The following is a 1056904-nucleotide window of genomic DNA, read 5'->3' on the forward strand; positions in this document are numbered from 1 at the left end:
GAAATGAAAACAAGAAGGGCTATTAAGTGCAGAGGCAAAAACTCCCCAACAGGAGAGGAAACAATGTCATAGAACTACTTCTGTGCAGAAGAATTTTATGATGAATTTTCCTTAAGCCCAACTACTCTTGGGAAATGAGAACAATGCAAAAATTACTTGGAGACATACAGAACCAGAGCATTTGGGATCTGAATTAGGGCAAGGGAAGTGGAAGAGAGATTTTATTTGGGGTTGCAAATGCAGTGACAACAGGTGCCAGGAAGATAACAATGTGAGCAATGAGGGCTGGATGGGAGGGGATAAATCCCAGATGACACTCGCTTTCCTTTGGAGGATGCAACACAGAGGGGTAGGAAAAAGCACAACCTGCAGAACTCAAGCCCCCGCTGAGGTAGGACCCACCCAGCCTGTCACCATCAGGACTGCAGGGACAGGACTTCCAGAACTTCTGATTCTTTGAGACAGCCAGGACATCCAGACTTTTACATGAAATCTAACATTTAAACACTGGCAACACATACTGAAAACATTTTAAGGGCAAAAATTCATCCAAACACACATGGTCTCCAAGCTGTTTGTGAGCAAGTTTGTTCTGAGAAATGTTGATTGGGGTAACTCGGTGTAAGGGAAAGAATCAGAAAGATTTGGGTTGTACGTCATTTGTTGCTCCTGAATAAATTACTTCACCAAGCTGAGATAATAATATATTGCTTTACAAGGATTATGTGAGGATTAAATGCAATGATATATTTGACACATTATATAGTACTCAAGAAATTGTAGTTATTTCTGCATTGAATTTTCTGGTGTTTTGTGTTTTCTGATGGAGTGTCTACATATGTGTCGTGAAACTATATCGTTTTCCTAATGACAATTAGGAAATAATAAGCACTAAAGAGTGGTGGTTAGCTCTTTATAGTTAAGAGTTTACTCTCCCAAGCACTTTGGCTAAGTGACTCGTGACCTATAAATCCATACTAAGATGCTCACAGGAACTCTAGTATCCAAAAATGATTCATGAAGTCAGGAATTATTTTGCAATGCAAATAATCAACCCCCTAATTAATTCTTCTTCAGAAGTTCTGATTCTTATGTGCTATAATGAATTTTCTTGATAACGAGACCCACTTGTATTCATTTTTGGCTATCTTACAGTAATAACTCCGTCCTTGGGATGTGGTTGAAGGCCAAAATAATCAAAACTCTAGAGCTGCTTCATTTCTCAGCTCAGAAGCCATTCCTGCATCTTACATTGTTCTTCTACTATCTGGCTTTAAAATTATGCATTTTGGAATTAGAAGGGCCTCATAAGTCAGTCTAGTTTCTTCTACTTTGGGAATCTTATCCTCCGGCATCCATTATAGTCAGTATTCCAATTACGTGTAGCACTAGAACCGAGGGAATCACTTTTTCACAGGGCTACTCATTCTATTAAACCACTCTCATTGCAGAAAACTATTTCTTGCACAAAGCTAGAATCAATATTCCTGCAACGTCCTTCATTCGGCCTTAAAAAATTATTCACAAATCTCACGGTCTTTAGAAGTCAATGGAATGAGCACAATTATCATTATCTCTTGGCTTCCGTGTTTTAAAAGGAGAGGCAAGCCATCTTAATAAGTATTTGTTGAATGCATGTGACAGGGGAATGACAATGTCCAGCGCCTGCATGGGTGACTAAGAGGGTTCTAAAGTGGAGTGGTCGTAACATATAACTGAACTGCAGGGGGAGCAACACTGCAAGGAGACTGTCCGCCCAGCTCCCCTCAGGTATAGGTGAATCCACTCAACCACTGCTGGGTGAGAATTAGAAAGATACTACATGACTTTGCACATTTTACAATATAAAAAGACCTTAAAGACCATCTACTTTACACTCTTTTGATTCACCCACTGTTATTCCACATTTCAGCTCATCAACTTGCTGTGGACAGCAATTTCCACTGCAAATTTGAGATGCCTAGGTGTTTTCTAAACGATGCATATGTAAGCACTCACTCCCTGACATTCTGATATAATTAACCTGGAATCTGGTCCAGGCAAGAACAGTTTGAAAACTTTCCCAGGTGATTCTAATGTGTAAAAAAGGTTGAAAACCACTGTGTTGGGGAATCTGGTCCAGGCAAGAGTAGTTTGAAAACTTTCCCAGGTGATTCTAATGTGTAAACAAGGTTGAAAACCACTGTGTTAGGGACTGCAAAGATGAGACCCATGTGTCCACAGCTGTTGTATTGGTGGAACAGGGAAAAAGAAGAACGAGGAGATGAGAGGCCTGGACCAGTTGTGGTGCCACCTGCTCCTAATTCCAACCAGTCATCTCAAAAGTGTTTCTCATGAGCCAGTCACAAAAAGACAAATACTGTCTGATTCCAGTCATATGAGGTACTCAGAGCAGTCAAATTCATAGAGACAAAAAGTAGGATGGTGGCTGCCAGTGGCTGAGGGAGCTATTTAATGAGCACAGGGTTTCGGCTGTGCAAGATGAAAAGGGTTCTGGAGATGGATGGTGGTGATGGTTGCATGACAATGTGAATGTACTTGACATGACTGAACTGTACACGTAAAACGGTTAAGATGGAGATTTTTTTATATTCTCGCAACTGAAAAATGTTAGTAGTCTATTTTTGTTTTCATTTTTGAGACAGAGGCTGGAGTGCAGTGGTGCGATCTTGGCTCACTGCAACCTCCTCTGCCCGGGTTCAAGTGATTCTCATCCCTCAGCCTCTTGAGTAACTGGGATTATAAGCGTACACCACCACACAGGGCTAGGTTTTGGATTTTTAGTAAAGACAGGGTTTCGCCATGTTGGCCAGGCTGGTCTCAAACTCCTGGTCACAGGTGATCCACTCGCCTTGACCTCCCAAAATGCTGGGATTACAAGCGTGAGCCACTGCGCCTGGCCCTTAGTGGTATTTTCTAATGAAAACTCTTCCTGAACATAAGATTAGCGAGACTGGCACAAAGAAGAGTTCAGTAGGCAGAGCTCGAGTCATCCTTGACCCCTGGGATAATGTTTTCCTGACTCTGTCATTTTTTTGAATTCACCCTAACCTAAAATGACCACTTCTGAATTTCTTCCATGAGCGTTGTTGAAATACACGTGGTGGGTTTTGTCCCTTTACACACAGTTCAGAGCAGAACTGACCCCTTCCCTTTTCTTCTGAATTACAAGGTCTGGGCTTCTAGGCCAAGACAAGCTGACACTTTGCCTGGCTGCTTCTTTAATTCAGAAGGCCCTGGAGTGCTGAGGCATGTGATGAGCACCGCTGGGATTAGGGTTACCAACTTGTCCTCATTTTCAGGAGACTTTCTCAATGTCAGCACTGAAAGTCCTACATTCCTTCCAAGAATCCCTCAGCTCAATGCAAACTCAGCTAATAGGACTGGTCACCCTACTAGTAGTCCTAAATCATAGAGGACCAAACTTCGGGGGAAAGTAGGAGAAGAAGCAAGAAAAAGACTAGAAAAATCGGAAAGCTGTGCACGGTGTCTATGACTTTTGATGGCCCTCAAGGTTACCATGGATTTCTGATTCTTGCTTTGAGTTTATGTGATTATAATGATGTGCTTAATTCCCACCAGAATTATCAGTATAATAATAAAAACCAACAAATGTGAACACATGTCTCCAGTACCATGCTAGTTTATTGCAGGTATTATGTCATTTCTTTCTAACGATAATTTTCTAAGGTAAACATTATTATTAACCCTATGGTAAGAAGTCCCACTAAAGATATAACTTATGCTTTCTCGGGTCTAGAGAGAAAGACACCAAAATGTCACCCTGACCATCCTTGAGAGGATAAACGGACAGGCACGGTGGTTCACGCCTATAATCCCAGCACTTTGGGAGGCCGAGGCGGGCGGATCACAACGTCAGGAGATCGAGACCATCCTGGCTAACACTGTGAAACCCCGTCTCTACTAAAAATACAAAAAATAGCCGGGCGTGGTAGCAGGCGCCTGTAGTCCCAGGTACTCGGGAGGCTGAGGCAGGAGAATGGCGTGAACCTGGGAGGCAGAGCTTGCAGTGAGCCGAGATCGCGCCACTGCACTCCATTGCGCCACTGCACTCCAGCCTGGTCGACAGAGCGAGACTCCATCTCAAAAAAAAAAAAAAAAAAAAAAAAAAAAATATATATATATATATATATATATATATATAAAAATATAAAAATTAGCCAGATGTGGTGGTGCACTCCTGTATTCCTAGCTACTGAGGTATGAGAATCGCTCCAGCACAGGAGGCAGAGTTGCACTGAGCCGATCATGCCACTGCACTGCAGCTGGGTGGCTGAGCAAGATTCTGTCTCAAAAATAATAATAAAGATGATAAACTTTTGGAGCATTAAAGGCCACTCTTCCTCTGGAGATAATCAAGGTAGCTGTAACTTAAGCCTGAGCTGATTGTTAAAATGTTCAGAAACAATATGATCAAAACCATTTAGGGGGTGGGGCCTCCTCCTATAAACGATGAAGGCAGCTACCCTCAGAAGCTCTATTATACTGGAAGAGAGATATGAGACCCTGCTTTAAGAATCAGTGAAGCTGGGTGTGGTGGCTCAGCCTGAAATCCCAGCAGTTTGGGAGGTGGGCAGATCACCTGAGGTCAGGCGTTTGAGAACAGCCTGGCCAACATGATGAAACCCTGTCTCTACTAGGAATACAAAAATTAGCCGGGCGTGGTGGCGCACACCTGTAATCCTAGCTACTCCAGAGGCGGAGGCAGGAAAATTGCTTGAAGCCAGGAGATGGAAGTTGCAGTGAGCCGAGATCGCGCCACTGCACTCCAGCCTGGGAGACAGAGGGAGACTCGGTCTCCAAAAAAAAAAAAAAAAAAAAAAAAAAAAAATCAATGAGAAGGGGCTCCCTGACCCCTGGTGGTGTGGATGATCCTTCGGGAAGGGACTGGAGCCCTGGAAACCCAAGCAAGACGACACCCACAGCTGGACTAGGCCCTGAAGAAGCAGATCATCCTCCTCAGAGATCCACAGCAGCTGGGAACCCGGATCTGCAGACCCACTTGGTTTGATGCTACTGTGTGGGACCACCTGTCAACACTGACACCCTGTGGCACTGAGAAGCAAAGGCAGCAGCCGGCTAAGCCTCCAGGCTCTCCCTGCTGGAACTAGAAAGTCTAAGTGGCCCCCTTCTTCCTCCCTTTTTGGTTTTGTTTGTTTCGTTTTGTGTTTGTTTGCTTATTTTTGTTTTCATTTTCTTCAAGATGGGGTCTCGCACTGTTGCCCAGGCTGAAGTGCAATGGCGGCATCTCGGCTCACTGCAACCTCTGCGCCCCGGGTTCAAGCGATTCTCCTGCCTCAGCCTCCCCAGTAGCTGGGATTACAGGTGCACACCACCACGCCTGGCTCATTTTTCCCTTCCTTTTTGGATTCGCTGTGCTTCAAGGCGCTGAGGCCATGAGGCAGGGTTTGCAGATACAGGATAACTACAGCCCTGATGCAGCTGATCCTGACACCGAAATGGCTGTGGATCCCCGGATGGTGCAGCTCTATACTCCTGTCTCTGAAACCTGCTTCTTAACTTACTTCCCCAAATGCTCAATTCAGGCGAGGTATGATTTATCTTAGACTCACAGGATGAGAGAGCAGTAGCTCCACCTAGTGGAAACATCCAGGTTGAAAAGGTCATGTTCGGGGATGATGCTATTTTGCAAAGTCAAGATATTTCATGTCCCTCCAGGAAGCCTTCCTTGATCCGAGTTATGCTTTCTCTTAACAATCTGTCTTCCCAGTCATAGGAGTTCATGCACAAATGTAATCTCCTAGTTGTTTGTCTAAATGGCTTTCCTAATAAATTTGTGGAAGCCAGAGACAATGTTTTGTTCACTGCTGTATCCCCACAGCCTTGCATGTGATGAAACCAAAGGGTTATTTTTACTCTTAATCTATAACACCAGACTGAGAGGAGGTCTGGGAAGAATGGGAAAATGTTTTCCCTCTGCTGTCTGATGCCACCGTTTTTTCTGGCTAATATCTGCAATTTGGAAGGCTACGCACCTCTCTCTATCTGGAAATCTGAATTTTAGTTTTCGTTTTTGTTTCCTTTGTTTTGTTTTTGGGACAGGGTCTGGCTCTGTTGCCCAGGCTGGAGTGTAGTGCATGATCTCAACTCGCTGCAACCCTCTACCTCCCACGCTCAAATGATCCTCCCACCTCAGACTCTCAAGTAGCTGGGACTACAGGAACGTGCCACTATACGTGACTAAGTTTTGTACTTTTTGTAGAAATGGGGTTTCGCCATGTTGCCCCGGCTATTTGCAAACTCCAGGGCTCGAGTGATTCGCCCACCTCAGCCTCCCAAAGTGCTGGGATTACAGGCGTGAGCCACCACCCCCGGCCTGAGTTTTAGTTTTGAAAGCAGGTAAAATAGGCTGCTGCCCTGAGCTAATGCACCCCCTGCCCTGGGCTGGTTGTTTATGCTATCGACACGGTGTTTTTTCCTTAGAAATTGTGCTTAAAGTTATAAAATGCAGCCAGGAGCGGTGGCTCACACCTGTAATCCAGCACTTTAGGAGACCAAGGTGGGTGGATCACAAGGTCAGGACTTCAAGACCAGCCTGGCCAAGATTGTGAAACCCTGTCTCCACTAAAAACAGAAAAAGTTAGCTGGGCATGGTGGTGGGCACCTGTAATCCCAGCTACTTGGGAGGCTGAGGCAGAGAATTGCTTGACCCGAGGGTGGAGATTGAAGCGAGCCGAAATCCTGCCACTGCACTCTAGCATGGGCAACACAGTGTGACTCCATGTAAAAAAAAAAAAAAAAAAAAGTTATAAAATGCAACTATTTGACATAATAAGAGCTTTCAGCAATGACACAGAAGGGAAGGGAAATGCATTTGAATATCATAAAATCACCTTTATTTTTACCATAGCAACATTTCAGTGAACATTTCTTGACTGATTTGGAAGAAAAGATCTGGTTTTATGATTCCTCATGCCTTCTCCGAGGGTGAATATACTCTTCCCCAAGGACAGGGAAGGAAGCTGAATCATAAAATCATATGAACATTTTCACAAGAGGATTTCTCTTGAAGCTTCAGGGACATTGTTTGCAGACAGATGAAAATATGCAGACAGATGAAAAGGGAGAGTAAACATTGGAGCTCGAACCTAGACACCCATATGGGTAAAAAAAAGAAAACTGGCAAATGCGAACTCACAGTTGATCTCTCTGTCAAAAGGAATTCAGAGATGTTTGGAGTGCTTAACCTATGAGGCCAATTCCATGGAAGAACTCTACCTTCTACTTCACAGACAGAACACTGGGCTAGATAGGATGCTTGTCCGGCCCAAAGTAGAATTTCTTACCATCTGTATACTCCCCCAAGACCCACAACAGATGGCTACTGAGTTGAAGCTTGCCACTGATCCTTAATGATGTCTCTGGGAGCTGGCACTCCAGAAGCCCAGGTCAGGGGAGCAAGGAAAAGTGGAGATGGGAACAGAGCTCTGACTCCTAGCCCCGTATTTGATACTTACTCCCTTCAAAATCCTGTCCCTGGACTACAAATTGAGTTCCCAGTTAGAAATCAGAAAACCATGGAACATAAGTTGCATTTCTAAGATGTGCCTGAATTTAGTATGATGTTTAAGAGAAAAGGGCAGTGGCAAGAATGAGGAAAGGACAGATTCTTTTTTTTTTTTTTTTTTTGGATCTAAGAGTGGACTGATGATGCAACTGGCAAGGCACAAGAGGCCTTCTTACAAATCAAACATTGAGACTGAGATTCCTAATGACTAGAGTGAGCTCAAAAGAGAAAGGTGGCTGGGCACGGTGGCTCACACCTGCAATCCCAGCACTTTGGGAGGCCGAGGTGGGCAGATCACTTGAGGTCAGGAGTTTGAGACCAGCCTGGCCAACATGGTGAAACCCCATCTCTACTAAAAATACAAAAATCAGACAGGTGTGGTGGTGTGCACCTGTAATCCCAGCTCCTGGGGAGGCTGAGGCAGGAGAATCGCCTGAACTCGGGAGGCTGAAGTTGCAGTGAGCCAAGATCGCATCATTGCACTCCAGCCTAGGTAACAAGAGCGAGACTCCATCTCGAAAAAAGAAAAAAAAAAAAAAAAAAAAAAGCGGGAGAGAGAGAGAGAGAGAGAGAAAGGTGAGTTTGTGGACCTACTGGACAAACAGGACATGGGACATGGGGGCCTGAAACACTGTTTTACAGACAGAAGAACACAAAGGGAAATGCAGCCTGCCATTCTGTTACTTCCTTTCTCCTCTATCCCTTCTTCCCTCCCTGGGAAACCACAATAGCAGAAGTCTCATTCAATCAAATAGCTGTCAATTATATGAGTTGTACTTTTCTCTTCCTCAACAGCAAGCTGGCTTTCCTCCTTTTTGTCCTCCTCTTTCTGCCTATAGAGCAATTTCCTCCTGTCCACTTTGCAGGGCCGATAGCTCAAATACAGTGCTATGGTGATGACACCCACTCCAAGGGCAACGGTAATAATGACAAAGAGGGCAGAGCTGATTCCTTCATCTAGTCCTGTCCAAGCACAGAAGACAGAGTTAGGAAGGTCTGATAGTACGAGGATCACCCACCCCAGCCCATCAGGCCCACTTCTGAGTCTCATTCTTCCCAACCTAGTAGAATCTTTTTTATTTTCATCCTTGGATAAGAATTCCAAACCCCTAAGGAGTTTCCCATCTCCTGGGCCTGGCAGCAGGGCAGCAAAGTTTACCTTGAACAATGACAGCAATGTCTTTGCTGACAGAGCCCAGCTCGTTAGTGGCTGTGCAGCAGTAGGTTCCGGTGTGGTTCTGGGTTGCATTCTGTGGCACTTCAAGGTCAAAGACCACCCCATTCCAGGTACACACCAAGGCTGGAGCTGGGTTTCCCTTTGGGACGCAGGCAAGCGTGTGTTCCATCCCTTCCAGCCAGGTCTGTTTGCCAGGGCAACTGGATTCCTCTAGCCGTGGCTTGTCTGCAAAACCAGAGTTTCCCAAAGAGCTGAGTTCAGTGCACCACACTCCCTCACTACCTTCACACCCTGCTCCCTCTCCTCACCCAAATGCGGTCCCCTCCATCCAACAGCTTTCCTTACCAAGGGAGCACTAGCAGCTCCCTACTTTGAGGCAACTCTTCTTTCCCATCTTCCCCATGGGCATGGAGTCCCAGATGAAACCTAGGGTGTTTTTGTTTGTTTGTTTGTTTTGAGACGGAGTCTGGCTCTCTCGCCAAGCTGGAGTGTGTGCAGTGGTGTGATCTCGGCTCACTGTAACCTCCACCTCCTGGGTTCAAGCGATTCTCCTGCCTCAGTCTCCCGAGTAGCTGGGACTACAAGCAGTGCCCCCACGCCCAGCTAATTTTTGTATTTTTAGTAGAGACGGGGTTTCACCATGTTGGCCAGGATGGTCTCTAACTCTTGACCTCGTGATCCACCAGCCTTGGCCTTCCAAAGTGTTGGGATTACAGGTGTGAGCCACCACGCCCAGCCAAAACCTAGGGTGTTTCTATAAAAAAGATTCAGACTAAATGATAACCCTGCTGTGTCCGTGGTGGCCCTGTGCCCCTGCTTCCCATCTTTGCTTCTCAGTGGGTAAGGAGCTAGGTAGTGGTGAACTCAAGAGATGAGGATTTTTCTACTTTTCTCTTTTTTTTTTTTTTTTTTGAGACGAAGTCTCGCTTTGTCACCCAGGCTATAGTGCAGTAGCGTGATCTCAGCTTACTACAACCTCCGCCTCCCAGGTTTCAAGCGATTCTCCTGCCTCAGCCTCCTGAGTAGTGGATTACAGGTGCCCACGACCACACTCGGCTAATATTTGTATTTTTCATAGAGATGGGGTTTCACCATGTTGGTCAGGCTGGTCTGGAACTCCTGACCTCTAGCCATCCACCCACCTTGGCCTCCCAAAGTGCTGGGATTACAGGCGTGAGCCACTGCGCCCGGCCTATTTTCTCTACTCTTCAAAATAGAAATTTGTAGATGGAATTTTTGGATATTTCCCTTTTCAGCATAAACTCCCACTATCACTTCCTTTGTTCTCCTTGGCCATCGCCCTCAACTAACGTTGCCTGATCACTTTAACCCCTTTCCTTTATGTTCCCAATTTCCCCTCATCTGGTTCCCCACTCACTCTCCCGGGAGTAAGGTAAGCTTGGAGCGCTTTCCTTTGAAGCTCTCTAGAAATGGGAAAATAATAATCCTTATTTTGACAAGAAAGATCACGCCCCTACTCACATAGGACATGGAGCTGGATCACAGTGGTTTTCATCAACCACTGACCCTGCACCTCCAAAGAGGCCTCGCAGGAGAAATTTCGGCCATCATCTTCCTCCCTGGCAGTAAGTAGAAGCCAGGCAGGCTCCCCAGGGGCAGGGAGGTCTGGGGCTCCCTGAAGCCGAAGAGTAGGGCTGGGTGATGTTAATACATGCCCTGAGCAGGTCACATTAATGTCGGTCCCTGCCAATGGGTATGATTCTTTCAGCTCCAGGATTGGTGGAGGGAAGCCTGTAAGGAAAGGAAAAGGAGAACCAGATACATTTCTCAAAACTAGCAGACACTTCTGCACTCTTGCTGCTGGCAAAAGCCCTTGGGAAGGCAGACAACAGGGGAAAGACTTTGGATACCATTGCTTCTTCTGTAAAAGCTGAAGGAAAGAATGAGGTGGTTTGGGGATCCGAGAGCTTCTCTTATGCACGCACACATTTAGTTATGCTTCGCTGCAAGGACTGCAAGATGTCTTTTCATCTTACAGCTTTCCTCCTCACCTCAAATAAATGTTCCTAAAGTAGTTCGGGGCATCCACAATCACTCTGTAAGCAGGATAGCCTAAGGAAACTGGGGATGAAGTCTGGAAAGAACTACTGTAGCAATACATGTCCCCAATCTGCCTGCATTTACCAGAGAAAGATGAAGACTCATGTTCACTTGAGAGAGTACCCAGCAAAGGGCAGCAGGGATATCTACAGCCAAATCACTAACCCATTACTGTGTGTTTTCAGTTGCAGAGAACCCGTATGAAAAAGGAAGAGCCAGGTCACTTACTGTAGCTATGCACTAGCTTTCTTGTTTTCTGTTCCATTGGACCCAGAGATGCAAGGCAAGACAGTTCCTGATCACCAGCCTCCATGGCCCGAAAGGTAGCATTGGCCCATGCTGTGTCCCCCTCCCAGGAAAGGAAGGAGCTCAGCTCTTGGTCTTCCAGGAACATGTGGAATATAACTTCTTTGGCTGGAAACACCCTAGCCACCTCGCAGCTCACAGTCTCTGCCATCCCAACCTCCAAAAGGGAAGAGACCCAGATATGGGGAGTCTGAGAGAATTCTGCCAAAAAAATGAGGACAAGAAGAGAAAGGAGAAAAGTCATGAGAAATCATACGTCATGCAGGACCCTGCAAGGTGGGAAGGAAGTGGGGTTAAAATGTCTCTCTTCCCCAGGGTGAGCTTAAAGCCCAAGCAAAGGTGGAGCTCAGTTACTCTCACACCCTCACCCTAAACCCCATGAGAACTTAGTCCCAAAGGCCAAGGCAAGATGAGCCCCAGGATTCCTCCTGCACTTGAGTTCTGACTCACCAAAGATCCGGAGTATTTTGATGGGTGAGCTGCCTTGAAAGAGGCTCCCACCTTGCAAACTCAAATCCAATTCTGCACGGCAGGAAAAATTGCACCTGTCATTCTCCCTTTGGGCTCTGACACTGATGATGACCTCAGCTCTTTGGGAGGCCACAGCCAAGCTCATAAAGTTCTTTCTATGCAGTTCTTGGTTACCCTGGAGAAGGGCAAGGGTGAGGCTCTCCAAGGGTGCTACACTGGGCACATGACACTTCACTGTGAAGGCTTCATCCACGGCCACCCAGGCAGGCTGCAGCTCCAGGATCACTTGCTCTGGTGGCTCTTTAAGACAAAAAAGCAGGGCTTGATGAGCATGCCATCCTCCTCTCCAGAAAGAAACGGCATAGGACAGGAAGATGAAGTGATACAAATCACAGAAGGTGACTGTCACCTTAAACCATCTGATCAGCAATGTCGGAATGTCAGCTTTCTGCCATCCCTGCCCTAGATGGGGCGAGTTAGTCTTCTGGCTCTTGTTCTTCCCATCAAAAGTGGCTAAGGCCATAGCCAAGAAGAGTGACTGCTGAGGGAGGGGCCCTTGCTTTGACTGTTGCTGCCATTCTGGAAAGCACTGATCTTTTACCAGAGGGGCTTCAGAGGCAAGAGCAGCTTCCGGGGGCTCCTTAGCATCACACAAAATATATACTCTAGCAGGCCAGGTGCGGTGGCTCACGCCTGTAATCCCAGCGCTTTGGGAGGCCAAGACGAGCAGATCACTTGAGATCAGGAGTTCCAGACCAGCCTGGCCAAGATGGTGAAACCCTGTCTCTACTAAAAGTACAAAAATTAGCCAGGCGTGGTGGCAGGTGCCTGTAATCCCAGCTACTCAGGAGGCTGAGGCAGAGAATTGCTTGAACCCGGGAGGCAGAGGTTGCAGTGAGCCAAGGTTGCACTACTGCACTCCAGCCGGGGCAACAGAGCAAGATTCCATCTCAAAACAAACAAACTAAACTATAGTTAACCAAGTTCTGACCCCACAGAGACCATACTTGCTTTCATGGCCATATCTTTGCCCATGTTATTTGCCTACCTGAAAGGTCTTCCTTACCTGTCCCCTTCAATTCAAACCCTAACCATCCTGGGGGAGGGCAGTCAGGAGCCTCCTCCACCATGGAGCCTTCTCAGGCTGCCCCAGTTCACAAAGACCCTTCTCTCTCCAATCTCTGTTTATTCCAATAGCTTGTAGGAAACAATTCAGCATTAATTTTATACTTTTTTTTTTAAGAGATGGGATCCCACTCTGTTGCCCAGGCTGAAGTGCAGTGGTGTGATCATAGATCACTGCAGGCTTGAACTTCTAGGCTCCGAGGATCCTTCCACCTTAGCCTCCCAAGTAGCTGGGACTACAGGTGCATACCACTATGCCTGGTTAACTTTGAAAACTTTTTTTGTAGAGACAGAGGTCTCACTATGTTTCCCAAGCTGGTCTCAAACACCTGGCCTCAAGTGATCCTCTTGCCTTGGCCTCCCAAAGTGCTGGGATTAAAGCACGAGCTACTGTGCCCAGCCTAATCTTATACTTTTTGGTAATTTAACCATAAACATTATTAGCATATGCTTCCTATATTGAAGATATTTTCAAGCACAGATGTCTGGATGCTCTCTATGGTCTGCTCCTAATTTAAAACTCAGAAGAAAGCCTACATCAAAGGGAAGTAGAAGTGGGCCAGGCTCACTTCTACTTGCTGAACTTGAGGTGGCTCACGACTGTAATCCCAGGACTTTGGGAGGCTGAGGCAGATAGATCACTTGAGGTCAGGAGTTCAAGACCAGCCCGTCTCTACTAAAAAAATACAAAAATTAGCCAGGCATGGTGGTGGGTGCCTGTAGTCCCAGCTACTGGGGAGGCTGAGGCAGGAGAATTGCTTGAATCCACGAGGTGGAGGCTGCAGTAAGCTGGGATCACACCACTGCACTCCAGCCTGAGCGATAGAGCAAGATTCCGTCTCAAAAATAATAATAATAATAAAGGTGATTGGATCTAGAATCCTTACAGTATGACAGAAATCTTTATTAAGGGCCTTAATTATCTCCCCTAATTAGAAACATTTGTCCCGTCCTTCCCTAAATAAGACATGTTCATGTTTCCCCATTCCTCCTTTCCATCCCCCTGCCCCCAGCCCTTAGCCCTACTCACGATACACAGTGATGCCAAGGCTTGTGTCCTTTTGAATCCCTGCACAAGAGAAGAAGCACTGCAGGATGGAATTCTCTGTTACATCCTCCAGAAGAAACTCTTTCCACTGAGGCCCTTTGCCCACCTGAGTTTTCTTTAAGAAGGTCTCAATTCCACTGGGTCCTGGGTCTGGGCAAGTAGTGCTGCAGTTGACCACTAGGGACTGTCCAAACTCCACCAGGGCCTGATTTGGCCAAACAGAAACCTCAAACGACTCTTCTGCGACCCCTGAAATATGAACTACATATGCCAATGACTCTGGTGAGGACCACGAGACCCAAACAAAATACAGAACCTATTCTATCTAGTTCTAGGTTAGAGAACAGGAAATCTGCCCTGAACAAAAAGGTTCAGAGGACCAGACAGGACAAAAGACCTGTAATTGGCTGGGCACGGTGGCTCGCACCTGTAATCCCAGCAGTTTGGGAGGCCAAGGTGGGTGGATCACCTGAGGTCAGAAGTTCGAGACCAGCCTGACCAACATGGAGAAACCCCATCTCTATTAAAAACACAAAATTAGCCGGGCGTGGTGATGTGTGCCTGTAATTCCAGCTACTTGGGAAGCTGAGGCAGGAGAATTGCCTGAACCTGGGAGGCAGACGTTGCAGTGAGCTGAGATTGTGCCATTGCACTCCAGCCTGGGCAACAAGAGCGAAACTCCACCTCAGAAACAAAAACAAACAAACAAACCTGTAATTAACAAGTTAGCTCTGATTCCTCCACTATTCCCTCCACCTATCTTCTTTCTCGAGAACTTGAATTCTCTATTAATATCACCATGGAAATTATGGAGTTGCTAAAAAAATTATGCCCAGGAAACCAACATCTTCCTAAACTTTCAGAATTCTTGAAAGCGTCCCAGGATAGGCTGCTGCGGACCCTCACAGGATTCGAACTTCATTACTTATCCCTCAAAGCAGTGTCTCCCTCAAATTATGGCTAAGGATTCCCTTCGCCAGAATCACCCTGAATGCTTGTAAACTGCAGATTCCAACTCCATCTCAGAGTGCATGGTTTCAAACCTGTGAAGGTGGGAACTGAAAATATGCTAGGGGATAACAAGCCTGCCGGGGACCCTTATGCACACCAAATTCTCAGACCCATTGGTCTGCAGGTGACTCCCGGGTCACTCATTTCCCATGCCTTTTCTTTATGCCTCTTCTCAGAGTGAGACCATTCCGTTTTGATTTGGTGCTGAGAGAACAGATGTTTTGGATGCCTACAAATTTTGTCTGTTCTAGAAATCTTCTCTGATGCAGTGGGAGATGTCAGATACATTTTTATTTTATTTTATTTTATTTTTGAGACAGAGTTTCACTCTTTTTGCCCAGGCTGGAGTGCAATGGCGCAATCTCAGCTCACTGCAACCTCCGCCTCCCACGTTCGAGCGATTCTCCTGCCTCAGCCTCCCAAGTAGCTGGGATTACAGGCACGTGCCACCATGCCCAGCTAATTTTGTATTTTTAGTAGAGATGGGGTTTCACCATGTTGGCCAGGCTGGTCTCCTGACCTCAGGTGATCCGCCAGCCTCAGCCTCCCAAAGTGCTGGGATTACAGGCATGAGCCACTGTGCCCGGCCAAGCCACCGCGCCTGGCCTCAGATGGATTTTAGATGCCTGATGTAAGTAAAGGGCACAGAGACTTCAGGAAGTCCTGAAGGCTTCTCTACAGGTCCCTTTTAGCTAGTCCATGTCTACCATCTACTTCACCTCCCAATACCAGTCCCCTCTGGGAATACACAGCTCTTGTAGCAGTGTTACCTGCTAAGGCCCCTGTTCCTTTCCTGTCATCAGGAGAACTCACTTTTTGTACCTGAGCTATGGGTCCTGTCCTACCAAGAACCTATTATAGTTCATCATGACACAAATGGTGGCAACAAAGAAGTAAAAACATTCTCAAGAGGAGAAATACAGGGCAGTCCTGGGGCAGTAAGGAACCAAGCAGAGAAGGCATGTTTCCTAGGGAGAGTCCTCTCTGATAGTCTATTAACTTGGGTTATCCCAGTTACAAGCCAGAGACCCTAAGGATTCTGTATCCTAGTGATCCAAGAGATAGGAATATTTCCCCCGGGTCCAGATGAACGAACACTGAAGTGTCACCCCACTTAGGACTCCCCACCTCCTTCCTCACTGACCAGCTACCTGTGTCCTGGCACATACTGGTTTAAAATGCTTTCCCAAATAGCCTCACCTGGGCAAAGGATCAAGGCCAGCAGGGCCCAGACAACAAACAGAAGCATTTTCATCCTGATGAGAATGGCCAAAGGCTGGAGAGAAAAAGACAGCAATGCTGGAGAAAGTGACCAAAAATACATATATAAGGAAAATTATTTCTTTGATATTAAGAGTCAGTCCCTTTCCTGAAATCTCACTAGTCTAGAAAAATTACAGCAAAAACATCAGCAGTGAAGGTGTACTAAAAGAATGTCTTGGGCTTGGCGTGGTGGCTCACGCCTGTAATCCCAACACTTTGGGAGGCTGAGGCAGGAAGATCATGAGGTCAGGAGATCGAGATCATCCTGGCTAACACGGTGAAACCCTGTCTCTACTAAAAATACAAAAAAATAGCCCGGTATGTTGGTGGGAGCCTGTAGTCCCAGCTACTCGGGAGGCTGAGGCAGGAGAATGGCATGAACCCAGGAGGCGGAGCTTGCAGTGAGCTGAGGTTGTGTCACTGTACTCCAGCCTGGGCGACAGAGTGAGATTCCATCTCAAAAAAAAAAAAAGAATGTCCTATATTAAATCTATTTATTTCAGTTTGGCTTATGTGCATAGCAAAAACACGGGGGAAAATATGAAAAAAGATGAGGCAATATTATCGAGACTCCTGTGTAAGTTGTATTCTACTTATCTTTTTACTAGTTTGCCTCCATCTATTAGACTGAGTCAATAGAAGGGTGCTGGCATGAAAACATGAAAAACTGAGTTTAGGCTGGGCACAATGGCTTACACCTATAATCCCAACACTTTGAGAGGCCGAGGCGGGTGGATCACCTGAGGTCAGGAGTTCCAGACCAGCCTGGCCAACATGGAGAAATCCGTCTCTACTGAAAAAATACAAAATTAGTTGGGCGTGGTGGCAAGTGCCTATAATCCCAGCTACTCAGGAGGCTGAGGCAGGAGAATCACTTGAACCCAGGAGGCAGAGGTTGCGGTGAGCCGAGATCATGCCACTGCACTCCAGCCTGGGTGACAGAGCAAGCCTCCTTCTCAAAAAAATAAAACAAAAACTCATTCAAGCTAATTTCTTCTAAGAAAGGCTTCTTGACTAGCCTTATCGCACTTCACAGTCCCTTATTTGTTATACATGATCTCTATCTCACTTTATGCCAAACAAGATTTCTGAAGTTGCAAAGTGAACTAATGTTCACTTTGGTGAATTATTTCAGTGATGTAATCATCACTATACTAGAAATTCCTTGAGGATAAGAGGCTGTAATGTACTTATCTTGTATCTCCAGCACCTAGCACAGAGCCTATGATATTGTGGACTACAATGAAGGACTACCCTCCAATTTTTTTTTTTTTTTTTTTGAGACGGAGTCTCGCTCTGTCGCCCAGGCTGGAGTGCAGTGGCCGGATCTCAGCTCACTGCAAGCTACGCCTCCCGGGTTTACGCCATTCTCCTGCGTCAGCCTCCCGAGTAGCTGGGACTACAGGCGCCTGCCACCTCGCCCGGCTAGTTTTTTGTATTTTTTTTAGTAGAGACAGGGTTTCACCGTGTTAGCCAGGATGGTCTCGATCTCCTGACCTCGTGATCCGCCCGTCTCGGCCTCCCAAAGTGCTGGGATTACAGGCTTGAGCCACCGCGCCCGGCCCCTCCAATTTTGTATTGAATTTTCATACAGTGGGTTTGGAACAGGTCTAACTCCACTTCTATGCTGGTCTGAGAGTTTTTTCTGCTTTTTTTTTTTTTTTAAATACAGGGATAACAGGTGTATGAAAATTTGTACTCCCAAGTGAAGGTTACCCTTCAAAATAACCACTTTGGAATGCTATCATCTTATTCCAGTGATGACACAATTATTCAAAACCTTTTTTGAAATTATTTATTTATATATTGAGACAGGGTCTTGCTTTGTTGCCCAGGCTGAAGTGCAGTGGTGTGATCACAGCTCGCTGCAGCCTCAAATTCCTGGGCTCAAGCAATCCTCCCACCTCAGTCTCTTGAGTACCAGGGACTACAGGCACATACCACCACACTCAGACGATGTTTTTACTAACTGTTTTTGTAGAGACAGGGGTCTCACTATGTTGTGCCCAGGCTAATCCTGAACTCCTGGCCTCCAGTGATCCTCACACCTAAGCCTCCCAAGGTGCTGGGATTACAGGCATAAGCCACCACGCCCAGCCTGAAAGTAATTTAGAACTGGCTTTTAAGCCATATAAGAAAAATCAAGCTGGGAGCAGTGACTCATGCCTATGATCCCAGGATTCTAGGACACCAAGGTGGGAGGATTGCTTGAGCCCACGGGTTTGAGACCAACCTAGGCAACATAGCAAGACCCCGTCTCTACAAAAAAAATTAAAAATTAGCCAGGTGTGATTATGCTCACCTGTAGTCCTAGCTACCTGGGATGCTGAGGTGGGAGGATCACTTGAGCCAGTTTGAGGCTTCTGTGAGCCGTGACCATACCACTGTACTCCAGTCTGGGCAACAGAGCAAGACCTTGCCATAAATAAATAAATAAGTAAATAAATAAATAAATAAAGCAAGCTCTCCTCCTTGTTACTGAACCAAACCAGGTCTATCTGTTCACGTGCAACGTAAAGCCAAACACTGAAGCACCAGATTTTTGTAGAGATAAAAGTCTATTTCAAGGTGGCTGAGCGAGAAGACAGGCTCAAATGTCTCTTCAATCTGGAGACTGGAACAAATTTTAAGTGTGAGGGAGGACACAAGTATAGGTGGAAGTACTGGAAGGACAGATTTTGATCTGAAGGACTTCAAACAGTACCATTTATGGTAAGATATGGTAAAGGGTCTTATACCCAGACATTCCTGGGCTTGGACCCGTTGCTTTTGTTTCAAAAGTGTTCCTGTGCTCGAGTTCCAGCCACATCCCAATCTTTTGGTTCTGCCGAAGGGCAAGACTTTAGTTCCAGGGTTATTTGAGATCAATGTCTCCCTTTCTGCACATGCTCTGACTGTATGACTTGCAACTTCTTGGCTCTGGGCCTGTAAAATAACTTGATACCCCACTATCAGCGGGGTAGAACCAGTTAGAACTGATCCAGCAATTACACTCTCCAATGTGTAGATCTTGTGATGTTTAAGTCTATAACATGAATCCAGATTATTTGTGCTTTGATGGGGCCACAGTGTCACAAATAATTCCCCTTAGAGATTAATCCAAGAACTCCTTCTGTTTTACTCATCCCTCTGTAGCTTGCTGATGTTACCTTCTTTTTTTCTTTGAGATGGAGTCTCGCTCTGTCGCTCAGGCTGGAATGCAGTGGCACGATTTCCGCTTACTGCGAGCTCCGCCTCCTGGGTTCACGCCATTCTCCTGCCTCAGTCTCCTGAGTAGCTGAGACTACAGGCACCCGCCAGCACGCCCGGCTAATTTTTTTGTATTTTTAGTAGAGACAGGGTTTCACCGTATTCGCCAAGGTGGTTTCGATCGATCTCCAGACTTCGTGATCTGTCCATCTGTCTTGGCTTCCCAAAGTGCTCAGATTACAGGCATGAGCCACCACACCTGGCCTTTTTTGTTTGTTTGTTTGTTTGTTTGTTTTTCTGAAATGGGGTCTCACTCAGTCACCCAGCCTGAAGTGCAGTGGTGTGATCATAGCTCACTGCAGCCTCAGACTCCTGGGTTCAAGCAATCCTCCCATCTAGGCATTCCAAAGTGCTGGGATTACAGGTGTGAGCCACTGCACCTGACCTGATGTTACCTTCTTCTGCATAGCCTAGCACTGCTGTCAATTTTTTTTTTTTTTTTTTTTTTTTTTTTTTTTTTTTTTGAGACAGAGTCTCGCTCTGTTGCCCAGACTGGAGTGCAGTGGTGCAATCTCGGCTCACTGCAACCTCCACCTCCCTGGTTCAAGCAATTCTCCTGCCCCAGCCTCCTGAGGAGCTGGGACTACAGGCATGTGCCACCTGGCCTGGCTAATTTTTTGTATTTTTAGAGAGATGGGGTTTCCCTGTGTTAGCCAGGATTGTCTCGATTTCCTGACCTCATGATCTGCCCGCCTCAGCCTCCCAAAGTGCTGGGATGATGGGCGTGACCCACTGCGCCTGGCCTCACTGCTGTCTATTTATGTCATAGACTATGCTCTGCTCTTAGAGTCTTAGTAAAAAAAAACAAAAAACGAAAAAAAAAAACAACTTCCTATTGCTCATTACTATAAGCCAAGCTAATCGATTTTTCTTTGTAGTTGCTACTAGTACTATCTCTATGCCCACAAAGAGTCTTAAGAAAACCGTCCTGGGCAAGTTTTTGTTTCCATACCTATAGACAGACATGTACTTTGTTCTTTGTTGTTTCATGCCCTGCCCTCACTGCACTATCCCCACAGCTCCAATCTTGCATCCTTGTTTTCACGTAGCAGGTTCTGAAACACAAGATTCTGTATTTATCTTGCTAAGGAGAAAGAAAGCGGTAACCCCAAGGAGAAATTATTTTTAATTTCTTTTAGAATTCCTTTTGCTTATTCTGTGGATTATATCCCAAATTAGAGGTTTAAACTGAGGCCGGGCGCAGTAACTCACACCTGTAATCCCAGCACTTCAGGAGGCAGAGGCGGGTGGATCACCCGAAGTCAGGAGTTCAAGACCAGCCTGGACAACATGGTGAAACCCTGTTTCTACTAAAAATACAAAAATTAGCTGGATGTGGTGGTGGGCATCTGTAATCCCAACTATTCAGGAGGCTGAAGCAGGAGAATTGTTTGAACCTGGGAGGTAGAGGTAGAAGTGAGCCAAGATTGCGCCATTGCACTCTATCTCAAAAAAAAAAAAAAAAAGGGTTAAACTGTCTGAAAGTTTTGTCCTGCACTCCAGCCACTGGGAGGTCTGTTGCAGGAGAGGGGTAGGCAGTGAGGGGAGGGTGGGGACGCATGCTGTTGAATTGCTCTGGCTGCAGGATGTGAACTAAACTTTGCCTCCAAGTTTGGGATTCTCGCCTTCCATTCATAGTCAATGGTTTCTTGCTGTCTTTCCTTCCTTCCTTCTTTCTTCCTTTCCTTCCCTCCTTCCCTCCCTGCCTCCTTCCTTTCCCTCTCTCCTTCTCTCCCTGTCTCCTTCCTTTCCCTCCCTCCCTCCTTCCTTCCTTCCCTTCCTCCTTCTTTCTTTTTCTTTCTTGCCTTCCATTCATATTCAAGGGTTTCTTGCTGATTTGTCTTTTCTTTCTTTCTTTCTTTCTTTCTTTTTTTTTTTTGAGACGGAGTTTCGCTCTTGTTGACCAGACTGGAGTGAAATGGCCCGACTCCGCTCACCGCAACTTCCACTTCCTGGGTTCCGGCGATTCTCCTACCTCAGCCTCCCAAGTAGTTGGGATTACAGGCGCGCACTACCTCGCCCGGCTAATTTTTGTATTTTTGGTAGAGATGGGGTTTCACCATGTTGGCCAGCTTGGTCTGGAACTCCTGACCTCAAGTGATCTGCCCACCTTGGCCTCCCAAAGTGCTGGCATTACAGGTGTGAGCTACCCTGCCCAGCCGCTGTTTCTTATAAACGTAAGTCACACTGGGCCTTTGCACTCTCTCCTCCATCTGCCTAGAATTCTTTTCCTCCTCCCTAAACACTCCTCTATCCAGTTCAGTATCTCTGCCATGCGGCCTGAGTTGACCACGGGCTTCCCAGCCCTCCCTGCCCACGCCCCCCACCGCAGTGCCCCCTGCACGCCTACCACTTTCCCTTCCGCAGCACCATCGCCTTCTAACACCCGACCGATGAGGCCTGAAATCAGGGGCTCTATCTCCCCTGGACTGTAAGTACTAGGAAGGCAGGGCCCTTGGTTTTACTCGCTTATGGATCCCAAGCACCTGGAACGTTACTGGCGTTCAACGACCATAAAGGAACAAGTGAATGCACGAACGCACTAGATAGACGGGTACCAATCCTTGTGTGAGGGCCGCTGCCCCCCGCGTGGATACCGGGCACCAGGCCAGATCTTGCTGGGAAGGGGTCTCGGGTCCAGCGGGGAGAGGGGCGAGGACACCTCGTGGTCACCAAGGCTCTTCCTGGCGGACGATCCCTAACACACGTGAGAACCCGTTCAAAAAGCACTTCCACCCGGCTCCTCTGGGCTTCCGGCGACAGCCAAGGAAAACATGACCGAAATCCTCACCGAGTCGCGGCTGATCGCTCGCACGCCCCTCACCGTCGCTGGGCAGCTCCTCACGGCTTCGGCCTCCGCTCCTAGGCCTCCGCTCCTCAGCCTCGCCCACTCCGCTATCAGGCGCCAGCCAAGCTCTCAGACCGTTTGGTCTGCACAGCCAGGCGGGGGCGCGCGAGGGTGCGGCCGGAGAGCGGATTTTCCTGATCTGCCTAGGAACTCCTGACGTCCATGCGAAAGCTCAGCAGGGTTGGCTGAGATGAGAAGGACGGGCAGGTAGCTACAACGACGGGAGGGGAGCGTGGGGAAGATGAGGGTGGGGAAGGCTGAATTCTGTAGGGCAGAAAGCGCGTGTTTGGCGCCGCATAACTACTTATGAATAACGCAATATGGAAACAAAAGGAAAGGGATCGTTGCGGCAAAGCGCTGTTGTAAGAGGAAAACAAGAGGTTGTCCTCCCCTGTGGCTGTTGTTTTCGTGGTGCGGCCCGGACACGTGAGCCGGCCGGCGCCTCAGAGAGTTGCGCGCGAAGCCACGTTCCCGCCTTGGACATCCTGGCTCGCTTGGCAGAGCTTGGGGCCTCTGCTGGCTGCGCCCTGGCAGGCTGGGAGATGTGTTTGGCAGAGTTTTGACAATGGATAATTTGCAAAAAGGCTTGTTTTTTGTTTTGAGACGAAGTCTCGCTCTGTCGCCAGGCTGGCGTGCAGTGGCGCGATCTCAGCCCACTGCAACCTCCGCCTCCCGGGTTCAAGCGATTACTCCTGCCTCAGCCTCCTGAGTAGACTACAGGCGCCCGCCACTACGCCCGGCTAATTTTGTATTTTTAGTAGAGACGGAGTTTTACCATGTTGGCCAGGCTGGTCTCGAACTCCTGACTTCAGGTGATCCGCCCTTACAAAGTTCTGGGATTACCGCATGAGCCACCGCGCCCAGCCTTTATTTTTATTTTTTTTCTTTTCTTTTCTTTTTTGCTCACCCTTCCGCGTTTCCATACCTTCCCTCCACTTCCTCACTTACAAATAACACACTTGAGCCCCCAGCGTCCCTTTCTTGCTTGCCGCCCGATGTGCCTGCGCCCCCTCTCACCCGCGCCGGGAGCTGTGGGTCCAGTGGCAAAAATGGGGTAAGGGAGGAAATAGCCCTCCGCTGCATCTCTGCCAGGGACCCCCTTCCTCAGCTTCAATGCCAAACGTCTTCCTGGAGGGAAGCCTCTGGAGGTCAGTTCTCAAGCGTTCACCCTGACACCGCATTGAGCTGTTCCCATCTGGTTTCCTGTTGGACCTCTGGCTCTCCCTCAATCCTTGGCCTGACTGCCAGCCATGGGCCGAGTTTCTTGGTGCAGTGAAATGTGAGGATTTGGGTTATTATTATTATTATTATTATTATTATTTCAGGAGAAGAATTATGTGCCTCGACCATCGAATATAGGCACACCCCAGGGAGCCGCTGTTACTCGCATTTTATGGATCGGGTAACAGACTTGGAGAGGCCTCACTCTTGGGGACATGGGGGTGGCAGGCAGGGGAATTATTAATATTACTGGCAATTTTAGCATCCAGTGTGCGTTCCAAGAACTATTTCTTGCCCTGCAAGAATCTTTCATCAACCGGCATCTTTCTTTTTATACTCTGAGCAAGTGGCTTCTTGGGCTAAGGCAGGGCTGTCTAGGGTAACGTTATCACTGCCTTGTTCCCTCCTTCCGTACTGATAATTTGAGGGAGAAAGTCAGATAGAATCAGAAGCTTTGGAGCCAGAAAAGCCTGCCTATGAATCCCTTTTTAATACCTTACCAGCTTTCTGACTACTGGAAAATTACATAACTTGTAGTAATGTCCTCCTAATCTTTTTTTGTTTTTGTTTTTGAGATGGAGTCTCCCTGTGTCACCCAGGCTGCAGTACAGTATCCCCATCAGCTCACTGCTACCTCCACCTTCTGGGTTCAAGTGATTCTCCTGCCTCAGCCTCCCCAGTAGCTGGGATTACAGGTGCCCGCCAGGACACCTGGCTAATTATTGTATTTTTAGTAGAGACAGGGTTTCACCATGTTGGCCAGGCTGGTCTTGAACTCCTGGCCTCAGGGGATCCATCCACCCACCTCGGCCTCCCAAAGTACTGGGATTACAGGCATGATCCCCGCACCCCCGCACATGATCCCCACGCCTAATCCAATCCCATCTATTTTTATTAGAAATAGCTGTACTGTGTGAAAGCCATTTTTAAAAGTTCTGGTAATTTTAGGCCAGGCGTGGTGGCTCACACCTGTGATCCCAGCACTTTGAGAGTCTGAGGTGGGTGGATCACCTGAGGTCAGGAGTTTGAGACCAGCCTGCTCAACTTGGCAAAACCCTGTCTCTACTGAAAATACAAAAATTAGCCGGGCGTGGTGGCTGGTTCCTGTAATCCAAGCTACTTGGGAAGCTGAGGCAGGAGAATTGCTTGAACCTGGGAGGCGGAGGTTGCAGTGAGCTGAGATGGCGCCATTTCACTCCAGCCTGGGCAACAGAGCAAGACTCTTGTCTCCGAAAAAAAAAAAAAAAAAAAAAAAAAAGTTCTGGTAATTTTATACATTTGTCACATCTAAATTTTAGCAAATGGGCTAAATTTTAGCAAAAGGAAATGTCTCCAGCTGACCCATTTCCTTATGTGAAGGCTGTTTTCCTAGAGAAGTGGAGAAGTCATTCCTTCAAATGGATAATTGCTCTGCCCCAGGCAGTCATGGCTATGGGGCTGTTATAGAAGCTGGTTGAACCTGACAAAAGCGGGAGGAATTCTAGCTAGAGAGAAGCTGCATCTCTCTCTTTCTCTTTTTTTTTTTTTTTTTTTTTTTGGAGACAGAATCTTGCTCTGTTGCTCGGGCTGGAGTGCAGTAGCGTGATCTCAGCTCACTACAACACTCACCTCCTGGGTTCAAGCAATTCTCCCACTTCAGCCTGCTGAGTAGCTGGGACTACAAGTGCCCGCCACCATACCCAGCTAATTTTTGTATTTTTTGTAGAGACAGGGTTTCACCATGTTGGCCAGGCTGGTCTTGAACTCCTGACCTCAAATGATCCGCCCACCTCAGCCTCCCAAAGTGCTGGGATTACAGGCGTGAGCCACGGCACCCAGCCTGCATCCCTTTTTGACTGCATTACTTGGTTTCTGGGTACCCCAAATCTGCTGCCTCCTGATCCCTCAAGACTTTATCTGTTACCTGCTGTTTATTCCTGGGACTGTCAGCATCTGACTCAGGGCCACTTGTTTGTGTCAGAGTCCAAATGGTAAGTTAGGGGCAGTGCAGCTCTAACCAGAGTTAGAACAGATAGATGAAGCATTAAAAGCCGGAGATAGTATGAAATGAATCAATCTTGGCCGCCCCATCTATCAAGGTGAGGATAAAGCCTGGGCTAAGGGAATAAACAAAGAATCCAGGTGGAAGGTCACAAATTAATAAGTCCAAGAGAGTGAGAGCATAAAGCTCAAGAATTTGGTAACCGGATAAAGTCTGGGCTAAGGGAATAAATAAAGAATCCAGGTGGAAAGTCACAAATTAATAAATCCAAGAGAGTGAGAGCATAAAGCTCGAGAATTTGGTAGCCAAAGTTAACTGTTAAGGTTAAGCTGGTTTTGACCTGTCCTGATGGGTCAACTGCCCATTAGAACCGACTTGGAACACAGTTTCTGGAGTGGGGAGTGTAGTTAACTTTTATCAGAGTTATTTCCTGAGCAGGCATTGTTTCTGCACAGTCCTTGTCCTCTTGGAGTTCACACTGGAGGGGTATGTGGATGGAGACAGAGTTCCAAACAAAAGCCACAGCACAGAATGATAAATATTCTTGCAGAAACCTAGACTGAGTGTTAGGGAAAACACAAAGGAGAGCAAGAAATTAATGATGGCAGTTGGAGGGTGGGGATTCCTGTCATGGAAAATTCCAGAGGCAGTGACATTTGAATTGGCCTTGAAGGATAAACAGAGATGCTTGCATGGCAGATAACTGGAAAAGAGCAATCATTCATTTAATAAATACGTATTTGTGTTTAATTTTATACCAGGTATGATTCCAGGTAGTTGGGACGCAGCAGCAAATAAGACAAAGCCCTTGCCCTGAGGAACATCCATCCCAGTGACATCCTGGGTAAAGGAACCACAGTGTGCATGACTTGGCATTCAGGGCAGAGTGAGTGCAGTGTGGCTTCATGGTGGAATACATGAGCTGCTTCTGTGAATGTATACATCTCAAAAGAAGAACAAGAATTAGAATCAAAAGAAAATCAATGGGATAATAAGCATTGTTATTTTATTAATAAAACAATTTGGGGCAGTTGGGAGAAAGAAGGCCGGTGAGGCAAGGTGAGGACAGATACTAATTAGGCCATGCTAAGAGGTTTAGCATAGACTCCTGTAAGCCATCGGCTTTTCAACATGTTAATGTTCTGGAACCCTTTTTTCAAAGGAAATTCTGCATGGTCACTCCATATATAAAACAACAAAAGTAGAGCTGCTTGGTGGAGGGGCAGGGGTGGGCATGGGCAGGGGAAAAACTCCTCACTCTACACTCCCACCTCACTCTCAGCTCTCCATGACAGCTCCTGTGTTTCCGAGAAACCCGAAGGCCCACAGTTTTGTTTTTTGTTTGTTTGTTTGTTTTTTGAGACGGAGTCTAGCCCTGTCGCCCAGGCTGGAGTGCAGTGGGGTGATCTCAGCTCACTTCAACCTCCGCCTCCTGGGTTCAAACGATTCTCCTGCCTCAGCCTTCTGAGTAGCTGGGATTACAGGTGCCAGCCACCACACCCGGCTAATTGTTGTATTTTTAGTAGAGATGGGATTTTGCCATGTTGGCCAGGCTGGTCTTGAACTCCTGACCTCAGGTGATCCACCTGCCTCAGCCTGCCAAAGTACTGGGATTACAGATGTGAGCCACTGTGCCCAGTCAACCCATGGTTGAAAACCCACTGCTGAAGGTATTGGAGTGCACACAGATGTGGGTAAATGGAGAGATGTGATCAGATTTGCTGTCTTGGGATAAAGCTGACAGAGGGCATGCAGTAGGATGGCAGTCAGCAGAGAAGCCACTCAGGTGGGTTAGGGAAGAGTTGTTAAGGAACTGACTTCAGGTGGGTGGACTGGATCCAAGAGAGATCTGGGAGGTAAAATTGATGACTAAGAGTGGGGGTAGTGGCTGGGCAAGGTGGCTAACCCCTATAATCCCAGCACTTTGGGAGGCTCAGGTGGGCAGATCAAGAAGTCAGGAGTTTGAAACCAGCCTGGTCAGGGTGCTGAAACTCTGACTCTACTAAAAATGCAAAAATTAGCCAGGCATGGTGTTGCACACCTGTAATCCCAGCTACTCAGGAGGCTGAGGCAGGAGAATCATTTGAACCCGGGAGGCAGAGGTTGCAGTGAGCCGAGATCGCTCCACTGCACTTCATGCACTTCAGCCTGGGCAACAGAGCGATATTCCGTCTCAAAAAAAAAAAAGCATAGGGGTAGCAGGGGAGTGAATCGTGATTCCAAGTGATAGCAGAATTAAAATCCTTAAGGAGTGAAACCCCATCTCTATAAAACACACAAAAATTATCTGGACGTGGTGGCGTGCACCTGTAGTCCCAGCTAGTCAGGAGGTTGAGGTTGTAGTGAGCCATGATCCTGTCACTGCACTCCAGCCTGGGCAACAGAGCAAGACTCTGTCTCAAAAAATAATAATAAAATAAAATCCTTAAGGCCTTCTCTACTCTCTTTGCTTTTGGCTGTTGGTGCCCTGGGCATCTGGTTGTGTCACTTCCATCTTCCTTGGCTTTCACTTCCCTGCAAGACCAGTTTGAATGTCTCAGCAAGTCAGGGCTGGCCCTTTGCCATGTCCTCATACCCTTACCCAAGATAAGTACGGGGAGGAGAGGCAGACTGAGAGGACAGTGAGGCATTGATTTTGAACAGATGGGCTAAGTGACTAATGGAACATCCACCAGGGAGTTGGAAATACAGATCTCAAGCTCGGGAGAGAGGTGGGATTGGAGTTGGAGATTTAGGGTCATCAGAAAATAGACAGTAAATGAACGATTGTGAGTAGATGAATATGTCTAGGTAGGTCAAGTATAGAGAAAGTATCTAAATATAGAAACCCCAAGACAAGGATATTTAGGGGCCAGAAGAAGAGTGAGAATAAGTCAGAGATCCTAATGGAGGCCCTTCCCTTACTGTTCCTCTATGGTAGTGGTCTGGTTTTTTGTTAAATTTAAATTTTCTTTTTTTTTTGAGACAGAGTCTCACTCTGTCACCCAGGCTGGAGTGCAATGGCACGATCTTGGCTCACTGCAACCTCTGCCTCCTGGGTTCAAGCGATTCTCCTGCCTCAGCCTCCTGAGTAGCTGGGACTACAGGCATGTGCCACCATGCCCGGCTAATTTTTTGTATTTTTAGTAGAGACAGGGTTTCACTGTGTTAGCCAGAATGGTCTCGATCTCCTGATCTTGTGATCTGCCCACCTTGGCCTCCCAAAGTGCTGGGATTACAGGCATGAGCCATTGCACCTGGCCAAAAATTTTTTATAGAGACAGGGTCTCCTTATGTTGCCCAGGCTGGTCTCAAATTCCTGGTCTCAAGCGATCCTCCTGCCGCAGCCTCCCTGAGTGCTGGGATTACAGGTGTGAGCCACCATGCCCAGACTTTTTCTCATTCAACTAGTAGCTCTGGGTCCAAATTCAAAAGCCAGGAGGTCACCTCCATAAGAGTCTGAGAAGTGACCAAGAAGAGACCTGTGAGACCACAATGCCACCCAGGTCTCTGAGTGTGTTATAACCCTCTTCCTGGCATAGGAAGAGAACAAGAGAACAAATGGTAGAATCATGCCCCCACCCTTGGCTCCGGAGATTCCAGGTTTGTCACCTGGGCTGGTTGTGGCTCTGAAGCTCACTACTTTTTTTTTTTTCATTTTTTACACTTTATTTTTTAGAACAATTTTAGATTTCCAGGAAAAATTTGAGCAGATAGTACGAAGAGTTCTATATTCCCAGTTTCCCTATTATTAACACCTTCCATTAGTGTGGTACATTGGTTACAATTAATGAACCAGTATTGATGTATTGTTGTTAGCTAAAGTCTATGTACATTAAAGCTTACTGTTTGTGTTATACAGTTCTACTGGTTTTCACAAATGCTTAATGTCATGTATTCACTGTTACTGTATCATACAGAATAGGTTCACTGCCCTAAAAATGCCCTGTACTTCACCTAATCACCCCCATTCTGTAATCCCTGGCAACCACTAATCTTCCTACCATGTCTATAATTTTGCCTTTTATAGCATCCTTTTTTTATGGCTGCATGACATTGTCTCATGTGGATTATCCAGCCAATCTTCTATTGTAGGACACTGATGGTATTACACAACTTAAAGAAAACACTAGAAATGTAACACCAAACCTTGGATTCACACAGCAGCAAATTACACTATGCTGACCTGGCACAGGACTCACTTGCCCATGTGCTCCCATTTAGCTGTGTATCACAACATTTCATGATCTCTGGGCAAAGGAGCTGTTCAGATGTCACACACAACCTTGTAAACCAGAATAAAACATCTGGCATTCACTCTGATAGAAGAACCAAAGCAAAGTGGTAAACACCATCTGTCAAATTTGTCTTCCAACAGAGCCTTTCCAAATTTCCGGGGTTTTCCTTGCCAGTTCCTTGTCACAGCAGCACTAGAAGCAAATGAAACCATTGTGGTTTCTCATGATGTTTTGAGCTAGGCAGCGGGGCTCCTGGGGCAGCCTCCCGAGTAGCTGGGACTACAGGCACACTCCACCACACCCAGCTAATTTTTGTAATTTTAGTAGAGACAGGGTTTCACCGCGTTGATCAGGTTGGTCTCAAACTCCTGACCTCAGGTGATCCATCTTGGGATTACAGGCATGAGCCACTGTGCCCAGCCCAAAGCCCACTTTTTATATGCTGATATCTGCACTGCTGGAGTGCAGTGGCGCAATCTCTGCTCACTGCAAGTCTCTACTCTTCAGGCATTTTACCGCTAGACTGTGCTGACTGTGACAGTATGTGTGTTGAGAACTGTGACCACAATGTGCTCACAGAAGAGGAGCTCTCTCTTACATTCAGTGATCTGGCAACACTTATTCTGATTCTCCTCATCCTGTACAGCTTCATGCCTTTGACTCTTACTTTGTCTTCTTTGCTTAACTCACCTGTTACCTCCTCCAAGAAGTCTTCATTAATCCCTTTCTCTCATTAAAGGCCTCCTTGTTTCCCCATGGTACCTTGTGAATACATTTATCTTAGCAGTTGTCATGCGGGGAAATGATCTATTATGCATTTATCTTGTTTACCAGCATATGTCAGGGACTAGCACATAGAAGGTGCTCAATAAATGCTTCTCAAATGCTGAGTACAGCACCTGCTACATTTCTTGGCATCCAGTCCTTCTGCTGCCCTGACTGTCCCTTCCTCTCCCTACTCCGCATCCAAGTGTGAGATGGACACTTAGCTGCCGGGGTGCTCCAGCTGGGACAGGCTGTGATACAGCTCCAGCAGTGCTGCCATCTTGGTAAACATTTCCCACCACGACCAGACTATCCACATTGCTTCTCATGCAATTCCAACCCCCTGAGGGACATCCATACTGAGGAATGTTCCTTTGCTGGCTTGCTCTAGGGCAAGCATTGGGCCACCTTGCTCCAAGGGCCTTTCCCCAAGCTACTTGGTGGGTACACTTTCTTTTTTTTTTTTTTTTTTTTTTGAGACGGAGTCTTGCTCTGTAGCCCAGGCTGGAGTGCAGTGGCCGGATCTCAGCTCACTGCAAGCTCCGCCTCCCGGGTTCACGCCATTCTCCGGCCTCAGCCTCCCGAGTAGCTGGGACTACAGGCGCCCGCCACCTCGCCCGGCTAGTTTTTTGTATTTCTTAGTAGAGACGGGGTTTCACCGTGTTATCCAGGATGGTCTCGATCTCCTGACCTCGTGATCCACCCGTCTCGGCCTCCCAAAGTGCTGGGATTACAGGCTTGGGCCACCGCGCCCGGCCGATGGGTACACTTTCATGCAGCTGGGCAGGGAGCCACAGTTCCTAGAGTCTGTGCTGGGAATTGTCCCATTGGCTCTAGTTGTATTAAATACTTTATTATTAAAAAGTTTGTTAAGTACTTTTTAGTTTCATTTAGTCTCTTCAAGCATCTGTAGATTGTAACAGGGCCTTGAAGTTATAGGAAAGTCCCTCCTCTAAACTGTAAGCCTGGGACCATACAAGGGCTCAATAAAAGTTGTTGAATTAAGTCCATGAAAAGTGGGCACTGAGCAGAATAAGTATCAAGGGAGGAAAAGAAAAAGACATTCCAAGCTGAGGGAACAAAGGCAGGGGAATGTTGCCTCCACTTCAGAGTATTCCAGGAAACTTCTGATTAATTAGGGCCTATCAATCAACTTCTTTTTCTCTGAGTTTCTATGGCACTTGCATTTCAGTTTTTTGTTTTTGTGTTTTCCAGACACAAGGTCTCATTCTGTAGCCCTAGCTGGAGTGCAGTGGCATGATCAGAGCTCACTGCAGCCTCGAATTCCTGGGCTCAAGTGATCCTCCTGCCTTAGCCTCCCAAGTAGCTGGGACCACAGGCACCTACCATCATGCTCTGCAAATTTTTTCATTTTCTTGTAGAGACAGGGTCTCACCATGTTGCCCGGGCTGGTCTTGAACTCCTCAAGCAATCCTCCCACCTCAGCCTCCCAAAGTGCTGGATGAGTCACCTGCCTCATTTTTCAGTTTTAACAGTTTCTTTGCAAGTAATAACAGACCAGACACACAGCTACCAAAAATCGGTAGTAAGTAATGGTTAGTCCCTAGACTGTGGATTCTAGAGCCAGATCAGAAACAGGTTTGAATCCTAGCACCATCACAGTGAGGGTGGGCAAGCGATTGGATCTCCCTGCTTTGATTTTTAAAACAAGAGGTAGAGCCAGGCATAGAGACTGGTGTCTGTAGTCCCAGGTCCTCAGGAGGTTGAGGTTGGAGGATTGCTTGAGCCCAGGAGTTTGAGGCCCTATTAGTCAAGCTATGATCATGCCACTGCACTCTAGCCTGGGCAACAGAGTGAGACCCTATCTCTTTAAAAAAAAAAAGTGGTAAAAATAGTGGCTACCTCATATATTGTACCTACCTCATATGTGTTGTGAGGATTAAATGAGCTAATTCACATAGAAAATGCTCAGTAAATGTTACCTATTCTCTGCCTACTGTGTAGGAAATCTTCCTTTTATCTCTACCATGCCTCAGATATCTCTATTTGCTCCCTAACACCTTAAGGATATTTTATCATAACACAATTAACTCACTGTTTATATTATCTGATATATCTGATATTAACTGATATTATATTATTGTTTATCATTCTCTCCCACTACACTCAAAGACTGTTTGTTCATACATATTTGTTAAGTTACAACAGGGATCAAGAGAGACACAGTATATACCCCAAATAATTTAAAACAGGTACTCAAATACAAATATATATTCATAGCAGCACTACTTGGAATAGCCAAGAAGTAGAAGTAGCCCTACTGCTCATCAACAGATAAATGGATAGGGCCAGGCATGGTGGTTCATGCCTATAATCCTAGCACTCTGGGAGGCCAAGGCAGGAGAATCACTTGAGCTAAGGAGTTTGAGACCAGCCTGGGCAACATAGCAAGATGCTGTCACAAATAAATAAATAAAAAGATAAACGGACGAACACATTGTGTTATATACATACAATGGAATATTATTCAGCCATAAGAAGAAATGAAGTACTGATACATGCTACAAAATGGATGAGCCTCAAAAACATTATGCTAAGTGAAGGAAGCCATGCCCAACACCCACCTATTATGATTCCATTTATATGAAGTATCCAGAATAGATAAATGTACAGAGACAGAACCCAGATTGGTGGGTGCCAGAGGTTGGAAAGAGGAAGAAATAAGGAGCAACTTCTAATGAGAATGGAGTTTTCTTTTGGGGTCATGAAAGTGTTTTGGAACTAGGTAGAGGAGGTGTTGCAAAACATTGTGAATGTAAAATATACCACTGAATTGTGTAATTTCAAACAGTTAATTTTATTACATAAATCTCACCTCAATTAAAAAAAATAGCCAGGTGTGGTGTATACCTACTCAGTTATTCAGGAACTATCTCTTGAGCCCAGGAGTTTGAGGCCAGCCTGGGCAACCTAGCAAAACCCTGTCTTAAAAAAATAAAAATTTTAAAATAAAAAGATAAATTGAGGCCGGGTGTGGTGGCTCACACCTGTAATCCCAGTGCTTTGGGAGGCCGAAGCAGGCAGATCATGAGGTCAGGAGATCAAGACCATCCTGGCTAACATGGTGAAACCCCGTCTCTACCAAAAATACAAAAAAATTAGCCGGGCGCAGTGGTGGGCGCCTGTAGTCCCAGCTACTCGGGAGGCTGAGGCAAGAGAATGGCGTGAACCCGGGAGGCGGAGCTTACAGTGAGCCAAGATCGCGCCACTGCACTCCAGCCTGGGCAACAGAGCGAGACTCTGTCTCAAAAAAAAAAAAGATAAACTGAGAGAGAAAAAGATCCTGCCTTCGTAGAGTTTATATTTTAGTGGGTGAGCCACATCAGACAGTAAATCAGCACACACTTACGTAAGTAATGACGTACTATGATAATCACTTGGTGGGAAGTAGGAGTGAGAGAACAGAGAGGCTGTGAGATGGGAAGGGGACTGGTAGTTTGAAAAACTGCAAGGAGACCATCTGGGCCAATGCTTGGAGAGCCAAAGGCAGTGATTTAAAATGAACCCAAGGAGGTAAGCAGGGGCCAGGTCCTGCAGAGCCTTAAATGTCACAGGAGGGAGTGTGACATTCAATCTAAGAGCAATGGGGAGCTGGGGAGGGTTTTAAACAAGGGATTAACAGGAAATGAGTTATATTTAACCGTTTCATCTGCTTTATTATTATTGAGACAGTGTCTCACTCTGTCACCCAGGCTGGAGAGCAGTGGCGCAATCTCAGTTCACTGCAACCTCTGCCTCTTGGGTTCAAGCGATTCTCATGCCTCAGCCTCCTGAGTAGCTGGGATTACAGGTGTGCGCCACCATGCCCAGCTAATTTTTGTATTTTTAGTAGAGACAGAGTTTCACCATCTTGGCCAGACTGGTCTCAAACTCCTGACCTCAAGTGATCCACCCACCTTGCCCCCTCAAAGTGCTGGGATTACAGGTGTAAGCCACTCCGCCCAGCTGATCTGCTTTTAAATGCACTTATTAGCTTGCCCCTTTTCTAGGGTAGAAAAAGCTTGTTTTCTGATACAACCCACTCTGTAAAATGGGTCACACCAGAACTACCTGGGAAGCTTATTTTTCAAATACAATACTGAGAGCCACTGGATTGGAGGGGTGGCTGGTGGAGATATTTTGGAGTAGCTTCCCAGAGGACTCTGATTCTCCACTGCCCCTATCACTTTGAGAATTACTGTTGTTCTAGAAGCTTAAAAAGGATTGAAATGTATATTAGTTGCCTTATCATGAACTCTTAACCCACTTTACAGGGATGGGAGGGGCCATGATTCAGTGACTTTAACAATTCCAGTGACCAGTCCCCAGACTGACAGGTTATCAACTCTTGGGGCAATAGAGTGGTATCTCTGAGAAGTCCAGGAGGTAAGAAAGCAGCAGCAGTGGGGTTTATCGCTAGAGACAGGAGGAGAACTAATTTCTAAAAAGTGTTGGAAAACTATAAAAAATATCTGGGGTGCTATGATGCAAGAAAGGAAGCATTACTTGGTGGGGGCTGAAAAATAAAGCAATTATAGTAAAGAAAAAAAAAAAGTCTAGATCCTGGCTTCTTGATAGTATGGTCTGAGAAGCAACAGCATCGCTGGCAGCTTGTTAGAAATGTAGAGTCCTGGGCCCTGCCACAATCTGCATTTTTAATAAGAGCCTCGGGTGTTTTTTATGTGCTCATTAGGGTTTAAGCAGCACTGGGCCGTATCACGGTGAGGAGACCCAGACCATCAGAGGGACAGCTGAAGCATTTTTGAATACTTTGATACAGCACAGTGTATCTGAAAAGATACTGCATTTTTGAAAATTAAGTGCTATAAATACTAGAGAAAGACCTCTTTTTAAACTGCGGGGAGGTTTCTCATAAGCCAAATTTCTTTTGACTAGAAGCATTTGCTGGGGAGTAAAGTACCAGGTTTCCTTATAGTGAGGCAGAGCCACGTTAAAAATGTGCTGTAAGAACTCAGCCTTGGCCAAGTCGACCGTTCACCAGCTGGGTCAAGTCTGGAGCCTCCTAGGTCCCTTGGCAGTTTCGAGCTACCAGGATGAGCTTTTACAGGAAGTTGAGTTGGCTGCTGTTCTGCCCCAGAGAGCAGCTGAGTCTTTTTTCTTTTTTTGAGGAGTTTCACTCTTGCCGCCCAGGTTGGAGTGGAGTGGAGAGATCTCGGCTCATTGCAACCTCTGTCTCCCGGGTTCAAGCGATTCTCCTGCCTCAGCCTCCCGAGTAGCTGGGATTACAGGCGCCAGCCACCACTCTCGGCTAATTTTTGTATTTTTAGTAGAGACGGGGTTTTCACCATGTTGGCCAGGCTGGTCTCGAACTTCTGACCTCAGGTGGTCCACCCACCTCAACTTCCCAAAGTGCTAGGATTACAGGCGTGAGCCACCGCTACCGACTCTGAGTTGGGTCTTTAATGTGGAAGATGCAGAAAGGAGACTTGACAAAACTATTTTCGGTGAGGCTGCTACACCGGGAAATAGTAGCAGCAACTGCTCATTCACTGTGAAGCCTCAACGTGACCTTAGACCTCTGACCCCGCGCCTCACTCGGCGCTTCCGCGCGCAGCTTCCGCTCCCGCCCCTCCGATGAAGGGCGGGGCCAAAGGTGGGGGGTGGGACTCTGAGGTCGGCGGTTAGGGGCGGTGCCTGCTGGGGGCGGGTCTCGCGAGGGGCGGGATTCAAGGAGGCACTCGAGCATTGGGCACCAGGTAGAGGCGGGGCCTAGTGCTGGGCTGGGTTGGGCGGGGCAGGGAGTTCGTAGCCGCCTCTGGGTAACTCGACTCGGGCGGCCAAACCTCCGGAGTCCGGGGGCGGCAGGCGGGCCCACAGCAGATCCTGGATCCGGAATCTCCCGCGCAGGAGCGGAATCTGTCCCGAACCGGGTCTGTGAGGAACTCGCGAACTTGGATTAGGAAATCCCGGAGCCCGGATCGACAAATCCCGGAACCCGGAATTAAGATCGCCAAGTCCCGGATCGCGGAGTACAGAGCGCGGAGTGGACTCGACGCGTAGCCCGGAGTCCGGATCGCGGCACCGCGGGACGGGACGGAGCGATGTCGGGCCGAGGCGCGGGCGGGTTCCCGCTGCCCCCGCTAAGCCCTGGCGGCGGCGCCGTGGCCGCGGCCCTGGGAGCGCCTCCTCCCCCCGCCGGACCCGGCATGCTGCCCGGACCGGCGCTCCGGGGACCGGGTCCGGCTGGAGGCGTGGGGGGCCCCGGGGCCGCCGCCTTCCGCCCCATGGGCCCGGCGGGCCCCGCGGCGCAGTACCAGGTGAGTAGGGAGGACGCGAGCGGACGGGGGCGTGCGGCGCCGCGAGGGCGCCCGGGCCGGGGGCTGAGGGGGCCTCGAGTGAGGGCCTTGGGGAATGCATGAGGAACTCCGGGAGACGGTGGAGGGCGGGCCAGGACCCTCGGGCTGCGGCGGGTGGCGGTGGAGGAGTGGGGAAGGGGGAGCGAGTCCTGCAGCGGAGGGCTGGAACCAGCTGGGAGGCCTGGGGGCTTCCGCGGCACAGAGATTCCGAGTGACTGGGAGATGGAGGAGTTTGGGGAACCAGTGAATTGTGGGCGGGTGGGTTGAGAAGTCTAGGGTAGGAGGGCTAGAAAGTGATGAGAAAGTTTGGGAAAGGGCCCTCGCTGAGAAACCGGGGTTACCCTGCATCGGCCTTGGTCCCACTCCAAGTCTGCCTTGTTTTTTCTGGTTGGGAACTGGCCGAGCTCTAGCGTGTCTGAGATGGCTCCCGGCTGCTAATGAGGAGGAAGGAGCCTGGCTTCCCACGGGCACGGGACGCTGAGGCTAGGGCCAGGGGATTCATTCCAGCTTGTGCACGGGCGGACTTTACTCCAGAGGCAGGGCCAGGCGCCTTCGCTGGGGAGGACTCCAGCTTAGACCAGAGACGGTGGTGGCCAGGCTTGAGGGGAGGCCCAGCCTAGTCACAGGCCGGCTCTCTTCTGGGCTTTCTGCCTCCTGTCATCGTGTCGGGTAGTTGATTAGTCTGGACGTGCAGAGTGGAACCCTGCTGGTCTGGGGCCCGAGGAGTCTGCGAGAGTTGCTTCAAAGAGTGCTGTCCTGACCCCTTTGGGGTTTTGAGAGCTGCTCAGGTTTCAGCTTCAAAAGCCCTTGGAAGGCAGCGACTTCTGCTCAGTGTGTGAGAACCTCAGCCTGACCCTGCTGGTCCCCTAGTCTGCTGTTCAGGTTGCACCAGCAGGCTTGGAAACTGTGCCCATCTGCCTTATCATCCTCTCTGCATTTTTATTTGGCCTTCAGGTTCTAACTCCGCCACATCCGAAGCCATATGCCCCAGCATTTGACACTGGCTTCTCCCAGGGTCTGCTGTGGGCTTCCTCTGTTTTCGACTCATGTCTCCAGGCGGAGGTCCTTAGGGATCCTCGTGGAGTATACACAGCCTACCTGCCCCACTGGGCCTCACATCTAAGGAGATGGCTTAACTAGGGACAGTGACTGGATTTTTTTCCCTTCTTACTCCTCATTCTTCCTCCTTTCTCAAGAGAAAACAGAGTCTGGATATGGGCAGAGACAGACCTGGTCCCAGGGACTCCAGCTGGGGCTCATCTTTCCCACCCTACTCTCCCCCTTGGGGATTCATGGGCCCAGGGTGTTGCTGAGGGCTCCCTGCATCAGTCATTGTAGCCCTTGGGCCTGCCCACTGAGACCTGGCCTGGGCACCATCTGTGGGCCTTTGGCCTTGGAAGGACCTGGAACAGACAAGCCGCTCCAGTTTCCTTGGCATGCAAAAAGTCATAGGAAATGTGCCCTTGAGACAGCCCCTAAGAGAATGGATTCCACATGTTTGGTGGGGGGTGGCCTTGGGCTTGTGGCAAGGCCAAGCTGGCTGGCTGGTTAGGCCTGGGCTGCTAGCTGTGGGGAAGTAGGAGATGGCCCTGAGTCTGAGTTTCCCATCCCACTAGCTTTCCTCCTCCTGGCAGGAGAGGTAGATGGTAGAGAACCCAGCCAGCTAACTTTGGCTGAGTTTGAAGAGGATCCTACTTGCTCTCTTTCCAAGTCCAGTTGTATGACTTCCAGGAGAAGGGACTTGAGATCTGGGAAACAGAGGGGTTCCTGTCTGTTAGGGCTCATGAGATGTGCTGGAAAAGCGAGAATTTGAGGCCCAAGCTGAACAAATAGTTGAAAGAAGGGAAGTGATGACCTCCCTTCCTCCAGAGGGTGGTTCTGGCTGTGGATCACAGTTAACAGAGGAACCTAAAACAAAAACAACAACAACAAAAAACCCTCCAGGGCAGGATGTGGTGGCTCACACCTATAATCCTAGCACTTTGGGAGGCCCAGACAGAAGGATTACTTGAGATCAGGAGTTCAAGACCAGCCTAGGCAACATAGTGAGACCATAATTTCTCAAAAAAAAAACCCAAAAAAATTTAGCCAAACTTGGTGGTGTGCGCTTATGGTCCCAGCTAGTCGGGATGCTGTGGCAGGAGGATTGCCTGAGTCCAGGAGTTCAAGGCTGCATTGAGCTATGATCCTGCCACTGCACTCCAGCCTGGGCAACAAAATAACAAAAACCTCAGATTTCTGGGTTCACTCCAGAGAGTTCAAAAAGTTCAAAATCTTTTTTTTTTTTTTTTTTTTTTTTGAGACGGAGTCTCACTCTGTCGCCCAGGCTGGAGTGCAGTGGCATGATATCAGCTCACTGCAACCTCCGCCTCCCAGGTTCAAGCAGTTCTCTGCCTCAGCCTCCTGAGTAGCTGGGATTACAGGTGCCCGCCACCATGCCCGGCTAATTTTTTTTGTGTTTTCAGTAGACACGGGGTTTCACCATCTTAGCCAGGATGGTCTTGAACTCCTGACCTTGTGATCCACCTGCCTCGGCCTCCCAAAGTGCTGGGATTATAGGTGTGAGCCACCGCGCCCTGCCTCAAAATCCTTTTTACTCATGGAAGAGTGGTGGTATGTTCCCCAACTGAGGCCCTCAGGCCCAGGTTCCAGAGCATCAGGGCCACATTTGGGGCAGGGCAAAGCATGCTCACTGGAGCCCTGGATTCCTCATCTGGGGTTCAGGGGATTGATCCAGGCCTACCTGATCCTGTTGCAAGCAGGGAGTTAGGGAGGCTCAGAGTTCTGGACTGTTTTTTGTTTGTTTTTCCTAACTCCTGAGTTGTTTTTGTTTTTTGTTTTTTGAAGGGGGAGGAGTTGCTAGCACCTATAAGCCCAGGTATGGAGCTTAGCAAAGCTCAGCTAGAATTTGAACTGTTAGCAGCCTTCCCCTGGGGTCCTGAGTGAGCTGGGGGCTCTGGGCCCCGGAAGCCTGGAGCAGATGTCTAGGTGGAGCCTATTCCAGGCCCTGCCTGTGCGGCCTTGTCTTAGGACTTCCTGTTACCAGAGCACCTGCCCAGGAGGGATGGGTGGTGCTGCAGGTTCTGTGAACGCTGCAGCGGGAAGCTTCCTGGGGACCATAGGGCCCTCGCTCACACTCTGCAGGACCCAGTGCTTCAGTTCTTCCCTTTGTCTCAGGCACTAGGAAAAACTAAAGTCTGGGATGTCTGGGCCCGGGCTTACAGCTGTAGTCACACTCAGTTTTTTTCTATAATCTCAGGCCAGAGAAAGAACAATCCTTAAGGCAGAGAAAGAGGTTGTCTTTTGCCTTTCAACAGCTCTGATTAATCTCTTCCTGATGGAGAGAGACTTTGGCAGGACTCCCAAAGCCCCAGAGCCCCCCACTTTGAGGTTTTTATTCTCCCAAACACCTCCCTCCCACCCTGCTCCTCCTCTCCCCATCCTCACGTCTGTGGGTCATGTTTCTTTCCATCTCTGCATCTGGTCAAGAATCTGACCCTCTGTTTTGGGAACATGGGTTTAGTGCAGGATGAAGAGGTTGGGGAAGAATCTCATCTCCATGATGCTGGAGTGGGGGAGGGTCCTTTGATTTGGTACAAGTCTCCACCCTGCCGGGCTTGGTTGGCTGGTTGTGCTCGTTGCATAATCTGGGCCCTGGGGCCAGCCCTGTGAAGCTGCCAGGGACAGTGTGTGCGAGGCAGAGCTGCCAAACAGGCCTTGCAGGCAGCAGCCATGGGGAGGGGGTGGGGGTGGAGGTGACTCCCAGATGGGCTCCACAGAAATGTCGGGGAGCAAGGCTTCAAGTGGGAAATCCTTCTGCAGGCATCTAAAGAAGCTATTTCTATCTTCCACTTTCCTGCTGCTCAGCCTAGGCCTCTGATCCTTGCCTCCCAGGATAATCTTAGCCCCCTTCTTCAGCTTGGGATTGCCAGGGCTACACGGAGCCAGAGCCAGTCCTGGCTGCCAGGTGGTGCCTGGACCACGGGCAGAGTCCAGGTGCCAGCTGCTGTCTTTCCCACAGGCCACCCAGGAGCCATGGCTTCCCTTCTGGGGTCTTTTGGCATAGGGGCAGTAGTTGGGCAGTAAGGAGGTGAGAGGAGGGTCCAGTTCTGGGCTGTGGGTAGGGGCTATATGGTCCCAGAGTACAGGGTACAGGGTCCCGGTACCCTGTCCGAGGCCACCCTCACCAGCTGGTACGCGTTCCAAGTCATCCTGTTGTAGCCCTGCTCACCTGGGGTGCTGCTGCCTACCAGACCCCTTTCTCCCTCGGCCACAGAGGATGGGGATTGGGGCTCTGCACCATTGGCCTGCTCATGATATAGTATACCCCTCTGCCTGGCAGTGACACTGCCCCCGTGCCTCTCAGCCATGCTTCTCCCTCATGATGGGGGAAAGAGGAGGGCAAGGCTTGGCGGGACTGTCTGAGAGAATAGGGACTGGCTGGGGCTCCTGTAGGCCCTTCCCTCTGCAGGCAGGACCCTCCTCCCAGCCCAGGCTCTGGCAGACCTCATTCGCTGGCATGGCTGCCAGGGCGGTTGCAGGGGGCAGGGCAGGTATGGTTTACACTCTTCGCTCCGACGCCCGCTCTCCTTTGTTCCTGGGGCTCCAGCAGGGCTCTGGCGTGCTGCTCAGGCCCAACCTGGCTGACGAGAGGGATGGAGGGCATAGGCTATGGGCCCCGGAGGGCCCTGCCCCTGACCTATGCACCCCCGTTGGCTCACTTCCCCCAGCGACCTGGCATGTCACCAGGGAACCGGATGCCCATGGCCGGCTTGCAGGTGGGACCCCCTGCTGGCTCCCCATTTGGTACAGCAGCTCCGCTTCGACCTGGCATGCCACCCACCATGATGGATCCATTCCGAAAACGCCTGCTTGTGCCCCAGGCGCAGCCTCCCATGCCTGCCCAGCGCCGGGGGTAAGAGCATCCTGCTTATTCCACTCTGCCTCACTCATCTCTGGTGGTAGCAGAGGGTTTCCTTCTATCTTAAGAGCTTTGGTGTCTGAGGAAGATTCCAGGCTCTCTTGGGGGAGAGGGTCCTGGAGACTGGAGGGACGTTGCGGGGGTGAGTGTCCTTTTTTGGACCATTGATCTCTTAAGTGGGTTTCTGAACTCCCCAGGTTAAAGAGGAGGAAGATGGCAGATAAAGTTCTACCTCAGCGAGTAAGTGTTAAGAGGACGCCTGGGAGGCCTGCCCAGTGGCCACCTTGGGGTGGGCATCCGTCTCCCTCAACCCTGGGCTGCAGGAGGAACGGAGGAAAGAGCCAGGCTTTGGCTGAAGCAAGCTGACGAGCTTCTGCTACCTTCCTCCAGATCCGGGAGCTTGTCCCAGAGTCTCAGGCATACATGGATCTCTTGGCTTTTGAGCGGAAGCTGGACCAGACCATTGCTCGCAAGCGGATGGAGATCCAGGAGGCCATTAAAAAGCCTCTGACAGTATGTGTGACCTTGACCACCTCTAGCCTTCCCAGGTTTCCTTGCCCTCCACCCCCTTGTTTTCCAGGGGCCAAGCAAGTTGGGCTAGAGCTGGGTTTTTCACATGCAGGATGCAGCCCACTAGTAGAGTACGAACTCAGTTGAATGTGTTAGGGCCAGTATGTTTTAAATTAATATATGACAGTAGAAAATCTAAAAATACTTCACAGTAGTACTTACCATAGTAGTTAAGGTATTCTTTCATGATATTTTTGTTTCCGATAAATAGATATGCAGACCTTGGGTCATAACTGAAAAATGTAAATATTATGGGTCGTGGTCAAAAGTTTGAAAACCACTAGAGGATAAAGGTAGTTCCTTTCTCCTTCCCCTTCCCCATCCATAGAGAATATTTTCTTTTTTCTTTTTTTTTTTTGAGATGGAGTCTCGCTCTTTCACTCAGGCTGGAGTGCAGTGGTGCAATCTCGGCTCACTGCAACCTTCACATCCCAGGTTCAAGCAATTCTCCTTGCCTCAGCCTCCCGAGTAACTAGCATTACAGACGCCCATCACCACGCCTGGCTAATTTTTGTATTTTTAGTATCACCATGGTGCCCAGGCTGGTCTCGAACTCCTGACTGCCTCGGCCTCCCAAAGTGCTAAGATGACAGAGCCACTGCACCCAGCCAAGAAACTTTCCTTAATAATAATCTAGAACCGTCCTGAGTGGGGAAGGCTTTCCAGGAGACTAGGATATTTTGGGGCCGTGATGGGTGTTTGGGTATCATGTAAGATGTGAGCCAGAGGCCTCCGCTTTGCCATTGCACCAGTTCCACTGTGCTGGCGTTGTTGGTGATGCATCTCTTTCCCCATAAAATGGTGAGTTCCGGCCGGGTGTGGCGGCTCACGCCTGTAATCTCAGCACTTTAGGGGGCCGAAGTGGGTAGATCACCTGAGGTCAGGAGTTCGAGACCAGCCTTGCCTTGCCAACATGTTGAAACACCATCTTTACTAAAAACACAAAAAAATTAGCTGGGCATGGTGGCATGCACCTGTAGTCCCAGCTACTCAGGAGGCTGAGACAAGAGAATTGCTTGAACCCAGGAGTCAGAGGTTGCAAGTGAGCTGAGATCACGCCACTGCACTCCAGCCTGGGTGACAGAGTGAGACCATGTCCTAAAAAAAAAAAAAGGCTGGGACTGGGACTTACTACTTACTTCTGATTCCCAGTGCCTGACAAGGTGCCTGGCTGGCCCATGGTGCTCAGTATTGATTGTTGAATGTTCATATCAGAAGATGGCGTAGCAGTGTCCCAACGTCTTGGTCCACTTCCAGTTGATTGTCTTTCTCTCTTTAGCAAAAGCGAAAGCTTCGGATCTACATTTCCAATACGTTCAGTCCCAGCAAGGCGGAAGGCGATAGTGCAGGAACTGCAGGGACCCCTGGGGGAACCCCAGCAGGGGACAAGGTGGCTTCCTGGGAACTCCGAGTGGAAGGAAAACTGCTGGATGATGTGAGTTGGGGAGGGAGGTATCTGGAGGGAAGGAGGCCTGTGTGGGTTTAAGACTGGGACCAAAGAGTTTGAGACTAGCCTGAGCAGCAGAGCCAGACCCCGTCTCTACAAAAAATTTAAAAATTAGCTGGGTGTGGTGCATGCGTCTATAGTCCCAGCTACTGGTAAGGCTGACGCAGGAGGATGGCTTGAGCCCAGGAGGTCGAGCTTCAGTGAATTATGATCACACCACTGCACTTTAGCCTGGGTGACACAGTGAGATTGCGTCTCAAAAAAAAAAAAAAAGACTGGGCCAGACACTTGGGCGCTCCCAGAGAAGTCCTGCCATAGAGAGGGGGCACTGCTCCAAGCCCATTGGAGGTTGATTTGCGTGGTTATTACAATGTTCCTGCAGATGGCAGTCGAGTGTCTCCAGGAAGTCCCTCGTGGGCTGCAAGAGGGCGCCATTTCCCTGCCTCCAGTCTGCCCAGAGTCCTGCTTCCATTCTTCAGGGCCCCAGGAATCTTCAGTACCCTGAGCTCCAGGGCTGAAATGGGGCTTCTTGTTCTTGGGATTTAGCATAGCTTGAGATTTGAGAGCTCAGCAGCACCATCTCACACCCCTTTCCATCTCCAGCCTAGCAAACAGAAGAGGAAGTTTTCTTCATTCTTTAAGAGCCTCGTCATTGAGCTGGACAAGGAGCTGTATGGGCCTGACAATCACCTGGTGGAGGTGAGAGTGGGCCTGGGGCAGAGGCAGGCTGACATGCAGGTTTGGCAGGGAAATGGCCTCAGGGCCCTTGGGAGGCCCTGTGTTCATGCCCACCCCCTTGGTGATAAGCCATGTTCCCCTCCCTGCCAGTGGCACCGGATGCCCACCACCCAGGAGACAGATGGCTTCCAGGTAAAACGGCCTGGAGACCTCAACGTCAAGTGCACCCTCCTGCTCATGCTGGATCATCAGGTGACAGAGGCCCTGGGGTCATTTCTGGGGCCACAAGGACCCCTCAGGAGGGGAGTTGGTTCCTATAAACCTTCCTGTCCCTGCCCTATTTTCCCGCTTTGTTTTACTGCAAGAACCCATCCTGACTCCCCTCCATCCAACTGTAGCCTCCCCAGTACAAATTGGACCCCCGACTGGCAAGGCTGCTGGGAGTGCACACACAGACGAGGGCCGCCATCATGCAGGCCCTGTGGCTTTACATCAAGCACAACCAGCTGCAGGATGGGCACGAACGGGAATACATCAACTGCAACCGTTACTTCCGCCAGGTTAGCCAGATGCCAGACCCCCTGTTCTCTCAGCCCTTGCCTTGCCTGCTGGGCTACTTCTTGGCCACAGCCTCCAGACTGCTGCCCTCACTGGTCCTGGAATGGTCCACTCCCCTGTGCCCACAAGGCAACGCTGAGCCTTTGGTATTTCCTCCAGATCTTCAGTTGTGGCCGACTCCGTTTCTCCGAGATTCCCATGAAGCTGGCGGGGTTGCTGCAGCATCCGGACCCCATTGTCATCAACCATGTCATTAGGTAAATGCAAGGAGGGGGACAGGAAGGCTCTTTTAACAGCAGATTCACCCTTGGCTTGAACTGAAGCCAAAGAGAGCATCAGGTTTCTTGCTCCCTGAGTATGTGCAGAGAATGGGCCCTAGCTTTGGCCCAGGTGGGCAGAATGAAGACAGCTATGTGCCTTCCCTCCCCATGTGCTGCCTGCAGTGTGGACCCTAACGACCAGAAGAAGACAGCCTGTTATGACATTGATGTGGAGGTGGACGACCCACTGAAGGCCCAGATGAGCAATTTTCTGGCCTCTACCACCAATCAGCAGGAGATCGCTTCCCTTGATGTCAAGGTGGGCCCTCTGGCTCCACAGCTTCCTCTGGGGCCCAGGATTGGAGTGGGCTGGATCTGTCCAGCATTTCCATACATGTAGCACCTAGGGGATGGGATGGGAACTCTGGCTCAGTCATTTGCATTTAAGCTTTGGGGGCAGAGTCTGACACATGTACCCTCTCCAGATTCATGAGACCATCGAGTCCATCAACCAGCTGAAGACCCAGAGAGATTTCATGCTCAGTTTTAGCACCGACCCCCAGGACTTCATCCAGGAATGGCTCCGTTCCCAGCGCCGAGACCTCAAGGTGTAGTCCTCTTTCCCGAGGGGATTCCTTTGTAAAGCTCTGGGTGATTTTTACCCACAGCAGTTCCCAGGGTGGGTTGGCCCAGGGCTGGGGATTATGCTATGGCTTTCCTTCTGGCTCTTTGCAGATCATCACTGATGTGATTGGAAATCCTGAGGAGGAGAGACGAGCTGCTTTCTACCACCAGCCCTGGGCCCAGGAAGCAGTAGGCAGGCACATCTTTGCCAAGGTGAGGCTCTGCCTTGTTTTCCCTCCTTTGGCCCTGAGTAGTAAAGGCCTGAGCTACTTGGTCTCTCCCTTCTCCAGGTGCAGCAGCGAAGGCAGGAACTGGAACAGGTGCTGGGAATTCGCCTGACCTAACTGCTCAGGGATCTCTTTCTTCCCAGCCCTGGAGCCTGGAGGGAGACCACCCTCTGGGTCCTTGCTGGGGCCGCAGACACGTAGGCTGGGGTGAGGAGTGTCTGCTGTCACTCTCTATTCCCCAGCTTTAGTTTTATACATGTAGTAGTAGGATTCCTTGTTGCTTGGTCCCCAAAGCCTTATACTTTTTGCATTGGCTTTAATTGGGTTCAGCAGAAGCCTCCTGTGCCCCCCCTGCAGGCAGGCCCAAGTAGGACTGCCGGAGGCTGTGCTTTGACATTTTAACAGACATTTCCGAACCAAAGGCTGCTGGGTTTGCATGTTTACAGACTCCCCTCTTGGGCGAGGGTCAGAGCTGGCTGTGGGGAGCTGGGCTAGGAAGAGGAGATGCAGCTCAGACTTCCTAGCCTTTCTAAACCAAAGTTCTTTGCCATTCCTACAAGCCCAGCCTTGCTGCTGGTTTTTTTCTTTCCTTTGGGTATTTGCACTATTTTGGGAGCAAGTTTTCTATGTGGGAGCCACTTTTTTTGTACAGGGGTAAGTTGGGGGTTTTCAGGGAGCCCTGTTAGGTGCCTCCTTGTTTCTTTCCTCAATCTATGCAAGCGGCTCTGGCCGCCATCATCTCCTGGGATGCCAGAGGGCTGCCTCTCTAGCGGCTTGGGCTGGGGAGGGGACACTCCAGTTCTCTAGCATGGCCTGAGGTATGGGTGGGCACATGTGGAGGCCAGGGTAAGGTGAATGGGGAGGCTGGGAGGACTGGTGTCGCCCTTTGGAGCTTGGTGAGGAGGGTGGGCCTAGGGCTTGGCGAGTGCCACTTCTGGCACTGGGATCCAAATAAATCCTTTTATCTATTGGTGGTGTCTGGACCTGATCCTTGAACAGCACAGCCCTCATTAACAGACTGGAGTCCTAGAGGACTTGGCCCATAGAGCTTTATTGGAGGGATCCACACAAAGGCTGTCCATTCACTTCCATAATTTCTTGATGGACATGTTTTTCTCACTGTCCTTCTGCATGACCTAGGGGTGGGGGAGAAAATGAATGTTAAGTTACGAACGCAAGCATGCCCTAGCCCACTGCCCCAGAGCCACCATCAGCAAAGGCACAAAGATGGAGGCCTATACCTTGGCTACTGCCATCTCAAAGTCCTCCTGAGTGACATGGACTCGCCGTTCTCGAAGGGCATACATGCCGGCTTCTGTGCACACGCCCTGAACAGGAAAAGGAAGTTGAGGCCCCACTGCTGTGCCCCTCATCTGTGGCCCTTGAGCCTAGAGCTTCCTGCCTCTGCCCTGTTTTTGGTGGGTACTCCAATTACCTTCACTTCAGCCCCTGATGCTCCTGGCATGAGCTCAGCAATTTTTCTCAGGTTGATCCCGCGGGTCAGGTTCATCTTCCGAGAATGAATCTTCAAAATGTCCAGCCGGGCCTGGAGATGGCAAGGAAAGGCCTGAGCCCCACACCCCACCCCTACCCCCACTGCCAGAGCCACTTTGCACAGCGCCCATCACAAACCTCCTCGTTGGGGGGTGGGAATTCAATTTTTCTGTCAATACGCCCTGGGCGAAGCAGCGCCGAGTCCAGGATATCAATCCTATTAGTAGCCATGATAACCTGAGCAGAGAAAGCGGGTGAGGATCAGCTAAGCTCTTCCTCAACCTGCGTGGCACCCAGGCCTTCCCTGGGCCCATCCCAAGGCTGCTACCACCTTACCTTGATGTTCTTGGTGGCCTCAAAGCCATCCAGCTGGTTGAGCAACTCCAGCATTGTGCGCTGCACTTCACTGTCCCCCCCAGAACCCCCCTCCAGCCGCGAGGAGCCGATGGAGTCGATTTCGTCCATGAAGATGATAGATGGAGCATGTTCTCGTGCCATGACAAACAACTCCCTCACCATTCTTGCCCCTGTGTGGAGGCCGAGCTGGTGTTAGGGAGCTTATTAGCTCCCTAACCCCCTACCTCTTGCTTCTCACGTTACTGGCCATGGTTACCTTCCCCTATGAATTTCTGTACCAATTCAGAGCCAGAGACACGAATAAAGGTACAGTCCGTATGATGAGCCACAGCCCGGGCCAACAGCGTCTTCCCAGTGCCTGGAGGTCCATACAGCAGCACTCCCTACAGGGGAACAGCAGCACTCAGGACAGAAAGCTATACCCCTCATCTCATTCAGTGAACATTTACCGAGTGCTGAGTGCTGGATCCCTTGCTAAATGTTAGGGATACCAAAAAAAAAAAAAAAAAAAAAAGAACATCAAGGAGCTGTTCTGGAACTTATATCCAAAACCCACCTCACTGCCCTAAAACACTTCCCCCGCCACTCTTCAGGGGGAGGGCCAGCCCAAGAAGGATGCAGCCTATCCTGGTGCCTCCCCGACCCCTGCAGTAGGGCTGGCTGGGGCAGGAGTAGTAAAGTACAGCTTGGCCCTCCTGGAGAAGCCCTGCTCCTCACCTTGGGCTGAGCAATGCCCAGTGCTTCGAAGAGCTCAGGATGCTTAACAGGCAGCTCGATCACTTCTTTGATCTCCTTGATCTGTTTGTCCAGTCCACCAATCATCTCATAAGTCGAATCTGGTACTTTCTCTACCATCATCAGTGACACTAATGGGTCTACCTTGTTGGGCAGGATCTTGTGCAGAGTGTAGCTGTCATTCCTTAGAGCCACCCGGCAATTGGGTGTCACCTGGGTGAAGGGGGTGAGTTTCAGAAGTGGTACAATAAGAAATAAGAGCTGACCCCACCACCACCTCACCTGCTACACTCACGTCATTGATGTCAATGTTTTTGTCCACGTCTACAACAAATTTGCCTTCAGGATGTACCTAAAGAAAGAAGAGCTCATGATCTTCCTTGACAGCCACCAAATCACTAACCCTACCCAGGAAGACCTTCGAGAATCCCACAATACCTTGACAGAACACAGAACCCTGTCTCCCAAGGCTACACACAAAGGGGTGGGAATCCAGTGCAGACTGAGCTGGTTGGTCCCTGGGGTCATGCTGCTTTTACCTTGACCAACACTTTCTTCTTATCCATGGCCCGGACTACTTCCCCCACATAGGAGCCCTGTTCCTGCAGCAGCTGTAGCTCCTCCCGCAATAGGCGAACTAGATGGCAAACAGACACAGTGGTCACCTAGCTACTCCTTTGGAGTCTCCAGGACCCAATTCTACATGCATGAGCTAAGCATCATTCTTAAGTTATTAAAGGAAGACCAAAGATAAAAATTCGTGTATTTAAGGAGGCTACAATGGAGCTCGGGAAAAAGAGATGCATGTGAAACTACTAGATGACAGGGAGAAAACAGTAAGCACTGCTGTGAAGACACTGTGCAGGGAGGTTAGGACAGACCTCAGACAAACTGCCCACATGCGGCTTCCCATCTTTCCCCACTCACCTTTAGCATTTAGTTCATTCCTCTGTGCCTGCAGCCTCCGGAGGTTTTGGCTCTTATCATTCACAATCAGCTGTGGCAGACAAGAGACAAATTCCATTACTCAAGGGCAGGAGACAGGGGGAGGTAGGATCTTGGCCAAGACCTCACAGGTCAGAATGAGCTGAGGGAAGGGCACAGGGCACCTGTGTGTTGTTTCAGATTCTCCAGTATGATTCTAATGACCCTGCCCTGTCCTCCAAGAGTCCCTCTGGAGCTTATGGCAGCCATCAAAGAAGGCTGCTTGTCCAATTCCGGTCCAGGAATAACAGAATCTAATGGAGAAAAGTTACAGCTGGCTCATGTAACACCAAATTTCTCACAGGAAGGCAACATCACCTAGTGGAAAGAGTGTTAGGTGAGAAGTCTGAGTTCTAGCCCAGCTGCTGTCAATCAAAAGCAAGGTAAAGCTCAGGCAATCTATTTTAAAAAATCTAGATCTGTTACCAAATGGCACATGGGTATAGCATCAGCTGCCCTGCTCCTTTTCAGGACTACTGAAGTGAACGAATAAAAACACATGAAAAAGCATTCCAAAATGGTTAACTAAACATAATACCTGCAAATGCACTTGGAATTCAGAATTGTTCTCTGTGGCTTTCCCCCATCCAATTTATATTACAGATGACACTTGAACAACGCAGGGGATTAGGACGAAATTGAAAATCCATGGACTTGTCCAAAGTTAAACTACTAACAGCCTACTGTAACATAACACTGTTAACACTAACAGCCTACTGTTTATGTTGTTGGTAATGCTTACTACTGGAAGCCATACCTACTACTGAGAGTCACACCTTACTGCTGGAAGCCTTACTGGTAAACATAAACATTTCATTAACAACATAAACGGTCCTTTTTCTATGGTTTAGCGCTTTAGGCTAGCGTTCTGGGTTGCCCAATTTCTTTCATTCAGTCTCTATGGAGTTAGCATTATCCAGATGCCTCAATGATGCCTTTCCTCACATTCTCACTTCACCCTCACCCAACCTCTTGGTGATAAATTTCATCTCCTGAGCTTGTTTCCCTTTCATAAGAATCCTTTTCATTCGGGCTTCTTCCAAAAGGGCTGACCTTTGGCTAGAGGTACCTTTTCTGTTAAGATTTGACTCTTGAAAATGTTTAACAAACTGTGAACACTATGACCCTCAAAGGGGTGGGAGTGGAGGAGAACAAGAGATTGCTTACTTCTGATACACACACCCTACTAGCTAAGAAACAAACAAGAAAGGAGAAGCAGCAGCTTCTTCCACTGCACTCCCAGTGGAATTAGATGGATTTGTGGAAGTCCGTTTCCATCCCCCATCATCCCGCTTCCTAGCTCTCTCTGAAGTCCGTCCTCACCTGGAGTTCTTCAATCTTGGACAGATAATATTGGCGGAGTCCGCTGCCTGCCTTCCCCTCCTCCAGTTCCATCTGAAGACACAGAGTGAGTCTTAAACGACAGGTTAAACATCCGAGGGGATAAAGCCACTTGCAGGGCACTTTGAATAAGGTTTGACACCAGGTAGCTTTGCGTAGTAAAAAAAGTTTGGACTTCGGAGGCTCAGCATCTGGGTTCTAATCCCTCCCTCCCTTGGAGCCCTCCATTTTCCCACGACTAAAATAAAAAAATGGGAACGCCGCCTACCTTGTACGACTTTTAGGAGGACCGAGAGGCGATATGATATACACGGGGGCGCTTTGCACTGCGTGAAGCGCTCTACAAGCCCGAGGTGTCGTTACTGCCGACGGAGCAAGCGGAACGGAGCCGAAGGACTGGCGTCCCGTTTCCTGCGACCCGTGGGCCGGCCGTTCCCGCGCCCATCGCTCTCCTCACTCACTCCGCTTCTACCGCGTATTCCTCTCCCAGCCTTGCCCTGACTCACCGAGGGCGGCGCTGACACAGCAGATCCAGTCGCAGGCAGCGTCCAGCCTGGACTACTCCAGCCACCTCCGACCCACCCAACCCTCCTGCCCCGGCCCGCTCTCCACTTAGATCACGCTCGCTCCGCACCCAGCCCCGTAACCTGCCGGGCCGCCACTGCAGCCGCCATACCTGCTCTGGCCCGTCAAGCGCCATCTTCTCTCTTCAGCAGAGACCGCCGGCATCCGAGTCCCCTTTGCGCGCAGGCGCGGAAGCGGAGGCTTGTGACCTGAAGACCAGGCAGAGAAGAGTTCCGGGTCAATGGGCGGGGTGCGCGGCCAGACCACACTAACTAAGGGGACCATGATGGGAGGGGCGGCTACGAGAGTTCAGGGGCTTTGGAGGGGGAAGAGGAAGGAGCAGAACTCCTCAATGTTGCCTCATTGAAACTCTGTTTGTAGTTCTTGTAATATGCCTTCCTAGTCTCAACTTTCAACTTACAAAATCCGAGGACAGAGTACCGAGAACAATCTATGGCCACACTCAAAATGGCGGAAAACCTCGAGCCAGGGACGCAGGGGACGCAAGCGGAAGCGGAAGTACGTTTGCTGCATACATGTGCGGTTCCGAGTGTGGAGAAAGCGGCCGTGGGTCTAGGTAGAGTGTGCGGAGAGGGGAGCGGAGTGGAATTGCTGCGGGAAGTGGGAAACTGAAAGAGGAATCTGGTGATCCGGAAAGAGATGTCCTCAACTTCTACTTTCTCCCCAGATTGAGCGATACTCCCCCATTCCACCATGGGCAAGAAGGGCAAAGTTGGCAAGAGCCGACGGGACAAGTTTTATCACTTGGCGAAGGAGACGGGTGAGTCCAGATTCGCTCAGTCTGCGTGCGAGCGAGCGAGCGATCTCTGCCCGGTTCGCCTGCTCTTTCTGACCATTGTGTACCTCTCCTGCAGAAGGGGTAGTGGGTTGCGAGGCTGGAGAAATCCTGCTGGTGATGGTGAAGCCCTCTGCGCACTTGGTTGTTTTGTCCAGGTTACCGTTCCCGATCTGCTTTCAAGCTGATCCAGCTCAATCGCCGCTTTCAGTTCCTGCAGAAAGCCCGAGCCTTGCTGGACCTGTGTGCTGCGCCAGGGGGATGGTTCGTAACACTTGCCACAGGTTGCTCCTGGTGGCCGCTTTCTGTGTTCTGAGCTGCGATGGTTTCCAGTTTCATTGCGGGAGAGGAATCCCGAATCCCGGTCCCCTTGGAGGCCGTTTCCTTTCTTGACTGCAGAGAAAGGGCTTGGAATACGTGCCTATGATATGTTCTGGCCAGTGCACGTAACACCAGGGATAAGAGGTCATTTGCCAAGAGGGGGACAAGGATGGCTGTAGGTTTTTAAATTCCTATTCCTTTTATAGGCTGCAGGTAGCTGCCAAGTTTATGCCTGTATCCAGCCTTATTGTGGGTGAGTAACGGACAGCTCTCCTTGATGTTTTAAGGGGTCGGTGTATAAAGTACTTTGTCCTGTATTTCTCTTCTCCCTGCTTGAGGCAACCCTTTAGAATACTCTGACCTGATTTATTCCAGGAGTGGACCTGGTTCCAATCAAGCCTCTCCCCAATGTGGTGACTCTCCAGGAGGACATCACAACAGAACGTTGTAGGCAGGTAATAGGAGTCTCTCTCTTCCTTCCCCCTTTATACGGAAACATCCACATCCCTGAAATCCTCTAAAGGCAATTTTTTTCTATTTACCATGCTTTGAGCACATTCTTGCCTGACATTTGTACAAGACCCATGGTATTCGTAGTGCCCACTCCAACCTTTATTTAGAGTCAGGGATAAAGGTGTTTGGAATTGGGAGAAGGGCAGAGATCTTTAGTGAAGTTTTTTCCTGTGAACTCACTGTCAGACTGTAAGCTCATGAAGGTAGAGACATACTGTTTTTGTTTACTATTGTTATCTCCTGTGCCTGGTAGAGCATTTGGCCCATAATGGGCACTCAACAAATAACGGGATGGACAAATGGTTGAACCAGGGCCATTCCTGTGTGTTTCCATAGTTCCTTTTCTTTTTAGGCCCTGAGGAAGGAGCTGAAGACCTGGAAGGTTGATGTTGTGCTCAATGATGGGGCCCCCAATGTGGGGGCTAGCTGGGTCCATGATGCTTACTCACAAGGTACAGGGAGTGTGGTGTTTGGAGATCAGGCAATGGTGGAGTTGGGTGCATGCCCTCCTGGGCTGCAGTGCCTCAACTAATTGTCTCTATCCTACAGCCCATTTGACACTGATGGCTCTGCGTTTGGCTTGTGACTTTTTGGCCCGGGGTGGCTGCTTCATCACAAAGGTTTTCCGTTCTCGTGACTATCAGCCTCTGCTATGGATCTTTCAGCAGCTGTTCCGCCGTGTCCAGGCCACCAAGCCCCAAGCCTCTCGCCACGAATCTGCAGAGATCTTTGTAGTCTGCCAAGGTGGGCATCATTTCCTTTCTCTTGATCCAGCCTCCCAACTCCCAAAGCACACTTTTTAATATATCCTGTCATTTTTAGGATTCCTGGCCCCTGACAAGGTTGACAGTAAATTCTTCGACCCCAAATTTGCCTTCAAGGAGGTTGAAGTTCAGGCTAAGACTGTTACTGAATTGGTGACTAAGAAGAAGCCAAAGGTGTGTTTTGGGGAATGGGGCCACCCTTGGGTCCTGGAACTCTGGAGAGGTTGGGCCTGGTGGGTCCTACAGATACCCAGAAGGGACTGCCCAATCTTCTCTCTTTTTCTCCCTAAGGCTGAAGGCTATGCTGAGGGCGACCTCACTCTTTATCACCGTACCTCAGTCACTGACTTCCTCCGAGCTGCCAACCCTGTCGACTTCCTGTCTAAGGCCAGCGAAGTGAGTCTCCAGCCTTGAGGGACATGAGGTAGCCCCGGAAACATGGCCTGAGAATCTCCCGACACCTTTCCCTCCTCCCAAACAGATCATGGTAGATGATGAAGAGTTGGCACAGCATCCAGCTACCACTGAAGACATACGGGTGTGCTGTCAGGACATCAGAGTGTTGGGGCGCAAGGAGCTCAGGTATGCAGCGGGGTGGGCATGGGGGCCAGGAGCCCTGGAGGCGGGAAAGGCCATGATGTTAGATATCTGGGAAGAGGACATTGCTGTGCTAAAGGTTTGGGGTAGGGGCCTGAGCCTTTTGGTTTATGTAGTTGAAACCTGAAAAGGTGGATAGTGAGCCTAAAACAGAAGGGGGCAGGGACAAAGAGGGAGATGGCAAGATCAGTAATAGTATCTCTGGGGCAGGTTGCTACTAAACTGGAGAACAAAACTTCGGCGATATGTGGCCAAGAAGCTGAAAGAACAAGCAAAGGCACTGGACATCAGGTGAGGAGGGAACGCAGCCAGGCAGGTGTGGACGGGGTGTCCAGGGAAAGAGCCCAGGAAAATAACCCAACTCCTGGGACTGTTTTGCCAGCCTCAGCTCTGGAGAGGAAGATGAAGGTGATGAGGAGGACTCAACAGCTGGGATCACAAAGCAGCCCTCTAAGGAGGAGGAGGAGGAAGAACAACTGAACCAGACCCTGGCAGAAATGAAGGCCCAGGAGGTGGCAGAATTGAAGAGGTGAGAGGAGCTGGGGTGGAGCTTGGAGTCCACCAATGCAGGGATCCTCTGTGAAGATGGGAGAAGAAAATGCAAGGCATGGATAGAAACTCTTTGGAGCTGGGCCAGTTTTACTCCCTGAATCCACCCCCTCAGGAAGAAAAAGAAGCTGCTGCGTGAGCAGAGAAAGCAGCGGGAGCGTGTGGAGCTGAAGATGGATCTGCCTGGGATTTCCATTGCAGACGAGGGGGAGACTGGCATGTTCTCCTTGCGCACCATCCGGGGTCACCAGGTGAGGTGGCATTGGGGGTGCAGGCTTAGGAGACATAAGAATCTGTTTGGGTGTTTGGAGGTTGGGGGTGTTGCGTGTTTTTTTAAGTTGCTGAATGATAGGCTGTGGTTGCTGTCTTTAGCACAGGGTGCCTTGGTGAGTCTAAAGTCACAAAGAAACATAAACCTAAAAGGATGAAGTTAGGTAGATAGATGACTGTGATACATTATTCTTGAAGAACTAGAACATCAGAAAAGAACTTATAATGGATGCTGCCAGGTTACTTGAGTTACAAGCACAGAGGAAGACAGGGTCTCCCTTAGAGGGGAGCAGCATTCTTCAGTTCATTGAGACCAAGTGAGCACTCACATTAGGCTGCTTCCACTCAATACTGAAGAACATGTTTTTCTTTTTTTTTTGAGACAGAGTCTCTCTCTGCCGCCCAGGCTGGAGTGCAGTGGCGTGATCTTGGCTCACTGCAAGCTCCGCCTCCCGGGTTCACGCCATTCTCCTGCCTCAGCCTCCCGAGTAGCTGGGACTACAGGCGCCCGCCACCTCGCCCAGCTAGTTTTTTTGTATTTTTTAGTAGAGACGGGGTTTCACTGTGTCAGCCAGGATGGTCTCGATCTCCTGACCTCGTGATCCGCCCGTCTCGGCCTCCCAAAGTGCTGGGATTACAGGCTTGAGCCACCGCGCCCGGCCCGAACATGTTTTTCCAGACAAAATCAGGGTCACAAACAAAATGAACTTCTGTGGTTTATATGTGGAAGTGTCATAATCAAGTCATTTTTGTTGTACAGGAGGCAGGAGAGCATGGTGGCCCTAGAGCAGACACAGGCTCAGGTTTCCTTCCCAGCTCTACTACCTGGAGCTGTGTGAAGTGACTGAGCTGACTACCACTTATGCTTGCTGCCTCCCACTTATCCTTGCTGCCTCAGTTTCCTCATCTGTAAAACAATAATAGAACCTACCTACTAGAGTTTTTGTGAGGAACAAAAAAAGATAGGTGTAATCCCTCATATGTGATAAACACTCAAGAAAGAGTAGTTGGGGTTTTTCCTTTGAGACAAGATCTTGTTTTGTCACCCAGGCTGGAGTGCAGTGGTGCCATCATGACTCACTGCAGCCTCAAACTCCTGGCATCAAGCAGTCCTCCTGCCTCAGCCTCCCACAGTGCTGGGATTACAGGTGTGAGCCATCATACCCAGCCTAGTATCTCTGCATGAGGAAAATAAAAGGTTCTGACAATTGGTTTAAGTGGGACAGTTCTGTTGGATGTATGTTGGCTGGGCCCCTTTTATTCAGTGGAGACAGATTACGTAGATGGTATTCTCAGGAGGTGATTGAGATGCCATCTGAGGATAATTTTTAAAAGGAAAACTAGTGTTGTAGAGTATGTTAAGATTTGGTGCTATATGGGCTGTAGGGTACCTTCCCATAAGACCCATTTGTGATACCACTGAGACAAGACAGCTCAGTGGGATGGATCAGTAACATAGCCTAGAACAGGATGTTGTAAACAGGCCATTCACTACCCTGGATCTGAGCTTTCCCATCTGTGAAAGGATAATGGATTTGCCAGTGTTCTTCCTAGTGTTGCTGAGCATAGACTGAGGTGAGAGACACAGAAAAAAAACAGTATGTTTCCTTTTAAATAGTTCACCTTTGTTTCTGTTACACTTCAGTTATTAGAGGAAGTAACACAAGGGGATATGAGTGCAGCAGACACATTTCTGTCCGATCTGCCGAGGGATGACATCTATGTGTCAGATGTTGAGGACGACGGTGATGACACATCTGCAGATAGTGACCTGGATCCAGAGGAGCTGGCAGGAGTCAGGGGACATCAGGATCTAAGGGACCAAAAGCGGTAAGGGGCACGTGTGCGCGCCAGAGGGAGTGCTGCCACTCTGAGGCAGCGTTGGGGTGGGTACTGCCAGAGCCTAAGTAGGGGAGCAAGGGCACCAGCCATTCTGGGTCTCTGAGCCCCCTACTTTCCTTTGGGTCTACAGTGTGCGATTTACTGAAGTAGAAGATGATAAAGAGGAGGAGGAGGAGGAGGAGAATCCACTGCTGGTACCACTGGAGGAAAAGGCAATACTGCAGGAAGAACAAGCCAACTTGTGGTTCTCAAAGGTAAGGAGAGGCAGGGGGCAAGACTGCCAGATGAGTCTTCCCTGGGAGAAGGGCAGCTGATGTTCTCCCATCACAGGGCAGCTTTGTTGGGATTGAGGATGATGCAGATGAGGCCTTCGAGATCAGTCAGGCCCAGCTATTGTTTGAGAGCCGGCGCAAGGGACAGCAGCAGCAGCCACAGCAGCTGCCACAGACACTGCCTTCCTGTTTGAAGACTGAGATAATGTCTCCCCTGTGTCGAGATGAAGCCCCTAAGGGAACAGAGGCTTCTTCGGGGACAGAAGCTGCCACTGGTCCTGAAGGGGAAGAAGAGGATGGCATCTCAGACAGTGATAGCAGTAGTAGCAGTGAGGATGAAGAGAGGTGAGTGGTTGCAGCTGAGAGAAGGGATGGAAAGGAAGCAGTGGCTTGAACCATTTCTCTAAATTGGGGGTTCTCAATCTTGGCTGCAGATGGGGAGGGTTAAAAATACTGTACTGACGATCCTGATTTAACTGGTCTGGGGTACAGCCTGCGTGGCAGGATTTTTGCAAATTCCGTGGAAGTGCGATCTTAGTACAGAGTGGTGGAATCACTGAGTCCTCTCCTCTTCACAGCCGGGAACCCCTCCGTGGTAAGAAGCGAAGTCGTGGGCCTAAGTCAGATGATAACGGGTTTGAGATAGTGCCTATCGAGGACCCAGGTGAGAGCTCTGTATACAGTGGAATGAGAAAAAACCACTGGACGTGTCAGTATTGGGAGCTGAGCTTTGACCTTTCTCCTTCCCTCTCTAGCAAAACATCGGATACTGGACCCTGAAGGCCTTGCTCTAGGTGCTGTTATTGCCTCTTCCAAAAAGGCCAAGAGAGATCTCATAGATAATTCCTTCAACCGGTAAAGGGGCCAGAAACTCATCAAGAGTGACCAGGGTCTGGTGGGTAAATGGGTTTTTTCTTTTTTTTGAGATGGAGTCTCGCTCTGTCACCCAGGCTGCAGTGCAACGGCGCAATCTTTACTCACTGCAGCCTCTGCCTGCCAGGTTCAAGTAATTCTCCTGCCTCAGCCTCCTGAGTAGTTGGGATTACAGGCGCCCACCACCATGCCTAGCTAATTTTTGTATTTTTAGTAGAGACAGGGTTTCGCCATGTTGGCCAGGCTGGTCTCAAACTCCTGACCTCAGGTGATCTGCCCGCCTCAGCCTCCCAAAGTGCAGGGATTACAGGCGTGAGCCACTGCACCCCGTCCGGTAATTTCTTTAGAAAGCCTGGAATGTTGGATATTGGACAGATGTTCCTTTCCACTCAGGTACACATTTAATGAGGATGAGGGGGAGCTTCCAGAGTGGTTTGTGCAAGAGGAAAAGCAGCACCGAATACGACAGTTGCCTATTGGTAAGAAGGAGGTGGAGCATTACCGGAAACGCTGGCGGGAAATCAATGCCCGTCCCATCAAGAAGGTGGCTGAGGCTAAGGCTAGAAAGAAAAGGAGGGTAAGTGATGGGTCCTCCAGAGATTGGGGGGGGTCGGGGATGGGGAAGAGGTCACCTGACAGGTTCCTTCTGCAGATGCTGAAGAGGCTGGAGCAGACCAGGAAGAAGGCAGAAGCCGTGGTGAACACAGTGGACATCTCAGAACGAGAGAAAGTGGCACAGCTGAGAAGGTAATGGGAGGACACCACAAAGGTACACAGGGCTAAAAGTGCAGCAGAAAGCAAGCCTCTAACCTGTTCTCTTCTCCCTGTAGTCTCTACAAGAAGGCTGGGTTTGGCAAGGAGAAACACCATGTCACCTATGTTGTAGCCAAAAAAGGTGTGGGCCGCAAAGTGCGCCGGCCAGCTGGAGTCAGAGGTCATTTCAAGGTGGTGGACTCAAGGATGAAGAAGGACCAAAGAGCACAGCAACGTAAGGAACAAAAGAAAAAACACAAACGGAAGTAAGCAGAGCTGCCAGGCTCACCAGGAGAGCATGGGGACTAGGAGGAAGGGTGTGGCATGGCTCAGTCTGGCCCCCTTGATAACTAGCCCAGCCCCTGCTCACATCACAGCTGTCTGAAGAACAGTGAGGCGGGGTGCCTAGAACTCCCGTGGTGGTCTTCGGCGGAGAGGACGATGTCCTCCTGCTTGCCTGAAGGAAGGTCTCCCATGAAAGCACTGCTGAACTGTGTTGACAGACCCACGACCCTTTTTTTAAACTGTTAAGGGGAAGTTCAGTGTTGGAGCGACACTCAATGTAGTCTACACCTGGACATGTGGGCCCCTTAAGCCTTCCCCCGTCCTATTCCTGAATAAAACCAGGATAATGGAAGAGTTGTCTTTTCTGACAGTTTTAATAAGCACTTCCCTACATCTGAGTACGCACACTGTGGGCGGCACTATTCTAAGATGTACCAACTCATAGTGAGACAGAAATGACAAACGATCCACAGGTCCCAGTAGTAAAACATTTACTAGAGAGCAAGCAGAAAGGAATGCACATCTTAAAGAAACCTTCACAAAGTCACAAAAGTCAAAGTTTGTATATTTCTTTTCCTTTTATAAACAACATAGAACAAAAATCATCAAAATCATTTCAGCAAAAGACTTTTCTATCATTGGGGCAAGTTAAAAAAAATACAATGAAATAGAAGAAGACGACACTTTAAAAGCTCTTGTTGGGTTTTTTGTTTAATTTTAAATTTAGCAACACCATCTCAGACCTGGAGCAATCCTAGAACAGTTACCAGGATCACCTTTTCCCTTCAATCCTTGTGGCTTCTGGGAATCTTCAGAGCCTGGGTCTGGAAGGTGTTTCCTACATGTCTCAGGGCTGGACGCAAACATGGCTGGGGACCTGAGCATCAACTCCCATTTAGAATCAGACATCTCCCTTCCCTGCAAATGTCTACAACTACCAAATTGCTCCCCAACAGTTAGTTCAATGGATTGAGTTTGCAGAAGCCAACTCCTAAAAAGGGGACTGCCTGGCCATACAACTAAGAAAAAGAAGTCGATTTATAGATGTTTATAAGGTGACACCTTAGTAAAAAATATAAGCTACGTATAATATAAACCTAGAGTGAGTTTTGTGCCCTAGAAGGCCCTTTATCCCAAGATAACCTCAACTTACCCTCATGACAACTCACCTAGAGGCAAAGGAAGCTTCCCAGCTCTACTTCCAAGGACCAAAGCAGCTTCCCAAGAAAACATCCGAAAATTCCTTCTGATGAAGGGGTAATGTCTCCAAGCTCCAGCTCTCCACTAAGGGCAGGGGGTCCTTACACTTTGGACCCCAACCCAGCCCTGAGACACCTAGTTACTGAAATCTTTCTAAAAATTAAGGACAACTGATTTCACACTTCAGCACATCCCCTCTAACTGTCCCATCGACTTTTCTTGCGTTTAGGCGGCTCTGGGACAGCAAAGCCATCAGCTGTCTTATCTGTCTTGCTGTCCACCTTGTCCATCTTGCTGCTGTCCACTTTGGGTTCCATCTTGGGCTCCATCTTGCTCTCACGATTACAAGCTTCTTTCCTGCTTTCCCCATTCCGACCGTCATTTGCACCCCGGTTCTCCCCATGCCGGCCTGCGCTTCCTCCATGTCTGTTCTCTCCATGCCGATGGCCATCAGTGTGACGGCTGCTGCTTTCTGGGTGGCGGTATCCATCTCCATGGCGACCACCATCTCCATGACGTGGGCCATCGCTATGCCGATTGCCAGTCTCTCCGTGACTGTGACGGCTGCTGCCCCGGTTCTCATATCTCTCTCTTTTCCCGTTGCCGCCCCCAGTCCCTTCTCGGCTGTTATTCCCTGAAGCTGTGTTGTTGACTCCCTGGGCTCCAGCAGATGGGTAGGTCACAGGGGCACCACTGATGTTGCCAGTATTGCCAAAGCCTGGAATGCCCTTGGTGGCACTGGCAACAGGGCTGTCAGGACTGTTATGGCCCTGTTGTGCTGAGTTAGTTGGAACAGAATTCAAGCTCCCTGCGCTAGTCCACCCACTTGCCCCAGCAGCAGAGCTTCCAGCCTTCTGATTACTTAAACTGGCTGCAACAAAGTGACTCTTGTACTGTGACTGAAAGAGAAAGAGACATCAGGAGTAGGTAAGATAGCAAATTCAAGAAACCTGAATATACAACTTGGCAAATGATGAGGTTTACAGAAACACTATGCTATCTTGGCACTGTGACTTTAGTGTCCCGCTGGCCCCACAGTATGGTCCCTTTTTTTCTTGTGCTATAAAGGAAAACTTGTGGATCTCTGTGGAGAGATGGACCCCCAGTGTTCTGAAATGTACTTTTATAGCCTGATTGGCTAGAATAAAGCATCTGTGTATTTAGCACATTTATCTGTTATTTACCATTCAAAACCAAAAAGTTCTGAAAACTTAAAAAAAAATTTTACACTGAAATTTAAGTTTGACAGCAAAACCTGCCTTGAACTCATTCTATCGATTCACCTTAGTGTGACTATCAGTACATTTTGCTTCAGAAGTGAGTTGGAGGTGGGCGCCTGGGAGGTGGGCAATACTGCAGGCTGTTGGGAAGGGAGGGAACACACACCCTGCTGCAGGACAACAATCCCAGGCCCTGAGTGTGACTCAAGTAGACCAGCACAAGGGGTTCTCTAGATCAATTTGCATGTCCAAGTAAGCTACTGTTAGGTTTATATTCAAAATCCAAGCAGCGTGAAGACCCTAAATCTAGCATCAAGCCTGTAAGCCCAGCTACAACCAGGAAAACTAAGCCCCTCTTGTCATTGCCCAAGAGTTACTGCTGAAAGTGCTTTTAATGAAATGCTTATTTCAGACCTGGAAAGCTGCTTTCATTGCCGTTAGTCGATCTCCCATAGCTCCTGTGGAAGGCTTGTAGGCCTCATAATTGCTCATTACATTGTTATTTCCTCGGTCCTAAAAAAAATAAACACAACTATGAGGATGAAAAAATAAGCAGGAAAGCTCACTGCCATAGACTAGCCCTCATTATAATGAAAACCCTTGAAGTGGGAGCTGCGAAGGAACTGGATACTTTTAAGAAGGCTACTTCTGCTTTGTGAGAAAAGACAGTGACAATCATTTAAAAATGCTTATGCCCTCAACCCAGAAATTCTACTTCTTGGAATTAACCCTATTAAACAGAAATGCAATCAGATTATGCCCAAAGTTGATCATGTATTATTTACATACACACATCCAATTAAGTAAGTAAAAATTATGTTAAAGATGAAAAGGCTCTGAATAGCATATTGTGTGACTGCTAAGGCCCTGAATCAAGACCATGAAGGGTCTGAATTTCAGCTTAAATGCTTGTCAGTGTAACTTTAGGTGTCTCAATGTTGTTATCTGTACTAACTTCCATTTGGTTGTTGTGAGGATTAACTGAGCTAAAATATCGGATTGCTTGGAATGGTCCTGGCACATATAAAGTGCTCAATAAATATTAGCTATTATTATGCATAATCATTATTATAATAATGTGGGAACAGAGTATGTAATTATCAAAGATGCCAAGCTTAACTCTAATGCTCCAGAAAAGTATACTGGCAGCTTTCTTCCCTGGCTTAGGAATCAAAGTGACAAAAAACAGGTAGTTAAGAAAGGCCACCAAAAGGGTACTTTTGTTACCTGCCTTGTGAGAAAAACTAGCTCCCAACTTGGAAATTCCTGATCCATTCCGGAGTTTAATGACAAGATATAGCTAGACTTTATAGTGACCCTATGGCAACATTTCCCTAACAGCAGGCTTTAGGCCAGTGTTGAAGGGCTGTAAAAGCAGACTGCTGGGCCCCAACTCCAGAGTTTCTATTCACAAGGTCGGGGGTGGGGGATGAGTTTGCATGTGCTGTTGGTCCAGGGACCACAGTGTGACATCACTGCTAATCTAGAATAATTTCCTGAGCAAGCCTAGTCAACCAAGTACACAAAGATGCTTCTTCAATAGAAAGTTACCATAAGAATGAGCACAGAATTGACTCAAATCAGATTAAATACAAATTCCCTTCTAGACAGGGTTTTAAACTCACTGAGGCTTTCCTGGGCAGATGAGAATATTCCTAATGACATTCAGGACATGACACCAACCCTAAAGACACTACTGTAGTCTAGACTCACCATGTTCTCAGAGCCCAGGCCAGGCCGCTCCCTATAGCCTAGGCCTCCTCCACCAATGTTCAGCTTTTTTCCTTTTCCTCCTTTGAATCGAGATTTCCGAAACCAGGCATTCTGCATTGAACAAAATTCAAGGTTAACTCAAGGAAGGGAGAAAAGACCAGAGGAAGAGGATGAGGACAAAGAGGAAATTAAGTGGGAAGGGGGAACTCTTTGCTTAACTTTCAGCCAGCACATTTACGCTAAGGGAGGAACTGTTCACAGGAACCACAAATTAGTTTCTCCTTGGTAGCATAATCCACCAAATTTGAAAAGCGGCTGAGTTCCTTATCTAAGGCTTCCTATAGTGCTCCCTCCCTCAGGCTCTCCTGGAAGGGAAGTTGTTCAGAAAAGCTTCAAACACAAAGAGTCACTTTGGCTACTTCTAACTTCCTTGAGGAAAATGAGATTATTTTTTATTTCTCAAACCATATACTATTGGACATAAACATGTGGAGCTTAAAGAAATGGTGTGTTCAGAAGCAAAGGAAAAACGCTATGTGAAGTGAGGCTTATCAGAACTGACTATAAGGGCAGACTCCCAGAAAGGATGGTAGCCACACAACTGAAGATTTACCCACCAAGCCTAAAAGTTTTCATTGAACTTGACCACTGCCACGATACTACTCATCATATTTACTCATATTCTCTTAAGAATGCAGGGCGGTGGCTCACACCTGTGAATCCCAGCACTTTGGGAGCCAAGGCGGGCGGATCACTAGAGGCCAGGAGTTAAGACCAGCCTGACCAACATGGTGAAACCCCGTCCCTACTAAAAATACAAAAATTAGCCAGGCATGGTGGCACATGCCTCTAATCCCAGCTGCTCGGGAAGCTGAGGCAGGAGAACTGTTTGAACCGGAGAGGCTTCAGTGAGCTGAGACTGCGCCACTGCACTCCAGTCTGGGTGATAGAGTGTGACTCCATCTCAGAAAAAAGTGGGAAAAAAAAAAAAAAAAAAAAAAGCAGATATCTCTGGGAAGGTTAAAGCTTTATCTGACAATCAAGTATTACCAGCAAAATAAAGTGCTTGAGAGGTAGGGCAGCAGGCTTGGGCAAAGTTCTGAGCACAGAAAGTCTGAGGTACAAAAAGAAATGGAAGAAAATGCCAAAGACAAAATCTGTCCTGTTTAAAAGGTCATTTAGGACTGGCTCTCTGTGCTCAGGAGCAGGGGAGGAAACATTATTCTCTTCTCTCTTGCAGTTCAGGTCCTTTACTCCTAGGACCAGAAACTCGGGCACTGCCACACTGCAGCTGAGTTGTACCAGTTATGTGAGCTGGCCTAGGCATTTGACAAACTCTTAACAGTTTCTGCTCTCAAAGTGTTCCAAACCCATTTGTAATTTGGGGACAGCATGGATTCAGATGACTCTAGGTTTGATTTGTTAGAATGCCTCACTTAGCTTTAGACTGGGAGCGCACCTGGAAGATGGCAATCAGTGTGGTCAAAGGTCTAAGATCTCAGACTGCTGGGAATAGTTAAGAGGCACTATATAAGCCGGGCACGGTGGCTCACACATGTAATCCTAACACTTTGGGAGGCCCAGGCCAAGGCGGGAGGATCACCAGATGTCAGGAGTTCCAGACCAGCCTGACCAACATGGCAAAACCCCATCTCTATTAAAAATACAAAAATTGGCCAGGCATGGTGGTGGGCGCCTGTAATCCCAACTATTTGGGAGGCTAAGGCAGAAGAATCGCTTGAACCCGTGAGGCAGAGGTTGCAGTGAGCTGAGATTGCGCCATTGCACTCCAGCCTGGGCGACAGAGCGAGATTCTGTCTCAAAAAAAAAAAAAAGGGGGGGGGGGGCGGGCACTATACTATACACATATTGTTTCAAAGACATCACACATTTTTAGCCCCCCAGAAGGAAAGTTTTATGGGAGAAGAGCAGTAAGAACAGTAACCATCTTTGAGATTAAATTTACTCGTAAGTGTGCTATGGGGTGAAATTACAGGGACAGATTTTAGTACAAAGGAATAGCTTTTCAAAACAGATGTTGTTGAAAGAAGGAGAAGACCAGATAAGACTAGATGAATTTCAGTATCTCACAATTCCTATCTGTACCTCATAAGCCCCACATCCTCCCTGCCACCCAACTTTCTTGTCAAGTTTTTATGTTATCTGCTCCAGGACTGCTAAAATGTCTTGGTCTTACAACTAGGAGCAACTGAAAGTGTGCCCAGTCCCTCACCTGCATTGCCAGATCTAGGAGTTCCTTAGAAACGTGTTGATTGGCTCCTTCTAAGTTCCGGACCAGGTCACCAGCAAAATTGCTGTCCTTGGGAGTGAGCAGGGTATAGGCCACACCTTTCTCACCCGCTCTTCCCGTGCGGCCAATCCTATGCGTGTGAGTATCAATGTCTCGTGCCACATCATAGTTAATGACAGTCTTAATTGAAGGAATGTCCAGACCACGGGCTGAAATAAAAAGCAACCACATTCTTTTATTCTTCATCTGTAGTCAAAAGATCAAAGTAACCAGAAATGCTAGTGCTCTAAGAAGCCACATTTCCTTTATCTAGGCGAAGTGCATGGGTTTGGTGAGCTGAGATACAGGCATGTTAAGTCACCACCATAGATTCCATGATGTTAGGCCTTCTAGTGTAAGGAACTTTTGTTTTTTATTTTTTTGAGATGGAGTCTCACTCTGTTGCCAGACTGGAGTGCGGTGCCATGATCTCAGTTCACTGCAACCTCTGACTCCCTGGTTCAAGCGATTCTCCTGCCTCAGCTTCCCAAGCAGCTGGGATTATAGGCACACGCCACCACACCCAGCTAATTTTTGTATTTTTAGTAGAGACGGGGTTTCACCATGTTGGCCAGGATGGTCTCGGTCTCCTGAACTCAGGTGATCTGCCTGCCTCCGCCTCCCAAAGTGCTGGGATTATAGGTGTCAGCCACTGCGTCCGACCAGGACTTTTATCTTTTGCATCAAGAATCTGCCATGCCCTCTTCTCTTGCACTGGGAATATATTTTTAAAATGTGTCATGAAGCTGAGAAGTTCTCTCCTTTCTGGGAATATCAGTGTTTAAGGGTAGTTATTAAAACTTGACAGAACAAAGCAGAAATAATATTCCAAAAACTGTTCTCATCCTGAGTGAAGTTGCCCAACTAAGCTGTGTATAGTAGATCTATGTAAGATATCTACTATATTCAGACATACAATAAGGGCATTCATTGCCTTTTTTCCCCCAGTGACTTCTAGCTGCAGGGATTCTTTTTTTTTTTTTTTTTCTTGAGACGGATTCTTGCTCTGTCGCTCAGGCTGGAGTATAGTGGCCGGATCTCAGCTCACTGCAAGCTCCACCTCCCGGGTTTAGGCCATTCTCCTGCCTCAGCCTCCTGAGTAGCTGGGACTACAGGCACCTGTCACCTCACCTGGCTACTTTTTTCTATTTTTTAGTAGAGACGAGGTTTCACCGTGTTAGCCAGGATGGTCTCGATCTCCTGACCTCGTGATCCGCCCGTCTCGGCCTCCCAAAATGCTGGCATTACAGGCTTGAGCCACCGCGCCCAGCCGCTGCAGGGATTCTTTGATCAGAGAGAGACACTAAGTGAAAAGTGGTGTCTAGAGCTCCAGACTGTGATCCCTGTGCTGAACTGCTGCTTCCTTGGGGGTTTGGGAGGGGATGGCCAGTCAGGCCAATAGTCTTTCCATCAGCCTGCTCAGATATTACACGTCTTATACAGTAAGACAGAGTACCCTTATAGCCTAGGAACTTAATGTTGAAAAATTCATACTCTACCTGCAACATCTGTGGCCACCAGGACTGGGATGTCCTTTTTCTTAAAGTCTGAAATGACCTTGTTTCTCTCACTCTGATCCATATCCCCATGGAGCAGCCCAAGATTATGACCCTCCTGTTTAAGGTTATTCGCTAGCTCTTCAGCATTGGCTTTTTTAGTAACAAAGAGGAGGACACTCCCTGAAGAGGTAAACTCTACCAGACGCCGGGTAAGCCAGTTCCATTTACTAGGTCCAGAATGGAGAATCTCCACAATCTGTGTCACATCTTCATTTGCCTGAGAAGGAAGAAATGAAACAGATGATTGTGACATTGGAGTCACAGGCCACCTAAACAAGGACTAGCATTGTATTTTCTACCTGCATCGAGAAGACCTTCAACAATCCAGTTCTCCTTGGGCCTTCCTTCAGCAAGTCAAGTGCAGCTCAAAACTCACCTCTCCTTTTCAATCACCTTGCTCTCCGCCTGGTGTACATACCTAATTTGTATGCCCCACTACTTTCTAGAGCTTTCCTTAACAATAACCATGGCAAGCAACCGAAGGATTCTTAAGCAGCCATAACTGAATTCCAAGTCCCAATTCAGAGAAATTTTCCATATAGCGCATATGTACAGGTAAGAAATGAAACCTGATTTTTGCCAGGCCTTTCAGGTCACCCTTTCCCTCCTGTGTAGGCCCCTCCCACAATAATTAAAACGTCAGTTCCAACCTAACACACTGTAGTATGCTTCCAGGCAGATCTTTTTGTCTCTTTGAAGCCTTTTTAGAACAATCATAAAGTTTTGAGACATTCAGTAAAACAAACAGAAAAGCAAAATGAACAAAATCAACTCATACCCATCACCTAGCTTCAATGATTCCCAATATTTTGCCAGTCCTCTTTCATGTATCCCCACAACTTGCAAAATACCAAATCTCAAGCATGTTGCATCTATAAACATAACATCTTTTTTTATCTCAATAGTGAGAAATTAATTCTGTGTTCCATAATATGAGAAATAAACACATTAAGGTCCCATCCAGCCCTGTTTAGGGTTACCTCTCCAATATCTCCCTGCACCACTCGAATAGGGTCAATCAGGATGTCTCTGGCCAACTTTTCAATCTTTTTCCGAAAAGTTGCACTAAATAAGAGAGCTACAAGATAAGATAAATTCTGTTAGAGAAACAGTATATCTTTATGAATACCCATTAAGCTTCTTTGGCATTCAAGATTATTCAGTTTTTTTACATAAACTCACCTGAGCTTTAAATTTAGTTTAAAAATTGATCCACTAGAGAAAGATTTGCTCTTATTCTATTTTTATTACATTTTTAGTTAAGACAAGTTGTCAGCATGGTTCAGAAAAAGACTCTTGATTTCAAATCAGCAGATCTGTACTGCTCATTGCTTCTACCCGCTGATAAAACTGTATAATTTTGGGCAGCTTATTTAATTTCTGAGGCTTGCTTTTATCATCTATAAAAAGGAACAAGTTATATCTAGTGCTAAGATCCTGTCCAGCTCAGATAAACTCATTACCTCCCTCGTTACGGTTCTCACCAATACACACATGATCATTTTTACTTCCATAACTCTGAGTGCTTATAAAATAAATAAGTGTCCTTTTTAGTACAAATTTGGTTTAACGAAGGTGCTTCATACATACTCTGCCTGTCAGGACGAACATGACTTGCTATGGATCGAACTTGGTACTCTGGAAGAAGCAGAACAATAAAATTAATATTATAACCTGAAATACAGTTTGGGAAGCCTGGAAAAAGCCATTTTAGTAAAAGTATTCACAAGAAGTTGTAAGAATTAAGAAAATTAGAAACCCCAGGCCGGGCGCAGTGGCTCATGCCTGTAATCCTAGCACTCTGGGAGGCTGAAGCAGGTGGATCACCAGATCACTTAAGGTCAGGAGTTTGCAACCTGGTCAACGCAGCTCTCTCTACTAAAAATACCGAAAAAAAAAAAAAAAAAAAAAAAACTAGCCAGGTGTGGAGTAGGTGCCTATAATCCCAGCTACTCAGGAGGCTGAGGCAGGAGAATCGCTTGAAACTGGAAGGAGGAGGTTGTAGTGAGATCGCACCACTGCACTCCAGCCTGGGCAACAAGAGTGAAACTCTGTCTCAAAAAAAAAACGAAGCTCCTAGACATATTGTTCAGTATAAAAGTGAAAAATTTTCCCTCCATCCAACTGGGCTAGGTCTAGCAGTGTTCCAATCAGTAAAGACAGCTATGAGGATAGGAAAGCAAAGGGCCTCGAATCATCTGACATTCACCTACCCAAGTACACAGACCTTAACCTCTATGATCAAAGGCATATGAATAAAAATAAAGACAGAGAAAATATTCCCCTTATATACAAAGGCACTTTGAAATTTCCTCAACCCAATAAAACCTAACATACTTTTCCAGAGAAAACTCGTAAAAATGTTCATCTTAGCTATATTTCTAGTCTAACCCCATCCAGGAGTATTTTCAGCTTCTCTCATGCTGAAAAACTATTCTAGAAAGACATGGGAAAAAAACTAATATCATGAGGATGGGGAAAGAAGAAACTGGTATTCAAGGCATACCAAATCCCATGTCAAACATTCGATCTGCTTCATCAAACACAAGGTAAGAGACTCTTTGAAGATTGGTAGCTTTCTTTTTCACATGATCAATCAGTCGACCCTATGAGATCCACAAAATGAACAGTAAGTATAAAGGCATTCACAGGGACTTTCTAAGCAGTTGCACTCCTGGCAAAAAAGTGCTAATTCTCTAGTCTCAGACTGTAATAGATAATGGTCCAACAGCCACGTACCTTATGCACTACTTAGCTCAAAAGAACGGAAATTTTGAAAACTCAGTTGGCTTCTTCATTTACACTGTGATTTAAATTCTGTGGGAAAGTGGCCAGAAGCATGTTTTGAGGCATTCTAAAGTAACCTGATTTAAAGCATAATGACAGGCTTCAATGTTTACACTCTTCTAGGCTGTTCTGACCATATGTATCTTTCTGATTCTTGATGAACTTGGCAATCATTTTGTAGGAGAAAACAAGAAAAACTATTTGACACAGAGGGGAATTTGTAGCTACTAGCCTATATGTCACAGAGACTCTTACTGGACTGCTAATTTAGCCACCAATCAAAATTAAAACCACAGGCTGCCATTCATCAATATATTTTCAACCCTGCTTTTACCACATTTTAGGGGAAATTCTCTGCAAAACTAATCATGTTTTCCACACCGAGGAAGGCTGAGAAGCCATTTAAACACAAAGCATACTTACTGGGGTACACACAACAATCTCTGCCCCCTCCTGAAGGGCCTTGGCCTGCTCCCACATACTCCCTCCTCCATATACGGCCACGGATCGAAGATTATATGCTTTTCCAAACCGCTTACATTCTGCATGGATCTACAAAGTTGTGAATGATATATTAACAAACTGTGACACTAACAAATACCTCTGTCACAACTCAAACGAAGTTCTGAAAAACAGAATGTGATGTCATAAAAAATCAAAACCTAGAACAATTTTATTCATAAAGGTATAAATGAAAAGAATATCATTAAGGCACCTCAAAAGATTATATAAAATCTTCCTTTATTCATTTTACCCCCTTCTCTTTCTGATCCTGTCACTGCTTTTCTACCAAGACAAAATGAATTCATCCTACAAAAAAACTGTCAGCTTATAATACAAACAATTCCCATATCACAATAGACTTTTCCTCTTAAAAACAATAGTTGTGGCTGAGCGCAGTGGCTCACACCTATAATCCCAGCACTGTGGGAGGCCGAGGCAGGCAGATCTCTTGAGGTCAGGAGTTTGAGACCAGCCTGGTCAACATGGTGAAACCCCGTCTCTACTAAAAATATAAAAAATTAGCCAGATGTGGTGGCGTGTGCCCGTGATCCCGACCTCTCGGCTGAGGCAGGAGAATTGCTTGAACCTGGGAGATGGAGGTTGCAGTGAGCTGAGTTCACGCCACTGCATTCCAGCCTGGGCAAAAGAATGAGACTCTGTCTCAAAAAAGCAAATAAATAAAAATAAATAAAAACAGTTTTTAGGGGAAAGTATGTATTTGGTTATATAGGAAATATTTAACACATAATACTTTCCAAAGTTTCCTGGTAGCACAACACTGTGAATATACTTAATGCCACCAAACTGTACATTACAAATGTACAGTTAAGACGCCGGGCGCGGTGGCTCACGCCTGTAATCCCAGCACTTTGGGAGGCCGAGGCGGGTGGATCAGGAGGTCAGGAGATTGAGACTATTCTGGCTAACATGGTTATACCCCATCTCTACTAATAGCCAGGCATGGTGGTGGGTACCTGTAGTCCCAGCTACTCGGGAGGCTGAGACAGGAGAATGGCGTGAACCCGGGAAGCGGAGCTTGCAGTGAGCCGAGATCGCGTCACTGTACTCCAGCCTGGGCGACAGAGCGAGACTCCGTCTCAAAAAAATAAAAATAAATAAATAAATAAATAAATGGTTGGCCGGATGCAGTGGCTCATGCCTGTAATCCCAGCACTTTGGGAGGCCGAGGTGGATCACGAGGTCAGGAGATCGGGACTGTTCTGGCTAACAACACGGTTAAACCCCGTCTCTACTAAAAAATAGAAAAAATTAGCTGGGCGTTGTGGTGGGCACTTGTAGTCCTATCTACCTGGGAGACTGAGGCAGGAGAATGGCGGGAACCCAGGAGGCGGAGCTTGCAGTGAGCGGAGATCACGCCACTGCACTCCAACCTGGGTAACAGAGCAAGACTCTGTCTCAAAGAGATAGTCAATTTTGTGTGTATCTTACTGCAATTAAAAAAAAAAGGTTTCCTGGTCGTTCTACCTCACTTGACTGGCTGGTCCCTTGCTAGTCCACATATGGAAGGAGGCATTCTATAGAAAGCACATACCTGCTGGCAAAGCTCCCTGGTAGGACACACAATCACTGCAATTGGTCCATCACCTGGTTCCAACTCCTTCTGGTCCATTATATGAATCAACATGGGCCATATGAAGGCTGCAGTTTTCCCACTACCTGTTTTGGCAATACCAATCATGTCTCTACCACTCAATGCCACAGGCACACCCTGGAGAAAAAGTAAAATATAACCACTCTAAAATTTCAATTCTAAAGGTGTACTGAAGCAAATCCTGGGGAAGGATAAATGACTACTAATGACATTTTTATAGGCAATGGAACAAAACATATCCGGTGCTATGCATACTGGTTGTGAAATAGAAATATCAACATCCAACATTCTCATTAACTTCTTAATTTATAGGAAATGACATCATTCTCATTATGTGGATATCAGCCACCACTTACAGAACTGAAACAACTCCATTTTGTTTAAAATACAGAAATGAAAAATCAAGGCTGGGCAGTGGCTCACGTCTGTAATCCCAGCACTTCGGGAGGCCGAGGTGGGCAGGCTGCTTGAGCTCAGGAGCTCGAGACCAGCCTGGGCAACATGGTGAAACCCCATCTCTACTAAAATACAAAAAATTAGCCAGGTGTGGTGGCATACGCCTGTAATCTCACCTACTCGGGAGGCTGAAGCAGGAAAATTGCTTGAACCTGGGAGGCAGAGGTTGCAGTGAGCCAAGATCGCACCACTGCACTCCAGCCTGGACAACAGAGTGAGACTCCGTCTTCCAAAAAAAAAAAAAAAAAAAAAAAAAAAAAAAACCAGAAAGATCGCAATTTATAATGAAGGGTTGCTAAAATTTTTAAAAATTTTCTCCCCTTGAGGAGGTACAGACTATCTCATTCATATACAGAAAATGAGAATTTTCTTCATAAGAATAAATAAGTCCTATATATAAATGGGAAAAAGAAGCTAAAACTTTCAGTAATGAATGAGAATTTTCAAGTGATGGACAAGGGAATTCTAGTCACTGACAGCACTAAACTTGTCCATATACAAACCTTTATGGTTACGTTTAGGCCTAATAAATTATTTTCTTCATATCATATTTTCAAGATATGTATCAGATACAAAAGAATATTTGCCAGCCATTTAGTGACTTCTTAGAGTAATAAATACCTCTATCCTTATCAATAAGGTTCTACACTAAACACTGTTTTACTACTGTGATTTGTTTTTAAACTAATATAGTCACAAAAGATTACCCTACTTTATTTTTCTTTCATTATGTTTTACGTACCTGACACTGTATTGGAGTGGGCTGTGTGTATTCAGATTTCCGAATCTGGTGCATAAGTTGTTCGTCAAACCCAAAATGAGCAAAGCTACTTCCTGGTCTAGGAGGTGCAGCACCAGAGACCTAGAGATAGAGACAACTCCCCAGAATGACTTGTACTTCAACATTAACAGCATTTGAAGTTCAACAATACTTACCTGGATCTAGCATTTTAGCTGGAGTATGAAGTGAAAATACAAGTCTGTAAGCCAAAATCATACAATGAAAAGGCAAAACCTCAAATGGTAACAAATATAAACCCCATATTAAAAACTCCATGACAAATATTCCCAAGATAATTGTCATACAATTTTAAATGATTAACTAAAAATTTATTAAATCAAAATTAATTTTCTCATAACAAACAAAATGGAAAAAAAACTGTTCAATGAATTGGGAAGTCATTACTGTTCTTTCTTTTGCCATTTTGCATAAGCATTAACCAGAGGGTAGAAAAAAATTAACGTATCTTACTTTTGAAATGAAAATTCCAAGTTGGCTCCAAATAAGACAACTCTACATATACTGGCTACAAAGACATAATCTACTGCCTCCATTTTCAGTTGTGCCTGATGAATTAACGTCTCCCTTAGTGACTGATGGTCTAGCCACTGTCAAGCCCTGTTCAAACTGTACCCAGGTGAAGAATGGGGCTTATAATCTCCATTGTGTCCCCCAAAGTGGTAACCTTTCAACGCTCCTCTGGTGATGCTGACATTTCCAGTCAGGATTTCACTTAAAAATTTTTAAGTGAAAAAAATGTTAAAGGTTTTACTTAAAAATTTTCTTGGGTCATTGGGGAGGTGAGTACCTCTTGGAAAACAGACAAGTGTACACACACCAATTACACACCCCTCCTGGAAAACAGGAGTTTAAACATCGTGTAGCAACTGATAAGGTGCACACAGGCAAGAAAGTTGTCTATATTAAGAGTAGATAGCATAGCATATTCTTTCTGTGTGTTTCATTTACCATCTATCAGCACCTTAAACCAATGTAGCCAATGTGCAGCTCAAAACTTTTGGTAGGCAGTTTAAACCATTCTGAAATCAGTGCATGTGTATTTTAAAAGGTATTAATTTATTCTAATTTTTTTTTTTTTTTTTGAGGCGGAGTCTTCACTCTGTCGCCCAGGCTGGAGTGCAGTGGCACCATCTCGGCTCACTGCAAGCTCCGCCTCCCAGGTTCGCGCCATTCTCCTGCCTCAGCCTCCCGAGTAGCTGGGACTACAGGCGCCCGCCACCGCGCCCGGCTAATTTTTTTTTTGTATTTTAGTAGAGACGGGGTTTCACCGTGTTAGCCAGGATGGTCTCGATCTCCTGACCTCGTGATCCGCCCGCCTCGGCCTCCCAAAGTGCAGGGATTACAGGCGTGAGCCACCGCGCCCGGCCTATTCTAATTTTTAAAATAAAGCATACTATATGTAATTTGACAGACAAGTTTATATTAATTTCAAAATATTCTAAGATATCATATGTTAACATCTATTAATTTTGTTTCCTCTTCCTTTAGATGGGGACTCCCACCCTTCATCACTAGCCCATCCAGCACAGAACATACAAAATTCACTGAAATATGAAAGAAGAAAATGATCTTATCCTAAAACAGCATCTAGAAGACTAAAACAATCAAATTAAGAGACGTGAACAGAAGGGACATAATAATTATTCTGGCAAAGACAGTTCAGAGATCACTAGAAAAGAAATTCAAGGTTATTAGTTTAGATAACCAATAATAATACTAAATCTGGACTAATTAACATTGATATAAGAATACTGAGCTTAATGATTGTCTTACCCGAAGATTGAGCTTATGTCGGAGATCTATTAACTGCTGTGGAGTGAGGTTGGTTATCTCTTCATGCTCATTGTAAAAGTTTTTTTCAAATGGTGGATAGTCAATCTGCAGGTCCAATTATTCAAAGTTAGTCTAGAATTCAAGAGTCAATTCTGTAAGTTTGACTTTAATGCAAAATAATCTTTTCCAAATAATACACAAGTAAAGCCATTCCAGCTAGAGAAAGCAAAAAAATTAATTTATTCTCAACTTAGATCCTAAAAAGTACAGATAATTTGTTTTCTGTTCCTATTTTCAATATAAACACCAACCTACTTCTTTTTTTGGTTGACACACAGTCTCGCTCTGTCACCCAGCCAGTAGTGCAGTGGTGCAATCCTGGCTCACTGCAGCCTCCGCCTCCCAGGTTCAAACAATTCTCATGCCACCTCAGCCTCCCAAGTAGCTGGGATTACAGGCATGAGCCACTGTGCCTGGCCTAACACCAACCTACTTCCTAAAGAGACTCTTAAGGAAACCTCGAATTTGAACAAGCTTGAAGGAGACTAAGGAATCTCTATAATGCCAAAGACCTCAGAGGACAGAGAAGATATTTCACCATATAACATTTAAATATGTTTTGAATTAAGCTGTTTAACCTAGCTCTAAGCATTTAAAAACATTCCTAATATTTCTTTTGGAGATAGTTCTGCTTTTAGAGGGAGTTCTATTCTGTTTAAAAACGTGGAGTTGTTTGTAACTTTTAAAAAATGTATGGCCAAGCATTTCCAATTCCAGAGAGAGTAGCAGTCACTTGTATTATTCTTTTCATAGCTTACTGTACTAGGTATACAAAACATAAGCACACCACCACCTATCAATTTGGCTACATTATTTTTTATAAAAAAAATTTTTTTTTCAGTGACAGGGTCTTGCTATGTTGCCCAGGCTAGACTCCTGGGCTCCAGTGATTCTCCTGCCTCAGCCTCTCCAGTAGCTGGGACTCCAAGCATGCGCCACCATGCCTGGCTCTTAAACTTCTTTTTTAAGAAAAATATAAGCACTCTATAGGCAGTTAAAAAAAAAAATCATAATTCTGGATACATAAAAAAAATTGGCAAGAAGAGTGACACTGTCTTGTATTTTCACAAATCTCTTTATTAATGTCTAACTTAAATAGCTCATACAATATTCAAATTGTTGCAATAGCTTGGTTTTATTTAAGCCTATAAGAAAATCTGGCCTCCAGGCCAGGAGCAGTGGCTCATACCCATTATCCCAGCACTTTGGGAGACTGAGGCAGATGGGTCACTTGAGGTCAGGAGTTCGAGACCAGCCTGGCCAACATGGTGAAAGCCCATCTCTACCAAAAATACAAAAATTAGCCGGGCATAGTGGCACACGCCTGTAGTCCCAGCTACTCAGGAGGCTGAGGCAGGAGAATTCCTTGAACCTGGGAGGAGGAGGAAGTTGCAGTGAGCCAAGGTCGCGTCACCGCACTCCAGCCTGGGTGACAGAGCAGGACTCCATCTCAAAGAAAGAAAAGAAAAAATACGTAGTTGAAAAAGGGAGGAGAGTATTTTAGTAGCCTTTTCAGATACTTTTTTTTTTTTTTTTTTGAGATGGAGTCTCCTCTGTCGCTCAGGCTGGAGTGCACTGGCACGACCTCAGCTCACTGCAACCTCCTCCTCCAAGATTTCAGTGATTCCCCTGCCTCAGCCTCCCGAGTAGCTGGGATTACTGATGCCTGCCACCAATCCCAAAGACGGGGTTTCACCATGTTGGCCAGGCTGGTCTCGAACTCCTGCCCTCAAGTGATCTGCCCACCTTGGCCTCCCAAAGTGCTGGAATTATTATAGGCATGAGCCACTGCATCCAGCCCTTTTCAGATACTTTTTATTTTACACTAAAACTTGACAAGTGGTCATTTCCTAAAAGTTATTTTCATTGTGTAATCAGAAACCATATTACTGAAGTTTTTACACTCTGTAACATTATAATCCATTTGTCTATCATGTATTTTGAGTTGAGCTTTTCATGCTTGACTTTGTAATGTCATATGTAGATCATTTAGAAAATATTGGTTCGCCGAGGTTACATACAGATCATCCAAATGTTAACACATTTCATTATATTAAAAATCAGTTATTAATATCACCATCAATTTTGTCACAACTTTAAGTACTGAAAAGCTATCAAGCCTACTGTGGTAGATACAAGTTTTCCAAATTCTAAGTTTTGCTTGAAAGCTTGACTTTTTTTTTTTTTTTTTTTGAGATGGAGTTTTGCTTTTATTACCCAGGATGGAGTGCAATGGCATGATCTCAGCTCACTGCAGCCTCTGCCTCCTGGATTCAAGTGACTCTCCTGCCTCAGCCTCCCGAGTAGCTGGGATTACAGGCATGTGCCACCATACCCAGCTAATTTTGTATTTTTAGTAGAGACAGGGTTTCTCCATGGTGGTCAGGCTGATCTTGAACTGCTGAACTCAGATGATCCACCCGCCTCAGCCTCCCAAGTGCTGGGATTACAGGCGTGAGCCACCGCACCCAGCCTGAATTTTGTTATTAAAAAACAAAATTTAGATGGAGTTTCACCAAGTTGCCCAGCTTCTCTCAAATTCCTGAGCTCAAGCGATCTACCCACCTCAGCCTCCCAAAGTATTGAAATTTAGGCGTGAGCTTCTGGCCGAAAGCGTGAATGTCTATCATTGGTAATAAACACTTTCAATTGTTTTCCTTGAAGTGTCATTGATTTTGTCCAGTGAAAGTGGTGTTCTATGAAAAAAAGTGGCTAGTTCACCTTACAACTCAAACACATTAAGTGCTTTTCCTTGAAATGGCTATCATATTTTGGTACACAACAGAAATGCTTTATGCGTACTTCCCATTTTATCACACAGAATAAAAAGACATGTAGATCTAGGATCATGATTTTAATAATTTTTACTGTTTCATAAGGGCATTCTTGAGTGAAACTGGTCTTTTTTTTTTTTTTTTTTTTTTTTTTAACTGCAATGGTCTGAGAACGGAGAACATGCCTACTAGAACAGTTTGGTGCCACTGGCTTGATTCATGCTAAGGCATCAGCAGTTTTACTTATCACTGCTTTTACACCAACAATGCAAATGTTGATGCAGTAACAAAGGAAAATAATCTTGGTATAATGAAAACTGTTTGGACTCTGTAGGCTCCCTGAAAGGGGTTCTTGGTCCACACTGAGAAGCACTGCTCTAGATCTAGAATCATTAGTATATGTGAGATCTCGGCTGATATTTAACCTGGATGAAACACTGATATTTTTTCAAGTGGGTATACTGATGTCCTCATTCCTTAAGGATCCTGTAATTACTGGTTCCACTTTGAAGAAACAGCCTCTCATCTGCCCCAGATCTGGGACCAACAGTAAAAATTTATAGCAATTAAAAAAACAAATGTGGCCGGGCACAGTGGCTCACATCTGTAATCCCAGCACTTTGGGAGGCCAAGGTGGGTGGATCACTTGAGGTCAGGAGTTTGAGACCAGCCTGGTCAACACGGTAAAACCCCATCTCTACTAAAAATTAACCCGGGAAGTGGAGACTGCCGTGAGCCAAGACTGAGCCACTGCACTCCAGCCTGGGTAACACAGCGAGACTCCGTCTGGAAAAAAAATAAACAAAAAAATAAATGCATGCCAGGTGCAGCGGCATGCACCTATAGTCCCAGCTACTCAGGAGGCTGAAGTGAAAGGATTGCTTGAGTTCAGGAGTTTGGGGCCAGTCTGGGCAATATAGCAACAATAACAACAACAACAACAACAAAGAGTAAACACAGGCCCCAAGCATTCCCAGTTTGAAAGAAAGATGCCACGGCCAGGTGTGGTGGCTCACGCCTATAATCCCAGCACTTTGGGAGGCCGAGGCAGGGGAATCACCTGAGGTCAGGATTTCAAGACCAGCCTGGCCAACATGGTGAAACCCCGTCTCTACCAAAAATATTTTTAAAAAATTAGCCAGGCATGGTAGTGGGCACCTGTAATCCCAATTACTCGGGAGGCTGAGGCAGGCAGAATTGCTTCAACCCAGGAGGCAGCATTGCAGTGAGCTGAGATCGTGCCACTGCACTCCAGCCTGGGTGACAGGGAAGGGAATGGAATGGAACAGAATGGAGGGAGGGAGGGAGGGAAGAAGGGAAGAAGGGAAGGAAGGAAGGAAGGGAGGAAGGGAAGGAAGGAAGGAAGGGAAGGAAGGAAGGAAGGGAAGGAAGGAAGGAAGGGAGGAAGGGAAGGAAGGAAGGAAAGAAGGAAGGAAGGAAGTTAGGAGGAAAGGGAAGAGAAGGGAGGAAGGAAAGAAAGGAAAGAAACGAAGGAAAGGAAAGGGGAGAAAGAAAGAAAAAAAGAAGGAGAAAGAAAGAAAGAGAGAGAGAAAGATGGTAAGTATTGGTTCTGGAAAACAAGTATAATTACTTGAAAAAAAATGTTTTAATTCTAAAGTCAAATGTAAGTGATTTGGCTATACTTTTGAACAAGATAGGCTATAAAGCCTCATGGAATTTGTGGCTCAACCAGTAGAGATGACAAGATGCATACGCTCATGATGTAAGAGTATTCCAGTATTGGGAAAATCTAAATGTTAAAGCTGAAGTAAAGTATCAGCTTGAAACAAGAGTAAAATTCAGCAAGAAATACCATACCTCTGAATGATCAATGGGGGGAAGAGGATCAATTATTTTTTTGGTAGGTGCAATTGGATTTCCGTCACTATCATATTCTAGATTGTCTTCCTCTTCCTCCTGAACCATACCAGCAGTTGGGTTTTCTGCCATGTATCGAAAATAAGCTTCCTGCAGGAAAGCACAAGAACATAATCACACCCAAGTACAATTGAGAATGTTTCTGCTCCTGTAATTAGCGCACACAGTGTACCAGATGACTGCACAGTTAAAATACCTACCAAGTAAGGCAAGGCCCTTACTAGCAATGATTCCTTTAATAATAGCAATATTTAGAAGAACAACCAAAAGAAATGAATTAAACAGTTAGTACTACTAAATGTTGCAACTTGTTTAATACAAGACTTATAAATCTGTCTGTTCCACAGCCTTCCTGGAGTGGGGTGTCTATCAACCCTGCCCAGAGCCATAGAACACATGCTGTGGCTTTAACAATCCAAGTTTGGAAGTTAACACTAATTAGAAAGGTCACAAACCTGGAAAGGGCTACCACTCACTCTGATTCTCATCACTCCGCAACTGAACAATGGGGAAAAAAAGACTAATGGACAGTCATTAACGTTCCAGCTTGAAATACAAGAACCACAAACAGGACTCTAAGAGGTAGAGGTTAGATGTTACCAGAGGCCATCCATAGGTCCCACACTACACTACTACTTGATTTATCAGAATAAACATTAATTTTGGATTTAAAAAGAAGCAAGCTGAATAAAGCTCGTATCTGCTATGGATGTCGTAGTTGATCAAAAATTCCATCTTCAATATGGGGGAAAGCCATGTGAATCTATGTATTACCAATTGGTCACACAGGTACAAGAGGAGCAAATCAAATGACATTCCTTGCTGAATGTCAGGAATGGCCATTTTGAGTGAAGGCAAGCTCTAGCTTGTCCTCAGTATAGACTTTGTGGATAAAAATAAAAGATAGAAATACTGCATAGGAACTCACTTGGTCATCTTCCTCTTCAATGTCATCTCGAATACCCCTGGAAAAACAAGCGGAGAAACAAACTTCCCTGCAAATGTTCCACATACCCAGCTCCATTCTTACAGCAAATTAGTGTTGAATTCCACACAGCACAGGAACTCTCAACACTAACAATAACAAAGCAGCAATGAGCACACTGTAAACTATCCACCCATTATATATATATGTGTAGCTTCACTCTATAATCTGCAGTTTGCATTTCTTTTAAATGGGATGATATGATACCCCTAGAAACAGCAGTTACCAACAAGAATATCAGACGTAAAAACCTTCTGAAGACAGATAGCAAATGGTCCTAGTTTTGTGAATCCATACAACAAACAATGCGGTTGTGAAAAGCATTTCAGACTAAAAAGAAAAAAAATATATTGGATTTGGCATATACTAGAAAGAAGGTCCCAACCTTCTTATTGTCCCCAAAATTTCTAGCTCTAGGGTAAATGGTTTTCAGACAAAAGCAGTTACCTTAGGGATGGGGACAAAGAGAAAACTACATTAACTCCTTTATGAGTTTGGGAATAAAACTCTTATTAAACAGCTCACACGGAGAAGGGGATCTTCACCACTTACTGTATCTCTCAGGAGCTATAGAGAAAATACGGTTGCTCCGTTCCCACAACCATCTATTTCTAATCAGACTTTCTACCTAACCTAGAGCACTTGCTATTCCTAAGGCAACCAGCAAGCAACACCACCAGTGTAGGGCAGGTGGAAGGGGATACAACATGCAGTGAATACCAAAACCACAGCTAAATTTCCATACGGAACAGAAACCCTGGTAAGGGACTGAAGCACGGACGGCCAAGCACAGGGAGAAAAAAGTCCAACCATGCCTGGCAGAAAAAGCCTTAGGAGTTTATTCATCAAGGCAAAGAGTAGACTTCTCTTTCCCAGAAAATAAAGTACTTCAAGTTCTGACTACGGCTGCTACAGCACAACGTCACTCCCTAAATAAAATTAGGTATTATTACAGCCCTCCTTATACACAGGTTTTTATACTGTGTAATATTATTTTTCCATCTGTGCTGGTTGAAAAAAATCCCCATGAGTGGACTCATGCAGTCAAACCTGTGTTGTTCAAAGGTTCAACTGTACATAGTTTTCATGATACAGTTGCCATTACTTCTCATAATCAACCATATAGGCATTAACCTATTTTATATTAATTATGAGACAAACTCAGAACAATGAGCCCAAATTTTAGTAATTATGCTCCCCTAAACGCTACTATAATTCATTCCTTGTGTTTACTAAACAACTATTTATAGTCAAAGACCAAATACTATTCTACCAAACTGAATGCTTTTCAATTATTCCAAATGCAAAGACTGTTACCATCTCTATTCTTAAAAAAGTATTCAAGATACAGGAATAACTTCAAGTAAAGTACACAAGTGTACTTCAGTATTTTTTGTCTATAAACTTTGGGGGAATAGGCTTTGCAATACTTTAGCGGTTTTCATGTAACCTTTGTGAAGGAGAAGAAAACAACTTACTTTACGTTTTTTCTTTCTTTGTCCTTTTCTTCAAGCCTCTTCATGTCTCTAGCTGCCTGATCCTAATAAAACAAAAGGCTGTATAGAATGACATCAACTAAAAACACTGAAAGAAACAATTTTTAGATTGGAACAAGTGCCATAATAACTTTAGCTATGTGTTTGACAAGTGCATTTTGATGCCATCAAATTGCATTTCGACAGTTATTTTTCAAAGAGAAATAACTAAATGCTCTATAAACTTGGCTGTATATGGACTGCACAATTTTTATCTGTAATAATGTGCCACACATGGAAAAATGAACAAAAATGCTTGCTTCACAAATACATAACCTTTAGTTGCTTTAAGCTAATGATAAAATTACAGATGTAAAGTGCTTTCAATTCAGGCAGATAAGCCTTCCTCAAAGTGCAGCTTAAGACCACAAACATCTGACTCTGGAAAGGTGGCTCTCAATCTGGGACAATTTTGCCCCTCAGCAACATCTGGCAATGTCTGGAGACATTTTTAATTTTGGGGGTGGTACAGCTGATGGTACTGGTTTGTAGAGGCCAAGGATGGCTACTAAACAACAATACACAGGACAGCCCCACAACAAATAATTATCCAGCGCCAAATGACAATAGTCTCAAGGCTGAAAATTTTGCTCTACACCTACTAAATCAGAATCCCTGGGGCTGGAGTGAGTGAGTTACATGTGGGTAGTTTTTACATTTTTCATAGGCAATTCTTTTTCTTTTTTGAGACAGAGTTTCGCTCTCGTTGCCCAGGCTGAAGTGCAATGGCACCATCTTGGCTCACAGCAACCTCCTCCTCCCAGGTTCAAGCAATTCTCCTGCCTCAGCCTCCTGAGTAGCTGGGATTACAGGCATGCACCACCACGCCCAGCTAATTTTGTATCTTTGGTAGAGATGGGGCTTCTCCCTGTTGGTCAGGATGGTCTCGAACTCCTGACCTCAGGTGATCCACCTGCTTTGCCTCCCAAAGTGCTGGGATTACAGGCGTGAGCCACCGTGTCCGGCCTAGGCAATTTTTATATACCGCAAATTGATGATCACTGATCAAAATTAATCGTTTGTATTATACATTTGAAAATCACGGTCAGAAGAATTAAATGATTTTTCTCACATTCTACACAACTTTTCCTCACTATAAAAGCACCATGAGTTTTTCTGGCAATCTCAGATTTTTTTAAATGCCACTATACATACTGTGGAATGATCAGGTGTTCTATCAAACCAAATGTTCCTGATGAAGATAAATTGTTTTAAAGAGAAGCACTGCATACAAACAACCTACTTTTCAGAGGACTGAACCAGCTATAAGATATATTTAAGACTATAAACTGAAGATGACATAAGCAATGCAACATAAGAAACAGGTCACCAACAGTGGAAGAACATATTGTTTAAGCCTACATAAATCCTTTTTCAGAACACTGGCTAAAAATAAATTTTCATCTAGTTCAAGCACTAGAAAAGTTAATACTTTCTATAAAATTTGACATCTGGGCTGGGTGCAGTGGCTCACGCCCGTAATCCCACCAACTTGGGAGGCCAAGGCAGGCAGATCACCTGAGGTCGGGAGTTCAAGAGCAGCCTGACCAACATGGAGAAACCCCGTCTCTACCAAAAATACAAAATTAGCCGGGTATGGTGGTACATGCCTGTAATCCCAGCTACTCAGGAAGCTGAAGCAGGAGAATCGCTTGAACCCAGGAGGCGGAAGGTGTGGTGAGCTGAGATTGTGCCATTGCACTCTAGCCTGGGCAACAAGGGCGAAACTCTATCCCCCAAAAAACCAAAAACAAACAAACAAACAAAAACGCCAAGCAAAATAATTTAGCCCATTCTTGGATACTCTCACTCAGAAACGGCTATGCCAGTTTGTACTACCATAAATCTACATTTAAAACTGGAAAATCAAGAGCTAATTTTTTTTTTAATTCATCACTAGGGATCCCTCAAGAAATAATCAGCCCAGATTCTCTGGGAAACGTAGCCCATTAGGAAATCTTCGTATCTCAGAAGATGAAGAAGAAAACAACGCATACAACACATCTCAAAGATGACAATTCATTTACTGCCTTTACTCCTAGGGTAAATCACTTAACAGTTTTTTGTTGGTTTTTTTTTGAGATTGAGTCTCACTCTGTCGCCCAAGCTGGAGTGCAGTGGCGTGATCTCAGCTCACTGCAACCTCCACCTCCTGGGTTCAAGCGATCCTCCTGTCTCGCCCTCCCGAGTAGCTGGGACTACAGGCGCATGCCACCACACCCGGCTAATTTTTTTTATTTTTAGTAGAGATGGGGTTTCACCTTGTTAGCCAGGATGGTCTCGATCTACTGACCTCAATTCACTTAACATATTAACTAAATACCTACTATGCTGCAAGACACATATACGCCCTGAATAGTCTGGGTGTTTGGTAAGTATCCTATATAGTTTGGTAAGTGGCAGAAATATACAACACTGTAAGAACTCAGATACAGAATGATACTGCATAACGAATATGGTGTTTGGAGGTGAACTTTGGCTCTGCCACCTATTAGGTGTATATTCTTCAGTAAGTAACTTAAGTTGTTGTAAATCAGATGGGAAATTCAAAGACCAAACTGGAAATAAATAAGTAGCCATATTCTTCTACAGAAATGTACTCTAATTTTTCTTATATTACCCTGAGTCTTTTGTTTTCTGATATCTGATAGAGAACTAAGTTCGGAAACATAATTCTCCACCCTAAGAAAAATTACAATACAGAGGCTGGGCACAGACCCACACCTACAATTCCAGCACTTTGAGAGGCCAAGGTTGAAGGATTGCCTGAGGCTTGGAGTTTGAGACCAGCCCAGGAAAAAACATTTTCTAAAAATTAGCCGAGTGTGGTGGCATGCACCTGTAGTTCCAGCTATTTAGGAGGCTGAAGCAGGAGGATTGCTTGAGTCTAGGAATTTGAGGTTACGGTGAACTGTGATGGTGCCACTGCACTCTGGCTTGGGCAAGAGATGCTGTCTCAAAAGAAAAGAAAAATTACAGTGCAAGAGAAATGACAAATGGTTCTATAAACAGTGGCCTCAACGTTAAGAAGAAAACAGGGATTGATGTAACTATGGTGAGCAAGGAAAAGCATGACTTGTCTAATGTAGGCAGCCATTTGCTCAGCAATAGCCTCTTTCTGCCACACAAAAACACAGGCTTAGTATACTGCCAGATCGTCCATTGTTCAACAGCCTGAACTATTAGACAAAATCCCGATACTAAAAATGTTGGCTCACATTTTAAAAAAGCAATGTCTAGGCCAAACAAAAACGCAATAATCTTGGATTCTTTCTTTCCCTGCTTCCTTGGAGGAGAGGTGTATTCTGGCTGAGGACAAGTAACTAAGGAATCTGAAAGGATTTTATTTCATAACCAATTAAGTGACAATTTTTCTTTTCTTTTCTTTTTTTTTTTTTGAGATGGAGTCTCACTCTGTTGCCAGGCTGGAGTGCAATGGCGCCATCTCAGCTCACTATAACCTCTGCCTCCCAGGTTCAAGTGATTCTCCTGCCTCAGCCTCCCGAGTAGCAGGGATTACAGGTGTGCACCACCATGCCTAGCTAATTTTTTTGGTATTTTTAGTAGAGATGGGGTTTCACCATGTTGGCCAGGCTGGTCTCAAAATCCTGATCCACTCACCTTGGCCTCCCAAAGTGCTGGGATTACAAACGTGAGCCACCATGCCCGGCCAATTTTTTTTTCTTTCCTTTTTTTACAGACAGGGTCTCACTATGCTGCCCAACCTCAAGCGATTTTCCCACCTTGGCCCCGCAAAATGCCGAGGGTTACAGGTGTGAGCTATGGCACATAGTCTAAAGTGATAGTTTTTGGTTTCATTTTGTTCTTGAGAAAGGGTCTCACCTTGTCATCCAGGCTGAGTAGTGGCAAGATCATGGCTCACTACAACCTCAGCCTCCCAAACAGCTGGGACTACAGCAGCATGCCACCAAACCTGGCTGAATTTTATTTTTTGTAGAGACAGGCACTTGCTATGCTGCCTAGGCTGGTTTTGAACTCCTGAACTCAAGGGACTCCCGAAATGCTGGGGTTATAGGTATGAGCCACCATGTCCAGTCATCTAAAGTGACAGTTTTTAAGTAAGGAGAATACTATGAAAAGAAACATATTTTGGTCTAATTAACCTGCAGCTGTTACTACCTAATAAGACAGCAGAAAGACTAAAGCAGGGAGAAAATTTACAAGGATGTAAAGTAGGATGGCTACAGTGGCAACAGAAAGGAAAGAACAGATGCAAGAGCTATTATAAAGATTGACAGATTTTGGCAAATGAGAAGAGGAAAGGCAGCATGATGTATGCGAAAGAGCTAGACCTTCAGGACTACTAAGCAAGAGAAAATAGATTTGAGTTCCAGGTCTGCCACATTAAGTACCAATATGATTTGGGGCAAATGATTTGAATTAACTTAGGGCTCAGTTTTATTATCAGTTAAAAATTTTTATTTATATATACATTTTTCTGCCTATTTCCCACGATTATTTTGAGGATTAAATTAAATAATAAGCATTCCTGATAATCTACTAAAAAAATGAAGAGGCAGTGGTGAAGGAAGAAATTAAAGCCAGTTTTAAGCTAAGGTGACTATGTGACCATTAATGTCATTCATAGAAATAAGAGAATGACTTGTTGAGGAGGAAAAGATGATGAATAGAGTTTAAGGTACCAGTGGGACAGATGTAAAAAAGTCCAATACAATTCTGGAAAAGCAGCACCAAAATCAAAGCGAAAGATGGGACTCAAAACGTAAATTATGCACAGAAAAGTTTTAAAAGTAAATGAGGTCACCAAGGAATATATAAAGAACGAAGACAGTAATCTTATATACAGTAATCAATATAGAGAGCTGTAAAGTGACCTCTGTATGTGAAAAATTGGAGGAGGATGGCAAGAAGGATCACAAATAACAGTCAGATGGATATTTAATGATTTGTTTTTTTGGGTGCAACAATAACATGGTGGCTGCAATTTTTAAGAGTGTTCTCGGCCGGGCGCGGTGGCTCAAGCCTGTAATCCCAGCACTTTGGGAGGCCGAGATGGGCGGATCACGAGGTCAGGAGATCGAGACCATCCTGGCTAACCCAGTGAAACCCCATCTCTACTAAAAAATGCAAAAAAAAATTAGCCGGGCGAGGTGGCGGGCGCCTGTAGTCCCAGCTACTCGGGAGGCTGAGGCAGGAGAATGGCGTAAACCCGGGAGGCGGAGCTTGCAGTGAGCTGAGATCAGCCACTGCACTCCAGCCTGGGCGACAGAGCGAGACTCCGTCTCAAAAAAAAAAAAAAAAAAAAAAAAAAAAAAAAAAAAAAAAAGAGTGTTCTCAGAGAAATACTGATGGATAAAATTATATGTCTGAGATTTTTAAATAATCCAAAACAGAATTGGATTTGGCACAGTGGCTTATGCCTATGGTCCAAGCTCTTTGGGAGGCTGAGGCTAGAGGATCACTTGAGGTTAGAAGTTCAAAACCAATCTGGGTAACAAAGCAAGACCTTACCTCTATAAAAACTTTAAAAATTAGCTGGGTATGTTGGTGCACACCTGTAAACTCAGCAATTCAGGAGGCTGAGGCAGGAGGACCATTTGAGGTCAGGAGTATGAGGCTGCAGTAAGCCATGATCATACCACTACACTCTAGCCAGCCCACATCAGAGCAAGACTTTGTCTCAAAAAAGAAAAAAGAAAAAAGAAAGAAAAGAAAAGAATCGGTGGTGGGAGAGATTAGATAACACAAAAGCGGCCAAAAGTTGTTAACTAATAAAGTTCGTTGAAGGTACATGAAGGTTCATTTTATTATTCTATCTTTGTATGTGTTTAAATTTTTCCACAATAAAAAGTAAATAATAATAAAACAAAAACAAACCAAAAGAAAAAAGTCAGAAAGATGAAAAAGGAAAGTAACACAAAAATCACAAAAGCCTAGTGAGAAGGGTTTCAAGGAGGTGGTCATGAGGTTAAATTTCTACAGGGAGGTCATGGATGTTGATAAATAACATTTAAAACTACAGAATACAGAATTTACAATTTTGGCAAGTTCCTTAAGTTTAATTACCTTACATAAATATGTACTTAACAAATGCTAGACTGAATGAGATGTTAATTCCATTCAAAAATATGCTAAGATTATTAAAATAAAACACATACACACATATACGTCTAGAGCTACCATGTTCATGGGTTAAGTTCAAATTTCTAGCCACCAACCATCGCAAAAGTACAGGGGAAGTGGAAGTAGATATATGCAACTATCGACTACTGGAGCAAAATTCTCAAAAACTACAACAAAAAAAAAGACCAGAAAACAAATTTTGAGTAAGATTTGAAGTACTAAGTTAGCTTGATCTATTTCTAACTGCTAAATATTTTAATGAAACATGCTGATACTTGCCTCCACTTCAGCCATGAATGCCTCCAAGGGATCATCATCACTGTCAGAATCTACTGGCTTGGAATGGAATTGCTGGCGAGTTGGTGAGTTTTCAGCAGGAATGTAAGGTAAATCAACATTGCTAGAGTCTTCTTCCTCATCTTCAAAATAGCTGAGAATCAGAATGCAAACTGGTAAAGTGAATGTTTACTTTGGGGTCAGTAAATCTTTCATTTAACAAAATTTTTATTATAGTATATCTTACTATTAGGAGATTTAATGTAGATCAAATTAAAGACCTCCAAGGCTTTGGCTAATGACCTAATTAAGTACTACTTAATACATACAAAATTTCAATATTACAAAAAAGTAATCACAAGAGATTCTCCATTTCAATAGTATATGGTCAAATCATACTCCTAGTTCTGTTAAAACAGAAGAGTTTTCAGTACAAACTTACTGATCATTGTTAGATAAATATAACAAATATTAAAGAGCTGTGCTACGGGAAAAAAGAAAACTTTTTTTTTTTTTTTGAGATGGAGTTTTGCTTGTCACCCATGCTGGAGTGCAATGGCATAATCTCAGCTCCCTGCACCCTCCACCTTCTGGGTTCAAGTGATTCTCCTGCCTAGCCCTCCCTAGTAGCTGGGATCACAGGCACCTGCCACCATGCCTGGCTAATTTTTGTATTTTTACTAGAGACAGGGGTTTCACCATGTTGGCCAGGCTGGTCTTGAACCTCTTACATGATCTGCCTGCCTCAGCCTCCAAAGTGCTGAGATTACAGGCGAGAGCCACCGCGCACAGCCAAAAGGAAACTTAATGAAACATTAGAAATTCAGTTTATTCTTTATAACCCTTAATAAAAACTTGAGATATTCTTTTAAAGACCAAAAACCTCAGAAATTCTGGGCTATTTTCTGGGGACCAACAGAAAACTTCCAGAATTGAAAATAAATGCTCAGGCCAGGTGTGGTGGCTCACCCCTCTAATCCCAGCACTTTGGGAGGCCAAGACAGGTGGATTACTTGACGTCAAGAGTTTGAGACCAACCTGGCCAACATGGTGAAACCCTGTGTCTACTAAAAATAAAAAATTAGCCAGGCATGGTGGCACATGCCTGTAATCCCAGCTACTTGGGAGGCTGAGGCAGGAGAATTGCTTGAACCCAGGAGGTGGGGGTTGTAGTGAGCTGAGATTGTGCCACGGCACTCCAGCCTGGGCGACAGAGCAAGACTCTGTCTCAAAAAACAAGGAAAAAAAAGAAAATACATGCTCAATCCAAAATAATTTACGATACTACTTAAGTATTCAGAAAGGACATTTTTAAAGGCTGCATAAGGTATCACTTTCTCTTTAACAAACATTCCAGAAAAGGATGCCAATACAGCTCTTTATAAACTAAACCATTGTTTAGACTCTATCTCAAAATCAAATAGTAATATAACCAAATATTAGTTTAAATAAATAACTGCAGTTTAAAAAGTTAAAGCATTTCAAGTCTTCCTAGGAATTATTTTAAAAACTTAAACTGTTATGCTACACACACACACACACACACACACACACACACACACACACACTAATGTAATACTGTGACTATATGTAACAATAATATAGACTAATATACTTTTTTGTTTTTGAGACAGCCTCGCCCTATCACCCAGGCTGCATTTGCAGCAGTGTGATCTCTGCACTCACTGCAACCTCCGCCATTCAGGTTCAAGCAATTCTCCTGCCTCAGCCTCCCAAGTAGCTGGCATTACAGGTGCACGCCACCACACCCAGTTAATTTTTGTGGTCTTTTTGTTTTTGAGATGGAGTCTTGCTCTGTCGCCCAGGCTGGAGTGCACTGGCATGATCTCAACTCACACTGCAGCCTCTGACTCCTGGGTTCCAGTGATTCTCCTGCCTCGGCCTCCCAAGTAGCTGGGATTATATGCACCGCCACCACGCCCAGCTAATTTTTGTATTTTTAGTAGAGATGGGGTTTCGCCATGTTGGCCAGGCTGGTCTCAAATTCCTGACCTCAGGCAATCTGCCCACCTCGGCCTTCCAAAGTGCTGGGATTACAGGCGTGAGCTACCGTGCCTGGACCAATTTTTGTATTTTTAGTAGAGACGGGGTTTCACTATGTTGCCCAGGCTGGTCTTAAACTTCTGACCTCAAGTGATAGACCCACCTCGGCCTCCCAAAGTGCCGGGATTACAGACGTGAGCCACTGTGCCTCGTCTAAAATATATAGTATATATGTTTATGCAAACTCCTTTATATAGTAACTGTTATGTACACTAATGTAGCAATAGCATATTCACACTATATACTATACAACTTAATATATATGCGTCAATATATAGCATACACATATACACATATTACTCATGCATATTCATTCATATAGTAGGTTTTTGGTTGGTTGTTTTCTTAGAGACAGTCTCACACTGTCATACAGGCTGATGTGCAGTGATGCAAACACAGCTATCTGCAGCCTCAGACTCCTAGGCTCAAGTGGTCTTTCCACCTCAGTCCCCTGTATATAGTGTGTTCTATTTAACTAATGAAAAAGTAGTCTGAACTGGTTAACTGCTGTTTAGAGTAATTTCTGACTTTGCTAAAAGTTAAACACTACTTGTCCATTTGACTCCTAAACAACATGTCAGCTTTCTAAAATACTGCTGTGTACTTTCAAAATATTTTGACCAGATGCAGTGGCTCACACCTGTAATCCCAGCACTTTGGGAGGCCGAGGTGGGCAGATCACCTGAGGTCGAGAGTTTGAAACCAGCCTGGCCAACACAGAGAATCCCCGTCTCTACTAAAAATACAAAATTAGCCAGGCATGGTAGCGCATGTCTGCAATTCCAGCTACTAAGGAGGCTGAGGCAGAAGAATCGCTTGAACCGGCCAGGCGCGGTGGCTCAAGCCTGTAATCCCAGCACTCTGGGAGGCCGAGACGGGCGGATCACGAGGTCAGGAGATCGAGACCATCCTGGCTAACACAGTGAAACCCTGTCTCTACTAAAAATACAAAAACTTAGCCGGGAAAGGTGGCAGGCGCCTGTAGTCCCAGCTACTCGGGAGGCTGAGGCGGGAGAATGGCGTGAACCCGGGAGGCAGAGCTTGCAGTGAGCTGAGATCCGGCCACTGCACTCCAGCCTGGGTGACAGAGCAAGACTCCGTCTCAAAAAAAAAAAAAAAAAAAAAAAAAAGAATCGCTTGAACCCAGGAGGCAGAGGTTGCGGTGAGCTGAGATCACGCCATTGCACTCCAGCCTGGGCAACAAGACTGAAACTCTATCTCAAAAAAAAAAAAAAAAAAATTAAACTCCAGTCTTTTAGAAGCTTTTTTTTCCAATTAAAATCTGCTGGGTGCAGTGGCTCGTGCCTATAATCCCAGCACTTTGGGAGGCCAAGGTGGGAGGATCACTTGAGCCCAGGAGTTTCAGACCAGACTGGGCAATAAAGCAAGACCCTGTCTCTACAAAAGAATAAAAAATTGGCCAGGTGTGGTGGCTCAGGCCTTTAATTCCAGCACTCTGGGAGGCTGAGGTGGGTGGATCACCTGAGGTCAGGAGTTCGAGACCAGCCTGGCCAACCTGGTGAAACCCCGCTTACACTAAAAATACAAAAATCAGCTGGGTGTGGTGGCAGGCAGCTGTAATCCCAGCTATATGGGAGGCTGAGGCAGGAGAATCACTTGAACCTGGGAGGTGGAGGTTGCAGTGAGCCGAGATCGCGCCGCTGCACTCCAGCCTGGGTGACACAACAAGACTCCATCTCAAAAAAGGAAAAAAAAAAAGAAAAAAAAAAAGAATAAAAAATTAGCAGGGTGTGGTGGCATGTGCCTATGGTCTCAGCGACTCAGGAGGCTGAGGTGGGAGAACTGCTTAACTGCTTTAGCCTGGGAGGTCGAGACTACAGTGAGCCTTGATCACACCACTCCACTCCAGCCTGGGTGACAGAGACCCTATCTCAAAAAAACAAACAAACCAAAAAAACCCTCAAGCAGTGAAGCAGTGTCAGAATCAGCTTGGAAATAATAGCAACAAGAGATATTCTTCAGATTCAGCAAAGAGAGATATTTTGTATAGAAATTAGAACTCAACCCCTCAAATCCCAGCCTTTTCTAACCACATTATTATATCAGCAAGTTAAAAATGGTAATTGGTAAAAAGCATTTACCAATTATGAGAACTATGGGAAAAACGTGAGTAGATTTTTCTACCACTATCAGATGTTTCAACATAATAGTTTTAAAGACTTAGATATAGCCCGGGCCCGGTGGCTCATGCCTGTAATCCCGGCAGTTTGGGAGGCTGAGGTGGGTGGATCACGAGGTCAGGAGATCGAGACCTTTGTGGCTAACACGGTGATGAAGCAAACTTGTATTTCCATCAATTCTGACAACTGCCTATGTTTACTAAACAATTTATATGGTGTCAGTAAAAGACTGCAGTAAAGAACACTAGACCAGGCACAGTAGCTCATGCGGCGCAGTAGCTCATGCGTGTAATCCCAGCACTTTGGGAGGCCAAGGCAGGTGGTTCACCGGAGGTCAGGAGTTAGAGACCAGTCTGGCCAACATGCTGAAACCCCGTCTCTACTAATAATACAAAACTTAGCCTGGCATGGTAGTGCATACCTGTAATCCCACCTACTCAGGAGGCTGAGGCTGGAGAATCACTTGAACTCGGGAGGTGGAGGTTACAGTGAGCCGAGATTGCACCATTACACTCCAGCCTAGGTGACAAGAACAAAACTCTGCCTCCAAAAAAAAAACAAGAGAGAGACCACCAAAAACCACATGAATTATATAAAACTCTCCAGCCATATTTATGTTTCAATGCCTTTTTTTTTTTGGAAACGGAGTCTTGTTCTGTCACCTAGGTTGGAGTCCCATGGCGCCATCTTGGCTCAATGCAACCTGTGCCTCCCGGGTTCAAGCGATTCTCCTGCCTCAGCCTCCTCCTCAGTAGATGGGATTACAGGCGTGCACCACCATGCCTGGCTACTGTTTTGTATTTTTAGCAGAGACAGGGTTTTACCATATTGGCCAGGCTGTTCTCGAACTCCTGACGTCAGATGATCCACCCATCTCGTCCTCCCAGAGTGCTGGGATTACAGGTGTGAGCCACCATGGCTGGCCTGTTTCAACGGCTTCTAATACCACATTGAGCAACAGCCCAGTAGGACGTAACACCGAATGAGTAAAGGTATAAGTAACCCCACAGGTATTACATTCCTTACAAATGAGTAAACCCAGTAATTTAACTTATTAGGAACCATGGAATTCAGCAAGACACATAACTTAAGAAGTCATTATTATGTGAGAAACAAAGTTTCTTTGCCTCAATTTCTGCTGATAGAATGAATATCTCAAAGCCCAAACTTTGCTACACTACCAGGAATTACCACTTACGCATTTTCTTCATCAAAGTTGGCCCGCTTAGATCCAATTTTGTAGAAAGAAGGAAGCTGTGGTGGAGCTGACTTTCCAAATCCAGAAGAAGAGCTGGTTGCCCCAAAGGCACTGTGGGACTGCTGTGGGAGTTTGGGTTCCTCCTTTTTCCCAGCACTGATGGCGAAACCTCCAAAGCCAAATCCTCGCTTAGTGCCAGGACCACCTTTATTCCAGTTCATGGTGCCAATGACTGACCTGTTATTAAGATACACAAATATAAATTTAACTTTAAAAAGTGTATAGCCCCAAGGGCCAGGCGCAGTGGGTCACGCCTGTAATCCCAGCACTTTGGGAGGCCAAGGCAGGCAGATCATGAGGTCAGGAGTTGGAGACCAGCCTGGACAATATGGTGAAACCCCTTCTCTACTAAAAATACAAAAAATGGCCAGGCGTGGTGGCACACGCCTGTGGTCCCAGCTACTTGGGAGGCAGAGGCAGAAGAATCACTTGAATCCGAGAAGTGGAGGTTGCAGTGAGTTGAGATCGCTCCACTGCACTGCAGCACAGGCGACAGAGCGAGACTCTGTCTTAAAAAAAAAAAGAAAAGAAAAGAAAAGGAAAAAAAAAAAAAGTGTATAGCCCCACTGAGTTGTATGTCTCTTCCAACCTCCACCTAAAATTTTATTTTAAACTTTAGCTTCTCAATTAAAACTATAACATCGGCCGGGTGCGGTGGCTCACGCCTGTAATCCCAGCACTTTGGGAGGCCGAGGCGGGCGGATCACGAGGTCAGGAGATCGAGACCATGGTGAAACCCCGTCTCTACTAAAAATAGAAAAAATTAGCCGGGCGCAGGGGCGGGCGCCTGTAGTCCCAGCTACTCGGGAGGCTGAGGCAGGAGAATGGCGTGAACCCGGGAGGTGGAGCTTGCAGTGAGCCGAGATTGTGCCACTGCACTCCAGCCTGGGCGACAGAGCGAGACTCCGTCTCAAAAAAAAAAAACAAAAACAAAAACAAAAAACTATAACATCGTAGTCAGGAGACTGGCCCAGGCCAGTAATGCCAACTACTTGGGAGGCTTAGGCAGGAGGACTTCTTGAACCCAGGAGTTCCAGAATACACTGAGCTATGATCACGCCACTGCACTCAAGCCTGGGTGACAGAAAGAGACTGTCTCTTTTTATACTAAGAAAGGAAAGAAAAGAAAACAAAACAAAACAAAAAAAAAGAAAAGAAAATCCCATCCATCTCATTAAGAGATTCATTTCCAGCCCAGCTATTCAGGAAGCTGAGGCAGGGAAACTGCCTGAGCCCAGGAGTTCAAGGTTACAGTGTGCTATGATCCTGCCTGTGAATAGCCACTGTATTCCAGCCTGGGCAACATAGTGAAATCCTCTCTCTTAAAAAAACAAAAACAAAAACCAAAACCACAAACGTTGACATTGTATTTCAGATACACACCATGCTAGCCTCAACAAATGATTATATTTTCTAAAACACTGAAGGAATTGTTTTAATTTTATTGGGGACTCAATGTAAACCGGAATGCAGTATTTAATATCATCCCCTCTAAAAGGATTTTCCTGCTAATTAACATCTTATTAAGCTGACAAAAATACTCATAAAAAAATATTTTGGGGAATCTGATATGTGCTAGGTCATTGGAGATATAAAAAGACTGAATATCTTCATCCTTATATGAAAGACTGAGGTGCTATCAGCCAAGACTCCCCAAAAACTAGAGGTTATCCTCTGGTAATGACATCTGGAAGAATCAAAGAATCAAAACTTAAAAGATCAGTTATTTGTAGACAGTATCTATGTATTCATGCCTGAAGGAAAGGTACTATCAACCATGTATTTATTGAACAAATGCCCAATAGAAACACTATCCAGGAAGAAACTATGATTCACTGACATGTTGCCTGAAGTATTCAGTTAGCCTGTGGTTAGGAATTACAAAGAAATTTCTTGTGTATTGATAAAATCATTTTACAAACAATACCTTACATTAGTCTTGGCTCCAAAAACCTTTTTTTTTTTTTTTTTTTTTTTTTTTTTTTTTTAAAGGAACAGGGTCTTGTGATGTTGCCCAGGCTGGTCTCAAACTCCTAGCCTCAAGACCCCCTCTCACCTCTGCCTCCCTAAGTGCTGGGATTACAAGCATGAGCCATTGTACCTGGCCCAAAAAACATTTTTTTTTTGTTTTTTGAGACAGTCTCGATCTGTCGCCCAGGCTGGAGTGCAGTGGCCCGATCTCAGCTCACTGCAACCTCTGTCTCCTGGGTTCTAGTGATTCTCATGCCTCAGCCTCCTGGGTAGCTGGGATTACAAGTGTGCACCACCACGTCCAGCCAATATTTTATATTTTTAGTAGAGATGGGGTTTCGCTATGCTGGCCAGGCTGGTCTGGAACTCCTCGCCTCAAGTGATCTACCCGCCTCAGCCTCCCCAAGTGCTGGGATTACAGGAATGAGTCCCTTCACCCGGCCCCCAAAAACCCTTTTTAATGACACAATTTACCTAAGTTTTACAGAAAAGTAGAAAGCAAAAAAGAACAAAATTTAAAATTACCTGAAATTTCCTCTCCCAGATACGTAGTTTTGTTCTGTTTTTTGCTACTTCTATGCATATGTGTGTACACACACACGCAAATTAAAAATTGAAACCATACTATACATACTATTTTAGTTACTGATTTCTTCATCTAATGATATACTGTGATATTGTTTAATGTCAATAGATATCTATTTCTTCACTACTTCACAGTGTAATACTAATAACACAATGTTACAAAACACATCATTATAGCTACATCTTTGTGCACACCTTCAATTATTTCCTTAGGAACAAGTTTTAAAATGCAATTGCTCAAAGGAAAATGCATTCTGAGTTTTAAAAAAAAATTTTTTTTGCAACAAGTTCTTGCTGTCACCCAGGATGCAGTACAGTGGTCTGATTGCAGCTCACTGCAGCCATGAACTCCTGGGCTCAAGGGATCCTCCCACCTCAGCCTCCTGACTAGCTGGGACTACAACATGAGCCACCATGCCTGGGTTTTTATTTTAATTTTTTGTGGTCTCACTATGTTGCCTAGGCTGGTCTCAAAATCCTGGCCTGAAGCAGTCCTCCTACCTCAGTCTCCCAAAGTGCTGAAATTAACAGACATGACCCATTTTAATTACTATTTACATTTATGAAAAAGTATCCATTACACATTGAGTAAAATAAGGGCATAAAACAAGGTGGGTAGTATGATTTAATTTATGTAAAAACCATGAGTTATGTATACAGAGATAGCTGATAGGCTGTTTATCACAATGTTTAACAGCAGTTATTTGATTTTTATTTTGTTTACCATTAGTAAGAAAAATTAAAATGTTTAATTTTAATTTCCACTAGCTTTAAAGCCAGGGTGGAAAAAAATTCCAAAAGCTGTTTATTATAGTAACATTGTCAAAGAGATCAGAAACACACTGTTCTATGCCCTTGTCTACATATACTTTATAGGTTTTGTTCAACTGCTATTATACACAGCACTTAGTTGTTTGCTTAGTATTAAGGTGTTTTTTTGGTTTGTTTTTTGGGAGACAGAGTTTCACTCTGTCACCCGGGCTGGAGTGTAGGGGTACAATCTTGGCTCACTGCAAACTCTGCCTCTGTGGTTCAAGTGATTCTCTTATCTCAGCCTCCCGAGTAGCTGGGATTACAGGCGTGTGCCACCAGGCTCAGCTAATTTTTTGTATTTTTAGCAGAGATGGGGTTTCGTTGTTAGCCAGGATGGTCTTGAACTCCTGAACTCAATCAATCCACCCACCTTGGCCTCCCAAAGTGCTGGGATTACAGGCATGAGCCACGGCGCCCAGCCTGCTTAGTATTAAACTTGAATTACACCACGTCAATCTCCACTTAGACCCTTAACTCCAGATAGAAACTGTCTTTACTCATTTTGGACCTCCTTCTCTAACAGTGAGAATGACTAAGGTACTAGTTTACTTGAAGTTCATCTCCTGCTCTCTTTAGGAATCCCGTAAGGGGATTCCTTCAATCAGGGAATCAACATAATTCCGGTGCGATGAACTTTAGTAAGAATCTTTACAAGCAAGGAAATTTTAGCATCTGACATTTTAAAACTAATCTATAAGGCTATCTTTTCAAGAGCTGTTCCCAAGCAACAAAAATGATGGGTTCAATTTTAATCTCATTTTTCCTAGTGTATACAATGTATAACAAGGAGCTAATGAGCCATAAGGATAAGAAAGCAGACAAAGAAAGGATAGTGTAAAGACATTTTACATTCAGGTGGATTTTAAGAATCACACAATTTCCTATCCGGAAAACTTTCAATGGTTTACTGAAAGGTTGCTGAGAAGGTCACACAGTATATGAAGTGCTAGGCATTCATACATGAAAGATACAGTCCCTGTTCTCAAGGAGTAGACAGTGTAGTCTGAGGCAGCTGAAAACAACATCATGCGTTCTAGCAGACGTACTATACAGAGTGCATTCACTGGTGGTCCATGAGTGGGAGCAAAGGCATAGAAGTGTTCTGAGAGATGACATGTTAAATTTTGAAATCTCAAGAGGCATTAGATCAAAGAAGCATTAAAGAAGGGCATTTTAGATGGAAAGATCTGTTACATGCTATGACAGAGAACAGGAAATAGTTCAGTGCAGCTAGAGTTGAGTAGGACATTTGGGAAATTTGCAGGACACATGTTCAGAAAGACAGGCAGGGCCAAGATGAACAGCTTAGAAGGCTATGCTAACGATGTACCATACAAAAATGTATTCTACCAGCTACAAGGAATTGTTAATTTTACACAGAAGAGGAATTTTCAGATCAGTGTTTTTGAAAGACAGAATGAGAGATACTCATAGTAGAGGCAAGGAAAGTAGTTAGGAGGCTGTTACAGCAATGCAGGTATAAAGCAACAAAATTCTGAACTAAGAAAGCACCTGTGAGAAAGGAGAAACGGAGGATGGATCTGAGTTATTTATTTAGACATCTGAGGAAAGATCCATTAGGATTGTGTGATCAGTAATTGGTGTGGAAGCTAAGGAAGAAGAGTTTAGAATAACTTCAGAAGTTTCTGGCTTTAAAGATTGGATGAATTGTGGAGCCACTAATGGAGATGGAAAGCTAAAAGAGGCAGGCTTGCAAAACCAGGTAGAAGGTGAGTTCAGTATCTATGAGAGAGCTAAGCAGAGATGCCAAGTAGGGTCAGGAACTGCGGACAGGGGTCTGGAGTGGAGCTACAGATTTGATGTAAGCCATTTGCATTTCAAGTTACTGATGTAAATAAGCTAGCAGAGATGGAGTCTTGCTCTGTTGCCCAGGCTGGAGCGCAGTAGCGCGATCTCGGCTCACTGCAAGCTCTGCCTCCCGGGTTCACGCCATTCTCCCGCCTCAGCCTCCCCAGTAGCTGGGACTACAGGCGTCTGCCACCAGGCCCGGCTAATTTTTTGTATTTTTAGTAGAGACGAGGTTTCACTGTGTCAGCCAGAATGGTCTGGATCTCCTGGCCTCGTGATCCGCCCGCCTCGGCATCCCAAAGTGCTAGGATTACAAGCGTGAGCCACCCCGCCCAGCCCGGTAAGACAATTCTTAATGTATATCACTATTTAGGAAAAGAGAAGCTTACATGGAAACTTCAGATGGAACAGGGATGGGGGAAGGGAAAAAAAGAGAAGCGAGGGAAGGAAGGAAGGGGAGACAAGGAGGAACACAGGTGAGGAGAGAGAAGCTCTATAGGCAGAAAACTAAAGAGAAGTCAGGTAAGTTAAGAACTAAAATGTGCTAGTGCAGTGGCTCACACCTGTAATCCCATCACTTTGGGGAGGCCGAGGCGGGCCTGATCACGAGGTCAGGAGATCACGAGGTCCTGATCATGAGGTCAGGAGACTGAGACCAGCCTGGCCAACATGGTGAAACCTCGTCTCTACTAAAAATACAAAAAATTAGGCGGGCGCCTGTAGTCCCAGCTACTCCGGAGCCTGAGGCAGGAGAATGGCGTGAACCCAGGAGGCAGAGCTTGCAGTGAGCCCAGATCGTGCCACTGCACTCCAACCTGGGCAAGAGTGCAAGACTCTGTCTCAAAAAAAACAAAACAAAAAGAACGAAAATGCTTCTGTTGTATATGCAACCAAGAGTCATCGCTGAAAGCAGTTTCAATGGAGCAGTAGGGACAGGGCTGAGGAGTACCTGACTGGCAAGTAAGTGGTAGAAGATGAAGACTAGGTCAAGGGGAGTCAAAAGTACTTTGTAGGCTGTTTATCAATGACAGGAAGGAGAAAGTGAAGCATTAACTACAGAAATTTTATTTTTTAAAGAAATATATGTATGTTTATATGCAAAAGGGGAAAAACCAGTAAAATCTGAAAAACTGAAGATGCAAAATGACAGAAAAAAATCATAGGATTTCCAGAGAAGACCAGACACAATCAAAACTTTTAACAGAAGTAACTCACTCTTCCCCCAAAACTGGAGCGAAGGAGTGAAAAGAACAAGTATGAATATAAATCAGCCCTACCAAATAATCAAAAGGTTCATATTACAAAAGCAGCAAATCAACTCCTGCCACAAACAGACAGGCAGTGAGACCTTGGGCAGGTGATAGTTGCTTAACGGCTCTCAGACTTATCAAGATGCAAAAGCAATCCTTTCCCTAGCTCATCTAGAACACACAGCCCATTTCCCCTCAATTACTGACTCTAGGAAGACCAAGCAACTGTGCTTTCTATATACCCTGAGTAGAATGTTAGCTCCATGAAGGCATGGACTTTGCTCAATTTGTCCAGCACTATATCCTTGGTGTCTGTGTAGTACTCAAAAACTTTTGCTGTATGAATAAATATCATGTATTCAGGCTCTCCAAAATTCATCCCAGTATTTGTGAAAACCGTCTTTTATTACTACAAACCTTGTCATCTAGCTATCCACCCTTCCTGATTAAATCTAAGCCAGATCATCCTCAATGTATCATTACTTAGTCTCTGAGAACAGTTTTTCCTATTCTTTTTTTTTTTTTTTTTGAGAGAGTTTCGCTCTTGTTGCCCAGGCTGGAGTGCAATGGCGTAATCCTGGCTCACTGCAACCTCCGACTCCCGGGTTCAAGTGATTCTCCTGCCTCAGCCTCCCAAGTAGCTGGGATTACAGGCATGTGCCACCATGCCTGGCTAATTTTGTATTTTTAGTAGAGATGGGGTTTCTCCATGTTGGTCAGGCTGGTCTCAAACTCCTGAGCTCTGGTGATCTGCCAGCCTCGGCCTCCCAAAGTGCTGAGATTACAGGCGTGAGCCACTGTGCCAGGCAGTTTTTCCTACTATTAAACCATGTAGTGTTATGGCTACAGAACTCTGACAATCACAGAAGTTTGTGGGAGTACAGCTGATAGAAGAAGCAAAAGATAGCCACCCAAATTTCTATTTGGTTACTAAAAAAATAAAAGACTCAAGTGCAGTGGCTTACGCCTATATTCCCAGTACTTTGGGAAGCAGGAAGATGGCTGGAAGCCAGTTTGAGATCAGCCTGGGCAACACAGCGAGACCCCATCTCTACAAAGAAAACAAAAAAGAAAAAAAAAAGAGATACCTAGAATAGTCAAACTCAGACACACAGAGTAGAAGAGTGGTTGCCAGGGGCTGGGAGAAGGGGAGAACAGAGTATTGTTTAATGGGTACAGAATTTCAGTTTTACAAGATGAAAAGTGTTCTGTGGCTAGATGGTGGTTATAGTAGCAAAAGAACAAAATGAGGTGGGCACAGTGGCTCACAACTGCAATCCCAGCACTTTGGGAAGCCAAGGCAGGAGGATGGCTTCAGCTTAGAAGTTTGAGATCAGCCTGGACAACAATGCAAAACCTAGTTTCTACAAAAAATACAAAAATTACCCAGGTATGGTGGCGTGCACCAGTAGTCCCAGCTACTCGGGAGGTTGAGGTGGGAGGATGGTCTGAACCCAGGAGGCAGAGGTTGCAGTGAGTGGAGATCATGCCACTGCACTCCAGTCTGGGCAACAGGGCCAGACCCTCTCTGGAAGATAATAATAATAATGGACATTAAGTACAATGCTGCTGACATGTCTTTTGCTATAAAAAAAAATAAAACCATGAAATAAGCACATGTATTTTTAGGTTATTTTAAACAAATTATGAGGAAGCAATAGGCTGTATAGGCTTCAGTCTCTAAAATACAAACACACAGGAGTTCGAGACCAGCCTGACCAACGTGATGAAACCCTGTCTCTACTAAAAATACAAAAATTAGCTGGGCGTGGTGGTGGGCGCCTGTAATCCCAGTTACTTGGGAAGCTGAGGCAAGAGTATCGCTTGAACCTGGGAGGTGGAGGTTGCAGTGAGCCGAGATCGCGCCACTGCACTCCAGCCTGGGTAACAGAGTGAGACTGCATCTCAAAAAACAAAACAAAACAACAAACAAACAAAAAACATACTTGGGAAAATTCAACTGTATTTTTGTATTTTTTCTCTTAAAAAATATTTCTTCATTTCCTGCCGGGGTGCCAAAAAATAAAAATTTAAAAAAGAATCCCTTTGAAATACCTAATTTGAAAAGAATTAGCTGCATAATAGAGCCATAAACAAAGTTCACTGAGTATTTGCTTAAAAAAGAACAACCTTAGGTTGGTTCTTAGTAATAACATCCATTGTTTTATACTGACCAATAACCACTGATGATTTTGTTACGTGCCCAGTACTATGAGGGACATCCCTCATGCATACCCGCCTTTCCATCTCCACCTCCACTATTGCAGTTATTTCCTAAAAAAAATCTTTCTGATTATTGGGAGGCCGAGACAGACGGATCACAAGGTCAGGAGATCAAGACCATCCCAGCCAACATGGTGAAATCCCGTCTCTACTAAAAATACAAAAATCAGCCAGGCGTGGTGGCACGCACCTGTAGTTCCAGTTACTCAGGAGGCTGAGGCAGGAGAATTGCTTGAACCCAGGACACGGAAGCTGCAGTGAGTCACGATCGTGTCACTGCACTCCAGCCTGGGTGATAAGAGCGAGACCCTGTCTCAAAAAAAAAAAAAAAAAAAAAAAATCTTTCTATTATCAAACTCCCACAGCACTACCAGAGTGATCACCAAGTCAAAATATACTGAGTGCCTACTTTGTGCCAGTAACCGCTCTAAGGTGCTAAGGATACAGTAATGGAATCAGACACAGTCACATTCAGAGTTCACAGTCTGGCCCAGGAGAAAGAAAAACTAAATCATTTAATTCCAGGTAGCAAAAGTGCTATGAAAAGCAAGCAAGAGGGTAAGAGGCAAGCTATTACAGACTTAAGTCAGGCAAGGCCTCTCTGAGACTAATGACATTTGACAGGTAATACTCCCCCGACTACTGTCCCAAGAATGTCTGTTTTATTGGAAAAGTAATGGTGATATATATCCAGATGCTTCATCCCAGCAAATCTTCCATAGTCTATGAGAAGTGATTCTGTATAGTAAAGCATAAAATGATGGAGTAATAGTGAGACACACAGTGAAAAGAGAAAAGCAAGTTTTACATCCTTTGGTAGAGTAGCACAGTGTGTATTAATACTGTGGAACTAGAAAAAGTCTCACAGAAGGGAGGTCAGTATTCAGATGCTTGTAGAAAACCCTTTCCAGGTTCTTCCAGAACACACATTTCTGACTATGTCACTCTTCTCAATTCCATAGCTCTCCACAGTTAATCATGCTGGAATGAGACCCTTCATTGTGGCATTAAACTACTTTACCATTCATATTTCCCAAGGTCTCTCCACGAGTACTCAGTTTTCCAAGAAAACAAGCATTCTAGTGAATCCTCTTCCTTCTACCTGGGTCCCCTCCCCATCAAATCTCTTTCTTATAAACTATAAGTACCTACCAAAGTCCTATCCTACAAAGCACATCTCAAATACCAACTCCTAAAGACATGAATATGATTTCCCCAAAGAAATGGCATCTCCTGGCCAGGCACGGTGACTCATGCCTGTAATCCCAGCACTTTGGGAGGTCGAGACGGGCGGATCACCAGGTCAGGAGATTGAGACCATCCTGGCTAACATGGTGAAACCCCAACTCTACTAAAAATACAAAAAAATTAGCCGGGCGTGGTGGCAGGCACCTGTAGTCCCAGCTACTGGGGATGCTGAGGCAGGAGAATCACTTGAACCCGTGAGGCAGGGCTTGCAGTGAGCCGAGATTTCGCGCCACTGCACCCTAGCCTGGGCGACAGAGTGAGACTCCATCTCAAAAAAAAAAAAAAAAAAGAAGAAATGGCATCTCCTTCCTCAACTCCCTTTCCAGTCCAATTCCATATTATAGGATTCATGGCTCAAGAAAAAGGCTTATTCACTTTTCTCTTATGTTTTCAATATTAGATATTCATTTATTCAATATGTAAAAGACTAAAGGAGATCTACAACTAGGCTCAGGAGAAACAGTCAACATGGGATGAAGTCCTATTTGGTATGGTTCTAGGCACTAAATCCTATGGCTGGCTGGGTGAGGTGGCTCACACCTGTAATCCTCGCCCTTTGGGAGGCTGAAGTGGGAGGATCACTTATGGCCAGGAGTTTGAGACCAGCTTGGGCAACACAGCAAAACCGTGTCTTTACAAAAAAATTATAAAAGTTAGCCAGGCATGGTGGCACACGCCTGTAGTCCTAGCTGCTCAGGAGGCTGAGGCAAGAGGATTGCTTGAACCCAGGAGTTCCAGGTTACAGTGAGCTGACTGGACCACTGCACTCCAACCTGGGCAACACAGCAAGACACTGTCTCTAAAACATAAATAAAACGTGGTGGTTTCATAGGAAATCTTAACGGAATAGTAAAGTAGCACAGGCTGTGTGTAAACCATCTTTGCTACTAACTTGATATGAACCTCAGGGAAGTTATTTAGCTTCTCTGGGTTCAGTTTCCTCATCTATAAAATGGTGAAAGGCTGTGTATGGTGGCTCACGCCTGTAATCCCAGTACTTTGGGAGTCTGAGGCAGGTGGATTACTTGAGCCCAGGAGTCTGACACCAGCCTGAGCAACATAGCCAAACACCATCTTAAAAAAAAAAAAAAAAAAAAAAAAAATGAGACTATCACCTATCTCAAGGGTTGGTGTGAAAAATTAAGTTCATACACAAAAATGTACTTGTTCAATACGTCAGCTGCCAACTTGTTTTTCATTATATTATTATTTCTGAAGACCCAATTTCTTCATCGGTAAATTGAGACTATCAGACTTCTTTCAACTCAGGTATTTCACACATAAGCGCCACAAAAACACTGAAGATGTCAGAGATCACTATGAGCTAACAGGCAGGGGTAAGCGTCATAAAAGAGCCAGAAGCCAGGCTAGGCACAGAAAGATGCAAGCTGGGTAGAGACGTGCAGAGGATGACATTCTAGGGAGAAAGACTGAACTAGTGAAGGCTAGGAAGTGAGAATAAATGCGGAACACGCTTATAAAGGAAGACAATTTAGCTAGTTTGTGTTTTTGGCAATGGTGGAAAATAAGATATGATCTAAATGACTTTAAATATAGTGGACTAAAAACAACTGATTATATAAACCACATTACTTTATCACTTGCATTTCTGGAGGTGGAAGAAAGAGTTCTAGTGATAGTGATTAGCATCTACTCTACATAATACCTTGAGAGTATCTCACACACTATATAGAGGTCAGTTCTTTAATGAGAATCTATATAAAAACTCAAGAACGTAATCACATTCTTCTAAACTAAATATAAGTAAATGCTAGGTTTTGGTTATTTTAGAAGCATCCCTTCTCTTGTCAGCTTAAAGCAACTGGGAGCTGATTATATGACTATCAATGTAACAAAACAAATTTAAATTACTGCACTCCTCTCTTTTATTAAATTGCTACAATATAAATCAGATATTATCATTCCTCTGATCGAAACCCTCAGATCCTTCTTAAGTAATAGCCTAAAAGGCTCTGGTTGTTCCGCTCACTCCCTTCCCCCAATTCTTCCCAGACTATCTCCTAATACTCCCTCAGCTCACAGTGCTCCAAACGCATTGGTCTTCGCACTCTTAACGGGCCAGCTTTGTCCTTCTCAAGGCCTTTATATTTGTTACTCTCTAGCTTGGAACGTTCCTTTCCCCAGATAAACATAGGCTCACTCCTCCTTCCAGTCCGCTTAAACATAAGCTTGTCTGTAGGGACTTCCCTGACCACTTTATTGCAAATTCTAACAACACCTCCCCAACCCCCTTTCCAGCTTTCTTTTTCCTAAGGTACTGATCATCTTCTAACATTCAGTATAATTTATGTATTTCTTTGCCTCTCCTTGCGCTACTAGAAAGTTAAGTTTCACAAAGGCAGGGGTCTAACACCTATCCCTATCACCTAGAACGGCGCTAGAGAATAGGCACCAATAAAAATATCCCTTCAATGAATGAATTGCACATTAGGCATTGTGTAAATGCCTCTTCCAGGTACAGAAAGACACATTTTCTTTTCCCAGCTGTCAAAGTCTAAATGTTAATTTTTGTACAAAACACTCACTGCTCACCTCCTATACGCCAGAACTGAGCCAGGCTCTGCAAAGTGACTTAAGACATAGTCCCTGCCTTTTAGGAAGTCCTGGGTGTGTATATGAGGGAGGACAGACATAGAAACATCATTCACAAAAAGAATATACAGGAAATTGGATAACTGCCTATAGGAGTGTAGGCAACAGGGAAATTCTCAGTGATGAGAATATAATTCCCCAAAACTCTCGAGAGCTTCTCCTATGTTTTTGATGCATATGTTTGTAACTCCACATAAATTATTTATTCACATCAGATAGGCTTTCAAGTAGGCCGCAAAAAAGTTTGGGTGACAAAGTGATGCTAATAATCGACCTACTCAAGGCTGCACAAAGATCATCCCTTACATCTTTTCACTCCTCTCATTTGGCAGCTTTTGCCTATCAGGACCCCAAATTCGGAAGCCTGCATCTCCCAAGCGCTGCCTCCTTGGGCCAGAATTCTCCCCGCGCTATCCCTGCCTCGGAGCCGGGCACCCTGCAAATCCCTTTCCAAGGCGAGCGGGCGCCGCCTCCGGAAAGCCGCCAACTGGGCCTCGGTAAGACTTGCGAGGGAAGCGGGAGCTGTGGGAGGGCGACGCGGCTAGGAAGGAACCCTCGAGGCCTCTGCCCGCACTCCCACCCCTTCCCAGCACCCCGGCCGCGGGTGCCCCGAGGCTCTGCCGACTCTTTGTTAAGCAAGGCCGCGGTTCCTCCGCCCTCGCTAGGCCCAGCAGTTGCCTCCAGTGCCCCTAAGGACTAGCGGCCCTGCGTCCAAAACCCCCACGAACAAACCTGCTGCTATGGCTGCAGCCGCAGCTGCTACCACCGCCGGCACGGAGAGAATCCCGCGGCCCAAAGTACGCGCTGTCCCAGCCCGGTCCCGCCGCGCTCCTTCCTCTCCGCCCCCTTCGCCGCCACCGCCACCGCCACCGCCTCACGGCCCGTTGCTGAAGGGGGGAGGGTAACAAAAACCCGACATGCGCAGTGAGGAGTGCGCGGGCCGAAGGGCGGGGCCGGGGCTACGACTCCCGGAAGGCGCCTGACCTAAAAGCTCCAGAACGCCTCCCAGGCTCCTCAGATACTCTGACAGGAAACTGCTAGTTGGGTGGACAGAGTTCATGACCCGTCTAGAAAGTAGGTCTGGGAATGAAGAAAAAGTGGCGTCAGGAGGCTGGTCAAAAAATCCCAAGAGAAAATGGGTTGGGCAGAAACCACATTTACATGAACATGCCTATCATTTAAACTCTGGTCCGTTGCAAATACTACTACAGCGACACTCTTGCCTTTGGCCACGTGGTTCCGCACAGCATCACTACCTTTAGCTTCCGGAGCACCGGTTCCGTGTGACGTCAACTTGACGGAACCCTACGGAGGAGGATTGGTATAGGCGAGAGCAGTTCCGGCCCAGGGGCGGGGATTATGTAATTTTCCCAGAAGCCCCACCTCGCCTCAGCTGGGCGGGGAAGAGGGAGGTCTTGCGCTGTCCCTGGTGTTGCGCCCCGCCCCGCACACTGCACACTGCACACTGCACACCGCGCAGGCGCTGACGAGCCGCTCGCATTCTACGTAACGGACGGCGGAGGCTACGTGAAGAGAGGCGCGCCGTGCCTGAGCTACGGTTCTGGCTGTGTCCTAGAGGCATCCAGGGTAGTAAAACAGCTGCGATCGCGGAGGCTGCAGCCAGGCCGAGAGGCAGGCGGAGCAGGGGTGGCGGACGTAGGGCGCTGGGCCGGGTTTCGGCCTTGGCCACAGGTAAGGAGCGGGCCAGGACGCGCTTGTCGGCGGGGCCGGCCCAGGCCGAGCGGTGACTCCGAGTTGCTTGGCCTGTAGCCCGGTCCGGTTGAGATAATTGTAATGGTTTAGGGGAACTTTCCCACGGACTGTGAGCAAATGATAGCCAGAAGGGCAGAGTTAGAGGAAATGTACAGTGTGTGCCGCAGGATGCCATTAGGATGTATTGATTCTCTTGGGTGGGGAGAAACTAGGCGAGGGGGTTTAATAGAAGCAAAAACCTCTGTGGCCAGTCTCCTCTGGAGGTTTCTAGCATGAAACGTGTTTGTATCCAACACGTATAAGGAGACAGAGGAAAGTCTGCATGATTTCCAGAATACTCGTTCTGGCCGTTGTCAGAAAGACCTAATCTAAAATGACAACAAGGAATAATGGCCTCACTCAGTCCCCTTCCCTCAAGTCTGGACTCAGTCGCTGAGGAACTATTGGATGAGCTTGCAGAAAATAATCAAACCAGACTTGTCAGTGCTTGTGTGAATTTTCCTTGGTCCTGTGTTGCTTGCTTCAGGAGTCATAGAGGCTGGGTGGCCTGGCAAGAACTTGTGCGTTTGAGAACTGAGTTAACAGGTGCAGCAGAGACTTCTAAGGGGGAAGGCCAAGGTAAAAATGGCTTGGATGATTGTAACCTAAATAACCTCGAAGGATCTCCATTATAGTGCTGAGTTATCTCAGAAGTGTTTCTATGGTGTGAATATTCTAAGTGGAAATTCAATTTGAAATGAGCAGATCTTTTGGTAGGCTGTTAATCGAGTTGGCTGTTCCAGTGTTAACTTTTAGTTACTTATATTTGAAAAAAAAAAGTTTTAAGAGTAGGATTTGAAAAGGAGGCCGGGCGCGGTGACTCACGGCTGTAATCCCTGCACTTTGGGAGGCCGAGGCGGGCGGATCACGACGAGGTCAGGAGATCGAGACCATCCTGGCTAACACAGTGAAACCCCGTCTCTACTAAAAATACAAAAAAATTAGCCAGGCGTGGTGGTGGTGGTGGGCGCCTGTAGTCCCAGCTACTTGGGAGGCTGAGGCAGGAGAATGGCGTGAACCCGGGAGGCGGAGCTTGCAGTGACCCGAGATCACACCACTACACTCCAACCTGGGCTACAGAGGGAGACTCTGCCTCAAAAAAACAAGTAAAATAAATATGAAGAAAAATAAAGACAAAATACCCACAATTCTACTATATAAGCTAACTACTATTTGTATGTAAATGTATGTTTTTCTAAACCAAATTTGTCCAACCCATGGCCTGCAGGCCGCATGTGACCCAGTACAGCTTTGAAAGTAGCCTAACACAAATTTGCAAACTTTGTTAAAACATTATGAGATATTTTTTAGCTTATCGACTATTATTAGTGTGTTTTATGTGTGGCCCAAGACAATTATTCTTCTTCCCATGTGGCTCAGGGAAACCAAAAAATTGGACACCCCTGTTAAACTTTTTTGTTTTGTTTTTCTTTTTCTTTTTTCTTTTTTTTTTTTTTTTTTTTTTTTTTTTTTTTTTTTTTTTGAGACGGAGTCTCGCTCTGTCGCCCAAGCTGGAGTGCAGTGGCGCGATCCTGGCTCACTGCAAGCTCCGCCTCCTGGGTTCACGCCATTCTCCTGCCTCAGCCTCCCGAGTAGCTGGAACTACAGGCGCCCGCCACCGCGCCCGGCTCATTTTTTGTATTTTTTTAGTAGAGACGGGGTTTCACCATGGTCTCGATCTCCTGACCTTGTGATCCGCCCGCCTCGGCCTCCCAAAGTGCTGGGATTACAGGCGTGAGCCACCGCGCCCGGCCTCTTTTTTCTTTTTGAGATGGAGTTTCACTCTTGTTGCCCAGGCTGGACTGCAATGGCACTGTCTCGGCTCACTACAACCTCCACCTCCTGATTCAAGCGATCCTCCTGCTTCAGTCTCCCAAGTAGCTGGGATTACAGGCGCCTGCCACCATGCCCGGCTAATTTTTGTATTTTTAGTAGACATGAGTTTTCACCATGTTGGTCAGTCTGGCCTCAAACTCCTGACCTCAGGTGATCTGCCCACCTTGGCCTCCGAAAGTGCTGAGATTATAGGTGTGAGCCATCGCACCCAACCAAACCTTTTTCTTTATGTGCATTTGCTTCTGAAACAATCTGGTTTTCACCTTCATTTGTAACTTTTTTTTTTTTTTTTTTCCATTTAGACAGGGCCTTGCTCTGTTGCCCAGCTTGTAGTGCAGTGGTGCAGTCATGGCTCACTGAAGCCTCAACCTCCTGGGTTCAGGTGATTCTCCCACCTCGGCCACTAGAATAGCCGGACTACAGGTGCACACCACCAGACTTGACTTATTTATTTATTTATTTTTGAGACAGAGTCTCCCTATGTCGCCCGGGCTAGAGTGCAGTGGTGCGATCTCAGCTCACAGCAACCTCTGCCTCCCAGGTTCAAGTGATTCTCATCAACCTCCCAAATAGTTGGGATTACAGGTGTGCGCTACCACGCTGGCTAATTTTTGAAATATTTTTAGTAGAGGCAGGGTTTTACCATGTTGGCCAGGCTCGTCTCTAATTCCTGACCTCAAGTGATCTGTCTACCTCGGCCTCCCAAACTGCTGGGATTATAGGAATGAGCGTGAGACTTAGCTAATTTAAAACATTTTTTTTGTAGAGAGGAAGTGTCACTATGTTGCCCAGGCTGTGTAACCAATTTTTTAATTACTTTGAGGTTTTTTTTTTTTTTGAGACGGAGTCTCACTCTGTCACCCAGGCTGGAGTGCAGTGGCCGGATCTCAGCTCACTGCAAGCTCCGCCTCCTGGGTTCACACCATTCTCCTGCCTCAGCCTCCCGAGCAGCTGGGACTACGGGCGCCCGCCGCCTCGCCCGGCTAGTTTTTTTGTATTTTTTAGTAGAGATGGGGTTTCACCGGGTTAGCCAGGATGGTCTCGATCTCCTGACCTCGTGATCCGCCCATCTCGGCCTCCCAAAGTGCTGGGATTACAGGCTTGAGCCACCGCGCCCGGCCTTACTTTGAGGTTTTTATTTTGTTATTTGTGTTTTGTTTTGAGGCATGTTTCACTGTTACCCAGGCTGGAATGCATTAGCATGATGACAGTTCACTGCAGCCTTGGCCTTGAGAGCTCAAGCGATTTTCTCACCTCATTCCTCGAGTAGCTGGGACTACAGGCACATGCCGCCAAACCCAGCTAATTTTTCTATTTTGTTTGTAGAGGTGGGTTTTTGCCATGTTGCCAAGGCTGGTCTCCAGCTCTTGTGCTCAAGCAATCCACTCTCCCCAATCTCCCACAGTGCTGGGATTACAGGGGAGAGCCACCACCCTGTATAACAATTTTTAATGGACAACAGTAGCTTTGGTTTTTATACATCCATAGTTTAATCAAAGAGTTTAACCAAATTTCACCATCATAAATAATATTGTAGCACATGTCCTTGAAACTGAATTCCTGTGCAAATTTATTTTCAATTCAGGAATTGTGCTTTATCTTGGCATAGTATCTACTGTGGCGATATGCTTTAATGAAGGTACATTTAATTACAGTAGGATCATTGTGAAAAGCAGTGAATGCCAAAGGAGTTTTTGTATTACTTTTGCAATAATTGGTTAGCCTTTGATGATTATTGAATGCTTATATGTAACAAAAGTTCTGTTTTAGAAAGATGCTGGTGGTTTTTGGGGAGGAAAAGTAGGGAGTGGGGAGATCATTAAGACAATACCCTTTAGAATAATATGGTGGCTCTTCAGCAGGTGGGGGTAACTTGGATTGTAGTGGCTGTGGGAATCAAAGAAGGAAACACCAGGATTTGATGGCTGATAGATTTCAAGGGAAAAAGAAGGCAAAACATTAGATATCTTGTTCTTTTCAACAAGCAAGACTGGAAAAAATGTGATTGATATTAATATACAAATAAGAAATTCAGATACCTGATGATTTTGAGATGACTATAGTCAGGGATAGGGTCAGCCTGAGGGGAGGCCTGTGAAGTAAGAATGGTCTTTATATTTTTTTAAAGTTTTTTTTTAAAAAGAAGAATATGCAGCAGAGACCAGTATGTACCCCATAAAGCCTAAATATTTACTATCTTACTAGATAACACGAAAAGTTTGTAGGACATCAAAACAGATATGTCTTCAAAGTTACAGTGAGTTATGACATAGGGCTGATGTTTAGATGAGGGACAGGACCGGAAATACAGCCTAAATGGGTTTGATGGTTGAAATATACTTTTCAAATTTCAGCTCAAATGGTCTCCCCCGTCTTTTTTTTTTTGTGAAGCCTTACCTATTTGGTAAAATGGTTACATTGTCCTCTGTGTTTTCATATAATTGGGCACATATTTTGTCACAGATATGATATCATTATATTTGTTAATGCAGAAACTTTTTTCATATATTAGAAAACTTAATGTTCTTCAAAAAGCTACAAAATGATATATTCAATTCCATCATACACACTAGGAACAATTGGTTAGCAAAAAATTACTGCTTCTAAGCAAGTTATGTGAAAGCACAGCCACCTACCTACATTTGAGAAGCAGCCTGAGAAGTGGTTCATAGCATGGATTCTGGAGGCAAAACTCCGGGATCAAATCACAGCTCTTTGTCACTTGGTAGTTGTACTACTCAGCATCTCTCTGCCCCATTTTCCTTATCAGTGAAATGGGGATGTTAATATTGCAGCTTTCCTAAGAGCGTTCTTATGAGGATTAAATTAGTTGCTTTTTGTAAAGTCTTTAGAACAGTGTCTAGCACGTAGTGATTTAAGTGTTTGCTCTTATGATAATTTGTTCATGCATGAACACAAATCAGTCTAAGGGTGAATGGCCTTTTTATTCATGGATTATTCTTGTTACCACTAACAGATAAATAGCTACATCTTACTTCTTCATTTTTACCTCCTTCTCATTTTCTATAGAAAACTTTTTAATAGGCCCTCAAAAAATGCTTACTGAATACTCTGTGTCAATGGACAGAGAGTTTTAGAAAACCCAACCTAAAGAAATTAAATGACTTGGGCTGGGCGCAGTGGCTCACACCTGTAATCCCAGCACTTTGGGAGGCCACAGCAGGTGGATCACCCAGGAGTTCACAACCAGCCTGGCCAACATGGTGAAACCCCATCTCTACTAAAAATATGAAGGTTAGCCGGGTGTGGTGGTGCGTACCTATAATCCGAGCTACTTGGGAGGCTGAGGCAGGAGAATCGATTGAACCCAGAAGGCAGAGGTTGCAGTGAGCTGAGATCACACCATTGTGCTCCAGCCTGGGTGACAGGAGCAAAACTTCGTCTCAAAAAAAAAAAAAAAAAAGAAAAATTAAATAAATGACTTGATGACTTGTTGAAGATTTTACAGATATCTAGTGCCAGGATCCAGACTAGAACCCAAGCCTCTTGAGTTGTTCTTTATATAATGTGATCTGAATCTAATAGTACTGAATAAGAGAAAAGCAGGAGAGGTTTATAGATTTTTACTATTTATAAAATCTGATCAGTATGTATAGAATGGCAATCCATTTTGGGGTTCTCTTTTTTTTTTAAGCTTTTTTTCTCAAGGTGCAATGAAAGCCTTCCACACTTTCTGTGTTGTCCTTCTGGTGTTTGGGAGTGTCTCTGAAGCCAAGTTTGATGATTTTGAGGATGAGGAGGACATAGTAGAGTATGATGATAATGACTTCGCTGAATTTGAGGATGTCATGGAAGACTCTGTTACTGAATCTCCTCAACGGGTCATAACCACTGAAGATGATGAAGATGAGACCACTGTGGAGTTGGAAGGGCAGGATGAAAACCAAGAAGGAGATTTTGAAGATGCAGATACCCAGGTGAGGCTCTTTTTATTGCTTTCTTGGAAAAATTTGTAACTAGCACTTTTCCCAAACATTAAAATTAATCCTCATGGCCGGGTGCGGTGGCTCACGCCTGTAATCCCAGCACTTTGGGGGGCTGAGGCAGGCGGATCATGAGACCAGGAGATCAAGACCATCCTGGCTAACACGGTGAAACCCCATCTCTACTAAAAATACAAAAAAATCAGCCGGGCATGGTGGCGGGCGCCTGTAGTCCCAGCTACTGGAGAGGCTGAGGCAGTAGAATGGCGTGAACCCAGGAGGCAGAGCTTGCAGTGAGCCGAAATCGTGCCACTGCACTCCAGCCTGGGTGACAGAGCGATATTTCATCTCAAAAAAAAAAAAATTAATACTCAGGCTCAGGAGACCTTTACTGTCTGGAATCTTCATTTTCATTCACTAGGTAGAACTCTTCTAAATGTTTTGTGGTAAGTTTCCACCTTTTACATTAACAGAATGAATTGTGTTCTTCTATTGAAACCTTAACTGGAGGAGGGGTTAGAGAATAGATACTGTTTGTGGATGAGAATTGTATTATTTAGAACTTTACAATTGGCTGGGCATGGTGGCTTATGCCTGTAATCCCAGCACTTTGGGAGGCCGAGGCGGGCAGATCACCTGAGATCAGGAGTTTGAGAGCAGCCTGGCCAACATGGTGAAACCCTTTCTTTACTGAAAATACAAAAATTAGCTGGGCGTGGTGGTGTGTGCCTGTAATGCCAGCTACTTGGGAGGCTGAGCCAGGAGAATCGCTGGAACCTGGGAGTTAGAGGTTGCAGTGAGCTGAGATCGAGCCACTGCACTTCAGCCTGGGTGACAGAGCAAGACCTTATCAAAAGAAAGAAAGAAAAAAAGAAAGAAAGAGAAAGAGAGGAGGAGAGAAGGAGAGAAAGAGAGAAAGAACTTTGCCATGAAAAGCATGGGGAGTCATCATTTTGGTGTTTTGGGTGCCCCCCAGCTTCATTGAGGTATAACTGACAAAAATTGTATATATTTAAGGTGCACAACATAGAGTTTTGGTATACCTATACATATAATGTGAAGTGCTTACCACAATCAAGCTAATTAACATAGTTGCCTCCGTGTGTGTGTGTGTGTGTGTGTGTGTGTGGTGAGAATACTTAAGATCTAGTCTCTTAGTAGATTTCAAGTCTGTAATATATTAACTGTAGTCACCATGCTGTACATTAGGTCTCCAGAACTTTTTCATTTTAAGCTGAAATTTGTACCCAATTGTTTTGTTAAAAACATGTAACATCTGTGTTCTATGCTTGCTGCTTACACATTCTGTTTTCCTCAACAAATGTTGCCAACAAAATGAGACACAGCTGCTGGTGACATTTGTAGAGGAAAACAGATGATGCCTCATTTTTGTAGGAGGGAGATACCGAGAGTGAACCATATGATGATGAAGAATTTGAAGGTTATGAAGACAAACCAGATACTTCTTCTAGCAAAAATAAAGACCCAATAACAATTGTTGATGTAGGTATCCAGGATTCTGAATTCCCAACTAAACAACAAAATGTCTTGTCATTAATCCCAGAAATAGAATTAATGATGTATAACTGGTGTTAATGCAATAGTGGGAACTGAGAAAGAGCTTGACATCAGTTCTTCTGATAAAAATCACCACCTACAGAAGCAACCCCTGTTTATCATTCTAGCACTTCTAGTTTTACTTATCAATGAATAAGTAAAATTTATTCCTTGGTGATGTACAGTACATTGAATTTATTTGGGGGATTAAGGACCAAGTGTAATACAAAGGGCTTTCTAGCTTTTCATCCCATTTGATTGTCCTAATATTTCCTTAAAGAATCTTTTATAAAGCTAGCCTAGAAAAGTAAAATGGACCTATTTTTCAAAGTATAACTATGTTCAATGACAGATATCTGAAGTATCCCTTCTGTTTATGGATTTTCTCATTCTTCCTCCCATGAGGAGACTCCATTCAGTCACAGCTAACATTTAATGGAATGATTTTGCTTTTTTAGGTTCCTGCACACCTCCAGAACAGCTGGGAGAGTTATTATCTAGAAATTTTGATGGTGACTGGTCTACTTGCTTATATCATGAATTACATCATTGGGAAGAATAAAAACAGTCGCCTTGCACAGGCCTGGTTTAACACTCATAGGGAGCTTTTGGAGAGCAACTTTACTTTAGTAGGTAAGTGAGGTCAATGTCAGCCCAGCTTCTTGCTTGAAAACAATCTGGTAAGGATGATGTATTCCCCTCAGTATAAGCATCTAACTGCTTTCATGGAATACCAAAGAGGGTGCATTGTTTTTTCTCTTCAAGTATTCCCCCTGCTCTTCTTTTTTTAATTTTAATTTTTAATTTTATATTATTATTATTGTTGAGACAGAGTCTTGCTCTGTCACCAGGCTGGAGTGCAGTGGCGCAATCTCAGCTCACTGCAGCCTCCACCTCCTGGGTTCAAGCGATTCTCCTGCCTCAGCCTGCTGAATAGCTGGGACTACAGGCGTGCGTCACCATGCTCCACTAATTTTTGTATTTTTAGTAGAGACGGGGTTTCACCATCTTGGCCTGCATGGTCTCGATCCCTTGACCTCATGGTCCACCCACCTTGGCCTCCCAGAGTGCAGGAATTACAGGCGTGAGCCACCGCACCTGGTCTTTTTATTTTTATTTTTTTGAGGTAAAGTCTCACTCTGTTACCCAGGCTTGTGTGCAGTGGTGTGATTACGGTTCACTGCAGCCTCGACCTCCCAGGTTCGAGAGACCCTTCCATCTTAGCCTTCTGAGTAGGCAGGACTATAGGCACATGCTACCACATCCAGCTAATTTTTGTATTTTTTTGTAGAGACAGAGTTTCATCATATTGTGCAAGCTGGTCTCGAACTCCTAGGCTCAAGCAATCTGCCTGTCTCGGCCTCCCACATTGCTGGGATTACAGGTGTGAACTACTGCATCCAGCCTTGAGGATCCTGTTTTTTGGCTGGGTGCGGTGGCTCACACCTGTAATTCCAGTGCTTTGGGAGGCCAAGGTGGGAGGATTATTTGGGGCCAGGAGTTTAAGACCAGTCTGGGCAAAATAGTGAGACCTTGTCTCTACAAATAAAATAAAATAAAAATTGGCCGGTCACAGTGGTGTGCTTCTGTGGTCCCAGCTACTCGTGAGGCTGAAGTGGGAGAATTGAACTCAGGAGTTTGAGACTGCAGTGATACAGGATCATGCTCCTGCACTCCAGCCTGGGTGATAGAATGAGAGACCCTGTTTCTGAAAATAAGAATATATTGTATTTAATAATTTTCTCATCTTTCATGAGTCAGCAGTAAAATTGCTAAACAGCTTCTGATTAGAATAATGTAATAGATGTTTTCAAAACAAGTTGATAAAATTCTGACGAAAACCAAGAAAGTTTGACATTTTAGGTAGCTTGATAAATGCTTTCAATTCGTCTTTTAGAAACTGAAAGTCTCTCAAAATTCCCTTAGAATCTGGACACTTGAGTTTTTGATCCACTGCTGAAATATACACTGAAGGATTTCAAGGAACCTCTGTAGTTGTGCAATGTAGGGAATGAGGTGGACTAACCTCACATTCACCTATTTGGCATTTAGCACCTTATTTCTCTTTAATAGTAAGCATGTATCCACCTGCTCTGCAACACACTAGTGTTTATATATTATGCTACATACTTTACATACAGTGTTTCTTTTTGTAACAGCACTGTCAGTTGGCTATAGTTGCTGTTTTCCTAAGGAGGAAACTGAAGGGCAGAAATGTTAAAAGTTATCTAAGCTATTACATTGCAACCAAGATACCAGAACTTACCTGTTTCCAAAGTCCACCCTGTCTCCACTGTACTATAGTATTTCAGAGTGTGTTTTGACCGGAAATTCCGGGGGGAAAAAAAAAGCAGCTTTGGCTCCTTCTACTTCCCCTTGCTTGTTTTCATTTGGTGTATCAGTCTGTTTTCCCTGGTGAGGTTGAGCAATTTGTTTTGTATACTTAATGAATTAAATGAAGAGAGAAAGTATTGGAATTTGAGCTTTTTTCTAGATTTAAAATACAACTCTTAATACTATTAGTAAGACCCAGTTATCATTTTGCATTGGAAAAGAAAGCTTGGTTAAAGTTAATTCATAGGAGACATAGTGAGGAATTGCTGAGTAGTTTGTATTAACAGTATTTTTTATTTACTCCACAGGAGATTTTTTTTTCTTTAACTTTTGGCAGAGATATTTCAACTGCTTTTTTTCCTATTTTGTATGTACTCTGAGAGACTTATACTCCAAGCTGATCATCGTTAAACTGACAAACATGTGCTTAGAATCCATATTTCTTCTAATAGAAACTATAGTTTTAAAAGTAAAAGGAACAGTGCTAATCTAGTTTAGTCCCTATCCAAACAGAGTTCTGTAAGACAGCAAAGTATTGCTACTCTGAAGCTATGATCATTTTGCGGTCAGGATAGAGGAACATGAGGTATTCGGCCTTGTTTTCTTTTTTTTTTTTTTTTTTTTTTTTTTTTTTTTTTTTTTTTTTTTTTTTTTTTTGAGACGGAGTCTCGCTCTGTCATCCAGGCTGGAGTGCAGTGATGCGATTTCAGCTCACTGCAACCTCCATCTGCTGGGTTCAAGCTATTCTCCTGCCTCAGCATCCCAAGTAGCTGGAACTACAGGTACACGCCACCATGCCTGGCTAATTTTTTGTAATTTTTTTTTTTATGTAAGAGATGGGGTTTCACCATGCTGGCCAGGCTGGTCTCGAACTCCTGACCTCGTGATCTACCCTCCTCAGCCTCCCAAAGTGCTGGGATTACAGGCGTGAGCCACCGCCCCCGGCCCGGCCTTGACATTTTCTGTTGAGTCACATTAAGTGGTTTTACCCCTAGGGGATGATGGAACTAACAAAGAAGCCACAAGCACAGGAAAACTGAACCAGGAGAATGAGCACATCTATAACCTATGGTGTTCTGGTCGAGTGTGCTGTGAGGGCATGCTTATCCAGCTGAGGGTAAGTAGGAAACTTCTTGTACGATATATATCTTCCCTTAATTTTGTCCAGCTGTGATTCCCAGCCCCCCAATTCAGCATCTTATCCCTTCATATTTGACTTAAAATGAGGTCTAAAAGTGATACTTATGCTAACTGGCAAATGTGTTGTAAAATATATTTGATGAAGCATTTGATTCTCCTCCAAAGCCCTTTTTTTATACTAAGTAGGAGTTGCAATTGAATTTACTTGCTTCTCTCATTTTTTTTCAGTTCCTCAAGAGACAAGACTTACTGAATGTCCTGGCGCGGATGATGAGACCAGTGAGTGATCAAGTGGTATGTATTCTTCCCGCTGGTTTTCTCTGTACAGACCAAATTATTTTTTTTCTTTCTTCTTTTTTTTTCCTTTCTTTTTTTTTTGATGGCATCTCACCCTGTTGCTCAGGGTGGAGTGCAATGTCACGATCTTGGCTCACTGCAACCTCTGCCTCCCATGTTCAAGCAATTCTCCTGCCTCAGCCTCCCAAGTAGCTGAGATTACAGACGCCCACCACCACACCTGGCTAATTTTTGTGTTTTTAGTAGAGTCGGGATTTCACCATGTTGGCCAGGCTGGTCTCGAACTCCTGACCTCAAGTGATTCACCCACTTTGGTCTCCCAAAGTGCTGGGATTATAGATGTGAGCCATCACGCTTGGCCCAAACTGAATTCTTTCCTAGAGCTTTTTCCATTTCTGTCTGGATTGTGTTTTTAGTTTCTGGCAATTTATGTCCCTTGACAAAAAAATGTACCCTTTTTCTCCTTGGACAGAGCATCATCTTCCACTCTGTGCAGTTGTCAGGGGGCCTTCATGGGCCTTTTGGTGGGAAAGAGGTGATACTGTATCACCACACAGATCAATTGACTTAGCGTTGACGATAGAGGGCAAAGCAATTGTGACAGGTAGTGTCACATGGCTCCTTGTATATGTTTTTATCTTTGGCAGAAAGCTGGGTTTCTTCTCAAATAAGTTTTGCTTCAAATAATACATTTCTGGCTGAATAAGCTCCAGTCATGATCTGAGGACCTTATGTTTGGTATATCTTCTTTCCTTTATTAAATCAGTATGTTGGCCAGGCGCGGTGGCTCAAGCCTGTAATCCCAGCACTTTGGGAGGCCGAGACGGGTGGATCACGAGGTCAGGAGATCGAGACCATCCTGGCTAACACGGTGAAACTCCGTCTCTACTAAAAAATACAAAAAACTAGCTGGGCGAGGCAACAGGTGCCTGTAGTCCCAGTTACTCAAGAGGCTGAGGCAGGAGAATGGCGTGAACCCAGGAGGCGGAGCTTGCAGTGAGCTGAGATCCGGCCACTGCACTCCAGCCTGGGCGACAGAGTGAGACTCCATCTCAAAAAAAATAAAATAAAATAAAATAAAATGAAATAAATCAGTATGTTTATCTGCAAATTGTGTCCTTTCTCACAAATACCACATTCCTTCTTTCTTCATTGTTTCTTTTTTTTTTTGAGACAGAGTCTTGCTCTGTTGCCAGGCTGGAGTGCAGTGGCGCAATCTCAGCTCACTGCAATCTCGGCCTCCTGGGTTCAAGCAACTCTTCTGCCTCAGCCTCCTGGGTAACTGGGACTACGGGCGCACACCACCACTGCCGGCCAATTTTTTGGTATTTTAGTAGAGACGGGGTTTCACCATGTTGGCCAGGATAGTCTCGATATCCTGACCTTGTGATCCGCCCACCTTGGCCTCCCAAAGTGCTGAGATTACAGGTGTGAGCCACCGCGCCTGGCCTCTTCATTCTTTCAACAAGTAATTGTGCTGGCTCCCACTGCTACAAGAAACAAAAATATATAAGACAGTTTTTTCTTTTCTATAATAGAAAAAGAGAGATAGGTACATATTTATGTGAAAGTATGAAATAGTATTTGGGTTGTAAGTGTTTTGTTAGTAATGTAAATTAGGTACTTTGAAATGGTATTGGATTGAAAATAATATGTGTGTATATATAGATATATATATATATATATTTTTTTTTTTTTTTTTTTTTTTGAGATGGAATCTCACTCTATCGCCTAGGCTGGAGTGCAATGGCTTGATCTCGGCTCACTGCAACCTCCACCTCCCGGGTTCCAGTGATTCTCCTGCCTCAGCCTCCCAAGTAGCTGGGATTACAGGCGCCTGCCACCACACCCAGCTAATGTTTGTATTTTTAGTAGAGACAGGGTTTCGCCATGTTGGTTAGGATGGTCTCGAACTCCTGACCTCAGGTGATCCACCCACCTCGGCCTCCCAAAGTGCTGGGATTGCAGGCAAGAGTCACCGCGCCCTGCCCCACTGTTATATTTTAAAGGTCTCATTTTTACTTGTAAACCTGTAATTTTATTTTAATTTTTCTAATATGGCCATGATGACTTAGTCCACTAAAATTTAGAGCCCTATCAGTTAATATTTCTGTCATCCTTTCTCCCACCAACCACCGTCTTATGAGGAGGAAAGTTTGCTGTATCCTCAGCCGTCTTTTTGTAGAAATTATTCTTTAAAAGCATTTTAATCATTTTCAGCTCTCTTTCTCTGTCTCTCTCCTTCTGCTAAGAGAAATTGCTTTAACAAATATGTGGCTCTTTATATTTTGTTTGCCCCTTTTTTTAAATTCTGTTTAAGGTTTGCTTTGTGTAACTTCCCATCAGTGATGGAAGAGCAGAAAACGTTTTCTTTTACAGCTGCCATCTTACCAGTTCTTTTCCTATATTAACGTTTTCCTTCTTCCATATACTAAAAATTATTTCACCCAAGCATTTAAAGATCTAATTATTAATATAACAAATATATCAGACTCTTTTTTTTTTTTTTTTTGAGACGGAGTCTCGCTCTGTCGCCCAGGCTGGAGTGCAGTGGTACGATCTCAGCTCACTGCAAGCTCTGCCTCCCGGGTTCACGCCATTCTTCTGCCTCAGCCCCCGGAGTAGCTGGGACTACAGGCTCCCGCCACCACACCCTGCTAATTTTTTGTATTTTTAGTAGAGACGGGGTTTCATCGTGTTAGCCAGGATGGTCTCGATCTCCTGATCTCGTGATCCGCCTGCCTCGGCCTCCCACATATCAAGACTCTTTTAGGCTTATAATGTTTTATCTTTCTGGCCCAGTCAGAGTACTAGTAACTGTTTACTTGTCTGGGCTGTTTTCCAACACAAACAGCCAATTCTCAGATTCTCTGGATACCAACTGGGTATCCCACAATTGAATTCAGTAATAATTCTTTTTAATTTTGTAAATTTAAATTTTTTTTTTTTTCCTAGGGACCGAGATTTGCTATGTTGCCCAGGCAGTTCATGAAGTCCTGGCCTTAAGTGATCCTCTCACCTGGGCCTCCCAAAGTGCTGGGATTACAGGCATGAGCCACTGTGCCCAGCCTCAATTCAATTCTGACCTTATCTACCTGGAGTTAGCTTCAAATCCTAGAGATTAAAGGGCTCAGCCCCACAAGACTGCCCTCTTCAGATGCATTCGAATGTCCCAGGTTACCCATACTGCCATCTGGACTTCTGACCAACTAACTATTAATCAGGGGTTCCTGTGACCTCCCCTCTCAACCAGTAATTTGTTAGATGGCTCATAGAACTTGAAAAGACACTTATATTTACTGGTTTATTATAAGGGGAATTGGGAACCACTGTCAACTGGGAACCACTGTCAACTGGGAACCACTCAGTTCCTAAAGGCCACCCTTCGGTCCTTACCATATGTCCCCCACCCCCAACTTTCCCATAAGCCCTTTCACATTTTGACTTTCTTCTTCAAGTAGGGCTATAGTTCCTTTTAAGGACTTGCTTGATTAGGTTGGGTACACCCAAGATAATGTCCCTTTTGGTTAATTCACAGTCAGCTGATTAGGGACCACCTGCCATAAAACAGTCTGATTATGGGGGTAATATTCCATCATATTTGCAAATCCCAATCACTTAAAGGGAGAGTATATGCATCAGCGGGGAGGGAATCTTAAGGGTCATTTAGAAATCTGCCTATCACAGAACCTAACAGGTGAATTTTTTTGTTTACATTTTTTTAAAAGCAAATAAAAGTAACCATGAATGATGAAGACATGGATACCTACGTATTTGCTGTTGGCACACGGAAAGCCTTGGTGCGACTACAGAAAGAGATGCAGGATTTGGTATGTTAGGTTGCTCCAACTCAAATATATGTAGAACTGTGTCTCTTTAGCACACACATACACAGCTTCATCGCATAATAAAAGGTCGTGTCTTACTTTCAATTACTTCTTCCTCTAGAGTGAGTTTTGTAGTGATAAACCTAAGTCTGGAGCAAAATATGGACTGCCAGACTCTTTGGCCATCCTGTCAGAGATGGGAGAAGTCACAGACGGAATGATGGATACAAAGGTAAATATAACAGAAGACATACATTTGCCAGGCCTTGGCATTTACAGGACACTCTTCCTAAAAGTTGCATTGTACAAGTTCATCATTTTATGTCAGTGTACTAGTTTTACATTCCTTTCTCACACAAATATTAAAATACCTTCTTTAAGCAATAAATTGGCTTGTCAAATGGACAATTTGATCAGTCAACAAGTTCTCTAAATCAAGAGCAAATTGTTCCTGGGATTGCTAATGACTTTCAGGTTTTTTTAAAAAAGGAATATAACCTCTGATCTTTTTCATCGTATCATTTGGTCTTTTTTTTTTTTTTTTGAGCTCCAGTTTGTGTAGGAGAAGAGGGATGTGTAGAGATTCCTCCTTCTTTGTTTTTAAAAAGATGTTGTCTTGAGATGTTGCCTAGGCTGGAGTGCAGTGGCTATTCATATGTGTGATCAGAACTCACTGCGGCATCAAACTTCTGGGCTCAAGTGTTCCTCCTGCCTCAGCAAGAGCCCACCATTGTGCCTGGCTGAAAGAGCCATTTCTTTCTATTGGTTGTGTAATGGTAACAGATCTTAGTATCATTAGAATACAGGATAATTCAGAGATGGTTATAAATGTAAGTTCAAGGTGACATGTTTATAAATGATCCCCTGAAATTATTTTAGATCCCCTGAAATTATTTATCTTTATGCCTTCATTCTTGTTTCGAATGTTATTTTGAGAAATAGTTTTAGTTGCTCGATAAGAATCTTAATCATTGGTATGACTAAAAAGGAGTACGACTTTTTTTTTTTCTTTTTCTTAGTAGAGATGGGGTTTCGCCATGTTGGCCAGGCTGGTCTGGAATTCCTGGCCTCAAGTGATCCACCCACCTTGGCCTCCTAAAGTGCTTGGATTACAGGCATGAGCCACTGCGCCCATCCTGGAGTACTACTTTAATTCTAAAGAGATTCCTTATCTTATTGAAATTTAATTTTTAAAAAGCTTTAGTCCTGTCTGCATGCTGTGGTTCACACTTGTAATCTCAGTACTTTGGATGGTGGAGGCAGGAGGATCACTTGAGTCCAGGGATTCAGGACTGGCCTGGACAACATAGTGAGACCCTGTCTCCACAATAAAAAAAATTAGCCAGGTGTGGTGGTGTGTTCCTTTAGTCCCAGCTACTCAGGAGACTGAGGCAGGAAGATCACTTGAGCCCAGGAGATTAAGGCTATGGTAAGCTATGATTGCGCCACTGCACTCCAGCCTGGGCAAGAGAACAAGACCCTGTCTCAATAAATAAATAAATAAATAAAAAACAATTAACATGCTTTGGTCTTAATGAATGACATTGTACAAAAGTAAGGATTGAAGGGTGAATTTCTTTTTTTTTTGTTTTGTTTTTGTTTTTGAGACAGTCTTGCTCTGTCTCCCAGACTGGAGTACAGTGGCATGGTCTCTGCTCACGGCAACCTCCACCTCCCGGATTCAGACGCTCCTCGTGCTTCAGCCTCTTGGATAACTGGGGTTACAGGCACATGCCACCATGCCCGGCTAATTTTTTTGTATTTTTAGTAGAGACGGGGTTTCACTATGTTGGCCAGGCTGATCTCAAATTCTCAAACTCCTTGCCTCAGGTGATCCACCTGCCTCCCAAAGTGTGGGGATTACTGGTGTGAGCCACTGTACCCAGTCTCAAAGAGTGAATTTCTTTATGAAAAAAGGGAGATGCATTAAACCCTGCTTTTAAAAAATATTATTTTCTTTTTTTCAGATGGTTCACTTTCTTACACACTATGCTGACAAGATTGAATCCGTTCATTTTTCAGACCAGTTTTCTGGTCCAAAAATTATGCAAGAGTACGTATAAGATAAAATTGTTGAAATTAATTTTCCTCACTAGCTTTCTGTGTTGAAACACCTGTAAGGTGCTTCTGCAATATCCCTTACCAAATGTGTGAAGGAAGTTGATGACAGGCCTCCATGTTTTCCTTTGCTTTGACTGCATGCATCATGAGAGGTCATTGTAAACCTATGGGAGAGAAATGAGCCTCCCCTGTCCCAGTTTGTATGTGTCCCTGCATGTTTGCACCACTGACTCAGTGAGGTGGTTGGGAATCTTACAGAATGGCTGGTACTAATAAAATGCAGTGGGTTTTTGTTTTTGTTTTTTTGAGACGCTGTCTCGCTCTATCGCCTAGGCTGGAGTGCAATGGCGCAATCTTTGTTCACTGCACCCTCCGTCTCCCGGGTTCAAGCGATTCTCCTGCCTCAGCCTCCTGAGTAGCTGGGATTATAGGCTCGCACCACCACGCTCGACTAATTTTTGTGTTTTTAGTAGAGACAGAGTTTCACTATGTTGGTCAGGCTGGTCTTGAACTCCTGACCTCGTGATCCACCTGCCTTGGCCTCCCAAAGTGATGGAATTATAAACGTGAGCCACCATGCCCCAGTCCATAGGTTCTTTTTTTTGTGATGATAATTTGTGTGTGATGTTTGACTTATGTCTGATTGCAAATCTGTGTGTTTTGTAATTTATGGCCTTTTCTGGCTTCCCTCTTTGAATAGTTAGGTGATTGTTTCCTTTCCTAGCATAGATGCCCACAATGCCCATAAGATTTCTAGCTTTATAGTAATACTGTTCAGGAGTACATACTCAGGACTTGGATTTGTTCTTTGAATTCACAGCCTGTCTCAGGAGAGCTTATTTATTTACCTTTATCCTTGGTTTGAAACTGGTTCTGACTAAATTTTTAGTTAAAGACTACCCTCTGATAGGCTGTGGAGTTGAGCACAATTCAAGTTAATCTGGATTTTAGTTGTATACTAAGATTACTCAGGTCCTTATGCCTCTAGATAGTGCTGCATCATCCTTGTCTTGCTCAACTCAATGGCACTGAGGACAATGTTTCACATTGTAGCATTCATTGTGCCTTTTAAATATGGGATGGAGGGCAATTGATAGTCAAAGGATTGATACAGGCAGAGATTACAAAGGAATCTTCAGTGACAGAACTAAATTATATATGCTATAGTAGATTATCCCTAAATTTATTCTGAGCCTAACTCAAAAGTAAGATAATAAGATATCTTGCTATAGGAAGATAGGAGTTGGAAATAAAACATAAAAATCCATCAAAATAAGCAAAAATGTTATCTAAAATATGGGCCTCATACTTAAATATAGGCTCATTTCTGGCTCCCCAGGTGATATGGAATATACCCTTGCCTGGAGGGAACATCACTGGAGGTGTTCAAGTATAGGATAAAGATCACTTGAGAATGCATCCATCAGATAGACGAGTGGACCAGATGACCTGTAAAGCTCCTGCAGGCTCTGAGATTATATTTGACTTGGGGATGCCAAGCCAAATACTGTGCTGATTATGTGCAGGTATCTGTTCATCTAAGTGTATTGGGTGACTTGTGTACATGGAAAACATCTTTCTTGTATTCCTTCTTAACTGCCTTTTCTTTTGTGACAGGGAAGGTCAGCCTTTAAAGCTACCTGACACTAAGAGGACACTATTGTTTACATTTAATGGTAAGTATTCTGGGTCCTTTCTGGGTTCTTAGTCTTCTCTGAGATTACCTTAAGGAGAGTATTGTTTCCTCCTAAATGATAACTTTAAAACTACATCAAAACTATAACCCTATGCTTGCTTACTGATTTCCAGATTTCTTCAAGAAGAAATTACCTTTTATATATTTTAATTTATATTTTCTGCTGCATTTTAACTGCCTAAGAAACTTAGAGAAATGAGTCTGTTAAGATTAAAAAAAAAAAAAAAAAAAAAAAAAGAGTTGGGTGGCCTGGAAATATTAATGCTACCATTAACTCAGTAGGAAAAACGGCTTTGTTTTCCAGTGCCTGGCTCAGGTAACACTTACCCAAAGGATATGGAGGCACTGCTACCCTTGATGAACATGGTGATTTATTCTATTGATAAAGCCAAAAAGTTCCGACTCAACAGAGAAGTAAGACCCAATGCCTATATATAAATTGGCACCTTTTTTTGTTTCTTCTCAAGGGGGGGGAGCTATCAATGATTTCAGTGACTGAATCTTTGCTGGTTGATTTAGAAGTGCCAAATGGGAGTAATTTTATGAAAGAATGCTAAATGGGATTTTGCTGCTGTTGACTAGAAGTGGATTTCTTATGAAACACTTTGTTTCTTGGGGAAGGGCAAACAAAAAGCAGATAAGAACCGTGCCCGAGTAGAAGAGAACTTCTTGAAACTGACACATGTGCAAAGACAGGAAGCAGCACAGTCTCGGCGGGAGGAGAAAAAAAGAGCAGAGAAGGAGCGAATCATGAATGAGGAAGATCCTGAGAAACAGCGCAGGCTGGAGGTTAGACAAACTTGTCTTATCACTGGGGTAAAACTACGATTTGTAAGGATGCCTGCTTGTGTTCTATTGGTTGTTAAAGTAATCTTTGTAGGCTAAAAGTTTAGCATTTTCTAAACATTTGGGACATTATGTCAATTGATAACACTATAAAGAAGAATAAATAATCCTTCCTGTTCAAGCCGTGCCACACTGAGTCTGTGAACATGAAAAATTATCAGTATTATCCTGTTCCTCCAGCACAGTTTCATTTTGAAAATTCCCTTATCAGTTTTCAAGCCAAACACTTTGGTGGAAAAAAATTAGATATTTTAATAGAAGGCAGCACATGTGCCCTATTATCTAAATAAACTTGTTATGTAAAATTTAAAATCTGATTATAGAATTAGAGATTTCCAGTATTTTTGTTTGTATTTTTGTTTTCTGTTTTTTACCTAACTAGAATCTCAAACTCAAAAGCTTTTTGGGTATAGTATGTTATATTTGAAAGCTCAGTATGATCTGATGTGTTTCTGAAATAAGATGCCATAGTTCAGCTCTAAATTTTTTTTTTTTTTTTTTGAGATGGAGTCTCGCTCTGTCACCCAGGCTGGAGTGCAACGGTGCAATATTGGCTCACTGCAATCTCTACCTCCTGGGTTCAAGCCATTCTCCTGCCTCAGCCTCCCAAGTAGCTGGGACTACAGGTGTGCGCCACTCAGCTCTAAAATTTTAGACCTTGTAAATGCTGGTCAAAAAAGAGAACAAAGGCCAGGTGCAGTGGCTCACACTTGTAATCCCAGCACTTTGGAAGGCTAAAGCAAGCAGATTGCTTGAGCCCTGGAGTTCAAAACAAGCCTGGGCAACATCATGAGACCTTGTCTCTACTAGTAAAAAAAAAATTAGCTGTGCATAGTGGTGCACACCTGTAGTCCAAACTACTTGGGAGACTGAGGTGAAAGGATTACTTGCACCTGGGAGATTGAGGCTGCAGTGAGCTATGATCACACCACTGCACTCTAGCCTGGGCAGCCAAAAAAAGAGAGGGAGAGGACGGGCTGGGCGTGGTGGCTCACGCCTGTAATTCCAGCACTTTGGGAGGCCGAGGCAGGCAGATCATGAGGTCAGGAGTTTGAGACCAGCCTGACCAACATGCTGAAACCCTGTCTCTACTAAAAGCAAAAAAAATTAGCCCGGCATGGTGGTGTGCTCCTGTAATCCCACCTACTCAGGAGGCTGAGACAGGAGAATTACTTGAACCAGAGAGGCAGAGGTTGCAGTGAGCAGGGATCGAGCCACTGCACTCCAGGCTGGGTGACAGAGGGAGACCCCGTCTCAAAAAGAAAAAAGAGGGAGAGGACAAAGTTCTGGAAGATGTGAATTTTAATGAGAATAATCTTGAGATAATTGAAGAATATTCTTAGGAGTAAAGGGGTCATGTGTCCAAGAAAATGTGAGCTGCTATGCGGGCTTGCATTTGACAGTGGTGTCATTAATGCTGTTGAGTGAAATGCCCAGGATACTGCAGGCCTGTCATCATCATCTTACCCCTTTAATCATGTTTTTGTTTTATTTGGCTTGGTTTAGTGATAGATATTTTTTCCCCGAAAATGTAGCTCTGTGTTTATGCAGTCTTCTTTATAAATAAATATGGCTTTTTAAGGTGTACGTGTGAAGAATCTACAAAGGAATCATTAATAGGTAATGCCTTTCATTTTTCTATAAAAAAGGAAGTTCTACATTTCTTTCTAAGGTTTGAAACTATAATGAGTTAAAGGAAGAGGGGGCCTGAAACTTAACTTGAGTCAGATTGTAAACTTCTTATAGATGTAAATCATTTAATTTTTTTGAACTACCACTTTATAGTATTTGGTCTGGGTACCTTGTAAAAAGATCTGGTGAACTCAATAGAACAACCCACCCAACCCCTCCTACCAGTGTATGGTATGAAAGCTCCTTTTTTTCTTTTAATTTATTTTTATTTTTATTTTTGAGACAGGGTCTTGCTCTGTTGCCCAGGCTGGAGTATAGTGGCACAATCGTAGCTCGCTGCAGCTTCAAACTCCTGGGCTCCAGCCATCCTCCCATCTCAGCCTCCCAGTATGCTGGGAATACAGGTGTGAACCACTGTGCCCAGCCAGAGAGCTCCTTTTTACTCACATCTTTTCAAAAACTAGTTATTAATTTTTTTTTTTTTTTGAGACAGAGTCTCGCTCTTTCACCAGGCTGGAGTGCGGTGGCACCATCTCAGCTCACTGCAGCCTCCGCCTTCCAGGGTCAAGCGATTCTCCTGCCTCAGCTTCCCTAGTAGCTGGGACTACAGGTGCCTGCCACCGCGCCCAGCTAATTTTTGTATTTTTAGTAGACATGGGGTTTCACCATATTGGTCAGGATGGTTTCGATCTCTTGACTTCGTGATCCGCCCGCCTCAGCCTCCCAAAGTGCTGGGATTACAGGCGTGAGCCACCATGCCAGGCCCTTTTTTTTTTTTTTTTTTTTTCCTGATTCTGGTAGTGGCGAAATGGTGTCCCCCTTGTTTTGTATTTTTTGAATTTTTTTTTTTTTTTCAGACATACTCTTGCTGTGTTGCCCAGGGGGAGTGCAGTGGCGTGATCTCAGCTCACTGCAACCTCTGCCTCCCGGTTTCAAGCGATTCTCTTGTCTCAGCTGGGAATACAGGCACCTGCCACCATGCCTGGCTAATTTTTGTGTTTTTTTAGTAGAGATGGGGTTTCACCATCTTGGTCAGGCTGGTCTCAAACTCCTGACCTTAGGTGATCCACCCGCCTCGGCCTCCCAAAATGCTGGGATTACAGGCGTGAGCCACTGTGCCCAGCTATTTTTTGAATTATTATTGAAGTTGAACATTTTTCACATGTATTGACTTAAATATCTCTCAAATGTGCTAGCATAAATATATTTATCTTTTTTTTTTTTTTTTTTTTTTTTTGAGACAAACTCACTCTATCGCCCAGGCTGGAGTGCAGTGGCACAATCTTGGCTCACTGCAACCTCCGCCTCCCAGGTTCAAGTGATTCTCGTGCCTCAGCCTCCCAAGTGGCTGGGATGACGGGTGCCCACCACCACACCCGGCTAATTTTTGTATTTTTAGTAGAGATGAGGTTTCACCATATTGGCCAGGCTGATCTCGAACTCCTGATCTCTCAAGTAATCCACCCACCTCAGCCTCCCAAAGAGTAGGCGAGGTTTCACCACATTGGCCAGGCTGGTCTCGAACTCCTGATCTCTCAAGTAGCCCACCAGCTTCAGCCACTGCACCCGGCCAATATTTCTTACATGATACTGTATTCTGTGTATCGTTGGTTTTACACGTGTGTGTAATATGTAATATGGGAGATAGGGATGGGTAGTGCTGGGAAAAGAATGAATGTGGTGAAGGTAGGGGTTGGAACAATGGGAAGAGGACATTGGGATTGAACCTGGGAGGTGCAGGTTGCAGTGAGTCGGGATTGTGCCATTGCACTCCAGCCTGGGCGATAGAGTGAGTTTGTCTCAAAAAAAAAAAAAAAAAAAAAAAAAAAAAGATAAATAAATTTATGCTAGCACATTTGAGAGATATTTAAGTCAATACATGTGAAAAATGTACAACTTCAATAATAATTCAAAAACAGTGAAAATACACCTCAAAAAAAAGAAAAGAAAAGAAAAGAAACCTAAGACAGGCTGGGCGCAGTGGCTCATGCCTATAAATCCTAACATTTTGGGAGGCCGAGGCAGGTGGATCACTTGAGGTCAGGAGTTCAAGACGAGCCTGGCCAATATGGTGAAACCCCATCTCTACTAAGAATATAAAAATTAGCCAGGTGTGGTGGCACACACCTGTAATCCCACCTACTTGGGAGGCTGAGGCAGGAGAGTCATCCTGGGCAACAGAGCAAGACTGTATCTAAAAGGAAAAAAAAAAACCTGGCCAGGCACTTTGGCTCACACCTGTAATCCCAGCACTTCGGGAGGCCATAGTGGGTGAATTGCTTGAGGTCAGGAGTTTGAGACCAGCCTGGCCAACATGGTGAAACCCCGTCTCTGCTAAAAGTACAAAAATTAGTTGGGTGTGGTGGCACGTGCCTGTAATTCCAGCTACTTGGGAGGCTAATGCAGGAGAATGGCTTGAACCCAGAAGGTGGGGAGGCTGCCATGACCCGAGATTATGCCACTGCACTCCAGCCTGGGTGACAGAACAAGATCCTATCTCAAAAAAATAAAGAAAAAACCTAAGACAGTCAATAGTTCCCAAACCAGGAATTTACAAATCACCCTTTGAAACCTAATTTGTTCCACTATGAAGAACTATATATGCTTTGTGCTTCTTCTTTTCTTCTTCCCTATTTTCTCCATCCTGTACCAGCTGAGGAGTATATCTCTGAGTACATTTTTACCCCAGTACCCTAAAAATGTGAAGTTTGAGATTGTAGCTGAAATAAACTTTAATCAAGTGTGACTGCTAGTGGCCAACAGTGAAGTCATACTTTGACTTGACCTCTGAGGCTTCTCTCAGTCCACATAGTAATAATCTGAACCTTCTTCCTCTTCTATATAACTTCCTAATTCCTAAATAAAAATATGATAAATTTGATGATTTTTATCACATTTGATAAATAGGATAAAAATATGATAATGTCCCAAATAGAGCATTATGAATTTAAGTATTGTATGCAGATATGCTGTCTGTGCTAATAAGAAATTTGCAATGAATAACCTGATGGAACAAGATTCTTAAAATTCATTGAGCTGAAGTAGAATGTGTCTTTTGGCAGTTATACATTTATGATATAATCCCATCATGAATGGTATGGTGAACATCAGGCTAAGTGTTTCCTGGGTACAGAAAAAAAATCAAACCAGAATAACAAAGCCTAGTTAATTGTAGTAGTTTCTAAACTGAGATTTTCGTTTACCTTTGCTTCATTTGAAGTTTATTTAATTTGCATTCACTAATGTAGATACTGGCAATTATTTTTATAACTATCTTTTAGAATGTTATTTATGGTGCAAGCTTAAGTTTTTGAATAATACTATAGGCAGTATTCTGATTTGGATTTTTTTTTAAGATATGTTTCGAGCTTAATTTGAATTCTCTCGTCCCCGCTCCCTTCTCTTTTTATTTGTTACGCCTTCTTTCTCTAGGAAGCTGCATTGAGGCGTGAGCAAAAGAAGTTGGAAAAGAAGCAAATGAAAATGAAACAAATCAAAGTGAAAGCCATGTAAAGCCATCCCAGAGATTTGAGTTCTGATGCCACCTGTAAGCTCTGAATTCATAGGAAACATGAAAAACGCTAGTCCATTTCTCAACCTTAAATTTCAGACAGTTTTGGGCAACTCAGAAATCCTTATTTCATCATCTACTCTGTTTGGGGTTTGGAGTTTTACAGAGGTTGTAGATAACCTTGAAAGGGCTCTGTTTCAAGAATTTGTTTTCCAGATAATCAAATTATTTTGATTATTTTATAAAAGGAATGATCTATGAAATGTGTGTTTTTAAGTATTTTAAAAATTATAATACGAATCATCAGTGCTTTTAGTACTTAAGCGTTTGAAGAAATACCATGAAATTTATAGGTAGATAACCAGATTGTTGCTTTTTGTTTAAACCAAGCAGTTGAAATGGCTATAAAGACTGACTCTAAAACAAGATTCTGCAAATAATGATTGGAATTGCACAATAAACATTGCTTGATGTTTTCTTGTATGTCTACATTAAACTTGAGAAAAAGTAAAAATTAGAACACTGTATGTGGTAATGAAATTTCAGGGACCCAGAACATAATGTAGTGTATGTTTTTAGGTGGGAGATGCTGATAACAGAATTAATAGGAAGTCCGTAGGCAGTAGGATACTGACATGTACATGGAAGATTCCAGGGACAGGAATTTCTAGGGACAGGAGCATCGTTTTTTCCTTACCTGATACCACAAACCAGTGACAACGTGAATGCTGTATTTTAAGTGGTTGTATGTTTATTTTTTTGAGTAACAAATGCATGAAAAATTAATGCTTCACCTAGGTAAGATCATTGGTCTACGTGAAGTCACAAATGTTTTTTCCTTCTTGGTTGCTGCAGCCTGGTGGATGTTCATGGAGAAGCTCTGTTCTCTGTATTATGGCTGTGTGCCTTTGCTTCTCCCTCTGCTTTTATTTTTTCCATAGTTGAGGCTGGGTATGTTCTTTCAAAGAAATAGCCATGAATATGTATAAGTATACTTTTGAAAATGAGCTTTCCTAAACTATTGAGAGTTCTTCCCGCCTCTTGCCGAAGCAACTCTTGGAGGAGAGGCCCATGTATCTGCACGAGCACTTCGCTTGTTCAGATGTCTGCATTTTATAAATGCTTCTTACTAAGAAAGCATTTTTTAGGTCATTGCTTGTACCAGGTAATTTTTGCCGGGGATGGGTAAGGGTTGGGTTTTCTGGTGGGAGTGGGGTGGTGGGTATTTTTTGTTCATGCTTTAGTGCAGGCCTGTTCTGAGGCAATAACAACAAGTTGCTGTGAAAACAGCATGTGCTGCTGCCTTTGTAACTGCATGGAAACTTTTCACATGGGTTTTTCTCCAGGTTAATACAGAAATATGTAAACTGAGAGATGCAAATGTAATATTTTTAACAGTTCACGAAGTTAAGTTATTAAAATAACAAAAATAACATAAAACTTAATTACTTTAATATTATATAATTGTAGTATTAGCCTTGTTTTACAAACCTTTAAAATACATTTTAGAAATCAAAGTTGATAGTCTTAGTTATCTTTTGAGTAAGAAAAGCTTTCCTAAAGTCCCATATGTTTGGACCATGGCAGCTAATTTTGTAATTTAAGCATTCATATGAACTACCTATGGACATATATTAAAGTGATTGACAAAATCTCAGTGTGCCGCCTTGACTTTCTGGAGTTATCCTACAAGAGTGTATGCTCAGAGGAAAGTTATTTCTGTTCAATAAAAGTCAGCACTGAAGTGCTTTTCTTTCAAAAGAGTTAATCTGAATATTGCTTTTGTTGTTACCAGTCATTTTTAAAACATTTTATATTTTTAGAGCCCCATATGTTATTTATGGGCTCCTCCCTGCAGTCCACCTCTTGAGTTAAGACTCCATTAGCTCTCCTGTGAATGCGAGGACAAAGAGAGGAGGATGTTGTTTAGTGTCACACACTGGAAAACCACTAAGTCTCCAATCTCGTTTGCATTGCCTGGATGTTTAGCAATGCGAAAATAAGTACTGGACTGTAAGACAAAGACCTGGCTTTTAGTGCCAGCAGAACTAATTACTAATCCTTTGACTTTGGGCAAGTTATTAACCTAATGTGAAGTGAAGATATTAATTATATGCTCAGCCTACTTCACAGGTAGTTGAACACTAAGAGATAATATTATATATGTAAGATTGTTTTGTAAACTGTTTAAGCACTTTGCAAGTATAAGGCATCATCTAGGATTGGTCTCCAAGTGATGCATTCTTGCTTTACCCTCTTTTGCTTTTCTTTCTCCCAATGGAAACCAAGCAGATTCTTTCAGAGTTCTTTATCTGCAAAAATTGATAGGGTATTTTTTGAGGAAGAGGGGAGTAGCTTATGATTCTGTTTCCTTAGTAATAGGAAACCTTTCCCTGTAAAGACCAGATGTGAAACTTTTTTTTTTTTTTTTTTTTTTTTTTTTTTGAGTCAGAGTCTCACTGTGTCACCCAGACTGGAGTGCAGTGACGCAATTTTGGCTCACTGCAACTTCCATCTCCCAAGTTCAAGCGATTCTCCTACCTCAGCCTCCCGAGTAGCTGGCACTACAGGCGCGTGCCACCATGCCCTGCTAATTTTTTGTATTTTTAGTAGAGACTGGATTTCACCATGTTAGCCAGGATGGTCTTGATCTCCTGACCTTGTGGTCCACCCACCTTGGCCTCCCAAAGTGCTGGGATTACTGGCGTGAGCCACCGCGCCCAGCCCTAACAACTTTCTTTAGATGGAATTTAGACCAAAGAAAAACATTGATTTCTTATTCCACCCATTCAATAGGAATTGGCAATGTGAAGATTGTTTAGAATTGTGTTGTACAAGAATCCAGTGGATTTGGCAGGAAAAGGTGAAATAGCGTACTTTATCCTCCCAGGTTCTCATTCCTTACCATTCCTGCCTCCTCTCATTTTGAATGATGTGAAAGGATATAAGAGAGACTAGAGGCCAGGCGCCATAGCTCACGCCTGTAATCCCCACACTTTGGGACACCGAGGCAGGCAGATCACATGAGGTCAGGGGTTCAAGACCAGCCTGGCCGATATGGCAAATCCCCCATCTCTACTAAAAATTAAAAAATTAACCGGGTGCGGTGGCACAAACCTGTAATCCCAGCTACTCAGGAGGCTGAGGCAGGAGAATCGCTTGAACCCAGGAGGCAGAGGTTGCAGTGAACCAAGATTGCACCACTGCACTCCAGCCTGGGCGATACAGCGAGACTCCATCTCAAAAAAAAGAGAAGGGTTATACCCATAGGAGTGTCTTCTGTTACAGACTGCTAAAACAGAATAGTTAGGAGACAATAACAATGTTTTCTCTGCCCATTTGTAATGGCAAGAAGTTTAGCATCTTTTCAGGCAGTCTTCTCTAACACTCTGCTCCAAAAGACCACATGTGAAAGACCCTTCAGTAGAACACTGATAGAAATTTTACTTCTCTGTTTATACTGTGTTGCTTTGTGAGTTTACCAAGTTTGCTTCTGAGAGTGGCATCTTATTTTTGAGAATGAGAGCATGTGAGGGTAGCCCTTAGCAATGTCAAAGCACTCGATAAAATCAAAGTGATGTGGCTCAGGCCTGTAATCCCAGCACTTTGGGAGGCCAAGGCTGGTGGATCACCTGAGGTCAGGATTTCAAGACCAGCCTGACCAATATGGTGAAACCTCATCTCTGCCAAAAATACAAAAATCAGCCGGGCATGGTGGCATGCGCCTGTAGTCCCAGCGACTTTGGAGGCTGAGACAGGAGAATTGCTTGAGCCCAGGAGGCAGAGTTTGCAGTGAGCCCAGATCACGTCACTGCATTCCAGTCTGGGCGACAGAGCGATACTCCATCCCCCCACCACCAAAAAAAAAAAAAAAATGATATATGTAAGATCAAATGAGACTTCATGTGCATACAGGTCCCACAATTCCAGGGGCATATTTTTCTTTTTCTCTTTTTTTTTTTTTTTTTTTGAGGCAGAGTCTCACTGTCGCCCAGGCTGGAGTGTAGTGGCAAGATCTCTGCTCACTGCAAGCTCCGCCTCCCAGGTTCAGGCCATTCTCCTGCCTCAGCCTCCTGAGTAGCTGGAACTACAGGCGCCCGCCACCACGCCCGGCTAATTTTTTTGTATTTTTAGTAGAGACGGGGTTTCACCGTGTTAGCCAGGATGGTCTTGATCTCCTGACCTCGTGATCCACCCGCCTCGGCCTCCCAAAGTGCTGGGATTACAGGCGTGAGCCACCGCGCCCGGCCTTCCAGGAGCATATTTCTATCAGTCCCTATTTGGATGTAGCTAAACTTCCCCAGTCTTGGAAGTTAGGACAGTCTAAATCTGTGTTAAGGCTCAGAGCTGCGAAGAGCGAGTGTTCATTACCTGATGGTATATATCCGCGTTTTGGACACCCTCTCCTGCGCACGCGGGGTTAAGTAAGTCACTGAAAAACCTAGTCTCACAGGAGTGGGGCTTAGTCCATCACTTCCTCATTTCTCAAGCTCTGCATAACCTGGCTTGGACAAACCTGATAGGTTTCCACAAACGGCTTCAGCTGTGGATGAGGAAGGCTTCCGGGGTGGGGGCAAGATACAGAGGGGACAAGATGATCGTTTTCATTAGTTGAGCTATTTTCCTCGTTTTACAAATAGTGGGGAGCAAAGAACGGATAGACTTCCCCCTTTGCAGCTTGTTGTCTGGTGCCCGAAAGGCCAAAGTGAGGGGCATTTGAGAAAAGTGCGAGGCAGGTTTTCCCATAGAAGTCCTACCACATGAAATGAGAAAAAAACAATTCTCAGGAACAGCCAAGTTTGCCTTTCTCTGGTCTTTCATTGTTGAAGCCACCTGCTTCCCCCTCCTGCTGCGGCGGCGGAGGCTCTAGGCGGAAGCGCCGCGCGACGGAAGAGACCACCAGAGGTGAAAACTCTCAGCGCTACAGCTGCTGGGGCCGGCCGCACCCGGGGCCCCTCGGAAGGGCGGGGCTTCCCCGCAGGGAGGGGAGGGGAGGGGAGGGGAGGGGAGGGGGGGGGAGGGGCGGGGCGGGGGGGCGGAGCGGAGCGCTCTATCCGCCCTCCCGGTCGCCCGACTGCGCATGGCACGTTGCGTACTCCCCTCCCAGCAACCGGCCTGGCGGCGGCGCGGCCGTAAAACTGAGGAGGCGGAGCCAAGACGGTCGGGGCTACTTGCTAACTCCAGGAACAGGTACCTGCCTGGCGGGGTGCCTGGTGAGCCGCCGGGGCCAGTCCCTCCTCGCTCTGCCACCGATTCCATCTCCCCAGGCCCGGGCCTTCGTCGGAGCGGCCATCCCGGGCTCACCCTCACCCTCCACGGGCCCCCTTTTTAACCCGCGTCCTCGACTCCCGCAATGAGGCGCCGCAGCCCGAGAGCAGAATAGGTTTGGGCCTGGCGGGGAGACGCTGAAGCGGAGTTGCCGGGCGAGAGAGGCGAGCTCCTGCTTTCCCCTTCCTCCCCACACCCCAGGGCTTCCAGGTGGGGAACCTAGGGCTGGGTGCCGGTTTGTCCTGCTCAGGCAGAGTGGTGGCCGACTCCGGTGCTGAACTCCCCGCTCTCCCCAGCCGCCGCGCACCTCGGGCTGACGGGCAGCAGGTCAAGTCCTCGTAAGGACACAAGATACAGATGGCTCCCAGAATCGGCCTAAACGAAGAGCTCATTGTCTTTTTGTTTTCCAAAAATGTTTTTTGAGTGACTGCAGGGGATATGGGCGCCGGAGATGGGGGTTGGGGGTTGGGGGTTGGGGGTAAGGAAGAGAGTTCGAGGGAAGGGCATTGGGTAGGTAAAATTGTTCATAGCTCTCAGGAAATAGGGAACTAACCTCTCTGCCCAGCCTTCTCCTGTATCCTAACATACTTTAACTTGACTTTCCTCGAAGAAAAAGCCGTTGGAATCTGCCCTTTTCTTATTGTAATATCTGTTCAAGTAGAACCATGTTCCAATACGTATATGCGACGTTAAGACAATTCTTCATTGACACTCATACCTTTCTGAAGACACCCAGGACTGTTTCTTGTCTCTGAGAGTTAAGGAAGAAACCAAATTTGATCACCGGCCTAGAAGCCTGTGAATTCAGCCTTTAGGTACAGTGCTAAACTGGTCAAATCTGTCCCCTACTTTTTAATCAGATTTCTTAAGAGGTGTTTTGGCTGGAATGCAGTGTTTATGGTTGTGGCCCCAGAAATGGAGGAAGTTTACTCTGGTTTTTAGAGCACAGGCTTTGGAACAGATTTAATTAGTCCCTACCACTTACCTGTGTGACTTTGGGCATTTAACCTCCCTGCACCTTAATTTCCTGATCTGTAAAACAGAGATGATAATACTTGTGAGCTGCTCATGAAGCATTTAGCACAGTGCCTGACACGTAGAAAGTTTGCCATAAATGTTTGCTGGGTTTATTATTTTCTCTCTTGATTTTTATTTTATTTTTTGAAATGGAGTTTCGCCCTTGTGGCCCAGGCTGGAATGCAATGGCTCCATCTCCGCTCACTGCAACCTCAGCCTCCTGGGTACAAGCAGTTCTCCTGCCTCAGCCTCCCGAGTAGCTGGCATTACAGGCACCCCTCACCACACCCGGTTAATTTTTGTATTTTCAGTAGAGACGGGGTTTCACCGTGTTGGTCAGGCCGGTCTCGAACTCCTGACCTCAGGTGATCCACTAGCCTCGGGCTCCCAAAGTGCTGGGATTACAGGCTGAGCCACCGCGTCCCGCCAATAAAGCTGTTTCTATATCTGTCCACTAGTAATATTGCTTTGTTGTGTGTGTGTGTATGCACACACACACATATATAGTGTTAAATTATAGTGTTAAATGTTTCTGATAGTCTGGGTGCTGTGGCCCACCTCTGTAATCCCAGCACTTTGAGAGACTGAGGCAATAGGATTGCTTGAGCTCCGGAGTTTGAAACCAGCCAGGGCAACATAGCAAGGCCTCATCTCTACTGAAAATTTAAAAAAATTAGCCGAGCTTGGTGGCGCGTACCTGTAGTCCTAGCTACTTGGGGGGCTAAGGTGGGAGGATCACTTGAGCCCAAGAGTTTAAGGCTGCAATGAACTATGATAGTACCACTGCACTCCAGCCTGTGCAACAGAGCAGGACCTTGTCTGCAAAAAATATATATACACACATACATATATGTGTACATATATATTATACAATATGTATATATGTACATATATAATATACATATTAATACATATATGTTGCATATGTGATATATACATAATGTATTATGTATACATATATGTATACATTATATAACATAATGTGCATATATAATATATGCATAATATATACACCTACATATGTATTTATTCATTCTTGATAAGTGTGGATATATCTTTCGAATGATACCCATCTGCCCTCCCCTTCCATTTGAATTTACATTTTAAGGAAATTTACATTTTCGTTTTAAGGACATTTGAAGGGAGCATAGTGATGATGTTAATGTCATACAGATAACCGGGCATGGTGGCTCATGCCTGTAATCCTAGCACTTTGGGAGGCCGATACAGGAGGATAGCTTGAGTTCAGGAGTTTGAGACCAGCCTGGGCAAGTTAATTTCTACATGATTCAATCTGAAAATAGAAAAGTCCTTCATAATTTGTATACCATTTACTCTTAATCACTAGGTAGAGCTATTCTAAACCAGCTCAGATGAAATTTATTAATAAGATTTTATCAAAGAAAATACCTGTGTGCAGTTATTAAAATAATTGTATAGGGGGCTATAAAGAAAAGTACTGGTCTCTCGTCTCTCTCTCTCTCTCTCTCTCTCTCTCTCTCTCTCTCTCTCCCCCCCTCTCTCCCTCTCTCTCTCTCTCTCTCTCTCTCTCTCTCTCTCTCTCCCCCCCCCTCCATCCTTGTGTCTGTTCCCTTTTTTTTTTTTTTTTTTTTTTTGAGATGGAGTCTTGCTTTCGCCCAGGCTGAAGTGCAGTGGCGGGGTCTCCCTCCGCCTCACGAGTTCACGCCGTTCTGTGTCCGCCTCCCGAGTAGCTGGGACTACAGGCGCCCGCCCCCACGCCTGGCTGATTTTTTGTATTTTTAGTAGAGACGGGGTTTCACCGTGTTAGCCAGGATGGTCTTGATCTCCTGACTTCATGATCCGCCTGCCTCGGCCTCCCAAAGTGCTGGGATTACTGGCGTGAGCCAACGCACCCGGCCTTTTTTTTTTTTTTTTTTTTTTTTTTTTTGAGATGGAGTGTCACTCTGCAGCCCAAGCTGGAGTGCAGTGGCACGATCACAGCTCACTTCAACCTCCTGCCTCAGCCTCCCGAGTAGCTGGGATTACAGGTGCATGCCACCACACCCTGCTAATTTTTTGTATTTTAGGAGAGATGGGGTTTCACCATGTTGCCCGGGGCGGTGTCAAACTGCGGAGCTCAGGCGATCTGCCTGCCTCGGCCTCCCAAAGTGCTGGAATTACAGGCATGAGCCACTGGGCCCGGCCCCCATTAATTATTTAATCATTTTTTGTTTTAGTTCTTTAATGATGGACTTCTGTAATTTTAAACAACATGTTTAGACTTTCCACTGACAGGAGAGACAGAGAAATGACTAGGGAAGCTTATCCTTATTTTTCCAAGAGAATAAAGGTCATGCGGAATCTCACACCACCCCTTCCTCACTGCCTCTCAACTTTTTCTTTTCTTTCCTTTTCTTTTCTTTCCTTTTCTTTTCTTTCTTCTTTTTGTTTCTTTTCGTTTTCTTTTCAGGGACCCTGTGTTGCCCAAGCTGGAGTGCAGTGGCTCAATCTCAGCTCACTGCAGCCTCCACCTCTGGAGCTCAAGTGATCCTCCCATCTCAGCCTCCCTAGTAGCTGGGACCACAGGCACATGCCACCACACCTGGCCAGTTTTTGTATTTTTTATAGAGACGGGGTTTCAAACTCCTGGGCTCAAGTGATCCACCCACCTCTGTTTCCCAAAGTGCTGGGAATATAGGCATGAGCCACTGTGCCCAGCTAGCACCTCCCAACTTTTGATAGTTGAATCCCTCTATTTTTACTTCTGTTGGTTACCTTTGTAACCTTAAATATTGTACATAAGTTTCTATTTGTTATCCTATCAACTTTCGGCATTAACTTTACCTTTTTGGGAAGATAGGGATATTAGCTTCCCCAGTCATTCCTCTATCTCTTCCCTGTTCCATTTCCCATCTTCGGTCTGGTGAAACTTTACTTTCATATTATCAAATTTGAAGGCATTTACATTCTGTTATATAACTGTAATTAAGTTTATCATGCTTTGTCTATAGACTTAAAATTTATAAGCTGATAATGAGCACTTATAGTCTTATAAGTATTATTCACAGAACAGCCAAGCGTTATTCTGCACTCTATTCCCCTGTCCTAACTTCCTTATCATTCAAGGGCAAGTGGATTTTCTTTCTCATTCCTTGCTGAACTATCTCAAAAAAAAATTTTTTTTTTTTTTCCGAGATAGAGTCTCACTCTGTTGCCCAGGCTGGAGTGCAGTGGCACAATCTTGGCTCACAGCAACCTCCACCTCCCAGGTTCAAGCGATTCTCCTGCCTCAGCCTCTCCAGTGGCTGGGACTACAAGCATGTGCCACCACGCCCAGCTACTTTTTGTATTTTTGGTAGAGACAGGGTTTCACCATGTTGACTAGGCTGGTCTTGAACTCCTGACCCCAGGTAATCCACCCTCCTCGACCTCCCACAGTGCTGGGATTATAGGTGTGGCCACTGCGCCCAGCCATACTATCTCAAAATTATAACACATTTAAGTTTGTTTCAAATTTGGACTTTGACTTTTAAAATATAGTTTTAATTTCTGTTGGAATTTTTGGTAGCCTTTCTGTTTGATTTTTTTGGAGGAGGGGCGGGGGGAAGAAACAGGCCACTTTCTACCCTGTCCCTGATATTTTTCATCCTTTATAATCTTTAATGATATTATTATATTTTCTTCAACCTGCCAAGTTCATGTTCTAATTTTGACTGATTGATCAGCTTCATAGCTATCATCATGAGATATCTCTTCAATGGACACACCACTTTTTTTTTTTTTTTGAGACAGAGTCTCACTCTGTCACCCAGGTTGGAGTCCAATGGCGTGATCCTGGCTCACTGCAACCTCCGCCTCCCAAGTTCAAGCAATTCTCCTGCCTCAGCATCCCGAATAGCTGGCATTACAGGCACCCGCAAACATGCCTGGCTAATTATTGTATTTTTAGTAGAAATGGGGTTTTGCAATGTTGGGCAGGCTGGTCTCAAACTCCTGACCTCAGGTGATCCGCCCACTTCAGTTTCCCAAAGTTCTGGAATTATAGGAGTGAGCTACTGCGGCCGGCTGGACACACCATTTTTTATATCTCATAGCTTCCTTTTTAGATTTTAGCCTCATTTTACTGGAGTACATTCTCAAATAATTTCATTTAAAAATGTATATGGGGCTGGGTGCGGTGGCTCACGCCTGTAACCCCAGCACTTTGGGAGGCCGAGGCGGGTGGATCACCTGAGGTGTTTGAGACCAGCCTGGCCAACATGGTTAAACCCTGTCTCTACTAAAAATACAAAAATTAGCCAGGCGTAGTGGCACATGCCAGTAATCTCAGCTACTCCAGAGGCTAAGGCAGGAGAATCCCTTAACCCAAGAGGCAGAGGTTGCAGTGCGCCAAGATCGCGCCATTGCACTCCAGCTTGGCCTGGGCGACAGAGCCAGACTCCATCTCAAAAAAAAAAAAAGGAATAGAAAAGCTGCTGACTGGGAGCTCTGTGGATTTAAGACTTATAGACATGAGTGGGCAGTTATGCCAGGGACTTGTTTTCAGCCCCACTTCTCCTTCCCTCATTCCTTATTGCTACAGTTTTATTTCAGAGCCCCTTAGGATTGTCTGCTGGGCAGAACTGCCGTCTCCTCTACTATAGTCTGCATTCACATTCTAGCCTGCAGCTTTCTCTCCATTTCCTGAGACAGCACCCTTCTGTCCACTTTTCACCTCCTAGAAATTTACTGAGATTTCATCTACTAATAGCTCCTCTCATTCTGTCCTCAGATATATGGTTATTATTTGTATTCCTTTACCTTAATTGGGACCTTGGGAGAGAGGTGAGATTCTAAAATCTTAGAAACCTGACTATCTAATCTTTCTAATTCTCTGAAAAAGTTAATTTTAAAGTCTCTCCTAGAAACATAAGCCATTATTATAAGCATCACTATCAGAGGGAGAAAGGTATTTTTGTCTCAGGTGTCAGACAGATGTCATTAACCTCATTTTAGAGTTACTAACGTTGAGATTCAGCAAGCCAAAGTATGTTGATCAAGTTAACACAGACGCAAGAATGTAATTCATACCATGCTTGTCTTATTTCAGAGTATGTGTTTTTTTCACCACACCATATTGTCACGTTAAGTATAAATCTCTGACTTCAGGTTACTCTTAATGAGCCTTTAGCCATATTTTAACCTTATTGATTATTCTTACCATTTGTATAGTAACACTATGGGTGAAATTAGCTCTCTCTTTTCTTTTTTTTTTTTTTGAGATGGAGTCTCGCTGTGTTGCCCAAGCTGGAGTGCAATGGCGCATTCTTGCTCACTGCAACCTCCACCTCCTGAGTTCAAACGATTATCTTGTCTCAGCTTCACAAATAGCTGAGATTACAGGTGCCCGCCACCATGTCTAATTTTTATATTTTTTATTAGAGATGGAGTTTCTCCCTTTTGGTCAGGCTGGTCTTGAACTCCTGACCTCAGGTGATCCCCTGCCTTGGCCTCCCAAAATGTTGAGATGACAGGTGTGAGCCACCGTGCCCGGCCAAATTCGCTCTTTTCTAGATGTTAACCTTTCCTAATAGCTTCTATTTTTCTAAATTAATCTTTACTATCTTTGAAACGTTTCCAAGTTCTTTGTGTGTCTTTACCATTTTCTTACCTAAGACTGAAATACACATTTGATAAATGCTGTTAGGGAAAGATTAATTTGGTCAAAGTTAGTTTGGCAAAAATTCAGAAAAAGCAAAAGTATCCCTGATTCTTTTTTCTTTTTTTTTTTTTTTTGAGACAGGGTCTCACTCTGTCACCCAGGCTTTAGTGCAGTGGCGCAATCTTGGCTCACTGCAACCTCTGCCTCCCAGGTTCAAGCGATTCTCAGCCTCCCAAGTAGCTAAGATTACAGGCTAGTGCCACCACGCCCGGCCAATTTTTATATTTTTTATAGAGATGGGGTTTCACCATGTTGTCCAGGTTGGCCTCTAACTCCTGACCTCTAGTGATCCGCCTCCCTCAGCCTTGCTGAGTGCTGGAATTACAGGCATGAGCCACCGTGCCCGGCCTGTCCCTGATTCTTAATCCAGAATGACATTTCTTCTGCCTCTTCTCATTTAGTGAACACAGTAATAAAAGCATTTTTAGAACATTCTTATTGAAAACAGTGACAAGTTTCTTAGAGCTTTGGATATAAAATAAAGGCTATTCAAGTATGGTTTAGTAAAAACAATTTTATTGGAGGCAAATAGAATAAGACCTAGGCCTGTAGCCATCCATTGGCCAGCCTTAATCCAGGAATAGATTTAGAACATTTAAAATAATTTCCTTCAGGTATCCCTGTGTTGGAGGTTCCCAAGAACACCCTCAGGTTCAGTAATTGATTAGGAGGACTCACAGGACTTGGCATATAGTCACATTCATGGCTAGGATTTATTTCAACAGAAGAATACAAAGAAAAACCAGCAAAGGGAAACAGCACATGGGTTGAAGTCTGGGGGAAACCAGGAGCAAACTTCCAAGGATCCTCCCCCAGTAGAGTGACACAGACCTCAAAGCAGAAGTTGTGGCAGCATGTGTGAAATGTTATCAACCAGGACAGCTCATTAGAAACTCCATACCCAGGATGGTCATGTAGGCAGCCTCTGCCTGGCATGTGTCAAAACTGGACTCCCAGAAGGAGAAAGCAGCATAAACCGTACTGTTTGTACAAATAATTTAGGCATAATAAGCCACTTCTGTCATTTCTAGGAAAATGGGAAATCTCTCAAAATCCTCGTTCCCCGATGCCAGCCAGTGGCTAAAGCAGACTTGTTAAAGGATAAGAAGTTAGGCCTGCTATATTAACCCTTCTTCTGCAGAATCCCAGTCTGTAAATACTGTTTCTTTAAATTGGTCTTTTGAGAGATATGGGGATGGGAATGGGTTGAAGATTGTATTCTTTGAGCAAGTTCCACTTCAGATGAAAAATAATATAAACAAGAATAGAAAAGCAAAGATAAAAGGAAGAAGAAAAAACAAGAGAATTGAATACAATTTTAAAAAGGAGATTAAAAAATAAAAGAGATTGTACTCTGACAAATACCAGGAGTACTGCTGTTTTATTGTCAGTTATATATGACCCATATGTCGTAAACATTTAGTAGTAAAAATTGAGGAGCCTGATAAAAATTCATACCTTAATAGAAGGGCATTCTACCTCTTTGCAAAAGTGTGTCTAGCTTGTGCCCCTTGGCAGGCCCAAAATCTTCTTAGGAAATGGGTTTTAGTTGGGAGGCCAAGGAGGGCAGATCACCTGAGGTCAGGAGTTTAAGATTAGCCTGACCAACATGGTAAAACCCTGTCTCTACTAAAAATACAAAAAAAAAAAAAATTAGCTGGGCATGGTGGCAGGTGCCTATAATCCCAGCTACTTGGGAGGCTGAGGCAGGAGAATCGCTTGAACCCGGGAGGTGGAGGTTGAAGTGAGCTGAGACCACACCATTGCATTCCAGCATGGGCAACAGCACGAGACTCTGTCCTTCCCAAAAAAGAGAATGGTTTTTAGGCTGAGTGTGGTGGCTCATACTGTTGATCTTACCACTTTGGGAGGCCAAGGTAGGAGAATCACTTGAGCCCAGGAGTTCAAGACCAGCCTGGACAACATAGTCTGTCACCCAGGCTGGAGTGCAGTAGTGCGATCGTGGCTCACTGCAACCTCTGTCTCCCAGGTTCAAGCTATCCTCCCACCTCAGCCTCCCAAGTAGTTGGGGCTACAGGCACATGCCACCATGCCTGGCTAATTTTTATATTTTTGTAGAGATGGGCTTTTGCCATGTTGCCCACGCTTGTCTTGAACTCCTGAGCTCAAGCAATCCACCTGCTTCAGCCTCCCAAAATGCTGAGACTACAGACGTGAGCCACCACACCTGGCCTATACAAACAATTTTTTTTAACTAGCCAGGCAGTTGCTCACACCTGTGATCCCAGCTATTCAGAAGGCTGAGGTAGGAGGATTGCTTGAGCCCAGGAGGTTGAGGTTGCAGTGAGCTGTGGTTGCACCACTGCTTTCCAGTCTAGGTGACAGAGCAAGACCTTGTCTCCAAAAAAAAGAATGGTTTTTAATATGCCACTGTTGGCCAGCTGCGGTGGCTCACACCTGTAATCATAGCACTTTGGGAGGCCGAGGCAGGTGGACTGCCTGAGCTCAGGAGTTCGAGACTAATCTGGGCAACATAGCAAAAACCCTGTCTCTACTAAAAATACAAAAAATTAGCTGGCCGTGGTGGCACGTGCCTATAGCCTCAGCTACTCCGGAGGCTGAGACAGGAGAATTGCGTGAACCCAGGAAGCAGAGGTTGCAGTGAGCCAAGATCACATCACTGCACTCCAGCCTGGGCGACAGAGCGAGATTCTGTCTCCCAAAAAGAATATGCCACTATGCACATACACACATGCACACAAACGCAGACGTGATTGGACTTCACCTAGCATGACAATAAAATGTACTTGGAATTTTAAGATAGGGACTGTGAATTTCCTGTCATGGCTGTTCCTTACCATTAAAGGTAACAAGAAGAAACTATAAATAGTGAACCACCAGTAGCACCAATACACCTAACATGGAGGAGTGCTGCTTCCAGTGTTTCCCTCAAGATGAACTGTTTCCGATGTATTTCTGAGAGACTAAATTAGGTGACTTTGCCCAGTGGGATTATTTGACATAACTCTTACATAGGTCTGAACTAATTAATTAAGAATTTCACAGAGGGTCTCGAGCTCAGGAGTTCAAGACCAACATGGGCAATATGGCAAGACCTGTCTGTACTAAAAATAAAAAATTGGCCAGGCGCAGTGGCTCACGCCTGTAATTCTAACACTTAGGAGGTTGAGGTGGGTGGATCACAAGCCCAGGAATTCAAGACCAACCTGGGCAACATGGTGAAAACTCATCTATACAAAACTTGGCTGTGTATCATGGTGCATGCCTGTAGTCCCAGCTACTCGGGAGGTTGAGGTGGGAGCATCACTTGACCTTGGGAGGTGGAGGTTGTGGTGAGCCTTTGAGATTGTGCCACTGTACTCCAGCCTCGGCAACAGAGCCAGACTTTTTCTCAGAAAAAAAAAGTTAGCCAGGCATGGTGACACATACCTGTGGTCTCAGCTACTCAGGAGGCTGAGGTGGGGGATTGCTTGAGCCTGGGAGGTCAAGGATGCAGTGAACCGTCGTCATGCCACTGCACTGCAGCCAGGGCCACAAGCCCGAGATTCTGTCTCAAAAGAAAAAAAAGAATTTCAAAAACGATAAGCCATGGATACATTCAGCTGGTTCTGTGCTTTCCCAGGCATTCTCATCTTCTAATAGAGAAGCTGCTAGCTACATGTGACTCCTGAGAACTTGAAATGTAATGTGATTGAGGAACTGAATTTTTTTTTTTAGACAGGATGTCTCTCTGTCACCCAGGCTGGAGTATAGTGGTACAGTAACAGCTCATCACACTCTTGACTTCCCAGGCTCAGGTGATCCTCCCACCTCAGCCTCCCAAGTAGCTAAGAGTATCAGTACCACACCTGGCTAATTTTTTTTTTTTTGGCCAGTGTTGGGGTGGGGGTAGAGACGGGGTCTCACTCTGTTTCCCAGGCTGGTCTTGAACTCCTGGGCTCAAGTGATCCTCCCCACTTAGCCTCTCAAAGTGCTGGGATTACAGGTGTGAGCCACCACACCCAGCCACAGGAACTGAAATTTTAATTTTATTTATTTATTACAAATTCAGTTGTAAGTTTAACCACATTTGGCTAGTGGTTGCTATAATAGACAGTGATACTATAGGAGATATCCTTGTAACTAAATTTCTACATAAATTTTCCCTAGGGCAAATTCCTACAAGTGGAAAAACAGCAAGGTATATTCATAATATTTATTTATTTATTTTTTGAGACGAAGTCTTGCTCTTGTTCCCCAGGCTGGAGTGCAATGGTGCGATCTTGGCTCACTGCAACCTCCACCTCCCGGGTTCAAGCGATTATCCTGCCTCAGCCTCCCGAGTAGCTGGGATTACAGGCACCTGCCACCATGCCCAGCTAATTTTTGTATTTTTAGTAGAGATGGGGTTTCACCATGTTGGCCAGGCTGGTCTTGAACTCCTGACCTCAGGTGATCCACCCACCTCAGCCTCCGAAAGTCCTAGGATTATAGGCATGAGCCACCACGCCCAGCCAATATATTCATATTCTTAAGATTCTTACTATCCATTTAACTGGAGATTTTTAATCAGTTGTACATTTGAGGAACTATTCCAAGACCTGATTAGAAAAAGCAGAAAAGAGCCTGGAACTTACTCCATCTGTTTTCTCAGTGGTTCTCAATCCTGACAATGCATGGCTTTTGTTGTTGTTTTTGTGGTGAGGTGGGGAAGGATGGTGGTAGTGGTAGCAGCTAGAACTTTTAAAACTATATAGATGTCCAAGGCCCTCCCCAGACCTGCAGAATTAGAATTTTTAAAGGTGGATGTCTGAGCATCTATAGGTGTTTATAAATACACAAGTTAGTTTGAAATACATTCTGTTTTAGGCTGGTGGGGTGGCTGACACCTGTAATCCCAGATCTTTGGGAGGCCGAGGCGGGTAGATAACTTGAGGTCAGGAGTTCGAGACCAACCTAGCTAACATGGTGAATCCCTCACTCTACTAAAAATACAAAAATTAGCCAGGGATGGTGATGCATACCTGTAGTCCCAGCTACTTGGGAGGCGGAGGCAGGAGAATCGCTTAAACCTTGGAAGCAGAGGTTGCCGTGAGCTGAGATTGTGCCACTGCACTCCAACCTGGGCAATAGAATGAAACCCTGTCTCATAAAAAAAAAGAAAGAAAGAAAGAAAATTTGATTTTATTTTTAAATTCTGAAATTTTTCCAGACCATAGAAACTTTTTTTGCAGATAAAAACATCTACCTGCCTCTTTATCTACATTAATTTTCTCTTTCTATTGTAGACTACATGGGGATATGGACCTTTTTTCCTCGTAAATTTCTTTTGCATGATGTTTTGTGTTTAATACTATTAAATATGCATTCTAATCATGTTTTTTCAAATAAATTCTTTATTTTTAAAATTTTATGACAACACAAATGAGTGATTCTTAGCTAGGGTTGGAGAAGGAGCTTCTATAAGAATATCAGGGCCAGGCGCGGTGGCTCAAGCCTGTAATCCCAGCACTTTGGGAGGCCGAGACGGGCGGATCACGAGGTCAGGAGATCGAGACCATCCTGGCTAACACGGTGAAACCCTGTCTCTACTAAAAAATACAAAAAACTAGCCGGGCGAGGTGGCGGGCGCCTGTAGTCCCAGCTACACAGGAGGCTGAGGCAGGAGAATGGCATAAACCCGGGAGGCGGAGTTTGCAGTGAGCTGAGATTGGGCCACTGCATTCCAGCCTGGGCGGCAGAGCGAGACTCCGTCTCAAAAAAAAAAAAAAAAAAAAAAAAAAAAAAAAAAAAAAAAAAAAAAGAATATCAGGACCGGGTGCAGTGACTCACACCTGTAATCCCAGCACTTTGGGAGGCCGAGGCGGGCAGATCACAAGGTCAGGAGATCGAGACCATCCTGACCAACATGGTGAAACCCCATCTCTACTAAAAATATAAAACTTAGCCGGGCGTGGTGGCACGCGCCTGTAATCCCAGCTACTCGGGAGGCTGAGGTAGGAGAATCGCTGGAATCCGGGAGTCGGAGGTTGCAGTGAGCCAAGATCACCACTGCACTCCAGCCTGGCAACAGAGCGAGACTCCATCTCAAAAAAATATGTATATATATATATATCAGGGTAGGGCCAGGAACGGTGGCTCACACCTGTAATCCTAGCACTTGTGGGAGGCCAAGGCAGACAGATTGCTTGAGCTCAAGAGTTTGAGACCAGGGCAGTGGCTCATGCCTGTAATCCCAGCACTTTGGGAGGCTGAGGTGGGCAGATCACCTGAGATCAAGGGTTCGAGACCAGCCTGGCCAACATAGGGAAACCCTGTCTCTACTAAAAATACAAAAAAATTAGCCAGGCGTAGTGGTGTGCGCACCTATAGTCCCAGTAACTCGGGAGGCTGAAGCAGGAGAATCACTTGAACCTGGGAGACGGAGGTTGCAGTGAGCCAGGATCGTGCTACCGCACTCCAGCCTGGGCAATGTGGCAAAGCCCCGTCTCTACAAAAAATAAAAAATTAGGCATGGTGGCATGTACCTGTAGTCCCAGCTACTCAGGAGACTGAGGTAGGAGGATGGTTGGAGCCCTGGAGGCAGAGGTTGCAGTGAGCAGAGATCACATCACTGCACTCCAGACTGGATGACAGAGCCAGACCCTGCCTCAAAAAAAAAAAAAAAAAAAAAAAAAAAAAAAAAAAAAAAAAAAAGTCAACTAAGTGCAACTGGCCTAAAAAGCAACTACTCCAGATTGTAGTAGGAGGCTGGAGGGCCCTATGAAGGCAACTTCCAGGAGAAAATTGCAATTGATGGGTTTGAGGGTATGGAAAAATATATGGATAAGTCAAATAGCAGAGATGTTGGTGTAATTGTAAAAAGTTAATAATAGCTATATGAGAAACCAAGCAAGTGAACAAATGAGGTGGTTATTAACTCTAGGAAAAAATAGGTGTATAAGGAAAGAAAGACATTGTCCGGGCACAGTGTCTCATGCCTATAATCCCAGCACTTTGGGAGGCCGAGGCGGGTGGATCACCTGAGGTCAGGAGTTCAAGACTAGCCTGACCAACATGGTGAAACCCCATCTCTACTAAATACAAAAATTAGCCAGTCATGGTGGCAGGCATCTGTTATCCCAGCTACTCAGGATGCTGGGGCAGGAGAATCACTTGAACCTAGGAGGCAGAGGTTGCCATGAGTCAAGATCGTGCAACTGCACTCCAGCCTGCGCAACAAGAGCAAAACTCCATCTCAAAAAAAAAAGGAAAAAAAAACAAAACAGGAAGAGAGACATGGTTGGTTTTTGTTTTTGTTTGTTTGTTTGTTTGTTTGTTTTGAGATGGAGTCTAGCTCTGTCACCCAGGCTGGAGTGCAGTGGCGCGACCTTGGTTTACTGCAACCTCCGCCTCCCGGGTTCAAGCAATTCTCCTTTCTCAGCCTCCCAAGTAGCTGGGAACAGGCGCCCGCCACCACGCCTGGCTAATTTTTTGTGTATTTTTAGTAGAGACGGGGTTTTACCATGTTGGTCAGGCTAACGTCTCGAACTCCTGACCTCAAGTGATCCACCCACCTCGGCCTCGCAAAGTGCTGGGATTACAGGCTTGAGCCACCAGGCCCGGCCGAGACAGGTATTTCTATTTGCCTCAGCTTTGAACCATATTTGCATAGTCATAGTAATATAAATGTGGACTATTGATTTAAGCAAAATTATACCAGAGCTATGTTGGTGGAATGACAGCAGGAGATACAGTGGAAGATAATCATGTAAGAAGCTTTGTCTTCATCTACCATGGTAGGAAGTTAAAACTGGCTGACTCTGGGTACACTGCCTATGAGTTAGCCCTGCTCTGCAAGGAACTGTAAAGAAAATTTGAAAAGTTAAAATTAAGTCATACCCATATAAACATTAAGAATAATTATTAAAAAGCAGGATAACACTGTGCATGGTGGCTCATCTGGTAACCCCCACACTTCGGGAGGCCAAGGTGGGAGGATCACTTGAGTCCAGGAGTTCCAGACCAGTCTGGGCCACATAGAGAGACCCTGTCTCTACAAAAAGTAAATAAATAAAAAGCAGGATAACCATGGAAAATAACTGAAGGTAATTGTTTCTGGGAAAAGGTTAGTGGGGGATTGAGTCAAGAGAAATTTAGGAATTAATTTAAAACCACATAACACATTTCTCTTTCTACAGAAATTATTTTATTTTATTTTTTTGAGACAGTCTTGCTCTGTCACCTAGGCTGGAATGCAATGGTGTGATCTCTGCTCACTGCAATCTCCACCTCCTGGGTTCAAATGATTCTTAAGTAGCTGGGATTACAGCCACATGCCACCTTGCCTGGCTTTTTTTGTTTTTTAATAGAGTCGGGGTTTCACCATGTCGGCCAGGCTGGTCTCGAACTCCTGACCTCAGGTGATCCGCCCGCCTCGGCCTCCCAAAGTGCTGGGATTACAGACATGAACCACTGCGCCCGGCCAGAAATTACAGAATTTTATAATGTACTTGGCCAAAGTATATTCAGATTTATCATCACTTAAAGTTTCTCTAAACAAACCTAGCAATTTATAGGTGAAGTCCAGTGCTTTGAATGGTAGACCTGTAGTAAGTTTTTGTTAATCAGAAGGTATTTCTATATAAGGAGATTTTTGCTAACTCAACCTGTTTCTATCTTCCTTTTAGGTTTAAGTTTTTGAAACTGAAGTAGGTCTACAGAGTAGGAACTCATGTCGTTTCTTGTAAGTAAACCAGAGCGAATCAGGGTGAGTGTTTTTCTATTCTTCTGACTTTACTATTTTTGTTTTCTGAAAAGCAGTGTGTGTTGGCAGATGTTGTAGGTGGTTAGGGTCAGAATGATACAGAAGTGAGGAATGTAGGAAGTAAGGCAGGTAGTGCAGCCTCCACTCCTGAGAAGAGTTTGCAGACAGAGGCTGACCAGAGACACAAAATTTACCACCAGCTTTTCTGATAGAGAAGAAATAAGAAGAAAGTGGCTTATTTCATGAATATCAGTCATACAACATTAAATGAGTCAATAATACTTCTCAGTGTAGATACCTATCTGCTTATGACCCACCCCCCACCCTCTTGAGTTTATGAGTTTTCAAAATCAAGTTGTAATTACCAGGACACTTTTTTCTAAGTAATATCATTAGTTTTAATTGAAGACTTTTTGAACATGAAAGATTTTATTATACTTCAAAACTTCGTCAGAAAAAATGACCTCAAAAACAATACTAGATTTAGCTTCTTTACAAATTCCCATTATTTCATGAGTGTCTTATTTTATTATCAAGTACCTAATTTCTAAATGCAATAGTAATTATTTTAGAATTTTGTAACAGGGTATAAGTGCTATGAGACATTATGAGTACACCACTTTCTTTACATATTAAAGCATAATTTATGTTTTTTGATGCAGTGCATATAATTTTATATGAAGTTTTAAATTTAGGATGTTATTTCTTTTTTGATTCGGAAAAAATAGTTATAGGGAAGGACAGAGAATGATGCTGTAATTCCAATTCACAGTCTGTATCATGCACCTTATTTCTGAATGTTACTTAATACTTAATCTTTTTTCTAATGTTTATGCATATAAGAACAATTTATGTTAGAGAGAGTAAACTTCACTGTTAATTAAGAGGAAAAAAGGAATGTCTCCATAGCCTGAACTCTGCCCAGTGGAAAGAATGCCCCCAAGCCAAAGTGTAACACCAGTCCTTAAGGGAAATACAATCTTGATTCCATTGCTTTTAAATACGAGCTCCTTTTCTGTTTCAATGTAGCCTAATTCAGGTGAAACAAAACCACTGATCAGAATGACAGAAATCTAATACTCATTTGAAATAGGCTAGTAAAGTGAGCCATAGATTGATCCTGCTAGTTTGATCTTACTAGTTTGGCCCTTGTGAACTTGGCAGAAAATATAAGCAGCCATGTCTTTAGAACCCCTAGTGGATAAAGAATATGCAACTTGTTGTGTGTCGTTTTACAAACTAACAGGGTTTTGTGGATAACTACTGTTCCATCTCTGTTTTCTGTGTTATGAATTCCAGTGATAGTTTTCAAATTGACATCAGTGATCCAAGGCATCTGTAATGCAGAATGAGTAAGATGGAACCAATATAGGGAAGGCAAAAAAAGTCTTCATTATTAGAGCCAGTATTATCTATTTCTCATCTGTCAAATTTAAGAATTATTCATCAAATAGGCAAAGAGGAGTAGAGAAAGGAATCTTGTTTTTAGTTCAAGATTCTATTAACAACTTTTCCATAGAAATGATTCCTGGCCAGGTGTGGTGGCTCACGCCTGTAATCCCAGCACTTTGGGAGGCCAAGGCAGGCGGATCACGAGGTCAGGAGATCGAGACCACCCTGGCTAACATGGTGAAACCCCGTCTCTACTAAAAACACACACAAAAAAATTAGCCAGGCGTGGTGGCGGGCGCCTGTAGTCCCAGCTACTCGGGAGGGTGAGGCAGGAGAATGGCATGAACCCAGGAGGCAGAGCTTGCAGTGAGCCGAGATCACGCCACTGCACTCCAGCCTGGGTGACAGAGCAAGACTCCATCTCAAAAAAAAAAAAGAAATGATTTCTAACTGTACTGCATGATTCTGTTTTCATAGTTGTGATTTTGTCTGTCTGTCTAAAGGCTGATAGCTAATTTGTTGTGGCTTGGAAGAAATACTAATTCTCTTTGGGGTTTTCCTCTTTAGCGGTGGGTCTCGGAAAAGTTCATTGTTGAGGGCTTAAGAGATTTGGAACTATTTGGAGGTAAGTACAGTATGGCATTTAGCCATCACTTCAGGATATAAAAAATCACTACTTTTTTGTTGACTAAAGCAATCTATAGCAATTAGCAATTCTAAGGGCAAGTGTAACCTACAGTTATTGGATTTCTTTGGTTCCTTTATGAATTTATGGTTTCCCAAAGATTTGAAGACTAACCTGGCAATTTTCCTTGGCCTCTCTTGATTGTTAGAAAGCCAGTATTTACTTAAAAGCATATATGTTTTCTTTTGTCCAGGTGAAATACATATTTTTAAAGAAAGAAAACTAAAAGTCTCTAGCCTTGAAGATTTAAAAAATAATTGTCAAGACAAAGGAAGCAATGATCTGGAAGTTCTGGTTTTATCGCTCAATCTAGTTGACTCATTTTTTCATGGTAGAAATTATGAAACTTAAGAGAACAGAATGAAGGAAAAGTCTTTCAGAGCAAAAATATGAACTTCCTATTGTAAAACCTGAATGTTGATTTCAGAAGTAAACCTTGACAGGCCTAGGCATTACCCTTTGGCCATTTTCAAAGTGAGCCTTTTAGGGAACTGTCATCTTAATTTAGGGCAAAAAAAATTATTTTCAAAAAAAATAATAGTAGAGCACCATTCTTTGTGTCTGAATACCAAGATACTCTTTTAGGATCTTATAGTTTAAGAAACAGATTATCAGCCGGGTGCGGTGGCTCACACCTGTAATCCCAGCACTTTGGGAGGCCAAGGCAGGCAGATCACGAGGTCAGGAGATTGAGACCATCCTGGCTAACATGGTGAAACCCCGTCTCTACTAAGAATACAAAAAAATTAGCCAGGCGTAGTGGTGGGTGGCTGTAATCCCAGTCACACTCGAGAGGCTGAGGCAGGAGAGTGGCGTGAACCTGGGAGGCGGAGCTTACAGTGAGTGGAGATCGCACCACTGCACTGCAGCCTGGGCGACAGAGCGAGAAAGAGCGAGAGAGAGTGAGTCTCAAAAAAAAAAAAAAGAAAAAGAAAAGAAACAGATTATCAGGCCGGACATGGTGGCTCACGCCTGTAATCCCAGCACTTTGGGAGGCCGAGGCAGGCAGATCACTTAAGGTCAGGAATTCGGGACCAGCCAGGCCAATGTGGTGAAATCCCGTCTCTACTAAAAATACAAAAATTAGCTGGTCGTGGTGGCGCGCACTGTAGTCCCAGCTACTTGGGAAGCTGAGGCAGGAGAATCGCTTGAACCCAGGAGGTGGAGGTTGCCGTGAACCAAGATGGCACCACTGCACTCCAGCCTGGGTGACAGAGCAACACTCCGTCTCAAAAAAAAAAAAAAAAAATCAGATTATCGGCCGGGCATGGTGGCTCACGCATGTAATCCCAGCACTTTGGGAGGCCAAGGCAGGCGAATCACCTGAGGTCAGGAGTTCGAGACCAGGCTGGCCAACGTGGTGAAATCCCATCTCTACTGAAAATACAAAAATTAGCCAGGCAGCCGGGCGCGGTGGCTCAAGCCTGTAATCCCAGCACTTTGGGAGGCCGAGACGGGCGGATCACGAGGTCAGGAGATCGAGACCATCCTGGCTGACACGGTGAAACCCCGTCTCTACTTTAAAAATACAAAAAACTAGCCGGGCGAGGTGGCCGGCGCCTGTAGTCCCAGCTACTCGGGAGGCTGAGGCAGGAGAATGGCGGGAACCCGGGAGGCGGAGCTTGCAGTGAGCTGAGATCCGGCCACTGCACTCCAGCCTGGGCGGCAGAGCGAGACTCCGTCTCAAAAAAAAAAAAAAAAAAAAAAAAAAATTAGCCAGGCATGGTGGCGCACACCTGTGGTCCCAGCTACTAGGGAGGCTGAGGCAGGAGAATGGCTTGAAATCAGGAGGTGGAGGTTGCAGTGAGCCGAGATCACGCCACTGCGCTCCAGCCTGGGTGAAAGAGCAAGGCTGAGTTTTTGAGACTCCGTCTCAGAAAATAAATAAAATAAGAAGTAAATTTAAAAAGCAGATTATCAGATTGAGTACATTGGTTAGCTGATCCAAAATACCCCCAGATAGGATTTTTTGTTTTGGGGGGTTTTTTTTTGTTTTGTTTTGTTTTGTTTTTTGTTGTTTTGTTTTGAGACGGAGTCTCGCTTTGTTGCCCAAGCTGGAGTGCAGTGGCACGATCTCGGCTCACTGCAACCTCCGCCTCCCGGGTTCAAGAGATTCTCCTGTCTCAGCCCTCCTGAGTAGCTGGGATTACAGGAGCACACCACCATACCCGGCTTAATTTTTTTTGTATTTTTAGTTGAGATGGGGTTTCACTTTGGGAGGCCGAGGCGGGCAGACCATGAGGTCAGGGATAGATTTAAGTAATTGAAAACTCACACTTGTTAGTTACTAGGTGGTACCTATTAATTTATTTTCCCTAACACATCTCAAAGAATTTCTGGACTAGAATTTTTGTGAACTTTGTCAGAGTGTTATGTTTTAGACAAATGGGAGTTTAGAAAAATGATGAGTTCTACATATTTTAGTTGGAAAGAATTAGTTAGATGCACAGTAAAGGAAAGGCTAGTGGAACAAAAATACCACATTCTGTTCCTATTCTCATTTTCTTCCCATCATTAATGGGAATAAAATGGTTTAAAATTAAACAGTGATGCAGGGCGCAGTGGCTCACTCCTGTTATCGCAGCACTTTGGGAGGCCGAAGCAGGCAGATCACAAGGTCAAGGAGTTCAGGACCAGCCTGGCCAATATGGTGAAAACCCCATCTCTGCTAAAAATACAAAAAAAATTAATCGGCATGGTGGCGCACGCCTGTAATCCCAGCTACTCAGGAGGCTGAGGCAGGAGAATTGCCAAGATCACACCACTGCACTCCTGCCTGGGCGACAGAGGGAGACTCTGTCTCAAAATAAAAAACAAAAAAAAGTAGGCCAGGTGCAGTGGCTCACACCTGTAATCCCAGCACTTTAGAAGGCCGAGGCGGGCAGATCACCTGAGGTCAGGAGTTGGAGACCAGCCTGGCCAACATGGCAAAACCCCATCTCTACTAAAAATACAAAAATTAGCTGGGCGTGATGGCAGGCACCTGTAATCCCAGCTACTCGGGAGGCTGAGGCAGGAGAATCTCTTGAACCCGGGAGGCAGAGGCTGCAGTGAACCGAGATCATGCCACTGCACTCCAGCCTAGGGATAAAGCAAGACTCTGCCTCCAAAAAAAAAAGAAGAAAGCATTTTCCTTGGTAACTAGACTTTTCTGATTTTGTATAGTTTAAGGTATTTAGAAATTTAAGATGATTAGAAATGTATAATCACCCCAATATTTTACAGTTAAAAATCTTCAGTTTGGTGATTTTTATCACTTATACAGAATAGAGAAGGTCAACAGCACTTACAGAATTTGACTTAAGAACAGAAAGTTATTTCAGTTGTCCTTTGTTTTGTTCATTTTCACTAGGACTAGCAGAGCACCAAATGCCTTTGCTTTATTTACATTTAGAATCAAATCTATCTGACTTTAGAGAATCAGGTTGAGTAATGGTCCTTCATACACGTGTTGCTATATTAAAATTTTTGCCCCTTTTTGAAAAAACATGTTTTCTAGTTCCCACACTCACTGGGAAATGGCCAACCATCTCTGTAACTATATAATGAATTATTTATTCACAAAGTATAAGGAACTGGCCTATTCATAACAACATTGTGTGTTGATGCCAAGTAAATGTATGACCAGAATTGTAGCAGTTGAGTTCTATCCAGTAAAGAATACCCATAGAATAGTAGATTTGCCACCTTTTGAAGAGCCATAGATCCATGTTTAAAGCCCCATCTCTCTGCAGCATTTTTACTGTGGATCTGTGTATGTGTGTTTATATGTAGCCCCACAGGCAATTTTTGCTGTAATGACTCTTAAGTGGTTTCTATTAATAAATGTAGTCCTAAGTACAATAATTGCTGTTCTGAATGTGGGTGTGTCTTCTGCTAAAACACAAAATGCCAACAATCAATTTCTCTACCCCAGAGCAGCCTCCGGGTGACACTCGGAGAAAAGTAAGTGACTTCCTAGGCCCTAGCACTATGGCTGTTGCATGGAGATGATTTCTTGTGGAAGCTTGTGTGTTCTGTTGGCTTATCATTTTATGTTTCTGCTTATCTGTCACTGAGCTTTATTTGTAGTGTGATTTTTGTACTTGTGGAGATTCAGGTTTCACCCTGGAAAGATTTGGATGTGTAATTTGAAAACTGAAAAAAGTCTCAGGTACTTTTTGTCTCTTCTGGGGATTAAGGTCTCCTCCCCTCCCCAGCCCTGCCAATCGACCACCACCCCTTCCCCCAAAAAAGTAAGTTTCAATAATCTGAAATACGGTTATTGTTTAGTGACTAATGGTATTAAATTTTCTGTCCTTAGTCTATTAATAATAGATTTGCGTCCACAGACATAATACAGATCTCTGTCTAGACCTCAAATCTCTTACCTTAAAAACAAAAGCAAAATTAAAAAGTATAAAACAGAACATTTACTTTTTTCATTGGTGAAAGCTGCAAGATTCTTACCCTGTTTCCTTCTCTTCTAGTTTATTTTACTTAAATAAATAGCACCAGATGTGCACAATGTACCAAGCTATTTTTGAATATATGAATCAGCGTCTTATAAAGAGAGAGGATAAGAACTTTCCTACCTAGACTTCTGACTCTGTTCAGATTGTAGACATTTGCAGCTTCTGCAGCAGCCCCAAGGTTGAGTGAAGGACAATGATGTTGACTCGGAATTCTGAGTAAAGCTTTGGCTATGCTTACGTCATCCACTAATCAGGAGCACCTCTCTATCAGATCCAAATGCTTTCCAATCTGGAGACCAAAAATGTTCCCTGTAGGCTCAGTTAGCTATTTTTCTAGAATACAATGCCAATTACATATAATTTTTATATTTTTACAGCTGCTGATGTTATATCAAAAGTTATCCTGCGTGAAACCTGTGGGAAGTTCAATGCGTTTATTTGGTAGCATTTTGTGAATATTGTCTTTGTATGCTTTACTGTAGTTTGTTTTAAACTCTTTAACACAGTTATTTTGTGGTCATTTCTGGATATCAGCTGCTTATGTATTTTTCAAATGCTTCAAAATGAATAAAATGCATTTCATGGTGGGGGAAACTAAGAAAACACTTTGATAGAATTAGTTACTTTCTATGAGCAATTTGAGATTATTACATTCCACTAATTAAACTATGTCATGCTGCATTTAAAGAGAATGGGCTAAATATTTCATTCTTTTTATCTGAGTTTCGACCTGTTCTAAAACTGAAACAGTGTGATGAACTAACCTTCCTTTCTTGTGGCAATGTCAGATGATCTGGACCTCTTCCTTTCAAAATATTGCCTGTTTCCTTGTTTGTTTGTTTGTTTTCCTAAATGAAGTTTGGTCTCTCTTTGAGTTCAGACCTATACAATATCCACAAAGAAGAAGGCCTCCATTTTAGAATCATTCCTAGTGAGCCGGGGACAGAGCAGTTGCTATCGCTGGACTAGTTCATTTTATGCAATTCCAGATTGCCTGTGAGCTCATATTGCCAGTTACATAAAGAACTTTCTTTTCTTTTCTTTTTTTTTTTTGAGACCGAGTCTCACTCTGTTGCCTAGGCTGGAGTGCAGTGGTGCAACCTCGGTTCACTGCAACCTCTGCCTCCTGGGTTCAAGCAGTTCTGCCTCAACCTCCCGAGTAGCTGGAATTACAGGCGTATGCCATCATGCGCAGCTAATTTTTGTATTTTTAGTAGAGAATCTTTTCTGGTTTCACTATGTTGGCTGGTCTCAAACTCCTGACTTCAAGTGATCCACCTGACTCAGCCTCCCAAAGTGCTGGGATTACAGTCGTGAGCCACCGTGCCCAGTCAAGAACTTTCAAGAACTTATTTTTTTTTTTTTTTTTTTTTTTTTTTGAGATGGAACTTCACTTTTGTTGCCCAGGCTGGAGTGCAATGGTGCAATCTCGGCTCACTGCAATGTCTGCCTCCCGGGTTCAAGTGATTCTCCTGCCTCAGCCTCCCAAGTAGCTGGGATTATAGACATGTGCCACCACACCCAGCTAATTTTTTGTATTCAGTAGAGACAGGGTTTCACCATGTTGGCCAGGCTGGTTTCAAACTCCTGACCTCAGATGATCCACCCGCCTCGGCCTCCCAAAGTGCTGGGATTACAGGCGTGAGCCACCGTGCCTGGCCAAGAACTTTCTTTCTTTTCTTTCTTTCTTTTCTTTCTTTCTTTCTCTTTCTTTCTTTCTTTCTTTCTTTCTTTCTTTCTTTCTTTCTTTCTTTCTTTCTTTCTTTCTTTCTTTCTTTCTTTCTTTCTTTCTTTCTTTCTTTCTTTTTCTTTCTTTTCTTTCTTTCTTTCTTTCTTTCTTTCTTTCTTTCTTTCTTTCTTTCTTTCTTTCTTTCTTTCTTTCTTTCTTTCTTTCTTTCTCTTTCTTTCTTTCCCTTCCTTCCTTCCTTCCTTCCTTCCTTTCTTTCTTTCTTCCTTCTTTCTTTTCTTTTCTTTTCTTTTCTTATTATTTTTTTGAAACGGAATGTCGCTCTGTCGCCCAGGCTGGAGTGCAGTGGCGCGATCTCAGCTCATTGCAAGCTCCACCTCCCGAGTTCACGCCATTCTCCTGCCTCAGCCTCCCGAGTAGCTGGGACTACAGGCACCTGCTGCCATACCTGACTAATTTTTTATATTTTTAGTAGAGACGGGGTTTCACCGTGTTGGCCAGGATGGGCTCGATCTCCTGATCTGCCTGCCTTGGCCTCCCAGAGTGCTGGGATTACAGGTGTGAGCCACCATGTCCAGCCCCCAGAACTTTATTTTCTAAAGGTCAGGTGTGGTGGCTCACACCTGTAAACCTAGCACTTTGGGAGGCTGAGGCAGGAGGATGATTTGAGGACAGGAATTGGAGGCCAGCCTGGGCAACACAGTGAGACCCCATCTCTAAAAACAAAAAAACTAGCCAGGCATGGTGGCGCACACTGGTAGTCCTACCTACCCAGGAGGATAAGGCAGGAAAATCCCTTAAGCCCAGGAGTTCAAGGCTGCAGTGAGCTAGGATAGTGCCATTGCACTCCAGCCTGGGAGACAGAGTAAGGCTCTGTCCCTAATTGAAAAAGAAAAAAAAAAAAAAGATTAGCCTGGCATGGTGGCATATACCTGGGAGGCTGAGGTGGGAGGATCTGCTTGAGCCCCGGAGTTCGAGGCTGTAGTGAGCTATAATCATGCCACTGTACTCCAGCCTGGGTGACAGAGTGAGACCCTGTCTCAAAAAAAAAAAAAAAAGAATTTTATTTTCTAAAACTAATACTTTTGGGTTAGTTTTAGTAGTTTTCTGTACCGCTAGAGAATAGAAATAAATATTTGTCAAGTTACTAGTTAAGCACATTGATAGTTTAATGAATTATTCCCTACCTAGGCTTAGCAAGAATGTGTCTTAGTGTATAGCCTAGTAGACAATATGTCTTATAAGCTTATATGCATGCCTGACAAGGAAAAGGGATATAATGAAGTATCTATCTGCCGGGCGTGGTGACTCACGCCTGTAATCCCAGCACTTTGGGAGGCTGAGGTGGGCGGATCACCTGAGGTCAGGAGTTTGAGACCAGCCTGGCCAACACAGTGAAACCCCGTCTTTACTAAAAATACAAAAAATTAGCCGGGCGTGGTATCATGCACCTGTAATCCCAGCTACTTGGGAGGCCAAGGGAGGAGAATCGCTTGAACCCAGGAGGCAGAGGTTGCAGTGAGCCTATATCCCACTACTGCACTCCAGCCTGGGCAGCAGAGCGAGACTCTGTCTAAAAAAAAAAAAAAACCTAGCCAGGCATGGTGGCTCGCGCCTGTAGTCCCAGCTACTTAGAAGGCTGAGGCAGGAGAATCGCTTGAACCCAAAAGGCAGAGGCTATAGTGAGCTGAGATCGTGCCATTTTACTCCAGCCTGGGTGACAGAGCGAGACTCTGTCTCAAAAATAAATAAATAAAATAAAGTTTAATGGTCCTAGAATTTATTTTGAGAGCATTAGAAAACACAGATAAGTATAAAAACCAGTATCAAAGCAACTTTACTGATCAAGCTCTGCTTAGGAATCTCTGTTTCCTCTATTTTCTCTTTTCTATTTTATTTGTTGAACAGGAGAGTCACCAAAAAGTAGAGAGCAATAGAAGGAGTAGGAGAATAGGATTCACACGTATTGAATGTCTTATACACCAGGTAGCACTAAGCTCTTAACATGTTTTATCTCATCTAATAGAGACAACACTGTGAGATGGAAATTACTCAGCTGCTGATATAATGGAGATTCCAAGAGATCAGAGTGACTTGCCCAGGGTCACAGAACCAGTAATAGACCTGAGTTCAAATTCTGCCTCTGTATGGCCCATAAGCCTATGCTCTTTGCGTTATAGCATATGTTTTATTTAAAATAGCCTTTCCCAATTATCTTTCCCAAAATTCAACAGATGTTAGGCACAGAAGGTTCCCTAGACAGATCTCTTTGGGAAATGCTAGGTTAAACAAAGTTAATAAGTTTTCTTACTACAGAATTTCTCAGTGCCTTTAATATGGACGTATACTTTGTGATCCTCCATGAGAGAGTATGCTGCATTTCCTAACTTCATTGGACATGGAAAGTTTTTCTATCCAACTGGCAGAATCAGAGTTCCGTGGGGCCAACTTTGGGGAAATCCTGTACTGAAACAATAGGAAAATGGGCAAGAGACAGGAAGAGGCATTTTCATCTTGGAGAAAGCTCACACGACTGATAAATGTATGAAGAGATCCTTATCTTCCTTAGTAACCAGGGAAATGTAAATCAAATCCACGAGACTGGCGAAAATTAAGAAATCTGAAAATACCAATGTTGGGGAAAAGATAATAAGAACACATGTGGCTGGGCACGGTGGCTCATGCCTGTAATCTTAGCACTTTGTGAGCCAAGCTGGGTGGATCACTTGAGGTCAGGAGTTCAAGACCAGCTGGGCAACATGGCAAAACGCCATCTCTACAAAAAAATACAAAACTTAGCCAGGCGTGGTGGTCCCAGCTACTTAGGAGGCTGAGTCAGGAGAACCGCTTGGACCCAGGAGGCGGAAGTTGCACTGAGCCGAGATCGTGCCACTGCACTCCAGCCTGGTGACAGAGTGAGACTCCGTCTTAAAAACAAAAACAAAAAACACGTACGTCGCTGGTGGGAGTGTAAATTGGTATAACCATTTTGGAAAATAATTTGGCGTTGTCTCATAAAGTTGATTGTTCATATACTCTTGTCACCTAGCAATTCCATCCACTCCTAAGTACAAGTTTTAGTCAGGAGACATATTCAAACATGTTTATAGTAGCACAGTCCATAACAGCAGAACAGAAAAACAATCCAAATGACCCATCAATGTTGGAATGGGTAAACTGAGATATATTCATGTGATTAATATATTATACAGCAGTGAAAATGGGTGAACTACAGTGAAATACAACAATTTGGCCAAATCTTAGAAATATAAAAATTGATTAAATTAGAAATGGAATTTGGTGACAGGGCTTAATTTTGCTTGACTAGGTTCCTCTTATTGTCAGGGTAAGTAGTGAAGGAGACAGAGCCCACCTGGGGGTTTCTTTCTGCATCAGCAGCATCAGCTATTTTGAAACCACATACAGCCAGTAATCGCAGCTACTTGGAAGGCCGAGGCAGGAGGATCAATTGAGCCCAGGAGTTCAAGGCCACAGTGAGCCAGGATCTCACCACTGCACTTTAGCCTGAGCGACAGAGAGAGACCCCATCGCTTAAAAACAACAGCAACAAATCAACAAACCAGATACACGTGAAATGTCAGCCGACAGGGTGGCAGATTAATTTCACTGGCTTGGGCCTGGATCCTGTGCCGTGTACTCACGCTTTGATTTTTAGCAAGTCACTTAATCTCCTTGGCCCTCGTTTTTGTTAGTGAAAAGTGGAGATAAGATCTGTCCTGGCTACTTCACTGAGCTATGGAGGAGATCATGTGCAAAAGTATACCCTGGTCATCTAACAGGTATAGAGCACTGTCATCTTTATGGTTTCCTCTGCAGGGCCGCTTCCCAAAGAGTTGTTCAAGCACCGCCTTGTCAGAACACTCTCAGCTCGTGCTCTTCTGGATAGTGCTGGGCCAGGAGCCTCTCATACTTTCCCAAAGGACTTTTTCTGCCTGGAGGTCAAGTTTGTGAGTGTAGCACATGAAACATGAGCTGGCCCAGGTTTCTCCGTTTCAGTTAGATGTGCATCTAAAGAAAGAGAATCTAAAAAAAAAGAAAAGCAGTCACAGTCCCTAAATCATACACATAAATTTAGGTCTGGAAGAAGGAAACAGTCCATTAACCTGAAAGAAGAGCTGTTGGTCTGCTGTGTGTTTTGCACAAACTCAGACATGGTTGGACACCTTCCTCTAGGACCTCAGAGGCCAGAGTTGTGACACATCCTAAATGGCTAGACTCCAGCTTCACTCACAGCACACGTGGGCAGGAAAAAGGGAGCAGGCCACGTCGACTGCCTGGATGATGCCTGAGACCTGACAGCTCTGTGCCTTGCCTGCAGCTCAGGGCATCAGTGGTTCTCCCACTTCACTGGAAATGCAGGCAATGACTGGCCCGGGCTCTTGGTTTGCTAAAGAGGGGCTACTCCTGGCCACATTTTCACTAGAGCAAGATTCAGTGTTTGACCTTTTGGGATCTTGTGGTCAGGACCTTAAAACTAGGATCCTAATGCATCAGGAAATTCAAGAGAACCCCTACCTCTCTACCTGCTTCTCTTTTCCAAACATGCTTTTATTCTCTAGACATCTCTTCTCCAAGTGAGAATTTCATAGGTTTTAGCAAATGCATTGATCGTTGGAAAGGACAAGCAGATTAACGGTTGATGGGAACAGGTCCTTGTCTCCCTGTTTATAGACAGCCCTAACACTTGCTCTGATATTAGTGCTGATTACTACACTGAATGTGATGTTTTGTTTCTCTTCAAATAGTGTTGGCACCAAGTCGGGATTTGTGTGTGTGTTTGGATGCCAGTCTCCTCGTGGGTCTGAATTACCACCTTCACCACACTCCCATCCCACCCCCAGTTTTCTCTACTAACCTATTTTTTTTTTCTTTTTTAGACCAATGATGCGAGCTCAGAGTCAATAGCATCCTTCTCTAAACAGGAGGTCATGAGTAGCTTTCTGCCAGAGGGAGGGTGTTACGAGCTGCTCACTGTGATAGGTATGCGCAGGCACCGTCCTTACTCTCCTGCTCTCCTGCTCCAGGGGCTGCTGCAGCTTTCTCAGCAGCCCCAGATGTGTGTACAGCAGAGGCTCTCCGCTAGTTAGGAGGATTCATGGGCACAGACTTGCTTCTGTGGGTCTCCTCTGTTTTTTCCTGCCGAGTATGGGAAGAGATCAAACTTCCAGGAGAGAAGCTCTTTTGCCATCTTTCCTTTGTGGCTGCATGTTTCTGGTGTCCTGGCCACAGTGAGTCAGAAAGGTTGGCTGAGAAGGAACTGATGGGAGAAAAATCAAGAAATGTGAGCCATGAACGTAACAGTTAAATTCTGCTGGGAAAAGGAAAAAAAAAAAGTAACAGTAGTGAAAAATTTAACATTAAGTTTCTTTTGAAATCAAGTCCCTTTTTTAAGGAAAAATGTTTAAAAACCCTTTGTTGTTCTTGTCCTTGTGTATGGCATTCCTCTTTTCTTTTAGGCAAAGGATTTGAGGACCTGATGACTGTGAATCTAGCGAGGTACAAACCAACGGGAGAGTATGTGACTGTACGGAGGATTAACCTAGAAGCTTGTTCCAATGAGATGGTAACATTCTTGCAGGTAATAAACCATGAGTGTGTCACCTGGAGGGAGGGTGGGCTCTTGGCTCTGATAATAATTACAAGGAATTACAAAGAAATGAAGGGAGAGTAAACGTTCGGAAGTTACGGAAGCTTTCAGTGGAGAATCCTGGCCATTTGGCACTAAGGACTGGGCTCAGGCTAATTTACATTTCACTTTTCTTCTCCAAACACTCCCTTCTGGCTCCTTTATTCATTTATTTATTATTTAGAGAGAAGCTAAGTAACTTGCTCATGGCAGAGGCAGGATTCAAATCCAGGCCATCTTCTTCCAGTTGCAAGGCGCCTGCCCTGCCACCAGTGGCCATCTTCTGGCTCTCAGCATCTTATTTGCCTGATGTTCCTTTCGTTTTCTTTTTCTTTTCTTTTTTTTTTTTTTTTTTTTTTTTTGAGACAGATTCTCACTCTGTCACCCAGGCTGGAGTGCAGTGGCACAATCTCAGCTCCTGGGTTCATGTGATTCTCCTGCCTTAGCCTCCCAAGTAGCTAGTACTATAGGCGCACACCACTGCGCCTGGCTAACTTTTTTTTTTTTTTTTTTTTTTTTTGAGACAGAGTCTCGCTTTGTCGCCCAGGCTGGAGTGCAGTGGCAAGATCTCTGCTCACTGCAAGCTCCACCTCCCAGGTTCACACCATCCTCCTGCCTCAGCCTCCCAAGTAGCTGAGACTACAGGCGCACGCTGCCACGCCCGGCTAATTTTTTTGTATTTTTAGTAGAGACGGAGTTTCACCGTATTAGCCAGGATGGTCTCGATCTCCTGACCTTATGATCCGCCTGCCTAGGCCTCCCAAACGGCTAACTTTTGTATTTTTAGTAAAGATGGGGTTTCTTCATGTTGGCCAGGCTGGTCTCAAACTCCTGACTTCAGGTGATCCGCCTGCCTTGGTCTCCCAAAGTGCTGTGATTATAAACGTGAGCCACCGCGTCTGGCTTCTTTTTTTTTTTTTTTTGAGACAGGGTCTCATTTTATTGCCCTGGCTGGAGTACAGTGGCAGCAGCACAGCTCACTGCAGCCTTAACCTGCTAGGCTCAAGTGATTCTCCTGCCTCAGCCCCCCAAATAGCTGGGACTATAGGCACACCACACCTGGCTAATTTTTGTATTTTTTGTAGAGACAGGGTTTCACCATCTTGCCCAGGCTGGTCTCAAACTCCTGAGCTTGAGCAATCAAGTTGCTCCGGCCTCCCAAAGTGCTAGGATTACAGGTGTGAGTCACCATGTCCAGTCCTGACATTCCTTTCTATTCGAGAAGCAAGTAGCCACTGTCTTGTTAAACTGAGAGAGGGGCGAGGCATGGTAGCTCATGCCTGTAATCCCAACACTTTGGGAGGGCAAGGCAGGCAGATCACTTGAGCCCAAGAGTTTGAGATTGCACTACCAAACTCTAGCCTGGGTGATAGACTGAGTCCCTGGCTCAAAAAACAAAACAAAACAAAATGGAGAGAGACTGTGAGTCTAGTAAGTGCCTGGGAATTAGACTCTCCTTTCCTGATGCCAGCTTAGATTCAGAGCCTGGGACAGTTTTTCTTCAGTAGCGTTAGTTGCGCCCCTCCCCTCCTTCATTTACAACTTTTTCTAAATTGGTGGTTACCTGATGGTGCTCTAGGACCTGTTCATCTGTTCATAGTAGTTTGGTGGGTCTCAGCTGGCCTTTTCCTCCATCAACTATGTTTTCTTTCTTTCTTTTTTTATTTGAGACAAGGTCTGGCTCTGTTGCCTAGGCTGCAGTGCAGTGGTGCAATCACAGCTCACCACAGCCTCGACTTCTCCAGGCACAGGTGATTCTACCACTGAAGCTTCCAGAGTAGCTGGGACTAGAGGCGTGCACCACCATGCTCAACTAATTTTTTTTTTTTTTTTTTTTTTTTTTTTTTTTTTTTTTTGAGACGGAGTCTCGCTCTGTCACCCAGGCTGGAGTGCGGTGGCCGGATCTCAGCTCACTGCAAGCTCCGCCTCCTGGGTTCACGCCATTCTCCTGCCTCAGCCTCCTGAGTAGCTGGGACTATAGGCGCCCGCCACCTCGCCCGGCTAGTTTTTTGTATTTTTTTAGTAGAGACGGGGTTTCACCGTGTTAGCCAGGATGGTCTCGATCTCCTGACCTCGTGATCCGCCCGTCTCGGCCTCCCAAAGTGCTGGGATTACAGGCGTGAGCCACCGCGCCCGGCCTCAACTAATTTTTTGTATGTTTAGTATAGATGGGGTTTCGCCATGTTGCCCAGGCTGGTCTTCAACTCTTGGGCTCAAGTGATCCACCGCCTCGCCTCCCAAAGTGCTGGGATTACAGGCGTGAGCCACCATGCCCGGCCATGTTTTCTTTTACAATAGAAACATAGTTTTGGGCTGGGCATGGTGGCTCATGCCTGTAATCCCAGCACTTTGGGAGGCCAAAGCAGGCCTAGGCAACATGGCGAAACCCTGTCTCTACAAAAAAATACAAAAAATTAGCTAGGTATGGTGACGTCCACCTGTGGTCGCAGCCACCAGCGAGGCTGAGGTGGGAGGATGACTTGAGCCTGGGAAGTTGAGGCTGCAGTGAGACAAGATCACACCACTGCACTCCAGCCTGGGTGACAGAGCAAGACCCTGTCTCAAAGAAAGAAAAAAGAAAAACATTTTTGGCCAGGTACAGTGGCTTGGTGGCTCACACCTGTAATCCTAGCACTTTGGGAGGCTGAGGCAGAAGGATTGCTTGAGCCCGGGAGTTTGAGACCAGCCTGGGCAACAACACAGTGAGACCTTGTCTCTCCAAATAACAACAACAAAATATTTTTTGTTTTCTTATCTTAAAGAGGAATTCTGTACGTTGACCCTTGAAATTGAGATAAGCTTGTAACTTCAGAAGTCTTCAGTCAAGAGTTTGCCTTCATCATCTCTGAGTCGGTGTGCTGGCACCCTCTGTTGTTGACAGTTTCCCTGTTTGGCAGAGGCAAAGCAGTGCTGGGTCCCTGCAGGGGCAGCAGGGCCTTGTTTTTCCTATGTTGACAGGCACCTGCTTAGGCTGCTCCTAGGACTCTGAGAACACCCAGAAAGTGCCAGGTCCCCCTATTGTCCATGCTGGCACCTTCGTGTTGAGCGGCATCCTTCAGGGCCATTTGGTTCTGACTTCAGCTTCATCATTGCTTCCAGGGCGAGCTGCATGTCTCCAAACTCTTCAACCATCCTAATATTGTGCCATATCGAGCCACTTTTATTGCAGACAATGAGCTGTGGGTTGTCACATCATTCATGGCATATGGTGAGTGGGAAAGGGTTCTTGGTAGAAAGGGGTTACTGGGACTCTGTTGTCAGATTGCCTGTTTTCCTCCTCCATTACCTTTCACTGCCTCCGTGCAATTCTTTTCTCCAGGTTCTGCAAAGGATCTCATCTGTACACACTTCATGGATGGCATGAATGAGCTGGCGATCGCTTACATTCTGCAGGGGGTCCTGAAGGCCCTCGACTACATCCACCACATGGGCTATGTACACAGGTGCGTTCTTAGGTGGCCTTTCCCATGATTAGAGTGGGTAGCTGTGCCCCTGAGCCTTCAGGTAAACAGGTGAAGTTTGACTAAAGTTAATGAAGCCAGAGTTTAAAATCAAGGATCTGGATTCTTGCTGAGGATCTCTGCTCTGAAAAGAAAAAGGGCCCAGCGTGGTGGCTCACACCTGTAATCCCAGCGCTTGGGAGGCCAAGGAGGGTGGATCACAAGGTCAGGAGTTCAAGACCAGCCTGGTCAACATAGTGAAACCCTGTCTCTACTAAAAATACAAAAATTAGCTGGGTGTGGTGGCACACGCTTGTAGTCCCAGCTACTAGGGAGGCTGAGGCAGGAGAATCGCTTGAACCCAGGAGGCGGAGGTTGCAGTGATTGGAGATCACACCATTATACTCCAGCCTAGGTGGCAGAGTGAGACTTTTATCTTAAAAAAAAAAAAAAAAAAAAAAAAAGAAGGAGGATCTGGATTCTGACCTTGCCACTGACTTGGGGGATGGTCTAACAGGCTTCAGCCTGTTAATGCTGAAGCCACTGACTTTCTCTTTGCTGAGCAGCATGGTCCTGAGTGTTGTGTGAGAGGAACATCTGATGTGGACCTTTGTACTCCACCCTCTGCCTCCTTCTTTCTGTGCCCCAGAGTCAGTCTTATGCTGAGAGACCAGGGTGAAGACAGATAGCTTAGTAGATGGTGTCAGGAGATCAGCTCATAGTAGGGAAAATGGTAAAACTGGACCCCTACCTAACTCCTCACACAGAGGAGGACTCCAGCTGGATTAAAGGCTTCTATGTAAAACGTAAAACTACAGACTTAAATAGAAGGAAATGTGAGAAAATGTTTTTGTGACCTGAAGCATAAAATAATTTCTCAACATTTTAGAAGCACAAAACATAAGACAAAAGATTGATGAATTTGATTAGATCAAGAAGATTTCTATCCAATGCAAGATACAGTGAAAAAGGTGAAGAAACAAGTGACAGACCAGATGATATGAGCTTTGTCAACACAGGAGATTAGTAACAGGGAAATCTTGCAAATCAACAAGAAATGGACAGCAAAGCAAGAAAAATGGGTCAAAGATCAGAAGTCTACAAAAGAGGAAACCCCAAGACAAGCCCATCATGGGAAGAGCCACTCAAATCTTCAATCAGAGAAAAGCAAATGAAAAACAAGATGTCACCTTATGCACATGAGCCTGGCAGCAGGTGGGAGGATGGGCGAGTCCCAGTGTGGCAAGGACAGGGAGCCTCCTGTCCAGGTGGTGGAAGATGGCTAGTGCTGCCAGTCAGGGTTGTGGAACCAGAACCATCAATGCCACTTCTGGATGTACACCCTAAAGAAACCCTCATGCAGACGCATCAGGGGACATGTGTGGATGTCACCATTCACATGTGTGTTGGTTAGGGGTAGTGTGAGTGTTTGTCCCCAGAAGGGAGGCGGAGCTTCCAGTGAGCCGAGATCGCGCCACTGCACTCCAGCCTGGGTGACAGAGAGACGCCATCTCAAAAAAAAAAAAAAAAAAAAAAATTTAGCGGGGCGTGGTGGTGCATACCTGTAATCCCAGCTACTTGGATAGCTGAGGCATAGGGATTGCTTGAACCCAGGAGGCAGAGGTTGCGGTGTGCCTAGATTGAGCCACTGCACTCTAGCCTGGCAACAGAGTGAGACTCTATCTCAATAAAAACAAAAACATGGTTATGTATATGTAAAATACACATATACATGTATAACCCATGCACACAGGAGACAGCTGGCCGGGTGGAGCGTGTGAAGACCAAAAGTTTGTAGCAGGAGGGGCTCCTGCTCTCCATGACACCCTCCCTGCTTCCCCAGGAGTGTCAAAGCCAGCCACATCCTGATCTCTCTGGATGGGAAGGTCTACCTGTCTGGTTTGCGCAGCAACCTCAGCATGATAAGCCATGGGCAGCGGCAGCGAGTGGTCCACGATTTTCCAAAGTACAGTGTCAAGGTTCTGCCGTGGCTCAGCCCCGAGGTCCTCCAGCAGGTCTGTGCATGGGCCCAGAGGAGCTCCCCTACCCAACTCATGATTCCCAAGGGAGCGTTCAGGCATTGCCTGGGGTCGGGGGCTCTCAACCTCCCAGTGGGGTAAAGGGGTTCCTGGAGGTAGGGAGCCCTCAGCGTGGGCAGCGCCTGTCCATTGCAGATGGATGTGGTTCTTCCCAGGGGGTCCTAACCTCTACTGGATGCTATTTCAGCTCCCTTTAGGGACCCTTGGCACCCTATTAGAAGGGTGAGCATTTTGGAAATGTTTGCTGCTCTCTGGATCCCTGTGCTAAGCAGGAACCTAGGGCTGGCACTTCAGCTCCTTACAGAGCATCGCCAAACAGTTGCAGGTGGTAAAATAGCAGTTAGTCTTCAGTAGCACAGGCAAGGCGAGTCATTAGCAGCGGGTCCTGATTTGGAGACAGCCATCCTTTTCCTCTCCTAAGTTCTACCCTTTTTCTAAGAACAAAGACCAAATGGGGTCATCTGTGGCTTTTTGTTCCTGGCTTAGAATCTCCAGGGTTATGATGCCAAATCTGACATCTACAGTGTGGGAATCACAGCCTGTGAACTGGCAAATGGCCACGTCCCCTTTAAGGATATGCCTGCCACCCAGGTAAGCCTGCCGCCCATTGGTTTCCTTCTTGCCTGCCTGCCTTCCACAGATGTTCATTGAGTGTCTCTCACACTCAGGACACAGACCAGGAATACTAAGATGAAAGACCCTGTCTTTTCCTTCAAGAAGTCCCACCCAGTGGGGGATGGTGGACTCACTCTTTGTGAGTGAGTCCGCAAATGCGGTGGTAAGGGAGGCCAGCTTGGGGAGGCGATCCCAGGAACAGGGGTGCAAATGGAGGCCCACACGCTACATGTCTATTTAAAACATACACATTAAGCTAACCAGTTTTTATAAATGTATAAAATATGTTCTATCCTCCTACTTGGATAAATATACCTGGAAGGTCAGTTTCTAATTTAGAATTCCCACAGTTCTCAGAGTTCCATGCCAACCACATTTCAGCCAACACCTTTGGAACCCCCATTCTGTAAGTTCAGCTTCTGTTCATGCCCCTCCAGATGCCTGTCCTCTGGCCACCCTCGGATCCAAGGGTGCACAGTCAGTGGCACAGTCTACCCTTGGGAAAACAGACCCAGGGAAGAGGCTTATCCAAGCCTCATTAAATCCAGAAAATGGATTTGGGGTCATTTGGGCAAGGATTACCTGGGTCCCAGGTACTTGGAGTATGGCCTAGAACTGGGATGGGGCAGGGTGCAGGCTCTGAGTAAGCCACTCCGGAACCCACAGGCTGCTTGCCCGGTGGTAGGGGCAGCTGGATGGTGGCCAGAGTGCAGCTCCCCAGAGCAGGGGCCCAGGGAGGTCCTGGGAGGAGGCAGCCTTGAGTTGGAAGGCAGACAGCAGTCACCTGTGTGGAGGAGGAACTAGGACACTCTTCTCGGCAGACAGCAGAATGTGCAGAGACCCAGAGTCTAGAAAACACAGGATCTGGAGAACAGCAAGGAGGTGTAAATGGTGTAAATGGCCAAGGTGCAGTGCTTCTTGGGGGCTGCCAGGTGACAGGCTGCAGAAGGAAGCAAGGGTACATTGTGAAGGGCTTTGATGCCACTTCAGAGCACTGGTTCCTGTCCTAAAGCCTGTGGAGCAGCACTGAGGATTGTAAGCACAGAAGTGACAGCATAAGATAGCTCATTTACAGAGATCACCCCAGCAGATGGATTAGATCCAGTAGATCGGTTAGCAGGGTATGGAAGTCTGTGTGAGGAATCTGGGAGATCTCAGTAAAATAATTCAGTGACAGAGGATGCTCAGGAAAGAATTAAAAGGTGACTGGGGGTAAACAAGAAGTCCAGGCCTAGAAGCAGCGCCGTCCACTAGAATTTGCTGCAGGGAAGGAGGGCTTCTGTGGCTGCGCTGTCCAGCGTGGCGGCCATGAGACTGTGTGGCTGTCGAGCATTTAGAAGGTGACCAGTGAGACCGAGGGACTGAATTTTAAACCTCATTTAAATCGAAATAGCCACAAGTGGCTAGTGGCTCTCACATTAGTGCAGCCCTAGAGCAATTTCCAGGTTTCTGGCTTGGACAGCTTATGCGGTCATGAGGACTTCCACGAGGACAACAGTCCCCAGATGGGGCTGGTTTTATGTGTTGAGTTAGGGTACTTTGGAACAGCCACCCCAGCCTGGCCTCCCTTTGGGCATCTTGCTCCCGTGTGGCCTGCTGCAGTGACAGCCCAGGCTGTGGCACTGCAGGGACTGCCTCTCAGACCTCATTGGATCCGCCTGGGCATGGCAGACAGCTGCGCTTCAAAGCAGGTTCATCTGGCTGCTCCTCCCCTCTAGGGTGAGGACTCTACAGTAAAAGGAATTTGATGCCTTGTAAAGGGAGAGGAAACTGTGAGCCCTGCTTTCCAGCCATGGCAAAAAGCGGGTACTTTTGTGCAACCCCTCTCCTTTCACGTTGGCCTGGCTAGGGCGGACCTGCCATGCCAGTGACCAGCGTTTCTTTGGGAAAATTGGACTTACTCCACTTCCATCTTTTTCTGCTCTCAAATGATCACATTTGTATATTGGGAAAAGTGTATTTGTGAAGAGACTCAGGCCTTCCAGGGACCCCCCTCCAGCCCAGGTCCTGGTTCTGTCCTCCCCAGATGCTGCTAGAGAAACTAAACGGCACAGTGCCCTGCCTGTTGGATACCAGCACCATCCCTGCCGAGGAGCTGACCATGAGCCCTTCGCGCTCAGTGGCCAACTCTGGCCTGAGTGACAGCCTGACCACCAGCACCCCACGGCCCTCCAATGGCGACTCGCCTTCCCACCCCTACCACCGAACCTTCTCCCCCTACTTCCACCACTTTGTGGAGCAGTGCCTTCAGCGCAACCCGGATGCCAGGTATTCCTGCTGGCCTGGGTCTGGGCTTCGGGAGAGCAGAGGGTGCTCAGGAGGGTAAGGCCAGGGTGTGAAGGGATGCACCTCTCAAAGGTTCTGTAGGGGAATCTGGAGCTACATACAGGAGGGATCAGCTCCTGGGTGTGTCAGAGGCCAGCTTGGGGAGCTCTGGCTACTGTTTCCCATGAGCTGAGGGAGAGGGAGAGGGGACCGGAGGCTGAGGTATAAGTGGCAGGATTTCAGGAAGCTGGGGACACGGCAGTGACGCTGCGGTCTCTCCTCCCCTTTCCCTCCAGGCCCAGTGCCAGCACCCTCCTGAACCACTCTTTCTTCAAGCAGGTACCGTAGCCCCTTCGTTCTGGTTCTGGTTCTAGTCATTCTGGTTCTAACGACTCACAATGCCTTTAGCTTTCTTTCCCCTCCCTTTGAATGAGAGAAATTACCCTGCTTCCGAAGCCCCTGAAAGGCACTGCTCCTTCCTCTCGTAGAGTTGGCTCCGACAGCCCGTCTGCCACCAGGCCATGGGTCCTTGCCCCATGGTGTCCTGGGACCCAGAGCAACAGGATCTGTCACCCACCTCTCTCTTCTCCCCCAGATCAAGCGACGTGCCTCAGAGGCTTTGCCTGAATTGCTTCGTCCTGTCACCCCCATCACCAATTTTGAGAGCAGCCAGTCTCAGGACCATAGTGGAATCTTTGGCCTGGTAACAAACCTGGAAGAGCTGGAGGTGGATGATTGGGAGTTCTGAGCCTCTGCAAACTGTGCGCATTCTCCAGCCAGGGACGCAGAACCTTCCTGAGGGCTGGCCACATTCCCGCCCTCCTGGGCAGATTGGGTAGAAAGGACATTCTTCCAGGAAAGTTGGCTGCTGACTGATTGGGAAAGAAATCCTGGAGAGACACTTCACTGCTCCAAGGCTTTTGGGACACAAGGAAATCTCAACAAGCAGGGATCAAGAGGGTCCAAAGCCGACATTCCCAGTCCTATGAGCTCAGGTGACCTCCTCTACAGAAGGAAGAGATGCTGCTCTAGCTCTGGGAGCCGAATTCCAAGCCCAGGGTTTGACTCAACCCTGAGGACCGCCACCTCTTCCCAATGCTTGCGACCAGCCTCATTCTACTTAACTTTGCTCTCAGATCCTATAGGTCAGTGAAAGGGCAAGTAGTAAGCTACCTGCCTCCCTTCCCCTAGACCTCTCCCTCATAATTCCAGAGAAGGGTATTTCTGTCTGTTTAAGCACGGACTAAGGCTGGGACAGTCCATCCTTATCCCTTTTCTGGCTTGGGCCCTGACACCTAAGTCTTTCCCACGGTTTATGTGTGTGCCTCATTCCTTTCCCACCAAGAATCTATCTTAGCACCTCCTGCCAGCTGCCCTGGTGCTTTCTCCAAGGGCCATCAGTGTCTTGCCTAGCTTGAGGGCTTAAGTCCTTATGCTGTGTTAGTTTCGTTATCAGAACAAATTAAAATTTCCAGAGACCCTGCTGGAGAATGGCATTGTGTCTGCATCAGCGCAGGGGCTACAGGCTGCTTCCTGGTGTGTGTGCTTGCAGGGATGGCCGTGCTGCCCCAGGTGAGAGTCGTCCCGCCATCCAAGAGCAGGCCCATGGGTGCTCACGGAAGCTCAGCAGTGATCTCTTTCATTAGATAGACCAGTTTATTTGAAAACCCATAACAGATCTGTCTCTTAACTAAAATTTTAAGACTATGAATTTTAGCCTGTGGCCATCAAACCACTTTGGAGCTAAAAATGTCCAAAGATTGAGATTGAGGCAGAGGATGCTGGCGGCCTTTGGCAGGAAAGGAGGTAGAAGGGTTTGTCTTGCAACCTGACCTGGGTGTCTCCTTACCCTGGGTGCTAGCACCCAAAGAGCAGGAAACCTAAGAACCAGCCCCGCCCGTCCCTGCCATCCTGGCTGGTGCCAGTGAGTGTGAGCAAGGGGGTGCAAATATGAGTCTCCCTGCAGTGCTTCCAGGGCACACGGCTTACCCTTCTCCCAGTCTCTCAGGGGGAAGGCCCTCCCCCAGCTCAAGCACCTCAAATGCCCTCTAACCTAAAGCTGCTCTGAACCGTCAGATGCCCTTGCTTTCCATTTCCTCCCCAATTTTAACAGCAGTTTAAAGAAGAAAAGTAAGCTTCTTTGGGCAGTGAGAGGCTAAGGTGAAGGGAATGACACCCACCTTGGGCTAGGATGGGGCCTGGGGTGAGTGAGTGAGGAGTAGGGGGCCTCATTTCCGGTCCTCCTCCCCCTGCTTTAAACCTCAAGTTCCCTTCGCCCTGCCCTGCTGCCCCCCCACCCGACAGAGTCGCTCTGTCACCCAGGCTGGAGTGTACTGGCTTCATCTTGACTCACTGCAGCCTCCACCTCCCAGGTTCAAACAGTTCTCCTGCCTCAGCCTCCCAAGTAGCTAGGATTACAGGCACACACACCATGCCTGGATAATTTTCGTATTTTTAGTAGAGACGGGATTTCACCATGTTGGCCAGGCTGGTCTCGAACTTCTGACCTTGTGATCTGCCTGCCTCTGCCTCCCAAAGTGCTGGGACTAAAGGCGTGAGCCACCGCTGAGCCAAGTTCCCTTTTTGTTTGTTTGTTTGTTTTAACGCTGGTTATCAGTTTCCTTTGCTTCCGGATGCCTTCTGCACCTTGCTCTCGGGGCATCCTCAATGCCCATCTGCAGCTCAGCAAACAGGCCCGTCCTGGGCAGGATGCTGGGGCCTCACTGTGCCCAGTGGCAGTGAGCCCTGCTCATGGTGCCCCCCGGTCTTCCTGTTTCTTGCATCAAGCAGCCCCTTTGGAGAATCGGACAGGTGTGGAAGCTTTCCCGAGAGGCAGCCACTTTAGAGGGTCTGACACTCCCCACTGGAGAGTCGGCCCACAGTGCAGGCAAAACGCAGATTTTCCTCTAGAGAGAACAGAAGGCTGGAGAGGAGACACGGAGCCGGTGCGTGGAGCCCGCCAGCCTGGGAAACAGCTGGGCGCTGGGGAAGCTGCAGCCTCCCTGCTCCCCTGCCAGGCATCGGGCGGGAGCTGTTCTGTTCCCTGTCAAGCGCGTGGGCCGCCAGTGCTATTCCTGCCACAGTGTGGGAAGGCTCTGGGCGCAGGGCTGTGCTTCCCGGAGCAGCTTCTAGCCTGATTTCAGGCCAAGCCACTCGGTCCCTGGTGCCCGGGAAGGCGCCGGCCTCGCCTTCTGTCTCTCGCCTGCTATGCCTCTGGCCTGCTGTGCGGCTGCAGGGAGGGAGCAGCTCTGCGGCCCGATCTCTGTCACCTCAGCTCTCTGGGCCGCGGCTTCCCCGTGAGAAATGAAGCGCGCTTGTTGGAGGGGCGGCCCCCAGGGGTCGCGGTTGCTGCCCACAGAATTCCGCCCCAGAAACACGTGAGGACTTGAAGCCTCAGGGGACGGGTGCTCCGGGAACCACGCATAGCGGCCTCCCCAGCCCGTCACAGGGTTGCAGAGGCGCCAAGGGCTGGTGGAGCTGCCGGGTCCTCGTGCAGGCTCCTCAGCGAGCCAGCGCCCCAGGCTCCCCGCAGCCTCGCGGCCGGGCCTGGGGACCGCGTGCCCGGGCGCTGCCTCCAGCCTCGTGGGCCGCAAGAGGGCGGGGGCGGCCCCTGGCGGCAGGAGGACTCGGCGGCCCGAGGGACCCTGGGCCAGGCTCCCGGGTCGCCCCGGCTGGGTCTCTGAGGCCCCAAAGCTCTGGGCGGGAATGGGGCGCCCGCGCCTGCGCGCGAGGCCACCCGGGGGAAACCGAAGCAGTGAATGGCCCAGGCCCAGCCCGGTTATCCCGGAGACAGGCCGGGAGTGCCCGGTGTCCTGCGACCGCAGCCGTCGCAGCCTTAACTCCTCCCCTCCCCGTGGGATGCGGAGCGCGGCCCTTCCATCCTGTCCCCGCCACCGTCGTTTCCCCATGCCGGGTCACCGTCGGGATGGACAGACGGCGCGGCCGGTGCCCAAGGCATGCGAGCGCGGGGCCCGCGGGGCGCTGAGGAGCCGGGAGCGCGGAGCCGGAGCGGGGGACAGACAAAGGCGGGGACGGCGGCGAGGGGAAGACAAAGCGCGGAGGGGGGTCGGCGGCGGCGCCCGGGCCCCGGAGGCGGCTCCGGGCGCGGCGGAGCCAATGGGCGGGCGCGGGGCGGGGGCCGGCGGGGGCGGCGCAGCGATAAGGCGGTGGCGGCGGCGGCCGCTCGGGGACCACTGGCAGCGGCGGTAGCTCGCGTCCGCGCCCTCATCGCACCCGTGTGCCCCCGGAGACAGATCCCGCCCCGCGGCCCAGGCCGGGCCTGGTGAGAGCCGCGGGGGGAGGGGCCGCGTCCGGCTCCGGAACCAGGGGAGGTGCCGAGGGGTGTGGGGTGAGGGCCACCCGTGGGGTCCCAGCGAGTCCGCGAGCCGCTCTGGCCCGGGGCGCACAGTCTCGAGTCCTCGCTTCAGGTCCGGCCCCCGGCTGGGCGGAGCCGAGACCCGCTGGCTGGGTTCGCGGCGTCGGGGTCTGGGGTCCGGTCCGCGCGGGGCCAGGTCCGGGACCGAGGGGCGGGGCGGGCGGGGACCTCGGGCGCTGTCCAGGGGCTGCCCAGCCGAGGCCTGGACGCCCGGGCGCGGCGCGGGGCAGTGAGGGCCGGGGTCAGGTCGGGGCAGCGGCTTCTCATCGCGGCCCCGCCTGCCCCGACCTCCCCTCACCCCAAGCGGGGTCCCCGCCCGCGGGGCGCACACGGCGGCTGCGCGGGAGCCCGCGGCCCCTCAGCTCCCGCTAACTTTGTTCTTCCGAGGGACGGTGCCACTCGGGACCCCGGCCTCTGGGGAGCAGGGGTGGGGGAGGTGGGGGAGGGGCGGAAGTGGCAAGACCAAGAGCAACAGGAAATGACTTAGGGAAAGTCCCAACCGCAATCCCCCCAGCCCCTGCCTGTCAACACCCCCCACCCTGCAGGCTGGGGCCGGACTGGCGGGGCCCTCCCGACTGACTTCCCCTTGCAGAACCCAGCGGGTGCCGCGTCTCCACCCGAGGCTTCCACCTCCAACAAGCCATGTTCCAGGCTGCAGGAGCCGCCCAGGCCACCCCCTCTCATGTAAGTGCCCGGCCGGGTGGGAGGACCCGCCAGACGGGAGCCTGGCCTGGGGAAAAGGGGAGAGGCTCCAGAGTTTGCCGGCCCCCTTTGCCCCCTGCGGCGCGTCCCTAGGCCTTGGGCTGATGGCTGCAGCCCTGGTCCAGGGCCTCCCGGAGCTGCTCCTGCCCTGACCGCCCCTCTCCCTCAGGATGCCAAAGGCGGCGGCAGCAGCACGGTGCAGCGCTCCAAGGTAGGGGCCTGGGGCCGGTGTGCGGGAGGAGGGGTGTGAGGGAGCGGGATGGGCACTGGGGCAGCACCTGGCTGAGCCTCCCGCACAGTCCTTCAGCCTGCGGGCCCAGGTGAAGGAGACCTGCGCCGCCTGCCAGAAGACCGTGTACCCCATGGAGCGGCTGGTGGCTGACAAGCTCATTTTCCACAACTCTTGCTTCTGCTGCAAGCACTGTCACACCAAGCTCAGGTGCGCCCCTGCCCTGCCCGCCCCCGCCTCGCCTGCCAACCCAGCCCCGACCTGGCCTGACCTGACGCCGTTTGGCTTCTGCAGCCTGGGCAGCTATGCCGCGCTGCACGGGGAGTTCTACTGCAAACCCCACTTCCAGCAGCTGTTTAAGAGCAAAGGCAACTACGACGAGGGGTTTGGCCGCAAGCAACACAAGGAGCTCTGGGCCCACAAGGAGGTGGACCCCGGCACCAAGACGGCCTGAGGCCTCTGCAACCTTCCACCCCCTCTGCGGAGGGCCTGGAGCCGGCAGGGGGAAGATGGGAAGGAGGTGGAGCTGGGCTTGCGTGGGGGCCAGGTGGGAAGGGGATGAGGCTTGCTCAGGCGGAGGGGCCCAGGGCAGGGCTCTGCTCCAGGATTCCTTTCTTCCTCCTCCTCCCGCAGCCGGTGAGGGTTTGGGAACCAGGATTGGGGTCTGCCCACCACCCTGCTTCCTGCTTCGTTCAGCCACCATCCCCACCTTACCCCAGGACCCCCTGGGAGGCTCCCAAGCCCAGCTTCCCTATCTAGGTGCCTTTTCTCCAGCAAGGAGTCAGCATGCCCCGCTCAGGGTCCCAAGCTCCCTCACTGCCACCGGAGACAGTGTGGCCCCCACATCTCCCCATCTACCTCTATCCTTAACCTGGTTCTGAGCCACGGAGACAGGGAGGAAGGAGCGCCACAGTGCCACCTGTTGGGCCTCATAAATGCCCCTGCAGCCCATGGGGGAGGGGATGGGGAAGTGGAGCCACCCTGCCTCTGCAGGGCAAGGCAGGGCCTGCCCCAGTGGGGCTTGGGACCATCTCGAACCACCAGCGTGGAGAAGCAGAAGCAAAAGCACTCACCAGGCTGCAGCCTCAGGCACTGGCAGGGGCTGGTGCGGCCCCACTCCCCTCCCTTACTCCCGTTTCTGCCCATCCTGACTGTTGTGACCAACCCCGTTTTAAACATGTTTCAATAGATGCAGATTCTCTATTGTGTGGCCTGCTGGGGGATTTGTCGCAGAAAGGGTGCAAACTCACCATGGGGAGGGCTTGCAGGGACAGGGCCAGCCCAGAGTACCTCGGCCCGGATGGGGGTAGGGGGCTAGAAGTGGGTGTCAGTTCCCTGACACACCATTGAAAAATGGGAGGGGGCCGGGCGCGGTGGCTCAAGCCTGTAATCCCAGCACTTTGGGAGGCCGAGGCAGGTGGATCACGAGGTCAGGAGATCGAGACTATCCTGGCTAACATGGTGAAACCCCGTCTCTACTAAAAATACAAAAAACTAGCCGGGTGTGGTGGCGGGCGCCTGTAGTCTCAGCTACTTGGGAGGCTGAGGCGGGAGAATGGCGTGAACCCGGGAGGCGGAGCTTGCAGTGAGCCGAGATCACGCCACTGCACTCCAGCCTGGGAGACACAGCGAGACTGCGTCTCAAAAAAAAAAAAAAAAAAAAAAAGAAAGAAAAATGGGAGGGGTCCTCTCCACAGCCAGGGCTCCATGCTGTCACACCACAGTGGTTTTGAAACTGAAACTCCACTTCGCCCCTCAGTTTTGGGTTGGTTCAGACCCACCGACTTACCATATGCACCCCATTGTGAAGAGGCCTGAGCGCGGGAGGGCCAGGCTGCCAGTGGGTGATGGTGCCTGTCCTCGCTACACTTCAGTGCCTGGGGTGCGAGCTGCCATATTCCCTGGCTGGTTCCAGCTGTCTAGCTCCCTCCCTTCTTCCCAGCCCTTTGACCTGGAAGTTAGCGAAGAATGGCAGGAACCAGTAGACCCAGCAAGTGCTGCCCAAGGTTTTAGTGACCCCTGGATTGTCCCTCCTCATCATCCCCTTGCCTTTTCAAGCTCTGGGGAGGGGCAGTCACAGCTACTATCCCAGGAAGTCCAAAAAGAAACTACATATGCTCCTCTGAAAACCCAGGGACAATGAGGGATGAGTTCACAGCAGGGCAAAGCAGGCAAGCTGGGAGGACCTGAGGGCGCCCGTGGGACATAGGCAGGAAGTCTGGGTTGTCTCGCTCCAGATTCAACTTCCTGGTGTCTCCATACATGGGACTGATGAGAACAGAGACTCTTAGAGAGTTTGCTGCCACCACACCACACAACTGCCTGAGTTCCTAAGTGGCCTCCCCATGGAACAGGGCAGGGAGCTGGGCCACAGGCTCCGGTATCACATGAGCCACTGTGCTGAGGCAGGCACTGCTCCTCGAGGGAGCAGAGCAAATACTCAGCAGAGATGCTGCCCCAGGCCTGGGTCCTTCCAGGTGTGAAGCGAGTGGCTCAGAGCCTCTAGGGGCAGGCCAACTTCCTGCACCAGAGGTCTCAGATGGCAACGACGACTGTCTTGGTTCTGTTAAGCAACAGTAGCAGATGACCACAAGGGGGTACTAGAGAGGTGGCTCTTGGAGGCACCTGACCCCTGCCTTGCAAAGGTGGGACTGAAGAAAGTCCTCTGGGGCAGGAAGACCCTATCAAATGTCATGAAGGCTCCGGGAACCCAGCCACTGGTGACATTCAGGTCATGAGGGCCAACAGTGCCACCTTGACAAATCAGCCCTGTTGGGACCACCCCAGTGGAGCTCCTGGAGGGGCAAGTGGAGGAAAGGGGAAGATACCTCTGGGCTGACGGTGGTACCCCTCTACTTGGAATCAATTTCTCTTTTGCTTGAGAGGCCCAAGCTTGTTGCCAGGCACCATACCTGGCCCCCGCCAGACACAAACCTACCTCCACCTCCCACAACCAAAAGTACTGCCACAGGACCCCTCTGATATAAATGATCCCTTTTATTGTAAGTAATGCGCAACACTGGCCTGGCTTTGCACTGCAAGCCCTCGGTCAAGATACAGTCAAATAACTATGGCTGCAGGTTCCACAGTTCCACAATAACCATGGCTACACGATCCACAATTCAAACAGACACAGAGCTGGGGTGCACAGGAGGGGCAGGAGGGCGGCAGAGTGCGGACTGTCCCCAGCCCTGGCCTCTCCATGTGGAGTTGACCCAGGCAGACACACCCCATGGAATGATGAGAGTGATGGCATGGCCCCTTCCCACAGCAAGCCTAGGGCTGCCAGGAAACTGCCCTTCAGAACCTTTGGGCCCAGGTCACCCTGAAGCCCCACAACTTTTTATCTGGATTAGTTATTAAAAAACAATAAATTAAAATTAAGCAACAACTTGGTCCTGAGGATGCTGAGCCAGCATGTCCACAGTTTTTGGCACAAAAAAATTAGGATCTGTTTTGCTTTTTTGGAGTGCAAGGTTTGTTGGCTTGTCTTCATTTTCAAAACACATTCCCAGTGAGGTAAGACCCCAGGGGGTAGAGCTCTGTAAGAGCCTGAACCTGGGACACAGTCGAGTCAGCCAGCACCATGCTCTGTATCCTCTTGGGGAACAGGGACTAGGGATGGGGGTGCAGGCCAGGAAGAGTGTGCAGCCAGCAGGATGGGGTCGTGGAGAGGCCGAGCTGCCACACAGCAGCTTTGGTCGAGATGAGGGCCAGGCCCCACCCTGGGCAAGGGCCGAGGTGGAAGCAGGAGCCTGTGCTGTCTTCAGAGGGCAGTGTGGGGTACAGGGGCTGATAGATGCCCTGGGGGAAAAGGGATGGACACAGGAGGGTCCAGGCCCAACTGGCGCATGCGACACACATTTCTGCAAAACCAGCTGCTTTCATTTTCTCTTCTCTCTCTCGAGGCGTCCATCACCTGTAACAGTCTAGAATTGATATATATAAAAACCATCAAATATGATCTGAGATATAAATTAACAAGTACAAGGCCTCACATTACATGATGTGAAAAGGCTAAAAACAGCGATAGAAACTACATTCATAAAAGTGCATCGTCAACATACAACGAAGGCTTTGGCTTGTTCTGTGCCCGTGGGGATATAGGCATGGCTGGCAGGGCTGCCTGGCACTAATCCCCAGCTCCCTGGAGACGCCCATCCCTGGGCACTGGCTTTTTTTTTTTTTTCCTTTAATGACAACTCCCAAGGAAACTGGGTGTTGAGAGGGAGGAGCTCTAGCAATAGGCACATTTTGGAGGGAAGGGGCCGGAAGAAAGGACCAGCACCCAGGCTGAGGTAAATACGGCCAACTCTAAGCTGCTTGGAGATGCTGTTTCCCCAACCCCTGCTGCCATTCCCCCTCCAGGGGAGGAGCTACAAGGGAAAGGGGCTGAGACCTCAAGGGGATGGGCAAGGCTGGCTATGGAAGAAGAGAGCTGGCGGTTTTGGACACAGCTGGTGGTAGCACATGGGCTTTCCCTTCTACCAGATGGAGTGGGCTCTGGCCTAGCAGGTCACGACTGAGACAGCCTGAGACACCTCCTCGGGATCTCTGGGATCAGGGCACCAGCCGGGCCAGATGCCCCCACTGTGTTGTCCATCTCCCCTTCTGCTCCAGTGGGGGAACAAAGACTGGGCCAGGAGCACAAAGGCCACAACCTTCAGCTCTTTCCAATGCAGCCTAGGCCCAAGCCCACAGCAGGGGTACTCAGAACCCAGAGGGCACACACAGTCTCCAGTTTAGAAACTGGGTACAGCGTAAGAGTGACTCCGACTTGTAAAACAGAGACAACTGCATTGACAAAACTGGATCCCCCCTCAGTGGCAGCAGTTCCACATTGCGGGCCCCTGCCTGGGAGAGGCAGGGTCATGCCACAAGCAGGACAGGCTCCTCCTTCCCTGAATAAGGCAGCATGACATTTGCTTCATTCATCTTTGGTAAAGGACAGGACTGGCAGAGCCAACCTGGGCTCTAGGGGACGGCAGCCTGGGCCTCTGCCTGCCACTGCTAGCGAGTGCTGGCCTTTCCCTCAGGCTTTTGGGAGCTCATCCAGCCCAGAGACGCCCCGGTGGTCTCCAGACATTGGAAGGAAAAACAAAATAACACTTTGAATGAAAATAACACTCTTCATACCCTGGCATCAGTCCCGTGCCCCCAGACCCTCTGGGCTTCGGTGCCGATTGCAGTGTCAGGACACATCCCCGAGGGTGGGGCCCATGGCGGCCTTGCACACTGTTTCCAGCCCCTACCCCTCCACGCTGAGCTCAGGACACTGGAGCTCCTGGATCTGACAGGCTGGGGGCTCCCAGTCCTGAGGCTGCAGCCACCCCACCCCGGCTCTGAGCCCCAGTGGCGGAAGGGGCACAGACCGACAATGGCTGGGCTGCCACTCCATGGTCCACAGCCTTGCCTGGGAGAAGCAGCAACTTCACTGAGCCCTGCAGCAGCCCCCTGCCATGCAGCAAAGGGCAACCGGCAGCTGCGTGGCCATGAGAGCTCAGTACATGAGCTGTGCAAAGTGGTGTGTGAGCAGCTCCTCAGCTGAAGGTCTCTGGCGAGCCTCCACAAAAATGCGCCTCAGGAAGTCCCGGCCATGTTCAGAGATGTGGGAGGGCAGCTGAGGATTGGTGGGCTGGGTGGCAATCTTGAAGATGGCGGCCATAGCTTCATACTCTGCCCATGGTGGTTTCTCTGTCAGCATCTCCACCACAGTGCAGCCCAGGCTCCTGGAAAGAGAACCCTGTGTCACCCCTCAGCCAGCCCTAGACTCCCAGCTGTCCTGCCCACCACTGCAGAAGGAGGCGCCTTTCTCAGAGCATGATGAGGTGCAAGACAGGCCAAGCTGACGGATACCTCAGCTTGGATCCCTGTCCACCTGGGCTTCGTGGACCTACACTCACCACACACCTGGGCACTTCTTGAAACTGGGAAAAAGAGAATCACAGCCTTGATAGAAAGAACTCTACAATAACTGTATTAGCTACCCACAGCTGCTCTAACAAATGACCACAAACTTAAGAGGCAGGAGAACAACAGAAATGCATCATCTTACAGTTCTGAAGGTCAGAGGTCTAAAATCAGTCTCACAGGACTAAAGTCAAGGTGGCGGCAGGGCTGGTTCCTGTCGGAGGCTCTGAGGAGAGAATCTGTTTCCTTGCCTTTCCTGGGTTCTAGAGGCTACCTGCATTTCGTAGCCCATGGTCCCCTCCTTGTATTACTCCAACCTCTTGCTTCCATCGTCTCACCTCCTATTAGCCACTCTGACCTCCTGAGACCCTTCTATAAGGACCCTTAATCCAGGATAATCCACCCATCTCAAAACCCTTAACCTAATCCTATCTGCAAAGGCCCTTTGCTATATACAATCACATTTACAGATCCAGGGATTAGGCAGTGGACATCTTTGCGGGGACATTATTCAGCCCACCACAATAGCTTTCCAAGGGGAGAAGCTCTCATGACTTAGGGGCCATTTCAGGGGATAGACACAAGGTTATGTCGAGCAAGTGCAAACTGTCTTGAGTGCTAGGAGAAGGGACAGAAACCTGCTCCTGTTGAGAGACTGGTTCAGGCCTTCAGAGTGGATCCTGCTTCCTTAAGAGATTTAGCAAACATAAGGGATGTTTTCCATGGCCTAAGTTCCCAACTCTAATGGAGTGTGCTTTGATCTGGGGTAAAAACACCAGCCATCTGGTGTGTGTGTTACTGCACCGAACAATACCCTTGCACACACTGCAGCCTGGGCCCTGGGCGCATTCCCTCCTGCCACACCACAAAGTCCCCAGGGTGTGTTCCTAATGGAGGGCCACTATGGCCTGGGTGGGAGAAGGGGTTCTGCATGTCCCAGTGCTCACCACACGTCTGCTTTCCTTCCATAGCCCTCGCCGCTGATCACCTCAGGGCTCATCCAGTAGGGTGTGCCAGTGACGGAGCGCATGCCCGTCCCCGACATACAGATCGTCTGCAGGCGTTTGCTGGCCCCAAAGTCCCCCAGCTTTACATTCCCAGCAGAGTCTCGGAGGATGTTGGCTCCTGAGGCATGAAAGGGCAGAGGCTGCAACCCTGGACCCTCTTGCATTTTCTCCCATCCTCTCCACCCCCAGGTCACTGAGAGCTGGTAGAGAGGGCGGGGCTACCACTGAATTAGACATGAACTGCAAGGGGCAAAGGATTTAATGAAGGGGAATCTCAGATCTACCACACAAATGACCATCTCCATGGTCAACATGTAGAGGCAATATTTTCCCATATTGCTCAACCAATCTTCTCACCAGTTCCTCAAGGAAACAACTGGGGTCCCACTTTTCATAAAGTTCAGAATGGTTAAGTGATTGGCCCCTGCAGGCACTCAATGGCAGACTTGAACCCAGGTCCTGGGGACTCCACACATCCTGGCCCTGCTCACCCTTAATGTCCCGGTGAACGATCATGTTGCTGTGCAGGTAGGACATGCCCTCCAGGATCTGCCGCGTGTACTTTCGGGTCACGCTCTCTGTCAGAGCACCATAAGCCTTCAACTGGTCTTTCACCGAGCCCTGGCAGCCACAAGGAGTCAGAGGAGTCCCCTCAGGGGAGGGCTAGTGGAGGGGCAAGCCCATTCCAGCCCCCAGTATGGCAGCAAAGGAGTGATTTGTTCAATTCCTATTTGGCTGTGCAGGGCATTTTGCCAGGAGCTGTCAGGCACTTTGGAAAAGAGAGTACCACAACTCCTTCCCAAGCAGCGCGCCACCCAAATCCAGGAGCTCCAGCTGAAGGCTGCATTTACAGGACAGTGGGCCAGCCCTGCATGCCTCAGGGGAGGGCTGGACCTAGGACAGCTGTCATCTCATACTCCCACTGCAGCCTGAGACGGGGCCCTCCTGACTCCAAGTCCCACCATCACCTCACTTTGCTCCTCTGGGCCTCTGGAGCCTCAGGTGTTCAAACTCCTATCCAAAGTGACCCCTATCCTGCAGGCCCCAGCCCCCAGGTCAGGCCCTATTTTGTGTGTGTCTCACATGCATTCAAGGGGCACGTACCCCTGGCATGTACTCCATGAAGATGGTCAGGGTCTTCTCAGCACGGTCCCGCAGACAGCCATAGTACTGCACGATGCGCTCATGCTGCAAGTTCTTTAGCAACTGGATCTCGCACTCCAGAGCACTCACCTCCTAGGGGAGGGGTCAGTGGTCGCCTCAGCTCTCAGGGCCCCAGTTCTGCCCGCTTGGGTTCAGCTCAGCTTGCCCTAGTTAGTGGCCTCACAGGGGTCTGCCTTGGGAACTGCAGCTGGAGAAAAGGGGGACTCTCTTAACTGTCTAGCCCTCGGCCACAATGCTGGGCAGGCCTTGGGATGGTGGCACTCCCATGGGTGGAAGGAAGCAGGGAGGTGGGAGAAGGGGCTGTGGGTGCTTAGTTAAGGTAACTGCTGTTTGTCCACTCAACTTGAAGTGTCAGCCACGCTGAAAGCTGAACTGCAAAGCCAGGCCATATGATTCCTCCTTTAGAGCTGGACCAAGTGAAGGAGCCCCACAGCTCCTTCCTGGGCTGAGGGCTGGGGAGAGATACTTGTCTGGGGGAGGGCAGGGAGTCCCCTTTGTGGCACAGGTCATCACCTCTCAGTTTGGGTTACTTGGTACTTTGGCATCAGCTTAGTTCCTTGTACCTGATCCCTCCCACCAGGTGCTTGGTGCTCTTCAGACCACAGTCCTTTCACCCTGTGGCTGGTGCCAGGATGGACAGAAAGGGAGTTTGGGAAGAATGACAGAGGAAGCAACCTACAGCATCTCAAGCAACTACTCTGTGTGGTGAGACAGGCATTTCTGTTGAAAGGAGGGAACTGGAAGTCAGACCATGGGGAAAGTGTACCTTGCTTGTCTCAGGACTGTCTGGGTCAAACTGGACCTGCTTGGAAGCAAGTTCACGTCCCGTGTCCACGTCATAGCACAAATAGACCCTGCCGAAGGCACCCTGGCCCAGGAGCTTTCCCCGGCGCCAATTGATGGGGGCACTGGGAGCTACAGGAGAGCAGAAGGAAAGAGTTACTTTGTGTACATTATTTATGAATATCCCCTTCATTCTCCAGGAACAGGGCCTCTGGCTCAGGCTCCCCCTCACCCAGCACCATCACATCTTCTCTTAGAAGAGCATCTCCACCACAATCTAGAGCAAGCCCAGAGCCCTAGTCACTCGGACCTGAAGTCAGAGTCTTAAGAAGCAGAGGATTGGCTGAAGTCATGATTAAATGCTCTTCTGCATTGATAAATACATTTCCTTCCAAAGCCCCTAAATATCTTAATATGGCAGGGATGAAGGGTGTCCTCTTCCCTAGTTTAAACATGGAAAAACTAAAGATCAGAGAGGAGAAGAGGCTCATCACACAACAGTGGAGCCAGGCTTCAGGCACTCCAAGGCTTATCCCGTGTGGTGCATGTGGGCCAAAGCCACCACCTGCTGAGCCTAAGGGTCCAAGGGGCCCAGCTGTTATGCCCCTGTAGCTTGTCTGAGACCGCCTTGGCAGTCTCCTCCTAGCCAGGGACAGCTCCTCACACTTGGTTGGCACATTCCTCTCCTGCACAGAGAGGGCATTCTCGCTGTCTGCACTCCGCAGGCGCCCACGGGGGTCCAGGTATTGCACAGCCAGACCCATGTTCTCGCCATTTGTGCTCAGGGAGCGGCTGGAGGGCACCAGGGTGAACAAGTTGCCTTGATGACGCCGTATTCGGGGAAATGTTCTTCTGCCTGAAAGGGTGCAAGGGCCAGAGTAGAGCAAGTCACACCCCGGGCTACAAGGCTGAATGTACAAACCAGGTCTGAGCCAGAAGTGATAGATAATACCAGCTCCAGCCCATCCTGTCTGCCCTCCCACCTGACTCATTCCACAGAGGCTGCTGTCCCAAGCACTCCAAGAATCAGGACAAAAGCAGAAACTAGGAAGTAGTCTGGTTCAGGGAGATCCGGCCAGAGGGAAGGTACATGGCTGGCCCGCGGGCTCCCAATTGCTTGGAAGGCCAAGCCACACCCAAAGGCACCGATTTCCTTATATCCTACTCCTTACCCCTCTGTAGAGCCCCAGGCCACCTGCTGCTGTGGGGCAGAAGAGGGCATTGGGAGAGATGGTGTCCCTGGAGCACACCATTGGCTCCAACCAAGGTCAGAGTTCCCAGTGGCAGCATTCTGGTCTACAAATACTATCTTCCCTGTTTTTGTTTTTTTCCTGTCTCCCGTGCCTCAAGTCTGAGCCACAATTCCTCAGGAATGAAGGAAAATACAGGCATTGCATGGACGAGCCCACCCTCCTTATGGTGGCTCGTCCTTTCTTGAGGCAGCCAGCAGGGAGCAGGTGAAGGAGCACTCACCATCACTGTAGTCCTTGTGGTGCACAGACACATGGTAGCGGCGGGGGTAGGTTCCACCTTTGACCCCTTTGTCATAGAGCTGAGTTTCCCGATCTGAGTAAGATGGGGGAATCACTGGCTTCTGGGTAGGTCAATGTGAGCCACTTAAGCCCCCAAGCCCCCAAGTCACCTAAGACCTCAAAGCAGCAAGCCCAAGGAGAGCTACTGACTCAGAACAGTTGAAGCAGAGCCACCTGAGGCCCCACCCAGACCCCCTGTATTGCCCACCCAGGCTCTGTGAACTCACCTGAGTATTCCTGTCTATTGTCAGGGAAGCTCTGGGCACGGGACATTCGTGATTTCCGGAAGGACGGGCTGGAGAAAACAAAAAGAAAAAACGGACTCCCTGAACATTTCTACAGCAACCCAGCAGGGCATCCAGGCAGTCTCCCTTTCTAATCTCTGCCACAGCGTTAGGTGGGGGAAGCAGATTTTGCGGGAAACAGCCCTTTCCTGAGCCCAGCTCCTGCTTTCTCCACTCTCCCTTCACTAGTCTGTGACCCAAATTTGACAGCACCCTGAGTGGTAAATCTCCCCCATCTGACCCAACTCCAGCCTGGCTGTACAGCCTTCTCCCTCCTTGGCCTTTCTTCCCACCTCTGTAACAAGAAAAGAGCTCCAAGAGAATCCTTTGCCCAGGGAGTAATAAAAATAGCCACAGCATCATTGTTTATAGGTTGCTGCTTTCTTACCTATTTTCTAAAGTGAGTTTTTTCTCATTTAATCCTCAGAACGCTCTGAAGTAGCAAATATACCATATAATAAAAATAACATAATAGCAGATCCACTTGTTGAGCAGCTATGCTGTTTCTGAGTTCACAGACACCCCTACAGATTAGGTATACACAGTCCTATTTACTTGCTCAAAGACAGAGCTAGGAAGACAGGGCCAGACTTTTTTTTTTTTTTTTTTTTTTTGACACCGAGTCTCGCTCTGCTGCCAGGCTGGAGTGCAGTAGCACAATCTCAGCTTACTGCAACCTCCACCTCACGGGTTCAAGCGATTCTCCTGCCTCAGTCTCCCAAGTAGCTGTGACTACAGGCACGCGCCACTGGCCAGGATGATCTCGATCTCTTGACCTTGTGATCTGCCCGCCTCGGCCTCCCAAAGTGCTGGGATTACAGGCATGAGCCACCGCACCCAGCCCCAGACTTTCTTTTTTTTTTTTTTGAGATGGAGTCTCGCTCTGTCACCCAGGCTGGAGTGCAGTGGTGCAATCTCGGCTCACTGCAACCTCCGCCTCCTGGGTTCAAGTTATTCTCCTGCCTTGGCCTCCCAAGTAGCTGGGACTACAAGCACGTGCCACCATGCCCGGCTAATTTTTTTGCTTTTTTTGAGACAGAGTCTCACACTGTTGCCCGGGCTGGAGTGCAATGGGGCGATCTCGGTTCACTGCAACCTCTGCCTCCTGGGTTCAAGTGATTCTCCTGCCTCAGCCTCCCAAGGAGCTGGGATTACAGGCGCCCGCCACCAAGTCCAGCTATTTTTTTTATTTTTTAGTAGAGACAGGGTTTCACTATGTTGGCCAGGCTGGTCTTGAACTCCTGACCTCGTGATCCACCCACCTCGGCCTTCCAAAGTGCTGGGATTACCAGGCGTGAGCCACTGCACTTGTTTTTTTTTTTGTTTTTTTTTTGTTTTTTTTTGCATTTTTAGCAGAGATGGGGTTTCCCTATGCCTGTCAGGCTGGTCTCGAATTCCTGACCTCAGGTGATTTGCCTGCCTCGGCTTCCCAAAGTGCTGGGATTATAGGTGTGAGCCACTGTGCCTCAAGGCCAGACTTTAAATCCAGGTCTCTGACCCCAAAGTCTATGTTCTTGCTGCTAAACCAGGCATCTTTCTTTCAGCTTAATCACCACCATCCCATTTCGGAGATGGGGAAACTCAGGAACAGAGAGGTTAAAAGACTTGTCTGAAGCCATTCAACTAATATTTGGTGGAGCTGGGACTGCATCTAGGTTTGTCTGACTCCAGATCTCATGCCCCTTCCCAGATTCCATGAAGGGAAGATGAGAGCCCTGAGCCCAAGTCAGGCTGGACCTCAAGGAAGTAAGTCCAGGTCATTCACAATGAGAAGAAAAGAAAGTACTGTAGGGACAGAGGAAAAAACCCAAGAATACAGAGGCAGGTAAATGTAGCTATCTTTCCCAGCATCCACCTGAATGGCCCTTTCCCTTATACAAGAGTGCTTACTGGCCTTTTGCGGTGGCCACAGGTTTGAAACTCTCAAGGCAGTGGCACAGGGGGGCTGCCCCCTCGTTTCCCAACTACTAGACCTTCCGTAGTCCTCTTCTCTCCCCTTTCCCCTCCAAAGCTTAGGAGATAGTCCAAAGCCAGAGTCAATCCCTGTCTTGGCAGAGCCCTCAGTCTATGACAGCAAGGCCTGGCACTCCTGCCTGTGTCTTCTTACTCCCCTGGTTGGAAAGCAAGCCCCGAACAAGGCAACACATTGGAAAGCAAGTAACCATAACTGTATTCTATGATATCTAAAGGGAAGACAGTGCTCATCAGTGCTTACGTCTATTAGGCAAGACAATGCACAAATTTAGCCACAGTCACAATATCACTACCCAAATGAACAATTAATCAGTTACACAAAGTAAAAAAATCCCCAAACCTGCTCCATAGCCTCTGAACACAGTCCTAAGCCCAGACAGAGGTGATCAAAAGTGCTCTTGGGCATAATGAGGCAGAGGCAAGGGAGTGGCCAGATCAATATCAAGGCCTCTCCAAACATACCCTTTCTATTTGGTATGTAAAGGACATCACTTGTTTCCTCCCAAAGTTTAAGAAGGAGATATACACCAAGCAGGTGGCGCGGTACGCTAGGCATTCTGGATATTCTGTTTTTGGGTTTCAGTTTCTTACTCCACCAAAAACACTTGGAATAAAAAATGGTGGTAAAACAATGGATGAGAATTTAGTTTTTCCCCTAAAACACTGACAGTCCACTCCTCAGTTCAGATTACAGCAGTGAGGCCAAAAGAATGAGAAAGGCATATATTATGTGGAAAGTCAAAACATGTAAAGCACTTAGAACAAAGCAAGTACTTAATAAATGAGCTGCTATTTTATGAGCTATTATTACATTCATTTAATTATGCAATCATAACATTCTGGTGGTGTTTGGGAAATTAAGGAGAAGGCTTTCCTAGAAGCATGATGCTTTAACCCTGGGTCTGCAGAGCTAACTCTTCTTCCTCAACCCATCAGTTCCAAAAATGCCTATGCATTACCCTCCAAGCCACCCACAGTCCCATACCTGTCTGCTGACCTGTCCAAGGATTGGCAGCTTCCAGACAAGGAATTTTCTGCACTGCTCAGGGGATCCAGCATCTGTAAGGCAAGTCAAACAATGAAGCCACACCCCCCAGCCCCAATTCCCCCCAATGACCCAGTTTTTATGGCAAGGGCCAGCAAATGGGCTTTTTGTCAAAATATGAAAGTGTCCTTTTTCTCCCCATGCAGTGGGAAGAATGGTTAGAAAGGTACCATCCTCCCCCTTAGTTTAAAAGGCAAGTTTCCAGGAGGGAGAAAAATGCTTGGCTGGCATCCCAAGGAGCTCTAGCACGACAGCAGAGCAGAGGCTCTGCTTTTCTTGTTGGCATGTTCTTGGCTTATTAACACTGGAGCCTGGTACTGGAGATGGTACTACCCTGCTGAGCCTTCCAGTGAGTTTGGGTGGGACCCTAATGCTTCTGTTTACACTCTATAATTTATAATTTACAAAGACAAGTATTGCCTCATTTCACAGATGAGCACTACAGGCCTAGAAAGGTTAGAAGACTTGTCTAAAGTCATAAAACTAGTTAGTGCACAGCTGATACCGGAACAAAAATGTCCCAGTTCCTGGTCCAGTGCAGAGGTAATAGATAACTAAATATATTAAAATATTTCTCTGGCCCCTGGTCAAATGCAGCAACAAAAGCCTTTGGAATCACTTTTGCTCCAATCAATGTCCTGAAGGTCCTCCCTTTCATTTTCTCTGCACAAAAGTGGGGGTGGGGGTGGGGGTGGGGGAGTGGTCTTCAATTTCAGAATATTGATTATCCGAGCTCCAACGTTAAACATTACATAGGGGCCGGGCTTGGTGGCTCATGCCTGCAATCCTAGCACTTTGGGAGGCCGAGAGTGAAGGATCACTTGCACTCAGGAGTTCAAGACCAGCCTGGGCAACATAGTGAGACCTTGTTTCTGTTTAAATTTTTTAATTAACTAAAAAAAAAAATTACATAGGGAAACAAAGTATCAGAATTATGAAAACTCACTAACAATCTCCATAAAATTAGTTTCCAACTCAAACATTTTTTCCCATTTAATACTAGGGTCCATCCCCACCCATTATTTCTTTTTTTTTTTTTTTTTTTTTGAGACGGAGTCTGGCTCTGTCGCCCAGGCTGGAGTGCAGTGGCCGGATCTCAGCTCACTGCAAGCTCCGCCTCCCGGGTTTACGCCATTCTCCTGCCTCAGCCTCCGGAGTAGCTGGGACTACAGGCGCCCGCCACCTCGCCCGGCTAGTTTTTTGTATTTTTTAGTAGAGACGGGGTTTCACCGTGTTAGCCAGGATGGTCTCGATCTCCTGACCTCGTGATCCGCCCGTCTCGGCCTCCCAAAGTGCTGGGATTACAAGCTTGAGCCACCGCGCCCGGCCAGCCACCCATAATTTCAAATGCTTTAGGTCATGCTGTCATATATGATTTTTAAAAATCTGCCAATCAAGGCAAATTCATTGCAAAGTAAAACTGCAAATGTTGCTAAGGATATAGCATAGCCAAAGTGGATGAAACCAACATGGGAAAGAACTGCTTTCAATCCATCGGATGCGTATTTGGCAAATTTAGACCAGTTAACAGAAAAAGACAAAAATGGACAAATAAATAACAGGGCAGGTGTGGTGGAGGAAGAATACCAAAGATTCACGAGACGCCTTGGGGAAAACTGCTGAGTCCTGTGAACGCTCTTGTAAAAAATGACGTCCTTATGGTCAGAAGTCAAGCAGGGAGTGAAGGATGTTACACTGTGCTAGCATTTTGTTGTTGTTGCTGTTGTTCGAGACAGGATCTCATTCTGTCACCTAAGCTGGAGTGCAGTTCACTGCAGCCTGGGCTCGAGTGATCCTCCCACCTCAGCCTCCTGAGTAGCTGGGACTACAGGCAGGTGTGCCACTATGCCCAGCTAATTAAATTTTTTTTTTTTTGTAGAGTCAGGGTCTTGCTATGTTGCCCAGGCTGGTCTTGAACTCTTGACCTCAAGCAATCCTCCTGCCTTGGCCTCCCAAAGTGCTGGGATTACAGGTATGAGCCACTGCGCCTGGACTGGCATAATTTTTGTTGGAAAAATTAGGCCAAAAAATTAACATGAATCATGCTTTGTTCATTCTAAAAATCAGTAAATAGATGCAATTACTTAAACCTGATTAAAGAAAAAACAAAATAAACTTATCATACTTTCACTTTTCAGTAAAGTCACACTGGAATATTCTTTCATTATATACGATGCAACGTCTGTTCCTGCTAAGTAGATTGATCTCAAATAGCCCGTTACCAGGAGCAATTCTCTTCAGCTAAAGAGGCAGGCGCTGGGGGAGGACCTTGGTAATCCCCAGCCACTGCCTTCCTTGGCCTCTTTCTAAAAGTCTGTCCTCACTAGGAGTCAAATCCTCCCATGCCTTCCAGGGCCATGCAGGTAAAGTGAAAAAGTGAAGTGGGCAGATTATAGGACCATGGAAGGGACACAGACTGAGGGCAATCAAGCTCATCTACAATCTTTGGGATTTTACACCCAAGTCACCCCTAAAACAGCTGATATCCAGAAGTGCCCTGGTTAGAGAAACCAGAAAGGGTGGTCAGTAAAACGCCCAAAAAGGAAATCTGCAGCTAGAGGCACTCCAGGTCACTATTCCAAACATGAATTTATCTGGAAGGCAGGAGTATAGAAGGAAGAAGAATACAAAGGGCTTCTCATAGCCTATACAGTTTGAATAATGAAAGAAAAGTTAACGAGAATCAGTTTTTTGTAAAATCTCCCATGTGACAGCACAGGCCTTCTGTTGGATATTTTCCCCTTAAGAAATTTCCCCTTCTCAGGCCAAATCCCAGAAAGTATAAGAGCAGCCTTTTCTTTTACAATCAAAGCAAGTTTATTGAAAAGACCAGAATGACGCTAGAGATCTCACCCTTGCTGAGTTCACTAAGCCAAATTGCCATTTGCATCAAGTAAGCCACCAGTTTAAAAGTTAGCCACTAAAATGGCTGAGCCACTGTGGTACACACCCTAAGGTGATCGCTCCCTCTATCAATTAGTTCCAATGAACTGCCTTTCCCTTTAGTGCAAGTAGAACCTGTGACATGCTTCTTGCCAACAGACTATGGCAAAGAAGACAGAACATTCATTCCTATGATTATGTGATTTTTATGACTCCATCTTTGCAGACTGGAGTAAGAGATTCTCCTGCTGGCCTTGAAGAAGCTGCCATGTTGTGAGAAGGCCCCATGGCAAGGAACTCCAGGTGGCCTCTAGGAAGGGAACGCAGAGAAGCCCTTAGGTGACATTCAGAAGAAAAGAGGAACCACAGTCCTACAGCCACAGAAACGGAATTCTGTTAATAACCATCTAAGCTTAGAAGAGAGCCTCAAACTCAAGAAAGGCAGGCAGCCTGGCTGACACCTTGATTGCAGTTTTGTGTGACCCTCAGCAGAGGACTCACTTGAGTCATGCCTGGACTCCTGACCCAGGGAACCTGGAAAATGATAAATGTATATTGTTTAAAGCCTCTAGGTTTGTGGTAATTTGTTATGGAGCAATAGATAACTAATACAACTGTCTACCATCATAAATGGTCAGACTAACCAATCCTACAGTGTAATTTTGATATGGTTTACTCCCTATCTTTCATCAAGTAACAGTAAAACTAAAATATATCCAATGAAAAACATAACCTGTCACTTTAGAACCAGTCATATGTTAAAACACTACTGAAATGAGCTGGGCATGGTGGTGCCTGCCTGTAGGAACAATGAGAGGACCACGATGAAGGAAAATCTGTTAAATGCTCACCCAACAGCAAACAGACTACGTAGTTTAGATCCTTTAGATCCCATCTTTGGCAGAAATTGTTATTTGGCCCTTAAAAAGGGACAATCCATATTTGGGCAGGCCTAGTTTATAAAAGAGCTTTCAAATGTGGTTCATGTCCCTCAGTTCTGCACTGTGACTACTGAGAGCCCCTTGTTATGACCCTGGTCTGCTGATACAGGCCATGGGCATATCCCAGCCCCCCTATACTCACGCACTGCTCGCTGGTCTCTGGGATGAACTCCCCCTCACTGTTGATGCTGGTGTAGGACCCCTGCCGGGCAATGTGCTGCTGCCGCTCAGGAACATAGCCAGGGGGAGGTGAGCTTCGGCCAGGGTTCTGGGAGCCTAGAGCACATAAAGGAGGCTTTCAACAATAGAGCCCAGGGCGTGTGGCCCAAGAGGAGCAGGCATGGGGCCAACTCAGAGACACTAGGCCCTAGAGGTCAGGAATGTGACTCCGATAGGTTATGGCACCAACATCCAGCATGTGCCAGCTCCCTCAGGCAAACAAAGTCCCTTCCTAATAGGAAACAAACTCCAGAGATGGAGCAGGCACTACGGCATATCCGACCAAAAAAACCTTGGCACAAAACAGAAACCAGAATAACCCCTATGAGACCAATTTTAGCTGGCAATCAGACTAGCTTTTTAAAAAATTCTTATATATAATTACTCCTTCATAATGTCACCATCTCTCTTCCTCTAGAGCACTAACATCATTTCCTCCCATCCGCTCAATGCATCAGCTTAGTCCTCTTTAGTTTTGGGTCCCAGCAATATTTTGAGAGTGGGGACCAGGGAAAGGTAACTGAATATACCTGTGCATTTCTCTCTGCTGCCCTGTTCCCCCAGCCAGTGTCTCCCCTTATTTGTTCTCTACCTGTATCAGGTAAAAAGACCCCCCTTATGGTCTGGCCAGGATCAAAAGGCAGCCTTCTCCATTCCTACCCACTCCCACACTTCCTGTTTATGAGTAATGATATCACCGTTTTTTTTTTTTTTTTTAACTGAGACAGGGTCTCGCTATGTTGCTCAGGCTGGTCTGAGTAATGATATTATCTTGCATTTATGTGGTGCTTTACTTTTTGTTACACATTCACAGTAATTAACCTCATTTGATTTTCAACATCCCTACAACAGAGGTTTGGCAAATATTTTTTGAGTGCATGTTAAGTGGCAAGCATTCCACAAGGTATTTTTATAACATTTGTTACTTCACTTAATCCTTTCAACAATCCTGAAAGCTAAGCATTTGCTTTACTTAACAGAGCAGGAAATGGAGACTCAAGGAACTTAAATCTTCAAAAAAAAAAAAAACCCAGAACACCCAAAAACAATTATTTATGTTTTACAGGTAAGAGACTATAAAACCAATTTACAGGTATTTTCACCACATCAGCTTGTTAGATGAAATGGTTTATCATCCTAATGTTAGTGAATGACAGAGGTGTGCAGAGACATACTATGTAAGTCATTGAGCAATGCTTTTCTGCCATAAGGGAGTTTGAGTCCAAGAAATCAGGTCCTCCCTCCTCCTAGCCCAAGAGCTTTTTCTGACTGGCTGTGTTGCTTTCCATGATCAGAGGAGACAAAAATGAAGCATCTTTTTTCCTTCCTAAGCTCACCAGACAAACCAGAAGAGTCCATTTTCAGAAGATTTTAAAAAAGCTTTACCAATACCCACACAAATATTTCTCGTAGCTTCAAAACTTAAACATAGGACTCTTATCCTGAACCCTTTTCCTGTTCTGAAGGGAACAAATTTATCCTGTTGTTTAGAAAACCAGAGACACAAGAGCCCTCCACTCCCTTATCTACCACCCCTTACCTCTCTCCCACGACCCAGCAATTCCCAGACACCAGGAAAAGCAGAAGTACCATCCCTCAACAATGCAGGCTACCTTCCTTGCTGGCCAGTTTCTCCAGTCTAGTTCAGGGGCTATATAGCACTAGGTTTTCTGAAATGGAACTGCAGGCAAGATGCTCTGTGGAAATGGCTAAGGAAGCAAGAGAGACCAAGTTTGGTAGTTGGAGACCTTGGGAAGTACCTGACTCATTCTATTCTGTTTTATTGTTTTGTTTTGTTTTGTTTTCAGAGACAGGGTCTCACTATGTTGCCTGGGCTAGTCTTGAGCTCCTGGGCTCAGGCAATTCTCCCCGTTCAGCTACAGGCAGGTGCCACCATGCCTGGCTTCCCTCCTTTCTTGATGATAGATCCCTAGTCCAGACAATTTTAGATGGAAAATCTGAGATACTCAGTTTTAGTTTTACGTGTGTGTGTGTATACATGTTTATACATTTATGTATATATATATATTTCCTATCGCTCAAAAGCTCATGTGTGACCAGCTGCAGGCGCTCACACCTATTATCCCGACACTTTGAGAAGCAGGAGAAATGCTTGAGGCCAGGAGTTTGAGACCAGCCTGGGCAACATGGTGAGACCCCATCTCTACAAAAAATATTTTTAAAATTAGCCAAGCACACACTTGTGAACCCAGCTACTTGGAAGACTGAGGCAGGAGGACTGCTTGAGCCTGGGAGGTTGAGGCTGCAGTGAGCCGTGTTTGGACCACTGCACTCCAGCATGGGTGATGGAGCGAGACCCTGTCTCAAAGATAAAACAAAACAAAAGCTCATGTGGAGCCAGAAGCACTCAGCCTGTGCCTGGAAGTAGAGGTAGCGTACCAGGGACTAAGCATCTACAGCAGAGGGTGCTCAAGAGCCCAGTCCAGGGTCTTAGAACATCCTGGAAAAGAGGGTGGGCCTGACAGACAGGAGTTCAACAAACTCCCTGAACCAGAGAGACTACCACTATTTCAAAGACCCTCAGAAGGAAGAAAAATACTTAATGGGGAAAAAAAGAATGGCGGGGAGTCTTGCTCTGTGTGTGTGTGTGTGCACGCCCTTTTAGGGATGGGGTCTTGCTATGCTGCCTAGGCTGGTCTCAAGCCGTGGCCTCCCAAAGTGCTGGGATTAAAGGCATGAGCTCCCATACCTGGCCAGAGGGTTGCTCTTTGAAATATATTTTCTAAGAAGCTTGAACTATTGTTTTTCAATGACCTTCAAGAAACTGACACTGACTCTTTTTTTTGAGATGGAGTCTTGCTGTGTTGCCCAGGCTGGAGTGCAGTAGTACAATGTTGGCTCAAGGCAACTTCCACCTCCTGGGTTCAAGCAATTCTCCTGCCTCAGCCTCCCAGGTAGCTGGGATTACAGGCGGCCGTCACCATACCCAGCTAATTTTTGTATTTTTAGTAGAGACAGGGTTTCACCATGTTGGCCAGGCTGGTCTCGAACTCCTGTCCTCAGGTATCTGCCTGCCTCAGCCTCCCAAAGTTCTAAAATTACAGGCATGAGCTACTGACTCTAATTCTTCTACATTAAGTCAGTTGTTCAGAACATATGGTTCATGTGGTTGTGCTGAATACCTTTTGATGAATTCGCTACTGAATTGGTATTGGAGAATACTTCCAATCTCCTCTTGGACACATCACCCCAGCCTCCCTCCAAGGATGTCTCTCTGGCAGGAAAGCTAACATGGAGTCCTCAGTAATCTGGTTTCCCCACCTGACTCCAGAGCAGAGGCCAGAAACAAAATTGCTCTGAAAACAGGCATAGAATTTTGCTGGATTTCCTGTCTCAACATCTCACTCACAGGGTAGAGGCCACCAATTCTGAGATAAAGTGGTATCTGAGCCATGCCTTTGAAATGGTCTCAAACAGCCCATGGAAGATAATTTGTCCTATTTTCTTTTTTTTTTTTTTTTTTTTTTTTTTTTTTTTTTTTTTTTGAGACGGAGTCTCGCTCTGTCTCCCAGGCTGGAGTGCAGTGGCCGGATCTCAGCTCACTGCAAGCTCCGCCTCCCGGGTTCCCGCCATTCTCCTGCCTCAGCCTCCCGAGTAGCTGGGACTACAGGCGCCCGCCACCTCGCCCGGCTAGTTTTTTGTATTTTTTTTTAGTAGAGACGGGGTTTCACCGTGTTCGCCAGGATGGTCTCGATCTCCCGACCTCGTGATCCGCCCGTCTCGGCCTCCCAAAGTGCTGGGATTACAGGCTTGAGCCACCGCGCCCGGCCAATTTGTCCTATTTTCTAAGCCCTAACAGAAACTAAAGTTACTCTGAGTGTAAATTTAGGGATATTGTACCATGAATTAACAGAGCAATAAAATCAGCCAAGGCAATATTTTTTTTCTTAAAAAATGTTGTCACCTCTCATTTAACCCTTACTACTAACCCTGCAGTGGTGGTGCATTATCATCATCCACATTGTGCAGAGGGAAACCCAAGCCCCAAAGCCATAAAGTGACTTAATGGTGGGGCTGAAGAGAGAAAACAGGCTTTGTGACTCTCACACAGTTCAGTGAAGGCAATTTGGGGACCATAATTTATTTCCAAAAAGGGTAGGTATGCTGCTCAACATAGTGGCACAAGATAAAACTTCTCCTTGACCTGGCCAGGCTATCTGTTCCCCATGAGTAATCCCTATGGAGGATGGAGATCCCATTCACAAGGAAATATGACAGACTGCCAGGCATGGGAGGGAGGCTAACGTGGGGACAGCACAGGGAAAGCACAGTGCCATGTTTCTTTCTTTCTTTGGAGTGCAGTGGCATGTTCATAGCTCACTGTAGCCCCAAACTCCTGGGCTCAAGGGATCCTCCTGCCTCAGCCTCCCAAAGTGCTAGGATTACAGGTGTGAGCCACCTCCACAGTGCCATGTTTCATGTAGCTCAAATTCAGGGTTGTTTTCTCCATGATCATTTGGGAGTCAGAGGCCAGGGATATAAAATGCCGCTTAGCCAACAGAGGGCTTGGAGGCAAAGACAAGATGGAGGTTTAGGGGAACTCTGGACCAAGGAAACTACTCCACTTTCCAGTGACCCAGACCTCACACACCCATGTACCTGGCTGCTTCCCTTGCTACTGTAACACAAAATTCCAGCACAACTATGAAAAAAGGATGGTTTTCCTAAGCCCTATCATGCCACAAAACACAGAGAGAGCACTATTTAACCCTTTGCTTATAAAAATTAGCCTACTGCCTGCTTCCTACTTTTAGCTTTGGATGACATCTTGGTAGTCCACAAGTTCCGTGGCAATTCAGTCCACATGTCAGCAACATTTGTCAGCAGCAGAAGCAACTCTAAGGAGGTAAGCAAGGCACATGGAGAAGAGACTAAGCTTTGAAATTAGATATACGTGGGTTCAGATCAGGCTTTGCCACTCATTAGCTAATGATCTAAGCTCTCACCTCAATTTTCCTCAACTGCAAAAACAGGGAGAACTATCTACCTCATAATTTCTTTTGGAAGTTATAAATGTGCTGGCACAGGTATATATCTACATAACCCTATCTCACGGCAGGAACTCTGCAGAACCCCATTTGTACCCTTCACTCTATGTGGCAGATATATGGGGTAGGTGCAAGATGGATTCCACCCTTCTAGTGTGCCTTCCTGTAATTCAGAAGCTAATTGGCTAAAAGCTGTATTTCTAAGACTTTCTTTAGGTTCAGCCAATCACATGCACTTTTGTGAGATTAACAAGCTTCCTGCTATTCCTGAGCACAGTCACAGAAGTCTTTGGTTTTTCTGCCACAGTGTTAGCAGAGGCCCCACACCTGGTTTCCAGCTTTGCTGATGCTGACAGACAGGTGTGGACCAGAGCTGAGGGGCACTGGACTTCTGGACCGGTGGCTTCCTGATTATAGAAGAGGGAGGATGCTCTGTGGTGTGTCTTAACCTAGAGCCTGCTTCTCTTTCTTCCCTCATTGATTCCATAATCCACAATGTGCACCTCTGGCTTATGGAATCTCTTCTTCCTGAAACTAGCTACAGTGGGTTCTCCTCTGCGCAACTGAACTCTGACCAATACACTCTGGAGCTGTATTATACATTTTAACTAGAACAAATAAAAATGTCTCTTGTAAGGGATTGATTGGAGAGAAAAACTTCTTATTTATGAAACCTCAGATACTGGTCCAAACTATGCCCAGACAGGATGAAATGCCCTGAATCTGTTACATGGAGTGTCTGGGGTGAGACTTCCCTGGGATAAAATATCCATGGTCCCCCTGACACCTGTACCCTCCTTCATCAGTTGCACTGAACTGTCCCCTGGTTTTATGAGGTGGAATGGGACTAGCTCACATGAGGCCAGCACTACAGACCCAGGAGGGCCTGGGGGGAAAAATAGCAAAGGTTTTCTGAGCTTTTATTTCCAGCCAGAGACTTTCACTTTTTCCAATCCACACTGCGCCTGCAGAGAGCCAGTCTTGTTATCTGATGGGCTATGTGCCAGGGGCTATTGTGCACAGGCCCACAGGCTGGAGCAGGAAAGGGAAGTCTCCCCAAACCAATGGCTATCAGAGGAACCAAATGGAAAAACCAGGAGTTGGCAGAACTGCTCCAGGGCATTTTCAGTTTTGTTTTTAATCTTCATTTCAGAAACTGGGAGCCAATGAGATACACAACAGCAGTTGAGAGCAACTGAGACAGGGAGCTGAACAGGATAGGATACTGGACCATAAACTCACTAAAGGTTACATACTTACCAGCAGTGATAGCAATGAGCCAGACAGCAAAAAGCACAGTGCTATGCAAAACAGCTCATTCTGTAGGTCTCAGAAGGCTGCCTAGGCAGGGGTCACAGGCTTTCTTGGAACACCCTTCCCTGGTATTCCAGCCTGAACTTGCTCTAGCCTCACTGGGCCATCTATGCCAACAGGCCCATCTCAGCACCAACTGAAGCAAAGGAGCACAGTAGCAGTTCCACTGTTGAGAGGCCCACAGCTTCCCATGAAGGCATTTTACACAGAAGGAGAAGAGCCGGGTTTAAGCTGCCAGCTATCCTCATTCCTCCCAGTGCACGCTAGCTCTCTACCAGCCTCCTTAACCCAAAGAAGCAGAGTCAAAGATAAACTCTCACTCTAGGATATGGTAGGTTCTTTTGCTTTGTACTCTGACTTAAAGCTGAATGACAGGCTTTCAGATTCTAGCCCTTCTCACAGAAGAACCCTAATCAGGAAGCTGATGCAGTCAGGAAGTTGTCTCTGCAGGGAGTTCTCGGGCTTTGGGTCAATGTTAATGTGCAGGTCATTGCAAGTATAAAGAGATAGCTTTTTTGGCCACCAACTATTTTGTAAACTCCTCTCTCTTCAGGGACAGATGAGATGGGGAGAGTAATCAAATCTTTTTTTCTTTCTCAATAGAAAATCTTAACTAATATTCACCCATATGCTCACAGTGGACCACACTCTGTAGAACACAGTAGTGGGTAGAATTTCCATAAGACCTTAAGAACATCTTCTGTTTCAACTTTCAAAATGCCCATTTTATTTTGGAGCCGCTACCACCATCAAAGTTTCTGATCTCATCTAGCATCATAGAACTTATAGCAAGGAGGGAAAAAAACCTTTGGAGATGAAAGAAGCTAACCATTTTGTTTTCAAGTGTATGGTCACTACCCCTGCAGTCCTGGTTTCTACCCTTTCAAATCTGTACTAGGACTGGAAGCTGGTCCTGCGCACTGCTCTCTTTTTACTGCCCAGTTGTCGCTATAAGCCACCCTCATCCTTTCAACATTCTTTCTTGTCCTCTGCCTGAATTTTCCCTCCTCGTCTCTCAGAGGCAGAGGGCTCCTCTCTTCCTTGCGAAAGCATTATAAACCGTCTACCTGGACTTGATTCATCTCCTTGATTCATCTCCTTGAGCAGGAGTCAGCTCCCCCAGGGTCTCCTCTTCATCACCTTTAACCCCTTCTTTTCAGCTGTCTTTATCCCTCCCTTCATACACTTCCTCATATCTCTAGCCTAAAAACATCCTGGGCTGGGCATGATGGCTCATACCTATAATCTCGGCACTTTGGGAGGCTGAGGTAGGAGGATCGCTTGAGACCAGGAATTCGAGACCAGGCTGGGCAACATAATGAGAACTCATCTCTACAAAAAAATTAGCCAGGTGTGGTGGCAAGCGCCTGTGGTCCCAGCTATTTGAGAGGCTGAGGCAAGAGGACTGGAGGTTGAGGCTGCAGTGAGCCATGATGGCACCACTGCACTCCAGCCTGGGTGACAGAGAGATGGGGTTCTGCCATGTTGCCTAGGCTGGTTTCGAACCCCTGGGCTCAAGCAGTCCACCCACCTTGGCCTCCCAAAGTGCTGGGATTACAGGCATGCACCACCGCAACTGGCAGGCCCACCATTTCACTACCAAACTCCTAAAAAACATGATTGCCTCCACTCAGGGGTTGGAGTATGGCTTGCCTCACTATGGGACCAAGTGGCAAGATAAGGACAAAGACAGAGTGAGAACTGAGGCAAAGGCACTTAACAAGATGAACTTAGACCATACAGGAGTCAGAATGCAGCAGGAACAAGTCCTTTTTTTTTTGAGACGGAGTCTCACTCTGTTGCCCAAGCTGTAGCGCAGTGGCACAATCTCAGCTCACTGGAACTTCCACCTCCCAGGTTCAAGTGATTGTCCCACCTCAGCCTCCCAAGTAGCTGGGATTACAGATGCGCACAACCACACCTGGATAATTTTTATTTATTTATTTTTTTTGAGACAGAGCAAGAGTCTATCCAGGCTAGAGTGCAGTGGCACGATCTTGGCTCACTGCAACCTCTGCCTCCTAGGTTCAAGCAATTCTCCTGCCTCAGTGGCCCAAGTAGCTGGAATTACAGGCGCCTGCCATCATACCTGGCTAATTTTTGTACTTTTAGTAAAGACAGGGTTTCACCATGTTGCATAGGCTGGTCTCGAACTCCCGTTCTCAGGTGATTTGCCCGCCTTGGCCTCCCAGTGTTGGGATTATAGACATGAGCCACTGCACCCTGCCGACAAGTCCTTTAGTTGAGGCTTGGTTACATGGCTTAAGGGCACTACCCAATGTATCAAGGAAAAATATTGCTTGAGCTTCAAAGGTAGGTAGAATTTCCATAGGCCAAGGTATGAGAGAGGATATCTTCAGGTAGGGAAATTCCACCTGCTTGCCTGGTGATCTCCCCACAGGGAGATTAACTCTTTTGGATTAACTCATTACTTAGTAGGGGGTTTTTTTGTTTGTTTCTGTTTTGTTTGTTTAGCATGAACTAGTTTAACAGACTAAATGGCCTGAAAAAAACCTGGAATTCAAGGTGTGCATATTATGATGGAAAAAACAAATGGTAAACATGATACCTGGCTTCACATATTTGAAAAACTGTCATATGAAAGATTTTATCTGTGTTTATTTGCTGCTCAAGAGAGCAGTACTAGAATCAGTAGGTAAAGTGAGAGAAAGCTGATTTTCAATCCAAAATAAGGAAGAATTTCAAATAAATAAACAAGTCTGGAATTTGACTGGGCTACCCTGCGCTTCCCCATTAATGCAAATGCTGCAGTGTGAACTGAGTAGCCCGCTTGCTGCACAATCACTAAATATTCACATGTATGTAAATGATGATGGGAAGGAGGCAGCAGAGGAACCCGGTGGAAGGCTGAATTGCTAAGGCTTACTAACCAAGGACTTCTTTGACCCCACTTCTACTGCTAGGACTTTTCCAAGTCTCTCATGCTAGACCTTGACTCCTGTCTCGGTTTCCCTTCCAGAAAGTCTTATCTGTACCAGCACACAGCAAGCACTCAGACATTTGTGAATGAAAAGAACAGGTTTCTGTCTCTTACCCTTGGTCTGTCCTTACCAACCTGGCTGGTTCTGTGTAAGGCCTTCTCCCCACACTCCTAATTTGCTTTCCTACTTCTCTGGTTACTCCTTTTCTTTGTCCTTCACAGACTCATCCTCTTCTAACTGGCCACTAAGTGTTGGGTTCCGAAGGCTCAATCATGGACCCTCTTTTCTTCTCATTCTATAGTCTCTGCTTAGGCACTCTCCCCTGGGCCCATGGTTTCAACATAACAATTTCCAATATTTTTTCACTAGCCCTGATTTTCTCCCCTCTGAGCTAGAGACCCATATATCTAACTGCCTCTCTGATATCTCCTGTTGGCTATATCAGAGGCACTTCAATACCAACATGTCTAAAACATTAAGTCTGCCTCTTCCCATCACCTGGAACCACACTCTCTTTCAATATTCCTGTCTTAGTGAAAGGCGATGCCATTTATTCATCTCCACAAAGCAGTAATTTACCTCCCTCTCTCTCAATATCTGCAAATTATTTTTCTTCCTTCCTTTCTCTTTTTTTTTTTTGAGATGGAGTTTTGCTCTTGTTGCCCAGGCTGGAGTGCAGTGGTACCATCTCAGCTCACTGCAACCTCTGCCTCCCGGGTTCAAACAATTCTCCTGCCTCAGCCTCCCTAGTAGATGGGATTACAGGCGCATGCCACCACGCCCAGCTAATTTTTGTATTTTTCGTAGAGAGGGGGTTTCACCATGTTGGCCAGGCTGGTTTCAAAGTCCTAACCTCAGGTGATCCACTCATCTCGGCCTCCCAAAGTGCTGGGATTACAGACGTGAGCCACCACACCCCGCCTCATTTTTTTTTTAAATGAGATTGGGTCTCACTATGTTGCCTAGGCTGAGCTCAAACTCCTGGAATCAAGCTATCCTCCCACCTTAGCCTCCTGAAAACACCTGCAAATTCAATCCAATACTATAGTAATTCTTAAGCCTTTTGGTCTTAGAACCCCTTTGCACCTTAAAACTGAGGGCACTTCACTTTTATTTATGTGAGATGTATCAACTGATATTTACTGTATTTGAAATTAAAACTCAGAAACTTTAAAAACATTTTCTCAGGAGAAACCAGTGGAGGAAAAAATAAATGTTAAGAATACAATCATATACAAGCACACATGCCCTTAAGCCAGTACAGTGATGACATCACCTCAGGCACATGACCTCTGGAAAACTCCACTGTACACTTGTGAGATAACTGTCATGTCTCAGCATGATTATGAAAATAATTTTGAGGGCCAGGCTTGGTGGCTCATGCCCGTAATCCCAGCACTTTCGGAGGCTGAAGCATGTGCATCATGAGGTCAAGAGGTCAAGACCATCCTGGCCAATGTGGTGAAACCCCATCTCTACTAAAAATACAAAAATTAGCTGGGCATGGTGGTGCATGCCTGTAGTCCCAGCTACTTGGGAGGCTGAGGCAAAAGAATCGCTTGAACCTGGGAGGTGAAGGTTGCAGTGAGCTGAGATTGTGCCACTGCACTTCAGCCTGGTGACAGAGCAAGACGGTCTCAAAAAAAAAAAAAAAGAAAGAAAAAGAAAATAATTTTGAACTCACAGGGTCAAAGGACCCAAGGGACTCCCCAGGATTCCCAGAACACACTTTGAGAACCACCAAAACAAAACGCCATGTTCTGTCGGTTTTACCTCTAAAAGTTCACCTGTTCCTTCCCTCTCTCTACTTCACCAGCCTACTCCAAGCCCCAGTTTTCTCTACCTGGACCACTGCATTAGCCTAATGCAGTTCCCTGGTATTCATTCTTGCCCCGTCCAATCTGTTATCCACACTGCAGCCAGATCAATCTTTTCAAAATACAAATATGAACATGTAACACCACCCACTCCTCTTCACTTAAGAACCCTAAAGTAGCTTTTCACTGCTTTCCATGCAATGATCAGAATCTTAATCAGGGTCCACAAGGCTCTGCCTCCCTCCCCAGCTTCATCCTGCTCTCCCCTTCCCCTTGCTCCCAGCTCTCCAGCTATCCAGACTTCTTTCCATTTCTCAGACATACCACACTTCCTCTTGCCATCAGGCCTCTGCTCTTGTAACATCCCCTGTCTGGAACGCTCTTCCCTTGCATCCCTTTTGCCTAACTCCCAAATCTCATTCATGCCTAAGGCATTCCTGGCCCCAAGATCAGGATCAGGTCCCATCCCTTAGTTATAGTCCACCATTTCTTTCTTTCTTTTCTTTTTTTCTTTTTTTTTTTTTTTAAGACAGAGTTTCACTCACTCTGTCACCCAGGCTGGAGTACAGTGTGCAATCTCCACTCACTGCAGCCTCGATCTCCCAGGCTCAAGTGATCCTCCTGCCTCAGTCCCCTGAGTAGCTAGGAGTAGAGGCACTCACCACCATGCCCAGCTAATTTTTGCATTTTTAGTAGTGACAGGGTTTTACTGTGTTGGCCAGGCTGGTCTCAAACTCCTGGCCTCAAGCAATCCACCTACCTTGGCCTCCCCAAGTGCTGGGGTTATAGGCGTGAGCCACCATACCCAGCCCATTTCTTAGTTATAGCCCACTTGCAGCACCACACACCTTTCAGTCACAGTTTGTAATTATACATTAATGGCATCATAACAAGTAAATGTCAGTCTTTCCATGGATTGCAAAGGCCACAGGGACAGGGCCTGTGTCTTTTTTGCTTCCCATATTTCTGGCACATAGTAGATATTCTGGTAATTACTTTTTTTTGGAGACAGGGTCTCGCTCTGTTGCCCAGGCTGGAGTACAATGGCACATTCATGGCTCACTGAAACCTCTGCCTCCCAGGCTCAAGTGATCCTCCCACCTCAGCTACCCAAGTACCTGGGACTACAAACACGCACCACCACAGTTGGCTAATTTTTGTATTTTTTGTAGAGAAGGGGTTTTGCCATGTTGCCCAAGCTAGTCTCAAACTCCTGAGGCTCAAGCAATCCACCCATCTCAGCCTCCCAAAGTGCTGGGATCACAGGCATGAGCCACCATACCCAGCCAGTAATTATCTTTTGAATGAATGAACAAAAATGTAGAATGATGGAAGAGAGATAAGACAACATGATAGTTGGGGCGTGGTGGCTCACGCCTGTAATCCCAGCACTTTGGAGGCCAAGGCAGGCAATCATCTGAGGTCAGGAGTCTGAGACCAGCCTGGTAAACATGGCGAAATCCCATCTCTACTAAAAACACAAAAATTAGCTGGGAATGATGGTGCACACCTGTAATAGGCTGAGGCAGAAGAACTGCTTGAGCACATGAAGCAGGGGTTGCAGTGAGCCAAGATGGCATCAAGGCACTCCAGCCTGGGTGACAGAGTGAGACTGTCTCGAAGAAAAAAAAGACAACATGATAAATATTATAATGGTGATGGGTATCAGGGGCAAACATTTTCAGTGGCTTCCCACTGCCTACCAAAAAAGCCTAAGTGCAGTTGAGAGTCCCTTAGAAAACACCCAGGCATCCTTTTTCTTGGCCTTCTCTACTCCTCCTCCAAATGTATCAGCCAGCCTGGACCTGAAGTATAGTGAGCTCTCCACAGACGTAGTTTAAAAGCCCTTTCTCCCGTTGTCTCCTATGGAAATCCTCCATAATCTTTCAAGGTCCAGCTGGGACAGCTCCCCTCAGAATGCATATTCCAGATCATTCCAGTTAGAAATCATCTCTCCCATTTCTTGGCTCTATGGAAAGGCTCACAGGTTCCATCCATTCTCTTGCCACATCTACCTTACCCCACACACACTCCAAAGTCCCTGGGGTTCTTGGAACCCACCAAGTTCTTTTGTGATCAGCCTGGCAGGTGCTCCTTACTATGCCTGAGATATCTATCTCTACTTGATGTTCAGTAAATGTTCCTTGGAGTGTCAGCTCTGGTGTTGCCTGTTCTGTGAAAGCCCTTCTCTCCCAGGCTGAATCTGCTCCAGCCACCCTTGCTCTTCCACATGCTTCGCTGCAGCATTCATCTCAGCCCAATGGCTGGTACTTAATGCTTTGCTGAATGAAGGAAGGATCTAGGTATGCTAAGAGGCTGTGTTGCCCATTTTCCAGATAAACAGGAACTACTTCACAGAAATCTCGTTCCTCAGCATTCTCAGCCAGGAAAATAATTTCTATATATAGCTCCCAATAACATGGAGGAAGGGTCCAGTGGCTGAGTATTTAGCCCCTGCCTCCATGCACATATCATAGGTTCTTGCTTGGGGGCAGGAGACCCAGTTACTGCCCCATCAATCCTTACTGATTACAAGGGACCATGCTGCCCGCCTCCATCCCCTCAATCTCCACAAGGACTATGGAAAAGAGGCCAAACTGGCAGAGCTTCCCAGGCTCTGAGGCACCCAGATTCCAGGGCCAGAGATGCTCTGGCTAGGCTCTCCTTGCTAGGGTACTAGCTCTCCCTCCTCAACCAACACATCCCCCAATTATCTACAGAAATATGAAATGCATATACAGACTTTCAGCCTGGCAATACTTAGTACCAGTACTTGCCTGGATTCTAGAAGTTACTCAATAAGGCAAAGTCAGTACCTCGGCAACATATTTTTCCTGCAACTCCCTCATAAGGCATATTGCAAACAGACAAACTCAGAAACAGTGCTTAGATCTCTCAAGCTCAGCTCAGGATTTTCAGAGGACAGTTCAATTTGAAGCAATCCTACCTATATGGATAAGGCAAAGCTGGCTTTCTAGCAGCAGCAGGGGTCTCCACAACATTAAGGCAGCAGGCTCAACACGATGTTTGATAAGGCCAGATTTCCCTTTTGATACAAGTTTCACAATTCAAGAAATGGGCTTTCTCCCCAGACTCTCAAAAGTGGGATCCACAGGAATCCTGGATTAACTAGTAATAATTCACAGGCCTGATTTAGATTCCTGTCCTGGGAAGGACTAGTAGCAGCCACAGAGCTTTCTGACTAGTTAGCAGAGGGTTTTATATACAGTTGGCCCTCCATAGCTGCAGGTTCTGCATCTGTGGATTCAACCAACCATAGATTGAGAATATGTGGAAAATTATAAAAAAAAATAACAATAGCAAAAAAAATACAAATAAAAATTTAGCATAAGAACTATTTACATAATATTTACATCATATTAGGTATTATAAATAACCAGAGATGATTTAAACTATAAGGGAGGATGTGGGTAAATTATATGCAAATACTACACTATTTTATTTCAGGGACTTGAGCATCCACAAATCTTGGCATCCACAGGAGTCCTGGAACCAATCTCCTACAAATACAGATAAATGACTGTACTATGTCAACAGTCTCCTTTCCTTCCCAGACAACTAAGCTTGACTCTCTCAAAAGTTTCATTGGTCAGCATCTTCCCTGAAGTATAAAGACTTCTCGGGAATCATAAGCAAGAGGTTTAAGGTTAAAATTCAAACTTAGACCTGACTCCTAACTTTATAAGTCTCTATTCTTCACAAGAATGGTCAAAAGTGAGTGTAACACAGCTGGAAGTCTTCAAGTAGATGTCTGAGGCGATCATTTTTTCAGGAATGTTTTAAAGGAATTTAATCACACTACTACATCACTATATTTTAAGTTCCTTGAGAGTCAGGATACCATCCCAGTTATTTCTTTGCCCTTCCTCTCTAAATAAAGGCATAGAGGATTACTCCACACGGAGTAATAGTCAATAAATATTTGATGATTATTTAATTAACAAATACTTGTTGCTTTTTTAAAATGTGGGCAGATAAAATAGAGGGCGAGAAAAAAGGGGTGAAATACTCACTGACGGAGAGGTGCCTGCTTCTGGGCTCGGGGGGCTGGTAGATAGTATTTATATCCCCTGCAGACTGGGAAGCCTTGATCCGCACCTGTCTGGACACCCCAGAGTGGGGAGAGGAACTGTTCTGTAAAAGAAGAGGGAAAAGGCCAAGCTAAATCTTTACACAGTCAGGCCTATCAAGGCCTTCTCACCCTTTTCCTAAGGACTCCCTGCACGCTCAGCCACCTTCATGCTTTTAATACATGAGTTACCCAGCTTTCCCCCAAATCTGACTCCTCTATTTGTCTCCGCAAACCACTATTTGCTCAATGTAGTTTTACAACTTCAATGATATATGAGCGCTGAGACCTAGCGCCCCAGTTTAACAGGTGATGATCCAGACATGGAGGAATAACAGGCATTCCTGTAATAATCTGCAAAACAAAAGAGAGCTGTAAATACCCTCTCATAAAATTCTTCAGAGAGTTTAGGAAGAGTAGCAGAAAATTATTTCTGCAGAAGAGGGAGTCAGAATAGAAAATGAATGATGGCAACTTGCCTCCCCAACAAAATTCTGGTTGCTATATATGTATGTAATCTTATTGGTTGATTGACTGACACAGAGTCTTGCTATGTTGCCCAGGCTGGACTCAAAACTCCTGGGCTCAAGGGATCCTCCCACCTCAGCCTCCAGGTTAGCTGAGACTATAGGTACATGCTACCATGCCCAGCTTATATATGTATGTTTAAAAGTAGCTCAATATGCTTCTTTTTCCCAACCATAATCACTACCTGAACATTAAGAAGATTCCAGAGGCCAGGCGCGGTGGCTCAAGCCTGTAATCCCATCACTCTGGGAGGCCGAGATGGGCAGATCACGAGGTCAGAGATCGAGACCATGCTGGCTAACACGGTGAAACCCCGTCTCTACTAAAAAATACAAAAAATTAGCCAGGCGAGGTGGCGGGCACCTGTAGTCCCAGCTACTTGGGAGGCTGAGGCAGGAGAATGGCGTGAACCCGGGAGGCGGAGCTTGCAGTGAGCTGAGATCTGGCCACTGCACTCCAGCCTGGGCGACAGAGCGAGACCCCGTATCAAAAAAAAAAAAAGAAGATTCCAGGGTTTACATGTAAATCATCTCAGGATCATGTTCAATTGAGAAAAGCTATCATAAGTACCATTCTGCCAGACAGAGGTCAAGGGCCTGAGACGAGGGTCAGCAATCCTCCCAGCACCCACTCACTCTTTCCACCCGGCCCAGTCCAGCCACCACAGAGAAAACTAAGCAACAAAGGGGGGCCTTTGCACCGAGAAAGCTTAAAACTAAACCCTGGAGGTAATCAAGTGATGTCAGGATGTGATTACAAATAAGCAGGGCACTGGTGAGAGCGGGGGTGAGAGCTCAGGATTTAAACAAGTTGGTTCAAAGTTTCTACTTGCTCCTCTATCTCCTCTACCTCCCCCTAACAAAAAAAGTCTGATCTAAACAAACTCTATATCCTGTCCTCCAGGAAAAAGGTTTCCCGCTCTCAGGGGAGAGTTCAGCTGCCAAGCAACCTCCCGTAGTCCCCTTGCCAGACTTATCACATGCAGGTTGTCTTGAAAAACTGCCTTGCTCTAACGGGAAGTCAGAACCAAGGGGAAGTGAATGTTCTTGCTGAAGCCTCCAATGTGCAATAGCTCTCTGCTAAGGGTCAAAAAGGAAACAACAGTCAAAGCCACATACTGGGGAGGCAGGCAAGTGAAGGGCAAGGGAGGGCCACAGCCTTGCACTCAAAGAAGAGGTGAATGATGAGCACCCTGCCACCTGCCTGAATGCAGGGCCTTACACATAGTGGGAATTCAATAAATCATGGCAACGTGAATTTGAAATGTGTACCAAAGGACATACAATCTAAACCCTCAATTAGAAAATTTTTTTTTTTTTTGAGACGAAGTCTGGCTCTGTCGTCCAGGCTGGAGTGCAGTGGCCAGATCTCAGCTCACTGCAAGCTCCGCCTCCCGGGTTTACGCCATTCTCCTGCCTCAGCCTCCCGAGTAGCTGGGACTCCAGGCGCCCGCCACCTCGCCTGGCTAGTTTTTTGTAGTTTTTAGTAGAGACGGGGTTTCACCATGTTAGCCAGGATGGTCTCGATCTCCTTACCTCGTGATTCGCCCGTCTCGGCCTCCCAAAGTGCTGGGATTACAGGCTTGAGCCACCGCGCCCGGCCCTCAATTAGAAAATTTAAAAGCTAGGCCGGGAGTGGCTCATGCCTGTAAATCCCAGCACTTTGGAAGGCCGAGGCAGGTGGATCATGAGGTCAGGAGATGGAGACCATCCTGGCTAGCACAGTGGAACCCTGTCTCTAATAAAAATACAAAAAATTAGCCGGGCGTGGTGGCGGGCGCCTGTAGTCCCAGCTACTCGGGAGGCTGAGGCAGGAGAATGGTGTGAACCTGGGAGGCAGAGCTTGCAGTGAGCCGAGATCGCGCCACCGCACTCCAGCCCGGGCAACAGAGCAAGACTCTGTCTCAAAAAATGAAAATAAAAATAAAATAAATAAAAAATCTAAAAGCTGAATTTCAATGGCCAGCACAAGCATAGATTTGTAAAATAAAAGGCTTGAGGTTGTGGCAACAGGTTAGAAAGCAGGTGAAGAGAATCAGTGAAGGTCTCAAAGCAGAGCTTCTCACACGTTAATGTACATATGAATCACCTGCAATCTTGTTAAAGTGCAGATTCTGATTCGGTAGGTCTGGGGTGGAGCTCAGAGCCTGCATTTCTAACCAGGTTCCAGGTGATGCTGACACTGCTGTTACATGGTCGACACTTCGAGTAGCCAGGTCTTAGAAGTGAGTCATGCCTCAACTGCAGGTAATGGTTCTCAACCCTAGCTGCCCACAAGAATTGCCTGAGGAGCTTTTTTTTTTGGGACGGAGTCTTGCTCTGTCACCCAGGCTGGAGTGCCGTGGCGCGATCTGGCTCACTGCAAGCTCTGCCTCCCAGGTTCACACCATTCTCCTGTCTCAGCCTCCCAAGTAGCAGGGACTAGAGGCGCCCGCCACCACGCCCGGCTAATTTTTTGTATTTTTATTAGAGACAGAACCTGCCTCCCGGGTTCAAATGATTCTCCTGCCCCAGCCTCCTGATTACAGGTGTGCACCACCATGCATGCCCGGCTAATTTTTTTTTTTTGAGACGTAGTTTCACCCTTGCTGCCCAGGCTAGGAGTGCAATGGCACCATCTCGGCTCACCGCAACCTCTGCCTCCCGGGTTCAAGTGATTTTCCTGCCTCAACCTCCCTGTAGCTGGGATTACAGGCATGTGCCACCACGCCCAGCTAGTTTTTTGCATTTTTAGTAGAGATGGGTTTTCTCCATGTTGGTCAGGCTGGTCTTGAACTCCTGACCTCAGGTGATCCGCCCACCTCGGCCTCCCAAGGTGCTGGGATTATAGGGGAGAGCGACTGTGCCCAGCCGCCTGTGGAGCTTTTGACACCTCAGACCAACAGAACCTCTGGACATAAGAGTCCAAGCACTGATACTTTGTAATACTCAGCCAAATTTTGAAAACCTCAATTTAAGGGGGCAAAGGGAATGGTATAGTAAATAAAAATAAGGTTGCTGAAAGGGTTTAGGACACCTTGAATAAGACTCAGAAGTGGGAAAGAGAGGAAGGAGGAAGGTGGGACTATGCCTGAGAATATATAGAGTGACAGGAGAGCCCACAGGTATGAACTGTGTAGCTAGCAGAACATTCTAAAGACAACAAATAGAAGACAGTGACCATTCCATGAAAACCTCACTAAAGGACTCTGGGTAGAAGTGTGCTGTGGCTAACACAAACAATATGAAAAATTACCAGGAAACCACGTGTATCAAGACTTCAGTGACTGGAAGATAGGAAAAAGTCTACCCACAAATTATCTCAATAAAAGATTTGGCAAGTGGATTCAACGATGCAGGGAGGAGGTAAAGTGGGGAGAGAGCTTGCTTTAGTTTGTTACATGGGAACGTAAGATAAGAAATGGCACACTGGATCACCAAGAGCATCCTGTCCAGTCCTCTGTTTTAATGGTGGTACCAAGAGATATTTGCATGGAAGACCATGATAGTTATGATAGCTGTGAAAGCATCTGAGGTGATTTAATTAAATTTACAGCTTTGCCATCCATGAATTTATTAAAGCCCTTTTAAAAATCTGCTTTGAAGCTATACAATTTCAGAATAATAGATGCCACATATATCATCTTTTTTCTTTTTGAGACAGGGTTTTGCTCAATCATCCAGGTTGGAGTGCAGTGATGCAATCATAGCTCATTGCAGCCTGGAATTCCTTGGCTCAAGTGATCCTCCTGCCTCAGCCTCCCAGGTAGCTGGAATTACAGGCATTTGCCACCACGACTGATTTTAAAACTTGTGTAGATATGGGGGTCTTGCTATGTTACCCAGCCTGGCTTATCACTTGTTATACAAATGATTTCTTTTTTGTTCTAAGATAATGCTCAACACTCAAGAAGTTCATCCAAATTGAGATTAGGTGAATAAATCTGTGTCTTCATTATCCATGCTCTTAAATGCACTAAAGACTCTGATTATACATGCTTAGGCTGTCTGTCCTGACTAAAGAGTTCTAAACCTTTTTTTTTTTTTTTGAGACGGAGTTTCGCTCATCGCCCAGGTTGGAGTGCAATGGCACAATCTCAGCTCACTGCAACCTCCGCCTCCCAGGTTCAAGCAATTCTCCTGCCTCAGTCTCCGGAGTAGCTGGGATTGCAGGCATATGCCACCACGCTCAGCTAGTTTCGTATTTTTAGTACAGACAGGGTTTCACCATGTTGGTCAGGCCAGTATCAAATTCCTGACCTCAAGTGATCCACCCACCTCAGCCTCCCAAAGTGCTGGGATTACCGGCGTGAGCCACCGTGTCCAGCCAAGAGTTCTAAACTTTTACACTATTCATATATGAAAGTGACTCCAACTCCTTGAAAACTTTGTCTTCTGGACATTTTCTAGCTCAGTTATCTTCGAAGCTGCGGGGAATAGAATGATACAACAACTCACAAGTTCTCCTCATGGACAATATTATACTTTCTGCTTGGCTTCTAATTTTTTCCAACTGTGGAGGAACCCGGATGAGGTTTCCTAAGGACTACAATAATTCTAAGATCCCTCTTCTGGGGCCGTTGGTGATGAAGACCAGGTAATATTTTATCCTGGAGCAGTGTACTTAAGGTATGATCTTTAGGCTGGTGCCAGTCCTTATACTGTGGTATACTGCTCGTCCTGCTCTTCCACCATGTAAGTAAAGAAATGGAGAGGGCCCTCTGAAAAACTTTAGAGCAATGTGGCAGAGTGATTTTATGTCTATTGAATCTACTAATGAAAACTGTAGCCTTATATATACCTCTAGTTTATTTTTCTATTTCACTTCTCCGTTTTTGTATTTAAAAAATGAACTGGTACGGCCGGGCGCAGTGGCTCATGTCTGTAATCCCGGTACTTTGGGAGGCCAAGGCAGGCAGATCACAAGGTCAGGAGTTCAAGACCAGCCTGGCCAACATAGTGAAACCCTGTCTCTACTAAAAATACAAAAATTAGCCAGGTGTGGTGGCGTGTGCCTGTAATCCCAGCTACCCAGGAGGCTGAGGCAGGAGAATCACTGGAACCTGGGAGCCGGAGGTTGCAGTGAGCCGAGATCGCACCACTGCACTCCAGCCTGGGCAACAGAGTGAGACTCCATCTCAAAAAAAAAAAAAAAAAGTCCATGACAGATTGGAAATGAAAAGAACAAAACTGGTATTTCACCACAGATAGTTAGAGAAGCACTGTTCTAGAGGTGAGGATTCCTGAGCACACAGCAATTTTAGATCATGATTCTTCCATTTATTAAGAAACCTAAAGTCTAGGTGAGGAAGTTCTGGAGAAAAGATTTCATCACCAACATTACCATTGTTACTCTTAAAAGTAAATGTTTATTTATTTTATTTTATTTTTTATTTGTTTCTGAGACAGAGTCTCGCTCTGTCACCCAGGCTGGAGAGCAGTGGTGTGATCTCGGCTCACTGCCGGCTCCTCCTCCAGGGTTCACACCATTCTCCTGCCTCAGCCTCCCCAGCAACTGGGACTACAGGCACCCGCCTCCATGCCTGGCTAATTTTTGTATTTTTAGTAGAGACAGGGTTTCACCGTGTTAGCCAGGATGATCTCCATCTCCTGACCTCATGATCCACCCGCCTCGGCCTCCCAAAGTGCTGGAATTACAGGCGTAAGCCACCACGCCCGGCCAAATGTAATGTTTATAAATGCAAAAAACAGGAGCAGTTTCAGTATCCCAACAGTAGCAAAAATGGTTATTTAATTAAATTATGGTATATCCACTCAAGTGAAACACGCATCCTTACAAATTATAATTACAACATAGAAAAATGTTCATCACAGGCTGGGTGTAGTGCCTCACACTTGTAATCCCAGCACTTTGCAAGTCTAAGGTGGTTGGATCATTTGAGCTCAGGAATTCCAGATCAGCCTGGGCAACATAGTGAGACCCCATCTCTACAAAAAAATTTTTAAATGGCCAGGCACTGTGGCTCACGCCTGTAATCCCAGCACTTTGGGAGGCCGAGGTGGGTGGATCACCTGAGGTCAGGAATTTGAGACCAGTCTGACCAACATGGTGAAACCCTGTCTCTACTAAAACTACAAAAATTAGCCAGGCATGGTGGCAGGCACCTGTAACCCCAGCTACTCGAGAGGCTGAGGCAGGAGAATCACTTGAACCCAGGAGGCGGAGGTTGCAGCGAGCTAAGATCACACCATTGCATTCCAGCCTGGGCAACAAGAGCAAAACTCTGTCTCAAAAATGAAGAAAAGAAATGGTCAGCATGCACAGCATTCCACCTAAACTTTGTCCTAGTCACTACACCCATAGTTATGCTGCCATGTTGGCTGTCCACATAAAGAAAAGGAAATGGTGCCAAGAAACCTTCAGAAACATGCATCTGAAGAAAACTGGTAGAGGAATCAGTAATTGGAAGACAGATACAGATTGCAAGCATTCTTGTGAAATGCAGGCCTCCAGGAATCCTTCAGGAGAGGAAACTGTGCGTAAGTGATAATTCCCCATTTCTGACACCCCACAGACCGCCTGCCATTGGGTAAAGCAGAAGCTGATAAATTATAAGAGGCTCCCAACCCATGGCTTTTTCCACTGAACAAAAGGAAAAGTTTGTTTCCTACAAGTGTCCCAAAGGAAAGGCAAGGAGTTGTGGGAGTTGGGTTTATAAAGCATAACAGTCTCAAATCCTTGACAGTCTTTCTAATTGGCTCTGCCAAACAAATCAAATTTCTCTTGTTGGGGTCAAAATCTAATTGAAAAAACATAAATTTAGAGCACAAGAATTTTATTCTTTATCATAAAGTATTTTCCTTCCTCCCTCATCATAAGTCAAATAACCTTTAGATGCAATGTTAACACTGACAATCTGGCTATTCGGTGAAATCAAATGCAGAATGCTCACTGGCTGCTGACAAGTGGGCTGTGCTGTGCTTATGCTCTCAATTTGGCAGTGGCTGAGGAATGAAAACGTCTATCAAGGGGGCAAGACAAGTTCCTTAAGGAAAGCAAGCTTTGTCTTCAGCTGCCAGACCATGACAGGGGCTACTTACATGGTTTCTGTCCTGGGACAACAGCAATATCCTAAGGCTTTTCATGCTTGAGCTTCTATCCAAAATGTCAATTGCTTTATCAAGATCATCTTGGTTTTTCAGCAGGATGGAGAGCTGTGATACAAGACACAGAAAAGGGAAATAATATAAAACAGAAGTTTATCTCAATGTTTCACTCTGCAGAAATAAAAAATAAAAATAGGCCGGGCGCGGTGGCTCAAGCCTGTAATCCCAGCACTTTGGGAGGCCGAGACGGGCGGATCACGAGGTCAGGAGATCGAGACCATCCTGGCTAACACGGTGAAACCCCGTCTCTAATAAAAAATACAAAAAAAAAAACTAGCCGGGCGAGGTGGCGGGTGCCTGTAGTCCCAGCTACTCGGGAGGCTGAGGCAGGAGAATGGCGTGAACCCAGGAGGCGGAGCTTGCAGTGAGCCGAGATCTGGCCATTGCACTCCAGCCTGGGTGACACAGCAAGACTCCGTCTCAAAAAAAATAAATAAATAAATAAAAAATAAAAAATAAAAAATAAAAATAAGTTGAGAGGAAAACAATCTAATTGGATACTATGGGGTCTTAAAAGATCTAGTTGAAACCATAGAGATTTTTCTCTCTAAATGTACAATTTAAAAATTTGTAGTACCTTTACATAGTTGTGCAACCATCATCATAATCCAATTTTAAAACATTTCCAAAACTCCAACAGGATCTCGTGCCCATTTATGGTCACTCCTCCTTCCCACCTCCAGCCCCAGGCAACCACTAGTCTACTTTCTATCTCTACTGATTTGCCTTCTCTGGACATTTCATTCCATTTAGACACATACAATTCATACATAAAAGATTCAATCTTTTGCATCTAGCTTCTTTCACTTAATGTTTTTTAGTTCATCCATGTTGTAGCATATCTCAGTACCCTGTTGTGAGATACTTTCTGAAAAGAGTTTCCTCTCCAAAAATACCATTTACTTCAAAGCATCAAATTGCAAACAGTTATAGCCCCCATATTCTTTTCCAAATTAAGTAGGATCATGTCCCACTCTATCTCCAATTGTGCTGACATTAATAGAACAAGCAGAGAAGGAACAGGAGGGGTAGAGGGATGGTCAGAGGATGAAAATTATTATACAAATAAAAACACAAATTCAGAGTGCAGAGCATGATTTAATATCTTTCTGTTTAAGGGCGAAGTCAGTGACCAGAACCTGAAAACTACCTCCTCCATTTTCACAGAGCTTTTCCCCCTTTGCTCGGCACTTCTCTCTCCTGTCGCCATATGAAGGATGTGTTTGCTTTCCCTTCCGTCATGACTGTAAGTTTCCTGAGGCCTCCCCGGCCATGCTGAACTGTGAGTCAATTAAACCTCTTTCCTTTATAAATTACCTAGTCTTGGGCAGTTTTTTACAGCAGGGTGAGAACAGACTAATATACTCATACGTTCCAGTGAAGTATTAAATAGAAGGTCCCTGAGGGTACAAATAAGTCTCACTCACTGCAAAAAGTGGAGCATGTTATGAATACTTGGTATTAAGAGATTCATAAGATGCAAAGGTATGCCTTGCCTAGGACCTAGCAAATGTCAGATCTTATTCTTATTCTTATTATTTTTTGGAGACAGAGTTTCACTGTGTCGCCCAGGCTGGAGTGCAGCGGCACAATCTCAACTCGCTGTTGGGCCGGGCGCGGTGGCTCACGCCTGTAATCCCAGCACTTTGGGAGGCCGAGGCGGGCGGATCACAAGGTCAGGAGATCGAGACCATGGTGAAACCCCGTCTCTACTAAAAATAGAAAAAATTAGCCGGGCACAGTGGCGGGCGCCTGTAGTCCCAGCTAATCGGGAGGCTGAGGCCGGAGAATGGCGTGAACCCGGGAGTCGGAGCTTGCAGTGAGCCGAGATTGTGCCACTGCACTCTAGCCTGGGCGACAGAGCGAGACTCCGTCTCAAAAAAAAAAAAACAAAAAAAAACAAATCAACTCGCTGCAACGTCCACCTCCTGGGTTCAAGCGATTCTCCTGCCTTAGCCTCCAGAGTAGCTGGGTCACAGGTATGCACCACCACTCCCCACTAATTTTTTTTTTTTTTTTTTTTTTCAGTAGAGACTGGGTTTTATCATATTGGTCAGGTTGGTCTTGAACTCCTGACCTCAAGTAATCTGCCCGCCTCAGCCTACCAAAGTGCTGTGATTACAGGAGTGAGCCACCATGCCTGGCCAGATTTTATACATGTATGGTAAACACAAAATCAAGCAAAAGTCCAATTAACTTACACAGTTCCCAATTTATAATACAAGATTTTTTTTTTTTTTTTTTGGGGACAGTATCTCCCTCTGTTGCCCAGGCTGGAGTGCAGGTGCACGATCTCGGTTCACAGCAACCTCCGCCTCCCAGGCTAAAGTGATCCTCCTGCCTCAGCCACCACGCCTGACTAATTTTTGTATTTTTTGTAGAGATGAGGTTTCACCATGTTGTCCAGGCTGGTCTTGAACTCCTGAGCTCAAAGATCTGCCCGCCTCTGCCTCCCAAAGTGCTGGCATTACAGGCATGAACCACCGCACCTGGCCAAAAACAGTACATATTTAAAATAAAATCTCAAAACTACTTATGGAATGGGAGAATGTTCTGCAAATCATATTATATTGCAAAAGAATTTCTTCCTGGGTGACATTCAAAGTGGGAATAAATAAGAATGGTTGGGAAAGGCCAGGCGCGGTGGCTCAAGCCTGTAATCCCAGCACTTTGGGAGGCCGAGACGGGCGGATCACAAGGTCAGGAGATCGAGACCATCCTGGCTAACACGGTGAAACCCCGTCTCTACCAAAAAATACAAAAAAATAGCCGGGCGAGGTGGCGGGCGCCTGTAGTCCCAGCTACTCGGGAGGCTGAGGCAGGAGAATGGCGCAAACCCGGGAGGCGGAGCTTGCAGTGAGCTGAGATCCAGCCACTGCACTCCAGCCTGGGCGACAGAGCCAGACTCCGTCTCAAAAAAAAAAAAAAAAAAAAAAAAAAAATCAACTCGCTGCAACGTCCACCTCCTGGGTTCAAGCGATTCTCCTGCCTTAGCCTCCAGAGTAGCTGGGTCACAGGTATGCACCACCACTCCCCACTAATTTTTTTTTTTTTTTTTTTTTTTTTCAGTAGAGACTGGGTTTTATCATATTGGTCAGGTTGGTCTTGAACTCCTGACCTCAAGTAATCTGCCCGCCTCAGCCTACCAAAGTGCTGTGATTACAGGAGTGAGCCACCATGCCTGGCCAGATTTTATACATGTATGGTAAACACAAAATCAAGCAAAAGTCCAATTAACTTACACAGTTCCCAATTTATAATACAAGATTTTTTTTTTTTTTTTGAGACAGTATCTCCCTCTGTTGCCCAGGCTGGAGTGCAGGTGCACGATCTCGGTTCACAGCAACCTCCGCCTCCCAGGCTAAAGTGATCCTCCTGCCTCAGCCACCACGCCTGACTAATTTTTGTATTTTTTGTAGAGATGAGGTTTCACCATGTTGTCCAGGCTGGTCTTGAACTCCTGAGCTCAAAGATCTGCCCGCCTCTGCCTCCCAAAGTGCTGGCATTACAGGCATGAACCACCGCACCTGGCCAAAAACAGTACATATTTAAAATAAAATCTCAAAACTACTTATGGAATGGGAGAATGTTCTGCAAATCATATTATATTGCAAAAGAATTTCTTCCTGGGTGACATTCAAAGTGGGAATAAATAAGAATGGTTGGGAAAGGCCAGGCGCGGTGGCTCAAGCCTGTAATCCCAGCACTTTGGGAGGCCGAGACGGGCGGATCACGAGGTCAGGAGATCGAGACCATCCTGGCTAACACGGTGAAACCCCGTCTCTACCAAAAAATACAAAAAAATAGCCGGGCGAGGTGGCGGGCGCCTGTAGTCCCAGCTACTCGGGAGGCTGAGGCAGGAGAATGGCGCAAACCCGGGAGGCGGAGCTTGCAGTGAGCTGAGATCCAGCCACTGCACTCCAGCCTGGGCGACAGAGCCAGACTCCGTCTCAAAAAAAAAAAAAAAAAAAAAAAAGGAATGGTTGGGAAGGGAGTTAAATAACAATGAATGGTTGGGAAGGCAGTTAAATTAAAAAAAAAAAAAGTAAGCTAGGGATAGTGGCTCACACCTGTAATCCTAGGAGGCTGAGGCAGGAGAATCACTTGAGGCCAGGAGTTTAAGACCAGCCTGGGCAAAATAGTGAGACCCCCCCCCCATCTCTACAAATTTTTTTTAATTAGCTCAGTGTGGTGGCATGTGCTTATAGTCCCAGTTACTGGGGAAATTGAGGTGGGGGGATCACTTGAACCCAGGATGCCGAGGCTGCAGTGAGCCATGATTGCACACTGCACTCTGGTCTGGGCAACAAAGTGAAACCCTGTCTCAAACCAAAACCAAAAACAAAACCCACAGTGACATATCACGGTGACATACACCCACTAGGATGGCTATTAAAAAAAAGAAAATAACAAATGTTGGTAAGGATGGTGGAGAAACTGTAGCCCTCACTGATATGGTTTGGCTGTGTCCCCACCCAAATGCCATATTGAATTGTAGTTCCAATAATCCCCATGTGTCATGGCAGGGACCTGGTGGGAGGTAACTGAATCATGGGGGTGGTTATCCCCATGCTGCTGTTCTCCTGATAGTGAGTAAGTTCTCATGAGATCTGATGGTTTTATAGGGGGCTTTTCCCCATTTGCTTGGCCCTTCTCTCTCCTGTCGCCATGTGAAGGACGTGTTTGCTTTCCCTTCTGTCATGACTGTAAGTTTGTTAGGCCTCCCCAGCCATGCTGAACTGTGAGTCAATTAAACCTCTTTATTTATTTATTTATTTATTTATTTATTTTAATTTTTTTTTTGAGACGGAGTCTCACTCTGTTGCCCAGGCTGGAGTATAGTAGCACAATCTCGGCTCACTGCAACCTCTACCTCCCAGGTTCAAGTGATTCTTCTGCCTCAGCCTCCTGAGTAGCTGGGACTATAGGTGTGCGCCACCATGCTCAGGTAATTTTTATATTAGTAGCAGAGATGGGGTTTCACCATGTTGGCCAGGCTGGTCTTGAACTCCTGACCTCGTGCTCTGCCCACCTCAGCCTCCCAAAGTGCTGGGATTACAGGCTGAGTCACTGTGCCTGGCCATCTCTTTCCTTTATAAATTACCCAGTCTCGGGCAGTTTTTTACAGCAGAGTGTGAATAAACTAATAAACTCATAAGTCGCTAGTGGGACTGTAAAATTGTGCAACCATTATAGAAAAGCTGGGCAGTTCCTCAAAAAGTTAGAGTTTTATCTTATGACCCAATAATTCGACGCCTAGGTATATACCTTATAGAATTGAAAACATATATTCATGTAAACACTTGTACACAAATGTTCATAGCAGCACTATTTAATAACCAAAAAATGAAAACAACCCAAATGTCTATCAACAGATGAACAGATATACAAAATGTGGTAAAACCATAAATGGAATATTTATTATTCAGCCATAAAATAGAATGACATACTGACAACATGTACAGATGACCCTTGAAAACATATGCTTAATCAAAGAAGCCAGACAAAAAAGGTTACGTACTGTATGATTCCACTTACATGAAATGTTCAGAATAGGTAAATCAAAAGAAACAGAAAGATAAGTGCTTACCAAGCGCTGGGAAGAGGAGAGAAAGGGAAATAACTGCTAATGGGTACAGGGTTTCTCTTTGGAGTGATAAAAACGTTCTGGAGGCCAGGTACGGTGGCTCATGCCTGTAATCCCAGCACTTTGGGAGGCTGAGGCAGGCAGATTGCTCGAACTCAGGAATTTGAGACCAGCCTGGGCAACATGGTGAAACCCTGTCTCCATAAAAAATACAAAAATATTAGCTGGGTGTGGTGGTGTGTGCCTGTAGTCCCAGCTATTTGGGGGGCTGAGGCGGGGGAATCGCTTGAGTGCAGGAGGTCAAGGTTTGCAGTGAGCCATGTTTGCGCCACTGCACTCCAGCCTGGGCAACAGAGCAAGACTCTGTCTCAGAAAAAAAAGAAAATGTTCTGGAATTAGATAGTGGTGTTGGTTGTACAACTCTATCAGCATACTAAAAACTACTGAATGGTATACTTTTAGACAATAAATTTTTCATCTCAATAAAGCTATAATTACAAAGACATAAATAAATAAAATTAAATCTCAGTAGATTTTTCATTTGGGATTCTCAGATCCTGACAGTGCAGGGTTTAAAGGGCAAACAGAAGAACAGAATTGAGGGATTTTAAATTAATCAAATGTAAGTTAGTCAACTCCCGATCACTAACACTAGTAGAGTATGTTAAGACATGTATGAACTAAAATAATAACAATGATTTATATTTGGCTTTAGAATAAAGAAACATCAGGAATTCTTAATGGAAATATTAACTGAAAAGAAGAGTACTAAACCATTCAGAAAAGTCTTCACTAAAAGAAAAATTTTAACTCCTCATCAAAGAAAATAAAACTACACAGTGATGATCTGCCTCTCAAAGGGTCATGATGTTGCCCAGCTTTCTTGTCTTGCACCCCTACTCAATTTCCTCAAGGTACACGTTCTTTACTCAGCATAAATACACTGCAAAGCACCAGCCTAAGCTGACTGTAGCCTTTAATATTCTTCTTGGAGCTGGGAAAGCAGCCCAAAAACTGACATTCAAAAGAATTCCTTCCTGGGTGATATTCAAAGTAGAAATAAATAAGGACTCTTGGGGTGGAGTGAGGAGGAGGAGGAGTTAAAGAACTTATTCGAGCAGGTGCTAACATTTGAAACAAGCTCCGATCAAACGAAACTCTGAGAGAAGAAGCCGGCATTTATGACTGTAATAGATGACCTACTCACTGGTTTTTCACACCTCCCTAGCCCCTGCTAAACCCTCTGCTTCTTGTTAAGGCTGTGCTGGGAGAAAAAAAATAAGATACTCCTACAAAATGTAAAGCAGACAATATAAGCCCTAGCCCTGGTACTATACCTGATTCCACCACAGAATATTAGAGCTATCTGCACTGAATGAGTAGGGGGAATGGAGATGGCTGAGATGGCTGAGTAATCTCCCACTTAGTAAAAAACAGAAATCCCAGAGTTGTTGGAATTAAGAAAAGGGGGTCTAGAAAATGAAAACCTGCAGATGATATTAGAGGAACAAACTTTAAAGGCTCTGTTAAACAGAGAGAAAAAAGGTAGGCATCTGCCCCTTTTGCCCCTGCCCCATCCATCTGCCTTCTTACCTCATTGTTCATGTAATGTAGATCAAGAGGTTGTCCAAATACTGTTGTCACCTTGTGCTCCACATCTTCATATTTCACAGGCCGGCTGAATGCTATAATTCTGAAAAGAAACAGAAAGAAAGGTTGGTTAACTGTACACTTAAAATGTAGGGTTTAAAAAGCAATGGTCTGAGTATATTCTTCCTTTCTTCTCAACATAGGATTCTCTGTTTTCTTTCACTCAGTTTGCCTTTTCCCGACTGTTTCCTTTTTTCCTCTTCTCTACTGTTACCTTTCACCCTCTAAGCATCTATCAGGTTTGACAACAGTACCCACAACTATTGCTCAGTCCCAACCATTCATCTACCACTTCAGCTTAGACTCTTCTGCCAATGACAGAAGAGGCCACTAGGTTTAAAAACTATGTTCCAACTACAAGAACACACAGATACATGGAAGGGGAACAATACACAGTGGGGCTGTTGGGACTTGGGGAGGTAGAGCATCAGGAAGAATAGCTAAAGCATACTGGGCTCAGTACGTAGGTCATAGATTAATCTGTGCAGCAAACCACCACGGCACACGTTTAACTATGTAACAAACCTGCATATCCTACACACATAACCCAGAACTTAAAAGTTGAAAGAAAAAAAAGTTATTTAGGAAATAAGCTAGAAAACATAGAGACTGGAGTAGCAGTACTGAAAACATGGCCTCAACTCCTAAGGGACTCAACTCTAAGACTTGAAAGGTCTTTTCCATTGTTCATCTTTGAGATGCCATAAAAATCTCCATACTGATTTTCCTCAGAATTAAGATTTTCTACTACAGAGTCACAGGAATTCCCCCTTGAGTTGGTGATATGCCTGATCAGTTTTCTTAACCAGTGTCATACCTGTGCATGTAAATAGTATTGATATTGAAGCTTGTCTGGAGAGACTCATTAGGTCAGTTTGAAGAACAATTTCTACAAATATAAGGTAGAGTAAGGACTCATCCAAAGAGGTGTAAAATATGATTTGTTATTAAATACTTCAGCAAAATTTAAAAGTGGGAATTGATTAAAAAAAAAAAAAGATTGGGAAAATGTTAGTAATGTTGAAGCTGGGTGACAGGTCCATGGGAGTTCAGTTTAATACTCTGTCTACTTTTGAGGGTGCTTGAAATTTCCATAATAAAAAGTTGTGGGTTTTTTTGTTTGTTTGTTTGGAAACAGTCTCGCTCTGTCACCTAGGCTGGAGTACAGTGGCATGGTAACGGCTCACTGCAGCTTTAACCTCTGGGGCTAAGGCAATCCTCCTGCCTCAGCTTCCCAAGTAGCTGGGACTACTGGCATGCAGGGGCTAATTTTTTATTTTGTGTAGGGATGGGCCTCAATAAGTTGCCCAGGCTGATCTCAGGCAATCCTCCCACGTCAGCCTTCCAAACTGCTGGTATTACAGGTGTAAGCCACCATGCTTGGCCAATAAAAAGTTTTAACGAATGTATTAGGTGGAACTATATGAGACTACTGATGGCCAACCACTTTTGATATACAAAAGCGGCAATTTTATATGGTTTCAACCTAATACTCTAGAACATAGATGATTAAAAATAATCAGAGACAAATGAAACAGAAAAGAATATCAGAAAGAAACTCATACACATACGTACTCTCAAATTTATATAAGAAAATACAGAATCAAAAAAAAATCTTGGGGGCCAAGCATGATGGCTCACACCTGTAATCTCAGCACTTTGGGAGGCCAAGGTAGGAGGCTCGCTTGACGCTAGGAGCTCCAGAGCAGCCTGGGCAAGATAGTGAGCGCTCCTGTCTACTAAAAATTTTTTTAAAATTAGCCAGGTGTGACAGCACATGCCTATAGTTCCAGCTACTTGGGGGGCTGAGGTGGGAGGATCACTTGAGCCCAGGAAGTCAAGGCTGTAGTGAGCTGTGATCATGCCACTGTACTCCAGCCTAGGCGACAGAATGAGACTCTGTCTAAAAAATATATATATATATTTTATATATATATATATATATTTATATATATATATATATATTTTTATAGAGAGAGAGAGAGAGAGAGAGAGAGAGAGAAAGAGAAGGTCTTCCTAACCATAACATAAAATACAGAAGACAAGCCAGGCATGATGGCTCATGCCTGTAATCCCAGCACTTTGGGAGGCTGAGGTGGGTGGATCATCTGAGGTCAGGAGTTCAAGACTAGCCTGGCCAACATGGCAAAACCCCATCTCGGCCGGGCGCGGTGGCTCAAGCCTGTAATCCCAGCACTTTGGGAGGCCGAGACGGGCGGATCACGAGGTCAGGAGATCGAGACCATCCTGGCTAACACGGTGAAACCCCGTCTCTACTAAAAAATACAAAAAACTAGCCGGGCGCGGTGGCGGGCGCCTGTAGTCCCAACTACTCGGGAGGCTGAGGCAGGAGAATGGCGTGAACCCGGGAGGCGGAGCTTGCAGTGAGCTGAGATCCGGCCACTGCACTCCAGCCTGGGCGGCAGAGCGAGACTCCGTCTCAAAAAAAAAAAAAAAAAAAAAAAAAAAAAAAAAAAAAAAACCCCATCTCTACTAAAAATTTGAAAATTACCTGGGTGTGGTGGCACATGCCCTGTAATCCCAGCTACTTGGGAGACTGAAGCAGGAGAATCACTTGAACCCAGGAGGCGGAGGTTGCAGTGAGCTGAGATCACACCACTGCACTCCAGCCTGGGCAACAGAGCGAGACTCCGTCTCAAATAAATAAATAAATAAATAAATAAATAAATAAATAAATTTCTGATTTCAAAATAAACCATCAACAAAGTTAAATATCAAACTTTGAGAAAATACTTGTAAAAAATCAATAAAAGACAATCCAATAGAAAAGGCAAAAGATTAGACAATTCACAGAAGAATTTTAAGTGGCTAATAAAACATATGAAAAGATGCTCATTGTGACTAGAGAAATGCCTATTAAAACAACCTTCATCTCTTAGTAAACCTAGGCAGGATAAAATCAGACTAGTGTGTGTTGGAGCAGGCAGTATTCAGCCATGGGTCTGCACAGTTCTTGTCCTCTTCCATGCTGAGAGGAAGAAGAGTGTGGTTCTTTCTCATCTTCCCTGCTCCCCCAGAGTGGGAAGTGGTGTAACCAGAGGAAGAAGCAATAAGCCACAAGAGAGAGGGATCTAAACCATTGGGTTTTAATAAAATCTGACCAGATAATTTCTTTCATGTTCTTCTGTGACAGGTTGGCTCAAATCGGTGAGAAGTATAAAAGCCTTCATCATCTAGAACTGTATCTGCACTATTCAATATGGCAGCCATTAGCCACATATGACTATTTAAATTTAAATTGATTAAACTGAAAATTGGTTCCTGAACAGGTACAGTGGCTCATGCCTGTAATCCCAGAACTCTGGAAGGCCAAGGCAGGCAGATCGCTTGAGTCCAGGAGTTTAAAACCAGCCTGGGCAACATGGCAAAACCCTGTCTCTACAAAAATTACCTGGCTATGGCAGAGTGCCTGTTGTCCCAGGCACCTGGGAGGTTGAGTTAGGAGGACTGCTTGAGCCCAGGAGGTGGAGGCTCCATGATTATGCCACTGTACTCCAGCCTGGACAACAGAGACCCTGTCTTTTTTCTTTTTTTTTTTTTTTGAGACCAGTCTTGCTCTGCCGCCCAGGCTGGAGTGGCATTATCTCGGCTCACTGCAAGCTCCGCCTCCTGGGTTCAAGCCATTCTCCTGCCTCAGCCTCCCGAGTAGCTGGGACTACAGATGTGCGCCACCACACCCAGATAATTTTTGTATTTTTAGTAGAGACGGGGTTTCGCCATGTTGGCCAGGCTGGTCTCGAACTCCTGACCTCAGGTGATCTTCCTGCCTCAGCCTCCCAAAGTGCTGGGATTACAGGCATGAGCCACTGTACCTGGCCCAGAGACCCTGTCTTAAAAGAAGAACGTTCCTCTGTCTCACCAACCACATTTCAAGTGCTCACTAACCACATGTACAGTAGCCATATGTGTACTGGATAGCACAGATATAGAATATTTCCATTATACAGCCGGGCGCGGTGGCTCAAGCCTGTAATCCCAGCACTTTGGGAGGCCGAGACGGGTGGATCACGAGGTCAGGAGATCGAGACCATCCTGGCGAACACAGTGAAACCCCATCTCTACTAAAAAGTACAAAAAAACTACCCAGGCGAGGTGGCGGGCGCCTGTAGTCCCAGCTACTCGGGAGGCTGAGGCAGGAGAATGGCGAGAACCCGGGACGCGGAGCTTGCAGTGAGCTGAGATCCGGCCACTGCACTCCAGCCTGGGCGGCAGAGCGAGACTCCGTCTCAAAAAAAAAAAAAAGAATATTTCCATTATAGCAGAAAGTTCTATTGGGCAACATTGATAGACTATTAATATAAACCATAATCTATCCTTCACGCAAAGCTTAACATCTCAAGAAGATAATTCCTTCATGTTTTTTTCCTTTGTCCATCACCACCTTTCATTTTTGGAAATCATACTGCTAACCAAATTAGTTTCACCTCCACTAGGAAATCCATTCAGACTATAATCCTTTTTTTTTTTTTTTTGGTGATGGAGTCTCACTCTGTCCCCCAGGCTGGAGTGCAGTGGCTCAATCTCGGCTCACTGCAACCTCCATCTCCCGGGTTCAAGTGATTCTCCTGCCTTAACCTCCCGAGTAGCTGGGACTACAGGCGCCAGCCACCACGCCCGGCTAATTTTTGTATTTTTAGTAGAGACAGGGTTTCACCACATTGGTCAAGCTGGTCTTGAACTCCTGACCTTGTTATCTGCCTGCCTCAGCCTACCAAAGTGCTGGGATTACAGGCATGAGCCACCATGCCTGGCCCAGACTGTAATTCTTATATTTTTTTCTTCCAAATCAACTGTCCTAAGCAGTGATACTGTTAGGTGCTATCTAGATGGATTCTCTAGATAGAGGTGTTTTCTGAAGCCGTTTGAAAGGATAGCTTTCTATTAATTCCTAATAGCAAATCATACCCCTCCTCCTTCAAGGCCTCAGCAACAGTTCAAAAGGGTCCAGCCTTTCTGGATAAAATACCAGAAGTCCAATCAGATGTCCCTAGCACACTATTGAAAAAGGATCACGATCAGAAATAAATTCTTCTGCATTTGGCCTGGCAATGAGCCATTCAAAACCCACAAAAGCAGCTTGAAAGTCTGATCAAGATCAGAGGCCAGGACTTCCAGATTAGGTAAGATCTAAACTGCTGCCATCCTATTGAATAACAGGCATTTTTAGGCCAGTGCTTCAAAGAGAGGTCTAACACCTGTGCAACCACCCCCATCAGTGTGTCATTAACGTTTCCAAAGGGAAGGAGATCTTAATCTACAATCCTTCTCCCCAGCCCTCCTGGGGCCAAGAGGGAGGACAGTCAGGGGTCTGGTCCCCATAGTCTCAAAGCAAAGGGAAAGTCAGCCCATCAGAATGAATACCTGTCATGGATAAGTGCGAAAAGTCATGACTTCCTTCCTCTTTTCTGTGAATTCTAATTCTATAAGGGCCTACATTTAGATAAATACTACCCATATTCCCGGTAAAAAGTTAAAAATGCCCACAATGACATTCTCTACAAAATCCTGACATGAAATACATGAAACTAGAGCTATGTGGCACAGAGTACTAACTCTGTTGGCTTCCCTGCACCAACTTCATTAAGTCCTCAATTCCACACATAGTACGCAAACACTGAAATGCCATGGCTCTGAAAACAGCTCCATAAAAAGATAATGCACTGTTTTCAAAACCTTGATAGCAATGTTCTGCTGCTCAGGGCTTCAGAAGGCCATTCCTGCCTGACCACCTTAAATATTTGTGGTTTCAACCTGGCAGCTTCTCTGAAACCAAACACACTTCCTCAGTGTAAGCCTGCTCACTGTAACTGCATACCACTTTGGGAACAGGGAATTCAGAAGAGCCTAACTGCATAATTGGGCTCCAACACAATTGAGCTTTTGATTGAAAACTCTCTATTGCTCTGAGTTTGGCCATCCCTTTAAAACTCAGGTTGGAAAGTGTGAAAAGTAGCAACAATGAAGTGACAATTTAACTTCTCTGCTAATGGCAGGACACAGGAAGAGCAGCTGGGGACAGAGCTCAGACCTTCCTCCCTCCAGGCCTGGAACTCACATGGGAGCAGAAGGACCCTGGCTCTGCAGACCACACTTTCCACAATGTTTCCACCGGGCTGCCTCTGACAACCTTGTAGGGTTGTGAATGTGTATTTTAAAGGGAGAATACTAGCCACAGGTCTCCTCTGGAGTCAGCTGCAAAGCAGGCTGAAAGGTACCAACTGCAGAGAACTACCAGAATCAAGAATGTTTGGAGGTACTAAGGTCCTATGGTGAGACTCTTAAAGTAGGAAGACCTCATACCAATGGGTATGCTTTTCACCTGTCCAAATGCTCAAAGCAAAGGAAAGCTGGGGGTGGGAGTGGGGGGTATATCAATGAGAGGGAAAGGCAAATAATGGAAAAATCACTGAAAGGCACATTTATGTGTACATGTGTCACACATGCGCAAACACGCAAGGTCCCGAATATCCCATGACCAGAGCTCTGTATGCTTTCTGAATGTTTTCCTTAAATAACTTTAGAAATTAAGTACAGTCTGGCCGGGCGCGGTGGCTCAAGCCTGTAATCCCAGCACTTTGGGAGGCCGAGACGGGTGGATCACAAGGTCAGGAGATCAAGACCATCCTGGCTAACACGGTGAAACCCCGTCTCTACTAAAAAATACAAAAAAACTAGCCGGGCGAGGTGGCGGGCACTTGTGGTCCTGGCTACTCGGAAGGCTGAGGCAGGAGAATGGCGTAAACCCGGGAGGCGGAGCTTGCAGTGAGCCAAGATCCGACCACTGCACTCCAGCCTGGGTGACAGAGTGAGACTCCGTCTCAAAAAAAAAAAAAAAAAAAAGAAATTAAGTACAGTCACATTTTTTCTACTGAGAACTTCTACCTTGGCTTCCCACAAAAAATAACAATAACGAAAATACTGACAATGGAGAAAAGGACAGAAGAGTTTTGTAACATTACTTTCACTTCCCTAATGAGGTAAGATTTAGAACACAGACTGAAAAATTCCCCCTATGTCCTCAAAGGAGCTAAAATCTTTTACAACTGATGGACTTGGTTCAGCTTCCCATGACCTAGACACATCATGAAGAAACTTCTAATTCACCAACCTGACCATTGACGTGGACAAAGCCAGGGCTGCTCTACTGGGAATAGTAATGGCACCATATCACAGGAGAATCCTGCCCTCCCTCTAAAGCCCACAGGTGACACAGTGTCAGTGTGTCTGAAAGCCATGATTCTGAGTAGGGCCGGAGTCCTCACTTCCTAACAAAATGTCAGACCTCACAGCAGCAGACTAGAGCAGAATAGTAAAACATCAGCAGTTGAAATGGCTTCCAATGCTAAGATAGGAACAAGGTTCAATTAGCAGGCCAAGACAAGGGTGAAACTTTCCTCCCTTTATGCCCAATCCACCCCACTACCCAACCAGTGGCCCCATAGGATCAGGACAGGAGAATGACTTCCATGAACTCAATGCTATTTGAGAAGTTTGGCATACATGAACACAACTACTCATCAGAAGGCAGACTTACCGCCTCTCCCCATTGTGCTCAAACTTGATTCTGACGTCACTCTGCCAAAAAGAATGATAGACAGGTTAGAGAATTCTCTGGAATGTTTCACTCCTGCCATTCCCAAGAAAGCCTTGAGCAGCCCGTTAGCAACATTAGGCATACATCCCTGATGGCTCCTGGTCCAGCTTCTTTTCCTAGATAGGCATGGGCATTCCTTTCCAATGAGTTAAAACTTCCAGTTCTAACATCAGAGGCAACAAAGCTCTTAGGGTAAGATCCTGAGGTGGCTGCCCAGCTCAGTTTCTATGCTGTGACATGCTGTTTCTAGCTTCATACACGCCCTATTTCTACAACTGGCTCTGGAAGTTCCTCCCACTCTATCACCTCCTGATCAGGATATCTTTCCTTGTTGGCTGATGTGACTGAAGACAAAAAGAAATTTTGCTGCTGACGCTTTCTAGCTATATGACCACAAGCAAGTTACTTATCCTCTGTGAGTCTTAGTTTTTCCACCTGTAGAGTCAGCCTAAACATATCTTGCAGAGTTCTTAAGTAAATGTAAGTAAAACTTACAACTAAATGTAAGTAAAATACCTGACACATAATAGACATGCAATATTTGTTTTTTGCTGCTGCTGCCATTGGTACCACTATCACTGATTTCCCACGACCCTTCCAAAGCTACCCCAATGGTGGTAAAGTAGGACCTTATACACAGTCCCCAGCCTTTTCCAAAATGACCATGATGAGTAGCCTGTAAATTGCAAGAGAGTAGAGATCAAGTCTATCATGTTTTTTTTTTGTTTTGTTTTGTTTTTTTTTTTTTTTTGAGACGGAGTCTCACTCTGTCACCCAGGCTGGAGTGCAGTAGCATGATATTGGCTCACTGCAACCTCCGCCTCCCGGGTTCAAGCGATTCTCTTGCCTCAGCTTCCCGAGGTCTATCATGTTTCGATATCCCCAGTGCCAGGAAAAGGAAATGGCATATAATATTTGTGCTTAATATTTGTTAAGTGGTTGAATGAATTGAAGAACAGAACTAAGTATAAATATGAGAAATAAGAGGAAGTAGAAGTGTTAAAATGACAAAGAACAAATTAAGGAGAAAGAGATATTACAAAAGAGATATTACAAACAACTTGAGGGAGTTTAAAAAATGACAGGGAAAGGAGAGAGATATTACAGAAGAACAGGCGCAGAGGAAAAGAAAAGATGGGCAGGAAACCAGCAAATAACAGAGATAAAAGAGAGAATGAAGTCATAGTCGATGAAGAAAAATTATATTGAAGAAGACAAATTAATAGGCTATGGCTTGGAAGAAAGAGGGCTTAAGAGTATTTGAAGATGAGGAACACATAGCAAACACAGAAGATGACAGAAAAGGGAGTGAGTTTGAAAGGAAGGGTAGGTGCCTAAAGGACTCCCTTTTCCCAAGGCATTAGGGGACTAGACTTCTCTTCCAGTTCAATGAATCACAAGAGTTGTTCTAATTTACACTGTAAAAATTATTAAAGACCCCAAAGAGCTTTTGCTTATGTGGATTATATCTATTGGTATTTACCATATTCAAAATTAAAACTGAGAAAATTTACTTTATTAATTTAAAATGGCAATTAAAGGCCAGGCACAGTGGCTCACAACTGTAATCCCAGCACTTTGGGAGGCCGAGGCGGGCAGATCACTGGAGGTCGAGAGTTTGAGACCAGCCTGGCCAACACAGTGAAACCCCATCTCTACTTAAAATACAAAAATTATGCCGTGAGTAGTGGCGCACACCTGTAATCCCAGCTACTCGGAAGGCTGAGGCAGGAGAATCACTTGAACCTAGGAGGCAGAGGTTGCAGTGAGCTGAGACAGTGCCGTTGCACTCCAGTCTGGGTGACAGAGTGAGACCCTGTCTCAAAAAAAATACAACCCTGATATAGCCTTCTTATCCTTTAAGATAACACATGGACCACTTTATCCATTAATAACAATGATAATAACTAACGTTTATTGAGCATTTACCACAAACCAAGCATTGTTCTAAGCATGTTTACATATATTAGTTAAACTGATCCTCAAAACAAGTACCATTATTATCTCTATTTTACAGAAAATAACTGAGTTACAACAAGATTAAGTAAGTTCCCCCAAGGTCAGGTCATATTGCTTGTAAAGGAAGAGGTAGGATTTGAACCCTGGAACTATGACTCTTAACTACCATGCTATGCTACAACTTAAGTCACACAGGCACTGAGAGCAGTTTTTCACTATCTTCTTTTTCCCGTTCCCCTGAAATTCTAAAGTTACCATGACAAGAGTCCTTCAAAGCAGAGTTGCCATGCTGTGATGTGTGGTCTCCAGGTTCCCACACTACTTCCTCAACTGGATCTGGAGTATCCTGAGTGCTCTATGAAGTTTGTAGTCCTGTCTGCCCCTGCAGGTGGGTTACACATCCTTTTACCTGTTCCTGCCTATCACCCAGCATACCTCGCTGTAGCTCTATTGTTTTAATTAATACATTTTATTTTTAGAACAGTTTTAGATTTACAGAAAAACTGAGCATATACAGCAGAGTTCTGATACATCCTTCTCCCCTCTGTACAGTTTCCCCTGTTATTGTTATTACTGAGACAGGGTCTTACTCCTGCCACCCAAGCTGGAGTGCAGTGTTACGATCACGGCTCACTGCAGCCTCGACTTCCCAGGCACAGGTGACTGATTCTCCCACCTCAGCCTCCATGTAGCTGGGACTACAAACAGGCACATGTCACCGCACTGGGCTAATTTGTAACTTTTTGTAGAGATAGGGTCTTGCCATGTTGCCCAGGCCAGTCTCAAACTCCTGGGCTCAAGCAATCTGTCCACCTCAACCTCCCAAAGTGCTGGGATTACAGGCATGAGTAACCACACCCAGCCAGTTTCCCCTATTATTAATATCTTACATTAGTATGGTGTATTTCTTTTTGTTAAAATTAATCGATACTGATATACCAACTAAAGTCCATAGTTTATTCACATATTTCCTCAGGTCTTTTTTCTTTGTCTAATTTTTTTTTTTTTTTTTTTCATTTTTAAAAGTTTTGGGCCAGGTGTAGTGGTTCATGCTTCTAATCCCAACACTTTGGGAAGCCGAGGTTTGAGGAGCCCAGGTTTGTTTGAGCCCAGGTGTTTGAGATCAGTCTGGGCAACACAGCAAAACGCCATCTCTACAAAAAATACAAAAATTAGCTGGTTCTGGTGGCACATGCCTGTAGTCTCAGCTACTTGGGACGGTGAGGCAAGAGGATTGCTTGAGCCCAGGGGGGCTTGAGGTTGCAGTGAGCCATGATCAGCCACTGGACTCCAGCCTGGGTGAAAGAGCAAGGATTCTGTCTCAAAAATAAACTAAAAAAAAAAAAAAAAAAGGTTAAAAAATAAACAACAGCTTTCATTCTTAAACTGGGACAACATTTTATTTATTTTTTTAATTTTATTTTTTTATTTTTGGAGACAGAGTCTCGCTCTGTTGCCCAGGCTGCAGTGCAGTTGGCGCGATCTCGGCTCACTGCAGCCTCTGTCTCCTGGGTTCAAGTGATTCTCCTGCCTCAGCCTCCCAAGTAGCTGGGATTACAGGCATGCACCACCATGCCTGGTTAATGTTTGTATTTTTAGTAGAGACAAGGTTTCACCATGTTGGCCAGGTTGGTCTCGAACTCTTAACCTCAAGTGATCCGCCCGCCTTGGCCTCCCAAAGTGCTCGGATTACAGGCGTGAGCCACTGCGCCCAGCCCTAGGAACACTGTATTTAGATATACTAACAAAAGAATCTCTTCAGTCCCTTTATGGAACTGAAGGAACTAAATTTATTTCATAATGAGCCATAACCTAAGCACTGCTCTACAAGAATTTATTCAGAAAGGGAATTAAACTTTTGTTCCAAACCACAAATCACTGCTACTTAAGACTAACCGAGCCTGTGACCAAAAAGCAGTGTAAACAAAGATGCTTCTTTGATGCCACGACAGCCTTACAAGCTTCCATGAACCACATGATAGGCCCAAATCTGAGTTCCTAAATCTGAATTTCACCTGTCAGGTTGACCATAATAAGTCATAGATAAGGGAAGTTCAGATAAAGATAATTTGATTCAATGCCTTCCAGCCAGCCATTCTCCTTGTCCTCTCTGAGGCATTTCACACTGGTGGCCAACTCTATTTCCAACTTCTGTGACTCTATCCCAGCACAGGGAACCTGCTACCACTCTGACCACTTCTGCTTCTTTGCTGGTTCCTCTTGTTCATGCCCTCTCCCACCCCTCCCCAAACATGTGACCATTCCTCAACCTTGCGACTTCTGACTTTTGGGTTTCTCCTGCTCTGCACACACTTCTCAGTGGGCCTCTAAATAGAAGAGTCCTCAATCTCTGTATCTAGCCCCAATCTCTGAAGCAAGGCTCATCTGCTTGCCACGTATCTGAGGCCAATATGTAGTTGTTAAGAATGTAGCACTGGAGTCCAACTGCCTGCTTCAAATCTTGGCTCTACAACTTCCTAGCTGTGTAACCTCAAACTTAGGTTGGTGCAAAAGTAATTGCAGTTTTTGCCATTAAACCTAATTGCACTAGGCCGGGCGAGGTTGCCTTGTAATCCCAGCACTTTGTGAGGCTGAGGGCAGATCACGAGGTTAGGAGTTCGAGACCAGCCTGGCCAACATGGTGAAACCCCGTCTCTACTAAAAATACAAAAATTAGCCGGGTGTGGTGATGGGCACCTATAATCCCAGCTACTCGGGAGGCTGAGGCAGGAGAATTGCTTAAGCCCAGGAAGTGGGGGCTGCAGTGAGCTGAGATCACGCCACTGCACTCCAGCCTGGGTGACAGAGCAAGACTCCGTATCAGGGAAAAAAAAAAAAAAAGTAATGGCACTGCAGCCTCATACTTAACCTATGACTTAGTTTCCTCATCTGTAAAGTGAGAATGATAGTTTCCAACTCATAGAATTATCAAAATAATTAAATCATATAATTGGGTAAAGTGATTAGAACAGTACCTCATATACAAGTGGTTGGTAAATGATAATACAGGTCCATTATCCTTTAGCCAAAATTCTTGGGGCCAAAAGTGTTTCAGAATGCATATTTTGGATTTAGAGGGGTAGTACGGTACATGTTCCATAAATCACGTGATGTCTCCCCAGGGAGTGGAGTGGAGGGTGGCTGAGACAGTACTCCTATGGTAAAGGCAGAATGCTCAAGTATTTCCTGCACCTCTTAAAAGTTAGTTTGGGGGTTTTGTCCCTAGTTCTGACCAAGAGCCAGGGACAGAATCAAGTTCTATACTCTTTTCCCTGGCAGGCACATGTCCTAGGACAGAGGAGTCTCCCTCAATCCAGGTTGCTAAGTGACTCTGGGCAACACTGTTCTCCCCTTCCTTGTATTGGGCATACTGTGTTAAGTCACTGAGATTTGGAGACTATTTGTTAACAGAGTACATGCTTTTTATCCAAGCTATCCTAATTTTTGCAATGAAAAGTATGAATACTCACAATAAGTAGAATAAAGAAAGACTATAAATTGCCCTGTGTCTACTCAGGACAGGTCTGGTTGCCAAATGAGTCTGCTACAAATTAAAAAATAATAAATAGAAACCAGAAACTAAAAATGCCCGTTTAGTTTGTAGTAATGTTTGGATCTCAGAACTGCAGATAACAGATTATGGACCTGCTAAAATCAACATACACATATACACATACCTCACACACTCTTGAGGTTTTTTCCCACTGTAATCTCAAACTTAATCTAGCCATATGTATCTACATCAACTACTCTCCTGAACTAGTCTCCCTTCTCAACTATTACTTTCTTTTCAGAGATGGAGTCTCGTTATGTTGTCCAGGCTAGAGGGCAGTAGCTATTCACAGGCACAATCATTGTGTGCTACAGATTTGAGCTCCTGGGCTCAAGTGATCCTCCTGCCTCAGCCTCCCAAGTAGCTGGGACTACAGGTGCATGTCACCATGCCTGGCTCAGTGTCACTATTTCTAACATTGGTACTGCTGTGCTCCTGGTTATACAGGTTCACACCTCTGAGTAATACTTGATTCTTTCCTTCCTTTTCCCCCTCACAGCCAGGGAGCAAATTCCAATTCTCCTCTCAAAGGCCTCCAGTATAAGACTCTGCTTCCCATTCTCACTGGTATCACCTTCAGTGAGACCCTTTCCCCTTGATCCGAGTCCTAAAGCCACCTTTATACATTTCAGCTCCCCATTTCCAACCCACTCTGCGTTCCTCTACAGTTCCAACCATCTCAATCACCTTTTTCACCATGTTCCCTCTTTGTTCATAAGGTAATCGGTGATACCCACTATCTGTGGAATAAAGTCTAAATTCTCTGATATCACTCAAAGCCCTCTGGGATTTAGGTTCACTCAGTTTACCTGAACATCTCACACTGTTTGTTCCCCACAGGAATCCCCCTTTCAAGCCAGATCAATGCTCACCTTGTTTCCTGATACATGCCATGTTTGCTTCTTCCCCAAGGTCTTTAATCATTCTGTTTCCTGACTTGGAGTGCCACCCTTCCTCCGTTCCACCTAACTGTTTATACTTCCTTCACAGCCTAGTTGAAGTGCCTTTCCACCTGAAATGACTCCATAGCTCTTTTGGCCCAAGCTCATCTTTCACTTTCCTGGCTTTCTATAGCACTTACTCGCTGTACCACACAGTGAGGCACAGTTACATCATACTTTATTTCTTTCTTTCATGTAGTCCTCACTTCCCAGTAAGACTGCATGATTCCTGGGGTACAACGAATATGACATACCTTTTTTCTTTCTTTTTTTTTTTTTTTTTGAGATGGGGTCTTGCTCTGTCGCCCAGGCTGGAGAGCAGTGGTGCGATCTCGGCTCACTACAACCTCCGCCTCCCAAGTACAAGCGATTCTCCCAGCTGAGCCTCCCAAGTAGCTGGGATTACAGGCACCTGCCATCATGCTCAGCTAATTTTTGTCTTTTTGTAGAGACAGGGTTTTCACCATGTTGGCCAGGCCAGGTGATCTGCCCGCCTCGGCCTCCCAAAGTGCTGGGGTTACAGGCGTGAGCCACCACTCCCAGCCAACATACATTTCTTTTGTGTGTCTGAGAAGCCTGACCATAAGTACATGTTAAACTGAATGGAGGGTGTCAGCTACTGAAAAAAAAAGTTCTAGTACAGAAATTCAGGTCTAAGCAGCTTCATGTCCCCTGCCCACCACAGGCAATCCGGTGAGAGCAGTAGTGAGAGCCACGCTCAGGAGAGAGACAGTGCAGGCCGCCAGGTTGAGCTACAGATTCAGGAACTCAGCAGGAACAATAGGAATCACTGACAAGAATACTAAAGCAGAAATGACCTTTTCACAGTCTGGACTCAACAGGTGAACATGTAGCCCAAAAAGCTTTCAAGAATCCAGAAAAATCAGGAATTTTAACCAAACATTTATGAAATAATTTGACCTGAAAAAGGCCTCAGTTAGCCATCATTCTTATCCTCGCTCTGATTCTGTACTGATTTCTCTCCCTGCATTTGCTACATACCTTTAATGCCTCCCCACATTTCTGGAATTGCAGTCCTTATTTTGCCAAAGACAGTAAGTGAATGAAAGGAAAAAAAAACAGAACAAAAATTAAAATTTTATTTTTAAGCATGACTCAGGAAAGTTGTAGGAGATCAGTGGAAGAGATGATTATAAAGCAACTATAATGCCAGGCTTGTGTGTTGCTTTATATCTTATTTTCAAACTAGCCAGCCCATCTTATCAACAACCCTTGAAAGAGAAAGGAGGTGTTAAAAGAGCCAGGTCTTTCACACTGAAAGCAAAAGACAGTCTGCTCAATCATTGACCCTGCTGGGGGAACAGCTCCTTGAATTCTCTTCCTCTAGAAATGATAGCCAAGGCCCTCCCCTGCTTGTACCTATCATGAAGAAAGCAGCTTTTCTGTTCTAAAGCACCCACTCATGAACATCTGGAGGGTTAGATCCAGAACCCAGCCTCTATTCAAGTATCTACTTACCCTTTTGATAAGATTCAAGGGAAACAGGAATCCATGGAAATAAGGATTCCATTTCTTCCTCCACTGGGATTTTCAGAAATTAGGCTAGCTTCAGAAATTTGCAAAGATCATCAGATAAACAGTAATGATAATCCCATAAAGATAGAAAAACCTTAATCCTTTCAGTTCCACAACACTATGGACAGTTCTAGTTAGAAGCTTTCCCCAAAGCTCATACCTGCAGTGCCAAAACATAAGAAGTGACATAACCACTACAACTTTACATTTGTACATTTGTTTTACAATGTACAAAATATTTCACATTCTGTCTATGATCTTACAACAATCTTAAGAGGTAGACACAGTTAATATTAAGTCTATATTTCAGATGGAAAAACTCACTTCAGAAAGGTTATATGACTTATACACAATAAAATTACTATGACTAGGAATCAGAAGACTTGGGATTTACCTCCTGCCTCTACTCAATACCTTTGTGTAAAAGCTGTGTAAACCTTATACACATGCTTATAGTGTTGTTGTTAACTGTTGTTGAAAGCACTCTATAAATTATAAAACCCTGCGTTCATACATGAGTAACAACTCTATGACTCCTAGGCCAGCATTCTTTTTTTTTTTTTTTTTTTTTTGGTTGGTCTCAGTTTTTAATCGTGGCAGGACCTCACGCACTTGCACGTGTGCGTGCATACACACACACACACACACACACACACACACACACACACACTAAGGCTTCAGATCTTGTTGAAAGCTGCAATGTTGATACTCTACACATGCTCTCAAACTTGGTAATCTCCTCTTCCAGAAAGTTTGTCTCTACCTTGTCATCCTCCACCACACACTGAATCTGCAGCTTCCGGATACCAAAGCCCACGGGCACCAGCTTGGAGGCCCCCCCAGACCAGCCCGTCCAGCCGGATGAAGCACATACAGGCCTCCAATTGGGCTATGTTGGTCTCATTGTCCCAAGGCTTGACGTCCAGCAGGATGGAAGACTTGGCCACCAATGCAGGCTTCTTGGCCTTCTTCTCCACATACCACCGCAGCCACTTCTCCCACAGCCGGAATGCCTCCTTGTCTTCCTCCTCATTGTCGCTGCCAAACAGGTCAATGTCATTGTCCTCGTCACCCTCTGCTAGTGCGGCTGCCTTCTTGGCTGGGGGCTCCACTTGGCGCATGGGAGACACATGCTGGATCTGCACGGCTGTGTCCCTGTGGCCAGACAAGCTCTTCTCCAGCATGTTCAGTCATAGGCCAGCACTCTTTTCACTATACTAAGTTGTCAGACCCATAGAGAACTAACACCTATTGATAACGCACTGTGTGTCAATGACTGCTAAAGGGACACTGCACATCATGGCCTGCAAAACTATCCATAGGACCCAGCCACACGTAGGATGTACCACACATCTAAGAATATTCAGTCAGCTCTAACCATGCTGTAGGCTTCCAGAGACCCAATATACAAAAGGGAGAATACAGAGAATGCTCCTAGTGTACAGTATTCTCTGTACTCCTAGAATACAGAGAATACAGAATCTACCTCCTAGAAAATAGTTAATAGCTCATTGCCCACGTACTTCCATAGCTGCCTATTTGTTCTCAAATCCATTCTCTTTTTCAATTACTTACCAAGCTTGTTTACTTAGGGAAGGGGATGTCTCAAGTCTTGCCAAGCAGAGATATTAAATTAGATTTTTCAGTTCTTCCAGGCCTCAGCCCCCAAATAATCCTGTTAATGAACCCACAACTCCTCTGGCTTTCCTTGCTGGGCCAAGCTTGAGCCCCATAAAGCTGTGCCAGTCTCAACTCTGTCTTGTAGCCAGCACTGCCATTCTCATAGTGAAAGGCTGTTAGCCTCTGCCAGCACCATTCCACCCTTGAATAAACAACCTTTTCAGCTAGCCAAAATGCTTAGTTTCTTTCAACTAGGATTCTGCAATTTGAATCTGTAATCCAATTAGACATTTCTTAACCAAATTTGGCAACTCTTTACCATTTAAATTAGGTTTTGATCTTTCATTCCTCTCTCTTCCTAAGCATGGACTTTCTGGTAGAAGAACTGGTAATGAAGAAAACTGTTTCATTCTGTCTCAGGCCAAGGCTAACAAAAACTATGATAATAATAATAAATGTGTAACTCTGTGAATTATAAAGTCCTATGTTAAATAATAATTAATATCACCAGGCTCCTTTCATTATATTAGGCTATAAATACCTCTCCCCCACATCTTCCCCGCACTGCCTCTTACCCCGTCTTTCCTAGAGATGCATTTGCTGAGACTTTGGTTTTTTCTGCTTTCAGAATTTTGCTGAAGAATATCCCTCTTGGTCAGAAGTGAAACATCTGCTATGCTTCCCAGGACAGGCCATTCTATAACCTTGACTTCATTAAGAGGAAAAGCTATCTTAGCATTTTATTTCCCCTTTTGCCCATATTAACATAAAACTTTGAGCTTCAATTTCTAAACAGCCATACTAGTTCCACATCTTCACATTCTTCCTAAAACAGAATCTTAGATAGGATTCCCATTATTAGCTTATCGCAATGTATAGAAACTCATGACGTGTGTAAGGAATGAACATACTAATGAATCTCTACACATCTCCAAGCATATACATAATTTCTTGCCCAATAAATCAACAGTCCCTTACATAGTACCTAAAGTTGTGCTGTCCAATACAATAGCCACCAGCCACAAGTGGCTGTCTAAATTAATTAAAATTACATAAAATTTAAAATTTAGTTCCTTAGCTGCTCAACAGACACATGTGGCTAGTGGCTACAATACCACATTGGACAGCACAGATATAAAACATGTCTGTCATCACAGAAAATTTATTGGACAGCACTGATAGAGGCTGCTTATCAATAACACTGTTGTGAGAAATGGTGACTAGAAGCACTGAACACAGGTCACGGGTAACCAATACTTTTTACAAACAACTTGTTCGGGAAGTGAATTCCACTGTTGCAGCATGAATAGCAGACTTAAAAGTACATTTTGGCTTTAACAGGTAATCTGGATCCTTACCAAAAATTTCTTTTTCTCACTGGCCCCTGCACATGAGCTTGTTGTTACTGTGGGGCTGTTCAGAAGGGCTGAGCTGCTGCTGTTGTGTTTTTTCTTTAAAAACAAAAACACTGAGGTTAATAATTTGTTTCCTTCGTGCAACATAAGTTTGACAACATTGAAGTAAATCATGGATCCAAAGATCTAGTACCTCTTGTTAAGATTACTTCCTGGCCGGGCACGGTGGCTCACGCCTGTAATCCCAGCACTTTGGGAGGCCGAGATGGGCGGATCACTAGGTCAGGAGATCGAGACCATCCTGGCTAACATGGTGAAACCCCGTCTCTACTAAAAAATACAAAAAACTAGCCAGGCGAGGTGGCGGGCGCCTGTAGTCCCAGCTACTCGGGAGGCTGAGGCAGGAGAATGGCGTGAACCCAGGAGGTGGAGCTTGCAGCGAGCTAAGATCCGGCCACTGCACTCCAGCCTGGGCGACAGAGCCAGACTCCGTCTCAAAAAAAAAAAAAAGATTACTTCCTAACAAATAGTCAATCCTTTTTACAGTCTTCTGCCTTCATAACCACTGACTTCACTCTAACAGTGCAGCAGCAGGCACAGCAAAAGATCAAGACTTCCCTCATCACAGCTTTTAGGCTCTAAGCAGAAGGAGTCCTAAAAAGGAATCCTCCTTCAAGGAACTATCAGTAACCATTCCACCCCTCCTTTTCCCAGCCTGGACCTTTTGGGCCTTCCAATTCAAGAAAGCTTCCCCTTTTTACCCACTAACTGATACTCATGCCAATAGTCCAGTGTGGAGAAAGATCAGCTAACTGGAGCAATGTTACCAAGCACATTCTACATAGGAAGACAGGAAGGAAAGTGAGGTCATTAGGCTCAAGCATGGGGGAGGGGACTCACTTCTGGTAAAATGCTCCTTCCAAAAGTGGCTTTGAATACAAATGAGTTATAGCAAGGGAGAACTCAAACAGTCAGACAGAATAACATCTGAAAACAGTGTAAGAATGGGCCCTTATCTGTTTATATACCTCCAGTACTGTAAGGTAACAACAACAAAAGCAGCTTTTTAAACTAATCCTTCTGTTTTAACATGAAACAAAAGGACTCCTCTTCCCTTGGGGTCCCTAGGATTCCTAAAGGCAGGAAATACTCTGGAAGGCTCTATCTAGCAGACCACAGACAGGAAAAGTTCTAGGGCCTTATATTATCTCTAGGAACCAATTCTGAAGAATTGGTAAACAAGATGCAAATGAGAAGAAAAGAGGTTAGCTGATAAACAGAACCACAAGGGAGAATGCCATAGACAAATTTTCATCAAATATGCCCAATATAGCTGATGTAGCATTAGATACCGACTAGGAAGGAAAGCTCCCCATATTCACTCCTCTCTGCAGGCCAAAGTACCCAGGAAACAGGTAAGTGGCACTACAGGTGAGAAGAAGATTCTCAATGACACACAAGTTTAAATGTTAAGAAAAATAGGCAATGTTTTCCTAAGGAAGCATACAACTCTCAATAAAACAGGCACTATCAACTACCTGGGTTAATAAGGTAAAGCAAACAGTAATAACAAAATCACTCATTATTGCCTTTAGAATATACTATGTGACATTTTAATTAATAAATTTACCTTCTTAATTATATTTTACATAAGCTAATACCAAATTAATTAGTTTTTCCTGATTATATACTGTAAGGTAGCTAAAAACCTTCTGACTTAGGGATCATGAATCTGAATTAAATATTTGCCAAATATCACTAAAGGGGAAAAACGTATATGAATACTGTCCCCATAACAGATGAAATGCTTACAGAAGGCTTTAAGATTCCAAATCACAGATCCATAACTGCATGGCTTTTTTTTTTTTTTTTGAGACAGAGTTTTGCTCTCTTGCCCAGGCTGGAGTGCAGTGGTGCCATCTCGGCTCACTGCAGCCTTTGCCTCCCAGGTTCAAGCAATTCTCCTGTCTCAGCCTCCTGATTAGCGGGCCTACAGGCATGCACCACCACACCTGGCTAATTTTGTATTTTTAGTAGAGATGGGGTTTCACCGTGTTGGCCAGGCTGGTCTCAAACTCTTGACCTCAGGTGATCTGCCTGCCTCGGCCTCCCAATATCACTTACCATTTAACCATACCTGGTTGGTATGTATTACTTCCCATTTAACAGACTGTGAAAGGAAGGGGTCAAAAGTATTCAACCCTGGTAATGTAGTCTCCTTGGCTTTTCATATATTTCCCATTTGAAAACCCCTCCCCAACAAATCTCATTTAGCTCTGCCAGGGTCACACACACCTGCCTATTTGAGTGACCTGTGTCTTTGTTCTTCATGGTCTCATATCCAGGCATCCGGTGACGTCGGTTCATCTGGAGGGCCACCAGATCGTTCATGATTGAGTTCAATGCCTCCTGTTCGTCTGCAATGAAAGAGAGCACATGGACTAAGATACTTAAATACAGACCAGCAAAGTTCTTTCACAAACTATATGACTAATACTCAGGGAGTTCTGCCCAGGCAAAATGACAGACCCTGTAACTATAATCAGATGCAGCCCAAAAGGTCAGACTATGGCAATTTGAATTTTAACGGAATTTTTTTTCTTTGAGACAAGGTCTTGCTCTGTCCCTCAGGCTGGAGTGCAGTGGCGTGATCACAGCTCACTGCAGCCTCGAACTCTAGGGCTTAAGCGACCTTCCCACATCAGCCTCCCGAGTAGCTGGGAACACAGGCATGGGCCACCATGCCTGGATAATTTTTAAATTTTTTGTAGAGACGGGGTCTCCCCATGTTGCCCAGGCTGGTCTCCAACTCCTGGACTTCCGTGATCCTCTTGTCTCGGCCTCCCAAAGTGCTAAGATTACAGGTGTGAGCCACCATGCCTGACCTTTAACGGTTTCTTAATAGCCCTCCAATCAGATTTCCTACAGCAATATTTACCAATTAATTGCAGGGAAGGGACATGCTCAAACAGAGCAGTTTGTCCAGTGCCAGAGAAACTTAACCAGGAAGAATAGATGAAAAGTTGAAGTGAAGAACAACACAGTACAATGTAATATGGTATTGAATGAAAAGATAAATCCAGAGAGCGGATTATGGCACAGTGTCAGTCCCACACTTATTCTTAAAGCATCATAAGGAGGAGAGTACATTTTAAAAGGTACCAAATAAGGGCCTCAGGTAACTGTTTTGAACAGAAGTTGTTTTACAAGCCTAGCATCTGAATGCCACCACCACCATCAACCCCCACCAACTCTTTACAAGTTTATAGGCCTTCTACTTCCCATAGGGAAGTCAAAGGGTAGTTCTATTGTTTTTCCTCCCTAAGCTGACCAAGCAATGCATTGTCTCCACCTTACTGCCATTACTTTTAATCCCCTTTTCTTGAAATAGCATGGAGTACTAGAGTTCTCATACATTAAAAACAAATGGCCAAAACCCAGAACACAAACCAGCCCAAGTCTATGTTGTACAAATTTTTCCCAGGTCCTTTAAGATATATTTGCCCATTCAAATAGCATTTGGAGATTGAAAATGAATAAATCTGTTGATCGGGAAGGGAACATGAGGGATGAGTCGTTACACTTGCTTTGGTGAAAACTGACTCATTTGGGGACTTGGGGCACACCTTAAAAGAAGCAAATACAAAATATTCCACCCAAAGAGAGTGCTCATCTTCTGCCCTTTATCACTGCCCTTTGGAAATATTCTAATACCCTGTGGAAAGAAATGAACAGCGTGAAATGTAGGAAGTAAAACTGCTCCAGTCTCTTCTTCCACTACTGATTGAGTGACTGACTGACTGAGACAGGGTTTTGCTCTGTTGCCCAGGCTAGAGTATAGTGGTACAATTACAGCTCACTACAGCCTCCTCCACCCCCCAGGCTCAAACAATCCTCCACCTCAGCCTCCAGAGTAGCTGGGACTACAGATGCACACCACCATGCCCTGCTAATTTTTGTATTTTTTATTGAGAGAGGGTTTCACCATGTTGCCCAGGCTGATTTCAAACACCTGAGCTCACGCGATCCTCCCTCCTTAGCCTCCCAAAATGCTGGGATTACAGTCATAAGCCACTGTGCCTGGCCCTTCCCCTTATTTGCCTCTCCCCTCTTCCTAGACCAAATCTGCTCTAGTGCCCTATATGCCCTCTGACGAGGTGCAGAAAAGGACAAAGTTGCCTATAAAGAGGCTTTTGCTTGTTCAGGACAGTAAAATTAGATTTAAAACTTGCAGGAAAATACCAGGAGCCTAACTTCCCATATGATTCCACTTCAAAACATATACAAAAGTATGTATGAGAGTGACATAGTTGTAATATCGAAAGCATGCAGTAAAGCGGATAATGAATGAGGAGAAAGTGGGTATCTACAAAAAGACATCTGTCAAAATTAACACATATAAATCCCATCAATTATTTTATACCTTCTACAATTTCTCTATAGCTTCCTTAAAGAAGGGAACTTGGCTGGACAGGGTGGCTCATGCCTGTAATCTCAGCACTTTGGGAGGCCGAGGCAGGCAGATTGCTTGAGCCCACGAGTTGGAGACCAGACTGGGGCAACATGGCAAAACTCCGTTCTACAAAAATACAAAAAATTAGCTGGGCATGGTGGTGCACGCTGTAGGCTCAGCTACTTGAGAGGCGTAGGTGGAAGGATCACTTGAGCCCAGGAGGTTGAAGCTGCAGTGAGCCATGATCATGCCACTGTACTCCAGCCTGGGCAACAGTGAGACCGTATCTCAAAAAAGGGAACTTGGTTTTCTGTTTTGATTTTTATCCTCACAACCAAACCTTAAAAACTAGAGCATAACATCTCGGCCGGGCGCGGTGGCTCACGCCTGTAATCCCAGCACTTTGGGAGGCCGAGGCGGGCGGATCACAAGGTCAGGAGATCGAGACCATGGTGAAACTCCGTCTCTACTAAAAATAGAAAAAAATTAGCCGGGCACAGTGGCGGGCGCCTGTAGTCCCAGCTACTCGGGAGGCTGAGGCAGGAGAATGGCGTGAACCCGGGAGGCGGAGCTTGCAGTGAGCCGAGATTGCGCCACTGCACTCCAGCCTGGGTGACAGAGTGAGACTCCGTCTCAAAAAAAAAAAAAAAAAAAAAAAACTAGAGCATAACATCTAAGCTAGGAAGATTGGTTTATATAATATGTATAGGTTTATATATTAAATGGCTTATATATTATTAAATATGTAAAAAATTGGACCAACTGTAATAATAAATTGGGATCAATGTAAGCAGGATTATGACTAGGTTTAAGCGTTTTCTGAGGAGCATCCAACAATACTCCTAAAAGCGGAATGCACAGAGTTATCAGTAACAACATTAACCACCCTAAGAATTGAGAATTTTCAGTTCTTTCAACTCAGATACTGAACGAAGACGGATGTGAATACACATACAGGCACACACATACACACACCACTTTTCAAGTCAGATCCACAAGTAGGACTGGAGAAATAATTTCTAATTCTATATAAGATGATGTTATTATAAGAGCTGGTTTATCAGGTTGACAAATTCTGTTTCCAGGAAGCTAACCAATTCCTGGCATTACTTAATGAATAAACTTGTTTGGTAGTTCCAGAGCTGAGAACACAGTAGAGGCACAGTTTGGCACGGTCATCTGAAATCTGGGACAACTGACACAAGTGAATCAGGGTTATAGAATCTAATTTTGTATCAAAGTCAAATGCATTCCTAGAAGTAGACAGGTTCTTCAACTGGTACTTCAGAGGACATGGATAAAGACAGGAAGTAAATCAAGTGGCTCTTTTAGGCATTTCTTCCTGGATTGAGGTTTTGTTTCTGTTTTTTTCCTTCTAAAAAGCAACATCACTATGCACACTTGGCTGCCACAAGCCAGTTATCTCTGTGGTATGGACTGAGACTAACGGAATTATCAGCACTCCTTCAATGTGGCATTCCTTAAAAACACACAACTTTTAAAAACAAATAACAGGCTGGGCGCAGTGGCTTAAGCCTGTAATTCTAGCACTTTGGGAGGCCGAGATAGGCGGATCACTTGAGGTCAGGAGTTTGAAACCAGCCTGGCCATAATGGTGAAACCCTGTCTCTACTAAAAATACAAAAAAAAAATTAGCTGGGTGTGGTGGCGTGCGCCTGTAATCCCAGCTACTTGGGAGGCTGAGGCACGAGAATTGCCTGAACACGGGAGGCGGATGTTGGTGTGAGCTGAGATGGCACCACTGCACTCCACCATGGTGACAGAGTGAGACTCCATCTCAAAAAAAAACAACAAATAACAACTTTCTTAAACTGAAGCAGTTAGGAATATGAACTTCAGAGTGAGAAAAATTTGCTAAGGAGGACCTGAGCAAATCATTTATTCTCTCCAAACCTCAATTTCCTCATCTGGGAGATAAAGCTTTCACAAAGCTGCTGTGAGAGTTAAAAGCAAAAGAAAACCTATGAATTATTTCTTATAGTACCTAACACTTAGTAATGCTAAAAAAAAAAAAAAAAAAGCTGGCTATTATTATCATCAATGAGAAAAGGTCAATGGAAAAAGACTGGAGGCCATTTAATCTACCCTAATACTTAATTTTATTACTGAACTTTTATAAATCATTAACAACCATTTACTGAATACTTATCTTGTATTATACATTAGGAAGTTTTAAAAGATATTTCAAGGTGTTCAAACTCTAGGGATAAAAAGATAAGCAACACACAAATACAAAGTTGTATCAAAAAAAGAATTGGCAAGGTCCAGTGGCTCACGCCCGTAATCCCAGCACTTTGGGAGGTCGAGGCAGGCGGATCACCTGAGGTTGGGGGTTCGAGACCAGCCTGACCAACATGGAGAAACTCTGTCTCTATCAAAAACACAAAATTAGCTGGGTATGGTGGCACATGCCTGTAATCCCAGCTACATGGCAGGCTGAGGCAGTAGAACCGCTTCAAGCTGGGAGGCAGAGGTTGCAGTGAACCAAGATTGGGCCATTGCACTCCAGCCTGGAGCAACAAGAGCGAAACTCCAGCTCAAAAAAAAAACATAGAATTACACAATATATAAACCAGAGTATATAAACACGAATGTATAAAAATATATATTTTTAAATATGAGTAGCAAGAGGTTATATGGATGATTTTATATAGCTGTTAACAGACTAAAGATTCTTTAAGAAAAGCAAGCTCGCCGGGCGCGGTGGCTCAAGCCTGTAATCCCAGCACTTTGGGAGGCCGAGACGGGCGGATCACAAGGTCAGGAGATCGAGACCATCCTGGCTAACACGGTGAAACCCCCGTCTCTACTAAAAAATACAAAAAACTAGCCGGGTGAGGTGGCGGGCGCCTGTAGTCCCAGCTACTCCAGAGGCTGAGGCAGGAGAATGGCGTAAACCCGGGAGGCGGAGCTTGCAGTGAGCTGAGATCCGGCCACTGCACTCCAGCCTGGGCGACAGAGCCAGACTCAGTCTCAAAAAAAAAAAAAAAAAAAAAAAAAAAAAAAAAAAAGAAAAGCAAGCTGGCCGGGCATGGTGGCTCACACCTGTAATCTCAGCACTTTGGGAGGCCAAGTCAGGCAGAGCACCTGAGGTCAAGAGTTCAAGACCAGCCTGGCCAACGTGGTAAAACCTCCTCTCTACTAAAAATACAAAAATTAGCCGAGTGTGGTGGTGGACACCTGTAATCCCAGCTACTCAGGAGACTGAGGCAGGAGAATCGCTTGAACCCAGGAGGCAGAGGTTGCAGTGAGCTGAAATTGAGCAACTGCACTCCAGCCTGGGCGACGAGAGTGAGACTCCATCTTGAAAAAAAAAAAAAGAAAAGCAAGCTGTTCTAGCTATGTCAGAGAGTTCATGAAATGAACTGAGAGAAAGGACATGAAGAATAAGCAATTAAGGGATAGAGGGGAAGAAAAGAGGGTCAGAGACTGATCCTCAGTGACTAATACTAATCAAATAGAATGAGAAGAGGGGAAGCTGGAAAGGAAGGCTTTAAGAGGACTGAAGAAAATAGGCCGGCCAAGGTGGCTCATGCCTGTAATCCCAGCACTTTGGGTGGCCAAGGCAGGCAGATCGCCTGAGGTCTGGAGTTCAAGACCAGCCTGGCCAACATGCTGAAACACCATCTCTACTAAAAATACAAAAATTAGCTGGGCACGGTGGTACACGCCTGTAATCCCAGCTACTGTGGAGGCTAAGGCATGAGAATCGCTTGAACCTGGGAGGCGGAGGTTGCAGTGAGCCAAGACTACGTCAACACATTCCAGCCTGGGCGATGGAGTGAGATTCCGTCTCAAAAAAAAAAAAAGGATTGAAGAAAATGAGAGTGACAGGCCAGGCGCATTGGCTTACACCTATAAGTCCAACATTCTAGGAGGCCAAGGCAGGAGTATCACTTCATCCCAGGAGTTTGAGACCAGCTTGGGCAACATGGCAAAACCCCATCTCTACAAAAAATACAAAAAATTAGTCATGGCCGGGCACAATGGCTCACGCCTGTAATCCCAGCACTTTGGGAGGCTGAGGCGGGTGGATCACCTGCGGTCAGGAGTTTCAGACTAGCCTGGCCAACATGGTGAAATGCTGTCTCTATTAAAAATACAAAATTAGCCAGGCGTGGTGGCGGGCGCCTGTAATCTCTGCTACTCGGGAGGCTGAGGTAGGAGAATAGCTTGAACCCGGGAGGCGGGGGTTGCAGTGAACGGAGATCGTGCCACTGCACTCAAGCCTGGGCAACAGGGCAAAACTTCATCTCAAAAAAAAAAAAAAAAAAAAAAATGTATTTGTGAACTTTACATGTGAAAAAGTTGAGGTAGGGTAATAGTGTGCTTATAACTTTGAAAAGATTTCCTGAGAGTGGGAGTGGTCTGACACACTTAGAAGCTACCAAGAAGAAGCACAAGGAGAAAGAGGTTAATTTTAAAGATTAAGAGGTTAAGAATCTAGGAAGAGGGGAAGTGTTCATGGAAATAGAAAAGGATCTATGAAATAAAGATTAGAGTTCAGGCTTAAAAAGTGGAAGCTCTTACGCAGTTTTAAGTAGCCAGTATTCATAATTCCCCAGTGGCATGTAGTTTTTCTTCTCCTGGTACCCCGACCTGTGGTATGGAGGCTGCCAGGCAACATACTCCTCTCTTTAGCTCCAGCAGGAAGCCACTCTTCCAGACTGAGCTATTACTTGTATCTCAAAGCAGGGTCTTAAAGCACTTTCCGGCCGGGCGCGGTGGCTCAAGCCTGTAATCCCAGCACTTTGGGAGGCCGAGACAGGCGGATCACGAGGTCAGGAGATCGAGACCATCCTGGTTAACACGGTGAAACCCCGTCTCTACTAAAAAATACAAAAAATTAGCCGGGCGTGGTGGTGGGCGCCTGTAGTCCCAGCTACTCGGGAGGCTGAGGCAGGAGAATGGCGTGAACCCGGGAGGCGGAGCTTGCAGTGAGCTGAGATCCGGCCACTGCACTCCAGCCCGGGCGACAGAGCGAGACTCTGTCTCAAAAAAAAAAAAAAAAAAAAAAAAAAAAAAAAAAAAAGCACTTTCCATTTGTGAGTTCCCTTGGCTAACAACTCAGAAAAGTTGCCAGAAGCACCACATTCTCTAATACACACTGATATCCCGTATGATGTCTGTTTACTATGCCCCACACTCTCTCTCTTTTCCATGTATACGATTCCCAAAATAATGTTTTAAACTTTGTTTTCATTTAACTGATGTTATTTCTTCATCTTGACAATGTTCTACCCAGCTCCACCAGATCGTCTGATCGCGCTGCTCACTCAGGAGAGCCCGTGCTTCAGTGTCCCTGAGTCAGATTTTACTTTCTCTTCATGACATTCCACATACTTCCACTGCCTCCACCCTGTCCATGCCCAGGCAAACATCATTTTACAATGAGTATATGCAATAAGGCCCGACCCTCAATTCACAAGAAACTTTTCTACTTCAAGAAATGATTGAACCTTTGCTAAATCTCAAAGTCAAATGCTGGCGTTTTTCTGTTCTTAGATATAATAGGCATTCAATACTAATTGATGGTTCAAATTCTTAAAACACATATTACAAAGTAAGCCATTTCTTCCTCATAAGAATCAATATAAGCCGGGCGCGGTGGCTCACGCCTGTAATCCCAGCACTTTGGGAGGCCGAGGCGGGCGGATCACAAGGTCAGGAGATCGAGACCACGGTGAAACCCCGTCTCTACTAAAAATTACAAAAAATTAGCCGGGCGCGGTTGTGGGCGCCTGTAGTCCCAGCTACTCGGGAGGCTGAGGCAGGAGAATGGCGTGAACCCGGGAGGCGGAGCTTGCAGTGAGCCGAGATCGCGCCACTGCACTCCAGCCTGGGCTGGGCGACAGAGCGAGACTCCGTCTCAAAAAAAAAAAAAAAAAAAAAAGAATCAATATATATCACCACTACATTTTAATGTTTAATGAAATTAACGCAAAAGACTGGAGACTATAGAATTATATATGTCAACACGAAAACAACAGCATTGTTCTCTCTCCTGTGTCTCTTTACACGATTTTGCACTTATTTGTTTACATGTTTCTGCTTCACCTTACCTAACTGTAACTTCTTGAGGACAGGATAACACAGGTACAGGGCTTAATACTACTTCTGGCACATAGGAGGCATTCGACAAATGGGCAAAGAATAAATTAATAGCTTCCATAGAACCAGAAAAACCTCATCTTATCTCTGTGTATTCCCCTAAGTAATGCTCAGTTGGACAGATATTTACTTTTTATAGATGCCTAAAATTCAGCTATTTTTTGTTTGTTTTTTGTTTTAGAGACAGGGTCTCTCACTCTTGTTGCCTGGGCTGGAGTGCAGTGACATGATCATGGTTCACTGCAGCCTCAACCTCTCAGGCTCAGATGATTCTCCCACCTCGGTCTCCTGGGTAGCTGGGACTATAGGAGCTTGCCACTACACCCAGTTAAGTTTGTGTATTTTTAGTAGAGACAGGGTTTCACCATGTTGTCCAGGCTGGTCTGGAACTCCTGGGCTCAAGCGATCCACCAGCCTCAGCTTCCCAAAGTGCTGGGATTATAGGTGTAAGCCACCATGACCAACCTAAAATTCAGTTTTAAAATCCAATTGTCATTTTTTAAAATATCAGAAATCTAGCCATGTTATTAAACTGTGATTCAAATTTCAATCAAAACAGCTGCTAACTCTTCAGAGTCTACAGAGGTGGTCAGATTCTAGCCAAACTGAATTGAGACTATTCTAACAGGGAGCTCCCAACAGCCTTGGTACCCTAGACAAGGTGTCTGTAAGTCACAGTAATTCTGACTTCAAACCAGAACCAGACCATCTGTAATCCTGTACTCCATTCACTATAATTTCCTGTAACACTTCCAAGTTGTTACACATTTTTCAGTGACACATCCCACTAAGTTTCAGACTGCATTTATAAAAAGACCACATAAACAATCTCAGGTATTATGAACAGTATTTGCCACTATAATTACTAAATCTGGAAATGAATTCTGGAGTGACCAAGAAAAAACAACCAGTCAATCCCAATTTTTTATAGCCACACAGTATCAAACCCAAAAAAAATGTCCTATTATTTACAGAGATAAATAATTTCCACTAGAAATTTACTGGGGCTAACAGACAATATAAAATCTGACCTGTTTTTATTAACCCAAGTTGTCAAACAGGCTTCAGTCTTGGGCTTAGAACAGCTCAGGAAAATATGACTCTTACTTAACCAAAGAACCTGCAGGGCAGACTCAAGTTTTAGTCCTTTCTTCATGAGGCTGAAGTTTAACAAGAATAACTAAAATACTGAGAAGTCTGTGTTTCTCTCTTATAAATCCTTTGAGTTTATGTAGAACTACAGCAACCAAAAGCAAACTAACTAAACTGGGAATTCGAATTTTCATCACCAAAATGGAACCTAGTATTTAAGAGAAAGACTGTGTGTGAATGTATCTGTGTATATATATCCTCATTGAGCTCTATAGAAAGCAAATTGAAGAGCCAGGTGTCAAGAAGAATTCAATATTAGCTCTAACAGTGTATCAAGGTCATCTACTCTCCCCTCACAAAAAAGATGGAGAGAACTGTATGGGGGAAAGTGAAGAAAGCTAGGGCAGTGGTTCTTAAACTAACTTGGCTAATATACTGCAGCCACCAGGCAAGTTAATTCCTCTTGCATGTTCCTTTCACATGTGTCTTCATGTAAAACTGACAGGGGGACAATTGACGTGGAGACAAATGAGAAGATCCTGAGGTCCTGGCCCTTCTTTCTTTCAGGCTCTAGACCCAGCCTATATAGTTTTTTTCCTCCCCATCACTGGTCTCCAGGTACTCACACACTTATAAACTTTTTGAAAATGTCTTGAAATGTGAAAACAGGTTCATACCTATTTTCATGTTAGATAATGAGATGTAGTCAACACATGTGGGCACTCTAACTGGTGTAGCAGTCAAGAAAGTAGGAAGTGGATGGTCTACACACCCTTAAGTATTTCACACTCTCCTTTGGGACTAACAGCTGCCCCAGGACAAGAAAAAAGACTTGTGAGAAAGTCACAATATAGGCTCATAAATCAAATGGAAGATTTATTCAAAATCTATAATACAAGATAAATGTTTGACTCCTGGGGTAGACAAGAATTGTGTGTCTCATCTATAAAAAAATTCAATAAATATTTCTTCAATTATATATTTAAATAGCAGGCCTCACTGGGTTCCTTTTATGTCCACTCTCACAACAGACCTTCCCCCAGAAGAGCACGCACTTCTGAAGGAAAGCATGGGAAGGAAAAAGTAAGCCCAGCAAATGAACAAACCCTTCTCATACTGTATGAGGGACAGCATGAACTAGAGCGAGGCAATTCATTCAAAGCCAGGGTGTAGAGATGGGTCACAAAACAATATCTGGCGATTTTGACATGGCATACAGTTAACCTCCTACAAAAAGGACTTGACCTTGCTATAGGGCAAGGCAAACATTAAGGCTCCCTCTTCACACAGGGCACATCACAGAAGCAACGGAAGGCTTTGCAAACGATCCTCTCACTGAAGTTTACCCTTTTAATATTATTTAGGGCAATACCAAATATTTTGCAAAACTTGTGACAACAGTATCACAACACCTGTCTGCACAGGAGAAGTAAAGAACGTTTAAAATGTTATTTCTTAGTCTAGTCCAGTAGTCATTTGCTAAATTACCAAAAAGAATATGGAATATAATTCAACTCAAATGCTAAGTGCGGAAGACATTAAAAGCTTTCCTTAGATTACATCTTCACAGTAGAAACTGCAAATACTGACAAAAAGGAAATTATTTCAGAGAAATTCTTTTGTGTAGCAAATGTTTCTTTGAAAAGTTACATAATTTCAGGGATACCGCAAGAAAAAATTAATGGATGTAAAACCCTGCAACAGGATTTTTCAAAAAGTAGGATGTGAATTCTAACTGGCAGCATCCGACCAATTCCTGACCCCCAGCAATCTGCGTGCAGCACGCATTTGTCAACCGCGCGCTTGACTGGAACTGATCACAGATTCCAGTTTAATCGCCTCCCAGCCAAGCCCCGCACGCCCTCCCCCCTGCGCTGGGGCGCGCACAGGGCTGGAGAGCAAGCCCCGGGAACTCTCACAGGCCGGCCTGTGTGAGCAAAGGGAAGGAAATGACACAGGCAGGAAAAAAAAGCAAATCAAGGAAAAGACACAACAGCAGCTGGGCCTGCGGCAGCCTCCAGCCCGGGCCCCACACTGCGCTCTCGCTCCCCCGCCCTCGGGCTCGCGGTCCGGCTCATTCGAGCCAGGCTGCCCCGCGGAGCACGGGCCCTCGGTCCCACTGCCGCTTCCCCGGGATGCGCCCGTCGCGCCGCCCGGAAGGAGGGCTGCCGAGAGGGCTCTGCCGGCCGAACCGCCCCGCGGACCCAGAACCCCCACCCAGGCCGCGGCGTGCGAGCCCGGCGGGCGGGCAGGCGGGCTGCCGGCGGTCCGCAGCCCCGGGCCGGGCAGGCTGTCCATGCCTGTCAGGCGGCGGCCCAGGGTCCTCCTCCCTCAGCCCGGGGCGGGGCGTCGCGAAGCAGCGCGGGCACAGGCCGGGGCGGTGGCGACACTTACCCATGGTGGCGATGGCGGCGGCGGCGGCTCGCGTCCGTGAGTGTCACCTCCGCAGCCGGGGCTGCATGCCGGGGGCCCGGGCGGCGGGGACGGCAGCGGGCCTGGCTCCGCGCGGAGGGCGCGGGCTGCGCTCTGGGCCCCCGCCGCCTCCCCAGGCTCCGGCTCCGGCTCCGCCCGCGGCCGGGCGCTGTGGCATCGGCAGGGTGGCCCGCTACATCCCGGGCGCTCCTGGGCTCGGCCCAGCCCGGCCTCGGCGGCGCCGCTCGGCCCGCCCGCCCGCCAGTCCCTCAGACCCGCAGTCGCTCCGTCCGGCCACCGTTCTCCACCTCAGGAACGCTCCGAAAAACAAACCGCTGGTCGCGCAGCTCGCCCCACTGTCTGTCACTCACGCCGGCGCCCACCAATCCCAGGCAGCCGCTGGGCCGTCGCACCACCCCTACCCACCTCATCAGCCAATAACAAGAAGGAAGTCGGCTGCCCCCGCCGTCCCCCCCAACTCTCTCCCAACACCCTAACTCTCAGCGGCCAGCTAATCATCAGCACCACACGATGAACCAATCCCGCCTACTCTCACAGGATGCCAATGGGCGAAGCCAAGGCGGTTTCCGAGGGCTGTCCAGCGCCTGCCAATCATCGGGACAGCGCCCGGCTCCTTGCGCTGCTAGCCAATCACGTAGAGGTCTCTAAGCCCCCGCCTCTGCGCATCCCTCTCTGGCGCTGTCTCCCCTTCTTGGGAGAGACTGGGAGGTCTTGGTTGCTCCAATCACAGCTCAGGCGCGAGGCTCCGCCCATATTCCCACCTCCCGTCAGTCAGCGAACGCTCGGCGGGCGCGCGGGCTGGCGCAGTTCCCCGCCGGCTATTTTGGGGCTGGGGTGAGGAGTAGGCGGCTGGAGGGGGCCCTCAGGCCTTCGCCCTCCGGGTACTTGGAGGCCCCAGCGATCTGGGTGGTTCCAGAGGCTGGTGTCCTGCTCCTCCCCGTGCCCAGCACGGGGCGCGTAGCGAGTGGGGAGGGTCTGGCCTGAGCACTTCCCGGCGCGCGGCCACCTCTGCGGCCCCATCCCCCGGCTGGTCCTCCGGTCCCGACGCTGCTCTTGCCCCGGGCAGGGGCGGCCGCGCCCAACCCCGCTTTCCCTGAGTCTCACACCTCCAGGGCCACACCCTCCAGTCTAGGTTCCTCAGACACCCAAGGCTGGGGTAGTGCTGGCATGTGGGTCCCTGGAAATCTGAGTTCCGCCAGAGGTTCTTTCAGAAAATAACTTTTTTCTTATAAAAGCAATACAAGCTTTTTGTAGGAAAATTGAAAAATGCAGAAAAGTATGAAAAAGAAAAGCTCCCACCCCAGAGATAATCTATTTCCCACCCAGATAGGCGTTTGACAAAAATGCCTTTGTATTGTTTTGTAGTATGCTTACATTTTATTCTGTTTTCCCATGCCACCAAATATCGTTCCAAAACAATTGTACTGATTGCATGATGTTTCAAAATTAAAGGGACCATAGTTAATTTCCTCAACCTTTTCATTGTTCAACATTTTAATACACCCAGATCTTCAGATTCCAAGTCCACCACAATTAATGTGGGCTCCTTTCTCTGGCCTCTGTTCCAGTGTAGTATGTCAGGCTCCAAAATAACCTTCCTCAGATGTCATTGTCCACTGTCCACTACTTGAGTGGTGGCTTTGCCTTGAGTGTCAAATCCCTTAAGAATTACCTTGGGGTCTCCCCTATTTCTTTTCTTTTTCTTTTTAACTTATTTTTATTTTTATTTATTTTTTGAGACGGAGTCTCGCTCTGTCGCCCAGGCTGGAGTGCAGTGGCGCGATCTCGGTTCACTGCAAGCTCCGCCTCCCGGGTTCATGCCATTCTCCTGCCTCAGCCTCTCAAGTAGCTGGGATTAACAGGCGTGCGCCACCATGCCCGGCTAATTTTTGAATTTTTAGTAGAGACGGGGTTTCACCATGTTGCCCAGGCTGGTCTCAAACTCCAGACCTCAGGTGATCCGCCAGCCTCGGCCTCCCAAAGTGCTGGGATTACAGGCGTGAGCCGCTGCAACCAGCCTCCCTTATTTCTTTACACTCATCTCCATATATTTAATCAGTCCCCTTGTCCTGTTTTCTTTTTCTTCCAACAAGCTTAAGCCTGCCATATTCCCACTTGATTCGGTCTCTACCCAGTTTACTGGAGTTCCTTAACTAAAATAATCTCTATTCTTGAAAGCGGGGTTAAAGGGGAAAGAAAATTAGTATTTGTCAGGCCGGGCGCGGTGGCTCAAGCCTGTAATCCCAGCACTTTGGGAGGCCGAGACGGGCGGATCACGAGGTCAGGAGATCGAGACCATCCTGGCTAACACGGTGAAACCCGTCTCTACTAAAAATACAAGAAAATTAGCCGGGCGAGGTGGCGGGCGCCTGTAGTCCCAGCTACTCGGGAGGCTGAGGCAGGAGAATGGCGTGAACCCGAGGAGGCGGAGCTTGCAGTGAGCCGAGATCGTGCCACTGCACTCCAGCCTGGGGCACAGAGCAAGACTCCGTCTCAAAAAAAAAAAAAAAAAAAAAAAAAAGAAAATTAGTATTTGTCAATATAACAGGCACGTCATTGCATTTAATTTTCCCAATAAGTCTAAGGTTATTATGCTAATACTGTGGGCATTGAAACGATGAAAGTGAAGCTCAGAGAGGTTAAGCACTGTGTCCAAGTAGTGGAGCCAGGATTCGTACCAAGCCTGTGTGACTCCCAAAAGCCATGTTCTTGCACTAGGCCAGTGTTTCTCAACCTTTTTTTTCGTTATCCACCCCTGCCAGGAAAACAATTTAATTTAAATTACTTAAATTTAAATTCTCCCTAAGGAGAGAAATTAAATACTAAGGAATAAGATTTTGTCTGGTAGAGTAGAGCCCTTTTTTTTTTTTTTTTTTTTTTTTTTTTTTTTTTTTTTTTGAGACAGAGTCTCGCTCTGTCGCCCAGGCTGGAGTGCAGTGGCGCGATCTCGGCTCACTGCAAGCTCCGCCTCCCAGGTTCACGCCATTCTCCTGCCTCAAACTCCCGAGGAGCTGGGACTACAGGCGCCCGCCACCACGCCCGGCTAATTTTTTGTATTTTTAGTAGAGACAGGGTTTCACCGTGTTTGCCAGGATGGTCTTGATCTCCTGACCTCGTGATCCGCCCGCCTCGGCCTCCCAAAGTGCTGGGATTACAGGCATAAGCCACTGCGCCCGGCCTATGAGCCTTTTTTTAAAAAAACTTTTTGGCCGGGCGCGGTGGCTCACGCCTGTAATCCCAGCACTTTGGGAGGCCAAGGTGGGTGAATCACTTGAGGTCACGAGTTCGAGACCAGCCTGACCAACATGGTAAAACCCTATGTCTACTAAAAATACAAAATTAGCTGGGCGTCGTGGCTTACGCCTGTAATTCCAGCTACTTGGGAGGCTGAGGCAGGACAATTGCTTGAGTCTGGGAGGCAGAGGTTACAGTGAACCAAGATCATGCCATTGCACTCCAGCCCGGGCAACAAAATCAAAACTCCATATCAAAAAAAAAAAAAAAATCATAAGCCAAACCATAGTAAGTCAAAGACCCTCTGTCCAAACCTAGGAGTCTTCCTTGATTATTCTCTCTCCCTGACACCCATATATCTAAACATACAGCAAATCTTTTCAGCTCCCACTTCAAAATGTATCTCAATCAGGTTGGACGCAGTGGCTTACACCTGTAATCCCAGCCCTTTGGGAGGCCAGGGCAGGCAGATCACCTGAGGTCAGGAGTTCAAAACCAGCTTGGCCAACATGGTGAAACCCCATCTCTATTAAAAATATAAAAATTAGCCAGGTGTGGTGGCCTGTAATCCTAGCTACTTGGAGGCTGAGGCAGGAGAATTGCTTGAACCTGGAAGTCAGAGGTTGCAGTGAGCCGAGATTGTGCCACTGCACTCCAGCCTGAGCAAGAGTGAAACCCTGTCTCAAAAAAAAAAAAAAATTCACACACACACACACACACACACACACACACACACCCCTGAATCCAACCACTTCTCATCCCACCCCCCTTATCCAAGCCACCACCTACTCTCCTGAATGACTGCCCCAGACTCCTATCTGGCCTCCATTGTTTCCTCTATGGCAGCCCAACCAATGATTCCCCAATAGCAACCACAGTGATCCCTGTAAAATGTAATTCGCATCATGCTACCCCACCTCCTGCCCACTGTCAACCCTCCAATGGCTTCCCTCCCATTACACTCAGAATAAAACCCCAATTCTTTGTCATGACCTGCCAGGCCCAATAGGAGCTGGCCCCTCCATCCTGTCCCTCTGTTACTGTCCTCTAGCCACTCGGGCCTTCTTTCCATTCTTTGAAACTACCAAGCTTTTTCACCCCAGGGCCTTTGCACTTGCCATTTGTTCTGCCTGGAATGCTCTTCTCCAAGATGTTCTCATTTCTGCAGTTCATTCAAGTCTCTGATCAAACGTCTGCTTTTAAGTCTTTTCTTATCACCCCATCCAAAATGACCCCTCCCTTCCATCATTCTGTATTTGTACATTTTTTCCTTGTTTTTTTTTTTCTCAGTGGCTACAATTATATATTTATTTGTTTGCTCTACTCCAACTACCACAAGCATAAGGTATGCAGGAGTAGGAATTTTGTCCTGCTTACTGCTCTATCACCAGCACTTAGAATAGTGCCTCACACATAGAGAACTGCAGTACATCTACCTGAGTTTTTTTTTTTTTTTTTTTTTTTTTTTTTTTTTTTTTTTTTTTGAGATGGAGTCTCGTTCTGTCGCCCAGGCTGGAGTGCAGTGGTGTGATCTCGGCTCACTGCAAGCTCCGCCTCCTAGGTTCACGCCATTCTCCTGCCTCAGCCTCCCGAGTAGCTAGGACTACAGGTGCCTGCCACCATGCCCAGCTAACTTTTTGTATTTTTAGTACAGACAGGGTTTCACTGTGTTAGCCAGGATGGTCTCGATCTCCTGACCTCGTGATCCGCCCACCTCGGCCTCCCAAAGTGCTGGGATTACAGGCGTGAGCCACCATGCCAGGCCAACTTGAGTCTTTAGCTGAAAAGAACCTTCTGATTTACCTTCTACCTTTCTTACAACTGCCTTCTTTGTGGCTTCATTTGCATTGTCTGTGTCTCAACCAACCATCTCAAACATTCCCACACTGCAGTTACCATATGCGCTGAGGATTCCAGAATCTCAACTGTTTCTCTAGCTTAGGGAGGTCTTTACTCTGAGCTCCACAGACATGGGTGTCCCACAGGAATCTCCAATTCTGGGTCCAAACTGAAATCATTTTTCCCCATAGTTCTATATTTCCTCTGTCCCTCTCCAGTTCCCCAAGTTAGATACCTTCAAATGATCAGAGAGCTCTTTCTCTCCATTTCTTTTCCCCAACAGCCAATCTTGAAGAAGTCTCCAATCTGTCCATTCCTTTCCCATCCCATTTCATCACCCTAGTTCAAACCACCAAAATCTCTTACCTGCATTACTTAAGTGTAACAGCCTCTCAACATATATTCACGTCACAGAGTTATCTTTCTGAAATGGACAACTGATTCTGCCATACCCTCCCTAAAAAGTTTCCCATCACCCTTATGATAAGTCAAATATGTGAATGTAGTTAAGAAGGTCCTTCAGGACCCAACCCATTCCTTCTTCAGCCACACGTCCTTCCATTTCCCACCTTAACGATAATAGTTAACCCAATTATTCAAATTCTATGCCCCAGCCACTTGGAACCACCAGCAATTCCTCAAATATGACTTTCTCTTGCTTCTATATCTCTGCATGTGCTATGTTCTCTGTATGAAATCCTCTTCGCTTCTGCTCCCACCTCCATCCTTTCAGGGAAGAACTAAGCCTAAACAGCATTCCCTCCAGGAAGCCTTCCCAGACAGACACCTCCAAGTCCGGGTTAAGGCCCTCAGACATGCTCTCAGAGCGCTCGGTACTTTCTTCATCAAAGCACATGTCCTGTTCTCTAACAATTGTCTTTAACCGAGTATGTATAAAGAGGCCAGGTGTGGTGGCTCATATGTCTGTAATCCTAACATTTTGGGAGGTTAAGGAGAGAGGATTGCTTGAAGCCAGGAGTTTGAGATCAGTCTGGGCAACATAGTTAGACCTTGTCTCTATAAAAAAAATTTAAAATTATCCAGGTGTGGTGGTGTGTGCCTGTAGTCCTAGCTACTCAAGAAGCTGAGGCGGGAGAACTGCTTGAGCTCAGGAGGTCAGGGCTACAGTGAGCTATGATCCTGTCACTGCACTCCAGCCTAGAGGACAGGGCCGGACCCTCAAATAAAACAAAACAAAGCAAAACAAAACAACCAAATTAAGCATAAAGATAGACGCTGCTTTCAAATTAGCATCCTATCATCTTTTTTTTTTTTTTTTTTTTTTTTTTTTTTTGAGACAGAGTCTCGCTCTGTCACCTAGGCTGGAGTGCAGTAGCTGGATCTCAGCTCACTGCAAGCTCTGCCTCCCGGGTTTACGCCATTCTCCTGCCTCAGCCTCCTGAGTACCTAGGACTACGGGCACCTGCCACCGCGCCCGGCTAGTTTTTTGTATTTTTTAGTAGAGACGGGGTTTCACCATGTTAGCCAGGATGGTCTTGATCTCCTGACCTCGTGATCCACGCGTCTCAGCCTCCCAAAGTGCGGGGATTACAGGCTTGAGCCACCGCGCCCGGCCAGCATCCTATCATCTTTCATAGCACATTAAAAAACAAATATTTGTAAAATGAGTAAGTGAACCTCAAATGGAGATGTTAGTAATTGAATGTAATTTCCATAATGCTGCCTTTTAGGTATATGCAGTATTTTATCTATTTTTTTTTTTTTTTTTTTTTTTTTTTTGAGACAGAGTCTCACTCTGTCGCTTAGGCTGGAGTACAGTGGCGTGATCTCTGCTCACTGTAAGCTCCGCCTCCCAGGTTCACGCCATTCTCCTGCCTCAGACTCCTGAGTAGCTGTGACTACAGGTGCCTGCCACCATGCTCGGCTAATTTTTTGTATTTTTAGTAAAGATGGGGTTTCAGCATGTTAGCCAGGATGGTTTCTATCTCCTGACCTCGTGATCCACCTGCCTCGGCCGCCCAAAGTGCTGTGATTACGGGTGTGAGCCACTGCGCCCCGCCGAAAATTCTTTTTTGAGACCAGGTCTTGCTGTCATCCAGACTGGAGTACAGTGGCGCAGTCATAGCTCACCACAAGCTCAACCTCCCGGGCTCAAGGGATCCTCCTGTCTCAGTCTCGTCAGTAGCTGGTACTACAGGCTCATGCCACCGCACCTGGCTTGTTATTTTCATTTTGTTTTTGAAGACAGAGTCTTACTCCATCACCCAGGATGGAGTGAAGTAGTGCAATCATAGCTCACTGCAGCCTCGACCTCCTGGGCTCAATCTTCCCAACCCAGCCTCCCAAGTAGCTGGGACTACAGGTGCACACCACCATGCCCTGCTAACGTTTGTATGTTTTGTAGAGACAGGGTTTTGCCATGTTGCCCAGGCTGGTCTCAAACTCTTTGGACTCAAGCGATCTGCCTGCCTCAGCCTCTTGAAGTGCTGGGATTATAGGTGTGAGCCACCATGCCCGGCCCTAGCATCTTTTTTAAAATAGACAATCCAAATGCCCATTGATAGGAGACTGGTTAAATTATGACACATTAATACCAAAAAAGTTATGTAGCTATTAAAAAGAATGAAGAGACTTCTCCATACTAATACTAAAAGGTAACCAGGATATATTGTGAAGTGAAAAAAAAAAAAAAGGTTAAAGCAAAGTGTATAGCATGATCACTTTTCAGTTTTAAAAAATGCTCATTCAGGCCAGGTGTGGTGGCTTATGTCTGTAATCTCAACACTTTGGGAGGCTGAGGCAGAATTGCTTCAGGCCATGAGTTCAAAACTACATATCAAGATCCTGATATGCCTCTCCAACATACTGAGACTCCATATCTATTTAAAAAAAAAAAAAAGAAGAGGAAGCAGCTGGCCAGGCAAGGTGGCTCACGCCTATAATTCCAGCATTTTGGGAGGCGAAGCTGGGAGGATCACTTGAGCCCAGGAGTTCAAGACTGGCCTGGGCAACATGGCAAGATCCCATCTCAATTTTTAAAAATTGCAATCTCACTGCAACCTCCGCCTCCTGGGTTCAAGCAATTCTCCTGCTTCAGCCTCCTGAGTAGCTGGGATTACAGGCAAGCACCACCAAGCCCAGCTAATTTTTTGTATTTTAGTAGATGCGGGGTTTCACCATGTTGCCCCCAGGATGGTCTTGAACTCCTGAGCTGAGGCAATCCACCTGCCTCGGCCTCCCAAAGTACTAGGATTGCAGACATTAGCGACCGTGCCCAGCCAAAAAAAAAAAAAAAAAAAAAAAAAAAAAAAAAAAAAAAAAAAAAATTTAATGAAAAAAAATGCTCATTCACACTTAGAAAAAGGCCAACATTTATTGAACACTTACTATTGCCAGGTGCTGTTTTAAGTGCTTAACATATATTAACTTATTTAATTCTCAAAACAGCCCCATGTAATAGGTACTATCATTACTCCCATTTTACAGGTAAAGAAGCAGGTTAAGTTCTTATCCAAGGTTGCTAGCTGTTGGCAGAGCTAGAATTTGGTCCCTAGCAGACTGGCTCCAAAGAGTGGAAAAATATAAATCATTAATGGTGGTTGTATCTTAGGAAGTAGAATTAAATGGGAATTTTGTTGTTGTTGTTGTTGTTACTTATTTATGTAAGATTTGCCTTTTTAAAGACAATAAATGTTACCTTTTGGGCATACACAAAAAATGAAAAGAATAAAGAAGTAAAAATGCTATCCTGTTCACTGGCTAGACACAGAATAATTTCAGTTAAGAGTAGTGTGGTACCAGGCTGATGGTTCATACCTGTAATCCCAGCAATTTGGGAGGCCAAGATGGGAGGATCACTTGAGCCCAGGAGTTCAAGACCAGCACTGTCAACATAGCAATACCCAATCTCTACAAAACATAAAATAGCTGGGCATGGTAGCATGCAAGGAGGCTGAGGTGGAAGGACGGTTTGAGCCTGAGAGGTTGAGGCTGCAGTGAGCAATGGTTGTGCCACTGCACTCCAGCTTGGCTGACAAAGTGAGACCCTGTCTCTCTCTCTCTCTCTCTCACACACACACACACACACACACACACACACACACGAAAGGAAAGGAAAAGAAAAAGAAAAACAATATTGTGGATCTATCATTGCATTCCCTTTTGCCAGATTTACTTTTATTTTCTCTTCACAGAATATTTCCAGAAGTGTCTTCGGGGATTCAAGTAAGCCTGGGAGTTGGGAACTCTTCGAGTTTGAAGCTTTATTGACTGCTCTAAGTTTCAGAGAAAAAAAGTAACTCAACCACATGGCTGAATTTCCACAGTTGGTTGGAGGCAGAGCCTTTACTGTTCCCCTTTGATTCAGCCAGGGCCTCTAGCAGAGGTGAGGTGGCTATGCACAAGAGTGCTTCTTATAAGAGTCAAGACTGGGAACAGAGCCTATCACAGATACTTTTGGCCCACTAAAAGGACACTTGAAAGTAAGCCCAAGGTGGCTTCAAGGCCTTGAATAATTTTATGTTGCCAAGACAATGACCAAAGAGAAGGCAAAGCAAGCCAAGCCAGCACCGGACCCCATTCCTCTGACTTTAACGTGCACCTGACTCCCAGACTGTCAGATGCTGGAGACTAGCTTTTGTTTTTTTTTGTTTTTTTTTTGTTTTTTTTTTTTTTTTATATTTCACCTGATAAAAGTAAAACATGGTGGCTGGGCCCAGTGGCTCACACCTATAATCCCAGCGCTTTGGGAGGCTGAGGCAGGAGGATCCCTAGGAGCCAGGAATTCAAAACCAGCCTGGGCAACACAGGACCTCTTTTTTTTTTTTTGAGACGGAGTCTCGCTCTGTCACCGGGGCTGGAGTGCAGCGGCGACATCTCGGCTCACTGCAAGCTCCGCCTCTGGGGTTCACGCCATTCTCGTGCCTCAGCCTCCGGAGTAGCTGGGACTGGAGTAGCTGGGACTGCAGGGGCCCTCCACCACGCCCAGCTAATTTTTTGTATTTTTAGTAGAGATGGGGTTTCACCATGTTAGCCAGGATGGTCTCGATCTCCTGACCTCGTGATCTGCCCGCCTCCGGAAGTGCTGGGATTATGGGCGTGAGCCACCGCGCCGGGCTGCCTTTTTTTTTTTTTTTTTTGTGAGACAGAGTCTTGCTCTGTCTCCCAGGCTGGAGTGCAGTGGTGCGATCTCGGCTCACTGCAACCTCCGCCTCTTGGGTTTAAATGCTTCTCCTGCTTCAGCTTCCCAAGTAGCTGGGATTACAGGCGCCCGCCACCATGCCCAGACAAGTTTTATATTTTTAGTAGAGACGGGGTTTCACCGCATTAGCCAGGCTGGTCTCGAACTCCTGACCTCGTGATCCGCACACCTCAGCCTCCCAAAGTGCTGGGATTACAGGCGTGAGCCACCATGCCCGGCCGGGAAGACCCCATCTCATCTCAAGGAAAGGAAAGGAAAGGAAAGGAAAAAGGGAAGGGAAGGAAAAAGGGAAGGGAAGGAAAAAGGGAAGGGAAGGAAAAAGGGAAGGGAAGGAAAAAGGGAAGAGAAAGGAAGGGAAGGGAAAAGGAAAGGAGGAAAACATGATTACAGAATATAAAGCTCAGTAATAACATCACTACCCTGAGATAACCAGTTTTGATATTTTAGTACATTTCCTTCTAGTCTTTTTAAAAAGTTCATATATATAATATGTTAAATATATACATACCTATTTCAAAATTTGGACCACACTATACATATAGTTTTGTATCTTTTTTCCCACTTAATGTTATATTGTAAACATTTTCTCGGACAAAAGATTGTTTGAAAAATAATTTTTAGTGGCAACATAATACCTCAGCATATGGATGTGACCATCTTTAACTTTTTTTTTTTTTTTTTTTTGAGACAGAGTCTCACTCTTGTGCCCCAGGCTGGAGTACAATGGTGCGATCTCGGCTCACTGCAAGCTCCACCTCCTGGGTTCAAGCCATTCTCCTGCCTCAGCCTCCGGAGCAGCTGGGATTACAGGCGCCTGCCACCACACCTGGCTAATTTTTTGTATTTTTAGTAGAGACAGGGTTTCACCACGTTGGCCAATCTGGTCTCGAACTCATGACCTCAGGTAATCCACCCGCCTCGGCCTCCCAAAGTCCTGGGATTACAAGCGTGAGCCACCGTACCCGGCTGTGATCATCTTTATTTGAATAGCTCAGGGTGTCTTTACCAGATCTAGGGATAGCAGAACAAATTCAAGGAAGGGTTCATTTCTGCCTTTCCTATTAACTGCAGGAGAGAGACTGCAGGGCACCACTAGGGGTCAGTGCAGAGCCATCATCACAGGAGCCTTTACTGTGCCTTATAGTAAGCATGTCTTGATGTAAGATAATTGGTTATGCAACAGTCCATATTAATAAAGATTCTATATATTACATTAGAGATCTATTCACATGACTAGCCATGTTCCCTTTAAGAGCAGACTCCCTTAGTACAGACTTCTCAGATTATAAGTGATAAGATTCCTCCAAATTAATTTCCAAAACAGAGCTATTTTATAAGCCAAAGTCTATCAGTATAAGATGTGGTATTAGACCTGTTCTTACCTGCTTGGTATGAGATCATCTGTGCATAAAATACTTAGTGAAAGTGTTTTATAGGTTTGTTGGGAAAATCAAATAAATAACATGTAAAAGTATTTTATAAATTATGAAGCTGCATATAAACGCAAAGTTGCTCTTTTTTAATAAGCAATTCAGATATTTGGGCAAGTGGCATAACCATGGATTATTTCACTGGTTTTCTTCCTCGTAGCCCGTGTTCTCCAGCTATTGACATCACTGTGGAGTCAGTAATTCTTTTCCTAGAAGCTAAAGCTATCATTTACAGTAAATTTTGTTTTAGTTCTTTGCCATCCTTATTTACCTAAGGCTCCTTCAGGAAAATTACTCTGAGCTCAGAATTAGCTTAAATAACTTATAAATAGGTGTATAACAGGGATCAGAAAGACACTTTAGGCCTAACATACTTGAGAGGCTCAGACGCAGGAGGTGGGAGTTCCTGGCCCTTCTAAACCCAGAAGTAACTATTAGTAGCAAAAGGTACCAAGGGCCCTATTTCTCACCGGCCAGGCTTCTTATTCAGCCCTCACTCTTCTTTCTGTTCACGTTTCCTCTTCAGTTCTCAGTGCCACATCATTCGGTATCAGAAATGAAAAGGATCTAGGGCTGGTTGTTCTCAGAACCAAGCTTTCAAAACCAGCTTGTGGTAGCCCTTCTTGAGAGCAGATCAATCTTCTCATTGGTTCACTCTGACCATTCTCAGGATGCATAGGGACCCAGGCAAAGCAGGCCCTGGCAAGTCCCTTTTTTTTTTTTTTGAGAGACAGAGGCCGGGTGCCGTGGCTCATGCCTGTAATCCCAGCACTTTGGGAGGCCAAGGTGGATGGATCATCTAAGGTCAGGAGTTCGAGACCAGCCTGGCCAACATGGCGAAACCTGGTTTCTACTAAAGATACAAAAATTAGTCAGGGTGGCACGGCGCAGGGCGGTGTAGGGTCGCCATGGCGGAGCTGCAGCAGCTGCGGGTGCAGGAGGTGGTGGACTCCATGCTGAAGAGTCTGGAGAGAGAGAATATCTGGAAGATGCAGGGTCTCATGTTCCGATGCAGCACCAGCAGTTGTGAGGACAGCCAGACCTCCATGCAGCAGGTGCACCAGTGCATCAAAGCACTGCCATTTGCCATGCTTGAGCAAAGCAAAGCCAGGCTCAAGCCCAGGCTTTGGTCACCAGTGAGCTGGAGAAGTTCTAGGACCACCTGGCCTGGTGCATCATGCATTGCAATGACAAAGTCAAAGATTCAATAGATGCTGGGAGTAAGAAGCTTCAGGTGAAGCAGCAGCTGGACGGTTGTGTGACCAAGTGTGTGGATGACCACACGCACTACATCCCAACTATGACCAAGAAGATGAAGGAGGCTCTCTTATCCACTGGGAAATAACAATCTTTGCCACTGGCCATTGGGGCTGAGGGCAGGAATATATTTTTTATAAGGAATTGGGAATTTTAGTCTTTTAAGCGAAGTTTATGAAGAAACGAAGGATGGCCACAAGTGTAAGACATATGTCACTTGCCTCTAGGCACTGGTTCTTTTATGTTTCAGTCCTAAAAAATGAAATGGAAAAAAGTGGTACTAAATTGGGTCAGAGATATTACAGTTGAGTTTTAGAGTTTATATGTCCTGTGGCCAGTGCTTGTCCTGCCAGTAAGGATCTCCCCTGTAACAAGCCAGAGCCCTCCAAGGTACCAGACTCTTCTTACTACACAGGTACCAACAGGCTGGCAGGTTAGAGTTGGTGGAGTTTAAGGAGAGATATTTTCTCTTTGTTGCCAACATCCTGTTTACCAGAAGTGTCACCACACCATTTTCTGTAAGTTGTAAAACAAAATTGATGAGGTCACTCACTTAGAAGGGCAAAAAAGTTTTCTGGGTCTTTGTTTTCTTGGTTTTGTGTAATTTATACAAGGCAATACAAGTTGATTTTAAGATGTGGAATTGGGAGGGAGACTAGTTTGGATAAGAACTTGGAAAGGTTCCTTGTGGATCCCCATTTCTGGTCAAGATGTGGATGTACATTTCTTAAAATTATTATATGCCACATCTTTCAGCCTGGAGACCATGCAAAAACATGAGAGGTGACGACACACTAATTATGGGAAGCATAATTACTGGCTGATGGGCCCTGAGGCTGTGTGTAGCAAAATGACAGGAAAATCTTGCAGTAACACTTTCCCAGTGAAGAGAACGGGATTTTGATTGTGATATATACTAGTACCTAGGAATGAACAGTAAAAGAGGAGCAGTTGGCTACTTGATTACAACAGTTATGAAGTACTGGATTTGGAAAAACCTGGTTTTTATAGAACGGATGGAACGAAAGCCTAAACCTAGCATTGCCTACTCAGCTCCCTGAATTAACAGAGCACTATTGACACAAATCCCGGCAACAGGAAATTCAAGGGAGAAAACGTAAGCAACTTGGGCTAGGATGAGCCGACTCCCTTAGAGCAAAGGAGAGGCAGACCCCATTACCAAATACCATTTTTGCCTGGGGCTTTCGCAACTTTTCAGTGTTCCTGCCCTGGCATGGCACCTTATTCTTTTGATAGCAACCTCATTGTATTTTCACCAACTTATTACTTGAAATGATAATACAGCCTATCATTTGCTGTTTCCAGGCTGTGATATATTTTCCTAGTGGTTTGGTTTTAAAAATAAATAAGGTTTAATTTTCTCCCCTCCCCCCAACAAAAAAATTAGCCGGGCATGGTGGTGCCTGCTTGTAATCCCAGCTACTTGGGAGGCTGAAGCAGGAGAATCGCTTGAACCCGGGAGGTGGAGGTTGCAGTAGCCAAGATCACGCTACTGCACTCCAGCCTGGGCGACACAGCCAGACTCTGTCTCAGAAAAAAAAAGCAGAGACAGACTCAGCCAGGCACGGCGGCTCATGCCTGTCCCAGCACTTTGGGAGGCCAAGTGTGCAGATCGCTTGAGCTCAGGAGCTCGACACCAACCTGGACAATATAGTGAAACCCCATCTCTACAAAAATATAAATAAATTAGCTGGGCATGGTGGCGTGCACCTGTAGTTCTAGCTACTTGGGAGGCTGAGGTGGAAGGATTACTTGAGTCCAGGAGGTCAAGGCTGCAATGAGCCGAGATTGTGCCACTGCTCTCAGCCAGGGCAAGCGTGAGACTCTGCCTCAAAAAAAAAGACAAGAGTTCTCACTCTGTCACCCAGGCTGGAATGCAGTGGTGCAATCATAGCTCACTGTAGCCTCAAACTGCTGAGCTCAAGTGATCCTCCCACCTCAGCCTCTGGAGTAGATGGGATTATAGGTGTGAGCCACTGCCAAGTCCCTTATCACTGGCACTCGCTTTCCAACTGGGCTAGAACCTTAAGCTGTTTGGTGAAAGAAGGGCACAGAAGTCACACAAAGAGAGCAACAGATGATTGCACAGCAGCTCACACTGCCCTGGGGCAGCTCCAATAAAGAGCAGGCCTGTGTTGGGTCCTACCTTCCAGAGCAGGATCTAACACAGGATACCAGTTGAATAGCTTATGTTCTAGATAAGTACAATTCTTGGTGCATAGCTAGTGTTCCAGAAATATTAGTTGCATGAATGAATGACAGGTTTAGGTCGTAAGACCAGCATTAGACCATGGAGTGCCTGGATACAACTACATTTCTATGGCCAATCAAAAAAATAATCCTGGGACTGTAGTAGTAGAGCTAAGCCTAGGGACTTGAAAGTTAGTCCAGAGGATCCCAACAGCTGGACACAAACTCAGGAAGACTCAAGAGCCATACAACAGCAATGCAGCAACCAATAATCACTGTTATTATTAACAGCAGTTTCTAGTACATAGTGCCTCAGGGCACTTACAATTCCCACAGAGGCCAGCTACCCAACATCAGAGTCTGACCAGCTGGGGGGTCCTGCCCTGCATCAAAGAGGGTGTCGGGACACTCATCCAGGTGGCTCTGAGACAGTAGCAGAGCTGACAAGGAGGCCCTACAAGTGAGATTCCTTTGGCTTCAAGGTCACAAGTCCTGGCTTTGGGCCTCCTGGTCTGCTGAGCCTCCCACCGGCTTTACTCTCAGAGATTGCTGCAGAAGCCTGTGTGCTGGAATGGGCTGCCACATTTCTAGGAAGGAACCCAGGAGCACATATAGCCTGGTTATTCAATGTTGTCATAGACGTGAATCACATCCTCGTGGTTGCCGAGAGCCTGGATGAGATGAGCAGCCTGTTCCAGGTCGGGCTCGGCCAGCTGCACCTTTGAGTTGGGGATGAACTCTAGTGCACAGGACACAGAACACAGGCCCAGGGAGTCCAGTTTCTTCCTCACTTGGTGCAGTGAAGAGGCATCACAAATAAACTAGGGATAAAGGAAAATCAGGAGGTGAGGAGCCAGGAGGTAATGAGACAAAGCAACACAGGACCTTGCAAAGTCCTGAATGTTAGTACTGGAATGGATCGCTGGGTTTGAGATCTTCACTGGCAGGGACATAGTTTTCAATGTTTTGACTCTTTTTCATAGTCATCACGAGAGTCGGACCTATTCAGTATTCACTCAATAAATGTTTGTACGATATGTGAACTCTTTGTCTCATCCGTACCCTGGGGCACAGGAAGGAAGAAACCAAGAAGCATGTGTAAGGCATCTATCGTGGTCCTCTTGGCAGCCCACCAAACACCCATGTTTTCATGCTTACTTTAAAAACGTTCCTTTCTTCTTCGTCTTCAGTTTCCTTGACATCCTCAGCTCCTGCTTCAATTGCCAGCTCCAGGGCACGCTCTAGATTCACAGCCTTCTTCTCTCTGTCCTCCACTCCAACCACGATCACCCCCTTTTTGTCAAAAGAGTGACGAGCTCCTTCAGCCATCACTCCTCTGACAGGGAAGGAAACAGGCTGGCATGAGTGGATGCCTCTAGACACTCAGCCTCCATAAAGCTCATCATTCTGTATCACTGTCTCTTTCTCACCCAGTCTATGGAGTACACACAGACATGGAGCAGATCGCTTCCTCAAGGAGAAAATGCAGCTGCTGCTGGATAAGGGAACAGCCCAAGAATGTTCCCACACTCAATTTTCTGCCCTGATTGCAGTCTGGAGGAAGCAGACTTTGCTCATCATTTCCTGTGCCATTAAGATGCCAGTCCTAGTGGAGCATTTTAAGATTTGGGCATTATATGGCTACAGATGGGGATAATAGGACAAAGATCCCCTTTCTACACCAATGAACAAGTCTTTGGGATTCTGCTAGTACAGACAACATTAAGGGAAAGTCAATTAACTCACTGGATTCTGCTAAGGAGGAAGTGTGCTTAAAACCTGAAACATGGCCAGGTATGGTGGCTTCCAGCACTTTGGGAGGCTGAAGCAAGTGGATCACCTGAGGTCAGGAGTTTGAGACCAGCCTGGCCAACATGGTGAAACCCTGTCATCTCTACTAAAAATACAAAAATTAGCTGGGCGTGGCTGTGGGTGTCTGTAATCCCAGCTACTCAGGAGGCTGACGCAGCAGAATCACTTGAACTCAGAAGGTGGAGGTTGCAGTGAGTCGAGATCATGCCATTGCACTCTAGCCTGGGTGACAAGAGTGAGACTCCATCTCAAAAAACAAAAAACAAAACCTTGAAACACTAGCAGAGATCAACAGTACTTGCCTTGCAGAGAATTGGAACATAAAGGCTCTGTCCCCTACCACTCCCCACAGACACACACTTACCCATTCTTATTCAGGATATGTCTCATGTCTGATTGACACTTGTGGCCACTGTGAGATAATGCCTCGATGAGCAGAGAAGAGCCACCAGGGCCCCGACACGCATACAGCAAATACGTGTCCTTGGTTTTCTGCAATAAACAACACAAGCACATTTTCCTGTTTCCCAGTTCCCTCCCACATGTCAGCCCAGAACCACAAGTATTGCAAAACTAACTTCATGGGATGGGCTCTCTAGGCTGGAGCCTGAGCTCTCAATCTTTATTTTTGTCCCCACCCTCTGAGAGGAAACCCTAGAACCAACTTTTGAAGTAACGGGAAGTACTACCCCTAACTTGGAAGGAGTGTTTCTCTGGTCCCTGAACAATCCATCAGCCCTTCCTCAGCTTTGCTTCCTACCGTCCCTAACCAAATGCCACATCTAGTCCCCACCCACTCCCACTCAGACTCATCCTCTTACACTCCCATCCTGTAAGAAACCCACCGGTCAAGTCTCAAGGCTCCTACCCTGGGCTGCTGAGTACTGCTGTGAAAAATCACACACCTAGGCCTTGTCATAAGAGCTGCTGAAAACAGCATGGTCTCAAAAATCAAACAATTAATCCAGAGCTCTAGGGACTAATCTCTTCTGGACCTTCCATGCCCCTACTCATCCCTTGTCCATGTATTCAATATTCCCCACTCCAAGCACCCTGTCCTGCAACTTTCCAGGAATTCTTAACTCATAACTTCTCCCTTCCTCTTTCACAAAGGAAAAAAGGGCCACTAGGTGGGGAAAATAGTTGCTGTCTCCACCTCCTTCTCTGCACCACGGCCTACGTGAAGGCAGTAAGCATAATGGTTAGAGCACAGGCTCTAAAGTCTGACTATCTGGTTTCAAGTCTGTCATTTTCTATGTGACCTGAGTCAAGTCACCTAACTTTTCTGTGCCTCAATTTCTACTTACGGTGGTTTTCAGGATTCGATGAGATAACACACACACAGTTTTTATCCATGCTTAGCCTGCAGGAAGCACTCAATAACTATGATCTATTAAGATAACTATTACTTCCTCAGAGCCTCCCTACCTGCCCCAGAGAAAGGTGTACCCTCATGTGGACTCTATATACCTGCCCCTCCCACCATCTCTATCACCCCCACCCTCTCTCTTTCTACTGGCTTTTCTCCTTTAGGGTATAAACATCTGAGAAACAAAACCTTCCTCAACCTAACATAAGGGCTTTCTCCCACACTGCCCCTTCTTTCTATAATACCTCATCTCCCTACAACTTGGCTGAGCAGTCCCGGGCTGTATGGCCCTGCATGCTGCCTATGCATCCTACTCCCAGTTGTGCCCCTAGAACAAATGACCAAGGACAGTGAGCTCCCAGAAGCCTCTAGGCTGAGGGCGTCAACTACATTGCTACCCTTCTCTCTGAAAAATTTTTTTTTTTTTTTTGAGACAGAGTCTCGCTTTGTTGCCCAGGCTGGAGTGCAGTGACGCGATCTCGGTTCACCGCAAGCGGTGCCTCTTGGGTTCAAGCAATCCTCCACCTCAGCCTCCCAAGTAGCTGGGATTATAAGCATGTGCTACCATGCCCAGCTAATTTTTGTATTTTTAGTAGAGATAGAGTTTCACCGTGTTGGCCAGGCTGGTCTCCAAACTCCTGGCCTCAAGTGATCCACCCACCTTAGCCTCCCAAAGTGCTGGGATTACAGTCGTGAGCCACTGCACTTGGCCCTCTCTGATAATTTAAGGTGTGTTTGGTGGCTATCTAGACATGAGCCCTGTAGGGGCTGTGATCAATAAAAAGCATGTCAAACAGTACGCACCTCCATTTTCAGCGCTGCCTCAATCGTTGACTTGGGCATATGTTTGCTGCGACACACCTCTAAAATATTGGCCAGGTTGCTGTTGTGCTCAGGGTTGGGGCCTCCTTCTGAGATTTAAAGAAAAAACAAAGAGTGAGCAAAGACATCTCATTACAACATGGGAGAAAAAAAGGGATTTCCAGCCCCACCAAGCCAACGGAGTGGCAAATCCCCATTTAGCTCTCAGTTACCTTAGAATACCTTAACTAGTGTTTGAGTGGGATATGGAGAAGTATTTTGGGGTTTTTTGTTTGCTTTTTGAGATGGCGTCTCACTCTGTTGCCTGGCTGGAGTGCAGTGGTACGATCTTGGCTCACTGCAACATCCACCTCCTGGGTTCAAGTGATTCTCCTGCCTCAGCCTCCCGAGTAGCTGGGATTACAGATGCACGCCACCATACCCAGCTAATTTTTCTATTTTTAGTAGAGACCCGGTTTTGCCATGTTGGGTCAGGCTGGTCTCGAACTCCTGACCTCAGGTGATCCACCCACCTTGGCCTCCCAAAGTGCTGGGATTACAAGCGTGAGCCACTGCGCCCAGCCCGGAGAAGTATTTTGGAAAAGTACTTTTTTTTTTTTGAGACAAAGTCTCACTTTAATCACCCAGACTACAGTGCAGTGGCATGATTTTGGCTCAATGTAGCCTCAGCCTCTGGGGTTCAAGCGATCCTCCTGCCTCAGCCTCCCAAGTAGCTGGGACCACCAGCGTGCACCACCACACCCAGGTAATTTTTTAAAATATTTTTTGTAGATTCAGGTTTTCACCGTGTTGCCCAGGCTGGTCTCAAACTCCTGAGCTCAAGTGATCTGCCTGACTCGGCCTCCCAAAGTGCTAGGATTACAGGCGTGGGCTACCACGTCTGGCCAGAAAAGACCTTTTTCTTTTCTTGTTTTGTTTGTTTTTTTTTTTTTTTTTAAGACAGAGTCTCACTCTGTCATCCATGCTGGAGTGCAGTGGCATGATCTTGGCTCATCTTGGCTCACTGCAACCTCCCCCTCCCGGGTTCAAGGGATTCTCCTGCCTCAGCCTCCTAAGTAGCTGGGATTACAGGTGCCTGCCACCACACCCAGCTAATTTTTGTATTTTTAGTAGAGATGAGGTTTCACCACGTTGGCCAGGTTGGTCTTGAACTCCTGCCTCAAGTGATCCACTCGCCTTGGCCTTCCAAAGTGCTGGGATTACAGGCATGAAGTACTGTGCCTGGCCAGAACCTTCTAATTCATTGTCTTTAGGGATGGTTTTCATTCTGCTATGTTTTAGCAATCTCCACTTTGTGTCAGATGAAGAAGGGACATAGATGGTAACAACACTTCCTGGACTCATTACTGCTTACTCTACTACTTTGTGCATAATAAAAATAATTTTATTTTATTACTATTTTTGAGACAGAGTCTTGCTCTGTTGCCCAGGCTGGAGTGGGCAATCTGCAGTGGCGCAATCTCGGCTCACTGCAACCTCCGCCTCCTGGGTTCACGCCATTCTCCTGCCTCAGTCTCCTGAGTAGCTGGGACTACAGGCGCCCGCCACCAAGCCCAGCTAATTTTTTTTTTGTATTTTTTTAGTAGAGATAGGGTTTCACTGTGTTAGCCAGGATGGTCTCAATCTCCTGACCTCGTGATCCGCCCACCTCAGCCTCCCAAAGTGTTGGGATTACAGGTGTGAGCCACCGCGCCCTGCACTTTGTGCATAATTATTGAAATGTTCACATGACATTGTAATCTGAGGGTAGGGGCTATATTTCATCATCTTTGTAGTACTAGTGGCATGCCTGGTACAAAATAAACACAATTAAGTTGGTTGAACTTGGGCAGGGTGCAGTGGCTTACGCCTGCAATCCCAGCACTTTGGGAGGCTGAGGCGGGCGGATCATTTGAGGTCAAGAGTTTGAGACCAGCCTGGTCAACATGGTGAAACCCGGTCTCTACTAAAAATACAAAAAAATTTAGCCAGGCGTAGTGGTGCACACCTGTAGTCCCAGCTACTCTGGAGGCTGAGGCAGGAGAATCACTTGAGCCTGGGAGGTGGAGGTTGCAGTGGGCTGAGATCACCCCACTGCACTCTACCCTGGGTGACAGAGTGAGACTCTGTCTCAATAAATAAATAAATAAATAAATAAATAAATAAATAAATGTTGCTTGAACTTAATGTCAAGAATTTTGAAGAAAAGGAAGCAAACAAATACCACGCATGAGTTGAGGGGGTAAATGAACATTAACTGAATGCCTATTATGTGCCATAAACCATAAACTACCTCAAGGTGGGTATTACCCTTGTTTCACAGAAACTCAACAAAGTTAAGCCACTTGTTCAAGGTCATAAGTTAGTCAGTGACAGAAACCAGGTCTTCCTGACTCCAAAGTCCATAGTTTCTCTCTTTTTTTTTTTGAGATGGAGTCTTGCTCTGTCACCCAGGCTGGATGGAGTGTAGTGGAGCAATCTCGCTTACTGTAGCCTCCAACTCCTGGGTTCAAGCGATTCTCCTGCTTCAGCCTCCTGAGTAGCTGGCATTACAGGTGTGCACCACCACACCCAGCTAATTTTTTTTTTTTTTTTTTTTTTTTTGTATTTTTAGTAAAGACGGGGTTTCGCCATGTTGGCCAGGCTGGTCTTGAACTCCTGACCTCAAGTAATCTGCCTGCCCCTGGCCTGCAATTACAGACTGAGCCACTGCGCCCAGTCCAAAGTCCATGCTTTCTACAGGACTTTTCCTTTACTCCTACAAATCTCTGGCCCTAAATAGAAAAAAAGCCTTTTCAGTGTGGCGACCTAAGGGAGAAAAGACATGGTTGCAAATCTACCTTCCAAGGAAATGTGTCTTGGGGAAACATTAATGAAGCAAACTAAGGCCTAAGCACTTAAATGATAGCTTTACTCAGTGCCCCTGCCACAACAAATAAGGTACTTGAGGCGACGTCAGAGGAGTTGATTTGTCTCTTCAGGAGAGTCACACATCTGCCCTGACTCTTAGGACTTGTTTCTATTAAGTACCTAGCTAGACCAGGATGAAGTAACTTCTACCTTACCGGCTTATCTTCTCAAGAGCAGCTCCCTCTCTGACAAACTGGCCAGATGCTTAGCGTCTGGAAAGATGAGTGAGGACTTCAAACGTAGGTAGGTGTTTTGAGGATTTATGAGGCGGGCAATGGTGGGTACTGGGAAAGGAAAACAAAGTGAAGGGCCGGAGATCTAGGTGGGCCCAACTCCGAGTGGCAAGCGAGGCTGTGGGCACTGAGAGGGCAGCGGCAGCTAGTGGTGGGTGACAGGGTCTCACCTTTCACTGCCAGGCGGATGTTCAAACAGAGTTTGGAGAAGATGCGACTCCTTTCGACGTCCTTCGGACCCTTGATGTGCCTGACTTTGGACCACTTGTTGTGCCCGGCGGGGACAGCCGCTGTGAGGTGCAGCGTCCTGCCCGGTGCGGCACCGCAGCCCCGGGGCTCGGAGTGAGAGGGCCGGGGGTCACGCGGAGAAGCTGCCCCGACCCCAGGGCCTCGTGCCAGCAAGCATCGGGCAGCGGCCCTGCTTAGGCTGGCAGCAGCCCAAGCCGCCATCGGTCCCGACCCTGGGGTTCAAGCTGCTAGCAGCAGCGGCCAGCGCCGGCCCGTCTCTTCCACCGCCGGAACAAGCAGATCCGGACTCCGCGGCTGCCTGTGCTGGTCACCTGAGACCCAAAGGCTTGGGCCCGCCCGGGGCGGCCCAACAGCTAATGACCCTGCACCGTCCCCGCGGCAGCCGGGACTGGGGGCCCTTGATGGCGTAGCACACTTCCTTTACCGGGTTCGCTCCAAAAACAAGTCCCCACTGCCCGCAAAGTCCGTTCCGCGGCTGCACAGTACTCGCTCCTCTCTCGCCCTTGAGCCGACCTAGTTAGTGCTCAAGCCCTCCCGGTTGCCTAGAGAGCGCCGGACTTTGTTTCTCATAATAGTCTAGTGGAGACACATCTGAGTTATGAAACTGACTTTGCTTCCAAATTTCTGCCTAAATCTGAGAAAGTCCAGAATGATAAATATTTTGTTGTTGCCTCATTTTACTGGCAAAGAAACCGCTGCTAGAAAAGTGAATTGCCCAAACGTTTAATCTCTCTGAACGTCCTGCCTATTTACAAATAAGGATCTAATATTTGCTTTATCAACATAGGAAGGTTGAAAACACAAAATGAGCCCTTAGAGCTTTAAAGTAATAAAGTTTTATGTAAATAGCCACAGTGCACTTAAGCCCCTAAATGCAAGAGATGGTTTGGGACAGACTCAGATGAGTCACAGGCCTTTAGGAGAAGGAGAATGATCAGACAAGCCTTTTGGAGCTAAACTCCCCTTTTCATTTTCTCTCTGCTGTCTCGAAAGAGAAAACCGAATCCATTAGAAGACGGAGAGAAACAAAGCGGCAGCTGCTGAAAAGCTTTGTAGTGACTTCCGTGCTGGTGAGATGAACTCCAAAGGGCATGACGTATCCGGTAGAGAAGCAGGACAGCCGGGCGCGGTGGTTCACGCCTGTAATCCCAGCACTTTGCGAGGCTGAGGCACGCGGATCACTAGGTCAGGAGTGCGACACCAGCCTGACCAACATGGTGAAACCCCGTCCCTACTAAAAATACAAAAAAAAGTAGCCGGTCGTGGTGGCGCGTGCCTGTAATCCCAACTACTCAGGAGGCTGAGGCAGGAGAATCGTTTGAACCCGGGAGGAGGAGGTTGCAGTGAGCCGAGATCCCGCCACTACACTCCAGCCTGTGCGACAGAGCGAGACTCCATCTCAAAAAAAAAAAAAAAAAAAAAAAGAAGCAGGACAGTGTGAAGTTCAAGCTTGTGCCCTCTGCGTTTAGGCTGGGTGGCTTCAAACCCTGGTTGTTCCACTTTCTAGTGTATCCTTGGGCAAGTACCTTTACTTTCCTGTTTGTTTCCTTACCTCTAGAATGGCCTTGTGAGAACTAAATAGGATAACGGATGCAAAGCACAAAAGCATAGACTTTACATTTTTTATTATATAAGAACCTTCATGGGATGGTGGCTCACGCCTGTAATCCTAGCACTTTGGGAGGTCGAGACCAGCAGATCACTTGAGGTCAGGAGTTTGAGACCAGCCTGGTTAACATGGTGAAACCCCGTCTCTACTAAAAATACAAAAATTAGCCAGGTGTGGCGGGTGCACATAGCCCTTCATACACGCTTGTACCTTAGCACTTACCTTTTAAAAAAATATCAAAATGTTTATATCTGTTTCTACCATAATACTAAATTCTTTGAGAGTAGGACTGTACTTTCTATGCCCAACACAATTCTCATTTTTTAAAAAATAAACAGCTTTGATATATTTCACATATACAAATCACCAATTCAAAGTGTACAATGGGTTATAGAATATTCAGAGCTGTGCACAATTGAGTTTACATTTTCATCATCCCCCAAAGAAGTCCTGTAGCCATTAGCAATCACTCCCTCTTTCCCCCCAATTCCTGCAGCCCTGGGCAATCACCAATTTACTTCTGTCTCTGTGGGTTTGCCTCTTCTGAACATTTAATATGAATGGGCCCACACACTATGTGGCCTTTTGTAACTGGCTTCTTTCACTTAGCATGATGTTTTCAGGATTCTTGCATGTTGTAGCATGTATCAGTATTTCATTTCTATTGCCAAATAATATTCCATTGTATGGATATACCACGTTTTATTTATCCATTCATCAGGCAAGGACATATGGGTTGTTTTCACCTTCTATGATGAATAATGAGGCTGTGAACATTCATATACATATTGCTGTGTGGACATATGTTTTCACTTCTTTTTTTGTTTGTTTTTTTTTTTGAGACGGAGTCTTGCTCTGCCACCCACGCCGGAGTGCAGTGGCACAATCTCGGCTCACTGCAAGCTCCACCTCCCTAGTTCACGCCATTCTCCTGCCTTAGACTCCGGAGTAGCTGGGACTACAAGGGCCTGCCACCACCCCCGGCTAATTTTTTTGTATTTTTTTAGTAGAAACAGAGTTTCACCATGTTAGCCAGGATGGTCTCGATCTCCTGACCTCGTGATCCACCTGCCTCGGCCTCCCAAAGTGCTGGGATTACAGGCATGAGCCACTGCGCCCGGCCTGTTTTCACTTCTTTTATTTATACACCTAGGAGTGGAATTGCTGGGTCATATCATAACTATGTTTAACCTTTTGTGGGATTGTCAGACTGTCTTCTAAAATGGTTGTATCATTTTACATTCCCACCAGCAATAGATGAGGGTTTAATTTCTCCATATCATTAATTTTTTTTTTCTGCTTTGTTACCCAGGCTGGAGTCCAGTGGAGCGGTCATAGCTGACTGCAGCACAGAACTCCTGGGCTCAAGCGATCCTGCCATCTCAGTCTCCCAAGTAGATGAGATTACAGGGTGCGAGCCACTGGCTAAATTTGTTATTCTTTTTGACTACAGCTATCACCATCCTTGTGAGTGAGAAGTGTTATCTCATTGTGGTTTTGATTGTATTTCCTGAATGACTACTAATGGTAAGCATCTTTTCATGTGCTTATCAGCCATTCATATATAGTATTACTTTAATTTTAAAATAGTTTATTCAGGCCTGGCGTGGTGTCTCACGCCTGTAATCCCAGCACTTTGGGAGGCCGAGGTGGGCAGATAATGAGGTCAGGAGATCGAGACCATCTTGGCTAACATGGTGAAACCCCGTCTCTACTAATAATACAAAAAATTATCCAGGTGTGGTGGCACGTGCCTGTATTCCCAGCTACTCAGGACTGGCTGAGGCAGGAGAATCGCTTGAACCCAGGAGGTACAGGTTGCAGTGAGCCGAGATCGCACCACTGCAGTCCAGCCTGGGCGACAGAGCGAGCCTCCATCTCAAAAAATAAATAAATAAATAAAAAATAAAAAAATATATATATATAATTATATTTACTTTGAGAAGCAAAAATCAAATTAATGGAATTTGTAATCACAAATAAGTGTAGAGGCTAAAACAAGGTTTGAGACTGCCCTAGTCCAGTCAGCCTGAGACCAGCAGGGGAAACCTATAGTCCCACTGAGTTAGGCTTATCAGCTCACTGCAACAAGGGAGACTGCACACCAGAGGAATGGTGAAGTGTCTCACCAAAGAAAAAGATGATTATAGGATTATGGGGAAGGGTGGAGGTTAGGTGAAAAATTAGAGTTAGGCACAAAGAAACACAGACCTGTGTGAAAGGGGGATCAAAATCAGCTGGACTACAAAGTGGACTCAGGGGATCAGTTTCCCTGGAAAGTACAAAGTCAAGATAAATGTGGAATGTCGTGTTCAGAAACCCCTGCTCTGAAGCGCAATACCTGGCCTGGAAATCAAGGCTGCTTCTCTATGTCAAAGTGACTCAGCTCCTCCAAGCAAGACTGCAAGCCTTAATTCTCACACATACAATTGCAAACAGCAAACTTCGTCAGCCTATGATTTTGGAGAACAAAGTTTCTTGGTGAATTTTTTTTTAAAAAAGTAGTCACTCAGGGAGTTGTTCTGACACTTTATGTTGCCAAAAAAAAAAAAAAAAAAAAAAGACAGTTGCAGTGCATGCTTGGTAGAGGTACTATATCCTGTTAACTGTGCAGCTGGTTTTATCTGTCTGTGTATCTGTGATGAATGGCAGGGAAGATTTTAACTCTCTCAGTCTGAGTTAATAGCCACCTTTCAAGATAAATTCATAGTTGACTGAACCATCTCTAGAGGCCTGGTTGTCAGGATCATTGAAATCACTTAATTAACGAGCCTTGGAAGCTAAAGACTGGCTAAAAGTATCATTCCATTAGGTTTGACCATGTGTTGTCCAGTACTAACAGCTCTCAATGAATGAGATTACATTAGCTATTAGTCCAGATACTTAGCCGATTTGCTGGTATGGCTGAGATATAATTTCCACTACTTCACTTCCTATGCCAGGGTACACAGGAAGACTACATTTCTTGACTCGACCTTCCTTGCAGTTGGCAGATAGGAGCAGAAGTAAGCCACTTCCAGGTCCATCCTGAAAAATGTACTTTTTCCCACCCCCCATAAGCAACCTGGAGGTCACACGCTTATTTTTATTTTTTTGAGATGGAGTCTCGCTCTGTTGCCCAGGCTGGAGTGCAGTAACGCGATCTTGGCTCACTGCAAGCTCCGCCTCCTGGGTTCAAGTGGTTCTCCTGTCTCAGCCTCCTGAGTAGCTGGAATCACAGGTGCGTGCCACCATGCCTGGCTAATTTTTGTATTTTTAGTAGAGACGGGATTTCACCATGTTTGTCAGGCTGGTCTTGTGATGTCGTGATCCGCCTGCCTTGGCCTCCCAAAGTGCTGGGATTATAGGCGTGAGCCACTGCACCGGGCCAGGTCACATGTTTAGATGACGTAGCTGCAACTTGGAAGAAGGCTGATCAACCTCCAGAGGACATTTTTTTTTGAGATGGAGTGTTGCTCTGTCGCCCAGGCTGAAGTGCAGTGGTGCGGTCTTGGCTCACCGCAGCCTCCACCTCCCAGGTTCAAGCTATTCTCCTGCCTCAGCTTCCCAAGTAGCTAGGACAACAGGCATGCACCACCATGCCTGGCTAATTTTTGTAGTTTTAGTAGAGACAGGGTTTCACCATGTTGGCAAGGCTGGTCTCGAACTCCTCACCTCAAGCTATCTGCCCCATTAGCCTCCCAAAGTGCTGGGATTAGAGAGTTGAGCCACTGCATCCGGCCTAGAGGACTTTGTGTAAGCAAAAAATAAGCTTCTGTAGTGCTCAGTTTCTGAGATTTGGGGGTTTGTTGCTGCAGCTTAGCCTAGCGTATAAATAGTATTACTCTGTTTTCTCCTTAAAAACCAGAGAGCAGGTCTCATGTATTTCTCACAAAATACACACTGTCAGACCATATAGCAGCACAGTTCCAACAGGACCAGTAGGTACTCATAAAATTTAAATTCTCGGCCGGGCTCGGATTACACGCCTGTAATCCCAGCACTTTGGGAGGCCAAAGTGGGTGGATCGTCTGAGGTCAGGAGTTTGAGACCAGACTGACCAACATGATGAAACCCCATCTCTACTAAAAATACAAAATTAGCCGGGCATGGTGGCACATGCCTGTAGTCCCAGCTACTCGGGAGGCTGAGACAAGAGAATCCTTTGAACCCGGGAGGCAGAGGTTGCGATAAGCCAAGATTGCGCCATTGCACTCCAGCCTGGGCAACAAGAGCAAAACTCTGTCTGAAAAAAAAAAAAAATTAAATTCTCAAGAGCAAATATTTCCCTTCACAGATCCACTGCCACCAGCTCCATGTTAGCTGACACAATGGAAGGTACTTATCGAATACTGGTTCACTGAACCAATCAGTTTGCCTTTCTTCTCTTCCTTCACAGTGGCCCAACATGAACAAAAGAATAAAAATAAAAATAAATGGGGGTAGTATTTCATCCAGAACATGCTGCATTTGACTAGCGGTGGGATAGGAACTCCTTCCCCACCCTACTATGTGGGGCATAGGTTTGGGCAATTAGCAGGGACTTGGACATTCCCAGTCAGCCATCAGAACCTATCCAAACCCAAAAGATCTGGGAGTTATTTCTCTGTCCTCCTTCACAGCCAATACATTACTGAATGCTGATGACTGCATCCCTCTTCACTTGTGCCCTGTCCTCTCCATCCTTGCCGCAGCTGCTGCTGCCGCTGCCACCTTAGTTTGCCTTAGTTCAGGGTTTGATTTTCTCTCACCCTATTATAAGAAGGCAGAGGCACTTTTTCATTGCCTCTCCTTCTAAAATGCAATTCTGATGACTCCTCTCTGTGTATATTTTCCAGGATCATACAGGAGTGTAATGTCTAAAATTTCTGCAAAGCATGAGACTTTCCCTGCCTTGGCTCCTGTATACCTCTCTAGCTACATTTCCCACTATTCACCCCACCTCAACCTGCAATTCTCTAAATATGACCATACTTTCTTGCCTCTACAGATTTGCACATGGGTGTTCCCTCTGCCTTAAGGACATTCCCTACTCCCAGAGAACTCCTGCTCAGCCTTCCAAACGCAGCTTAGGCATCCATCTTGAGTTGTTTTCACTGACCCCATGCGGCTCCCTCCCAGGCAGAGGTGATCGCCTCCTCCTGAGGGGTGATGCCTAAACACATCCATTATTGCACAACAATGCAAGAATTTGGATTTTTTTGTTTTGTTCTTGTCTTTTAAAAATTAATTTGGGCGGGGGGGGGTAGGGATAAAAGACTACCAATTGGGTACAGTGTACACAGCTCGGGTGATGGGTACACCAAAATCTCAGAAATCACCATTAAAAAAACTTATTATCCACATCACCAAAAACCACTTGTTCCCCCAAAACTATTAAAATAAATGTCAGGCGCAGTGGCTCATGCCTGTAATCCCAGCACTTTGGGAGGCTGAGACAGGCAGATCACGAGGTCAGGAGTTTGAGACCAACCTGACCAACACAGTGAAACCCTGTCTCTACTAAAAATACAAAAATTAGTTGGGTGTGGTGGTGCGTGCCTGTAATCTCAGCTACTCAGGAGGCTGAGGCAGGAGAATAGCTTGAACAGGGAGGTGGAGGTTGCAGTGAGCCGAGATTGTGCCACTGCACTCCAGCCTGGGTGACAGAGTGAGACTCCATCTCAAATAAATAAATAAATAAATGCCAAAAAAAAAAATTTGTCTTAGATCTCAGTCTGGCTAAAAAAAATTTTTTTTAAATAAAAATTACTGATTGATTGAGACAGGGTCTTGCTATGTTGCAAAGGCTGGTCTTGAACTCCTGGCCTCAAGTGATGCTCCCACCTCAGCCTGCCCCATGCCTCAGCTGGAATCACAGGCCACTGTGCCCAGCCACAGGTATTTATGTCGATGTCTCCTCTGGTAGACTGCAACCAACTTGAGGCCCATGTCCCCTGGCAGAGAGGTGCTCCACTGAATAACAAGTGAATGACCAAACAGGATATAAAAGGTGATGAGTAGACTGCCCGGCTCGGGCTGGGGCACTGCCACTGTCTATGGAACATGACCAAAGTGACAAAATGGGAAGAACTGAATTCGTCACAAAAAGCAATTCAGTCAATCTATACATGTTCAAGTTTTATTACAAAGTATGATGGGCAGAAAATACGGTACTTCTTATACAGGAGGCTGAAACAGAATGAAAGGGTGAAAATTAGGTTTAATTTACTTAGGAAACAAGAAATAGAAAGTCATAGCTATAACACTCCACTTTCAGGTGCCCTTGAAGTAGCCTTCAATGGAGATTCCCCATAGTTGTTTCACAGCACAGTGTTAAAATTTTATTACAAGCCCTGTGTACAATCAGTCCTGTGAAAATATTTATAAAAGAAAAATATTACAGTACAGTTCTGCAAGGGGCAGCTTCCTCTCCACCTGACCATGGATGCCACAAAACCTATAATATAGAGGGAAAGTTTAAATATATAACAAGAATGGAAGTTCAGACATACTAGGCTAAAGGGCACAGAAATGGATCAGTTAGAGCTTAACATTTCAGAGCAAGAAATCTCCATTTTCTACACAGAGGTTTACACAATCATGCTACAAATTCACTCTGGGTGGGGTGGGGAAGGAAAGTCACTGACAAGAGGGGTAATAAAATACACAGGAACCAAAGCAAGTGAGTCAGACTCAACTAAAGCGATTCAAAGCTTCAGCTCAACAATTTTCATAACACATGGTACACCATAATCAACCCAAGGTGAGAACATTTCTTTTAAATAGTAGATATCACAAGTTCATAATCACTTCTTCCAAAGGTGGGTGCCTATAAACTTTCCAGCTGTTACATACTGTCAACATATTTCTTCTTGAGTTTAAACTTTCTTTAGCTTATTTGTTTCTGGTTGGATATAATACCAGTCCAAGCCTCTTTGGGAAGGCACCTGCATGTTCCCATATTTTAAAAATGACATCCAGAAAGTAGCCTGAGAGGACCTGGCCCATCCCATGTGGCCACACATTTGACTTTGACCATTAGCAGCAGTGATACCGTGGGAGGGGGAGAGGGTGCAGGTGGGTGACGTGGGCAAGGCTCTGCAACACGAGATGCTCTCAGGAGCTGGCCCAGCCAGGACCTGGCCCAAGGTTCACAGTGACTTTACTCTGCTCCGCCCTCTTCCCTGGGAAAACCAATCTAAGTATCAAGAATGACCTTCCTTCTTCGTCCTGGAGTACACACAGTAAAGGGAAAAGTCTACTTTGAGGCTTCTACTTCAATGGTCTCCCCTACCCCAAGCCAGGAATGGAAGAGGTTGCCATATTCTCAAAGTGGGGAAGGTAGAGGGACAGTACTGGGCTGCCCTCCCACATGTGATAAACCCTGCAGCTCCTACATGTCTTCATGGCCCAGGAATTCAAGGCCCAGGTGGCAGCAGGAAGAAACAGTGGAAAGGCAAGGGGAAGAGAAAAGAGAAAAAGGAAGGGAAAGTCTGCATAACTGTTATAACCTCTGATTCTCCTGCTCTGTAACAAACCCACAACCAAGAAGAGCCATGGTCTGGAACAATCATGGGACCCCCAACGCCTGTAGGTTTTTTACCACCAAGCATCACCCATGGCTGCTCTGAGCTGTCATCTTGTTCCCATAGGTACCTAGCATCACAGATGCCCAATTTATGGCCCAGGAAGGCTGACCCAGGCTAAGGGCAGTCTCACTCCAGTCATACAATGGACAGTCTGAATGTTTTCCTACCCCAGACCTTCACTGACCTCTACTATTTCCTCCTCTGATTTAAAGAAAACATTTTTATTTTCTCCTGCATCCTACATCTCCTCCTAAAATTTCGGCCCTAGTTGTCATCAAAACCTTGTAGGAGTCTGAATTTTTTATTTCTTCTTGAATCTTAGCCAGTTCTCTGATAGCCAATCCTGGATTTATAAGAAATTTTTGCCCAGTTATTTTTATTTTATTTTTTTGAGACGCAGTCTTGCTCTGTTGCCCAGGCTGGAGTGTAGTGGCACGATCTCGGCTCACTGCGAGCTCCGCCTCCTGGGTTCATGCCATTCTCCTGTCTCAGCCTCCCAAGTAGCTGGGACTACAGGCGCCCGCCACCACCCTTGGCTAATTGTTTTTGTATTTTTAGTAGAGACGGGGTTTCACCGTGTTAGCCAGGATGGTCTTGATCTCCTGACCACGTGATCTGCCTGCCTCAGCCTCCCAAAGTGCTGGGATTACAGTTGTGAGCCACCGTGCCCAGCCTCGCCCAGTTATTAGATATCTTCCCTCTTCAAGTCCTAACCTTGCAGGCTAATTCCTCCCTAGAAGAAGAGGATTCCAATGCTCCTGAGCATAAAAACTTCAGGTCCTTGAATGACCTGGACCCATTCTGGAGAAGGCTCTCTGGTGGTAGAGGCCGGAGGCCTAATTTATTCAGCACCTCCATCCTTCCGTCAGAACAGATGAGGACAATACAGGCAGCTGTGCCTCAGGCTGCCAAGAGCAAAAGGGCCATCACCAGCTGGGCCACAGCCTGGCGGAGCCTCCACGTGGGCTTCCTGGTAAAGTCCTAGCGGCTGCTCCTCCTGCAGTCAGCGAGAACAGATCCAGGGCCTCCCACCCAGTCTCGCTGGCTGTCAATTTGAGAACCTCAACAAATTACAGAGAGTTGTTTTTGCAACTACAACAGATCTGTGCTTTCTGGAGCATGGCTGGCTTGGAGGCTTTCTAAATCCTGAGACAGGAGAAATCCCCTCCTAAGTCATGGGTTGTCGGGCTGGTGAAGTAAAGGGAGGGTAAGAGAGCTGGGATTCAAAGACCAGCAACTCACCAACTGTGAGTATGTGTGCGTTTGCTTAGGGGGGTGGAGTCTCCCCTGGGTCCCCGGTGGGATTCAGGGGAAGACTGCACTGCAGGACCTAAGGAAGGATGACAGGGGCTGGGCGTCCACAGGGCAAGGGAAATCTCAAAAGTTGTTGGTTTCCAGAGTAAATATCTATCTTACGCAAATATATTCTAATTATTATTATTTTTTTCAAGTTGTTGTTTCTGAGTTCCAGCTGACAAATTCCACCATACAGACCAAGCTTAGGTGCAGATCAGGAAAGGAATCTCAGAACTCAGTGGATGTAAGCCCTGCCTGGCAGACCAGCCCCTTCTACCACTGACTTCCATTTCAGACCCTTCTCCACAAGAAGGAACTGATGGCCTCCTAAACAAGCAGCCATCAGCTTGGCCTTGCTACCCTTGAGAGAAGGACCCAGTAACCATTTCAAACACAACGAAAAGCAGAGGAGGGTTCTGACCAAGAACTGCTCGCTTTATATCTCCAAATGATGCAGTGCAAATCCAGTGGCAAATGCAGGAGAGGCAACTGCAAGCACATGGCCAGCCAGAGTCCTAAAATCAGAACAACAAAGTAAAAGGGTAGAAGGGGAAATACCCTGGCTAAAAAAGAGCCTTTTTCTTGGGACAGGTCCCTGTATGGTAAAGCAAACAGCTAGACTTTTGGCATACAATGACATCTACTTCTGAAAAGGAAGACTTAACCAAAAAAGCTTAAGGGCCCAGAAGAACAAAGTTCACTGTTTTGCTTCTCAAGCAGGTGAGAGCCAAAGAGGACAAAATCATCTCCTTCAGGCCCCCTACTCTACTAATCTCAGATGAGCAATTCAGAGGGACTTAAAAACCTCCAGGTTGGAGCAGAGCACAAGGAACCAGCCAACTTCTTCCCCCCCACCCCACCCCCTAGCACGTCCCAAACTGCCTGCCCCAAGGGTTCATCTAACAGTGGAATCACACACTTGCTCCTCCATGGAACTCACTCACGTAACGGAAAGACACCTGCGGCCTGCAAGTCAAAAGACAACCGCAGGCTACAAGTCCAATACTGCTCAGAACCTAACTGGGGGAGAGAGGGATTGGCAGGTGTGGGGAGAGCTCTTAACTGGCTAACCCTGGGGGTCTATAATTCCTTTTCCTTCTTTTTTTTTTTTCCTCCCTTTTCATTACCCACAGTATAATGCTTTTTAGCTATCTATCCACCTGACAGCCCGGGGTTGCCACAGTTGATCAGTCCATCTCTTATGTGAGGTCTTGTTCAGGGTTGGAAGCACAGGCAGGATGCCTCTGAGGAAGACTCTCTCACCTCAGAGCACTCAATCCAAAGAGTGCCCAATATACTACCAGGCACAGTAAACTCAACCAACAGAAGCACCGAAGTTCAACTCAGATATCATTCTTGCCTATCATTGAAAAGACACTAAGTGTAATGGCCTGGGGCTTATATTTGGAGGGAAAAACAGACTCTGAAAGAATGTACTGGAAATATGCTTGAAGTTAGCTTCCTGAAACAATTCCCCTCAAGTCAGGTACCCTGAGAGCCTGTCTCTCAGCTCTACCATGCTCCCAGTGGGAACCAATGGGGCTAGACAGTGGTGCTTCAGGGTAAACACAGGCTTCCTATGTCTGTTTAGAAGCTCAGAATGCCCTTGAGAGGAGCCAGGCTAAGAAAGGTGTGATGAGTCAGTGGACTTCAGAGCACCAAGGTGGTTTGGACTCCCGGTCAGGTGTGTACTACTCAGGCAGTGACTCAAGAAGGCAAACTGCTCATGGGGCCAGGGGCCCAGTACCAGCTCCAGGCACTGAGGGAAGAGAAGAAGGTGCAAAGAGGGAGGACTATAGGACAAAGAAATGAGCCAGGAGATTAAAATTCTTCTCATAAAAAAATTAGCCTGATAGGTAACAAATATACAAAGTTAAAATTTGTTAAACACACTGATACTAGGAGAAAAGACAAATTGGTATTTGTTCCCACGTAAGTGCTAAACGAACATGGACATGGACGAGACGTGGGCTGCTGCCTTGGGCAGCAAACAGACAGAGACACCTGGGCAGAGGAATAGACACAGCCAGTGTGTGAACTGCTCCTCAACACAATGCCTGACAAACAAATATACACACATTTTTAATTGAGGAACCAAAGAAGAAGAGGAAAGGAGAGAAAATCTTAAAACTCAGCCCTGGGCTGAGGAGGCGCCACACAGCACTGAGTCTGCCACAGAGGGCGATGGGGTGACTGGCCAGGAACTCCTAGAGCAGCTTCTGGTAACAGTGGGTGCAAAGCAATGAAAGACATACTGGCCACTGGAAACATGTTTCTTCTTACTTTGGGGGTGGGGCAGAGGCAGGAAACACAAAAGCCCCTGCCTCGTGGGCACAGCGCCACCAACACTACACTCTGAGTATCTCCAGGCAGTTGTTGTAGCAGATGGCGATCCAGTCGGGCTGAGTTGATGCCCACTGCACATTGTTGATCTCTCCTTCAGCTGTGTAGGCCAGGATAGGGTCCTCGATGGCTCGGGGCATTTGCTGGATGTCCCAGATGAGAGCCTGGTGGTCATCCGCTAGGGACAAAGAAAGCCAGCAAGCAGGGTCACAAGTGAGGCAATAGGGATGATGATCCCTGCATTTCAGGAGCAATTCACAGTTTACAAAGCACGCATCCCCGTGACGGCGGTTCTATGTTAAGCCCCCATTTTATCGATGAGGAAACTGAGATTCAGAAATGTTAAGGCGCTATTCAGCCAAGTGAGTGGCAGAGCCAGAACTCAAATCTAGGCCCTGACTCCATCTCCCAGATGTCCCCAGGCTCTATCCACTGCACGAATGAGTCCTTCTCATCTGGGTCAGGTATCAGGAGTGGACAAGGGGATACCAAACATGTCATTTGTAGCCACTTAAAATACTTGAGTGGTTATAAAGATCCTTCCTGATCATTCAATATAATGAGAGCGTTTCTTCCCTGTTTGATGGGCATTTATGCTTCAGTGAGTTGTTATATAGAAGAAGACTGACAAAGTAGTGTTGGTATGTGCTGTTAAAAAATTCTTTCCTGGCCAGGCATGGTGGCTCACACCTGTAATCCCAGCACTTTGGAAGGCCGAGGCAGGCGGATCACTTGAGATCAGGAGTTCAAGACCAGCCTGGCCAACATGGTGAAACCCTATCTTTACTAAAAAAAAATTACAAATTAGCCAGATGTGGTGGTGCACACCTGTAATCCCAGCTACTCGGGTGGCTGAGGCAGGAGAATCGCTTGAACTCAGGAGGCAGAGGTTGCAGTGAGCCAAGATGGTGCCATTGCACTCCAGCCTAGGCAACAGAGTGAGACTTCATCTCAAAAAAAAAAAAAAAAAAAAAAAAAAATCCAAGAAAATAGCTATGGGAAACACCAGAAAGATGGTAATCACCTTAAATATATAAAAGCACATGAAAAATGACTAGAAGGAAATATATTAAAATGAGAATGATGGCAATACTAAGATGACAAGGTTAGGAGTTACGTTTACTTTTCTCTAGTTCCTAAGTGATCCGTAATGTGCTTATATAACTTTTTTTTTTTTTTAAATGGAGTCTTGTTCTGTCACCCAGGCTTGAGCATAATGGTGCGATCTCAGCTCACTGTAACCAACGCCTCCCAGGTTCAAGCGATTCTCCTGCCTCGGCCTCCCAAAATGCTGGGATTACAGGCATGAACCACTGCACCCGGCCTATATTACTTTTATAATCAAAATAGTAAGTTAATTTTTAAAAAAGAAAAAAAAAAGGCAATGGCCTTCAGAGCTGCAGTGTACCCTGACTCTGCCATACATTCTGATGAAAGCTGGTCTCACATACACAGAAAATCTGAATAAACTAAACCCTAATAGGTCAATTGTGGGCAATACCAGTCTCCTGCCAAGGCCGCATAATCTGGGCCAGGTGCAAGATCCCTCTCCCAGGGATAATCAATGCCAAGAGGTCAGGGAATTGCACCTCTAAAGCACTAAGCCCCTTTTCCTCCATGCTCAACTGAGCACACTTGAGCAACAGTTCCTTCGGTTGAAGGGGCTCAAGGCAGGTGCAACACACAAAACAGCGAGCCGGACAAAGGGAGAAGCCAGGAGCAGAAAATGGGGCTTCTATGGGGCCAGTCCTACTTTCCATGAATAATGGATGACACCTTTCTTTTCTGCTTCTTCTATCCCTCCCTATCCACACCGCTGGAAAAAAAAAAAAAAAAAGGCAATAATGAAGAAGACAAACCACAATCTGAGGTACAGAAGGCAGCAGCAGGCCCCCAACTGCTCTTCAAGGAGACATACAGGCATGAGCAGAGGGCCAAAATCAGGAAAAGCTTCATGCTTTCCAAATAATGCTCAAATGGCAGAAAAACACAGTACAATGTACCACAGTACATTGCTTCTTGGACTCCATAACGAATCTTGTCCATTATAAGGCTACTGATTAGTGAGGAGAAGAAAAAAAACACACTAAAAAAGTTAAGCAGTAAACCACCACAGGGCTAGGACAGAATCCTCTCAGTGCAAAAGGAAGAGGTATATAGTTGTATTTGAGGGCGTGGATGTACACCCCCAAATGTATACCAAAAGGGTCTGGAAGGAGATACATTACCTGTTGACAGAGGTCATCTATGCAGAGTGGGATGGAGGCAGAAATGATATAGCAAGGAGAAAAGATGACCTTCACCTTGCTCTAAATATGCCTCTGTACTGTTTTCATTTTTAATATCAGATTCGCAGTATTTCTACAATAAAAGTGCATTGACAAACAGCATATTTTTCTTTTCTTTTTTTTCTGAGATGGAGTCTCACTCTGTCACCAGGATAGAGGGTAATGGCACGATCTCAGCTCACTGCAACCTCCACCTCCTGGGTTCAAGCGATTCTCCTGCCTCAGCCTCCCAAGTAGCCGGGACTACAGGCACGCACCACCATGCCCGGCTAATTTTTGTATTTTTAGTAGAGATGGGGCTTCACCACGTTGGTCAGGATGGTCTTGATCTCCTGACCTCATGATCCACCTGCCTCGGCCTCCCAAAGTGCTGGTATTACAGGCGTGAGCCACTGCACCCGGCCTTTCTTTTCTTTTTTTAAAATTTATTTTAGAGGCAGAGTCTTCCTTGGTTGCCCAGGTTGGAGCGCAGTGGCACAATCATAGCTCACTGTAACCTCAAACTCCTGGGCTCAAGGGATCCTCTCACCTCAGCCTCTAAGTAGCTAGGACTATAGCAATTCACCACTACACCCAGATAGTTTTTTTTAACTTTTTGTAGAGATGAGGTTTCACTATACTGTCCAGGCTGGTCTCGAACTCTTGGTCTCAAGGAATCCTCCCACCTTAGCCTCCCAAAGTGCTGCAATTACAGGCCTGAGACACTGTGCCTGGCCCAACATATTTTTAAGGGGTACTCTTTTTTTTCTTTTTTTTGGAGGCAGAGTCTCGCTCTATTGCCCCAGCTGGAGGGCAGTAGCATAATCTCTGGTCACTGCAACCTCCACCTCCTGGGTTCAAGTGATTCTCCTGCCTCAGTACCAAGTAGCTTGAACTACAGCTGTGTGTCACTATGCCTAATTTTTTTTGTATTTTTAGTAGAGACAGCGTTTCACCACGTTTGTCAGGCTGGTCACGAACTCCCGACCTCAGGTGATCCACCTGCCTCAGCCTCCCAAAGTGCTGGGATTACAGGCGTGAGCCACTGCACCTGGCCAGTAAGGGATGCTTGCTTTGGTCTGGGAAACAGTGAAATGAAAACCACAAGTCACACACCACAACCAGGCAAAGTTCTGTGAGGCCCTCCGATGTGTCTAGAGCTCACTGTCGGTTTGTTAAAGTGAAACCTGAAAGGTCCCATGGAGATGTTGATCTTCGCAGTCCCAAAGATTCTGTGACATCCATGAGAGATGCCTCCCTTTCTCCATATTCCTGGAATTGAGTCCTCTGTGCCACCCAGATTTCAGGGGGACAGTACAAGGCACAGGCCTGTAACTGACACATGATGTAAATTGTATATGGAAGATGCTCTGATGTCCATGAAGGTACAAGATCGTCTAAAAATTTGTACTGATTGAATTTCACAAGTGTGGAGAGGCTCCAACTAGTCATTTTATATAAATCTCACAAGACCGTCCTTAGAAAACAGTAACAACTACAATTCTAAGGAGCCAAGAGATTTCCTCCATTCCTCCCAGATTCCTTTCTCCCCACCATGATTACCTGCAGTGCAGATGTGGCAGGATGAATGTGGGGCCCAAGCAATGCCGTTGACACATGCTCGATGGTTGTTTAACCTGGCGACAGGTGTGCAGGGAACTCGGACATCTAGAATCACCACCTGCGGAAATAATAAGTAAAAGGCCTGGGATCGTCAGAGTTTCACAGAAAAAAACAAAAAACACTACCCACATGCAAAAAATCTTTTTAGGCATAACTTTTTCATTCCTGGATTTAAAGAACATTAGAGACAGGATTTTCATAGGATTGAGGGAAAACAAGACAAAGGACACGGGTAGTTTATAGTCTCTATCTTGAGCAACACTGGGCCTTTAGACTGATAGGGGAGATGCAGAAACAGGCAACAGGAGTCTGGGTAATCCTGGATCCCAGCAGGTGCACGTGGAATTCTAGGCAGCTCAGCTGAATGGAATGAGAGCCCAGCCAAAGCAGAATCTGAGGCACTAACGCCACCAAACCAAGGACAACCAATGCATTCTCCCCACCCACAATTCACCTATTTTATCAAGTAACAGACTAGAGAGAGCTGCCATTTCTTTTTCCTTTTCTTTTCTTTTTTTTTTTTTTTTTTGAGACAGAGTCTCCCTCTGTCACCCAGGCTGGAGTGCAGTGATGCGATCTCCACTCACTGCAAGCTCCACCTCCTGGGTTCAAACCATTCTCCTGCCTCAGCCTCCCCGAGTAGCTGGGACTACAGGCACCTGCCACCACGCCCAGCTAATGTTTTGGTTTTTTTTTTTAGTAGAGATGGGGTTTCACCATGTTAGCTAGGAAGGTCTTAATCTCCTGCCCGCCTTGGCCTCCCAAAGTGCTGGGATTACAGGTGTGAGCCACTGCGCCCAGCCTTTTTTTTTTTTTTTTTTTAGACGGAGTCTCGCTCTGTCTCCCAGGCTGGAGTGCAATGGCACGATCTCGGCTTATTGCAACCTCTGCCTACCAGGTTCAAGCGATTCTCTTGCCTCAGTCTCCTGAATAGCTGGAACTATAGGCGTACGCCACCACACCTAGCTAATTTTTGTATTTTTAGTAGAGACAGGGTTTCACCATGTTGGCCAGGATGGTCTCGATCTCTTGACTTCGTGATCCGCCTGCCTTGGCCTCCCAAAGTGTTGGGATTACAGGTGTGAGCCAGAGCGCCCAGCCAGAGAGCTGACATTTCTACATCTGTTTGCTGAAGCTGGATGAATCCGTCCAGACTACAGAAGAGAAAAATCTGCTTTTTCACTCAGCACCATAGGCACATACGAGTTGGTTTACTCTTTAGATATTGCTTTTCCTGGCTAACTCCAACTCTGCAAAAATTAAAAGTTCTTAACAAGTAATTCTTGTTCCAAATCAGGCTTTCTCAGTCCCGGGACTGCTGTCATTTTAGGTTGGATATACTTTGCTGAGGGACTGTCCTGGGCACTGTAGGATATTTAGCAGCCTCCCTGGTCTACCCCCTAGATACCATAGTACCAACTGTGTCTCCAGAGTTGTGACAACCAAAAATGCCTCCAGACATTCCCAAAGATACTCCGGGGGCCAAACTGCTCCAACTGAGAAGCAGCCTTCTAGAAACACTAGGCACTGCTGAAGTTAGGCAGGGCCCATGGTAGCCTGAGGGGAGTGCTCACCTCCATTCCATCCATGGCCATGGTGGCCAGGTAGTTAGGGTCCTGCTTGTTCCAGCAGAGGCGAAGCAGCGGGTGATGCTGTGGGTCTTCGTAAATGATGGTGCTGTGTTCTAGATGGCGGAGGTCAAACATCCGCACGGAGCCATCAGCACCCACAGAGGCAAACATGTCCCTGCCACCCCCGGCCCGGCTAAATGCAATATCATAGACCTGTTGGTGAACAAGAAGCTCCGGTCAGATTCAGATCCATTACCTCTTCTTCCTATAGGAGGGAAATCTGCCACGTCAAGTTCATCTAAACCTCGCTCATGACACAGAAGCAGGTAAATGAAGCCCAAACAGTGTCTGTGAGTACTGAAACCTGAGAGTTCTAGTATCCGTGGCTTTCCAAAGATGGAGGATCATTCTGCTATAGAAATTGGCTGGTTTCTTCCCACATTCCTGCTTTCCAAATCTTCTTCCTCCAACCCCTGAGATAAAACAAAGGCACATACCCTGCTGACCAACAGAACAGTGGCTGTCTTCTGCCACACGACAAGAATGAGACATTTATTTCCTGGGCCTTATGCACAATCAGAGGCAGGTCTACGAGCCCATTAAGTCCTAGATCATCAATCACAGAGGTGAAAGCAGCCCTCCTGTGGTCACTGAATAGCAGCCAAGCTGATTCTACTGTGAAACCTGGACCTGAGACTCATGTGCAAGAAAGAGGTAACAGAAATTTTGAGTCATGAGAGGCCTAGATGTTCCTGTATTCACAAATAGGTTTAGTAGCACCCTCTTGTCCTAGGACATGTTGTTTCTTCTCCTAGTTGGTTTGTGATCATAAGTGAATCAATTTAGGTTCTAAATCACTGTTTTCTGCTTTTATTTGCTGCAAACATTGCATATCACTAACATCTATGAGGAAATAGAGGCAGAGAGCAATGGAGAGCTTCAGAGAAAGAGAGGACGAAGGCCGGGTGCGGTGGCTCACACCTGTAATCCCAGCACTTTGTGAGGCTGAGGCAGGCGGATCACAAGGTCAAGAGATCAAGACCATCCTGGCCAACACAGTGAAACCCTGTCTCTACTAAAAATACAAAAAAATTAGCTGGGCATGGTGGCTGGCACCTGTAATCCCAGCTACTCAGGAGGCTGTGGCAGGAGAATTGCTTGAACCCGGGAGGCGGAAATTACAGTGAGCTGAGATTGCACCACTGCACTCCGGCCTGGGACAGAGCAAGACTCTGTCTGAAAAAAAAAAAAGAGGATGAAGAGGGGCAAAGAGAAAGCCAGAGACAGACAAGTAGAGAGAGAAACAGAAATAGAAAAGCTAATGCCAAACAAAACTCATCTTCTGGGGATAATGACAGATGACTTCTGGGGAGACAAGACTAGAATTTCTCACTAAATATTGCAGCTCCAGTGTTGAGGTTCTGCCTACTGAGGGACACTGCCAAATGAGCATCTATTGCTATTTAACCTCATGAGTTCCTTTTTTTTCTGGCTATGAAGAAATTATGCTTGTTCTTCTATGGCCGGAAGTAGAAGTGGTTCAAAAGGGACTGGGCCAGTCATCAACAAGGAGGCACCCAGGCCTGACATGCCTGACAGATCGAGGCTTTGTCTAGTACTGTACAGCTGCTTTAAGGCACAGCCGTGTTTATTGTATACCCCCCAATGCCAGCTCCTGGTAACCCTCAGGGACAGAGATGCCATAGGTGCCATGGGCAGTGTGGCCGAGTGTGTAACGCTTTCTTAGCTCTAAGTGACTGCTCCTTCAGTGCTCCACCAGCATGGTTCACTGGGAAACCAAGGGAAGGTGACAACTCCCAAGTACACTAAACTCTCTTCTACAGTGATCTGCCAGGTATCAATGAGAGCCTTCCAAACAAGTCTCTTCCTAGAGAAAGGTAGACTGAGAAAAATCAAAGGTGCTAGAAAGGTGCTATTACTGTTTCTCTAGAGCCACTATCCTTTCTCAGGCTCTTTCCTTCAAGACAAGGCTGCCGATCTAAGCCTGTCTGCTGCCAAGATCCATTCCTGGCCTTTCTCCCTGCTCTTCTCTGCATCACAAGAGAACTGATTCCTACAGTGTGCATTTGGCAGGCTCTCAGATCTGCTTGCTGCTTCCGGCTGGTTCAGCCATGGGAGGCTTTGGTGGGAAACTGGATGATGAGAAGCAGAGAGAAGCTAAGGTATTTCTCCTCCCCTCTCTCTGTGCCTAGAAGCGTCTCTGCCAGGTAAATCCAGCCCCTGGGCTCCAGGAACCCTGCCTCCTCCCATGGTCCTTCTGGCCCATAGGCAGCTGCAGCTTTCTGCTGCTCCCATTCTATGGATGACCTCACTGCTATCTATGTGGCTTCTCAGCTTTACCATCTTCTGTACAAGCAGCCCCTAGATTAAATCCCCGCAGTTCAAATACTTAAGAGTAGTTCCCATTTTCTGGGTTGGACCTAACAGACAACAGCAGGCTAAGGTGTCATATAACTAAAATGTAGCAGCTTGTTCAACTTGATGCCAAGAGGGTTTCCAGAAGTTCCTTACTGGTCCTCTCTGCGGCACAAACTCTTCATTTGACCCCTGGTTTAGCAGCAGTCAAGTCTAGAAGTTTTATAACAGGGCTTACCCTTAGGAGTATAGAAAGCCAAAGACAACCCCTTACTAAGAATGATAACCTGGGTCACATCTTCCTATGCTGTTGACAACCTCAAGTTTCTGACCTAAGGTCAAGGCATTCTTTTTATCTGTACAGATATTAATACCCCTAGCTGTGCAGGGTAAGGTAGAAAAGAAAAGGAAATAGTACCCACAGGAGATGAGAGTACCAGGAGCATGCAACGACTCTAGGAGGAAAAGATTTATGGGGATTTTCTAAAATCACTGAGAAGAATGCTTTGATTAAAATGCAATTGGCTGGGCGTGGTGGCTCACGCCTGTAATCCCAGCACTTTGGGAGGCCAAGGTGGGTGGATCACCTGAGGTCAGGAGTTCGAGACCATCCTGGCCAACATGGTGAAACCCTGTCTCTGCTAAAAAATACAAAAATTAGCCAGGCGTGGTGGCGGGCACCTGTAATCCCCGCTACTCCGGAAGCTGAGGCAGGAGAATCACTTGAACCCAGAAGGCGGAGGTTGCAGTGAGCCCAGATTGCACCATTGCACTCCAGCCTGGGCAACAAGAGGAAAACTTTGTCTCAAAAAAAAAAAAGCAATCACAAATAGTTCTCCTCAGTTTTCCCAATAAACACAGAAGCATCACCATCAAAGTAAAATATATTCCATTGCCTCCATTGCCAACAGTAATGAACGTATAAAGATTTAGGATATTATAAAACATTTATAGAGAAAAATGGATAATTAGGTTTGTCTCTCAGAAACTTTTTTCTCTTCCTGTCTCTCTTCCTTCCTCCCCAAATCTAATCTATTTCAAGATAAGTATTACTCTAAAGTTATTTTTTAATTACATCAGTTCCCAGCTCCTCTATAAGAGACTTCATTATTAAAAAACAGCAACATCAGGAAAGGAAGTTCCAGGGCCTGTGCTGGGAAAGAGGTGGGGGGACCAGGGGAAGACTCAGGGTGCAATGGCAGCGCAAATTCCAATTGTAGACACCACTTCCACTCCCAGAATAGTCCAGAACAGCAAGAAGAGGCCGGCCAGCCCTTCCCACAATGGCAGCAGCGGCAGGGGCTATGGCGCCAGTAAGAAGAAAAAAGTGTCTGCCTCCAGCTTTGCGCAGGGTATCAGCATGGAAGCCATGAGTGAGAATAAAGTGGCACTCTCTGAGTTTAGCACAGGACCTGTGGAAAAAGCTGCCAAACCTTTGCCATTTAAGGATCCCAACTTTGTACACTCTGGCCATGGTGGCGCAGCTGCTGGTAAGAAGAACAGAACCTGGAAGAATCTGAAACAAATCCTCGCTTCCGAAAGGGCATTGCCGTGGCAACTGAACAATCCTAACTACTTCAGTATTGATGCTCCTCCATCCTTTAAGCCAGCTAAGAAGTATTCTGATGTTTCAGGCCAACTACACAGACCCCCAGAGCAAACCGAGGTTCAGCACCATTGAAGTTTTCCTACATTCAGAGGCTGCCCTCTGACGTCGTCACCGGCTACCTGTCCCTGAGGAAGGCCACAAGCATCGTTCCCTGAGCCCGAGAAAAGGAGATGAAATGGAAAGCTGTTTCAAAAACAGACTCTGGACTCGTGATTTTGTTTCATGGAAACAAACTCGTTCTGCTGTCAATCTGAAAATGCCAGTGCTGTGCCTTGGAAAGAATGTTTGGCTTTCATTTAAGGGTTTTTTTGAGTGTGTGTTTTCCCTCCAAGTGTGATATTTCCTGCTGAATTAAATTATACTTCAGTTGTTGCCTCAAGTAAAGGTGTTTGACAAGAAAATACAATAACTATACTTTTCATTAAAAAAAAAAGCAACATCTAGCACGAAAAGAACAATGACAGACCGTATAAGTCATTTACATTAGCCAAAAAAAGCATTAGTTTACAATAGTGTTGTTTTCCCGTTTTTGATACATTACTATTGTCAATTTAGACAAGAAGATGTTATGTTACGATTTTCTACATAAATTGCAGAACAATGAGCGAACAATCTGACCTCTTCCTGTGCGGAAGGCACAGGAAGCATTTGAGGAAAGACGAAATGGAAAAGCATCATTACCTCTTTGTCATGGGCGATCAGTTGGGTCTTCACATGGCCAGACACAAGATTCACTCGCCCTAACACCTGCCCTGTCTCCAGCCCCCAGATGGTGCACGTTGTATCAATGCTTGAGGTACCTGCAAACAACCAGTGCAAGTCAGGGCTGATGGGACCAGGCAAGCTTCCCTCCTGTGTCTACTCATCTGCTTGGCCCAGGGAGCAACATACCATAAAGACTACAGAAAACAAGGTGGTGGCTACCGGCAGAGCCACAGAGGAAGTCAAGTATTCAGTCCTCACCATAAGACCTTAGATTCTAACTGGAGGGACAAGATCTACACACACGGAAAGCTCACCCACACAAAGGAACTAATAAATAACCACATTCCATACCTAGCCTACTTCCCACAGAGCCTTGTTCTAGGATGATGCATGGCCCAGTGTGACATCTGAGAAAATGTATTTTGGCTTCTTCCAGCTGAAATACATACTCCCTAACTCCCTTACCTAAAAGATAAGGATCCACCTCATTCCAGTCAAAGGAGGTCAGGGGAGCACAGAAATCAGAGTTCTTATTATTGTTTAGCAAACACTCCAGCCTGGTCTCTGTTTCACCAACCTGAAGGAACAAGAATTTAAAAAAGAATCAGCCAGTCTTATCCTCATAAAAAATATTTTTAAAAATCCCTGTTTAGAAAATATCTTAGCAAACATAAGACATGAGGGGAAAATATTTTTATCAAAAACAGTAATAAACCCAGGACTCCCTGAATGCTACTTTTTCTCATACTTTCTCCTCTGCCCAGCTTTTGTTTTCTACATTTTCATCCCTGCATCTTCCTAGAGGAGAGGTCTTCTCACCTTGCCCAGCCTGGAACCTCTACACAGGTGTACTAAGGCCATGCCCATGCTACAGAGGATGCTGCTGCTGATGAGCTCAGCCGAGGGCAGAGGGAAGCCTCCAAGATCCACTCACACACTTTATCAGAATCAATGGCCTGGTATTTCATTTAGTTTACTCAAAAATACCTTGGCTGCAAACAGAACATAAGTTCCCAAGCGTTCCCACCTCCCCGAAGGCTGTCATCGTCACCTCGGGTTGACTGAGCTGACTGCAGCCAGACTTCATGGCATCTTGACTTGATTTACTAGAAAATCTGCTGAGCCAAATGAAGTCAGTCCATTTAAGTTTTGCTTGCTTATCCCGTGCTGCAGTGATACTCGCTGCCTCTGACCCCATCTGTTCTGTGACTTCTCACTGCTGACAGCTGAGGCTGAGAAAGCCGACTTGTCTGGCTGCTAATAAAGCATCCGCTTACCCTCCACACACGGAGATAGTCGCCGCTTGTTGCCAGTAGGTCTGGATAGACGCCTTTTGTATCAGGGATCCACATGAGCTTTGTGGTGGGGTACGGGTGGTCAAAGGTGTTTCTGCAAATAAACTCTGAACTCTCCTCATCTAAACCAACAAGCTGAACCTGTAACATGCCAAAGTTGAGCCACATAAGCATTTGTGAACAGTATAGCAAATACATTAGATCCCTGGTCAGTGATAGAGGTTTTTTTTTAAGACAAGATCTTGCTCTGTTGCCCAGGCTGGAGTGCAGTGGTGCGACCACAGCTCAATGCAGCCTCCATCTCCTGGACTCAAGTGATCCTTCCACCTCAGCCTCTCAAGAAGCTGGGATTAGAGGCATGCACCACCATGCACAGCTAATTTTGTTCATTTTTTGTAGAGACAAGGTCTCACATGTTGCCCAGGTTGGTCTCAAACTCCTGGGCTCAAGTGATCCTCCCACCTCAGCCTCCCAAAGTGCTGGGATTACAGACATGAGCCACCATGCCTGGCCAGTGACAGAAGTCTTGACACTGTACTACACTAAACTGCAGAATCAAAAACAATTGCCGTGAGAGGGCATCTAGTCCAACCATCCCCTGGCAGACAAGGACACCTAGACTCAAAGAGGTGGTTACGCACAATACTGCAAAGGCAGTAGGAGACAGAGACAAGATTTGATTACAGGTTTTCTGATTCAAGTACTGCATTCTTGACACCAACTACATAAGTGCACTCTCTGCCAAGCCAGGCACACCTTCCCCCAAAACCCCTGAGGTATTTGCAAATGAGCAGGGGTGGTTTTGGCTGCCACAATGACTGGAGTGCTGAGGACATTTGGTGCTCAGAGGCCGGGAATATGAATATGTGCAATTTCATTAAACAAACTAATGCTTACTTAAAAATCCAATAGTGCACAACCCTCATCAACCCCAAACTCAACACTGGCTCATTATGTTTACACATAAAGGTACGTCAAATGACCATTTAAGAGCCCAAACCAAGCAAAAAAAAGTGGGCACCACTGATGATTAAGTCCCACCTAGCTCTGATCACTTTTTCTTAGAGTCAATTTTAGCCCACCATTTCCAATCTTTGCTGTCAAACTCGATCTGGCTCGGTGGGACACTAACTGTACATTTGCTTATGAACTTCCAGCTGGAAGATGGAATGGTGGGAATATTTGGTAAAGATCCGCAATAAGGGGAAAAGCACTAACCAGACAACACAAAATAGAATTCCTTCTACTCATCTTTCTGACTTCAGTCTCAGACACCAGTATCTTCCACACATTTTTTTTTCCCCAAAGTTAGGTATAGTTGCATGCAATAAAACCCACTCAGGTGTACAGTTAAATGAGTTTTGGCAAATGTACAGTTGTATAACGCCCACAGTAAGATATAAAACATTTCCATTAACTCAGAAAGTTCTCCCAGGCTCCTCTGCAGTCAACCCCTTATAACCACTCCAAGTGGCCACTGGTCTATGGTTTTGTCTCACCATAATACCACATAAATAGAATCAGATGGTCTTGAGTCTTTGGTCTGGCTACTTTCACTCAGTACACTGCTCTTGAGATTCATCCATGTTCTTGTGTGTATCAGTAGTTGCTTCTTTTCTTACCGCTGAATAATATTGCATTATGTGCAACCTGTAATTTTGTATGCACTATGTGTGCATTATGTGCACTCTATAATTTTGGTTTTGTTTTTGAGATAGGGTCTCACTCTGTTGCACTGGTTCGAGTGCAGTGGTGCAATCATGGTTCACTGCAGGCTCAATCTCCTGGGCTTAAGCAATCCTCCAGCTTTAGCCTCCCCAGTAGCTGCGACCACAGGCATGTGCCACCACACCCAGCTAATTTCTAAAGTTTTTGTAGAGATGGGGTCTCCTTATGTTGCCCAGGCTGGTCTCGAACTTCTGGACTCAAGTGATCCTCCTGGCTTGGCCTCCCAAAGTGCTGGGATTACAGGAGTGAGCCACCGTGCCCAGCCAATTTTTTATGTCCTAGTTAAGAAATCTTTGCTTAATCCCAGGTCCCAAATACTTTTTCCTATGTTGTCTTCTAAAAGTTTTCTAGTTTTAGGCTTCATATTTAGGTCTCTGAGTCATTTCAAGTTAAATTTTTATATGGCACAAGATATGAATCAAGGTTTACTTTTTGTTGTTTTTCTTTTTGAGATGGAGTTTCGCTCTTGTCGCCCAGGCTGGAGTGCAATGGCACAATCTTGGCCCATGGCAACCTCCACCTCCTGTGTTCAAGCAATTCTCCTACCTCTCTGCCTCCTAAGTAGCTGGGACTACAGGCGTGTGCCATTACGCCCGGCTAATTTTTTAGTATTTTTAGTAGAGAAGGGGTTTCACCATTTTGGCCGTCTAGTCTTGAACTGTTGACCTCAGGTGATCCACCTGCCTCGGCCTCCCAAAGTGCTAGGATTGTAGGCGTGAGCTACCACTCCCGAACAAGGTTTGCTTTTTTTTTTTTTTTTTTTTTTTTTTTTGAGACGGAGTCTCACGCTCTTGCCCAGGCTGGAGTGCAGTGGCGCGATCTCGGCTCACTGCAAGCTCCGCCTCCCGGGTTCCCGCCATTCTCCTGCCTCAGCCTCCTGAGTAGCTGGGACTACAGGCGCCCGCCACCGCGCCCGGCTAATTTTTTGTATTTTTAGTAGAGACGGGGTTTCACTGTGGTCTCGATCTCCTGACCTTGTGATCCGCCCGCCTCGGCCTCCCAAAGTGCTGGGATTACAGGCTTGAGCCACCGCGCCCGGCCAAGGTTTGCTTTTTTACGTATGTCTGCCTGTTCCAGCATCACTGGTTGAGAATTCTTTCTCCTTTGAATTACCTTGAACCCTTTATTGAAAATCAGTTGACTATGTATTTGTTCATCTATTTCTGGACTCTATTCTGTTCCATTATCTATTTGCCTATCTGTTTGCTAGTAGGCAAACTGTCTTGATTATAGTAGCTTTCTAGTAAGTTCTAAAATCAGATAATGAGTTCTCCAACTTTGCTGTTCTTTTTCAAAACTGTTTTGCTATTCTCTACTTTTGCTTTTCCATGTACATTTTACAATCAGCTTGTCAAATTTTACAAAAAGCCTGCTGAGATTCTGATTGGGATTCTGTTGAATCTATCGATCAGTTTGGGGAGAACTGACATCTTACTAAAAATACTAAAAAATTAGCTGTCACCCAGGGTGGAGTGTAGTGGCTCGATCACAGCTTACTACAGCCTTGGCCTCCCAGGCTCAAGTGATCCTCCCACCTCAGCCTCCCAAGTAGCTGGGACTACAGGTACAAGCCACTGTACCCAGCTAATTTTTGTATTTTTTGTAGAGACAGGGTTTTGCCGTGTTGCCCAGGCTGGTCTTGAACTCCTGGGCTCAAGTAATCCACCCACTTTGGCCTCCCAGTAAGCTGGGCTTACACATATGAGCTACTGTGCTTGACCATGAAACTGTTTCAAATTCCATTTCCAATTGTTCATTGCTACTGTATATAGAAATACAATTGATTTTTATACATTAATCTTGGCTTCTATAACTTTGCTACATTAGTTGTTAGTTTTAGTAGCTTTTTTGTAGATTCCTAAGGATTTTTCTATGTATATTCATAGATCTTGTCATCCATCTTTAACTCTTAAAAATCCATATGACTAAGTCTAAATATTCATTTTATAGAGCACCCACAGACTTTCAACAATCATATAACTGTTAGGGAAGATAATGTATAAAGACATAAAAGGAGACAAAACCCAGTGCCCTAAAACACTTAAGATAGTAATGCAAGTAATGTCACAAGGTAATACATGATTGGCTTATTTATGACACAGATAATAATCAGTAACAATTGAGAGGAAAGAGCAATGATTCAAACAGGGCACCTGAGGAAAAGAGGAGTCAGCATCTGAGCAGAGTCTTCAAAGGAGAACAGGAAGGATCTGGGTAGGCAAATAGGAAAGGGAAGGGCAACCCAGGTAGCTGGAACAGAAGGGTCATGCATACAAAGGTGGCAAACTAAATGACCCATTTGGTAGCAGCAAGCAGGCCTGTATGAGAGAGCCACGTGGGACTGCAGTGGAGATGCGGCCGGGAAGGTGTGCTGAGGGGAGGCTGGAAGGCCCCAAAAGCAACCATGGCCTTCCCCCCATGAAGGTGTCTGAGAAGACAGTGGTATGATTACAAGGCCTCTGAGGACCACACATCTGGTAGTGCTGGGCAGGACAGACTGGATCAAGCAGGTGGCTGGAGGCAGGGAGCTCAGAGGGAAATGGGAAAAATTAAGGGTCTATGGTGACTGATAGTGAGAATGGCAAGGGATAACCAGGAATGGCCGCACGAGGGACTGTGACCAAATGAACAGTTTTTACATGGAACTAAAAAGTTGACATTCTGACCTTTGCAGAATTTTTTTTTTTTTTTTTTTTTGATACAGATTTTCACTCGTCACCCAGGCAGGAGTGCAATGGCGTGATCTTGGTTCACTGCTACCTCAGCCTCCCAGGTTCAAGCGATTCTCCTGCCTCAGCCTCCCAAGTAGCTGGGATTACATGCAGATGCCACTGTGCCCAGCTAATTTTTTTTGTATTTTTAGTAAAGATGGGGTTTCACCATGTCGGTCATGGTGCTCTCAAAGTCCTGATCTCAGGTGATCCATCCGCCTTGGCCTCCCAAAGTGCTGGGATTACAGGCATAAGCCACCATGCCCGGCCAGAAAATATTACATAAAGAAGGAAGATTCTAGATGAAACATGGAATTTTTGGTATCAGCCTTTGTGGAGGAGAAAGGGGAAAAAAACCCAGATGAGAGTGCTTGCTTCAGCAGCACACATACTCAAATCGGAACGATACAGTGGTTAGCATGTTCCCTGCACAAGGATGACACGGAAATTTGTAAAGCGTTCTGTATTTTTACAAAGGATAAATGCTTACGGCAATGGATGCCCAATTTTCCAAGTTGTGATCATTATGTATTGCATGCCTATACCAAAATAGGCACACCTATTATGTATCCACACAACAACGATGACGACAATGACATGAAAGGCTAAATTCTCAGGCTCATCAGGCAGAATAAAGAATAAACCTCTGAAGCTGGGTGTGGTGGCTCACACCTGTAGTCCTAGCACTTTGGGAGGCCAAGGCGGGGAGTTCGAGACCAGTCTGGGCAACATGGTAAAACCTCATCCCTACAAAAAATACAAAAATTCACCGGGTGTGGGAGTGCATGCCTGTAGTTCCAGCTAATTGGGAAGCTGAGATGGAAGGATGGTTTGAGCCTAGGAGGTAGACGTTGCAGTGAACTGAGATCACACCACCACACAGCAGCCTGGGCGACAGAGCTTTTTTTTTTTTGTCTCAAAAAAGGAAGAAAGAAAGAAAAAAGAAAGAATAAACCTCTGATGTAGATTGTGAGCCAGATATTTCACTTATATATTCATTCAAGAAGTATTTAGTGGACAGCTCCTAGCAGTCAGGCACTGTTTTAAGAGCTGTGGATACACCAGGGAGCACGAAACCCCAAATCCCTCTCTAACCTTGCAGATAACACTGTGAAGTTCAACTGGAAGAGAAAACGCCTTTCAAGTCATCAGAAATGTCCTCCCAAGGTTCAAATATCCAATCTTGTGAGCATTTGCCACTTAGGATCCTCTTAGCCTAACAAGGCTTTCTACCACCCAGCCCTAACTTACCTTACTTTCCACCTTCATTTATCTAGTCACTGTTTCCCATCCCTTTCCTTACACTTCCCCTCTATACCTGTAAAATCCTCATGCCTCCTTTCCACTGACCCAAATCCTGCCCAATGTTAGTACAGCACTTAATCGGGCTTCTAGGGCTCCCTACTTACCACCTGCTAGCTGTAAGACTTTGGACCCGTTACTTAACTCTGCTAATCTTGTTTCACAATCTGTAAAGTGAGGATGTTCACAGTACCTACCTCGAGTTGTACATAACAGCTCTATGTAGAACTGTCTTACTCAATATATGAGCTTTGAATATTATGACATCTCATCACCTTCATAAGGCATTTACAGTCTTCCTGGTCCAGTGCTATTTCTTTCAGTGCTTATCTCTACCATCTGTTTGGTGACGAATCCCATAGTGCCTCATGAAAGCACTGACATTACTGTCTTACGCTATTTCACTTAGTAAATGCCTTAAATGTAGGCCTGTGTCTCACTTCTGCTTGTACTGCCTACAGCAGTGGTTTTCCAACTTAGCTATCAGACTTGCCTGAAGAGGTTTACATTCCTAGGCCTTCAACTCCAGCCTAAGATTCCGATTCAGTAAGTGTCAAGTGAGGCCCAGGACTCTCTATTCTTAGGAATTCATCACCCCTGGTGATATGATTTCAGCTAAGTTTGACAATCTCCACACAACAGTACCTAACCTAGGAGAGAAGACAGGAAATAGCTGAGATTCAATCTTTCGTTGACCTTCTCAATGCTTTCAGAAGAGGTAATGACTTAAATTTTTAATTTGATTCAAGAAAAAAGCCATCCTCATTGTTCAGAAAAGGTTCATGAAATTCAAGTTCTGATGTAATTTTTAAAAATGATTTTCCCCAATTAGGAAATTAAAACTTTTTCATTATAATACTGCCCCCCCACACACAAAAAATTAAAATTAAAATCCCACCACATAAAGATAACCATTCATTTTCTTTTTCCCCTGGCTCTTTATAGTTTTTAAGTATTTTTAAGTATTACAGAAGTAATTTATACTAACTGTAAATAAGATACCAAGTATAGTGAATTAAAAGTACAAGTCCCTCTTTCAATGCCACCCCATCCTTCTATACCAGTAATTGCCATATGGTTTGATAATAACTACTTCCAGATTTTGCCTACAGATTTACAGATAAACAATTTTTCTTTACGTAATTATATTATACTATTCTGCAACTTGCTTCCCTTTACACAATATATCAATTTTCTTATTTTTTTCTTCTTTTTTTTTTTTTAGATGGAGACTCACTCTGTCACTCAGACTGGAGTGCAGTGGCAGGATCTCAGCTCACTGCAACCTCCACTTCCTGGGTTCAAGTGATTCTCCTGCCTCAGCCTCCCGAGTAGCTGGGATTACAGGCACCCGCCACCACACCTGGCTAATTTTTATATTTTTAGTAGAGACGGGGCTTCACCATGTTGGCCAGGCTGGTCTTGAACCCCTGACCTCAAGTGATCTGACTGCCTCGGCCTCTCAAAGTGCTGGCATTACAGGCATGAGCCACTGCACCTGGCCTGTAGCTGGGATTATAGGCGTGAGCCAACACGCCCAGCCTGTATGTTTAACATGTAAAATATTTCCTTTTGTTTCAATATTTTTGCCTTGAATTTTATCTGATGTTAATGTTATCATGTCTGACTTCTTCTCTATAAAAAGAACTGCTTCTTGTTACTATATGCCTAGTGCTTCTTCATTCACTCCTTTCTGTTTATTCCTTTCTGAAGTTCTACTGAGTAAGATTTAATTTTTATTAATGTTAGCTTTTTTATTACTAACTCTTTTACTAGGTAATACATACACAAGACCCAAATTTTGAAAGGCACAAAAGCAATTATAGTACAAATTAGGGCCCCTACATCCCAGTTCCTTTCCCTGGAGAAATCAATGTTATCAATTTCTTGTGTATCCCTTCCATACACAACCATATGAGTGTACATACGTATATGCATACGCCTTTTTTAAAACACAGGTGTTAGTTTACTTTTCTATATATTTTTTCCACTGAATATTTATTTTAAAATGTTCCATATCAGCACATGAAAACCTAGCTCATTCTTTTAACAGCTGCACGGAGGTAGCATAATTTATTCAACAATTTCCCTAATAATATTTTCATATTTTTCTCTTACAAATAATGCCAAAATGAACATCCTTGCACTTTAGTCATTTCAACCACGTGAGTATAGCTGTAGGATGAATTACCACTAGCGGAACTACCAGGTGGAAAATAATGCCAATTTACATTTTGATAGCAACTGCACAGGAAAGCTACACATATGTATATACACACACACAGTAGATTACTAAGGTTTTTTATTTTTCCTAATCTAACTGAAACTCCTTTTTTTTTTTTCCTTACGAGGTTCAGTTCTTCATATGTTCAAGAATCATTTACATATCCTTTCTGGAAACTGTTCATATCTGTTTCCTTTTTTCTAGTGGGTGACTGGTCTTCTGGTGATTTGCAGATCTTTATATGCAAATCTTTATATTAAAGGATTTGTTCTTTGTCTGGAATGTTACATGTATTTTTTCAGTTTGTCAATTATCTTTTGACTTTGCTGGGTTGGTTTTGTTACAGAGATTTTATTTGTATATAGTTTACTTCTACTTTTATGGGTTTCTCACACCAAGATTCTCCCATGTTTTACAGTTGAATGTTTACATTTTCTCATTTATCTGGAATTCTGGTACAAGGCTTTGTTTGTTTGTTTGTTTTAGATGGAGTCCCACTCGTTGCCCAGGCTGGAGTGCAATGGTGTCATCTCGGCTCACTGCAACCTCCGCCTCCCGGGTTCAAGCGATTCTCCTACCTCAGCTTCCTGAGTAGCTGGGATTACAGGCGCCTGCCACCACGCCCGGCTAATTTTTGTATTTTTAGTAGAGACAGGGTTTCACCATGCTGGCCAGACTGGTCTCGAACTCCTGACCTCAGGTGATCCACCCGCCTCGGCCTCCCAAAGTGCTGGGATTATAGGCATGAGCCACTGCACCCGGCCGGTACAAGGTTTAAGGTAGAGATCCAATTTTTTGTTCTAGTTTCAATACTCATTATTTAAAATATATATATATATATATATATATTTGTGTATATATATATATATGGAGTCTCGCACTGTCACCCAGGCTGGAGCGCAGTGGCGTGGCGCGATCTCGGTTCACTGCAAGCTCCGCCTTCTGGGTTCAAGCGATTCTCCTGCCTCAGCCTCCTGAGTAGCTGGGATTACAGGCACCTACCACCATGCCCGGCTAATTTTTTGTATTTTTAGTAGAGATGGGGCTTCACTATGTTGGCCAGGGTGGTCTCGAACTCCTGACCTTGTGATCCGCCTGCCTCAGCCTCCCAAAGTGCTGGAGTTACAGGCGTGACCCACTGCGCCCGGCCTTAGAAATATTTTTTCTTCATTTCATATCACTTTTAGCACAGACTACATTTCTTTTTGTATTCTGAGTTCATTTCTGGACTCTGTTTATGCATCAGTTCTTACAGTATCAAATGATCTTTTTATTATATCTTTGCATTATGTTTTAATATCTGGTGGGTGGTTCCCCATCTCCATCACTAGTCCACCTTTTCAGAAGTTTTCTGACGATGTGTGCATGTTTGTAACATTTGTCTGTAGAAACAATCAGTGTGCCTGGTTCTAAAAAACCATTATTAAAAATCTGGAGTATTTTTGGCCAGGTATGGTCACCTATGCCTGTAACCGCAGCACTCTGGGTGGGGCAGGCAGGAGGACTGTTTGAGGCCAGGAGCTCAAGACCAGTCTGAGCAACATAGTGAGATACCTATTGATTAAGCCCAGGAGTTTGAGGTTGCAGTGAGCTATACTCATACCACTGCACTCTAGCCTGGGCAACAGAGTGAGACACTGTCTCCAGAAAAAACAACTATGGCGTTTTAAACAGGGACCACCTTAAGTTTAGGGACACTGACATCTTTAGGACACCAAGCTTTACTATACAAGAAAAGAGAATACCTTCCCATTTTTCAAGTATTGTTTTGTGTTCCCCAGCATTATTATTTCCATATAAACCTCACATATGCCTAAGTATATCCCCAAGTATTTATAGCAGCACAATCTACAGTACTTGTACATTCCTAGACATTGCTTCATGGCCTTCTGTCATCAAATGTAGGTAGCCTAATTTCTTTTCCCGTCTTAAAGAAGACTTGATCATTTTGCCTGAATGTCCAAATAATTCCTTCTTCATCATTAAAACACAGAAATGTTCCTAGGGATGCCAGGCTCTGTGCCAGGCCTGCAGTCCCAGCCCTTTGGGAGGCTGAGGTCAGTGGATCGCTTGAGCCCACAGTTTTGAGACTCGCGTGGACAACATGGCAAAACCCTGCCTCTACAAGAAATACAAAAATTAGCTGGGCGTGGTGGTGTGCACCTGTAGTCCCAGCTACTCAGGAGGCAGAGGCGGGACAATCCATTAAGCCTAGGAGGTCAAGAGTGCAGTGAGCTGGGATCATGCCTCTGCACCCAGCCTGGGCAACAGAGTGAGGCACTGTCTCAAAACAAAACAAAACACATGAAAAATAAGATAAATTTTTTAAAAAAGAAATTTTCCTAGGAAATATTTCAGTGTCAACTGTTTGGCGCCACTTTTTCTTGAGATAGAATTTAAACTTATCACTTCAAATCTTTATTTCTACGTTCTTTAACCATATATTTGAGTTTGTTTCATTTCTTTGGTCCTCGTCTTCAGGGACACCAATTATACTTAAGTCAGATCTCTTTTACTTTCTGCATCTATTATGTTCTAATTATTTTCTCTGATTTCATTTTTTAATCTGTCCTCCCTATCCTTTACTGTTTTCAGCACTGTGTGTTCATCTTTATTCTGTTTCTTTCCTTCTTTTTTTTTGAGACAGTCTCACTTCATCGCCCAAGCTGGAGTGCAGTGGCATGATCTCGGCTCACTGCAACCTCCTCTTTCCGGGTTCAAGCGAGTCTCCTGCCTCAGTGTCCCAAGTAGCTTGGATTACAGGAGTGAACCACTGTGCCCAGGCTTTATTCTGCTTCAAATGTGGCTTTTAATTCTGTGATAATTTTAGTTTTCTCTTCCACTACTTTCCTGTGTGCTCTGCCAGCTGATGTTACATTTTCTCTTCGCCATGCCTTATTTTACCCAATCCTCTATATCTCAGCTTGAAGTTCTGTATTTTCTTAAGTTCTCTGAACTCACAGTGGTAAGACTGGCCATTATTTCTCAACTAAGCTAAAAACATCTTTTTAGTATGGGTACTTTACCTGCCACTTATTTTCCATTTTGCCCCCATCCTTTCTTATAGTATTTTTCTGTAGCTACTGTGCTGATTCCATTTATTTTGTTTCTTTTTTTTTGGTTTTGAAATGGGGGTCTCACTCTGTCACCTCAGCTAGAGTGCAGTGGCAAGACCTTGGCTCACAGCAGCCTTGACCTCCTTGGCTCAAGTGATCCTTCCATCTCAGCCTCCTGAGTAGCTGGGACTACAGGTGCACACCACCACACCTGGTTAATTTGTTTTTTCTTTTGAGATAGAGTTTCGCTCTGTCACCCAGGCTGCTGCAGTGGTGCAATCTCAGCTCACCACAACCTCCGCCTCCGAGGTTCAAGTGATTCTCCTGCCTCAGCCTTCCAAGTAGCTGGGATTACAGATGCACATCACAAAACCTGGCTATTTTTGTATTTTTAGTAGAGACGGGGTTTCACCACGTTGGTCAGGATGGTCTCAAACTCCTGACCTCATGATCCGCCAGCCTCAGCCTCCCAAAGTGCTGGGACTACAGGCATGAGTCACTGCGCCCAGCCCTAATTTATTTTTTCTTTTTGAAATAGAGTCTTGCTCTGTCACCCAGGCTGGAGTGCAGTGGCACAATCTTCACTCACTGCAACCTCCACCTCCCAGGTTCAAACTATTCTCCTGCCTCAGCCTCCCGAGTAGCTGGGATTACAGGTGCCCACCACCAAGCCCAGCTAATTTTTGTATTTTTAGTAGAGACACAGTTTCACAATGTTGGCCAGGCTGGTCTTGAACTCCTGACCTCAAGTGATCTGCCTGCCTTGGCCTCCTAAAGTGCTGGGATTACAGGCATGAGCCACTGCACCTGGCCAATTTTTGTGTATTTTTGTAGAGACAGAGTCTTGCTATGTTGTCCAGGCTGGTCTCAAACTCCTGGCCTCAAGTGATCCTCCCACCTTGGCTTAATGAGGGAAATTCTTCCTAGATGATCTGAAGGAGGGCTATGTTCCAAGTTAGTAGAAACACAGGAAGCCTTTGCATCTCCTCAGCCAGTGAAGTCAGGTGCCACCAAGCTGCTCACAATTCAATGTCTCCTCCAATAGCCCTCATCTAACACTTCTAGAGAAGATGACACATCTATATGTCTCCTTTTAGAGCTTAGCCCCCCTCTTACCCAACATCTCCTATGGGGCTTGGGGAAGCTCCTGATGCCAGCCTGTGTACCCTCTTCTGTCTCAAAGGAGTGACTCTGCCCATCAAAATCCTATTTTGGAGAATTGCATTCTTCTGAGTTTGGAATCTGCAGCCACAGGTATTTCTCAACATCTTCCTGTTTGCTCTTCATTATACTGCTGTCCTTCCTTATATATTACGGGCGGATAAGAAGAATTGTATCTGACTCTCATCATCCTACTGTTGACATTTAGGTCTTTTTCTCTTTACTTTTTTCTCCACAGTCTTCCCTGACCCTTGCTAAACCTCTTCTATCTCCTACCTCCACTGCCCTTCTGCACCACTGTTTTGCAACCCTTTACTCCAATATGATACAAATCCTCCTGAAAAGGCTGTGAAGCAGGATCATTTTTACTCATTTTTGAACTGTGAATATTATTATGCATGATGTCTCCTAGTAAGCAAATATAAAATACTCCTCGAAGGCATGACCACATCTTCACTTTACTACTTTCATAAATAACAACATAAATTACACATTATTTATACCATATATATACACCATATATATTTATACCATATATATACCATATATATACCATATATATTTATACCATATATATACCATATATATATTTATACTATATATATATATATATTTGAAAGTCCCATGTCTACCTTATTAGTATAAGTTCCTTGAGGGAATAAACTGTGTATTCCACTTTATTTTATTTACTTATTTTTTTTGAGACGGAGTTTCACTCTTGTTGCCCAGGCTGCAGTGCAATGGCACGATCTCGGCTCATGGCAACCTCCACCTCCCGGGTTCAAACGATTCTCCTCCCTCAGCCTCCCAAGTAGCTAGGATTACAGGCATGCGCCACCATGCCCACCTAATTTTGTATTTTTAGTAGAGACAGGGTTTCTCCATGTTGGTCAGGCTGGTCTTGAACTCCCGACCTCAGGTGATCCGCCCACCTCCACCTCCCAAAGGGTAGGGATTACAGGCATGAGCCACTGCGCCCGGCCGTATTCCACTTTAATACACACAGTGCTAGTGCAGAAGATGAAGGTGAATGTGTGTATGTGAAGGTAATTTTTAAAATAAGCTCCCAAGTTATCCAAATCAACATAACACTCCAGCCACTGCAACATTTTCCCACAATTGTTAGTAAAACAAAAATCGGCTAACACAATATTCTGAGAATATACACTAGCTTTTCTTGGTCTTTTCTATTTGCTTTCTCTTCAAGCCTCTTCCTGACTGATTACCAATGACCAGTGCCTGCAGGTACCCAAGGTCCTGCCTTATTAAACTTTAAGATGAATTCTGGCACAGCACACCTTTGGCTTGTGGCTCAGAGGCTGACTATACAGCTTTGGCAGCAAGACCTTAGGCAAGCCAGGCTACCTACAGAGCATAGATTCACTCCTTGTTCAAGCGACAGCATCTCCAAGAAGTCTATGTGAACAAGATTAGGACAAAAAGCAATAAAGTGGCACTTTTTAAAAAGCATTATCACTTTTATCCAGTGGTCTCAATAGGGAATGAGTCCTCTCACTGTCTAGAAAAAGGAGGAAGTTAAAACCAGAAGAGTTTTATGTCTTAAATTCCCCTGCTGACAGTCTTGACAGGGACTCGTGGAACACTGCAACATTCTAAATATCTATCAAAAGTACTGATGTGTACCAAAACACATTGTGTTTACTCCTGCCAATCTCGCACCTACTAACAAAGCCACAGATGGTTCCCCAGTATCATCATTGTGCCTAAAACACTATGAGTATTGTGTTCAATACACACTGGCTGAATTAATGAGCAAATGAATGACAATCCTGAAGTGCTACGGCAAATACCAAGGTGAAAAATTAAATACCAGAGTCGACATAATTATGCACCAAACATACAAAGTAATTGTATTAAAAACCTCAGAGGAATCCACACAGGCTGGCAAGGTGAGCATCCATCCCGGTGTTTCAAGTACAAGGTGGTCATGCCACCCAGACTCACTACCAGGATTCTCCAAAAAGCATCAGATATACCTACAGTCTGTCCTCAGAACCTCAAAAATACTCTCTGGATGCTAAATCTTAGAGCACAAGCAGTCAGTTAGTTAAATACTGGGGCAAACTAAATCCCAATCATGCTGCCATCTTTACTCAAAACCAACCCTGAAACATGCACTTAAGTGAAACAGAAGCCCGGGAACTGCTACCCAGCTTTTCCCAATAAAAGAGGGGCAATAACACCTGGGCCTAAAGACCAAAGATATTGTCAAAACACAGGAGAAATGCCAAATTCTTATATCTGACTTACTGTAGGTAAGCCAGGTAGAACAAGAGAAAATGAATTTAAGCTATAAAATTACACTACTTGGAGTCTGACTACAAGAAGCTGCTAGACTACAAAATGAGTTGGGTTGAAAGAGATCAGGGAATTTTTCCCCCAGAGTCTTTAAAAGGCAGAGAATGAAATAATGACCTTTTCAGCTACCTTTCTGACCTCTTATTCCTGAATCCTCTCTGGAAAATACAAAAGTTAAATTTACTAAACAGTCATATAATTCTCTTTGGTTATATTTCAATTACAGGTACAGTAATGATAATGATTAAATAACAGCTAACATCTCTATATGGCTTACTCCATGCCAGGTGGAGTTCCTAAGTCCATTACATATATTAACTCATTTAATCTCTGAACAAGGTAGATGTTATTATTTATTGCCCTAATTTTACAGATGAGGAAACTGAGACACAGAGGATAACTTGCCCAAGGCAATACAAAACTGGGAAGTGGCAGGACTTAGATAACCCAGGCTAATCACAGAGCTTTTTTCATCGGTGAAGTTGGATGGAAGGGTAGAGCCAATGTTTAGGGGCATGCAGGCACAAAAAGATCAGATTCCTGCCTCTGGCCAGCAAATGCCAAGGTAGCTCCAGGGCCATGTTCTGAGAGTGCCATCTGATCCCTTAACCACTAGTGTGTCTGTCACCTATCTCCAAGTCTGTTAACTTCAAGGGTGGAGCCCAGGAATGTGCAGCTCCCTTGGGATTCTCACACACTAAAATTTAGAGAACCTGTTGCTCCAACACCAATCCTGCTTTATTCCTCAAGAGACCACAACAAAAGAAGGTAGAAACATAATAACCAATAACGATGCTGTTTTTTGAGCATCGTTATTTGAGGGTCTGGCTCTGTCGCCCAGGCTGGAGTGCAGTGGCATGCTCTTGGCTCACTGTAACCTCTGCCTCCTGGGCTCAAACTTTCCTCCTACCTCACCTTCCCAAGTAGCTGGACTACAGGCAGATGCCACCATACCTGGCTAATTTTTTAATGTTTTTGTACAGTCAGGGTTTCTCCATGTTGCCCAGGTTGGTATCAAACTCCTGGACTGAAGTGATTCTCCCATCTCAGCCTCCCAAAGTGCTAGGATTACAGGTGTGAGGCACCACGCCCAGCCCTATAATGGGGCTTTTTATTCCAGGTGTATTTGATAGAATCTGTTTTTTTACTCTGCAATAATTCCCAAATTTAGTCACACGAAGGAACACCTGGAAATCAATTTCTTAAACTGTTGATAGACTTAATTCTATGGATCAACTAGGAACAATTTTACGTTAGGAAAACATGAGTATGTTAATACCAAATTTTAAAAATTATAACCATGTTTTCTTAGTGAATGTTCCACACTAAAAAGATGACCACTTCTAGCCTTTTTCATCAATGTTAATTCGCTGTGTCCATTTACTTTTTCCTCTGCTGGTGATCACTATCCATGGCAAGCAGGAACCAATGGTCTAAAAATTCCAACCAATAATTCTAAAGTTTCTCCAAATTACGAAGTCGACCACGTCTTTGGCAGGGCTTCTCACAAACTTAGCTTCAGAATCATTGCTTTAAGGCAGGATTTGCTGCTCACCAACCACTAGACATAATCCTGTCTCGCAGGGTTTCTTAACTTGGGGTCTGTGAACTTGAATTGGAAAATCACGCCCATATTTCCATTCACCTCTAGCTAAATATGTTTTATTTCCTTCAATTACAAATGGGTTAGGTGCTCACAGTGGCATAAGTATCTGTGACTTCACCAGCAAGAGAAATATTTTTTCCCACCACGGTGCAGTTAAGCATCTTGAAATGCTGTTTACCCTTGTCACCACTTCAAAATTACATTAATAATTACACTGGATGGTGTAAATCAATATGTTAATTTATTAAAAGTACATATGACTACATCACCACTTCTAAAAACATGTTTATATCTGTAGTGCAACGTAAGTGGTTTCTTTTGTAATTCTACGTGTTCTATGCATTTGAAAACATAACTATGAGAAGGGGTCTATTGGTATCAGATGATCATAGCACACAGAATTTAAGAACCCTGACCTACTGACAGGTGGAGGCACAAAAATGATTTTAAGACAGCACATTGCCTACATCATGTGAGTTAAGATATAGCTAACTGCTTACGCTGTTGATAGTGGGGTTATTAGTTTGCATTTCACTGCTAAGCCATGCTACCTGTGTGCCTGGAACAAAGAGGAAGCTCCAGAGAGTTGCTAAAAGAAAGGACAAACTGGGGTAGAGTTCCTGCAACAGCAGTTTGACTACTCCATTGATTCTACCAGCAGCCTAACTGTGGCTCAGTTTCTCCTCTCTGGAGAATAGGAGTAACTATTGTTTACCCCCTGACACTGGAAAAACACACAGGAAAAAAACATTAATTTGTGTGAAAAATTAAGCTTAAGCTCTTTGAAAGACATACTTTTTTATTTTCCACGTGTATCCTTAAACAATAGTTCTAGTGGTCTTAATTTTACTAACACGGTGTCCACATCAGAATCTTGAATCCCATTCCCAGTTCAGCTGTCCACAATGGGCCACAAGGAAGAAAGAAGCATCAGAGGAAAGGAAATACAGCTCTATTTCGCCCGGGAAATGGGTGAACTTAAAGATCAGTGCATATTGCTTGGATTTGTTTGTAAATATGTTCACGTATGTGTAATGTCTGGACAATGAAAATCCATCACTTTCATCAGCTTCTCAAAGAGGACTCCAAAGAAGACCTACTCTAGAGAAACGTGCTCCTGAAAAACTGTAAACAAACTGTAAAATATTCAAATTTCTTTTTTACAAGACCCTCACATGTAAACCAGAACCCCTTCCCTACAGCAAACTGTGGGTCACAGATAATAAAACAGGCCTGTGCAACACCTCACAGCTAGTCAATAACCAGACAGGACCCACTCCTAGACCACCTGGCTTTTTCCCCCCTGCATGAGCCTTGTCACTGAACAGTTTTCTTCTTCTTCTTCTTCTTCTTTTTTTTTTTTTTGTATTTTAGTAGACAGCGTTTCACCTTGTTACCCAGCCTGGTCGCAAACTCCTGAGCTCAGGTAATCTGCCTGCCTCGGCCTCCCAAAGTGCTGGGATTACAGGCGTGAACCACCGCGCCCAGCCAGTTTTACTCTTCTTAAATCTGATGCTCATGGCATAAGGCAGTAGTGGCTTTAAATATCACTAGCCACAGCTTTCAGTTGCTCTGATCGCTATCATTCAACTTTAATTGAGTAAAAGGAAGAAAGCAAAGAAAATTCTTCCAACTGACTTATTCAGCTTTCAAAGATGAGTTTATGTTGCAATGCCAGTTTAAAAGCTCCCCTACGACACCGTGCTTCTATAAAGGATTCTCAAATTGATGAATGTCCAGCAAGATCTACTACTAAAGGTCACACAACTATACTAGCATGAAACAAGCCAAAAGATAAGGCCCTGTCATCCTGTGTTCAGGAAACAACCGCGGGATCATGCCACAGGCCAAGATTTCCAAAGAGATTGCTTTAGAGAGAATGGTTATCAGGAAGCAAGAGCAACAGTAATTCTGGCAGAAGGGCTAGGATCCACACCCGGGGTGTGGGAGTAGGGGGCGGGGAAGCTTGTACAACAGATCGTCTTAATAGAAATCTAGTGTGGCCAAGAGTGCACGACCGCGAATAGAAGCGTCTGCATTTTCCTTCACAACTACCACTCCCTCTTCCCTTCCCCGCCCACCAACGAAAAAAATGCGGCAGGAGTGGAGAGCACGGGAGGAATAAATGGAGTATCTTTGGGGCGTAAACCCGGTTTTAAGACCTGTTTCCACCACGAAATAGCTGCCTGACCCAGGCAAGTCACAAAACCGTGACTCAGTTTCCCCACTACACTGCCGACTACACAAGAATGCTGCCGGGATTAAATGAGACAGACAACGAGTACGAAACCTTCAGCACAGGGCCAGACATTGGAACCGCTCCATGGCCCTAAGGCGAGTCCGCAGGAGGGTTCTGGGGCCTGGGCTCCGGCCCGGAAAGGGCGCTCCCGGGGCCCGCTCCCCGCCAGCTGGGTTCCGAGGCCCTGCCCGGCCCACCTTGTTGTTGTACTCCTCCACGAAGCTGCCCAGCGCCAAGCGAAAGCGCTTATCGGGCCGCACACTCCAGTTCATCGCGTAGACCGTCCAGGGCGCTTCATACTTGTAGATCTCCTTCCGTTTGCCGTGCAGGGACATGGTGGCGGCGGGGCCGCAGTACGGGCCGGGTCAACAGTGGGCTGCGGCGGGCGGGGTGCGAGTCGGGCGGGGAGCCGGGCCTGAGATCTATGGGTCCGAAGGGAGGAGGGGCGGGGGCGGGCAGGAACGGCCTACCCCGGAAGCGGGGATGCGGCGACAAACAACGACAACGACCGAGCCCGACCCCTAGTTTCAAACCAGCTTGGGCACCGACGACAACCACCTTCCGTTTCGGGACGCCGCCCCGCCCTCTCGGAACGGAAGCCACGGGACCCCTGCAGCGCCACCGGCCGTTGGTTGCCTGACACGTCCTTTCGAAAGGATTCTTTCTTCTCATTGGTTATTGCGGCCGTAGCGTGTGAAATCTCCTCGTTATTGGGTTAAATGTTTGTCATTGCAACTACTCGCCCCGCCCAACTCTCGGAGGCAGGCGCTTTGGCAGCCCCAAAGATCATTGGCTGACCAAGATGTCAGTCAGGCAGATAACGGCGCAGTGCGGGTGGTGGGGGCGTGGGTGGCCGGGAGGCGAGCGTGCTGGAGTAGCGGGCCTCCAAGTTCTAGGCCAAGTCTCTGAGCGTGAAACTGTCTGTGACCTGCGCTGACTTCTCCTCTGCTGCTGCTGTTCTGAGCGGCCTTTCCATGCTGTCGAGTAAAAGTACAATTCTGCTTTAGCGGAAGACCTACTACTTTCGCGGGACCGAGCCCCGCGGCCTGGCAGCCTGGCCTATGCGCAACGGGTACCACCTTCCTGCCCCTTCTCTTCCCAAGGCCCCTTTGACCCGAAAGCTGCTGTCTTCGGGCCTCAGGGCCAGGCTTCAGGGGCGCAGATGCGCTCAGGGCCAGGCCAGCTTGAGTCAGGTCCTCCCGCGCTTTCCTGCAGGATCTAGAAATGTCCCCGAATTCTGGGGTAGACACCGACCTGACCAGCTTGGCTCTGTTTTTGTCGGTTCCCATCCTGTACCTTCCCCGCCGTGCATCCCAACGCAAATGCTAATCCAGCCCCAAAAGTATCTGTGCCTGTGAGTTTGAAAGGGAGAAGGGCCAGAGACCAAGTGACACCTTTATATAAATGGTTTCCAATTCTTAGCTTTCATCAAAATTGAAGGAGGTTTGTATTGAATTGTTGGATTATAACATTAAAGTTTTTTTTTTTTTTTTTTAAAGACAGGGTCTTGCCCTGTCACCCAGGCTGGAGTGCACTGGTGTGATAAGGGCTCACTGTAGCCTCGACTGCCTAGGCTCAAACGATTCCACTTTAGCCTCCAGAGCAGCTGGAACAACAGACGTTTGCCACCACACCTAGCTATTTTTAAATTATTTGTAGAGATGAGATCTCTCCATGTTGCCCAGGCTGATCTCGAACTTAGGCTCAAGCGACCCTCCCACATCAGCATCCAGAAGTTCCAGGATTACAGGCTTGAGCCACCATTCTGGGCGCTAAATATAATTTTTAGTGAAAATGATTTTTCCATCTCCCAGGTTTAAGTGATTCTCTTGCCTCAGCCTCCCGAGTAGCTGGGATTACAGGGGTGTACCACCACGGCCAGCTAATTTTTGTATTTTTAGTAGAGATAGGGTTTCACCATGTTGACCATGCTGGTGTCGAACTCCTGACCTCAAATGATCTGCCAGCCTTGGCCTCCCAAAGTGTTGGGATTATAGGCGTGAGCCACCACATCTGCCCAAGAAATCCCCCTTATTTTTTTATTTTATTTTATTTTTGAGACAGGGTCTCGCTGTGTTGCCCAGGCTCTAGTGCAGTGGCACTATCTTGGCTCACTGCAACCTCCGCCTTCAGGGTTCAAGTGATTCTCCTGCTTCAGCCTCCTGAGTAGCTGGGATCACAGGTGCCCGCCACCACGCCCAGCTAAAGGAAATCCCCTGTAAAGAGGAAAGTTTAAAAAAAAATTTAAAAAGGAAAGAAAAAGAAGTACAAAATTTGTGGTACCTTGTCTTATTCTAATAAAAAATAATGATATTTAGCCACAGATAATAGGAACTAATGGGGGGAGGAAATTTTTTCTTTTGTGACCTACATTTCCAATAAAATTTCAGTTTTTATTAGAAAATTGAATATAAATGTTGTTTTGAACAACTGTACTACTAATAGATGTAACCCTTAAAGCCTTATTAAAGTTACAAAAAATTAATTTTAAAATGTCAATTAATTGATACACATTTGTTTTGAGGCAGGGTCTTGCTCTGTTACCCAGGTGGTAGTGCAGTGGGGGAGACACTGCTTATTGCAGCCTTGGCCTCCCGGGCTCAAGCAATCCTCCTACCTCCTTTTATTTTTTGTAGAGACAAGGTCTTGCTGTATTACCCAGGCTGGGTTCAACCGATCCTCCCACCTCAGCCTCCCAAAGTGCTGGGATTATAGGCGTGAGCCACCTCGTGACCAACCTTTTTTTTTTTTTTTTTTTTTTTTAAGAGACTGAGTCTTGGCCGGGCGCGGTGGCTCAAGCCTGTAATCCCAGCACTTTGGGAGGCCGAGACGGGCGGATCACAAGGTCAGGAGATCGAGACCATCCTGGCTAACCCGGTGAAACCCCGTCTCTACTAAAAATACAAAAAACTAGCCGGGCGAGGTGGCGGGCGCCTGTAGTCCCAGCTACTCGGGAGGCTGAGGCAGGAGAATGGCGTGAACCCGGGAGGCGGAGCTTGCAGTGAGCTGAGATCCGGCCACTGCACCCCAGCCTGGGCCGCAGAGCGAGACTCTGTCTCAAAAAAAAAAAAAAAAGAGACTGAGTCTTGCTCTGTTACCCAGGTTGGAGTACAGTTGCATGAACATGGCTTACTGCAGTCTTGACCTCTTAGGTTCAAGTGACTCTCCCACCCAAGCCTCCCAGCAAGCCCTGTAGTACCTGGGACTACCGGTGCGCATCACAATGCTTGGCTAATTAAAAAAATTTTTTTGTAGAGACTGGGTTGAGCTATGCTGCCCAGGCTGGTCTTGAATTCCTGGCCTCAAGCAATCCTCCAAAAGTGTTGGGATTATAGGCATGAGTGAACCACTGCACCCGGCCTGTATACATATTTGTGTTGCAAACATATGATAGGGTGATCAATAGTAGGCTTTGAAGCATACCAATAAATTACATGTAGGATAAAACTATGGGAAGAATAGTGGGAATTATAAGAAAAGAAAAAAGAACAATGTTAAAGAAGGGTTTCTTGTGTTTTTAAAATGGATGGTGGTGGCTCTCAAATCACTGCTATTTGGGTAGGAATGGGTCAATACAAATGAAGGATGGAATTGTTTTATAAAGTATCAATATTTACAAGACACTTGAGATTACATCCTTTGCATTTATTTAAATATATCATTGTATTTTATAATATTTCAGATGTCAACTGAAAAATGCATGAGGGGGATACACATATTTGAAATTCTTTTACAGAACACTGGAACAAAGGATTGAAAAGCAATAACCAGGTAGTTCTTGCACAATGGTTAATTTGTCCTTTTCAGCAGTGGTTAATTGCACATGCTCTCAAAGCTAGACCATCTGGGTTGAAATTATGTCCTCCTTTTCCTATTGTGTTAGGCACAGGGATGATTTTTTTTAATTTTCATTTTGAGACAGGGTCTTATTCCATTGCCCAGGCTGTGAGTGCAGTGATGCAATTATGGCTTACTGTAACCTTGGACTCCTGGCCTCAAGCAGTCCTCCCGCCTCATCCTCATCCCAAAGCCCTGGGATTACAGGCATGAGCCACTATGCCTGGCCTCTTTTTTTATCATTATTTTTTAAACTGAGGTATAATTTACACATAGAAACACACTCTTTGGCAACCTGAACACACTCCTGTAACCAGCACCTAGATCAGGAAACAGAACAGTACCTGAATTCAGAATTCCCCCTCATGCTTGGGTGTCTTAGTCTCTCTGCTACTGATCCCACATCTCTAAAATGGGGATAATAATATCAACCCCTTGGGGTTGTTCTGAGGATTAGATGAACAAGTATCTGCAGAGCTGTCAGCACAGTGCCTGGTACAGGGCGAGTGCTACCGAAGTGTTGGCTGTTGTCATGATCCCCTAGGGCCACCAAGCCAGCACCTCTGCTTCCCTTCACCTCGGCCTAACAGCCCCAGGTTCCAGGAGCTTCTGGACCCAGCAGAACCACCTTCAGGTCCCCAACACACTAGATATGGTGGAGGGTAAGTCTCCAGCTCCTTACAAGAAGGGTTTGGAGAAAGCCACAGCACAGTCAAAGACCTGATGACCTTCAGATAAGTGACACACCCAGCCCAACATGAAATGTGCACTTTATTAGCTGTGTGACACTCCACTGCCCTCAAGAGACCCAACGTCACAGAACCATCAGAAGCAGAGGGCTGGAGGTCTGTCCTGACATGTCTACCACAGAAGACACCTCCATCTCCAGCCAGGTTGGAGTCTCATGGTAAGAGTGATCATGGTGACCAACCCTGGGCCTTGGTGCTGGGCCATGAGGTGCTGGAGGGTTTTGAGCTGGGAGGCTCAGAGCAAGGTACTCATGTAGATCAGAAACTTCTTTCTTCACTGCCCCCTCCATCCTGTAAGCTGCCTCCACACCTGAGACTCTCCCACCCTCCACCAGGCTTGCTGTTTAAATGGAGCCCTGGAGGAGGCTGGGCTAAGTCCTGAGCCTCTTCACCCACGCCATCCTGGGTCACCTGGATCAGCAGTTTGTAGCTACTTTAGGAGATTAGGAGAGGCCCATCTGGGAGGCTGTCTGCCTCCCCAAGATCCTCTTTTTTTTGAGACGGAGTCTCGCTCTGTCGCCTAGGCTGGAGTGCAGTGGCGCAGTCTCGGCTCACTGCAACCTCCACCTCCCGGGTCCATGCCATTCTCCTGCCTCAGCCTCCCCAGTAGCTGGGACTACAGGCGCCTGCCATCAGGTCTGGCTAATTTTTTAAAATTATTTTTAGTAGAGACAGGGTTTCACTGTGTTAGCCAGGATGGTCTTGATCTCCTGACCTCATTATCTGCCTGCCTCAGCCTCCCAAAGTGCTGGGATTACAGGTATGAGCCACTGCACCCGGCCACCTCCTCAAGACCCTTAACTCTCACCTTGCCCACCTTCAATCCCCTCATGGTGTCTTTATCTTGGAGTTCAGTGGCCCCAACTCCCTGCAAATCCAGGATCTGAGCCATGTCTCTGGAAGTCCAGCTGCTTGGGAACAGAGCCAAGGTGTTCAGGGAGGGAGGAGAAGCAGGGACCACAGATGAGTCCCTGTACTTTCAGGGGATGCAGAGGTGAGGCCAGGGGTGCCCAGAGCCCCTCAGGCTGTTCCTCTTCTGAGGATGGTGCCAGAGTTTTGTCCGTTGCCACAGCCAGGTGAGGCATCCTGGGGGAGGAACTCCTGTGCTTTGGACTACAGTCGTCCAAGTCTCCATAGCTTGGGGTCTGGGAGGAGCAAGAAAGAGGGATGCACCCCAGGCCAGGCTACAGGTTAATCCACCCTGACTTCAGGGATGGGCTCAGGCAAAAATTGTACTTGACCTTCCCACACCTCAGGGTCCTGCTGCCCTGGCCCCAGCTGCAGGCTCTGTAGTCACATTCTGGGCTTTGCCAGCACCTTGCCCAGGCTAACCCTACCGTGACTCTGATCATAAAGGAGGTAAGCAGAAGCCCTGGCTGCTCTGGGGCCACAGAGGCTCTGGGCCTGATGCCACACTGTGACCAAGTCGGGCTAGGGAAGGCATGCAGCTGCTTCTAGGTAAGTCCCTGGGAATCCCCTCACCTCTTACCTGTGCAGGAGGCAGAAAGCCCTGGGGTAGCCTGGGCCCTGGACTCGTCATCTCCGAGGCTATAGGAAACAAGGCCAGGTCATTGGAGGCAGGGGCTTCCAGAATGTAGCTGGCTTGGCCCTGGGGCATGGGCTGCTGGAGGAGCTGCAATATGCGGCTGAGGTCTGAGGACATGCGGGACTCCAGCCTGCCAGACAGAACCCCACAGTCAGGGTCAGGGCTGGCAAGAGCAGTTCCTGAGGGCAGCTGTCAATCTTGTAGCCTGTGTGCTGTTCCTGCTAGATGGAATGGCAGCCTGGGGCCTACCTGAAGCTATTTCCTTACTGGGATCCTCAGCCCCTGCCCAGATTCCCCCGGTACACCCCTGACTCTAACACCACCAGTGAGCAGGCACCAAGCAGACAACATTCAGTCCCCAAGATGCTTTGACGTGGATGTTCTAACTATCCCCATTTCACAAAAGGGCAAACTAGCTTCAGAGCTGTTTAGTAACTTGCCCACACTCTTGCTGGTAGGGAACAGAGCCAGAATTTGAAGCTAGACTGCTTTGCCTGTAAGCCCCCACTCTGCCACCACAGCCCTGCCATCCATAGGACACACCCCCTTTCCCTTTCCCAGGACCTGTGGAATTTGTTTCTGCACATGCTTGTGCCCCTCCCCTGAGAAGCTCCCTTGGCATGTTCCAGAGTTCGCTAGGGGAAGTCATCGGGGGAACTGTGCTTAGTGACAGGCATGGGTAGACCTGCAGCTAAACGGCCTACCCCATTCTAAAACCCACCTGGCACCCCGTGATGTCTCTGAGTCACTAGGAGGGGCTACCCATGCCCAGCCCCCAGCCCTGGCCACAGCGCACTCACCTGTTCATCTGGGCCTGGAGCTGCTCTAGCCTGGAGCCCAGCTTCAGAGGCCAACAATCTGGGTCTCCCTGAGGGGTTGGGGGGCTATGCCTTGGGGGCATTTTCTGCAGCAGCTCAGGCCAGAGGCCAGATGCATCTGAGATGCTCAGGGGAGGGGCTGCATCTGCAGGAGGGAAAGGGAAGTCTCAGATGGGCCCAGCTGGTTCCACAGGCCTGACCCTTCTCAGTAGAGCCCGTCCCCCACCCCCTACCTGCCCTGGGGACACAGGGTATGAAGAGTGGCTCTCCTCACCTGGGTGCCCTGGAGCACAAGCTCCTGCCCCCATGGAGTTCTGGTTCCCAGGACCCAGGAGGTGGTAGCCCTTGGAGGGGAACTGGGGCCCCAGCTCATGGGGAGACCCTGGCAGGGTGAGGACTTTTAGCGCTGGTTTCACTGCCCAGGGAGCTGCAGCCCAGTGGCCCCCTGATGCCTTGGTGTGGAACCTCAGGGGGCTGGCTAGTCTCCATACACCCCTGGGGGTTGCATTTGAACCACAGAGCCCTCACTCTGCCTCTGAGGACACAGGCCATCAGGGCTGGGAGACTGGGGAGGAAGCAGGGCAAAGGTTCCAGCTCTGGGTCTAGAGAGGGAGCCCCTCTCCATTCATGGAGGGGTTGGCGCTGAGGAGGCAGGATGGAGAGGACATGGGAGGGGCAGGATGCTGGCCAGGGGCTGCGGGCTGGTGGGAGCGGGGGCTAGCTTTGCTCACCTGACTGGTTGTCATTGAGAAAGAAACCTTGGTGGTCTTGGCTGCCAGGAGCCTGTCGGGGGGATGAGTGGAGACCCCCGGCTGCCTTGTGGGAAACAAGAGGGTGAAGTAACAGGAACCAAAACTGGGATGGGGCCTCTTTGTTCTTCCCTGCCCTCACCCCATGGTGCTGTCACAACTAGGTGAAAGAGTGACAAGCAGCTGGGCACAGCAACGATGCCCTGGGTGGCTTCCTGCAGATGGCCCAGGCCGCAGAGACCACACCCCTCCTGTCCTGGTGCCCAGCTGCTAGGCATTCTGGCTGCCTGATGGCTGGGGCCCCAAGGCAGAGTCCTTACCAGGTGTCCCCTGTGCAGATTGTGGGGGTGGGGGGAGGGGAGATACTGAGGAAGGGGTGAGGGGATGGTGTGGGGAGGGCTGTCCACAGCCAGAAAGCCCACCCAGCTCCATGCTCAGGAAACTGGGCACAGGGCCCACGCCAGCAGAGTCCTCCCCCGAGGTGGAGGGGGAGGGGCGCCGGGGAAGAAACAGCCCGGGCTCTGTGTTTCCTGGCCAGGTGCACACTGCCTTCTTCCCATTAGTTCCCTCCTCTGTGATACCCTGCTCTGGGCATTCCAGGTCGGTCCTGGCTGTCCCACTCCTTGGCAAGCTTGATCTCCACATGGCTTCTCCTTTATACCTTTGTGACTTTGGCTATTTTACTTTGTGGCTCTTTATTTTTCTTGAGTTGTCAAAATCTCCTCTACTGAGGGATAAGTGTGAGAAGAGAGACAGCTTTGTCACCTCTTGGCAGCCCCTGTGCCTGGCACTGTGAGCCCTCTGGACGGGAGGCACCTTCCTTTTCAGCTTGGTGTGGTATGGTGGGAATGCCTGGGCTTTGGAGTCAGACAAATTAAATTCACATTTTGGCTCTGCCATTTACTAGCTGAATGGCTTTGGCCAATTTATTTATTGCCTCTAATCTTCAGTTTCCTCATCTGGAAAATAGGGATAGTAATACCATTTGCAAGGAGATCATGTAAACGAAGCCCCACCCTTAGCACATAGTCAGTGCTTAATAAATAGTAGCTATCCTCATACTTAGCATGACGCCAGCCATGGTAGGCACAGAAGAAATTATGGCAAAGGTTGTAGGATGGGGTTGAAAGGAAGGGTATTGGTCAGATGGGTGCCCTCAGGCCAGGCAGGCCCAGCCCTCAGCAGGCTGCCTGGGCATTTCTACCCACCCTGGCCCACCTGGCCCTGACTCACGTCCCGCAGGTTGAAGGTGACCTCCAGCTTACTCCAGAAGCTGTCCGCAAAGGCCGGGTACATGTCCAGCACCTCCAGCAGGTCTGCCCGCTGGATCTTGTGCAGGTCGCAGTAGGTCAGAGCACGCACGTCTGCACTGGACTTGCCTGGCCGGGCATGGAGGCTGACGGGCTCCCCAAAGATGTCATTCTTCCCTGCCAGCCAGAGGGGTGGGAGTTTCTTCAGGGTCTGGCTCCATGCTCCCTTATGAGGGTCCTTTGACCATGACCTCCCCCAACCTCAGACATCCTTCTAGGCTGGGGCCTGCTGCCCAGGATCGAGCTCTGCCAATGATCCATGGCTGGATGTGCTGGCTGTGGGTGGCAGGGTGGTGGTGGTGGAGTGGCTGTTCTCTTCCTGTGCCCTTTGAGCCACACAGGCTCCTCTCACTGTCTCCAGGCCCTTCAGAACCACCATCCATCAGAATCTCCCTCCTGTAGCCCACACTCTTTGGCACAGTGGCAGGAAGGGGCCCTAAAGCCTCAATGTCTGTCTCAACGTCTTCCTGCTGCTTGGCCTGCCGGTGCTGTGGAGCAGGGTGCAAGGAACCCAGGGCCAGAGCACCTAACTCCGCCAGGGCACGGCCGGGGGCTTCTCTTTGTCTTCCCACTCCTGATTGTGGGGCCAGGTAACCAGCATGGCCCTGGTGGAGGAAGCCTGGGGAAGTTACTCCCCCTGTCTGGACCCCAGAGTCTTCATCTCTAAAATGGGTAAAACCTGATCTGCCTTGCCGACCCCACTGGACTGTTCAGAGAAGCAGATGAGGTGATGCTTGAGAAAGTGACTCAAAAAGCAACAGGCGGCTGGGCGCAGTGGCTCATGCCTGTAACCCCAGCACTTTGGGAGGCTGAGGCTGGTGGATTATTTGAGGTCAGTAGTTTGAGACCAGTCTGGCCAACATGGTGAAACCCCATCTCTACTAAAAACAACAACAACAAAAACAAAAATTAGCAGGGCATGGTGGCCTGTAATCCCAGCTACTCGGGAAGCTGAGGCAGAAGAATCGCTTGAACCCGGGAGGCGGAGTTTGCTGGGAGCTGAGATTGCACCACTATACTCCAGCCTGGGCAACAGAGCAAGACTCTATCTAAAAAGCAAACAAAAAACAAAACAAAACAAAACAAGAAAGCAAGAGGCACCTGACTAGGTCCATGCAAGACAAGGCGGAAGGATGTCCCAGGGTAGACATGGGTGATGCTCAGGTATGTGGCAAGGGTACTGGGCCCTCCTGGTGCCAGGTGCTGTGCTGGCCAAAGGATATAAATATAAGATGTTGTGCCACCCATAAGGACCCCCTCAAATCCCTGCAAGATAGGTATATAAGCAGCTAACAAGTTTACAGCATGATCTGTAGAGCCCTAGAAACAGGAAGAACCAAGAGTTATGGGGCCATGGAGGAGGGAGGGGCTCCTCCTGCCAGGGGTGGCAGGGACAGAGAGGAGGGAGCTTACAGAGGAAGAGAAATGGGGGCTGTGTGGAGAGAAACAAGGACTGGCCCCCATGATAAAGGCAATCAGGGCAGAAGAAACAGCATGTGATCAGCACTGCACTGTCAGGGCCCAGGGGTGGAGAGCCCCAGGCCGGGGTGCCACAGAGCATGACTGCTTTGATTGCCACTCCCCCAGAAAGTCCAGCACCCTCAGCCTGGTGACACTGTGCAAGTGGCACTAACAGTTTAGCACAGAGGGATGGGTGGAGGCTGGGATATGTCCCCACAAGAGAACAGGATCAAAGGACATTCACAGAAGAGAGGGCTGAGGCCTGGAGAGGGAAGGGGCTCACTAGGGCCACACATGAAAGCCTGAAGCTTGAAATCTGGGCAACACTATTATGTGATGGTTTTCCAGTAGATGAAAGATTCTGATCTAATATCTCTTTCTACTCAGGACAAAATGAGAGGTTTCATGTCTCTGACTGAGACTTAAATTGGATTAACTTCTTAATTATTAATAATAATTATCATCCCTCCCATGTGATGGCACTTTTTTTTTTTTTCCAAGATGGAGTCTTGCTCTGTCGCCCAGTCTGGAGTGCAGTGGCGTGATCTTGGCTCACTGCAATCTCCACCTCCTGGGTTCAAGCAATTCTCTGCCTCAGCCTCCCAAGTAGCTGGGACTACAGGCACCTGCCACCACACCGGGCTAAATTTTTGTGTTTCTAGTAGAGACGGGGTTTCACCATCTTGGCCAGGCTGGTCTTGAACTCCTGACCTTGTGATCCACGCACCTCAGCCCCCCAAAGTGCTGGAATTTCAGGCGTGAGCCACCACGCCCCCAGCCGTGGATGGCACATCTAAGGTAGGCTGGGAGTGAGGGAAGGTCTCATACAGAAACCTATGCCTAAGCCCAGCCTTGGAGGACAACTGGGATCTGCCGGACTGGCACAGGGTAGGGCGCTCCAGGCAGAGTGGCAGCACATGCAAGGGCACAGATTTAGAGAACTCTAAGTAGTTTGACTGGAGCATGAAGTACCAGGCGGAGGGTGGTGGGACAGGGTGGTCGGATTGGGATAACTGGGGATGCCACGCATGGCCCATGGGGAGCCATCGAGAGATCTTGAGCAGAAGAGACAGATGTACAGATGTCTCTTTCAGGTCACTGGCAGAAGGTAGAAGACAGGCATAGGAGTAAAACAGCCGTAGGGCCATGGGAAAGGAGTTCCCAACATCTTTCCAGGAAGGACCCAAAGAGGGCTGGATCCAGGCAGGGACAGGGAGACAGGTGTGAGATGGGGAGGTATGGACAAGTCTGGCTGGTGGACAGTGGGCAGGAATGAAGTAGGATGCCCCCTTGGCTGACTGTGGCGTGGGCAATGGGCAGATGCTTCACAGTGATGGGATGCTGAAGCAGCTGGTTTTGAGGAAAGGTGATTTCAGATTGGGATACATTGAGTTTGATCTGCTCATAGAATACTAAGGTGGCCATGCCCAGGAAGAATGGAATATTCTGGTTTAAGGAGACAGCGGGGCGAAGACAGAGCTCTGGGGATCCTTGTGGTACAGGTGAAGGCTGAGGCCATGGGAGCGAGGAGCAGGCCCAGGGGAGGGTGTCAGGTGAGGAGAGGAGAGCAGATCACCAGCAGGCCAGAGGAAGCAGAGAGAGAAGGGAGCCTGAGGGGTACCTGTCCAGAGGGGCTGGAGGATAGCCAGATCATGGGGACCAAAGGAGGGCAAGCCTGAAGTTGGGGTGGAGGTGAAGTCATGGGGCAGGCAAGGAAGATGAGAATCTAGGAGAGGACCCTGTGATGCTCAGAGAGGTAAAGTGACTTGCCCAAGGTCACACAGCAGGCATGTGGCAGAGGCTGCTTGTGACCTGTCTGTCCCCCTTGCCCAGTGCTCATACCCTTCCTCCAAAGTGTCTGGCTATCCCTGTGTCTGCACTGAATGAGACTGGGGTCCCCAGCCAGGGAATCCCCCTCCACCCAGAGAGACCATTGGCCTTTCTCCCTGAACTCCCCAAGAGTGCAAAAAGGTAGGAAGACCTGCCTGGGTTTCTGAGTCACACTGACAGCCCTGGAATCCCTGCCTGGCCACAGACTAGCATGATCTCCCTCAGCTTCAACTTCTCTCTCAGGAAAATGGGACCTCTGGCAGAGGGCTGTTTTAAGGATTCAGGAAGCTGGGTATATATCTCTCCCGGGTACATGCTGTGCACGTTGCTGGCCAGTAGAAGTAAAATCCTCATCAGGAAGAGGGTGACCTGGGCAGGGCATCTTCAATCCCGCCGCCTTCCATCCAATCCCCAACACAGGCCTGGTCCACTCCGCCTGACCCACCTAGGATGGCCACGACCACGTCGTCGCGCAGGATCTCGATGGAGCCTCGGGAGATGAAGTAGAGCGTGGAGAGCACATCGCCGAGGTGTACCAGCGTGTCCCCAGGCGGCGCGTGCGTGGTCTTGAACTTGACGGCTAATGCGCGCAGGCAGCCCTTGCTGGCTCCGCTGAAAGCCGGGCAGTGCTGCAGCAGCGCGCGGTGCAGGTGCAGGCAGATGTCAGCCTGCAGGCACTCGGGGAAGCCCTTCAGCACCTGCAAGGCGGGCGGCCAAGTCCAGCGGGGCGCGGCCGGGGTGGGGCTAGGGAGAGGGTGGGGAGGGCTCTGGGGACGCCCCGCCCCCGCAGGATCTTGGCCTCCCCCGGGCATTGGCCAGAGCGGCGGGGCTCACCGCGTTCATGTCAATGCCATTGGTGTAGGACCAGGCGTGCTGGAAGTACTCCTCCAGGCGCTGGCGCAGCGGGTTGGGGATCTGGTGGAAGCGGATGAACTCCTTGACGCGCAGCATCTGCGTGTGGTAGCGCGCGGTGCCCGAGTACAGGCGCTGGATGATCGCGGACACGTTCCCGAAGATGCTGGCGTACATCAGGGCTGGGGGCGGGGCGGGGAGGGGAGTGAGCTCCTCCGCGGCCCCACTGGGCCTGAGCTTACTCGGGCCTTCCTCTTTCCAGCAGCTCCCTGGTAAGGGACCCCTCTGTCCAGGGAGAAGTCAGGAGTGACCAGGGCAGAGCCAGGGCACATGGGGAACAAAGGCCCCTGGGCTTCCTGCCCTCCTCCCTATGCCCTGTGCCTCTTGGCATCTTACTGGGCCCAGCGGTCAAACACCCGAGAAGAAAGAAGGAAGGCAATGGATTTTTTTTTTTTTTTTTTTTTTGAGACGGAGTCTCGCTCTGTCGCCCTGGCTGGAGTGCAGTGGCCGGATCTCAGCTCACTGCAAGCTCCGCCTCCCGGGTTCACGCCATTCTCCTGTCTCAGCCTCCCGAGTAGCTGGGACTACAGGCGCCCGCCAACTCACCCGGCTAGTTTTTTTTTGTATTTTTTAGTAGAGACGGGGTTTCACCGTGTTAGCCAGGATGGTCTCGATCTCCTGACCTCGTGATCCGCCCGTCTCGGCCTCCCAAAGTGCTGGGATTACAGGCTTGAGCCACCGCGCCCGGCTGGCAATGGATTTTTAAAGTTCAGATATGCTTTCTCCTTTAAGTTGTAAAAATACAATGAAAAGAAAAGTCTCCGCCGGGTGTGGTAGCTCAGGCCTGTAATCCCAGCACTTTGGGAGGCTGAGGTGGGCAGATCACCTGAGGTCAGGAGTTCGAGACCAACCCAGACAACATGGTGAAACCCCGTCTCTACCAAAAAAATACAAAAATTATCCGGGCGTGGTGGTGCCTGCCTATAATCCCAGCTACTTGGGAGGCTGAGGCATGAGAATCACTTGAACCCAGGAGGCAGAGGTTGCAGTGAGCCAAGACTGTGCCTCTGAGCTCCAGCCTGGGCAACAGAATGAGACCGTCTCAAAAAAAACAAAAACAACAAAAAAAAGCAATCTCAATTTCTTGTTTTCACCCATTTTCTTCCCTTGTTTTTGTTTTTTTGGGCTTTCACATCTCTAAATACTCTGAACATGACAACTCAATCTATGTGTAAAATTCCATGCTGCCTCTTGTGTTCCTAAACTAGGTATCTTGGGAGGCAGGCAGCTGGGAGCAGGGATAGAGAGCAGCACAGCCTTGGAGCCGAACCCCTGGGCTGGGATCCGGTCACTCGGACATTTCCTAGCTGTGTGCCCTCTGGCAATTTAGCACTATCTGGGTTCTTTCTTTATAAACTGGGCTCAGAAGGAAATGAAATGTGGGCTTTTGTGAAGGGTTTAAAAGAGTGCCTGGCAGAGCTGGCTTCATGTGTGCAACCCGTGTGGACACACGGGGCCGCATGCTAAGAGCCCTGCATTTGGTTTAATACTCTGCTGTCACTGTCGAAAAATTCTTTTTTTTTTTTTTGAAACGGAGTCTTGCTCTGTCACCCAGGGGAGTGCAGTGGCGCCATCTCAGCTCACTGCAAGCTCCGCCTCCCGCGTTCAAGCTATTCTCCTGCCTCAGCCTCCTGAGTAGCTAGGACTACAGGCGTGCGCCACCATGCCGGCTAATGTTTGTATTTTTAGTAGAGATGGGGTTTCACCATGTTGGTCAGGCTGGTCTCAAACTCCTGACCTCATGATCCGCCCACCTCGGCCTCCCAAAGTGCTGGGATTACAGGCATGAGCCACCACACCCGGTGAAAAATTCTTAATAATTTTTTTTTCTTTTTTGAGATGGAGTCTCACTGTCACCTAAGCTGAAGTCAAGTGGCACGATCTTGGCTCACTGCAACCTCTGCCTCCCAGGTTCAAGTGATTCTCCTGCCTCAGTCTCCTGAGTAGCTGGCATTATAGGCATGTGCCACCACACCTGGCTAATTTTTTGTATTTTTTAGTAGAGATGGGGTTTCACCATGTTGGCCAGGCTGGTCTTGAACTCTTGACCTCGGGTGATTCACCTGCTTTGGTGTCCCAGAGTGCTGGGATTACCAGACTTGAGCCACCACACTTGTCTGATTCTTTTTTTTTTTTTTTTTTTTTTTTTTAATTTTTATTTTTTTGAGACGGAGTCTCGCTCTGGCGCCCAGGCTGGAGTGCAGTGGCCGGATCTCAGCTCACTGCAAGCTCCACCTCCCGGGTTCACGCCATTCTCCCGCCTCAGTCTCCCGCGTAGCTGGGACTACAGGCGCCCGCCACCTCGCCCGGCTAATTTTTTGTATTTTTTAGTAGAGACGGGGTTTCACTGGGTTAGCCAGGATGGTCTCGATCTCCTGACCTCATGATCCGCCCGTCTCGGCCTCCCAAAGTGCTGGGATTACAGGCTTGAGCCACCGCGCCCAGCACTTGGCTGATTCTTAATAATTTTTAAACAAGGGTCCCTACATTTTCATTTTGCTCTGGGCCCTGCAAATTATGTAGCCTGTCTTGGTGCCTGGCAGATAGCATAGACTGTGTGGGTGTTACATTTTGTGTACAATTGGTGCACACGCCAGCAAAAATTCATTGTGCTGCACACTTAGGATCAGTGTACTGCATGAATTGTTGCTATGTGTTATGTTCTATCTCAGTACAAAACTACAAATAAAATTTCACAGGTAAGACCAGAGCATGAAGTTAGGCCATGGCATGAGGTCTCACTCACAGCCAATGAGCATGACGCAGATGGAGAAGACCTTCTCGGAGTTGGTGTTGGGTGAGACATTGCCGAAGCCCACGCTGGTAAGGCTGCTGAAGGTGAAGTAGAGGGCTGTGACATACTTGTCCTGCACCGAGGGGCCCGAGGCTGGGTCGCTGCCGTTGTAGCGCTTGCCAAGCTGCACACCCAGGCTGTCCAGCCAGCCGATCTTGTGTTCCAGGTAGGGCCGCTCCACATTGCCGATGGCGTACCAGATGCAGGCCAGCCAGTGCGCAATGAGCGCAAAGGTGCACATGAGCAAGAAGAGCACAGCCGCCCCGTACTCAGAGTAGCGGTCCAACTTCCGTGCCACGCGCACCAGCCGCAGCAGCCGCGCTGTCTTCAATAGCCCGATCAGGGTTGTGGTCTGGAGGGGTAGGGAAATGGTAACAGGGCTGGGGTCAGCCCTTGGATGGGTGCACTGAGGCCTGCTTTTGTTCACTCATGCATACAACCACATAGTCATTCAACAAAACTTTATGGAGAACCTGCTCCGGGCCACGCACTTGGCAGTGTGGCACGGTATGGGACATTAAGGATCTCAGCCTAAAGCTCAAAATAGTGTTCCGGTTGCTAGGACAGAAGTCCAGTGGGAGCACAGAGGAAGAGGAGGTCAAGTCTGCAGAGGCAGGTCAGGGGAAGCTTCATGGATGAGGTGACACATGAGGTGAGCCTAGAGAGAGGAGGCTAGGGCTCCAGGCAGACGGGAGGGAGAGGGAAAGGGCACTCCTGGCTCAAGGAGCAGCATGAGCAATGGCACTGAGGTGTGAAGTGCGTGGCCCACATGGGAAACCGAGCGTGGCACTACAGCCTGGTGCGCATATGGAACATGGAGGAGCAGCGAGAGCCGTGCCTGGGAAGGGCAGGGCGGGCAGGGGCCCTGTGGGCTTCAGGGTCCATCACCAGCTTGGCTTCTATTCTGTAGGCCTTGGGGAGCCACTGAAAATTCTGAGGACCCTGTACATCCCAGAAGGTGGAACACAGGGTCAAGTAAGCGATCTGAAACTTGCTGTGGCAGTTGTGTGGAGGGGCGGGTGGCTGGCAAGTTTGGTGATGGGACACGGATGAGTACGAAGGCTACTCAGTGTCCAGGTGGGGGCAGCGGGGTAGGAGGGTGGATTTGCTGTGTCTTATGGGGGCTTGGAGGAGAGGAGCCCTGCTGGACACCCCCTGCTGGACAGGCTGGGGTGAGGAGGGGGTACTGGAACACAGAAGGCAGAGTCGATTTCAGTGAAAAGCTGATCCTGAGGAGAGTGGGCAAGAGGAGACCGTGGGACTGGAAGCTATGAGAAAGGCATGTAGATGCCTTCATGTCACCTATGGGCAGCCGGGTGGGCATAGTGGAGGGCTAGGGGGCGAGGTGGGACCCAGGGTGCACTGGGGAGTGGCCTGGGGATCCCTTTCTCCCTCCAGGGTGAGTGCAGTTTAGAAGTGAGCATGAGGGGCCGGGACCACATGAGTGCCCATCCTGGAATGAGCAGCCTGCTCCTCTTACCAGGGCCTACTCGGAGAGGGGGCAGAGGGGCAGAGGCCTGGGGGTGCAGCCTCGGCAGGTCCTTTTCCAGGGCCTCCTCTCCACCTCCACGTGCTTCAGCAAAAGTGCCCAGTGCCAGGTATTCTCCGCACCTAGTGCTGTGCAGCAGGGAGGGCTTGAGGCCAGCGTGCAGAGGACAGCCACAGCTGCTGGCCTGGAGAGGGTCTGCTCACCTCATCGGAGCCGGTGCGGAAGATCAGGAGGTCAAAAGGGATGGCGGCCACCATGTCGATGAGGAACCAGCCCTTGAAGTAGTGGACGGCAATGCGGCGGGGGTGGCTGACCACCTCATCATTGGTGTTGACGTAGGTGGTGCGGAAGTTGATGACGATGTCCACGACGAACATGATGTCCACGATGAGATCCACCACAGTGAGGGGACTGCAGGTATATCCACAGGCCCCACGCCGCGATTCGTCCTGGTCGCTGAGCAGGAAGGCAGCTGAATAGGGTGTGAAGACAGCCGTGTAGATGACCAGCAGCAGGATGAGCCAGTCCCACACGGCCTTGAAGGGGCTGTAATGCAGGATGGTCCAGCGGTGGATGCGCGGCGCCTGCAGCTTGTACTCGGGCAGCACATCCGCGCCCAGGGACAGGACCTAGGGGTGAGGCCGAGGGTGGTCAGGTCGGGGGCAGCCACAGCTGGTGAGACCAGCCTAGAGGGCTGAGGCCTGGGGAAGGTGTAGTGGGAGAGGGTGGATGACCATGGCTCTGGTGGGCAGAGGGGATGAGGGAGAGACAGGGTGGGGGATGTCTGAGAAGGCAGGTTCCTAAGGGGACAGATGCCTCGGGAGGAAGTGCAGAGAAAGGAGTTGGGATGCAAGAGGAGGGGTATGGCTCTGCCCCATAGCGACCCCAGGTTTGATGCTCACAAGCTGCCTTGGAAACATCCTGGAGTGGGTGGAGCCAGGGCAGGGGAGGGCCAGGCCCATGGTCATCTGTGGGCCCATTCCACACAAGAGCCCACTGAAGGGGTAACTGGTGGGCTGATCCTCTCTGGTGGGCTTGGGAGGCCCCCTGTGGTCAGGGTTCCTGATAGGAACAGGTCACCCCTAGAAGAGCGTCTTCCTTTCTGAGGGCCCTGGGGAGGCTGGACCAGTGAGTGCCCTCTCTGGGACCAACTCAGAGCCTCTCATGGAAATAGTCCATGGGGTAGGGGTGCAGCCAACCTGGACCCTCAACAGGTCCTGGGCAAAGGAAAACTGACTCCTCCCCACACATGTCCAAGAGTTTGGAACATCACCTTCTGCAGAGACCTCACTTCTCCCTTATCCCCTCCCGCCCCCACCTCCAAGACTGTGATTAACCCAGGATCTCTAGGCCCAGCTGCCCAACACGAGAGGCAGCCAGGGCATTAGGAAGGGCATGGGTACTGAAGCCAGGCCTCCCCGGTTGAATCCCAGGTGTGACATGTGCTATAGGTGAGCCTTACACAAGTTTTGTAACCTCTGTGAGCCTCAGTTCCCTCATCTGCAAAATGAAATCACAAAGGACAACAAAAGCCACGGGTAGTGAGGAAATGAGATGCATCTGTTCTCATGTAGTTAGTGAGATGCATCTATTCTCACGGAGATGGCACGCGCTGCTCTACACAGCAATTCCCCGTCCACCCTCCTCCTCCCTCATCCTCATCAGACACTGCTCCAGACAAGGATGGAGCCGGAAGGGTGTTCCATGGACCTCCTCTCCCACCAGATGAGATCTGGTGGATGGTTCAGGTTTAGGAAAATTTGCAATGTAAGGTTTGACCTTGCAAACAAAATCAATTAGGAGGTGGGATCACAATAAGGCAGATCCATTTGGTTTCAACCAGAGGGTCCCTATCTGACATCCAAACCCTTGAGCGCAGCTACCATGTCCCCACCCTGCAGTGACCTGCTCAGCCTTGAGGCCTCACTTTGTACTTCCCCAGGAAGCCCCCTCTGAATCCACATAGACTTGGGCTCTTTTTTTATTTTCTCCCTGTCCCTGTATCTACCCAGCTGCATGGTGGTGCTCCACTGAGTCATGGGCTCACTGAGTTTGGCTCCCTTGCCGGCCCTCTCCTCCCTGTGTGCCCAGCTCTTGGTCCACATGAGCTCTCAACTGCAGGTCCCTGAATGAGCACCGGAAACTGGGGCTCCCTGATCAGGAGCAGCTGCCGTCACACCCTGGGTATCAGAGGCCGCTAGGACCCTGTTAGGGTGAAACAAGGCCCTTCCCTAGGCCTGCCTGGGTGGGGAGTGGGAGGGAGACAGAAGGAATGGTGGGGGGTGGTTTAAAGTAGGCTGAGAGGAGAGTTCCGCAGCTCCTCAGGGCCCCCAGACAGGGGGACCCCCAAAATCTCCCACTGCCTCCAAAGCCAGCTTGAGGGCCCTTTGTGGCAAAGCCCACCCTGCCCAAGTCCCCCAGAGGTGCAAGGCCCTCAGGACACCCAGGCTCTGGTGTGAGGCCACAGCCGTTGAAGCTCTTCAAGTTCTGGTTGAGGCCGATGTGACTTCCCTGATCTGGGTCCTCGCCTGCCCTTTCCCCTGAGATCTGTCAGGCACCTCCCTGGACCTAAGACCCACATGGAGTGGGGGAGTGATGCCAAGAGGAGCCAAGCTAAGGAACAAACAGGGGCAGGCAGATTGGGCAGGTGCCGGGACTATGGGCCCAGCCAGGCCTGGCTGTCTTCACCAACTACTTTCCAGTCTAACAGCCCCCACCATGGCAGCCACCAACAGTGGCATCAACCTAAGATGCCCTGGGGTAAGCAGCTGGGGGGCTTCCCAGGGTCAGGCCTTTGGGCCACTCTGCCTGACCTCATAGGGCACAGTCCTACAGCCTGGCGTCCTGCCCTCCTTGGGATCCTTGAGCTCAGTGAGGTGCTGAGTGGTTTCCCCACACCTGGTTCCAGCAGCAACTGTGCTTCAGGTGAAAACAGGCAGGAGGGAAAAGAGCTGCCTCCAGCCCCAACACAGGGACAGCTGGGAAAGGAAAGCTGGGAGCAGGCCACTCTGGGCTCTGCATTGCTCAACCTTGGCCTGGACCCCTGGCTACGGCTTATAGCTTTGTCTGTCTCCTGGGGCCAGAACTACTCAATGTCAAATGGGTCCCCAGAGACCATTTAGTCAATGTCTCTCCTGCACATGAAAGCCCTGAGGTCTAGAAAGGGGGCTGGTAGTTTCCCTGGCCAAGATCACACAGGGAGTCAGTGCCAGGACTGTGGTCGCTGGAGCCTCCAGCAGGGCTCCTTGCATTTCCCTCTGGAATGGTTAGGCCTATTTCCAGCCTCATGAAAAAGGACAGCAGGGTGAGCTGGAGCAGAGGACCCACGGAAGCCTGCCTTGGGGTGGCCAAGGAGGAGCTGCAGGGGTCCTTCAGGGCCTGGCCCCCAGGAAGCTGATTAAAGATAGCTGGAGGTGGCAGCCCTGCCCTGCCCCACCCTGCCTGTGTTCACATTGGAAGGAAGTAGGGAGGGTGGCTTTTGTCTCAAAGGCAAGGGGGTGGCACAAGGCTGGGACGCCCGCATGCCAGCTCTCCTCTCAGTTTGGCCCTGGCATGTCTCCTCTCTGCCTTTCCTTCCCTGTGACAGGCTGAGCCTTGGGCAGGACCCCGTGGTAGCCTGCATGTCCACTCGCTGCCCTAGCTTCTCCAGGCCTAGGCGTCAGCATCGTTCACAGGCCCTGCTGACCCCAGCCTCCTCTGGCTCCAGGAGCTGGGCACAACAGCTGTGACCTCAGGCAGACCTGTAGGTCTTTAAGTCTCAAAAAGGACAGGACACCTGGGGCTCGAACCAGATATTAGAGGCTGGACAAGCAGGATCTCTTTACCGGCCAAGGCCCCAGAAGGGCCTGGGCCCAGAGCCTGGGAGAGGACCCTGGAGGCCTGGCACAGCTCCGCACACCCTGCTTTGCAGGCCCGCACCTGGGTGACCTTCTCAGTGACGTTCTGTGTCCGCTCCACCACCTTATGGGGCGCGATGATCTCAATCTCCGTGGTGGAGCTGGAGCGATGCTTCTCCAAATTGAACTCCACAAAGTTGAGTGTGAACTGCGGGATCTGGCTGATGGTCCTGTACTTGCCCCTGCCTGTGCCTGGCCCTGGTCCGCCCGGCCTGCCGTGAGAGCCCTCTGAAACCAGGGCCAGAAGTCAGAGCAGCCAGGACCAGGGGACCCTCATGCGTCCCTCCCACCGCCACCTTCACCCTGCCTCACCGGAGCCCAGGAAGCTCTGGGACAATAGGCGCTGGGACAAGCTGCGGCTGCTGCGCTTGGCCAGGAGCTGGGCCAGGTCCTCGAAGTTGAGGATGAACATGATGACAGCCCCGTCCTCATTCTTCACGGGCACCACGTCCACCAGGCAGCGGAAGCTGGAGGCTGCAAACACCATTGGGGGGATGGGGAGTGGGCCCTGAAGGAGTCCCCTCCTGCAGTGATCTGGCTAGGGAAGGGGCTGAGTGAAGGTCAAGTGAAGGGCAGCCACTGGGGTGAAGAGGCCTGGACAGTGACCAGAGCTACTGGGCAGAGGGTGGGTAAGGCTGCGCAGCTGGTGCTCCACCCACAGGGCAGAGGTGGGGAGAGCGGCTAAGCTGCTCATTAGGAGATAAGGTAGCATCAGATCAGGCCCAAGTCCACGCTTGGCCATCAGCTCAGAGCTTAACCTCAAGGTCTGCTTCTGCTGTAATTAAAGCTGAGCAGATGGGGGTGGATTAAGTGGGGAGGTGAGGCTGGGCATTCTACCCCATGGAGTTGGGTTGGCCCTGGGCTCTCTTCCCATATTCCCATCCTGCAAAGATGCCCTGCTCCTGTGATGCGGGGAGGAATTCGTTGTTGAAAGTACACTAAGTGCTGGGCATGGGGCCAGCTGGAATATTTGGCCTCAGGAGGTCCCTGAGGGGCAGGCATGGACCCCCATTCTGCAGAAGAGAGCCTGGGGTTCTCAGAAACTGACTTTCAAGGGCTGGGAGGGAGCATGGAGAGAGGATCCCTGGTTTTGCAGGATGCAATAGCTTGGAAAAGGGAAGGAACTTGTTTAGGAGGAGGGTGCTGGGGCCAGAACCAGGCTGCTGCTCTGGGCCTAGGAGGAGTGTGAGGTCCCAAGACAGGGCTGGGCCCAGGGAGTAGGCAGAGCAGTGGCCTGGGCACCAGAAACGGAGAAGGATGTCCATGTGGGGACAAGGCAGGCCCCTCCAGCCACCTTTCCCATCATCTTGGGCAACCCACACCCAGTAGCTGGCTGCCCTGTGCCTCTCAGGCTATAGACTCTGCCCCTTCAGGGTCTCGCTGCAGCCCCCTTCGGTGGGTGGAACAATACCAGTTAAAATGTCCCATACCTGGTCAGGCGCGGTGGCTCATGCCTGTAATCCCAGCACTTTGGGAGGCTGAGGCAGGCGAATCACTTGAGGCCAGGAATTCAAGAACAGCCTGACCAACATGGTGAAACCCCATCTGTACTAAAAATACAAAAATTAGCCGGGCGTGGTAGTGTGGGCCTATAGTCCCAGCTACTCGGGAGGCTGAGGCAGGAGAATCGCTTGAACCCAGGAGGCTGAGGTTGCAGTGAGCCAAGATCATGCCACTGCACTCCAGCCTGGGTGACAGAGGGAGACTCTGTCTTAAATAAATAAACAAACAAAATACCCCATACCCAACAGCCCCAAGCCGGGCACCCCATGAGCACCCTCTCCATGGGAGTCCTATGTCCCTCAACTCAAACTGTTGGCAGGTGTCAGGCCCAAAGGGCAGGATCCTCATGGGGCAGGGGCCTCAGGTGACCATGCAAATGAGAAGGCAGAGCTGCACTCCCTGAGGGCAGGTTAGGCTCTGCTTCACCTGTCCCAGGTGTTGTTTGTTGACTGAGTGGATGGAAGCCGATGTGTGGGGGACGCAGGCCGGACGCTGGTGGGAGTATCGCTGCTGTGGAACTCACTGGAATGACTCTCCACCAGACTCCTTGTTTCATCCTCAGCCCCTCCTCACAGCCATCAGAGCTGGGGTGCAGCTGAGCCACCCCTATCCTCCCTCTCGCTTTCCTCCCCGGGGAGTAGGAATCTCCCGTATTGGATTTCTGGACTCCCAGGCACCAGGCAGCCATCTACCATCTGCTGCCTGGGCCCAGGGGAGACATCCACACCGGGGAGAGGTGCCTGCCTGCTTCACCCACTCCTGGGCGCACAGTGCTACAGGCCCAGACTCCCAGGCCCAAGCCCATCACTCTAGTCAGCCTGGGGCATGGCAACACTTGGACGCTGAAACCTGGATAGGGAGCCTCCTTGGCCAGTGGCCTGGTACACTGCTCCTAAGACCAGATTATATTGTCAATCTTTCTGGCACTGCAAAGATCTGGACTGGCAGGGGTCGGGGAGAGGGCAGAGCTGGGCAGAGGGGCAGAGGGCCTCCAGGCTCTCTCAGCTGCTGGGGGCTGCCAACGAAGTCTTGGAGTGGCTGCACCCAGCAATTGATGTTACTGGAAAATTGATGCAATTGGAAAATTGCGGCTGGGAATGGACCAAAGACCAGCCCGTTATAGCAGTGAGGGCTGGGGCTGGGGTGGGGTGTCGGTGCATGGTACCCCATGCCCCGCCCCCATACCTGCGGCCTGTGGGGTAGGCAGACAGGAGGCTAGGAGGATTTGGAAGAGTGCAGAGCATTCTTCGAATGCCTCAGGCTGCCCCAGGCTGTCCTTGCTTACCTGTGGCTCAGAGCCCCTACACAATAAAAGCCCACATCTAGGTGACCAAAAGTGGGTAAGTATAACATCTCAGGTTATGCCCAGGAGTGGCAGTGTTCCCATGCCCTCGCTGGGGCCCTGGGGGAGGAACCACAGTCTCTGCCCGCTGTTTCCTTTCAGGAGCTCCTCCCAGCACCCCCCTCTCTGACCAAGGGCAGCAGGTTTGTCTGCCCCCTGGGAATTCCCATTCTTTCTTATCCTCTAGGTTTGTACTTTTCTTAGCAAAGGCACCCCACTTCTCTCCCCTGGGACACCCCACTTCTCTGTGTTCTTCTCTCCCTCTTGAATGGGCTCCTTCCTTCAGTTTCCCAGCACTCACAGCCTCCTTGTTGTCTTCACCTCTCTCTCCTGATGCACACCCGATCCAGCACTGTGGTGAGCCCCCAGGGAGAGGCTGGTGCTACAAAAAGCTGCCACTGAGAGAGTGGCCACTGCATGCCACCTCCTGGCCTGGTCCTCCTGGCATTCATGGGTGTGCATATGGTAAACATGGGGGGAGGGTGGGGGCAGACAGCAGCCCCTTGTCCCGTCCTCCTCATCAAGAGCTGAGGACTGGAGAAGTCCCAGGACTCCTCTGACCTGGCTTGGGGATTCTGGTTTGGAATCCTCAGAGAAGAGGACCCGGGAAAGGTAGGCTGGGGTGGGCTCTCAGGCAGGTGCCAGTGCAGGGCAGGCATGGGTGACACTGGGGGGATCTGAGTGCTCTCCTTTCTTCCCTCCAAACTCTCACCGGTTCTAGTCCTGCCACATCCCCATTCCTCCTTATCTGTTAGGTTCTCACCACTCCTAGCAAAGGCAAATAGAGGAAGAGCCAGTTTCCCAGGGGTCTCTGAGCTGTCTCCTGTGGTATTTTTGCCAAGTGCCCTGGCCTCTTTGAGCCCAACTGTCTGTAGCTGCACAACGTGGAGCTATGTGAACACAAACCCTCCACTTTGACTTCGAGAATTTTCAGTGGATTACCCCTTTAGAGGAAAAGAGGATTATGTATAAATCAGCTAGAGATCTGCTCAGGACCCCTTCCCACCTCCCTGGAGTTGGGGGTTGGGGGGGAAGGGAGGTACTGACCCGAGGAGGAAGGAAATCACCATTAGGATGCCCCTCAGCAGGACTGTAAGATGTACGTGAATATAGTAAAAAAAAGGATCATGTGCCAGCCTGGGCAACATAGTGAGACCTCCATCCCTACAAAAAATTAAAAAAATAGCCAGGTGTGATGGTGCACACCTGTAGTCTCAGCTACTCAGCTACTCGGGAGACTGATATGGGAGGCTGCAGTGAGCTATGTTCTTGCCAGGCTGGGTAACAGAGCAAGACCCTGTTTAAAATAAATAAATAAATAAATAAAAAGGATTATATGCGGTCTGTGGTCAGAGTGGACCTTAAGGTGAACATCAGTTATCTGAGCACAACATCCTTCCCTTGGTGTAATGCAGGCTGGGAAGCTCACTTTTCTGGGCTTCAGGACAATTTCAGGAAGGTTCAGGTAATCAAAGCCTTGGGCAATAAGATAGGGAAGGGCCGAAGGTGGGATGGGAGTAGATTGGGACTTATGGGGCACAAGGTATGTGGGTAATTTCCCATTTTCACTGAGGGTCTGCCCCCAAGACAAGGTTCCTAGGTTCCCTTCTGAGACCTGAGGACTCCCACAGGATTCTGATCTGAGTCCTGATCTCAGGGGGCCAAGGCCAGGCTTTGACTTCTGCCCTCTGTCCAGACACCTGCAGGGTGCTGAGGGGACCCCAAGAGCCATCACCTGACATCCCTTGGAGTCTGGGATCAGGTATAGCTCTAGTGTCAAGGACAGGAAAAGTAAGGACCTGCTGTACCTCACCCCCCATTTCCTGCTGTCCCATCCTGTTCCCCAGGACCCTTCTCACTCCCCTGACTGCCACCTCCTCTCTGCAATGATGTGAGGAGGTGAGGTCACAGCTTTTAAAAATATTCTGACTTCATTAACCCTGTGAGTGCTGCCACACTAAGCTAGATTCTTCCCAGTCCCCCCCGGCTGCCCCTGCATGCTGTACTTCCCACTGCCACTTACTCAAGTGGCAGCAGCAGGAACAACCAGGACCTACCCGAGAAGCGGTAACTCTGAGAAGCCTGCAAACACACACACACACACACACACACACACACACACACACACACACACACACAGGTATGCACTTGTAAGCACACACACACACACAGAGGCACACACATGCAAGCACACACATGCTCATGTTCCACACACTCCAGGCTCCTGAAACCTGGGCTCTCAGCACTCCTCAGTCCCGATCCAGAGACATCCATTCTTTATCTGCACTCAGGTGGCCTCATGCCTGCCTTCCCTGGGGACTTCTCTCTCCTGAGCACTTCCTTCCCCAGAAATCCTGCCTCTAAACACAAAGACACCTGGGGTCCTTTCTTTCCTCTTGGGGTTACTCAAAAGAAATCTCTGAGGGAGGAATCCAGAGACTTGGGTTCCAGTCCCAGGTTGGACTCTATCAGTGGGATTTTGGGCAAATCCCTTCCACATCTATGAAATGAAGGGATTTACCTAAGCCAGTGGTTCCTAAAGTAGGCAGGACATCAGAACCACCAGGGAGATATTTCCGAATATACCCGCTTGGCCTCATCTCACACCTTCTGAGTCAGCCTCTCTCTAGAGAAAGCATGTTTTGGGAAACATGCTCTGGGTAATTCTGATGCAGAACCAGGTTGGGGGCCATTGATTCAAGAGATTTCCAAGGACATTCAGGCTCTTTTCCTCATTCCCACCCATCCTGCCAGGTCCAGTGAGGACCCTGCGGTCCTGGGGAGTGGGGGAGGATTTCCAAGGGCTGCTGAGCTCTGTCTTCAGTCCCTGACCTATGCTTCTGTTCTGCTTGCAGTATGCTCCAGCTGGCAGTAACAACCCAAACGCCATCTGAATGAGCCTCCTGGTCAGGGAAAACTCCAGACCCTGTCTCCCCAAAGAACTAAGACTGGATGAGGCAGGCCCACCCCACTTTCCCAGCCAAAAGCCACCATGCCTTGCCTGGCCACAGAGGCCTTGAGGTGGTGACTCCTCTAATCCCTGGAGCAGACGGAGAGGAGGGAAGGTTAATTTCCATCCCAGCTGCCTGACAGCTGGGGCTGACAGTGACAGAGTGGAGAGCCAGGAAACCAGGGACACAAGGGAGGGATGGCAGAGTGGGAGGCCCTGCCCCAGGCCAGGACCAGTGGGTGGCCCAGCCTGATCCCTAGCTCCTGCAAAGGACCTCAGAAGGCATCATATCCAATGCCTGTGGAGGAACCAAGGCCCCTACAAGAAACAGGGTTTGTGCAGGCCCTTTGGATCCTGGGTCAGTGCCTTCTCCAAGGCCACCCTGGCTGGACAAGACAGAGGGCCAAGCCTGCCCTGCAAAGCCTCTGGCCTGAGTGTGCCTCACCATCCTTGCGGTAGTAGAGGATGTCCACCTTGCACTCCTCAGCCCCCAGCAGGGCCTGCGCTAGGCGAGACACAGCGCTGCTTGGTGTGTTGGGGCCTGTGAGGAAGTCGCAGGTGCAGGGTTGCTGCATCACCTCCACTCGGGAGTAGCCAAAGAGTTCACAGAAGCCATCGTTGCAGTAAATGATGGCGCAGTTCTCCATCTGAGCATTGGCGATCAGGAACTTCCGACCTGGGGTGGGAGGTGGGAGGCAAAAAGTCCATGGGAGCCAGGATCCCGAGGCAGGGAGGGAAAGATCATAAGGACTCTTGGGGGCAGTAAGGGGAATTTAGGCAGAGGAGCAGGGCAGTGACCAGAACGAGGGGGGGAGTCAGGCCTGGGGATTGTGGGAAGACTAGGGCAGTGAGGGTCATGAGGTGGAAGGAAGGCCCAAGGCCTCCTGGAAACAGGAAAAGTGTCAGAAAGGGAGGCAGGCATGTGACCAGATGGGGGTCTGGCCTGGGAAAGCTCCTGGGAAGACCAGCGCCAGGATATGAAAAGGAAGGAAAGGAAGGACTCAGGAAAGCCTCTGGAGGACGCGGGTGCGGGGGCGGGCAGTGGCTGGAAGGGGAGGTTCGGACTTGGGGCACCAAGGAAACAGCTGGGGGTGGGGAGGGAAGGGCTGCACCCTGCTCCTTGTGTTCCAGAAAAGAGGACAGCATTTAAGGCGAGCGGGTCCCGCTGGAGGAGAAGGTGTTAGGGACATCAAAGGAAGGATTTTGCATTCAGTACCCGGCACTCACCACCTTGCCCGGTTAGAAGTTAGTAAAGGGGTCCGGCCCCCGCTTTCACGGAACCAGGACTCCAGATCGTCCCCCCGCCCCAACATACACACACTCACTTTGGCCCTCGAACTTGCGGATGATGGTGTCCAGGTAAGTGTTCTGGGGAGCGACGTGGCCCCTGCGGACCGGCATCTTTCGGCGGCGGCCCCTGCCGGGAGCCACAGGCGTCCCCGACTCCCGGCGTCTCTGTCTGTCCTCGGGCTCAGCAGCGTCCGGCTCGGGTGGGCGCCGCCCCCGGGCTCCACGCCCCGCCCGCCAGCCTGCGTCTGCCCTCCCCTGCCCTTCCCTCCCCACTCCTACCCCACCTCTCCTTTCCTTTCCTGCGCTCTCCTGCCCTCCGCTCGCCTCCCTGGCCCGCGCCCTCCTCGCCTCCTCTCCTCTGAGACGGCCCGGGAGCTGTCCTCGCCTTGGTGCTGAAAGAAGCCGCGCGCCGGCGGCGGAGAGGGGGCCGCTGGGCGGGGCAGTTTCTCTGGGACCCGACGGGGCTGGGGCGGGGCCTTGCATCCTACGGGACAGGGCGGGGCAGGGCTGGGGTCCCGGCCCTGGAATAGGGCAGGTGTTCTCTGGGGAGCTGCTTCTGTTCGTGTCCCAAGGGCCAATAGCCTCAGCACCTCTTGGATCCCCTCCCAGTACCAAAGGGAGTCTCCCTTCCCAGTGCAGGAAATCTCCCAGGCAGGAGGGGGGCTACAGAAAGGGTTGTTAGGGGCCTCAGGTGGTCTTTGGCTGAGGCTTTCTTCCGGGTCTGTCCACTGGGTCCGACCCTGGCAATGATACCATTAGGCCTCTGGCCTGCTCTTACAGCAAGTGACCTCCAGCTCAGCTGAGACCTAGGTCCCATGCAGAGCTCCTGTTGCCAAGCCCAGCCAGGGCCTGGTCCTGGGAGGAGGGGATAGGAGTACACATGAAGGTGTGCAAGAAATATGCAATAAAGGCCAGGTGCAGTGGCTCATGCCTGTAATCCCAGAACCTTGGGAGGTAGAGATGGGAGGATTACCTGAGGTCAGGAGTTTGAGACCAGCCTGGTCAACATGGCGAAGCCTGTCTACTGAAAATACAAAAATTATCTGAATGTGGTCGTGCCATCCTGTAATCCCAGCTACTCGGGAGGCTGAGGTGGGAGAATCACTTGTACCTGGGAGGTGGAGGTTGCAGTGAGCCGAGATCGCACCACTGCACTCCAGCCTGGTAGACAGAGCAAGACTCCATCTAAAAAAAAAAAAAAAAAAAAAGAAAAAGAAAAAAAAAAAAAAAGAAAAGAAAAGAAAGAAAGAAAGAGAGAAGGAAGTATGCAATAAGGTGCCTTCTTCAGAGGCCTGAGAGCTCTTAGCATACAGGTACATCTTGGAAGGAGAACAGATTTTTTTTTTTTTTTTTTTTTTTTTTTTTTTTTTTTTTTTTGAGACAGAGTCTCGCTCTGCCGCCCAGGCTGGAGTGCAGTGGCGTGATCTTGGCTCACTGCAAGCTCCGCCTCCCGGGTTCACGCCATTCTCCTGCCTCAGCCTCCCGAGTAGCTGGGACTACAGGCGCCCACCACCTCGCCCGGCTAGTTTTTTTGTATTTTTTAGTAGAGACGGGGTTTCACCATGTCAGCCAGGATGGTCTCGATCTCCTGACCTCGTGATCCACCCGTCTCGGCCTCCCAAAGTGCTGGGATTACAGGCTTGAGCCACCGCGCCCGGCCAGAACAGATTTAAAACCACCTATTAGCAAGTGATCACTGATAAAAGTGTCTGAGTACTGAGTACTGATTGAAAATGAACACACTAGAAAAAGCAGATGGGGGTGGGATGAGGTTTATTGAAAGAGGCTTCCTGGAGAGGAAGGGGAGAAGGGAACCACTGTTCACTGAGCACCTGGGTGGGCTTGTAGTGCTGCAGAGGGTTTGGTGAGCAATTTTGAGCCTCATCTTGGAGGACAAGCATTCAAATGGGGCGTGCACCTTAGGCAAAGGCCAAAGGTGATGTCAGTGCAGAGAGGCTGGGGTGAGGGGAACAAGGGGGCATGGGAGAGGTGAGTTTGGAGGAAAGAGGTAATTAATAAAGACCCTCAGATGCCATTTTGAACATCTGGATTTAATTGATGAACAACCAAGTTCTTAAGCAATTAGACATGAAAGAAATATTCTGGTGACATAAACTCTACAATGGTGGGTGGGGGAGGGAGGATAGACAATGAGGCTCAGCGAGGTTTTTGCTGGAGTCCGGGTGACAGGCTTGGAGTCCTGGGATGTATGTGCCTTTGTCATGCAGAGCCACAGTGCCTAGTGGTGGCCTCTTTGGCCACTGTGGCTGGCGGATGAGAAGGGGGCAGAGATGTCCTGGCTGCCCCTCTGTTGGACAGGCTGGCTGTGGAGGAAAAGAAGGGGCAATTTCTCATGAGCTCAGTGCATGGGGTGCTGAACTCTGAGGAGGGACTTGGGCAGTGGGACATTCATTCATTCATTCATTCATTCATTCACTTACTCATTCCATCAATTTCCAAGTCCTTTTGTTCACCATGGCCTGTGCTGACTAGAGTTGTTACTAGTCAGCACACTCCTGATGTGCATTTAGCTCTTATAGAGCTGATAGTAATAGGGACAAATAAGGACATTATGGCACAGAAAAGTAAGAGCAGGGACAGAGTCATCAAACGAGGATGCTGTAGAGCCTGGGGCTGGAGCAAGTGCTTGGGCTCAGCCAGATCTCAGGAAGACCTTTCGAAACCTGGACAGAGGTAGGGTCCATGGAGATCTCAGCCTAGTATCTCTGTCCCCTGAACACCTGACTTCAGGGCTCAGATTCTTAATTCAGAGAGACCTGGTCTCCTCTTTTGGCCACCCTCCCACCAGCTCAGTTGCAGCCAGGATACCCCTTCTCTGTAGTTACTGGCTGTAATGCTCTTTCCCCTCAAGTCTTCCCTATTCTCTGACACACACTGACTTCCAGCCTCCCCAGGAGTCCATGGAACCTTCATCCAGACACTTTGAATCCCCAATATTGGATGTAGCATCCTCGTGGCAGGCAGACCCAAGCTGAGGATAATGAACTAGGAAAGGCAGGGGCAGAGGCCTTCCCATTCTTTCCCCAGTCTTGTTTCTAGAACACTAATTTCCCAAATATTCTCCTACAGTTCTCTCCTTCCTGTCCTCCCCATCCCCCATTGAGCCTGAAAAGGTGCTGTTTGTCCTATGCTCGCTCCCCAGGGCAACGGGCCAGGCAGCAGGTGTGTGTGTGCGTTGAACAAGGCCATCTCCAGAGCAGAGTGGCTGAGATGAGCTTTGTTTAAATATTAAAGAAGTCAATCATTAATCAAACCTGGCTCAGTGCCCAGCAACCCACTGTCTCCATTTGGAAGGGCTTAGGCTGGGGCAGGGAGAGCCATGGGGCAGTTTGTGAGGCTACTTGCATCTCGACTGGTCAACAAAGAGCTTTTGGGGGCTGGATTATGTAGCCCAATGCAGGGCTGGCCCAAGGATTAGCAGAAAGATGTGCTGGTTGGTATAAAAGCACAGTGCTCATAACCTGGGCACTGGTGATTCGTAAAGGAATGTCCTGTTCTACTTGAGTACATTTTATGTACTGTGGACTGAAGCAGAGTCCTTTTTCTAACCAGAGCAGAAGTGGACTAAAGCAGAGTCATTTTTCTAACCAGAGCAAAGATTCCTTGGGCACTGCAGCCCCATAACTGGGCTACTGAAGAAAACAAGGCTGTGTGCAGAACCAATTCTGGGCATGACTTGGGGTGGGGGCTGGTTTGCAGGGACACAGCCATTGAGTCAATAAAACTTTAGGTCCTGAGCCACCAGGGGAAGGAGGTTGGCCTGAAACCCAGGACACACATAGAATCAAATAGAGCCAGTTTTTTGTGCACACGGCCTCACATACATGAGTTTGCAAATACACAATTACAATGTCACATGTACCCAGATCTGCCACAGCTGAACCCAGCTATAATTGGGCACTATGCATGTAGGCTGTCCCTTCCTCTTCCCCCCAACTCTCTGGCTCAGCCTCCCTCCTCCTGCCCCCCAGCCTCACCAGTCTCACTGGTGTCTAGTCCCAGCTCCACCATTCAGCTCTTACCCACAGAGGCTTCCTGCTTTACTCTGTGAAAATCCAGATGGCCAGGCTGATTGAGCACAGCATCAGGACAAGGCACAGGCCCAGCAGCATCCACTGTCTTTTAACAGTCTGGCAGGTTCCATGGCTCTGCCCAGGAAGTAGGCATTGGGCAGTGGGCTGAATATCTCAGTGTCTTGGGTCAGTGACTGTTTTTCCAGGGAGTGCAGCCTGCAGGCCAGCCCCAGCACCACCAGAGACATGACAAAGCCCAGGGCCAGCAGCACCCAGTACCCAAATTTAGCCTGGTTGGGGTCCAGCTTCAGATTCAGGAATGTCACTTTGTCTGTGTCTTTTTCTGTGAAAGACATGGGAGTATCATAGGGCAGGTGGAACTGGAGAGGGACCCCTGGGATCTCCTGTGGCTGTCAAAGGAGATCTGATTGGACTACATGCCCCTGCATGCGAGGGACCAGAGGCAAGATGCTGACCCTTTGCTCAGATGTCAGCCTGGCGGCCTAGCTGGACAGTGTGCAAGGAAGCAACTGAGCCAGGGGCTGGGGTGTGGGCGGTGGTCTTGGCTGAAGCTGCATCAGGCCTGGTACAGACAGGGTCCCACAGCAGCAGTGCTGTGCTGGTTCAAGCCAGGTCATGAATGAGCCAGGGGTTAAGGCTGGGTAGGGGTAGGTACTAGGATAGAGCAGGGTAAGGTGGAGCCTGGGGCTAGCCCAGAGCTGGAACCAGGGTCAGATTATCAAACCTTCAAAGGAACAGCTGAAGTCTGGCCAGCCTAGGATGTCCCCTTGCTGCATGTTGTCAGTCACCAGCCAGTTCAGTAGGGGTATGAAGTAGGTCATGAGGGCCTTTATACACACCTCAGACTCCCCAGTCAGCATCTTTAGGACCTCTGGCCATGGCTTGCTTGAGCCCAGCTTTAGAGCATCCCTGGGGGAGTGGATGCAGCTGTGAGGGCTGTGTGGGGGCATCAGCTGGTGCTGCTGAGGCCCCCAGTGCACCCAATCCTGGCCCCAGCGATTGGCCAGCCAGAACTTTCCCACAGAATTCGGCATAGTGGATACAATCACAAGTTTGAAAGAAGACTAATCTGGGTTTGAATCTCAGCTCTGCTATTTAGTAGCTGTGGGGCTTTGGGCAAGTAACCTTTCTGAGCCTGGGTTTCCATATCCATAAAATGGAGATGATAATGGTATCTACCTCGAAGGGCCATTGTGGTGATTAAATAAGCCCGGTGCTGGGGAGTGTAGCATGCAGGCAGTACTTGTTAACTACTGATGATGATGATGATTACTAGTACTACTGGTAATACTGTGATGATTATTATTCTCCTGGACTCAAATAGGCATAAAGTCCTGAGACACTGTTACCCGTGAGGTGCTCGATGTCAGTAGATAGTGGCAGCTCTTCACCCCTTTCTGGTTTCGGGAGGGTTTGGGAGGATTAGAAACATCATGAGCGTGGGAGGTGCTCTGCACACCACCTGTAGTGCTGCACAAATGTCAGCTGTGTTTCACGGCACACCCAGTCTTTAGGGCAGGTGGTTGAGCTTTACGCTAGGTCCCTTGGGCTCACAGTGGGAGTATGAGGTGTGCTGAAGCCAGGGCTTCAGGCTTCTCCACTCCAGAGCCCCCAGAAGAGGCAGTGGTGGGCAGATATTGATCCTTCCCAACCTGTTGTTCCTTGATCCGACCAGGAGACAGTTGGGACCCAGAGGCCCAGCGGTCACAATTTGGGGTCTAGACTAACAGGGCCCAGGCTTAAACCTGACCTAGCAGTGCTACTTATGGACTGCATAACCTTAGGCAGACAACTTAACCTCTCTCGGGCTCAGTTTCCTCATCAGTAAAATGGGCTCCATGAATACCTGCCCTCATTGTGATGAGGACTAAGTCCCACAATCATGAAGGAGGGTTTGTAGCTTCCAAACGCTTATGCACATCAGCTAATAAACAACTGGGAAATAATGAAGGGGGGAAACCAAAGGTCAGTGGGGCCAGAAACCACTGGTGAAGAAAAACCACAACTAACTCTAGGTAAGAGGTTCTGATGCTGGCTCCTGGGTAAGAGGAAGAACCTAGTAGGTGAAAAGCTTCAACCATTGAGAATCTACCCATTTAAAAACAGTCCTTCAGGCTGGGCGGGACAAGATGTTTGACCAAAGGCCAGCCAACAGCCCTTATGGACAGGACATGAGACCAGAGAGCAGCAGAGGTGACGACTGGATGCTGCCTGGAGCTTTCAACTCCAAAGTAACAACAACACACCCCATGGACAAGGTCAGGCCCACCACGGCTGGTGGGGTGAGGCTGGGGGACTTTGAGAACTTTGACCAGGTGCAATTCAACCCTCCATTCCCAACAGAACCAGCCCAGAGCCTGATTCAGGGCCATTACGTTTAGGAGGATGAATCAAAAGTAGCAAAACCAAGTTTTAAGATCAATTAGGCAAAAGAGCAGTCAAGAATCTTTCTCTTTTACCCCGCAAGCACTTGCATCTCCTCTCCCCTCCACAAACCATATTCTGCTCTGCTGCTATTTCATCATCTGCAAAGGTCATGACATCCTCCTTACTCAGAAACCTCTCCTCTGCCCATAGCTCAGAAAATGCTATGTGAAGTCCTAAGCCTGGATTCAGGGTTTTCCCTGACCAGGGGTCTGGCCAGGGACACACAGGGACTGGTGAGCAATGACAAGAGATAACTCACTGGCCACATGCTTTGGTGCCAAGTCAGACCCTGAGAGCCCTGTGCACCTTGAGTGGGGTGAGGGTGGGAAGTGGTGAAAATGACTGAGGTCAAACGTCCCACCAATCCAGTGGGATGAAAGAGGTGAATTGATGTAAAGAAAACAGATATCTTAGCCAGATGTGGTGACTCACGCCTGTAATCCCAGCACTTTGGGAGGCTGAGGTGGGTGGATCCCTTGAGGCCAGACGTTCGAGACCAGCCTGGCCAGCATGATGGAACCCCGTCTCCACTAAAAATACAAAAAATAGCCAGGCGTGGTGGTGTGTGCCTGTAATCCCAGCTGCTCTGGAGGCTGAGGCATGAGAATCACTTGATCCCAGGAGGCAGAGGTTGTAGTGAGCCAAGATCGTACCACTGCACTCCAGCCTGGGCAACAGAGACTGTCTCAAAAAAGAAAAGAAAAGAAAAAAGAAAAGAAAAGTAAGAAAATAAAAAAAAGAAAAGAGATATCTGCTATTTTTTTCTCTTTCTTTTTCTTTTTTTTTTTTTTAGACGAGGTCTCACTCTGTCGCTGAGGGTGAACTGCAGTGGTGTGATCTCAGCGCACTGCGGCCTTGACCTCCGAGGCTTAAGCGATCCTCCCACCTCAGCCTCCTGAGTAGTTGGGACTACAGGTACGTGCCACCATGCCTGGCTAAATTGTGTTCACTTTTTGTAGATACAGGGTCTAACCATGTTGCCTGTTCTGGTCTCAAACTCCTGGGCTTGATGGAGCCTCCCATCTTGGCTTTCCAAAGTTTTGGGGTTATAGGTGTGAGCCACCATGCCTGCTTTCTGCTATTTCTTGCACACTTGCATTTGAGGACAAAACTCCCTCCTTGGTTCCCTGGCATGACCTCCTAATCCTCTTTCTATGTTCACCAAAGCCCCTTTCTATTGCCTGGTATTATGAAATTTATTTGTTTATTTATTTTTTTGAGATGGAGTTTCGCTTTTGTCGCCCAGGCTGGAGTGCAGTGGCATGATCTCAGCTCACTGCAACCTCCGCCTCCCGTGTTCAAGCAATTCTCCTGCCTCAGCCTCCCAAGTACCTGGGATTATAGGCGACCACCACCACTCTCAGCTAATTTTTTGTATTCGTAGTACAGACGGGGTTTTGCCATGCTGGGCAGGCTGATCTCGAACTCCTAACCTCAGGTGATCCGCCAGCCTCGGCCTCCCAAAATGCTGGGATTACAGGTGTGAGCCACCGTGCCCGGCCATGAAATTTATTTATCCTGTGGTTCATCCTCCCCTGTTGGATGCAGAGCAGCTGGTCAGTATGGAGACAAGTAAATGTTTACTGAAAGAATGAATGACAGGCAGCCAGAGATATGAATGCAAAGAGCAGAGAGGTGCCCTTATGTTCAACATGTTCAGAAAAGCTCAAGGCTGGGCAATCAGCTAGAATAAAGTCCAGAGACATGAAAGGATGGAAGACCAAATCTACTAGGGGGACAACAGTCATGCAAGGTGCAGCCCTCCCTAGAAGCAAAGTCCAGGGGATCAGTCCTGAAACTCCATCTGGCCTGGTGGTTAGAGATAAACTGCATGGTGGAATCAAAAATATGCTCATTAAATTTGCAAAGGATACTAAATTTGTGGCAGTGTTAATCCTCTAGGAGACAGGAATAAAGCTCAAGATGACCTTGACCAATTAGGGAAATGGACCTATTGAAATCTGTTGAAATTCAACAGGAAAATGATCAAGTCAGTGGGTAAGAGCCACATCTCCAAGGTTGGGGTGCTGATCTTGGAACCAGTTAGACCTGGATCTAAGCCCACCAGGGACTGTATTCTTTGACTAATGGAGGCCAACAGGGTGAAAGATAATGTGTTCTGGAGTCAGTTATGGGTTCAAAGCATGACTTTGCTTCTTGCTAGATGAATGACACACAACGACACCACCTCTCTTGCCTTCAGTTTCATCATTTGTAAAAGGCAGATAATAATATCCACTTTGCAAAGTTAAGAGCTATTATTCTAATATGAAACATTGTAAGAGTATTCATCAGAGAGTGCCCCCTGTAGTAGTAAATGCTTCACATTTTCAGTTCAGTCCCCTACTCCTTCGGGGTTTGCTTTAGGACTAAAAACCACTGCCACGTAGGTAGGCATGGAAAGAATAAGCTAAACACCAAGTGCAGAGAAAAAGACTCAACGGTCAAAGTGGACCACAGGCTGACCAGAAGCATGCCAAGAGACTACTGTGAAAGCATCCTGGATCAGCCTGGGAACTGGATTTGGGCACCTCCAAGAAGAGATGGGAGAAACAGACTGCACTCAAGGGTATGCCAAGTGCTGCTGAGAGGGTAGGTCAGCACCTTGTAAGGAAAGGATAAGGGAGATTCAGATGGAAGGCTGAAGCCTGAGGTAGAACCCCAATGCTGGCTTCCTGTCTGGGACAGTTTGGCTTACTGCCGTGTGTGTGTGTGTGTGTGTGTGCGCGCGCGTGCATGTGTGTGTGTGTTAGTGGGAGGGGCTAAACAGTGTCTTTTCTTTCTTTCTTTCCTTTTTATTTTTTTGAGATGGAGTTTCACTCTTGTTGCCCAGGCTGGAGTGCAATGGTGCAGTCTCGGCTCACTGCAACATCCACCTCCCAGGTTCAAGTGATTCTCCTGCCTTAGCCTCTCAAATAGCTGGGATTACAGGCGCCTGCCACCATGCCCAGCTAATTTTTGTATTTTTGGTAGAGACGGGGTTTCATCATGTTGGTCAGGCTGGTTTTGAACTCCTGACCTCAGGTGATCCACCTGCCTCGACTTCCCAAAGTGCCGGGATTACAGGTGTGAGCCACTGTGCCTAGCCTAAGCAGTGTCTCTGAACACAGAAGGCTACACAAGAGGAAATGGGCTCTGATTAATGTAGGAAAGACTGCAGTCTGACGTGAGGAAGAACTTCCGCTAGAATATAAGCTTAATAAAGCTCTGCTCAAGGTGTCTAGTGTCGTTGGGGGTGGAGAGGGAGCCTGGAGCAGAACTTCCTTAAAGGGAGATGGGGGAGCCAAGAACAAATGAAGGAAGAGGGCACTCACCCCAGGAGCTCCCCGGCAATCTTGGCTGTAGATGTCACACTGGTGCAGTGGACCCATGTGGCCTGAGGCTTTGCACAGTGTTTCATGGAACTGGAACTGGAGCACCAGACTGAGGAAGTATCTGTTTGAGAAACGTGAGGGCAGGCTAGGGAGTGGAGACCAGGAGTGGGAAACTCAGAGCCACTTGGGACCAGGCAGCTCTGACATGCAGTGGCCACAAGGGCCGCATGTCAGCAGTCACTGCCTAGGCGGAGGCTCCTTGGGCAGGGCCTAGCCTTGGGCTGACCCTAGAGTACTGGGGGGCTCTCCTTCTCTAGCTTTCTGAACCAGCAGTCACCCCAACCCTTGCCCCACTCTGACCTGCCCTCCTCCAAGGGACAACAGGGATGGTCTAGAATATTCCCATCAGCTCTGCCCTCTGCACAGGACCTGATGCAAAAGCTCAAAGGATTCTAGGTCAGAGACCTCAGAAGGCTGTGCAACCCAACAGGAAGAGATGGCAGGGGTGCAGGGTGACATTTGGACCTAGGGCCTTCCTGCAAATCCTCGCTCCAGTTCCCATGCCCCTCAACTCCTAGGACTGGCACTGCCAACAGGACCCAGCCCTTTACCATATGTAGGGCACACCAGCAGAAATGTGGAACTTGGCACCTGGATCAAAGTCTTCCTCTGAGTGAGGAACAGGGGGCCATAAGCCCTGGTATTTTAACCTGGCAGGGAAAAGCTTGGTGGTGGTGTCTGGCAGGTTCTTGGAGCCTCTCTCTTTTCCTTCCTTCCTTCCTTCCTTCCTTCCTTCCTTCCTTCCTTCCTTCCTTCCTTCCTCCCTCCCTCCCTCCCTCCCTCCCTTCCTTCCTTCTATCTTCTTTCTTCTCTCTTTTTTTTTTTTTTTCAGAGTCTTGCCCTGTTGTGCAAGCTGAAGTGCAGTGGCGTGATCTCGGCCCACTGCAACCTCACCCTCCTGGGTTCAAGCTATTCTCTTGTCTCAGCCTCCCAAGTAGCTGGGATTATAGGTGTGAGCCACTACACCTGGCCTGCCTTTTTCTTTTCAAAGCACCTGCATGTCTATCAAAATTGGACTTGGCAGGCTGAGGATACCTAATGCATTTTGATTGATTAAATAAATGAAAACACATGGGATCGGGAATCAGAGTAAAACAATAGCAGTTAACACTGACTGAGCACTTCCTCTATGCTCAGAACCACGTCCGGCTTTCCACATAGACTCACGCATGCACTCAACACCGTCCTGGTCTCTGGAGGAGGTACCAGTGGGGGAGCCGGGGAGGCAAGGCCCCTGCTTACATCCTAACAGTGGAGGACAGATTACAGACCAATAAACAAAGTCGTTTCATCTAGTAAGAAGTCTTGAGAAGAAAACAGAGAAACATCCCTGTAGGGCAGTACTACTATTATTCCCATTTTGCAGATGAGGAAACCAAGGTTTGGCGATCAGGGAATTGGCCGCAGGACACAGAGCTAATCACAGTCGCACCCTGATGACCTGAAGGTCTGGTTTTGCCCCTCTGAGCTGTGCGACTGTGGGAAAGTTGCTGATTGTCTCCGAGTCTTGTTGTAAAATGTCTATAAAATGGAAGGAAGTAGGCTGCGTGTGGTGGCTCACACCTGTAATCCCAGCACTTTGGGAGGCTGATGTTGGAAGATTGTTTGAGCCCAGGAGTTTGAGACCAGCCTGAGCAACAAAGTGAGACCCTGTCCCTAAAAAAATACAAAAATGAGCCAGATGTGCTGGTGCGCATCTGCAGTCCCAGCTACTTGGGTGCTAAGGCAGGAGGATTGCTTGAGCCCAGGAGGTCAGGGCTGCAGTGAGCCATGATTGCTCCACTGCCCTCCAGCCTTGGCAACAAAGTGAGACCCTGTCTCAAACACAACCTTCATCATTGGCTCACTGGAGCCTCTGAACCATCTCCAAGTTCAACAGAGTGTCAGGAGCTTCCCTCCCAGTTGACAGGGCCTTATTCAAGGCCCAGGGAGTTGCCACCCCTCCTGCTTAACCCCTGGGTTCCATCAGCTAGGGTGGTGGGCAGGGCTGACAGAAGCCTCCTGTGGGTGCCTCAGATGGCCTATTAGGGTGACCTTAGAGAGGCACAAGGTCAAGACTCTGCCAAGCCCACAGGGGGGACCTGCTCCTGAAGTCAAGGGTGGGAGTAAGAGGACAAGGGGAGAGAGGAGCTCCCAGCTCTGACACCCGTTGGTTTGCTGTGTGACCTTGGGCTGGTTTGTGACCTCCCGTGAGCTTCAGCTGCTGCTTCTGTGAGCTGAGCATTTTGAAATGATCACAATGCAAGGTGGTTGTAAATGTTCAAATTCAACATAAAAGGCCAGGCACAGTGGCTCATGTCTGTAATCCCAGCACTTTGGGAGGCCTAGGCAGGCAGATCACTTGAGCCCAGGAGTTTAAACCTGGGCACCATGGCAAACCCCATCTCTAAAAAAAAAATTACACAAAACTGGCCAGTGTGGTGGTGCACGCCTGTAGTCCCAGCTACTCAGGAGGCTGAGGAAGGAGGATTGATTGAGGCTGGGAGGTCAGGTCTGAAGTGAGCCGTGATCATGCCACTGTACTCCAGCTTGAGTGACAGAGCGAGGCCCTGTCTCAAAAAACAAACAAAAAAAGTAAGAGCCTGTTTCAGAGCCAGGAGCGCCCCCTGGCAACCCCAAATCACACTGTGACCAGCAGACTGAAGCTGGTCAGTCCAAGGCCTGGCAGATATGGAGAAGCCCTGGTCACAGGCATTTATTATCCCATCAAATGGCCAGGGGTCAGTGATGAGGTGTAACCTGGGGGTCCCTCACTCGAAAGTGATGCCTCCCAACTGCTGGTGGGTTCCCATGGCAGCTTGGGGAGTGTTAAGCCCAAGGCAGGCATGTGTGCATTTTAGGGGCCTGCCTATCTCCCATGGGGAGTCTTTCCCCAGAAAGGAAAGTGCTCAGGCCCCCGCACACCCCATTGCCTGGCACCAGGAAGGGAGGGAGGTGTGGGAGGGCCTGCCTGGTGGTTAATGCTCTGTGATTGGAGAAGCCCAGTTGCAATCATTGTGTAAGCTTCCCAGCCACCCAGAGAGCAAGTGGGGTCAAACACCAGGGTCCATTTTTCACAGATAAGGAGACTGAAGCCTAGAAAGGCTAAGAGACCTGCTCAGTGCCTGCGTGGAAGATTATAGAGAGGTTCTTGTGCTGCAGAAAGTCCTGGAAATGGCCCGTCTGGTGGAAAATAGTAACAAACCCACCTGAGGTTCCACCACTCCTGATTGTAGATGTCTTTCCGAATGCTGCCGTCAAAGACCTTCCAGTGAAACAGGTCCATCAGGTAGCCGAAGGGGATGAAGGCAATCTTCTCCAGGGCAATTCGCATCAGGAAATTGACTTCATCCTCTGGGAAGAGGGTGAGGGCAGTCAAGAGGTGACCCCTGGGATCTTCCCGTAGCTTTGCCCGAGAGCCCTGACCCCATCGAGCCCTAGCGGCGGCCCCAGGCTTGGGCCCTTGGTCCTCATCACCTGAGTCCTGGTGCTTGAGGCTGAGCAGGCCTATGTTGAGCAGGTGCTTGTGGGAGGAGGCCGAGAGGGTGATCACAGACCCCACAGCCTCTTCAAAGGCTGAGTTGGCACCTTCACAGAAGATGATGGAAAGGTTCTTGTACTGCAGAAAGTACTGGATACGGCCCATCTTGTGGAAGATGGAGAGCAGGTCTTCTATGGTCACTTCCGTGCACTTCTTTATTATACAAGCAAAGGGCATGGGTTAAGGAGCATGGAGAAAGGGAGTTTTCCCATTCAGACTCCTCGAGGGATTGTGTGGTCAGGTTGGAGCCCAGATAGGGCTCTGCAGTTGTTCTTTTTGTTTGTTTGTTTGTTTTTGAGACAGAGTTTTACTCTGTCCCCCAGGTTGGAGTGCAATGGTGCCATCTCAGCTCACTGCAGCCTCTGGCTCCCAGGTTCCAGTGATTCTCCTGCCTCAGCCTCCTGGGTAGCTGGGATTACAGGCACACGCCACCCCACCTGGCTAATTTTTGTATTTTTAGTAGAGACAGGGTTTCACCATGTTGGCCAGGCTGGTCTCGAACTCCTGACTTCACGTGATCCACTGCCTTGGCCTCCCAAAGTGCTAGGATTATAGGTGTGAGCCACCACGTCTGGCTGGCAATTGTTCTTTCTCAGTCTAGGCCCCATATCCAACTAGCAACCAAGCCCTTTGCTCTCACGCCACCTTTCCTTCTGTATTTCTCGCTTGCCTTTCCCCCTCCCCTGCCCCGGCTCTCCCCCGCCCACACCTAAGACAAGCAGAGAGGGGAGAGGAGAGGGCCAGGTGTGTGGTACCTCCGTGAGCACCCGAAGTCATCGTCAAGGTAGAAGTTCCATGCAGAGGTGACACTCCACCTCTTGCCCATCAGTTGGCCTCGTCAGCATCAACTTTTTCCAGAAACTGGGTGGGGCAGGCAGCAGCCCCAGGGAGGTGAAGAATTTCTCAGAGTCTTCAAACATTTTCTCTGATTTCCAGTGCTGGGGGAGAAGAGGGGATATGTAGGGCGCTGCCTTGTTTGCCCAAGGATGACGATGGGGAGGGGCAGGGACAGACAGGCCAAGCACTAACCTGGCCTTTCATGATCTTTGTGACATCTTCAGGGATCTTCTTCGGGAAGGGCAGGACCAGGTCTAAGATGTTGACCGAGGACTGAGCCCACATGTTCCCTGGAAGAAGAGGAGAGGGGCTAAGGGGAGGCTGGAGACAGTCTCTGCCTTTATCTGGCACTCACCTCGGCCACCAGCAGGGCCTTTACCCCGGAGGTGGGCAGGGATGGGCCCCCTCAGGTCGATGAGCTCGGGCCCATAGTGGCGGTGGAGGGTCCGGTGCATGTAGGCGTGTAGGTTCAGCTAGAGTGGCCGCAGCTCCTGGAAGAACCGCTCCAGGTCTTGCTTCAGGGTGTCTGACTCATACTTGGAGCGCCACAAGGCTCCCATGTCTTTGTAACCTAGGACAGGAGAGAGGACTCACTAGGAGCTCACCATCTCACCCTTTACCCCTGGCCTAGCTGACAAGAGACCCAGACACCTTCTAGGGAAGCAACTCAACCTCGCTGACCCTCTGGGTCTTCTTTGGCAAAACGGGGAGAATACCTGCCCATTTTGGAAAGGCACTGAGCAAAGTCCACGATCCGAGCTCCTCACCATGCCTGCAAGGCCCTGAGTCCCCTCTCATCCCACCTCATCCTTAGCCCTGCGGCCACCTGGGCTTCTTTCAGGTCTTCCAGAGCACCAGCTCCTCCTGCTGCGGAGCCTCTGCCTAGGATGCTCTTCTTTCACATCTTGCTCCCCCTCTTTTGCCCATCTTTCAGGTCTTGGATAAATGTCAGAGGCCTTCCCTGACCACTTATCTGCAGCAGCCTCTTCTCATTCTCTTTCTTAGCAGCCCCTTCCTATTCTGCAACACCCCAGGTGGTAGTGAGAGACCGGTATTTACTGAATATGGTCTGCCTCCCCGCAGGACCATAGGTGCATGAGAACAGGCACCTGTCTTTTCACCTGTGTGTCCTCAGAACCTCCCCAGCACCTAGCACATAGGTGCTCCATGAATATTTGGAGAGCCCAGCTGCAGGGCTCATAGGTCCTGCCTCCAGGGCCCTATGGCCGCCTTCATCCTGGGAAAGCTCAGCTTTGCCCCTTCCTTGCCATCGCTCTGAGCCCCGTGGCGTCCTGTCTGCTCACCATTGAGCTGTGCAACCTTGTTGCTGAGCTCCACGTAGTGCTCAAAGGTGGTGCGGATCTGGCGGCCCATGGCATCCCGCCAGCCCTGCCAGGCCCATAGCAGCTCCTCTTTGTTCCTGGAGGTGGCCATGACTTCTTTGAGTTCTATGCCCAGAAAAGGAGCCATGGGGGACCCACTCCCACCTGCCTCTGCCCTCACCCTCCTGGCAATAAAGGAGGGTGGTTGAGGACTGGGAGGGGCCCCTGGAAGGGACTGAGTGCTGGAGATTCTGTGGTTGGGTGGGACAGGGCTTGGGTGTTCACCAGGCTCCAGGGACAGGCAGGGCCTCTCATTCAGGCACACCTGGGCCATACTGTATGTCATCTCCATGTCGGCCAGAAGCTCGTTATACTGAGGGGACAGGTGTTACCCAGGGTAGGCCAGTGCCCCTGGGCCTGCCCTCAGTGCTCGCCCTCAGCCAGGAGAGATCGGCACCCCCACCTCTACTCCTCTCCTTCTCCAGAAGAAGTTCTGATCTTGCCTCTCCTCCACCCCCTGCCTCCCTTCCGCCCCAGACACTCTGGCTGCCCCACCAGACCCCTGGGGCCAGGGAGCATGTGCCCAAAGGCCTGGGGGCTCCATCCATCACCTCCCGCAGCTCGTCCTTGGGCAGGGCCACCTTGTCTATGTTCTGCAGCTTTCTCAGCATGCGATTCAAATCCTGGTTCTGGAACTGGGCGACCTTAAACAGGCAGGCCCGGGTGCCAAAGTAAATCATGAACTGGGACCTCTCCATGTCCTTGTGCAGCTGCAAAGAGGGCCAGCAAGGTTGGGGGACAGGGGAAGGGTCCCACTTGACCTCCAGGGCCATGGCACCCTAACTGACTCCCTAATCCCATTGGCTTAGGGAACAAGATTTGCTAAGAGGGAGAGGGCAGAAACCTGGGTCCCTAAAAGCAAGGAGGTGAGATTTACAAAGGACAAGAAGCAAGAGATTCTTGACTGGAGAAAGTTTAGGGCTTCCAGGAGGCCCAGAACTTGCAGCCCGCTTTGATATGTACACTGGGGCTTCCCTAGTTCCTCTTGCTTGGGATGGGGGCAGGAAGTGTGGTGCCCCATGGTCCCAAATCCCTGAAAAGAGCAAAGAGAGGAGAGGCTGGGGTGGAGATGACACCATACCATCTCCTCCTGATTTTTCCTGGTGATGTTGGTGACATAGTGCCAAGTGGCCTCCATGAACTGGTTCAACACAACTTTAGCTGTTTGGTCATAAAACTGCCGGAAGATCTTGGTCTTAGTCTCATTGTAGAAGTCATCTGCAGGGAAGGATATGGGCACCATGTGCTGGGAAGGTCCTGTCCCCACCCAGTCCCCTTCTCTGGTCCCATGCTTCTTGGGGTCTCAGCCACACCTAAACTATGTTCATCCTTGATCCAGAGGCAAGGCAACAGCTGCCCGTAACAGAGGAGCACAAGTAGGGAAGGTCCAGGGCGAATCTGTCTGCACCCATGACCAAGAAAACAGCAGAGCTGGATGAGGCTATGGGCCAATCACAAGCCAGCTCCATATTGTGACATCAAGGGCCAGAGGCTCAGCCACAGAATGTTAGAACTGGAAAGGCCCATCCACCTCCTGGTCCAACTGTCCCCATTTTACAGGTGGGGAGACTGAGGTCCAGAAAGTCAAGCCAAGTGATCTGGCTCATGTGGTTAGCTAATGGCAGAGCCAGAAGGAGGAACCGGGGTCTTGACTTTTAGGCCAGAACTTGTTCGGCTCTCCTTGGTCACTTTTCCCTGGGGCTGGAGCCACCCTTGGGTTATGGCCAGGGATTGATGAGGCCCTCCCTCCATAGGCTGGGACCACTTCTGAGCAGGTGGATGGGATGATGGATGGATGGATGGATGGATAGGTGGATGGATGGATGGATGGATAGGTGGGTGGATGGATGGATGGACGGACGGACGGATGGACGGACGGACGGACGGATGGGTGGGTGGGTGGATGGATGGATGGATGGGTGGGTGGGTGGGTGGGTGGGTGGATGGATGGGTGGATGGGTGGATGGGTGGATGGACGGATGGATGGATAGGTGGATGGACGGATGGATGGATGGATGGATGGACGGATGGGTGGATGGGTGGATGGACGGATGGGTGGATGGGTGGATGGACGGACGGACGGATGGGTGGATGGACGGATGGATGGATGGATGGATGGGTGGATGGATGGATGGATGGGTGGGTGGGTGGGTGGACAGACGGACGGACGGACGGACGGACGGACGGGTGGATGGATGGATGGACGGATGGGTGGATGGATGGATGGATGGATGGATGGATGGATGGATGGATGGATGGATGGGTGGGTGGATGGATGGATGGATGGATGGATGGATGGATAGGTGGACGGATGGATGGACGGACGGACGGATGGATGGACGGACGGATGGATGGACGGATGGATGGACGGACGGATGGGTGGATGGATGGATGGATGGATGGATGGATGGATGGATGGGTGGATGGGTGGGTGGGTGGATGGATGGATGGATGGATGGATGGATGGGTGGGTGGGTGGATGGATGGATGGATGGATGGATGGGTGGGTGGGTGGGTGGGTGGATGGATGGATGGATGGATGGGTGGGTGGGTGGGTGGATGGATGGATGGATGGATGGATGGATGGGTGGGTGGGTGGATGGATGGATAGATGGAGTTAATATATCTGGGTCTCTGGAAGCCAGGTTGTCTTTCCAGGTTCTTCTAACTTGACCTCTTATGTTCACATGTTCAGGCTTTTTCTCTCTTATAGGCTGTGCAATCATCATCAGGGCTGTGCAGGGCCCTCCCCATCACACCTGTTTCTCCAGGGAGACCCTAATATTATGAGTTTGCAATCAGGAGAAGGCACACGAGGCAGGGACTGGGTGGGGTGTGGAGAGGCGAGGCTGGCACCTTCCATCCAGGGTGCATGCCCATGAGTACCTGAGCCTGATCTGAAAACCAGCTGGCAAGACACCAGCTCTCTGTAAGTCTGTGGTTACCCCCAGTACTCTTGCACTGAGGTCTGTGGAGGCCAGCTCCATCTGTCTCACCTTGGGTTTCTCCTCAGACTCACTTCCCTCCACACTCAGAATCCCTGTACCCTGTGTTGCCTTCCATCACTCTCAGCCCACAAAGGCTCACATGTTCAAAAAGGCCCCACCTCTACACATGGGCTGATACCACGACTACAGAAACTGACCAAATAACCCCCAAAATATGATCCATTATGGGTAAAATATATTTATAACATGAGGAAAGGAAGAAAAGGATAGTGACACTTCTGGTTAAGCTGATCGACTGAGCTCACAGAGAAGTCTCCCTTCCTGCTTCAAGCATATAGACATGTATTAGTCCATTCTCACATTGCTATAGAGAACTACCTGAGACTGGGTAATTTATAAAGAAAAGAGGTTTAATTGACTCTACAGTTCCACAGGCTGTACAGGAAGCATGGCTGGGGAAGCCTCAGGAAACTTACAATCATGGTGGGAGACGAAAGGGAAGCAGGCACATCTTCACATGGTGGCAGGAGAGAGAGAGAAGGGGGAGGTGCTACACACTTTTAAACAACCAGATCTTGAGAACTCAGTCACTATCACGAGAACGACAAAGGCGAAGTCTGCCTCCATGATTCAACACGCCCACCTCTCCTCCAACACAGGGGAGGTCAGGGTGCATCCATCCAGAGAGCTGCAGCATTGGTGTGGGGGGATAGCTGATCCCAATGGAAATGACGTCTTTGCCCCTGCAAGCGTCAGGTGCATGCATGGGATTGTGCAGAAGGCTGTTTCAACTGAAGATGGCTGATAGGTCCAGTTTACACCAGGTATAAGAGAAAATCCAGTTTCAGGAGGGATAATAATAATTACCAACCCTCACTGAGCACTTTCTAGGTGCTAGGGACCATTTGGGGGCTTTCAACATATGAATCCTCACAACAAACCCATGAGGTAAGTACTGTGATCAACACTCCCATTTTATAGATGAGGAAACAGGGGCACAGAAAGGTTGAGGAATTTGCTCTTAGTCACACAGCCAGCAAATGGTGGAAATGGGACTCAATATCCTATGGTTGGTTCCAGAGCTTGTGCTAAACTGCAGACACAATGAATGAAGCAGACTGCAACGGAGGAAGGACAAGTCTCAGAGCAATCCAAAAGGGACTTAAAATGCACGTCTTTATGCCATATATAAAAATTAACTCAAAAATGGGTCACAGCTTATTTTCTTTTTTCAATTTAAAAGAGTACATTTAAGGCTGGGTGCAGTGGCTCATGCCTGTAATCCCAGCACTTTGGGAGGTTGAGGCGGGTGGATCACTTGAGGTCAGGAGTTCAAGACCAGCCTGACCAACATGGTGAAACCCTGTCTCTACTAAAAATACAAAAATTAGGCAGGCATGGTGGCACATGCCTGTAATCCCAGCTACTCGGGAGGCTGAGGCTGGAGAACCGCTTCAACCCGGGAGGCAGAGGTTGCAGTGAGCCAAGATCGCACCACTACACTGTAACCTGGGTGACAGAATGAGACTCTGTCTCAAAAAATAAATAAATAAAATAAAAATAATAAAAGAGTACATTTAACACCTTATCTTGGACAACGTGACAGTCATGAGATCTTTGTGTAGGAGAAGAAAGAGGGAACAAAAAAACGAAGTCTACAAAATTCTTAGAACATAGGGGAAAGTTTCATGACATTGGATTTGGCAATGATTGCTTGGATATGACACCAAAAGCAAAGGCAACAAAAGAAAAAATAAGCAAATTGAACCTCATCAAAATTTTAAACTTTTGCATCTCAAAAGATGCTATAACAGAGCAAAAAGGCAACCCATGGAATGGGAGAAAATATCTGTTACTCACAGATCTGCTAAGGAATTAATATCCAGAACATATAAAGAACTCCTCAAACTCAACATTCAAAGATGGGCAAAGGGCTAGGCATGGTGGCTCACACCTGTAATCCCAGCACTTTGGAAGGCCGAGGTGGGTGGATCACCTGAGGTGAGGAGTTCGAGACCAGCCTGACCAATATGGTGAAACCCTGTCTCTACTAAAAAAATACAAAAATTAGACAGGCATGGTGGTGGGCGCCTATAGTCCCAGCTACTCAGGAGGCTGAGACAGGAGAATTGCTTGAACCCAGGAGGTGGAGGTTGCAGTGAGCCAAGATCGCACTACTGCATTCCAGCCTGTGTGACAAAGTGAGACTCCATCTAAAAACAAACAAACAAACAACAACAACAGCAAAACAAAGATGGGCAAAGGACTTGGGTAGACATCTCTCTAAAGAAAATACATGAGTTGCTCATGAGCACAGGAAAAGATGCTCAACATCACTAATTATTAGGGAAAGGCAAATCAAAGCCACCCATTAGGGTGGCTGTTATCAAAAAAACAGAAAACAAGAGTCGGTCAACATGTGGAGAAATTGGAAACCTTGCGCATTGTTGGGGGTAATGGGAAATGGCAGAGCCGCTGTGGAAAACAGTCTGGTGGTTTCTTAAAAAAAAATAAACATTGAATTACCATATGATCTAGCAATTCTCCTGGGTATATAGACAATAGAACTGAAAGCCGGGACTCAAACAAATATTTGTACACAGTGTTCTGTCAACCTGAAATAATAAAACAAGATCAGAATCCAGTTTAACAGGTTTATTCGAACGTGAAGCTGAGGATGGCCCTTCTCACTGGCTCCAAAGAAATGGCGTCCGTGCTCTGAAGTTGAGAAGTTTAAGGTCTTACTTTATAGTCAGAAAACTAAGAAATTAGGTAGAATCACAACATTTCCCATATAAGTTTGGTTTATGAGTTACAGCAATTTGATTAATAATAGCTTATTTTCTTTTTTTCAATTTAAAAGAGTACACTTAACACATCTTGGACAGTGTGACAGTCCTGAGGTCTTTGAGTAGGAGAAGGAAGAGGAAAGTTAATCTATAATGAAGTTCAACAGAAAAGAGGAAAGGAAACTTCTGTGGCACCCTTCAGTCTTTTATAACATTTTACAAAACAATGCAGCTAAGAGGAAAAGGAGTAATCCATAATTAGGGAAACAAAGTTCACAGCTGCCTGTAAGTGACTCAGGTCCCACAATTACCTTCCTTCAAGGCTCAGAATAATTTAAAGTTTTAACAGCTTTGATTTTGAATTACCTTTTTTACAGTTCATAGTAACATTATTCACCATAGCCAAAAGGTGGAAACCCATTCGTTCATGGATGAATGAACGGATAAACAAAATGTGGTATATACATGTAATGGAATATTACTCAGCCTAAGAGGGAAGGAAATTCTAACACATCCTATAGCATGTATAAACACTGAAAACATTATGCTGAGACAAGCCAGAGACAAAAAAAATACTGTATGATTTTATGTTTCATGGGTACAGAGGCTGGGTACTATGGCTCATACCTGTAATCCCAGCACTTTGGGAGGCCAAGGCAGGTGGATCACTTTAGCCCAGGAGCTCAAGACAAGCCTGGACAACATAAGGAGACCCCATCCCTACTAAAAAAAAAGAATTTTTTTTTTCTTTTTTGAGACAGAGCCTTGCTCTGTCGCCCAGTCTGGAGTATAATGGGATGATCCCGGCTCACTGCAACCTCTGCCTCCCGGGTGCAAGTGATTCTCCTGCCTCAGACTCCCAAGTGGCTGGGATTACAGGTGACCCCCACCATGCCCAGCTAATTCTTGTATTTTTAGCAGAGATGAGGTTTTGCCATTTTTGGCCAGGCTGGTCTTGAACTCCTGACCTCAAGTGATCCTATCACCTTGGTCTCCCAAGTGCTAGGATTACAGGCATGAGCCACCGTGCTTGTCCTCTACTAAAAACTTTTTTAAAAAGTATCTGAATGTGGTGGTGCATGCCTGTGCTCCCAGCTACTGAGGAGGTTAAGGTGGGAGGATTGCTTGAACCCAGGAGGTCGAGGCTGCAGTGAGTCTGGACAACAGAGTAAGCACCTTTTTTGGGGGCACCTTGTCACACACACACAAATGAAACTGTTCTGGAGATGGATGGTGGTGATGGCTGCAATCAACAATGTGAATGTACTTAGTGCCACCAAATTGTACACTTAAAAACGGTTAAGATGGTAAGTTTACATTATGTATATTTTGACACAATTTTAAAAAAACAAGGTTTTTAAAGTGATTCAGAGAACAGAATCTGTGAGGCAAAAATAGGCTTTTATGAAAACACAGGAGGTTTGAAAGAAGCAGGGATGCTAAAATGAAAAATATAGGGACTAAATTGGAACAACAAAACTCTCGACAGCCAGATTAAACAGTAGGCTAAACATCAGAATCACTGGGCCTTGAGGACACAGGTGGGGAATTGTCAGGCACACAGGACAGGAAATGGGGTGAGCGCTATGAGCAAGAGTTACGAGACAGAGGGCAACACAGAAAGCCCCAGGCAGGGTTTCATGGGGGTCCTCAAAGGAGAGGGGAGAGGATGAGGGAGAGCCGACATGGGGAGAGAGGATGAGGGAGAGAGGGATGAGGAGAGGCGACACAGGGAGACGGCTGAGTACTCCCGGAAACTGAGGCAAGCTGTGGGCCCCAGTGGACGAGCTCCGTGTGCTCCCAGTAAGAAGACAGTTGACTGACCGTGCAAGGATGTGTAGTGGGGAAGTTCCTGGAAGGCAGCTGGGAGATGGGAGTTTTCAGTCCACCTCTATCACCCGATTGCCCCGGTTCCTCTTCCTGTCTCAAATAAGGGGGCTGATCTGGACTTGGCTGATCTGGGGATGTTATGAAGCTAGCTTTTTCAGGAGATGATGCATTCATTATAAAGAGAAGACACTCTGTACTAGGACTTTGTACATCATCTCATTTCATCTTCATGGCAACCCTGAAAGGGTGGATAAGAACCATAAGAAAGAAAATGCAGACTGCAAAAATGAACTGCCCAAGGTCACACAGGTGGTAAGTGCAGAGGTGGGGTTAGCCACTTTTTCACTTACGTTAAAAGCCAGGGTGGGTGGGAAGGGGATTGGGCAGATGGAGGAATGTGGAGGGTCGGGAGGGGTGTGGAGATGAGAGAAACTGTCTGGCAGCCACCACCTGTGGCCAGGGTAGGTAAGAGCTGGTCACCCAAGGGCGGCATTGGCAGCCACAGCACGGAGATGAGCTCAGCCTTCAGGGCCACTGGTAGAAAACACTGGGTTGTTCCCTCTTCCTGCTGTTACCGCCTTGTCTTCCTCTGCTACCTTCCAGGTATCCCCTGCCTGTCCCCACTCACCCAAGGAGGCAGAAGCAGGCATCTAAAGAATGATACTATCAGGGCCCGGTGCGGTGGCTCACGCCTGTAATCCTAACACTTTGGGAGGCCGAGGCAGGTGGACTGCCTGAGCTCAGGAGTTCAAGACCAGCCTGGGCAACATGGTGAAACCCCATCTCTACTAAAATACAAAAGAAATTAGCTGGGCGTGGTGGCGTGCTCCTGTAGTAGTAGCCCAGCTACTTGGGAGGCTGAGGCAGGAGAATTGCTTGAACTCAGGAGGTGGAGGTTGCAGTGAGCCGAGATCGTGCCACTGCACTCCAACACTCCAGCCTGGGTGACAGAGCGAGATTCTGTCTCAAAAAAAAAAAAAAAAAAAAAAAAAAAAAAAATGTACTATCTCAAAAAGCCCAGAGGGTAAGCCTAGTCAGGCCAATGCAGTGGGGAGTTTCTCTTCCCCCAGCTGCAGTACAGTCCTTTGGGTGCTGAAAGCTGGTGACCTCACATTGTCCACAAGCTCTGACAGGCAGCATGAACCTCTGTGGTTCATAAAAATAGGAAAGGGGGGCCAGGCGTGGGCTCGTGGCTGTAATTCCAGCACTTTGGGAGGCCAAGGCGGGTGGATCACCTGAGGTCAGGAATTCGAGACCAGCCTGGCCAACATGATTAAACCCCATCTCTACTAAAAACACAAAAAATTAGCCAGGCGTGGTGGCGGGCGCCTGTAATCCCAGCTACTCAGGAGGTTGAGGCGGGACAATCGCTTGAACCCAGGAAGTGGAGGTTACAATGAGCTGAGATCACACCACTGCACTCCAGCCTGGGCAACAAGAGCAAGACTCCGTCTTAAAAAAAAAAAAAAAAAAAAAGGAAAGGGGGTTATGTGATGATGACCTTTGGTAAACAAAGAGCTTTCAAAACATAGGCTGGGAAAAGGGGGGATAAGTCAAGAAGTCTTCAGTGGTAGATGGCTTGGAACTATTTAGAGGACATGTTTATAAATTCCATTGTCCTACGTAATCATAAACTTCCACCCTCTTTCAATCCTAAAATACCTCAGCCCCACATCCTGCTTTACAGAATGGGCCTGAACAGCCAAGCCTGGGCGCAACATACACACAGACACGGGCACACACAGACACGCACGGCACCTGGATTGGGGGGCAAAAGCTGTGGACTAAGGATACTGGGGGACAGATATTGGGAGATGGACTTGGCTAGGGTGAAGGCATCAGCAAAGCCCAGAAGAGACTCAGGACCGAGGGTTCGACAGAGGGGCCAGGGTGGCTGGGGAGCCCCTGGCCCCAGCAAATGGACCGACTTCTATTTGGCCAGGTTTGAAGTCTGGCATTTAAATATCAGTAAAACAGATCTAGTTGCATGAAGTAATAAAAGGATGTATGGCTGTAAATATGGTGTGATCCCATTTAAAATACATGTGCTGAGAACAAGTCCGGCAAGTCGTATACCAAAATGTCAACAGGGCTTATCTCTTGATGTTGATATAAAGGGCTTTTATTTTCTTTACAGTTTTCTGTATTTTCCAAATTTCTACATAAACATACACATAAAAGTCATAAAAATGTCCCTCAAAATGACACTCCCTCCAATGCGGGGAGTGAGGAGGTGTGTGCTGGGATGCCAGCAGGGTGGCTGCTGGCAGCTAATCCCTGTGCAGGTGCAACCAGCTGCCACACTCCGGCATCTGAGGCCCCTCAACACTGGCAGTGTTAGAATGGTTGTCTGAGAGCCAAGGCTGTTCACGCGAGCAGAGGGTCATGGAGCTGGTATGGGCAGGAGCCAAGGTAAGCACTACGCTGGTGTGTGCCCTCCAGTGGGCACCCTCCATGAAGCCGGCCCTCCAAGGTACTCACCCCTGGGGCAGCCAATAATAGCTAGAAGTCTTCCCCTGGGGGGACCTGGCCACTTGTGGGGCAGGGAAGGGCTCCACTGCCGGTGGAAATGTGAGGCCAGCAGCCCAGGATGCCTGCTTCCCAGAGTCCTCTTGGGTCAGTGCTTGGGCCAAACAGGGGCTGCCTGCGGTGGTGGCAGGACAGTGGCCGGCTGCCTGGGCTGGAGGGAAGACAGGCGCCAGGGCCAGGAGGTGGTGGGGCAGAGCTCTGGGGATTCTCCCCGGCTCCTGGAGGAGGATGGAGGAAGAAACCCAGTAACGGGACCCACTTGACTGCCAGGTGGCAGGAGAGCAGCCTGTCCCTGTCCCTGGCTTCCCTGTGAGGGACACAGACTCGGCTGGGGAGGGTAGGACTTTTAATTGTATTCACAGAGAGACTTGGAGAGGTGGGGCTCAGTGTTAGGCAGCCGTGTACTGGGAGAAGGGGGCAGGGGCTGGGGCAGCTGGTGGTCTGGAGGACTGGGAGGGAAGGGCAACAGGGACAGGGCGGGAGGAGCAGGGTGGGCTGGGGTATGTCCTCAGTCGCCCATCAGTGTTCCCATCCCAGTCCCTGGTGGGAGACCCTTGGGCAGGGCTGACCCAGCCGGGTCACCTCAGGAGTGTCTCAGCTCCACCTCGGAGCCGAACTGGGGCCCCTGGGGGTGCTGGTGGAGGCTTTGGTGGCGGATGCTGAAGAGCCGCTGGCTGAGGCCCAGGGTGGCTACCAGCAGGGCGATGCCCAGGAAGAGCAGCAGCCACTGGCCCACGCGGGCCTGCTGCGCATCTAGGTCCAGGCCCAGGAAGCTGACGCGGCCACTGTCTGGGAGGGGCCCTTCTGAGCGAGCTGAGTGGGAAGCAAAGAGACAGCATGGGCAGGGCGAGGGCGCGGGGCAGGGCCAGGCTCCGAGGTCGCGGCCACTGGGCTTGGGAACGGGGTTAAGACCCGGGGCTGGAGGTGGGGCAGGTGGTGGTACCGGAGTTCGGTGTCCAGTTGTACTGCGGCCAGCCCAGCTTCTCCCCGTGCAGCTCATTCTCCGTGCGGAGCCAGTCCAGCAGCGGCTTGAAGTAGCTCAGCATGGCCGAGGCGCTCATATTGGGCTGGCCCGTGATCAGCTGCATGGCTTCTGGCCACGGCCTACTGAAGCCCAGCTTCATGGCCATCCTGGGGAGGCACGAGACAGGGAGGCCGAGTCATCCACTCTCCTCTCCATACCCACTCCCAGCTGAAACTTGTCCCAGGGCCCCAGGGCTCCAGGCGCGTAAGGAGATGGCACATCAGGCCGTCACACTGCAGGTGGGAGCTCCCGGCTCAAGAGCTAAAATGGCAAGTGTTCCCAGAAAAGCCCAGGGGTGCAGGCCAGAGCATGGAAACAAAGGAGGGCTGGAGGACACTCACGCCAGGCGCTGCCCTGCCTCCTTGGACTGGTAGATGTCACACTTGTGCAGGGGGCCTGTGTGGCCAGCTGCCTGGCACAGTGCTTCATGGAACTGGAACTGGATGATGAAGCTGATGAAGTACCTGGAGCAGAGGGAGGCCGTGGCCCGGGGCGGAGTTGGTTGAGGGTCTTATGCCACTGGGTCCCAGGTCCTTCTGCACATCACATGTGATATGTGCTAAGTCACATGGGTACAGCAGAGCCAAGACCCCCCAACCCTGCCCACTGCCATCAGGGTGAGCTCCCACACCCCAGCTGTTAGCATTGTCTGAGCCTCTTCCTAGCTGTGCCTGTGTAGATGCCTCCCACCCACAGGGCTGCCTCCACATCTCAGGAGGGCCTGCTCCACGGGGTCAGGGCAGAGCCCTTCATAGATTTGGCAGGTGGCTTTGGAGGCAGTGAGGTCTCCATCCCTGGGGTATATGCAAGCAAAGGCAAGGTGTGGCCAAATGGGCCGTGTGGATCTGGTAGGGTGGTCTGGGCAGGGAAGCCAGTCCTACATGATCTTATCCAAAGCATCAGGAATTCGCTGGTAGAAATCTGCCAGTCAAGGCTGGAGGATTCTCGCCAGCTTAAAGTCTGGAGAGGTTTTAAATGTCCTGAGCCAGTGGCACAGGCCTTTTGCTTTGAATGCTGGGTGCAAGCCATGTACCACCGACTTCCCTGGTCTTTCCTTAAAGTGCTTTGCGAAGGCTGCTGGCCAGAACGCGGAATGTTTTTCTAGAGCAGCCAAATCTCCTTTGCCCGCCCCTGTTTGAAGAATTGTCTGCATTAAGCTGTGAAGCTAGCCATCACATCAGCTGGCTCCCGGGTGAGAGTCAGCGCCAGCTGGGAACCCCAGGGACCACTCCAGCAGGCAGGTGGGATCCCTGTCGTAAGTGTCATCTCTGGAACTCCGTCTAGGTCAGGCCTGTCTAAGGTGCTCCAGGGATGCCATCTTCCTGGACTCTGGGGACAGACTTCATCCCTCCCACAATCAAGTTATTAGCACTTGATGATGTGCTGGCATCATCCCAGGTGCCAGGAGGCAAGGTGGGCATGGGCCCTACCCTCGCTGGGCTTCCAGGGACCACAGGAGGCCAGGACCAGAGGCAGCCACAGCCCTCCAGGGGTGGCCTTCACTGCCTTCTGTACCTTGACTCCTGGGTGGCCTGGGCTACCTGTAGCCCCGGGGGACCTGGAACTCCAGCCTGAGGTCTCTCTAGCCCCCAGCCTCCCAGGGAGGCCCCAGATCACAAACAGCCTTGCTAGCCCTCAGCAAGTGCTCTCCTGGGGCACACAAAAGGAGAGGAGCCGCACTAGGCACACTCATCTGTGGCCACGTGACCTGCAGACCTAGTGTGCAGATACATTCCACTGGGGAGTGACTAATAGTGGGGTCCTGGCCACCACTACCTGAGGAGGCTGTGTATGAGACAGAATGCTAAGAAGTTAGCCATCGTACATCCTGTGAAATGGGGTTCACAGGTGAGGAAACGGAAGCTCACAGAAATTGAGGAATTTTCTCAAGGAAACAAAGTAATGGAGATGGGGTTTGGACCCAGTTCTCTCTGACCCCAGCCTGTGACTGTAACTTGCCCCATTAACCCTGACTCCCAACTTAACCGGGTCTCCAACCCTGCATTTTAGTGTCTAGAAGGGTTTCCAGGTACAATTCAAATTGTATCAAAGACAATGTTCAATGAAAGTAAAAGAATCACAATCTTGTTTTAAAAGCAAAACAAAACAAAACAAAACAGTGCTGAGCTCATGATCCAGCCATGAGTCATGGTTAATGTTAACTACTTAACCAAGGTCTGGTAACCATTAGCCAATTATTAGTTTGCGTTTCTGTGTTCAACTGTTTGGATGGTACACACTCTCACCAAAACAATGTTCAAGAAAACAACCATCAGCCTTGGCAGTGGGTGAGTGGGTCCAGGCACCTGCACTGTGCGGCCAGCTCCCCCAGGTCTGCCCTGACTGGCAGAGCTTGTGGACCGGGCAGTGGCCGCAGTTTAAACACAAAGCTGTGGGTACTGCCCTCACAACGTGCCCTCCTGCCTTTCCCGTTACCTGATGTAAGGCACGCTAGAAGGAACGTGGAACTTGGCCCCTGGGTCAAAGTCACCTTGAGTCCTGGGCACCGGGGGGCAGAGGCCCTGGTACTTCAGCCTGTTGAGTGGGAATATACGTTGGAAGGTGAGTTTGGGGAGAACCAGGCTGGGGGTGGCAGTTTTGACTTGAGGGAGGGTCCCTGCACTTGGGGCTACACTGGGCACCCCATTCTCCTGCGTGCTGGGCCTCTGTGCACAATCACCCCGTTTTCCCCATCACTTACATACACATACATCATATGCACAGACACAATCATACACACACACACACACACACACACACACACACACACACTCCCCTACCCTGGCCCATCCAGACACCCGCAGAGATCCCCCAGCCCACATCCTGTGGGAGTGTTCCAGAACCTGAGGCTCCACCACTCCTGGTTATAGTTCTCCTTGGTGATGCTTCCATCAAACACCCTCCAGCGCCACTGATCAACGAGATAGCTGAAGGGGATAAAGGCGATCTTGTCAAGCGCCATCTTCATCAGAAAGTTGATATCATGCTCTGCAAGGGAAGGGAGGCCAGCTGTCAGACCCGGGGTCCTAGCGGCTTGGCCTTGGTGTGCCTGTGATGGTGGAGGGGTGGGGGTGCTGTATCTTTTCAGGCCCTGCGACCTGCCTCCTGGGATGGTCTGGATGGCTCCCTTCCTCCCCATTGCTCTGCCCCACACCTCTGCCCATGGGCCACTAAGTGCCCCTTTCCCACCTCCCAAGCTCACCACCCCTTCTTGGTCCTCAGCCCACCAGAGCCTCCCGCTTCTCTCTCACCATGGCTGCCACCCTCACTGCTCAGCAGGTTCAGACTGTGCAGGTGCTTGGGCGTAGACACTGAGAGGGCTAGCACGTCCCCAATGGCCTCATGGAAGCCGGGGTTGGCACCCTCCCTCAAGGCCACAGGCAAGTCTTTGTACTGCATGAAATACTGGATGTGGCCCATTTCGTGGTGGGCCACCACCAGGTCCTCCAAGTTCACGGTCGTGCACTGCTTGATCCTAGAAACAGTGGAGTGGGGGAAGAGGGTGTTGGGAGAGGACAGTGAGAAGCCCTGGGCATAAGATAATAGCGGGCCTTGCTACACCCAGCGCAGACCCCAGCACTGTAGCATGCAGGGGACACAGCACTGTGGGAGGGAGGGAAAGGGGAACCACTGAGTGACCTGAGAAAGAGGGAATCTGGGGGCAGAAGCCCCTACCGTCAGGTCGTTCAGGCCATTCCTCTGCCTCTCATTTTCCTGAATGACTCCAGCCCCCACCACCTGTTGCTTTCTGACTGTACGAAGCGCTTGCTGTAGAGGCACTGGGACACTGGGTACTTTCTAGAATGTGTAGCCAGTGGGTTCCCATGTACACATGCTTTATCTCCCAAGACGGAGGCTCCCTGAAGGAAACAACTGTTTCTGTCAGGGATGAGAGTGGGCAATTTTGTATCTCACGCGGCCCAACAGCAACAAACTTATTCACCCCAAGAATTCTTATGGCCAGGATGAATGGCAGCTGCAGAGCTGCCCAAACCAGAAGGTTCCACCGTCTCTCGTCAATCCTTCCTTGTTCTCATTTACTTATTTATTTTTTATGAAATGGGGTCTCACTACGTTGCCCAGGATGGTCTCGAACTCCTGAGTTCAAGCAGACTGCCTCAGCTTCCCAAAGTGCTGAGATTATAGGCGTGAGCTACCGCACCCGGCCCTTCCTTGTTTTGCAAACCAATTCAAACTGCGGGAAATTCTCTCTTGGATCTAACTGGAAGCCTTTCAGCTCAGGTGAATCCTGTTTTTCTGTCATTCTTAACTGGGGAGGGGGAAGGAAGAGTTGCCCAGCATCCCGGCCACAACGAGGCTGGGGTCTATCCAGCTTCTCCTCTGACTCCCCATAAAAGACCCCACAAGGGCTCTCATCCCCCAGATCCTGTCTCCTCTCAGCCCTGCGGCTGCAGTCCTCATCTCTGGAAGGGCCTGCACAGCCCAGGGAACCCCATTGGGTTTGGTTTCAGGCTCCCCGTGTCTGCTCTCCTTGTAAGAGACACTTGAGCTGTGACCGATTGTCTTTGCCACTTCTCCCAAGAGAGAGGGACTTTTTTCTCTTCCCCTGAATCTGGGTGAACTTGTGACTTGCTCTAGCCAATAAAACATGGCAGAAGTGACTCTGGGCCAGTTTTGAACCTAGCCTTGAGAACTGGCTGCGTCAGTGGTCGCTGTGGGGGATGCTGGCTGCCAGGTAATAAATCTGCCCACCTCAGATGCCACGCTGGGAGGGCGCCCAAGCTAGCCTGGGGAGATGCCTGACCCACCTCCAGCTGTTCCAGTCCTCCCACCCTAAGCACCCAACATGTGAGCCAAGAGGCCAGTGGGAACATGTGCCCCAGTATCTGCCACGTGGGAAAAACCGAGGACCTCAACTGCCAGCCAGAACTGAGGCCCTGGACGGATGGCCCCACATGGAGCCATGCTGGCCAAGAGAGCTGCCCCCAACAGAGGGGGCCTTCTAGAGAAAGGCCATTTCCACTGTGTACTGCCTGAATTCCTGGCCCATAAAATCATAAGCATAATCAACTGATTGTTTCATACGGCTAAGCCGTATGATGCTTGGTTGCACAGCAATAGGTAACTAAAACGCCATCCTCCAAGGAAGGCAGCTTCTGAGCCTGTCAGGGGTGAGAGTAGATCTGTGCAGAGCCCCCAACATCCTCGTGTGTCACAGCACGTGCCCCCAGGGAGAGGCCAGCTCTATGCAGGGGAGGAGCTCCGAAGGAGGGAGGCGGGGCAGCCCACCGCGCTCAAACCCAGGACTGGGACCTTGAGCACTTCCCAGCGGCCAGGCTGACAGAGCTGTCGCGCGCTTCAGAAGCCCATCAGGTGGATGGGGTTTTCCTGCCAGAAGCCAACGCCTCTCTAGACCCTCAGTCCCAAACTCTGGCCCTGTCCCCATCCTGCCCTGCTGGCTCCGGCTGGGGGACAGTAGTGGAGCCTTTGCTTGGCTTATTTCCCTTGCCCGTGGGGCTCAGGAACGAAGCCTCAGCTCTAGCTGGATGTACCGGAAGTCCTTGCCGTTGTAGAAGTCCCAGGCCGAGGCGTGGCAGACCACCTCTCGCCCGTCAGTTGGCTTCTCCAGCATCGACTTGTTCCAGAACTCAGGAGGCACGGGCAGCAGCCCCAGGGAGGTGAAGAAATCATCAGCCTCCTTAAACATCCTCCGGGGCGTCCAGCCCTGCAAGCAGAGGGAGTTCTGCCCAAACTGGAGGTTCTGGGGACAGACTGCATGCTGCTGTGGGGGACCCAGGGGAGGGCCAAACTGGGGGAAACTCCTGAATCAGAGGGCCCCTCCCGTCTCGGCGGGGCCTCCCTGCCCCTGGGCCAGTGCAGACCTGCTTTAGCATGGCCTCCGTGGGGTCCATCGAGGGGGCTGAAGGGAAGGGCACCACCAAGTCATAGATGTTGGACCAGGTTTGCGCCCACATGTTCCCTGGAGAGGAGTGAGGGGGATGGCAGACAGAGGAAAGACAAATGTTACTTCTTAGGCTCAATGCCCTCCTGCAGGAACAGGGCTCCCGATCCCAGTCCTGCTAATTATAGTGGCATTTCTTGAGCACCTACTGTTTGCAAGTTTCGAGGCACCTGACATACACCACCTTCAGTGTGCACATCCAGCCCAGTAGGTCATTACTGCCCTGCTCTAGGTGGGGACCTTGCTGGTTATCAGGGAATCCAGGTGGTCTTCACTGTCCATGAGCAGTGGAGACCAATGTGACTAGCAACTGCTGACCTGCGAGGACATTACAGGTCCCCAGAACACCTATACCCCGGTGGCCACCTCTTATTGGCTCTGTGCCAAGAGCATTGTGTGAATTCACTTTCAATCCTGTCTGCACCCAGGTACGGGCACAATTCCCATTGGATAGTAAAGGAAACAGGCCGGAGAGTTAAGTGACCCCCCAACAGGGGCCCACGGCTCCTAAGGGGCAGGGCTGGGATTAAATGGCGGGCAGGCTGCTCTCTCCACCAGCCACTCTGCCATGTCCCCTCTGCACCACCTGAGGTCGGCGTCTGCAGCTCAGCAACTCTGGCAGGAATCAGCCATCTCCTTCAGGAGAGGCCGATGCCTCTGAGTTTAGGCTAAGAAAAGAGCCTAGTTCTCCAAGATGGAGGAAAAGGAAGACACTTAGGATGAGTGGAAGGCTCAGAAACAGATTTGGACTCAAGGCTCTTTCCTAACCAAGGGAGGTGAAGGTTCAGCTGACATCAGGTGAAGTCTAAAGTGCAAACCAGTGAGAGCGGCTTAGAGCGACGAGTGATGGAGGGAACATGAGAGAGGAGAGGGAGAGAGCCAGAGAGAGAGAGAGTGCATCAGTGTTGGGTTGCTCCCCTTTCCCCTTTTACCAATTGTCAGGGGCTGAGAGTGCAGTGGCCGGATCTCAGCTCACTGCAAGCTCCGCCTCCCGGGTTCACGTCATTCTCCTGCCTCAGCCTCCCGAGTAGCTGGGACTACAGGCGCCCGCCACCTCGCCCGGCTAGTTTTTTGTATTTTTTAGTAGAGACGGGGTTTCACCGTGTTAGCCAGGATGGTCTCGATCTCCTGACCTCGTGATCCGCCCATCTCGGCCTCCCAAGGTGCTGGGATTACAGGCTTGAGCCACCGCGCCCGGCCTCAGGGGCTGAGTTCTAAGGCCAGCTCTGCCCCAGCTCCCAGACCACCCTGGGCATGTTGCTTTTCTTCCTGGGGCCTGCGTTTCCCAGTTGGTGAACTGATGTCCACTGTGACATCACCAGATGTTCTCTGGTCTCACCAGAGAGGGGCTGAAGAGGGCCGGACTCCCAGCCTGTGTGGGAGCTAGACCCGCAGCCAGGCCACACTCTGGGGCCTCCCTTATGGTTTCTAAATGGTCTGAGGGCCTGTCTGGTCTCTCTGCTCCAGGAAAGTGTTCCTAACAGCCCATCAGGGACAGAGAACCAGTAGCCTCTGCTTTGCCTTACTGCCTACCATCCTTTACTGTCCTCACCGCCTACTTCACACATTCAGGGCATCTGAGATTGCAGCCCTTGGCAAAGGAGGGTCCAGGGTTGAAGTGGATTTACATTTTCAGGTTCTTCTTTGTTCCAGTTCCCTTGGCCTGAACATTGAGCCTCTCCTCTCATCCCCCACTTCCCATCTGTCAAACCCTGTCATCTTCCAAGGCCTTGCTCATAGGCCACCTCTTGGCAAAGCCTCCCCAACTCCCGCTCACAGCCCCCTTCCTCACCCTTCAAGATCACACACTGTTGTGATGGGTGCCGTGGTCTCCTGGACAAGATTATTAACTTCTCCCCCCATCTATAGTGACTTGCCCAACATAGATCTGCAGTGAATGTGGAACCAGATGCAAGCGGGGGGCTCCCCACTCCCAGTGCCCACCCCTCTCCAGCCTTCCCCCCAGGGCTGGAGTCTCTCACTCCCCAGCCTGCTCCCTACCCTCTAGCCAGCCCTGTCCCAGCCCTCACTCACACTGTGGTCCATCTTTACCCTCCTCAAGGCCCGACACGTGCCCTTACCCAGCAGGTGAGCAGGGATGGGCCCCTCCAGATTGATGTGCTGGGCCCCGTAGTGGCGGTGCAGGGCCCGGCGCACATAGGCATGCAGGTTCAGGTACAGCGGCTGCAGCTCCTGGAAGAGGCGCTCCAGGTCTTGCTCCAGGGATGGTGTCTCGTACATAGACCTCCACGAGTCCCCGGCATCTACATAGCCTACAGAGGGGACACAGCCAGGCTCTCCCAACACCTCATTACCTGCCTCCTCCAGGGACCTACCTTCACCCAGGCTTGGGGTCTCACAGCACCTCTTTGAAGAACCTGAGGGGACCCGAGCGCCAGTGGTGTTGGCAGCAGGGACTCACCATTGAGCCGGGCAGCCTGGTTGATCAGTTCCACGTATTTTGGGTAAAACTGGAGGATGGCTCTCCCAGCCTTGTCTCGCCAGCCCTCCCATGCCCACAACAGTTCTTCATATTTCCGGGACGTGGCCATCACATTCGTCAGATCTGGTAGGGGGTTGAATGGCTTGAGCTCCAGCCCTTAGCTCACCTCTGCTTGTAAGGGGAGCTCAGAGAATTTCAGAACTGGAATAAAATTGGCAAGACCACATAAAAGTGACTGTACAGGCAGCAGGTCTAGAGAAATGGGAGAAAGGATGGGAGTGGCTCTCCAGCCCTGGCTTACAGGGTCCCCTGCTTAGGGCCACATGCTGTAGACACCTGCAGGGTCTCAGCAATCCTGTGAGGGACGTGCTTGAGCCTCTCTCCTTTCTTTCTTTCTTTTTTTTGAGACAGGGTCTCACTCTGTCGCCCAGGCTAGAGTGCAGTGGTGCCATCATGGCTCACTGCAGCCTTGACCTTCCAGGCTCAAGCAATCCTTCCATCTCAGCCTCCCTAGTAGCTAGGACTACAGGCGTGCACCACCACATCCAACTAATTATTTGTATTTTATTTGTAGAGACGGTGTCTTGCTATGTTGCCCAGGCTGGGCTCAAGCGATTCTCATGCCTCAACCTCCCAAGTAGCTGGGACTACAAGCATCTGCCACCACACCCAGCTAACTTTTGTATTTTTAGTAGAGATGGGGTTTCACCATGTTGGCCAGGCTGGTCTCAAACTCCTGGCCTCGAGTGATCCATTCTCCTTGGCCTCCCAAAGTGCTGGGATTACAGGCATGAGCCACCGCACCCGGCCAGCCTCCACCCGACTTGGCATGGGTACCCACATCCACAACTTGTAGGCCAAACCCTGTCCTGGGAAAACTTTTTCTCCTGTTTATTTTCCATTTCCCCTTCTATTTGTCATTGTTCTAATGTGGGAGCTGGGCTGGGGGCCAGAAAGACCCATTTCTGGGTGGAGATTCTTCATGGAAGAATGTTTACGCCTTAAGTTCTCCAGCCCTGGAAAGGGTGGGTTGAGAGGGAGCTGGGAGGTTTCTGTGTGCGGGTCCTTGTGTCGGGGGTGAGCTCTTTCAAAGGGGCTGGGGTAAGAAGGACCACCCGGTGGGGAGAACAGAGAGGACAGCCAAGAGCTGTCTACTCCTATCCAGCAGGAAGTGGCGGGGTCGGGGAGGGAAGTGAGAGGAATCAGAGACTCAGGTTCTAGTCTGGTGCTTTCAGCAGCTGTGTGACTCAGTTTCCTTATCAGTCACATGCTGGGAGAGGGGCTCAGGAAAGACAGAGAAAGTGAGGAAGTCAAGGGCAGGATCACGAAAGGAGGCCGGGGGGAGCTAGAGTCCCCGAGTTCCCCTAATTTGGAGTCCAAGCCCATGAAATACAACTTTGAGATCCAGCTGCTCTGAGGGGTGGCATGCAGAGAGGACCGGAGAGATCGGATACCCTTAAGTAGAGGGCGGTTCTGAGGGAGGGGCAGCAGATTGGGGTGTGGTATGAAGTAGGTGTCGGTTCTCAGTGAGGCAAAGAAGCCCCCTCGTGGAAAACAAGGAAGGGCATTTCCTGGGCACGCTGACTCCAAGAGTGAGGGGAGCCCAACTCTGTGCTCTCACCCAGCACCCCCGGGCCCCATGCCAGCCCCAGCCCTAGCCTCTCACTCAGCCTGCACGTGAGCCCTCACCTGGCTCGAGCTGCAGGCAGCTGCCATTCGTGTGGCACACAGTGGCCACGCTGTAGGTGGTTTCCATGTCCAACAGGATCTTGTTGTACTGCAGGAGGAAGGAGAGAGGCATTGAGCTGTACTCCTTTGTGCTTGGTCTCTCTGTGGCCTGCACTGCCCCCAGGCCCCATGGGCTGGCGGGTGGGGAGCCGGGGAGCTGGGGAGCGCTGCCTTCTCGGCAATTCTGAGGTGCACATCACATGGCAGATGCCATGACTTGATATAACGAGGAAGAGGAAGCAGCGTGAAGGCCAGGCCAGACCCTGTGTTGGGCTCACTGCCCCAGGATTCCCCTCTCCCCGTTCCTTGCGAGCCACACACCTCCTCCAGCTCCTGGGCAGGCAGCGCTGCCCGTTCTAGGTCCTGAACCTTCTTTATGATCCGCTTGATCGTGGTGTTCTGGAAGTGGTTCACATCAAACCTCCTGGCCTGGGTGCCGTACTTCAGAGTATGGTTGGCTATTTGCATGTTCTTCTGCAGCTGAGGGCACAGGGGGATGGTGTCATGGGGCCCAGGAGCTCCGGAGCAGCCTCTGAATGGGAGGCCCCAAGTGGGAGCTGAGGGCTGGAGGTGGTGGTGAGAGGGCAATGGGATTAAGTTGCAACCTTTGCCTATAAGACCCTGTGCAAGCTGGACTGCTGATAACATGCTGGATGCAGTACTCACCCTCCCCAGATGCCTGTGGTCAAGCAGCACATATCCAGGCAGGGGCAGGGAAGAGAAGACCCCCTTAAAGGCTCCCCCTTAGGAAGGAGCCAGCTTGATATCAGCTCTGTGGCCTCTCTGAGCCTCAGAGTTAATATCAAATCCCATCTGTAAAATGGGAATAAGTTCACCAATTTTGCAAGGCTCTTGAGAAAAAGATGAGGCAACAGATTGAAGTGCCAAGGAATAGTAAGTGTGTGGCTCACTGTGGCATAATTTGTGCTCAGTCAAATAGGCAGGGAATGAGGGTAGAGAGGAAGTGTAGCCCCTTTTGTAGAGGAGACAAACGGGGGCTTTCAATCTCTTAAAATAAAACGACTTGAGCACCACTTATTTATGTACAAATTATTCTGTTACTAGAGATTGATTTTTGTTTGTTTGTTTGAATAGAAACTGGATCTTGCTATGTTGCCCAAGCTGGTCTCCAACTCCTGGCCTCAAGTGATCCTCCCACCTAGGCCTCCCAGAGACTGATTTTTAAGGAAAGAAGAATTGCTCAGGCGTTGAGTAAATGTCCACCAGAATCTGAAATTGAGCTTTTTTTTTTTTTTTTTTTTTTTAAGACAGAGTATCCCTCTGTTGCTCAGGCTGGAGTGCAGTGGCACCATCTTGGCTCACTGCAAACTCCGCCTCCCAGGTTCACGACATTCTCCTGCCTCAGCCTCCTGAGTATTAGGACTACAGGTGCCCGCCACCACGCCTGGCTAATTTTTTGTATGTTGAGTAGAGATGGGGTTTCACCATGTTAACCAGGATGGCCTTGATCTCCTGACCTCGTGATCTGCCCGCCTCAGCCTCCCAAAGTGCTGGGATTACAGGCATGAGCCACCGCTCCTGGCCCAAAACTGAGTATTGTTTTAAATATTCAATTTAAAACTTGGTAGCATCCCCACTTCATGGTGAGCGGGACAGCGTTTGTGTGTGTGTGCACATGTGCAGGTTTGGGGGTGGAGAGGTGGCTCCCACCAGAATCTTGCTGGTCTCTGTGGTAATGTTGGTGTTGTAGTTCCAGTTGGCCTCGGCATACTCGTTCCACACCACCTGGGATGTCCTGTCATATTCCTCCACGAACTTGCTGGCCTCAGCCTCATCGGTCACCAGGTCTGCGGGACAGAGTGGAGGGAAACAGACAAAACTCTGCCTCCCCTCTCCAGTTTGTGGTCTCACCAGAAGCCATTATCCCTCTCCCACTCCCTTGTACCCTGCCCCTGTCCCTACCCGACCCTGCCTCTCCCACCCCGGCACCCTGCCCCTCCCCTGCATGGTCCCACTTGGACTCTGGGCTGATGTCTGGCGGGCTGTCGCCTGGTGGGTGGTTGTCTGGCCGCTGGTTGTCGCCTGGCTGCTTGTCCCATGGGTGACTGTCACCTGTCGGGTTGCCTGCTGGCTGGGGACCAGCAGGGGGTGCCCGTAGCAGAGCAGCAGGAAGAGGAGGTTGGGAAGTCCTGCAGTAGCCCAACCCTGGCCCATAGCCGCAGGAGAGCAGAGCCCTGCAGCCACCGTCCCCTGGCCAATAAGAGCGGAGCCCGCAGTGTGACCTCATAGAGCCCTGTATCTGGCTTCCTCTGGAGGGGGAGGGGCCCTCAGGTCTGAGCACACCCTCTCTAGGATGCTGGGGGAAAGACATGCCTGTCCCCGCTTGCAGGCACTGCTGATGAGCTCGGGGGGCTGCCTGGCCCTCCAGGACAGGGTACCAGGGCTCAGCTGGTAGGAGCTGACCAGGAACCTGGGGCCTGGGCCAAGCCCAGAGTTGAGGACCCACCTTAGCCCCCCACCACCCTCACTCAGGGCTTTACCGATGCCCTCCGGGTAGTTGTCAGGCAACGGTGGGCGCCACTGGTACTCAGGCCAGCCCAGGACCTCGCCGTTCTGCCGGTTCTGCTCCTGCAGCCACTGGGTGACCGGCTGGAAGTAGTTGAGCAGTGGCTGGGCGTCCAGGGCGTCTGAGCCGACCATGTCCTTCAGCACCTCCTGCCAGGGCCTGGAGGAGCCAGCCTGCAGCACCTTCCTGGTGGGCAGAGTGGGTACCATGGGCACAGGGGACTCAGGCTGGAGTCTGCTCCTGGACTCCAGCCCACACGCCCCTGGCCACTTCCGCCCCCGCAATGGACTGCAGAAACTGCAGCAGTAAGATCCTGGGGCCTGGGATCTCTGTGATGGTGGCAGGGGGCATTTGTCTCGCCCCATGCCAGCCAGAAGGCCCACTCAATAAATACTTGATGAGAGAGCGAGGAGACAGGCATCCACATCAGTCCAGCTCTGTGATTGGCACCCCCCACTCTGTCGGAGCAGCCAGTCGCCCCCGCCATACCCTTTGCCAGCCACTCCCCTCTGCCTCCCACTTCTCCCCGATTCCCGCCACACACCGGAGCTTGGCCCCTGCCTTGGTGGACTGGTAGATGTCACATTGGTGCAGTGGGCCCTCATAGCCTGCCTCCTTGCACAGGGCTTCATGGAACTGGAACTGCAGGACGAAACTCACAAAGTACCTGCAGGCACAGGGTGGGAGTTAGGGGAAGATCGTGGGGGTCCAGGAACAGGGGTCCCTTGCCCAGGCACCATCCAGCTTTGCAGGGCAGAGGCTGGACCAGAAGCTATCTTAGGGGAGAAGGGAGACCCAAGACAGGCTCAGAAGAGAGGGCCACTCTAACTCCAGGCCTTTGAGGTCTGGAGGAGCATGGGGACAAGCCCTGGGGATGTGGCAGCTAGAATCACAAGAGGAGGAGAAGGGGACTGAGGGTGTGACAGTACTGGGGGGTGGGGTAGGGGTGCTAGTACCTGATGTATGGTGTCACATTTGGAACATGAAACTTAGCTCCAGCATCAAAGTGGGTTTCGTTTCGGGTAACAGGAGGACAGATCCCCTGATACTTGGTTCTGGAAAAGGATGGTCAAATTGTCTTAGGGCCTAGAGGTTGCACACAGATGGATTTAGCTTTTGCAGAAAAGGCTTTTCCACCCAACAACCCTTCCCTATCCTGAGGAACTGGGGAAGACTCCCTGGAAGAGGAAGTTTCAGGCAGGAAAGGAGAAGGCGGTAGGTCACAGAGGGGGACATCATTAGTGAGGAGAGGCTAGAACTGGCTGGGGCAGGAGGTGCCTGGCTGGCCAGGAGGCTGGGGAGGGCTAGTTGGGGAGAAGGCTTTTCTATCCCTCCTCTCACCGAAGATACCACCAGTCGAAGTTGTAGTGGGAAGGAGGAGTACGCCCATTAAAGACCCCCCAGCGCCACTGGTCCACCAAGTAGCCAAAGGGCAGGAAGGCAATTTTTTCCAGTGCCATCTTTAGCAAGTAATTGATGTCACTTTCTGTTGGGAGATGAGAGGAGAGGGGAGAGGTCAGAGGTCGGAGGGAGAAGAGGGTCCCCTAAGAGTGGTGGGTTGGTGGAGGCAGCAGGAAGTGAGGCTGGGGAGACGCAGAGAAGGTAAGGCTGGTCCTCGAGACCCTGGGCCCTGCTTGGAAGAGGACCCCCGGGTGTTGTTGAGGTGGGCTCAGTGTGCACTGTGAGGCTCTGGGTGGATCCCAAACCCTGCCTAACCTGGGGCCGGGAGGCAGAAAGAAGGGCAGAGCTGAGTGGGGCAAGTGAGGTCCTGCTGTGGGATGGAGTGGGGTTTAGGTGAGGCTGGGTGGGGGCCTCTCAGCCCTCCCATACCCGTGTCATTGGTGACACGGTCCAGCAGGCCGATTTTGTGCAGATGTGCAGGAGTAGAGACCGAGAGTGCCAGCACGTCCCCAATGGCCTCATGGAAGCCAGGGTTGGCCCCCCCGCGCAGGGAGACGGGCAGGTCCTTGTACTGCAGGTAGTACTGTATATGGCCCATCTCATGGTGCACTGTAGAGAGCTGGTCCATCGTGACCCGTGTGCATTGCTTGATCCTGGGGTGTAGAGAGGGTGAGGGTGAGGGTAAGGGTGAAGGACGGGCAGGACAGGGCAGGGCCAGGGCACAGGGCAGATTGGCACCTGAAAGACAGGAATGAGGAGGGTGCTGCCCTGGGGCATGAAACCACAGTAGAAACAAGCAAATTCTTTTTTTGGAGTCTCACTCTGTTGCCCAGGTTGGAATGCAGTGGCACAATCTCAGCTCACTGCAACCTCCACCTGCCAGGTTCAAGAGATTCTCCTGCCTCAGCCTCCCGAGTAGCTGGGATTATGGGTGCCCGCCATGATCCCCAGCTAATTTGTTTTTGTATTTTTAGTAGAGAAGGGGTTTTGCCATGTTGGCCAGGCAGGTCTCAAACTCCTGTCCTCAGGTGATCTACCCACCTTGACCTCCCAAAGTGCTGGGATTACAGATGTGAGCCACCACGCCTGGCCGAAACAAGCAAATTATTTACCCCGCCCTGGCTCACCACCATTTGGGCCTTCTTCCTTCGTTCCAAGGTACAGAGATGACTATTTGTCAAAGCTGCCAGGGAAGGTGGACTAACAGGCCTCCTATGTCCCCTCACCCTGGAATAGATCCAGCCCCTGGCCAGAGCTAGGGCAGGGTAGAGGCAGGCCTGGGAACCAGCTTCCGTGCACCTGGGCTGCCTGCCTTTCCCCAAACCCCAGAACCCTGCTCTTCCCATGTCTAGACCTGAAGTCTTTCCTGTTGTAGAAGTCCCAAGCCGAGGCGTGGCACACCACCTCCCGCCCGTCGGCCGGCTTCTCCAGCATCGACCCTTCCCAGAACTCGGGAGGCATGGGGGAGAGCTCCAGGGAGGTGAAGAACTCCTCTGCCACCCGGAACATGTGCGTGGCATTCCAGCCCTGGAGGCGGGGTGTGGAGACAGGTCAGGGGAGCCCACTCTGGCTGGCCTGGGGACAGGGCTGGGGTCCCCCTCTCGGGTCAACTCCCTGTGCATGAAAGCTTCTCTGCTCTGTGGCCACCATTCCCAGAGGCAGGGCCCTTGCTGCCCACCGCAGATGAGTGAAAGTGCATTGCTGCTCTCATCTGGCCACTGTGGAGCCTGGAGGGAGGAGCTGGCACCTCACTGAGGGGGCCGACCCCAGCTCACTGCACCTACAGACACACCAAGCTGCTGCTTGGTACTCGACCCCTTCCCACCTCTCTGCCCATCTCTGACTCCCTCTTTTTGCACCCCACCCCGGCCACCCCAGGCTTGAGCCCAGAGCTTACCTGCTGCAGCATAGTACTGGTGACATCGAGGTTGGGCTTGTCTGGGAAAGGCACCACCAGGTCGTAGATGTTTTCCCAGCTCTGGGCCCACATGTCTCCTAGATGAGAAAAGAAGGGGACAGCTTGGCTCCCTGCCTGGCTGTGCCTGCTTCTCCATGAGTCGCTGAGTGACCCTGGGGCCAACACCTACACCCTGGGGCCCTCAAGGGCTGCAGGCCTGGCTTAGGGCCAGAAATCTCACACATCAGTCCCATCCTCACTCCTCCGAAGGCCACATGTCCTGGGACTGCAAGATGCTGTCACTGTCCTTTCTGGCTGTGCCAGGTCCCAGCCACTCAATCCTAAGGCAGGCCCACAGCGCTTGTTTCCTTGGGCATAAGCTAGGCTGATGGCTCCTCCACTGGACCCAGGGCCAGAGCCTTTGGTTTGACCCCTAGCTCTCTGACCACTAAGTCCCTCACGACCCTGAGCCTCAGGGTCCCCACCTGTAAAGTGGGAACACGAATGGTCTCCTGCACGTGAAGCAAACAGTATGATGCCCCACACATGTGAGAGGTGATGGTCACAACCTGCCTCCCTTACCCTGGACATCCCCCACCCCTATGCCTGGACCCACACTTCCCTGGGACTCATACGGAGGCAAGGCCAGGTCCTTACCCAGCAGATGAGCAGGGATGGGTCCCCTGAGGTTGATGTATCTGTCCCCATATCGGCGATGCAGTGCACGGCGGACGAAGGCATGGAGGTTCAGGTAGAGGGGCTCTAGCTGTTGGTAGAGGTGCTCCAGATCGTCCTCAAAAGTGGGGGAGTTGTACCAGGAGCGCCAGTAGGCCCCCGTGTCTGTGAAGCCTGGGGGCGTGGGGGTGGGGTATGCAGCTCAGGCCAAAGGCTCAGACCTCAGCCTCTCAGCTGTAAGTCGGCTCTTCCACTGGCTCGAGGCCTGTGGATCTGCAGCTAGCTGGAAAATTGGCTTGAGGGTTGCCACTCTACAATTTCTAATTAGCTACAGCCAGCTAAATAGATCCTGGAGGTTCCCAGAGGAAAAGAGGAGCACCAGGGCCAGAAACAACAGCAGGACAGCCATGTGGGGCAGGCCAGCAGCACAGTCCAGGCACACTGGGTGTAGGCTGGTCCCACATCCACTTTCTGGGAAACTCAGGGCCTGCTGGAATCGTCGTACCAGCTGCTCTGCCTGGCTCTGGGCTGGGACTCTGGGGAGACAGCCGAGAGAGGGCACCTGGCGCAGTTCCTGGACGGGGAGAGGGCTGCTCACCGTCCTGCTTGTAGGCTTCATTGCTGAGGGCAGTGAAGTCCTCGTACAGCGGTTTCAGCGGGATGCCCGCGGCGTTGTGCCAGCCCTCCCAGGCAAACAGGAGCATGGCGTAGCTTCGTGAGGAAGCCAGGATGTTGGTGAGGTCTGAGACACAGGCAGGCAGGGTCGGTGAGGAGGCCTCCATGTTGAAGTCTGCAACGGCCTTCACCAGAGCCTGCACCAGTCCTCACTGCTCCCACCAGCTTCCTGAACATCACGGTGCCCCCAGAGCCAGGCGCCACCTACAGGCCTGATGGGAGGTGGCCAGGAGCTACAGAAACACCCAGGCAGGGCCTCCGCCCCCAGAGACATGACCACCTAAGGTGGTCGACACCAAGGGGACACCCAAAGGCCAAAACCCAGGCAGACACTTGGCGGCCTATTGGAGGAGTGCCTTCCTCCAAGCTGCTCGTAAAGGGGGCTGGAGTGGGGTTTAAGGGGAAGCCAAGAGGGGTCCCTGGCCTGAGGGCTCTTGGGGAACGTGAGAGAACCCACGAAAGGGGAAACCAGGCAGCCAGGAGGAAGGTCTAGGAGTGAGAGGCCGAGGCACACACAGAAGTGGGGGCTGCAGCTGGAGGTTCCGGAAGTCCACTTGCCAAGAGAAGCAGGGTATGGGGACATCTGCACCCTCCAGCCCCAGTTGAAGGGCAACGCCTTTGGGTTTACCTGCTGTCTCCACAGACCCTACAAAACTGCACGATCCCGAGTGCAGCAGGGCAATGTGGGAGCACTAGGGCACCTCCGAGAGGGGAGACGCAGGGGCCGTACCTGGGTCCAGGGACCAGCAGGTGGCAGTCTTGTTGGGGAGGCAGACCTTGGCGGTGGAGTAGATCCTGCTCATGTTGCTTAGCAGGGCATTGTACTGGGGAGTCAGAGGGGAGGAATGTTCTGGTGACCAACCCCTGGGACATCTACCCTCCCCTTGCTGCTAGAAGAAGGAGCCCACAGAGTGGATGTAGCTTGGACAAGGCCACTCAGTGGTACCGGGGCACTTCTGATCACTAACACACGAGTCCTCTGCCAGTGGAGGCAGCCTGTGGAGTCGGGGACAGGAGTCCTGAAAGTCAGGGTCAGGGTCAAGTCCCAGCTTGGTACCACCCTGCAGTGAGGGCAGATTCCTCCCATTCTCTGGCTTTGGAGACTTCTCAGTCTTTCTTAACCTTTTCTCTCTCTCTCTTTTTTTGGGATGGAGGTCTCACACTCTCACTCAGGCTGGGGTGCAGTAGTGCAATCACAGCTCACTGTAGCCTTGACCTCCTGGGCTCAGGTGATCCTTCCACCTCAGCCTCAATAGTAGATGGGACTGTAGGTGCACGCACCACCAAGCCCAGCTAATTTTTTGTATTATTATTATTATTATTATTATTTTTGTAGAGATGAGGTTTTGCCATGTTAGCCAGGCTGGTCTTGAACTACTGGGCTCAAGCGATGCACCCACTTCAGCCTCCCAAAGCGCTGGGATTACAGGCGTGAGACACTGCGCCCAGCCCTTCTCAACCCTTCCAAGGAAGCTCATAAACCAGCCTAGGTAGAGGCGTATTTGATTTTGGCTTCCTACTCCAGAATGCTTCCTTTAACAGAAAGTAACACCCCACCCCATCTCCAAGAAAAATCAATGCTTCAGAAAGCCATTCTGTGCATACCTGGGCTTTCCCTTCTGCCAGGGCCCACGTGGATCCCAGGGTCCTTCCCTCCCTGACGGGCTGCTCTCCCCTAACCCCCACGATGGGGCACTGGGAGGCCGCCCCCAAGCTCTCCCTCGGCCCTCAGCCCACCTGCTGCCGCTTAGCCAGGGGCAGGTTGGCAGAGCCCAGGGTGCCCACAGCTCCGATGATCTTGCGCAGCTCCGGGTCCGTGAAGTTCTGCCAGATCGGTTCATACAGCTCCTTGGCCTTCTGGCCCCAGGCCTCGGCAAACTCCTGGCTGAGCAGGGCTGCTTCCTCCTATGGGCACCAGGAGGGCAGGCAGGGTGTAGGCAGGACCCCGCTTAGATGCACGCCATAGAGGGAAGCCACGGTGCTGGGGGAGGGGAGGAAGGCCAAGGGCTTCCAGAGCCCGAGCCCTGGGGAGATCCCTGCGGGAGACCTTAGTTTGCGGAAGCCGCGCTTCCTCCTTCTGGAAGGAATCTGCCTCATGGGAAAGGTGGAGCAGAAATTGGGACCACAAAAGAGGCCAGGCGAGTGGAGGGTGAATGGACAGTGCAGTGCGGTGACAGTGACAGCGTCTGGAGGTGAGCAGGCAGCGGCCCGAGAGCGCGGGGGCCACAGAGCGGAGTCCAGCACCCTCGGCAAAGGCGGGCGCGGCCTCGGAGCAGCCCGCCTCATCCATCCAATTCGTTCATGCTGGGAGCGGAGGCCGTGCGCGCAGCCTGGCGCTCGGGCCCCCAGGCTGCTGACTGTTGGGGCGAGGGTGGGGGGTCGGGGTGGGGTTCGGGCCCAGGGCGCCAGCCTGCCCGCCCCACAAGCCGGCCGCGCGCTGTGATTGGCCGCCGCGGCCCCGCCCCGCCCCCACCCGGGCCCGGGCGCCCACCTGGCGCCGTGCATTCTCGGCGGTGATGTTGGTGTCATGAGCCCAGCTGGCGGCCACGCTCTGGAACAGCACCTGTTCGGCGCTCGAATTGTAGCTCTGCGCGAAGAGTTGCGCCCCGGCCTCGTCGGCGGAAAAGTTGCCGGGCTGCAGCCCGGGGTCCAGGGCCAGCGCGGGCTGCGGCGGTAGCAGCAGCAGCAGTAGCAGCGGCTGCAGCAGCGGCCCCGGCCCCTGGCGGCCCGAGGCGGCCCCCATGACGCGGTGCGCGGTGCTCGGCGCTGCCCCCTCTCCCGCGCCGCGGCCGCCCTGCGGGTTATAAAACCCAACACACCCCCGCCCCCGCCGCGCCGCGCTTCCTCCTCCGCTCCAAAGTCCCCCGCGACGCGGGCCTTGGTTCCTGGCCCGCCCCGGGCAGGGGCGCGGGCCGGGGAGGGGCCGAGGTGCAGTCCGAGGGTGGCGGGATGGGGCTGGTCGGGCTCCCGCAGAGGAAGCTGGAGAAAGGGCCTCCTCTCTTTTGAAGATGGGGACCCGGCAGTTTGCCAGAACACCCGAGCCTGCCCACCGTGCGGCCGCGCAGCCTCGGCCGGGGCCCGGGAGCCCAGCGGCCTCCGGCTGGGTCTTCCCTTCCTGACCCCCCGGAGCTTCCCGCCTCCGGAGTGACAAGGCCGGGGCCCCAGGAGCTGTCCGCAGGCGCCGCTCGTGCGGCGGGGATGGGGCTGATGGGGCCTGGCCGGCTTCTTCACCAGGCCGTGGTCGAGGGGCGGGGACGTCGCCTGCCGGAGGTGGGGGTGTGGCGGGGGGAGAGGAGCGGGAGGGGGGACGGACCTTAGGTGTCCCGCAGGCGCCTCCGGGAGGTGCTGGAAAGGCTCAGGGCGGCCGGCACACCTGGGGCTTGGGGCGGGGGGCTGCCAGGGAGAGAGAGCCGAGAGCCACGGAGCGCAGGAGCTTTGGAGCGCCTGCCCTCTTTTCCCCGGGGACACAGGCTGCCAGTCAGTCGCTCAGCAGAAAACAGCACACACGATCCCAACAGAATCCTAGAACCCGAGGCTGGCAGGCTTTGAGAGCGACACAAAGCCTCAGAGATAAGAACAACCCCCTCATTTTACAGATGAAGAAATTGCCACTCAGGTTGAGAGGCTTGCTCCAAGTCACCTCAGGTCTCCACATTCCCCTGTCTTTTCCTGTCTCATCCACGTGTCCCTCAAAGTGACAAGTGTGGGGGAGGGAGGACAGTGTTGTCCTACCGGCGCACAGGGCGGTTGTGGAGGCCTCCTCTGCCCCATGGCGCCTGCCGAGAGGCGGGAGGCACCTTGACTCTGGCAGAGGCCCTGCGGCGCAGTGGGAGGTGGGGCAATGGAGGAACCGCGGGGTGAAGCTGAGCGGTGGGATCAGGGAAGGAGCCAAGGACAGCTGCTCCCAAGACCCTAACCCATTAGGCTGCTGGGGCTGTTGGTAATCACTTGGGCTTCTGGGTGAGTGGGGGATGGTGTCTGTGGCCCTGAGGGACGCGTGCGCCTTCCCGTGCAGTGTGGAGTGCGTGCAGGAGGCTGCGACCCGGTGTACCCCTGTGAGGTGCACCTCCAGTGAGCTCGCACTGTCTTGTCAGATGACGTGGTGCCAGGGGAGAGGGGACGGTGGGGAGAGGAAGAAGGTGGCTGTCCCTAGCCCTGGAGGGAGAAGGCAGGGCCTTGTTAAACGCTGGCCAGGAGAGGAGAGCTGGGGTCAGGCCTGGCCCTGGCCCACTTTGCCAGCCTCCCTCCCGACCTGCAGTTTTCCCTCACAACTCCTCCCTGCCCAGTTTGGCTTGGAGAACCAGTGGATACCAGGGGACGTGGGTGCACTTCAGGGCCGGCTACGTGGGTGGACATTTGTGATCAGAGCAGCCCCATGGAGGGCCAGGGGCCAGGGGAGGGCAAGGTGGTGACCTGGGCTCTCCTCCCAGGAGCCACCCTGCTCTCAGGGGTCCTAACAGCTTGGTCTTCCAGGCTTTGAGGGCCGTGGGTGTCTGTGTGCAAATGAGCTGCTGTCTTCTGGGAGGAAGCAGTCTCTTTGTGGACAGAGGCTTGGGTAGGGGAGAGAGGAGAGTGGGGCTCTGTCAGCTTTTGAAGGAGGGGTCCAAGGGAGGGGAGATGAGTAGAGAGGAGAGGAGCCTGAGGCCTAACCTGTATCCGGAACCCCTCAGCCAGAGGCCGACCTTGCCTCCGAAGGGCTCCTGAGAACCCTGTTCAGGAGGATGGAGGGCAGGCATTGCTTCTGCTGGTTCATTCTCCAGTCTGACTGCAAGGCATTTCCACAGTGTCTGTAGACCCTGGGTTAGGGGCTGTGCCAGCAATAAACAGCCTCCACCTCCACTTCCAACAGGGTTGGAAGATAATCGAAGTCTTCTCCTGGACCTGGAGCAGCTGACACCAGGGCTGCGGGAGGTATCACCCTTCACCTCCCTCACTGTAAAGCTTTATTAGAACGGCTTGTTAAATCCCCCAGCTTCTTCACTCAATTGTATGTTCCTCGAGGGCAGGGATGGTGTGTGCCTTATTCTCGGCGGTTTTCCCAGAGTTTAGCATGGTGCCTGGCACAGGGCACAGCCTCATCCAAGGAAGGGTGCAGAGGAAAGAGGAAATGACCCACAGTCATATTCACACTCCGGGATGAGCGCACACCCTTTTGCGGGAAGAAGATAAGAAAAGCCAGTCTTCGTTAATTTGGAATTTGCAATAATGCAGACACTGCAACCTTGAGCCCAATGAGTAAAAATTAAAAATATCTTCTATTTTTAGGGTCTTATTCATGAAGGAGAAGTATAAATAGAAATATATAGCTTGCATTTGTATAGTACTTTAGTACTAAATTCTTGTGTATAAACAATCTAATTTGGTATTTACAATAACCTTGAGAGGTAGGAAAGAGATAAGGCTGTCTGGGCAGTCAGCCACCTCCTGGGCTGCCGTGACAACAAAAGAGAAGGCCCAAATCCTGCAGGAGGATGTCATTATGAAGAAGCAGGTGCAGAGAGCCACAGAGACCTGACCCACGCAAGGTAACTCAGTTGGCTTGGGAATCTTTTCATCTCTCTTCCAGGAGGTACAGGTCACCAGTTACCACAGGAGAGAAAAACAGCCCTTAAAAAATATGCTCAACAATGGAATAGAACTGAGAGTTCAGAAATGAACCTGTACAATTATGTTCGATTGGTTGTGACAAGAATACTAAGACAATTAAATGGGGAAGAAAATATTTTTAACAAACGGTCCTGGGGCAACTGGATTTCCACATATAAAAGAATGAAATTGGACCCTTTTCTAATACCATATACAAAATTTGGGGTTAGGTACAGTGGCTTATGCCTATAATCCTGGCACTTTGGGAAGCTGAGGTGGGCGGATTGCTGGAGCTTAGGAGTTCGAGACCAGCCTGGGCAATATGGTGAAACTCCATCTCTACAAAAAAATTAGCTGGGCATGGTGGCGCACGTCTGTAGTACCAGCTACTTGGGAGGCTGAGGTGGGAGGATCGCTTGAGCCCAAGAGGTTGAGGCTGCAGTGAACCATGATCGTGCCTCTGCACTCCAGCCTGGGTGACCGAGTAAGACCCTGTCTCAAAAAAAAAAAAAAAAAAAAAAAAAAGTCAACTAAAAATAGACCTTGATGTAAGAACTAAAACCATAAAACTTTTAGAAGAAAACGTAGGCAACAAATCTTTGTAACCTTGGATTAGTCAATGGTTTCTTAGATATGACACCAAAAGCGTAAGTGATGAAAGAAAAAACAGATAAATTGGTCTTCATCAAAATTTAAAACTTTTGTGCTTCAATGGACACCAACAAGAAAATGAAAAGACAGCCAGGCACCGTGGCTCACGCCTGTAATCCCAACACTTTGGGATGCCGAGGCGGGTGGATTACCTGAGGTCGGGAGTTTGAGACCAGCCTGGCCAACATGGAGAAACCCCGTCTCTACTAAAAATATAAAAATTAGCCAGGCATGGTGATTCATGCCTGTAATCCCAGCTACTCGGGAGGCTGAGGCAGGAGAATTGCTTGAACCTGGGAGGCAAAGATTGCGGTGAGCCGAGATCGCGCCATTGTACTCTAGCCTGGGCAACAAAAGCGAAATTCCATCTCAAAAAAAAAAAAAAAAGAAAGAAAGAAAATGAAAAGACAACCCATGGGATGAGAATAGATATTTGCAAAGTATGTACAGCAGCCCCCACTTATCCTCAGTGGGTACATTCCAAGACTCTCAATGGATGCCTGGAATTGAAGAAAGCACCAAGTCCTATATACACTATATTTTTTCTTATACATACATACCTATAACAAGGTTTAATTTATAAATTAGGTGCAGTAAGAGATTAGCAATAACTAACAATAAAATAGAACAATTATTCTGTAATAAAAGTTATGTAAATGTGGTCTCTCTTTCTCTATCAAAATATCTTCCTGTTCTATCCTCACATGACACAATACGGATGTGATGAGATGAAGTGAGATGGATGATGTAGTGTTAAGCTGTGATGTAGCTTTAGCTACTATTGACCTTCTGTATTCCTGCATCTGTGTAACCATCCCTTGCAGTGAATGACTTGGAGTCACTTTTCAGGGGATCTTTTGCTGACGTCTTCTAGTAGGCTCAGTGCTTTCTGGCACCACAATCAGGACACATTTCTGTCCATGTCTTCACAAATGTATAATGGCTTTTCCTTCTTTTTTTTTTTTTTTGAGATGGAGTCTTGCTCTGTCGCCCAGGCTAGAGTGCAGTGGTGCAATCTCAGTTCACTGCAAGCTCCACCTCCCGGGTTCACGCCATTCTCCTGCCTCAGCCTCCCGAGTAGCTGGGACTACAGGGGCCCGCCACCATGCCTGGCTAATTTTTTTTGTATTTTTAGTAGAGGTGGGGTTTCACCGTGTTAGCCAGGATGGTCTTGATCTCCTGACCTGGTGATCCACCTGCCTTGGCCTCCCAAAGTGCTGGGATTACAGGTATGAGCCACTGCGCCCGGCCTCCTTTTCCTTCTTTAATTTTTATTTTATTTTATTTTTTTTTTTTGAGACGGAGTCTCACTCTGTTGCCCAGGCTGGAGTGCAGTGGCCGGATCTCAGCTCACTGCAAGCTCCGCCTCCCGGGTTCACGCCATTCTCCTGCCTCAGCCTCCCGAGTAGCTGGGACTACAGGCGCCCGCCACCTTGCCCGGCTAGTTTTTTGTATTTTTTAGTAGAGACAGGGTTTCACTGTGTTAGCCAGGATGGTCTCTCCTTTTCCTTCTTAACTAAGCACTGGTCACACACCGTGGCTACAACTTTTGCAGTTTGAGGTGTGGCAGCAAAATGAATATGAATTTCTTTTTCCTTCTTCAAAATTTCATGGATAGATTCATGATCTTAGGATCTTCAACATATAGCCGATCTTTTTCTTTCTGAAGCCGAGAACTTTCACCTTTTCCCTTAAAGGAAGAATTGTTTGGCCTCTCTTTGGCAGATCTAAATTGTGGCACGGGTACTCTTGTGCTTTGGGGCCCTTTATGAAGTAAAATAAGGGTTCTATTCCTTGAACACTAGCGCTGCGATGCTGAGACAGTCCTTCTGATAACTGAGATGGCCCCTATGTGACTCGCAGGTGGGTCGCATGTACATTGTGGCTCTGCTGGACACAGGAATGATTTGTGTCTTGAGTTGGCGAAATCTCATCACTCTCCTCAGAATAGCGTGCAATGTAAAACTTATGAATGGTTTGTTTATGGAATTTTCCATTTAATATTTTTGGACCAAAGTCAACCCCAGGTAACTGAAACCTCAGAAAGTGAAACTTTAGATAAGGGAGGGACTACTGTATGTTAGAGACTCGTGTTCAGAATATATAAAAAACTCATAGCTGGCACAGTGGTGCATACCGGTAATCCCAGCTACTTAGAAAGCTGAGGCAGGATTGCTTAAGTCCGGGAGTTTGAGGCTGTAGTGTGCCCTGACTGTGCCTGGGAACAGGCACTACACTCCACCCTGGATAACATAGTGAGACCCAGTCTCTTAAAAAAACCACAACTTATTTTCTAAAAAAGAACTCTCACAACTCAATAATAAAAATGCAAGTAACTCAATTAAAAAATGGGCAAGGGGCTAGGCACGGTGGCTCATGCCTGTAATCTTAGCACTTTGGGAGGCCGAGGTGGGTGGATTTCCAGAGTTCAGGAGTTCAAGAACAGCCTGGGCAACACGGTGAAACCCTGTCTCTACTAAAATACAAAAAATTAGCTGGATGTGGTGGCGGGCACCTGTAGTCCCAGCTACTCGGGAGGCTTAGGCAGGAGAATTGCTTGAACCCGGGAGGCAGAGGTTGCAGTGAGCTGAGATTGTGCCACTGCACTCCAGCCTGGGAAACAGAGTGAGACTCCGTCTCAAAAAAAAAAAAAAAAAAGGGGGGGGGCAAGGGATTTGAATAGACATTCTCCCAAGAGATGTACAAATGGCCAATGAGCCCATGGAAAAGATGTTCAACTTCACTAGCTGTCAGGGAAATCCAAATAAAATCACAATGAGAAACACTTCGTGCCCACTAAGATGGAAAAAATAAAGATAGACAATAGCAAATATTGGCAAAGCAATGGAGAAATTGGAATCCTTATACATTGCTAGTGGGATTGTAAAATGGTGAGGACACTTTGGAAAACAGATCGGCAGTTCTTCAAAATGTTAAACATAGAATTATCATGTGACCTCATTATTTCTACTCCTAGAGAATTGAAACATATCTACACAAAAACTTGTACAGCAATGCTCATAGCAGCATAATATTATTCATAATAGCTAAGCTTTAGAAACAACCCCAATGTCCATCAACTGATGAATGTGTAAACAAAATGTGGTATATTCATACAGTAGAGTATTTATTCAGCCATAAAAAGGAATGAAGTAGTTATATATACTATAATATATGTGAACCTTGAAACCGGTATGCTAAGTGAAAAAAGCCAGGCCCGGTGCAGTGGCTCAGGCCTGGGAGGCTGAGGTGGGCGGATCACCTGAGGTCAAGAGTTAGAGACCAGCCTGGCCAACATGGCAAAACTCCGTCTCTACTAAAAATACAAAAATTAGCCAGGCATGGTGGAGTGCACCTTTAATCCTAGCTACTCGGGAGGCTGAGGCAGGAGAATCGCTTGAACCTGGGAGGTGGAGGTTGCAGTGAGCCAAGATCGCCCCACTGAACTCCAGCCTGGGTGACAAGAGCGAAACTCCGACTCAAAAACAAAAACAAACAAACAAACCAAAAGACAAAACAAAACAAAACAAAACAAAAAACAAAAAAGAAAAGAAAAAAGCCAGTCACAAAAGGCCACATATTATATGACTCCGTTTATATGAAATGTCCAGAATAAGCAAATCTATAGAGACAGAAAATAGATTAGTGGTTGCCAGGGGCTTGGGGGTGGAAGAAAGGGAATGAGTGACAAAGGGCATGGGGTCTCTTTCTTCTTTCTTTTTTTTATTTTTGAGACGGAGTCTCACTCTTGTCGCCCAGGCTGGAGGGCAGTGGCTGGATAGCTGCTCACTGCAAGCTCCGCCTCCCAGGTTCACGCCATTCTCCTGCCTCAGCCTCCCGAGTAGCTGGGACTACAGGTGCGCGCCAGGACGCCTGGCTAATTTTTTGTGTATTTTTAGTAGAGACAGGATTTTACTGTGTTAGCCAAGCTGGTCTCGATCTCCTGACCTTGTGATCCACCCACCTCAGCCTCCCATAGTGCTGGGATTACAGGCGTGAGCCACCGCGCCCAGCCTCTTCTTCCTTTTTCTTTTTCTTTTTGCAATTTTTATTTAGTTTTTATTTCATAATCATAAACTTAACTCTGCAATCCAGCTACGCATGCAAGAGAATAAGGCAAACATGGAACCCAACGGGAACTGAGAGAGAGAGCACAAAGATTAGAGGCTACTGTGAGCAACTGAGGTGGAGGGTGCTCTCTGGAGCTACAAAAGGAATGATCCGGTGGTGAAGATAAAACACAAGTCAAACTTACTAGAGTTGTCCACAGTCGGCAATGGTGATCTTCTTGCCGGTCTTGCCATTCCTGGACCCAAAGCGCTCCATGGGCTCTGCAATATTCATGCCTTCTTTCACCTTGCCAAGGACCACATGCTTGCCATCCAACCACTCAGTCTTGGCAGTGCAGTTGCAAAACTGGGAACCATTTGTGTTGGGTCCAGCACGTGCCATGGACACGATGCCAGGACCTGTCTGCTTCAGGATGAAGTTCTTATCATCAAATTTCTCCCCGTAGATGGACTTGCCACCAGTGCCATTACAATGTGTGAAGTCACCACCCTGACACATAAACCCTGGAATAATTCTGTGAAAGCCGAAACCCTTATAACCGAATCCTTTCTCTCCAGTGCTCAGAGCAGGGAAGTTTTCTACTGTCTTTGGAAACTTGTCTGCAAACAGCTCGAGGGAGACGTGGCCCAAGGGCTCCCTGTTGATGGCGATGTCAAAGAACACGGTGGGATTGACCATGGCTGGGCATATATATACTATAATATATGTGACATGGCATGACGGGGCTCCCGGCAGCATCGGAATCTGTGGTACGGGGTTTCTTTTAGGGGTAGTGAAATGTTCTGACATTAGTAGTGATGGTTGTACAATGCTGAATATTCTAAAAGCCACTCAATTGTATGCTTTAAAAGGGGGGATTTTATGGTATATGAATTATATCTTGATAAAGCTGTGGTTTAAAAAAATATTTCTGGCTGGGTGCGGTGGCTCACACCTGTAATCCCAGCACTTTGGGAGGCCGAGGTGGGCGGATCACGAGGTCAGGAGATCGAGACGTTTCGCTCTTATTGCCCAGGCTAGAGTGCAATGGCGTGATCTCGGCTCCCCGCAACCTCCGCCTCCCAGGTTTCAAGTGATTCTCCTGCCTCAGCCTCCTGAGTAGCTGGAATTACAGGCATGAATGAATCACCACGCCTGGCTAATTTTGTATTTTTAGTAGAGACAGGGTTTCTCCGTGTTGGTCAGGCTAGTCTTGAACTCCTGACCTCAGGTGATCCACCCGCCTCGGCCTCCCAAAGTGCTGGGATTACAGGCCTGAGCCACTGCCGCAGGCTAGGCTTATTGTTTCTCATTGTGCTTTCTAGAGAAACAATGAGTCTTTTCTCTTCAACACGGCCACTGTCCAAGATGAGAGGTAGCAACCATGTCTTTGTTATTTATTTATTTATTTATCATTTTTATTTTTTTGAGACGGAGTCTCGCTCTGTCGCCCAGGCTGGAGTGCAGTGGCATGATCGTGATCTCGGCTCACACTGCAAGTTCTGCCTTCCAGGTTCACCCCATTCTCCTGCCTCAGCCTCCCGAGTAGCTGGGACTACAGGCACCCGCCACCATGCCCAGGTAATTTTTTGTATTTTTAGTAGAGACGAGGTTTCACCGTGTTAGCCAGGATGGTCTTGATCTCCTGACCTCATGATCCGCCTGCCTCGGCCTCCCAAAGTGCTGGGATGACAGGTGTGAGCCACTGCACCCGGCTGCAACCATGTCTAAGCATGTCTCCTTTTCTCCAGGAGAAACACAGTGCCTTCAATGATTCCCCGGGAGAGGAGTTCTCTGTATCCTGATGCTCTGTCATCCTCTCGTGAATGGACTGCAGATTGTCCACATCTCTCCTAAACTATGCTGCCCGTATTTAAGTAAAGCTGGCCTAAGAAGTTCAGAGGGAGCCCTGGTTCACTTAATGCAATTCCTTCCCTTGGTGCAGCCGAAGAGGGCTGAGGTTGTTCCGGCAGCCTCCTCACCTGCTGCGGCTCATATAGAAACTGAGAGTCAGTGCAAACCCTCAGATGTTTTCCTGGATCTTTTCCATATGAAAAACGGCCAGTTTGTTGATGTACATCTGACTTCTCCCTTTTAAATGCTGACTGTCAAGTTCAATCTTAATTTCTTTTGACTTGCTCAGCAATCCCATCTTAACTTTCACATCTCATTTTAGCTCTTTCCCCCAGTTTTCGGTTAAGCACAAACTTACCAATCAAGACATTGTGCTTTTTTTTTTTTTGAGATGGAGTCTAGCTTTGTTGCCAGGCTGGAGTGCAGTGGTTCAATCTCAGTTCATTGCAACCTCCACCTCCCAGGTTCAAGCGATTCTTGTGCCTCAGCCTCCCAAGTAGCTGAGATTACAGGTGTGTGCCACCATGCCTGGCTAATTTTTGTATTTTTAGTAGAGATGAGGTTTCACCATGTTGGTCAGGCTGGTCTTGAACTCCTGACCTCCAGTGATCTGCCCGCCTCGGCCTCCCAAAATGCTGGGATTACAGGTGTGAGCCACTGCGCCCGGCCATTAGGTGTATTTCACCACAGTAAAAAACGATAAATTACAAAAAATGGTGACGTGCCAGGGACAATGCCGTGTGCAGCTCGTTGTCTGGCCCTGTCCCCAGGGTGCCCTGCTCTAGGACGTCAGGCCCGGAATCCCAGGAAGCAGGGGAGGAGAGGGAGGTACCTCTTCATTCCAGGCCCAGGATACAGCCCAGCTCTGCCGTGGTTGCGCACAGTGACGATCTATCTCTGCCTCTCAGGCCAGGAACATGTGAGTAAGCTTTGACTCATATCTGTCTTTTCTCCAATTGCCTAATCTTGCCTGGTCTTAATTAAAAATGTCTCCTTCCCTTTCTTACACTCACTCATTCCTCCACAGGTTTTCACCGAGACCCACAAAGGGCAGTCACTGACCCTGTGCCCAGACACCTTGGTGAGCAGGGACAGCCTGGTCGCACTGTTAAAGGAAAGGGGTCCCGATCCAGACCCCAAGAGAGGGTTCTTGGATCTTGCTCAAGAAAGAATTCAGGGCGAGTCTGCAGTGCAAAGCAAAAGCAAGTTTATTAAGAAAGTCAAGTGGTGAAAGAACAGCTACTCCCTGGACAGAGCAGGGCGTTCCCAAAAGTAAGAGGAGGAATGCGTCCACCCTAAGTACAATGCTTGTATATATATATAGGATAAAAAAAGATCATAGGGAGATGTGCTCTGCTACAGGGGTTTGTCATAAAGGATTCCTTTTTTAAATTACCACATTTTGCAAGAATCAATGTTATTATCTTTGAAGAAAAATTAGGAATGCCTTTGTTCTCAAGATATTGGGATATCTGGACACTCCCAAGTTTGGGTTTGTTTAGTAAACATTATTAATTCACTTCCTTAACTGTAAACATCTAGAGGTTGGGAATACCTTTCTGGGAATGGAGCCCAGATTCTGGGAATGCAAGTCCCTACTGCATTTTCCTAGCCCTCACTCAAGATGGAGTCGCTCTGGTTCAAACACCTCTGACACCCCCTCTACAAGCTCCCGGGATGTTTAAACAAGCCATTCCCAGAGAGGCGATGCAGAGGTGCAGGGCAGGCCCTGAGCCCTGGCCACAGGCGATGCTTAAGCTGAGCGCTGAAAGGAGGGGTAGGAGTTCAGCAGGCGAGTTGTTAGAAGACTTGCATTTCAAGCAGAAGATCTGGAAAGACGCGCTGACCGATCAGCGAAAGGCCGTGAGCTGTGGGTGGTGCGGAGACTGCGGAAGCTGAGGACATGGAGCTAAGGCGGGTTCAGACTTCCTCCTGAGGGCAACAGTTTTTAGCTGGGGAGGAACATGACCAAATCTGCCTTTCCCAGTGACCTCTCTGATCTCTTTGATGCAGTGTAGATCCGTGCTTAGCAAACTCAGAAGGCCCTGTCACCAGCAGGAAGGAAGAGACCCCACGACTGAGGGCAGTGGTAGGTTTAGGGGCCGGCCACAGGTGGGACCGAAAGGGGTAGCTATGGATGGGCTGTAGGGGTGAGAGGGGAGGAGGAATGGAGGGTTGATGATGCCTTCTATCAGGAGGGGAACATGCTAGAAGCAGTTTTGGGGAGAGGTGGGAAGGGTGGGTAAGCAGATGAAGGATTGGGTCTTGGAGATGCTGCTAGTTTGGCTTTGACGGTGCAGGTCCTCTGCTATGAGGTGAGTGGCTGTGCCCGCCAGCTCCTCTTCTCACTCCCTTCTAGGGCTATGAGATTTGTGACCCTTTCCTCTGCCTGCCTCTGCCCCTGCCCCTTGGGACCCTGCTGGACCAGGCATCCATCCTATGGAACTTTCCATGAAGCGCTGACCTCCCTGCCCCTGAGGCATTGGGTGAGTGGCAGGTGAGAGCTGCTCACAGGGCATTAAAGGGGTTCAAAATAGCACCCAAGGCCAGGCATGGTAGTTTACACCTGTAATCCCAGTACTTTGGGAGGCTGAGGCGGGCAGATCACCTAAGGTCAGGAGCTCGAGAGCAGCCTGGCCAACATGGAAAAACCCCTTTTCTACTAAAAATACAAAAAATCTCCGGGCATGGTGGTGTGGGCACCTGTAATCCCAGCTACTTGGGAGGCTGAGGCAGGAGAATCGCTTGAACCCGGGAGGCAGAAGTTACAGTGAGCAAGATCGCACTATTGCACTCCAGCCTGGGCAAAAAGAGCGAGACTCCATCTCAAAAAAAAAAAAAAAAAAAAAAAAAAAAAAAATTGCACCTAAGCCCAAGCCTAGAAGGTGGCCCTGAAACTGGGCCTTCCTTTGAAGCTAGGCCTGGTATTTGCCATGATTGTGCCTCCTTCCCCACGTCACCAACGTTGACTGCCCTCCATTACCCGGTGCTGCCTGGGCGCTGCGTGGGTGCTGGCGTGTGAAATGGCAACGTGAGGCCGTGTCTACTGAGCCAGGCATCTTAGTGCTTTACACAGAGAAGTGAAACCTCCTAGCTACCCTGTGAGTTAGGGACCATTGATTCCCATTTTTCAGATAAGGAAACAACCAAGGCACGGAGTGGTTGGTAGGTGGACTAAGGTCACCCAACAGCTGGAGGCAAAAGGAGACACGTGTCTCCACCAGGAGCCACCAGCTGTCCCCTCCTTCTCCATCCCACAGATTGAGTGAAGGCTTGGGCTACTCCGGCTGGACAGTATCAAGTGTTACATTCTGTAGAGCCAGGATGTTCCTCCAATCCTTTAATCCCAAATATTTTGTTTTGTTTTGTTTTGTTTTGTTTTGCGGCAGAGTCTTGCTCTGTCATCCAGGCTGGAGTACAGTGGTGCAATCTCAGCTCACTGCAACCTCTGCCTCCCGGGTTCAAGTGATTCTCCTGCCTCAGCCTCCTGAGTAGCTGGGACTACAGATGTGCGCCACCACACCCAGCTAATTTTTGTAGTTTTTGTTGAGACGGGGTTTTACCATATTGGCCAGGCTGGTCATGAACTCCTGACCTCGAGTGATCTGCCCGCCTCAGCCTCCCAAAGGGCTGGGATTACAGGCATGAGCCACCACACCTGGCCTAATCCCAAATTTTAAACCTGCTTCTTGTTCTGCCTCTAGTGAAATCAAAGATCCCTCTGCTGCTGTCCCTATGGGAATGTGGACAGGGATGACACTTCTCGCCAGCTCTGGGTGGCCCCTCTGGTCCTGCCCTTCACTGTCCAGCTCCTCAAGTCCTCCTCAATTCCCCTCTTCTCCAGCCCTACTGCCACTGTCCCCACCTGAGTACAGACCTTCATAATTTCCCACTGGCCCCCCCCCCTCTGGTCCCCCCAGTCCCTCTCCTAGTCCATTTATTTATTTATTTATTTAATTTTATTTTGAGATGGAGTTTCGCTCTTGTTGCCCAGGCTGGGGTGCAATGGTGCGATCTCAGCTCACTGCAACCTCCGACTTCCAGGTTCAAGTGATTTTCCTGCCTCAGCCTCCCGAGTAGCTGGGATTACAGGCATGCACCACCACACCCGGCTAATTTTGTATTTTTAGTGGAGATGGGGTTTCTCCATGTTGGTCAGGCTGGTGTTGAACTCCCAACCTCAGGTGACCCGCCCGCCTCAGCCTCCCAAAGTGCTGGGATTATAGGCGTGAGCCACTGCACCCGGCCCCTAGTCCATTTTTATACACAGCTCTGAGGATGCTCCAATCTGACGACAGCATCTGCTCACTTAGCGCCCTGCCCCGGCGTCTCATCGCCTTGGGGATAAAATCCACACTCTGAGAGTCAGTGCAAAGTTCTTGGCGTGGCCGCTGCCCTCTCCATTTCCCCAGGCCTTGCTCTACCGCACAAGTCCCTCTCTCAGCGCCTCCCGAAGGCCAGCTCCCTGGCAGGGCTGATGGTGATAAAGTGTTCAGTAGTCAGCAATAAAGAGGGAAAAACAGCAATACTGATTCATAGATACGAAATCAACCAGATGTATCAGCCAAGTTGCCAGCACTCCTTTCTTGGTCACGGTATCTTTTATTCCAAACGTCCTTTCTATTTATTTTTTGTAGTTGAGATATTATTCCTTCTTTTGTAAAATGGTGGTGAGAACAAAGGACTATTTTTTTAAATGTCCTTACTTGGCAAACTAAAAAATGTTTGCAGCTCTAGTAAGACTCCATTTTCATCTTGACAACTCAGTGGTGTGCGGAGGCTGGCCCACAGGCGGCCACACAGATGTGGCTCCCTGGGCCGTTTACTCTTATGCCAGAAATGCGCCCCCGACCCATGGCTTGCTCATTCCCCACCATCCTTCAATGCAGGTCTTCCCTGACGTTTTTTTTTTAAGAGGGAGTTTCGCTCTTTTTGCCCAAGCTGGAGTGCAGTGGTGCAACCTCAGCTCACTGCAACCTCTGCCTCCTGGGTTCAAGCAATTCTCATGCCAGTGTCCGGAGTAGCTGGGATTACAGACACGTGCCACCATGCCTGGCTAATTTTTTGTATTTTTAGTAGAGACAAGGGTTCACCATGTTGGCCAGGCTGGCCTCGAACTTCTGACCTCAGGTGATCTACCTGCCTCCGCCTCCCACACTGCTGGGATTACAGGTGTGAGCCACCATGTCCGGCCTTCCCTGACCTTTCTTCCCCCAAAGCCCATCCTTGCATGAGTGCATCATCCAGAACTCAGCACTGCGTCCATTTGCACATCTGCCTCCCCGTGGACCTCGGCTGGTGGAAACCAGGCCCCCTCACATTTCCTTTTCCAGAGCCCAGCCCAGCCCTGCCCTGACTGCCCATACACAGAGCAGATTTGCAAAATGCCTGACAGAGAATGAATGACTCCAGCTTCCTCCTCAGCAGCAGGTGGAGGTGGGGGGTTGGGGCACCCAGCCCTCTGCTGGCTTCACCTGTCCGTGCCAGTGCAGTTGAACTGGGCTCTCCAGGACTGCCTGCCTGCTGGGCCTCAGCACCACCAAGGGCTTCAAGGGCCCCAGCTGGGTGCCACGGACCCCTCTCCAATTCCACTAGGAGATCAGGGCCTGGGGTGCCTCATCTGGCCCTAAAGCCCCATGGCACTGACCTGGTGCCTGTGTGATTCTTCCTCACTGTTCCCAGACAGGGGCCAGGAAATGGAATGAAAGCAGCCAGTCTCTGAAGAGCTGGAGACCATCATCTGCCTCGGGAAGCCCAGGGAACCTCGGCTCAGACAGGACAGAGACTGTGGGAAGGGAGGAGACTGTGACAGAGAAGCAGAGGAGGGTGACAGAGTCAGGGAAGAACAAAACAGCCTGCAGTGGAAGCAGAGACAAAAATGTGGGGGACCCACAGGGAGGGGAGGGAGGGAGGGAGGGGAGGGGAGGGAAGTAAGGAGGGGGGAGGGGAGGAGGGGAGGGAGGGACAGCTGCCGTCCAAGTGGCCATGGGAGCCTGGGGCTGGGAGAGGCACCCTCCTCCTGTTGGCTTCTCATACAGTCTCTATCAGGGGACCCAGGACACAAGAAGCGAATTCATCTTTGGGTCCACTCTTCAGCTCTAGAAGTCTAGGGCCTGGCTAGGTCCTCTGAAGGAGTCTCTGGCCCCAGGCAGCTTCCTGCCCCCCTGTGTGGCCCCCCAAGTCCTTCTCAAGAGCCCTTCAGTAAATAAATTTACTGGAGAACATCAATGATTGGTCATATGAGGTGTTCCTAGGGGAGAAAATGACATTTAGTTTTTAGCTCACTTGGAGCCATTTGTTTTAAAAAGCACCTCTTGGCCGGGTGCGGTCGCTCACGCCTGTAATCCCAACACTTTGGGAGGCCAAGGAGGGTGGATCACCTGAGGTCAGGAGTTCAAGACCAGCCTGGGCAACATGGTGAAACGCTGTCTCTACTAAAAATACAAAAATTAGCTGGGCATGGTGGCATGTGCCTGTAATCCCAGCTGCTTGGGAGGCTGAGGTGAGAGAATTGCTTGAACCCAGGAGGCGGAGGCTGCAGTGAGCCGAGATCACACCGCTGCACTCCTGCCTGGGTGACACAGTGAGACTAGGTCTCAAAAAAAAAAAAAAAAAAAAAAAAAAAAGGAAGCACCTCTTGAGAGAGCTTTTCCTGCAGATGTCACAGGCAAAATGTCTCACGTTGTGGGGAATGTGGCAGTGGACTTCTGGGACCAAGCCGAGGCCCCCACATGCCATCCCCCTTGGGAGCAGGGTGGCTGGGTTGACAGATGTGCAGAGGAGGAGAGAAGTGGGGCAATGCCTTTTCTCTAATGGTCAGCTGGCGGGAAAGACTCCAGGGGCTTCTGAGGAGAGACCCTAAGAGGAGTCTGGATGGGCCTCGGCTGGAGGAGGCTGGTGCCTACCTGGCACATGGGCACTGTGGGGGTGCAATGGGGCACAGCGTGGGAGGTGTCATGGGGGGTCTTTACACTGGGTACTAAAGAGCTTAGGAGCCTGAGCTACCTGGTGTGGGGCAATCACATTTACTACTGTGTCCAGGCAAGGAGGAGCAGCTGGGCTTGGACCTCACAGTGACATGAAGTGGCCAGGACTGGGCACTGGGCTAACGTGAGCCCCAGGGGTGCTTGGATTTATCAACTGAAGAAGGGCCTATGGAAGGGGAGAAAACAATTCTCTAGACAGATGAGAACACCCGGTCACATCCACCTGGACCTGACATCACACCCCAGGCTGTGCAGGAGCACTCACAGAACTAGAGTGTGGAATGACTTATTAGAGCCTCTTCCAACAGCTGTGGGCCCTGGAACCTAAGAACCCACCTTTGGAGAACATTTTTGGGTCTGAGAGCTTTGAGGCCAGGCCTTGAGACAAACCCACCCAGAAGCCCTGAGCTACTTTTGCTGTAAGAGTAGGAGGGCCCTGCCCCTGCTCCAGGAGCCGTCCCTGGATCCCTGGAAGAGCAGGAAACACTGACTGATCCATAGGGGCGATGAGGCTAGAGGCTGAGATCAGCCGGAACCAGCCAGCTGAGCATGTGATTCCTCTGGCTCCAGGCCACCTCTAAGGGTCTCCCAGTGGCTGAGAGGGATTAGAGGACTGTGGCTTCTTGGGTGAGGGAGCCTCTGGGTTACAGCCACCGTGCCCTTTGAATCTAATCTGCTCTCGACAAGGATCAGCTGACCTGATAGGTGTGCACAGCAGGAGGCAACAGCCAGGGCCAGGAGAAGCATAAAAGATGGAGTAGAGGAGGGAGCAGAGCAGGGTCAGGTGAGACCTCTCACTCAGGACAGTTGTGCAGCTGACTTGCTGAGACCTTGGAGTGAGTCGCCGAGGTCAGTGTGCCCAGTTGGGGCATCTTCCAGGCTGTGGCTCTGTCACCTGCAGTTTTGGCTCAGAGCAGCCACCACATCCTCACTGCTGTCCTGGGATGAGAAGTGGGGTGGAGAACCAGGGGCTGGGTGTGCAGCCAGAGCTGGAGCAGCTTCAGGAGCCAGGTGAAACCTAAGAGCCTCACAGGCTTTGAACAAAGTGCAGGAGTCCCAGCCCTGCCGTTTATGGCAGGTTCCTGGAGGTGATCAGTCATTATCAGCAGTGTGTTCACTCTGCCGATACCACCCAAGGCCATGATCATCCCTCACCCCAGGCCTTGCACACTTGCTTCCTTGTCCTAGACAGCCGGGGCTGTTCCTGCTCTTCGCTGCCCCTGGCACTCACAGAGCAGCTGACTGACTGACCTACCAACTTAGGGAGAAAAGTGAGGAGGTGGGGACTGAGGACACGCTGGGGACACAGCCTCTTTGTGATTTCCTTCCTGGAGGGGAGAGGTGGCCAGGGCAATGCAATGCTGGGGCTGCAGGGCAAACCTTCAGGGCTGGACGAGGGGAGCTCAGCCTGATGTCCAGGTTTGCTGGCATGTGAGGGACGTGGTCAGGCACAGCTACAGCCATGGGTCTATGGACGGTTCTTGGATCCCAGGATTCGCTGGTGTCGTCCCTGATACACACCTCACATCTTCAAACTCTGCCCTCTCTGATGGCCTGCTGGCACTCCTCCTGCCTATCTCTGCACACTCAGCAACTTTCCTCTTTGATGGGGACAGGAGTGGGGGAGGGCAGGGCAGGATGGAGACACCATGCACATTCCTGCTTAGCACCTTTGCCCTCCCTCTTCCATCCATGGGAGTCACCTCCCCTAGACCTTCATGTGGCCTGCAACCCCACTTCTCCCTCCCAGAACCTTCCTAGTGCCCCCAAGAAGCGCCTGCCCTTGCCTGACGCCCCGTCCCCTTCTGCTTTTTCCTCATGCTGCTTGTTAGGTTGAAACATAACACCTGTGTTTCAAAACACATGCAGTCAAGTTTCTGTGCATGTGTGTGTGTAGATATATACATACACACATATGTATATGTGTGTATATATGTCATTATGTGTAGTATGTTGCTTTTTTTTGAGACAGTCTCACTCTGTTGCCCAGAGTGTAGTGGTGCAATCTTGGCTCACTGCAACCTCCACCTCTCGGGTTCAAGCAATTCTTGTGCTTCAGCCTCTTGCATAGCTGGGACTACAAGCATGCACCACCATGCCCAGCTATTTTATTTTTTTCCTTTTTGTATTTTTTTAGTGGAGATGAGTTTCGCCATATTGGCCAGGCTGGTCTGGCTGCCTTGACTTCCCAAAGTTCTGGGATTACAGGTGTGAGCCACCACACCCAGACGTTAGATTACTTTTTAATTCCCTGTCTACCCACTTCTTGTAAGTTACATGAAAGCAGACACCTTGTGATGATCTATTACACCTTGTCTGATCTATTACTGTCTCTCCAGGGCCTAGGACAATGCCTGGCACACAGCAGGTGCCAGCAAGCCTTTGTTGGAAGAAAGGAAGGAGAGAAAACAGACCTCCTCTAGATTGGATCCTTGGCTCCTGTGTGCTGACGCGCAGCCTGTGACCGGGCTCTGCACTGCTCCTCTGGCTCCAGGGAATCCTCATGGAAAGGGCGGCCTCCCCAGAGGGCTGCCCAGGAATGAAATGGGCATCTGGGGAAGCCCACTCCTTTGGCTGCCTCTTGCCTTGGGTGCCCAGGGCTACCGTGCCACCTCCTTTGTGAAGCTGGTCCCTGGCCCTGCTTATCAGCCCTATGTCCCATTCCGTTGGCCCAGCAGAGGTAAAAGTGGCTAAGTGGGTTAACTGGGCCGGGTGTGGTGGCTCACACCTGTAATCCCAGCACTTCGGGAGGCCAAGGCGGGTGGATCGCCTGAGGTCGGGAGTTCGAGACCAGCCTGACCAACATGGAGAAACCCTGACTCTACTAAAAATACAAAATTAGCCGGGTGTGGTAGTGCATTCCTGTAATCCCAGCTACTTGGGAGGCTGAGGTAGGAGGATCGCTTGAACCAGGGAGGCAGCGGTTGCAGTGAGCTGTCATTGCACTCCAGCCTGGATGAGAAGAGTGAAACTCCGTCTCAAACAAACAAACAAACAAACAAACCAAAAAAACGAAAAAAAAGTGGCTTAACTGTCCTTGCTCTCATGGCCTCTCCATCCCTCTTGCCCCAGTGGTATTTGGCTGTTTTTGTCTGTCTTGTTTTTCCCAGACTGGACCAGCCTTGGGGTTAACCAGGGGCAGGGTGACAACTCACAGGCAATGGCGTCCCTCAGCCTCCTTCCCCCCATATTTCAGAGGCTGCAGGTGACTCACGGTCTTCGTCGGTGGCTCCGGAAGCCTTGCAGGTGCCCTGCCACTTGGCCGCTGTGCTGCTGGCTGCTCTGGCAGGTCCTGACTACTGCTTTCCTGTCCCCTCCCCTGAAGCTGGGAGATTGATTTTCTCCGAGTGATTAGTTGGTCTATTTTAAGCTCATCAAAGTAGCCTCGTACTTTCAAGTTTCTCATGGAGCAGGCCCGGAAGATGATACCCACGGGCTTAAGGCTGCTCCCACTGCAGGATACGGGGTCAGGGGCTGTGTTTGTCAATTGTGAGGTCCCTCAGTGCAGTCCCCCTCCTGAGCTGGACAGGGCTTGGCTCCTGCATGCTGATTCTGCAGCCTGTGGCTCAGCTCTGCACTATTCTCTGGCTCCGGCAAATCCTCATGAAGATAAGCCCGGGAGCCCTAAGAGTTGCAGGTTAGCCTCCCACAGCCTTCCCTTGCATCATCCTTGCTCCTCTAGCCAGGGACACTCCTGCCTCCTCCCTGTCTCTGCTGGGTCAACACCTGAGCATCTTCTGGCTCGATAATTCTGTCATGACCCCATATGCTTTCCCTGACCCTCACATCTGGGTTGAGGGCCCTCCTATGCCCTGTATCTAATCCTGGTTTTCCCTCTGTAAGCTGGTCAGAGATGGGCTTGGGCAGAGTAGTTTCAAAGGCTCTCCCCAAGTGTCTGTGCAGCTCCCCTGACTTGAAGGCCCGTGAGAACGGGGTGGTGCCTGTCTCGTTCACTGTTCCCCAATATCTCACCTAGTGCCTGGCACAGAGAAGGTACAAAAATAAAACTCTTCTAAGAATGAATGGTGTGCGTTTGAATCTTACAGTGTCTGAGGACTGGGGATCCATCTCTTATCCCTTTGTATCCTCTGTATCCTCTGCTGCCCAAGGTCAGGGCCTCTGCCTGAAGTCCCTGCTGAATGAGGGTTAACTGGTTCAGAGATGAGGGAGGAAGCTATTGCTGGGAGGGGCTAGAACTGCAGGAGGCCCTGTCCCTGTCCTTCCCACACCCAATCAAGAGCAGTAGGATTGTCAGATGAAACACAGGACATCTGCTCACATGTGAGGAATACATCTTTTTATTTTTTCTTTTAAGACAGATTCTCTGTCACCCAGGCTGGAGCGTGGTGGCATGATCTTGGCTCACTTCAACCTCCACCTCCCGGGTTCATGCCATTCTCCTGTCTTAGCCTCCCCAGTAGCTGGGAATACAGGCGCCTACCACCATGCCCGGCTAATTTTTGTGTTTGTGGTAGAGATGGGTTTCACCACATTGGCCAGGCTGATCTTGAACTCCTGACCTCAAGTGATCTGCCTGCCTCAGCCTCCCAAACTGTTGGGATTACAGGCGTGAGCCATGGCACCCAGCCAGAATACATTTTTAGCATATTGCATGTAATATTTGGGAAATGCTCATGCTGAAAAAAATAACTGAATTTGAATTTTTGTTATGTTTTTTTTTGCGGGATCTCGCTTCATTGCCCAGGCTGGAGTGCAGTGGCACCATCCTGGCTCACTGCAACTTCCGCCTCCTGGGTTCAAGCAATTCTCCTGTCTCAGCCTCCCAAGTAGCTGGGACTACAGGTGCCTGCCACCTCGCCCAGCTAATTTTTGTATTTTTAGTAGAGACAGGGTTTCACCTTGTTGGTCAGGCTGGTCTTGAACTCCTGACCTCAGGTGATCCACCCACCTCGGCCTCCCAAAATGCTGGGATTACAGGCGTGAGCCACTGCGCCTGGCCTGAATTTGAATTTAACTGGGAATCTTTTTTTTATTTTTTCCTCTTCTTTCTGAATCTGGTAACCCTAGCAAGGGAGAATTGACTAGCCAGGTGCCAGGTGGGTCTGCGGCCTGGGTCTCCAGCTCTCTCTTCACATTCTGCCTGCTTCCTTGATGCTTCCCGCTCCTTAAATGTTTTCTGTCAGAGACCAGGGGGCATTCTAGGCCTGGCTTCCCAGCAGTGGAATCCAGGAGCACTCCTACCTCCCAACCCCTGCCCCAGCTGCCCTCCGGATGGTCAGCGAAGGCCTGAGGAGGTGATGTTTGAGCTGAGATTTGAAAGAATGTGCCCAGAGATGATCCAGGAAAGAACATTCCATGGAGAGGTGGGAGTGAACTTGGTCCATCTGAGAACAGAAAGGCTACGTGGCTCCGTGGTGTGGGAAGGGAGGGGAAACACGGGAGTGGAAACATGGGAAACACAGTCAGCATTTCTTTTTTTTTTTTTTGGCTCACCACAACCTCTGCCTCCCGGGTTCAAGTGATTCTCCTGCCTCAGCCTCCGGAGTAGCTGGGATTACAGGCATGCGCCACCACGCCCGGCTAATTTTGTATTTTTAGTAGAGATGGGGTTTCTCCGTGTTGGTCAGGCTGGTCTCGAGCTCCCGATCTCAGGTGATCCGCCCGCCTCGGCCTCCCAAACTGCTGGGATTAGAGGCGTGAGCACAACTCAGGAGGCCCTGGAACTCATCTTGGGCCACTCAAGAAAGGGCAGGAAGGGTCCTCTCCTTTCCCACCTTTCCCAAGCTGAAGGACTGCACACTTCTCAGGCTTCCAAGGCAGCAGGAACAGGGTTACAAGGTAGGCAGTCTGGCAGCTGGCGCGAGCCCTCTGGGCCCTAGTGCCGGACAGCAGTTTGGTGGCATTGCCTGTTCTTTAAAATGGGTTTGGGTGTAGCCATGCGCCCCCGCCATGCAGCGGGTGTGCAGGCCTCTCCCTCCCTCAGAATATCCTCACCCACCCCTCCCCACTGGAAATAGGCCCTTGAGAACACTGCTGGCAGGGAGGCGGCTGTTCTCCCTCCTAAGGGAAAAGTCTGCAGCCCAGTGCTGCAGGGCGGTGGGGTGAGGGGGAAGCCAAAGTGCCCCCATGACTCCTCAGCAGGAGTCTCTCCTGGCTTTGGAAGGGGCTGAAGGCCCAGGGCTCTCACCAGGGAACTCAGTCCTGCTCAGCCGGTCTGGACTCCTTCTCCAAGTCCAAATCCACAGACCAAACAAAGGACATGGCTCAATACACAGGGATTCTGCCTGTTAGCACGCTAAGGAAGCTGTTTCTTACCTTAAATTATCCATTAATTTCCTCCAACTGAAAGATACTCTAAAAATTGGTCCCTCTGAGGGGGTGGGCCTTGCTGTGTCAGGCCGTTGTGCCTTCCCGTGGAAGGTGTGCCATGTGCCACGGTATGCCATGTGCAGTGGACACGCCTGTGCGTCTCGCCTGGCGCTGGAGACTCTGCTCAATGTGTACTCAGCGAGTACTGGATCCCCAGGGCCTACCTTGCCCACTGCCCGTGGGAAGCCCACAGTTTACACAAAGTGCATTCAAGTAAGCAGGTCTCCCTGCCCCCCGGCCTCCCAGAACCTTGATGCCTGGAGGGCAGGTGGGGGAGGGCGTTCCTGAACCGAGGCCGGTTTCCCTCTGCGGGGAGGAAACCCCATTTCCCTCCTAACCCTAGGCGCTTGCTACATCTGGCCCGGCATCAGACAGGAAAGAACCCTTTGTTCCCAGCTTGTAGGAAGTCTGAGCTGGACCCCTTATCTACCCACAGCGCTTCCTGGACCGGGGGCCTGGACCCGGCTCCTAAGGGGCTGGCTCCCGTTCTTGGTCTTGGCCTCGGCGCCCTCCTTTCTCCGCGCTTTGGGCAGGGGAAGCTGCGGACGGCAAGGTCTCGGCTTTCGTGAGAGCCTGGTGGAACCGGTGTTCCCCGCAGGCTACTCTGCGGGGGCGGGGGTTAGTCCCGGCCTTCCCGGCAGTGTCGTCTCCCCGGTGGGGGCTGGGGACGTGCCCCCAGAGCTCCCGGAGCAGCGGCGTGGCCAAGGCCTGAACCCGGTCTGACATCTAGTGGCCTCCTGGGCCCGGGCGGGGCGAGAGCAGGGCAGGGAAGAAGGTGGACGGCAGAAGGGGAGGCGTGGAGCGAGAAAATCAGGAAGCTTGGGGCCAAGCCGGGGAAGGGCGGCGGGTCTCGCCCCTGGTACCTGCCCTTCTCAGGGCCCGTCCCACCCCCAGGCCTGGCTGACCCCAGGTCCTTACATGCGCAGTCGGGGCTTGCCCGGGCCAACCCCGCGGCCCTCCATCCCCGCGGGCCGCAGACCCCACTCGCCCACGATCGTGGGGACCCCGGACGGGGGTCGCGAGGCCGGGCTCACGGTGACAGCGGTTCGCCTACGTGCGGGGCCGGAGCTGGCAGGGCCCAGTCCCGAGCGTGGCTGCAACCGCTGGGGCCTGGCACGTGGGGGGCAGCCCCGGGGGCCGCGTGCGCCACTTCCGGCCTGGGAGACCCCGCCCCGCTCGCCGCCTGGTTGCCATGGCGACGCCGTCACGCCACGGCCCGGGGAACCGGCCGAGCAACCCGGGCGCGGCACGGGGAGGCTCGCGGGACGCTCGGGTAGGCGAGGTAGGTGGCCGGGCCGGGGATGGGAGCGGAGCGCGCAGGGGTGCGGGGCGGGGGTGGCCCAGGTGAGCCCCGACTGCGCAGGGAGGGACCACGCCGGGCTCCCGAGTCGCAGCCGGCCTCGCACCTGCCCCCTGCGGCCGCACACCGGACTGCGGCGCCGACCCGCACCCTGGGTCCGAGGGCTGCGGGGCTCGCCTGCCCTCTCGGAACCGCAGTCTCTCCCGGTCCAGGAGGCTCCCGCCCTGGCCTGCCCGGGTGCCGGGTCTCTGCTGAAGTTAGAACCGAGACCCCCGCTTTCCAGTGACCCCGAGTTTGGATCTCTGCTCCTGCGCCGCGTTCTAGAGCAAGGTAGGGTGCAAGTGGACCAACCAGCCTTTGCCACGGCTGCCCTCTTGAAACCGGAGCCACTGTCTCTTGTCCGGAGTAGGGCCCGGGCTGCAACGTGGAGCCGCAGGTCCCCGCCTGTGTCTCCCGACGCCCCCAGCTTCTGAGCGCGAGGGTGGGAGTTTCCCGAGTGGGAAAGCCCCACTCCTTCAGTGGCCTTGGTGGGTCTGGCTGGTGCCAACTGCGCTGAGGGCGGAGCTGCCGCCACCTTGACACCTGGGAGATGGCGGGGCCACCCTCCCTCCCTCCCTGCCCCGTCCCCGACTGTATCACGAAGTGAGGATCATCCGTGTGGATCTAGGGCCCCCTTCCCAGACTTCTCCTTTCTGGTGGCTCCTCTCCTTTCATTCATTCCACTTTGGCAGCCTTTGTGGATTTTCTGACTCCGTAAATGAAGTGACATCTAGGGCACCTAGATTCTACCCCTTTGTTTTAATAGCTAATGAAACAACAACAACAACAAAAAAAAAAAGAAAAAAAAAGAAACTTTGCCACCTCCTCTAGTTGCCTGGATTTCTCCTGTGAAATTTGGTGGTGGCAGGAAAATACGAGGCGGCGGCAGCCCCACCCCTTGCACGAGGAGCCCCCTAGAGCTGGAGGTGGAACCACACTGCTTGTACCACTCCCCCCCCTCCCCTCCCCTCCCCTCCCCTCCCCTCCCCTCCCCCCCTCCCCTCCCCTCCCCTCCCCTCCCCTCCCCTCCCCTCCCCTCCCCTCCCCCGTGTTGGCCAGGTTGGTCTCAAACTCCTAACCTCAAGTGATCTGCCCGCCTTGGCCTCCCAAAGTGCTAGGATTACAGACGTGAGCCACCACGCCCAGCCTTGTCCTACCACTTTTCTGCCCTCACCACCTTCCCTTGGCAGGCAGAGCTTGGGCTCCTGCTAATACCGGGTGGTTCAGTGACATTAGATGGCATTGGTGGAAGGGAATGAGAAATGAACCCCCTCTAAAAGCATAACTTCACTGGGAAAAAGCACTCTACTGCCTGAGCAATTCATAAATGAATTTTGGGAATATAAAATGTCACAGATTAAAAGCAGACCATCCTGTGTTCTTCCCAGCTCCAGGAGCTTCTGCTTGGTGTGGGGGGGTAATGGTGGACAGAAAGGGAGTGTGGATTTATTAGAGATGGCTGCCATCTGGCTCTCTGTGGCCCCAAACCTCGTGTCGGCAGTACCACTCTTCCTAAGGTGCTCTTAGGATCAGATTTCGTTTTTGTAAGATTGCTCTTTGATGGAATGCCCTCTGTGTGGCAGGCACTGTGCTGGGCACTGGCACACGTTTATCCGCTTACTCTTTCTGTGTTCAATAAGGTAGATCCAGATATCCTTCCACTTTATAGATTAGGAAGCAGGCTGGGAGAAGAGACTTGGCTTGTCCACGAGCTGATGGTTATAAATAGCCTGTTTTGAAATCACATCTCTCTAACCTGGGCTGCACTGGGCCTTTCATGGGCCCCTTGTTCCATAAAAAAAATAATAACAATTGGCCAGGTGCGGTGGCTCACGCCTGTAATCCCAGGACTTTGGGAGGCTGAGGTGGGCGGATAAGGAGGTCAGGAGTTCCAGACTAGCCTGGCCAACATGGTGAAAGTGCGTCTCTACTAAAGATACAAAAAATTGGCTGGGCGTGGTGGCGCACGCCTGTAATCTCAGACTCGGGGAGTCTGAGGCAGGAGAATCGCTTGAACCCGGAAGGCGGAGGGTGCAGTGACCCGAGATCTTGCCATTGTACTCCAGCCTGGGTAATAGGGTGCGACTCTGTCTCAAAAAAAAAAAAAAAAAATTGGCCGAGCGCAGTGGCTCACGCCTGTAATCCCAGCACTTGGGGAGCCCGAGGTGGGTGGATCATGAGGCCAGGAGATCGAGACCATCCTGGCTAACACGGTGAAACCCCTCTACTAAAAAAAAAAAAAAAAAAAAAAAAAAAATTAGTCTGGCATGGTAGTGGGCGTCTGTAGTCCCAGCTACTCGGGAGGCTGAGGCAGGAGAATGGCATGAACCTGGGAGGCGGAATTTGCAGTGAGCTGAGATTGTGCTACTACACTCCAGCCTGGGGGATAGAGCGAGACTCCGTCTCAAAAAAAAAAAGGAAAATAATAATAAAATTATATTTTACAACTGCATTGGTATAAAGACAAGTATACTGGATTAAAATTAATTTTTAAACAAAACATTTTAGGGCTGGCTCATGTCTGTCTGTAATCCCAGAGCTTTGGGAAGCTGAAGCAGGAGGACTGCTTGAGACCAGGAGTTTGAGACTAGCCCGCGCAACATAGTGAGACCCTATCTCTCCAAAAAAAAAAAAAAGAAAAAACTAACTGGGCATTTTAGCATAGCTGTAGTTCCAGCTACTTGAGAAGCTGAGGTGGGAGGATTCCTTGAGCCCAGGAGTTCGAGGCTGCCATGAGCTATGATCATGCCACTATTCCAGTCTGGGTGACAGAGTTAGACACTGTTTAAAAAAAAAAAAAAAAATTAAAGTAAGTTTTTAAAAATTGCAACATTTTCCTCAACCCTGAATGTTCAGTTTTTTTCTTCTGATTTTCATGGAAATGGAAACATTTTTGTTTGTAAGCATTCGGAGCCCTCTGTTTTGTGGGAGAAAGGAGCTCAGTGTTTGACTTCAGGCTCTGCTGCTTCCTGGGTACCTAGTTCCTTGGTCCAAGCAGCCTGGATGCTCCGGGTCCCTGGGCTGCCTGGGCCAGGACAGCCACCCCAGGAGAAATGGAAATGCAGCCCCTACGGCTTGTTGGCCCGCCTGTAATGCCTTCTCTCTCACACTTTGCTCAGGGCCTGGTGTCTTTGCATGCACCAGGGCTTAGTGCCATGCTGGTGCCGGCGTGGGGAGGATGCAGGAGGACTGGCATGGGACGGGAAGCACCGCCTGGGAAGCACCACCTACTGAGGTGCTGAGAAAGTACCCTAATAACTCACACCACACTTTGCTTTCTCCTTCATCACATGATAGGATGTTCTAGGGCAATTGAGCTGTTTTCCCCTTCACCCATCAAGAAGAGATATCGGCCGTTCCCCAGTCACAATCTTTCCTAACTCAATTCAGACCCTGCTGTTGATAAGGAGGGCTGTGGCCAGCCCGGGCTACCCACTTCCCAGACTCCCCTGCTCCGCCTTCCGCCCCCGAGGCTGTGCACCATGTGCAGTGTCTGGTCCCCAATAATGAGATTAGTCCTGGTCGCCTTTTAATAAAAAACAGTGGGTGTGGGGAGGGAGAGTGATGCTTGGCTCAGTGAAGCTTTGTGGGCCATGCTGTCCTTAATGTGCTTATTCCATTAAGTGGAGTCTGGCTGCAGGTGGGGTGAGTGGGTGGGGACAAGGGTGACTCTCACAGCTCTAAGCTCCAGAAACTGCCAGAGATCTATCACTCTCATCCTGAGCTCTCACAGAGGAAGGCAAGTGACTGTGTGAGGGGCTACATGAGCCCCCTCTGGTTGCAGGGTTCTGGTCTGCAGGGCAGCGGAGCCCTTGGGGGTGGAGAGTGGCAACTTCCAGGCCTTGAAGCTGCTGCCCACAGTTCTGCTCTGAGAACACAGAGGGCCCAAGAACAGCCAGTGTCCCAGGGCTGCCCAGTGAGGAGGGAAGGGTGAGAGAGTATTCTTGCTGTCAAGACTGGGAAATGAGAGCCACGATTCAAAGGCTTGCTTCCTAGGGAGTAAATCTCACCCGATGTCCAGGTGTGCAAATGCAGCAGACACATTTGTGGGTGGGTCAGATTCTGTCCAGAGATATCAGAATGTCTATTCCTGTACACCCCCACCTCTGGCATGGGACACAGCCCTTCCCTGCACACAAATGGGTTGTCAATTACGTCCAATGAATGGCCTCCTGAGAGCCCTGTTAGGGAAGGGATTATCTGCTCATCTCCTGTAAAGCACAGAGCCACACTCAGAACCTATGGACCGCGATCGCCTGCAGGCCAGCCACGGGCTTTCCCGTCATCCTCACACTTAGACTTTGAAGCCTCGCCTTTGAATCGGAAGCAGGCCTCTGTCATTCCAGAGGCCCCTGTTCATCTCTGGCTTCCTTCCAGATGACCAGGGGCCCCGGGTCCCTGGGCTGCCTGGGCCAGGACAGCCGCCTTAGGAGCAAATGGAAATGCAGCTTCCGTGGCTTGTTTGCCTTCCTGTAACCCCTTCCCTCTCACCTTCGGTCAGGGCCTGCTGTCTTGCACGCACCAGTGCTTAGTGCCATGGTGAAACCGAGGCGGGGAGGACGCAGGAGGACTGGCACAGGAGGGGGGGCACCGCCCCGGGAGCTTCCCCTGCGTCAAAGCAGCTTCCTCAGTGAGCTCCAACACAGATCCTTGCTGACTTCAGTCTGGAAAGCCTGACAGTGCCACCCTAGTTCCTGGGCCTTGGAAAGGCCAAAGCCACGAGCAGGCAGCCACTGTTTCACAGGAGAGCTAGAGACGCTGTTGCCCACAGACATCAAAGCAGGGGTGCCGTCTTCCGTGTGCACATTGGTACGGGTCTTGGAGGCCCAGATTAGCTCCTGGCTTGAACTTATATCACCCTTACCTGAAAATCTGCGTCTGCACCGCTCATGTGCACGCCCCTTGAGGGCAGGGACCAGGCCCCCTCTGTGTGGCCCCAGCACTTGGCCGAGTGCAGGCGCGTGTGGGTCGAGTTGAGCTGCTATTTGCCGATGGGAATTTGGGGGCATGTCGCTTGTCCTCGTTGAGCCTCCATTTCCTGGCCTGTCAAACTGGGGCAATGCTCCTGTTATCCACACAGTGTCATTTAAGGGTGACATGAGAGATGGCATGAAGTACCCAGCATAGGGCAGGTGCTTACAGGCTGTGGGGTCCCCACCCTACTGACACACCAAGCACACGTCTGCCCTGCCATGATGGGGAGCAAACAACTTTAGGGTTCCAACTCCCCGGGAGGCCAGGCCGGGCATTTCACCGTAGGATGTTGAAGCCGCAGGCAGTCGTCACTGCGAGAAGAGAGCCTGGCTCTGAGGTCCGCTGTCTCCTGGGCAGCCTGGTGGGAAGGAAGGAGTTGGCAGCGGCCCCTCACTCTGCCGGCCTCTCCTGCCCTTTGTACTCCACGAGGCGCGAGGAAGTTGCCAGGTCTCCCAGCAGAGGGAGGGGTGATGTCCCCTCTCTTCTTCCTAATTTGTTGCTAATCAGATTCTGCTTGCAGCCGGGCTCTCTGGGGATGAATCTAATAAAGGAGGCGGCGACCTGGAGAGGACAGACGACAAGTGACCGGGGGGGACAGCACTTCTTTTAGTACATTTTCCTGTTAGACTCAGAGTATTAGAGACCCAAGGATTCCCAAGGAGGATCGAGAGCGTCCCTGCCTTTGAGGAGCAGACAGGACACTGCCAGGGTAAGGAGGCTCCGGGAGAGCCTGGGGACAAAGTGGTCTGCCCACCGTGGTGTCTGGGGAGTGGAGGCAGGGGTGTGGGGTCCGCAGCAGCAAGCCAGGCTAGACCGTGTCCTTGGATTCTGTGAGCCCAGGCGTCTCCCCTAGAGGGCCTAGTAGGAACAGTGGGGGCTGCAGATGGAAACGGGCAGGATCATGCCAGGCAGCTGGCATTTCACTGGCACTCGGGGCCTCTTGCGCAGGGGACAGCATGACCTTGGGAGCTGGCTTTGTCCCTGGTGCATCTGTCACATTGAAGAGAGAGAAGCTGCAGGCCCTGACTTGGGTGTGGCAGTGAGGATGCTCAGGAGAGAAGTGAGGGGAGGGGCCCCAGCATGCGGCGACCTGGGCAGCCTTCTGTGGAGGAGCTGAGGTGTCACCTGGGCCTGGAAGAAGGGCAGCCCCACTAGCTAGTGGGGAGGGCATGAGATAATTTGGTGACGACGGGAGAGGAGGTGACTTGGAATGAGCTGAGTTTGAACATCTGTGGGATCCAGGTAGAGATGAATAGTGAATGTCAGAAATGGGGCGTGAATTTGGGGTGGTGGGGACAGAACTGACACCCCTGTAGGTGACAGATAAAGACAGAGGCAGGAGCTCCAAAAATAGGATTTATTGTTGGCTGGGGCTTCTGGAATCCTGTATTCCCGTCCACCCTGGGAATGTGGACTGGGGCTGTGTTTCTGGGAGATGATGTGACGGAATGTGTCAGAAATCTAAAACAGAACCTAGCCCTTGTTTCAGGATTCCCTGCAGAGAAGTTTGCAAACATGGCCACATCCTGTTGTTTATTTGGTGGAAAACTGAAAGCTAGCTAAATGCTGAGCAATGGGAACTAGTTGGCTAAAAAATGGCCGTGCAATGCAAGAGTGTGAGGTTACGAAAATGATGATGTGGGCGCATATCCATTGACACAAACATCCATGTGTGCTACGCCCTCAGTTAAAAAGCAGGTGAGAACATGGCACGATCCTGCTTCTATAAAAGGATTCATATGTGTTTTTTAGGAAGAAGTTGTGTGAGGATATAGATCAAGTGCTGATGGCCTGTCATTTTACCTTTTTTGCTGATCCATATTCTGTGGTGTGTGTGGATTATTAACACACACACATCCTTTTTTTAATCAGAAAAAAAAATTTTTTTGAGACAGAGTCTCATTATATCACCCAGGCTGGAATACAGTGGCGCAATCTTGGCCCACTGCAAACTCTGCCTCCCTGGCTCAAGGGATTCTAGTGCCTCAGCCTCCCGAGTAGCTGGGATTACAGGTGTGAGCCACCATGCCCGGCTAATTTTTGTAGTTTTAGTAGAGATGGGGTTTCACCATGTTGTGGCTGGTCTTGAACTCCTGGCCTCAGGTGATCCACTTGCCTTGGCCTCCCCAGGTGCTGATTATAGGTGTGAGCCACCACGCCTGGCCCACACACCCCCTCCCCGTTAATGGTGGAGTTGCCAACAGTTGTCTGATGTGGTGAGAGAACTGGAGAGCAGAGAAGGAGCCCATCCCTGGGAGGGACTGAAAACCAGCTCCTGGGCACTGCAGGGCAGAGCGTGTGCCGGGTACGAAGGGGGTCAGTGGTCCTGTGCTGGCCACTGTCCCCCTAGTTCTGATACAGTTGCTGCCAGGAGAGGCTGGACTGTGTCGAGGGGCCAGTGGGGAACTGTCCGGGGCGGGTGGGGGGCAGCAGCAGTGCTCTGGGGTCTGCTTGTGGTGGCCATGGTGGTGGCCATGGTGGTGGCAGTTGCAGTGGCAACTGTGGGCCATGGCGGCACTTTTCCGTGGCGCACAGGCCGCTGTCAGGTGAAGGGAGAGCAGGTGAGGCCATGCTTGTTCTCCTCCTGCCGCCTCTCCTCCCATCCCCAGCTGCTGGGTGCTCTCCTGCCTGGCACGAGGCTGTGCAGGCACTGGGCACTCCCTTGGGCTCCTAGCAGGGCCTTCTCATTCCTGTTTCCCTAGGAACCACCGGCTCTCCTTTCCTCCTGGAGGGTCACGTGGGGTGGAGCACCAGGGACAGCCCTGCTGCGCTCTACCCAGCCCCCTCATAGGCCTTGTTTCTGGGGGCCTTCAGTTTTGGAAACCTCACCTGAGCGCCCCTCTAGAGTGCGGATCCTCCCCGCCCCCTGCTTGGAGGGGAAGCGCCCTTTCCCTGTGTGTGGCACAGTCAGGGCACTTCTATTCTGCAGGCGCGATATGGGGGGGGGGGTTGGGGGAGCGGGGCTGGCTCTCCTGGGTGTGGGGTGGGGAAGCCTCCTCATCGCCAGCTTGGAGTTAAAAACCGGGCTAGGGGAGGGAGACTTCCCATTTCTCCCCAGATATATTTCATGATGCGTCTGGAGAAAAGGTGTGACCAGTCCCTTCCTTCCCTTCAAGGAGCGCGCTCGCCTGTGTAACTCACCTGTAAAGCCCACCCAGGGAAGGCCAGGGCCTCATGAAACAGAAAAGAAAGCCAGGCACTGGGCCCTTGCGCTCACTAGAACTTGGGGTGTCTTTCCTTGCCCCTTCACCGCATATGGAACTCCTGGTGTCGTGTCCCAGGTCACGCCTATCCCTGTGGGGAGGCTGGGCCCCCCCTCAGCCACTCCTGAGATTTGGGACCTCTGCCCGTGGATGATGGGTGGGAAGGAGCTTGGGGGTGGGAGAGCGAGGGCTGCTTCCAGCAAGAGCCTGGGGTGAGGGTGGCGGGGCACCATGGGGGTAGCTGCGCCGCATCTCAGGGCGGTGTAGTGCACATCTTGCAGGGGGACATGTGTATCTCAGGGGGGCTGCTCGCATCGGGGTGCCGTGTGCATCTCGGGGGGGCTGCATGCATCTAGGGGGACTTGCGCATCTCGGGGTGCTGTGCGCATCTAGCGGGGGTGGCTGTGCGCATCTAGCGGGGGTGGCTGTGCGCATCTGGAGGGGGCTGTGCGCAACCTGGGGGGGGGTGTTGCGCGCAGCTAGCTGGGGTGGCTGTGTGCATTTCGGGGGGGGCTGTGTGCATTTCAGGGGGGCTGTAGGTATCTGGGGGGACCGTGCTCATCTCCGGGGGCGGCTGTGCGCATCTCGTGGGGGGGGGGAGCTGTGCGCATCTTGGGGGTGTGCACATCTCGGGGGGCCTGTGCGCATCTTGGGGGCTGTGCACATCTGCGGGGGCTGTGTGCATCTCAAGGGCTCTGTGCACATCTCGTGGTGCTGTGTGCTGCTCCTCTGAGCTTTGCTCTTTCTTGCAGCGTTTGCCTCAGCATGGAGGGCGGGGCCGCGGCATCCACCCCCGCAGCGCTGCCTTACTACGTGGCCTTCTCCCAGCTGCTGGGCCTGACCTTGGTGGCCATGACTGGCGCTTGGCTCGGGTTGTACCGAGGCGGCATTGCCTGGGAGAGCGACCTGCAGTTCAACGCGCACCCCCTCTGCATGGTCATAGGCCTCGTCTTCCTGCAGGGAGATGGTGAGTCCCGTGGGCCGCTCCTCTCGGCCCGGGCTTGTGGGGTCCCTGAGAGGCAGTTTGCAGGGGTCTTGTCACCCCTGCGGTCTCTTCTGGTTGGACAAATCTAAGATTCTAGAAAAGACAGACAGAAGCTGGTTCAGAGCCTGGGGAGATGGAATCCAAACCCAGGCTCTGAGGTTGGTGGGTGGCAGCTCCTCTCCAGCCTGGCCCAGCATTTTCACCTCGTTTCCACGCACAGCATCCAAGGCAGGCGCTTCATGCTGCAGAGGGAAAGGAATGGGGCCCCGAACCAGGCCCTGCTGCAGGGGTGGTTTGAACTGAGGGAAAAAAAGTAAGCACATGTGAGAGTTTGTATGCGTGTGTGCGCATGCGCCTATGTGTTGTTGGTCTTGGACTTGGCAGAGCTAGAGGCCTCCCCCTGGGGCAGGAGCAAGGCAGTGCTTGGCCTCCACCTGCCTCCAGGCCAGGTATCCTGGAAGCTGAATCTGCATCTGGTTGACCGGCTTTTCCTAGAGGTGGTCCTGGTGACAGCCACCCCTGAGCAGCAGAAAGCTAAGAGGCATTCCTCACGTGACCTGGCCTTGCCCACCTCTTCTGGAAGTGGGAGATCAGGCTGGTATCACAAGGTTCTGCTTGGGAGCCAGAGTGGGATGATCTGCCCAGGCTTAGGTGGGGGCCTGTGTGAGGAGCCACGTGGCTAACAGGTCAACTCAGGCTGCTTGTTGCCTCAGTGTGACCAACAGTGGACCTCAAACACAGCCTGGAATTTGCAGGACACCTGACAAGAAGATGGGTGGGGTGGGGTGGGGTGTCTGCTGGGCCGGGCAGCTCCTTTAGGTGGGGACGAGGGCAGAGGCGCCGCCTTCACTGCCTCTCCTGGTGGTGGGGACTGTGGTACAGTCTCCCGCCCTGCCCTCTTTGAGTGTGCACAGTTGGGGGAGGTTGGAGGGTGGGGGAGGAGTGTTAAGGTGCACACAGCCTTAGGTGCCCTCAGAGAAGGCCAGGGGCTGCCCAGGGTCCCCAGGGAACCTGGCTTTCTCCTCCAGTTCCTGCAGCTAGGCTCCTGCTGCAAGCTGTCAGCTCACATCACCTCGCCACCAAGGTGCCTCCTTGCTGCGGGGGCAGGAGGCCTCACTGCAGGCGGATGCACTCACGTTCCCTCTCTCACCTCTCACAGCCCTACTGGTTTACCGTGTCTTCAGAAATGAAGCCAAACGCACCACCAAGGTCCTGCATGGGCTGCTGCACGTCTTTGCGCTCGTCATCGCCCTGGTTGGTGAGTTCCTGGGCGCAGCCTTCCCCGCCCCCTGCCTGTCTCTTCAGGTATGGCAAACAGCCGCTTTACCTGCTCTGTTCCCTCCCCAGAGCCGTGATGGGCCCGCCCCCATCCCAAACATCCCCTGCAGGGCCACTGGGTGCTGGCAGCCATTGAACTGGTACTAAAGCCCAGAAGTCCCTGCTAGCTGGTTCCTTGGGTCGTCTTATCCCTTCCTTTTCCACGTCTAACCCTGTCCTCATATGACCTATCTCTGGCCCAGGCTTGGTCGCGGTGTTCGACTACCACAGGAAGAAGGGCTACGCGGACCTGTACAGCCTGCACAGCTGGTGCGGGATCCTTGTCTTTGGCCTGTACTTTGTGCAGGTGAGCCCTTCCAGCGCCCAGGGCCTGTGGCCACCTACCAGGGAGGTGGGAGGGGCAGGGGAGCTGGGCTGAAACGTGCCTCATGGAAGGGCCTGTTTTCTGGGGTGTGTGCAGGTGAGAGAGCTGTCTTCCCAGGCCTGTGTGGGTGCAAAGCTAGGATTGGCGGCCAAGGGTGCCCAGCTCCCAGGCGCCCCATGGCTGACTCAGCGTGTTTGGCCACAAGCCCAGCTTTCCGAATCTGCGAGTGTGCCAAGGCCTCAAGTGCTGGGGGACGGGTCCCTTGTCCCTAAGCACTTAGTACTCCTCCCACCACCGTGCTGAGGAGGGAGGAAACCAGGCAGGGCTGAGGGGCTCGCAGTCGCCATGTGAGCGCATGGGCGTGGGCCTGGGCTGACCTCGGCTGCTGGGGTTGCCGGCCGCCCTGTCCCAGAACCACCTTCTTTCCTCCTAGTGGCTGGTGGGCTTCAGCTTATTCCTGTTCCCCGGAGCTCCGTTCTCCCTGCGGAGCCGCTACCGGCCACAGCACATCTTCTTTGGTGCCACCATCTTTCTGCTTTCCGTGGGCACTGCCCTGCTGGGCCTGAAGGAGGCACTGCTGTTCAACCTCGGGTGAGTGTCCTGGGTGGGAGGGGGCAGGCCTGGGCCACCCCTGCACAGACCTCACCCTGCCCTCGGCTTCCCCAGCTGTGGCTTCCTGAGCCATCTCTTGTGGCCTCACAACGGGTGGCTGTAGTTATGCTTGCTAAGAATTGGGTGCATGGGGCTTGGCTTTGGTTAGCTTTCTTGATTTTTTCCTTTCCAAGAAACTTCTGGGCTATGGGCACCCTATTTATTCCCATCACGTAGCAGGATCTGCAGGAGAACTGCTTAGAACTAGAGTATTGATACAGATTTTTACATTAGAGATTGCTGGTTTTACATTAGAGATTGCTGGAGATTGCTGTTGGGGGTGGGGGGTGGTCGTTCTCTTTGGGTAGGGTAGGGAGGCAGGGGCTGGTGCTGGAATCCCTATGACATCTTTAAGGCCCAGGATACGGGCATTTGGCCTGTGACCTCTTGGGCAGCTTCTCCCTTCCTCTCACCCCTGCAGGGACAAGTACAGTGCGTTTGAGCCCGAGGGCGTCCTGGCCAATGTGCTGGGCCTGCTGCTGGCCTGCTTCGGTGGGGCGGTGCTCTATATCTTGACTCGGGCTGACTGGAAGCGGCCTTCCCAGGCCGAAGAGCAGGCCCTCTCCATGGACTTCAAGACGCTGACGGAGGGAGACAGCCCCGGCTCCCAGTGATGCACTGGGCCGGCCCTGGGGGTTCACGGGGTGTCTTCTTGCCCACTCCTGCTAAGGCATCTTCAGGATTGCAGGCTCCAGAGAGTGGCTCTGGCAGCAGGCGGGTGGGTGGGCGCAGCTGCGTCTATTTGAGTGCTGCTTTCTGGGGTCAGGTCTCTGCCTCCTCTGCTTCTCCTTTCTCTGCTGCTATAGACCAGTTCATTGTGTGTAGCTCCCGTGTCTCTGTTGCCCCCTTCAGTGCAGAAGGCTTTGGGTGGGACTTCGGGTGGTCAGTCCTGGTCTCAGAGCACAGGTCTTTAAAGAAGCGAGACAGGAGGACCCACCCTCCCGGCAGCAGATGCCTGGGGCAAGGCCAGGGGAAACTGGGGGGGCCTCAGGGACAGGCCTGGAAAGGCCACGATGGCTGCTGAATTCAAACAAAGAGTCCCTCCAGCCCAAATAACACGTGGCACGAATGGGCCCAGCCTTTGGCAGAGGAGCAAGTGATATGATGTGTAAAGTATGTTGGTGGTGAGAGCAAGGTTCCCCAGGAGAGGGGAGGGACTGGCCCCTGGGAAGCTCTGAGTGAGGCTGTGGCCCAGCTGTAGTCCTGACCTTCCTCTTCTTTAACCCTCTAGCCCTAGGACGGCTTTGGTGGAGAGGGGATAGAAGCCCATGACTTCAGACAGACTTTCTCCTGGCAGATGGAGGCAGGCCTTCTCCCGGGCTGCTCCAGACATGGGAGTTGGGAATAGGGGGCACCTTGCAGCGCCTTCCTGCTGGGGCTCCCTCCTTGCAGCACCCCCCTTGCAGCTCAGCTCTGGTTTCCTTTCCCAGGCTCACCCAGGCTCTGCTCAGGCTGGGAGGCAGAGAGCACAAACCGTAGAATTTTTTAAATGAAAAACCGCTGCTTCTGGCTGTGGCTGGGGCCCCTGGGGCTGCTGGAGCTGCTGCCTCTGTTCTGGAGGACGAGGCTTCTCCTTCTTCCCTGGTGCCCGTCTCTCCAGGAAGTCAGGACTGAGGCAGAACCAGGTCATCCCCTGTGGCGTCTGCACATCACTGTAGCCGTATAGAGTGTCATGTTAGCTGAGCCACCATTTGGCTTTGGCCCGGAAATAGTGTGAGTAAAACATTGATCAAGACCATCCTGACGAAGACAGTGAAACCCCATCTCTACTAAAAATGCAAAAAATTAGTTGGGCATGGTGACGGGCGCCTGTAGTCCCAGCTACTTGGGAGGCTGAGGCAGGAGAAGGGCGTGAACCCGGGAAGTGGAACTTGCAGTGAGCCGAGATCATACCATTGCACTCCAGCCTGGGCGACAGGCTCAAAAAAAAAAAAAAAAAAAAAAAAAAAAAAAAGAACATTGATCATGTGCTTCTTGGATCTGGTGACTTGGTGACTGTTCTCTCCCTGTTTTCCTTGTTTTTGGGGGTTTGAGGAGCATGACTTAGCTTGACACAGACACAGTGTACTTCAGTGAAGAACTTAATACAATTTCCAAACCTGATGACCTTAGAGAAAGGGGCCAGTGTTCTCTAATGCTCGCGTTTCCCTTAGTTGGCTTTTGCTGTGGCTCCTGCCTCAGGCAATGTCATTTCTGAGAGCAGGTGGTTGTAGTCCAGGCCCCTCCCCAGCAGGGGCTGCCCAGGCTCCTTCCAGCCCCTTTCCCCACCTCCTCTCAGCCTGCCTGGATGACAGTGTTCGCCTCCTGTTTAGACTGTACACTCTTCAGGGGCAGGGGCACCGTCAGTTCTTTCGTGAGCTGGCACGCACATGTATAGTGAAATGTTTACGTTCGGGAAGACTCCGCCTTAGACAAACTACCAAAGTACAATCGTGTCTCTCCCTAGCCAGAATGCTACAGAGAGAAATAGAACCTCAGATTAGCAACAAAAGTCTGTAAACTGGTCTGTTTGCCAAAGTGAACACTGGATGACTAAGGAACCGAAGAAGGCCCCCAGAAGCAGATTTGTGGTGGGTTATTTTATTTTGCCTGTGGCCAATCTTCTGTGAAATACAATGTGCTGTTGGTGCAACAGATGATTCAATAAATGTCTACAGCAGACCTCTCGCCTGTTATTTTCCTTTAATGTGGTAATAAAAGGAGCCAGAGCTTTTAGCAGCCAGAAACATGACGTTAGCTCTAGGCCTGAGAGAAACTGAGTATCTGCAGGCTGGGCACAGAAGGTAAAGTGATTAGTGATATTGATCATGGCCTAGGGTCTGAAAAGGCCCAGCGGTTGTCCAGTCTCCACCCAGCAGAGGCACTGTTTCTATGTAGTTAGATAAACCCTTGCTCTCAGCCTGAGAGGGTGGCCTGGAGGGCGGAGCTGCAAAAGCCTGGTAAGAGCCTTGGCAAGGAGAATCTCCCAGTGTTTAATGGACCCCTTTCCCTTTGAAACCAGTCTTTTTGATCCTTAAGAAGAGGAGCAAAGATTTTGGAACAAGCTGAGATTCCACTTTAGATCCACGTACGTGGCTCAGGCAGAAGGTGTGTTTTTGGCAAATTTGGGTGGGACTGCACTGTGCGCTTTGTGCCTTGCCACTTAAAGCAGTGGTCCCAACCTTTTTGGCAGCAGGAACAGGTTTTGTGGAGGACAATTTTTCCACAGACCAGGGCTGGGGGCAGGGGATAGTTTTGGGATAATTCAAGCACATTACATTTATTGTGCATTTTATGTTATTACATTGTAATATATAATGAAATAATTATAGGGAGCCCTGAGCTTGTTTTCCTGCAACTAGACAGTCTCATCTGGGGGTGATGGGAGACAGCGACAGATCAGGCATTCAATTCTCCTGAGGAGCAGGCAGCTGGATCCCTGGCATGCGCAGTTCACAATAGGGTTTGCACTCCTATGAGAATCTAATGCTGCAGCTGATTTGACAGGAGGTGGAGCTCAGGTGCTCATGCTTACCCGCCGCTGCTCACCTCCTACTGTGCAGCCAGGTTCTAACAGGCCATGGACCCATACCGCTCTGTGGCCCTGGGGCTGGGGACCCCTGACTTAAACCAATTTAAAAACTCACCAGAGCTCACTATTTAAAGGGAGCCAACAGCAAATCTTCTAGTAAGGTAACGGGAGTCCCTGCTTCCCCGCATTGGTCTCAACTTTGTCTTCTGCATTGTAGCTGGTCTCTAACGTGTAGGAGTTAGAGCGGAGAGGTCTTTCCTTAGGGCACCTGTAGAGTCCCTCCTGAATGAAGGCTTCCGTGTGGACCTTTATTTTTATTCTTATTTTTTGAGACGGAGTTTCGCTCTTGTTGCCCAGGCTGGAGTGTAATGGCACGATCTCAGCTCACCGCAACCTCCGCCTCCCGGGTTCAAGCGATTCTCCTGCCTCAGCCTCCCAAGTAGCTGGGATTACAGGCATGCGCCACCATGCCCAGCTAATTTTTGTATTTTTAGTAGAGACGGGGTTTCTCCATGTTGGTCAGGCTGGTCTCGAACTCCCAACCTCAGGTGATCCACCTGCCTCAGCCTCCCAAAGTGCTGGGATTATGGGTGTGAGCCACATGCCCAGCTGACTGTGGACCTTTATTTACTGAAAAGCATTCAAAGCACATGGCTTGATACGTGTCACAAGCTGGTTCCTCAGTCAGCATTTCTTTTTTTTTTTTTTTTTGCATCAGCCTCTGAATCTTATGGATCTCTGTGACTGTTGAAGTGATCCCAGGCACTGGGGGATGATGCCTCCCTCTCCAGAGAGCCACTTCACCTCTTCCTCTACGAATCTCCAGCTGGATAACAGCAGGGACCTCACTTTCTTACTGGGTTTGGGAACCTGAGAGGTCCCAAAGCGACTCCTTGACTGGCATAGAGTTATTTCTCCAAACAAGCACACGGCACTTCCCAAGCCATCCTCCCAGACCCAGCGCCTGCGCGCCGTGGGGCGTCATTCGGGTTGCTTGCTCTTTTCAGACCATCCCATCTGAGGAGGCGGCGTGGTGGAGGGAAGAACTGTCAGTGCGGCTCTGATTCAGACGCCTACCTTTGCCTCTGTGACCCTGAGCAACTTCAACTTGCAGGATCTGCTTCCGCATTTGTTTTGGAGACAGCAATGTCGTCTGTCAAGGTGTGAGGAATACATTAGGGAACGTATGTGAAGTCCCTATCACAGTGTCTGGGACACAGTGGACCTCCCAAGAGGATGGCCTGTTAGAATGGACTCTGAGCACCTTCTCTTCTAAGCGGGCCCTCTCTTTATCGCAGGGCCTTCCAGACATGATACCCGTTATCAATGCCCCGTCTTATTCCTGAGAATGGAATAACTCAGGTGCCAAGACTCCAAGCTCCTCCAGCTTGTTTTTAAAGCTGAGAGAGGGTGACTCCACTTCCCGCTGGTTTGTCTACCCGTTCCCAGACGACCGCAGGGGAGTTTGGGCGCCACGTGCGTGTGCGTACTGTGTCTGCCTGCAGTCATGAGGTCGACCCGTGAGCAGATGACCAGGGGAAGAAAGTCTGACCTGGTGCTGCGATCTACACAGACTTCTGCTGAGTTTGCTGTTTGCTTCTACTCTGAGTAGCTTTTCATTAAGGTTGAGGGTAAATTCTTTTTAAGAAGTATTAATAGTTTTTAAAAAGGAATCATTCCCTTTTACCTTTCCTTCTTTAAAAAGCTGGGGGTTTGGCCAGGTGTGGTGGCTCATGCCTGTAATCCCAGCACTTTGGGAGGCCAAGGCGGGAGGACAGCTTGAGGCCAGGAGTTCAAGACCAGCCTGGGCAACATAGCAAGACTCCATCTCTGCAAAACAAAACAAAAGTTAGCAGGGTGTGGTGGCATGCACTGTGGTCCCAGGTACTTGGGAGGCTGCGGTGGGAGGATCACTTGAGCTCAGGAGATCGAGGCTGCAGTGAGCTATGATCACAACACTGCACTCCAGCCTGTGTGACAGAGTGAGACTCCATCTAAAAGCAAAACAAAACAAAACAAAACATCTAGGTTTGGCGCAGTGGCTTATGCCTGTAATCCCAGCACTTTGGGAGGCTGAGGTGGGTGGATTACTTGAGATCAGGAGTTTGAGACCAGCCTTGGCAACGTGGCGAAACCCCATCTCTACTAAAAATACAAAAATTAGGCCGGGCGCAGTGGCTCACGCCTGTAATCCCTGCACTTTGGGAGGCCGAGGTGGGCAGATCACGAGGTCAGGAGATTGAGACCATCCTGGCTAACATGGTGAAACCCCGTCTCTACTAAAAATACAAAAAACTAGCCGGGTGAAGTGGCGGGCGCCTGTAGTCCCAGCTACTCGGGAGGGTGAGGCAGGAGAATGGTGTGAACCCGGGAGGTGGAGCTTGCAGTGAGCTGAGATCGCGCCACTGCACTCCAGCCCGGGCGACAGAGCGAGACTCCGTCTCAAAAAAAAAAAAAAAAAAAAAACAAAAAACACACAACAAAAATTAGCTGGGCATGGTGGCGGGTGCCTGTAATTCCAGCTACTAGGGAGGCTGAGGCAGGAAAATCGTTTGAACCTGGGAGGTGGAGGTTGCAGTGAGCCGAGATCACGCCATTGCACTCCAGCCTGGGTGACAGAGTGAGACTCTGTCTCAAAAAAAAAAAAAAGGAAAAAAAAAATATAAAATATAAATTAAAAATCTGGGGTTTTGCCAATGACTTATCTTTTATTTATTTTTATTTTTCTTTTCTGAGATGGAGTCTTGCTCTGTCACCCAGGCTGGAGTGCAGTGGCACGATCTCGGCTCACTGCAAGCTCCGCCTCCCGGGTTCACGCCATTCTCCCGCCTCAGCCTCCCGAGCAGCTGGGACTACAGGCGCCCGCCACCATGCCCGGCTAATTTTTTGTATTTTGTTTAGTAGAGACGGGATTTCACTGTGTTAGCCAGGATGGTCTCGATCTCCTGACCTGGTGATCCGCTTGCCTCGGCCTCCTGAAGTGCTAGGATTACCGGTGTGAGCCACCGTGCCTGGCCCTGATTTATCCATTTTTTAATGAAATAACGGGAGCAGCCCAGGAATGGTTTTGAGATTGAGCAGGTGGTTGCTGCCAGAGTCCCCTCTTCTCTTTGAAGGCAATTGTGGCGTCCAGGCTGGGCTGTGTGGCCTGGAGTTTGTCTGCTTCCCCAGGCTTTGGGAAATGCAGGTACGCACAGCAGGAATGTTTGTTTAGCACAAATCTGATGTCTAGAGGAAGTGGTCTCCCTCCCCGCTTGTCCCTGAAGTAAACACAGAGGTCGCAGTTAAACAGGAAAGGCTGCAGGCTCAGTGCTGCTCCCCGTGACCCCCGCTCCCTTTTAGAAAGTATTGAGTCTCCAGCCAGTTGCAGGAAACCTGCTACTTTTCCATTCACAATGCAGCTGCCTAGCTCTCTATGGTGAGGACTGGAGTTTGACCAGATTTCTGATGAAAAGACAAAGCCCCTGGAAGCAGTGGGCCTCCAGTTGTGACGAAGCCCTTGGGTATTCAGTGGGAACTGTGCCCTCCGCTCGCTACCCTCTCAGCATGCAGCCTCTAAATGCAGCCACTCAAGCTGGCAGCCCGCCTCAGCCTTGGCTTTGGTAGGGTGGCTGGGTTGGGTGCAGCTTCAGCTACAAAATGAAATGAGAGCTCAGTGCTCCCTTGGTATAGCTGGAGAAAAACCTCTTCCAATGAAGAAAAAGCTTCCCTTTCTTGACAAATGTCACAAGCTGACAGCTCCTTAGAATGGCGTCTCTTGTTATCCACAGCTCTCTCCAGGGCCTATCACAGTGTCCAACTCTGAGGACAGGAGGTGCTCAATAACGTGACCAAGCGAATAAATGCACAAAGGGGTGGCTCTGAATGTCCCACAAGAGACCAAGCAAATCATCGGGAATTTGGCCTTAGCCCTAACCTGCCCAGTGCCTCCTGGGGGAGGGCGCCCCCATCACTGCATCCTCAGGAGGGTAAGCTTCAAAGCCAGCTCCCTGAAGAGGCTGTAACGGAAGGAGAAAAGCATCACAACACCGTGGTTTTCCAAGTGTTAGCCATTTATAAATAAGTACATTTGCTTTCATACATACAGTTCATTGTACAGATGACAATCTGTATACATGGGGCAGGAAAATGCATTCATTTGAACTTTTCACATCTATCTCACACAGCTCACATGTACAGACAATAAAACTGCTCAAGCAAGTACAGCAAAGGAAAATGTCTTTCCTTATACACAGGGGTCGATGCCTCTGCAGGGTGTGGGGCATCCCCACTGCACGGCTTCACAACTGTGTGGTGTTCACTGTATCGGGAGAGAACAAACATGCATTGGGTAATATACTGTACAGAGAAAGTCCTTTACATCGGAGTCATAGAAAACCTAAGGGAAAACTAAGTGCATTAAAGCTTTTTCCAGCAAGTGTCTTGAAAGGACAGCAAAGAGGAGGAAGAATCAAAATCATATTAGTACAAATCACTCTTTAATTGTAGACTGTACATGTCTGTACTAATTAAAATCATCTTGGATTTGGAGGAGACAGAACAGAGACAAAGATGCTGTGCTAGATGGAAAGGAGGCCACGCCTGAAAATGGCACCTGCCCTGAGCCTGATGAGGAACTGGCCTCACTCAGCAGGAATCAGCCAAAGGAAACAAAAAACAAAACAAAACCAGCACAGGAAGTGTAACTTACAGGATTTCCAACATCACCTGGGAATGAAGTGGAGATCTGGAGCCGGCATCTCTAACTTCCCCCCCCCCCCCCCCCCAAGTAAATTGGTATGCAGTAAGGCAGGTACATTCAAGTACTGAATTTTCCAGAATTAACTCTTGTCTGGCTCTGGGGACCAAAGGGATTGAGTTGAGCCCCCTCTAACCAGACTTTCTGGTTAGCGATTAGCAAAAGAAAAATTCAGCCAGCAAGTGCTACAAAAACAAAGCAGCTAGGGCACTTCCGTTCCACAGAGTAGGTCTATCTGGAAAAATGAGCGCAGCGCTGGCCTGATCTCTATGCATCCAGCGGCAGCCTGGCAAGTCAGCTCAGCGTCGGTATCAGAGTCAGCAGGAGGCAATGAGATGACAGGGGTGAGGAAACATGAAAGTAACACTTGATTTTTGGTGTCCAATTATGCGTTCATTTGGTACTGACTTTCAAAGCTCTGACTGTGGCCACCATGTGGCCACAAGCATCTCAGGGTGGCTCAGCTGCTGTGAGGCTTTGGACACCGAAATGAAGGTTACCAACACTTCAGCCCTTGAGTGGTCTGTATGACAAAAGGAGTTGATGAAAACCCAGTGATTATTCAAGTAGCTCTGCACAGTGGCTCCACCAGCCCCATTGTGCTTGTGTCCAGGCCCCCAGCCAGCCACCTTTTCTTGGGAGCAGCCAGAGCTGAGTTCAAGGCATTGCATGGTGAAGGGTTCCATGACACGTCTTTGTAGGTAGCTCTTACCCCTAAGCCCTTTGTTCATTGTTGTTAGTCATGGTAGATGGTTGGTCTGGAATTCCTAGAGGAAGAGGAGAAAGAGCTGCACCTCCCAGTGAGCAAGCAGCAGGACCGTGCAGCCCTCGGTGTGCAGGCAGCAGGCAGCTGCCTTTGCAGGTCGGTTTCTGGAGAAGTGGGCAGCCCAGGAACAGACAGGCAGGATGGGCGAGGCTGCTGGGCACTGGGAGCATCAAGAGGAGGCTGGGCACAGGGGCAGGCACCTCTTGCCCCCTGGGATAGCCTGTTCCATTTTGTGGCAAAGATTCAGTGAGCACTGGTTTTGTCCAAGGCATTTCTGCAGTAGAAAAATAACTATCTCTGAATCAAACCACCCAACTGTGACGCTTCTGGAGTTATAAAAGCTGGAGGCTGAGAGGAACTGAGAGGAGGGAGGCTCATGGGGAAGAAGGGGCTTCTCCATGTACCTGTCCCTCTACCAGAGCAAGGGAGCTCTGGGCAACCTTCTCCCAGCCTCTGCCTGGCTGAAGTCCAAAGTATGTAGTGTTCAAAGAGTTCGTCTTGCACAACTGGCACAGATGCACGAAGACCCCTTCCAGGCCTCTGTTCCCTTCTCCTGAACCTCTGAGCCTGACTGCCTGTTGCCCTGGAAGCAGCTCCTCTCCCCCGAGGGGATACCGCGGTTCTTTGCTACACAACAAGCACAGTGCAGAGCCACAGTGACACCTAGTGGTAAACTATGGTGAAGCACAAGTGACGTCCACATAGCCCACTGTACATGACTAAAATCTAAGGAAAAATACTTATGGATATTAAATTAGATACTGATTTTTCATTTTTCTATTGGGTACATCTCTGGAATATAAAAATACCAATATTTAGAGAGGGGTTCATAAACTACTATACAATATAAGGACTGAGAATACCTTTCTCTAAGCTGTTCTGTTTACAATAATTTAGGAAAAGTGTTTAATAATCCAGGCTTAACTACATGAGCAAACTTGTATATCTGGACAACGACCTGGGGTACTGTACATGATTCTAATTAATGGAATTTTCCTGAGCCATCGAGTTTGTTATACACATCTAAAAAGAGGGGCACATGGGGGAAGAGCGAGAAGGGTTTGTGCTCTATTAACTTGGGACTTTAATAGTGCACGTCTGCAACCCGGACAAGATACAACAGCAGATACAAAATGGTCTCCATTTTGTCATGCCAAATTCTCATGTTACACAGGTTTTCCCTTTACTTTGTAAATAAACATTAATTGTTAATTGTTAATTGTGTGCCTTACTGATCCAGTAGATAAAAGTAACCGTGTCTCAGGAGTCCCTAAGAACATTGCTGGAAAAGCACTTTAAAATCACTGCAAATATTTTTCATATTAAAAAATTCTTAATCTTTTTGATGCTTATATACAACAGTTATTTCTTGTGCTGTAAATGTTGTAATCCACTGCTTTATGTCTTTCCTTTCCTTATTTTTTTCTTGAAAAATACACTAAAAGACAAGAGCAGTTCTGCTATTTTCTAATGAAGACATTACTCACACTTAAATACCCAGTACTTCAGTTACAAATTCAAACAGTAAAGTGCACCCATTTATAGACACGATGTGACAGAAACCCATTAGTGCAAGAATCCTGGGCCAATGGAACATACATCTTGGTGAGAAACCTGTTAAGCTGAAGTTTGTCACCTCTGTCCTCCATTTCAGGGTGGTATGAATTGAGTAAAACATTTCCTCCCACCTGAAGCCAGACACAGACTCAGCGAGTGTTTGCTGCTGGGGAAGGGGCAGCTCTGAAATACAGTACTCAGATCGTTCCATGGCAGTGAAGTAGCAAACAGGGCACAGGGCACAGGCAGTCTGTTTGTAAGGAAAAACGTCTCCTGCCCCCACAAGCTCTGGTTGGCATATTCTAGTCAACAACAACTGGCATGCAGCGGTGACATCTACTCCCTCTTATCATGGCCAAAAAGAATTGCATTTTGACTGTTGACATTTTAGGTGTTTTGCTGAATAGGGTATAGGCCCTACATCTCCTTTCTGTCCTGGAAAACTGAGAGACCTGGGGAGAAGTGGCATCAGTGGCATATTTGTAAAGCTACAGGACCTGCTCACTCTCTTGGACAGGTGAGTGTGGGTGGATGTGTGGCGTTTGAAATGAGCAGAAGCACTTTTCTAACAGACACTGAGAAATTCTTCCGAATGCAGTGGCTCCTCAGCGAGAGGCGGTCGTAAGGAATAAGATGCAAAGAGGCCAGCAGTGCCGAGACCTGGCCAAAAAGTGATCTGAGAGGCCACTGGGCTGCTGGCTAGAGGCTGCCGCTAGAGCTACACGCTTCATCTTCCTGATGTGAGAGAGAGGGCTATAGAGATGGAGAGAGGATGCTGATGCCCACCCTGGTCTAGCTGAGAAGGTAGTCCTTAGGCGTCAGGGAGGTTGGAAAGAGGCCAGGGCTTGAGTTAGTCCCACTAATTGCTTCCAGCACAAAGAGACAAGTCCTGGCCTGTTTTAGGTTTGGGGCTGGAGAGGTCCATCTATTTGGCAGAATCTAAATTAGTAAAGAAATGCTTCTGATCTCAGGTTCATGTTCCCTGTGTCTTAATGATCCCTTCAGAGGGCACTTATTATGACACATGGGTCTGGTCACAGCCAGATTTTTATTCAGGAAACTGCCCTTCCTGCAGCCCTTCCCTAACAGAGCAGAATGGTTCCTAGCAACAGAGAACGAATGCTCCTTTGTTTTGTTTCAGTTGCTTAGTTTGTTGGGTTGAATTGTTTAGTTGTAAGAGCTGATGTACAGCTAGTGCCAGGCCTGTGCCAAGGCTTTGCTTCCAATATTCTTGCTATCCACTCAATAGTGGCCTCACTCACTCAAAGGTCAGCCTACCAAATGACCACGAGACCTAGAAGATGTGCACAGTGACCAGATCAGAAGCTTGCTGTCTATCTCATGCCCCCACCCAGGGCTACAAAACAGGGCTAAAAGGGATCGTTCTTCACCCTGAAACACTTTTTGCTGTGTCTGACTTTAAAATATCACACTCCCACAAATACTTCTAGAAAAAGAAAAGAAACAGTTCCTGTAATAATAATCGAACTATAGATCTCAAAATGAAAGTTGACAACAATGGGCGTGACCCTGGGTGGAAATATTGGGACTCAGTCTTATGGTCCCGAGAGATTCCAATCTGTTTCTAGAAGAACCGATTTCTGTATGACACCATCTGGGTTTACAGAAGGAGGGCCACTAGAACAAAATCTGGCCGTAGGTGAAGACCCAACTAACGGGATTGTCACACCAGCCAGCCTTCGGGAAGAGTTTCCTTTTCGTGGAGTATGACATTCAGTGATGTATCAGGATCTAAAAGGTAGATGACTCCAGAACAGACTTCCTATCACCTTTCACTGAGAATTTAGAACAATCTTTTTTTGTTTTTCTATGTAGTCATTCCTTCCCCTACCCTGGAAAAGCAGCAGCTTTTAGTGGTTGTTGGCTAAAAACCTAGAGAGTAACTCTCAGTGAATTCTCTTAATAGCCACAATTCTCATCTAATTTCCTTGGCTGACTGCAATATTTAAAGGGCTGTTTTTTACATGTTCCTATGATGCCTCTCGGAAAATCAATGTAGTGACATTTTACATAATTATATTGGGGTTTTCTTCCAATTTAGCATTTATTCCTTCTCTCTCTTTGATCCTTTTACCTCCCTAGGAAGACCAGCAATAATCCTAATGCACACTGTAGACCTGGCGGCTGCAGGGCGCTGGCGGTCTGGGGAGGGGCCACAGCATGAGAGTGCGCTGCGGCTGGCTGTGTGGGTGACACTGGCTAAGAATGCAAAGGCAAAGGGGCATCACACTCTTTCTAAAGTTTCTAGAAGAAAACGAACAAGAACACCTTATTTTTTAAAAAAGGAAAAAGACAATTACACAACAAGAACATCAGTGAAAGCGATTGTCTCCTGGAAAAAGCTGACCAGTGTGTGTGATCTCCCTGGGTTAAAGCACACGGCACGAAAATCTCCTCGTTGGCATCTGGAGAGAGGGAGAGAGCATGTGGCTGGGCACAGACAAGAGAAACTGAAGTCCTGGCTCCCGGGAGGCCGCTTCCCAGTCGGCTGCATGCAAAGGATTTCAGCATGTGGGCTGCCACCTCTGAACACCACACAGAAACTACATGAGAATTAAGCCAGGGAGCTACCTCAAATGTGGAAACCAAGCCTGAAAATGTGCAGTGAAAACATATGGGTCTCACTCCAACAAAACGTCTTTTAAACATTAGACTCCACAAATGGTCTCTTTGGTTTGATAGGGGATGTCTGCCCTTGCCGAGAGTCTCGGGACAGCTGCCTGTACAGGTTGTCCTGGTATGCCTGAGCCACAGGTAGAGTCCGAGCTACCTTCACATCGGGATAGGAGGAGGCCTGGCTGACTCGCTCCAAGAGGTCTCCACGAGACCCATTAGCCAGCAACCCATGGGGGCTGTAATAATCGTCCTCCAGCAAATGGCCATTCTGTGCATTGTTGGTTTTGTTATAAAAGGCAATGTTGCTGATGGATGACGGTGGACTGAAGGACTCGGGCTGAGGCAGGTTGCCTGGAGACGTGGGACTGAGGACGGTGTCCACGGATGACACAGCCCAGGTCCGATTCTGCTGGTGGAGGTGGGGGTACTGCTGAGTCCGTGCTGTTTTGTCTATGATCCCCATGAACGGTGTGGTCCTGGATCGGGTGGGCTCACTGGGGTAACCTCCTTGAGTTGGAGACACTGGCGACAGCTCATCACATGACCTCTCATATGCGGGTTTCAGTGGGATCTCCATTTGCTGGATGGAAGAAGATGGCCGGAAGGTCGGAGTTAGGTTGGAGGTGGAGGAGATACTATTGCTAGATGGAGAGAAGCGAAGGCCTACACTTTGGGAATGCAGCAACGGCCTGGGAGTTGGCGGGTGGGGTTTGATTTCGTTAGGATTGACGCTAATAGGTCTTCTGATTAAATGTGACACATCAGGGGAACCTAGTTGGCTGGAGGAGCGCTCCAGATCTAGTTTTGAGTGACAGACTGGGTAATAGGATGCTGACTGGCTGCGTCCGATCTGCGGCGTCTGGCTGTATCTCGCGCCACCCCGGTATGCTGAGGAAGGCCGCTGTGGAAGGTCCTCTTTGGTCAACCCTCCATGCTGACAGATGGCGCCTGCACTCAGGCTGGCTTGGACGTGCTGCACCGGCCTCCCATCCCCTACGATCCCCCCAATTGACCCTTGATAAACCAACCGGCTCTGGCTGACTCCTATGTCTCCTTGTGAAGACTGGTATTTACTGGCCATTGAATGGGCTACTTGGCCATAGGCTCCTGTGGGGATGACGGTGCTTGAATGGACGGCTGGGCTGGGCTGGTTACTTCTCACAATCTGGGCCTTGGCAGGCTGTAGCCTGAGCCCTTGCTGGGGAACTGCCACAGGGAGCTGAGGCATCTGGTAGGGCCGCTGGGCCATTTTGGATAATGGAGATTTGGGTCTGCCAGGAAGCTGACTGATGTTTGTTTCCTGCTGATAGCGCACCGGTGAACCAGACTGGGATCTATAGACACTCATACTTTCAGCTGGAGGGCTGGCCCGATACTGAGGGCCTCTCCGGAGAGGGGAAGGGGGAGGGCTTGGGTATTCTTTGCCCTGTCCTCCCACAGGAGGGGGGCTGAAACGGTAAGATCCTCCCTGATGAGCCGGGGAAGTGTGTGGTGGGCTAGGCCTGTAATGTGAGTTCTGATGAGTTGGAGAAAGGGCAGGTGAGGTGGACTGATAGGTCTGTCTAGTGGGAGAGCCTACAGAACTACTGGACCGGAAGTCAAAAACCTGATGAGAGCCAAGAGGTGAGCTGGAGATGTAGGCTGAGTCCCGAGGCGGGGGAGAGGAGGGTGGGCTCTGGATGACTGGGAGCCCCTGGCTGGGCCGGGCCTCTGTCTGGAGGCCAATGGAAACATTTTCAACATCCTGTTCCAGGTACTCCTCCTCGAATATATCCTGTACAGAGTATATGTCTTCATGCTGTGGTTCAGGTTCTGCTTCTTCCGGCAACTGTTGCTGAGGCTGCGGTGGTGGCGGCGGCGGCGGTGGCTGCTGTGGCTGCTGCATCTGTCTACACTCTTCTTCCACTCGCAGCAGAAGCCTCTGGATCTCACGGTTGTTGGGACACAGCTTGATGGCCTCGTTCAGGTCCTCTAAGGCTGCTGCGAACTGTCTGCTTGACAAAATGTGAACACAGGAGCTGGAGTTATTCTGAATCCAGAGAAAGCACCAAGAGCTGAGAACATGGTCACTATCTCAGAGAGCTGTGGTGGCGTCTGTGGGAGTCTGGGGTGTTTTGGTTTAGTTGGATTTATAGGGAAGGAAACAGGTAGACTCATTCTGGAAGAGTCCGAATGATTCCCTAACCCATTCAGCCTCCATCTTCCTTCTGGCCTCTCTGGGAATAGTAGAGAAATGCCCCATTGTGTCAGTCCAGCCAGGCCCTTCAGGAAGTTGTTTTGGTGCCCAAACACACACCAGGCAGTATGGAAGTTGGGTGGGGTTGTCATTTACAGGGTCACTGTCAAGTAGCTTAGGAACAAAAATAACTACATATTTAAAAATCTTGCTGATCCAGCAGAAATTTTTCTTTATGTTCTCAATATTTTAGCTCCAAATTTCAGGCCTGTTCTACTCTAGGCAAGAACCCTGTCCTTTGCCCTTTCTAACCCTCCTCTCTCAGAACTGCTGTGTCTCCATCTGCTCTATCGAAGTGGGGCAGGCACTAGGCTTGCTGACTAGGCCACTCAGGGCTGGAGCTGAGCTGACTCCAAGGAGACTCTAGTTTACAAATGAAGAAATGAACTGTCAGAGACATTCCCGTCTTCTCTACTAATATCACCTGGGAGGGGCAACTGGCCTGGTGAAAAAGGAACGATCCAGAGGGAAGGAGAATTTGAGTCAGGTTTCTGTAAGGACTTTGTTACCCCAGCTAGATAAGAGTGCGATCACTGCCACCACCATCACTAGCCTCAACCTGAGTGTGATTTTCAGGACCATATGCCCCTGGTCATAGCAGTGAACCTGAAGCAGTTCTTTCCCATGCAGCTGGGGAGAAGGAGGGCAGAAGGCGTAAGAGACAGTGACCAGTTACACAAAGATCACTGATGGCAGGTTCTAGGTTCTTCTGGGAGCTTTTCTGCCCACTGGCCAAACTACAGCAGGTGGGCACGAGGAATGTGGAATGGTGTTCTCTTGGGTCCTCTCCATCCTGACAGCAAGGACCTCATGACTCCGTGTGTGTGTGGTGGGTGATGGTTTAGGTGGAAGGGGGTCTGATGCCACCAGACTTGAGGACAGCCCCAGAAGGAAGACTGACTAATCTGGGATTCCCCAAACGCCTATGGGAGAAGGAAGAGGAACCTGTGATGTTAAGTGAACCATCCTACTTTCCCTTCTAAAAGGGGTGGTCGGACGCTCTGCTTAAGTGGCTTCTTTAAGTCGCCGTTGTCTCTTTATGCTCGCTGCTTTGGGGGTTGGAAAGCGCCTGAGATACGGCAGAGGCTTCTGGGAAGAAGCTGCCATTCTCCAGTGAAAAAGTGTTTCTCCCGAAGTGAAACATTCGTGGTCTCCACAGCCCAGCAGATTTGCCGATCTCGAGCTGAGGGCTGTGCTATCAGAGCCATCCCCAAAGCTTGGCCCTGACAGTTCTCAAGGACAGAGATGTATTTGGGTACATATGCCCCAGGGTGGCCGACGCTGCCTTGGCCAAATTTTCAGAAAAGAGACCTCTTGCTTTCACCCTCTCTCTCTCTCCTCACCTGCTGCTGCGTTTGGCCCTTGCTCTCGCATAGTAAGCTTCATAAGATTTCGGTTTCAGCTCCAGGGCCTTAGTAGCAAATTCCTCCGCCATTCCAAAATCCTGTCATTACAATAGGTGTGCAAATGAGTCATTGATGAGATATAAAAAATAGACAACTTGGGAATAAAACAAATTATTTGTACATTTTTTGACATTCATGGATGGAAAGCCTGGGACGCTAGATGTGCCTGACATGACTCTAGCCATGGGGCCTGTGGACTGAAAGTTCCTTCTGCCTTTGTCCTGCGTAGCCTTGCGACTGCTCACTGGACTTTATCTGCCCAGAATATTAAAATAGTTTTAATTTTCCCTTTTTGCCTTTCTAATACAGTTCTCAGCCCGGAAGTCAAACACCAACCCTTTCCAGCGAAGCTCCTGAAGTTACCACGCGTGTAGGAGGCAAACGCACACGTCCACAACTCGCGTGGACCACACCCTCCTGCTACATGCACTACCCTTTGGCTTTCTAAGGGACAGGTGAGAAGGTGTCCTGTAAAGTCCAGGAAGATGACATCTGTACAGGAAACTGCACTGACTACGGAGACTAGAGGGAGAGGGGCTGTCAGACAGACTTGGGTTCAATTCTCTGACCAGCTTCATACCCCCGAGTGTATGATGTATTTTCTCATCCATACCTACTCCAGAGGTAGGATCGAGTGTGACACAATATTTAAAAGCCCTGCACAGTTCCTGGCACACAGTAGATGCTCATTAATTATCGTTTTCTTTCTATTTCACAGAGGCTTCTCTGGTCTGTTCCTTTTCTTCACTGGTTCCTTACTTAGAAACACTTAAAATGAAAAACAAAACAAAACAAGAGAAGAGAAGACCCCGGCTATGACTGAGGTCTGTGCTGTCCCTGTGAGGAACATGCTCGCAGGGCTGTGAACACAGACCGTGGGGTGGGGTGGGGAACAGCGCCACCTAGGCAGTCTGTGGTTTTCAGTATTCCCTTAAATACTAAGCTAAAAGGGAAGGTTCCCCCTTCTTTTAGTGTCAAAGCCACAGTATAGCACGGTAGCCTCCGGTTATAGTCATGAGTCCTAAGGCAGAAAACAAGGCCTTGGGCAGAACAAAGGCCCTGGGGCATAGGTAAAAACATTTTTAAAAAGTTGATGGGCAATCCTCTACCTAAGAAGACAGACGTCTGGTGCTTGGCACAGTACTGGCCCAGGAGGTGGTTAACAACTGCTTCTGAACAAATGTGGACTAGAAGGAATTTCACCTTTTATGGGTCACCTATCCCTGCTCTGCTTCCAGCCTTATCCTTTTATTTGTTCTTTTGGGACCATCATTATTCCTGAAAGGACGAGGGCATTTTTAAAAAGTCTATTATTTGGTAGGGAAAAGAGATCAGTGGGTTGGCAGCAACTTCGGAGCTTTGCCTCATCCTCCTCGGCTGGTGCCAGGGGAGGCCTTGGTGCTGTTCCTTTCATTTCACAGGAGACCTCGTGGCCATGAAAACCTCACTGTCTCCCGAGACCACCACCCTCTCCCTTCCCGGCGTCGGGGGGCCTCTGCCACGTCCCCACTTCCCTCAGCACCATGGGGCAACTCTGCCTCTGAGCGTCATGGCTGTGTTCTCTGAGACAGTCAGGTTTATCTCAGGCTCCTTCCAAGTGTCAGGGTTTAGGGTCTGAAATGGATGATCTAAAGGTTACACACACAAATCATCTTTCTGGAAGATCCCTGGCCATGAGGTTTAAATCCTGCTTCCGTCCAGCTGAGGTTTTAATTGATCGATGCGTCTGTATGGCTTGGATTGTGTTTATCTCCTGAAGAACTGTGAGACCTCAGGCTGGTGGATGTCAGAGACTCCTGATGCAATCTTAGCTATTTCCAAAACCTGAGAGAGGGTTCTTGGCTTGGAGTGTCTTCATGTTGAAGGGCAGTGGCTGAGGGAGCAGTGGCTGGGGGCATCTGAGGTGGGTCTGCAAGGTAGGCAGGAAGGACTGTGGCCTACCAGGGAGACAGTCAAGGTCCAGGGGGAGTTCTGAGATTCCCTCTAGGATGAGAAGGGACATGGCATGCTGGGATACAAAGATGAGGAAAGAGGCAAAAAGTTCAACAGCCTCAGAAGTTAAACCTTCAAGACCATGGTCCTGAGCCCTCCTCTCAGCCCTTCTTCAAATGACAAGGGACTATACCTGAGAGTAATGACTACAATTCATATCTAATTGCAACTGGAATTCTAGTGACCACTGCTCTCACATTTTCCCAAAGACCAGAACATTGACTGGGTGGTATGGGGGTGGGAAAAGATGGTATTCTCGTCACTTTCAGTGAAATTATGAACATTCAGAAAGCTGCAAAGTAGTCGCAGCATTAATTTCTTTACAGTTTGAGATACTTAGACTTAATTTCTTTCAAATTGCAAATGTCAGTGCTCTGTGAAGGACAACCAAGTTCCAAATGGGGCAGAGGAGGATTTCAGGGGCCTGGTAAAAGCTAGTGAGTGACATGGGCTATCAGCTTCCAGGATTGCAGAAAGGAGTTGGGGTGACAGGGACTTACGTTCATTTTCCTGCGACACCGAGAGAGGTTGAGGAGGAGAGACACCTTTAGTTCCCGGAAAGTTTTCAAGTCCTCACCAAACCCTTCTCTAGGGAACTTCTTCAGGGCGTACTGGTAGCGCTGGGCAGCTTCCTTTACTTTACCTTTCTAATGGGAGCACAAGATGGCGAAACACATAGTTGGTCTGAGGAACAGCTGAGGAAGTGTGGTCCCCACTCCCTTCCTCTTCTCAGCAGCTGTTACTAAGGGCGAACCCTCCCAAACATCAGCCTAGAGAGGAGTTCTGGCCCTGATGGCGAGGGCAGAAGGGTCTAGTCTTTTCTATAGGAAACTCATCTGGCAGGAAAGGCAAGGTTGAGGGGATACCCAAGATACAAGCCAGGGAGACAAAGCCTTGGCAAATGGAAGGCCCTAGACCCTGGCTTCCCAACTGGATTCCAAAGAGGCTGACCATGCTCATTTCAAAGTTCCTTTTGCTTGAACTGATCTCTACAGAACACAAATGACTTCCTAGTCCCAAGCACTCCACATACTTCTTCCTTAATTTCTGGTTTGTCTGGAGAACTCTTTTTTTGGTCTGACGCTCCACCTGGTCAGCCCTCTAGAAGTCATTCTCTTGCTCACGAAGGATGTGGGAGCTAAAGCAGTCTAGCGGTTGTTTCCCTAATCTCATGGCATAAAATAATACCAATCAGTGTTCCCCATTTTCGGAAAAGGCATGGAGCAGGGTGGCAGTAGAGAAGTGAAGTTGAGAGTTTGTGATTCCATCGGATGTTGCAGGAGGGATTATCCAAGATGAAGTAACTCTATGACCAATTTAGAGATCTGGCCATAGTGACCTTACACTTTTCTTCCACTTTGTATCTGAAAATCTATAAGCTGAGCCCAGAAAGATGCAGGCAGCATCTCCCACCCCTTTAGCTGATCGTTATCCACTCTATTCCTTCTCTATACTTACAACTCCACAGGGATCCCAGTCTTTTACTTTTCCCTTAGCACCAGTCACAAAGGAGAGATTTGGAATCTTTCAAGGTAGAATTCTGAGGGGAACAATAATGGCACTGCATATTTTCATTAAGAGGACTCCTTGCCTCAGAATACCAGAAGTTATGCTATAACCAGGACATAACCTGAGAGCAATGCCATTGTGAAGTCCATAAATATGACATCTAGGGTAATGAGGACCTTCTTGGAAGTTGCGTAAAATCAAGGTTGGGCCAGGGCTTAAGCTTCCTGAAAGCCTGAGAGTCCTAGATTACCATGACTCACTCAAAGGGTACTTAGAAGATAGAATTCTGCTCCTAGGAACTTGTACACTCCTGACACAGGTGAGAATAATATGCTTCACAACTATTTTTCCTTAACTTTTAGTCCTGGGGAAGTGTCAGTGATGCCTGCTGCCAAAAACTGGGTTGGATTTGTATGAAGCTTTGGGGGCGGGTAATCTAGCTGATCTCAACACAGTGCGATGACTTTGACATGGAATAGACCGAGGAGTTTATCTGTGTCAGGGTATGGAGCCTTCAGCTTGGATTGTGAGTACAAAAAGACTCCATAGTTTTTGTAATTGTTGTCATTCAGTGAATGATTTCAAACAAATCTTATAATTGCTATTTGTCTTGGTTTCCTTATCTTACTCAAGGATGCTGATAAGCTATTGTTACGTACTTTTTAATCTATGTATATATAATGACATATGAAAGCTAGGATCACCATAATGGAAATAGCTATACTACATAATTTTACTTTTACTTGTCCCATGAGTTTCCAGATCCTACCTAACAGATTCCATGTAGAAATCGACATAACCACCGGTTAGTTGATTTCTAACCGGGGCTTTAGGTTGATCAGCTGCAGGCAAGTATAGGCTACCCTTGCTCTCTTGGTAAGGTAGAACCCCAGGATCCCCAACATATGAGGCCATCACTGAGGAACAGTATTTTCCCTTGGCCTCTACAACAAAAGATGAGAATTGATTTCAAGACTTTGGAAGATTCTACGCATAGAAAACAGCGAGTGGCTGTTCTGAAGAAACTGTGTCCCTCCCTCCCCTCACCTTATAAAACATGTCCCCCTCTTCCATCAGCTTGCTCAAGAGGATGATCATGATGTCTGGCTTGGAGGTGGCCATCGCCCATGTGGCTGGACCTGTAGTGTACAGGATGCATGATGGGTAAAAAACTCATACAATGTAAGGGTGGTAGGAAGCTAGGTGAAAAAAATACCCTGGGGGGAATTTCTGCTGAGAGAACAACTTGCTCCACAATCCGTACCTCATCTTTTAGACCTGGGAGTATTTTAGTTAACTCCCACTGCCAAGAAGCTGCACTGGATTTGTATTCACCTTAAAATAAGAACATTGGAACCATGTGAGCCTGCCCCACATGAGGGCAGCAAAGCCTGCATGCTGCATGTGGGCAGGCAATGGCTCAGTTCGGAATTATTTTAAATAAGGAAATTGGGAGAAAGGATTTATATTAAACATTACCACAGGATTTGAAAAGTCCAAAAAGGGTAATTTATTTTGGATTTGGGACTCAAAACCCCCAGACGTTTAGCCTCTTAACTTTAAAATATGTACTTTGCAGAAGGGAAACCACTGATAACTCTAAAGCTTCCCTTAAATGATAAGTACCAACTACGACTCCCCGGGATTCACTTTGAAGCAGGAGCACAGTTCAAATGTCAATCAGACGTGAAACAAACCAACATTACTGAGGATGATTTTACCCACAAAAAGAAAGAAAAGGTTACATTGATTAGTTTACAAATGCCTGAATTATTTACAAACTATGCTTTTCAAGGTTAGTTATCAAAAGTTCAAGTTATTCTCTACAACAGTCATTAAAAAAAATCTTCTTTTAAGGTGAAGTAAATTAAAAGATTAGAGGTGTAGGGAACTCATGCAGGCTAAACCAAAGAGGAGAAGGCAAAGCTGACCAAGCCATCAGACCACGTCTGATGCTGACAGCGGTGAAATATACCTCGTGGGCGACTCGGTAACGTCTGACAACCTTCAAAGAAAGGAGAAAACAAAAAGTTGTAGGAGAGGAAAAAAAAATGGATGAAGGTGAAAAAAAAAAAAAGAAGGAAAAAGCAGCAGTGAGAGGCAGGCAGCACAAAGCCAGCATATCAGCCAACCCTCGTCTACGGGTCTGTGGGCTTGGGGAGCAGCTGGGACAGCGGCAGCAGGGACTTGAGTCTGAAGCACATTCAGAGCAAGGGAAAGCAAAGGCTCACGGCAGTGCAGAGATCCAGGATGCTGACAGGGTGGGGCTGGTACAGAGGCAGTGCTGAGAGGTGCTTAAGGCCAGAGCAGCCTCCTGGCTAAGGCTACAAGGGACATGGTAGAGAACCATGTGGTTCTGGACACAGGGGACTGCAGACCATGGCTCACATGGTGCTTTCTCTGGGCCAAGAGCCTCTCTGTTCACTTGGACAATAATTGGGCCAGGGAGGAAGGGGAACTACATATGCTCACACCAAATACCCAGGGCAGCCAGACCACTGGACCAGTCTGGCCCCTGGGCACAGATGGCCAACACCTTCTTCCCTTCTCCTACCTATCTTGGCTCCTTTCTTCAGAAGAGTGACAACAACAGAAGTGTTCCGGCACCCCACTGCCCTATCCAAAGGGCGCATTCCACTGTAGTCAACGTGCTCGATCATGGCCCCGTGATCTACCAGGAACTGAACCTAGGACATGGATCAAGCAGAGCAGTTAGGACAGGTGTAATGGCTCAGTACTGTTCCACTGAGGGCTCTGGCTGCTGCCTGACCTTTTTCAACTGCTGGCCTGAACCAGGCTATGCCGCCAAGGTATTTCAGGCCTTAGCTATATTCTTGATCTTTAAGAGCATTTTGAATATTCTTGCTCTCTAGCAAGTATAGATCTGAGAGCTCTGTATCAGGAATCATCAATACATCACTCCACTTTCAACTCCAGGTAGTATGGATGGAGAACAGCCCTCTCTCTGCTCTCCTGAGGCTTGTTTAAAGGTACTTACCACCTCAGCATCACCATAGAAAGCTGCCAGGTCCAGTGGGGTACGGCCATTCTTGTCAGCATGGTCTGTGGCAGCTCCGTTATCCACCAGAGAACGTACTACTGAGAGATGGCCCTTCAAACAAGCCCAGCTGAGGGCTGTCAATCCTTCTTTGTCCATGAGAGCAATGGAGGCACCTGCAAAGGCAAGTGATAGCACAGGGCTGAGGAGAAATGGAAACGCACAGCAGGAGGGGAAGCGCTGAAGGGGCACGCTCCTACAAAGAACACCGCTCGTTTCCGGACTATTTCTGTTTTAAGACTGATCCTGGTATGCCAGTTACATCTCAACTGTTAAAAGTTCATCCTACAAGCTTTCAATAAAATAGATTGCAGTTGTTTTACTGAGTATTCAAGGTTATCCACAATCTATTCCCAATTACTCTCTATATCTGTTTTATTTTTCCCCTGTGACAATCTTCCACTTCGGCCAAATGGATGTGCTCACTGCCTCTCGGATCTCCCGTCAATCCTCCCGCATCCTCACTCTTGGTCACGGTGCTCCACGTGTGTGGAAGAGCTTTTCTTCCCCCATGACTTGCCTCACTTCTTCCCATTCTCTAAGAACTATCTCCATCCTCCTGCCTCTAAGAAGCTTCTCACAGTTCACTGCTATCTCATCTTAAATATGCTTAACATAAGTCAACTTATTCCATTATTTATCTATTTTTATGTATCCTATTTGCATGTAATAAATTCTCAATGAGCGTTTTCTTCTTCTTCCTCTTTTTTTTTCTCTCTAGATGCAGTCTTGCTCTGTTGCCCAGGCTGGAGTGCAGTGGCCCAATCTCAGTTCATTGCAACTTCCACCTCCCAGGTTCAGACAATTCTCCTGCCTCAGCCTCCCAAGTAGCTGGGATTAAAGGCACGCACACCATGCCTGGCTAATTTTTATATTTTTAGTAAGGATGGGTTTCACCATGTTGGCCAGGCTGGTCTTGAACTCCTGACCTCAAGTGATCTGGCTGCCTCGGCCCTTACCACACCGGAGCTCAGTGTATGTTTTCTGAACTGAGCAGAAGCCTTCCACTGATAATAGTGCTAACTCCTTGAGACAGTCTCATCAAATAGGAGCCCAGGACATTTTGTCATTGATCACAGGGCCAGGCCACCTTCTCCCTCCCCAGGTGGGGAAAATAAACACATGAGAGGACACTGAGCCCAGGCCACGAAAGAAATCTGGAGTTTAATAAAGTTAAATTCATAGAATCAAAGAATAAAATGGTGGTTACCAGAAACTAGGAGGTGGGGGGTATTGCGGAGATGTTGGTCAAAGACATACAATTCACTTAGAAAGAAGAAATAAGTTTAAGAGATCTACTGTACTGGTTATTAACTAGTAGACTAAATCTACTCTATAGTTCTTAACTATAGTCATAGTGATAGTTAATAACAATATATATACTTGAAAATTGCTATGAAAGTACATTTTAGGCATTTTCAGCAGAAGAAAAACGGTAAGTGTGTAAGGTAAGGCACATGTTAAGTAGCTTGAGTTAGCCATTCCACAATGTATACATATACAGCTTGAGTATCCCTAATCTGAAAATCTGAAATTAGAACTGCTCCACAATCTGAACCTTTTTGAGGGCCAATGTGACACTCAAAGGAAATACAGATTGCAGCATTTTGGATTTCACACTTTTTGGATTAGAAATGCTCAACCAGTAAGTATAATGCAAATAGTTCAAAATACAAAAAATAAAATCCCAACAGAAGCGTTTCAGATAAGGGATATACAACCAAGCATTTCAGATAAGGGATATACAGCCTGTATCAAAACATCATGTTGTACACAATACTGCTCCTTTTTATGGTTAGATATGTTTAGCTACACAAATACCACTGTGTTACAACTGTTCACAGTAACTCAGTGCAGTAATACGCTGTAAAGGTTTGTAGCCTGGGAGCACCAGGCTATACTATACAGCCTAGGTGTGTAGTAGGCTGTACCGTCCAAGTTTGTGTAAGTGCACTCTATGATGTTTACAAATGACAAAATCACCTAAGGACACAATTCTCAAAATGCACTTCTCTGAACCTATCCCCATGGTTAAGCAATACATTATGGCATATTCAATTGTTACTTGTCAATTAAAAAAATAAATATTTCATTGGATGCAGTGACTCACACCTATAATCCCAGCACTTTGGGAGGCCGAGGTGGGAGGACTGCTTGAGGTCAGAAATCTGAGACCAGCCTGGGCAACATGGTGAGACTCTGTCTCTACAAAAAACTAAAAAATTAGTCAGGTGTGGTGGTGTGAGCCTGTAGTCTTAGCTACTAGGAAGGCTGGGATGGGAGGATGAGATGGGAGCATTGCTTGAGCCCAGGAGTTCCAGGCTTTGGTGAGCTATGATCAGGCCACTGCACTCCAGCCTGGCTGATGGAGTGAGACCTTGCCTCTAAAAAAAGACAAAAACAAAAACAAAAAACAAATACAAATCAAATAAACTAGAAATTCAGAGTTTAAACTACTCAGCCTTATTCAATAATTCCATTCCCCCCTTTTAAATTCTCCACCCACCCTTTCATATTCTGGATCTGTTTCCTTTCAACATTTCTATTTTCACTTGAAAGGATCAAGCATACTTGACATGCTGTTTTGTAATCAGTCTAAAATCCAATATACATTTGGTTCTTAAGGCCCAGACTGTAAGGCCTTCGATGGCAAGGAGCGCATCATTTATTTGCTAGAAGAGTACCTAAGACAACTCTTTTCGCACAGTAGGCATGTCATGTTTAACTCCAGCAGAGATCAACTTACTGCACCAGGACACTTGGCTGCCCCCTCAGCTGGTCAGGATTCGATATCAGCTCAAGCTTAGGACCTGCCACAGCAGGCTCAGGGTTTACTCGGCAGTTATCTAGCCTATCACCTTTGCATCCCTAGAGGTCAGTAGAGTTTGTGGTTTCCCACAGGAGGATGAAAAGCTGGAAGGGACCATACCTTAATCCTGTTGAGAGCCATTTATGTAATAGTATAGTTTGTAATTAAAATACTGACTCTAATATGGAATAAGTTTAAATACGGAAGAGAATCCAAGGCATTTTCTCAGATACAACATCTATAAATTTCCTGGACAAAGTATCCAGTGGTGGAAAAAGTAGGATAAGAAAGTTTTGGATGTATATTACAGATGAACTGATTTTTCCAAAGATAAGGAAAGAGAAGAAATTAAAAGGAGATACATATGAAACAAATCCATAATATGTTAAACACTTCCAAAATCCAATTTGTAATCTTCCTCTTCTCTTTTTTCTTTCTCACGCAGTTAATGAAATCACAATTCTTCCAAACGTCCATCTTACAACTCTGCAGTTATCTTTAACTCTTCTATCCTTATTTCCTACATCTAATCAGACTTCATATCCAAAATACCTCTTGCACATAGCCCTTTTGTTCTATTCTGAAAGCTACTGCCCTTGGGTTAGGACCTCATTATGCCTCATCTGTTCCATTACAAGGGCTTCCTAACTGATCTCCTGGCTCCTTTATCAAATCCACTATTCACATACTGCCAGCGTGATTGTTTTTAAAGCATAACTCTACCATCAATTCCTTATTTAAAAATTTTAAAAGCCTCTCCAGATTCCTTTAGAATTAAGTCCAGATTCTTCTCACTTGGTCCTTTTCCATTTCCATATACCTTTCCAATTTTATTTTCTGTAGTCCCCTTACACTTTACTAGACAGCCTACATATTTCTCCAAACCTGTCACTCCTCTTCGGCCTTTCATCTGTGTTACTTCCTCTCCCTAAATATAGAACATTTTTCCTCTTCGAATTTCAAAGTCTGTCCTAGTCTAACTCAGAGGACCCCTGTATCAGAGCACTCAGGATTCTCTGTTTTTTAAGGTATTTATCTTTGTTTCATCTCTTCCTTGCCACATTATAGACCCTTTGAGGACACTGATTATAGTGTATTAATTACAAAAATCAGAACCACTCATAGTTCCTAGTATAGTGTTCTGCTAACAACACAGCCTAAATACATCTTTGTGGAATTCATTAAGCCTCTCATTTAAGTGTGGAAAAAAATGAAACAGTACAAAGATGAAAATGTCTGCTGGTAAGGGAGAACAAATATCTGGAATCTATGACTACGGAGCCTCTACTGGCACATGACAGGTACTTTGCAGCTCTCTAAAGGTTATCAGGGGCTCAAGAGGTCCTGCCTCTTTCAGCGGACTTTGTTTGTTCTGGAATATTTACTCCAGACACATCTTATCTTGAGAATTTAGGCACATTCTTCCTCCTCCCTGCTTTCCCCAGCAGAAATGAAGATAGATATCATGAAGCCAAATTTCTTCGGTAGCTTATATGGGGAAGGCAAGAGCCATTTTGCACCCTGTAAGAGCAACTCTCTGATTCTGACCCAGTCTCGAGTCTGAGTCTGTGGAAACAGATCTTACTTGAGGGATCCAGCTAAAGATCCAATAAGTCTCTGACTGAGCTGTAGTTTGAAATCTTAGAAGAAACCTAAATTTCTTCCTAATTAAACTACCTTCAGTTGCTCCGGCCTAGGCATAATTCTTCAGGAGGTTGGTTTCCTTGAAGGAAAGTACATGTGCTTGTGGATATAATTACAGACATTTGGGTCCAGTTTACTAGTTAGCAGAGGCTAATTGGAATGACCACCTCTGACTGCCTCTTGCTTCAAGCAAATGCTCAAGCTCCACTAGATGGCACTGCGGAGTCACCAGTGATGAGCTTTTTCTACTACAGAGGTCCACCATCAGCAGCCACCGTTATGCACAGGCGATGGAGGTCACAGCAACCAACAGGAGCCTGACGTGCTTTACGATGATGGTGTGATCAACATCTCCTTTAACTTATTTCCCATTCACCAGGAATTTGTGGATGTTGGTAAGTGTCAAAAGGAATTTATTACAACGGGTAATAATCTGGATCCCCCAAATAGGATCCCACAGTCAGCAGGGGTCTTCACTGGCATTTGCCTCCTTTGAATTCAAGAAAAATATTAGTTGTGCAGGCTTACAAAAGAATTGATAAACTTGAAGTCAAAACACAATCCCTGGAAGATGAACATTTATTGAGTATATATTTTTTAAAAGTTAAAGTTTGGAGACTACTGATCTGAATGATAATTTAGAATATGTTAATTTTATTTAAAACCCTCAAGTCATAAAGAAACAGAGAGTATTAGAGTTAGAAGCACTACACTGAATACAAGAGGGGAGGAGATAGCCTTTCATTTTCCAACCAACTGGATTAATATCTGTTCTTAGCATCTCCTGGGATCCATTGCTGGAAATCATGAGTTCACCAGGTAATGATGGACACTGGCCAACCAGCTCTAGCATCCGAAGACTAACCTTGTGCAAGTAGAAAGTCCACAGTTCCTAGATGGCCTTCGGAAGCAGCCATCATCAGGGGAGTGCGGCCCTGCTTGTCTGCCATGTTGACATCAGCTCCATGGGTGAGTAAAAGATCAACAATCTGCAAGTGCAGAAAAACAGAGACCAATCAGCCCAAAGAGGAGCTGTGGAGAAGACAAGTGCACACTATCTCGTACCCTGTAGGAATTCCTACTGCTGTACCAGTCACCTCTCTATGCATCTTTCCACTACTCTCTAGAAGTACCTGCAAAGTCCTAGTACCATGTGATTTAATCTCTAACTCTCTTAGGGACAGCCAAATGAGAATGAGAAGGTTTCAACTCTCAATGTCTGACTTAGCTATTAAGTAAAAAAGAACTTAACAAAGGTCAAGTTGTAGGATTAAACAATCCCATAATGGAAGTTCCAACATAAATCACTCCTTTATTGCCCTCTAGTGGTTGCAAATCTGCCTGCAGTTAATACTTCCAACTGAACTGAACATAATAAAGTGTCTCTGATAACTCTTCAGGGCTGTTTGGCTTCTACAGCCTTTTTTCTATTGAAATACGTCTGAAGATTATTATCAGTGTGCTTTCCTTTCCATCCTAAGTGTATAAATTAACATTTATCCAGAATCCAAACATCTAAAAGGATTGTATCATTAGAATTTGCATTCACTGTATTTTCTTTCAGTAAGTCTCAGACATCTGCAGGTAAGTGATTAGCATAAGTTCGCTGAGAAATGAACCTTCCAAGGAGACTTTGGATACTGTGAAATGTGAGAAGGAGGTCACTCTATTACCAGGACAAAAGTAGTTAGTCCTTCTATACAAAGTGATTGTTTTGAATGTTAACTGTCGTATTCTCAATTAACCAGAATATTCACAACAAAGGTCCAAGTCCTCAAACCTGATCACTGCTGGGTAACCCAAACTTTACTTGTGATCATTTTGCTCTGTGTATCAGAAGTCCTCACATAGAACTCAGTCCTGCCTGAGGGACCGGAAGTGGTCACCCTGCTTACCTGCCAGTGGCCCTGGCGCACTGTGCTGAAGAGTGGCACTGCCCCTCGGCGGTTTGGCTGGGCCACTGCCGCCCCTTGTTCCAAGAGCAGACGGCACACCTCCAGTTTGCCCCTTCCGGCTGCAGCTGTTAGGGCTAAGGGCAGAGAACAAAGACTGAGGATAGGTGGTTCTTGTCCTCTCCAGTGCTCCATGTTAAACGTGACATATCCCCGTGTTTCATTAATGTAATTGCTACTTTACTTCTAAGAATAATGATTTTTGCCACCTTTTCCAAGTTGTAAAGAAAAATAATGAATAAAGACACATTTAAATGGCCTCACAATATTTGGGGACAATTATAATAATAATAAATCTATTGAAAACTCACCTTTAATCAAACTCACTTGGTTTCATTTTCCCTGACTAGACTGTCTTCTCTGCTTTGGTCTACCTCTCATTTGGTACCTCTTCCTAGCTACAAACTTTGTTAGTCTACGTGTGGGTGGAATCTAAAGACAAGATCTTTGCAGAGATAAAGTTTTTTTTTTTTTTTTTTAGAATTACTTGGGAACTACCCCCAGCCAAGCTCTACCCTGGGCTCTTAATCCTAGAGAACCAAAGTTAGGAATTGCAGTCCAAAGTCTTGGGCCAGTTTTCATTCTTTTTCTTCATTAGTTGATACAGACGTTTCTGGTACATTTGCAATCATTTTTTATATAAGGATTAGAATGATTCAAGGTAGCAGTCTTAAAGATGAGAGAAGAGGTATGACAAAGACTATTTTCTTCTGAATATAAAATAATGAAGTCACATGTAAAAATAGCTACAGTGAGTTTAAGAGACATATTGGGAAAAAACAGAAACATTCTTCTTGTGCCGCTATCCAAAAGATTTTATGAATGCCTGTTTGGCCCTCAGAGTATCATTTCAACAGCAGAAAGAGGAGTTTGGAGATATGAAGTCTATCTTTTAACAAATATGTATTTGTTTCATTTAACCGTGGAATCTCAGGTGCACAAGTCTATTGTTTTGAAAAATGAGGGGTATGGAGGATGGAAACACTGTTAGAACATGTAGGAGTTATACTTCATTTTAAATAAAGAGGATAAAGATTTTTTTTTTTCCAAATTGACTTAAAAAATTGATGTAGTAGTCAGCAGGTCCTTCTTTTGTTATGGCCTCCTACTCCAGTAACAAACCAGAAAATAATATTTGGCAGGCACAGATACTGCAGTTTGCAAACTTTAAAATGTATTCAGAGAAGCAAATAAAATTTATATCAAATGGACATTTGCATTCGTTTCCACTTAAGTGCAAATTATGGCATTTTGTCTCTGGACTTGGCCAAATTTATCCACTACTGAGTCATATGCAAAATGAAAACTACCTGTAATTTCCACAAATATAAACCTTCAAGTAACATTTTCCTTCCTTCTGCAAGGACAAAAACGACTTATGAAGTAAAATGTGGTAATTTTAGAAGATACACGCACTCTTCAACCAGTTCTATCTATGGCTTGTCTTACGTGTATTTTCAATTTTAGTTTGGAACTCCTGACATTGACATTTCTTTTCAGTTCCTTACAGGAGGGCAGTGGTTTGGTCCTATCTGAGGTGAGGGGTCATTTCCAACCCTGAGTGGATGAGCTCAGGTGTTAATGGCTATAACTATCTACTGGATAAAGAAGTTTCATTTCTTGTTTTTTAAATATAAGCTATGTTCCCTCTTTCTTTGTTTTTTTTTTTTTTTTGAGACAGAGTCTCGCTCTGTCGCCCAGGCTGGAGTGCAGTGGCTGGATCTCAGCTCACTGCAAGCTCCGCCTCCCGGGTTCACGCCATTCTCCTGCCTCAGCCTCCCGAGTAGCTGGGACTTCAGGCGCCTGCCACCTCACCCGGCTAGTTTTTTGTACTTTTTAGTAGAGACGGGGTTTCACCGTGTTCGCCAGGATGGTCTCGATCTCCTGACCTCGCGATCCGCCCGTCTCAGCCTCCCAAAGTGCTGGGATTACAGGCTTGAGCCACCGCGCCGGGCCTATGTTCCCTCTTTCTCAAGTTCATATTTCTAATAGGTTAGAAAACAAATTGTGAATTCTATATATGGGTCAGAACACAAGAGTAGTTTAATAATTTGACTGGATAGACACTTATTAGGAATCATAAGAATTATCTTGGTGCATAAAACAAACCATTTGGAAAATTTCTAACCCACATTCTGAACCCATTTAAAGTAGTTGCTAGGTTGATAAGGTTGCAGCAAACCTCTGTATGTGAAGGGGCCAAATACATTATTTTTCATGAAAGAACTTACAGCATCCTAGAGAAAATATAGACAGTATTTCAGAATCAAGCCTCTCACTAATGATGCCAGTTCACAGAACACATCTGAATATTCACAACCAGTGCCCATCTGGAAAGCCACACTGTCCAGTCTGATAATTCTATTGCTCTGGATGCCCCATTTCTCCCCACTGGATAACATATTTATATGTGAGGGAATGTTCCATTTGGCCTTTTTCTTTGTTGTATCATCTCTGTTGTTTAGGTTATGATGTCATTTGGCAGCAACCTTCAGCTGATAGCTGGACATGGTTATTAACACAGCTGGCCAATTTCATCTCAGAACACCACAACTATGTAAAATGGAATCTGGGCTTTTCAAAATCCAAGAGTAAGGAGTTGTATGGCTGGATTTTATATGAGATTTATCAAAAACTGTTAAAACTTTCTAAAAGAAAGGAGATGAAGGTAAAGCCAATTCTATAAAACACTAAACTGCAAACAGAGCAGTTAGGAGCCAACTTTCTTCCTAAAAGAGCAGTAACAGAATTTGTTCCCTAGCTTGTCAGCATCTGACAAGATGATCTGACAGAAATGGTCTTTTTTCAAAGGGAAACATCTAAGGAGTTGGAAGAGGCAGACAGGATGTAGCTCAGAGTTGGGGAAACAGCCAGAGTCTGCTTGGATGGGATGCTGACAGCAAAGAGAATGCAGAGATGCAAATGATTCTTTCATCTACTTTCAACCTTGGAAGAGTCCAGCACAGACAGGTCGTGTAAGATCAAGGGGTGGGGGAGGAGGGGGAAGTGGCTGGGGAGAAATAAACTGATCACTGCTATCCAAAATACCATTAATAAAACATTTATTGAGCTATTTGTCAGATACTGTCTCTGCTGTCAAAGAACTCATGGTTAAGGAAACAGATGAATATGTTAATATAGAGTGTGATATATATAATGGAGATATGTCCTTGGTATGAGGGAAGGAACAGAGGAAGAGGTTTCTGAGATGGCCTCCAGGTAGAGATGATAATGTGAGCTAGATGCTGAAAGATGAACAGGAGATTTACAGGGATGGAAGGTGTGGGGTGGGCCAAGGGAGAGCATGAATAAAGGCAGTGAGGGGAAAACAGCATGCTTACTGTTACTGGAATTACTGGAGAAGACAGGCAATATATGAGGCTGGAGATAATTACTGGTCTTTTTATGCTACATTAAATGACTTAATCCTACAAGTAGTAAATGAAGGTCAGTAAGCAGGAAAGTGACCCAAACAGACTATGGCCTAAAAAGATCACTTTGGCTGAAGTCTGAGAGATCTATCACAACAGGGTGAGGCTAGAGGCAGAAGCTCAATTAGGAGGTAGCTGAAATAATCTAGGCAAAAGATGATGAGGGCAGGAATTAAAGGAATCTAGTAAGTTTATTTTGTAAACTCTGGTTTCTTTTTGGGGCCATATATTTCCAGGGTTGGCCTCCAGAGTTGCTAGAAGCTCTCAGTGCTGGTCCTGGTCTGTGCCCACAACATAAGGGAGAGGAAGGTGTGGTGAACAGTCTTGTCACCTTGTTTGCTTTTCTTCTGTGGTGTTCCATAAGAAGTCTGTGAAAACTCTATGGGATGGGAGGGGGTCAGCAGATGGAAAGCTGGTTGTAACATCTGGAAAGAGAAAGAGGCTACAAATGGAGGATGAAAGCCACCAGGAGGCTCTAGTGATCTGCCTACAGAAAATCTTGATGTCTAAAAATCACACCCCAATTAATATTCTAAGATTCACTTTCTCCCTCTACATTTTAACATCTCTGAAATTGGAATGCATCTTATAATTAATGTGATAATAAAGAATTGTGTCGTGTCAGTATAGTTGACAGAAGTTGTTTGTTTTTGTAGTGGCACAAAATACTGGATATATACTTTCTTAAAGTTAATGGTATCTTAGATTTGATAGAGTAAGTGATACATATTATAGGAAACATCATGGCCATTGTATTTTCCTTAGGTTAAAAATCGTCACTTAGGTCCTGGTTGCAGATATAAGCCCCCACCAACTAGCTTTGGGTCACAGACCACAAACCACACATAAAAATGCAAAAATACGTATAAGATTTTGTCATGGGACAAAAAACTATGGCATCATAATTTAATAGGTCACTAAAAAATTTAAATGATCATGTGCTGTAAGTTAGAAAGGCACATGTATGTTTAATAAACATCACTGTAGATAGAAAAGTGCATCAAAGTCCGTTCTATACTAGTGATGAGCTGTAGGGTCACTGTCACATAATAAACATTATTTTCCAGAATTTTTTCTGAAATAAAATAATTTTTCATAGATATAGAAATTGTATTACAGCCAGGCGCAGTGACTCAACGCCTGTAATCCTAGCACTTTGGGAGGCTGAGATCGAGAGATCACCTGAGGTCAGGGGTTTGAGACCAGCCTGGCCAACATGGCGAAATACAAAAAAAACTTTACTAAAAATACAAAAGAAAAAAAAAATTAGCCAGGTGTGGCGGTGCATGCCTGTAATTCCAGCTACTCGGGAGGCTGAAGCAGGAGAATCACTTGAACCCAGGAGGCAGAGGTTGCAGTGAGCTGAGATTGTGCCACTGCACTCCAGCTTGGGGGACACTGTGAGACTCCGTTTCAAAAAAAAGAAAAAAAAAAATCATATTACAAATAAATTTCAACTTAACTCATGTTTAAGTAGCTCTTTATGTTTATAATATTATATTGTATATATGCATAAATCAAACATAACACAGTTCTGATTATAAGCAAACTGACATAAAGTTTTGATTTTTTAAAATCTTGAGGCCGGGCGCGGTGGCTCATGCCTGTAATCCCAGCACTTTGGGAGGCCGAGATGGGCAGATCACAAGGTCAGGAGATCGAGACCATCCTGGCTAACACGGTGAAACCCCGTCTCTACTAAAAATACAAAAAAAATTAGCCAGGCATGGTAGTGGGCGCCTGTAGTCCCAGCTACTCAGGAGGCTGAGGCAGGAGAATGGCGTGAACCCAGGAGGCGGAGCTTGCAGTGAGCCGAGATCGTGCCACTGCACTCCAGCCTGGGTAACAGAGCGAGACTCCGTCACACCAAAAAAAAAAAAAAAAAAATCTTGAGATATGGTACATATGTACAAAATTCACTGTAAACATTTATTGTATACTTTAAGGTATGAAATATTTTAAAAATCCTGAGGCCATAAAATTTTATTCTAAAATAAGAAATTCATGTCAATAAAAATAAGTCCTCCATTTAATTCATGCCCTTCTTGAACATTTTTAAGGATTTCTTTCAAGTACACCATTAGAATGTGTTTGATATTCGTCGCTATGACTATTAGTCTTGTAATTTCTATTCATTATCACCATGGGGACATGACTCTTTCTGCTGCTGTCAATGGTTACACCGCCATGCCCTTGGCAACAAAGGGTCTGCTGGAGATGTGGCAACACTGTGTTGGGGGAAGGCTGTGCTGATAGAAGCACACCAACATGTCCCTCCTGCAGCTCTAGGTCACACACATATGCTTACTCCAGAGTGGTTGATGTCCTGCCCAGTTCCTTCCCCTCGGTCTGTCCTCTGGCTTCCCTCAGGGTGGGGCTCCAGAGACAGCAGCTGTTTCCAGCTGTATACTTTCCTTTAATCTGTCATGGACTCTTAAGCTGCAGCTGCCAGGCATCTGCTCCCTTTGGATCTTACAAAAGGAGGGATTATTCGAGAAGCAAATTCCTGAGTTTTGGACCATTCCACATGATGTTAAACAAGTCAGGAAATGTGTGTAAGACTTTGTCACGAGAAGAAATGCCACAATAGGTCTTCATAAATTTAAATGAGTTCAAGAACCTCTTATTTTTAATAACACTCTTATCCTAACCCAAATGCATATCCTTCTTGTATGCATTGTAAAATATTCTCCCTAAATTGGCCATCTCAGTATTGGTCTACTTTTCCTGGAAAATATGACACATATCTGTGGTTACTCTACAGTTTTCATTGCCCTGGTTTCATAAAAATACATCGAAGGTTACTAATGTTTCTCCAGATGCTGCAGTTCATAGACTTGCAGGGAAGCCAACAATCATGTCCTGCAAAAGCCACAAGGAAGAGGCTTCTGTTTGCATCGTAAGTACCAAACGATACAGAAACTGATTTGCTCCACACCAACAGGAATTGCATGAGGCTGGGCCCTCACTGTGCATCCAGATAGCAACTTCACTCACAATATATTAGATTAATTGTATCATATACCATGGTACCACAGTAACATTTGGTTAAGCCAGAGGTGTGGATGAAAATTTAACATCCTGGTTAACAAATGCAAGAGGAGTTATTTTGATGGGAGAAATATTTATTCCTAACTACTACAAGGATCACATAAAAAGGAGAGAGGCCACAATTATTTTCTGCTCTGGTTTGGCACATTGTAAGGTAACTTTCAGTCTTTTAAAAATATTTGGAAACAAGAGAGGGAAAAAGTTTTGTTTGAAAGAAGACTCTGGTGCAAACAGTATGGAGAATCCACAAGGAAAGAGGACTGAAAGAGGAAAATTGCTGTTTAGTTTGGCTGAATCAGTCTCCAATACAAAAGCCTGAGACAGAGGAATGCCAAATGTATGCCAGGGAAAAAATAAGGGGGCGACATATGAGAGTCCACACAAACACAACACATTCTTGAGGGCAATGTTCATGAGAGGTACCTGTCTCTCCCCAGAGACTGTCGAAGCTGTTGATCTGTGCTCGCTCTACTTCCTCTTCATCTTTTTCTGGAAGATCAAGTAGGTAGGAGACAATCTGAAACAAGAAGTTGTGTCAGCTCAAATTTCAGGTGGAAAATTATGCTACTGACACTAGCCTGTGAGGTTTGGAAGATGCTTGGATGATCCAAGTATCACTAAATCTCATGCACACAAAAGGAATCAGAACTGATTGTCCTAATAAAGAAACCCACAGCTTCCATGATGTGCATCTGTCCTATTAGGTACAGTTTACACATTTCTCTAGAATACAATTCACTTATATAGCATGTGATTTTTTAAAAGTTACATATTCTTAATATTTAAGTTAAAGAAGCAATCCTTCCTCCTCCCTATAAAAAAGCCATAGAAAATAAATATGAGAAAACTGATGGCCTGTTTTTCTTTCTCTTTTTTTTTTTTTTTTTGAGACAGGGTCTCATTCTGTCACCCAGGCTGGAGTGCAGTAATGTGTTCATGGCTCACTGCAGTCTTGACCTCCCAGGTTCAAGCAATCTTTGCACTTCAGCCTCCGGATTAGCTGGGACTACAGGCATACACCACCACATCTGGCTAATTAAAAAAGTTTTTTTTTTTTTGGGCAGAGATAGGGGGGTCTTGCTATGTTGCCCAGGGTGGTCTTGAACTCTTGGCCTCAAGTGATTCTCCTGCCTTGAGGTGAAGTGCTGGGATTACAGGTGTGAGCCACTGCACCTGGCCCTGTATTTCCTCAGAGTAAAGTGATTATCTTCCTTTTTCCTCTCAGATGTATAAGGACTGTTCTGGAACTAGTAAAGGGAGAATAATCTCTAAACACACCGAAAAGGGACAGTTCTGTTTCTGAGAATTTGACTGTACAGGGTTAAAAAACCTCCCATAGGTGATACAAATTTTAATATTACTTAACACTCCCTTGGTGACATGTCAGCGCAGTTGATACGGTAGCTGTTTTGCTGATTATCCCATGCTTGTACTGGCCCATGAAAGCTGACTGTTAAATTCTCAGAAATTCTGAAAGCCAGTTGTTTATTAGAAATCAAATAGCAATTAAATAAACTAACATTAAAAACAAAGGTTAAAGAATACTCATATCTTGCAACTTCCTATGATTTAACTATATTTTACTATTATCTGTGCTGTTGAAGTTATTTATATTGATTGTGCATGTCTGCACGGTGGGAATATTACATAACAATGTGCTGCTGGGCATCTCCTCCCACCTTTGTTTCAGTGATGTCACATTGGTAGCTTGAAATTGGCCATGATGAGAGTATTTACACCCTCGAAACTGGCAAACATTATAAATCAGGGCTTCATTTAGTGCTAAAGCTGAAAGAGGTTTCAGTTTAATGAATATAGTTTGTGTATGGATGAGAAGTAGTTTAACAGTAGATCACATATCAGATTTAATGGCAATAGAGTCATTGAGAAAAGAGCAAATTGGGATGCAGCTCCATTTGTCAAACTTTGGTTATAAGTTACAACCATAGGTTAGCTACAAATTTGGCAAAAATCAACAAAAGCATTCAATTAAGAGTACTATATAGTTCATTATTATTTGTAAGTTGTGTGCAACATACTCTTTTTGTTTGCTTCTTTTGAGATGGAGTTTCACTCCTGTCGCCCAGGCTGGAGTGCAATAGCATGATCTCAGCTCATTGCAACCTCCGCCTCCCGGGTTCAGGCAATTCTCCTGTCTCAGCCTCCAAAGCAGCTGGGATTACAGATGCCTACACCACCATGCCCAACTAATTTTTGCGTTGTTAGTACAGACAGGGTTTTACTATGTTGGCCAGGCTGGTCTCAAACTCCTGACCTCAGGTGATCCCTCGCCTTGGCCTCCCAAAGTGCTGGGATTACAGGCAAGAGCCACCGCGTCCGGCCTCTTTTTTTAAAAAAAATTATTTCAACTTTTATTGTAGATTCAAGGGCAGTGAATGTACAGGTTTGTTTCATGGGTGTAATGGATGATGCCGAGGTTTGGGACACAAATCATCCCATCACCCAGGTAGTGAGCATAATACTCAACAGTTTTTCAACCCTTTCCCCTTCCTCTCCCCTCCCAGTAGTCCCCAGTGTCTACTGTTGCCTCTTTATGTCCATGAGTACTCTATGTTTAGCTCCCACTTTCAATGAGAACATGTGGTATTTGGTTTTCTGCTCCTGTGTTAATCTCCTTAGGATATTGGCCTTCAGTTGCATCCATGTTGCTGCAAAGGACATGATTTTGTTCTTTTTATGGCTGTGCAGCATTCCATGGGAACACATTTTATCAGTAAAATTTATAATAAACGTATGTACACACACACAAACACACACCCCTGTTCCACCCCACACCCCTCCTCAGGGTTGGTTGTTAAACATTTCCTAGCACACTACCAATTCCCTACATTTGCCACTATTATTGTTCCTATCATTAATAAATAAAATGTATAATGTTTAACAGTTTACCAAGCATCCCTTACAATAGCCTTGTATAAAGGAGTTTATTAGTTTCACTTTGCTGATGGGAAACTAAACTTCTAAGAGATTAGGTAAATTGTTCAAGGTCTAGAGTTAACGAGTGGCGAGGCTGGGACTCAAATATGGTCCTTCTATGATTCTAAATGTTATGCTGTTCCTGTGCCACATTATCTAACCATGTGACTACACCTCAATAATTCACCTCTTTGAGCCTTGGTGCCACTGTCTGTTAAACAGGGAGGAAAACATGGAGAAGAATTAGATCATTTCCATGGTCCTTTCCAACGCATGCCTTTCTATACCTATAATTTGAGAGACCTTGGCATTTGAGTAAAGTGCTTCATGGAGTTTAATCTCCTTATTATTTAGAGCAGCGATCACGAATTCACATTAATTTGGTTGGCAATTTTGTCTTCATGCGATCTTTTCTCCTGGTTTCCTAGGTCCTTCAATACATAGCTTGAAAAAACAATCCTACTGTCTACTTCTTACCTCAGTATAACCCATGCTGGCTGCAGCAATGAGGGCCTGTTGGATAGCATGGCTCTTCTTAAATACTCCTTGCTGCTGGCCGGCCATTGTCCAGTCACACTGAATCAAAAACTTGACAACCTCCAGATGACCTCGGAGTGCAGCATGAACCAGAGCACACTGCCCGTTCTTATCCAAATGATCCACCTAAGAGGAGAGGACAGGACATCTGTGTGAACACAGACTTGTGGCTGAACTCGCAATCTAGTCACAACCACCACTGCACAAGTCTAGATTACTAAGAGTCATCCTTTCCACTCCTGGAACCAATCTCAGCAAATTCAGGAGACTCTGCTCAGCCTAGATTATTACTGAGCTACAACTATGCTAAATGTCCCTCTGGGAAGAACTTCTTTTCCTCAGAAAAGTCAGACTTTTGTTTTCGCATTCAAAGAAAAACAAAAACCAAAACTCTCAGCTTGAGCTTTGTCTTCCTGAGGTAAATTCTTCTTTGTCTCCTCAAATTGTTCTTTTGAGAAACTGGTAGCTCTGCTGACATAAAAAAAATTCTCTTTGAAATCAAAAAAGGGAAGAAAAACATGAAGCTACAATTTTTTGGCCTTCCAAAGAAGCAAAACATCTCATATCATGAATCATTTGACCACCAAACTTTGGCAAAGTCTGCTTCTCTCTTCCAGTAGGAGGGAAGACTCTCAAAGATCTGCCCCAAATGGCTAGAGGCACTTCCAGCTTATTGCATCAATGGCAGTCTTTATAATTTCAGTGTTGGTTACAAGTTTAGGCTGAAAGAAGACCCTGATCAAGATCGATTTACCAGAAGGGCCTTCGTTTCAGCAGATGAGTGTCCTTTCATTAGATGAGTAGCCTTTTCTGGTAGGTAGGTGGTACTTGTCCTGTGGTAGTTAGATCAGTTGAAAACATAAGTTCTGTTTCTGGCTTTCCTACTGACTTCAGTTCCACCCAGCCATCCACATAGTGAATATTTACTGAATACAGAGTGTGTGTAAAGTAGCACTTAGGTGAATAAGACAGTAATATATAGGTTCTGCTCTCAAGGACTCTCCAACAAGGAGAGTGACAAGAGCCTGTCCAACAAAGGAGCATACAATAAATCTAAAGGAAAGTAAAAGTGCAATAACATTTCAGAGGAAGGAAAGATTAATTCCTGACTAGAATCAGGAACAGATTCAGACAGAAAGGTCTATCTTGACTGGCTGAGATGGAAAATGATTAATGTATTCTAGTTTTTGTAAGAGTAGGGCAAATGAAAGGGAAGTTTAAACTCTAAGGCTGAAAAGGTCTTTTGGGACAGAGCATGGATATTTCTGAATGCCAGGCTAAGTGGTCTGAATTTTAACCAGTAGGTAGTGGAGTCATTGAGTGTTTTCATGTTCAGAACTGTATTTTCAAAAACTAAGCGAATGGATAAAAGAAACCATGGCTCCTTGGAGAAATGGTTGATTCCAGGACTGGGGTAAGAGATGAGACTAGAACATCTTGTGGTGTCAGAAAGTTAGAAAGTGCTCAAAAGTTGAAAGGACACAGGAATCAGTTTGAAGGAGTTCCCAATGGCCAAATCTGGGGCAACGTGAACAACGAAATGAATAATAACAGTAATGGACTTCAGACTATAGAATAAAATAAATATCCATGACTTCATAGTAATATCAATAAATATTTGAATAAATACATGGGGGATAAGAGATCGCTTTTCCTTACAGTAAAATTTCAATTAATAAATGCTGAGGGAATGATGGAAGTAGAAAATCACTGTTAGGCAAACACCAAAGTAATAATTATTGCAGTGGCTGGGCATGGTGGCTCACGCCTGTAATCCCAGCACTTTGAGAGGCTGAGGTGGGTAGATCACCTGAGGTCACAAGTTCCAGACCAGCCTGGCCAACACGGTGAAACTCCATCTCTACTAAAAAATACAAAAATTAGCTGGGTGTGGTGGCAGGTGCCTATAATCCCGGCTACTCTGGAGGGTGAGGCAGGAGAATCGCTTGAACCTGGGAGGCGGAGATTGCAGTGAGCAGAGATCGTGCCACTGCACTCCAGCCTGGGCAACATGAGTGAAACTCCTCTAAAAAAAAAAAAATTAAAAAATAATAATTATTGCACTAAGAATCACTGATGGATCCTAATATTAGTGGATAAAAGTATGACGAGAACCAGGATGTCTATCTTTCTAGTCTCAAAAGCAAAACCCTAAAAGATATTTCTTAATTACAAAAGGAAAAACAGAAACTTCAGAGCTGAGAAACCTGGAAGACACTACCTTCGCCAAGTGCCTGAGGTTACCACCACCTGTAATAAGACCTATCAACAGCAGGGACTTCAAGTGCTGCATTTTCATAAGGGTACAGCACTGCTTATGTGGTATTCTTGCCAAAAATACGTACACTCAATCTCACAGTGAGAAAACGTCAGACAAACTAAAATTGAAAAACATTCTACAGAACAACTGGCTGGTATTCTTCAAAACTGTCAAGCTCATAAAAGATGAACAAAGACTGAGAAACTCTCACAGGTTGGAGGAGACTACGGAGGCACAACACTAAATGTAATGTGGGATCCCGACCTGGATTCTCTAACGCAGAAAAGGTATCAGTGGGACAGCTGGACAAATTTCAGTAAGGTCTGCAGATTAGTTAATAGTATTATCACCAAATTAATTTCCTGGTTTTGATAATTAGACAACAATTACTTAGGCTGTTAACATTAGGAGAAGCTGAACGGAGGATATACAGAAACTCGATGCATTTTTTTTTCTTTTGTCTACAAGAGAATTATTTTATTTGCTTTTATTATTTTAAAATGACACATAATAACTGTACATATTTATGGGGTACAGTGTGATATTTTGATACATGTATGCAAGGTGTAATTATCAAACTAGGGTAACTAGCATACCCATCTCCTCAAATGTGTATCATTTCTTTGTATTGGGTCTCTGCACTATTTTTGCAGTATCTTTGAAAGTCTAAAATTACTTTAAAATAAAAGCTCTACAAAAGCTAAGGGGATGGTGTGTAACAGATGAGATGAGAATCTGAAAAAGGGGTTTGTTACACAAGAAGACTCTAAGAATAATTCAGGAGGATAGTGGCAGTTGGGGTAGAGACCAAGGAGTAGCTTCTCAAGCTCTTTTGAGGATAACATTGAAAAGAGCTGGCCACTAAATGAATTAGGAAGGGCAAAGGAGAGAAAGATGTCAATGACTCCCTAGTTCTGAGAAAAATGGAGGCTACATTAGCAGACTTTGAAAATCCAGAAAACAGGAAGGTAAAGATGATGAGTGATTTTAGAAAGCTGGATCTGAGGAACTGGTCAGGGATCTGAACATGCCTGACAAGGAAGCAGTTACAAATGTGAAACTACAGCTCAAAAACATTTTCAGAAATTAGCAATTTGGGGTTAAGAGTCACCAAAGTGTAGGCAGGAGAACTAGAACCCAGTCAGATTTGACGCCAAGGTCTATAACTTTAATGCTGAAGTCATAGCGAGTATGAGGATGGAAGGAAGACCAGAGGATCCTAGTGAACAGTCCTATCAGAAGAAGGAGAGGGGCAGCCAGAGAAGTGGGAAATGACATTAAAAGTTTACTATTGGCCGGGCATGGGAGCTCACGCCTGTAATCTCAGCACTTTGGGGGGCCAAGGTGGGCGTATCACCTGAGGTCAGGAGTTCAAGACCAGCCTGGCCAACATGGTGAAACCCCATCTCTACTAAAAATACAAAAATTAGCCAGGCGTGGTAGTGTGCGCCTGTAATCCCAGCTACTTGGGAGGCTGAGGCAGGAGAATTGTTTGAACCCAGGAGGCAGAGGCTGCAGTGAGTCAAGAATGTGCCACTGCACTCCAGCCTAGGTGACAGAGCCAGGCTCTGTCCCCCACCTCCAAAAAAAGTTTACAATTGCTAATACTATGGAGGGGCTCAGAGAGGTGAGAGATGAGACAAAGCTGCTTTATTTGGTGACTAGCAGTCATTAGTGACTTTTAAAAGAGTAGCCTGGTAGAATGTAGGGAGGCTGGGTTATTTTCTTGTTTACAGATACTATCTATTCGGCACTATGTAAGATTAAAAGACACTTTACCACCTCTTTTAAAAAAAGGCTTTATCTCTTTCAATGCTTACACTGACTCTTTTAACACCCTTTTAATAGATGAAAAGTGCGATTGAGAGAGGTTAAGTGACTTGTTCAAGCCCTCATATAAATTAAGTATGGACACAGGATTTGACCCAGTTGTGTTTGATCCTAAAGCTTATCATTTTAATGAGTTGCCTCCCCTCTCATTCATGGAAGCCAGAATGCAAGTGGTTAAGGAGTAATGAGGTGAATGTAGCCAGTATAGAGGACTCTTAGGACAGGTTTGGGAGAGGTGAAAGGGAAGAGATGGGATGTTGCTCCTGGTTAGTAAGGGAGAGGAATTTCCTTTTTAGGTTACATAGGTTTCTACATTCATAGGTTTGTAGAAACTGAGAAAAAAGGTACTGTGCATTTAGAAAAAGAATGAAACAACATGAGAGAATGAGCAACATCGTGGGTTAAGAGTGCAGAGGTGGAGACAACTGCTCTGGAAGAGAAGGTAAGTACTTCCTTCTCTAAGGCAAAGTAGACGTGAGTGTAGGTAAGAACTGATAAGAGTTTTGAGATATAGGCCCCTTGAGATGAGCTTGATCACAGTGATGAAGGGCAGAAGAGGCATGATAGGATCTTGAAAGAAGTACATATGAGTTACATTTCTGCTCTGGGGAAAACAATGAAAGATGAAGAAAAGGATGGCTTGGAAGTGTAAGGGCTGAGCAGCAGGAAAGACCCAGCTGAGATCAGAACATGAAGTGACAGCAACAGTAAGAAGGGCTGGGTGCCGTGGCTCATGCTTGAAATCCTAGCACTTTGGGAGACCACAGTGGGAGGCTCTCTTTTTTTTTTGAGTCGGAATCTCCCTCTGTTGCCCAGGCTGGAGTGCAGTGGCGTGATCTCGGCTCACTGCAAGCTCCACCTCCTGGGTTTACACCATTCTCCCGAGTAGCTGGGACTACAGGCGCCCGCCACCTCGCCCGGCTAGTTTTTTGTATTTTTTGGTAGAGATGGGGTTTCACCGTGTTAGCCAGGATGGTCTCGATCTCCTGACCTCGTGATCCGCCCACCTCGGCCTCCCAAAGTGCTGGGATTACAGGCTTGAGCCACCGCGCCTGGCAACGAGGATCTCTTGATCTAAAGAATTTCAGCAAACCTCTGGGCAATATAGCAAGACCTTGTCTCTACAAAATAGGAAAAAAATACAGCTGAGTGTGGTGGTGCGTACCTGTACTCCTGGCTATTGGGGAGGCTGAAGACTGCAGTGAGCTACAATCAAGCCACTGCACTCTGGCCTAGGCAATAGAGCAAGACTTTGTCTCTAAAAAGAAAACTAAAATGGTAATGAGGCCCAGTTATCACTGTTTCTAGAAGTGTCCATTCAAATGAATGGGATGTCATAGGTGGGCAATCACTGTGCTAGGGTAAACTTCTAAGGCTCTGAGATGTCACTGAGAGGCCTTTGTCTCAGTTCCCAAAGGAGTGGAGGAGTCCCACTTTTTCCCCTGGTAACAGCACTGGACACCTCAGAATGAAGTCATACTACGACTTATATTTCACTATGAAACCACCAAAGTCCTCAGTTTGTTTTCAGGACTGAAACAAAATACAATGAGGCCAAGATTTTTTTCCCAGACGCCTACATTTGTGAGACCAGCATTTTTCTTTTCACCAATATTGTGAAATCAAGTTTTTATACATAAAGCAAACATATTTTGGAAATGTTTTCAGAGAACTGATGAGTACTAACAGAAGCACTTCGAGGTGCCCTTGGTCAGTCTGGGTATAAACAGGGAGAATCATCTTCTCCCTGTTTCTCTAGAGTGGTGGTCTTCAAGGACAGGATGAAGGTGTCTGATCCTGTTCTCATCTCCATGGTTAAGTTTTCTTCTCTACACATGAAAGGCTTAGAGCCCGCAGTTGCTCCCTCACTTCTTCTTCCTCTCTCTGTTAAAAAGAGGCTTCTTCTGAGCTTAGTGGATCATTTCTGGGTTGTTAGGTAGAAATCTTTTGTGGTTACTGACAAATGCAGTTTCCCAAGTACCTCTCAAAGGGTTTAGAACTGTGTGCTCCTGCAGGATGGATGGCAGTGGCCCTGAACATATGCAGAACCAGCACTCTCTCTGATCTGCTCTCCATCACGGTTTGATATACTCTACCCAGACTCATGAGGTAACACTGGAGATAAGAAAGAGTATGCATCGAAAAGAAAGAAAAAGGGAAGAAAAGCAGCAGAGCTGGGCAGCCAGTACCTTGGCCCGTTTCTTGCACAGCAGCACCACAATGCTCAGGTACCCTGCTGCTGCAGCATATCCCAGCGGAGTCAGGCCACTTTCAGAAGAGGCATCCACGTTGGCGCCGAACTCCAGCAGCAGGGCTACCATTTCTGTGTAACCAAGATGGGACTGAACACAAAGAATTGGAGCATTATTTAAAACCTCTGTCCGGTAATTAATATTGGCACCTCCTAAAATCAGCAGTCGGCTGACCTAGAAATAAACAAACACAACTAATAATTAGACAAACAGGAGTCACATCTTTTTAGTTGTCTTTTATTAAACCATCTAAGATTCTACAACAGTGTCTAGTAGCATTTAGTAATTGCTTTATTTTATAATCTCATTTGCTCCTTTTTCTTTTCCTTTGGTAGATAATATAAAATATCTCCTTTACATAAATGGTATAGTAGCTAGAACAATTGCCTCCCATACTGTAGTGCTGAACACAGTCTCTATGAAGTGAGCGTTAGGTCAGAAAAGCTCCTACACCAAGACAAAGGCTACCTGAGATCAATTTACTCTTTGGAACCAGCAGGACCTGATCCCACATGTCAGAGTCAGTTTATAGAAGGTAAGAGCACAATGGAGCTAGTCTCCAATTTATAGAATAAAATTTAACAATTTAAAATATATTAAATTATTAATAAAAGACTAAGATCAGGCCGGGCGCGGTGGCTCAAGCCTGTAATCCCAGCACTTTGGGAGGCCGAGACAGGCGGATCACGAGGTCAGGAGATCAAGACCATCCTGGCTAACACGGTGAAACCCCATCTCTACTAAAAAATACAAAAAACTAGCCGGGTGAGGTAGTGGGCGCCTGAAGTCCCAGCTACTCGGGAGGCTGAGGCAGGAGAATGGCGTAAACCCGGGAGGCGGAGCTTGCAGTGAGCTGAGATCCAGCCACTGCACTCCAGCCTGGGTGACAGAGCGAGACTCCGTCTCAAAAAGAAAAAAAAAAAAAAAGACTAAGATCAATGAAAGACTAAGCAAGTCAAAGATCAACTAAATAGTTACTTAATGTCCTTCTAGTTTTATTTTTTCATAGTTAATTCCTTATCATATTTATAATTTCTTTATAAATTTACCTTTATATTTGGAGTGTAGAGATTTCGTAAAGATGCCAGTGCCATGGAAAGACCTTCTGTGCTATAAGAGATCCAGAGACCTTGGAGGATGGAGGATGATACACCAACTTTTTTACTCAAACCCTGAATAAGAAGTACAGACAATTAAATTAGTAGCCCAGCAAAAAAAAGTAGCATCAGTGGTGAATTTGTGGCCTCTTTGTTTTTGATACTAATGAATGAGAGTGGAGTCCCACTCTAACAATGTTCATGCCAAGCAAAGCCTAGGTGGGGGGACAAAGACCAGTCCTGCAGGAACAAGCTATGTTCCTAACTTAAACGGTCTCTATCTCTGCAGCCCTTAGCAACACATCCACTCAACACCTCTCTTTTCTGTTATATCTGGATATAATTTATTTTTCCATATCTTTTTTATTAGCCTTCTTCAATAAATATCTTAAATTCAAGTTATTAAATTACACACTGTGGTAGAAATAATGCAATGTGATCACTGATTTCCATTTCATTTTCTTTCTGAACATTTGGAAAAACTCTATTTCCCAGCCTCCTTTATAGTTAGGTAGGCAATGTGACTGAATTCTGGTGAATAAAATGAGGGCATAAGTAGTATGTCTTGTCCAGGCTTGGCTCCAAAACTTCCTGTGTATTTCTCCACACTTTCAATGGTTCCTTTTGATTACAGGCCAGATGTAGAAGATCCAATGGAGAATTCTGAGGCCCAAGGTGATTTCAGAACTACTACACGGAAGGAGCCTGCTCAGAGATCTGAACTGTACTGTGATGTAAGGAGAAATAAATCTTTGTTAAGTCATTGAGATTTTGCAGGTTTGTCACAGCAGCTAGTGTTCTTCACCTTAACTAATATACCCCAGAATGATTTTATATGTTTATCCTCAGGAAAAAAAAAAAAGCAATACAGGCTTGATTGCCATCTACAACAAATTTTCTCCTAGTATCACTGGCACAGGTCCCACGACATGTACTAATGTTTGTCCATTTCACATGGGCTTCTCCAGAAGGAAGTTAGAATAATTTGTTCTTCAGATATCCCGATTGTTAGGCACTCTGACAATCTTCTTACTCTTCTGCCAATATCTGGATCAAATCAGGTAAAGAAGGAAATTCCGAGGGCAGGAAGATATTAACAACGAAATCTTAAGTTACTTCTGCTTTCTTTGTCCCTGAAATATAGAATGTTCTTGCCTAGAATCCCTACATATATCTAAAATCAGCAAAGTGTGTTTACCTGGTATCCTAGGGAAGAGGCGTCTACAAAGGGGGAATATGTCAGTTATTTATGAGTTATAAATTCATCTAACAAGACCTCTAGTCATAGTGATCAAGGTCTTCCCATAGAAGGTTCAGGGTCTCTAAAGTGTGTGAGGAAAAAACTTCCTGTAGAGGGAATTCTCACACTAGAGGAAAGGCTGAAAGGTGAATAATGCTGTGGGAAGGCTAGATATATGAACGTTTTTAAAAGGCTTCTCCGACACAGGTGCCTTTTTCTCTCCCTGTGGGGATATTCTGATGCAACCAAAAATTAAATCATTAAACTTTCCTATTAAAAATTTTATTTTCAGCCAGGTGTGGTGGTACATATCTGTAATTCTAGCATTTTGGGAGGTGGTGGTGGGAGGATTGCTTGGGCCCAGGAGCTTGAGACCAGGGAAATGTAGGGAGACAACATCTCTCCAAAAACTTAAAATATTAGCCAGGCATGCTAGTGCCTGCCTGTGGTCCCAGCTACTTGGGAGGTTGAGGTGGGAGGATCACTTGAGCCTGGGAGGTTTAGGCTGTTGTGAGCAGTGACTGTGCTACTGCACTCCAGCCTGGGTGACACCATGAGGCCTTGTCTCAAAAAAACTAAAAAACAACCACCACCAAAACACAGAAGAAAAAAAGACTTCTACATTTAAGTTTTTGAAATTATAAAAATAATACAAATTTTTAATAAAAATCAAATAAAATAATATGGTATTAAAAATAAAAGTAGCTTCAACCTCCCATCTCAATCCTAAGAGGTAGCTCCTGTTAACACATTAGTGTTTACTATTTAAAACATTTTTCTATATATATGCAAAATACACACAAGTGCATATAAAAAACATAAAATTTGCTTTATTAAACATTTTTTATTATGGAAAATTTAAAACCTATTTACAAAAGTGGAGAGGAATAGTATAATAAAGCTCTGATGTACCCATCACCTCACTTCAGTAATTTTCAACTCATGCCCAACCTTGTATTATTTACACTCCTGCTCATATACCCTTCCCTTGATGGGATTATTTTTAAAAATCACAGATATTTTATCACTTAGTATTTAATTATTTTAGTAAGTGCCTCTAAACAGATATGAACTCTTTAAAACATACCTAAAACTAAGAAGGATTCTATAATATGAAATATCCCAATAGTGTTCAAATTCCCTTGATTAGCTCAAAAAAGGAACTAAATTTTGTTTGTTTGAATTGGGATTCACATAAGGTCCATATACTGTTACTGGCTTTAAAATACTTTCATATTATTAGGTATTTTAGGCTTTTTTCTCCCTCACTTTTATAACTTTTAATAATTATCCACATATATGTATCTTTATATACTTACGCATATATATCTATAGAATATGCCTCAAGAAGTTGATGTATTTTGCGACATTCTGACACGGCTTTATCAAAATGGCTGCAAGCGTCTATACATTCTCAACAAAAAATCCACAGCTTGATAAAACGAGGAAGGATGGTGCTAATCATTTCTATGCATCCTCTCATTCCATTCTATTCTAAGAGCATGAGCCAAAAGGCTGGGTCAAATCCTAGCAGAGTAGACCTTTGGGTGCCCAGAAACACAATCTCATGCTGGGAGGCCGAAACAGAATCCAGTTTTAACCCCTCACACCGCAAGGTTATTTCCCTTTTCATCCTCCTTGATTATTTAAAAATGGCTACCTAATTTCTACGTGGTCCATATTCTCTTTGGCCTTGAGGAGGTTGGGCTCTGTTCTGAATCTGTCTACTATAGTACCCATGTAGGCACCCAGAGCTGGGTAAACAGAAAACAGTAGGAAAGGTGGGTAAGGGCAGCTTCTGATTGCTCATTATTACTTCAGAAGCTCTTTTAATTTGTGCAAGAAACAGGGACATCAATTACAAACTCGCATTTGGCCATGCAGTTTGCATGCAAACAAAACTGAAGCAAACACATCACTAAGTAGTTCTGATTGTTATTTTGACATATGAAATAGAACAGTTTCAGATCTTTCAGGAAGAATTCTAAATGTTACTCAGGGTTGGAGTCCAGACAAATTAGGTTCTTGAGTGCACCTCCACTGTAGATCCTGGAAGACCAGAAAACTTAGCTCTGACTCCCCATTTGGGCCTCAGTCTCCTAATTTATAATATGTGTGGGTCTCAAGACCTTTTGAGGAACAATAAACTATATTAACCAATTCAGAGAGAAAAATCAGCATTAAGAAATATCCTTAGTCTAACAGAGGAAACTTTTAGCAATGGATATGATGGTTGAAGGAAAAAAACGCAGGAAATCTGACATTTTTTCAGATCTACAATGTGTCAGGTTCTGTGCCAGGGCCTTTCCAGATTTAGCTTCTCTAATGTAATCTAATCTCCATAACAGCCCTAGGAGGTAGAATTTATCACTATTTTTATATAGGAGGAAACAATCTAGAGAAGATTGAGTAATTTGCTCAAAGCCACACAACTCCTGGAGCTGGAATTCGAGGCCAAATCTGTCTTTACTCAAAAGTTCATGTTCCTTCCATTACACCAACTAAAAAAAGGAAAAGTAACTGGCACCTGATTCAGGACCTCACTTCTGAATTCTTAGCTGAAAAAGTAGCAACTACAATAGATGAAAACAGACAAAACAGCCAATTGCTGCTTTCTCCCTTAACCTTTAATTCCAAATCATTTTCTATCCTCGGCCCTCTTCTCCAGAATTGTCCTTTTTAATCCCATTTTCTTCTACTCTTACCAATTCAACTGAGCATTATATGCTTTTTTCCCAACTTTTAAATTTAAAGTAAAATTGTGTCTAAGACCTTTCTGTTGACGTATGTATGCTAACTTTAGGATAAGGGTTATCTCTGGGGAGGGAGGAGAATGGGGTAAGGGAAAGACATAAAGGGACTTCTACTATAATTGTTACATACAAAACATTTATATATATAACTATTAAATGTAGGTAAGAGTCACCTACATTTTGGTGACTCTTAACCCCAAATATATATATATGTAGCCCTTAGAGATCTTAGCCCCCCTTCTGAGGCTTATATATGTTAATGAATTAAATCCTCACAACCACCAAGTAAGGGCTAATATCATTCCCATTTTAAAGATTAGTAAGATTAGTGGTGGTAATTCCAGCACTTTGGGAGGTCAAGGAGGGAGGATGGCTTGAAACTAGCAATTCAAGACCAACCTGGGCAACGTGGTGAGACTCCCATCTCTACAAAAAATAAAAGTAATTAGCCATGTGTAGTGGTGTTTGCCTGTAGTCCTAGCTACTTGGGAGGCTGAGGTGGGAAGACTGCTTGAGTCCAGGAGTTCAAGGCTGCAGTGAGATGTGACTGTGCCACTATACTCCAGCCTGGGTGACAGAGTAAGACCTTGTCTCCAAAAGTAAAAGTTAAACAACTTGCTTAAAGTCATACAGTTAGGAAGTAAGAGAGATAGGGTTTGAACTCGGTCTGCTTTTGGAGTCTGATCTCTTAACTACCATGCTTGCTATATTTGCCATCTTTAAATTACTGATGTAGAATAGTGATTTTTTCACAGGAAAAGAAAAGAAAAGAACAGTGGTTTTTCAACTAGCTGGGGTGCACAGTAGAACTACCTAGGAAGCTTTTCAAAAATACTAGTGATCAGTCATTGCCGGTGGGAATGCAAAATGGCACAGTCACTTTGGAAACTAGTCTGGCAATGTCTTACAAGCTAAACATAGTCTTACCATACAATCTGGTAATTGCACTACTAAGGCATTTACTCAAATGAGTTGAAAATTATGTTCACATGAAAACCTGTATTTTAGTGTTTATAGAAGCTTTATTCATAATTGCCAAAACTGGAAGCAACCACGATGTCCTTTAATAGATGAATGGCTAAATAAAATGTAGTAATCCATATAGTGAAATATTATTCAGCAATAAAAAGAAATGAGCTATCAAGCCAAAAAAGACACGTAGGAACCTTAAATGCATATTGTTAAGTGAAAGGAGCCAGTCTGAACATTCTAAGCATTGTGTGATTCCAACTATATGACATTCTGGGAAAGGCAAAACTATAGAAACAGTAAAAAGATCAGTGGTTCCCAGGGGTTGAGGAGGGTAAGAGGAGAGGAATGAATAGGTGGCGGATAAAGGAATTTTAGTGCAATGAAACGATGCTGTATGATACTTAATGGCAGATACGTGACATTACGCATTTGGCAAAATCTATAGGGCTGTACAACACATAGAGTGGACCCTAACATAAAGGATGGACTGCAGCTAATAATAATGTATCACTATTGGTTCCTCAATTGTAACAAATGTACCACATCAGTACAAGATATTAATAACAGGGAAAACTGTGGTTGGGGGAGTGAGTATGTGGGAACTCTGTACTTTCTGTTCAATTTTTATATAAACCTAAAATTGGTCTAAGAAATAAAGTCTATTTTAAAAATGAAGCCTAGGTTCTACTCCAGAACAATGACTCATAATCTCTGGGAGTAAGGCTCAGGAATGTGTACTTTTAAAAAAACTCTGCAAGAGAATCTAATGTATAGCTAGAGTTGAAAATCACTGACCTACATCTATAGAGAAATCTCAAAGGTACAATGTTGATTGAAAAAAAGAAAAAAGTTACAGAATCTTATAGTATTAAAAAACCCAAAATAGTTGTATATATTCCTTATGAATATGAACCTACATTGGAAAAGTATAAAATATAGATGAGAAGAACATGTCAGCGGTGTTAGCATATGCTAAATCCTAACACATTTACAAGTTATCTCTAGGGGGAGAGAGAGAAATGGGGTTACGGAGAAATACAAAAGCATTATTTATTATATTTGTTACATTCATTTCTTAAAAATAAAGAAAAATAATTGAAGCAAACATGGAAAAATGTTAACATGGTAGATAATATTTGATTACATTCAATTATCTGTACTTTCCTACATTTCATAATGCAATTAAAGAGGAATAGGAACATCTTTTCTTCTAAAACAAGAAAAAAAGAGGTAAGAATTGATAATGATATAGATTGATTTGTGGTGAGGGGAGGAAATAGTTAAGGGAAGTAACACTTGGTTTTTGATCTTTTTCAGAGACTCACAAGTTGTGCTGTTTGTTTTGTTAGTTGGCTTCATTAAGAGGTAGAGGAAAAAGAAATGGGAAAAGGAGCTGAGTAAGAATGGACCTTGGTAAATGAATGTCAACTAAATGGTCCAGTAAATGGACCACTGAGAACTACACTGAGGCTGGAGTAAATACACAATAAATAAGCCTGAAATACAGAGCTTTGGATTTGGAATATTAGCTTTACTTGTACTATGGACTTTTGATTTCTTCTGGTTAGTGGAGTTGATCCTTTGTTCTTGTGAAGTATGGGAGGAAAGAGCTTCAGTTTAGTTCAACTCAACAAAGACGACAGACAGAGAAGTGTGATCCCATTACCAGCCAGGATGTAGCCAAAAATAACGCATAATTAAATTCTAAGCTCATGGTTTCTTTAAGAGAATTTTATGTTCAAATAGCTTGAGAAAGTGCCTCTTCAGCATCTGTAACTATTGCTCAGGTAAGGGATCTTTTTGTCGGCAATAAATGGTAATGGAATCCCTTCCTTAGAATCTAAATTTACAAAACTGTTTACCAGCCAGTGATAAGCTTGCTCAAGATTTTTGAATACTTAAGAAAACAGGGAAAGCATGAAGAAACGAGCAATTTTATCTTAGGGATCTTTAGCTGTGGCTCAGGTATCTTAAGATCATAAACCTTGGGGGCTTATCCAATGAGCTTCTTTAAAGCACGTTACTTACAAACGTCACCTTTATGAAGATAAAACCAGAGAAATGTAAAATGAATGTACCCACTGGATTGTGTGTCACTGCTGAATAGAAGTTTCAAGTGGAACTATTTCTAACCATAAAGTCTATATTTGTCTTTGACCCACAGCTGGTGCAGATTGAGAATTCTAGCAGTTTGGGAGAAGTTAAAGCCTCTCAACAGGGAACACTCTGCATTTAAAGGATCCTGTAAACTGCAGCACCAGGAAAACCATGGTCCAAGTTCTTCATTCTTCAGCTTGCAGTCACGTCATCACCATATGCTGTATACTAGAGTATTTATGGCTTGAATCACACATGGAGCCAGTCTTATCTCAGGCAACCATGCTGTCTGCATCAATATAAGATAAAACTGTGCTAATGACAGGAGTGCATGTTTAAATGTACGTTTCCACGTATGGGATAAAATACTTGGTCAAATGAAGCTTTATGCTACTCTTCTCTGCAAATGTGGTATTTGTTTTATGGGGCAGCAAAGGCAGGCATTAGCTTCATCTTTGCATCTGATTCTAGACAGATGGTGATGCTAAAAGGTTAATACTTAAGTTACTGTCTTTTAGTTACTATCTAACAGCAGGACAATGCTCTTAGAGTTTATGGAATTATTAGCTACTTTTTAGTCTGCTTGAAACTGGAATGCCATACCTTGCCAGTTATTTTAGCTCCACTCTGCTCCTACTAAGTAAGGTCATTTTTGGTACAGTGATTTGTTAGACAAGACAAGTAAGATTCAAGTAAAAGATTTGTCACTGTGGGTTTCACTTCTGTCCATCTGATGACCAGGCTGCTCTGGCTCTGTGCTTATATATTGAGAAGAATTTGCTAGGCTCTTGAAGTTATCTTAACGCCATTCTTCTCTCTGAAGACGATGGTTTCATTTTTTAACAATATCTTGTGGGGGAAGCCTGACCCAGAGAACTGTTTAAGATACCCATATTTCTCCATCCTGAGGCAGGAAAAGAATTCTGAAAAGGCTATAGGGATTGGAACTCTCATACTGTGGGATATAAAAATTAGGATGATAATTTCCTTCTCCACTTTTGTGGGTTAACCCAAAACTGTTATTTGAACTACAAATTCCTTGAGATTAGGGATTGTATCTTTTTTGTTTTTGTATCTCTAGTACCTAGTTTAATGCCTCAGTAAGTGACGAATAAACAAATGAATGCATACATGCACAAACAAATTATGTGTCCTCTTTTTGGTCCTCCATTGCAGCCTTTTGAAAGCTGAGAGAAGTTGATGTTATAGAGTTCTTAAAGGTTTTTCAAACTAATGGGAGAAAAACTGGGATATAATTTGAAGAGACATTTGGGGGAAGTAGCTCCAAGGAAGGTTAGTGTTGACTCCAGGTAAATAGTTTGAAAATCATAGCACCAGGAATGTTATTATCATCACTAAAACAATTATTAAAAAATTGAAAGAGTAACTGCCCTCAATGATTTTTTAGACATCATGAAAACCTGCAACTAACTGCTACAATATGACTGTCCTCAGGAGATGATAGGTCATGTATGGAGCCCACATCTATAGGTGTATATGCACCTTGTCAATGATTATACATATACATTTCCTGAAAAGCCTATCAGTTAGTTACACTGGGAGACGCACAACGTAGTTCTAAAGGCCTAGGGAGGAACAGGCCATACATGTTGGGAGATGAACCAATTTTGCAGCAAAAGAACTTCAGAAGGCAGGGACTACAATGAAATAGTTTCTTACATATAGTGTATGAAAGTCTGCTAAAGATGGGGGAAAAATGGTTCCAACTGCTTTAATTACCTTAAAAATGTGTGCTTTGAGGATGTGATGTCCCAGTTCAATAGTCTGCTGTCGGTTTAGTTTTCCCTCTTGGCGGGAAAACCAAAAGGCAAGTAATGTGTGACCACTCCTGCAAAAAAAGAGAAATTCATTTTAATTAATTAATTAATTAATTAAGTTGACATGGAGTCTCACTCTGTTGCCCAGACTAGAGTGCAGTGTTGTGATCTCGGCTCACTGCAGCCTCTACCTCCTGGGTTCAAGTGATTCTCCTGCCTCAGCCTCCTGAGTAACTGGGATTACAGGCACCCACCACCATGTCTGGCTAATTTTTGTATTTTAGTAGTGAGAGGGTTTCGCCATGTTGGCCAGGGTGGTCTCAAACTCCTGACCTCAGGTGATCCACCCTCCTTGGCCTCCCAAGGTGTTGGAATTACAGGCGTGAGCCACTGCGTCCGGTCTGATTCATTTGAACAGAAATGTTAATGCCCTAATTCTGCTTTGGTTGGGGGACTCTTCAGGTCCAGTCATACCTCCAACAAAACTATACCATTCAACTGGTTTCTTGGGGAAGAGAACCTACTCCTGGGCAAAGAATGGGTATTGAAAGGTTCCTAGGCAGTTCCTTATCCAAATCACATGTATAAATACCACAAAATGTCAGTTCTAGTTGGCTTACACCCATCCCACACACAGATGGCATTACAAGATTTTCATTTTTATTTTCTGTCTCTGTCAGCAACTCTCATTCCACCCATGCTTAAATGTCAGTGTTCCTCAGGATCTCATTCTTGGTCCTATTCTTTCCTCGCTCTAGATTAGCTCATCCATCCTCAAAGCCTTCACCACCACCTATATTCTGTATCTTTTTCTTTATTCAGACTTTTCTTCTCAGCCTTAGGCCAGTATATACCCAACTGCCTATTGTATTTCCCCATTTGGAGGTCCCATAGTACCTCACACTCAACATGACCCAAACTGGACTTACAACCTCTTCCCCAAGTGAAGTCTTCTCTGATCAGCCTCTACCAAGGCCCTACCCTTTCCTTCTAGCTGAGGAGAATGGAGGGCTTTCTTTCTACTGCCACCAGTATAGACTGTATATCCTCTCGCACAGCGTTTGCCATACTGTCACATACTCTCTCCTCCACTAGATTGAGGTTCCTGATAGCATCCGTTCCCCATTACCTCCTTGCTAACAGATCCCAAACCTGTTTATGAAAGAGAAAGCTCTTTTGTCTGCCTCTGGATATTGTCTTATCTGCCCATGATGTCCAGAACTGCCTTAGTTCTCTTGTAAATCATGTGGTCAGCTGGCTTGAAGACAAAGTCAACAGGAGGGTTAGACTAAAAGAATTGCAGAAAAATAAAGCTTAAGCCCTATTAGCTGCCCTAATTCTGAACTTGCTATATGAGGTAATAGATTTCTTTACTGTTTAATCTATTTGAATTAGAGTTTTCTGTTTTTTTCCAGCTCAAAGCATCCTAATGATACACTTCTTTGTTAATGTATGTGTGACATGTATGATATTTAGGGTTGTATTTCTACTTACATTCACGAAAGAAATCTGAATTACTTATATTTTCCATAGTGCCTAACATTGTCTACTGCATATAAAAATGCTCAATAAAACTTTAGAAGAAAAAATCTGGCATTAAAGAAAGGACACTAGATCACCTTTGAGATGTGTTTTCTTACCCCGTTTGTTATGCCTCTAAGAACTACAGACACTTAGAACTGTCTCTCTATGGCTGGTATGCTTTGGCTCTGTGTCCCCACCCAAATCTCACCTTGAATTGTAACCCCCATAATCCCCACATGGTGGGGACTTGGTGGGAGGTAACTGAATCATGGGGGTGGTTTCCCCTATGCTGTTCTCGTGATAGTGAGTTCTCATGAGATCTGATGGTTTTCTAAGTGTCCAGCATTTCCCCTGCTGGCACTCATTCTCTCTCCTGCTGCCTTGTGAAGAGGTGCCTTCTGCCATGATTATAAGTTTCCTTAGGCCTCCCCAGTCAATGTGAGTCAATGAAACCTCTTTTCTTTATAAATCACCCAGTCTTAGGCATTTCTTTATAGCAGTGTGAGAATGGACTAATACAGTACATTGGTACTGCAGAGAATAGGGTGCTGCCCAAAAATGTGGAAGCAACTTTGGAATTGGGTAACAGGCAGAGGTTGGAACAGTTTGGAGGGCTCAGAAGAAGACAGGAAAATGTGGGAAAATTTGGAACTTCCTAGAGACTTGTTGAATGGCTTTGACAAAAATGCTGATGGTGATATGGACAATGAAGTCCAGGATGAGGTGGTCTCAGACAGAGATAAGGAACTTGTTGGGAACTGGAGTAAAGGTGACTCTTGCTACACTTTAGCAGAGACTGGTGGCATTTTGCCCTTGCCCCAGAGATCTGTGAACTTTGAACTTGAGAGAGATGATTTAGGATACTAGTGGAAGAAATTTCTAAGTAGCAAAACATTCAAGAGGTGACAGAGCATAAAAGTTTGAAAAATTTGCAGCCTGACAATGCAATAGAAAATAAAAACCCATTTTCTAGGGAGAAATCTAAGCCAGCTGCAGAAATTTACATACTTAATGAGGAGCCAAATGTTGAATCACCAAGCCAAGGGGGAAAATGTCTCCAGGGCATTTTGAAGGGCTTCATGGCAGCCCCTCCCATCAGAGGCCCAGAGGCCTAGGAGAAAAAAGTGGCTTAGAGGGCTGGGCCCAGGGCCTTGCTGCTTTGTGCAGTCTCTGGACTTGGTACCTGGCATCCCAGCTGTGGCTAAAGGGGCCAATATACAGCTCAGGTTGTTGCTTCAGAGGGTGCAAGCCCCAAGCCTTGGCAGCTTACACATGGCGTTGGGCCTGTGGGTGCACAGAAGTCAAGAACTAGGGTTTGAGAATGTCTGCCTATATTTCATGAGATGTATGAAAATGCCTGGATGTCCAGGCAGAGATTTGCTTCAGGGGCAGAGCCCTCATGGAAAACCTCTGCTAGGGCAATGTGGAAGGGAAATGTGGGGTTGGAACCCCCACACAGAGTCCCCACTGGGGCACTGCCTAGGGAAGCTGTGAGAAGAGGGTCACCATCCTCCAGACCCCAGAATGGGAGATCCACCAAGAGCTTGCACTGTGTATGTGGAAAAGCTGCAGACACTCAACACCAGCCCGTGAAAGCAGCCAGGAAGGGGGCTGTACTCTTTGCAAAGACACAGGGGCGGAGTTGACCGAGGCTGTGGGAGCCCACCTCTCACATCAGCATGACCTGCATGTGAGCCATGGAGTCAAAGGAAATCCTTTTGGAACTGTAAGGTTTAATGACTGCCCTATTGGATTTCGGACTTGCATGGGGCCTGTAGCCCCTTTGTTTTGGCCAATTTCTCCCATTTGGAACGTGTGTATTTACCCAATGCCTGTACCCCCATTGTATCTAGGAAATGACTAATTTGGTTTTGATTTTATAGGCTCATAGGTGGAAGGAACTTGCCTTGTCTCAGATGAGACTTTGGACTTGGACTTCAGGTTAATGCTGGAATGAGTTAAGACTCCGGGAGACTGCTGGAAGGGCACGATGTGTTTTGAAATTTGAGGACATGAGATTTGGGAGGGGCCAGGGGCAGAATGATATGATTTGGCTCTGTGTCTCCACCTACACCTCACCTTGAATTGTAATCCCCATAACCCCCACATGCTGTGGGAGGGACCCAGTGGGAGGTAACTGAATCATAGGGGCAGTTTCCCCCATGCTGTTCTCATGATAGCTGCCGGTTTTATAAGTGTCTGGCATTTTCTCCACTGGCACTCATTATCTCTCCTGCCGCCCTGTGAAGAGGTGCCTTCTGCCATGACTGTAGAGTTTTTAAGTGTCAGTAAAGAACCTGGAACACAGGGGATGGGACAGCTCCCATCTTACATAGGACTCATCAAATGGATTTCATTCCAAAAAGATTTTAAAAAGGGATTTTTAATTTTTGACTTTACAGAATTTCTAAATTGTAGTGGATACCAGATCACCTTGTTTGATTGGATAAATTAACCGTAATAGAAAGGAAGTTATTTAATTAGGAGAATGCCTCAGACAAGTGTAGCTTGCATGGAATCATCAGTATCATCTGAAGGTGTTGAGTCCAGGGTTCTTTCAAACTCATAAAATCTAGAAATTGACACTGAACTCTCCTTTTTTTTTTTTTTTTTAGACGGAGTCTTGCTCTGTTGCCCAGGCTGGAGTGCAGTGGTGTGATCTCGGCTCACTGCAAGCTCCACCTCCCAGGTTCATGACATTCTCCTGCCTCAGCCTCCTGAGTAGCTGAGACTGCAGGTGCCCGCCACCACGCCTGGCTAATTTTTTTAAATATATTTTTTAGTTGAGACGGGGTTTCACTGTGTTAGCCAGGATGGTCTGCATCTCCTGACCTCATGATCCACCCACCTTGGCCTCCCAAAGTGCTAGGATTACAGGTGTGAGCCACTGCGCCTGGCCCTGAACTCTTATTTATCCCATGAAAACTCAATTTAGTTGATAGGTTATTTTATTTTTTTCTTTTTGAGATGAAATCTCGCTCTGTCACTCAGGCTGGAGTGCACTGGTGCGATCTCAGCTCACTGCAACCGCCACTTCCTGGGTTCAAGCAATTCTCCTGCCTCAGTCTCCCAAGTAGCTGGGATTACAGGTGTGTGCCACCACGCCCAGCTCATTTTTTGTATTTTTAGTAGAGTTGGGGTTTCACCATGCTGGCCAGGCTGGACTTGAACTCCTGATCTCATAATCTGGCTGCCTCAGCCTCCCAAAGTGCTGGGATTACAAGCGTGAGCCACTGCACCCAGTCTATTTTAGTTTTTTCAATAGAGATTGTTCTTTTTGAATAAGTTATTTTAACAGACCACATGGAAGTTAAGACAACAATACAAAGCATGTATGAAGTATCTTACTCTCAAGATCTCAAAATTCTGTCCAGCTCTTAACAGTAAAATTACTGGAGCCTCCCTGGTATAAGAATTATTACTTTAAGTTACTCATCCATGGCTGTTCCACTGTGACTAGAACTCCTGAATATAAGCCTCTGATCCACTATCTACGCTTTAGGCTGTTAATGAGAATTCATGCCTATTGGGATTAATGTAAAAAAGCTTGTGCTTGACAAGGAAATGAATTTTCAGTTAGACATAGAATTGACTTCGCCCTAGTGTTTTCATTTTACCACCATAACTAAGAAATGCTGGTGAGATGTCTGCATTTCTCTAGTCTTCATTTCAGCTGGCTAGAGATAACTACTTGCTTTTACATCAGGCACTGAGGAGAAACAGCAAGTAATACAGGTCAAGGATAAGATGAAGGTGGCAACTATAGTTCATTTCTTTTTGAATACAAGCATGCTACATTATTACTAAAAGAATGGTTCTGAATAGTACACTGGACTCAAAGTTTGTGGTATGTAGGACATAAGGGAAAACAGCAATATACATTCTATATTGGCTCCCATGGTGACATCTTGAACACTGAGATTTAATTTTGCTTCTTGGTCTGCTGGATCTCTCTACCTCCACCATCATCAAACTCACTTTTTGAAGTTGGAGCTTTCCCTCAAAACCATATTCTCTCTCTCTCTTTTTTAAATATTGCCAGTTACTCAGGCATAAAACACAGTAGCTATTTTCCCCCTCTCCTATACTTTCTCTCCTGAAAAGTCACAAGAATCTCATTCTCTTCATTTTATTCTCTACTGCTCCCTCCCTGGCCATCACAATAATCTATGTTGCAGAAACTTGATCAAAATTCTGCTCAAAATTATTTGCTAGTTTTATTTTCCCTCTGATATAAAATTTAAATTCCTTAGCATGGTATCCAAAAGCTTTACATAATTTGTTCCTTGCCTATTTGTCTGTCTTCACCTCTTTACCTTATCCTTTCAATTCCAGACACAGTAAATTATCTGTAGGGTTTCAAATATGCTTTCCCTCTGCCTGGAATTCTCTTTCCTGTTTAGTTCATCAGAAAAACAATTTCTCAATCTTCAAATGGCAATTCACATCATCTCCTCTGTGAAGCCTCCCCTGGTGCCCTCTGATAAACTCAGGGGTTCTTTCCTTAGGTTCCTGTTGTACCTGGTACACATCTCCATTACAGCACCCACTGCACGGCACTCTTCTATGTTGCTCTACATATGTGTGAAAAAGCATGGCTTCTATCCTCAAGAGAGTCTAGGTAATAGGAGTATATATTTGCAAAATGGATGAGTAAGTAATAACATCTTATATCTGTGTATCTTATGGTTTTCAAAATACTTCAGGCCAGGCATCATGGCTCACACCTGTAATCTCAGCACTTTGGGAGGCCAAGGTGGGAGGATCACTTGAGTCCAGGAGTCCAAGGCTAGCCTGGGTAACAAAGCAGGACCCTGTCTCTACAAAAAAGTTAAAAAGCCAGTTGTGCTGGTGTGTGCCTGTAGTTCCAGTTACTTGGGAGGCTGAAGCAGAAAAACTGCCTAAGCCCAGGACATTGAGGCTGCAGTAAGCTATGATTACACCGTTGCACTCCAGCCTGGGCAACACAGTGAGGCCCTGTCTCAAAAAAAAAAAAAAAAAAACAAAAAAAAAAAAAAAAAAACTGAAAAATCAAAATAATAATAATAATAATTTTTTGAGACAAGAGTCTCACTCTATTGCCCAGGCTGGAGTACAGTGGCATGATCTTGGCTCATTGCAACCTCTACCTCCTGGGTTCAAGCAATTCTTCTTCCTCAGCCTCCCAAGTAGCTGGGATTATGGGCGTGTACCACCACGCCCGGCTAATTTTTGTATTTTTAGTAGAGATGGGGTTTCACCATGTTGGCCAGGTTGGTTTTGAACTCCTGATCTCAAGTTATCTGCCTGGCTTGGCCTCCCAAACTGTTGGGATTACAGGCCTGAGTCACTGCACCCAGACAAATATTTTAATAATTTTTAGATTCTCAAAAAAAATCATTACACCATAGGTATAGCAGTAAATACTACTCCCAATATTATGGCAGAGGACTGACTGAGACTAAGCAAGATTGAGGGACAGACCCAGCTTACATGCCTAGGAAGTGAAAGGGCTAGAATGAGAACTTCAGTGTTTCTGAAGTCCTAGTTTCCACTGAAACCTAGTTCCATTACCACACTGACAAGATTAGCAACTTGATTTTTGTTTCAGAGCACATTTGTGTGAAAAAAACTCCACCACTGTAAAGAACAATATACTCATTTGTATAGTATAAACTCTGAATTCTTTAAACATAATTAAAATCAGCAACCATTATTTTGACACTTTTTGATTGGCATTTTGAGAAAGAGTAGGTAAGAAATAAAGTAGAGACAGCTCTAGGAAGCATGACATGTTTTAAAGCAAGACAGGGCACAACTATGTTTTTCCCTTTATAATTAAAGATGATGAGGCCAAGGCACAGTGGCTCTCACCTGTAGTCTCGGCACTTTGAGAGGCTGAGGCAGGAGGACTGCTTGGGTCCAGGAGTTTGAGACCAGCCTGGACACCACAGCGAGATCCTATCTCTACAAAAAAATTTAAAAAATTAGCCGGGCGTGGTGGCATGTGTCTGTGCTCCTAGCTATTTGGGAGGCTGAGGTGGGAGGATCACTTGAGCCTGGGAGGTTGAGACTGCAGCAAATTGTGATCGTGCCACTGCACTTCAGCCTGGGTGGTGAGCAAGACTCTATCTCAAACAAAAGCAAAAACAAAAAAAGATGGTAACCATAATCAACTTTCATATGGGTTCAGATATGGTCATAAAGGCCATGGGGTAGGGAAGTGAAGACAGAAGATAATTACTTTTTTTTTTTTTTTTTTGAGACGGAGTCTCGCTCTGTCGCCCAGACTGGAGTGCAGTGGTGATCTTGGCTCACTGGAAGCTCCGCCTCGTGGGTTCACGCCATTCTCCTGCCTCAGCCTCCTGAGTAGCTGGGACTACAGGTGCCCGCCACCCTGCCTGGCTAATTTTTTTTTGTATTTTTAGTAGAGACGGGGTTTCACCATGTTAGCCAGGATGGTCTCGATCTCCTGACCTCGTGATCCACCCGCCTCGGCCTCCCAAAGTGCTGGGATTACAGGCGTGAGCCACTGCGCCCGGCCGAGAATTATTTTCATATAACTTATATAATGATATCATCTTGTGATTCAAAGTTACTTTACAAATTTCCTTACTGGCATTCACAGTGCTGCCTCTTCATCTCTAAAAGTCAAACAGGCCTATGTTTAAATCCTAGTTCTGCCACTTACATACTTTATAACCTAAGACAAGACACTGAACCTCTTTGTGAGACAGGGATAGTAATATCTACCTCTCAGGACTGTGGTAAGAATTAGGTGAGACATATTAAGTGAATGTATTTTATATTTCTTTTATATTCTCCAGAGTAACTAGTGTAACGCTAAACTAAAGGAACGTCCAATAACCACAAATAACTTTAAACATATAGGAAGATGACTGTGTGTTCAAATGGAACTTCAGTCTTCAACGTGTGTAGCAGGGTGAAATGTGATATCCTGTCCTTAACCCTGATCCCTACCCTTCCACACCGTACCCTACTACCTTTGCAGCCAGAAGAGAAGTCCACAGATCAGGGAAAAATTACTGGGGTACAGATGCCATTCACTGCTAGCAAATGAAACTTGGAGGTGTAACTTCAGGCAGAGGGGAGGATAAGGACAGAGCTAACTGGTCCCTAAGAAACAAGGTAAAAGGCTAACAGGAAGAACACAAATTTGTCATATAGACCAGAGGTTTTCAGGAAGATAGTAAATCTTATATTCAAGGCATATTTGATTTTTGATATAATTAGGAGAGAATCGATCACAGGTCAGAGTTGAGGATCCTTCCCCCAGCACTCTCCCTTCTCCCCTTTGCTGGATAAATATGTGTGTTTTGACAAAAGTCAGAGAAGGTGGTGTCCAGAATAGCAGAGAACAAATTCTACTTGCATTCTCATTTGTAGGCATGAGTAGTCCCTTGATACTGGAGACAAATGATACTTCTGGATAACTAGGGGTTACAAGGCAGTGAGGAACTACTGTCATTTGATGATCCTATACCTCAAGAGTTTAGAGCTATGGAGTCTTAGAGCAAAACCCTTTCTAAAGCAAGAATCACTCCCCTCTGTCCTCATTTAACAGTATGGAAGTTGGATAATAATTGTTTTACACAAAATATACAATGGCATTATGTTTTTTGTTTTGTTTTGTTTTCACTTAGCATCCCAGGAGATAGTAGTCTTAAAGTTTCTATTTGTAGTACCAAAACATGCTAACAAATAAACTTGGATATTTCTAGCATGGATAGTTTCTCACTCTTCTAGTCAGAGTTACTAATATGGAGTCACGCAGATTTCATTAACTTATGATGACAAACTTAATACACAACCTTCTCATGCTTCAGAGAAACAACACTTAGGTGCTTTGATATATATATATATATTTTTTTTTTTGAGACGGAGTTTCACTCTTGTTGCCCAAGCTGGAGTGCAATGGTGTGATCTCAGCTCACTGCAACCTCTGCCTCCCGGGTTCAAGCGATTCTCTTGCCTCGGCCTCCTGAAGAGCTGGGATTACAGGTACACGCCACCACGCCTGGCTAATTTTTTGTATTTTTAGTAGAAATGGGGTTTCACCATGTTAGCCAGGCTGGTCTCGAACTCCTGACCTCATGCGATCCACCTGCCTCGGCCTCCCAAAGTGCTGGGAGTACAGGCGTGAGCCACCGTGCCTGGCCAGGTGCTTTGATATTCTGTGTGAGGGTCAGATGTGACGAAGTGGTATAGTTACAGCCAGTTGGCAAGAAAATGCTTGTAATCTAAAGCCTATCTTATAATTTGGGCAGAAATAATATACATTGCTGTGAAGTGTCTTTATATTACAGAGGTTAATGTGGGTTATTTAAAGAGACCTAGTGAGATGAGAATTATGAGGCAGAAATGGCTGGCTGCCTCCAAAGATTGTGCTCCCCTTCCGAGTCAAGAGTTCTTGTTGGCAAGTGGCTTCCTTGCCAGGGACCGTGCAATCAAGTGGGGTTAGGTGACTCAGTTCTGGTTAATGAAATGCAGACAGAAATAATGTTCATTTTAGACCTGGCCCACAAGAATCTTCCACTCTTACACTGTTTTTTGTCTTCCCCCATCTGCCAGCTGATAAAAACAATTACCCTGGAAAGCAGTGTGTGAAAGATGGCAGAGACTCCAATGGCCTGCGTCTCTGAAAAATGGTACAGGGCAGACCCCTTCGAAACCATGTGGTGCCTTTGGACTTCATGTGAGTGAAAAATAAATTTCTATTGTGATACATCACTTAGGTTTTGGGGTTTACTTATTTCAGTAGTTAGCAGTACCTTAAATAAAACAAGAAAATTACTTTTTGAGGGATTACTAACAGGGGATGGATAGAGGATGAAGAAAGAGTAGAAAGAAGGACTAAGGAAGTGTTTATCTCAATATCAGTGAAAATGGGCAGAAACAAACATAATATCCTCATAAATTAGATATTTGGGATACTAGTGGGGACACTAGTTATGAGGTTTATAGCAACAATCTAGGTGAGAAATGCTAAGAATTATTAAATGAGAAGAGAGAGCAGGGTGTATGTGGGAGACGCATTTTGGTGATACTCAAAAGCACTTGGTCTTTTTTTTTTTGTGTAGGGATAAAAACTGCAATTAGGCCAGGCGAGGTGGCTCACACCTGTAATCCCAGCACTTTGGGAGGCCGAGGCGGGCAGATCACTTGAGGCCAGAAGTTCGAGACCAGCTTGACTAACATGATAAAACCCCGTCTCTACTAAAAATACAAAATTAGCTTGGCATGATGGTGCATGCCTGTAATCCCAGCTACTAACAAAAATTAGCCTGGCATGGTGGTGCATGCCTGTAATCCCAGTTATTCAGGAGGCTGAGGCAGGAGAATCACTTGAACCCGGGAGGCAGAGGCTGCAATGAGCCGAGATTATGCTACTGCACTCTAGCCTGGGCAACAGAGTGATACTCTGTCTCAAAAAAAAAAAAAAAAAAAAAAAAAAGCTGAAATTATTATTCTTTACCACAAGACTGTTGAAGCATACTCCATGAGAAGAGAAAAGGAAGAGGAGTCCTTCTGTCCCATGACAGTAATGAGTCACTTTCTATCCCCAGCAGCCTTCCAGTATAAAAACCTATTTCGAACACCTGCCACTCATTCCTAGCCAATATGAAGTAATTTTTCAAACTTACAGCTAGCTGAAAGTATTCAAACTATGGTATCATCGATAGATTCCCTACCAGAGCCCACCATAAAGAGGGAAGTTGCTTTAAAAGGATGTTTCTCTTGTGTTACTAGGGGTCTTTGTGTTTGCAAAAAAGTAACTTGTAGCATGACCTGATAAAGTGGTATTTTCAGTAAGATTAATTCCTCTGAGAAATTAACCATCAGGTAACCATTGTTTAGGATATGGGGAATTTAGTACTTCTAGCAAGGATCCCCATGCCTCCATCTCCCTTTCTGCCAGTTGGACAAAGGCGTCTTCTGGCCAGGTTCTTAATATTCAATAGCTCCTGAGCTCTCGCAGAAATACCAGTGTGGCAACTAAAAAGATATGGGTTTCCAAAAGTTCAAAAAGGTTTGTTCAAAAAGGACTTTAAGTTGCCCTTTTGATAGCCAGGTTTCTAGAACTCATCATCCTTTGCCTCTCTTCTATGTTTAGTCTCTTACTTTTTAACTTTCCATTTCCCAATGTCAACCAACATAGTCAAACTTTTCCCTTCCTTCAGTGCTAAAATTTTGGGAAGCTGAGTCTATGGTAGTGGTCTCTACTTTCATTTCACGTGTAGTTTTTAACTTACAGGAATTGGACTTCTGCTACCAAACATTCTATGCAAAGTATTCTAGCAAAAGCCATATATGGCCTCTTACCCTTTGCCTTATTGCAGTACAAGGTACTGGTGAGTATCCCCTCCTTGAAATTGCCTTCTCCTTTGACTTCCATGACCTTACTTCCTCTTGTTTCTCTTTCTAATTCCCCTCTAAATTACTATTTGGTTCATCATCTTCTTTCAGCATTTAAATATAACTATTCTGTTTCATGCTTCTGAACTTCCTACTTTATATTCTTGGGTGATCTCGTTTAGTACTATGGCTCCTACTGTCAGTTATTTGCTGATAATGCACAAATTTATAGTTGCATGCCTTGAGCCTTCTATTTTTTTTGAGATGGAGTCTCGCTCTGTCGCCCAGGCTGGAGTGCAGTGGCCGGATCTCAGCTCACTGCAAACTCCGCCTCCCGGGTTTATGCCATTCTCCTGCTTCAGCCTCCCGAGTAGCTGGGACTACAGGCGCCCGCCACCTCGCTCGGCTAGTTTTTTGTATTTTTTTTAGTAGAGATGGGGTTTCACTGTGTTAGCCAGGATGGTCTCGATCTCCTGACCTTGTGATCTGCCCGTCTTGGCCTCCCAAAGTGCTGGGATTACAGGCTTGAGCCACCGCGCCTGGCCTCTTTGTCTATTTTCTAAAGGCACACTCCTAAATATATTTGTGCATCTTTTCTCAGAGGCAATTCATTATGAACATGTCCAAAATAGGACTCACTTTCTCCCCATAAGCCTGTTCTTCCTCCTGCCTTTGCTCGTGTTAGAGCCCCTCCTCCATTCAGAAAGTTCTATGTTGGTTAGTAGCATCACTATTATCCATCATTCAAGATAAATCTCGTCATTTTTGATCCCTCTGTCCTTACCTTTCACATACCATATAGAAAAAGGCCAAGTGCTTTTGAGTATCACCAAAATATCTCTCCCACATACACCCTGCTCTCTATTCTCCTGTTATAGGTCTTACCATTCCTCATCTGGACTATTGCTATAAACCTCTTAATTAGTATCCCAACTTTCAGTCTCTTCCCTTCATTTCAACTCATCTTCCATGCATCACTTGTCAGAGCTATCTTTCACATAATCAGAGTTATCAGATCTTTGTTTCTTCCTCCTCAAAAGGTTATAGAGGCTCCCTGTCATCTACAGAATTATAAAGTCTTAAATATGGCATTTAAGGTTTTCCCAGTGACATCTCCTATCATCCTCTCTTCCTGATCATGCATCTTATTCTCGCGTCATAGCTGCTCACAGTCCCCCAAAGGCATTTCATATGTTCTCACTCTTCCTTGTTTCTGTTACGGCCATTACCTTTTCCTTTCTGCCTACAGGGCTCCTGCATTCCCTTGCTGCTTAACGGAATTCAACCCATACTTCAAGGCTGAACTTTAATGCTACCTCTTCTGAAAAGTATTTATTTCCTCTTTGTCTAGGTTCCTACAATACTTTGTACTATGGCACTATTGTTGGTTGCTTTGTCTGACTTCCCTTTAGAGCAGGGGTGTCCAATTTTCTGGCGTCCTGGGGCCACACTAGAAGAAGAAGAATTGTTTTGAGCGACACATAAAATATACTAACACTAAAGATACCAGATGAACTAAAAAAACTGCAAAAAAACTCATCATGTTTTGAGAAAGTGTACAAAATTTGTGTCGGGCCACATTCAAAGCTGCCTGGGGATACATGTGGCCCATAGGCCATGGGTTGGACAAGCTTGCTTTAGAGTATAACGGCTTCAGTGTCAGGGGTGTCCTAAGTCACCTAAGTTTCTCTAGTGGTTAGCACAGTCCTTGGTGTAGAGAAGCAGCAGCTCAATAAGTGTTTCATGTTTCATGAATGAATAAAACTAAGCAGATGGGTACAAGGAAGAGCAATGCAAGGACTTCCAGATTCACTTTCCAATTCAGCACTCAATTTGACTTTGAATTTGCAGGTATTTCTGCTGTCGCTGTTAGACTGTGAAATGAGTGTGCATATGACTCAAGTATTAAGAATAGGTTAACAATCCTGATCTTTTCCATCTCTCTTCTTAAAAATTCTTCCAACAGTTAAACTTTAGTTGTTGCTGTCTTATAGTCTGCTTGTTGCTATCCATTCTCAGCAAATGATACTCATGCTTCTTGGCAAAAATTATTTCTTCCATTTTTCACTTATCAGCCAGTAACTGCTTCGGTATATTTTTTCATGGCTTTCTCATGGAAGCTGAATTCAAAATATATTTCTGGTTCCCTTGTGCTACTGTTTTATATTCAATATGGAAATGTATGACCCTCGTGAAAGTAAATTATAAGTATGACCAAATGTAGAAATGAGTGGAAAGCATTACCTCCTTGTAAATATAGAATCTGAATAGGAATTTGCTGCTTTCTCCCACTTTGCCTCACATCTTCCTACTGCCTTTCTGTTCTGTTAACACATCACCAGCTCTAGGAAAATGGTCATCTTTTCTCTGTTCCAACACGAAGTCTTTAGGTAGCTGGCAGGGCTTCATGAGGCAGAAGAGCTATGACTCCACTGAAATGTCACAGTTTGAAACACCAACGGTAGGCACAGGAAAATTTATCACTTCTCTCTTTCTCCTCCATGCCCCTCAGCTCTTTGTTTATACCTCTAGCACAGCACTCTGCCTTGAATTATAGCTAGTTATAAATGTGTCTGTTAAGAACACTAACCTGTAAGTCTTGGTAGACAGATCTAACTTGTATTTGTATTCCCAGCAGTGCTTACGACAGAGCCTTAAATATATTACTTAATAAATATTCACTGAATACTTGCTGAAATGCATGTCTTCACTTAACTCCCGAGGCATGGTAGGAGGTAACAAAGTGAACAAAAGATACCATCTGTTGAGTTGTGAGAAGAGTTTCTCAAATATTTTAAGTTGCTAGCTTAAATTAGTACCACTTATCATTCCTTTGTTCGCTCATTAGTTCGTCATCAAAAAAAAATTTACTGTGCGCTTACTGTGTTCCAGGCACTCTACTAATCATTAGTAACACACAGGGAGCAATACAGAAAAGGTTCTTGTCCTCACTGAGTTCATTCTAGAGAGAAAAGTGGACAGAACCGAGTATTCGCCTACAATTAATAATACATTTGATGTTAGAAAGGAGGTAAAAAGGATGTTATGATTTTACTTAGATAAGGTGACAAGCAGAAGTCTTTCTGAGGAGGTGGCATTTAAGCTGAGATCTGAAGGAGTGAGAGATCTTTCTATGTGATGAGATGCCTGGGAAAGTGAGCTCCAGATGGAGGCAACTGTTAAGTGCAAAGGCCCAGAGATGGAAAAGTGCAAGTTCTAGGAACCAGCAGAAAATTGTGAATAAGAGGGAGAAAGAATGAACTTAATTCAGGGAGGGAGGCAGAAGCTATATCTATAAATACAGGGCTTTGAACAATCTGGCCTTGATTTTACTCTAATCATAGAAAGCCACTGGAGGATTTTCAGGAAGAGGTTACATGGTCTGATTTGTGTTTTTATAAGATTGCTCTGGCTGCTGGTGGAGAATGGACTCGAAGAGGGCAAGAAGGGAGACCAATTAGGAGATGAAAGTAATCCATGTGAGATCCCAGGATGTGGTCATAATGATCATTAGAGATGGAAACAGATACTTGCAAGTAAAATTTGGGTGGTAGAACCAACTGGATATGTGGATGGCTACAGTAAATTCATGTCTCACAGCTGTGGCTTCTTATGATTGAGAGGATGGAAGGCTATTAGTGTTGATTTTACTAAATGTGGAGATCTATCTGCTTTTGTAAGTCTCTAGAGATGGCCGAGTGAATTGCTTTACTCGCAAAAAAGAGAGTGTGCTGTCATGTTCCACTACACTGGCAATAGCTCCTCCTGACTGCTGTGCCATTAATCTTGGTTTGACAACCTAGGAAAACTTCTGGGGTTCTTATCTTTTGATCCAGCCAGTGTTGCTTCAGACACTCATTAATAGGATGAATTAGCCTCTAATTCCTGTGCTACTTTCAGTACAAGAAATTTCCCTTAATCGCCTGTCCTACTTCCACCTCATTTTAGATTAAGTTACGGGAATGAGTATCACTATGCTGAACACATCCACCTTAAAAAAGCTCTATATGTATTTTTAAACACATAAAGCAAAGTATTACCTTTTACAAACAATATAGATACAAGTCTCCTCTGTGTTTTCATTAGTTGGCTCTTCTGTAATTTTTTTTTTTTTTTAAGAGTCAGGGTCTTACTCTGTCACCCAGGCTAGAGTGCAGTGGCATGACATACCTCACTGTAACCTTGAACTCCTGGCCTCAAGAGATTCTCCCACCTTGGCTTCCCAAAGCCCTGGGATTACAGGCATGAGCCACCTTGCCTGGCCTGTAAATGCTTCATGAATAAGTAAATGCCAAGCATTTATTCTTGCCAAGTCATCACTTCCGGGCCTTTTGGCTAAGATCAAGTGTATTCTTGCCAAATCATAAAACGATGCACTCTTTCCATCTTATCATAAGCAGAACTGTATCTCTGTATGTATACAGACTTAGGAAATCTCTCATAAGTTTTTATGACAGAATAAGTAGTTCTCAGTTTTAACTGGGTTTGGAGAATAATTCTAATTAGCAGCTTTTTCCAAATTTTATTTTGGATTTGGAAAAGGAAAAATATATGTTATTGTGGTCCATCTTCTAATGGTCTGACAGGGTGAAAGATGGGAACAGTTTGCCTATTTGACTAATAGATGTCAATCCCATGATTTATGCTGAGAGAAAACAAACTTGTAAAGCTAAAAGACATTCAATGTGTTGGCAAATTGAACATATTCCAAAATATGTATTAGATTTCATGTAATTCCTCCCTTTTGTCGTATCACAAAACCATGACATTGGGTCACTACTTCAGATATGAGTCTCACATTTACTCTTGATGCCAATAGGGGGTTAGAAAGTGGATAATAGGAAAAAGTATTCATTGGCAAATTAGATAAATCCCCAATAATATTACAGGTCAATGAAATATCTTCTTGGAAATCACACAACAAAACTATGACATCAGAAGACTGATTACCCCTTAGTGGAAGATAGAGAAGAATTACAAGTGAAGAATGTCTAGACTCTGAAAAGAGATGAAGCACTAATAGTTCCAAGGAGGTAAGCTCATCTACTAACGGTCAAGTGTTAGTGAAAGACCCAGAATAGCCAAAGATATCCTAAGCAAGAGCAAAACTGGAAGAATCATATTGCCTGACTTCAAATTATACTGTAGACCCAAACAGCATGGCACTGCTATACAAACAGACATGTAGACCAGTGGAACAGAATAGAGAGCCCAAGAAATAAATTCATACATCTACAGTAAACTCATTTTTAAAAAAGGTTCCAAAAACATACTTTGGGGAAAGGACAGTCTCTTCAATAAATGGTGCTGGGAAAACTGGATATCTGTATGCAGAAGAATGAAACTAGATCCCTATCTCTCGCCATATACAAAAATCAAATAAAAATGGATTGCAAACTTAAATCTAAAACCGGAAACTATGCAACTATTAAAAGAAAATATTAGGGAAACTTTTCAAGACATAGTGGTCTGGGCAAACACTTCTTGAGTAATATCCCAAAGGCACAGACAAGCAAAGCAAAAATGGACAAATGGGACCTCATCAAGTTACAAAGCTTCTGCATAGCAAAGGAAGGAAACAACAAAACGAAGAGACAACCCATAGAATGGAATAAAATACTTGCAAACTACCCATCTGACAAGGGATTAATAACCAGAATACATAAAGAGCTCAAACAACTCTATAGGAAAAAATTTAACAATATGATTTAAAAATGGGCAAAAGATCTGAATAGACATTTCTCAAAAGAAGACATACAAATGGCAAACTGGTATATGATCACGATCATCAGAGAAATGCAAATGAAAACTACCATGAGATATCATCTCATTCCAGTTAAAAGGGCTTTTATCCAAAAGACAGGCAATAACAAATGCTGGGAAGGATGTGGAGAAAAGGGAACCTGTGTATGCTGTTGGTGGGAATGTAAATTAGTGCAATCAATCTGGAGAACAGTTTGGAGGTTCCTAAAAAAACTATAAATAGAGTCTAGGGGGAGCTGTAAACAGACAGGAGCCCTGCTCCCTCCTAAGTTGTCAGGGTGGGAGCCCTGCCGAGCCATGGCTGCAGACCTGGGCATCCCTGTGCTCTTGGAGGCCCGGGAAGATCCCCCTACCCCTGCAGGCTCAGAAGTGCCAGCTCTTTCTACTTGGTCTCTCCCTGCTCCCAGCGCCCACTCTGATTTCGGAGCAAAGTTGAGGCTGAGGCTGGGCACTATTGTGACCTGGCCAGGTGTATGTGTGTTCAGGGCAGTGCTGACACGCCAGCCCCATGCTGCCTCAGTCCCCTCTGGACTTTGGGTGCTGACGAGCATGGGAGGGAGGCAGAGGGTAGGCTGAGGGTGGCTTGGTGCAGGCCTGCAGGTGCCTCTTGGCGTGAACAGCCTGGGTGCCATGGATGATATGACTGATGGTGGCAGGAGGCCGACAGGTTCCTGGGTGGAAAGGGGTGGGTCCCCAGTGAAGCTTCACCTTCAGGCCAGAAACGGCCTGAACCATGGGGACTGGGCTGTCAGTTCTGGGTGGAGTCCATGGCCCTGAGTGAGAACTTATGGTGCTTTTTCCAGGCCTGCCCATGAACCAATTAGCATGCACGTCCTCCCTTCTGAAACCCATAAAAACTCTGGACTCAGCCAAACTCACGGAGATGAGACAACCTGCCTGCAGACAGGGGTTACCCACTCCAAGTCTCCTCTCCCCTGAGGGCTGAACACTCGATGGGACAACCTGCCTGTAGATAGGAGCTACCCATTCCAGGTCTCCTCTCTGCTGAGGGTTGTACACTTGTCAGGACAACCTGCCTGTGCATAGGAGCTACTCAATCCTGGTCTCCTCTCTGGTGAGAACTGGACACTTGCAGGGATGACCTGCTCGCGGAAAGGAGCTTCCCACTTTGGATCTCCAGTTGTACATATACATCATTCTTCCTGGATGCAGGTCAAGATCTCAGGACCTGCTGAATGGCAGGACTGAAAGAGCTGTAACACAAACGGCTGAAACATGCCCCATTGCTCGCCACACTGTGGAAGAGGAGAAGGAGAGAAGAGCTGCAGTTCTTTGAGAAGCCCGACCCAGGCACTCCCTAAGCCACGGCTGTGACACCCTCTTTGGGCGCTGCGGTTCCTGGCGTCTCCAAGTTTCCAGGCGCCACCGCATTCCCCTTGTCCAGACGGCCTGCAGTGGAAGCCACGTACAACACGTTTGGTACAACTGCAGCCTCACATGCAGCTGGCACCTGTGCTGGTGCCTGGAGTTGCCTGCCCCATTGCAGCAGCCAGCGTGCCTGGTTGTGCAGTGGCCGGACCCCAAGCTCTCTTGCCCACACACCCCTCACTGTTCCACGCCTGGCTCACCCTTGGGAGGTGTGGGATCTGGGCCAGTAGCACAAGTTGAGTGCAGCCTGCTGAGCTGAGTATGCAGAATGAGCCCAAAGGGCGTGAGCAATACTCAGGGCAGAAGGCGCTGCCAGTCACAGGTTTCTGGCTGGCAAAGCAACACCCCAAGGATCCTGCGACACTACCATATGATGCAGCAATCCTGGTCCTATGTATATACCCAAAAGAAAGGAAATCAGTATATTGAAGAGATATCTGCAGTTCCGTATTTGTTGCAGCACTACTCACAATAGCCAAGGTTTGGAAGTAACTTAAGTGTCCACTAATAGACAAATGGATAAACAAAATGTGGTGCATATACACAGTGGAGAACTATTCAGCCATAAAAAAGAAGGAGACCTTGTCATGTACAACAACATGGATGGAACTGGAGTCATTACGTTAAGTGAAATAAGCCAGGCACAGAAAGTCAAACATTGCGTGTTCTCACTTATCTGTCATTAAACTCATGGAGACAGAGACTAGGGGATGGTTACCAGCTAGGAAGGGTAGTCAGGGCTGGGGAGGGGTTGGTGGAAAGGGGGGTCATGGCTAATGGATACAAAACATAAAAGAATAAATAAGACCTAGTATTTGCTAGCACAACAGGGTGACTATAGTAAAAAATAATTTAATCAAACATTTACAAATAACTAAAAGAGTATAAATGGATTGTGTGAAACACAAAGGATAACTGCTTGAGGTGATAGATATATTATTTACCCTGATGTGATTATTACACATTGCATGCCTATATCAAAATATCTCATGTAACCATATATATATACACATACGTGTGCGTGTGTGTATATATATATACATGCACGTGCACACACACACATACCCACAAAAATTAAAAAAAAAAAAAGAAAGTGAGAATAAAAGATGTCTGGTATATTCTCTTCTCTCTGCTTTAACTCTTCCAAGCCTCCTAAGGGTTGACTTAGTTTGAAGAGACCCTTTTTTCTTCCCATGCTTCATCATTTTGCTGAATTCTCTCCTAATGCTTTGAGAAAGCAGAACCCATCCTCCAGTTTAAGGGTCTGCTCTGGGAGCCTGCAATGACTATCAGGAGCAGTGACCTCGAATTTGTGTTTCAGTGAGGGTAAGGTTAAATGTCATCTGCCTGGAGGCTCATATTTGGATCAAAAAAACAAAATCAACACAAACTTCAACTCACCATTTATTCTGTAGTCATTTCAGCCCCATCTATTCTGTAAGAAGCCCTGTTATACAGACCTCTGGCACAGTTACTTTCCACTTTGGGGAGGATGTCTTCTCTTTTTCCTTAGACAAACTGCTTGTTCTCTGACACCCTGTTTTGTGGCAATGGATTTTAGAGCATCAGGTCTCCAATGTGTAATTGACTTACTAATATGGTCAAATAAATTAGGAAAAATATCAACAAACCACTTATTATAAGCAATCAATTCTGGTCGTAAAGAATCAAGTGAGTACTCAACTATCCCATGGTATAGGTAGGATTTGTGTCGCCTTTTCCCTTTCCATTCATCACAGGATTTGCTGCCTTTAATTTGAGGAAATCAGGTCAAACCAAATTAGGCTCCCACATCACAACCTTAGGCTCCCACATCACAACCTCATTAGGTTGTATCAACTCAATACTCATTACATGAAGTTCACAACAAGCTTCCTGTATTTTATTAAAACATTTAAAAATAAGGCTGGCTGGGCTGGGCACAGTGGTTTATGCTTGTAATCCTAGCACTTTGGGAGGCCGAAGTGGGCAGATCACTTGAGGTCAGGAGTTCGGGACCAGCCTGGCCAAATTGGTGAAACCCCCGTCTCTACTAAAAATACAAAAAAGTTAGCTGGGTGAGGTGGCAGGCACCTGTAATATCCCAGCTACTAGTGAGGCTGAGGCAGGAGAATTGCTTGAACCCAGGAGGCAGAGGTTGCAGTGAGCCGAAATCGCATCATTGCACTCCAGCCTGGGTGACAGGGTAAGACTTTGTCTCGGGGGAAGAAAAAAAAAAAATGCTGGGTGCAGTGGCTCATCCCTGTAATTCCAGCACTTTGGGAGGACAATGTGGGTGGATCGCTTGAACCTGAGTTTGAGACCAGCCTGGGCAACATAGTAAGACTCTGTCTCTACAAATAAAAAAAATTAGGCATGGTGGCATGTGCCTGTGGTCACAGCTACACAGGAGGCTAAGGCAGGAGGACTGCCAGAACCCAGGAGGTTGAGACTTCAGTGAGCCATGACTGCGCCACTGCACTCCAGCCTGAGTGACTGAGTGAGATCCTGTCTCAAAAAAATAAAACAAACAAACCCCACAAAAATACACACATAATAAGGCAGGAGAGTCTTCTAATCTGTTAAAATGTTACACACACACACACACACACACACACACAAATATTAATCTGAGAGCTGTTCCTATGGAACGGAAAGCTAGATACCATAAAAATTGAGATAATGAGGAACAGAAACAGAACAAAGAGTGGAGATTTATTCAGGGTGAGCCTAAAGCGATCTAGAAATATTAAGCAGTAACTGGACAGCACCACAAGGCTGGTAGCTCCGACTGTCTATTCTATCAGCCATAAATTTCTACTATCAGAGTCACTAAAAGGTTGTCTAACAAAGGCCAATGACTACTTCTCTCAAATGTCTTATTTTAAATGCACAAGCTGCCTCAAATAGGTTTTCCATCTCTCTACTATTAGTATAATAGCAGGGATTTGCTTATTAAATTAGTGAGTTAATCTGATATCTCAGTGCCCAAGGGACGAAAACATAGGACAGATTAAGTTCAGGGTATGTCAGAAGGCTGACAGTGATGAACAGTGGGAAACAGAGAGCAGAATGAGGTGGTGTGTTCTAAGGTTTGTGATTGCTTCAAGGGGCATATTTTACCTAAACTGCAAATCTAAAAGATTCTTCAGTGATACTCTGCTTACAGTTTGATAAACACACACACACACACACACACACACACACACACACACACTCTCTCTCTCTCTCTCTCTCTCTCTCTCTCTCACCCTACTCACCTTGTTACTCATTTATTTCTATGACAATGATACGTCTATGTAACATTAGGTCATTCTCTCTGGTAGTCAAGTCCTTGCCCAGATTCTGAGACAATAAGCAGTCTGGTATTCAAAATAATGAAAACTCAATCTCAGCTGTAGCATTGACCTCTGGCTCTGCTATTTCCTGTTTCCAGCTTTTGTCAATTACTGACTCTTTTCAGCTCAGGCAGAAGCTACCTCCTTGGGTAGCCTATTTCAGGAGAAGATCAACTACTTTTTGGCATCAGTAGAATATTTGCATCTATATCTAACTTCCGAATAAGGTCAACAAGTTCAGGGTGAACAATTGAGTGCTGAAAGCCCAGGAAAATGGACTAGAAAGGATAAGAATGTTGTGTTGCCTCTGGAAGCTCTCCTTACACTGCAGAGATATACATATCAGGCACTGGCTTACCTGGTGTGATTTCAGAGGCACTGAATTGGTCTCCTCTGATCTACTGAAATACGTTAGATGCTTTAGACAGAAGCTGGAGAGAAAGTAGAGAACAGAAGGGGAAAGAATGTGCAAGAAGTGGAGGCTGAAGGCCACAGAGACAAACCCTGCCTGGAGTCCTGCTAATCAGACCTGCCTGAAATGGAAAACAAGTGCAGCCAGCTGCTTTGAAAGACCAGCTTGGGCTTTGCCAAGAGCATTAAATTCTTAGTGAATTTCCATCTCATTGACCTAGGGAGCCTTAAGCACTGAGATCAATACTTCAGTACTTTAGTAACAAGGTTGGTGCCAGCCTTTGCTGGGGAGGGGGTTGAATTCCAACTGAAATGAAATCTAAGAAGGCTTTTTCTGATAACTCCTGGTACTGTTTACAATTTTACTCTCTGCCATTAAGTGAAATAAGATGATCTCTCAGCAGCCATGTTACTCAGTCACCAGGGAATGAACTATACCGGATTTGAAGCTGGAAGTACCCGCTCTTCTTGTCCCAGTGCATCAGCTGGTTGCTGCAAAACTCCTAGATAATAGGCAATGTTGAGAAGGCAAGCCTGTATAGTCATGATATGGCTGTATAAAAGCCATATTTTCTCCTTTGAGAGTCCCTGGGGATTTCATCTGTTGTAGGGATACTATTAATTCAGTGGTAGTCTGGTTGCCTTGGACCTCAGCTTTCAACCCTCTGAGATGTCCCAGGATCTAAGGTCAGCTAGCAAAGTTTCTCTGGGAACTGATCTCAAAGCATTTAGGCAAGTCTATATTAGTTTCTTTTTCCTATATATGTAGTTGCCAGTTCTGTGTATTAAATATTGACAACAGCTCTAGTAGGATTTATAGTAAAATCCTTTTGGGAACACCATACAATTCACAGAAGGGACTCGGACTGTTTTTATCGTTTCTTTTTAAAATCTTGTGCTCCAAAATGATAATAGCAGAAGATGGCTGTCGCTATCCGATTAGCCACAGGATTTAACTAAGTTACACCAGAAGGGTCTATTACTGCAGGGTGAGGGGAGGAAAAAGAACATACCCCCAATGCTTCTTTTACTCTGTACTATTCTAGGCATCATATTATATGACCTCATTTAACTTCTCAACAACTCTAGAAAAAAGGCATTATTATTGCTCTTATGTAGATAAGACAACTAAGTCTTAGAAACACTATGCAACTTTTTCCAAAGGTCACAGTTCTTAGAAGAGGCAGGATTTATATGCAGGTAATTTGACTCAAGAGTTTGTGTTCTTTCCATTACAGCATGTTTCTTTAAAAAAGCTTCCCTCTCAGGGAAAATATTACAGAGTCTATTGCCTGGCTTAATATCTTCATCATAATGTGGAACTAATTTTCTGATGAATCAGCATGGAGTAGGCTGAGCGGCATGCCCACAGTACAGTTGTCTCTAATAAGGTCTGGTGAAGGACACAGTGAAGGGCAATAAAACCCCAGCATGAACACAGAGTTTTATTCTTTCTGATGAGTCACATGTGAGGCATAGTCAAATCTGGCCTCTTCTTTTTGAGCCAAAATAAGCTCTGCATTTGCCAGCTATGTTGTTGGTGTCTTCTTTGTTTCCACGAAGTCAGTAATATACCCGGCTTTTGAAAACACCAACTTTATTAAAGGAATACTGCTTTAAAAATGTTAGTACAAAGGAGTAAAAGCAGACCCCCACCAGGATGCCAGAGAACTAGGTTTCATGCAATAAAAAGGGAAACAGTTTCATATCTAGCCTGGTTTGAGTTGAGAAAAATTCTCAATTCAGGTTGAAGCTCACTGGGAAACAGTGCTGGGGTAAATCAGTGACCCTGCTGCATGTGTGGAGTGGGGGAGTGGCGGGATATATCATGCACTTGCCATCCCTATTCTGGTACATGCCCTCTCCCTTCTCCCACGTATTAACTTTTTTTTTTTTTTTTTTTTTTTTTTTGAGACGGAGTCTCGCTCTGTCACCCAGGCTGGAGTGCAGTGGCCGGATCTCAGCTCACTGCAAGCTCCGCCTCCCGGGTTCACGCCATTCTCCTGCCTCAGCCTCCCGAGTAGCTGGGACTACAGGCGCCCGCCACCTCGCCCGGCTAGTTTTTTGTATTTTTTAGTAGAGACGGGGTTTCACCGTGTTAACCAGGATGGTCTCGATCTCCTGACCTCGTGATCCGCCCGTCTCGGCCTCCCAAAGTGCTGGGATTACAGGCTTGAGCCACCGCGCCCGGCCTCCCACGTATTAACTTTATAGCTTTGTGCAAGTTGATTCAGCATCTTAAGGCCTTTATAGGAAAATGGAGATAATGACACCTTACGTATCTAAAGGCAGCATGGATAGACTAGCTGAACTCTTCAAATCTTTTTCAGCTAGGAGGTTTAAGATTCTATTTTCTAGTATAAAGCTTAGCATTGGCTGGACCTTAATGGATTTAGTTATTGGAAACTTTAATAATGATAAGGTATTTTAAAAGGGCAGTAAAAATTTTGAAATGATTCTGCTCTAAGTCAAAGAGATGAACAATATATCAATTCTTTCTTCATATCAAAATAATAATACTGAGGAAGTCCATTAAATGGCTAATTTAATTATAGCCTGTGAACCCTGTGGGATCAGTGAAAATTATTTAGAAAAACATAGGAATGTAGGGTAGCATTATATCTATGCAGATGTTGAGTCTTTTTTTTTTTTTGAGGCGGAGTCTCGCTCTGTCGCCCAGGCTGGAGTGCAGTGGCGCGATCTCGGCTCACTACAAGCTCCGCCTCCCGGGTTCACACCATTCTCCTGCCTCAGCCTCCCGAGTAGCTGGGACTACAGGCGCCACGCCCGGCTAATTTTTTTGTATTTTTAGTGGAGACAGGGTTTCATTGTGTTAGCCAGGATGGTCTCGATCTCCTGACCTCGTGATCCGCCCGCCTCGGCCTCCCAAAGTGCTGGGATTACAGGCTTGAGCCACCGCGCCCGGCCTGATGTTGAGTCTTAAGGAAATAACACTGTAAAACAATAAATTAGTTAACCTCATTATAGCTTTGCCTTGAGAAGAAACACAGATGATGTCTCTTCTATGTGAAATGTTCAATGAAGAACACCTCTACTTTCAATACTCACACTCTATGCAATAAAAAGAAAACAGGCTCAGAACTGCTTATCACAGATCGGTGTCTTACCTGGGATCACAGAGAAACTTGGTTTTCTCTCCTTCTTCTCTCCAGATAAGCCATTCTCGAAAAGAAGGATGTACAAACATACGAGTCATGTCTCTGCGCTTGATTAGGAACATGGAGAGGTTCTCCATTCTCTGCTGAAAATCCTCCCATTCTAGTGTGCCTTCAATGCTCCCAGCATTGATGGCCTGGAAGATATGCTCGTCAGTCAGTGGGTGGAGAGAGGCCACTGCCACATTCAGGAGAGGCATCACCCGATCAAAAGAAGACTGGGTTGGAAACTTCATATTGCATTGGAGTAAGTAAACCTCTGAGAGCGAAACAGGAACTACTTTGTAGCTAGAGCTCTTTAACACTAAGTAGCCTTTCTCTATGAGGTCAAAGGTGAGTTTCAGGTATAGATAGGACCCTTGACTGAGGGTCTTGAGATGAGAACTGAGTTTCCCAAATGTAGTATTGTCCATTTTGCCATTAAGTGAAATGTTATTCTGGATCTCTGAGCTGCTGTGTATCCGGTGCAGGATGTAAGCCTGCAGGTCCTGGTCGATGGCTTCATTCTCTTCTAGTCGATCCAAAAATATCCTATGGAAAGGCAGCAGCTTGGTAATTTCCTAAAACAGATGGAGAGAGAGAAAGAGACAGAAAGACCTTCAGTTTCCCCTAACTCTTGTGATCAACTATGAGGTTCACAAATTTATTCTGAACGTTGAAGTGGCCAAACAGGGAAACATGATCAAGTATTAGTATCCATAAAGTAAAACAAATTAGTTGCATAGAAGGGACACAACTTCTCCTAACATTGAGACTTAAGATACATTTTTTAATGGGTCTTTTGTAAAGGGTGCTTTTGGAGTGATTTCATGATCATTATTCTAAACAACACTCCTGAAATAAATAGAAAATGAAGTGCTGTGTAACTCTTTTGCTGTAATTTTTCTCAGTGTAAACCAGGGCATAATGCCAAGTACAAGTCAGTAACAGAAATGTATAAGGATTCGAAGAATGGCTTAGAAAAACTTGGCTTTCTAACCCTCCTAATAAAATGACTATTAAAAAAAAATTTCCCACACAACACAGATGTATAAAATGACTACATTTAAATGTGGGCCTTCTGGAGATACCTCAGTTGAAAGGTACACTTCTAACATCAGGAAGCTTGGCACCTTGGTAATCTGCTGGAAATTCCATTGGGGGAAGGTGATATGGCTTTGTGGCTACTCCTTGCACTGGATTCCATCCTTTCTTATCAACTCATGGACTTTGCTCCTGTGAGTACCCATTCTCTCTTCTGCATCTGGTTCTTCTCAGCTGAGTCACACAGACATAAACTCCATATTCTTCCTTCCAGCTACCACCCTGTATCTCTGTTCCCATTTTTCGCAAAAGTTTTCTCTATTTGCTATTTATAATTCCTTCCTTCCCATTCTCTCCTCCATTTGTTCCAATCAGGCTACACCCCCACCACCTCACTGAAATGGTTCATGTCAAGGGCATCAGTAACTTTCGATTTGCCAAATCCAGTAATAGAGTTTCAGTTCTCATCTTCCTCAACCTCTCAGCAATGTCTGACACAACAGATCTCACCATGATGCACTTTTTCTGGAGTCACTTTCTGCAGCTTGCTCCCAGAGAATGTTTCCCTCTTTCCTCTCTCAGCACACTGGCCACTTTTACCCTCCCTTTTTTGCTGGCTCCTTTTTTATTTCCCAGCTCACCCAGGCCTCTGGGCTCTGTTCTTTCCTCTTCTCTAGCCATTCTCACTCCCATCAATAGATTCTTTAGTCCCGTGGTGCTAAATATCATCTATATGTGGCACATGCCTAACTTTATGTTTCTAGCTTAGTTATCTCCCCTGAGTCCCATCTTGTATCTGTCTACTCAACATTTACATTTGGGTATTTCATAGACAATGTGACCAAATCAGAATTTAATTTTGTCTCCAGCCACAATACTTACCCAATGTCAATAAACGGCATTACCACTGACCCTACCACCAAAGTCTAGAAGATATCTGTGATCTTTTTATTGTCCTCAAATCATCATTTGCTCACAACACACCCAGGATTCATTCTTGAGTTGTCTCTCTTGCTGACACCCACATTCAGCCCATCATCAAGTCCTTTGACTCTCCTTCAAAATACAGTCCATTGAAATATGACCATTTCATATGGGCCCCATCATTACCACTCTAGTCTAAGCCACCATTACCTTTTACCTATACTTCTGCTTCAACTCTTTATCCCTTACATTTTATTATGTAGACAGCCAGTTGACAGAAATCTTTAAAAAAGGCAGATCAGATCTCATCACTTTTAAAGGAGAGGCCTTTCCTATATACTCTATCTAAAACAAGTACTATCCAGTTATCCCTCCATCCTATTTTGTTTTTCTTCATAGCACTTAACACTACCTGTAATTTTAGTATACGTTTAATTTTTTGCTCATTTGTTTTTTGTGTTTCTTACTAAAATATAAGCTTTGGGAGGATGGGAATATTGCCTGTCTTGTTCATTTTCAATCTCCAGCCCCCAGAATAGTCCCTGAAATACTCTTAAGTACTTAAGAAATGTTTGTGGAAATAATGATGATCAAATATAAATGAAGGTTCATTTTCTAAAACCTATACATTCTTTCACTATCAGAAAAGAAATAATTTAAAAAAATTCTTAGTTGAAGTACTTTTTCTGTTGGCACAGCTGAAAAATTAAAGTCACCTACTCTACCTGGAAACACAATTTCTCTTGAGACTGCACATGATGTTATGTGAGAATTATGTATGAGGATAACATCTCCAAAGCATCCATTTGGTAAAGCAGTCAGAGATTACATTCCTGGAGGTTTCTTTCGTTCGTTTTTCATTTTTAACCATCAAGCTACTAATAATGATAGGTTATATAATTTTCAGTTGTAAAGATGGATTTATATTGATTTATCCATATCCTTTAGCTCAAATTACTTTGAGATTAATAATAAATATCTGTAAGGTGGTGGCCAGGATTAGAAATACAGTTTCTCATCATGGAAGACAGTAATGCTAATTTTTTTTTTTTTTTTTGAGACGGAGTCTCGCTCTGTCGCCCAGGCTGGAGTGCAGTGGCTGGATCTCAGCTCACTGCAAGCTCCGCCTCCCGGGTTTGCGCCATTCTCCTGCCTCAGCCTCCCGAGTAGCTGGGACTACAGGCGCCCGCCACCTCGCCCGGCTAGTTTTTTGTATTTCTTTTTAGTAGAGACGGGGTTTCACCGCGTTAGCCAGGATGGTCTCGATCTCCTGACCTCGTGATCCGCCCGTCTTGGCCTCCCAAAGTGCTGGGATTACAGGCTTGAGCCACCGCGCCTGGCCAGTAATGCTAATTGGTCAATATATAGAAATAATGCTAAGCGCCTGGCAGAGGGGGAAAGGAGGGACTTAAATGTACAGTCTATTTTCTGTACCTTAGCGCTTATGACATGGGGGCTACATCCAAATAGTGAGATGAGTGTATAATGTTTGAGATTTTAATATTCATCAGAGAAGGAAATAATTTTTATAAAAAGAATGAGAAACATTGTTCCAAACCAAGTGTGAATATGTAAAGAATGGGACACCAACTCAGCTACAAGGAGAATGCTGGGGAAAGTAGAGTCATTTATCTTTAGCCCATATATTTCTACAGGCTCACTCTCATATTCCTGGTCCTTCTTCCAGGCCATTAAGTGACCAGTGAGTGAGCAGGGAAAGTAATTAGAAAAAAAAACAACTTATCTCTCATTTGTAGTAAATTTAATCTAAAGCCCTAATATTGCCAATTTTTGTTAGAGGAGGACAGATATAGAAGAAAGTCCATATTCATGCTATAGAACAGTTGTTTAAGTAGAAGCAGAGGGAGGAACCAGAAGAACTGATTCTAGGGTGTAGACTGAACTGAATTTTGCATAGCATTAAATGATTAAAAAATGTTAAATGAAAGTCCAAGTGTTAGAGATCATCTTTACACCACTGTCCTCAGAACAGTCTAGAAAAATTGACTTTCTTTTCATGCTATTTTGAGGAACATTTTATCAAACCTCATTCAGAGAAATAGGAATGGGAATCTGAGAGTAATGTACAAAGAATGTTCTTTCTAGATCATATCTCTCAAAATATTAGACTAATTCTCTGGGAATTATTCTTCCTAATGCTCTAGGACATAGTAGAGGTTTAGGAAGCTAGGACCTAGAACTTTTTCAGTCTAAGCTCTTTCCAAGAGGAATCATTTACAGTTTAAAAGCAAACAAACACATACCTGTAAACTGGTCCTAACTGTTACAATTAGTTTGAGCCAAGAAGGAAACTTTCCGATCATTTTACTCAGAAACGATACAATTGTATCCCCATAATCCGGTTTGTGAAATTCTGCTTCATTTAATCCATCAATTAAAATGATGAAATCTTCATCTGGGATTTTTCTCTCTGAGATAGAAAGAAACAAATTACTTAATAATTACCAAGCGGATAAATGAGTTCTTATTGGATCTTTGATCACATATTTCTTTGGAACAAAATATTAGAAAAGGCTTGTCATGTGTTTAGTGAATGCTCAGGGTACATAATTTATTCTACAGGCATGGAAAAATTCACTTCGTAAATTCATTTTGCTCTTAATCAGGTGTGAAGGCTTTTGTCACATACGAGTATATATATCATTATTTTCAGAAATCTCCATATTAATACTTGTAAGGCAGCCTGAGTATTGGAGTTAAGAAAATTTGCACATGGGAAGTCATTTTTCTCTTACACATGAAAAAGCTGAGTAAAATGTGTTCTGTTTTTCTTTTCTTTTTTTTTTCTGTCTGATAGCATTAAAGGGAATAGTATCATATGTTCTTTTGGGAATGTCCCCAAAAGGTTTCTGTAAAGTCTAAAGCAGTATATAGGACTGTATGTGAATGTAAATGTGTAGTGGGAAGGAAGAGAGAGAGTAACAGAGGAAAGGAATCCCAGGCAATAGAGCTGAACCAGGTGGGCTAGATCCCAAAACCCTAGCAGCTTCCTAGACTATACCTAACACAGCCGCAATGAGACCAGTCCCTTGCGTGATCTTCCAAAAGGTGGAGGACTCAAGTGCGAAAGACAAACATCAGCTATGTTTGTGTCCAGTTCTCTCTTGGACTCCACATGATCCTGCACTGACAAAATCAGTTTAACTTTAAGGCTAGGCTGACAAAGCAGCTTGGTAAGATTTCAGGCTTTTGCACTAGCTAAATGTTTACTGATTCTTGGTTGAACAGTCAAGAGATTCAAAAATTTCCACACTGAAAGAACATTTTAGTCTAAGTGAATTGTGAACAACAAGTAAAAGTTATTGGTTAGCAGGATCTCACAGGCTCTGAAAGGGGGAAAGCAGAGGGAAGAGGGCAAGCAGTTATCAGATACCTGGAGTGAGAAACAGGTTTTATCTGAGGAGCAAAAAGAAGATGAAGCTGAGGACAGAAGAAAATGTCTACGGACTTGTGTACAAAATCGGCTCTTCCTGCCTTTGAAAGTCAAGACCAATTGAAACTGAACATGCTACTTTGTTTCCACATTTGAAACTATACAGATCTTTTGCAATGATTAATAAGCCCTTATTATTTTTCTCCTAAAGCATAAACTTTGTAAAAGAGATTTAATTTCAATATCCAAAATACTGCAAGTCAGTTCTCAAATTATGAAGAGTTTTAACAATTACTTTCATCTGTCAAGTTTTTAGGACGTGAAATGAACTATGGATTCCAGCTCTATTAACAATGGTTACTAATGGAATGGTATTCTGGATGATGAAGCACTAAGAAAACATGAAATTCCTTCAGGGAGTGCAAAGTATTAAGGAAGAAAGAGGAGTTGCTTGGAACTAACTGGGATTTACCCAAATAACTGGGGGCGTGTTATGTTCTTGATTTTGAAGGCTCTGGCTCCCTTAAGCTTAACTGTGCCTTTAATTTCCATAGAGGAATTTTCTAGCATTCTGCCTGGCTAAGCACCATCAGCTAGTATCACTCACTGTGCTGGAGCTATCTATCCCTGTACTGGTTCAGGAGCGCCCACTGCAATATTTTCAAGCTCTGATTGTTAAACAGCTGGTAGCTTGGAATTGTCTATGGTGGGAATATTTACAAAATAAAAATTGGCAAATATTACAAATCAGCCCTCCTCTCCCAGGTGGCTGTTAAAATTTACCAGCACACCACTGTCCCCGCCCTTCAATAACACCTCCTTTAATAACTTCAACCAGGTTCCTTCATAAGAAAGTCATGATCTTCCAGTAGAGAAATCAGCTGATGATGATGCATTTGTTGAGATTTTCTTTGGGAAATCATTGCAAACACATTCTCAAGTATGAAGATCAGTAATGTATACTAAATTATGGTCCAGACATTTTAATGAATGAATAATTCATTTGTTAATAAAATAACATTTTTATTTGCATAAATTCTTAGTAGATTAAGCCTGTGAGTAAAGCAGATAATATATCATTTTTTCTTTTTAAAAGGGGGTACTTGCCTTCCCCCTTAATAAAGTTAATTTTATTCTAAATTCTGGTTTTTTTTTTTTTTTTTTTTTGAGATTTCCCCTGTTTCGAAGGAATTACTTACAAGTCACCTACTAATGTAGGTGTCAAAAAAATTTCATCATTTAGGAAGTAAGGAGGTGATATTTATCTAAGGATATCATAATTTTTAGGATTCAGAACAATAAATGCAAATAATTTCCTAATGCTACTAATACTGTAAAACAATGAGAACTGTTCCTAAAATAATTCATTTTCCTTTGCTAAATGATAAGGTTTCTCAATATAAATTTAAGAGGTGAGATATTAATGGTCTTTAGATTTTGACTTTCAAACGCAACCAGCCTACAAGAATGCCTCAGTATGTTCACTTATTCAAATTTCTGTAGATATTTAGAGTAGTACTTTAAATAAGTAGCTTAAAAAAATCTACAAAAAAAAAAATAAATTTGCGACTAACAAACGATTGCTGCTTCATATTTTGCCATGTAAGAACATGTAAAATATAATTACCATCCACGATCACCACTATTTGATAGAATAAAAGGGATGTTAACATTAAAAAAGTAGGAGGGACATTATCTAATCTTTACATACATACATATAGAAAACTACATTATATCTACATCCATACAAATTCTGAGTTGTTGCTATTTTTGTATTCTGTCATGGACTAACTAAAAACTTTAAATTGACTGGTGCTTAGGAGCCACTGCTCTAGGTGACAAGTCACTAAAACGGTTTCCCAAGCCCTTTAAAATCCTTATTTTTAAACCCTTGTAAATACACATTCACCAGGGATTCCCCACTGCCTCTACTTACATGTGTTCCTAACAAATATGTGAACTTTCTTCCTTAGTAGTTTCATTGTAAGACTACCTAGGTGCCTGAGAGAAATAAGAATTACAGAGACTGCAAGAGAAGAGATACTAGCTAGTACTGAAGTCAGAACTGAATCCTGGCGCATGAGATTCTTTTACTGGTATATATAGGAATTGTTGAAAGTGAAAAAGAAGACTCATATCAGACAATATCTTTGTTCTGAAAAGCTTTACATAATATCCGAGTTATCTTTCCTTCAGTGTGGTAACAAATTAGTGTCTCAGCTGAGCCTGGTGGCTCACATCTGTAATCCCAACACTTTGGGAGGCTGAGGTGGGAGGATGGCTTGAGTCCAGGAGTTCCAGACCAGCCTGGGCAACATCGTGAGACACTATCTTTACAAAAAATAGAAAAAAATTAGCCAAGTATGATGGTGCGCTTCTGTAGTCCTAGTTACTCAGGCAGGAGGATTGCTTGGGCTCAAGAGGTCAAGGCTGCTGTGAGCTATAATCTTGTCACTGTACTCCAGCCTGGGTGACAAGAGTGAGACCCTGTTCCAACAAAACAAAACAAAACAAAACAAAACAAAACAATTTGTGTCTCCTTTCATTTCATATTGGCAGCTAAAGCAAAAGTGTACTGAGAAACTTCAAAACTTTTTCGTTCGTTTCACATGAGCATGTGGGTGTGCGTGTGTGTATGTATTTTAATCACTGTACTTGTGGAACTTTAAAGTACTGTGAAAAATATTGACTCATTTTTCAAAGAAAATACATAATTTGAAATCTAGCTTCTGACTCTAAACTGAAAGTGTTTTCCATTGAAAAAACTCCAACTACCTTTAAAAAATAACTCTATTTTTAAAATTATTGCAATAAACTTTATATATAGTGAATTACAAAGATCTTAACTGTATACTTTGATAAGTTTTGACAGCTATATGTACTCATGTAAGCAACACTGTGATCAAAATACAGAACATTTCTATCATTCCGGAAATTTCTGTTAGGTTCCCCTCTAGTCAGTCCTCAATAGGAAACCACTGTTCTGATTTCTGTCACTGCAGACACTTGCTTCTTTTGCTTAACATATTCCTGAGACTCTTCTACACTGAGTGTACTATTATTTTGTTCCTTTTTATTTTTTTATTTTATTTATTTTTATTTTTTGAGACGGAGTCTCACTCTGTCGCCCAGGCTGGAGTGCAGTGGCGCGATCTCGGCTCACTGCAAGCTCCGCCTCCTGGGTTCATGCCATTCTCCTGCCTCAGCCTCCTGAGTAGCTGGGACTACAGGCACCCGCCACCGCGCCCGGCTAATTTTCTGTATTTTTAGTAGAGACGGGGTTTCACCGTGGTCTCGATCTCCTGACCTTGTGATCCGCCCGCCTCGGCCTCCCAAAGTGCTGGGATTACAGGCGTGAGCCACCGCGCCCAGCCTGTTTTGTTCCTTTTTAATACTAAGAAGTATTCAATTGAATACTTTATCTATTCTGTTGATGGACATTCGGGCTGTTTCCGGTTTTTGACGACTATGAATAAAGCTGCTAGAAACATTCTTGTACAAGTGTTTTGCAGACATATGTTTTCATTTCTCTTGGGTAAATACGTAGGAATAGAGTTGCTTGGTCGTAAAGGAGATGTACATTTAACTTTATAAGCAACTGTTGGCTGCGTGTGGTGGCTCATGCCTATAATCCCAGCACTTTGAGAGGCTGAGGCGGGGAAACTGCTTGGGCCCAGGAGTATGAGACCAGCCTGGACAACATGGCAAGACTCCCATCTCTTAAAAAAAAAAATTAGCCAGGTGTGGTGGTACGTGCCTGTAGCCCTGGTTACTCAGAAGGCTGAGGTGGGAGGATTGCTTGAGCCGAGAGGGTCAAGGCTGTAGTGAGCTGTGATCAGGCCACAGCACTCCAGCTTGGGCAACAGAGTGAGAGAACTTATCTCAAAAAAAAGAAACCGATAAATAGTTTTCCAAAGTAGTAGCACTATTGTATAGTCCCACCAGCAATGTATGAGAGTTCCACTTGTTTTTCATCCTTACCAGCATTGGATGTTCATTCTTTTTAATTTTAACCATTCTAATGGGTGTGAAGTGGTATTCTCATTGTAATTTTAATTTGCATCTCCCCGATTACTCATGTTAACCACTTTTTCATGTATTTGTAGGCTGCTGATGTATCTCCTTTTATAAAGTGTCTTAAATCGCTTGTCCATGTAAAAACTGAATTGTTTGCATTCTACATGTATGGTACATACAAGTGCTTTGTCTCTCACACACAGAAACAGTGAATATTTCCTCCCCTTTGGTGACTTGCTTTTCCTTTTTGTTAGAGGTATTTTTTGTTGAGCAAGTATTTTTAAGTTTGATGAAGTCTAATTTGTCATCATTTTTATATGATACTTTATGTCCTAAAGAAATCTTTACTCCAAGTTCGTGAAGATATTCTATGTTTTCTCTATTAGCTTTAGAGATACAACTTTTCTATTTAGGTTTGTGATTCATCTCATATTAATTTTGGTGTAGAGTGTGAAGTAAGGATTGAGATTCATTTCCCCCCACCAAACATTTATCTAGTTGTTCCAGCACCATCTGATGACAAGAATTCTCTAATTGTCTTGGCACCTTACAGAAGATCAATTGACTGCATATGTGGATCTATTTCTGGATTCTCTATTCTGTTCCATTGATCTATTTTCTATCCTTGCATGAATACAATCCTGCCTGTGGAATTTTGGACCTGACTCAGGCTGGCTCATGAGAGCTGATTGCTAAACGTGTAAGCATCAAATCAGCCCCCCATTCCTGGCTGGTTGTTAAACATTTACTAGCATATCACTGTCAGGACTATTATAGTAATCTGTAATTCTGTAGGTCTTGAAACCAGATCCTATCTTCCAACTTTCTTCTTCAAGAATGTTTTGGCTATTTTTGGTACTTTGCATTTCTAAAAGTTGTCCATTTTTACAGAAAAATTCTGCTGGGATTATGTTTTCTTTTCTTTCTTTTTTTTTGGGGGGGGGATGGAGTTTCGTTCTTGTTGCCCAGGCTGGAGTGCAATGGCGCAATCTCGGCTCAACGCAACCTCCACCTCCTGGGTTCAAGCGATTCTCCTGCCTCAGCCTCCTGAGTAGCTGGGATTACAGGCATGTGCCACCACGCCCGGCTACATCTTGTATTTTTAGTAGAGACAGGGTTTCTCCATGTTGGTCAGGCTGGTCTCGAACTCCCAACCTCAGGTGATTCACCCGCCTTGGTCTCCCAAAGTGCTGGGATTACAGGCATGGGCCACTGCAACCAGCTGGGATTATGTTTATAGAATAGTTTAAGGAAAAAACTGGCATCTTCCAATCCACATATATGGCATATCTCTTCCACTTACTAAGTTCTTTAATTTCACTCTGCAATATTTTTGCTGTGCTTTTACTATGTCTTACATATCTTTTGTACATTTATTTTTAAGTATTATATATTTTTTGGTGCTACTGAAAATCGTATTTATTCTACTTATTTGTTGCTACATCAAATAGCAAGCGGTTACCTGAATGTCTGGGGCTGGGGGTTGGAAGCCGGAATCATTGGGAGGCTTATTCATACATATGTTTGGTGGCAGGGCAGGAATGAGCACTGGGACAGTCAACTAGACTCTCCCTGTGGTTTGTGCTTTGCAGCATGGTGAACTCAGGGTAGTCAGGCTCCATACATGGCAATACATGCCTCCCAAAGCAAGTGCTTTGGTGAACAAGATGGAAGCTGCATGGCTATTTGCGACCTCCCTCAGCTGTCACATAGCATCACTTTGTAGTATCCTGTTGGTTGAAGCAGTTGCAAGCCTGCCCTGTTATGAAGGGAGGGGACCCAGGTTGAACTATTAGTGGAAGTAATGTCAAAGAATTTGTAGCCATGTTTTAAAACTGCCACACAGTTTTAAAATTTCATTTTCAGTATTTTGTTGTTAGTATAGAAATATTTGTATATTGACTTTATAGCCTAAAGCTTTGTGCTTACTAGTTCTAGTCAGATTTCTTTTTTCTGGGTAGATTCCTTAGATTTTTCTAAGGTAAACAATTATGTTGTCTGCAAATAAAGACAGTTTTACTTCTTCCTTTCCAATCTTTATATTATTTGCATGCTTGTTTATTTTCTTATTGCACTAGCCTGGACCACCAGTGGAATGATGAATGTAAGTGGTGAGAGTGAAGGAACACTCTTGTCTTGCTCTTGACCTTAGGGGAAAAAGCATTCAACATTTCACTACATGTATTTTGGAGTTGCCCTTTATCAAACTAAACTTCCTTCTCCTCCTAGTTTGTGTAGTTTTTATCACTAATTGGTGTAGTTCGGAGGGACCGGTTTCATGGAAGAGAATTTTTCTGGGGTGGAGGGTGGAGAGGATGGTTTAGGGATGAAACTGTTCCACCTCAGATTACCAGGCCTCAGATGCAATGTGCAACCTAGATCCCTTGCATGCATAGTTCACAATAGGGTTCGTGCTCCTACGAGAATCTAATGCTGCAGCTGATGTGACAGAAGGCAGAGCTCAGGCGGTACCCATCACTCACCTCCTGCTGTGTGGCCTAGTTCCTAACAGGCCATGGATCTATATCCATCCATGACCCAGGGGTTGGGGACCCCGATGTAGTATTTTGTCAAATGCTTTTGTACATTTATCGAAATGATTATGTGGATGTTCTCCTTTATTCTGTCAATATGATGAATTACACTGATTAACTTTTTTTTTTCTTTTTGAGACCAGGTCTCACTCTGTTACCCAAGCTGGAGTGCAGTGGCATGATCTTGGTTCACTGCAGCCTTGACCTCCTGGGCTCAAGTGATCCTCCTGCCTCAGCCTCCTGAGCAGCTGGGACGACAACTGTGCACCACCATGCCTGCTGGTGTTGTTGCTGAGATGGGTACTTGCTATGTTGCCCAGGCTGATCTTGAGTGTTAGGCTCAAGTGATCCTCCTGCCTTGGCCTCCCAAAGCATTGGGATTACAGGCATGAGCCACCAAGCCTAGCTTAAATTCCTTTTATGTTCCAGTTACCATACTAGCTGCTATGTCTTCAATGGTTATGCAGTTTTTATAGTTTAGTGGGATAAAAATATGCTAAACATTAAATAACTAGATAGTCATTAATTACACTGTTCTGCCTCAGTCTCCACAGTAGCTGGGACTTATAGCTATTTATCTCTTTAATTTGGTCTATTTTTGATTCACGAATTTTGAACCTCTGTTATTAGGTGCATACATCGAATACATGTTCCTGATGAATTGGCCCTTCTATGTGTATCAAATGCCTCTGTAGAAATACTTCTCGTCTTGAAGTCTACTCTGAGATTACTATAGTCACCCCAGCTTTCTTATGCTCCATGTTTATACAGTCTCTATCCTTTTACTTTCAATCTGTGTCTTTATATTTAAAAAACTGCATATGGTTGAGTCTTGCTTTTTATCCAGTCTGACAGTTTTTACCTTTTAGCATAAGCGTTTAGTCCATTTACATGTAATGTAATTGTTGATATTATTGCTTATATATCTACCATTTTGCTTGTTCTATCTCTAAAAAAAAATTCTTCATTTCCCGACTTTTGGTCACTCTAGTAAGTTTTAGCATTTCCAGCTGGAAAACTGTGTTTCCAGCTATTGCTCATAATGGTGATCTAAGGGTGAGTTAAAAACATGGACATAAAATGAAGTAATTAAATTCACTTAGAACAGTATTTATCAATAGAGACAGTATTTATCAACAGACATGGCTAAAGCTAGTTATGGACACCTAAATGAGAAGCAGATTTATCTTGTAGCAAAATTATTAAAAATATGAATTATGGTTGAGAATCTAGAGCTGACTGCAAGCATTTGGATAGTCTTCTTGAATTGGCTGTAAGGTGTAGATCCTTGTATCACTGTGCTGCTTTCAAGGTACTCCTACATGTGAGCAGTTTCTATATTCTTGTATCTGTTCAAAACGTATTCCCTAAAATGCCTACTACGTTCGAGGTGAGGTAACCACTATGAAGGATAAAAGCTGAATTTTCAAAAGTTCCTAATTTCAATAACATACAATTTACTCAGAGGGATAAGTACAAAAGTAATTCTTAGAAACTGCAAAGTGTATCTGGCATATGGTAAATATTTAATAAATGTTAATAATAAAATGTAAAATTATTGTTATATATTATGTGTCATGCACCATAAATACATACATATATTTTGAAAAAAGATCTAACGTCATTTGGAAGGACATCATTTCTGACTGTAGGCGGGCAGGTAGATCAGTAGGTATTTCATGAATGAGGTAGCATTTAAGCTGGTCCTTGATACATGGGTGGAATTCTGACAGGCAGAGATGTGAGAAGAAGGTATATCAAGAAAGAAAATAATAAGTAAATATATGGAGTTGGGAAAATCTAGGGACGTATTTGAGGACTAGTGAATATTTTAGTTTACACACAAACACAGGGTTCCTAAGGATAACAGTGAATAATAAAGCTGAAAAGTAGGTTGGATGGTGGCCATCAAGCATCCTGAATGTCAGAACAAGGAACTGAAAGTTAATTCAGAAGGCAATAGGCAATCAGTGGATTATGAATTGGGGAATTATGTGATCAGAGAAGTGCTTCATAAAACTTTATCTGGAAGAAATACAGAAAGTCTGGAAGACTGGAGAGACTGGGGAAGAACTTTCCCACCAGGTGTGCCATGAATGGTTTAGAAGTGTACTTAAAATTCTTGTGATGATGATGCTAGAAACAACTGAGCCAAGTGGGTGTGAGAAACATCATGAAGGCGGAACTAACAGGTTTTAGAGATTGACTGAATGTCCAGGAAATAGGCTTAAAAATACTTGTGGAGAAATGGCAAGGTTTAAAAAGGTAACAGGTAGCAGACGTAGTGACAGAGGTCATCAGAGTTGAGGAGAAAGAGAAATTCTGATATCCAGGTAACCAGCATGGAAGCTGAAACAACTAAAGATGACGGCCAGGAGAAATTATAAACCATCTTTCCTTATTAGTACCTCCAAAGCCCTTGAGAAAGGTGTCTAAGACTCTCAGGAATAAACAGGATTGCTCAGGAATTGTATGCATACCCACATCCTTTTCTCTGGCTTCTGGCACTAACAAAACTTTGTTAAGGGTATGGGGCAGGAAGACTTAAGAAGGAATGCACCACTTTCAAGGAAATGGTTGCACTTAGGCCACTGCTAACACTAGAATTGCAGACGAAAAAGGGAGGAAAGGTATGAACATGAGTGGGAGATGGATCCCATTTAATTTTTTCCACTTAAAAAAACAGCTCTCCAATGATAGTTTATGCACCATAAAATACCCTTATGCCACTTAAGTAGCTTTTAAAGTGTACAATTACATGATTTCTGGTTTATACACAGAATTGTGCAACCATGGATGCCATTCCACTTCACATGAACTGATGGGGTAATAAGTTTTTTATTAGTATTACATTTTTTATTAATATTACATATTACAGGGGAGATTTCCAACCATAGAACTTCACAACACTGCGCTGGAGCCACACATTTACTGACTTATTTAAACTTCACAGAAAGGACTGAAAGCTCTACTGTCTTCACAAGGAAAAGGCATTCTATTTGGAAATAAGAATGAGAATTTTTTTTTTTTTTTCTGAGACAGAGTTTTGCTCAGTCGCCCAGGCTGGAGTGCAGTGGCGTGATCTCTGCTCACTGCAAGCTCTGCCTCGCGGGTTCATGCCATCCTCCTGCCTCAGCCTCCCGAGTAGTTGGGACTACAGGCACCCGCCACCACGCCCGACTAATTTTTTTTTTTTTTTTGGTATTTTTAGTAGAGACGGGGTTTCACCGTATTAGTCAGGATGGTCTCGATCTCCTGACCTTGTGATCCTCCTGCCTTGGCCTCCCAAAGTGCTGGGATTAGAGGTGTGAGCCACCGTGCCCGGCTGAGAATTTTTATAAAGAAAAGAGGAAGTAGTAGTTACTGCTGGATTTTTTTTTGCAAGTAAAATCCCTTGTCTGTTAAGTGCATCTAGCTATGGAATATTTAGTTTTGGCAATGTGATAAAATTAATCATTTTTATAGTATGACCCGGGTGACCTTGGGCTCTAAACCACCATCTTTCCCCTCCTTTGGGCCTTATCTGTACCTTTATGGAGATTCTCTAGCGGCTCCAGGACTCCCCTCCGGAAGGAGGCCATGGGGTCTTGAACACAGGACCGAAGGCTCAGCATGCTCTGCAGGTGAGGTTCCCGAAGAAGCTGCTCCCGATAGGCTGTCAGCTGAGGTGAGCGGCAGAGCAAGGCAGCAACATTGTGGACAAATTCCGGCACCAAGCAAGTGTAGGCATTATCTGCTTGGCAATAGTGATAGGCAACCACCTACAAAAGAAAGATGAGAATGCAAACAGGTTTATCAGTAGTAAAAGCAATAGCTATGATTATCAGCTACTGAGTGATTATACTAGAAATCACTTAACATCTCAGTATTACATAATACTTTTTTGTCTCTACATTCCTCAACTTTTCCAAATAAACATAAAAGCTGCTGACTCAGAAAACGTCTGATTTATGTAAGATCGGAAATTTGATACATTACTTCTACTGTATGCGTATGATATAACCCAGAATAAAATTTATAAATAAAAATGGAGTTTTCCTCTGGATTATAAGAAACAGGAAGCAAGCCCGAAAATAAAGACTTACATTGATATCACTAACATTTATTCAGCATGGAGCAGTATAGGAAAGAGTCTAATCTTTAAACAAAGCATTAGGAATAAAATAATCCAAGAAAAATCATGTTAGTCTCAGCAAACACATATACTTCTATCAATTTTTGGATTACAGGTGCGTTATAAACTAAGTCTTATAAAAACAAAGTAATTCAGATTTTAAAATTAGCATTAAATGTTTTCTGAGCACCCAGGCACAGACAGAAAAAGAGTATCAGAATTAGATAAAAGGAAGAAGGAAAGGAGTGAGATTTTTGTTAGATGTAGGTCTTAAAATCAAAGAACACAGATAATTTATAAGCATTAATACCATCCAGGGTCTGGGTTGACTGGCTAGGACCTGGAATTCTAGGATCTGTTTTTTGTTTGTTACAATCTGCACAGCACTCACCCCACGTCTTCTGGCTGTTCTCTTTGCCTCCAAGGCAAGTACAAAGGGTGATTTTAATCAGGACCACTTTTCTGGCTCATTACTACCCAGAAAAGGGATTGGACTGTGTAGAAAATACAAAACTGGAAGGGGAGATTCAGCTTGAACGTAGAGAAAGCACTCAGCGTGGTGCTCAGCACCTAGTAAATCATAGCAATGTCAGCTGATGTCGCCATTACCATCTTCATCCTCCTCACCGCCACCATTCTTAAGGATCTGTACACTGTCTTTTTCAGTTACTAGCCTTGTGCCTACATACCAGCAACTGAAATCTGTCCTAGGGGCATTCATAGACATACTACTGGATTCCAGCTCTTCAGGAATCTCTTAGAGAATACCATCTCTAACTCATCAGGCATCTCCCAGTCATCTACGAAAGAGCTCTGCTTTGAAAAGACTCCTCATCTACTGGTATGGTCATCCTAGTTCTTTTAACACATGTTGGAAATGTCAATATTTTTTAAACACCTGAAATCCTTCTCATTAAACATAAAAAACCCCCAAACAACACAGGAAATGTTACTACATATACAAAGCTGAAGATAGGAATTGCTTGTGAGTGAAGCAATGAAGTCTGAGCACAATACGGAAAATGGAAATCAGAGGTTGTATTTTAAAAATCTCCACTCTTTTCTTCAGATAGATTGGTGATTATTTTACCTATCTTAAACGCAATGTAAGGAACCTAAAGAGAAAACCTGTCAGCAATTGATCTGTCCTTTCAATCAATAGTGAATGCCAGTGATTATGTCTACATGGGTACAAATCTCCACTTGATAAGCAAACAGCAAACCTCTACATCAATATAAACTTTCATCATATTTCATTTCAATTGGTTCCACATGTTGAGGCTAAGTATAGCTGAGAAAATCAGCTGCAACATCCTAAAGTAAGAAGACACCATTTTAAAGACAAAAATTGTGATATTTAGAAAAAGGATTATTTTACTGATTTTATTAAAAAAAAAAACCATCTGTGCTCTTGGCTGAATGTCATCTAATAAAAGACAATGTTGAAGTTGCACCTTCTGTACTGGCAAGGTTGTGGAGTGGGAGTGTAAATTAGTTCAATCACTGTTGAAAAGTGTAGCGATTCCTCAAAGACCTAAAAACAGAACTACCATTCAACTTAGCAATTCCATTACTGGGTATAAATCCAAAGAAATACAAATCGTTCTATCATAAGACACATGCACACGTATGTTCATTGCAGCCCTATTTACAACAGCAAAGACATGGAATCAACCTCAACGCCCATCAATGGCAGACTGGATAAAAACAATGTGGTACAGGCCGGGTGTGGTGGCTCACGCCTGTAATCCCAGCACTTTGGGAGGCTGAGGAGGGCGGGTCAGGAGATTGAGACCATCCTGGCTAACTTGGTGAAACCCCGTCTCTACTTAAAAAAAAAAAAAAATTAGCTGGGCATGGTGGTGGGTACCTGTAGTCCCAGCTACTCGGGAGGCTGAGGCAGGAGAATGGCGTGAACCCAGGAGGCGGAGCTTGCAGTGAGCCGAGATTGCACCACTGCACTCCAGCCTGGGGGACAAAGCAAGACTCTGTCTCAAAAAAAACAAAACAAAACAAAACACAAACAAACAAAAACCAGTGTGGTACATATACACCATGGAATACTATGCAGCTGTAAAAAAGAATGACATCATGTCCTCCTCAGGAACACAAATGGAACTGCAGGCCATTATGTTTAGCAAACTAATGCAAGAACAGAAAACCAAATACTGCATGTTCTCACTTAAAAGTGAGAGCTAAAAGATGAGAACACATGGACACATAGAGGGGAACAACAAACTGAGGCCTACCGGAGGGCGGAGAGTGGGAGGAGGAGAGGATCAGTAAAAATAACTAACGGGTAGTAGGCTTAATGCCCGGGTGATGAAATACTCTGTATAACAAACCTCTGTGACACGAGTTTACCTATGTAACAAACCTGCACACGTGCCTCTGACCTTAAAGTAAAAAAAAAAAAAAGAATAAAGATAAAAAAAGATTGGAAAGAAGCCAAAGATGCTACTATCCAATATAATACAAGAGATTCTGGGTAGCACTATAAAGAAAAAGAAAAGAAATAGGAAGAGCAGAGACTTAAATGGAAAAGAGAGTTATTATTATTAAAGTATATAGTTATCTATACAGAGAAAAGCAAGCTATTAGAATTAATAGAGTTCAAGATTTTTGGTATAAGATAATCTTGTAAAAATTAATAACATTTTTGACTCCAGCAATAACTACTTAGAATTATAGTAAAAAAATATGATATCCACAAAGGTATAAGGCAGAACATTTAACTAGGAATATTAAAAATAAATAAATAAAGTTGCACCTTCTGTGGCTGCCTCTCTTTTTATTTTTAGATATTTCTTTGCATTCCAAATATAAAGTATTGATGCATTTGCAGAATTCAGGCAACATTTTCATTAGATTTGTACTGTGGCTCGAAATAGATTATTTACTGGACATTTTAAAGTAGTTACGTAGTAGGTATATGTACACACAATCTGTCAAAAACATGTTACTTCCTTCAAATTTTCTATTAATATATGTATAACTTTCCCTCTGTATAAAAATAGAAAACAAGCGTGAAAATGTAGATTTTTTTCCCTTCAGTTTCTCGTTAGTACCAGCACTCGGTAAGAGATACTAGATCACTCCCTACACCTTTGAGAAAGTCATCATACATAGTCACTATTATTACAACTCCTTGGGAATGGTTCAGGATTAGTCCACCCATAACAAATCAGCAGGTAAATCTTTCTCCTTGGCGAATTCTTGTCTCTCAAAATAACTTGTTTAAATTTCATTTTTTAGCTATATCTTTCTTACACTATTTTTTCATTTCAAGTTTTCCTTCTGTTAAATTCCTAAACTTTTTCTTAAAATAATTTCATCCACAGCATATCTGATAAGAGCAGAATTGCATTATTTCTTTGGAGGAAGACAGCAAGTAAGTTTTAGGTTACTCTTGTGAGGGAAGAAAGAAAAGGGCAGGCCTGTGGGCTATATACAGAAAGAAAAGACTAGAAGTCAATACAGTCTTGTGTATAAGATCTCCTGATTTAATGCTGCAAATAAAAAATGATAAAACTAGTCATAAACTTCATCAAAGGGACTGAGTGGCAGCAAAAATGTCACGCTTGTGTTGAGTCACAGGCTTGCACTCTACATAGACCATTTTCTACTTCAAATGAAGGATCAGTGACAGAATTAAGCTAATCTCACATAAAGAGAAGGAAGCTTTGAATATCTGAAATTTGTTTGGAAATACAATTCTAATTTCCATACTGACTGGTATTTGTATCACTTAAACTAATATTGAGACTGCCCTTCCCCAGGTCAGCTGTCACACGCCTACTCTCCATGTTCCTTTTCATCACTCCTTCTGTGAATGTCCCCTTCCTCACTACCACCCAATTGATTTCCTAATCAGCAAAACCCTTCCAACTCTAAAGTTTGATTTTTAATATTTTTGGGACGTGGTGGCTCACCATAAATAACAACTCTCTCTTCCTTTTCTCTTAGTCTCTCAATTCTGACTCTAATCCTCATGCTGGGACTAGAAGCTAAGAATAGATCCCAAGCTAGAGTTCTGCCTCAGTAATTTTCCAGCTTGGAGCCCTACCACTTTTTTTTTTTTTTTTGGCAGTAGGACTTTTATTTATTTTTTAACTTTTTACTTTGAACTAACTTTAGACTTACAGAAATGCTGCAAAAGTAGTACACAGAGTTTCTATTTATCCCTCATCTAGCTTCCCTTATTATTAACATCTTACATAACCATAGCAAAATTCTTAAAACCAGGAAATTAACATTGTCAGTACTATTACCTATAGACATTATTCAAATTTTACAGTTTTTCCACTACATCTTTTCCTGTTCCTGGATTCTATCCAGGACCCCATACTGTATTTAGTTATTTCTCTTTTGTCTTCTGGAGTCTGTAAGAGATCCTTAGTCTCTGTCTTCTATTTCCTTGACACTTTTTTTTTTTTTTTTTTGAGAAACAGTCTTGCACTGTTGCCCGGGCTGGAGTGCAATGGTGCGATCTTGGCTCACTGCAACCTCCGCCTCCCAGGTTCACCTGATTCTCCTGTCTCAACCTCCTGAGTAGCTGGGATTACAGGCGCACACCACCACGCCCGGCTAATTTTTCTTTGTTTTTAGTAGACATGGGGTTTCACTATGTTGGCCAGGCTGGTCTCGAACTCCTGACCTTGTGATCTGCCCACCTCGGCCTCCCAAAGTGTTGGGATTACAGGCATGAGCCACCGTGCCTGGTCATCTTGACACTTTTGAAGGGTACTGATCAGTTACTTTGTTGGATGACTCTCAATTTGGGCTTGTCTGATGTTTTCTCATGACGTAACTGAGAGTTTTTGTCAAGAATACCAGAAAAACAGTGTTTTATCCCTCTTTGTGGCTCGTATCACAGGGTTCATGATAGTGACATGTTTTTTACTGGTGATAGAGTTTGGCTATTTGTCCCTGCCCAAATCTCAGATTGAAATGTAATTCCCAATGTTGGAGATGAGGCCCGGAGGGAGGTGTTTGGGTCATGGGGGCAGTTCCCTCAAGGCTTGGTGCTGTCCTCACCACAGTGAGTGAGTTCTCACAAGATCTGGTCATTTAAAAGTGTGTAGCACCTCCCCAACCCAACTCCTGCTCTGGCCATGTGATGTGCCTGCTAGCATCTCACCTTCCACCATGAATGAAAGCTCCCCAAGGCCTCCTCAGAAGCTGGGCACATGCCAGTGCCATGCTCATACAGCTTGCAGGACTATTCAATCAAACCTTTTTTCTTTAGAAATTACCCAGTCTCAGGTATTTCTTTACAGCAATTCAAGAATTGCCTAACACAACTGGTAATGTTGCCCTTGATCACTTGGTTAAGGTTCTGCTAGGTTCTTCCACTGTCATCTTTCCCTTTGTAGTTAATAAATATCTTAAGGGAGATAGGTTTGAGGCTGTGCAAATCCTGTTTCTCCTTAAACTTTTGCCCATTAATTTTAGTATCTATCAGTGGATCTTGTCTGCAGCAGTAATTCCTGTGGTGTTTGCCTCACAGTAATTTTCTATTCCCCTCTTTGTTTGTTTCTACATTAATTAGAATCCTATTGGAAGAAAGAGTTCTCCCTTATCTCCCATTTATTTATTTATTACTGATTTAATAAGTATGGGCTTATTTTATCCTATTGGTTATAATTCAATACTGTATCAATTTTGTTGCTCAATTTGTTCCAGCTTTAGTCACTAGGATCTCCTTCAGGTTGACTACTGTGTTCTTTCAAGAAGACTCTATCTTTTTTTGAGCAAGTTCTTGCTTTTTGGCACCAAAAGATGTTCTAGACTTATTTTGTATTTTCCCTGCCTCTGGGATCATCTACTTCTCCAAAAAGCCTCTGTTCTTTTTCTTGGAGAATATTAAGAAAAAAGATCTGGGCACGAGTTGTGATTATTGTTATTGAGGTGTCATTGCTTTTGGGTTCTCAATGAACAGAGCTAAGAAATACACGTATGTATAAAGGCATACCTTGGAGTTACTGTGGATTTTGTTCCAGGCGACCACAATAAAACAAACAGAGCAATAAGGTGAGTCACTCGATTTTTTTGATTTTCCTGTGTATATAAAAGTTATGTTTACACTATAATCTATTAAGTGTGCAATAGCATTATGTCTAAAAACATGTACATACCCTAATTTAAAAATACTTTATTGTTAAAAATGCTAATGATCACATGAGCCTCCGTGAATCCTCTTTTTGCTTGTGTGTGGGGTCTTGCCTCGATGTTGATGGCTGCTGACTGATTTGGGTGGTGACTGCTGAAGGATGGGTGACTGTGGCAACTGCTTAAAAATAAGACAACAATAAAGTTTGCTGCATTAATTGGCTCTTCCTTTCATGAAAGATTTCTCTGTAGTATGTGATACTCTTTGATAGGATTTTACCCATAGGAGAACTTCTTTCAAAACTGGAGTCAATCCTCTCAAACCCTGGCACTACTTTATCAACTAAGTATATGTAACGTTCTAAATCCTTTATTGTCATTTTTACAATGCTTACAGCATCTTCACCAAGTACAGATTCCATCTTAAGAAATCACTTTCTTTACTCTTCCATAGGAAGCAACCCCACATCCATTCAAGTTTTATCATGAGATTAGAGCAATTTAGTCACATCTTCAGGCTCCACTTTTAACTCTAGTTCTCTTACTATTTCTGCTATATCTGCAGTTACTTCCTCCACTGAAGTCTTGAACCTCTCAAGGTCATCCATGATGGTTAAAATTAATTTCTTCCAAACTCCTAGTAATGTTAATATTGACCTCCTATGAATCACAAATGTTCTTAATGGCATCTAGAATGGTGAATCTTTTCCAGATGAAAATCTTGAAAATCCTTTTCAATTTACTTTGCCCAGATCCATCAGAACAATCACTATCTAGGTGAGTTCTAGCCTCATGAAATGTATTTCTTAAAATACAAGACTTAAAGGTCAAATTTACTCCTGGATCCATGGGCTAAAGAATGTTGTGTCAGCAGACGTGACAACAATAATAATCCCCTTGTACGTCACCATCAGCGCTCTTAGGTGACTAGATGTATTGTCCTTGACCAGCAGTATTTTGAAAGTTATCTTTTTTTCCGTGTAGACCCCAACAGTAGCCTTAAAATACTCAGTAAACCATGCGGTAAACAGATATGCTATCATCCAGGCTTTGTTGCTTCATTTATAGAGCACAGGTAGAGTAGATTTAGCATCATTCTTAAGGGCCCTAGAATTTTTGGAATGTTAAATGAACACTGGCTTTAACTGAAAGTCACCAGCTACAGTAGTCCCTAATGACAGAGTCAGCCTGTCTTTTGAAGCTCTCAAGGTAGGCAATGACTTCTCTCTAGCTATAAAAGTCCTAGATGGCACCAGCTTCCCATAGAAGGCTATTTTGTCTACACTAAGAATCTATCGTTGCTCTCGGGTGGCCCTGGCCAGGGAAGACAACAACCGGCCATAGTGGTAGAAGTAGAGGCAGCGGGGCCTGTGTGACCACCTGGGTTTGTGAAATGGCTGCTGGCATTTCTGAATCCAGTGGGGCTGATTGCAAAGGAGGCCCAAGGAACAGTGCCAAGTTAGATGCTGATTACTCACTTTGAGTCCTTTATTGCAGAGTCTGTTCATTACGAACAGGATACTGTGAATATACGCCTGATGTTGCTAAATGTAAACAATAGTTAGAGAGAAGGATGTTCCAAATGAATTTGAAAAACTTACTGTAGAAAATTCACCCAATCAAGAAGCTGGAATTAGTAAGGGTCAAGGAATAGCAGGGGAAGGGGAGAAGAAAAAATAGAAGAGAGGTGGAAGGGGTCAAATAAAACCAAAATAGGAGACTGTAACATAAAAGGTTATTATAGCCAAAATTCCCACAGCAAAGAAGAAATATGTAAAAACTGTGTGTGGCCTTGCAACTTTTGAAATTGATCTTAAAGAAGCACAAAGATTTTTCTGCTCAAAAATTCTCCTGTGGTACCTCAGTAACAGGGGAGGATGAAATTATTCAGGAAGACTTTACAGATGGCATAACTGATACCATTCAGAAAAAACAGCCAGAGATGGATGATGACAGCATCGAAAATCTTGAATAAGTAAATATGTAGTTTTGAAAATATGTCTGTATTTAACGGCCGGATCTGAGAGTTGATACCGCCAAATGGAGAGAAGTCTTTTAAATATAAATAAATAGATACACACACACACTTATCTTACAGTAAAACTGTAGGCTTCATTCTTGGCATTTTCACTATTCTGTACAAGGCTGTTTGGTCTTTTATTGCCAAAGTCAAATAAATAGGAGAGACTGTCATGCTTATGTATGAAATAGAATTCAGTCAAATAAAAAATTTTGATCATTCGTTACTGACATTTCCCTGTCTTAATTTTTTTTGAAAAACCCAGTTTTTTTTTTTTTTTTTTTTTTTTTGTGGGAAGCATTTCTGTTGATTATTTTACTGATCTAATGCTGAGAGATTTTTAAAAAGAATTCGAATTTGGCTTCCTCACCAGTAATAAGAATATCTTGCTTCTTTGACATGATAGTTTAGAGATGGATGAGAATCTAATAGATTTGTGGTTGAATTTGCTTCACTGTTATCAAGTACACTTCGTGGGCACAATAACGTACTGTTGGTGGGATTTGTTCAAGCTATTCTGGAAATTATTTGGTAAAGTATACTAAAAGCCTTTAGACCATTCGCACTGTTTGTACTAGTAAGTCACTTCTTTGACATCATTCTAAAGAAATAATCAGTCTTGCGTAAAACTTATGAATGAAGGTGTTCATCACAATGTTATCTATAATATCAAAAAGTTGCAAATAATATAAACAATTGGGAAATAAATGGTTAAGGAAGTGATAATGCATCATGTGGTAGAATATTATGCATGTGTTTAAAAACCATATTTTCTAAGAATATTTGGAAACACATTTGGCAATGTGAAGTGGGGGCACACCCCAGATACATTATTATTTTTTGGGATGGAATTTCATTCTCGTTGCTCAGGCTGGAGTACGATGGTGCCATCTTGGCTCACTGCAACCTCTACCTCCTGGGTTCAAGCAATTCTCCTGCCTCAGCCTCCCATGTAGCTGGGATTCAAGCATGCGCCATCATGCCCGGCTAATTTTTGTATTTTTAGTAGAGATGGGGTTTCACCATGTTGACCAGGCTGGTCTCGAACTCCTGACCTCGGGTAATCCACCCACTTCGGCCTCCCAAAGTGCTAGGATTACAGGCAGGAGCCACCGCACCTGGCCTACATTTTAGATATTTATTATCATCATTGTTCTGAGTGGAAGTCCATTTAGAGAGGCTAGAGACTCTTGTTGTGGCTATAAATTATGTGAGTAAAATTCTGCTAATCAATTAAAAATAATATACACCCATGTTTAATAGTCTGGAAAATAGCAATTAAAGCATATCCTTCTTATAAAAGAATGGACACTTTTAATGAATGCATTAGATGAATTTAAACTTTAAGTCACGCGATGCAAATCAAAAAGATGACTTGTATTTTAAATTGGTATGGTCACCTTTAAGAACTTAGAACCCACGAAAACATTGTTTACTGTCATGCAAATTATGATCCTGAATAAATTTTTTAAAAAAATAAAGTCTCAGAAAATGTGTAATAAAGATGTAAAGTAAAACAATGAAAAAAGGAAAATCTATGGTTTAAGTGTAGCCACTTTCATCAATTACCTTAGCTGGATCTTCTGGATAACTTGCGACAGTTTATGTATCAGCATTTGCTGCTTCCCCTTGCACTTTTATGTTACAGAGATGGCTTCTTTCCTTAAACCTCATGAACCAACCTCTGTTACCTTCAAACTCTTTTTCTGAAGCTTCCTCACCTCTCTCAGGCTTCACAGAATTGAAGAGTGTTGGGGCCTTACTCTGGATTAGGCTTTGGCTTACAGAAAATTTTGTGGCTGGTTTGATTTTCTAACTAGACTACTACATTTTTCTCTATATCAGCAAAAAGCTTGTTTTAGTTTCTCACCGTTCATGTGTTCACTAAAGTAGCACTTTTAATTTCCTTCAAGAACTTTTCCTTTATACTCAAAACTTGATTACCTGCTTGGTGCAAGAGGCCTAGCTTTCAGACTCTTTTGGGTTTTTGACATGCCTTCCTAAGTTTAATTGTTTCTAGCTTTTGATTTAAAGTGAGAGATGTGCGGTTCTTCTTTTCACTTGAACACTTAGAGGCCATTATGCTGTTATTCATTGGCCTAATTTCAATATCGTGTCTCAGAGAATAGGGAGGCCCAAGGAAACAGAGAGATGGGGGAATGGCTGGTCGGTAGAGTCATCAGAACACATAAAACATTTATTAAATTTGCTGTCTTCATGGTGTTTCAAACCAACTACAACGGTAACATCAAAGACTACTGATCACAGATTACCATAACAAATGTAGTAATAATTAAAAAGTTTGAAATATTGCATTACCAAAGGTGACATGGAGACATGAAGCGAACACATGCTGTCAGAAATAAGGTGTTGATAGCCGTGCTCCAGCATGAGAGTGTCTGTTTTCCCACAGCCTTGACAACAGAATAGTTTTAAAATTGTCATGTTTAAAAACTTTTGCTAGTTGATAGGTAAAAAACTGGTATCTCACTATTGATTTAGTTTGTATTTCTTTAGTTATAAGTGAGTTTGAACATATTTTCAAAATGTTTCAGGGCCATTTTAATCTCTTTTTTGTGAGTTGCCTGTTTATGTCTTTTCCCCACTTTTCCATCATGTTTTGATCCTTTTTCTCCTCTATTTTTAAGAGTTCTTTAAATATGGCCGGGCGCGGTGGCTCAAGCCTGTAATCCCAGCACTTTGGGAGGCCGAGACGGGCGGATCACGAGGTCAGGAGATCGAGACCATCCTGGCTGACACGGTGAAACCCCGTCTCTACTGAAAAATACAAAAACTAGCCGGGCGAGGTGGCGGGCGCCTGTAGTCCCAGCTACTCGGGAGGCTGAGGCAGGAGAATGGCGGGAACCCGGGAGGTGGAGCTTGCAGTGAGCTGAGATCCGGCCACTGCACTCCAGCCTGGGCAACAGAGCGACACTCCATCTCAAAAAAAAAAAAAAAAAAAAAAAAAAAGTTCTTTAAATATAAGAGATATTAACTCTTTATCTGTAGTATATGCTATACATTTTTCTTAAAATTTTCATTGATTCATTAAAAATAATAAACCTACTACACGCTGACATCTAAGAATATATTATATGAAAATAACTATTTTTCAAAGCAAACATTTCAGAAAGTGGCACTGTTTAAATGTTTGCAATAGACTCCCAAATCTGCCTCTGCATTCAGAATGCTCCAAGAAACTGTTTTGGATTCAAGTATAAGAGGAAATGCCACTCATATGTTGGAGAAGGGAAGGTAGATATTTTTCTCTGATACTATGCTAAAAGTTGACAAATGGTAGATTTTTAAATTATTATGTGTGATTGACTAATCATAATTGTATACATTTATGAGGTACAATGTGATGTTTTGATATATGTATACAATGTGGAATGATGAAATCAAGTTAATTAACATGTATCACCTCCCTATTCTATCATTTTTTATGGTGAAACACTTAAAAGTTAGTTATTTTGAAATATATTATTGTAGTTACCCTGCTTTGAAATAGATCTTAAAACTTATTCTTCCTATTTATCTGAAAATCTGTACCCTTTGATCAACAACTTCTCCCATTCCTTCCTTCTTCACATTCCCAGTCTCTGGTAACTATCTTTCTACTACTTCTATGAGTTTAACTTTTTTAGATTCCACATTTAAGAAAGATCATGCAGTATTTGTCTTCTGTTTCTGGCTGACTTAACTTAGCATAATGTCCTCCAGTTTTATCCATATTCTTGCAAAAGACAGGCTTTCCTTCTTTTTAAAGGCTAAGTAGTATTCCATTATACAGACACACAATGAAATACACACACACACAAACACACATATACACATACACATACCGTGTTTTAAAATTCTGTTTATTTTTTCTTCCAACTTTCATTTTAGGTTCAGAAAGTACATGGGCAGGTTTGCTCATGGGTAAACTGTGTGGGGTTTGGTGTACAGATGACTGTCACCCACAGTGAGTGCAGTACCTGACAGGTAGTATCCTCACCTTCCTCCTGCTTTCCACCCTCAAGTGAGCCCTGGTGTCTGTTGTTCTCTTTCTTGTGTCCATGTGTACTCAATGTTTAGCTCCCATTTATTAGTGAGAACATGCAGTGTTTGATTTTCTGTTCCTGAATCAATTTGCTAAGGATGATGGCCTCCGGCTGCATCCATGTTGCTGCAAAAAACATGAATGATTTAATTCTTTTTTTATGGCTGCAGTATTCCATGGTGTATATGTACCACATTTTCTTTCTTTCTTTTTTTTTTTTTTGAGACAGAGTCTCGCTCTGTCACTCAGGCTGGAGTGCTGGAGTGCAGTGGCACGATCTCAGCTCACTGCAACCTCTACCTCCTGGGTTCACGCCATTCTCCTGCCTCAGCCTCCCGAGTAGCTGGGACTACAGGCGCCTGCCACCAGGCCCGGCTAATTTTTTGTATTTTTAGTAGAGACAGGGTTTCACCGTGTTAACCAGGATGGTCTCGATCTCCTGAACTCGTGATCTGCCCGCCTTGGCCTCCCAAAGTGCTGGGATTACAGGCGTGAGCCACCGCGCCCGGCCTCCACATTTTCTTTATCCAGGCCACCACTGATGGGCATCTAGGTTGATTCCATGGCTTTGCTATTGTGAAAACTGCTGCGATGAATACTTGGGTCTTCATATTTCTTTGGGTATATACCCACTAATGGGATTGTTGGGTTGAATGGTAATTGTTTTAAGTTCTTTGAGAAATTTCCAAACTGCTTTTTTATAAAAAAAAAAATAACACATTTAAAAAATCCATTCAGCTCGGTTCCATATCTTGGTTACTGCAAATAATGCTGCCATGAACATGGGAGTGTGGATACCCCTTTGACATTGATTTCAGTTTCTTTGGATATATACTTGGAAGCAGGATTACTGGATCATATGATAGCTCTATTTTTAGTTTCCTGAGGAACCTCCATGCTGTTTTCCATAACGGCTGTACTAATTTACATTCCCACCAACAAAGTAAAGAAGGCCCTTTTCTCCACATCCTTGCCAACACTTATCTTTCATCTTTTTCGTAAAAGCCATTCTAACTGGTGTGAGATGATATATCATTGTGGCTTTAATTTGCATTTCCTTAATGATTAGTTATGCTGAGCATTTTTTCATGTACCTGTTGGCCACCTGTATGCCTTCTTTTGAGAAATGTCTGTTCAGGTCCTTTGCTCATTTTTAAATCAGGTTGTTTTCCTGCCGTTGAATTGTCTGAGTTCCTTTTATATTTTGGATATTAACTCCTTATCAGATGTATGGTTTGCAAAGATTTTCTCCCCTTATGTGAATTGTCTCCTCACTTTGTTAATCATTTCCTTTGCTGTGCAAAAGGTTTTTTAGTTTAGATGTCATTTCATTTGTCTGTCTTTCCTTTTGTTGCCTGTACTTTTGAGCTATTTTGTCAATATTTTCTCTCAGCAGTTGTCTTTTGACTGTTTCTGGTAATTTTTGGTCATGCAACATTAAAAGTTTTTATTTTATTTTTTATTTTTTTTAATGAGAGTCTCACTCTATCACCCAGGCTGAAGTGCAGTGGCATGATTGTGGCTCACTGCAGCCCAAACCTCTTGGGCTCAAGCAATCCTTCCACCTCAGCATCCCGAGTAGCTGGGACTATAGGCATGTGCCATTACGCTCAGCTAATTTTTGTTTTTGTTTTTTTTTCATAGAAACAGGGTCTCACTATGTTGCCCAGGCTGGTAAAATTTTTTTACGTGGCCATATTTGTCAATCTTTTCTTCTATTCCTCTAGCTTTAGATCTTAGAAAGCCTTTCTCTTCACCAAGGTTAACGAGAAAGTTACTAAGTTTTCTTCCGTTAGTTGCATGGTTTCGTTTTCAAATATTTAGATCCTTAATCCATTTGTTTATTCTTGTGCATGGTGTGAGATATGAGTTATCTATCTGGTTGTTTAGTTGTCTCAGCCCATTTAATTAAGAAGTCGACCTTTATCCCAATGATCTGAAATACCGCCTTCATCATACACTAAGTGTCTGCAAGTCCTTGGGCCTAATTCTGAACTTTTTATTCTATTCCACTTGTCTATTGTCTATTCATGTACTAGAACACTGTTCCAATTTCGGCTTTATAGTATGCCTCAATGGCTGGTAGTCAGAACCCTGTTGTTTAATTAGCTGTAGCTGAGTTCAGGGTAATATTTATCTTTGTTATAATTCTAGATCTAAATAGCTGTATCCTGTAGATTGCTACTATTCAATTATACATTACTGTTTACTTGAGACAAAGGAGGTTAGGGCCAATACCAAATACAAATTTTAAAGAAAAGCGCTAATTTATTTAGTTCATCCGGAATTCCTAGAGATCCTGATCTGGCACAACATAAACAGTCTAAGTACATTCAATCCACAGTTTATGAAATTCTGTCTCAGAGGATTGGTGGAATTCCAGATTCTCAAACAAGATTAATTCCTGGGACACATGAATCTGATTCTGATTTGACCTTATAAATTGGTTGGGAACTACTATTATGTATAAGTACCCAGCTGAATATTCCAAGATTTCCTAATGGAAAATACTAACATTTTCATTCATTCACAAATATTAACTGAACTTCCATTGTATGTCATGCACTGTGCTAGGTTTTGAAGCTATTATAATGAGTTATATAGCTATGAACCCTGTCTGCTCTCCACCGTTTAGCAGGAAACAGAGGCAATTAAACAAGTAATAATAATAGTGTGATAAGTACTAGCAGAGAGGAAATATAGGGTGCTAGGGCAACACACAGCTGGGGCACCTTAAGGTAATTTAGGAGAGCCAAAGAAAGGTTTTTTAGAAGAAGCAACATTTAAGCTGAGACATGAAGAAGGACAAGGGGTGAACCAAGGTGTGGCAGTTTTCCAGGCAGGGGAAAAAGGTGTGCAAAGGCCCTAAGGCAAGAATAGCTTTTTACTTTCAAGGAACTGAAATCAATTTTAATGTGGCTAGCATATAAGTGAGTGGGGAATAGTGGAAGATAGGGCATGGCAAGGGTTTTCCACTGGCAGTGGTTTTGCTCCCCAGGAAACATTTGGCAATTTCTGGGGACATTTCTGGTTGTCTTAATTAGGGGTTGAGGGAGTGCTACTGGTAGCAGACAGAGGTCAAGGACACTTCTTCTAAATATCGTACAGTAGACAGGATAACATCTGCCTTGCCCCTGCCTGTCCTCCACCCCCAACCCCACACAAAGAATTATGTAGTCTAAAATAACTGGTCCTGGGAAAAGCAGAAGTCCTTTCATTACAATTCTTATGATATTTTAAGAATGGAGTTTGGATTTCATTCAAGGGCAAGGAGGAGCTATTTGATAGCTTTAAGTAGCAAAAACCAAATGTTTTAGAAAGATTATTCAGTACAGAGAATTGACTAGAATTTCTTCATTCAAACATTTATGTGCCATGCATTGTGTAGGAGCTGGGGACACAGTGGTAAACATTTAAACACTGACCCATTCTAGTGGAAGAGGTAGAAAATAAAAACAACATGGAAATTAACAATAAACAACAAGGCTGTTTTCCCATATTCAGTATTCCAAATGTAGATGAAATTTGGGACTGACAGTAAAACTTCAGTGTTAATTTTTAGAGGAGAAAAGCCCTAGACAAATTTTATAAAACATTATCTATGGGCTATTTGTTGTTTAGTTTGGATCTCATTTCTACTAAATGAAAATATTTTAAAAAATAACCACTACAACACAAATAAAATCTTATTCTTCATTATTGTTTTTCATTTTCTGTGTATGTATGTGTGTGCGCGCGCGCATGTGTATCTGGCTTACATTTCCATATTATGTTCAAAATGCTCAATATTAAAGGATTACTGAAATGATTACTTCTTTGGCTGACAGTTTTAATAGTGACTGCAACAATTTCAGGAACCATGATCATCTGACACCCCCTGGTATACTACAGAACTTGTCTCTTGGCAAGGATGACATTTAATTTTTTTCTTACATAGATTTCCTTAGGAAAAAAAACCTTTGCTTTTTGTATCTCTGTGACACTTCTTAAAATTAGCTGTTTTCTCTAATGAACTCATTTCAGATGTATTAGCTTTTTAATCTAAGGACTAAGTCAGTGACAACTTGCTTAATGTGTTGGGAGATTCTAGTTGCATAAAAACCTTTTTTGAAGAATTTTAGGTCAGCAAAATGACTGAAAGTACATCTTCACTATAATTTTCTTGCTGAGAAGCCACATTAAATGATGGATGGATTTTCCAAAATAGCACTAAACTAAAATCCTTCCTGCCACAATAGAGAGGCAGCATCGTGCAGTGGTTAAGAGTGTAGACTTTGCCTGCCTCAGTTTAAATCTTGACTCAGTCACGTACTCGCTTATGGTCTCAAGCAAGTTATTTAACCTCAGAGCCTCTGTTTCCTCATTTGTAAAATGGGGATAACCACAGTGTTCACATTATAGGGGAGGATACTGACTCTGAATCCTCACTTTGCCATTTATTAACAGCATGACTTTGAAAAAATTAATCACTGAAGTCACTGTTTCTTCATCTGTAAAATGAGATAATGATGTACTTCATAGGGTTAAGGTAAAAATGAAGAAATGATATAGCAAATACAATGTAAATAGCACTAAGCCACAATACACATTAAGCCTTCCATAAAGGGACGCCAACTTCTCCTTGTCTTGTGAATTTTGTGTGTATTACCACAAGGGTGCAACAGATTCAAAACCTAGAGAAACCACTGCTGGAGTTAAACTCACATACCCAGGAAAGGTCCTGAATGAGATCTCCCTGCCCCCTACTGTGATTATGCTTTAGAAGAAATATGCAATGTTAAGTGGAGACATGCTCCAGAGATGCCAACCTATCAAAATCTTTGCTTCAAATGGAAAGTATTTCTTCAATAAATGAAATAGTTCTAAAGTTGTGACAAAAACTTTCCAGTGTTCTCAGTTAACTAGATGCCCAAGAAAGCGCAAGAATGTTATGAAATACCAATGATAATTACTGACATACAAAGAATTGACACCAAGAATATGTCAAATCAAGAGATTTTTCAAGAACGCTTTAAATTTTCATGTTAGTCTACCTCATCAAAACATTAACTAATTTGAAAATCCTATTTAAAAGATAATTTCTGCTTACTGGTTTGTTATAGGTGAGAAGCAAGGTTTGTGGGCTTCTGCTCTATGCATCTACAGAACACTTTTGTGTAGCTGAACTATAACAAATAGCACAATAACTGGGATAACATTCAGTTTTTTTTTTTTTTTTTTTTGAGACGGAGTCTCGCTCTGTCGCCCAGGCTGGAGTGCAGTGGCGCGATCTCGGCTCACTGTAAGCTCCGCCTCCTGGGTTCACGCCATTCTCCTGCCTCAGCCTTCTGAGTAGCTGGGACTACAGGCGCCCGCCACCGCGCCTGGCTAATTTTTTGTATTTTTAGTAGAGACGGGGTTTCACCGTGGTCTCGATCTCCTGACCTTGTGATCCGCCCGCCTCGGCCTCCCAAAGTGCTGGGGTTACAGGCGTGAGCCACCGCGCCCGGCCTAACATTCAGTTTTAAGCTAAGTGGCTACTTCTGATACAATGTTATAAGCTGAACAGTATTCCATATCTAGGTGCAACTAGATTAATTTATATTTTGCCTAAGGAAGACACAATCATGAAATTTAACATGTAATCACTCCTCAAATAAGTATAAACAGTCACTAATTTCCTACTTACGACATGTAACGTTTTCCAAATATTGAACATGAACATCTTGGACTTCTCTTGATGAGAGAAAGAATAAGATGAACAAAGGAGAATTAATTCTCTGTGATCTTAGCACTTATCTTCTGACATATTATATATGTATTTGTTTATTGTCTTTCTCTCATAAGAACGTGGACTACATAACAGCAGCAATTGTGTCTGTTTTGTTCACTGATTTATCTTCAGTCCTGGATTACAGGTCCTCCAAATGTATATCTAAAGTGAATAACTGAATGACTGAATAACTGAAGTGCTGGAAGCACTTTAACATCTGTGTATTTCTAAGATAGATATTTAGTCTAACTGTTCTACAGACTGTTTACATAGCGGATATTTAGAAAAAAAAAAGATGTCTTTTAAAGCTACAATGACTTAGCAATGAATTGAGGGAAACCTCAGACTTTGCAGAAGCCCATTTATAGATGAGAGTGTACTACTGAGTGGGGATAATAAATAATGTATCTGGGAAAACACACTGTTTCTGGCTTGGAGCTGGAGTGTATTTCTATGAAGAAATTTGAACCTTACAATATTATAGACCATCTGTAAAACTTCAGCAAAGCACAGGAATTAGAAACACCAGGTATTGTGGAAGAGGAAGGTGAAGAAGGGACCTGAAAACACAGAGTTTATTTGAAGTTTATATAAGAAGTTGTTAGATTCCCATCCCTGCCCTGCCTAGTCAGGTGACTACCTACCCCAACACCCACAGGAAAGAGAACTAGAGAAATTAAAGAAGAGAGAATCTAGACTTAGTGACACCACACATTGAGCAAGGTAGAGATCAGGTGCAGGACTGAAAACAAGGGGCTTAAGTAAATGTCTGATATTGAACAGTGAAACCCCAGCCCAGCCCTCTTTTCCTGCCCAGCTCCAAAATGCTGGCACCCAAGACATATACTCTCCATTCAGAAGACTGGAGGATTCTTTGCTAGAGAATCTGAACAGCCCAGGAAAAAAACTTAGAAATACTGACTTTTGGGCATTTCAAAAAAAAGCATGGATTATCTTAATGTTCTATGGTCAAGCTCTCTCCACACACAAGCTTCTAATCAGTTTTTCAGTGCCTAAGTGAAAAACACATTGCAACCATAAAACAAGAACAGGATGCTATAAAAAGGAGACAGCTGGAGAAAAAGAAAGAACTATTACAAATTAAAACTATGAGAGCAAAAATAAAAAATTTTTAAAAAGATTGGAAAGTAATGTTGAAGAAATCTCTCAAAGGTGGATTAAAAAACCAACAAACAAAAGTATAGAAAACAGAAAAGTTAATTAAACAAGAGTATTATATCAGTATAGGAAATCTAATTACTTTGTTTATTTATTTTTTTGAGACAGAGTCTCACTCTGTTGCCCAGGCTGAAGTGCAGCAGCACAATCTCGGCTAGCTGCAACCTCTGCCTCCTGGGTTCAAGCAATTCTCCTGCCTCAGCTTCCTGAATAGCCAGGACTACAGGCATGTGCTACCATGCCTGGCTAATTTTTGTATTTTTTTTGGAGATGGAGCTTTGCCATGTTGGTCAGGCTGGTCTCAAACTCCTGACCTCAGATGATCCACCCACCGTGGCTTCCCAAAGTGCTGGGATTATAGGGATGAGCCACTGCGCTCAGCCAGAAATCTAATTTTTTATTAATACGAGTTGTAGAAGGAGAAAATAGAGGAAATGGTGGTGAAGAGATTATCATAAATAATACAAAAGCGTTACTCAGAATTAAAGAATATCTCTAGGGCTTGCTAGGTACCAACAGAATAAATGAAAAAGACTCAAGAACAATGGTGATAAAAAGGAAGTTCTAAAAGCTTTTGGAAAAAAGGTATATATAAAGGATTAGGAATAAGTATAGTATCAGAGTATTTAATAGTAATATTGGAAGCTCAAGACAATGGAGCAATACCTTCAAAATTGAGAAAAAATAATTTTTACCCTAGAATGATATACTGTGTCAAACAAATAAGCAAGTATAAGCATAGAATAATGATACTTTTAGAAACAGTAAGTCTCAAAAAATTTATGTCCTATGCATGTTTTGTTAGGAAGCTACTGGAGGATATGCTCTACCAAAATGAAGAATAAAATCGAGAAAGAATATGACATGAGATGAAACACAAAAGAGAAGAGATAGGAACTCCCAGGAGAACAAGGTGGTAAGCCTTCAGAGCATCCTAGGTCCAGACTGAGCTTAATGGAGGGCTCTAGGTCGGAGGCCTCCAGGGTAAAACATGTAACTTGTAAGTGTGGAAAACTGTACTGACAGACATTTTACAAAACTACATTAAGGGTTATGAAATGACTTAGCCAAAGGTTTGAAGAAAAATAAGCAAATTTTAAAATGAGGCATTTCATAAACCCCTAGGAAAAACAAAATCGTTCAAGAAGGAAATGTTATCCTTGGCTCCGGAGTGACATATTTGCATAGTACTAATACTGAAAATACTATATATAACATGGATTCAGCCAAAAATCATGCAATAATTGTATTGGGATGGTGGTAGGAAGAAGGAAGGTGAAAGAGCTATAATTCCCATCATCCATAATAAGAAGCAATAGATAATTTGTAAACTAATAACAATTTTTGCAGTATATGAATAGTATTTAGAAATATGGAGGGGAAAATCAGAGAAACTTCCTTAAGAGGTAAAAGTGACTGCCTGTGGGGAGAAGATGGGTGGAGTAGAGGAAGAAAACTGCTAGTTTTGAGCATTATTTGATTTTCTATGTGCTTATGTTATTTTGAAAAAAATAGAAATTTCAAACCCAAATGTATAAAAAATATTATGGACAGTGTAGTACAGCAAGAAGAGTTTTAAGCTAGGAATAAAAATTTAAAACTGTTGATTACCTATACCCTGGTGTTAGGTAAAACATACCCCTCTGGTTGGGTGCAGTGGCTCACGCCTGTAATCCCAGCACTCTAGAGGCTGAGGTGGGTGGATCACCTGAGATAAGGGGTTTGAGAGACGACTGGCCAACATGGCAAAACCCCGTCTCTACTAAAAATACAAAAATTAGTCTGGTGTGGTGGCGTGCACCTGTAGTCCCAGCTATAGCTACTCAGGAAGCTGAGGAATGAGAATCACTTGAACTTGGGAAGTGGAGGCTGCAGTGAGCTGAGATTGCACCACTGCACTCTAGCCTGGGAAACTGAGCGAAACTCCATCTCAAAACAAACCAACCAACTAACCCACTTCTTTGGGTCTCAACTTCTTTATTTATTCACTAGAAGACTTTCTTTCTAAGGGTCTTTCCAACTCTAAGGTTCCGATCCCATCATAATAAAGTATTTTTCTAGGAATAGCAAAGAAAGAGAAACTTTCCTCCACGTTCTCATGGTATAGCTTTATGTATTTCTGTTCATTTTGCCAAAGGTCTCCCTATCTTTGCTTCCTTGATATTAAAATTGAACTACCATATCTCCAACATGGGAATCATATTGTACCTGTGAGGCTAGTCTTCGCATAGCCTCCTCCTGCCGCCTGCGCATTTCTGGAGTTCCTGGGCAGCTTCCACTGGTGATAGATGAGTGGGCTGAAGGTGGCTGTGTGAGTGGCAGCTCTCTGTTGGCATCCACATCTGGATTAAAAAGATTTAATGTTTGCATCAGATAATCATAAAAACTTTAAAGAAAAATGGCTAAATTCTATTTGCTCTATGATCCAACAATTTCGCTCCTAAGTATATTACCTAAGAGAAATAACAACACATGTCCACCCAAAAACTTGTACACAAATGTTCACAGAAGAATGATTCATAATAGCTAAAAGTGGAAACAACCTAAATGCCCACCAACTGATGAATAGATGAAACACAAAATATCCATTCAATAGACTATTACTCAACAATAAAAAGAAATGAGATACCAACACATGCTAGAACGGGGATAACCCTTGAAAATGTTATGCTAAATCCAAGAGGTCAGTAAAAAAAAAAGGACCATATATTGTATGATTCTATTTATATGAAATGCCCAGAATAGAAAAATCTGTCGAGACAGAAAGTAAATTAGTGGTTACCTAGCGCTGGAAATAGAGGGTTAAGAGGAGAATGGGGATTGACTGCTAACAGGCATGAGTTTCTTTTAAGGGGATGAAAATGGCCTAAAGTTAGATTATGGTGATTGCTCTACAACCCTGTGAATTATACTAAAAATACTGAATTGAATGCTTTAAATGGTGAATTACATGATATGTGAGTTACAGCTCAATAAAACTGTTTCAAAATTTTTAAAAAAATTCAATTTGTTCTTGTTATTTAGAAAATTTATTACTAGTAGAAATTAGACTATATTTATGAACAAGATCATACTTTAAAAATGGATACCAAAGTAAATATTAGAAGTTGTTATCTGATGGCCAATAGTGATCGAAAAGAAGGAAGAATAGGAAAAAGTAGTCCTCATTTAACTCCCTACCAGTAGGAGTGAATTTAGACTTCTTTCATTTAACTGGTGCAGTAAATTTCTTGGTCACTGGATACAGTTCTGGATAACTGCAGGGGGATAGGCATGGAGGATGGCAGTGAAAAAAGCCTCAAGAAATGTGTAACATTTTGGATTGAGGTGAAGTTCAGTGATTGTATGTCACTGTATTATTTCTGCTGTTCACTTCCTCCCCCTACTCTATTCCCCTTTATTTGGTATTTGATTCTGTGGGTAATTACTGTCCAAATGCTCTCTGTCTTTCTAGCTATCTCCTTTTGGAAAATGCCCTTCTTTTTGTCTAAATGCCTTACTTTCTGTTTGGTATTCAGACAGTAGGAGAAATAAAAGTTAATAGGTAGGCAGTAGTCAATGTGCATAGCACAATGGCAAAAGAGACTTCTGAAATGAGCAGAGTAGGAACGGTAGGATTTATTTACTTAACAGCTGTTTGGGGGCTTGGCAGCTGTTGGCAAATGTCAAATCCAAATAATAACTACATTGAGACTTTTAGTGATAGAAACATACAGTCTTGTATTAGAGCTTCCCCAACTACTATGCTGAGAATCCCTGTAGTTAATGTAATAATCTTGAATTATACAACAGGTCTGTTTCCACAAAATATTTTTGTTCTTTGTGTGTGTGTTTGTTGGGGGTATGGACAATGGTGGTGGTGGTGGTGGAGACTGATGGGGGTGCCAGGTTTGGGAGAGTAGGTGGAAAGCAGGATGACAGGCTAGTGCCTGCCTTGACAGCTTTTCTATACCTTTCCAGGGAAATGACAAGGAGGGGGGCGGGCTGGGGGGCTGAGTTTCTGTGGGGGAAGGACAGCCAAGCAAGGCAATACTGCAGGCTTAACTGCTCCTATCTTCCACAGCAGTAGTGCTCAGCTTTTATTTCTACTACTCTTTGAACATCAAACAGAAAGAAGTCGGGGCAGAAGAAAGAGTGACAGATGATGCAGAGAAAGAAGTTGTGAACTCCAATGATTTCCCATGGTTTTTTTTTTTTTTTTTTTTTTTTTAAATCACTACAACTATTAATTGGATAATCACCCAAGGATTAAGAAAGCCAGTGAGGTTCCAAATGACCCATCCAAGCTTAATAGAAGTTAAATTCTGTAAAAATTAAGCCAACCCTCCATATACAGACATCATTCTTATTCTTATTAGAGAAAAAACTTCTGCTGCTGCCAGCAACATATTCAACACCAGTTCATATGGGTAACAGATTTGTGCCAAAAAATAGCTTGCATTATATCAGTCACTTATTCTTGACCCTTCTATTGGTTAAGATGGCATTGGCAGAATATAGTCTGGCCATCAATAAATTGTAACAAAAAATATTTTGTATAAGGTAACACTGGTTCTGAGTATTTCTGATATATACAACCGCATATTTAGCTCTCTTAACTCCTTTCAAATTCTGAAATCTACAGGCCAAATCTACAGTCTCAACAATGGATATTTATCTCATGAATGGGGAGTATCTTGGTGTTTCTGGAGATTCTCCTGAAGACAATGGATGTTAGAGAATAACTTAGTGAACTACCTTTAAAGAATCTCTGCTTTGGGGAACACATGGGCTGTTTTCTATAAACTCTTGCTCCCCCAGGCTCACAGAGAGATCCCCAGGTACCTCTGCGTTCTGTGAAAGTAACTCTTCTTGTCCTTGGGATTTATTTTCTGTCATGCATGATTCTACCACTCTGTTATCTGCAACTCTGATATACAGAGGAGTCACAGAGACTTTGAGCTTTCTGGTTTCCTTTCTGACACACTCAAATAGCAAGCTGCTTGGACTACTCAGATAAACAGCAGTTTGGAGTGATAAATACTTAAGCACTCAAAGGAAAACGCTGGAATAGTGTGGAAAGTTACTTTTAACCATGCAGATGTGTTCTCAGAATCAAAATTTTAGCAGAGACAATTCTGACAGATCAATTAGTCACACTTCTTCATTTTACAAATAAGAAAACTGAGCTCTAAAGAATTCAAGTAAAATTCTCAAGTTCACAAAGTCTAGTCAATTTGACTGTTGGGGCACAAACCCTGGGCTCCTGACTCCCACAGCACTACAGCAATCTGTCTCAGAAGAGCTGCATTTAGAAACTAAGCATTATATTCCTCTGAAGAAAAGAATTCTTCCATATCGATTCTTACCATACCCTGATAACGAGGTATTTTGATTCAGTTTTCTTCCAAGACACCAGTTCTTCCACATGTTAAACATCTATAAGTTTACCAGAGGCCATCTGCCTCCTTAATGATACAAGGCTGCTAACTAGCTTCAATAGGAAGTCAATAAGTTTGGAGGGTCTTCAGTGAGTTCCTGTTAAGTTTCTAGCACTGTGCTAGACCCTGTAACTACTATCGTCTCACACAAACCATTTCTAGTGGTTGCTGTCTGAAAGTCTGTGGTGGGCTAGATTATTGATTTGGACTAGCAGAGCAATAGTTTCTTTTTTTGTTCTCTTCTAACTAACAGAATCCAGGTAAACTGGTTCTATACATGTAGTATGTATAAGAAGAACACTGACACATTTCTATTTATTTTCTTTACTCAAGTGAGTTTCACCAATAAGGAGAGGCGGCATAGCAAAATGGATAGGAGAATGTCCTCTGAAACCAGACTGCTTAGTTCTACCATTTATTGGCTGTAAAACCTAGAAGAACTTATTTAACCTCTCTGGGCCTCAGATTACTTACCTGTGAAATGAAGACAACCTCACTGAGCTGGTAACAGGATTCGATGAAACTAATATTTGTAAAACACTTAGAGTGTTTGGCACATAGTAAGTACCATATGAGTGTTTTAAAAATAAATCAGTAAGCTCCTAGTGGTGATTACTGGGCTGACCCCTGCTTGTGACGAAAGAAGCCTGAATACATATGAGAGCTCAGCACCTTTTCACAAGGAAGCGGGAGAACCCCTTCAAGGACACAATGAAGCTCAAGTCCAAGCAGTGCAACACTGACGCCAACAGCAAAGAAATGAAGGATGCAAACAGACTGTGATGGCAAATAACAAGAAGAACTGGGCACAGACTGAGCAAAATCCGTCAGGATGAATGCAAATCGCTTTACGGGCAATTGCTGCAGTCGTTATCTAAAGGACAGCCCAACCATACAGCTGGCATGGAAGAGTCATCAATTTATTCTACTAGAAAGGTTTTTCTTCAGTCACGCTTAGGTGTGTATTGGATATGTGGGTTAGATGTAAATAGAGTATTACAATCTTTCTCTCAACTCTGAATGAACAGTCCTCATGTGGAAGTCAGGTTTTGCAGATGAGAAAATAAAAGGATATACGACCTAATACGACCTAATATAAATATGTCAGGAAAACTTCAGCGCCAGTGAAGCAGGGAGTTCTTTAAAAAGGAATACGTACGTTTGGGGGAGGCATGTGGGCTGTCTGAGGCGATCTGTCTCATCCTTGTACCATGGCAGCTGAGAGCCACCAGTCTGGAGATGATGGCAGTTTTGCCAAATCCAATGTTTCCCACAATCACCACTCCCTGGTTTACGCTGGCATTTGAACTTTGAAGTTGAGCATCTATTTCGTGGAAAACCCAATCTCGGCCAACAAACACTGACTCTGTAGTGATGCTGGGCACTTCAAAGAGCAGAGGCTTCAAGGAGATATCTGGAGGCCTATAAGGTGCAAAGCGAACTGAAAGGAACAAGAGAAAACAAAACTTAGGTCAAACTGTCAACACTGAGAGAAACAGAGAAAAAATGCAGTGTGGTTTAGGAGACTTGAGTTATCACATGATGGCATCGTAAGGCTTATTCAGAAATAATACAACTGTGAATGTTGATTCTATACAGATAAGCAACACAGGTGAGCTAGAGCTAATTGATACTCTAGATTGCAGAACACAAACATTGATAAAACAGTAATGATTTATTTGATCAGTCAGAAAGTTGGGATGATATTTAAAATTATTTCAGGGAAGGGATGGTCCAAGCACCAGCAATCAGTATGGATGTGAGCCTAGTGAAGAAGGGTCCCAAAGGTCTCCTATGCCACGGGATAACCTTTTAACTGTCGGATTGTGGAGAGGTGCAGGAGTGAAGTTCCTGTTGGAAAGGCCAGGCTGTGGCGGGGCATCTAGACAGCTTACCACAGCAGCTCTTTACTAACCAGTAAGAACATATTTCATTATTTCACACCAATATGGCTGTACCAGTACATATCAGCTGAAAATCAGTCCTGAAGAAAGCAGTATAGAGAGGTTTGTTTCTTTAAAAACACCAATGAGAATAGTAACTCCTTTAAGTTCATGATGGTATGTTTTAAAATCTAGTAGGTATTAATATTAGGGAAAGCAAAGCCACTAAAAGCTCTGATGGTTTAAAAGATCTTAAACATTCTAAGCAGTCGAGCAGAAAGCAGGCCTTCACTCAGTGTCTCTGCGCCTATACTGCTTAATATTGATGCCAATTAAAAAATAATTTTTGGCTTACACATATATCTTGGGGATAGATCCACACTGTTTTTCTCAAGATTTTTTTCTGTGCTTATATATTTATGGGGTGTGTTAAGGGCCAAGAATAAGCTATACTGTCAACAGTTTTCTAAAAATGCAAAATTGATGTGACATGCTTTAAAAGAAGATCTATTAATTATATTGATGGTAAAAGGAAGTCCTGTCTGATGGTCCATATCTGGGTTAAATGGCCTCCTAAACTGTTCCCAGAGCAGCTCTAAGATGTATCACTTTATCTGTCCGAAACCAAGTACTTCATTTTTGTTTCTTTAACCTTAGCACAGTGCCTTGATATATACTAGGTGCTCCAAAAATATTTAAGGAAAGAATTAATTAAAAATAAGGTATTACACTCTAACTCCATTTTTCAAATATTTTGGAGCACAAGAAAGGCCAGGAGTGGGAAAGGGATGGAAAGAGAAAGAGAAATTACAAAGGGGAAAATGAGATAATTTATACTTCGTACGTTACTCTAGAACATACTTGAACCACTTACACACCACAAGGTGGGATATAGAGATGGTGGCTTACTTGAGAAAACACAGACACACACACACATACATGTGTGCACTCTCATTTAAAACTGCCTGAAAGCCACTAGAACAACCGAGCATTTTAAAAAGGATAAACATTCCAAAAGTAGTGCAAATAATTTAAAATATAAAGCCAAATTCTGACAACAGAAACAAAATGCCCAAAGTTTTCATTAACTAAAGTGGGGTTGTTGGGGGGTTAGGGGAAGCTGTGGAGATAAAGCTACAGGGTCACTTATAATTCCCTGATTCACATTTCTGCAACACAATTTACTCTTGTATTTATTAATAATTTCAACTTTTACTTTAGATTCAAGCGGGCACACGTACAGATTTGTTATCTGGGTATAGTGTGTGATGCTGAGGTTTGGGGTATGAATTATTCTGTCCCTCAGGTACTAAGCATAGTACCTAACAGTTTTTTGACCCTTGCCCCCTCCACTTCTTCCCCCATCTAGCAGTCCCCAGCGTCTACTGTTACCATCTTTACGTCAATGAGCCATGGGTACTCATTGTTTAGCTCCCATTTACAAGTGAGAACATGTATAATTTGTTTTTTTTTTTTCCTGTGTTAATTCACTTCGGATAATGGTCTTTAGCTGCATCCATGATGCTGCAAAGGACATGACTCCATTCTTTTTTATGGCTGCATAGTATTCCACAGCGTATATGCACCACATTTTCTTTATCCTATCCACCACTGATGGGCACCAAGGGAGACTCCATGTCTTTATTACTGTGACTAGTGCTTTGATGAACATATGCATGCATATGTCTTTTTGGTAGAACGAAAAAACTCCTCTTTCAAAATCCATACCTATAATTATAGAATTCGATGAAAAATTAACTTTAGTTTGCCAAAAATCCTTTTAAAATCAGTGTCTTATAGCTAATAGATTCTATTTTACTTTTCTTGAACATTATCTTACTGAGGTAAAATTCACAAACCATAAAATTCACTTTTTAAAAATATACAATTCAGTGGTTTTTAGTGTATTCACTAAGTTCTGCAACCATCACTACTATCTATCCCCAAACACTTTCATCACCCCCCCCTGTACAACTTTTATGTGAACATATGTTTTCAGTCCTCTTGGCTATATATCTAGGAGTGAAATGTCTGGTTCATATGGAAACTCTCAGGTTCACCTTTTTGAGAAACCGCCCAACTGTTTTCTCTATTTGGTTTTTACTATATTCTTATTCAATATATTTTCACTATAGAAAACTTAGGAATAGTAGATAAAATAATAACTGTGTTTCCATTAGCTAGAGAGAAATGCTATTAGTGTGTATTCTGAGTTTTGCCTGTACCATATATATTTATTTTAAAAACAAAAATGGGATTATACTATATATACTGTTTCATCATTTACTTTTTTCACTTAGCAATATAGTGTGAACATTTCTCTACATAACACATAAATCTATATTATCTTTTTTTTTTTTTTTTATTTTTATGGAGACGGAGTCTCGCTCTGTCGCCCAGGCTGGAGTGCAGTGGCCGGATCTCAGCTCACTGCAAGCTCCACCTCCCGGGTTCACACCATTCTCCTGCCTTAGCCTCCCGAGTAGCTGGGACTACAGGAGCCCGCCACCTCGCCCGGCTAGGTTTTTGTATTTTTTAGTAGAGACAGGGTTTCACTGTGTTAGCCAGCATAGTCTCGATCTCCTGACCTCATGATCCACCCGTCTCGGCCTCCCAAAGTGCTGTGATTACAGGCTTGAGCCACCACGCCCGGCCTATTATCATTTTTAATATGTGTAGGCTCTTCTATTATATCACTAAGTTATACATTATCTAACCAATATCTTACTGTTGTATGTTTAGATTATTTTGGTTTTCCACTGTTACAATCACAGCTAACAATGAAATAGCCTTTATTATATGCCAGAAACTATTTCTAAGCATGCTAACTTGCACAACCATCGGATGTGTTATTACTACTTTGATTTTATAGACAAAACAGAGGCAAAAAGACCTTAAGTTATTTGCCTAAGGTCTTTTACCAATCTGAATCTTATTTACTATGCTCTAGTTCCTCTCACGAAAAGAAAGTACTCAATGGGTCGTGTTTTTGATACACCTTACCAAATTGATCTCCAGAAAGATTATACTGGTTACATGAAAATGACCACACAACTCCTGACCTTAAGTGATCCGCCCACCTCGGCCTCCCAAAGCGCTGGGATTACAGGCGTGAGCCACCAAACCTGGCCTCTGCCTTTTATTTTCATTTGTAAAAGTTGAAAAAGTTTATGTCTCAAACTTGTCAGTCTTTTTCTTTATGGGTTCTGCCTTTAGTGTTGTTCTTTGAAAGTTCCCTCTTAATCCAAGAGTATAAAAAATTAATATTTTTTTTTCTAGTGCTTTTTTGAGTCTGGTATAGAGTAGGGATCTGACTTTATTTTTTTTCCCCAAATGGTTAACAAATTTTATCAGTGATAATTCAAATTATCACCAATGTGTAAAGCCTACTTGATCTTATTTATATTGGGTTTGTTTGTAAGTTATCTAGTTTGTTCCACTTATCTGTAAGCCTGCTACTTTTGCAGAAGTGTCACACTGATTTAGTTGTTATTATGTTTAGTTAATTGTGAGTCTCCCATCATTATTCTTATTTTTTTCAATAGATTTTGAAAAATAGTTTCAAAAATAATTTCCAGAATTAGTTTGAAATTTACCATAAGAAATATTTTCCATTTTATTCACTCAGTTCTGACCGTTAATCAGAAAATGCTCCATTTAAGTTTCATTAAATAGATTTCTTGAAATAACCATAAAACATCTTCTTAAACCAAAGACAGATAATTATTTCATCTTAGCAGATATACATTACATATTTGAAAATAATGATTTAGTTTTAATGTCATATTTTAAAAACCCAGATAATTCACACAATTTAGAAAGCAAACATTTAAAAATGTTTATCTTTGAGATAACCAAGTAAATACAAATTAAAGCAAACTATATATACCATTAGAAAAAAGTAGGGTTTTTTGGTATATAATCATTTCAAAACCATCTTTTCAAAAAATATTCATTTTTATAGTTACTGGTAGCACTGTAAATGTGTCCAACTTTTAGAGAACTGACATTTTGTAAATGCCAATTTGACCTTAAAATCCTGTTCTGGGAACTTACTCTAAGGAAATGATTCATAAGAAAAGTGCAAACACACAGACACACACACACACACACACACACAGTTTTTTGCAGCATGTATGGTGTTAGTAAAGGTGATTTAGTAAACTATGGTATACCTACCGAAAATTACATAGACATTAAAACAGAAAGCAATATTTTGCAGAATCATGGAAATGTGGAAGTATTTATGAAATAAAATTTACTAAAACAGTAGAATAAAAACAGAATATATATTATGATTACAATTTACAGTATATACAGATGGAAGGTAACAATACTCCAAAACAAAAATAGTGAAGGTATGATATGATTAGTTATACCTTTAATTATAATTTAAAAAATTTTTCAATAGGAATATTAGTTGTATTTTTAAAAAGCTGCAAAATGAATTGGTTATTTTACCCAAAGACAAAATAAGCAAATATTTTATCACAATCGCAAATTACTCTGTCATGCATGGGTGAATATAACTACTGCCAAATCCAACAACTAATTAAACTACATCAATTGAGACAAGCAAGCATATATATCCTGGCTATCTCTCTCCCACTTTTATTGTGTATACATTTTTAGAAAATGAAAACAAAGTATATGTAGTTAAAAATTTTAACTACTGTAGCTATAGAATGATTTTAAAAATCAAAAAATATATAAATATATAAAATTAGCTATTTTTGCCAGGACAGTCTGAATGTCAGGCTGAGCACTTGGTTTATACTTCCTTTGAGTGATAGGCAGTGATGACCCACTGAAGTGGACCTAATACTAGGGTAGACTCACTGGAGAGGGAAGACAGACTGGAGAAGACTACTCACTGTAATAGTCCCAGAAAATGTGATGAAGGCCTGAAACTGGGAGATACCAATGAAACTGGAAAGAGTGATTATGTAGGACCTGTCAAAAAACTAGATGTAGAGGGATACGGAGGGGAAGAAGCCAAAGATTCTTCCACAGTTTCAAGTCTGAGGGATTATGGAGCTGAAGAGTACCCAAATTAAAATATATGAAGAAATTTACTATGGGATAGAAATAGCTTTCCTGCTTTCTTTCTGTTATATAAAGGCCTTCCCCCACTAAATATGAATTAGAGATGTAATTTCCTCAACATCTGGGAGGAAAGGATTAAAACTCTGGATACGGGCTGGGCAAGGAGGCTCATGCCTGTAATCCCAGCACTTTGGGAGGCCGAGGTGGGTGGATCACGAGGTCACGAGATTGACACCAACCTGGCTAACATGGTGAAACCCTGTCTCTACTAAAAATACAAAAAATGAGCTGGGCATGGCGGTGGGTGCCTGTAGTCCCAGCTACTTGGGAGGCTGAGGCAGGAGAATGGCATGAACCCGGGAGGCAGAGCTGGCACTGAGTTGAGATTGCGCCACTGCACTCCAGCCTGGGCAACAGAGTGAGACTCTGTCTCAGAAAAAAAAAAAAAAAAAAAACCAAACACACACACACACAAAAACCACACACACAAAACACAAAACACAAAAAACAAAAAACAAAATAAAACGAAAAGACTCTGGATACATTAGAGTATGCTCAAATTTAAATTTCAACTGCATTAAACAAAATTGTTCACTGAATTAATCTCTATAGAAAATCAAAGAACCACACCAATATTCTTCTGTGATTATGTGACAGTTCTATATTCATACAAGCCCTGAAACTCTGAGTTTGAATTCTACAGAATATAAAAATGTAGCAGAAATCCTCTTTATTTTATTTAAGGCCTTTATTTTATGTAGGCCACTGAAATGAGGAATATGTGTAGGATGAAGGTCTGAATATCTTAGACAAGTTAGCCGATAATTATTTTTAGATTACATTGGGGGAAAGAAACTTACATGAATTGATATAAGCACTTGCTAACATATAAAAGGGCAGTAGGGTGAGAGGAGTAAGGAGCTCATAAAATAAGAACTAATAAAGTAACGGTAGTTTTCTAGAAAAGAAAGGGTCCTTCTCATCAACTACTCCTATTGCTACCCTGGACTGAGGCTGGAATGACCAGTGCTGGCACTGGGCCTGTCTGATGATAAAAGGACCATATCACTCCCCTACACAAAACCCTCCAGTGTTTCTTTATTGCATTTAGAATAAAATCAAAACTCCCTCCCACAGTGCTCAAGGCTCTAGATGATTTGGACCCTGCCTACCCACCCCTGCAGGCATCTCACATCACTTCCCCCTCAGTCTATGCCCCAGCTCTTCTGGTTTTCCAGTTTCTCGTTTCAGCGTAAATGCTACTATGTTAGAGGGGCTTCCCCTGATAAGCTTTTAAAGTTGGTTTCCCTACTGCTTACCTTTTTTTTTTTTTTTTTTTTTTAAGAGACATGGTCCTGTTCTGTTTCACAGGCTGGAGAGGCAATCACAGCTCACTGCAGCCTCAAATTCCAGGGCTCAAGCAATCCTCCTGCCTTAGCCTCCCAAGTAGCTGGGACTACAGGCATGTGCCACCATACACGACTATTTTTAAAAAACTGTTTGAAGAAATGGGGTCTTGCTATGTTGCTTAGGCTGGTTTTGAACTCCTGGCCTCAAGTGATCTTACCTTGGCCTCCCAAAGTGCTGGGATTACATGTGTGAGCCACCATACCTGGCCCCCATAATTTTCTTTTTGCCAGAGGGCTTATTTGTTTTTCTTGGAGAATGCATCAAAAATACTAATTATTTTATATTCTTATCACATATCACAATCTAACAATATTTATTCTCTTGTTTTCTTGCTTATTCCTGTCTTCTTAACTAGAATGCAATTTCTATGAAGGTAGGAATCATCATTGTATCAGTACACAGTCTGTGCTACATAGTAAAGGCACAGTAAATATCTGTTGAATGAATGAATATTGAAGAAGGGAATCAGAGTTTTATTAAAATAATTTTTATGTATTAGTAGGGGAGATGAGTGAAGTATTTTGTCATTATGGGTGTCATTATATCACACACCTCCTGAGTATAATTAAAATGAAAGTTCCTGCTATTTAACTAAGAATTAAACTTAACCAAGCAATCCCAGTCTGTCAGTCTTACGAATTTTTCCTTAGAAAGATCTCTTCTAACAGTCACCTCTGTTCATTTCCAACTGCTTCCACCTAGCTCAGGCTTTTGCTGCATTTACTCTCCTTCCTTCCAACCTGGCTTCCCTTACTTCCTGCCTCAGTCACTCCGTTTTGAGTATTCCAACTCTTTATTACAATGACTGCATCATGTCATTCCCTTCTAGCGCTTCCGAAGGTGCAGTTTTCTACTGTATCAAATCTAAGCTAAGCTCCTCCCCAGGTTCTGACGGCTCTCTGTAACATGGCTCAATTCTGTCGTGTCCATGCCTCACAGCCCACCACCATGTGCTATCTGAGGCAGACAAGGCGATCTTCACAGAGTACCCTCACAAACTGCTCCATTCCAGTTCCTGTGCCTTAGTGCAGGTTGTCCCTTTTACCTGAAATGCCCAACTTCTTCTCTTCATACCATGTCCAGATATTACGGTCAAGGTTAATTTTCATCTTCTTCATAATCTTCCTTAATCAATCTAGTCCTCATTTATTTTCCTCTTCCCAAACTAAGTTTACTCCATATAATTTAGTGCTTAATTATATGCTGATTTACACTACTTATTAACATTTTAAATCTTGTTTTTCCAACCAGACTGCAAGCTCTTAGAGAAAAGATAATGTCTAGCACAGTTTTAAATACAGACTATATGTGAAAGACAGAAGAAAAAAGGGAAATCATAGTGGGCGGGGCCAAGATGGCTGACTAGAAGCAGAAGCGATCAGAGGCTCCCATTGAAAAGAACCATAACATAACACTGTGTGAATCCTGCATCGGCAACCAAGGTATCCAGGTTCTGTCATCAGAACTGACTAGGTGGCTGGTATGACCCACAGAGAGGAAGGAAGAGCAGTGTGTTACAGCGGCCCACGTGAGAGCCACACGGGGCAGGGGAGTCACCCCCAGACAAGGTAGGCAGTGAGTGAGTATGCTACCCAGCCTGGGAAAACATGTTTTTTCCATGGAACTGGGCAACCCATGGATCGGAAGATCCTATTCGTGAGCCCACACCACCAAGACCTAGCGTCCCAACCATGGAGCCGCAGAGATTCTCAACAGCCACTCAGCTAGAATGTGCTTAAGACTGCCAAGCTCCTGGGGGGAGGGGAGGCAGTGACCCAGTGACCAGCACCACAGCTGCAGCTGCCTGCTGTCTAAGCCATTTGAGCTCCTTGGGGAAGGGGCAACAGTGAACAATAGGACTTGATAGCTGCCTAACACACTAAGCTTCCTGGGCAGGGGAAGGGCAGCAGCCATCTCTATAGCTCTAGGCTGCGTTTTTCCCCTGCTGGAGCAAGGGAAGCTGGATGGCTTGGTTCCAAGAGGTGTCCTCCATAGCTGAACACACTGGCTGTTGTGGACTGCGGACAGAGTGCCTCTTCAGGCCTGACCCATTCCCCCTCATTGGGCGGGGCCTCCCTGCAGGAACTCCAACAACTCCAGCCAGGGACTCCAGGACAGAACTCTAATCTCCCTGGGCCTGAGCCCCTAGGTGAAGGGGTGGTCACAGTCTCCATGGACCAGCAGACTTAGTCTTTGCTCCTGCATAGTTCTGAGGAATCCAGGCAGCCCAGACAAGGCCCCCTACACAGCAAAGCACAGCCTGTCCACCAAGGGACAGTCAAAGTGCTTTGTTAATAAACAGGTCCTGCTCCCCGTGCCACCCAACTGGGTGAGAATCTCCAACAGGGGTTGTCAGACACCCTATACAGAAGTGTTCCTATTGGCATCAGGTCGGTGCCCCTCGAGGTCAGAGATCCCAGAGGAAGGAGCAGGCACGCATCTTTGCTGCTCTTCAGCCTCCTCAAGCGACATCTCCAGGCACAGGAGCGAACCAGATGAATAGGGCCTGAAGTGAACCCCAAGCAAACTGCAGCAGCCCTACAAAAGAGGGACCTGACCATTGGAAGAAAAACAAACAAACAGAAAGCAACAACAGCATCAACAACAAAATACCCACAAAAACCCCATCCGAGGGTCAGCAGCCTCAAAGATCAATACTAGACAGACTCATAAAGATGAGAAAGAATTAATGCTAAATGCTGAAAACTCAAAAGGCCAGAGTGTCTCTTCTCCTCCAAATGATCGCAATGCCTCTCCTGCAAGGGCGCAGAACTGGATGAAGGATGAGATGGACGAATTGATAGAAGTCGGCTTCAGAAGGTGGGTAATAAACTCCGCTGAGCTAAAGTAGCATGTTCTAACCCAATGCAAAGAAGCTAAGAACCTTGATAAAGGTTATAGGAGTTGCTAACCGGGTTAGGGAGGAACATAAATGACCTGATGGAGCTGAAAAACACAGCACGAGAACTTTGTGAAGCATACACAAGTATCAACAGCTGAATCAACCAAGCAGAAAGATATCAAGACCATCTTGTCAAAATAAGGCATGCAGACAAGATTAGAGAAAAAAGAATGAAAAGGAATGAAACAAAACCTCTGAGAAATACGGGACTATGTAAAAAGACCGAACCTATGATTAACTGGGGAACCAGAAAGAGAAGAGGAGAATGGAACCAAGTTGAAAAACACGCTTCAGGATATTATCCAGGAGAACCTCCCCAGCCTAGCAAGACAGGCCAACATTCAGATTCAAGAAACACAGAAAACCCCAGTAAGATACTACACGAGAAGATCAACCCCAAGACACATAATCATCAGATTCTCCAAGGTTGAAATGAAGGAAGAAATGTTAAGGGCAGCCAGAGAGAAAGGCCAGGTCACCTACAAAGGGAAGCCCATCAGACTAACAGCAGACCTCTCAGCAGAAACCCTACAAGCCAGAAGACAGTGGGGGCCAATATTCAACATTCTTAAAGAATTTTCAACTCAGGATTTCACATCCAGCCAAACTAAGCTTCATAAACAAAGGAGAAATAAAATCCTTTCCAGATAAGCAAATGCTGAGGGATTTTGTCACCACAAGGCCTGCCTTGCAAGAGCTCCTGAAGGAAGCACTAAATATGGAAAGGAAAAACTGGTACCAGCTACTTCAAAAGCACACCAAAATATAAAGACAAATGACACTACGAAGAAACTGCATCAACTAGTGTGTGAAATAACCAGATAGCATCATGACAGGGTCAAATTCACACATAACAATATTAACCTTAAATGTAAATGGACTAAATGCTCCAATTAAAAGACACAGACGGCCGGGCACAGTGGCTCATGCCTATAATCCCAGCACTTTAGGAGGCTCAGGCAGGTGGATCACCTGAGTCCAGGAGTTCAAGACCAGCCTGGCCAACATGGCAAAACCGTCTCTACTAAAAATACAAACATTAGCCGGGCATGGTGGCGCATGCCTGTAATCCCAGCTACTAGGGCGGCTGAAGCAGGAGGATCCCTTGAACCTGGGAGGTGGAGGCTGCAGTGAGTCGAGATCATGCGACTGCACTCTGGCTTGGGCAACAGAGTGAGGCTTCATCTCAAAACAAAGAAAACCTGACACAGACTGGCAAATTGGGTAAAGAGTCAAGACCCATCAGTGTGTTGTATTCAGGAGTCCCATCTCATGTGCAAAGACACACACAGGCTCAAAATAAAGGGATGGAGGAAAATTTACCAAGCAAATGGAAAGCAAAAAAAAGAAGGGGTTGCAGATTTTTGTCAAATCCTAGTCTTTGACAAAACAGACTTTAAACCAACAAAGATCAAAAAAGACAAAGGGGGCATTATGTAATGGTAAAGGGATCAATTCAACAATAAGAACTATCCTAAATATATTGCACCCAATACAGGAGCATCCAGATTCATCAAACAAGTTCTTAGAGACCTACAAAGACCATCAAACAAGTTCTTAGAGACCTACACAGTAATAGTGGGAGACTTTAATACCCCACTGTCAATATTAGACAGACCAATGAGACAGAATATTAACAAGGATATTCAGGACTTGAACTCAGCTCTGGATCAAGTGGATGTGATAGACATCTACAGAACTCTCCACTCCAAATCAACAGAATATACATTCTTCTCAGTGCCACATGGCACTTATTCTAAAATCAACCACATAATTGGAAGTAAAACACTCCTCAGCAAATGCAAAATAACTGAAATAACAAAAAACAGTTTCTCAGACCACAGTGCAATCAAATTAGAACTCAGGATTAAGAAACTCACTTAAAACCAAACAACTGCATGAAAACTGAACAACTTGCTCCTGAATGACTCCTGGGTAAATAATTAAACTAAGGCAGAAATCAAGAAGTTCTCTGAAACCAAGGAGAACAAAGACATAACTTACCAGAATCTCTAGGACACAGCTAAAGCAGTGTCAAGAGGGAAATTTATAGCACTAAATGCCCACATCGGAAAGCCAGAAAGATCTCAAATTGACACCCTAACATCACAATTAAAGGAACTAGAGAAGCAAGAGCAAACAAATCCAAAAGCTTGCAGAAGACAAGAAATAACTAAGATCAGAGCAGAACTGAAGAGTAAAGAGACATGAAAAATCCTTCAAACAATTAATTAATCTAGGAGCTGGTTTTTGAAAAAATTAACAAAATAGACCACTAGCAAGACTAATAAGAAAAGAGAGAAGACTCAAACAGACACAATAAAAAACGATGAAAGGGATATCACCACTGACCCCACAGAAATACAAACTACCACCAGAGAATAGTATAAACACCTCTATGCAAATAAACTACAAAATCTAGAAGAAATGGATAAACTCCTGGACACATATACCCTCCCAAGGCTGAACCATGAAGAAGTGGAGTTCCTGAATAGACCAGTAACAAGTTCTGAAATTGAGGTAGTAATTAAGAGCCTACCAACTGAAAAAGTCCAGGACCAGATGGATTCACAGCCGAATTCTACCAGAGGTACAAAGAGGAGCTGGTAACTTTGCCAAACAATTAAAAAGGAGGAACTCCTCCTTTACTCATTTTATGAGGTGAGCATCATCCTTATACCAAAACCTGGCAGAGACACAATAAAAAAGAAAATGTTAGGCCAATATCCCTGATGAATACTGATGCAAAAATCCTCAATAAAATGCTGGCAAACCAAATCCAGCAGCACATCAAAAAGCTTACCCACCACAATCAAGTCGGCTTCATCCCTGGGACGCAAGACTGGTTCAACATATGCAAATCAATAAACACAATCTATCGCATAAACAGAACCAATGACAAAAACCACATGATAATCTCAACAGATACAGAAAAGGCCTTTGATAAAATTCAACATCCCTTCATGCTAAAATCTCTTAATAAACTAAGTATTGATGGAACATATCTCAAAATAATAAGAGCTATTTATGACAAACCCACAGCCAATATCATACTGAATGGGCTAAAGCTGGAAGCATTCCCTTTGAAAACTGGCACAAGACAAGGATACCCTCTCTCACCACTCCTATTCAACATACTATTGCAAGTTTTGGCCAGGGCAATCAGGCAAGAGAAGGAGGTAAAGCATATTCACATAGGAAGAGAGGAAACCAAATTGTCTGTTTGCAGATGACATGATTCTGTATTTAGAAAACCCCATCATCTCAGCCCAACAACTCCTTAAGCTGATAAGCAACTTCAGCAAGTCTCAGGATACAAAATCAATGTGCAAAAACCACAAGCATTCCTAGACACCAACATTAGACAAGCAGAGAGCCAAATCATGGATGAACTCCCATTCACAATCACTACAAAGAGAATAAAATACCTAGGAATACAGCTAACAAGGGATGTGAAGGACCTCTTCAAGGAGAACTACAAACCACTGCTCAAGGAAATAAGAAAGGACATAAACAAATGGAAAAGCATTCCATGCTCATGGATAGTAAGAATCAATATTATGAAAATGGATATTCTGCTCAAAGTAATTTATAGATTCAATGTTATTCCCATCAAACTACCATTGAGATTCTTCACAGAATTAGAAAAAACTACTTTAAAATTCATATGGAACAAAAAAAGAGCCTGTATAGCCAAGATAATCCTAAGCAAAAAGAACAAAGCTGGAAGCATCATGCTACCTGACTTCAAACTATACTACAAGGCTATAGTAAAAATAGCATGGTGCTGGTACCAAAACATACATACAGACCAATGGAACAGAACAGAGACCTCAGAAATAACACCACACATCTACAACCATCTGATCTTTGACAAACCTGACAAAAACAAATAATGGGGAAAGGACTCCCTATTTAATAAATGGTGCTGGGAAAACTGGCTAGCCATATGCAGAAAACTGAAACTGGACCCCTTCCTTACACCTTAGACAAAAATTAACTCAAGATGGATTTAAGACCTAAATGTAAAATCCCAAACCATAAAAACCCTAGAAGAAAATTTAGATAATACCATTCAGGACATAGGCATGGGCAAAGACTTCATGATAAAAATGCAAAAAACAATTGCTGCAAAAGCCAAAATTGACAAGTGGGATCTAATTAAACTAAAGAGCTTCTGCACAGCAAAAGAAACCATCATCAGAGTGAATAGGCAATCTACAGAATGGGAGAAAGTTTTTGCAACCTACCCATCTGACAAAGGTCTAATATCCACAATCTACAAGGAACTTAAACAAATTTACAAGAAAAAAAAAAAACCCATCAAAAAGTGGGCAAAGAATATGAATAGACACTTCACAAAAGAAGACATTTATGCAGCCAACAAGCATACAAAAAAAAAAAAAAAGCTTAACATCACTGACCATTAGAGAAATGCAAATCAAAACCACAATGATATATCATCTCACACCAGTCAGAATGGCAATTATTAAAAAGTCAGGAAACAACAGATGCTGGTGAGGCTGTGGAGAAACAGGAACGCTTTTACACTGTTGGTGAGAATGTAAATTAGTTCAAAAACTGTGGAAGTCAGTGTGGCGATTCCTCAAAGGATCTAGAATCAGAAATACCATTTAACCCAGCAATCCCATTACTATACCTAAAGCAACATAAATCATTTTACTGTAAAGACACATGCACGCATATGTTTACTGCAGCACTATTTACGATAGCAAAGATATGGAATCAACCCAAATGCCCATCAATGATAGACTGGATAAATAAAATGTGGTATATATGTACCATGGAATACTATGCAGCCATAAAAAGGAATGAGATCATGTCCTTTGCAGGGACAAAGATGAAGCTGGAAGACTTCATCCTCAGTAAACTAACGCAGAAACAGAAAACCAAACACCACATGTTCTCACTCATAAGTGGGAGTTGAACAATGAGAATACAAGGACACAGGGAGGGAAACAACACACACCATGGCCAGTCGGGGGATGTGGGGACAAGAGGAGGAAGAGCATTAGGACAAATAACTAATGCATGTGGGGCTTAAAACCTAGATGCTGGGTTGATAGGTGCAGCAAACCACCATGGCACATGTATACCTACGTAACAAACCTACAAGTTCTGCATTTGTATCTTGGAACTTAAAGTAAAATAAAATAAATAAATAAAAAGGGAAATCTCACGATTGTAGATTTTTATATATATTCTTCACAGAATTTTTAAAAATCAAGGTGAAATGTAAAATTAACCACTTTAAAGTGTACAATTCAATGGCATCTAGTACATTCACAATATTGCACAACTGCCACTTCTATCTAGTTCCAAAACATTTTTGTTGCTGCAAAAGAAAACCCTATATTACTAAAGAGTTATTCTCCATTGCTCCCTTCCCACGTCTCTGGAAAACAGCAATTTGCTTTTTGTGTCTGTGGATTTACTTATTTGGATATCTCACACATGAGATGTGACATTTTGTGTCTGTCTTCTCTCACTTAGCGTAATTCAAGGTTCATTCATGTTGTAGCTTGTATCAGTACTTCATTCCTTTTGATGGTTGAGTAACATACATTGTACGTATATAACATGGTGCTGATCCATTCATCCACTGATGCATATTTGGATTGTTTCTACCTTTGGCTACTGTGAATAGTGGTGCTCTGTATATTCCTGGGTATGTATTTGAGCTCCCGTTTTCAATTCTTTGGCGCAGATACTTAAAAATGAAATTATTGGATCATATAGCAATTCTGTGTTTAACTATTCGACAGTGGCTGTCCTATTTTACATTCCCACCAGCAATGTACAAGAGTTCATATTTTTCCAAATCCTCATTAATACTTGTTAGTTTATTTTTGTTTTTATTATAGCCATCTTAGTGGGTGTAAAATAGTATCTCACTGTGATTTTAATTTGCATTCCCTAATGACTAATGATGCTGAACATCTTTTCATAAGCTAGAGGTCTGTGTATCTTCTTTGAAAAATGTCTACTCAAGTCATTTATTCATTTTTAAATTGGGTTGTCTTTCTGTTGTTCATTTGTAGGAGTTTTTTATATATTCTGGATACTAGATCCTTATCAGATACATGATTTGCAAATATTATCTCCCATTTTGTGGGCTGTCTTTTCATTTTCTTCGTAGTGTCCTTTGATACACAAAGTCAATTTTAATGAAGTTCAAAATATTATTTTGGTTACTGTTGTTCCTCATGGTTTTGGTGTAATAGCTAAGAATCTTTTGCCCAATCTAAGGTCATGAGGATTTTTCCTGTACTCTTTGAGTCTTATAGTTGTAGCTCTTATGTATCTGTAGGTTAGGCTGTTGATTCATTTTGAGTTGATTTTTCTGGATGGTGTGAGGTAGGGCCCAACTTCATTCTTTTGCAGGTAGATATCCAGTTGTCCCAGCACCATTTGCTGAACAGACTATTCTTTCCTAGACTTAGCACCCTTGTTGAAAAGCAATTGGCTATAGATGTATAGGGTTTATTTCTGGACTTTCAATTGTATTACATTGGCCTTTATGTGTATTCCTATGCCAGTATCACAGTGTTTTGATTAATATAGCTTTAGGATGTTTTGAAATTGGGACGTTTGACACTTCCAACTTTGTTCTTCTTTTTCAATATCATTTTGGCTATTCAGGGCCCTTGCACGTCCATGTGAATTTGAGAATTTTCTTTTCCATTCCTGCCCAACAGGCTATTGGAATTTTGTTAAGGATTGTGTTGTATGTGTAGACTGCTTTGGGTAGTACCAATATCTTAACAACATTAAACCTTAATATAGTATATAGAAGAAACATAACTGCTTTTTGTGAGCTGATATTGTATCCTGCAACTTTGCTGAATACATGTTATTAGCTCAAGTTTGTTTGCTTTTTATAGATTTTTTTTCTGACCCGTTCACTTTCTCTTCTTCTGAGACTCTCAAGTGTGCATTTGTAAACTTGATGATGTTCCGTGGATCTTGTAGGCTCTGTTCATCTTTCTATATTATTTTTTCTTTCTCTTCTTTAGACTGAATAATTCCAACTGTTTATCTTCAAGTTCACTGTTTCTTCTGCCTACTCAACTCTGTTGAACTTCTCTGGTGAATTTTAAATTTTATCTATTATACTTTCCAACTCCAGAATTTCTATTTGTTTCCTTTTTAAAATTTCTGTCTCTGTTGATATACTCTATTTGCTCATACATTGTTCTCCTGGTATCCTTCCACCCATGGTTTCCTTTAGCTCTTTGAGCCTATTTAATACAGTTGATTTAAAGTCTTTCTTTGATAAGTCCAATGTCTTAGCTTCCTCAGCAATGGTTTCTGTCAATTTATTTTTGAATAGGCCATACTTTCCTATTTCTTTGTATGCCTTGTCATTTTTTTATCAAAAACTGTGCCTTCTCAATATTATAATGTGGTAACTCTGGATATCAGATTCTACCTCCTTCACAGGGTTTTCTGTTGTTGCTTATTTTGGCCCTACTGTTGTCCCTTTAGTGACTTTTCCAAACAATTTTTGCGATGACTCTACTCCTTATTGTGTGTGGTCACTGAAGTCTCTCTTCTGTTATCTCAGTGGTCAGCCAGTGATCTGACAGATTTCATTAAATGCTGAAATTGAGGAACCTCTTTCTTCACTAAGCACTCCTCTTGTAGCTTTAAGTTTTGATTAGACTCTAGAATTCTGAAAAAGATGATTTTGTCATTTTTTGCCAGCTTAATGGTTGCTTCAGTGCAAGGATTGATTCTTAGAGCTTCATACTCTGCTTTTCTGTGATGTCATTTGATAGCAGGAGGTAGCTAACCACTCAGGGGGTTTCTTGGGCATCTGAGAGACCTTGATGGAGGAGCAGACATTCAGAACAGATGTACTGAGCTCTGGTCAAGTAGTCTTAGGGAGGAAAGAGGAAACAGAAAGATCAGCTGGCTCCATGACTTGGGGAGGTAAAAAGGGAGGGGAGATAAACCTCACCCAGGACTGCCTCAGTTGTGGGTTCTCCTGACAAAAGGAACTATGGGCCCCTCATAAAATTCTCATAGCATTTTTATAGATGAGTCTAATTAGGCCTATAGGGATGCAAGGCCACACAGTTAAAGAACTAGACCCCAAACCTAGTTCTCACTCTAAAAGCCAGGCCTTTTCTATTATATTATGTTGTATTTGTTCTAAAGGATTTGATTATTAAATCTGAATGTGGCATGAGTTATCCCATTGATGACCAGAATTGATTAGGCTTATATGACTAGCTAAGCCAGCTTCTTTTCCCTTACCTCTCTTTGTACTTCCCTTTAGGAATTTCATGCTTGGCCAGAGATGACCTTTCCAGAGCGGAGAACTATTCAGAGACTTAGCTGCTTTCTAAATAGACTTATCTCTTCAGGTCCAAGATTACTTTACATGTTGTTTCAAAGGAGGCTTTCACGAATATGACTAATGCTAATTTATAACATGGAATAAGTATAGACTCAAAGATTTCAGTTTCTGAGAAATAGTCTATTAAGATAACTTGTTCTCATGTTGACATAATGCCTCATCATATTTTATTCTACTGAGAAAGCTTTGACATTTTAAAAAGTTATTTTAAAAATTTTCTAAAAACGTAATTAATTCACAAAAGCCTCAAGAGAGGAACACAGACAAAATTAGCCCAGTACCATATGGCAAAACAACTGTAGACACCAAGAACAGCCCAGAAATGGATGGTTCCTGTACCTCAAAACCTAGGGCTTTTATCAGATCAATATGACAAAAGAAAGCCCTACTTTCTATGTACTCAACTACAAATTTAGAACACATGAACAAGAAAGTACTGTTGGCCTGCATTATGGGGATGAATGTAATGACTATTCTCTGTGGGGTTCACATGCCTAAACAAATGTTGCTTTATTTTGAATATCTGCTGGTTTCCAAGAGATTTTCTAAGGCAGAAACCACTGAAGTAATTCAGTGACAAGTTATCATCACAACTAAAGCTGAGCTAAGGAAAAAAGATGAATTAATCCATACCACTTAGCAACAGAATGTGACTTTCTTATCCACAGAACCCAGAAAATGGTAGAGCCAAGGCAGCAACAGAGCAGGAAGACCACTTCACCCTTCTAGAAGCATTCCAGTGAAGTATACTGATAGCTGCAATTTACTTTGAAATGCATAAAAAATGATAGGTGCATAAAGAGATAGGCAGATGAACAGATGTGACAAAATAAGACAGAAAATGTTTATGATGAAATCAAGATAGTGGGCATATGAGTGTTTGTTGTAAAATTCTTTCATTTTGTATATCTGGAAATTTTTCTAATAAAATGTTTTGGGAAAAACATAAAAAGGAAAAGCATTCTAATAGGGCACACAAATAAGATAAACTTGGGAAAGTAGTTTCTTTCCTTTTTTTTTTTTTTTTTTTTAAGAGACAGGGTCTTACTCTGTCACCTAGGCTGGATGGAGTGCAGTAGTGTGATCACAGCCCACTGCAGTCTCGACCTCCCAGGCTCAAGCAATCTTCCCATTTCAGCCTCCTGTAGCTGGGACTACAGGCACATGACACCATGCCGGGCTAATTTTTGTATTTATTTGTAGAGACAGGGTTTCACCATGTTACCAGGCTGGTCTCGAACTCCTGAACTGAACCAATCTGCCAGCCTTGGCTTCCCAAAGTGCTGGGATTACAGCCATGAGCCAACACGCCTGGCCTAGTGTTTCTTTAAGGATTTAAGAACTCCTCCAGTCTTTAATCACTGTGTCTGTCTCTTCAATGTAAATTAGGCTTATGGCAGACAAATGAATTCTTTCTAGGAAAGTTTCTGTGAGATCATCAATAATTATAATTATATATCTAGGTTTATAAGGAAAATTTAGGGGCTGGGTACAGTGGCTCATGCCTATAATCCCAGCACTCTGGGAAGCTAAGGCGGGAAGACTACTTGAGCCCAGGAGTTCAAGATGAGCCTGGATAACATGGCAAAACCTAGTCTCTACAAAAATACAAAAATTAGCTGGGTATGGTGGCATGTGGCTGTAGTCTGAGCCTGAGGTGGGAGGATAGTTTGAGTCCTAGAGGTTGAGGCTGTAGTGAACTATGATTATGCCACTGCACTCTGGGCTGGGGGGGTGGTGGTGGGAGGTGGGACCCACGAAAAAAAAACCTTATCTTTCTTCAACTAAGGCAAAGTGTAAACCTTTAAAAAACAAAAACGCATTATGGCTAACACATCTGTCCAGTCAAATGCAAATATCAACAGCTGCAGCTAGGAGAAAGAGGGGAAGGGGAAGTGGGGGCTCTAACTGGATCTTGACTAACGCATATTTATTCATGGAAAACAACCATGAATCATTTAAAAAGAAGTCAGTCACAGGACTGGCAGAAGAAAGTGTGTGTAACACAGCCAAAGTCTGGTGCAAATAAAAGTAGAGTTGTATTTCCTCACATTCTTCTATAATGACTATAAAGTCTAGCCTCTAAGTACCTCTATTCCTTTGAGCAAAAGATAATTTGGGGCTTATCTTTGGGGTTCATGCCATGCATGCTATTCTCTACATAAAACAGGGAAAACACAGGTGCTTCAGACAAAATCTGGTATCACATTAACACCAAACAAAAGGCAAAACACACACTTATTTTTTCTTAATACTTAAACCATGGTAGGAGCTCATTTTTCTACTGAGTTTCTGGAAGGGCTCATTCTTCCATTTACAAGAGTCAAGTCTGTTTATTCTTTGTGCTCAGGAATAGGACTAGAGTGGGCAGCTATTCCTATCCCAGGAAATAAGTTTTTGAAGAATGGAAAGCAATTTGAATCAGGTCCTAAAACACAGTCTAAAGATAATGGTCTGAGAAGTGTTCACTCTAGATACATTCTGTTAAGAAAATTAGAATAAATAAAGCAGAATCACTTTTTTGGGTGAGCAGAGAAACATACAGCAGGGAGGGTAAAACTGTGGACTTGGAGTCAGGCTGCCTCAGTTTGCATCCTATCTCTGTGCAAGCTCTGCTTATGTTATTGATATTTCAGTTTCCTCATGTTTAAAATAGTGTTAATGATACTGTGGAGATAAAATGAGTTAATACATGTGATGTGCTTAGGACAGTGTCCGGCTGTTAACTGTGTTAGCTGTTATCACCATCCATATCATCAAGCCAACAGAGACATCCAGTGTAATCATAATCACCCCCTCCCACACACACTTATTTAAAACAAAACTAAACAAAAAGGATACAAAAACATATTGGCCCTTTTTGAGCCATCTTCCCTTTGATGTTGGTTCTTCAACTCCATTCTTCCTTTTACCACCCAAAGTTTGGAGAGAACCATGTTTGCAATTTTCACTTTCATAGCAATAATTTATAGCCTGGCTTCCATCCAAAATACTCTGCTCTAATTGTTTTAGTTAAAGTCACTAAAGACTTTCTGTTAAATCAAATTATTTATTTTCCGTCTTTATCCTTCTTAATCACTTTTGAGTATTTCACACTGTTTACCCATCCCCACTTTTTGAAATAGCCTCCTTTCTTGGGTTTAACGTGGTAACACTTTCTTCAGTTCTTTTCTTGTCTTCTCCTCCTGATATATCTTTAATGATTCATGCTTTCTGTCCATCTTTAAAATGCTGCCAATCCTAGGTTCTATATTTTATTGCTTTTTCTTATCAATCTCAAAGGAAGAGACTAGTGGCTTTCACACAATCTAAGGGGTGATGGTGCCCAAGTTTATTCTATTCTAGACCTTGGTCCTGTACAGCATTTCCAACAACTTAGAAAAGTTATCACCTTGGATATCCAACAGAAATCTCAAACTTAAAATGTTTAAAGCTAAATTTATCTCACTTACCTTAATCTATTCGTTCTCTTCCATTTGTCACCACAGTTAACGAAACACCATATCTGTCTGGTCTTCCAAGATAGAAACTTGGGACTTACCCATAATTTCTTCCTCCTTAATCATTACAATTAATTTGTCACAGGTCTTATCAATTATTCTTGAGGAATGTCTCTTAGATATAATCCCTTTCCTCTTTTCCCATTCCACTGTTATTTACAGTGCTGTAATCTTGGAGGGGTTGCTGGTTCACTCTAAGCCTCAGTTTTGTCATCTGTAAAATGAGGATAATAAGAGCATCTACCTGATAGGGTTAAATGGGGAAATGTATGTTAAGTCCTTACTCAGAACCTAGTAAATTCTTAATGAATGATAGCCATATAATTTAGGTTCTCAAGATGTTTTGCTTTTATTTTAATGGATAATCTTGCATCTCTCACATTTCTTCTGTATAAAGCCACCAAATATCTGTATCTGACATGATGATGTCCACCCCTATGCTGCTACCCTTGCATCTCATTAACTCACCCCACCATAATCACCCAGCCTAGTAATGTGTCACTACAGTTCTTGTCAGAGGGGATATACATCCCATAATGTTTAGTAAACGGATTTGTGAATAAAGCTAATATGATTTCCACTCTCAACTGCAGAGAAATGTGTACAGACTTGGTTTTAGTAGAACAGGAAGGCTAGGGGAAGACAGTTAAAGGGGCAAACCCAGTCTTTGAAAATCACTGCTCTGTACTATAATAATAAAAGAAAATGAATCATTTGTTTGCCATCTTTCAGGAATACATTCCCTGTTTAAAGGCTACCATCATAAACAAGAAGACTATTAAATAACAAGAGAGGGAAGAAAAAATGTTTTCCAGGCTCTGTGCATGCCACAGGTAAGACATGGATACTAGCCAAGGCACTGATAATCAGTGAACAGTATTTCCTATAGGAAGCTGGGGGAAGGGGGAAAATGCCTCAGAGTTACTATTTAGAGAGGACAGTATGAATTTTTTTTTTTTTTTAAGACTCACTTTCATTTAGAAAAGTTATTGAGAAGGCTGGATCCACATCCATCCATTTAGGAACTAAAGTCTTGCTAATGCTACATGTGAAGTTTATTGTTATGTAAACAATGACTCATTTAATTCTTCATTATTGTAAGTACAATATGCATTGGAGCTTACAGAGAACCTAATTCTAACTACCAAGACAGTTACTTTCTAATGAGACACTGGTTTATGTTCTGGTCTGCTCCATCTGTAATATTCTTTTTAAAAATTTGACATGAATTTCCACTTCTGGCCAAGATGGAGTAACCAGGACCAGATTAACCCTCCCACCTAAACAATAAACAAACCTTTACACAAAATATATGAAATAGGTTTTAAGACAGCAGACATAAGGCAATGAAAAACAGTGATTCCTCAGAGATGGAAAACAAAAGAGGCAAATCCTGTGACTGCCCACTTATTGCCTTGAAAGCATTTCCAGGCCACAGTGTAAGAAGGGAGATCTCCAGTTTCCAGTTTCACATGTAAGGAGCTTGGAAGTCACCACTTCATCCTAACAACAAGTAAAAACCTGAACAGACTGAAAAATAGCAATTCCAGCAATTCTAGGATCTATAAGAGGTGAGGGCACAGGGCAAACCACTGAGTACAGTCAGGGAGTCACAGCTTACCAGAGTGGAAAATACAGAGCGAGGGTAGGAAAACCTGACTTGCTGGTGACAAACTGCTGGTGGCTCCATGTGGACAAGTCTGAGAGTTAACAACTCCAGGGGCACTCAGAGATGGGGGCCGCCACCATTTTGTGTGACTTACCTCTAAGAGCCCAACCAGGTTCTCACAGTAAATACTGAAGAAAAATCCTCTCAAGCTTCTGGCAGAAGAAGGGGAAAAGTAACCATTTTGAAATATGCCACAGCACAATGCTCTTAACAAGGCCTCCCTCAGGGGAACCTAGTTCACCAGAGCCCAACCTGCTAGAGTACTAACAGTGCCTAACTGAAGGGAAGCATTCCATGTGGGAGAAGGGAAATATCCAACTCTCTTTCACTGAAGTGGGGAAGGAAAACAATACCTGAGGAACACTTATGAAGCTTACAGTTCAGAGGCACAAGCTCACTAAAAAACTGAGACCCATCTACTGAACCACAGAACGCTTCCTTATCACCACAGCTCACTACCAAATGATTAATACTAAAGGCCCATTTACAGCAGTTCCTTTCACACAGTAGATCATATCCAGCTAACAAGAAAAATGTACAAGGAACACTAAAAGGCAAAGAACACAGTGTGAAGAGACAGGGTGAGCACCAGAACCACACATGGCAGAGATGTAATCCACAGACTGGGAATTTAAAACAACTATGATTAATACGTTAAAGGCGCTAATGGATAAAGTAGACGGCATGCAACAATAGTGGGTAATGTAAGCAAAGAGATGGAAATCCTATGGAAGAACTAAAAAAGAAATGCTAGAGATTAAAAAACACTGCAACAGAAGTGAAGAATGCCTTTAAATGGGACTATTAATGGTCTGTATGTGGTCTATTAACAGACAAAATCAGAGTAAAGAATCTCTGATTTTGAGGATGTATCAATAGAAACTTTCAAAACTGAAAAATGAAGAGAATGAAGACTGAAAAAAACCCAGAATAAAATATCCAATGACTGTGGAACAATTACAAAAGGTGTAAATATGCATAATGGGGAATACCAGAAGGAGAAAAAAAGAGAAAAAGGAACAGAATAAATATTTGAAACAATAATGACTGAGAATTTCCCCCAAATTAATATCAGACACCAAACCACAAGATGGTTGGAGAATATCAACTGTAATAAATGCCCCCTAAGCTATACTTAAGCATATCATTTTGAAACTACAGATAAAGAACAAATCATGAAAGAAGTCGGATTATAAAATGGCTCATCTACAGAGGAACAAAGATAAGAATTACATATATGTGACTTCTCAGAAACCATGTAAGCAAGGAGAGAGTGGAGTAAAATATTTAAAACGTTGAGAGAAAACCTCACCAACCTAGAATTCTGTACCTTGAGAAATTATCCTTCAGAAATAAAGGAGAAATAAAGACTTTCTTGGACAAATAAAAATTGAGGAAATTTGTTGCCAGACTTGCCTTGCAAGAAATGTTAAGAAAAATTCTTTAGAGAGGGAAAATAATATAGGTCAGAAACTAAAATCGACATAAAGGAAGGAAAAGCACTAAAGAAGGAATAAGTGAAGGTAAGATAAAAACTTTTATTTTTTTTTATTCTGAATTGATCTAACAGATAACAATTAGGAACACGGACGGGCATTACACAATGATAAAGGGGTAAATTCTCCAGAAACATATGAAGATCTTTATAGATCTCATATATAGATTTCAACATCCTTTTAACAGAAATAGATCCCACAGGCAGAAAAATCAGTAAGGACACAGTTGAACTCAACAATACCATCAAAAACCTGAATATAACTGACATCCACAGATAACTTTACCCAACAAGAGCAGAATGCACATTCTTTTCAAGTTCACACAGAGTATTTACCAACCAGACCATATTCTGAACCATAAAATAGACCTTAATGAATTTAAAGGAATAGAAAGCATATAATATCTGCTCTCAGACCACAATGGAATTGTTAGAAATCAATAACAGAAAGCTATCTAGAAAATTCCAAAACACACAGAGATTCAACAATGCAGAGAGAGAACCCAGTCTGAATCTGACATATTCCCTTACTCGAGGAGGTGGGGCTGAGAATCCCAGGAGACCAAGGCAGTGAGAGTTCAAAGGACAGAGTTCTGGGAAGAAGAAAGCTATGCAGAAATAATTCTGGAGATCTGTGGAAATTAACCCTTGAGTAATCAACAGAGTACTTACCAGCATGTGTATGTGAGGAAACTACCCAAGGTTGAGAAAAAGATCTATCCAAGATTAGAAAAAATAGTATCTGCTTCTTACACAGGGCCAGAAATATTGCCTGTTCTTACCAGCCATAATGGAAAAATTTACAGGACATTCGGCCAGGCACAGTGGCTCACTCCTGTAATCCCAGCACTTCGGGAAGCCGAGGCAGGCAGATCACCTGAGGTCAGGAGTTTGAGACCAGCCTGGCCATGGTGAAACCCTGTCTCTACTAAAAATACAAAAACTTAGCCGGGCATGGTGGCACTCACCTGTAGTCCCAGCTACCCAGGAGGCTGAGGCAGGAGAATTGCCTGAGCCCGGGAGATGGAGGCTGCAATGAGCTGAGATCATGCCACTGCACTCCAGCCTGGGCAACAGAGCGAGACTCTGTCTCAAGAAAAAAAAAAAAAGAAAAGATAGAAAAGAAAGAAATACACAGGACATTCGGTAGAATACTCAGAAGGGTCTTATTTCAGTAGTAGCAAACCATTAGATCTGGAATACATGCTGCTCTGGTCCTGCTTAACAAATGATTAAGGCAAGACAGAAAACTGATCATATTGTTTGCAAATAACATTTCAGAAAAAAGCTTAAGAATATGTATAAGAATACGAAAATTTCTAACACTCAACAAGCTATAATTCACATCAGATAACCAAAAAGATATTATCAGGCATGCAAAGAGGCAAGAAAATATGATTCATATTTAGGAGAAACAAAATCAATCAACTGAAACTAATAAATAAGAGAGATGTTAGAATTAGTAGAGAAATATTTTAAAACAGATTATTACTATATTAAATATGCTCAAAAGGTATGAACATGGAAGCTATAAAGACTCAAACTGAACTTCTAGATATAAAACAAGAACATCTGAAATGAGGCTGGGTGCAGTGACTCACGCCTGTAATTCCAACACTTTGGGACGCCGAGGTGGGCAGATCACCTGAGGTCAGGAGTTTGAGACCAGCCTGGCCAGCATGGCAAAACCCCATCTCTACTAAAAATACAAAAATTAGTCAAGTGTGGTGGTGGGTATGTGTAATCCAGCTACTCGGGAGGCTGAGGCAAGAGAATTGTTTGAACCCAGGAGGCAGAGGTTGCAGTGAGCCGAGATTGCGCCACTGTACTCCAGGCTGGGTGACAGAGCGAGCAAACAAACTCGCTTGTCCATCTCAAAACAAACAAACAAACAAACAAACAAACAAACACACACCCATCTCAAATGAAAAAATACACTAGATAGAATTAGGGACACATTTGACATTACAGAGGAAAAGATGAATGACCTTGAAGACACAGGAATAAAAACTACACAAAATTAAAAACACAGAGAAAAGGACCCTCCAAAATAAAAATAGCATCAGTGAACTGTGAGATAACTCCAAGTGGCCAAATATAGTTGCAAACGCAGTCTCTGAAGGTGGGAGAAAGAAAATATATTTAAAAAACTATGTCTACAAAATTTCCAAATTTGAAGAAAACTATAAGCCCACCGATGCAAGAAGTTCAATAAACCTCAAGTTCAAGAAACATGAAGAAAATGACACTAAGGCACATCAAATTGATTAAAACAGTGATAAAGAGAAAAATCTTAAAAGCAGCTAGAGAAGAAATGACATTAAGTACAGAGGAACAAAGGAAAGAATGACAGCAGATTCCTTGTCACAAATAATACACGTGAGAAGGCAGTGGATTTATAGTTTTAAATTATGGAAAGGAAAAAAAAATCTGTCAACTTAGAATTCTTTACCCAGTGAAAACAGCTTTCAAATATTTCAAAAATCATATTAAAATAATGACCTTTACAGACATATAGAGGCTGAATAAATTAATCACTAGCCAATCCATAATGCAAGAAATGTTAAAGTCCTTCAGGCAGAAGGAAAGACACCAGATGGAAATATGGATTAACACAAAGAAATGAAGAGCACCAGAAATGGTAACTGCATGGATAAATATATAAGATTTTTATGTTATTGGTTAAAATTCTTTAAAAGATAACTAACCGCTGTATTGTGGGGTATATACCATTTATATAAGTAAAATGTCTGACAACAACAACATAGAGGTTGGGAGGGGACAAACGGAAAAATATATTTTGCAGAAATAAAATAACAGGTCTGAGGCTGTTCCCTTTAGAAAGCTTGCTTACAAGGTTGACTCCTAGCAGGAGTCTGGGAATTTGGATTTCAGGAGGGCTCTTACCATTCCCAGAACAGAATGGCTCATTGTACCTAAACAGTTTGTACAAACAATGTGGTTTACCTGCTCCCCTTCTGGGAGCCTGGAATTCTGGTATGTGTTAGGCAAGGTAGGGGGTCTGTATGACCACACCCCAGTAAAAATCTTGGGCAATGAATCACTAATGAGTTTTCCTGGTATACAGTATTTCACACATGTTGTCACAACTAATTGCTGGAAGAACTGAGTGTATGTTGTGTGACTTAACTGGAAGTGGGTACTTGGAAGCTTGGGTCTAATTTCCTCCAGACTTGCACCTTGTGGCTTTTCCCTTTGCTGATCTTCCTTTGTATCCTTTCATTATAATAAAGCATAGCTGTGGTAATGACTACATGTTGAGTCCTGTGAGTCCTCCTAGGGAATCCTTGAACCAAGGGGCACTCCTGACATAATTATTGTAATGGTCTTATACTATACATGAAATGGTATGTCACTTAAGGGTACATTGTAATAAGTTAAACCTACATAGCATACATCAAACAGTGAACAAAAAATAAAGAGTACAGCTAATTAAGGAGATAAAAATATACTCATACAAATAATCAAAATGTGGTAGTGAAATAAAGAAAAGCAGGATGAGAACAAGGAATAGATACGAAAAATGAAAAGCAAATAGCAAGAAGATAGTTTAAACCTCCCCTAATTAAAAAAAGTAAATGATCTAAATTTCAATTAGAAGCCAAAGACAGATTGGATAAAAAGCAAGACCCATCACTATGATGTTAATAAGAAGCTCATTGTAAATATAAATATACAAATAGGCTAAAATTAAAGGCATGGACAAAGATAAGTAATATATGCTAACACAAATAATGGAAAGGTGGAGTGGTTTTTATTATTAGACAAAGTAATTTCAGAGCAAAGAACATCATCAAGGATAAAAAAAAGGTCATTTCCTAATGATCACTGGGTCAATGCATCAAGAATACCTAACAGTCCTAAATACACACTCTAATAACAAAACTCCAAAGACAAAGAGCAAAAACTACAAGGAGTAATACAGAAATCCAAAAAATCCATTTTTGCAGTTAAAGATTTCAATCTCTCTCTTCTAATGATTAAGGGAACAAGTAGAGAGAAAATCAGCAAGGACATAAAAGTCTTGAAAAAAACAATTTGACCTATTTGATATTTATAGAACTGTCTACTGTAAAATAGCAAATTCTTTTCAATTGCATATGAAACATTTATGAAGACAGACTGTATCTTGGGCCGTAAAAAATTCTATATAAATTTAAGAGAAATCATGTCATACAAAGCATGTTCTTTGACAACAGTGAAATTAAATTTGGAATCGATAGCAGAAATATATCTGGAAGTTCCCTAGAAGTAAATATATGTAAGTCAAAGAAAAAGCCAAAAGACAAATTAGAAAGTATTTTCAATGGAATGCAAATGAAATGCTTTAAAAAAAACGTAAAGAGGGAATACTTTCCCATTACCATGATACTAAAACCAGACAAAGACATTAAAAAAACTCTAGAAACCAATATCACTTATGAACATAAATGCAAAAGAGTATATATAAAATTGCAGCAAATTGAATCCATCAACATATTAAAAAGTCATGACCAAGTAGGTTTTCTCTTAGGAATGTGAAGTTAGATTCAAATATCAATCAGTGTGTTTTGCAATATTTTAACTAAAAAAGAAAAATATAATTTCTATTGATGTTGAGGAATTCTGACAAAATCCAATATAAATTCCTGATTGAAAAAAAATTATCAAACTAACAACAGCAGAGAACTTCCTTAACCTGATACAGAACATCTACGGAGAACATACTGACATATCTAATGGTGAAAGACTGAACGCTTTCCACCTAAGATCAAGAAAAAGCAAGAATTTCTGCTCTGTTTCTACTCAACATTGTATTAGTTCTAGTCAGAGTAGCAAGGCAAGAAAAAGGAAGAACTAAGATTATCTTTATTTACAGACAACATGATCATCTATGCAGAAAATCTTACTGAATCTATAAAAAAGCCATTAGAACTAATACGTGAGTTTAGCAAGGTTTTAGGATACAAGAGCAATATGGTAAAAATCAATTGTACTTCTATATATTGGCAATGAACAATTAGAAATCAAGCTAAAAGCAACATCATTTACAATAGCATAAGAAATATGAAATACTGAAGGATAAGTATAAAAGATTTTCAATATTTATACACTGAAAGCTAGAAAATATAGCTGATAGAAATTAAGTAAGGTCCACATGAATGCAGAGATATACTATATGGGTTGGAAGATTCAATACTGATAAGTTGATTTCCCCCCAAATTATCTATCTTTTCCCCCCAAATTGATCTGTCTGTCCGTCCGTCTGTCCGTCCGTCCATCCATCCATCCATCCATCCATCCATCCATCCATCCATCCATCATCCATCCATCCATCCAATCTCCATAAAAACTCTAGCAGTTTTTTTTTTGGTAGAAATTTACAAGGCTTCACAAAGAAATGTAAAGACTCTAGAATAGCTGAAATAACTCTAAAAAAGAAGACTAGAGGGTTGACATGATTTCAAGATATATTATAAAGCTACAGTAATAAAGTATGTTATTAGTATCAATATAGAATATTATATAAGTAAAACAGAAGTCCAGAAATAGAACTATGTATCTCTGGATGAATACTTTTTAATAAAGGTGCAAAAGGAATCCAATAGATGAATAGTCTTTACAACAAATGGTGCGGGAACAACTAGGTATCTGTATCTTCCCCTCCAAGAAGAAAAAACCGAGAAGAAAAAGAATGTTGACACATATCTTGCATCATATACAAAAATTTACTCAAAATCAGATACCTAAATGTAAAACATAAAACTACAGAATTTTTAGGAGAAAATATCTGTGTCCTTTGATTAGTCAGAGAAATCTTAAACACAACACAAAAAGGCCAGTCCTCTAAGACATAAATTCACAAGTTGGACATCTAAAAACTTCTGTCTTCAAAAGACACTGTTAAGAGAATGAAAAGAGAAGCCATAAACGAAGAAAAAGTATTTGTAAATCAAGTATCTGTTAAAGGACGTGTATCCAAACTAGATAAAAAACTTTCAAAATGTAAAGAAGATATTCAGATAGCAAATAGGCACACAAGATTATCAATATCAGTTACTAGTGAAATCCAAATTAAAGGCACAATGAGACATCACTACACAGTAGCAGAATATCAACAGTTTAGAAGATTGACCATACTACGTACTGACAAGAATGAGAAGGAACTGAAACTCTCATACATGGATAGTGAGAACAAAAATGATACAACCACTTTTGAATATAATTTTGCAATTTCTTAAAAAGTTAAACATATACCTGTCAGATGATCTACCCATCTACTCTTAAATACTTGATAGAATTCAATGGTGAAACCATTTGATCATGAAGTTTTATTTGTTGGATGATTTTTGATAGCAGGTTCAATTTCTCAAAGGAAATAGAGACCCTGAGATATTTTATTTCACCTTGTGTTAGTTTTGGTTAAGTTGTGCTTTTCAAGAAATTTGTTATTTTCATCTAAGTTGTTGCAATTATTGGCATTTATAACATCTCTTATATTTTCTTATTATGCTTTCTATGTCTGTAGAATGTGTAGTGATATCTCCTCTTTCATTCCTGATATTAGTAATTTGTGTTTTGTCCCATTTTTCTTAAGCAATATTAAGATTCATAGATTCTATTTATGGGCTTCATAAATTTTGTTTTTTCAAATAACGAATTTTGGCTTCGTTCATTATTGCTAACGTTTGTCTATCTCCTACTCCACTGATTTCTGCTCTTATCTTTATTATAATATTTCCTTCCTTTTTACTAACATTCTTGGTGTAGTAGTTTCTTAGGGCTGCCATAACAAATTACCACTAACTTTGTGGCTTAAAACAACCAAATTTTATTTTCTCACAGTTCTGGAGGCTAAAAGTCCAAAATCAAGGTGTCCCTACGGCCATGCTTCCTCTGAGGCTCAAGAAGTTTTCCCCCCCTTCCTAGTTTCTAGTGGCTTCTAGAAATTCATGGTGTTTTTTGGCTTATATAGCTGTATCACTCCAACTTCTGCCTCCAAATTCACATGGCCCCTTCCTTGTGTACTTCTGTGTGACTTTTCTTCTTTTTAAAAAATACTGTCATTGGATTTAGGGCTCACCCTAATTTAGTGTGATCTCATTTTAATTTAATTATACCTGCAAGGTCTTATTTCCAAAAAGGTCACGTTCTTAGATTCTGGATGGACATGAATTTTGGGGGTACATTATTCAATTACACTGGGTTTAACATATACATTTTAGAACCTCTGGATTCTGTTATGTTCCTCTCAAGTATGCTGATTTTTGTTCACGTTAACTTAGTTGGGCTCAAATTCTCCTCGGTTATAATAAGCAGCTGAAATACCTAAGTTCTTTCAGCTTCTGGGTTTTTCTTTATTTGCAGAGCTTATTAGGATTTCTTCTATACATATATGGTTCAGTAGTCAGCCAAGGATCTGGGGCAGGGCTTACACACACATGTTGGGATCCAACGCCTCTGCAGCTCCCTTTCTTTTAGAATTTCCTTGCTAACTTTCCAGTGTTCTGCCAGCTTTGGGATTCTGTCCTTTGATACTTCAAGTAAGTAAAGCTGTGGCTTTCTGCCACCTGAAGCCACCACAGATTGGAAAGAGTCCTTAAGCAAAATGCCACAAACTTGAAAATATACTGGTTTTGGTCCCTATATTCCAAATGTAAACTCACTTCCCACTTCCATCTGCCTTTTGCCACTCTCCAGTGCCTTCAAATAGTTATTTTTTGTATTTGGTTCATATTTCATAATTGTTATCCATGGAAGGCTTAGTCTAACCAGGCAATTCTTCCATTAACAAAAGCTGGAATTCAGACATGCTGTTTTTATTATGGCTTTAAAATGCTTTAGTAAAGTGTGTATTCATTTGCCAGGCCATAGGTGCCAGATGATGATTTTACCTCATTAACTCTGATAGGAATATTTTTAGCTTAAAAATTCTCAGCAACTAGTTCTTACAGTACAGTCAGTACAGCTACCTATTTATAGGTGGGTGTTAGCCAAGGTAAAAAGACCTACTGAAGTTCCAGAAGCAATCAGCAGAACAACCTGTCCCTATAGATCAGTATTACATAAAATTGACCTAGCAATCTTTCTAACCCTATCAGATTTCTGCTAATAAATACAATCAGACAAAGAAGTAACAGACGTATTTAAACAAGTCTTTTTTAGTGAAAAGAAAAAAGGGAGAAAACAAGAACAAAAGAGACTAAGCTAGGAGATAGATATTTTCATCATATCTTAGTAATTAATTACTACAGAGGATGGTGGGAAGGACTCTTAAAAAAGCAACTCTTTTAAAAAGAGGAGGGAAAAGATCAACCTTCACTATTAGCAGATGTCCTCAATAATTAAGAATATACGATATTTACTTGGCAGCCTACAGTCTATTCTATATAGAGATTAGATCAATACCTAAACTAAACTAAAATAAATTAGGTTTTACTTTTTTACCCAACGATTAAAAAACATATCTGGGGTTTGGTTTTTATTTTAACTATTTAGACTGAAAAGTACATTTCATCCTGAGATTTGGCAAATCTTTGAAATCTGAGAGTGTAACAGAGAATCATGGAGAGGGTAAGAGAGAAATGACTAAGGTAGATCTGGATTCTAGTTCAAAGTTTATTATTCTATTACCCTGGGCAAGTGGAATTAACTGCTTTTGGAGGCAGTTTCATTAAATGTGAAACAAAGGACTTGGATGAAATCTTTAAGATTCTTTCTTAGTGCTAAAAAAAGATTTACGTGAATCAGATTTTGAACATATGAGAACTGAGTGATACTGACTACAACCTAACAATGACTCAAATGTTATTTCCCTTGCTCCCTCACAGAAGCCCTTTGCCACTTCATTTCTCCCCACTTCCCCATTATCCTCTGTGAAAAACAGGATCAATGAAGTCAGGCATGTATCTGAAAAGAACTCTCTAGAGCTGATGATTCTCAATCTAAGACCTTTCTAGAACTTGATCTAAAACTTTTATCTCACTTATAGGACACCGGGGAAAAAAAGTTAAAAATGGCGGGGGTGAGGGGACTCCTTGGGAACAATCAGTTTATTTTTGAAAACACTATGTTCCTTGTTGAGGTGTCCTTTCTGTATAGTGCTCACCAATGAGGATTGCTGCGCCCAGTCTAAGACTTTCAGTCCTCTGAAAACATTATGTGATATGACATGTGCTATATAAAAGCATGGGGTTTCATGAGTTTAGTATTTCCTAGCAAGGCTTAGGGCTTTTTAATTTTACTAGATCAGCTACTCTCTCTCTATATCTTAATTTGCCTCTCCTTTGGGTCACAATCCTCTGTTTCTAATTTATAGCCACTAGGATCATTTAACCACAAGTATTATATCATGGTAGGTTATATGCTCAGACATACCAACTGTGTGACCTTTTGCAAATTACTTAACTCCTCTCTCCATGTTGATTTTGTTACTCTGTAAGAGGGGATACATATACCTCATGGGGCTGTCATGATAATGCAGTTATTAGTATGAAACCTGGTACATAGTAAACGCTCAATAAATGCTAGTGATGATCATGCTTTCATACTGTCTTCCCATTCTTGATGTCAAATTCTGTTCAAGTCTTTTCACTTTACACATTTCTCAATCACTTTCAGGAGTCTTGGCAGCATCATGGACTTACCATTACCTTCACATTTCAGTGCCATCTGTTGCCTACCCCTGATGTTTGTTCTTCCATAGGGGGAGAGGCTAATTAAAACACAAATCTACCCTCTTAAATTTTTAAGTGAATAGTACAGCATGGTTAACTATAAGCACAATGTTGTATAGTAGACCTTTAGAACTTTTTCAGCTTTCATGATTGATACTTTATACCTATTGAACAGGAACTCCCCATTTCCTCCTTCTCCCAGCTCCTGGCAACCACTATTCTACTTTCTATTCTGATGGCTACTTTAGATGCCTCATATAAGAGGAATCATGCCATATTTGTCCTTTTGTGACTGGCTTACTTCATTTAGCAGAATGTTCTCAAGTTTCATTCATATTGTAGCACATTACAGGATCTCTTTTCCATTGATATATAGACCACATTTTCTTGATCCATTCATCCTTTAATACTTAGGTAGTTTGTCTCTTGGCGATTGTGAATAATGCTACAATAAACATAGGAGTGAAAATATCTCTTTGAGACCCTGATTTCAGTTCTTTTGGATAAATACCCAGAAGTGGGATTGCTGGATCATATGGTAGTTCTACTTTAAATAACTGATGAAACTCCATACTGTTTTCCACAGCAACTGCACCATTTTACATTCCCACCAACAGTGTATGGGGTTTCGATTTCTCTACATCCTCACCAAAACTTGTTACTGTCTTTTTTTTTTTTTAAATAATGGCCATGTTAACAGGTGTGAGGTACTATCTCATTATGGTTTTGATTTGCATTTCCCTGACAATTAGTGATATTGAACATTTTTTCATATACCTATTGGCTATTTGCATGTCTTCTTTGAAGAAATGTCTATGTAAATCCTTTGTCCATTTTTTTTTTTTTTGAGATGGAGTCTTGCTCTGTCGCCCAGGCTGGAGTGTAGTGGCGCGATCTTGGCTCATTGCAAGCTCCACCTCCCAGGTTCACACCATTGTCCTGCCTCAGCCTCCCCAGTAGCTGGGACTACAGGCGCCTGCCACCACGCCCGGCTAATTTTTTGTAATTTTAGTAGAGACGGGGTTCCACCGAGTTAGCCAGGATGGTCTCAATCTCCTCCTAACCTTGTGATCCGCCCGCCTCGGCCTCCCAAAGTGCTGGGATTATAGGCGTGAGCCACTGCGCCGGGCCCCTTTGTCCATTTTTAAACATTGTTTTGTTGCTATTGAGTTGTAGGAGTTTCTTATATATTCTGGATATTAACTCCTATCAGATATATGGTTTGAAAATACTTTCTCCTATTCCACAGGTTGCCTTGTCACTCTATTACTTCTCCTTGTCTTTCTCTTTTTTTTTTTTTTTAAGACAGGTCCTCATTCTGTCACCCACGCTGGAGTGTGGTGACATGATCATAGCTCACTGAAGCTGTAGCCTTGGACTCAAGTGATCCTCCTGAGTAGCTGGGACTACAGGCATGTACCACTGTGCATGGCTAATTTTTAAAGTTTCTGTAAAGACAGGTCTCACTATGTTGCCCAGGCTGGTCTCGAATTCCTGGCCTCAAGTGATCCTCCTGCCTCAGCCTCCCAAAGTGTTGGGAATACAGGCATGATCCACTGTACCCAGCCTGTTACCTCTTTTTAAGTACTAAAAATACTGATGCCAAATACTGATGACTCATCTGGCATAGAAATAATTTTAGTCTTTGTTTTTTACTGAACTAATAAAATTCACTAAGCATTGTGTTGGCATGTTCTTATACATTATCTTACTATCTCTGTTCCTTTAGTTCTTTTCCATTACATGTTCTATTTCATTGTCCATCTGGCAGTGTCTATTCTGTAAAAATTTTTTTTTAGCTTTTCTTAAGTATTAACAGAGTTAATTTTAAAGGTAACAAATTGTAACTTATTTTCTTCAAAATTGCTTTTAAATGTTGGTAATTTCTATTCCTGCATAGTAACTTTAACAAGGATGCTGGCAATGATGACTATAAGACAGAGAAATGACATGATTCTGAGCTACATTTTAGAAAGATTACTTTGGCAGCCAGGCATTAGACTGATTAGACGACAGAAAGACCAGAGAAGCAGAAAAGATAACTGTTGAGTCCTTGGCTTAATACCGGGGTGATGAAATAATCTGTACAACAAACCCCTGAGACACACGTTTACTTATGTAACGAACCTTCACATGCACCCTGGAAACTAAAATAAAAGTAAAAAAAAAAAAACAAAAACAGAAAACAACAACAACAACAACAACAACAACAACAACAAAGAAGAAGATAGAAAGACCAGAGGAGGGAGGCAAGTTAATTAGCAATATTGAGAATGGAGAATATAGAAAGAATGTGAGAAACTCTGTGAGAGCTGGACCCTCAGGGTCTGGTCCTGACTGGATATAGGAGATAATGTAGATGGTGACTCAATGCTGATTCCAAGATTTAAAGCTCAAATGAAAGGAAAACTGAGGTACTATTAAGGAAGAGAGGAGTTGAAGCTGGTTTGGGTGAATGAACCATCAGGTATCCTCTCTGACCACAGCTCCTGCTGAAATATTCAACAGTCTTTGCCATCTCCAATACCGCAGAGTACAGGGTATCTACCATAAGCCAATGTACTGCTATGATTGTATTACTGATTGCTTTTTATATTATGTTGTCTACGACATAGTTTCCTTATTACCACTACTTAAAGAGTTGTGAGGATTAAATAAGAATATGTTTAAAGCTCTAAGCACTGTGCCCACAAAGAGTAAGAACTCCAGTAAATGCATGCTATCACTTTTATACCTTTTGAAGAGTGTCTCACTGTTAACATTTGTCTTAGTGTTTTACAAAGTCCATTGCCTTCTATTAATGGGGGGATAAAAAAGGGGGAAGGTTTATTTTACTCTGAAAAAATTCTTACTTTGAATCTTTGAATAACTTGCATATTAAATTTCAGCTTTCTGACATTGGTCTTATGGGAAAACATTTGTTGAGAAAAATCTGGAGTCACTGCTGAGTGGAATTTTCAGAAACGGAACAAAGATCTTTGGAGAACATTTAACAAAAAAAAAAAGGGAAAACCCAATTCTCCCAGAGGTTGTCGTTTTTTTATACGCTTCCTCACATTTAATACCTCAAAATGTAGAGAAAACATAAAACAGTAAAGCTTTTAAAATAGGAAATACTTGATAAAATATTTATAACTATGTCAATACAGTTGTCTTAAGTTTTGTGCTCCTAGAGTGCTGGCTTTTAAGGTGATATACAACATTTATTTTTGGGAATATCAAAACTGGCTATTTTAATTCATTGAAATTTAAGATAAAACATTTTAAAGTGAACTCTCATTGATGAAATAGCCTTTCATTGTGGCCCTACAGATGAAATTATCTGGTTCTGTAATGTTTCACAAGAAACCTTTTATATACTACAAGATTAAAAAACTTAGATCATTTTACTGAATTACAATTTTTTTTTTTTGCAAAGTGTTATCTAGGTAAATTTATTGGCATTGTGGTTACTTTAATAGATCTAGTCACTTTTGAGGAAGCTTATTCTTTAATTTAGATCAAAACATCAAAATGGCTTAGGAGTATTTTTCTTTACTGCACTCAAGGCACTTTAAAATATTTCCAGTGAGATATCTTGCAGAGTTAGATGTCAAGATGAGAGTTTTGTTCATGTTACTCCACAGCCTTTCTTTAAAGTAAGTATATGAATATTAGAAGATTATGTGGTTTATAAACTCTTCTCTTTCTCAAAGGTTATTTTTCTCTTGCAGGTCTGGTGGAAGAACTTGTCATGTATCAGCTACTGTTAAGGTTTTCAAACTTTACTAAATAAGTCTGGTTTATTAGATTTGTGCACATATCTAGAGTGACTTTATTTAATAAATTATTTTAAATTATTTTCTTTTTTTTTTTTTGAGACGGAGTCTTGCTCTGTAGCCCGGGCTGGAGTGCAGTGGCCGGATCTCAGCTCACTGCAAGCTCCGCCTCCCGGGTTTACGCCATTCTCCTGCCTCAGCCTCCTGAGTAGCTGGGACTACAGGCGCCCGCCACCTCGCCCGGCTAGTTTTTTGTATTTTTAGTAGAGACGGGGTTTCACGGTGTTAGCCAGGATGGTCTCGATCTCCTGACCTCGTGATCCGCCCGTCTCGGCCTCCCAAAGTGCTGGGATTACAGGCTTGAGCCACCGCGCCCGGCCAAATTATTTTCTCATAGAGTGACTTCAACAAGTAGAGGTTTGCTTTAAAAAAAATCACAACCAGACTACTCCAAAAAGCACAGACTAGTATCTAGCAGACATTCAAGGACATTTTCAAACTTTTAGGTACTCTGCAGAAGAGCTGGTTGGGGGTGAGGGGAACAACCTCATACAACTAAAACTTACAATCTACCCATATAATATTTAGTATAAGAAGTTATATGCATGCAACCTTATCCTTGGGTTTTGAATCTACTTAAGAAGAAAATTTAACCTTACTTGTAGGGATGAAATAATGAACAACGAGGCAGAAAAGACTGATGGAAATATTCCCTTGCAAATGTGAGAGCCAGCCAGGCAACGATCAAGATGACTAAGCAACCTCAGGGATGTGTGACTCAGTAGGCTAATGTAAGAGCATTTAGCTTCATGACATGCATCTTAGTCATCTTCATAAAGGATTCATTGTTTCAGAACAGTACAGGACTCATAAATGGTTTGAAGCACGGATTTGATAAAAATTAAATTTATTGCTTTGATAAAACTAAGTTAACTGTGGCAGGGCCAATTTCACATAAATTCTGCCAATGAATCAGACTATCATTTCTACATATGCCCTCCAACCTAGTGTCTATTAAAGTAGCTAATAACTAAACACAAAGCCTCTGAATGGTCTTTTATATAACGAGATTTAGTGAAAGTTCTAAGGAACCAGCATATATTGAGAAATGAAGTTTTAATTAGCAATATATAATTTCTTCAAGTAGAAGAGGGTGGTTATAATTTAATACCAGGCAGGTTAAGGTCTCAATATTAATAATTTGTTGTTAATTTAACCCAAGTAGCTACCATTCGAAGTCACTAGGCTAGAATTTGCTTTCTATATTTTAACTATTCCTGGTTCCCTTTATATAACCCATCATAAGATTTATTACATTTATCCATAAAAATAAACTATTTCTTCCTTCCTTGTAATAGGCAGCAAACCTAGTTTCTATCTTCCTCTGTGGAATGAGAGCTTTCATTAAGATGATCAGAAAGAGTGGATATTTTCAGGTGGATAATTTTTAGCATAACTCCACATTAACATAATGGTGATTAAATTTAAAAATATGAACCCCAAAATAATTTAAAAAAAAATTTTTTTTGAGACTTTGTTGCCCAGGCTGGAGTGTAGTGGCACGATCTTGGCTCACTGCAACCTCCACCTCCTGGGTTCAAGTGATTCTTAAGCCCTCAGCCTCTTCAGTAGCTGGGACTACGGGCACACGCCACCATGCCTGGCTAATTTTTCTTTTTTTTTTTTTTTTTTTTAGTAGAGATGGGGTTTTACTATGTTGCCCACGGTGGTCTCAAACTCCTGACCTCAGGTGATCCCTCCGCCTCAGCCTCCCAAAGTGCTGGGATTATAGGCATGAGCCACCATGCCCAGCCTAACTTTAAAATTTTAAGTTAAAAACTTTATTAGTTAAATTAATTCAAATTAATATGTATCAAAGACATTAGGTTTTGGGACTAGAAAAGGCGCTTGTAGTAGGTTAGCTTGCTATATACTCTGTACTAGCACACAATCTTCTATGACTTTTATCATTAGCATTCAAGCTCTTGGAGGGTTGACAGCTAGGAATCTATTAAGCTGCTGCAACGAAACTTTGGACAGTAGACTCATATGACCTCTCCCTTGTTGGGCCAGGTTTCTGGAAACATCAATTTTTGTAGAACAGTTGTTCAAAACAGCTGTCTTGAAGAGTAAAAAAAAAAAAAAAAAAAAGGACTTTTTACTAATGAAGCAATGTTGATGTTAATATCCCACTTGGAGATGTTATCCCAACAACTTCTGCTTCAGCTGTCAAAGACTACCATTATCATCATATAACCACAGTTACTATTAAGGCAACTGGTAAATGAATTATGCCTGTACTCTTAAACCATGTTCATGAATAACATGTAACCAGCTCTCAAACTACGCATTTTTGCACTTTTGTAAATAGACCGTATGGACCTTGAGGCATAAAGCTTATCTTCAATTACAATGATATTCTCTAAACTAGTGTATTTTTTTTTTATTATTATACTTCAAGTTCTAGGGTACATGTGCACAATGTGCAGGTTTGTTACATATGTATACATGTGCCATGTTGGTGTGCTGCACCCATTAACTCGTCATTTACATTAGGTATGTCTCCTAATGGTATCCCTCCCCCCACCCTCTCCCCACAATAGGACCCAGTGTGTGATGCTCCCCTTTCTGTGTCCAAGTGATCTCATTGTTCAATTCCCACCTGTGAGTGAGAACATGGGGTATTTGGTTTTCTGTTCTTGTGATAGTTTGCTGAGAATGATGGTTTCCAGCTGCATCCATGTCCCTACAAAGGACACGAACTCATCCTTTTTTATGGCTGCACAGTATTCCATGGTGTATATGTGCCACATTTTCTTAATTCAGTATGTCACTGATGGACATTTAGGTTGATTCCAAGTCTTTGCTATTGTGAATAGCGCCGCAATAAACATATGTGTGCATGTGTCTTTATAGCAGCATGACTCAAAATCCTTTGGGTGTATCCCCAGTAATGGGATGGCTGGGTCAAATGGTATTTCTAGTTCTAGATCCTTGAGGAATCGCCACACTGTTTTCCACAATGGTTGAACTAGTTTACAGTCCCACCAACAGTGTAAAAGTGTTCCTATTTCTCCACATCCTCTCCAGCACCTGTTGTTTCCTGACATTTTAATGATCGCCATTCTAACTGGTGTGAGATGGTATCTCATTGTGGTTTCGATTTGCATTTCTCTGATGGCGAGTGATGATGAGCACTTTTTCATGTGTTTGTTGGTTGTACGAATGTCTTCGTTTGAGAAGTGTCTGTTCATATCCTTTGCCCACTTTTTGATGGGGTTGTTTTTTTCTTGTAAATTTGATTGAGTTCTTTATAGGTGCTGGATAAACTAGTGATTTTAAAAGTGTGATCTGCGAAATCACCTGGAAGGTTTAAGACATGGTTTGCCAGCCCCACTCTCAGAATTTCTGATTCAGTAGGTGTGGAATGGTGCTAAAGAATCTGCATTTCTGAAAACTTCCTAGGTAATGTCACTACTGCTGGTCCCAGGACCGCACTGAGAGCCACTGAACTCGCCTACTGCAATAGTCTCAGTGAGAGGCAGTACTGAAGGAGGTGAAAAGTAGTTGGATTTGGGAGCTCTCTGGAGGTGTAGAGCCAACAAAACTTGTTTCTAAACATTGTGATCCTAAAATAAAATAAAAGCGTCATCTGGAGATCCCTAGATTCTTGAGATATGTTCTTGGAGTTTGCAAAGTCAAAACTATATTTATAGCACTAAGAAGTTATTTGCCTTTTTCCACTCTCATTCTTTCACAAGTGTACAGTGGAATTTTCCACAGCTGACATAACTTTAACATGTAATGGGTCTATTATTTACAAAAAATGAATAAATGAATATTTCAACAATCCCTATTATTATTTTAAAACATATTATTTTAAACAAAGTAATATTTAATGTATTATTTTTAATTTCCAATATGATAATATCAATTTATTCCATATAAATATAAGATCAATAATTTCTTTTTAAAATGAGACAGGGTCTCCTTCTATTACCCAGACTGGAGTGCAGTAGAGCAATAATGGCTCATGATGGCTCACTGCAGCTTTGGCCTCACAGGCTCAAGTGATCCTCCCACCTCTGCCTCCTGAGTAGTTAGGACTACAGGTGTATACCACCCTGTATGGCTATTTTTAAATTTTTTTGGTAGAGATAGGGTCTTTCTATGTCGCCTAGGCCGGTCTTGAACTTCTGGCTCAAGTAAGTCTCCCACCTTGGCCTTCTAAGGTGCTGGGATTAGAGGGACAGCCATAGCCATCTGTGTAATTTTTTTATGAATATAAAAGGATCCTGGGACCAAAAAGTTTGAGAAACACTGCTCTTAACAGAACAGTACAAGATTCTGCCCATACAAAGTTCCCAATCAATGCATGGTTTGCCACTTCAAATGTTCTTTTTTTTTTTTTTTTGAGACGGAGTCTCGCTCTGTCGCCCAGGCTGGAGTGCAGTGGCCGGATCTCAGCTCACTGCAAGCTCCGCCTCCCGGGTTTACGCCATTCTCCTGCCTCAGCCTCCCGAGTAGCTGGGACTACAGGCGCCCGCCACCTCGCCCGGCTAGTTTTTTGTATTTTTTTAGTAGAGACGGGGTTTCACCGGGTTAGCCAGGATGGTCTCGATCTCCTGACCTCGTGATCCGCCCGTCTCGGCCTCCCAAAGTGCTGGGATTACAGGCTTGAGCCACCGCGCCCGGCCTTCAAATGTTCTTTAGACATATATCCAGAGGATATTATTTCAGACAGTCTCTATACTTGAAATCAGTCAGTCAATAAACTTAGTTATCTACTGGGTACACTACGGTGTATATAAGCACTAACTACTATCTCTAGGATCATTTAAAACCAGAATTGTGATTAAAAAACTATTTCAGAATAAAATACCTAGGAATACAGCTAACCAGGTAGGTGAATTATATCTATAAAGGAGAACTACAAAACACTGCTCAAAGAAATCAGAGATGACACAAACAAATAAAAAAAAAATTTTCATGTTTGTGAACAGGAAGAATCAATATTGTTAAAATGGCCATACTGCCAAAAGTAACTGGTAAGATTCAATGCTATTCTTATCAAACTACCAACGACACTTCACAAAACCAGAAAAAACTATTTTAAAATTCATATGGAACCCATATGAAAGAGAGCCCAAATAGCCAAGGCAATCCTAAGCAAAAAGAACAATGCTGGAAGCACCACACTACCTGATTTCAAACTATACTACAGGACTACAATAACCAAAACAGAATGGTACTGGTACAAACAGACACATAGACCAAGAGAACATAATAGAGAACCAGAAAATAAGACTGCACACCTACAACTACCTGGTCTTCAACAAAACTGACAAAAAAAAGCAACAGAGAAAGGACTCCCTATTTAATAAATGGTGCTGGGATAACTGGCTAGCCATACGCAAAGATTGAAACTGGATCCCTTCCTTACACCACATTTAAAAATTAACTCAAGATGAATTAAAGACTTAAATGTAAAACCCCAAACTATAAAAACCCTGGAAGACAACCTAGGAAATACCATTCTGGACATAGAAATGGGCAAAGATTTCATGATGAAGCCACCAAAAGCGGATTCCAATAAAAGCAAAAATTGACAAACAGGATCCAATTAAACTAAAGAGCTTCTGCACAGCAAAAGATACTATCAACAGAGTCAACGGACAACCTACAGAATGGGAAATTTTGCAAACTATGTCTCTGACAAAAGTCTAATACCCAGCATCTACAAGGAACTTTAAATTTGTTTAAGTTAAGAAATTTAATTACTTAAATTTAAATTAATTTGTTAAGAAAAAAACAGACAACCCCATTTAAAAAAATGGACAAAAGACATGAGCAGTCACTTTTCAAAAGAAAACATACATGAAGCCAACCAGCTTATGATGAAAAGCTCAATGGCAGAACACACAGATATAGGGAGGCGAACATCACATACTGGGGCCTGTTGGGGGATTGGGGAGCAAGGGGAGGAACAGCATTAGGACAAATACCTAATGCATGCGGGGCTTAAAACCTAGATGATGTGTAGATAGGTGCAGCAAATCACCATGGCACACGTATACCTATGTAACAAACCTGCATGTTCGGCACATGTATCCCAGAACTTAAAGTAAAATTATTAAAAAAAAAAAAAAAGGAAAAGAGCTCAATGTCACTGATCATTAGAGACATGCAAATCAAAAGCACAGTGAGACACCGTGTCATAACAGTCTGAAAGGCTATTAATAAAAAGCCAAAATATAACAGATGCTGGCAAAGCTGTGGAGAAAAAGGAAGACTTATACACAGTTGGTGGGAGTGTTTTCCACAATCAGTTCAAACATTGTGGAAAACAGTGTGGCAATTCCTCAAAGACCTAAAAACAGAACTGCCATTCAATCCAGTAATCCCATCACTGGGTATATACCCAAAGGAATATAAATTGTTGTCGTAAAGACACATGCACACATATGTTCACTGCAGCACTGTTCACAATAGCAAAGACACGGAATCAACTTCAATGTCCATCGATGGTGAACTGGATAAACAAAATGTGGTACATATACACCATGGAATACTATGAAGCCACAAAAAAGAACGAGATTATGTCCTTTGCAGGAACATGGATAAGGCTGGAAGCTGTCATTCTTGGCGAACTAATGCAGGAACAGAAAACCAAATGCCGCATGTTCTCACTTATAAGGGGGAACTAAATGGTGAGAACACATGGACACATAAAAGGGAACAACAAACACTGGGGCCTACTGGTGGGAGGAGGCAAGAGGAGGGAGAGGATTAGGAAAGATAATGAATAGATACTAGGCTTAATACTTGGGTGATGAAATAATCTGTACAAGAAACCCCCATGACTCATACCTATGTAACAAACCTGCACATGTACCCCTAAACTTAAAATAAAAGTTAAAAAAAACCCTGTTTCATAGAACTTGTTGGAGTACTCCTTTAAAATGTGGAAAGATACACCTCTATTCTAAAGTGGAAAGACAAACCTTAATGCAGACTAAAAAAGATTTTCATTTTATTACTTTTTTGGGGTAGTTTCATTTTAATCAAAATCAGAAGGAAAATATGTCAAACTGAAATATGACTGCAATTTGTACATTCTTAAAATTAGAAAGCATGATGTGACATGTTTTTAACAATTATTCCAGGAAAACAAATCTGATTCTTTTTCTGAAATAAAGTACAACATTGTGGATATAATAATCACAAATTATAAAGGCTTGCCAAGCAGGTCTGCAGAAACATAAGGAAAGTTTATCTGCCCAAGTTAGCTTTCCTTTCTTGATAATGTGTTTTAAGTTGTATCCTAAGCCATACAATTCATTTGTAAACAATAATCAAGACAACATGTTACTTTTTGAGAGAAGATTATTGTTTAGGGACTCTAAATTCTGAAAATTCTGAATTAAAGTTATTACTAGTTTTAGCACATTTTACACTGCTAAGTAAACACCTTGCTTCTTATGGCTCAATGTACCCAGCTGGATGGCATGTTCTAACCATTTAGATTGCTAAAAGGAAAGGTCTTGAAAAATAAAGATGACTTCAAGGAACTGAAATACTAACATCATAGCATCTTCATCAATGGACAAACTCCAGTTTAAATATTAATGTAAACAGTAAGTTAAGACATTATTTGCAAGGAATATGAAATTAGTATTTTCAGAAATTCATTATTCAGGTAGAGCCCTTCCTAAAGATTTAGGTAAGCTTTGGGAAAATCTCTGAATGTGCTTTTGTTGTTTCACTGAATGTTTCAGCTGAAGATCAATGCAATGGAAAATATCTTTGTTGCATTCCAGGTAAAACTGGTATTTGTAAACATCAAGCTCACCAGAATGTATCTGTTAAACACCTTATTAAATCTTCAGATACTAGAAGCAGATAGGTGCTATCACATATCAACAGAACTCAACATAAAGGTTTCCCAAAAATTTCACTGCTGAAATCTGTCAAATAATTGTTTTCTATATAGTATAACATCTATTATTCAATGGTTAGTAAAGCAGAAAATAAAGTCAGCAATGTCAGTATGTTTTTTAGTAATGAGATGCAAGATGATGCCAATGTGGCAGATTTTCAATCAAATCTGAAGGTCCCTATAGATCAGTAGTTCTGTCCAATCTTCTTTATTACGGCTGTGCATTCCGGTCGGGGGGCAAATCAATTATTTGGTCTCTTGATCAAATTTATTCAGGCTTTAGATGTAATCAGTCTAAAATAGTGCTTGATATATTTCCATTTTCTGGACTGTAAATACACAGTTGCACATGCCATGCAACTGGTATACGGCAAACTGAAGAACTGGCAAGCACGATGGACAAAAGGACTGGGAACTAAAAGTATGATTGAGGTTATCAACTAACTGCTGTTGATGGGAGGTATGGTAATTGTTGCAATACAATCAATTATTTTATGCTCCTATTTGCTTAGCCATCACTGACAAACTGTTAGCACAATGATGTCTAGAGTGGACAGTGGACACGTACAAATTCCTTCCCGTGGGAATTATGCATGTGGCACTATACTGCTTACAGTAGGGAATAGGACAACCGGTGAGGAAAAAAGCTAAAGAAAGTTGAAAATAATCTGTAAGATAAAATAAAAAACACACTTTTGGTAGAGACAGAGATTGCTAACATACCAGAGAAAGGAGACTATCTGTTAAAAGCTATCAGAGACAGTTTGGTTCATTTTGAGCACACGAGAGAGACAGAAATACCAATAAGAGGCTCCTCAACTGACCATCATTATAACAAAATGAAAATCTTTAAAAAGATCCAGTGCCAGCTTGGAGAAGCATGTAGCATGCCACAAAGCAGGTAAGGCAACAGGTGCCTGAGTGAGAAAAGGATAGGTTATGTAGAACTTGTTAGGCCAGGATCATAGGCACTTTCTAAAAGACCAAGATAATAAAAGTATTGCATGTTACTAGAAATGGCCACTAAAACAAAAATGAAAAAAAAATCCTTAGCAAAATACAGATTGAGTATCCCTTATCTAAAATGTTTGGGATCAGAAGTGTTTCGAATTTCAGATATTTTTGGACTTTGGAATATTTGCATATATATAATGAAAGATCTTGGAGATAGGACTTGGGTCTAAAGAAGAAATTCATATGTTTCATACACACCTTATACACATACCCTGAAGGTAATTTTACTCAACATTTTGTGAAACAAAGTTTTCACTGTAACCCATCACATGAAGCTAGGTGTGTAATTTTCCGCTGTGGTATCATGTTGGCACTCGGAGTTTTGGATTTCAAAGCATTTTGGACTTTGGATTTTCAGATTAGGAATGCTCAACCTGTACATGATGATCAGCACAGCTCACCTGCAATATTCACTTCTGAAATCCAAGATCTTAAAAAGGTCATTTCCCCCATTACCACAGCCCCTTTACATTTGTCTTCTTTCAGAATTTCGAGGAACTAATGCTTCCAAATGTTGATAATTACACAATGCCTGTCTATGAGGAGTACAATGTATTTGTGTTTATCTTTCTCTAGACTCAGCAGAAATGAACTGGTCACATGCTAAAATGATCATTTCACTTTTTAAGGGAAGTTTAAGTAAGTATGGGAATAGGAAACGAAGGAACTTTTTGGCTTTGTCCCATTTCCATCTGTTTCCACTCATCCTTAAAGCCCTTCTGTGGTTCTAACCTCTTAAATCCTGCTGTGTGCGAGCACCACCCATACTCTGTCTTGGCATTCGTAGAGAGGTTCTCAAAGGTGTATGTCTCTGCTCATCCAGGTAAGCAAGGTCTTCCAAGTGGGCAGAGCTGGTGGCTGACAGGAAAGAAAAGTTTAGTTAGAATATTCAAGTTCAGAAAATGTCTTTCAGCTAGTCTGTATCTCCAGAACTTTGGAATCAGGGCTTACTCCAGCCAAAAAATATATATGCAAAATATGTAATACATATAAAACACATGTATTTTATACTTTTAAAAATCCAAGTAAGTGGCTTGTAAAAAATATTAACCCTTCGTTTCACCTGCTACTTTAAGACAGTACATAATAAACCCGTGCTTGCTAAGAGGTTCTATAACCTTAAACAGAGGGATTAAATATTTCCTATTCAAAAAGCAAAACAAGCTAAGCAAATAAACATAAACCCTTACTTCATATAAGAAACAGATAATGGTAGATGTGGGATTTAAAGTGAAAAACAAAATGCTAGTCCAAAAGCTTAAAATGCCATCTTGCCTCTGAATGTCTGGATCATGAAAACTGCAGACAGTAAGAAAAAGGAAGTTTCTTTGTTATCAAAAGAAATAGTAAATTGGTTTTTACTAAAAACTGAGTGAAAGAAAAAATTAATTTTATAAAAAATGTTTCAAATTATAAGAAATACCAGAGTATCCATTTTATTGTTTGAAAATATTAGCTACCAGTAGCTCGTGCTAGTAATTCCAGGACTTTGGGAGGCTGAGGAGGGTGGATCGTTTGAGCCCAGGAGTTCAAGACCAGCCTGGGCAACATGGCGAAAATCCGTCTCCACAAAAACGCACAAAAAAAATTAGCCGAGCGTGGTGGTGTGTGCCTGTAGTCCCAGCTACTCAGGAGGCTGAGATGGGAGGATTGATTGAGCCTGGGAGGTCAAGGCTGCAGCGAGCCATGGTCATGCCATTGCACTACAGCCTAGGAAACAGAGAGAGAGAGAGACCCTGTTTCAAACACAACAGCAACAACAAAAACACAAAAAAAGGAAGAAAATATTAGCTACCAACTTATTACTAACAACTGGTTTGAGTTGGTGAGAGTGAAAAAAAAACCCTAAGATTATCTTTTCATGGCTGCTGGGCCTCAAATGTTTTGCCACCAAATACCTGGGGAGTATATTTCTGTATATGAGAAATTGTAAGATGTGTTGAGATTACATGGTCATTTGCCTCAAAGACTTTATCCAAAATTTTAATCAAGAAATCCAATTTTGCCACCAATGACATATACTACCTTACCTAATAGCTGATTATAAATAAGCTATTCAATATAAACTAAGAAGGAAAAGAGGAAGGGGAGACAGCTCAGAATTCCCTCAGCATAAGGAAACAAGAATTACGACAGTAAGTAAACTTACATCTCCAACCTCATATATAAGTTGTTTATGATGATTGACATTGGGTACTGATATTCATTTGTTAACCTGTTCATTCACTTAACAAATATAACAAAATTGTTAATAAAAAAATGTCAGCACTGTGCCTAACAATACTTTTACCATAGTTTCTAATCAGTGTATAGGAAAGAAAAAAGATGAGCAAGGAAACATTTTACTAAAGAATGTAGCAGACAGCAGTCAAAAGAATATTTTATTAAAATTACTGGAATGGAATGGACCTTAAGGGCTGTCCCATCCAACACCTGTGTAATGCTCAACTCTGTTATCTCTTTCAATGTAGTTGTATAGCTTATGCCTGAACATTTCCAATGGTGGGAGCACACTATCTCTTGATACACCATATTTAAACTTTGCATAACTCTTGTTATTAGCAATATGGTTCTGTTTCTCTACCTCTTACCCTCTCTTTCTCTTGATGGTATAGATGATTCTTCTGCTTATATAAAAAAGAAGAAGGAATAATCTTTTAAAAAGTTTATTACTAAGGTGCAAAGAACTAAAAGGAATGAACATGTATTTGTTAAACATCTGTAATGTGCTGGGTAGTGTGTAACATGCTTTTCTTGAATTATGGCTTTTATTTTAAAGGGAAATAAAACAATCAGAAAGTGTAACAATGAAGACATTCTGTCCAGTCTCTTAAGAGAAATGCATGGGCTACTTGCCTGGAGAGATGCTTGGAAGATTCTTATGTCTTTGCTAAGAATCCCTATGGGTAACTTTTGGCCTCTCCCATATTAGGACAATAATATTAGGATAGTCTGAGCACAACTATTCCCCTACTTTTACTAAAACTACTACCACAAGTATCATCTCCCTTCCCTTCATAGATATTCTGAACATAAATATTACCTAGAACTTACTAAGTAGTTACAAAACATTAGTCATTATATGAATCCTTTGTATTAGGATATCCTACTTTTCACAGATACAGATTCCAATTCATATGTATTCCACAGCAGCTCTGAAAATGGGTCATTAATCCCAAACAGAGGCCACACCATTGGCCCAGGGAGACAAATCAGTTGATTAAGAAGACTGATATAGATTGAGTATCCCTTCCCTGAAATACCTGGGACTAGAAGTGTTTTAAAATTTTGAATTTTGGGGGAGATTATGAAATATTTACATTATACTTACTGGTTCAGCATTCATAATCCAAAAATCTGAAATATGAAATGCTCCAATGAGTATTTCCTTTGAGCATCATGTCAGCACTCAAAAAGTTATGAATTTGGAGCATTTCAGATTAGGGATACTCAACCTATAACTGATTCTAAGCAGAAGCTTTCACCAAAAATCTTCCTCTGCACAAGGACTACATAGAGCTCAGAAACTGTTGCAACTATTGTAACAGAGTAAACTCTTGATATCATGACATTTAGGGTATGGTAAATATATTTGGGAGTGATGTTGGCAACAGGAGAAGGAAATGAATTCCTTTTTTTTTGAGACAGTCTCATTCTGTCGCCCAGAATAGAGTGCAGTGGTGTGGTCATGGCTCACCGCAGCCTCGACCTCCCAGGCTCAGGGTCTCCTCCCACTTCAGCCTCCCAAGTAGCTGGAACTACAGGCATACACCACCAAGCTCAGCTAATTTTTTAAAATTACTATTTGTAGAGACAGGGTCTCTCTTTGTTGCCCGGGCTGGTAATGACTAATTTGCTCTTTTCCTGTGCCTCTCCAATGCCAGCAAGCCACACACACTATTAGCAGCTTACTTTCCATATAATACTATAAAAATAGGTACTTTCTCAACATAAAAAGTTGAGAAATCTTTTAACTTTATACCATCTCCCCAAATTCCTCAATTACATAACTTTAATATTACAATGAAGCTTTCAATCCATGTTCTCAACATTCAAGACACAATTATAACCCAGTTTCTCCTTGCAAAGGCAAGGTGAAACATTTTGGTGGCATTTTGCTTGGTCATAATAGTCCAACAAAGGCAGTGGAAGGGAGCTACTGATTATCTCTGTATTTGCTGCTCCCCAAAACATGCCCGTAGCAAACTGAAATACTGACCCCAGTTCTTCAGCCTCTCCTATATACACGCTCTTTCTCATCTGTCTTTGCAGTTCCCCCCACCAGACCTTGAATCCCATTTTGCAGTAATTCCCACTAGAGGTTGAGCACACTTCCCTGCCCTTGACTTTGGATTTGATCATTTGACTTGCTTTAACTAATGGTGTATTAGTAGATGTGATACAAGGAAGGATTTAAAATGTGTTTGTGGAATTGGGCTTGTCTTTTTTGGTTCTGCCAACACTATGAAAAAATATGTCCAATTAGCCCACTGGTCCAAGGAGGACAGAATAAGGTGGATCTGGAGCCAGTCTCCAGCTTGGAGCCAAACCTAACCAAACTGCCTAGACCAATCAACCCTTAGTTAACCTGAGATGGGTGAGTAAAAATAAATGATTATGTTAAGCTGCTATATTTTTGGATAGTCTGTTACACAGCATTATTGTACCAATAGCAGAGTGATACACCTGTTGATCTTTCAACATCTGAGCATGGCTTAGGCTGTAGTATTCTAATAGCTCTATATGAGCAGGGACTATGTCTTATTTACATTCTATTCTCAGCAAATGCATTATGCCTGGCATAAAATAGGTGCTCAAAAAATGCTTATTAAGTTAATTTGTTGAATGGGACCAAGGGCTGTTTGGGTAAAGTATGGTTTCAAGAACAGGCTGACTTTCTTTTGAATTGTATCTACAAAGGCAGAGGAAAATTCTTTCCTGTTCTATAACATGGTAGATTACACTAGCTTTATTTTGTTTAAAAGGTAGAATCAGCTAATTTCAAGAATAAATACAACGAAAAATAAAAAACTCAGATTTGATTTACAGAAAAATCAAAGTGATATTCTGTGAAATATAATTAGCACATTTTATGGTACTTTAAACTTCAAAAGACATTTTTATAATTAAGTGTTTGAACCAACTTTTATATATAATATAACTCTGAAATGCCGAATTGTTTTACTGACACTTTGGACCGGTTATCATAAAGAGTGCCAGGATGTGTCCTGCCTGCTCAAGATCTCTGCTTTTATTTGATCTTCATTTAGTTACAATATATAATTATCCTACTTTTCTATCTTAAATAAGCAAGATTTGCAGTAAAAGCTCTTTTTAAAAGATTTCTTGGCAGGCTGAAAATTCAGAGTCAGCTCATCACTATTAATAAATACAGAGTTTTATATTTTATAACATTAATGTTCTTCTCTGTGCTCAACTATGATAAGAGCTGATTAAAATGTGCTTAACAATACACACGTTTTATATTTCCTGTCTTAGTTATATCCAGGTCTACTGGAAACCCAGCTAAAGGAATTTATCCAATTGTAGATATAATTTCTATAAGGAAATAAATATTTGAAAGTTAGTTTAGGGAACTTAAACTAACAAAGGGAAGTCACGTGCCACATTTTACACCAGAGAGAGTAAAAGTGTACCAAAAGTATTTTAAAAATATTTATCTCAGCATTCTGAAGTTAAAATTACCCGGAAGAGATAAGTATCTAATCTACTATTTTAAAACATTAGAAACAACGACAAAACCATCCCTATTGCTATTCTAATGTTTCCGTGAATTCTTTTTCTTTTTGGGGGGTTGAGAGGAGCTTAGGCCAAGACTCAGGGGTGGCCCTGGCCCACAGTGGTTTCTTATGTTTAATCCAGTGCCTCTTGCTTTAACCAAAGTCTGTTTTCTTTTGTTTGATTCTTTATCAATATCTATGTAGCTACTAAAAAAAAAAGAGAACTACCAGGGATTCAGACCCACCAAGAATGAAGATTTAGGACAACCTACCAGGGAAAGAACCCTGGCTAGATGTGGTACTGGCTTAGGGCAAAGGACACATGGGATAGGCAGATGAAAAAAGTTATAAATATCAGCTGGGTGCAGTGGCTTGCACCTGTAATCCCAGCTACTATGAAGGCTGAGGTGGGAGGATCTCTTGAGGCCAGGACTTTAAGACCAGCCTGGGCATCAAAGCAAGACCTTATCTCTGAAAATTAAACAAAAAAATATTGATTGGGTGTAGTGTGCATGTCCGTAGTGCCAGCTACGTGGGAGGCTGAGGTGAGAGAATTGCTTGAGCCCAAGAGTTTGAGGCTGCAGTGAGCACCACTGAACTCCAGCCTAGGCGACAGAGTGAGACTCTGTCTCTTAAAGAAAAAAAAAAAAAAAATCAATCTCAGTTTCATAACTAGCTACAGAAATGACAACTTCAGCAGCTATGCATATTTTGTTCCTTGCTTTTGTTTTATGTATGTGTGTGTGTGTGTAATACTAATTTAATCTTTCTCGCCTCCTTTCCCTTATTTTATAAATGCAAGTTTTGATGTAAATTAACTTTCCAATTTAGTTTTTAGATAACAAACCATTCAGATAGGACTGTGCCAGAGTTTGAGAAATTATTAACATAGCCAGAGATGGAGAGTGTTATATCATCGAAACATAGTTAAAGTGACTGTTGGAACTAGCCTCATTTTGGAGAAGTAAAAATGTCTTCAATTACATGAAAGATACTTGCATCTTGTTAGGTTAAAATACAGTTTGTTGTGCTGAAAATGTTTAGAGTTTCAAACATGTATAGTTTGGAAGCTCCAATATATATATAGAAGGGTGAGTATGGATGCTGGTTAGCCAAAAAGATGGACTTTGTTAATTGTTAAGGTTACTGGAAAAATAATCTGCCCCTTCCTGTTCCTATCAGCATTACCCTAGTCTTACTTGTTCAGCCAAGCATTGGCAGTTCATTCCAGTAGCAGTAGTTGAATCTAGTTTGCAGTTTTTCCAAGGGAGGCGGGACTAGTTTCATCTCATGTCTTCAGAGATACTGGCACTGGGTGACCAGTGCCTTGTCCTCAGAGTCTGAGTCTAATCTCCATAGAGTCCTTCTTGGAGCCCTTCTATTAGCCTCAGCTGAGCAGGATCCCCTTCATGGAGATGTAAGTGTCAGCTCTGTGAGGCCTTTCTTCCAAGCTTGTATGGTTTAACAATTCTTGCCTCTTTTTGTTTCCTCAGGCCCACAGGTGGTAACTACTTCCTGCAGTTGCTAAATCCATGACACCTCAAGGTTTTTCTATTACCTTTTCAGTTCTTTAGACCTAGTTAATGACTTTTTTTTCTTTTTTGAGATCAACTAGTCCCTCTGTCACCCAGGCTGGAGTACAGTGGCACAATCACAGTTCTCTGCAGTTTCAATCTCCTGGGCTCAAGCCATCCTCCTGTCTCAGCCTCTGAAGTAGCTGGGAGGCTGAAGCAGGCGCACATCACTGTATCTGGCTAGTATTTAAAAACAATTTGTTTTGTAGAGATAGGGCCTTACCACATTGCCCAGGCTAGTCTTGAACCCCTGGCCTAAAATGATCCTTCCACCTTGGCCTCACAAAGTGCTGGGATTACAGGTGTAAGCCACCGTGACCAGCCAACTATTATTTATATTATCAAATTCAACCCTTATTCTGTTAAAATAAATATGTGGTTTCTGTCTCCTGACTGGCCCCTAACTGATACAGGATAGAAAAGAATTGAGCACCAGTCCCTTTCATATACGTGATATTGATAATAAAGCAATATCACAGAATGTAGATGCAAAAGAAATCTTTTTTTTTTTTTTTCCTGAGACAGGGTCTCATTTTGTCACTCAGGCTAGAGTGCAGTGGTGTGATCTTGGCTCACTGCAACCTCTGCTTCCCGGGCTCAAGTGATTCTACCTTAGCCTTCTGAGTAGGCATGCACCACCACTCCTGCCTAATTTTTTGTAGAGATGGTTTTGCCATATTGCCTAGGCTGGTCTTAAACTCTTGAGCTCAAAGTGATCAGCCCAGCTTGGCCTCCCAAAGTGCTGAGACTACAGGCGTGGGCCATTGCACCCAGATGAGAAATCTTAAAAGATCACCTAGTATAAACACCAGCAAACTATAATCTGTGGACCAAATATGGCCTGCTACCTGTTTTTGTTAATAAAGTTTTACTTGAACAGAACCCTGCTTATTCATTTAAATACAGTATCATTTATATCAGAGCTAAGTAGTGATGCAGGCCATGTGGCCTGCAAAGTCTAAAATACTTACTAGCTGCCTTTTAATTAAAAAATTGCTGACTCCTGATCTGTTCAAATCCTCTCATTTTCTGATTAGGAAACAGTAGAGTGACTTATCTAAAGTGATTCACTTACTGACAGCAGAGCAGCCCAGAAAGCCAGGTATCCTGACTCTCAGTATGGTGAGTGCATCCTTCCTTCCCACTTTACAGCTAAACAGATTTAAATCTCTTTTTAAAAGCTTATTTTTCATTCCTTATTCATCTTTGTCACTTTCTTTTAATTCTGTTTTATGGCTTCAAAAAGCAGTAATAGAGACCTTGCTAATGAAAAGTAATGTACCCTGTATATCATATACTAATAAATCACAGCTCTCAGCGCTTGAAATATTTTCTGCAGTAAGAAATGAAATAAAAACAAACAAAAGCCCCCAAAACACTATTTTTCATGGGAAAATAAAAATAATTATAGGGTACTTTTTAAGCTGATAAATTGAAGAGTGATTTGAAAAGAAGATTAATGAAAATAAGTATTTTCTATTCACATTAAAACAAAATTCAAATAAAATCTTAACAGCTAGGTGAGCGACAGAAATTTTTGGTCATCATTATGGCAATATTAATGGCACAGTATATAATTTCAAAGCAAGGTTCTAGAGAGTTCATTTATTAAAATGGCTCACACTAAAATGGTTTTACATGTTTTAATTAAAAGAGAATGTATTTTTCATTAATAATGAGTAAAAATGATAATAGAAATGTATAAAATGGAGTGGAGCAAAATGCTGTATTAAGAAAAAAAAAGCCTACGAGGGGAGGCAGAACAAGACAGCCAAATAATACCCTCCAACGATCGTTCCCCTGTCCCCCTGCAGGAACACCAAACTGAACAACTATTCACATAAGAAAGCACCTTCATAAGACCCAAAAATCAGGTGAGCAATCCTAGTACCTGGTTTTAACATACTAAAACTTTGGGTGCATGTGACCTAGTGAGACACCAGTTGGGGTGGCCAAGGGAGTGCTAATGTCACCCCTCCACTAACCCCAAGCAGTGCAGCTCATAGCTCTGGGAGACTCCTTTCTTCCACTTGAGAAGAAGAGAGGAGACAGTAAAGAGGACTCTGTCTTGCAACTTGGATACTAGCTCAGCCACAGTAGAATAGGGCCGCAGGAAGAGTTCTGGGGCCCCTATTTCAGGCCCTAGCTCCCAGAAGACATTTCTAGGCTCACCCCGGGCCAGAAGGGAACCTGCCACCTTGAAAGGAAGGACCCAGTACTGACAGGATTCATTACTTGTTGACTAAAGAGCCCTTGAGCCTTGAATCAGCAGCAGTACTCACACAGCACTTGCCACAGGCCTTGGATGAGACCCAGGGCCATGCTGACCTTAGGTGTGACTCTGTGTATTCCCTGTTTGAGGGAGGACTCCTGCTTGAGGAAAGGAGAGGCAGAAGCGAAGGGGGTTTTGTATTAAGATAGGGTACCAGCTTAGCCACGGGGGTAAAGCACCAAGAGGGCTTCTGGGTTCCCCAATTCCAGGCCTTGGCTCCTGGATGGCATTTCTGGACCTGCCTTGGACCAAAGGGGAGCCACCTACCCTGAAGGGAGAGGCCCAGGCCTAGCAGCATTCACCACAAGCTGAATGAAGAGCTCTTGGGCCTTGAGTGAACATTAGCAGTAGCCAGGCAGTACTTGCCATGGGCCTGGGGTGGTGAGACTCCTTCTACACGAGAGAAGACGAAGGGAGAGTGGGAAGGACTTTATCTTGTGGCTTTGATGCCCGTTCCACTGCACTAGAATGGAACACCAAGTAGATTTCAAGGTTCCTGACTCCAGGCCCTGGCTCCTGGACAGCATTTCTGGACCTGCCTTGGGCATTAAAGAGGAGGTGGAGAGAGACTGAGGTAGAATGTTTATTCAAAGGGATAACAACAGAGAACTAAGAGAAATATTATCAATATTCAAGTAAAAGAAGATAATAGAACACCAAGCAGATTCAACTCAAATAAGACTATCTCAAGGTCCTTTCCCAAAGGTGAAGGATAAAGAAAGAATCCTAAAAGGAACAAAAGAAATGAAAAAACATACAAAGGAGCTCCATTACATCTGGCAACAGACTTCTCAGTGGAAACCTTACAGGCCAGTAAAGAGTGGCATGACATATTTAAAGTGCTGAAGGGAAAAAAAGTTCTACTGTAGAATAGCATATCCAGGGAAAACATCCTTCAAACATCAAGGGGAAACAAAGGCTTTCCCAGACAAACAAAAGTGAAGGGATTTCATCAGCACCAGACCTGTGCTACAAGAAATGCTAAACAGAGTTCTTCAATCTGAAAGAAAGGACATTAATAAGCAATAAGAAATTATCTTAGGTACAAAACTCATTGTAACAGTATAGTTCATAGACCACTATAACTGTGGTTTATAAACTACTCGTATCTTCAGTAGAAAGCCTAAAAGTTGAAGCTATCAAATATAATAACTACAACAACTTTTCAAGACATAGATAGTATAAGACATAAATAGAAACAATAAAAAGTTAAAAAGCAGGGGATATGAAGTTAAAGTGTAGAGAGTTTTTATTAGTTTTCTTTTGCTTATTAGTTGGTTTGTTTTTGCAATCAGTGTTAAGTTGTTGTCAGTTTGAAATAAATGGGTTATAAGATGTTATCTGTGGCTGGGCGTGGTGGCTCACGCCTGTAATCCCAGCACTTTGAGAAGCCAGGGCAGGTGGACTGCTTGAGCTCCGGAGCTCAAGACCAGCCTGAGCAACGTGGCGAAACCCCATCTCTACAAAACACTACAAAAAATTAGCTGAGCATGGTGGTGTGCACCTGTTGTCTCAGTTACTCGAGAGGCTGAGGTGGGAGGATCACTTGAGCCCAGGAGGTGGGGGTTGCAGTGAGCTAAGATCACGCCACTGCACTCCACCCTGGGTGACAAAGTGAGACCCCATCTCAAAAACAAAAACAAAAACAAAAACCAGATGTTATACGCAAGCTTCATGGTAATCTCAAATCAAAAAGCCAACAACAGATACACAAAAAATAAAAAGGAAGAAATTAAAACATAATGCCAGAAAAAAAACCACGTTCACAAAAAGGAGGTCAGAAAGGAAAGAAAGAAGGAAGACCACAAAACAATGAGAAAACAAATAATGAAATGGCAGGAGTAAGTCTTTCCTCATCAATAACAACATTGAACGTAAATAGAATAAACTCTGCAATCAAAAGACACAGGGTGGCTGAATGGACAAACAAACAAACAAACAAAACAAGACCCAATTATCTGTGGCCTACAAGAAACACATTTAACCTACAAAGACATATACAGACTGAAAATAAAGGGATAAAAAAGATATTCCACGTAAATGGAAATAAAAAAAGGAGTAGCTATACGTACATCAGATAAAATAGATTTCAAGACAGAAACTATAAAAAGAGACAAAGAAGGTCACCACATAATGATAAAGGGGTCAATTCAGCAAGAGGATATAACAATTGTAAATATACATGCACTCAACACTGGAGCACCCAAATATATATGCACCTAACACCCAATTATTAGAGCTAAAGAGATAGACAGACTTGAATACAATAATAGCTGGAGACCTCAACACCCCACTTTCAGCACTGAACAGATCATCCAGACAGAAAATAAAAAAAAAGTTGGATTTAATCTGCATTATAGACCAAATGGATCTAATAGATATTTACAGAACATTTCATCCAATGGCTGCAGATTACATTCTTCTTACATTCTGCAATATACATTCTTCTTCTCAGCACATGCATCATTCTCAAGGGCAGACCATATGTTAGGTCACAGAACAAGTCTTAAAGAATTAAAAAAAAAAACCAACCATATGAAGTTTCTTCTCTGACCACAATGGAATAAAACTAGACATGAGTAAAAAGAGGAACTCTGGATACTATACAAACACACGGAAATTAAACAATATGCTCCTCATGATTTGTGGGTCAATGAAGAAGTTAAGAAGGAAATTAACAGATTTCTTGAAACAAATTAAAATGGAAACACAACATAGCAAAACCTATAGGATATAGTGAAAGCAGTACTAAGAGGAAAGTTTATAGCAGTAAGTGCCTACATAAAAAAGGTAGACGCTGGGAGCAGTGGCTCATGCCTGTAATCCTACCACTTTGGGAGGCCGAGGCAGGTGGATCACTTGAGGTCAGGAGTTTTGAGACCAGCCTGGCCAACATGGTGAAAATCGAAAAATTAGCCGGGCGTGGTGGTAGGTATCTGTAATTCCAGCTACTTGGGAGGCTAAGGCAGGAGAATCACTTGAACCTGGGAGGCAGTGGTGGCAATGAGCCGAGACACCACTGTACTCCAGCCCGGGCGACAAAGTGAGACTCTGTCTCAAAAAAAAAAAAAAAAAAAAAAAAAAGAAGAAGAAGAAAAAAAGAAAAGTCAAATAAACAACTTAATGATGCTTCTTAAAGAACTAAAAGAACAAAGCAAACTAAACCCAAACTTAGTAGAAGGAAAGAAATAAAGATTAGAGCAGAAATAAACGAAATTGAAACAAAAAATACAAAAGATCAATGAAATGAAAAGTTCTTTAGGAGAAGATAAACAAAATTGACAAACTTTTAGCCAGACTAAGAAAAAAAGAGATAAGATCCAAATAAATTAAATCAGAGATGAAAATGACATTACAACTGATACCACAGAAATTCAAGGATCATTAGAGACTACTATAAGCAACTATATACCAATCAATTGGAAAACCTTGAAGAAAGGGATAAATTCCTCAACATACACAACTCACCAAGACTAAACTAGGAAGAAATGCAAAACTTGAATAGACGGAGTAACGAGATCAAAACCATAATAAAAAGTCTCCCAGCAAAGAAAAGCCCAGGACCCAACTACCAAACATTTAAAAAAGAACTATTGCCGGCCGGGCGCAGGGGCTCACGCCTGTAATCCCAGCACTTTGGGAGGCTGAGGCTGGTGGATCATGAGTTCAGGAGATCGAGACCATCCTGGCTAACATGGTGAAGCCCTGTCTCTACAAAAATAAAAAAAATTAGCTGGGCGTGGTGGCGGGTGCCTGTAGTCCCAGCTACTTGGGAGGCTGAGGCAGGAGAACGGCGTGAACCCGGGAGGCGGAGTTTGCAGTGAGCTGAGATAGTGCCACTGCACTCCAGCCTGCGCAACAGAGTGAGACTCAGTGTCAATAAATAAATAAATAAATAAATAAACGAACAAGAACTATTGCCAATCCTACTCAAACAATTCGAAAAAGTAGAGGAGGAGAGAATATTTCCAAACTCATTCTATGATGCTAGATTACACTGATTCTAAAACCAAATGAAGACATGTGAAAAAAAGAAAACCACAGGCCAATATTCCTGATGAACATTGATGCAAAAATCCTCAACAAAATACCAGCAAAACAAATTCAACAACACATTAAAAAGATCATTCATTATGACCAAGTGGGATTTAACCCAGCGATGCAAGGATGGTTCAGCACACACAAATCAATCAATGTGCCACACCATATCAACAGAATGAAGGACAAAAACAATACAATCATTTCAATTCATGCTGAAAAAGCATTTGATAAAGTTCAACATTCCTTCATGATAAAAATCCTTAAAAACCTGGGTACAGAAGGAACATACCTAAACACAATAAAAGACATATACAACATAGCTAGTATCACAGTGAGTGGGGAAAAACTAAAAGCCTTTCCTCCAAGAACTAGAACACGACAAGGATGCCCAGTTTCATAACTGTTATTCAACATAGTTCTGGAAGTCCCAGCTAGAGCAATCAGAGAAGAGAAAGAAATAAAGTGCATCCAAATTGGAAAAGAAGAAGTCAAAGTATCCTTTTTTGCAGATGATATGATCTTATATTTTAAAAAACCCAAAGATTTTACAAAAAAAAGAACTAATAAACAAATTCAGTAAAGTAGCAGGATACAAAATCAACATACAAAACACAGTAGCATTTCTATATGCCAACAGCCACCAAGATGAAAAAGAAATCAAGAAAGTAATCTCATTTATAATGGCCACAAATAAAATAATTAGGAATACACTTAACTAGAATAGTGAAAGATCTCTACAATGAAAACTATAAAACAATAATGTAAGAAATTAAAGAGGACACAAAGGAATGGAAAGACATTTCACGTTCATTGACTGGAATCAATCAATACTGTGAAAATGTCCACACTGCCCAAAGCAATCTACAGATTCAAAGCAATCCTAAGAAAATACCAATGACGTTCTTTACAGAAATAGAAAATCGAATCCTAAAATTTATATGAAACCACAAAAGATCCCAAATAGCCAAAGCCATCCTGAGCAGCAGGCACAGTGCTCACACTTACAATCCCAGCACTTTGGGAGACTAAGGCAGGCTGACTGCTTGAGCCCAGGAGTCTTGAGACCAGCCTGGGTAACGTAGTGAAATTCTGTCTCTACCAAAAACAACGACTAAAACCTCAAACCAAAAATTAGTCAGGCATGGTGGCACACACCTGTAGTCCCAGCTACTCGAGGTCTGAGGTGGAAGAATCACTTGAGGTTGAGGTCCAGGGAGGTCAAAGCTGCAGTGAGCCATAATTGTGCCACTGCATTCCAGCCTGAGTGATAGATAGATACAAAGTAAAGAGACAACCCACAGAATGGGAGAAAGTATGTGCAAACTATCCATCTGTCAAGGGATTAATAAGCGGAATATATTAGGAGCTCAAATAACTCCATAGGAAAAAAATCTAATAACACAATTTTAAAATGGACAAAAATAGACATTTCTCAAAAGACATACAAATGGCCAACAGGCATACGAAAAGGTGCTCAACATCACTGACATCAGAGAAATGCAAATCAAAACTTCAGCGAGATATTATCAAATGGCTTTTATCCAAGAGACAAGCAATAACGAATGATTGCAAAGATATGGAGAAAAGGGAACCCTTGCTCACTGTTGGCAGGAATGTAAATTAGGTCAGCCACTATGGAAAATGGTACAGAGGTTCCTCAAAAAAACTGAAAACAGTACTAGTATATGATCCACTGCTAGGTATATACCCCAAAGAAGGAAAATTAGTATCTGCAGTTCCATGTTTGTTGCAGCACTATTCACGATAGCCAAGATTTGGAAGAAACCTAAGTGTCCGTCAACAGAAGACTGGGTAATTGTGCCACTGCACTCCAGCCTGGGCGACACAGCGAGACTCCTTCTAAAAAAACAAAACAAAACAAAACAAAGCAAAACAAAAACAAAAAACAGACAACTAGGTAAAAAGAAATGTGGTACACACACACAATGAAGTACTATTCAGACATAAAAAAGAATAAGATTCTGTCACTGCCAGCAACATGGATAGAACTGAAGGTCATTATGTTAAGTAAAATAAGCCAGGCACAGAAAGACGAACTTTGTATGTTCTCAGTCATATGTGAGAGCTAAAAATTAAAACAACTGAACTCATGGAGACAGAGAGTAGAATGATGGTTACCAGAGGCTGGGAAGGGTAGCTGGCGTGGGGGTAATGGGGATGGTTAAAAGGTACAAAAATATAGTTAGATAGAATGAGTAAGATCTAGTATGTGATAGCAAAACAGGGTGGGCTATAGTCAACAATTTTGTACAACAAAATGTACAATATTGTACATTTAAAAATAACTAAAAGAGAAGAGTTGGAATGTTTGCAACAAAAATAATCAATGCTTGAGGTGATGGTTATGCTACTTACTCTGATGTGATTATTACACATTGTATGCCTGTATCAAAATATCTCACCCACCCTATAAATATATACATATACTATGACCCATAAAAAATTTAAAAAGTATAATACATTGGTATATTTTTTAAAAATTATGCTCATCTAATATTTTACAGATTAAACTATGAGAGATCTTATACTGTGGAGTACATATTCCAATTAAATAATAGTCATGTAATTCATTTTAATTTTTGTATCAAAAAATCTTCTGGCAAGTACTTTTAGCCACAGGTTTAGTTTCTCACGTTTAACTTCTTATATTTAAATAAAAGCTGTTGGCTTGTAAAATATCAATGTTTAGTGTGGTTTTAACAAGTTAAGCTAATCTTTACTATTGAAATACCTAGGAAGATGAACATCACTATTCTATCACCTTGATTTATTTCACAAAACCAAGTAATATAGTGAATATGCTTTGGCATGAGCACATTTCTCAATTTCAGACAAATGACACTAGAAGAAAAAGCCAAATATTGCCATCAATGAACTGAATGAATAGTTCACTCCTTCAAAAATCCAAACAGAGGTACAATGACCTTAAAAAAAAAAGCAGTGATATTCAATATTAAAAGCAATAGCTCTGGGGTCCTGATGTTGGGCTTAGCTTTCCCATCAGTATATGGGGAACTATGGCTTTAATCTGGGACTACAGTCAGATTATGGTTGGTGTTATATGAATCTATCATTTTCCACTGCCTTTTTTCTCTTAATTGTTGTGCCTAGTCCTCTTTCAGTTTCTCTTTGTTTCATCATTTTCAAAATTCTTCTCTTCTCAAATAAATTATTTAAAGGCATATGATACAAATATTGGAAAGATCAGCCAGGAGATACAAACTTCTGTTAGGTGTTTCCCTTTGTTTTTCTAGTTGTACCTAGTTGTACTCTTCCTCACAGTCATTTGAATCTTTTCCATTTGCATATCATTTTCTGAAAAAAAGGCTTGGTCAAACTGCGTCAAACTTACCTTTCCCTTTGCCAAAACTTTGCTTAGGCTGCGCTTTCCTTGCTTTCCTAATCAATCTCCCAGTCAGAATTAATTGCTTCTCCCTCTCAGCAACCACATAAATATATATTGCTATTTAGAATTTGTGTTATTCAGGTAGTTGTTTACATGTCTGCCTTCCTTCACTGACTGTAGTAGGTTCTTGAGAACAAGAGGAAATGCCCGATTCATCTTTCATTACTCTACCACTTCAGAGTAAATCAGAGTGCCCTGCAGATGATGCTCAACGTAGAATTGAATTCCAGACTGGTCCTACTTAGATTTCATAATCTGTTTGGCACGATCCTCCTCCTCTTCACTGTTTCGCTTTTTTAATGCTTAACAGATATCACTAAAATAATATGCTTGGCTTCAACAATGTTTCTATTATCTTCTTTCAGATATTCATGATCCCCCTTTTCCTTTTTTCCACAGCATAAATCACTTTCTAGCATACCATATAAATTACTTAAAAATTACCAGCCTGGGTAACATTACTTACTAACATTATTTTTCCCAACAGTAATGTAAACTACATGAGAATGGGAATTGTTGTTTTGTTTATTAATGATGATACGTAAGTGCTTTGAACAGTGCCTGGCATATAGTACCTACTCAATAAATACTTGTCTAATGAATGAGTAACTATTATTATATGCACATTTCATGTTTCAGCTACATTTTAACAATGAGCAAACAACTCATTAACTTTTGTCTTACTGGGTTATTTTGAAGGAGTTGGCTATAGCAACAATGCCTTGTACATCATCAATGACAGCTCTGTAGGGACACATTTGTTCCTACCTTATAGTGCTAGTCTTACTATGCAATTGTACTGCGAAAAATTTTGAGATAGTTCTGTCAGATTAAATTAACATTATACTGGGAGGACACTAGGTTGGAGGATTGCTTGAGCCCAGGAATCGAGACCAATCTGGGCAACATTGTGAGACCCTACCTCATGCATTCATCCATCTATCCATTCATAAATAAATAAATAAATAAATAAATACTATAACATTTAACTAACACTTTCCAGATACAAGTATAAGATATAATTAGGTGAGTTCAGATGAATGGAGAAAATAGAAAAATCTGTAACAAAACTTTTATGTAAAAAGAAAAAGCTTTAAAAAGTAAATCCACAGAGTTTGTCATTTAAAAGACTTGTTTTGAGAAGGAAGAAGGGAAAGAAAAAAAGAACAGTTTTTTTGAGATTTCATCAGATTGTAACAGCTGAGGACAACTCACTCATAGAGCATTTAACTGACATGCATTTTTGAAGTTAAAATAATTTAAATACACTGCAAGTGGGCAGAAGAAATTTAACAGACATTTGGTATACAACATTTTAGAGACAACTCTACACTGAGTTTGGAAGACAGTTTGAATTATTTCTTCTTAAATCAGTTGCCACTAATGCAAACAGATTAGAGTAGTACAATTGTCATTCTAGCTGACTTGAGCAAGGAGCCTGGAATGACACTTTATGTTTGCTCCTGCCTGGGCAAGAAGCCACTCTGCTGTCCTTATACCCTTGATACATAAAGCCAACATTCTGACTGCTGAAAAGCCCATTTTTGATTTTTACAAAAACTCTATTAAAAGTTTCTGATTGGGTTTGCTTAAATCCCCCTAGATTCCCGTTCTGTATTTACCTGATTCTTAAGATCCTTTTCTTAGGAAAACATGAAGCTCCAAGCATTAACAAGTAGATGGTGAGAGTTTATATTTTAGCTGATTTCTGTTGTTTGTATGTTTCCCTGATAGACCTCTCATTCTCACACAAAGCACTGACGACAGCTGTTGCAAGCAAACATTTCCTGCTTCCCACATCCCTCCAATTCATTGCCAATCTCATTTTTGGACATCAAGGATGACCATAGACTGCCTACTCTGATAATTTCTGCCATGCAACCGCAAGTCCACAAGAGTCTTCTACTTCCTTCCAACACACAGGCTTAAAAACAAATATACAATAGCAATTTACATTTTGAAAACAAAACACATTGTTAAATCTTTTTCATACTTTAGAATTTTAATTTAAAGGTGTATGAACACTAAGTTTATATTCAGAAAACTGAGCTATTCCAGAAAAACCCAAGTCTCAATGTTGCAGACTACCAAAACTCAACTTTAATGACTTTATCATTTGAGTTAAAAGTTTTTATGTTTTCAGCAAATACTACTATCCTCCTATGTGGAACACTGAGTGTTAATTGGTATATCTGTTTTAACTATGCACTTCATTTGTTGGAGTCTTTATGTTTTTAAAAGTATACAGCTGAATCTATTTGACCAACATATTAATCAAACCTCTATTTCAATACTGTAAATAAAATACACATGATTTTAAAAATTTTCCCCATATATATTTCTTCCATTTATGTCACATGTAAGTTAAAAGCTTAGAAAAATATTTTTAAAAATAATTCACCATAAATATTTGCATATGTGCTGACTCCATTCCCCCCACAAAAGTGTCACAAAAGCCACAAGTCATTTCTGTTCTTTTTAAAATCAAGAATCTTGGCCTTATGCAATAATATATATAGTTTTATTCATTACAGTTCAATCCAGTAGCAGCCTCAAGGATTTTAAATAATCCCCTAACAATTTCCTGGTCATGCCAGAAGATGTGGTCCTATCTTGCCTAAGATGCTAAGGAGCTTAGGCAATAGAAGGTGATCCTCTTCCCAAATTGGGGAGAAATGTGTATCATGGCAAGGACCATTTAAACAATTATTCACCTAGGTTTTTAAAAGTTACTCAAATGGTATTTTTCACATCATTATTCAACATCATTTGGTCTCTATAATAAATAATTATATTAGTCACACTGAAATTAAGTTTAAAAAAGAAGAGAAGTTTAAAAGTTGGACCTGAATAAGGCTTTTTATTACTGGCATTCATCATTCCCATCCCCATTCTGCCCTTGATGTTCAGATGCTTAGAACAATTTAGTAAGTGTGAATATACTGAATTTTCGTATTTCAAGCTCACTTCACATTTGAAATTCTCAATTATTCCTGTTCACCAGAAATTTAGTATCTGATTCTCCCCAATTTAGGGAACCACTTTTATGTACCCATTAGAAAGGAAAGGAAAGTATGTGTATCTAGAGCTAAATGAAAACAGTGGACCCTCATGAGATGAGAAAATTTAATTTAATAAATGGTTTAGGTCTCTAACCATTTAAGTTACCAGAGGTTGTAGTTTTATCAAATATTTACATACATTATACATCTAGCAGGGCAATTCCCTGTGAAAGTAATTTTATTTCTCCACATTCTGGAAACATTTTCAATCTACAATCTACTAAGTGTTGAAAATAACTGAGTCATTTGGTTTATAGCTTCCTTTTCTGCCTCTTTGTGAGCATCCTGAAACCATGGTTTCCAGATACAGAAAACAACCCAATACAAACTATTCCATGACCTATGACTTGCCCTGTAGGCCAAAGTAGGCCTGTTTGTATTATGTTCAACACTGACAAGAAATAATTTTCTTATGAAGTATTTTGTTCAACACAGTCAATATGTACTACTCAAATAGTATATAATCTTGTTCTCCAGGACAGATCTATTTGATCTCTGATGGTATATTTACCTTTTACCCTTCCTTTAAGGATGCGTGATTAGTACTGCTTAAGAATCTAAAGCACTCTGCTAGCCAGAAAGACTAACATTATGGGAAGAGAATTGTGGTAAATAAAAAAATCATTCACAGTTAAGGTCCAGTCTACAGACGTAACAATTTAGGATGATGTAATTTTTTTTTTTTTTTTTTTAACATGAGTAGGGGAAGAGGAGGGACAAGAGAGAAAAAGTATTAAGTATTTCAGGAAGTATTTTCCAATACTTGAGTTAAAACAAACCCCAAAGTCATAAAGAAATCAGTTTTATAATACATTATATAAACAGTATGTTTTCTATTAAAAAAAAAAAGAGAAAAGTGACATGAAAAACATGGTTTATTAGAAAAAAATTGATAAACTGACCTCACCAAAATTTCACATTTTTATATTTCCTAATATACCAGTAAGAAAACAAAAAGACAAGCAACAGACTGAAGTATTTGCAAATACATGTCTGAGGTGACTTGTATCCAGAATACACAAGTTCTTACAAATCAAGAAGAAAATAACCCAATATAAAAATGTGCTACAGTCTAAATAGATATTTCACTAAAGAATAAATGAATAAATAACAATACACAAAATAAGCTCAACATTAGTAGTCATTAGGAAAATGCAAATTAAAACCGCAGTGAGGTATCATTTCACACCAGCTAAAGGCAAGACAGTAACAAAGGAGATGTGGAAAAATAGGAACCCTTGTACACTGCTGGTGGGAATGCAAAATGGTACAGCTACTTTGGAGAACAGTTTTTATTTCTTAAAAAGTTAAATATAAGCTTACCATAAGATTCAGCAATTCTACTCCTAGGTATTTATCTATCCAAGAGAAATGAAAACATATGTCTACCCAAACACTTGCAAACAAATGTTCACAGCAGCACTATTCACCATAGCCCAAAATTGGAAACAATGTCTATCCAATGGTAAATGAATAGACATAATATGGTACAGTCATACAGTGGAATCCTACTTGAAATAAAAAGGAAGAAACTACTGATACACACACACACACACACACACACACACACACACACACACGTCATAAACCTCAAAAACATTATGCTGAGTGAAAGAAGCCAGATACAAGAGATGACAAACTATATGACTCCATTTATGTGACATTTCCAGAAAATACAAATTTATAGAGTCTATCAATTTAGTGGTTGCCTGGGAACTGGGAAAGGGAACGGGGTTAATGTTAAATAGATGCAGAAATCTTTCTGAGGTGCTGAAAATGTCCTAAAACTGATTCATGGTGAGGGTTACACAACTTGCTACATTTACCAAACATTACTGAATTGTACACTTGAAATGGGTGAATTTTATAATATATAAAATATGACTCAATATACTTGTTTTTTAAAAAAAATTTAAAAATCCACAGACTGCTGCTTTAGAATTTCATCTAGTATCTCTCTGAATTAAGGTGGCAAAAAAAAAAAAGTTCTGGCCAGTTTGGGTACTCATCTTAGGTTTATACACTCAATAAAATGAAACATTTTAAATAAATTATCCATTTGTTGTAGTTATTAGGTTTTATTAAGCAACACTAAAAATAGATAATTCAGACAAAGATCTTGTTACGTATGTTTCCTAGGACTGCTATTTCTATACCAAAGAAAAGAGAAAACCCTTTTGCAAAGACAACAGGCCTATATATATATATATAATTTTTTTTTTTTTTTTTTTTGAGACAGAGTCTCACTCTGTAGCCCAGGCTGGAGTGCAGTGGTGCGATCTCGGCTCACTGCAACCTCTGCCTCCCAGGTTCAAGCAATTCATGTGCCTCAGCCTCCTGAGTAGTTGGGATTACAGGTGCATGCTACCACGCCCAGCTAATTTTTTTTTTTTTTTGATATGGAGTCTTGCCCTGTTGCCCAGGCTGGAGTGCAGTGGCATGATCTCAGCTCACTGAAACCTCTGCCTCTTGGGTTCAAGGGATTCTCCTGCCTCAGCCTCCCGAGTAGCTGGGATTACAGGCACCTGCCACCATGCCCAGCTAATTTTTTTATTTTTAGTAGAGATGGGGTTTCACTATGTTGGCCAGGCTGATCTTGAACTCCTGACCTAGTGATCCCCCTGCCTCAGTCTCTCAAAGTGCTGAGATTACAGGTGTGAGCCACTGTGCCCGGCCAATTTTTGTATTTTTAGTAGAGACAGGGTTTCACCATGTTGGTCAGGCTGGTCTCAAACTCCTGACCTCAAGTGATCCACCCACCTCGTCCTCCCAAAGTGCTGAGATTACAGGTATAAGTCACCGTGCCCTGCCACATTTTACATATTTTAAAAACTGGTATGATTTACATATGTAAAGTATATAAATCTTTGGTGTATAGCTTAATTATTTTTATACATGTGAGAGCCTTCAAAAAGTTCACTGAAATGCATCTTATGAAAAAACTATGGAGGAATTTCAAAAAGTTTTTGCATCAAAATAAATTCATACTAACTTATTATAAGATGTCTGAACAGGATATAATTTGAGGCATTAAGAACAAGATATTAGGTTGAAAAGAGCCCTTATCAGAGCAACATGAATTCTGCTAAAATTGAAGCAAGGGCAAAGAGCAAAGTTATGGTGAAGCTTGGGTGGAAGAATGGTAAAATCATTAATGTTTTATAAAACATTTATGGAGACTGTATTAGTCCATTTTCACACTGCTAATAAAGATATACCCAAGACTGGGTAATTTATACAGGAAAGAGGTTTAATGTACTCACAGTTCCACATGGCTAGGGGCCTCACAATCAGGGCAGAAGGCAAGGAGGAGCAAGTCACATCTTACGTGACTTACTCCCCTTTACAAAACCATGAGATTGCGTGAGATTTATTCACTATCATGAGAACAGCACAGGAAAGACCTGCCTCCATGATGCAATTACCTCCCACTGGGTCCCTCCCACAACACTTGGGAATTGTGGGAGCTATGATTCAAAATGAGCTTTGGATGGGGACACAGCCAAACCATATCAGAGACAATACCCTAAAGAAATCAGCGGTTTACAAATGGATAACTTCTTTTAAGAAGGTATGAGACAGTGTTGAAGATGAAGCCTGCAGTGGCAGACCATCCACAAAAATTCATCTTGTTTGTATCCTAATTGAAAAGGACAAATGATTAACAGCACAAACAACAGCCAACATCACAGATGTCTCAATGGGTTCTGCTTACACAATTATGACTGAAAAATTAAAATGGGGGCAATCTTTCCACTAAATGGGTGCCAAAACCATTGTGCCCAGATCAGCTGTAGAAAAGAGCAGAGCTTTCAAAGAAAATTTAAAACAAAATGAGTAGGATTAGGATCCTGGAGCATTTCTTCAAAGAACTGTAATGGGATGAAAAGTGGCTTTACCAGTACAATCCTGAAGACAAAGCACAACCAAAGCAAGGGCTACCAAGAGGTGGAAACAGTCCAGTCACAGCAAAAGTGGACTCATCAAGAGCAAGTGTCATGGCAACCATTTTCTGGGGTGATTAAGGCACTTTGCTTGTTGACTTTTTGGAAAGCCAAAAATGATAATGCCTGCTTACTATGAAAGTGTTTTGAGCAAGCCAAAGCTTGAGCAGAAAACCATCTGGGAAAGCTCCACCAGATAATCCTTTTCCACCACAACGATACTCCTGCTCATTCCTCTCATCAAACAAAGGCAGCTTTGCAAGTTTAGATGGAAAATCCATCTTACAGTCCTGATTTGGCTCTGTCTTCTTTTTGTTTTTTAATCTTAAAATCTGTAAAAGGCATGCATTTTTCTTCAGTTAATAATGTAAAAAAGACTTCACTGACATGGTTAAATTCCCAGGACACTCAGTTCTTTAGGGATGGACTAAATGGCTGGTATCATCTTTTACAAAAGTGTCTTGAACTTGATGGAGCTTATGTTCAGAAATAAAGTTTATATTTTTTATTTTTACCTTTTACTTATATTTTCCATGAACTTTTTGAAGTCTTCGCATGAGCATAAATCCATGTAACTATCATCCAGACCAAGATACAGAAAGCTCCCATAGTCAATAATCCTACCAAAGGTAACCACTACTTGAGTTCTATAATCATAGAAGTGTGATCATTTTGTTTCTATGAACTTTATATAAATGTGCATACTTTATACAGAAGGCACTCTTCTGAGTCTGACTTATGTTCAATATCACATCTGTGAAATATATCCATGATGTTGTAACAATAGTGTGTTCTTTTTCATTGCTGTATACAATTTATTTATCAATTCCACTGTTGATGGACATGTGAATGGTTTTCAGTTTTTAGATATTATGAATAAAACTGATAAAACTTTATTTTATCTGTCTTCTCATAAACAAAAGCACTCATTTCTCATAGGCATTCTCTCCAGAAATCGAATTGTGAGGTTTTAGGTAACATGCATATATAGCTTTATATACCTTTGATACATCTTGTCAAACAACTTTACAAAATGGAGTACCAACTTATTAACATACTCCCACCATCAATGTATAATTTCAATGGCAACATATCCTTATGTTGCTTGCCATTGCCATTTCTTTTAATTTTGTGGGTTTGGGTATAGCAATATTTCACTATGTCAAGAACAGTGAAGAATCTGTAAACTAACAAGCTTGGATGTGGGAAAAGGATATGAAACTTCTGGGTCAGAGATGAAAGACAGTTCATTACTCAGAGCAATAGCAGTAGCCAGAGGATCAACATTGTGCCACTTTCCTGAGCCCTAATTCCCACAGGGCAACGTGAAGAGGTCTAGGTGATACCTGTACTTGTAGATGGTTGCAGTATAAGAGAGGCAGTCTGTGTCTACAGATTAGTTTGCATTTTCCAGGATTTTATACAAATGGAATAATACAGTATATCTATATTTTTAATCTGGCTTCTTTCAAATAGCATAATTATTTTAAGATTCAAGTATGTTGCTGTGGTATTCATAACTCATTTCCCTCTGTAGCTGAGTAGAATTCCATTGTATGGATACACAATTAATTTGTTTATCCATTCACCTGTTGATGGGAATTTGGGATGCTTACAGTTACTGGCTATTACAAATAAAACTTTGATGATTATGTATATATTTTTAAGAACATATGCTTTCATTTCTTCTGAATAAATTCCACTCATTTTTTGACCTCATATTTCTCTTACATATATTATAATTAAATACAGTCATCCCTTGGTATCTGCAGGGAATTAGTTCCAGAAACCTTGGAGCTATCTGCAATAGGATACCACAATCTGCAAATGCTCAAGTCCCTTTTAGTTGGCCATCTATATCCGTGGATGTGGAGCACAGATACAGAGGGTTAACTGTATAGGTATATATCATTATATATCACATACAGATATTACAATTTTTTAATATATAGATGTATTTTAAAGAATCGTAAGAAATATTAACCTTTGGAGAGAGGTATTAGGTGTAGAGAGGAGAGTGGCTTTTATTTTTCCTTCCGTATTTTTTGTTTACAACAGTGTTAGCCTTACAGACACTGAGAGGAAAAGCATATCTGGCTTTTATAGGAGTATAGGAGTCTTAGACATCATTTCATAAGCTCTACAGTTAGCATTTTTTTGGGTAAAATAATGAATCTCAAGAGATATGTCTGTTCAAGAAGAGTAAAGTAATTTTATATTCTTTTCAATAAACTAAAAAGAGGTCAAGAGAAGATGAGAACAAACACATTAAGAGACTTCACCACCACCAAAATGAAAATTCCTAAGTTTGGAAATGAGGGCTCTAGACTCAAGCAGGTGACGAATCTATTACTTGGCACTGTCTACGTACCACAGTGATGGTAAGTCTAGCTAAATGCATATTACAAAAACTTAAAACAAAACTTAAGGGTCAATTTCAGCTTTTTTTGGTCTCTTTCAAATCTGTTTAGTGTCTTTGCTATCTAGTATCAGTACAGCTGAGTAACAATGTCCTCTCATGGAATTTTTACACATTTCTGATTCTCTATGTAATTCATGAAGTCACGTGAAACACATCATGAAACTTCCATAAAGTCTAAAGCAGTTTCTGTCCCTATGGACAACTAACACTGTATATGACCTGTATAGCAGAGATGTATCGCCGAGGGGTGACTTGGGCCAAATGAATCCAACACCAGGATAAGATTTCAGAATGAAGGTTGGGATTGCCCTTTTTCTATAGGCTTTGTAGGCCATGACAATGTTAATTGTAGAGCTTATGATCTCTGTTGCAACTACTGAACTCTGTTGTGGTAAGCAGTCATAAGTAAATAAATGAGTGTGGTTTTGCTGCTATGAAACTTTATTTACAAAAACAGAGTGTGCTGAATTTGGCCCATGGGCCCTGGTTTGCTGACTGCTGTCTTGGAGAAATAGAAATCTCTTAAGATCTCCATTTTTCCCCCCAACACCATTACATTGCTAATTGAATAAAGGCTTCTGATTAACCACTGAAAAATACATATTGCCAGTTGTTAGCAAATGATAAATGCTGTTTACACATTCCATATATCAAAGAGAATTACAGTTTATAATTTTGGAAGAAATGAAATTCTGAGATACTAGTAAGTCCAAAACTGTTTTGTAACTGGCTCATACTACCATCTCATATAGAGCTTACTTTAAATAAGCCCCCACCCCACTTTTTCTGGGTAATCTCTCCTATGAGAAGACTATATTCTATAGTAAGATGAAGAAAATTATCATTAGATTTACTAACTACATTGTTATTTTTGTTTAAAGCTGATATCACAGATTGGTTGGTTCATGCATATATTCATTCATTAGTTCATGCAACCAACAACTATGGAGCCTCTACTGAAGTCTTCTCAGTTGCTATGTCAAAAAGTTGAGATTCTAGTAGTCAGACCAAAACATATACACAGTAGCTGCACATAACACAAAGCAGACTGTTGCCAACACAAAAAGAGAATGCATACAAAGTACTAGGAGACTCTAGAAGCAGCAGCAATTACTTGTGGCTGGGAGGTGATTGGAGAAAGTTTTATGAAGGAGGAAGTATTTGAGTTCAGCCTGGGAAGGTGGCTAGGAATTAGATGGAGACAGTTTGGTAGTTGCCTCAGAGCTTGAGTCTAGTGGTTAGTTACATGTGGTCCTGACGGCTTTCTGAGATCAACAGCAAAACATTAAATTAACCAGCTTGCTTGTTCCATTCTCTCTTCCCATAGTCTGTTCAGTTCTGACACTGCTCTGAAGGTACAGGATACAACTAGGGAGGAAGCACTTGGCTAATACGAAAGTGGAAGAGTTCTGGGATACACTTGGGGCTAAGGGAAGCCTGAGGAAGAGTTGAGTCGCTTTTAAACAAATGAGAAGGTCCTTGATTAACACAGTGAAAAAAGGTTCTAAGGGATACACATAAAATATAATGGGGAGTAAGTAGGAAGAAGACGGTAATATAGAATGTTAATGTTAAGTAGTGACCGAGACTCATAGCCCTGAATTAACATTGTTCATTCAGACTGACTACATAGTTCCTCATTGAAACAAAGCTTCTCTGTCTTCTACTAAGTGTTCAGTGCCTTTCTCAAATAATAGAGCCAGAATTTTCTTAGAAATCATTGTAGCTTAGTTAGGAAGTAAGTTGGGACATACTATTATGGTTGGTAGTTACAGTTCCCTATTTATATATGAGCAAGGATTTATATGCTTCTTTTCGGAAAAGACTCAACTTGCCTGGAACTTTTCATAATGTACAGCTGCGGTTTGGATCTGTGTCCCCGCCCAAATCTCATGCCGAGTTGTAAGCCCCAATGTTGGAGGTGACTGGATCATGGGGCAGATTTCCTCCTTGCTGTTCTTGTAATATGAGTGAGTTCTTGAGAGAACGGGTCATTTAAAACTGTGTGGAACTTCCTCCTCCTGCTGTTCCTCCTGCTCTGGTCATGTGAGGTGCTTGTTCCCCCTGTGCCTTCTGCCATGACTGAAAGCTCTCTGTGGCCTCCTCAGAAGCCAAGCAGAAGCTGCTATTCTTCCTGTACAGCCTGCAGAACCATGAGCCAATTCAACCTCTTTTCTTTATAAATTATTTAGTTTCAGGTATTTCTTTATAGCAGTATAAGAATAGACTAATACAACAGCATTCTAGGATTCTAATATGGCATGGTAGTTGGGGATCGACATAGAAGGTTCTAGGATAAAAAATTTACTGTCAGTACACAAAAGTGAATAATCTTTAAAAATTAATATTAAAATCTTCCATAGTTACTCATCTTTCAGATGAGCCATTTCCCCTATAATCACACCTGATGACAGATGCTGATGGTCTCCCAGAGAACAAACAACAGGTAGGAAAGGGAAATGGGAATGGCAAGAAGCATTACACTATCAGCTACATAAGGAATAATTATCAGTGAGATAATCTATCCAGGCCTTCATGAGGAAAGTAAGAAAAGCAAACATAACTTTGATTTTATAGTCTGGACAAAGTCCAGATCATGACTATATTTTGAAAAGTCAGAACGTTCAACTATTCTGCAAAAGTCCCAAGTTTGAACTATTAAGGAGCAATTTAGCTGTAGTAAAAACACCCCTTGACATCAATTTTGAGAAGAGTAGCTGCTAAAGAATGATGACTCCGTATTTCAACCACTTAACCCTCAGTATCATTTCTTTCTTTCATTTTTTTTTAAGAGACAAGGTCTCACTATGTTGCGCAGGCTGGTCTTAAACTCTTGGCCTCAAGCAATCCTCCTGCCTCAGCATCCCAAATTGCTGGAACTACAGGCATGAGCCACCATGCTATATCATTTCTGATATGGTTTGGCTCTGTGTCCCCACCCAAATCTTATCTTGAATTGTAATCCCCATGTGTCAGGGACCTGGTGGGAGGTGATCGGATCCTGGGGGTGGTTCCCTCATGCCATTCTTGTGATAGTGAGGTAGTTCTCATGAGATCCGATGGTTTAAAACTGGTAGTTCCCCTGTGTGCTCGCTCTCTCCTGCAGCCTTGTGGAGCAGACACTTGCTCCTCCTTTGCTTTCTGCCATGATTATAAGTTTCTCAATGCTTCCCCAGCTGTGTGGAACTGTGAGTCAATTAAACCTCTTTTGTTTATAAATTACCCAGTCTCAGGTAATATCTTTATAGCGTGTGAAAACGGACGAATACAATTTTTTTTTTCACTGAGTTTGCTAGTGGTGTTGCAGAATTATTCTTTAGAAATGTAGCCACCTGGTGATTCTTCTATGAAATGGTAGCCAGGATATTGTGAAAATACTGAAATTCATGGGATGTGGAAAAGCTGAATTCTTGCCTGCCTTCCACTTTTACAAACTATGGATGATGATTTCTGATAATACAAATTACACTGAGATATGCCCATTTTAATAATGTTTTTTAAAACTAAGATTGTAAGAACTAAAACCTCAAACTAAAATTCTTTCAAAGACTTCTGATTGAGCGAAAAGACTTTTTGTAGTTTGATGGTATATTTTATAGGCTGTTTCTGAATTTCTATGTGTTTTTGTACACTTTGGGAGCAGAACTAAGTGATTCGAGGAAGATGAACCTTCTCCCAGATTCAAATAATATATACATGTACATTACCCTAATACAAAAGAACAGCTTAGTCAAAAAAGATGAATGGAAAATTTAAATACTGTCAGAGTAGGATTTACTTTCATTTCAATATATACTGGAGTAAATACTGATTATTTAACAACAACAACAAAAACTTACCTGCTACTGAATTTGGCCTTGGCATGAGATACAAAGGAATAGACTGTACTGATTGAGATAACACTGTTTCCAAATTTCTCTCTGGGATCTTATTCAGACTATAGGTGGAAGCAGTCATATTTTCATCTACTCGATACAAACAGGAGTCCATGCTGGATTTTTGAGATTGCCAAGGTTTTATGTTTCCTCCAGATCCTAATTCTTTACTGCTTTCCCCAGCATATTTTGTGCGTTCCACATTTTCAGAATAGCTTGTTAATGTAGCTGGAAAAAAAGAGTAAAATGAATTTAATAAAGCCACATACATACAGTTATAAATCTTTGACAAAGTTGATAAAAACATACATTGGGGAAAGGACGCCATTTTCAAAAAATGGTGCAGAAAAACTGGACTGCCATATGCAGGGGAATGAAACTGGACCCCTATCTCTCACCATATGCAAAAATCAACTCAAGATACACTAAAGACTTAATCCTAAGACTGGAAACTAAAAATACTAGAAGAAAACCTACAGAAACTTTTCTGGACATTGGTTGAGGTAAAGAAATTATGACTAGGACTTCAAAAGCACAGGCAACAAAAACAAAAATAGACAAATGCAACTAAAACTAAAAAGCTTCTCACAGCCAAAGAAATCATCAGCAGAGGGAAAAGACAACTTGCAGAATGGGAGAAAATATATGCAAACTATACATCTGACAGGACCAACATTAAGAATATACAAGGAACTCAAACAACTCAACAAAAACTTCACAAATAATCCCATTAAAAAGTAAGCAAAGGACATAAACAGAAAATTTCCAAAAGATATAGAAATGGCCATGTACACACAAAAAATTTCTCAATATTAGTAATCATCAGAGAAATGCAAATTAAAACCACCATCTTATACCAGTCAGAATGGCTACTATTAAAAAATCAAAAAATCACAGACAGTGAGGATGCAGAGAACTCTCATATACACTGTTGGTGGGAATATAAATTAGTACAACCATTAAGGAAAATATAGAGATTTCTCAAATAACTAAAAATAGAACTACCATTTAATCCAGCAATTCCACTACTAGGTATCTACCCAAAGGAAAAGAAATCCATATGTCAAAAAGATATCTGCACTTTAATGTTTACCACAGCACTATTTACAATAGCAAAGATATGGAAAACCTACATGTTCATCAACAGATGAATGGATAAAGAAAATGTGGTATATGCACACAATGGAATATTATTCAGCCATAAAGAGAATGAAATGTCTTTTGTAGCAACATGGATGGAACTAGAAATCATTATCTTAAATGAAACAAGTTAGATGTAGAAAGACAAATATTCCATGTTCTCACTCACAGGTGGGTGCTAAAAAAAAGTGCACATATTGAAGTAGAAAATGGAATGACAGACAATGGAGCCTCTGAAGGGTTACAGGGTGGGGGAAAGGTGGATGAGTAATTACTTAATGGGTTCAATGTACATTATTTGGGTGATGAATGTCCTAAAAACTTGGACTTCACCACTACGCAATTTATGCATGTAACAAAACTGCCTTGTACTTCACTGATTTATAAAATTTAAAGAGTGAATTTAAAAGAAAATCTAAAGTAGAGATTAATCTGTTTATGATTATGTAAATTCATGACTAGATAATATTTAGTAACATTATTTTAAAAAGTTACTGATGATCATTTCACTTCTATCATGATGTATGAATAACTGAAACCAAAATACAGTCATCTCTCACATATTTCAAAAACTCTGTATCAATAAACTAAAAAAATTCATGTATCAGTCCTAGAGGACCTACAGCTCGGGCCTATTAGTGGTAAAATTTTCAGAATTTCATCAAAAGGGAATTTATATAATCTTCACAGATTGCTGGAGAGACTCAGAGGTCCCTGAAAGATCTCTATATTCTTTTTATTCTGTTCTTTTCCTCATTTAAATGTATTTCCTTGCTTCTAATATGTAACAAAGAATTAGAATAAATTAAGCAGTCCCTAAGTAAGAACTAATATAAGAGACAGAACCCGCCCAAATAAGTAAGCAGTAACAGGCTCTTCTTGTACAGATGGCTATAGCTCTAACTTTATGGATTTCAGTACCTTAATAAAATAAACTGAAAAGTCTTGAATTTTATATAGTCTTACCACTAATTGTACACAAATAGAAAAATTTTAATTAACTCTAGAAATGAAAGGATTAAAAACATTAACATCTAGATGATAATTTTTTACCAATAATTATAAAACAAGAATGAAAGATACCATCCCAGAGGAGTTTTTATATGTTAGTTCATTTTCTCTTCTTGTATTTTGAATGTACCTATGGCCAAAAGAAGAGACCTAAGTTCATGAGGTACTTTCCACAGTCCTTTTTAGTGAGGTTCTCTCTCTGCAAATTTAAATGGAGTTCTGGATTTTCTAGTAACAAGGGAAGAAGATGAATTACAAAGGATGACCGAAATTTCTCTCTAAGAAAGAAAAATCGACTTTGTTGTTACAAAAAATAAAAGACCAAGGAAGAAGAAATCTAGGTAAACTAGAAAAAGGTAGAGAAGTGGGAAGAGGGAAAATTTTATAAACTTAAGAATTAAAAGAGAGATGAAGGTATGTGCTTTTGGGCCCCACCTGAGAAAGGAAATCAGAAATATCACAGAACCCTTTGGAAACCGTGTAAGATTTTGGAAGATAAGTTCCCATATTCATTACACTCTATTTCCCCTTTAGTGATTAGTTGTAAAATCTTAAAAAATAGACAACCTATGCTCATTTTGGAGAGACAGCTAACAAAAAGAAAGCAGAGAAAATTATATTCCTACATTTTGGCTGGTCTTTGGGGACAAAAAACCAAGGATAGTATGTGGTAGCAAATCTGAAAAACAAAGGAAAACAGTTTCTGAAACTCAGAAAATATTTCCAAAGGAAGAACATGGAAAACAAATTAAGAATTGAAAAGTAATTCCAGGGGTCTAACAACCCAAAGGTCAAAGTGATTTTTTTGGTAACTGGTAAAGAAATATCACCCCAGAAAAAGTTCATATATATTTTAAGCAGGATGTTCTTTCTTCTGTATTAGATCATAAACGTTAATACTAGTAATCATAATAAATTCATATTTATCACTTTATAACCTTTAAATTGTACAAACATACAGTATCTCATTTGATTATCAACAGAACACTCCCAGCAGGACTGATATTACTATCTCCATTACGCAGATGAGGAAACCAAACCGATGCTTAGAGAGATTAGGCATCTTGCCCACTTATACAGCTAACAAGTAGTCTCACAGGCAACTAATTATTTGGAATCTTAAACATTTACTACCTTTTATTGTTACTTAACTCTTTTGTAGATGCACCCTGCCTCCTTTACTACACTGTACTTTTCTGAATAATAGAAACTATAAGGGTTTTTTTCATATTTAAATTAAAAAAAACCTTTTAGAGCCCAGCTCTGTAATACCCACATGATGAAAGGAGAGAGAAAAAAAAGAAAAGCAGAAAGGCTAAAGCCCTGCTGTTATCTAGAAAAATCATAGGAAAATAGCACTCAGTGAACATTCAGGAGACCCTTAGTGTGGGAGGACACTGCAGACATTAACAATGAAATATCAGAACAAAAATAACTGGCCTCATTCTTCAGGGCATTTTTTTCTCTAGTACTTACATTAAAAATATTTCCACCATTGATAGGTGTATGTTTTACCTGGGAAATTATTTAAGCCAAGAAACTGCCTACTTTTGGGGAAAAAATGTGATGAGAGGACATAGTATTTAAAGACACATAAGCTAAGCTCTGAAGAATGGATTCAGTACTGGTGAAGTGTTTATGTCTGCTAGGAATATAGTATTGTACTCTTTTAATGTGGAAAAGGCTTTATATTTGCGGTAGGGGAATAGGTGGAAGAGATAAATCAGGCTTTCTATAATATTTTAGGATACTGCCAAACAATTAAACAGGTACTGAACTATTAGCTCTTGAGAACACTGCACCTTCAATAACAGTCAAGGACTTCAGTAAAAGTTCTTGCAATACTTACCCAACTCCCAGTCATTCCAGATAACAACTTTATATTCACCTAAATTTGGTCTTTTATCTTTACTTAATTTACTTTATCTTACTTTACCCATTGGAAAAAGAGGTTTGCTTTATGAGAAAGGAGACACAAATCTAACCCAGACTTGAGGGCTAGAGAATACTCTTGTCAATTAAGCTGAGTTGGTCAGGTGAAGATGAAAAAACAATGGTTTATCCAAAGACAAAAACATTCGCAAGGGCACAGCAAAGTTCTTAAGAATTAAGTAAATTCAATAGACTAGAACTTTGGAGGTGGGTTGGGGCCAGTGGTGTGCTGATACAGGTTTAACAACTTGGCTCTCTAAAACACAGCAACAGGCCGGAGGGGCCAAGACGGCTGACCAGAAATATCTGCAGTTGGAAGCTCCCACAGAGAAGAATGAAAATGGTGAGTGAATCCTGCACTGGCAACTGAGGTATCCAGGTTCTCTTATTGGGACTGACTAGGCAGTTGGCATGTGCCATGGAGAGCAAGGAAAAAGCAGGGTGGAGCCATGGCCCACTCAGGAGCCACACGGGGCAAGGGGAGTTCCCACCCCCAGCCAAGGGAGGTGGTAGTGAGTGATTGTGTTACCCTGCCCAAGAAGCCATGCTTTTTCCATGGATCTGTGCAACCCACGGATCAGGAGATCCCCCTTGTGGGCCCACACACACCACCAGGGTTTCGGTCCCAAGCACAGAGCTGTGCAGATTCTCGGCAGCCTCTTGGCTGGAAATTGCCCAAGACTACCGAGTTCCCAGGGGGAGGGGTGGCCATCATGACTGTGGCTGCCTCCTGCCTAAGATGACTGAGCTCCTGGGAAGAGAGGCAGCAGCCATCACTGCAGCTCCAGTCTGCTGTTTTTCCCCTACTGGTGCCAGGGAGACTGGGCGATTTAGACCCAGGAAGAATTCCCCACAGTGCAGCACAGCATCTGTGGCAGACTGTGACCAGACTGCCTTTTTAGGCCAGACCTTGACCCATCCCTCCTCACTGATTGGGCCTTCCCTGTGGGAATTTCAGTAACTCCAGCCAGGGGTTTACGAACAGAACTCTGATCTCCCTGGGATGGAGCCCCCGGAAGGAGAGATGGCCGCAGTTGCCGCCGCAGTCTCCACTGATCAGTGGACTTAGTCTTTCTCCCTGCTGGCTCTGAGGAATCTGGGTAGTCCAGACAAGTGGGATTCCCCCCAGTGCAGTGCACCCCCTCTGCCCAAGGGGCAGCCAGAGTGCTTCGTCAACCAGGTCCCTGATCCCGTGCCTCCTGACTGGGTGAGAAACCCCAACAGGGGTCGCCAGACACCCTATATAGGAGGGTTCCCGCTGGCATCAGGTCGGTGCCCCTCTGGGATGGAGCTCCCAGAGGAAGAAGCAGGCAGCCATCTTTGCTGTTCTGCAGCCTCCACTGGTGACACCTCCAGTTGCAGGAGGGACCCAGGTGAATAGGACTGGATGGATCCCCAACAAACTGCAGCAGTCCTATGGAAAGGGACTGTTAAAAGAAAAATAACAGAAAGCAACAACAACAGCATCAACAAAAAACATCCCCACAAAAACCCCATCCAAAGTTCTGCAGCCTCAAAGACTGAAGCTAGATAAACTCACGAAGATGAGAAAGAATCAATGAAAACATGCTGAAAACTGAAAAAGCCAGAGTGCTCTTCTCCTCCAAATGATTGCAATATCTCTCCAGCAAAGGGCACAGAACTGGGCGGAGGCTGAGATGGATGAATTGACAGAAGTAGGCTTCAGAAGGTGGGTAATAATGAACTTCACAGAGCTAAAGGAGCATGTTCTAACCCAATGCAAAGAAGCTGATAACCACGATAAAACACTATACGAGCTGTTAACCAGAATAACCAGTTGAGACAGGACCATGAATGACCTGATAGAGCTGAAAAGCACAACACAAGAACTTCACAATGTAACCACAAGTATCAACAGCCAAATAGACCAAGTGGAGGAAAGAATTTCAGAGCCTGAAGACTAACTTGCTGAAACAAGACAGGCAGACAAGATTAGAGAAAAAAAGATGAAAAGGAATGAACAAAATCTCCAGGAACTATGGGATTATGTAAAAAGACCAAACCTATGACTGACTAGGGTACCTGAAAGAGACAGGAAGAATGGAACCAAGTTGGAAAACATACTTCAGGACATCATCCAGGAGAACTTCCCCAACCTAACAAGACAAGGTAACATTCGAATTCAGTAAATACAGAGAACCACAGTAAGATACTCCATGAGAAGATCAACCCCAAGACGCATAATCATCAGATTCCTCAAGCTCAAAATGAAGAAAAATACATTAAGGGCAGCCAGAGAGAAAGGCCAGGTCACCTATAAAGGGAAACCCATCAGACTTACAGTGGACTTCTCAGCAGAAAACCTACAAACCAGAAGAGATTCAGGACCAATACTCAACATTCTTAAAAAAGAATTTCCAATCCAGAAGTTCATATCTGGCCAAATTAAGCTTCATAAGCAAAGGAGAAATAAAATCCTTTTCAGACAAGCAAATGCTACAGGAATTTGTCACCACCAGGCCTGCCTTGCAAGAGCTCCTGAAGGAAGCACTAAATATGGGAAGGAAAAAATGTTACCAGCCACTATAAAAACACACTGAAGTACAAAGACTAATAATGCTATGAAGCAACTACATGAACAAGTCTGCAAAATAACCAGCTAGCATCATGATGACAGGATCAAATTCACACATAGCAATATTAACCTTAAATGTAAATGGGCTAAATGGCCCAATTAAAAGACACAGAGTGGCAAGCTGGGTAAAGACCCCTTGGGATGTTGTATTCAAGAGACCCATCTGAAACGCAAAGACACACATAGGCTCAAAATAAAGAGATGGAGCAAAACTTACCAAGCAAATGGAAAGCAGAAAAAAGCAGGGGTTGCAGTCCTAGTCTCTGACAAAACAGACTTTAAACCAACAAAGATAAAAAAAAGACAAAGAAGGGCATTACATGATGGTAAAGGGGACAATTCAACAATAAGAGCTAACTATCCTAAATATATATGCACCCAATACAGGAGCACCCAGATTCATAAAACAAGTTCTTAGAGACCTACAAAGAGACTTTGACTCCTACACAATAATAGTGGGAGACTTTAACACCCAATGTCAATATTAGACAGATTATCAAGACAGAAAATTAACAGAGTCAGGACTTGAACTCAGCTCTGGATAAAGTGGACCTGATATATACCTACAGAACTCTCCACCCAAAAACAACAGAATATACATTCTTATTGGCACTACCTGGCACTTACTGTAAAACTGATCACATAAATGGAAGTCAAACACTCCTCAGGAAATGCAAAAGAGCTGAAATCATAACAAACAGTCTCTCAGGCCACAGCACAATCAAATTAGAACTCAAGATTAAGAAACTCACCCCAAACCACACAACTACATGGAAATTGAACAACCTGCTCCCAAACGACTCCTGGGTAAATAAAGAAATTAAGACAGAAATTAAGAAGCTATTTGAAACCAATGATAACAAAGAGGCAACGTACCAGAATCTCTGGGACACAGCTAAAGCAATGTTAGGAGGGAAATTTACAGCACTAAATGCCCACATCGAAAGCTGGAAAGATCTCAAATCGATACCCTAACATCATAACTAAAAGAACTAGAGAATCAAGAGCAAACAAACCCCAAAGCTAGCAGAAGACAAGAAATAACCAAGATTACAGCAGAACTGAGGGAGATAGAGACACAAAAAAACCCTTCAAAAAAAAAAAAAAAAAATCAACAAATCCAGGAGCTGTTTTTTTTTGAAAAAAAAAAAAAAATAAATAAAATGGATAGACTGCTAACTAGACTAATAGAGAAGAGAGAAGAATCAAATAGAAACAATAAAAATGATAAAAGGGATCACCACTGACCCCACAGAAATACAAACAACCAGGCCAGGTGTGGTGGCTCACAACAGTAATCCCAGCACTTTGGGAGGCTGAAGCCGGAGGATCACTTGAGGTCAGGAGTTTGAGACGAGGCTAGCCGACATGGCAAAATCCAGTCTCTGCTAAAAATACAAAAAAATTAGCTGGGCATGGTGGAACACACCTGTAATCCCAGCTACTCAGAAGGCTGAGACACGAAAATCACTTGAACCCAGAGTGTAGAGGTTGTAGTGAGCCGAGATCACAGCAGTGCACTCCAGCCTGGGCAACAGAGTGAGACTCTTTCTCAAAAAACAAAACAAAACAAAACAAAACAAAAAACAATCATTAGAGAATACTATAAAGACCTCTATGTAAATAAACTAGAAAACCTAGAAAAAAATGGATGAATTCCTGGACACATACACCCTCCCAAGACTGAACCAGGAAGACGCTGAATCCCTGAATAGACCGGTAACACGTTCTGAAATTGAGGCAGTAATAAATAGCCTACCAACCAAAAAAAGCCCAGGACCAGACGGATATACAGCTGAATTCTGTCAGAGTTATAAAGAGGTGCTGGTACCATTTCTTTTGAAACTATTCCAAACAACTGAAAAGAAGGGACTCCTCCCTGACTCATTTTATGAGGCCAGCATCATCCTGATACCACAACCTGGCAGGGATACAACACAAAAAGAAAACTTCAGCCCAATATCCCTGATGAATATCGACGCAAAAATCCTCAAAAAATACTGGCAAACCAATCCAGCAGCACATCAAAAAACGTACACGACCAAGCTGGCTTCATCCCTGGGGTGTAAGGCTGGTTCAACATATGCAAATTACCATAAACGTAATTCATAACACAAAGAGAAGTAAAGACAAAAATCACATGGTCATTTCAATAGATGAAGAAAAGGCCTTCCATAAAATTAAACATCCCTTCAAGTTGAAAACTCTCGATAAACTAGCTACTGATGGAACATATCTCAAAATAGTAAGAACCATTTATGCAAACCCACAGCCAATATAATAATGAATGGGGAAGAGCTGGAAGCATTTTCCTTGAAAATCGGCACAAGACAAGGATGCCCTCTCTCACTACTCCTATTCAACATAGTATTAGAAGCTCTGGCCAGGGCAATCATGCAAGAGAAAGAAATAAAGCATATTCAAATAGGAAGAGAGGAAGTCAAACTGTCTGCAAACGACACGATCCTATATCTAGCAAATCCCATTATCTCAGCCCCAAAGCTTCTTAAGCTGATAAACAACTTCAGCAAGGTCTCAGGATATAAAATTAATGTGCAAAAATCACAAGCAGTCCTATACAACAACAATAGACAAGCAGAGAGCCAACTTAAATAAACTCCCATTCACAATTGCTACAAAGAGAATAAAATACCTAGGAACACAGCTAACAAGAGGAGTGAAGGACCTCTTCAAGGAGAACTACAAACCACTGCTCAAGTAAATCAGAGAAGACACAAATAAATGGAAAAACATTCCATGCTCATGGATAGGAAGAATCAATATCATGAAAATAGCCATACTGCCCAAAGTAATTTACAGATTCAATCCCATTCCCATTAAACTATCATTGACATTCTTCAAAGAATTAGAAAAAACTACTTCAAAATTCATATGGAACCAACAAAGAGTCCGTATAGCCAAGGCAATCCTAAGCAAAAGGAACAAAGCTGGAGACATCATGCTACCTGACTTCAAACTATACTAGATGGCTACAGTAACCAAAACAACATGGAACTAGTACAAAAACAGACATAAAGACCATGGAACAGAATAGAGATCTCACAAATGAAGACCACACATCTACAATCATCTGATCTTCGACAAACCTAACAAAAACAAGCAATGGGGAAAGGATTCCCTATTTAATAAATGGTGCTGGGGCTGGGCATGGTGGCTCACACCCGTAATCCTAGCACTTTGGGAGGCTGAGGCAGGAGGATCACTTGAGATCAGGAGTTTGAGACCAGCCTGGCCAACATAGTGAAACTGGTCTCTACTAAAAATACAAAAATTAACTGGGCATGGTGGTGCCTGTAATTCCAGCTACCTGGAAGGCTGAGGCAGGAGCATCGCTTAAATCTAGGAGGTGGAGGTTGCAGTGAGCCGAGACTGCAGCACTGCACTCCAGCCTGGGTGACAGAACGAGACTGTGTCTAAAAAAAAAAAATAAATAAATAAAATAAAAATAAATAAATAAATAAATAAACAAACAAATGGTGCTGGGAGAACTGGTTAGCCATATGCAGAAAACTAACACTGGATTCCTTCCTTACACCTTATACAAAAATTAACAAGATGGATTAAAGACTTAAATGTAAAACCCAAAACTATGAAAACACTAAAATAAAATCTAGGCAATACCATTCAAGACATAGGCACGGGTAAAGACTTCATGACAAAAACATCAAAAGCAATTGCAATAAAAGCCAACATTAACAAACGGGGTCTAAATTAAAGAGTTTTTGCACAGCAAAAGAAACTACCATCAGAGTGAATTGACAACCTACAGAATGGGAGAAAGTTTTTGCAATCTATCCATCTGAAAAAGGTCTAATGTCCAGAATCTACAAGGAACTTAAGCAAATTAAAACAAACAAACAAACAAACAATCCTATTAAAAAGTGGGCAAAGAACACAGACAGACACTTCTCAAAAGAAGACATTCATGCAGCCAACAAACATATGAAAAAAGCTCGACATCATTGACCATTAGAGAAATGGAAATCAAAACCACAATGAGATAACATCTCACGCCAGTCTGGCGATGATTAAAAAGTCAAGAAACAACAGATGCTGGCAAGGCTGTGCAGAAACAGGAATGCTTTTACACTATTGGTGGGAATGTAAATTAGTTCAACCATTGTGGAAGACAGTGTAGCAATTCCTCAAAAACCTAGAACTGGAAATACTATCTGGCCCAGCAATCCTATTACTGGGTATATACCCAAAGGAATAGAAATTATTCTATTATAAAGATACATGCACACATATGTTCACTGCAACACTATTCACAATAGCAAAGACATGGAATAAACCCAAATGCCCATCAATGATAGACTAGATAAAGAAAATGTGGTACATATACACCATGGAATACTATGCAGCTGTAAAAAGGAATGAGATCATGTCATTTGTAGAGACATGGATGCAGCTCAAAGTCATTATACTAAGCAAACTAATGCAGGAATAGAAAACCAAACACTGCATGTTCTCACTTACAAGTGGGAGCAGAACAGTGAGAATATATGGACACAAGGAGGGAACAACACACACTGGGGCCTGTGAAGGAAGGTGAGGGGAGGAACAGAATCAGGATAAATAAGCTAATACATGCGGGGCTTAATACCTAGGTGATAGGTGGAGTAAGCTACTATGGCACACATTTCCCTACATAAAAGACCTGCACATCCTGCATGTGTATCCTGGAAATTAAAAAAAAAAATTAAATTAAAAGTAAAAGACAAAAACAAAACAAAATTCTGATTTCCAGTGTTTGCTATCTCCATGGTATAAATGTACACTTGGTGGCTGATTTCAAGCTACCTATGACTTAACAACTGACTCACAAAATTACCAAAATCTTAAAAACTGGATCTTGCTGGTGCTAGCTGGCCACAGCATACCACTGGCGAGAGGAGACAGAGTCTAGATCAGACTGGAACTCGTCAACCATATTAAAGGCATTAGGTTTTATCCCTGTTTATCCTAAGGGCAACTGAGGCATATGATTAAAGGCTTTTGAGGGACATAATTAAACTTACATTTTGGAAAGATTACTTTGGTTCTGGTGAGTAGAATACATTACAGCAAGGTGTTGCCACAGGCCCCCTATGGTGGCTGGTGATGCCTAAAAAGACTCTTTCCATAATATTTCTAAACGCATGAAATAAAATGCAAAAACAGGAGAAACCAGTTATGTTGAAAAACAGTAATCAAAATAATAAAAAATAGACTTGTGACACAGTAATTTGTGAATTTCATTAACATTAAATAAGATCTAGTGCAAGTCTAACTACTATATTTTCAAGGGTGGTGATAAGTGTGATATTTTATGGTATCTGCAATTAACATGAAAATATCTGAGGTAGCTATTGGTGACAAAGTCACAAAAACTTCTAATGCATCTGTGGTTTGTTACCTACATTCAAAATAGAAGTTCTAAATTTCAATTAGAAATAGAAAAAAAACGAAAATGTAATCTTTTTTGCAATCCAAATTCATGAATCTCCTGTATCAGAGGATTACCTGATTGAAGGCAAAAAGATAAGTTAGGTTTTATAGCAATCCACGTTAGAAATATTGACCTGTATTAAGAAATGACAAAGGAGAGAAAAAGAATGAATGGACTTGATAATTTGATTAGATGTAAAGAATGAGGTAAAAATACAGTCATGAATAATATCCTGATTTCTGGCTGGGGCAAATGGCTAGATGGTGTACCATCTACTTAGCGAACACAAGAAGAGAAGCAGGATTAAGAGGAACATAAGTTTAGCTCAGGAAACATATAGAATTTGAAGTGTCTATGGGACATTCAAATAAAGATGTACAGTAGACAGTAAGATAATTAAACTGCAGCTCAGGAGAACAGAGAGTCAGATGGCAAAGGTATTAACCTTAGGAGCAGACTACCAGCTCTTAAGAAGTTTGTAGAGTGAGGGAGAGGAAGGCCTAAAATGAAACCCGTTGAAACACAATTAGGCAAAGCAAGAAGAGCCTGCATAGGAGTCTAAGAAGGAACAACCAGAAAGAAGAGGAAAACCAGGAGTGTGTGCGCAAGTCAGGCAAGAGTTTCAAAAAGGAAACTTGCGTCAGAAAACATCAATTGTAATGAGAACTAAAAATCATTATTGGCTTGATCTATGTGGAGGTGATCTAGATAAGAATACCCTGGGTAGAGTAGTATAGACAGAAATTGGAATGCCAATAGTTACAAAGTGAGAGGAAGATGAAATTAAGAAAAGGTGAGGACAATTCTTTCAATGGGTCTGTGAAGGGTAGAGGGAGATAAAAGTAAGATGCAAAAAAACTTGACCATGTTTAAGTCCTAATTAAAATGGAACAAAACAGGGAGAAAGAAAGACATCAGAGAGAAAGGAGATATATACAAGGATGGTTCCTTCAAACTTGGATATGATGATTGTCTATAGGACATCAGCTTGAGATGATCAGCTAGAACTTCCTGGGCACAGTACTGCGAAATGAGTCAGAAGGTTCACGGTGGTGGAGGTTAGAAGGGACTACCACATAAGACCAATGATACCATGACCTCTCTCCAGTCGCTAGAGGCCTAATGGACACTCCTTTCACTAAGGCAATAAGAAATGTACCGGTGGCAGTGGTGGGGAGCACTGACATCTTTGAGAAGCCTGAACGTGACCATCCTCTCTAACTGCAGTTAATAGGGAGATGCTATCATAGAACTGGGGTCTCTAATATCAGTGAGGATAGAGGCCAGTTGGCAGCATGTAATTCTCAGATGCAAGGAGGATATATTATGGTAAAGATCAGCAAGGCTGGGATGGACGGGGTGGCTCACACCTGTAATCCCAGCACTTTGGGTGGATCACCTGAGGTCAGGAGTTCGAGACCAGCCTGGCCAACATGGTGAAACCTCGTCTCTCCTAAAAACGCAAAAATTAGCTGGGTGTGGTGGTGCGCCCCTGTAATTCCAGCTACTTGGGAGACGGAGGTGGAAGAACTGCTTGAACCCAGGAGGTGGAGGCTGCAGTGAGCCAAGATCACACCACTGCACCCTAGCCTGGGTGACAGAGGAAGACCCCATCTCAAAAAAAAAAAAAAAAAAAAAAAAAATCAGCAAGGCTAGAGTAGCAACCAGGGTGCTTTGACTAAGTATCAGTGGTGACAGTTAACAGATGTCAATGTTTCTAGTGGCAAGACGGTTAAATAGATTAGGATGCTGCTTACTTTATTTTTAAAAAAGAGGCTAACGTCAGGCATAGTGGAAAACTGCAGTCCCTTAGGTTTCAGATCTAAATTAGTTCACAGTCCAGAATTCACTGGTCTAGGATTGAATAGGAAGTTGGAGCTCTCTGGGTAAGGGCTTTGCAATCACTGTAGTAAAATATTCCTCTGATTCTTACCCAAAGAAAATTGTGGCTATGTGTCAGGGTAACTACATATGTGTGCTTCACTGAGGTAAAATACACATAACATAAAACTATCCACTTTAAAGTTGAGGTAGGGGCCGGGCGCGGTGGCTCACGCCTGTAATCCCAGCACTTTGGGAGGCCAAGACGGGCGGATCACAAGGTCAGGAGATCGAGACCATCCTGGCTAACACGGTGAAACCCCGTCTCTACTAAAAGTACAAAAAAAACTAGCCGGGCGAGGTGGCAGGCGCCTGTAGTCCCAGCTACTCGGGAGGCTGAGGTTGGACAATGGCGTAAACCCAGGAGGCGGAGCTTGTAGTGAGCCGAGTTCGCGCCACTGCACCCCAGCCTGGGTGACAGAGCAAAGACTCCGTCTCAAAAAAAAAAAAAATAAAAAATAAAGTTGAGGTAGGAGATCAGCACCCACCTGTAATGACCCTGATGATTAAAAACAGGATGCAGTAAAGAAAATGACCAAAATCAGAAGATGGTGATGATGTGATCTCTGGTTGCCCTGACTGCTCGTTATTAAAGACATACCACTGCTGCCATGACAATTTACAAATGCCATGGCAATGCACCATGGCAATGACCTGAAAGTTACCTTATATGGTTTCAGGAACTCCTTGCTCCTTTTCTAGAAAAGTCTTAATACTCTGCCCCTTAATTATACATATGTGTATATATGTATATATACACGTATATGTATACATACATGTATACACATATATATATGTGTGTATATATATGTATATATAAAATTAAGAGTGGGTATAGCTATAGCTAGCCAGCAATCTACACTGCAGCAGTGTCTGCTGCTGCTCCTGCTTCGGACTGCTCCTGATGCTGTACACTGCAGCTGTGCTCCTCCGGGCTGCTCTGCCTGTGGAGCAGCCACTTTGCTGTACTCTGCTACTCTGGGCTCCTCTGCCTATGGGATAGCCCTGGTCTCTCTATGGAGCAACCATTTTGCTATACACTACTGCTCTAATAAACCTGCTTTCTTTCACTGTTGGCTCACTCTTGAACTCTTTCCTGAGAGAAGCCAAGAACCTTCTTGGGTTAAGCTCTAATTTTGGGGTGCACTTGTATCAAAGTGAACAAATTCAGTAGCATCTAGTACATTCCCAATGCTGTGCAACCATCACCTCTATTTAGCTCCAAAGAAAATCTCGTACCCATTAAGGAGTTACTATCATGCCCACCCCCTCAGATCAACCACGAATCTGCATTTTGTCTCTATAAATCTACATATTCTAAATATCTACTATGAAGGGAATAAATAATATTTGGCCTTTTGTGTCTGGCTTCTTTCACTTAGCATGTTTCTGAGATGTGCCAATGTAGCCTGTATCAGTGCTTCACACCTTTTCATCACTGAGTAATTTTCCATTGAGTATATGCCACATGTGTTTATCCACTCATCTGTGGGTGGGCATCAGGATTGTTTCCACCTTTTGGCTATTGTGAATACTGCTGCTGGGAACATTAATGTAGTATTTGTTTGACTACCTGTTTTCAATTCATTTGGGCCTATGCCTAGGCGTAAAATAGCTGTGTCATGCTAGTGTGTGTGTGTGTGTGTGTGTGTTTAATCAGTTTTAGTAAGGTATAATTTACATACAATAAGATTCATACTTTAAGTAAAAAAATGCAGTTTTGACAAATGTATCCAGTTATGCTGTAATCAACTTTCTATCATCTCAAACACTTGCCTTTTGACATTTTGCAGTCAATCGTCCACCTTTACCCACCACTGTACACCTTGGCAACTGCTGGTTTGCTATCTATGATTATAGTTTTGCCTTTTGTAGAATTTCACACAAATAGAGTCACATAGTATGTAGTCTTCAGTTTCAAGCTTGTTTTATGTAGCAAAACACTTTTAACATTTATCCACGATGCTGTACTAGTTCATTCCATTTTTAAAAAATGGATATATCACAATATTTATCCATTTGCTAGTTGATGGCATCTGAGTTGTTTCAAGTTTTCAGCTGCTATACTCTGTATGCTTCTGTCTTCTAAAACTCATACATTGAAATTCTAACCCCCAAGGTGATGGTATTAGGAGGTAGGGCCTTTGGGAAGTGATTTGGTCCTGAGTGGGGTTGATCTCCCTATACAACGGTACCAAAAAAGCTCCCTTGTCCTTTCCATCATATGAGGATGATGCTGTCTACGAAACAGGAAGTTGGACTTCACCAGACACTGAATCTGCCTTGATCCAGGACTTCCCATTCTCCAGAACTGTGAGAAATATATTTCTATTGTTTATAAGCTACTCAGTCTATGGAATTTTGTTTTATCAGCCCAAATGAACTAAGACCTCAACCACTATGAATAAAGCTGCTCTGAATACTCAAGTACTGGTCTTTGCATAGACATGTGATTTTCTTTCTCTCTTGTACATACTGAGGAATAGGAATAGCATGGCTGGGTCAAATGGCAGATTTTTGTTGAACTTTATAAAAAAATGGCTAAGGGGTTTTCAAAGTGGCTGTACCATTTTACACTCATACCAGCAGTGTCTGAAAATTCCAACTGCTCCTACATCTTTGCCAATCCTTGCCAATCTCTTCATATGCTTTCATCTGTGAAGTATCTGTTCAAATCTCTTGCTCGTTTTACTGAAATTCAATAAAATAAATAGAACAATAAAATAGAACTCCTTTATGAGATAAGTGGTTTGAAACATTTTCTCTTCATCTATAATTTCCCTTTTCATTTTCTTTTCTTTTTTTTTTTTAAATTTTCTTTGAGATGGAGTCTCACTCTGTTGCCCAGGCTATAGTGCAATGGCTTGATCTTGGCACGCTGCAACTTCTGCCTCCCAGGTTCAAACTCACATGCTGCAACTTCTGCCTCCCAGGTTCAAGTGATTCTCTGGCCTCAGCCTCCCGAGTAGCTGGGATTACAGGTGCACACCACCACGCCTGGCTATTTTTTACATTTTTTTTAGTAGAGATGGGGTTTCATCATGTTGGCCAGGCTGGTCTCGAACTCCTGACCTTCAGGTCATCTGCTTGCCTTGGCCTCCCAAAGTGCTGAGATTACAGGCTTCAGCCACTGTGCCCGGCCCTTTTCATTTTCTTAATAACTTTTGAGGAGTAAAGATTTTAAATTTTGGCAGTCAAACATCAATTATTTTTCTTTTAGGTTCAAGATTATATTTAATTTAAAAAATCTTTGTCTAACACAAGGTTACTTAGGCTTATGTTAAATCTATTATTTCTCCTTGAAGTTTTATAATTTTAGCTCTTAGGTTTACGTCTACGATCCATGTTGAATTTCTGTATATGGGGTAGGATAAAGACAGTGTTTTTTCTTTTGTGTATGGATATGCAAATATTCTGATATATAAAAATATAAATAAATAAATATATATATAAATAAATATTTATTTATTTATTTATTTATTTATTTATTTATTTATTTATTTTTTTGAGACGGAGTCTTGCTCTGTCGCCCAGGCTGGAGTGCAGTAGCACCATCTTCGCTCACTGCAACCTCTGCCTTGGGTTCAAGTCATTCTCCTGCCACAACCTCCCAGGTAGGTGGGACTAGAGGAATGCACCACTATGCCTGGCTAATTTCTTTGGAGATGGGGTTTCACCATGTTGGCCAGGCTGGTCTCGAACTCCTGATCTCAAGCGATCCACTCGCCTCAGCCTCCCAAAGTGCTGGGATTACAGACATGAGCCACTGCGTCCAGCCTATTCTGTAATATTAATATTTGCTGAAAAAAATACCCTTTTCTCACTAAAATGCCTTGATTCCTTGGTCAAAAATGAGTTGCTAGTATATCTGTGGGTCTATTTACGGACTTTTTTATTTTTTTAATGAGACAGAGTCTTCCTCTGCCACCCAGGCTGGAGTGCAATGGCGCGATCTCAGCTCACTGCAACCTCTGCCTCCTGGGTTCAAGCGATTCTCCTGCCTCAGCCTCCTGAACAGCTGGGATTACAGGCACATGCCACCATGCCCCACTAATTTTTGTATTTTTAGTAGAGAAGGGATTTCACCATGCTGGCCAGGCGGGTCTCGAATGCCTGACCTCAGGTGATCCACTTGTCTCAACCTCCCACAGTGCTGGGATTACAGGCATAAGCCACTGTGTGCAGACTATTTTTGGACTCTTTATGTGGTTCCACTGGCCACGTTTACAGCAATAACACACTGTTTTCAATTCTGTAGGTTTTCTTTTTTTTTCTTTTTTGAGACAGAGTCTCGCTCTGTTGCCCAGGCTGGAGTGCAGTGGTACCATCTCGGCTTTCTGCAAGCTCCGCCTCCCGGGTTCATGACATTCTCCTGCCTCAGCCTCCTGAGTAGCTGGGACTACAAGCACCAGCCACCATGCTTGGCTAATTTTTTTTTGTATTTTTAGTAGAGAAAGGGTTTCACCGTGTTAGCCAGGATGGTCTCGATCTCCTGACTCGTGATCCGATCACCTCAGCCTCCCAAAGTGCTGGGATTACAGGCGTGAGGCACCGCAACCAGCCTGAGTTCTGTACTTTTATAGTAAACCTTCAAATCAGGTAGTATAAATCCTCCAACTTTGTTCTTTTTCAAAATTTGTTTTGGCTATTCTAACTCCATACAAATGATAATATCAAGTCATTAATTTCTTTTTTTTTTTAATTGTTTTTATTTCTTCTAAGAAAAATGGACACATGTGCAGAACATGCAGGTTTGTTACATAGGTATACATGTGCCAGGTTGTTAATTTCTACTGAAAACCATGGTGGGCCGGGTATGATGGCTCATGCCTGTAATCCCAGCACTTTGGGAGGCTGAAGTAGGTGGATCACCTAAGGTCAGGAGTTCAAGACCAGCCTGACCAATATGGTGAAACCCCATCTCTACTAAAAATACAAAAAATCAGCCGGGCATGGTGGCGTGTGCCTGTAGTCCCGGCTACTCAGGAGGTTGAGATAGCAGAACTGTTTGAACCTGGGAGGTGGAGGTTGAAGTGAGCCAAGATCATGCCACTGCACTCCAGCCTGGGTAACAGAGCGGGACTCTTGTCTCAAAAAAAGTTAAAAAAAAAAAAAAAAAAAAAAAAAAAAGCATGGTGGGATTTTGTTTGGGATTGCACTGAATGTACAGATGAGGAATTGAAAAACTTTTTCTTAGGGAGCTAGATACTAAATGTTTTGGGCTTTGTGGGCCAGGAGGCAACATCCAGATAGTTACATATCTGGATGTTACAATAATTTATGTTTCATATAATATTTATATAATAATTTAAAATGCAACAATTTAAAAATATAGAAACCATTCTTAGCTTTCAGGAGATAAATAGGCGGGTAGCCAGATTTGGCCTGCCTGCCATGGTTTACCAACCCCTGAAACAGATTGATTTCGAAAGAATTGACATCTTAACATAATGGAGTACTGTGATCTTTGAACATGTTATATTTTCTCACATATCTTTGTTAATTTTGCTCAGCATGTTTTGTACTTTTCATTGTGCAAGTCATGTATTTTTAAATTTATCTCTAATTATTTCACTATTCAGTCTGTTGTAAATGACACTTTTATTTCAATTTCCGTTTTTTTGTTGCTAGTACAGAGAAATATACAATACGGTTTTTTGCATATTGATCCTATACCCTGAGACTTCGCTAAACTATTTTTTTTTTCTTTTTTGAGACGGAGTCTCGCTCTTGTCACTAAGACCATAATGAAGCGGTGTGATCTCGGCTCAGTGCAACCTCCGTCTCCTGGGTTCAAGTGATTCTCCTGCCTCAGCCTCCCTAGTAGCTGGGATTACAGATACCCACCAACATGCCCAGCTAAGTTTTGCATTTTTAGTAGAGACGGGGTTTCGCCTTGTTGGCCAGGCTGGTCTCGAACTCCTGACCTCGGGCTATCCACCGCCTCAGCCTCCCAAAGTGCTGGGATTACAGGGGTGAGTCACTGTATCCAGCCAACTTACTAGTTTCTACTAGTTATTTTTGGTAGATTTCTTAAACTTTATACACTATGAGGATCATGTCAGGAAATAATGATAGCTCTACTTTTTCCTTTCTAATCTAGATGCCTTTTATTTGCTTACTTTATTCATCTTATTTCACTGATTGAGACTGCCAACATAATATTGAGTAACAGTGATAGGTGTAGAAATCTGTCTTGTCCATGATTTTCAAGGGAAAGCATCCAGGTTTTCACCATTAAGTATGAATTAGATGTAGGTTTTTCATAGTTACCCTTTATCAAATTTAAAAAATTTTAATCTATTCTTACTTTAACTTTTTGTCGAATTTTTGCCCTCCATCCCACGGGATCTTGCTGTTACCCAGGCTGGAGTGCAGTGGCATGATCACAGCTCACTGCAGCCTCGAACTCCTGGGATCAAGCCTTTTGAATAGCTAAGACTACAAGTGTGTACCACCACACTGGGCTAATTTCTAAAAATTTTTGTAGAGACAGGATCTCACTATGTTGCCCAGGCAACTCTCGAACTTCTGGCCTCAAGCAATCCTCCTACCTCGACCTCCCAAAGTGCTGGTATTATGGCGTGAGCTTGATAATGCTTTTTTTTTTTTGTATCTATCAGATGACCATACAGTTTGTCTTTTTTGGTCTGTTATTAATGATTAACTACACTGACTGATTCGTGTATGTAGAAACCACCCCTGTATTCCTGGTACAAAACCCAATTCGTAATGAGCCATCATCCTTTTTATATATTATTAGATTCAATTTGTTAGAATTTTGTTAAGAACTCCGCATTCATGAGAGATAATTGGTCTGTCCTCTCCTGTTCATGTCACGTCTTTGTCTGGTTTATTCTTAGGGTAATAATATTGGCCTCCTAGTTTTCCCTCTTTAACTTCCTGGAGGAGTCTGTGTAGAAAAGTATTACTCTTTCTTAAATGTTTGGCTGAGTTTACCTGTCAAGGAATCTGGACCAAAAGTTTTCCTTGTGGCAAAGTTTTAAACAACAAATTCAATTTATATTTAATAATACAGCTATTCAGGTTCTTTCTTATCAAGTAAGCTCTAATAGTGTATTTATTTCAAGAACTTGTCCATTTAATCTAAATTGTTAAATTTACTGACATTAAAATTGTTTAAGTTTCTTCCCAGTGTAAAAAAAAAAATTTAAAAAGTACAATTGTTTGTGACATTCCTTTAGTATCCTTTTAATGTCAGTGGGGCCTGTAATAATGTCCCTACCCCATCCTTAATAGTGGTAATTTGTATCTTCTTTATTTGTCCTAGTCAGTACAGGTAGAGGTTTATTGATTTTACTGATTTTCTCAAAGAACCAGCTTTTAGTTCATTGTTTTTCTCCATTGTGTTTCTGTTTAACTGATCTCTGTTCTGTATGACTTCCTACCTTCTGCTTACATTGGGCTGAATTTCTTATTTTTTTTAGTTTAAGTGGAAATTTAGTTCACTGGTTTAAAAACTTACTTTCTAAAAAAGGCACTTAATGCTATAAATTTCCTCCCAAGCTCTTCTTTAGGCATATTCCACAAATTTTGATATGTTTTCACTATCATTTAATTTAAAATACTGTTAAATTTCCACCTTCTTTTGACTGAAGCATTATTTAGAAATGTGTTATTTAATTTCCAAAGATTTGTGAAATTTCCTGATATGTTTCTATTACTGATTTCTAGTTTAATCACACTGAGGTCAGAGAATATTGTTTAGTTTGAGTCCCCTTAAGTTGACTGAGACTTCTTTTACGGACCAGAATAAATCTGTACTCTGCTTTTTTTGGGTGGACTATTGAACTATTTTTACTCACAACACTTCTGATAACATATGTGTGAGTTTTTGCTGCCACCCAACAGTCAATTTGCCAATTCTCTGGACACCAACTGGTGCCCTACGATTCATGTGAATTCTAACACAAACTACCCAGAGTTAGCACCGACTCCACAGGTTAAGGACTTAATTCCACAAGGCTGTCCTCACTTTGCATGCCAGTTATAACTCCCAGGTTGTCATCTGTATTTCTGATCAACTGGCTACAGAGTGGGGATTCGCACAACCTCCTCCTTGAGTTCAGTAATTTAACGGAATGGTTCACAGGACTCAGGAATGCACTTTACTTACTACTACTGTTTTATTATAAAGGGTACAACTCAGGAATAACCAAATGGAAGGGGGCAGAAGGCAGGTATGAAAGTATGTGGAGCTGGTCGGACATGGTGGCTCAGGCCTGTAATCCCAGCACTTTCAGAGGCTGAAGTGGGAGTATCATTTCAGGCTAGGAGTTCAAAGACCAGCCTGGGCAATACAGTGAGACCCTGTTTCTATAAAATAATAAACAGAAAAAAAACAAAGAGCAGGAGGACACTCCATTTTCCTAATGTAAGCACTGATGTTATTTTGCACTTTTGTTGTATTATTTGCACAAACCAAACATATTTGTCATTACATGGCTGACTTGTTTTTCCACCTAGGTATTTCTTCAAGCACCATTCCTTCTGCTTGAATGAACATATTTCTATAGCTATTTTTATGTATGGCAATATAGATGATACCCAATTATAGATACTCTAATAATATCAAGAGAAGAACACAGGAAGAAGCTCAGCAGGAATTACAAAAGTTGTTTTGCCAAAATTAATCATAGAGAACTTAAGAGAACAAAATTAGTGAATGGAGAATTCTAATCTCATTCAAAATCCAATAAAGTTTCATCTTGTACCCAATAGTCACTCTAAATACTGCCAAAAAATGAATTTAAAAAAATGCCAGGTGTTCTCAGCAAACTATCACAAGGACAGAAAACCAAACACTGCATGCTCACTCATAGGTGGGAACTGAACAATGAGAACACTTGGACACAGGGTGGGGAACATCACACACTGGGGCCTGTCGGGGGCTGGGGGGCTGGGGGAGGGATAGCATTAGGAGAAATACCTAACGTAGATGATGAGTTAATGGGTACAGCAAACCAACATGGCACACGTATACCTATGTAACAAACCTGCATGTTGTGCACATGTACCCTAGAACTTAAAGTATAATAAAAGAAAACAAAACAACAACAAAATGCCAGGTGAGCCCTTCATTCCCTCCTCCCCCATCACTAAGCTTTCCTTCCTTTTATAAACATTTATTGAGAATCTACTATGCTAGCACGCGCCAGTCACTGGACCAAATGCTACAGATTAAAAAATGAACATGGCACAGTTTCCGCTAACAAGAAATTAACACTCAATGGGGGGAAAAGTAGACTCAAAAAGTAAGCATAATACCGTGTGTTCGATTTAATAATACAGATAGGCACAGGTATTACTGGGAAAGTGGAGTAATCATATGTACTTAATAGCAGTTGAAGTGCAGAGCTGAGGAAAGGTGGGAGGAGTAGTAGTGGTGGTGACAGAACACTTCTCAGCTGAATTTATGATAAAAGATTAGAGGAGATAATCTTTTATCTCCTCTAATATAAGGAGGAGAGAGGATATCATAGTAAGAGTGATCAATATGAACAAAATCACAGAAATGAAAAAAAAAACTTATTGTTGCTAGAACAATAAATCCAAGGCAAAAAGAAGTAGGACAGAAGGCTGGGGAAATTGGCCATCACCAGACCATGAAAGCCTAGGTCAAAGGAAGCCTATCAGTCTACAAAATGTAAATTCATTTACCTATAAGTCTAACAGGCAAATGAGAGCCAAAAGAGTGATATGATCAGACTTTGTTTTCAAGAAGTTCACTTTATCTTTTAGGTAACTGGGAGTCAAATGAGTAATTGATTTTCAATTAATTTACTTTGGCTGCTGAATGAAAAACAACAGAAAGAACAAGATGAAAAGTAGACAACAAGATCTGTATTAATCTAAGTCTGAGATAATGAGGACCATTGAAGCAATGCTATGAAGGATGAAAATAAAATATGATACACTTTTAATGTATGATAAATGTATCATATATTTCAGGCATGAGAAATATAAGGAAAGAGAGGAGGCAAGGGCTACTCTCAGGTATCTGTCTTGGGTTCCTGGGTAGGTAGTGATGCCATTATAAAAGGATATTTTGGAAAACTTTATGCCAAAAAATTTAAAAAAGATTAAAAACTACAAGGAAACTGATTCAAGAAGAAAAAGCCTAAAATCTTCTATAGTATTAAACGTAAAACATAGAAATAGTAGATAAAAATCGAAATTTGCATTTATTGCATGAAGACAGTGCCCTGATTATTTTAAGAGCAAATCTGACTAAATATTAAACAGATAATTTCAATCTTCCACAAACTATTTCAGAGGATAGAAAAAAAGGTTACTCTTCATCACATTGTGTTGCTCTGTTACTCAAAATGTTTAGTTGTTTAATAATTATATCCCTATAAAGACTTCTCATATAAACCACAATTTAGATACTATGTTAAATCCTGAGTAAATAAAGTAGAAGACATAAATCTTGACATTAAGAAGCTTACATAAAGAAAATAAATACATAACTAGAAGTAACTATACTGGTTATTGGCAGTGGGTCTCATAAGTGTAGAGGAGGGAGGTAGAGAGTGCAGAAATTCAGAGAAGGGAGGGATAATCAGAGTCTGCTTCATTAAGAAAGATTTGGTTTGTGTGATTATTCTTGGACATGTGTCCATGATGAAAAGAATGTAATGAACAGAGAAACTGTGGAACCAAAAATCAGAGCTCGAAATACGAAATAGAAGTCAAGGAACAGAGAGAGTCATCCCAGCAGGGAAAGCAGACAGTAACAACTGAGAAAGATGACAACAGAAAGGCTGAGAGTGAGCCTTGGGGAGTATTTACATTTGGATGAACTCAACCTATTTTATAAGGCTAATATAATCCTTGATAGCAAAACCTGACAATTGTAGAACCAGAAAAGAGAATTTCAAGCAAATCTCACTCATGGATATAGATTCAAAAATCCTAAACAAAGTGTTAGAAAATAAGTTGATTTATTTAAAAATGTATCATAACTTCACATGATTCTAGGAATGCAAAATCAGGTTAACATTTGAAAAATTAATGTAGTTTACACTATTGAGAGAATAAAGGAGAAAAACTATTTCATCACCTCAACAGATATTTTTAAAAGCATTTGAAAAAAATTAATATTCATTTATGGTTAAAAATACATAACAAACTGGAAATAAACATTTTAAAAACCTGATAAGGATGTCTACAAACATCTATAGGAACATAAAACTTAACAGTGAAATACTGGGGCTGGGCGCGGTGGCTCACGCCTGTAATCCCAGCACTTTGGGAGGCCGAGGTGGGTGGATCACAAGGTCAGGAGATCGAGACCATCCTGGCTAACACAGTGAAACCCCATCTCTACAAAAAATACAAAAAAAACTAGCCAGGCGTGGTGGTGGGTGCTTGTAGTCCCAGCTATTTGGGAGGCTGAGGCAGGAGAACGGCATGAACCTGGGAGGCAGAGCTTGCAGTGAGCCCAGATCACAACACTGTACTCTAGCCTGGGCGAGAGTGAGACTCCGTCTCAAAAAAAAAAAAAAAAAAAAAAAAAAAAAAATACTGAAAGCATTCCTTTAGGCCGGACGCGGAGGCCCATGCCTGTAATCCCAGTACTTTGGGAGACTGAGGTGGGTGGATCACGAGGTCAGGAGTTCGAGACCAGCCTGGCCAACAAGGGGAAACCCCGTTTCTACTAAAAAAAAAAAAAAATTAGCCAGGTGTGGTGGCACGTGCCTGTGATCCCAGCTACTCAGGAGACTGAGGCAGGAGAATCGCTTGAACTTGGGGGCGGAGGTTGCAGTGAGCCGAGATTGCACCACTGCACCCAGGTGACAGTGCGAGACTCCGTCTCTCAAAAAAAAAAAAAAAAAAAAAAAGCATTCCTTCAAAAATCAGTTACAAGATAAAGATGACTGCTTCCATCACTATAATTCTATGTGCCAGAGAATTAGCTGGTATAATGAGGAAAAAAAAAGTGTGGCTGGGTGCAGTGGCTCATGCTTGTAATCCCAGCACTTTGGGAGGCTGAGGCAGGCAGATTGCTTGAGCCTAGGAGTTCAAGACCAGTCTGGGCAATATGTTAAAATCCTGTCTCTACAAAAAAATACAAAAATTAGCTGGGTCTGGTGGCATGCACCTGCAGTCCCAGATGCTCAGGAGGCTGAAGAGGGAGGATCACTTCAGCGGGAGTTTGAAGTGGAGATTGCAGTGAGCTGAGATTGCAACACTGCACTCCAGCCTGGGAAACAGAGAGACTCTGTCTCAAAAAAATTAAAAAAAAAATCAGGAAGAAAGAAAGAAATCAGTCAATAAATAATACATGATATAAGGATAGGTAAGGAAAACAAAAAATGTCATTATTTGCAAACAATATGGTTGTGTATGTAGAAAACCACAAAAAACCTATAAATTATTTAATAAGAGAATTTGCTACAGTGCTGAATACAATATACAAATCTCTACATATTTCTATGCAACAGTTAAGAAGTACAATGAAATAGACATAACACTGACAAACGCATAAAAATATAAAGCATCTAGGAAAAAAATCTCTGAAAGGATATACCAGACCTTATTGAAAAATTAGAACATTTTATTGAAAGACATTAAAGAAGCTCTAAATGAAAGAGATAAAAAATACGTTCCGGGATTAGAAGATTTAATATTGGAAACAGTTGTAAATTCATCACTCATTGATCTATGGTTTCAATGCAATTCTAATAAAAATCTCAAAAGGGGTTCTTCATGAATTTGGCAAATTGATTCTTAAATTCATTTGGGAGAAGAAAGGGTACAGAATAGCCAAGAATCCTCCAGATGATTATCAAGATAGGGGACTTTGTTTACCAAGTATCAAGACTTATAGCGGTTGTAATTAAAGACAGTACAATATTGTTATAAGGAGAGACTGATTTACCAATGGAATGAATAAAAGTTCAGAAAAAGACCTAGACATTTATGGAAATTTGCTTTCGGCAGCAATACACTGCATATGAACATAGTAATGGAACTAATAATTTGTATAGAAAAATATAAATTTGTACTCTCGTACCAATTCTAGGTGATTTTAAGGACTTAAATGACAAAGCAAAGTTTCACAAAAATGTCAAATACAAAGGAAAAAATAAAAAAAATTGACATTAAAATTAAGGCTTCCTATTAAAAAATAAAGATTTCCTTCAAATCTGCAAGAAAAAGGCAAATCACAATAGGAAATGAGCAAAAACTTGAACAGGCATTTCACAAAAGAGGAAACCTAAATGGCTAATAAATATGTGAAAAGATTGTTTAACCTCATCAGTAATCAAGAAAACACAAACTAAAATTGCAATTAGATAACTTTCATATTATGCAGATTGGCAAAATGAAACCTGACAATATCAAACATGGGAAAGATCTATAGCAAATGGAACATTCTACAGTATATTGCTTGTGGCAGTATAAATTGGTATAATTTCATAAAAGATGAAATTATTTTATAAAGTAGAAAGAGGCACATTTCTAATAACCTGACAATTTCACTTCTAAACATTCTGAATCATGCATATGACTAAGGACACAAGCTCAAGAATAATCACAGCAGCACTATTTGCAAGAGCAAAAATCTGGAAACAACTAAACTTTTCATCAACATAAATGACAAAATTATATTCATACAGTAGAATATAATATGGCAATAAAAAACAAGCAGACTAAAATGCAACAACAAGAATGTATCTGAGGTACATAACACTAAGCACAAGACAAATCTGCGGCCGGGTGCGGTGGCTCACGCCTGTAATCCCAGCACTTCGGGAGGCCGAGGCGGGAGGATCACAAGGTCAGGAGATCGAGACTATCCTGGCTAACAAGGTGAAACCCCGTCTCTACCAAAAATACAAAAATTAGCCGGGCATGGTGGCAGGAGCCTGTAGTCCCAGCTACTCGGGAGGCTGAGGCAGGAGAATGGCGTGAACCTACGAGGCGGAGCTTGCAGTGAGCCAAGATCACACCACTGCACTCCAGCCTGGGTGAAAGTGCCAGACTGTCTCAGAAAGAAGAAAAAAATAAAAAGAAATTTGCATAAATAAGCTTTCAGTTATATGAAACTGAAAACATAAGATCTAAATAATAAATTAGGGATACAAATGTGGCAAAATCATGAAAGAAAGTACTGGAATGATAATCACAAAATTCAGATGACCTCTCAGAGTAGGGTATGAATAGAGAAATGGGAAGACATACAGAAGAGGGCTTTAGAGGGCTTTAGAGTATAATACAGGTCATTTTTGTTATAGGGTAAGAGAAGTAGTCAGGTATTTACCAAATTCTTATTGTCTATACCATATACATATTAATAACTATTCTTTTAAAAATGTTTTACTGTGGTAAAATATACACGACATAAAATTATTTTAGCCATTTTTAAGTGTATAATTCAGGCGCACTAAGTATATTCACAATGTTGTACAAACATCAACATTATCCATCTCTAGAACTTTTCATCATCCCCAACTGAAATTCTGTATCTATTAAGCAATAGCTTCCCATTTCCACATCCCACCAGCTCCTCATGCTGCTGCAGCCCCACTCAGTATTCTCTACTCTACTTTTTGTCTCTATGATTTAGCTATTCTGGTGTTCCATTCACATGAGTGGAATAATATGTATCATACAATCCTTTTGTGTCTGGCTTAATTCACTTAGTATAACATTTTCAAAGTTCATCTATGTTGTAGCATACATCAGAATTTCACTTCTTTTTAAGGTGAATAATATTTCATTGCATGTATATGTCACATTTTGTTTGTCCAGTCATCTGTCCATGTTCGTTTGTATTATTTCCACTTTTTGGCTGTTGTGAAAATGCCACTATGAACATCAGCATGCAAGTATCTGTCCAAATCCTTGCTTTCAACCCTTTCAGGTATATACCAAGGAGAGAAATTGCTGGATCATATGGCAATTATATGTTGAACTTTTTGAAGAACTGCCATACTCTTTTCCACAGCAGCTGCATCATTTACATTCCTAGCAGCAATGTATGAGAGTTCCAATTTCTCCACGTCCTTGCCAACACTTGTTATGTTGCACTTTCTTTTTATAATAGTCATCCTAATGGGTATAAAGTAGTATTTTATTTTGGTTTTGGTTTGCAATATACTGTAGAATGTTCCATTTGCTATAGATCTTTCCCATGTTTGATATTGTCAGGCTTCATTTTGCCAATCTGGATGATATGAAAGTTATCTAATTGCAATTTTGTGTTTTCTTGATTACTGATGAGGTTAAACAATCTTTTCACGTATTTATTAGCCATTTAGGTTTCCTCTTTTGTGAAATGCCTGTTCAAGTTTTTGCTCCCTAAAGACTAGTGATGTTGAATAACTTTTCATGTGTCTATTGGTCATCTGTACATCTTCTCTGGAGAAATGTCTATGTAAGTCCTTTTCCCATTTTTGAATTGGTTTGTTGTTGTTGTTGAGTTGTAGGGGTTCTTTATATATTTTGGATATTAATCCCTTATCAGATGTATTATTTCCAGTATCTGTGGGTTGTCTTTTGCTCTGTTTTTTTTTTCTTTTTGAGATGAAGTCTTGCTCTGTCACTCAGGTTGGTGTGCAGTGGTGTGATCTCAGCTCACTGCAATCTCTGCTTCCTGCCTGCAAGTGATTCTCCTGCCTCCTGAGTAGGTGGGATTACAGGCTTGTGCCACCATGCCTAGATAATTTTTATATTTTCAGCAGAGATGGGGGTCTCGCCATGTTGGCCAGGCTGGTCTTGAACTCCTGAGCTCAGGTGGTCCACCTGCCTCAGCCTCCCAAAGTTCTGTAACCTGTCCCACAGTTACAGGTGTGAGTCACAGTGCCCGACCTTTTTGCTCTCTTGATAGTATCATTTGATGCACAAAAGTTTTAAATTTGTATCAGGTCCAATGTATTATTTTCTTTTGTTGCCTGTGCTTTTGGTTCATATCCAAGGAATCAACACCAAATGCAATGTCCAAAGATTTCCTCCTATGTTCTCTGTTCCTCTCCTATATCAAATCCATGAATACAGGATGTCTTTCTATTGAAGTCTTAAAAATTTCTTCAGCAATGTTTTGTAGTTTTCAATGTATGAGTTTTTTTTTTCTTTTTTTGCCTCCTTGGTTAAATTTTGAGTAGTTTTACAGTTTTTACTACTATGCTTAGGTCTTTAATCCATTTTAATTTTTGTACATGGTAGATGGTAAATGATCAACTTCATTCTTTTGCATGTCAATATTCAATTTTCCCACTACTAATTGTTGAAAAGACTGTCCATGCCACGTGATCTCAGGACCCTTGTCTGAAACCATCTGACCATATATGCTAGAGTTTATTTCCGGTCTCTTTATTTTTGTTTATTTATTTATTTTTGAGACAGGGTCTCGTTCAGTTGCCCAGGCTGGAGTGCAGTGGCTTGATCTCAGCTCACTGCAACCTCTGCCTCCCAGGTTCAAGGGATTCTCCTACCTCAGCCTCGCCAGTAGCTGGAATTACAGGCTCCCGCTCCCACGCCTGGCTATTTTTTGTATTTCTAGTGGAGACGGGATTTCACCATGTTGGCCAGGCTGGTCTCAAACTCCTGATCCGTCTGCCTCTACTTCTCAAAGTGCTGGGATTACAGGCGTGAGCCACTGCACCTGGCCCCCTATTTCTGGTCTCTTTATACTGCTTTGATTACTGTAGCTTTGTAATATGTTGTGAAATCAGGAAATGTGAGTCCTCCAGTTTTGTTCTTTTTCAAGATTGTTTTGGCGATTTGGGATCCTTTAAGATTCCACATGACTTTTAGGATGAGTCTTTCTTTCTTTTTTTTTCTTAAATAGAAACAGAGTGTCGCTAGGTTTTCCAAGCTGGACTTGAACTCCTGGCTTAAATGATCCTCCTGCCTCAGCCTCCCAAGGAGCTGGGACTACAAGTTCACACCACCATTCCCAGCTGGATGTTTCTATTTCTGCAAACACTATTGTTGGGATTGTGATACGAGATTGCTTTAAATCTGTAGATTGCTTTGGTAAATATCGTTACCTTCTCAATATTAAGTCTTCCAATCCATGAAGACAGGATATCTTTCCATTTAAGTCTTAAAATTTCTTCTGCAATGTTTTGCAGTTTTCAATGTAGAATTTTTTTTTTTGCTTCCTTGGTTAAATTTATTCCTATTTTATTCTTTGTGATGCCACTGTAATGAAACTGTTTCCTTATTTTTCTTTTTGGATTTTTCATCTTTAGGATATAGAAATACAACTTGTTTTGGTGTTGATTCTGTGTCCTGCAACTTTGCTGTAAAAATATTTTTATTTACTCAATATTTATTTAAAATGAATGAATCCACACATTGATGCGCATTTATGTAAGTTAGAGATACATTTTGCAGTCATGGCATTAACACCTGCCACAACTTCTAAACAAATAAATATATACATTTTTATATCTACAGAAGGAAGCCAAATGTGGGAAAAATATTTACTTCTATTCTTTAATCATTCTCATTTTCCTTTGTCTTCTCAACTTTTGTCAATTGTTGACCAACCTTCTGCACCCCTTCCTTGAAACATGTGTCTCCCTTGGCTTTGGTGGCATTGCACTGCCCAATTTTTCTCCTATTTATCTGATTACTTTTTTTTTGGTGTCCACTGGCTCATTCTTCTCCCACTTCCAATTCCCTGCTCTTTGAATGTACTCTAACATTATGTGCTCAGTCCTCTGTTTTCTTCTCTTTTTCTTTTGCCTTCTTTAGATTATTCTTTTCCCAAAACTTGACCTATTTCTATTTGAATGACTCCCCTTAACAAGTATACAATAGGCAATGAGCATATGAAGAGCTGCAGAATCGCTACACTAATGAAAGACATACGTATTAAAATAAGACAATTTTACAACCATCAGATTTACTAAACTCAGAAAGTCAGGTGACACAGGTCTACAGTTGCATATATGAAACTCTGAAGATATTTCAAAATACAGAATGTCTCATATTTTATTTATTTATTTTTTCTTTTTTTTTGAGACGGAGTCTCGCTCTGCCGCCCAGGCTGGAGTGCAGTGGCCGGATCTCAGCTCACTGCAAGCTCCACCTCCCGGGTTTATGCCATTCTCCTGCCTCAGCCTCCCGAGTAGCTGGGACTACAGGCGCCGCCACCTCGCCCGGCTAGTTTTCTGTATTTTTTAGTAGAGACGGGGTTTCACCGTGTCAGCCAGGATGGTCTCGATCTCCTGACCTTGTGATCCACCCGTCTCGGCCTCCCGAAGTGCTGGGATTACAGGCTTGGGCCACCGCGCCCGGCCGTCTCATATTTTAAAAAAGTAAAAAGGCACAGATACTGTATATGGCATAGGGAATAGTATCCTGTAACCATGTATATTAACATTTCTATAATAAAATGTATAAATAGTCATATTTAATAGGATAAAGACTGTAAGTAGCCTCATCTTAGCTCAGGTAAGATTTTACAGCCAAATGAATTTGATGTAAATTTATATTTTAAAAAATCTGTGGTTTTAAGAGTTTTTGGATTTTAGAACTGGGCTAGCTAGTGTCAACAAAGAATGAGAAAAGGGAAAAGAAGCTTTACATACTGTCACAAATATACACAAACAACATATAATATTCAAGGATACATTAATATTCAAGGACTTATATAAATATAATAGCATGGCTGCAATTAAATGGAATTGAGGATAAAGGGAAAAGTAATAAACTGAGAGGGGCTTTGCACAGACCAATCTGTATATACTGAGGAGTATTATTAATTCAGCTCTCTGCACCTGGGGCCCAGAGAGAAAGAAGAAAAAACATAATCACTTTTGTCTACCTAGGTATAAATATAAACCCATACATTCACATGTGCAATATCATAGATGATGGAACACATTCATTCCCCATTTATGCTCTACTCCTAAATACTTAATTGGGGTTGGCATATACCATAATTTTGGAGGTCTGAAGAGAAATCTAGCCATAAATTAACATTTAATTACAATTATTTTTATTACCACTTATGTTCTTTCATCTTCTTTATTCTACGTAAAGCTGCTGGAGACTATGACACTGTCATCATCTGGTTGTTAGGTAGAAAAGGAATACCCAGAAAAGCCATTTATCTTTTGGACAGAAGCCCAGTTTCCATTTTATCTTCTCACAGAGTATAAATATATAGCTTTATAGTATTTTAAAATTCTTATCTCTGATTAGAAAATGTACACAGACTTATTTGCCCAAAGGAGTCTATTGGTAACTCCATTATTAAAGGAAATGCTATTTTATTTTTAGCATTTTGTAAATGCCAATGGTATACAATAATATTCAATATCTGAATCATTATACAACCATAAAAACTGAGAAGCCCCAGAACTATGTTCTTCTTCTACTCTTATCTCCATACCTAACTATAAGAAGAGCATTAGAACAGTGTCCCAAAGAGTAATCACAATACTTTAATATTTTCTGGTTGTCAAAATGCATTAGTAGGAAATATTACTCTAGAAAGATCACTCAAAATCTTTAATATGATGAAAGATTTCCTGAGCTAGAAATATACTATATGATTTTCATAGCAAGAGGTGTTGAATCATAACAATACATATAAACAATGACGACCTATCTCCTGAACATAAATTAGTCTCCAACAGTCCACATCTGGCTCTGATGAAATGTTTACCTAGAGTCCACTGGAGATAATAAACTACATAATATCCCATCAGCATTGCCTTTATCAGAGTGGTTTTAGTTTCTGCTGCAAACTGTTAATTGGGTTGAAGATTATTTAGATATATTTCTAGGACTAAGAGTCAACTAGGATCTTTGGTTAAAAAAAAAAAAGTATGAGAAAATTCACAAAGGAAAAATGAAATGGAAAATTTCTTTGCTTGAATACTTCTCTAAGTTTTGAGTTCTCTTTATGCCCAAGCTTGCCATAAAAATGTATTTGTATAAGGTTTCAAATCATAAGCAAAGAAATACCATTTTTCTACTTTGCAGCTAACACAGTGAAACCCCGTCTCTACTAAAAATACAAAAACTTAGCCGGGCGAGGTGGCAGGCGCCTGTAGTCCCAGCTACTCGGGAGGCTGAGGCAGGAGAATGGCGCGAACCCGGGAGGCGGAGCTTGCAGTTAGCTGAGATCCGGCCACTGCACTCCAGCCCGGGCTACAGAGCAAGACTCCGTCTCAAAAAAAAAAAAAAAAAAAAAAAAAAAAAAAAAGACAGGGCTTATTGACAAGAAGGAAAACAAAATCTAAAGGGGCTCCCAAAACTAATTAAATAACTAATATATGGTTTGCACAAATAGACCCAGAACAACTCAAATCATAACTCTTTTGCCACTTAATCTAATCTTACCTTTCTTTCATAAAACTCTCGACTATACCAGTAAGGAATGAATTTTTTCTAAACTACTTCTGTTGGTAGACAGATGATGTACATGCATTTACAGGAAGAAGTGGACATAATTTTTTTTTTTTAATCCACTCCTTCTTATCAGGGAATATCCTGGTAAGGAGTGGTTAAGTAGGGAGGAATACTTTTCATTTTGTTTACCCTTAAGTTTCTCTCTCCAGTATCATTAAAAAGACCAGGAAAGTTTTACATATACATCTCAACAATTCAAAAGCAGAATTTTTGAAAACCGTAAGCTTGTGTAATTACTTTAAAAAGGAAAAAAAAGACACAAAATTATCAATATAAAAACCAACTCACCAATGATGCCACTATCTCTGCTTTCAAGGGTAGAGGTTGGACTAGTAACAGCCCCATAGCTGCAGTCCTTGGCAGTTGCATTTGTACTGATGGGTGGGAGTGTAGAGCAGGGGCTACTGGCTGGTGGAGAGGCAGTGCTGCTAGTCAGGGTGGAACAAGGACTTATCCGCTGGGTGATTGCTGAGGTCTGAAAAATCGGAATTATGAATAAGTAAGATAACCTGACCAGCTGTTAAAGTATATTTTAAGATAAAATAAGTGCTCTGATGAAAAAAAAAAAAACCTACATGCATAGCTTTTACATTTATTAGGCTCTATTTGTTTTTGCTTTCTCGGATAGGGACTTTGGGGTTTACAAATTAATGTGAAACTCGATGAACCTAACATTAACAGAGACTGTTGCCAGTTTTTCTGCCTACGAAATTTCCAGTGACAAGTGCCCTATCATTGCCATTCATTAATAGAATAGAGAAATTTTTTATCAAGCACAAGTTTTCCCTGCTATTTGCAAGTTTTCCTTGCAATCAATAAACTTTTTGAAAGACCTGGAACTTTGCATTGTTAATCATTTTCTTTCTCTCTTTTTTTTTTTTTTTTTTTTTTTTTTTTGAGACAGAGTTTCACTCTTGTTGCCCAGGCTGGAGTGCAATGGCGCAATCTCGGCTCACTGCAACCTCCGCCTCCCGGGTTCAAGTGATTCTCCTGCCTCAGCCTCCCAAGTAGCTGGGATTACAGGTATGCGCCATCACACCCGGCTAGTTTTGTATTTTTAGCAGAGATGGGGTTTCACCATGTTGGCCAGGCTGGTCTCAAACTCCTGACCTCAGGTGATCCACCCGCCTCGACCTCCCAAAGTGCTGGGATTATAGGTGTGAGCTACCGTACCCAGACAATAATTTTCTTTAGATGGAAGGGAAAAAATAATCTCTATAGCTGGAAAGAAAAAAAGTTCTTAATGCAAGGAAGTGTCTTTTTGATACACAGGAAGCTGTCCAGAGACAATACATGAATGCAGGGAAAAATGCCTTATTCTAAAAGTTTGTCTAATAAAACAGAATATTAATTTAATACAAACCTAAATAACTTCTCTGTAACAGCATTATAGCCTGGTTTTTAAGTTTTGTTGTGAAGGAATAAATAATTACTAAAAAGGTTGGTGATAATATATTCTGGTTTACCTAATTTAATGACAATTCACTTTTCTTCAACTCTTTCTACACAAATTATTACAATAGTGAATAAAACTATATTTTTTCAAACACTAAAAACACTTTATCTTTTTTTTTTTTTTTTAATTTGAGACAGAGTCTCACTCTGTCGCCCAGGCTGGAGTGCAATGGCACAGTCTCGGCTCACTGCAACCTCCGCCACCCAGGTTCAAGTGATTCTCCTGCCTCAGCCTTCCGAGTAGCGGGGATTACAGGCACCAAATACTGCGCCTGGCTAATTTTTGTAGTTTTGGTAGAGATGGGGTTTCACTATCTTGGCCAAGCTGGTCTTGAACTCCTGATCTTTTGTTCTACCCACCTCGGCCTCCCAAAGTGCTGGGATTACAGGCATGAGCCACTGTGCCCAGCCAACATTTTATCCTTTTTAAAATTATTAAGTGATCAGCAGCAAAATTACTTGAAGACGCATTAATGATAAATTTAACATTTTTAAATGTTAAATTTAAAAGAAACCTTTCTTTCAACTTCTTTACAAATAGAGTCTCTATTCATACCCTTTCTGCTAGAATTTAATAAATGGAGAATATGTTGATAACTAGCTATGAGAATATTAAGGCTCTTCAACTCATCCTGAGATGACTTCCAGATGCAGTCCCTTGTATTTAATCATCTGTGTTGAATCTAGGCTTTGATTTTAATTTAAATACTATAACCAGGTTACAAAAGATACATTAGACTCAATCAAGAACAAGTGACATTCTCATTACCCTCCAACCAAGTAAATCTTTTCAATTGTATCAATAATATTAGAATCTGATTTTTCTTAACAACACAGTAAGCTCTCAAATGTATCCAAATTTCTCTTCTACTATATGTTACCTCTCCACAGAAGAGGAGAGTTTCAATTTTTTAAAATCTCTATTTTTATAATATTATGCTGGTCTACCAGAGCAATGATTTTATTTTTTTTAAACCTTAAAATCTTTTTTCCCTTACAGAGCAATGACTCCTAACTAGGCACACAGTAGTATCACTTGTGACATGTAAAAAACAAACATGCAAGCTCTCTCACAAAATTGACAGATACTGGGCCCCCACTCCAGACTTACTGAATTGGAATCCTTCAGGTTAGAAATGTGGCAAACAATTTTTAACCTCCCACTCCCATTCTGAGACACATGTGGGTAGATGAAATGAACTGTACTCAGGTCTTTTACATTAGATATAGCTATAGTCATCCCACACTTGAAAAGTTTTAGGCCCAGCATGGTGGCCTATGTCTGTAATCCCAGCACTTTGGGAGGCTGGAGGAAGGTGGATTGCTTGAGGCCAGCAGTTTGAGACCAGCCTGGCCAACATGGCAAAATGCCATCTCTATTAAAAATACAAAAATTAGCTGGGTGTGGTGGTGCATGCCTGTACTCCCAGCAACTCAGGAGGCTGAGGCATGAGAATCACTTGAACCCAGGAGGTGGAGGTTGCAGTGAGCCAAGATCGTGCCACTACACTCCCGCCTGGGCAACAGAGTGAGACTCTGTCTCCAAAAAAAAAGAAGAAGAAGAAAAGTTTTATTATGGTATGAATCTATTACTTTTATAACAACTATTTCTGTTCTTAGACAAGATTCTCATTCTGTTCTTTGTGAAAGAAAATCATATTATATGCATAATATTGACAACGTGGAGGTTAAGCCCAAACGACACTTACTTATTTTTACTCTAAGTTATTTTCTGCACATATCACAGAATGTATACTTTAAAAGCTTTAACTGTAAAAGCAAAGCTTAAATATCAAGCCATTTAGAAAACAGAAAATTGTTTATGGCTTACGACTTAAAAGGCAGGCCTTATGTTTATTTAAGGAGACTAGTTAATGAGCTAGAGAAAGACAACATTTATTCTCCATGCTGTAGGCTAAAATGGACATCTATTTAAGCCACTGCACTTCCTAAACCTTTGGGTGTTTTTCCCATTGCCCTTAATGTCCTCCAGAAGAATCCTAAGAAAGCTCCTAATCTGGATCTCTTAAAGGTCCTACAAATGCACAAGGTAAGTAGCTAAAGAGGAAATTAATAAGGTCCATTTGAATACCTTGGAAACTACTGAAAGAATAAAGGGGTCAGGTGAATATCACTTTCATGCTTTTGTTTTTCTGCAGAATAATGATGCAAGCTGACTTGCATTAGATTCTGTCATTACTATTTTGAGAATATCATCACTACATGATCTTCCTAAGCACAGCAGTTTATCTTTGTTAATATACTGTTTAGCTCAGAAGAAAGTCACCAAATTAACATGACCTCCTACTTCTTAATAATCTTCTTGAGACCAGAAATTCCAGGGATCAATTCAGTCACTTTCTTGTGTGGTTCCAAGATAGTTCCAGCGTATATTACACTGCAAGAAGGCTATCATTTAGCTTCACTATTAATATTTTACATTTGTATAAAGCTTAACAATTTAAAAATATTTTTATATGTTATCTCATTTACTCTTTATCAACGTGGTATGAGAGGCATAATGCATGTTATTTCCCCCACTTAAGAAATGTGAAAATGAAACCAATGAAAGTATGAAAGCTATGATGTAATTTCCCCCAGATCACACAGTTGCTGCATATATTTATATACTAATTATATTGCATATTATTTTATACTTTTTATTTATATGGCATTTTACAACTTACAAAGGATTTTCATATTCATGATTTAACTTGATCCTTTCAACAACCCTGTCAGGTGTTATTATTTCATATTACACTGGAACAGTATGGTGTGGCTGTTAAGAGCACAGCTTATAAAAGCAGACTGCCTGGATATGAATACCATTCCATCACTTTCTGGCAGTGTGTTTCCATCCCTTATTTGAAAATTGGAATATGAATGAACTCCACCACACTGGGTTGTGAAGAAGCTTTAACGAAATAGTGCAAGTAAAATATTAGTACAATAATTGGTACACAGTAGGTATTTAATAAATGTCAGTATTATTACCTATGAAAAATATAAAGCTCAGAGACGTTAAGTGACATGTCCAAATTTACAAAACGGTAGGTGGCAGAGTTGTAACTAGAACACAAATTTTCTCCCTTCTGGTTCAATGGCTTTTCTATCATACCATATTGCTTTAATTATATTAAATCAATGATACTGCTCATTTACTTAAGATTGTTATTCAGTAATGTTCAAGTAAGGCGTACACCATAGACTTGTGACTTTACCCAGAAGTCACTGTGACATGCAGAATCTCAAGAGCAACAAGTACACATTTTATAATCCAAGGAAATGTAGCTGTGTAGAAATGACAGGGTCCTTGAAAAATATTCAGGTTATAAGATATAAGACATCAAGTTACCTGGTCATTATTAGAAAAGTCACATTTTAACTTGACATGAATATCAAGAAATGAGAGGTGAAACAGACGTTTCATTGATCCCAATTTTTAAAAATCCCTCAACAAGATCATTCCCATTTTTTATTCACAGGGCACAGCATCTGACATAGTTACAATGTAAATTGATTTAAAAACATCAGCTCTGACATCATGAAACATACATTCTTGTTATGAGGTAAAACAACCCTGCAACTAAACATGTAATGTAATATCAGTTAATGGTAAAAGCTATGAAAAATTAAAGTAGGAGGATAAGGGGCTATAGGGATGGGCAGGTGCAACTATTAGAAGAGGAATTAAGACCTCTCTGAGGAGGTAAAATTTAGGCAGAACCCTGAATAAGTGAGGAAGTGAGTTGTGGGGGAAGAACATTCAAGTACAAATGAATATAGTTGATGTGTCTGGCAAATGACAAGGAAGCCAATGTGGCTGGAGAGCCGTGCATGAAAGGGAGAGGGGTAGGAGGTGATGTAGAAGAGGTAGCAAGTGGCTAGATCAGGTGCAGCCTTCCAGGCCATAGTAAAGATTTTAGATTTTATTCTAAGTATGATGGGAATACAGGAGATTACAAGCAAAGTGACAGAATCGGATTCACATTTTACAAGGATCACTCTGGTTACTGTGTGAACACACTACAGGGGAGCAAGAGTGGAAGCAGAGACCTATTAGGAGGCCCATTTATTCATATAATAAATACCTACTGAGCACCTAGTAAAGACAATAATGTTCTAGGGGCAGAGGATATGGCAATGGGTAGAACAGGCAAAAATTCCAGCCTTCCAGTCTTACATTCTAGTACCTATTGCAGTAGCACAGGCAAAAGATGACAGTGGCTGGGACTTGGGTATAGCAGTGGGAATAGTGAGAAGGGATCAGATTGAGTACATATTTTGAAGCCGGGGTCTATGATTTGCTGAAAGAGTGAATGTGGGTCTGATGGAAGTCAAATGGCTCCAATGCTTTTGTCCTAAGCAAGTAGGTGATACCATTTATTCATATGTGAAACACTGCAGAAGGAACAGGTTCTAGGGAGAAATCTGACATGTTAAGTTTGAGATACATTTTAAACATTAGTTAGAAAATATAATGTGGGAAGCTACATATACAAATTCAAGTAAAGGGGAAAAGGCAGGGCTAGAGATAATCAGGGAGTTAAGATAGTATTTAAATAATGTGCAGCTAGCAAAACCAATAACCTAGGAGTGAGACTTGAGGAGAGCGCCCTGGAACATCTGAAATTATCCACATGATATATAAATATATTCAAATAATCCTTGTATATCTCATTGTAATGAAAGTAATATGTGACATAGAATCTTCACTAATATTTATTAATATGCAATTTAAAATTAATTTGTCATCTCCTGAGTAAAACGCTTCACTATCATTCACACTGAAGATTAAGATCATATAAATGAATCTGACTCTAGTACTTTCTTTTGCTACATTTAAACTGAAAGACATGAAAATAGCAAAAAGAAAGAAAACTACAAAATATTTTTTAAATTGCTGATTTTTTTAACTTTCTGAGATGGATACTTAGAAAATCCCCAAATATGTAGACATTGAGTAATATACTTCTAAATAGCCTTTGAGTCCAAGAGGAAATCACAAAAAAATTAGAAAACATTTAAAATTGAAATAATAAAAACTAAGTATAACAAAACTTGTAGGATATAGCTAAAGATGTGCTTAAAAAGAAATATTAGTTTTAAATGTGTATTTTAGAAAAGTAGAAAATCTAGGCTGGGCGCGGTGGCTCAAGCCTGTAATCCCAGCACTTTGGGAGGCCAAGACGGGCAGATCACGAGGTCAGGAGATCAAGACCACCCTGGCTAACATGGTGAAATCCCGTCTCTACTAAAAATACAAAAAAAGTTAGCCGGGCGAGGTGGCGGGCGCCTGTAATCCCAGCTACTCAGGAGGCTGAGGCAGGAGAATGGCGTGAACCCGGGAGGCAGAGTTTGCAGTGAGCTGAGATTCGGCCACTGCACTCCAGCCTGGGCGACAGAGCGAGACTTCGTCTCAAAAAAAAAAAAAAAAAAAGGAAATCTAAACTAATGATCCAAGTAATCTTTTAGATACCACTTTCTAAATTATCATTTTGTAACTGATAAATTCAACTGTGGTTCCGGTAATTGGAATCTCTGGAAATTTGTTGAGACCTGCTCTACGGCTTAGCATATCATCAATTTGGTAAATAATCCACATGCACTTGAAAAGAATGTATACTCTGCAAAGTTAGGGTGCAGTGCTTATGTACACGTCAATTTTATTTGTTGGCTTGCTCATTCATTCATTCATTAAATCAATCAAAACCTAAAAGTGGCTTTTTCGATTAAAGCTAAAAGATTATTCATAAACCGAAGAAATAATAGTGATTATGGAAAATTAAATTGTATTCTAGGCCTCAAAAGGCTTTCAACAATTGAGATTATTTCTGGCATAATAAGCTGATTCATACTATGTTTCTCAAAGGTGATAGCAAATGGCTTACCTGATTTTCATCCTGCACTTCCATGCTGTATTGGTCACCTGGCTGAACTTCTGTGACTTTCTCTCCAAGGAGGAAACCCAGACGAGTCATGAGTGTGTTTGCTGCCTCATCTACAGATGGAGGGGGGCCAAGCTCCTGTTCAGCATCACCTGTAACAAGAAGGCATTGAAGAACATGAATCTTTCAAAATAAAATGGTCTAGTTCTGCAACTATTCATACATTCACTTTGGTCATTTCTTTAGTTTTCACATTTTAACTCAAAAATGACAAGGTTATGAGGTTTTTCTTGGACTACTCACTCTCAATATAAATTTGTTTCCAAGTACAAAATTTACACGAATCAAATAAAAATGAGCCAGGGAACTCAAAATGATTAAAAATGTGAGGCAAAAAAAAAATTTTCCTAAAATGAGTATCTGTTTATGTTGACTTACTGTCCATATTTATTCAGGTTTTGTTCTAAATTCAGAGCATTTAATCTCACCTTGTAACAATCCACAGTAGCACAGATTTTAAAGGACATTACAAAAATCCTTTTATGGGGTCAGATATATCCGTTAGCATTACAAGCACTAACTGTAGTGTCATATGGTTTGATGCCAAAACACAACAGCATCACTACACACAATCACATCTTATTATTTAGGATATTCAGTATTACACAGTAAACCACTCCAAATGCCAAGAAGGTAAGATCTGCATTGTTATTATTCCATTTAACTTTATACTAACGTCTCTAATAAAGTCACAAGCTGGGGGTCAGAGATAGGGTATATGTGTATTTTTGTATATTAGTACTGAACTCAAGTGTTCCATCTGTGAAAAATCTCTATAAAACTCTCACTGAATGTATGTCAAGGTAGAAAAACAAGGCTCTATTTTTCCTCTCCTATTATCCCCCCAGAGGCAACATAAATATATTGCTCTGCCACAGAACAGAAATAAGAGAATCAGTAGGGTTATTTTTATATTATAAACATTTAGATACTTATTTTTTTTTTTCTCAAGAATAATTGGAAGCTTCTTATTCCTTGATAAAATGAAAAGGCAAAACTGGTCTCTTCAAATTAATGAATAACACTTTCCTCCCTCCTAAAGGTTAAACTAACTAATCTTTTGCAAATTTTTCTCATCATAGATTCCAGACCTCTAGATATTCTGGGGCTCTATTTCACTGTCTCCTACAAAGTTATTCAGATAATTAGTAAGTGTTTTCTACGTACATGGTTAACAACAGATATGCGAATTTATATATAACATGGAGATACAGTCATTGACTTTGAAAAGTTTATAATCTATATGGAAAATAAAATAAAAGAGTATATATTTATTTAGCATATACTTACATAATGCTTATGATGCACAAGTCACTAGTGTAAATACTTTACAAATGTTAGCTTACTTAACCTTCATAACTTTAGATTCCACTTTCTAAGGTACAAATTATTACCCTCATTTTACAGATGAGAAAATAGAGGCACAGATAAATTAAATTATTTGCTCAAAGTAACACAACCAGTAAATGGTAGAGCCAGGATTAGAACTTGAGCTCCCTGACTCCAGAATTTATGCTCCCAATGAGCACAACAGTGTCTTCCTCACTGGAAACAAATATTACAAATGGTGAGAATGTCTGAATAAGAGATAACTTGTAATAATAGGCATATTGCTTATAGTATGTTAATCTCAATAATCCTAACAAAGCATGTTGTAAACACTAAGGTAATCAAATGGAGGTTCTTAAGAGACAGATAACTGCAACCCTTTCTACATTACTACTTCCAGTACTTCCAAGTACGAATGCAGAAAGAAGTTCAAGAATTCTTCCGTGGGTGGCTATATTACATACTGCTACCACACCAGGTCCTTTTCATCTGGTTTGACTGGTATTTTTTTACACCTTGCTAAATCTACTTTTTCTTTCCTATTTACTTACCTCATCTCAAAATATCATTTGAGGATGACATTAATATGATACTATCTGCTGTGCACTCTATAATGAAAGAAATCTGATACCAGGTTATGATACGAAAAAACTATCTTTGGCAATTACATTTGTTTTGAACTTTTCTTATTTGTTGATCTTGAGTAAAATTTTACACATGATGAAAAGGCCTAGTAGATGAATTAGTGAGGGCTTCTCAAATAACAGACAGGGACCTGTGAATCCCTCCATCTTAAGTCTTAGATTACCAACAGCTGCCTCTGTCTCCTCTTCCTTAAAGCATGCCAGGATTTTGGGTGGAAGAAAGTAGAAACAGTAGAGGCACCTCCTTTCTAGTTTCTAGATTACAGACTTCACTGTCAGTAACCTCTTCCCTAATCCATTTTCACTGACTATTTTAAAATAAATTAAAAATAGTTACTTCTGAAAACAAAAAAGGGTGGGGCAAGGCGTGGTGGCTTATGCTCTAAATCCCAGCACTTTGGGATGCTGAGGGAGGTTGATCACTTGAGCCCAGGAGTTCAAGACCAGCCTGGGCAACATGGCAAAACTCCATCTCTACAAAAATTACAAAAATTAGCTGGGTGTGGTGGCGCGTGCCTGTGGTCCCAGCTACTTAGGAGACTGAGGCAGGAGAATTGCTTGAACACAGGAGGCCAAGGTGGTAGTTAGCCGTGATCATGTCACTGCACTCCAGCCTGGGCAACACAGCAAGATCCTGTCTCAAAAATAAACAATAATTTTTTTTTTTTAAAAGGTGGGAATATGTGAAATATATTTTGAAGGTGCTCTGTAGGACCAGATGAACAGCTTCTCACTTGTAGGGATTTATTAGGTTGGTGCAAAAGTAATTGAGGTTTTTGCCATTATGGCACCATTAAAGGTAATGGCAAAAACCACAATTACTTTTGCACCAACAGAATAGTGTATTCAAATACTGTATATTGAAACACGAAGTCAGGTCCTCCCCTCCAAACCATTTCATTTAAAATATGCTGAAAATGTCACGAGGTCACGCATTTTCATTTTTTCCTACTTAGTGTACGTTGATTCTGCATTCTTCCTTAAATACTACCATTTTTCTTCCCTTTTTGTCTCATTTCTATTTCCCACTTGCAAGTAATTGCTATGATAAAACCTCTCTGCCTGCAAAATGAAAACTTACCAGCAGAATAAAATCTGGCCAGTGGCATAAAGATAGACTTTTCCCCCCTCATTACAATTAATAATGGGGCCATCTGAAGATCACTAAAAGGGAGGATTTAATGGAAATAGTGGTAGCTTAAGAGAGAGAAATCAGTGCTTAATTATCAGGGTTATTGGGTTTGTAATTTTTAAGAATAGAGAAAGTGAGTTAAAAAAGTTTAAGAAAATTCTTTGACCTATTTTAAAGATTGTCTGGTCTTTGGAGGCAATGTGCGTTTTAGAATGAGTTTCATCCATATTGTGTGTATCAAGTCTTTTAGTTTTTTTTTTTTTGTTTGCGGGGGAGGGTGCATTACGGTTTTCCATGTTCATGGTTTGGAAGATAATTTTGTTATGATATCAATATTCCCCAAATCAATCTACCAATTTAATGCAATCCTTATCAAAATTCCAGCTGCTTGCTTACTTGCTTCCTTTCCTTCTTCCCTTCTATTTTCAGAAATTGACCAGCTGATCACAAAAATTATATGGAAATATAAGGGGCCCAAAATTAAAAAAAAAACCTTTAAAAAGAAGAACAGAGTTCGAAGACTCACATTTCCTATTTTCAAAATTTACTGCAATGCAACAGTAATCAAGGCAATATGGTACTGGCATCAGAATAGACCAAGGAAATAAAGAGTCCAGAAATATACTCTTACATTATGGCCAATTGATTTTTTTTTTTCTTTTGTGGGACAAGGTCTCACTCTGTTGCCCAGACTGGAATTCAGTGGTGCAACCATGGCTCACTGCAGCCTCGACCTCCTGGGCTCAAGCAATCCTCCTGCCTCAGCCTCCTGAGTAGTTAGGATTACAGGTGTGCACCACCATGCCTGGATAATTAAAAAAATTTTTTTTTTGTAGAGATGGTGTCTCATTATGTAAACCAGGCTGGTCTTGAACTCCTGGGCTTAAGCAATCCTCCCACTTCACCCTCCCAAAGTGCTAAAATTACAGGCATGAGTCACCATTCCTGCCTTGGTCAATTTTTAACAAGGATGCAATGACAATTCAATGGGAAAAAAATAATCTTTCCAACAAATTGTGTTGGGACAACTGCATAAACACAAAGGTATGAAGCTGGAGCCCTACTTCATATATCAAAATCAAGTAAAAATGCGTCGTGGACCTAAATGTGTAAGCTAAAACTATAAAACTCTTAAAAGAAAACATGGTAGTAAACTTCGTGACCTTTGGTTAGGAATGGTTTCTTAGACATGAAACTAAAAGCATAAGTGACAAAAAGAAAAACAGATAAATCAGACTTCATCAATATTAAAAAGTGTCATGCTTCACCGGATACCATCGAGAGTGCAAAGACAACCCACTGAATGGGAGAAAATATATGTGAATCATGTGTTCAAGGGACTTGAACCCAGACTATATAAAGAACTCCTACTACTCAACCATAAAAAGGCAAATAAACGAATTAAAACATAGGTGAAATATCGGAAGACATTTCACCAATGAGGGTATACAAATGGTCAATAAGTACATGAAAGGATGTTTGACATAATTAATCATTAAGGGAAATGCAAATCAAAACCACAAGGAGATATCAAGTTATACCCACTAGGATGGTTAAAACAAAAAAGACAAGCAATAACAAACAGTGAAATTTATTGGAACCTTCATACAATAATGGTAGCAATGTAAAATTGTGCAGACATTTTGAAAATAGTTTGGCAGTTCCTCAAGATGTTAAACATAGAGTTACCATGTGACTCAGCAAATCTACTCCTAGGCATATACCCAAAAGAATTGAAAACACACATCAACTTGTACATGAATGGTCATAGTACTGTTATTCATAACAGTCAAAAATAGAACCCCACTGTCCCTCAAATGATGAATGGATAAATAAAATGTCATATATTCCCATTAGGGAACATTTGGCCATGAAAAAAAAGAAATAATGATACATGCCATAATATGAAAGAACACTCACTGAAAGTATTGTGCTAAGAAAATCAGACACAAAAGACCACATATTGTATGATTCTAATCATATGAAATGTCTGGAATAGGCAAATCTGTAGATATAAAAAGTAGATAAGCCATTGCCTAGGACTGGGCTGTGTGGGGAGTGACTGTGAATGGGCACAGGATTTTTTTTGGGGGGGGGTAATAAAAATGCTCTAAAATTAGATAGCGGTGATAGTTATACAAGTCTGTAAATATACTAAGTATCACTGAGGTGTATATCTTAAAAGGATGTATTTTTTGGTATGTGAATTACATTTCAGTATAGCTGTTATTAATAAATATGAAAACCCCACAATAGTACAAATAGAACCATGTACCCATCACCCAGTTTTCCCAAAGGAAACATCTTACATAACAACAGTGAGTTATACAGGAAAACGACACTGGGAGAATACAATGAACTAGACTACACACCTTATTCAGATTTTGCCAGATTTTTTTTTTGGATGGAGTCTCACTCTGTTGCCAGGATGGAGTACAGTGGCGCTTGGCTCGCTGCAACCTCTGCCTCCTGGGTTTAAGCAATTCTCCTGCTTCAGCCTCCTGAGTAGCTGGGACAAGCGCACACTACCACACCTGACTAATTTTTTGTATTTTTAGTAGAGGCAGGGTTTCATCATGTTGGCCAGAATGATCTCGATTTCTTGACCTAGTGATGCGCCCACCTAGGCCTCTCAAAGTGCTAGGATTACGCCACTGCACCCGGCCAGATTTTTTTTTTTTTTTTTTTTTTTTTTTTTTTAAGAAACGGGGTCTCAGCTTTGTTGTCCAGGCTGTTCTGGAACTCCTGAGCTCAGGTGACCGTCTCACCTCAGTGCCCTGAGTATGCTGGGACTACTGGTGCATGTCACCCTGGTTGGTCACCTTGATTTTGTCAGATTTTGCATACACTCATTTGTTGTGGTTGGGGTTTTTTGGGAACATTTTGTGTATAGTTCTGTGAATTTCCATGTGGTATCATTTTTCTTCTGCCTGAAGAAATTTCTTAAACATTTCTTGTAGTACAGGTCAACTGGTGATAAAGTCTTCCATTTTTTATATGTTTAAGAAAATCTTCATTTTACTTTCATTTTTGAACTATATTTTTTCAGGGTATACAATTCTAGTTTGATAGTTTCTTTGTCTCAGTAATTTAAAGATGCTATTCCTAAATTTGAAAATTAAAAAATTTAAAAACGATGCTGCCCCACTTGTCTTCTGTCTTGATTTTTTTCAAAAAGAAGTGTGCTGTCATCTTTCTCAATCATCTGTGATTTCTCTGACTGATTTTAATAGTTTTTTCTTTATCATTAGTTTTAAGCAGTTTCATATTGTATCTTAGTGAAATCTTCATGTTTCCTGTGCTTAGGATTCATTGAACTTCTTGTATCTGTGGGTTTATAGTTTTAATGAAACTTAGAACATTTATTCAAAAAATATATATGCATTATGTGTCTGTATACACACAAACACACACACACATGTATGTGTGTATGTGTGTGTATATATATATATATATATAAAAAACATAATTTTTGGTGGTTCTTTCTGGGGCAGATTATAACTTTTCTTAGCTATAATAATAGTTAGCTATATATGGCAATTAATTATATGGTTATTAACCAAATCTGAGTAAGGTCTGTAGTCTAGTTAATTGTACATGCCAGGTACTATTCCTAAGAATTTTACCTATATTATCTAATTTAATCATCAAATTGCCCTACAAGGTATGCAATCTTATCCATACTTTACAGATAATGAAAATAAAGCATACAAAGAATAAGTAACTTACCAAATTCATACGGCTAGTAAGTGGCTGAGCCAGGCAATCTGGCTCTAGACCTCAGGCTCTTTACTTTTAAGTTATACTGTCATCTCCAAGTCCAGTCTCTCACCATGTTGCCAGGCATCAGTCCCCAGCTCCCCTCTGCCCACTGGAAGTTTGCTCAAAACTTCCAAAACTTCTCCAGTCATCATATCAATTATTTGACCTATATTTTTGTCTCATCCATGACCATCCAGGTGACATGAAGAGGGTCTCATCTTTATAACAATACACTCCAATTAAGGTATGTACCTAAACAAAGACAGTACTTTCCTTGAATGGAATTCTGTAACTTCTTTAATAATGACAACAACTTTGAGGTATGAGAAACAGACAACTGGTTGCTGAAAAACAATCTTTCTGAGACTGTGATACACAAAATAAATCATACAGCACTCCTGCATTATGCTGATTAAAACTACTTAAATTTGCAGCTCTGGTTTTGTTTTGGCTGTTTGTAAGCAGTGTGTTTATGCATTAGGCTTTGCTCCCAGAAATCTGGCTGAGGAATACATCACTGTAAAGACTAAGGGATTATAGATTTTACATGGAAATGGAAAGGTCCACGAATAGTATAGAAGACTTGAAGAAAGGCCCAGTGCAGTGGCTCACGCCTGTAATCCCAGTACTTTGGGAGGCTGAGGCAGGTGGATCACCTGAGGTCAGGAGTTCGAGACCAGCCTGACCAACATGGTGAAACCCCGTCTCTACTAAAAATACAAAAAATTAGTCAGGCGTGGTGGCAGATGCCTGTAATCCCAGCTACTTGGGAGGGTGGGGCAGGAAATTACTTGAACCTGGGGAGGCGGAAGTTGCAGTGAGCCGATAATGCACCATTACACTCCAGTCTGGGCGACAAGAGCGAGGCACCATCTCAAAAACAAACAAACAAACAAACAAACAAAAACAAAAGAATGACATACTGCTTAATATCAAGATTAATATAAAGCTACAGTAATTAAGACACAGCTAGACAAAAGCATAGATAAAAAGGTGGTCAATGGAACAGAATTTAAAAATCCAAAAACAGATCTCTCTCTATATAATCACCTGATTCAGAACAAAAGTTTCACTGCAGTGTTTCAGTAACACGAGAGTATTTTCAAGTACTGGTAACAGATCAATACGATATCCATATGGAAAAATAAATCCTGTCCTTAAAAGAATAAATTTCATATAGATTATAGACCCAAATATAAAAAGTAAAGCAGTAAGTCTACTGGAAAATGACCTAATAGGACATCTTTATGACCTAGAACTAGGTAAACATTTCCTAGACAGGCTGAAAAGGCAACAACTGTTAAGAAAAAATATTGGCAAAGTCAAGTTCATTAACAAGAATTTCTGTTCACCAAAGACATCATTAAGAAGGTAAAAGGGCAAGCCATAGAATGGGGTTACTACTACAAATCAACAAGAAAAAGAAAGACAATCCAATTAAAAAACAGACAAAAGATCCACACAGGATTTACAAAAGAGAATATCCAAATAGCTAATAAGCACATGTAAAGGTGTTGAATATTATTGGGAAATGCAAATCAAAACTCCAATGAGATACTACTACACATGTACAGTGCAGAATGGCACACAAAACAAAATAGCATCTGACAGTACAGGGCAAAGGAACATTGAAACACTGCTGTGCTGATGGGAATGTAAATTGGTAGCATCAAATTTGGATTAAAGATTTGGCATTTAAAAAATGTATGGTTTCAAATTTGGAAAATGTTTGCCATTTTATAGAAACCATATGACTCAGCAAGTCCACTACCAGTTGTATAAAAAAAGGGAAAAGTATACTAATAGGTGCAACAAAAGACACATGACAAATGTTCATAAAATTGTTCATCATAGCCAAAGTTGAAAATGTCCATCAAGGTTGAGCAGGGTGGCTCATGCCTGTAATTCCAGCACTTTGGGAGGCCGAGGCGGGTGGATCACTCTAGGTCAGAAGTTCGAGACTAGCCTGGCCAACATGGTGAAACCCTGTCTCTATCAAAAAAACACAAAAACTAGATGGGTGTGGTGGCACATGCTTGTAGTCCCAGCTATTCCAGCCTGAGTGACATGGCAAAACCATAACTCTACAAATTTTTTTTTTTTTTTTTTAAAGTAGCCAGGCCTGGTAGTACACGCCTGTAGTCCCAGCTACTCAGGAGGGTAAAGTAGGAGGATGGCTTGAGCCTGGGATATCAAGGTTGCAATGAACCGTGATTGCACCACTGTTCATCTGAGTGAGACAGTCGTACAGTCGTACAGAGTGAGACCCTGTCTCAAACTCTGCCTCCACCCTCCCACCCCCCCCCAAAAAACTGTATTACTGAACAAAAGAAGACAGATTCAAAAGAATACAAAGGGCCGGGCGCAGTGGCTCACGCCTGTAATCCCAGCACTTTGGGAGGCTGAGGTGGGTGGCTCACCTGACCAATATGGTGAAACTCCATCTCTACTAAAAATACAAAAAAATTTAGCCAGGCATGGTGGCAGGTGCCTGTAATCCCAACTACTCAGGAGGCTGAGACATGAGAATAGCCTGAACCCAGGAGGCAGAGGTTGCAGTGAGCTAAGATCATGCCATTGCACTCCAGCATGGGCGACAGAGCAAGACTCAGTCTGAAAAAAAAAAACCCCAAAAAACAACATACTAAATGATTTTATTTATATAAAGTTCAGAAATTGGTAAAACAAATAATTGATGATGGCAGTCAGAACAGTGGGTATCTTTGTGGGGGAGGATAATGATGCAGAGGAAGCATGAAGGAAGCTTCTGAACTGCTGAAAACATTCAATATCTTGATTTAAGATGTGTTCATAAATTTTCATAGCAAGGCATAATTGATATTTGTGCTCCTTTCTGTATTTATATTTTAATTTTTACAAAATTACAAAAAATGTATTAAGGACTTAGGGCACTGACTTTGAGAATGAAACTATTTTCTCAACAATACTTGTTTATGCTTTTTTACTCTAAGAAACAGGTCTAGAGTTATGGAAAAAAACAAATAACACTATATATTTAAGCTATATATTTAAATACTATTTAAGTTGCTCAGATGAGGGATACTAATAACAGCAAACTTACTACTCTAAACGTTTAGATCTTTCATTTAAAGTTCCTGTCTTAATAAAGACATAATTTTAGAAATCAAGAGATTTCAAGGAAATTATATATGAAATATGTTATGGTTTAAATAGATCTTCAACTAATGAAAACAAATATGTACTTTTTTCCCACTCAGGTAAGAATGCACCAAACACATTTGCATTTCTTTTTTTAAAAAACAAATGATAAAGACCCAGTTTACCAGATTTACGTAAATTTTAAAAAATATTTTATATACTTAGGGAGTATAAGTGCAGATTCCTCACATGCATGTACAACACAGTGGTGGAGTCTGAGCTGTTAGTGTACCCATCACTCGAATAATGAGTGTGCATTATACCCAGCAGGTAAATTTTTGACCCTCTCAAACTTTACTTTTTAAATTTCAGCTTAACATTACTAATTTAAACAATTGTCAAAACTAAGTCGCTAGCATTCATCCACAACTAAAAAACATCCTTAATTTGTGTTAAACCAGAAATGTGTTACCATGAATGCATTAATATCTTGCACTACTAAACAGACAAAAAATAGATATTATTTCTGTGGAAGATTCATGCTATCATGCTGGCAATGTTAACTTCACTTAACAGAAAAAAATAGGAATTATCTCTGTGGAAGATTTATTCTGGCAATGTTAACTTCACTTGACACTACACCTGGCTCACATTTCAGACACAATGGAAAAGCAGATCCATGCTGGTGTTAAGTGTACAGCCTTGTCCTACCACTACTCAAGAGTCAAGTTTCAACTAAGAGTATAATAAAGCAAAGTGCATGCAGAGATGTACAATTTTTAAGTCTTAAAAAAGGTCCTATTTTGTGGTCTCATTAATAAATTCCAAAGTTTAAGACAAATAGGGACTCCAATGAGCTGTTCATAAATACTCTAGATTAGACACAATGAAAAAGAAAGTCATGTTCATCTGAAATCTTCAAAGAAATGTTCTGTAATCCTCAGTGGTGCTTGTTATAGTTTAACATTTCTGTTCAAATGTGTGTGTTGAATTACTTGTTATGCAAGGGTAGAAGCTGCTCCTCACAATTTACTGGTAAGGACTTTGACTCTTTCTTGACACTTTTCAACAGTTCTCTTTGTAGTGATTTTCTGCCATCAACTATTTTAGGTATAAACTGATACAAATTTTAAGTTGCCCATGGCACTACCACCAAATAACGTGGAAGAAAATGAAGTGAGGCCTCCATGACCTCGTGACTGAATGAAGCAAATCTTGTATCAGAAGAAGAAAATCCACTTCCAAAACATGAGAATCCACTCAAGTTGGAGAAAAAAGACTCTGTTCCTCAGCTTCTGCTTCTTTGGGAACCCCTTTGATTCCCCAAAAAAGTCCTCAAATGAGTTTTCATAGAAGTTGAATAAAAATGGGTCCCTTCCACCAAAAAAGTCCCTGAAGGCATCATCTGGGTTACAGGAATGTGAAGCCAAACTAAAACGAACTGTCAAAATGACTTCCAACTCCTCCTCCACCATTTAATTTCCTTGCCATATTTGTCACAGATGTCCCATTTTTTAGCATCTCATAATAATCTCATATGCTTCAGCTACTTGTCAGAATTTTCTGTTTCTTCTCTGTTCTCATGATTTTTATCTGGGTGCCACTTTAGTGCCAGTTTCCAATATGCCTCTTTAATAACCTTGGAGCAGAGCGAGGGGTATGTTTCTATATGCCTAGAACTTCATAGTATTTTACAGTTTCAACAGATTGTAGGAACAGGCCGGAGGACATGAGCAGTGGTGTCAGGAAGCAGAGGCGGCAGGGCTTGGCTCTGGCACAGCAGTGCTGGTGGCAGTGGTGGCACCCCACGCTTTCCTCTGAAAACCTTTGTTTTAAATTGGCTATTGAGGAATTCTGTGGAAATGACAGCCAGAACACAAGTTCTCAACTTCTCTTCCTACTACTACCTACACCTCACTGGAGTGATACGACGGTCAAAATAAGGGTATTAGTGACACTAGGCAAGTACACTGGAAGCTGAAGGTAGATGAGAACAGGAGTGGTGCTTTATTTTCTGTAACGCACCGAATAACCAGGGAAGAGTGAGGAGCCAAGAGCAAGGGAAACAGCAACAACCTTAGATTTCTCCAGCTTTTCTGGTTGACAGATGCTGGTGAATCCACTTGGAGAGGGGGCTGTCCCTACTAAATGTGGTCCTTGGAGGTTTAACCATTCCGAGAGGCAATATTATTACCAGATAAAGCAAAATTTAAGGTGGTACGAGGTGTCAAGTGAAATTTCTGTTTTCCTGGAATTGGCAAGTAGGGCCCACAGGGCAACGACAAAAGACCTTGAAGACTCTACATTTTCAATACAGATCTCTGGGGCTACCTTTCTCCCTGCTGGTTTTTGAGATGTTCCATTTCAGTAGGAAAGACAATACAATTTTCTCCCTTCCTCACCTGGTTCATGATTTTCAACATGCCTAGAAAGAAGTTGATGCCTGTACCTATAGGCCCCAAAGTTGAGACTGTAGAGGGTAGTCTATACCATTCAGGCTCATCTACCTTCCACTAGGCCAACTGAACCTACAGTGAGCTAGTTTAGAGTGAGGACCAACAGCTAGAGGACAGAAGCCCCACCAACATCAACCCTGGGTAAATTCAGGTTATTATCAGAAGACCATTAAAGATATCACTAACAAACCATGGGCAGTTATATAAAGAGTATCTTTATTTATTCTCCCTCCTCTCTACTGAGAAGAGTAAGCAGAAAGAAGAGGCAGCTCTGTGACAGTGCAAATTTAGTATGAACATACACGTCCCTCTAATTCAGAGCTAAACGAAATCACTATGCCTACTCTTTCCTTTTTTTTTTTTGAGATGGAGTCTCACTCTGTCACCCAGGCTGGAGTGCAGTGGTGCGATCTCGGCTCACTGCAACCTCTGCCTCTCAGGTTCAAGCGACTCTCCTACCTCAGCCTCCCCAGTAGCTGGGACTACATGTACCTGCCACCATGGCCAACTACTTTTTGTATATTTGGTAGGGATGGGGTTTCACCATGCTGGCCAGGCTGGTGTTGAACTCCTGACCTCAGGTGATTTGCCTGCCTCAGCCTCCCAAAGTGCTGGGATTACAGGTGTGAGCCACCATGCCAGGCCTTTGCCTACTTTTTTCTACTACTATATTCTCAGTGCCTAACACGTAGGAGGCATTCAAGAAATATTTCCTGAAAGCATGAAGTACTTTTTAGAGAAGGACACAATCAGATTTGAATATAATAAAGGTTCTTCTGGTAGCACTGAGGGTAATGGATTGGAAGAGGATGAGGCAAAAAGACTAGAAATTTTCTCAGCTTCCTGATAACACAAACATATAAATCTGCCTATATATCATTCACCCTTTTAAATAGTGATACTGTTTAAATAGTAATACTTCTCCTGAACCCATCAACTCTATCATCCTTCCCTCCTTTTAATAGCAATATTGTCCCTTTTCCTATCTAAAATGAACCTTTCCAATTATATTTTGGATCTTACTGAAGCCTGTCTTCAGGGAAACTTGATAAAAAAGATTAGTCTTTCTCAAATTCATACTCGTGCTTTCATATGAATTTTTCTCATTTGGTGTTAAACATATTCCAACATCTTCCAACAAATCACAAGCAACTTTACTTGACAACTCTTCTCATATCAGTTAACAACTTAAAGTGGAGCAATGGCATTAAGGATAGAGGGAAGCCATTATTTTTGTTTTTTTCGGGTTTTTTTTGAGGCAGGATCTCACTTTCTCACCCAGGCTGGAGTTTAGTGGCATGATCACCTCGAACTCCCTTGTGGGCCCAAGCAATCCTCCCACTTCAGCCTCTTGAGTAGCTGGTACCACAGGCATGTGCCACCACACAGTTTTGTTTTGTTTTTTTTTTTTTAAAGAGATGGAGTCTCCCTATGTTGCCCAGGCTGGTCTTGAATTCCTGAGCTCAAGTGACCCTTGACCTCCCAAAGAGCTACCATACCCAGCCTACAAGAAATATTTTGTAAATTAAAGGAAGTGCTAGGAAGAGCACAGAGACAAAACAATTACACTTACTTTGGGAGGGAAGAGGGGGGAAAGGGATGGAAGAGGATTCTTAGAGGAGAGTATACTTGAAATTAATGGATGAGCTTGACATTTAACAGTAGAGTCAGGGAAAAAGAGCAGAGGGAACAATCTGTAGGTTCAAATTGTTGACTTACCAATTCAACATAAATACAGGACTCGATCACAACTGATTAAATGCAGCATATTTAATATTATTTTAAAACTGAAGTTTATTTCTGGAATAATGTTGATAGTAGTATTAATAGTAGTAGCAATGATGACCGTAACAATAACTTATTGAGACACTACTGTGCTTTTCTAAATGCATTATATGTATTAAGTCATTTAATCTTCACAACATTCCTTATCTTACAAATAGCAAAAAGTGAGGAACACAAAGATTAAGTTCTTGCTTGTCTACGGTTAAAGAGTTAGTTAAGTAAGAGAGACAATATTTAAGTCCAGGCAATCTGGTTCCTGAGCCTATGTTCTTAACCATTTCATCATCCTGCCAAGAAAACTGCAATTATTAAGTACAAATCGTCTAAATAGGTACTTAATCTGTTTTTATCTTTAACAGCATCTAGCAGAATTATCTGATGATACAATGAGCACAGTCCCTTATTCTTGAGGAGTTTATAGTCTCATGGGGGAAATAAAAAAAAAAAAGCTTAATTAAATCACAGTAAATTAAACTCTGTGATAAATACAACACAGGCCCCCCAAAAAAGAGGATGCTGTAAAAAAAAGCAGGTATTGAATATTTCAGAATATATTTTGGTCATTATTTTCTTGATGATGCCAATTCTCCAGTCGGAGATAGTTAACACTTCGCAACATCTGAAAAAAGTACCTTCTACTTAAGGTGGCCAATGTGCACAGGGATTAAACAATGATTAAAACTGTGCCAAGAAATGAATGTCTTGCCAATGTATCCAAATGTATCCATGCATCTTGCCAATGTATCCAAATTCCGAATCTGTATTCCTAACATGGCAAGCTGCACACAAATAATACACAAACACTGTATCTCTAGTTCCACAGACTCTCTTAAATCTCAGCATTCTTTTAGCGTTTTCACATTGGGTTGTTTACATTTTCTGATTTGTTGATTATAAACTGCTTATTCTCATCCATTTCAAGACTCAGAAATTTGTGCCATATTTAATCAAATAAAGAAACTCATGCTTTCTCTTTAACAGAGTTGTAAAAACAATGATTAGCTTGGCCCGATTGCCAAAGCAAACCTGGCTATATTTTCATTTCTTAGTTCTTGAATGATTACCTGAATTTTTCATTTTTCTGAGGAACGTTAGAAAATAAGCAGCTGCTAAAAGCAGGGGCTGCAATTTGTCACAATAAAATGTTGAAAAAGGCACGGAAGCTCTTCCACATCCTTCCAAAACTGAGCTCCTGGCTGTGAGAATCAAAGTCCACCAGTTTTCAAGAATCAAAGCAACCACCTCTAGCTTATGTGCACTCACAGGGCAGTTAGTTTTAAGGCACTGCTCCACACTTCTTAGTGCCCAAGAGCATAACAGAAGAGGGAAGAAACACAAGAAACAAGAGTTGCAAAATAGTGACAATTGTTGAAACTGGAGGATAGGGACATGCAGGTACTATGGGTATGTTTAATACTTCCCACAATAAAACTTTTTTGGGTTTGTCCAAGTGACTTTCTTTGGACAATGCGATGTTACAAGCAGAGGCCTGAAACGTGCCTGTACAGTTTAACTTGTGTTCTTGCACTCTGGTGATACACCAGGAGAAGCTCCTGGCTGATACCCCTTCAGCCTGAACCCAGAATGATCACAGATGATGAGCTCAACTTGAATGCTAGAGCCATCCAGCCAACCTACAGCATGAATCAGAGCCATTTCAACCAATACTTGCAAGCCCATGAGTTTTTTAAAGTGCTTATTTTTGGTTGCTGTAAGTTTTGGGGTGGTTTGTCATGTACCATTATTGTAGGCATTTAATTTTTAGGTATTTGACTCAAATACAACCACAAGTTAATTAGCAGACTATGATGAAATTCTAGTGGCTTTTCTTACCATATATTTTCTGCTCAATCTAACCATTCTCTTAGTCACTTTCCTACTCATTCACTACCATCTAGTTGCTATCTTATTCCAGATTCAATTCCATTTCCTATTCATCGATTGATCTTTTCTTTCTAAAAATATAATTTGCAAATAATAAACTATTATCTATATAACATATACAATTCAATAAATTTTGGGGCTTTTTTTGAGATGGAGTCTCGCTCTGTTACCCAGGCTGGAGTGCAATAGCACAATCGTGGCTCACTACAACCTCCACCTCCCGGGTTCCACCTCCCGGGTTCTAGCAATTCTCCCACCTCAGCCTCCTGAGTAGCTGGGACTACAGGTGTGTGCCACCATGCCCTGCTAATTTTTTGTATTTTTAGTAGAGATGGGGTTTCATCATGTTGGCCAGGCTGGTCTCAATGGTCTCAAACTCCTGACCTCAAGTTATCCGCCCGCCTTGGCCTCCTAAAGTGCTGGGATTACAGGCATGAGCCACCGTGCCCGGCCGCAATTCAGTAAATTTTGATAAATATATACATCTGGTAAAACTACCAAAATCAAGATATGAACATTTTCATTATTCTCTGGAAGTCTGTTTGTGCCCCTTTGTAGGCAAACTCACTGTCATCTCTAGTTCCAGGCAACCACTGATTTTTTTCCTGTTATTTCAGTTTTTATTTTCTATAATCTTACATAAGCTTATATAAGTAATTAAATAGATTATATAAGGAATTAAACAGTATGCATTCTTTTAAGCCTGGTTTCTCTCATTCAGCCTAATGTTTTACAGATCCAGTCATGTTGTTGAGTATGTTAATAGTTGGGTCCTTTTCATAGGTGGGCAGTATTCCTTTATATGGATACCACATTTTGTTGTTTCCCTGCTGATAAACATTGCATTGTTTCCAGTTTTTGGCTACTATGTACAAAAGCGCTATAAACGTCCATGTAAAGTCTTTAAGTGGACATATATTTTAATTTCTCTTTGAAAAATACACGGGTGTGTAATAGCTGAGTTATAAAGTTTACAATTTTAACTTCATAAGAAATTGCCAGTTTCCAAAGTGACTGGTGACTTTATACTCTCCCAGGCTGTGCATGAGAGTTCTTGTTGCTCCATATCCTCTCCAACACTTGGTAGTGACAGTCTTTTTAATTTTAGTTATACTAATAAATACACAGAGGTATCTCATTCTGGTTTTAATTTGCAGTTCTCATGATAATGGTATCAAACATCTTTTCACATGTTTATTGACCATTCTTACATCTTCTTTTGTGAACAAATGTTCAAATATTTCATCCATTTTAAAACTTCAGTTGTCATAATAAAATGGTGGTTGTTTCAAGCCAAAAAAAAAAAAAAAAAATTCAGTTGTCTTCTTGTTAATTAGTAGTAAGCATTTATTTATTTTGGATCAAGAGTGTCAGGTATACGTATGTTGATATTTTCTCCTTTTTTACGGCTCGACTTTCCATTTTCTAAACACTGTATTTTGAAGAACAAAACTTTCAAATATAGGTAAAGTCCAATTTTGCACATTTTTCTTTTATGACTCACACTTCTCATGTCCTATCCAAGAAATCTTTGCTTGCCCCAAGGTTGCAAAGATTCACTCCTAGCTCTTACATTTAGGTCTAAATCTTTTTTTTTTTTTTGTGGAGACAGGGTCTCACTCTCGCCCAGGCAAGAGTGCAGTGGCACCAACATAGCTCATTGCAACCTCAAACTACTGGGCTCCAGTAATCCTCTTGCCTCAGCCTCTTGAATAGCTGAGACTACAGGCACACAGCACTACACCTGGCTAATTCTTAAATTTTTTGTAAAGACAGGATCTTGCTAGGTTGCCAGGGCTGGTCACAAACTCCCAGGCTTAAGCAGTCCTTCAGCATCAGCTAAATCTTAACTTTTGTGTATGGTATGAGGTAAGGGTCAATGTTCATTTCTCCACTGAATTTCCCTAACATCTTTATTTTAAAATAACTTAAGTCTAACTTTAAATTCTTTTGTAAAATTGCTTTAAACTTCATTATTCTTTTGAAAAACTGCTTTGGGTATTCTAGGTCATTTGCATTTTCATATTGGTTTGCAAGTATCTACAAACTTTTTTTTTTGGACTATGTTCACTCAATTTGGGGAAACTGCTATTTTACCAGTATTGGATCTTATAATCCATAAACATGAGAAATCTGTTGGATAGTCTTTAATTGATATCAACAATGTTTATTTATAATTTTTACTGTACAAGTCTTGCTCAAATTTTGTTAAATTTATCTCTGAAAATTTCATGATATTGGATGTCGTTGTAAATTAAATTGTTTTTGGATTTAATTTTCCAATGGTTCTTTGCTAGAATATAGCAATACCATTCATTTTTATATAGTGACCTCATTAACCACCTCTTCCAAACACATTTATATATGTAATTACATTTATATAAATGCAATTACAGAAATGTATAGTACAGGTATTTGTGTTTATATATTACTCTGCTAATATACAAACATATTTATGTAATGTAAAAGTAGTTAGAGTAGGAGAGGGGAATCTCCACATTCACTCTGGAATACTTACATATCAAAGCAGGTTACCAGGGACTTTATTTACACCAAATTTGGGAGAAATAATGATGATACGCTAAGGAATTAATTAGCTCTAGCATCAGGTTTCTTAAACCAGAAATGGAGATGGACAAAGATTACATTCTCAGTTCTTCAAACATGTCCCTAAATGTATACAGAAACTTTCTTTAATGTTCCTAGGAGCAACAATTTGGGGGGCAACACTTTGAAACTTTGTGTTTTCCAACTTAATTCCAGGAAACAGATTTCAAGTTTCTCCAAGTGGGGATAAAGGTAGGTGGAGTGGAGGTAGTATAAAGCCATAAGAAAATAAGGGTAACAAAAGAGCTGTAAAACTAGAAGTAAATAATTGAAAGAGTAAGCTAATTCTAGTTTAGAAATCTGAGATAAGCTGTAATACCAGTATACCAGAAAAGGGCTTTACCTCACCCTGCATAGCTTTACTGCCACGAGATGACTAAGTCAAATCAATTAATGTGGAAAATTATGCATCACCAAGACATTAATAGATGCCAAAGTCGTGTCAAAAATTTGCCTTCGTCACAGCATGGCAGCTGTCATGAAGGTTGTAAGGTACTAACAAAAGAGAAAGGCACAAGTGGCTATAGGGGAGGATGCTAAGGTAAAGGCGTTATCAACACAGGCCAGTAAAATAAATAACTTGTAGAGTGGAATTATAGCAGCTACCCTGTTACGGGTGAAATACCGTTCTTGTCATTTTTACTACAATTGGTGCTATGCTATTGTTCTCATAAAGCATAAGGAAGCCAGTTACATCACTTAATGTTTTTATATAAATAAGTCTGATTATTAAAAAAATTATTTTGTGTATGTATGTATGTTCAAGCATGGAAGTCATACATGTTCTTAGAACACTGTAATTACATGAAAAGCGCATGAAGTGAAGACCACTCAAATGATAACAGGAAAAGCCTGTTTTATCCAGCACTTGCTACAGCTGGGTAGTCAGCCACTATCACTTGCATTTGGCAGAAACCCAAAGGCAGACACAGGAATGGGAAAGTTTTATAGTAGAAAAAAGGAAAGGCTTCAGATACGCCCTAACTGGAAGCACTTGGCTTGGAGAAGCTTCAGCAGGTTAACTAGAAACAGGGCATACTATGGGATTGATTAGGGGTGCATATTTTGGCTTTCTCCAGTTGGCCCTAAGTTGGAAGCAAGAGCAAAAATTTGAGAGGTCGTCAGTTAATAATAAAGCCCTGGCCATTTTGTCCTGCTTGTTGCAAGGGTTACTGTTATCTTCTTGGACTGTCTGCTAGAGAGAGTAGTCTGACTTGTAGATAGCAGGTTGGCTTCCTGGGCTGGTTGCTCCAGACTGCAGGACAAAGTTCTATTTTTATATATGGTCACTGTCTGTCTACACACTTAGTCTCTCAAAGGATAGTGTCAAGATAAACTTCACGTATTTCTCTTTTTTCCTTGATTTTTGAGGATAAATGTGTTATATTTTGCTAACAGATATTTTCCTGAAATTCTCTTTGTTTTATAGACAATTTTGTTCTCTAATTATATTTATTGCCTTTCCTTCACAGCTGAGTGATCGTAGGTGGCAGATATGGCAGAATTCTGACCCAGTAAAGTTTTATACACTTTTCCTTCTGATATGCCATTCGCATTTACCTTGTATGTAGCCTCCCTTCCATAGAAGAAGATAATTTAGCAGAAATTTGAAACAATGAAAAATAAAAAACCATGAAAAGATATGCTACTCCCTACCCTCCTAACCCCCACGGTAGTGAAATTTGATTAAGAAGTCATAGCTGTAGTTGTTCAGGCTTATGAGCCCTTTTGCAGTAAATTAGAAAGTCTAAAGAGAAATTCTTAGTAGAGAGAACATATATTATTTATACATATTTATAACATACTAAGTTTCTTCTTTACCCTTCCTCTGAGTTCTTAGGTTCATTTCACTCATTCAGCACACATTTAGTGAACACCTATGTTTCAGTGACTACATCACTATGGATACAGAAGCAAGCATAAAGGAAGTGATGTATTAAATTGTTTAAATGGGTGATTTTCATAATTTTAGTGTTTATTTTTTCTTGTTTGGATGTTTGAGAATAAATGACTGAGGGACTGTGGTTATTAAAAGTTTTCATTAGAAAAATACTGTGATGGCTGGGCGCAGTGGCTCACGCCTGTAATCCCAGTACTTTGGAAGGCCAAGGTGGGCAGATAACCTAAGGTCAGGAGTTCAAAACCAGCCTGGCCAACATGCTGAAACTCTGTCTACTAAAAATACAAAAAAAATAGCTAGGCATGGTGGTGGGCGCCTGCAATCCCAGCTACTTAAGAAGCTGAGGCAGGAGAATCACTTGAACCTGAGAGGCGGGGGTTGCAGTGAGCTGAGAACACGTCATTGTACTCCAGCCTGGGCGACAAGAGTGAAACTCCATCCAAAAAAAAAAAAGAAAAAAGAAAAAAGAAAAGAAAGAAAAAGAAAAATGCTGTGATCAGCTGTAGTTTCTTTCTTCTCTCCAGGGCAACCAGCATATCATCAGTGTCACTATAAAAAAGTTACTTGGTTAGGGACCAGATAAGGCATTTATTGTACTGGATAATTCATTGTATAGAATAAAATTTAACCAAGAAAATAAAATATCATTGCTCTGGTAAGGTACCAGAAAACAGTATCCACATTTAACGCCCTTCATTGTAATGGAAGTTTTACTTCTACACAAACGAATTCTAACCAATGCTCTTTCACTTTAAGACTTGTAAAAGAAATTATGTAAAACAAATAATACCTTTAGATTTTAAGGGCAGCCCTCTGTTCCACAGTACCAAAGAGGATTTACATGGATTAATAGAAGAGTAAGTCTTTAATATGTAGATATACTAGGCATCTTGTGTTATGATACAAAAATGTATTATGTGCCTTTTGATAATGTTTTAATAAAACATTAATCATCAGATAACAACATTCCTTTCAAAACTGGTTTGCAACAGAGCCAAGAAATAGAAATCTAGACTGTACTTTTAGGCTTGTGGCTCATAATCCTCTTCAAACACTTAAAGAAATTCTTCAATTGTTTTGCGTGATAGCTCTTATTCTTTATTAAAATTTTTTTTCTGGCAGCAATATAAACATCAGCTTCACCTACTCAGAATTATAATTTAACTACTGTGACTACTGTAGAAGGTAATATAAAAGTAGAAAATAATAATGCTGAGCCTACTTCAATGATCTAAGAAATACATCTGGGGCTGGGTATGATGGTTCACGCCTGTAATCCCAGCACTTTGGGAGGCTGAGGCAGGTGGATCACGTGAGGTCAGGAGTTCAGGACCAGCCTGGCCACATGGTGAAACCCCATCTCTACCAAAAATACAAAAATTAGCCAGATGCGGTGGTGTGCGCCTGTAATCCCAGCTACTTGGGAGGCTGAGGCAGGAGACTGCTTGAACCTGGGAGGCAGAGGTTGCAGTGAGCCAAGATCACACCACTGCACTCCAGCCTGGGCAAGAAAGCAAGACTCCACCTCAAAAAAAAAAAAAAAAAAAAAAAAAAAAAAAAAAATAAAGAAATACATTTGGGACATTTGGGATTTGTGGCTGAATGAAGTAGATATACTCTCTATCCCACCCCACTCCCAATCTAATGCCAACAGATTGAGTAACACCAAATGGAGATTGGAAGCAGAAAGGCAAATTTTTCAGCAGTTCAGTATCATGGGTAGTACCATAACAACAATAGACAAAACTTTTCAAAATTTTGATGCAAAATTCTAATTCCTTTGAGATTTAGTACCAAGTCCAAATAAGACAGTTTGCTCGAAGAGATGGATCTTGTGCACCAACTCTAGAAGCCTGCTTGAAAAGGGAACTTCTTTGTATTACAAGTAATCAACTGGTTAATAATACCATTTTGATTTCAGAATATATAGAATTCCCCAGAATTTAATGGGGATTCTGTGTCCAAATAGGTGGCATTCTAAGAGTCTTATAGAGCACAGTCTACTCCCGTCTAGCTTCACTGTGAGCACAAAATAAAAAAATACTTTTACATACTTTAGGATGTGTGTGCAATTTAAAAATACAAATGCTAGAATTTTCCCCCAAAGGAAATAATACTTTTCAGTAATTGAAGACCTTCCAGCTGAGGATAACTAATAACAACTAAACAAAATAATTTTTTTTTTTTGAGACGGAATCTCGCTCTGTCACCCAGGCTGGAGTGCAGTGGCGCAATCTTGGCTCACTGCAAGCTCTGCCTCCTGGGTTCACGCCATTCTCCTGCCTGAGCCTCCCGAGTAGCTGGGACTATGGGAGCCCACCACCACACCCAGCTAATTTTTTTTTTTTTTGTATTTTTAGTAGAGACGGGGTTTCACCCTGTTAGCCAGGATGGTCTCAATCTCCTGACTCATGATCCACCCACCTCGGCCTCCCAAAGTACTGGGATTACAGGCATGAGCCACTGTGCCCAGCCAATAAATTTTTAAAATTATTATTATTATTATTGAGATGGAGTCTCGCTTTGCTGCCAGGCTGGAGTGCAGAGGCGGGATCCTGACTCACTGCAATCTCCACCTCCCAGGTTCAAGTGATTCTCCTGCCTCAGCCTCCCAAGTAGCTGGGACTACAGGGGCATGCCACCACACCCAACTAATTTTTTTATTTTTAGTAGAGATGGAGTTTCACCATGTTAGCCAAGCCAGTCTCAATCTCCTGACCTCGTAATCCAATCCCAAAGTGATAGGATTACAGGCATGAGCCACGACACCTGGCCATTTTTAAAATTCTTAAAGCATTAAAGAACTGACATGATGGTGATGAATCACCAAGACAGTATCAGGGAGCAGACGGAATCTAGAATGGAGGTACTGCCTAGTGAGAGCCACTTCAGCACTGGGAAGGATCTGTTAACCAGGGAGAAATGACTGACCAGCTGGAGAGAGAGAGAAAAAAGCATCATCCTAGCTTCAGATTATTTCTACAAATATTTCCAAATACTGAACCCAGCACACACAAATAATTAGGGGCATAAGAATACAAAAGAACGTAAGTAATAGGCAACGAAAATAGTAAAGGTGAGGATTAGAAGAGTATAATCTCACAAGATAATTCTTAACATTGTAAAAATAAGATGTAAAAGGGTTAGTGTCTATGGGAGGATGAGTGGTGGAGATGGAAGAAGGAAAGTGAAAAGGAAGAGTTACAGGAACAGGAGTCATTTGATGACCATTTCCCCAATACCACTAGAGGTAACTGGTTGAGGAAACTCTCCCTTCTTTCCTTTTCAAAGCAACTTCACATTTAAATTGTTCAATCATGTATAATGATTCCTCCAGGTATAGCTAAACCATAATAGCTAAGAAGAAATGATATTCAAAATAGTAGCATATATGTCTAAGCTAGTAGGATCTAAATCAGGAACTCTTGATCTGAGACCCTCTGATAAATGCTGTTTGAGAAGTCTGCAAGTCCTCTGAAACTGTATGTTTTAACCTTGAGTAAGGGATATTTTCATTCTCCCATTCTCCAATCCTTCCTTGCCACCTTCTAAACAAAGTAAGGCATCCCACTAAGCCATGGCAAAGGTTACAAACACAAACTCAAATATCTTCAGGACACAAGCAGTTTTAATATATCTCACAAGGTTAGGGGTAATGGTTAAAGGACATGATAAAGTATATGTTGAATTGCAGAGTATAAATACAGCCTGAAGGCATTCTAATTTTTAAATATGTGCTGGCTTATCAGTTTTTGGATACAATCTCTAGAATAATTTGTTTTAAAATTAAATATAAGTTGGAGGTTAAGATGGTGGTCTGAGATGTTTTTCATAGTTTCACATCTCTCACTGTGGAGGGTCCAGAGGACAGAAAAGTGGGAAGAATGGTCCCTCGCAGGTAGGTGGAAAAACTAGATCCATATTAAGCTATCAATGGCACAAGTCATTATTAACATGCAACTGGGGAAAAATAACGCCTATTAGGGAAGCCACACAAAATTATATGAAATCATAGGGCCTCGTCTCTTGAAAAGTTACTTACCCTTCCTCATCCCCTCCACCTCTCCTCCTAAACTACTGCCTTCTTTTATTTTTCTTTTTGAAGATATGAGAGTCTTGCTATGTTGCCTAAGTTGGTCTCAAACTCCTGGCCACAAACAATCCTCCTACTTCGGCCTCCCAAAGTGTTGGGATTACAGGGGTGGGGCCATCATATCTGGCCAGCTACTGCCTTTTAAAAATTAACTTGCCTAGGGCATAAGTTAAAGAATCAATTTTTAGGGAATTTCTCTAGCTGCAGAGGGGAGTATTTAGATGCCTAGCTTTAGGGTACAGAATGGGAGTTAGCAATAATGCAACTTGGTTAAACACGCTAAATCTTTTTTTTTTTTTTTTTAATGAAACAGTCTCACTGTCGCCCAGGCTGGAGTGCAGTGGTGCGATCTCGGCTCACTGCAACCTCTGCCTCCCGGATTCAAGCGATTCTCCTGCCTCAGCCTCCTGAGTAGCTGGGATTACAGAAGCGAGCCACCGTGCTAGGCCTGAACACTCTACATCTTTTATTATTATTAATTTTGATTTGTTTAGACTAGTTTTCACATAAAGCTATTACACTGGGCAAACAAACCTAAATGTTTTTTACTTGGGTTTGTTTTATTTTTTGGAAACCCAGACAGTAGGCAAAATTTTACATGTAAGTGCAGTTTTCTATAGATGTAATAAATACATTTCATCAGTTTTTTAAAGGGGTATGTGACCATAAAAATTAAGAACCACTGAACTAAAGGTAAGCAAAAATTAAGTAAGCCAGTTTTAAAAATGAAACCAAGTTATAAAACAAAACAACATTCACTGTACTGTACCCATTAATGAACAGATTGTCATGTAAATGCCACAAATCCAACCACATTTTACACTGGTAGAATATACAATATAATTACATTTTTTCATTATATTATCATTCTTGAGTATTTACTATGTGCTAAGCCCTTTACTTACTTAGGTAATATTTAAATCGCATGACAATGCTATGAGTTAGGTATTACTACCTCTATTTCACAGATGAGGAACCTGAGACTAAGGAGGTTAAGTAGCTTATACAAATGTACAGAGTTTAAACTTAGGTCAAAGTTAGTTTCTAAATTAACCAATGGTTCTTGAATTTTTATGGTGTGCACAAGAATTGCATCTATGGCATAGCGTCAATGAAAGGCACTGGAATTCCCACTATCAGAATGCTTTCTTTTTCCATTCATAATTCTTTTCCCTCTCCTTCCTTCCTTCTTGTATTCCCTCCATTCACCTACGCTTCTGTCTCTTTTTTCTTCTCTTTCTTATTCCTATCCCCTTAACTGCACTGCAGACCTACCAGTAGTGCTTATGGGCACCATTCTTAGCCCCACAGGAACACATAAAACCTATGTTTCAACCTATGTTTCACATCTCGAACATCTTCCCCATATATATGTATCTGATGAGAAAAGAAGCTTTTGTAGTCATCTGCATGGGGCTGTGGAGATCTAACACTGTTATGGGTAGAAGTGGCATACCTAAAGATGCCAGCGTTTACTTCTTATAGGGTTCTTCTTCATTAATGAGAAATTCAACCAATGGGACAAGTTCTAATATTCTCAACATTACTGTTCTGAGCTCCACATTCAAACCTACAGCAGGGAGTTTTAATGGTTTTCTTTTGCAGTTAGAATCTTAAATTCTCTGACTTTTCTTTCAGAGTTCAGCACTCCTAGCAGGAGCTAATAAAGAATGTAAGTTTTATAGAAATCTATGTTTCTATGATTAAGTGATTTTCTAAGTATTTGCCTTTGTTCCTTTAAATGCTTCCTAAAAACAGTAAGTATATTTGTCTACTAAATATTTAATTATCCTACATAACTTAGACATACATAGACAAATGAAAAAAAGTCCTCCAAACAATCTCTCTCTCTCTCTCTCTCTCTCACACACACACACACACACACACAGAGAGAGAGAGAGAGAGAGAGAGCGAGAGAGAGAGAGCGCCTCTTGCTACCTAGGAATACAATTTTTATGAAATTACAAACTCTTCCTTTTGCATTAAAGAATTCATTAGTTTGGCACTTTGGTAGGGGAACAGGCTTTCAAACGCTTACACTAAATCTTCAATACAACTTCCCAGTCTTCTGATTCTCTCCTATTGGAAATTGGAATCACTGTAGAGACGGGATATACCGAGGTGGAAAGTATTCACTGTTTAACAACTCTTGCACTAGTGTTTCCTGGCCTACATAATTGCCTCCAGTCTACAAGGGGTACTAGATGGACATCAATGTATGATGATGACTATTTGGCTTAAATGGGATGCAATACTTGACCAGCTCAAGAACCTTCAGTGAGCCGGGCGCGGTGGCTCACGCCTGTAATCCCAGCACTTTGGGAGGCCGAGGCGGGCGGATCACAAGGTCAGGAGATCGAGACCACGGTGAAACCCCGTCTCTACTAAAAATACAAAAAATTAGCCGGGCGCGGTTGTGGGCGCCTGTAGTCCCAGCTACTCGGGAGGCTGAGGCAGGAGAATGGCGTGAACCCGGGAGGCGGAGCTTGCAGTGAGCCGAGATCGCGCCATTGCACTCCAGCCTGGGCGACAGAGCGAGACTCCGTCTCAAAAAAAAAAAAAAAAAAAAAAAAAAAAAAAAAAAAAAAAGAACCTTCAGTGCTTGACTGAAATTTCTAAGACTAATATTTCTTATTGAAATGTTCCTTTGGGTTTTAAACTGAGGTTTCTGATGTTTGCTTTCAACAGACTTATGTTTGAGACACAAAATATGCTAAAGATCCACTACTTCCGCAGTGTTACATTTCCATATTATTCCCTTATTGGCCTGGATTTCCTCATCAATAGCATAATTCATTCAAATGTGGAAAGAAAGGCATTGATACACTGGTCAGAGTAAGGAAAGTAGTATCATATCATCAAAAGTCAAGTTTATCTAAATGACAAATTTATTCTCTGTTGGTTTCCAAATCTGGGATGTTTTCTAGAAGTTGCACAAAAAATAATACGATGTAATTACCTAGGCTTAAAAGAAAAGCATCATTCTAGGAAGAAGTAATCCACTGCAGTGTAGCAGTACAGATTGGGCAATGGGAAAGACCTACAGACAGTTATAAGAAGGCCTGTAGGGAAGTTTTTAAAATCAAAAGGCTAGAATATCAGTAGCACTATGGAACTTTTCTATTGAAAGACAAGAATTTCATGCTTCCAGGCCATGGAATGGCACATATCAAATATACAGAAATATACAGAAGACACACTAAACCAGATATCTCCAATTTGAAAGCTATTTGGGCATAAACTGTAACTTTGTCAAGTACATTTCTTTCTTTTTTTTAAACAGGGTCTCACTCTGTTGTCCAGGCTGGAGTGCAGTGGTGCTATCATAGCTCACTGCAGCCCCAAACTCCTGGGTTCAAGTATTCCTCCTGCCTCAGCCTCCCAAACAGCTCAGACTACAGCCACCATGCCTGGCTAATTTTTGTTTTTGTCTTTGTACAGATGGGGGTCTTGGTATGTTGCCTAGGTTGGACTCAAAACGCCTCGCCTCAAGCGATTCTCCCACCCCAGCCTCTCAAAGTGTTGGAATTACAGGTGCGAGCCATTGCACCTGGCCAGACAGTGCATTCTGATGGTTAATTTTATTTGTCAACCTGACTGGGCTAAGGGATGCCCAGAGAGCCAGTAAAACAATATTTTTGGTTGTGTGAGTGTGTTTCTAGAAGAGATTAGCATTTAAGTTGGTAGACCAAGTTGGTAGATCATCTTCACCACTGTGAATGGACACTGTCCAACCTGCTGAGGGTCTGAATAGAAGAAAAAAGTAGAGGAAGGATGAATTTGCTTTCTCTGCTTTAGCTGTGATATCCATCTTCTGTTGCTCTTAGACACTGGTGCTCCTGGTTCTCAGGCCTTTGGATTCAGACTGAGACTTACACCATGGTTCTCAAGCCTTTGGTTTTGGACTGGAACTATACCACCGGCTTTCCTGGGCCTCCAGGTTGCAGGTAGCAGTTCTTGGAACTTTATGGCCTTCATAATTGCCTGAGACAATCCTTCAAAAAATTTCTTTCTATATATCTTTATCTATAACCTATTGGTTCTGTTTCTCCAGAGAACCCTAATACATTCATTGCTTCACTTAAAACTCATAATTAATGCAATTATAGCTTCAGTTTCCTTTATATTTACTGTGATGTGTTTTGGCTTTTACATAAAAGTATATTCACTAAAAATAACTATGTAATATACTTCATGCCACTTTCATGAGGTCCGGGTTTAGAAAAATCTCTCATGGTGCCATATTAAGATTTTGATGCTGGCTAGGCATGGTGGCTCACACCTGTAATCCCTGTATTTTGGGAGGCTGAGGTGGGAGGGCTGCTTGAGCCCAGGAGGTCAAGGCTGCAGTGAGCTATGATCACACCACTATACTCCAGCCTGACCAACAGAGCGAGATCCTGTCTCTTAAAAAAAAAAAAAAAAAAAAAAGGCTGCTGATGCTGCAGCTAAGATTTGCTGCTTTATCTCCCAGTACTGATCTGTTTTTCTTGATCAACACAGAGAGGAAGAACAGAGAACAAAAGTAACTTACCACCCATTTGTACTGTATCTTTCTCTACTACTACTATTTAAAAATTTTTCAAAGTATAACATTATTCCTTTCATCAATATGTACCCAGTCTTTAAACAGCCAAATGTATTTATGCTAAAAAACAAACATGTATGATATACATTACAGAAAATTACTATACCCAGTTACTATCTTGGACTATATTGACTGATTTAAGACAGATATCCTTAGAATAGGATTTCCTAAAATAAGATCCAGGGAACTGAGATTTGGTTTGTGCTAAATGAGCTATGCTAAACTACAAGGTCTATGAACACAGGATTCTGTTCAGCTTTTTCATCACTGCGTTCCTTGTATTCAGACCAATGCCTACTATTATAGTCCTCAACAAATATGAAATATTAAACAAATATTAAATATTTCCTTTCAAAGAAGGAAAATATCAGGATAAAAGGTAGCGGTAAAGATTAGAGATGTATAATAGTACATAGTAAGCTACTTTCTTCCCTAATACTCCAGCTTAAAATCCTACGTTATCAAACTGTACCAATCACTGCCCTTCCTTCTTGTAGTTTCTCGAGACTTTAGGTCAGACCACTCATTCTTTGAAGATTATAGCTATTGGTCTACTCTCATACTCTCCAACTCTATTACAATAATATTTTTTCTACTCCAACAGATGATCTTCTGGCCTCAGTTTGTTGACCTCCTCCCCTCCAGTGATCTCATTCCCCGGTCCTCTTTCAGTCACCCACTCCCACAGTTATACTCTTAACACTGTCATTACTAATGACTACAAACTGTCCATAAACTTAATCTTAAATGCCTCTGACAACCACTTGATATTTCTAGCTCATTTCTTTGATCCTATTGGTACCTAAAACCCACTGAATTTACACAAGTTCACTGTCCTTCACCCCTCATGTTCTCTTTTCCTCTCCTGCTTGGCTTAGATTTCACAGTCATCACCATAATCACTCCTTTGCAAATACCCTCAACTCCCTTGATCCTCTTTAATCTTATCATTCCAATCTGGCCAAACCCCAACTCTGGTTAAGGTCCAATTCTTCACCTAATGTGTATCTCCAGTATAGAGTTCCAGTACAGTTAAACATGTTTGCTAAGAAGTCCCTCGTTAAATTAATGACCACTAATGTTAAGTGGGACATTAGCACTGCCCAGCAATCCTACTACATTTCCCTAATCCATTTACTCTCAGAACACAATTCCATGCCTTCTTCTCTGTCTTCAAACCTCAACATTTCTTTCCTCATCCTCACTTTCAGCTGGTTACATCATTCTCCATTTAATTTAATTTAGAAAATAAAATCAAACAGAAGAGGTTTTCTACCAGCTCACGTCACCATATCTACCTACTTACCTGCATCTGTTTCCATAAGGTAGTCTTTTTTCTAGTTAGTTCACTCCTTTCCACAGTCAATCCCTTCACTTTTACTTTTTATCTCATTTGTCATCTACTCAAGTGCGTTATTTCAGCATTTCTTGCCTTTCTTCTGCATCAATTTCCCCTCTCTACTACAGCACAGCATTCTAATTTATTTATTTAAAATAAACCGAAATTTATTCTAGTTTAGAAAATCCTTGCTTGTCTCATAGTCTCCTACAGCTACTTCCCTACTGCTCTGTTCCCTTTCATTACAGAATATAATTCCTCTTTCCCACTCACCTTTAAACCCTCAATTTTTTTTTTTTTTTTAAGACAGGGTCTCGTTCTGTCACCCAGGCTGTAGTGCAGTGACATACTTCACGGCAGCCTCAAACTCTGGGTACAAGCGATCCTCCTGCCTCAGCCTTCCAAGTAGCTGGAACTATAGGCACATGCCACGAAGTCTGGGTTTTTATTTTTATTTTGTAGAGCTGGAGGTCTTGCTATATTGCCCACACTGGTCTCCAACTCCTGGCCTCAAATGATCCTCCCGTCTTGGCCTCCCAAAGTGCTGCAATTGTAAGTGTGAGCCATCGTGCCCAGTCTGCAATCAAATTTCTGCCATCATGATTCTACCAAAGTGGCTTGTCAAGATTGTCAGTAACCTCCAGGTTGCAATTTTAATAGTGTCAATCGAAAGTCTCAATGAAAAGATGACATTTTAGCAAAGATCTTAAAAAAGGCAAGGGAACAGGGTAGGGCTAGTATTAAAAATATTTAACAACGGGGACAGCATGGGTACCTACTAATCATTGGTGGATGTACACTTGAGCAGGGTCTTAGAGGCCATCAAAGTAAATCTGGTGATGACAGCAGAGTCATCAATATATACATGTCCTTAAAAGATGTGGGCCTGAATGAGAATACCAACAAAGTGAGCATGGAGAAGATATCTATGGTTCTGGCCTTGGAGTATTCCAACTTTTGGAAGTAGGAGAAGAAAAGGAAGTAGCAAAATAGACTATGAAAATGAGGCCAGAGAATTAGGAATAAAACAAGAATAATGTGACAACTTGGAGGTCACAGAGTAAGTGCTTTGGGGAAGAGGGAGTGAATAACTGTGTTAACTGTTGCAGGTAAGTTAAATAAAATGAGAACTGGAAACAAGTACTAGATTTAGCAACGCAGAGGGAAGAAAGTGACTGCAAGAAATGGAAAAACACAAAACTGTTCAGAGTATATGGAATCTATTTTATTTTATTTTAGATGTGGTCTCACTCTGTCACCCAGGCTGGAGTGCAGTGGCTTGATCTCGGCTCACTGAAATCTCCTGGGTTCAAGCGATCCTCCCACCTCAGCCCCCTGAGTATTTGGGACTACAGGCGCATACCACCACGCCTAGCTATTTTTTTGTATTTTTAGTAGAAATGGGGTTTTGCCACATTGCCCAGGCTGGTATACATTTTATTTCACAGTGGTTATGAAGAAAACTTTTGTATTTTGAGAAAACTCATTAAAGAATGAGGCTTCAACTGCACTGTCAGGTCCCAGGCAAGCCTATCCACCCTTTTTAGTTCAGCAAGCCTTACCACTCCTCTACATCCTTTTCAGCCATAATACATCGGGGTGAGGAGACACAGTTAACATGTGAACAAAATCAAATACACAATGCTTTTCCATATAAGACAGACTATAAAAGCCAAAAATATTTGAGGATGACCACGGAGGGTTAAAGTGAGAGAAAAGGCTTCTGAAGGAGTTGTGAAGCGACAAACACACACAAAATATGCCAAAAGCAACACTCATCAAAAATATGTAGTATTGGTGAAGGTTCTGAGGAATATATTTTGATACATTTCTGGAAGAAATGTACCAGAGGGAAATCTAGTAATATAAAGATTTAAGATTTTGAATAATCCTGGATTTCTATCAATTCCATTTCAAGGAATTCATTCTAAGGAAATAACGGTAGATACGAACAATCATTTAGCAACTAGTATGTTCACTGAAGCACCTTTATAACAATAAGAAATTGAAACAATTTAAATGTTCAGCAACAGTATATTGGTTTTTAAAAATTATGTTACATTTATATAATGAAATGCCCTACCAGGAGAAAAAATGATGGAATAGTTCTTAAGGTAAAAACACATACAATATAATTTTAAAAAGTCAATTTCAAAACATGATATATACAATATCATTTTAAGTTTTTAAAACTATTTTTAAATTTTGTGTAGTGATGGGGTCTCGCTATGCTGCCCAGGCTAGCCTTGAACTTCTGGCCTCAAGCAATGCTCTTACCTCAGCTTCCCAAAGCGATGGGAATACAGGCATAAGTCACTGTGCCCAGTCTATTGTCTTTACTTTAAATGTACATATTATGGACTGAATGTTTGTGTCTCCCCCAAATTTATTTGTAGAAGCCCTAATTCCCAGTGTGGCTGTATTTGGAGAAAGTAATTCATGTTAAATGAGGTCATAAGTGTGCAGCCCTGATCCAAATAGGATTAGTGTCCCTATAAGAGAAACCTCTCTGCTCTCTCATTCTCCCTCCCTCTCCTGACATGCATGCACAGAGGAAAAGCACATGAGGACACAATGAGAAGGCATTTACCTGCAAGCCAGGAAAAATGCCCTCACCAAAAACTGAATCAGTCAGAAACTTGATCTTGAACTTCTAGCCTCCAGAACTATATGAAAATTAATTTGCTGTTTAAGCCACCCAATCTATGGTATTTTGTTATGGTAGTTTGAGCAGACTAATAAAATAGTCATTTCTTGATATCTGCAAGAGACTGATTTCAGGACCCCCCCCAATCCCATACCCATGAGGATCTGTGGATCCTCAAGTTCCTTATATATAAAATGACGTAGTATTTGCATATACCCTACATACAACCTCCCATGTATCTGAAATCATTTCTAGGTTACTTACAATATGAAATGCAAAGTAAATGCTATGTAAATAGCTATTATACCATATTGTTTGTATTAGTTTTTACTCTCATATTTTTTATGTTTTTGTGAATATTTTTAAATCTGTGGTTGGTTGAACCTGTGGATGCAGAACCTGGGGATATGGAAGGCCAACTGTATGTAAAAAGATTGCTAGGCTATATCCCAAATATTAACAATGGCTTTCTGATTAGTGGGGTCATGGATTATGTATATTTTCTTAGTTTAGTTGATATTTTATATAATTAACATGGATAACTTTTTAAATAAGAGCTAAAAGTATTTTCAAAAGACAGTGAAAACATTCTTCAGAATACTTCCTGACAGTACTTAATGTTTCCAACAGAAACTAGACACTTACGTTTATTTTAAACCAAGAGAACTAAGATCGTAACTTCTTCAATGGCTCCCAATAATCCCCGCCCCTTCTGTAATCATGACCTTTTGTAATCCCTCCACTTGAGTCTGAGTTGGACCTACTGGCTTGCTTCTAATGAAGAGAATATGGCAAAAAGTGATAGAATGTCACTTCCGTCATTAGGTTATAAAAACTGTCACTGTCTTGCTGGTATCCTCTCTACCTCTTGTTTGCTTGCTCTCATGAAACAAGCTGCCATGTTGTGAGCTGCCCTATGGAGAGGCCCACATAGCAAGGAACTGAGGGTGGCCTTTGGCTGAAAACCAGTGAGGAATAGAGGCCCTCAGTTCAATAGCCCATGAAGGTCTGAATCCTTCTAGTAACTATGTGTATAAACATGAAAGAGGATCCTTCCCTAGCTGAGCTTCAAGATGACTACAGCCTCAGCTGTCACCTTGATTGCAACCTGTGAGAGCCACAGAACCCTGCTGTGCTGCATTTGGATTCCCGACACATAGAAACTGAGATAACAAATGCTGTTTTAAGCTACTAGCTTCATGATAACTTGTTATGTAACAATAGATACTAATACAAATACCTACTCTGAAGAGCACTCAATAAATAGAATTTAACCAACATGTCCTGCAAGTCTTACAAATTTAAATGTTATGATTTATAACTTCTAGATAAGAAAAAACAAAAAGACTAAGAGGATTTTAAGTGACTTAGGGGTAAAGGATGGTAGTGGAAACATCAGATACAGAATTCCAGCTTCTTGCGTGTCAAAACCCAAGTCAAGAGAACCTTTCTGTCCCTTCTTTGCTCCCACAGAATTCTTCCTGCACACTGAGCTGCAGGAACATATGTTCTGCTTAAGAAACACAAGTTTTAGGCCGGGCGCGGTGGCTCAAGCCTGTAATCCCAGCACTTTGGGAGGCCGAGACGGGCGGATCACAAGGTCAGGAGATCGAGACCATCCTGGCTAACACGGCGAAACCCCATCTCTACTAAAAACACAAAAAATTAGCCGGGCGAGGTGGCGGCGCCTGTGGTCCCAGCTACTCGGGAGGCTGAGGCAGGAGAATGGCGGGAACCCGGGAGGCGGAGCTTGCAGTGAGCTGAGATCTGGCCACTGCACTCCAGCCTGGGTGACAGAGCGAGACTCCGTCTCAAAAAAAAAAAAAAAAAAAAAAAAAAAAAAAAAGAAACACAAGTTTTTTTCCAAGAAATAAATGTATAATAGTACATACATGTGAGAAATAAGTTGTTAGCAATAACTGATGTTCCAGGCATTGTGCTAAGTAAATTACAGGTACTGTCTTATTTAACTATCACAAACACCTTATGGAGTGAGTGATATTACTATCTTCATTTTATAGACAAGGAACCAGAGTAGATTAGAGAGATTAAAGTCACCAGCTAATAAAGTAGCACAGCCAGAACTGAACTCAAGCTTCTCTGTTCCCAAGGCTGAACTAGCCACCACTATGAAACACTGACCCCATTAAAAATAAACACACATACACACAACACAACTTAGTATTTATATATAGACTGCATGTAAAGATGCCCAATAACTACAGTATACATGAAATTTTATTCTCTTTGTGAAGCATTCATTAAAAAAAAGATATGATAACTTTACCTACAACATCCTTAGATAAAAGGCAGTAAAAAGTCAACATAAAACATTATGAGGCCAGGTGTGGTAGCTCACTCCTGTAATCCCATCACTTTGGGAGGCTGAAGTGGGAGGATCGCTTGAGCCCTGGAGGTGGAGGCTGCAGTGAGCCCAGATCCTGTCACCGCACTCCAGCCTGGGTGGCAGAGTGTGACTCTGTCTCAAAAACAAACAAATAAATAAATATATTTTATATTTTTATTTTACATATTTTAATGTGTCATATCTTTACAACCTTCCTGTGATATAGGTAATATTATCATCTCCATTTTACAGAGGGAAATAAGGAAATTAACAAATCATGGTTAAGTAATTTGCCCAAAGTCACACAAGTAGTGAGCAGCAGAACTGGTACATGAACACAGGCAGTCTGGCTCTAAACCACTGGCATTTTACTCTAAACCAGAATGTTTTACTTCTTCAAAAGCTGGAAGTTAAAATGGTTTTACAGTTAATGAAAATATTGCCCCTTGGGATATCTGACTAAATTATGGATCTAAACACCACATTCAGAAGCCAAGCCTTCAGATTTTATGATGTAAAACACCTTAGAAAAGTTATCTAAAAGCTAGTGTGATGAGATTATTAACCTTCCAAATGCTGGGGCACAGAAAATAATACCCCAAAATATGGTGCCTTGACATGCTGAACTAAAGAAGCAGCCTCAAGGGCTTTCTGGCCTCCCCTCCCACTTCCTGTCTCAATCCTCTGCTTCTCCCAAGGCACAGGATGAGGCTGTTCTCTGAAGTTCCCTCATCTACCTAGAAACTGGACCCACCAAAGAGGAACACAATTGCCCCTGATCCCCTCCCTAAAATTTCATTAACTACAGAAGATTAAAACTCACATCACGAACAATGAAAAACTGAAGATCAGGAAAACAACTAAAAATGTTCAAAGTAAGCTGGGTATGGTGGCTCACGCCTATAATCTCGGCACTTTGGGAGGCCTGGGTGGGAGAATCACTTGAGGCCAGGAGTTCGAAACCAGTCTATGCAAAATTGTGAGATCCTGTCTCTACAACAATAAAAGTTAAACCGGTGTGGTGGCATGAGTTCGTAGTCCTAGCTACTCAGGGGGCTGAGGCAGGAAGGTTGCTTGAGCCCAGGAACACATAGGGAGATCTCATCTCTATTTAAAGAGAGAGAAAAAAAAGAACTTACATGGATAGGAAAGTGTGGGGAAGAAAAGCCATTTATATTCATATTCTAGTTCTTATGCTTATTTCCATAATCAGTAATAAGGCAGTATCTCATACTTCTAATACACAACTTATTTCTGTTTCATCTGTCTTCTAATCTCTACTTTAGACTTCATATCCTGATAGGCCAATCCCATAGTTCTATTATTTCCTTTCTCATTCTCCTTTCAAGTCTATCCACTATACAACTTTTAGCTTTTTGCTCTTGTTGTTCTAACAGCTTTTTTTTTTCCCCCCCCAATTTCAACCTTTACAATAGCATTTCTTCTTTCTTTTTATTTGGTGCAAGGGAGGTTACCAATTGTTTTGAGAACCTGTGATTGGAAAAAGAACATATGTACATGTAGCAAGTTTTTACTTATAATTTTAAAGGGCTCAGACTCCAAAGCTCATCAATTTTACTCAGGTTAAAAATTATGTTTCATACTTACTGTATTTACAATAAAGCAGAATACAAACACAATATAACAAAAGATATGAAACAGGAGGAAAAGGCTCTTGGTACTCATAGGACAACGTAAAATCATACAGAAGATTTTATATACAAGCACAAAGTTTGTAGCAAAACCAAAGAAGCATGGTTAAGTATTTAGGATAAAGATAACATTTGATAACGTTCTCAGAAATTTTTTAAATGGAAGAAAGAAAATGAAAAAAAAATCTCCTTTGATTTTAATGGAAATGACAATGACTATACAGGAGTTGGGAAAAGACAGTTCAAGGAACTACTTACTTTAAATAAAACACTTTATTTACAATGGCTTGTACTTATACTATAGAATGTACAATACAGATAAAAAAATCCAAATGAAAAAAATTTTTACAAGTGCAGAATATATGCAAATATGAATATGCACTGACTATAATCAAACTGTTTTTTCTTTTTGAGTTTTAAATATATGCTAATTTTGTTGTCACCTTAAATAACACTGTCCCTTTGAAAGACACTACCATTTTTAAAGAGATTTAAAAGAATCCATATAAAAAGATTAATCTCAAATTCCTCTGAAAATATTTGGTGTTGATAAAAGCCTGCCTATTTCAAGACTGGTCTGGGCTTTGGCCCTTAACCTTTCCTGCACATGTAGTCAGAAGTCCTATAAAACTGTCAACTTGGCCTACCATTATCTGTGTCAAAGGTCACTTCTATACTTGAAATTTTATATTATAATGTGAAACAGAAACACTTAAAAAACTAAAATAAAAACAAAGAGTATCACCATCATTTAATGTCATCTGATTACTGAAAATTTTCAATAGTAGTTCATTGTAGAAATTTTAGAAAATGCAGAAAAGTATAATGATGATGATGATGAGCAACAGAAAGGGTGCTAATGTCTTGTTCATTTTGCCTGAGCTAAGCATGTGGCATATACATTATTTCACTTAATCTCTGTAACAATCCTATGAGATGACAGTTTTTTTTTTGTTGTAAAGACAGGTCTATTTTTATCAGTCACACAGCTAGTAGGTGGAAGAGAAAAAAATTAAACCTAGATCTAACTCCAGAACATAAGCTCTTATTCACTAATACATGCCTGATGCCCAAGAAAGAAAATTAAAACCACCTGTAATGCCACCAACCAGATATAACCTCTGCTAACTAACATTATCTCACACCAATCCTACTCTAATTTTCCAACAATTCAAAGTCTCCCCTCCTTAGGCAACCAGTGGTACGGTTTGGTGTATTCTTCTAGAAATTTTTTCCTATGAATATATATTCATGTATCTATATAAAAGCATAATTTGTTAAATTATAGAAATAATATTACTGTGACAGGAGACTGAGGCACGTAAAAGTTAAGTGACATGCTCCAGACCGTAAGACTCATCAGAGAAAAATCAGAATTGAAATGCAATAGGACACATTTAATTAAAAATGACCCTAAACCTTTAAGTATTTTTTCTGATTAAGACCTTGTCTTATACCTTAGGATCATCACTACAAAAATAATAAAATCAACTAACATTTATGAGCACAGACTATGAGCCAAGCATTTTTCTAAGCGCTTTATATATATTAAACTGATTTAAAATTATCATCTCCATTTTTACAGATGAAAGAACAGGTAGAAAGGTTAAGTGACTTGCCCCAAATCACACACCTAATAAGTAATACTTTAGATAGAAAAGTGATAGAGTATAGGATGAATCTATTCTCTTATTTTGGAAATTGCTTTACTGACATCACTAACAGTTGGTTACCCTTTTTCATAAAAATAGAATATGACTGTATCTCATACTTAACTGAATTTTCTGCTTTTAAATCTAAGGACAGTAAGGAATGCTCATAGAATTTACATAGTAACAGGATTAGAGGGCAATATATTTTTGAACTATATTGTGTCCCCTTCAAGAGTTGAACAATAAATCCTGCTTGTGACCCTAGACAAATCGCTTGAATTCTCTAGATCTTAGTTTCCCCACTGTGAGACAATTAACACAATTCCCAGAACATCCCCTCTATTCTGGTAGTTTACTTAATACCATCGATTATCTCCACAGTTGTAGCTGCAGAACCAAAACATACTGTTTGCTTGTATTTTTCCCACATATTTTGCATACAACAAATGTAACTTGAGGAATACTAAAACTTTAATGAGATATTATAGAAGATAATGCTATATAATGAATCACTCAATTTAATATTTCGGCTCAACAGCTATATTCCAGAGTAGCTTCCCCTACACTTTTAGACTTAACCATCAGTGAATTGGCTTGGTTTGATCCACAATTTCCTTTTACATGTAGAACGACACAGAAAAGTTAGACCTGGGTACACAGATGTCAGGTACAAAAAGACATACCAAGAAAAACATATAGGTCCATTTCTCAGACACAAAAGTTTTTATTCTTCCAACCTAAAATACAGGTACCAAAAGGTTTAAGTTTAAACACAGAAACAACACTGGCAGTTACTCCCCAGATATCAACAGTGGTAGAAGATGATTCTACCACTTTTTTTAGACTCGCAGCATTGTTCACTGAACCACTGAACAATGACTGTACAGTGAGCAGCCTGCAGCAGCCCTGTAACCCAATTGGTTCTCAAAGCATAGAACCTCAAACGGCAGCTTCCGCATGATCTGAGATTTTGTTAGAAATGCAAATTCTTGACCCACTCCAGACCACTGAGTAAGAAATTCTGGGGGCCCATCAATCTGCATTTGGACAAATCTTCCAGGTAATTCTGAGGTAAATTAAAATTTGAAAACCACTGCTCTAACTTTCAGTTTGTGATTGTTGTCTCTGTGAGACAGAGTATTTTCCTAAATTTTCAGGTGATAATGAGTAAAGCAGGCAGACAAGAAGGTATCAGAACACTAGTAGCCTTAACTGTATTACTCTGTATCAATGTACAATAAAATATCATCAGTGGTGTTAGTATATCCTATGTGAAAGAAATTCAAAAATTAAGTATTATTTCACTTTCTAGTACTGAAATTTGCATGAAAAAATGCAAAATCTGTTTGTTTTGTGAGTATACTCATCAATTCATTTGGTTATTGTTAATTTTTGATACTATGTAGAGATAATAGCTTCAACCCTCAGGTTACCATTCTTATCTTGGTAGAAACTAATTTTCAGAGCACCTAATAACTTGATTAGAAAAGAGCAAATCACTGTAAAGTTTCCATGCTTTAAAATTGTTTCAGATAAGAAAAGGAAAGATGATTTTTAGCAGCACTTTGATATTGTGTTTTAATCTCTTCCTCGCTTTCTAAAAATTATAACCGAGCTTTAGTTTGGTTTAATCCTAATTCAACAAAGAATTCATGCCTGTGGAAAATATACATAAATAATCATCTGAATAAGACTTTAGCTTTAGATTAGATTAAGGATGTCAGATGGGCAATCAGGAAGTGAAAGATTAGGCCCTCATGACAGTCATTCTGACTTGCAAATCTGGAAAAGAAAAGGCCTCTGATAGGGTTTTCCTTCTAAAACTCAAGAAAGGGACAGAAAATTAGCACATTTATTTTACTTTATAACACTAAAATTTGCATGAAGAAATGCAAAGTATAATATTCCATTGCCCAAGAAGCGTGACAGTACCTCAAAACATGAAAGATTCTTCTAATTGTGTGCTACAGTACCATTTAAAGAGCTATTTTGTTCCTTTTGGAAACAGAAAAGCTGGTTCCTAATACAAAACTGTGATTGATTTAGAAAAGAATGGTTATCTATAAGAGTGGATGAAGCCAGTTCAATACTCAGAAGGAAAGCAAAATCCCCAAGGTCTTTCAATATTCAAAATTGACTCACAAAATGAAACGTCTCTCATTTTATGACATTTGGCCTAAGTTTCCTCCTACTGTTTTGTTTTTTGTTTAACCATGTCTTATCTGGCTTCGAAGGTATATTATACTGACATTTCAGATCACAGCTACTGATACTCTCCCCAGAACTAGGAATCATTTTACTCTGCTGACCCCTCATGCTGTAAATATGTAGTAGTTGTATTCACTGTGGTTTAACATCAATTTTAATGAGCAGGAATAAACAAAAGACCTAAAACCAAGTCTTCCAAGGTCCTTTACTAATGCTCTAATCTGTATACTCAGCTAGAGCTGTGAACATTTCTGACACAGCTCTATAGACTCACTGTAGAGAGAGTGTAAAGGATGTTGCCAGGCAACTTATCTAAGTTTGAAAGAATCTAAGCATTGATAATGAGTCTTTCTCAGTTTGGCTCCCACACAAGAAGGGTTTTAGTGAACTCCCACATGTGTTTACAGGCCATTCACAAGAGGTATTTCTAAAAGTGAGTATCTGTATCCAAAAGGAGTCCATCTCGGAAACCTATATTTCTTTTCTAATTCGAGTTTAATGTTTCTAGCATCACAAGTATTTTCTATAACCATCCAGAAATCCAACAGGAATTAGGCATAAAGGTTGTATGCAAAAGTGTTGCACACAACACTTTTGTGTCTAGTGTTGAATGAATATTCTTATTCACATTTTCAACATTCCTGTTTGCACATGGCCACAGCAAAATTTCTTCAAGTATCTCAAATCACAAAAGTAACCCTACTTACCTAAAGCTACTTATCTACCATAATTATTTTAATTCTTTTGAAAATTACCTTTGATATTATTTTCAATACTTAATCTCATTATTGTATTAAAGTCAAAACAGGGCATTCAGTAAAAACTATATTCTATTAAGAAGAATAGGCAATCAGTTGCAAAAGAGGTAACATGTTTTTATGAGTAGTATACATGCAAAATACTGCTCTGCTGGATGGGCCTGATCCAGTTCTCCCTCTTTCAAAGCAGACACTGCATGCATGCTTACCAGGGCAGTATGCATCCACGTCCAGTTTCTGAGCTGAAGTGAGGGTTGGTGAGCCAAGCTCGGATTCTGGAATTCGTGGGCTCTCAACAAACTTTGCCTTCCTCAGAGGGGCTAAGAACAAAAAGAGAGAGAGAGCGAGCAAGAGACAGAGAGAGCAAGAGAGAAAGAAGGAGAAAGGAAAGGAGAGAGAAAAAGGAAAGAGAAACAGGGAAAGAGAAGGAAAAAGGGAAAGAGAGAAACACAGAGGGGTCATGAGTAAGGGGAACAGCAGGCAACAGATGGAAGCACTTAAATGAACGACACACTCTGTCAGACTCAGATCAGGTTACCCTATTTTTTAAGCCAGAAGAAAAAAAAAACTAACTAATTGCATTCTTCATAGAGGAGATGGGTCTTGTTAAAAGTCACTGAAAAATGGAAAAGCTAAAATCTAATACTCAAAACTATTAGTATAGATTGTGATTGTTACCTTTGGTTATTTTCCCTCTCTTTATAAAGCAAAGAGTTTTCTTACCTTGGCTTCTTTTGCCATTAAATACAGATACTAACTAAGGAAAGCACAGGACAACGTTTTAAGGTTTTGTTTATAATCATTGTAATCAAAAGGTTTTTGTTATCCAGAAATAACTACTCTAATACTCAGTCATGATAAATACCGTAAGTAGGATTAAATATAAGCCATCAGACCTAATCTACGTAGCTTAACAAGAAAATCAATTACCTTACTTCTCAGCTATTAATGTAAGAAGTCAAAACTGTTGGTGGACTAAAATATTAACTAGGCCATGCTAGTTTGACACTAGAAGCTAAAGAGATGTGATTTAGTTACCAATTTAATTATGAGGCCTACAGAATATTAATACCTCATGCCATGGAATCCATTCATTCTTGTAATGAATAAAGTATAACTCATAAATTGAAAGTTTTACTTATTGAAAGTATGTATACATTTTATTTACTAATTTTTAAGATGAAAAATTCAGGAACGCTATTGATATACATTCGAATAATCAGTTATTTTAAAAGTTAAAATATGAGGACTGCTTAGGTGCTTTCAAACTGAGTTCTATTAAATAACCTATAATAGGGTGACAGTGCTTAGCACAGCACTGGCACAAAAGTATTAGCTGAATCTGAAATTGATTTGTTTGTATTATATATTAGTGTAATAACCATAGGTGGCCAAGACATGCGAGTGTCTAAGATCACATTACTTTTTTCAAAAGTTTCTGCATGTTCTTCAAAATCCTCATCCATTACTGACCCACAAGAGATTCTACATTATTCCTAAAAGACCCTGTAAAAAGTAATATACAACTCTGTCATACAATGGCCAGAAATCTCCTTCATTTTCTTTGAAGGATAAAAATCAAGTATTAAAAGAATATAGAAACTATTTTCAAAATGTGCCAATTGCAAAACCAACAGACAACTAAGTCACACTTTAGACCTTAGGGTATGTATATTTAAAGCGTATGTTAAAAAATAATAATAAAGCCTGTTACTGTCTCCATGGCAACAAAGGCCTAACATTAAGAGTCCTAACAGTATGGTTCTGTCAAAAGCAAACTTTGGAATAGCAGACCTCTCACCTCTGCTATGAGTGTGAGACTTGAGCCTGTTTTTAAAAATCATTATTACAAATAAAGATCTCAAGTGATTTATATGTATATATGCAGGCTACTAATAGCCAGTATTAGAATCTCTTTCATTATAATTTCACCAACAGATTTAAAAATAATGCAACAGTTTATTCAATACTGCTTGGTATAGGAAAAATGATTATACAGTAATTTAATCCTTAAAGCTCTTAAGTCCTTCGCTAGAATTTTATTAAAGCATTGCCATGGCATCAGAGTAACTGTTGTACCTGCTGAGTTCTGACAAAGACAGCACAGGTCCCTGCTCAAGGGACTCTATATATCTTAAAATCTTAAAAACATTTTTTTTAATAATGAAATTTAGGGCTAGCAGACAGACCAGAAATTTAGGGTAGAAATGTAAGAAAAAAATTGAAGGATGGCAGGAGAACTTAAGGGAGGCATGAGGAGTGTACAAGAATTACGATATGAAGTCAAGGGAAAAGATCAGGGTTCTAGAGATCATACAGAAAAAAGGAAATAGCTGAAGACTGTGAAGACAGTACGGACTATATGGTGTTAATTAGAAGTTAAATAGATCTGGCAGAGGAAAAAAAATAAAGCCTCTTACTAAAATATACACTTCTCCAGCAAAGAGAGTTATTTTAGATCTATGAAGCTCAATGTATACCAACTTCTTTATTTTCCCTTCTCAGGAAATTCCAACTGAGGTTATCTTTATAGCTCACAGGAGACATCTAATTCTTTCTTCTATCTACTTTTCACCTCCTCCCTCATCCATGGGTTACTGTGCGTGTCTAATAATAAAGTTAAACTACTTTATAAGGTAGATGATAATGGAGTTCTCATCCAAGTCAAAGAAAACTAGTGTCATTTGTAAGTCAAACACAGGAGGGACAATCACAGATATGATAAGTTGAACAACAGTCATAATATTGCTTGGTGGAGAACATAAAAGGGCAAGTTGGAAGATGGGGCATACTATTTTACCTGGAAGCCTGGAATTTCAATCTGCTTCATTGTTAAAAAATGGTACATAAGATGATTCATATGAGTAAGAGAATTCCACATTAAAAGGCTTTCTCTGATAGTTAAAAAGAAGAAAGAAAGTGGTTGAGATGAGATGGGTAGGAATAATCTAAAGCCCAAACTTGGCATTTTATTGTGATGTAAGAGATAACAGAAACTACCGCACAAAGAAGTGATTGGAACTGACACTGGGAACATCGACTCTTATGCCCTCAACGACTTGAGTTACAGAATCTGGCAGAGGTTGAGCGCATGAACGCATATCAGCTTAGAGGTTAAGTACAGTGATCTGAAAAATCTAGGTCTTGATTCTAGCATATATTAATAGTAAGAAATTGGGCAAGTTATTTAGCCTTACCAAGTCTCAGTTTCCTAATAAAGTCATAGTATTGTTATGAGGCTTAACTAATTCCAAACATGTATAAGTATTTAAGCACAGTGCTTGGATACAGTGATACAGCTCACCTATTAAGTTTATTAATACATGGACTAATGAGGGCTATGGCTACAGAAAATAAAGTAAGAAAGTAGTTTCAGACATACTATAGACGCAGCATAACATGGTAGCACATTAGTGAGGAGTTTGAGAGTGCAGGAATTAAGGGTAAGGGCTCTGAAACCAGAAAGCTTACATTAGATTCCCATTTCATTCATTTTTTTCCCTAGCTGTAAGTACCTTTCTGTGTCTGTTTCCTTTCATCAGTTATTTTGGGCTAATAACATCAAAGACAATTTGTGAGGGTATTAAGTCAAATAAAATCCTCAAAACAGTACCTAGCCCAGAATAAATGCTCTAAAAAATTAGCTGTTATTATTTGTTTTTGCTGTTGTCATCATTGTCATCACAGATTCAGCATGATTTGGAGTTTGAACCGTGAATATATGTTGAGGCATGGGGGTAGTAAAACAAAGATGTCTAAGGGGATGAGAACAGTGATATCACCAATTACTTTTTAATTGAGAAGGGAATCATGTTGAAGAAAATACAGTATGTTATGCCTTAGCAGAGTATCCAAATCAAAATGGTCTAAGTTAGACAACAATAAATATGTGATACAGAATGGAAGTTAAACAGTATTCTTTAGACCACGGGTTCACAAAATGTGGTGCCTGGACCAGCAGTATAATATTACCTGGGAATCTGTCAGAAATGCAAATGATCAGGCCCCACCCCAGATAAGCTGAATCAGACACTCTGGAAGGTGGGGGCCCAGCAATCTGTATTCAGCAAGCCCTGCAGGTGATCGTACGGCACACTGAAGTTTGTGAACACTGGATTAGAGAATCTACAACCACCACATGCAAGCTGCTCATTAAGAGAATTTTCTTAAGAAAAAAGCTGTAATGAAATACAAATCAAGGCCTCATCTGTGATAGTATCAACATGTGTGGTAAAGTTAGAATTTCTTTTCTTTTTTTTTTTTGTGAGACAGGATCTGGCTCTGTCGCCTAGGCTAAAGTGCAGTGGTGTGATCTCAGGTCACTGCAACACGCAACCTCCTCCTCCCAGGCTCAAGGGATTCTCCCACCTCAGCCTTCCGAGTAGCTGGGACCACAGGCATGTGCTACCATGCTTGGGTAATTTTCGTTATTATTTTTTTTTTTTTGGTAGAGACAGGGTTTTGCCATGTTGCCCAGGCTGGTCTGAAACTCCTTGGGCTCAAAAGATTTGCCCGCCTCAGGATCCCAAAGTGCTGGGATTACAGGCATGAGCCACCCACGCCTGGCTATTAGAATTTCTTTTCAGTCATTCTTTTACCAGTTTAACTCTTGTGTTGTTGATGTTTCTGTTGCTGTTTTTTAAAGAGTCCTAAGTTATAAAGTATTAACCATATGGGTCTATTTTGAAGTAATAACAATACTATCTATACTCACTAATTCTTCCCATGATCACTTGGGAGGCAAGTGGTTGAGGGAGGATAAGAGCACACAGGAATGCTAATGGTGAAAGAGAAAATCCACCTATTGAGGTTCCTCTGTATACTGGAATGCTATAGATAATGTTGAAGCATATCTAGTTCAAACAAATATAAGGCCATTAAAAAAAGAATTTTAAATAATTACTGAAGTATATGTCTTTAGTAAAGGTTTCATAGCAGAAGGGATTTTTTAGGAGGAAACTGGCAGAAGACTCAAGAATATACTGAGAGAACAGTATAGAGGCAGACCAAATGAAAGCAAAGATCAAGAAAATATAAAATGAAAGATAAATATACAGATAGGCAGAACAATAAAAGTATCAAGAAAGTATTTTCACAAAGTTGGATTTGAGATTATAAAGTACATTTAGTAAAGTTAACCTACAGATAACTTAATAAACATTAATTGTCCAATGTGGTAGGAAAATAAAAATTTTTGTGTAGGTAAGAAAAAGAAATACAAGGCATCCAAAGTAGAAAGGAAGAAGTAAAATTATCTGTTTGCAGAAGACAACTTATATGTAGACAACCCTAAAGACTCCAGAAAAATACCTGCTGGAACTAATAAACAAATTTGGTAAAGTTGCAGGATACATAATCAACTCACAAAAATTAGTTGTATTTCTATACACTAACAATGAACAATCTGAGAAAAAAAAACCTAAGGAGATAGTTCAATTTAAAATAGCAACAACAAAAAAATAAAATATGTAGACATAAACTTAACCAAGGAAGCAAAAGACTTGTGCACTGAAAACTATAAAACATTGCTGAAAGAAATGAAAGAAGGTACAAATAAATGAAAAGGCATCCATTCTTCATGGACTGGGGGACAATATTAAGATGGTATACCACCCAAGTGATCTATAGATTTAATGCAATCCCTACCAAAATCGCAATGACTTTCAATGACTTTTTTTTTTTTTTTCCAGAAATAGAAACATCCATCTTAAAATTCATGTGAAATCTCAAGGGAACCTAAATAGTCAAAACAATCTTGAAAAAAATAAGAAACTTGGATTTCTCATACTTTTTGACTTCAAAACTTAATACAAAGCTATAGTAGTCTAAACAGTATGGTACTGGCATAAAGACAGACATACAGACCAATGGAATAGAAAAGGCTGGCCAGAAATAAACTGTATCATCAATAATTTTCGACAAGGGTATTAATACCATTTAGTAAGAAAAGGACAGTCTTTTCAACAAATGGTTTTGAGGAAACTGAATATGCAAAAGAGTGAGGTTAGATCCTTATCTTAAATCATATAAAAATTAACTCAAAATGGATCAAAGACTTAAAAATAAGAGGTAAAATTGTAAAACTCTTTGAAGCAACATAGAAAGAAAAGATTTGAACTACAGAATTGTAAAGAAGTAGACTAGAGAAACATTGAGAAATTTATCTGGAAAGAGAAAATTATATTTTAAAACATTTTAACAAAGCTTTCATATGCAGAATCTTATAACACTTTAGTTCCTAAACATTTACTAGAAAATAAACCTTTGAATACCATGAATTTTCTGCAGTGGGAGTGGGAAAGAAGGGTAGAAGGAGAGATAGTGTTTGTGTCATTCTTTATTTCCTTCTTATTAACCCCAGATCTCTGTTAGGTTTAAAATCTGGAAATAGGTGGGAAGGGCATCCTTCTACCTATCTAATGTGCTGATTAACTATTTCTCATGAATGTGCTTCAATGGTGACATAAGTAACATCTTGAAGAATGGGGAAATGCAAGGAGATTTTCCCTGTTATTCATTTCTTGCAAAATGTGGGGGGAGGGGTGTCAAAAACAATAAATAAAAATAAAATAAAGCACAAAAAAAAAACAGAGAGAAGGAAAAACCAATAGAATTTGACATTTTGGCATAGGGTAGATAAAAGTGAAAAATGGCGAAGAGGAAAAAAATGATAATTCATATTTCCTGTTTTTTGAGGGAGAAAGTTAACTATGTAAAGAAAATGCAAATTGGGTGCTACATGAAATTTTCACATACAAAGAATGATAGTTTAAATGAAAATTATTTTGTTAGAAACCTGCATGTAACTATTTCTAAACCAATTCCATAAAACATGAGCTCTTCCCTTCAATTCAATGAATGCTACTGTGTCCTACCACGTGCACAGAGCAGTAAGAAATGCTTCAGGGGATTCAAACATAATTAAGACAGTGGCCAGCCTAGAGGAACTTAATGATGGGGTAAGAGAGAAGAACAGCTATGATACAAACAGGAGAAAGCCAAGTGCCATGAAAATGGTACAAAACATAGGCTACACAATTTAAAGAGAAAAATGTATTGCAGATGCCTCCCAACTAACTCATCAGAGTTTAATAAATGTTAATTTTCTATTAAAAATTGGATTTATAAGGTGATTTTAGGAAACTGGTTTCAGAAGATCTATTAATTTCACTAATTTATCTTCTTTTAAAGTTTCATGAAGAATTTTATGGTTACAACAGTTGAAAAGTAACTGGAGAAAAACATGCTCACAGCTTATGTCTTTAAAAATTTGGAAAAGAACACATTGAACTCCAAATCAGGCAAAAAAACAAAACCATAAAGATCAAAGCAGAAATCAATGAAATAGCAAATAAACTTATTTGCTTTTCAGAGGAAAATGATGAAACTAGAATTTAATTCTTTGAAATGATAAAGAAAATAGAAAAAACTTACTCTAGACTGACAAAGAGAAACAGCATGAACTATCAAATTAGGAATAAAAATGGGGCCATCACTATTGACTCTGCAGAAATGTAAAGGACTATAAGAGCATATTAATAACAACTTTAAGCCAACAAATTTGATAACTTAGATGAAATGGGCAAATTCACAGAAAGACACAAATGATCAAAACTCATTCATTAGGACATGGAAAAATCTGAGTAGATTTATAACAAGTAAATAAACCGAATTAGTAATTAAACATCTTGCCACAAAAAAGTCCAGTCTCAGTTGTCACCACTGGTGAATCCTATCAACCTCAAGAAGAAATAGTAGCACTCCTTTACAAACTCTACCAGAAAAATAAGAAACAAGTTGCGACAGGAGCAAGTGACTTAGAATATCAAGTTACTTCAGATATATGTGGCTAGACTTTATACCAACAGTGTTTAAGAAATCTGTAGTGATGTCTGGCTTATGAATTTAGTTTGTTCTTAGTTCAATCAATTAAAATAAATATTATCACACTTTGCCTTGTTTTAAAAATTAATGATACCATTTTAATGTTTATCAAGTAAAAAAGTTTAAAAACTTCTTCCAATATTACATCTATAGATGATAGTTTTCTTAAAGAGCTTTATACAAACTTTTAATTTTGCTCTGATCTTCTTTGGCACTCAAGGCAGAATTAAATGTAACATTTTTTTTCAGATGAGTATTTCAATGGTAGAGAAAACATCCCTAAATTTTGTTTTAGAAAGACCAATGAAATGGGATCATTCTGTTGGGTCCTATAGATGGCCTATTTTTTTACTGATGCAAAACATCTTGCTAGAGCTCAATTCTAACGTGAGGTACACAGCGCTAAAAACAACTACCTCACTTTCAAAAAAAGCTATGTAACAACAAATAAAATAACATCATTTGTGTAACAGTTTATTTTATACTTTTTTTTTTTTCTTGAGACAGAGTCTCGCTCTGTCACCCAGGCTGGAGTGCAGTGGCACAGTCTCGGCTCACTGTAGCCTCCACCTTCTGGGTTCACACAATTCTCCTGCCTCAGCCTCTGGAGTAGCTGGGATTACAGCTGTGCACCACCATGCCTGGCTAATTTGTGTGTGTGTGTGTGTGTGTGTGTGTTTTGTTGTTTTTTTTTTTTCCAGTAGAAACGGGTTTTGGCATGTTGGCCAGGCTGGTCTCGAACTCCTGACCTCAAGTGATCTGCACACACTGGCCTCCCAAAGTGCTGGGATTGCAGGCATGAGCCACCGCGCCCATTCTATTTTATATTTTTATTTAAATTTTTACCTAAGCTCATTCCACCTTTGTAATTTTTCTATGTAAAATACATTAATCCTGTTTTGCAGATGGGAAAACAGAATCACAAGATCTCTTGTCCAAGATCACAGTAATTAAGTGGTAGATTACAGATACATATCCTGATATTTTGATTTCAAATATTATATTATTTCATTTATAATACTGTTCCTGGGCGGGCATGGTGGCTTGCGCCTGTAATCCCAGCACTTTGGGAAGCCAAGGCAGGTGAATCAGTTGAGGTCAGGAGTTCGAGACCAGCCTGGCCAACATGGCGAAACCCCATCTCTACTAAAAATACAAAAATTAGCCAGGTGTGGTGGCATGAGCCTGCAGTCCCAACTACTCGGAAGGCTGAGGCAGGATAATTGCTAGAACCTGGGAAGCAGAGGATGCAACGAGCCAAGATGGTGCCTCTGCACTCAGCCTGGGCAACAAAGCAAGACTTTGTCTCGAAAACAAAAAACTGTTCCTGAAGGTATGGGACTGATTTTAGGATGTAAAAGATGATTTAAAATCATCCATAAAAATGGCAGTAAATAGCAACGAATTACATAGCACAGGGCATTACTAGTGCCCACCAATATCCTGGTCTCCATTCCCTTCTAGGCAGAGGGGTGACTACAATTACCAGCTGTAGTGCAGTTTAGAAAAGACTAGTTTGGGCCAATGAAATGAAAACAGAAGTGACATAGTCCCTGCATGATTCTACAATATGTCTCTTCCTCTGACAGAAAAATCACGATGAAAGTCTCATGTTGAGATAGTGAAACTACAAGACTGAAGCAGCAATAAAGGACAGCTGCCCTGGAGAGTTGCCAACGTTTGCTGGGTGAATTAGAAATCAACATTTGTTGTATGAATCTGCTGCCATTTTAAAGATGGTTTATTATGGCAATATAGTCTAGCCTATTCCGACTAATGAAATTACTACAAAGTTACTCTTTTCAATTATCTGTTAATCCTTCTGAATAGGTCAAGAAGAAAATTTTAATGTGCAGCTAGTATCAGCTAATCCTCCTTTTTAACAAAGAGAGCTGAGCTTCAGAATCATTTGAAGGTTTAAGTAGCCAGACTAATGTTCTAGTTAATCTTCTAGTTATGTTCATGATATTGATTTTCTAGTTTGACTAGTAATATAAAGTTTCTTTCAAAGTAAATTAAGCAAAAGCATGAAATTCCAAGAAAACAGTAGGTTAAACAAAGAGTAGTTATAACCAGGTGGGGCAAAAATCATGGAAATCCTATACCAAATGAATGAAATTAAGAAACAGTGCAGGTACCACATGTATTTCTTTCTCTCTTCAGACAGGGTCTTGCTCTGTCACCCTGGTTGAAGTGCAGTGGTATGATCACAGCTCGCTGCAGCCTTGATCTTCTGGGATCAAGTGATCCTCCTCCCTCTGCCTTCTGAGTAGCTGGCGTTACAGGCGCATGCCACCACGCAATTTTAAAAAATATTTTGTAGAGACAGGGTCTCACTATGTTTCCCAGGCTGATCTCAAACTTCTTGCTTCAAGCAATCCTCCTCAGCCTCCCAAAGCGCTAGGATTATAGGCATGAACCACCACGCCCAGTGGCCAAACTCTATTTCATCGTACACAGTCTGGCTCTGTCACCCAGGCTAGAATGCAGTGGTGCGATTTCGGCTCACTGCAACCTTCACCTCCCAGGATCAAACAAGTAGCGGGACTACAGGCCTGTGCCACCATGCCTGACTAATTTTTTTGTATTGTTAGTAGAGATGAGGTTTTGTCATGTTGGCCAGGATGGTCTGGAATTCCTGAGCTCAAGCAATTGCCCACTTCTGCCTCCCAAAGTGCTGGGAATATAGCAGTGAGCCACTGCACCCAGCCAAACTCTATTTCAATAGAGCAACTTGACTTAATTTTCTATCTAGTTTGTGTTGAGTTGTGAGCAAAACATTTAGGCAACTGTATTTAAGTTGGTGTTCAGTATGAAGGACAGAAGTGGCAAAATATTTTCAGATTAACAATAACAATCTATTAGAGTCATGACTGGAATACTGGTTAGATAATAAGAGAATTGGGAGATAGCAAGTATAAACAGAGAAAACAATAAGTTAAAAAAAGACTTCTCATATGAACAGACTTATAATCATATGAGCAATCTAGTCATTTGATGAGATAGATAATCAGAGCAGTCTACTCTTAAAATTTTTTTTTGCCATCTTTCCAGAAGGGCCAATCCAGTTCTCTATTCTTTTAATAGCCTTTAATTCCACGGATGGCATAGTCAGAGGTCAAAAGTGAAGACAGGAAGCACAGACTGAATCTGTGTGTGGTACACACGTGTAATCTGTGAATAACCTACGTCCATGGTTACAATGCAGCTTCCTAACTTAGACAAGTGTGGTATGTCAATACAGAAAAGCTGTAGTTACTGTATTAAAGTGAGAGTAAATCATGAGGTCATTCTTGATAGCTTTAGAGTGGGTTCTCACTCAAAGTTTCTAAATTGTGTTACCACACTTCAAAATATATGAAGGATTTTATCATGACCAAACCTGGCACAGAAAGAAAAATCTTTTAAAAATATGTCTCTGATCATTAAGAAAGAGAAAGGGAAAGATAGGTAAGATGGTGAAGAGACGTATTTCATTTCAGAGGACAGAAGAAGAATACAGATTAACAAGGAGGGACAGGATACGCAAGGACACAGCCTAAAGTAGCCCTCCCAACAACAGTCCAAGCAGAACAAGAGCTAGCACTAGATGCAAAAGGAAGAAAGCAATGTTTTCATCTTAATGAACTGTTTGAGAAAGACTGAAGTTTCTCAAGCTCAATTTCAGCCTATGTATTTATAAAAATTATGGTCCTTTCACATAGATATATCACTATAGTTATAGTATAATCATGTTTTCTACTTGTATTAGTCAGGGTAGGCCAAGAGCTGAAACAAACAACTTTATCTCAGTAGCCTAATACAACAGATTTCTCCTTCAATATGCATATTCGGTAGGAAGCTTCTTTCTATAATGTAGTTCCAACAGTATCTTACAGCCCCAGAGTTCTTTGTTGGATTCTCTGCATCCAGAGATGCAGGGGGTGGGAAAGGGAAGGGATGAATTGCACATGTAAAGTTTCTGAACTTTGCGAAATGTCTGGAACTGGAACACACTGTTTCCAATCATACATCATTCAAGCTCAGTCATATGACAGACACATTTAAGTGCAAGGAAAGCTGGGATATGCAGTTATATGCAGTTTACCTATATGCCCAGGAAAAGGGGGGAATAGGTTTTATAAAAACATAGTATTCTTTGCCATACTCTATATAATACCTTGGACATTCATAAAAATGAGATGCAGAGCTAATAAAGCAGCAGACCCTGTATTAAATTTAGCCCTCTTTCTTTCAAATGGGCTGGATATACATCATCAGGACCTAAGACAGACCTAAATTTATGTGTTTATTTCCCAACTTTTTCATCAAATACAATGCTTTATATTACAATGCCTAGAATAGTATCTGGCATATGATAGCTGGTTAATGATTATTTGTTAATTGAGTAGTATAGAGAATCAAAGCAAAGACAGACATTACAAATAAGAGTTTTACTATACAAAGTGAGTCTTAAAAAGTGCTCATGGATAAAACAAATCTTTGTCACCTGAGAGACACAGAGAGGCTTTCATGAAACAAACAGATTATATAAACTATCTTCATTACAATGACTATAATCATTTAATTTCTAGCTTTAATGACTGGATTCTTTTCTATAAAAGATACCCAACAAAATACACTGAGAACAAAGATGAATTACAAGGGAAACACATTTGAAAAGAAAAGACACTTTAGCTGTGTATTGGCTCTTCCACATTGAGGGATATTTGAAGGATACATCACAAAAGAAATCAACATCCTCTTTATTCCTAACTTTTAACAGTCAGACCAAGTAGCTGGTTCCTGGTCCTCCAAAGCAGGTAAGTCAACTGTGGATCAGTTTGTCCTTCTGAACTTGTTTTTAAGCTCTATTTAGGCAGGTCTAGAGTAACTTTTTACTCTGAGGCTAGTTTAGCCTTACTACTAATGTGTGCTCTTACTTGGATCCCTACTGAATGCTCCAGGTTTTTAATAAGATCTTTCCAGTCAGAATGAGAAAGAATAAAAAATTAAAAATTTCCCATTCCTATTTGGGCTCTAGGAATTGTTCAGTTCAAAACTCCCTGGTATTTATTCTTTCTCTGGCCTCGTGGAGTCTCATTGCACATCTCTGCAACTCGGTATTAAAGATGCAAAAGGACCCCTCTGCAGAGTTCTGTAGTTGTCTCGGATTAGCTTCCTGTTCTTGGGTACTCTGTAACTTCTGGTTGCCCTTGCCGCCTCAATCTCTAAGATTCGGTAAGACTGTCACTCTCTGCTAGAGTTCTCCACAGTCAGAATACCTTTTGTCAGAAAGCAGGATCCACTGAGTTCTTGTCACTCTCAACCCATGCCCTTTCTCTCAGGGATCACATTACCATGCTGTCAGTTATCCAATATCTGAAAACAGTTGTTTCCAGTGGGAAGGCAAGTTCATTACTGGTAAATTCATCATAGTGGGAAGAAGCCTCTCATTGTTATTTTAATTTGCATTTTCTATATGTTTATTATTCAGAATGTGGCTGAAAAAAGGTAGAGCCTTTGTCTGTTTTATATACTGCTATATCCTTAGTACTGCCTATAATAGTGCCAGGCACAGAGCAAGTTCTCTATTACTTGTTGAATGAATTAACTAGTTTATATTTGTGTACATATTTATAGAGGTATAAGTGATCTGTTCATGTCCTTCATCTGTTTAGAACTTAAGGCCTAAGAAAACTGGTGATTCCCAGCTGTATCCAAGGTAACTCAGAATAAGTATGTTCTTCCCACACTATTTTCATGCAATTATGTTGTGCCACATAAAAGGATATGCCAGACACATTGATATATAGATAGAACACAGAAGCAATAAATATGGAGACAACATACTGATCCAAAGAAACAGTTACTCAAAAAATGACCACAATAACTTTTAGGATATTCCTACAGACATTACTTCAATGGGATTTTGAATAACTTAAAGAAATTCTCACTTCAAGAAGAAATTGAGATTTATATCTTCATTTATCTGTAAATCTTTATCTTATTATAAGGAAACAGGCAAATTACTATGGCCTGCACCTGTTGTAAATGACATCTCTTCACAGCAGTGAATAGCAAAACTCAGTGTATGAGATAAAATAAGGCAGTGTAAATTTCAATTACCTATTTTATTATTTTTGCATATACAAATCAATAATCTGAGCTCAGAAAAGCCTTTTAAATGTGATAACCTGAAACACAATACTCAAATGCCAATAAGTTTAACGTTATTAGGTTTGATTTCCATACACCTAAAGAGCACTAGGTTTTTGACAATATAAAAAGGAGTTCCAAATTTCAAAGTCTGGATATATTGGCTAATACATGATTACTGGCTTCTGATATAAGCAATTCTAACTATTTGTCCGACCAACTTCTGAGTTTTAAAGTAGCTATGATAAATAACTCCACTAAAATGTAAGATATTATATAAACATGGTTCATCATAGAAAAGTTAAAACATGTAAGAGAAAATAGTGTAAATAAAATTTACCAGAAATCCTACCTCTGTTAAAAATCTGTAGTATATGGCCTTCCTATTTTTAAATTTTATATAAAATATTACTGTCAACAAAGAACAGCTAAAAGTGATTGAAGACTTCTCTTTCAAATGTATAGCTTTTGAAAGGAATATTGAGATCCTAAAGTGGCAAGGAAATTCACCGATCAACATTTTATGAGTTGCATCACTATTATTAAGATGAATATTAGCACTGTCTTTTGGTGTTAACTCTCACCTTCTCAATAAATATCTCAAAATAGATTTTATTATATCTATTTACAAATTACAAAATAGATTTTACATATTTAACTTACATAACATATTTACAAATGCAATCTATGCAACAGTACATAACAGATAGTGATATGACTGTAAGGTATGAGGTGAGATATTTTTGTGGGGTTTTTTGCTTTTTATTTTTAGCTAGGGTCTCACGCTGTCACCCAAGCTGGTGCTGTGGCACAATCATGGTTCACTGCAGTCTTGACCTCCTGGGCTCAAGTAATCCTCCTATCTCAGCCTCCCAAGTAGCTGGGACCACAGGTGCATGCTACCACACCCAGCTAATGTTTAAATTTTAATGTTAAATTTTTTGTAGAGATGGGTCTCACTATGTTGCCCAGGCTGGTCTCAAACTCCTGGCCTCAAGCAACCCTCCTGCTTCGGCCTCCCAAATTGTTAGGTGTAGGCCACAGTAACATGCTAGATGTTCTTGTAAATGTTGTCAAAATTGTTACTATGCCCCCCAAATTAGAAGAAAAAAATCTTTTCCAGTATCTTTCAAAATAGAAATATTACATATGTATTATCTTCTTTTATCTTCTCTTATAGGATATTATCTTATCTTATAGGATAAAATAAATTATAGGATAAAGTAAAAAACACAGTAACTGAAAGGAGAGGCTTTTAAGCAAGACTTGTGTTACATAGCCTATCATGTAGTCTTCAACAAATTATTTAACTTTTCCATGCTTGGCTTCCTTGTCTTTAAAATGTGAGCCATAATCTGAGTTGCTCTGATAATTAAATGTAAAGGGTAAAATATAGGTAAGACTGAAAAAGAATTAGTATTTATTTTTCTTTGGAAATAGGCAGCTGAAGTATAATGCATTACTCAAGACCCACGGACCAAGCTACCCTGGAACAGAAAGTAAAATGTGGATCTTGGATTCATGATTTAGTGATAGTGTACACAACAGATGCTCTGTATACATCTTTAAGCTAAGTGGCCTATGTAATTATTACAATAATAATGTGCCACTCACCTCTCAAGGTTAAAGATTTAAATGAACATATTTCTCTAAAATTAGCATAGTGCCTTGCATATATAGTGTGCTCAATGCTAAGTGTTATTAGTATATAACGATCATGGTGGTGGGGGTGGTGATATGACACGCAATAGAGGAACATGGAGACATACCAAATAAATCATAAGAAGTTGGTCAGAATGTTTGGCATCTAGAGGGGATGAAAAATTACAAGTAATTTACTCATGCTTCTCACCTTGGTTATGTCTGTCTCTTTCCCCACATCCCCCCACAAGAAGGATAACTGCTATTTAATAGATGAAAGTCACTCCTTTGAGTGGAATACATATTATAACAGGATACTAGTACAAGTGCTTTTGTATATTTGACAGGGAAAAGTACAATATGTTGGATAAGAGGTGTTTATGTGAATGCTAGAAACCAGTTCCTTTTTGAATATTTTACCAACTATGATTTAAAATCATGCTAAGTTATATAATATTAGATTTATGATTCTGGTTTTATAAATCTGCAGTATAAATTCTACCCTTTCTATGTGTAGGAATCATTAAACTCTACTAGATTATAAACTCTTTGAAGGCAGGGGCTTTAGGAAAATCATCTCAGAATAGTGTTTTGAGAATAACATACAATGCACTCGCACTGCTGTTTTACAATTTGCATTAGCTGTCAATAATGGCTGAAAAATGCTGACTAGGTAGAATTACATAAATTCCTTCAAAATATAGTTTTACATATAATAAAGAACTGACGGCAAAACAGACTTGGATTGGAAGCAAGCAAGTATATAACAGTGAGTCATCATTTACTGACAATTCCAAATTGAGTTCTCCATGGCAGACCCAAAAGATCTAGCATTAACAAAGAACACAAAAAGAATTATGGAAGGTTATTCCTTTTTTTTTTCTTTTACAAAACTTCAGGATAGTAAGCTGAAGAAGATCCTAGTCAATCAATGTAGGAGGTAAAAAACTACTGGCCAGGTGCAGTGGTTCACACCTGTAATCCCAGCACTGTGGGAGGCCGAGGCGGGTGGATCATGAGGTCAGGAGTTTGAGACCAGCCTGGCCAATATGGTGAAACTCGGTCTCTACTAAAAATACAAAAACTAGCCAGGCGTGGTGGCGCACGCCTGTGATCCCAGCTACTTGGGAGACTGAGGCAGGAGAATCGCTTGAACCCAGAAGGTGAAGGTTGCAGTGAGCCGAGATTGCTCCACTCCTCTCCAATCTGGGAGACAGAGCGAGCCTCCATCTAAAACAAAACAAAACAAAACAAAACAAAACACCTGTTACTAGTTGCATATATGTGAACACTGTGCCAATACTGTAATAAAATTCTGTTTAAGGATAAATTAAAAACAAAGTAAGTCTTTGTCCCACAGACTAAAATGACTATTGAGGCATTTTCAAAGATTAAGTGTGAAGGCCAGTAACTTTCTGGCTTGTTGCTGGAATGTGCAGTTGCTACTAAGTCACAACAGAGAATTATTAACAAGGTTAGTAATTCCAACCGTGAGTAAAGAATCGTATTTCTCTGACCTTACAATATTTGTCAGAAATTGCTATTATTTGTGAGAGGACAAGTTGCTTTTCAATCTCCCTATAACCCTGGTATAATCTGGCTAGGAGAGAAGAGGGAAGATAAGATGATGATTAATTCCTGAGACAAACAGGGTATAGAAAGCTCTGGTGGAAGGAAAGTAAACCATGAAAAGAGAAAACCATGAAAAGAGAGCTAGCTGGAGGGACAGAACGAGCATTCTGCCAGAGAAGGCTTTGATTTAGGGGTAGAAGCAGGAATTTTCATTCGGGCTTTCCTTAAATACACAAAGGCATGAGATACTGTTTGCCTTACTCTTCTTGGTTGTATGGTAGTAAGAGGGTGTTCTATAAATACATAAAAAGTAGATGCTGATTTGGCTCAGAGGTCTTTCTTTTGTTGAGTTTTCATAAATCTCTTGCCACCTCTGGTTTTTAAACTAAATAAAACATATTGCTCTATTCATCGTATTATTTTCTTTAAGATTTGAAAAAAAAAAAAGATTCCAGTAGTAGGATAGAGGTGGAAGCAGTGCTGCAAAATATAGTAAAGAGGAATGGAAGCTGGAAAGCAAATCTCAAAAGAAAAAAATTGATACATTTTCCTTATGATTTCTGTCATTTTACTAATGTAACACTGTATGGTAAAGAGAAAAACAAAATTACATAAAACCTGGAACAACAAATGGTAAGGAGGAGAACAATAAAATCAAAGTTTTTATAAAATTTGGCACTAAAGCTAGATTTAAGCTGAATGTATGCACTCCAATGCATAAATATTTCTATGGCTAAAAACAAGTAACTTTAGAAAGTTTCAGTATTTATGAAAGACAAAAATCTCAAAATCCTATTGAGGAGGTTCTGTTTCTGTATTCAATAGCTTTCAAATCTTGGTGGAACTCTGGAGCTCATGTAGGCTGACGAGTCTTACAGTGTGGCCTATGGACCAGCATCACCTGGAAACCTGTTCAAAGTGCAGGTTCTCAGGCCCCACACTAAAATGACTGTGTCAGAAACTCTGAGGGTGGGGCACAGCAATCTGTGTTTTAACAAGTCCTTTAAATAATATGAAATGATATTACTTTTAAACTTGAAAGTTGGTTGTGTTTACTTAAATATCCATTAATACTGAATATTTGGATCAGTCTTGTGATGAAAGCAAATTTACATTCCAACCTAAGCAACTGGTGTAATGTAGAAAAAAAAAACAAAAAAAACAAAACAACAAAAAAAAAAGTAATTGTTGTAAACAGTAAAAACGATGTGATCTTTGGTAAGAAATGCATGTTTTATCCTCCCCCTCCCTTTTTTTCTGGGAGTGGAATGGGATTGTTCAGAAAGAAATGGAGATATCAACCAACAAGTAATCCCAACCTCTTTCTTTGCCCAGACCAGCTTTTATTTAACATCTGCAGCAGTATAGCCTCAGACTTTCTACATGACAAATTTTAAAGCCTAGATCTTATTATGATTGTTTATTTTAGTTTGCAAACTGATGTAACAGTAATTACATTCTTCTTGCTGTTAAATATTTTACTTTATGAAACTGTGCTGTGAACTTAAAAACTGTGGTGGAGAATCAGTCTTACATTTCTGTTGTTATACTACAACGTAGTCCACAGTAATTTCCTTAGAGCTATTTTCTTTTAGGTAAACTCTATTTAGACACAATTCTTGAAAAACCTTTCCTGTGTTTCCATGCAGTGTTTTCCATCTTGTGACCTGCCTCATGTTTTTCAGTTTCAGCTCCCTGAATCTTCACTGATGCTGGCTGACTCTTGTAAACTCTGCTAAATTCACTTTCCTACAACTCTGAAGGAATAAAGTTAATGTGCTTTGTTTTTGGATTCCTGAAAAACAAAATGTTTATTATCCAGGGATTTTAGTGGTGTCTTTGCATATCAAGGTAAGATGTAGTAAGGTATGTATATTTCCACAAGCAGCTCTAAATTTAGCGTTTTATACAGAATTCCAACTATACTCAATCACAGCTTTAAATTCTCAGGGGAGCCTCAAGGCAGAATAAACTACTATGCCCTTAATAAAGGATATGTATAATTGTGTAGTAGTAATAACCGTAATAAAATTCTTTATAGATGCAATTATAATAAAGTTAAGGTTAGACTATGCCCCCTGAAATGTAAATACGCAGTAAACTAACAGATAAAGTGACTGTCAACATTTACTCCTATTAGGAAATGAATTAACAAAACAGCAAATAAAAGATAGTAAATTGGTTTTTTAATTTTTTTTTTTTTCTGTGAGATGGAGTCTCACTGCACTCCAGGCTGGAGTGCAGTGGTGCAATCTTGGCTCACTGCAACCTCTGTCTCCCAGGTTCAAGTGATTCTCCTGCCTCAGCCTCCCAAGTAGCTGGGACTACTGGTGTGCACCACCATGCCTCCCAGATAATTTTTGTATTTTTAGCAGAGACAGGGTTGCACATGTTGGCCAGGCTGGTCTTAAATTCCTGACCTCAGGTGATCCGCCTGGCTCGGCCTCATAAAGTGCTGTGATTATAGTTGTGAGCCACTGAGTCCTGCCAAGTAAACTGTTTTATTGTGCTACCTAAGAAACAACAATAAAAATAATTACGATGAGAGAAACAATTAAGTTGGATACTGGAGAGGAAAGAGAAATAGCCTTCCCAGCTTTCTTATTTTATAACTGTATAGATATATAAGATTACTATAAAGAAAACATAAGGTGGTGATTATAATTTATTTTTCTAATCTAACTGGACTCATCATTACAACAGTAAAATACTGCAGATATGAAGCCAACTTTCTTGCTCATAGTTGTTCTTATGTGTTTCTACGCATATGTGTACTTTAGTAAATCTATCACATACTTCTAGATAAGTTTTCAAAATTATTACATGGTTAATAAAGATCACTTCAAAGTTCTGAATGTCTAACTACGAGCATACACAGATGATGTAAGTAATATTCAGTGCTCACCATACGCCATACATTGCTAAGCACTTGACATACACTGTTCATCTTCATAACATTCTTATGAGGTAGCTACTCTTGTTATGCACATTTTGTAAGAGAGGAAACTGAAACTTGGAAAATGTGAATAACATGTAAAAAACTCACACAGCTAGTAAGTGGTAATGCTGGAACCTGAGCCTTGTATGTCTTACTACAAAGTCTAGGCACTGCTGGGCATGGTGCCTATATTCCCAGCACTTTGGAAGGCGGAGGCAGGAGGTCTGCTTGGGCCCAGGAGTTCACCACCAGACTGAAGTTCAGTATCAGGCATCACAGTGAGACCTCATCTCTACGAAAATTAAAATAAAAAAAAAAATCAGCCAGACACATGGTGTTGCGCCTATAGTCCCAGCTATTTGGGAGGCTGAGGTGGGAGGATCCCTGGAGATTGCGGCTGCAGCGTGAGCCATCCAGCCTGGGTGACAGAGCAAGAACCTGGCTGAAAAAAACAAACAAAAAAACCCACAAAGTCTGGCTACTTAACTACTTCTATAAACCGTCCTTAAGTATGCAAGTGAACCAAGATGAACACAAGATTCTTTACACAAAGCTCTCTAGTTTGAGAGGGCATTTAGTAGGCTCAACAGATAAGAATGATATGTTACTAAACACAAATTTCCACTCACAATTAAACTTGGACCTAAGTCATATACAGAGAAGACCATAATTCATAGGTCTATTCCACAAATTCTCCTGAGAATAATTTGTGGTTTTTCTCAGGATTTTCCCAAACTTGGTCAGGGCTACTGAAAAATATGAAGGTAATATATACAGGAGGCCCTTTTAGCCTACATTGATAGGGACTAGTAGTGGATTGGTTTTTCTAAAATGTTACAAATGAGCAAAGAAAAAGTTGGTACACATATTACACATTTTTCCTTAAAATATAAATGTACATTTATCAACCAAACTCTTGCTGTAAGGCCAAGGCCTTTCTGTTTGAATATGAGTTCCAACTTTTCTTTTTCGTGTAAACTGCACTAAAAAGTATAATCTAGTCAATTTTTTCAAAATAAAACAAAATCTTAGACAACCTAATTATAGACAGATTTCTAAAATACCTTCACCCAAATTCATCAAAAAAATTTATTTTTAATTTTTAGGGCAGTAGGCATATACATTTATAGGGTGTATGAGTTATTTTGATAGGCCATATAATGTGTAATAATCACATCAGGGTAAATGGGGTATCTAGCGCCTCAAACATTTATCCTATGTGTTAGAAACAACCCAATTATGTTCTTTTAGTTATTTTTAAATGTACAATTGTTATTGACTAGTCATCCAGTTATAGCATTTTTTAAGTAACTTACTTTTATTGAGTTTTTCCAAAGCTTTTAACATAAGTTTCCTAGAAACTCTTTTATAGGTGCTTTCTTTCTGTATTTGTATCTTACTAATGGATATGTAATTTAATTATATTATCATAATAACAAGTACAATGGGCATTAACTTAACTGCCTCTCATTAAGCACAGGCCACCACAGGAGTAACACAAGTACCTAGGTGCATTAGAAGATAGTCTACTGGCCTCTAATATACATCCTGTCCTGACAACAGTCAGTAGGTGTCACAAAGGGAATGAAAACTTTAATCCTGCAAGTGATTAGGGGAATATCAGTTAAGAAATCTTCTCTTCTAATTGGCAGAGTTAGCTCACAGTGTGCAGGGCATGGTAATATGCAGAATGCAACTGAGAAAATAAGAAAGGTCTAAGAAGTCTAACAACATTTTCATATGCCACCATGCTTGTAAGGCACTAATTGTCAATATTTAGATTTGGAAAAAAAGCAGAGTATAAAATTCTGCCAGTTTCTTATGGTGACTAATGACAGCCAGTGCCCATAACGCAAAGGACCATGATGGAGTAAGAAATTAAAGCATGAATAGATTTTCATAAAGAAATCATTTCTACTTTGTCACATTTCAGTCTCTATACAATTTCTGTGACATTTTACTAGCTATTTTCTCAATAATAAATGATTTGGGAAGTAAAGTGTCAAAAGTATAAGAGAAGCATAAAACTATTTTGGACAGATGAACCTTGATAAAAAAAATCTTTTCAAAATCCAAGGCATAATCTGGAAAAATTATATAATTAGAATTAAAGTCAAATTAAAATTAAGTTAGAAGTAGAAGAGGTAGCTCATAGTTCAATGTCACTTTGTATAAACAAATGAAATATCGTTTAAAATAAGTCTAAACTAGACTAGATATTAACATATCTACAAAAATCGTTCATTAAAGCAATGATTTATCCCCAGAATGGAGAAGAGTAGAAAATATTAGACATTTAGTACAATAAGGAGAATTCCTTATTGAACACGACAGAGAATACCCAGTGGGAATAGCAAAAAAAAAACCCCAGCAAATTTTAATTGCAGTGTTGACAAGCTAAATCTGTCCTTTTTTTGGTACTTAAAAATGAGAAACTTAGTCATAACTGCAGTATGTCCCCAGCCTCAGGCTTAGGTAAGCAGTACCTTATATATCAGACCTTTTACCTTATAACTTTTCAGTAATAAGCTTTAAACACAGGTCAAAATTGGAATGAAGAGAGCTATTTCTTTCTTTTCTAGGCACTATAATATTGTCAGAGTCCTAAGAGTCAGTGGGGGATGGGGAGGTGAAAGGAACATGACTCATGTGTCATACTTACTTCTAGCCTCAGTTGAAAAGTGTTTACCATCACAAGTCTGATCAATAAATAAAACAGTGAGTCACAAATTTTCAATATCTCACTTTAATAAAACCCTAGTGAGTCAGGCATGGTGGCTCATGCTTGTAATCCCAACACTGTGGGAGGCCAAGGCGGGCCGATTACCTGAGGTCAAGAATTCAAGACCAGCCTGGCCAACATAGTGAAATTCCATCTCTATTAAAAAATTTAAAAATTAGCCTGGTGTGGTGGCATGCGCCTGTAGTCCCAGCTACTCGGGAGGCTGAGGCAGGAGAACCGCTTGAACCCAGGACGCGGAGGTTGCAAGTGAGCCGAGATTGCACCACTACACTCCAGCCTGGGTGACAGGAGACTCCCTCAAAAAAACAACAGGCTGGGCGCAGTGGCTCACGCCTGTAATCCCAGCACTTTGGAGGCTGAGGCGGGCGGATCACCTGAGGTCAGGAGTTGGAGACCAGCCTGACCAGCATGGAGAAACCCTATCTCTACTAAAAATACAAAATTAGCTGGGCTTAGTGGCGCATGCCTGTAATCCCAGCTACTCAGGAGGCTGAGGCAGGAGAATTGCTTAAACCTGGGAGGCGGAGGTTGCGGTGAGCAGAGGTCGCACCATTGCACTCCAGCCTGGGCAACAAGAGCGAAACTCCATCACAACAACAACAACAACGACTAAAACCTCCCCCCAAAAAACCTTAGTGAGTAAAGGCTCTTAACATCATAATAGGGTTATCTGCTTTGGCCTGCTTAGCCGAAGGCATTCAAGCTAAGAATATTATTGAAGCTCTAGGTAAGTGCAGGTTGATTTATTCAGTACATATTTATTGAACATCTACTATATGCCAGGCATTGTGCTAAAGACTGAGAATATAATAATAAAAAGGATACTGTCTCTCCCTTTTAGGGAGACAAGACCTAAACTACACAAATGCTAAATAATAGTAACAGTAATAATTGAGCACTTACTGTGATCCAAAGCTGTTCAAAGTCATTCACTCATTTAATCCTCATAATAACCCTAGGAAGTAGTAGGTACTATTATTATCTGCTTTTGCAGATGAGGAAACTGAGGGAAAGAGAGGTTAAGTTACTTGCCCAAGGACACAGAAGTAAGGCATGTCAGTCAGAATTCAAAATCCAGGCACTCTGGCTCCAGAGTACACAAACTATGTTAGATAAGCTTACGCTACATTATATTGCTAACTAACTTAAAACTTAAATCTGCAATAAATGCCAAGATGAAAAAGCCTGTTGTGTACTGAATGTATAACTTTACCACAATTATATCAAAGTTTCTCATTATATTATAACAATGTGACAATATATTTATCATACTTTTTTGGTAAAGGTTTCTTTTAAATAAAACAAGGAAGGAGAAACTACACACTTATCAAGTGTTTTGGATTGAATATGAAACCAGTTCCCACAGGAAGTAATCTAAACTCACAATGAAATACTCTGAACATTAATTAATTAATTACTGTTATAGGAGAGGACACCACCAGTATCCATTTGACAGCAAGATGTTTTCTAAATCCAGGCATGTTTCTATTGTCATATAAATGTGAGCCTTCTGATTCAAGTTGTAACTATTCTCTGCTCACTTAAAAAACTCAGCCTACCTAGTAAAGGTAAAAAACGGCTTCTGTTCTCAACAAAGAAGAAAACGAAAAGTACAGAGGACCTTAAAGTAAAGAAAGGTATAGAGCAATATATAGGATCATGCAGTTGCTATTAAGTGACAGCATCATCATCAACTATTATTATTGGACAGCTACTATGTACTAGAGGCTGTTGTGAGCATTTTTCCTGTAAAAATTCATTTAATTCTTATAAACCCTAAGGGAGTTGTTATACTGATTTCACAGATGAGGAAACTGAAGCACAGAGAGGTTATACAACTTGCTCAATGTCACACAGCTAGTAAGTGCAGGATCTGAACTATTACATCATACTGCAGGAGTTAAGGTAAAAGAGTTAACTGCTTTAGGGATCCCTTCAGCTATCTTAACGAGAAATTTACTGGAGTAAGGATGTTAAATGGAGAAAGATAAACATTTTATTTTTAAAAGTCTTAAAGAGCCCTATGTATCAGTGGTCCCCAATCTTTTGGGCACCAGAGACCCATTTTGTGGAAGACAATTTTTGTTGGGGGTGGGGATGGTTTTGAGATGAAACTGTTTCACCTCAGATCATCAGGCATTAGATTCTCATAAGGGGCAAGCAACCTAGATCCCTCAGATGTGCATTTCACAACAGGGTTCATGCTCCTGTGAGAATCTAGTGCCTCTGCTGATCTGACAGGAGACGGACCTCAGGCTTGCTTGCCCGCAGGCTCACCTCCTACTGTGCGGCCCAGTTCCTAATAGGCCACGGACTGGTACTGGGCTGCAGCCTGAGGGTTGGGGATCCCTGCTATATGTAACTATATATCATAGACACCAAAAAGCAATTAGAACTCTAAGAAATGTATTTGGCTGTAAGTTTCTCATTAGATGCTTCCTTCTCCCGCCGGTTTTATGTAGCCTCTTTCTTTCTCCTCTTTAATGAAACAGAATACAAATATTTACCAAATGTAGACCACTGCAGCTAAGAGTTTGGACTACAGTTCAGGAAAGCAAAAAGCAGAATCATATGCCAAGAAAATCATGATCCTATATAGTCACTCAAACAGTTTCAAGCCTCAGTTTCCAGTAAAAGTTATACCATCTTGGTTCCTTCAATATCTTTCATACTGCTCCTTATTCATCTCATCTGTTTTTTAACGTGGGTTTTTCTCTTTTGGTCCCTTAAATGGATATTTCTTAAGATTTACTTCTTGATCCCTGAGAACAGATACTGAAGTTAGAGAGAGGTCTAATTGGAGCTCTGATCTCTTATGTCTAAATTTTTCATGGTTAGCCTGATTAGGTCTTGTTTTCTTCATCAATAAGATTAGGGTCATAATAATTCAAAGTGCTAATGAAAAGACAAAATGAGTAAACATGAAAATTCCTCGTAAATTCTTATGACATATTTACTTCCTACCTTTTCTATTTGTTCAATTCCCATCCTAAAGAGACTGTACGGTTGGGCATGGTGGCTCACGCCTGTAATCCCAGCACTTTGGGAGGCCAAGGCGGGTGGATCACGAGGTCAGGCATTCAAGAGCAGCTTGGCCAACATGGTAAAACTCTGTCTCTACTAAAAATGCAAAAAATTAGCCGGGAGTGGTGGTGGGCACCTGTAATCCCAGCTACTCGGGAGGCTGAGGCAGAGAATTGCTTGAACTTGGGAGGCAGAGGTTGCAGTGAGCCAAGATGGCCCCACTGGACTCGAGCCTGGGTGACAGAGTGAGGCTCTGTTACAAAAAAAAAAAGGTTCTACAGTTTTAACTATACTCTCTATGGGTATAACTTCCAAATTTACAGCTTAAAACCTTACTTATTTTCAAAGTACTGAAAACACATTTCCCCTCTTATATCCTCTTACCACCTTGAACTCAATGTGTCTCAATCTCTTAAAATCAGCTATCTAAGCTCTTTTCCTATTAGCAAAGCCATCACTTTTCTTCTTAAAATTGTATAATCATCTTTGGCAGATCTTTCATATTCCTAAATTCTATAACTGGCCAGTCACCAATCTGCTTATTCCTCCAAAATCTTCTCTTTATACATTTTCCACGGCTACCATGTTAGCTTACCACTGCCCTAATGGCTTCCTCAATTTGGTCCCAGTTTTCTCTTCCAGAGCATCCTTCATGAACCCTCTGTTCCAGACAAACTGATGTATTTACCACTTGAATGCATTTTGTACACTTTTGCTTCTAAGATTTTACTTAAGTCACTTTATCATTTTACTTTCTAGTCTACATAATAAACAGTATTTTCTCCTATTTAAAAACACACTTATCTTTAAAATAGTAAAGCAAAGTATAATTTATCTGGGGAATCTGAGTAAATTATGTTTCCATAATCTTTTTTTTTTTTTTTTTTTTTAGTAGAGACGGGGTTTCACCGTGTTAGCCAGGATGGTCTCGATCTCCAGACCTCGTGATCCGCCCGTCTCGGCCTCCCAAAGTGCTGGGATTATAGGCTTAAGCCACCGCGCCCGGCCTTTGTTTCCATAATCTTCTGTTTTTGTTTTTGTTTTGTTTCTTTTTTGAGACACAGTCTCACTCTGTCACCCAGGCTGGAGTACAGTGGTGTAATTTCGGCTCACTGTAACCATTGCCTCCTGGGTTTCAAGCGAGTCTCGTGGCTCAGCCACCCAAGAACCTGGGATTACAGGCATGCACCACCATGCCTGGCTAAGTTTTGTATTTTTAGTAGAGACGGGATTTCACCACATTGACCAGGCTGGTCTCAAACTCCTGACCTCAAGTGATCCACCTGCCTTGGCTTCTCAAAGTGCTGAGATTACAGGCGTGAGCCACTAGACCCACCCATGTTTCCGTATCTTCTGGAGTGCTAAGATGATTTCTGTCATAATTTATTTTGTGCAGTTAACCACTCTTCTTTCCTTCTAAATGACATAACTTTCTTTGGTCAGTTATTTCCTAAAGCAGGCTCCTTGGAACACTTACTTGTTCCACGTGGTTTCGCAGGGGCATGTAAGAAAAACAAAGGGTCTGTTGTCAAGTTTTAGAGATGCTACATTAAACAATTAAAAAGGTCCCTTTATTGTAGGACTTCTCAGGCTTTAAAATGCTAAACCGTTTCTCTATCATCATTCTTCTCTAGTTCTGACATAAAATATTCCTTTCTCATCCCACTACGGCTTAACTCAGCTTCAAACCACTACTCACTTCTCTGAACTGAGTGAGCCTTCCAGATTCAACCAGATTGAGTTTTTCATCCTTGCCTCTTGATTCTCAATCTCTTTCTCCAGGGAAATATGCACCTTTTCCCCCACAGCAAAAGATGAAGTCTCACTCTGTTGCCCAGGGTAGAGTGCAGTGGTACAATCACAGCTCACTGCATCCTAGAACTCCTGGGCTCAAGTGATCCTCCCATCTCAGCCTCCCAAGTAGGTGGGACTACAGGCATATGTATGTCACCACACCTGGCTAATTAGGATTTCTATTTTCAAAATGATACCCAGACCCGATGATCTAAGCAGTATGTCTTCAACTGGGGAATACATATAGGTGAGGAGTATTATCTTGGGGTATGCAAATTTATAGGAGAAAATGTGGTACATTTTCCTGAAGAGTGAGTTTTACTTAAAGGTTTTTTTGGGAAACATTTTTATTATAAAATAAAAATACATGTAGAATGTACACTGTTTTAAAGAAACATGAGACTTTTGGATACCACTTCAGGCTACATCCCAGATCCCTTTGATAGGTATTCAAATGCCTCTGCCCTAAAGGAACTCCCAAAGAAAAGACCAAAAAACACTGATGTAGGCCAATGGAGAGGAATGGGGAGAAAGTAAGTATCAAAGACTCACTAAAAGAAAGCTTCCCCTGTGTCAAGTACTATACTAGATGCTTTATCTATATATTTTTCTTAATGCCTACAATGACACTACAAAAATGCACTATTTCATTCATCTTATAGAAGATAAACCTCACAGAAGTTAACCTGTCCTAAGCTGCAAAGTTTACAGTGGTAAAAATGTTTTCTTGTATAATGTTGGAGCGATAAAAAACACACATTTATCACTGAAATATTATGATTAATTCTCACAAGAAAAAATAGCTAGGATAACTAGAAATGACCCTTTTAAAATAATTTATCACCAATATGAGTCCTTCATGTCTTAATGTTGACTCTAACAGAAATGAGGTACTTATTTTCTAGTAAAAGCTTATTACTGATACTAACAAATTCCCAGATATTCAGAAGTGTTATTAGGACAACATGCTTAAGTTTCAGTTAATGAAAACCAGGGGAAAAAACCTTAAGAGTTTACATTTGTAATTGTTATATTCCTTTCACTAGCACATTTCCTCCCCCAAAAAAGCAACGCCTACTATTAACTAAGATTTTACCCAGTTGTATGTCATATGAACAATATTGAATATTTCTTTTTTTTTTTTTTTTCTGAGACAGTGTCTCATGCTGTCACCCATACTGGAGTACAATGAAGCAATCATGGCTCACTATAGCCTTAACTTCCCAGCCTCAGGTGATTCTCCTACCTAAACCTCCCAAGCAGCTGAGACCGGAGGTGTGCACCACCATGCCTGGCTAACTTTTTGTATTTTTTGTAAAGACAGGGTTTCACCATGTGGCCCAGGCTGGTCCCAAACTCCTGAGCTCAAGCAATCCACCCACATCAGCCTCCCAAAGTGGTGAGATTACAGGCATGAGTCACCACCCGGCCTTGAAAAGACTTTTTAAAGAATTTTAGAAAGTAAGACTGAAGATGTCAAACTAGTTTGAAATTGAGGGGCTAAATGATCATCCAAAGCATAAGTCTTATTTTTCTTCATAGAACACTGCCAGTTAAATCTGCAACTTGAATTTTTATATGCTGAAATAAACTAAATGGCCTTTAAGAAAACCTAACATACATACAGATTCACCAAATCAGCATAATAGGGATAATTATAGAAGGACTTATTGCAGAATCTCTTAAAATAGGGAGGTCTATAGTGGATTTTACATTAGCCAGTTTACAAACAAAGAAATAGGTTAATATACAATCTTTAAGGAACACATATTAGGTAAAACCCCAACATAAAAAAAAACAACCAAAGATATGGCCAAGAAAGATTACCTGACAATGAATAAATCTGCTAATAAAAATACTGACCTCATTAAAAAGTACCTAAATCAGTCTCTGTTATTAATATTTTTTTTTATGAGACACAGTCTTGCTCTGTTGCCCAGGGTCTCACTATGTCACTCAGTCTGCCCAGTGGCATGATCATGGGTCACTGCAGCCTCAACCTCCCCAAGCTTAGGTGATCCTCCTGCCTCAGCCTCCCAAGTCACTGGGACCACAGGCATGTGTGATCATGCCTGGCTAATTTAAAAAAAAAAAATTATTTGTAGAGATGGGGTCTCCCTGTGCTGCCCAGGCTAGTCTTGAACTCCTGGCCTCAAGGGATCTTCCCAGCTCAACCTCACAAAGTGCTGGAATTACAGGTGTGAGCCATGGCACCCGGCCTCTTGGCTACTGTTAATAAAAATTATAGTTTCAGAGATAATAGATATATAGAATCCTTTGTTTTCTATATACACATCTGTGAGGATAGTCATAAAGAAGCATTAACTTATAATGTACACAATTATTAAATATACATAAATTTTAAAATTCCTATTTTATTTACTTGCAGAGCAACAGTTAAAATGTGAATATTTATTTGATCTGTTACAGATGATAGAAGCAAAATCTTGTTATTAATGACATATATAACTCTTAATATAAATGATTAATCCCTTCATCCCTTAACATATTAATTCTCCCTATTTAAAGGCTTTTTAAACATTGGGCAAAGTTGCTTGTATAAACAGGCAAAGTCTCAAAAATGGAAGAAAGAATAGAAATTGAATGGTATAATGACAAAATAACAAAAATCTTCTTTTGCTAATTGTGTAAATTAAAAGAACCTAGTCATATCACTGAAGTATATATTTTCCAAATAACGTGCATTTCAGAAGAGCAACTCAGACTGGGAGCGACAGCTCATATCTGTAATCCCAGCACTTGGGGAGGCCAAGGTGGGAGGGCTGCTTGAGCCCAAGAGTTTGAGATCAGCCTGGGTGACATGAGACTTCATCTCTCCAAAAAAAAAAAAAAGTTGGTTGGAAGGCCAGGTGCGGTGGCTCATGCCTGTAATCCCAGAACTTTGGGAGGCCGAGGCGGGCGGATCACGAGGTCAGGAGATTGAGACCATCCTAGTTAACAAGGTGAAACCCTGTCTCTATTAAAAATACAAAAATTAGCCGGGCATGGTGGCGGGCGCCTGTAGTCCCAGCTACTTGGGAGGCTGAGACAGGAGAATGGCGTGAACCCCGGGAGGCGGAGCTTGCATGGAGCCGAGTTCGTACCACTGCACTCCATCTCAAAAAAAAAAAAAAAATTAGTTGGATATGGTGGCACATGCCTGTAGTCCCAGCTACTCAACAGGGTGAGGCAGGAGGATGGCTTGAGCCTGGGAGATGGAGGCTGCATGCAGCAAGTCATCGTTGCGCCTGCACTCCAACCTGGGCAACAGAGTGAAACCCTGTCTCTATCAATCAATAAATCAATAAGAGCAACTTAGGAAGACAAGTAATTGAAAGAGTAAGACTAAATGAAAATATCTTTTTCTTTTTTGAAGTGGCTTAAGATCACTACAAATATTCTAATTTTGAAAAACCAAGTTCCGACTTTCAAGACATTTCTAAGTTACCATGGTTAGCTGAGGAACTAAAAAGAGAAAATAATTAAAAGCCAGAAAACAATGAGTCTTTTAAGAAAATTCAGTATATAAAATCAATATATCTTGTTGATAATTACCAAATGATCTACAAATACAAGCAAAAAAAAAGGTAAATTTCTAATTTAGTCTAAACTGGGAAAATAGACAATAAATATCATAACTTGCAAATTGTGTTGTTAAAAAAAATTCTTAAAGTAAGAAAGTCCATTTGTAAACACTCCAGTTAATGAAATAACAAGAAAGACTTTATGTATTAGGAAAGCTTATTTACAAAATTCTAGATTTCCACATTGTTATTTTTTAAAAAAGGTATTTTATTTATAAGGATACTGCAACAGGAGTAGAAGTCTATTCTGGAATCTCTAACAGGAGAGACAATCTAACCTTCACATTTACATTGAAAAACTGAGTTTTTAACAGCCTTCTCTGTAATGCATATTCTTTTTTAAAATATAAAACTATTTCAAAAGGTTCATATATGCATATAAATATATAAAGCAAAAGAACACATAATTAAAAATTAATAAATGTGCCAAAATACAGCTTCTTAATGGCTTCCTTGAAAACTAAATGTCAAATTATCTTAGGCTGTGTTTCTTTTTCTATAAAGAACAAAGTAGACTTTACAGCTCAGAAATCCATATAACAAACACTCTACTCATCATACTCACAGGTTTTAGTTTTTCTTTCCCAGTAGTCAATACTATGGAGTCTTTTCCCCTAGAAAATCTGAAAGGCTTCTTATTCACTGGTCACATTGTTATCAGACCCGACACATCAGGAATGACCCACACTTTAATCTCCAGCCAGCTCTTTACGCTGCTCAGAACTTACTGTGCGTTACAGGTGATACTTCTTATAGCAGATGTTGATTATGGTCCCAAAGCACAAGAGACGCTCCCAAAGGGGTTTAGAACCCCTAACAACATCACCTGCTTCTTTTTGTATCCAGAGAAGCACTGTGGTATTCTGTTTTGAACAACTAATGATTTCAAGAGATTACACAGACGAGTTCTTTTCATTAGACTGCCTGACATAAGCTTATCCTTTCAGAATACTGCAGCAAATATAGGTTGTATGATTCCATTAGGATAAAAGAAATATTTTTACACAATTTTTCTCTGTGGCGCAGTTTAGTTCACCCTCTGTTAGAGCAAATTACTGGAAGAACTGGTTCTTAGGTTTCTAATGGCGCAGCGTTAACAGAGTGAATGATTCACGGATGTTCTTCTTAACATTCAGGAGTAACAAGGAAGGCTAGCAGTGCAGCCCAGGTCCAGAGCTGATGAATGGTGCAGTGCTGCTGTTGTCATAGCAACCAAGAGGAAAAAAGCAGCACCATATAAGGATCTGTGACATGGATTCTGGGAACAATTTATATTAAAAAGCTGTAAGCTCCTCATGCCTTAAAGCTGTAAACTCCTCTCTTACTGTTTCCTTCTCATGTTTTACTCTTCTGAATTTCTGAATCAGAGCTATGTAAATATACGTTGTTGTAAAACAGTTACTTAGTAGGCACCAACAAAATTGAGGTAACTTAAAATATTAATACTTTAGCAAGCTAATATAGGTCTGCAGTATCTCCATAATTTATTGTTAAGTGTTAAAATTATACAGTGATTTTGTTGCAATGTAAGGAACTACTAGAGTTTGAGATAGCAGAAAATTCATTTTTAAATACTTAGAGATATTAAAACCCTAATTAAATGCCTTTCATTCAGATGGGTATGCATCAGATATGCCAAAACTGCAGCACTATCAACTGATTGACTAATAAAGTAGCAATGACACCAATTTCAAAGAGAGGCATACTATCATCTGTATTCCTTCTAGATAAAGTTTCAAAAGACACTAACTTCGCTAAAAATGCTCATAGCCTTCATTCATGAACAAGAAAACTTCTCCGTCAATCACTTGTAAGACAGGGTTACTGGTCCACCCCATGCTTCTAAAGGCCTCTCCCTAACTGGGCCTGGACAACCTTTTTCTTGTCATAGTTTCTCCTCACCTCCCAGGAATCAGGAAGAGCTCCCCCTTTTAGGGGATAGTAGGATAGCTTCCAAATGGTATCACAGGAGAAGGGGAAGCTAGTGAAAGCACAATGCATAGATTGTCATAATGGTACTCCCTCTATAGTCTTCTGGACGTGGCTCTGAGATGACAGGCGCAGAAAAATATCTTTCATTAGATTTATTAAGCATGGGCCACTGATGCTACGATATTTCATCTATTTAGATAGGGTAGTTCTGTAAGAAATTGTTCTACATCATATCTCTGTGTTACTTTTCCATCACCATTTATTTAATGAAATATTCAGATACAATACAAAGCAAAATATTAGGTAAATTTACTTATTACACCATTATCTTATGTGCGCAACATTGCCATTATAATAACAATTCTGGGAAAGTTATGTATTTGTTGGTCATAGATTTATGAATTGGATAGATTTATGATGCATTTATCTCCATAAATGAAGAACCTCAGTAAAATGTGACTAAAAAGAATTGCAATGTAGTGGGATGAACATGCATTTGACTAGTCTTCTGACTGTAGCTGGACTGACAGCTTTGCTACTTTTAAATACAAGCCTGAGTAAGTCACCTAACTACTCTGACCCTCTGATTCATCTCAGTAAAGCATGTTCTACCTTATTCCTAACGTTACTGTGTGAATAGAAAAAACAAATACAGGGGGGCGGAGCAAGATGGCCAAATAGGAACAGCTCCAGTCTCCAACTCCCAGCGCGAGCGACACAGAAGACCGGTGATTTCTGCATTTTCAACTGAGGTACTGGGTTCATCTCACTGGGGAGTGCCGGACGATCGGTGCTGGTCAGCTGCTGCAGCCCGACCAGCGAGAGCTGAAGCAGGGCGAGGCATTGCCTCACCTGGGAAGCGCAAGGGGGAAGGGAATCCCTTTTCCTAGCCAGGGGAACTGAGACACACAACACCTGGAAAATCGGGTAACTCCCACCCCAATACTGCGCTTTAAGCAAACAGGCACACCAGGAGATCATATCCCACACCTGGCCGGGAGGGTCCCACACCCACGGAGCCTCCCTCATTGCTAGCACAGCAGTCTGTGATCTACCTGCAAGGCACCAGCGAGGCTGGGGGAGGGGCGCCCGCCATTGCTGAGGCTTAAGTAGGTAAACAAAGCTGCTGGGAAGCTCGAACTGGGTGGAGCTCACAGCAGCTCAAGGAAACCTGCCTGTCTCTGTAGACTCCACCTCTGGGGACAGGGCAATAACAAACGCAGCCGAAACCTCTGCAGACGCAAACGACTCTGTCTGACAGCTTTGAAGAGAGCAGTGGATCTCCCAACACGGAGGTTGAGATCTGAGAAGGGACAGACTCCCTGCTCAAGTGGGTCCCTGACCCCTGAGTAGCCTAACTGGGAGACATCCCCCACTAGGGGCAGTCTGACACCCCACACCTCACAGGGTGGAGTACACCCCTGAGAGGAAGCTTCCAAAGCAAGAATCAGACAGGTACACTCGCTGTTCAGAAATATTCTATCTTCTGCAGCCTCTGCTGCTGATACCCAGGCAAACAGGGTCTGGAGTGAACCTCAAGCAATCTCCAACAGACCTACAGCTGAGGGTCCTGACTGTTAGAAGGAAAACTATCAAACAGGAAGGACACCTACACCAAAACCCCATCAGTACATCACCATCATCAAAGACCAGAGGCAGATAAAACCACAAAGATGGGGAAAAAGCAGGGCAGAAAAGCTGGAAATTCAAAAAATAAGAGCGCATCTCCCCTGGCAAAGGAGCGCAGCTCATCGCCAGCAACGGATCAAAGCTGGACGGAGAATGACTTTGACGAGATGAGAGAAGAAGGCTTCAGTCCATCAAATTTATCAGAGCTAAAGGAGGAATTACGTACCCAGCGCAAAGAAACTAAAAATCTTGAAAAAAAAGTGGAAGAACTGATGGCTAGAGTAATTAATGCAGAGAAGGTCATAAACGAAATGAAAGAGATGAAAACCATGACACGAGAAATACGTGACAAATGCACAAGCTTCAGTAACCGACTCGATCAACTGGAAGAAAGAGTATCTGCGATTGAGGATCAAATGAATGAAATGAAGCGAGAAGAGAAACCAAAAGAAAAAAGAAGAAAAAGAAATGAACAAAGCCTGCAAGAAGTATGAGATTATGTAAAAAGACCAAATCTACGTCTGATTGGGGTGCCTGAAAGTGAGGGGGAAAATGGAACCAAGTTGGAAAACACTCTTCAGGATATCATCCAGGAGAACTTCCCCAACCTAGTAGGGCAGGCCAACATTCAAATCCAGGAAATACAGAGAACGCCACAAAGATACTCCTGGAGAAGAGCAACTCCAAGACACATAATTGCCAGATTCACCAAAGTTGAAATGAAGGAAAAAATCTTAAGGGCAGCCAGAGAGAAAGGTCGGGTTACCCACAAAGGGAAGCCCATCAGACTAACAGCAGATCTCTCGGCAGAAACTCTACAAGCCAGAAGACAGTGGGGGCCAATATTCAACATTCTTAAAGAAAAGAATTTTAAACCCAGAATTTCATATCCAGCCAAACTAAGTTTCGTAAGTGAAGGAGAAATAAAATCCTTTACAGATAAGCAAATGCTTAGAGATTTTGTCACCACTAGGCCTGCCTTACAACAGACCCTGAAGGAAGCACTCAACATGGAAAGGAACAACCGGTACCAGCCATTGCAAAAACATGCCAAAATGTAAAGACCATCGAGGCTAGGAAGAAACTGCATCAACTAACAAGCAAAATAACCAGTTAATATCATCATGGCAGGATCAAGTTCACACATAACAATCTTAACCTTAAATGTAAATGGACTAAATGCTCCAATTAAAAGACACAGACTGGCAAACTGGATAAAGAGTCAAGACCCATCAGTCTGCTGTATTCAGGAGACCCATCTCACACGCAGAGACATACATAGGCTCAAAATAAAGGGATGGAGGAAGATTTACCAAGCAAATGGAGAACAAAAAAAAGCAGGGGTTGCAATACTAGTCTCTGATAAAACAGACTTTAAACCATCAAAGATCAAAAGAGACAAAGAAGGCCATTACATAATGGTAAAGGGATCAATTCAACAGGAAGAGCTAACTATCCTAAATATATATGCACCCAATACAGGAGCACCCAGATTCATAAAGCAAGTCCTTAGAGACTTACAAAGAGACTTAGACTCCCATACAATAATAATGGGAGACTTCAACACTCCACTGTCAACATTAGACAGATCAACGAGACAGAAAGTTAACAAGGATATCCAGGAATTGAACTCATCTCTGCAGCAAGCAGACCTAATAGACATCTATAGAACTCTCCACCCCAAATCAACAGAATATACATTCTTCTCAGCACCACATCGTACTTACTCCAAAATCGACCATGTAATTGGAAGTAAAGCACTCCTCAGCAAATGTACAAGAACAGAAATTATAACAAACTGTCTCTCAGACCACAGTGCAATCAAACTACAACTCAGGACTAAGAAACTCAATCAAAACCGCTCAACTACATGGAAACTGAACAACCTGCTCCTGAATGACTACTGGGTACATAACGAAATGAAGGCAGAAATAAAGGTGTTCTTTGAAACCAATGAGAACAAAGATATAACATACCAGAATCTCTGGGACACATTTAAAGCAGTGTGTAGAGGGAAATTTATAGCACTAAATGCCCACAAGAGAAAGCAGGAAAGATCTAAAATTGACACTCTAACATCGCAATTAAAAGAACTAGAGAAGCAAGAGCAAACACATTCGAAAGCTAGCAGAAGGCAAGAAATAACTAAGATCAGAGCAGAACTGAAGGAGATAGAGACACAAAAAACTCTCCAAAAAATCAATGAATCCAGGAGTTGGTTTTTTGAAAAGATCAACAAAATTGACAGACCACTAGCAAGACTAATAAAGAAGAAAAGAGAGAAGAATCAAATAGACGCAATTAAAAATGATAAACGGGATATCACCACCGACCCCACAGAAATACAAACTACCATCAGAGAATACTATAAACACCTCTACGCAAATAAGCTGGAAAATCTAGAAGAAATGGATAATTTCCTGGACACTTACACTCTTCCAAGACTAAACCAGGAAGAAGTTGAATCCCTGAATAGACCAATAGCAGGCTCTGAAATTGAGGCAATAATTAATAGCCTACCAACCAAAAAAAGTCCAGGACCAGATGGATTCACAGCTGAATTCTACCAGAGGTACAAGGAGGAGTTGGTACCATTCCTTCTGAAACTATTCCAATCAATAGAAAAAGAGGGAATCCTCCCTAACTCATTTTATGAGGCCAACATCATCCTGATACCAAAGCCTGGCAGAGACACAACAAAAAAAGAGAATTTTAGACCAATATCCCTGATGAACATCGATGCAAAAATCCTCAATAAAATACTGGCAAACCGGATTCAGCAACACATCAAAAAGCTTATCCACCATGATCAAGTGGGCTTCATCCCTGGGATGCAAGGCTGGTTCAACATTCGCAAATCAATAAACATAATCCAGCATATAAACAGAACCAAAGACAAGAACCACATGATTATCTCAATAGATGCAGAAAAGGCTTTTGACAAAATTCAACAGCCCTTCATGCTAAAAACGCTCAATAAATTCGGTATTGATGGAACGTACCTCAAAATAATAAGAGCTATTTATGACAAACCCACGCCAATATCATACTGAATGGGCAAAAACTGGAAAAATTCCCTTTGAAAACTGGCACAAGACAGGGATGCCCTCTCTCACCACTCCTATTCAACATAGTGTTGGAAGTTCTGGCTAGGGCAATTAGGCAAGAGAAAGAAATCAAGGGTATTCAGTTAGGAAAAGAAGAAGTCAAATTGTCCCTGTTTGCAGATGACATGATTGTATATTTAGAAAACCCCATTGTCTCAGCCCAAAATCTCCTTAAGCTGATAAGCAACTTCAGCAAAGTCTCAGGATACAAAATTAATGTGCAAAAATCACAAGCATTCTTATACACCAGTAACAGACAAACAGAGAGCCAAATCAGGAATGAACTTCCATTCACAATTGCTTCAAAGAGAATAAAATACCTAGGAATCCAACTTACCAGGGATGTAAAGGACCTCTTCAAGGAGAACTACAAACCACTGCTCAGTGAAATAAAAGAGGACACAAACAAATGGAAGAACATACCATGCTCATGGATAGGAAGAATCAATATCGTGAAAATGGCCATACTGCCCAAGGTAATTTATAGATTCAATGCCATCCCCATCAAGCTACCAATGAGTTTCTTCACAGAATTGGAAAAAACTGCTTTAAAGTTCATATGGAACCAAAAAAGAGCCCGCATCTCCAAGACAATCCTAAGTCAAAAGAACAAAGCTGGAGGCATCACGCTACCTGACTTCAAACTATACTACAAGGCTACAGTAACCAAAACAGCATGGTACTGGTACCAAAACAGAGATATAGACCAATGGAACAGAACAGAGTCCTCAGAAATAATACCACACATCTACAGCCATCTGATCTTTGACAAACCTGAGAGAAACAAGAAATGGGGAAAGGATTCCCTATTTAATAAATGGTGCTGGGAAAATTGGCTAGCCATAAGTAGAAAGCTGAAACTGGATCCTTTCCTTACTCCTTATACGAAAATTAATTCAAGATGGATTAGAGACTTAAATGTTAGACCTAATACCATAAAAATCCTAGAGGAAAACCTAGGTAGTACCATTCAGGACATAGGCATGGGCAAAGACTTCATGTCTAAAACACCAAAAGCAACGGCAGCAGAAAGCCAAAATTGACAAATGGGATCTCATTAAACTAAAGAGCTTCTGCACAGCAAAAGAAACTACCATCAGAGTGAACAGGCAACCTACAGAATGGGAGAAAATTTTTGCAATCTACTCATCTGACAAAGGGCTAATATCCAGAACCTACAAAGAACTCAAACAAATTTACAAGAAAAAAACAAACAACCCCATCAAAAAGTGGGCAAAGGATATGAACAGACATTTCTCAAAAGAAGACATTCATACAGCCAACAGACACATGAAAAAATGCTCATCATCACTGGCCATCAGAGAAATGCAAATCAAAACCACAATGAGATACCATCTCACACCAGTTAGAATGGCGATCATTAAAAAGTCAGGAAACAACAGGTGCTGGAGAGGATGTGGAGAAATAGGAACACTTTTACACTGTTGGTGGGATTGTAAACTAGTTCAACCATTATGGAAAACAGTATGGCGATTCCTCAAGGATCTAGAACTAGATGTACCATATGACCCAGCCATCCCATTACTGGGTATATACCCAAAGGATTATAAATTATGCTGCTATAAAGACACATGCACACGTATGTTTATTGCAGCACTATTCACAATAGCAAAGACTTGGAATCAACCCAAATGTCCATCAGTGACAGAATGGATTAAGAAAATGTGGCACATATACACCATGGAATACTATGCAGCCATCAAAAAGGATGAGTTTGTGTCCTTTGTAGGGACATGGATGCAGCTGGAAACCATCATTCTTAGCAAACTATCACAAGAACAGAAAACCAAACACCGCATGTTCTCACTCATAGGTGGGAACTGAACAATGAGATCACTTGGACTCAGGAAGGGGAACATCACACACCGGGGCCTATCATGGGGAGGGGGGAGGGGCTAGGGATTGCATTGGGAGTTATACCTGATGTAAATGACGAGTTGATGGGTGCAGCACACCAACATGGCACAAGTATACATATGTAACAAACCTGCACGTTATGCACATGTACCCTACAACTTAAAGTATAATAATAATAAATTAATTAAAAAAAAAAGAAAAAACAAATACAATGCAAAGGCTTGAAATTCTAAAAATCTGTATTATCTTTTTAAATAGTATCTAAGCAAAATAGCAAAGATAAAAATGAAAAGTGGAATTTCAATAGAACTCCACAGACACAGAAAATTGCTTGAAAGGGTAAACATTTTTCCGGGCTAGGTTTTATGTTTGGTTGGATATTGTGTCCCATCACACTGCACATACTTGTCACAAGTAGCTATTTCTTTTTAGAATTATAGGAGATACAGATACTGTGGACTAGCGTTCAAGGATTATTTAATATAATAATGTACAGGTAATTCTACTGCCTCAACATGACTTATAAATGTCTTTAGAAAATAGTAACTTGGTAATAAAGAAGTATAAGCAGTTTCTATGGAATGGTTAATATTAAAGAACACGCAAAGTGATAGAGTTGCTTAAAATAACCTATTACTTTTTATCCTACCTAACTAGAAAACTGTAAACTCAAAAATGAGCTATTATGTTTGACTTGTAAATTCTATGGACAGCATATCTCATTCTGTTTCCTGGATGGTCTAATCTCTTCTATCTAGTAAGTTTTTTAACTCAAATATTGTCTTGTGCCAGTAGTTGTTTTTGAGGGAAATTCTCTTTAGTTGTGACTTTTTAGAATACTGAGTATCCAATATCTTAAGTAAAAAGAGCAAGTTTCTCTCCCACCTCCCCATCATCAAGTCATGTTGAGCAGATCTTTGCATTAGAGAGATGCCAGAAAAGTTATGCAAAAAATGTAAACTTGGACCACAACTAAATTTTTCACTGACTTTCATATTAACGTTGCTTATGCTCTGTAAGAGCTAACTGGGATGAGGACATGATTAAAATACTTTAAAAGACAAAGTACACAGGTTTTGTTTTGTTTGAAAAACTGGATTTAACGTAAGGGTGGAGAGAGATTTAAGGAGTTAAGCTCTTCCCCTTGGTTACCAATTTTTAACTCCTTTATGATTAATTTAGGTAAGTCATGCTAAAACTTACACAGTTTTATATTCTTTTTTATTTTTATTCTTTTTCCAGTCTTGCAATATTAAAAGCTTTCTCTAAGGAGTAATCATCCATGCTAAACTCTATAGTGCTTAAAGGTAGGGTAATATTTATGAAGAGATGTACATACGAAATCTCTGTTCTCACAGGAATAAGAAAGTAACCATTCTATAGTTATAGCAATTCAAGTTTTGGCCAAATTTCTATGGGGGGTTGTGTCTTTCCTAGCAACAGCTACTGCTCCAGATCAGGACTTCAATCTGCAGCAGTAGGGTAATGACTGACAGAGAAGAAAAAGAAATATATTCTTAAAAATCATATATGTGATCCCTATACATTAGCCACCTACTTCATCTGGTGGTCAAAGAAAAAGAGGGTAAAGAGTGAAATAGTTACAACTCTAAAGGATAAACTGGCAGGGTTGGACATACTGAGAAGCAGTATTTCTGTTTAATGCATGTCATGAATGATATGTAATGAATTTCTGAGGATAATTTTTATACTTAGTTTTTATTTTATATGTCAACTTTACTATCTAAACCCTGAATAAAATTTTCCCAAATGTGTGATGCTACTTCTAAATGATAATTGTAACATTTGAAAAAGGTCGTGGGTTGGCAGGTGGTTCTTTCAGAATGTTTTTATTGATAAGCAGGGCATAAAAGGGCATACTGAGCCATAAGATACACATATCAAATCTCTTTTCTCTCACTTTACTTATTTCATTAAACTAAAGTTATAAAATTTACAGAATGATACAGATGTATATGTAATTTTTTTTTTTTAAAAAATCATTTTCAGAAATCAGAAACGTGAACATTAACCAGAAAAGGGGGAAACAGAGATGTTCAACCAACTCTGGTACAACTCAAAATACTGCTCATTGTGCTAGCTAAACAAAGTCATCAAAACTGACAACACCACATAGACAACTCTAAAATGACCATATTTCTTGGCTGGGCACAGTGGCTCACACCTGTAATCCCAGCGCTTTGGGAGACTGAGGTGAGAGGGTTGCTTGAGCCCAGGACTTTGAGACCAGCCTGGGCAACATAGCAAGACTCTATCTCTACAAAATAATGAAAAAATTAGCCAGGTATGGTAGTGCACGCTTGTAGTCCCAGCTACTCAGGAGGCTGAGGTGGGAAGATCTCTTGACCCCAGGAGGTTGAGGCTGCAATGAGCAGTGATCGTGCCTCCACACTCCAGCCTGGGTGACAAAGCAGGACTCTATGTCTTTAAAAAAAATAAGTAAAATGAAATGACTGTATTTCTTAACTTCTGAAATTCTGCCAATGACATGAATGACTGATGGACAGGGTGAGGATGCGTATTTACACTTAAGAAAGGCCAGGTGAACTGAAAATGTCCTCTGGAACACTCTGCCCTCTGGTGTTTAAAATCCTCCTCTAAGAGGGAGTTACTCTGCCATGCCATGGGTTTATTACTCTTAGGGGTTGAATGTCAATTTGGGTGCATAATTTTCTATAATCAGAATATATAGTTTACAATTATAAAAATTTCTATTATAATGTGAACATATATTCTGTTCTAACCTTTGTATTATCCCATACTGCAATTTATTTCCTGTTCAGAGAGTTACTAAGGATTTCTTTTGAATCGTGGATATTTATTTGACTTTTGTGATGCTTTGTGACTGAAAAGTATTCCTCATGGCCAAAATTATTTAGCCCTTAAACTCTACATGACACTTTCTAAACTGCTCACATTCCACAGCACGTGGGAAGTTAAGCAAGTAGAGAAGGACAAGGTCAATTAAGTAAAAAAATTAGACTTCCTAGGGACCATGGCATAAATCATGGTGAGTTTTCTGGGGAAGGTCACAGAAGAAGGATGGACAATGAAGAATTTTTTTTTTTTTTCTGTAATCTTCATGGTATTTTCTATGTTTAAAACTGATAGCCAATTATTGGAACCACAACACAGTAGCTAAAGAGGATATCAAATGATTGACAACTTTTTCACATGCTAGGATTCTTTTTATTTCCTCTTGTTTGTCACAAGAAGTGCCTGGCACAAAAAGAAACTCTACACACATTTCTGTATTCCTCTCAGCCTTAAGGTGTTGTTATCTACACTTTACATATGAAGAAACAGAAGCTCAAAAAGAACTAATCTGCCCAGAGTTTACCAATGAATATGTAGAATTCTAAATGGGTTCTGTGTTCAGCTGGGTTCCTGACCAGTGTGACCCTATCAGTTCTTTTGGGCCTAGAGTTCTGAACCTTAACCCTGCCACATTATAGACATTCCATAAAGATTTGTTGAAAAACAAACATTACCTTACACTGTGTCCTCAATGTTAGACATTTTTCTTGGTGCTGACTACTTGTCCTCCCTGGAACTTTGCTTACTGCCTCCCGCTAGATTCCCTTGGATTAACAGGTTCCACTTACTTCCTGTGACACCCAACGATTACCCTACTGCTGATCCACCCTAATGTTTAGGGTCTGTTTATGCATCTACTTCGTGAGTGCTACCACACTGTTATCTTACTAACTTGCCTTCTCCATCTCAGGTCCTAGGTATCCTTGGTTTGACCCTTCATTGGTCACAGCACTAAAAGGAATGCTGGACCATCAATTCAACACTTCAGATTCAGGCAAACATTTCTTTTAAAATGTAGAGAAAAGAAGCTATGAGCCAATGGTCAATAATTTTAAAAGAAAATATGGTTTGAGGGTACAGATTAAAAATAAAAAGCAATGGCCGGACGTGGTAGCTCACACCTGTAACCCCAGCACTTTGGGGGGTCGAGGCAGGCGGATCATAAGGTCAGGAGACTGAGACCATCTTGGCCAACATGGTGAAACCCCATCTCTACTAAAAATACAAAAATTAGCTGGGTGTGGTGGTGCATGCCTATAATTCCAGCTACTCAGGAGGCTGAGGCAGGAGAATCACTTGAACCTAGGAGGCAGAGGTTGCAGTGAGCCGAGATTGTGCCACTGCACTCCAGCCTGGTGACAGAGCGAGATACAGTCTCAAAATATAAATGAATAAAATAAAAAGCAATTTATACAATCATAAACATATGGAAACATCTAAAGAAATAAATATTGCCATACCAGAAATTTTTTGATAAAGACAGATTGTGCCCGAAGAAGAAATACACAAAGAGAGAGGGAAATAATCAAAGATGAAGAGTAGAAAACCATAATCAAAGATGAAGAGTAGAAAACCATTTAATTATACTGTCCAGGAAGAATACTGCCCCAGCTGAGAAGAGCTATGTTTTGAAGATAGCAAAAAGGATTATTGGGATATTTTTAGAATTAAAAAATGGACAAGGACAGGACAGATCTTCTGCATGGGAAAGATAATCATGCAGTGATTTTATAATAAGCTTCATTTATGAATCACCTTCTACAAGCTAAACTCTTTACTAAGTTCTTAACATATATCTTATTTAATAAATTACTTTTTTGGCGGGGAGACAGAGTCTCACTCTGTTGCCCAGGCTGGAGTTCAGTGGTACTATCTCAGCTCACTGCAACCTCCGCCTCCCGGGTTCAAGTGATTCTCCTGCCTCAGCCTCCCGAGTAGCTGGGATTACAGGTGCATGCCACCACACCCAGCTAATTTTTTTTTGTATTCTTAGTAGAAACAGGATTTTGCAATGTTGCCCAGGCTATTCTCAAACTCCTGAGCTCAGGAAATCCTCCCACCTCGGCCTCCCAAAGTGCTGGGATTACAGGTGTGAGCCACCACTCCCGGCCATGATATCTTATTTAATCCGTACAATACTCTGTGATGCAGAAATATCAATAATATAATACAGGTAAGAAAACATACTCAGAACAGTCAAGTGACTGTATGCCAAGGTCATACAGCTAATAAGTAGCAGAGTCAGAGTTTGAACCCTAGTATATCTGACTCCAAAGTTTGCCATGCCTAACAATATCCTGCTCTAAGCATGAGACAGAACAATCCATGACTCAGCCCTTGGTGCTATGGTTTGAACGTGTCCTCCAAAATTCAGGTGTTGAAATTTAACGGCCAATCTGACAGCAAAGAGGTAGGACCTTTCAACGGTAGTTAAGTCATATAAAGGCTCCTCCCTTTGTGGCTTGGATTAAGACCTTATAAAAGAGGCCACAGAGTTAGGTTCTCTCGCACTTCCACCTTCCCTCAGGTGCGGACACAATGTTCCTCCCTCCTGCAGGATGCAGCAACAAGGTGTTATCTTGGAAGCAGACAGCAGCCCTCACCAGACAACCAAACTTCCTGGAGCCTTGATCTTACACTTCCCAGTCACCAGAACTGTGAGAAAATAAATTTCTGTTCTTTATAAATTACCCAGTCTCAGAAGTTTTTTCTTATAGCAACCTAAACAAATTAAGCCAACTCTGATTGTGCTTTAATGTTCTCCATTAAGAAAATTATATTTAAACTAATAAACATCATTAAGAGGTCATTAAAGACCAAATTTTGAGGACAAGTTAAAATACACATAATCAAAATCCAGGCCCAAACAATTTACCTTTCAGAATTCTAAAAGGACAGGAAGACATGAACATGAAACTATCAATAACAGTTTCTATAAAACCATGCAGGAAATTCACAGAACTACAGGACTAAAGGATGCCAAAATGTGGATACTAGGAGTTTCTATAAAATTTCTCTAAAGAAAAAAAATGCTTACTGAGAGTTGATAAGGGGTCCCAAGGAAGAGTAACTTCAAAGTAATCTCATGTCCATTTTCATATGGTTACTAGAGCAGAAGATCATGAAAATAACAGTTGCACTACCATCTTGATATTAGACAGGCTGTAAATAAAGTCTTTTAAGCTACAGAAAAGTACACATGATGGCTGCCTTCCAGGATGTTAGACTGCCATGTGAAAGAGGTTAGTTTATGCAATATAATTCTAAAAGGCAGAACTAGGACTAACGGGTAGGAGCAATAAAGGAGGGCATTTCCATCCATGTAAATTGGAGAACTGCCTGTTAAAACTATTGAACAAAGGAACAGGCTATGTCACAAAGAAGAAAGCTTACCATCATTGAAAGTGTTCACACAGAGACTGTTGACTATCCACTAAGTTTGCTGTGAAGATTAAATTTGCTCATATACGTAAAGTACTTAACACTGTCTAGAACAGGGTAACAGCTCAAAAAATATTATCTTTAATTACTACTACTATTATTATAACTGTATTACTTGTAAGTTTAGCTAAAACTTGCCTGTAAAATCATCTAGGTCTGCTGACTCTTGGAGATCTTTGATTTCTATGGTTACCAGGCGAGTCATAATTTTAAGTTTTCTTGAGTCAAATTTACAGCCTATTTTCTTCCATCTCATTCAAGGTTTTTTTGTGTGTGTTGTTTTGCTATAAAGCTATATGCTGTATTCTCTTATAATAAAAAGATTAGTGACTAACTTTTCGCTCTGTATGTTATGTTTTCTCAATCCCTCTTTTTCATTTTGATCACTTCTATCAAAGATTCCTCTATTGTCTTAGTATTTTCAAGGGAACTGTGGCTTCACTGATCAAGTACTAGTTTTTTGTTTATTCATTTTCTCTTTTAACTTTATTGATTACTTCATGTTTACTATGTTTTCCTCAATCTCCTTGAGTTATTAGTTCATTTATTTTCAGTACTTCCTGTTTTCTAATAAAAGTATTCAAGGTAATGACCTTTCCACAGAGTATCACTTCGGCTACATTTAATAAGTTTTAATACATAATACATGTTAATTTCCAACTTTTTTTTTCCAATTTTGGTTTCTATTTTAACCCAAAAGTTATTTTAAAACTTAAAAATTTTAGAAGTAGAAAAGAAATTTCTCCCTATCTTCTTTGTTGTTAGATTCTATTTTGATTTTCAATGAAAAATAGGTGCATTGTCCAGAGATTTATGGCCAAAATACATAATCAACTTTTTTTATTTTTACTTATTTATTTATTTTTTTGAGACGGAGTCTCGCTCTGTCTAATGAACATCAAACTGTTTTCACTCCAGGCTGGAGTGCAGCGGCACGATCTTGGTTCACTGCAACGTCTCCTGGGTTCTAGGGATTCTCCTGCCTCAGCCTTCCGAGGAGCTGGGACTACAGGTACGTGCCACCACGCCCAGCTAATTTTTGTATTTTTAGTAGAGACGGGGTTTCACCATGTTGGCCAGGATGGTCTCGATCTCTTGGCCTCGTGATCTGCCCACCTCGGCCTCCCGAAGTGCTGGGATTACAGGCCTGGGCCACCGTGTCCGGCCTAAAATCAACTTTTATAAACAGTTCATAAGTGCTGGAAAATAATACAAGTATAAGAAATCTTATGTTTTTCAGTATGAGGTTCTACACTCAGCTGAATTAAGCTTTCAAAAACTTGACACATGTTAACTTTACATATTTATGGGGTATATGTAATATCTGGATACAGTCATACAATATGTAATGATCAAATCAGGGTAACTGAGATATCCATCATCTCAAACACTTATTTCTTTTTGTTTAGAACATTCCAAATTTTTTAGCAATTCTGAAATATAAAGAGTTGTTTATTAATTGCTTATTATTCAAATTATCCATATCCTTTAATGAGCTGTTCATTTTATGAGGCATGAAATCTGCTTTAACGCATTTATGCCTAGTATTCCATTATTGGACTGCTAAGCTTGTGGGAGTTATTTATATCTTACTGCTCAAGGTCATGGCCAAGGTCTGATTTTTCACATGAAAAAATTTGTAGCCTCAGGCATAAATGGGTTAAATATAAATTCATCAACTTTCCCTTTGGTTGCTAATGTTTAATATATAAAGTTTTTATTTTTAAAAAACTTTCTTATTGAGATATAAGTACAATTCAATGGATTTAGTACGTTCACAGAGTTGTACAACTGTCACCATAATTTAAGTGTAGAACATTTTCATCACCCCAAAATGAAACCCTAGACTCTTAAGCATTCACTACCTATACCATCGTTGGTGACCCCCTTCCCTTAAGTAACTACCAATTAACATTCCGTCTCTATAGATTATTTGCCTATTCTGGACATTTCATATAACTGCAATTGTATAATATATGTTCTTTTGTGACTGGTTTCTTTCACTTAGCGTCAACATTTTCAAAGTTCACCATGGATCATGAAAGCATTTATTTTTAATGCCAAGTAATACGAATATATCACTTTTTATTTATCCACTCATCAGCTAATGAACATCAAACTGTTTTCACTCTTTGGTTATTATGAATAATGCTGCTATGAACATATGTGTACTAGTTTTGGTGTGAACATATGTTTTCTTTTCTCTTGGATAACTTTATACATTTTGATGCCATGTTGTCTCATGCATAAAAAAGCAATAATCGTTAACATCAACTTCATGAATTGTATCTGCATAAAATATCAAATAAAACTTTTTTCTTTGTGTTTAATATTATTACAAATAATACTATCCTTTTCTCAACATTTATTTGGTATATATATTTCATCCCTTTATTTGCAAGCTTCCTCTCAATTTGTTTAGAAGCATCTATTATAAATAACATCTCACTGGAAATGCTTTTTATACACTCTGATAACTTCATCTTTATAAGGGAAACTGATATCACTTTCTTGTGACAACTAACTTATTTCATCTTATGTGGCTTTTAAAAATATTCTTCTTATTGTTTTTCTTCCATTCCAATTTTCATCTAACCTGACAGAAATGAAACCATTTCATTTTAAAAGTATAAATGACCTGTTATTTTGGCTCTCTCTTCATTAAGGGTCATTTGGGCACTTTTGCAAACTTTCCCTAGTGGTGGCTGAATAGAGGCAGGAAGACAGGGCTACTATATTTCAATGGAATACATACAGTATTACTATACCTACTACAAATAATCCTTTTATAAATAAACACTGCAACAGTATAAATAATACTTCTACTCTGTATGAGTGACTTCCACTCAAATATGAAAAAAAAAAAAAAAAACTAGATTACTTTCTTGTCTAAAACCTCACAGGTTAAATATAAAAAGAGAAGATTTAATTATTTTGAAATCCAGTGTATGTAAATATCACAAAAGGATTATTTATTTGATAATTTACGCTGCCTTTTAGGTGTTCAACATATACGCAGTGGCAAAGGCTCACCCCTTAACCAGACTTTCGTCAGGCTCCTCTGATCCCTCTTTTTTTTTTTCTTTCTTTCTTTATTTTTTTATTATACTTTAAGTTCTAGGGTACATGTGCATAACGTGCAGGTTTGTTTCAACGCTCTTGCGTGGGCCTTGTCCTCAAGCCTCCTGGCCCAGTCGTAGCAAGAATCCTGCTAACCCAGTTTAGTGAGAATCCCCCTACCCTTGATAATCTGGTCAACATGGCTTGCCTTCAGCAAGGCACTGTTTAGTGGTTCGGCAATAATCCTCTTACTCTTGAAGCCTCTTCTTAATAATTTCTCATCCACTGATTCTATCCTCCACCCCACTCTTCTCCTTGGCTATAAATACCCAACATTCTTTACTGTATTCAGAATTGAGCCCAGTTCTATACTATTGCAAAAGAGCCTTACTAAAATCTGTTTTTACCACTTTACTGTTGAGCTCTGGTTTTCTTTAACAATACTGACTCACAATAATTGAAATTATTATATTGAATTAAGTAATAACCCTCTAATATTCTCTACTTTTGATTTGGAAGACTACAGAAATAAACTCTTCAAGGCCAGAAATGGAAATAAGGCCCCTCCCCTTTTATCCAATCCTACACTGTTTTACAATAACCTAATCTTTATCTCATAAACCAGAGAATCTGAATTAGAAATAGTTAGAAACCGAATTAGAAACAGTACCCTGGTACTGTCTAAGGTCCAGACCTAATAGTTCAATTATTCTATTATTCCAAAAGAGCTTAAAAGTCTTGGTATATATTTCCTCATTTAATCTTACAAAAACACGTGGTCTCTAACAATTAGCAATGATGGAACTTAAGACTACCATGCATGTCTCCTATATTTTTTAATCTAACAAATTCATTATACTATATTATGAATTCCAATGTTTATCCTAAAATTGCAAGATATTTACTCAGATGCCACAGCATTATAAGTACGCTGAAATAAATCTTGACTATAGAGACTAATACTATCTACAGGACCTTTATAGTTTCCAATTCACTTTTCAATAATTTTTCCAGGATGTTTACAAAACAAGACTATGTTTCCATTTTTCCAAGATATAAATGAGAAGAAAAATAATATTTAATGTTTGTTATATGCTAGACTGTATGTTTAAGAAATCTTAATCTTGCTAGCAATTCTGTATTTTTTCCCATCATAAAATTCACCACAGTATATCTTGAATTCTAGTACATTTTCAAAAATTGCAAGATAAGTATATTATTATGCAAAGAACATATCATGAATATACTTGTATCAGACTATGTAGAATAACACTATGTATAGGCCATTTTTAATGTCAAAAGAACTTTTCAATGGTTTCCCCAGGATGTTTCTGGAACAAGTAAATGTTTCCTTTTTATTTGTGGCTTTGGCCATAGCTAGCATCTAAAATATCCAGGTTCAGCATGATCAGATCAGTTATTGTGACTTATTTGCCATCCAAACTGGATTGCCACAAGGTCAATCCAATCTATTGGCAACAAATACTTTTAAAATCAGGCCATTTCCCACCCCAGAGATTAGATAATAGTCTATTTGATGTTGGTATTTGAAGATTACTCCTCAGAAAAGTAGAGGGACTTACTTAGCGTAATTAAGTTTCTTGAAGGCTACCTTGCAAAAGCTCAGAACACATACTTGACATAGCTGATAAACAATACCCACATCTCTTTGGAAACTATAATAATAATTGTAGCTAACATTTTGACTACTTACTCTATGCCAGACACTGTCTTATGTACTTTACATGTACTAATTAATCTAATTATCTTATTAGTCCTATGAGGTAGATACTATTATCACCCCTAGTTTAGAAATAAGGGAATTGAAGTACAGAGACTTTAAACAAATTTGAGCAAGATTACACAGTTACGAAATGACAGGGTTCATTTTGTTATACTGTCTCAAGAGATTTTGCATTTTCAACATGATAAGACTTACAGAAAGCTATACAGCAACACTTATGTCATCCCTCTCCCACTTCTGATTAAGAGTTCTCTCTCTAGGCTACCAACAAACACACGCATGTGTGTACGTATGTGTCATTTAAAAACACACACGGGTTCCTATTGAGAAATATTTGGATTTTCATTTTTTGCTATATAAACAATATCACATGTATGTACACACATACATACACATTTTCAAATCTGTTCAAGCTTATCTGTAAAACAAACTCTTAGCAATAAAATTGGCTTATTACGGATTATATGCCTTATAATTGTGATACATATTGCCAAATTGCCATAAAAATGGTTGTACCAATTTTCACCCCTACCCGAAGTATGTATATGCAAAATTTAAGTTTCACTAAATTTAACAAATGTACATAATGGGTAAATAATATACATTCCGTAAGAATGAATGAAGTTTTAGCACTCCTTAATCATCTATCTATGCTGAGGATCCTTATGACACTATGGGAAAGCATCTTGGAATGAGCACTGGGCAAGAATCTGGAGACCACAGGGAGCCTCTGCTTACTGTCTTCCACATCATCCCCAAAGCACAGCAATACCTAAGTAAGTCCAACAACCTTGAAACGTGCCCAATTTTTAGGTCTTCTTTACCGCTTAAACCGTTTGGCTGTATCTTTTATTACCTGAAACAACAAAAATCTTAACTGATATACTAGATGCTCTGGATGAGCTATTTAACTTCTCTAAACCTCGATTTTCTTCTTGGAAAATGAGACATATCTGGAGGGACTGGGTATTAATCCTAACTCTGACCGCTGCCTAGCTGTATTATCCTCCACAAGACATTTTACTTTCAGCAAGACATTTACCTCTCTGTGAACTTAATTTGCTTGTCTGTAAAGTGGAGATACCAGTGACAAGAACACAAGCTAATAAGTGTATGCCACACAACAGACATTATAATAAAAATTATTGTCATTATTATTGCTATTACTTATTAAAAAGTGCGACTTTAAAAACCTATAAAGCTTTAAAGTTCCCACTGGTGTTTAACATGAAAAGCAATTTTTACAAACTTCTCAACAAATTTAAACAAATTGTATTAACAATAACAACACTTTCTGAGCACTTAAACATAGTTTTTAAAAAGTATAAAACAATGTGATTATAAGAATAATACAACCACCCATGAAGTCGGTTGTATTATTGCTATCCCCATTTTACAGATGAAGAAACAGAAGCAAAAAGTCATGACGTGACACTCAGAGCTGGAATACAAACTCAAACAGTCTGACCACAAAGTCTGTGCCTCTCTTGAACATGTTTACTACATTAACTTATTTTTGTACTGACTAGAGTGAGGTGTGTATACATTTAAAAATTAGTTTTTAAGCTCTAAATTATATCTATTCTTGAGCTGGTCTTTACCCATTCTTACTCCCTCCAGACTGAAAATGAGTCAAAGTATTTGGAAATGGACCTATATCTGCAAATGAGTCTTTACCTACATCGGCATGGAAGACTAAGATAAATATGTTAAGAGTATAAAGGTTACACAGTAACAATGATAGGAAAAGGATACTCCTTTGTCATATCTTATAAGATGAAAACATAAGTACCCATCTTATCAGAAGTGAAGACAATGACTAATAATGACTATTTAAAGATCAGGAAAACCTATGCACCTGTCCCCCAGTATCCATGGGGGACTGGTTCCAGGACCTTCCTCGGATTATGCTCAAATCCTTGATATGAAATGGCACAGTATTTGCATATAACCTATGCACATCTTTCTGTATGCATCAAATCCTTTCTAAATTACTTATAATACCTAATACAATGTAAATGCCATGTAAATAGTTGTTAGACTGTACTGTTTAGGGATTATTAAAAAATCTACATGTTCAGTACAGATGGTTTAAGAAAAATATTTTCTATCTGTGTTTGGTTGAATCCACGGATGCAGAGGGCTGACTGCCCAAGGCTAATGAACATGTGATATTCTAGTCCCTCATACTTCATTCTCTACATATTTGCCAACAAGATTTGACTACAAGGTAAATTGGATCATACTACTACCTGTTCCTCCTCTGTTTAAAATCCTACAGTCAGAGCAGGCGCCTTACCATGACCCTAAAAACTCTGGCTTCTGCCTACCTCTCCAACTCTTTTTATTTATTTATTTATTTATATTTTTTTTAGTGGTAGGGTCTTGCTTGCTGTTTCCCAGACCTGAGTGCAGTGGTGCGATCAGAGCTCATTGCAGCTCCACCTCCTGGGCTCAAGCAATACTCCCACCATAGCCTCCTTGGTAGCTAGGACTACATATGGGTGGCATGCCATGACACCCAGTTATTTTGTTTGAATTATTTTCTGTAGAGACAGGGTCTCATCATGTTGTCCAGGGTGGTCTCGAACTTCTGGCCTCAAGCAATCTTCCTGCCTTGGCCTCCAAAAGTGCTGAGATTACAGGTATCAGCCATTGTGCCCAGCTCTAACTCATTTTTTATTACTGCCCCCTTCAGACTTACTCTGCTTAGGCCACACTTGCCTTCTTTCCATTCCTTGAACATGCCAAGCTCATTTCTGCTTTAGGACTTTTGTTCTGACTGTTAGCTCTGCCTGGAAAGCTCCGATCCCAGATCTTCCCATGGCTGGCTCCTTCTTAAATTCAAAACTCAGCTCAAATATCTCCTCCTTTGACTCTCTCCAGTCATTCCATAGAAGGAAACTCTACCTCAACCCCAGTTTCTATCCCCTTCTGTATTGCATTACCTTTGTAGTACTTGCCATTATTTAAAATTCAAGTATTTATTTACTGGCTATGCATTTATTATATCTTCTCTCAACTGAAATATAAAATCCTTGAAGGCAGGGGTCTTAGTAGTCCTTTTACACCACTCTATCATATCTAGAGCAGTGCCTACGCATGTAATGGGCCTTAGACAAATATTTGTGAGATTAAGTAAAAAGCATTGAAAAATAATAAGCAAACTGCTTTTAACTGTGCCAGAGACAAGAGACTATTAGAAAGTCACAAAGAAAATCGAATATGATGACTCTTCTGGACCTATTCATTCAGTTTGGTTGGTAATATGAATACATAAAAGGCACCTGAAAGTCCGAATGTATTGAAATGGAGAAATTACTAAGTGTAGTCCTAATGGCCTGATTAAATTACTGCATTTTGATAATTAATGCCAAGAAAGAACCATTCTTTGGTAAACATTTCTTCACGGTCAGCTAATTTTTTTTCCATTCAACTTCCCTTTTACTTACTTATAACAAGATATAATTAGAAAAGAAGGGGTAACTGAGGATTAGGCAAGAAGGAATAATTAATGAATAATCTACTAAGGTTTTTATTTTGAATTTCAAAGTAATTTCATTCCAGGTTAAACTAGACAATTCTTATCCTCTGTTTCACTTGGCAGAAAATTGACCAAAGAAACCTTTTCATGACATACACTTTCAGTAAACAGTTGTTTTCTTCCAAAATTTAAAAATGCATTCTTAATTACTAAATTTTTAGGCCTTTGATAGTCTTCAGTAAATAAAACTATTTGAGAAATTACAGAAGCTTCAAATACTATAAAATTAAAACTCAAAAGTTCATACATGTCATTAATCAACTACACTTTGCATTACTGTTTCACTACAGTAACTCTGTGATATTAGGTATGTTATCGACTTTGTTATATTTAATAGTTATCTCTTAATAAAGGTTGACTATTAAGTTGACATTCAAATTAAGATAGGCAAATGGGATAGGAAAATGGTATCTCTAAAACTTCAGGTAATCCAGCTCACTTCTGCATAGAAACTGGACTTGCTAATTTTTCCACTGTGTGTGGTAAAATGAAGCACATCACATGACAGCCAGCAGATATGGGATTTTTATATTTTTAGTAATCAATAATACCTTTGACTGTAAAACAAGGAGAATTTCTAAGCACTGAGATTTTATTTAAGCCTAATCACATAAAATTCATCATATTTTTGGACATTAGAAGGCAACTGGTATTTCAGGATATTATGTTATTAGGCTATTTTACCTATTTTTTTAATCTAATGACCAAAGTGTCTTTAGACTGAAGTATCTAATGACCAAAGTGACTTTGATTCACTTATTTTTTTGAAAATGCCAATAATACACAATGTAAAGAGGCATAATTTACACTTTGTAGAACTATAGAATAAAGAAATGCTATTATTTTGATGAAAATTATAAACAGTGAAAAAGTTTCACTCTGCATAGACAGAAGTGCCCAAAAATTCATTTCTCCTTTTATTTTATTTTGAATAATGATAATCAAACTTCTCTGCTGTCTAGCTCAATGTCAGACAAATAGGAAATAGTTGATATATCCTTTGTGGATAACTTAATTTCATGCCTCCATGCACTTATAACCCAACAATACTAGTCAACTTACTGACATCAGGGATGTATTGATAATGCTAGAAGAAATCTAACAAAGTGACCCAGGATTACATATTTTCACACATAAGCATTCTTCAACTATATATTAAAATTTATTTACTGAAAAAATGTAAAAGGACAAAAGTCCATTTAATAAAGACAGTTTCACACCTAACAACTTGATCTAAATGGGTAATACATATTGTGAGATCATATTAAAATCAATATAATCCATAACTTATGAATTATTATAAATATCCTAAGAAGTTAATGTCCAGTGTAGAGGAAAATATCTAAATTATCTTTTAAAAATAGATATAAAATATACAAATAACAATTTCAAATAAAATACGACTGATGTACCTTTGCTGAACTATCAAGCTCCTATTATCCTAAAATTAGAATGTCTCCATCTGTTAATCTGACATGAACAAGCTTATAAATGAAATCAGAACAACAGTGTATTCTGGCAAAACCAGAAACTTCCTGAAAACCTAGAAAAATATGTTCACAACAGATGGGTCATTTAGAAAATAAATACATCAATCTGTCAAACTGAGCACTGTTCTAATTCTCTAAATTAAAATCATTTGGAGTTCTACTTTTCAAGAGTCTGTGACATTAGGAAGGCCAGACAGGAAAAACCTAAAGATGCACATATACACATCTGACGTGACCTAAAGTGTCATATTGTTAGGTTTCCTGTTAAACATACTAAATTTAGGTAAAGTCCTTACCAGTTAACTTCTTCACAGGCTGGAGCCGAACACTGATAGATTGATGTGTGAGTAAGGGGGAGGATGGAAGAGAGCGAGACATGCCCTCCATAATCCGAATGTGCTGCATACCTTCACTCACTGGAAGTGGCGGGACGGCGTAGTCTGGCTCAAAAGCACAGTCGCTTTCTGTGGAGATGCCACCTGTTAGTAGGGGATGGAACAAAAGAGCTGGTGAGAAAAGATCCTGCCTTCCCTATTAAAATACATCTTATAGGATAATTCAGAACAACAAATACTGACTTTTCACTGTGAAAAATCAAATGAAGTATTTTCACTACATGCATTCATTTCCACACTTACTATGTACTCAATTCCAGGTCTAGCACTAGGAAACTGAAGATGAGTAAACTAAGGTTCCTTCTTATAAGGTGTTCACTGTCTCATGAGAGATGCAATCATATAAGGAAATATAAGAAAATATATTTCCAAATAAGTTGTACAAAGAAATGATCTTACATTTTTTTCCCCGATAAGACACAAATGAAAGGTATTTATCTGCTTAGCAAGCCATCATGTGCAATTGCTAGTAGCATCACTGTAACTCTACTTCTTTCTCCCCACCTCCAAGAAAATACACAAAAATTCAAATGGTTAAGGCTGACATTATAATATAATGATCTTTGAATCTAATTTTTAAAAAGAGTAATTATATGCTGTTTACTTCTATTTATATGCTGTTGACTTCCATTTCTGGTAATGGCAGAATTATGTACTTCAGATCAACTTTTCCCAAGGAAAATTAGAACCATGAACATATGGTATAAAATTATATATAATAAATTTTTACATATATATATTCTGTGTGCGTGTGCGTGTGTGTGTGTGTAGTCTAAGGCCCACCAACGGGTGAAAGTGGTGCTGGCAAAACTCCAACACTTTTGTTAAAAGCCCAAAGAACTATACTGTAGGAGCAAGTATGAACTGAAACTTGACGGGCTCTCACGGGAACTAAAGCTCAGCTCTAAATATTTCCCATAAAATTAAATTAAGGCAATCTTGGATTGATCGTGCCTGCTCAAAACAAACATAGATCTTTGTGGAGGAAGGTAATATCATCGTAGGTCTCAAATTATTTACATAATTTATCACATACAGCATCTAGCCCTTAATTAACAATAACAGAGATAAGATAACAAGAACAAAGTAAATCAGAGAAGCCATATAAACCAGAAATAGTCTCACAGAGAATACTGAATACAAAACAATGAGGGACAGAATTTAAAATAATATGCTAAATATGTTTAAGAAAATAAACGTTCAAAATTTTAGCAGAGGAATGAAATTATGAAATTAAAAATTTAATAAATAGATTTAAAGGTAGATTAGACACAAAAAAATTAGCAAACTGGAAGATGTGTCAGAAGAAAACATTAAAATGATGAATGGAGAGTCCAAGAATGGAAATGAATTCTTAGATATGACACCAAAAGCACAAGCATTAAAAGAAAAAATTAATTGGATTTCATCAAAATTAAAAACTTTGTGCAACAAAGGATACTATTAAGAGAGTGAAAAGACAATGCTCACACTGGGAGAAAATATTTCCAAATCATGTATCTGATAGGAATCTAACATCTAGAACAAGCTTATCTAGCCCACGGTCTGCACGTGGACAAGGAGAGCTTTGAATGTGGCCCAAAATAAATTTATACACTTTCTTAAAACACTACGGTTTTTTTGTTTGTTTTTGCAATTTTTTAAAGCTTATCAGCTATCGTTACTGTTGGTGTATTTTATGTGTGGTCCAAGACAATTCTTCTTCCAATGTGGTCCAGGGAAGCCAAAAGATTGGACACTTCTGATTTATTAGGTTGGTGCAAAAGTAATTGCAGTTTTTTTTGCCATTACTTTTAATAGAATGTATAAAGAACTACTTCAACTCAACAACAAAAAGACAAACAACCCAATGTATAAATGGGCAAAGCTGGTTGTCTTGACTCATGCCTATAATCCCAAGACTCTGAGAGGCCAAGGCGAGTGGATCACTTGAGCCCGTAAGCTTGAGACCAGCCTGGGCAATGGAGTGGGATCCCATTTCTACAAAAAATATATTTTAAAAAACTAGCCAGGTGCAGTGGCATGTACCTGTAGCCCCAGCTACTTGGGAGGCTCAAGTGGGAGGATCACTTGTGCCCAGGAGGTTGAGGCTGCAGTGAGCCATGATCACACTACCGCACTCTAGCCTGGGTGACAGAGTGAGACCATTTCTTGAAAAAGAAAGAAAGAAAAAAAACCTTCAAAGTACTTGAATAAACATTTCTCCAAAGAAGATACACAAATGGCCAATAAGCACATATAATGTAGCTCCACAATCATTACAGAAAAACAAAGCCAAAATGAGAGAGACCACTTTACACCCACTAAAATGGGTATAACAAAAAAATGTTGGTGGCAAAATTAAAACCTTCATACACTGCTGGTGGAAATGTAAGACAGTGGTTCCTGAAAAAGTTAAACACACAATTACCATATGACCTAGCCATTTCACTCCTTTGTATATATCCAAAGATATGAAAACAGGTTTTCAAGCAAAAACTTGAACATGAACGTTCACAGCAGCATTATTCATAATAGCCAAAAAGTGGAAACAACCCAAATGCCATTAACTGGTGAACGGATAAACAAAATGTGGCACATTTATACAATGAAACATTATCTAGCCATAAAAAGAATGAAGGTCTGATTCATGCTATAACATTCAAAAGCCTTGAAAACATACTAAGTGGAAGAAGCCAGACACAAAAGACATTTGTATTACTCCATTTATATGATGTGTTCAGGAGAGGCAAATCCACAATCTGCCATGTTCTCTCCATTTCTTCAACCACGACCTTAGTTGAGGCCACTATTATCAGATCTCAAACTTCTGTTGGGAGAAATCTAGGATTTATTCTCTATCCATGGATTTCAGGAATTTACCTAGGATATATCTTAACTTTTTTTCTTCTCATTCATCTCCGGGTCCTTTCACTTACTACACTGACTAAATCTTCTCTTCCAACTTTTCTTTTCTCTCTCTTTGGAATTCTGGTCAGATGAATACTGTATCTCTTAGACTTACTTTTCAAGTCTCTTCCTCTCATCCTTGATTTCCAATCTTTCATGAATATATATTTGACATTGATTCATATGAAATTGCAGTATTTTATAGTTACGTAAACAAAGAGGCATGCCATTAGTGTAATTCCTTAACTGAGGAATCTTTTTATTGAAAAAAATCAGCATTAGATTTTTGGAAGCAATATATTTGATTTAGGGAAGCACCTCTTTTCACGTAAAATGTTCCAATGTTAAAAATTAGCTGATAATTTTAGAATCTAATAACACTCCTTAAGGAATAATACTGCAATTAGTCCAGTTTGGCTGTCCTACTTTACTTCTCTGCTTAAAAATATTTTCTTCCATCTTCTTTGTCCTATAAATTGTGCCTGAACTCATTGTAGCTACAGAGAAAAAACTAAAAATACAAGTTTAAAGGACTGGTGAGCAGAGAATCTGATTATATACCAGTTTTTCCTGGGTAACTAGCAATCTCAAAATCTCAGTGGTTTACAACATTTCCTGTATGCTCATGAGCCTTCAGACTGACTCTGAGTCAGCTGATCTAGGTTGGGCATGATAGGGCTAGCTAGATATCAGTACTATGGTCAGGTTCAAAACTACTGCTATGTGTCTTCAATACTGGGCCCAGTCACTAAAGGCAAGTGAATATATGTAGCATGTTCTTCTTGGCAGAAAAGAAGAGTGCAGGAGGCCAAGTCGAATCAGAGGAACATACTTAAGACTTCTGCTCAAGGCTGGGCACAGTGGCCCACGTCTGAAATCCTAGCACTTTGGGAGGCTGAGGCAGGACAGTAGCTTGAAGCCAGGAGTTTGAGATCGATGTGGGCAACAACGTAAGACACTGACTCTACAAAAACTAAAAATATCTGGGCATGGTGTCAAACACCTGTAGTCCCAGCTACTTGGGAGGCTGAAGCAGGAAGATCAATTGAGCCCAGGAGTTTGAGGCTGCAGTGAGCTACGATCATACTACTGTACTCTGGCCTGGGCAACAAAGTGAGACCCTGTCTCAACTGAAAAAACAACAAAGAAAAACCTCTCTGCTCACTAACATTCCACTGGCCTAAGGAACTCATGGACCCAAGAGCAGCATCAGTGGGGCAGGGACATATACTTGGCCTATACCACTGGGAGCTTCTGCAAAGTTGCATAGCATAAGGAATACATGTATAGTTTTATAACATGAAGTAAAAAAAAAAAAAAAAAAAAAAAGGGGGGGGGGGGGGTGGGGGGAGTCCAATTTACCAAGCATATAAGACAGCATCTACTGATACTATGCATTACTCAATCTTTATTTTCTATCTTTCTTTTCCTGCTTCAGTCAACCAAATTAAAAGTGACTGAGATAATGTGATGGAGATGTGGCAGAATTTAAAAACTGCTAACTTGACAGAAAAAATTCAGTTATGCTGGACACCTGGTGACTAGACATTCAGAAGTTGAGCTCAGAATGCACCAGAGTCTAAAGTGTATGGACACCAAAGAAATGTCAGGAGTGACTATGATCCAATTGAGATTTCAGTCATCACGAAGTATTATACTTAACATAAATGATTATTAGATATTGAAGTTCAAGTTAACAGAGAAACTCTTCAGTTGAAGACAATACATATTCTAGAGAACTGCCTTCTAGTTTTTCAAGTCATAAAAATAACTGCAAATAAAAACCCAGAAATCAAAAACCTCTAGCATAATATGTTCATTTGGTGATAATTCAGTGAACTGTATACATCATTGGCGATTTTTTCAGTTTACATGCCATGCTTCAATAAAAGTTTACTTTTTAAAAGTACACAGGAGAAAAATATATAGCATGGTAATAAACTGACCCCTAAAGACAAGGCAATTTTGCATATGTAACACAAGCAAAGGAGTTTTGCCTAAATTATTTCAAATGTCCTTTTAACTCAGAGCTTGTATCATCACTCTGTGACTCTGTAACATCCTTACAAGTCCATACATCAGGCAAGAAACAGGAAGTTTAACAATGAGTATAGGATCATATGATCAGACAACACGATTGCCTATGTAAAAATTCAAAGATGTCTACAAAAAAGCCATAAGAAAAAATAAGTTAGTAAGGCAAATTCACAGGTTACAAAGTTAAATGTACAAGAATCAAGTGTCTTCCTATATGCTAGCAATGAACATTTGGAAAATTTTAAAAAACATTTAACCAACATTATTACAATAACACTACAAATATAAAATATTTATGAATACATCTGACAGAATACATACAATGTACTCTGAAAACTACAAGAAACTGATAAAAGTAATTAAAAACCTAAATGGAGCCAGGAGTTGTGGCATGTGCCTATAGTCCCAGCTACTACTTGGGAAGCCGAGACAGAAGAACTGCTTGAGCTCAGGAGTTTAAGACCAGCCTGAGCAATACAGTGAGATACCGTCTCTAAAAAAACTAAAACAAAATCCAAAAAACCTAAATGGAGCAATGTACCGTGTTTATGGATCTGAAGACTCCATATCACTATGTCAATTGTCTCCAAAGTGATCTACAGGTTTGAAGCAATCTCTATGGAAATATAGCAGACAGTTGTTTTTATAGTAATCAACGCGCTAATTTTAAAATTTATACAGAAAAACAAAAGAACTAGGATAGCCACAACAATTTTGAACAAACAAAACCAAAACTGGAGTCCAAACAGTACCTAATTTCAAGACCTGCCATACGGTACAGTAATCCAGAGCTTAGATGGTGTTAGAAAAACAATGGACACAAAATGAATGAAACAGTCTAGAGCATCCAGAGAAAGAATCACACATATAGCCAAGTAGTTTGTGACAAAGGTGAAAGGATAATTCAATGTAGAAAGGATATTTTCAACAATTAATTTTGTAACTACTGGACATCCAGATGCAAAAACATGGACCTTGAAGCATACCTCTACTCACGAAAACATCAAAGAGAAATTAGTCACAGACTGAAAATGTTTAAAAAACAAAACTATAAAACTATTAGAAGAAACTATAAAACTATAAAATTATAAACTTTTTAGAAGAAAACATAGGAGAAAATCTGTGTGACCTTGGGTCAGGCAGATTTCTTACAAAGGATCCCACTTTTTATAGGGTTCATATAAAAAAATTGGTAAATTGGAATTAATAAAAATTAAAAATTTCTACTCTTCAAATGATACTGTTACAAAATGAAAAGCAGTACTGAATGAAAGAAAATATCTGCAAAACACATATCTAATAAAGGACTGGTAGGCTATAAACAACTCTTAACTCAGGAACAAGAATGCAAACTATCCAATTTTAAAAATGGGCAAAAGATCTGAACAGACACTTCACTAAGTAAGAAACATGGATGTTAATATGTTTGGATATCTCCTATCTCATGTTGAATTGTAACTACCAATGCTGCAAGTGGGCCTGTTGGGAGGTGTTTGGATGATGGCCAGCGGGGGATCCCTCATAGCTCGTTGCTGTCTCGTGACAGTGAGTTCTCATGAGATCTGGTTATTTAAGTGTGCAGCACCTCCCTCCACCCCTTGCTCCTGCTCCCGCCATGTGAGAAGGTGGCTTCCCCATCCACCTGCCACTATGACTGAAAGTTCTCTAAAGCTTCCCTAGGAGCCAAGCAGATGCCAGCACCATGATTCCTGTACAACTTCCAGAACTGTGAGCCAATTAAACCTTTTTCTTTATATATTACCCAGTCTCGGGTATTTCTTTATAGCAATGAAAGAATGGCCTAATACAGATGCTCAACATCATTAATCATTATGGTAATCCAAACTAGGAGTTACTACTACACACCTAGTAAAATGGCTAAAATTAAAAAACAAAATACTAGCAAAACCAAGTGCTGTCAAGAATGAACTAGAGATCTCATATACTGCTGGTAACAATATCAACTGGTATATATAAGTTGGGAAACAGTTTGACAGTTTGTAAGTAAACCTACCATATGACCCAGAAATCCAGCTCTTAGGAATTTACCCACGAGAAATGAAGATATATGTCCCTCCTCCTACACACAAATAGCACACTTATTATTACTCTCCACAAACTGAAAAGTACCCAAATATCCATCAACTGATGAATAAACAAATTGTGACATATACATACAACAGAATCTTACTCAGCAATAAAAGGAATGAACTTCTGATGTGTGCACAAAACTAAGAAAAGGGTAGTAAAATCAAAAGACTACATACTACATGGCTTCATTTACAAAATATTCTGGGAAATATTATAGTATTAGAAAACAGTTAAGCGGTTGCTAGGGATTAGGTTGAGGGAGACAAGTGATTACAAGGGCGCATGAGGGAACTTTTTATGTAAATAAGCTATATGTGATTTAGTGGTATTTAACATGACTATATACGTTCGTAAAAATTCATGGTATGTACACTTAAAATGGCAAATTTTACTTATGTAAATTAAATTTAAATAAACCTGACTTTTTAAAAACCTACAGTAATTTGTAATAACATACTCACTGTACACTTATGATTTGTGAACTTTTCTAATTGGATATTTTATCTCCAAAGTCCATTTTTAAAAAGTACTCAAAAGAAAATAACAGCACAGGTGGTAATCTGGTCCCTAAAACGAGTGTAGGCATGTCAAACATAATATACACAATAACAATGCATAATTTCTCAAAGGGCTTTATGTATGTCTGAAACAATGGGGTTTGGCCTAAATTATTCCTAATGTTCTTTCATGCAAAGATTTATACCACTCTGAGACTACAATTATCTCACACAATCACACACTATTAAATACTAAAAAAAAAAATAAGCAGAGAAAGTTTAATAACTAATTAAAGATCATAAAGTCAATCAGCAACAGAAGAAAATTAAAACCCAAATCTTTACCATGGTCTACAAAGCTCTACATGATCTGGCTCCCACCTACTTAATTCTCTCACCTCCTCCCCTTCCAACTTCTCTGACTTCATCCCTTCCCACTTTCCGCCTCAATTCACACAGCACTTATCATTACCTGATATGACTTTCTTCTTTTATTTCTCTCACTCCTCCAGAATGACAGTATCTTAACAGTAGGGACTTTCTCTCGTTTGTGTATCACATAATTCAGCCTGACTGAGACATGGGTATTAGGGCAGCCCCCAGCTGGACAGAGGGGCAAAGCTGACTCAGGCCTCCAGTCTTCTGTGGAGACTCAGCTCTGGCCCTTCCATCTGCCTGCACTACTCTGTCCCAGGGTCTTCTTTTGGTGTTTTTGTCTCACAATCTCAGCACAGAAGGGACATCTTTACTTGCAGAGGCTTTAATGCCCTGGCTAGAATCTCCAGTGCAGACTTGAACAGAAGTAGTAACAGCAGACATGAGAAAAGGAAAAACTTTCAGCTTTTCAATACTCTGTCTGTATCGGTGGGATGCAAATAGAAAGGACTCCTGATGAAATAAATTCTATGAATGAAATCTATATGGAAAAGCCTTCAAGAGGAGTGCTAATGTTATTCTACAGAAATCACAGGCAAGAGACAAACCATGAATGTAAAGATTGTACAAAAGCCTTCAGTAACCATATTCCCTTCAGAGACATGGGAGAATTCAAAATGAAAAGAAACCCTTTGAACAATTTCAGAGCAGGACAGTATTTGATCTATATTTACCTCCAAAACATACATGAGATCTCACACCGAAGACAAACTTTATGACTGTAATCAGTGTGGAAAGTTCTTCAAAAACAGCTCCTGCTTTGTAGTGCACAAGAGAATATACACTGGGCAAAAACTCAACACAAAGACTGTGGGAACCTTTAGTAGGAGCGCTCATTTTACTGTGCACTGGAGCGGATATCCACGTTGGAGAAAACTCCACAACAGCATTGACTGGGAAAAAGCAGAAACTTTCACCTTACAATGGCTATACACATATGAGAGAAACACTATGAATACGATAAATTCAGGAAAAGTCTTGAGCAGGAACTTTAATATGACTGAACATGTTTAGACACATTCTGGGAAGAAAGGCTATAAATGCAATGACCGGGAAGGTTTTCAGAAGTTATTCAACCTATGCCTATGGAAAAAGGTGAGGACATATAAACGAGAGAAATCGTATATGTAATGAATATGTTAGAAAGGCTTCAATAGTCCTTCTTGCCTTTAGAGATACGAAAAGTCACACTGGAAAGAGACTTTATATACCACATAGGAGGGCCTTCAGCCAAAAATTTTCTCTTGTTCTACATAAGAGAATTAATACAAGGAAACAAACCATATGACTGTTTAAAAAAAATCAGTAAGGATATGTATTTGAAAAATATAATTAGGTTCCAATTCCAGGAAAGATGGAGTACACATACCCTATCTTGTCTCTCTCATTGAATACAACTATAAACCCTGGAAAAAATGCACAGAGCTTAATTCAAGTTTCCCATCTGGCATGTAAGGAATTTAGAAGTCTTCACTTCATCTAACATGTAAAAAACTAAACACAACGAAAAATCAACAACTCTTCTTACATTCTTTAGAGAAGTGAAGTTACAACGTAAACTGCTGTGCCAAAAGTTGGAGGGACAGACAGGTGACTATAGAGAATAACAACTTACCAATGCAGAAACCCACAAGCAGCAACCTCAGTGGGAACCAATACAGAAGCAGGAAAACCTCAACTGTAGATGATGAATTATTGGAGGCTCACACAGACAAGCCTGAGAAATCAAAATTCCGAGGTGACCCAGTTTCAGAGGGGCCCCAATCTTTTGTGAGTTTTATCTCCTGGAGCACTATGAGGTGCTCAGTAATTATTGAAGAAAAATCCACTCCTGCTTCCAGGAGGGCCAGAGGGAAGGTAACCATTTTGAAATGTACCAGAGAATGGTATTCTTAACCATTAGGAGAAATTATTTTCCCAGAGCTTAACCAAACTTGTGAATGAAAAATACCAAACTTCAGCCTCCTCCAGCCATCCTGTTCCACCTAACTATGAGAAAGGGAAAAACAAACAAACAAAAAACAAAGAAAAAAACAGAGAAGCACTGGTAAAGTTCACAGTGAAGGGGCACAGGTTCACCAAAAGACAAGAACTTACGAAAGTACCATAGGATGCTTCCTTTTCCCAAGCACCTGAACACTACATTACTAAAGGTTTATTCACCACAGTTCCTTTCACTCAAAACATCATGTCTACCTTTCAGTAAAAAATTGCAAGACACATAAAAAGGGGAAAGATACTGTTGAAAGAGACAGAGCAAGGATTAGAAACACACCCAGTTACAGTGTGTCCGGAGTTGGTTCCTTCCGATGGGTTCCTGGTCTTGCTGACTTCAAGAATGAAGCGCAGACCTTCGTGGTGAGTGTTACAGCTCTCAAAGGTGGCACGGACCCAAAGAGTAGCAAGATTTGTTGTGAAGGGCAAAAGACCAAAGCTTCCACAGGGTAGAAGGGGATACAGATGAGTTACCGCTGCCAGCTGGTGTGGCCAGCTTTTATTCCCTTATTTGTCCCCGCCCATGTCCTGTTGATTGGTCCATTTTACAGAGTGCTGATTGGTCCACTTCACGTAGCACTGATTACTGCATTTTACAAACCTCTAGCTAGCTACAGAGCCCCGATTGGTGCGTTTTTACAGAGCACTGATTGGTGCATTTTATAAACCTCTAGCTAGCTACAGAGCGCTGATTGGTGTGTTTTACAAATTTCTTGTAAGACAGAAAAGTTCTCCAAGTCCCCACTCGACCCAAGTCTAGCTGGCTTCACCTCTCAACAGCAGGGATTAAACATCCTGCTATACACTGGTTCTGACTATAAATATAAACAATTATTATTAATATGCTATGAGATTTCATGAAAAAAAGTAGACAACATGCAAGAACAAGTAAGTAGCATAAGTAGATGGAAATTCTATTAAAGAATAAGAAAATGCAGAGATCGAAAACATTAGAATAGAAATTAAGAATGCCTTTAATGGGTTCATTAGCAGACTGGACATGGCTGAGGAAAGAGTCTGGTCTTGAGGATATGTGAATAAAAACATTCAAAACTGAAAAGCAAACAGAAAAAAGAACAGAACACCTAAGAACTGTGGAGCCATTACAAAAGGTGTAAATATGCATAATGGGAATTACAGAAGAAGAAATATTTAAGTCAATAATGACTGAAGATTTCCCCAAATTAATGTCAGACACCAAACCATAAACAAGAAAGCTCAGAGTACCCCAAGCAGGATAAATGCCAAACAAACTATGCTTCAGTAAAACATATTCAGACTTCAGAAAATCACAGAGAAAGAAAAAAATATTAAACCAGAGGGGAAAAAACTTTACCTACAGAGAAGCAAAGAAAAAATTATTAATATATCTGACATCTCCTCAGAAACAATACAAGAGTAGAATGAAATAAAGTGGTTAAAAAAAAAAACAACCTAGAATTCTGTACCCCGCAGAATCATCCTTCAAAAGTGAAGGAGAAATAAAGACTTTCCCAAACAAAAACAGAAAATTTGTTGCCAGTAGACCTGCCTTGCAAGAAATGTTAAAAGTTCTTCTGAGAAAGAAAATGATATAGGTCAGAAAGTCTGATCTACATAAAGAAAGAATAAGCTTTAGAGAATAAGTGAAGATAAAGACTTTTTAAAAAATTCTTAATTGTTCTAACAGATAAGGTGTTCAAAATAACAACAGCAACAATATATTTGATTATGTATGCTTGTGTGTCTACGTGTATATGTATAACATATATATATACACATACACACGTTTGCATGTATGCTTGTGTGTGTGAGTAAAATAAATGACGACAACGATATAAGGAATGCCAGGAAGGAATAAGGGATATTTTGTTATTACACAGTATCTGCACTACCTGTGAAATAGTACAGTATTATTTGAAAGTGAACTTAAGTTTATTGTAAATATATATTGCAAATCCTACGCAGCCACTAAAAAAGGTGAAAAAATAAGTGATATAAGAAAGGAAAGAAAATTGAATTATATAAAATTTTGAATTAAAACAACAAACGGCAGAAAAGAGTAGAAGACAAATATAGAAACTGTAAAGGGTAACAAACAGAAAACAGTAATAAGTATGGTAGACATTAATCCAACTATATCGATAATCACTTCAAATGTCAATGATCTAAATATACCAATTACAAGTCAGAGATTGTAACAATGGGTCAAAAAAACAGACCCAACTAATGTGTTACTTACAAAAAACCCACTTTAAAGGAGTCAATTCCCCAACAAGACTTAACAGTCTTGACTGATGAGTATGTAACAAGAGAGAATCAAAACACGAGGCAAAAATGGAAAGAACTACATGGATAAACAGATGAATACACTATCACACTTGAGACTTTGATAGCCTTCTTTCAGAAATGGACAGATCCAGCAGGCAGAAAATCAGTAAGGACACAGCTGAACTCAATAGCACCATCAATCAACTGATTATGATGGACACCTATAGACTACTTCACATTACCACAGCAGAATACACATTCTTTTCAAGTGCACATGGAATGTTCATTATGAATGAACACATTCTGGGCAATAAAGTACACCTTAACAAACTCAAAAGAATAGAAATCATACAATGGTTGCTCTAAGACCACAACAGAATTAAACTAGAAATCAATAACAGAAAGAGAGCTGAAAAATCCCAAATACTTGGATAGTAAACACACATTTAAATAACACACAGTTCAAAGAAGAAATCTCAAAAGAAATTTTAAAATATTTTGAACTAAACAAAAATACAACTTTTCAAGATCTGTAGGATGCAGTGATAGACTGAAATTTATAGTGCTTAATATATTAGAAAAGAGGAAAGATCTAAAATCAATAATTTAAGCATCTATCTTAGGAAACCAGAAAAAGAAGAGCAAATTAAATTCAAAGCAAGCAGAAGAAAAGAAATAATAAAAACTAAAGCAGAAATCAATGAAATTTGAAATGGGAATCAATAAGAGAAAAATCAACAAAACCACATCCTGGTTCTTTGAAAAGAAAAAAAATTGAAAAGATCAATAAAATTGAGGAGCTCCTAGCCAGCCAGGCTAAAAGAGAGAGAGAAAGACACAAATTACTAATCCCAGAAATGAAAGAGGGGATATCACCACAGATTTCATGAACATTAAAACGACAATACAGGAATATTATAAGCAATTCTACACCCACAATTTGATGACTTAGATAAAATGACCAATTCCTTGAAAAACACAATCTGGCAAAATTCTTACAAGAAAAAATAGACAATCTGAACAGGCCTATAACTATTAAATAAATTTAATCAGCAATTGGTAACCTTCTAAAACAGAAAGCACTAGGCCCAGATGGGTTCACTGGTAAATTCTACTAAACATTTATGGAAGAAATTATATGAATTCTCTACAATCTTTTTCAGAAGGTAGAAGCAGAAGGACTACTTCCTAACTTATTCTGTAAGGTCAGCGTTACCCTAATGTGAAAACCAGACAGATACAACAAGAACACTACAGAAATTTCTCTCATGAACATAGATGCAAAAATTCTCAATAAAATATTCACAAATCAAATCCAACAATGTATAAAAGGAATTATACACCATGACTAAGGTATTTATACCAGGTATGCTAGACTGGCTCAACACTTGAAAATTGATTAATAAAATCAATCATATGAACAGGCTAAAGAAGAAAAATCACATGATCATATCCATATGATCAGATCCATAAAAAGCATTTGACAATATCCAAAAGCTCTGAAGACTGAAAATGAATATTATCAGGCAGACTGGGGACGGAGTACAGAACTTAAAGTTCTGAAATGGTATTGAGTTTACTATGATTTTTCCTTGTATTTTACCTGGCTTGGAGAGCTCAAAACTCAGAGAAGTATCTACTGGGTAAGGTCAGAAAAAGTTCCAAGAGAATCCCTCCCTTTCTGGTCTGAGGATCAGGAAAAGGGGCCCTTATGGCTCCAAGAGACTGGAGAAAACCTCCCCCTTTTTTTTCCCTTTCCCCCTTTTCTTCCATCCCAGTTCCCAGGCAATTTCATGGTAGTAGCAGCACAGATACGGTAGTGGTGACTGGCCAAGCACCTGAACTCTGAGAGAAGGGAATCTTTTTCTCTTATCCCAGGAGTTGTGGTCCCAAGGGTGTGAAGCACATCCTCATTGCTGTTGCTTTTTTCTCTGTCTGTTCTCCCATCACTTGGTCTGGATGAAGACACAGCTACAGGAAGTGACTGGCAGAGTAGTTAAACTGAAGCCCCCATTTTCTGTCCAGAGGACTGGGCAGAAAGGTCCTGGGGAACTGGAAAATGTTGGTGAGATTGTGGTGATAAGAGATCAAGAAAACAATCCCATAATGTTGTGGATGAACTATTGGGCTCACCTCTGAGTTGTGTGTGCATGGATCTGATCCTAAACAGCATACTATAGGCTTCTGTAACAGAGCTACAAGTTATACCACTACTCTGGTTCCAAAATGCACAGTGGGTCACACTCGTGGAACTGACCTAAATAGCACTGCAAATACTTTAAAACTTGAACTGGTATTTGACCACAGACTCCAGAAGGCAGGTAGAAAACTGTCCTGGACATAATCTGGGTGACTGGCCTCTGACACACAGACACAAAAATCAACACTCTCCTTAGGATTTAAACAAAACTCAGGGTCTCATGAAATAATAATCAAAGTATCTATGACAATCCTAAACTATTTGGCATATGAATAAATAGGAAAATCACAACTTGAAAGTGAAATGTCAATAAACAAATGTCAACCCTAAGATGACACAGATGTCGAAATTTAAAAAAAAAACAAAAAACAAAGACTTTAAGGCAACTCTATAACAATGCTTCACTATGTAAAGGCAAACATTCCCTAAATGAACGGAAAGACAGAAAGTCTCAAAATCCGGCATGTATTTTACATGTAAAGAATATCATGCTTCCTATCAGCCAAATTTCAAGTGCTCAGTAGCTACATGTGGCCAATTATTATGTATTATACCATGAAGTTCTAGACCTATATTCAGAATCAAGTCCAATCAGTCTCTAGAAAGTACTAATCTAAGAAGTATGATCCAACCACCAAAGACCAGAAAAATCCATGGATGATTACTCTTACCACATCCTCATTTAACTCACCTATGTGGTCTGTGCAAAAGACAGACAAATCTTGGAGAATTATGGTAAATTTTTGTAACTTATTCAGGTCATAATCTAATCCACTGTTACTTTAAGTGCCTTTCCATTCCATAGGGCACTATGCTGGTCTACCACACTAATAGTATGTTCATAAGACTTGGTGAACAGGAAGTAGCAACTAAACTAGGTATCTTGGGAAGAGGCTTATTGCAGAACTTCAGGTGAATCTTAGGGCAGACCATGAGTATTTTGAAAAATAGCTATGCCATCCTCTGCAAAAAACTATTATTCTTTTTGGAAAGAATAGTTTTTGGCTTATTACAGGGCTTAGAATAAATGGTTTGACCATGTGCCACCATATTACCATGTGACCTGGGCAGCCTGCCGTGAACTTAGTATTACTAGACCAACAAAACAATATAATTGGGTGTGCACTGCAGCACTTCATCATCAGATGGAAGAGTGTATGTGAGATGAGGGTTCAGCAGGTCTTGAATCATAAATAATCGGTATGAGTAAGTAGCCATAAGTCCATGGCTCCTACTTTTGCTACATCATTTCTTTTCTCTCAATTTGGATGTAAGATCTGATCTCATGGAGAATTTTTCTATGACCATCTGACTGAGGGAAAAAAGTCAGGCCTTGCTTAATGATGGTTCTGCATGACATGTAGGTGACAATAGCACAGCAGCTCCATTCAGGGGTGGTCCTGAAGGAGTGGTGAAGTGAAGAAGTGAAGCCCTCCCTGTGGCAGAAATTTGAGCAGGGCCTGATTGTCCGTTTCAATTGTAAGGAGAGATAACAAAGGTACTATTCTATACTGACTCACGGACAGTGTTTAATGGTTTTACTGGATATTCAGAGACTTGAAAGGAACAATTACAGAACTGATTACAAAGATATCTAGTGTCAAAGAATTTGGCTGTATCTCCTTGAAAGGGAACACATATGAAATAATTTATGCCCCATGTGAATCCCTGACAAAGAGCAAACACGGCAGAGAAGGGGCTGCTTAACCTGGTAAATAAGATGGCTTTTTCTGGGGACTCAGTCAGTCTCAGCCAATGAAAATGGCCTACCCAGCCACTCTACCCTACCCTCATTAACAAGGGATGGAGTTTATACATGAACTTAGCAAAATGAACTTCCACTCATCAATACTAATCTAAGACCACAGCTGAATGACCACCCTACCAGCAGTCCATACATGTGCTGGGGGATAGGTAGGTAGATATGCCAGTATATGGTATCATTCACAGGATGAGCAGAAAATTACCTCTCTGCTCATTTCTAGCTCCTTGTGATTTCCCCTTCCTTTTTAATAAATCAACTATAAATTTAAAATAAATTTTGTTACATTCGTTATCTACCACTTCTGTTTATAGTGCAAAGGTTTTCAGGTTTGTCTTATTCTGCCCCCTTGTGGGAACTAGCTCTTCAATCTTTCACTAGGAAAAAAACATTAAAACCAACTGCTCTTCAAATGAAACAAAACAAAAAATGTATCAACTCCATAATAATTTTCCCCAGGCTTTACCAATAGATCCCTTCCTCATCATTTCTTATCCAACTGTTTATGACCCTTCAAAAAGACCCTTCAAAAAGTTTTTCAAAGGAGCTTTTATAACTTTTATATCTTACCAGAAAAATTCACCTAAGAATATTTTAAAATACAAATCTTTCTAGATGTTCATACCTTTACCAAACTTATTTTATTTTTTTTTGAGACAGTCTTGCTCTGTCGCCCAGGCTGGAGTGCAGTGGCACAATCTCGGCTCGCTGCAAGCTCCGCCTCCCAGGTTCACGCCATTCTCCTGCCTCAGCCTCCTGAGTAGCTGGGAGTACAGGCATCTGCCACCACGCCCAGCTCTCTTTTTTTGTTTTTTGTATAATTAGTAGAGGCGGGGCTTCACCGTGTTACCCAGGATGGTCTTGATCTCCTGACCTCATGATCCACCCGCCTTGGGCCTCCCAAAGTGCTGAGATTACAGGTATGAGCCACAGCAACCGGCCTTCCAAACTTTTTAGTTGTCATGCTTTTATTCCTTTTCTTTCATAAAGGTGAATAAGCAAGGAGTGGCTTCTACAAGGCTTCTAGTGTTAATTAGGCCAATTATCATAAGTTAAATAGAATATTTAATATGTTCTGATACATAATGTGCTCGGGGCCACGTATTCCAAGAGCTTAAGATTATAAATTAATTATCATAATCACTTTGCAAATCTGAGCATTCATATATGAGGAAATAGTGGAATACGTAATGGGTTACTTACACCATCAACCAACATGCAGATTTTAAGAAATTAACAATTTAAGTATGTTCCTGGAGGGATGGCCATGCTATACTGCTAATGGAGAGAGAAGGGAGAACTAAAACTGCATTTTATTTTTCAAAAATCTTCAAACTAGTTCGTATATGCATATGCATCTTGCATATGCCAGTATGAGCTCAGAGGAAAACATGGAAAGATACAGACTGAATGTAGGTATTTCTTACTTTAGGAGAGTGGAATAGGAATAAGCCTTAACATATCCTTTTTAAATGTCTACATTGTTTGGTACAAATTAACTTTTTAAAAAATTAATGAAACTATAACAATAAAAAATATAAAGTATGACTAAAATATAAAAATGCATTCTGACACATCCCTAACATTCCAAATAATAATGAACTATTGGCCTCAAGTTGGGGCTACGTATTCCAAGAGGCATCCCAAGTTTAATTTTATAAAAATAGTGTGTTTTAATTTAAAAAAATCTACAACAAATTAAATTTCAGAAGAAATACAGAACTAGAAATAAAGATATTTCAGAGGGATTTATCATTTAAGCTCAGATCTTCCAAATATTATCCAACCACCAACAAACAAATACGTACTTTATATATCAGAATGAAAAGGTTCTAAATACATGCTACCAACAATGCTGATTTGAAACTTGGGATGTAGATAAGTATAAAGCCAGAATATAATATAAAATTAATATTTCCTGTAGGAAAATAATGGTGATTTCACAACATTATTCCGAGAATTCAATAAGGATTATGTGAAAGCACCTAGTCCACAACCTGGCACATACACAAAACAGTCTTATTCATTAGTAACGCTACTATACTAGATATATTCTTATACTGAGATAAAGAAGTAATACACTGAATATTGAAATAATTTCCTTGTCACTCTATGTAATTAACCACAGTTGGTTCAAGAAAGAAATCATTGTAACTTTCCAGACTGAAGAATAATTTGTGTGTTTCAAGAGCATAAACATCTAATTTCTACTAAATATTTTACATATTTGCAAGGAAAGAGGATCAGAATATAGTATATTTGACAATTTAATATACTAGTTCTATTGACACATCAGCTGGTATTAATCAAATAAAGTTGGCTACAAATAATGGAAGTCATGCAAAGCCACACCGTACACATTTTCCCATCTTCCAGCATGAGCTGGTTTCATGGACATCATTACACCAGTACACATCTTGTACACCAGAACTCAATGCCTACATAATGCTATTTTTGCAAAAGAAAATAAAAACTGGGTTTCAACCATATCATGCTGGCTCATCTACCTACTTAATGTCTAGAACCAAGTAAGTTGCTTACATATATATGATCGCTAATGGAAAAAAAATCATTTAATGCAGAAAATGGAGCCAGTAAAACAAAACAAAAAAATACCTCTGATAAAGTAACTCAAGATTCCTGAAATACAGAATCTGAATTCCTAGAACTATAGTTTCCTTCATCAAACTTGATAGCCTAAATACAAGGCACTAGCACTGTTCTGTATGCAAAGACCCTACTATTAATAAACTCCTATATTACTAGGAAAAATGGAGACCCATAGACAAGACAAAATACAGTAAGTAATATAGTCCAATTATATATAATATGCTATTGGAGAGTAGAAAATAACCACCTAACCTGCGACAGTCATACCGGGGTTAAACTAACACAATCAGTTTTACAGTCACATTTCAAGAGTCCATCTCCCATCTCTGACATGTAATAAGCAGAAGACATTGGAGGTTCCTGCCCCTAAACTGGAACAGTGAGTATGAGCATGTTTGAGTCAAAATCCACTGTACTGGAGAGACAGATCAGAAGCCAAGGAACTTGTTAACACACAGGAAAGAAAAGGACCCTGATGCACAGAGGATAAGAAATTGGCACAGTCCAACAGACATCATATATTTCTGCTGCTACTGGAGAAGAAACATGAAATAGAAACGGTATCCACAATCAAGGCAGATTATCAGGCAGTATGCAACTGTATGGGGATCAGCTGTTTACAGTTAGCGTTTGTTCTGAATGAACTAGCATCTGTCCCAGGAGGTTGATATTGGTGCACACTAATTTTACAATATTTTGAGTACTATCTGTATTGTAATAAAATGGAAGGGTACTGGTTCTGGGTTAAGATGAAGTAGGCACACTATGCCTTAACTGAATGTAACTAAAACCCCTGAATATAACTGAAAATCCTGGAAAGAATGATGAACCAGCAACCTGAGACTCAGAAAAGAAAACACTAGTGGGCAAACTGTGGAAGAAAACTAGAACTTAAAGTACAACCAGTTCAGCAACGAGTTTCCAGCTGTTTTTTATGTACCCCAAACCCCAAGACTGAATCCAAATCCTGGAACTACACACCAGGAACAAACACAAAGAGATACAAAATAAGTCTTCTCTTTCTGGTTAGAAAGTGGGAATGGAGGGCCTCTATATGGGACTGAGTGAATGGGGGAAATCCCCTGGCTTTTTCTTCCTTTACCTTTCTCTTCCAGCCCTGTCCCTAGGCAAGCCCATCTCACAACCAGCAGCTATAGCTGAGGAGACACATAAATCTCTGAGGAAGAGGAACTTTTCTTATTAGAGGACCAGTGGTACAAGGAATGTGAGAGAACTGCAAGGAGAAATAGACAAATCCACACTCATAGCCTGAGATTTCAATATTCCTTGCTGTTCAACAAGTAGAAAGAAAATGGGCAAGAATATAGAAAACTTAAATAACACTATCAATCAACGTGACCAGGTTGACATTTATAGAACCTTCCGCCCTAAAACAGCATAATACACATTCTTTTTAAGTGCACACAGAACAGTTATTAAAATAGATCATTTCCTGGGCCATAAAACAAGTCTCAACAAATTTAAAACGATTCAACCTACAGAAAGTTTGTCCTCTGATCACAATGAAATTTAAGTAAGAATCAATAAGACAAAGATATCTGAAAAACTTCCAAATGTTTGGAAACTACATCAACACACTTCTAAATAACACATGAGTCAAAGAAGAAATCAAAAGGGTATTTTGAACTAAATGAAAATACTACTTATCAGAATCTACATAACATAACTAAAGCAGTAAATAGAAATTTCTAACACTAAACTCCTATATTAGAAGAGAAAGCTCCCGTATCAATGACCCCAGCCTCTACCTTAAGAAACAAGAAAAGATAAAATTAAACCCTGAAGGCAGGCAGAAGAAAGAAAATAATAAAGGACAAAGTATAAATCAACGAAATAGAAGACAGGAAAGCAATACAGAAACCAAATACAAAACTGAAACTGATAGTCTCTGAGATGTGTAAAACTGACAAATCTTTGTCCAAAATGATCAGTACAGTGAGAAAGAATACTCAAATTACCAGTATCAGAAATGAGAATGCTTACATCACTACAGATTATGCAGATATTAAAATGTTTCTCAATAAGAAACACGTAATTTGAATAGTCCTATATTTATTAAATAATTGAATTCACATTTAAAAACCTTCCAGCAAATAAAATTCCAAGCCCAGTTAGCTTCTGATAAATTGTATCAAACAGTTAAGGATGAAATAATATCAATTCTACAGGATGTAGCTTAGGAAACTGAAGAGGAGGAAACTGAAGTTGAAACTTCCAACTTATTCTATGAGGCCAGCATTATTCTGATTCTAAAACCAGACAAAGACAGTAGAAAACAAGAAAATGAAAAGTCAATATTCCACGTGAATACAGATGCAAAAATAATTTAAATTCTTAGCAAATCAAATACGCCAACCATACAAAAACAAGTCACAGGTCAGACTTGCCCTCCTTTAGAGCACTGCTTCCTATCATAATAGTCCAAATCAAATAAATAATGAAAATATTTGTACCACATACTTAAGTAAACCGATCAGGTTTTCTACTGGAGGTGACTCGCTTGGACATCAATTACTCTGGATTCTGGTAAAGAACTGAAGACATTATTCTAACATCTCCTTTCCTACACATTATTTATTTTCCCTGGAGTTCGGAACTTTCTTTTGCTTACTATTTTATGTATTTATCACCAATTCAATCTTCAGACTCTCATTAGTTGTCTAAAACTTTTCTAAAGACAATTAACTGCATCCGGTTTCTACCAATCTCATTTTCCTGAAGACGGCTCTTCTGGAGGCTTCTAACCCACTCCAATCTGAACTGCTAGCCCTTTATCCCCTTCTTTTTATTGTCATTCTGAAAGATCTTTCTGCTTTGACTTTCCTATCTCTTGCAGTTCATTTCTTTCATTTGTCTGTCTTTTTTATTTTGATGGATCACATCCTCCAACAGATTCCTTAGAAAGTGTGTAAGACAGGCAGATTGTTTTTGAAAATGTACATATCTAATTCTATTCTTATATTTGAATAATAGTATCAATGCATATGGAATTCAGAGATTGAAAATTATTTTCCTTCAGAATTTTGAAGATGCTGCTTTAGTTTTCAGTTTCCAATGCTACCACTGAGAAGTGCAAAGCCAACTCATTCCCTCCCACCCCCCAGAAGCATGAACGATCTGTTTGGCCCCAGTGATTTCAAATTTCACCACAATGTGCCTTAGTTTGGATCTATTTTCATCCACTGTACTGAGCACAGAGTGAGCCTTTTCAGTCAGGAAACTTTATGCTCTTCAGTTAAGAAAATTATCTTCAATCATCTCGTTGATGATTTCTTTTCCATTTTCTCTGGTGTTTCTTTTGACAACTATTATTTGAATATTGAAATTCCTGGAATGATCCTGTGATTTTTATTAACACTCCTCCGTTTCTTTTTATATTTTTGTCCTTTTGCTCCATTTTTTCAGAGATTCTTTCAGCACATTAGCCTCTGATAATTTTATGGAGCTTTTGGTTTTTACTATCAGAATTTCAATGCCTAAGAGCCTTTTTTAAAAGTCATAATACCACTCTTCTATGTACTTTTTTCTTGTCTCACGGTTATTTTCTCTTATTTCTGGGGATAACAGTTATATAATTTTCCTCTGCAAAATGTTTGTCTCTCCAAGTTGTTTTATTCCATTTAATTTCTATCTTTCATACATTTAGAGAGCTTCTTCAAATATCTACTAATCTTTGTTAGCTGCTCATATTTAAGAGCACAGGACTGAAAAGCTGATTTGGAGCTTTGATACACGGAGTGAGCTAACTGGCCTGTTTATTTCAGGAATCTCTGATGACTAAATTTCCTCTTTCTTCTTTTATCTTCCTTTTTTTGGTCAGGTTCTCCAGAAAAGACATTTTTTTCCAACCTCCTGCCTGAAATCTGAAGGTCTAACTGCCAGTATTCTGGGAGCCCAGTAGGAGAAAGACAGGAGGGAGATATCTAAGGTCCAATTCCCCTATTTTTAGCATGGGACTTCTCCCCTCAACTATGCCTGGTGTCTCCCAGGCTAGTGCTTCTGGTTTTCCCCACTCCTAAAGATAAATTTTGCTTTTGGTTAGGGGTGAGGAGTTCAGCATTTGCCCAGCTGACTGGTTAGATGGTTTTAGGGAGGAAGTCCCAGAAATCCAATGCTTCTTCATCTGACTTTCAACCAATTGTCATTTCATCTCCATTTCCACACACTGTCATTCTCAAGCTTGTTGAGACCTCTTGAGGTTGTTTTGTTGATTTCCTCTGCTACTGTTAGAATTCAGTTTTCAATTATTCATATACTCTCCAGTTTCTAAAACTGTGTTGATATTTTCTCCTTCCAATCCTTCCTTACTGATCTTTCAGTGGGTTTCTGGAGGTAACAAGCGTTTTATGCTCATCCCATCTTTTACTCCCAATAATACTATTTCTCATTCATTTCAACTCATTATAGTTTTTTAAAATTTTCTTTCTGGCCAGGCATGGTGGCTCACACCTGTAATCCTAGCACTTTGGAAGGCTGAGGTGAATGGATCACTTGAGGTCAGAAGTTTGAGATCAGCCTGGCCAACATGGTGAAACCTCATCTCCACTAAAAATACAAAAAAAGCTGGGCCTGTAATCCCAGCTACTCTGGAGGCTGAGGCAGGAGAATCGCTTGAACCCAGGAGGCAGAGGTTGCAGTGAGTCAAGATCAAGCCATTGCACTCTGCACTCCAGCCTACGTGACAGAGCAAGATTCTGTCTCAAAAAAAATTTTTTTCTTTTGAATAAAGAGATATTACAAACAAAGTATCTAAAAAGTTAAGAAACATGCTTTTACTATCAATTAACTCTAACAATGATACAATTCCTGGTGACTTCAAATTGAGATCAGGTAGTTGTACTCTGGATCACAGAAATCCCTGGTTTTGTTGTTTGAAGTTTCAGCTTTGTTAATAAAATTCAATTATGCTCATTGATTTGAAAAATATTTTAACTGACAAAGCTCAGAGTAAATTAGATAAGTGATTTCAAACATCTGTATTTGATATTTGATAAAATTTAAGACATTTAATAATTACAACAATTTTAGTAATAATTTGTACTGTTATTTTTAGAGTTTTGCATAATCTCATTTTTATATAAAAATATGTTTACAGGGAAAATAAGAGTGAACAAGATAAATTCCAGACATAGTCATAATACATGCTTATTACTTAAGTATGATTAAGTTTAGCACAATTTAAAATTTTCAACACATATTATTCTTCTTTTTATTTTGCAACAAACAATTTTATAAAAATAGTAGAGCTCTAAAACCTGGGAAGAGCAAAGTTGGATAAAAAGAGGGACACGATTATAGAATAAATAAATCTGAAGCTTTTACAGAATTAAAAACTGCACATTTGTAAATCTGAGCTTTATTTTATTTTACGCTATTACAGATTCTTTGAAAACCTAACTCAATAAATGATTGAAATTTTATAATCTGTTCATCAGTTTGGTTTCTCAATTCTCATTCTCTTTGAGATCAAGTCATTCATTCACCATTTATTTAGTGACTACTATATACTATGTACTTATTATTGGCACTTGAGGATACAGCAGTGATCAAAGCACAAAAATCACTGCTATCACAAAACATCCATTCTAGTTTTGAACAGAGAAAATAAACAGAATAAATACGAAGGTGATAAGTACTATAAAGAAAAAGGAATGCAGAGCTGGTGGTCATGCAATATTAAATAACTTAGAAAAGGTCTAACTGGAGATTTCACTGACTCAATGTTTTTACCTACTTTCAAAGTTGTCCCTTCAAAAATTAATCAAATGCCTGTGATAATAAATTTTAAATAGAAAAGGAAAATAAGAAGGAAGATCCTAACATAGCAATTACCAACAAAAACCATTTCTTCTGAGAGAGCTAAGACAACAAATACTATATTGATGAAATTTTAAAAACCAGTGTGTGATGATACTCCAACAAATGTTGAAAATTCACTTTTGGTTACATTCCAAAAGTGGTATCTCGATACATACCATAATGCTTCAAAATTACTTAAACTTTAGTATCATTTAAAAAGCAGGCACTAGACAATATTTAATTTTCTTATTATCTTGAATAAATAATATACAGATTTTTATATCATATCATTTAAATCCTAAATGAGAAACTACAATATCTAAACTATACCATGGCAATATCCTAGTTTCCAAATTAAGTATTAGAAAGAAATATCTAATGTTATTTTTTGAAATTTAATAATCAATTTGATGAAAATTTACCTTGCCCAGAGCGGCTTTGGCGAGAGTCTACACTTGACTGTCTTCGATCCGGTGGTTCCTCGCTCCCTCCATCTGCATAAAATTAAAAACAACATAAGTAAATAGATAATGAGATTGACATAACAGTGTCTCTGACATTATCTACATATTAAAACTACTATATGGATCATTTATTTGTATTTCCTATAATCTGGATCATTAAAATATTTGAGGATTTTTCTTATATAAACCAATGGTTCTTACCCTTATTTTTGTGGGTTTACACTCCCCTCTTGAAGTCTTAAGAAAGTGTAGGAGTTTTTCCCTTCCCCCATAGGTATATACTCTACTTTGCATATAATGAAGGAAAGTTAGCAACTCCAAAGTTCAGTCACAGAATTCCAGTTAAGAAGGCCTGATTTAAAACAATCTTTTAAATTAATTACAGCTGCTTTTTCTGTCTAAAGTACAACAGTACATCAAATAATCCCTAGGACTGTTTTACTATAATAAGAATTACATACGCTATGTTTTATAAGAGATAAAAATCAATAAACCTATAAAAGAAATCAATAAAAGCTAAAAACCAAATAAATCTTGAGTTTACCATGATTTTTAAAATTATACAGAAACAAATCCATTTCATTATATACATCTACTTTTAAGAAATAAGCAAAACACTCATGCACTTTAAGAAAAGTTAAAACAAATTTTACTTTATGTAAATAATTCCCTCAATTTTGTTACACAGAAACAGAAAAATTACACATCACAAATTCATTAAAATAGGCACAGTAAAACAGAAATTAATACACTGAGAATGTAAAGTATAATATAAAAAATGAAACTAAACCAAGCAAAATCTTTAACATAGTGGTCTATACACTTACAAATTTGTTATCACTTTAATCAGATAAAAAATGCATTAAGGCATCAACAATTTCTTTGTTCTTTCTTTCATACAATCACTTATTTTTTAACTCGACATGGAAAAGGGGTAGTAGCTGTAAGCAGGTTTAATAAAGAGTATTCTTGCTCTGTCATCTACTTACTCTATGGTTTATTCTTTGTAATAGAGCTCGCGTATTAACATCTATTGCTTTTTAAACAGATGTCTGTTTTTTAATTCATTATTGATAGAAAGCTTCCTTTTAAATATATTTATTATATGTAAGGCCTAGCAATAATTAAATCCAATTCATGTATATAGATCAACTATTCTTTATTTTGTAGAGGGCTGTTCAACTAGCAAGTACAGCAGCATTTAATCGATTCCAAATATATGATGACAATACAAAATACTAAGTACACTGCCAGGAAATACTAATATCTCTTATTCCACAGTAATCTAGTAAAACACTCCACTAATTTAATTAGTCAGATTTGTAAAATAACTTATCACATAGAAAGATACTCAAAGTAATAGGCAACCATATTTTTCCTTCCAGTATGAAAATCCTGTTTAAATATAAATCAGTTTAAATATTATTTTAGTTCTGCTGTTACTACATAAGTTACCATATTTGAATAAAAAGACATGTTGACAAAATAAGGTGTTATCTGAAAGACAAATATGAGAAATTTTTCTTTGACATTATTTTAAAAAATTAAAGCAAAAATCTAGTCATGGATTATCATCTCTGAATGGGTGATCTGCCTCTGTTGAAATTAAAACTTAAATTATTTAATTTTGCCCTTTTAAAGGAAATGTGAATGTTTATAATCCTTCTTAACTGTACTTCAAATTCTAAGTAAACAACTCTATAAATTATATGGATTCTTTTTAATAAGGCTCAGTATTTCAACTGGGTCAACTCAAATTTAATTTCTAAGTTTTAAACCCTCTATGATTCCTTCCACCTCACTCTCTTGTGAATTAATATTCAGTATGTCCAAAAATCCTAAAGTTTTCTCTTCTTTCTAAAATGTATTTAAGAACAGACAGAAAGGTAGCCAACAATTACTATGTACTCTCTGCCAGGTATTTTATATAGTTCATCAAAGCCCTATGAAGTCAACTCCTATTTCACAGCTAAGAACACTGAAACTCATGGTGACTAACTGAAATCCAGTGACAAAACCAGTAAAAGTGAAACGGGATTTTAACCCAAGGATGTTTGACTCAATACATCTCTCTGATACTAATTTCTACCCAAATTTATTAAATATTCTAAGTTCAAGTCATGTTCCCATTTTATTCTTTTCTCACGAAAACGATGTTAAAAAAGCACTAATCAGTAACTACAGCAATTCTTCCTTTACAGAATAGAGGCATTCTAACAAAGCAGGTTATGAAGACTTCGTCTTACAACATAATCTTCCTATTTGCTTCCAATATAAAATCAAAAGACATACTTTCTAAAGAAAAAAAAAATGTTTTTCCCAAAACCCAAGTTTGTTCTCTCTATTTATTCATTCTACTAAAAGAGAGCTTCTCTTGACAATGAACTGGACACAAGCAAAATAATGTACCTCATAGGAATTCTGGTACACTGCCGCCCCAGGTCTCTATTACTGTTCCTTTCTAATGAATACCATTATTTAAGAAATTCTAGGGCTGGGAAAAATGATTCACGCCTGTAATCCCAGCACTTTGGGAGCCCAAGGTGGGAAGACGGCTTGAGGCCAGGAATTCCAGGTTACAATGAGCTATCCTAAGATCACACCACTGCACTCCAACTGGGCGACACGAAGAGACTTTGTCTCTTCATAATAGTTAATAAGGAAATAAAAGTAGCCCACCAAAAATTTCTATTGGTAATCTATTTTCTCCAAATGCAGAATGAAAATATGGCATGTCAAAACAAACAGACCAGGCAAAATAGAAGAATACAACAGTCCTCTGTAGAGGACCTACTCCTTTCATTTAATTTGTAATTATTTATATGTTTTCATGAAAAAAGCCCAATGGAACCCAGTAATCATTAAGATACCTGAGACAGACATCAATAAATTACTAGAGGAGATATGAGATAATGTGCCTGTGAATGAAATACAAAAATAAGAAGCTTCTTAGAATATTTAATTTGTATTCCACTTTTAGTAAAGTTACCAGGAAATGTGTGGGAATATATACTCATGTACATACAAATGCACAAAAAGTCAGTATGTGGGCATTAGACCTGAGTTTTAGTTCCATACCTGCCATTTTTAGATGAGTTTCTCTGAGCCTCAGTGTTTTCATCTGTAAAAACTGAGGTCAAAGTAACATCTTCCTCTGAAAGTTGTGAGGTTCAAATGACTTAACACATGTGACAGTACTTTGTATTCTCTAAATTGGTGATTTTCAGCCAGGAGCAAACCAGGGACTTCTAGAGACATTTTTGATTGTTACAATTGGAAGAGTGCTACTCATTTCTAAAGAGCAGAGGCTGGGGATGCTGCTAAATATTCTAGAATTCACAGGACTGCCTACCACCACAAAGATTTATCAGGCCTCAGATTTCAACAGTGCCAATAGCTGAGAAATATGTTCATAATGTAAATGTTCATAACGATCATAATTATCAAAATTATATACAAATAAGCTAATTATCTTTCTGTAAATAAGTTTCAAATATACAGAAAATACAGTGAAAAATATAACTGACACTGATATAGCAACTATCAAACTTTACCAAATCTTAAGATTTCCCATATTTGCATCAATTTGTTTTAAACTAAAACACTACCAGTTATATACAGCTGATATTTTCATTATACAGTTCTCCAATACAACTTCCCTTCTTCCATCCCTCCCCAAATTAACCACTATCCTATCTTAATATGTAAAATCACATGAATGTTTTTATACTTTTATTACATATATATGCCTCCACAAATGTTTACATTATATAAGTGTAATGATACTATATCATCCAGCAATGTGCCATTTTTACTTAATACTTATGTTTTGAAATTTATCTGTGTGGACATTCATTTTAACTCTAGAATAGTATTCCACAGTATGAATATATCAATGGTATCTATTCTCTTACTAATGAAGATTTAGACACTCTCCAAATGTATAGTACTTCAAAAGGAAGTCTGCAAGGAACCATTTCCTACAGCACATGTCTAACCTGCTTGTATATAAGCTCCTTGTGCACATGTTCAAGATATAGAAGCGAAACTACTAAATCATATAATGCAAAAACTCTGTGAGAGCAACCAAATTTCTGCCAAAGACAGTTGCATTAATTTTTATTTCCACAAAAAGTGAACGTTCCCATTTCCTCAAAATCTCATGACTACTACTCAGGTTTTTTTCATTTCTGCTAAAGAATGTGAATTGCTATCTGATTCTTGTTTAATTTGCCTTTCCCTCATTAATAATGAAGTTGAGCATGTTTTACTGGCCATTTAGTGTGTGCATATTCTTGTTCATATCCTCCACCTATTTTTGCCACAACTTTCTGATCTGCATGTTTTCGGATAAGAAATCTACAGTCATTCAAACTGTTGTTCCCCTCTAGGTAATGTGTTATTTCTCTCAGGCTGCTTTCAAGATTTTTTCTTTATCTTTAGTTTTCAGCAGATTGATCACATAGTGATTGAGTATGAATTTCTTTGCATTTATCCTATTAAGGATTCAGTCAGCTTCTTGAATCTGTAAATTTGTGCTATTTACCAAATTTGACAAATTCTCAGCTATAAGTTCTTCAAATACTATTTTAACACCACATTTTCCCTTGTCTTTTCCTGGAACTCCAATGGTATGAATCTAGATCTTTTGTTACTACGCTACAGATTCCTGTGGTTCTATTCCTCGTCATCCCTTGCTTTTCTCTCTGTTGTTTAGATTTGGATAATTTCTATGGATCTGTCTTCAAGTTCACTGACTCCTTCTGCAGTCACCTCCATTATGCTACTGAACCCATCAAGTTTGCTTCTTGTTTGGGTCTTTATATTTAGTATTTCTAAAATTTTCATTAGGTTTTTCTTTTTATATCTCCTATTTCTTTCCTAAGACTTTTTATTTTTCCATTCATTTCAAGAAGGTTCACATGGTTGCTTGGAGTATTTTAAAATTATTTTCCCATTGGGAATTTATTATTTTTAATAAAATAAAATATAGGGTGTTGATTTAATTTCATACATGAGAGATAAAAAGTTAAGACTTTTCAGGCTGAAATATATTATACTTCAGAAGAGAGGCATCAATTGTTCTAGTAACAATAAAATGTTTCCTTTATTATTTTACCCCATAGAGAAGCATTTTTATAATAGTTGCATTAAAATCTTTGTCAGATAATTCCAATATCTCGGTCATCTCTTGGAGTTGGTATCTATTGTCTTTTCCCTTGCAAACTGCTATTTTCCTAGTTCTTTGTGTATCAATTTCATATGTAATTTGTATGTCACACTTTGTATGTAATTTTGGTTGTATCCAGACATTATGAATGTTTTGAGTTATGAAACTCCAAGGCTTCTTTAATACTACAGGATGTGACATTTTTCAAAGCCTTTGCTGTTGATATCTGCACTGCCTGTGTACCCCGAAGTGGTCAGAGTGCTGGGCAGTGATCTGTTAGGTCAGTTCTAAAGTCCATGGTATGACACTTAGGACCAAATTCACACCTGTGAAGCTCAGGGGTGACTCCAGGAGCTCATAAAAACTTAATGGGGTTGACTTCGAGGTGCCCCTCACTGCAATCTTTTTAGCACTTTCCATTTCCCTAAGCCTTCTCTTTTGGTACCCTGACAAAACCTGGGGCTATAGTAACCTTGCTCTGCATGTATTTCATGACTATATCTGTGTCTGGAGCACAGTGGTAGGAAGAACGAAGGGGGAAAAAAAAAAAAGCTTTCATTAATAATCTAAAGAATGGGACTATAGCTCCACCAGAGAGGATGGGTTCCCCTTTCTCACTATTTTGGATTATGTGAATTCTTGATGTTATCACTAACGTGGGGGGCCAGGGCAGCGGAAAATAAAGCAACAGGAAACGGGGGTGAGCATTTGGCATATTCTGAGTGTTAAGAGTTCCTTTCTCATTCTTCAAAACAGATTTAGAGGGCTTCCACTGTAGATATCTCTTTCTCTGCCCTGGTGCCCACTCCTAGTTTTTGAACTACATTGTAAACCTAGCCTCCATGCCTGCTCCAGTGCCAGGTGAGCACCAACAGCGTCAAGCTCCAGGCTGGCCCCTGCAGCCCCAGGCTCCAGATCTGTCCTACCACCAGGCTGGCCCCACATATCTAGGGCTCCAGACCTATCTCACTGCCAGGCCAGCCCAAGGGACCTGATGCTATATGCAGGCTCCTAACTACTCAGTCTGCAGGCCAGCCACAGGCTCCAAGCTGGCCCCAGAACCAGGCCAGCTCTCAAAGTCCCAAGCTTCAGACCTACCCTTTGCCAGGCTAGCATCTGTGGTCCCAGGATCCAGACCTGACCCTGAGGACCAAGGCTCCAGTTGACCCAGGTCCAGGCCCATCCCAACAGACCCTGACAACAGGATGCACCTTGCAGGCCCAGGCTCCAGGACCAAGACTTGCCTCAGAGACAACAGGTAGGAGGATCGCTGAAGCCTGGAAGGTCAAGACTGCAGTGAGCCATGATTGCACCACTGGGTGCAAACTGTCACCCACTGCACTCCAGTCTGGGCGGCAGAGCAAGACCCTGTCTCAAAAAAAAAGAAAAAAGAAAAAACCGCCTGCATGGCAAAGAAAACAATCAATAGAGTGAAGAGATAACCTACAAAATGGAAAAAATATTTGCAAACCATACATCTGATAAGAAGCTAATATTCAAAATATGCAAGGAACTCAATTCAATAGCAAGAGAACAAATTATCTTATTGAAAAATGGACAAAGAACCTGAATAGACATTTCTCTAAATAAGACATATAAAGAGCCAACAGGTATATAGAAACATGCCCAATAGCACTAACCATCAGAGAAATGCAGATTAAAACCACAATAAGCCACCACCTCATACATAATTAATAAGACAAAAGATAAATGTTGCTAAGGATGTGGAGAAAAGTGAACTCTTGTATACTGTTGGTAGTAATATAAAATTAACACAGTGATTATTGAAAACAGTATGGAGGTTCCTTAAAAATTTAAAAATAGAACTACCATGTGATTCAAGAATTCCCACTTTTGGGTATATATTTGAAGGAAAGTAAATCTACGTATGTCAAAGAGATCTGCACTCTCTCGCATATTCATTACAACACTGTTCACAATAGCCAAGATATGGAATCAACCTAAGTGTTTATCAACCAATGAATGCATAAAGAAAATGTGGTGAATATGTGGGTGAATACACACAATGTAATACTATTCAGTCTTAAGAAAGAAGGAAATCTGTCATTTGCAACAACATGGGTGAACCAGGAGGACATTATGCTATGTAAACTAAGCCAAGCACAAAAAGACAAATACTCCATTGTCTCACTTACATGTGGAACCTAAAAAAATCAAAATAACTGAAACAGAGTAGAATGGTGGTTGTTAGGGGCTTGAAGGGAGCAGGGGTGTGCAGGGAGAAATGGGGAAATGCTGCTCAAAGGCTATTGAGTTTAGTTTGATAGGAGAAATAGGTGCCGGAAATCTATTGTACAGAATGGTGACTATAGTTAATAGTGCATTGCATATTTCTTTAAATTGCTAAGAGTGTAGATATTAAATATTCTCAGCAAAAAACAAAAAAAAAAGTTTGAGACATTAGATATGTTAATTAGCTTGATTTAATCCTTTCACAATTTATACATATACCAAAACATCACACTGTATGTCATAAATATATACTACTTTTATTTTTAAATTATAATTTAATATACAACCAACAGTATATAAAGATTAATAGATTATCCAGAAACAATAAAATCCACAATAACTTTTGTATTCCAACCATTTGAAAAGTAATATATTTAAAAATATGGAAATATATGAAAGGAAAATTGTAAAAAGGCTCTATAAAGAGTTTTTCATTGAATAGCAGAGGCATTTATGTATCAATATTAGATCAAGCTTAAGAGATTAAGAAATACCTTAAAAGTAATTCTGAGAATCTCCATAGTGAAATGATTGTATAATTGTTTGTTTTTGTTTGTTTGTTTTTGAGACAGGGTCTCACTCTGTCACCCACAAGGGAATACAGTGGTGTGATAATGGCTCATTGCAGCTTTGACCTCCTGGGCTCAAGTGATCCTCTCATCTCAGCCTCCTGAGTAGCTGGGACCACAGGCACACCAACACATCTGGATAACTTTTTTTTTGTAATTTTTGTAGAGAACAGGGTCTCACTATGTTGCTCAGGCTGGTCTCAAAATTCTTGGGCTCAAGCAATCCTTTTGCCTCAGCCTCTCAAACTGCTAGGATTACAGGTGTGAGCCACTGTGCCTGGCCGTAGTATTTTTTAATATAAAGACTATAATTCTTATTCCTCCCAAATTGAATGGAACCATATTACTTTCACTTTTTCATTCTATCAGACTTTCTTTGAATTATGTCACTGATTCATGTCGTTTTACAGTGATATAGCATTAGCAATCATTATGTAGAACCTGTCCATATATATATATTGAAGATTACATACTCAGTAGATGTACAGCATCTTTAAAAGCTCAGAATACAGATAAGAGCCCACAGATTTTAAACATGTCAGACACTGATGGAAGACACCTTAGTTAAGAACTCTGGGCCATCAAAAAATTATAAAGAAAATTGTGAAAACGTAGTGGCAGTGGAACAGTTTTTGCATCTTCCAAAATTCCAACATAAGTATTATCAGAACAATCAGAGAATAAAACAACTACCCAGGAACAAGAATTACAATACTGGGTAACAAAGTGTGATATTGTAAGAGATGTATCTATATACATATATACATACACACACACACACACACACACACACACACACACACACACGTCTTTGTCCCAGTTCCTGATACAGGTCTCTTAATCCTTTGGAATTTCCTGGGTGATGGGAGGGCCTTTTGTTCTAATGAGTTAATTCTTGGTGGGCTCCTGGATGGGGGTTGGTCACCAGAAAGACCAAGCCATGATTAGAAGCTAGAACTTTCAGCCCATGATGCCTCACCCTCCTAGAAGGAGAGGACTAGAGATTTAGTTAACAGTCCATCACGCCTACGTGACAAAGCCTCCATGAAAATTCCTGAACTACAGAGTTTGGGAACTTCGGGTTGCTGAATATATGCACAGTGGTGTGCCCCCAAGGGGGCATGGAAGCTCCAGAGTCTTTATCCAATACCCTGCCTTAAGCATCTCTATCATCTGGCTGTTCCTGAGACATATTGTTTTATAATAAACAGCTAAACATGTGTAAAATGTTTCCCTGAGTTCTATGAGACATTCTAGCAAATGCTCAAACCTGAGGAAGGGGTTGTGGGGACCTCCAATTTTTTTCCCTGTCAGAAATACTAGAAACTTAGACTTGCAACTGGCACCTGAAGTGGCTGTCAGGTTTGTAGGACTGAGCCCTTAACCAATGGGATTTGACTCTAACTCTAGGTAGCCAGAATTGAACTGAATTATAGGACACCCGATTGGTGTCTTCAGAGAAGTGAAGAATTGCTTGGTGGAGAAAAATGCCCCCACACATCTGGTCACAGACGGGTTCTGTATGTAGAGTACAGAAGAAGAATACTGTTGAATTTTCCTCTGTACACAGGGTATCCTTGCAAACCCTAATATAAATGGGTAGAGCTAAGAACAAACAAAACAGCTATAGACCTGAAACTTAATGAGCATCTACATGAGACAAAATGGTGGGGGGGGCGGCGGCTTGGAGAGTAATAGGGTCTATGACAGACCACAAAACTGGCAATCACTAGAATGCAACTCACCGGAAAATACAAAGAGTTAATTTAATAACAGCAGCTGACAATGAAAGGTGTTTGCCCACTCTAAGAGCAAATGAGTACATGGGGCTCACAGTAGAAAGTTCAGAAGAGGCTGGACCAGTTTAGCAATGTTTACTCTTGAAACTGATCTGCCAAGCTAGGGCTCCATGCTAAAAAGAAAGTGCTAGAAATGGAATCAAAATTCAGCAGAAAACGGACAAAAGGGACAAAGAAAAGAGAAGGTCTAAATCAAAGTACAAGAGGAGAACAGGGTCAGAAGGCAAGCTGCGATGTAACACTTTACAAAAACACAACAAAAGAGGAAGTTATGTGGAGTCAGAAAAAGCTATCATGTCTCCTTATACATACTTGGGCAAACTAATTTTAAATAAAAATGATTGACAAGAAAGTATCAAGGTCGAATTCCACAGACAGGAAAGAAAGAGAATAAAAAGCATCATAATACCTCCAATGAAAGTACACCAAAAAGGCTTATTCAAAAAAAAATTTAAACTAATATACAATTCAAAACTGTAATGTGCAATTTCAAAAAGTGCTAAAGATGTCAAGAAAATTAGATAACACATCAAAGAGCAATACAAATCAGAATCAGAAAAACTCAGAAATGAAGAGACAGAAATCAGAAAAGAATTATAAATAAAAGTCATTTCAGTAATAAGACTAAACTAGAAGAAACAGAAGATCAAATAAACATAACAAAATGACCTTAAGAGAAATAGAAGGTTAAATGGAGGAGAATTTTTAACAAATAAAGAAAGAAGAAAGGGATTAAAAACGATTTGCAGGAAAGTGACAAATACTGAAAACAGGCAAAGATGGTCCAGCATAAGGATAAATAATCTCTAAAGAAAACCAAAGTGAAAGAACAGAAAAACTGTAATTCAAGATCCCTTTCCAGAAAAAGAAACCTGCATGTAGATGTATGTTTTATATATGTATATATACACCTAGTTATATATGTATTTATATTAATATGTGTGTGTATACATATAGACATATATACATGGAAGGATAAACACACACACACACACATACACACACACACACACACACACTTGAAACTATGTATTTCAAGAGTACCCTGTATAGTTGACATTATCAACTTAGATCAATGCACTAAATTCTACTAAAATTACTGGATTTTAAAAAGGGGGGGCATTTGAGTATTTAAGCAAAACTATCACGTAATCTTTTTGTCTGTTTTCTGTTTTTTTTGTTTTTTGAGACGGAGTTTCGCTCTTTTCACCCAGGCTGGAGTGCAATGGCGTGATCTCAGCTCACTAAAACTTCCACCTCCCAGATACAAGCAATTCTCCTGCCTCATCCTCTCCAGTAACTGGGAATACAAGTGCCAGCCACCATGCTCGGCTAATTTTTGTATTTTCAGTAGAGACAGGGTTTCACCATGTTGGTCAGGCTGGTCTCAAACTCCTGACCTCAGGTGATCCACCCACTTTGGCCTCCCAAAGTGCTGGGATTACAGGCATGAGCCACCGTGCCCAGCCATAATCTTTAAAATTTTAATTAAATTTGTTTATTTTGAGACAGGGTCTTGCTACACTGCCCACCCTGGTCTCAAACTCCTGGGCTCAAAAAGAGCCTCCACCTCCTGCCTCCACCTCCTAAGTAGCTGGGACTATAGGCACACAATATCAAACCTCGTTTCCATAATATGATTTATAAAGAAAAAGAAATAGAATAAAATGGAACAAGATATTTAAAATACACAAAGAATCTGAGCTAAATATTTTACATTCAGTAAAACTTACCTTTAAGTATAAGGGGTAAAGACAAACTGCTATCAACATGTAAAAACTCAACGAATACTGTTCTTATTAGTTCCTCCTAGTTCCATTAGAAGAAGAACTCTAAGCCACCAAAGTAACTAGAAAGACATCAAAATAAGCACTAGTGGTGAGATTAAATATGCAGTTGTTTCCAGAATTAAGATTAAATGAGGATGTTTTTTCTTTTTCTGTTTCTTTTTTTTTTTTTTTGAGATGGAGTTTCACTCTTGCCTCCTAGGCTGGAGTGCACTGGTGTGATCTCAGCTCACTGCAACCTCCGCCTCCTGGGTACAAGTGATTCTCCTGCCTCAGCCTCCTAAGTAGCTGGGATTACAGGCTCCCGCCACCACGCCCAGCTAATTTTTGTATTTCTGGTATAGATGGGGTTTCACCATGTTGGCCAGGCTGGTCTCAAACTCCGGACCTCAGGTGATCCGCCTACCTCGGCCTCCCAAAGTGCTGGGATTACAGGCATGGGCCACCGCGCCCGGCCCAAATGAGGACTTTTAAAGAGAGAGACTGTAGTATGTAATCACCACATGATCTGACAATACAAGTAGAGTATGACCATAAATGAGTGGAGGAAGAATAGAGACAGCATGAACAACAACAAAAATTAACTGATTTCAGTAACTGGTGGTGATAATATTCTCAGACCATTCTCGATATAAGGAGGGATAGAGCAAGTGAGTAATTATGAGACACACTAATTCTATCTTCCCTTACGAACCAGGTTTCTCAGTGTGGAAGAAAGGAGCTATGAAGGTAGTACAGAAGTGCAGTAAAAATTCTATAATGCTGAATCTATATTGGAAACATCAATACAATCTTATAAATCACAGGTATATCCTAACTCTATCCACTGCAAACGCCTAGAAACAGACTGATCCAGTAGCAGTGGATATCTCTAGTGCCCACATTGTGATCTTGAAATGCCATTCTCCATTAAAAGAAACCCGGACTTCTTAAAGAACTAGCTGGTCTGAAAAGGAAATGTACTAGATGAACCTGGAACATCTGACATCCCCAATAGTAAGGAAACTATCAAGACTATTCTCAATTATGGTCATGTCAAAAAGGTTAGTGAAGAGGCTCTCACTGGCCAGGAGATCATAAAATGTTTAAAGAAAACAAAAACAAAACAAAACACTAACTGGTCACATTCTGAGATTGACAAGAAATCAATTATCCTGCAAACTGGGAAAATGAAAAAAAAAAAAGCAAGCATTGATGCTGCCTTACCTATATTACTAATAGCCAAAGGATACATAAGAGGGATCTCCCTAAAAATTATTTTGGATAGTAAGTAGGACACAAAAGATGGAATCAGAATATCACCATTCTGCGACTTGTAATGAATTAATAGCTGTATAGGCATTGGGGATCAGTGCCTAAAAACATCAAAAGAGAGTAAAAACAAGTGATGATAGGAACACAACTACAGCTTTGCCAAAGCTACCAAACCTGAATCTGGTCAAACTTCTTAGAATATAGTTGTCAATTTTCAGGAAAAACAAAGTACAGAAGAAAATGTTTAATTGTTCCTGAGTACATATTCAACAAAATCCAGCTATTGATTTTCAAGAAAAGCAAAGGGCAAAATGTTGAGTTGTGTCTGAGTACACAAACAACATAATTCAGACTGAAGGAAAGTCTACAGGTCCAATGACCCAGATCTCTTAACAGATTTTTTGAAAACATAAAAAAATTAATTCCCAAAGAAATCAAAGAGATGATACAAAGGAAAAACATCCCGGGCTCATGGATTGGAAGAATCAATATCATTAAAACAGCTATAATACCCAAAGCAATTTACAGGTTCAATGCTATTCCTATCAAACTATCAATGACATTCTTCACCGAACTGGAAAAAAACTACAAAAATTGATATGAAACCCAAAAAGAGCCCAAACAGCCAAGGCAAATCCTAAGCAAAAATATCAAAGATGGAAGCATCACATTACCTGACTTCAAACTATACTACAGGACTACGGTAACCAAAACAGCATGAAAAACAGTAACAAAAACTGATACAAAAATAGACACATGGACCAAACTAAGATAACCAAAACTGATACAAAAACAGACACATAGATCAACAGATGAGAATAGAAAACCCGGAAATAAGGCCACACATCTACAACCATCTGATGTTCAACAAAGCTGACAAAAACAAACAGGAAACAAATAGGAAAGGACGCCCTATTCAATAACTGGTGCTGGGATAACTGGCTAGTGTAATATGCAGAAGACTGAAATTGGACCCTTTCCTTACACCATATATAAAAATCAACTCCAGATGGAGTAAAGATTTAACTGTAACACCCAAAACTATAAATACCCTATAAGACAACCTAGGCAATCCCATTCTGGACACAGGAACTGGCGAAGATTTCATGGCAAAGATGCCAAAAGCAATTGCAACAAAAGCAAAAATTGATAAATGAGGTGTAATTAAACAAAAGAGCTTCTGGACAGCAAAAGAAACTATCAACAGAGTAAATAGACGATCTAAAAAATGGGAGAGAATTTGTACAAACTATGCATCTGACAAAAGTCTAATATCCGTCATCTATAAGAAACTTAAAAAACCAAACAACCTCATTAAAAAGTGGGCAAAGGACATGAATAGACATCTTACAAAAGAAAACATACCTATGTGGCCAAGAAGAATTTGAAAAAAAAAAAAAAAAAGCTCAATATCACCGATCATTAGAGAAATGCAAATCAAAACCACAATGAGATACCATCTCACACGAGTCAGAATGGCTATTACTTAAAAAGTCAAAAAATAACAGATACTGGCAAATTTCGGAGAAAAGGTTAATGCTTATACACTGTTGGTGGGAGTGTATTCAGTTCATTCATTGTGGAAAGCAGTGTGGCAATTCTTCAACGGACTAAAAACAGAATTACTATTCAACCCAGCAATCCCACTAACCAAAAGAATACAAAATTGTTCTACCATAAAGGCACATACACATGTATGTTCATTACAGCACTGTTCACAATAACAAAGACATGGAATCAACCTAAATGCCCATCAACGGCAGATTGGGTAAAGAAAATGTGATACACCTACACCATGGAATACTACACAGCCATAAAAAAGAACAAGACTATATCCTTTGCAAGAACATGGATGGAGCTAGAGGTCATTATTCTTAGCAAACTAACACAGGAACAGAAAACCAAATACCACACGTTCTCACTTACAAGTGGGAGCTAAACGATGAAAACACATGGACACAAAAGAGGGAAACAATAGACACTGGGGCCTACTTAAGGGTGAAGGGAGCGAGCAGAGAGAGGATCGAAAAAAATATCTATTAGGTACTAGGCCTAGTTCCTGGGTGATGAAATAATCTTTACAACACACCCCCATGACACAAATTCACCTATAAACCAACCTGCACGTGTAACCCTAGACCTAAAATAAACTTTTTAAAGAAAAAAAATTATAAAGTCCTAAATTACTGTAGAATAAAGATTCACTTTAACAAAACAGAAATCTATGACTTCTTATATCAGAGGTATCAGGATATGTAAATACAGTCTTAGTCAATTTTCCTTCCTTGTGATCATTTAATTTGTTTATTTAAGTATACTTCTTCTCTTTTACTTGGGAGTCAATCATAATAAACAACACTCCTATGCAGGTATGTCATAAATGTTCATTTTTCTGATTTTTCTGTGTGGATAAAATGGCATATACGCATTGCATTTTCTGTTTTAACATCAAAACATGCCCTCAACTGGACATGATGGCATGCACCTGTAGTCCCAGCTACTCAAGATGGTGAGGCTGGAGGATCACTTGAGACCAGGAGTTAGTTGGAGGCCAGTCTGTGCAACACAGTGGGCATAGTGAGACCTTGCCTCTTTAAAAAAATGAAAATAAAAATAAAAAAAATTCCTTGTCTTTGAATTATGTCAGAAGTAACATGAATAAAACATAGGCCATTTCTCCTCACCAGGACTGTTCTCCTAAACTATAAAAGGGAAAAAATAAATATAAAACAAATCTTCCAATAATTTTAAATTTATGCAATCTGTAGAACGCCAGAGTATCAATAAAACAACCCACAGGAGAAATACAGATAAGAAATGGCTTAAGAAATAGTTTCCAGTCACCAAACCAATGATATTAAGACAAAAAAAAGTCATCAATTTTGACACAATCATAATCTAAAATGTTTTAATTGCCTCATTTATTTATGAGACAGGGTTTCGCTCTGTCACCCAGGCTAGAGTACAGTAGCATGATCTCAGCTCACTGCAACCTCCACCTCCTGGACTCAAATGATCCTCCCACCTAAGCCTCTGGAGTAGCTGGGACTACAGGTGCACACTACCATGTCTAGCTAATTAAAAAATTTTTTTGTAGAGAAGGGATCTCGCTACATTGCCAGGACTGGTCTCAAACTTCTGGGCTCAAGTCATCCTCCCGCCTTGGCCTCCCAAAGTGCTGGGATTACAGGTGTGAGTGAGTCACGACACCCAGCATCCTTAATTTTAAAAAATGAATCAGAAATACATTATAGTAAAATTGCACTAAGTTTGAAAAATTCTCTAAGACTGAAACTTTAATTATGTCTTACCCCAGTGGAAACTAATCATAAAAGTCACGATTAGCTCTCAGGTAAAAGCATAGATTTTTTAAAAACAATAAAATCACCACTGCCCCAAGTTGGTTTAGAAAACTTTTTTTTTTTTCTTTTATACAGAGTCTCACTCTGTCACTCAGACTGGAGTGCATGGACACAATCATGGCTACCACCTCGACCTCCTGGGCTCATGTGATTCTCCTACCTCAGCCTCCCAAGTTTCTGGGACTACAGGTGGGAGCCACCACCCCTGGCCAAGTTTTTTTTTTTTTTTTTTTTTTTTTTGGTAGAGATGAGGTCTCACTATGTTGTACAAGCTGGTCTCAAACTCCTGGGCTCAAGTGATCCTCCCACCTTGGCCTCCCAGGCATGAGCACTGTACCTGGCCTTAGAAATCTCTTTGAAAGTGGTTGTGGTATCCTCACTGAATCGAGAAATCCATTACTCAAAAAAGGAAGACTGCAATGATATACAGTACGTTAAATGTTTTTGCTTTGCTTAACACCATTCCTTCATCACAGATAAGGCCTCCTTCACATAACACTTGCATCTATATTTATGGACAAAACAGAAGGCCTTCAGCTGTCAAAAAAAAAATCAAGGTGTCTGCGTAATACTGATTACCCCAGACAGGAAGTCTGGGACAGGAAAAAGAATAGAGTTATGTACATGATGATATAATTTACTCACCAAACTAAAGACTTACTTCAAATATAAACTTTACAAAGAACAACTCACTGATGTAAAAGGTGCAGAAATTAAAAAAAGACCTGGCTGCCCATCTCAATTGGGGTTTCCTAGATTACAGATAATCATCAGAGAATACTTGTTGTTTTTTTCTTTAATCAGCATACTAGGTTATATCCAGCAATTATTTATAAATAATATAAAACAATATTATTTCAATACTGAGAAATACTGTTAACAGATGTTCTCTTCCCATTATTTCAAAAGGGAAAATGTCATAAGAAGAATTTACCTCACGGAGTAGACAGCTTTAAACTCAGCTATATTTAGGCACCAACATAGTCCTAGTGAAGAAATATCATTTATGTAGGAATATTCCATACATAATGATTTCCTATGAAGGAATTTAAGTTAGAGAAAGTCTAATAAGAAAGTGACTAAATAAATCCAAGAAAAATGTGTTATTTCCTACAACTAGGTGACTATTCCTCTCAATCCAGGATCAAAACATGACATCTGAAAAATAAACAACTTAATCTAGCCGAAGCTCATCTTCAGTGTCCTCAGCTAAATGATGTGCTAGAATATTAAGTTTTATGAATTAAAATGTTGAAGGAGGTTGTCATCAATACTGTAGAAACTAAAATACAGAACCCTAATAGAAGGGGTGGAGGGTATGAAAACCACAAGGAATACAATACACACATATAGATTAAAGTTTTACTATTCAGGTATGAACTCTGGTCTCTTCTACTATGCAGATACAAATCTGCAAGAACTGTATACACTTAATGCCAATAAGAACACACACGAGTTAGAGCACATGAATGAAATATAAAGAAAACCACTTATGGCCGGGCGCGGTGGCTCACGCCTGTAATCTCAGCACTTTGGGAGGCCAAGGCGGGGGGATCACAAAGTCAGGAGATCGAGACCATCCTGGCGAAACCCCATCTCTACTAAAAAAAAAAAAAAATACAAAAATTAGCTGGGCATGGTGGCACGTGCCTGTAATCTCAGCTACTCGGGAGGCTGAGGCAGGAGAATTGCTTGAACCAGGGAGTCAGAGGTTGCAGTGAGCCGAGATCACACCACTGCACTCCAGCCTGGCAACAGAGCGAGACTTCATCTCAAAAACAAACAAACAAAACAAACAAACCACTTATTTATGAGCCAAAGGCTACTTATGAAAAAGTAAATGCATAAAATGTTCCATGGCTACATAAGCACTCTGATAAACAGAAGAAATGAAGAGCAGCTCATCTATTTGGGGTAGAAAAGAGAAAAGGAGCTAGAATTGGTTTAGGCATTTCTGCTGGATATAGTACTAGTAAAATCTTTATAACATTATCTCACTTAGTACCAATAATAATTCAATGAAACAAGCAGTACTCCCATTTTAAATGTAAGACAGATTCAGAGACGTAAAGTGACTTTCCCAGTATCACAACACTAATAAGTAACAATACTAAAATCAAAATTGTCTGGCTTTAAAACTGTGTTCTTTCCAAGACTCTCCACTGCTGAAGGGGAAGAGAGCAGACGTGGACAAAGCAGAGAGACCAATTAAGAGGCTAATGCAAAAATTCAGACTAAGAATGAACACTTGGACTAAGTGAGTAGTGGAGGTAGTGAGTAGAAGAGGTTGGATTTTGGATATATTCTGAGGATATGGCAGAGAGAATCTGTTGTCAGAAGAATAAGATAAAGAAATCGAGGGCAATTCTAATATGTTGGGTCTGAAAAATGGGCTTGCAATTTATTAAGACAGGAAAGACTGCAAGAGAACTGATTTGGGGATGAGGAGACTATGCGGAGTTCAGTTTTGGAAATACTAAGTTTCAAATGCTTATTAGACAAATAGGCATATATATATATATGCCATCGGTACACAAATCATCAGTAAATAAATTCCACTTAAACTATGAAACTGCATGAGATCCCCAAGGAAAGAGTATATATAAGAATGAGACACAAAAAGGGAGAAAAGAGCCAGTGTAATGGTTTAGCATGGTCTCTCCCTGTGGAGTGGCAGGGGTGAAACCTGACGGGATTAAGTTCAATAGAGATTAGAAAGAGATTCTGGAAAAGGTTTTCTCTCTCACTAGACATGAACAAAGACGCCAGGTGCCTGGATATGCTGGTTGCCATCTTGTAAACACAGGAGTGAATAAACCATGAGATATAAATTAACACTTTGAAAGATTATATGAAGAGATGGAACATACCAAGGATCCTGTTGACACTGAATTACTGAAGAAAACTACCCTATCTCTGGACTACAGTTATATAATCTAATAAATTATCTTCATCATAAAAACCAGAGGTCAGCACACTCCTGCAAGCCAAATCTGGCCTGCCACCTATTTTTGCACAACCGTAGAGCTCAGAATAGTTTTTACATTTTTAAATGACTGAAAATAACTAAAATAATATTTTGTGACTCAAAAAATACATGAAATTCAAATTTTAGTGTCCATAAATAAAGTTTTATTAGTACACAGTCATAACAGTAAATAAATTATTTACTGTATTTGTGTTGCAATGGCAGAGTTCAGTAGTTGTAACAGAGATGGGATTAAGTTCAACAGATTAGAAAGAAATTCCGGAAAAGATGATGTATCTCCCTAAACCAAAATCCATGGAGCCCCTGAATATGCTGGCTATCTTACAACCCAAGAGGGAATAAACCATAGGATATAAGTTAACACTTACTACCTGGTACTTTACAGAAGAAGTTTGCTAATCCCTTATATCAAGCAATTCTGAGTCAAATTTTCTGTTACTTGCAACCACAAAAATCCTAAATAATATACTCCCCTACACTATGGCAGCACCAAACTACTTGATGATATTCAAAAAGGAAACATATTACAAGGCCTCTATCAATTTATGCTCTTTTCTCTGCATAAAATGTAGCTCTCTCCATTTGACTATATAATGAAATTATATCTAATATGTACTAACAGTGCTTGGTGTCTGGCAGAGTTGAACTGGACTCAATCTTTGAACTATTACTATTTATATGACTTTAGGAAAATTAATTAAATTATCTGAACCTTAGTTTCCTTATCTGTGAAATTATTATAATGCTCTATGTGGTTGTTATGAGAAACAAATGTAGTAATATTCACAAAGTATAGCATGACATCTGGCACAAAGCAAGCACATATTAAATAAATGGAATCTTCATCTATCATATTCATGATCAACAAGTTCCTTTTACTGAAAGATGTCATTCCTCTTCCTACATAGACTTTCTGGATGCCTACCAGAAAGAACTGTTCTCTCTTCTGTGCTTCTTCAGCACGTTATTCATACAATAGTCCCGCCTTATCCTCAGGGTGTGCACTATGTTTTTTCCTATATAGATGCTCCTCACCTTACAACAGGGTTATGTCCTGATAAACCCATTGTAAGTAGAAGATATCATAAGCTGAAAATGCATATGATACAACTAACCTACAGAACACAGAGCTTAACCTACTCTACCTTAAATGTACTCATAACACTGACATTAGCCTACAGTTGGGCAAAATCATCTAACACAAATTTTTTTAAATTATAAAACTATCTTCTAATAAAGTATTGACTATTTCATGCAATTCACTAAAGACTGTACTGAGAGTGAAAGAATATGGTTGTATGGGTATTCAAAGTACAGTTTCTACTATATATGTATCACTTTCACACCATCATAGTTGAAAGATCATTTAAATTCAACCACCCTAAGTTGAGAACCATTTATACATACGTACCTATAACAAAGTTTAATTTATGAATTATTTGATCCATGGATTCCTGTATCAGTCTATATGCAGCTAAGAGTGAGATCCACATGTATGCTCTTCAACATCCAGTTTCAACAGATAATACCAAAAATAAATAAACAAACAAATTAACTAAATAATAAATCATTTTCCTAAGACTAAAAGCTAGAACAGCCTCTGCCTTCTTCACATTAACCTATATCTCAGGGAAGCCACAGCTTCTCAAGTATGAGTTAGGGTTTTCAGGAACAGTACCAGATTTTATTTGCAAAGACACAAAAAGAAAAAGTCACTTAGAGAAATCTAAAAAGTTCAGTGTAACTAGAACACACAAAGTAGGGGAAAGAAGCAGGATATGAAACTAGAAAAGTAGGCAGAGGCATAATCATAAAAAGCATAATCACAAAAGGCATAAACATTATCCATGATGATCAATTTGAACTTTATGCTGTATGTGTAGGGAAGAAAATGAAGGACATTATGCAAGGTAGGGGCATGATCTGACTGGTGTTTTCAAAAGACAACCTTGGCAAGTATATATTTAAGTCAGTGGTGTGGGCCATGGCCTAAAAGTAAAGAGATCACTGCAATAAGCTCAGAGGAAAGGAAAGCCTAAATGCATTAACATTGAGAATATGAAGAAAAGGGTAGGCTTGTGAAATATTTAGGACACAGAATTGCAAAGACTGTACTCATTTGAAAGAGTCATTTCTAATCGCTGCCATCAATTTATTTTTCCTTTCTTCCTTAAATCCACTCCCATAAGGCTTTTGTCCCTATTATTTCAGATAATCCACAATTACCAAAATTTCCTAAAAAGTCCATTGTTAAGTCCAACAGTTAGGTCTCAGTTTTATTTTTTGACTTGTCAACATTTGATGCAGTTAATCTTTCTTTTTTGAAGTTTTCTCATCACTTGATTTCCAAGATGTCACACTTACCTGGTTTTGCTCCTGTCTCTAGGGCTCCTTCTGTCTCCTTGGTTTATTCTTTCTCATCTCCCCAATCTCTACATGATAGAGTGCCCGGGGCTCACTTTTTAATCTGTATTATTTGCTATATAGATTCCATTGGTTATCTCAAATAGACTCATAGCTTTATGTTTTATCATGCTGATGGTTCCCAAATTTGTATCTCTAGCCTGGACCTCATCTATGCAGTTCGTATTTATGGAGTTGCCTACCCTACATTTCCTCTTTCTTTCTTTCTTTTTTTTTTTTGAAACAAGGTCTTGCTCTGCTGCCCAGGCTGAAGTGCTGGGGCATGATCGTGGCTCACTGAAGACTCAATTTTCCAGGCTCAAGACATCTATCCACTTCAGCCTCCTGAGTAGGCACACACCACCAGGCCTGGCTAATTTTTATTCTGGGGGTTATGCTTAAGACCCCTTTAAGATGGGGTCTTGCTATGTTGCACAGGCTGGTCTCGAACTCCTGGGCTGAAGTGGTCCACACATCTCAGCCTTCCAAAGTGCTAGGCTTACAAGTGTGAGCCACTGTGCCCAGCCTCATTTCCACTTTTATATCACACAGGTATCTCAAAATTTAACATCTCCTAACAGTCCTCCAGGAATCTACTCCTCTCACAGTCTTCCTCATCTCTGTAAACAGCAAATCCCTTCTTTTGGTTGTATAAGCCAAAAACCGTGGAGTCATCCTTAACTCCTTTTTTCTCCTGTTGCCCATACAATCCAATAAATCCTGTCAGCTATTCATGATACACCCAAACTACTTCTCACCCTCTGCTACCACCACCCTGAGTCCAAGCCACCCTCATGACTAACCTAATTTCTCTGCTTCTGTCCTACCCCAGCTTCAATCTATTCTTAATACTGCAACCAGAATGGCTCTGTTAAACACAAAATAGATCATGAAACTCTTCTCCTCAAAACCCTCCAAAGGTTTCTCATTGTAAGTAAAAGTCAAAGTCTTTAGATCAAGGCCCTGTATTATCTGGCCCCTATTACCTCTCTGACCTCATCTCCTACCACTCTTGCTCTCTGACTTTTCTGAAGCATGCTGGCTCTCCTCACTGTACTTTAAACACTCTAAGAATATACTCATATCAAGGCCTCTGCCTGAAATACTTCTCCCCCAGATGTCAGCATGGCTTGTCCTGCCTCTCCTTTGGGTAGATACGTCACTGTTCCCCAAATCATGCCTTTCCTCATCACTCTAAAATGGTACCCCACCACCACCATATTCACACAGATATACATTTTTTAATTCTTTCTTGCTTTATTTTTCTCCTTAGTACTTATCACTAACATACTCTGTATTTTACCTATTCATCTTAATTCTTGTCATCTTCCCCCACTAGAATATAAATTCCATGAGGACAAATAATTTTGTGTTCAATGCTTTATTAGCCATTGCTAGAATAGTATCTGACACATAGAAGGTATTCAAAAAATAGCTGTTGAATTAATTTGCATGAGTAAAATGAGGGAAAGAAGGGAATTCTGGATGCCTCAGAATTCTGTGGGAATTTGGGAATTTCACTTGCTTGATTATAATGCCATTAAGAGAATAGAAAATGGAGGGTTGGGAAGGAGAAATAATATTCCATTTTACTAAGGGTTAAATTTAAAATCTGATTTACTCTCCTTATCTTTTATTTTAGGTTTAGATGTACCTGTGCAGGTTTGCTACATAGATAAACTTGTATCACAGGGGTTTGTTGTACAGATTATTTCATCATGCAGGACCAATAGTTATTTTTTTCTGATCCTCTCCCTCCTCCCACCCTTCACCCTCAAGTAGGCCCCAGGGTCTGTCTGTTGTTTCTCTCTTTGTCTCCATGTGTACTCATCACTTAGCTCCCACTTACAAGAGAGAACATGTAGTACTTGGTTTTCTGTTCCTGCATCAGTTTGCTGAGGATAATGGCCTCCAGCTCCAATGGAGCAGAATATAGAGCCCAGAAATAAGGCTGCACACATACAACCATCTGATCTTCAACAAAGCTTACAAAAACAAGCAATGGTGAAAAGACTCCCTATTCAATAAATGGTACTGGGATAATTGGCTAGCCATATGAAGAAGACTGAAACTGGACCCCTTCCTTATACCATATACAAAACTCAAATCAAGATGGATTAAAGACGTAAATGTATAACCACCCTACTTAGTACTTCATTAATTCCAGGTCTAGAGCTAGATAGAGGGAAACATGAACAGTCAGAAGTGAAATTGTCTAACCCTTTTTGTTTTTTCAAAAACCAAATAAGGTGTTCTCAAACTGGAGTTCTGCAGTAATTCTCAATTCTCAACCCAAATATTTATGTTTTACTTGATGGAGTTCAGGACATGATACCTCAAAATATGGCACCCTGGCATTTAACAGAACAGAAGCAGAAAGATCACTCTCACCCTCCCCTTGCACTTCTTCCTAAAGCAGACTCCTAAAACCTAGAAAGGATTTTTTAATCTTCTCCTAAAGCAGGTCATAAGACCCTCATTCAAGAGGTGTCCTGCCTATCCCTGGAGGAAAGAAACATCTTTATCTCTGAAGACAGAGGCATACAGAAAAGAATCTTAATAAAAAGTCTTGCTAAGTTCCCCCACACCCCATCCCCAGTTTACTACCATAAAATTACACTTTTTAAAAATCCAATCACACTTCTTCACAGCTATCCACTTCTTCGTCAAATCTAACATTAAAAATACACAGATTTACCCATTTCTTCAGGTCTTCATTTCCTTATGAAGGCTCCAGTGCCACGTAAAATTCATTAAGTAAATTTGTATGCTTTATTCATTGTTAACAAATCTGTCTTTTGTTTTAGGGGTCTCCGTCATGAACCTAGTGATGAACGAAGAAAAGATATTTTTCTTCCTCTACATACTTTTAAATTCATTATTTCACTAGGAAGCCCCTATTCATTTATTTGTATATAAATTGGAAAAGTCTGTCTATATAACAACTGCCTTTTTGAAACATCCACTTGGATGTCTCAAATATACTTCAAACTCAAAATATTGAAATATGAAATTCTAAACTTCCTTTCATCCCTTCAAACCTGATCCTCTCCATCAGAGCTCCCCATCTCAATGAATTCATCATCAAATATTGATTTTCTCTCCTAAATGTCTCTTGAATCCATCCACTTGTCTCCATCTCCAACCTGCATCCACTCCTATGTCCATTCTCTTCTCAACATATATCCACAAATAGCTGAGTAATCATTTAGAAATGCAAATCTAACAGTTACCTCACTTTATACTTAGAATGCTTAAATGTTCTCCCATCAGAAGATATAATATTGAACATGATCTGTAAGGTTCTACTTTTCCAGCTTCATTTCTAATTGGATCTACTTTTGTTTTTCTAATATTGGCTTTCTTTCAGTTTCTGATCTCTATCTTCAGATGTCTAAAGCAGGCACCTGAAAAACAACTACTGTATACCTGAGGAGTAAGGAAGGATAAAACAGTTTTCACCTAAAATCCCTGCCTTCGTATATGAGGAAGTAAAAATTTCAAAAGACATTAGTAATAGGCTATTTTTATTTTACGTCACATGGTTCACAAGAAACCTCTTACTCCCTATTTAGAATGACAGCTACTGATTGACTAAAAATCAGATCTCCCCATCTCCATTTCACTTCCAAGAAAAAAACACGACCTTTCTGTTTTGACTGATAAATTTAAATATATAGACACTCACTGGAAAATCAAAGCAATACAAAGCCAAATAATCATATATTATGCAAATATTCCTCAAATTTGTTTTTTCAAATAAATTATACTTTATTCATCCCATTATGCCTAAAATCTTTACTGGTTATATATAAATTTTTTTAAAGTACTTAGCATAATACCATGCACTTGTGGGTACCTAATCTGTACTATATTACTTGATTATAATAATAATGGCAATGAAACTAGAAATTTGAGATCAAAATATGTTAAAGAATTTATTAAAGGCCGAGTATGGTGGCTCTCAGCACTTTGGGAGGCCAAGGCAGGTGGATCACCTGAGGTCAGGAGTTCGAGACCAGCCTGGCCAACACGATGAAACTCTGTCTATACAAAAATTAGCCAAGTGTTGTGGTGAGCGCCTATAATCTTAGCTACTCAGGAGGCTGCAACAGAAGAATCACTTGAATCCAAAAGATGGAGGATGCAGTGAGCTGAGATGGTGCCACTGCACTCCAGCAGCCTGGGCAACAAGAGTGAAACTCCATCTCAAAAAAAAAAAAAAAAAGAGTTGGGTGTGGTGGCACACACTTGTAGTCCCAGCTACTTAGAAGGCTGAGGCAGGAGAATCGCTTAAACCCAGGAGGTGGAGGTTGCAGTGAGCCAAGATCACACCACTGCACTCCAGCCTGGGCAACAGAGCGTGACTCTGTCTCAAAAAAAAAAAAGAATTTATTAAAGATAACAGTGTTACCTTTGTACATGCAATATGCAAAATTTAAAAACAATATTCCTTTCCCTAAACTTATCATTAGAAAAGTTCTTGAGTGTTACATTTTGTATTTTTCTCCCAAGGAACTAGGAAAAGTGAATACAATGATTAAGTAGTTGGATAATGGGAATTATTACGACCAAACAGAATGCAGAAATATTTAATCAAAGAATAAAGAGAGAAGCCAGGCATGATCGTGTGTGCCTATAGTCCCAGCTACTTGGAAGGCTAATATGGGAAAATTACTTGAGCCCAGGAGTTCGAGACCAGCTTAGGCAATATAGTGAGACTCCCATCTCTACTTTCTAAAAATAATTTTTTAAATAAAAAGAATATGGAAAGAACTGAATAAAAGAACCCAGAAAAGACTCATATGCAAATATAAGAGATTCTTAGTACATGAGAAAGCTGGGATGATAAATCACTGGAGAAAGAAAAGGGTATTCAACAACAAATATGGTGGGGAAAACTGGCTTTCTCCACATGAGAAAAAAAAATTAGACCCTTTTCTCATACCATAATCCTCTTACCAAAACAATAAAAAAAAAAAAAGGAAAAAAAAACCCAAATGTATTAAAAATATGGAAGTGAAAAAACAAAACTTCAAAGCTATTTCAAGAAAATACAGAAGAATGTATTTGTGGTCTCTGAGTAAAGAAAGATTCCTGAAATAACATGTAGTATAACAAAGAATGATAGATTTGAATAAATTAAAATTTTAAACTTCTATTTAACAGAAGTTTGGAGTTTCAGTCCTAAAACCAAAGGCCACGTTTTAAGACAGAGTACAGACTGACAGAAGGTATCTGTTATAAATATCACAGGCTAAGGATCAATCTAAAATAAGGGTCTGCAAACTTTTTCTATAAAGAGAGTAAATATTTTAGGCTTTGCAGACCATATGCTCTCTGTCATGACTACTCAACTCTGCCATTGTGGTGCAAAAGCAGGCACAGACAATATGTAAATAAATAAGTGCATCTGTATCCCACTAAAACTATTCAAGGACACTGAGATTTGAATTTTCTGTAATGTTCATAGGTTGTAACATTTTATTCTCCTTTAATTTTTTTCAGAATGATTGGAAAATAAATGGAAAAACCATCCTTAGCTCACAGGCCACACAAAAACAGGGGGCAGGCTGGATTTGACCTATGGGCTACAGTTGCTGAACCTGTCCAGAATCCATAAAAAACCCCTATAAATCAGTAAGAAAAAGACAATCCAACAGAAAGATGTATAAAGGATATAAAGAGGTTATTAACAAATGAGGAACTCTAAAGGCCTATAAAACATATGAAAAGATGTTCAACCTCACTAGAAATTAAGGAAACAAATTAAATCACTAGAACATCACCTTTCTCCTACCACACTGAGAAAAAGGAAGAAATCTGACCATATGACTATTGGATAGGAGGAAAAAAAAAACCTCTCAAACACTTCTAAGAATATAAATTGGGAAAGTGACAAAGTAGTGAAATCATGTAGTAAAAGTAATAATGCAAATAACCTACATTTGCAAGTCCATTTCTAGGTACAGTTCCTAGAAAAACTAACGTGCAGGTAAGGATATTCACTGGAACATTATTTGTGATCACACATACAAAAAACCAGAAAACTCAAATTCATATTAGGAGGGAAATGGATGGAAGAAATGGGCTCATAAAATAGAATACTATACAATACATAAAAGAAACAAACTAGGTTTCTAACAAGAGCAGAAAAGCAAGTTGCAGAATGATATAGAGGAAATGATACCATCTATTATATTTTAAAACACACAATACTAAACTAAAAATCCTTCATGGATACATTTATACTGGGAATTTTCATCTCTGATAAAGGAGATTCAAACATTAATCTTTTTAAACCAAATTCTAAATCTGTCTGGTCTATATATTATCTATGTCTGTGTGCATCTGTGTTGGGATATAGTTAAAGCAAAGGGAACTAGTAAGAAACCAAGCCATGTTTTATTTGGAAAACTAATGGAAGGTACTTATTAGAAAAATCAGATGAACATTTAAGAAAATTCATTCTTACAGCAAAATAGAGAATGAACTAAAGGGTACTGAGATTGGAGACACAATAATTTAAGTGACATGAGATTCTGAAGAAATGAGAATGAAGAAGTAAAGAGAAGACAAAGGTCAGAAATACACGAAAGTTTTATCATCTGGACTTGATGACTGATAGATGTTGGCAGCCATTTGGGGGAGAGAAAACTTAATATATTTTTCCAACTGCTTCCTATATATACTTTTACTATGGCTATATAAAATTGCTTTTAGAACTGTACATCTGCATTAGTTGATGATGATAATGGCCATCAGCTACAGCTGAATGATTGAAAAGGGATTTTTGAAAACAAAACATCAGTTAAAGCAATTTTGAAAGATGTAGCAGAAAGGTTTTCTCTGCTTTGCAGTTTCTGCCAGAACATATATATAATGTATGCTTCTGAGGGCTAAAGATACTGTTGAATACTAATACAGCTTAATCTTCAATTACTAGAGGAAAAGATGATAAAAGAGTTCAAAGTACACTAGTACAAGTCCCGACTCCACCATTTACTGTGTGACTTTGGTCAAGTCACTTAACTTCTTGCTCTCTGCCTCAGTTTTTTCATCGTTAAATGAGTAAAATAATAGAATTTATTTCACGAGGTTGTGGAAATTAAATCAGCATAATTATGTACGGCTTTATATATGTATATATATGGGTTTATAATTATGTATGGGTTTATATATGTGTATGTGTGTGAATACTAAACACACACGTTTGTGATTATTATTTGTACATCAATTACTGGGAACCCATTAAGTGATGAGGCATTGTACTATGTGCTAGAGAACTGGCAATAACAAATTTACATTTTTGCCCTCTTGAAGTACATAGCCTTTACAATGTGAGAGATAGATATGTGAATGTATGTGCTGTCTTCAATCTACCTAATTAATTCCCGAAGCTATTTCTCAATCTAACCAAGCCTATCAACAATTTTCATGTCCATATAATCTTTCAACAATTGCTAAAAATCAATGGAAACAGGTTATGGCTATACAGAGAAAAGTCTTTTCTAAAATACAAATAGTTTTATGAACAGGTCTTTAATAGAAAAAAATAAAATAAAATACAGATCTATGGATGTTGTTACTTTATAAACTACATTTTCATTTTTATCTCTAAGTTTTCTAGTTATTCTATGTCTTCCATCCTTAATATAGGCTAGTCTAGAAGATTAAAAAATACATAAAACTCCCAGAAACTTATCTCTCAATTCCACCTCCCCATTCCAAGAATGTAACAAATTCTTCACTGTTAATTTCTTCTACCCTTAACCACACTGTGAATCTGAAAGATTCATAAACAATACCCTCAGAAACTACTTGGGTCTTAAAATTATAAAGACAATGATAGCTAAATAAATACTAATGAGATTTTTATTGCTTAGTTGAAAATGAATTAGTGTATTTGTAGTGTAAAACCTTTTGTTTTCATGCTGTAATCGAGTATTTTTTAATAAAATGTTTATTGTCAAAAACAGCTCATACAACAGTCATTCCCTCATCATCTTACTTTTTAACACTCTTTCAACAAAAGATATCTTAAATGCATCCAGCTCTCTATTGCAAATTTACAGTAGTAATCCTTGCCAGCCATTTTGTTTTCAGCTTGTAACACTTGCAGCCAGCTGCCTTCAGCCTGACTCTATTAGCATATTGGATAATTTAGAAAATAAGCACAGAAACAGAACCTATAAAATATAGTGGACTTTTATCAGATATATCTATATATATTTTCTTTAATATGCTTTATTTTATGATGCTTCTTTACTTCCTTTCAATATTATTCATTCTCTTAATGTAAATGCTCACTCCTGCTCACAATAACTTTCCCTCCCTTAGATCCTATAATTGAAGTTGACCTATTACGGTTTAAATATAAGAATTTTCAAATTTTAGTAGAATAAACTACAGGCATATTTTAAATATTTTCTGTAAATGCAGAGAAAAGTTGCATATTTGGTACTATAATTTGCAACTATATTCCAGCAGACTATCTAGCCAAGAATAACAAACACGTAAAAGCTAACATACATTATTCTCACATCTCAAGGGTATTTCTAATAGCTAGGAGACAGCAAACAATTCTCCACCTGTTCTGACTTGCAGTATCCTGCTGTTTGAGCGTCAATAACAATGTGCCCTCACCAAGCATCACTAAAGTCTTAGATGACAAATTATCTAATGCAATTTTAATATGATGGGAAAGGGTGGGACCAAAGAGTTAGTATGAGTGTCCTGTTCTTCAGAGCTCTTTTCCATCTCATCCATCTCCTTCCCCCAACAAGTCCCACTCATTCATATTTCATAAATGTTCTGAAATTATGTTATTCATTAACCCAGTCTATCAGTTAACATAAAACTCTTTTTAGAGAGACTCTTGTAGTTCATTACAGAATACTACTTAGAAAGTTCATTAACTTGATAGAATATAACACTCCCTTTAAGTAACACCAAGCAAAGCAAAAAAATAAAAATAAAAAAAGAGGCTGAAAAAAAAAGTTCAGTGATTAAGATTACTGAAGTGCTTTAGTGACTTCATTTTCTCTTCCAAACCCCTTCCCTTCTCCAAGGCATTTTTGTTTTTATGTGATACTAACCACTCAGGCTGCTGTAGAAGCCTCTGGTTAGAATGGATTTCGAGGCTGCTGTATCTTGTGAGGAACCAATCAGATTTCTTTGTTTCATCTGCAACATTCCATCAGGGTTATATAACATTTTAGATTCATGAAACATTTCAATAATATAGTATATTTCAATCTGTAGTTAGTTATTGTCACTAAACTTGACATTAAAAAAATCTCATTGAGTTATTTGATAAAATCAAAGAAATATAGTACAAATGAGAGATTTGTTTTTAATATTTTTTTCTTTTTGGGGAGAACACAGAATTTGCTTTGGCTATAAAAAGAGTTTCTGAAAATATACAATATGAGTACTATGGAGACTACTAGGATTAATGTTTACTCCTTATTATTTTTGTCTACAGTAAGGTAGGTAAGGTAATCCAACACAGTGGCAGACAGCCAGCCATACAGTTGTTAATTCTTATCACATACAAAATGTCTTTAGCATGGAATAAAACATTATACATTTCTAAGCGCAGGCTGAATCCCTGGCAAATCTTTTAAAAGCACAGAAAAATTAAGTCAAGTATTTAAAATGTTTGGACAAATATTTTCTCAAATAAGAAAATCTGAACTCTGAATGTCATACTCCAATTTACTACCCACAACACTAACCAAAATAATATACCAGCAGCATTTTTAGCTATATGATTAGAATACTTGCATTACACTTGTAGTGGAACCATACACATATTCTCTCTCTCTCTGCCAGAGATAAATGCTGCATAACTTAAATACTGCTCTTCTGTGCTATTAATACAGCAACTCAGATATTCAAAAACATATTAAGCTGAAATCTGTGAATCTAGTAGTTTCTCTCTTTTTACAACTCAAAGGCATCCCACAGATGATGGTTACAAATCAGCACAGGATTAAAATAGTGCCCCCCAACACATGAAAAGCTGAATCTGCTGGGTGTGGCTTAAGTAAACATCTTGTCTCAACTGGACAGCTCCCCAGTAACACAGCCACAGAAACCCAAAATATGTGAGTACATAAGTAAAGTGTTTCTTGGGAGGGGGTGGGAAACTAAGCCTCCATGTTTCATCTATGCTTGATGCTCAATTGTTTCTATACTGTACTTCTGAAATGACAGTGCCTTGAGTCAATGCTGAACATTGTTCAAGAAACCAAGGACAGAGAAATGTTACTTGTCCTACTTCCTCTCCTTTATTTTATGCTCCCTGTCTACAACATGGCTGTTCTTACAAACATTTTGCTTTCATAGAAGAGGTAATCATTTAAATCATGACTATGTGCAATGCGAACTCACACTGCATTACAGTCATCAATAAAATATGAAGTGCCAACTCCAGGGTTCATTCTACTGATTTTCCATATCTCACCACAGAATGCGCTACTAATGTTTTCTGCTATTATAAAATGAACAATATAGGGAAAGAGACATTGGCAGGAGCTGCGACAAATGTACAACAGAGAAAATATAAAGACTAGAAGTGCTTACTTTTAAAAAATCCAGTATTAATAGATATAACCTTCACAAACACCTATCTATATAGACACACACATTACACGTTTAGTATAAATATAAATGTTTAAAACTACCATGCATGCATCTAGTAATGTTATAAATACAATATACCTGAACCTCTTTATATAGAGGGCATGAAGATTTTAGAACTACAACAGTTTCATTCTTACTGGCCAGAATCAAATATTAAAACAGCTGAAGACATCTGACATACTGAACCACATCCAAGCCTTTAATCTTGTTAACAATTTTCTCTCCTGTTCACTGTAGCAAACTCACCTCTGGATCATATTGACGGTTATTTTTTTCCCAAGCCCTGTACATGCTGCACCATTTTGTTTGTCTTCTGGACAGTGGAGAAATCGGCAGAACAGCAGTGAAGGAGTGTACTGGAGTCAGCAGAGTCAGTGCCAGCCTCCTACTGCAGTCTGTATATTGAACGCACTCAAACCCACAGGTGCCTACGTAAAATCCTCCAGCTGCAGCCTGCAACTTAATGTTTCTTTCAGCAGTAAATCTGTATGCTACTTTCACTTTGCTTTAATCCAACAAAAGGACAGAATGCACAACAGTATGCCAGATGATTTTGCAAAAAATACTTATATAGACATTGTCTCTATTAAGTAGCCAAAAATAAATGAATTTTTTAATCATGAAGATTCAGAAGAACAATCACCAAAAGAGAAATGTATTTCTAACATTTCTAAAATTCTAAACTGATAATTTTTTCAAGAAAATTTAACATTAAAGACTAACACATGATATGTCTTAATTTTCTCACCTAAATAGCTTATGAAAGTAATTTTTTACACACCATAGGTAAATCATGTATAAATGCATAAACAGGCTTTCCTCCCATACCTTTCATCAACAGATAATTCATTTATTAGGAGGAAATGTGGAACTCATCTGATAAAAAGGCAAAGTGAATCTAAATAAATCAATGCTCACTCAATAAATGACAGAGAAAACAAGAAAAAGAGGCTCACAGTCCTTTCACATAAACTTCAAACACATACACTCTTATCCACCAGAATTAAAAAATTGGAAGAAACCTTGAAAAAGACAACTCTAAAACTTTGATTTTTCAGATTAACAAATTAAGGACAGAGAGATTAAGGCTAAAGTACCTTTCCCAAGGTCATAAAGCTATTCTATAGCAGAGCCTGGTCTTTTAAATACACCTTTTTAGTAAATACTTAATAACTACTGAAACTCACTCAAGATTAAACAGTAACCTGAATATTGCTATAACTATTGAAGTCTATAGTTTAAAAAATTTATGAAAAAGAAATATCCAAGCCCAAATAACTAAACAGGTGAATTCTACCAAACATTTAAAGAAATAACACAAATTCTACAATTTCTTCCAGAAAACAGAAGAGCAGAAAATACTCCCAACTCATTTTATGAAGACAGGATTACTCAAATGTCAAACCAGATAAAGACATTACCAAAAAAGAATACTACACACCAAAATCCCTTTAGGAACATAGAAACAAAGATCCTCAACAAAATATTAGAAAATAAAATCCAGTAATGTAGAAAAAGAACAACAAACTATGAGTGGGTGGGGTTTATCCTGGAAATGCTAGACTAGTTTAGTATTTGAAAATCATTCAGTGTAATCTACCATACTAATGGTTCAAAGAAGAAAAATCACATGATCTTATTACTTGATCAGAGAAAAAGTATTTTTTTAAAAAATTAGCACTTGAAGAAAACTAGGAAAGTAGGAATACAGGGGAACTACTTCAACTTGATAAAGAACATCCATAAAATAGCTACAGCTAGCATCATATTTATTTGTCAAAAACAACGTTTCCCCCCACCAACGCTCAGGAAACAAGGCAAGAACACCACTCCCACCACTCTTAGCCATCATTGTACTAGAAGTGCTAGCCAGTGCCATAAAATGAGAAAAAGAATAAAGAGCATACATACTGGAAAGGAACAAATAAAACTCTCGCTATTATCAACAGACATTATTGTCCACTTAAAAGATTCAAAGGAACCTACTAAAAAACAAAAACAAAAAACATCTATTAGAAGTAATAAGTTAGTTTCGCAAAGTTATACGATACAAAGTAAAAAAAAAAATCATATACCTATGTTTTATTTTATTTTTTGAGATGGAGTCTCGGTCTGTCACACAGCTGGAGCACAGTGGTGCAATCTCAGCTCACTGCAACCTCCGCCTCCCGGTTCAAGCAATTCTCCTGCCTCAGCCTCCCGAGTAGCTGGGATTACAGGTGCCCACCGGCTTGCCTGGCTAATTTTCGTATTTTTCGTAGACATAGAGGTTTACCATGTTGGCCAGACTGGTCTTGAACTCAGTCCCGAGTAGCTGGGATTACAGGTGCCTGCCAGCATGCCTGGCTAATTTTTGTATTTTTCGTAGAGACAGAGTTTTACCATGTTGGCCAGACTGGTCTTGACCTCAGGTGATCCGCCTGCCTCAGCCTCCTACAGTGCTGAGATTACAAGCATGAGCCACCATGCCCAGTCTGTGTGTGTGTGTGTGTGTGTGTGTGTGTGTGTGTGTATGTTTTAAATATTACCAATGTACAATAAGAAACCAAAATTTTAAAAACAAGAGTTCACCCACCCCCTTATCTGTGATTTCTCTTTCCATGGTTTCAGCTACCTACAGTCAACTGCAGTCTGAAAATATTAAATGGAAAATCCAAGAAATTACCAATTCATGTTTTAAATTACACCCCATACTGAGTGGTGTGAATCTCACGTCATCCTGCCCAGGATGTAAATCATCCCTTCCAGCATATCCACTGCTGTATACCATACCTGCCATTAGTAACTTCCGGCATATCCATGCTGTATACCCTACCTGCCTGTTAGTCGTTTGGATATGCTCATTAGTGATCTTGGTTATCAGATCAACAGATCACAAGAAGAAGGATGAATAAAGTACAATAAGATATTCTGCGAGAAAAGATCACATTCATATTTGTTATAATATATAGATAATAATTGTTCTATTTGACTATTGTTATTGTTGTGAATATCTTACTATGTGTAATTTATAAATTAAACTTTATCATAGGTACATATGTATGTGTAAGAAAAGACATAAGTATATATAGGGTTTGGGGCTATCCGCAGTTTTAGGAATCCACTGGGGGCTGTGGTGTGTATCCTCTGTGGACAAGAGGCGACTACTATACCACTAGCTCAAAAAAAATACTTATGTATTTTATGTGTAAGTCTAATGAAACATGTACGAGATCTATATGCTGGAAACTACCAAATGCTGATGAAAAATATCAAGGAAGAACTAAACAAATGGAAAGACGTAACGTGTTCATGTACTAAAAGAAGACCCCACATGGAAAAAATGTTCTATCCCAGTTGATCTATAGATTTAATGTAATTCCACCCAAAATCCCAGAAGGATCTTTTTATAGATAGACAAGATGATTCTAAAATTTATATGGAAAAGCAAAGGATCTAAAATAGCTATGACAATTTAGAAAAAGAACAAAGTTGGAAGAATTATACTACCCTATTTTAAGACTTACTATAAAGCTACAGTAATCAAGACAGTGCAGTACTGGCAAAAGGATACAAAGAGATCAGTTAACAGAACAGAGAGTGCAGAAATAGACCCAAATAAATATGGCCAATTGATTTTTAACAACAGTGCAAAAGCTACTCAAAGGATAAAGTGTAGTCTTTTCAACAATGGTGTTAGAACAATTACATAACCATACGAAAAACCAAACAAACATATCAACCTTAGCCTCACACTTTATATATATAAAAAAAAAAATCATACATCTACATATAAAACTTTTAGAAGAAACACAGGAGAAATCTTTATGACCTGTGATTAGCCAAAGAGTTTTTAAATATGATAGTAAAAACATGAACCATTAAAAAAAGATAAATGAACTTTATCAAACACTGTTAAGAGAATAAACAAAGCAAGCAAAACACATATCCAACAGAAGATTTGTATATAGAATACACAATGAACTCTCAAATTTCACCAATGAGAAAACAAACAACCAAATAAAACATGGGCAAAAGATCTGATGACACTTCACCATAGAGGATACATGGAAGACAAGCACATGAAAAGATGTTCATTAGCCATCAGAGAAATGCCAATTAAAACTACAATGAAACACCACTACACATAGAATAGCTAAAATTTTTTACAATTGACAATACCAAGTGCTACCAAGGGGGTGGAGCAGTTGGAACTCTTATATGTTGCTGGTGGGAATGAAAAGGGTACAGCTACTCTGGAAAACTGCTTGGAAGTTCCTTATGTAGTTAAACATACACCTAGCATAAGATCCAACAATCCTACTTCCTAGGCATCAGCCCTACAGATATGAAAACTTATGTTCACATAAAAATCGATACATGAATGTCTGTAGTGGCTCTATTCATAATCACCTAAAATTGGAAATAATCTGAATGGTCTTCAGTGGGTGAACAGATAAGCAAACAATACATCCATACAATGGCACACCACTCAGCAATAAAAAGGAACACTCACTAGTACTTTCTGACACAACAATTCAGATGAATCTCAAAGGCATTATGCCAAGTGAAAGAAGCCAGTCTTCCAAGGTCATATACAGGCATACCTCAGAGATTTTGCTGGTTCCATTCCAGACCACTGCAAGAAAATGAAGATCGCAATAATGCAAGTCACACAAATTTCTTGGTTGCCCAGTGCAGACAAAAGTTATGTTTATGATATACTATAGTCCACTAACTTTGTATTATGTTTGTAATAGCATTATATCTAAAAAGAAATATATATAACTTTATTTAAAAATACTTTCTTGCTAAAAAATGTTATCATCTGAGCCTTCAGCAAGTTGGGATCTTTTTGCTGGTGGAGGGTCTTTATGTTGACGGATGCTGACTGATTAGAGTGGTAGTTTCTGAAGGCTGGCGTGGTTGTGACAATTTCTGAAAATAAGACAACAAATGAAGTTTGCCACCTCAAATAACTCAGATAACTCTTCCTTTCATGAAAGATTTCTCTGTAGCACATGATACTATTTGATGGCATTTTACTTAGAATTTCTTTCAAAATTGAAGTCAATCCTTTCAAACCCTGGCACTGTTTTATCAACTAGGTTTACGAAATATTCTAAATTATTTGCTGTCATTTCAACAATGTTCACAGCATCTTCACCAGGCATAGATTCCATCTCAAGAAACCACTTTCTCTGCACATCTGTAAGTAACTTCTCATCCATTCAAGTTTTATCATGAGATTACTGCAATTCAGTGCATCTTCAGGCTTTATTTCGAATTCTAGTTCTCTTACTATTTCCACACATCGACAGTTACTTCCTCCAATGAAGTCTTCAAAGCTATCCACGAGGGTTGGAATCAACTTCTTCCAAACTTCTGTTAATGCTGACGTTTTGACCTCCTCCCATGAATCGTAAATGTTCTTAATGGTATCTAGAATGGTGAATCCTTTCCAGAATTTCAATTTACTTTGCCTAGATCCATCAGAGGAATCACTATCTATGGCAGCTATACCCTTGCAAAATGTATTTCTTAAATAATATGACTTGAAAGTCAAAATGTACTCCTTGATCCATGGCTGAAGAATGAATGTTGTGTTTGCAGGCATGAGAATAACATTAATCTCCTTGAACGTTTCCATCAGAGCACTTGGGTGACCAGATGCACTGTCAATGGGCAGGATTATTTTGAATGTTATCTTTGTTTCTGTGCAGTAGATCTCAACGGTGGGCCTAAAATATTTGGTAAACCATGCTGTAAAACAGATATGCTGTCATCCAGGCTTTATTGTTCCATTTATAGAGCACAGGTAGAGTAGATTTAGCATCATTCTTTAGGACCCTAGAAGTCTGGAAATGGTAAATGAGCACTGGCTTCAATTTAAAGTCAGCAGCTGCATTAACCCCTAACAAGAGTCAGCCTATTCTTCAAAGTTTGGAACCCAGGCACTGACTTCTCTCTAGCGATGAAGTCCTAGATGGCATCTTCTTCCTATACAAAGCTGTTTCATATACATTGAAAATCTGTTATTTAGTGTAACCATGTTCACAGCTCATTGGTTTCCCAGGTGAAGGACAGGGGAAAAGAGTGACCAGAAACAAGTATCACGATGTAACCTGTAAGGTGATATATGCTAATTGTGGTGGTAGCTACACATTTACACATGTGTGAAAATTCATAAAACTGCACACCAAGATTAAAAAGTAAATTATACATTATAGTTTTTAAAAACTTCAGTTACCAATGGATGGCCATGACTTCCAATTCTCTCTTCCTCTGCCCTCTCCTGTGGGTCCATAACCCAAATATCTCATGTCCTCTGGATAACCCATCATCACCTCAAATTTCACATTTCATAAAATGAATTCATTACATTTCCCCCCAAACCTCAAATGAAGAGCACCACCATTCACCCAGTCACTTAAGCCAGAAACTTCCTTTATAAACAGGTGTTGTCCTTGAATGTAAGTTCTGTGAGTTATAGCATTATGACATAGGAAACATATATTTGGTTCTGCCTCCCATCCCCAGTTCCTGACATGGTTTTAGAGCTCCTAAAACCATTATAGTTTCCTAAAACTCTTACAGTATTGGGATGATAAGAGCATCTTTTATTATAATACTTGATCTTAGTCCTCCAGTAATAGACACAAGAAGTACTAAGAGCCTTGGTATTTTACTACCAGGAGAGATAAGAGTGTCTTTTTGTATGCTAATGAGATTACTGGTGGCTGAAAGCTCCAGAATAGCATCAGGATGGGGGATGACTGCCAGAGGAACCAATCATGTGATCAAGGGAAACTTTCAGCTCCACCCACCCTAACTCTGGGAAAGGGAAAAGGACTGGAGATTGAGCTCAATCACCAATGGCCAATGATTTAATCAATCATGCCTACATAATGAAGCCTCCATAAAAGCCCTAAACAATGGGGTTCACAGAGCTGCTGGGTCAGTGAGCCTCATGTCAGGAGAGTGGGGTACCCCAATTCCACAGGAGCAGAGCTTCTGTGCTCAGATCTTATCCTATGTACTTCTTCATCTGGCTGTTCATATGGATTCTCTGTAATATCCTTTATAATCAACTGGCAAACGTGAAGTGTCTTCCTGATTTCTGTGAGCTGCTCTGACAAATAACTGAACCCAAGAAGGGAGCCATGGGCACCCAGAAATTATAGCTTGTAGGTCAGAAGAAGTACAAGGGTCTAGAGTTGGCAATTCGTGTCTAAGTGGGGGGCGTCTTGTGGGACTAGTCCTCAACCTGTGGGGTCTAACTCCTGGTTGTCAGAATTAAACTGTAGGATACCCAGTTGGTATTGGAAGAGGTGGAGAATTGTCTAATGGGATGCATCTGGTGTCAGAATGTGTGAGTATAGAAGAAGTTGTCCTTTTAGTAATCTGATATATATATAGCACTGCTCTATCTCCAGTAGCTCTAGCAAGCACTAGATAAGTATTTTTGTTAAGTAAATTAAAAAGTAAGACTAAGACTCTTCCTTCATTTGACCTACACCCAATCAATCATGTAGTTCAGTTGATTCTTTTCTCCATACCACTGCCACGCTCTTAGTTCAGACCCTCATTATCTCTTGCCTGGATGCTGCTGCAATAGCTCCTACAGATGGCGTGTCATTTTGCCTACTCAAAGTCACATACACCCCTTTGTAGGAAGTGCCCTTTAAAAACTCTCACTCCCATACTAATTTACTCCCTCCCTCTACCATCGATGATTTGCACTGGGATAGGTAGCCAACCCAAGCTGAGATTATCAAAAACCTTACCTACACCCTAGTCCAACGTGTAACTGACCTGTCAAAGGGTAGACACCAGACCTAAATAAGACCAGAGTTGACCTACCCATGAGCTTATGGATGTGAAAACAAAAGAAATGAATCAGTATCCTTCTCTGGGTGCCTGGACTACAAGATACAAAACTCAGATCCTGGTAGCTATGTTCTACTATTTGAACTGAAACCAATGTGCAAGGTTGCAAGAGAATGAAATAGATATGCTGAAAGAAACAGATATAAGAAATGGGAGTGAACCACCACAGTACCAAACTACCTATATATAGTTCACAAAATGTGTCAAGTTTTCTCACAACTTCGTCATTACACTTGCTGTACTCTGTGCCTGAAATGTCCTCTTCCCCATTTCTCAAAGTGGCTAACTGCTATGTAGGCTTGGTGATAGTCACCACCTCCTCCAAGAATTGTTCTATTTCCCTCCAGTCTGAGATTGAGCCCTTCCCTTGGAACTCCCTTAGTACCAAGGGAGTTCATCACAATACTTCTCATACATATTTTAGTAATACTGGTTTATTTATTACAGGCAGTAGAATCTGGCAAAGACTATGTCTTTTATTTATAAGTAAGCTGTGTCCCCCAATATTTTACTTGGTCCACTTAGTTTTACATTAAGTGCTCACCCTATAATCAGGGATGGAGAAACAACACAGAAAAGAAGGAAGAAGTATCGAATAGTACCTCATCCTTAGAGCATGAAACCACTGGAAGCTTAACAGAAAGGAAAACTGAATGGTCTGATCATTTTTTAAAATGGAAACAAAGTAGAACAGCAAAGTAGCACAACATTCTGAGTAAAGAAGTGACTATACTGACTAGTATACGAATAATTACAGAGCTAAGATCATGAAGTGTGATGTAAATTTTTGAAGGAAATAGTACAGCCAGGCTTTACTTTGAAAAAAATCATTTTTTCTTCAATATTCTCTTTCTCCCAAAGAACATTCCCCAGCCAAGCCTTCTGTGGTTAGGATGAAAGGTAACAACAAAAAAAGCAGACAAATACATTTCTAATACTTGGGTTTGGAAAAACCTGACCTCTTTCAGGTACAAAAAAGATTTATGTCATTAAAATTATACATTTAGGAAAAAAATTAAGTAGGAGCAAATCTCCCATCCACTCCTATTCCAGAAGAGAATTCCCCTGGTCAAGAACAATCATAGATATTTATTTTCTGGGATGATCTGCTGGTTGGTTTCCCAGGCAGGGCCTGTCACACTAAAAACCTATAGTTTGGGGCCCAGTCCTCAGCTCTGCAGTCAAGAACCATATCATTTAAGATCGTCAAAGTGGTAAGCCTCAGAGAGATTAATTTATACTACAACAGCTCTACATTCCGTCAAACTTCTTATCAAAATATTAGGATTATTAATAAACTTAAAGTGGTCTTGTCTTTCCTATCTTAGGCAAATTTGGGCTTGTCCTTCTAACTCTTGGTATGAGAAAGACTGTTAATTTTTAAAATAAACAAAACCCAAAACTAGGTTAGAAAAACAGTGGCAGACTCCAGTAGTTGCCTATCCAATCCCTTATTTCATGCTAAAAGAATCCTGATTTTATTTTAGTTATTTGCTTCAAGGGAGGCTGGTTCTCAGGGGTTGAACTTTGATTAGTAAATGAATCTCAATAACAACATTTGCAATTTCATTAATTAGCTTAAGAAAGGTTAAGTGATATAACCTGGCCAATTGGATGTGAGGTGAATGGCGGGGTGGGGGATGGCGTGGAGCATCTGTCTGGAAAGTTTCCCTTAACTGAAAAAGGGACCCAAGAAGGGATTTGTTGTTCTGGTAGTCTATGAACAATGCTGTGTGTGGATATAAAAGCTGAAGGTACTGCAGTCCTCTTACAGCTATGTAAGGACAAACCTGAGAACAATAACCAACACGCTGAAAATGGCAGAGTAGAACAAGAGAAAGAAATTGAGTCTTTGGTGATGCTGTTGAGCTTCAGAACTAATTTACCTGTAATCGTCCTATTGCTGGAATCCTTAGTTATATGAATGTATAAATCCCCTTCAAGGTCTCAGTATTTTAAATCAGATCTCTAGTAATTCTAACCATCCTAACTACCACAATAACAAAACTGACCAGGGAGGAGACTTTATGGGATCTAATCAAATTCAAATTTTAACATAAAGTTCATATTTCCTCTAAAAAAGTTCAAGTTTAAAATACGAGGTCAAGAGGACTAAGCTCAGATGTTAAAATTATTTTTACTTACCAGTTTAAAACCCTGCAGGGGCTCACTTGCAGCTTTAAGGATATAATGCAAAGTCTTTAGCATGGCACACAAAGCATGTCATTAACTGATGAGTGATTACTGTGATTAACTGTCCATTCTTTTTAGCAACTTTCTTACTCATCCTAGGTACCAGAAATAGAAAGAATTATTGCAGTTACTAGAATGAACCAAATAGTCTCCTCTCTCCATTCACTAGCAAATGCTGCTTTCTCTATTTGGACCACTATTAACTTGTCCTTCACAACTCAACTTGCATTCTCCTCTCCTCCCCTACCCTCCAAGTATATTGTTGCTGTTGGTTTAGAAATCTCTCTCCTTTATTAGACTTTGAGCTCCCTGAGACTAGGAAATATCTCCATCATGTATCACAATTTCTGACATACAGTAAGCACTAAAAAATCTTTGTGGAGTGAATTAACGAACCAAACTCGGAGGCAGCCATAAGTTCCTTCCATTACAGTACAAGACAACACAGATTTATAAAATACATCTATCACCAGAGAAAGTTGTACTGAACAGCACTGTTCTAAAGGGTTTCTAAATTATTTCAAAATGACTGAACACTAGTTATATTTATCACAAAACGTAAGACCAGAATGTTACGACTTTTTCAGAAAACTTATGTCATTTAACAAAGATGTATTATAAAACATTATGCTATAGACTAAGGATACAAAATGGATAAGAGATATTTCTTTCCCAGTAATACTCTTGGTCTGGCATAGACTACCGGCTAAGCAGCTTTACAATAATTATAAATGTTATTTACCAGTTCTTTCCTAATCAAAACTATGGAGTCCAAAAATAAAATCTTTAGTGAGCAAAAAGGAAATAATCCCAAAATTTTCAAATTTTTATATACATTTCAAGCTAATGTAGGCTGTGTAATATATGAGGATAATTCTGGTTAAAGTACTTAACATGGTACACAATAAACATTTAATAAATGTGTGCTGAATCTGAATCAACTGTATGAAAAGATGAACAAAGTATTTTTTCCAAGTTTAAATCTTCAAATACCAAGGATATTTCAATACTCTAAGTTCCTGTAAAATAGTAAAACCATTTTTTATATAAATAAAATTAGTGTTATATCTTTATCATATATCTTTTTATCAATATTATTTCACTGATATATCCTACTGATTACATGAAGTAATTTTCTTTTTTCCTTTTTTTCCTTTTAACAACAACACTGGCCTGAGAATATATGAAGTAGTTTTATAAAAGGCATTTCATTAGAAAGTTATTGAGCCATGGAGTTACCATATGAAAGATGGCAGAATATGCCACCCCAAAACATGTAACTTTGGCATAAGGATTATTTTGAACTAAAGGCACTTGAAATCCAGCAGATGTAAGAAGGGCACTCTGACTTTCCTTTTTCTTCCTGAAAAGTGAAGATGAAACTCTAATGTAAAAGCTGTCCTTCCTGTACCTGGAGAAAAGAAATATTCTTATCACCCGAGATGGGGACCCGAGGCAAATCTGAACCAACCAACCTTGTAAAACAAGCCCTTATCTTCCTAGCCATTTCTCCATGATTAACTGCCCTAGCCCAAGCCCCTGTGTCTTTTTAAGTTTTTACAATTTACTACTCTTTGTCCAATTTAGTACATATATGTCTGGGTCATCATTTCCCTATGGAGGCATACATGTAAAAATCTGTATGCTTTCCCCCATTAATCTGTCTTATGTCAATTTAATTCTCGGGTCCAGCTGGAGACCCTGAAAGTAGAAGTCAAGTTTTACCTCCCCTATACAGGCAAAACATTCTCTCATTCTAATAATAAAGATGACATTTTCAATGTTACTTGTTCCTTCAATATAACAGAGGTGAAATATTTAAAAATTAATATTAAAGGAATAAACAAACCCTACCTTGTTCCTTCGTGGTTTACGGAAATGACCAGCTTATTTTCTATCTCTGTAAGGTATTAAAGATCCATTTGGGGCTCCTCTAAAGAACCGGTACTTCTGATGGCAAGATTCTTAGTGACAAATGAAAGAATCATGACTCTAGGTCAGAGCACTCTAAATCTGGAAAAAAAGTAAGTTAACCTATTTTCTCCGAGGAGTCAAATAAAACCAGAATAGAATAGAAAAAAAAAAAATTCTCTGAAAATGGAATGAGGTGGGGGAGTGTGGAACTTGTTTTTAAGGTCAAATTTTTGATTATTGAGTTTCTTTAACGTAAGGAATAAAATATGTAAGAAAGATGCTTCCCACTTACAGAAAGGTATTCTAGAGACCCCTGAGGACAAAGAGGCTATGACTGCTGTACCAACCAATTTCAAAACTACCACTTGCTCTCCCTTTAATATCGGACTCATTTCTTGGTTCTCTCACTAACTTTTCACTGTTATGAGTACATGTATGGGTTTTTATCAAAATTCCCATATATCTCAAAAAAACAGGAGCATAATTATATTATGCATAAGGAGACCATGGGATGGTCTAGACCAGAATACCATAAATTTGCAAAAGCACAAATCTGTTATCAAGGTTTTTTCTTTGAAATATTTAAAGTTCTCGAAGAAAACAAAAATGTAAATATATTCAGATGAAAATTTTGACAGTATTAATTTATCATTTTAATTTGGCACAAACATTCTTCTATATCAAAATATACCTATGAAAAATAGCGTATTAAGGACAAAATCACATATTTAACTCATTATTTAAATCCCTTTTTTAAAGAATCAAAAATCAGTCTTACTCAGTATTTCTTTTTCTTCTTTGCACTGTCTCAAATTTATGAATGTAGAATTATAAGTGGCATACTGATATACACTTGGATTTTCACAGTAACTGATCTTCAGCAATAGCATCCAAACTAAACCAGTTTAAGTTGTTTAACTTAATCCTTTTAAAAAATTATTGTTAAAATGTGAATTGATCATTTATGAAAGTAGTTTTACCAGGGAAACTTCAATTGGTACTAAGAAACCACTACTTTAAATTTTAAGTGCCTTGTACAAGTTAAGGATAGGAAGAAACTAAATAGAAGAATGAAAATTTACTTCCTTTAAACGGGAAAGAATGAGTCACAAAATGACTTGTGCTGACTGCATAAGGCTTACATAGCTTTCTGTCTTCCTTCTTCACCAACATGGAGGGATGCAGCATGGAGGTTGAAAGTACCAACCTATGAAAGTAGGATGATCAGGGAATAAATCTTTAGGCTAAAATATTGCAGTACAGTGCTAAAAGGGCTTGTAACATTTAAAATTGTCCTGAAGTCCTAGGGAAGCATAATCCTAAAGTTGGAATAAGGGTAATTTACAAAGAAATTCAGAGAATGGAAATAAACCACAGAGCCAAATAAATTACATTTGAAAGCAAAATTTAGTGCAAAAGGTGCCAGTTTATCTCTGAATAGTTATTCATTCAATATATGATCACTGAATATCCAATATGGGTCTGGAACAATGCAGTGTACCAGTGTGCCAGTCTCTCTAACCAGAAATTTCAGAACAAATTATTTCCTCCCATTCTTTTCACTTCCCAGCCACTCTAGTAAACAATTCTTATACATTCTACCTTAAAAAATGTCTTCCTTGTGTATCCTCTGTCTCTTCATTCCTACTATCACTTCTTTAGCCTTTTCATTGTCTCTTAATTAGTACTTCCTCACTGCAGTCTATTCTATACACTGATACCAGAGTTATCATCCCTAAAATATCATAAAAATGTTTTCATTCATAAAACAAATATTAGTACTTGCTATGTGCCAGGCAGGTACTGAGGATACAGCAGCGTAAAAGAGAATGGACTTACATGAAACTTGCACTCTAGTAGGAAAGACAGATAATAAGGCAGAAAAGCAAGACATATAAGATGAATAATGATAATTGCTACAGAGACAAAATTTTAAAGGGAGGACAAAATAAAAAGGTGACATAAAGAAGTGGTTAGAGTCTTAATCTGGTGGCCACAAAAGACTTCACTGAGAAGGTGATTTCTGATTAAAGATCTCAACGAAGTAAGGGAGCTAAGTAACATTCCAGGCATAGGGAGCAGCATGCATAGGAGTCCTCAAGTAGGAAGAGGTTAATGTGGCTTAAAGGAATGAACAAAAATAAAAGGGGGATTTACAGGATACGAAGTCAAAGGTCACCAGGAACAGACATTATAGAATCATGGAAGGACACAGGTACCTAACCAACTCATGCTCATTTTTATTTTTATTTTTATTTATTTTATTTTATTTTTATTTTATTGACAGGGTCTCACTCTGTCAACCAGGCTGGAGTGCAGTGGTGCGATCACAGCTCACTGCAGCCTCAACCTCCCAGGTTCAAGCGATTCTTTTGCCTCAGCCTCCCAAGTAGCTGGGATTACAGATGTGTGCCACCACGCTCAGCTAATTTTTTTAGTTTCAGTAGAGACAAAGTTTTGCCATGTTGCCTGGGCTTGTCTTAAACTTCTGGCCTCATGTGATCTGCCCACCTCAGCCTCCCGAAGTGCTGGGATTACAGGCATGAGCTACCATGCCTGCCTCATGATCTCTTATTTAAAGACTGTATTTGGCATCTCATTGCTGAAATTCTTTAACAGCCTTCACTATTTGTCACTCCATTCTACCTTCCAACCCTCTCTCCCTACTTACCCATCCCCAAAGATTCTACCTGAAGACAGTAAAAATGAAGAAGGCATCCACAATTCGAAGACATTATGAAACTTCATTCACCGACTTCTAATCATCACATGTGCCACTCTAGTAGAGAATCCCTAACATTTTCAGTAAATACTGTACGAATGTAGAAGCAGGATAAAATGATTGAGACCAATATTCTACAGCATACTTTAAAAAAAAATTACCATCAACTGTATTAACATACATTTAATCAGGAGGAAAGCCATGAAGAAATACTAATGGTAATTAGTTTACATTTAATGTCTTATAGGGTGATTTTTCAAATAATAAAACATAAAAGAAACGGACAAATCAACCCATAACACATAACTGAAACCTATATTTAATATGTTTCCACGAAAAACAAGAAAAAAATTGAAGAGCAAAAACTTAGACAAATTTCTCAAAATATTTCTCAACTCTAGCACAAGAAGCCACCAAATTTTTGGCTACTTGTTCCTCCAGTATAATCCTTAGCAACTTAAAATCTCTAACATCTGAGCTGCTACTTCAAAGAAAAGACAGTTTTCAGATCTCAGTTTAGACTTAATTCCACTCAACTGTCTCATTTATTCAGGGACAGCAATATACATACAGTCAGAATTCAATGGCTTCTATTCCTACTAGCTGTGTAATCTTGGGCAATACATTTAATATCTCACCTATAAAGTCTCTCATATATGTGCTATACAGATTAAATTAGGTAATGCATGTAAAAGTCCTTTTCCTCTGTGAAATACAGAACAAATGCAAATGTGTGTATACTCCATCTTGAATAGGGCTGGGTAAAATAAGGCTGAGACCTACTGCGCTACATTCCCAGTAAGTTAAGGCATTCTTAATCACAGAATGAGATAGGAGATCAGCACAAGATACAGGTCACAAAGACCCTGCTGACAAAACAGGGTGCAGTAAAGACGCGGGCCCAAACCCTGTAAAACAAAGATGGCGACGAGCGTGACCTCTGGGCATCCTCACTGCTACATGCCCACCAGTGCCAGTACAGTTTATGAATGCCATGGCAATGACAGGATGTTACCCTATATGGTCTAAAAAGGAGAGGCATAAACAATCCACCCTTTGTCTAGCATATAATCAAGAAATAACCATAAAAATGAGCAACCAGCAGCCCTCAGGGCTGCTCTGTCTAAGGAGTAGCCATTCTTTATTCCTTTACTTTCTTAATAAACTTGCTTTCACTCTACTGTACGGACTAGCCCTGAATTATTTCTTGCATGGGATCCAAAAACCCCCTCTTGGGGTCTGGATTGGGACCCCTTTCCGGTAACAGTTCTATTAAACTTCCAAGGAATAAATAATTTATATGATAAATAAGCACCACAAAATACAGAAATTATCACAATTCATCTTGTATAATTAGTAAAACCGTAATATTAAAACAACAATTAAAGGATGAAAATAAAACAATGGAAATAGATGTGAATGCATGAGTGTGAATACATGTGTCTATCTGATGAGAAGCACTATTACAGAACTGCTACAAATCCGTGGAATATAAACAAAACCAGTCAGTTCAGATTTGTTTCAAAAGCAATTTCAAGGTTCTTAGCACTTAGTTCACTCTCCAGCCATATTTTATTTTGTAGCACAGTATCCTCTGCCACCAAATCGGAATCCTTATTTTCTGTTTTAAAGTCACATTTTGATACTTCCTTGAAAGAGTTTCATTTCAGCACAAACTCAAAACTCTAACATCCTCCTGTAAGCCTGTGAAATCAAAACAGGTTATCTATTTCAAAGATACAATGATAGGACAGACAGCAGGTAAATATTCCCATGACAAAAAGGAGAGAAGCAAAAATTAAGGAGTAATCAGCCCCAAGCAAGTTGCAAACTGAACAAAGCAGACATTGAATCTTACAACTCCAGAATAATCTTTCAGCCAGGGCCAGGCACAATGGCATATTCCTGCAGTCTCAGCTACGTGGGAGGCTGAAGTAGAAGAATTGTTTGAGCCCAGGAGTTCGAGTCCAGCCTGGGCAACATAGCTAGACCTCATCTCTTAAAAAAATACACACATACACACATAAAATAATCTTTTGCTGTATGTGCCATCACCTGGACACGCTAGGACAGGGCAGGGGTGAGCTCCCAAGGCCTCAGGCAACCCAGCTCCCACGACTTTGCTTGGCTCAGCCCACATAACTGTTCTCACAGGATAGAGTTGCACACTGGTGCTTACAGCTTTCCCAGGCCAGGATTGCATGCTGCCAGTGGCTGCAGCAGCAGCCCCACTTCCAAGTCCCTCACAGGCATTGCCCTTGTAAGGGAACCTCTGTGGTAGCTCCACCCCATGGCAAGTTTTTGCTCGGGCCTGTGGGCTTTCTATGACATTCTTTGAAATCTTGGTGAAGAAAAGCACTCTTCCATACCTCTTGCACTCTGCACATCTGCAGAATTAGCACCACATAGACACTGCCAGGCTTACTGCATGCGTCCTCTGGAGCTGTGGCACAAGCCACATCTAGGCTCACTTGAACCACAGCATGTTGCTGCCACAGTCTGTGGAATGTACCTTTTAGAGATGTGAGTCAAGCTGCACCTGAGGCCACTTGAGCCACACAGGTGGAGCAGCCAAGCAGCACCACACTGGCATGCAAGGAATAGACACCTGAAGTCCTGGGTAGTGGCCCATCTCCTAAAGCCATTCTGCCCTCCTCAGCCTCTGGGCCTATGATGGGTGGTACAGCCTCCAAGATCTCTGAAATGCCTTGGGGACCGTTGTCCTGATGACTAGCACCTGGCTCCCTATTCATGTTACTCTCTTTAGTAACTGGTCATCAGGTCACACTCTTGTTTTGTCTTTCCAAACATTCTTTTTCATTCTTTACATGGCCAGGCTGGGAATTTTTGAAATTTTTACGCTCTGCTTCTCTTTTAACTATAAATTATATCTTTAAATCATCCCTTTGCCCCCATAGATCACTGTAAGTGGCCAAAAGTAGCTACACAGCATCTTGAGCACTTTGCTACTTAGATTTCTCCTTTCACCAGAAATCCTGGTTTGTCATTTTTTTTTGAGACAGTTTTGCTCTATCACCAGGCTGGAGTGCAGTGGCACGATCTCGGCTGAATGCATCCTCTGCCTCAGGTTTTAAGCAATTCTCTGCCTCAGCCTCCCGAGTAGCTGGGATTACAGGCGCCCACCACCAAGCCCAACTAACTTTTTTGTATTTTTAGTAGAGACGGGGTTTTACCATCTTGCCCAGGCTGATCCTGAACTCCTGACCTCATGATCCGCCTGCCTCAGCCTCCCAAAGTGCTGGGATTACACAGGCATGAGCCACCGTGCCCGGCCTAGTTTGTCATTCTTAAATTCCACCTTCCACAAAGACCTAGGGCATGGACACACTGCAGCCAAGCTCTTTGCTGCTAACAAGAATAGTCTTTATTCCAGTACCCAACAAGATATTCCTCATTCACCTCTGAAATCTCATCAGAATGGTCTTTACTGTCCACATTTCTATCAATATTCTGCTGATGACCACTTAAGTAATCTCAAAGAAGTTCCAGATTCCCCTAGTTCTGGAGATTTCTTGGTGTCTTCACCAGAATTACCCTTAATGCTCTGTTCATGGCAATACAGGCTTTTTCTAGCCTGCTCCTCCAAATTTTTCCCTCTACAATCTATTATTCACTTTCAAGCTGCTTCTACATTTTCAAGTATTGTTATAGCAACAACTCCACTCTCTCAGTACCAATTTTGTCTTAGTCCATTTTCTGTCGCTGTAAAAGAATACTTGAGACTGGATAATTTATAAAGAAGAAAGGTTTATTTTGGCTCATAGCTGTGAAGGCTGGGAAGTCCAAGATCAGGTGGCCCATCTGTTGAGGGCCTCGTGATGCTTCAACTCGCGGCAGAGACCAGAAGGTCGAGTAGGCACATTTGAAAGAGACAGGGGAATAAGGAGGCTGACCTGCTTTATAACAACCAGCTCTCACAAAAGTTAATGCAGTCTCATGAGAAAGACATTAATCCACCTTAAGGACCTACTCATCTCTTAAAGGTACTACCTCCCAACACTGCCACATCAGGGACCATGCCTCAACATGACTTCTGGTGGGAACACATCATATTCAAACCACAGCACCCTGGAAGAAAAAATATATTTTTATGGTATAAAAATACTTGCATTACATACTATTACACATATATAGTTTATTATGAGCATTCATTATTCAGAGCGCAATAAAAATTTTAAGTTCAATATGCCATGTACAAAAAAATTCCAGTGATATGGTTTGGATATTCATCCCCTCCAAAACTCATGTTGAAATGTGACCTGCAATGTTGGAGATGCGGCCTCGAGAGGTATCTGGGTCATGAAGGGTAGATGCCTCATGAAGGGTTGGTGCCCTCCCCATGGTCATGAGGGAGTTCTTACTTAATCAGTTCATGTAAAAGCTGGTTGTTTAAAGGAGCTCCTACTCCCCTCTCTCATTTCCACTCATGCCATGTGACACACCTGATCCTGCTTCACCTTCCCCCAAGAGTAAAAGCTTCCTGAGGCCTCATCAGAAGCCAAGCAGATGCCAGTGCCACACTTCTTGCATAGCCTGCAGAACTGCGAGCCAAATAAACAAACATCTTTTTTTTGTATCACTCAGTCTAAAGTATTCCTTTATAGCAATACAAAATGGACTAATACAAACAGTCACACATGATTCTAACAACACCTTGTATTTACAGATGAACTGACGTTTGTGTACATGGGGTACCCAGAATTTAACCCAAACTCAAATATTAAGCAACCAGCATACTAAGTACTTAATGATTAATGAATAAATATTCGTTGACAGAAACTAAATACATGATCAAGAAAAGTAAAACTTCTGCCTGGGCAACACCATGAGACCTTGTCTCTATAAAAAATTTTTAAATTAGCCAGACTTGGTGGCATGTGCCTGCAGTCCCAGCTATTCAGGAGGCTGAGGCAGGAGGATTTCTTGAGCCCAGGAGTTTAAGGCTGTAGTTAGCTATGATCACACCACTGAACTCCAGCCTGGGCAATGGAGCAAGACTCTGTCTTGAAAAAAAGGAAAAAGAATAAAACAATAAATTGGACTTCATCAATATTAAAAACTTTTGCTTTATAAAAAGCCCTGTTAAGAGGATTAAAAATACAAACTATACAGTGGCTTACACCTGTAATCCCAGCACTGTGGGAGGCCAAGGCAGGCGGATCACCTGAGGTCAGGAGTTCAAGACCAGCCTGGTCAAAATGGTGAAACCCCGTCTCTACTAAAAATACAAAAAATTAGCCAGGCATGGTGGCACATGCCTGTAATCCCAGCTACTCGGGAGGCTGGGGTAGGAGAATCGTTTGAACCCAGGATGGGGAGGTTGCAGTGAGCTGAGATCAGGCCACTGCACTCCAGCCTGGCAACAACAGCGAAACTCCATCTCAGACAAACAAACAAAACTACAGACTGGGAGAATATATTTTCAAACCATGTATCTGACAAAGGCTACAATATATAGCGAACTCTCAAAACCCAACACACACACACATCCAATTAGAAGACAGCCAAGAGACATGAAAAGATATTTCACCAAAGACATACAAATAGCAAATAAGTACATGAAAAGATGATTAACATGATGAGCCATTACAGAAATGAAAATCATTCAGTGAGTACAATGTATGTTATTCAGGTGATAGGTATTCTAAAAGCCCTGACTTCACCACTAAGCAATCTAGGTATGTAACAAAACTGCAACTATACTTGATACATTTATACAAATAAATAAAAAACTTTTAAAAAAACTACAATGAGATACCTCTATATACTTATCAAAACAGCTAACATAAAGCCAGGCACAGTGTCTCACACCTGTAATCCCAGCACTTTGGGAGGCCAAAGAGGGCCGATCACTTGAGGCCAGGAGTTTGAGATCAGCCTGGGCAACATGGTGAAACCCCGTCTTTACAAAAAATACTAAAATTAGCCTGGGGTCATGGTATGCACCTGTAATTCCAGGTACTCATGCGGCTGAGGCATAAGAATTGCTTGAACCCAGGAGGCAGAGGTTGCAGTGAGTCATGATCACGCCACTGCATACCAGCCTGGGTGACAGAGCAAGACTCTGTCCCAAAACAAACAAAAAAAAAGCTAACATTAAAAATAGTGAAAATAGTGACAAGACCAAATGCTGGTAAGGATGAGGAGAAACTGAATCACTGATACATTGTCGGTAGGAATGTAAAATGGTATAGTCACTCTGGAAAAGAGCTGGCACTTCCTTTATAAATTAACATGCAACTAAAACATGAGCTGGCAATTGCACTCCTGGACATTTGCCCTAGAGAAATGAAAAATTATACAAAACCCTGTACACTAATATTTATCACAACTTTATTTAAAATAGCACAAACTTGAAACAATTCAGCTGTCCTTCAAACGGTAAATGGTTAAACAAATAGTGGTATAACCATACCATGGAATACATGCAATAACAAGCAACAAATATGGATATACGACAACCTGGATGAGTCCTCTGAGAATTATGCAAAATTGAAAAAGCCAATCCCAAAAGATTACAAACTGTACAACTCATTTATACAACATTCTTGAAGTGATAAAAATTTTTCAAATGGATTAGCAGTTATTATCAGGGGTTAACAAGGGAGTAGGGGTGAGAGGGAAGGAGGTACTGCTACAAAAAGGCAACCCAAGGAATCCTTGTGGTGATGGAAATGTCCAGTATCTCAACTGTTATCCATGTCAATATCCTGGTTGTGATATTATACTATATAGTTTTGTAAGAGACTACCACTGGGGGAATCCAAATATACACAGGAACTCTCTATATTATTCCTTTTTTTGTTTTATTTTTTGTTTTTTGAGACAGAGTAGCACTCTGTCGCCCAGACTGGAGTGCAGTGGAATGATCTCAGCTCAATGCAACCTCTGCCTCCTAGGTTCAAGCAATTCTCTTCTCTCCGCCTCCTGAGAAGCTGGGATTACAGGCGTGCACCACCACGCCCAGCTAATTTATGTATTTTTAGTAGAGATTGGTTTCTCTATGTTGGCCGGGTTGGTCTTGAACTCGCAACTTTCAGTGACCCGCCGGCATCGGCCTCCCAAAGTGCTGGGATTACAGGCATGAGCCACCACTCCTGGCTATTCCTTACAACTGCATGTAAATCTACAATTACTTTAAAGTAAAAGGTTTAATTCAGAAAATGACTGCTCTTTTTTTTTCTTTTTTTCATAGACAGGGTCTTGCTGTGTCACCCAGGATGGAGTGCAGTGGTGCATTTGTAGTTCACTGTAACCTCAAACTCCCGGGGTCAAGTGATTCTCCTGCCTCACTAGGACTACGTGCCACCATGCCTGGCTATTCTTTAATTCTTTTTTTTTAGAGACAGCGTCTCACTGTGTTGCCAGGATGGTCTCAAATCTCTGGCCACAAGAGATCCTCTTGCCCTGGCCTCCCAAAGTGCTAGGATTACAGGAGTGAGTCACCATGTCGTGCTGCTGCTGTCATATTGTTCATGAGTTCTAGTAATTACTAGCTCTATAAATTACAAGAAGAAACATTTTTCACTAAAAAATAATCTCTAACCAATTTGAGGTTTAGTACCCATTGCTGTTTCTTACATTAGAAATAAATATTTTGTTAACAAAAAAATTGTATTACACTCATTCTATGCCTAGTCTGAACAGAAAACCCTGAACCCACTGAGGAGTGACTGGGGAGTATAGAAGTAACATGATCTCCTTGGAAACCTGGAGTTAAAGAAATGTTTCAGAACTCATTTGGGCTTAAGGGGAACCATTCTGAATAGAAGACACTCGGGACACGACCCTGTATTCCATGTGCATCAATTTAAAGCTGATTAATAAAACACTGTATAAAAACTAAAATCCTGTACCATAGAACAGTGAACAAAAACTTAAAAAATGAAACTAAATAGTTTTTTAAAAAATCACATTGTTAACTGTAAATTTACAGCAGCCCACACATTTGTATCATTTTAGTAAAAAATAAAAAATTTAATTTAGAAAATATCTGCTACCTTTATCATTTATCTTTATCGTTTACTGATAAGGGATTAGTCATCCTTTCTGTTATGAACCAGGAACATGAATGAAATCTAAAAATCTATAAGTAAAGCAAGGGTGCCAACTCCATTCAGTAGAGGAAGAATAGTCTCTTCAAAAAACGGTGCTAGGGAAATTAGATTTCCACATGCAAAAGAACAAATTTGGACCCTTCCTTCATACCACATACAAATACTAACTCCAAATGGATCCACAACCTAAACGTAAGAGTTAAAAACATAATAACTCTTAGAAGAAAACACAGGAGTAAATCCTTATGACCTTGGAATGAAAAGACAACCCCTATAATGGGAGAAAACATTTGCAAATCACATATTTGATAAGAGCTCCTCCAAGCTCTTATCAAACATATAAAGAACTCCGCCAAGTGAATGACAAAAACACAAGCAATCCAATTCAAAAACAGGTAAGGGACTAGAATAGGCATTTCTCCAAAGGTATAAAATGACCATTAATGAAAAGATCCTCAATATCACTAATCATTAGGGAAAAGTAAATCAAAACCACAATGAGATACCACTTCACACCTACTATAATTTTAAAAAAAGAAAGAAAATCACAAGTGTTGGCAGGGATGTGGAGAAACTGGAACCCTCATGCCATGACAGAAAGAATATTAAGTGTGCAGCCACTGTGGAAAACAGTTTGTTAATTCATCAAAAAGTTAAACATAGAATTGCCATATGACCCAGAAATCCCACCCCTATATATCCAAAAGAACTGAAAAAACTCAAACAGATACTCATATCCCAATGTTCACTGCAGCATTATTCACAGATTAAAAAATGAAAACAACTCAAATGCCCATCAAAGGAAGAAAAGATCAACAAAATGTGGCACAACGGAATATTATTCAGCCATAAAAAATTTATTTTGTAGAGATGGGGTTTCACTATATTGGCCAGGCTGGTCTTGAACTCCTGACCTTGTGATCTGCCCACCTCGGCCTCCCAAAGTGCTGGGATTACAGGCATGAGCCACCACGCCCGGCCTTAATGATATTTTTAATTGCTGTACCACCTTATAAAACACTTTTTCAATACATAATCATGTGGTTTAAAATTTTTTTTCTAATTGGAAAAGTTCTGTTAATTTTCTGATGTACAAACATCTTTGTATTCTTGAAATAAATTCTACTTCTTGTAGTACATTACCAGCAATTATCTGTGTTTAAGTTTTACGTACTTTGCTCACTTTTGTTTCTCTATCTCCTGCCTTCCACACATTCTCCAAAGGCTATGTTATGCTTATGATACTAATCTTTCTGAATTCTTGAATATCTGAAATTGCCAGTATCTCCCCACTCCCACCAGCATACTTGAATAATGATTTACCAAAACAATCACACAATGATACCAAACAATAGCATTACTTGATTCAAAGAAGCATATTTGAAGGTTTTTAATGAAATAATTTAAGGTGATAAAGTTAGGAAAAATAAGAAAATATATATAAACATTTAATATATATATGAACTTTTAGAAAACACAAACACATATTTTCTTTATAGCTCATTTAATTTAAAAGACACTTTTTTTTTTTTAGAAAACTTCAGAGTACTTGCTACAAGCATCAGAAAAAAATAATTTTCACATCATAAATCTTAATTATTGAATTTATAAAATTCAAAGCTAATATTCTCATGTCATTAGAGGGAAAACTCTGACAGACAAAATTTATCTTATTTTAATAAACTTGATATAAAAACTATTTCTGTGAAATATTTATCTAGTGGCCCACACAAAAATTCAGATCAGCTATTTAAAAGACAAATTAAGACAGATAATTCCCTTCATTACAAATGCTTTTTAAACTAAATACTAAGTTGATTTAAAAAAAAAAAAAAAACCTTAAAATTACATACCTATGAGAAAACTTCCCTTATTAACCCTAAAAATAAGCCATGAGCCAAAATTAATATAAAGAATAAAGTATCTACTCAATTATTCATTAAGGGTTAAGGAAAAAACTGTAATAATAAAAACACTAATGTTATCTTTCCATAAATACATTTTCTCTTAATATAACATTTATTGTTGTCTTGGAATAATCTCTTAGTATGCAAAAATACTGATTCTCTACAAATAGCATTCTCTGCATACACAATACAAAGCAGTTTTTATAACAATTCTAAATTGTAAACAATTTATGTGAAAAAACAGGGAATAAATATTAGAATCAGACTCCTAAAAATCATTACTGATATAATTAAATACCCAGAAAATCAAAGAAATAAGCTATAATACTACAGTAGAACCTTAACATGTATTGATTTAATAATATAATTTCTACTAACACAGTAGTTATTCAAAAGTCTAGTAAGTAATAATTTGTGCTTTTGCTAAAGCACAGATTTGATGTCTTCCTCTACAGTAAGAGTCACTTGTCTGGTCTAAGGTCAGGTACTCTTGTGAAGTCACAGAAAATGCTAGTGCTGCTGTCAAAAGTAAACAACTGAAGGCATCTATGAAAATGATTCTATGACAGAAAAGAAATTTGGGATAAACTTTTTTTTAAATGTCAAATTTGAAAGCAGCTTGAATCTATAACATGATTAGTCCCAACATAAATTTAGAAGAAAACATGAAAAAGTGAACAGTGAGGTGATGTCAACGAAAACAGAGAAGTAAGGACATCCAGAAATTCTCTCCTCCAAAAATGCAATAAGAAAATTGGCAAAATTGTCAGAATAAACTTGGTCAAAGGCTTGCAGCAATCCAGGCAATATATATTCAAGAATAATGGCTGAATGTTACTTTAAAAAACAGCAAGTTTTGTGGCATTTTGACTTGCTCTATTCCCATCCCCTTCTCTCCAGCTATGCAGTAGCCTCAACAGTCAACAATCTACAGTCATGAAAATCAGCAGCCTGGCAGCCACTGGAAGGGGCAAAAGAGAGCTGTAGTTCCTTCAAAGTTTTATTTCCAAAAAATTGTCATTATTTCACCTGTCTAGTAGTTCCTGGGAATATTCCACCCACAAAGTTGTCTATTTGATCCTACTCAGAGCTTGCTCAGTATAAAAAGTCCCTTGACAAAGCCTGGAAGGCACTTTAGAAAATTTTTGTCTAGTATGAACTGACCACTAAACAAACCAACCTGAGACTTTAGTGGCCATGCACACTAACACAGACTCTGGAGAATTAGTTCCGAGAAGTCACTAAACAAATAATCAAAACAACATAAATAAATCCCTGGGGAGGAGGAAAATCTGATTTCCAGAGATAACACATTATATAATCTAAAATGTCCAGGATTCAACAAAAAATTACGAGACATACAAAGATACCAGAAAGTATGGCCTATACACAAGGGGCAAAATGCAAACAATGGACATTGTCTCTGAGGGAAGCCCTGATGTTGGAGATACTCAGCAACTTCAAATTGCCTATTTTAAATATGTTCAAAAGACTACAGGATACTATGTCAGTAGAACTTAATGTAAATATGAGAACAATGTCTCACCAAATAAAGAATACCAACAGAGATTTAAAATTTTTAATGAATCAAATAGAAATTCTGGAGTTGAAAAATTCAATAATTGAAAAAAATGTCAGTAGACATGACAGCAGACTTGAGCAGACAAAAAAAAATCAGTGAATTTAGAGATAGATCAATTGAGATTACACAATCTGAGGAACAGAAAGAAAAGTATGAAAAGCATATAAGTCAAAAGAAAATATCCAGCATAAAGCATATAAAGATGAAAGGATTAAGAGAAAATGTAGGAGTCAGAGATGATATGTGTATGGTCTATCAAATGTATAACTGGAGTTTCAGAAAAAAAAAAAAAAGATAAAGAAATAAATGAGAGAAAAACTAAAATCTGAAGATATAATGGGTAATAGTTTTCCAAAACTGACAAAAGACATGCCACAGAGTCGGGAGGGATTGCATTGGGAGTTATACCTGATGTAAATGACGAGTTGATGGGTGCAGCACACCAACATGGCACAAGTATACATATGTAACAAATCTGCACGTTATGCACATGTACCCTACAACTTAAAGTATAATAATAATAAATAAATTAAAAAAAAAAAAAAAAAGACATGCCACAGAGTCAAGAAATCCTACAAACGTGAATAAAAACATGAATAGACAATAAAGATTTCTTTTTTTTTGGGACAGAGTCTCTCACTCTGTCGCCCAGGCTGGAATGCAGCGGTATAATCTTGGCTCACTGCAACCTCCGCCTCCCAGGCTCAAGAGATTCTCCTGCCTCAGCTTCCCAAGTAGCTGAGATTACAGGCATGTGCCAACACATCTGGCTAATTTATGCATTTTTAATAGAGACTGGATTTCGCCATGTTGGCCAGGATGGTCTTGAACTTCTGGCCTCAAGTGATCCGCCTGCCTCAGCCTCCCAAAGTGCTGGGATTATCAGGCATGTGCTACCACACTTGGCCAGAATATAAAGATTTTTTTCAATGATAAAGATAAAAAAGAAAATACTCTTAGGCATACCAATATAAATCTAGAAAACGTCAGAGAGAAAAATGGCAGGTTGCCTTTAAAGGAGTAGCAATTAGACTGACAGCTGATCACCAGAAAAAAATGGAAGAAGCCAGAAGACAATAAATAACATTGTAAAATACTGAAAGAAAATAACTGCACCCTAGAATTATAGTCACATAAAAGTATCCTAGAAGTAACCAGGCAGAGTGGCATCCACTTGTAGGTCCAGCTCCTCGGGTGGCTAAGGCAGGAGGATCACCTGAGGCCGGGAGTCTAAGGGCTGCAGTGTACTAGGACTGCACCTATAAATAGCTACTGCACTTCAACCTGGGAAACACAGAGAGACCCCATCTCTTAAAAAAGAAAAAAAATCTTACAAAAATGAAGGCAAAATGAAGACATTTTCAGACAAACAAAAGTAAAGTTTGTCATAGACGACTCCTCATTAAAGGAAATTCTAAAAGAGTCTTCTTGGCCAGGTATGGGGGCTCACGTCTGAAATCCCAAAGCTTTGGGAGGCCAAGGCAGGAAGATCACTTGAGGCTAGGAGTTCAAGACCAACCTTGGGAAACGTAACAAGATCTCATCTCTACAAAAAAAATTTTTTTTTAATTAGCCAGGTGCAGTGGTATGCACCTGTAGTCCTAGCTACTCCAGAATCTGAGGTGGAAGGAATGTTTGAGCCTGGAGGTTTGAGGTTACAGTGAGCTATCACAGTGCTATTGCATTCCAGCCTTGGTGACAGCAAGACCCTGTCTCTAAAAATAAAATAAAATAAAACAAAACAAAGGGTGTTATTCAGATAAAGTTACTTCTATCTAGAAAGTTTGGGGTGCAGGAAGGAATGAAAATCAAAGAAAGGGTCAAATATATGGGCATATCTAAGTAATAGTGATTACATAGAACAGTAATGTCTTGTGGAGGTTAAAGATAGGTGAAGAGAATCTAAAGCTCTTGCACTGTCCAAGAAGAGGGTAAACATATAAATATCAAATTTCGATAAACTTAGGATTGTTTTAATCTTTAGGTAACCACTGAAAAAATTTCAAAAGGGTATATAATTTCAAAGTTAATAGAGGAAAACATGGAATCATAAAAAATGTTTTGAGTCCAGGCATGGTGGCTCACACCCGTAATCCCAACACTTTGGAAGGCCAAGGCATGAGGATCACTTGACCCCAGGAGTTCAAGAACAGCCTGGACAAAGTACTAAGATCTCATCCCTACAAAATATTTTTTTAAAAAATTAGCTGGGTGTGGTGGTGTACACCTGTAGTCCCAGCTACTCAGGAGGCTGATGTGGGAGTATTGCTTGAGCAAAGGAGGTTGAGGCTGCAGTGAGTTGTGTTTGTGTCCCTAGACTCCAGACTGGGCAAAACAGTGAGACCCTGTCTCAAAAAAAAAAAAAAAAAAAAGTTTTGATCGATGCAAAAGGAGAGAGGAAAGAGAAAGAAAGATAGGAGAGAAAGAAGCATAGAATGGATACGCCAAGTAGAAAGCACACAGATACCTAAATATATGACTGACCAAATTAATGTAGACCAGACTTTCTTAAGAGAAAAAAAAATGTCTGAATAAAAGAAAAGAAAACCCAACTATATGCTATTAACAGCATAAGCACACAGAAATGTTGAGAGTAAAACTATGAAAGAAGTCATATTTTGCAAATACTAATTTAAAAAACCCTGCAGTCCTTATACTAATATGAGAGAAAAAATGAACTTTTAAACAAAAGTCACTATTAGAAATAAACAGAAACATTTCATAATGGTAAAAAGGTCAATTCACCAGGAAGATATAACAATCCTAAACTTGAATGTTCCTAATAAGACAGTTTCCAAACATATAAAGCAAAAATTCTCAGGCACCAGCAGGAGAAATAAGCAAATTCACAATCATAATGTGGTATTTTGTCACACCTTTCTCAGTAAATAATTTTTTAAGGAAGGAAGGATATGAAATGTTTGAGTGCCATCATTAACAAAACTGATCCACACTGAATCCAATAACTACAACATTCACATTACTTTCAGGTACATTCAGAACATTTACCAAAACTGACCATATAATGAACTGTAAAGCAAATCTCAATAAATATCAAAAGAATAAAATAATACAGAATAGATTCTCTAATAGTACAATTAAGCTAGAATTCAATAAGAAGAAGCATGACGTAGTAAAAAAAAAACACATACAAAAAAAAAAACAACAAAAAAACATATTTGTCTTTGCTCATTTCCTGGCACACGGGTCTAAAACTTTGAGTCTTCGGAGTGATAAGTGGTTTTCTATATGCTAACGGGATGAATGGTAGGTACCTGGGGGCTCCTGAACAGCCTCAGGACACGTTGCTGGCTGCCAGGGGGGCCAACCATGAGAGTCAGCCTTACCCTCTAACTTCTGGAGAGGAGAGATGGGCTAGAGGTTGAGTTCATCACCAATGGCCAATTAATTAACCATATCTGCATAATGGAGCCTCCATAAAAACCCAAAAGGATGGGGTTCGACGGGATTCTGGGTTGATGAACACATGGAAGATGCTGAGAAGGTGGCATACCCAAAAAGGGCACGGAAGCCCATGGCCCTTTCCCCTATACCTTGCCCTACCCACATCTTCCATCTGACTCTTCCTGAACTGTATTCTTTAATAGCCCAATAATCTTGTAAAGAAACTGTTTTCTCGAGTTGTGTGCACCATTCTAGCAAATGATAGAACCTGAGAAACGGGTCATGGGAACCTCTGATTTGTAGCCAAGTCGGACAGAGGTTGTGGGTAACCTGGGGATCCACCACACGCAATTGGTATCTAAAGTGGAAAGCAGTCTTGTAGGACTGAGACCATAACCCATGGGGTCTGTGCTAACTCAGGGTAGACAGTGTCAGAATTGAATTTAATTGTAGGACATTCAGTTGGTGTCTACCAGAGAACTGAACTGAATCACTGTAGGAAAAAAAAACCCCACATATTTGGTGGCCAGAAACGTTGGTGTGAGCAGTGGAGGAAAAAACAGTTTTCCTTTTGTTGATGTAGGGGAGTTTGTTCTTGCAATACGATAAACAAAAACTCATCAACAGTTTGGAAATCAGTAAATACACTTCTAAATACTCATGGGTCAAGAAGAAATCACAATCAGAATTACAGAAACATTCTGAAATGAATGACAATAAATACAGTACCAATATAAATTTACAAGAAAAATAAGTTGAAAAGATTATGAAGAATACAATAAAAGTCTACCACTCATTAATAAAAAACAAACATTCTAATACATTCCTTTTCAATATTTTTTACCAAGAAAGTATATACAGTTTTACCTCAAAAGCCTAAGACTTAACCCCTTGTTCTATAAAAAAAAAAAAAAACAAACCCATAAACTTTATTTTAATGGCTATAAAAATGTTCAACTGATATTTCACTTTCTGTATAAATCTTTGAGGACAGTTATTTTTATAATTTCCTTCCCCAGTGAGTGCCTAGGATTGCAATAATTTCACGTGTTAATTCAAAAAAATAAACTTAGGTCTAGAAGGTTTTTAATAAGCAAATGCACAGAAACATTACTCTCTCATATATTAGAAATAAATATTTTTCCTTCACAAGGTTTTCTTTTCTCTCGACTGTTCCTGATAAGCATTCAAGTGTTCCTACCTCTTGTATGAAAGCCCAAAGAAATGTAAACTTTCTTTTAGGTTCTAAGTTAAGCATTTAACAAATTGTTACAGCATTAATTCAGGACCCTAAAAGAATTTGCATTTGTAAAATATCATACATAATAAATGTAGCATAGTCACTTACCACTTGACCTGTTTTTACGACTTGATTTCCCACCAGTAAGCAGCATCTTGAGACTATTCCGAAACATGGTTATACTATTCTACTGCAAAACTGTAAAAGAAAATTTAGGAAAATGTGTTTAAGAAAACTTGATTTTCATAGCATAAGAGGGTGGCTATAGTCAATAACTGTACATTTTTTAATAACTTCAAGAGTGCAACTGGACTGTTTGCAACTCAATAAATAAATGATTGAGAGGACAGGTACCCCATTCTTCATAATGTGCTTATTTAACATTGCATGCCTGTATCAAAACATTTCATGTACCCCATAAATATATATACCTACTATGATAAAAATTTTAAAAGAAAAAAGAAAACTTGATTGTCTATCCAAAATACTAAGAATTAATTTAAAATACATTATAAAGAATTAACTAAATTTACCCCATAAATATATACAACTATTATTTACCCATAATAGAAAATTTAAAAAATAATAAAAGTGGTAAACCAGAAAAAGATAATTAACTATGTTTAAATATATAGTACACAACTGTAACTATATGACAAAAAAGACTATTAAACATTTAAATAGTTCCTTAAAAAAATACAATACTTTTGACTACCCTAAGAAATAAAAGCAGCTATCACTGAGGATGCACAGAAATAGAAAACACAATTAGGGAGCTATAAATACTGTCTACCTTTTACTTGACTCTCCATTCTTGGACAATTTTCCCACATGATGCACAAACACACATCCCCACACACACACATTCTAGAAACCGACCGTACCTGCAGAATTTCTACTGGTCAAGCCAGAATTCTATCTCCCAAGACTACAGCTATGCATGAATCCGTGCCTACTCCATGTCCCACTCCTACCAAAGGAAAACTCTCTGACTGCTTTGCATTACATTCACTCTCACCTTCCCAATAATTTTATTTTAAAAAATCATCTTCCTTTTCTCTGAAACAGCTTTAATGTTTTTTCTCTCTCCTGAATCATTCCCATCATAACATAAACATATTTTAGTCTATCTTGTTCAAAAAGAAAGCCCCACTCTTTACTCCACCACAATTCAATGACGGCTCTTATATCCTCACTCTTCTTCACAGCAAAATTTTCCAAAAGTGTTGTAAGTACTTGGTGTGTCCGGCAGATTAAATAGAGCAAACATGAAGTGGGACACAGGTCAACAGAAAATATCCAAACCAAAGCATAGAGAGATGAAGACAAAAAATTATAGAAAAGAGTACCAGACGCATATGGAACCACTGAAAAGTTCTATCATAACTGAAATTTCATAGCAGTGTGAAAACTGGGAAGAAGCAATATATGAAGTGCTAGCAACCAAGAATTGTCTAACATTAATTAAAGACATGAAGCCACATCTGAAGAAGCTTGTCAAACTCAAGCAGAATAATTACAAAGAAAAACACTAAGTAAATCATAGCCAAACTGCTAAAAACTAAAGACAATCTTTAAAACAGCCAGACCCCCAAAAAAACACATTTAAAGTAGCAAGAATCAACAGACTGAAAGATACTTTCAACAGAAATGATGAATAGCAGAAAATGATTTAAAAATTCTGAAAAAAAAAAAAAACTGGTGCCAATCAAGCAATTTACTCTCAGTTTAAAATATCTTTGCAAATGAAAATCAAAAGAAAAAACAAAGAATTTATTACTAAAAGGGAGTTCTTCCACCAGAAGGAAAATGATACTAGACAAAAGCATATACATGCAAAAAACAAGAGCCACAGGAAGGGTAAACATGTTCTTAAGTATTAATAAATAATGACTATAAAAATAACATTGATAGGCTGTTCTTTAAAATATATAGATTTAAAATGCATGACAACAATAAAAAAGGAAGGAGTAGGGTAATGGAATTGAAGTTTCTAAGATATCTGTATTACCCAAGAAGAGAAGTAATAATTCATGTTAGACTTCAATAACTCAAAAAGTCATGTAGTAATCTCTAAGATATTCACTAAAAGCAAACTGAGGAGATAAAAAGAGTAAGTAAAAACATTTGACTAAACCAAAGAAAGTAAGACGTAAGAGAAAAAGTAGCATAGATCTGTGGATAAATGTAAGACAAATAGTAAGGTTTATAACTTAAACTCAAATTATATCCATTATTATGTTCAACACTCTAGTAGAAGACTATAAATATAGAAGAACCGAATGCAAAATGATACGAAAAGATATACCATTCAAACTCCAACAAAAAGAAAGGTGGCATCACTATGCCAATATCAGGCAAAGTACACTTAAGGCAATACGTATTACTAAAGATAAAAGCATTTCTTAATAATTAAAAAGTCATATCAACAAGAAGATAGCATAATTCTTTCGTCTGTATTGAGACAGGGTGTCATGCTGTCACCCAGGCTGGAGAACAGTGGTGTGATTATAGCTCACTGCAACCTCAAATTCCTGGGCTCAAGTGATCCTCCCACCCCAGCCACCGAAGTAGCTAGAACTACAGGTGTGAGCTCCCACACACCACTAATTTTTCTCATTTTTTCTAAAGATGTGGTCTTACTATGTTTCCCAGGCCAGTCTCTAACTACTGGGCTCAAGCAATCCTCCCACCTCGGCCTCCCAAAGTGCTGAGAATACAGGCGTGAGCCCTCACATCTAGCCAAGATAGCACAATTCTAAATCAATGGACCCCGTAAGAAAGCCTAAACACATTTAAAACAAAAAGTATACAAAACTAAAAGGTGACAGACAAATCCACAGTTACATGGGAGACCAACACACCTTTGTCAATAGCTACAAGACCAAGTGGACAAAAAAAAAAAAAACTATGATATATTTGAACTACATGATTAAATAACTAGACTTGAATATATATAAGCAAATTTCTCTTCCAAATAAAAACAAACTATAACACAAAACACATACCAAAATGGACCATATGTTAGGTCATAAAAGTATCAGCAAATTTTGAAATCTTTCAGAGTATATTCCCCAACCACAAAGCAATTAAGCTAGATGTAAGTATTTTTTAATCTAGAAAATCTCCTACTGCTTAAAAATTAAGTGATATACTTCTAAATACCCATTAAGTTGAACAAAGTAAATAAATCACAACAGGTATTTTTAAATATTTGTAATGAGTGATAATAAAAATGACTTATGGGAACTCACAAGATAAAACTAAAGCAATGATTTTAAAGGAATTTATACCTTAAATGTATGTATTAGAAGATGAAAATCAGTATCTAAGCTTCTATTTCAAAAAGTTCAAAAGCAAGCAGCAAATAGAACTCAAAGAAAGTAGAAGGAAGGAAAAGAGTAAAAAGAAAAAAATGAAATAGAAAACAAATGCAAAACATAAAATCGACAAAGCCACACATCAGATTTCTGAAAAGTATTAAATCTGCTAAACCAAGGCTGATTAAGGAAAGAAAAAAAGAAATCACCAATATCAGAAATGAAACAGACGACATCATTTCAGAGCCTTAATTTAAAAAATAAGATATTATGAACAACTTTATACCAAATTTAACATTTAACATAAAATGTATAAATTCTTTGAAAAATACAACTTGTCAAAATTAACAAAATGTTAATTTAACCAAAATGTTAAGAAAATATAAAATAGCCCGAAAAAAAAAAAAAAAAGAAAGAAAGAAAGAAAAAGAAAAACGAAAAGGAAACCTGGTTTTATTAATCTTTTTAGCCACAATGCCTAGTTCACGGTAGGCTCTCAATATTTCTTGAATGAGTAAATAAACTGAGCAAAGACACGATTCATCAGATTACTGACTTAGTAAAGAAGGGGCATAATAAAAGTAAGTTTCATTTGGCGAGAAATGACCTTAAATCAACCAGAACCATGAGGACTACCTAGACTGAATGTGTACCAGGGAATCAAGAAAAGGCATGAAAATTCTAGGAATAGTTCAAAATTTTATCTGAGAGAAAACCAAGAAAATTCTAGGCTTACTTAGAACTTCTAACTCAAACTCTGATTATTTTCACACAGTTGTCCAAAGTTTCGAAAGGAAAAAAATGTATGAGCACAGATTATCATTATCATAAAAACAGCAATTTATTACTTAAAATTTACTAAGAGTCAAAAAAGACCAGGAGAACATACTTAAGTTGATTTAGGTAAAATATTTTGATGGGTGGCATAAATTACAGTGATGGCTACTTTTTGAAGATGTAGAGGGTTTTTTTTTTTTGCTAGTTCTAAAACTTTTTTAAATTACTTCAATATATAGAAAAGTAAAACATAAAGCTACTCATCTCATAGTTACATTTTGATTAAATGATTTTCCTCAAGTTAACATACCAATAGAAAATTGATCATAATAAAATATTAATATAGGAACTCCACAAATTGAAGCTAAGTGGGAGAAGGCAGTTTGGTCGAATTGCCACTAATATATATCTAAATTTTACCCCACTTTTCCAAACTTTATATACAAATTTTTATTAAAATGTTCACTCAGGAGGAAACATGAGATAAATTCCTGACAAGTGAAATATCTGGACAGGAAAATAACAAGCCATTCACAGGCCCCCAATCATTTCTTACTTTCTTATACTTAGCTGATTTGAACATTATGTTATCTACATGGTCCCTAAGTTTTTAGGTTTGTGACACCCGTTCTAAACCATTCAGGAGGAGTACTGACTTCTTAATGGTCCACCAAGGCAGGAGACTCAATAACCTATTTCAATGTCTTCTTCTGCTATATTATCAACAGGCAATCAATTTTCATTTTCAATGTTCATCCCTCTTATATATTTAAAGCCCTTTTCTTACCCTGTTGTTTAAAAAAAAGTAAAACATTCCATGCATACAAATGTTTATGTAATTAATAATGTAATCAAATTAACTATTAAGTACTTCTGTACTATTCTGATAATCATGACATCATGTTAATATTTCCATTCTAATGCCAGCTTTTTATTTTATTATTGTAGATTCAAGGGGATATGTGCAGATTTGTTTTCTTGGCAAAATGCATGTGACAGGGTTTGGCGTACAGATTTTGTCACTCAGGTAATAAGCATAGTATCCAATAGGTAATTTTTTGATTCTCACCTTCCACACCCCTCCATCCTCAAGTAGGCCCTGGTGTGTGTTCTTCCTTTCTTGTGTCCACATGTGCTCAGTGTTTATCTCCCACTTGTGAGAACATAAAGTAATTATTTTCTGTTCCTGCATTAGTGTGCTTAGGATAATGGCTTCCAGCTCCTCTGCCCATGTTGCTGCAAAGGACATGATCTCATTCTTTTATGCCTGCATAGTATTACATGGTGCATATATACATTTTCTTTATCCAGTCTACCGCTGATGAGCATTTAGGTTGATTTCATGATGTTGCTATTGTGAACAGAGCTATGATGAACATCCAAGCACATTACTTTTTGGTAGAACAATTTACATTGCTTTGGGCATATACCAGGGATGGCCAATCTTTTGACTTTCCTGGGCCACAGTGGAAGAAGAATTATCTTAGGCCACACATAAAACACAACTCATGCTAGTAACAGTTGATTAGCTTTAAAAAAAAAAAGTTGCAAAAAAATCTCATAATGTTTTAAGAAAGTTTACAAATTTGTGTTGGTTATCTAAGTCTCTAACAATTTGTTTTATGAATTTGGGTGCCCCTGTGTTGGGTGCACATATGTTTACAACAGTTAGGTCTTCCTGTTGAACTGAATCCTTTGCCATTATGTAATGCCTTTTTGTCTCTTTTGACCATTATTGGTTTAAAGTCTGTGTATTAGGCTGTTCTTGCACTACTATAAATACCTGAGACTAGGTGATTTATAAGAAAAGAGGTTTAATTGGCTTGCAGTTCTGCAGGCTGCACAGGAAGCATAGCTCCACCATCTGCTTCAGGGGAGGCCTCAGGAAGCTTTTACTCATGGCAGGTGAAGCAGCAGCAGCCACAGGAAATGGCCAGAGCAGGAGTGAGAGAAAGAGCGCGTGTGTTGGGGGGAGGTTTCACACACTTTCAAAATGACCAGATCTCATAAGAGCTCACTCACTACTGTAAAGGTAGCATCAAGCCATGAGGGATCTGTTCCCATGACCCAAATACCTCCCTCAAGGCCCTGCCCCATCTCCAGCATTGGGGATTACAATTCAACATGAAACTTGGGCAGGGACAAATATTCAACTATATCAGTCTGTTTTGTCTGAAATTAGAATAGGAACCCCTGCTTTTTTCTGTTTTCCATTTGCTTGATGGATTTTTCTCCATCCCTTTACTTTGACCCTATGTGTGTTGATATTGGTATGTGTGGATTTGATCCTGTCACGTTATTAGCTGGTTATTATGCAGACTTGACTGTGTAGCTGCTTTACAGTGTCAATCGTCTATGTACTTAAGTGTGTTTTTTGTGGTGGCCTACTAGTAATGGTCTTCCTTTTCCATATTTAGCACTCTCTTGAGGACCTCTTGTAAGACAGGTCTGATGGTAATGAATTCCATTGGCAGTTGCTTGTCTGCAAAGGATCTTATTTCTCCTTCACTTACAAAGCTTAGTTTGGCTAGATAGGAAATTTTTGGTTAGAATTTCTTTTCTTTAAGAATGCTGAATACAGGCCCCCAATCTGTTCTTGTTTGTAGAGTTTCTGCTGAAAAGTCTGCTGTTAACCAGGGGTTCCCTTTTTAAGTGACCAGCCCCTTCTTTCTAGCCGCGTTTAACATTTTTTTCTTTCGGTTCAACCTTGGAGAATCTAATGACTATGTGTCTTGGGGATATTCATCTCACATGGATTTTCTGCATTTCCTGACTTGAATGGTGCCCTCTCTGGTGAGGCTGGGGGAATTTTCATGGATGACGTTCTCAAATATGTTGTCCAAGTTGCTTGCCTTCTCTCCCTCTTCTTCAGGGATGCCAATGAGTTGTAAATTTGATCTCTTTACACAATTCCATATTTCTCAGAGATTCTGTTCATTCTTCTTTATTGTTTTTTCTTTATTTTTATCTGACTGAGTTATTTCAGAGAACTGGTCTTCGAGCTCTGAGATTCGTTCCTCAGCTTGGTTGATTTTGCTGTTAATATTTGCAATTGTATTATGAAATTCTTGAAGTGAGTTTTTAGCTCTATGTAATCATTCTGGATCTTAAAATGGCCATTTTATCTTTCAGCTCCTGTTTCATTTTACTGTATTCCTTATATTCCTGGTATTGGGTTTTGACTTTCTCCTGAATCTCAATGATCTTCATTTCTAACCATGTTCGGAATTCTCTGTCATCTCAGCCTGTTTGCCAGCTTTTTAAAAAATAACTTTTTCTATATCCACTTCCTGCTTAAATGGTTTGATATTATTTTTATTCTCATTTTTGGTTTGGTGGTGGATTGGCTTATTCTTATTTTTGACTTGGTTTCCAGTCTGAGAAACAAGTTTCTTGACATTAGAACTATGCCAAATAAATAAATTATGCCATTAAAATGCTTTAATAGTTTAAAGATTGAAGAAAATGTTTCAAATGGCAAGAAAATTAAAAATAAGGTAAGGTAATATATTAAGATATTGTCTGAAAGCCTCTAATTGCAAAAATAGGACCACAAACTGATCCAAATGGTGAACTGAGTATTATCTTTCCAGTCAATCTATACAATCTCCTTTTACGATTTTCTCCACAGTAACAATTTGGACACGACCTTCAGAGTCCTTTTGAATACAAATTTGTTCATATAATTATAAAAAGCAAGTTACATATATTTAAAGTAAATGCTATCCATTTTCTAGCATTTGTCAACATAGAGCTTCTCCTCTGAGAAATTTCTGCAGGAGAACACAACACACACACACTAATGCATTTAATAAACACTTCCAATAACTTTTTAAACATTACAGATAAGATGCAGGGTTAATAATGCACACATGATGAAAATATTGGAATAAAGTAGTAATTTTATAATACATGGCACCAAAGGAAGAGATGCTAAACAGTTAAATATATGCCCTTAATTTTTTTAATGTATATTTGAAAAATATCTAAAAGAATAACTCCTTATACAGAAAACCAAAGAAAATATGGCAGAATATAATTAATGACTATACAGTTATTTAATGTTTAGCATACTTTTATCTCACTAAACTGTAAAAGCTACATAACCACTGAAGACATAGCAGCTAGCATGGTAACTGGAACATAAAAGGAATTTAAGCTAGGCTTGGTGTTTCATGCCTGTAATCTCAATGCTTTGGAAGGCCAAGGCAGGAGGATCACTTGAGCCTAAGAGTCCAAGACCAGCCTGGGCAACACAGCAAGTCATCACCTCAACACCACCACCACCACCAGCAGGCATGGTGGTATACAGCTGCAGTCCCAGCTACTCAGGAAGCTGAGAGGCAGGAGAACTGCTTGAGTCCACGAGTTCAAAGTTACAGTGAACTATGATCATACCACTGCACGCCAGCCTGGGTGACAGAAAGAGAGTGAGACTCTGTCTTTTAAAAAAAAAAAAAAAAAAAAAAAAGAGGCTGGGTGCACTGTTCACACCTGTAATCCCAGCACTTTGGGAGGCCGAGGTGGGCAGATCACCTGAGGTCAGGAGTTCGAGACCAGCCTGGCCAACATGGTGAAACCCCGTCTATACTAAAAATACAAAAAAATTAGCCAGGTGTGGTGGTGCACGCCTGTAATCCCAGCTATTTGGGAGGCTGAGGCAGGAGAATCACTTGAACCTGGGAGGCGGAGGTTGCAGTGAACCCAGATCACGCCACTGCACTCCAGCCTGGGCAACAAGAGCGGAACTCCGTCTCAAAAAAAAAAGAAAAAGAAAATTTAGGGAATATCTGCTGAAAGCATGAGAGGCTCTAAAAAATACAATCGCAAATAATCTTTAAAAAAAAAGAGAAATACAGAAGAATGGAAGAACTCAAAAGAGTATGTATTATACTAGGAGAAGTAAATAATCGACAAATGCACTAGTGTTATTAAAAGAAAAACTTCAGCCGAATTAAATTTAAATGAGCTTAATTGAGCAATGAACGATTCACAAATCAGGCAGCCCCCAGATTCACACCAGATTCAGGGAGACTGCAGGGATGCTTCATGGTCAGAACAAATTTACAGACAAAAAAAGGGAAGTGATGGACAGAAATCGACAGCGAGCTACAGACAGCGAGCTACAAAAACAGCTGCACTGGTTACAGGTTGGCATTTGCCTTATTTGAACACACTCTGAACATGTAGCAGTCTGTGAGTGGTTAAAGTATGGCTGCTAGAATTTGCTAAGACTCAGCTATTGCTACAGGTGCCTAATCCTAAGTGAGGTTTTAATCTTGTCTGCCTATTAAGCTAAGTTACAGTTTGTCCACAAGGACTCAAACATAGAAGTACGGAGTCCTTCTCAGGCCATATTTAGTTTGCTTTAACAGTGTGAATGATGAGAATACTAGATAGAAACATAAATCTAGCATGAATTTGAGGCTTTTGGAAAAGGTAAAAACTCTATGTTTCAAAAAAAGTTATATACAGTAATAGGATCAAGCCAATACAAGAAAGACAAATCATTTGTCCACTATCTGGAAATTATATGTTTTTTCCTCTGTGAAAGGCATGTTGAAGTACTAAGAATTATCAAGAAAGGCCTTCTTTAAGTGTTGACTGAGATAAATTGCTAGACGCCTGATATATTCTAGGACACAACTTTGGAAGTTCTTATAATTATAGCAGTGCTATCACTGTTCATTGTGGTCTTGAACTCCTGGCTCAAAGGATGCTCCCATCCTCAGAGTAGCTGGGACTACCGGCTTACACCACTATGCCCAGCTGATAATCTTTGATAATTTCCCTTAAAGCAAAATTTTGAACTGCATTGAAGAGCTTCAAATTATGTAATCTCCTTCAAGACTGGAGGGCAAAGGAAGGAAATGGGACAATTAATAAAGAAGTTTTGAGAAAGGGAAGTAACTGATGATGGGTTCTACAACCAGCCTTGTTTGCAGCACAAGCACTGCTTAAATTATGAATCCTCATTTTTGCAATACTTATTATCACGTTATGTACTCCTTTCCTCTTTCCACCACTTCAAAGCTCTTTCACACGGCACCTAAACTTCCCTGGCCAACTGGTGGCCAATACTAGGAGCTAGCTGACCCAATGTTTCTTTACCTCGACACACTCCACCAACCTTGTTCCCCATTAGACTAAACTGCCTAACTTCTGAATTTCAAGTAAGTATTTTATAAAATATTTTATCAAATATTTCCAGATAGACTTACAGCTGAGTTCTCAATCCACCCTCGATTCTGGATCCTTACATTATGAGCTAAGAATTATATGTCCCTTGTTTGTCCACTGCAAACCAACTACAACTGCCAACATTATCTAAGCCACTGCAGGCAGGCCTTCCCAGGAAACAATGTGAGCCAGCCAGACAAGATAATAGGATTTATAAAAGGTCTTGAAAAAAATGGTTTTATTATTCTACAATGCGTGTTCATCGTAAAAGAAAGAAAAAAAAATCAGAAGAAAATGGAAACATGATGGATTTATCTAAAAGAATGATGTAACAATGAAATAAGTGATCACTCTTTCATCCTTCTTCAGGTTTCTTATTGCTTTGCCCGAAGTATTGCATCATCTTTCGAGAAGACATAAAAGAAATAGTACACATCAGCTTTGTAGCCTTTGTTAAAGCTCTTTAACACAGTTAACAATACAATAATTTTCATTTTCTACCCAAAATGTCAAAGAGAATAATATTTCCAGAGGAAGATGTATCACAATTATTATATCAGAAGAAGAATTCAAAAAGACAGATGGTAGTACTCCAGATGCTATTGATAAAGGTGAAACTGATCATCTAAGAGAAATCTCAGACTATGAGTCTTCAGATGACCATACCCTAGATTAATTTTCTCAAACTCAAGAACTGGTGAGTGAATCCTAGGAATACAAGGTTGGTTCAGCATACGAAAATCAATGTAATATAACAAATAATTACCTCCATAGACACAGAAAAAGCATCTGACAAAAGGCAACACCCTTTCATGATTAAAAAAGAAATACTCAACATACTAGAAATAGAAACATCCTCAGTCTGATAAATTGCATCTACAAAAAGCCTGTGGCTAAGATCATGCTTAATTCTGAAAGACTGAACACTTTCCTCGTAAGCTGGACAAGACAAGAACATCCATTTAACTAGCCTGGCAAACATGGCAAAATCCCATCTCTACTAAAAATACAAAAAAAAAAAAAAAAGAGCCAGGTGTGGTGGTGCATGCCTGTAATCCCAGATACTCAGGAGGCTGAGGGAGGAGAATCGCTTGAACCCAGGAACCCAGGAGGCAGAGATTGCAGTGAGCTGAGAACACGCCACTGCACTCCAGCCTCGGTGGCAGAGTGAGACTCTGTCTCAAAAAAAAAAAAAAAAAAAAAAAAAAAAAACCACTTACCATTTCTATCCACCATTGTACTTGAAGTTCTATCCAGGGCAATTAGGCAGAAAAAGAAATAAAAGGCATCCAAATTGGAAAGGAAGAAATAATAACTCAGTCTCTAGTCACAAACGACATGACCTCATATGTAGAAAATCCTAAGGAATATACCAAAAATCTATTAGAGCTAATAAATGAATTCAGCAAATTGGCAGGACAAAAGATACATATTAAAAAAATCAGCTGTATTTTTTTTTTCTTTTGAGACAGGCTCTCACTCATTCAGGCTGCAGTGTGTGGCATCAGCATGGCTCACTGATGCCTTAAACTCCTGGGCTCAAATAATCCTCTTGCCTCAGCTTCCACAGCAGCTGGGACTACAGGTACACGCCATCACACCTAATTTTTTTTAATTTTTCTTTTGTAGAGACAGGGTCTTGCTATGTTGACCAGCCTGGTTTCAAACTCCTGGCCTCAAACAATCCTCCTGCCTCAGTCTCCCAAATTCCTGGGATTATAGGCACGAGCCACCATGTCTGGCCTGAAAAATTAGTTGTATTTCTTTACACTATCAATGAACAATCCAAAAATGAAATAAAAAATAATTTACAATAGTATCAAAAAGAACAAAAAAATTGTTATTAACCAAAGTATAAAACTTGTACACTGAAAATTACAAAACATCACTGAAAGAAATGAAGGAAGATCTAATTAAATGGAAAGACATCCATGTTCATGGATTGGAAGACTTAATAGTAAGATGGCAACAGTCTCCAAATTGATGTACAGATTCAACAAAATACTTAACAAACTCCCAGCTACTTTCTTTTCAGAAATTGAGACACTGATCAAAAAACTAATGTGGAAATACAAGGGACCCAGAATAGCCAAAACTTAAAAAGCAAGAACAATATCAAACAAAGTCGATAGAGGTTCCCCAAAGGTGACCACATCCTAATTTCTGGAATTTGTGAATGTTACCTTACATGGCAAAGGGACTCTGAAGATGTGATTAAGTTGAGAATCTTAAAATAGGGAGATTTTCCTGAATTTTATCCAGGCAGACCCAACGTAGTCACAAATGTCATTAAAAAATGGAAAAAGGCAGTAGAAGTATCAGAAGAGGAGATATGATGACTAAAGTAGACATCAGAGCAATACGGTCACAAGCCAAGGAATGCAGATGGCCTCTAGAAGCTGGAAAAGGTAAAAAACAGATTCTTTTCCAGAGTCTCCAGAAGGAACAGAGGTATGCCAAAACACTGGTTTTTGCCCCATAAAAAACTCATTTCAAACTTCTGACTTCCAGAACTGTAAGAAGTATTAAAATAATACATTTATGTTGTTTTATGCCACTAAATTTGCGGAAATTTGTTATAGCAGCAATAGGAAACAAATTATAATAGTAGCCAATATGTATTACACAGTTACATATATCATATGTTATAGAAGCATAGAACAATGTCTCAAGTGTCTATAAAAGCATGAAGAGCTGTCACACTATTAATGTGGTGGTCCAAATGCTGTGTTGCTATTTAAGAATCATTTACTCTACTATATGTATCTTTTTATATGTAAGAGCAAAGTTCTCAGTTCTAAGTAAAAACACCTGAATTTTTTATTTGGCACTAAAATGACTCTACACTTTTTCTTACAGTAAGTTATTCCATATCACTTAACAAATCAGTGAAACAAAAAATACTGGACTAATAGTATACTCATTATGACAAAAATACACCTTATACATTGATAAAAAATGTATACCATATCTAAAGAGTTCAGAGGACAGCAGAATCTCACAACACACCGCATAAGAACTATTACACTGGGATGGGCCATGGCTATGCAAGGGATACAGAAACATAAATCTTACACTCAATCTTGCCTATGCAACCCTATAGGTTTCTAGTTAGATTGCTATAGAGAAAGATAAGCACATACAGTCATCCCTCAGTATCTGCTAGGGATTCATTTTAAGACACTCCCACACCTGCCCCATACACCCATCCTACAGATACCAAAATTTGCAGGTGCTTAAGTCCATCATGTAAAATGATACAGTATCTGCATATAACCTATGCATTTCATCCTGTATACCTTAAAACATCTCTAGATTCTTATAACGCCTAATATAATGTAAATGCTATGTAAATACTTATCTATATTTATTTGTATTATTTATCTACTTATTTTTAGTATTTTTGATCCATGGCTGGCAGACACAGACCCCCACATGCAGAGGGTCAAACCTGGCATGAAACAACACAAGAAAACATGCATAAAACTCCCCTCCACCAGTCCACCCACCCAGATGTTAAGAAGTAGTTTCAATAAATGTGATGAAAATAAAGGCTTTAGGGTCCTAGTCAGTCTCCTCTGGTCTTTAATTCTTCTCTCTCTAAACTGGAATCCTTGATTCATCATTTCATTTGTTTTTGCTCTAGATTCTTATAACCGTAATACAATGTATGTTATGTAAATACTTAACCATATTTATTTGTATTATCTACTTAGTTTTAACACTTTTGATCGATGGCTGGCAGACACAGAACCCAAACAAGCAGAGGGTCAAACCTGGCATGCAACAGCACAAGAAAACATGCGTAAAACATGTGTAAAATTCATCATTTCATTTTTTTTAAATATTATTTTGTATTTACTAGTTTTTCCCACAAGAAAATGATGTCATTTCAATCACTCTCCCACCAAACCCCCAAACTCCCTTGCCCCTTTGCTCTCTGATTCCACATAAAATACAAATCAAAATTCAAGCTGATTTCAACTATACTAAGGCTGCTGAGCACTGCTAAAGAAAGTCGTATTAGTTAGTGGTATACAAAATATGTCAGAAATCTATGCTTGCAAATCTCAACTGACCCTTTTCACTTCTTAGCAATCTATTGCTTTTTTAGTCAGTTCCCTGTGAACATTCTCTGACCTCATTTCTTTGCATCACTCTCAACTCATATTTTCAGCTTCCATAACACAAAGAAAAATACAGGCCATAAAAATTATCAGAAAGAACTCTGTCAACTACCCACCAACAAACCTACAGACCTAAGCCCATTAACACACACCCTTCACCTCCTATTAAAATAGACATATTCCTTTGTTTCTCTGAGGTCAAAATACCTACCTTTACTCTGTATCCCACTCCCACTCATTCACCCAGGAACCTCTTGTATTTTGACTTCTGTATTTTGAAACTCATCTTTAATAGCTATTTCTGTCAGCATTTCAAGATGCTCCCGTCTTTAAAAAATAAAAATCATGGTTGGGCACAGTGACTCACACCTGTAATTCCACCACTTTGGGGGGCCAAGGTGGGAAGATCACTTGAGCTAGGAGTTTAAGACCAGCCTGGGCAACACAGGGATATCTCTATAGAAAATTAAAAAAAAAAAAAAGCCAGCAATGATGGTGCATGCCTGTAGTCCCAGTTACTTGGGAGGCTGAGTTAGGAGGACTGCTTATGACTGAGGTCAAGGCTGCAGTGAGCTGTGTTCATGTCACTGTACTCCAGCCTGGGTGACAGAATGAGACTTTCTCAATAACTAATTAATTCATCTTTCAATGTCCTCTCCTCCTAGTTCATCCATTGCCTTTGCTGTCATCTATCATCTGGATAACCAAATTTCACTCCAGGCCTCTCTTACGAACAATTCTCTGGTATTTTCTAGCCCAGTAAATTAGTATCATCGCTAAGTTGGTCAACCATCCTTTATTAGCTTTTACTCACCAAACTTCTCTAACCAAAAAGCACACCTTGGCCAGGAATGGGGGCTTACACCTGTAATCCCAGTACTTTGCGAGGCCAAGACAGGCGGATCACAAGGTCAGACCAGACTGACCGAGATGAAACCCCTGTCTCTACTAAAAATACAAAAAAAAATTAGCTAGGCGTGGTGGCACACGCCTGTAGTCCCAGCTACTCAGGAGGCTGAGGCAGAAGAATCACTTGAACCCGGGAGGCGGAGGTTGCAGTGAGCCGAGATGGCACCACTGCACTCCAGCCTGGGTGACAGCGAAATTCCATCTCAAAAAAAAAGCATGCCTTTTTGATTCTATGAGTTTTGCAGGAATGGCTTTTCTCTAGATAGCTGGATTAGCTCCATCAATGACCACAGCCATTATCTAATAAAATATTTTAAAGTTATATTACAGAATTCTTTTGTTACCAGTTCAGTAAAAGGGCAAATGAAGAAGAGTGCACAGAACTACCACTACTACTTCCTGCATCATTCGCCTTCCCTTGGTTTCTCCAAGCACATAATGAACAGGTTTAACATGCCTGTGAAGTTAAAATTAAACTGTTATTTCAAAGGATTAAGTCCAGGCACTAAGCATTCTTATAAATAACATCAAGAAACAACCAAAACACACTAACATGGCAAAAATCTTATTTTAGAGACATGTTAGTGAAAATTCTTCACAAATTATATTTTTTGCACTTAGCAACACTTCTCTACTGCATGAAATACAGATGGCAACACTGCCTCAAATCTTTTTCTAATATTAATCTATAAATTTTAAAAACAAAATGCCTTCTGATCTTCTATCTATTCAGTGTTTCCTGAGAACAAATTAAGTATAAGGCCCTTGGCAGGTACTGTACAGAATTTTTTAAAAGGTTAACAAGCAGTTCTGCCTAAAAGAAGCATCAGTCTGTTAATGAGAATTAAAGGGAAGTGAGCCCAAGTAAAATTCAAACTAGAAGGTGCGAGGTATCACAAGAGAAAGATAAAGCATAAAGGAAATTTATAAGAGAGAGGGGATTCTTTAGAGGTTTAAGTAAACATATTCGTTAAGTACATACTATATGCTTTTGCATAAGTAAAATAATTTTCACATCCCAGAAATAAAGTCCAAGGGGAACTTTATACAAAATCTTTGGCTCCTTTTCTCCAACCTGAATGAAAGTAGAACACTAATCTTGCTTCTTTTAGTCTCTAATGCTCAGTTCCTGGGCATGCTGAAAAACTGTAGCTAGCACTGGTTTGTCTTCTGAAAGTTTCAAAGCCATACCTGAGTGCTGGTTTTGAAAATCTGGGGCATCTAAAATCATACTCAGTGAGAATCATGTTATTATTTTTGCCCTAATTCTGTAGCCCTAATTGTATACCACTAAAAAAATTCCTTCACTTCTTTATTCTCTTCCAAATTCCTGATTTGCCTACTTTTGGCTGTAACCCAAAGCAACTGCTACCATGCCTTAATACATGATCTCACTGTACATCGACTGCTTTTGAACTTCATAAACTTCATACACCATTCTTACATGAATACCATTACTAATCCCAACATACAATCAGAGAAAACCTCATTATAGTGTGAGCAAAGCTTAAGTGAAGAAAACCTACAAAAAAAGTAATTAGAGCAAGAAAGTTCACCTTGGCCAGGCACAGTGGCTCACACCTATAATCCTGGCAATTTGGGAGGCCAAGGTGGGCAGATCACTTAAGGCCAGGTGTTCAAGACCAGCCTGGTCAACATGGTGAAACCCCATCTCTGCTAAAAATACAGGCCAGGCGCAGTGGAAATACTGATGAACAAAATTGAAGAGGATCCAAACAAATGGAAAAATGTCTTATGCTAATGGAAGAATTAATAGTGTTAAAATGATTACCCCAATCTATAAATTCAATAGAATCCCTACCAAAATACCAATGGCATCCTTCACAGAAATAGGAAAAAGAAATCCTAAAATTTGTGTGGAATCACAACAGTCTTCAAATAGCCAAAATAATTCTGAGCAAAAAAAAGTTGGAGAAACCACACTACTAGACTTCAAAAGATACTACAAAGCTATAATAACCAAAACAGCATGGTACTGACATAAAAACAGACACATAGACCAGTGGAAGAGACAGGAGAACCTAGAAATTAATCCCTATATTTACAGCCAACTGATTTCTGACAAAAAAACAATAACATACATTGGGGAAAAGATAGTCTCTTCAATAAATGGTGTTGAAAAAACTGAATATCCATATGCAGAAGCATGAAACTAGACCCCGCCTCTCACCCTATATAAAAATTAATTCAAAATCAATCAAAACCTAAATGTAAGCCCTGAAATTATAACACTACTAGAAGAAAACAAAGGATGAGTGCTTTCAGGGCATTGGTCTGGGAAAAGATTTTACCAGTAAGACCTCAAAAGCACAGACAACAAAAGCAAAGATACACAAATGGGATTACTTCAAACTAAAAAGCTTCTACACAGCAAAGAAAACAATCAACAGGGTGAGAAGACCATCTACACAATAGTAGACAATATTTACAAACTACTTATTCAATGGGGGATAAACATCCAGAAATCACAAGGAAGTTAAACATCTTAACAGCAAAAAAAGGAAACAATCAGATTTTTAAATGGGCAAACAATCTGAACAGACATTTCTCAAAAGAAGACATACAAATGGCCAAAATGGTCAACAAGTATATGAAAAAACGCTCAATATCACTAATCATCGGGGAAATGCAAAACCACAATGAAATATCTTCTCACTCCAGTAAGGATGGCTATTATCAAAAAGACAAAAAATAACAAATGCTGGTGAGGATGTAAAGAAAAGGAAACTCTTACACAACATTGGTAGGGCTATAAACTAGTACAGACGCTATGAAGAACAGTCTGGAGGTTCTTCAAAAACACTACAAACAGGCCGGGCGCAGTGGCTCACGCTTGTAATCCCAGCACTCTGGGAGGCCGAGGTGGGCATATCACGAGGTCAGAAGTTTGAGACCGGCCTGGCCAACATAGTGAGACCCTGTCTCTACTAAAAATATAAAAATTAGCTGGGTGTGGTGGCACGCACCTGTAGTCAGTCCCAGCTACTCAGGAGGCTGAGGCAGGAGAACAGTCTGAACCCAGGAGGTAGAGACTGCAGTAAGCCAAGACTGTGCCACTGCACTCCAGCCTGGGCGACAGAGCAAGACTCTGTCTCCAAAAAAAAAAACAACTACAAACAGAACTACTATATGACCCAGCAATCCCACTACTGGGAATTTTATCCAAAGGAAAGTAAATCAGTATATCACAGAGACATCTGTACCTCCATGTTTACTGCAGCAGTAGTTACAATAGCCAAGATACAGAATCACACCAGGTGTCCAATAACAGATGAATAAAGAAAATGTGTTATATATACACAACAGAATACTATTCAGCCAAAAAAAATGAACAAAAGCCTGTTATTCGTGGCAACATGGCTAGAACTGGATGATATTATGTTAAGTGAAATAAGCCAGGGATAAAAAGTTCAACACTACATGTTCTCACTTATATGTGGAAGCTTTAAAAAAAGTTGATCTCATAGAAGTAGAAAGCAGTACAGAGGATACTAGAGGTTGCTTATAGGGGTTATCAGGGTATAGGGAGGTACAGGAAAAAATCTGTTAAAGGATACAAAATTATAGTTAGATAGGAGGAATAAATTCTAGTATTCTACACCACTGAAGGATGACTATGGTTAACAATAATGTATTACATAGTTTCAAACAGCTAGAAGGACAATATTAAATGTTCCCAACATAAAGAAATGATAAATGTTTGAGATAATGGATATGCTAATTACCCTGATCTGACCACTATACATTATACGCTGATATCAGACCGTCACTATGTGCCCCATAAATATATATATATTATGTTGTTTAAAAAAAAACTCATTTTCTCTCCACTGGATTATGTATTTACTCCCCCACTATATCTTCATCATCATCATAGTGGAAACTAACAATTATTGAAGTGCTTACTATATGCTAGAAATTATGCTAAGCACTTTAGGTAAATTTGTTCATTTAACCAAAAAATACTACAAAAAGGTCTTTTACAGATGAGAAAAAGACTGAGGCATCAAGGGGGTCAAATAACTTGTCAGTCACATCTCGCAAATAAAACAAGTCAGAATTTGAATTCCAGTCTCTCCAATTCCAGAACCTGTGCTTTTAGTCATTTCTTCCCAATATACTATGATATGTCTTTCTTTAAATTCATCTTGGTACCTTTAGCATGTAAGCTCATCATACGGCATGTAACATTCATAAATGTTTATCAGAACATGATAAGTTTAGTTTATCCTAACATTAAAAGTCCCTCACTGGAAGAGATGAGGAAGTTCCCATTATTCCTTAATGCAAACCTTCCTCCCCAACTAACCACCAGATTTGAACCCCAGAAGTGGGGTTCATGGAAGAGGAAGAAAACACGAAGAGAGGAGGAGAACTTAGGTTTTTCTCCCAAAGTAAATAATAGCTTTTATTTGTAGTATTTTAAGCTCTTTGACATATTTAAAAGTAAAGTACATGAATATGTTGGAAAGAGTAAGACTACAAGGAAAAAAAAACGTGGCCCAAAGAAGCACATGAAGTGCTAGTATCTGCAAATGAAAAAACAGAAAGGATATAAGGCAAAATAAGGAATATTTTGCCTATTTGAGGGCAAATTTATTCTTGAAAAGACAATTGTCATGGCCGGGCACAGGCAGTTCAGGAGGTTAGGAGATCGAGACCATCCTGGCTAACAGGGTGAAACCCCATCTCTACTAAAAATGAAAAAAAAAAAAAAAAAATTAGCTGGGCTTGGTGGCAGGTGCTGAGGCAGAAGAACAGCATGAACCCAGGAGGTGGAGCTTGCAGTGAGCCGAGACAGCACCACTGCACTCCAGCCTAGGCGACATAGTGAGACTCTGTCTCTAAAAAAAAAAAAGAAAAAAGAACATTTATCAAAATATCAGGTTAGTGACACTTTATAATTTGATACACTAGGTTTTTTGTGAAACATGCTAAGAAATACTAATGTCTAGGTGTGTGGTGATATGAAAATCATAGACTACAAGTCAACTCAGTAAAAGAAACCTGAAACGATCTGCTTTATAACAATCTCCAGGTTAAGTTAAATGCTATTATTTTCTAGTTTAATTTGTAGAGTCGGCCACAGACATTATACAATGCTTGTGATAATCCAACAAAGGTATTCACAGCATTCACAACTTATCTTGACTCTGAGCCAATAAGAGTCGTTATTTTTACAAATCCAAAAGATCAAGTGTCAGGGACCCTATGGTATTAACTATAATTTATTAAACACCAACAAATTAGTCTAAAAAAGCATCACATTTTATTAAAATATTTTAGATAAATATCTAAACCATACTGCTAAGTGGGTAAAAACAGAAATCATGTAATGGAAAGAGTATGGGCTTTGAACATAGATTAACCTATGTTCATATCCTGGCTCTATCAATTACTAATTCTATGACTCTGTACAAGTCACCTAAGCTTCAGGGACCCTCAGTTTCTCTTCTGCAATAACATGATACTGTCTAACTTTCAGGGATGTCTTAAGGAATAGAGATGTATGATTGCCTACCACCTGCCAAATGCTAATTACCTAACCCAAATTCTCACTCTCTTCCTAACAGAATACCAATTTTGGATAAGGTAGTAATGTGCCTAAACTATCAACTTCCCAGACTCCCTTGCATCCTATGGCCATCACATTATACAGTTACGACAAATGAGATAAAGGCAAAAGGCTTATGGGCAAGACTTCAAGGAAAACTACTGTCTTGCTGATAAAAAGCTAAGATGTCAGGAGTGGAAATAGCCATTCTGCACTCATAAGGCAAAAGCTACCCTCAAGGATAGCAGATAAGAAAAAAAGAAAAAGGACAGCAGAGAAGAAATATAGAAGGAGTCTGTGCCACTGATGGCATTGTGGAACTTCCTTAAACACTGGACTGCCTACATCCAAACTTCCTGTTGCCTGAAGAAAACAAATCCTGTTTGATTAAAACACTATACTTTGGTTTGTGTTACATGCAGCTGAATGCAATCCTAACACAGTATGTATGTAAAAGAACCTAGAGAAAAAAGATCCAACACTCAGATCAGTAAAAGCAATTATTCCACAAGACTTCTCATTTAACAAAATATGTTAAATTATTCATCAGTAAAGTCATGTTAAATTATTCATCAGTAGAGCAATGAAACAGCAGGATGTTACTTACACACACACACACACACACAAAACATCATTATTTAAAAATGTGTATTATATTCATTGAGATTATAATTCTATCAGTAGAGGATCAAAGAATGAATAGCTTTAATCAAGAAAGGTATCCTTGATGAGGTAGAAAGAAGTAAAAAATGCAATTAGCTGAACATTATGACAGCTTATATGTTCATTCATTAGTATTTACAGCATAATTAATGCAATGCAGTATATAACATTACATGTTACAATAAGCAAGCTACTGTCCTAAATGCTATGGAATGAACGATATAAATCTGAGACAGCTGTTAGAAATTAGATAGAATACAGAGGTCAAAATTAGGGAGGATTGAGGGAGGAATAAACAAAAGGAGAACTAAGAATTCTGTTTCAGACAAAGTAAAATTTTAAGTGGAGAGTTATGAAGGATCAGATGAAGATAAAGAAAAAGTTGTGTTTTAGTAACAGCACTCTTGACTTTAAATTACAAAATGACAGTCTGTAAAAGAGAATATTACTCAGATAATTTTCTAGATCACAATACAGATGAGTAGAGTACAACATGAAGCAAAGTAGTTAGAATAGATAGGTAATAAAATAATCAGGGAAAGAGGCAGAGAAAGGGTGAGAACAGACTAAGACAGAGTCAGAAAATAAAACCGGGGATACAAAAGAGAAGGATAAAGCTTTATGGGCAAAGTTTCAGTTAACCCACTTACACTTCAAATCCCACTAACCTACACTTTTGCCAGCTCCCTCCCACCACCTAAGAAAAGGTATTACCCTCTTAAATCTTTCCTCTACAAATTATCCTAGTCCTCCTCTTAAATATTCTCCCTTTCCTTCTCCTTATGAGTCCTGCAAGATCCATTAAAATCTTAACTTTCTTTACCAATTTTTTCTGGTAATCATCACATGCATTCACAACATTGAAAGCAATTGTTCCAGATGTTCTTCTGGCAAAATTTTCAGTTTATAGAAATCTATGGAGGTGATTAAAATGAAGAATCACTACAAACTCCTGTGAGAGATAGTTCAGGAAATTAACCTTGAAACTATTTTAAAATCTATAGGGGAAGGGCTTCCTAAAGATACAAATTCCAGAATCTTTGAAGGAAAAGATTACAAATTTACACATATAAAAACTTAAAACTCCATAAGACAAATGACAACGTACCCAAAACTAGATGAGCAAATAAATGATCAAGAGAAAATGCCTCTAACTAAAACAACAAAGGATTACTCTAATTACATAAAGAACTCCTACAAAACAATAAAAACCAACAACATAATAAAAACAGAGGCAAAGCATCCAAACAGGAAATTCACAGAAGAGAAAATACAAATGATCCCCCTGATACATATAGATAGGTACTCCACTTTCCTAAAAAATAGGAAAAGTCAAACTAAATATATTTGTTATTCAACAGGTTGATAAAATTAAAACCCATAATATCTACTAAAAGAATGAGAGACTAACAGGACCTCTTATACAATTGGTAGTCATGTACACTAGAACAGCCCTTCTTGGAGGAGGTGCAATTTGGCAATATCTACCAAAATTAAGTAAAGATACTCTTCGACCCAGGAGTTTTACTTCTAGAAATCTATCCTTTAAAAAAAGCATACAATGGGCCAGGTGCAGTGGCTCACATCTGTATCTCAGCACTTTGGGAGGCCAAGACAGGCAGATCACCTGATCAGGAGTTCCAGACCAGCCCGGCCAATGTGGTGAAACCCCATCTCTACTAAAAATACAAAAATTAGCTGGGCGTGGTGGCACCAGCCCGAAGTCCCAGCTACTCAGGAGGCTGAGGCAGGAGAATCACCTGAACTCGGGACGTGGAGGCCGGAGTGAGCCAAGATTGCACCACTGCACTCCAGCCTGGGTGAAAAAGCAAGACTCACTTCCCCACAAGAGAAAAAAAAAAAAAAGGTTACAATGATATTCACTACAAGCCTTGTTTGGGTTCAAACTAATGAAATAATGCTACATATATGGACTTAGGAAAAGACTCTAAAACATATGATGTGAAAAGGGCAAAACACAGAATACATGTATTAACAGTATGATCCATTTATGCATAATAGATGAAATACATATTTATATGTACATTAATGTTAATGCAACTGCACAGAAAAATACCTGAAAGGATAATAGCAGAAGATTAACTATGGTTATCGCCAGAAAGAGAAGCAGAATCTCAAAAAGCAGGGGACTTATGAATGCAGAATTTAAATTTATAAGAAAAAATTAACTCAAAAAAGGTAAATTGAATTACTAATTTATAAATTCAAACTAAAGGTATTTGCTTTGAATTCAAAATTATTTTTTGTTAGATACTGACAAGTTATAATCATACTTATTTATGGGGTACAAAGTGATGTTATGATACATGTACACAATGTGGAATGACTGAATCCTGCATCAAGGTATTAACATACCCATCACCTCAAATATTTATTCTTCCTAACTGAAACACTGTACCCTCTCTGACCAACATTTCCCCATTCCCTCCACTCCTCAGCCTCTGGTAACCACCATTCTGCTCTCTGTTTCTATGTGTTCAATTTTTTGTAGATTTCACCTATCGGTGAGAACCTGTATTGTTTGGATTTCTGTGCCTCGCTTACTTATCATGTTCTCCAGGTTCACCTATGTTGTCACAAATGACATCAATTCCCTCATTTTTAAGAGGCTGAGTAGTATCCCATTGTGTATATACACCACATTGTAATAAGATAGTTCATTGATTAAGTTCTATGGTATTTATCTTTAGGTATATTCACTCTCTCTTCCCCAATTTTAAATGTGACAAAATCCTGGGGTACCATTATTCTCACATAGTTGCTCGTTAAAAGAATTTATGATTAAGGCCCAATACAGCCCAAAACAAAACAAAAAATTCCCATGCAATCTTCAATGATTGCTAGTCTACAACTTCCAGAGACAACAGTATGCCTTAAAGGGACTAAAAGAAGGAATAATCGGGCCGGGCGCGGTGGCTCACACCTGTAATCCCAGCACTTTGAGAGGCCGAGGCAGGTGGATCATGAGGTCAGGAGATCAAGACCATCCTGGTTAACATGGTGAAACTCCGTCTCTACTAAAAATACAAAACATTAGCCGGGCGTGGTGGCAGGTGCCTGTGGTCCCAGCTAACTCGGGACTGAGGCAGGAGAATGGCGTGAACCCAGGAGGCGGGGCTTGCAGTGAGCAGAGATCCTGCCACTGCACTCCAGCCTGGGCGACAGAGCGATACTCCGTCTCAAAGAAAAAAAAAAAAAAAAGAATTGAATGCCATTTAAGAGAACACAGTAACCTAAAAGGAGAGCAAACCCTGTAACATAGCTGGAACAAATCCAACATAGCTGGCAGTTATAAAAATAAAACTCAATGAAAAACGTGGAAGAAATCGTAAACGAAAAATGAGAATTCTTAAGGCAGCCCAATTAATACACATAGAAGTGTTTCTGGAATTAAAAAATCTTATTTCCAAGTTAAAAAAAAAACAGAAGTGGTCATTATTTAGAAGTATATTCATATTTCAGAAAAACAAATTTGGGAAATTATGTTTAAAATAGAAATCATGAGAGCAAAGCTAAGAAACTCAGAGGACAGATTTAGGAATCCCAATGTGAGAGTTTCAAAGAGAAGAGAAACAAATGGAGGTGAAAATCAAAGACAAAACTTTTTCTAAGTTAATGGTTCTCATCATGTGGTCTCTGGGGCAGCAGCATCAACAGCACCTCAGAACTTGTTAAAAATGCAAATTATCCAGCTCCACCTAGATATGCTAAATCAAAAATTGGTGAATGGGGTCTCACAAAGTGTGTTTTAGCAAGCCCTCCAGGTAGCACTGAGGCATGCTAAAATTTGTTCTAAGCTGAAAAAAACAGAGTTAGGTCTTACGATTTAAAGAGCTCTCAGTTCCAGAGAAGACTATTTAACTCCTTGAACTCATTCAACAAGTAATTATTAATTATCTACTATCTGCCAAGCACGATTCTAGGTACTAACAATATAGCCAAAAACGAGTCAGCAGTCCCTGCTTGTAGTGAGCTCAGAATCTATACGAATAAGTAAAAATGCAGTAAGTCAGAAGGTATTAAGCCCTACAGAAAGAAAGAAATAAAGCAGAGAAGGGGAACAGGAATATTGGAGGTTGAGGAAAAGGAGGTTGGAGTGCTGCAACTTTAAACAGGATAAGCAAAAACATGAAGAAGGTAACGAAGTAAACTATGCAGATAACTGGGGAAAGATAATTCCAGGCAGAAGAAACAGTCAATGCAAAGGTTTGAAGCCAGAGCATATGCCCAAGGAAAGGCAAGAGGCCTGTATAACTAGAGCACAGGGCATTAGGGGACAGAAGGGAGGGGTTAGAGTAGAAGTAAATGAGATCAGAGCAATGACTGAAGCCACAATGTGTAGGCCTTATTAGTTCTTGTGAGAACTTCAGTTTCTATTCTGAGCAAGACAGAAAGTCATAAGGCAGGTATTAAGAAGAGTAAAGACAAGATCTGACATATTTTTAAAAGATTATCTAGCTGCTGTGTTGAAAAGAAACTGTAGAAGCAGCAGGCCAGTTAGGAGGCTGTTACAGTAATCTGAGAAGTGATAGTAGTTCAGACCAGGGTGGAGGTAGTCAGGAGTGGTCAGATACTAGGTATGTTTTGAAGGCATAACTAATAGATTTCCTGACAGACTGGATATGGGTACTGAAAATGAGAAATCAAGGATGACTCCAACGTTCTGAACAAGTAGAAGGATGGAGCTGCTATCAAAAAGATGGAAAAGACTTCAAGTAAAACAGATGGGGGAGAGAAGGGGATAGTGAGAAGTTCAATTTGGGCAAATGGGTTTAAGATGTCAATTAGACATCTAAGCAGAAATGTCAAGTAAGCAGCTGGATATATGAATCTGAAATCTAGGAATGAAATCTGGACTGGATATATACATCTGGGACTTATCAGCACATAGACAGTAAACAAAGATGTAAGATTAAATGAGATTATCCAAGGAGTGCAGACTGAGTTCATATGAGACAGGACTAAGAATTGAGACGGAGTTTTTTGCTCTTGTTGTCCAGGCTGGAATGCAATGGCGCGATCTCAGCTCACCGCAACCTCCACTTCCCAGATTCAAACGATTCTTCTGCCTCAGCCTTCTCAAGTAGCTGGGATTATAGGCATGCACCACCAAGCCCAGCTAATTTTGTATTTTTAGTAGAGATGGGGTTTCTCCGTGTGGGTCAGGCTGGCCTCGAACTCCCAACCTCAGGTTCACCCACCTCTGTCTCCCAAAGTGCTGGGATTACAGGCGTAAGCCACCGGAGCAAAAAACTCCATCTCAAAAAAAAAAGAATTGACTATTATATTTAGCACAGGAGGCCCCTAAAGTCCTTCATAAGAGCAGTTTCTCGGTTACAGTGAGGGTAAAATCTTCATCGGAAGGGATTCAAGAGAGAAAGGACTCCAACAACATGAAGTACACAAAAGATTATTCATTACAGTATTATTTTTTATTGCAACACACTGGAAACCTACATTTGGGCACATTCCTATACCTAAACATAGGACACTGATTGAATAAACTATAGGATATACATATAATGGAGTACTATATAGCTGTAAAAAAAAACAAAAAGAATAAAATCTCTATAAAGTAATATAAAGTGACTTCCATGATATGTTGTCAAGTAACAAAGCAAAATGCAAGAGTATTATAGTATACCACCTTTTCTGTATGAATTAAGAGGAAATAAGAAAATATACATGTACATACTAATTTTTTAGAAGAATATACACAGAAAGGAAAAATCAAAAACATGTGGCAGCCAAGCCATAACAGAGAGTGAGCTTCCTCCTTTTAGAAAGTTGAGAGCTTTCAACCAAACGAGGATCAAAAATACAGAAAAATAATAATAAAATAAAAAGAGGGGATTCAGCTATAAAGCACAAAAGATTTCTGAAAAGTTGCCAGTACAGACACTAACCCCTTTTGATGAAAAAGTCCTGACTATACCCTCAAAACACACAAAGCCAATGGTGGACTGAAATAAACTAAAGTGACAACAAAGTCCCCAAACAAATCAGATTGATTCAGCCTCCTACTCCACCACAGACATGGTGGCACATGTCTGTGGTCCCAGCTGCAGGGGAGGTTGAGGCAGGAGGATAGCTTGAGTCTGGGAGGGTCTAGGCTGCAGTGAGTCATGCTGGTGCCACTGGAACTCCAGCATGGGCCACAGAGTGAGACCCTGTCTCAAAATGAATGAGTGAATGAGTGAATGGAATGGCAGCTTGCTTTCTGAGATTTCCTGGCCTTATTCTCCTTCACTAGTTTGGCTTGAACCTTCTCTTTCCTTCATCTCTCTTGTCTGACCCCAGTTTTCACCACTGTATGACTCTGAAACCTTACCAGGCAGAAGAAACAGTCAATGCAAAGGTCTGAAGCCACAGCATATGCCCAAGGAAAAGCAAGAGGCCTGTATAACTAGAGCACAGGGCATTAGGGGACAGAAGGGAGGGGTTAGAGTACACCTCCCACTCCAGTTACTGGACAGAAGCAGTAGCACGCCCTTTGCTGGAGGTAAATAGTATTTACCTCCGTCTCTATTATTCTTTTATACAAAATGGCTACCATAGGACCCAAACCGAGGGAGGCTGGAAAGAAGAAAGAAAATGAGACCTTCACTAATAAGTTTACTGCCTCTCAGCTCCAAATTCATCCTTTTTTGCCTGCTCTGAGAAAACAGATCTGAGCCCTTTAAATATTTCTGCTTTGCCACCCGGCTTAACGTTAAGCTTTGTAAGTACAAGGCACTAGAGAGACTTTGCAGGAGGCGAGGATTTTGTTTCTAGGTTCCACCGTGCTTGCTCAGCAGGTTACTGCAGTGTGCATGGCTTCTCCAGCACTTGGTTCCTGCAGCACATGCAGCTTCTCCAATGTCCTACTCCTGTACCGCATAGGAGGTAGGCTTACCCACAGGTCAGCACCTTCTCCCAGAACCCTGCCTCTGATGGTTTTGTAATGGCTACCTTCAGTGAGACATCTCCACTTATAATCACTTTCCTTGGCAGAGCAGATTTCCAGCAAGTTCTGGAGGGCAGATTTCCAGAAAATTCTGCCAGGATAGCATGGTAAAGATCTCTCTGCCACTGGGGGAGCCATGACCATGGCCTTTTTAACAAACTCTGGATGTCAGCTGGGGCTAGGGGAGCACTCTTCCTGCTACAAAATGGAAGAGAGAAATTGAGTAGTAATTGGAAAGGGAAGTGAAGTGAAGATAACTTTTTCTTCTTAACATGGAAGAAATGACAGATGTGAATGCTGATGAGATGGAATCAGATTTTTTAAAAAAACTGAAAGTGGGAAGAATTGCTGAAGCAATGTTCTTGAGTAGGCAAGAGTGGATATGCCAGTGAACAAATGAAAGAGTTGTCTATAGATAGAAGGAGCACAGTTCTATGGTAACTATCAGAATATGTGCATGTAAATGCTGGCAGACGGTAGATAACGACTGTGGGCCTCTACAGAAGTTCTCTTCAACTGTTTCAGTAAAGCAGAAAGAAATGCCATTAGCTGAGGAAAAGAATGTCAATAAGTACTAGAAGTGTGAGACGAGAGGGCAAAGTGTGAAATAATCATCCACCCATTCTCCCACCTCCTAGACTAAGGATATATGGCATGATTATCTGGCAGCATTAGGGTCCCATTTGAGGTCTGTGATCATGAATTTTAAATGAAACTAATTAGTAGGGCTGTGTGTTTTTCACTAAACACATTCAACTTTACGGGTACAGGCATAGAAAAAGTGAAAGGTTGGATTTAAGCAAAAATGTGGTTTTAGTTCAGCAAAGACAATGAATTGAGAAAGAGAAAATGGTGTCAAGGGGTATGTACTGGGATAATCATGATCGATTTAAGCTGAGTAAGGAAGGAAGTGAGGACATCAAGAGGGTAAGACAGCATGAAATGGTGGTAGCAACAATGCATTAGAGGTCCTGGTGGGATTAAAGGATTATTGGAGTCAAGGTACCAGAGGGAGAAAGACTGAAAGATAACAAGCAGTGGTCAGAGGTTGGGACGCATGAAACTGAAATTATGGGGAGGTTGCAGCTGTTAGTCAAGATCCAGGGTATGACTACGGGAGTGAATGGTTGAGGTAAATTGGAAGACAACATCACTGAATGAAATAAATTCAAAGGACTGAAAGATCAAAATGTTGAAAAACTATCTACATGATCAAAATTACCAAGAATTAACATTATAAATAGTATTGGTAAGGTAGAGAGAACTAATTTTTTAAGTATGAAGGGGGAATCCTGTGTAATAAAGAATTTTGCTGACCTTTGTCCCCAGTTCCTGAAAGGTAGTCTCTAAATCCTGGGAATTTCCTGAGTGATTGGAGCGTCTTTGTTATTCATGGTGAGCTCTGATTATTTATGTTAAGAAGATGACTCACGGTAGGTCCCTAGATAGTCTGTGGTAATAAAATGATGCATGATAGGTGCTGGATATGCCAGAGAACCCAGCCACATAATTAAAGAGTTGAGATTCTGACCCATATGAGACTGACCAAGGTGGGGCAGGGACTGAAGACTTACTTCCATCAGTGGTCAATGATTCAATCAGTCATGCTCACATATGAAATGCCACAGAAGACTGTGGACACCGTGTAAACGACATATGATTTGCTACATATCTTTGTGCCAGGAGGGTGATGTATCCTGACTCCACAGGGAGAAGACATCAGAAGCTTCACATTTAGGAGTCTCCCAGCCTTCTGTGTCTCTTTTTGGATGATGCTGATTTGTATCCTTTATGATACAATAAAGCTGTAATCAAACCTATAGTGCTTTCCTGTTCTATCAGTTGTTCTAATTAATTATCAAATGTGAGGGAGTAGCAAGAACCCCTAAATCTTGGCTAGTTGCTCAAAAATGAGGGTTCCTCTGAAATCCCCCAAGTTTGCAGCTAGTGTTTGAAGAGTAGTCTTATGGAGGACTGTGCCCTTAACTTGTGAAGTCTGGCCTAATTCAAGGTAGTCAGTACCAGAAATCATTGTAGGGAATGCCCTACAATGAACCAGGAGATACAGTCAACAACAAGAGGTTGTAGGTAATATAGCTGAATGACATGAGATACAAAGCTAGAGACTTTCAGGTAAGAAAGGAGGAGAATAATCTGAAAGCTGCAAATGGGGAGTAATGAGGACACCTACTCTGTCTCTAGGTCTAGTGATCTGAAAGTTATGTTGACAAAAAAGCTGAAAACAAGAAAAGAGGAAGAATTACAGGAACATATCCTTGAGAAAGTGAGGAGGGGTAGGTTCTAATGGACAACTGGAGGAAATGACCATCAACAGAGAAAAAGACAGTTATTTCATAATAAGGTTGGTAAAGATGCAGATGATGGGAAGATTATTTCTATTTTCTTAATGAAACAGAAAACAAGGTCATCAGCTGACACAGAAGATGGAAAAGAATACTGAAAATGTGAATGCAAGGGAAAGATATAATCATCTAAGCAATGGAAACATGAAAGAACTAGAGTTAACAAGACAGCTGGGCAGCACTAAACCATGAATTTAAAGTCATTAAGTAGTAGCCAAGAATTGAAAGTCAACATAGTTTTTTGCTCGAGCCATATTCACCTATAAGTATACAGGTATAAAACAGATCGAGGTGGTTTTCATCAAGGTTTGGCCAAGCAAGAACAACTCAGAAAGAATAAAGCTGTAATCAAACCTATAGTGCTTTCCTGTTCTATCAGTTGTTCTAATGAATTATCATTAGAAATTCATGATATGAATTTCATATCATGAAGAGGGCTGAAAGTAGACTCAGGAGAGCAAGTGTAATGACAGGTTTTGGGAACTCAGCTAGTTGGAAAAGGAAATGAGGATATGAGGGTACAGTGGAACAGAAAAGGTAGCAAATGAGAAAGTCCCAGTGAGGTCAAAGAATTAAGATTCTTAGGTACCAGAAGAAAGCCAGAAAAATAGGAGGTGGTAGGTGGAGAGTAAAATGTCAGAAACTGATAAAGAAATCAGACTCTCTGGGAGTGAGTTCTAGGCATCTAGTTTTTCAAAGCTCCCCAGTTAATGCAGATGCCCTGAGGGTTTAAAAGCATCTGCATAGGATATGCCACAGAGTTGAATGGCTAGGATAAATCAATGGAGGAGAGGAAGTCAGGAAGCCAGGGTATATTGCATGTTAAGTATTCTTTACCCAAAATGCTTTGGGCCACAAGTGTCTCCGAGTTCAAATTTTTTTCATATTTTAGAATATATGTACCACTGAGCATCCCAAATCTGAAAATCCGAAATCCTCCAAAGAAGATTTCCTTTGAGTTGTCGTATCAGCACTCAAAAAGTTTCTAATTTTAGAGCATTTCAGATTTCAGATTTTCAGATTACAGATAACCTATAGGAAAAGCATCTGTATGGATCCTGAAATCACCAATAATTACATGACTGGAGCGGTAGGAGAGAGCCCAGAAGAAGTTTAGATGCAGCAATAAGAAACAAACAGAACATCTCTGTTCCCAATAGGAGGAGCCACCACTAAAGAACTCTTCAAGAGAAGGAGAGCCCTCAGGAGGAGAGCTAAGTTTCAGGTAGAGCAAGGAAATCGAGATATTGTTTAGAAAAGAGGTTAAAAAGAAATAGAGTTGTACAGATGACTGACAATAAACTCCAGAAGGCATAAAGGAAAGGTTTCAGAGTCATACAGTGGTGAAAACTGGGGTCAGACAAGAGAGATGAAGGAAAGAGAAGGTTCAAGCCAAACTAGTGAAGGAGAATAAGGCCAGGAAATCTCAGAAAGCAAGCTGCCATTCCATTCACTCATTCACTCATTCATTTTGAGACAGGGTCTCATTCTGTGGCCCATGCTGGAGTTCCAGTGGCACCAGCACGACTCATTGCCGCCTAGACCCTCCCAGACTCAAGCTATCCTCCTGCCTCAGCCTCCCATGCAGCTGGGACCACAGACATGTGCCACCATGCCCAGCTAATTTTTAAATTTTTTGTGGAGACAAAGTCTCACTTTGTTGCCCAGACTAGTCCAAACTCCTGGCCTCAAGCAATCCTCCCGCCTCAGCCTCCCAATACTAGGATTAAGAAAGGTGTGAGGATTACTAAAGGTGTGAGCCACCATGCCCTGCCTCGCCACATTTTTTAACAATACAGAAAAGCAAGAGAAGAGAAAGCTCTGTAAATTTAGAAAACGCTTTCCTAAACCCAGCCACATTCTAAAATATTTTTAAAATTTATTTCAAATAAAAATGAGTCACAGAAAAGTATCACAGTTAATCTCACACAAAGTTGCTAGTATAAGAAATGAGAGAATAGGAGTAGAATAACATCCCTACGGACAATGAAGGCATGCCAGAAAGACAGCCCATATAACATACCAAAACTGTTAACATGCTATTGCAAAACAAGATAAAAGATCTTTACTTTAAAGAATAAGACCAAAAAAAGAGAAAAAACTGGGGTCAGAAAGACAGAAACACAGAACTATAAAGACAGGAGTTACTGGCAGCACTGTGTTTCTCATGATATAAAAGGGATAAAGTATACAATGAGATTAAACCTGAAAAGCTCAGGGCATACAAGGATGGTAAAACTGCATGTATACAAGACACTTGTAAAGAAAGGAGAATCAGACTTTTCATCTGCACAAAAGGCTTGAAGACAGTGTTATATAACTTGTATATGCTGTATGAAAAAAAGGATTATGATCCATGAATACTATATCTGGTCAAGACACCTTTCCCTAATCAAGATAAAAGACATCTTCATTCAAGTAAGGATTAGGAAATTATGCCATATATATTCTGAAGAAATTATTCCAAAATTTCATCAAATGCTTTGCTGGCATCTACTGAAATCAACATGGGGCTCCATGTCTCCACCACTCCCAGAGTTGCAGCCAGCAGTACAGATATAGCCAAATCCAAGAACAGTATCACAGAAGACCAGTCCTGAAAATGGCACAGAAATGGCTTCAAGACATTCAGATTCTAAGGAATGCATAATTCTGCCAACAAGCACAACAAAAAAAGTCCTCAAAAAGATTCAGGCCAACATTTCCAAGGCAATGAGCACCATACAGAGGCCAACAGGTGCTCATCAAGCCCAAAGCAATCAAACTGGTACTCTTAAAAGGTGCCAGCCCTAAATTGGATATCACCCACACTATCCATCCCAGTCTCTTTCCCAGCTGTCCATACTGTCAACATACTAAGCTTCAGCAACCAAAGGCCAGTAACGAAGTCAAGGCCAAGGCACAGGATCCATAGAGTCCCCTCCAAAGACTCCAGAATAAAGACTTTTGTCTATCAACTTTTAAGACCAAAGAACTATATAAAACTTGGACTGCTGTCCACAGGGGCAGGCATCTCCCTATGCCATTTTGTATAAATATAATAGGAAGCCCCTAACTGTCCCCCCAAAAAGAGAAATAATCACATAGTTTTTATCTCAGAATGTGTTATTATAAAAATTTTAATATTTTAATGTCCTTGCCTTCCTGGAATAAACTCTACTTGATCATAATATATTACCTTTTAAATATGCGGCTGGATTTATTTTACTAATACTTTATTTTAAATGTTTGCTTCTCTAGTCATAAGAGTGAATTAATGTTTATAATAGCAAAAAAAGGAAATAATCTTAACGTCCATCAGTTGGGAAATAACATAATAAATTATGGTACAATGTGCTACAAAATATTATTCAGCTTTTTAAAATTAGAGTTCCATTTACTGAACTGAAGTGATAGCCATGATATATTGTTAAATGAATAATGCATGTTACTAAGCAATAAATATGATCCCTATTTAATTAGAAAAACAAGAAGCCTGTATATTTATGTGTATACGCTTATATATTTTTGAGCAAAGAGAAACACATTGAAAAATACTCCTCATCGAAGTGTTGGTTAATGTTGGCTACTCCAAGGAGTGTAACTAGAGAAGGGAGAAACCCGAGGGGAGAGGAAAATACTAACTTTTTCTTTATTTACTCCTAGAGTTTATTTCAGTGGTTGCAAGCAGATGTATTACTTTTGTAATTAAAAAAAAAAAAAGGTAGAATGTTAGGGGATAGGGGAGAAATACCCCAGCCGCCCATTATAAGTAATGACAATCAACATTTGTTGACAACCAATAAATGCCTACCTTTAACATATTCAAAGACAAAAGCAGAATTAAATTATCTAAAGCAAGGAGAAGACTCATTATATGAAGTTATTTTAAAATTCAAAACAATCCAATCTGGAACCAGAGTTGCATAAAAGTAGTCTTTCCCAAGTGCATTAAGTGAAACGTCTTCAGGATGAACTATTCTTTATTTTATAACTAGCACAAACTTATCAGTTTATAAAGATCAGGAAAACTAAAGATGAAGTGCATCAAGTGAAACGTCTTCAGGATGAACTATTCTTTATTTTATAACTAGCACAAACTTATCAGTTTAAAAAGATCAGGAAAACCAAAGATGAAACTAACAGAAAAAAATGAGTCAAGTTCATCTAAATAAAAATATTCAATAATTATACTAAAGATACACAGATAAGCAGAAATTGACAAAGTGCTACAGAAATAATTGAAGCTTACGGAACGATTGTTATATGTAAAAAATGTTTATTTAGAAACAGAATGCTTGTTCCTTGGTGCTGCAAAGAAATAGCACTCAAACATAAATTTAATTCTCTCAGCAAGGCCATTTTTACTTTCTGCAGAAAGGGTACACTCGCCAGCAGTTTTGCCACAAAGTGTACACGGAACAAAGGAGACAGGGTCATTTATAACCTGACGTGTCCATCTTACTGCATGTCCAGTTTCCATTGGCTGGAAGGGGACCTCACATTCTGTATTCGTCCCAATTGGCTAGTAACTTAGAACTTTTTAAAAGAGACAAAGGCAGAGGAGAACAAAGGAGGAGGAAGTAACTTGTGGAATGCTAAGAAAGGTAAAAATACCTCCAAATAAGAGGAACAGGCTATGACCTAATGCTTGCTTGGACCAGTATAACCATGCCAGGGCAAATATTTAGGCTAAATTGTGGGAGTTAAGAATATAAAGTACATTGATTTTTTTTTTAATTACAGCTAGTAGATATTTAAGAATGTTAGCACAGGTCTTTGAATAAATTTTGCTTCTAAGAGAACTTACTATTTATTCCTAATTCAACGGGGAGGAAACTTTCTTTGAAGACGAACCTCTACTTTACTTTTTATAAGATTCTAAATAACTGATTATACTACAGAAAAATGGGTAAAATTGTCCAATATATTATTTTACACTGTAAATAGATAAGTCCTTTTTTTTATTAAGTAGGTAGATATCAAAAAAGAAAAAACCCTCCATGCAGTCCACCTTAACTGTCACATACAATGCCTTAAAAAAGAAAGACTACAAAAAGCTGTCAACCTGAGGCACTGGCTGGGGGTAAGGGTGTAAGGAGCAAAGCTCAAGTTACTATTCACAAAAAAAGATATTTGTAAAAGTTAAAAATGTTTACATAATCAAACTGGAAAAAAAAGTTGTCAAGGGACTCATCTCAAGAAACACTAAGGTTTGAGATTTTATAGAAAGGATTAAAATTAATTTTTGTCAAGTTCATAGTGTTCAAAAGAAATAGTCCAAAAAAAACGCATAACAGGAGTAGGCCCAGCAGTATCTGAGTTTTTCGGTTTACAGTTATTCAAAAACTCTCTCAGCTCTTATCAAATACTTCACAAAAGAAAATTTAAGGATACGAATAAAATAAATCAGTATCTAAACTACCACGGGTTTCTAAAATGCCCTGCAAGGCTGAAAACGAAATCAAGACAAGATAACAAAAAAAAGCTGGAGTGACAATGCCAGTAAAAACTTGGGAGGAGCTGGAACATATCAAAAAAGAAAAATCTAGGATACTTTCCACAGACTAATAAAAATTACCATTTACTAAGTACTAGACATTGTCCTAAGGATTTTCACCAAGATTTTTTCATTTCATCATCATAAAAACCCTGTGAGATAGGTTTTTGGCCCCTCACACAATTAGTGACAGAGCAGTAATTCAAACCCATTTTCATGATTCAAAACTCATAGAGTCATATTCTTTCCAATATATATTGGTTTCATCATTGGAATTTCTAAATTTCTTACAACTGAGCAACAGAACTGTCATCCTATAATATAGGAAAGTCTGAATAATGGCTTTCAAACAAAGTCTCTCTATCTCTCTAAAAAAAAAAAAAAAAAAAAAAACCCAAAAAAGGAAAAGCTAAGATTCTCTGATCCTGAAGCAGAATTTGGGTGTATGTGGTTGGATGGTTATTTATGTGCTTCAGTAAGTCTTCATTCCATAGGCCTACTAAAGCTATTTACATTCATTCACACTAAGTCACAATCCCAGGGTGCCCTAGAAGATTCCATGGAATTTGAACAGAAATAGAATTACAGAGTCCAACAAGTATCTATCAAGTTTCTATAACCTACAACCTAACTAGCTGTGCCTTATCAAATTTCAGCAACCAGAACGAGAAATTGTGGGATTCCTCCACCCAGTGAAATATTAGGAATAAAGGGCTAAGAAGTGACTACCTTCATTTAGGCAGACAGAATTTCCTGAGATCTGAGATTTGAAGCAGATTCTCCAAGCATAAAATGACTAAATCACAATCTCTATATACCCACTCTCATTTCCAAGTTCAATAACTATAATCTACCTACAAGGCTGGATTAGCCAGGGAATTTCCATGGCAGTAAAAAAATGGGGGCTATATTGCTTAATGTTGTCAATCTTTAAAATCAGTTATGTCATCATATGATAATGCTAGCATGGTACTACAGACAAGGAAATAAGAATGGCTATGTGGTTCAAAGATCATCCATTTGGAATAACAAAAGTTTTCCACTATTATTGCTTACGTACTTTTCTTTATGAATTTTATGACTGAAACATTTGCTGATATTTATGAAAAGGAATGTATCAATCACTGCCTTGCTTTTCATAATACTTTGCCACATAAAGAAAACAGTAAAATCTATCAATATTGGCTTACTGAACTTTAGGGAAGTGGCAAATATTAATAGGATATTACGTATTTTTTTGAACTATATTTTTCCCAGGGGTAGAAAAAATATGTAAGACACAGGATTCTGAATTACAATTTTAGCTTTTAAGGAAGAATATGAAATTTCCATCCCCAAGTGAAAGATAATAGTAGTAAAATTAACAACTTATACATAGCAGTCAATAAATATTTAAATGAATGAATATGTTAATATACTCCACAAAAATCCCCCAGTTTTTCCAACATAACTAATCCAACTCAAGTCTTAAACCTTACACACAAGGTGTCTGCCTAACAAACTAATATACAAAATCAAGGTTTAAAAAATATAACAATGATCTTTTACTGCAAAAAATGTGTATGAGAAACTGAGATCCGAGTAAAGAAAAACATTCTACTACATGCTGTTCTCCAAACTCCTCTCCACCTGGGATACTTCTTTTTTTTAAAAAAAAAGATAAAAAAGGAATAGAATCTTAAAACACACTTTGTGAGAGTCTTATTCAGCGTTAGACATAATAAGAGTGTCATCAGGAGGTACAACAGGGCCCTGTGAGATAAATCATTACAAAAGGAAAGTGGCCAATCTTCTCAGTAAATAGAAGGAATTATGCCCTGCAAAGCCCTTCAAAAAAGTAGCTGTTGTATCTCCAACTCATGACATTCAATAAAGACTTAATGGGCACAGGCTATATATTACACCAAGGATGGACAAACTTTTTCTCTAAAGAGCTAGCTAGTAAATATTTAGGCTTTGCAGGCCATATGGTCTCTATAGCAACTAGTAGTCAACTCTGCTGCTGCACCCAAAAACAGCAATACCCAATATGTAAGTAAGTGAATATGGCTAAGTTCCAATAGAACTTTCTTTATGGACAATGAAATTTGAATTTCCTTTAATTCTCATATGTCACGAAGTATTATTTCTCCTTTGATACCTTTTCAACCACCTAAAATTGTAAAAACCATTCCTAGTTTGCAGGTCATACAAAAACAGACAATGGGCTGGATTTGGTCTATGGACTATAGTTTGGCTATAGTTTGGCATTGTACAAAGAAAATCATTTGGCTAAAGTTCACACAGAGAATCTTCTCATCTTCCTCTTGCCACCAGGAAACATAAAAAAGAACAAAATCTGGTTTATCTTTAGGATTAGTTTTAATTACAGTCCAGGACTTACTCTGAATAATATTTTAGATGGTGTGTATATGTATATTTTTCTAAACCTACCTCCTCATGCCTAAAATTCCCTCTAATTCCACAATAACAGACGAGGTTTCAAAGGCATAACCGAGATAACTGTCAACAATCCTTACTCAATAAGTAAATAATGAGCACCTACTATGTACTAACAATACTGAGGCTGAAAAGATGAAAAGTCACAGCGCCTGCTTAAAAGTTCACACATTAGGCTGGGCGCGGTGGCTCAAGCCTGTAATCGCAGCACTTTGGGAGGCCAAGACGGGCGGATCACGAGGTCAGGAGATCGAGACCATCCTGGCTAACACGGTGAAACCCCATCTCTACTAAAAAATACAAAAAAACTAGCTGGGCGAGGTGGCAGGCGCCTGTAGTCCCAGGTACTTGGGAGGCTGAGGCAGGAGAATGGCGTAAACCCAGGAGGTGGAGCTTGTAGTGAGCTGAGATCCGGCCACTGCACTCCAGCCTGGGCGACAGAGCGAGACTCCGTCTCAAAAACAAAACAAAACAAAAAAAACCTCACACATTAGTCATGAGCCAGTCATATTAAATATTTAAAATATGTTACAGCCGGGCATGGTGGCTCACGCCCGTAATCCCAGCACTTTGGGAAGCCGAGGCAGGACAATCATTTGAGGTCAGAAGTTTGAGACCAGGCTGGCCAACATGGCAAAAACCTCATCTGTACTAAAAATATAACAAAATTAGCTGGGCATGGTGGCGCCTGTAGTCCCAGCTACTAGGGAGGCTGAGGCAGGAGGATCACTTGAACCCGGGAGACAGAGTTGCAGTGAGTCAAGATGGTACCATTACACTCTAGCCTAGGCAACAGAGTGAGACTCCGTCTTAAAAAAAAAAAAAAAGTGGTGACAACTAGTATATATACCAAGTGCAAGGGGAGAATAGATAGGGAACATCGTGCCCAAGCCCACCTGGGGGAGTAAGCAAAACCTTCTTCACTCAGAAGACACTGTTTGAGCTAAGGCATGATGGCTGTGAAGCAGTTTGCCCAGAGAACAAAGGAGAGAGCAGAAGTCCACGAAAAAAAGAACTTCATAAAGAAAGGCATGAAAAGGTAAGAGAAGATTACATACTGAAGGAACCACACGCAGTTTACTATCACTAAAGCACTTTGAAGAAGGAAGTGGCAGGCAATGAGTCTAAAGAGGAGGCAGAGACCAGATCACTAAGGACCTTAAAAGGTTTGCTAAGGAGTTTCCATTTTATCCATTCAGTGATGAGGAGCCAATGAAAGATTCTGAAGAAAAAAGTGACATGATCAAATGACCATTTAGAAAGATCACTCTGGGCCGGGCGCGGTGGCTCAAGCCTGTAATCCCAGCACTTTGGGAGGCCAAGGCGGGCGGATCAAGAGGTCAGGAGATCGAGACCATCCTGGCTGACACGGTGAAACCCCGTCTCTACTAAAAAATACAAAAAACTAGCCGGGCGAGGTGGCGGGCGCCTGTAGTCCCAGCTACTCGGGAGGCTGAGGCAGGAGAATTGCGTGAACCCGGGAGGCGGAGCCTGCAGTGAGCTGAGATCCGGCCACTGCACTCCAGCCTGGGCGGCAGAGCGAGACTCCGTCTCAAAAAAAAAAAAAGAAAGATCACTCTGGAAGCAACGCAATGGAAGAAAGGTAGGCAAAGTTGACAAAAACACTGAAAGTGTTTCCTCAGCAATTGGATTTTTAAAAAAAACACACCAACAATATCATTTCTATAATGCAACTACTCAGTTTAAATGAGTGACATGAGACTCTCTTAGAAAGTTCTGATAAAGAAAGGAGTTTAATACACAGTATAAACCATGTAGTGAATAAAGGCAGAAATTGACATTATGGGGAAGAAAAGGCATAATCAAACACCAACATAATTATTTTGCCTCTTAAACTTAGTAATGTTTACCTTCAACTATTCAAGGGAAAACAAGACTGAACATAACAAGATACTCCATGTGTGGCCCACAAAAAAAAAAAAAAAAAAAAAAAAAACTTCTACGACACATCCACAAACACAGCTTTCACATTATTTATAAAGATTTTTTTAAAATAAACTGACCTAATAAATTTGTTTCCAGAAAAAATTAGGGTATTATAGTTACTTTGACCCCTCTAGGAAAAAAAAAAAAAGTCCCAGAAACTTTTTTTCACTAATTGCACAACCTGCTTTAGCCTTCTAAAACTCAGACCCAAAATTCTTGTTCTCTGTGTAATATTACCTTGAATCTTAAATACGCAAAGCAAAATGTCCTCTGAAACAGCGGTCCCCAACTTTTTTGGCAACAGAGACCAGTTTTTCCGGACAATTTTTCCAGGGGGTTGCAGGGCAGAGATGGTTTGGGGATGAAACTGTTCCACCTCAGATCATCGGGAATTAGATTCTCATACGGGGCAGACAACCTAGATCCCTCTCATGAGCAGTTCACAACAGGTTTCGAGCTCCTATGAGAATCTCATGCAGCTGCTGATCTGACAGGAGGAGATGCTCAGGCGGTAATGCTGGCTGGTCAGTCACTCACCTCCTGCTGTGCACCCTGGTTCCAAACAGGCCATGATGGCCCAGGGGTTAAAGACGACTGCTCTAAAAGAAAGAAAAATGGCTGGGCACAGTTGGCTCACACCTGTAATTCCAGCACTTTGGGAGGCCAAGGTAGGTGGATCACTTGAGTCCAGGAGTTTGAGATGAGCCTGGACAACAGGGTGAAACACTGTCTCTACAAAAAATACAAAAATTAGCTGGATGTGGTGGCACGTGCCTATAGTCTCAGCTACTCAGGAGGCTGAGGTGAGAGGATCGCCTGAGCCCAGGAGACATAGGCTGCTATGAGCTAAGATCACACCACTGCGCTCTACCCTGGGAGACATAGTGAGATCCTGTCTTGAAAAAAGAAAAGAAAGGAAAGGGGAAGGGCAGAAGGAGACTGCTTGAGTGGGAAAACACAGCTCTAGTCTTTAAGCTCTTCTTTAACCTATTTCTCTCCGTGGCCTTTTCAAGAAACTTATCAGGGATATACACTCTGCATCACCATTACACATCTCCTCAACTCATTTTTTTTCATCTTAAACAATCTTCATCTAATGCAAGTTACTACAAAAGATGCTATTCAAAGAAACCAAGTGGTAGTTCTCGTGGTATTACAACGAAGTCTAAACCATTTATTTGTATAGTATATTTACAGAGTGCCTTTCCCTCAGAATAATCACAGCATTTCATGACTACAGGCACATTAAGCAAATATAACAATGCTGAGTCTCAATTCATTCAGAAAGAAAAAAAAAAAAGTCCAAATAATTAAACTAGTTTCCAAACTATTTTATAATATTTGTTGCCTTGATCAGACTAGTACTAGAAAAGTAAACAGCCCTCTGCAACAGCTTGTTCTAGCTCCTTGAATTAAAGTCTGCATATTGTACTGTCAGCAAAAATATCCCAGCTAACATTGGTGATTCTGGGTAAGTTCAATCCAATAATATTCAACTAGTGTGCCCAATCAGAGTGTCTCAGATCTAATTTTAATTCCAGTGTAAAAGGAAGAAATATGACAAGGAGAGGATTTTCATGCATTTCTTTTATGCACACTTGTTCTACCATATATTCAATCAGTACCAGCTACCCCAATAGTCCCCTTTGAAATGACTGGATTAGTATACTCCTTTCTAGGGTCTCCTTCCCTCTCCATTCAAAATAATTCATACAGAGTCATTCAGGAAATACTGAAAGAGCAAAGGCAGTTATGGGGGAGAAAAGAAAAAGCAGAGCTAGCATGGGACAGTCAAGAATCCATGATGGAAGAGGGAAATAACCTATTAATATTTAACAATGTCAGTAAAATCCTAATTTGCAAAGCAAATTAAGTTGTACAAGTGAAGTATGCTAAAAAGAACTACCAACCAGTAACCAGTACAAATACAAAGCAAACTCTGAGTGTATGACAATTTATTAAATATATTAAATTACATAAGCACATATCCTGAATAAGTTTTAGCCATAAGCAGTAGATTATATTGAATTCCCATATCAACAAATGTACATAAAAAGGGAAGTGTTTGGTTACATGAGATATGCAATTCACAGCACAATAAGGAAAGGTTTCTGTTGAAAAAGAATGGCAGAAGCGATTTGGCTAAGAGAAGAAAATAACTATTATAATTGTGAAAGATAACGTTCTATTTCTTAAACTGGGTAAAAGGCATATAAGTGTTGGCTGCATTGTGGAGTCTTTATATTTTACTCATTTTTATAAATACTTTCTAATATATGGTCAATATCTTATAAAACAATGTTTAAGTGTAAGTGAACAAACATTTGTTGACATTAGAGGTAAAATGCACATAGGCATCTAATCCATTTGTGCTAATTATGGTACTTTTTAATATCAATGAAAAAGAGATCATAAAAATATGAGAAAGAAAATAGCATAATTTATCCTTAATTTCCCTACAGAAAGTAAGCAGTAAAGGTTTATTGGTGCTCTTAAAAAGGCTGTGTGTGTGTGAATGTGTATATACACACTACACACACGCTACATTAAATTGACTTGAAATTAACTTTTTACCTCTAAAGTTCCCTTAAAATCAACCACCATCACAAATATTTCCTTAACCACATAAAAAGTACTAATACTCCTCTAGGCATAATCCCAGAAATAAATTAAAAAACAAATTCCTAAAGAGAAATGTTCACACTGCAAATAACTGTATCTTTTGTATATATGCAGACTTAACATCTATGTGAGTTGTCCAGGTTTATCCACATCTATAGCACTTGCTTTATGATGGGCACATGCATTTTAATTATGCCTTGTCAATACTACCTTGAGTGAGAGGGCAATATAGCATATTGATGAGAAGCACAGGTTCTGGAGCTAGCATTCCTAAATGGAAACTTAGCTCTTCTACTTCTCAGCTATATAATATTGGACAAGTTATTTAACCTCTCTGTGTTTCAGATTCTCATTTGTAAAACGGAAATAACTGCATACCTCATAGGGTGTTGGAACTGATTAAAACAATGTACAACAGGACTGGCAAAGAATAGGTGCTACATAAATGTGAGCTGTTACTACTAGTACAGCTGGCCCTTGAACAACATGGGCTTAAACTGTGCTGGTCTACTCCTATGCAGATTTTTTTCAAGCAATACGGTATTCATGGGATGCAAAAACCGAGTATACTGAGGGCCGACTTTTTCCTATACATGGTTCCGCACACCAACCGCGGGATTTGAGCACGCGTGGATTTTGGTATATGTGGGGGTCCTGGAACCAATGCCCGGCATACAATAAGGGAAGAATGTAGTAGTAATTGTATTGCACCCTCTTCCTGAACGTACCAAGAACATTCTTAAGCAATGTGATTTCCTGGCTAACATGAAATGCTACCTATATTTAAAATAGACATCAAATCTGAGGCCTGATTAACTGTAAGTTTAAAGCCCTTCAACTCTGAAGAAAATAGGTGATTCACAGATCTACAAAACTACTCTATCAAGAACAATCTGAGAGGACTGGTTCCCCGAGTGCAACTATCAATTTCTTCCCTTACACAAGGGGGCAGTGATAACAAGAAAAGAATCGGGCTCTGTAACACCTCTTCCTACAGACAGTAGGGGGTGGCAGTACATATGGCTTACAGTCAGAACAAAACAGGAAGACCCAACAGAATTCTCTTTATTCTCCTCTGGCCCTTTCCTCTGTTCTTCAGCCCCAACAGCGTCTCAAGGTAAGGGACATACCTACAGAAAAGACTAAAACCCAAAATCAATCAACAAGGAAAATCCATTTTTGTCTTTGAAGCAAATGATCCCTCAATGGCTGAATTTGGATCTAAGGGAAAGCCAATCAGTATGAATCTTCAGATTATCTGGCAAATTACTATAATGAGAACAGCATTCACACATGTAATTTCATTTCTTTACAAGAATTATGACATAAAACATTAAAATCTCATAATTAAGTACATTCTAATGAACACATTTCCATACTTCTGCTTTTGTTATATAGTATATTTACACTCACTGTAAATACATGTAAGTTACATTAAATAGATCACGGAGTTGTCTTTTGTTACTTCTGAAATTCCAGCTATGTTCTGACAATCCTCTCAAAACAGATGTTCTTAAATGGAAGTCAAAATGTTCTGCAGCATGTGGGTAATTTCTTATGAATGTATAATATACACGTACATAAATCTATATAGAGACATAAATATCTAGATACAGAGGGGATCAGGAGAGAGGAAGAAAGACAATGTTTAACGTTTTATTTCGTGCTCATATCCCTAAGAGGATCTATCTACCTGGGAAATGCTGCAACAAGCACTCCACTGACAGTATCCATGTTGTTGCTCTTTATGCCAATTTACTGTATTCTTTTTATTTCACCATCCCAACACCAAGAACATACAAGAATATTTTATTACTGCCGTTCTCTGTAATTAACCATTGTGATAGATACTGGCTCCAACCCCTTAAAATGCCTGAAAATCTATCCCTTTTGTTCACCATACTGTTTTGTATTCCTCATTACAGATATTTTCACCTGTGCAAAAATCAGGAAAAGGGCACATACGAAAAATACTTCCCTTTGCCTAATGATTTTGAACTTAAAATTATGGTCAAGACGTTTGGGGTTTTGTTCGTGTCTTTTCCTGGAGAGGATCAGAGAAGAGAGTGAAAGACACCCGAAACACCAAATCTTCTTCTTAATGTTAATTATCATTGTTTATGTTTTGTGAAGACCATTCTAAACATTCCACACCTGGAACTGAAGACTGGATACAATTGTACCAGTGCTCTACACGCTGATGGCAAAACCTGGAATTATTTTAGCCCTATTTTTTCTTTCCCATCTCACAGCCAGACACAATTTGCTTTTTTTCTTTCACGTGGTTACTTTCTCTATCTCAAAAAAAAATAGCTTATCACAGCTCCTCCAGATTTCCTATGGCAAAATAACTAGCAATAAGTCTTATTAATCTTTTATTATGCTGCACCTCCTTTCCCAGAGGAATTATTAATATCGCTAATAACACTTCGACCATGAATCTCAACGCCACACAGGCCAGCCCATCCTGTGCTTTACCTGGCACATTTCACAACTACTTTTATGCTGCATTCTGGGGGCACATTTTGCAACTCGTTCTGCACCACATTCCCTGCCACGTTTAGCAATCCGCCTCGCATCTTATCCTTGGTCTCCGTCATCCAGAGACGCTCTAGGTACCAAATTCCATGACACCTTCGGTGACAGCCAAGTGGCGACCCCAGACCCCTCTGAAGCCCGCCTTGGTGTCATATTCGGAGCCAGTCTTCCCCACGCCTTGGACACCGAGGCACTTCGCTGCCCATTTCGCCGTCTCCCCGCTCGCCCCCGCCCCTCTCCCCGGAGCCGAGGCTGTGGAGGCGAACGACCCTGTCACTGAAGGGACCTTTCCTCGCCCTGCTCCCCAGACCCCTTACCTGCCGCTCTGAGGGGCTCTCTGCACCTCCGGGTCAAGCCCCAGTCCTCGGGGTCTCCTGTGAGGACCGCGCCGCCCGCCGGCGCCGCCCGCGATTCCCAGAGCACCTCGCAGCCCTCCGACGCCCCGCGGCGGGTCTGCACCCCGGAACGGCGCGGCGGGGCCTCGCAGCCGGCGAGCGCAGCCCGCGGCGGTGCTCCTGTCAGCGGCGGCTCGGGGGCCAGCTCCAGCCCCTCGGCTCGGCTCGGCGGCGGCGGGCGCCTCGCTCCGCCTAGCGCGCGGCACAGCCGGGAGGTGAGCGCGAGGGGGATGGGAATGGGGGCGGGGCCGCCCGAAGGAGGCGCGGAGGGCGGTGGCGGCGGGAGGGCAGCGCCAGCAGCCCGGGGCCGGGCGCTCGGAGCGCTCGCAGCTTCCCCCGTCGGGCGGGCGGCTCGCGCGAGGCGGCTGTGCCAGCGGGCCCCGCCGGAGCAGCGCGCCCAGCAACCCGCGCCCTGCCGGCCGCTCGCTAGCGCCGCCGCCGCGCTGGGGGCGTCGCACCCTCGGAGGCCGCCCGCAGCCCCGCCCCCTCTGGGCCGGGGTGGGGAGGGGCGCGAGCGCGGAGGGAGCGCGCGTGCGTGGGGGCGCGTGCGTGGTGGAGCGCGCGCGCCCCCGCCCCTTCCACAGCTTGGGGGTGGGGAACGGCTGGAAGAGGGAGTGGGGGCGCAGCCCTCCTCCGCGCGGAGAGACGGGGCCCTGGTTCTGGCGCTCTGGGATGTCCTGGCATTTCTGATATCCCCGGGGGGCTCGGACTTGTGGGTGGCATTTGGAGGGGCAGCGGGGAGGAAGCTCGGTAACTGACAAGGCCCTACATAGTTGGGCTCCGCCCCCAGGGGTGATGTCACTCTCGAGGTGGCTGCTGCTGTCACGTGCGCCCATTTCAGGGCCTGTCCTCCTGCTTTGATGACCGGAACGCTCCCCTAGATCTCCCCCACTTCGGTCACCTCAGGCACACATCACTCGGAGAGTCCTTGAAGCCTACAAGTGTCAGTTATTCTTTCCCGAATTCTCAATGGTAGTTTGTAGACGGCTTCAAAAGGCCACGGTTGGCTGTGGGGAGAATCAGAATGAGAAAGAAAAACAAAACAACAGTGGGGTTGGTGGGGAGACGGAGACGTATTTAGAATAATGGCTGAAAATTCACCAACCACAGCTTACGAGCCTGAGGTAAAGTCGCGGCGCTGCTTCTGTCACTGCCAGGTTGGCTAAGAAGTAACGTGGTTTTAAGAGCTGGTGGCAAGGGCGGGAAAGCCACCACATTAATGCCTCGTCGAACGATGTTAGGTTATATTTCACCCTCCACCTAGATCTTCTTCCCCTCTACTCTTTCCCTCCTGTCATAAAACAGCAAGTCGACTGTGGAAGATGTTTAGGACATAAACATCTTCGCGCGCTGCAAGACGATGCGAAGCAATCACCGTGACCAACTGTGCCTGGCCCGCCTTCCCTTCCATAAACTGAGATGACCTTTCGTGGTCATCCAACTTCTTAATCAGATGCCGTGATCGGAAATAGATGCGCCAAATTACATCAATCAAGGAAGCTCTGTGGAGTTTCCAAGGTAGAGAGGTTTGTTTGATAATGGCGCTTTACCCCATCCCGTAGCACTTCATCCAGGAGTTTCTTCGATTTTCAAAAATTAGTATTAATTTCAGAACAATACAAGAAATTGGACATGAACATATCCATCCAACAGCTCTTCTTTACAGTGAATGCTTGCAAAGTCAGAGCTAGAGCAGCTTTGAATAGTACAGCTAACATGGCAAGGTGAAGGGCTGACATACGGAATTTTTTGGTGTTAACTCCAGAAAGTTAGATTAATATAACGAAAACCCATCTACCTATGATGTTAGAGACAAGGCAGTGATTACTTACAGGGGAATTGATTGAGAGGAGACTGGAGCGAGCCTTCTGGTTTGCTGGAAATATTCAGTATCTTGATCTAGTTAATGGTTACCCGGGTGTATACATATGCAAAAAGATCTGTGCGCTTCATGTCAGTTTTTTAAAATCACGTACACACAAAGAAGCATTGCAAAGTCATCATCACTGGAGTCGGAAAACCTCGGTTTGAATCTCAGTATCACACAACACTTACCTGCTATGTGACCTTGAACAGGTCTCTGGACCTTCCTTTCTTCATCTGTCTAAAGTGGGTGATATTAGTACTTACTTCACAGATGGATGTAAGGATGAAACGAAATTTTGGAAAATACTTAACACAAAGCCTGTTACACAATAAGGACTCAGGAAACAGGAGCTATTATGTTATCCTTCTTACCCTCGAATTTACCCTATTTAATTCTCCTTCGGTCTTTTTTAATTTATTTTTAAGATTACTTGGTATCTAAGCCTTTCCCTGCGAGTTTCACTGAGACTAATAACATTCCATCTCTGAGAAATAACAAAAGGCAGTCAGGGGTGTAATGTTGGTTTTCAAACTAGTTCAGGTGGCAGTCCCTAGAAATTATGGTGCTCAATGTGGAGCATCATGAAATGCTGATAGACTTAACTCTGCCATATGGAATTGACACAATTTTACAAGCACTAAATCTGGCTATTTTATGGTTATGCAAATCTCCACATATTAAAAAAATGGGGGCTTTTTTTGTTGTTGCTGTTCTTTTTTCTGAGACAGAGTCTCGACCTGTCACCCAGGCTGGAGTGCAGTGGTGCCATCTCAGCTTACTGCAACCTCTGCCTCCTGAGTTCAAGTGATTTTCATGCCTCAGCCTCCTTCCCAAGTAGCTGGGATTATAGGTACACACCATCACCCCTGGCTAATTTTTGTATTTTAGGTACAGATGGGGTTTTACTATGTTGACGAGGCTGGTCTGGAACTCCTGACCTCATGTGATCCACCCAACTTGGCCTCCCAAACTGCTGGGATCACAGGCGTGAGCCACTGTGTCCAGCCAAAAAATGGTGTGTTTTTAAGAGATAATATGTCTGTGTTTTTCTCTTTAAATTTATTTGCAACTTTTTTACAAGGTAAGAAGCACCAAAAAATTAATAATAATTCACAAAATGAAAACCTTTAAACCCATTTTTCCTGGAAATTAGAAAAACACCATAATTGTTCAATTTTAGCAACAGAGCTCTTTATTGGATTTACCCACAGTGAGCTCTGATAGCTGTAACCCACATGGTCTCCTGCACTGATAAAGTGAGTAACTCTGACTCACTGTCTTCATCATACTTCCAAAGATCAGTCCCCACTGCTTTTAGCCAACCTTTCCCAAACCCCATTTTCATGTGGGCAGTGTCCAGGAATGAACTCACTGCTTCACTCTTTTGATCATCCACCATCCTTCTATTCTGCCAGTTCTCTTCCAGGTAGTTCTACTGTCCAGCCTTATAATTTGCTGCCACACTCTAACTTTGAGGAGGAAACAATATGTCCCTGACAGAGTTGTGGGTGGGGCATAGTAGGGACAGAGAGCAACATTGCAGTGAAAAGTCACCTCTGTTCTCTACTCCTCTCCCTGATTCCCTTTTCTGTCACTGTTACCTGAAATCCTGAGAATGCTAATTTTATTACCTACTAAAAATCCATTCCAGTAAAGATGTTAATTTAGTCTATAACTTAAATTTGGAAACGTAACGTATGCCGTGTAATAAGAACGTGCAAATAATTGTTCATAACATAGCCCATCCTTACTCTGTACCTCCCAACATTTTAGCATCATCTGTATTATTCAAAATGCCCTTTCTTGCCCTTTCACCTCTGCACTATCAACCACCTCTGCATATGGTGTCTTCTCTGGCTACCCCTAAGTCTCTCTAGCTATCTATCTATCTTTTTTTTTTTTTTTTTTTTTGAGACAGGGTCTCACCCCCATCACTCAGGCTGGAGTGCAGTGGCACCATCATGGCTCACTGCAGCCTCTACTTCCCAGACTCAGGTGACCTTTCCACCTGAGCCTCCTGAGTAGCTGAGACCAAAGGTGCACATCACCATGCCCAGGTAATTTTTTATATTGTTATATAGTTGGAGTCTCGCCATGTTGCCCAGGCTGGTCTCAAACTCCTGGGCTCAAGCAATCCACCTGCCTCAGCCTCCCAAAATGCTGGGATTGCAGGTATGAGCCACTGTGCCCAGCCCTCTAAGTCTCTTAAGTAAACCATCAGGTTCACCTTTTTCTACCCTTTTCCCTTAACTCTCTCCCCCTAAATAAAAAGTAATACCATCCACCACTGAGTGATCACCTACTGGCAGCAAATATTTCACCAGCTACTTTATATGCACAACCTCATTTAATCCCCACAACATCCTATCAGATAAGTATTATGTTAATTTTTTAGATGAGGGGGGTCCTGAGAGGTTGAATAACCAGCCCAATTTTACACTCAATGATAGGTAGAGCCACAGACTGAACCTAGACATAAACTTTATTCTCTATCAGTTACCCTGGAGATTGCCATACAAAGTGTAAAGGAGAACAAAGAATACATATTTTTTAAATGTGAGTTGCCAGTTGCTCATGCCTGTAATCCCAGAGTCTCAGAAGACTGAGACAGGAGGATCACTTGAGGCCAGGAGTTGGACGCCACAGCGAGCTATGATTGCACCACTGCTGTCCGGCCAAGGCAACAGAGTAAGACCCCCACTTAAAAAAAAAAAAAAAGGAAGCCATGTCATACAATGAAAGGATTTCTAAAAGGTTGATGTAAATGAGACTTTCCTCACTGATTGTTTTTCATAATCTCATTTCTTGTTGATCTGTGATTAATTACTTACCCAAGAGCTTCAACATTTTCCCCACCAACTCTACCTCAGCCTTTTGATGAATATTTGATATTTCTAGATGAACACTTAAAAACATTTCCACATAGAGGAGCTACTACTTAAAAGAAGTTTCTAGTAAATCCCTTTTTTGTAAAATGAAAAATGCATGTAAAATGTGAATAAACAAATGCTCATATATTTTTACATTGACATTTATAAATGTTTGACAAATATTTACACCTACTGTTCGTATATAGCTGTGATAAGTGCCATGGGGCATATAGAATTGATTGGAGGAAAGTCTTGCCTACTTAACTGTCATAATCTATTTGAGAAACAGAATGCTGAAAACATTTAAATATATAATATAGTATATTATAGAATTAAGTCTCAACATGAATAAAACAGCAAGTTCTGTAACAAATTACAAGTAGGAGGGATGCAAGTTTGACTGGGATGGTATAGAATTGCTTCTTGAGAAAAGCAGAATAGGAAAAAGAAATGGTTGGAAAGAAGGAAGGAAGGGCCCTGAGAGCTCGACAAAAGTCCAGAGGAAGGAATGAATATGACAACCTCTTAGGTCAAAGAATGGATCTCTTTTGAAGATGAGTTGCTTTCTTAATAAAGACATGAACTCAGCTGCCATTAGGACATGTTCTCTCTCTCATTTCTGACCTTTTTGTATTAGGCTCTGTCTCTTCTCATTCTGCATCTGAGCATTCTCTCTGTTTCTCAGGCTCATGTGTTGTAAAATATATCAGCTAACAGCATTCACAGATTTAGCTGCTAAGGAGAGACTGACTTGATTCTCTGGATATAGAGTACAAAAATTCCAGGAAGGGCTCTGATTGGCCCAGCTTGGATCAAGAGCTCTCTTGCAGCAAATTCCAGGGGTGTACATTATAAATTGTGCAACATGTGTTTAAGTATGAACGCATTTATTTTCTCTGAAGAGGGGATCCATTGGTTCCATTAGATTCTCAAAGGAAGGGATTTGTAATTCAAAAGCAGTAAAGAGCTACTACAAATACCAAATATGCCAAAACCATCTCTCATTTCTTCTCTCCCAAACCAGCCCTTCTGACTCCCCTGCTCTGTCACTGATACCCCAGTCTTCTAGACTGCTAGACTTGTTACCTTGTTGTGTTTTGATACTTCACTGTTCTTTACTCCCTGCATTTAGTTATTCGGTAGATTATGTTAATTTTTCCCATGCAGTGGTTGTTAGAACTATTCTTTTCTGTTTCCACAGGCACAATCCTTGACTATCAGCTGTCATCTTCTTTAGCTCACTAAATAGTAACATCTTCTTAACCAGATTCTTACCAGTTGTCCCTTCCTTCTCAAATCCACCCTATTAGGTGAGTGTTTTAAACTGCCTTTCTGTCATTCTTCTGCTGAAAGACTCCATGGTGTCACCTTTCCTGGGCAGTAAGAAAGACCCCGTGCAGTCTGGTCCAGGCCCATCTTTCTAACCTTTTACCAACTGATGTCTTATCTCCTTACTAGTAAATGCTGTCCTATTCAGCCACACCTGTTGCTCAATGATCTGTTCTTTAAATGTGAAATGTGTCTATTTGTAGTTCACATCAATGTTTGTCTTTATTAAGAAAACAACTCATCCTCAAAAGAGGTCCATTCTTTGACCTAAGAGGTTGGTCCCTTCCCTCTCTTCTCCATCCATTTCTTTTTACTGCTTTGCTTTCCTCAAGAAAGCGAAGTAGAGCTCCAGAAGAAGTTCCATACCATCCCAGTCATCCCAGTGAAAGTTGTATCCCTCCTTCTGTGATTTATTACAGAACTTACTGTTTTACTCATGTTGACACTTAATTCTGTAGTATAGTATGTTACATATTATATATTTAAATGTTTTAAGCCTCTTGTTTCTTAAATATATTACAGGTTCTGAGGGATAGTCCAGTCCTTTAATGAGTCTGGAATTCCATACAGGCAGACGCCTAGTTAATTTTTTACACATTCTTACCCAGTTTCTTACTTAATACATTCCTGGTAATATATACAAATGTCGATTATGCAAAAATTAAATGCACTGAATATTATAGAAGCACAGCTTCATTTCTAGGGAGCTGAAAAATAGTATTCAATTCCTACTTGCAATTCACCTTTTTTTTTTTTTGAGACAGAGTTTAACTCTTGTTGTCCAGGCTGGAGTACAGTGGCGCAATCTCGGCTCACTGCAACTTCTGCCTCCTGGGTTCAAGCAATTCTCCTGCCTCAGCCTCCTGAGTAGCTAGGATTACAGTGTGCACCACCATGCCCAGCTAATGTTGTATTTTTTTAGTAGAGATGGGGTTTCACCATGTGGGTCAGGCTGGTCTCAATCTCCTGAGCTCAAATGATCCACCCTCCTCGGCCTCCCAAAGTGCTGGGATTACAGGTGTGAGCCACCACGCCTGGCCTAATTCACCTTTAAGATACAATCTTTGATAATGTATTTCCAGCAGGTATTATATGTTCTACTTTTGTCCTAATTAATATCTACCTGACAGGGTAAGTTAAAGTTTCACGGCTTTGTATGTAGCCAATGACTCCTCCTTTGCTCAATTGTATTGTTTCAAAAACCTGTGCTGCTTATTACTAGCATCAGCATTTTTATTTTTCCATTTTCGACTCATAGTTGTAATGGTGAGGAAAATGTAATAAAGTTTCAAATGATTACATAAACATATACCAAAAATAGTGATGCTACTGAAAATAGGCTCTGCTGGGCATGATGGTTCATGCCTGTAATCCTAGCACTTTAGAAAGCAGAGGTGAGAGTATCGCTTGAGCCCAATAGTTAGAGACCAGCCCAGGCACCATAGTGAGACCCTATCTCTACAAAAAATAAATAATATCCAGGCGTGGTAACACAGGCCCGTAGCCCCAGCTACTCAGGAGGCTGAGGCAGGAGGATCACTTAAGCCAGGAAGTCGAGGCTGCAGTGAGCCATGATCATGTCACTGCACTCCAGCTTGGGCAACAGAGTGAGAAAAAAAAAAAGATAAAGAAAAAAAAAAGAAAATAGACTCTTGACTTGTAGGCTGCGCCACTGTACAAGAGCTTAAAATATCCAGTCATCAGCAGATCAGCAGATGCATAAATGTCACAATTCAATGTATAAAAAGTGACTGAGGGATGACATTGTATAATGCAAGAAAGTTTTAGTTGATCTAAAGTTGAAACCTCTTTGCGCTGGTAGCTCACACATTTATTTTTCAAGAGCAATATGTTTTTAAAAATGCCAAAATACAAAGATTATGCCACCGAGCCACCACATATAAGACCTGAATTTTGAGTTGATTCTCCAATAGTTGTATGGGTTTTCATGAACCTGATATATGCCCTCACTCAGAGCACATAAGTAGTTATAAGGTCGTTAATAAATATTACTATATTCCACCTATAGGGAATTCAAAATTCAATAAAAGACTGGGATATCTCCTGGAAGCCAAGGATAAGAGTATGGTGGATCTGTAGACTCAACTGCTGTTAGGAAATGTTCTGTCTCTCACTTCTGACCTTTTTTTTTTTTTTTTCTATCAGACTGTCATTCTGTCTCTCTCTTCTCATTCCGCATTTGATTTAGCTACAGGGTAGGGTGGGGTGGGGGGAAGTCAGCAGCAAAGGAGAAAGATTGGCCATTGCAGAGAATGAGCCCACAATCATGGCTTAGTACCACAGCCCATATCAATTAGGCATGAGTAAAAGTAAAGGTAAGCATACAAAGAGTAGTGTAAATTGTTTTATTTCGTATAATGGAATACACTTAAATTTCTTTTTAATCAAATGAGGCTTTAGACAGATGTCAATTTTTTTAAAATAAGACAATTATAGTTGGTTGATGTGAAATGTAGAGAGGTTTTAATTATTTAAAATAATGGTGGGGGCGTGTGCCTATAGTCCCAGCTACTGGGGAGACTGAAGTACGAGAATTGCTTGAACCTGGGAGACAGAGGTTGCAGTGAGCCGAGATTGTACCACTGTGCTCCAGCCTGGGCAACAGAGAGAGACTCTGTCTCAAAAAAAAAAAAAAAAAAGGAAAATAAACATAAAAAATGTATAGAAGAGGTGGGGGAAAGAAGGTATAGATTGAAGGTATAGAGGTAGAGGAAATGAAGGTATAGATTGGACCTTATCCCATTCAGCTGAAGCCCAATGAGCTTCAGATTGACTACGTTGAGTCAATCCAGCCTGACACACACCCTAAAAGGAACAAAGGGGAGTAAAGAATCAGAATTCAGGCTGGGCGTGGTGGCTTATGCCTGTAACCCCAGCACTTTGGGAGGCCAAGGCAGGTGGATCACGAGGTCAGGAGTTTGAGACCAGCCTGGCCAACATGGTGAAACCCCATCTTTACTAAAAATACAAAAATTAACTGGGCGTGGTGGCACGCACCTGTAGTCCCGGCTACTCAGGAGGCTGGGGCAGGATAATCTCTTGAACCTGGGAGGCGGAGGTTGCAGTGAGCCGAGATCGCACCACTGCACTCCAGCCTGGAGACAACAGAGTGAGACTCTGTCTAAAAAAAAAAAAAGAATCAGAATACAATAGAGGAAAAGGGAAAGGGGCATTTTAACATATTGTTACCAATCTAGTAATTGTAATGAAACTTCATTTCATTACCGACTTGGAACTTGTCTATCTGAAAATCTGATCTATCAGGAGCACAGCAAAGAACCAAGGGAATAAAGGAGATGGAAAAAGGCCTCTGGAGAAACGGAGATCACTATGTTCATGCCCTGAAGATCATGCCCATTACTCCTAGACATTCATCAAAGCCCCTTCTCAGAGGCTATTTTTACTTGGATTTGATTTTAGAAAAGTTGGCAATCTGATCTTCAAACCCATAGAAAAGTAAAAGCAATAAACTGGAAGGAGGAGAAACTATCACAGCAGTCATGCAGACAGCAGTGAGAAGAGAAAGCTGGAAAGCTGGATGACTTTTTTTTTTTTTTTTTTTGAGGTGGAATCTTTCTCACACAGGTTGGAGTGCAGTGGCACTATCTCGGCTCACTGCAACCTCTGTCTCCTGGGTTCAAGCAATTATTATTATTATTTTGAGATGGAGTCTCCCTCTGTCGCCCAGCCTGGAGTGCAGTGGTGCGATCTTGACTCACTGCAACCTCCGCCTCTCAGGTTCAAGCGAGTCTCCAGCCTCAGCCTCTCGAGTAGCCAGGATTACAGGCACCCACCTCCATGCCCAGATAATTTTGTGTAGTTTTAGTAGAGATGGGGTTTTACCATGTTGGCCAGGCTGGTCTCAAACTCCTGACCTCGTGATTCACCCGACTCAGCCTCCCAAATTGCTGGGATTACAGGCATGAGCCACCACTCCTGGCACTCAAGAAATTCTTGTGCTTCAACCTCCCAAGTAGCCACCACCACGCCCAGCTAATTTTTTTGTATTTTTAGTAGAGATAGTGTTTCACCATATCAGCCAGGCTGGTCTCGAACTTCTTGCCTCAAGTGATACACCAGCATCAGCCTCCCAAGGTGCTGGAATTACAGGCACGAGCCATGACGCCCAGCTGAAAGCTAAATGTCTTTAAGCAAGGTGTAGATGAAAAAAAAAGTGTAAATATTAACTTAATGATCAAAAAACACAGTAATTTAATTCCTTTAGCATAGGGGAAAACAGCCCTACATACCTCTGTAAGCCTTGGGGAAGAAACTTTTAAAACTGATATCTATATTAACCGTGAGTAAACAAGAAGGTTAAATTACATTCAGTATAAAGACACTCCCTGAGTTAGGCAACACTCAACTTTATGTAAATAGTTCCATAAGGCACATAATAAAATTTTAAGATGTGGGAGGTTTCATATCACATTAAGAAATGCAAATAAGTCAAGTATACAAATGAACACTACAAAGTAGGTACATAAGGCCAGAAGTTGCAGATATAAGGAGATAATGGCCCTCTATGGGCAATCTTGCAGAGCTCTGTTCCCACGCAGATTCTCACTGCATTGGCTGGTGTTATGACACTGCTATTTGTGTATTTCCTATTTTATTACTTTCTAATTGTATTTGTCAGGGTTCTCTAAAGGGACAGAACTAATAGGATATACATATATATGAAGGGGAGTTTATTAGGAGAATTAACTCACAGGATCACAAAGTGAAGTCCCACAATAGGCCGTCTGCAAGCAGAGGAGCAAGGAAGCCAGTCTGAGTCCCAAAACCTCTAAAATAGGGAAGCTGACAGTGCAGCCTTCAGTCTGTGGCGGAAGGTCCAAAAGCCCCTGGCAAATCACTGGTGTAAGCCCAAGACTCCAAAAGTTGAAGAACTTGGAATCTGATGTTCAAGGGCAAGAAACATCCAGAACGGGAGAAAGATGAAGTCCAGAAGACTCAGCAAGTCTGCTCTTTACAATTTCTTCTGCCTGCTTTATTCTAGCCACGCTGACAGCTGATTAGATGGTACCCACCTAAATTGAGGGTGGGTCTGCCTCTCCCAGTCCACTGACTCAAATGTTAATCTTCTTTGGCAACACTCTCACAGACACACCCAGGAAAAATACTTTGCATCCTTCAATCCAATCAAGTTGACATTCAATATTAGCCATCACACTAATCATGTCCCCAAAGTAACTAAGTGATAGGAAGACTACAGGATGAGTCTGTGAATAAGTAAATTGAATAGAAGCAAAATATTTAAAATTTAAACAATTATGTATGAAGGTATTTTCAACTTATCATAATTTTGTGTTATCCAAGACCTTTCAGGGAATGTCTATATTGTGCATAAGAAATAACACTTATAGGCCGGGCATGGTGGCTCATGCCTATAATCCCAGCACTTTGGGAGACCTAGGAGGGCAGATCACCTGAGGTCGGGAGTTTGAGACCAGCCTGACCAACATGGAGAAACACCATCTCTACTAAAAATACAAAATTACCTGGGTGTGGTGGTGCGCACCTGTAATCCCAGCTACTTGGGAGGCTAAGGCAGGAGAATCGCTTGAACCTGGGAGGCGGAGGTTGCGGTGAGCCAAGATCACACCATTGCACTCCAGCCTGGGCAACAAGACCAAAACTCCATCTCAAAACAATAAAACACACTTTGGGAGGCTGAGGCAGGTGGATCACGAGGTCAGGAGTTCGAGACCAGCCTGACCAACATGGTGAAACCCCGTCTTTACTAAAATACCAAAATTAGCCGGGCATGGTGGCGTGTGCCTGTAATCCCAGCTACTCAGGAGGCTGAGGCAGTAGAATAGCTTGAACCCGGAAGGCAGAGGTTGCAATGAGCCGAGATCGCACCACTGCACTCCAGCCTAGGTGACAGAAAGAGACTCTGTCTCAAAAAAAAAAAAAAAAAAAAAAAGAAAAGAAAGAAATACCACTTATAAATTTTAAGAATTCAAAACAGAACAAAGATTTATATAAAAATATGTTTATAACAGTAGCATTTAATGTCTTTAAAATTGGAAACAATCTAGTTAACCAATGTTTAAAAATAGTTCAATAAATTATATTATGTAAATATTTGATAGATGATTATGCAACCATAAGAACTATATTAGTCAGAAAGTTTTTATGGAATAAATTTAAAAGACAAGATATGTGCAGCATAATCTTAACTATGTACAAAATATATAGAAAGAAATATATAGAAAGAAGATGGGACAAAAAGATCCCATTAATAATAGCCACCAAAAAAGATGTTTTAAACCTAGGATCAAACTGTATGTGTGATGCCAACACAAAGCCAAAATATTCGCTGGAAGACATTTTTAAAACCTGAGTATATGAAAAGGTGTACCATGGTCCCTGATGGGAAGACTCAATATTGGAAAGATGCCATTTTTACCCAAATATTTGATAAACTCAATGTAATCCCAATCAAAATTACAATAGGATTTTTAATGAAATTAACATGTTAATTTTAAAATGCATCTGGAAGAATAAATACTTAAGAAGAGCTGGGACTTTTTTTTTTTTTTTTTTTTTTTTTTTGAGACAAAGTCTTGCTTTCTTACCCAGGCTAGAGTACAGTGGTACAATCTTGGCTCACTGCAACCTCTGCCTCCCGGGTTCAAGTGATTCTCCTGCCTCAGCCTCCCAAGTAGCTAGGATTACAGGTGCATGCCACCATGCCCGGCTAATTTTTGTATTTTTAGTAGAGATGGAGTTCACCATGTTGGTCAGGCTGGTCTCGAACTCCTGAGCTCAAGCAATCCGCTGGCCTTGGCCACCCAAAATGCTGGGATTACAGGCATGAGCCACTGCGCCCAGCAGGGACGTTTTTTTAAGTACAATGAGGAACCTTATCCTACCAGCTATCAAAACATTTTATATAGGCCACTGGCCCTGGCTAAAAATCAATAATAAACAAACAAACCATATTATACAACAACAGTAATTAGAGTATGGTATTGGCTCACAAACAGAAAAATGATAAATGAAAGAAAATAGATCATCAGCTACTGGCACAAGTGTGTGTGGAAACATTTCAAATAATTGAGAATGGGTGTCAGGACAACTGGTTATGCATTTAAGAAAATAAGATATATCTGGCAACATGACAAAACTCCATCTCTACAAAAAAGGTGCAAAAATTAGCTGGTCATGGGGGTGCACATCTTTAGTCCCAGCTACCCAGGAGGCTGAGGCAGGAGGATCACTTGAGTCCAGGAGGCAGAGGTTGCAGTGAGCTGAGATCGCTCCAGCCTGGGCAACAGAGCAAGACCCTGTCTCAAAAAACAAAAACAAAAACAAAAAAACCAAGAACAAAAAACAAAACAAAACAACAACCTCACACCATTCAAAAATAAATTAACTCCTTCTTCCCGGTGACTGGTATGGACCAAGTTCAGAAGCAGCAAGCAGGGTGAGGCCAATGTGGCTGGGAATGCATAGCTCGAGGCACACAAGAGGCAGACAGCATGGCAGGGACATTTGTTATTTACAAGGGTATTACAATAAAATTAGGAAGTATATTGAGGATGGTGAGAATGAGTTTCTCTGTGTTGGAGAAGGGAGAAGCCTAAACTGAACCTTATGATGCTGGGTTGGAGAAATCAGTGTGTTTTGTATGTCTATTTCCTGGTTTTGATGCTTGTGCTGAGTTTAGGTAAGATAATGCCCTTGTTTTTAGGAAATACACACTGAAGTATTTAGAGTTAAGGGCTTCGTTTCCTCAATTAGTCTCAAATGCATCAGAAAAAATATCTAGTATGTATATAGTGTATAGGTAGGGTGGAGGAGAGAGAAGAGATGAAGCAAATGTAATGAAATGATAACAATTAGGGGATCAAGGTGAAGACGTTATGGGAGTTCATTGTGTCATTCTTGCAACTTTTCTGTAAGTTTGAACTTATTTCAAAATATAAAGTTTGAAAAATAAATTCCAGATGTGTCAGAAATCTAAATAATTCTCTTTCTTAGAACCTATGCCCCCAAATACTCTCACGTATACACAAATATATTACATAAGAGTCCTACATTCTTGATCATAAAGAAAAGTTAGATATATAGGAATATGCTTCAATAGGAAATAGCTTGATAAATTGTAAAATGTTTATACCATGGAATGTTGTGTAGGCCTTAAAAAGAGTGGCAGGGCACGGTGGCCCACATCTGTAATCCCAGCACTTTGGGAGGCTGAAGCGGGTGGATCACGAGGTCAGGAGTTTGAAAGCAGCCTGGCCAGTATGGTGAAACTGTGTCTCTACTACAAATACAAAAATTAGCTGGGCTTGGTGGCACATGCCTGTAATCGCAGCTACTCAGGAGACTGAGGCAGGAGAATCGCTTGAACCCTGGAGATGGAGGTTGCAGTGAGCCAAGATCATGCCACTGTTCTCCAGCCTGGGTGATAGAGTGAGACTCTGTCTCAAAAAAAAAAATAAAGTAGACCAGGCACAGTGGATCACACCTGTAATTTTAACACTTTGGGAGGCTGAGACAGGAGGATCGCTTGAACCCAGGAGTTTGAAACCACCCTGGACAACATAATGAGAGCCCATCTCTACAAGAAATTTTTAAAAATTAGCCAGGCCTGGTGGTGTACACCTGTAGTCCTACCTACTCAGGAGGCTGAGGTGGGAGGATCACTTGAGCCCAGGAGGTTGAGGCTGCAGTGAGCTGTGATTATGCCACAGCATTCCAGCTCTAACCTGGGCAACAGAGCAAGATCCTGTCTCAAATAAATAAATAAACAAACAAACAGAATAAGATTTATATGTACTGACATGGAAAGATCTTGAAAATATAGTTAAATGCAAAAACAAGTGGACCAATAGAATATGATCCCATTTATGTTTTTTTTTTAAGTTTAAAAAAAATTGCTATGGGGTAGCATGTGTGTGCACATACATGTGTATCTGTGCTTACAGACACATAGAAAATGGTCTGAAAGAACACACATTAAGAATCTGCTGAGCTCGCGTATGTGGGAGATGGGGCCCCATGGCCTCCCCCTGCGCCTCCAGGCCAGCCAAGTCCGCATCTGCCCTGTGGAGTTCAACCCCCACTTCGTGGGCCTATGATACCCAAGGTGGAGTGGGCAGCGTTCCTGGAGGTGGCTGATAACTTGCGCCTGCTCCAGGTGCCTAAAGGGCCGGTTGAGGGATATGAGGAGAACAAAGAGTTTCTGAGGACCACGCACCATCTGCTGCTGGAGGTGGAAGTGATGGAGGGCACCTTGCAGGGCCCAGAGTCTGGACATATGTTCCCCATCAGCCACGGGATCCCCAACATGCTGCTGAGTGAAGAGGAAACTGAGAGTTGATTGTGCCAGGCGCCAGTTTTTCTTCTTATGACCATGTGTATTTTTGTTGATGTATGCCGTTTCCGAATTCTGCCATGCATGTCCCCAACCCTTGAGCCAATGACACACCAAACACACAGTGTTCTTGAGCTCAATGGTGTATACATATTTTTCTCATGAAAGGTTCAAAACCAAAAAAAAAAAAAAAAAAAAGAACACATATTAAACTGTTAGCAATGGTTAACTCTAGAAAAGGAGAATGGTACTATTCTTTCCAATTTTTCCATAGTGGCCATGTAATCCTTTAATTACCAGTTGAAAAACAGCCTAAGTACAAAAAGGCAGGAATATGTACAATACATTCTCAAAAGATTTCCCCTCAAGTTGATCACAATATTTAGTGTTGGGAATTATCTTTATATACCTGTAAAATTCCTAATCCAGATCCCACATATAGGGAATCGGCCTTCCAATGGACTGTGCCTGGGTACACTTTATCATTCACTTAACAGAGGATTAGGCAGCCTTCTGAGCCACTCCCTACTTGCTGGGCGACAGTCCAGAAGTGAATTCCCTTGCAGCTTTCCAAAAGGAGGTCAAACAAGTCCTCGGGGAGTCTCAATGGAAAGAAGTTGCCAAAGGCTAAATTTGGCATCCAAGTCAGGCCCTGGACTGGGATAAACTTGTGCCAGCACTTTTCACTTATGCTTTCAAGACCTTGATCAGAATAGGCAGAACTAGACAGCTCTTTCCAAGAGCAGCTTAGCAGCCCAAACTAGAAAAACTTCCCAAGCTAGAGTTTTGGGGTGAACCTGAAACTGTAAAATTCTTTCTCTACCTCCTTGACTTCTACCATCTCTTATTTGAAGGGATAATTCTTGCCAACCTGATCAGAGCCCCATTTTAGCCCTATTCAAGACAGAAAAGGAAGGCTGGTATAGTTTTATTTTTCTCCCCCTACCACCTACTCCCCAGCTTTTTAGGTGTAACTGACCAGTTTTGCATTTAATTTGTCTTGTTTGGTCTTGTCTTTTCATACAATATTTTACTGAATGGTAATTCACAAACCATAAGAATAATCATTTAAAGTATATAATTCAGTGATTTTTAGAATATTCACAGAGCTGTGTAACTGCCGCCACAATAGATTTTAGAGCATTTTCATCACCCCAAAAAGAAACGTTTTGCGCATTAATGGTCACTTCCCATTTCTGCCTCCTAGCCCTAGGCAACTACTAATGTACATTCTATCTCTATAGCTTTGCCTATCTGGACATTTAATATCAGTAAAATGATTCAATATGTGGTCTTTTGTGTGTGGCTTCTTTCACCGAGCATAATGTTCTTGAGTTTCCTCTGCGATGTAACATGTGTCAGTACTCCATTCCTTTTTGTGGCTGTATAATATTCCATTGTATATCTATATCACATTTTATTTATTCATTTATCAGTTGACCAACAGTTGAGTTGTTTCCACTTTTGGGCTATTACGAATAATGCTGCTATGAACATTTACATCCAACTTTTTGTGTGGACATACATTTTCTGTTCTCTTGGGTATATACTTAGAATTGCTGGGACATATGGTAACTGTATTTAACTTTTTGAGGGACTGCCAAGTTGTTTTCCAAAGCAGCTGCACAAGTCTGCATTCCCATCAGCAATGTATGACACTTCCAATTTCTCCACATCCTCGCCAACACTTGATGTTCTCTGTCCTTTTGATTATAGCTCTCCTATCGGGTATAAAGTAGTATTTCTTTGTGGTTTTGATTCGCATTTCCCAAATGATGTTGAACATATTTTCTTTCAATCTCTGCTAAATAAGAGAACGTATTTTCATGTGCTTATTGACCATTTGTATGTTTTCTATTTTTTGTTCTAAGTGACTGTTTTCTTAATTTTGTTTTCAGATTTTTCATCACTAGTGCATAGAAATACAATTGCTTTTGTACACTAATTTTGTATCTTCCAACCTTGCTGAACCTGTTAGCTCAATAGTTGTTTTTGTTTTGTTTTTGAGGCTAATCATCTTGATGAAAAATGTTGCTGAGCCAGGATGAGCCCTCAGCTGCCGTGTCCTACCAGATCTGCTTTTCCCTACTCATTACCCGCTTTCTGTTATCTCTAGGAGGGAAGGCTTAGTGCATTTCTTTTGAAACTTTGCCTGCCCCTGACCTGCCTTTCTCCAATCTGTGTCAGGTGTTTCTTTGGCTACTAATCCTATGTAACTAAAGTTTTTGCCACCACTTACCATAATACAGAAACTGCTAATACCATTTGCTAGGGAACAAAGACTGCAATAAATTCCTCATCTGCCGCATCTTCATAAATATCATTTCATGCATCTGTTCATTTACTGCCATAAAAACCTAGGGTTTATGTGGTCTGGTGTTGGTGTCACTGCACCACCAATATGATGTTTATCATTATTGTCAACAAGTGCTATCTTAGTTCATTCAGACTGCTATAACAAAATACTCCAAACTGGGTAGATTATAAATAGCAGAAATTTATTTCTCATTATTCTAGAGGCTGGGAAGTCCAAAATTAAGGTGCCAGCAGATTCTATGTCTGATGAGGGCTTGTTGTCTGGTTCCAGGATGGAAACTTCTTGCTGTGTTTTCACATGGTAGAAGAGGTGAGGGTTCTCTCTAGTCTTTTGTAAGGGCAAGAATTCCATTCACAAGGGCTCTGCCCTCATGACCTAATCACCTTCCAAAGTCCCCACCTCCTGATACTCTCACCTTGGGGATTAGGATTTCAACACAGGAATTTTTGGGGAACACAAACATTCAGACCATAGCAAGCCACAAAGAGGGGTGATCCCAAAGAGGATTCCACCTCTTCAGACCAAGGAGTAACCACAGACGCAAATATTCCATACTGGCAGAAGAAAGTGAACCAGGGGTAATCTGGAAATATGCCATCAAGCTACCCTCCACTAAGCCAAAGATGAATTGCGTAGTAATTGCTACTATAAAACATAGTATTTTAAATTGCCATCTAAATAAAGTATGACGCAGCCATCAAAAAGAATAAGGGGGCCGGGTGCAGTGGCTCACGCCTGTAATCCCAGCACTTTGGGAGGCCAAGGTGGGCAGATCACTTGAGGTCAGAAGTTCAAGACCAGCCTGGCTAACATGGTGAAACTCCATCTCTACTAAAAATACAAAAAAAAAAAAAAAAAAAAAAAAAAAAAGCCAGGTGTCGTGGCGTACTCCTGTAATCCCAGCTACATGGCAGGCTGAGGCACGAGAATAGCTTGAACCTGGGAGGCAGAGACTGTAGTGAGCCGAGGTCGTGCCAGTGCACTCTAGCCTGGGCGACAGAGCAAGACTCGAGAAGGAGAAGGAGAAGAAGACGCTTTATATAAAACAATTTTCAAGATACACTATTTTGTAAAAAAGAAAATTATAGAAGTCTATGTTGTATCAGTTTTCTACTGCTACTATAGAAAATTAACACAAACTTAGTGGCTTAAAACTACACACATTTATTACCTTATAATTCTGTAGGTCAGAATCTAGTACGAGTCTCACTGGGCTAAAAATCAAGGTGTCAGTAGGACTGTGTTCCCTTCTGGAGGCTTCCTTGTTCATTCAGATGTTGGCATGCTTCAGTTCCATGCGGCTGTAGGATTGAGGCCTCAGTTCTCTTGAGAGCTTTCAGCTTGGTGGAGGCGAAAGGTTTGAGGGCTTCTCTCTTAGCTCCCAGAGGCCTCTCTCTGGTCCTTGGATACAGTCTCCCCTATTTCAAAACTAACAACCAGGCATCCGATCCTTTTACACCGCCATCTCTCTAACTCTTCTTCTGTTGTCACAGCTGGGACTTTTAAGGACTCATGTGATTAGACTTGACCCATCCAGAAAATCCTGGCAAGGAAATAGGGGAGACTGCAGAGTGACAGTTAATGGGTAAGGGATTTCTTTTTTGGGTGACAAAACATTTTGGAATTAGATAGTGGTGATGGTTGTATAACTGAATATACCAAAAGCCACTGAATATACTAAAATAGTGGATTTTATGGTATGTTAATTATATCTCAATTTTTTAAAGTATTAAAAACTATTTGCAGCCGGGCGCAGCAGCTCACGCCTATAATTCCAGCACTTTGGGAGGCCGAGGCGGGCAGATCACTTGAGGTCACGAGTTCGAGACCAGCCTGGCCAACATGGTGAAAACCTGTCTCTACTAAAATACATGAATTAGTTGGGCATGGTGGTGCATGCCTGTAGTCCCAGCTACTTGGGAGGCTGAGGCAGGAGGAGGCAGAGGTTGCAGTGAGCTGAGGTTGCACCTCTGCTCTCCAGCCTGGCTGACAGAGCATGACCGTCTCAAAGAAACAGAACAGAAAACAAAAAACATTTGCATATATTTATTTTAGAGACAGGGTTTCACTCTGTCACCCAAGCTGGAGTGCAGTAGGGTGCAATCATAGTTCACTGCCGCCTCAAACTCCTGGGCTTAAGCAATCCTCCCACCTCAGCCTCCAAGTAGCTGGGACTACAGGCATACACCATCATGCCTGGCTAATTTTTGTTTTAGAGTCAGTCTTGCTATGTTGCCCAGGCTTGTCTTGAACTCTTAGCTTCAAGCGATCCTCCTGCCTCAGCCTCCCAAAGTCCTGGGATTACAAACATGAGCCACTGCACCTGACTGAAAACTGTTTTTAAAAGTGTAAGCTGATCTATTAAGTTCAAATATAATGTCATCATTTCATTTGAGTTCAACAATTTTTAATTGGCATTGTAGATACTGAGATACAAAGACGAAAAGACTTTGCTTCTGCCTTTCAAGAGCCCAAAGTCTAAAAGTGGGGAGAATCACATGAACAGTTCGTTTTAATTAAACTTCGTTAGGACTTAAAGAGAGGTGTTCTTTGGGACCACAAGGGTCATACTAGGTAGACTGGGCTTTATTTTAAAAGCAGTCGGCCAGGCATGGTGGCTCATGCCTATAATGCCAGCACTTTGGGAGGCCGAGGTGGGTGAATCATTTGAGGTCAAGAGTTCGAGACCAGTCTGGCCAATATGGTGAACCCCTGTCTCTACTAAAAATACAAAAATTAGCCGCATGTGGTGGTACATGCCTATAATCTCAGCTACTCGGGAGGCTGAGGCAGGAGAATTGCTTGAATCTGGGAGGTGGAGGTTGCTGTGAGCCAAGATCGCACCACTACACTCTAGCCTGGGTGACAGAGCGAGACTCTGTCTCAAAAACAAAAACAAAAGCAAAAACAAAACAAAACAAAACAGCAGTCTCTATTGGGAACCATGGAAGGTTTTTAAACTGGGGATTGACATGATTAGTTTGTATTTTAGACATATCATCCTGGAAGCTGTTTAGAAGACTGATGTGAAAGCAGCAGGGCTAGTATCAGAGAGACCAGTGAGGAGACAATTGTAGTAGTTTGGGTGATAAATGATGGAAGCTTGAATGAAAAGCAGTGGCGATAAGAATGGAGAAGAGGAGGTCAGATTCAATAAATATTTGATAGATAAAATTCCGTAGGACTTAGTGTGATGAGGAATGAGGAAGCTGGAGAAGTCTAGGATGGCTCACAGATTTCTAGTTTGGATCACTGGGTGGATGGTGGTGCCATTAACTGAGAAAAGGAATATGGGAAGAGGTTTGCAAGCTGAAATAAAGAGGTAGTTTTGGATAATACTTAGGTTTAAGGTACCTGGAAAAGGATGGAGAGGTTGTGCCCAGCTTTCAATGTAACTTTGATCAAGCTACTTAACCTCTCTCTGCCGCAGTTTCCTGATTTATAAAATGGCAGCATTGTAACAAGGGCTAACAATAATAAATATATTCAGCCTGGCACAGTGGCTCACGCCTGTAATCCCAGCACTTTGGGAGGCCAAGGCAGGTGGATCATGAGGTTAGGAGTTCAAGACCAGCCTGGCCAATATGGTGAAACCCCATCTCTACTAAAAATACAAAAATCATCCGGGCATGGTGGCATGCACCTGTAGTCCCAGCTACTTGGGAGGCAGAGGCAGGAGAATTGCTTGAACCTGGGAGTCGGGGATTGCAGTGAGCCAAGATCGTGCCACTGTACTCCAGCCTACGCAACAGAGCAAGACTCCATCTCAAAAAAAATTTTTTTAATAAATAAATATTCATATTTATATGTGTAAATTTTTCCCCAAATTCAGGATTCAGGATTTTTCACCTAATCTACTTTGGGGAAGTTGCAAACTATATTAACTGTTTGTTAAATATGTATCTAGCTCTCTATAAGAAGACTTGCACAGTGGTATTGGAGGTGTATTTAAATTTATAAGTGCAGTTTGATGTAAACCAACTCAATGAAAATATAGAAGTAAAAGAAAGATCAGATAGAGAGTGATAATCTGCTGCCACAAAAGACTCAGTATAAGATTATTTTAGTTAGACATTCCTCCTGGTGAATATAAACCAATTTGCTTTGGAGAAATTAGACTTAATAAATTTCAAAAATAATGATAGCTAGCTTTTATTTTTTGCATACTGCATCCTAATTAATATTTTTTTATCATCACAACAATTTTATTGTGGTAGATACTATTAGCCTTCTTATTTTAGGCTAATAGTATCTACCACAGTAAAGAAACAGAGGCTAAGAGAGGTTAAGTAGCATAACCAAAACCATGAATCAGGTAAGTAATAAGCCAGGACTCAAACAAACCCAGTCCTCTCTGACTACAACCAAGAGCTGTTGTTATATATAGAGCCATGTACTCTGATTGTATATAAAGCTGTGGTTAAATCAATTTAATGATCAAAATAATCATCTGGTCTGATTTATGTGGAAATTATTGACCCTTCACTATTGCTTTCATATCCCTCTTCCTCTTTAGCATTCTCAGTTAATTTCTAGGTTCTCTTTGTAATCTGCACGTGAGGTCCCATTATTTCCCTGTCCATCTTCCCTTCCTCTCATTATATTGCTCTATTCAGCACACAAATTGGACATGTTCGGTAAACAAGGAAAGTCTTGGCTTAAAACAGCAAAATTTGTGGTATCTGCAGAGCTTTCTTCAAACCCATTCCTGACCTGTGCTCGTGGAGCCAGGACTGCTGAAATTACTGTTGCTCAGCCCAGTAACCCATGAATACAGAAACCTTATGGAGGAAAGCAAATGTACATTCATGATGAGATGGGTTGGTGGTGCCGGAGGAATTTGCTGAGTGGGAATGAATATGTGAAAAGTTGTTTGTTCTTCATAAGAAAGCATGGCTGTGCTTCTCCCAGGAAATGGAAAGGACGCTGGCCGAGCACAGGCACTTCTAGCACTGGAGCAGTCAAGTACATAGAAGAATGAGCACAGCAGGATTCTTCATAAGATAGGGCTATGTTTGAATGAGGGCAATTCTGGACTCCTCAGACCCATGTAGGCTATCTAGGCCAGGGACAGTCCCTGCTCATGGTTATTTGCCTGAATAGTGACCAAAAGTTTTGAGAAGAACCTTGCCGAAGGACAGAACTTTAAATTAATTTAACATGCAGTGTTTTTTGAATGGTTGGACTGTATTTATCTTTTCATGGTGGCAAGGCACCTCAATAATCAGGATGCATTGTGTTCAGGATCTAATTTCCCAAATGTCAGCATGCAATACATTTCAAAAGTAATTCACTTTGCAATGTATTTTTCCCATTACACTCATATGGCAGAAATTATTGCAAATAATAGCCTAGGAAGTTGTGATCGTCATTATATCAGCTAAGGGGACTGACTGGGCTGTTGACAGTGAAGGTTATTTCTACTGAAAAGAGAAAGAGAATTCCACACTAGTTCAAAAATAAACATATTTGATGTCTTCTATCAACTGCTCCTCCACCTCTCGCTAGCTTCATACATTCCCTTGATTCCTCAAGCCTGTCTATTTATAGATGCCTGAATGCATAATAACTTACTATTTTGCCTCCGTGTATTGCATGTAATTCTCTCTGCTTAGAAAAATCTATGCCCCTTCTTTTCTGTATATTTCCATCTAATCTTTAAAGCCAAAATTTACCTTTTTTTCAGATGCCTTCCTTAATAAACACATTCCAAGTGTAATCATTTTTTCTTTTTCTTTTCCTTGTGTATTGCAGCTTTAGTCTACACTACACCATATTTTCTTGACATTACTAAAATGTTTCTTTGGATTTTACCTCAAGTTAGTTTAGGGGTATGTGTTTTAGCCTCCAGTTAGATTTTTTTCTCTGGAAAGCTCAAGGGCTGTGTCTTTTATTTCTTTAACATCCAGAATAGTACAATGACTCACATCAGAATGAAATAAATGACACACCTGTGATATACTCTCACCAGCTTTACACATTTGACAAGAATACCAAGAAAGATTATATTAAAGAGGCATCAAATCAATTTCAAAAGGTTAAAGGTGAAATATGAACATCCAATCTGTCCTTCATGGATTTTTCATCCAAGACCTTATTAAAGCTATTTTTGTTTATATTTATATTAGTTTCCTTTATCAAATCTCAGAATAACAATTAACAAATTGATGGAAGATTCTGTCTTAGAAAACAACAAGGTCAGTCACTCATTACCAATTTATTCTTCAACAAATTTAATTATCCCACAAACATTTATTGAGCATATACTACATAGATAGGACTATAGCAGACATAGAAAAGACATTAAATATACAATCTATTTGAGAAACCAAGACACACAATATGAAATAAAAACAAAAAGAGAAGAAAAACTTAAAGTTCTAAATAAGTGACCCAGACAACATGGTGCTGAGTTAGAGAGGTGGGAGAGGAGATGTAAACAAAGGAGTGGTCAGTGAATACTTCCTGAAGGTATAATGTTATAACTTGGCCTCAAATGATGGGCAAGAGAAAGGCTGAAAGTACAGAGAGAAGAATGTACATGCTGTGCTTGAGCAATGGTGGGTGTTTAATTCAGCTGTATAAAAGAGTATATGGGCCGGGCGCGGTGGCTCGAGCCTGTAATCCCAGCACTTTGGGAGGCCGAGACGGGTGGATCACAAAGTCAGGAGATCGAGACCATCCTGGCTAACACGGTGAAACCCCGTCTCTACTAAAAAATACAAAAAACTAGCCGGGCGAGGTGGCGGGCGCCTGTAGTCCCAGCTACTCGGGAGGCTGAAGCAGGAGAATGGCGTGAACCCAGGAGGCGGAGCTTGCAGTGAGCTGAGATCCCGCCACTGCACTCCAGCCTGGGCAACACAGCAAGACTCCGTCTCAAAAAAAAAAAAAAAAAAAGAGTATATGAAGAGCATTTTAAACATGACAAAACATCATTATTATTGTTGTTTTAAAAAATCAATATTACTTTAGACATCCGTTTCCTGGTGCTTTTTATTCCTTCTTGCATTTCTGGGCTTCCAACTGGGATTCCTTTTACTTCTATCTGAAGAATCCCCTTTATGATTTCTTTTAGTACATGTGAGCTGACAATGAAAACTCTAGGTTTTTATTTTTATGAAAATGTCTGTATTCCATCTTTATTTTTAAAGGTATAGAATTCCCCCCACCTCTTCTCCATTTCACCATTATTTTGCTGGGTATAGAATTCTCAGTGTGCAGTAATTTTTTTTCTGCTCTTTGAAGGAATATGCCATTCCATCATCTCCTGGTGTCCATCATTTCCGTTGGGCAAGTTAGCTGTCAGTCTTTGCTAACTTTCATTGCTATTTAAAGATAAATTATGCCTTTTTAAAATCTCACTAATTTTAACATTTTTATATTTGTGTTTAGGTTTTACGGTTTGACTAGGTGCAGTTTTCTTTGTATTCATCTTGCTTTGAATTCCTAGAGCTTCTTGAATTTGTGTCTTAATGCCTTGTTAGTTTGGGGAAATTCTTGGCCACTGTCTCTTCAGATATGACTCCTGACACATTCCTTATTTCCACTCCTCTGGGACCTTATTGACAATCATATAAGATATCTCTTCATATGTTTCTTACACTCTTTTCTCTATATTTCATACTTTTTCCTCTGTGCTTCAATCTGGATATTTTCCCTTGACCTATCTTCCAGCTCATTAATCACTTCTACTGAGTCGAATACTGTTAAATTAATCTTTTGAATTCTTCATTTCAGTTATTGTTTTCCCATCTGGGCTTTATAATTAATTACTTTTTATTCATTCAAATTATCTGGTGGAATTCTTTCTTTAAAAATATTTTTGGCTGGGCATGGTGGCTCACACCTATAATCCCAGCACTTTGGGAGGCCGAAGGGGGCAGATCATCTGAGGTCAGGAGATCAAAACCAGCCTGACCAACATGGAGACACCCCATCTCTACTAAAAATACAAAATTGGCTGGGTGTGGTGGCACATGCCTGTAATCCCAGCTACCTGGGAGGCTGAGTCAGGAGAATCTGTTGAACCCAGGAGGTGGAGGTTGTAGTAAGCCAATATCACATCATTGCCAGCCTGGGCAACAAGAGTGAAACTCCATCTCAAAAAAACAACAACAAAAAATTATAGAGATGGGATCTCACTATGTTGTCCAGGTTGATCTAAAACTCCTAACCTCAAGCAATCCTCCCACCTTATCCTCCCAAAGTACTGGGATTACAGGCATGAGCCACCACACCCAGCCCATCTGGTGAAATTTTTCATCATTTCACCTAATTCCTTAAACATACTAATCACAGTTACTTTTTAAAAATCTGGCTAAAATCTCAAGATATTTATCATCTACAAGTTTATTTTCATGGTTTCCTTTGTCTCTTGATTTTCAGTCATTTGATCCAGTTTTTTGACATTACTGGTTTTTGGTTTTTTTTTTTAACTAAATGCCAGACCTTGTCTATGAAAAATTATAAGACTCTGGATGATGGTATCATCCTCCATGGAAGAGGTTGCTTTTTTCTGGCAGTGAGGTAGACTTTGGGCACATCATCTTCATCCATGTAAGACTAGCTTGCTCTTACTTTTTTTACAGCATAGTCCTTTGAGGAGTCACCATTTAAAACCTTGTTTGTTCACCAGAGTGCTTTCTTCTTGATGGATGCTCAACTCCAATTTCTGTCTCCCTAGGACCATGAGACAGCAGACATCTCTGCTTAGCTTTTTAGCCTTGTAGTGGCTGCTTTTTAAATTTCTTGGTGTCTCTTTCTAAACATGTGCAACTCAGGAGTCATCAAATGCTTAGATGTATTTGCAAATCAGAAAGTCAGGCTCACTCCTCTGCTATTATTCCCTTTTCTTAAGGATTTTATGACCCTGAAGTTCTGACTACCTTGCTTGCTCTCTGATGTCCTGAAAGAGCTATGGTTTTGTGTTTTAACCAAGTTTTATTGCTGTTCTTAACAAAAAGAGTTACTCAGAACCAGAAGCAGAAGTAAAACTATCAATTTAGAAATAGGGAAAATCTTAGCTCCCTTAATTTAAAAAATCTCTCTCTCTTTTTCTGGTATATGTTGACAACCTATTTCTGAAATGAATGGAAAGACAATGGAACTAGAATAGCCAAAACAATTCAGAAAAAATAATAACAAAATTCTAGTATTCATACTACTTGATTTTAAAATTTAATATAAAGCTACAGTGTTTAACATAGTATGGTACTGGTGAAATGATAGAAACATAGACAAATGGAACACAATAAGAAGTCCAGAATAGACCCACATGTATGTGGCCAATTGACTTTTGACCAAGGTACAAAAGCAATTCAATAGAGAAAGGGATCATAATGAACTCTCACAACTCAACAATAAGAAAACCAATAATTTGCTTTAAAAAGTGGGCAAACATTTGAGTAGGCATCTTACTAAAGAAGCTATACAGATGTCAAATAAGCATCCTTTCATATATTTAATACATGAAAGTCATTAAAGAAGTGCAAATTAAAACTATGATAATATACCACTACACATGTATTAGAATGACTTTAAAATGACAATACCAAGTGCTGGTGAAGACACAGAGCAACTGGAACTCATATATTGCCTGTAAGAATGCAAAATAGTATGGTCACTTTGGAATATAATTTGACAATTTCTTATATAGTTAAACGTGCACTTAACCTATAAACCAGCAATTTCACTTCTAGGTATCTATTCGAGAGAAATGAAATCTTATTTTCACATTGTATACAAATGTTTATAGCAGCTTTGTTCATAATGGCCAAAGCTGGAAACCACCCAAATATCCTTTTGTTAAATGGATAAGCACATTGAGCTGCATCCATACAACAGAATACGACTTAGCAATAAAAAGGAACTTTGGTAAGTTTTCTAACTTTGATGAACCTCAAAGCATTACACTAAGTGAAACAAACCAGACTCAAAAGGCTATGTACCCTGTGTTTCTGTTCATATGATGTTCTGGAAAACCAAAAGTATAGGAACAGAAAATGGTATGTTTAGTGGTTGCATGGTTTGGAATGGAGGGAGGAGTTGACTAAAAGGAGCACAAGGGAATGTTTTGAAGTGATGAAACTGTTTTATATCTTGATTGTGGTTATGATTATATGACTATATATGTTTGTGAAAACTCAGAATTGTACATCAAAAGAGTTTTGTCAATTTTGAAAATGAATAAAAAATAATACAAGGCTTGATCCTTGTTTTCTCAAAAACATCTTTCCGATATAAAATAAAGATACATAAAATCACATGAAATGTATAGTAAAATGAGTTTTTATAAGGCAAATATCCTTGCAACCCCACTAAGATCAAGAAATAGAACTTTACCCCCTACTCCAGAATCCCCTTCCATGTGTTCAGTTTGAGTCACAAGCCCTTCTCCCCTAAGGAACCATTGTCCTGACTTTTATAGAAATCACCTTCTTGCACTATCATAATTGTTTTTATTCAAATGTGCATTTCTAGACACTGTAGTTTAGTCTTGTCCATTAAAAAAGAGTTATATGTCTTTAAACTATCTTTTAAGCTATTGGTTCTCCTCTATCCCTTTCTTTTCCTTACAACTTACCAGGCTCTTTTGTCTGGAGAGTTTCCCACAGTCTGAATTTTGCTGATTGTGCACTTGTGGTGAGATTTAGCATGTTCCTCTGTTCTCTGCATTTCCTGAAATTTGGCTGCTAGATCCAGAGACTGGAGCAGACTCAAGTTCTATTTCTTTCCCAAGTGTCTGTCAAAACTATAGTAGTTACATGGTGTTTGATATTTCTCTTTTGGGGAAGTTGCCAAGGGATTGGTGTCTGGCAAGGCAATAGAAAGCACCTCATGTCTGGTTATTTATCTTCACTGACATTAGCAGCCGTTGAAGTTTAATACTTATATCTTTTAATTCACTGGGATTACAAAGTGGTGATATTATAATCCTATCTTTTTTATTTTTTATTTGGGAAACTATTATAAGGAGGCACTTCTCCGTATCTATTATTTGGTTACCCAGTGATAATATGAAAGGCAAGATAAATGTGTGATTCTTTCCCCTTGTTTACCAGATTTCAAAATAATGAATTAGTTCCCCATTATCCTCTGAAGGTAAGCATGTTCTCTTTTTGGAAATCTCATTCTGAACTCAGTGATTTAAACATATTTGATAGCTTTTAATTTATTGAAATTATTATTATTTCATGAAACGCAAATTGTTCCACCTTTGGCCAGTAGGAACTTCTTAATCTTGGCTCCTTCATACTTTTTTTTTGTTTGTTTTGTTTTGTTTTGTTTTGTTTTTTGAGACGGAGTCTCGCTCTGTCGCCCAGGCTGGAGTGCAGTGGCGCGATCTCGGCTCACTGCAAGCTCCGCCTCCTGGGTTTACGCCATTCTCCTGCCTCAGCCTCCTGAGTAGCTGGGACTACAGGTGCCCGCCACCGCGCCCGGCTAATTTTTTGTATTTTTAGTAGAGACGGGGTTTCACCGTGGTCTCGATCTCCTGACCTTGTGATCCGCCCGCCTCGGCCTCCCAAAGTGCTGGGATTACAGGCGTGAGCCACCGCGCCCGGCCTCCTTCATACTTTTGACACAATTCTGGTCGCCTTTGATAACTTCCTTGCTATCTAGTTTGACAAAAGATTCATTTTGTAAATTACCCACCCTAGTCCTGCAATCAGCCATCTCTCCTAGATGCACTGATTTCTTTTAAGGAGAAATGACATTTCAAGAACACATTCTGGGGGTTAGGGATATTTCTTGCTGCTGGACTGGGCATTGTTTTCAATGATTGGCCATTGTTTTCAATAGACAGAATGGACAGTATTTTCAATGGACAGAAAAAGTAAATGCACACACACACGAATATATATTTAAAGATAAAATACCTCATGAGTTTATATCGATAATTCCAATTCAAATTCAAGACTACAGAGCTTTCCTCTCTTCTTTTTCTTTTTAGAGGCAGGATCTTGCTATGTCACCCAGGCTGGTCTGGAACTCCTGGGCTCAAACAACCCTCCTACCTCGGCCTCTCAAAGTGCTGAGATTATAGGTATGAGCCACTGTGCCCTGCCTTATGGAGCTTTCTCTTAATCTCTTCTCTATTCTATCTGTATCCCCTTTCTTCCACACCAAGAAGCCCTATCTCAAGAAGATAGAGGTTTATAGAATGAGAATATACCACAATTACTCATTGTTTCGTTTCCTATTACATATACAACAATCTCAGAATAACAGTACTATCACCAAAATGACTAAAACATTTTTTAAATTTTTGTATACGCTCCCCTTCTTTTTTTTTTTTTTTTTTTTAGACCAAGTCTTCCTCTGTCGCCCAGGCTCACTGCAACCTCTGCCTCCCGGGTTCAAGTGATTCTCCTGCCTCAGCCTCCTGAGTAGCTGGAATTACAGGCACCTGCCACACACCAGGCTAATTTTTGTATTTTTAGTAGAGACGGGGTTTCACCATGTTGGCCAGGCTGGTCTCAAACTCCTGACCTCAGGCGATCCACCTGCCTTGGCCTCCCAAAGTTCTTTGATTACAGGCATGAGCCACCGCGCCTGGCCTCCCCTTCATTTTTGATAGTTGTACTGCCTCTACATTGTCAGAGCACATAGCCATTGTATATCGTACTCTCTCACTTTAGCCCTCATTTAGTCTTAGTTGTACTAGTAACTATTAGTTTTGTACTAGTATTAGTTTTGTACTAGTAACATTAGTTTGTAATTAGTTGTACTAGTAACTGTAAGCTTTGTACTAGTAACTATTAGTAACTTTGGCAAATACTTTTGCACCAACCTAATATATTTAATGCCCACCAGTAGTCCTTACATTGATGTCCCACTAGTCATTTTGGTTATCTGCTGCTCATTTCCTAATAGACTCCCCAAGCAGGGCTTGTGAAAACCATATTCTCTGAGTTCTTACATGTTGATAAGTTTGCTTATATGCATTATACTTGACTTATACTTCCTTTTCCCTGTTATCTTCAAGATATTGCTCAATTTTCTGACAATCTAAAAAAAAGGAAATCTGAAGATAATCCAATTTCCTTTCACTTGTAAGTCATATATCCCTTTTCCTAGAAGCCCAAATAAATTTTTTCTTTTTTTTTAAATCCAGCAATGTTACTAGAATTGACCATTCTGGGTATTTGGTGTGCTGTATCAGTGTGTCATTTCAAATCTTTTTTTTTTTTTTTTCTTAAAGATTTTAGTACTTGCTCTAGTCCTTTACTTTTGTTTTCTTCTTTTTGATTTGTTTATTGAGATGAGTTCTCACTCTGTTGCCAGGCTGGAGTTCAGTGGCATAATCATGGCTTACTGCAGATTGACCTCCGGGGCTCAAGCAATCCTCCTGCCTCAGCCTCCCAAGTAGCCGGGATTACAGGCACATGCCACCATGCCTGGCTAATTTGTCTTCTTCTTTAGGGACTTCATTTGTCTGTATTTTGGATCTTTGTCATTCTTCAATATTTGTCATTTTTCTCTTAAATTCTTGTCTCTTTCTGAATTAAAAAATGTAAAAAAAATCTTTTCACGTATTTCTCTTCTGGCACTACTGTTGAATTTATTTGCTCTTATTTTCTTTCTAGCTTACTCTTTAATTCTTCAATTATTTTTGCTTTATTTCTAATTACTTCCTTATTTCTACCTCTTCATTTCTGAATTTCTAAACTTTACTTTTTTTATTTCATATATTATCATTTTTCCTAATGTCTTTTATCTCATTTGGAAGTAATATATTATAGTTTTGATCTGTTTTGGGGATATTTCTTTCTGGGGTGCTCTTATTGCCTGTAGCTCCTTCTTACTTTTTTTTTCCTTGCAAAAACAATATGGCCTTGATATTTTTCTGTTGTTATTATTATTTATTATTATTATTATTTGAGATGGAGTTTCGTTCCTGTTGCCTAGGCTGGAGTACAATGGCGTGATCTCGGCTCACTGCAACCTCCGCCCCCCGGGTTCAAGCAACTCTCCTGCTTCAGCCTCCCAAGTAGCTGGGATTACAGGTGCCTGCTACCATACCCAGCTAATATTTCGTATTTTTAGTAGAGACGGGGTTTCACCATGTTGACTAGGCTGGTCTTGAACTCCTGACCTTGGGTGATCCACCCACCTCGGCCCCCAAAGTGCTGGGATTACAGGCGTGAGCCACCACACCTGGCCTATTTATTTTGAGAAGAGTCTCACTGTGTTGCCCAGGCTGAAGTGTAGTGGCAACAATCTCGGCTCACCGCAACCTCTGCCTCCTGGGTTCAAGCGATTCTTGTGTCTCCCGAGCAGCTGGGACTATAGGCATGCACCACCATGTCTGGCTAATTTTTTGTATTCTGTTGCTTCTTTTAATGTAAAATTAGTTTTTCTGAACTTTTGTTGTAAAATTGCATTGAAAAAACTTCTCTTACTTCACAGAACTCCCTCTCTTGATTTGGAGGAGTGTTAAAACATAAGGCAGCTTGCTTTATGATATTTCACTATCTTGGTGTGGAGCTTTTCTTTTCCTCATCTCTTGTCCATGTCCTGTTCAATTTTATTCCACCCCAAGCAATTTATCTTTAGTGTGAGTCTCTGTCTGGCAAAGGGGACCTGGCAGGTTGATTTTGAGAGTTCAGAGGAGCTAGGCATCTACAGCCTCTTCGGACTCAGTCCCCATGGGCTTGACATTGGGATTGGGCCAAAGCCCTACCAGTTTCAGCTGCTGTTCTCAGATGGGCCTGACGTCTCTCCAGTTAATGCCTGTTGGCTATTTTGGGGTCCTCCTGTTCTCAGGCCCATCAGATACAGCTCCTTTATTCTTTTTCCCACACAGACACTGATACCATGCATGTCTTGTGACTGTTGGTGGTTTATCTCTGCCCACCTGTATTTTGTGGGGATCACTTGTCACCTAGTTTTATAGTAAATGCTGCTCATGGATTTTTGTTTTTTCTATCTCGTTGTTCTCTCTTTTTTAAGGATTTAGAAAAACTATGCTGCTGATGCTGTCAGCTTCCCAGAATCCTCTCCCAAGTTAATTCAATTATAAGCGTATTTTGTATTACAGTCGTTTGGGGAGATGGCTTGTAACTTATGTGTGTTGACATCCTGCTTCTGTTGAAGTCCAGGAAGGTGAAAGGCCTTAAATCTTAGCTGTTTATGATACCACACTTAATGACCAAACATAAGGAAACTAAAATATGAACATAGTAAATTACCAACTCCCATGAATTTTTTTAAAAACATTTAAATTTAATTACAACAGAAATATTTCTGAACATTTGGAGATTGTTTTTAACAATAAATAAAGGAAACCATTTGTGCATATATTCTCAGAATTAACACAATGCAGCTTTCTTTTATGTGGTACATATGCATACATTACTCATGTGCAATCTTCAGAGGATATGATATATTTGCATATATTGCTATAAATTTTACTTTAATTTTACTACTCTTGTTGTCGGGAAATTGTAACAACTGGCCAAAAAAAAAAAAAAAAAAGATTTTCAGTAGGCAGGCAGTCAATTGATAGTATCATTAGCTCTGACAGAGCCCACCCAGCATGGACTGGCAGAAATAGAAAAAGTCTCAAGTGGTCATTTCATTCAGACCATGGCCTCAAGAATCTTTCTAACACAATGTGTTTAAGTACAGACAATTGGGCAGGCGTGGTGGCTCACGCCTATAATCCCAGCACTTTGGGAGGCCAAGGCAGGCAGATTACTTGAGGTCAGGAGTTCGAGACTAGACTGGACAACATGGCGAAAACCACTCTCTACTAAAAATACGAAAATTAGCCGGGCGTGGAGGTGGGCGCCTGTAATCCCAGCTACTTGGGAGGCTGAGGCAGGAGAATCGCTTGAACTGCTTGAACCTGAGAGGCGGAGATTGTAGTGAGCTGAGATCTTGTACAGAGCAAGACTCTGTCTCAAAAAAAAAAAAAAAGTGCAGACGATTGTTAACAACCAACAGTATCTGTAAGAAACAGGTTTTGGGTTTGCTATCTACTTGTGCTATCAGATGAACTAAGGTGCAGTGACAACAAGCATAGCAGACAGAAACAATACTTGAGCACGACTTCAAAAAAAATCTAACAGCGATGGTAGCTAGGAAACAGCAGCACAGAGAGTGCATCGAAGAGGAATAGTTGAGGAGCCAGGGTAACTCTCGGGCCGTGTTATGAGGCTACGCGAGTGGCATTGCACACGGTTGCCATAGCTACAGAACTGCACAAGCTGTAGACACACGAAGCCTATGTACCCACCCACCCTGCTGCCACTGCTTTCCACACCTGCCCCTGTGAGTTTCCTACAGCTCCAGTGGAAGGAGGAAAAGACCATATGGCTTAAATCAAAATATTTTTTTCACTTCTAAAAATCAGAATACCAGAGATTCAGAGCAAAAAGCAATGGAATACCGGAAAATGCTTATTTCCTAAGGGTCATGAGGCTTCAGAACATCTATTCAAGGAGGAAGAGCTGGCGACCCTCAGGCACTCACGTCCATATCTACTGTCCTGTGCCTTTTTACCCTCTCGAGTCTCCTCCTTGCTGCACCAATCCTGTCTCTCTCTACCTTCTCCACCCCCAACTCCCTGCCCTGACAGCAGCACCAGGGAGAGTGATAACATTGTTCAAAGGAATCCATGTGGACTGAAGTAGTGGAGCAGGGATCAGATATTTTGGTATTTGGTTTTCTTCCAGTGGGATTAAAGAAATGCTTTTTGATGCCACTGCCAGATTTAAGGCAAAACCAGGGAAAACTTGAAGAAACACAGTAGTGATAGTTGGAGTTGGGGAAGAGGAGAAGAAAAAAGAACAGAAGAAGAAAGCATCTTGCGTATAATTAGGGAGGTGCCTAGGCATCAGCCTGAATTTGGGGATTGGGAGGGAGGCAGTAACAAACACCTGGTGAGGAGGCGTCCAGGGGAATAGCTCATTTTCCCTGGTGTCCTCTCCCTGGTAAGCCAGCTTGTCCCTAGACAACTGAGGGACGTGACTTCTTCACACTCACCGATATCAATGTGAATAAGATGGTTTAGGCACTTTCTGGTTCTGTTTTTGGTATTTCAGATGAAGTGAAGTCTACAGACCCTTTTGGTCATGTAAGTCAACCCTGTCCCAAAGATGGAAGATGGCGTGGCACAGAGGAAAGATGGCTTTGCCACATGCAGTGGTTTCCCAGGGCTGCTGTAACAAGGCACCACAAACTGGGTGGTTTTGAATGACACAAACATATGTCTGTTCTGGAAGCTGGAAGTTTGGCCATACCCCTGTAACACCTGTTGGTGAATCCTTCCTTGCCTTTTCCTGGCTTCTGGGGGTTTGCCATCCATCCTTGGTGCTTCTGGGCCTCTCATCCTCTATTATCACGTGGTACTTGCCATGCATCCCTGTCTCTTCACATAGTGTTCTTTTCTTTCTCTTTCTTTCTTTCTTTTTTCTTTCTTTCTTTCTTTCTTTCTTTCTTTCTTTCTTTCTGTCTGTCTGTCTGTCTGTCAGTCTTTCTTTCTTTCTTTCTTTCTTTCTTTCTTTCTTTCTTTCTTTCTTTTTTTTAGACAAGAGTCTTGCTCTGTCACCCAGGCTGGAGTACAGTGGTGCAATCTCAGCTCACTGCAGTCCAGCTCACTGCAGTCTTGCTCTGTCACCCAGGCTGGAGTACAGTGGTGCGATCTCTGCCTCCCGGGTTCAAGCAATTCTCCTGTCTCAGCCTCCTGAATAGCTGGGACTACAGGCACCCACCATCAGGCCTAGCTAACTTTTATATTTTTAGTAGAGATGGGGTTTCACCATATTGGTCAGGCTGGTCTTGAACTCCTGACCTTAGGTGATCTGCCCACCTCGGCCTCCCAAAGTGGTGGGATTACAGGCGTGAGCCATCGCGCCCAGCCATAGTGTTCTTTTTGTAAGGACACCATCATATTGGATTAGGGACCGACCCTGCTCCAGTATGACCTCATCTTTACTAATTACATCAGCAACTACCCTATTTCTATTCCATGGCTGGATTACATTTCATCACATTCTGAGGTACTGGATGGTTAATATTTCACCATATCTTTTGGGGGAAAACAGAGTTCAACCCATAACACCATCCACCCTAAGTTCAAATCCAAGCTTGGGCACTTAACAGCTGTGTGATCTGGGATAAATCCCTTAGCTTCTCTGAGCTGAGGTTTTCTCATCTATGAAATGAAGCCAGGGGGAGGTCATAATATCCACCTCACAGAGTTGTTGCTACATGGAAGAGTAGAACAGGAAAGAAAAGGAGAAAATATAGGTGTACACATGGTGGAGAATGACAGAGCAGCCCTTTGTGGACTCACCCTCTCATAGGAAGAAGTACTGTTGACCCAGTAAGTGAATACTAAGGTATTAGGGGTAAAGGGTCAGACTGCAAGGTCAAAGGTGGGTAAACTAATCTCTTCACATGACCCTGTTTGGGGCATTTAAAGTAAAGGGCAGGCCGGGCACAGTGGCTCACGCCCTGTAATCCCAGCACTTTGGGAGGCGAGGCAGGCAAATCACTTGAACTCAGAAGTTCGAGACCAGCCTGGCCAACAGGGTGAAACCCCATCTCTACTAAAAATACAAAAATTAGCGTGGCATGGTGACACGCACCTGTAATCTCAGCTACTCAGGAGTCTGAGGCAGGAAAATCACTTAAACCCGGGAGGCAGAGATTGCAGTGAGCTGACATCGTGCCACTGCACTCCAGCTTGGGTGACAGAGCGAGATTCAGTCTCAAAAAAATAAAAGGGCCGGGCACGGTGGCTCACGCCTGTAATCCCAGCACTTTGGGAGGCTGAGGCAGGTGGATCACCTGAGGTCAGGAGTTTGAGACCAGCCTGGCCAACATGGGGAAACCTCGTCTCTACTAAAAATACAAAAATTAGCTGGGCATGGTGGTGTGTGCCTATAATCCCAGCTACTCAGGAGGCTGAGGCAGGAGAATCGTTTGAACCCAGAAGGCAGAGGTGCAGTGAGCCAAAATCATGCCACTGCACTCCAGCCTGGGCGACAGAGTGAGACTCTGTCTCAAAAAATAAACAAATAAAAAAAATTTAAAAAATAAAGAGCATTAGGTGTTCTTTGAATGAAAAGGCTAGGGTGCAGATATTGCCTTGACTTTGCTGCTAGGCTGTCTCGTGTCTAGCCCTGCTTTGTGATAAGGTCTGCTCTCCTATGTGTCCCCGGGGTCTTTACTTCCTGTTATTCTTATGAGGTTCAGTAGTGCCAAGAGCAGACACTCTGTGGCTCATTTGTTCATTCATTCATTCAACAAATGTTTATTGAGCAACTGAGGAAATAGATAGGCACTGAGGAAATAGAACAAAATAAAGAATCCGCTCTCATGCAGCTTTTACTAGAGCGGGAGAGACAGACAAAAAGCACACAAACATGTTGATCGATAATGCCAGATAAATATACTACCTATGAAGAAAATAAAGCAGGGTAAGATGATGGAACATTAGGGATGAGGGTGATCAGGGAAGGCCAGCCTATCAAGATAGAATTTAGCCAAGTACGGTGGTTCAGGCCTGTAATCCCAGCACTTTGGGAGGCTGAGGCAGGAAGATCACTTGAGCTCAGGAGTTTAAGACCAGTCTAGGCAACATAGTGAAAACCCATCTCTACAAAAAAATACCCCCAAAAATTAGCCAGACATGGTGGTGTGCACCTATAGTCCCATCTACTCAAGGAGGCTGAGGTGGGAGAATCACTTGAGGCCAGGAGGTTGAGACTACAGTGAGCCATGACTGTGCCACTGCACTCCAGCCTGGGTAACAGAGTGAGACCCTGTGTCAAAAACAAAACAAAACAAAAAGAATTTGAACTGAAACCTGAATGAACTGAGAGTCTTTGTGCTGTCTGAGGAATGAACATTCTAGGCAGAAGAATAGCAAAGGCAGACTTGAGACTAAAGCATACCTAGTGTGTTCTAGGAGGAGCAGGAAGACCACTGTGGTTGGAGAGTAAATGTGGAAAATTTAAGGATAAAAATATATAAGCTAAATTGTAGAGAAATTATGGAAGGCAGTATGACATAGAAAAAAAATGTCTGGGCTTCAAAGCCAATAAGACTTGAGTTCAAACCTGAGCCCCACCATTTATGGTTTTAGGTGCTTGGACAAGTCATCTAATATTTATGGGCCTCAGTTTTCTTATCTATAAAGTGGGAAAATAAGCCATTTTACAGGAATGTTGTAAAGTGGAAATGAAATTTCAAATGAGATTTGGAAAAGGATGGGCTTTGGGAGACACATTTAAGTTTGAATTCTGCTTCTATACCTTACTATCTCTGCAGCCATAAAACTGAGACTTACTTGGCTTCTTCACATATAAAATGTGAGTGGTAATATCATGTAATAGAGTTATGATGAGGATTTAACTAGATGAAGTATGCTTTTATGTTTGGCAGTTTCATTATGTTGCGTCTGATTGTGGATTTGTTTTTGTCTTACTCAGGACTCAATATTTTCATTTAATCCAAAGACTCATATCATTTTTTAATTCTGAAAAGTGTATTAGCTCTCTGATGTCTCTTGTCTCTGCTTGCCATTTTCCCTATATCAGTCAAGATGGACTATCTTACACTGCAGAACAAACAATCTCACTATCTCTATAGTTTAAAACAATAAGATTTATTCCTCACACTTGCTACATGTCCGTTAGGGGTGGCCTCTGCCCTGTGTTGCCCTTAGTGTGAAATTCAGCTGATAGAACAACCACAACCTGGAATGCTGCTGGTTGCCTTGGCAGAAGCAAAAAAATAAATAAATAAAAAAGAAAATAAGAGCGTTATGAATTGTGCATTGAGTCTTTTTATTTTTTAGTTTTTTAGAGGCAGACTTGTTCCCTGTCACCCAGGCTGGAGGGCAGTGGTGCAAGATCATAGCTCACTGCAGCCTCAAACTCCTGGACTCCGGCAATCCTCCTGCCTCAGCTTCCTGTGTGCAATGAGTCTTAAATCATCTGCCCAGAAGAGACATGTATCACTTCCACTCACACCGCATTGGCTAAAGTAAGTCACATGACCACACCTAAGTTCCAGGTGGTGAGGAAGTACACAAATATCCCATGAGGAAGTACACAAATATCCCATGCGTCCAGAAGGACAGCAGAAAATATTTGAAAGTCAGCAATAAGGATATCACACTCTCCTTCTGGAACTCAATGAGATGCACCTTGAACCCTTTCATTCCATCCTCCATGACTTTCAACTCCTCCATCACATTATTCCTTTATCTTTTTCCGAGCTGCATTTCTTAGATAATTTATGGCTTTTCTTTTCAGCTACGTCTAGATTACTGTTAACCAACCAGTGAGTTTTAATTTTCAAAAACTAGTTTTCATTTCTAGAGGCTTTTTTTTTTCAAATTCACCTGTTCTTCTTTAATACTGTCCCTTTGTTGCCTAATAGATACTATTTTTTCCTTTATATTTCTATTGTATTTTTAAACATTTGAAAGTTTCTTTCAGATTGGACTATTATTTCTAGTTCTAACAGTGTGAATCTCGAGGCCAACCTGGTCAACACAGTGAAACCCCCATCTCTACTAAAAATATAAAAATTAGCTGAGCGTGGTGGCGGGCACCTATAATCTCAGCTACTTGGGAGGCTGAGGCAGGAGAATCACTTGAACCTGGGAGGCAGAGGTTGCAGTGAGCCAAGATCATGCCACTGCATTCCAGCCTGGGCAACAGAGCGAGACTTCGTCTCAAAAAAAAAAGTGCAAGTCCTCTTCTGAACTGTTCATACTAACTCTTGAAATTTTTTTTTTCTTGCCTAGTTTATAAATGTTTATTCTAAGCTTATCTTCAATGAGGTTGGTCCTATATGCCCTGGGTTATAGGAATGTCCCTACAGGGCAGTTTTGCATTTGCCTCTGCAGAAGGCCTTTGGGCATCACTGGTTCTGGATAAATGTTCATGTTAATGCCTCAGCTAGGATCACAGAACCACATGGGAGGTGTGAGTTCAGGTCCAACTCTCCATTGATGAGTAGGGTGGCCTTGGGTTTTGCTTTCTCATTGATAACGCTTTTCCCATACATTGCCTTGAGTTGATATCCAGCTTGGCTAACACTTCCGAAGGCTGGTTAGAGGAATTTTTGTAGCTCCCATGTTGCATATGCTGCAGATCTTTGAGACTGGAGCTGGATGTTGGTTGCTGAGGCTCACTCTCCCTTAACACGGGTTCTGAAACCCGCACTCTGCTCCTCATGCTGCTGTTGGAACCCCAGCTTCCATCCAGTAAGACCTATTTCAGACTCCAACATCCCAACAGCCATTCACTTTTTGTTCTCTCTCATTCTGGTTTTTAAAAGTTCTTTCATTTCTAGGAACTGGAGACACCTGTTACTCAACTTGAACTCCATTATTTATTTAAAATTTAAGAGTTTTTATATTTTAAGCAGCATTTCTATGTACTCGAACTTGGGGATGGGGTTCTCTTAAATCACCTCAGCTCTCCATATTACATTTCTGGAATTTTCTATACCTTTTAAGATGAGCAGCTTTAAAATGAATGAGTTCAGTAAGATGTTAGCTACTAGGTTATGAAGGGTCAAAATAGGGCATTTTAAAGAGGGGGATGAGCTTGTGCATAATCTCAAGGAAAGAAAGCACGGACAAGGAAGAAATGGCAGATGTAAGAATGAGAGGGAATAATTGCATGGGAACAAGGTTGGAATCAAGAATAGATCTTGGAATCTGGAGCGCAGCTGGAAGGATTAGCTTTGAACAGAAGAGGTACCTTTTCCTTAGGAACAGGAAAGCAGGAAATAAAGGGTATAGGTTTCTATAAGTTGCTGGAGGGAGTCGGGAAATTGAGGCCTAATACCTCTGAGTTCTCTGAGATCGGATTCAAGGTAAGCCATGAAAATGGAAGCCTGGCCAGAGGTGGTGGCTCACACCTGTAATCTCAGCACTTTGGGAGGCAGGGGCAGGCAGATCACTTGAGGCCAGGAGTTCAAGACCGCCTGGCCAACACAGCAAAACGCCATCTCTACTAAAAATACAACAAATTAATTGGGCGTGGTGGTGCATGCCTGTAATCCCAGTCACTCAGGAGACTGAGGCACGAGAATTGCTTGAACCTGGGAGGCGGAGGTTGCAGTGAGCCAAGACGGAAGCCTGGAGAGAGCTGAAACTTTACAATACCAGCAGTGAGGAAAAGTAGAGGGAGCCAAATACAGACACATAAAGGAACTTCCAAATAGCTAAGCAGGTCCCACTGAGGTTAGAAGCCATGCACTTATAATGCCACCCAAACAATGGGTGGGTAATATGTTTTCCTGCAGCCCTAAACCACCCACATGTAGAAGCAGAGAAGTACATGGCAGGGTTGGTTGAAGGTTAGAGTTTGCAAGGCACCTGCAGATAAAAGACAGAGTTATAGGAACAGAGGATAGGAAGAGCACGGCTGAAGTGATAAAACAGGAAAACTTAGCCTATTATGAACTAAACCCAACCCTGAACAGCAGCAAAAATAGAATAGACCAGGCATGGTGGCTCATGCCTGTAATCCCAGTACCTTGGAAGGCTGGTTAGAGGATCACTTGAGCCCAGGAGTTTGAGACCAGCCTGGGTATCATAGTGAGACCTTGTCTCTACAAAAAATTTAAAGTTAGCTGGGTGTGGTGGCACGTGACAGTGGTCCCAGTTACTTGGGAGGCTGAGGCAGAAGGATCACTTGTGCCCCAGAGGGTTGAGGCTGCAGTAAGCCATGATCATGCCATTGCTCTCCAGGCTTGGCAACAGAGTGAGATCCTGTCTCAAAGAAAGGAACAAACTGGGTCATGGTTAATGATACAGCCCCCATGGCAAGGTCAGACCTCTGGAAATGGCAGCATCATGCAGGACACAGTGTCACTTTTGTGATCAGGTTTTCTACTTATCTCTTAGGTAACAATTGCTCTGTCATTGTGGTGACAACTACTCTCTGTTTCTGCTTTTGCCAATCTTGATATATCGATTTGCTGATGTCTCCATAGGTTTCTAGTTCAAACTCCCCAAGAGAAAACATGTGGTTGGTGTGGGCAGTATCCACTCCTACTGGGCAGAGCCCTTGTACCAGGTTGTTCCATAGGCCTTTGAACTTTGGATCAAGCGTCCAGCTTTGGCCCAATCAGCTGAGGCCTGGGTGATGGGATTACATGGCAGCATGTACTTGACGCAAGGTACTGCTCAGGAAAGTCTAAGACTTTCCACAATACCTTCCAGAAGGGAAAAAACTGCCGGCAGCACTTTTCTCATAAACATTTCTCCTCCTGGACTTCATAATAGGTCTCTATTCATTTCTCCAGCTCTCGCTTCTTTCCAATTTGGGGAGCTGGACACAGTTCACAACATTTCCTATATAGAGCACCTAACTTTGTAAGTTGCATATGTTATGTTTCTGCTTGGAATTTACTCCACCTACACCTTCCTATTCACATGTACACATAAATAAGCTCTCACGCTCTTTTTTTTTTTCTAACCCCTGCCTCCCATTTTGAGGAAGAAATAAATTATTTTCTACACATAATTTTCTTTTTGGCATGTCTACATCAACGCTAGTAGCGTAGAATCTTCTAATGTGTGATAAAATGAGTGGTTTTAGTTTCAAAGTGGGATCTTTATCACTTAATGTGAAACATTCTGGCAATATCTACTAATTTAAATTATCTAGAGCAGGGCTCAGCAAACTTTATCCATAAGGGCCTTGATGGTACATAGTTTAGGCTTTATAGGCTCCAGCACATCCACTGTTCATCACAACCATTCAGCTCTCTCACTGCAGCACTAAAGCAGCCATAGACAGTATGTAAATTGCTGAGTATGGCTGTGTTGTAGTAAAACTTTATTTACAAAAACAGGCTGTTGGCTGGGCTTGGCCAGAGGTCCGTGGTTTATCAAATCCTGCCCTAGAGGATAATTACTTATGGCTTCTGCTATTTGGCTGGGTGAGTAAGAGCTGAATCTCCCAATGGTAGTGGTTTTTCTAAAGATGGCATGGTGGTTCACTGTACTGTTGTCTTTCTTTGTGTAGATCAAGTTACACAGTGATAAGTAATTGAAGGTCACCTCATTGCACAACTCGAGAATCATGCAGTGCCTAGCCTGTGTGGCCATATGCAGTAGCACTGAATAGATTTAAAGTAATTCATCCAGGTGGCTCAATCCTGTAATCCTAGCACTTTGGGAGGCTGAGGCAGGCGGATCACCTGAGGTCAGGAGTTTGAGACCATCCTGGGCAACACAGTGAAACCCCATCTCTACTAAAAATACAAAAATTAGCTGGGTGTGATGGCAGGTGCCTGTAATCCCAGCTACTCGGGAGGCTGAGGCAGGAGAATCACTGGAACCCGGGAGGCAGAGGTTGCATTGAGCCGAGATCGCGCCACTGCACTCCAGCCTGGGCAACAGAGCAAGACTCCATCTCAAAAAAAGAAAAAAAAGATTTAAACTAATTTTTTGGCAGTTCCAATTTAAGATCAGGTTAAGGCAAAAGAACAGGTTCTGTGTTCATTCATTTATCCATTCAACTCTGCTGATCCCCCTTATTGGTTCAGACACTGCAACAACTGCCAAGACCACATAAATAAATCAAACAAGGTCTTTGTTCCTAAGGAACTTGTGGTCTAGTTAGGTGTATTGGTTTCCTAGGACTGCCTTAACAATGTACCTCAAACTGGGTGGCTTAAAAAAACAGAAATTCATTGTCTCAAGATTCTAGAGGCAAGAATTCTGACATCAAGGTGTCCCCAGGGCCATGCTCCCTCTGAAACCTGGAAGTGAGAATCCTTTCTTTTTTTTTTTTTTTTTTTTTTTTTTTGAGACGGAGTCTGGCTCTGTCGCCCGGGCTGGAGTGCAGTGGCCGGATCTCAGCTCACTGCAAGCTCCGCCCCCCGGGTTTACGCCATTCTCCTGCCTCAGCCTCCCGAGTAGCTGGGACTACAGGCGCCCGCCACCTCGCCCGGCTAGTTTTTTGTATTTTTTAGTAGAGACGGGGTTTCACCGTGTTCGCCAGGATGGTCTCGATCTCCTGACCTAGTGATCCGCCCGTCTCGGCCTCCCAAAGTGCTGGGATTACAGGCTTGAGCCACCGCGCCCGGCCGAGAATCCTTTCTTGCATCTTCCTAGCTTCTGGTGCTTTCTATGCAATTCTTGGCATTCTCTAGCTTACAGCTGTAGCTCTTCCATTTCTGCCTCCATCGTCACATGGCATTCTCCCCTTGTGCATCCCTGTGTGTGTCTCTTCTTATAAGGACACCAGTCATATTGGATTAAGGGTCAACCCTACTCCAGTATTACAGGTATCATTAACCCTACTGCAGTATTACTGGTGTCATTCACTACATAATGATACCAGCGAAGACCCTATTTCCAAATAAGGTCCCATTCTGAGGTTTTTGGAGTTAAGACTTCAGCATGTCTTTCTGGGGGACACAATGCTATCCATAACATAAGGTAAGAATAAATATGAAAAATTATGGCAGCTATGATGGAAGCCTATGTAAGGTACAGGGTGAAGGCAAGGATAGAGAAGATCCATTTTGTCTTGGAGGGTCAGGAAAGATTCTGTAGATGAGGGGAAGCTTGAGCAGATTCTGAAAAATAATGCAGGGTGTTTGCCAGCCAGAAAATGGGGTTGTAGGGCCGGGCACAGTGGCTTAAGCCTATAATCCCAGCACTTTGGGAGGCCGAGGCGGGCGGATCATGACGAGGTCAGGAGATTGAGACCATCCTGGCTAACACAGTGAGTGAAACCCCGTCTCTACTAAAAATACAAAAAAGATTAGCCGGGAGTGGTGGCGGGTGCCTATAGTCCCAGCTACTTGGGAGGCTGAGGCAGGAGAATGGCGTGAACCTCGGAGGTGGAGCTTGCAGTGAGCCAAGATCGCGCCACTGCACTCCAGCCTGGGCGACTGAGCAAGACTCTGTCTCAAAAAAAAAAAAAAAAAGAAAAGAAAAGAAAAAGAAAAAAGAAAATGGGCTTGTAAATTGGGCCTGGGGAGTGGAAGAGCATCCCTACAGCAGCAGAAGCAGAGGTGACAGTGTAACAGCCTGTTTCATAATGTTCCCCCACAGCCTCAAGGGGGTTTAGGCTTCCGGCTTTCCAGACAAATCAAGATGAGGCCCTAAACGCCTTGGCTGTTCAATGCATCTACGACAGTTATCTGAGATCAGAAGCAGCTCACTGGAGGTGGTGGGCAGGGGGCAATCTAATAGGAAGGCAGAAGGCTAGGTGGCAGGTGACTAGTAGAAGTTACATTTGCATGGTAAACACACTCTTTTTATTTAGTCTACCTGTTATAGATTAATAAAAATTGCAACACTACCTAAAGAGGCCTTTAATAACACTTCAGATAAGTTGGAGAAAACGGCAATCGTGTATTTCAAAAAATAAGCACACCCAGGAGTGGCTTGAGGAAGCAGTAATGGAATCTTTGATGAGGGCAGACCCTCCCCCAGGCCCATCACCCATTTGCAACACTGGGGGTTGTGTGCTGTTCCTGTCCAGGCACTGTGCTAAGTGATTAAATGTGCTACATCTCATTATCCCCAATTTACAGATAAAAGCTTGGAGGGTTAGAAAGGTTAAATACATTGCCCTACTCACACAGCTGGTGATTTTATTTCAAGGAGCATCTAAAAAAAAACCATAATAAATGTATGAACTAGGATTCTGCACTATCCAGCACAGTAGCCATTAGTCACAAAGTGGTTACTTAAATGGAAATTAACTAAAAATTCTGTTCCTGGTTGCAGTCGTCCCCTTTAAGTGATAAACAGCCATGTTGGTGAAGTGCTACCATAGAACATTTCATTAAGAACAAGATGACAGGCCGCACACAGTGGCTCACGCCAGTAATCCCAGCACTTTGGGAGGCCGAGGCGGATGGATCATTTGAGGTCAGGAGTTCGAGACCAGCCTGGCCAACATGGTAAAACCCCGTCTCTACTAAAAATGCAAAAATTAGCCAGGCATGGTGGTGGGCGCTTGTGATCCCAGCTACTCCAGAGGCTGAGGCAGGAGAATCACATGAAACCAGGAGGTAGAGTTTGCAGTGAGCCAAGATCGTGCCACTGCACTCCAGCCTGGGTGACAGAGCGAGACTCCGTCTCAAAAAACAAAACAAAACAAAAACAAGATGACCATTTCATAATTGAGCACTGCCTCATGATTTTACCCACCTTTGCATTGTGTTTATGATCAAATTGGCATAGCATAGCATTCCCCACTTGCCCCTGGCAAATAAGAAAAGAACAGAGTTGACCACCGTATGTGAATGATGCATTACTACCATATTAATGAAGGTAATCTAATAGTTCAAATAAAAAAAAAAGTTGAGAGAAGCCGCTTTATAAATGCACCAAAATCAAAAGAACTTGCCCTGTGGCAATCAGTAGTACCATGTTTACATTGTAATCAGTTATTTAGTTCAGCAAAATAACATCATCCATCTCCTTAAATTAGTATTGTCAATTTAAATATCACTGGCTCCATAATTCTGTTTAAATTTAATCTGAAACAAAAAAAGGTTTTGGTTTATAAGAACTGTAAATACTAGGAGTTTGTAGCTGGTTTTATTTCTGTGCATTTTAAGATAATGTTACACTCAAAATATTGGGAGGCTGAGGTGGGCGGGTCACCTGAGGTCAGGAGTTTGAGGCCAGCCTGGCAACATGGTGAAACCCATCTCTACTAAAAATACAAACATTAGCTGGGCGTGGCAGCAGGTGCCTGTAATCCCAGCTACTCAGGAGGCTGAGGCAGGAGAATCACTTGAACCCAGGAGGTGGAGGTTGCAGTGAGCTGAGATTGCACCACTGCACTCCAGCCTGGATGGCAGATTGAGACTCTGTCTCAAAAAAAAAAAAAAATTATACTTAAAATAATTTCAGCAAATGTAAGCATCGATAGAGAATTTTTATTCACCTTTAGAAGGTGGTGGTGTAGTGTTAAAGATTGAGAAATACTGTGTGATAACCATTAGGACAAGGGAGTCTGAACACATAGTCACAGGCCCACCAAGCTTGCACCATTGTCCTTTATCCTAACGGATCTGATTAACTGGGACACTCCTGGCACCAGAACGCCGTAATTCTACCAAGGCATGTGCTATGATACCAGGGCAGCAGCTGGCAAGGCTTCACACTGATGAAGCATTTTCCTCCATAATTTTCTAATCACCCCCTTGTTTTAGAATTCAATTAATAAGATTTGATTTACACTATTCATAAATACAGAATGCTCCACCACCCCTTTGTAGCTCTTAATACTCAGAAAATTTTTGCAGCAAGCAAGGAGACCACAAAGCAAGACTTCCACTTTTTATTTTCTGGCACATGTTTTCTCTGTCTTAATCAGACCCACTATTCTCAAGCACCTCACCGGCGGGAAACGAGACTCGAGAGCATTATTTCTGTATTACCACTTCACAATGTTTTGCCGAAAGATTTTTGTGTCTTCTCACTTAATCTTAGGCCTCCAGCTTTCCCCCTTGAAATCGACAGATGAATTTCACACTCACTAAAGCAAACACTGCTTTCCTCACAATAAATGGGAAATAGAGGCCAATCGAGGCTGGGCCATCTCACTGGGCACACCCCAGGGCTCCTGACAGCTCAAGCTGGTCTTGTCACTGTGATTGCAATAATCAGAGAAGCCCATTCAGGCACCTTCTATACCACTGGGGAAGTAAACTATTATTTTTAGTGATATTGTATATTATATGGAGACCCCTTATTTATGTTGTTGTGCTGTGTATGTATCCCCAGAACGTTGCCTGAATTTCTTACCGCTTAACTTATTTCTGAAAAGTACATGGTAAATAGCCCCACTATTTCCTTCAAAATGGGACTTAAAGAAGGCGCAGTTTCTTATGTAAGTGGCAACTAAGCTACAAAAATCCTATGAACCAGAAGGATACTGTAAAGTGCTAACAAAAACTGCTTAGCACCTTTTAAAATACCCCAAAGATATGCAAACTAACACTGAGAAAAGTTCTAAAAACGACCTCCCTCCCTTGGAGAAGGTGTTTCCGGTTGTTGATAACTAAAGCAATCTTTTACTCGGATTTCACAAGTGTAGTTAATTATAATGGTTGAAGTTCAATTATGCTGGGCAAATAATAGTACTCACCATTTATTTGGCTCTTACTCTATACCAGACGCTATGCCAAGCTATTTATATACATGATCTTATTTATTCCTTATAACCACTTAGAGAAGGTAGGTAGTAGTACTATCTGCATTTTAGAGATTTTTTCAAATGGGGAAATTTAGAAATTAGCCCGAGGTCACATAGCTGCTAATGTTGGAGTCACGATTTGAACTCAGAACTTCCTGAATTCCCAAGCCCAGAATCTTAGCCCTCAAGCAGTAATACTATAAATAAAGTATAATAAGTATATATAATGAGCTATAGTCCAGTTAATTTGTTGCTACTCCTCAAACTAAGTATCCTCATTTTCAATATCTGCTTCCAGCTTCCAGGAGAATGCCAAGACAAGATTTCACTATGTAGATTGGATAAAGAAAATGTGGTACATATATAGCATGGAATACTAGGCAGCCATTAAAAAGCACAAAATCGTGTCTTTTGCAGCAACGTGGACACATCTGAAAGCCATTATCCTAAGCAAACTAATGCAGAAACAGAAAGCCAAATACTATATGTTCTCACTTATAGGTAGGAGCTAAACATTGGGTACACGGGGACATAGAGATGGGAACAATGGATACAATGGATACTGGGGACTACTAGAGGGGGAAGCAAGGGAGGTAGATAAGGGCTGAAAAGCTGCCTATTGGGTACTCTGCTCACTACCTGGGTGACAGATTCATTTCTATGCTAAACCTCAGCATCATGCAATATACCTTTGTAAACAAACTTTCACATGTATCCCTTGATTCTAAAATAAAAACTGGAAAATTAATTTTAAAAAGAAAAATATTTCACTATGATCAGTTATAGGTTTTTTTGTTTTTGTTTTTTTTTTTTTTTGAGATGGAGTTTTGCTCTTGTCGCCCAGGCTGGAGAGCAATGGTGCAATCTCGGCTCACTGTAACCTCCGCCTCCCAGGTTCAAGCAGTTCTCCTGCCTCAGCCTCCTGAGAAGCTGGGATTACAGGCATGCGCCACCACGCCCAGCTAATTTTTGTATTTTTAGGGGTTTCTCCATTTTGGTCAGGCTGGTCTCAAACTCCCGACCTCAGGTGATCCACCCGCCTCAGCCTCCTAATATGCTGGGATTACAGGCGTGAGCTACCACGCCCAGCCAGTTATAGATCATTCTTAAGTTATATCTCAGGATGTTGGCAAGTTAAATACCCTTCACGAAGTACCATTTTCCTACTCTTAGTCGAAAAGGTTTGGCCCCGTGTTCCCAAAGCACTTTCATCTCCAGTCAGAGAGTCCTTCCTTATAAAAAGGACCGATGCCCCTGCGCCTCCCAAGGGGTGTTCTCAGCCATGCACAGTAACGATGACTTCACTTCTCCAGTGGGGTCACCTTTGTGGGAGAGTTCAGCCACCAAGAGCTGGGCAGCCACAGAAACCATGACTTATCAGGACAGGAGCAGAATAATGAATTACCCACTTGCAAATTCCAAGGGAAGTTTGAAAGCCTGGATTTTTTCCAGGTCTCTTGGTAAGCATCCTAATTTCTGTCAATACAAAAAATCCCTGATCTTTAAAAAAAAACACGAGCCAGATTTGTGTTCTACTTTCAGAAGATCTTAGCATTTATGCTGAGCATTATTAGGTAAGCTTTGAGAGTTAACTATAAACTCCAAGCTAAACTGTTTGCAGCAAAAGCAGCTATCCCCCCCTTGCCCTAATATGGAATTTGTGATGTTTGTGATGAACTTTAGTCTAAAGCTTGTTAGGGACCAAATTGTATACCCCCCAATTCACACATTGAAGCTCTAACCCCCAATGTGACAGTATTTGAAGATGGGGCTTTTGGGAGGTAAGTAGGTTTAAATGAGCTCATGAGGGTAGGACCCTCATGCTGGGATTAGTGCTCCACCCCTTTTTGTTTTCAGACAGGGACTCATTCTGTCACCCAGGATGGAGTGCAGTAGCACGATCACAGCTCGCTGCAGCCTTAACCTCCTGGGCTCAATGGATCCTCCCATCTCAGTCTCCTAAGTAGCTGGGACTACAGGTGCACCACCACAACTGGCTAATTTTTGAATTTTTATTAGAGACAGAGTTTGGCTATGTTGCCCAGGCTGGTCTTGAATTCCTAGGCTCAAGTGATCTGCCCATCTCAGCCTCCCAAAGTGCCGGGATTACAGGTGTGAGCCAGTGTGCCTGGCCATTAGTATCCTTATAAGACGAGACATCAGAGAGCTTGCTCTCTCTCTGCCTTGTGAGGACACAGTGACAAGGTGGCTGTCTGCAACCCAAGAAGAGAGCTCCCACTAGAATCTGACCCTGCTGGCACCCTGATCTCAGACGTCCAGTCTCCAGAACTGTGAAAAAAATACATCTCTGTTGTTAAAGCCACGCAGTCTGTGGTATTTTGTTATGGCAGCCCAAGCTGATTAATATATCTTTAATTCTTTAGAAGCACCTATGTGCATGCAAAGATAATTCATAATGTTATAGTTACCATTTGTGTGTTTATTAAGGCAAATCTGACAGAAACTCTCCTTAGCAATACTTTTATGATATTATCTTTTGGAAGTGATAAAACTGCCTTTTACAAAGTTGTATAAGGCTGGGTGCAATGGCTCACACCTGTAATCCCAGCACTTTGGGAGGCCAAGGCGGGCAGATCACCTGAGGTCAGGAGTTCAAGACCAGCTTGGGCCACATGATGAAACCCCGTCTCTACTAAAAATACAAAAATTAGCCGGGTATGGTGGTATGTGCCTGTAATCCCAGCTACTTGGGACACTGAGGCAGGAGAATCGCTTGAACCTGGTAGGCAGAGGCTACAGTGAGCTGAGATTACACCACTGCACTCCTGGCTGGGCAACAGAGCAAGACACTATTTCAAAAATAAATAAATAATAAATAAATAATAATAAGTCATATAAGGCAACTTTTTCAACAGTTTGGATAGGGTTGTAGCTAGTCAGAATTTGTGAAGTTTTATTCTTTTGACCAAAAACTCCAAAGAAATTAATATGTATTATAAAAAATTAAATGTTATACATGGACACATTCTCATGGCAAGCTTTTGTGTGTGTGTATTTTTTTTAAACCCAGGAGCATAGATTTAAGTTGTCCTGAATATATGCTCTGAGATTTTGTATTTTATCAGAAGAACATTAAAATGGAATGGATTTACATTGATAATCATTGAAGCTGGGTGTTGAGTCTATATGATATTCAATGTACAAATCTCTCTACCTTTGTGGATGTTTTAAAATGTTGATAACACAGTTTTAAATGAATACATACATACAAACATACAAGCTACATAAGAGCTAATGAGGAGACAAATTCACTTTGTCATATATGTGTTTGCTTAGTTGTGTTTTACTCCATAACTTTTTTAAAAATGGAAAAGAACAATCTCCTGGCCCCCTTTTTTTTAAAGTGCAAATGGTGCCCGCTGATTTGAATGGGAGAGAATGTTTTACGTCTATTTTTACAGCTGCTTATCAGTTTCCTAAGCTGAGTTAGGGTGGAGCACAGGGTTCAAGAATTTCAGGATGAGGGGCCTAGGGGATTGGTTGTTGTGGTTTGAAGATAATGATATCTTCCTAGGCTAACCTCTTGGAGTGAAGACATTTCTCCAGGGGGGAAATAAGCAGGGCCTTAAAGATGTCTTCAGAGAGTTTACAAAGCAGCTGAAACTTAACAGTCTATGAAGAACTCTGCCAGCCTTATGGGAAAATGATTTGGTGTTCAACCATTTTCACTTGAGCACTTTCCCAAACTATGAATGGTTCAGAGTAGATAAAGCCTCTCTGTTCCATCCCACCCCTCCTCCACCTAAAGTTCTCCAAACCTTTCAATGTGGCAGACTTGCTTCATTCAGGTCCAGGTGAGGCAGGAACCCATCAGGTAATTAATCAAAGTCCACTTTCAGTCTTCCTGCCTGCTGACATCACATCCCGGCTGTGTTCCCTTGGCTTTAGTGTGGAAATGAGAATTTCCACAATTTCAAAGGGAGTGTCTATTACTGTCTGGTTACGAGTGGAAAAATTATTTAGGTTCTTGACCTCTTTGCACAATCTGGATTTCTATGCCTGTGAGATATGAAATGAGCTGACGACTTTATGGGAAGTTGAAAATTGAAGAGTTTTTTTTTTTTTTTTTGCAGAGTTTTCATTTTACTCATAACCTAGTTTTAGGCTGGAGATGTGGGTGGTGAGCATCCAGGACCTTTGTAAGGAATTACGCAATCTATTAGAGTTACACGGAGTGGTTAGAAAAGTACCTATAGCCCACTTTTAAAAGGCGTTTTATAAATTCGACCCTAAAACCCTGGAAAATTCTTCAGGGGATGGAATTATTAACGCTGTTCCTTGATGGAAGGGAAGAATTTTCAAAACTATTAAATACTCATTGCCCCGAGAGTTCAGAGAGTAAAAGGGGAAAGGGAGACCAGGGTGATTGACTAAAGGGGTGAGGAAATGCTTTGGCTTTGGGTCTTGTCAACCACTATTGGTTCAAAGACTTCCCAGACCCAGGAAAGATTCCAAGATTTGGGGGACTGCAGTTGGTGTAACTGTTAGATTTATCACAACAAATTTTTCATCAGAAACTTTCATTAAAATGAAAGCATACATTAAAGTCATCTCAGGACACCCTGTCTCAGAGGACAGGGTGATAAAGAGTAGTTCAATTAAATTTGGTGGTGTGGGAAGGCCGAGAATGTGGCATTTGAGGCCCAAATATTGGGAAGAAGCCCACTGTGGCAGATCCAGGGAATTCATAATCTGAGGAGAGGGAGTGAACAGTTAGAACAGTCCCTTTGTCTTCCCAGATTTTTGTCTTTTTGTTTTGTTTTTCTAAACAGGACCTCACTCTCTCATCCAGGCTGAAGTGCAGTGGTGTAATCACGGCCTCGAACTCCTGGGCACAAGTAATCCTCCCACCTCAGCCTCCCGAGCAGCCATGACCACAGGCATGTACCACCATGCCCGGCTAATTTTTTATTTTTTTGTAGAGACAAGATCTCACTATGTTGCGCAGGCTGGTCTCAAACCCCTGAGCTCAAGCAATGCTCCTGCCTCAGCCTCCCAAATTGCTGAGATTACAGGTGTGAGCCACCATGCCTAGCTCTTCCCAGATTTTTAAGGTAAATTTGTTGTCTATGATTTCACCATCAAGAATCATATTTTGAGAACTCATAAGATAATGTGGCAATGTGATGAGGTAGTTGGGAAAAGTTATACAGAAATTTATGAGTCATAATGGTCCTAGACTTCAAGGAGCTTATCTTTCATGAATTTCACTTATTTATTTATTTATTTATTTATTTATTTTTATTTTTAGAGATGGAGTCTCACTCTATCGCCCAGGCTGGAGTGCAGTGGCATGATCTCGACTCACTGCAAGCCCCGCCTCCTGGGTTCACACCATTCTCCTGCCTCAGCCTCCCTAGTAGCTGGGACTACAATGGCCCACCACCACGCCTGGCTTTTTTTTTTTTTTTCTTGTATTTTTAGTAGAGACAGGGTTTCACTGTGTTAACCAGGATGGTCTCCATCTCCTGACCTCGTGATCCGCCAGCCTCAGCCTCCCGAAGTGCTGTGATTACAGGCATGAGCCACCACGCCCGGCCTATTTCACTAGTTTTTAAAACAAATGTTTATTTAGTGCCTACTGTGTACTAGGCACCCTACTAGGTACAGGGCATGTGGCAAAACACAGAAAAGATGAGGCTCCGGTTCTCACAGAGCTTACACTCTATGATGAACAGACTCACGCAAAACAAAGGCACATTGGTGTTAATTTGAAAATAAAAGAGGACAGGGTAATAGAGAGCAGTTCAGTTAAATTGGCTGGTGAGGGAAGACTAAGAAGGTGACTTTTGAGGCCCAAATATTGGGAAGAAGCCGCCTGTGGAAGATCCAGGGAATTCATCATCCAGGGAGGGGGATTGAACAGTTAGAATGGCAGCTTCAAAGCTTGCCATGCTCATAGAACAGAAAGATCTCAAGGCTGGGCGCGGTGGCTCATGCCTGGAATCCCGGCACCTTGGGAGGCCAAGGCGGGAGGCTCACTTGAGCCCAGGAGTTTGAGATCAGCCTGAACAACGTGGTGAAACCCCATCTCTACAAAAAATACAAAAATTAGCCGGGCTTAATGGCATATGCCTGTGGAACCAGCTTCTGAGGAAGCTGAGGTGGGAGGATTGATTGAAAGTATGGCTGGGACGTGGTCATCCGGTCAGAGAGAGGACCAGAAACCTGATCATGTAGAACCTTGAAGGACAGATTTTATGCTAAACGCAAAGGAAAGATGTGGAAGGATTTTACACAGAGGAGTGATATTATCTGCTTTGCATTTTAAAATCTTACTCTGGCTACCATGTGGAGAATGGATTATATAAGGTGGCTATAACTGTAATTCCAGTAAGAGGTGATAGTGTCTTGGATGAAGACAGAGATGGAGAGAAGCAGACAGATTTAGGATATTCTGAATGTGGGGTGGATCCCACCGGGTGTATTCAGTGTTGGGGGCCGAGGGAATGGGTGGTCTGCAGACTACCAGCTGAGGCCTGTCGCAGAGCTGTTTACCAGATAAGGAAAGTCTGGAGAGTAGTAGGCTGGGCTGGGGAAGCAAAGATTTGCCTTGGGGCATGTTCACTTGGAAATGCATATTAAATGTCCAAATTCAAAGTGAAGGAGGCAGCTGGTTAAGAAGGAAGGTTGGGACTAGAAGTATAAATTTGGAAGATATCAGCATAGAGTGGGACAGGAGCCAGTTGAAGTGGGATGAAGAGAGAATGAGAGGTGAGAAATGAAGACAGTGGCTACAGACTTTTTAGAAGATGACTTGCTATAAATGGAGAATAGAGAAATAGGGTTGCAGGAACATGTGGGATCAAGGACAGGTTTTTTTAAAAATAGTTCCTTTTTTCTATAAGATGAGAGTACTGAGCTGTATTTTTAAGCTGATGGGAATGATACAGTACTGAGGGCAAAATGATAGTCTGGGAAGAGCCTTAAGGGGTTACCTATTCTAGTCCCTCTAAACACAGATGCAAAGAAAGAAGACAATTTGGAAAAGAAAAGCATAGCTTACCATCTGAATATATGCTACTGCAGGCATTGGGAAAGAGTGGGACAGAAAGGGAAGAGAGGCATGAAGAGAGGAATTAGAGAGCAAGAGAAGAAGGAAATATGGTTAAAAAAATAGTAGAGTCAAAAAATATACCTATAGCACTTGGTGGGGGGGTGGCTGAGGAATGAATTATGCCTCCCTTCTAGAGACAAATATCTCCAGGAGACATCATCACTTCCATTGTCCACTGAAATCTCTCAGGCCTGGCAAGGGCAACAGTTAAGAATGGTGCTACCTCTGCCCCTTGTTGCAGGGGAGCAAGTCACAGAACTGCCCTGTGTTCAGTTTCTTCCCCTGAAACATGGTCTTAGGACAGCTGACCTCACCGGGTTAGTGTCTGAATTAAATAAGAGCATCCTTGTAACGTGTGTGGCTCACTGAGTATCATCGTGAGCATTTTTTTTTTTTTTTTCGGAGACCATCTTGCTCTATCACCCAGGATGGAGTGCAGTGGCACAATCTTGGCCCACTGCAACCTCTGCCTCTCTGTTCAAGCAATCCCCCTGCCTCGGCCTCCTGAGTAGCTGAGACTACAGGCATGTGCCACCACACTTGGCTAACTTTTTTCCACTTTATTAGTAGAGATGGGGTTTGGTCATGTTGGCCAGAGTGGTCTTGAACTCCTGACCTCAGCCTGACTAACTCCTCCTCGGCCTCCCAAAGTGCTGGTATTACAGGCATGAACCACCGTGCCCAGCCTATTATGAGCATTCTGAGCCTCCGGGCAAATGCTTCTCTAAGTTCCTTGAGGTCAGGGGACATGTTTTATTGTTTTTGAACTTTCCATGACACCTAATGTATAGTCTTAATTTTAAGTGAATTTTGAATGCTTGTCTTTTTCCCCCTTTTCTTTCCCTTTCTTTTTACTGTTCCAAACCCTACATCTCATTTCCAGCTTCCTGCCCAAAGAAGCCTCCCTCAAAACCAACCTGCCCTTTACCTCATGCTGCTCACTACCTTATCTCATTTCCCTTCACACTTGCATCTTCAGTCTATAGAGTGTTCTGTTGGATATAGAATTATTGAAAGTCAGCATGAGGTGGAGCATTAACTTTATTCTGTCTTCCCTTGCAAAACAAGAAAGACATTAAGTATGATCAATGTCTTAATCTGTTTTGTGGTGCTGTAACAGAATACCAAAGACTGAGTAATTTATAATGAAAAGTAATTGATTTGGCTCATGGATCTAGAGGTTGAGAAGTCCAAGATCAAGGCACTGAATAGTGAGGGCCTTCTTGCTGAGTCATCCCATGGCAGAAGGTGGAAGGGCAGGAACACACATGAGAGAGAGAGAGAGAGAGCAGGAGAGAGAGAAAGAAAGTTAGAGAGTCAGAGAGAGACAGAGAGAGTCAAACTCACTTTTATAATGAGCCCACTCTTAGATAATGACATATTCATGAGAGCAGAGACCTCATGACCTAAGCACCTCCCATTAGGCTTCGCCTCTGAACACTGTTGCATTGGGGATTACGTTTCAACGCATGAACTTTGGGGGGCATATTCAATTACCTTGATTAAAGATGAAAGTCTACACCAACATTAAATTTACCTTTTTAACAGAATTCATATATAATTTCTCTTCTTGATCTCATTGATGAACTCCATAAAGATTGGTTCCCAGGATGCTCTTCTACCCAAGACAGCAGCTTGATGCTGTATCTTTGCGCATTTCGTGTGTGTGTGTCTGTGAGAGAGAGAGAGAGAGAGAGAGAGAGAGACCTCTTTCATCAAAATGTAAACTCCCTAAGGACAGAGACCCTGCCTAGTTCTTTTAAAAAAAGTTTTATTATGAAATATTTTGGCCAGATGAAAAAACATAAATAAAAATAAAATACACAAATGTGTACACTCCATCCAGTTTAAAATATGACTTATGCAATCGCAGCTGTCTGTGTTCCTTTGCTCCCTATTGGTAATCTCTATGTTGAATTTGGATGTTATCATTCCTATGCAGAATTTTTTCTCTTGACTGTATGAGTCCATATCAGTCTGCTTTCCTAGGGTTTCTGATGTGAGCACACAGTAGGGTCTCTGTGAAAACTTTTTAGTAAGTGACACTTGGTTTCTTAAAATAGCAACTGTGTCTTTTTTCCCTTTTATGTTACTCTTCCCTAAGTCTTCCATATAAGTAGGCAATGTGGAGGATAAAATAGGTGCTTAATTGTTGTTGCTCTATATAAAACCTGTAACGTAAATTATGTAGTATATGCCCCTAATTGAGACAGAATGTAATATTACAAAGTTGGGTAATAAATTCATGTTTGTAAGCAGGCAAAGGGAGATTGTTATTGGGAACACTGCCAGTTGCCATTTGTGGGTACGCAGTACCATATCTGCCTTTCTGGGCTCTTGTCTTTTTCTACAGGAGGACAAACTTGGAAACTACATTTCCCTGATCTTGCCAACAGTATTCAGCCCAGACTCCACCAATGAGAGGCACTTGCATGAGATTTGGTAGGGAAGAGAAGGAGAAGCCATTGTTTTCTCAGGGCAGCAGCAGATGGCTGACATGGAATTTTGCCTAAAACTTTTGGGTGTTCTCCTGAAAATATTCCAACTGGCTCTACAGGCAGCTGAGAGCAATGGCAGTGGCTTCCTTGTGATTCCTGCACTACCAGATTCCCTGAAAGAGGTGTCCCGATCACTACCACTCTTGCAGCTTTCCTAGAGTTGTTTAAGCCTCTAATTCCCTGCATAAGCCGCCTTCTATCTGAGATACCTAGAGGGGTATCTATTTTTCTGACGGTACCATAGTAGATAAAAGGACCTAGTCTGCAAGTTTCCATTGGAAATTCTAGGAGAGTGAAACTTGGCGTAGAGGTCCCCTACGTCCCTTAGAGCAGTTGCAATGGTACCTTTGGAACTGACGGTTCTTGACTTTGGGGATTGGGAGCTTTTTCAAGTAGTCACCCAAACCTGTGCTTGTTGGATCTAAGAAAATAGAGTTCATGTATGAAATGAAAACAATTAACATTGAATCTATAAAGCTGTACAATCTACCGAGACAAAAGAAATGGGATAGGAAAAGTTCGTTTAATGTTTTACTACACACGAGAAACTGCATAAAATGTATCTGAAGAGCACACAAGAAACAGACAACAGAGCAGAGAACTAAGTGGTGGTTATGGTTTGAATGATGGTGTTTCCTCCAAATGTCATGTTGAAACTTGATCCTTATCATGGTGACTTTAAAGACATGGGGCCTTTTAGGAGGTAATCAGGTCATGAGGGTTCTTCCCTCATGAAAGGGATTAAGGTCTTTATAAAAGAGGCTTCACACACAGCTTGCCCCTTTCTTGCTCTCTGTCCCTGTCGCACACGAGGACATACTGTTTCTCCTCTCCAGAGGATGCAGCAACAAGGTACCAGCTTGGAAGCAGAGATCAGGCCCTTACCAGACACCAAACCTGCTTATGCCTTGATCTGGGACTTCCCAGCCTCCAGAACCATGAGAAATAAATTTACGTTGTTTGTGAATTACCCGGTCTATGGTATTTTGCACAAATGAACTAAGACAGTGGCTAAAGGGGAGGGGCCGGGGGAGGACTTGCTTTCCACTGTATATGCTCCTGTAGCTTCTGAATTTTATACTGTGTGCATGTATTATCTACTCCAAAATTACATTAATGTTTAATAATGAGTTGCATACCATTTTATAATCATCACATTTTCAAAAACCACAAACTGACAATATAAAATGTTGAACATGGAACAAGAAATGAGAGTTTACGCCTACTGTTTGTGGGAGTCTGTAGAACTACTCACCAGGGGCTGTGGATGAATGTCAATCTGGTAATATCTAGTAAAGTTGAAAATGCACAAACCCCATGGTCAGCAATTTCTCTTCTGTGTATAGATGGTGGAGAAACACTCATGCATCAGGAGAAAAGTACAAAGATGTTTATTCCAGCATTGTTTATAATAGGAAAATTGGAATTATAAAAATTTAAAATATAAAATATTTATAATTAGAATTATAAAAATATAAAAATATTCATTAATAGGAGAATAAATGAAATAAGATATAATAAAACAATTAAGACAAATGGCCTAGCTCTATAACTATCAACATGGATAGTTCTCAAAAGTGTAGTTTTGGCTGGGCGCAGTGACTCATGCCTGTAATCCCAGCACTTTGGGAGGCCGAGGCAGGTGGATTACTTGAGGCCAGGAGTTTGAGACCAGCCTGGCCAACATGGTGAAATCCTGTCTTTACTAAAAATACAAAAATTAGCTGGGCATGGTGGTGCACACCTGTAATCCCAGCCACTCAGGAGGCTGAGGCATGAGACTGTCTTGAACCTGGGAGGCGGAGGTTGCAGTGAGTGGAGATTGCGCCACTGCACTCCAGCCTGGGTTGACATAGAGAGATGTGATCTCAAAAAAAAAAAAAAAAAAAAAAGTGTAGTTAAAAAGAAAAGGGTAGGGGGGTGCAGGTGCTGTGGCTCATACCTGTAATCCCAGCACTTTGGGAGGCCAAGGCAGGCGGATCACTTGAGGTTATAAATTTGAGACCAGTCTGGCCAACATAGCAAAACCCTGTCTCTACTAACAGTAAAAAAATTAGCTGGGCATGGTGGTGCACGCCTGTAGTCCCTGCTACTCAGGAGACTGAGGTGAAAGAATCGCTTGAACCTGGGAGGTAGAGGTTGCAGTGGGTTGAGATCATGCCACTGCACTCCAGCCTGGGAGACAGAGCGAGACTCTGTCTAAAAAAAAAAAAAAAAAAAAAAAAAAAAGGGTTTGGGGGAGCTGCTGAACGATATATATAGTATGGCAGCATTTAGATAAATTCGAAAACACATACTAACAGTAAAGTATCAAAAATGGACTAGAAGGGTTCATACCTAATTAGGTTCATACCTAATTCACTCTCTGCTAAGAGATAGAGGAGACAGGTTATGACAGAAACCAAAAGAAACCTCATCTTTAGTATTCTGTCTTTCCAAAAAAAAAAAAAAAAAATCTGAAGCAAAATGATAAAATCTCCTCTTTTTAAAATTCTGGTGTAGATTTCTATTACTGTCTGTACTTTTCTATGGTACTCTTCAAAATAACGTTTTATATTCCCTACTCTCCCACTCCTTCCCCAGCCCACTTCAGTTTGGACTGAGCCCTGTATCAGTCTGGAACCCAGCAGGAAAGAAAAGGCACACTTAAATTGGGTAATTTTTTTTTTAGACAGGATCTCACTCTGTCACCTAGACTGAAGTGCAGTGGCACCATCACGGCTCACAGCAGCCTTGATCTCCCAGGCTCCAGCAATCCTCCCACCTCAGCCTCCCGAGTAGCTGAGACTGTTACAGGTGCGTGCCATCACACCTGGCTATTTTTATTATTATTTTCTAAATTTTTGTAGAGATGGTGTCTTCCTATCTTATCTAGGCTAGTCTCGAACTCCTGGGCTCAAGTGAGCCTCTCACCTTGGTCTCCCAAAGTGCTGGGATTACAGGCATGAGCCACTGTGCCCAGACTACATTGAGTAATTTGAGGAGAGTTTAGTAGAAGGTCTATTTACAAAGATGCTGACAAGATAGAGAAAAGTCAAAAGAATAGTGTGGCAGTGCAGGGGCTGGTAACAGGAGGAAGCTGTCACTACCCCAGGCCTGCAGGAAAAGGGGGAAGAGGCTTTACGGGGGGGCCGTGTGAAGACAGCCACCCAACAGGAATGGTGGCTTTCATCATGGAATGCAGCCAGCCCGGGGAACCCTCACCTCAAGGAAGCAAGGCGAATGGGTACCTCACCCTTTCCCTCCTCCTTCCCCCTCACGTCCTGCCAGTATTCTCCACTGGCCAAGCCCAGACAGAATCCAGAAAACCAGGGAATCTGCTGACACTGCCCATCCAGGTCAGCATCCTAGAGCTCAGAGCAGGAACAGACTGAGGCTGCCCGGCTCCGGCCACCACCTCTCACGATGTTTGCCAGTGCCCTGTAATGGTCAAATCCAGGAGATGCTTCAGATTTTTAAAAATGTAGCTTCTTGGTTACTTTATTTATTAATTTAATTTATTTATTTGAGACGGAGTTTCACTCTGTTGCCCAGGCTGTGGTGCTTTGGCACAATCTCGGCTCACTGCAACCTCTGTGTCCCGGGTTCAAGCAATTCTCCTGCCTCAGCCTCCCGAGTAGCTGGGTTTACAGGTATGCACCACCATGCCCAGCTAATTTTTGTATGTTTAGTAGAGATGGGGTTTCACCATATTGGCCAGGCTAGTCTCAACTCCTGACTTCAGGTGATCCACCCACCTCAACCTTCCAAAGTACTGGGATTACAGGCGTGAGCCACTGCGCCTGGCCCTTGGTTACATTTTACCACTGACCTCTTCCTCCTTTATACCTGTTCCTCTAATTTCCCACTAACTCAAATAGGCTGCTTTTAGTCATAGTCACTGGAAATTCTTTTTCTCCTCCTCTCTTCAGTGCTAGAATTCTCCGGGTTTCCATTTTTGCCCCGATTTTCCCAGTAATTCATTCCCATGCATTTAACTTCCAGCTCTTTGCTGATAAAGGCTAAAATCTTTATTTCTAGGCAAGATTCCTCCTCTCAATTCCAGACTTACTTATTGATAACAATGTGCACCTGTCTCAGAGGCCTCTCCGTCAGCATCACACAGCCAGTCACATCACCTTCACCTGTAGACCCGCTCCTGCCTATGGAACGGCCCTGCCACCAGCCAAGCAGAAACCAGGAAATCTCCTTCCTCCTGCTGTTCCTTCTACATATTATCCAGTTCTCCTTCCCTTGAAGTGGGGGCTGGCCAAAAGAGTTCAACCAAGCAAGGAAATGGCAAGCTATTAACTGCATTTTTGTCCTGGAAGAATGACAGAGCTGGGTTAACGAGACCAGAGCCAGAGTATCAACTGGTTACCAGTCCTTCTCAAACATGATGAGCATTAGAATTTTCTGGACAGCTTTTATTTAAAACAAACAAACAAAAAACAAAACAAAACAATAACAACAACAACAACAACAAAAGTACCTCACTCCACCTGAAACCAATGAATCCAAAAACCTGGCGTTATGGGCTATACTGTATTTTCCCAAAATTCACATGTGGAAGGCCTAATTTCCAATGTGACTAAAATTGGAAATAGGGCTGTCAAAGAGATAATTAAGGTTAAATGAGATCATAAGAGTAGCACCCTAATTTGATGGGACTGATGTCATTATCAGAAGAGGAGGAGAACACCAGAGCGCTCTTTTGTTCTCTTTCTTTGTACATACACTGAGAAAAGACCACTTAAAGACACAGAGAGAGGCCGGGCGCTGTGGCTCATGCCTGTAATCCCAGCACTTTGGGAGTCCGAGGCGGGCGGATCATGAGGTCAAGAGATTGAGACAATCCTGGCCAACATGGTGAAACCCTGTCTCTACTAAAAATACAAAAATTAGCTGGGCATGGTGGCACGTGCCTGAAATCCCAGCTACTCGGGAGGCTGAGGCAGGAGAATCGCTTGAACCCGGGAGGCAGATGTTGCAGTGAGCCAAGATCGTGCCACTGCACTCCAGCCTGGCGACAGAGTGAGACTCCGTCTCGAAACAAAAAAAGACCCAGAGAGAAAGTGGTCATTTGCAAACCAAAGAGAGAGGCCACACCAGAAACCAGCCTTGACAGCACCTTCATTTTGGGCTTGTAACCTCCAGAACAGTGGGGAAAGAAATCTGTTGTTTAAGCCACCCAGTCTGCAGTATTTTGCTACAGCAGCCCTAGCCGACTAATACATGGGTCTGGGCAGGGACATTTTAAATAAACACTCCGAGTGATTCTAATGTACAGCCAGGCTGTAGAAGCACTGAGAAAGCCAGAAATCTGGAGACTCCTATAGTAAGACAAACGTGAGCAGGGGTGACAAACCAGGGAAGCCAGGAAGGAGGAACAGCCACCCAGATGAAGGAGGGCAAGCCTTGAGGATGCCTTTGGCACCGCCCGGCAGTTTCAGCTCAGGCTTCTCCTGGTATGCTGGAATAACTAAGGAGGATCCACTCCTGAGAATCCCACCTCCTAAACATTTTCAACTCTGCCTTCTCCTCCTCATTAGCAGGATCCCTCTCCTCCTATGCTCTAGTACAATAGTTGCCAAACTATGGTCCATGTGCCAAATCTGGCCTGCCACTTGTTTTTTTATTTTTATTTTTTAGAGAAAAGGTCTGTTTCTGTGTTACTCAGGCTAGAGTGCAGTGGTGCAATCACAGCTCATGACAGCCTCAAACTCCTAGGCTCAAGTAATCTACCCTCCTCAGCTTCCCAAGTAGTTGGAACTACAGGTGCACGCCACCACATCCAGCTAATTATTTATTTGTTTGTTGATTTATTTACTTTTGTAGAGATGAGCTCTCACTGTGTTGCCCAGGCTGGTCTCAAATTCCTGCGCTCAGGCAATCCTCCCACCTTGGCCTCCCAAAGTGCTGGGATTACAGACGTAAGCCATGGAGCCTGGCCCCACTTGTGTTTTAAATAAAGTTTTGTTGGAACACAGACATGCTTATTTGTTAATGTATTGTCTATGGCTGCTTCTGCACCACTATAGCAAAGTTGAGTATTTACAACAGAAACCGTATGGCCCACCAAACCAAAACTATTTATTACTATCTGGCCCTTTACAGAAAATGTTGACTGACCCTTGCTCTACTAGATGGCTATATTTTAATGGTGATTAGGCCAGAGAGCAGTCATTTATGGCTTAGTGTCTCATTTGTCCAAAATAATAAAAATTCTTCATTGTGCCCAAGTCAGCATATATTGAGCACCTACTGTGTGCCAGACTCTATGATAAACAGTAGGGATACAACAGTGGACGGGAGAGGAGTACTGCCCTCACACCCACCCAAAAGAGGTCTCTACCATGGCCCCTCACTTCAGAGGATGCTGCATTTTACAAATACACACAAAAATAAACTTATTAAAGAAGATAGCCAGGCACGGTGGCTCACGCCTGTAGTCCAGCACTATGGGAGGCCAAGGCAGGAAGATCACTTGAGGTCAGGAGTTTGAGACCAGCCTGGCCAAAATGGTGAAACCCTGTCTCTACGAAAAATACAAAAATTAGCTGGGGGTGGTGGCGCGTGCCTGCAATCCCAGCTACTCGGGAGGCTGAGACAGGAGAATTGCTTGAACTTGGGAGGTTCAATGAGCTGAGATCCGTGCCATGGCACTCCAGCCTGGGTAACAGAGGGAGAGTCTGTCTCAAAAAAAAAAAAAAAAGAAGAAGAAGAAGAAGACAGGGTGCCTCTGTCACTCGGGCACCATGCTCGGCACTGGCACAGCATAACCTGTAACTTGAAACAAATACTCTTGTGGCTAACGCCATTCAGGAGTCAGGAAAATGCTTCCCTCCGTCCCTTGCAGTGTGTCCTCAAACAAAAGATGGCCATGTCAGAATACCACAAAGGCTTGTGGATTGTGCCGCTGCTGATGTTGGAAGAAGACACTTCTTTGGCAAGCAAGGAGGATTTCAGCAGAGGAACGACTTAGGTAAGAGAAAAGACAAGTAAGTTGTCCAACCTTTCCTCGTGGCATGAATGCAATAGATTGTCACGAAACAAGGTGTGATTTCCCATCGGGACTAAGCATCCATTTTCTTGCTTCTCTAAGTATTCTTTCAATTTGTAGTTCCAAGGGTACTTATCAAGTAGCATGATGTTAACTATATTAAACAAATCATATTATATTTGTGCCTATGTCGGTCTAGATAGAGCATATGAAATGATACCAATTCTTTACATTGTCAACTAATAGACATTGCATAGAATTGGAATCCTTTTATTTACATATATATTTAATAAGGTTTCATTAAATGTTCAAAGTTAAAAATTTAGCTTGAATCATTTTGATTTAAATTTTTCACTTAAAAATTTTTACTTTGCCTTTTAATTTTAATATAGAGTTTTGATTAATTTAGGAGAAAACATATACAAAGTAAATATTCATATTTTGCTTTTTCACTTTGATTTACTTTTTTGAAAATACATCCAAATTTTGTGTACTTTTAATGCAATTAATTTTATTCCTAATCCTTTAGATTATTACTAGCAATTGAACACACATTATGTGAAAATCTGTATTATAATAACAGTGATTTTTGCCAAAATAAAAGAAAAGAGTAAATGTTACAAAATAAACATACAGATAAATATAAAATATTAGAACACCTGGGCATTCATAATAACAATTAAATTATCTTTAATATTTTGCCAACTTTTAGTCACATACAAATCATAGCTTTACATGTATTTTTCACTACCTATGAAGGAATACTTCTTAGGCTGAGAGTATAAAGGTATTTAATTGAACTGTTTGTTAGTTTGTTTTATAACATTTAAATATTTAGACAAATGGAAATTCCTTGTAGACAAAGGACAGACAGAATTTGAAGTCACCCCTCTGAGGTTCACCTGAGACAATGCATATCTGGTGGCTCCCTCTGCCCTATTGTTTCTGTAAAAAATGCAACCTTTTATCTCTTACCTGCTGCTAACTGGGTAGCCCCTACTTCGGCTTGTCCCACATTACTGAACCCAACCAATGTACATCTTACACACATTGATGTCCCGTGTCTCCTAAAATGTGTAAAAGCAAGCTGTACCCCAACCACCTTGGGCACACACGGTCAGGATCTCCTGAGGCTGTGTCATGGGCATGTCCTTAACCTTGGCAAAACAAACTTTCTAAATTGACTGAGACCTGTCTCAGATATTTTGGGTTTACAACCCAGCCTCTGTGCTCAAGGTACTTACAATCTAGCGGGGATACAGACTTGTCTAACTAAGCAGACCACTGTAATTACTGCTGTGATTCAACAATGGAGTGCTATGAGAACATACACAGGGGATAGGGTGTGGTCAGGGAGGGCTTCCTGGAAGAAGTTATTTCCAGTCTAAAGGCTGAAGGGTAAGTAGGCATTAACCAAGTGAAGGGAAGGAAGGTGTGAACGTGGAGAAATGATATAAGAAGAGGAGAGGCAGAAGAAATAGTACATGGAAGGTCGGCTAAGTTTTCTATTCAACTTTGTTGTTGTAGCACAAAAGCAGTCACAGATAACCTATCAATGAATGGGGTTGGATGGGTGCCAGTAAAACTTAATTCACAAAACAGAGCAGGGCTGAAGATGGCAATCTGTCAACTCTTTGAGATATGGGAAGGCCCAGAGTTGGGAGAGAACACACTTGAGGGGCTGACGGTCAATGAATATGGCTGATGCATAGAGGATGAGGTGGGAGCAGGGAGTGATGAGTCTGGGGAGCTCAGAACAAGGCTGCAGGGAAAAGAACAGAGACGTCTGGACACTGAGGCCTGAGAGGTCGCTGCTGTAGGCATCTTTGACTCAGATAGCAGTGGGCAGGGGAGAAAAGTGAGTGGTTTGGAGATACTCAGTAAGTGCCAGTGCGGAGGAAGAGAGAGATCAAGGCTAACTCTTTTTTTTTTTCATTGAGATGGAGTCTCACCCTGTTGCCCAGGCTGGGGTGCAGTGGCACGATCTCGGCTCACTGCAACCTCTGCCTCCCAGCTTCAAGCCATTCTCCTGCCTCAGCCTCCAGAGTAGCTGGGATTATAGGTGCCTGTCACCACACCTGGCTAACTTTTGTATTTTTAGTAGAGACGGGGCTTCACCATGTCAGCCAGGCTGGTTTCAGATTCCTGACCTCAAGTGATCCCTCCACCTCAACCTCACAAAGTGCTGGGATTACAGACGTGAGCCACCACCCTGGCCAAAGGTTAACTCTTTCTTTTGGAGATGGAGTCTCGTTCTGTCACCCATGCTGGAGTACAATGGCACAATCTCGGCTCACTGCAACCTCTGCCTCCCGGGTTCAAGCAATTCTTTTGCCTCAGCTTCCCAAGTCACTGGGATTACAGACACCTGCCACCACGCCTGGCTAATTTTTGTATTTTTTAGTAGAGATGGGGTTTCATCATGTTAATCAGACTGGTCTTGAACTCCTGACTTCAAGTGATCCACCCACCTCAGTCTCCCAAAATGCTGGGATTACAGGAGTAAGCCACCACGCCCAGCCTAACTCTTAAATTCACAGCAGGGAGTAGCTAGATGGTGCTGGGGGAAACAGATGTAAGGTGAGGGTTGTGAGTAGGTGATGGGATCTATTCCCCAACGTGCTCTATTCAGTGCCTGCCACACACACTTGGCTACGCATGTGCAGATATTTTTGTCAGAAATGTGCCTGGCAGTTCCTATGAAAGGACAATCTATAAATCCGGTGAAAGTCAGAGGGGAACCGAACATGCAGAGCTAAATACCTTTGTAATGACAATCCTAGGGAATAATTGCTATCGACAGATTTTCTCTAGCCTATGGGGACTGCAGGCTTTAGTTACTCTGGTTTCCTTTTATTCACAAGGACCCAGTATCTGTTGGTAACAACAGCCAACTTGGTCAGGAAAGACAACTTCATCAAGGCAGCAATCTGGTCAACCAGATGGGTTGGCACTTCAGACATCACATGTCCCAGTATATAGGATTTGCTGCTGGCTCGGGATGGGGGGGTGGGCGGGTGATGTTCCTACAGTCCCTCACCCACAGCCACCCCTGGAGCGGCAGCCTGTGTAAGATGAGGGTGCACCGGAGTGGGGTTGGGAGCAAGCTCTGAGCACCCCTTGACACACACCTCACGGGGTTGAGTGAGCTGTAGGCATTGTTGATCTATCAAGCCAGAACCAGGATAGTGTGTGCATTTCTGAAACAACAGAGAGATTCTCAGGATGTGACTATGGGCCTACAGCATTTGTTATCAGTCACCAGTACACTTCGTAGAAGACTTGCCTTAGCACAAATGCTGCTGGAACTGTCTGAGGTGCAGCAGGGAGCAGGTGCTCTGTGGTGCCTCCCAGGGTTCCGCCTGCAGCTTCAGACACCTCCATCACCTCACCCGGATGGCGGCCTCCCTCATCCCCTTCTTGCCCCTTCCAATCTGTTATCCACCAGGCTGTCTGAGTGACCTTTTTAAAATGTAAAGTAGATCATGTCACTCCCCTGCTAAAAGCCTTAAATAGTTTCCCATTGCGTTTAGGAGAAAATCCAAACCCCACACCATGACCTACAAGCCTACTGCTCTGGTCCAGTTCTTCCTCTCTGGCCTCTCTCCTCTAGATCCCTCTAGCTCAATCATCATGGCTTTCTCTGGGTCCTCCCAATATCCCAAGCCTCTTCCCACTTTAGGGTCTTTATTGTTCCTTTATTCTAGAGAGCTTTCTGCATTCTCCACCCCTAATGTAGCTGGCTCAGATTCCACTTAAAAGTCAGCTCCTCAGAGGGGCCTTAACTGATTAGGGTTATTAGTTCATTCTCGCATTGCTATAAAGAACTACCTGAGACTGGGTAATTTATAAAGAAAAAAAGGTTTAATTGGTTCTATGGTTCCACAGGCTGTACAGGAAGCATGACTGGGAAGGCCTCAGGAAACTTACAATCATGGCAAAAGCAGGAAGAAGAAAGCGAAATGAAAGGTGCTACACACTTTTAAACAACCAGATCTCAGGAGGACTCACTATTATGAGAACAGCAAGGGAGAAATCCGCCCCCGTGATCCCATCGCCTCCTACCAGGCCTCTCCTCCAACACTGGGGATTACAGTTCATCATGGAGGAGGACACAAATCCAAACCATATTACCAGGCTAGGTTGGATTTTCCTTTCTTATTCTGGCATGGCGCCACGTTCTTTTTTTTTTCAAATAAAAAAATGACATGATTTATAAGTTCACAATTATTTATGTGTTTGTTTATTGTCACCTTCCCTTACTAGACTGTAAGTTCCTCGGAGGCAAGACCATAATTTGTTCACTACTATATTCCCAGAGACTAGCATAGTACCTGACACGCATACTCAACAGATGTTTGTTGAGTCAATACATGAGCAAATGAAAATCATTCAACTGATCCATCATTGATGGATCCATTCAAAAGCATATATATACAGACACACACATATATATGTACACATATATATATAGCTGTGTGCAAATATATAATTTCTGTTCTAGTCATCTAGTGGCTTAAAATAATTTATTATTATCTCTTCTCGTTCTGTGTGTTCAGTCTTCCAAGTTGGGTCGTTTTCTTGTGATATCTCATGTGGTTGTGGACAATGGCTGCTGGGCTTTGGGGCTGGAAGCATCTGAAGTGACAGTCGATGCTGGCTGTCAACCGAGAGCACAGTTGGGCTGTCAACTAGAGCGCCTACACATGGACTGTCCATGTTGGGCTGTGCACAGGCTGGTGGCTAGGTTCTAGTGGGCGTGTCCCAAGAGCAAGAAGTTTTGTCTAGGAGACCCAGACAGAGGATGCAAGACTTCCTATAATCTAGCCTCAGAAGTCACACAGTGTCATTTAAGCCTTATTCTATTAGTCACAAGTAAGTCACAAGGCAGCCCAGACTCAAAGGGAGGAAGTTTTGAGAGGTGAAGCCAGCTGGACTTCCTGGGTCGAGTGGGGACTTGGAGAACTTTTCTGTCTTACAAGAGGTTTGCAAAATGCACCGATCAGTGCTCTGTAAAAACACACCAATCAGCACTCTGTAGCTAGCTAGAGGTTTGTAAAATGGACCAATCAGCGCTCTGTAAAATGAACCAATTAGCACTCTGTAAAATGGACCAATCAGCAGGACATGGGTGGGGACAAATAAGGGAATAAAAGCTGGCCACACCCCACCCAGCCATTTAAGGTAACTGGCAGGGGTCTTCTTCTGCACTGTGGAAGCTTTGTTCTTTCGTTCTTCACAATAAATCTTGCTGCTGCTGCTCACTCTTTGAGTCAGTCCCATCTTTAAGAGCTGTAACACTCACTGCGAAGGTCCGCAGCTCCATTTGTAAAGTCAGTGAGACCACGAACCCACCAGAAGGAACCAACCCCAGACAGATTGGCAAGGCACAAATACTAACACTGGAAGGCGTGGTTCACTGGGCCCATGATCTTTGGGTACTAGCTATCAACTATCTCTTAAAGCATAGCTTTGTAGATGGTTCTATTCCTAGTTGAAATTCCTTTATTTCTTAGGCCAGTGCCCAAATCCTCTATAATGTGTGTCCTTTATTGCAATGACACTTGTGGGTAAAGGTGGAACAAGTCTTCCCCAAGTCTTCAGAGGGCTGAAATTTAGTTGTTCGATTACCAGTGACTCCAGAGAACTGGTCCACATTTTGGATGGTGACTTTTTGTGGGAGGAGCAGTGGTGAAACAGAGGCTAGTGTGTCTGGTCATCATCCAGGAGTCGTGGTGCTCAGTGTTCATTACCGAGAGCAAGCGCTGACCCTGGCCGACACTCATGGCACTGAAATAACTGGCTTTAAGAGCCAAGCCCGAGGAGAATTTAATTTGGGATAGTTTCAAGGGTAGACGATGCCAGCCCTGTCTCCGTTTCGCCTTGTAGCTAGTGTTTTTATCCAAATGTGAAATCTCTCTCTCTCTCTCTCCACCTCTCCTGCACTCCCACAACCCCCCCTCCCAACCTCTTTCCAAATGTCCTTCCAGCTGCTATTTTCAATTCCAGCCTGAAGGCAAATGTTTCACTGTAGCAGAATTACTGTAAAATTCCTTCCTGTGCTCCCACAGATAATGGAACTCTGGATCCAAAGAACCTAGGACAATTCCCTAGAGAACTCCAGAAACCCACCACTTCAGAAATTGCCCGAAAGCAATCCCAAAAGACAGATCTAAGGAAACAGAACTATCATGAAAGGTTATCATCAGAGGGACAGGTCAAACAATACGATTATTTTTAATGGCACTGGCGGAATTTAGATATGTTTTCTTTGTTTCTTATGTATCAAGTCAGTTTCAAACCACCAAACACAACTATGGGGCAGAAAATAATGTATGAAATTGGCTGATGGGCCTGTAAACATACAAACCTGGGATATAAAAAGCACTTCAGCGGGCATTGTATAAACAAGGAGAAAATTGTATCCAAAAACAACCTGCAAAACTGCAGAGGAAGCAGCATCTTTGGAAAACAGAGTCATAAATCTTTTTTTTCTCCTCTGATGGACAGACAATACAAAAAGGGACTAGCATGAATATTGATTAAGTGTTTCCACTACACTGCCGTTTCAGCATGGTCTGTGTGGCGTTTAAGAAGTAAGGAATCCTCAAATTAAACACTTCTGGAAATGTGTGTGTTGTCTGGAAGCAGTGTTCCTGATTTCCAATTCAGTCCCTTCATAAGTCAGCTATTGAAATACACATTTCACTGCAAATTCATTGGTTCAGTACTAAGACAAGTTCAGATGGCCATCTTTATTGGATACATGGAAAATTATATAAAAAGTTTGTTTATTGCATAAGAGAAAAAATGAGTCCTATCTAAGAAAAAGAAGCAAGCCAGAATTAATTTCCTTGAGAATCTAGTTATAAAAGCCGATGACAGCCAAATGTTTCCTGCAGAATCTCCCAGGGGTAGATGAGCAGAAAGGTAGAGACTTAGGACAGTAAATGTATAGGTGTAGGGTAGATTTGGCCTCAGTTCCTCATCTCTCCTTCTTTCCATATCTATTGCCATGTGACTGCAGCTCATCCCCAAAAGGGAAAAAGTGCATTTTCCTACGCTTTGACTCTGAGTTTGGCCATCTGATTTACTTGAGCCAAAGGAACATTCACATATGTAATGCAAATAGAGACTTAAAAAACATTTGCTCAATTGAACGTGTACCCTTCCACCTCTGCCACTGCAAAGAGAAGAATGTGTCCAGGCTGGCTGGCTGGTCACAGGAGGGGAAGAGAGACATACAGAGCAGAGTTGCCCAGTCAGACTTAGTCTAGAAGAGAGCTCCAGCTGACAATGGATGCATGGAGCAAGCCTAGCCTAGATCAGCCAAACCCCAACCAATTTCTTTTTTTTTTTTTTTTTTTTTTTTTGAGACGGAGTCTCGCTCTGTCGCCCAGGCTGGAGTGCAGTGGCCAGATCTCAGCTCACTGCAAGCTCCGCCTCCCGGGTTTACACCATTCTCCTGCCTCAGCCTCCCGAATAGCTGGGACTACAGGCGCCCGCCACCTCGCCCGGCTAGTTTTTTGTATTTTTTAGTAGAGACGGGGTTTCACCGGGTTAGCCAGGATGGTCTCGATCTCCTGACCTCGTGATCTGCCCGTCTCGGCCTCCCAAAGTGCTGGGATTACAGGCTTGAGCCACCGCGCCCCGCCACCCCAACCAATTTTTAGATGCATGAACTTTAGTAATGAGAGACTATAATGATGGTAGGTGACTACTGTTATACAATAATTAACCAATAGAGGTGTTATGGAATCATGTTGACTCCCCAGATCATTCCATAACCTCAGAATAGCTCTAATATCATAAGGGTTAATAACCACCTGAATCTACAGAGACATTAGTGGATATCTGCATTATGGGTCCACCATTCCTATCCAAAAACCACAGAAAGCCTTCTCCGTTCTAAGGAAAGATCCTGAGTTTTTTTCTGAAAACTCTCACCGTGGTTTGAGTTACTCCAGAAGTTAACTCAGATGAGGGCCGGGCACAGTGGCTCACGCCTGTAATCCCAGCAGTTTGGGAGGCTGAGGCAGGTGGATCACTTGAGGTCAGGAGTTCAAGACCAGCCTGGCCAAAATGTGAAACCCTGTCTCTATTAAAAACACAAAAATCAGGCTGGGCGTGGTGGCTCATGCCTGTAAATCTAGCACTTTGGGAGGCCAAGGTAAGCAGATTACAAGGTCAGGAGTTCAAGACCAGCCTGACCGACATGGTGAAACCCCATCTCCTCTAAAAATACAAAAATTAGCTGGGCGTTGTGGTGCGCACATGTAGTCCCAGCTACTCGGGAGGCTGAAGCAGGAGAATCGCTTGAACTCGGGAGGCGGAGGTTGCAGTGAGCTGAGATTGTGCCACTGCACCCAAGCCTAGGCAACAGAGCAAGACTCCATCTCAAAAGAAAAACAAAAACAAAAACAAAAATCAGCCATTTGTGGTGGCACATGGCTGTAGTCCCAGCTACTCAGGAAGCTGAGGCAGGAGAGTCACTTGAACCTGGGAGGTGGAGGCTGCAGTGAGTCAAGATCACATTCCAGCCTGGGTGAGAGAGCAAGGCTCTGTCTCAAAAAAAAAAAAAAAAAAAAAAAGTTAACTCAGATGAAGAATCAAGTGCAAGCAGTTTAAGTGATGTAAGTTTGGAAGCGCATGATAGAAGGGAGGGAAAGCAGGCAGTACAGGAGGTGTTACTAAGCTAGCCACAGCTATGGACAACTGGCGATCAGTCCCACTGTGGGAGTCTGAGCACCAGTGTGGAATACTCAGCATAGGCTCCTCTGAGGGATGGGGAGCTCGGGTATTTCTTTACTTCTGCCAGTCATTGACTACGGGCTGCCCTGGGGGAACGATCTCCAGGCACTTCCAGGATGCCACACTAGCAGCAGCCAGAGAGCACCCTCAGGCAGGGAAATGCAGCTTCTTGCAATGGGAAGTCTGACATTCTGCAGCAGAAGTCGTAAGGCAAAGGGATATGTGCAGGGCGCTGGCAGCACTTGCTACAACCCTGCTCTGGTGTAACCTCGGCTTGGGGAGCATAAAATCCTGGCAGCTTGGATGCCAGGCAGGACATGCACAAACAGGTCAGATCTTTGGATCAGGGGGATACTATGTGCCCTGACAAGAGCCATGAGCTCTTCCATGCCAACTTCCTTTCAGACATTTGCACAGTTTCCTGTAGCTTCCCCAGTCCTTTCTCATATTCTCATACTGTTTATGGTGTCCACCCCACTGGGGTGAAAACGGGTGACAACACCCATGACTTGCTCTTGTTGCAGCTGCCCACAATCTGACAATTTAGGTCCATCTGGTCCGTGAAGCAAGTAATACTCTGTGAAATTGGAGACACAGGGCCTGCAATCTTACACACAAACACAGGGTCAGCCTTCCCTCTGACAGGCACAGCATCCAATGTGAGAAGTACAGTCAGACCTAACTCCACACAGTAGCTGTGGGTTTAAAAAGCTATGTATTTTCATCAGTGCTCCTCAAACTTTTTCATCAAACTTCCATTATCAGTGGGAGAAGGTAGATCACGTATTCCTGTTCGTAGCTCAAAGTGGGATTGAGTATAAAAATGTTTTATTCAACATTGAGTGTCATGGACATGGAGTTTTTGTCTACCAGGATCCTTTTCTAGAAGGAAAAGAGCCCTCCTCACTGCATCGTTGCTGTGGGGTTGTCATTTATAATGGCTTTGGATCCTTGGTCACAGGGCTGGGCTGTAGATAGGCCAGGTCAATCATGGTACTCCATGGGCAGCTGCCTTCAGCAGAGCCAACTGAAGTCTCTTTTTTATTTGTTTTTTATTTATTTATTTATTTAGAGACAGAGTCTTGCTCTGTGACCCAGGCTGGTGTGCGATAGTAGGATCTCAGCTCACTAAAACCTCCATCTCCCGGGTTCAAGCCATTCGCCTGCCTTGCCTCCTGAGTAGCTGGGATTATAGGCACCCGCCACCACGCCTGGCTAATTTTTGTATTTTTAGTAGAGATGAGGTTTCACCATGTTGGCCAGGCTGGTCTCAAACTCCTGACCTCAGGTGATCCTCCCGCCTCAGTCTCCCAAAGTGCTGGGATTGCAGGTATGAGCAACTATGCTCGGCCTGAAGTCTCTTTTTGAAAATTGGTGTATGAATATTTAGAGAAAGAGGTTATTTTTCTTCTGTGGGGGGCTAAGCAAAGAGAATAAGGATCTGGAATTGCCAGCAGTCAGTTTAACTAACTTGGAGAAAGCCTGCACACAGAATGAGGCCAAGCAGAGCAGAAAGATGGAAGAGCTACAGCTCTGACAACATCATTGGAACACCTATATCCAGCCATACCTGAAGCTTCATGGGCTTCCCAGACAAGTGAACCCCTCCAAAAAGATGGGGGGGGGGGCGGTGGGCAGCAGTTAATTCATTTGTAATTGGAAGCTTTATAAAGTGGTTGGTAAGACAGATATTCTAGAAAAAAAGTGCCTTGTTTACCCTGTGGCTTCATATTTCCCCAGCACATATACCCGAGGAAAATACGAGGCTGGATTTAGAATCATGAGCTCACGTCTTTATTTCAGAGATGCTTTAATTGCACCTTTGACTATTCTTCATATCAGCATAGACTCTGATCACTTTTGCTCTAAATTTCCTTGGCTCCTCCCCAACCTGATCCTCCCCAGCTACCTGCTCCTCCACTGTTCCCCGTGGTGCCTAAAGGAGTGCTCCCATCCTCCTTGGGTCCCCTGCTCTCCCCTTTACATAGCTCTGTGCTCAGGCACCCTTCTTCCCTGCCTCCCCATCCCTACCTTGAAAAGTGAAACCCACGAGATGTTAGCCACTGAGGAGGGAAGCTTGGAACAGATTTCTGGGGTCAAAACAGAGAGGACTATACCAAGGTGGCATGCCATTGCCAGAGTAGACTGCAAAGATTCCCTGCTATTGAAGCAGTGAGTTTGGTTTTCAGGAACAGAAGGCAAAGATAGGGTCCCAACCCTAACCCAATAACCACAGAACATTCCTCCTTTATTAAGAAACTGTGGGCCGGATGCAGTGGCTCACACTTGTAATCCTAGCATTTTGGGAGGCCAAGGCGGGTGGATCACCTGAGGTCAGGAGTTCGAGACCAGCCCGGGCAACATGGTAAAAACCTGTCTCTATTACAAATACAAAAAAAATTAGCTGGGCACGGTGGTGGGTGCCTGTAATCCCAGCTACTCGGGAGGCTGAGGCAGGAGAATCGCTTGAACCTGGGAGGTAGAGGTTGCAGTGAGCCAAGTTTGTACCATTGCACTCCAGCCTGGGCAACAAGAACGAAACTGCATCAAAAAAAAGAAAGAAAGAAAAAAGAAAAAGACACTATGGTATGAGTAGCACTAACACGCTCCCAAAACACACAGAAGAAGTAGCAGACAGGCCTTACCCTCCAGGCAATTTTTTTTTTTTTTTTTTTTTTTTTTTTTTTTTTGAGACAGAGTCTCGTTCTGTCGCCCAGGCTGGAGTACAGTGGCCGGATCTCGGCTCACTGCAAGCTCCGCCTCCCGGGTTTACGCCATTCTCCTGCCTCAGCCTCCCAAGTAGCTGGGACTACAGGCGCCCGCCACCTCGCCCAGCTAGTTTTTTGTATTTTTTAGTAGAGACGGGGTTTCACCGTGTTAGCCAGGATAGTCTCGATCTCCTGACCTCGTGATCCGCCCGTCTCGGCCTCCCAAAGTGCTGGGATTACAGGCTTGAGCCACGGCGCCCGGCCTTTCCAGGCAATTTTAATTTACCCGAAGGATAAAGGAAAAATGTAGAGAACCATCACAAGGTAAAACAGAACCGAGTGCCTGGCAGAGCAGGAAAAAGGGTATGAGTAATCAGCAGATGAGGTAGAAGGGCTGAGTGAGGTGAGTTAGCAGGAGAGGGACTCTTGGAGGAAATGAATCTTGAGCCAGGCCCTGAAGGAAGTCATTGACAAATGTAAACTCTCCAGCCGGCCACAGAGGAAGAGGCTGGGCTGCCTGCGGGAGTTGTGTAACTCACATATGCTCTGACCTGTTTGTCTGTGAAGACTCGGGCCAGCTCTGAAGCTATTTAGCCTTGATGTCTAAGTCTACACAAAACCACTGTCTTGGTGAAAGAAATGTAGTGTGCTTGGCACAAGGCACACCCTATAGATGATGTCATGTCTATAGATCAAAGCCAGGCTAATGTCACCAGGCGAGGGAAGAAGACTTAGAAAATACAGTCTGTATTATGCTTTTTCTTTTTTTGGCCTTCTGTTTCCAAGGTTAGTTTTTAGGGTGAAGATTTTCATCTTGATTACAGCTCTTGGTAAACGAAGGTCATTTTTAAAGTCTGATTCCTGGAAGTGAAATGTAGAATATGGAAACACAAATTCTTGTTGATATGTTAATTGTGCTAATTGAAATAGAAGTCCTCTTAAAAAAAAAAAAAATCTACTTTTTGCCTTAGGAGCAGAAAGTGAATGAGAGACATAATAATGGAGTTTGCAGACTGTTCTTTCCTTGCAAGAGACATCAGCTGAAACACGGTCTTTAGCCATAATGAAAACACATTTTTAAGTTCCTTGCTTATTCTAGCAAGATAAAAATAAGTTGTAATGAAACAACTCTGTCAAGACTAGAAGCTTTGGCCTTATCACCATTGTTAAAAGCAATCCAAGAAATACTATTTAAGGCTAATTTTGTTGCCCTTTTGAAGAGAGTTTTGAAATCACAAAAAAAAGAGCCCAGACAATAAGCTAGATAGGAAGGACAAGTTCCTCCTTGGCAGCCAGTGTCGAATTACACTGTCCCCTGTCTGTGGATAAAACAGAATTGTGCTCTTCAGACTGCCAACCCGTTACTTGACAACCACTACAAAAATTTCACAATAAATGAAACTGACAGCCCACTTCACCAGATTGGGAGTACATCTGAACTTCTACAGCAAGACAGCTGGACTTGAGTTCATTTCCCTGGAGGCTGGGCTACAGCAATACCTAATGAAAATAATGATGGACACATATTTATTTCCAAGGCATTTGTAGCCTGCACTCTGGTTCCAGTCTTATCGCAGAAGCAAGATCAATTTTCACATCCTTTCACTAAATGGATGGGATGGGAAATTACTCCTATTGACAATAAGCATTCTCAAGGGCTGTGGTAATTGTGTAGCCCAGCACAGCAGAAAAGAGGTGCTAACAAAAGCACATAGACAATTGGTTACCATCAATTTCCTGTGGCGTTGGCACATGTGAGTAAGGCAGTTAAAAATGCGGTCCTGGGTAAAGCCTATACCTTCTCCATCAGTAGCAAATCCAACCAGCAGAATGCAGGCGGCAGGTGATTTCTCCCCCAGGAATCTCTGAAAAGTGTGTGGCACCAAATCTAATCACAGCCAGGATTTGTGGACTTGAGAAACCACGGGCCTAACCTTCTGCCTCATCATTTCTGCATATCAGCTCCCCCCACCCCCATCACACTCCATTCCTCCCATCTTTTATTCTACCCCATTTGTGAGATGAGTGCCAAATGACCTCTTTGACAATGGACCAGAGTGGACAGCTTCATTTTCATTCCCATCTTTAAACGTTTGACCTATGTGAGATACTTAGATTAGAAATAGCTCCTGGCTCCTGCCTTCTTATTCATTTTGTGTTAAATGCACTGGCCTATATATCGGGAACAAAGAATGAAGACAAAAGTAAGCCCATTGGTGAGGTGAGTTAGGACCAAGGCAGAGAGCCTGATGGAGTATGTAAATGGAACATACTGCCCTTGGTCTCCAGATCTCAGATTGTCTTGCAGATACCAAAAGCTGATCCAGCACTAATGAAACATCATTCTCAGGAAGGTGCCCATAAGGTCAATTTCTTCACCGTTATACAGATGATTTATTTCCTCTAAAATAGTCCACCTAATTCAACCAAAAGTAAATTTAATAAAAAGCACTTTATATGCTTGCATAAATATAACGTAAGTAGGAAGTTCCTATTTTGACAGTTTGACAATAAAGGTAGAAGCAATGGGAAAACAATTTTCATGAAGCATATAGATACTGGATTTACAATGTTACGAGATCAGGTCCACCTTTTGAAAATTCTGGTTCCATTTGGGATCTAAGCTGTCAATCAGTCAACAGAAAGGAACATTTCTTTCATGCCTTTGTCTGTTAAAAAAATAAAATGTTCCTCTCCAGGTTTGCTATCAAAGAATTTCCTTTTTGCAGTCCTGGAAAAAACAGATAGAAGAAGGAAACCAACATTTACTGAGTGTCAGACATTATGTTAGGTATTTTGTATACGGTATATATTTCACAAATGTTATCTAATTTAATTTTTATAATACTGAGGAATCATTCAACTCCAGGGTGTCTGGCCTCTGAGCTTGGGCCCCTCCCTCTCTATGCCATTATGACACGCTGTTTGCCAATTTTCAGAGAAATAGAGTACAATCAAATTTACTTGGCAGTAATGAAAACAATTTATTCTATTGCGATAAAAAAGACTTTACCTCAAGTTTTATTTATCTAAATGGCAACTATCATGGCTTAGTTTTATTACTTGTACATCCATTGTAGTTAAAAGTAAGATGGGTGTTAGGTTAGGCTGAATCTTCACTGATCCTGTTATTTTCTAATATCAAATTATATATTTAATATCTTTTCTAATAAAGTGAGAGGGCAGGGCCAGACGCGGTGGCTCATGCCTCTAATCCCAGCACTTTGGGAGGCCAAGGTGGGCAGATCACCTGAGGTCAGAATTTCGAGACCAGCCTAGCCCAACATGGTGAAACTCTGTCTCTACTAAAAATACAAAAATCGGCCAGGCATGGTGGCATGCATCTGTAATCCCAGCTACTTAGGAGGCTGAGGCAGGAGAATCACTTGAACCCAGGAGGCAGAGGTTACAGTGAGCAGAGATCACACCACCGTACTCCAGCCTGGGTAACAGAGTAGGACTCTTGTCTCAAAAAAATAAATAAATAAATAAAATGAGAGGGCAGGGAAAAAATGGTGGTTACTTGAGTCTTTTGGTTATATGGATTGTGTGTAGTATTTGGTATTATTTACTTGTTTGTGTAGGTCCATTAGAGTGTATTCCCAACCTTTGTGCTTGGGACTTTAAGCAAAATAAAATTAAAGGCCTTAATTCTCCTAAACAAACATTTTGGTTTTTATTTAACGGTAAAATTAGATAATATTAACAATATAAACAGGCTCAAGAAGGGTTGAGATAAATTTATATACCAACCCCCTGCATTGTTGTGTGAGGGCTGCTTCAGAGTTGAGGTGGGTGGTCATTTCCCAGCACTTCTGCCTTCCACATGGGCAGGTTCAAGAAGTGTTAAAATAAATGTATGGATCCCAACTGCCTAATAGATTAAGAGAAATTAAGGAATTGGGAATGTATTCTAATTTCAGAGAGCAATGCCGTGGAAAACCACCACTCTTCTCCATAGACTGTTACTTGAAGGGTATTAGAAGAAACACTGCATTTTTCATGCATTTCTCAAGTTTATTTCCATCAGCTTTCCTTCAAAACTCATTTTGCTTCATCACTATCTAATCTCCTAATTTTATCAGCATTTTCTAAACCTCCCAGGAGACAAATCTGAGAATAGCACTTTCCAATAATGGGTTCTTTGAAATACTAAGGTCTGTGATATGCTAATAAGGTTCTGCCAAATAAAAAATCTCTTAAGGGAATACTAAAGAAAATCACACAGGTTTCACTTCTGGTAAAGGCCAAGTAACTCATGTTAGACCAACCCTTCTGTAGAAAAAGACTACATTCCTGAGAAAATATACTCTCAAAAAATATAGACAGCTATTTGAAGTTACTAAAAAATGATCAAAAATGGGCTATAATACTGAAGAAGGGAATGGCATTAGATGAATTTCCCATTTTTACAGCTTTTGGTCCTAGAACAGGCTCTACAGAGACCTGTTCCAGGAGGAATGGTTAAAACTCAAATAGAAGCTCAGTGTTACTTGGAGAACTAGAAACACAGTTCTGGATAACTATAGCAGCTAGAAAGTTGGGGGACATCTCAGAAAGGAGAGAATCAGAAAGGAGGCGGCCCAAATTCTATGTATCAATCTCTGGCTGACATCTGAACCATGCATGCATGGAGCAGATTCCAAAAGCCCAGCTAAAAATAAATTAACTGAGATTTTAGCTGATGTCCTTCTCCAGGAAGACAGTTTGCAGTTTGAGTTCAGCCAGGTTACCTTTCTGCTAAAACAAAAATGGAAATCTCTTTAAAGGAACATCATAAAATTCAGAATGTCTATACCATATCATTCACATTGTCCAGAATGCAATCCAAAATTACTCAGCATACAAAGAGATCAGAAAATGTGACTCCTACTCAAGAGAAAAGATAATCAACAAAGACTGACACCTAGATGACCCCAATATTGGAATTAGCAGACAAGGATTTTAAAGTAGCTATTATAACTATGCTCAACAATGTAAAGGAAAATATGCTTATAATGAGTTTGACCATAGAACACTAAAGAACATCTCTATGGAACACAGTTAGCGAGATTCAAATGACGCTAACTGCAATTAGACTATAAACAAAAGATCCATAGTTTTGGGTTGACTCTGGTACTGAGTCAATATTCTGCAGGGCAAATATAATGCTGAGTTATGAGTCAGAGAAAAAACATACATTATTTGCTTTGTGCCAGATAACATCGTTTCACAAAATAGGTTTTGTTATTTTTGATTTAATATAAAGTCTGGGCTTAGAAAAGTTTAATTATGTACTCAAGGTTACTCAATTAGTAAGTATAGACTGGGATTCAAACTCAGTGTTGTCAGACTACAAAGGCCACACTCTTCATTCTGTTCTATTCCCTTACTGCTGAAAGTGTGGTGTGTGGACAAGCAGCAGCAGAATTGGCCTGGAAATTTGTTAGGAATGTAGAATCTCAGATCCTGGTGAAGACCTACTAAATCAGAACCTGCATTTAACCATGTGTGTAATTGGCATGCACGTTGTATTAGTCTGTCTTCATGCTGCTGACAGAGAGATACCCGAGACTGGGCAATTTACAAAAGAAAGACGTTTAATGGACTCACAGTTCCCTGTGGCTGGGGAGGCCTCACAATCATGTTGGAAGGTGAAAGGTTTGTCTCACATGGCAGCAGACAAGAGAAGAGAGCTCGTGCAGGAAAACTCCCATTTATAAAACCATCAGATCTCATGAGACTTACTACCACAAGAACAGCACAGGAAAGACCCGTTTCCATGATTCAATCACCTCCCACCAAGTCCCTCCCACAACATGTGGGAATTGTGGAAGCTACAATTCAAGATGAGATTTGGGTGGGGACACAGCCACACCATATCACACATTAACGTTTGATAATAGTTTATTTTAATCAGTTAAGTTATTTATCAGATAAGATTAATCAGGTAAGTTATTAATCAGATATTAATCAGATAAGATAATTTAATAAGAGCTTATTAAATAATCAGAGTTTGAGAAGCATTGGTCTATACCAGTGGTTCGCAGTGTAATCCCCGGGATCAGCTTCAACATCACCTGGGACTTGTTAGAAATGCAAATTCTTGGGCCTAATCCCAGAACTATGGAATCAGAAAAATCTGTGTTTTAACAAGCACTTCAGGTGATGCTGATGCCTATTAAAGTCTGAGAACCACTGGCCTACGCCACGCAGCCTCACATTAAAAAGTAGCTGAACCTGGCTGGAAGGGGAAGTGAGTGAAAGGCAAAAGTGAGAGAAAATTGGATTTTGACAAAAATAAACCAAGACTCAATAGGGTAAAGTTTCAAGTAATAGCCTATGCGAAGAAAAGCATACAATTTGACTACGAGACATAAAAGATGACAAATCTAAAATGGCAATGCTTTACAAATTAACATACCCACTTAATGTAAGTTGAATTCCTATCCAAGTGAGGAGTTTGATAAAGAAATTGTAAAGTTCCTACAAAATAATAAATAAGCAAAAATAACCAATAATTTTTTTAAAAAGATAAGTGGGGAGGCTAACTCTACTAGAAAAGTATGCTAAAAGAGCTACAATAAACAAAACACAAGAATCTGTAATTAGATTAACTAGATCGATTATGTGACTTCTAACATAGTAATTTTCAAAAAGAAGGGCTTTTTCCAACAACGAACGCCATCCCCTGGAAATTTTGTTAAGCCTCCCTTTAGGATCAAACTCTCCAGTTATAAATCCTTGCATATTGTGATTTTGAGTTTTGTGGAGGTAGCAAAAATAGTAAGAACCACTTCCCCACAGTATATAAGAATTTAGCATATGATTAAAAGGGCATCTCAAATTAATATAAGTATATAATATTTAATAATTCATACTGAGGGAAATGATTATTCTGGGAAAAATTAAGTTAGTGTCTCCCATCAGAATTTTTACCACATGGCCGGGCTAGGTGGCTCAAGCCTGTAATCCCAGCACTTTGGGAGGCCAAGACGGGCGGATCATGAGGTCAGGAGATCAAGACCATCCTGGCTAACACGGTGAAACCCCATCTCTACTAAAAATACAAAAAAAATTAGCCAGGTGCGGTGGGGGGTGCCTGTAGTCCCAGCTACATGGGAGGCTGAGGCAGGAGAATGGTGTGAACCCGGGAAGCGGAGCTTGCAGTGAGGGGAGATCACGCCACTACACTCCAGCCTGGGAGACAGAGCAAGACTCTGTCTCAAAAAAAAAAAAAAAAAAAAGAATTTTTACCACATATATTTCAGAACATTTTAAAGTAGATATAAAAACATACAACAGGAAATACAGATTTAACCACATACAATTTTTACTTTTTTTTTTTCTTTGAGATGGAGTCTTGCTCTGTTGCCCAGGCTGGAGTGCAGTGGCGCAATCTCAGCTCACTGCAACCTCCGCCTCCCAGGTTCAAACAATTCCCTGGTCTCAGCCTCCTGAGTAGCTGGGACTATAGGCACCCGTCACCACGCCCAGCTAATTTTTGTATTTTTAGTAGAGATGAGGTTTTACCATATTGGTCAGGCTGGTCTCAAACTCCTGACCTCAGGTGATCCACCCGCCTTGGCCTCCCAAATTGCTGGGATTACAGGCACGAGCCACTGCTCCCAGCCTAAAATTTTAACTTCTATCTTTGAAAAAATGACAATATTTAAAAGGCAATAATAAATTATACAAAAAAAGTGACCACTACGATGGAGAAAAAGTTAACAACCTTAATGTTTAAAGCATTTTTACAAATCAATGACAAAATCACTGAAGTCTCAATTTTAAAAGTGAGCAAAGGACACAAACAGACAAATTGTGGAATAAGAATACAAATGTTAATATTCATATTTTAAAGTACAAACTTATTGATAATTGATAATTAAAATACATGCTTTTAACTCAAATTTGATGGTTTAAATTTGGTTAAGATTTTACCAGGCAATATATGCATACTGGTATGCTTGTATGTGGAATAACTATTCTGGAAAACTATTTTCTAGAATATAGTGGAAGAACCATTCTAGAAAGCTAGATGGCAATGACTTCATCCAGTAATTCCACCCATGGAAATTAATCCTAAACAAATAATCAGAGTTTATTGCATAAAATCAAGCAAAAAAATAGAATATAATGATAATAACTGGAAAAATAACTAAATACATGATGGCAGATTCAGTATATATATAGATGTATTAGTTTTTTTGAGACAGGTTTTTGCTGTGTCATCCAGGCTGGAGTGCAGTGGCTCAATCATGGCTCACTGCAGCCTCAACCTCCTGGGCTCAGGTGATCCTCCCACCTCAGCTTCCTGAGTACCTGGGACTACAGGTACATGCCACCCTGCCCAACTAAATTTTTAAAAATTTTTTGTAGAGATGGGGTCTCCCTATGCTGCCCAGGCTGGTCTTGAATTTCTAGGTTCAAGTGATCCTCCTGCCTTGGCCTCCCAAAGTGCTGGGATTGCAGGCATGTATTCTCATACTGCTATAAAAATACTACCCAAGGCTGGGTAATTTATTATAAGGAAAAGAGATTTAATTGACTCACAGTTCCACATGGCCATGGAAGCCTCAGGAAACTTACAATCATGGCGGAAGGGGAGCAAGGACCTTCTTCACATGGCAGCAGGAGAGAGAAGACTGAGAAGCAAAGAGGTAAGAGTCCCTTATAAAGCCATCAGATCTCGTGAGAACTCATTAAAGCCTGGGGAAAACTGCCCCCATGATCCAATCACTCCCACCTGGTCCCTCACTCAACACGTAGGGATTATGGAGATTACAATTTGAAATGAGATTTGAGGGGAGGATGCAGAGTCAAACCATATCAAGGCATGAACCACCATGCCCAGCCTAAATATAATATTATATGGTTATTAAAGTTATGCTTCCAAAGAAAATTTGATGATATAAAATTATTTCAATATAATAGAAAAGGTTTAAAAGGCAAGATACAAAATTACATACAATAGAATTTCAGGGCCTGGGTGTGGTGGCTCAAGCCTGTAATCCCAGCACTTTGGGAGACTGAGGTGGGTGGATCCCCCCAGGTCAGGAGTTCGAGATCAGCCTGGCCAACATGGTGAAAGCCTGCCTGTACTAAAAATACAAAAATTAGCTGGATGTGGTGGTGAGCACCTGTAATCCCAGCTACTCGGGAGGCTGAGACGGGAGAATCGCTTGAACCTGGGAGGCAGAGGTTGCAGTGAGCCGGGATCACGCCACTGCACTCCAGGCTGGGTGACAGAGCAAGACTCCATCTCAAAATAAAACAAACAAACAAAAAAAGAAACAAACAAAAGAATTTCAATTTTGTACAAAGTAAAAATAAGCTAAAATATTAACAGTGATTTTCTCTGAATAGTGGGATTAGGATGATCTTGATTTTTTTCTTTAAAATTTCCTGTTTATTCTAGTAAACATTAATTACATTTATAATGAGGATTAAAAAGCTTTTTCGTCTTTTTTTAGTGAAATAGTATGAAGGATGTGTTAGTCTGTTTGGGCTGCTGTAACAGAAGACTGTAGATGAGGTGGCTTGTAAGCAACAGACCTTTATTTCTCACAGTTCTGGAGGCTGGGAAGTCTAAGATCAAAGTACTGGAAGATTCCCTGTCTGATGAAGCCCCACTTTCTCTAGACAACTGTCTTCTCGCTTTAACTTCACATGGCAGAAGGGACGGTGGATCTCTCTGAGACCTCTTTTCTAAGGGCACTCATCCCACTCATGAAGGGTCTTCCCTCATGACCTGATCACCTTCCAAAGGCCCCAACCCCCTAATTCCATTACCTTGGAGGTGAGGGTTTCAATATACAAATTTGGGGGAAACATAAAAATTCAGATCATAGCAAAAGGGGTTCATGAAAACTCATTTTCTCTCTACCACTAATACCAGCACAAAAATAGTGCTATTTCTTATGGAACCAATTGATTAAAAGGCATTTATTATGCCAACCACTGTGTTATATGCTACTAAGAGCAAAATTAAAAAAAAAAAAAAAACCGTTTCTAAGTCCACATTCTCTGGCACCAATTAGCTAATAACCCAGATGAATAACGTCTCTTGGGTCTCTATTTTATATATACATATGTGATGAGAACTACACAAACAAGCAGGCCCCCAAAATCCCCCAGAAAATGAATTTGTCACTGATGTTATTGATACCATAGTCTTGCTCCCATTATTGTAAATCTCAGAATTCTTATCTTAATCATCACTCCCCTTGGCTGTTAAGCCCCTGTTGTACCCTCCTCACTTTTTTCTATTGTTTGACATCAATTCTCTCTACTCCCTCCAGACAGCTCTCTAGCCACACTATCCCCAAATACGTACCCATATATAATTATATGAACAATCATCAAACTGTGAAGGGGCTGAGACTTCCTCATACTTGTAAGCAAGTTAGTCTGTTACAGTTTCAGGGATGCTGGCAGAGGACACAAGACTCCTGGGTTGGAGACAACGGACTTTATTACTCATGACACATTAAGTTTCATGAGCTTAGTGATTGCATCAGCTTCTTTTGCATCTGAAGTCTCACAAGAGTAACCCCGTGGGGTTCTGGTGGATGCTGTGCACAAAGTGGAGTTTCATCAAAGCTGAGGAGCCTTGAGCTTAGGGAACACAAATTTTCTGTAATGGGCTGCAAGCAAACCTACCCAACCTTTGCCCTGGAGGGAGACAGTATATTATTATACTCAACAGTAAACAAGTCTCCAGCAGGAGATTCAAACTCTATCTTCCAAGGCTCTTGACTATACAAATATCTTTGAAAAGACAATCTGGGACAACTATCTGTGCCTCTGCTCACAAGACAGACAGAAACATGGGAGACCCACAGGGAATTATCTCACAGCACCTCTCCCAACATTTTTTGGTAACTTTGTATTTTGATACAAATTTAAACTTACAGAAAAGTTGCAAGAATAGTGCAAGGAACTGGCTTATACCCTTGTGTTTGCCAATTACATTTTATCCCGTTTGCTTCTCTCTCCTTCTTCCTCTTTCTCCCCTTCCTCCCTCTCTCTGACTGCATTTGTGCAATATGTCCTCACAATTAGATTCAGGTTCTGCATTTTTGGCAGAATGCCACTGAAGTGATGCTGTGCCCTCGTCAGTGCATTGTATCATAACACACATGATGGAGGTTTGTCCCAATATTGGTGATGTTACATTCGATCACATGGTTATAATGGTGTCTGCCCAGTTTCTCCACTGTAGAGTTACTATTTTTCTCTTTGTAATTAATATGTAATTTATTAGGAGATATTTTGAGACTATGTAAATATGCTGTTCCCCATCAAAAATTCACCCACGAGTTTTAACATCCATTGATGATTATCTAACTCCACCAGCCCTTCTATACTATCGGTTGGCTTGCTACCATAAAGAAGAGCTTTCTCTTCTCCCTATCTATTTATTCCTTTATTTACATCAGTATCAACTCATAGAGCCTTATTTTATTGAATAGATTATAACCTATTATTTTATTATTTATTATGATGCTCAAATTGTCCCATATTTGGCCACTGGGAGCTCCTTCAAGCACTCTCTGGTGTACAAGATGTTCCAGACTCATTTGTATATTTCTTATTCAAGCCCTAGAGTCAGTCTTTTCTGCAGTGGTTGGTTCTTTTTGGTAGAAAATAGTATTTGGAAAAGAAGATCTTAGCTCTAAACGTGCTCATGGCCTCTGGCGGTATTGTTTATAGGCTCTCACAACAAACACACACATGCTTACACACATATACACAAAATCATGAGTTCATATTGATATTTCCAGTGTGAAATTCCTAACCAACACTGCAGGGTGCATCTTTTCCATATTAATTCTGCCCTGTATAGTGAGAAACCTGGATCCCATCATCCTGAATATCTTTACTCATTTACAATACATAGAAAAAAGTTTCAGAATTGCTAATCAGTACCACTGTGAAAAAGCAAACCTTCAAAATTGTTTCTTTTATAAGGTAAAATTTATATGCAGTGAAATACACAAATCTTAACTACACAATTCAATGAGTTTTGACAAATGTACACATTATGAGATTTAGAACACCTCCATCATCCTGGAAAGTTCCAGTATGTCTCTTCCCAGTCCATCCTATTGCCTTTCAGATTACTACCTTCTCATTTTTTTCACCATAGACTACTTGTGCATGTTTTAGAGTTTCACATAAATGGAGCCATATAATATATAGTCTTTTGTGTCAGGCTTCTGTGCCCAGAATGTCTGAAAGATGCACCCATGGTTTTGCATATATAAGTAATTTGTTTCATTTTATTGTTCAGTGTTCTTCCATTGCACGAATATACCAAAGTATTAAAAATCCATTCTCCTATTGATGGATAATTGGACTGTGCTATAATTTGAATGTCCCCTTCAAAATTCATTTTGAAATGTAATTGCCATTGTGATGGTATTAAGAAGTGGGACTGTTAAGAGTTGATTAGGCCATGAGGGCAGAGGGTGGACATGATGGATTAATGCCATTATCTCAGGAGTGGGTTTGTTATCACAAGAGTGGGTTGCTACAAAAGTGAGTTTAGCCCTCTCTTGCTTGCTTGTTCTCTTTCCCTTCTGCTTTCTGCCATAGGATGATGGTGCACAAACGCCCTTGTCAGATGCTGGCACCATGCTCTGGGACTTCTCAGCCTCCAGAATCATGAGCCAAATAAATTTCTGTTCATAATCAATTACCCAGTCTCAGGTATTGTACTATGGCAGCATAAAACTGACTAAGAGTCTGGTTCCAGCTCTTGGCTATTAGGAATACAGCTGCTATAAATATCCTTGTGCAAGACTTTTGTGGATATACACCTCCATTTCTGTTGGGCAAATACCTAGGTGTGGAATTTGAAACTAAGGCCCTAGGGCAGGTGCACATTCAAATTTATGAGAAACTACTACGTTTTCCAAAGTGGTTGTACCATTTCACACTTCTATCAATAATGTATGAGAGTTCCAGTTGCTTCTGCAGGAGCAGAAAACCTCTACCCCCATCCTCTTAGGGTCTCCGTTGGGTCCAAGAATGAAACTTACTTACGATGGATAAAGAGGAGAAAGGCATAAGAAAAGTTTTACCTGGCACAGGAGTCCTCAGAAAGAAATGAAGACTGGAGGAAGCAGTTAGAGTCAGTCACTTATCTACCAAATTGGACAATAGTTAGTTGTGAAGAGCAACTAAATTATGTGGGGAGGCTTAAATGATAAGAGTTATTTTGACAAGGTCTGTACAGAATTCTCTTGGTTTCTACTTCTTGTCCTTGAAGATAAGGCTGTTGCCTCTTCTTCTAGAATAGGGAAGGCATCTTCACACAGGAATTTGATCTTCTGCTTTCAAGAAACAGCATGAAGGTCAAAGCGATCTTTTTTTTGGCATCTGCTATTTTTCAAGTGCCTTTAGCTTAAATAGTTAATATGTCAGGGTGATATATTTTTAACTCTTTCACTCCATATCCTCGCCAAAATTTTGTGTTTATAATTTTAGCCATCCTAGTAGTTGTGTAGAGATAGTCTGCTGTGGTTCTAATTCGTGTTTTCCTGATAATTAATGATGTTGAACACTTTAAAAAATATGTTTATTGGCTATCTGGATGGCTTCCTATTGGAAGTCTCTGTTCAAATCTTTTAAAGATTTTAAAAAAACAAAACAAAACAGCTTTATTGAGATATAATTCAATGACCACACAATTCACCCATTTGAAGTGTACACTTCGACAGCTTTGGTATATTCACAGAGTTGTGCATCCATTATTACAATCAAGCCTGGAACATTTTCATCACTCCAAAAGAAACCCTGTACTCCGTAGCCATCGCCCCACAAACCCTTCATCCTCACCCCTAAGCAACCACAATTGTACTTTCTGTCTCTATAGATTTGCCCATTCTGGACATTTCAAAAAATAGAATCATACAATCTGTGGTCCTCTGTGGCTGGCTTCTTTCATTTAGCATAGAGTTTCCAAGGTTCATCCAGATTGTAGTATGTATCAGCATTTCATTTCTTTCTTGCCAAATGTTTAATTAAATGGATATACCACATTTTATTTATTCATTCATCAGTCGATGGGAATTTTGGTTTCCACTTGGTTTTATGAATAGCACTGCTATTAATGTTCATGTACTTTTTTTGTGTGTAGATACATTACCATTTCTCTGTGTATATACCTAGAGTGGAATTGCTGGATCATACGATAACTCTGTTTAGTTGTTTGAGGAACTGAAAGATTGTTTTCCAAAGTGGCTGCACACCATTTTACATTCCTACCAGCAGTGTATGAGGATTCCGATTTCTCCACATTATCACCAACTACCAACACTTGTTATTGTATCTTTTTTATTATAATCACCACCTGTCTAGTGGGTATCAAGTGGCATCTTACTGTGATCTCGATTTGCATTTTTCTGATGGGTGTCGTTCCTTCAAATCTTTAGTCTATTTTTAAAAATTGGGTTGCTTGTCTTTTGATTAATGAGCTTCAGTTTCCTCATCTGTAAATTGGTGGTAATAATAACTGTGTAGCAGAGTTGTTGTGAGGATTAAATGCAATTAAATGTTAGTGACTTGTGGTTAGGAATCAGGCTTTCACTCATTACCAAGGCCAGGGATGTCTGTCTTCTTTCCTGCCTCCAGCCATCCTTAGTAGGGATAGTGTGATCTCAAAAGGCATGAGTTTTGGAGTTAGATTCCAAGTAGGAATTTTGGCTTTACTACTTACAAACTTGTAATCTCAGGCAAGTTATTTAATGTCTCTGAGCCTCAAAGGGAAGGATACCTTACCTCTACCACACTAATGTGTACATTAAATCACATGGCTTCTATTTAGTTCTTACCACAGCAACTAGCAGATCGGAGATATTCAATATAAACTGTTTTTGCTACAAATGTTTCTTTTATATGAGCGACCTCACAAGCCATGAATAAACAGGGGAGTTGGTATAACGCAGATGTCATGTTGGTTCCCATGTACTTTTTTGCCCCAGCATGTAAATGTTTTGAAGCCAGGAGCCAGCTTTCTCACAATAACTACCTCTTTAATAAGAGGAAACCTTAGCACTCTATGAAGGCCTTAAGAAAAAGCTGAGAATACACACAGCTGCCTTCTTTAGCTGCAGGGACTGACTGATTTAGTGACTTAGGAACCACTATGTTGTTCTCTTGTCAAGATTTCTGGAAAAACTGAGGGTGCTGTTGAAGAAGCATGAAAATGTTTCCCTTTGTATTAGAAAGATGGGTTAGTGAAGAACACTACTCTTTAAATCAAATGCTTAATATTGATAAAACTGGTCCCTGTTAGAAGCAAATGTCCTCCAGGGCCTATATCTCAAAGCAGCAGGAGGAGCCCTAGGGTTCAAGGAATGCAGTGTGCAAATGTTTGTGAAAGCTGAGGCTTACTGGGGTAATGTTTCATTAGTTTTGACATTGTTTCTGTGAGTGCTCCGGTTATAATTGCATAGTTTTTTTGTTGTTGTTTTTGTTTTTTGTTTTGTTTTGGTTTTGAGACAGGGCTTTGCTCTTCATCCAGGCTGAAGTGCAGTGGTGCAATCACAGCTCACTGCAGCCTCAAACTCTCCTGGCTCAAACAATCTTCCTGCCTTAGCCTCCTGGGTAGCTGGGACTACAAGTGCGTGCCACCATGCCTGGCTCTGTGTGTGTGTGTGTGTGTGTTTGTGTGTGTGTGTGTAGACAGGGTCTCACTATATTGTCCAGGCTGGTCTTGAACTCCTGGGCCCAAGCAATCTTTTGGCCTCACCCTCCCAAGGTGCTGGGATTATAGGTGTGAGCCACTGCACCCAGCCAGGTTTTGAGTAGACTGTCCCAATCCTACTTTTTTTTTCCCACCAACCCTGTTATTTTGGTGCCTGTGGCCGTTTTTAGACCATGGAAGCTTTTCAGTAACACACAGATGGTGTTGCAAAGACATCTATATACATTCCCTTTCTCTCTAACGTTTCTTACATACTGTAAAAAATCCAAGCGATCATTATAAAAGCATAATATGTAGATACAAGTAGAATAATGAACACTCACATTGATTGTGTACTCTTTCCACATGTTAACTCATTTAATTCTCACAGCCGTCCTCTGAACTAGGGGCTATTACACCCATTTTCTGAATGTGGAAACTGACATGTATCTGTAAGTACCATGAGTAAATTGAGCTTATGTAACACAGCCAAGGGCACACAGCTAGAAAGTGGTGGAGTGAGAATTAAAACCTGTGCTTTTTCTGATTTAAATTCATACGTCATATTGTTTTGTCATATAAAAAATATGAATGGGATTATACTTCCATTGTTTCTTTAATGTAACAGGGCTATGCCTTGTTAGAATGCCTAAGTAAAGGAAAGCTGTTAGTAATTCACAGCTATTTACATTTCATAAGTCTCATGTTTCATTCCAAGAAATCAGGCTCATCAATTGTTTGCATTTGGTAACATCTTAATTATACAAATAATTAGCCTTGAGACTAGACATGAACATGAAAGTATAATGAATAGTTTTGTTAATTTCTCTGTTCTGTTAGGGACAGTCGTTGGTCTGTAGCATTAACAGCTCCCACATTCAGCTTACTAAATTCTCCTAACTTTCACTTTGGCAAAAGGTCTAAATCAGGGATAACAGATTTCCTCTCTCACGCCTTTTCTAACCCATTGATCATGACTGCTGGGAGCACTGTGTTGAGAAGCTCCTGGGGCCTTCTCTGATGAGTCTGTGCCATTAGTGAGAGAGTACAGGTTGGCAGCAGGTGAGCCAGGTATTTGCCAACTGTGGCCTGAATGTTGAGAAGAGAACTTACCCCAACCTCAGAAGTTACAGCATCATATTTTCTGCTCCCTCTAATGATCCTACAAATATGCTGTGTTCTGCTGGTGGGTGGGGGGGGCGGTACAAAAATGAGACATGGATTCTGTTTGAATAAAAAAGGCATAAATGGCCTTATACAAGGTAAAACATATGAAGTGCCCTGAGAGTAACAGACACCAGGACAGAAGGGATCAGAGGCGGCAAAGGATTATTTATAGGAACAGGAAGGCAGGGGCAGAGATGGGGCAGAGAATGAATCCAGGGCTCTTTTTGAGGTGGGTCTCAAAAGATAGACAGACATGGGGGTGGCAGTGAGGTGAAGTGAGCAGGGCTCAGCTTTTTTCCCATTTTTGGGCAGATGATGAATCACCTGCTGTAGCAAGAAAGAAGGAAATGTGAAACAGAAGCGTGTGCAAGGGGAGAGCTTAATGTGGCTGGAATGTCACAAAATAAAGGAAGGAAAAGTTGGGAAACAAGGGCAGGTCCAGGCTGTGAAGGGCCTGGGAACACCAGATTAGGAATGTTCTAGAACAATGTTTCTCAAGGTGTGTCCACAGGATGTTCAGGGTTGTTATATAACAAAAGGATCCTGTTGGACCCTGGTGTCAACTACATTTGAGAAACATTAAATTAAAAACAATGAAACAGATTTCTATACCTCAGGAGTTGGCAGAGTGTTTAAAATGCACGCTGTACACATTCAGACTTAATGTACACTGTGAATCCCCAAGAAGGACCTGTAGTTTACAAAAATCCCAAACACAGTCATCACAGAAATGTTTTCCTTGGAGCACTCGTGAGCTGAGCGTTGTGCAGGAACTTTATGAAGGTGATGGCCATCTACTGGTGTGACACCCACAACCAGCCTTAGCTGCTAATGGACCAAAGGACTGATCTAGGAACCTGTGCTATTGTTGCAGGAATAGGGAGAGAATCGTTTGCCCCAAAGAAAGCATCAAACCCTCTTTCCCTGTTTCCACCCTGGTTCATTATCATAAGCATCTGTCTTCAGCTGCTGACCCTGTGCCCCCTTTTCAGCCATGGCCAGTTGTCCTGCTCTTTCTCCAGTGCTCAGTTCTCACCCTGATAAAACCTTGCCTTCCTTTCAGGCTTCTAGTGGTGCCCTGTTTTGAATCTCCCATCTGTCATCCTGCTCCCAGACGTGCTGCCTGATGCCCCTTGACCCCTCCCCAGCCCGCCTGGACTCCTTCTTTGCCACTGCTCTGACCTCCACATACTTTGAGTGCTTTTGGTCCTCCTGGTAAACCTCACAATGTCCCATCTCAAGCCACTCAGAACCCCAGTGTGACTGTGGCTCCAGCTCCTGTCACTTGTTCAGAGACAAAGGCACCTGTGTCTATCTTCTGAGAAGCTGGGCTCATACGTGCCTGATAAACATCCTCCTGCCACCTTTCCAGGCTGTGGTGGTTTCCAGGTAAGTTTCCATAAATCTGCTTGGGAGGGATGAGCAAGTTGCTTCTATATTTAACATGATTTAATTATCCCCTGTGGAAGGAAAAAAATTTTAGCAATGGCATGTTTAGAGCCGCACTTCCAAAGAGCTTCAGCCAATTGGGTAATATTGGGTGGGATCACACAACAATTTAGGAGTGTAATCTCTAAGCTTTTAGAGGGCTGTTTAACAAGAAGCCAACTGTAAGGCCAGCTGTGGTGGCTCACACCTGTAATCCCAGCACTTTGGGAGGCAGAGGTGGGTGGATCACCTGAGGTCAGGAGTTCGAGACCAGTCTGGCCAACATGGTGAAACCCTGTCTCTATTAAAAATACAGAAATTAGCCAGGCATCGTGGTGCACACCTATAATGACAGCTACTTGGAAGGCTGAGGCAGGAGAATCACTTGAACCCAGGAAGCAGAGGTTGCAGTGAGCCGAGATGATGCCACTGCGCTCCTGCCTGGACTACAGAGTGAGACTCTGTCTAAAAAAAACAAAAAGCAAAAAACAAACAAAAAAATACAGACAAAAGCCAACTGGTGAGGTGAAATGAGGTTGGGTAAGTGGGCACAACTTTGGCAGGTAAACTTCAATGGGAAATTAGAGTGACAAGGAGAAAAGGTACAAACTATAGAGGACGAGCTCCTGCCACTATGAACCAGCCGTTGTGACCCAGGAAAGGGACTTGGGACTCACTGCAGAGTGCTCAGGAAAGTGCTCTGGTGGCCAAAGGCAAACCAAGTTTGGGAAATTGTGAGAAAGAATAAGGCGGCGGGGGTGGGTAGGGCAAGAAAACATCACCTTACCTTTGTTTCTAACACAGACTGGAATGTGCAGTTCTGGTTGATACATTTCCAGAAAGAAAGCAGGGAGTTCACAAAGCATTTCAAGAGATTAAGGGGCTGGAGGGGCTTCTGTATGAGGTCAGGGTGAAGGCTGGAGGTTGACGGGATATACTGCAGTTTCAAGAATTATGAAAAGTACAGTTAATGTGAAAATAGACCAAACCCCAGCTTATTAGAATGAAGACGCTGCCTGGTCTGACTTGTATGTGGAAGCTAAACAAAGTTGATCTCACAGAAGTAAAAAGTAGAACGGAGAATACTAGAGGACAGGAAGGGGAGGAGGAAGGGAGGGGTAGGGAGAGATTTGATAAAGGATACAAAATTACAGCTAGATCGGAGGAATAAGTTCTACTGTTCTACATCATTGTAAGATGGCTATAGTTAACAATAATATATTATACAGTTTCAAATAGGGAGAGGGAGGATACTGAATGTTACCAACACAGAGAAATGGTAAATGTTTGAGATTATGGATATGCTAATTACCCTGATCTGATCATTATACATCATGTGTATCAAAACATCACCAGTTACCCCATGAATATGAACAATTATTGTCAATTTAAATAATTTTTTTAAAGAAGAGGTTTCTTGAGATTTTCTCAAGATTCCAAGCAAGTAAAAAATGGTTGCTAAATGTATGGAACTCATTACCCCCCAAGAGGTAGCATAGGCTAAAAACAGAAATAGCTTCAAAAATTACTTACATAATGTTGTGATGGCTGGCACTAGTGTATCATACTGAGGGAAATCTGTTTTAGATGGGATAAGGGAGGACAGTTCTTCCTAATACACACCCCTTAGCCTCACTCTCAGCATCAGTGAAGATTTGAGGTTGGATCACACATGACAGTCTTACTTAAAAAAAAAAATCAGGCCAGATGCAGTGACTCACGCCTGTAATCCCAGTACTACGGGAGGTCGAGGTGGGCAAATCACTTGAGGTCAGGAGTTTGAGACCAACCTGGCTAACATGGTAAAACCCCATCTCTACTAAAAATACAAAAAAAGACTGGGCACGGTGGCTCACGCCTGTAATCCCAGCACTTTGGAAGGCCGAGGAGGGTAGATCACCAGGTCAGGAGATCGAGACCATCCTGGCTAACACTGTGAAACTCCCTCTCTACTAAAAATACAAAAAATTAGCGGGTGTGGTGGTGGGCGCCTGTAGTCCCAGCTACTTGGGAGGCTGAGGCAGGAGAATGGCGTGAACCCAGGAGGTGGACAGAGATCGCACTCCAGCCTGGGTGACAGAGTGAGACTCCATCTCAAAAAAAAAAAAAAATAGCCAGGCATGGTGGTGGTTGCCTGTCATCCCAGCTACTCAGGAAGCTAAGGCAGGAGAATCGCTTGAACCCGGGAGGTGGAGGTTGCAGTGAGCTGAGATTGCACCACTGCACTCTAGCATGGGTAACAGAGTGCGACTCTATCTCAGAAGAAAAAAAAAAAAAAAAGGAAGATTGTTTATACGAATATGTATGTTATCAGTTATCAGATGCCTACCTAACATTAGGCACCAGGCTAGGCACTTTTATATATATTATCTTTGATCTTTACATAATACTAAAAGATGTAATAGTGACCCCATTTCATAGATGAGAAAGTGAAGGTCAGCTGAGTCACTCGCTTGAGGTCACACACAGCCAGCAAATGGGGAGTTGGACTTGAAACCTGTGCCCAGGCTGGAGCAAAATAGCAAGATCATGGCTCTCTGCAGCCTGGACTTCCCGGGCTCAGGTGATTCTCCCTCCTCAGCCTCCTGAGTTACGGGGACTACAGGCATGTACCACCACGCCCGGCTAATTTTTTGCATTTTCAGTAGAATCGAGGTTTCATCATGTTGCCCAGGCTGGTCTCAGACTCTTGGGCTCAAGCAATCCACTTGCCTTGGCCTCCCAAAGCGCTGCATTTAACAGGCATGAGCCATCAGGCCCAGCCGTGTGCATACTCTTTTATTATTATTATTATTGAGACAGAGTCTTGCCCTGTCACCCAGGCTGGAGTGCAGTGGCATGATCTCAGCTCACTGCAACCTCCACCTCCCAGGTTCAAGCGATTCTTCTGCCTCAGTCTCCTGAATAGCTGGGATTACAGGTGCCTGCCACCATGCCCAGCTAATTTTTGTATTTTTAGTAGAGATGGGGTTTCGTCATGTTGGCCAGGCTGATCTCGAACTCCTGACCTCAGGTGATCCACCCACCTCTGCCTCCCAAAGTGCTGGGATTGCAGGTGTGAGCCACCGCACTTGGCCTGCATACTCTTGACCAATGCAATACCGTCTCTCATCTCACCCATTTCTTGGGTTTTCTGTCCCTCGTGCCTAAATTTAGTCTAAGGCTACCAGCCAAAATTCCAAAAATGGTGCTTTTGTCCTTTGCTCGTTGCTGAATAAACTGACCCTAGTCATTTATAGGACTAGTACATTTGTTCATATTCTTCAAAAATCCAAAGTACCCAGCAATAGAGAGGGGGCAACTGGGTTCCTGAGGCTGAAACAAGAAGGGAAATGGGAGGAGCTAATATCGAGGGCTCAATAGAAATCAGGCATTTCACACCTTCCACCATGTAATTCTGATAATATCCACTTAGATTCCCATTCTAGAGTTGAGAAGACTAAGTCTCAGAGAGATTATGTAAAATACCTAAGAACCCACAGTGCATAGACAGCAGACCCAGAATGTGAAGCCGGATCTGTTTCATGCCTAAGTCCCTGGAAGCCAGGACAGAGCATTCCGACTCTGCTCTCCTTCCCTCTAGGAAGGTCGGCTTACCAGTTACTTCCATTGCCACAACTCCAAAGGGTGCTCTGCTCAACTCTTTCGCTGGTAGGGGCCCAGGAGTTCCTTGCTATACAGAAATTTCTGTTGGAATGATAGCTGTTGAATGGATTTTGATCTGTCCCACCCTTTACCTTGTGAAAAATTTTCCTCGTCAGCTGTCAAGTTAGTTTTTTTAACAAGACAGATATTCTGATTTCTCTAACTTGGGATTTCTCCACTTGGGGATATTAACATCAGGGGCAAGATACTTCTCTGGTGTTGGGGCCACACTTTGCACTGTAGGACATTTAGCAACATCCCTGGGTCTCTGCCCACTAGACAAATATCGGTAACATCCCCCTCCCCCGTCAGTTGTGACAACTAAAAATGTCTGCAGGCCTTGCCAAAGGTCGCCTGGGGGGCAGAATCACCTCTAGTTGAAAACCACTGCTGTAACAGTAAGGGGGGGCCGCATGATCTTTGTGCCCTTGTACCTAAAACTCAACAAACCAATTCACCCCGCCCCGGCCTCCCCAACCCCTAAGGAGTGGAAGCCGAGGAGAGTTGACACCTGTGGGTGGAGTCTGGATTTTCTGGTTTGGGAAGGGATGTAGCACACAGATTGCTGGCCCTGTACTTACTTGATGCCCCCACGAGACGTTAAAAATGTAGAGCTTTCCATGTGCAGATGGCTCGAGCTGCTTAATTACCAACCGAAAGCATGCTAACATTTTCCTCTCTCTCTCCTTGCCTAAAACAGCCCGCCAGGAGCAGCGGAGGCTTTAGCAACGGGGAGCAGTTGCCCTTTCCTCATCCTTATCACACACTAATTATTTTATTCTAAAGAGACAAAGTAGAGAGAATGTAACATATGATTCTGATGACAAACACTTTCTTAAAAAAAAAAAAAAAAAACTGTCTGCTTTTTCTAGTGACTAGAGCATAGGAGCTGGTTGCTAAGCAACTGGGAAACGGCAGACTCCTGTACTGGCCATGCTGGTTTCGGAAATGAGCCATAAAAGGAATTCCCCAGTGAGATGGGATCCCATACCATTGCCTGGTTGCCATGGACACCATATATAAGTGATGGATCCTGGGTTACAGGCCCTGCTTAAGAAAAATATGTTGCCTCTGTTTAAGGCTTGAATGGTATGAGGACAGAATAGAAGCCCTCTTCCCCTACGTTATCCATGGGGGCATGTCCCAATGCCTTCCCCACGGGCTTCCCCCAAAGACAGGTCTGAATCTAAGTGGCTGAGACATTCCATCCAGTTTCAGCTCTGCTTTTCCTTAATGTGTTCCAGGCTCTGCTGGAGTTGGAAGGGAGTCTGCAATCTGGAAAGCAAATTTTTAAGCAAGAAAAGATGCTTCGGGTGGCAGACAGGCTGTCTGTCTATCATCCACCCCTGTTTGGGGGCCACACAGAGCCAAGATCAGGCACAAGGGCAACTCTCTATGTTCGCGCGTTCTGTTGGAATTTTGCAAAACAAGAGAGATTAGCAGAGAAAAAGACAATAGCCGTGACTCCAAAATGAAATTGGCATGTCATGCAGAGCAAGGCACACAATAAGCCATTGCAATTCTGCCAGAAATTAGAAACAGACTTCAGATAATAGGAGTGAAAAATGTGAGGCAAATATAAAGATATGGAACTTAAAATATGAAGAAGTACAGGTTTCACCAGGCTTCCTATGGCAAACAGAACAGGACAGATACACCTTGTTTTAACATCATTGACCCTGTCCTATGAGTAGGACACTTGGGACACTAGACTCCGACCCTGGATGTCATGAGGATACGGGGGCCCAAAGAATGACAGTGATTTGTTCAAGGCCATACAAGACAAAACGGTGCTGAATGGTGGTCCATAGAGAACAATTCTGCGTTTTATTTTAGTTTTTATTTTTGGAAACGGAGTCTCATGCTGTCACCCAGGCTGGAGTGCAGTGGCACAATCTCAGTTGACTGCAACCTCCTGCCTCCTGGGTTCAAGCGATTCTCCTGCCTCAGCCTCCTGAGTAGCTGGGATTACAGGCACCTGCCACCACACCCAGCTAATTTTTTGTGTTCTTAGTAGAGAAGGGGTTTCACCATATTGGCCAGGCTGGTCTTGAACTCCTGACCTCAGGCGATCCGCGCACCTCAGCCTCCCAAGGTGCTGGGATTACAAATGTGAGCCACCGTGTCTGGCCCAATTCTGCCTTTTAAATATCACTACACAACAAATGACCCCAAAACTTATCAGCTTAAAACAACAAACATGTATTATCTCACAGTTTCTGTGGGTCGGGAATCCAGGAGCCTCTTAGCTAGGTGCCTCTCACTTGGGTGTCGGAAGAGCCACAGCATCCCAAGGCTCCTCTAGGGGAGGGGCTGCTCCCAGCTGCATGCATGCGGCTGCTGGCGGGCCTCGGGTCCTCTCCGGCTGTTGGCTGGAGACTTTAGTTCCTTGCTCTGCTGCTCTCTCAGTCGGAGAGTTTACAACAACATGGCAGCTGGCTTTCCTCAGAGGCAAAAAGCAGCCAAGACAGAAACCGCAGTCTTTTAAAATCTAAGCTCAAAAGTGACATCCCATCATTTTTGCTGTACTTGTCGAGTCACTGGGTCTGGCCCACACTGAGGGAGAGTGGATTCCATGGGGGTATGAGAACATGAAAGCCAGGAGAGGGGACCACATCAGTGGCCATCCCAGAGGCTGCCTACTGCAGCGAGCAAGTGCGTTTCCAGGATAAAAACCACAAAGGGAAGAGGTCAGGGACGGAGGTTGAGTTCCTTGGGCACGGAAGATGGGAGAGGGCAGAGTATGGGGGCCTAGGAAGGGGCAGCTAGGGGATGCAAAAGGGAGAAGAAAGGGGAGGAAAGATAAATGTGAGAAGGAAATAGTAGCAGAGAAGAAAGATAACCTGGTAGCGTGGGAACAGGAAAATGACTGGGGGTGGGAATTGGGGAGTTGGGATGAAAGACACAAATTGTAAGAAAACAGAGGAAATAGGAAAGGGAATGAGAAATGAATAGGAGGTGTAGGAAGGTATAAAGACCAGTGGGGGAGAAAGACAGCCAGAAGCAAGAGGCAAAGAGCGTAAGCAGACAGTGCAACAGAATGGGGAGAAAACTGTTAGTGAGGGGCAAGCTGCGGGGAAAGTCAGGATCAGAAAACTCTATAGGAGAGATGGAGAAATGCGAGCTATTTTAGGGTTGGGGGCGAAGGTGGCAACTGGGTAAAAATGACAATAGTAAGAGGATTTTTTGAGTACTAAGAATTTCATGTGTTACCTCATTTAATCTTCATCACCAGCCAACACTGTAGATGCTGTTATTTATAGTATTTCAGAGATGAAGACATTGAATTTTAAAAGGATTAAGTACCTGCCTGAGGCTGTGCAACCAGAAAGTGGCTGCAGGCGTACGGAAGCAAGGCCAGGCATCTTCTTGCCAGGCAACCAGGCTCAACCTGCAAAGTCATGTTGGCCAAGGCAAAGGGGACTGTAGGGTGAGGCGGTTTACTTCCTTATCCTAACCACACATGGATGTCCCCTCCTGTTTCTTCTGCCACACCCTGAACCCCTGAGTCCCAGCACAGATTAGGAAGGATAGATTCCTCATGGATGGCAGCAAGCTCATCAGAGCATGAGGGTCAGGGTGAGTGCCTCAGTTTATCACATGGACCCACATATTAAAATAAAATATCTCTGCTATACCGTGTAATGCTTTCTCCACGTTTGCATTGCTCAGAGCCATGAGGGCACTGTGTCTTCTTCTTCAAATCCCCTACAGTGCCTTGCACTGCCTTAAGCAGTTATTTAAAAAATAAAAAACTTTGTGAAACCAAACATTTGCTTCTACCAAATTCAATGAGAAATGCTGCTGCAGCAAAGTGGAAAAGGCCGGCTCTGTCCCCCAGGCTCAGTTCTTCAGCTGCTGTTGAACTCTCGGTAAATTACCTAACCACACCAGAATGCAATATTCTTACTAGTAAAACAAGTTGGCTAAATGATCTTTAAAGTTTTTTTTCTAGCTCTGAAATGTCACAAATTATATAGCCAGGACAAGAATTAGGAGTCAACATGGAAATGGTCAATGGATCTGATACGGATGCAGGCTACCATTTAGGCAGACTTGATATACAACCATTCCAGGTTCCATGTTGCCCAGATGCCAATTCATTAATATGGATCTCAAGAGAAGTTCAGCTCAACTCTCTTGTGGCATCTGTGTGCAATAGAGACTCCATGAGCTTAATTTTCTTCATCACCAAGATCCCTCTCCGATGCTATGTTAGGAACCTAGAGAGACTTAAAAACTCTCAAAGCAATAGGAACTCAACTAGGGCATGATTGGTTCAGCTGCCAGAGTGCTATTAGGGACAAAGAGAGCAGCAGGACTCATTGGGGACAAGATCCAGAACTTCCAAGAGATGTTGATGGAATTAAGACACCTGGATTGAATCACACTTTCAGTTGTGAGTGTGTTTGGAGGTGGTGCCTAGGAATAAAAGACACAGCTCAGAGTTATACCATCCGAAGGCGAGGGAGCTGGGGTATTTATATACCAACTCCCTCAGTCATTGGTTGAGGGCTGCTCAGGGGTGAGGATGGGTGGTCATTTCTCAGCACTTCTGCCTTCTACATGGGCAGGGACTACCAAAACCCCAGGAAGCTATCAGGGGAAGATATATAAGTGCTGGCAGTTAGAAGCCAAGCCAGTATGTGCTGAAATGTAGAGGCTGAGAGGCTGTGGGCAGGACACCAGCAACATCTGCTGCACTTAGCTCCCTGGAGCATGTGAGAGGAAGTCGACTCTCTGTTGCTCCTGAGAATCACCACCAGCTTTTATTGGTAAATGTCTTCTATGTGCATTTTCTACAAACCAAAAAACACACACACACACACACACACACACACAAAGAAAGAAAGAAAGAAAAAAGGTTTTTAGAGATTTGTCATTAGAGAAGTGAAGCATTTTCCCTCAAAAACAGGCATCACATACCCCCATTTGGCCCCTGCCCGCTTGGGCACTTTACAGATGGCCTCCCTGCCACACCACAGTCCATGAGGTACCCAGGGATATGTAGACACTTTCAAAAAGCATCTAAGGGGCGAGCCTATGCCAGACATGAGAATCCACTGCTGATGGTTTAAAGACCATATTGAAAATAAAGGCTGTACATGTTAGCATCTATATCCTCTATCCTCTGAAAATGAAGGGTGGGGACATTTTGGAAAGGCTTTTTATTAATCTATTTATTGTGACCACTGGCTCCATTTCCTCATATTTCTACATAAAGAAATATTTTGAGGGAAAACACTTCACTTTTCTAATAAGTCTTTACAACCCTTTTTAGGTTTGCAGAAAATGCACATAGAAGACAATGTGTGTCTTATGCGCAATAAAATGCTGGTGGTGATTCTCAGGAGCAATAGAGAATCGACTTCCTCTCACATGCTCCAGGGAGCTAAGGGTAGCAGATATTGCTGGTGTCCTGGCCACAGCCTCCCAGCCTCTACATTTTAGCACACACTGGCTTGACTTCCAACTACCAGCACTTAACATCTTTGCCTGAGAGCGTTCTTGGGTTTTGGTAGTCCCTGCCCATGTAGAAGGCAGAAGTGCTGGGAAATGGCCACCCACTCCCACTCCTGAGCAGCTCTCGACCAATGACTGAGGGAGCTGGGGTATAAATACCTCAGCTCCCTCACCCTCAGGTGGTATAACTCTGAGGTGTGTCTTCTATGCTGCTTCCCAGGGATCCTTGGCAGGATTTAGCCCCTTACCCACAGTAGTAACCTACTTCATGATGTATCTCTTATTGATGTCCTTCCCTTCCCTGTACACTTCCTCACATCCCCTTGGTGTTTCCTGACATTACCTCCCTGGTGAACCATTTGCACTTAAACTCTCATCTCAGGGTGTGCTGTGGGGGAACTCAGACTTCTACTAGGGCAATGGGAAGGAACAGAGAAAATAATTGTTATTTAAAGAAGGATTTCTTTAAGCAATGTATTCCTATGGTGCATTTCAAAATTTATTTATAGCTCATTATCTTCCCTTACAAGAATGCTGCGGGATAGATTAGGTAAGTAGTGCTGCCAACGAAAGGCCAGTCAGAAATGAAGATAAAACAGCTGGCTCGGTGGCTCACGCTTGTAATCCTAGCACTTTGGGAGGCCGAGGTGGGTGGACCACGAGGTCAGGAGATCGAGACCATCCTGGCTAACACAGTGAAATCCTGTTTCTACTAAAAATACAAAAACTTAGCTGGGCGTGGTCACGGGTGCCTGTAGTCCCAGCTACTCGGGAGGCTGAGGCAGAAGAATGGCATGAACCCAGGAGGCGGAGCTTGCAGTGAGCCAAGATCGTGCCACTACACTCCAGCCTGGGCAACAGAACGAGGCTCTGTCTGAAAAAGAAAAAAAAAAGAAAAGAAGATAAAACATCTCTGAAATGGTCACAAAGGTTACTAAGAACATTGGCTCAATGTACAAAAATTCTGTTGACTTATGACTTCCCTTTGTTGTGAGCAATGCCACATACCTTTAGTAATAACCATTTGCAGCATCCCTTGAGACCCATGTCCATGTAGTCACCTGGAAATAACATATGACAGGGGACAGGGCCTCTTCAGAGCAGACGATGCCGTGGCTTGGTAGTGCCCACAGTGGATTGTCTGGTTTGCCTCCAGCAGCATCTGGCCCGAAGACTGCCCAAGTACAGAGGAATGGGGGATAGAGGAGCAGAGATGTTGTAACTTGAAGGGCAACTGAAGAAGCAGCAGCTTACAGCATGTGGGCTCAATTTTCCCCAAAAAGCTCATAATATAACTGTCAAAAATGACACTATGAACCCAAATTATAAGATAATTGCGTTCGGTCCCAAATTCAACACAATAAAGGTTATTTGCTCTCATGCCTTAGCAACCATCTCATAGAGGACAGAAAAATACCATACAAAAACAAAATGTAAACTCGCAAAGCAGTAATAAAACCAGCACACAACTATTCATTTCAAGTCTATTTTGAAAAGCCTTTGATAATACCAGTAATTCCCCGTAAAGCTTCTATTCTCTTGCCACAATTCCCTTCTGGAGATAGAAAAAGGTTTTGCTGTTCTACAGCCATTCCTTTTAGGGAGATAAAGTCTCAAGTCCACTTTATTTCCCAATTTTAACGTTTGTCATTCTTTAAACAGAAAGAAAGAGAAAGAAATCCCTGATCACCTATATCCAGCTAAGCCTCCCATATAGGTAGGGCTTAGTGGCAATATTAACGTGAATCTTCCTTGTCTTGCACCACAAAATTCATTTAATAGTCTTAACAAGGTGCTTAAGCTAGCCCGAGAGGCTTGTCCAAAAGATGCTGAAACATTCCACTAAAAAACAGAAAATTCAACCAGCAGTCCACCCATTTCCAGATATTCTGATGCTTCATAGCATGCAGGCTGGGCGTTGGTCGGCCCTTTGACGTCCTGGCTGAGCAGTTTCTCCGGGTGCCACTGGCAGGCCTACCCCACAACAGAGGCCAGGAGGAAGGGGCTTGGGGTACCTTTGGTTGCAAGACAGAAATCTACTTAGACAAGTTCAAGTATGAGGAAGATGGTGGACTCCAAGGAACTTCGTGGACTCCAAGGAAAAGCCGAGCAATCAGGCCTCAGGAAGAGTGGGAACCAGCAGCTGTCACTCTTGGGGAGGGATGTGGTAGAGAAAAGAGACAGAAACACCTAGAAGGGTGTGCATGCACGGGCAATGATTAGACTCTTTGATATAGGAAGACAAACAGAAAAATATAGAAGAGGAATAGAAGGTGGGGAAAGAAGTAAGATAATAGGAATCAAAGAAAAATGTTTAACCCAGGAGTCATGACATGTCATCACAATGGCTTCAGCCAGCAGTCAGCAGCTCACCGGTGCTAGGCATTGACTGTCCCTGACATAGAACCAGCCTGCGTAATACACAGAGGTTGCAAATACCAAGCCCTTCTGATTTACCTGAATTGGTCATTCTGGTTTACATGGAATTATGGACTATTTTCAAAAAGACAAAGTTGTATTGGTTGACAGGATGTCCATGGTCTCAAGGAAGATCTTGATGAAAAAGGCTGGGTGACTTTTTATACTTAAGCTTTGACAGAAATAATTCATAATTGTATTTTAGGGGCTTGGATATGGATGTCAGTTTGTTTCACCAGGTTTATTTTTACATTTGTGGTAGACATTCTTTGTCCCAAGATATATGTCTTAAACTTTAATATACTCGTTCTGAAATTCCACCTCAATTTTTATCAGAAATGTTTCTTCAATATATATGACTTTTGGCCAGGCGTGGTGGCTCACACCTGTGATCCCAGCACTTTGGGAGGCCAAGGCAGGTAGATCACTTGAGACCAGGAGTTCGAGACCAGCCTGGCCAATATGGTGAAACCCCATCTCTACTAAAAGCACAAAAATTAGCCAGGCGTGGTGGCACGTGCCTGCAATCCCAGCTACTTGGGAGGCTAAGGCATGAGAATCACTTGAACCCAGGAGGCGGAGGTTATAGTGAGTTGCGATTGCGCCACTGCACTCCAGCCTGGGCAACAGAGTGAGACTCCATCTCAAAAAAAAAAAAATACACACACACACACACACACACACACACACGTATATATCTCAAGTCGCAGGAAACCCTTCAGTCCCAGGCACACTGTCACAGCTGGTCAGAATCACTGTAGGTGCTTGAACCCAGGAGGCAGAGGTTGCACATATGTATACATATGTATGTATATATATTTTAATATATATTTATATATGTATACATATGTGAATGATTTATACATATTCATACATATATATGTATGATTTTTGTTCTGTTTTTCAAAGACAAAGTCTCACTTTGTTGCCAGGTTGGAGTGCAGAGGTATGATCATGACTCACTGCAGCCTCAACCTCCTGGGCTCCAGCAATTCTCCTCCTTCAGTTCCCAAGTAGCTGGGACTACTTGGGATCTAGGTACATGCCACTATGCCCAGGTAATTAAAAAGATTTTTTTTGTAAAGATGTGGTCTCGCTATGTTAACTAGGCTGGTCTTGAACTCCTGAACTCAAATGATCCTCCCCACTTGACCTCCCAGAGCACTGGGATTATAGGTGTGAGCACTGGGATTATAGGTGTGAGCACAGGGATTTATAGGTGTGAGCACTGGGATTATAGGTGTGAGCACAGGGATTATAGGTGTGAGCCACCACACCCAGCCTGTATGATGTTAAAGGCACTCTGCTAAGCACTTAACATAGATACACAGTTGAATAAGACACAGCCCTGTCTTCGTGGAGCTTGTAAATTGAAAGTGGAGGGGATGGGTGGAAGACGAATTAGACATAATAGATATATACATCAGTAACCATAAGGCAATCAAGATTATTATCTATGTCAAAGCAGGCTGTTCTTGAAACTTTCCCAGCTCTCTGATTTGGAGCCCTTGACTCTCTCCTCTTCCACAGCCCCCCAGTCTCCTTCTATCTAAATCCTATCCTTTCCTCCTGCCCATTCCAAAACCTTATAGCCTTGTCAGATCCTTCTGTAGCAGGTGATCTCTTTAGAACCTCTCCAGTCTTTGTTCTCTCCAGTATGTTGGAAGTTATTACTAGAGGTTAAATAGTACCTTCACAACACCCTGACTCTCCTGGCCCAGCGGAAATTGCTCAGGGAGATCCTGAACTGTGGGAATTTGCCGGAACTAATGGGCACCTTGACCCCTTTTCCTGCTCGCTTACTCACTAAGCTCTCCCTTATGGACTCAGTCAGGACTTCACATTTCTGTTTCCTCCCACAAGAGTTCATAATGCTTTAATCAGGGTGGAATGTACATAAATGTTCATGTGCGTGTGTGTGCACACGCGTGTGCACACACCCGAGAGGGAAAGGGAACTCTGATGGGCTTTCCAACCTTTCATTCCCTCTCTTGCCTTCCTGTCCACAGCTGCCTCTCAAAATCCAGGTGGGGGACTGCCCCACACCTCCCAGGTGTTGACAGGATCTCATGTCTTTAGCACTTCCTCCAGCAGCCCTGTCTTGGGAGAGAGGCTGAGCCAGGAGGCGGGGAGATGCTCCGTGGCTGGCCGCATGGGAGGGTGTGTTGTCCTAGAAACCCTGTCCCTGGTGGTAGGTTTGGGTACAAAAGCTTCTGCCCCCATTCCCTCTGCCCTGATTCCAGGGGCGGCAGGGATCGAATCTCAGCATTTTCTAATCTGCCTGTTATCAGTGTCATCGCTTTCCTGTCACCCAAAGGTCCTCACCAGACACCTCTGGCCTGCAGCCCCAGTGCCATGGGGGTAGTGATAAACTCTTACTGCCTTCAGCCTACAGACCCTGGTCAAAAGCTTCTGATTCTTATCAGAGGCTGAAGGACAGGTTTTACCAGAAGTTCCTATCCCCCAGCTTGAAAAACAAGTTCATCCACTCCTTTACTCCACACGCTGGGGTTCTATCCTATTCTTGAGAAAAGGTCAAGCACCCCACCTCCATAATGACTCTGGAAATCACAGTGAGGTCCCAATGTGGATGCTGGTCTCTACAGTGATTTTTTTTTTTTTTTTTTTTTTTGAGACAGTCTCACTCTGTCGCCCAGGCTGGAGTGCAGTGGTGTGATCTCGGCTCACTGCAACCTCTTCCTCCTGGGTTCAAGCACCTACAGTGATTCTGACCAGCTGTGACAGTGTGCCTGGGACTGAAGGGTTTCCTGGCACTTGAGATTTTCAGTGCTAAAAGTAGGAAAGCCCCAAGCAAACTGAGATAAGTTGATCCTATGACCGAGATCCCTGGACCTTGTAAACCAGTTACCCACCCTCCATGGGACCTACAGCTTAGCAAAAGCCTGTAAGAGGACAAAGAAAAAGTGAGATCTGGAACAGCAGGCTGCAGTTGACCTTTGCCTTATTCAGAACTTTTGCTGTGTTCAGAACCATCATGTGCCCATAGGATAGTCTTTGCTCCCCTAAACTTGGATGGAAAAGGAGCGAGGAGGAACAGGAACCGCTGGCATCCGAAAAGAAGCCGTGGCCGCATCTCTGGGCCGTGTTTTATTTTTCTGGAATCCTTAATGGCACGGTATCTAAAAAGAGATCATGCATGTGCTCTGGGACTCTTAACTCTTTTAAAACCTCTATCTTGGCTGGGCACAGGGACTCATGCCTGTAATCCCAGCACTTTGGGAGGCCGAGGTGGGCAGATCACCTGAGGTCAGGAGTTCAAGACCAGCCTGGCCAACATGGTGAAACCCCTTCTCTACTAAAAATACAAAATTAGCTGGGTATGGTAGTGCATGCCTGTAATCTCAGCTACTTGGGAAGGTGAAGCAGGAGAATCACTTGAACCCAGGAGGTGGAGGTTACAGTGAGCTGAGATTGTGTCATTGCACTCCAGCCTGGGCAACAAGAGTGAAATTCTGTCACAAAACAAAACGAAACCTCTATCTCTATGTAGAGTGGCCCCAGAATATGCCCTGATTTGGATCAGATCATTGCGCTCGCCTCCTCTGGGGAGATGTGAATTTCCTCTGTCTTAGAAGCCACTGCTCTATAAGTATCCACAGGATTTGTGGTCAAGAGATCTGAGCTTTAATCTTTTAAAAGATCTCTGTGATTGACTCATGGAAAAACACTTAATTTCTCAGCTCTTCACCTGTAAAATTGATTGAACTAAGCTTTTGTGATTAAGAATTCTGCCTTTGTGGTTCACCTCTTTCCCTGTACACACACACACACACACACACATACACACACATACACACACACCCCTCTTATTCCACTGTATTTCTGGCCATTGACTCTCAGTGCCATTCCAAGCCATATTGGAACCCGAGGCCAAAAGAAAAAATTAGTAATGTGAGTCCTCTCTTTATTTAAAATGTTGACATTTTGTTCATCGTGGGTTTTTTTTTTTTTTTGCGTTAACTCAGATTTTTAAAATATTCCATTAAAATGTTCATCTTAATCTCCAGACATAGAAAAAGACCCTGAAGTCCCTGGATATGCTGGCTGCCAACATTATGAAATACAGCGTGGCGAGCTGGAACACAAGGTCCTTGTTGACATTGAATTACTGAACAAAACTCCCCTATCTCTGGCCACTCTGCGGCCTGCAAAGCATAAAATATGTCCTATCTGGCACTTTACAGAAAAAGTTTGCTAACCTCTTATACCAAGCAATTCTGAGTCAAATTTCCTGTTACTTGCAACCATAAAAATTCTAAGTATTACACTCCCCTGAACTCTGGCAGCACCAAACTACTTGATGATACTCAAAGAGGAAATATATGATAAAGCCCCCATCAATTCATTCATACTGTTTCCTTGGCCTAAAATGCAACACCCTCCACATGACTATACAGTTGCCCCTCAGTATCCAGCGGGAATTAGTTTCACGACCCCTCATGGATACCAAAATCCACATATGCTGAAGTCCATTCTGTAAAATGGTGTAGTACTGACATACAACCTATGCACGCCCTCCCATGTACTTTAAATCATCCTTAGTCACTAAAGTACCTAATACGATGTAAATGCTATGTAAATTGTTGCTATACTGTACTGTTTTCTTATTTGTATTTTTTTTTCAGATGGAGTCTCGCTCTTGTCACCCAGGTTAGAGCACAATGGTTCAATCTCAGCTCACTGCAACCTCTGCCTCCTAGGTTCAATCGATTCTCCTGCCTCAGTTTCCTGAGTAGCTGATATTACAGGTGCCCGCCACTATGCCTGGCTAATTTTTGTATTTTTAGTAGAGACGGGGTTTCACCATGTTGGCCAGGCTGGTCTTGAACTCCCAACCTCAGGTGATCTGCCTGCCTCAACCTCCCAAAATGTTGGGATTACAGGCGTGAGCCACTGTGCTTGGCCTTCTTTGTATTATTTGTTCTTGTTGGGATTTTTCCTGAATATTTTTGGTCTGCAGTACTGAACTTTTGGAGTCCCCTTAAGTTGTGCAGCTCACTGGCCTCACCCTAGTTCCAGCCCTGTTAACGCTTCTCTGCATCTGGGTGAGTTGCTTGATGACAGAAGGAGGGAAAACACAGACAGAAAGAAGAGACTAAATACTACCCACTTTATAAGATTCCCTGGGGCCAGCCATAATGTTTGTTTTATTTTATTTATTTATTTATTTATTTTCTTTTGAGATGGAGTCTGGCTCTGTCGCCAGGCTGGAGTGCAGGGGCGGGAACGCGGCTCACTGCAACCTCCGCCTCCCTGGTTCAAGCAATTCCCCTGCCTCAGCCTCCCGAGTAGCTGGGCTTACAGACGTATGCCACCATGCCCAGCTAATTTTTTGCATTTTAGTAGAGACAAGGTTTCACCATGTTGGTCAGGATGGTCTTGATTTCCTGACCTTGTGATCCACCCACCTCAGCCTCCCAAAGTGCTAGGATTACAGGTGTGAGCCACCGCGCCTGGCCCATAATGGTTATTAACAGCAACCTACCTATAATTTCTAGTTGCTTCTGTCATGTTTGTTTTATTTCCCCGGGGCTAAAAACTCTTTGGGTATGGGTATAGGGATCCTCACATCTGGTTTTGTTTCTTTGTTCTAATCCCACTCTCCACATACCAAGTGCCCAGCACAGAGCTGTGCACTAAATTACTAGAATGAAACGGCGGAGTGCACGCTGAATTCCGGAGTTCACACCAACCCTTCCCTTGACCTTTCAGGAGACAGCTATTTATCATTTAAAACATTGGTTTTTATTTCTTTATATTTTTTATTTACTTATTTATTTATTTATTTATTTATTTATTTATTTTTTATTTTTTTTGGAGACAGACGCTCACTGTGTCACCCAGGCTGGGGAGCAGTGGCGCATCACTGCTCACTGCAGCCTCCACCTCCTGGGTTCAAGCAATCCTCCCATCTCAGCCTCCTGAGTAGCTGGAACTACAGGCATGCTTTTCTAGAGACAAGGTCTCATTATATTCCCCAGGCTGGTCCCAAACCCCTGGGCCCAAGTGACTCACCCACCTTAGCCTCCTAAGGTGCTAGGATTACAGGCGTGAGCCACTGTGCCCAGCCTTAAAACATTGTTTTTGTTTGTTTTTTTGAGGCGGAGTCCCACCCTGTCACCCAGGCTGGAGTGCAATGGGGTGATCTCAGCTCACTGCAACCTTCGCCTCCCAGGTTCGAGCAATTCTCCTGTCTCGGTCCCCTGAGTAGCTGGGATTACAGGCACGCACCACCACACCCAGCTCATTTATGTATCTTTTTTTTAAGTACAGACAGGGTTTCACCATGTTGGCCAGGCTGGTCTCGAACTCCTGACTTCAAGTGATCCACCCACCTAGGCCTCCCAAAGTGCTGTGATTACAGGCATGAGCCACTGTGCCTGGCCAAAACATTGTTTTTGTTGTTGTTGTTGCTGTTGTTGTTGTTGTTTTGAGACAGAGTCTCACTCTGTCGCCCAGGCTGGAGTTCAGTGGTGCAATCTCAGCTCACCGCAACCTCCGCCTCCTGGGTTCAAGCAATTCTCCTGCCTCAGCCTCCCGAGTAGCTGGGACTACAGGCATGCGCCACCACACTCAGCTAGTTTTTGTATTATTAGTAGAGACGAGGTTTCACCATGTTGGCCAGGCTGGTCTCCAACTCCGTTATCCACCCGCCTCGACCTCCCAAAGTGCTGGGATTACAGGTGTGAGCCACTGCGCCCAGCCTAAAACATTAGTTTTTAAAGGTAAGAAAATAAAAACATAACCAGCTTGAAAACTGGAAAACAAAGTACAGTTATTTTGGCAAAATGTTACCAGATAATAAAAAATAAATTTGGGTTTCATTTCTTGCATTTTCCTCTCAGAGTCAAAAAGAGCAGGAGGAGTTAAGACTTAGACAAATGAGCCTCCTGGGACCCAGAAGATTCCAGAGCCTCCCTACCCTGAGGAGGGCCACATGCCAGACTCACCCATTCTTTGACCTAACAAAGCAAAGGCTGTGGGCGACCTGCTGCCTCGCAATGGGACCTGCAGGTCATCTTCAAATTGTACTAAGCTGGGCTCGGGAGGAGCAGAGGGCATGGAACTGAAGCATTCTTCCTGATAAGGCTGCGTTAGAGGACATCACAGAAAAATGCATTGCTTTCAACGAGCGCATTAATAAAGACGTAGCTCTGAAATGGATTTATGCTGAAGCCCTCCCTGGCAAGCATTTATCAAACAAAAAAGCAAGAATTGGTGTTCAGGGTCAGGCACAGCGTCTCATGCCTGTAATCCCAGCAGTTTGGGAAGACAAGGCAGGCAAATCACTTGAGGTCAGGAGTTTGAGACCAGCCTGGCCAACGTAGCAAAAACCTGTCTCTACTAAAAATACAAAAATTAGCTGGGTGTGATGGCATGCACCTGTAATCCCAGCTACTTGGGAGAATTGCTTAAACCCAGGAGGTGGAGGTTGCAGTGAGCTGAGATCATGCCACTGCACTCCAGCCTGGGCGACAGAGTGAGACCCTGTCTCAAAATAAATAAATAAATAAATGAAAAAAGTTGGTATTTGGGTGCTATAGTTCAGGAAAGACCCGGACAGGATTGTCTTCTTTGGCCACTAACTGGCTGTGTGCCCTTGGACAAATCATTCACCCTCTCTGTGCTTCGTTTTCTTCATCTGTAAGAGGCTGTGGATGAGATCACTGCTAGTCTCTTCTGCCTCTGATGTTATATAGAAGGTGCTCTGTGAAAAGGGTGGGGGGAAATTTTGTTTGCTGAACCTTCCCTCCTGCTGTGTTTCTGCCCTACTGGGCTTTTTTTTCCCGCAGAAAATGTCAAATCCTTAATCAGTAGGTTTCAAAACGTGAAGCCTACAAAGCTTTACTGTACATCTGGGAAGAATGAAGTTTTACCTTTTAAAGCAGAGAAATGGAGTTTGCTTAGGATTCTAACTGAAGCAAGTCACACCCCCACAGAAATGAAATGGAAGCATGAAAGACTGTGAAAATCTGGGACTCTGCACAAGCAAAGAACAAGCACTGTGTTGGTATTTAAAAAAAAAAAAGATTTTCATTTCATATGCAACACCTTTGTGCTTCCTTTATGTATTTCTCCCTCTCTTTTCCAGCTCTACAATGAGCTATTTTAAGACTCTGTTTTCCTGCTATACAGAATTCCTGTTCAGATAGGCAATTTAATTGTCATCAGATTTTTCTTAGTCTTCAAGACCTTTTGTTATGGTGAAATAATTTTAGGTACACTAAAAGCACAAATCCATTAAATACTTTCCTTATTTCACTAATGAACTATTGTGGGTGGTGAAAATTAATTTTATTCCACTCACATATCTGTTAAATTTTTAAAGTTGAAAAATGAAGGCTGCGAATAACCGAAGTCGAATGAGAGACTCCTCTTCAAACATTGTTGTTTTCATTTGTGCTGAGATGTGTCAAAAAAAAAGCTACAAAAATAGTTCACAAAATGAAAAGGGTTCAACAGGTCCAATCTCAGGGTTGAATATTGCAAAACTTTTACAGGCTGGATATGCTTAGGAATTGAAAGGCCCCTCTGTTAATGGATTTGAAGAGAGTTTTCTGAGTGGGTGTGTTTAAGCTTATCCCCATGGGCAGATCAGATATTAGCACACTTGTTTAAAGCCTGGTAGTGATGATACGAAGGTCCTGGATTGAACTGCTACACAACTCAGCCATTGTTGTTCCACATCATGGCTCAGGCTCTAGCCCTAACAGCTCTCTGCCATTTTACTTTTTTTTTTTTTTTTTTTTGAGACAGAGTCTCACTCCATCACCAAGGCTGGAGTGCAGTGGAGCAATCTCAGGTCACTGCAACCTCTGCCTCCCGGGTTCAAGTGATTCTTGCACCTCAGCCTCCTGAGTAGCTGGTTTACAGGCGTCTGCCACCATACCCAGGTAGGTAATTTTTGTGCTTTTAGTAGAGACTGTGTTTCACCATGTTGACCACGCTGGTCTTGAACTCCTGACCTCAAATGATCCGCCTGCCTTGGCCTCCCAAAGTGTTGGGATTACAGGCGTGAATCACTGCGCCCAGCCACAAAAGAGAAGGGGAGAGGATGTGGAGGGAGTCAGGTAAATCCTTTCCCAAAGCATGGAAAGGGTCTCCAAGCCCAGGCTGCACTGAGGACCAGGAACGCCACTTTGACAAGCCGGGGGCAATACATTATAATCATGACAGGTCAGACCCATTAACTCTGCTTGAAAGGTACTTTGAGAACAGAAATCATCCCCATCACACGGGGGAAGCTGGGGGAGGATGTGCCTTCAGAGAAAAAGGGCAAACACCACAGCTCAAAAGACAAAGTTATCTTCTGGGAGACAGACCCAGTGCCACAAGGCAAGGAAGGCCAGAGTCCTGTCCCTGAAGATAAATGTCTCCAGAACGAATGAGGACCTTGATAAATGTGCAGTTGGAATAGACTCTTAAGTGCTTCCTTATTTATAATCTGTCCCTTTCAGAGCCAACTCAGATTCATGTCAGCGCCTTAGGTAGAAGCAGCAGCTTGCCGATTTTTCTTTAGTCAGATTTAATTCCAATTTCGGCTTCTAAATGTGTGCCACCTGCTCCAAGGGCTCCCATGAGCCTGTGCTTTAACCCTCTACTCTTTTTTCCTTTATCTCTTCTTCCTGACTCCTTTTAATTTGTCTCCCTTTTTTTTTTTTTTTTTTTTTTTTTGAGATGTAGTCTCGCTCTGTCACCCAGGCTGGAGTGCAGTGGCTCCATCTCAGCTCACTGTAACCTCTGCCTCTGGGTTCAAGTGATCTTCCAGCCTCAGCCTCCCAAGTAGCTGGCCCAAACTCCATCATGTGGTCCTCCTGCTTTGGCCTCCCAAAGTGCTGGGATTTCAGGCACGAACCACCACACACAGCTCTCCTTCTTTCTTTCTAAACCCAAATAGCGGGTCACTGAGAAGGCACACTGAATAAGTAAAAAGAATCCAGTCTCAAATAAGACAGACCAAAGAAAAAACAATCCCCAAATCCGTGTTTTGTGGCCCTGAAGTAATTACTAAAAAGAATCTGGTGGAGTTCACGCTGATTCTGAGTTTAGGGTTTAACAACATAACCAGTGACAGCTCAAAAAAATAAATGAATAAAAGAGGAATGATAAGGCAGTTGCCTTTTTTTTTTTCCAGTCTATTATAAAGCTAATTGTTTCATTGTGCTTCCATACACACACGCACACGTACATACAATCTGATGCTTTCTTTTTTTTTATATTAAATGGCAGTGAGCCGTGAAAGACTACAGAGAATTTTAAGCAGTCTGCCTTAAAAAAAAAACCTCCTCCAGTGACAGTAAATTGGATAAATGCTATTTTTAGATGAAATATATCTAACTGATGTCCAGATGTGATTCTACCACATGAAGAGAAAAACAAATCTATCTAAAGTGCGGAACTGTACTTGAAAACATTTTTTAAATTTTCTGGTAATAATGACATATAATGGAAAGACTGAGACGTTTGGAACTGACCAACAGCCTCTGCAGAGGGTCCCTCTGGAGCAATATCGGCACACATGGCTCCAATATGTAGATGATCCTGAGGTTTGCATTTCTGATTTAATTGTTACTAACTCTCGGGGCTTGCAAGTTGCAGTATATTTTCACATGAGCATAAGGAATAAAGCAGGAATGTATTAGTCCGCTCTCATACTGCTATAAAGAGCGACCTGAGACCGGATAATTTATGAGGAGGCTGAATTGACTCACAGTTCTGCAGGCTTAACAGGAAGCTTGACTGGAAGGCCTCAGGAAACTTACAATCGTGGTGGAAGGCGAAGGAGAAGCAAGCGCCTTCTTTACAGGGTGGCAGGAAAGAGAGTGAGCAAAGGGGGAAGGCTTTTAAACCACACACTTTTAAACCATCAGATTTCATGAGAACTCACCATCATGAGAACAACAAGGGGGAATTCTGCCCCTCCTCCAATTCCACGTGAGATTTGGGTGGGGACACAAATCCAAAGCATATCAAAGAAGAACGGGTATCATGACTTCTGTGCTAAGCCAGTGGGTTAGAGAACTGATAAGGTTCGGCTATGTTTCCACTCAAAATCGTATCTTGAATTGTAATCCTTATAATCCCCATCATCCTGTGCTGAGGGGAGACCAGGTGGAGGTAATTGAATCATGGAGGTGGGTTCCCCCATGCTCTTCTCAGGGTAGTGAGTGGGTTCTCATGAGACGTAATGGTTTTATAAGGGCTCTTCTCCCTTCATTCAGTGCTTCTACTTCCTGCCACCTTGTGAAGAAAGTGCTTCGCCTCCCCTTTGCCTTCTGCTATGACTGTAAGTTTCCTAAGGCCTCCGTAGCCATTTGGAATTGCGAGTCAATTAAACCACTTTTTTTTTTCTTTTTTAAATAAATTACCCACTCTCAGGCAGTTCTTACAGCAGTGTGAAAATGGACTAATACAAGAACTTTTATTTATTTATTTATTTATTTATTTATTTTGAGACAGAGTCTCGCTCTGTCGCCCAGGCTGGAGTTCAGTGGTGCAATCTTGGCTCACTGCAACTTCTGCCTCCCAGGTTCAAGCAATTCTCCTGCCTCGGCCTCCTGAGTAGCTGGGACTACAGGCACACGCCACCATGCCTGGCTAATTTTTGTATTTTTAGTAGAGATAGGGTTTCACCAATAACTTTTAGATGGTGGCGATCACCAGGTCATCTGCTTGTCTGAATGATACTGTTTCTGCTCCAGACATTCTTGGAAATCCTTCTACTCATTCACTCAACAAACATTGGTCAAGCACTTACAACTTTTCAAGCTCTCTTTTTGGTGCTGAGTATAAAGTGATGAGCAGAACAAACACAGCCCCTGCCCTCATGTTTACAGTCTAGTGGAATTTCTTTTGGAGCCCAGTTTGCAAATTACAAAAGATAATCCATTTTATTACTTTAGTGACACAAATAGTGGTGTTGTGTTTGATCACAGCCTTAATCACTGAGCCCATCCCTGAACAATGTCTGGCCATATAAAAAAGTCAGTCTGCCGAAGATAATCAAAATATGATGTGATACAGGACCTAAGAGAAGAGTTGTGAACAAATTATTGGGCAATGTTATCCTCACTTAAAAAAAGGCATGGCCTGTCGGAGTGACTGTTTCTGGAGTTTATGCTCCTACCTGGAAATAAGGATATCCCACCCAGGAATTGCAGCCAGGTGGCAGGGAGGAAGCAGGGGTGAGAGGAGTGGCAAGGAACTAGATGGAACAAGCCCAATCCAAGTCCAGGCAGGTGATAAAAGCCCTCAGTAGAGGAGGGAGTGGCACTCTTATGGGGCATAAAATGAGTGTAGCTTCAGAAGAATTGAGCCCAAAAGGTTGGATAATCTTAACCAAGCTACATAAGAGAATCTATCCAAAAACTAGATGGAGAAGAGTGGGAACTAGGCCTGCAAGCTGGGCACCAAACCTCAAGAGAATGGAAATATCCAAGTTACCCAAAATAACCTGTCTGTTAGCAACTGGATAGGTTAGCTAGCCTCTTCAAGGGCCAGGGAAGGAAAGGGCCAGGCCTCATGTCTTCACGGTGCCTTGAAGCACTGGGCACTTCTGCTGTTAGTCAGAGTAGCCATAACTACCTTAGTTTTATTTATTTATTTATTTATTTATTTTGAGACACAGTCCAACTCTGTCCTCAAGGCTGGAGTGCAGTGGCACGATCTCAGCTCACTGCAGCCTCCACCTCCCAGGTGAAAGCGATTCTTCTGCCTCAGCCTCCTCAGTAGCTGAGATTACAGGCGCCCACCATCACACCCGGCTAATTTCTGTATTTTTAGTAGAGACAGGTTTTCACCATGTTGGCCAGGCTGGTCTCGAACTCCTGACTTCAAGTGATCCCCCCACCTTGGCCCCTCCCAAAGTGCTGGGATTACAGGTATGAGCCATTGCACCCAACCGCCACCACTACTTTAAAATCTTCAAGACTACAGATGACGTACTGTCTATATGGCCCCTTCTTTGTCCCAAGAAGAGGATGAAGAAGGCAATGGATACTGGTGTACTCATTATGGACAGTCAAAAAGGAATTAAGATAGAACAGGGACTAATTACTTTATTTGACATTATTTCATAATCATTTCTCAAATATCCAGTATCCATTTGAAGATGCATGAATATGAAAAGGGATCTTTTCATATACACTCTTCTGCAGTTTAAATTGTTTTTGTTGTTGTTGTTGTTGTTGTTTAGTCCTAGAGATGATTTGCAGGTAGCCCTATAAACTCTTCTACTCTAAAGCATTCACACATGGCCATCCTCGACAGAAGTTTCATTACAACCTGGAGTGTATAGGCATGAATAGAGGTGATCAAACTGATGAAAACACTGGGCTTGCAACATCGGGTTCACCCACATTCTGTAACTGACAAGGCTAGCCAGAGCTCCCCAAGCTGCCCTGTCAGGATAGTCTTTTAAACCTAGTAGGTCAGAAATACACTAACCACGTGGCTCCTCGAGGCCTTAGGTGTTCCTCCCTTGGGGAACTCTCTGCAATTACTCTCTGGATTTCTGCCCCAACACCCGTCTTTAGACCAGTGTTTTTCAAACCTGGGGTTCCACAGAACTCTGGGGATCCTTCAGGGTCCATGGAATGGCCTGGTGGGTGGAACCCAGACTTCCTCTCTGCGTGCATACATAACTGCTCCATCTTTTATTTTTGTTAAGTTGGTTTTCTATAAAAGCCCATTCAAACTTTGCTTTCATAAAACAAACAGGTCAGAGGAAGTCCTATTATACATGCATTTTTAAAGATTGGAAAGCATTGTTCTAGACCAGGAGTCAGCAGTCACTTTAGCCATATACAGGATGAACAGTGGAGTAAGCAAATTCCTCCCATGGCTTATAAACACAAGGCATATCGACAAGAAAGAAGAAAAGATGGGAAATAGGAAGGTGGAAAAAGAAAGTCAGAGAAAGAAAAGGATCAATGGCTGCGGTCATGATTTGGGGGCCTTTTGCCCCCAGAAAATGCACACATACATCTACTACCGTGCAACTGAACGAGCTGAGGGAATCCACGGGTGATGAGGAATCCTCTCCTCTGGAGGCCGAGGTTGAAAACCACGGGAAGACATCCATTTGTCCACAGAAAATAGCTCCGTGTGCCCCATTAGTGACATAGAGTACTGTGCCTATTGAAACGGAAGTCTGGCTTCTTGGATTTTTTTTTTTTTTTTTTTTTTTTTTTTTTTTTTTTGAGACAGAGTCTTGCTCTGTCACCAGGCTGGAGTGCAGTGGCGCGATCTCAGCTCACTGCAACCTCCGCCTCCCAGGTTCAAGCGATTCTCCTGCCTCAGCCTCCCGAGTAGCTGGGACTACAGGCACATGCCACCTTGCCCAGCTAATTTTTGTATTTTCAGTAGAGACGGGGTTTCACTATGTTGGCCAGGATGGTCTCAATCTCTTGACCTCATGATCTGCCCACTGTCATGTTACTAGTTCCCCTTGAAAGCACAAACAATTCAGGCTTTTGCTGGAGACATTCAAAATCATCTGGTTATTGGTCAGGCATGGTGGCTCATGCCTGTAATCCCAGCACTTTGGGAGGCCGAGTGCTGGGATCACTTGCGGTCAGGAGTTCGAGACCAGCCTGGCCAACGTGTTGAAACCCCGTCTCTACTAAAAATACAAAAATTAGCTGGGCGTGGTGGTGTACACCTGTAATCCCAGCTACTTAGGAGGCTGAGCGGGGAGAATCTCTTGAACCTGGGAGATGGAGATTGCAGTGAGCTGAGATTGTGCCACTGCACTCCAGCCTGGGCAACAGAGCAAGATTCCATCTCAAAAAAAAAAAAACAAATCTGGTTATTTTTGTGTTCCTAACTCAGCAAAGCCCTACTGGTGTCATCCTGAAGCTTCTGACACCCCCTTACGTCTTGATTGTTGCTGACACTGACACTTGTGATCAGCCTTCTATTTAGAATCTTAAGACTTAGTCATCTACCAGGTATCTTAACCCTGGCATGCTTGACCATTACGCAAAATAACCACTGCCTTCCTGGTCATCCACCCTCTCAAGCACTAACAAAGTGGGGTTTAATGCCAGCACAGGCTTTTCCCTTTAAGTACCAACCTCACAGATCTAGTGGCTTACCAAATCACCAGTCATAGGATCCAAAGACTTAAGGCCAGGCATGGTAGCTCATGTCTGTAATCCTAGCATTCTGGGAAGGCCGAGGCAGGAAGATTGCTTGAGGCCTGGAGTTCGAGACCAGCCTGGGCAACATAGTGAAACCCTGTGTCTACAAAAATAAAAAAATTAGCTGCACTCGGTAGAGCACACCTGTAGTCCCAGCTACTTGGGAGGCTGAGGCAAAAGGATTGCTTGAGCCCAGGAGTTCAAGACTGCAGTGAGCTATCATCTTGCCACTGTACTCCAGCCTGGGCAACAGAGCAAGACTGTCTCTAAAAACAAACAAAAAATTGGGCCGGATGCAGTGGCTCATGCCTGTAATCCCAGCACTTTGGGAGGCTGAGGCGGGCAGATCACGAGGTCAGGAGTTCGAGACCAACCTGACCAACATGGTGAAACCCTGTTTGTACTAAAAATACAAAAATTAGCTGGGACTGGGCGCGATGGCTCATGCCTGTAATCCCAGGACTTTGGGAGGCCGAGGCAGGTGGATCACCTGAAGTCAGGAGATCAAGACAATCCTGGTTAACATGGTGAAACCCCATCTCTACTAAAAATACAAAAAATTAGCCTGGCGTGTTGGCAAAAGCCTGTGGTCCCAGCTACTCGAGAGGCTGAGGCAAGATAATCGCTTGAACCGGGGAGGCAGAGGTTGCAGTGAGCCGAGATGGCGCCGCTGCACTTCAGGCTGGGGGACAGAGCGAGACTCCATCTCAAAGAAAAAAAAAAAATTAGCTGGGCACGGTGGCACACACCTATAATCCCAGCTAGTCTGGAGGCTGAGGGAGGAGAATCGCTTGAAACCGGAAGGCAGAGGTTGCAGTGAGCCGAGATTGCACCACTGCACTCCAGCCTGGGCAACAAGAGCGAAACTCTGTCTCAAAAAAAAAAAAAAGATCAAAGACCCCAAAGACACGTTAAACTCAATATACCTGAAACTGGACTCTTCTTTTCTCCTGATCCATTCCTCTGTCTGTCTGCACCCACCACCACACACACAGTTGCTTTAGACAAAGTTCTCTGGGTTTTTTCCTTCTTTCTCCTTGACAGTTGCATCCAACAGGTGTTAGGTCTTAATGATTTCCATGTCCTTAATAGCTAAGTGCTTTAGTTCAGGTCGTCTTCATCTGCCTTCCAGATTACTACAACAATTTTCTAATTGGCTTTCCTAATTCCACTTTTAACCCTCCACCCTGACCCTCAATTTGCTGCCCATAACCTATCAAAATTACAAATTTGACCTTGTAACGACTTCTACTTAAAATCCTTCAGTAGATGTCCTTTGCCTTCGAAATACAACCAAACTTCTTAGTGTGGGATTTCATGCTCGTCGTAAGCTGTCCTTGTGTCTCTCTCCACTTGCCCCAGGCCAACACCCATAGCTCGGGCCCAGTACATCACGTGCTATTCCCCTCTTGGACCTGCTTCTTCATTTGGTTGCCACCTCCTCATCTTTCAAAAATGTATTGAATGTTTACACCAGCACTTCTTCAGTGCCCTTCACAGATATTATCTTTTTTTTTTTTTTTTTTTTTTTTTTTTTTTTTGAGACGGAGTCTTGCTCTGTTGCCCAGGCTAGAGTGCAGTGCATTCTTGGCTTACTACAACCTCCGCCTCCTGGGTTCAAGCAATTCTCCTGACTCAGCCTTCCCGGTAACTGGGATTACAGGCACCCGCCACCATGCCTGGCTAATTTTTGTATTTTTAGTAGAGATGGGGTTTCACCATGTTGGCCAGGCTGGTCTGAAACTCCTGACCTCGGGTAATCCACCAGCCTCTGCCTCCCGAAGTATTGGGATTACAAGTGTGAACCTTCACGCCCGGCCACAGACATGATCAGTTCTAATCCTCCCAGCAATCCCGTAGGACTTGCAGAAGCTCCTAAGTTTGCCCAGGTTCACACAGGGAGTGAGTAGCTAGACTCAAATTTGGGCTTGCCTAACATCAGTGCTTCCATGCTTTCCATGAAGCTGAGGCGCCTCACTTTGGAACTTCACTCAGATGTCGTCCTCTCTCAGGGGCTTCACCGGCCCCACATCTCACCTGCTTACGTGGCGTCCAGCCTGGAATTAACTCTAACAGCCTCGGGTACCACATGGCCTTGCAAGTGTCTGTATCTGTCACAGGCTGTGAGTTTCTGGCAGGCAAACATCAGGCCTTTTAATTGTCTAAGTAAAACCTGTTCGTAGATGTTAAAGTTCCAGTAATACATAAAGGTAGAAATAGACCTCTACCCCCAGGCCATCTTCTTAGAGTAACCGATGTTAACCCACTTCTTGTGTGACCTTCCAGAAATTTATGACTATGAAAATAGAGGTACACATATCCTTTTCCCCTCATGGATGGGCTTATTTTATACATACTTTCCTGCAATTTTTCCCCTTAAGAGCACATTTTAGATATTTTTCTACGTGAACATATGTAAATCTCCTTTTTTGCATAAAAAATCCATATATATTATTTTCACAACACATATAAATGAAAAACTTACTGTTTTAAGATTAGAAAGACAATCTGAGGCTGGGCGCAGTGGCTCATGCCTGTAATCCCAGCTCTTTGGGAAGCCGAGGCAGGAGGATCACTTGAGGTCAGGAGGCGGAGGTTGCAGTGAGCCAAAATCATGCCACTGACCTGCAGCCTGGGTGACAGAGTGAGACCCTGTCTCAAAAATAAAAAAAATAAGGTCAATCTAGAGAAAATTTAGTTATATGCTGTTTGTAAGAGAAACACCTAAAACATAATAACACGATGCAGAATGATTAAAAGTCAAGGGATTCATTGAATAAAAGGAGAATACATATCCCCCTCTCTCTCTCTCTCTCTCTCTCTCTCTCTCTGCATATTTAAGTAAATAAGTGGGGGAGAAGGGAAAGTTCTGCTTTACGGAAGAAAGCCAGCTGATAAATATAGAAGGAATGACAGATGTCGAAAATTGCCAACTTGGCAACCATGATAGTATTAAATGATTCAGGCAAGAATCAAAAAGTCTTCCTAAAACTAGAGGGTAAAAATTTGAGGAGTAATAGGATATTTACAATTGTCTCAAAATATCTCTCCATAATATAAATTCATTATAAAATGAATTTATAAATTGCAAAGAGAAAAATAATTACTTTGGAATAAAGGTACTTGACAGCCACCACCTTAACCGAGTGATCTAAATGCCACTATGAATGGAAGCTGTCATCCAATATGATGCGTGGGGAAAGACACTGCGTTATTTCTGGGTATTTCTGTCAGAAGGCATAAGTGGAATCTCATTGTGAAGAAACCTCAGACCAACCCAAATCGAGGAACATTCTTCAAAATAACCAGCCAGACCCTTAAAAATGTCAAGTTCATGAAGGATGGGGAAAACACTGAGGAAGCATTTCAGATTAAAGAGAGGTGACAACAGAGCACGACCTGCAATTCAGGACTTTCTTTTGCTATTAAGGGCACCATTGGGACAAATCCCAATGACCTTTCAAAATTACAAATCTGATCTTGTAAACTGTGGGATCCTGTGGGAGCCACGGGAGACTCAGATGAACCCTGTATAACAGCCCCCACCATCCACCGTGTTAGGCCCATGCCTTTTTTTTTTTTTTGAAGTCTCGCTGTGTCGCCCAGGCTGGAGTGCAGTGGCACGATCTCGGCTCACTGCAGCGTCTGCCTCCCGGGTTCAAGCGATTCTTCTGCCTCAGCCTCCCGAGTAGCTGGGAGTACAGGCGTGCGCCACCATGTGCAGCTAATTTTTGTATTTTTAGTAGAGATGAGGTTTCACCATTTGGCCAGGCTGGTCTCAAACTTCTGACCTTGCGATCTGCCTGCCTTGGCCTCCCTAAGTGCTGGGATTACAGGTGTGAGCCACCACGCCTGGCCCTGGGCCATGCCTTTTTGAGTGAGCCTCCCTACTGCTGGGAGAGTCCCTGCTGCAGACCAGCTGAAATCTGGACTCAAAGGATACAGAACATTTCCATCACTATAAGGATCCCCCATGTTACCCTCTTATGACCGTGTCTACTTCCCTCCCATTCCCCACTGCTTAACCCCTGGCAACCATGAGTCTATTTCTATAATTTGGTCATTTCAGGAATGTCATGTAAATAAAATTATACAGTATATAAACTTCTGGGATTGACTTCATTATTCACTCAGCATAATTCTCTTAAGAGTCATCCAGGGGTGGTTGTGTTTATCAATCGTTTGTTCCTTTTTATTGCTCAGAAGTATTCAAGATGGACCATCGTTTGTTTCACTGTTCACCTACTGAAGGACATCTCGGTGTCCAGTGTTTTGCTATAATGAATACAAGTAGGGTTAGCATTCGTGTACAGGTTTTTGTGTGAATATAGTCTTCATTTTGGGGAAATAAATGTCCAAGAGTGCGATTGCTGGATTGTATGGTAGTTGCATGTTTAATTTTTTTTTTTTTTTTTTTTTTTTTTTTTTGAGATGGAGTCTCCCTCTGTTGCCCAGGCTGGAATGCAGTGGCGCAATCTTAGCTCACTGCAAACTCCACCTTCCTAGTTCAAGTGATTCTCCTGCCTCAGCCTCAGGGGTAGCTGGGATTACAGGCATGTACCACCATACCTGGCTAATTTTTGTATTTTTAATAGTGATGGGGTTTCACCATATTGGCCAGGCTGGTCTTGAACTCCTGACCTCAGGTGATCCACCAACCTCAGCCTCCCAAGGTGCTGGGATTACAGGCATGAGCCACTGCGCCTGGCTGCATGTTTGTTTGTTTGTTTGTTTATTTTAATTTGAGATGGAGACTTGCCTTGTTGCCCAGGCTGGAGTGCAGTGGTGCAATCTCAGCTCACTGCAACCTCTGCCTCCCAGGTTCAAGGGATTCTCCTGCCTCAGCCTCCCGAGTAGCTAGGATTACAGGTGTCTGCCACCATGCCCGGCTACTTTTTGTTTCGTATTTTTAGTAGAGATGGGGTTTTACCATGTTGGCCAGGCTAGTCTTGAACTCCTGACCTCTCAGGTGATCCACCCACCTCAGCCTCCCAAAGTGCTGGGATTACAAGTGTGAGCCACCACGCCCGGCCTGCATGTTTAATTTTTAAAGAAATTGGCAAACTGTTTTCCAGAGTGACTGTACCATTTTACATTTCCACCAGCAATGTATGAGTGATCCGGTGTCCTTTCTAGCATCTGGTGTTTTCACTGTTTTGCATTTTAGCTATTCTGATGGGCATGTAGTGGTATCTCGTTGTGGTCTTAATTTGCATTTCCCTAATGGCTAATGATATTAAACATCTTTTCATGTGTTTATTTGCCATCTGTATTATCTTCTTCATGTCTTTTCTCTACCTTCTAATTGGATTTTTGCTTCTTTTACTGTTGAGTTTTGAGAGTTCTTTATATATTCCAGTACTAGTCCTTTGTCAGATATGCAGCTTACAAATATTTTCTCTGCAGAAATATGCACATAACTTGTCTTTTTATCCTCTTTAAAAATAAAAAAAAAAAGTTTATGTTAGGTTCAGGAGTACATGTGAAGTTTTGTTATATACGTAAACTTACATCACAGGGGTTTGTAGTACTAATTATTTTGTCGCCCAGGTACTAAGCCTAGTACCCATAGTTATTTTTCTGCTCTTCCCCCTCCTCCCACTCTCCACCCTTCACCCTCAAGTAGACCCCAGTGTCTGTTGTTCTCTTCTTTGTGTTCATAAGTTCTTATCATTTAGCTCCCCAACTTAAAAGTGAGAACATGCGATAATTGATTTTCCGTTCCTGCATTAGTTTACTAAGGATAGTAGCGCCCAGCTCCATCCATGTTCCTGCAAAAGACATGATTTCGTTCTTTTTTATGGTGGTATCGTATTCCATGGTGTATATGTGTCACATTTTCTTTATCCAATCTGTCATTGATGGGCATTTAGGTTGATTCCATGTATTTGCTATTTTATATAGTGCTGTAATGAACGTTCATATGTATGTGTCTTTTTTTTTTGAGACAGAGTCTCCCTCTGTCGTCCAGGCTGGAGTGCAGTGGCGCGATCTCGGCTCACTGCAACCTCCGCCTCCCGGGTTCACACCATTCTCCTGCCTCAGCCTCCCGAGTAGCTGGGACTACAAGCGCCCACCACCATGCCCGGCTGATTTTTTGTATTTTTAGTAGAGAATACAAAAAATATTCTCTATTTTTTGGGGTTTCACCATGTTAGCCAGGATGGTCTCAATCTCCTGACCACGTGATCTGCCCGCCTCGGCCTCCCAAAGTGCTGGAATTACAGGCGTGAGCCACTGTGCCCGGCCTCACATGTGTCTTTATGGTAGAATGATTTATATTTCTCTGGATATATACCCAGTAATGGGATTGTTGGATTGAATGGTAGTTCTGCTTTTAGCTCTTTAAGGAATTGCCATACTGCTTTACACAATGGTTGAGCTAATACTCTCACCAATAGTGTATAAGTGTTCCCTTTTCTCTCCAACCTCACCAACATCTGTTACTTTTTGACTTTTTAATAATAGCCATTCTGACTAGTGTAAGATGGTATCTCATTTTGGTTTTGATTTACATTTCTCCAATGATCAGCGATATTGAGCTTTTTTCACATGCTTGTTGGCTACAGGTATGTCTTCTTTTAAACATAGTCTATTCATATCCTTTGCCCACTTTTTAATGGGGTTGTTTTGTTCTTGTAAATTTGTTTAAATTCCTTATAGATGCTGGATATTGGACCTTTGTCAGATGCATAGATTGCAAATATTTTCTCTCATTCTGTAGGTTGTCTGTTAACTCTGTTGATAGTTGCTCTTGCTGTGCAGAAGCTGTTAAGTTTAATTAGATCCCATTTGTCAAGTTCTGCTTTTGTTGTGATTGCGTTTGATGTCTTTGTCATGAAATCTTTGCCAGTTCCTGTGTCCAGGATGGTATTGCCTAGGTAGTCTTCCAGGGTTTTTATGATTTTGGGTTTTACATTTAAGTCTTTAATTCATCTTAAAGTTGGATTAAAGACTTAATAGAGTTGATTTTTGTACATGGTGTAAAGAAGGGGTTCAGCTTCTATCTCCTGCCTATGGCTCTCTAGCTATCCCAGCACCATTTATCGAATAGGGAGCTTTTATCCTCTTAATGAGGTCTTTTCAGAGCAAATTTTTTTATTCTAATGACATCAAATATGTCCATTTTTCCTCTTCTGGATCACGTTTGTGGATCAAGTCTAAAAGCTCTTTGCATAAGCTTAGATTCCAAATATTTTCCCCTATTTTCTCTAAACAATCTTACAGTTTTACATTTCCCATTTAAGTTCACAATCTTTTGAGTTAATTTTTGTATAAGATGTGAGAGTTGGGTCAAGTTCCTTTTTTTTTTTTTTTTTGAATATCCAATTGCTCCAACACCATTTGCTGAAAAGTCTATCTTTTCCGTATTGAACTGTTCTTACGTCTTGGTCAAAACTCCACTGGACATATCTGTAGGGGTCTATTTCTAGATTCTTTAATCTATTACATTAACATATGTGTCTAATGTGTCTCTCTCTTTGCCAGCACTATACAGTCTTGATTACTGTAGCTTCAGAGTAAGCCTTGAAATTGGGTAGACTGATTACTCAACCATTACTCTTCTTATTCAAAATTGTTTTAGCTTTTCTTTTTAAAAATTTCTAATGATCACTTTTATTTAGAAGCCCTGCATCTCTTTTGATCAAAAGTCACATAGCCTTACATCAGCATACTTTTAAAAAATTCTACCTAAACGATAGTTCTATTTTTAAAATAACAAATAAATATATAGTTAGCTTGGAGAGACCCGGGGTAACCGACATTGTCCAGCAACTTTCATGATTATTTCTCTGCAGATACTCTGCTGCTGCCATCAGAGTCTCTATGCTTCCTCTTGCAGAGGCCAACAGTTCTTCAGTCTCAGCATTTAATTTACGTATTACCCGTTCCATTGCTTCTCAGTCTTGCCATCAGTCCTTCAAGGTAACTGCTGAGGCTGACTCCTTTTACAGTGATTATGGTTTCTTGAGTCAAAATAGTTTTTTTCTGAGTCCCAAGGATGTGGCTTTTCTATAAGTCTCTCATCTACTGAAACCTTATTTGTAAATGAAATGTTAGTAGATTTAAGTTCCATTGTTTTCTCTACATGATCAACTACAGAATGTTCTTGCACATATGTTTTGGTTCTTGCTGCACCAATAAGGGACTTCACAATGAAAGCAGCCCCCTCTCTGTGCTGAGAAGGGATCCAGAGGGATCTATATGTCTGTCCAACACATCATCTCCAACCGCACTCAGGCTGATAGGGTTTGGATATTTCTGCATTTCAACTGTTGTAACAATTTCCCACAGGTGGTCAAAGACGTGCTCCAAAGTCCATAGCTTCACGGTGCTGGCAGCCTGTGGTGCTAGGGGACAATGAGGTAAACAGGCTACGCCTGCCCCTGACCCACCCCAAACATCCCAGCTAGCCACACAGTGACAGGCACCGTTGAGCATGAACGGATGTCCCAACGCACTGCCTCATGCCCTATCCCAGCCCAGGTTTTGCCCCTTAGCTTTTTGTTTGGCCTTTCCATATAAATTCTAGAATAATCTTGTCTACAGCTACCAAAAGATCTTGCTTAGTTTTTAATGGGAATTGCATTAAACCATTATATCTATTTGGGGAGAACTGACATCTTTACTATGTTGAGCTACTTTACTGAGTTGAATCCATAAACACAGACTATTATTCCATTTATTTGGATCTTGTTATTTTCATCACATTACATAGTTGACAGCATAAATGTCCTGTACTTGTCTTGTTAGATTTACACCTATTTCATATTTTTGAGTGATTATTAATAATATTACATTTTTAATTTAGATGTCCATGTGTTCATTGCTAGTTTGTAGAAATATTTTTTTTTCATATGTTGATCTCATGTCATGCAACCTTGTTGATCTCACTTATTGGTTCCATGAGATTTTTTTTTTTTTTTTTTTTTTTTTTTTTTTGGCAGATTCTTCTGGATTTTTGATGTGGTCAATTATATCATCTGCAGATGGGGATAGTTTTATTTCTTTCTTCCCAAACTGTATGCCATTTACTTTCGTTCCAAACTGTATGCCATTTACTTTCTTTTCTTACCTTATTGCACTGGCTAGGACTTCCAGCACTATGTTCAATAAAAGTGATAAAAGCAGACATTCTTTCCGTGTTCCCAACTTTAGGGGGAAAGCTTCAGTCTTTCATGATTAAGTAAAATGTTAGCTGTAGGCCTTAAATCTGTAGGCCTTAAATCTGTGACTTTATTTTTTGTTTTCTGTTGTTCTATTTTTTCATATAGATGCTCTTTATCAAGTAAAGTGGTCTCTCTCTAATCCTGTTTTTCTGGGAGTTTTTATCATGAATAACTGTTGAATTTTGTTAAATGCTTTTTCTGAATCTATTGATATTATTATGTGACCTTTCTTCTTTAGCCTGTAAATATAGTAGATGTCATTGACTGATTTTTGAATGATGAACTAGCCTTGCATCCCTGAAAAAACTCCGCTTAGTCTTAGTGTATACATTTTTAAAAATATAGCTGAATTCTACTTGCTAATATTTTATTAAGGAATTTTCTATCTATTTTCACTAGATTTTGGTCTGTAGTTTTCTTTTCTGTGTTGTCTTTGTCTGGTTTGGTATTAAGGTAATATTGACATTATAAAATGAATTGGGAAGTGCTTGCTCCTTTTGTATTTTCTGAAAGAGATAACGTAGAACTGGTTTAATTTTGAGATAGGGTCTTGCTCTGTTACCAAAGTTGGAGTGCAGTGGTGCAACCTCAGCTCACTGCAACCTCTGCCTCCCCGGTTCAGGTGATTCTTCTGCTCAGCCTTACCTGAGTAGCTGGGACCACAGGCTCATGCCACTATGCCCGGCTAATTTTATATATGTATATTTTGTAGAGATGCAGTTTTGCCGTGTTGCTCAGGCTGTTTGCGAACTCCTGGGCTCAAGTGATCCACCTGCCTCAGCCTCTCAAAGTGTTGAGAAAACAGGCGTGACCCACTGCACCCAGGCAATAATTGGTTTAATAATTCATTAAGTGTTTGGTAGAAATCTCCAGTGAAACAAATTGGGCCTGGAGATTTCTTTTTAGGGAGTTTTAAAATTGTAAGTTCAATTTCTTTTTAGTTATAGGGTTACTCAAATTATCTATTTCCTATTTGATGAGTTGTGGTACTTTGTGTTTTTCCAGGAATTGATCCATTTCATCTAGATTGTCATATTTATAATATTTAGAGTTGTTTGTAGTATTCCCTTATTATCCTTTTGATGCCTGCAGTGTCTATAATTTCATCTATTTCCTTCCTGATATTGACAATTCGTGTCTTTATTTCTTACTTTGTCAGTCTTGCTAGAGGTTTGTCAATTTTATTGACCTTTTCAAAAAACCAGATCTTTGGTTAATTGATTTTTCCATTTGTGTGTGTGTTCAATGTCATTGATTTTCTTTATTATTTTCTTCTCACTTTGGATTTATTTTGCTCATCTTTTACTAAGTTCTTACAGTGGGATCATAGATTGATTTTGGATTTTTCTCTTTTCTAACATATGCATTTAGTGCTATATATTTCCTTCTCAGTATTACTTTGGCTGTGTCCCACAAATTTTGACACATTGTATTTTTATTTTCACCCATTTCAATGTATTTTTTAATTTCCTTTGAGACCTCTTTTTTTTGACTCCTATGTTATTTAGATGTGTTTTTTAGTTTGAAGATTTGCCTGTTATCTTTCTCCAATTTTAACTGGATATGTGTATGCCTCCTTTCAGTTCTATCAGTTTTACTTCATGTATTTTGCAGCTGTGTTGTTTGGTGCATACACATTTAAGATTGCTATGTCTTTTTGGTGGATTGACCCTTTTATCATTATATAATCGCCCTCTCTGTCTCTGGAAATTTTCTTTGCTCTGAAGTCTGCTTTATCTGATATTAATACAGCCACCCTTGCTTTCTTTTGATTAATGTTTGCATGATATATTTTTCTATTCTTTTGCTTTTAACCTGCCTATGTTGTTATATTTGAAATGAGTTTCTTGTAGACAGTATACAGTTGGGTTGTGTTTTAAAATCCACTCTGCCAATCTCTCTCTTTTAAAGTTGATGTGCTTCTACCACTTACATTTAATGTAATTATTAATATGTTAGGCCTTACATCTCTGATTTTATTTTTTCCTTTCTGTTCGTTCTATTTTTCATTTCTCTGTTTTCTTTCTTCTGCCTTCCTGTGGGTTACTCATACTTCTGTTAAAATTTCATTTTGATTGATCTACAGCATTTTGGATAACTTTTGAAAAGCTTTGTATAGCTTCTTAGGTAGTGCTGTAGGTATTACGTTATATATACATAACCCATTATAGTCTACTGGTGTCATTATTTTGCCAGTTTAAATGAAATGTAGTAATTGTGTTTCCCTTTAAATCCTGTTGCCCTCCACTATTTATAATACAATTGTCTTAATATTTCCTCTGCATACTTTTAGAACCATATAAAACATGTCATTTTTACTTCAACTATTAAATATATTTTTTAAAAAACTCAAGAATAGGCTGGGCCTATTCTAATTCTAGTTGGTCTTACTGGGCCTGAACTAAAGAGTAGTGCAGGCTATCCTTGTTTGCTTTAGGCCAGTGGTTCTCAAAGTATGGTCCATGGGCCTTGATCGTATGTCCACAAAATTAAAACTATTTTCACAATAATACTAAGATGTCTTTTGCCTTTCCTTTGTATTAAAATTTGCACTGATGTTACACAAACAGCGATGTGTTTGTTGTGATGTTACACAATTTGCACTGATGTTACACAAACAGCGATGTGTTTGGTGTGATGTTACACAATCTGCACTGATGTTACACAAACAGCGATGTGATGTTACACAAACACTGATGTTTTAGCATGCATCAGGGCAGTGGCACTAAACGGTCATAGTGTGAAAGATCCAGTGATTTAAGAGACTGGAAAGACAAGCCACATATTTTCTCTGCAGATTGGGAGAAAATATTTGCAAAACACACATCTGATAAAGAAAAAATATATAACAAGTGGGGAGGATTGCTTGGGGCCAGAAGTTTGAGACCAGTCCAGGCAACATAGTAAGACTTATCTCTACAGAAAAATTAAAAAATAAAAATAAAATAAAATAAACATTAGCCAGGCATGGTAGTGCACACCTATAGTCCTAGATACTCAGGAGGCTAAGGCAGGAGGATGGCTTGAGCCTAGGAGTTCACAGCTGCAGTGAGCTATAATTGCACCACTGCACTCCAGCCTGGGCAACAGAGTGAGACTGTCTCAAAAAAAGAAAAGAAAAGAAAAGAAATTAAAAAGCACACTTATCTGATAAAGGACCAGTATCCAATATACACAAAGAACTCTTAAAACCTTAAAACTCAGTAGTGCCAGACAACCGAGTTTTAAAAATGGGCAAAAGAGTTGAAAAAGTACCTTGCCCAAGAAAATATACAGATGGTGGGCTGGGCACGGTGGCTCATGCCTGTAATTCCAGCACTTTGGGAGGCCAAGGCAGGCGGATCACTTGAGGTCAGGAGTTCAAGAACAGCCTGGCCAACATGGTGAAACCCTGTCTCTACTAAAAATAGAAAATTAGCCATGTGTGGTGGTGCACACCTGTAGTCCCAGCTACTTGGGAGGCTGAGGCAGAAGAATCACTTGAACCTGAGAGGCAGAGGTTACAGTGAGCTGAGATTGTGTCATTGTACTCCAGCCTGGGCAACAGAGCGAGACCCTGTCTCCAAAAAAAAAAGAAAGAAAGAAAGAAAGAAAATATACAGATGGCAAATAAACACGAAAAGATGCTCAGCATCATATGTCACTGGAGAATTGCAGATTCAAATGACAATGAGACACTACTATACTCATATTAGAATGGCTAAAATCCAAAAAACTATTAATACCTAATGCTGGCAACGACGTGGAGCAATAGAAACTCTCATTCATTGCCAGTGGGGATGCAAAATAGTACAGCCACTTTTGAAGACAGTTTGGCAGTTTACATTTCTTATAAAGCTAAATGTATTCTTGCCATCTGACCCAGCAATCATACTCCTAGGGATTTACCAAAAAGAGTTGAAAACTTAGCCCACACAAAAATCTGCACACAAATGTTTATAGTAACTTTATTCATAATTGCCAAAAAATAGAAGCAACTAAGATATTTTTCAAAAGGTGAATGAGTAAACTGTAGTACATCCATACAGTGGAATAGTCAGTGATCAAAATTAATGAGCATTCAATACACAAAAAGAAACATTAAATGCATATTGCTTAGTGAAAGAAGTCCATCTGAAAATTCCATGTGATGTATGATTCCAATTACGGTTGACCCTGGAACAACACAGAGGGGTAGGGGTGCAGTCGAAAATCTGTGTATAACTTTTAAATCCCTAATAACATAATAACATAACTACTAATCGTCTAGTGCTGACCAGAAGCCTTACTGGTAACATAACCAGTCAATTAACATGCATTTTGTATGACATATATATATATATGTATGTTTATATATATTATGTACTGTATTCTTAATATTTTAAGAAATAAAAAAAATTAAGAAAATCATAAGGAAAGGCCAGGGGCAGTGGCTCACACGTGGAATCCCAACATTTTGGGAAGCCAAGGCAGGAAGATTGCTTAAAGCCAGGAGTTCAAAACCCACCTGGGCAATATGGTGAGACCCCATCTCTAAAAAAAAAATTGTGCAGGTGGGCTGGCATGTACCTGTAGTCCTAGCTACGTGGGAGGCTAAGGCAGGAGGATTGCTTGAGCCCAGAAAGTTGAGGCTGTAGTGAGACAAGATTGTACAACTGCACTCCAGCCTTGGCAACAGAGTGAGACCCCGTCTTTTAAAAAATAAGAAAAAAGAAAATCACAAGGAATAGAAAATATATTTACTATTTATTAAGTGGAACTAGATTATCACAAGGTTTTTATCCTTGGCCTAGAGGGTAGTGCATACCTGCAGTCCCAGCTACTCAGCAGGATGAGGTGGGAGAATTCCTTGAGCCCAGGGGTTTGAGGCTGCAGTGAGCTATGATCACGCCAATGCACTCCAGCCTGGGCAACACAGCATGACTTTCACCTTAAAAAAAAAACAACGAATAAATAAAATAAAGGTTTTTATCCTTGTCTTCACGTTGTGTAGGCTGAGAAGGAAGAAGAAGAAGAGGGTTAGTCTTGCTGTCTCAAGGGTTGCAGGGGCAGAAGAGGTAGAGGAAGTGGGAGGGGTGATAGGAGAGGCAAGTATATTCGGTATAACTTTCATTGAAAACAATCTTGGCCAGGTGCAGTGGTTTATGCCTATAATCCCAGCACTCTGGGAGGCCGAGACAGGCGGATCACCTGAGGTCAGGAGTTCAAGACCAGCCTGGCCAACATGGTGAAAAACCCCATCTCCACTAAAAATATACAAAAATTAGCCGGGCGTGGTGGTGGGCGCCTGTAGTCCCAACTACTTGGGAGGCTGAGGCAGGAGAATCGCTTGAACCCTGGAGGTGGAGGTTGCAGTGAGCCGAGATCGCACCACTGCACTCCAACCTGGGCGACAGAGAGAGACTGTCTCAAAACAAAACAAAAATCTTATGAAAGAGGACCTGTGCAGTTAAAACCCATGCTGTTTAAAGGTCAAGTGTATATGATGTTCTAGAAAAGGCAACCTATAAAGATAGTCAAAAGATCAGTGGTTGCGTAGGATTCGGGTGAAGAAGAGAAGGGCTGAATAGGAGGAGCACTGGGTGGGTTTAGGGCAGTAAAATTATTCTATATGTTCCTATAATAGTGGACACCTGTCATTATACATTTGTTCAAACCCATGGAACTGTATATCACAAATAATTAATCCTAATGTAAACTACGAGCTTTAGTTTAATAATCATGTTCAGTATCATTGGCTCATCAATTGTTAACAAATGTGCCACACTAATGCAAGATGTTACTATGGGAAAATGTGGCGAAAGGGGGCACGCAAGAACTCTCCAAACTGCTGTCTCATTTTCTTTAACCCTAAAACTGCTCTTAAAAAAAAAAAAAAAAAAAACTGTTAAAAAAAAAAAAAAAAAAAGTCCACTGAAAGGGTTTTAATTTCCACACTGCAACTAACCTTTAAGAACCTACCATTTATTGCTGGGCGTGGTGGCTCACACCCGAAATCCCAGCACTTCTGATTGAGGCGGGTGGATCATCTGAGGTCTGGAATTTGAGACTAGCCTGGCCAACATGGTTAAACCTTGCTTCTGCTAAAAAAAAAAAAAAAGAAAGAAAGAAAAAAAGAAAAATTAGCCAGGAGTGGTGGTGCACGCCTATAATCCCAGCTACTTGGGAGGCTGAGGCACAAGAATCACTTGAACCATTGCACTCCAGCCAGGGTGATAGAGGGAGACTCTATCCAAAAAAAAAACAAAAAACAGAAATGTTTATTTTGGCTGGGCATGGTGGCTCATACCAGTAATCCCAGCACTTTGGGAGGCTGAGGCAGGTGGATCACTTGAGGTCAGGAGTTCAAGACCAGCCTGGCCAACATGGCAAAACCCCATCTCTACTAAAAATACAAAATTTATCCGGGCATGGTGGTGCACACCTGTAGTCCCAGCTACTCGGGAGGCTGAGGCAGGAGAATCACTTGAACCTGGGAGGCAGAAGTTGCAGTGACCTGAGATCCTACCACTGTACTCCAGCTTAGGCAACAGAGCAAGACTTCGTTTTAAAAATAAATAAAAACTACCACTTGTCAAGTTTTGGTCTGGGATCAAAGCAGAATATCCATAATTATTTGAAAAGGCTGTTAAAATATTCCCTTTTACAACTACATATCTGTGTAGGGGCAGTTTTTTTTCATATACTTCAACCAAAGCAACATATTACAGCAGACTGAAGAAGCAGATATGAGACTCCAGCTGTCTTCTAAAGTCAAATCCAAAACAATCACTCTCTTTTTATTAAACTTTTTTTTTGCTACAGAAAATACAGTTATTTTTCATTTAAAAAAGGTATTTATGTTAACATGTAATTATTTATTGGTTTGGGGTGTTTGTTTGTTGTTGAGACAGGTCTCACTCTGTCAATCAGGCCGGAGTGCAGTGGTGTGACCACAGCTCACTGCAGCCTCGACCCCGCAAGCTCAGGTGTTCCTCCCACCTCAGCCTCCTGAGTAGCTGAGACCACAGGGGCATGCCAAGACACCTGGCTATTTTTTTTTTTTTTTGAGATGGAGTCTCGCTCTGTCGCCCAGGCTGGAGTGCAGTGGCACAATCTTTGCTCACTGCAAGCGCCACCTCCCAGGTTCACACCATTCTCCTGCCTCAGCCTCCCGAGTAGCTGGGACTACAGGCACCCGCCACCTCGCCCGGCTAATTTTTTGTATTTTTTTGTAGAGACGGGTCTTCACCGTGTTAGCCAGGATGGTCTCGATCTCCTGACCTCGTGATCCGCCAGCATCAGCCTTCCAAAGTGCTGGGACTATAGGTGTCAGCCAGCCATCGTGCCCGGCCGACACCCTCCTAATTTTTAAAAATTTTTGGTAGACATGACATGGGATTTTACCATGTTGCCCAGGCTGATCTCAAATTCCTAGGCTCAAGTGATCCTCCCACCTCAGCCTCCTAAATTGCTGGGATTACAGGCATGAGCCACCACCGTGTGTGGCCCTACTGTTATTTTTAACTGAATAAACAAGCATTTTTAAATGTCTCAGTTCTAATTTCTTATGCAGTAAGTATTGATAAATATAATCATATGAACAAAAGCTCTTTGGGGTCTTCGAATAAGGGTGTTCATGAGATGCAAAAGTTTGAGAATCACTGCCCTCAGCCTATGTGATCTGCATAAACTTTAATTTTTAGGCTATTTTCTGGACCATTTAACAAGTGATATACTTATAGCAACTACCTCTAATAGTTACACAAAAGCTGCCAATATTCAGAAAGTGGCCATCAGTGGTCTGGGTATATGCAAAAAACATGTATGCTAACATATCTTTATTCAAGCGTGAATTTGGAATTTGTTCAATTTTCATTCTCCCGTTATCTTCCTTTAAAATGAAGCATTCCAAAGAATATAATAAAACATGAAGGTAAATAAAAAAACAGTGCAAGTCAAATTTATGGTGTGGGAACATAAGGCTTGCTATTACAGCTTTTAATGGCAGATAGTTTACAATAAACATTGGGCTTAGCCTGGTAGAAAATAGTCACAGACAGGAGGTAATTACTTGTCCATCTCCAAGCATCAGAAACTAGGGAGTCCCTCCAGTTGAATAACGCAGATCTGCCAACTGTCACTCATTTGGACTAATGCCTTTTTTGTTGTTTTAATTACACTGGAGGGTGGTGGGGGAAGAACATAAGATAAACCTCCCTCTGAATGCGCTAAAATTCCATGGATGGATAAATCCACGACCCATCCTTCTTCACGGTCTTTATTAGTCCTGAGTAAATCACGTAGACTCCCATAAATACAGTCACCGAAGGAGCAGAATGTATATGTGCTGGAAAAGGCTTGGTGCCAGCAAATCTGAATGTTACAGTGAGAGTTCTAGAAACAGCAAGAGAAAAGCAGTTAGATCCCCATGCAGATAACCAGGATATAAATGGACCTATCAATGAGCCTTGCATCATCACATATGAAGTAATAAATACACCCAAACAGAGATAAAAACAGGAAGAGCAAAATTATGCATAAATTCTGTCGTTAAGATATGTGGGCAGCATGGCTCAAAATAGAAACCGAGCAGCTTTCCAGAGACTTGAAGGTTTTAGATAAAATTTAATCGCTGTAATTCTTATTTAATCCTGTTCCCTCAAGCTTTTGTCAGAAACTGTTACCTACCTCCGGTTATTTAGGGACAGTGGAGCTTCTCACAGAAATATACCTGAAACTGATTCTCACAAGCACACATTCTAATTAAGTTTTTTACATGTGAAAAAAGGAACTGTGGCAAAAATCAAGGTTATGTGTAGGAAGAACAACTAAAATACAAATGACATGCATATTTTCTGTTAATCTCTTATATGCTTCACAAATAACTTACATTTATGTTTGCTTTATAAATACTTCCAATTAAAGGGTAAATTAGCATCAACTTCTAAATCATTATCTTAAATCACTAAGGCATTCACTTGTTATTATTAATACCTTAGATTAGTTCAAATCAAGGACTCTCACTCTATGTGCTTATCCAAGGGTGTTTTCTTAAAATGAAGAATGTGGGTAAGAGTAATTTTGCTTTTTATTTGCAATATCATTTCATTGGCTTAGAGGTTGCCCCAGTGCTACAATGTAAACGTCCGTCTCATTTTGCAGTGAATGAAAACATTTTTCCTTACATAGCTGTGTATAGCAGAGCTAGTATCTATCCCATGGTCATGCTAGTAAGCCTGACTTGCATCTTCAAGAAGAACTTTGACATAAATTATATGGATCTTACAAACTGTAATAATCTTTAATTTCAACTTCATTATGAAAATTTATGGTTGGACATCATGGAATCGTGCCTATACTTTGGGAAGCCGAGGGGTGGATCGCTGGAGCCCAGGAGTTCGAAACCAGCCTGGGCAGCCTGGTGAGACCCTGTCTTAAAAAAAAAAATACAAAAATTAGCCGGGTGTGGTGGTGCATGCCTGCAGTCTCAGCTACTCGGGAGCTGAGGTGGGAGGATCACCTGAGCTCGACTGGGGAAGTCAAGGCTGCAGAGAGCCATGATCGTGCCATTGTACTCCAGCCTGGGTGACAGAGTAAGACCCTGTCTCAAAAAAAAAAAAAAAAAAAAAAAAAAAAAAAAAAAAAAAAATTCATCGCAAGTGCCACACCCAAAAGAAATAATAAAGCGGAAAGCCAGCAAATGAGTAACATTTGAAAGGGGAACAGAGGTGGGACTTCTGTATTACTTTTCCTTCTGACACCGATGTTCACTGTCATCAGTTTCACAAGGTCTAAGGCAAGGTAAGCACAGGTTGAGTATCCCTTATCTGAAATGCTTGGGATCAGAAGTGTTTCGAATTTCAGATTTTTTTCAGATTTGGGAATATTTCCATATACATAATGAGCTGTCTTGAGGATGGAATTAAGTCTCAACAGGAAATTCATTTCTGTTTCATATACACCTTATTCACATACCCTGAAGGTAATTTTATTCAATATTTTTAATGATTCTGTTCATGGAACAATGTTTTGACTGAACCCATCACATGAGGTCAAGTGTGTGTCATGTTGGCGCTCAAAAAGTTTCAGATTTCGGGCTGGGCATGGTGGCTCACGCCTGTAATCCCAGCACTTTGGGAGGCTGAGGCTGGCGGATCATGAGGTCAGGTTATCGAGACTATCCTGACTAACACGGTGAAACCCATCTCTACTAAAAATACAAAAAATTAGCCAGGCGTGGTGGCAGGTGCCTGTGGTCCCAGTTACTCGGGAGGCTGAGGCAGGAGAATGGCGTGAACCTGGGAGGCGGAGCTTGCAGTGAGCCGAGATCGCGCCACAGAACTCCAGCCTGGGCGACAGAGCCAGACTGCATCTCAAAAAAAAAAAAAAGTTTCGGATTTTGAATTTTTGGATTAGGGATGCTCAACCTCCATGATGGTATTAGGCCAACATTTTAGAAACCAGTAAAACTCAATATTGAATATGATGAAGTCATATTACCCAGGCGTGGTGGTGTATGTCTGTAATCCCAGCTACTTGGGAGGCTGAAATGGGAGGATGGCTTGAGCCCAGTAGGTCAAGGCTACAGTGATCTGTGTGCCACTGTCCTTCAGCCTGGGCAACAGAGCGAGATCGTCTGAAAAAAAAAAAAGTCTTGGACTTATCTAAAAGACGTACTCTGAAGGCTCACAAGCAGAATATAGCTCACAAGTGGGTTTTATTTGACTCTTACAGTGTTTTGCTAAAAATCAAATTAGTTGCCAACATTCACACAACAGGGTTTTTCACAAAAACCAAAACAAACAAAAACCCGAATTTGCGACTTCTTTGAGAAACTGGAAGGACTGGACTTGCATTGCATCATCCTCCCATGGCTAGGAGGAGCTAGGGCCAGAGTCTCCACCCAACCCACCTTACCCACATGCATTACCTGCTCGGCACTCAGATATATTTGAGTGTGAGACCCTGTTATGGGTCACTCTGGCTTAGGCTATGCATCGATGAGACTCATCAGACTCAAGTGTTAGATTCTTTGGGGCCCCTCCCTCTACCCTCCAGTTAAACTCTGTATTCAGTATAGGGTGTCAGGTCCCAATTAAGTCTAAAATGGGAGGCGTTTACAGCCATGGTCCCAGACCAGAATCGCTTCAATGTTTTCACTGATCTGAAGATTTTCTTGGCAAGTAAGGGTTCAGAGAAGTTTGTTGAAGTTTGTGTCTAATCTAGGTTAAGTGGAGGAATGTGTCTCAATTCAAAATGAGAGTAACTCTGGGGTTAAGCAAGAGAATGACCCAGGATGAAGGTATTATAGAAATGTCCTCTGTGTGAGCTGTGGGTAGAGAAGAATATCTGGATTCGGGGCCTCACTCTGCCTCTAACAAGCTGTAAGATGAGTCACTGACCTCAGTTAGCCCCTGTCTCTTCACCTATAAAATGAAGCGGTGTTTCTGCATTTAGAGCCCAGCCCGTACATTAGAATCACTAGGAGATTTCTAAAACTGTTGATGCCTAGACTCCTCCCCAGGCCAGTTGAATCTGATTCCTTGCAATGAGGGTCCACAACACAAGTTAACAAGATCTCCAAGGTCCCTCCCCATCCTCCAATTCTGTGGTCTCAGTGGCTTTGGAGCACACGCCAGAATAGCCATTAACTCTGTTAATTTCTCCTGTATGTCAGATTGCCAGCAAAGAACATTCATTCACACACACACACACACACACACACACACAAATGGAGGTGTGGTCATTGTTTTTCATTTTCTTTTTCTTTTTAATTTTTGAGTCAGCGTCTCACTCTGTCATCCAGGCTGGAGTGTAGTGGTGCAATCAGAGCTCACCGTAGCCTCACCCTCTCAGGCTCAAGTCATCCTCCCGTCTCAGCCTCCCAAGTAGCTGGAATCATCTCTACTAAAAATACAAAAATTAGCTGGGTGTGGTGGCACACACCTGTAATCCCAACTACCTGGGAGGCTGAGGCAGGAGAATTGCTTGAGCCTGGGAGGCAGAGGTTGCAGTGAGCTGAGATCAGGCCACTGCACTCCAGCCTGGGTGGCAAGACTCTATCTCCAAAAAAAAAAAAAAAAAATTTAGCCAGGCGCGGTGGCTTATGCCTGTAATCCTGGCACTTTGGGAGGCCAGGACAGGCAGATTGCCTGAGCTCAGGAGGTTGAGAACAGCCTGGGCAACATGGTGAAACCCTGTCTCTACTAAAATACAAAAAATCAGCCAGGCGTGGTGGCGGATGCCTGTAATCCCAGCTATTCAGGAGGCTGAGGTAGGAGAATTGCTTGAACCCAGGAGGCAGAGGTTGCAGTGAGCCAAGATCGTGCCACTGCACTCCAACCTGAGTGCAACAGAGCGAGACTCTGTCTCCATTAAAAAAAAAAAAATGTTTTAATTAGCTGGGCGAGGTGGCACACACCAGTAGTCCAGAGGCTGAGGCAGGAGGACTGCTTGATCCTAGGAGTCTGAGACCAGCCTGGGTAACCTAGCGAGACCCCATCTCTACAACAAATAAAAATAAAAATAAATCACTAGGTGTGGTGGTGCACAAGCCTGTAGTTCCAACTATTCAGGAGGCTAAGGTGGGAGGATGGCTTGAGCCCAGGAGTTCAAGGTTGAGTGAGCCGTGATTGCATCACTGTACTCTAGCCTGGGCAACAGAGTGAGGCTCTGACTCTAAAACTAAAAAATATTCATTACATGTTGAAACGACAATGTTTTAATTTAGTGGGTTTAGTAAAATATGTTATTAAAATGAATTTCACCCATTTCTTTTTACTTTTCTAAATATAATTCCTAGGAAATTAGAAATTACTTATATGACTCATATTTCTATTACATAGTGCTAAAAGGTGTCCACTTTCTGAATCTCTTTTTTTTTTTTTTTTTTTTTGAGACACAGTCTCGCTCTGTCACCCAGGCTGGAGTACAGTGGCACAATCTCGGTTCACTTCAACCTCTGCTTCCTGGGTGATTCAAGTCATTCTCATGCCTTCCAAGTAGCTGGAATTACAGGCAAGCACCACCCCACGCCCAGCTAATTTTTGTGTTTTTGGTAGATACAGGGTTTCGTCATGTTGGCCAGGCTGGCCTCGAACTCCTGACCTCAAGTGATCTGCCCGCCTTGGCCTCCCAAAG

The 1056904-nt window shown here is 42.8% G+C and overlaps 17 protein-coding genes, 1 long non-coding RNA gene, 1 other non-coding gene and 5 pseudogenes across 53 annotated transcripts; 12 read left to right on the plus strand and 12 right to left on the minus strand.

Annotated features, from left to right (window-relative positions):
- Positions 1 to 7406: 7406 nt before the first annotated feature.
- LOC126939547 (intercellular adhesion molecule 5-like) lies at positions 7407 to 22223 on the minus strand. Of its 2 annotated transcripts, XM_050764959.1 has the most exons (8): positions 22052 to 22223; positions 15949 to 16024; positions 13720 to 13998; positions 11544 to 11864; positions 11016 to 11294; positions 10209 to 10478; positions 8709 to 8951; positions 7407 to 8512 (listed from the first exon to the last, which is right to left on the minus strand). In XM_050764959.1, exons 2-8 carry the CDS (start codon positions 16001 to 16003, stop codon positions 8289 to 8291), a joined length of 1671 nt encoding a protein of 556 aa, XP_050620916.1. In that variant the 5' UTR covers positions 16004 to 16024; positions 22052 to 22223; the 3' UTR covers positions 7407 to 8288. The 2 variants fall into 2 exon arrangements, with proteins under 2 accessions (XP_050620916.1, XP_050620915.1); XM_050764958.1 differs by lacking the exon at positions 22052 to 22223 and having other exon boundaries at positions 15949 to 16296.
- A 14108-nt stretch (positions 22224 to 36331) lies between these two features.
- SMARCD2 (SWI/SNF related, matrix associated, actin dependent regulator of chromatin, subfamily d, member 2) lies at positions 36332 to 46865 on the plus strand. Of its 3 annotated transcripts, none has more exons than XM_050764960.1 (13): positions 36332 to 36570; positions 41340 to 41524; positions 41728 to 41770; positions 41921 to 42043; positions 43380 to 43535; positions 44151 to 44246; positions 44376 to 44477; positions 44624 to 44785; positions 44943 to 45040; positions 45227 to 45362; positions 45529 to 45651; positions 45779 to 45880; positions 45958 to 46865. In XM_050764960.1, the coding sequence occupies exons 1-13, from the start codon at positions 36355 to 36357 to the stop codon at positions 46009 to 46011; spliced, it is 1596 nt and encodes a 531-aa protein (XP_050620917.1). In that variant the 5' UTR covers positions 36332 to 36354; the 3' UTR covers positions 46012 to 46865. The 3 variants fall into 3 exon arrangements, with proteins under 3 accessions (XP_050620917.1, XP_050620918.1, XP_050620919.1); XM_050764961.1 differs by lacking the exon at positions 36332 to 36570 and adding an exon at positions 38933 to 40699; XM_050764962.1 differs by lacking the exon at positions 36332 to 36570 and adding an exon at positions 40398 to 40412.
- Positions 46866 to 46926: 61 nt separating this feature from the next.
- On the minus strand, positions 46927 to 186149 carry PSMC5 (proteasome 26S subunit, ATPase 5). Of its 3 annotated transcripts, none has more exons than XM_050764971.1 (13): positions 186140 to 186149; positions 51482 to 51551; positions 50788 to 50859; positions 49408 to 49477; positions 49020 to 49117; positions 48776 to 48832; positions 48463 to 48693; positions 48002 to 48128; positions 47725 to 47915; positions 47527 to 47625; positions 47330 to 47440; positions 47136 to 47222; positions 46927 to 47030 (listed from the first exon to the last, which is right to left on the minus strand). In XM_050764971.1, the coding sequence occupies exons 2-13, from the start codon at positions 51503 to 51505 to the stop codon at positions 46977 to 46979; spliced, it is 1221 nt and encodes a 406-aa protein (XP_050620928.1). In that variant the 5' UTR covers positions 51506 to 51551; positions 186140 to 186149; the 3' UTR covers positions 46927 to 46976. The 3 variants fall into 3 exon arrangements, with proteins under 3 accessions (XP_050620928.1, XP_050620930.1, XP_050620929.1); XM_050764973.1 differs by lacking the exon at positions 186140 to 186149 and adding an exon at positions 51074 to 51145 and having other exon boundaries at positions 51482 to 51536; XM_050764972.1 differs by lacking the exon at positions 186140 to 186149 and adding an exon at positions 51074 to 51167 and having other exon boundaries at positions 51482 to 51519.
- FTSJ3 (FtsJ RNA 2'-O-methyltransferase 3) lies at positions 51547 to 59556 on the plus strand. The gene is made up of 21 exons (XM_050764951.1): positions 51547 to 51946; positions 52058 to 52150; positions 52324 to 52429; positions 52693 to 52739; positions 52862 to 52941; positions 53352 to 53451; positions 53549 to 53743; positions 53822 to 53937; positions 54055 to 54159; positions 54245 to 54345; positions 54571 to 54651; positions 54743 to 54889; positions 55025 to 55160; positions 56825 to 57009; positions 57152 to 57275; positions 57352 to 57638; positions 57872 to 57957; positions 58049 to 58148; positions 58560 to 58743; positions 58819 to 58913; positions 58997 to 59556. The coding sequence occupies exons 2-21, from the start codon at positions 52084 to 52086 to the stop codon at positions 59187 to 59189; spliced, it is 2535 nt and encodes an 844-aa protein (XP_050620908.1). The 5' UTR covers positions 51547 to 51946; positions 52058 to 52083; the 3' UTR covers positions 59190 to 59556.
- On the minus strand, positions 59679 to 107984 carry DDX42 (DEAD-box helicase 42). 3 transcript variants are annotated; one of them, XM_050764950.1, is made up of 18 exons: positions 107965 to 107984; positions 94137 to 94373; positions 88737 to 88887; positions 82296 to 82357; positions 80761 to 80797; positions 79773 to 79922; positions 75121 to 75225; positions 73288 to 73407; positions 72030 to 72206; positions 70397 to 70525; positions 69693 to 69792; positions 68777 to 68824; positions 68167 to 68264; positions 67127 to 67403; positions 65571 to 65797; positions 63338 to 63448; positions 62039 to 62137; positions 59679 to 61303 (listed from the first exon to the last, which is right to left on the minus strand). In XM_050764950.1, exons 2-18 carry the CDS (start codon positions 94355 to 94357, stop codon positions 60602 to 60604), a joined length of 2814 nt encoding a protein of 937 aa, XP_050620907.1. In that variant the 5' UTR covers positions 94358 to 94373; positions 107965 to 107984; the 3' UTR covers positions 59679 to 60601. The 3 variants fall into 3 exon arrangements, with proteins under 3 accessions (XP_050620907.1, XP_050620905.1, XP_050620904.1); XM_050764948.1 differs by lacking the exon at positions 107965 to 107984 and adding an exon at positions 107693 to 107926; XM_050764947.1 differs by lacking the exon at positions 107965 to 107984 and adding an exon at positions 107441 to 107614.
- On the plus strand, positions 108025 to 134793 carry CCDC47 (coiled-coil domain containing 47). Its single transcript, XM_050764963.1, has 13 exons — positions 108025 to 108400; positions 113952 to 114234; positions 115636 to 115743; positions 116256 to 116430; positions 119127 to 119248; positions 119500 to 119565; positions 123297 to 123398; positions 123517 to 123627; positions 125363 to 125448; positions 127074 to 127132; positions 127457 to 127566; positions 127774 to 127941; positions 133063 to 134793. The coding sequence occupies exons 2-13, from the start codon at positions 113971 to 113973 to the stop codon at positions 133141 to 133143; spliced, it is 1452 nt and encodes a 483-aa protein (XP_050620920.1). The 5' UTR covers positions 108025 to 108400; positions 113952 to 113970; the 3' UTR covers positions 133144 to 134793.
- Positions 138220 to 177502, plus strand: STRADA (STE20 related adaptor alpha). 7 transcript variants are annotated; one of them, XM_050764964.1, is made up of 13 exons: positions 138220 to 138331; positions 153719 to 153798; positions 155755 to 155812; positions 159789 to 159817; positions 166912 to 167014; positions 167491 to 167612; positions 170760 to 170868; positions 170980 to 171103; positions 172944 to 173115; positions 173626 to 173730; positions 175781 to 176022; positions 176316 to 176358; positions 176508 to 177502. In XM_050764964.1, exons 2-13 carry the CDS (start codon positions 153763 to 153765, stop codon positions 176724 to 176726), a joined length of 1362 nt encoding a protein of 453 aa, XP_050620921.1. In that variant the 5' UTR covers positions 138220 to 138331; positions 153719 to 153762; the 3' UTR covers positions 176727 to 177502. The 7 variants fall into 7 exon arrangements, with proteins under 7 accessions (XP_050620921.1, XP_050620923.1, XP_050620925.1 ...); XM_050764966.1 differs by having other exon boundaries at positions 176615 to 177502; XM_050764965.1 differs by having other exon boundaries at positions 138244 to 138354.
- On the minus strand, positions 177660 to 179995 carry LOC126939555 (uncharacterized). The gene has a single exon (XM_050764977.1). It carries the CDS (start codon positions 179925 to 179927, stop codon positions 179148 to 179150), a length of 780 nt encoding a protein of 259 aa, XP_050620934.1. The 5' UTR covers positions 179928 to 179995; the 3' UTR covers positions 177660 to 179147.
- Positions 179839 to 182528, plus strand: LIMD2 (LIM domain containing 2). 4 transcript variants are annotated; one of them, XM_050764992.1, is made up of 5 exons: positions 179839 to 179973; positions 180987 to 181078; positions 181266 to 181307; positions 181396 to 181535; positions 181620 to 182528. In XM_050764992.1, the coding sequence occupies exons 2-5, from the start codon at positions 181037 to 181039 to the stop codon at positions 181777 to 181779; spliced, it is 384 nt and encodes a 127-aa protein (XP_050620949.1). In that variant the 5' UTR covers positions 179839 to 179973; positions 180987 to 181036; the 3' UTR covers positions 181780 to 182528. The 4 variants fall into 4 exon arrangements, with proteins under 4 accessions (XP_050620949.1, XP_050620946.1, XP_050620947.1 ...); XM_050764989.1 differs by lacking the exon at positions 179839 to 179973 and adding an exon at positions 180154 to 180301 and having other exon boundaries at positions 180940 to 181078; XM_050764990.1 differs by lacking the exon at positions 179839 to 179973 and adding an exon at positions 180154 to 180301.
- Positions 184308 to 261849, minus strand: MAP3K3 (mitogen-activated protein kinase kinase kinase 3). 4 transcript variants are annotated; one of them, XM_050764954.1, is made up of 17 exons: positions 261761 to 261849; positions 249985 to 250106; positions 247693 to 247785; positions 236666 to 236706; positions 229054 to 229153; positions 221808 to 221921; positions 214184 to 214304; positions 198991 to 199124; positions 194965 to 195038; positions 191949 to 192016; positions 191663 to 191755; positions 190854 to 191045; positions 190173 to 190321; positions 189347 to 189478; positions 188734 to 188863; positions 188183 to 188360; positions 184308 to 187054 (listed from the first exon to the last, which is right to left on the minus strand). In XM_050764954.1, exons 1-17 carry the CDS (start codon positions 261762 to 261764, stop codon positions 186826 to 186828), a joined length of 1974 nt encoding a protein of 657 aa, XP_050620911.1. In that variant the 5' UTR covers positions 261765 to 261849; the 3' UTR covers positions 184308 to 186825. The 4 variants fall into 4 exon arrangements, with proteins under 4 accessions (XP_050620911.1, XP_050620913.1, XP_050620912.1 ...); XM_050764955.1 differs by having other exon boundaries at positions 186140 to 187054; positions 194977 to 195038; XM_050764956.1 differs by lacking the exon at positions 247693 to 247785.
- Positions 237451 to 247684, minus strand: LOC126939564 (elongation factor 1-delta-like; annotated as a pseudogene).
- A 12522-nt stretch (positions 261850 to 274371) lies between the features above and the next one.
- LOC126939565 (protein FAM136A-like) lies at positions 274372 to 274850 on the plus strand (annotated as a pseudogene).
- Positions 274851 to 277188: 2338 nt separating this feature from the next.
- On the minus strand, positions 277189 to 284761 carry LOC126939554 (translational activator of cytochrome c oxidase 1). The gene is made up of 5 exons (XM_050764976.1): positions 284227 to 284761; positions 280917 to 281023; positions 279108 to 279235; positions 278090 to 278267; positions 277189 to 277752 (listed from the first exon to the last, which is right to left on the minus strand). Exons 1-5 carry the CDS (start codon positions 284504 to 284506, stop codon positions 277552 to 277554), a joined length of 894 nt encoding a protein of 297 aa, XP_050620933.1. The 5' UTR covers positions 284507 to 284761; the 3' UTR covers positions 277189 to 277551.
- Positions 284762 to 292000: 7239 nt separating this feature from the next.
- DCAF7 (DDB1 and CUL4 associated factor 7) lies at positions 292001 to 327463 on the minus strand. Of its 2 annotated transcripts, XR_007720410.1 has the most exons (8): positions 327093 to 327463; positions 308532 to 308690; positions 307720 to 307831; positions 307231 to 307349; positions 302568 to 302777; positions 300934 to 301051; positions 297044 to 297281; positions 292001 to 292064 (listed from the first exon to the last, which is right to left on the minus strand). XR_007720410.1 is itself a non-coding variant. In XM_050764974.1 (7 exons), exons 1-7 carry the CDS (start codon positions 327228 to 327230, stop codon positions 297109 to 297111), a joined length of 1029 nt encoding a protein of 342 aa, XP_050620931.1. In that variant the 5' UTR covers positions 327231 to 327463; the 3' UTR covers positions 292001 to 297108. The 2 variants fall into 2 exon arrangements, 1 of the variants encoding a protein (XP_050620931.1); XM_050764974.1 differs by having other exon boundaries at positions 292001 to 297281.
- Positions 306086 to 306766, plus strand: LOC126939563 (INO80 complex subunit C-like; annotated as a pseudogene).
- On the plus strand, positions 313356 to 313459 carry LOC126939984 (U6 spliceosomal RNA). Its single transcript, XR_007720518.1, has one exon. It is a non-coding gene; the product is annotated as a U6 spliceosomal RNA (small nuclear RNA).
- A 1464-nt stretch (positions 327464 to 328927) lies between the features above and the next one.
- KCNH6 (potassium voltage-gated channel subfamily H member 6) lies at positions 328928 to 355556 on the minus strand. Of its 2 annotated transcripts, XM_050764953.1 has the most exons (13): positions 355407 to 355556; positions 354527 to 354757; positions 348599 to 348760; positions 348309 to 348514; positions 344594 to 345019; positions 342854 to 343253; positions 340030 to 340229; positions 339641 to 339893; positions 335828 to 336021; positions 334577 to 334661; positions 333828 to 333990; positions 332971 to 333157; positions 331485 to 332626 (listed from the first exon to the last, which is right to left on the minus strand). In XM_050764953.1, exons 1-13 carry the CDS (start codon positions 355480 to 355482, stop codon positions 332333 to 332335), a joined length of 2877 nt encoding a protein of 958 aa, XP_050620910.1. In that variant the 5' UTR covers positions 355483 to 355556; the 3' UTR covers positions 331485 to 332332. The 2 variants fall into 2 exon arrangements, with proteins under 2 accessions (XP_050620909.1, XP_050620910.1); XM_050764952.1 differs by lacking the exons at positions 354527 to 354757; positions 355407 to 355556 and adding an exon at positions 328928 to 329111 and having other exon boundaries at positions 332290 to 332626; positions 348599 to 348739.
- Positions 355557 to 359420: 3864 nt separating this feature from the next.
- Positions 359421 to 372209, minus strand: LOC126938330 (angiotensin-converting enzyme-like protein Ace3). The gene is given in 16 exon segments (XM_050762380.1): positions 359421 to 359527; positions 359530 to 359748; positions 360151 to 360335; positions 365168 to 365194; positions 365196 to 365288; positions 365779 to 365877; positions 368416 to 368560; positions 368684 to 368907; positions 369515 to 369550; positions 369552 to 369685; positions 369777 to 369874; positions 369964 to 370155; positions 370889 to 371032; positions 371192 to 371279; positions 371518 to 371676; positions 372048 to 372209. Coding segments are annotated over 16 exon segments (2100 nt in total). The 3' UTR covers positions 359421 to 359432.
- An 8417-nt stretch (positions 372210 to 380626) lies between these two features.
- Positions 380627 to 402132, minus strand: LOC126939540 (angiotensin-converting enzyme). 5 transcript variants are annotated; one of them, XM_050764942.1, is made up of 25 exons: positions 401847 to 402132; positions 401093 to 401260; positions 400086 to 400179; positions 399279 to 399422; positions 398663 to 398854; positions 398006 to 398103; positions 397463 to 397635; positions 396538 to 396761; positions 396049 to 396193; positions 395664 to 395762; positions 395252 to 395374; positions 394682 to 394893; positions 393852 to 393988; positions 392502 to 392660; positions 392142 to 392229; positions 390432 to 390575; positions 390091 to 390282; positions 387930 to 388027; positions 387600 to 387772; positions 385338 to 385561; positions 384930 to 385074; positions 384523 to 384621; positions 382428 to 382550; positions 382006 to 382193; positions 380627 to 381875 (listed from the first exon to the last, which is right to left on the minus strand). In XM_050764942.1, exons 1-25 carry the CDS (start codon positions 402096 to 402098, stop codon positions 381646 to 381648), a joined length of 3924 nt encoding a protein of 1307 aa, XP_050620899.1. In that variant the 5' UTR covers positions 402099 to 402132; the 3' UTR covers positions 380627 to 381645. The 5 variants fall into 5 exon arrangements, with proteins under 5 accessions (XP_050620899.1, XP_050620900.1, XP_050620902.1 ...); XM_050764943.1 differs by lacking the exon at positions 401847 to 402132 and adding an exon at positions 401403 to 401715; XM_050764944.1 differs by lacking the exons at positions 380627 to 381875; positions 382006 to 382193; positions 382428 to 382550 and adding an exon at positions 382553 to 382622 and having other exon boundaries at positions 401847 to 402126.
- Positions 402133 to 425169: 23037 nt separating this feature from the next.
- On the plus strand, positions 425170 to 440267 carry LOC126939558 (transmembrane ascorbate-dependent reductase CYB561). Of its 2 annotated transcripts, none has more exons than XM_050764978.1 (6): positions 425170 to 425529; positions 435081 to 435295; positions 436473 to 436571; positions 436834 to 436937; positions 437389 to 437546; positions 438028 to 440267. In XM_050764978.1, the coding sequence occupies exons 2-6, from the start codon at positions 435094 to 435096 to the stop codon at positions 438218 to 438220; spliced, it is 756 nt and encodes a 251-aa protein (XP_050620935.1). In that variant the 5' UTR covers positions 425170 to 425529; positions 435081 to 435093; the 3' UTR covers positions 438221 to 440267. The 2 variants fall into 2 exon arrangements, with proteins under 2 accessions (XP_050620935.1, XP_050620936.1); XM_050764979.1 differs by lacking the exon at positions 425170 to 425529 and adding an exon at positions 426016 to 426085.
- Positions 440268 to 445151: 4884 nt separating this feature from the next.
- TANC2 (tetratricopeptide repeat, ankyrin repeat and coiled-coil containing 2) lies at positions 445152 to 913954 on the minus strand. 8 transcript variants are annotated; one of them, XM_050764933.1, is made up of 28 exons: positions 913682 to 913954; positions 867567 to 867656; positions 804271 to 804342; positions 779164 to 779346; positions 723096 to 723206; positions 680927 to 681075; positions 673869 to 674055; positions 639127 to 639390; positions 609537 to 609662; positions 561285 to 561566; positions 556914 to 557047; positions 535014 to 535245; positions 523804 to 523970; positions 519545 to 520152; positions 493619 to 493727; positions 484769 to 484891; positions 483657 to 483893; positions 477318 to 477503; positions 474327 to 474420; positions 467365 to 467498; positions 466335 to 466458; positions 460957 to 461132; positions 460513 to 460645; positions 459934 to 459963; positions 459006 to 459097; positions 456950 to 457096; positions 454395 to 454495; positions 445152 to 452806 (listed from the first exon to the last, which is right to left on the minus strand). In XM_050764933.1, the coding sequence occupies exons 2-28, from the start codon at positions 867631 to 867633 to the stop codon at positions 450841 to 450843; spliced, it is 6234 nt and encodes a 2077-aa protein (XP_050620890.1). In that variant the 5' UTR covers positions 867634 to 867656; positions 913682 to 913954; the 3' UTR covers positions 445152 to 450840. The 8 variants fall into 8 exon arrangements, with proteins under 8 accessions (XP_050620890.1, XP_050620894.1, XP_050620897.1 ...); XM_050764937.1 differs by having other exon boundaries at positions 779275 to 779346; positions 913682 to 913943; XM_050764940.1 differs by lacking the exon at positions 723096 to 723206 and having other exon boundaries at positions 779275 to 779346; positions 913682 to 913943.
- LOC126939477 (density-regulated protein-like) lies at positions 543082 to 543684 on the plus strand (annotated as a pseudogene).
- LOC126939569 (uncharacterized) lies at positions 609370 to 681139 on the plus strand. 2 transcript variants are annotated; one of them, XR_007720413.1, is made up of 4 exons: positions 609370 to 609443; positions 617157 to 617241; positions 643513 to 643616; positions 680908 to 681139. It is a non-coding gene; the product is annotated as an uncharacterized LOC126939569 (long non-coding RNA). The 2 variants fall into 2 exon arrangements; XR_007720414.1 differs by having other exon boundaries at positions 643513 to 643588.
- Positions 913955 to 914844: 890 nt separating the features above from the next.
- LOC126938331 (multifunctional methyltransferase subunit TRM112-like protein) lies at positions 914845 to 929229 on the plus strand (annotated as a pseudogene).
- The last annotated feature ends 127675 nt before the right edge of the window (positions 929230 to 1056904 follow it).

Source organism: Macaca thibetana, chromosome 16 (assembly GCF_024542745.1).
Source record: "Macaca thibetana thibetana isolate TM-01 chromosome 16, ASM2454274v1, whole genome shotgun sequence".
NCBI lineage: Eukaryota > Metazoa > Chordata > Mammalia > Primates > Cercopithecidae > Macaca > Macaca thibetana.

Bases quoted from the DNA above. Each gene is read 5' to 3' on its own strand.
- LOC126939547 (XM_050764958.1), bottom strand. From the start codon at position 16,072: ATGTATTTTTGGTCACTTTCTCCAGCATTGCTGTCTTTTTCTCTCCAG. The intron at 13,999-15,948 runs GTGAGGCTATTT...TGGCATATGTAG, and splicing joins GGCCTTGATCCTTTGCCCAG to TTCATATTTCAGGGGTCGCA. The intron at 8,513-8,708 runs GTAAACTTTGCT...GTGCTTGGACAG, and splicing joins CATTGCTGTCATTGTTCAAG to GACTAGATGAAGGAATCAGC.
- SMARCD2 (XM_050764960.1), top strand. From the start codon at position 36,355: ATGTCGGGCCGAGGCGCGGGCGGGTTCCCGCTGCCCCCGCTAAGCCCT. The intron at 44,478-44,623 runs GTGACAGAGGCC...ATCCAACTGTAG, and splicing joins TGCTCATGCTGGATCATCAG to CCTCCCCAGTACAAATTGGA. The intron at 45,363-45,528 runs GTGGGCCCTCTG...TACCCTCTCCAG, and splicing joins TCGCTTCCCTTGATGTCAAG to ATTCATGAGACCATCGAGTC.
- PSMC5 (XM_050764971.1), bottom strand. From the start codon at position 51,505: ATGGCGCTTGACGGGCCAGAGCAG. The intron at 48,694-48,775 runs GTGAGTGTAGCA...CCCTTCACCCAG, and splicing joins AAAACATTGACATCAATGAC to GTGACACCCAATTGCCGGGT. The intron at 48,129-48,462 runs GTGAGGAGCAGG...GTTCCCCTGTAG, and splicing joins TGGGCATTGCTCAGCCCAAG to GGAGTGCTGCTGTATGGACC.
- FTSJ3 (XM_050764951.1), top strand. From the start codon at position 52,084: ATGGGCAAGAAGGGCAAAGTTGGCAAGAGCCGACGGGACAAGTTTTAT. The intron at 52,942-53,351 runs GTAATAGGAGTC...TTTTCTTTTTAG, and splicing joins CAACAGAACGTTGTAGGCAG to GCCCTGAGGAAGGAGCTGAA. The intron at 58,149-58,559 runs GTAAAGGGGCCA...CTTTCCACTCAG, and splicing joins ATAGATAATTCCTTCAACCG to GTACACATTTAATGAGGATG.
- DDX42 (XM_050764950.1), bottom strand. From the start codon at position 94,357: ATGAACTGGAATAAAGGTGGTCCTGGCACTAAGCGAGGATTTGGCTTT. The intron at 73,408-75,120 runs GTAAGACAATCA...CTCTATCTCTAG, and splicing joins GACATAAGCTCAATCTTCGG to GTCTCTGGTGCTGCACCTCC. The intron at 61,304-62,038 runs GTCTGAAATAAG...TTTCTCTTTCAG, and splicing joins CAATGAAAGCAGCTTTCCAG to TCACAGTACAAGAGTCACTT.
- CCDC47 (XM_050764963.1), top strand. From the start codon at position 113,971: ATGAAAGCCTTCCACACTTTCTGTGTTGTCCTTCTGGTGTTTGGGAGT. The intron at 119,566-123,296 runs GTATGTATTCTT...TTTTTTTAAAAG, and splicing joins GACCAGTGAGTGATCAAGTG to CAAATAAAAGTAACCATGAA. The intron at 125,449-127,073 runs GTACGTATAAGA...CTTTTGTGACAG, and splicing joins GGTCCAAAAATTATGCAAGA to GGAAGGTCAGCCTTTAAAGC.
- STRADA (XM_050764964.1), top strand. From the start codon at position 153,763: ATGTCGTTTCTTGTAAGTAAACCAGAGCGAATCAGG. The intron at 167,613-170,759 runs GTAATAAACCAT...CATTGCTTCCAG, and splicing joins AGATGGTAACATTCTTGCAG to GGCGAGCTGCATGTCTCCAA. The intron at 176,359-176,507 runs GTACCGTAGCCC...TTCCTCTCGTAG, and splicing joins ACCACTCTTTCTTCAAGCAG to AGTTGGCTCCGACAGCCCGT.
- LOC126939555 (XM_050764977.1), bottom strand. From the start codon at position 179,927: ATGGGGAAACGACGGTGGCGGGGACAGGATGGAAGGGCCGCGCTCCGC.
- LIMD2 (XM_050764992.1), top strand. From the start codon at position 181,037: ATGTTCCAGGCTGCAGGAGCCGCCCAGGCCACCCCCTCTCAT. The intron at 181,079-181,265 runs GTAAGTGCCCGG...CCTCTCCCTCAG, and splicing joins CCCAGGCCACCCCCTCTCAT to GATGCCAAAGGCGGCGGCAG. The intron at 181,308-181,395 runs GTAGGGGCCTGG...CCTCCCGCACAG, and splicing joins GCACGGTGCAGCGCTCCAAG to TCCTTCAGCCTGCGGGCCCA.
- MAP3K3 (XM_050764954.1), bottom strand. The intron at 236,707-247,692 runs GTAAGGATCCAG...TCTTTTTGGCAG, and splicing joins GTGAGAAAAAGAAATTTTTG to AGTGACGTCAGAATCAAGTT. The intron at 191,756-191,948 runs GTGAGTTCACAG...CATCTTACTCAG, and splicing joins CAATAGACAGGAATACTCAG to ATCGGGAAACTCAGCTCTAT.
- LOC126939554 (XM_050764976.1), bottom strand. From the start codon at position 284,506: ATGGCGGCTTGGGCTGCTGCCAGCCTAAGCAGGGCCGCTGCCCGATGC. The intron at 281,024-284,226 runs GTGAGACCCTGT...TTTAAATCTCAG, and splicing joins CATCCGCCTGGCAGTGAAAG to AAGGAGGCCCCAACCCTGAG. The intron at 277,753-278,089 runs GTAAGCATGAAA...CTTTATCCCTAG, and splicing joins AAGAAAGGAACGTTTTTAAA to TTTATTTGTGATGCCTCTTC.
- DCAF7 (XM_050764974.1), bottom strand. From the start codon at position 327,230: ATGTCCCTGCACGGCAAACGGAAGGAGATCTACAAGTATGAAGCGCCC. The intron at 307,832-308,531 runs GTAAGCGGATGC...TTGTTCCTTCAG, and splicing joins ACTATCTCCGTGTGTGGAGG to GTTGGTGAAACAGAGACCAG. The intron at 307,350-307,719 runs GTAAGGGAGTTA...GGTTGTTTGCAG, and splicing joins GGTGGATCCTTATCTTTTAG to GTACCTCAAGCATTGATACA.
- KCNH6 (XM_050764953.1), bottom strand. From the start codon at position 355,482: ATGCCGGTCCGCAGGGGCCACGTCGCTCCCCAGAACACTTACCTGGAC. The intron at 340,230-342,853 runs GTGAGTGAGACC...CCCCGCCCCCAG, and splicing joins CTGCGTCATGCTCATTGGCT to CCCTGATGTACGCCAGCATC. The intron at 333,158-333,827 runs GTGAGTGCGCTG...TCTGTCTGGCAG, and splicing joins CTCCAGGCCCAGATGAACAG to GCTGGAGTCCCGCATGTCCT.
- LOC126939540 (XM_050764942.1), bottom strand. From the start codon at position 402,098: ATGGGGGCCGCCTCGGGCCGCCAGGGGCCGGGGCCGCTGCTGCAGCCG. The intron at 400,180-401,092 runs GTGGGCTGAGGG...CTGACTCCCCAG, and splicing joins CCCTGGCTAAGCGGCAGCAG to TACAATGCCCTGCTAAGCAA. The intron at 397,636-398,005 runs GTAAGCTCTGGG...CCCCGCCTCCAG, and splicing joins CCAGTACTATGCTGCAGCAG to GGCTGGAATGCCACGCACAT.
- LOC126939558 (XM_050764978.1), top strand. From the start codon at position 435,094: ATGGAGGGCGGGGCCGCGGCATCCACCCCCGCAGCGCTGCCTTACTAC. The intron at 435,296-436,472 runs GTGAGTCCCGTG...CACCTCTCACAG, and splicing joins CGTCTTCCTGCAGGGAGATG to CCCTACTGGTTTACCGTGTC. The intron at 437,547-438,027 runs GTGAGTGTCCTG...TCACCCCTGCAG, and splicing joins GCACTGCTGTTCAACCTCGG to GGACAAGTACAGTGCGTTTG.
- TANC2 (XM_050764933.1), bottom strand. From the start codon at position 867,633: ATGTTTCGGAATAGTCTCAAGATGCTGCTTACTGGTGGGAAATCAAGT. The intron at 681,076-723,095 runs GTAAGCATGCAT...TTCTTGTTACAG, and splicing joins CGTGGATGCATACTGCCCTG to GTGATGCTGAACAGGAGCTT. The intron at 535,246-556,913 runs GTACAATATGAT...TTTCTTTTGTAG, and splicing joins TGCGAAGACTAGCCTCACAG to GTGGTTGCCTATCACTATTG.